This window comes from Prionailurus bengalensis, chromosome A2 (genome assembly GCF_016509475.1).
Source record: "Prionailurus bengalensis isolate Pbe53 chromosome A2, Fcat_Pben_1.1_paternal_pri, whole genome shotgun sequence".
Lineage (NCBI taxonomy): Eukaryota > Metazoa > Chordata > Mammalia > Carnivora > Felidae > Prionailurus > Prionailurus bengalensis.
In genome coordinates, this window is record NC_057348.1 from 80480296 (window position 1) to 81445666 (window position 965371).

A 965371-nucleotide genomic window follows, 5' to 3' on the forward strand; every position below is an offset into this window, starting at 1 on the left:
CACACATTACCAGTTATTGCCTTGGGAGGAAATAAGTCTCATATGTTTTCATAGTGATTTTAACTTCATTCATTTATTTGCGGTTGCTAGGTATTCATCCATGTGTTAGGTGCTCTGGGTTGTCCAAAGATGAAGTCGTCAAAAGAATTTACAATCCCACGAGGAAGAGATGCTTAGGAACACAATCAGTAGGATTGTGGCATCTGAAATAGACTATTTTCTCCCTTAGTGACACTCAGGAAATGCTTGTCTCCTGCTGTTGATGAATAATTTCAGAGTACTATGGATCATGCTGAAGAAAATGAAATCCTTGCAGCAAGCCAGAGGTACTATGTGGAAAGGCCTATCTTCAGCCATCTGGTCCTCCAGGAAAGACTTCACAAGAAGGACAAGATTTCAGATTCCATCGGGGATAAGCTGAAACAGGCATTCACGTATGTTGTGTTTTAACTTTTTCCTTTATTCTGTCATTATGAGAGAAGCAAGGTCAAATGTATAAAGAAAATCTGGTGCAAGGGAGAAAAAACAAAAAGTGAGCACGCAGGATTTGCAGAACTGTCCACATGGTTCATTCAGGGATAGTATTTGATTGAACCCAGGCTTCATTATGTATTTCACCCTATTTATTAAATTCTGAGTATGCTTGCATCTGTTTAATGGTTTATTTAAACACCCGGCTTTCCCATACTCCAGCACCTTCCACACATCCGCCTTTTGCCTTCGTCTCTCAGGAATGTTCCAGACTCTCTTTTTTTCCACTCTGATTTCTCCATTTGGCAACATCCTGAATCTAAGTCCCAACCTAGGCTGTCAAAGACAGCATCCTATGACTCTTTGTTTTGGAGACGCTTTCACAGCCATGTTGCAGGCCTGGGAACAGTAATACATGTGTGCCTGACATGTGTGCCTCTCAATAGCTCCCAAGCTTCAAAACCAAACCATTCTAGACCCTTGGGACCACACCTCTGTGCTCTGTGTCCATGTTAGCTTCACAGAGACCCTCCGCTCTAAGTATGACCATCAGGAGAGGTTTAAAATGTATACCCTGGAGTCAGACTCTCCAAGTTTTAATCCTAGTCCCAACCACCTACCAGCTGTGTGCTTCAGTTTCCTGCTCTGTAAAATGGGGATAATAATAGGACTTACATCATAGAGTTACTGGGGATTAAAATCCATTAGGATATGCGAAGTGCAAGGCACGTGGCAAGCAGTATATAAGCATAGCTATTGTTAATTCCTTAATGTTCTAAACAAAGAGTGTGGCATCTGATCTAATTTGTTTCACTCAAACTCATGACTCTTGCCACAGTAGCCCCACATTTGCTTCCAGTATCTTCCTAAGCCTGATAATCGGATGCTTTGACCACTAAAGACATTATTATATAAAGTACCGTGCGTGCTGTAAGAGTACATTGTCCTTTGAATGGAATAAATTGCTTCCTTGTCACCAGGAGGACTTGGGGCTGCCAGAGTGAGGGAACTCATCTGTCCATGCTCTTATTCAGTGATGTCTTTGATGATGGACATAGAGTGGGAAAAGGACTGACCGTGGCCCAGAGCATATTCATGTATCAAAATTAATTGAACTACGTAGGGACTAAATGCAAAGCCTTGGTTTTATCCACCTAATCAAGACAACCAGACACAGAATCCACTACTATACTCCAGTGACAAATGGTGTTTTGAGTTTTCCTAATCAAAGATACTAAAGCACTTCAAATACATATTCATAAAGCTCGTAACACATAAATGTCCTTCAGTTTATAAGGAAGGGGGAAACTAAATGGGTGGGCCTGCTGGTCAATGGCTCCACCTTCAAAAATTGACCGAAGCAGTAAGTAATTCCCCTACTTTGATTTACACCAACACAGAAAGTACATTTAGGATGTCATCTATTAAAATAATAGCTTCCAGGGTATCCCCATTATTTCAAAACTAAGTTTCTCTTATTTCTCATGGTAAATTGTAGAGCATTATCATGGAACCAATTCAGATGTTTCCATTAAAAAAAAAAAAAAAAAAGAAAAGGTTGCAAAAAGCTCTTGTTGTTTCTGATCTCCCCCAAGTGGCAAGGTCGTTCTTAGCACCAAATGTGAATTTGTCCTTATTGCGCCAGAATATGAGGAAGGGAAGACACCGTGGTGTGAATTTGGTGGAAATGTTCGTCTTTTTTTTTTTTTTTTTTTTTTTTTTGGTCCTCCCAGATGTACTCCTAAGAAGATACGAAATATCATTTATATGTTCCTGCCCATAACTAAGTGGTTGCCCGCGTACAAATTCAAAGAGTATGTGTTGGGTGACTTGGTCTCAGGCATAAGCACAGGAGTACTTCAGCTTCCTCAAGGTCAGTAGGTATATTTATTTCTTTTTGTTGTTTCCCTTGCTGTCATCTCTTCAAACAATTGTTGACCCGTTTTCTGTTTAATTTCATTATGATTGCAAATTCATACTTTTATCATATCATTCTAAAGGAATTTCTCGGGGGCGCCTGGATGGCTCAGTCAGTTGAGTGTCCAGCTTCACCTCAGGTCATGGTCTCACAGTTTGAGTTAGGCCCTGCGTATCACTGTCACTGCTATCAGTGCAAAGCCCGCTTTGGATCCTCTGTACTCCTTTCTCGCTGTCCCTCCCCACTGCTCATGGTCTCTCTCTCTCAAAAAGGAATAAACATAAAATAAAGGATTTTTTCAGAAATAATTAACCCTTTAAAAGCCCAGAGATAGTAGTTATAGAATAGTAGTATATAGATAGTAGTATATAGAAAGTAGTGATACTACTTTGTAGATCAGGACCTTTCGGAACTGACTGCACATGGCCTACTTCTTGCTAGGTTAATCAGTTATTCATTGAACACGTTGTTGGGGTTTTCTTTTTTAAGGTTCTTGACCTATAAATCCATATTATAATTACAAGGGACTGGGATAGAGTGAGTTCCTCTACGTTTGTGTGATTTTATACGTGATATAAGAATTTCAGAAAATGCTCATTTATTCATCTATTCACATGTTTATCAAGCATCTGCCTGACCCTCCTTTTCCTTATGAACTAACCATTTGATCAGGCAGAAAGACATCAAACAAATAAAAGCACATAAAAATTTGGGGGGTGCCTGAGTGGCTCAGTCATTTGAGTGTCCAACTTTTAATTTCGGCTCAGGTCATGATCCCAGGGTCATGGGATCGAGCCCTGCATCAGCATGGAGCCTGCTTAGGATTTTCTCTCTCTCCCTTTGCTCCTCTCCCTCCTCGTGTTCTTTCTGTCTCTAAAATTAAAATTAAAAAAAATTAAAAGTGCATATAATTTTTTAATTACAAATGATGTTAAACACTCTGAAGGAAAATACAGAGTGCTGGAAGATAATAATAGGGGAACCTAACTTGAGTAGCTAAATCACAAAAAGTTCTTTAAGAGACAGAGAGTTGAGCTGGGTCCTGAAGGATACTTGGGAGGCAGGTAAAGAATGAGAGGAAGTGCATTTGAGGCAGAAGGGATAGTATGTGTGAAGACACTTAGGAAAAGAATGGAGTATTTGAAGAAGCAACTGAAAAGCAGCTTGCTAGGGGTGTGGGGGGCTAGGGGACGGTGGCCAGCGAGGTGAGCAGCGGCAGGTCTACAGATCCTTGTTGGCCACTTTTTGGATTTCACTCTGAGGGCACTGAAAGCTATCACCATGCTTTCACTTGGGGTTTCTTTCTAAGAGATCACTGAGACTGCTTTGGGGGGGGGGGGGTGGATTTGGTTGGTGAGAGGAGCATCAGAAGGAAAGTAGGGAGACCAATAGAGGTGATAGTGACTCATTGTAGGCGAAAGGTGATAAAATCTTGAACAGCTTCTAGGTCAGTTGCCAAGAATCTATTCCCTTCTTCAGTTTCACAAAAATTAATTAGCAAATGATCAATTGGTCAAAAGAAAAAAAATCACTTCCCCTAATGATCATTCAGCTGAATTTTTAATTTTCCAAGTGATTGATTTACCAAATCTTTTAAGCAAAAGCCTTAAACCAGTTTCAGGACATTTTTTCTCATCCATTTAGGCACCAGCACCCCAAAGACAGAGAAGGGGACGGGTTCAAAGGCAGAGGTGGGAGCAGGGAGGGGAACATCCAGGGGCTCAGCAGCATTTGAAACAAGTGAAACTGACCTTTGGTCAATTTGGACAGATAAGGCCACAGGAAGTGATGCAATGAACCCATGTAAACTAATGCTTTGGAGAAATCCTCAGGATTGTGCCAGAAATTTATCTTTGACCTCTTACCCTTCTTCCATTTTGATCTAGGGTGGTGGCTATAAAAATGGAAAGAATTATAAATATATGTGCTATATTTTGTGGTAAAATTCAGCCAGATGGGCTGTTGGATTGATTTGGGGGAGAATAGGGAAACAAGGCATGTCAAGAATTACTTTAAGGTTTCTGGGCTGAAGAGTTAGATTGGATGTGAGGACAGTGAGGAAGAAGGATGGTCAAGAATGTCTGAGATTTCTGGTTCCAGCATCTGAGGGCTGGAGGTGCCAATTGCAGACATAATAAAGGCTGCAGGAGGAATGGATTTGAAGGGTAAGTTTGAACATGTTAAATTTGAAACACTTGGGAGATAGAGACATGGACAGTGCATGTTTACATTTAAAATATGGGCTCAAAAGAGAGGTGTGGGCTCAGATGTCAGTCTGGGGATCTTTGACATATGGGGAACATTTAAACCATGGCAGTGGACAAGGCCACCCAAGAAGAGAATGTGGAACAAAAGAGGAGGGAGCCAAGATCAAGCTTTGTCCAATATTGAAAACCAAATAAAGAAGGAGGAACCAGCAAAAGAGACTGAAAAAGCATCTGGAAAGGAGAAAGGAGAACCAGGAGACTGTGGTATTGCAGAAAGGAATAAATAATTTCAAAACAAGGAATTATCCAGTAGGTCAAACACTAAGAGGTGTAAGTCATCCCACAATCAACTTTGTATGGAAAAGATATTTTTCTGCCCATCACTAGTCAATGAAGATGGATAAATATGAAAAACAAAATGTAGCACAGATAGAAATCTAAGAGATACTAAGTTAATTGCTTGTGGTTGATACATTATTAGTAAAAGGATTTTGTTAAGCATTGAATTAATTGATTCATTAATTTATCTCTAATTTATTTAAAGTCCCTCTGGGAGTGCCCAGATGGCTCAGTCAGTTAAGCATCTGACTGTAGAGCTGGGCTCAGGTCATGATTTCATGGTTCCTGAGATCGAGCCCCATGATGGACTCTGTGCTGACAGATTGGGATTTTGTCTCTCCCTCACCCTCCCTCCCTCCCTGCCTCCCTCCCTCTCTCTGTCTCTCTCTCTCTCTCTCTCTCTCCCCCTCCCCCTCTCCCTCTCCCCCTCTCCCCCTCTCCCCCTCCCTCCTTCCCTCCCTCTCTCTCTCCCAAAATGAATAAACATTAAATAAAGTCCCTCTAAAATTATGGTAAAGGAGAGGGAAATGGTGTAAACTAGCAAGGACAAAGAAAATGGGAGAGGAGACACTGTGGAGCAGGAAAAAAAAAGATGGCTAGTGATGGACAAGGGACAGCGGAATTATCAGTGGAAGAAGCTGGTATTTCGGTGTGTGCCTTGTAGAACGTTGGGAAATTGGCAGCGCTGAGTATTATCTAAGGTGAGAGGCAGATGGCTAGAAGCAAGAGGATGGGTTGAAAGTCTGTATAATAATTAGCACACACATAGAGACCCAGGTGCCCACATCGGCACCATGCTGTGGATGGAAGGGTGAAAACCATGAAAGATGATCAGGGGGAATTAAGTCTACACACTGAGCTGTGCGCTAGTGAGGGCTATTCCTTGCCCTGTGCACCTCAGAAGAGCCTCCAAGATCTTGCAGCCCAAAGTAAATGAGCTGCCCCCAGAGATAGTGACAACTGTGGGTTCCCCAACCAAGATGCCTACGGTTCATCCAATTGCACAGTAAAGCCCATCAATAAATGAACTGGCCAATGCACATGAGGCTTCAAGGAAGAAAACAAACAGAAAGAAGACCATTGGGTACATAATTAGTGGAGAAGGCAAAATAAAACATTTGTTCTGTAACATCCTCAGCAAGGTGTAAAAACAGATCGAATCCATGAGATAAGAACAGGATGTGATTTTAGAAAGGGCCTTCAGAGAACAACAAAGAGCTCATAGAAATTAACAACATAACTAGAATAAAATAGTCCAGAGCTGGAAGATAGAGGAAATCTCCTGGAAATAGAAGTAAACTATGAATACGTGAGCAGTAAGAAAGACAAGAACACCAGGGGATCAGGCCTGGTATTCCATCATCTACTGGCAGTTCCAGAAAGAAGAGGTTAAACATAAGAGACTATCGAAGAGTATTTTCAAAGTTGAAGTACATGAGTTTTCTGACTGAGAGAAACCACCCAGTACCCAGCAGAATAAATAAAAAATAAAATTAGACACACCATAATAAAATATCAGAAGACTGGAATAAATAGAAGATCTCAAAACTTTTTAAAAAGGAAGAAAAGTCACATAATAGTGATATAACAAAGAGGCTGAAAAAACAGAACAGAAAGCCTATAGTTTACATCTGAAGCTGATAAATGAAGAATAACATAGAGTGCCTGGGTGGCTCAGTCGAGCGTCCAACTCTTGGTTTCGGCTCAGGTCATGATCCCAGAGTTGTGGGATCAAGCCCCACATTGGGCTTCATGCTGAGCGTGGAGCCTGCTTGGGACTCTGTTTCTTCTCCCTCTGCCCCTCTCCCTCTCTCACTGTTGCTCTTTCTAAAATTAAAACAAACCACAACAATGCCAACACATGATTTACAGTAAGGTTTCTCAACCCCGCACCATACTGGTAGCAGCCCCCCACCCTCAGTCAGTCATGATAATAAAAAAAAATGTCTCCTGACATTGCCAGATGTCCCTTGGGGGGAAAAATCCTCTCAGTTAAGACCTGCTGATTTAGAGAGATGAGATAAATGGTAGAAAAACAGCTTGGGGCACCTGGGTGGCTCAGGCAGTTAAGCGTCCGACTTTGGCTCAGGTCATCATCTCGCGGTTCGTGAATTCAAGCCCCACGTTGGGCTCTATGCTGACAGCTCAGAGCCTGGAACCTACTTTAGATTCTGTGTGTGCCTCTCTCTGCCCCTCCACCACTCACACTCTGTCTCTCTCTTTCAAAAATAAATGTTTTAAAAAAAAGAAAGGCAAAAAGAAAAACAGCTAAGCAACTTGGAAGCGAGTGCCTCTGGGTAGCAGAACCTGGAGGCAAGACAGAAGAGACTCGACTTTTCTTCAGAGCCATTTAGTACTGCTTGGGTTTTTAAACTATGGACATGTGTTCGTTTGAAATAAAAATTAGAACATAGAAATTTGGTTTTTTAAAAAAGACAACATTAAAATGACCATATTGTTACATGTGGAGGAGGGATGCTTCCCCAACTCTTCTCTTGCTAAAATTTTTTCTCCACAACATGACAATGCATAAAGTGAATTTTCTAGTTGTCCAGGATGTTTGGGTAAGGTCCCTGAGCTGAGAACAAAGGGTGTTTATTGTCTCCACATTCTGAATACCAGACCATCTATGCCAAACTGTGAGTGAATGACACCAAACTGTCTCTTTATTGTGTCACTTCAATAGGATATATGAGGGGACCAGGTATTATGATAATCTATTTGGAATGAGAATTTTCTAGGGAGAGGTGAAAGCACTATCTGTTTCTCCTCCACTGAAAGTCGAGGAAGGAGGGACTGCAAGAGAACCACTCAGAGCACGGGACACATGTCCCCTCGAGTTTTGGGGGGTTGTTGCTAATTATTGCAAGAAAACAAAATCTACAGGTAAAAGGGCATAAACCTCTCATGTAGGCAGAATGGAGAACCGGTGGTCATGGCCTGCACTTCCAAAGTTTCTTGGGGTACAGGTGTCAGGCTTTCCCATTGGATAAGTGGGTGCCCCGGAAGGTCACCTGGCTTGGCTCATTTGGAAGGTACCTGCCCGAGACGACTGCCTACAGAGGAGCATATGGCAGCAGAGAGAACCTGGAAAAGGTGTAAGAACTGGAAGCTGGGAGTTCCTTATTGAAAAGGGATTCCCCCCCCCCCGAAAACACAAAAACACCCCATTAGAGAAGCAGCCAGCATTTGGCCATCAACACAGATTATAGCTACACCGGTCAAGTAAGACTATCTGCCCTCATCTGGATTGGGAAAGAACAAAACAGAAAAGATCCACCCCCTGCCAAAGAGATGATGAGGAAAATTGTCTCAGCCCAGGAGGAGGATTGGGATGGAATGATGGACAGGTGAAGACACATCTGCTTAAGTTAACATGGCTTTCACCTCTTCATCATACACAACGGAGAGAAAAGTGCCTATAGCCCTCTGATTTCTAATGATCTCTCCATTTCTGTTTGGTTTTAATCCCACAGGGTTAGCCTTTGCAATGCTGGCTGCCGTGCCTCCGGTGTTTGGCCTGTACTCTTCATTTTATCCTGTTATCATGTATTGTTTTTTTGGAACCTCCAGACATGTATCCATAGGTAAGAGCTTAGCGTTGCTATTTTAGTACCGTTCTGTTTGGATCTCCGAGCTCTGCAGTGTGCCAAAGAAATAGTGTGTTTGTTACCAGAACCTCTGCTTAATAATAACTTTTGTTACTGCATACTGCCTTAGAAGAATACACTGCCCCCCCTCCAGATTTCTAGAATTAATAGCTTTCTTACGATCTTGGCGTAAAGGAAAAAGGCAGTTTTCTTGTGTAAAAAGAGCAAATTGTTGAAATTTGTGAGATCTTTAGCTCATAATACAATTTGCTTGTATCTGATTTTTCTTTTTGTTTATTAGTGGCATTGCATGTTCCCAACTTCTATGCACATATTGCATTTTCATCCTCTTTTAGGCTCTGGATTGTACATGATTTTTCCCAGTATATTTAGGATAAGATTTATACAGATTTTGTTAAGTGTTGTTGCTGCATGAGGCTGCCACCAGCAACACATACACGATATTTCCAGTGGCTGGTGCCGGGTAAAAAAATAGTCCCCGCACCACCCCGAATTTAGCAGCTTAAAATACTTGTTTCATTATCTTGCACGGTTCCCATAGGTCAAGACTTGGGAAGTGCTCATCTGGGCAGTTCTGGCTCAGGGTCTGTGGTGCAGATTCAGAGTGGAAGCTTCTCTCCACGTGGTTTCCTAATTGAGCTCTCGCACACTCAGGGCCCCAGCACGCGCAACTATTACAGCCGTCAGCTGCATCACTGCATCACCGCATGTTCCCTGGCCTCAGAAGCCACACAGTATCACTTGGCCACATTCTTTTTGCAACTAGCATGTCACAAGTCCATCCAGATTCAAGGAGAGAGGAATTAGCCTACCTCTTAATGGGCAAATGTCCAGGTTCTAGAAGAGTCCATTGGATGGAAGATATCATCGTGGTCATGTTTAGAGAATACGATCTGTACATACACAGCTTACACATAAACCAGGAGCAGAGGCTTAAGGAGAGCAGGGCAGTTTTATGTCAGTGATGAGTTAGTGACGTCACCTGTGTCTCCTTGCGTACCAGCCACAGCCATGTGAGGTATGCTCAGCATGATTTCCCTAATGCTTCATCATTTTCAGGTCCATTCGCTGTTATTAGCCTGATGATTGGTGGTGTGGCTGTTCGATTAGTACCAGATGATATAGTTATTCCAGGAGGGGTAAATGCAACCAATGGTACGGAAGCAAGAGATGCCTTGAGAGTGAAAGTCGCCATGTCCGTGACCTTACTTTCAGGAATCATCCAGGTAGTATTCACTGATAGAGAAATGGGCTGTCATTTGTTCATTTGATAGATACCTTTTGAGCCCTTGTGGCTGGTCTACGTGGTGGGCAAGGTCAGCTGGCCAAGGTCCTGAGATCAGGGTTCCAAGCATTCAGGAACACCACTCCCCTGCATGCTTTCCTTAAGGTGGTATATATTAGGAACTAGCAAGCTTCAGTTGCATACTTTAAAGATTCCAAAAAGCAAGGAAAGTTTAAAGCAGGACTGATTAGTAATTAGTAATCTCTTATATGCTTGAAAGGAGCAGGAGGTGACCTTGACCAAACATGCCCCCAGTTCTGAAGAGCAGGGAAAATATGAGTGTGCCCTCTGCTCTATGGGGCTGCAAGCCACTGCAAACCTTCCCTTGTTTTCTACATAACCACTGATTTGTGAACCACTTAACTGCTACAGATGCAAGGTTGCAGTGTTAGAAAATGGTCCAGAAAGAACTTGTGTATGTTTTCTGTTGGTTTTAACTTCCTGATCTATCACATGATTTATTTGTTTCTTTGTCATTAAAAAAAAAAAAAAGTTTTGCCTAGGTGTCTGTAGGTTTGGATTTGTGGCCATATATCTTACGGAGCCCCTGGTCCGTGGGTTTACCACCGCGGCTGCTGTGCACGTCTTCACCTCCATGTTAAAATACCTGTTTGGAGTTAAAACAAAGCGGTACAGTGGGATCTTTTCAGTGGTGTATGTAAGTAAGCTACTTCCTGACTTACTGCTACTTCTTTTTCCCCTCTGTATTTGCCCCTTCTCTTTTGTATCTCTTTTCCTTTCAAGGCTCACTTTTCTTTTTTCCAAGAATTAAAATAAAATGGAAAAGATTTCATTATTCTAAGACTTTTCTGAGAACCCTACAAGGGGAATTAAATCTTAAAGTCCCATTTTATTAATATGTGATACCTCACAAGGAATTTTTTATTAGATCTTTACTTGGTGACTTGCCCCTTCACCTTAATTAGCTGAAGAGACCGCTTTTTCCTAGAACCAAATTGTGTTCTCTTTGGGAACTAACATGATTTAAAGGCATTATGCAAGAACACATCTCTCTGAAACTGCTTACTCTAGCAGGCAAAAAAAATAAATAAATAAATAAGTAAATCTATAAAAGATTTAACTAACACAATTACCCATTTAATCTAATAAAATATATGTAGACCCTTGCACCCAACTCAGAGAAAATATAAATTATTTGCAAGCACATAGGGAACAATGGTGAGAACTGATCATGTTGAAACTGATCACAAACTCTAAAAATTCAATTATTTTTTTCACACAGTGCAATATAATTAGCAACCAATAACTAAATACAGCTTTAAAACCCCCATACATTTGGGAACCAAAAATCCTGCTTCTAAATATTCCCTGAATAAGGAAGAAATTATGAAATATTTAAAACCAAATGACAGTTAAGATACTACATATCAGAAGTTCTGAGATGCTGCTAAAGCTAGTCTTGCCCAGAAGGACCAATGGCCTTTGTGTAGGTATTTCTGTGCCTGTCAACATGCTGAGCACGGCAGTGGGTGAACAGAGATGGCCCTTGCCCTCTTAAAGCCCACAGTCCAAAGAGAAGACGGATAGTAAACCATTAATTGCATCAATATGTAATTAATTACAAATTGTGTTAAGTGTTACGAAAGTTGAATAGGGAGTCCAAGAAAGTCATTTTGAGAAAGTGACGTTTAAATTGATTCCTTGATTGATTAGGAATGGAATCAAGCTTTAAGAACATTCCCTGAATAACTAAAATCTTCATTTCCCACAGTAGCTGATAACATGCTTCCTACTCTGAGATTTCTCTCAATGCCTCATCACAAAAGAAATAGAGCAGATAAGCACTGAGCGTGCCCTAGACATTGACAGGCAAGGTGTGGAGCCTGGACTCAGTGTAACCTACTCTCCCAGAGTCCGAGCATATTGGGATGCTGAGGCTGCAACCCTCGGAGAAAATTAAGTGACTTTTCTAAGTGTCTGGGCTTCTTCCAAACTTCAGCACTCTCTTGCCTTCGAAGTGCACCTGATCCCTCTTTCATCTGCTAACGTGACTTCTTTCTCCCTCTTTCACCTCCAAAAGTCCTTTCTATGTATTTACCTTTGCATTATTTTGCTGATATCAACCCCTAATCCCTTCCGAATGCTCAGGACTCAGCTTAAGGGGTACTTTACTAAGTATGATAATACTACATTAAGCCAGAACCAAATCAAAAAAACACCAACTATAAGATTGTTGGAAGGGCACCTGAGTGGTTCAGGCAGTTGAGCATCCGACTCTTGATTTTGGCCTGGGTTGTGATCCCAAGGTCAGGGGATCGAGCCCTGTGTCAGGCTCCGCACTGAGCATGGAGCCTGCTTAAGATTCTCTCTTTCTCTGCTCCTCTTCCCCACTCGTGCTCTCTCTCTCTCTCTAAAAAATAAAAGCTAAATAAGATTGTTGGATAAGAATTACAACCATAAAGCTGTACGACTGGGTAAAAATGCCTCCTAATTGGTGAGAGAGAGACATTTCAGTCTGAGAACTTTTAACCAGAAATGCGCAATAAGGGGATGGCTGGTGTGAATTCGTGCACTAGTGTCTCTGTCTATTCAGGGGCCATTGCCTGATGTAAACATCCAGTGTTCGCTGTGTTACAGAGTACAGTTGCTGTGTTGCAGAATGTTAAAAACCTCAACGTGTGTTCCCTAGGCGTCGGGCTGATGGTTTTTGGTTTGCTGTTGGGTGGCAAGGAGTTTAATGAGAGATTTAAGGAGAAATTACCGGCACCTATTCCTTTAGAGTTCTTTGCGGTAAGTCAACTTTGGCCACAGGTGCCTAGCCATTTGGGTGAGGGATTGGGACAGGGGAGGAGCAAGGAAATTCTACCTTTTTTTCTCCCAGTTCTGCCAAGAGAAGGTTAGAATTTGTCAAGGGGAACTTTTACAAATACATGGACAACAAAGAAAATCTATTAGAGTATAGACAGGGATGATTTTAAAAATACAGATGAAAGCCATCCCTAAAAATTTTAATATGAATTACCTTGGAGTGATGAGATGATGGGAGATTTTTCTTCCTCAAAATTTTTATTGTCTGCTTATTTTATAATGAACACACATAACTTTAATCACCTGAAAAAATTAAGCTGTTTCTATTTTGAAAAGAGCAAGAGACCAAGGTTCCCATACTTTCTTGGTTCCTGGCACTCCTAGGCCAAAAGAAATACTGAGCAGTTCCATTTATTAAGTAGTTAGGTCCAAACAACTTAATACGTATTTACATCTAACAACTTGGGAACTATTGTAAAAATAATGCGCATGTATTGAAATACTATATATTCTATTACATTCTTAAATGACCACAGTTGTTTATTAATAATGTTACCTTACTGTTGGTTCCCTGCAGCAGCCACCACTGTGAGGGATGGCTGCCCACCCTGGCCAGCCCTAATTCTCAACTGAATGACCCACCCAGAAGGTTCTATAGCAACAGTTCTTCAAGATGAAGAAAATTGCTTTCTGTCCTTCTTTTATTTTTCTGTTGCACTTCAGTAAGGGTTGTATTTTACACACCGATTAAATCTATGTCCTGACCATCCAGGAAGGGCTCATGCACAGAGGCACTGTGACCCTGGCTGTAACTGAGATGGGAGAAGACCACTGCGGGGGGCTGGTGGACACCTCTAACCACAGTTGGTGCTGCCGATGTGGAAACAGGGTCAGCAGAAGGATTGTGGATCCAAACATCCATTTTGTAATGACACCCTGTCAGTATACTACCCTCACATACACTTTTCAGCATCCCTAGTTCATGCCATGTTAGCCAGAAACTCCTTTCAACTACAAAAGGCAAAGCCAGCTCCTGAAACGTTTTATGGCTCTTTCTGTTCACAGTCAACTAGCTGAAGCAAAATAGAAAAGAACTCCAGACCACAAGGAAACTGTAGAGTCCATTTTAATTTTGTGGAGAAGAGCCATTAGGAGAAGTTAGAAATGCTGGAAGCTAACTATAATTCTTTTTAAACTGAAAGCTGAAAGGGGGAATAGATTTTGGCTTGGCTAACAAACTGAAACTCACTTTGGCAGTGGTTGAATTTTCATCTATAAAAGGCACCTTTGGATTTATGTCTGTTTTAGGTGGTGATGGGAACTGGCATTTCAGCTGGGTTTAACTTGCAAGAATCGTACAATGTGGATGTCGTCGGGACACTTCCTCTGGGGTAGGAGAACAGTTTTAAGTAACAGTGTGGCTTGAGTTATCAACAGATCTGTTATTGTTTCTAACTCTTGCTATAGTATTCTTACAATCAAAAATATCTCTTTTTTTTCTACATACCAAATATCTGAAATTTTGGAGTGTTTTCCTTTGTAGTGTGTATGTGGGTTTTTTTTTAATCATGGTAAACACACACACACACACCAGAAAATTTATCACTTTTGTCATTTTGAAGTATATAGTTTAGTATGTTAAGTATATTCACATTGTTGTGAAACAGATATCTCTATCTATATCACATTTTGTTTATTCATTCATCCAACAACGGACATGGGTGTGCAAATATGTCTTCAAGACCCTGCTTGCAGTTCTTTTGTATAAATACCCAGAGATGGGATTGCTGGATCATATGATAGTTCTGTTTTTAACTTTTTGAGGAACTTCCGTGCTATTTTCCATAGTGGTTACACCATTTTACAATCCCACGACAATGAGATGCAGTGTTTTCTTTTGTTTCCTATTGTTTAGCACTTCCTGGTTTTTAAAATCTCTCCTTAGGCGGCATAGGAACTAAGAGCAAAAAGACCTAAATCTAGCCTGACACTTACTAGCTGTGTGACCTTGGGCAAGTCGCGTCTCCTCTCATAGCCCCGGTCTCCTCCAGGTTAGCACAGCAATCAATGCCTGTCTTGAGGGTAACTGTGAAGCTACAGGAGCTAGTGCACATAAAACACCTGGAGCGCACCTGGAAAGTATTTAAGACATGTTAACTGGAAGTTCTGTGGCTCTTTATTTCAACAAATTTTCTAGTTTCAAATGATATATGCTTTGTCATTAATATTCTTTTGTCTAACTCTATATTTAAAAATGTGTACTATTCTTGGGGCGCCTGGGTGGCTCAGTAGGTTGAGCGTCCGATTCTTTGCTTCGGCTCAGGTCATGATCTCGCGGTTCGTGAGATCAAGTCCCATATCGGGCTGTGTGCTAACTGTGCTAATCCTGCTTGGGATTCTGTCTCCCTCTCTTTATTCCTCTGCTGTTCGCTTGTTCTCTCTCTCTGTCCCTCTAAATAAATAAGTAAACACTCAAATTTTTTTTACTATTCTCTTTATATTTGAAGACACTAGAGTAACTATGAGCTTCTCACCTCACTTGGTTCCTCTCTGACATGCTCTGGCTATCTCTGCATCTCTCCGTGTGTCTCTGTCTGTCTCTTGTACTGTCTCTTTCCCTTGCCACCTCGTTTCGAGATGAGCAGAGTCAGATGCCCAGGTGCTGGGCATTGATGAACCTGGCCTTGCCTCTGGTACCATCTAAGAATCTCCTGGGAGGCACAGGGGTAGAGGCTGCTCTTCAAGCCAGAGTTCACCCCCAACACCCAGAAGCAAGTGTTGAAGGAGGTAGCACGCAGTGCACTTCAGAACAATGGATTGCGGTCATGAACATGTCACTTACGATTCCCTGTAAAGGTATAAACCAGTAGTAACACTTGGTTTTCCATTTGGACTTATAACTTATAAAATACTTTCATACCCACCACCTCCGCTGGTGCCCACAATAACACTATTGACATATGTCCCCTCCCCATTTTATAAGGTAAGAAAGTTCACTGATTTAGCATCTGTTTATTGAGTGCCTAGTATGTGCCAGGGACACGGCCATTAAAAACAAAAGTAGCCACACAGCAAAAAAGTGTCTGCCCTCATGGAGCTTATATTATCCAGGGGAACAGGGGAAGGGGATACAGAGAATAAACAGTGAGAAGTGCTGTGAAGACAAGAGAGGCCAGGTAAGGGATGGGAGGGGCTCAGGTGACTGTGTGAGATAGGCTATCAGAGAAGGCAACATTTGAGAGACACTGGTGAGTCCTAGCCTGGACCCAGAATGCTGTCATCCAGTACTCAGTTGTTGGCCGTTTCTGTTACCTCACACCTGGGTCTCTAACATAATTAGTCATGTGATAAACATTAGTCTTCGACTAGATCCAATACATAATTCTATTCAGTAACTAATCAAATAATTTGATTACATGTGAATTCTACCCAAGACATTCCTTTCCCTATTGCATTGTACCCAAAAGTGTTGCTTTTCCTCCATGTGTGAGAGCCATATTTTAAAGGAAGAACAGGTTTTACCTCTTCTAAAACTTGGCCACCCTTTCTGGAACTTCGCCCAAAACCAAGCAGAAAACAAAGAATGCTTCTCTAACTATGTATCTACATATCCTACTACTGTTTCAGTTATCTGTGAGTCTTACTGCTGGATAATAGCTCCGAAACGAAGTCTTAAAACAACATCCGGTTATTTGCTCACAATTCACAACCTAGGTAGGGCAGCTGGGTGGCTCTGCTCGGGGCCTGTCATGCAGCTGCAGATGTCTGAAGGTGTGCCTGGTGCCAGAGGCTCCACGAGGGCTTCACTCACGTTCTGATACCTCAGGTAGAGGGCTGCAGTGGCGGACAGCTGGCTGCCATCTTCTCCCCACGTGGTGACTCCGGCAGGGTAGCCAGAGTCTTTCACATTGTGGCTCAGGGAAACAAGACAGAAAAGCAGGAGGTGCCCAGCTGCTAAACGCACTCATATAGCGTCACTGGAACCACATCCAGTTGGTCGAAACCAATCACAAATCCAGCCCAGATTGACCAGAAGAGAAACAGATTCCTCCTCTACATGGGGGGAGCAGCTCCCACAAGTATGGGAGGAATGGTTGGTGGCCATATTTGAAAGCAAACTACCACATTTATCTATACACACACAGTACAGTGTCCAGTAAGTGACAGTTGACTCTTTTTGCTTTTTTAATGTTTATTTTTGAGAGAGAGAATGAGCAGGGGAGGGGCAGAAAGAGAAGGGGACAGAGGATCCAAAGCAGGCTCCATGCTGACAACAGAGAGTCCGACGTGGGGCTTGAATTCACAAACCATGAGATCATGACCTGAGCTGAAGTTGGACGCTTAACCGACTGAACCACCCAGGCACCCCGACAGTTGACTCTTAAAGATCCCAGCCATGGCAATGTATCCTGTTTCTTGGTTTACTTTCCTTAACTATTCCAGAATATGTTATTTTCTCATATTCTTATTCTGCAATCCCAAATCTGCTACAAGGTCTTCCCTCTTGGCTAATGCTTCTATAGCAAAGTGTAAGGGAAAGACAGTAAGTTTTATAGTCAGAGCTCCTGGGTTTGACTCCCTCCTCCATCTTGGGCAAATTATTTAACATCTGCAAGGATCCATTTCTTTTCACCTATAAATTAGGATAATAATGGCATCTATCTAACAGGATTGTTGTAAGGACAGATAACATAGGTCAAGTATATGGCACATAACATAGGCTTAGTATACATTCGTTTTTTTTTTTTTCCTTCTCTCCCTTCCTTTCCCTCCCAGAACCTGAGACACCACCCCCTTCATCACTAGGATATGACACAATAAGAGAAATAGTTGCAGGGAGGCAGGTTCCCATGGTTTTTGTGGATCCACTTGGTGGATGAGCCATTTGACCTTGGACAAGTTGCTTAGTTTCACTATGCCTCATTTTCTTCATCTGTAAATGGGGAATATAGTGGTGCCTAGCTCACAGGGCTAGCAGAGATAAATAAGCACAGAACTTGGCAGAGAGGCAGCACCTAAAAAAATCATGGCTATTGTAAAAAAAAAAAAATAATAATAATAATATAGTACATGAATTAATTGGTATTTAGACCAATGCCTTGAATTGGATCAGGTGCCTCTGAAAACCTCTGTTGCCCCTCCCCCCATTCCATTCTGGGGAATCCCTATTCTGTTCCTTTACGACAAGGGTTCCAAACTGTAAGAATGGACCACAAAAACTGGGTTCTCCACTGGCCCCTCCAATTACCCAGGACTCCCAGGTGAGTCCCAAGGAGTATAATCTTCTGTTGCTCTTTTTTCATGTTAGAGACTCACCTGAAGGGGGCCTAGAAAGCAGAGTCCTTACTTGAAATAACAAGGGGGAACAGTCTGGATAGTCGTTCTCCTCTCAGATGGCCCTTGTTGAGCACCCTCCCTGAGCTCAGACTTGGGTTCAAATGTCTTGTGCCATCTGAGCACTTTGCTGACCCTCTCTTCCTGTTCCATGTCTTACTTACACCTGCCATACAGGGTGTCATGAGGTATGAGGTTACTCCTTTTCTAAATAAAACGGCATCTGATGTCTCCTGATAACCCATTCAGGTAGAAAGCTGGTACTCTAGGGTTGGGGCCTAAAAAGAACCTGTGTGTGTCAAAGAGGGCTCTCCTTTTTGCCAAAGCAGAGCAAACAAATATCCAAGCATTGATCGCCTCATTTGCAGATGATGCCCTTTTGAAATGCTCCCCTCTAGTTGCATGTTTTTTCCCAGTGGTCACAACGCTCAGGTTAAAGTCAGCTTGACCTTTCAGGCTACTACCTCCAGCCAACCCGGACACCAGCCTCTTCCACCTCGTGTACGTGGATGCCATCGCCATAGCCATTGTTGGATTTTCAGTGACCATCTCAATGGCCAAGACCTTGGCAAATAAACATGGCTACCAGGTGGATGGCAATCAGGTAAAGATCATTAATTCCCTGCAGATACTTCATTGTGGTATAATCATCCTGCTATGCTACATAAGGCAAATGAATTGGATTTATCTATCTTGATAGAAAAACTTCTAGTTTGATGATGTATTTATTCAACACTACATTTTTTTTCATTATTTATGTGCATTAGATCATTAGAACACTGAGGTACAGAGTCCTACCTCATGTTACAGCTAGGGGTCTTGTTAGGAAGATGAAATCTCTGATCGGAGGCTCTCAGTTTGCCACAGTCTGACAGACGTTGGCCCTGTTTTTAAAGCTCACAGCCTGAGAAGCAAATGTTGTTCTAGAACCATTCTACTCTACAGGAAGACTTCTCTTTGTTCATTAAACTTGGAACATATGATTCATCACTCAAACTCCACATTATATTCTTTGCCACCTCCTTTTATAACTATCTACTGACTCACTATATACAGATAAGGTATTTAATCTGAATACCATAAGCCATAATTTTGGCATGACAATGACTATTTTAACACACCATACATTTCTAAGAGAAGATTATATGCTCCGCGTTCACACAAGACACAGTGATCCAACTAGGAAGACAGGACGTATCCCTGAGAGCAGGACTCACTCACTGGTCCTAGGAGGACACTGTGGCATGTGTCAAAGAGCAAGAGATCGAGCATTTAAAAGATGCCAATGGTTCTATACACCAGTAAATTACTCGTAACAAAAATATTTTGTCCCTTGCTGCAGTTTTCTTAAAAACAAACAAACCATTTTTAGTGTAGGAGAGTGTGTTTAGCAAAGAGGGGACTAGGTAGTGACTGCAGCTTTTATCTCTGACAGAACAAGAACTCTGTTTTTCTCCTACCTTAACTTATTCAATAATCCCTATTTTAAACTCATGCCCAACAAACTCTTGTACCTAGAAAAAGAATGAAGAGACAGCTCCTACTGTTGAAAATGTGTATTAAATGGGCCATCATGCCTTTTTTCCTGAAGACTGACTGACCTTGTGTGTGCTTTGTTTCCCCCTGGAAAAGGAGCTCATTGCCCTGGGACTGTGCAATTCCATTGGCTCACTCTTCCAGACTTTCTCAATTTCATGTTCCTTATCTCGAAGCCTTGTTCAAGAGGGGACTGGAGGGAAGACACAGGTGTGTATGCAACTGGCCTCTGAGGACTGGTGATTTGGAGTGGTAAACTTTAAAATTTTTTTTAAGTTTATTTACTTTGAAAGAGAGTGAGAGAGCTGGGCAAGGGTGGAGGGAGGGAGGGAGGGAGGGAGGGAGGGAGGGAGAGAGAGAGAGAGAGAGAGAGAGAGAGAGAGAGAGAGAGAGAGAATTCCAAGCAGACTCCACACTGCCAGCATGCAGCCCACCACGGGGCCCAATCCCAGGAACCATGAGATCATGACCTTAGCCAAAATCCAGAGTTGGACACTTAACCCACTAAGCCACCTAGGCGCCCCTGGGATGATAAACTTTAATCCCTTGATCCTATTCTGAACCCCAGCAAAGCTTCTCTGTCTGAAGATTGATGCTCCAGTGAGCTGTGTAGTGAATCAGAGAAAGGCATGAATGATTGAAGCAAATCCCAGGAACTGAATCTGTAGGAAAGAGGTATATTCTCCAGTTAAATTGAAAATTCTACAACAGCACTAGTTGCTACCAGTAAACCTCAAAGTTCACACATAGGATGTTGTCATGAAAGCCTGGGACTGGGTATGGTCAGGATGCCAGCACCATCCAATAGAACCTTTTGTAGTGACAGAAGTGTCCACTGTTTTGCACCATCCAATATGACAGCCACGAACCACCCGTGGCCCTTGAGCACTTGATATGTGAGAAATGCAACCAAGACCTGAATTTTTTAATTGTACCTCATTTTTATTTTAAAAACGTAATAGCTGCATGTGGTTGGTGGCTACTACATTGGGCAGGAGAGTCTTCATTTGACTGTTGTGGGTCTCGAGTCAGCACCATTATCTCCTTTCCCTCGCCCCTGGCAAGGGCATTTTTACCAGGGTATTTAATCATTTCAGCCTCTGTATAGAAGCTCTAAGAGAGGGGCACCTGGGTGGCTCAGCTGGTTGAGTGTTTTGACTCTTTATTTCGGCTCAGGTCATGATTTCACGGTCATGGGATCCACTGAGTGTGGAGCTTGGGATTCTCTCTCTCTCTCTCTCTCTCTCTCTCTCCCTCCCTCCCTCACTCCCTCCCTTCCTCCCTCCCTCCCTCTGCCCCTCTTTCCTGCTCGTGCTCTCTCTCTTAAAAAAAAAAAGTAAATAAAAAATAAAAGCTATAAGAGAAACCGAACTTCAGAAAGGGAATGGAAGGAATATTGGTGTATGTAATGGTTTTGATGACTTGTTTGAACCCATATTTTCTTGATCTTCCTGCAGTGATTATCAAAACACTAAGATCACCTCTGCCCCACCTCTTACTCATGTCTCCTAAAAGCCCCTTCTGTGTGTCTTCTCTCGTTCAGCTTGCAGGTTGTTTGGCCTCACTAATGATTCTGCTGGTCATATTAGCCACCGGGTTCCTCTTCGAATCATTGCCCCAGGTGTGTAGCTTAGATGTGGGGTGATCTTTTTCCGTGTGTAGGGATTTTTCTATTTTATTTGTTTGCATTTCTGTGACTGTCTCATGGGTTTTTACTGTAACCCTAGCAGGGTGGTGTGAGAAAGGCCAAGGCTGGGGCCAGGATCCTGCTCCACAGTCTACAGTTCTGCCCCACAATCTGGGATCTTGGGAAAGCCATCTCAACATCTCTGGGTGTCCATTTCCTTATCTGCAAAGTGGGGGTTTGGACTGATTAATCTCCAAAGTCCCTTCTCTCTTTGATCTTCTGTGACCTTATACTTCCATTAAAAATCTGAGATGGCCTTCACTCCTAAGACTTTTGTTTGCTGATCTATTTAATCTAGTAGAGATCAGGAATGATACAGAGTGGAGAAAATCATAACCTAGGAAGACCAGGAGTGAACTAATTCCTTGAGTACCAAGTTTAATTCTGAACCTCTTGACCACCATGCAGGTTTGCTACTAGGATATATGCCTGGTTTTCCAAGGCCCATTTTAGCTAACCAAGTCCTGAAAATCCAGGTGTTCATGGCTCCAAACGTACCATCACTGCTGCATGGGAAGTGAGTGGGGAGAGGATGTGGGGAGGGCAGCAGGAGGACAGTGAGGAGCCAGCAAAGGGGGCTCTGTGGACACAAGAAGAGAGGCACGCATCATGTGCTCTGTTTCAGGCTGTGCTGTCGGCCATTGTGATTGTCAACCTGAAAGGAATGTTCATGCAATTCTCAGATCTCCCCTTTTTCTGGAGAACGAGCAAAATAGAACTGGTAAGTAACACAGGTGATTGTTAGGTTAATATGTCATACAACATGTGGATGATGCTGATAAAAATGTGAGAAAGCTACATTAGTGAAGTTATTGTATGTAGTATCAAGTTAGGCAAGGTTAGGTACTATGTGTATGTGTGAGGGGAGAGAGAGACACTTAGGAAATTTTTTACCATGATTCTACATAAATCTTTCTGTCTTTTGTTTAGACCATTTGGCTGACCACTTTTGTTTCCTCCTTGTTCCTGGGATTGGACTATGGTTTGATCACAGCTGTGATCATTGCTCTGCTGACTGTGATTTACAGAACCCAGAGGTGAGTGTACAAATTGGGATGGATGTGGTTGTCCTGCCTGAAATTGTGGTGTTGACTTTAAATATATCCTGTTTGTCGACAGACACCATTAGACTGTAAGTATCTTGATTGTGGAGGTGATGTTCCCGGAGTCCAGTATCAGGTGTATAGGGTGTATTCTCTGCAAGCTTGTTGAGGGAATCCACCCAGAAAAACAGCTAACATTTGTATTATATATTCTGACTCACACAGTATTTGTGCATACCTGCTAAGAACACCAGAGTATTGTAGCAAGACCATGGAGTGTCAAATCAAAGACCTTGAGCCATATTCTGGCTTTGCCAATCCCTCTGACATTGAACAACTCACTCCACTAGGCCTCAATTTCTCATCCACATGACAGTGGAAATAAGCCTCGTACATTGGATATAATAAGGTAATATGAGGTACTCAAATAGTATCTGTCATCATTACAGTACCCAATTTGAGCTACCTTGTCCTATAAAAAGAGGAGGACTCTCCAAAAATAATGTTTAAAATCTATTCAAACCAAACTGAAGAAAAGTTCTAGGCTAATTTGAAATTTTTCATTTTCTCCCCACACCTTCAGCTGACTACCACCCCCATGGGTCAGAGCCTCTTACGGCAGACAAAAGAAAAACTCCTCCCCTACTTAAGAATAAGAGTAGGAAGATAGTTGTGTCTACTCGGTGGATGAGAATTTGAGTTGCACATTCCCTGGCATAGCTTGAACTTTGCACAGTTCACTTTTGCCCCCATCTTTAAATGCCCGAGTCTTTTGACCTAACCCGATGGGGGGGGGGGTGTGTACGGTCTGTGTAGTGTAAGGTATATGTGCTGTGTATGCGTGTGTCGTGTACGTTCAGGGCAGGGTATGAGGGCCTGGATGGCACTGGGATTGTGATACGTATGAACCCTCTGCAAAGGTACCATACAAGGATCAAGTGCCCCCGAGTTCACTAGCAAGTCCCTACATGACATGTAAACATGCCAAACCTCATGGTTGAACCACATACGGGGGCCTCAACACACTGGTATTTTAATACACTTTCTCTCTCTTCAGTCCCAGCTACAAAGTGCTTGGACAGCTTCCTGACACTGACGTGTATATTGATATAGATGCATATGAGGAGGTAGGACATTTTTTCTGTCATTTTAAATGGTTGTAAGTATGTCATGTGATCAGCTGACTATTATTTTTATGTAGGGTGAAAAGTTGGGGGCTGGAAAAGAAGGAAGTGTAGTGGTCAGAGCGAAAAGCTTGCACTTCAGGGCACCTGTTTGACTCAGTCGCTTTGGCATCCGACTCTTGGTTTTGGCTCAGGTGAAGATCTCACAGTTCATGGGACCGAGCCCCCGTCAGGTTCTGCACTGACAGCACAGAGCCTACTGGCGATTCTCTCTCTCCCTCCCTCTCTCTCTCAAAATAAATAAATATGTTTAATGTTATCAAAGAAATATGACAATGTGTATTTTCAAGGCTTTCTTCTCAGAACTCTTTCTCTACGTGGGGTAGTGACAGAATTTTATCTGAACACCGTAAGAGGGCCTTTTGTGACTTTTGTGTTGATTTTCAGGTTGGAGGAGGGAGTAGGTGCAGTTTGACTCTGAAATATTTCCACGTGTTAAATTTGCTCACATTTTCTTTCTCAGGTGAAAGAAATTCCTGGAATAAAAATATTCCAAATCAATGCCCCAATTTATTATGCAAATAGCGACTTATATAGCAATGCTTTAAAAAGAAAGGTGAGTCATGAGAAATGGATTATTTTTGAGGGGACCTGTGGATTGACAGGGGTGTGAGGGACATTCAAATGTCTTCATATGCCTTTTATACTATATCATTCTCTCCCTTTCTCTCTTTATTGTGGTAGAATACCCAGAAAATTTACCATTTTTGGTAAATTTACCATTCAGCACATGGAATTGAGTACATTCACACTGTTGTGTACCCAACACCACCAGTCATTCTTGTTTATCATATACATATACTACCTTCTCAAAAAAAATTTAAGAAAAAGAGTGAAAAAATAATTTTAGGTTTCCTACTCTTCAGATCATGTGGGTTCCTCTGGTCATGGTTAGAACTTGACTCCACACTGCCCAATATACAGAATATCTCCCCGTCAACCCACATAGTCTCTTAAATATAAGAATCTGAGAGTAAGTTTGAAAAATGTTACTTTAAACATTCTCTTCAATACTTTGGCATACTCACTGCTGCATCCTGCTAAATATACACAGGAATAAGGAAAGTTACTCATGCTCCTTTAATGAGAGTGACTCAGTTCACAATGTCTGAGGGAAAGGTAGAGGTGGGGGGATTACTTGGCATAGAAAACAGTCACATGGGGAGATCTGAAGATTAATTGCATTTGGTGGGTTCCTGGGAGCCAAGACATGATTTCGCATATATTGTTCTTCTGTAAAGACTGGAGTGAACCCAGCGCTCATAATGGGAGCAAGAAGAAAGGCCATGAAGAAGTATGCTAAGGAAGTTGGAAATGCAAATATGGCCAATGCAACTGCTGTCAAAGTGGTGAGTGGTCTCTTCATTGTAATTCTCCCTCCTCTTAATCTGCACCACCCCCCACCTTTATTCACGATGGAAGCCTTAACACAGCAGGAAGCCCCTAAAATAGGAAAGCTTAGAAACAATCTAAGTATCCTCTATATTATTAAAGATACGTAATAAAGTCAGCCATGTGAACACTTCTGAAAAAAGTAGGGATATGAGCCCTGGAAAACATTTGTTTAAATTAAGATCACACAGTACCTTAATAAATTATTACCATGGGTGCTTCATATAGATTTATTCAGCTGACAGTAAACAAACAAACAAACAAAACCCACACACCTCAAAGGCTGGATTTTGCTGTTCAAGCCTTATGGTAACTCATGGTCATGCCGAAGTTCCTGGAACTATTTTAGAAGTGGGGAGAAAATGGCTATGATGACAAAGGAGGGTGGATTTCATTGGACAGAAACAAGAGGAGGAAGAGACGAAAAGAAACTGAACTAACACTGAATGTTATATACACATCCTTTTTCTGTCACATTGCAAGGCTGGGATGTGGCAGTCATTTTAGACAAGGTTTGGTAGAGTCAGTAGCTTGACAATATAGGGACTCATTTTCCCCTATAAATGAATGTGAGCTGTTCATAGACTTCTGGTTTGGTGTAACTGTTCACAGGATGCAGAAGTCGATGGAGAAGATGCCACGAAGCCTGAAGAAGAGGATGACGAAGTAAAATACCCCCCAATAGTCATCAAGAGCACATTTCCTGAAGAAATGCAAAGATTTATGCCCCCAGGGGATAACATCCACACCATCATTCTGGATTTTACACAAGTCAATTTTATTGACTCTGTTGGTGTAAAAACTCTGGCCGGGGTAAGCATCATCTTAAATGAGTGGTTTTCGTATCTCTGTTGCCATCAGTAAAATGAGAGTTGAACTAGGGTCCCTTTTCAACTCTTAAAATTCTTCTTTGTTGTTGCTTTTTTCCACTTTTGGTGGTGGAAAATTTCAGAACTATACAAAAGTAAGGAGCATAGTGTAACGAAGCCCCATGTAACTATCACTCAGCTTCGACAGTTCATCAGTTAATGGTCAGTCGTGTTTCATTCAGCCCACACCCGCTTTCCGCTGCTTTTACTTTAAAGCACATCCCAGTCATCAGTCACCTCTTGGTGAATATTTCAGGATACGGCTCTACAGAGGATTCTTCTAAAACTCAGTACCTTTATTCCACCTACATAAAATTTAACAAGAGTTCCTTGAGAGCCCTCATGATCACTGTCCATGTAAAAATTATATACAAAATTAGTTTTAAATGATTAGCTCAAAAATGCATAATTTTTAAAATGCATAATTACTGAGGCCCAGTAGCTCAAGCGAATGAACTAGTGTCTTGTATCAGGAGATACATATTGGTAGAAAGAGACTTGCATCTGGCACGGAGTCAAGAGAAACTAAACTTTATTTCAACATTATTACAGATTGTAAAAGAATATGGAGATGTCGGTATTTATGTGTATTTAGCAGGATGCAGCGGTGAGTACATTTCTAGAATGGGGAGAAGCTTTAACACTTTAGTTTTGTTTCTCTTTTTTTAATAGCATTTCAAAAGTTTGGAAAGATTGGGGCGCCTGGGTGGCTCAGTTGGTTAAGCGACCAACTTCGGCTCAGGTCATGATCTCACGGCTTGTGAGTTCAAGCCCCGTGTCGGGCTCTGTGCTGACAGCTCAGAGCCTGGAGCCTGCTTCAGATTCTGTATCTCCCTTTCTCTCTTTCTCTCTCTCTCTCTCTGCCTCCCTTGCTTGCTCTCTGTCTCTCTCTCAAAAATAAACAATAAAAAAAAAGTTGGGGAAGATTTTCCCTTAATTTTTGTTTTTGGCAAAAATAAAAATTATTCTGAAAATCACTCTAAAGCTAGCTTTGAAATTAGCCACTTCCGGGCACCCCTTTCACTGGGCCATTGTGGCAGGCCTCCTGACCTGGATGTGGAAGGAAGGAGCTTATAAACCACTGTTCTGGGCTGGTACATTTAATGATTATTTAAAGGCTGCCTTAACATAGTTCTATAAAATCATTTAGGTTTTTCCATACAATGCCTGCTATTTTTGCTTTATATTAAATTTTGGTTGAAACCAAAAAGTGCTTGAAAATGAAATCTACATAGACATCGCTTTTCATCTGCCAGATGGGCAAAAAGGAAAAATGTCTGCAAACATGCTCTGTAGGCACCCTGTGGGACAACAAGTGCTCATAGACACTACTGCCGGGAGTGCAAAATGGAACAGCCTCTGTGGAGGGCAGGGCGGCATGATCTTTCCCAACTACAAATGCATTTAACCTTTAACCCAGCACATCCAGCAATGTGCTGCATGTATTCAAAATGACACATGGGGCGCCTGGGTGGCGCAGTCGGTTAAGCGTCCGACTTCAGCCAGGTCACGATCTCGCGGTCCGTGAGTTCGAGCCCCGCGTCAGGCTCTGGGCTGATGGCTCAGAGCCTGGAGCCTGTTTCCGATTCTGTGTCTCCCTCTCTCTCTGCCCCTCCCCCCGTTCATGCTCTGTCTCTCTCTGTCCCAAAATAAATAAATAAACGTTGAAAAAAAAAATTAAAAAAAAAAATGACACATGTATGTGGTTGATCAACTGTGAGCAGTTGTAGAAACTGGTTACTGTCTATAGAATAAAGGACTGGAAAAACCTTAAGCATCAAAGAAAAGGACCAGTTCAATAAACTAGGGTATATCCACATGATAGAGTATCATGTAGTGGTAAAAAAAAAAAAAAAAAAAAAAAGTAAAAAATATCCAGAATAATCTATATATAATGTTAAAAAGATACTTTGGGGTAAGAAAAAGGGGAAAATAAGAATATATATATTTGTATTTACTTGTATCTGCATAAAGAAATACTGAAAGAAAATGCGAGAAAGTAGTTTCCTGCAACTGGGGTGTTGTATCACGGGGACAGGGATTGGAGTGACACTTTTTACTCTATCACTGTAGTATTTAAACTACCTAAGAGTGTTAATTTTTTTAACGTTAGACACCGATACCCAAAGTGTGGGCTAATTTTCCTTTCTTCTTTTATAGCACAAGTTGTGAATGACCTCACTCAAAATCGATTCTTTGAAAATCCTGCCTTGAAGGAGCTGCTGTTCTACAGCATTCATGATGCAGTTTTAGGCAGCCAGCTTCGGGAGGCGCTTGCCGAGCAAGAAGCCACCGCTGCCCCTCCGCAGGAGGACTCAGAACCCAACGCCACTCCAGAAGCTTAGAGGAGGAACCCAGCTGGGATGGGGTACGAGCCTCTGGGAAATTACTCACTTACACATTTTAAGTACTAGACACTAGACTTCCCCCCGCTAAGGGTAAATGCTAGTAGTCAAGGCTTGATTTGGAGGGTGAATGACGCACATAGCAAGATGTATCTTACTTGTGTTTTTTTTTTTTAAATTGAATTATTTCAAAGATAAATTGTCCCTCTTGCCTGCATTTACTGTGCAGTGACATTCCTGTTACCCTTTAGTGTTACCTTTATAAGCCGAGCGTTCCAGAAGTTATTTCCTTTAAGTGCTTTACGTACCAATCATATATGTTTTCACCAGATGGGTAGCATCCTTACTTTGGTACTTGCTGGTGTACAGACTTTCTGTAATCAGAGCTAACTAACAGAAGGGGCACACCCTCAGTTTTCTAGAAGTTCTTTAAAAATAACCTTTTATTACTAAAGAAGCATTATGAGTGCAAAAAAAAGAATAGAAAAAATAAACAAAAGAAAATAAAAACATTATATTGCTACCATTCAAAGATTATCACTAACACCTTAAGGCATATCCTTCCAGATCTTTTTCTGTGCATATATACTTACATTTTTTAACCAGAGTAAGATCATATTCTACATAGTGCTCTGTAAGTCATTTTTTAGTCAACAATCCTTGTTTCCTCATCTGGAATACTTTTACCTCAGATCATATTCAGGTTTCCCCAGTTGTCCTCAAATTTATACTTGGTCTGTCCAGACTAGTATCCATTCTGTGACCTACCACTACAACTGGTCATGTCCCTTCAAGTCCCTTAAGTCTATCTTAATCCAGTACAGTCCCATTTATGACATTGAGTTGTTGAAGAGAGACTGGGGCAGTTGTCCTGTAGAATCCCCATTTTGTTCTTTCAAGGTGTTATATCACTTGTCCCTTTATTTCCTGAATTACCTGTAATCTAAAAGTTTTATCTAAAAGCTTCACGGATTTGAATAAAACATTTTTTTTTTTGCTGGAATATATCCTAGATGAGACACATGCTTTAAATCTCATCACATCAGAAAACACATAATATCTAGTTGACCTACCAATAAATGATGCTGATAGCCTCATCCCCCACTTACGTTTTCTCCATTGTGACTTGTGAGTTTTCTATCTGGTTTTCCTTTGGCATTGAATGAATGCCCAGTTCCCATTAGCCATTCACCCAGGGGTTTTAACAGTGATAATCCTTGCCTAAATCAATAATTTTATTAAAGCTTGAGATTTTTTTTTCCGTTTCTCTCATTTATTAGTTGGTGTTTCTTTGTAAACTACAGCTATCCCTCCTCAACCTGAGCTATTTGGTCATCCTTAAATACAATCCTTTCTTACTGGAAAGGCAGGTTAAATGCTTTATTTTTTCCATTTAATTATCAACTTCAAAGTAAGGAGTTGGTTTAACGGGCAATGACATAGTAGGCTCTTTTACATTTCTCTTTTTTTCGGTGTAATCATAGGCTCGTGTATTTTTACAGTTTTAATGTTCCTCAGTCCATTATAATAATTATTTTTGGTGCTCATTTGTCACTACTGTGACCAGTAGGCGCCCCTAGAACTTCTGTTGCTGCTAATAGTAAAGTAACCTTAAAGACCATGTATTTAAGAAAGCTAATTTCTTGATATAACTTAGTATCTTCCTTGGAAGTCCATAATAGTTATCAGTTAATTCTTATCAGACCCAGGGGGGGTAAGCCTATGAATGAATAAAATGCCTATTTCAGGCACTCTTCATAGTTGTTCAAGTGGGGGGAGAACTTTAAGCCAATTCGTCATCAAAAAGGTCTTGCTCTTGTAGTTCTAAGTACTACCTCACTCCAAATCAAAGCACAAGTATTAGCCAACCTGCCTAAAGCCTCCTCTGCTGAGATTTCCTGCTAACAGTCTGTTTTTCAAGTATGTTTTCTTAGTGACTTCTTTTTAGTTTTCATAAAGAAAACACTGCCAGGAGAAAAGTGGGCAGATCCCAGGAAAGAGTCGTGTTAGCATGGGTCTAACTCCAACCAAACCCTATGGTTTGTTTGCTTTAACTCTCAGATTTTGCAGTGACTTTACTAATTTAAAGTGGACCCCCTCCTTTCTAATCAGTACTTAATGGAGATCTAGAAAGAAATGAGATTTTCACCCAGCTACTTCCTTTGCAATCATCACACGCAAGATCACATACATCTGCATTCTGATACAGACTGCCTTCTGAAGGAGCATGTAGTTGTAGCACCTCAGCTTTAGTGGAAGCTTTTGTAAGAGGGCCTGCACCATTTCCGCCACTAATGCAGAACTTAAAGATTCTAAACAATGTTATAAAATACTTCATTGCATTGACTTTAGCACCCGTCTTCATCAAATGCTTTACATACAGAAATTCACATCCTAGCTGTTGATAGATTGAAAGTAGGGTACAAAAAATAGTATTTATCTGTATTTACAGATTTGTATTTAACTTTTCTGTTCCTTAATTTTCAACCTATTTTGAATAGATTTTTACCATGTACATAAAAAGCACTGAAGTCTTAAGGAAAGTTTTTTGTTTGTTGCAGTGAGCCTCTGAGGATGTAAGAATGCATTTCAAAATGTTTTATCTATATGTAAATATGTTGGAATGTTTTACTTAAAATTATTTAATATAGTAGAAAATTTCCTGACCTTTTTTACTTTAAGTTTGCCTCTTTGTTCTTCTTTCTGGAGCTCAATAGCCAGTAGCATGTGCTTCCTATGTGTCTCAAACCCTGGTTCAAATTCAGTCTCACTGCCCTGTCAAAATGAGCATAATCCACAATGATAGATCTAGGGACTTGGTTGGTCTTATTTTATGGCAATATGGGAGAGCCCTGTCTTCAGGAAGGTCCCATATAGAGAAGTTGTCTTTCTAAAATCCTACATGATAGGATAGTGGTTGATTTCTGCCTCATGGATGGATGGAATATGTAAACAATTGTGAACCAGGGCCCAGAAAATTAATTCATGTCATAGATATGGACTCTGTATAATGGCAGCTTATAGTGGGATCCCATTTGCCAGTCCCATCTGCAGTGGGACTCAGAGAAACAAGGATATGAATCCTTTGCAAGCCCTGGGAGTTCACTTTATAGTTTTCAGGTAACCCCTAAAACCCCTATAGTTTTCAGGTAACTCCGTGTGGCTTGATCCTGTATTCTTACCTATTTAACAGAGAAAGGAGGTACCTGCCTCCAAAGGTACATTTTGAGAAAATGAGTCTTCCCTGGTGTGTGCGTGGAGTGGGTAACAAACCCAAAGAATCTGCCCTGGAATGGGTAGGTGTGTTTTTCTGTTTTGGGGGATGTGGGGATGGGGTGGCGTATGCCCTTGCAGAGGCTGAGGGAGAGGGAAGGGAGTATGTAATGTTGTAGGGAAGGCTTGATCTGTTACGTCTGCCCCTTTAAAGATAGTAATCAACTTAAAATTATCAGATCACACAAAACTTCCTTGGTGTGAGCCTGTGCACTTTGAGTGTAAAAAATGCTGTTGGTCCTTTTTAGTGTACCTTTCAGGAATGCTTTTAGGAGTCCATATATTTAGATTTGTGATAATATGGTTTGAGTGTAGATAAAAGTTGGGTTGAGAAGTGACAGAAGTACCTACCTTAATTCTCCAAATAGCCAGCCAAAATGCATGGGAGGGTTTTGAAACCGCTCAAATCCCAACAACAGAATGTTCAAGAGCTTAGCATTGTAGCAGGTAACCTGCCTGCTTATGGACTTGGATTTAATGAAGCCTGAGCATCTCAAAAATTTATCTGCCTTTGAAAAAAAAGGCACACCAGGCTCCTCATTTCACTTTATGTAACAGATGAACCTGAGCTTTGTGGAAATTACATTTTTACAAATCCATCACATTTTTACAGTGTTTTTTAAAAGTATTTTCTAAAGAGCACTACAGCATTTTTCTAGAGTCATCAACTCTTTGTGTTTTATCAGCACTGATTTATGTATGACATACACGTGTGCCCATACACATGCATATACACATGTATATGTACACACACGTATTTTAGGTGGAGGGGGTTACCAACGAGTGTGTATTTTATCTTTTAAAATGGGATACAAAGATGCTAATCTAGATACGGTTGGGCAGAAACACCCACATTTTTCAAATAATTGTCGGTTTGATGTGTGGTCAGTTAGATTTTCAGCATGTAACTGAGATGTCAAGATTCTCCAGAGTCTAGAATATGTTAGGCCTGAGTGAACTCAAGACATCCTCCAGTGTGAGTTATCTCAAATTGGTGCATAGAAGTATGGGGCTACGTGAAAACATGGTAAGACTTCAAACAGCGTGATCTAAATGCTTGTTTCTCAAAATATTACAAAAACATACATCTTCAGTTATTTACCTGAGTATTTTATTATATGCATAACACCTAGAAAGGGTTCATCCTATTTCATACCTCACGAGAGACCAGGGCAGGCTTGGAAAAATTTTTCTGATCAATTTCGCAAAAAAGAAAAATGGAAGACAGAAAAGAATGCTGGTTGGATTTTATGAACGAAGAGCTTTCATTTTTCTCTTTGAAAATGTTCATATTTTAAATACTTCAACTCAATACTCAAAGCATTATGTTGTCGACTTTTTCTTTGAATTAAAATGTATCCAGCTCTTGCTATTTTGCATTACTCATGAACATTGAACTGCAATAAAAACAGTCTTTATGGTGCCTGGGTCTCAGTATTTGGGCGGGGAGGATAACTGTGGTGCAAGACAAGAAGGGATTTGGTGGCGGCTGAACAAGAAAGAATTTTAAAGGGATGTGCTGAGGATCCTAATTCGATTTTATTTTTAGAAATACCTCACTTCACCAGAAGTCTAATAGGAATTTTACTGACATTTTAAACCATTAATTTACAAGATGAAGTATTTCTCTTTATGAAACCAATGGTGTATATATTTTTCTTTCTGCTTTACTGCTTTACTGGCCATTAAAATCACTAATTCTTGATTAACTTGAAATTGAAATCAACTCAAATGGCAAAGCAAAACCTAAGACATCAGATGCTTCTTCCACTTTAAAAAAAGTTTGGCCAAAGTGTTATTATTTATTCGATGTGGTAGGAAAAAAACAACATGTAAACACATGTGGTCCTGTGCCTAGATGGGCTATTGTGATGAGGGGCAGAAGAGCAGGAAGGTGAGGAACACAGGCGACAGAGCCGACACACCTGGATGTTCAATCCCAGCTCCCAGTCAATCAGGTAGGAAAGCTTTGCAGGCATTACATCGACATGCATGAGACCCGCCTCACCACGTGGAGGATACAATCGGCACCCATACGGCCCACAGGCCAGCATATGCCAAGAACATACGTGGTCTAAGCAAGCACTTGAAGAGATGGGACCCTTAAATGGTAGCACTTCAAAAACAGTCAACAGACACTGTAATAAGCATTTTTGCCAAATGACATCAGATATCACCTTTCACTGTACTACAGAAAAAAGACATCTGAAAAAAGCATACAATTTTGAAATGCTTTATTTTTACGTGTTTAATGGTTATTAACAAGTCTATTTAATAAGGTTAGGATTCCAATGAAAAGTGTTTTCGTGAAAGTCTTCAGGGGTCAGTTGTATGTCATATAGCGGGGAGTAGCACTGAATTTGGCATAAGACTTAATGACCTTATTTACAGCCTCCAGGAAATCTTTCTCAGTAGCAATTTTTCGCCGTGCTCTGATAGCAAACATACCAGCTTCTGTGCATACACTTCTAATCTCAGCACCTTTCGAACAAAAAGAAAACAACAGGCTTATTAAAGCAGCCTGAACACACAGACCAGCAAGTACAGTAAGCAAGACCTTTTCACCTACCAGTGCTATTTGGACACAGTCGTGCTAACAGTTCAAATCTGATATCTCTTTCCACACTCATTGAGCGAGCGTGGATCTTAAAAATATGAGTCCGACCCTAAAAATAGGGGAATTAATAAATATTAAAAGGGAAAGACATCACGGAATTTCAAGAATCCCTTCTCTAAAACGAAATGATTTTCTTACCTCTAGATCAGGTAAGCTAAATTCAATCTTTCTGTCCAATCTCCCTGGCCTCATCAGTGCTGGATCCAAAGTGTCAGGTCTGTTAGTGGCCATCAGCACTTTAATGTTACCTCGAGGATCAAAACCGTCCAGTTGGTTGATCAGTTCCAGCATCGTTCTCTGCACTTCGTTGTCTCCTCCAGCACCATCATCAAAACGAGCCCCTGGGAAGACGAAAAATAAGCTCTTTGTGTCCACTCAGGACAGCACTATGCGTAACCCAGAAGTATTACAGATCTCAAGTCAGGTACTCCAGCTCAAGTGAACGTCTCACTTTTAAGCATATTCTGTAAGAACAGCCTAGTTTACAGGAAAACTAAATTAGAAGGTGAATCTTTGAAAAGGACTCCTCATAGGTATTTAAAAGGGGCTCCTTTCAAGTATTTTTTTTTTTATTTTTTTTTTTTTCCAACGTTTATTTATTTTTGGGACAAAGAGAGACAGAGCATGAACGGGGGAGGGGCAGAGAGAGAGAGAGACACAGAATCGGAAACAGGCTCCAGGCTCCGAGCCATCAGCCCAGAGCCTGACGCGGGGCTCGAACTCACGGACCGCGAGATCGTGACCTGGCTGAAGTCGGACGCTTAACCGACTGCGCCACCCAGGCGCCCAAGTATTTTTTAAGTCCTCTTTGAAGAATTTTGTTTTTTAAATCACTCAAGAACACCTCCATTTCTAACACCATATACGTCTGGATAAGGCAACAGAATCCATGCAAACTTTAGCACTCCAATGGTGTCTGACTGTATGTAAGAAACAGTCATACTCTAAGTTTCTCCAAACAGTCCTTAAAAATACAGCTACATCCATAATACAGTAGAACTATACAGCTTACATCACGCTGATTTAGATGTGTTAGAGCACTCTAGATTGTCAATCTCTCATTTCAACCAACATAGCAAAAAAATAAAAAAAAATAAGGCCTCCAAATATATATTTTCCTTTTTAAGTTGTATAAATACATATTGTTGTATTAAGGTATTATGTACACTATATAAAACAAAAAAATTGGAAAACTTTTAAATGAGATTAAAAGTATGAAGAAAAATTCTAGATTTTCTTCCTGCACACTAATACTATTTGATACACAGTCTACTTTGGACACTACCTCTTCAGAGCATCCTGACATCATCATAAGGCTTATTCCAAAAATACTATAAAGGAAACTTCAGAGTCACAACACTAAATCGATACACTGTGGTCACATTATGGCTGGTCCTTGAAGACATTAACCACAGAAGCATCCAAACTCAACAACACTCATCTGTCTAAAAACAAGACTCGGGGTAACCTAACTGCAGTCCCCAAACAGCATTACAGGGTACAACTATATTTTCAAGTCATTTTTGTCACTAAGTTCATTAACTGAACATATGCCAATTCCTCCAGCTATTAAGAATGATTACTCTCTTGGGGCGCCTGGGTGGCTCAGTGGGTTAAGCGTCCGACTTCAACTCAGGTCACGATCTCGCGGTCCGTGAGTTCGAGCCCCGCGTCAGGCTCTGGGCTGATGGCTCGGAGCCTGGAGCCTGCTTCCGATTCTGTGTCTCCCTCTCTCTCTGCCCCTCCCCCCGTTCATGCTCTGTCTCTCTCTGTCTCAAAAATAAATAAACGTTAAAAACAATTAAAAAAAAAAAAAAAGAATGATTACTCTCAAAGACTATTGTAACAGTTCAGGCCTCCAGAAGAGTAGCTTTCAAGGTCTATCTCATTTATGACTTACTTCAAACCAAACACCCATAAAATTAACAAGGTATGAATTATCATTCCCTTTATAAGGCAAGTGAACAGAGTCTCAGAGTTAGAATAACCTGTCCAGATCCCACAGCTAATATTTTATTTCATCAAATCGACGAAGCCAACAAGAACATTCTTTTAGGTATACTTCATGAAAAACCACCACCAATTAAATTATGCCCCAAAGCTTTCTGATCACATTAAGTGAAGCTGTATCCTAAGTTAAGAGTTGTTAAAGTGTGAAAACAAGGGTCATGTGAATGAAATTAGGAAAAGTACAAAGATAAAGACTTGGAGAAATAGCAATGCTCTGTTTCTTTTTTCCTAATAATGTATCTCTACTGGTTATTAGATCTGTAGCTCCGACATGCCAGAGCTCATACAAGAGCTGGAATTAAAATTTTGTACAAGATTAACGTATCAAGAGAACTCTACACATATTACTTTAAAACACTCACGAAACCCAATCCTAAAGTAGTACTCTAAAATACTGCCCATACCTCCAATAGCATCAATTTCATCAAAGAAGATAAGGCAGGCTTTTTTTGTTCTGGCCATTTCAAAGAGCTCCCGAACCATTCGAGCCCCCTAATGAGAAAAATAATTTAATTCAGAGTTGGTTTAAAAAGACTTTTAAGTACAGTAAGAAATTATGCTTCAAACCTTTCAATATTCCTAACAGTGTTCTCAACTATTACTACCAAAAGCTTTTTCAAAAAAAAAAAAAAATGAAATTTGTTACCTATTCCATCAGATTAATCTCATTAGCTTCAAAACAGTATTAATTTCATGATTCTTTACCTATTAAATAGCCAATAACTTCCAGACTTGAAGAGATCAAATTAACAGTTAAATGCACCATTTCAATCAGTTAAAATTGAGGAAATAAAAAATGGCATCTGATTTATCACTTGGCATTTTTGATCACCTTATACCTTAACTAATACAGCTCCTTTACTAATTCTTATTCTAAGTATATGAGTTGTTAATGCTTCAGATGCAATATATACAGCCCTAGACTTCCTCTCTAATGAGAACATATATACACATGTATACGTATGTGTGTGTCACACATATACAGACAACTATGTTCTTTCTCAGTAGAATATGAAACGTTGCCTCTGAAATAAAAGTACACTTTTAAATGCACAATTCACCACGTTTCTGGGGTCTTACACACCAAATCTGTAGAAAAGGTCCCAGTATACTGATTAAAAATTTTAAGCAGTTGTTTAGTTCCAGTGACCACAAGGAAAGGCTGGTGGCTTCTGAACTACTAATTACAAACCATCAATCAAAAAAAATTTCAAGTCTCAGTCCTTCAATGTGGAATTGATGAGGGAGTGCGGGGCAAGCTGAGGGCAAAGTATAGGCTAACAGCAACCCCCACCTCCCGGTGGACTATGTGTAGTAACCCTCGGACACTCCTCGCTACCCAAGAACAAAGGAAAAGGGTTTAAGTGCTTGCCATGGTAATGTGGGAAACGAAAGCAAATGAAAAATTAAATTCCCTTACTGCCTACAGCCCATAGCCAAGTCCTTGAAACCAGCAGAGTGACCTCCCTCTAGGAGCTCAGCTGCCTAGTTGTACTTTGCTAGGAGCAAAAGTAAATCTTGGCTTAACAATATCCCAACCTCAAGGATCCTGTAAGTCTACTTCCTTTATCTCAACTGCCCCAAGATATATAATGGCAATCATACTTCAAGCTTATGGCCCCCGATATACATTTGAAGGGTCTCATGACTGAGGTTTTATTAAACAGTAATAAATGGTATTTCCCTAACAACAGCTAACCTCTCATGGTCTTGGAAACCTTATTTCCAAAATGCCAGAGACTTACTCTATCCCTGACCGCCCCCAACCTGAGGGTATATAATGAGTTACCCATCACAACCCCAGTGCAGCTCTTCCTGCCCACGGGTCTTGTCCCCACCTTTCTGCACCAAAGATGTCTTCAAGAATTCTTTCTTGGTCGTCAGCTCTGGACCCCACGAACCCCGTCACCCCAAAACTTCATCAGAACTGCTATTCCACATTATAAATCTTTCATGGGGCTACATATGTTTTGATCAATTTACTTTACCTCACCAACGTACTTCTGTACAAGTTCAGATCCAATAACTCGAATGAAGCAAGCATCTGTCCTGTTAGCAACTGCCCGAGCACAGAGTGTCTTGCCTGTACCCGGTGGGCCAAAGAGCAGCACACCCTTGGGAGGCTCAATGCCAAGGTTAACAAACCTCTCCGGCTGTGAGGGAGACAGGATTTTTACATTTATTACTCAGGTATGGTAAAAACAAAACTACTTCTATATCATATTTAAATCAAAATTATTGACTCCATAATCAATATACTTAATAAGAATTTTACTTATTCTAAGACATAAGATCTAAACTAGACTCATATCAGTACATAATGCTGAACAGCTTTTAAAGGTATTTCTCCTTAACAATACATTTTTCCCTCTAATTTAAAAAAAAGTACTGTTTTAAAAAACAAAAGAATTATGGTATTTAATATTCTAGTTTTCCATTATCCTCCTCAGCTTAATTTGATTCAATTTCCTCTTGGTATCATTAAAACACATGGTTCCTTCTACAATAACTTATATTTAACACCTTGCTAAAGGTTACACCTCAAACTCCTGTCACTCAAAATAGCAGATCTTTCTGCTTAGAGTAGGCCTGACCACTTGATTTGCTTTCTCTCCTGGGACATACTAATTCACCACACCTCTATCTTCTACCCCCTAAGGAAAATATAAAATTTTTAAAGCTATCTAATGACAGGCAATTTAAGTGCACAGACTCAGCCACTTACATGAAGTAATGGGGTTTCAACTACTTCTCGAAGTTTCTCAATCTGTTCTTTACAGCCACCCACGTCACTGTATGTGACATCAGGTTTTTCCTCCACCTAAGGATGAAAATGTAGAACGTAAAAAGCCACAGGCTTTTGAATGCTAGTTCAAATGTTCTATCCAGTAGAGCAGACCCAATACCCTAAAAGGAAAATCAGACTCCTAACAAGTAAGAATTTTAATAAAAATGGAATACATTGTCCAGTGTCCTAGAACCACTTGCTGTTATTACTTGCTATGATAACCAGTAAAAGAGACAAACCAGAAAAAGAAAGACTGATAAAGACTTTCTCATCTGAAAAACTGCTTAAAACATTTTCGCAGCTCTTCAGTATATGCCCACATATTGACAGGTTTCTAGTCAATATTTCTAGTCAGCCTTTGAGATGGATGCAACTGTATTCAAAGTCATGTCATTCTTTTTCCCTCCCGCATTTTCTTACCTGCATCATGGTAACTGTTGGGTCAATCTTGGGAGGCAGCGGAATGTGAATCTGATACTTATTTCTGTCCACACTAAAGAGATAAAAAAATATCCTCACTCAATACATTCAAAAAATTTACTAAGTTAATTACACGTATCGTATATAACTTCCTTAATCCTAACTATCCTAGAGCAAGTTCTTCCTCTCCTTACACCATGTTACCTTCAACAGACTGGTAAACTCAACTCTAAAATCCTGCACTTCTTTGAGTATGACATTTAAAGCCATTCACAAAAAGCCCCAGTGGGGGTGGGAGAAAGGAGGTGGGTGGGAGGTCAGGAAGCTGATGCAGAAGAAAGGATGTCCAACTGTAGTACTCTACTGCACAGTATCCCTGTATTCCGTGGCACCCAGTCCATTCATTCAAAAGAAAGCCAAGGATGTGAATGTGACATGGTATCTTTAAGGAAAGCAGAGTATAAGTAGAATCTTACCCAACTCTCATCCCTTCTTCAATGTCAGTAGGTGCCACCTGATCACTAAGGTCCACCACAAACTTGGCAAACTGCTTCACGTTGATAATGTACTTTGGGTCCTCCGAATCAGCATTGATGATCTTTGTACACCTAACAGAGTAAAAGGCTTGATTAAAGAACCTAAACCACTAATAATGAATTCAAGTAACTAGATTCTGTCCTGGGCAAGCAGTAAACTGATGAGCAGGTGTAAATGAGAACTGCAGAAATTAGGCCACTATTAAAGATCTTTTTCTATGGAGTATGTGCAACCCCAAGGGTCCACTCCACTTTAGCTAAACTGGAAAATTTTCAAAAGATACACTGCCCTAGAAAAGTAAACCCAAATATTGCAACATTAAGAAGTTCTCTATGGGCGCCTAGGTGGATCAGTCGATTAAGCATCCAACTTCGGCTCAGGTCATGATCTCAGTTTGTGAGTTCGGGCTCTGTGCTGACAGCTCGGAGCCTGGAGCCTGTTTCAGATTCTGTGTCTTCCTTTCTCTCTCTGCCCCTCCCCTGCTCACACTCTATCTTTCTCTCTCAAAAATAAAGTTTAATTAAAACAGTTTTTTTTTAAATTCTCTAATTTTTTTTAAAGTTTATTTATTTATTTTGTGAGAGAGAGAGAGCAAGTGGGGAAGGAATAGAAAGAAAGAGAGAATCTCAAGCAGGCTCCGCACCACCAGTGCAGAGCCGACTGTAGGGCCCGAACTCACAAATCACCTGATCATGACCTGAGCCGAAGTCGGACGCTTAACCGACTGAGCTACCCAGGTGCCCCAAAAAGTTCACTAATTTGATTTTCTTAACTATGTTTGTTTATTTGTAATACTCTTCTATATCTTAAGTTACTCTCCATTTTATTTTCCCATTGGAAAGACAGTCATTTTACATCAAGTTAAGTAATGTGTTTTCATTCTTTCCTGAGTTTATACTTCAAATCCATTTTTATCATTGTTGCTATTTTTAACTTAAATGTATTTTAATTTCTTTTTCTGTGTGACATGGTGAAGGCAAATCTGTAATACCATGTACATAATAATAGCAAGTAGTCTAGGGCGCCTGGGTGGCTCAGTTGGTTGAGTCTGACTCTTGATTTCAGCTCAGGTCATGATCTCAGAGTTGTGAGATTAAGCCGGTATCAGGCTCTGCACTGTACATGGAGCCTGCTTGAGATTCTCTCTCCCTTTTCCCTTACACATGCAGGTGGTCTCTCTCTCCCTCTTCCTCAAAAAATAAATAAATAAATAAATAAATAAGACTCAAAGATAAAGTTAAGAAAATCTCACAAAAGTAGAGCAAAAAGACCAAAAACAAACAAACAAAAACAAAAAAAATGCAGGAGAGAAAGATTAGCATATTAGTGGAGATATCCAGGAGGCCCAGTTTCCAAAGAATAGAAGTCTGAAGTCTGGAACAGAGGACCAAGAACATGGGAAATCAGTAAGCAATAATTTCAAGAAAAACCACCACCATGAAGGCCAGGAGAGCCCAGCACCGTGGATGAAATGGATCAGTACTGAGGCACGTAGTCATGAAAGTTCAGAACCATGAGAACAAGGAGACCCTATGACTTTCAGATGAAAAACAGGTTACATGTACGGGACTGGGAATCAGAGCAGCTTCAGACCAACAATACCAGGAGCTGGAGGACAATGGAATGCTGCCTTCAAAATTCTGAAGAAGGAACTTTATATCAGCCCAAGATCTTTTCAGACATACGTAGTCTCCAAATATGACATCCCAACTGACCTCTTTCAGGAAGCTACCAGAGAACAGAGCCCACCTAATGCGGGTGTAAGTAAACCAAAAAGACAAACTCATGGTACATAAACAACAGGAGAGAGGCAAAGGGAACCTGCAGGGAAAGAGGTCACAGGATGGTTGCGATTTCATAGGTGGAAAGGGCCACCAGTAGTGCACTGAAGCAGGTTGGCAAGTGCTGGGAAAGACTTCTTCAGGAAAATGGACCAGAGAGAATCCTGGTGCAGAGGACACACCCGAGGCATATGTGAGAAAAAACCTGATGGACTTAACACTTCTGAAGATCAATTTAGTTGAGTATTTATATACATAGAAAACCAGGCAAATAAGAAAACGAGATGGTTATGACAAGAAAAATAAAAACTGGTACAAGAAAGAAAAAGCAATCAGTTTATTTACTACTTGCCTCTTTATAAATAGCACTACTTAGCCACAGTTGTGAAATCAATGAATACTGATCTAACCAAATTTTTAATGTAATTAAGGATGTAGGATAGGAAAAGTATCCTATCCTATTGGGATGATGACAGAGGAAACAAAATGAAATCCTCAGGCCAAGAGATGATATCTAAAGCTAAAAAAAATAATCAAGATGTAATCTACAAAACATAAGATTTTGCATTGTCCATAAGAATCATGAAGGTAGAAATCAAAATAACCAGCTAAAAATTTTGAAAAGAGGTGTCTCTAAGGAAGAGGAATTGGGAAAGACAACTATTGTTATACAACTATTTAACTCCTTAAAACCATGATAAAACTGAAAAATAAACCAAAATAAATGGGAAAGACAGAAAAAGGGAGTAAGGGATAAAGGAAAAGAGGAAAGGAAAAATAACCTTTACCATAGTAAAGAGATAAAATGAAAATAAAATTTCCAGTGATTAGAATAAAACACAGAAGAATACAATCTTGAATTGGGCTAAGGCTTCTTGAGCAACATTCAAACCCAAAAGGTATAATGAAAATGTTTACATATTTTATTTGCCTCCTAAAAACTTTAAACATTAGTACAACAAAAGGTAGCAACAAGTTAAAAGTCAAGCGACAGAATGGGAAAAAAATATTTGTAGCATATTAAAGAAAAGATAAATACGTACAATATGTAAAGTGCTCCTAAAAATTCACAAGAAACAAATCAATAGAACAAAATATGAATGGACAGAGAAATACAAATGTTTAATAAGTATAAGAAGCAGCTATCACACCAGTAATCAGCACAATGCAAATTAAGATGAGATATTTTCCCCCACATGGCAAAAGTGTAAAAATTGATTATCACATATCTTATATTGATCAGGCAAACAGGCATTTGCCTCAAAACCTCATGTTAAGGAGTATGAACTGGTCAAATCACCTTTTTCCAGATTTTCAAAACTGTAAATGCCTTTGACCTCATAATTCCACTGCTAATAAGCTATACTAAGAAATAAATGCACACACATAGAGAAATATTTAACATGAACGTTCAATGTAGCACCATGAAGAATAACAGAAATTGTAAACAGACCAACATCTACAGAATATTACATAATTTTTAGAAACCAAGAGAAACCAGAAATAGAGGTACTAAAAAAAAAATCAGGATATGTTTCTTTGCATGCACATATATACATGAAGACATAGGACGACTAAGAGGACCAAACTATTTTCAGTTGTAGCTGAAGAAGGGGCAGTGGGACAGTGAAGACGGGAAGGGAGGTTCTCATGTCTTCATCTGATCTTTCTCTATCATTTGAATCTTTTATATGATTATGTCTTTACCTACTTCTTGAATAATTACTGAAGGCATAAAATTTAATCCCAGATACTTCTGGAGAAAGCTTTATTTATGCAGAATGTGGAATAAAAAACTTTTATGAACTATTGCATTATACCCCAGATTCTAAAAAGTGCTTGAGCATACAGATAATAAATTTCCAAGGAGTGCTATGCATACCTCGCAACCTGCAAAGGCTGTTCACTCTGCAGTGTTTGCTTATCTGCAGCCAAATCCCAGAGTGCTGGTGGGGCCAGGCCAGTATCAGATTCTTTGATACCTACATAAAGAAGGATAACAAGGTTCACTGAAATGTAATGCATCACCTTGAAGCAAGCTTCCACAGCCTCAGCTCCAATGACATTTTGGACTGAATATGTGGCAGTGGGGAGTGTCCTGTGTGTTACAGTCGGCAGCATCCCTGGCCTCTAGCCACTGGATGCCACCAGCACCACCTCCCCTTCAAGTCACGAGAATCAAGAGTATCTCCAGTCACTGCCAAATGTCCTGGGGGAAAGGGATGCTGGGGCAAAATCACCCCAGTTGAAAACCACTGCCCTAAAGTAGTCACAAGCCAAAATCCAACACCATATTTGACAAATACTATGAAACTTCACCACTCAAGTTTCCAACTCATGAGCAGAAAAGTTTCCAACTACTGGGCAATAGCCCACTTACTTAAGCAATACCATGTGAGACCACATTTTTATTCGCTAAGAAATTTTTACTTGTTTTTAGAGTTTACTGAACTTGTCTCTGACCAATAGAAACATTACTTGCTTAAAGGATGATGTTGTTGCTTAACTGCTTAAGCATTATATTTGGTTGTAAAAGGTAGTGAAAGATTACTAAAGGAGATCCAATTTCTTAACAGACAGGAAGGATAGTAATTTTTTTTGTCTATAATTCACGAAGGAATAACATCTGTATTTAAACTCCTTAGATGTAATTAACACATTACTTTTAAAGATAAGAGACCAGAATAATGAAATACACACCAGTAAGCTCATTGATCTTCTTGAGAAGTTGTTGAATGTCATCTTCAACCTGCTTTATCTGCCTAGAGTAAGTGCTCTGACCCTAGGAGATAAAAATCACTGTAATTAGAATATCAAGACATCAACAATTTACGAAACTGCAGACAGAAACTTTTAACAGTTACAATCTCAATAGCTATTATTGTCCCAATGCTTGTGATGTGGAAGTAGAGAGAGCATATCATTTTCAGAAGTATTCCCAAACTAATATTTTTGCCCAAAGACACAATGCACTGTTATGCAAGGTAACAAATGAAAATCATGCCTGAAATTAACCCAATTACAAGCCCTAAGCATTGAAACTTTCTATTTCAGATCTAATTCAGGTACATACATTTTAAATATAGTAAACATTTGTCTAAGTTATTTCAAATATCTTTCAATATAGCACCACACTTAATTACAAATAGTATAAAAAATGTATGTGCTTTGACATGCTAAATATTTGCTCTCTGATCTAATCTGGAGAGAAACTGTGGTATGTAACTTTTTTCAGTGAGGATTACTATAAACTGCCAGACATTCTCTTCTAATTATTTTGGGAGGCTAGTACCAACAATAGTTCTTTCAACATAAAACATCTATACTTGGTAGACATTGAAAACGACTTACGTAAGTTTTCAGCAAGGCAATATCCCCCTCATCCAGAGCTAAAATAAGAGAGAATACACGAGATTCAAAAAGAGGGAAGTAGAGCTAACAATTCTATTCAATTTACATTCAGTAACTGAGTGAGACAAACTATGCAAAGTTGTAATGATATAAATACAACCAACAACTAGTTCCTGGACTCCAGGAACTTTTAACTAATTGGGTGAAGGCAGAATTTTACAAAGTGTATAACACAGCTGCTGAAGAGTCTCAAAGGGATGTGACACAAAAACAGGAAGCCCAAAGAACAGAGTATGAGAATCAAAACGACCTGGGTACTAGCAAAGTCCTAGCAACGTCATGCAATTGCCAGGTAATGTTGGAAAACCCACTTTAAGCATCAGTTTTGTCATCTTTGAGAAACAGAGATAACAATAATTTTACCCTCACAATGTTGCTTTAAAGGTCAGATAAGATATGGATGAAGAAGCACCTAAAACCCTATACACGTTAATCATAATTATATGCAAGGAATAAATCTAGTAATACATTTACAGAATGATGGCATACCCAGAGAAATGCACAGATGAGATATTAGACCTCTGTGACTAAGTTTTCCACCAGGTGCCTGAGTAGCTCTGAGGTCTGCAGTATCCTAAAACACTTTCAAGGCAAACAGTAGAGTGTGGGATGAAATAAAGAGAAAATCTCTTTGGTGGGGGGAAGGTGGAAAAGAAGAAAAAACAGTGCTAGGAGAGGTTGAAGTTGTTTAGGAAGGGAAGAGAGAAAAAGGTAAAAACAACAACAACAACAAAAACACTGCAAGAATATTTTTTAAATAGCCTGTCAGGAACAAAAGAGCATAAAGATGGAACTAAAAGGGGAAGAAATCCTGTGAGCTCCGTGTGCATATCACCTGCACTGTGAGGAGAAGTGTCACGTGGCGGTGTTCTCTACAGAGAGTAATTTCACATTTTCAAAATTACAACTCCACTTCCAACATTCACCCTCCCGCTTGTGTTTGCGTCTGTGGGAAGGTACATGAACGAGGTTATTCACTGCTCTAGAATGGCCACCAGACTGAAAGACACCTATATGTGCATCACTAAGGATTAATTACATGTATTACTACTCACCCAAAAAAGTGGGATACTATGCAGATGCAGAAAGGCAGACAGCACTGACGCCTTACATACAACGATATGAACTTATCCCTAAGACACATTAAAATCCGAAAATGTATATATATACAATGCGCTACATTTTATGTAAAGAACAAACCCTTGATATGCATAGAAAATGTCTAGAAAGATAACGCAAAATGGCAACACTAGTTACCTCGGCGGATCATGCATGCACGCCTGGGGCCAAGGACCACTTTTTCAATGTGTCTTTTTTTATGCATTTAGTGTTTTGAACCATATGAATAAATTACGTAGTCAAAGGAATGTTTTTTTAAAAAAAGAAAATTACTTCCTAGGATCCTGACTACACAGTGACAGCACCAAGCCATCCCACTTGAGGGGGAGGAGGAGCAGAAAGAGGATACAGGTGACCAAGCACCACCAGGCAGGGAAACTTTTCAAGGCCTGCAAGACCAAGCAGGGTGAGTAACTTCATCAGGACCTGAGCTGAATATGAATAAAAATGTCGATCAGCGAGAGATGAATACAGAACTTGGAGTAGCACGAGGGACACAGAAGAGGCAGCCAGGGTAAGCCGGCTGCCGCCCCCGACGAAATCATCGGGGGCACAAAAGGGACACAGGGCCGAGTGGCGAGCGGGACTCCAGCCTCTCCTCCGGGGCCAAGCCTGGCCCTGTTCCGGCCCGGAGCTCCTGCCTATGTCAACTGACCTCGGATGGGCTTGTCGTCCTTCTCATCCTCTTTGGTTTTCCGCTGATCGGCACCGAGGTAATCAGGCATCTTAGGAGCTCCAAAGGCCTCAGCTCTTAGGTGATTACACAGCACCTCTCTCGCTTCCGGTGGTGCCGCTCCTTCCTTTCCTCACCGGAAGTAAGCTGAGCTCTACGGACCCTTTTACTCTGCGCACGAGAACCGGAAGGGAGCCCCGGGAGGCGGGCTCGTGTCCTGCTCCCGGTTCCGTGGTCTAGGAAGAATTCCCTGTGGGAGGGGGACGCGGGTGGTCCCTGGCCCCTCACCATGGGGAGATTCCCTGGGCGACGGCTTTTTAAGACCAACCGTGGCTCAGTCCTGACTTTAAATCCTGATTTAGTCATTCATTTACTGTTCACTCTTGGGTAACTTCGTTACTCTCTCTGCTTTAATTTTTCCTTTGCCTCGCAGCATTGTGGAGGCTTTAAACAACTAGTGTTTTCAAAGTATCTGGCATATTAGATACGCATTAAGTAGTGGCTAGATCTACGAATACAGTGAAGAGATATGGAAGTTGTTCCTTAATTTGATGTTAGCATGGGATGAGGAGATGAAGAGTTTCAATTTTTGAGCCTCCTGCCAAAGAAGAGTGGTGCCTCAGATACAGGGAAGTCCGGGAAAAGAGCAGGTTTTGAAATAAATTCGTTTAGGAGGCAAACAGGAATTGATAAATAACTGTAGAATTTGGAAATGAAAAGTCTGACCCTTCTTTGCGTTAAAGGACTCGGTGCATAGTGGAGAGACAACCTACTGGATGGGGAAAGTATTTGCACGTCGTATATCTGGTAAGGGATTAATATCCTGAGTATGTGAAGAACTACCAATCAACAAGAAAACCCCATTTTATTTTTTCAACGTTTATTTTTAAGAGAGAGAGACAGAGTGTGAGCAGGTGAGGGGCAGAGAGAGAGAGAGAGAGAGAGAGAGAGAGAGAGAATCTGAAGCAGGCTCCAGGCTCTGAGCTGTCAACACAGAGTGATAAGTGGCTCAAACTCACAAACCATGAAATCATTACCCGAGCTCGAAGTGGGAGGCTTAACCGGTTGAGCCACCCAGGCGCCCCAGAAAACAGCCCCATTTTAAAAATAGGGAATGGACTTGAGTAGAAATCTCTCCAAAGAAGATATACAAATGGCCAGCAAGCGTATAAAAAAAGATGCTCAACACCACTAGCCATTTTCATTTCAAAACCATGAAATACTGCCTTAGACCCATTAGAATGGCTATTATCAAAGAGCGGGGGTGAGGAGAAAGAAACTGTTGGTGAGGATGTGAAGAAAAGGAAACCTATACTGTTGGTGGGAATATAAAATGGTGTAACCTCTATGAAAAATAGTATGGCTGTTCCTCAAAAAATTAAAAGTAGAATTACCATATGATCCAGCAAATTCAGTTCTGGATATACTCAGAAGAATGGAAAGCCAGGTCTCAAAAAAATTTATATCCCCGTGGTCATAGCAGCATTAGCCACAATAGCCAAAAGGTGGAAGCAACCCCATTGGCAGACGAATGGATAAGTAAAATGTGCATACAATGGAGTATTATTCAGCCTTAAAAAGGAAAGAAATTCTGATACATTAGAATTGTGAAGACACTATGCTAAGTAATTAGCCTGTCCCCAAAAGGCAAATAGTGTATGATTCCACTTATATGAGGTACCTAAAGTAGTCAAATTCATAAAGACAGAAATTAGAATGGTGATTTCCAGAGACTGAGGAGAGGTAGAAATGGAGGCTTGTTACTTAATGGGTACAGAGTTTCAATTTTGCAAGATTAAGAGTTTTGAAAATGGTATTTCAACAAAACAAACGTATTTAACACTACTGAACTGCACACTGAAAAATGGTTAGTATGTGAATTTCATGTTAAGTGCATTTTATCACAATCAAAAAAAAAAAAACCTATGACCTTAGAGGTCATTGTAAGACCAGATTGGGGGGGAGGGGGCGGAGAATGGATGAGGCAAGTGTGAGAATAAAATTAAGAAAGTGGAGTCAGGTTACTTTGAGCCTTAGAGCCTGTTTTAACAAGTGGTTGCATTAATAAAGAAAGGGGTTGGGAAACCTGGGTGGCCTAGTTGGTGAAGCAACCCACCTGGGCTGAAGTCATGATCTCACAGTTTGTGATTTTGAGCCCTGTATCAGGTGGGCTCTCTCCTGTCAGGGCTCTAGCCCAGAGTCTGCTTTGGATCCTTTGCGTCCCTCCCTCTCTCTACCCCTCCCCTGCTCTCTCTCTCAAAAAAAAAAAAAAAAAAAAAATATATATATATATATATATATATGTGTGTGTATATATATATATATATTTTTTTTTTTTTTTAAGCAAGGGGTCAGGGATAGCTTTAGGGGGAGTTGCTTATCTTAGTTTTTGAAATGTCAGTTGTGAAGTGACAATTTTGTCATGGGGTAGATAACGGGACAAATCAATGGATTTAACTGAAAATGTAATTCATAGAGAATAATTCTCTAACTTCCGGTGCTCTTTCCCAAAGGGTAGCACATCAAGTCTTTTATTTTGTGCAACCTATTCCAGATACTGGGGACGGTGGGGGGGGGGGGGGGAAGCTTAGTGTGGAGGGGATGTGTGTGAATCTTCATCGACTGGTTTTCTTTTGCTAGTTCTTGCTTTTGACTGTAAGAAGGAATCATAATAAGCGTACAGTGGATTTTATTATACATTAAACAATTAAGTTCCAGAGTTCTGTAATTGGTAATATCTTAGAAAAAACAACAACAACAACAACAACAAAACTTCATGCTTTTAGAACAGGGTAAAAAGATTGCCGGCCTTCTAGTAGAAGCTAACACTGAGGAGGTGTTCTTTGCCAAACGTTACAAGGATTAAACGAGACAACGCAGGTAAATTACTGAGTAATATCGCAACAAATACAGGCTGCCATTATTATTTATATAAGTGCAAATATAGGTATATGTACAAAATTCTCTACAGATGTATATAGACTACAATAATTGTTCCCAATATTAATGCATAGATATCTTTTCATTTTTTATTTATATAAGTAGAGCTACTTGAGAAGTTAGTGGTTAGTCTCGGGCAAATAGTGATTTAAAAATAAAAATAGCATAGTAGGAACTGCTTCAGAAAATTATGCTCCACGTATCGCACCTAGGGGAATAAAGTAATCCTTTTCGCCGCGGAACTGAGGAGTCTAGGAACCTTTCTTTTGTGAGTCTTAGTCCCCAGCCGGATCCGAGTCATTAGAGTAACTAGGCTGCCGCACACGTTGGCGCGGTGTGTGCGGGTGGAATTGGCCTCTGCACCGCGAAAGATCCATCCCGGAAGTAGTTGTTGGTCGTCTCCATGCGCCGGTTCCTGGGCGTCGTAGAGCCAAGGCGCGAGGCTCGGACCCAGAGGTAGAGCCGGAGGGGACCCTAAGCGCCCCCGGCCCAGGACGCTAACCGCTGCGCCTGCGGGGCCGGCCCCGGCGCCATCATGCTGCTCCTGCCGAGCGCTGCGGACGGCCAGGGCACCGCCATCACCCACGCTCTGACCTCTGGTACGTGCCCACTCAACCCCGGCTCGTCCCCTCTTAGCCGCCCCTGCCTCCGCCCTCCACCTGCGCGACCCCGAAATCTCTCCCTTCTTGTCCCTGGTGCCTGGCACCCGGACGCGTGGGCCATGACGAGTGACTTTTTGCTCCAGGCAAAAGAAATCCTTCTCCAGACTGGAAGAAGGGAGGGGGCGTCTTCTTTCTGCCCCGACAGTTCTTCCTCCTTTCGCCGCTGCTGACTCATGGATCGGGCGGAGCAGTTCGGGGCCGAACCGTCTAGTAGCCTAAAAAGGTTCTTGTAAGCATCTCCTTGCCTAGGTCAAGAGATTGCCCGCAGCGAGCTCCCACGTGCCTCGCGTCGTACAAAGCCTTGCTGCTGGTGCTCTGTTAAACATCTTTCTCCCTCTCTGTGTTAGTACCTTCTTTGATTTTTAAATGTCAAAGCATAGAGACTGCTCCTCATACTCAAAACCTCAGTATGAAAAGACCTTTGCCGGTGATGCTGCTAAGATTTGTGTAGACAGACTTTGAAAGAGTCATTGAGAGTTGACTGCTTCTGTAGTTTCTTAAATTTATAGCCCAGGACAGTCGTGGGTATGGTAAACTTAGTCTCTAGTTTCAGCCATCCACGTTAATTACCATAGCCACTTATAGAGACAGTTGTTGGATTTTGATCCTATCTCATGGCACGTGTTGTGTTCTGCTTGCGGAAGTCTCTGTGATCTTAAACTAAAAGGAAAGGCTTGAAAGGTGATGTTCTTAAAAGCCATACCCGTACCACACAGCTAGTACTTCTTGAACATAGTGTTTGAATCCTCTCCTGTGTATGGTACAGGAAATCTTAATTTCCCAAACCAACTAAAGCATGAAAAATAAGTTATTTTTAGAAAACTGTGGCCATTAGGTACAATGGGAAACAACATTTGAGGTACTTATTGCTGGACAGGGCAAAGTCTTTTGCTTTTGCGTGGACTATGAAGTTAAAGTGTTCAGGGTTTTTTTCCCCTGACTCAGATGACCTTTTTTGAGTCGTTAATGTACAAATGTGCAGTGATTTATCTTCGTAAAACCTTACTTTGATTCAAGAGGTTGTGATTTTCAAAGTGGTTTCAAATACGGTTTTTCATTCTTCCAAGGAGCCGTAGAAGATAAATATTGTTCCCATATTACAGTTGAAGACATCTCTGACTCATCGCACGTAGTTGCTAATTGTCAGACTTAGACTAAATCCAGAGCTTTTGATATCAGATCCAGAGCTTTTACCCTATAGCATAGCTGTGTTAGTTAAACCTCTTTAGCTGCTTGGAGAATTGTCTTCCAGAATCATTGCTGGTGAGTTCTTAAAATTTTTAAAAGCTGAATTCAAGGTTTTAGTTAAAATATTTTGAGTTCTTTTTGGAACAATTTTTTGATGAGGTTAGTATTTTGGAGACAGTTTATCATTTATTGTTTTATTACAGTTATTAGTCTAACAGTAAAGCAGTTGGCAGCAGTTATCCCTGTTCCTCACCTTCCTCTCATACCTTCAGAAAAGTATTGATTTATTGTTGACGTTGCTGAATGCTTTGTCAGATAACTCAAAGAGGTGGATTGAATACTCTGAATACTAGGAAATGATTATTGCTAACCCTCATGTTAACTGGATTGCAGGCATACCTTGTTTTATGGCATTTTACTTTATTGTGCTTCAGTGATACTGCATTTTTTACAAATTGAAGGTTTATGGTAACCCTGTGTTGAGCAAATCCATCAGCACAATTTCTCCAGCAGTATTTGCTTACTTTGGGTCTCTGTCACATTTTGGTAATACAGCATTTCAGACTTTTTCATTGTTGTTTGTCATGGTGATCTGTGATCAGTGATTATGACTAGCTGACAGCCTGGATGATGGTTACCATTTTTGGGCAATAAAGTATTTTTCAATTAAGGTGTGTCCATTGTTTCTTAGACGTTAGCATAGCGTAAACAGAACTTTTATATGCACTGAGGAACCAAAAAACATATTTGATTCACTTTTTTGCAGTATTTTTGCTTTATTGTGGTGGTCTGGAACCAAACCTGCACTATCTCCCAAGTATCCCTGTACTGCAATTATTTCCTTAGTTGATGGTTTTAAAATTACATTCTGATGCTATCGCTGTTTTGATCTTATTTATTGCCTTGAAATAGATTTATTCCATGCAATACATTGAAGCCTCTCTTAACGCTTTCAATCACAGCCTCAACACTCTGTCAAGTTGAACCTGTGGGAAGATGGTTTGAAGCTTTTGTTAAGAGGAGAAACAGGAATGCTTCTGCCTCTTTTCAGGAACTGGAGGATAAGAAAGAGTTATCAGAGGAATCGGAAGATGAAGAATTGCAGTTAGAAGAGTTTCCCATGTTGAAAACACTTGATCCCAAAGACTGGAAGGTACTTAATATCTGAATCTTTTGTTCAGTCAGATGCTTTGTTAGGCATAGGCAGTTTTCCCACAAGTTTTCTGTCAGTAAACCGTTTTAAGATGCTTCAGCAAGAGAACCATAATTGAGCACCTGTCTGTTGTTAAGCTCTGAGTGAGATGGCCATAGGATACTGTCTCTGCTGGAAAAATCCAGGAAGTTTTCACAGAAAACATAATGTTTGAACTGGCCTTAAAAGAATGAGTAGCAGTTTGTGAAACAGAGAAGGGAACAAAAGGTGATCTGGGCAGAAGGAATAGATCTGCAAAGACACAAAGGAGTAAAGAAGTATACTGCCTCTTCAGGGATTAGTGAAGAGTAGAGTAGGATGCTTGAAGGTTTGGTGGTGAGAATTTAGTCCTGAAACAGTCTAGACCAGATTCTTTTGTAGCGTCCTTTTTATGCCATGCTAAGGAAGGAACTCAGATTTTATTTTCAGGGCAGTAGGAAATCATCAAAAGTTTCTGAGCTAATTTTAGCAAAGTAATTCTCTTGGCAGTACAGAAAATTATTTGAAGAGGGAGAACAGGGCTGGAGGGGAAGTGAATGGTTTGCTATTGTAGGGCAAGTGCAATAATCCAAGCCTGCAGATGCATACTTGAGCTAAATTTGTGGCTGAGCTTTGAGGAAGAGGGGCCACTGGCTTTTTTTTGGAGGTAGACTTGGTAGAGCTTGGTGACCTTGGCTGTGCCGTATAAGAGACGGAGATGTACTCAGAAGACCTCTGAGCATTCCAGGTTGAATGACCTGCCAGTGTCTGATATCAGTCACTAACACTGGGATGCAGGAAAAAGGAAGTTTGTGAGGGAATGTGGTGTTTGTGTTCAAGTTTGGCTATGTCGTAATTGAGGTTCTACTAATATACTGGTGAAGTCTTCTAGTAGATGGTTAGAAATTGGTCTGTGACTCTGAAAGAGAATAGAGCCAACAACTTTTGCAAGTTGTTGGCAAGTCTTAGGTGGTAGTTGAAGCTGTGGGGAATTGAATGACATCAGTCAAAGAGAAGAATATAGACAAATAGGTATCATAAAGCGCTATTAAGTAGAGAACTAGTATAATATTTAAATATATATATACACTATGGAATTAGAGTGCCAGAATTCAAATCTGGCTCTGCCCATTTAGTGTGGTGGGACCTTGGCAAAGTTACTTGAGAAGTCTGTTTCCTACGGTGAGATTGCTAACACCTCAAAGGAGTTTAGTGAGGATTAACGCAATGATGCGTGTAAAACACTTAACTTATCGCTTGACATAGGATAAATAATAGTGGATAATTTCTCTCTCCTCGCTTGTAGGATTAAATAAGATAAAGAGTATGTGTAAAGCACTTAGAAAAGTAAGTGCTGAGAATGTTAGCTGATTCACATATTGTCATTATTGATTTAAAAAAAAAAAAGGACTGAACATTGTGGAGCATGAATATTTAAGGTGTGGGCAGAGGAGTAGAAGCAGCAAAGGATACTAAGAAGGGTGAAAGAAGTAGAAAGAAAACAAAAAGACATTTGTTAGTTCCACAAAGGTTTATTAAACATCAGGCACTAGACTTCCAGAAACTAAGAGAGGAAGAAGTCTCAAGAAGAAAAACACAGTCACCAGTGTCACTGCTTTGGAGGTCATCCCATAACATGAATAATGATAAAAACCTACTGGGTTTGGCAAATGACGCTTAGGAGACCACACTGAAAGCCATTCCAATAAAAAGGTTGGGATGGCAAGCGATTATAGTTGGGTTGTAGGAGACCACAGTGCAAAATAGTCTTTTTCATAGCTGAGTTGTAAAGAAAATAAGAGAAAATAGTAACTTGAGGGAAAAGCAGGGTCAGGAGAAGATAGAACTGGGGATCTTTGAGGTCTACAAGAGAGAAACGAAAGAATGAAGACAGTCTTTGGTATAGAAAAGAATAGATGATATGACAACAGGTAGCAGGGTTCATACATTTTGTTCAGTTGGTTGTTTCCACAAACAGGATCAAGCATCTTCTATGTGTCAGACCCTGTTCTGGGTGCTGAGAAGTCAACTGAACAAGACAGGATCACTGCTCCCACATAGCTTGTATTCTAATGAGACAGGCAATAAGTAAACAACCAAAGATGTGGCCACCAAATGCTGGGCAAAGAAGTAGAACAGGATGATGTGATAGAGTGTCCATATGACTGCTTTAGAGTGAGTAGGTGGGGAAGGCCTGTGCAGTTGACATTTAAGATAAAACCTGACTGACACATAAAGATCTGCAAGAATGCCATTCCAGGCAGAGATCTTGTGTGGGGGCAGAAAGAAGTTCGAAGTGCCAGGAACTGAAGGAGGCAAATAGGTGGTACAGAGTGGATAGGGTGTGTGAGGAGGTAAGGAGCAATAGTCACTGGAAAGCCAGTGGAGAGTTTAAAGCAATGACAATTTTTAAATACTTCAGAGGGAACAAGAAGGAGCAGAGATGGGCAGAGAAGGTTGTCTGTTTTAAATAAGGTGATAACATTTAAGCTGAGGCTGAAGGATGAGAAGACGGCAGCCACATGAAGAAGGGGGAATGTGCCAGGCTGGGGGGAGGAAGAGCTCGGTATCTGCAGTGAACTGCAGCACCAGTCATGTATTTGGAAGTGAGTGATCAAGGTAGAGAGAGACAAGCCAGGAATAGTGAGAAATGGAGGTGCTCAGTGCATCTGGAGCTCAGAAGAGACGTCTGTGCTCCAGTGAACTGGGAAGTCATAAGTGTATTCTAGCCCTGGCACTGAATCGAATCACTTTGAACTGAAATGTAGAGAGAGACAAAAGAAACCCCAGAACTGAGCTTTGCAGGTCATAGAGAAGCCAGTAAAAGTGGCTGAAAAAAGTTACTGGAAGGTGGGAAGAAAACAGAGTGAATGCACGGAAACACTAAAGAAAGATAATATTTTAAGGAATGAGTCGGCTGTGCTGCCACTGGGAGCTGAAGTCAAGTGAGGGCAGATGAGTGGTCTTGGATTTGGTACCTGGAAATTGATACTGAAGAGAGCAGCCTCATTGTGCCGAGGGTGGGAGTGGGTGGAACAGAACCAAACTGGAGTGGTTTGAAAATGAATGCGAAAGGAGGTAAAATGTGTGGACACCTTTTTCAAGAAGTTTAATGTTGACGGACAGCAGAGAGATGGAGAGAGTGGTAACTGGAAAGGGGGTCATGGATGTGTTTTTAAGGATGAGAACTAACAGCATCTTTTTATACAGATGAAGATAATCCACTTGAAGCTTGGGAGATGCCTGAAAGATACTAGTATATGAGGAGACGTAGAGAAGACAGTGCTCAGAACCAAGAGGAGGGGTGGAGTAGATTGTCTCAGAAGGAGAGACTTCTTCAGTTGTGAATGGAGGAAAAGGGGAAAGATGTATGGTTGCAGGTAGGGTAGTACAAAGATTGAGTAGGAATTTGAGTAGGATAATTTACATCTTATAGTTAACTGGGAGGCAGGGCTGTTGATAAGAGGGTGGAGAAGGATCTGTGAGGGTTGAGGAGAGACTAGAGAAATAGTAACCTTAGGGAGTGGAAAGGTAAACCAGTTGGAATGATGGCCAGGCGTAATGAAAAAGCCCATCCACATGAACTTTGTAATCCTGAATTTGAAGGGAAACCAGTCAGCTCTATTTAACTTTTTTCTCCTGTGTTTCATGCCCCCAACTCCCTTTCCCCCACCCTCTCAGTTCTCCAGTACTAGACTCACCTTTTGAGTTCTGTAGGGAACCTTCACTCCAGTTGCTGCTTCAACTTGTCAGTTTGCAAGGATGTTAACGACAGCAGGTACTTCCTCTCCAGAGAAGCCTCATCTCTCAGTTTCTCAAAATTTCCATCCAGCCTACCTTTGCTCTGCACAGCTCCTGGTCCTATCCTTTCATTGCCCTGGCCCAACCCTGTGGGGCTGTGATAGTGCTTCCCTCAGTTCTGAAATCGCTTGATTTAAGGATGGCCATAGGATATTACTAGGTGTTAGGAGAAAAATGGGCTCAGTGGTCATGTAAGTTAAGAAAATGCTGGGTTTTGCAGGTTTCTGCTTGGTTGGTTTTTTTTAATTGCAAGACTTCTCAGAGCCTTTGATTTATATGCATACAAATCATCAAGAAGGCTGTATCACAATCCACATTTCCCAGACTTACATACCACAGAATCCATTATATATAGAATGTCTCCTATTATGGGATTCTCACTTTGGGAAGCACTAAAATGGGTGCCAGCACAAGGGATATCAGCTCCATTTCACGCTTGACTTCCTTTTGTGTCTTTATCAGAACCAAGATCATTATGCAGTACTTGGACTTGGCCATGTAAGATACAAAGCTACACAGAGACAGATCAAAGCAGCTCGTAAGTACCTAGTTCTTTTGAAATAATCCAGTATCTGGTATAGGAAATGTTAATCCTTTTGAAAAGATCTGCATGATCATATTCTGTAGCCATAAATCTAGATTCAACAGCATTTGTCATATGGTCATAACAATGTATAACCCATAGTCTCCTTTACCTTCAGAACCAAAAAGCAATCAATCTCATGCATGGACAGAGGGTGGGTGGGTGTGTTTGTGACCAAGATAAAGAACATTCTTCTAAAAGCAACCTTTTAAAAATTAGTATTTCACTTCCTTTCAGTAATACAGCCAGCTGTATTTAGTGGAAGCTGCCTTGTTAGTTAGGTTTTCTGATATTATTTTGTGGTTTTGGGTTACATTTTTGTTGATCCCACCGGTCTTTTCTGTCCAAAAAATTATCTGATGTTTCACTGTTTTTTTTCATTGACAAGATGAAAAATTTCAGGGAATTGTAGGAGCCTAGTCTTCATGTGCCTTATAAAACACCATCCCGGGGCGCCTGGGTGGCTCAGTTGGTTAGGCGACCGACTTCGGCGCAGGTCATGATCTCATGGTTTGTGGGTTCGAGCCCCGTGTTGTGCTCTGTGCTGACCACTCAGAGCCTGGAGCCTGATTCAGATTCTGTGTCTCCCCCTCTCCCTGCCCCTCCCCTGCTCACGCTCTGTCTCTCTGTCTCTCAATGATAACGTTAAAAAAAAAAATTTAAAAACACCATCCCATAGTGCCCTACACACCATTCGGTTCTCTTGGTTAGTAAAGTTTGATGAAAGAGGTGAAGATGATTAGTTTTCTGTGTTCTATCTTAGGAGAATGTTCTGCCCTCCACTCTAGGGAATGGATATTAAGGTCAGAGGAGGTAAGATGTGGCCATATGGGAAAGGAGTTAGGGAGTCAAGGCCAGTCAAGAGGAGAAAGTATTACACTTGGAGGAAGGTCGCTGAATGAGACCCATCTCAATTTGAAAAATACTAGTTGAGACTAGGTATAGTTGATAAACTTAAAATTTTCCCCATTAATTGTTATGGTTAGGAAAATCACAAGAAACATTTTTAACAAGGTGAAGGAATTTATGAGATTATTTCAGATTTGTTATTTGGTTTCTTAAAGAACTGGCATGGTTTTAGACTAAGCATATGTTAATGCATATGAATAGTCATTGCAGTATACATAAATGCCAGGGAAGTTCATTTGCCATGGAAAAATATTTGCAAAGTCTTGCTATATGAAAGAACAGCATACAAATACCAAATGAGTCTTGATACATATAAATATGTGAAAGAATTAGAAGTGATTTAGAACTGTAAAAATAATTGATATTGTAAGGTGAAGGATTTGTGTTTTTTCTGTAAAGATAAAAAATGTACAACTAACTATGGGCTGTGTGGGTGGCTCAGTTGATTAAGCGTCCGACTTTGGCTCATGTCATGATCTCATGGTTCATGATTTCGAGCCCCACATTGGGCTCTGTGCTGAAAGCTCAGAGCCTGTAGCTTGCTTTGGATTCTGTGTTTCCCTCTCTCTCTCTCCCTCCCCTGCTCACACTCTATCCCAAAAATAAATAAACATTAAAAAAAAGTTTTTTAATGTACAATAAACTGTAAAAGAAACATTCCTTTGTTTCTAAGCCCATTCTTTTTATTGGCATAATAGAAATGAATTTTTGAATACTCTGTAGCCTGAAATTTTGCAACCCCGGTGAACAGATTGTTAACATTAAGTATAATTATAATTCACTCTCTGCCACTGTGTTGAATATTCTCAGTATTTATTCAAAAGGAAACTCATTCTCTTACCTCTGTCATTATAAAATAGACAGCGACTGCTTTACTGCTTTCTGAAATCTAGTCCAAAGGTAAAAATGCAGAGTTAGTGGTTACAAATATTTAATTATTAGGACAGACAAACCCCATAAAAATGTAAGTTTTAATGCATTTGAGATCCTTAGAGTTCTTACATCCTATTACATACACATAAAAGTTTTATTTTTGTTTAATGTATTTTGAATTGCTAAAATGAAAATTAAGTCAGTTAAGGGTCAATAAAGTGAGTCTTTTTTTCCTTCTGTGCATTATCTGAAAAGAATAAATCACTTCAAAAGTTGAACGATGGGTTAAGAGGAAGTATTTGAATACTAAAAGTTGTGTTTCAATTGCTTGCATAATTTTGTTTTGAAGTAAAATTGCCATACTGGCCTATAGGTTTGATATTCTTTGCATGGAAATGGTCTTTGGTGATTTGAATTTTCCAACTCTAATACTTCCGGTTCAAAATATTTCTGACATTTTAAACTGAAGCTGTTCTATATTATGCTTCTTAAAGATTAAAAATCCTATTCGGAGACATTTATAATAAGGCAGTATGAGTGTATAATGAAAACCCTTTTTGCAGTGTACCCTCAAAACATCCCAGAAACTGTCTTCTTCAGTGGGAGAAGTGGGGGTGTATCTTTGAAATTTCAGTAAACAACTGCTGCTTCCAAATTACCCTTGTTTGTATTTTAGACCATGTCATTTGGCCTCCTAGTTTTAAAATTGAGTAACATCTTTTGCTCCCTCCACAAGACAGTATAGGACAATCTTGGGACTCCATACTGCACATGGATTAGGCAGAAAGCTCCATGAAGAAAAAAACTAGTGTAACATAAGAGGAGACTGTCCAACAGAAAATTGAGATATCACCTCTCTTAGACTGTATCATAAGATTCAAAAGGAAACAAGTATCTACTACATGTTGTCAGTAAGATATGAAGACACTGCTTTTGTGTGTGTGTGCGGGGCGGGGGGGGCGGTGTAGGCATTGAAGAAAGAGACTAGGGGAAGATAAGCAGAATTGCCTGGAAACTGAAAACATGAAAGCAGAATTCAGAATTAGAAAGATTGACATACAATTAGACAAACAGTAAAGCAAAGGACAATCTTGAGGAATGTTCCCAAGATTCAGAGGGGAAGAATAAAGAGATGCCTGATTTCTAAAGTCAGAATAAATGTAACAGAAACCGTAATTGCAAATAAAGAAGGAAACTTACCCTTTTTATAAAAAGATACATCTTGGGGTTGAGAGTGTTTGCAGGCATGTGACTTAGGTTTCACTGCTCAGCACATTTCCTTTGAAATTCAAGTATGAGTTAGGCTGTGCTGCACAGAATCCATTTTGCCAGCAAACGTGGAAGAACACTGCAAAACTTGTGGCTTTCACCCTACACCCTGGCTGTGGAAGTAGCCTGTGCTGTTTCCCTAGTGCCCCACAGTTGTGGATCATCACACCTCTGAACTGTCCATTATGATTTGATCATAATTCCTAGCTACATAACTTCCAAGCCCGAGTCTGACTCTTAACAGATTTTGTGAGCTGTCTAATAACTTTTAATAAATTCCTTTTCTGCTTAAACCGGCTAGAAGACAAAATGCCTCTTCTGGAGTATTAGTGGAGAAATTGATAATATACTTAACTATAAAAAAAATCTTGGAGTTCAAAAAAACAAAAATGTATTTGTCAGTTTTTGAAGCCCTGCTGTATATGTAGAAATCACTAAGTTTATTATGCCCAAAGAAAGATTTGTATTAAAGTGTTTATAGCAACCTTACTCACAATATCCAAAAACTGGAAGCCACTCAAATGTTCCCCAAGCAGGAAAATGGATAAGCAAACTGCTGTATATTCATACAGTAAATTAGTACTCAGTAGTTAAAAAAAGAACAGATTACTAAGACATGCAAGAATGGTGATGAATCTCAAAACATTGGTTGAGCAGAAGTCAGATACAAAGATCTACTCTGTGATTCCACTTACATGAAGTTCAAGAACATGCAAAAGTAGTCTATGGTGAAGGAAATTAGGTAGCAGGGCATGAGAGTTGGCTGGAAAAGGGTAAAGGGAATTCTGGGTGGTAGAAATGGTCTGTATTTTCTTTGGTGGTAGTTACAGGGTAGATACAATTGTCAAAACTCATTGAATACTTAAAATCTGAGCATTTTGTCCTATGTAAATTTTATTTTAATTCCATAAAAGATGTGATTTAACAAAACAAAAAAGGTCAGTCACTTGGGAAATCAGATATACTCTTTGGGGCCTAAAGAGGGAAAAATAAAATAGACATTCAATTCAAGGGTTTAAAAGACTAGCACTAAGGAACATGGAGGAAAAAATGGATTTATAAGAAGAAAAAAGAAAAATAAAACCATTACAGAAGATATTTTTAATTGAGACCACTATTAAATAGATTCAAAAATTTTGATAAAGTGAACTTTTCTGAAATTGAGGAAAAAAATTTTAAAAAGTATGAAAGAAATACCTCCTGGACACTAGGGTGGCTCAGTCAGTTGAGCCTCCAACTCTTTCTTGATTTCGGCTTAGGTGATGATCGCAGGGTCGTGGGATCAAACCCTGCGTCAGGCTCCATGCTGAGTGTGGAGCCTGCTTAAGATTCTCTCTCTCCTTCTGCCCTTATCCCCTGCTTGCTCTTTCTCTCTCTAAAAAAAAAAAAAAAGAAAGAAAGAGAGAGGAAGGAAGGGAGACTCCTAAAAAATGTTTTTAGGAGTATCTGGTTGGCTCAGTTAGAAGAGCATACAACTCGATCTCAGGGCCGTGAGTTTGAGGCCCCATATTATGTTGTAGAGATTACTGAAAAAATAAAAACACGTTTTTAGACCCAGGTAATTTTTCAGATGAATTATTCCAAATGTTTAAGGAATTAAAAACTGTCATGATGAATTAAAAACTGTTTTGGGGGGCGCCTGGGTGGCTCAGTCGGTTAAGCGTCCGACTTCGGCTCAGGTTGTGATCTCACGGTCCGTGAGTTCGAGCCCCGCGTCGGGCTCTGTGCTGACAGCTCAGAACCTGGAGCCTGCTTCTGATTCTGTGTCTCCCTCTCTCTCTGACCCTCCCCCATTCATGCTCTGTCTCTCTCTGTCTCAAAAATAAATAAATGTTAAAAAAAAAAAATTTAAAAAAAAACTGTTTTGGAACAGTTAGTTTGTGAAGTTAACGTAATCCTGGTATGAAAACCTGGCATAAAAAGATAATTATGTAGACAGTAAAAAAAATCGTGGTTGCCTGGGGTTGGGAGAGTAGGGATGGATGAATAGGGCAAGCACAGGATTTTTAGGGCAGTGGAAATTCTATAAAATATTGCAGTGATGGATACATGTTATGATACGTTTGTCCAAACCCATAGAATGTACACCACCAGAAGTGAACAGCAATGTAAACTACGAACTTTGGGTGATTATGATGTATCATTGTAGGTTCATCAGTTGTAACAGTTCGTCACCTCTGATGCCTGATGGTGGTAGCAGAGGAGGGGGAGGCTATGCATGTAGAGAGACAGGGCATGTAAGAAGTCTCTGCCATTCTCTCACTGTACTGTAAAGCTAAAACTACTCTAAAAAATTGCCTTAAAAATAATAAATAAAATGTTAATACCTGACAAGGAGAGACTTAATAAAACTACAGACAGATCTCATCCATGAATGTAATATAAAACCAAAAAATGCCAGTTAAAATAATAGCTAATTGAACTCAACAGCACATTAAAAGAATAATACCCATGTAGAGGTAGGATTTCCCTTAGGAATCCAACTTAGGAAATACATTAATATAGTTACATCTATTTATGGTTTAGATAATATGTGATTTCCTCTAGGGAAAATGTATAAAACACAATAACCATTCCTTTTTGATAAATAGAACTTCGCAAAGAAATACAGCTAATTTTCTATTTTGGTAAATATTTCACACCCACAGCTAACAAATTTAACCATGTGGTTTTGGTGATATTACCAGTAAAATCCCTGGGAGAAGCTAACCTGCCTATTATTTTTTTATGCTATTAGGAGTATGGTTTAGTGAGTTAAGATTAAATAAGAGGGCTATTAGAAAGAAGAAAAGAAATATTTATAGATAATACAGGATCTACCTAGAAAACCAAAAGGGGGTTGCGTCAGGTGGCTAGATGTAGGAGAAAGATGCAGAAATAATATAATTTTTTGGATGTTACCATCAAATATACAGAAGGGTATAGTCATTTTAAAGATGATCCCAAGGCAAGAATAGGTAACCAGAAACAAACCCTGGTAAAATTTACCATGATAAAGGAGATATCATACATCACTGGAGAAGGGAAGGATTATTCAGTGTAATTAGGACTTCAAAAACATGAATGGTTTAGATAGTAACTTGAATATGTTAAAATTATAATTAAAAAAAGAATTTAAAAATGTTCTAACTGTAGGGGCGCCTGGGTGGCGCAGTCGGTTAAGTGTCCGACTTCAGCCAGGTCACGATCTCGCGGTCCGTGAGTTCGAGCCCCGTGTCAGGCTCTGGGCTGATGGCTCAGAGCCTGGAGCCTGTTTCCGATTCTGTGTCTCCCTGTCTCTCTGCCCCTCCCCCGTTCATGCTCTGTCTCTCTCTGTCCCAAAAATAAATAAACGTTGGAAAAAAAAAAATGTTCTAACTGTAGAAAATATTAATGAAACTAGAAAATACATTAAAATTGTTGAGAATGAAGTGCCTTCTAAGTTTGTAAGTACTCAGAAAAAAATTATAAAAGAAATGATCAGTAAATATAAATGAAAATGACTGATCTGTATATTGTACATATATAAATTATATGTAAGTATACATATATGTAACATGTACACATGTTCTTTTTATTTATGTAAAACTTCTATTTTGAGGATTCCACCCCCCCCCCATAGGTTCTCATTAGGTTAGTTGGCAGTGAAAGTCTCCCATCTCAAGAAGTAGAAGTTGTACATATACATAAATTGTGTGTGTGTGTGTCATAAACATACACATGTATACATAGGTGTGATTTATATGTATTATATATATCACAGAAACAAGTTATATTAAAAAATAAATATAAATGGAATATAAAAAATGTATATCACAGACACAATGACAACAGTATTTATAGAAAAGCATTTTAGAAGCAAATATAGTAGGCAATCACTTTTGAATTTAAAGCTGAGGTATTACATTAAGAAAATTGAGCTTTGCTGAACAGGAATAGAACAGGAGGGAATTTGGGGGGGGGGTCTCAGGTTTTCATTGTAAAATTTAAAATGTAGAAAACACTTCAGACAAAATTATTTTTAAAGAATTTTATTGATCACTCTTAAAGCATTCTTCTCTATTAATAACTGAGCACTTTCCATTATAAACAGAAGTTATGAGTTTAAGGGAAATGAAAACTTGTTTTAAAACACTCTTTTGTTTCAAATCTATATTTTTTTAAACCTTTATCTGATGTAACACTAAGTAATAGGTAGCTTGTGATGCTCATGGGGGATGTACAGAGAGGAAACTTTCCCCCTGCCAAAAAGACTTTTTAAAACATAAGCGTAGGGGCACCTGGGTGGCTTAGTTGGTTAAGCGTCCGACTTCGGCTCAGGTACTTGATCTCACGGTTTGTGAGTTCGAGCCCCGCGTCGGGCTCTGTGCTGATAGCTCGGACCCTGGAGCCTGCTTTGGATTCTGTGTCTCCCTCTCTCTGCTCCGCCCCTGCTCATGCTCACTCGCTTGCTGTCTCAGAAATAAAGAAACATTAAAAAAATAAAAAGTAAAAAAACAAGTGTAATAACAGCAGTTGGAGAAAGCATTTGCATCAAGCATTGGACAGAAGCCTGATTTGCTGGGGACTTTTGGATGGGTTGAAAGAGTCATGGTTACTTAACCTCTCTTTGCCTCAATTTCCTCTTCCATAAAATGGAGAAAATAATAGCACTTTCTTCATTGGGTTATTAGAAAGATTAACTGATGAATAGTGCTAGTATATATTAAGTGTTCAACAGATGTTAACAGCTAGCCATAACCTAGTAAAGTGAATCAAAGAAGAGAAACCAGAACAACCTCTCCTTCCTCTATAGATGAAGGATGAAAGATAGAACCAAAAATATTGTTGAGCCCAGTAATAATTATAGGTGTAAATAATTAATACCCATTGCTGGCGAGGCTGTGGTGAAATACATGTTCACATAAGAGTATGAAGTAGCCTAACATTTAGAAAGGAACTTGTTCCTACATTTTCACTCACTAATGTCATCTCTGTAAGTACATCCTCAGAAGAAAGAATCCTGAATATGTACAAATACATCTCTACAAAATGATTAAAATTGGCATTACTTATAATAGTGAAACATTGGAAGCAATTTAAATATCCAGCAATAGAGAAATAAATTATGATAAATCTATTTGAAATACTTTACTGAGCAATCATTAAAAATTTTTTGAAGGGGCACCTGGCTGGCTAAGTTGGTAGAACATCTGACTCTTGATCTCAGGGTCGTGAGGTCAAGCCCCATGTTGGGCATGGAGCCCACTTTAAAAAACAAAAATTGGGGCACCTAAGTGGCTCAGTCAGTTAGGTATCCAACTTCAGCTCAGGTCATGATCTCACAGTTCACGGGTTTGAGCTCCGCATCGGGTTCTGTGCTGACAGCTCGGAGCCTGGAGCCTGCTTCGGATTCTGTGACTCCCTTTCTCTCTCTGCCCCTCCCCTGCTCATGCTCTGTCTCTCAAAAAATAAATAAACGTTAAAAAGTTAAAAAAAAAAAATTGTTTTTTTTGAAGTTTGTAACAGAAAATGCAAATATGTAATGTTAATTTGAAAAAATCAGACTGTAAATTGGTATATATGTTACAATTATACCTAGTTTTTTTTAAACATGTTTAAGGAAAAAAGATCTGCGTGAAAATATGTCAGAAATGTTAGCAGTAATTGTCTTTGGGTGTTGGCATTTTGGCCAGTCCTTAAAATAATTCCTTCTTTTTCTATGATTTCCACATGTAACAAGTTTATATTTTACCATAGCATAAAATATTTTAAAATTGATATTATGATTTTACAAATGGCTCTGTGTAGCTCATGTTTTTTTATTTTTTATTTTTTTATTGAAGTATAGTTGACGTACAGCATTATATTAGTTTCAGGTGTACAGCATACACCTGAGTGGTTCAGCATTTATATACATTACAAAATGCTTGCCATAAGTGTACTTACACTCTGTTACCATACAAACTGAATGCAATATTTTGACTCTGTCCCCTGTGCTGTACATTTCATCTCAACGACTTATTTATTTTATAACTGGAAATTTGTACCTCTTAATTCTCTTTACCTATTTCACCAATTACCCAACCTCTGACCCTCCCTTTTAACAATCACCAGTTCACTATACTTATGAGTCTTTGGGTGGGGGAAGGTTTGTTTGTCCCTCTGTTTTGTTTTTTAGAGTCCACATATAAGTGAAACCATATAGTATTTATTTTTGTCTCACTTAGTGTCACTTAGCATGATACCTGGAGGTCTGTCTATGTTGTTGCAAATGGCAAGATCTCATTCTTTGTTACGGCTGAGTGATATTCCATTGTATATATGTTCCACATCTTCTTTATTCAATCATCTATAGATGGACACTTAGGTTGCTTCCATATCTTGCTATTATAAATAATGCTGCAGTAAACATAGGGGCACATATATCTTTTTGAATGAATGTGTTTGTTTTGGTTTGGGTTGTTGTGTTTTGTTTTGTTTTTTCAAATAAATATCCAGAAATGGAATTGCTGGGTCATGTGATATTTCTGTTTTAATTTTTTTAAGAACCTCCATACTATTTTTCGTAGTCGCTAACACCCTATTATATTTATAACCCCAATACCCTATTATATTTATAAGCCCAACTTATAACCCTACCAACAGTGCATGAAGATTCCCTTTTCTCCATATTCTCGCCAAAGCTTAGTTCTTGTCTTTTTGATAGTAGCCATTCTGACTGGTGTGAGCTGGTGTCTCATTGTGGTTTTGATTTGCATTTCCCTGATGATTAGTGATGCTGAGCATCATTTCAAGTGTCTGTTGGCCCTCTGTATATCCTTTTTAGAAAGATGTCTGTTCAGGTCCTCTGCCCATTTTTTAATCAAATTATTTGGATTTTTTGCTATTGAGTTGTATGAGTTCTTTGTGTTTTGAATATTAACCCCTTATCAGACATGTCATTTGCAAATATCTTCTGTTCAGCAGGTTGCCTGTTTGTTTTCTTGGTTGTTTCCTTCACTGAGCAGAAGGATTTTATTTTGGTGTAGGTTACAAGTGTTTATTTTTGCTTTTATTATCCTTGCCTAGGGAGGCACATCCAGAAAAATATTGCTAAGGCCAATGTCCAAGACATTACTCTTAGGTATTTTATGGTTTCACATCTCATACTTCAGTTTTTAATCCGTTTTGAGTTTTTTTTGTGTATGGTGTAAGAAAGTGACCCACTTTTATTCTTTAACATGTAGCTGTTCACTTGTAACACCATTTATTGAAGAGGCTGTCTTTTCCTATTGTGTATGCTTGCCTCCTTTGTCATATGTTAATTGACCATATATATGTGGATTTATCTCTGGGCTCTCTGTTCCATTGATCTATGTGTCTGTTTATGTGCGAGTACCATACTGTTTTCAGTACTATAGCTTTGTAGTATAGTTTGAAATCTGGGATTGTGATGCCTCCAGGTATCTTTAGGATTATTCTAGTTCTGTGAAAAACACCATTGATAGGGATGATAGGGATTGATAGGGATTGCATTGAATCTGCAGATTTCTTTGGGTAGTTATGCACATTTTTAACAATTGTTCTCCCAATCTTTGAGTATGCTGTATTTTTACATTTATTTGTGTCATCTTAAGTTTCTTTCATCAGTGTCTTACATTTTTAAGAGTACAGGTCTTGCAACTCCTTGGTTAAATTTGTTCCTAGGTGTTTCACCTATAGTTGTAAATGAGATTGTTTTATTAATTTTTCTTCCTGCTAGTTATTATATAGACATGCAATTGATTTCTGTGTATTGATTTTTGTATCCTGCAACTTCACTGAATTCATTCATTCTAATTTCTTGGGGGTGGTGTCTTTAGGGTTTTCTATGTATATTATCGTGTCATCTGCAAATAGTGACAGTTTTACTACTTTCTAATTTGAATGGTTTTTATTTCTTTTTCTTGCCCAATTGCTGTGACTAGGACTTCCAGTACAATGTTGAGAGTAAAAGAGGCAAGAAATAGGCATCCTCACCTTGTCCTGATCTTGAGAAAACGCTTTTAGCTTTTCACCATTGAGTATGATGTTAGGTGTGGGTTTGTCATATATGGCCTTTATTAAGTTGAGGTATGTTCTTTCTGTACCTACTTTATTGAGAGTTCTTATCATTAATAGATGTTGAATTTTGTCAAATGTTTTTTCCACATGTATTGAGGTGATCGTATGATTTTTATCCTTCATTGATAATATGGTGTATCATGTTGATTGATTTGCAGTTGTTGAACCATTGTTACATTCCTTGACTAAATCTCACTTGATCATGGTGTATGATCCTCTGAATATATTGCTGTATTTGGTTTCTTAATATTTATTGAAGATTTTTGGCGTCTGTATTCATTAGGGATATTGGTTTGTAATTTTGGTTTTTTTGTAGTGTCTTTGGTTTTGGTATTGGGGTAATGCTGGCCTCATAGAATGAATTTGGAACCATTCCTTCCTCTTCTGTTTTTGACAAAGATAGGTATTAACTCTTTTTCAAGTGTTTGATAGAATTCTCCTCTGAAGCCATCTGATCGTCAACTTTTGTTTGTTAGGGGTTTTTTGGTTACTGATTCAATTTCATTACTAATAATCAGTCTGTTCAGACTTTTTTCTTTTTTCTGATTGAGTCTTGGAAGATTGTATGTTTCTAGGGATTTATCCATTTCTTCCAGGTTATCCAATTTGTTGGCGTATAATTTTTCATTCCTTTGTATTTTTGTGATGTCAGTTGTAGCTTATCCATTTTCATTTCAAGTTTTATTCATTGGGATATTCTTTGTCTTAATGGCCGTAGTAAAGGTTCATCAATTTTATCAAAGAACCATCTCTTAGTTTCATTGATTTTTTTTTCTTTTTTTTTTTTTTTTAAGTCTCGCTATTTCAGTGTTTTCACTCTGATCTTTATTATTTCCTTCCTTCTAGTAACTTGAGGTTTTGTTTGTTCTTTTGCTAGTTCTTTTTCTTTCAGGTATAAGGTTAGATTGTTTGAGTTTGTTTTTTTTTCTTTCTTGAGGTACACCTGTATTGCTGTAAACTTCCCTCTTAGAACTGCTTTTGCCATGTCCCAGAGTTTTTAGACCATTGCATTTTCATTTTTATTTGTCTCAAGGTAATGTTTTGACCCGCTGATTTAGTAGCATGTTGTTTAGCTTCCATATGTTTGCTTTTTCCTGTTTTTTTCTCCTGTGATTCTAGTTTCATAATGTTGTGGTTGTAATAGATGCTTGTATGATTACTATGTTCTTAAATTTATTGAGACTTGTTTTATGGCCTAACATGAAATCTATCCTAGAGAATGTTTCATGTGCACTTGAGAAGAATGTGTATTCTGCTGTTGGATGCAGTGTTCTGTTTGTATCTGTTAAGTACATCTGGTCTAATGTGTTGTCAAAGCCACTGTTTCCTTACTAATTTTCTATTGGATATTCTATCCTTTGATGTAAGTGGGGTGTTAAAGGCTACTATGATTATTGTGTATTACCGTCCATTTCTTTTTTTATAACCATTAATTTTTCTATATATTTAGGTGCTTCTCTGTTAGGTGTATAGATAATTACAATTGGTATAGCCTCTCATGGATTGATCTCTTTATCATTAAGTAATGCTTTGTTTTGTTTCTAGTTACAGCCTATTTTAAAGTCTGTTTCATCTGGTAGAGTATTGCTACTCCAACTTTTTTTTCCTGCTTCCATTTGCATGGACTATCTTTTTCCATCACTTCACTTTTAGTCTGTATATGTCTTTATGACTGAAGTGAGTCTCTTGTAGACATCATGTTCTTACATAGAGGGGTCTTGTTTTATCCATTCAGTCACTCTGTCTTTTTTGGCATATTTAGACCATTTACATTTTAAGCAATTATTTTTTTTTAATGTTTGTTTATTTATTTTGAGAGAGAGAGAGAGAGAGAGAGAGAGAGAGAGAGAGCACGTGCATGAGTGGGTCAGGGCAGAGAGAGAGAACCCCAAGCAGGCTCTGTGCTATTAGCATGGAACCTGATGCAGGGCTCGATCCCACGAAAAGTGAGATCATGACCTGAGCCAAAATCAGGAGTCAGATGCTTAACTGACTGAGGCACCCCCATTTTAAGCAATTATTAATAGGTATGTACTTATTGCCATTTTGCCAATTGCTTGCTGGGTTTTGTTTTGTTTGGGGGTTTTTTTGTAGCTCTTGTCCTTTTTTTTATTCTTCTCATGCTCTTGACCCTCATGATGTGATGACTTTCTTTAGAGCTATGCTTGGATTCCTTTATTTTTTTTGTGCCTATTAAAGTTTTATGGTGTGTGGTTACCATGAAGTTCATATATAACATCAGTCTATATTAAGTTGATAGTTGCTTAAGTTCAAGTACTTTTTACATTTTTTTGTTTTGTGTATCTGTTGACTGATATTTGTAGATAGTTGATTTTACTACTTTTGTCTTTTTACCTCCTTACTAGCATTATAAGTGATTGAACTACTATCTTCACTGTATGTTTGCTTTTACCAGTGAAGTGTTCCTCTCACCATGTTCTTCTCTTATTCTTTTCACTTAAAGACTTCCCTTTAACATTTCTTGTACAGCTGCTTGAGTGGTCATCAAGTCCTTCAACTTTTGTTTGTCTTGCAAACTCTTTCTCTCTCCTTCCATTCTGAATGATAACCTTGCTGGGTACAGTTCTCTTGGTTATAGGTTTTGTTGTTGTTGTTTTCCCCTCAGCAATGTGAATGTGTTACCACTCGCTTCTGGTCTGCAAAATTTCTGCTGAAAAGTCAGCCTTATAGGGTTCCCCTTGTATGTAGCTGTTTGCTTTTTCTCTTACTGCTTTTAAGATTCTCTGTTCATCTTTAATTTTTACCATTTTAATTACTGTGTGTTGGGATGGACCTCCTGGGTTTCATCTTGTTTGGGGCTCCCTTTATGTCCTGGAGCTGGTTTCTATTTCCTTACAGGTTGGGGAAGTTTGCAGCCATTATTTCTTCAAATAAGTTTTCTGCCCCATCTCCCCTTTCCTGTGACCCCTATAATATAGATGTTCTTATACTTGATGTTGTTGCAGAAGTCCTTTAACATATCCTCATTTTTTAAATTCTTTTTTTCTTTTTGCTGTTGAGCTTGGTTGCTTTCCATTACCCTGTCTTCTCGATCACTGATCTGTTCTGCATCCTCTAATCAGGCATTGATTCCCTCGAGCTTGTTTTTCATATTTTCTGTCTCTTTGTTGAAGTACTCACAGTATCATTCACTCTTCCCTCCAATCTTTATGGCTATTACTTGGAGCCTTTAGTCAGGTTGAATGCTTATTTCCATTTTGTTTAGCTCTTTTTCTTGGATTTTGTCTTGATCTTTCATTTGGATCATATTCCTGTCTCATTTTGTCTGACTCTGTGTTTGTGCCTGTGTGTTAGGTAGGTCAGCTCCTTCTGCTCTTGAGAGTAGTGGCTTTATATAAAAGGTGTCCTGTGGTGCCCAGTAGTGCAATTCCCACCTGGTCACCAGAACCAGTCTCTCCAGGAATGATTTCTGTGGGGGTTGTGTGCACTCTCCCGTTGTGACTGGTCCAGCACTACTGTGGGTGTGGTGCATTGACAGGCAAGGCTTCCTCCAACATAGCTGGCTTAAGGGTCAGGCTACAAACTGTGGCAGGTGTGTTGATGAATAGGGCTGCCCCCCTCTTCCGTCCATAGTTGCTTTTGAGAGGCACTAGTTCTAACCAGGGCTGCCCAGCAAGTATGGTGGGATGGCCGCCACGTTGGATGGGCACCTTTGGGTAGGGTGTTTCTGCAGGGAACGTGAGGTGGGACAAGAGTGTTAGCAAGGCAGATGGAGAGTGTCACAACTGGCTCCCACCAGCATCGGGACAGCTAGGCTGAAGGAGGGAAGGAAAATGGCACCTGCCAGCACTTTTCGTTCTGGAGAAAATTCCTACGGAATTTTCTGCTCCTCTGGCACATACTGTATAATTAGTAAATCTCTGTCACATATAAATAACCCAGGCAATTTCAAACTGCTGCCTCTGTGCTGGGTCTTAGAGCAAGTGATACGGCATGTTTGCCCTTTAAAAGCAGAGTCTCAGGATAGCCTTCCAGCTCCTGGAGTGAAGTAAGCCCTGCTGACTTTCAAAGCCAGATGTTAATGGGGGCTTCTCTTCCCTGTGTAGAGGAAGGACCTCAGGGCAAGGGTGCCCAGTGGGGACTTGATCCCTTTACTCCCCAGGGAGGACCTCTGCACCTGTGAATTCCTTCCTGCTTAAGGGTTGCCACCCCAGGGATTTGGTTCCCAGCCGCACCTGTTCCCCTCTTATCAACGTGGCTTTCTCTTTACATCTTTAGCTATGGAAAAGCTGTTCTGTTAGTCTTCAGGTCCTTTTCAGAGTGAGTTGCACTGTGTGCAGTTGCAGCCTTGATGGGTTCGTGGGAGAAGATGAGCTCAGGATCCTCCTACGCCGCCATCTTCCCAAGCTCCTCATCTTTATTTTTAGTTTTGATGCATAAAGTGACAAACTGTCTAAATCTGGCTTGTTTTGTAGATAAAGCAATGGTTTTAAAACATCACCCAGACAAACGGAAAGCAGCTGGTGAACCAATCAAAGAAGGAGATAATGACTACTTCACTTGCATAACTAAAGGTAAGAAAATACCTTAGAGTCAGGAATTTGTAATGGTGGTGATCATTAAGTGCTAGGATTGGATTTCTAGTGTATATACTGTAGTTAATTTAAGTATACCATGACATTTAAAAACACTTTCGGTTATATCTGGTTGTTTCTGATAACCCACCCCAGAGCCTTACTCCCAAAGCAAGGTTCTCTCAACCAGCAGCATCAGCACCTGGCAGCTTATCAGGAATGCGGCAACCAGGTCCCCACCTCAGGTCCGCTGACAGTCCGTGTGTTAATGAGATCTTCTGGGGATTCTTATATGAGAAACTCATCCTGCAGTCATTTCATCCTAAGTGTTCTCTAACAAGAATGCTAAGTTATTTCTCCGTTTCAGATACTTTGTAGGACTAAATTGTCCTCAGATGTTTTGCTAATTTAAATCCAAAAGTTGATTGTATCCTGCTGTGGGACTCAAGACGACGTTTATTGCTGTTTACATAGCCATATCTTCGTTAAGCAAATTAATATAGATTGTTACCATATCTAAGTGTGTGTTGTTAGGTGTGATTTTACATTTTGATGATAGCTTTTTAAAATCGTGTACACCCCTTCCAGACTTACTCTTTTGGGCCTACTCTTATGTAGTGCTCAAGATGCTAGATGCTAAAGGTTCTTTGTTGGGGTTTTTTTTGTTTTTTTTTTTTTGTTTTTTACAATCTTGGACTCTAACAGTTAATTTTCTAGCTATTTCTATTTCCTTGGAGTCATGCATTCTTAAGGGATGAGTATTTAACCACTGTTTTGTCACTTGCCTTCCAGAAGAGGTACTGAAAGAAGTTATGAAGTCAGATTCTATCCAGTAGCACTAGTGGTATCATTACCTGCATTCAATATTTTCCTTCCCACAAACACACAAAATTTTTAAATATGAAAAATAACCTTTTAAAAAAAATGTTTATTATTGAGAGACAGAGAGACACAGAGTGTGAGCAGGGGAGGGGTAGAGAGAGGGGGAGACACAGAATCCAAAGCAGGCTCCAGGCTCTAAGCTGTCAGCACAGAGCCCGAGGGGCTCAAACTCACGAACTGTGAGATCGTGACCTGAGCCAAAGTTGGTCAGCTAACCGACTGAGCCACCCAGGCACCCCGAAAAATAACTTTTTTTTTTAAAGGAAGGGGATTTTTTTCTCACAGAGAAAAAATGTAGCATCATAGTAATGTGACCTTACCATTTTTTCCTCAGCTTATGAAATGTTATCTGATCCAGTGAAAAGACGGGCATTCAACAGTGTAGATCCTACTTTTGATAACTCAGTTCCTTCTAAAAGTGAAGCAAAGGACAATTTCTTTGAAGTGTTTTCCCCAGTGTTTGAACGGAATTCTAGGTGAGTTAAGGGATCCCCTTGTGATCAGAATGCTATATTGGCCCTCTTCATGTAATCTTCCAGGTTTCTGCATTTTTCCCGATAAAAGTTTTGTTCTCTTTGTCCTTCTTCTGTACAGTATTGAGCCCCTCTGGTGAATGTACTGCTCTCATTTATTTTGCTCTCTGAACAGAAGTTCTGCCTTTTTCTTTTTTTTTAATGTTTATTTTTGAGACAGGAGTGACAGAGCATGAGCAGGGGAGGAGGGGCAGAGAGAGAGGGAGACACAGAGTTAGAAGCAGGCTCCAGGTTCTGAGCTTTTAGTACAGAGCCTGATGCGGGCCTCGAACTCACAAGCTGTGAGATCATGACCTGGGCTAAAGTCAGACACTTAACCAACTGAGCCACCCAGGCACCCCAGAAGTTTTGCCTTTTGATGGTGAAATTCCTTTACACCTCATAGGATATTTTTCTTTTTGATTTCCTTTGTGGGAAAGAACAGTAGCTGACTTTACGTAGTGTGATATTTTACTTAGGTGATAGTAATTTCCCATTCTTTTGCTTCCCTTTTACTGATGGGTACGTACTCTTTCTGGCCCCTTATCATCTGATAAAGCTTTTGTTCTTTTGGAACTGTTTTCTTGGAGCATTTCATTATCATAAAGTTCTCTGACAAAGGATGAGATATCTTTTTTTTTTTCTCTCTTTTGGTGATTTTTTTTTTTTAATGTTTATTTATTTTTGAGAGAGAGAGCACAAGCAGGGGAGGGGCAGAGAGAGAGGGAGACACAGAATCCGAAACAGGCTCGAAGCTCTGAGCTGTCAGCACAGAGCCCAATGCAGGGCTCGAACTCACGAGCTGTGAGGTCATGACCTGAGCTGAAGTCAGACACTGAACCACCCAGGTGCCCCAAGGATGAGATATCTTTAATGTTACTGTATATGTAATTTATTTCATTGAAGTCCGTTTTTAAATGGTGTATATCAATATTCTGTGTTTTTTGGTTTCATCGGCACTGGAGGGTTTCCTTAGAGCACAGTGTGGCTGCATGTTGGAATCACCTGGAGAGGCTAAAAAACTCCTGATGGCTGTGTTCCACTTGGAGAAATTTTAATTTAATTGTGATTTCAGTTTAATTAGCTTGGAATGCCTGTAGTATTTAATAATACTCCCCAGTGATTCTAATGTACAGCCAGGCTTAAGACCCACTTCATCGGCTTAGTGCAACTTAAATATTTTCTCCATCCACTCTCCTCATTTTTTTATAATAGTGTTGAAGGTGGTAAAAACAAAATGGTGTAATACATTTTGTTGTGGAATGGTTTCATAGAGTAGAAAACATGGGTCAGTAACAACCACAGAATCCTTTCCGAGATGATGGATGAGCTGCTTTAGAAGTCCTGACTCTTTGTGGGGATGGTCATGGCAATGAGAAGGTGGGGGAATCTTCCCTCTATATTAACATTTTTAAAAATCTGGGGGGTGCACAGGTGGCTCATTTGGTTGAGTGCTTGACTCTTGATTTTGGCTCAGGTCATGATGCCACAGTCCTGAGTTGGGCTCCCTATTGAGTGTGGAGCCTGCTTAAGATTCTCTCTCCCTCTGCCCCCTCCCCCGCTCACACTCTTACTCTCTAAGAAAAAAAAAATGTGAGCCTGCAGGTTGCTTCTGTGCTGCCTGTTTAGAGGCAGGAGTATGTGAGCTTGGGAAAGGGGGCACTGCCTGTTTTTCCTAGCTAGTATGGCAGCTGCCACAAGCCTGTAATTTGTAGAACTGAAGACAACCTGATGGTGAGAACATCGTTCCATTGTTTTCCCCAACCCCATCTACCCTTGTCCTCTCTCCCTGCTCCTGTATTGTTTGACACCTCACTGCTGATCTTCCAGCCCCATTTCTTAGTCACAGGGGATGTAGAGGATATATAAAAAATGTTTTTTAATAAATTAGTTTGTCTGTTGACCTTTGTACAGATTTTGAATTGTTGTCTTTTATTATTTCAGATGGTCAAATAAAAAAAATGTTCCTAAACTTGGTGATATGAATTCATCATTTGAAGATGTAGATGCATTTTATTCTTTCTGGTAAGTGAATACACTGTTCCTATGATGCTGTCATTTTTTAAAAGGATAAGTATGCAATAAATACTTGATTTTTCATAAATTTATTGAAAAATAGAATCACAGAACAAAAGCACTCTATTCAGAAATAATCATAATAGTTTTCACATACTGCTATAATCTCCTACGTGATATTTAGGCTTCTATGATTTTTAAAATCTGTTTTCTTATCATCACATTTCTAGATATCAAGCATACTATTAAGGAGCCATTTGATTTCAGTAAAAATGAAAATATTTTCATTTGTCTTGCTATTAAAAATACTTGAATACACAAGGAAGGCAGTGCTTTTTTTGTCTCTGATTCACTAATGTTTAATGAACACAATACTCATGGCCAATTTGTATTACATTTGCTATATTTTCTGATTAAGTATCTGGTAAATGAAAACATGAAATTATTGTGAAACAAAAATAACCAAATTTAGCTCTACCAGTTGTAGTTGCTTTTCCCTTCAGAGGATACAAATCAGAGATACAATAGCCACTATGAGGGCTGCCTTAAGGCGTGACAGACTAGGAAAGGAGAAAGTAGGGAGAACTTAAACAAGTTCCAGGCAAGAGAAAAAGCTAATGGAGAGATGGCAGGGAGGTGTGATTTTAGTTTAGGGGTGAGGAGTATACTTTTAGATTTTCATACCAAATCAGTGTCATTTAACAAAGAGGAAGAAGACGACTTGAGCATAGTGTTAGTGCCACCATGTGAGGGGCGCTGTCTGCAAGACAACCTTGCCTTTAATGTTTCTTAGCACTATATGCACCTAACGTAATCTTACAAGGAAGATTTTTTTTATTTGTTAGCTTGATTTTTTTTTTTAATTTCTATTTTAGGTATAATTTTGATTCTTGGAGAGAATTTTCTTATTTAGATGAAGAAGAAAAAGAAAAAGCAGAATGGTATGTATGTAAGTCACTAATAAAGGAAGATGGTTATTTGTGATGATGTAAAAATATACTACATATATTTTTTTGTATAAATTTTCTCTTTGTGTATCATTTTTTGAGTTGAGTGTTTTGAGATCCCATCTCACAGGTTAAACTAGATGGGGCCAAATGGTTAGGGTATGTTAACAAATGACCAACGAATATAATTGTCACAAAAGCTCAATTCAGCAAATTATTTTTCTTCTGTTTGCATAACTGGTTTAATTTTAGTTTTCTTTGTGTGTGTAGGGAAATACCTTCGACATGAATATTCTAAAAAAGTCAACAAAAATTAATACTAAGTAGAATCACCCTTTAATGTTAATATCAGACATTATTTACACATAAATTTATAAAATATTACATTTTCCAGTCATACCATCTATAACCAATACTCTGTTTCCAATATTTTATAGTCGTGATGAGAGGAGATGGATTGAAAAGCAGAACAGAGCAACAAGGGCACAAAGAAAAAAGAAGAAATGAATAGGATAAGAACATTAGTTGGTAAGTATAATTAGTATTTTTAAAAAGGTTCTTTGGGGGCGCCTGCCTGGGTGTCTCAGTCAGTTGATTCTGGGTCAGGTCATGATCCAGGGTCGTGGATCAAGCCCTGTGTCACACTCCGTGCTGAGCATGAAGCCTGCTTAAGAGTCTCTCTTTCCCTCTGACCCTGTTCCCTGCTCACAGGTGTGCACTCTCCCAAAATCAGTCAATTAATTTAAAAGGATCTTTAGTTAAATGTTAGAAATTGAATTAGAAATTGAAAAAATTAACTTTTTTTTCTGGTAGACAATGCATATAGCTGTGATCCAAGGATAAAAAAATTTAAGGAAGAAGAAAAAGCCAAGAAAGAAGCAGAAAAGAAAGCAAAAGCAGAAGCAAAACGGAAGGAGCAAGAAGCTAAAGAAAAAGTAAGGTGACATTTGATGAAGCTAGACTTCAGATTGTTCATAAAATCTTTAATCTTCAGATCTCTTTTAAAAACTATAATCTTGAAGTAGAGAATTAGGTGCAACTGTGCGTAAATCTTGGTAAGTTGGTACCATTGATAATTACAGGGATATTTTTTACCAGCAAATTCTTACTGAGCAAAAACATGTCGTATACATTCCTTTAATACTATGCTTATTTCTAATGTTTCTATTTTATATTTTTAATAAATGTAGAAAGAACTTTACCAGCTGCTTTTCTCAGTTTAACCTTCCATCTTCAATAAATTGACATGTCACATTTTTTCCTAATTTATTAAAAGATTGAATTTGTAAAACAGACATTTAGAAATCCTAATTTTCTTATTAAAATAATTTTATTTTCCATTAAAGCAAAGACAAGCTGAATTGGAAGCTGCTCGGTTAGCTAAAGAGAAAGAAGAGGAGGAAGTTAGACAACAAGCATTATTGGCAAAGAAGGAAAAAGATATCCAGAAAAAAGCCATTAAGAAGGAAAGGCAAAAACTTCGAAACTCATGCAAGGTGCGTCAGACTGTGATTGAACCAACACTAGGTAACAAGTAAATCCAATTGCTAATTAAACTTAAGAATATTTCTTTTTTATATTATGTAAATATAATTAAACTGATGTACACATTTTATCTCATTTAAACATCTCTTAAATCCTTAAAATGCTTTTAAATTCAAGTTTTTTTTTTTTAATTTCATGTGCAACTGTGATCAAGGCTTTTTTTTTTTTAACATAGCCATCATGCTATTTTCAAACCCCCAAAAGACTTGTTTAACATTCTAATAGTCCATATTCATATCTTTTTGATTATCCCAACAATGTCTTTGTATAGTTGGTTTATTCAAATTAGGATCCAAATAAGACCATTTCAAAGGCTTTAGCGTATGTCTCCTATTGTGTCTGTAACAGGTCCCCATATGTTTTAATATATGCCATTCTGAATCTTCAGTTGATAATGTAATTGAAATGACTGTGCCCTGTCAGCAGGCTGTGGAAAAGGTTTAACCAGAATACAAACACAGGTGGTCTTTTCAGGCTTTTGGTTGGTGAGAGGAAAGTCTAAATAGGAAAAAATGAAATGTTTTCCTCAGATTTCACCAAGAAAATTGTTTTGAGAAGGATGCAGTGTATCATGGTGGTAAAGGGTATGGGCTGAGAGCAAGCTGCCTAGCTTTGAAGTCATTCTTCACTTAACACTATGGGCCCTCAGGAGGTTACGTCAACCCCTTTGTGCCTTAGTTTCCTCACCTACACATTAGCTGAATTGGTACCTAGTAATAGTGTTATGATGTTTAAATGAGAACATTCCCATGCAGTATGTAGCATATTTGGCATATAATGAGAAATCAGTAAAAAATTTAAAGAGGCCAATTAGAAAATAGAAAGCTTGAATAGTTCTTCGAGATGATGCATAAACGAGGGTTAAAGTTCTGACGTTACATGACTTTGTTTTTATTGCTCCTTTCCAGGAGTTCATGTATTCATTCGTCATATATCTGGTGAGCGCTTACTATGTGCAAGCAGTCATAATTGATGTAGATCTAATGATCATACAGTCCTTGCCTTCCAGAAATCTGGTTAATGGTGGAGAATGACAAGGGAACAGGCATTTCAAACACTTTATCTTAACTAGGATGAGGAAGGACCAAAAAACAGGTAGTCAAGGGAGGTTTTCTGGATCTAGTAGGATTCATCCAGGTGAAGTAGTATGTGTATGGGGTCAGAGATGAGAGAGGTCAGGGAGCACTGAGAGAAAGCAGAGATCCATGAATTGCGGTTTAATGAAGCAAAGGCCACTGAAGAGATAAAGAGCCAGGTCTTGAAGGATGTTCTGTGTCTTGCTAGTTCGTATCTGCTCCTGAGTTGGTTTCGGTCAGGATGCTGAGGGAAGGCTTGAGGCAGAAACAGTTGGGAGTCTTTTGCTATAATCCAGGTGACAATATTGTGCCTTTCAGAGAGGGTGGGAATAGAATAAGGTGAATGAAACGAGCCAGTATTTGGGAGGCAGGACAGGCTGCTGCCTAGGTGATACTGATTGTGTGCTGGAGGGAGGTAGTGTTAGTACAGGAGTATTTACATGTGTTCCGGTGTCTTGCATGGAACCCTGGATGGATGCTGGTATAATTCAATGAAACAGAAAATAAACGAGGAAAAAGCTGAAAGGAAATGAAGAGTTCAGTTTATAGCCCTTTCCACCTCTGCCAGTTGACTTCAGTTTAGGGCATGTTGAGCGCACTGAGATGCTCAAATGGAAATTCTGAGTGGGTGGTTGGGTGTACAAGTCTGGAATTCTGGGATCACGGTCTTCTCTATCTCAGTGGCACTAGGAGCCGTGTGAGTAGATCACCCAGAGAGAGGGCTGAGAGGGAGGAGGGTGGGGGATGCAAACACCCAAATTTAGGTACTGAAAGAGGAAGAAGAGCCCGAGGAATGACGCAGACAGGTAGGAAGAAAATCAGTAGTGCTTTTTGGATGCTAGGGAAGGGTCAGCAGTAAAAGCATTGGGACCTTAGTGAGAGCCAGACTGCATGCATTAAGGAAGCAAGGAGAAGTAAGGAATGGGAGACATTGGGCATAATCCTTAATCATAATTTTTCTAATATCTCCTGTTCCTTAACACATTACATTATCTTTTTAATTTCACATTTAAAATTTCTAGCAAACGTTACAGTTGAGCACACAGAAGATAGAACAGGCAGCCTAACAAAGAGAACATTGAGTACTCATACAGAATTTGATTCGTAGGTGGTTCCGAGGAATCCTTCTTTTATAACATCCAGAGATCTTCCACACCATCACCTTTTTTCTGTTTTGTTTCTCCGTCGTCTTGGTAAAAGCATTTTTACTGCTAGCTGGTCAGGGGAGATCCCTGGGAGTGTGGTTGTTAATGTTCAGAAGGCCATACGTTCACTTGAGGTATCTCTTGAGAACTTAATGCTCTGCTTATTGTGTTTATGGACATATCGTTCAGTGTCAGTAGATAAAAAATGAAAATGTTTGTGTTTGTGCTTCTAGGCCTGGAATCACTTCTCTGACAATGAGGCAGAGCGGGTTAAAATGATGGAAGAAGTGGAAAAACTTTGTGATCGGCTTGAACTAGCAAGGTATAACCATAGGAGGGCTGTTGCAGTCTTTTCTTGGGCTTTGGATAAAGTTTCATCCCTTTTTTTCCTTTAGCTTACAGTGCTTGAATGAAACACTCACATCATCTACAAAAGAAGTAGGAAAGGCTGCTCTGGAAAAACAGGTAATAGAAGAACGCGTCCCTTCTACCTGTATTTAGCGTTTAGTTCTGCTTACAATATTGCTTTCACCTCAGGATTTCCCCACCTTACATAGAAGTTACTAATAAAGGCAAAGAATCTCATTTCTCTTTGTGTCCCTCAGTATGTGTTACTTCTAGTAAGCGCTTTTGTTATTTTAAATTGGACTTTGTCTGTATAGTTGTTACCATGTATAGTGCTTGATTTGTGTATCTAGCACGTTAATCATTGTTTGACTATTCCTTGAGCATTTTTGTAGGACATTAACATTTAGAACCAAAAGAGATGTTTGTTCTGTCTAGTGTATACCTTTTATGGTACAGATGAGGAAACAGGCCCAGAAATCCAATTTAATGCAGTAAGTATTAGTACCTACAATATACAGCACTATGCCTAAGTAGTTTGGAGAAATGCTTAATGCTGTTGCTGCCACAAAGGAGTTCAGGAAACTACACTGAGGAAAAAAGGCCTGAGGACCAAAAGATGGAGGATCTGCAGTAGGTGCTGTAGGTTAAATAGGAAGTGCCCAGTACAGGGCAGAGTGGTCAGGGAAGGTTCAGTGAAGGGTTTGAGCCAGCCTTGGAAGATGGACAGGGTGAAGATGAAGGTCAGAGGAACGCATGAAAAACCATATCACATGGGGGAGACATGGGAGATGGTTAGAAAAAGTAGAGCCACATTAAGCAGGTTTGTAATACCATGATGCCTGGTTTCCATTACTGCAGAGGTCTGAGTAGCAAAGAGTTAACATACTATTAGTCTGGCGTTTGTAGGCAGGATGTGCCACGTAAGTGTGACTAGTTACAGGACTGGCGCCAGAAGGACTTGGGACTGTGAGGGATGATGGGAGTCACTGGAATCGCTGGCACTGGGGTGAATGGTTCTAAGGGGTGGAAGGAGGGAAATGAGTTACAGATGACCGACCCCAAGAGAGCCATTAACAGAGCAAGAAGGCCACGTAAAGGTTTTCTTTTTTGTCTGTGCATGTTTAAAGGTAGACTGGAAGGAACGTTAAGGGAGGAACTTGAAGATAACAGGCCACTTTCTATGCCTTTACCTCCTTGTAGAGAATAAAGGATACTCTCTTCTGAAAAGAGTGGGGATGAGCTTGAAGAGAGATGTGAAATGGCTTGTGGGTGAAATAACCCAGTGTCCATAGACTCGACAAGTAGTGTCCAAAGCAAACAGAAGTCACACAGTATGAATACAGGGCAGGGCAGGCTATGCTTTGTTCTTGACTCCTCAAGTAGAGCTCTGCAGCCCAGAAGCCGGAGTGAGGCAAAGCCAGAGTGAAAAGCTGATGGTTGGTTTTGGGGTTGGCTCGGGAGGTGTTGTCGGTCATTGTCAGGATAGTGAGATGTGAGAATTGCAGGGAGAGTAGCTAGATGCTTTAAGTCTTTGACTTACCTATGATATTTGTGTAGATAGAAGAAATAAATGAGCAAATCAGAAAAGAGAAAGAGGAAGCTGAGGCTCGAATGCGACAAGCATCTAAGAATGCAGAGAAATCAACTGGTGGGAGTGGAAATGGCAGTAAAAACTGGTCAGAAGATGATCTGCAATTACTAATTAAAGCTGTGAACCTCTTCCCTGCTGGAACAAATTCAAGGTACTGGTTTTAATGAAACTTGTCTTGAGCATGTATACTGGGGCCTGGGGAGAATGCAGACAAGCACCCAGAGAGCACTGGTTAGAGCAGAAACTTCCAGGGAATGCTGGAGTCTAAATTTTGTGCCACAGTAGAAAGTGTGAAAAGCAGGGTGTATTTTGAACCTGCTGGTTTTTTTCAGTTTACACCAACTCACATACGTGTATGGATGCCATACAGTGGACGCTTCACCAATTTTTCAAGAACTTAAAGATCGTGAGACATAAACCGTGACTCTCATGTTGGCTTATTCCATTGTGGCTAGTACTAGGGACTAGGTTTTTGCATTCTGAAGTTTTCTCTTACAGCCTTAATCCTTCTTTCTGGCTTCCCACCTCAAACCAGAACTTACTGCAGAGTCTGAGTTTAGAACTCAAAAGAAGACTTATAGATCCAGCCTCCTTCTTTCTATAGTTGAGGAAACTAAAGCCGTTGGCAGAGAATGATTTATCTCTACGCGTCCAAATGGCAGTATACACAACTGTGTGATTTTCTCTTGGTTTGTACCCAGAATCTGTAAGGTTTTATACAGACTTGAAGCCAAGATTATATACAGTTGGTTTAAACATATGAAAAGCAAAAGGTATAATCCAGGTAATAGTAAGGAGACTACCAGTTTAGAGTGAATTCTGTAGATATTATAGCTAACTTGTATACATTACAAACATAGGGATCATTCTGGCTTTTATTTGGGGGTTTTTCCCTCTTAAATTTATTACATTGGTGTCTCTAGATGGGAGGTTATTGCTAATTACATGAACATCCATTCTTCTTCTGGAGTCAAGAGAACCGCCAAAGATGTTATTGGCAAAGCAAAGAGTCTTCAGAAACTTGGTGAGTTAGTTTTGCAAAATCAATGTTTGCTACCTCAAATGCATTTTTCAAAAATCTGTGCAATTTAATGACTGAATGAGATGACCTGCAATAAGTTTTTTTCATTTCTCAGACCCTCATCAAAAAGATGACATAAACAAAAAGGCATTTGATAAATTTAAAAAAGAACATGGAGTGGTGCCTCAAGCAGACAACGCAACACCTTCGGAACGGTTTGAAGGTAAATTTTGTTTTTCTCTTAAGTAAAAATGCTAGCCCTGTACCCACACTATGTGAAGATAGACAAAATGTAGGGGTCTGTGTTCAGAATAATTAGAAAATAAAATGTTTAGCAGACTAGAAGATGGACAGCAAGCATTTTCAGGACATTCATACAACTGAAAATTACAGTTCTTCCATTTCAGAGGCCATTAGGGAAGGAGCTGGGTTTCTTTTGTTTACCAGATTTTACAAAGCAGTATTAAAGGATGTGGGGACAGCTGACATTTGAATAAGCTCTATGGACTAGGTAATAGTATTTTATCAAGGTTAATTTCCTGATTTGGGAAAATACACTATAATTATGAGAGAAAATGTCCTTGTTTGTAAGGAAAAAGCTAAGAAGTAAAGGGGCATCATGTCTGCAACTTACGTGGTTCAGAATAAATTATGTCTGAGATATATAGAGAAAATGCAGGCATGGTGAATATGTTTACATTTGGGGAATCTGGGTGGCATATACAGGGATTCTTTGTTCTTCTGAAATCATTTCAAAATATTAAAACATATTAGGGTGCTGACATTGTCTTAGGTGTTCTACCTAATTTGATTAACCTGGACCAGTGTTTCAAACTCCAAATTGTGACTCCCTAAGTGGGTCATGAATAGAAAATATCAGAGAGCATTACACCTCTTACATAAGTGTAAACAAAGTTGTGACACTTTTGTTCATGTATATACATTTGGGATGTGACTTGTTTTCTTACGGTGAGTGGCTGACAAAGTTGGAAAAAGTTCTGTTTCACTTCGTGCATTTTTGAGCCACTATCTTGAATATGCTTTCCGGATCACAGTTCCAAATGCATGTTTTGGGATTAACTAATAACTCAATGTGATAACCTACCTCTGTCCTCTAACAGTCCCACTTTTACTATTCTGGTATATTATCCCAAAATTTCAGTTTGAAAATACTAGAAGAGGCTTATCACACTGTGTTATAAAAATCAGAGGTGATTTTTTTTGGGGGGGGGGGGGTCTAGGCCGGGCATTATTTTTTTTTTTTAAGTAACAAAAGCAAGTTACAAAACACTTGGAAGGCACTTCTAAAGGGGTTTATTCTCCTCCTTTTATGCCCTCCATCTTTTTTCCAAGAGAGAAATCCATGGTGTTAAATGTGGGCTTCAGACCAATGAAAGGAAATTCCACTGAGGGCTTCCCTGGAATTTGAAAGCGGACTACATCCAGGTTTTTAACTATTTAACATTTTCCTACAAATGGGATGTGTAATACTTACAATCTTAGATAGACCTATATTTGTTTCTGATACATGTTGAGAGGTCTTGTCAAGCATAAAGGGGTTAGTTTAGTAGAGGTTCTTATTAGCATTGGTTCTGCAAGAAATGTGTTGAAAATGCCACACTGGAACACAGAATCTAATGTCACCTTGCCTCTACACTGAAACTTTGGGCACTTGGCTTAATTTTCCTAGGCTCCTTCTTCCAGTGTAAACTGAAAATGTTTTTCAGGGTCTCATTGGCCTAAAAGTTTAACTGTCAGGCAGCTTCCTTATGATTTATCATTTACACTTGTGTTTTTGAACCAGTCTGGTAAGATTATTATTAGGTTGAAGAGATCAGCATTATAATAGGTATTTCTGATTTACTTTAAAAAAAAAAAAAAGCCTCGAGAGATTTTTGGGGATGTGAGCTAGATCTCCGAGTTTTTTTTCTCTTATTTAATACTTGAGAGGCTTTTGTGTGTGTCATCTCTAAAAATCTGTTCAAAATTACCACAGATCTGAATGGCCACTTACCAAGATACCTGTGCACCAAAAGATTTATCTGGAAAGGTGTTGCAACAGAATTTTCTATCAGGATGAGATTTATCAAATAAAAATTTTTCTTAAACAGGTCCATGCACAGATTTTACCCCTTGGACAACAGAAGAACAGAAACTTCTGGAGCAGGCTTTGAAAACGTACCCAGTAAATACACCTGAAAGATGGGAGAAAATAGCAGAAGCAGTGCCTGGCAGGACAAAGAAGGACTGCATGAAACGATATAAGGTAGTAGATATTTAGTGTTTATAAATTCCGTTACCATCTATTTGTGTGTGTGTGATGTCACCACCACAGTAGTTGTGAGGGTCAGTATTACAAGAAAGCTTTCCAACTCTGGCGGTTAGTAAAATCAGCCTTTTTGGTGGTAATCATAATATACAGATTTACCCAATTTCAATGTTTTACATACTTCCTGCCAATTTCTAACACCTTTCTCCCTTCCTAGGAACTCGTCGAGATGGTAAAAGCAAAGAAAGCTGCCCAAGAGCAAGTGCTGAATGCAAGTAGAGCCAAGAAATGACTTCTGACAATCTTTGTTGTGTGTGCATTTTTATAATAAAACTGAAAATATTGTACAAATTTTCATTCTTAAAATTCTATTTCAAGTGATAATTTCAAAGTGTGCTATCTACCATTCGCTGTGGTGGCCTTACAAAGTCTGATGCAGTATTTCATTCAAATTTTCAAGTATATTTTCTTTCTCGAGGGACTGGTAGCTTAAAACTTGCAGATCTGTTAGCTGTATAAATATATATGGTCTAAATATGTTGATTAGGAGCATTTTAATCATGAAGCCAGCACATGTTACTGCGAATCTGGTTAAAGTCTGGCAGTTGCTCAATGGGACCTAAGGATTAAAAGACAAACAGTTAAAACTGAATAAAAGACAAGTACTTAGGCATTAGGCACCCTGTACTTCAAAGAAAAGGAGCCAGGCTTACCAACAGCAGCAAGAGCTGGACTCTTATCATAAATATATTTGGTGCACACTTCTTGGATTATCTCTGCATTTACAGCCTGAAATAGAGAAGATAACTAGCATTCAGAGCTTTTCATAGTAAAGACACATTCTGTACCTGGAACTTTTTAGAACTAAAGCAGGAATTTAGGACACCTATTTTCAGCTTTGTCACAAGGAACTTTTGTACAAGCCTCACAGTGTCTAAACACTACTTACATCAATTCTTGCTTCAAGCTCAGGGATGGGAATTCTTCTGTTATAGCATAACATTTGCCTGCCAATATCTTCACAGATGGGAGTGGAACCTGTTTACAAGAGGAGGAAACACTTAGGTACTGGAATATTGATCAACCATATGAAAATAGAACTTAGGTCTTTATTCTTACCATCAAGTTGCAACAACATGTTTGTCTTCAGAAGATTTTTGGCTCGTGCAACTTCGCTTTCTGTTACACTTGTGCAGAGTCGCATCCTAAAACCAAATCAAAATGTCAAGTAGTTTGAAAATGACTTTTTGAGTTAATGACTTAAAGACACTATACATATTATTCCACAACATACACATAATTATGATTTCAACTTAGTGAAAAGTTATTAATGATCCCAATAGCTACACAAAAGCTAAAATAATACTGATGCTTTTCACTTTTTTTTTTTAAATGTTTATTTTTGAGACAGCGTGAGCAGGGGATGGGTAGAGAGAGGGAGACACTGAATCCGAAGCAGGCTCCAGGCTCTGAGCTTTCAGCACAGAGCCCCACGCGGGGCTTGAACTCACGAACTGCGAGATCATGACCAGAGTCAAAATTGGAGGCTTAACTGACTGAACCACCCAGCACCCCTGAAATAATACTGATTCTTATCCTGGTATTAATTTTTCTTAACCTTAGTATGATTGCAGATAGAGGTTTGATACAACACAAAGGTAGGCTGACCACATTTTGAGACATGCTACCATCACTTTGAGACTTCACTAATCCTCATACTAGGATCTGATCTGCTAGAAGAGAGAGGTTAGTGGACCACTAGGTTCTCACAAGAATCCAGCTGACTTATACCTACTGATTAACAATTACACCCCATTGAGGAGCTTTAGAGACATACAAGCCATTTAAGAATGGTGGAGGAGAGGAACTTCCTGCTTCAAGGCAGTGGTTCTGAGTAAAACAATACATTTTTCTTTAGCAATGGCAACTTCAGATTTGCATAACACCACCATTCAAACCAGGTAACTTGCAAAACTTTAGGAACTTCTTTCTGAAGTAACCTTCTTAAAGATTAAGAATTTTCTGTAAGTCAACTTCACATGAGACTTAAACATCTGTGATCTTTAAAAACATGGCAACCAGCTAGTTTAATTTTTTTTTTTAATGTTTATTTTTGAGACAGAGGCAGAGCTTGAATGGGAGAGGGTCAGAGAGAGAGGGAGACACAGAATCTGAAACAGGCTCCAGGCTCTGAGCCATCAGCCCAGAGCCCGACGCGGGGCTCGAACTCACAGACTGCGAGATCATGACCTGAGTTGAAGTCAGACACTTAACCGACTGAGCCACCCAGGCGCCCCTATTTAGTCTTCTCTTGACTAAATGCTAGTTATCACCATCAAAACTAGTCAACAGTGTAAAAACATGAATTCTAGGGATGCCTGGGTGCCCTAGTTGGTCACGTGTCCGACTCTTGATTTCAGCACAGGTCATGATCTCATGGTTTGTGAGATAGCCCTGTGTTGGGCTCTGTGCTGACATTGATGCGGAGCCTGCTTGGATTCTTTCCCTCTTTCTGCCTCTCCCCTGCTGGCTCTCACTCTCTCAAATACGTAAACTTAAAAACAGTGTGAATTCTAAACAAAATTTATTTTCTCACCATTCTTTCTGAACAACATGTAGCATATCTGCAATGGTGGCCGGTTCACAAACCATATAGATGCCCCATAATCCTGTATCTGTGTAGGACGTGTTGAAAGACTGGAAGCTATGACAGAGGTTGCCGTGACAGGTGAGCTGGGCCAGCTTACTAGATAGATTCTGTAACGAAAAAAATTGTCCAAGAGAACTGTAGGTATATGTGCCCAAATTACCAGAAAGCAAAATGAGTTCTGTGGCAAATAGTGAATGCCCTGAGAAGCTGTGTCTCCATTTTATCTAGCGGCATCTCAATATGAAGTTAAAATTCAACGAGACTAAGAACAATACTTCTCTCACCAGCCCAGTGTACCCCCAGAGAAATTCACAACGTAAAAGCAATGAATCCTTGTAATTAACATAGCAGCTGCACCAATTCTAAAATAATTCATTCCCGTTACCAACCCAATTTGTAGGGCTCCTCGCTGTGTATGCTTAAAGATTTCAAATTCTACTGCATGTCAAGCCTACGATGTTTATATGAAGTATATTTTGTTGAAATCCTTATGTACAAACATACTTTATATTTTGAAATAATTTCAGACAGAAAAGGTACGAAAACAGTATGAGGAATTCCTTTATCCAAATTCTCTAACAACTGTTATTTTACCATGTTTGCTTTATCCTCCTCTTTAACATATTTTTTCAACTGTTTGAGAGATGTGATGTTTTGTGTACACTTCTAAAACCCAAGGAGATTAACATCAAAACAATTATTAAAACTAGAATATTAACACTGATAATGGTACTATTAGTGAATTCTATCCTTCTTCAAATTTTGCTAATTATCCAACTTACATACTTAGGACACACACAAAAATCTTTCCCAGCCCAGGATGCACTCCAGGATCAGTCTGTATTTTAAAAGTCCATTCACAAGACAGAGTTCTGCCTTGACATTTATTATGGAAAATTATTCTTAAAATCACTTACCATTCCTCCTCCAAAAGAGCGATCCCAGTTGCCAATCAGTGTGTTTGCAACCATGAGACATATTGTATCTGGATGTGCCCAACCAACAGCCTCAACAGCTATTGCAAGATGTGCCAAAGGCATCTTGTCATCCCTCACTCGAATCTAGTTAAAACAAAGAAAGCACAACTCTAGTGAAGACTGCCTGTGTATAGGGGCGCCTGGATGCCTCAGTCATTTAAGCGTTCGACTCTTGGTTTCAGCCCAGGTCATGATCTCAGTTTGGGAGATTGAGCCCCGAGTCAGGCTCTGTGCTGACAGTGCGGAGCCTGCTTGGGATTCCCTCCCCCTCTCTGCCCCTGCCCTGCTAATTATAATTACACCCTCTCTTTCTCAAAATAAACTTCGGGGGGAAAAAAAAAAAAAGACTGCCACTGTGTAACAGGCTTAACAGGAAAGAAACACATCATGCCTCATTACATTGAATAGTCTAATCCAGAAAGATTTCTTGAGTTCTGGAAAGAAAACTTCACCAAAAGATCTGCAATTGAAATACTACAGGGGCACCTGGGTGGCTTAGTCAGTTGAGTGTCTGCTTCTTGACTTTGACTCAGGTGATGATCTCACAGTTTGTGCATTCTGCATCCTCTCTCTCCTCTCTGCCCACCCCCCCACCCCACTTGTGCATGTTTGCTCTCAAACACTTAAAACAAACAAACAAAAACTACATACATAGCCACCAGGTGGTTACCTGGTCAAAAAGGACTGCATTATTTCACTGGCAGAAATCAGGAACATTCTAATTTCTAATCGTGACACAACTGTCTATTTTCTAACAGGGACACAAAGCTTATTTTTGTCCTACCAATGCTACAGTTCTATGCATTTGCCAACATCAGACCACTTTTGATAGATTTCCTTCGAGCACCCTCCCTAATGTGGCAAACTAGGCCTCCGAACGAGACTTATGGCTACAGCTCAAGTAGCAGATTCTCTGCAAGTTCTGGCTCTAACAGCTACTCCCAGAAGTGTACTGTGGGCAGAACTTAATGAAGAATAAACCTGATGTGAAAATCAAAATTTGGGGAGTTTTAAAAATAGAAACACTTTTATAGCTCACAATACATAACTGGGCACAGTGTCAAAGAAAAAGCACAAGAAGACCAAATTATCACATTCCCCTCAAAACCTTGTTTCCTTATTAGGAAAGTAAGTGGTTAAATAATATGGACTATAAGCAAATGAATCCATCCTTTTCCCTTTTTCTATGTTTCAATTTAAGCCTCTGGTTTCTTCCATTTTACTCCTGTTAAAAATAAGCACATTTTGTACACTCATTCATAAATACAACCCAAGAAACCCAAAGGGCTAAATACTAGCTAAGGAGGCTTGCCCTACCTCACTTCCTGTGAATTTGCAGGGAGGCAGAGCTGGTATTTCTCCTTTGTGTGTGGACAAAGAGTCACCAAAATGAAACTTGGCTAACTCAAGCAGTTCATCATGGGAAACTCCTAAATTGAAGGAAAATATTTCATACATCTAGTAGCAGTACAATCTACAGCAGACCAATAACTGCCAAACTTTACAATAAGCTCAAGGTGGTATTATGTGATCAAAGTTACACAAGATCTACTCGCACTCACTGAAAGCCACTTCAGAGTGAGCTGACAGCACACTTGCCCTGCTGTTACAGGCTTGGGGTTGCACAGCTTTCTCAGTCTGTAGAACAATTAACATACCAACAAATTCACAGCTGAGGATAAGAAAACAGCTGGAGAATACATTCTATATAAAATCCTGTTACATTAAGTTACTCAAGGTCCTAGAATGCAAACTAGCAAAAAGCCCCTTTTCAGTAATTTTTTTAAAGTAGAAAAGAATATGAACATGAGCTCTAATTTAAAGAAGGCTGGGTACATAAATATGCTTTGTTCTCTGAGCTCTGCTATCAGAATGCAGCAGTCAAAATTCAAAAGAATTTGATCTAAATTTCTGAATAAATCCAGAGCTATCCAAATACTCACTGCTGGCCATCCAAAACTTAAGGATTACTTAGATTCTAGGGGCACCTGGGTGGCTCAGTTGGTTAAGCATCTGACTTCGGCTCAGATCATAATCTCACAGGTGGTGGGTTTGAGCCCCACCTCAGATGAACACTGCTTCTCTCTCTCTCTCTCTCTGTCCCCCCTCCCCATCATGGGATTCTCTCTTTCCCTCTTCTCTCTCCGCCCCTCACTCACTTGGATCCTCTACCTCGCTCAAAAACAAAAAAACATGTTACTAATCCAAACTCATGACCCAAACAGATTCAGTCAATGAAGGATTCTTAAACACAAGAATAAACTTAGGAAACAAACTTAGACATGTGCAAGTGCTTTTACAAATACTGTCATGTTATTTATATGACATGTAAAATGTAAAAGCACAACTTACACCCATTATTTTCCAAACAAATCTGTGGTATAAAACAAGACCGTGTGTTTTCAGAAGCACTGTCTAGGAGAGCCACCTCGGATACCAATCCAGACAGTAACAAAACAACAGGAAACCCTGGTGGTCCAAGAATGACAACCAGAGAGTGAAAAACCATGAACACGCACACAGTTCTCAGCACCTGGTAACACCAACTTCCACTGCTTTAACAACTTCACCTACTGCCCTCCTGATTAGACATTCCAGATAGCTCCTGCTCCCACACCTTTACTTCTCCTCATGCAGAAGGCAGGGGAGCCAGTAAATTTTTTAATGAAGCTAGGTCTGGTCTTTTTCATTGATTTTAAGATGCCATTGTTTGTAACGCTCATCATAACTTATGTACTAAAAAGACAAAATACTAATTAATACAGGACAAGCCATTAACTCTACTTCAGCAAGGTCGAAATGAGCCTATGAATTACAAAAAAAAAACCAAAACAACCCCGTTGTGTCCATGTGCCAACGACCATGGCAGAGACCTCCCAGTGTGGTCATTGAGGCCTAAGTCTTCCTGTTCTGAGGCAGTTTCAAATGTGGACCCCCAGTCGGCACCATCCATTTTAGAAACACTGTTACACAAGAGAATTTCAGAGTGCACTGACGGCTATTACAAAGGTAATACAATTTAGCTTGAGAGCCTAACGAATAAACTGTTAAAGGTATTTAACCCTCATATTCATTTTCTCCATCATTCCCAAGTAATTAGTTCACAAGTCTAACTAGGGCAACTAGAATTTTAATTTATTGTCATTTCTAAAGACCAAAATTAAATTTACACAAAAGAAAACTCCATCTATCTTTGTTTTGCCCTAAAAAGACAAAGTGAAAACAAAACTGGAAACCAATAAAATGTACTGTTTGCCTAAATTCAGACTGCCACGAAATCCAGCAGAATCTAACGTAAATTTTCTTTCACTGGCTTCAAACATCCCCAAGGAAGCCTTGCCCTGAAGCCACTCAAATAGTGGGATTCCCTTTAAACACTCTCAGCTCCCTGCACAGTTCCCCTTTTCAGTAATTAGAGCTACTGAATGAACAAATCACAGAATGAACAACGTAACATATCCAATTCATGCCTGACCGAGGATGAAGTTGGTTCTCAAGAAATAATTTAAAATCTCAAGAGATTCCCATACTCTAGTACACTATCTTTCAAATGTCATTATCTCCCAGTTTGCTCATGTGCCCTTTCCTTGCAAGTTATGTGTGTACACTCATATCTGTAAGTTTTTCTGTTTTTTTAATAGGTTTTTTTAACCTCCTCTTCTACTGAAGAGAAGAAAGTCTATTTCCAGTGCTCCACATTCCCTTTAAATAGCATACTCAACAATTTGCTCTTTAAATAAAAAACCCCAGGACCTCTCCCAACAGGATCAAACTAGCAAGTGCATCATTCTATGACTGTTTAAAACAGTTACAGAAATTTATTTACTTATTTTTTATTTAATTTAGATTCAAGTTAGTTAACTCAAGTTAGTTTATATATATATATATATATATATATATATATATATATATATACACACACATATATATATATAGTGTAGTATTGGTTTCAGGAGTAGAATTTTGTGATTCATCATTCAGTTACAGAAATGTAAATCGACTAACCTCCAGCAGCAGCAAGTACTATTCTTGGCCCCTTATAATGTGTGGTTATGTAATCCACCAAGTCCTTACGATTTATAGATCTGTAATGGAGAAAGAAAAGCAATATAAAAGGAAACTAAAAAGCACAGATCTTTATATAATATACCTGAAATTAAATTGGACCTTAAAAATACTCTAAGTTAAATGCAGTCAGAAATAGGATACAGACAACAAGTATCAACAAAAGATGAAGAATTTCAACTTTGCTGTATCAAGAACAAAGAGCCGATACCGTCACTTGTTATTTCAGTACTATCCAAGAGCCCAGACACCTGGGAGTTAGATGGGGCCAAAATGTAGCTAACTACAATTTCATTCAGATTATCAGGGAGGAAACATTATGTTTTGAAATATTTCTGAATTTTCAAAACTCATCATTTTTTCTCCAAAAATATCTTGAGAATTATACCTACTTGATGTTTTCAGTTGGACCCAAAATAGTCCGTCCAAGTGCAGTATTTTGATAAGCTGTGGCATGAAGATAATCAAAAACAACTTCCTGTAAATTGGTTTCAACTTCCTGCATCTCCCTAAGGATGACTCCACGTTCACGTTCAATCTCTGCTTCTCCCAATGTACTGTTTTGTATTATATCGGCAAGAATTTCTACAGCTAATTAAAAATAAAACAAGAAGAAACACGAAGAGTCTTAATTTTCAATATTAAGATCTATTAAACTAGCATCAGAAACCATGATACTGACCATCATTCAATTTTGACTAAATGATTAAGCCAGGAAGAAACAAATTTACTCCCACTAAATTTAAAAATGTAAAATATAAACCCCTGTGGTAAAGAACTTGGGGAAAATTCCTAAATTTATCCGAGGTCTCCACAACACTTGTAATGACTCTACCACTTCAAACATGACCCAAGTGTATAGTGTTCTGTATGAAAATTTTAAAAAGTAGAAAATTTTCTGTATAAAAACATCTAGGTAGGTACAGAGGATCCACAGCACCCAAATATTTGCTACCCCAGTCCCCACAGCAATGATGCTGCTATACAAACAAGCCAGTACATGCCATAATCTAACAGAGATGGAAAGTTAACATGTGAAGAAAAGGATAGGTATCCCAAAAAAGATACCTACTGCTATCAAAGGATTAAAAGTGACCCTTGGGAAAAAGTGATTAAGCCCTCAAATTATTTATATAAGAATGATCCAAATTTGCAAAAAAGCCCAAAGTGAACTCAAGGATGCTATATGATGCTATAAAATTACATACTTCTCCAAAAAGGAAAAACCTAACCTATTTGTACAGGGGCAGGGTGCCTGGGTGGCTCAGTCGGTTAAGTGTCCGGCTTTGGCTCAGGTCATGATCTCTCGGTTCATAAGTTCGAGCCCCTTGACGGGTTCTGTGCTGACAGCTCAGAACCTGAAGCCTGCCTCGTATTCTTGCCTCCCTCTCTTTCTGCCCCTCCCCTGCTCACGCTCTCTTTCAAAAATAAACATTAAAAAAAATAGCAATAATTAAAAAAAAAGAATTCATACAGGGGCATCTGGGTGGTTCAGTTGGTCAAGTGTCCAATTCTTGGTTTCAGCTCAGGTCATGATCTCAAAGTTTATAGGTTCAAGCCCCACATCTGGTTCAGTGTTATCAGTGGGGAGCCTACTTGAGAATCTCTCTTTCCCTGTCTCCAACCCTCCCCTTCTCACATGCTCTCAATAGTAAATAAACTTAAAAAAAAAAAAAAAAAAAAAAGAACTAGTACATAGTTGCAATCACAATCTAAATTTTAACAAATATAAAACATGAATAATCTTTAGTTTCTTTTTTTTACTCTACTGCAAACTTTTGTTCCTTGTTTAGATTCGCTTTAAGGGGCCTTGTCTCCTGACCTCCTATAATTACCTGTAGATTGCCCAACATGCTGAAACAGATTGCTAGACCAAAGCAAGCCAGTTGCAGAGATCATGACCAAAGGGAAAAAATATAAAACCAAGTAAAAAACTCTGTCCACATAAGAACCAAAAGCCATGACGGGTGATGAAAAGGCCAAAGATAGATAGAAGGATAAGGAATCCCGTGTGAAGACTCTTGTAATACGGGATTGGTAGTCTAGACAGTATTTGCTCAAGTGGAAGTTCGTATTTCCTGGAGTTTATGTTTTAATTAGAATCTTTCTTTTTAATGTATATTTAATATTATGTGTATTAACGGGTGCCTGGGTGGCTCAGTCAGTTAAGCATCCGACTTCGGCTCAGGTCATAATCTCCCCGTTCATTAGTTCAAGACCTGCATTAGGGTCTGTGCTGACAGCTCAGAGCCTGGAGCCTGCTTCAGACTCTGTGTCTCCCTCTCTCTCTCTGCCCCTCCCCCACTCACACTCATTCACACTCTCTCTCAAAAATAGACATTTAAAAAAAATTTTGTTAATATATTATGTGTATTAGTATTGCAATACATGTATTAGTATTGCAATACATGCAATATATGCAATACATGTATTAGTATTGCAATACATGTATTCAATTTGTAATACAATTGTAATACAGTGGCACCTGGATGGCTCAGTTCGTAAATCACCTGACTCTTGGTTTTGGCCCAGGTTATGATTTCATGGTTCATGAGTTCAAACTCCGAGTCAGGGTCCATGCTGCTGGTACAGAGACTGCTTGGGATTCTCATTCTCATTCTCTCTCACTCTCTCTCTCTCTCTCCCCTCTCTCCCTCCCTCCCCCTCCCCTAGCCATGCTCCAATTCTCTCTCTCAAAATAAATAAACTTAAAAAAAATTTGTAATACACCTATACTGATGTATAATCAAGGGACACCTGGGTGGTTCAGTTGGTTAAATGTCCAACTCTTGATTTCGGCTCAGGTCATGATCCCATGGTTCATGAGTTAGAGCCCTGAGCTTGGGATTCTCTCTCTCTGCCCCTCCCCTACTCATAATCACACATTCTTGCTCTCAAAATAAACTTAAAAAAAAAAAAAAAACTTAAAACAAAATGGGAAGGTATCAATAAACATTTTTCCAAAGATGACAGATGGCCAAAAAGCACAAGAAAAGATTCTCAACATCATTCATCATCAGGGAAACGCCAATCAAAACCACAATGAGAACACCTGACACCTATCGGAATCACTATTAACAAAAAAGACAAAGTAACAAGTACTGACAAGGATATGAAGAAAGGGAAACCTTTGTGTACTGTTGGTGGGACTGTAAATTGGTGCAATTACTTTGTAAAAGTACGGAGGTTCCTTAAAAAAAACTAAAAATAAAAGATACTAGAAGACCCAGCAATTCCACTTCTAGGTATTTATCCAAAGAAAATGAAAACACTAACTCAGAAAGATCTATGCACCCCCATGTTTACTGCAGCATATTATTTATAATAGCCAAGATATGGAAACAACCTCTGTGTCCATCAGTGGAAGAATGGATAAAGAAACTGTGGAATGCAATACTCTGTAATGGACTATTATTCAACCACAAAAAAAGAATGAAATCTTGTCATCTGCTCCAACAAGGATGGACTTACAGGGCATCATGCAAAATGAAGGGAGACAGAAAAAGACAAATACCTCAGACAAAAAGACAAATCTTCTGCATGTGGAATCCAAACAAAACAGAACAAGTTCAAATACAGAGAACACATCAGTGGGTGCCAGATGCAACCAGGAGAAATGTGTGAACTGTTTTCTTAGGTGTTTTTTAATTCTAAGTTGAATTTTTAAAAAATTAATAGAAAGGAAAATAACAAAGAAGTGTACTCCAAAATGAAGAACTAAAATGTGCAAATGCAGTAAAGATAAGAGAGTTTTGTTTAAAAAAAAAAAAAAAAGCCCAGTAGGAATGCCTGGGTGGCTCAGTTGGTTAAGCGTCCAGCTTTGGCTCAGGTCATGATCTCAGGGTTCAGGAGTTCAAACCCCATGTTGGACTCTGTGCTGACAGCTCAGAGCCTGGAGCCTGCTTCAGATTCTGTGTCTCCCTCTCTCTCTACCCCTCCCCCACTCGCACTCTCTCTCCCCTTCAAAAATAAACATTTAAAAAAATAAATAAAAATTTTAAAAAGCCCAGTAGTCCACAGTGATAAAGCGAGAGGGAAAAAAGTAGGCAGCAAACTGGATACAACTAAAAATATTTCCCTACACAGGAATGGCTCTGGAGAAAAACTTTTTTTTTTGAGAGAGAAAAAGCACAAGAAGAAAGGACAGAGGGGGAGGGGGAAAAAAGAGGGAAAGATATAGAGTGAGGTAGAGGGAGAGGGATTTTTAGCCCCTTGTTACTACAGCCAATTAACAACTACAATATACAGAACATCAGAGACTGTCAGAGGGAGGGAGAAGGAGGGGGAGGGAGGGGGAAGGAGGGGGAGGGAGGGAGGGGAGGGAGGGGGAAGGAGGGGGAGGGAGGGAGAGGGAGGGGGAGGGAGGGAGAGGGAGGGGGAGGGGGAGAGGGAGGGGGGAGAGGGGGGAGAGGGGGGGAGAGGGAGGGAGAGGGAGGGAGAGGGAGAGGGAGAGGGAGAGGGAGAGGGAGAGGGAGAGGGGGAGGGAGAGGGGGAGGGAGAGGGGGAGAGAGAGAATGAGAATCCTAAGCGGGCTCCATACCAAGCATGAAGCCCAATATGAGATTCAATCCCATAACACTGAGATCATGACCTGAGCCAAAAACAAGTCAGACATTCAACTGACTAAGCCAGGTTGGCACAAGTCTTGCAGCCTACAACTGTTTGATATCATTTGTCCTATTTGGAGGAAAAAATAGGTACCCACCTCCCCCACATAGTTTGGTTCATTTTTTTCACATTTCTGGGGGTTTCACAACAGACATAATAAAACCAGTACTAGGTTATTTTTGGACTCTTGTGAAAATTACCTATCTGCAATGTACATAATAACAATACCTCTTGGCAAATCTTTAGAGAATGCTTTGGCATAATATACAGTCTGCTCTCTGGAGGTGTAGGCATTGAGATGAGCACCCATGTTTTCAATCTCAAGTTCCAGATCTAACTGGGATCTCTTTTTGGTGCCCTGAAACAGAAAAGAAAATTATGATACCTTCCTTTATCTCTCATCTATTCTAAGGACTTCAGGCAATGAATATGAGGACATTGGCCATGTCAGTTTCATGCAAGGACCAAATCTGATTCCTAAAGTGCATCGTGGTGTATACTTTCAGATGACCCTGACATCAACTCTACAGAACAACGGTCAGTGTTTCAGGTAATTATTCTGGAAAGAAGAAAAGATTAAAATAAATAAATTATACTATACTACTGAAGTAGTTCTCCTTCCCTTAGAATGAGGTATTGTGCTTAATGGCTCTTAAAGAAAATGCTTTTTTATAAAGTCTTACAACTTACCTTGAAAGCCATATGCTCCAAAAAGTGAGCTGTGCCATTATTCTTCTCATTTTCATACCGACTTCCGGCATCAATCCAGAGCCCAACCTGAATACAATCAAGAAAAAATTAAATAAAACATCACTTTCTTTCTTCTGGGGGGACAGAGGTATAGAGGGAGCAGTCTCCTTCCTTTTTTTTTTTTTTTAAACAAATGCTTTCCAGTCTTAGCACTAAAGTTTTCTTGACTTGAGTGGATTGACAACACATTCCTAAGAACTAGGAGATTTAAAAATGTTGATGATCAGTCTACCGGTGAGTGCTAAAATACTACTTGCCAGTTTCATGGAGGACCCAGATTTTTAGCCCCTTGTTACTACAGCCAATTAACAACTATAAAATATAGAAGAACATCAGAGACTGTCAGAAAAATCTAGGTTCAAATCCTGGCTCTGTCATGTATTAGCTGTGTGACTTGAACAAAACCATTTAACTTCTCTGAACTTGACCCTTAATTGTAAAATGGGTGTGCTGGTGCCTACTACAAAGAACTATTTTAAAAATCAAATAGAGGACACCTGGCTGGCTCAGTCAGTGGAGCATCTGACTACTGATCTTGGGGTTGTAAGTTTGAGCCCCACGTTGGATGTAGCAATTACTTTAAAAAAAAAAGTTTAAAAATTAAAGATCACATAAGACAATATATGCAGAAACAGCTGGCACAGAGTAGCCTAGAGAAGGTACTTCTTTCATTATCAAAACTATTAACAACAAACAACACAACTGGCTGCAGGAACCAGATGCAGACCCTTAAACAAAGTACATATAGATCCAGTATGGAAGTATCACTGGAAGAAAGATCCACAAATGAGAGTCACCTGTCAAGGCCACCTGTCAAGGTCAACCACCATCCAACAAAAAGCTTAGATTAAAATAAACATCTGCCCTTTCCTAAGTGCCTAACAATTAAACAGTGGTTGCTGGAATCACTTACGGTGCATGTTGAGAGCCCAGAGTCTTCAGAGGCCACTCTGAGTCCGTTGTCCAAACGTGTTACTCGCGTTTCAGGAACATTCAGAACAACCTGTGTAGCAGCCTGTGTATTTCTCCATCTGTTCCCTCCAAAATATAATGACTGGTTGGGGGTGAAGGAGTGGGAGAGAGGAAGCAAAACATCACTATTCTGATTTTAACTTTTGTTCCAGTGAGAAACACCCCTTTGCTTGGCTTAGGAACTTTCCTTAACCACTCTCCTAAAGCCAGCAACAAGACTGCAAACATGCCTTCGCCTTAGGGAAAACAAGCAGTTATTATCATTACACAGAGAGAAACTGTTTTTACTTCAGTACCTCTCCTAGAAAAGCTTAATATTCATTATAGAGGAAACAGGGGACGGGGGAGACAATGAAGGGAGAGAAAAATGTAAAAATGTGTATACACTATAAAGGAATGAGATTTAGGTTTTCACTGTTCAAGAAAAGCAATACGTTTTGGAAAAGGTAGAAAAAGAGAAGATAGGAAGAAGGGCAGATGCTCAAAATCTACCCTGGCTGAAAGATTTGTTGACTACGGACCATTCGCCTGTCGGCAATTTTTCTTTTCCTTTAAACACGCGTTAAAGTCCCTCCCAAATACCTTGGAGAAAGCTAGAGGTTATCATGAGAAAAATATATACACAGACAAAACTTTCCTTTGGCTACTCCGGGGTTCGCAGGAAGCTGAGGATGAAACTCGGCCTTAGACAAAAACAACTCTCGTCTCACTTTTTAATTTCTCCCCATTTGCAACCACTGTGCTTTTAGTAATCAACACGCACTCTTTACGACTCCTGGGCAACTGCCGGGAAAGGCGCCAGCAACCGGTGTCATCCCACGCTTCACTAGCAGGTCACGCGCGGCGGGTGACCAAGGCCAGCTCATCCCCAGCGGGCATTCAGCATCCCCTGCCCCCTGGTTCCCCACGCGCCGTGGGAGTGTGGGGCGCCGACTCCGCCGCTGGGCCGGGGGCCCGTGACTCAGCTCCGCCGCGCGGGGTCCGGCGGCAAAGGCCGTGTCTCAAGCGACACCCAGACAAGTGGAAAGAAGCTCACCCTCCTGGCAGCGCCTCCAACCAGAAGCCTCTCCGTGAAACCCCAAAGCCGCCGCCGGGCCGCAGGCAACAGCACCCATCTGGCCGCCGCTGCCGCCATCTCGGTTGGGGACCGGGAGGATATGCTTCCGGGGTCGTGACCTGATGTCCCAAAGTAGGTGGGCTCCACCTTGTGGCCAAGATGGAAATGACACTCTTCGAAGCGGTCACGGAAGAAACAAGAGTTGGGCCTTGTGCTGAGCTGTAAGCCCCTAATAACACGAATTAGGGAGTCTGTAGGAGTTCCTGTATTATCAGTTACTTAGATCGCCTACGGAGTGCGAGACACAAATGTGGAGGCGTTAAAGGTAACCTGGTGAGACCTATTATCCCATTGATGGCTGCAATTGATTGGATAAAGTGGAATAGGATCCAGAACTCACTGTCCTTAAGGAAGCATCTATTGGGAGAGACCAGCGTACTGAGAGGAGGGAAGGATGTGCCATTGTTGACCCTTAGTCCCTCTTTTTTTTTTTTTCTCTGTCTATGCTTTTTTTTTTTTTTTAACTTACATCCAAATTACTTAGCATATAGTGCAATACTGATTTCAGGAGTAGATTCCTTAGTGCCCTTACCCATTTAGCCCATCCCCCCTCCCACAACCCCTCCAGTAACCCTCTGTTTGTTCTCCATATTTATGAATTTCTTCTGTTTTGTCCCCCTCTCTGTTTTTATATTATTTTTGTTTCCCTTCCCTTATGTTCATCTGTTTTGTCTCTTAAAATCCTCATATGAGTGAAGTCATATGATTTTTGTCTTTTGCTGACTGACTCATTTCACTTAGCGTAATAGCCTCCAGTTCCATCCACATAGCTGCAAATGGCAAGATTTCAATCTTTTTCATGGCCGAGTAATACTCCATTGCATATATATACTACATCTTTGTCCATTCATCCATCGAGGAACATTTGGTCTCTTCCCATACTTTGGCTATTGTTGATAGTGCTGCTATAAACATGGGGGTGCGTGTGTCCCTTCGAAACAGCACACCTGTATCCCGTGGATAAATGCCTAGTAGTGCAATTGCTGGGTCATAGGGTAGTTCTATTTTTAGTTTTTTGAGGAATCTCCATACTGTTTTCCAGAGTGGCTGCACCAGCTTGCATTCCCACCAACAGTGCAAAAGAGATCCTCTTTCTCCTCATCCTCGTCAACATCTGTTGTTGCCTGAGTTGTTAATGTTAGCCATTCTGACAGGTGTCAGGTGGTATATCATTGTGGTTTTGATTTGTATTTCCCTGATGATGAGTGAAGTTGAGCATTTTTTCATGTGTCGGTTGGCCATCTGGATGTCTTCTTTGGAGAAGTGTCTATTCATGTCTTTTGCCCATTTCTTCACTGGATTATTTGTTTTTTGGGTGTTGAGTTTGATAAGTTCTTTATAGATTTTGGATACTAACCCTTTATCTGATACGTCATTTGCAAATATCTTCTCCCATTCTGTCGGTTGCCTTTTAGTTTTGCTAATTGTTTCCTTCTCTGTGCAGAAGCTTTTTATTTTTGATGAGGTACCAGTAGTTCATTTTTGCTTTTGTTTCCCTTGCCTCTGGAGACGTGTTGAGTAAGAAGTTGCTGTGGCCAAGATCACAGAGGTTTTTGCCTGCTTTCTCCTCGAGGATTTTGATGGCTTCCTGTCTTACATTGAGGTCTTTCATCCATTTTGAGTTTATTTTTGTGTCTGGTGTAAGAAAGTGGCCCAGGTTCTTTCTTCTGCATGTTGCTGTCCAGTTTTCCCAGCACCACTTACTGAAAGACTGTCTTTATTCCATTGGATATTCTTTCCTGCTTTGTCAAAGATTAGTTGGCCATACATTGTGGGTCCATTTCTGGGTTCTCTATTCTGTTCCATTGATCTGAGTGTCTGTTCTTGTGCCAGTACTATACTGTCTTGATGATTTCAGCTTTGTAGTATAGCTTGAAGTGTGGGATTGTGATGCTTCCTGCTTTGGCTTTCTTTTTCAAGATTGCTTTGGCTATTCGGGGTCTTTTCTGGTTCCATACAAATTTTAGGATTATTTGTTCTAGCTCTGTGAAGAATGCTGGTGTTACTTTGATAGGGATTGCATTGAATATGTAGATTGCTTTGGGTAGTATCAACATTTTAACAATATTTGTTCTTCCTATCCAGGAGCATGGAATCTTTTTCCATTTTTTTGTGTCTTCTTCGATTTCTTTCATAAACTTTCTATAGTTTTCAGTGTATAGATTTTTCACCTCTTTGGTTAGATTTATTCCTAGATATTTTATGGGTTTTGGTGCAACTGTAAATGGGATCGATTCCTTGATTTTTCTTTCTGTCACTTCATTGTTCTTAAACACTTCACTGTCTGGTTCATTTCATTCCATAGAGATTGTTCTTGGTGAAGCCACTAATTGCTTAAAGACAGGTGCGTCTCAGACCTTATCTTACAGAATCTTGCAGAATTTGACATGGTAGATCTCTTTGAAATTTTCTTATTGTATCTTAGAGGACTTCCTCCTTTTCCTACTACTTTCCTCTTTACTTTCTTGGACAACTCTTTATTCACAGATCTCTTAATGAGACTAAAAGTAATAAGCACTGTTCTAACTGTGCTATTCTTATGCTCATTTTACATCTGTAAAATGTAGAAATTGTGGTAAAATAACTTGCCTGAGGTCACCATGCTAACAAGAGGCTGTCTGGCTCCAAAGCCTGTGTTCTTTAGAAAAAAGTTTTAGGGGCGCCTGGGTGGCGCAGTCGGTTAAGCGTCCGACTTCAGCCAGGTCACGATCTCGCGGTCTGTGAGTTCGAGCCCCGCGTCAGGCTCTGGGCTGATGGCTCGGAGCCTGGAGCCTGTTTCCAATTCTGTGTCTCCCCCTCTCTCTGCCCCTCCCCCGTTCGTGCTCTGTCTCTCTCTGTCCCCCCCCCAAAAAAAAATAGAAAAAAGTTTTAGTGTTTATTTCAGAGAGAGACATAAAGACAGAGCATGAGCGGTGGTGGCAGGGGTGGGTGTACACACAGAGAGAGAGAGAGAGAGAGAGAGAGAGAGAATCCAAAGCAGGCTCCAGGCTACTGTCAGTACAGAGCCTGACATGGTACTCGAACCCATGAACCACGAGATCATGACCTGAGCTGAAGTCGGATACTTAACCAACTGAGCCACCCAAGTGCCCCCTCGCAAAGCTGGTGTTCTTAAATACCACAATATTTTGTCCGAAAAGTTGGTATTCCCCATGGTTGTGGATGTGGACCCCTTCTACTGCACACTCTCCCTAATGGTTTTACTTCTTCATAAGGACTTCCCTGTCTAGCTACCCGCGACTTTCTCTTGAGCTCCAGGCCTTCTTAACCATTCAATGACTAGAAAACTATAATTGAATATTCTATTGACATTTCAATATCAACTTGTCCAAAATACAATTCACTGTCTTGCCCTAAGTCTTTTCCTGTATATCCAATGCAAAACAGCCAAGGAGACCTCCAATCACCTAGACATCCAAACCAGAAACCTGAATTTCATCATCAGCTCCTCTCTTTTTTCCACCCTCTACATCCAACTGATGTACTCCGATCCTGCATCTTGAATTTGTTCTAGCCCCATTGTCACAGTTTTTCACATTGTTGTCCAATGGATCTTCTTAAAATGCAACTGTTAGCATGACTATCCCATTATGAAAAATCCTCCAGTAACTCCATGGTCAGGATAAAGTGAAGGCTCCTTAGCATGGCAGATAGGACCCTTCAGGATCTGACTCCCACTTATCTCTAGACTCATTTCTGCCATCTACCCTGTTTGCTAGGATTCACAGCTTCAACCCACAGGCTCTATTACATAATAAGGACAACCAAGGTTATTTCTTCATATTTCCAAAACAAACGTGTGGTAACGTTAATAAAGAAATACAAACATGCATGTATATATACAAAAATATTTAGGTATAATCACAGGAAACACCTGGGAAATGTTAGCACATTTTAACTTAAAATTAATTTGGAATGTCAGGGAAAATGACAGAATAAAGGCCTCCAAAGTTTTCCTCTTTTTCTTATAAAAGAAATGAGAAAACTCATTTAAAAAATTGTTGGAAACAACATTTTCAGAACTCTAGAAAGTAAACAAAGGCTTGACGTAATCTGGGGAGCTTTTATTTCATGAAAACAGCTAAACTTCAAGAAGAGTGAGCTTTATAGTATTTTAACTTGTTTTATCCTGACCGCTTCCCCATATCTTCACGGTAATCTTGGAAAGCCACATCCCACAACCACGATGAAAATCAGCAGCCTGGCATGGCAGAATTGGATTCAAGCTCCTTCAAGGCCCCGAACCCAAAGGATTGGAATTATTTGACCTATCCTGTGGTTCCTTGGAGGATCTCACTTGCAAGTTTGTCTTTGTTTGACTTGACTCAGAGCAAAAAGTCTTTTTCTGGGGGTATTGTCAAAAATATCTAGAGGTAGTTGTTTCACTTTGTGGCTGCCTGGAGGTGGTAGATAACAGCAGGGGCAAACAATAGCTAAAACAAAAAGCTTAAAAGGAAAAGCTAAGGCCTGAGATGTCTATAGACGCTTTGAAAAGCTCAGACATATCCCTGGGACCTTTCCAAAGCCATACACATGTGTACAATTGTGTACATACCTGGAGATGTACACCTGCCCAGGAAAGACCTGAAAAGGACATAAACCCTCCTGACCTTGAGGCTCTGTATGAGCAGGAAGTGAAGACTAAGGCATAGATGTCAACCGTCTAGCTAAACATTGATGGTATGCCCCACACAGAGCTCCTCAACAAAGTCAGAGGGTATGCCTGGCTCGTGAGTTTGAGCCCACGTTGGATGCAGAGATTACTAAAATAAATAACCTTTAAAAATAAATAAAAATATAAACAAACAAACACAAAACTGGGAAAGTCATTGTTTCTAGGCTTTTAATGAAGTATCTGTCCAATCATTACCTGACCGTTAAGCTAACCAGGCAGACTTCAGCCGTCACACATGACTTTAAGTAATTCATTCAGAAAACAAAAGCAAAGAGCAAAAACAAAGCCTGGGACGGGAGTAGAATAAGATATTCACAATTGACACTATATTATTTAAAAAGTCCAGTTATCAGGGGTGCCTGGGTGGCTCAGTCGGTTGGGCGTCCAACTTCAGCTCAGGTCATGATCTCCCAGTTGGTGTGTTCGAGCCCACACCAGGCTCTGTGCTGACAGCTCAGAGCCTGGAGCCTGCTTTAAATATTGTGTCTCCTCCTCTCTCTGCCCCTCCCATGCTCATGCTCTGTCTCATTCTGTCTCTCAACAATAAATAAATGTTAAAAAAAAATTTTTAATAAAAAAAAAAAGTCGCGTTATCAACCAAAAACTATAAGGTAAGAAAATATGGTCATACTCAGAGGGAAAAAATCAATAGACAGTGTTCCCACAGCAGGGGGCAGTGGGGGACCTGGGTGGCTCCATTGGTTGAGCATCAGGTCATGATTTCATGGTTCATGGGTTCAAGCCCCTATCAGTCTCTGTGCTGACAGCTCAGAAGCTGGAGGTTGCTTCAGATTCTGTGTCTCCTTCTTTCTCTGCCCTTCACTCACCAAATATAGAATATCAATAAAAAGACAGAAATAATTATTTTTTTAAAAAAATCACAAATCTGGGGGCGCCTGGGTGGCACAGTCGGTTAAGCGTCCGACTTCAGCCAGGTCACGATCTCGCGGTCTGTGCGTTCAAGCCCCGCGTCGGGCTCTGGGCTGATGGCTCAGAGCCTGGAGCCTGTTTCCGATTCTGTGTCTCCCTCTCTCTCTGCCCCTCCCCCATTCATGCTCTGTCTCTCTCTGTCCCAAAAATAAATAAATGTTGAAAAAAAAATTTTTTTAAAAATCACAAATCTGGAATTGAAAAATGCAATAACTGAAATGAAAAAATTCACTAGAGGGGTTCAAAAGCAGACACGAACTGGCAGGAAGAAAGAATCGGAGGACTGAGGATAGGTCAACTGAGATGATCAGTCTGAAGAATTAAAAAAGAATACAGTAAAATGAACACAGCCTCAAAATCCTGTGGATACCCTCAACCATACCAATGTACACATGTCCGCGAGTCCCAGAGACAGACGACAGAGAGAAAGGGGCAGAAAGAACCTTTGAAGAAATCAAAGGTTTGATACTGTTTGATGAAAAACAGTGATCTATGTGTCCAAAGAGCTCAACAAATTCCAAGTAAGATAAGCTCAAAGAGACCCATACCTAGAAAGACAAAGGAAACCTCAAAAGCAGCAAAAGAAAAGCAATTTATCACATATACTTGATCTTCAGTAAGATTAGTAGCTGATTTCCCATCAGAAACCACAGAGGCCAGAAGACAGTGATATAACATACTCAAAGTGCTGAAAGGAAAAGATTGGGCCAAGAATTCTATATCCAGTGAAATGATCTTTCAAAAATAAAGGAAAGCAATCTGAAAATGGAATTAGGAAAATAATTATTTATTTAAGAGAGAGAGAGAGAGAGAGAGAGAGAGAGTGACCACACCCAAGCTGGGGAGAGGGGCAGAAGGAGAGAGAGAGAATCCCAAGCAGGGTCTATGCCCAGAATGGAGTCCAATACAGGACTCCATTTGATCCCACGACCCTGCAACCATGACCTGAGCTGAAATCAAGAGTCAGATAGTCCAAATGAGCTACCCAAGTGCCCCAATAATTCCATTTTTTAAGCAAAACAAGGAATATAATACTTAGGGGAAAAGTTAGCAAAGGAATATAAACTTATACTCTGAAAACTATAGAACATTATTGAAAGAAACTAAAGAGGAGCTATATAAATGAAAAGACATCTTATGTTCATGTATCAGAAGACTTAATATTGTGAAGATGGCAGTATTCCCCCAAGTGGATCTATAGATTCAGTGAGATCCAAATCAGAATCTCAGCTAGATTCTCTGTGTAACTTTACAAGCTGGTCCTCAAATTCATATGAAAATTCAAAGGACCCTGGATAGCCAAAACAACCTTGAAAAAAGAGGAATGAAGTTAAAGGATTCACACACATCCAAGTTTTAAAACATACTACAAAGCAACAGTAATCAAGTAGTGTGGTATTAGCATAATAACAGACAGTGGAATAGAATTAGGAATCTAGAAATAAACCCTCATGTTTACGGGCAATTTATTTTTGACAAGGGTGCCCAAACAACTCAAAAGAAAAACAGTAGTCCTTTCAACAAATAGTGATGAGTCAATTAGACACCCACATGCAGATGAAGTTGGACCTCCTATCTCATACCATATATAAAAATTAACTCAAAATGGATCAAAGATGTAAGTCAAAAAGACAAAACTATAAAACTCTTAGAAGAAAATACAGGTATAAATCTTCATGACCTTAGATTTGGCATTGAATTTTTTTTAATTTTTAATTTTTTTTTACATTTATTTATTTTTGAGAGACAGAGCGCAAGCAGGGGAGGGCCAGAAAGAGAAAGAGACACGGAATTTGAAGCAGCCTCCAGGCTCTGAGCAGTTGGTCAGCAGAGAGCCTGATGGGGGGCTCGAACCCACGAGTCATGAGATCATGACCTGAGCCGAAGTTGGGCACTCGACCGACTGAGCCACCCAGGTGCCCCGGCATTGAATTTTTTAGATATGACACCTACAGTATAAGCAACCAAGGAATAAACATAAATTGGACTTCATCAAGTTAAAAACTTTTGTGCTTCACAGAATCAATGGAGTGAGTGGAGATTCAAGCTCTGAAGCTCTGAAAGTGAGCAGGCTCCAAAGAAGGACCAGGATGTCAAGGGCACCTGCCACCACTGGGAGCTTGGTGTTTGCAATACTCTTAAGCTCTCCAATGGCCACTTCTGCTGCATGTATTTTCTTTACTACCCCTACTCTCCCTCAAAAATCAAAGTCAAAGTCAAAACCCTAAGACCACTTTACCTCCACTAGGATGCTTAAATAAAAGACAATAAAAAGTGTTGGTGAGGATGTGGAGAAATTAGAACCCTCATGCACTGCTGATGGGAATGTAAAATGGTACAGCCACTTTTGAAAACAATCTGGTAGTTCCTCAAAAAGTTAAACATAGAGCTACCATTTAACCCAGCGATTCTACTCCAAGATATATGCCCAAGAGAAATGAAAGCATGTCCACTTGTATACTAATACCCATAGCAGAATGAGTCACCATAGCCGAACAGTGGAAACAACCCACATGTTCTTCCATTAATGAAATATTAAATAAAACTTGGTATGTCCATACAACAGAATATTATTCAGCAGTAAAATGAATGAAGGACTGATCCAGGCTACCACATGGATGAACCTTGAAAACACTATGTTAAGTGAAAGCAGCCATTCCATTTACATGAAATGCCTATAGAGAAACAAAGTACATTAGTGGCTGTCTAGGCTTGGGGTTAATGGGAGGATTGGAGGTTGGCAACTAATGGGCAGGGGGTTTATTTTTTGAGGTGATTAAAATATTCTGGGACTAGTGGTGACTGTGGCACAACTTCATGAATATACTGAAAACCATTCAACTGTATACTTTAAGTGGATGAATTCTATGGCATGTGAAATTCTATCTCAATAAATCCATTACCAAAAATTGGACAACGGATTTGAACAGATATTTTTCCCCAAAAGCAGATATACAAACAGCCAATAAGCACATGAAGATGCTCAATATTATGAGCCATCAGGAAAATGTAAGTCAAAGCTATAATAAGGTACTATTTCACACATGCCAAAATAGCTACAATGAAAAAGACAGTAACAAGTGTTGATGAAGTTATGGAAAAATTGCACCCCTCAACATTGCTGATGGGAATGTAAAGTGGTACAACCACTGAGGAAAACAGTTGATCAGTTCTTCAAAAGGTAAAACATAGAATTACCACTTGACCCAGCAATTCCACTACTAGGTTTATATTAGCTATATATACCCCAGAAATGAAAAAATAGGTCCACACAAAAAATTATACAGAAATGTTCATAATGGCATTATTCATAGTAGCCTAAAAGTGAAAATGATCCAAATGTCCACTAACTGATGAATGGATCAACAAAATGTGGCATACCTGTACAATGGAATATTGTTCAGTGACAAAAAGGAATTAAGTATTGGGGTGCCTGGCTGGGTCAGTCAGTAGAGCATGTGACTCTTTATCTCAGGGCTGTGAGTTCAAGCCCCATGTTGAGCACAGAGCTTACTTTAAACAAATGAAGTGCTGATACATGTTACAATGGGGATGTTTGAAAACTTTACGCTATGAGAGAAGCTAGCCACAAAAGGCCACATATTATATGTTCCATTTATATGAAACATCCAGAACAGGAAATCCAAAGAAACAGAAAGTAGATTAGTGTTTACTAGGGGCTGAGGGCAGGGAGGAATAGGGAATGACTGCTAATAGTTACGGGTTTCATTAGGGGTGATAAACATTTTCTGGAAATAGTGGTGATGGTTGTATGACAGTATACTAAAATCCATTTAATGTTACATTTTAAAAAGATAAATTCTATTGTATATAAATTATATCTCAATTTTTTTAAATACCCCAAATCCCACTATCCAAAAATTATCGCCATTAACATTAGGATAACATTTCAGATACCTTTTTTTTTTTTTAATTTTTTTTTTCAACGTTCATTTATTTTTGGGACAGAGAGAGACAGAGCATGAACAGGGGAGGGGCAGAGAGAGAAGGAGACACAGAATCGGAAACAGGCTCCAGGCTCTGAGCCATCAGCCCAGAGCCTGACGCGGGGCTCGAACTCACGGACCGTGAGATCGTGACCTGGCTGAAGTCGGACGCTTAACCGACTGCGCCACCCATGGGGCCCCTCAGATACCTTTTTAATGTGTATATGTACCTAGAAAGGTAGGATGGATGGATAGATGGAAGAATGGATCAGCACATAGCTATGCTGACCGAATACTCAATCTTTAAGAGAATGGGATAATACAACAAATGCTATATTTATTAACAGTGTCTGGATATCTTCCCTTTGTCCCTACTCCCCATCCTTTCCCACTCTATTCTGTGCTTTAGGGAGCTGCCCTGCAGATAGCTTGATTCCTCCGGTTTTTAGCTGGGTTTAGCCAATGAGAGTCACAGCAGGATACATAAGCCTGGAGAAGCGAGGTAGGTGCCTTCATCTCTCAGCTTCTTCCCTGGGACTTGATGCATCTCTCTGCCAAGGGCATGGCCCCTTATACAGCTATCCTCTGGGTTCTAGTGGCCTCTCCTTCCTCTTCTACCTTCGAGGCTAAGTGGGGACAGATCTCTGCAGTTGCTCGTTCTGGAATGCTGCATTTCCCCTTGTTGATTTCTCTATACCCTGCCCCTACATTTGTAAATAGACCCCTTATTAAACTCTCTTCAAATCACCCCATTTGAATAAGTCAGAAAGTAGACTGATAGCAAGTTTTAAATGTGTGTTAATCAGTATTAGGATAAATGAGCAGTACAATTGGTATTTATTATATTGTATTAGGATGGCAGATGATTTCATAGTATTATTGTCAGTACTTAATTTTACTTTTGAGAGAGTATGTGCCCATGCATACGCATGAACAGGGAAGGGACAGAGAGAGAAGAAGAGAGAATCTCAAGCCCAAGCAGCAATCTCTTCACTGACAGTCCACGGTCCATTGCGGGGCTCAATCTCGTGACTCTGGGATCATGATCTGAGCTGAAATCAAGAGTCGGAGGCTTAAGCACATGAGCCACCCAGGTGCCCCAGTTGTTGCTATTTTGGTTGTTTTGAAACTTTCATCGTGGATGTCCTGTTCCTTTCATTCTTTTATGTGTGAAAATGTCCACTTTTGCCTTTACACTTGAATAATTTATCTGGGTCTAATATTCTTGGGTAACATTTTCATTTTCTCAGAATTTATATACATAGCTCCATTATTTTCTTGAGTTGAATGTTGCCTTGGAGAAGTCTGAGGCTAACCAGATTTTTTACCACCCTTAAATATGGCTTGCTTTGTCTGTTTGAATACCTAAAAAATTATTTTATTCTTGAAGCTTAACAACTGAACTAGAGTATGTCTTAATGTTGAGTAATTTTTGTGTTGAGTGATTTTTATCAAAATTTCAAGAAACACAATATGTTCTTTCAATCTGTGGATTTAGTTCTTCTCTCATTTTGGGAAAATTCTCTTTCAATATACCTGGCATTCCATTCAGTGGGTTCTTTATTCAGGGGTAGAAGTTATCCCTATGCTGAATTACTTCAACCGTCTTCCATATTTGTTGGCATCTCTCTAATTTCCTGAAGCTTTGTCATTTTTTCTTTATCTTTTGTGATTATCTCACACCAGAAACAGACCCACATCCATCTGCCCAACTAATTTTTTGCATAGACACATAAGGAATTCAATGATCAAAAGATAGCCTTCACAAATGGTTCTGGAGCAACTGGATATTCCTAGGCCTAAGCCTCACACCCTCTGTAAAAATTAATTCAAAATGAGTCATAGACTTAAATGTAAAACTATATATTTTTTAGAAAAATGCATAGGATAAAATCTTTGGGATGGAAGGCTAGAGAAAGAGATTATAGCCTTGACACCAGAAGCATAATCCATACAAGAAAAAAGGCATAAACTGAACTTCATCAAAATAAAAACTTTTGCTCTGCAAAAGACACTGCTAGAGGATGGAAAGACAAGATTTAGAGCAAACATTTGCAAGCCATACATGCAACAAACAACTGGTGTCTACAATATATAAATGACTCTCAAAATAGTAAAAACAAACAAAAACAATTAAAAATGGGCAAGAGACATGAACAGATACTTCAATGAATATGAAATACAAATGGCAAAAAAGCACATGAAAAGATCAACATCATTAGCCATGGGAGAAAGGTAAATTAAAATCATGACATATCACTACACATGTAGCAGAAAGGCTGAAGTAAAAACTAGCATAACACTATATGTTGGTGAGGATGCAGAGAAACAAGATTTTTCTCATACATTGTGGATGGAAATGTAAAATTCAAGAGTGGTACAGTCACTATGGAAAATAGCTCAGCAGGTTGTTTTTTTTTTTTTCAAATAAAATTAAATATATGCTTACCCTACAACCCAGCAATTGCAATGTTGGGCATTTATCTCAGGGAGATGAAAACAACCACATGGTTATTAATAGCAGCTTTATTCGTGATAGCCCCAAACTGGAAACAACCTAGATTTCCTTCAACAGATAAATGGTTAAACAATTAAATGGTTAAACAAAAGTACATCCATACTGTGGAATATTACTCAGTACTAAAAAGAAATGAACTCTTAATAAATGTAATGACATGCACAGACGTCAAAAGAATTATGCCAGTCTTAAAAGTTCCATACTATTTTATTCCATTTATATACGTTCTTTTTTAATGTTTATTTATTTTGAGAGACAGCAAGCGTGAGATGGGGGAGGGGCAGAGAGAGAGAGAGGAGAGACTCTCAGTTGGCGGAGAGAGTATCTAAATCAGGCTCAGTGCTGAGGGCGGACTCAGGGTTCGATCTCACAAACCATGAGATCATGACCTGAGCCAAAATCAAGAGTCAGACGCTCAAATGACTGAGCCACCCAGACGCTCCTGATTTCTTACAACTGAATGTGAATCTACAATCATCTCAAAATAAAAGTGTGAATTAAAAAAAAAGTGAAATTATATTTCCAAAAGATTTTTTTTTTATTATGAGAGAGGAACAGTGTGGGAAGAGTACTGCTTTCTGTTTATTGATCATCATGTATCACAGTCACACACATGTGTGCGCACACACATGCACACACACCAGTCACAGATTCTTATACAAATTGAAATGGGAAGAGAAATTCAGAATTGTTCATCTGGCCATAACTAATAAAGTAATAAAAGGAACTGCAAATGAATTGGAGCAAAAAAAAAAAAAAATCTTGGCATGTTTCACGAAGCTTTCCTGATCTGGCCTTTTCTACAATGGCCCCCTGGTGACAAGGGAGCGATTAGTGTGCTATGAGATGTGTAATGTGACAATTTGAGTGGCTCCCTGCATCTGGCTGTGGGGCTGGCAGCCTTCGTGCCCAGTCTGGACTCATTGAAGTGTTTCAGTTTTATTTCTTTTTGTCTCTTGCCTCTTAATGAGGCTGTAGTGAGTGAGAAGTAGGCCCTGAGTTGAATATATAATCGCCATGGGAACTGAGGCCACAATCAGTCCCTGGGAATGTGGCTCATAGCCCCCACATGTCTATTGTCAAAGTCCTTTTCTATGTTCTGAATGTTTCTGAGTTTGAGTGAGCTTGTGTATGTGTGCCTGTGCATGTTATGCTTATAGGTTAGCTGATCTGTCCTTGAGGGCAGAAGCAGAAGAAAATGTAGGGCACTGTACACAAACAACTTTACATCCTTCAAACTTCTGGTTAGTGCTTATTAGCTAGGAATCAATGATAATCAAGTAGAGGAGAAGAAAAGTAGTTTCTGAAAAATCTGAACTCCCACTTACCCCCATGCAGCCCACCATATCTCTAAGTCCAGCAGTTTTGACACTAGCAAGATCTGATTTTCTGTCTTCTTCTCCTTAATTTCCTCTTGACCTAGAGGACCCCAAATTGTGAGGATTTTTCCGCACCCATGGGTCTTTCTAGGATCCTTAAAATCATTAATTTGCCTCTGCATTTTGTTCTTCTCTTTGTCCCCCCCCTCCTGTGCTCCTTGATTCATACCAGATTGATGTATACTGAACGTTTCTGCCCCGGTTTCTATTCATTCCACAAACCTTCCTGAAGACTCTGTGTTTCCCTTAGTGGAGACCAATGGTAACTTCTAGACAAATGTTTTCTCTAGATGTCTCCAGTGGTACCCTTAGGATAGACTTACACTCATTAAATCTTTAAGAGAAGAGTCCAAGGGGTTTGGTAAAGAGGGGAAGAGAAAGGTAGAGTCTAGATTCGAATTTAATGTGGGAAGAGATTCAATAATGATCTCAAAACAAATTTGCAAGAATACCAAATATCAAAATCACCTTGCTCCCAAGATGCTCTTCTTCAGATATTGGTATAAGATTCTTACAAAAGTAGACTGACCCTATTTACATTTACTCGGTTTTCTGGTATCTGAGAAAAGCACAGATTCAGAAGTTTAGGGATGATGATTTCCCAGTTAACTTAGATTTCCAGGAAGAGAATATAGTCATGTCAGTTTGATGACCTATCTACCTGAATCTCCTGTATGCACCCCTCCCTTCTTACCCCTGGCTGATTTCCGCAAATTTGGGTAGAGATCCTGAAGTAGAAATTTAATGATAAAGGTAGTTTTAAAAATTCCTACAAATCCATAAGCTGCAGTTAAACTTAACTGATCTTCTGTAATTGATCTCTTTTTAGTTTCAGTTTGTGGTAGGTGGAATTCTAAGATGACCCCCTAACGACCCGGGTCCCGGTATAATCCCTTCCCCATGGAATCTCATTCCTGTGATTAGGTTTTCTCAAATGGCCTCAGTGAAGGGATCTTTCATGTGGAATTAAGTACCTGGTCAGTTGAGCTTAAGTTCATCAAATAGTCCTGAGAGGACTTTACTTAGTCAGGTGAGCCCTTTAAAAGGGTCTAGAAGTAAGAGATTCTCTGGCAGGCTCTGAAGCAGCAAGCCGCCAGAAGGTCTATAGTCTCAAGGAGATGAAGTCTTCCAACAACTGTGGGGTCTTGGAAGAAGCCCCTGAACCTCACAATGAAACCCCAGCCTTGACTGTGGAGACAGCCTTGTGAGACCCTGGAGTAGAGAGCTCAGGTAAGCCAGCTCAGGTTCCTCACCCACGGAAGCCGAGATAACATATGCATGATGTAAGCACTGCGCTTGTGTGTTTTGCAGCAGTATTAAATGAACATGCCATTTAATCTCCAGAAGTTGGGCTGGCTGCTCAGAGTGGCTGTTTTGTTCTCTTCCATCACTGTCAGGTTTTTTTTCGGTATGCCTTGCCAACTAACGCAAGTAGGAAAAAAAAAAGTACCCTTAACACCAGGCCCTAAGTCTATATTTTGCACATTACAAACAAGAAGAGGGGAAATAGCATAACTAAAAATTCTTACCTCTATCTCCCGTCAAGATATAAAACTTTAGGGACACCTGGGTGGATTAAGCATCCAACTTCAGCTCCGGTCATGATCTCACAGTTTGTGGGTTCGATCCCTGCATTGGGGTCTGTGCTGACAACTCAGAGCCTAGAGCCTACTTCAGATTCTGTCTTCCTCTTTCTCTGACCTCCCTCATTCACACTCTGTCTCTTTCTCTCTCAAAGATAAACATTAAAACACATTAAAAACAAAAGATGTAAAACTTTGCCCATCACAGGCCATTCATTACCAAATTCTGTTGATTCCACCTCCAAAATCTATCCCGAGCCCATCTTTTTCTTTCAGTCCCCATTCCACCCTTCTCTATGCCACCATCACTGCAGCCCAGACAGCTACCATCTGGCCTCCATGTGGGTCCCAGCATCTTCCCTTTCCTTCTTCTACACACTCTCTGCCAGGCCCAAGTGATAATAAAATATGGGCGAGGATTGTGTCCCTTCGCTTCTTAAAACACTTTGGTAGTTTCCTGTTGTCTTTAGGACAAAATCCAAAAGGATCTAGACTCTCCCCCAAGTAATATTGTTCGACTTTTCCTCACAATTCTCCCAGCCCTGTTGATCTTCTTTTCCTTCATGCACACATGGTCGGTGGAACCTGGAATCCCTTATTTGGCTAACTCGTACGCCTCTATTAATTCTTAGCTTAGAAGGGACTTCAGAGAAGCCTCCCCAGACACTCTGTAGCAAGGGCTATTGATGCTCTATTTACATCACCTGCACCCAAGTAGTGCACCCATCCCTTAGCCTCTGCAGGTGTGGCTGCTGCTAACTGCTCACACCTGCCCCCGCTCCAGAGCACTGCATTCAGCCGAGGAGCACCGCCCTGCTAAAAGATGCCTGGGCGGTTATTCTGTCCCCAGAGAGCAACCTTCACTAACCATCAGCTGATGTGGGTAAGACCATTCAGCCCCCTTGCCTGTGAGTGGGACAAATTTGGCCCTGCAGTTAATGCTCCAGAGCTCTCGGGGAGACCAGACTGCGGCTAGAGTTCTCCTGAAACCCCAAATTTCCCAGATTTCCCCCTCTCCCTGTTTCAGTCCCTTACAGGTTTGTCCTGAGCGCACTCCCTCAATGAAGGATTTGTGCAAGCATCCTTTCTTTAGGCTCTGCTTCCAGAGAACCTGCACTAGGACGCCCACAATAGAAATGACCTTCCCCATTACTGCCGCACATAGACCCTCTTTGCCTTCATTGCACGATAGCAATTTTATATTTGTGGGTTTATTTATTGTGTTTCCCTATTAGCCATGAGCTCTGTGAGGGTGGGGACCATGCCTGTTTCATCCACCCTGTATCCCCAGCAGTAGTACTTTGCCCTGTACCATGGTTGGGGGGGGGGGGGCTGCTAATAAGTTGCTGAATGGATGAACAAATGTGTGACTTTGGCGTCTTTCTCTCAAGATAAGCACAGCTGGCAGTGGATGTAATGCTTACATTGTGTCTTGGACCGTGACTTGCAAGTTGTGTGGGGCTCCTTTACATGTTTTTAAGTGGAGGCGTTTGGAAAACCAGTCTCCATTAACTTAGATTCTTCCTCATGTCAAGAATGAGTAGGAGGAGGAAAAAAAGGAGAAAATAGTTTGGTCAAGTGGTGGTGTTTCCTTATTCACCTCGGAGTATTGAGGACACTGAGGTTTGGGGCAAGAGCCACTTGCTCGGGGCACAAAACAAGTGAAAGTCTTAATTATGAACTGAATCCAAGGCTCTAACACCTGTGTTTCTTTCCTCCTACTTATTTCCTTTCCCTCTCAAGCTACTGATTAAATCCTCTTGCACTACACAGAAAAGGTTTGCTCAACTTCTTTGCTTGAGTCAATGTCAAAACTAGGTATAAGCCTTAGAATGTGTTAGTCTTTTGAAATACCATCAGTCCACCTATTTTATTGGAAATCTATGATGTGTTGAACATTGATCTCACCATGACTAAAAAGGAGATTAACTGGAGATTTTGTTTCATTGTTTTTGATTGTTACTGAATGCCGAGTAAGGCAGGGCTCAGGAGCTCCATTAAACTGTTTTGTGTCTGGGACAGTCATCAGTGGCTTTTTATTAATGACAAACTTATTTCCTGCTTTATTTTTCTTTATGTTTTAAGTTTATTTATTTTGAGACAGCAAGAGAACATGAGCTGGGGAGGGGCAGAGAGAGAGGGGAGAGAGAATCCCAAGCAGGCTCCTTGCTGGCATGTAGAGCCCTATGTAGGGCTCCATGTCACGAACTGTGAGATCAGGACCTGAGCAGAGATCAAGAGTTGGATGCTCAACCGACTGAGCCACCCAGATGCCCCTCATTGAAGCACATTCACATACACTATTTCAGTTTCTTCTTGCAACATGCCTGTGTATTAGCGAGATAGTATAAATACCCCCATTTCCTGGATGTGGAATTCAGATTGCTAAGTGTTTGCCCAAGCTCATATAAGTAGTGAGGAAGAGATCTGTGACAAGAAACTAAAGCTGTAACCTTATTTTTTTTCAATGTTTATTGTGAGAGCAAGCATAAGAAGGGGAGGGGCAGAGAGAGAGAGAGAGAGAGAGAGACAGAGAGAGACAGAGAGAGAGAATCCCAAGTAGGCTCCATGCTATCAGTGAACCATGAGATCATGACCTGGGCCAAAATCAAGATCAAATAAATGCTTAACTGATTGAGCTGCTCAGATGTCCCTACAGCTTTAATCTCAGGGATCCTCTACTTCTACGTGGACTGGGTAGAGGGTGGGAGGTTTGCTCTGGGGGCAGATGGTCCTTCCTCCAGCAACTGCTGAGTCGGTCAGGTTTGGTGGCACAGGAGCTGTGGGTTGGATGAGAGCTGTGGTTCTCACCCTGTGCCCCTCAGAAAAGTAGTGTGGTGTTAACAAGGTGAGCTGCCCCTGACATCAATGTGTCTTTGCTGATCCTGATAGTAAGCTATTTGATAGAATGTTCTCCATTTCCAGTTTTCTCCAGGAACTCTCTTCTGAAACCTGTCAAAATGCATGAACCAACAGCAAGCACAGATGATAGTTTAATAGCAAAAAAAAAAAAAAAAAGTTCTTAGGCAATGGTCTCCTGTTGATTTGTATCAAATCCTTGGATCTCCTGCTGGCCCAGATTTATATTCAGCTGATGGGATTAGATGTACGTGTGTTTAAAGGACTACAACTTGATCCTCTCCATCTCCCTCAAACTCCCCCTTAGCCCCAGAGTTTACAGTGACTTTTCATCTTCAGGAGGAAATCCCACCTTGATAGCAGGGGCCACAGGGCTCCCACCACTGTCCCCTCTCCTGTCCCCTCTCCTGTGCCTTCCCACTTCACTTTTTTGGGTCTTCACTTTCTTTAGTCCTGCAGTACATGGATTTGCACAGTCCATGGCACACAGCCCACCTCAGACCTCTGTCTTTGCTTAAACCGTCCCTGCTGCCTCAGTCCTTTCTCTCCAATCTGTGCCCTTCCTTCAAGGTGAAGTTCGGGGCTCAGGCTGGGCTACAGACCCCTCTGGGCTCTGTACACCCTGTGCTGCTACCTACCGTATTATGCTGAGTTAAAAAAAAATTTTTGATGTCAGCAGTGTTTTTCCCTGCTTCCTTTTTATTTTTTTTAAATTTTATTTTAGAGATTGAATACATGAATGCATGGGGGAGAGGGGCAGAGAGAGAGAGAGAGAGAGAATCTTTTTTTTTTAATTTTTACTTTTATTCATTTTTAAATTTATATCCAAATTAGCATATAATGCAACAATGATTTCAGGAGTAGATTCTTAGTGCCCCTCACCCATTTAGCCCATCCCCCCTCCCACAACCCCTCCAGTAACCCTCAGTTTCTTCTCCATATTTTTGAGTCTCTTCTGTTTTGTCCCCCTCCCTGTTTTTATATTATTTTTGTTTCCCTTCCCTTATGTTCATCTGTTTTGTCTCTTAAAGTCCTCATATGAGTGAAGTCATGATTTTTGTCTTTCTCTAATTTCACTTAGCATAACACCCTCCAGTTCCATCCACGTAGTTGCAAATGGCAAGGTTTCATTCTTTTTGCCGAGTAATACTCCATTGTATATATACACCACATCTTCTTTATCCATTCATCCATCGAGGGACATTTGGGCTCTTTCCATACTTTGGCTCTTGTTGATAGTGCTGCTATAAACATGGAGGTGCATGTGTCCCTTCGAAACAACATACCTGTATCCCTTGGATAAATACCTAATAGTGTAATTGCTGGGTCGTGGGGTAGTTCTATTTTTAGTGTTCTGAGGAACCTCCGTACTGTTTTCCACAGTGCCTGCACCAGCTTGCATTCCCACTAAGTTAAAATTTTTAATTTTCATTTGTTTTATTTTTTAATTTGCAATACATACATGTGGTCCAAAATTCTAAAGAAAGTAAATCCTATGCCTCCTCTTTACCCTGTCCCCTGGCCACACCTCTCCCTTCTACAGAGGCCACCTATGGCCTTTGAGAACTTAACCAGTATACGAAAACAAACATATATACTGATCTTCTTTCTCTCTTTCTTCCTCCCTTCTTTCTTGCACAAATCTCAGCATATTATATACAACTTTGAGCTCCTGTTTTTTTTAATACTTATTTATGAATGAACTAATGATTTTACTTTTTAAGTAATCTCTACGCCCAATGTAAGGCTTGAACTTACAACCCTGAGATAAACAGTCTCCTGCTTTAACAACTGAGACAGTCAGGTGCCCCTTCAGCTCCCATGTTTTTTAAACAGCTTAGCTCCGTGATTGTCCTATAGCACTATATAAATATATTCATTTTAAGTGTACAAGTACAGGGGCACCTGAGTGGTTCAGTCCGTTGAATGTCTGACTTGAGAATTTTGGCCCAGGTCATGATATTGGGGTTTGTGGGATCATGCCCCCTTGTCGGGCTCTGTGCTGACTTAAGTAAGGAGCCTGCTTGGGATTCTCTCTGCCTCTCTCTCTGCCTTTCCACCCCCCTCAAAATAAATAAATTTAGGGGTGCCTAGATGGCTCAGTTAGTTAGGCATCTGACTTCGGCTCAGGTCATGATCTCGGGGTTCTTGAATTCAAGCCCTGCGTTAGGCTCTGTGGTGACAGCTCAGAGCCCGGAGCCTGCTTCAGATTCTGTGTCTCCCTCTCTCTGCCCCTCTCTCGCTCACACTCTCTCGCTGTCTCAAAAATAAACACTAAAATAAATTAATTAAATAATAAACTAAAATAAATCTACAACGACAGCGGATTCCACTGAATGGATATCCCACTTATTTAACTCCTCCCTAACTGATGGAAGATTTATTTCTACTTTCGTGCTGTTGCAAACAAGCCTACGGTAGATGACTGCAAGTAAACATCCATTTTTATGTACCATGCTACACAAGCATTATCTCCTTGCCAGTCTGTCCTAGCTTAGGCTCCAGGTTCTTCTGGGACAGGGATTAATACTCTATGCATTTCTGAATTTACCTGCTTTTAGCAGGGCCTAGCACTTGGTAGGCATGCGGTTACAGTTGGTCGGACTGAAGGTACTGTACCAGGAATAAGCTGGTCTACGTATGCTTTGCCACCTGCACAGGTCTAAGGACCACTAGACATGCAGGCCTTTAAGCGTCTGTTGGGTTAGTCTCTTTGTTCTCGTGCTCCCCTCTTCCATTCTCCATCCCTGTCTACCCTGATCTGTTTACCTGGGAGCTGAGACTTAGCAACAGTATCCCCGCCACTGGCTTCCCATGGGGTTCATCCAGCAGGAGGTACTGCCAAGGGGGTAGAGAGTGGGAGAAAGGGAAGATGGAGGTCCTTTCCTGCTCAGCAGCTACGGTTCCAGCAGTGGCTGTGTCTTCCTCCAGAGGCGGGGGAGGGGGGATGGTGGTGGGCTACAGCTCTCTCCATGGCTCCATCTCTCCCAGCACCCACAACTATCTACTGCTCTGTCCCTTCAAGGCCAGGGTAGTAAGAGCCCCACCATGAGCCCCGGGTGCTTCCTCCTCCCTTTTTTGGATCCCTTAACCCTGCCCATATCCCTCTAAATCGTGTTGCCATGACATGATCTTCAGGTACATCCTATGCACGGGAACGCTGTTTTCTGCCAGTACCTTCACCGAGAAAGGGCCCCTTCTGAACTTGAGATTTAACCATTCTAAGCCTTGATGGAGAATTTTCCAACTGCTTTTTGAAATAAAATGAGCTGGCTACACAGGCAGTCAAACCATAACTGATCCCCTAAAGCTTCATAACAATTGTAATAAAGAAGGGTTGAAAAGACAAAAGCAGGCGTGCGCGCGCGCGCACACACACACACACACACCTCCCTTGTTCTGTGATTCCTTGGCCAGCATCAGCATTTGTGATTCAGGCTTGGAATGTTTGATAAAAATATGCACAAGGTTTAAAGAATGTTTCAATGGCTTCTGCCTAGAGGTTCTTTTCACTTATTGAAGCAGCAGATAGGAACTGAAAAAAATAGAGCAAGCAAATAAGACCAGCAAGATTTTGTGTGAATTAAGCAGTCTTCTGCATTATACATTCCTTATAACGTATATAAATAGTGTTTTCAACGTGTGCATTTCTTGAATAGCTGTTCATTAGTGGCTATGAATTGCGTTTTTTATATCTATGGGTTGGCCTCCAACCAATTAAGTTGAAAATAGGGGTTTTTTTCCCCATGATTAATCACTGCCTGAAGAATCTTCAGGGCATTGAGATTGATTCTTTGCACTTGGAGTTGTACGGATATCTGGTTTCAAGCAAAACATAATGGCTGCAGATTGCAGCGTTGCTCGTTAGCAAAGCTCATGCTTTTGAAATGGGTGATTAGGATTTTCCTTCAGGGAGAATCAGGCTGCAAAGTCTTCACACACAGATTTTGCTTGCAGACATTAGCTACCAAGCGTTTGAAGAGACCCACAAAAAGTCGGCCTGTCATTTTGTCTCTGGGCAGCCTGCTTCTAAGCTAGCTGGAACTTTCTCAGGCATAAAAAATTAGTTTGAATGATGCATGAAATCCTTTCCTAACCTGAAAAATAAAGGGATGAGGGGAATGACAAAATGACTCATTTATTTGCTTCAAATAAATGAAAATTCCTTTGGGAAAACAGGCTATGCACGTGTGCATTTGCACATACATAGGAAGTACAGGTGCTTGGTCATCAACTCTATGTAGAGACTTTTCCTTTAAAGCTAGTAGTCACATGGGATTATATTTAATATGTTTGTTTTTAGACTATTTTCTTGTGCTTATCTCACATCAAATCTTACATGTATATTCTTAGTGTTTTCATTTAGAATAGCATTTACATAGCAACAATATAATGCCTTTAATTTTAATCAGATGGGGACACAATTCATGCATTATACTGATATACTCCTTCCTGGTTGACTAGAGACAGGACCTTTTCCTAGAAAAATATGCCAATATTATGGTTTTAAACCTCACCTGGTCACTTGGTCATCTTCTATATTGGTGTTTTGGGGCCCCTAACACTTAAGTATGTTGAGCTTTATCGGGTGCCTATGACCAACTTGCTGCCTATGGTAATATGGGAATATGGTTGTGTTTCTATGGAGAACTAGGCCAGGTTATTGTTACTGTAAAACTGATATTTTTATATGCACAACTAAGAGTTACTCAGTTCATGTGGGAGTTGGCCGTTTCCCACAAAATGTTAGTCCCTACATTAAGGTGGTGAGCAGCTAATTCGATCACAGCCAGTTTTATGGATGTGGAAATTGAGGCTCTGAGAAGATCACATAGCTTGTAAGAAATCAAGATGAGATGCTAAAAAGAACCCAGAGCTCTGACCAAATTCTGTACTTTATGGACCACCCGCATCCTAAGTCTTCACTTTCATGAGCTGTCTAAGGAATTTCTCCAAACAAGCTCAGTCTTGACTGTTATGGTGACGAAGGCATCTCTTTATTTAAAATAATGAAGAAAAACTTGTTTAGGGAGATTCTCCATAAGCTATCTTTCTGCTTCTGCATTAGAAGTTCGGTATAGGGGCGCCTGGGTGGCGCAGTCGGTTAAGCGTCCGACTTCAGCCAGGTCACGACCTCGCGGTCTGCGAGTTCGAGCCCTGCCTCAGGCTCTGGGCTGATGGCTCAGAGCCTGGAGCCTGTTTCCGATTCTGTGTCTCCCTCTCTCTCTGCCCCTCCCCCGTTCATGCTCTGTCTCTCTCTGTCCCAAAAATAAATAAACATTGAAAACAAAAATTAAAAAAAAAAAAAAAAGTTCGGTATAGAGGGGCGCCTGGGTGGCTCAGTCAGTTGAGTGTCTGACTTCAGCTTAGGTCATGATCTCATGGTTCATGAGTTCGAGCCCTGCAACAGGCTCACTGCTTTCAGCACGGAGCCTGCTTCGGATCCTCTGGCCTCCTCTCTTTCTGCCCCTCCCCTGCTTGTTCATATTGTCTCTCTCAAAAATGAATAAACATTCATATATTAAAAAATCAGCATGGAAGTGGGAATAAATAGCCTTTAGTAGCATAGCACAAGTTACTTGACATGCTAGTCCTCAAGAAAAACCAATGTTATTTAAATCACGGACATTTTCAACAACCTCTAAGTGGTCTTTACTAAGTATATGCCCCACTATCTCCCTTCCTTGAATTATGTTAATACAAGAATCTTCTGAGGAAGATAACATTGGCCTCGTTTTACAGATGCATGTAAACCGATGTCACTGGGTAAAGGTAAGAAAACCCAGTCTTTGTGACGAGTCCTCTTAGTGAGGACTTGCAGAAGTCTGAGAGCGGTAGAGGGCAAGAGAAATGTCAAGATAGCAGTCAGGACTCCAGAAGGAAGAAGTAGAATAGTTTTTCTCAATACTGATTAGTACCAGCAGCAAAGCCCCCTGATGGTGAAATGGTCAGTTTGCAGTCTGTGACTTAACTCTGCTGGCTGAATCCAAGCCATCAGGAAGCCCATTAGCATATGGACTATTTGTGGATATGGCTCTAAAACCCCGTAACACCACCATTCCTTGAGGCTCCATCCCACAGAGCTGAAGCCCTCTCTGTGGAATCGGTTTTCTGTTCTTTGTAGAAATAGTAAAAATCAGCTTAGTGCTCACTGTTTACTACTGTTTTTCCCCTTAATGCTGTCGTTAACTTAGCCCGTTAATTACCCAGATTACTTTTTGTAATTTTTTTAGGTTTATTTTTATTTTTGACACACAGAGAGAGAGAGAGAGAGCGAGCTAGGGAGGGGCAGAGAGAGAGGGAGACACAGAATCCGAAGCAGGCTCCAGGCTCTGAGCTGTCAGCACAGAGCCTGATGCGGGGCTTGAACTCACGAACCACGAGATCATGACCTGGGCCAAAGTAACTGACTGAGCCACCTGGACAACTTACTTTAAAAAACAGCAACTAGTAAACTTTCCAGTCACATTTTTGTTTTTAGTCAATCACTTATTTAAAAAAAATTTTTTTTTTACTGTTTATTTTTTGAGAGAGATAGAGAGAGAGAGAGAGGGAGACAGAAGATTGGAAGTGGGCTCCACACTGACAGTGGAAAGCTCAATGTGGGGCTTGAACTCAAGAACTGTGAGATCATAACCTGGGCCAAAGTGAGATGCTCAACCAACTGAGCCACCCAGGTGCCCCTGTTTGTTTTTTGTTGTTGTTGTTGTTGTTAAGTAATCTCTGTACCCAACATGGGACTCAAAGTCCTGACCCTGGGATCAAGAGTCTCATGCTCTACCGACTGAACCAGCCAGGCACCCCTCACTTACCCATTTTTTGGATGTCTACTGTATACCGGGGGCTTTGCTAGATCTCCTTGGGATCCCTTGTTGACATGGAGCCTGTTTTCATGGAGTTCACACTCCAGTCAGGGAGACACATATTCTCAAGTGGCCAAGCACACAAATGTAAAACTGGAATTGTGTCACGTGCTGGGAAGGAGAGGTGGACAGTGCCTTAAGTCCCCGCTGAATGGAAACTTGGCATATTCAGGTGGGTCAGGAAAGTCTCCTCTGAGGAATGGGCCTCTGAGCCCAGGAAGGAGAAGCAGCCTGTGGACTGTGATGTCGGCTAAGGTCATAACATAGGCTGTGTTGGAAGGGAGAAGGACTAGGAGTCCGAGGGAGCCACAGCAGCCAGTATGAGGCTCACAGGGTCTAGTGGGCCAGGTAAGGAGCTTGTCATTGTAAGAGATAGCAGGCCCAAATTTGTGTTTTTTACAAAACACAAATGTATGTTTGTGCTCTATGTATAAAGTGGATGGGAGCATGTCAGAGTGGGTGCTGGTAGACCAGCAAGGTGACTATCACACTAGTCCACAGAAGGGCTAATTGTGTTCAGAAGAGGCTTATTTTAAACTGGGAGTTGGAAAGCTTGTCTCAGGGGTCTCCTACCCCAGCTTGTTCAGGCACTGTTCTCTGTCTTCCTTTATTTCTCTCTTCTCCCAGACTTTTCCCCCAGGTCACTCCCAGCACAATAGATCGAATGCATTAAGGAATAAAGGAATGGACACAAGTTTAGCTATGGTGTCATTCCGCCTACAACAGAACATGTTAAACTGTGGAGCAGCGCCATATGAAAAGAACTAGTACAGGTTACCAGTGTTGATGGCTTTGTATTTAATATTGCTCCTGTTCCATAAACCACCAGATAATACATTTTCTGATGAATTACAAAACCGTTTCTTGAGACGTATCCTGTTAAAATGGTCCTCTGAGTCCTAGGAATATTAGTAGCCCCTCTTTCTCCTTTGTGTGTGTATTGGGTAGGACACATGGTCCAGACAGGTTGCCTGGTTTGAAACTGCTTTTGTTTACCTCACAAGCATCCCTCACAGGGCTGTTAGGAGAATTAAATAGGCTAATAAGCACTAAAGCTCTTAGTATAGAGTCTGGTACGTAAGAAGTGCTCAGTCATTTCTATTTTTTCCTCCAAACATTGTTTCCTATAAACACCTGAGTTCTCTTTAAGCTACAAGTATTAAAGTGTACAAATGTTAGCAGTGCGTATCTCTTTTTTAAAAAAAAAAATTTTTTTTAATGTTTATTTATTTTTGACAGAGACAGAGACAGAGGCAAGTGGGTTAGGAGCAGAGAGAGAGGGAGACACAGAAGCAGAAGCAGGCTCCAGGCTCTGAGCTGTCAGCACAGAGCCCGACGGGGGCTCAAACTCACGAGCTGTGAGATCATGACCTGAGATGAAGTTGGACGCTCAACCGACTGAGCCACCCAGGTGCCCCTAGCAGTGCGTATTTCTTGATGCTGGTATAGATGATTTTATCTGCTTCTTTATGCCTCACTGTATTTTTCTCAGTTTCTAAAGTGAACATGAATTATTTTTATCATAAAATATTTTTTCTCGGGGTGCCTTGATTTTTTTGGCTCAGGTCACGATTCCAGGGTCGTGGGATGAAGTCCCACATTGGGCTCTGTACTGAGTGTGGAGCCTGCTTGGGATTCTCCCTCCCTCCCTCTCTCTTTCTCTCTCTCTCCCCCTCTGCCCCTCTCCCCTGCCTATGCTCTCTTAAAACAACATCAACAACAAAAAACTTTCTTGTCTTCCTTGTAACTTACATTATTGCCAATGGCAGTTAGAAAAGTTAGAGACACCATTCTTTATAACGACACACAGTGCTGGAAGCCTCCCCAGATGCCTTATCAGGAAGAGAGGGTGACCAAATCCAGTGATTTGATGGGTCAGAACCGGGCACACCTCTGGGGCAGTGTTGACAAAACAGCACCAGCCATGCCCGCTTATTACTTTTCAGCTCCTAATATAGTCAACAACCAACTGACAGCTGTGTGGTGTTTTGTTTTGTTTTGTTTCTAAAGAATTTGTGCTATTACAACACTAATCTACCATCTAAACTGAAGCTGTCTTCAGTGAACCGATCAATGTGAAGAGTAGCCACTCTCCAGCTCTTTGATACATGAACATTTGAGATGAACTCAGAGCTCCACAGAAGTGGTAACTTGCCAGCCTCCTAACATCTGCAGGCTCCATACCATTTGCAAGGACAAAAGGTCGAAGGCTAACTAGATCTGACACACTCCACACGAACCCTCAGTTAAAGGCTTTGATACAATAGTTTCCCTGTCCTGGTGTGTCTACCAGTATGAATAGGCCGGAGGAATGAACCGCATTCAGGAGGTGGGCCCGATAACTGGGCTGGGCCATCCATGAGTTGCAAGAACATATGTTGGGTGAAAGGAGGATCTGGAAGGCAGGACACGCTATCCAGGCCAGGTGAAGGAAGGTCGAGCTGCAAGTAAGATGTTGGACTATCCCAAGGCCTGGGAGTCACAACAGGTGGTACTTGCAAATCCAGGCGGTGGGGAGGCTTGTTAGCTGGTGGTAGGACCACATCGTGGGAGCAGCCCGGTGAGCAGTGCTCTTGTCTTTGATCCTCCCTGTGGAGGAGGGGCTGTGGGGGCTGGGAGTCTGACAGGAGGGTTCCCAAGAGACAGACTTGGTACTGGGTAGAGCACCAAAGCTCAGGCCCACAGGAGCAGGGCATAGGTCTACATCACAAAGCAGAAGGGGTGAGGGGGTGTGGGCAGGAAAACTAGCTCCTGGAAAGGGTTGACATCGAGGTCTGGATTGGCATAAACACTGGCCCAGAGTTGAGCCGTTTGGTGGGAAGCAGGGGCTGGAGCAAGTGTGGGGTGGCCTCAGACTTGAGTGAGGGGAGGGATTACATAGTTGGCAACCAGATAGTACCTAATAATCCTAAAAACAGCAACTGCATGCTGAGTACCTACTGTGTGTCAGATACTGCACTGAGATTTTGCACACATTATTACTGACCTCAAAACACTTCTGGGAGGTAGGTGTAATTCTATTTTATAAATGAGGAAATTGGGGCTCAGAGGACACATAATAGCTCAAGGTCACAGCATTAAGAAGAGGCAAGCTGAGGTCTACCTAAGGTCAAACCCACAATCCTTCTACCCCATGAATAAACTTACTGGAGTTGGCTCCAATTTTTTTGCTCTTAGGGGCAACATTATATAAGCAACCTATGACTAATGTTAAAACGGTGACTTTTTTAAACTTTATTTATTTATTTTGAGAGACCAAGAAAACGTAAGCAGGGGAGGGGCAGAGAGAAAGAGGGAGAGAAGAAGAATCCCAAGCAGGCTCTGCACGGTCAGTGAGGAGCCTGATGCAGAGCTCGAACTCACAAACCATGAGATCATGACCTGAGGTGAAATCAAGAGTCAGATACTTAATCAACTGAGACACCCAGGTGCCCCTGTGATTTTTTTTTTTTTTTTTTAATTCCTGGAAAAGTCCAAGCATCAGGCTGGTAGTATCAATAGCCTGTAATTTCATATTGAAGTAACCAGGAATTGTCATTATGCTGAGAAAACATGAACACTTTTTTTTTTTTTTAAGTTTGTATATTTATTTTGAGAGTGAGAATCCAAAGTAGGCTCTGCAGAGCCCGACACGGGGCTTGATCCCACCAACTGTGAGATCGTGACCAAAATCAAGAGTCGATGCTCAATCAGCTGAGCCACCCAGGTGCCCCAGAAAACATGAACACTTCTAGAATGACAGGACCTTGTAGTAGCTTTGACATTCTTGCTGACCATTTTGCTAATTCTGTGGAAACCCTGCAAATTAACGTCAGGTGGTAGCCATTGGAGCCCTTACACAAAATTAGAGTAGTTCAGAAAGAAAGATTAAACCTCAAATGTTAAAGCAAATTGTCAACAGGAACAGGAATCCTGGTGGGAGGGTTTCTGGTCAAAGGCTGCTGAGCTATTGAGACCCTGCCCTACTCCTTCCCACCAAAAAACTAGTCCTATCATTGCCTACTCTAGTCAAACGCACAAAGATGAGCAATGAGCAGTAAAAGGCTCTCTATCAATTATAATTCCGAATTCCAGTAACTGTTTCAGAATTGTAGCACTACCTCATTGCAACTTTATTTCCCCAGCACTAGGGGGAATGAAGCAGGGGGAGGACAGTGAGGCCTCATGGCATTTAAATCACCTGGCCCATACCTGTGGTCTGGCCAAATCAGGTTGATTGACTTCATGCAGGCAGGGGAGACCTCAAAGAAGAGGGGAGAAGGAAGCCTTTTGTAAGGTTTAGCTTCCTTCTGAAGGATTCCAAGGAGTAAGGGAAGCTCACATCCGCTCTGTATTGGGTGCCACTTCTGCGGTGGTTTTAAGAAAAGCAAGAGTATACTATGTGCTCACTCCTACGTGGAACATGGAAACTTAATGGCGGACCATGCGGGAAGGGAAGGGGAAAAAAATAGTTTCAAACAGAGAGGGAGGCAAACCATAAGAGACTCTTGAATGCGGAGAACAAGGTGAGGGTTGATGGGGGAGGGGGGGAGGGGGGAAATGGGTGATGGGCACTGAGGAGGGCAATTGTTGGGAAGACCACTGGGTGTTCTATGTAAGCGATGAATCATGGGAATCTCCTGAAACCAAGAGCATACTGTATATACTGTATGTTGGCTAACTTGATGATAAATTATATATATATGCATATATATATAATATAAAACCTGTTTAAAGTATTAAAAAATACAAAGTCTGATAAAAAATGAAGAATCAGCATGCCTGGAAAAAAAAATATAAAAGCAGGAGTAAACCAGGTGTTGGGTGCTGCCCTGAGGGGAGGTGGTTTAACAATTGGGAATCTCTACTAAGAGATGGGAATAATCAAATGGGATGGGGCATCATTGGAAAGAAAGCAGTAACCATTCAAAGTTGGTGGGGAAGGGTGGGTTGTGGCATTTTACATCTGCTTCAGTGCTTCCTATTGACTTTGCAGCTGTCTTTATCTGTGTTCATCCTCCCAGCCTGATGTACAGCAGGGCCGGGGCACCTGTGGTTCAGTGGGTTAGACGTCCAATTTCAGCTCAGGTCATGATGTCACGGTTCGTGGGTTCGGGCCCCACATCCGGGCTCTGTGCTGACAGCTCAGAGCCTGGCTCAGATTCGGTGTCTCCCTCTTTCTCTGCCCCTCCCCCATCTCTTTATCTCTCTCAAAAATAAACATTAAAAATAGATATCCATTAATGTTTTAAAAAAAATGGGCTGCATTTCTTTTTTCAGTTGGAGCCGATTTTTCATCTTTTAATTCTAGACAGGTTCTTAGTCTTTCAATAGGATGGGAGGAGAACATGAGGAACGTTGAGTGGATCCCTTAGCCCTCCAGCTGGCCCTCCTGCATTCTGTGACCTGGTTTTGGATCTTTGATCATCATTGATGCCTGTGACCTTCAGGTGCTCCCTCTGAGCAGCTGGAGTGTTCTATGTATAACTAATAAATTGCCTCTTCAGCATCGTCCTGACAACAGTGTTCGTGGGCAATAGTTAGAATCCCTGCCCAAAAGCTTGCTGAAGCTGCTCCTGCAGCCTGCTGCCTTTGCACAGAGACCTAATGTATCAGTGTGCTGAGAGCGTCCTTTTTCTCCCCCCACCACTCCCCCTCCTCTTAGTGGTTTTTCTTCCTCTGTATCTCAAGGTGCTGGTGTCTGTCTGTCTCTCTCCCCTCAAAGGATTTTAGTTACGTATTTATTTTTATTTTAATGTTTGTTTTTTGAGAGAGAGAGAGAGAGAGAGAGAGAGAGAGCATGCGAGTGGAGGAGGATCAGAGAAAGGGAGACACAGAATCCGAAGCAGGCTCCAGGCTCTGAGCTGTCCACACAGAGCCTGACGTGGGGCTTGAACTCATGGACTGCGAGATCATGACCTGATTGGATGTTCAACCAACTGAGCCACCCAGGCTCAGTCTCTCCCTTCAAAGGATTTTTTATTTTTATTTTAATATAATTTTAATATAATTTTTAATTTATTTTTCATTTTAATATAATGTATTGTCAAGTTGGCTAACATACAGTGTATACAGTGTGCTCTGGGTTTTGGGGGTAGATTCCCGTGATTCATCACTTAATACAACACCCAGTGCTCATCCCAACAAATGCCTTCCTCAATGCCCATCACCCATTTTCCTCTCTCCCCCACCCTCAACCCATCAACCCTCAGTTTGTTCTCTGTATTTAAGAGTCTCTTATGGTTTGCCTCCCTCTCTGTTTGAAACTATTTTTTCCCCTGCCCTTCCCCCATGGTCTTCTGTTAAATTTCTCAAGTTCCATATATGAGTGAAAACATGATATCTGTCCTTTTCTGACTGACTTATTTTACTTGGCATAATACCTTCCAGTTCCATCCACGTTGCTGCAAATGGCAGGATTTCATTCTCATTGCCAAGTAGTATTCTATTGTATATATAAACCACATCTTCTTTATCCATTCATCAGTTGATGGGCATTTGGGCTCTTTCCATAATTTGTCTATTGTTAAAAGCGCTGCTATAAACATTGGGGGTACATGCGCCCCTATGAATCAGCACGCCTGTGTCCTTTGGATAAACTTCAAAGGATTTTGTAAATTGAACAGCTGACAAACAATATTATACTAGTTTCAGGTGTGCAACAGTGATTCGCTATTTAGATCTGTTACAAAGCGGGACGGTCGCAGTAAGTCTGGTTACCATCTGTTGCCGTATAAAGTGTTACAATATTATTGACTCTTCCCAGTGCTGTGCATTACATCCCCATGATAAACTTTGTCACTTGAATTTATCTGCTGATTCAGGCAACCCTTCCCCCTCAAATTCATACCTGATTCCTATAGAAAGGGTATGGGAGTAAAATAGCTAAACAGCAATTTTAGCAAAACACTTCCAGACTTTGGGGTCTAAGCAACATGTCCTTGGTGCAGGAGCAGAAATCCAGCTTGGGAAAGCAGGCATGAGGGGAGGATTCGCTACATATCTTCCCATGTTTGGGAGCGATTGGGAAATGGAAAGGAAAGAATATTGGTAAGGTGACCACTCTTCATCCATCTCTTCAAAACTATGTCCAATACTTCTGCATTTTTTACCTCCTTTGATTTCCACAGCTATCGTTGCTTCCATTTTCACAAATGAGAAAAATGAGGCTTGGAGAGTGTCAAGAATGTGCTGAAGTGATAGGTGGTCGATCTGGGGATCGTGGCGCAAATCCAGTGCTGTGCTGGTGAGAGGTTTAACTACTGGATCTCTGGAGAAATAGAATCCCTGGTTTGTAGCATTTGCTGATTTCTCTGGTGTCAATGCTCCGATCAGGGTGGACTCCAAGCTACCAACATGATGCTCTTAAATACAGAGTTGAGAAGAGGTGTGTATAACTTGCAAGTTATAGGAGCCAATCCAGTATACCACTTTATTACTCCCGATACACACTCTCCTATCTGCATTCCAGGATCAGACTTAGTCTCCACAGAGCAGAGGATGCTAATGACTAGATATTTAAAACCCAGGTTGTCCTCAGGTGGTGGACTCCCAACCCTAGCTCAGAGGCTCCGAGGTAGCAGGTTGTAAGAGAAGGAGATTCCTACACTCATTGAGGGCTTCCAAGGCTTACTGCACATCAGAATCACTAGAAAACTCGTTAAGGTACAGATTATCGAGAACATAGCATAGAGGTTAAAAGTGCAGACTCTGGAGCCAGGCAGCTTATATTCAGGTCTGGCTCTGCCCCTGACTAGCTGGGTGACCTTGAGCAAATTTCTTAACCTCTCTTTGCCTCAGTTTCTTCACTGATAAATGGTGATGATAACAATATTTACCTCACAGGGTTGTTGAGCAGGTTAAATGAGTATATATTTGTCAAGTGCCTGCAAGAGTGCCCAGAACACAGTAAATGCTACTGTGTAAAGTATTGTTATTATTGCTGACACTTATGCTGGGTGAGGCTCATCTGCCTGTATTTTAAAAATACTTGCCAATGATTTTTATGCAGTCTTGTGGGCTTGTTTATAGACATCAGGGAAACCACTGAAGTCTATTATTCTTGCCCTTGAAGAGTCGAGTAGCTTCTTTTAGGAGCCAAGACTAGGCCAAGAGTGAATCTGACTCTTCTTGCAAATCTGGAACAATCCATAAACCCTAAATTCACTGTGCTTGCCTTCGAAATCCTCTCATAGTCTCTATCCTTCCATAGAAGATCCAGTTTGCAGGATATTATACAGATGGTGTTTACTTAAATAATCCTAATTCGCAATGGATTTCATTGTAACAATGGCACAGAACATGACAGGCTGTGAGTTAATGTGAATTTCCACAAAGCATTCTAATTTCTACTAATGTTTCCCTCAATGTACATTTACATGTACATGGTAAACCTAGATTTCATTTTTGGCCTAGATCCATGCGGGGAGTCCTTGGGGCTCTAACTCTGCTCTCTCCAACTTTAAGAATTAAAACAGGGGCTCCAGGGTGGCTGAGTTAAGCTTTTGACTCTTGATTTCGGCTCAGGTCCTGATCTTGTGGTTCATGAGATCAAGCCCCACGTCAGGCTCTGTGCTAATGGCACAGAGCCTGCTTGGTATTCTCTCCCTCTCTATCTGCTCCTCCCCCACTCATGCACACACTCTTTCTCTAAATAAAAAGTAAACATTTAAAAGCTTTAAAAAAAAAAACCCAGTCATAAGAGGGTTAACCATCAGCCCTTAATGCCAGGAAACTGCACGTAGATAGTATGTAGCGCTATGCACCTAGATGATAAATAGATATTACACGATGGCAGAGCCTCTGCTTTTCCACAATGGAAATTATAGAAATCTTGAATTTTGGAAACAAGGATTACATTTTTTCATTACCCCCAAAGGCTATTGTTAATTGGTGAGTAGTATTTATTAATCAATATAATGTCACATTAGCATTATAAAAAGCATGCAAGAAGATAGTCTAATGATTAGATCCCTCCATCTAACAGAAATGGGCCTGATTCTTGCTTCCACATCTTACTAGCCTTGTGCCTTCAGGAAAGTTAGTCTCTACACGTAAGCTTTCCTCCTCTCTAAGAAGAATGTAATAATGCCTAGTGTCTGAGTTTGTTATGAAGATCAAATGAGAAATAGAATGTACTTAGCATAATATCTGGCACATGGAAAATGTACAAAATTGTACCTTAAAACAGCTGAGCCTGAAATGTGAAATTCTAAACCAGCACAGATATACAGTTAACAAAAAATAGCAAAGGAGGGGCGCCTGGGTGGCTCAGTTGGTTGGGCAGCCGACTCCGGCTCAGGTCATGATCTCGCGGTCTGTGAGTTTGAGCCCCACATCGGGCTCTGTGCTGAGAGCTCTCTGCTTCTGATTCTGTGTCTTCCTCTCTCTGCCCCTTCCCTGCTTGCTCTCTGTCTCTCTCTCAAAAATAAACACTAAAAAAAAATAGCAAAGGAATATACAGAGATGATTACATAGTAAAGAGTGCTGCATGATCAAAGACACATTGTAAATTAACAGCAGTCTCTATGAGAAGTCTAATTCCATGGTTTTTTGAGGTGTGTGGAAATGACAACCTCATTTCCATTTCAAGGAGGTTTTCTGAGTGGGTTTGGCCTTTGTGCTTTGTGCATCAGGAAAATGCACGATCTACCTGGAGCATTCAAGGCGTTGGGGAGGGTATTTTTTAATGTCTAAGAAGGAAAAATGAGTGTGGACAGTTTTGAGTTGTTATCCAGAATGGTCTGTGAGGACAGGGTTGTTAACTAGCTACCATGAAATTCTAAAGTCGGAGCCTCTGCCGAGAGGCACGCAAGGACGCAGAGCTGACAAATCGTGTGTGGCTGCCTGCCATCCGCCCCAGTTAAGAGCTTCTAATCAGCAGACTGCTGTGCAAGGTAGCTCGTACTGTTAACTCCACTCAGAAACTGACTTTGAAGCAAGGTCAAGAGAGATGCCAAATTGCATGTACAATGAGCATCTGAGGATAGCCTTGAATTAAATCATCACACAAATCAGCCTCCTCTTTCTCTCCAGGGCTCTGGATGTCTTGCTGAAACATGAGTTCCCTGTCCTCTTGTACTTTACCTCCATCCCTCTCCACTTCCCACCCCACGCCCAGCCCCAAGAAGGCTCTTCAGAATTCAGGGAATAATCAATTTCTATTTTATCTAGTCCACAGATATAATAGGAGTGTGGGCTGTATGCCAACCACAGAAATAGGTGCTAGAGGTATAAATATGGATCGGAGTATGTGTAAAGGAGTAGCCCACATTCTGGTTTCAGGAGACAGAAATGGAAACAAACAGTCGCACTATAATAACCACTTTCATGGTTCTCCGAAAGCACCAAGGTCAGAGACAACCATTCTGCTTTGGGAAGGTGGGAGATTTTCTCAAAGGTGGTGATTCTTGATTTGAGTGTTGAGGGATAAGCCTGAGGGCTCAGAGTGTGAGGCTGGGAAGACCATTCCCAGCAGAAGTAGTAACGGGTGTGCAAGCTCGTGTGTGTGTGCGTGTGTGTGCACTTGCCTTGGAGAACATGTGGACCAGAAGCCTGGAGAGAGATCGTGATAGCAGGAATGTGTGAATGTGAAGTTCAAAGGTAAGACATGTTTGGCTCCAGCTCTGATTTTTAGATATGAAGGGATCTTTGTGATCATGGTGGCTCAGGGTGGTCAGTGACTTGATCATGGCAGGACCAGAAGCAATCTCTCCCAACACTAGGTCTCTGCTCCTTTCTCTAACCATGTCTCTAGCTCCAGCCAGGCAAATTCTTCCTATAAAGCTCAGAAATTGGGTCTCTCGGGCACCTGGGTGGCTCAGTCAGTTGGGTGTCCCGACTTCGGCTCAGGTCATGATCTCACAGTTAGTGAGTTTGAGCCCCGCGTCAGGCTCTGTGCTGACAGCTCAGAACCTGCTTCAGATTCTGTGTCTCCCTCTTGCTCTGCCCCTTCCCTGCTCATGCTCTGTCTCTCAAAAATAAATATTAAAAAAAAAATTAATTGGGTCTCAGAGTTCAATCTGGAAGTCACAATACAGGGTTTGGATACATGTGTCTACTCATTTGTCAGGTTAGTAGATCATCAATATTTTATAGACATTGTTATCAGACTTTCAGAGACTGTTTAAAGAAGACTGTGTTAGTTTTCCATGGCTGCTGTAACAAATGACCGTAAACTTGGTGGTGTGTACAAATTTATTTTGTTCTAGTTCTGGAGGCCAAAAGCCAAAATCCGTTTCACTGGGCTAAGGTAAAGGTTTCACAGGACTGGTTCCTTCTAGAGTCTGCCTGCATTCCTTGGCTCTGGCTATGTCACTCCTATCTCTGCTGCTGTTGTCATGTTGCTGCCTTCTTTCTTTGAGCTTCTTGCTTCCCTCTTATAAGGGAAGGGCCCTTACAATTATGTTTAGGGCCCACCTAGATAATCTGGCTAACCTCCCAATTTTAGATCCTTAATTGAATCACCTCTATAAAGTCTCTTTTGCCACATAAGGTAGCACTCACAGATTCTGGGGACTTGGAGGCAGATTTTTTAGGGAGAAGAGAGGATTGTTCACTTTATTACAGATAGTATTCTTCATCCCTGAATTGGAAGCATGCAGACAATACATACCTGTCTGCAGCTGGGGACTTGGGAATTTGAGGGGTAGGTGGGAAGGGCTGGGACAAGGAACCCTCATTGGGTTACTGAGTCCATGGAGAATCAGATACCAGAGGGATTGGTCTAATCTTTGTGGGGAAGAAGGCAATAGTTTTTCTCCCTCTGTCCATAATAAATGCCATCCAAGTTGGATGACCCTTGTACTGGAAATACGTTGGGCAATTTAAAAAGGATTAGAAAACTGAAATTCTTGTTTGCTGAGTCACTGATGGCAGAGCCACATGACTGGCTGAGCACTGGGAATAAACTGTTTGAATGTGGAAATACTGAAGGATCAGTTTCTTTTCTTTCCTTCTTTTTTTTTTTTTTTTTTATGCTTTTGAGAGAGAGAGAGAGAGCATGTGCATGGGGAAGGGGCAGAGAGAGGCAGTCAGAAGACCTGAAGTGGGGTCCCCACTGACAGCAGATAGCCCAATGTGGGGCTTGAAATAACAAACCACGAGATCATGACCCGAGCTGAAGTTGGATGCTTAACCAACTGAGCCACCCAGGCACCCCTGAAGGTTCATTGTTTCTGACGCTGGATTGGCACATGCTGTAGTCTAAGAGCATAACTATCCGTAGACGCCGGTCAGGGGTGGAGGGACCCTGCATGTGAGAGCCCACGCTGGCTCCTTTTGCTGCATTTCTCTCCAAGTGTTCCATGGAGACATGTGCTCTTGGAGCCCAATCTCCATCCTTGACCACTCTCCAGGCACCCAGGAATTGGAGTCCTGCCAAAATGGTCTCAAGCCTGCCTTCAGGGTCAGCACCAACCTCTCCTCCATGTCTGTCCTCATGAGGTCAGGCAGCACACTATTGTGTGCACCCCAAAGCCTGGGGGTGGCTCTCTGTTGGTCATGGATGGGACTCAGACACGGGGAAGGGTCCACATGGATAAGCTGCAGGCCATCACAGTACAGGACAAAAGCTTGAAGCCAATGTCCTGAACCAGTTGCCAACTCTCCCCGAGTGTGCTCCCGGCTCTAGCAGAGAGTTCTGAAGAAGCAAAGAACTCTAAAGAACCCGGGCTTCCTCATCCTTATGAAGGTGTATTTTGTTAAGGTAGGAGGATTGAATATCTTTTACTTAACAGTTTGTCAGTCTGATGTATAACCTTTTTTTTTTTTTTTAACGTTTATTTATTTATTTTGAGAGCCAATGTGAGTGAGCTGGGGAGGGGCAGAGACAGAGGGACAGGGAGAGAGAGAATCCCAAGCAGGCTCTGCACTGTCCTTGCAGAGTCCAACGCAGGGAATGAACCCATGCACAACAAGATCGTGACCTGTGCCGAAATCAAGAGTTGTACTCTTAATCCACTGAGCCACCCAGGCACCCCTGATGTGTAACTTTTCAATAATAAGATATGTAGGATGTGTGCCTTGTTAATACTCTTGCCTTGGGCTCTGCACGTGTTAGGGGCAGGGCTGGCCAGACCTATGCTCACTGCTACCAGTAGCAATGTGGAAGTGAGAGGTGTGCCCACGTAGCACAAAGCAGCACAAGGAAAGCACCATGATAGGAAGTAATCATGTGAAGTTCTCTGGGCACTCAAGGGAATGTAAAAAGTTCAATGAATCCCTCAAGTCATTAGGAAAGTATCTATTTCAGGGCCTCAACCTTCAAAAGATAGGGTGTTTAGTTAGCTGGGGTGAGGGAGATAAATAAGATTTAATGCCTCCCGTGTTAACTGTCAGGTTTTGGTGTTTAGATTTTGGAATATGCTTGATTCGTTATTCTGAGTTATAATCTTTTGTTGTAACTGTGTAATTCAGCTCCATGGGAACTAAAAATAATGTTAACAAAAAACCTAAACCAAAAAAATAAGTGATTTTTCATAACCAGTGTGCCCCCATGAAGACTTCACTCAGGGGATCTGGGTGGCTCAGTTGGTTAACTGTCTGACTCTTGATTTTGGCTGGAGTCCTAGTCTCGAGGGTCATAAATTCGAGTCCTGAATCAGGCTCCTTGCTGACAGGTTGGAGTTTGCTTGGGACTCTCTCTCTTCCTCTTTCTTTGCCCCTCCCCTACTCATGTTTCTCTCTCTCTCTCTCTCTTTCTCTCTCTCTCGTTCTCAAAATAAATAAACTTAAAAAATTAAAAAGACTTCAGTCAAATAATATTCTGTGAACCACTTAGGTATGAAGGGATTCTTTTTCACTGAAGAAAACCATAGTGGGTTTCCCAATTTCTTGTTAACTTATCAGGGATTTCTCCCAACCTAATTAACGTGAGGATTAAAAGCTGTTAAAATCAGTTATTCAACACTGATCCCATTTTAAAAGTTAAAACTAGTGTTTTAAATGAAGAACAAATTCAAGTATAAAAGCTCAAAAAAACCTCTGAAATCTAAAATTCTTCTTAAGCACAAAATACATAATGATTGCATAATGATTGCTTTGGTTCCTTTTTTTTTTTTTTTAAGTAATCTCTATGCTCAACATGAGGTTTGAACTCATGGCCCTGAGATTGGGTCACATGCTGTGCCTACTGATTCAGTCAGGCCCACCTCACCTGTTGCTGTTTTTTTTTTTTTAATCTCTAGCTTCATGATTTTTTTATTAAAAAATTTTTTTTAATGTTTATTTACTTGAATTTTTTTTTCAACGTTTTTTATTTATTTTTGGGACAGAGAGAGACAGAGCATGAACGGGGGAGGGGCAGAGAGAGAGGGAGACACAGAATCGGAAACAGGCTCCAGGCTCTGAGCCATCAGCCCAGAGCCTGACGCGGGGCTTGAACTCACGGACCGCGAGATCGTGACCTGGCTGAAGTCGGACGCTTAACCGACTGCGCGACCCAGGCGCCCCTTTTTTTTTTTAAATTTTTTTTTCAACGTTTTTTATTTATTTTTGGGACAGAGAGAGACAGAGCATGAACGGGGGAGGGGCAGAGAGAGAGGGAGACACAGAATCGGAAACAAGCTCCAGGCTATGAGCCATCAGCCCAGAGCCTGAATGTTTATTTACTTAGAGAGAGAGAGAGAGAGAGAGAGACAGAGACAGAGACAGAGGTGTGAGTGGGGGAGGGGCAGAGAGAGGGAGGCACAGAATCCAAAGCAGGCTTCAGGCTCTGAGCTATCAGCACAGAGCCCAACGCAGGGCCAAACTCATGGACTGTGAGATCATGACCTGAGCTGAAGCCAGACGCTTAACTGACTGAGTCACCCAGGTGCCCCTCATGATTTTTTTAAAATGTTTATTTTTGAGAGAGAGAGAGAGAAAGAACAAGTGGGAGAGGGGCAGAGAGAAAGGGAGACACAGAATCTGAAACAGGCTCCAGGCTCCAAGCTGTCAAGGCAGAGCCCAATGTGGGGCTCAAACTCACAAATCATGACCTGAGCTGAAGTTGGAACTTACTGAGCCACCCAGGTGCCCCAAATTTCATGATTAAAAGTAGCATGCTAACTTGTACTATCTCAGCGCTATTCTTGGAGGCACAGAATTTTCCAGGTGGAATAGATCGTAATAATGGTGGCAGACTAACCCCTCTGCTTTTGGAGTTTTCCCCTGTATTTTTTTGTGGTGCTAATCCACAGAAAATGCTCTTTCTCAGAAGAACTTAGTTTACTTGGGGCTTAGATTTTGCATTTTGAAGATCATATGAATCTTTCAGATTAAAAAAAAAAACAACTGGCCAGCTACCAGTAAGAGGGATGTTACTTTCCACACAACTAAAATACCATAATATTTGGGTAGTCTGTTTTCTAGTGGGATAAATGCTAAATCAAATTCAAAGTATGATCTCGTAACTGTAGTGTGTGAACTTAACTTGTAAGAAGGCAAAAAAGCTAAAGTTTTAGTGATTGCTTTGGATCAGCTGCCTTCTCCAGTTGCCACTATCACCCTCTAATTGAGAGACCTGCAGTGGTCTCCAATTTCTATTGTGAATGCCAAACAAAAATCTCATGTGTATTTTATAATGTGCTTCTGTACGGATACATATTCATTATGAAACTCAAGATCAGAAAGCAGAAAAGATGAGATTTAAAAACCTAAGAAGTTCTTTTTTCTTGCATACTCACTGGGCTGGGGCAACCCACTTTGGAAGCTGTTGCTGTAAGTTGACATCATTTGACTCAAAGAATTTCCTCTAGGCTGCTATTTCTGCTTTTAAAAAGAAGAAATGTTTGGAGAATTTTTACTTATCTGTCCCTTCCCTTTAGGTAGAACATAGCCTTGACTCTGCCTTGTTTGTTTGTTTATTTTGACAAAGAGCATGAGCAAGGGAGGGGCAGAGAGAGAATCCCAAGCAGGCTCCATGCTGCCAGGGTGCAGTCCAACGTGGGAATCAATCCCACCAACTGCCAGATCATGACCTGAGCCAAAATCCAAGAGTCAGACGGCTAACCACTGAGCTACCCAGGTTCCCCTTGCCTTTTTTTCTTCTAGACCATCTCAGGTACTAAGAGACTAGGGGCAGAAAAGAAACGTAACATAGAGGTCAGCAAACTTTTTTGGTGAAGGATCAGATAGTAACTATTTTAGGCTTAGTGGGTCCAATGTCTCTGGCACAAGTACTCAGCTCTGCCCTTGTAGTGCAAAAGCAGTTAGACAATATGTAAATGAATGAATGTTGTTGTGGAAAAATAAAACTTTATGGGCACTGCAACTCAAATTTTACATAATTTTCAGATGTCACAAAGTATTTTTCTTAAAAAAAATTTTTTTTATGTTTGTTTTAGAGAGAGATGGGGAGGGAGGGGCAGGGAGAGAGGGACCCACAGAATCTGAAACAGGCTCCAGGCTCCTAGCTGTCAGCACGAAGCCCGATGTGGGGCTCGAACCCATGCACCATGAAATCATGACCTGAGCCAAAGTCAGACGCTTAACTGACTGAGCCACCCAGGCGCCCCCAAATATTTTTCTTTTGATTCCCAACTCCCTCTGCCCACCATGTAACCATTCTTAGCTCACAGGCCATATGAAAATAGGTGCAACCTCAAAGTGTAAAACTGCAGGAAGAAAACAGGACCTTGGACTTGGCAGTAGTTTCTTAGATAGGACACCAAAATCACAGGCAACAAAAGCAAAAAGACAAACGAGACTATCTCAAACTTGTGCATCAATGACAGAGAGTGAAAAGGCAATCTATAGAATGGAAGAAAGTATCTGCAAGTCATACGTCTGATAAGGGGTTAATAATCCAGACTACATGAAGAATCCTATCTCTCAACAATGAAAAATAAAATAATTAAAATCGGGCAAAGGAATTGAATAGATATTTCCCCAAAGAGGGTATACAAATGGCCAAGTATACAAACAAGATGTTTGGCATTCCTAATCATCAGAAAACTGTTAATAAAAACCACAATGAGCTATCACATCAAACCCATTAGGATGGCTACTACCCACCAGAAAATCACAAATGTTGGTGAGGACGTGGAGATATTGGAACCCTCGTGCGGTATTGGTGCGGTTGTAAAATGACGCAGCCACTACAGGAACAGTATGGAGGATCCTCAAAATATTAAAAATAGGACTGCCAGATCATATGGCATTACTGCTTCTGGGTACATATCTAAAAGAATGATAGCAGGGTTTGAAGAGACATTTGAGCATCCATGTTTACAGCATCACTATTCACAGTTACCAAGAGGGCAACCCAAGTGTCCATGAGTGGATGAATGGATAAATAAGATGTGGTAAATAAATACAATGGGATATTATTCAGTCTTAAAAAGGAAGAAAATCCCATCACACACTACAACATGGATGAACCTTGAGGACATTATGCCAAGTGAAATAAGCCAGTCACAAAAAAGATCATTACTGGATGATTCCACTTATGTGAGTTATTTAAATAGTCAAATACACATAAACAGAAAGGAGAATACTGGTTTTCAGGGCCTAGGGATAGGGGGAAAGGGGAGCATTGTTTAATGGGTTTCAGAGTTTCAGATATGCAAGATGAAAAAGTTCCAGAGATCTGTTTGCCCAATAATGTGAATACACTTAACACTACTGAACTATGCCCTTAACATAAAAATTGTTAAGACACTAAATGCTAAGGGTATTTTTTACTGTAATAGAAAAAGAGAAAACCAAGGGCGTCTGGGTGGCTCAGTTGGTTGGACGTCCAACTTCAGCTCAGGTCATGATCTCATGAGTTCCAGCCCCACACCCAGCTCGCTGCTGTCAGTGCAGAGCCCACTTCAGATCTTCTGTCCCCCCCCCCCCCCCCGCCTCTAAAATGTTTTCTTTAAAATATCTTGATACTGTGATTCCTTCTTCATTAAAAAAAAAAGCAAGAGAAAACCTAATGCTATAATATAATGAATGTTGAGAATTTTGCATTCTGAAAAATAGTTTGAATCAAAAAACATCTGGCCTTCGGGCCAAATTTTGCTGACCCTTGGCCTAAACACATTTCAACTCCCCCTATAGGCACCCTGTCCTGTCTTCATGCATTTTTCCTTGAAGCTATGTATGTACGTATGTATATATGTTTATTTTTGAGAGAAAGAGAGCTCGAGCAGGGAAGGGACAGAGAAAGAGGGAGACACAGAATCCAAAGTAGGCTCCAGGTCTGAGCTGTCAGCACAGAGCTCGAGGCAGGGCTCGAACCCACGAACCGTGAGATCACGACCTGAGCTCAAGTAGGACGCTTAAGTGACTGAGCCACCCAGGTGCCCCTCAAAGCTTTTTTAAATAAAATCTTCAAATATTATAATGCAAGTGGCCGTACAGCCTCAGAGTAGGGAGTCTGGGGAGGTAAGATGGGTAGTTTCCAAGAACAAAGAGTTCATGGCAGAGTGTCCATTAGAATTTAGTTACCCAACATCTTTCTTGCTATTTGGAGTTATCTATGGATTCTTTTTTTTTTTTTAATGTTTTGAGAGAGTGCAAGCAGGGGTGGGGCAGAGGGAGGGGGACAGAGGACCCACAGCAGGCTCTGCGTTGACAGCCTGATGTGGAGCTTGAACTCACGAACTGTGAGATCACGGCCTGAGCCAAAGTCAGAGGCTCAACCAATTGAGCCCCCAGGTGCCCTGAGTATCTATGGGTTCTTAATGATCATGAAAACAGTCTTTAGTTTGACTGGAGGTGAACACAGGTGTTAACTGGATTCCACAGGTGCTGCTATAAATATGTACTGAATTAAAGTCTTCTAAGTAACTAGTTCTTTAGTGCTCCGAGCATTTAGGCCTGGAGCAAGGAGTCCCCACTTAAAAAAAAAAAACATTTTTTTTAATGTTTATTTTTGAGAGCAAGAAAGACAAAGTGTAAGCAGGGGAAGGGCAGAGAGAGAAGGAGACACAGAATCCGAAGCAGGCTCCAGACTCTGAGCTGTCAGCACAGAGCCTGACATGGAGCTCAAACTCACAAACCAAAATATCATGACCTGAGCCGAAGTCATGCTCAACCAACTGAGCCACCCAGGAGCCCAAAGGAGGCCTCACTTTAAAGATGAAAGAGCTATTATGCTGAAATTGTTTTATATGTGACTTTTTAAAAGTAAGTAGCACCTAACGTTTTGTGAAGTATTAAAATAATTAGTAGCAGTCTCCAGAAAAGTTGTATTGGCCATTAGCCATGCATAGAGAACTGTTTCCTAATTTTTTTTTACAGCTTTAATTAACATTTAAAAATTAAGTAATTTTTTTGAAGACTTTATTTTCAAGTAATCTCTACAACCAATGAAGGGCTAAAAACTACAACACAGAAATCAAGAGTCGCATGCTCTACTGGCTGAGCCAGCCAGGTGCCTCTAAAAATTAATGTTAAAAATCAAAATTCAACTGAGTAGATTTTAAAGATCTTATTGGCTTTATTCAGCGAATCATGAACTGGGCAGCATCACATCTAGCAGATAGAAAGAACTTCTGAGGGGCTGTACAAAATGAAAGACTTTTATGGGCAGGAGGTGTTGTTAAAATCCGACTTCTGTGCTCTGGAGTTGAAATATAACTCGAAGACAGAGTTTGGGGATAAGGAGCACCAATGGTTTTATTACTTTGCCAGGCAAAGGAGGCTGCTGTAGGCTAATGCCTTCAACACTGCAGACCCGCCTGGGGTAAAAGACCAATGGTTCAAAGTGAAATACAGCATCTAGATGGTTTCCATAGGTATCTGGTATGAGCCTCCAGCCATGCTCATTGTATTCTAGCTAGCATCAAACCAGCACTGGCCACCGGAGCCACTCCTTACTAAGTGTACCTCTAGGTTAGCAAGATGTCAACACCTTTACTGAGTTCCTGGAACAAAGGATTCTACAGAAAAACAAGTGAAGGGGAGGGAGAGAGTTCAAGAATAAGGAAGAGAAAAACACGTACAAAGTCAAGCCTTGCTGAAGCATTTGTGTGACCGTCTTAATTTCCATTCGTCTTTATGTGTCTGTAGGGGTTTCAAAGAAGTTACACAAGGAAAAAGTGGATCGGTGTGTCAAGGTCCCTTTCCTTTAGGTGATGGCAGGTTCTATTAAGGTGGATGATCTTAATAGTGCTGACCAGGTGATTCCTGGTTGGTTTAAGATCCCATTTCTGAGAGGCAAAAAAACGAATTCTCAGTTTGGCTATGTGAAGCTTAGCATGAGTGACTCCATCTGGGGCCTGATGTCTTGTTGTTAACAGTAACAATTTAGAAGACAAATAGTTATCATTATGTGCAAAGTGCCTGACTTCCTAGGGGCGGCATAAGAGGGAAGGACAAATAAAACTCGTTCAGCAAGTCAAGATCTAAAATTAAGCCATGAGTTAAAATGCAGAGGGTGCAGTGTTCATTTTGCCCTATCCTGGGAAGCAGGGCTAACGAGAAATTTTGCCTGGAGTAATATAAATTGTTACACTAATCAGCTTCTTTTCATGGTCTAGAAAAAAATCCAACCATTAAGCTTTAGAAGTTGAGCTGACAGACTGCAACACAATCCATAAAGTTTATGTAGTATTCCAGGAGTTAAGCATTAACACTACTCCTTAATTAATACAGCTTCAATTACCATTTCAATGTTGTGGTAAAAGACTGTTCATTCCTCTTAGATTCCACTGATTTACAGAGAGGTGCTTACCTGTCCTCAAGGAAAAACACCTTGTGAACATTTGTCTCTTCATAGTATCTGTAAGTATATGTAGAGAAGAGTTAGCAAGTGAACGTTTCCAATTGCTTCTTAAGCATGGTAAGCAAATGCAGCACATGAGCCTAGACAGTATCCTAGTTCAGAGGGGGGGGGGGGGAGGGGTTTATAAAGACATTCTTGGGACAATCCTAGAAACTTGAATATGGACTGAATATTGAATGGCATCAAGGAATTGTTTTCTCAGGTGTGCTAATGGTATTCTAATTCTGGAGCAAATGTCCTTACCCTTAGCAGAGGCAGGCTGAAGTATTTAGGGGTGACAAGTTTTGATGTCTGCAACTTATTCAAATGGGTATAACAAAAAGGCATATCTATTTTCTGTATATTTGGACATCTTCATAAAAAAATGTGAGGGGAACAACGAGCTTCTTTTTACGTTCCTTAGCCAGAAGCACTGTGAAGAACCTCGGAGCATAACTTTAACTCACAATTTTGGTTTGTAGCTCTGTTCCTTTCCTTTCGCACCTCAGGTACCAGCTTCTGAGTGCAGTCTGAGCTCCACCCAGGCACAACCAGCTCTAAATCACACTTCAGGCAGTAACATTTGGGAACTGTGCAAGCGCGGTTGAGGGAATAAAAGTCCACACTGACATTATCCGTGTATTCCTAGAGCATTACAGGTCCACTTTCACTTGCAAATAGTAAAGTAATTTGGTTTGCATTTTCCAGCAGTCCTATCTGCATTTGGGCCCTGTGTGGCGTTTCTTCCCCAACATGATGCCACCCCACCCCACCCCTCAAGTCCCGGAGGACCATGGACACAAACAGAAGACTCTGAATGAAGCAATCTTTTTGCCCAATCACCTGCTGTTGAATTGTTTCAACCTGATTTCAACCTCTTTATAAATTACTTCTTGAAACAGCTAATATCATCCTGCAGTTTAAATAGAAAATCCTGGGAGAAACTCAGAATCACAGTTTCATGCTCTTTAGTCATCATCTTGAGAGTGTAAAAAAAAAAAAAAAAAAAAAAAAAAAAAGACAAGAACTGTGTGTACCAGTAGGCTGTGACATCGCTTTAAAAAGTAATGAGCACACCGTGACCAGGCAGTACTGCCATTAATATTCAACACCTCTTGTACACACTTCAAATTAGTTTCTTCACTTCCAGGCTCATGGCACCATCGGTTGTAAGTATGCTGCTACCAAGTGCTTGTCTACTACAATTGCAACGGCTGTGAGATGCCACCTAAATCCCATTTAGTCTCAGCAATTAGGGCCGGTGTCTAGGAACGTGTTCATGCATCTGAAAGTTGGCTATTGATTTAGGGTCAGGGTAACCAATCCTGTATAAAAAAAAAGCTTCTGCAGAGTGTTGGAGAGGTGCGGGCCGGCCGAGGGGGCGCTAAGCGCGGGCCCCGCGGCGCCTCCTTTCCCAAGATGGCCTCGGCACTGGGGTCCACGGGCGCGGCCATCTTGCAAAGGCCAGAGCGGCGGCCCGTAGGGGGCTACCGCTGGCAGAGCTGCCAGATTCGAAGGTCACAACCAGTGAGTGAGCAGCCCACGTGGAGTGAACTTCGCTTCGGCCTGTGGGTACAGCTCGCCCCCGGGATGGCGAGGCGACGAGCGCTGAGGCGCTGCCTGCAGCTGTTGGCGCCCTCGGCGGAGCCGGCGCGCCGGGGCCGAGGGCGGCGGAACCCGGGCGCCGGCCGCCGCGGCCCCTCCCTCCGCGCGGGGGTGCTGCGCCCGGGGGCGCTGTGGCCCGCAGCCCTGGAGCAGCGGCAGCGGCGGCGGCGCGCGCGCCCAGCCGCCCCCTGCGCCAGGTGAGCCCGCCCCCCTGCCGCCTCGAGCTGTAGCTCCCGGAGCTCCGCGCTCCCGCTCGCTCTCCCGCCCGCGTATCTTTTTCGCGGCTCGCTTCCCCCTCGGCCTCTGGGTGGGGCAGCCAGCACACCCCGGCCTGGGGCCGTTTGGACTGCTCGGCGAAGTGGAGCGCGCAGTGGGTGGGATTACCGGTGCCGAGCCCTGCCTCGTCCTGGAGATGCTGTACTTGTGAGCGGCAGGCGTTCGTTTGAATTTCTGCACCTCTAGAGTTGCGGAGCCCGCGTCTCTGAAGCTGCCTGGGTGAAGAGCCACATTATTTTTTTTTTCTCTTGGGAAAGTAGCCGTCTCTGGGACTTGTTTTAGATCCCATCTTCTCTTCAAATCACCAGGTCACATCTTCGCTGATCGAAATACATGTGGGTGTATTTTCTGTGGCTGTATGTAAATGAATGGGTCGACAGCATTCTTAGAGCAACTTATTTCTGCCTCATATAGGGTATTTATCTTTGAAAACTTCATTCCAACAGGTTTCTTTGCTTTTGTCTTGAAAATGAACCACGAATGGAATAGCAGAAGAAAGGAGCAAGGTGGGGTGGGGTGGTGGAAGCTGGTGCTTTCTGAGTTTTGTGTTCTGTGGTTGTTTCTTAAGTTGGGTATTATTGCGGGCGGCCCCCCCCCCCCCCGGGATAGAACTCGCTGGGGCGCTGATAGTTGAGATAAATATGCTTCCTCGGGCTACGATCTGATATCAACCCGGCAACCGAACCTGGAGAATATTAAGAGAATGAGAAAAGTTAACCTTTAAAAAGTCATTTAGTTCTTGTTCTTGCCTTTACTGTTATATGACTCACCTCCTTTACTTGGGCTGAGCATGAAGTGTTTGCTATTTGATAATTCTGAGTAATTTATTGAGAGAGTCACTCCTGAGATACAACTCTCTGAAAATTAAACAGTTTCAATCTCTTTAAAAGTGGATATCTAGCATTTCTATTTCTATTTTGGTGTTTTTGATTTAGCCTCGGACATCAATACCATTTAGGAAGAAATTATGTAATCTTTAAAAGCAAAAGATTACCCATATCCCACAATAGTTTGATGTTGTTGCAAGAAAACATCAGGTCTGTGACGGAAATTAGGGCAAGTGTATTTAAGAGAGATTGACTTCACTTAAGACTGTTTTGGGTTAACTGAAAATATAGTCCCAATTTTCAGAAATTTTTTGTTACATTCTGCAGGCTTTCCTGCTGCAAGAATTTCGGTAAGTCTCCAAAAGAGGAAAGATACTTAATGTATTTCTCATGCCTTGTTTTCACTCACAATTCCAAGTTAAGTTGTACCGATTTCGTATTGCAAAACTTAATTTTTAAAGTAGTGCAAGGATAATTGTATGAAGGACCTTTTAATGTAAGCATTCCATCGTAGGGTTTTGGTTATGTTTTAGTTGATAGAGTCATCCTCATGTTTGAAAACGGTATTATTTATGTTCCTTCGGTGTTTGTGAGTTTGGGAAACTGAGGGGGAACATTTTGTGTCTGTTGGGAAAAATACTATTTGCCTTTGATTTTGGTGTTTCATTCTGCTTTTTCTTTGTAGTGGTAGATGGCTGTGGATGTGGTGGGTTTTTCCATGCCATTCTACTCTTTATGTAAATAAGATATGGCTATAGCTGGGAGGCTGTGTTGATCTGGCATTTTAGATTGAAAAGCACACAAGTAAAAAGTGTTAGCATTGAAGAAGTATTTGGGAGCCATATTCGCACATAAGTAATGGTTAATGAGCGAGCATCTTTATGCTGAAGGCCTGTGAGAGCATGTGTAAAATTGGCATTAAAGAAAAATCCCTCGTGATTTCTAGCATAAGGCCCAAGTAATAAACCATTCTAACTGCTAGAATACTGAAGAATTCTACCTATCTCTGCCTGCCTATCTCTTTATAGTTAGTGCTTTGCTGGACTTGTCTTTTGAATTTACAACTATTTATTGTGTATTTAAATATTTTACTAACAGACTTTTGTGATAGATTATGTATGAACTCCTATGACCCCAGGGTCGGTTTGGTTATGTCAGAAATAGTCTTTTGCCAACTCAGGTGGTTAAATAATGTATTAGAAGTATTATAACTGTGACTTACAAAGCCCTTTCATGTATTTATGTATTTTCAGTTTAACTTAATAGACCTACAGTGTGTGAAATTATTAACGTCGTTCTACAGATGATGCAAACAGGAAACTGAGAGCTGGGAAGTTTTAGTGGTTTCCCAAGGTCCCTTAGCACAGCAGCTCTGGCCTTCTGTAGTAGTATCGACTGCTGCCTCTTGTCAGAAAGGTGTGCTAATGAAGCCAAGGTAGAGTGGTGTTGCTCAGCAAGCTCTGGTCAGCGTCACAGCCACAGATTGTACCCCTACACCTATTGTTTGTGAATGGTCAGTATCACTGGTTAAAGAGGCCCAGGACTGGCTTATAGATGGATCAGCATAAATTCACAAGTGTGATTGAGAAATAACTCCGTATGTACCTGTTACATAAAACAATCCATTTTTTCCCTTGAAGGCAGCAGATTTTCATGTTTATCTTATTTGGGGGTCTCCCCAGATTAAGGAATAGTAACACGTTGACCGAAAGGAAGTGCCCGTACACCTCTATGCTCTTCTGAAATCTCTCTTATTTCTGAAAGTAAAGTTGTCAGAATAAAGAAACACCAAGCTTCCTGATTGTTCCTGACACACCTTACCCTGGTCAGATGCTTGTTTGCTTTGCTTACAAGACTCTGATGCTAGGACATCTGGACAACACGCAGTAATTGGTTTGGAAAGTTTTCTGTAGTTCTTCAAACTACAAAGATGTTTGTTCTCTTTTTAAGTTACTGTGTTCATTCCTTTGGCTTGTTTGGAGAGTTTGTGAAAAGAAGTACTGTGCGTTTATTCAGAATATGGTGCTATTATATGGTTGAAGTAACTAAGGACAGTTGAAAAGTTTCTAGACTCCCTTTTAAAAAAACTTAAGGCCCATTTATCTGTTTATGAGCTAAACTAAGTAAAATATCCTGCATGAGGTGAAGTGTGTCCTTTATCTTTTTATTCTGATCATTGCTCTTCTGATCCAAGTGTTGTTAAATATAATTACGATGAGAGCATGGCTCATAAGTAGTCCAGGTTCTATCACCAGGCAGAGCTGGAGCCTCTGAATGTCATGTAACTCTCCAGCCTGACTCGCTTCACCTGTAAAGTAAAGGGGTTCACACAGTGATGAACTTGAGTCATGGAATGTTCAAGTTAGAAAGGACTGAAGTGTGTACCTCGTGTTTAATTTACAGATTTCCTGTTTCTACTCTTGCAAGAGTTTTTAGCCAATCATGATAACCACAAAGCCAAAACTTCAAAATTAGGCTTCACCATTTCACAGAGATGAGGTACTTTAACATTCTTGGATGGAAGTTGATTCCTCTGTCATTCTTTGCCCGTATAGTATCTCAATTTTATGTGTAGATGAACTGTTCGTTGTATACACATGTTGTATATGTGCTGTTCTCAGCTTGTTTTTTTAACTGGCAAATATGAATGCTGGTAGACATGTTTGAATAAATCACAATGAAGAGTTTGACAGCCTTTTGATGTTGTCAGCAATATTCTCTTGGTTAAGCATGAATATGTAGACCTTTGTAATTCCTTTTTGCTTAGCTGCCTAAATATATTAATATCATATTTTATAATAATGGTCATCTCCAATTTACTATAAACTGCTCACATTTTAGTTTTATTTATTTTTGATAGAGACAGAGCACAAGTAGGGAGGGGCAGAGAGAGAAGGAGACACAGAATCCGAAGCAGGCTCCAGGCTCCGAGCTGTCAGCACAGAGCCCGACGCCAGGCTCGAACTCACAAACCGCGAGATCATGACCTGAGCTGAAGTTGGACGCTTAACTGACTGAGCCACCCAGGCGCCCCAACTGCTCACATTTTAGCAACTCTTATTGAAGACCTAACTATGCATTTATATGGTACCCCGAGGCCGTAGAGTAACTATTCCTCCAGGTTTTCTTGGGACTGAGGAAGTTCAGGATGTAGGACTCTCCATGCTGAAACTGGGAAAGCCCTGGGCACACTAGATACATTGATCCCCATGCCTGAAGGTGTCTTCATGGAACTTGATTAACAATTCTTCTTGGTTGGAAGGGTAAGATGCTAGGTGGTTATATGCTGGATGGACTCAAAGACATCTTTTCAAGGCAAGGAAAAGCTCTTCAAGGCCTCGTGTAGTTTCTGTTTATATGGCTGAAGTATAGAACTATATAAAAAGAATTCATTATTTGTTGTTCTTCACAGTGTAACTTTATATATTTAAAAAATATTTTTTAATGTTTGTTCATTTTGGGGGGGGGAGGGGCAGAGAGAGAGGGAGACACAGAATCCCAAGCAGGCTCCAGGCTCTGAGCTGTCAGCACAGAGCCCGACGTGGGGCTCTAACCCAAAAGCTGTGAGATCATGACCTGAGCCAAAGTCAGACGGTTAACTGACTGAGCCACCCAGGCGCCCACACAGTGTAACTTTAAATGAGAACAGTTCAGTAATTAAATGGGTCACATCATTTGAAATCCTCTCCCTGTAAAATTAAAAGGGCAGTTATATTTATAAGGGAACTTATCAGGGAACGACTAAGTGCTTTTGACTTTGAAAGGGACAGAAAAGGACAATGTTGAAAGCAAAAAAAGGCTAGCCTGTGAGCCTTTAACTGTTAGCTATAGGTTGCTAACTTTGAAACTGGTATCTGTTCTAGATAAATTTATTGGATTTTCCTTGCAGATCCAGCATGATGAGTGGAAAGAGCATGGACTTTGGAATCTGACTCAACTTGGGTTGGATCTCCAGGTCTAGCTGTTAACCAGCTTTTTCACTTTATGCAAACTGTTAAACTCTGTAAACCTTTTGTGACATCACCTTTCACATAAGGATAATATCTGCCCCCTGGGAATGTTGTGAGGATCGTACACGATAACGAATACATTTAAAGTGGCACATAGTAAGTGCACATAGTACAGCGAAAAACAGTAGCGGTCATGTCTGCTGCTCGGGGTACCCACGTTTGGATTAGGAAGGTTGTATTACGAAGGATTGTGTTTTCACAGCTTCCCTGAACTTTGCAGCTATGGTTATTGTCTCAGTTGGGATTCGTTTGGGGAGGCCTAGAGTTGGAAAGTCCAGACTTGTTATGGGGGGCCCCCGAAGTCATTTTAGACCTCTGTGCCATTCCCAGGAATCGCCCTCATATTCATGGCTCACAGTGGCTCCAGCCAGCAAGATGTAGGAAGAATCAAAAAGAATGTCTCCCTTTCCCTTAGGGAGACTCCCAGAGCATCACGTGAGACTTCTTTTTGCTTGAATCACAAAATGTCGTCAATATGGCTGATCCCTAGTTGGAAAGGTGGGAAAGGTAGTCATTTAGGTGGTGCAGAGCTAGTAACCACAAGTGAAACTGAGGCTCTGTTACTGAAGAGAAAGAGGGGGAGGGGACTAGATTTATGGTAGGCATCTTCTAGTCTTTACCGCTAGGTCACAACTTTACCAGCATAGAACTCAAGACCTCAGGAATTCCCTGGGATTTTTCAGTTTTTCTTTCTGTAATTAGTAGTGGGAATGCCCTCTGTTGGCTTTTTGTTTCACTGTCCTTTGGTTACTTTTGCTTCTCCTATAATTTTGATTTTATAATTTTGTTTTCAAAAACAATTAACTCTGTCCTAGTGAAGAGTAATTAGGCAATTAAACTCCGGTTCTTCATTTATTCATTCAATAAATATTGGGCACTCCTTATGTGTAGGCTACTTTGGGTTACAGTAGGCAATGTGAATCACCACTGACTGTGTTTTCTTTTGGTTTGGTCTCCTGGGAGCACAGAGTCAAATTTGTGACCCAACTGGACTGAATACAAGTCTGTGAGCTATCAACCTTTGTCCTTAGCATTGTGGTCTTCCCTGTCCTCGTGCTGTGTGGTCATCTTGGGGATTATGTGCCCCCCCTCCCCCACTTGTAGTGTGGGACAGGGAGGAAGAGTAGGCTTTATTGTTGGCAGTTGCTAGGCTAGCATAAATTCAGGGGTGTCAGAAAGTCCCTTTGGTCCTTCTTAGATGCCTGTCCTACCTCTATGCCAATGACTAATTCAAAGCAGCAGTTCTGAACCCTGCCTATATTGGAATCACCCACAGAGTTTTTAAAAACTATCTGGGGAACTCCCACCTGACATTTTGATTCAGTAGCTTCAAGTATAGTTTAAATTTGTTTTAAATGTTTATTTATATTTAAGAGAGAGAGCACAAGTGGGGGAGGGGCAGAGAGAGAGGGAGACAGAATCCGAAGCAGGCTCCAGGCTCCAAGCTGTCAGCACAGAGCCCAACGTGGGGCTCAAATTCATGAGCTGTGAGATCATGACCAGAGCCAAAGTCAGATGCCCAGCTGACTGAGCCACCCGGGTGCCCCAACTCAGGTATAGTTTAACAGCCTTCATAGGTAATTCTGATGTGTAGCCAGCCTTGAGAATCCCAGGGTGAAGGCTTTGTACTCAGGTGGCTTGGAAATACTTAGGTAACAACGTGGGACTCCTCTCTATCAGTTATACTGGAGATCACATCCTTTCTTAATAACCTGTTTTGACCACCAGAAGGGGACGTGGCAGAGCACTGAGATTAGTCATCACTTGGGTAAGAGATACAAGACGCTGAATTGCTTTGGGGGACATTGAGCCAAAGTTGGCCATGCTTGCTTATTTTACGGGCTCCTCTGGTGGGAAGTCCTTTGAGCCAAAGAATTCTCGTAAATGGGGCTCAAGCTCTGGGGAAGGTGCTGATTGTAGATGTGGCCACTGTTAGTATTATGAGTTTGCACATTTTTCTCCCTGGGGGCAGGAAAGAGAGATAGGAGGGTGAGGGTGGAGAGGATTATTATTTTCAGAGCTAGGACACTATTCAAGGTTTATGAAAAGTCTTCTGGTAAATCCAGAGAGTTGCTGAGGCCATAAGGGGCTATGGGATTGCATAGGAATCCTTTGGAGAACCATGGTTTCATTTTTGTCCTGAGTTGTATGAATTCCAGGAAGACCGGGACTTGTTTTTACTCAAATATAAGAACAAAAACACATTCCAGAGTTTCATTTCAGTTTATTCATGCCATTACTCTCTGCTGTCATATCTTATAAGTGCAGAAATTTAAAAATCGAATATGTATTCCACTAAAGTGCTTAGAATATAATAAGATAGTGGCTTACCATTATTGAGGGCTTATTGTGTGCCAGACACTAGGCTACGGTTTATGTACATTTTGTCCAGTATCACAGTGAATGGGCACCAGACAAGGAAACTGTAAGACTCAGAGATGACAAACTAGGAAGTATTTATTTTAAAATGTTTTAAATTTTTTATGTTCCTTCTCCTAGTAATGTGGTTTTTCCTGGTAACTGATGCATGTATATTTAATTTAAAACTTTTTTTTAATGTTTATTTTTGAGAGAGAGGGAGAGAGAGACAGAGCATGAGCGGAGGAGGGGCAGAGAGAGAGGGAGACACAGAATCCAAAGCAGGCTCCAGGCTCTGAGCTGTCAGCACAGAGCCCGACGCGGGGCTCGAACCCACGAGCTGTGAGATCATGACTGAGCCAAAGTTGGATGCTTAACCGACTGAGCCACCCAGGCACCCCAAGTATATTTTAATTATATCCATTTTTTATGTGCTTTTATAATTTACTACCTACTTCCTAGTATTCTGAAAATATACTGGGTTGAACTTACAGAATTTCAAAGTTCCTTTGAACTTGATTCTATTAGTTGACCTCTCGGGGATGTCATATGATGCCACTTTGAACCTGATGTTATACTGTCAGGAGAAGGGCTGAACAGGGTCTGACCTCAGTAGTGCCCTGGGCCTTGCCTCCTTGTAAAAACCCCCACTAGTGGTTTGGTTTTTGTCATTAACCTTTTTATCTGCATCTTTGGCATCCCTGATCCTGGGGTCACAGAACTTCCTGTGTGAACCACGTGGCATATAGGGAAAAGTATTCCTTACCAGTTGAATTTGGGCCAGTTCTTATGGAAATGCCTTATACTAAAAACTACAGTTTTCGGTGTTCATAGCTGACACTTCTGTAAACCTGTTTCTCCAAAATCTATATGGTTGCTTATGATGTTTTTTCCCCCCCTAAAGGATTCTGAATGCTTGGAGGTCAGAGGCTTGTATTGTCCACCATACCTGGAAAGCTAGAATTTAGACATAGTAGACATTCACACCATGTTTGGTAAATGACTCTGAGAATGATTTAAGTATATAGGCCCTTACAAATTATATCTGAAATCTTATAATAAGGTTGGAAATCTAATGGCTGTTTGATTATCAGATTTGTTGTGAAATCTCTCCTGAAAGATTTTAAGCTCTAAATAATCTCCTGGTCTGCTTGATAAACCCATGAAACTACACTTTCTCCAAGGAGCTAACCTTGCTGTTCTCAGATGAAAAATGCTGTGCTTATTCCTTGTTGACCCAGCCTGGGAAGGTGGCTGCATCTGAGCTAACTTTAGAGGGGAACCTCCTACCAGGGAGGAGAACTTGGGAGGGGCACGTGGCTTGGGAGTAGCCACGCTAGAGGGGACAGCTCTTTTGTGGCTTTGAGCAGGCTCTCTGGTGCAGCCACCGGCTGTTAGAATCAGGGAGGTGGAAGGGGCCTTACAGGTGTGACCCAGGCCTCTCATTTTACAGATGGAGAAAGTGAATCTCAATGATAGTGACTTTTTAAGTGTTAAAGAATTCAGGGGTGCCTGGGTGGCTCGGCCAGTTAAACGTCTGACTGTTGATCTTGGCTCAGGTCATGATCTGGTTCGTGAGTTCGAGCCCTGAGTCGGGGCTCCTCTCTGGTGTCATGGAGCCTGCTTGGGATTTTCTCTCTCCTTCTCTCTGCTCCTCCTCCTCTCTGCTCCTCCTCTGCTCTCTCTCACTTGCTCTCTCAGAATAAATAAACTTTAAAAAAGAAAAAATAAATGTTACACAATTCAGTGCAGTCTCGACTTACTATGGTTTGACTTTTGGTTTTTCAACTTCATGTGATGCAAAAGCCATACATATTCAGTAGAAACCACACTTTGAGTTTTGAACTGTTCCAAGGTAATGTTCATGGTACGATCCTGGCAGTACCCAGGCTCCCAGTCAGGCCTATGATCACAAGGGTGGACAGTCGACACACTTAGAGCCATTTTGTCCTCACACGACCGTTCTGTTTTCACTTTAAGTAGTCAATAAATACATGAGCTGTTCAGCCCTTTATTCCAAAACCGGCTTTGTGTTACATGATGTAGCCCAGCTGTAGACTGACTAAGTGTTCTGAGCACATGCAAGGTAGGCCTGTGATGTTGGGTAGGTTAGGTGTGTTGGATGCATTTTTGATCTGAATTAGTTCCAGCTTCAGGATGGGTTTATCGGGATTCACCCTGTTGTAAGTCAAGAAAGCTCAGTACAGTAAAAGCTGGAACCAGAACTGAAGTCAGAAGTAAAAGAGAGTGCTTTCCCCCTCAGTCCCCTTCCTTTCTATCCAGGAGCTATGAAGACCAGTTTCTCCATTCCTGTTCTTTATGGGTTATACTTTAAAAAACAAAAAGCTTTCTTTTTGCATAATTGATGGAGAGAGAGACAGGAGAGAGGCCACATTTGAAAGAATATTTTTGTTCAAATCTTGGCTTAAGGAACAGTAAATGAGCACTTAAGGTCATATAACAGATTTAGGATATACTTCTTAGTTTCTTAACCATCAAGTTAGTCTTTCCTCCCCACCAGCCCCAACCTTTTCAATTAAGTAATTATATCATACAGGTATTACTGACTATAACAGATGACTGCACTTATTTGCGTTATTTTTAAGAAATTGAAGTGATAACCGTGTCGTTTCATTAAATATACCTCTTTATGCATGCTTTCTCAATTTGCCATAACATGCCGTTTTAGTATGATTATCCTAAGGATTCCAGTTGTGTTACTGTAGGTGGTATTTTAATTTTTTTAATGTTTATTTATTTTTGAAGGAGAGACAGACAGAGTGTGAGCAGGGGAGGGGCGGAGAGAGAGAAGACAGAATCTGAAGCAGGCTCCAGGCTCTGAGCTGTCCGTACAGAGCCCGATGCGGGGCTCTAACTCAACAGCTGTGAGATCGTGACCTGAGACGAAGTCAGACTCCCATCTGACTGAGCCACCCAGGCGCCCCTGTAGGTGGTATTTTAAAATGGGCTTATAGTCTTGGGGTGCCTGGGTGGCTCAGTCTGTTAAGTGTCCAACTTCGGCTCAGGTCATGCTCTCATGGCTCGAGCCCCGCATCAGACTCTCTGCTGTCAGCATGGAGCCTGCTTGGGATCCTCTGTCCCCCTTTATCTCTGCCCCTCCCCCCCCCCCACTCTCTGTCTCTCTTGCTCTCTCTCTCACAAAAATAAACGTTAAAAAAAATAAAATGGGCTTTGGTCTTAAGCTGCCTTGTTTATTGTTTCTAATTCTCACCTTGTTTATTGTTTCTAATTCTAATCAAAACTTTGCTTTCTAATACATTTTTTTTTAAGTTTTTTTTGAGAGAGAGCATGTGAGCAAGCGTCTTTTTCTCTTTTTAAAATATTTATTAGAGGGGTGCCTGGGTGCCTCTGTTGGTTAAGCGTCCCACTCTTTATTTGGCTCAGGTCATGATCTCACAGTTCATGGAATTGAGCCCTGCGTTGGGCTTCGTGCTGACATCGTGGAGCCTACTTGGGGTTCTCTCTCTCCCTCACTCTCTCTCAAAATAAATAAACATTAAAAAACCATTTGCTTTCTTATTTACATATTGGAAAAAATTTCTTGTAGAGGAGACACCTATAGTGTGCATATTTTAGTGACTTAAAATCTTTTAATAGCTTGTGAAATGACTTTTAGTTCAGTATTTTGAATTGTCTCAAATAGCAAAGATTTTCAGAGCCTTTGGTGTTCTGTGATCAAGAACATTTGTTGTCCTTGACTGGTTTTGAAGGGAGAACACGTTCTCTACTTTGTACCCCGGAGAGTCAGGTGTGTTCCACACTCATTCGTCTCAAAATTGTTTGTTCTGAGTCTCGGTGCTTTTGTTAAGGTAGAATTTCTTTGTGAATTACTTGTGTCAAATGACAAAAATAACACAATTTCATAGCAAATTCAGTGTCTTTAAGGGAAGAAAAAAATCCATGGATCTGGGGAGTACAGTGCTTCAGGAGTCGTGGAGCACTCTTTCTGAGACATTTTTTGCAGTAGTCCATTTTATAGGGCACAGAAGAGGTGATGTGGAAATAGTGCGTGATTGGGAAGGAGGTCGGGATTTTCTTACAAGGCTAGCAGGTCCTGTTTTTAGGGTAAGGTAAGCTAGCTAAGCTGAGTTGGAGGATTGTGGCTGATGTGTGTTAGGATTCCCTGATGGGTTTCCTGTAAGTGCAGGCTGACTTGAGTTTAGATTTGTGGGCCAGGCCACCTGGGCAGCCTCCATTCTGTGGATCCTGATGTATGAATTAACTTTATCATTTGTTGAAGTATTGAAGTAACTTTTCTGTCTATAATTAGATGAACACTTTATAAGACAGATTTGAAGTTTTTTTTAAACACAATACTTTATTTTATTTTTTTATTTAAAAAAAATTTTTTTTTCAACGTTTTTTATTTATTTTTGGGACAGAGAGAGACAGAGACAGAGCATGAACGGGGGAGGGGCAGAGAGAGAGGGAGACACAGAATTGGAAACAGGCTCCAGGCTCTGAGCCATCAGCCCAGAGCCCGACGTGGGGCTCCAACTCACGGACCGTGAGATCGTGACCTGGCTGAAGTCGGACGCTTAACCGACTGCGCCACCCAGGCGCCCCAATACTTTGATTATTATAAAGGGTAAGGAAACTTAGACTTTTTATAAAAATACTTTTTTTTTTTTTTTTAAGGTAGTTTCCACGCCCAGCATAGAGCCCGTTTGGGGGCTTGAACGCGCAACCCTGAGATCAAGACCTGAGCTGAGATCAAGGGTTGGATGCCTGACTTAACCATCCAGGTGCCCCCCAAATACTTTTTTTTAACATAAAGTTTTTTTTTTTTTTTTTTTTAAATTTTTTTTTTCAACGTTTTTTATTTATTTTTGGGACAGAGAGAGACAGAGCATGAACGGGGGAGGGGCAGAGAGAGAGGGAGACACAGAATTGGAAACAGGCTCCAGGCTCTGAGCCATCAGCCCAGAGCCTGACGCGGGGCTCGAACTCACGGACCGTGAGATCGTGACCTGGCTGATGTCGGACGCTTAACCGACTGCGCCACCCAGGCGCCCCAACATAAAGTTTTTAAGGAAAGAAAAATTTTAGGACTCTTTTTAAATCTATCTAGAATTCTGAAGTGTTATTTTTCATTTTGAAAAACAATTGGATCAAAAGTTTCTAGTTATCACATGATTTACTTTTCTACTGAATGTAACAATTTGTATTTGGATAGTGGTTGGAGATACTGCTCCATGACGTCATTGCTTCTCATTACTGTCCTTCAAGGGGATATTTAAGAGTTCTCTTTAATAGGTGCTGAAGCCCACGTTTAGAGAGGTTAGGTTACTTTACCTGTGCTAATATCTCTGTAGTTAGTGGTAAAACTGGAGTCCTTTTATACTCCCAACTAATGTTCTTTTCACTTGTGTGAAGGTAAATTATTTGGTGTGATATATAGATTTATCCTATATATACATCTATCTAAATGGACACATGTATGCACATATATATTCTGTTAGTAAAAGTTGTCATAACTTGTTTTAGTGTGCTCCCAGGTATTGTATACTAAGTTATTTGCTTTGCTTTCTTAGCTTTTTAGTGAAACTGGTTGTTAAGTCAACAAAGTGAGTAAAAGAAAGTCATAGAAAACAAACAATGTGGTAATTTCTTTGTTAATGTATGTGGTGCACATACCTCCCACAGAACATTCTCCCTTTCATTAGCCAGTGTACTTCTCACTCTTGGACATATCTACCCTCCCACCAGACTCCGATAGGCATGTGGGGGTTAATACCAGTCTCAAGGGAAGCCTGTATTGCATGTGAAGGATGGAAACAGTTTAATTTAATCTATGGAAGCCCTTTGCAGACATTTCAGTGAATTGAAATAGTTTCATTAGCTATGTTATCTAGCATTGCACTAAAAGGACCCTTTTCTTCACTATAGATAGGACCACAGATATAAAATTGTGAATTTCCTGTTATTTTTAGATATCCGAAAATACAGTTCTGAATGTTTTTCAGATTTAATGTCAGCATCTTTGTTGGTATGTAATGGATAGTCACTCAATTAGTATTTATTAAATGTCACCTTTAGGAATAATGATTTGCAATGTCATGATTTAGGAGTATGTTGAAATCCCAAACGTACATTGTACTAATGTAATTTTTTTCTTCAGTTTTTAAAATGATAATGCATTCACTTCTACGCAGCTGGCAAATCTTAAATGTCAAAGAAAGAAAGGGTAAAACATTTGCTTTTGAAATAGAGAGTTCTTGTTTTTTGAAAGCGTTTTACCCATGTGTGCAGTTATTGAAATAAAATATTTGTACTTGGCACACTTGTCTTCTCTAAATGTCACAGTTCAGATCTCTCTTTGGTTAGAGACATTGGGGTAAGTTCCTCTCCTGTTAAGTAGGCACTTAATCTTCAGAGAAATGTGGAGAATGTAGTTGATAATTACTAGATAGAATTTATGTTGTCCTTTTTGTAACACATTATTCTTTACTATGAAGCCGTGGAGGCCTCTTTTTTTTTTAATATTTATTTTTGAGAGAGAGTAAGAACAGAGTATGAGTGGGGCAGGGACAGAAAGAGGTTGACCCCAGAATCTGAAGTAGGCTCCAGGCTCTGAGCTGTCCACACAGAGCCTGACATGGGGCTTGAACTCATGCACCGCAAGATTGTGACCTTGAGCCGAAGTCGGATGCTCAACCGACTAGCCACCCAGGCTCCCCACAAATTGTTCTTTAAAGAAGAGCATTTATATTTAAAAAAATTTTTTTTAACGTTTATTTATTTATGGGACAGAGAGAGACAGAGCATGAATGGGGGAGGGGCAGAGAGAGAGGGAGACACAGAATCGGAAACAGGCTCCAGGCTCTGAGCCATCAGCCCAGAGCCCGACGCGGGGCTCGAACTCACGGACCGCGAGATCGTGACCTGAGCTGAAGTCGGACGCTCAACCGACTGAGCCACCCAGGCGCCCTGAAGAGCATTTATATTTTATGTTAGTTGTCATAGGGCTTTGTTTAAATTTGCTTCTGGATTCTAGTTTTTTAGTCCAAATTTAGCTATTGGTCACAAAGTTAGCTGTTCACAGAGGAAAGGAGGGTGCACAAATTAATTGTGGTTCTGATTATATTTAATTACCAAGGTTAATGTTTTTGCTCCTCTTCCAGAATTTGTATTTCCATATAAAAACTGGTGTATTTCGGGGCGCCTGGGTGGCGCAGTCGGTTAAGCGTCCGACTTCAGCCAGGTCACTATCTCGCGGTCCGTGAGTTGGAGCCCCGCGTCAGGCTCTGGGCTGATGGCTCAGAGCCTGGATCCTGTTTCCGATTCTGTGTCTCCCTCTCTCTCTGCCCCTCCCCCGTTCATGCTCGGTCTCTCTCTGTCCCCAAAATAAATAAAAAACGTTGAAAAAAAAAATTAAAAAAAAAACAACTGGTGTATTTCATCAATGTCAAGACAGACATTTTATGCACATTTGAACACCACTGATAGCAGGTTATATCATACGATGTGTGACATTATAATTGATATTATTACTTTCTTAGTGGCACATAAAATAACAGTGTACCTTACCATTCATTCATGGTGCCTAAAATTGGATGAAAATTAGCATAATGTAAATAATGCTGATGATGTAAACTTCACCCAGTTTTGAACTCATGAGTTCACACATTTCCTTTCACTTACTGTTGGCCAGAGATCAAGGCTGAATTTTTACTTACATTGTTAAATTTGGAGAGAGATCTATAACCAGAAATAATGAGGAGATTTGCTATGTTTAATTAAGGAAACTCCAGTCTGGATATGTTAAGGGGTTTGTCTGAGTTTGCAAAGCTGAGGGCTAGTGACTGGCAGGGCCGTACGTAGAACCTGCTCATCTTCAGTCCTAGTTTTCCCATCATTTTATCTTTGGTGTTTAGAGATGACCGTTGTGAGATTGTCACCGTCCACTACATAGTGACCAGAAGACAGATTTGATGAGGAGCCTTCTCACGTGACCCAGCTCTCAGGCAGGCTCCATACATCTCCACTGGCCGAGGCTCACTTTGTCACTGGAGCACCTGTTGATAGACCTTGTCACTTTGCATGTTCACTGAATGGACTGCCAGTACTTTTCCTCCAGATGAACAAGTCCAGATTGTGATGGTTCAGGTTTTCTTATCGTTTCACACTCACAGTGCATAGTGTGAAATGGAACAACATAGCACCAACATTTTGTGTTGCTTGAACACTTTCACGGTAGTACATAATCCTGGGGATATATCTCTGAGTACTCAGTATTTTAAAAATCATGCTCAAAGGCCCTGTGATAGCAATAGGTGGCTCCGAGGTAGGAACATGATGCATTTGAGAAAGATTAAGGCTTGTGTTTGAAGTAGGGGAGAGTGTGGGCAGGGCTAGAAACACCTTCATAGACCATCTTCCCGACCTTTGCCCTCATTCTGAGAACCAAGGCAATCTTCTGGAGGTTTTCCTGCTTTGTTTCTTTTATCAGATTTGCTTTTAAAAATATCATTTCTGAAGACTGGATTTTGTGTGCGTTGGGGTGAAGGGCGTGTAGAGAGAGGATGGCTTTTTGCTAGAAAACTATTAACAGAATTGATTGGGGTGAGAACCTGAGTGGATGGGAGGAAAGAAAATGGGGACACATGAAAAGACAACTTTGAGAAAATTTGTTGTTCAGGTTTAAGCAGATCAGTGAACCCATTTTTCACTTTCATTTTACTCCCGGGTCCCTGAAAACCTCTCTGTTCTCTTACCTTCGCTTTTATCACCCCCAAAGCAACCTGGGTCCCAGGGTCATCATTTCCATTTGGTGTCCGTGAGCACTTCTGCTTGGATTCTTTCCTGTTGTCTCAAACCCTTTCTCAAGCTCACTGGGTCATAATTCCACTTTCTCTTATGTACTCCAAACACTAGCTTTCCCCTAATTCCTTTACTCAGTTATTGGTGCTGTCGATTCTGGATCCTGCTCCTTCCCCCCCCCCCCCCCCCCCCGCCTTTTTTTTTTTTTTTTTTTTTTTTTTTTTTTTTTACCTACCCTTCACCCTGCCTTACAAATGGTCTGAAGTTCAGGACCATTCAGAGACTCAGGTCTTTCTGATTCATCCTCTTATCTCTTGGATTTATTTGGTTCTTTCTCTTCTCACTGTCACTGCCTTCTCATCTTTTGAGTGGGCTGCTCTCTACCTTTTGGTGTTTCAGTTAGAAATGGGGATTATCCTACCTACCCTGCAATTTTGCCAGGAGCATTAATTTAAATGAAATGTGCCAAACATGTAACAGCGTGCTTTGCTACTACTGGATTTTCTGGGCTGCCCATTCCTACTCACAAGTTTATCTCCCTGGCTCCAGTGTTTAGCTACAGCCTTTTGTTTTTATCCTGCTGTGGGTTATCTCCTTTTTAAGCTCCTTCAATTTTCTTTTTCCTTCTTTTTTTTTTTTTTTTTTAATTTATTTATTTTGAGAGAGCAAGCAGGGTAGAGGGAGAGAGAGAGGGGAGAGAGAGAATCCCAAGCAGCCTCCACACTGTTAGCTCAGAGCCTGACATGGGCTCAGTCCCACAAATCGTGAGATCATGACCTGAGCCGAAATCAAGAGTCAGATGCTTAACTGACTGAGCCACCCAGGCGCCGCCCCTCCTTCAGTTTTTCTTCATTGCCTACAGTGTAGCCAGACCTCCTTAACGTCTCAGGCCAGGCCCCAGATCTTTTTTTTTTTTTTTTTCAGTATATGAAATTTATTGTCAAATTGGTTTCCATACAACACCCAGTGCTCATCCCAAAAGGTGCCCTCCTCAATACCCATCCCTCACCCTCCCCTCCCTCCCACCCCCCATCAACCCTCAATTTGTTCTCAGTTTTGAAGAGTCTCTTATGCTTTGGCTCTCTCCCACTCTAACCTCTTTTTTTTTTTTTCCTTCCCCTCCCCCATGGGTTTCTGTTAAGTTTCTCATGATCCAGATAAGAGTGAAACCATATGGTATCTGTCTTTCTCTGTATGGCTTATTTCACTTAGCATCACACTCTCCAGTTCCATCCACGTTGCTACAAAGGGCCATATTTCGTTCTTTCTCATTGCCACGTAGTACTCCATTGTGTATATAAACCACAACTTCTTTATCCATTCATCAGTTGATGGACATTTAGGCTCTTTCCATAATTTGGCTATTGTTGAGAGTGCTGCTATAAACATTGGGGTACAAGTGCCCCTATGCATCAGTACTCCTGTATCCCTTGGGTAAATTCCTAGCAGTGCTACTGCTGGGTCATAGGGTAGGTCTATTTTTAATTTTCTGAGGAAGCTCCACACTGTTTTCCAGAGTGGCTGCACCAGTTTGCATTCCCACCAACAGTGCAAGAGGGTTCCTGTTTCTCCACATCCTCTCCAGCATCTATAGTCTCCTGATTTGTTCATTTTGGCCACTCTGACTGGTGTGAGGTGATACCTGAGTGTGGTTTTGATTTGTATTTCCCTGATAAGGAGCGACGCTGAACATCTTTTCATGTGCCTGTTGGCCATCCGGATGGCTTCTTTAGAGAAGTGTCTATTCATGTTTTCTGCCCATTTCTTCACTGGGTTATTTGTTTTTCGGGTGTGGAGTTTGGTGAGCTCTTTATAGATTTTGGATACTAGCCCTTTGTCCGATATGTCATTTGCGAATATCTTTTCCCATTCCGTTGGTTGCCTTTTAGTTTTGTTGGTTGTTTCCTTTGCTGTGCAGAAGCTTTTTATCTTCATAAGGTCCCAGTAGTTCATTTTTGCTTTTAATTCCCTTGCCTTTGGGGATGTGTCGAGTAAGAGATTGCTACGGCTGAGATCAGAGAGGTCTTTTCCTGCTTTCTCCTCTAGGGTTTTGATGGTTTCCTGTCTCACATTCAGGTCCTTTATCCATTTTAAGTTTATTTTTGTGAATGGTGTGAGAAAGTGGTCTAGTTTCAACCTTCTGCATGTTGCCGTCCAGTTCTCCCAGCACCATTTGTTAAAGAGGCTGTCTTTTTTCCATTGGATGTTCTTTCCTGCTTTGTCAAAGATGAGTTGGCCATATGTTTGTGGGTCTAGTTCTAGGGTTTCTATTCTATTCCATTGGTCTATGTGTCTGTTTTTGTGCCAATACCATGCTGTGTTGATGATTACAGCTTTGTAATAGAGGCTAAAGTCTGGGATTGTGATGCCTCCTGCTTTGGTCTTCTTCTTCAAAATTACTTTGGCTATTCGGGGGGCCAGGCCCCAGATCTAATCCCATCCTTCACACCTTTACTGTTGGCTCTCACAAGCCTCCCTTACTTCTTACATCCACATTGGATGGCTGGATGTTGTCCCAAAACCCCGTTTTGGCTTTGCTTTTGTGGTTTTTGAGTCAGAGGGCCCATTTCTCCTTTCTCCTTATCCTCTAATTGTTTAAAACAATGAGCCAAAATGGGGCACTTGGGTGGTTAAGTCAGTTAAGCTTCTGACTTTGGCTCAGGTCATGATCTGAGATCGTGAGTTTGAGCCCCGTGTCGGGCTCTGTGCTGACAGCTCAGAGCCTGGAGCCTGCTTCAGATTCTGTGTCTCCCTCTCCCTTTCTGCCCCTCCCCCACTCATGCTCTGTCGCTGTCTCTCAAAAATAAATAAACATTAAAAATAAAACATTGGGCCAAAAATTTATTACATAGTTGGTAGCAATATTATGTATGTATTTATATGTACATGTATATATACACGTATGTGTAAATGTGTTTATATAAATATGCACATATCTCACAAGCCGATTTTCATCACAAAGGGCAGGTGGCATCAGGTCAGCTCTGCCATCTCTTAGACATACTACCCTGTTGGGGAAATAAAAGTCTCCCAACTTGGTGTGTTTGCATCTGTTAAATGTACTGGGGTTCAAATGGACGGTATTTGCCCTAGTGCTTTGTAAAGTCCTGGGCCTGAACTTAATTATGACCCAGGTAGAGCACTTCTTTGAGAAGAACTGAGATAACTCGCCCAGATTCTTTGCTTTCGGATGGAATTTAAGGAATTTAGGTATATGGCCAGTTAGCAGGATTAGGGAAAAAAGAATTATCATTTGGTGGGTGGCAGTCCTTTATGTACATAATGTCATTTGATCCTTTGAACCCCCATGAGATAAGTAGGTATTTTACAGGTGAGAATATTGAGGACTAGAGAGAGGTGGGTGGTTGCCCCAGATCTAAAGCATGTTAGGCTCTCCTAGCAGTCGGGCTCTGCAGCAGACAGCGGGCGGCTGAGCAACCAACCGTGTGTGCTTCAGCTTTTGTCAGCCCTGGTTTCTTTTCTTAACACCCATTATTGTCCAGGCCAGAGACTATTTTACTGTAGATGGTTTGGGAAAAAGTTTTAGTTCAGCATACGTGTTCATCCTAGTGTTTATGTTCTTTCCCTTTCTCTGCTGGATGGTATTTCTGTGTAAACATCATTGTGGCCATAAAAATATTTGGCTTTCTGTTGTGCTTATTTTCTCAGGGGTTATGAAGTGTATTATGTGTATGCAGTGCATTTAAACTAGACAGAAAGCAAATGTTTATTTAGTGGAATAGGAAAGAAATGAAATTCATGGCATATATGTGCATATTCTTTTTTTTTTTAAGTTTATTTATTTTGAGAGAAAGAGTGTGTGAGTGGGGGAGGAGCAGAGAGGGAGGGAGAGAGAGAGAGAGAGAGAGAGAGAGAGGGAGAGGGAATCCCAAACAGGCTCCACACTGTCAGTGCAGAGCCCAACATGGGGCTCGAACTCATTAACTGTGAGATCATAACCTGAGCCAAAATCAAGAGTTGGAAGCTTAACTGCCTGAGCCACCCAGGTGCCCCAATAAATGCTTATTCTTTAAAAAAAAATTTTTTATGTTTATTTTGAGAGAGAGAACAAGTGAGCAGAGGGAGGGGCAGAGAGAGATGGAGAGAGGGAGGATCACAAGCAGGCTCCGCACGTCAATGCCCAGCCTCACGCGGGGCTCAAACTCATGTGAGGTCATGAGCTCAGCCGAAATCAAGAGCCGGATGCTTAACCGACTGAGCCACTCAGGCGCCCCTAAATGCATATTCTTAATATATTATCACTTCTATGTATCTGGAGTCCTATATAGATCAAAATCAAGGATTTCGCTTCCTTGAGTCTGGGGGCAGTGGTGGTGGTAGTGGGAATAAGGTCAGCTGCAACAGCTAGCATTTGTAGAGCTGTTACCATGTATGTATATGTGTTACATTTGTTATATACATGTTACATGCATGTTTCTAAGGGCTTCGCTTGTATTAGCTTTTTAAAACCTCTCCATAAACCTCAGAGATGGTGGTATTATCTCCATTTTATAAATGAGGAAATCGAAGCACAGAGAGGGTAGGAAACTTACCTAAGGTCACACAGCTAGGATACTTACTACACTGTCTTGGCAGTTCTCAATCTGAGTTAATTCAAATTTGTATCGTTAACCACTTAAATACATGACTGAAATGTTTCTCCATTACTGTTATTGTTTCCTTTCCTGGGGCTTGAACTCAGTGTGCTTTTTTAGGGGCACTGGTAATTATTTTCAAAGTAAAATTATTTTTTTAAAGATTTTTTAAAGATTATTTTCAAAGTAAAAATGACCAGGCCTAGCGGAGTTCTATATAAATCACTGGAATTACTGAGTTATACTCAAGGAACTAAGGCAGTCCTTCTCACTATGTGTTATTAACAATAGTATTTTTAAAATTCAGGTATGAAAATGTTACACATTCAGGAAGGTGCTTTAATTCTGTAAGATATTGAAACGGAAAAATTCGTGTGTTTAAATGCTGGCTGGTGGAGTACTGCTTTCAGTTACAGCAGATATGGAATATCTAAATGGTTTGGCAAGAAAAGATAAAGCAAACATTTTTTCCTATTTAGCAAGCAGTAATTCTGGATTCAGAAGTGGTATTTTGCAGGATGAAAATTTGCGTTGACAGAGACAGAATGTTCTTGTAAATTTGAGAAAATTTTTATTAGCTAAGAAATACTGTGGATGCTGTGTAATGAGTCTTAATGCCTTTATGTTAAAGTCAGTATTCCCTCCGCCCCCCCCCCCCCCCCCCCCCGCTTTTTTGTTTTTTAGCTCTGAAAAGGACATGGATGAAAATGAAAGCAACCAATCTCTGATGACAAGCAGCCAGTATCCTAAAGAAGCAGTAAGAAAACGCCAAAATTCAGCACGGAGCTCTGTAGGAAGTGATTCTTCTAGGTTTTCCAGGAAAAGTTTCAAATTGGATTACAGACTAGAAGAAGATGTAACTAAATCAAAGAAAGGAAAGGATGGCAGATTTGTCAACCCTTGGCCAACTTGGAAAAATCTCTCTGTTCCAAATGTTCTTAGATGGCTGATAATGGAGAAAGATCACAGCAGTGTTCCGTGTTCCAAAGAGGTAGCATTTGGTTTTTCTGGGGGGCTGCATATTTTGGGGGGCTCTTATTATCACTTAATTTTGCTGTGAATTGTATCATGACACTCAAGTTAGTTAATTGAGCTCCTTTTATATGATAAGGCATAGGGCTAAGTTCTGAGAAGAAAAAGTGAATAAGGTGTCCTCAAGTTCATAACTTATCAACAAAGTATGTATATGAATAACCACTCTGATCTGGTGGAAATTGGGGTAGGAATAGAGTGCTTTAGAAGTACAGGATGAATGGATAAATAAGATGTGATATACATACATAACACATACAGTCAGTGGAATACTACTCAGCAGTGGAAAAGAATGAAATCTTGCCATTTGCAACAACGTGGATGGAACTGGAGGGTATTATGCGAAGTGAAATAAGTCAGTCAGCGAAAGACAGGTATCATATGTGCTCACTCATGTGGAATTTGAGAAACTTAACAGAAGACCATGGGAGAAGGGAAGAAAAAAAATAGTTACAAACTGAGAGGGAGGCAAACCATAAGAGATTCTTTTTTTTTTTTTTTTTAATTTTTTTTTTTCAACGTTTTTATTTATTTTTGGGACAGAGAGAGACCGAGCATGAACGGGGGAGGGGCAGAGAGAGAGGGAGACACAGAATCGGAAACAGGCTCCAGGCTCTGAGCCATCAGCCCAGAGCCCGACGCGGGGCTCGAACTCACGGACCGCGAGATCGTGACCTGGCTGAAGTCGGACGCTTAACCGACTGCGCCACCCAGGCGCCCCAAGAGATTCTTAAATACAAAGAACAAACTGAGGGTTGATGGGGGAGGGAAGGGGGGAATGGGCATTGAGGAGGGCACTTGTTGGGATGAGCACTGGGTGTTGTACGTAAGCGATAAGTCAAGAGAATCTACTCCCAAAGCCAAGAGCACACTGTATACTCTGTATGTTAGCCAACTTGACAATTAAAAAAAAAGGACAGGAAAGGAAGCGGTGGATCTGAGCTGGTAGGGCTGGAGATGGCTTCTCAGAGGAGGCAATTTGATATTTGAGCTGGGCCTAAAAAGAAAAAGTATTTTGGCAGTGGTTTTCAGGTGGATGATGGCATGAACAAGGTCATGGAGGTGAGAATGTGCATGGCATGTCCCATCAAGTAGTAACCTGATGTGTGTTTGCCCAGAGTGCTTGGCTTTTCGTCCTTGGACACGGCTGCTAAAACTGTGAAAGGAATCTTCGGATAACCTTTCCAGACCTTAAACAATTGGCAGTAGGTCACGGACCTTTAAATAAATGATATTTACCTAGGGTGAAACTTTGTTTTTTTTTAAGTTTAGTTTCTTATTTTGAGAGAGACAGAGCATTCATGTGCAGGGGAGGGGCAGAGAGAGAGGGGGGAGAAAGAGAATCCCAAGTAGACTCGGTGCTGTCAGCACAGAGCCTGATGCGGGGCTTGAACTCACAAACTGTGAGATCATGACCTGAGCTGAGATCAAGAGTGGGAGGCTTAACCGACTGAGCCACCCAGGTGCCCCTTTAGGATGAAACTAATTAACATTTGGCATACAGTTTATTAGATCAGTGTGATTACATTTGGCAGGGAGTGGGTGGCTCCCAATTGCAGGAGCTGTTTCTTGCCCCCTCTTTTTTCTTCTTTTCTTGCTTCTCTCTACCACCTGTCTCCTTTGGCTTCTCTTTTCTACCAACCTCTGTCCTACAAGGCTTTGGAGGAAGTGGAGAGAGAGAGAGAGAGAGAACTTGATGTTGGGAGTGAGGGACAAGATGAAAAGAGTGGGGGGCATCGTTGAAGGCTTGATCTGCAGTGGGAAAGACAACAGGGGGAGTGGCTGCTTGTGGTGGTGGTGGTAGATCCTTGGGTAAGCGTGTCTTTTTCTTTTTAAGGACATGGGATTTAAAAACGGTATTAACACTTTGATGCTAAGGAATGTTCACAGTATTAATCCTAGTTAACAGAGTTGATTAATATGATTAATGCTTTTCTGACACCTTGTTAGAATGAGGCAGGCAGGGCATTAATAGATAAAACCGTATTACGTGTTTCAGCTTTGAGGCCGGGAGGAACAAGAAGCCCCCCCGCCCCCTTGTTTTTTCCTTCTGAAGAAGCCATATGAAGAGCAACATGGAAGGGTGTTGTGAAGAGGAGGGGTAGGGCAGGGGGCTACCTGTTTGGGGTAAATTTCCTACTGGTTTTGAGCCGTAGCTTCTAAAACTGCAGAGGCAAGCAGTGGTAATTTTAGATTTCTTTCATTTCATATGGGAAGTGAGCGATCACACGAAGGCAGAAATACATCTGTGTGTTCTAAGGATTTGGAGATATTCTAGAAACTGGGTTGAATGAGAACTTGCCAGGCTAGTGGTTCTGAAGCTCTTTTCAACCCTGGCCCCTTTTGAATGTCTGATGAAAGCTGTAGACCTTATGTGGACATAAACACATTGCCTTTTACTGTAATTTCAGTGAGTTCATGGGTTCTCTCAAGCCCTTCCTCATTCATTCACTCATCCATTCATTTAGTTACTACTTATTTTTTTAACTTTTTTTAATGTTTATTTTTGAGAGAGAATGAGAGACTGAGCATAAGTGGGGGAGGGGCAGAGAGAGAGAGGGAGATACAGAATCTGAAGCTGTCAGCACAGAGCCTGACACAGGGCTCAAACCCAGGGACTGTGAGATCATGACCTGAGCCGAAGTTGGATGCTTAACTGACTGGGCCACCTAGGCACCCCTCATTTAGTTACTATTTATTGAGCACCTGCTGTGTGAGCACACAGTTCTAAGCAGTAGAGGGAGATCCTTGAACAAAGCAGAAAGACACTGTGGCATTCTTGGACCTTGGGTTCAGTGGAAAAGAGAAATAGTAAACAAATGGGTAAAATATGTATTAAAATATGACTAGTGCTTTGAAGAATAACAAAGAGAAAGGAATTAGGGTGGAGGTGGGAACTACATTCTTTAATGAAGTGTAAACTTTTTTTTTTTAAAGGCAGAATTCTTTAATTGAAGTATGGTTGACATATAATATTAGTTTGAAATGTGTGACACAGTGATCTGACAGTTATATACATTACTTAGCGCTCACCATGATAAGTGTAGTTACCCTCTGTTACAGTACAAAATTATTACAGAGGGCGCCTGGTGGCTCAGTTGGTTAAGCGTCTGACTTCAGCTCAGCTCATGATCTCACGGTGCCTGAGTTCGAGCCCCACGTCATGCTCTGTGTGGACAGCTCGGAGAGCCTGGAGCCTTCTTCAGATTCTGTGTCTCCCTCTCTCTCTGCCCCTCCTCTGCTCATGCTCTCTCTCTCTCTAAAATAAACATTAAAAAACTTAAAATTATTATGATATTATTGACAGTATTCCCTATGTTGTACTTTTCATTTCTGTGACTTAGTTTATTTTATAACTGGAAGTTTGTACCTCTCAATCCCCTTCACCCATTTCACCCAGTACCCTACACACACCCCTTCCGACAACTGCCAGTTTGTTCTCTGTGTGTAGGAGTCTTTCTTTTTTAAATTTACTTGTTTGTTACCTTTTTTTAGATTCCACATAAGGTAAAATCATACGGTGTTTGTCTTTCTCTGTCTAACTTATTTCACATAACATCGTGCCCTCAAGTTATTCTTTTTACGTTATCATTCTTTTTTATGGAGGAGCGATATTCCATGGTGTATATATAACACATCTTCTTTAACCATTCATCCATTTTTTTAAGCCAGGGTTTATTCTTACTTAAAACTAAGAGTCTTTAAAATACCCAAAGCCAGAAGAATTTCCAGGTTTGAGATGGTATCACAGTCAGGTGATGGCTGCTGCTTCCTCTTTTTCTAAAGCCTCAGAAGGATCCTGGGCATTTTTTCTCGAAAATGTTTCTGGTCTGAAAGCTGATGCCTAGTTTGCTTCATACATCAATCCAGTGAGGAAGAAAAGCACAGTGCCAGTAACAGTCGTCATTGCGAGAGAAACACATCTAGGTTCCCCCTCGTTTCCACATACAGCTAAGAACTAGATCAGATGCATGTTGACTTTTCTTATTTTCATATGTAACTAAAGCTCCATGTCTAATCCCTTTACATTGGCAAAATTACTAACTTTTACCAACTTTTAAATATGATAGTCTTCCACCTTTTCCAGAAAACCACCCCCCAAACATGAAGAATACCTGCTTCCGATGATTGGGTCCATTCAGAATGTAATCAGATTCTGGAAATTGTTTTTGTTAGACATTGAGGGGCTAAAGTTTAGTGAAATAAAACTTCAAATTACTGTTTTGGAAGGAGACAGGATAATATACACATAGGGTTATAATTACTATATATTAGGCAGTTTATATCATTGTAACATATATCATTATAACATATGTTAATATGTTATAATGATATAACCTGTAATTTACAGGTCTAAGTAAAATGAAAATTGGTCATTAACAAAGCAAAGCTAAACCATTTAGTTGGCTAGTCAGAAAATCATTTCTTTAACTTGGACCATTTCTGATACTTGCCTTTTCTGGGCAGCATGCCAGTTCACAGGCTTCACGCCGTTGAGACGCTGTCATTGCTTTGGGTTGTTGGAAAGCTCAGTGACTTTGTCTGGTTATTGTTGATTATAGTTACCAGAGTCCAGGGCGGGGAGGGGGAAGAGACAGTTGGAGAATTTCAAAGAAGGAGGGAGGCAGAACGTCCTGAGGTTCACTGGTTGGGGGAGGCTGTCCTTACCAGTCACTACTATAGAAGTGACTAAGGGACGGTCACATTGGAGTATGAGACAGACATGGAACTGAGAAAATGCATCCTGGACTGGTAGGAAAAGTGGGATACCCGGAGTCCAGAAACCAGGCTCAGGTTTAGGATACCTCACTGAGTACTTGACTTTATTTCTATCACAGATCCTCAAGGCACTTTTTTTTTGCGGGGTGGGGGGGGGGAGGGGCTTGTTTTGTTTTGTTTTTTTGTCCATAAAGTTAGGATAAGACAGTTTAGTCCCTAGGATTTTGAGGTTCACATGACACATGAAAGTACTTTGAAAATATAATACACTCTTTAGATGTAAAATATGGAAGAATAGAGTGGTGCCCTTTGAAAAAAATGAAAAACATCAATTCTATTTCTGCTGTAGTATGCTAACATGTTGCTTTTTTATCTTTATAAAAATTACATGTATACAGAATTTCTAAGAAGTCATGGTGCTGAAAGGCTTATTAGACAAATACCGTTCCTCAAACCAGCCCCTGTAACCTGTCCCCCCTCTCTGGAGGCAACAGCTTACAGACCTTTAAGTTGTTTCCTTGGGAGCTTACCTTCATCTTTTATTTATTTTAACTTTATTGTAGTAAGAACACTTAACACGAGATCTACCCTCTTAACTTTTTTTTGAAAATAGTTATTTTTGAGAGAGAGCGGGGGAGGGGCAGAGAATTTCAAGCAGGCTCTGCACTGTCAGCATAGGGGCCAATGTGGGGCTCAATACTACGAACCGTGAGATCGTGACTTGAGCCAAAATCAAGAGCAGACTCTCAACTGAGCCCCCCCAGACGCCCTACCCTCTTGAATTTTTAAGTGTGCAAAACATTATTGGTGACTGTAGGCACAGTGTTGTAACAAGCAAGTCTCTAGGGCTTATTCATCGTGCTCAACTGAAACTTTAGGCCTGGCAATAGAAACTGCACATTTCCCTCTCGTCCCAGCCTCTGGTAACCATCATTCCACTTTTTGATTCTGTGAATTTAACTACTTAGATATTAACATGTGGAACCAAGCAGTGTTTCTGTGTTCCTTCATGTTTAGTGTCAAATCTAACTCCCTCTGTACGCCTCCCCGTCTCTCTCCCACAGGCCTGCTTGACCTCTTTATACGCTATGGTGACTGTATCACTGTGATGAACCCAGTCATGGACCGTAGCCATGTCTCCTTTCTTAATACGCTCTTTCCCCCCGAGGTTAGCAATGCCTCATTTTTCACCTGCTTAACTTTGTATGTATTTATGACTGATTATTTCCCTCCTTCTCATTCCTTCTCAACAGCTTTCCTGAGGAGAGACTGTAAGCTGGTTTCTTAGCACTGGGTTCTTTCTGGGCTGACAGCCCTCCCGCTTCTCTGCAAGCTTCCATTCTGGAGTCTCCCTTCACCACCATCCTGGACCCCACTGCCTCTTTAGTGCTGGCTCTGTCTCCTGCACCCCACTTGTTCCTCTTTCTTGAACAGGTTCTCATTTTGGTGGAGCACCTTCTTTTTTTTTTTTTTTTTTTTAATGTTTGTTTATTCTGGGGACAGAGAGCTCATGGGCGGGGAAGGGGCAGAGAGGGAGGGAGGCAGAGGGTCCGAAGCAGGCTCCACGCTGACACAGAAGGCCCAGTGCTGGCCTCCAACTGACGAACTGTGAGATCGCAACCTGAGCTGAAGTTGGACACTTAACAAACTGAGCTGCCCAGGCACCCTGGTGGAGCACATTCTTAATCAGTTTCCTGAGAAAAGGGTGCATGGAAAGTCAGGTTTTTGAGAACGTGATTGTCTGAAGTATCTTTATTATAATTTTTTTTTTTTTTTGCCATTTTTAAGTTGTAGTTGACACACAATGTTTATTAGTTCCAGGTGTACAATACAGTGATTTGACAACTCTATATGTTATGCTGTGCTCCCATATCACTGACTGTAATACCTTACATTATACCTTTTGTTCCTGTGATTTATTCCATAACTGGAAGCCTGAATCTCCCTTTCTCCTTTACCCATTTTGCCCATCCTCCCAACCCTCTCCCCTCTGGAAACCATCAGTTTGTTCTCTGTATTTATGGGTCTGTTACTGCTTTTTGTTTGTTTATTCATTTGTTTTTTAGATTCTACATATAAAGAAATCATGTGATAGGTGGCTTTCTCTGACTTACTTAGCATAATACCCTCTGGGTTCATCCGTGTTGTAAATGGCAAGATCTCTTTCTTTTCTAAGGTTGATTAATAATCCATTATATATATATACTTAATATATATATATGTATTACATATATGTACATGCATATATATAAATATAATATGTATTCTACATTTTCGTTGTCTGTTTATCAACACTTAGGTTGCTTCCATTTCTTGGCTATTGTAAATACTGCAGTAAACATAGGGGTGCATATATCTTTACAAATTCATGTTTTCATTTTCTTTGGGTATATACCCAGTAGTGGTGTTACTGGGTTGTATGATATTTCTATTTTTAATTTTTTAAACAACCTCCACACTGTTTTCCACAGTGCATCAATTTACATTGCCACCAACAGTGTATGAGCATTCTCTTTTTTCCAAATCCTTGCCAGTGTTTTTTATTTTTTCTTTCTTTCTTTTTATTTTTATTTTTTAAGTAACCTCTACAGTATGGGGCTCAAACCTACAACCCGGAGATCAAAGGTCACATGCTCCCCTGACTGAGCCAATCAGGCGCCTCTTGTTATTTCTTGTCTTTTTCACTTTAAACGTTCTCATAGATGTGAGGTGATATCTCATTGTGATTTGATTTGTATTTCCGTGACAATTAGTGATGTTGAGCATCTTTTCATGTGTCTGCTGGTATCTGTATGTCTTTGGAAAAATGTCTATTCAGATTCTCAGCCCATTTTTAAATTGGATTATTTTCTTGGTGTTGAGCTGTATTCTTACATATTTTGGATATTAACCCTTTGTCAGATATATCATTTGCAAATATCTCTTCCCATTCAATAGGTTGCCTTTTCATTTTGTTGATGGTTTTCTTCACTGTGGAAAAGCTTTGTTATTTTGGTTTAGTCCCAGTAGTGTATTTTTACTCTTCTTACCCTTGCCTGAGGAGACATATTTAGAAAAATGTTGCTAAGGCAGATGTCCAAGAGATTACTGCCTATATTTTCTTCTAGGAGTTTTATGATTTCAGGTCTCACATTTAGGTCTTTAATCCATTTTGAATTTACTTTTGTGTCTGGTGGAAGAAAGTGGTCCAGTTTCTTTCTTTTCCATGTAGCTGTCCAGTTTTTCCAACACCATTTGTTGAAGAGACTTTCTTTTCTGCATTGTATATTTTTGTCTCCTTGGTCATACATTAATTGACCATATAAGTGTGGGTTTATTTCTTGGCTCTGCTATTCTGTTCTCTTGTTTTGTGTGTCTGTTTAGTGCCAGTGCTATACCGTTGTGAGTGCTGCAGCTTTGTAGTTTATCTTGAAAGCTGTTCCCATATGTGCTGTCAAGGTGGAGGGCAAATGTTAACTGGGGGGCTCACTTGCCTCTCAGACCCAGAACATTCCGGTATTTACCCACTGTTTGGCCAGAGTAGTTAGGGACTGGCTCCTTTAAATTCTAGTTGTCCTTTTCACCCTGTTTCTGTGCCCCATGCTCCCCTCCCTCAGTACCATCCCTCCCTCCCACTGCAGTCCACAGTGAGCAGGGTGGGAGTTCCCTTCATGACTGTGTCTCCCTCTCTCTTTCTGTTTCTGTGTGGTCCCTCTTTCATTGTGCATAAGCTGTTGGGTTGGCCCTCAGTTCTTTGGGAGGAATTGCTCTAAAAATAGGTGTAGATTTGGGATGGCCCTGGAGGAGGTAACCATTCTTGGACCAGAAATGTGTTTCTGTTCTCATTCTTATTGGTAGTATGGGTGTAGAATTTTTGTTTGGAAACCGTTTTCTCTCAGAATTTCAAAGTATTACCTCCATGACATTCTTCGTAGTATTGCTGTAGAGAAGTTCAGTGCCAGTCTTGAACCTTTGTATGCCCTGTATTTCCCCTGTAGAAACTTTGAGGATCATCTCTTTTTTTGAAACTTCTCCCAAGTTGTGTTTTACTTATTGAGCATGCTCGATGCCTCGTGATGTGAACTTTCAGATGGGAAAGTGTGTTTCTTTCAGTTCTAGGAAAAGTTGAGTATTCTTTGAAAATTTCCTTTCCTCATCCTTTTAATTTATGAAACAACTACTAATTAGGTTGTGGATCACCCAGATCAGTCCTCTGTAGTTTTCTTTTTCTTTTTCCTGTATTTCATCATTTTTTTTTTGCATTCTCGCAGATTTCCTGACAATAAATTCATTTTTAAATACTTTAGTATGTGTTTCAGAGTTTTAAGAGGTAGTGACAATGTCAAAATTTGAGATTCTTTAAAAAAAAAAAGAAAATACAAATACCTTATGATCTTAACTATGCATAGAAATAGGACTGTGTCTAAAGATAGCATAATGTTAACAGTGGTTATAATCTCTGCAAATGGATGTATGGATGGCTACTCTTCTTTATATTTTACTGGATTTTCCAAATATTTTATGAAAGGTATTTTCTTTTAAAATCAAGGAGAAGTTTAAAAATATTAAGCCATTCTGATGGATCTAGTACGCCTGCTACACATAGCATGGCAAAAATATAAAACATTACCATTGATAATTGAGGTATTTTGGTAACATCCATCTCTGTTCTGTGTTAACATAATATCGGCAAAATAAATGTGAAAAAGAAAAATAGTTTTTATTTAAATCAGAGTTGCAAAGCAAAACTGTGAATTTCCTCAGTAAAAAGATACTTTCAGTCGGAAGAAAAGGCTTAACTAAATTCTTTAAACGTAATTATTTTTAAAAACATTTTAGCAGATTTGCATCAGATCTCTCATGCGCACACATATTCTTAAAATAATTATATTATTAAGAATATGGGTTTCATTGTTTTAAAGTTAAAGAGAAAAAGTTATGCCATGGAGAAAGCTATGGTTTAATGAAAAGGTAGGGTCTTTAGAGCCAGGAAGACCTCAGTTCCACTCCTGAGTGAGCGTGCATGCGCTTGCTGTGTGCCCTGGGCCACCTTCTTAGTGACCCCTCCCCCTCCGTCTGGGTATCTGTAAAATGGCAGTGACATCTCCTTCATTAGAGTTAGGTGACAGAACCCACCTATGGCATCTGGCAAAGAATAGTGGTTGAATGAATGTTAGGATTTTTCCCTTTCCCAAAGAAAAGTAAATATTAACTAGTATCCTGGTTAATTATGGGCCTAGGGATTTTCCCAGTTGCAGCTTTAAAAAGCAAGGCCAGCCAAGAAAGTCCTAACCTAGTAAAGAAAATGCCAAGCGAGTGCTTGGTTTCTTCAAATAAGAATTTCCCTACCCCCATCTCCGTGCTTTTTTTTTTTTTTTTAACTTTAATAAAATCTTAAATAATAATAATCTCTGTACCCAACATGGGGCTCAAACTTAAAACCCTGAAATCAGTATTCACATGCCCTACCAACTGAGCCAACCAAGTGCCCCTCTAACTGCTTTTTCAAACTCTGATTATCAGGGGGTGCCTGGCTGGCTCATGCCAGGCGGTAGAACATGTGATTCTTGATCTCAGGGTCATGAGTTCAAGCCCCATGTTGGACATGGAGCCTGCTTTAAAAAAATTGTAAAAACACCAACTCTCATTAGGACATAAAAGTTATTTTTTCTTTTTTTTGAATCTCAGTTGTTGACTGATTATTATGGGACATAGTGTTAGAGATCAGATTCTTTAAGGTGCTCTTTTGTGATGGGCTGAGAAACCATATGGCGTGCAGAAACATGGTGTGATTGCTTAATTCAGATGTCTTGTCAGTACTTTGCTTTTTAAAAGAAAAAAACAGCTTAGGTGAGCTATAATTCACATACTGTACAGCTGACCTGTTTTAAATGTACAGTTCAGTGGTTTTCAGTACACTCCGAGTTGTGCAACCATTCCCACATTTAATACATTTTCATTACCCCAAAAAGAAACCTCATGTCCTTACTCAGCAGCTCCTACTTCTCTTACCCTCCTGCATCCCCTGGAAATCACGCATCTATCTTCTGTCTCTACGGACTTGCCTCTTGTGGACATTTCATATAAATAGGATCATACAGTCTGTGGTCTTTGGTGACTGGCTTCTTTCAGCACTTTACCTGTTAATCTTCTGTTTAGAGAGCAAGGTGAGGCGGCCAGAGGTGCTCTGCTAAAGGTTTAGTCAGAAGATACCGTGGCTTTTAAAAGTTAGAGCAAAGGGGCGCCTGAGTGGCTCAGTTGGTTAGGCATTCCACTTCGGCTCAGGTCATGATCTTGTGGTTCGGGAGTTTGAGCCCACATATTGGGCTCTGTGCTGACAGCTCAGAGCCTGGAGCCTGCTCTGGATTGTATGTCTCCCTCTCTCTCTGCCCCTCCCCTGCTTGCACGCACGCTCGCTCTCTCTTCAAAAATAAGCATAAATAATTTTTTTTTTAATTAATAAAAAAAATTTAGAGCAAAAAAGAGGTGCAGCTGTTCTCAGGGAATTTTATTACAGATATTTTGATGCACTATTTAAACATAATGCTGCTTAAGATTTTTTAAATGGTTTTAATAACAATTCAAGTTCCACATTGAAAAAATGCAATTGAATGAGTTTTGACTTGTTTATATATTCATGAAAAGATCACAGGATGATGTACATCCTGTCATCTCCAATAGTTGCCTTGTATCCCTAGTAATCCATCTCTTATCCCTGGGCTGGTACTTGTGGCTTTTTTTTTTTTTAATATGTATTAAATAGAAAATTAGGACTGACTTAGGAGTCCGTGGTGGGAGATAGTATGTGTGGAGGCCAGCGGGCTGACCTTGTGTGACTGTCATCACTATTTGTTTTCTCCTCTGTAAAGTAGCATTAGTTAACAGGAGCTGCCTGCAGTATTATGGTTGGTCCTAAATTAAACATTTTTAATGAAGTAGTTAGTATGGTGACTAACACTCCATAAATGGTAGCTCTTGTTAGTGTTATTTTGTGTTATACTAAAGTACTTGACATATTGGATGATTCATCACCATCACTACTATGTGCCTAGTGTGACGCCTAATACACGGTAGATACTCAGTTTATATTAATTCTCTCCCTTTCCCCTCATTGTTGATAAGTATACCACATGACATTTGTTATTGTTCAGTAGCCCTAACTCCTACCAACTTTGAGAACAGATCTGAAAAATTTCCACTCATTCATCCAACAGATTTTGTCGAGCACATGATGTGTTTGTCCCTGCACTGTGCATTGTGCCCCGTGGATGGTTCCAGGTTGAGTAAGACGTGCGATACATCCTGTATACACCCATCCAGGGTTTGGGCAGAATATCCATGGATGGTGCATGAACAGAGTGGGGTGGAAGTTGAGTGGCTGGAGTGATCGTCCCGGTCTGTGGAGACTTGGTGTTGGCCCCGTGAAGGGTATGTAGTTAAAGGTCTCAAAGGGATCAGAGGGAAGGCATTTTAACCTGAGAAATGGGTTCAGTATTGTGCAGGGCTCCCGAGCTCTATCTGGGAGCAGGAATCAGTCCCAGTGTCGGTGGGACACAGCCCTGCAGGAGTTGGGTGAGACACAGCTGGAGAGGAAGACTGGGGGAGTCCACCGCAGGCTTCCTCCTGGGCCGAGGAGGGGAGTCGTGTTTTGTCAGTCAGTAGAGAGCCTGTAAAGATGTTCCAGAAAGGGAGACAGTTGTATGGTAAGTAGACTATTTTTGAGGTGGCTCTGGTGTATGGATTGAGTTTGACAGTAAGACAGTTTAGTGATCAAGGAAACGGGTAAAAATACAGAGTTGGTGCCTGATTGTTTGTCCAGGTTGTGGTTTCTTTCCCCTTCCGGAATACTTGCAGAGTGTTTACGGTGTGCCAGCTGCTCCTGATGTGGTTGGTCCCCACCACAATGAAGTGTAGGTACAATTATACTCCTTTTTCAGATGGGGAAACTAAGGGTTAGGGTGGCTTAGAGGGTGTTTGCATTGCCCTCCACCTCTGCTGCTCCTTCTCTTCCCCTGTCGGGACCCTTTTCCCATTCAGACCGTCTCTGTGACCTCAGCTTTCCTTCCCTGGCATCTCCCCCCATTCCCTCTCTTGCCTCCACCTCCCTGCGGTCCCCTTTGTTCAGTCTTTATCTGTCATGGCAGCTGTTGTGACCACGCTCCACGTCGTCATTTGCATTCCAGAATGTTTTCTCTAAACATAAATTGGGACAAATCTTTTTTTTTTTTTTTTTTTTTTTTTAAGATGCTTCCTGTCTCTGGCATTCAAGGCTTTTATTGTGTTCTCATCCTTCATAGATTGTCGCCTGTCCCCAAATGCCACTTTTGTTCCTGTTTGGCTCTTTGCCTTTGCTTGGGCATTTTCTCCACCTAAAATGACCTCCTTCCTTTTCTCTGCATCATGAACTTGTCAGTTGGTCAGGAAACTCACACAGATTACTGTGTCGCCTTAGGCGACTGGACTCTATTCCTTTTTATTGGGCTGTAGTGTGTCTTGTATTTTACATAATTATCCAATACCAGACTTGTTAAAACTGATTTGCTGCAACTTACAAAAATCCACGTAGCGGTAAAAAACAGATGAACAGAGAAGAGCAAAAGGACTCTTAGGGTAGAGAAATAAAGCCAAGTATAAAGTTAGTATAGAAACATGTGCTGTCATCCCTTGCACAATGTTGGAAGTAGCTTTTTCCCAACTTCCTGGTGCAAAGAGGGAAGCATGAACTGTTATGAGTTTTCCCAGTGGCCAGATGAATAAGGCCAGTTGCTCTGGTGAAGAGCTTTTCCTAATATTGAGGATTGAAAGAAATGTTTCTGGGGTGAGTGAGAAGGTGGGGAAGGAGGATGGAGATATACTGAGTCTTAAGTTTAGACCTCTCTCCAGTACATGGCCAGGTTCGTGAGGCGTCTTCCTGTAAATGACCTTGATACAGCAGTAGAGCATAATACTAAAGCACAACTTAGAAAACAGTTTTATAAAAGCCAGGACTGTGACCCTACAACAGAGCTTCTGTAAGGATAAAATGGAGAATAACCAAAGAAGTAATGCTTCTGTTTTGTTCTGGTTACTGTTTTACATCTATTTACCCCCAAAAGCAGTCACCTTCTCATAGGCAGGGACCATGTTCTGCTTTGGTTTGGTCCGAAGGAGAAAACCTTACGGGTGAGGAATGAGGAGAGCCGTCCGTGACTGGGGTTTGCTCAGTGCTCTGCTTCGAGTTCTGTGTGCTCAGATTCATATCTGAGATACAGGGTCTACCAATAAATGGCTGTAAGTTTTCTTTACTCTGTCCAGGAGCCCACCCACCTGTTTCTGACACCATTTTTAGCAGCAAATGCACCAGCCAAGTAAAGGGGCAGAGTGACTGCAGCTAGGCTACAGTTTTGCTTCCAGCACTTACAGAAGAGAGCTTCTAAAATTTTAAATAAATTCAGCAATGCTTGAAGTTGCACATTTAATTTTCCCTTTGTGTACTGCATCTGGGACTAAGACGACCTGATACTGTCATGATTACTGAGTCAGATTTGGAAAGAGGTATGCATTTTCATGCAAAAGGCAAAAATAGCAAATTTATTGAATGAGGTCATTTCTCCCCAAATAGCCCTTCTCTCTATAGTCAGAGTCCAAATATGTTGTGATACCTTTTATCCCCCCCACTAACAGCTGCTTTTCTCCCTTTCTTTCTGTGCATAGGAACTTGATAAAGAGCTTCCAGTGCTGAGGCCGTATTTTATCGATGACCCCGAAGAAGCTGGGGTGCGGGAAGCTGGCCTCAGAGTCACATGGCTGGGACATGCGACAGTCATGGTGGAAATGGACGAGCTCATATTTCTCACAGACCCCGTCTTTAGCTCCCGTGCGTCACCATCGCAGCACATGGGTCCAAAGCGGTTCCGTCGTCCCCCGTGCACCATAGGTGAACTCCCCCCGATAGATGCTGTCCTTATCAGTCACAACCACTATGACCACCTGGACTACAATTCTGTCATTGCTCTGAATGAACGATTTGGTCAGGAGTTGCGATGGTTTGTGCCTTTGGGTCTCCTCGACTGGATGCAGAAGTGCGGCTGTGAGAATGTGATCGAGCTGGACTGGTGGGAGGAGAATTGTGTCCCTGGACACGATAAGGTCACCTTTGTCTTTACGCCTTCCCAGCACTGGTGCAAAAGGACTCTCGTGGATGACAACAAGGTTCTGTGGGGCAGCTGGTCTGTCTTGGGGCCTTGGAGCCGATTTTTTTTTGCAGGAGACACTGGCTATTGCCCTGCCTTTGAAGAGATAGGAAAAAGGTTTGGACCTTTTGACCTTGCAGCTATTCCCATTGGAGCGTATGAACCAAGGTATGTACACTTCCCAGGATGGCAGCCCTGCTATGTAATAAGTGGCTTCAACTCTGAAGTAGTTGAGTTTGTGGTCATTTGTGATCTCCTTTCTGATTTTGCTGGTGGACTTTTGGTGGTGGTGGCTGTTATTGGGGGGTGGTGGGTCAGATTCAATTAAATTTCTTTTGAAAGCGTTTCAATCATGCCATTAAGTAATTACTCAGAATCAGAAATTATATCACCCAGAAAGATGGACCAAGGTTTAAAGAATTGCCGTAACCTAGCTACAAGTTGGCATTCAGTTCTGACTTAAGTTGAACCTACCAGCCAGTAATCAAACCTAGCTCACGTTCTTCACATGGAGGACATGCTACATAACTACCTTTCACTTCACATCTGGTGTGCATCTGTCCCCAGCCTGTAGCCCTCCTGTGTTTGGCAGAGAAAAGGTGAGGAAAGCTAGCAATCAGTCCCTTGCAATGGTGTTACTTCAGTCTGTACTGAAGTTAATGTGGCAGTGACCCCATGGCATGCCCCTCGCCCACAGAGCAGTTTAAAGGTCACACTCGCACTGGAGACCGAGGAGACCCAGCCCTGCCTGTGTTGTTTCATCTTGTCTAAGGAAAAGAGAAGCGACTTCAAAGATTTCAGTTAGATTTCAGCTAACTGGGTGACAGGAACAAGTTAAACACTAAAGTACATGCACAGATACAGAATTGTATGTATGATGGCATTTTATTTCAGCAATCCTACAAGCAGTAAAACACTAGTTCAAAAATGAATTGAGCAAATCCGATGATTAGTTTCCATCTGATTTTGTTACATGTATTTAACTTTTAAGGTTCACTAAAAACCATTTCTTCACTATCTTTATGAATGCTTGCTTCTTTCTCCCTCTTTTTTTTCTAGTTTAAGAGGCTGGACACTTTTACCTTATTTTAAAATATTATGAATCTGTAGTAGTGCTTGAACTACATTTTTTCCACTATAATTCTAATGAAATCTCTCAAAACATCCTGTTTTCAAACCAATTTCATATAGTATTGATCTTTCCTCAGTATATGTTTCTACTGTATTAGAATATCTCATTTGTAATTATGAAAACTCTTCCTGTGTCACAGTATATAAAGATCATATATATGGGATGGTAGAATGTGTACGGATTAACTACACAAATTCACTCACAGAATTCCCTCTTCCTGCTGCACTGTAGCTGTCTTAAGATGGGTGAAAGCCAGGAGGGCAGAATTTGCTCTAAGAGAATTAAAGTGTGGTAGCCTCTACTGTGTAATCCATTGCTCTGGTCAGTACTGACAGGTTTAGAAATAAGGTTACCAACAACTTCAGAGTACTCTCTAAATGTGAAATGATTACGCCAAAACGGCTTTCAGTAGTAGACCTGTAACGTTCATACTTACATTATAGTATGGTCTACGTATTCCATCCAGGTCGGTTAGGAAGTTTTGTGTGTTTTGTTTCGTTTTGCTTTCAAGTAGGCTTCACACCCAGAGGAGAGTCCAATGCAGGGCTTGAATTCACGACTCTGAGATCACAACCTGAACTGATTCAACAGTCAGATGCCTAACTCACTAAGCCAGCCAGGCACACCACCACCCCGTTTTTTTTTTATGTTTTTAAAGTAAGCTCTACACCCAATGTGGGGCTTGAACTCATGACCCTGATGTGAAGAATTGCATGCTGAGCCAGCCAGGTGCCCAGGATGTTTTTATTGTAACTTTGACACCAAAATAAAAACCTTACATTTATTTCAGGTAGACATGAAGGTGGAAAGCAAATCCCTTTGATTTGTTGTAGGAATTACAAAAAAAAAAAAAAAAAAAAAAAAAAATCAACAGAAACACCAAAAACTGTTTTGATCCTGCCCCGAATTCCGAGTGTCAGGAAATAGGGCAGAATAGTACTTCTCTAGTCTGCTGTTGAGGAGAACACAGTGGCTTTGTTCCTAGGCTCCCAGGAGGCCCAGCAGCTCCTAACAGTAAATAACAGCCCTTTAGCTGTTGGAGATGGATAGCTTTTCCATGCTGTGTTGTCTAAAATCCAGAAGCACCTGTGTCAAATCCATGTCCATGAGTCTTAACTGCAGCAGAGCTGGGAGTAGCAGAGCTGAGATCCACATTCCCAGCAGCTGGTCGAGCTGGGAAGGGTCCCCGTGCAGGCCACTGCCTCCTGAGCCCCACTCTTTCACAGGCATTCGGCAGCCTTACACTGTTTCCACACTCTCTTTGTTCAGTCCCCAGCGTGTACCCTGTGCTTGCTCAATCCTACGCCTCACTGTTCAGCTGTAGGATGCTCAAATAAAATCCTTGAATGGTAATTGGGTTTTTTTTGCTCCCAGTTTTTCAATTTTATACCCTAATTTTTGCTTTTTGCTTCATGTATTAAAAACGGTTTCAGCAATTTAGGTTCTTTTGAATTGCACTTTTGGTTTCTAGTCATTTATCCATTATCCAGTTTCTTTGATTCATATCAAGATTGCAAAATACCTTTTTAACGATTAAGACCTACCTTTAGAATAAATCATCAGTAAAATCAAATACACATGAAACAACATCTTACGTTTCAAAGGGGAGTTTTGCTTGAGACTTAGCTGTGGCATCACTAGGTTTGTGCAAGTAAGATTTTTGCTTTTTTTCCAGCAGGAAAGTGGGCTCAAAACAGATGTTTTTGCCTAATGTCTTACTCCTGTGCATAACCTTAAAGGTTGATTAGATGAAGCAGTAATTATAACTTAGTGCACATTTCAAAGGCCAGAATTAATAAATTGCTGTTTTATCAGGTGGTTTATGAAATACCAGCATATAGACCCAGAAGAAGCTGTAAGGATTCACATCGATGTTCAGACAAAGAAATCTGTGGCCATTCACTGGGGAACTTTTGCCTTAGCAAATGAGGTGAGTTTGTGATAAAAGTAACTTTCGTTATGTATTTGACCTGAGAGGATCCTGGGATCAGCACACCTTGCAGTGTGTTCAGAGATCAGACAAGAATGAGAACCTGCACAGTCCTCAAATGAATCAAGGGGTAAACCACATTAGTAAAACCGTATTTATATACAGTGAAAAAAAACAACAACCTCATTACACGCTGTTCTTTTGGAAGCATGGGTTTATATAACTAAAACAGGTATAATCTTGGAAAATAGAAAAATGAATCATGTCTTCCCTCTCAAGGGGGCTTTTGTTACAGCAGAAGATGTAAGCTGTGTACATAACTCTAAAATGTGTTGAAAGGACTGACTGCTTCATGGTGAAATTAAGTGCTCTCAAGAGTCACATGTTTGATTTGGAGGGATCAGGGAGGGCTTTATGGGAGAGGTGACATCTGAATGTGGCTGTGAGAAGGAATTTCAAGAGGACTAAGGGGCAGAGCATAGACTTAGAGGCAGCAAGTGAGGGGAACAGTGAGTGTATGGATGTGATGTGGAGGACAACGGGGGAAGTGAGGCTGGACAGCCTGGAATTTTCAGGAATGTTATTCATCCAGTAAACAGTGAGTGTCTGCTCTGTGCCAGGCACTGGATAAATGGTGGCTTTATTCCTAGACTGATTTTTTTCCTCAGCAAAAAACGTTTTCTCTTTTCTTGGATCTGGGGCCTGTCCTAAGTAAAAATTTAGAAGTGGATGGGCAAGGGGCACCTGGTTAGCTCAGTCGATTAAGCATCCAACTCTTGATTTCGGCTCAGGTCATGATCCCAGGGTTGTGAGATTGAGCCCCACGTTGGGCTCTGTGCTGTGTGGAGGCTGCTTAGGATTCTCTCTCCCATCTTCCCCCCACCCTGCCTTTCTTCCCCGATCTCCGCTTGCAAACACTCTTTCTCAAAAGAAAAAAAAAAGTTGAACTTGGCTTCTCCTACTTTGCTTTGTGTGGCCTCTTCCACATCCCAGGGCCTCTCTGCAGGAACCCTGTGATTTCAGGCTGTTCTAGGCACTCCCTCTGCCTGATTTCTGGCCTGCCGTCTCCCTAAGTTGTATCTTTTTCTGTAGTTACACTGCCTGCCCACCCCTACTGCCCCCAGTTAGGATTCCCGTCCCATGATGCAGCAACCCTGAGCTACGCTAGGGGGAGACGGAATGGAGCAAATAAATGAATGACCACAGGGCCAGGGGAGGATGAAGGGGAACAGGAGTATGTGTGTGTATTTGAAAAGGAAATTGGATACTGCTTCCCAGTGGCATACCATACTATTCGGTGGCAATTTCTTATTCTATGTGTATATAACTGTGTATGTTCATTCCATACCCATAGATATGTATTCCATATATGACATACACAGAGCCTTAGATGAAGTAATAGTATTTTTTCAAACCCATTCAAAAAGAGGAATCACGGATGACTCCCTTTTAACTTAACGGGGAAGATGCTCATGCTCTTTACTGAGATGGGGAAGATAAGGAAAAGGTAGAAAACCTCAGACTTCATTAGTTATTCAGCTTTCAAGAATTATTCCTGTTATAAATCTAACCTCCATCTTTATTTTTTTCAACGTTTATTTATTTTTTGGGGGACAGAGAGAGACAGAGCATGAACAGGGGAGGGGCAGAGAGAGAGGGAGACACAGAATCGGAAACAGGCTCCAGGCTCTGAGCCATCAGCCCAGAGCCTGACGCGGGGCTCGAACTCCGGGACCGCGAGATCGTGACCTGGCTGAAATCGGACGCTCAACCGACTGCGCCACCCAGGCGCCCCCCCATCTTTATTTCTTAATGAAACCTACAACTCCATAAGTCCTAGCAATTTAGAATGTGTTCACATTCTGACATGAGTTGCATAAACCTGACAACTATGAATTTGTTAAATTACAAAGACCACAGAATTTTTGGATGTTTACCCTATGAGTAAACACTTTAAAATGATTTGCATAAAAGTAGTTATAATAGCTGCTTACTATAAGCTGACCAAGGATGTCCTTAACCTGGCAACACTTAAAAAAATTGTGTACATATAGCAACATCTAATTATCTAGGGATTTATGAGTCAATTTCCTACATGATGTTATGTAAGTACTAAAACTTAATGTACTCGTTTTGGTGGAAACATTTCAGGCATTACATAAGATATGCTACCTTTTAACCTATTGGAGATCATAAAACAGTGACCCTTTAAAAGGGAATTAGAGTTGTCTCAGCTGGTTGCCTAGCCCTTAATGGAATCAGAGTGTTGGGTGCTTCTTCCACCACTTAACTCTTACCTCTGATCTGCTGTCTTGCTTGATTCATAGTTGTTGTATGGCTGTGGGGCATTTTTCCCTCCCTTGTGGGACTAAAGTGCTAGCATGAGCCACTTAGAGGGTTTTTTTTTGTTTTATTGAGAGAGTGAGCCAGCATGGAAGGGACAGAGAGGGAGAGAGAGAGTCCTAACCAGACTCAACGCTGTCAGTGCAGAGCCTGACTCGGGGCTCAATCCCACAAACCCTGAGATCATGACCTGAGCTGAAATCAAGTCAGATGCTTAACCGACTGAGCCATCCAAGTGCCCCACAGCTTTTCTAATTGAAATTGAGAAAAAAAGAATCTTTGAATAAAGGAAAAAAATAGGAAACAAGGGGAAATGGGGGAAATGCTACCAGATTTTGTTCTCTGGGTCCCTCTTATACTCTGTAGACTACAGTGTCGATATTTGCCTAGGGATTTGAGGGTGACAACCTTCTAGGAGCCAAAAATCTTTCTCCAGCATTTGCTTACACTCTTACAACCTAAGCTTCCATATTCTTTATTAAAAAAACCTTTTTTTAATGTTATTTTTGAGGGCGTGAGCGAGTGTGAACGGAGGAGGGGCAGAGAGGGAGACACAGAATCTGAAGCAGGCTCCAGGATCTGAGCTGTCAGCACAGACCCTGGCGTGGGGCTCAGAGTCACAGACTGTGAGATTATGACCTCAGCCAGTTGGATGCTTAACCAACTGAGCCACCCAGGTGCTCCCTAAACTTCCACAGTCTTAAAAAATGTTGGTAATATCTAATTCTGTAATACTATCTTTGGCATTGATTCCATTTAGACTGGAATTTCATGTAGTGAAAGGGTCATCAGGTTTCATGCAATCTAGTGATGTTCAATCTAAGTTGGCACCAAATTTGACATTCATGGTATTTGGACAGATAATATATTTCTAATGACTATATTAGAAAATGTGATTGGCTCATTTGCTAATGCTTGAATGAAAACACATTATTTTAAGTAGGCATATGTTGGTTATTTTAGTTTCAACTCTCATTTGAAATAACCCCCCAATATATGCAAGGTTAATCCTTTTCCATTGTTTTCTGTGTGCCCTCTGCCAGCATTACTTAGAGCCTCCAGTGAAACTGAGTGAGGCTCTAGGAAGATACGGACTTAACACTGAAGATTTTTTTGTCTTGAAGCATGGAGAATCCAGATACCTCCATACTGATGATGAAAACTCTGAATGAATGTGAGCACGTGAGCTTTTAGTGAAAAAGGTATCCTCTAAGCTTCTAGGAAAGACTAAGAAATTCATGAATATATTAGGATGTTTTACATTTGGAAACCACTTCTATAAGTTTGTGTTGTATGTTTTGTGTGACGGCTTGCTTGCTACTCCAAATGCCAGTTCTTGTAAAGAAGAGTTCAGAGGTGGGTCATTTAAATACTGAATTGGCAGAGGGGAATTTGAATCCTGTCTCAATGGTAGAAGCATTGAAATGGAATTTTTTTTAAAGGATTATGCTTTAGTGGTAGAATTTGGAAGTTAGGAAAACTGATTTTAAAGTCTTCTTTCTGTTCTTCTGGTGAAGGGCCTTCTACAGGTTAAGTCTATCTACCTAGATGGTTTGAGGCTGCACATCTAAACTTCTAATTCACATTAGAGTAAGTGATGGAATGGACACCTACCTGCTTACAGCATTTCTTGTTCTGTCCACATTAGCTTATATGCCAAATGTTGAATGATTTATTTTTTTAAGTATAAAACCACAGGAGATTGGGCTAAGTTACCATTTTTAAAGACATCATTGTTTCAAAGAGGAATAATATATTCTGTTGCACATCCCCAGTCCCCAAATCAGAAGCTGCCTGAGTTGGGCAGAGGAAGGGAGAGTGTGGTTATGAGGACATGATTGATGACATTTTCTATTTTTAATCTACAAGTCAGACCTGCTGAGCACAAAGATCACTGCAAGGAAATAGTATTTTACAAAGATAAATGCAGATCTTAAAATGTTAACAATTCCTTCTATATTCTTTTCTCTCCACCTACTCACCGCCCCCCCCCCCCCATTTCTTAGCTCCAACCCTCGATGTATCAATAAGATTTATAAATAATTTATGTTTTACATGATTCAGAGGTCTTATATTTTTATATTAAATGACCCATACGCACAATTCTGCTTTTACTAAGCTAGCACGGAATACTAGCAGTTTAAAAGTAGTTCTGGGAATTAGGTGACCTGAGTTTAGTCCCGTAAGGGCCCTGGGATTGCTCTGAACATTCCTCAGAGCCAATGAGGTACATTAGAGGCCCATCCCATCTTCCTGCTCCCCAGTCTCAGTGAAATAAATTTCATTCGCAGAATAATCAAAGTAGGTTTTTTACAGCATATGCTACACGGGCAATATTCTATTTATTTTCACATACACATCTATGCACGCCACCTGTTAGCCACTTAATTGGAATTTCAATCCTGCTTCCACCATGGTTTTCTGTGTATCCTGCCACAAGTCACCTACACTCACTGTGCCTCAGTTTCCTCATGTGCAACAAGAGGATAATTTTGACCTACCTCCAAAAGAATGTGAATAGTGATTTTTTAAAAAGCACTTTGGAAATATAAGGGAGAAAATTATTTCTTAAGACCTCACTGCCTACTAGAGATCTGAAAGCTAAAACTAGGCTCATGCTTTTGGTCGCGTATCGTTCCCATTGCAGATTCAAGCATCTGTACCTAGGACATGAAACACTGAGGATTAACAACTTCATCTCATTTTGTAAATTTGGGGAGTAATAGCCAAAATAAATGTAAATGATCTTCATCAAAATTTAGCATTTTTTATCTTACAAAGATGCAAATCTGTCAGGGGGAAATGTGTATATAATGTGTGTGAATATATGTGATTTGGAGGCACTAAAGCACAAAAAATTTCCCTGTAAGATAACCTTCAGGAAAACAAAAACTGAACCACCATAAACCTTTCACTCTGAAGGAACATTCTAGCAAGCAGATGGGAATGGAGAAGTTAGGTTGATGGTGGATTAGCTTTGGGGCCTGGTGCCCTGACACTGGCTGTGTTCACGCAGTCGCCCTCCTTCTGTTGCACGCTGCATTCAACGCGCATCTCTTGCCTCTGCTCTCTGAAGCAGACCAAGCTCATCTTAATTTGCTCCATGAATGGCCTTAACATCATTTCTGTATTCATGTGCACTGTGTAACCGCGGGGCTCTGAGCACTTTAAATTATGTTCTAGTTCCACTGAATTAGGCCTGCTTCCTCACAAGCTTTAATTTTTATTACCATTCACATTCTTTCTGTGTTGACATTTTGTTAAGTACATCGAGCTTCAGGTCTCCTTGTACGGTCTCGTTCTATTGAGTGATTTCCATTGTCTCACTTAGCTACATTTTGTACGTTTATGTACAAAACAAAACCAAATTTTGAAAAGCCAGATGCACTCTTTAGCCTCTATTCATTCTAACCTCTGCGGTAATACCTTTTACTCGATCTTATTTGATCAGTTTTATTTTGCTCTTTGGCACCCATTCGAACATGTGAGATTTGATTGAGGATTCCTTCTCCTGGGGAACCCCTTGATGTTCCTCCCTGCCTGGAGGGTGGGATCACCCAGTGAGGGGCAATCCTGAGAAAAGCCAAGATATGCCATGATCTGCACCAACCTAGATCCGTTTGTGTATTTTCACATTTCAGACCTAATGCTTTGATCTCCAGGAAATGGGATGATCTAGTCAAACTAAAAACAGAGGAAAGAAGATGCGGGGTTTTAGAATCCAGTGCTGCCAAAGCACATTAAAGCCAAATCCTAGTTTTTATCATGTGCACACTTTGATTTTCACTAACGAAGGCAGATTTTTAAAAAATTCGTTATAAAGAAATGTGCCTTTCAGGGAATTAGTACTTTTATTCATCAGTGATGCAAACCTAAGTAGTGTTCTTAGCATATACACATTACTGCTATAGCCACCTGGGAACTTCCATGTTTTCACCTTAATACTGAATCCTTTTTCTACTATAAAAGTAATTCTTCCAAGTTTGATTTCTATATTGGGATAAGCCTGAAAATACACATTTTTCTGTTTGAGGATCTGTGACTTCCTATGGAAATCCACATATTTACAAATGAACTTAAAGTACTCGTACGGCTTTGCCTTAACTACCTGGAGTAGAAAAACTTCTGCTTGCATACTGGTTTACTTAATACTAAGCATGGTGATGGTTATGAACTTGAACATTATAAAACCTGGCTGAATGGAAATCTATTAAGTTGTTACAATAGCTTATGGAATAAAAATTTACAATATGTGAAAATCTCTAAAATATGGATGAAAATTAATGAATAAAGTACTTTCAAGAGAAAATGTGTATGAACTCTTTTCCTTTTTATTTAAAAAATTATAAAACTTATGCTCATAGTAAAATTCAGACAATTGAAGGGTAAACATAGAAAAGACCTTTCCTCAGTCCCATCTTGGTATCATTCTAGAAAATATTCTCTCTGGATGGAAGCATAAATTGTTCATTTAAAAAACACATGCCTATTTCATGGATGCCTTTCCACATGAGCACATTCAGACTTATTTCTTCTAAGATTAGGTAAGTGACTTAACCAGTTGCCTGTGGATGGACATTTGATTATACAAGGCATCTTCACAGGCTGGTGTACTGAGTGGGAGTGGTAAGGACGGGGAGAGTTTTCACCAACTCAGACTAAACTCTACTGCTGGGAACAGACTTCTGGAAGCATGTGGTATGGCTGGGCTGGGTGGTGGCCTCAAAGGCTCAGGAACTCTACCACGAGAACAAGGTAATTCCTGCGGCAGCCCCGACGAACTAATTAATCACACACTAACGGGGTCTCAACAAGTAACTGCACATCACTTCTAAGGGCAGGTTAGCTTACACGTAAAAAAGAAAACTGTCATGTCACGTAGAGGAAATAATTGAAGTAAACTCCACAAACAGCAAAATAAAAAGACATGCTTTCAGAACAAGCTCTTCATTTGGTATCAATAAAATGGTTCAAAATAAACCAGAAGACCATGGCAAGTTATGTTGTGTTAATGTTGAAATGTTGTGTTAATGAGGAAATTACCATTTAAATTCAGCAGGTGAAAAGAATTTCAGCTCCCTTGGTAAGGAAGATGAAAAATAGGACCAATTAGAATTTTGGTAATACTGTTACCTTTTCCTTCACGTCTGCATCATGGTGATCAACTAAAGCTCTCATTTTCTGGGCACATTCTTCTCCGTATAACAGGAAAAACAGTGAACCTTTAGGGAAAGTAGGCTGCATGGCTGAACAGCCTTCTTTTTTGCAGCAGTTATTTATATTCTGAAATAGCGTAAGAACACGAAGAAGGATCTCCTTTGCCACATGGCCGTCATAAAGGGAAAGAAATGATGAATCCACCTGAAATAGGAAACAATGACTATTATTTTTTAAATTTTTGAAAATATTTTTCATGTATATTTTCCCACTTGAAAACTACACTGAATACATTTTAAAAAATCTTGTCATAGAAAATTATCCCTAAAATCACCTAACATAAATGTAAAATCTTAATGCACCCCTATACTGTATACCAATGGAAAAAAAGAAGCTTCATAGTTTTAGCTGAAAAATTCTGTTTTCTTAGAGTCCTAGATTGTAGTCATTTGGAAAAACGCCCATATCCTTTTTAAGGTCCAAGTTTCCTCACGGGAGCTCATCAACTCCCCAGACATTTGCTGCCCACTGCACACTGTGGGCATGGGCATGGGGCACATGGATGAGGTCACTGTCACAGGTTCCCTCCTTTATAGGAGTTGACGCCTGTTTGCTATCAGTAGTGCCTTCGCTTTCCTCAGAACACTTATCACAGCTTTTAGTGATCTTGTTTTGTTACATATTTTTGTCTCTTCTCACAAGCTCCACGAGGACAGGCACCATGCCACGTGCGCCCACTGGTGTGTCCTGGCACTCAGCCTGGCATCTGGCACATCCTGGGGACTTGGTAGGTGAAGACTAGCGTTTCAGTGGATGTGAAGATACATGCGAACACAAGTAGGTCAAGTATAGGAGACGTGACGACATACTGGTACCCCAAAATGGACAGGCAGAACGATTATAATTTATTATTGTCAGGGAGAACTTTTCCAAAATGATTTTTAAAAGGAAAATATGTTCATTACAGAACATCTGGGAAATTCATATATAGGCAAAAAGAACCAAATTAAAAAAAAATCTGTTAACGTGTTGAGATAAATCTTTCTAGGCCAAATCTATATATTTGTATAACTTACAAAACAAATATGTAAACTGCTTACTTGGGCACCAAGTAGTCCTTCTGCCATGGCTGGATTTTCAGATAAATTCACAAGCAGCTTCAAAACTTGAACCTGAAATAGGAATGATACTGGTTTGTTTCAGACCAGTGAGCATGGATTTTCCCTTCCCGGCAATACTGCCCTCTCACTGCGGTCACATTCTAAAGTCCTGCCCGGGCTTCCGGGTCTGGCTCAAATCCTTTGCCCCACAGAGCCCTCTCTGCGTGCATCTTGTGAGGGCCTCTCTCCTCTTCCACACCTGGCACACTCCGGGAGCACTTCTCACACAGCAGGCTTATTTAAACCTTACTTTTTCAAGTACATCGTCAGGGAAGAGATCCTGAATGTCTCATTGCCTACCCAACCCCCAACCCATGGTAATAAACAACATCTGTTACATAAATGAGCTTTATTATGATTACTGGTAAGTGAAATACGATCTTTGGAACAAAAAAAAGAATCTCTCAAAGCTTGGTTTATTTCTATTTAAAGTATGAAAATCTTGGAGCAGTTCAGTTACCAAGACTAGATAAAAATATGGCCCTTTTCTTTTTTAGTAGGTTACTATGAACCTTTGAGCTTATCTTTTTTTATATGAAAAAATATGTTAAAATCTTTCAAATAGGCAGTGATAAAAATAATCAGCAAACAAATGTTAACTTCTAGCAGACTAGCTAGAATATCGGCATTCCCATCACTTATAACTGGTCAGTATAGACCCCCTGTCTGCAGGGGATACATTCCAAGACCCCCAGCACATGCCTAAAATCATGGACAGTATCAAACCCTATATATACTATGTTTTTTCCTACACATACATACCTAGGATAGTTTAATTTATAAATTAGGCAAAGTAATAGATGATCAATAGTTAATAGAATTCCAGTAATGTGCTATAACAAGTGAATGTGATCTCTCAACATATCATTCGAATTTTAGTGTTTGTGAAGTGAGTACTCTCAGAGTATATTGTTCTGTGTTCATCCTTTTTTAATGTTTATTTTTGAGAGAGAGAGAGAGAAAGAGAGCAAGCGCAAGTGGGGAAGGAGCAGAGGGAGAGGGAGAATCCCACTGACAGTGCAGAGCCTGATGTGGGGCTCGAACTCACGAACCATGAGATCATGACCTGAGCCAAAGTCAAGAGTCGGATGCTTAACTGAACGAGCCACCCAGGTGCCCCTAACCCTTCTTATGAGGTAAGGTGATAAAATGCCTGTGTGACAAAATGAAGTGAGGTGAATGACAGGCATTTTGATTATTTGGCTACTAGTGACATTCTGATGGTAAGTCAGAAGGATCATCCACATCCCAAACGTGGTTGACAGCAGATAACGAACTACGGAAAGTGAAACCACAGATAAGGGGGGACTACTGTAAAAACATCATCAAATACAATTCCTATTTACAAACAACAGTCATATAAAGCTATACTTTGTAAAAGACACTTGAAATTACACAAAGTGAGGAGTGGCGAAGGTGCTCCCCACCAGACCTGGGAGGGAACCTACATCTTTATTTTAGAAGACTTTTTGGGTTTTTTTTTGAGAGCACAAGCCAGGGAGGGGCAGAGCGAGGGGGACAGAGGATCTGAAGTGGGCTCTGCACTGACAACAGCGAGCCAGATGTGGGGCCTGAACTCATGAACCATGAGAGATCAACACCTGAGCCGAAGTCAGAAGCTCAACCAACTGAGCCACCCAGGCGCCCAGGAGACTTTTTTTTTTTTTTTTTTTTTTTAACATAGGCACTCTGTGTTTCTATAGAACATTTTGAAAAAGTGATAGAAAAGCACAAAGGAAAAGGAAATTCACCCATATTTCCGTGACTAGAAACAATCACTATTAAGTTTTGGTATTTTCTTTCTGGTCTTTTTATATACCTATCCTATGTATGCACATATTCCTTTGATCATGTTGTACATACTAATTTGTTAAAGAGGATAAAAGGGTTTGCTTAATTTTATTTACCAACTATTTAAAAAATTTTTAAATGTTTATTTTGAAAGAGAGAGAGAATCCCAAGCAGGCTCCATGCTCAGCGTGGAGCCTGATCCCCCAACTGCAGACGACTGAGGCACCCAGGTGCCCCCACCACTGTGCTTTTATAAAAGACCTACATAATTAGTACCTGTTTCTCTATCCAAAAGGAATCCAAAGAGGATTTTTGCTTTTACAAAAAAAAAGGCAAAAAATGAAAACAGGGTTGGGTGCTTGTTTTGCAGCCAGCATTAGTGGGGGCATCATGCACCCCGGGAGCTCCTCTCAGCATCTCAGCATCAAGCAGCCATAGCTTTGAACTGTGCCTGTGAGCATCTGCGCTTTATCTTGATTTATTTTGTGCATCTGTGAGCAAGATGTGTTCCACGCTATCAGAAAAGTCTGAGAGAGGTTTTTTTCTTGGGTCTGGGACCACTCAAAACTTTTTCCATATAAATTAATGCTAAGTGCTGCTTCGCGTCATGCCATTTTGGCTTACGAAAAGATTTACAGGAATGCCCTACTTTCAGATAGCAGGGGAGACCTGTGTTTGTATTTTGGTTTGAACCATGTTAAGCTCTTTCTCTTATCACATGTGCCCTCTTGTGGTGACTCCATGACATTCCTTTCAAGCCATTAGTTCTTTGCTCTCACTGGAGATTTAACAAACACAGGGTTTATTTATGTTAATCTCCCATTACTTATATTTGGTTAGGAATCACTGCTGTACCCAAAAGATTATTATAGGATGGTCAGATCTCTTATTAAAAATAAGATTTCCAGGGGCGCCTGGGTGGCTCAAGCGGAGCAGCACTCTTGATCTTGGCTCAGGTCATGCCCTGCATTAGGCTCCATGCTGAGAGTGTAGAGCCTGCTTAAGATTCTGTCTCCCCACCCCTCTCCCCCACTCATGTGCTCTCTCTAAAAAATAAATGAAAAAAAAATTAAGTAGAAGATTTCTAAAAATAAGTTTTCATTTTGGTGGTTATTTACTAAGAAAATACCTAAAACGGGTACATTTTCTCACAAGTGGATTATTGTCCATTAGCAGCTCATTTGTAAGTTGGAACTTTGCATTCACTTTTTATGGAAAAATGATGTTATAATTGGGGTCAGGTTCCCAGACAGACCAAAAAAGCAAATTTCTATCCCAGAAATGCTGTACTAGGCAATGGAATGGAAAAACAAAACAAAAATAGAACATACTATTGTGGTGTGAGTCACCTTCTAAAAAAGTCATAAAATATATTAAAACACAGACCATGTCTGAGACAGATCCATACAGCCCCAAGGCCAGACTCGCCTGGCTCGAAACTCAGCGTTTCTCCTGAGGTTTTGGGTAAAGCAGCTGCAGACTGGGAGAGGAGAGATCTGTCCTATATTTGTGATGCTACTGGGAACAGGGAAGGGTTTCCATGGCGCCTCAGAGGCTGGAAGTTACCTTGCTCCCCTGGGGAAAGAGATGTGGATGGGTGCTTGTGTTTTGGAAACTGCGTATGAATGGAGCATACTGCAAAAATACTGCTAATAAGATTATTACATTTAATGTTCAGTGCCTTTGGGTAAATCTTAGACCAGATCCAAATAAGTCTGGCTACTGGCAAAGTGGAAAGTCTGGAACAAATTTTAAAAGGACTGTAGTGAGGCTCTCCTCATCACATTTGATAACCTCAGACATAAGGGTTATGATGATGTTGAATATTTGGGGTATGGCTTCACGTTTAGTCCTTCTAAAATGCTCATGTTTTTCTTTCAACCGTGCCAGAGAACACTGACCAATATAGTAAAATGCTGATGAATGACCAACCCAACTAATCGGAACCTTTGATTAGTCTACCTTCTGTTTTTATGCTGTTTCTCAAAGAATGGCACTTGAGAAAAATGCCCACTAATATGAGGGGTTTACCCAAGTTACTTTCATGGGGTGTTTCCTGAGATCCTACTTAATTCAGGTTAGTCTCTGTTACCTCCTACCATCTACACAACTAGTCAAAATCAAGCACTGAGACATCTATTACTAATTTAAAAGTGGTTTTCAAAAGATTTTTCAGCAGATAATGTCTAAATCAAAAAAAATGTTTCTAACCTCAGGCTAAGCAAAAATTCAATTAACCAGCATTAACTCAGAGACTCATTTTACTCAATTATGTATAATTATACCTGGTGGTGGGGGGAGCCACCCATGTCACCTCAGTAAAAGGCAAACTGGTTTTCAGAAAATCAAACAAATGTCAATCTATGGATAAGTGAAATAACAGATTTTCACAAATTAATTTTAAAATTGAATATTTGGGGATAAACATAATTAACTTTCTTGGGTCCATGAAAAGCCTTTTAATAAACTTTCGATTCCAGGGACGCCTGGGTGGCTCAGTCAGTTAAGTGTCTGACTTCGTCTCAGGTCATGATCTCACAACTCATGGGTTCAAGCCCTGCATCAGGCTCTGTGCTGACAGCTCAGAGCCTGGAGCCTGCTTTGGATTCTGTGTCTCCCTCTCTCTCTACCTCTCTCCCGCTTGCACTCTGTCTCTCTCTCAAAATTAAACAAACATTAAAAAAAATAAAAATAAATAAAAAACTTTCAATCCCAGTCTTAATAAACTTGATGCAATAGTTCCTTGCACTTCAAGTCATAACCGTTTCATTTGTACCTTGGTACTTCCGTTTCCTGTAAGCAACACATGGAACAGGTCTGTAATGTAATTGTGAAGCATGTGCTGGTGGTCGTTTGTAACTGTCATGTTTGTTAACAATCTCAGTCCAGCCAGCTGCACAGCAGAGTCCAGGGGACCAGAGAGGACATCCTTACAAACTTGATTGACGTATACCTAGGGGGAAAGAAGTGAGCATCTTAATTCTCCAAAAGTCTGTCTGTTAAATAGTAACTTTTCTGCCCAGTGGAGCAGGGCAGTTGTTCAAGATGAGACTGGCTCCGCAGAAAAGACATTTCTATCCAGCCCTTGAACTTGGGCAACTTTTTTGATTTTTAAAGCTACCTTTGGGTAGCTTTTTTGCTAATGCCAGGCAATGTGCTAGCATTTTACAAATATACCTGACTTAATCCAGAAGAGGATGGCCATTTTACAGATAAGGACAAGTCCTCAAGAAACTTGGATCCCCAGCCCAATATCAAGCCAGCTGGTAGGGGAGCAATGTCCAATTCCAGAGACCATGCTCTCAACACCAGTGGTCTCTCAATTATTGGGGGCCTCCCAACTCAGTCTACCTTTCTGTGTTAACTGGTCTAGGCACACTAGGACCAAGGAGGAAGACATGTCTGGCCATTTGGCATCAAGGTAAGTATCTTAACAATAGGACCCTATCCTTACGAAGTAAAGAATAGAGGAAACAGTGAAAGAATTTTTCTCTAGGGTTAGTTCTATCAAAAGGAGAGGGAAAACTCTCTTTGACCCAGTTTTCTTATTTACCTAGTTTATGCATACGAATTCCTCCTTCCTGATACTGTTAACTGCCACTGGGAAAACAAAATGCAAACAGTACAGGAGTACTATTTCACACATGACAGAATTGAACCCACCGGTGATGGAAAGTTTTCTGAAACGGTTTTCTATTTCTGGCCAGGATCTTTCCAGCTTGGAAAAACTAGGTCTCACAGATAATTAACTATTCACCTAACTAAAAACTCCACCAGAAGTTCTAACTGCTAAAGAAAAAAAAATTCCTAATATGAAATGCTAAGAAATTACCAATTGTCCCATAAGCCAATTCTAAGTTTTTTAAAAAACCGAAGGTATCCATGGTACCATAGAAACTAGAGTAATGGCAGTAAAGTAAAGAGAGACTAGATTTTTAGTCTTGTTTCAGATCTGATATAAGTCACCTGGCTCTCTTTGGCCAGAATTTCATCACATACCTACCCATCCTTAGAAAAAAAAAAGGGGGGGGGGACATTTCTTTAGCTCTTTATAAATCATATATCTTCATAAGAGGCTGATGTCTTTCAAAGCATTTCCTAAAATGCATTGAGCATTTTTCTTTTTTTTTAATGTTTATTTATTTTTGAGAGAGTGCACAAGCAGGGAAGGGGCAGAGAGAGAGACAAGGAATCTGAAGTAGGCTCCAGGCTCTGAACTATCAGCATAGAGCCTGACCTGGGGCTCAAACTTGTGAACCACAAGATCATGACCTCACCCGAAGTCAGATGCTTAACCAACTGAGCCACCCAGGTGCCCCAATATTATTTTCTCCAAGTCTTTTCACCGGTTCAATTTTAGCAACAAGATCACCAGATGGACCACCTTGGTTATTCCTGGAGCTGCGCCCACCTCCCCTTGCTCCTTTTTCTTGGAATTCCCTCCCTCCCTAACTCTGCTTCTAGAAACCAGACATTCTTCAGAGCCAGGTTGTACTCTACCTTTTACAAAACTTTTGGATGAGATCTTGTCCTTCTATGTGCTCAACAATGTTTTACTTACATTTTTCCTTTAAGTACTTCATGTTCTGCCCTGCATCATGCCTGTTTATGGAGTTGCCTTCTCTCTCCTAGCTTTCTTAAAACAAGAGTTAATTGTGTTCATTTCTAAACTCTGTACCACAAAGTAGGAGCTCAATGAATGCTGAAAAAACAGAAGTTCCTAATTTATTTTATCTTTCTGCTGGTATTACCAGACTCTGACCAGTTTCCTTTACCACACTTGGATTAAAACGAACCCCAGGAGCGCCTGGGTGGCCCAGCTGGTTGAGCATCTGACTTCAGCTCAGGTCATGATCTCACAGCTTGTGAGTTCAAGCCCCACGTCGGGCTCTGGTGCTGACAGCTTGGAGCCTGGAGCCTGCTTCGGATTCTGTGTCTCCCTCTCTCTCTGCCCCTAACGCACTAGCATTCTGTCTCTCAAAAATAAATAAACATTAAAAAAAAACAAACGAACCCCAAACTCAAAAGCATAAGGCACTTCTTACCGCCTGGTTCAGATGCCTCCTTCCTCTGCCTTATTCTCCATAAAAAAATGGGCAGAGGACCTGAATACATATTTTTCCAAAAGATACACATATGGTCAATAGATAAATGAAAAGATGCTCAATATCACTAATCTTCTGGGAAATCACTAATCTTCTGGGAAATACAAATCAAAACCACAGTGAAGTCATATCTCATACCCAGAATGCCTACTGTCAAAAAAAAAAAAAAAAAAGTCTTGGCAAGGATGTGGAGAAAAGGGAATCCTGTGCACTGCTGGTGGGAATGTAAATGGTACAGCCACTATGGAACGCAGTATGGAGAGTCCTCCAAATATTAAATATACAACCACCATACGATCTAGCAATTCCAGTTCTGGGCATTTATCTGAAAACGGCAAAAAGAATAATTTGAAAGACATATGTACCCACTATGTTCACTGCAGCATTATTCTTAACAGCCAAAACACAGAAATAACCTGTGGTGACAGGTGAATGAATAAAGCACATGTCTATATACAATCGAATATTATTCAGCCATAAAAAGGAAGGAAATCCTGCCATTAGCAACCAATGGATAGACCTTAAGAACATTATGCTAAGTGACATGACAGAAAAAGACAAATACTGAAGGGATCTTTTATATGTGGAGTCTAAAAAAGCTGAACTCACAGAATTAGAGTAGCGTGGTGGTTGCCAGGGGCTAAGGGTGAAGGAAATGGGGAGATTTTGGTCAAAAGGCACAAGCTTCTAGGTGTAAGATGAGTAAGTTCTGGGAGCTGATGGATAACAGGGTGACTATACTGTATTATATACTTGAAAGGTGCTGGGAGAGTAGATCTTAAATGTTCTCACCACACACACACACAAAAGGTAATTATGGGAGGTGATGGAGGTCCTAGGTAACACCATAGAAGACTCACACATTTGTGATTTCAGCTAACTTACCTTTATCTTCACTTGATTTTCAACATTCACACTCAGGTTATTCAGTGCATTTAAAGCCTTCTCTTTAATACTGTGGTTGAGATTGTTGATTTTGCTTCCAATGATTGGAATACCACCCAATTCACGAATAATGACCTAAGAGGGGAAAAAACGAGGACCATCACTTCAGTAGGCACCCCCTTCATCAAACTTTTTGCATCTACAAATACAAATAAAAATTAATGACTCTTTGGGAATACCTTTCCTATGCACAATCTGTATTTCTTATTTTACTTATTTATTTATTGTTGAGAGTGAGACAGACAGAGGGTCCAAAGCAGGCTCTGTGCTGAGAGCGGAGAGCCCAGTGCAGGGCTCAAACCCACGAACCGCGAGATCACAACCTGAGCTGAAGTCGGAATCTTAACTGACTGAACCACCCAGGTACCCTTGTAATTCTTATTTAAAAAAAAAATTATTAAATTTTATTAAAATTAAATTTCCATAATTTTATAGGTAAGAAAATAGATTGGAAATAAATTACAATACATAGTTATTTAAAAACTATAGCTTGGAGATATACAATGAAGATTTGCAGAGCTACTTAAATGATCTCAAAGCAATTTACAAATGATTTTCCTCTGAAATTAGTTCTGGGACTTTCCTATTATAGGCAAATTTGGAAAAGTGTTATGCTTTGCTAAACTGTATTCTTTGGAACACAAATCCCTCAAGATATTAATAGATGTTCCATTAAGAAAAAAAAAAGGTTTCATGGTTAAGTTTGAGAAACTCTGTGTATATTAAGTGCAAACATTTCTTTATTGTGAAGCATTCATATATTCATCATGTGCATCAGGAATCTCCAAGAGGGGACCATTCAATATAGCATTTCCACGAACTGTACACAAAATAGAGGGAAGAGTGGGGTCAGAGGAAACACCTATCAACACCTGGAAGACTTGGGAGTTCCACGCAATTTGGGAAATGATAGCCAAATTTCTGAAGAAATAATAATCTGGGGGATTTCTCACCATAAGTTGCAACACTATGCTACTACTATGCGCCTTAGTCCTTCCTCAACATTAAAAGATGCATGAACTGCTTCTATTCTTACAAGAAAAGTAAGCTGAACATTACTCCTTTTGGGCCAAAACATGCCCTTCTATGAGAAAAAGAACAAAAGAGTATCTTGCCATCATCCATTTTTTACCAACAGCCCTAACCCCTACTCTACTGTCCAGAGTGGGCTCAGCACTGGGAGAAAAAGAAACCCCCTGTGCAATCCAGGTTCTTCCCAAAGAACTGTGATTACTAGAAAACAGATTTTTGTTTGTTTGTTTTAACTATCCTACTAAAGTAGATGAAGGCACTGTAATTTACGACCAGGGGCACCAACTTCCATTAGCCAAGAAAACACTCGTTCAAGCAGTGGCTACAGACACACTCTTCGAGCTACAGTTTGTTTCAGAGAGATATGAAACAATGGCATCAGAAACAGCACTATATAGGCATGCTAACAGTTACCATCTGTTGTTTTTGTTTGTGTGGCGCTCCCCCCTGCCCGGGGGGCAGACAGAGCACCTCTTTTCTTCCATTTAGTCTCCGATGGGATGGCTGGGCGAATGTGCTCACACCCACCACATCCATCCCCTGCTGTCTGGCCGTGAGATGCTCACGTGAGTCAAGCCTTGCTACCCATGGCCCAGGGAGCCTTATTAGCACAGCACCTGACCCTGGCTGAGCAATTCCACCTTTCAGGGATGGAGGCTTGGGTGGCCAGTGGCTTTCTTTCCATCCTGTGAAGAAAACTTTTTTGTGGCCAAAGAGGTAAAAAACCAATATACAAAAAGAAGCAGGGATAAGCACAGCCAAAAGATGGAGGGAGGGAGAGCTCTGATAATGCATTCCGGAACCTTAAACGTTTCCACTTGTGCCTGAAGCCAGTGCTATTCTTGGATGTCCAAGTTAACTGAGCTCAGTATTTTCCTTTTTGGTTTAAAATAATTTAAGCTGGGGGCGCCTGGGTGGCTCAGTCATTTGAACGTCCCACTTTGGCTCAGGTCATGATCTCACGGTTCGTGGGTTCGAGCCCCGTGTCAGGCTCTGTGCTAACAACTCGGCCTGGAACCTGCTTCGGATTCTGTGTCTCCCTCTCTCTCTGTCCCTCCCCCACTCATGCTGTCTCAGTCTCTCTCTCTCTCAAAAATAAATAAATATTAAAAAAATTTTTTTAAATAATTTAAGCTGGGTTCTGTCACTCGCAACTGAAAGAATATGAGTAATCAACAAATATTTTTTATATCTCCCTATAAATCTCAAAAGTTTTACAGTAAACCTTATCATGCTGGAAAAAACTTGATTGAAATAGAGTGTAAATTCAACATAGTTTTCATGACAAATTTAATGAAAGGCATTAAAAACCCTTCCAATTTTTTTTTTTTTTTTTTACTTTTTCTCCGTGGGAGTAATAGAAGGTAACATTCAAATTGAGCTAGAGAGACTTAGTGTTACCAAGTCGCTATTGGTAGAAGGTAACATTGGTTAGTGGTTGTTAGCAATCAAGGGCCCACCTGCATCAGAACCACCCCCATGAGACTTACATATAATAGAAGGCATGTACTTCAATGTTAGATGCTTTCACTTTTCAACTACAACAAGGTTGAATTTCAAATTGAAAAAGCCATGCAATACTAAATGTGGTATAGATAACATTTATCTACTAACCAACGTGATGCCTGTGATGAACTTCAAGGGGACCTCAAATCCCAGTAACACTATGTCACTATTAGGATGTGCTTTTCAGGAGCAAACATTATGCTGGAGGGATACATCCCCACACCACGTATATGAGGAAAGTGAGGCTCTGGGATTAAGTACCTTATCAGGGTCACAATTACTGCTAGGGTGTAAGAATGGGAGGTACCCATTCTGAGACTAGATACTTACTTGGTTAGCTGAAAAGGCTGCATTGTTACCCAAAGTGACCAAAGCTCTTTCGATAATTATAGGATCATCAGTGGACTCAAGCAGGTAGAGGAGTTTCTGAAGCTGGTCGACATTTAGTATATCATCGTATGAACCATCAGTTAAATCTTCTGCAGAAGAACAAAGTTATTTAAAACTCTTTAAAATCAATAGGAGATTAAAGGATTTTTATTTTTATTATTTTGAGAAAGAAGAAAGTGAGGGGAGGGAGGGAGGGAGGGAATCTTAAGCAGGCTCCACGCCCAGTGTGGAGCCTGACATGGGGCTCAATCCCACAACCTTGGGATCATGATCCGAGACAAAATCAAGAGTCAGATGCCTAACCGACTGAACCCCCCCCCCCAAGTGCCCCTAGATAATATTTTTAAACAATATTGAATGCATACTCTGATGCCAGGCACAGTTTTAAGCATGTCATCTACTTTATCTCATTTAATGTTCCAGTAACCTTTGGAAGAAGATACCATTATAATTCTCAATTTACAGATGATAAACTGAGGCTTACAGACATTAAGAAATTAGCCAATGGTCACTTGGTATTTCTTTCTTAGTAAGGCACTGCATGCTGAAACATTTTCTATTTCTTTTAAAAATCAGGTACACCTGTCCAATGGAACACTTGCCTAGAGGCATAGATTATTGAAGGAAAAGGGTTTGCATTAAGCAGATGTTTTCTGATCACAATTTTAAGAGTAGCTCAGGTTGGAGACAAAGTTATGGGAGTAAGCCAATCATGCTGCTAGTGCGGCATTTTTGTTTGGTTGGGATTCTAGATGCTAGAATAACAGTTTTGCTGGGGGCAAGGACAAAAGCAAAGCTCTTGTTTTGAGTAGAGCTAGAGCAGCTGAATACTGGATCTGGTCAGTGACTTTTAGAATTTATAGCTCTATCTTAAAAAAAAAAAACCACAACTATATTTACAGAAATTACCACAGGAAGAATAGAAACCATTTTATAACACCATCATTGTGTGTTTGTTCCTGAAAAATGAACCTATGATTACAGGTTAGACAGTAGACATGTCCACAATTCACTGCCAGGGGAGGGGCAGCCTACAATAGTTGCTATATGATGTCATATCTGTGCCTTTAAAAAAATATATTTATTTTGAAAGAGAAAGAGAGGGAGACAGAGGACCCAAAGCAGCCTCTATGCTGATAGGACAGAGCCCGATGCGGGGCTTGAACTCATGAACTATGAGATGACCAGAGCAGAAGTTGGAAGCTTAACTGAGCCACCCAGAAGCCCCTGTGCCTTTTCGTTTTTAAAATATATACCAAATTATTAAAGGTGGTTATCTTTGGGTGTTGGATTTTGAATGACTTGTTTTCTATCCTGTGCTTAGGAATATTTTTTTTCTTTTTTGCAATAAATATGTATCGCTCCTGTAATGAAAATTAAGTACAGTAAAACCTTGGATTGCAAGTAACTTGTTCTGAGAGTGTTCTGCAAGATGAGCAAACATTTCTAATACATTCTAACTTGATAAAAGAGCAATGTCTTGCAATGCAAGCAGTATGTGATGCTGAATGTCACATGATCACAACTGAGCCAATGGTGTTCTCCCTCTCTCACTGCAGGATTGTGGGTGATCATCTCCCATGTTCAGATGCTCAGCCTCAGGCTGCGGTGTTTGGCAGAAATCAGTGAATTTTCAGAACATTGGAAGGTGCTCACAACTGGCACTAGTGTATTTTTTGTCGCTTCAAAGCGCCTGTGGACAGTCCTTCACTTTTCTGTATTAAGAGTAAGCTTAGGAATGCTTGCTTCATTCTAGGTCAGGCTGCCTGCAGATCTAGACCCTGTCCTCTGCTGCCTTACATTGCCGGTTACATTAAATACAGTATATGACGAGAGTTTATTAATACTGTACTATAGTCAACATCCATGCGAGCGTATACAATGGCCCCATGCAGAAAAAGGTCAGAAAAAAGGTGGTAAGGAGATGATTACTTTTGAAGAAGGAAATCTCACACTGAGAAGTATGAATGAGGTGTGCAAGTGGCCAAAATTCAAGAAGTCAAAATTCAAGAGGTGGCCGAGATTTTATAAGAAGTCGATGTCTGCATCTCGTCTGCAGAGGAGGAGGAGGAGAAAGAGGCAGAGGAATCCCTCATTTCAAATGAAATTAGGGAGATATGTCAAATGTGGGAAACTGCAAAATTTTGTAGAAAATCACCACCCAAATAAGGCTGTAGCAGTGTGGGCAATGAATCTGTTTAACGACAATGCAATGTCACATTTCCGCGAAATCCTCAAAAGGAGGCAAAAGCAAGTGTCATTGGCTAGGTTCCTTGTTAAAGTTGCATGAAAAAAAGATTCTACAGAGCCAGTAGACAGCAGTGACTCCGTTAGTGATCGTGAAAGTCATTCTCCACAGTAATCCTCCTCTCATCTCCCTCACACCAGCCACGAAGGTTGTCAAAGGTAAGTGCAGGTTAATTAATTTATTTTTCTTTATATTTTGTATTTTATTATTTTGCATTATATTACAGTATTGTAATCATTTTTATATGAATATTTTTCGGTTGTGGAATGAATCATCTGAGTTTCCATTATTCCTTACGGGCAAATTCTCTTTGATATACAAATGCTTTGGATAAAAGCATGTTTCCAGAACGAATTATGCTCTCAAAACAAGGTTTTATATACTGTATAATGTCACATATATAGAATCTAAAAACAAACAAAAAATGAGTTAATCAATAGAGATTGGGGTTGCTGGGGGCAGGCGAAGGGGGAGTGTAAAATGGATGAAGGTGGTCAGAGTACAAACTGAGTTTAAGATAAATCAGTCTTGGGCATGTAATGTACAGCTTGGTGACTACAGTTAGCAATACTGTATCGTATACTTGAAAGTTGCTAAGAGAGTACATCTTAAAAGTTCTCATCTCAACAAAAAAATCTGTAACTTTCTGAGGTGAGAGATGTTAACTCAACTTACTGTGACTGCTCAGCAATATGTACAAATACATAAATCAAATACATCAAATTGAATGAAATATATATACCATATATTTGATATCAAATACATACATATCAAATCATTATACTGTATACCTATCACTAGTACAAAGTTACATGTGAATTATATCTCAATTAAAACAAAAAAGACCATCTTCTGAAATCTAAGGTTGATGCTAAAAAAATGGGTACTTCTCAAGTCTTCTTCAAAAATAAAGGTGAGTAGCTTCAGGAAGAAGGGGCCATGAGCAACTTATTTTGTAAATTGCTTGACCAAAGGTAATGGTGACTTCGGAAACTGGTAAAATTAAGTTTAAAAGTAACACTATCCACGTTTACCAGGTCAAGAAGGTATCTGAAGTCCAGGCCACCAGACCAATTGCCTATATGGAAATCTCTCAAGGACAACAAATTAGGCTGTAAGTAAAGGTAAATAAAGATCTTTAAAAAAAAATTGTTTTCCTTTGTGCCAAAAGGAAATACACTTTCCCTCTACTCTGTTTTCTTAAGAGTGTTTCCTTGAGCAAAGTGGTAAAGCTGACCCTGGAACAAGGCAGGCGCTAGGAATGCCAATGCCTGAGAAGTTGAAAATCCACGTATAACTTTGGACTCCCCAAAACTTAACTACTAACAACCTGCCATTAACTGGAAGCCTTACCGAAAACAGTCATTTAACATATATTCTGTATGCTCTAGGTCTTATATGCTGTATTCTCATAATAAAATAAAGAAAATCATAAGAAAAATACATTTTCAGAATTGTACATATATTTACTGAAGAAAATCTGCTTGTAAGTAAACCTGCACAGTTCAAACCCTGATTGTTTAAGAGTCAGCTATAACTATAAATCCTCTGTCTCTTTGACATAAATGAACATCTTTTTAAAGGCTAAGTAACCCTCTTGTCAATTTACAATGCAACAAAGTGTTTCTTAGAGGCTTTGGGACTATCTGTTTGAAATGTAAAGATCAAGAAAGATGAAGCCCTGATCTCTGAGTTTAGCCTTGGCACCTGGCTCCCTGCTGTCACCTCCTGTTTATCCTAAAGATACTGAGAAGTCTTATTTTTCCTCTGGATAAAGGCAATTAGCTAACACAAATAGCCACCACAATTACTAGTGAATATATGATGAACTATGTGTAGCAAATGGTGTTGTCAAGTCCGCTTAAGGACATGTTAATCTTGCGAACAGGCAGATAATATGAAATAGATTTTTATCTGCCTGGGTACATAAAAGAGTGAGCACTCTTTTTCAATCCCATTAGCAGGTGGCCTGTGACGACTCAGCAATCTAGTTTAATGCTTATTCAACAATAAAACTCTTTAGTTCTTTTGTCTATTTGTAGAGAGGAATTTCTTAGTTGGTAGTTTTACTTTTAATTATTTCTGTAACAGCGTCCATGACCTGAAATATTCCTCCAGAACATTCAGCAAATCCTCAGAATCCCGAATGCACCAATCAACTTTTGGATGGCAATTTAACCACACACTTGCTCACCAGGAGGGTACCCTCTCATGCAGACAACTGTTTCAACTGATATATACACCTGTGTCTGTACTTCCAGGATCTCTCTGCAACTTTGTGTATGAACCAGTGACATCAAGGTACCTCCCCTCTGAGGCTGGGCCGAATGCAGGCAGAGATAATCCTCAAGGGTTCCTTCTTCCAGGGCAAGTCCAAGCACAATTTCATCATCTACCGCTCCAAGGCCAGCAAAACCCGGGCCACAGTAGGGACAATCCCTTTGGTAACACAGAGTCCGGGAAGCAAGCTTTAACGTGAGGAATAATCGACATGCTTTTGAGAAACCTAATCAACCCTCCGCTGTGACGCCGCACTCAGGCAGGAAAATCGGGGCAACTTTTCATCCCACGATTTTGAACCAAATAGAGGCAAGGGGCGGCTCAGAACCCTACCCGCACCCAGTCAAGCGGACGATCCGCCCTCTGCACCTGTGGTTCTCGACCTTGTACTTCTCACGAATCTCCCTCCCGCTCTCCCTCCTCCAGCTCGGCTCCTTTCTCTGCAAGCACGGGAGAGCCACGAGCGCCAGCAGTCTTCAACCCGCACCCTCGGGATAACACCGAGGCCCCGCCGGCCGTCCCCGGCCACCTGCTGGGCACCCCTGCGGCCTCACCTGCGGAGCGCGAGGGGCGCAGCCTAAGCCCGCGGTCGCCTTGCCGCTGGCCCCGCGTGAGCTTGTAAATGCAGTAGCAGGCGCCGGCCCCGAGGACCAGGCCCGCCGCCACCCAGCCCACGTGCCGGGAGCGGCCCATGCTACAGCTGGGGCTGAGGCGCAGCGCTGGGCCTGGCGCGGGAGGCTCCGAAGCAAGCGGGCCCCGCCGCCACCCCAGCGCCAGCCGAAGGGCGAGAAAGGAAATGGGGCTTGAGCTCCGCCTCCCGGAAACGGCCCTGCTAAAATAGTAAAACCGCCCACTCCGGCCCCCAAGCGTCCAGGCCTCTCGGCAGAGGAGGGGCGGGGGGCAGGGCTATGTGAAGGGCCGCAAGGACTGCGCGTCCCCCAGGGGGCGCACTGGGGTCCGCCGCTGTCCGGAGGCGGGTTTGCCCTCGCTTCGGCCCGGGCCCCGCCCCACCAGGGCCGAAGCCCGCCTCCCTCCCGGCTGCCCCGGGCGGTAGGGGCGTGGAACTTCGGGTGCAGCTCCGGCCCCTCCCCCCCACCTCTCCTGCGGTTGCCGGGGCAACGCCGGGACGCGCTAGCCCTAAGCTCGGGCTCCGCGCCTGTTAGGCGGGGCGCGGAAAGCAGGCGGGGAGTTCAGTGGGGCCTGTGGTCATGGCCTCGCTACGCACTGCCAACTCCCGGCTGAGGAACTACTTCAAAGAGAACTACATTCCTCAGGTCTGCGAGGTACTGGAGCCACGTGGCGGCGGAGTTACCAGAGGGGAGAAACCGAAGATATCCGGAAGGAGCTGGGGTTTAGCCACAGAGGGAGCGGAGGGATTCTGGGGCGGAATGGGCCAGGATGAGGTTAACCTTGAGCAGGCTGGCATCTGGGCTGAAGACACAGATCAGAAAGGAGAGGACAGAGGGAGGTGATGGTGGCTGAAAGGGGGGAATGGGTAACCTAACTCGGGGAGAAAGAGTACAGGGTCCCGGGGCAGAAACCCCAAACTCCAAACTTTAAGGTTTGGGCGCATGGGGCGCGAGAGGGGCCTGAGGACAAGAGAAGTGCGAAAGCATTGCCCTAGAAACAGAAGAGGAACATCCGAAGAGCCATAAAGGAACATGGCTTTATGAAGAGAGAGGGCAATAGTGCCACCTAAGGTGAGGTATAGTGGATTTGGCATACGGTGAGCCTGGGGTTTCAATGGAGTGGTGAAGGCAGAAGATAGAGACCTCTCGACGGAAGGTAGCCGGCCCTTTGTGAGGGGAAAGACCCCACCACCGGGATTGCCTTAAACAGCAAGACTGGTCCCTACCCCCACCATTATAACAGGAAGGGAGGAAGGAGGACAGGAGAGGGGTGGATAGGTTTTGTAGTTTTGGGGGTAGGAAGCCAAGAAAGTTCTCTGGTGACTTCCATTTTCTCTAAAAATATTTGGTAAGATATTTGCTAAGAATTATATGTTTGGGTGGAGTTGGAGGCTGCAGAAGGGGTTTTGAGCAGAAATAAAGTATGTGGAGAATGATGGGGAGAGAGGTCTAGCTAGGGAAGGAAAGAACCAGGCAGTATTGAGAGCCCCGCTTGGGATAATAACTCCTATACAGTTGGGAGTGCAATTTGGTACAGCCTTTTTGGATGGTAATTTAGACATATTGTTGATCAAACATTTCATTTCTAGGGATCCACTCTAGAGGTATACTTTCACATGTACCCAGAAAGCTGTCCAAGGATATTCATTATAGTGAAAATCATAAAGAACTTATATATGAATGAGAGAATGGGCTAGTATATAAAGTATATGTGTACCTTTTCAAAAGAAAAACCCTCCAAGACACATTTAAAAAGAAGGGGGAAAAAATGCAAGTTATCCCAGAAGTGTCTACAGTTGACTCTACTCATATATTTATGTGTCCATATCTATCTACAGTTAAAACAATAACGCATGCATAGAACATATTGCAACACTATTGACAGCAAATGTTTGTTTTAGGAGAGAACCCTAATTTTTTGTTCTATATAGATCTGTATTGTTTTAGTTTTTTTCTGATGAGTTTGATTCATGTTTTTTTTTTTAATTTTTTTTCAACGTTTTATTTATTTTTGGGATAGAGAGAGACAGAGCATGAACGGGGGAGGGGCAGAGAGAGAGGGAGACACAGAATCGGAAACAGGCTCCAGGCTCTGAGCCATCAGCCCAGAGCCCGACGCGGGGCTTGAACTCCCGGACCGCGAGATCGTGACCTGGCTGAAGTCGGACGCTTAACCGACTGCGCCACCCAGGCGCCCCATTCATGTTTTACTTCAATTATATTTAAAAATAATCTGGAGAGCAAGGTACTCATCTTCCCCATTGTGTGATTTTTTCTTAAGCAGCAGTCAGTAAACCACATGTAGATACAGAAATAAGAGTTGATTTCAACCAGGATAGGTGTTTGCCAGGCATGTAGTATGGAAGGGCAGCGGCAAAGGAACTAAGCTTTTCAGAGTGCCTGATGGGCCAAGGAACTGGGTGGGAAATGAGAGTAGGATGTGAGATTGATCTATGGGCAGAAAGTGAAGGTTCCTAAGGAGTGAAGAGGTGTAAAGGGAGTAATTGAGTGAGGGAACTGGAAAAGTAGGAGGTAGGGATCAGGAAGTGGAATATTTGTATTTAAGATTTAGGTCAGAGTGATGACTCAGTCCAGGTTGGCTGTGGAGTAGGTAGCAGAAGTGGACTTGAGTTGAGGGTCAGGGAACATCAGGGAAGTGATAGCCTCTCCTCATCTTGCTCTCCACTTTCCATAACACTCAGAAGCTGCTAGAGTAATCCCTGGCTCCTCCTTTGGGTGAAAGCATCCTTTGCTCACCAGCCTACCAGGTTGCTTTGCTCCCAGAAGAAAGAGGCCCTCAGAAGTGCCCTTGGCCTAAGGTGACATTCTCATGACTCTCAGGAGTCCTTCACTCACTTCTGCTACCATGTTACCAATAGGCGCAAGAGAGCAGTTTTCTGGGGGCTCACACTCCCACCTTAACCTGGTTAACCCACTAACCCCAGGAGACTATCAGGATAAATCTCATTGTGCCTTATATTCCTGCACAGCTATTCATCTAATCCAATTTGCCAGGACTGGCTATTTCCCAAAACCCATCTTCTACAAGCTTTGGAATGTGTATACACCACACACACACACACACACACACACACACACACACACACATATTATCATGGATTCCCTGTGTATTTAACCTCTTCTGAACTTCACCTACCTATCCTAAATAAAACCTGGATATCATTTCCCTGAAAACCCTCGCATGGAGGCTGATTTAAAACAAACAAACAAAACAAAACAAAACAAAACAAAACAACACCCCTGCTTCACTTACTGGGCTACTGATTCTAATTGATGATGGTTTTCATCAGTTTTAGAAAATTGTGGATCATTTCAAACAATGCTTCTACCCAATTCTCTCTACTCCTTCTGGGACTCCAATCATAAATATGTTAGGTTTGGTTTTTTTGTTCTGTTTTGTTTTTTCCCTATTTTTCTCTTTGTACTTGTTTGGATATTTTTCACTGATTGTCTTTAAGTTTATTGATTCCGTTTTATGCTGTGTCCAGTCTACTGTTAAATATATCAAATGAGTTTTTAATTTCAAACAGTGTGTTTTCCAGTTTTAGAATGTCAGTCTTTTTTTATACATTCCTATCAAAATTCTGCATCTTTTCATCCATTTTGTCTACCATTTCCTGCTTTCATTAATATGTTGTTATTTTAAAATCATTGTTAACATGAACAACTTTGAAGTCTCACGGAATGGGGTGATTGTTGAAACTGGGTTATGGGTACACAGGGGTTCATTATACTCTTGTTTACTTTCTCTGTGTTTGAAGTTTTCTATAATAAGAAGTTACAAGAGAGTAATGGCTGGGTGTTTTTTCTCATAATGTATGTAGCTAGGGATGGATGGAATAATAGGTTTCATTTGGCTGTATAGTCATTTTCTATTTGCTGTATCAATTATCCATTGCTATGTAATACAACTATAAAACTTAGTGACTTAAAACAGCAGGAATCATTTTGTTTGCTCAAAAATCTGAATTCTGATAAGGTTTTTCAGTTTTTCTCTGCTCCATGTGGTACCATCTGGGGTGATGGACAGGGGTTAAAGGTCCACTTTTATTTTTTAATTTAATTTAATTTAATTTAATTTAATTTAGTGTGTGTGTGTGTATGTGTGTGTGTGTGTGTGTGTTTGCCACTGTGCAGACTGTCCCCAGCAAGCCCATGGGCATAGAGACTTTCTCTGAGTACCTGCCTCCAAGCCATTATTGCCGTGGGACATGAGACAATGATGGCCCTTGAAGTTATCAAGGCAGTAGATAAGAAGTCATCCCCTGCCAGCAAGGTCCCAAGTCAACGGTATTGAAGCATGTCCTCTAAGATCCACTTTTAAGATGGTTTGCTCACATGCCTGGCCAGCTGGTGCTGGGTGTTGGCTGGGAGTTCAGCTACATCTGTGAGCCGGGAGGCTTGGTTTCTCCATATGGGCCTCTTCATGAGCTGCTTGGACGCCCGCACAGTATGGTGGCTCAGTTCTAAGAGCAAATGTTTCTAAAGAGAACCAGGTATGTTCAATTCAAGTTAGTTAGGTAACTTATTTTTTTTGAGCAACAGATTAGGCTCTTGACACCAGCCAGCCTTTTTTTCTTAGGGGATGGTAAGTGTGATAAGCTAAGGAGGGTACATTAGACCATTCCATCAGCAAATATTTGCTGGGCATCTACCATGTGTTAGTAGAAAATACCTCAGTGGCTTTAGCCACTTGCAGCTGTGAATTTGAAGCTGTTTCTAGCCCAAACTTTTCTCCTGCATTCTCTGTGCATTTGTCTATTTGGGTGTCCTATAAATACATACATTAAAGAAGTAAAAATAAATAGGTGAAGTTAATTTAAAAAATTGTTAATGCTTATTTATTTTTGAGAGAGATTGTGAGTGGAAGAGGTGCAGAGAGAGCTGGGACAGAGGATCTGAAGCAAGCTCTGCCCTGACAGCAGAGAGCCTGATGCAGGGCTCGACCCACAAACTGTGGGATCCTGACCTGTGCTGAAGTCAGACACTCAGCTGACTGAGCTAGCCCCGGTGAAGTTAATTTTAATATATTTTAGAAAAACAATCTGTCCAGAATATCATCATTTCAACATGGACTCAATGTGAAATCACATTATGTCTTAGAATTGGATGTGTATTTTACACTTACGTCCCATCTCAATTTGGACCACCATGTCTGAAGTACTCAATAGCCATGTATAAATAGTAGCTACTATATTGGACAATGCAAGTCTAGAATATATTTACATATTTAATAAATCAAGGCAAATTACCCCTGACCCAGAAGTGATCACTGTGTCTCTAAGAAGTTTGTTCTTTTCAAGAGCACAAAGCTTCTGGAACTTCAGGGAGAGTCTGAGTGGCACAGTGAGGGTAGAGGGGCTATAATGGCCAGTCAGCTTGGTGACTTACAACGATCAGTGGGGTCACACATAGGACAGCTATTCTCACATACACCAAAGGAAATTGATGTCTAGGTTCAAATCTTCAAGAATCACCATAATTAGATTTTATTGTGAAAATGAAAGAAGTGATGAGAGCATTCTATCAACTGAATGTTGGGTCTCCCCAAATTCATCTGTTGAAACCTAATGTTCCATGTGATAGTATTTGGAGGTGGGGACTTTGTCGGTGATTAAGTCATGAGGCAGAGCCCTCATGAGTGGGATCAGTTCCCTTATAACAGAGGCCCCACAGAAATCCCTTGCCCACCTATGATGTGAGGGCGCTATGAGAAGATGGCCATCTATGAACCAGGAATCAGCTCTCACCAGCTCGAATTCTATTACAATTAGAAATAAATTGTAAGTCACCCAATCTATGGTGTTGTATTACAGAAGCCCGAATGGACTAGGAGACTAGGTCATGGACTAACTGTTGAAATGATTTATTTGTTTTAAATCACAAAACGCTCTATACCTGTAGCTGAGAAGGTCTCTAGGGGAGACTGGGGGACATGAATGGAGATTCAACAAGTGGCCTTGCTTCTGTCTTTCTGAATTTATCATTCCTCTGGGGTTCTCTCTTTGGACACTGATATATCTGCCTCCCTAATCCTATCTTAAATGAAGTCTGTCCCAATAAAGGACAAGTAAAGTGTATGCAAAATCAGAGATGGCTAGTGTCTTTGTCTGCTTGGGCTGCCATAACAAAGTACCATTACACTGGGTGGCTTAAACCACAGAACTTTGTTTTCTCACAGTTTTGGAGGCTGAAAGTCTGAGACCAGTGTGCCAGCATGGTGAGGTTCTGGTGATGGCCTTCATCCTGGCCTGCAGGTGGCTGTCTTCTCACTGTGTCTTCACATGGCAGAGACAGAGAGCAAGTTGTCTGGTGTCTCTTTTTATAACAGTGCTAATCCCATCATGAGGACCCAAATCTCACAACCTTATCTGACCCTAATTACCACCCAAAGACCCCATCTCCAAATATCATCACAATGAAGACATGAATTTTGAGGGAACACAATTAGCCCATAGTGGCTAGTAAATGTAAGAAAATTAACCCCACTGACAAAAACAAAATGTAGATGAAATGAATTACTGTTTTCCACCTGTCAAATCACAAATTTTATTATTCTCAGTGTTGGCAAGGTAAAATGGACACTCACATTGGCTGTTAATAAGAGTGTAAATTGATAAGACGTTTTTAGAAAGCAATTTTGAGATATGTATGAAGAGCTTCAAGACGCACCTTCTGATTCTATATTCTTCTAGAAATCTATCCTGAAAAAATAGAGATGAAGATATGTACATTTCATCATTATTAATAAAAATTAATATTATATCCTATAATTTTTAATACTGGGAAAAAGTTAGAAATAACCCAAATGGCCAACCATTTAGAAATTATTAAACATTTATGGTACTACTTTTTTTCTTCTTCTTTTAAAAAAAATTTTTTAATCTTTATTTTTGAGAGAGAGAGAGAGAGAGAGAGAGAGAGACATAGAATCTGAAATCTGAACCAGGCTCCAGGCTCTAGCTGTCAGCACAGAGCCTGATGCAAGGCTCAAACTCACAGATCGTGAGATCATGACCTGAGCCGAAGTCAGACATTTAACCAACAGAGCCACCCAGGCACCCCGGTACTATTTTTTGCAATAGATTATCAACCAACCTCAGTACATGATGGCTTGAGAATTTTGGGGAGACATGGAAAAATGTTCACAACATAATGACCAGCCAAGGAAAAAAAATACAAAAAAAAAAAGAATATACAACAATATATAATCCTGATTTTAATTTGTACAATTATAATTTTAAAATTTAATTTGTTAAAAATATATGCACTGAGGAAAGAAACTAAAATTTTTCTTAGAGGTTATTTCTGGTTGGCAGGATGATGGTTGAGTTTTATTTTCTTCTTTGTATTTTCTCTGAATTTTCCAAATTGCATAGATCACATGTTATTTTTATAGTCAGAAAAAAATATATTCATATATTTTATATATAATAAAATATAAAATATTTTATATACAATAAAATATATAAAATATTTTATATATTTTATATATAATAAAATATAAAATATTTTATATTATATATATATATATAAAATATATTTATATATAAAAAATATATTCATATATTAACTGAAATGCTGGTCTAACTGTAGTAAAAATGCCCCTTTTTTTGCTTTCCCATACTATTAGCAAATAAACTAGAAAGCAATAAAGAAAACACAGGGAGCATAAAAGCGTTTATTACTGGGAAGCGCTGGTTTCTCATTCCAGGTACAGCTGGTTGGCCTGTTGCAGACCTGCGTCTGGTCTCCCTGGATTGAGCGCCCTTTTGCCTCTGGCCACGTACATGAGGTCTCCTGGACACCCCATTTCCTAGATGGGCCGGTCTCTGTCCCAGCTAGCACTGTCATAAAAGCCTCTTCCTCAGATTCGGTTTCCAGATAGCCTTGTGTGTGCCTAATTGCATACTGACAGATTTCCAAAGGTTTGGTTTTGTTTTCTGTTAGCAGAATCCCAGGGTTCTAACGACTCCTGCAAGGAACGCCGTATAGCTGGAGAAAGGGCATCCGGAAGAAGAGAGCTTCCCCTTATACACTCCCCCTACAACATCAAAGAGCAGCTCTGCTTTTATCTGGATATATTTTGGGATTCCCATGAGGTTTTTTTTTTTTTTTTTAAGATTTTTTTTTTCTGACTAAAAAAAAAAAAATGTATTTGAAATCACTGTGACCAATCACCATAGTTCTGTCAGGAAAATGATCTCTTCCTTCATGGTTCATGTTCTCATGTTGCAGCAAGCTCGTCTCTTCTTTCCCTCATGGGCAACCAATATCTAATATGGCTTCCACGCAAACCTACGTGTATTGTTAGTGCAAGAGGTACAAACATCGAGATACAGAATGGCTGTGGGTTTTGTTTTTTTAGACCATGGAGTCAAGTACTTTTTAAACTTTAATTTTAGGTTTGAAGTAAATGAACTAATTGATCAAATACTTGGAAATCTGTGCAATAAGAGATTTACTCGCTATATACTATCTTAAATTCAGGAAAAATATATTTTAGAAATTCCATGTTTTAATTTTTTTTTTAATTTTTTTTTCAACGTTTATTTATTTTTGGGACAGAGAGAGACAGAGCATGAACAGGGGAGGGGCAGAGAGAGAGGGAGACACAGAATCGGAAACAGGCTCCAGGCTCTGAGCCATCAGCCCAGAGCCTGACGCGGGGCTCGAACTCCTGGACCACGAGATGGTGACCTGGCTGAAGTCGGACGCTTAACCGACTGCGCCACCCAGGCGCCCCAGAAATTCCATGTTTTTAAAAAACATCTGCATGTGGACACTCAGAGCCTGCACCTAGATAGAATTGTGGGAAAACTGAGTATTGTCTTCTGATTTCTCACTCACTAGATTCTCTCTCTGAGATAGTTCTTAGAAATACTTCATCTGAAGTATTTATTCTGAAATACTTCATCCCACTACTGTTGGAATCTCCTTCCTTGGAAATATTCCTTACAAAAGACATTTGTATTTTAAAAGGTATTAAGATAGCAATACACAATGAAGCCTTATTATTTTTGAGAGAGCGAGAGAGAGAGAGCACAAGCAGGGAAGGAAAGAAAGGGAGGGAGACACAGAGCCAGAACACAGGTTCTGAGCTGTCAGTACAAAACCCGATGCGGGGCTCGAACCCACAGACCATGAGGTCATGACATGAGCCGATGTCCGATACTCAACTGACTGAGCCACCCAGGGGCCCCAACATTGTCAATAATATTTAGAAATCCATTTCTTCTTCAATTTTCTACTAGGCAGAAGTCAGCATGGTCCCAGGATGGGTGAGATACTATGGGTATAGTGTCTACCAAATTAGTAAACAGCTGTACATAGCAATTGTCTCTGAGAGCAGAAAAGTGCTCTTCAAATTGTTAGCTCAGATTTCGGTTTAACATTTAGTTTGCAAAACTAGATATTCCCAGCAGAGGGCGTATTTAAGTTACAAATCAAAATTTTTTGCAAAGTTTTCTATTTTTTAGAAATAAGTGTTTTTTTATTTTTATGATTTTTATTCATCTTTTATGCTTTATATTTCTTTCATCATAGCTTCCAATTTGTATTTTGAAAATATTGCATTTATTTCTAAATTACATAGATTCTGTTACTGGGGATTTTTTTTTTTGAGTGTATTTATTTCTTTTTAATTTTTTTTTAACGTTTATTTATTTTTGAGACAGAGAGAGACAGAGCATGAACGGGGGAGGGTCAGAGAGAGGGAGACACAGAATCTGAAACAGGCTCCGGGCTCTGAGCTGTCAGCACAGAGCCCGACGCCGGGCTTGAACTCACGGACCGCGAGATCATGACCTGAGCCGAAGTCGGCCGCTTAACGGACTGAGCCACCCAGGCGCCCCAGAGTGTATTTATTTTGAGAGATAGAGACAGAGTGTGAACAGGGGAGGAGCAGAGAGAGAGAGGGAGACACAGAACTCAAAGCAGGCTCCAGGCTCTAAGCTGTCAGCACAGAGCCTGATGCGGGGCTGGAACTCACGAACTGTGAGATCATGACCTGAGCTGAAGTTGGATGCTCAACTGACTGAGCCAGCCAGGCGCCCCTGGGGATTTTTTTTAGGAACTAATTGCTGCAAATATTTACTAGAGATGCAAGAATCAGGAATTATTGAATATGGAGCAAGAGACCGCCAGCCAATGCAGGAGAGAAGGAACTGATACATTAACTCATTTTACTGGACCTTGGGGATAGACGTTGTATCTTCTGAGGGCAGTTGTTTGCTGAGTTCCCTTAGCCCAGTCAGCCAACTCACAGATGCAGTTCCAGAGGCAAATTTGTGGAACACTTAAATAACCAAAAAGTATACAATGATTATTTCTCCAGTAACAGTTTACTTATTTAGGGATTAAACAGCTGGCGACTACATCGCTGTGGGCCAGGCACAATCCAGCAGGTATCAGAATCCATTGTCTTGCTCTCACCTCACGGAGACTGGGTCTCCTCACGTGTCCCACCTGCCTTAAAACCCCTCAAGTTCTAGTGTTGAGGGACATCTTCTCTCGCTGATGTTCCTCCTGAATGGCTGAAGCCAGCTGACCCTTTTAAATAATCTTCAGTATACTTTGAGTTATAGAGTTTCTAAAATAAAAAATTGACACCTTCTATTTAAATCTCAAGAAGACACAAAAACTCTTTTGTTCTCAAATTGTTAACTTAGTAACTTCTGTAGAAACCGATTAAGAGTTCCCCTCCAATGACACAATAGCATGCCAACCCCATTTCTACCATAATGGGATGGCAAGCATTTGTGAGATATCACTTGGAGCTTGTTTGCAAGGGGAGGGAGCTAGAAGTGACTTTGAACAGAGACTTAAACCTTATTCCTAAGAAAAGGGGTTGCTGTAACTGTGTGATTCTGACATTGCATTTTTATTTGTTTTTTATTTTTTTATTTTTTAATGGTTATTTTAGAGAGAGAGGGAGAGAGAGAATAGGGGATGGACAGAGAGAGAGGGAGACAGATTTGAAGCGGGCTCTGCGCTGACAGCAGAGAGCCTGATGTGGGGCTCAGACCCACAAACTGCGAGATTGTGACCTGAGCCAAAGTCTGACGCTCAACCGACTGAGTCACCCAGGCGCCCCTGACATTGCATTTTTAAAAGCAATCTCATCTTGGGGTGCCTGAGTGACTCAGTTGGTTGAATGTCAGTCTCTAGATTTTGGCTCAGGTCATGATCCCAGGGTCGTGGGATCAAGCCCCATGTGGGGGTCCCCACTGGACATGGAGTCTGCTTAAGATTCTTCCTCTCTCTCTCTCTCTCTCTCTCTCTCTCTCTCTCTCTCTCTCTCCCTCTCCTTCTGCCCTTTCCCCACTCATGCACACACATGCTCTTTCTCTTTCTCTAAAAATTAAGTGAAAAATTAAAAATAAATAAATAAATAAATAAAAGCAATCTCATCTAAAACAAATAAGGTGAAAACTATATGTTGATTTTTCTACCATTAATTTAAAAGAAGAATGTCTTTCTAGTTTGCATAAAAATAAAATATTTCAAGGGGAGCATGGGTGGCTCAGTCAGTTTAAGGGTCTGACTCTTGATTTTGGCTCAGGTTATGATCCCAGGGTCGTGGGGTGGAGCCCCATGTGGGGCTATGTGCTGGGTGTAGAGCCTGCTTAAGATTCTTTCTCTCCCTCTCTCTCTCTTTTCTCTCCCCCTCCCTTCCCTGAACATGTTCTCAGCATGCACTCTCTCTCTTTAAAATAAAAAAAAATGAATAAGGGAACAACCAAATGATAAATGAATGAATGAATGAATGAATGAATGAATAAATAAATATTTCCAGATAGATAACGTGAAAAAACCCCTCGAGTTCTGGAGGAAGATATACATGCAAACAATTTTGCGTGAGTGCAATGCTATGGGCCCAGGAGGAGCCCTGAGTTTGTAGTTTAAAAACCTCACTTTATGTACCACCTGGCCCTACTTTGCCTCATCTGTGAAATCCAGAAATAAGAACATACCCTCTAAAAGTCAAGGTCAACTCCCTCTAAAAGTCAAGTGGGATCTTGGGAAGCAAAATGAACTGTGATTCTCTGGATGTTTGGCTGTCTGCGACATTTGGCCATGTGACTGGTCTTGCTGGGGTTTGCTTCTGAATGGCCTCGAGGAATCTAGAGGAGGGAGGAAGACCCTGTCCCAGGTCCCAGTATAAAATTCTGGCTATGTCTGCTTCTCTCTCATCAGAACCCTTTACTCCAGCCAAACTGGTCTCTGCCCCTGAGGTGTTGCTCTTGCCAAGAGAAAGACCCTATTTGCAAACCACCTGCTCAGTACTTGCTACCTGGAAGTTTCTCCCACTGCCCAGGGCCTCACAAGGCTTTTGTAATCACTTTATCTCTGTACTCAGGAAGCAATTGATTTTTGCATTGCTACTTAGGCCCTTAGTATATTTTACTATATTTATCTGCAATATCTGAAAAGCCAAATAAGTCTTGCTCCCTTGAGTATCTAAGTGTCTCATAGATAGTTACTACTTTGCTATTTATATTTAAACTATTGTTCTATCAAGTTCTCTCTCCTAATCCTTTCCCCCAAATGCATTTGTTCTAATCTCTTCCATCAGGCTTGGTATAAAGTCAATCTCTCTGTCATCACACTGGCCTCTGAATGGTACAAGGGAATAGTTTTGAATTTCTTTTCTCTTTGTTCAAGTCTTTGGCTCTACAGGAGGTGATGATTATCAGTGAATGGCTTGTTACCATGATCATCTATGGAGTGTTTATTTTATACTAGAAACTATTCAAAATACTTTTCATATATTAGCTCATTTAATTCTCATGATAGACCTATGATATGTGTACCTTTATGATATGTATAGGGAAGGAAATAAGAACAGAGAAGTAATTGTCAGAGCTTCCCCACTGGGAGATTGCAGATCCAGAATTTACAGCTAGTGGAACCCAAGCACTGCATTATCTTGCTCCTGGAAAGATGGATGGTAGTTGAAAGGAGTAGAAACAATGGTCCTGGATAAACCCATGTTTGTCATCAGTCCCCATACATCTTTCAGAATATTTGAGAAAGACTGGGGACTGAGTTAGAGAGACAGAGCCAAAAGCAAGTGGAAGATTGCACAATTATTTTGTGAAAATACAAGCTTCAGAAAGCCAATTTAGATCTTTTTAAGTCATGGTGTTTTTTGTCCTTGATTGTGTAAGTTTTTACTTAGAAACCTAGCAATAAGAATTGGTAATTAATAATAATTAATGTGTTTTTTGACAGCTAAACATTCATCTTGTGGGAATTTTGCATAATTTTGCCTCTGCAAAACTAATGGTTTTGCAATTTTTATTTTCATTGGGTGGAAAAAAAGCTAGTGATTCACTAATTATGTTTTCTTATTGGCAGATAGCTATACGCTGTTTACATATTAATATATAAAGCCTTGGCCTATTTTACTTTGCCCAGTGGGAAACTGAACAATGAGATATCTTGTGCAAAAAGCGAACATTTGAACTGTGCTAGTTCCATATGCCTTTATTATCATTCCAGAGACTTTTCCTCTCAACTTGATTTGACTTCTGCAAGATAACTTTTCAGGAGAAGTAGTTTCCTAATCTGTGGAACTTAGAAATATAAAGAAGTAATTTCTTGTATTCATTAATCAGATCCCAACTTTCTTAAAAATCACCTCAAGGCACCAATCCTCAGACTTCAGTGTGTAGAGGAATCACCTGGGGAGCTCATCAAAATGCAGCTTCCCAGGCCCCATCTTCAGGGACCAATTCACTCCCCAGGTGATTCCGATGCAGATATCCTCAGGGTGCCAGAATGGAATGCAGGATGTGGTAAGTGGGGAATGGAGAAACTCAGCACTCTGGGGACTCAGGCACAGCAGTGCCAGAAAGCAGATGGGCCTTTCATGGGACTATTCAGGGAGCTGTCTGAAGTCTGGCTTCCAGGTAATAGAAGACTTCCGCCCTTGGGTAACAGAATGCTATTCATATCCATCTTGCAACTGTGGTGAGAATCACTGACCTCCTGTGCAATTATATTCTGTAGGTCTAGGGGAGAAAGAAGTCAGTCAGCAGATGGCTAAGTGCTCACTGTGAACATCTGGGGTGGGGCTCAGTCAGGAGGCAGAGCTGGAGAAGGAGAGACATGTAGGTCTAACCACTTTGCCGTAGTCTTGAGGGCTGGGTTCTCACCCTGCAGCCTGCACACTAAAAGAGGGACGTGGAGCTAATTGCAAAGGGAGAACTATGTTGTGCAGGGTCCAGTCAGGGGAAATTATCCAATTTCTTCCCCCTGGAAGAACACTATGAGAACTGCTAAGAGACTAAGGCAGGACTTCCAGGCCTGGATCTGCTGACACTTGGTCCATGGAGGTGGGAAGATCCCTGCATGACCCAGTGGGTGGAATTACTTTGTTCACAAGTGAGTGAGCAGGAAAAAAGCCAGTGAGAATAGGCCCTCTGTAAAAGAATGGCCTCTCCACCTCCACCCCCAGTCCTGCCCCATGCACACTAGACCCTGCCTGCAGGCAGTGAACCAAAATGGCAAAGAGAAATGTCTAAGGAGGATTCCAGGTGGTTTCTGTGGGATGTGTGCTGTAAACTGTTTTCTCTGCCTCAAATGGAGAAATATTCTCCATTTTGGGAAAACTCAATGCGGAAAGTAAGATGGCAACAGCTTTCTGAGTTCATATATGTACTTTAATTTTTTTTTTTTAATGTTTATTTATTTTGAAGAGAGAGAGAAACAGAGTGCGAGTGCGGGAGGTGCAGAGAGAAAGGGAGACACAGAATCCGAAGCAGGCTGCAGGCTCTGAGCTGTCAGCACAGAACCTGACGTGGGTTCAAACTCACAAACCCAAGATCATGACCTGAGCCGAAGTCGGACGCTTAACCGATTGAGCCACGCAGGCGCCCCTCATATATGTACTTTAAATATCCAGATCCAATAAGCCATTTGTTTCCCACCTTTGTGAACTATGCTACAAGCTTGCTTGCTTTCTTCTTTCTTTCTTTCTTTCTTTCTTTCTTTCTTTCTTTCTTTCTTTCTTTCTTTCTTTCTTTCTCTTTCTTTCCTTCTTTCTTTTTTAAGTTTTATTTATTTAAGTAATCTCTACACCCAACGTGGGGCTTGAACTCACAACTCCAAGATCAAGAGTCACATGCTCTTCCAAATGAGCCAGCCAGGGGCCCCATAAGCTATAATTTTTCAAATATATGTTCTGTAGATGTTGTGAATGATAAAATACAAATTTTTAAAAAAGACTCTTTGAATTTGTAATAGATTTTGAGGGTGGATTTTCTCAATAACTTTTGTGGTTGGGCCTGAGGAGATTTTTGACGTTAAAAAGGAGGACTTCAGGGGCGCCTGGGTGGCGCAGTCGGTTAAGCGTCCGACTTCAGCCAGGTCACGATCTCGCGGTCCGTGAGTTCGAGCCCCGCGTCAGGCTCTGGGCTGATGACTCAGAGCCTGGAGCCTGTTTCCGATTCTGTGTCTCCCTCTCTCTCTGCCCCTCCCCCGTTCATGCTCTGTCTCTCTCTGTCCCAAAAATAAAATAAACGTTGAAAAAAAAAAATTTAAAAAAAAAAAAAAAGGAGGACTTCATACTAAAAAGGGGTAGACACCACTGATCAAAATATCACAACTGTGTCTTCAATTTGACTCCAAAATACCGCCCATCGAATGTAAAACACTGAGCAGCAACTCCATTGTGTCATTTACAATGGATTTTTTTTTAAGTAGTAAAGGTGAAACTTCATTTGTTAGACTTTAACAAAATATGAACACTGGATAAATAAAGGAGTGTCTATAAGGTACACTTACTTAAAAAACTGTCACATTGGGGTGCCTAGGTGGCTCAGTTGGTTGAGCATCTCACTTCAGCTCAGGTCATGATCTCATGGTTTGTAAGTTTGACCCTCACATCTGGCTCTCTACTGGTAGAAAAGAGTCCACTTTGGTCCTCTGTCCCCTTCTCTCTCTACCCCTTCCCACCTCTTACTCTCTTTCTCAAAAATAAATAAAAATATATTTAAAAAAAACTTATCACTTTATTTGATTCTGTAATTGGAGAGAAACCTATTTGTTGCTTAGTAAGAACACGCACATCCAGGGGCGCCTGGGGGGCTTAGTTGATTAAGTGTCCAACTTTGACTTAGGTCATGGTCTCACAGTTTGTTGGTTCGAGCCCCACATCCAGCTCTGTGCTGATGGCTCAGAGCCTGGAGCTTGGTTTAGATTCTGTGTCTCCCCCACCCCTCTTTGCCCCTCCCCCACTAGTGCTCTGTCTCCATCTTTCAAAATAAATAAATGTTAAAAAAAAAAAAAGAAAAGAACATGCACATCCAGAAAGAGTGATTCTGTTTCATTTTCCCTAGGCTCTGTTATGTGGCCTACTTACTACATGTCCTGAGGATCCGCTGAAATATTTACAGAAAATGATCATTACTATAATGGAAAATGGTCTTGAAAGTCTTCTCTGGTGAGTATTGTTTTGCTTTATGGTAGGGAGATATTTTATTCTGAATCTAAAACACTCACTATAGAGTACCAAAAGAAGTCTTCTAATCTCAGGATGGTTAAGGAATCCCTCCATAGGCTTTTTAAAAATGTTTATTTCTTTTTGAGAGAGAGAGAGAGAGAGACAGAGACAGAGAGAGACAGAGAGAGACAGAGAGAGACAGAGTGCGAGTGGGGCAGGGGAAGAGAGAGAGGGAGACACAGAATCCAAAGCAGCTCCAGGCTCTGAGCTGTCAGCACAGAGCCTGACATGGGGCTCGAACCCATAGACCGTAAGATCATGACCTAAGGCCAAGTCAGACACTTAGCTGACTGAGGCACTCAGACGCCCCCTTTCATAGGCTTTTAAGTCTGAAAGACTTCAATAGGAACAATTTCCCCACTGGTTCTTAACTTGAGAAATATAGCCCTCTCTCATCAATAATGTGCTCGTAGGGCAGTTATTTCAAGTTGGGGATGAGGAAAAAGAGGCATTCTCTCTCGGGGGGCACAGCAAAATCTGGAGGAGGGGGTGGTTGACAAAGTCCTGCAGTAGGTTTTGATATACTTCTCCCAAGGGGAGTATATCCCCTCCCTTCAACTCCAACCATAGAATCATGGATTCAAATCACTCATTTAATTATGGAACTAACTACGATGAAATGAAATGTTTGACTGTGTTTTATGATTTTATCAAAGGGATATGTGCATTGATCCATCAATGAGGCCAAAAATTCGGAGGTTGTCTGAAACTTACATGGAACAACTTTTTGGACTGGATGATCAACTGGTCAGTATTAGTAATCAGACATTCTAAAATATACATCCCAAGTTTGGATGGAAGTTCTCAAATAGATTTTAGATTTTATAAGATGTATGAGGTCAAACTGTTTTTGAATTGGGGACACTCAGAGAAGTGAAGGAATATCACCCCCCCAACACCCCGCACACAGCCACATTCATAGTAAACTTCCCAAATTTCCAGAAGTATTTAACAGACATTTATTCTTCCTCTTCTGATAAAATCTTTCCATTATATTTTTCTCATTCCTCTTTCTCCTTCTCCTCTCCTCTTGCATCTTTATAATGATAAAACCAACATTATGGAAAGCTTTAAATGAGGATATTATCCTTCCTTTCTAATCTACTTCCTTCTGTATTCTATCCCTTCTCCATTCTCTTTGCCATCTGCCCAGGGATTATGCTCATAAAGATATGGCCAAACAACGAGAGCTAACTTAAAAGCCAGACCGATTGTTAAAGAAAGGAACAACCAGCTCTAACAGCTGGTTTTGATCCTGTACAGAGGGCAAGGAAGTAATTCAGGACACGGAGACTTTTAGAACAAAGACTGTGTATCTGAGAGAAGCTAAAATAGCAAAAGGCATGTGGGGAGAGAAATGCCAACACAAATTACATGTGTGTGGGGCCTTGTGTGATACCTCCAGATCCCAGGCTGGTGTCTTGGTAAACGCAGGCAGGGCTTGGGAGCTGCTGGTGAACTTGGGCGCCGAAAAGTGAAATCAAAGCCTGGGTCAAGGTGGATGCTGAGAGCCAGGATCAGTCTGAAGCATAATTTGGAAGGCTGGGTGGAGGGTCACACTGGATCCTACTCAGTGGTCTGCATCAGAGAGACAGAAATAGAGGGACAGGATATTTCTGCCAAGACTGGGATGATTCTGAGTACCAATACAATGGGAAGAACCCACATGTCCAATCCTAGCTGATCTGTGTTGTGGTGTCTGGATGTCTTAATGACTTCACTTTATCAGCCATAGAACTTTATCTACTATGAAGTGCAGGTGTCTGCAAACTGTGTTCTCGGAGATGTTTGGGGGCCACCTCAGGAGCTGAGGGGGAGATCCAGGGGGTGGGGATTCAGGGTCTTTCACCCCCACCTTACACTCTAGAACAATTCCACTTTGAATATAATGTCATATGAAAAAAGCTTAAACATCATTGCTAAAAGATACTAAAATTATTAAAAACCACTGACGTAGAGGGGTGAACCTCGTCAATATTTTGAAAGTGATTTTGTAAAATACAATCAGATTATGTTCAATATCTAGCTAGAAGCCTAGAGAGAATCTTTTAAAGAATTGCACAGAATTCTGAGACACCATAGCAACTTTAAACCTAAAGTTTTATTAGAAAAAGAATTCTCAGAGATATTTCATGATGTTGAAAGTGCAAAGGATAAAATACAGGAAGCTCATGCACATTTAGAAAGGAGGATGATAATTCATATGTATAGAAAAGATGTCTGCTTCATTTTATAAAGTAGGGAAAGTAGAAACTAGATGTGATTTCACAAAAGGTAAATCTCTAGATGCCTATGATTGCTTTGTTAGAGGGCTCAGCCAAGATTGAATATGGATTAATTCATTTCTCCTTCACCCTCAGAGGAAAATGAAAAATTATTTTTTTTTACAAAGGATAAGACACTTTAATCCTTAAAGTTTCCAGTATTTTATTTTATTTTATTTTATTTATTTATGTTTTTTAACATTTATTTATTTTTGAGACAGAGAGAGACAGAGCATGAACAGGGGAGGGGCAAAGAGAGAGGGAGACACAGAATCTGAAACAGGCTCCAGGCTCTGAGCTGTCAGCACAGAGCCCGACGCGGGGTTCGAACTCACGGACCGTGAGATCATGACCTGAGCCAAAGTCGGAGGCTCAACTGACTGAGCCACCCAGGCGCCCCAAGTTTCCAGTATTTTAAATTATAATATACTAAATAAATATCAGCTTTGCTTTTTTCCCCCATTTTTCTTTCCTATAGTTTCCTATACAGCTATAATCACTGATGAGAGTTTTTAATGTTTTGACAAAACATTTAAAATATACATATTTTTTAATGTTTATTTATTTTTGAGAGAAAGAGAAACAGAGTGTGAGTGGGGGAGGGGCAGAGATTGAGGGAGACACACAATCTGAAGCAGACTCCAGGCTCTGAGCTGTCAGGACAGAGCCTAATGTGGGATTCGAACCCACAAACTGTGAGATTATAACCTGAGCCCAAATCGGATGCTTAACCGACTGAGCCACCCAGGGGCCTTGATAAAACATTTTAAAGATCACAAACAATTGTAATCTTTCCCATTTTTAAGATTGCTTTCTAGGGGGACCTGGGTGGCTCAGTGATTAAAACAGCCGACTTTGGCTCAAATCATGATTTCCCGTTAGTGAGTTGGAGCCTCTCTCGCATCAGACTCTGAGCTGCTCAGAGTCTGGAGCCTGCTTTGGATTCTGTGTCTCCCTCTCTCTCTAACCCTCCCCTGCTCATGCTCTGTCTCTCTTTCTCTCAAAAATAAATAATAAACATTAAAAAATTAAAAAAAAAGATTGCTTTGTATTGTCTCAGCATGCTTCTGTCTCCACACTGTTTTGCCTATTTATAACAAAGTATTTGTTTCTATTTGTGCAAACAGAGAAAATTGAATACAGGAAACTGTGAGCAAGCCACATTGTTAGAGAAAAAGTAGGAACTCCTCTCATAATAGTAAATAGAAAGACAGTTTAACTATGTGTTCCAAGATGAAAGAATCAACCATTGTCAGGAGGAAACTAACTTCACAGACTTGATTCTCATTTCTTAGGAAATGAAATCTCCAGATGGGTACTGATTACAAGAAGAAAAGACTTCCATAATATTAAAAAAAAATCTTTTTATCATGGAAAATTTTAAACATAACACACAAGGAGAACACCATAATGATTCCTCATCATCCAGCTTAAATGGCAGTCAACATTTTGCCAATCTTGTTAATTATCTCCCCTTGTCCTTTTTTTTGCTGAAGTATTGGAAAGCAAATCCCAGGAGTTATATTATTTTACCAGTAAATACATCAGTGTGCATCTCTAACAAAAAATGACATTTTTAGGGAACATAGCACAGTGCCATTATCTATGTAATGAAATTAGCAGTAATTTCTGAACATCGCATAGTGCAGATTATATTCAGATATATATATTCCATATTCAGTCCATATTCGAGTTTCCCAAATTGTCTCAAAAATACCTTTTTAAACATGACTCTGTCAAATCAAAATCCATATGGAGTTCACATTGCACTTGGGTATCATATATTTAATACTTCTTGTAATAAACTTTCTTATTTCCCATGCCACTCATTTACTGAGGAAAACATCATTTGTCTTGTAAAATGTCCCACATTCTCATTGTTTCCTCTGGCATCATTTCATTTGTTCTGTTTCTTGTATTTCCTTCAAGTTTGTAGTTAGACCCACAAACCTGATATTCAGGTTCTTTTTTTCCCCTTTTTTTCTCTTGGGGACAAGAATAACTACATGGGGAGGTGTGGTTCTTCCTAATGCATCACATGGGGGTGCACCCAGAAGTGTGGCAGACCCACTTTTTATCAATCTTGATTCTTCTAGACATTAACATAATTGCTTATTAGTTTCATCTTACCATACACGCATAATGGTTTTGGAATAACGATACTACAAGATCATTAACAATAAAACTACTGAATGTAGTTTACGAAAAGTATGCAATTCAAAAGAGTTATGCAATTCTTTTTGCCTTTAAGATGTATATATCCTACCAAATATTTTCAGTAAAAATACTTTTTTTGTTACCCCAGATACTTATTTCTTTTGTGCCGATGGCCATCTTTTTTTCTCTTTGATATAATTATGCCTTTCCAATTATGTATAACATTACTTGGCAATAAAAACAATAAACGATACAACAAAATGAGTGTTCAAAGAATCAAAACAATAAAATGAGTGTTCAGAGTATTGCTTCTATTCCTGCCTTTTTCTCCTCCCTATTCCATCCCTGTTTCTAAGTATCCAATGTTAGTAGGTTTTGGTTTATTTATTTAGTTTTTCCATTGTTTCTTTTTGAAAATTATGAGCACATACATTGTATTCTTCTCCCATCAACTTCTTACATTGAAGTAGCAGACTATGTGTCGCTTTTTCTCGCTTAATGTGTCCTAGAGATCACTCCCTTTTAAAATGATCCTATGGCTTTTAAAATGATGGTATCATAGGGAGCACTGTGTAACAAATCCTAAAATCTAAATGAAAGATGTGGACTTAAAAGTCTTACTGATGTAACAAAGTTTAACTATGAAAAGGAGACTTAACCTTATGACCCCAGTGGCTAGGTTTTAACCTTTTGGAAGAGGCCAGCAGATCCTATGCCTCAAACAAGAATCAGCTGGTCGATAACCACACCCTCTACCCTTCCTGGTTTGCAAAAGTATCCTTTTCCTTTTAAAATTTGGTAGATTACTCTTCCCTGAGAAGGCATCAAACTAAGTATTACAGTAACCTGGAAGGAATAGAAGTAATGAAGATATGAACTGGATTCATGTTGTTTACTTTAGGATAAATTTAAGTGTAAGGTAAGTAATAATAGTTAATGATAGAGCGTTTTTGTATGTTTGTCCACTATGTGTGGCATCTGAGAGTTCTAAAGAACATTTTTATAAGTTTAAATTGTTTCAGGGGCGCCTGGGTGGCTCAGTCGGTTAAGTGTCTGACTTCAGCATGGGTCATGATCTCACAGTCCGTGAGTTTGAACCCGGCATCGGGCTCCACACTGACAGCTTGAAGCCTGGAGCCTGCTTTAGATTCTGTGTCTTGCTCTCTCTATGCCCCTCCCCTGCCTGCACTCTGTCTCTCTGTCTCTCTCAAAACTAAAATAAAAACATAAAAAAAAAAATTAAAAAAAATGTTTCAGGGACTTTCTTAAAATTTGTAATAAACATTTACATGTTTAAGGAAAACTGATTTTTCAAAGTTGTATTTATTTAAATGTGTTTATTAACACTTAGAGCCCTAAGGTACAAATATCAATCAGTGTCTGTCTCCAGGCACAAGAGCCCAGTGGGCATTAAAGAATCTTTCAATAATTTGCAGAAGATAAAAATAATAAGAAAATTACTCATCATGAAAAATCCAACACTTTACCCACATCATGGTACTGTTATAGACACTACTCACTTTTGCACTAAAGACATGGTTTCATTTTAGTATTTTTGTTATTACTATTAACTTTTCCAGCCCATGAATAATAAAAATATCAGAACTGGGAGGGATTTGAAGTAATGCCTTCAACGCATATTTATAAACCCTGTTCGGGATGTCATAACAAAATTCTACAGACTGGGTTGTGGTTATCAACAACAGAAGTCTGTTTCTCCCAGTTCTAGAGGCTGGGAAGTCCAAGATGAAGGTGCTGGCAGATTTTGTGTCTACTGAGAACCCAGTTCCTAGTTCATAAACTGCCATCTTCTTGCTGTTACTTCATATGGCAGAAGGGGTTAAGGAACTCCCTGGAGTCTCTTTTATAAAGGCACTAATCCAGGGTGCCTGGGTGGCTCAGTTGGTTAAGCGTCCAACTCTTGATTTCGGGTCAGGTCATGATCTCATGGTTGGTGAGGCTGGCAGTATGGAGCCTGCTTGGGATTCTCTCTCTCTCTCCCTCTCTCTGTCCCTCTCCTGCTCATGTTCTGTCTCTCAAAATAAATGAATAAACTTAAAAAGAAAAAGAAAAATATAAAGGTACTGACCCCATTCATAAAGGCTCTACCCTCAGGAGCTGGTCTCCAAAAGGCCCTACCTCCAAATATTATCACACTGGAGATTAGGTTTCAACATATGAATTTTAGGAGACACAAACATCAATCTATAGCAAATCCCATACTATTTTGTTAGCATTCTACGATGATGCTATGTGGGATATTAAAGAATTCATGACTAAAGTAAAGACATGTACTTTAAAATATGATGAGGGCACCTGGGTGGCTCAGTGGGTTAAGCATCTAACTTCGGCTCAGGTCATGATCTCACAGTTCATGAGTTCCAGCCCCACGTCAGTCTCTGTGCTGACAGCTCAGAGCCTGAAGCCTGCTTTGGATTCTGTGTCTCCCTCCCTCTTTCTGCTCTCCCAACTTGTGCTCTGTCTCTCTCTCTCTCTCAAAAATAAACATTAAAAATTTTTTTAAAAATATGATGACATGTCATGATAATTTAATATATAATTCCTTGATTCTTGGATTAACTGAGCAAAAAATGGAATTGTCTACCAGAAGAAAAATTTTGTTATACTAAAACCCAAAAATTATAATATGAAGTTAATGATTTATCTTTATTTTTTGTTTGGTTCTTATCAGAGTCCTAATATTATATTAAGTATTTCAAATATCACAGAAGTAAAACTTTTTTTTTCCTATTGGCATTATTTGAATGCATTAGTTTTCTCATATATCATAAATAGATAGTATCTAACAAAGTTAAAAATTAATGGGGACCAATTACTACTAACACTAAAGAGCCATAAATTATGTTTGTAAGTTAGCATTCATGGTTTGTAATGGTATTTCTTTTTTTTTTTTTTTTTTTTTTCATTACAAAGTTTTCCAGGTCTCACCAGCCTGGGGTACAAGTTGATAGTAACATTCCATATTTCACTGCCTCTAGTCCCTAGCTCACAATTGCAGGAGGTTGGTTTCCCTCAAAATTCCAACCAGTTCTATCTGGGAATCCCAAAGCTGTCCCGTGTGAATTCAAGAATTCCTCTTAAGGTCTCTGTCTCAAGCCTGTTGGGCTGCCTGAAGGTGAAGCCGTAGTGTGGGTGCTCTTGACCTGAGAGCTCTGAAGTCTAACTGAGGTGGAGCTCTAGTCTTTTTCCACCACAAATCCTTAAAATGCCAAAACAGTGCTCCTTTCTCTGTTGCTCTACTCAGACCATACCTAGAGGTCACACTGTTTGAAAGAGATGCTTTTATAAAGACCTCGAATAAGTCAAGCTTGCACTTTAAGACTCATTCCACAAGCGTTTTACGTGCCAAAATGGTACCACCATGTGCCAAGAACTTAAAACTTCCATGCTCCCACTAGCTTTAGAATGAAATGCTTCTTGATAAAATTTTAAGTGGAGGGATTGCATTATTTCAAAATTTGGCATCATGTAAGATGTTTGTAATATTTTTATCACATTATTTCAGATTTTCAATACTTAAAGTTACACAAAATTGGATGCCACTGTGCTGTGGGTGCCACACGGAAGTGGAGGAAATGCCTTCTCTCATTTTGTCTTGTACAGAAGTGCCTCAGAGGAACAGTTTGTTTGGGTTTTGCCTCCAGTCTCTTCTTCCTTAAAGCTCAGACCTCCAATCCATGGGGCTGTGACAGGAGCTATGCAGCGCCCTGTCCCCACTCCCCACTTCTATCATTCTTCCAGATGATAGAAGAAAACTCCCATCAAAACAAATTCACAACAAAAATATTTGAATTGACTTCTAGAATTTTCTCTGTAAAAATACATTAAAGATACCCAGAAAACTGAATTCATCAGATTTAGCCAGAGACTATGCCTTATTTGCCCTTCATAGTCATTAAATGTTGAAAAATATGTAAAAGGAGAATGAAGAAAAAAGTTTCATATAAAGTTTCATGAAGAGTTTCATATAAACCGAGTCATCAGTGCTAACACATGACCCTAGTTTAGACCCTAGTTAGACCCTAGTTTGAACAAACTAACTATTTAAGATGTTTGAGGGAATAATTCCAGAGATTTGGATATGGAGTGGGTATTAGATGATATTAAGCAATTATTGTTAATTGTCCAAGGTGGGATAATGGAATTGTGGTTGTGAAGAAAATGTGACTATACTTTAGAAATAGACACTAAAATTTTTGGTTTATATACCTTATATACTACAAAGAGAAAAAGCAAGTATGGCAAAATGTTGACAATGTTAAATGTAGACTAGGGGGTGGTAGGTATTTATTCTAATTCTCTGTACATTTGAATTTTTTTACATAAAATATTTTTAAGACTATTTAAAAATTTTTAAATAAAAAATTAAAAATTTTTTAAATAAAATTTTTAAATAAAAAAACATTAACATTTTTTTAAATGTTTATTTATTTTTGAGAGAGAGAGAGAGAGAGAGCAAGCAGGGGAGGGGTAGAGAGAGGGAGACACAGAATCCAAAGCAGGCTCCAGGTTCTTAGCTGTCAGCATAGAGCCTGATGTGGGGCTTGAACTCACAAATCATGAGATCATGACCTGAGCTGAAGTATGACATTTAACTGACTGAACAATCGAAGCGCCCCTTTTAAAAACTATTTTTAAGACTTGAGTTGTATTATGCTATATGCAGTATCTTTTTAAAAAGAGGTCAACATTCTATTTTACTTATTTTATTTTTCTTCCAAGCTATACAAAATGTTTCCTTGAAACTAGTGTGTTAAGTTGAATGTACTTTCATTGAATCATATTGTATTTCATTGGAACTCAGTTTAAAACAGAGAGCCCTTCTGGGCTGATGGCTCAGAGCCTGGAGCCTGTTTCCAATTGTGTCTCCCTCTCTGTCTGCCCCTCCCCCGTTCATGCTCTGTCTCTCTCTGTCCCAAAAATAAATAAATGTTGAAAAAAAAATAAAAAAAAAAAACCAAACAAAAAAAACAGAGAGCCTTAACATGAGGGATAAGACATATTCTCAGTAGTAATAGTGACTCATCACAGGAATAATTCCTATGGAGGTGGGGAGTGAGCATGAGTATTTTACAAAATTTCATAGGAGATTCTAACATTCCACCCTTTAACTTTCAAAACCATCTCTCATGGCAGAATTTTTTCTTTTGTTTCCAGACTCAAAGCTAATCTTATAACTGGACTCTTAGAAATTGTGTGGCGGTCCACCTTTTTTCTCTCCTCCTTCTCTTCTGTTATCACTCGAAAGTCTGTGTGTAGAGGACCTTGTGGGAAATTGGTGGACGTGGTCTGTGAGGGCCTGGAAACAGAGCTCTCACTCTGAGGCCCTCTATACCAATGTCAATTACTTTTTTTCCAGCAACTTCCCCACAGTCATTGCTTGAATCCTTTATTCTCCATTTTTAGAAGCCAGATGGCAGGGAATTGGCAGTTTTCCAAGGAAGTAGGTTAGTCCATATAATATTTGTTGAGCTCCTACTCTGTGCAATCCTATCAGCTGGAATTAAAAAAAAAAGTGAGAGAAAGACTATTTTCTAGTCACTAGCAGCTAACCAAGATATGACAGCTATGGAGAGTAGAAAGCAGTGGGGAAGATGGTGGAGTAGCAGGACCCTGAGCTCACTGAGTCAACAGTTACATGAATTGCAACTGACTTTGAAAGTGACCTGAAGACTGGCAGAACAGATCTTCTACAGCTATTTTCAGAGAGAAGTCTGCAAAAAAGGATAGGAGGGGTAGAGATGTGGTTGGGAACCAAACCCCTGGTGTCACTAACTACAAATGGGAGGGACACCACAAGCACAGAGGAGTGATGGGATCAGACCCCACACTAGGGCATCCCTGGCCCTGGGGACCCACATTGGGAAGGTGAGTCCTTATAGCATCTGGCTTTGAAAATCAGCGGGACTTCACTCTGAGAGCTTGAAAAATCAGCAGGGCTTGGTCTGTCGAGGTGGCTCAGTCACTTAAGTGTCTGACTCTTGATTTCAACTCAGGCTATGATTCACAGTTCATGAGTTTGAGTCCCGCATCACGCTATTTGCTGACAACATGGAACCTGCTTGGGATTCTCTCGCTCCTTCTCTCTCTGCCCTTCCACAGCTCGTGCTCTCTCTCTCTTTCTCAAAATAAATAAACTTAAAAAAAAATCACCAGGGCTTAACTCTCAAAAGCTGGATGGCAATAGCAAGCCAAGCCTCTGCCCTTAAAGAGCCAGGATACTAAGTGACTCTCTGGAGACACAGCACAGAAGCAGCAATTTGAAAAGTGCCTGAGCAGCACCTGGGTGTCTCAGTCAGTTAAGCCTCTGACTTCAAGCCCTGCATCGGGCTCTGTACTGACAGCTCAGAGCCTGGAGCCTGCTTCAGATTCTGTGTCCCGCTCTCTCCCTGCCCCTCCCTTGTTCATGCTCTCTCTCTCTCTCAAGAATAAATAAAACATTAAAAAATAAATGAATTAAAATAAATAAACATTAAAAAAATCTTTCTAATAAAAAATACAAAATAAAAGTGCTTGGGGTATACATGAAGAAGATTTATTGACTAATTTGAGGTCATGTGTTGGAAGAGCAGAGATCTGCAGGAGAGTTCTTTGGGAGAAAAAGCTCTTTTTCTTGTCCTTCCTCAGCCTAGATAGTTGCATGCTTGTGGGAGTCAGTCCTAACACTCACCAGCCAGCCCTGGAATTTCTTTCAGCCCTGCCCCATCCAACTCACCTGCCTTGGCAGGTGTCCCACCACACCTAGCAGGAAGCCCTGGCTAGAACCAGCACCTCTCCAAAGTGACTCCTGCCCTGCAGAGGTGGGGAGATGACCCCACACATGACCCCATCTGCAGTTTGTGCACAGGAAACAAGTCTTGCCCATCAGTGCACCCACAGCTATCACAGCAACTAATTGCAGATAGCCAGGCTGAGGGCCAATCCCACCGACCAGCATGCCCACAGCAATCAAGACTCAGCCACAATAGGAGGACACATGCAGCCCACACAGCAGTCACCCTAGAGCACTTGGTTCTGGTAACCAAGGGGGGACTGAACTACAATGCACCACAGGACCCCATCTACACAACGTCACTACTTTCAAGACCATATAGCCATAGCTGACCTACCTAATACATAGAAACAGACACAGAGAGACAAAATGGGGGGACAGAAGAATAAGTCCTAATTGATAGAATAAGACAGGGATGCCTGGGTGGCTCAGTCGGTTAAGTGTCTGACTCTTGGTTTTGGCTCAGGTCATGATCTCACAGTTCGTGAGTTTAGCCCCACATTGGGCTCCATGCTGTCAGCACGGAGCCTGCCTGAGATTTTCTCTCTCCCTCTCTCTCTGCTCCTCCTCTGCTCTCTCTGTCTCTCAAAATAAATAAACTTAAAAAAAAAAAGAACAAGACAAAACCACAGAAAAAGAGCTAAACAAAATGGAGGTAGACAATATACTTAATAAAGACCAAAGTAATGATCATTAGATACTCATGGATACTCATTAGAGAGAGGAGTGGATAAACTCAATGAGAACTTCAACAGATATAGAAAATATAAAAACTAGCCAGTCAGAGCTGAATTAGGCAATAGTTGAGATGAAAAATACACTAGAGAGAATCAACAGCAGGTTAGGTGATGCAGAAGAATGGATCAGCAACCCAATCAGCTAAATAGCAAAAGAGAAAAGAATAATAAAAATGGGAATAGTTTAAGGGACACCTGTGACATCATCAAATATAGTTACATTTGGATTACAGGGATCTCAGAAGAAAAAGAAGAGAGAGAGAAGGGGGCAGAAAATTTATTTGAATCATAGTTGAAAACTTACCTAACCTGGGGAAGGAAACAGACATCTAGGTCTGGGAGGCAAAGAAAGCCCCAAATAAGATGAACCCAAGGAAGCCCACACCAAGACAAAAAATATATCTTAAAGCAGCAAGAAAAAGCAAACAGTTACATGCCAGAAAAAAGCCCCACAAGGCTATCAGGTGATTTTTCAGCAGAAACTTTGCAAACCAGAAGGGAATAGCATGATATATTCAAAATGCTGAAAAGAAAAAAACCCTACAATCAAGAATACTAATGTTATCATTAATTGAAAGAGAGATATAAGGTACCCAGACAAACAAAAGTTAAAGGAGTTCATCACCACTAAACCAGCTTACAAAAAATGTTAAAAGGAATGCTTTACTTGGAAAGAAAAGACCATACCTAGAATTAAGAAAATTAGGAAGGGAAAAAATTTCACTGGTAAAGGCAAACATACAGTAAAGACAGTAGATTAATCACTTATAAGGCCAATATAGAGGTTAAAACACAAAAGTAGTAAAATCAATTATATCTACAACAATTAGGGGATATACAAAATAAAAAGATATAGACTATAAAATGACATACATAAAACATGAAGGGCAAGTAAAAATTTAGTGCTTTTAAAATGTGTTCAAACTTAAGTGTCCATCTACTTTACATAGACTGCTATATACATAGGATGTTATATATGAACCCCATGGTGACCACAATCCAAAAACCTGTAGTAGATGCAAAAGAAATAAAGAGAAAAGAATCCAAGCATAACACTAAAGAAAGCCATTGAGCCACAAGGAAAGAGAGCAAGAGAAGAGAGGAATAAAGAATAACTATAAAAACAACCAGAAAACAATGAACAAAATGGCAATAAGTACATATCTACTACTAATTACTTTAAATGTAAATGGACTAAATGATCCAATAAAAAAGTGTAGGGTATGGATGGATGGATAAAAAATGGATAAAATGGATAAAACAGAATGGATAAAAAAAAAAACAAAAAACCAAAACAAGACCCATCAATATGCTGCCAACAAGAGAATCACTTTAGACCTAAAGATACATATACACTAAAAGTAAAGGGATGGAAGAAGCTATTCCATGCAAATGGAAGTGGAAAAAAAAAAAGCCAGGATAGCAATATTTATACAGACAAAATGGACTTTAAAACAAAGCCTGCAACATCAAAAAGAAGGGTATCATATAATGATAAAGGGATCAATCCAACAAGAGAATGCAATTGCAAATATCTATGCACACAACATAGGAGCACCTAAATACATAAAGCAAATATTAACAGACATAAAAGGAGGCTGATAGTAATACAATAACAATAGGGGAATTTAACACCACATTTTTATCAATTAACAGAGCATCCAGATAAGAAATAGGAAACAGTGGCTTTAAACAATACATTAGGCCAGATGAACTTAAGAGATATACACAGAACATTCCATCCAAAACCAGCAGAATATTCACTCTTTTCAAATATACACAGAATGTTCCCTAGGATAGATAACATGGTGGGCCATAAGACAAGTGTCAATAAGTTTAAGAAGACTGAAATCATATTAAGCATGTTTTCCAACCACAATGGCATGAAACTAGAAATCCATTACAAGAAAGAAAAACTGGAAAAAATACAAACACACGGAGGCTAAACAATAGACCACTAAACAACCAACAGGGCAAAGAAGAAATCAAACTGGAAATCAAAAAAATTGACAGAAACAAATAAAAATGGAAACAATGGTGCAAAATCTTTGGGACACAGCAAAAGTAGTTTAAGAGAAAAGTTTATATAATGTAGGCCTACCTCAAGAAACAAACAAACAAAATTCAAATAATTTAACCTTATACTGAAAAGAACTAAAAAAAAAAAAAAAAGAACAAACAAACCAAAGTTAGTAGACAGAAGGGAATAATAAAGATTAGAGTGGTAATGAATGAGGTGTGCCCAGATGGCTCAGTCAGTTGAGCATCTGACTCTTGATTTTGGCTTAGCTTATGATCACAGGGTCATGGGATTGAGCCCCACATCAGGGCTCTACACTGAGTGTGAAGTCTGCTTAGGATTCTCTCTCTCCCTCTGCCACCCCCCTCCCCTACTTATGTGTGCTCTCTTTCTCAAAAAAAAAAAAAAAAAAAGAGTGGAAATAAATGACAGATACTAAAAAATAATAGGAAAGATCAATGAAGCCAAGAGCTGGTTCTTTGAAATGATAAACAAAATTGATAAACCTTTAGTCAGACTTATCAAGAAAAAGAGGATGTAAATAAATATTTTTTTAGAAATGAAAGAAGAGAAAGAACAACAAACACAGAAATATAAAAGATTGTAAGGGAATACTATAAAAATTATATGCCAACAAATTGGACAGCCTAGAAGAAATGAGTGAATTCCTAGAAACATACAATCTTCCAAAACTGAATCAGGAAAACAATAGAAATTTTGAACAGACCAATTACTAGTAATAAAATTGAATCAGTAATATAATACCAAAACCAAAACCAAAACCAAACCAAACCAAAACAAAAAATTTCCCAACAAACAAAAGTCCAGGACTAGATGGCTTTACAGGCAAATTCTACCAAACATTTTAAGAAGAGTTAATACCTATCCTTCTTAAACTATTCTAAAGAATAGAAAATGAAGGAATGCTTTAAATTCATTCTGTGAGTCCAGCATTACCCTGATACCAAAACCAGACACAGACGCTACAAAAAGAGAAAATTACAGGCCAATGTCCCTGGTGAACATACATGCAAAAATCCTTAACAGAATATTAGCAAACCAAATACTACATCAAAGGGATCAGTCACCACAATCAAGTGGGATTTATTCCAGGGATGCAATCTTTGCAAATCAATCAAAATGATACACTACATTAACAAGAAGGATTAAAACCCACATGATTATCTCAAGAGACGCAGAAGTATTTGACAAAATACACATCTATGCATGATAAAACTCTCAACAAAGTGAGTATACCGGAAACATACCTCAACATAATAAAGGCCATATATGAAAAACCCCCAGCTAACATCATACTCAATGGTGAAAACTGAAGGCCTTTCTTCTAAGACAAGGCAGAAGACAAGGATGTCCACTTTCCCTACTTTTATTCAACAGAGTACTGGAAGTCCTAGCCATGGCAATCAGACAACAAGAAGAAATAAAAGGCATCCAGATTGGTGAGGAAGGAGTAAAATTGTCATTGTTTGCAGATGACAAGATACTATATACAGAAAACCCCAACATTCCACCAAAAAACTATCAGGACTAATAAATGAATACACCAAAGTTGCAGCATAGAAAATTAATATACAGAAACTTGTTGCATTTTTATACACTAATAACAATGTAGCAGAAAGAAATTTAAAAAAAACACAACTTCACTTACAATTGCATCAAAAGAATACATTACCTAGGAATAAACTTAACCAAGGAGGCGAAAGACCTATACTCTGAAAACTACAAGACACTGATGAAAGAAATTAAAGATGACATACATGGAAGGACATACTACGCTTATGGATTGGAAGACTTAATGTTGTTAAAATATCCATAATACCTAAAGCAATCTACAGATTCAATGCAACCTCTGTTAAAATACAAATAGCATTTTTTACAAAACTAGAATAATACTAAAATTTGTATGGAGCTGCAAAAGACCCTGGATAGCCAAAGCAATCTTGGGAAAGAACAAAGCTAGGGGTATCACAATCTCAAATTGCAAATCAATCAAAAGCAATCTTGGGAAAGAACAAAGCTAGAGGTATCACGATCTCAGATTTTAGGATATACTACAAAGCTATTAAAACCAAAATAGTATGGTACTTGCAAAAAAATAGACACATAGATCAAGGGACTAGGATAGAGATCCCAGAAATAAACCCACACTTACATTGTCAATTAATCTATGGCAAAGTAGGCAGGAATATACAATGGGGAAAAGACAGTCTCTTCAACAAATGGTGTTAGGAAACCAAATACTTACAGCTAAAAGAATGCTACTGAACCACTTTCTCACACCATTCACAAAAATAAACTCAAAATCGATTAAAAACCTTAATGTGAGACTTCAAATCATAAAACTCCTAAGAGAAAACCTAGGCAATAATCTCTCAGACATCAGCCTTAGCAACGTATGTATGGATATGTCTCCTCAAGCAAGAAAAATAAAAGCAAAAATAAATTATTAGGAGTATACCAAAATAAAAAGGTTTTGCACAACAAAGGGAACTAACAACAAGATGAAAAGACCACTACTGAATGGGAGAAGGTATTTGCAAATGATATATCTGATAAGGGCTTAATATCTAAAATATACAAAGAACTTACATAACTCAACACCAAAACCCCACAAATAACCTAATTAAAATGGGCAGAGAACCTGAATAGACATTTTTCTAAACAAGACATATAGATGGCCAGCAGACATTTGAAAAGATGCTCAACATCACTCATTATCAGGGAAATACAAATCAAAACCACAATGAGATCACCTCATCAATCAGAATGGCCAGCTAGGAAAGCAAGAAAGAAAGAGGAAGAAAGAAAGAAAGAAAGAAAGAAAGAAAGAAAGAAAGAAAGAAAGAAAGAAAGAAAACAAGTATTGGTGAGGATGTGAAGAAAAAGGATTCCTTGTGTACTGTTGGTGAGAATGTGAACTGGTACAACTAATATGGAAAACAGTATGAAGTTTCCTCAAAAAATTAAAAATAGAAACCCCATATAACCTATTAATTCCACTTTTGGTATTTGTTTGAAGAAAATTAAAACACAAATTGAAAAAGATATGTGTACCCCTGTGTTTACTGCAGCATTTTTTACAATAGCCAAGATATGAGAGCAACCCAAGTGTCCATCAATAGATAAATGGATAAAGAAAAGGTGGTATACAACGGTATATTATCCAGCCATTAGAAAGAATGAAATCTTACCATTTGCAAAAACATAGATGGTATGATGTTAAGTGAAATAAGTTAGACAGAGAAAGACAGATGCCATATGATTTCACTTACATGTAGACTCTGAAAAACAAATGAACAAACAAAAAAACGGAAACAGACTCATACATACAGAGGACAAACTGATGGTTACCAGAGATGAGGTGGGTGGGAAATACATGAAATGGCAGAGGGGATTAAGAGATACAAAGTTTTAGTTAAAAAATCAGTAAGTCATGGAGAGGAAAAGTATAGCATCGGGAATCTAGTCAATAATATATAAAAAAAAATTGTATGATGACAGATGTTTACTAAACTAGTTGTGGTAGCCATTGAGTAATGTACAGATTTTTAAATCACTTTGTTATATACCCGAAACTAATATAACAGTGTATGTCAACTATATTTCAACAACAATAATAATTAATAAATAAATAATACATAAAAATATTTCAACCCACTCTCCCCCAGAAAGTAGAAAGCAAGTTGCTAAAGCAACAGTGAAAACGTTGAGCAGTGGAAGCAGAATCATGTGACCAAACATATGGGCACAGGTCAGAGGTGCTGCAGTGGAGTAAAGCTGTGCCCAGCCCCGCGTGGGGGATGGGGCATTACTGGGCTTGAGTCTTTGCTGAGGCCAGTACCTCAGAGCGATCTCTTAAAGCTATTTTCCCTGTGGAGAAAACAGGAGGATGCCAACAATGAGGAAAAATCATAGCTATTTTCATTTTATTAGTGTTTTTGTGTGTTTTGTTTTTAGTCAGAACAGTATCTGTGAAATTAAAATAAGAATTCAGGGCAAGAAACTCTTTAAAAAGGAATATGAGGATGACAGACTCTTCCAGCATAGTAAGTCATGAATTAATGAGGACTTCAACTTCTTTCAACAATAGAATAGAAAGAACTAGAAAGAACACTTTTATGCTGGTTTAAAGAGTGGATCATTAGAAAGGAAACCCGGGGCACCTGGGTGGCTCAGTCGGTTGGGCGTCTGACTTCAGCTCAGGTTATGATCTCACAGTCCGTGAGTTTGGCCCCTCGTTGGGCTCTGTGCTGACAGCTCAGAGCCTGGAGCCTGCTTTGGATTCTGTGTCTCCCTCTCTCTCTATCCCTCTCCTGCTCATGCTCTTTCTCTCTCTGTCTCAAAAATAAATAAAAACATTAAAAAAAATTAAAAAAAAAAAGAAAGGAAACTCAAGTTCAAGTCTTACTGACTGAATTATAATTCAATCATGTAATATACTCATTTTTTAATGAATGATGCCATTTATTGTAGATATTTATATATTACTTCCCAGGTTATATCTTCTAAAGAAAAGTTTAATCTTAGTAAATTTAGGGGCTAACAGCAGAACAGAAAGATTGTATTGTAGATGAAATTTGTCTTTTCTTCTGTCACCTCATTCCTTTCCTGGTTTTATCCACCCTGCTGTGATATCCCCAATACTCTTACTTTACTCATCTGAATTCCTTTCCCTTATGAAAATCAGAATTTAGTAAAGAATGATTCCAATGATTAATGTTCCCCCTCCCCACAAGCAAAATTTGTATATAATCTCCATCAAACTGAGGGTTTCCAAATGTCTTTGAACATCAGGCAGAATATTGGCCGGGATGGGGGGTGGGGGGCAAGGGGCCTTTGTTGTATGCCTAAAATAAATCCATGATTGAGGAGAAAAACATTTGTCTTTGAAAAGTGGAATTAAGAATTCTGGGCAGTTTGTATAGATTTGAACCAAGCTTATCTCTATACCAAACAGACGTGGCCACATGTTTATTTATATGGCAAACAAGGTGGCGATAACATGAGAAAAAATAACCCCATTTGCACTTCATAGTAGCCATGTACATATAACAAATGTGTTAATATAATATTATCTTTGCTCATTAAAGAAGATACAGAAAGTACAGATAATTTCAGGAATCCTCACATAGGTGTTCAACACACATGTCAGTCAATGTGTGTTATTGTGAATAGTTGCAAGTAATAAATTTGCATCTTTTTGGTATATTCCGAAATCTTAATTTATATGGTTTTCCTATGCCTGTTTGGTGAGACATTTTGGTAAGCCTTTTATTTTTTCTTTCTTTCTTTTTTTTTTTTTAAAGAAAATTTAATTTTATATTCTTGAGAAGGCAAAATCATTCAGTTTAATAGTGACCTACAACTCTATACTATTATCAATACAGCTGACAATAATAATACCTTAGACTTACTTAAAAATGCTTTAATGTTTTAAAAAATGTTTATTTTTGAGACAGACAGAGCGTGAGGGGGGAGGGGCTGAGAGAGAGGGAGACAGAATCTGAAGGAGGCTCCAGGCACTGAGCTGTCAGCACAGAACCCAATGCGGGGCTCGAACTCATGAACCGTGAGACCATGACCTGAGCCGAAGTTGGAAACTTAAACAACTGAGCCACCCAGGCACCCCTTGAAATGCTTTAAAATAAATACAATATAATGGGAAAATTTTAAGCTGCAATTTTAACTTAAAAAAATAGATAATATGATAACATTCCAAAAAGTGTATATGGTATATAGTTCTTCCAGTCCATTCCTGTCTCCTTACTGCCCAAGGCAACCATTGCTCTCATTTTCTTGTGTAGCTTCTGGAGTTAGCCTTTGGATTCCATTCATTTCTAATATTTGTTTGATTTATTTATTTATTTATTTATTTATTTATTTATTTATTTATTTTAGATGACTCCAGAATTGATGATAAAAGCATGTACTTTTTATACTGGACGTTTAGTAAAGACACACTTTTGGTAAGAACGTGATTTTTACATACTATTTCTTTGTGTTTTTATTTTTTAATACTCTCCATATGAAGAACAACTCATTTTTAGCCAGTTGTTCTGATTTTATCTATTTAATCATGTCTCCACCATTTTGTATTATATATTTAATTTATTTTCACTTGGCTTTTACTTAGTTAAAATATGTTCTTTACTTCTTCATGGTATTACTTTGTTGTGTGTGTGTGTGTGTTTTAATGTTTTATTTTATAGTTGAGAGAGAGAGCATGAGCAGGGGAGGGGCAGAGAGATGGAGACAGAATCTGAAGCAGGCTCCAGGCTCTGAGCTGTTAGCACAGCTAACAGAGCCTGATGTGGGGCTCGAACTCACAGACCGTGAGATCGTGACCTGAGTCAAAGCTGGACGTTCAACTGACTGAGCCACCCAGGTGCTCCTGTGGTGTTTTTTTTTTTTTTAATAAAAACTTCAAAATTGAAAGTATAAGGTCTATAATCCCTTCATTTGAAACCCTTGGAGATATGTTTTGAAATTTATATTCCTTTCCTTAAAATTTTTTACAAAGGTGATTTCTGCACATTGTATATATTATATAACATCTTCAGTGGTGTCTGAGACAGCATGCTGGAACCAAATGTATTCAAACATATTAGTATTTCTACTATGTATATATTATATATGTATGTAATGAAATGTATATACATGAAATGAAATGAAAAAAGACTATGAACAATTATGTGTCAATTCCAGGGAGGTTCTAATGCAAAATTACTTTAGATCAGGTCTAGTTTTGCCTCTAAATAGATTATGGAAAAACTTCCGGATTCCAGATCTTTCTGGGTTTTAGAAATGTAGCAAAGGGAATTGCAAGCTCAAAGGAAATGCAAGGACTAGCTAGAAATAAAACAATAACAATAATTGAACAGTTTCTTTCTATGCTGTGGTTTTTGAGGAGCTAAAGGAGGTGGTATTACTCCTTCTCCCTCTCCATTTATTTAGTAATGTATTGCCATAACATCAAAATACTATTTTTCTATATTTTCTGCCTCTAGCTCTTGGAGAGACATAGCAATACCTCTTACAAATGAAGATGATGAGCTGGCTGAGAAAATAGAAAGAGCAATGAAATATAATAATTTCAGACTTCAAAAATATGCATTTCATCTCTGGCACTCTTATGTAAAAGGTCAAAAAAAACAACTTACAGGTAAATCCTTACATAGTATTGATTTTTTTTTATATTCAGGTATTCAAAGAATCAACACACTTAATGGCTGAGCAGTTTGTACTAGAGAATTTATTATTATGTCTAGAGAGCTGTCATGAAATGTAAAGCCCCTAATTTAAAATATTTAATGAGATTTGTGTCAAAGGGTTTCATCGTAACAGAAAACAGTCATGTTTAAAAGAAACTTCTATATGTATTTGTATGAAATAGGGATCTCCTATCAGCTTTTTTACTAATAGACCCCTGGTATATCACAGTTGGGTACCAAAACTGATTATTTCTTGGTAGAGAGTTTTCCATTCATGACAGGTATTTCATTTGAAATGGGTACATGAGGAAACAAAGAAAATGAATTTTCTTTTCCTTAAATCTTTGATGAGCAGGCAGTGCAAGTACATGATCTTAGGAGCAGGGATAGAGGACTCCAGCCTTTTTTTATTTTTATTTTTTATTTTTTTAATGTTTTTTAATCTATTTTTGAGAGACAGAGAGAGACAGAGAAGGGGAGGGGCAGAGAGAGAGGAAGACACAGAATCCAAAGCAGGTTCCAGGCTGAGCTGTCAGCACAGATCCCAAAGTGTGGCTCAAACCCATGAACTGTGAGATCATGACCTGAGCTGAAATGGGTTGCTTAAAGGGGACTGAGTCACCCAAACACCCCTGGGGACTCCAGCCTTTTGTTCAGATTTTAGCCACTTCACCAAATACTGATTTATCGTTGCTGCAAATTAGAGAATTATTTCCCCTTGATCCATTCCTGTTGGTCTCTCAGTCACAGTGAACCCTCTGAAGGTTTTGACATAAGACTGATGGACTTCTAATTCTGGGAGGAAACAATTGGTCGCAGTGAGGAAGCCACTGCCTTCTGTCAGTGGTATCCGGGGGCCTGCCTTAGTCATCCTTCTTCCTGGCCCCACCCCTGTATTTGAGCTTTGGACCCTTGGTGAAAACATAAAATGGAGCAAATTCTTTAATCATAATGCATTTAACTAAATTAGAATACTATCACATGATTCTATTTCTATGAATAAGTTTGGAAATTCTGGTTTTATAAAGATGTGCTATCACATCTATTACATCTTAATTTATAAGGGCAAAGGTGATGTTTACAGGTTAATAAAGTCTCGGGAGTAGAAATCTACTGCTATCCGTAATAATTAATTTTAGAAGAAATTAAAATCAAACAAAAACTGTCAGATGCCATATTGGTTCATATTGTAAACACTTTGGGTTTTGGGGAAATATCTTTAAATATATACAATAATCTAATAACTTTTCTTTAGATACACTATCGCAGGTACAAAAGATGTTGCACTGTTACAAGCTGACAGCTATCCTAACTAAATGGAGGGATAAAGCAAGACTTAAGTATAAAAAGAGAGAAGATGAGCTGGTACGGTATCTTGGAAACTTAGTATTTTTAGAAATTTAATTTTGGTGTTACATTGATGTGGCTTCAGATAATGATGCTATGTGTGGAAAGTACTAAAATCCTGAATATTACATACTTTTGGTGGGGTCTTTATTCTTGTAATTTAATAATTTAAATTTCACTTCAGCTACCAAGAATATTTTCTAATAAATTCTGTTGTTTCAACTATGAACACTGAGAAAAATCATTTCAACATTTTGTTTAAAGTTACTGATAAAGACTAAGAATTTTGCTCAAGCAAGTGATTAGATGGGTATAGATGTCTAAAATGGAAGAGAAACTATTTGTTGTGATAAAGACTGAATAGTTTTTTTCTAGGTAAGATTAAATTGTTATTTATTCTTTTTCAACATTTAATGTAACAAATTATAATTTTAATATCAAATAATTTTAAAAATTACTAAATTGCTAAAATTAAAGGATCATTCTTAACTGGGACACCTCCTCCCCCCCACCCCCAGCAATTAAAGTAATTAATTTTTAAAAATATTTATTTATTTTTGAGAGAGAGAGAGAAACAGAGTGCGAACGAAGAAGGAAGGAGGGGCAGAGAGAGAGGGAGACACAGAATCTGAAGCAGGCTCCAGGCTCTGAGCTGTCAGTACAGAGCCTGACGCAGGGTTCAAACCCAGGAAGTGAGATCATAACCTGAGCCAAAGTCAGACGCCCACCCGAATGAGCCACCCAGGTGCCCCCAGGCATTAAAACAATTAAAATAGAGGATCCAAGGAAATTCCTCCAAACCTGAAAATATCTCTAGTTTGCTTAAGCTATTAGTAAATTACTATTTAATATTGTTTTAGTAAGCACAGTAACTATTAGGATCAGACAGAAAAATGCTGAAATTTTTTTAGGTATTTTATTCAGTAGGTAATATTTTATCAATAGTCTTTGAAATACAAAGTTGGAATAAATAGGAAAGAGAAAAATAAGAAGTTAAACTCCCTGTTTTGTCATTGCCTGGTGGAGGGCAGGATCAATGCCTCCCACCGCTAACTAGTTCAGATGTTGAGACTGATGATACTACATACGTCCCGAGAGGGCATGAAAAGATTTATTGCTTACATAATCCTTGAAACAGTGCTGGAGCCTGCAAAGGATACTGACATGCATAAAGCATATTCTTGCTCTCTGGAAGTTTATTATCTGCTGGTATTGAACAGGTGTTCTTATAGGATGTCCTCTAGAATTTTGTGGAGTTCATTTTCAATGTTGCCAGTTAAACAGTTATACTTCAGGTTCCACTGTTTTAATCTGCTTGTTCAGTGTTTTTCAACACTGTGTACTAAGCTAGTACTTTGACCTTGGCTCCCCCCATGCCTGATCAGTGATTGTCCAATGGTGCAATAAATAACTGTACGTGACTAGTCTGCTCCTTTCACATCCCTCTAAATCTGAACATCCTTGAGGCAAAATCGTTCTCTTAATCATACACATACATTGAGTATAATGTTTTGCATGTAGTAGTTGACACAATTAATACATATAATAATGTATATTATACATAATATAGTATTATCCTTAATATAGATGTATATTATATAGTTAATTGAGTGTTTAGAGAAAATATTTGCTTCTAGCTATGTGATTTCTTGGCCTAATAATCACTCACTTAGGAGGATGAAGTGAAGGAGGCAGGTATATATAATAATATATATATATATACTATATCATAATATGTAATAATTATATAACTATATATAATATATACTATATAATAATATGTAATAATTATATATTATATATAACTAATAATAATCAAAATTGTGTGTAACATTTGTTTGCCCTTATGGCTTTTTCTTGATTATGCAGTTTTAAGGAATGTATTGAAAGTTAAAATGGGGACTTCTTGTAACAATAAATCAGGCAAGTCCCCAGATGCTTTCTTCTGTCTCTCCTTTCTTTTTTTAAATTTCTGTGCTAACCACCTCCTTTCCATGCCCCAAATATCAGTTCTATCGTTACCAGAACCTCGACTCTGTGGGTTTCAGCTTCCTCATCTGAAGGAGGAGCTGGACCACATCTTCAAGGTTGTTGCCTGTGCCAATGTTGTCTTACAACTAATGGAAATGATGTCTAATGCCTTGGTGGTCCAGAGAATATTAAACATGCTACTGACAAGACAGTTTATATAACAATGATAGTAACAATAAATAGTGCTTAATTGGTGCTATCATGGTATTGAGCACTGTGCTTTTTTAAAAAAAGTTTATTTTGAAGGAGTGAGAGAGCACATGCTCGTATACAAGCCAGGGAAGGGCAGGGTGAGAGGGAGAGAGAATGGGCCCAATCCCATGAACATTTGAAATCATGGCCTGAGCTGAAATTGAGTCAGAAGCTTAACCAACTGAGCCACCCAGGTGCCCCACACTATGCTTGATATATATCATCTCATTTAACCTTTACAACAATTCCATGGAATTTATAAATTATTTTCATGGCAGATATTAAAACATGAACTTCAATTGCTAAAATGGAGAAACAACCTAAAACTCAAAGTAGCTGCTAATGAAGAATCCATTTTTCCTGAACCAAGTCTGTCTAAAGTCTCTCTTGAAGGCAATATTCCTGAATGTGACATTTCACTGTTACCCCAAAGAGCGGTCTCACAGGTTTGTATGAATTCATGTACCGTAACTAGTCATTTTCACAATGCTTATTTAAAGAGTGGTGTTATAAACCTTACATGGATGATGGAGATTTTATTTAAAAGATATACGTGGTTTTTTTACAACTACATTTGGGTTAAGTTAATTTTTTTAGAGGCCATCCTTTTGGATGGCTATAAGATGAATCTAACAGTCAAAAGTGGGGAAAGTAAAGCTGTAGGAAATGTTTTTCTTTCCTTCCTCCTTCAAGTACATGTTGTCATTTAAGGTGGAACAGATTTTAGATACTCCAGTGCTCACTTTTTAATCTCCAATCCCTCCCTAATCTTTTAATCTTAACATTATCCCTCTATTCGGGGATGTAAATGGTCTTGGCTTATTGCAACTTTCAGTTAGTTAAAATATTTATACTATCTTTCTTCCTTAGATTGTGAATTCATAAAAAGAATCATGTAGTTACATCTTACAATTCATTGAATTGATCTCTGAAAAATAAACCATAATTCCAACTACTGGTTATATTCTCTCCTATTTTGATAGAAAAGTAACTTCTATTTTGTGAGGCTACATGATAAGTGGTAGAAGAAGTGTAAAATATCACCTCATTCTGATTTATGGCAGCTTCACATTATAAAATCCCATGTATTAAATATACCCCTCTAAATGCACAGAATCAAGCTCAAGTTATATTTGGGAACAGGTATCTATGTATCTACACCTAATCTTGCATTTTATGTAAAAATTAAAAAAAATTTTTTTTACATTTATTTATTTTTGATAGACAGAAAGAGACAGCACAAGTGGGGGAGGGGCAGAGAAAGAAGGAGACACAGAATCCAAAGCAGGCTCCAGGCTCCGAGCTGTCAGCACAGAGCCCGAAGCAGGGCTCGAACTCACAAACCGCAAGATCATGACCTGAGCTGAAGTCGGACGCTTAACTGACTGAGCCACACAGGCACCCCATTTTTTATTTTATATTATTATTATTATTATTATTAATTTTTTTGCATTTTATATCGAGCATAGAATTAGGATAAGGATAGTTTTGCCCATAATTTCCTCTTTATAAATGGCCTCTGGTTTGTTTTTAAATTGGAATTCCTATAATTTTTTTTACTGGTTTGTAATAGCCCTTTATATATTGGTAATATCAACCCTTTGCCTGGAATATATTAGAGATTTCCACCCCTCCATGCTTGATGTTTGCTTTCAATTTTGTCTGTAGAGTCCTTCAATGTGAAAATTTTAGAGCTTTCTGTAATGAAGTCTGTCATTCTTGCCCTAATTACTTTTCCTTTTGTGCCATATTAATATGTCATTCTTAGCTGTTTTCCTAAGCTATGTCACATTCTTTCTTACAGTTTATACAGCTGTTTTTTGTCTTTGAACTCCTAAGCTGTTCACTGCTAATGTTTCTCTGTTTACTTTATCAGTGGCTGTTCTAGGGTTTACTATATGCCTTTTCAATTTATCACAGATTACACCTTCACAAAATTTTCTACCACTTTATGTACAATGTTAAAACCTAAGAGTAAGCTTTCGTTTTCCTTCTCCTGTGCTTCATGCTAGTATTGCCATACATCATATTCTTAGGTATTTATAAACCGTACAATGCAATTTATTATTTTTACTTTAATAGTCAACTATATTCTCTTTCTCAAAAATAAATAATCTTAAAAAATATTTTTAAAACAGGGGCGCCTGGGTGGCTCCGTCACCCAGTCAGTTGAGCATTTGACTTCAGTTCAGGTCATGATCTCATGGTTTGTGGGTTCAAGAGCCTGGAGCCTGCTTCGATTCTCTATCTCTGTCTCTCTCTCTGCCCTCTCCCACTTGTGTGTGCTCTCTCTCTCTCAAAAATAAACTTAAAATTATTTACAAAATAGTCAATTTTATTTTACTCAGCATTTATTTACTTATTTATGTATTTATTTATTATGACTAAAGGGCAGGGAGACCTGCCCCTAATTTGCTTTATTATTTATTTTCTAGTTAGTTAACATGTAGTGTAATATTGGTTTCACTTACATATAACACCCAGTGCTCATCTAAACAAGTATCCTCCTCAATGCCCATCACCCATTTAACCTATCCCCCACCCACCTCCCTCCATCCACCCTGTTTGTTTTCTATCATTAAGAGTCTCTTGGGGCACCTGAGTGGCTCAGTTGGTTAAGCATCCAACTTCAGCTCAGGTCATGATCTCACTGCTTGTAAGTTTGAGCCCTGCATTGGGCTCTGTGCTGACAGCTTGGAGCCTGGAGCCTGCTTCAGATTCTCACTCTGTCTCTCTGGCCCTCCCTCACTCATGCTCTCTCTCACTCATGCTCTCTCTCTCTCTCTCTCTCAAATATAAAAAAGAAACACTAAAAATTTTTTTAAATGTCTTATGCTTTGCTTCTCTCTTCTTTTTTTTCCCCTCTTCTTATATGTTTATCTCTTTGTTTCCTAAATGCCACACATGAGTGAAATCATAGGGTGTTTATCTTTCTCTGATTTCCTTCATTTAGCATAATACTCTCTAGCTTCATCCACATTGTTGCAAATGGCAACATTTCATTTTCATTTCATATACCACATTTTCTTTATCCATTTGTCACTTGATGGACACTTGAGCTCTTTTCATAGTTTAGCTATTGTTGATATAGAATATATTTATTATTTTGTTGTTTTCTTATTGAAGTATAATTAGTGTACAGTGTTATATTAGTTTCAGGTGTATAATATGATGATTCAATGGTTCTATACATTACTCAGTGCTCATCACAATAAGTGTTCTCTTAACCTGCTTTATTTCACCCACCCCTCCACTCATCTCTCCTCTGGCAGTCATTAGCTTGTTTTTTTTTGTTTTGGTTGTCTTTTTTTTCTTTGTTCATTTGCTTTGTTTCTTAAATTCCATATGATGGAAATCATAATGATATTTGCATTTCTATAACTTATTTCACTTAGCATCATACCCCCTAAGTCTATCCATTTGTTGCAAATGCCAAGATCCATTCTTCTTATGGATGAGTAATATTCCATTGTGTATATATATGTGTATATATGTGTGTGTGTGTGTGTGTGTGTGTGTGTGTGTGTATAACCCAAAGAAGCACACACTACCTCTTCTTTGGGTTTTTTCCCATATCTTGGTTGTTGTAAATAAAGCTAAAATAAACACAGGGATGCATATATCCCTTTGAATTAGTGTTTTAAATTTCTTTGGGTAAATACCCAGTAGTGAAATTACCAGATCATACAGTAATTCTATTTTTAATTTTTTAAGGAACTCCGTACTGTTTTCCACAGTGGCTGTACCAGTTTGCATTCCTACCAACAGTGCATGAGGGTTCCAAGATTTGTTGTTTCTTGTGTTTTTTATTTTAGCCATTCTGACATGTGTGAAGTGATATCTTATTGTGGTTTTGATTTGCATTTCCCTGATGATTAGTGATGCTGAACATCTTCTCATGTGTCTGTTGGCTATCTGGATGTCTTCTTTGGAGAAATGTCTGTTCATGTCTCTGTCCATTTTTAAATCAGATTATTTGTGTTTTTGATGTTGAGTTGTATAAATTCTTATACTTTGGATATTAAGCCCTTATTGGATATGCCATTTGTAAATATCTTCTCCCATTGAATAGGTTGCCTTGCCATTTTATTGATGGTTTCCTTCACTGTGGAAAAAGCTTTTTATTTTAGTATATTCCAATAGTTTAATTTTGTTTTTGTTTCCCTTCTCTGAGGAGACATATCTAGAAAAATGCTTCCTTGGCCAATGTCAAAGAAATTAATGCCTATGTTTTCTTCTAGGAGTTTTATAGTTTCAGGTCTCAAATTTAGCTCTTTAATCCATTTTGAATTTATTTTTGTCTATGGTGTAAGAAAGTGGTCCAGTTTCATTCTTTGGGTATAGCTGTCAGTTTTCCCAATACCATTTGTGGAAGAGACTGTCTTTTGCCCATTGTATACCCTTCTGTCCTTTGTGGTAGATTAATTGACCATATAAGTGTGGATTTTTTTCTGGACTCTGTATTCTGTTTCCTTGATCTATGTGTCTATTTTTGTGCCAGTACCATACTGTTTTATTACTATAGCTATACAATATATCTTGAAATTTAGGATTGTGATATCTCTAAGTTTGTTCTTTTTCAAGTCTGCTTTGGCTATTTGGCACCTTTTGTAGTTCCATACAGATTTTAGGGTTACTTGTTCCAGTTCTGTGAAAAATGCTCTTGGTGTTCTGACAGTGATTGCATTAAATCTTTAGATTGTTTTAGGTAGTATGGACATTTTAACAATATTGATTCTTCCAGTCCATGAGCATGGAATATCTTTCTATTTGTTTGTATAATCATCAACTTCTTTCATCAGTGTTTTATAGTTTTTGGAGTAGAGGTCTTTGACTTTGTTGATTTATTCCTAGGTATTTTATTCTTTTTGATGCAACTGTAAATGGGATTGTTTTTAAAATTTTCTTTCTGGGAGATTCCGGAAGATGGCGGCATAGGAGGACTCTGGGCTCACCGCGCGTCCTGCTGATCACTTAGATTCCACCTACACCTGCCTAAATAACCCAGAAAACCACCAGAGGATTAGCAGAACGGAGTCGCCAGAGCCAAGCGCAGACGAGAGGCCCACGGAAGAGGGTAGGAAGGGCAGCGAGGCGGTGCGCGCTCCACGGACTGGCGGAAGGGAGCCGGGGCGGAGGGGCGGCTCGCCAGCCAAGCAGAGTCCCCGAGTCTGGCTGGCAAAAGCGGAGGGGCCTGACGGACTGTGTTCCGACAGCAAGCGCGACTTAGCGTCTGGGAGGTCATAAGTTAACAGCTCTGCTCGGAAAGCAGGAAGGCTGGAGGACAAAGGGAGGGAGAGCTGCTGAGCCCCCCGGACGACAGAGCTCAGTTTGGTGGGGAACAAAGGCACTCGCCAGCGCCACCTCCCCCGCCCATCCCCCAGCCGAAATCCCAAAGAGAACCAGTTCCTGCCAGGGAACTTGCTCGGTCCGTGCAAACACCCAACTCTGTGCTTCTGCGGAGCCAAACCTCCGGCAGCGGATCTGACTCCCTCCCGCTGCCACAGGGCCCCTCCTGAAGTGGATCACCTAAGGAGAAGCAAGCTAAGCCTGCCCCTCCTGCCCCCGTGCACCTTGCCTACCCACCCCAGCTAATACGCCAGATCCCCAGCATCACAAGCCTGGCAGTGTGCAAGTAGCCCAGACGGCCCACGCCACCCCACAGTGAATCCCGCCCCTAGGAGAGGGGAAGAGAAGGCACACACCAGTCTGACTGTGGCCCCAGCGGTGGGCTGGGGGCAGACATCAGGTCTGACAGCAGCCCCGCCCACCAACTCAAGTTATACACCACAGCACAGGGGAAGTGCCCTGCAGGTCCTCACCACGCCAGGGACTATCCAAAATAACCAAGCGGAAGAATTCCCCTCAGAAGAATCTCCAGGAAATAACAACAGCTAATGAGCTGATCAAAAAGGATTTAAATAATATAACAGAAAGTGAATTTAGAATAATAGTCATAAAATTAATCGCTGGGCTTGAAAACAGTATACAGGACAGCAGAGAATCTCTTGCTACAGAGATCAAGGGACTAAGGAACAGTCATGAGGAGCTGAAAAACGCTTTAAACGAAATGCAAAACAAAATGGAAACCACCATGGCTCGGATTGAAGAGGCAGAGGAGAGAATAGGTGAACTAGAAGATAAAGTTATGGAAAAAGAGGAAGCTGAGAAAAAGAGAGAGAAAAAAATCCAGGAGTATGAGGGGAAAATTAGAGAACTAAGTGATACACTAAAAAGAAATAATATACGCATAATTGGTATCCCAGAGGAGGAAGAGAGAGGGAAAGGTGCTGAAGGGGTACTTGAAGAAATAATAGCTGAGAACTTCCCTGAACTGGGGAAGGAAAAAGGCATTGAAATCCAAGAGGCACAGAGAACTCCCTTCAGACGTAACTTGAATCGATCTTCTGCACGACATATCATAGTGAAACTGGCAAAATACAAGGATAAAGAGAAAATTCTGAAAGCAGCAAGGGGTAAACGTGCCCTCACATATAAAGGGAGACCTATAAGACTCGTGACTGATCTCTCTTTTGAAACTTGGCAGGCCAGAAAGAATTGGCACGAGATTTTCAGGGTGCTAGACAGAAAAAATATGCAGCCAAGAATCCTTTATCCAGCAAGTCTGTCATTTAGAATAGAAGGAGAGATAAAGGTCTTCCCAAACAAACAAAAACTGAAGGAATTTGTCACCACTAAACCAGCCCTACAAGAGATCCTAAGGGGGACCCTGTGAGACAAAGTCCCAGAGACATCACTACAAGCATAAAACATACAGACATCACAATGACTCTAAACCCGTATCTTTCTATAATAACACTGAATGTAAATGGAGTAAATGCACCAACCAAAAGACATAGGGTATCAGAATGGATAAAAAAAACAAGACCCATCTATTTGCTGTCTACAAGAGACTCATTTTAGACCTGAGGACACCTTCAGATTGAGAGTGAGGGGATGGAGAACTATTTATCATGCTACTGGAAGCCAAAAGAAAGCCGGAGTAGCCATACTTATATCAGACAAACTAGACTTTAAATTAAAGGCTGTAACAAGAGATGAAGAAGGACATTATATAATAGTTACAGGGTCTATCCATCAGGAAGAGCTAACAATTATAAATGTCTATGCGCCGAATACCGGAGCCCCCAAATATATGAAACAATTACTCATAAACATAAGCAACCTTATTGAGAAGAATGTGGTAATTGCAGGGGACTTTAACACCCCACTTACAGAAATGCATAGATCATCTAGACACACGGTCAATAAAGAAACAAGGGCCCTGAATGAGACATTGGATCAGATGGACTTGACAGATATATTTAGAACTCTGCTTCCCAAAGCAACAGAATATACTTTCTTCTCGAGTGCACATGGAACATTCTCCAAGATAGATCATATACTGGGTCACAAAACAGCCCTTCATAAGTTTACAAGAATTGAAATTATACCATGCATACTTTCAGACCACAATGCTATGAAGCTTGAAATCAACCACAGAAAAAAGTCTGGAAAACCTCCAAAAGCATGGAGGTTAAAGAACACCCTACTAAAGAATGAATGGGTCAACCAGGCAATTAGAGAAGAAATTAAAAAATATATGGAAACAAACGAAAATGAAAATACAACAATCCAAACGCTTTGGGACGCAGCGAAGGCAGTCCTGAGAGGAAAATACATTGCAATCCAGGCCTATCTCAAGACACAAGAAAAATCCCAAATACAAAATCTAACAGCACACCTAAAGGAACTAGAAGCAGAACAGCAAAGGCAGCCTAAACCCAGCAGAAGAAGAGAAATAATAAACATCAGAGCAGAAATAAACAATATAGAATCTAAAAAAACTGTAGAGCAGATCAACGAAACCAAGAGTTGGTTTTTTGAAAAAATAAACAAAATTGGCAAACCTCTAGCCAGGCTTCTCAAAAAGAAAAGGGAGATGACCCAAATAGATAAAATCATGAATGAAAATGGAATTATTACAACCAATCCCTCAGAGATACAAACAATTATCAGGGAATACTATGAAAACTTATATGCCAACAAATTGGACAACCTGGAAGAAATGGACAAATTCCTGAACACCCACACTCTTCCAAAACTCAATCAGGAGGAAATAGAAAGCTTGAACAGACCCATAACCAGCGAAGAAATTGAATCGGTTATCAAAAATCTCCCAACAAATAAGAGTCCAGGACCAGATGGCTTCCCAGGGGAGTTCTACCAGACGTTTAAAGCAGAGATAATACCTATCCTTCTCAAGCTATTCCAAGAAATAGAAAGGGAAGGAAAACTTCCAGACTCATTCTATGAAGCCAGTATTACTTTGATTCCTAAACCAGACAGGGACCCAGTAAAAAAAGAGAACTACAGGCCAATATCCCTGATGAATATGGATGCAAAAATTCTCAATAAGATACTAGCAAATCGAATTCAACGGCATATAAAAAGAATTATTCACCATGATCAAGTGGGATTCATTCCTGGGATGCAGGGCTGGTTCAACATTCGCAAATCAATCAACGTGATACATCACATTAACAAAAAAAAAGAGAAGAACCATATGATCCTGTCAATCGATGCAGAAAAGGCCTTTGACAAAATCCAGCACCCTTTCTTAATAAAAACCCTTGAGAAAGTCGGGATAGAAGGAACATCATAAAAGCCATTTATGAAAAGCCCACAGCTAACATCATCCTCAACGGGGAAAAACTGAGAGCATTTTCCCTGAGATCAGGAACACGACAGGGATGCCCACTCTCACCACTGTTGTTTAACATAGTGCTGGAAGTTCTAGCATCAGCAATCAGACAACAAAAGGAAATCAAAGGCATCAAAATTGGCAAAGATGAAGTCAAGCTTTCGCTGTTTGCAGATGAGATGATATTATACATGGAAAATCCGATAGACTCCACCAAAAGTCTGCTAGAACTGATACATGAATTCAGCAAAGTTGCAGGATACAAAATCAATGTACAGAAATCAGTTGCATTCTTATACACTAACAATGAAGCAACAGAAAGACAAATAAAGAAACTGATCCCATTCACAATTGCACCAAGAAGCATAAAATACCTAGGAATAAATCTAACCAAAGATGTAAAAGATCTGTATGCTGAAAACTATAGAAAACTTATGAAGGTAATTGAAGATTTAAAGAAATGGAAAGACATTCCCTGCTCATGGATTGGAAGAATAAATATTGTCAAAATGTCAATACTACCCAAAGCTATCTACACATTCAATGCAATCGCAATCAAAATTGCACCAGCATTCTTCTCGAAACTAGAACAAGCAATCCTAAAATTCATACGGAACCACAAAAGGCCCGAATAGCCAAAGGAATTTTGAAGAAGAAGACCAAAGCAGGAGGCATCACAATCCCAGACTTTAGCCTCTACTACAAAGCTGTCATCATCAAGACAGCATGGTATTGGTACAAAAACAGACACATAGACCAATGGAATAGAATAGAAACCCCAGAACTAGACCCACAAACGTATGGCCAACTCATCTTTGACAAAGCAGGAAAGAACATCCAATGGAAAAAAGACAGCCTCTTTAACAAATGGTGCTGGGAGAACTGGACAGCAACATGCAGAAGGTTGAAACTAGACCACTTTCTCACACCATTCACAAAAATAAACTCAAAATGGATAAAGGACCTAAATGTGAGACAGGAAACCATCAAAACCTTAGAGGAGAAAGCAGGAAAAGACCTCTCTGACCTCAGCCGTAGCAATCTCTTACTCGACACATCCCCAAAGGCAAGGGAATTAAAAGCAAAAGTGAATTACTGGGACCTTATGAAGATAAAAAGCTTCTGCACAGCAAAGGAAACAACCAACAAAACTAAAAGGCAACCAACGGAATGGGAAAAGATATTCGCAAATGACATATCGGACAAAGGGCTAGTATCCAAAATCTATAAAGAGCTCACCAAACTCCACACCCGAAAAACAAATAACCCAGTGAAGAAATGGGCAGAAAACATGAATAGACACTTCTCTAAAGAAGACATCCGGATGGCCAACAGGCACATGAAAAGATGTTCAGCGTCGCTCCTTATCAGGGAAATACAAATCAAAACCACACTCAGGTATCACCTCACGCCAGTCAGAGTGGCCAAAATGAACAAATCAGGAGACTATAGATGCTGGAGAGGATGTGGAGAAACGGGAACCCTCTTGCACTGTTGGTGGGAATGCAAATCGGTGCAGCCGCTCTGGAAAGCAGTGTGGAGGTTCCTCAGAAAATTAAAAATAGACCTACCCTATGACCCAGCAATAGCACTGCTAGGAATTTACCCAAGGGATACAGGAGTACTGATGCATAGGGGCACCTGTACCCCAATGTTCATAGCAGCACTCTCAACAATAGCCAAATTATGGAAAGAGCCTAAATGTCCATCAACTGATGAATGGATAAAGAAATTGTGGTTTATATACACAATGGAATACTACGTGGCAATGAGAACAAATGAAATATGGCCTTTTGTAGCAACGTGGATGGAACTGGAGAGTGTGATGCTAAGTGAAATAAGCCATACAGAGAAAGACAGATACCATATGGGTTCACTCATATGTGGATCCTGAGAAACTTAACAGGAACCCATGGGGGAGGGGAAGGAAAAAAAAAAGAGGTTAGAGTGGGAGAGAGCCAAAGCATAAGAGACACTTAAAAACTGAGAACAAACTGAGGGTTGATGGGGGGTGGGAGGGAGGAGAGGGTGGGTGATGGGTATTGAGGAGGGCACCTGTTGGGATGAGCACTGGGTGTTGTATGGAAACCAATTTGACAATAAATTTCATATATTAAATAAATAAATAAATAAATAAATAAATAAATAAAATTTTCTTTCTGCTATTTCATTAATGTATAGAAATTCAGATTTCTGTATATTAATTTTGCATCTTGTGACTTTATTGAATTCATTTACTAGTACTAGTAGTTTTTAGGTGGAATCTTGGGTTTTCTGTATATAGTATCATGTCATGTAGAAGGAAAGAAATAATAAAGATTAGAGAAGAAATAAATGAAAATGAGACTAAAAAAAAAGCAATAGAAAAGATCAATAAAAGTAAGAGCCGGTTCTTTGAAGGGATAAACCTTTCACCAGACTTGTCAAGAAAAGACAGAGGACTAAAATAAAATCAGAAATGAAGGAGGAGAGGTAATGACCAACACCACAGAAGTAAGAGAACATTGTGAAAAATTGTATGTCAACAAATTGGACAACCTAGAAGAAGAGGATAAATTCCTAGGCATATATAACCTTTCAAAACTGAAACAGGAAAAAAAATATAGAAAATTTGGACAGACTGGTTATGAGCAATGAAATAGAATCAGCAATTTAAAACTTCCAATAAACAAAGTCCAGGACCAGATGGCTTCAGAGGTGAATTCTACCTAACATTTAAAAAAGTATTAATGCCCACACTGAGATACCACCTCTTGTGGGTCAGAGTGGCTCAAATGAACAAATAAGAAGAATATAGATGCTGGAGAGGATGTGGAGAAGCAGGAACCGTCTTGCACTGTTGGTGGGAATGCTAACTGGTGCAGCCACTCTGGAAAATGGTGTGGAGGTTCCTCAAAAAATTAAAAATAGATCTACTCTGTGACCCAGCAATACCACTGGTAGGCATATACCCAAGGGATACAGGGGTGCTGATGCAACGGGGCACTTGTACCCCAATGTTTATAGCAGCACTTTCAACAATAGCCAAATTATGGAAAGAGCCTAAATATCCATCAACTGACGAATGGATAAAGAAGATGTGGTTTATATATACAATGGAATACTACTTGGAAATGAGAAAGAATGAAATATGGCCTTTTGTAGCAACGTGGATGAAACTGGAGAGTGTTATGCTAAGTGAAATAAGTCAGGCAGAGAAAGACAGATACCATATGTTTTCACTCATATGTGGATCCTGAGAAACTCAACAGAAGACCAGGGGGGAGGGGGAGGTGGGGGAAAAAAAGTTACAGAGAGGGAAGGAGAAAAACCATAAGAGACTCTTAAATACTGAGAACAAACTGAAGGTTGATGGGGGCTGGGGGAAGGGGAAAGTGGGTGATGGCCATTGAGGAGAGCACCTGTTGGGATGAGCACTGGATGTTGTATGGAAACCAATTTGACAATAAATTTCATATAAATAAATAAATAAATAAATAAATAAATAAATAAATAAATAAATGTTAATGCTTGTTCTCAAACTATTTCAAAAAATACAAGAGAGGTGCCTAGGTGGCTCAGGTGGTTAAACATCCAATTCTTGATTTTGGCTCAGGTTATGATCTCACAGTTTGTGAGACTGAGTCCCATGTTGGACTTCACACTGATAACATTGAACCTGCTTGGGATTCTCTCCCTCTCTCTCTGCCCCTCTCCCGCTCATGCTCTCTTTCTCTCTCTCTCTCAAAATGAATAAATAAACATTAAAACAAAGTAGTAGAGGAAGGAAAGCTTCCAAATTCATCCTACAAGGCCAGCATTACCCTGATAACAAAACCAGACAAAGACACTACAAAAAAAGAAAACTATAGGCCAATATCTCTGATAAATATAGATACAAAAATCCTCAATAAAATATTAGCAAACCAAATCCAACAATACATTAAAAAACATTCTCCATTATCAACTGGAATTTATTCCAGGATGCATGTGTGGTTCAATATTTACAATCAATCAACATGACACATCACATCAACAAAAGAAAGGATAGCGGGCACCTGGGTGGCTCAGTCAGTTAAGCATCCGACTTTGGCTCAGGTCATGATCTCACGGTTTGTGGGTTTGAGCCCCACATTGGGTTCTCTGTTGTCAGGGCAGGGCCTGCTTCACATCCTCTGTCCCCCCTCTCTCTGCCCTTCCCCTGCTCTCTCTCTCTTTTAAAAATGAAAACACATTTAAAACAAAGGATAAAAACCATATGATCATTGCAATAATTGCAGAAAAAGCATTTGACAACAACATCCATTCATGATAAAAACCCTTAACAAAGTCGATTTAGAAGGAATATACCTCAATCTAATAAAGACCATCTATGAAAAGCCCACAGCAAACATCATATTCGATGGTTAGAAACTACGAACTTTTCTTCTAAGCTCAAGAACAAGACGAGGATGTCAATTCTTACCACCTTTATTCAACGTACTACTGGAAGTCCTAGCTACAGCAATCAGACAAAAGAAATAAAAGGCCTCCAGATTGGTAAGGAAGAAGTCAAGTCTTTTCAATACATTTTTTACTTTAATAATCTGAAGCTTACAGAAAAGTTGCCAGTACTATACAAAGAACTCTTTTTCCTAAACAGTTCGAAAGTAAGTTGCTGACATGATACTTCATCACCCCTGACTGCTGTTGGTTTATTTCCTGTAAACAAGATCATTTACTTATAGTCAGTTATCAAAATCCTCAAACCCAATTCAGGTTTCTTCCATTGTCTCATTAATGCAAAAGGATCTACTGTAGCAACTGGTTGCCACATCTCCTTACCCTCCTTACCCTCCGAGGGGTTGCAACTGCTCCTTGGTTTTTCTTTAATTTTCATGACCTTGACATGAAGATTAGGTCGGTTTTATTGTGGAATATCTCTTAATTTGAGCTTGTTTTATGTTTCCTCAAGAATACATTCAGGTTATTCGTTTTCATTAGAAATACCACTGGGGTGCCTGCGTGGCTCAGTTGGTTAAGCATCTGACTTCGGCTCAGGTCATGATCTCACGGTCCGTGAGTTCGAGCCCCATGTCGGGCTCTGTGCTGATAGCTCAGAGCCTGGAGCCTGCTTCAGATTCTGTGTCTCCCTCTCTCTCTGACCCTCCCCCATTCATGCTCTGTCTCTCTCTGTCTCAAAAATAAATAAACATTAAAAAAATTAGAAATACCACAGACATTGTGCTGTGCTCTTCTCATTGTATCATATCAGTGACAGGATTTGGATTTGTCTATGACATTCACTTTGGTCACTTGGTTAAAAAGTGGTGTCTATCAGGGGCGTCTGGGTGGCTTAATTAGTTAAGTGTCTGACTTCCTCTTTGGTCATGATCTCATGGTTCGTGAGTTTGAGCCCCACATCGGGCTCTGCACAGTCAGACATTTATTACTTTCCAAAACTGAATTAGGAAAAAAAATAGAAAATTTGCTTTGGATTCTCTGCCTCTCCCTCTCTCTCTCCCCCTCCCCCACTTGCTCTCTCTCAAAATAAACAAATAAACTTAAAAAAAAAAGTGGTGTCTATCAGGCTTCTCCACTTCAATCACACCCTTTGTGATTGATATGCATTTTGTGGGTAATTACTTTAAAATTATATAAATATTCCTGTTTGTTTATTGATAGCAGTATGGACTCATAGTGCTCTGTTTTAGTCACGGGTTATAATCCATTACTATCCCTATTTATTTTGGTGCTCAAATTGTCCTAGATTCAGACGAATTCAAGTTGCCTTCCATGTCCTTTTGACATATAACCAGCTCCTTCGGTATACTTTCTTACTTTATAACACAGCATGATGTCCCAGGCTCATCTCACACTTTCCCTGCCCCACCTTAGATGAGTTATTTCTCCATGAGTCCCTAAATCCTTCTTAATGGAAATTGTACATAGAAACCAAGATTAGAGCACTACGTGTATTCTTTGCCATTGCTGTGTCACTTCTCCCATGTCTTCTCAGTAGACAGAGTGGGAGACTATAATAGGTACATGCAAATACACATTTATTTCCATGTCAACATACTTCTATATACCCAAACTTATTGCACATGGATACTTCCAGTTTTAATTTTGCACTACAGAGCTCATTCTAGTTCTTCTTCCATATTTGCAATGTCCTTCTCCACCAGTGAGAATCCTTGCCTTCATTATTTTTTATTTTTCTTCTTTTTTAAACTACTTATTTATTTTTGAGAGAGAGAGCATGAGCGAGGGAGGGGCAGAAAGAGAGGAGAACAGAGGATCCGAGGTGGGCACAGAGCCCGACACGGGGCTCGAATTCACAAACCTTGAGATCATGACCTGACGCTCAACCCACTGAGCCACTCAGGAGCCCCCTAGCTTTCATTATTCTTAACATATTTACTTCTTTGATCACTCCCCCTGTGTGTAACCATTCACACAGGTTGCTGCCACCATTACCTCCCTTCTTCATCCTGCTTAGGCTTTGACATCCCTTGCCAGTCCACCTTCTTATGAAGAGGCCCTCCTCACACAGCTTGGGCTCTGACGCCATGTGTCAGTTGCCTTTCTCCCTGTGTAGTTTCCTCACTAACTTTGTCTGGGCTGACACACACTATCCTGAGTGCCTTCCTATGTAGATGCCCTCCTTATCCTACTCAGGTTCTGACAATGCATGTAGGCTGCCCTTTTTAGGGATGCCCTCCTTACACTGCATAGGTCCCGTCACCCCATGCCATCCCTCCACACATAGGCATGCTCCACATTGCACTTGGCCTCCTGTGTTTTACACTAGGTTTTCCTTCCTTGGTTCGCCTTCCTTGACTTACACAGGCTCTGACATCCCACCCTAGCTTCTTCTCATTAGGAACACCATCCCCATCCCTCTTAGACTTCCACATTCTGGGATATCCTTCCACATGGATGGAGGCCCTTCTCACCCTGCTTATTCTCTGACTGTCTGCACTGGGAAGATGTCCCCTCATTGAGCTTCATCTCCCTTGGGCTGCAACATCATAGAGTGAGCCATGCTTCCTCACTTTTGCCTTCCCTTTTCCACTTGGGCTCGAACATTCCACTCTGAGCCATTCTTTCTTAGGAACACCCTCCTTACCCATCTTGGGGTCCCTAACCCTGTGCAAGGATGTCCACTGGGTGGATACTCTCCTTTATATACCCTAGTTCTGATACCCTGCTTTGGGCCAAAAGAGTTCCTCTGCACCCTCACTCTGGCATGGATGTCTACTTTGCTTAGGCAACTTTAATGTTTTCCTGCAGGTCATTGAATTCCTATTCCTATTTTATTTTATTTTATTTTACTTTATTTTATTTTTTATTTTTTATTTTTTAAATGAAATTTATTGTCAAATTGGTTTCCATACAACACCCAGTGCTCATCCCAACAGGTGCCCTCCTCAGTACCCATCACCCACTTTCCCCTAACCCCCACCCCCCATCAACCCTCAGTTTATTCTCAGTATTTAAGAGTCTTTTATGGTTTGCCTCCTTCCTTCTCTGGAACATTTTTTCCCCCTTCTCCTCCCCCCTTCTGTTGAGTTTCTCAGGATCCACATATGAGTGAAAGCATATGGTATCTGTCTTTCTCTGCCTGACTTATTTCACTTAGCATAACACTCTCCAGTTCCATCCACATTGCAACAAATGGCCAGAGTTCATTCTTTCTTATCGTATTCATTTTTTAAATTTAAGTTTCTGTTGTTTAGGCCACCCAGTGTATAATATTTTGCTATAGCAGTCTGAGCAAACTAATACAATTCTTTTCATTTTTCTTATTATAAATCCCCCACTTCGTTGCCCCTCACCTCACTTTCTGTCCTTCTTCAATGAGAAAATATATATGCCATCAGGTAGGATGGCATAATTCCTGACCACGTTCCTCAGTCCTGTTTTCCTGATCTATTTGCCCTTTTTCAAATATACCATGCATACCCACCTTTGTTTCCTTTTCTGTTCTCAGGGGTGTTGCCTATGTCATGTACAGTATTTATTTCAGATGCTTTTCTTTAATTTCTGCCAGAGGTGATGATGCAATCAATATCAGTTTTGAGTCAATGAGGAGTAGTTGACAGAAAGCTGCATAATTAACTTCGAATACAAGACAGTTTCTCAACATAATTTCTGTTGCCTCCTAACCAAGGCACTCAATGGTCCGTCCAAACTGAATCTTTCTTGACATCTAGGACTATGTTTATTCATGTTTCCTGATTTATAAGCATCCAGAAATATTTATCAAGTGAATGAATTTATCATTTAAGAAATTATCATATGCTGGGGCACCTGGGTGGCTCAGTCGGCTGAGCCCGCGACTTCGGCTCAGGTCATGATCTCACGGTCTGAGTTTGAGCCCTGCGTCAGGCCCTGTGCTGACAGCTCAGAGCTGGAGCCAGCTCAGAGCCTGGAGATTTTGTGTCTCCCTCTCTCTCTGCCCCTTCCCTGCTTGTACTCTCTCTCTCTCTCTCTCTCTCTCTCTCAAAAAATAAATAAACATTGAAAAAAATTAAGAAATTATCATATGCTGTCCCAATTCAAGGTTAAGAAAGAAGGTACAGATCTATAATAAAAGCACCAATATTTTCCCCAGGCCATTTCTTTTGTCTGTGAAAGCCAATTCTCCAAACAATTATTGACAAGTAGGCATAAAAGGTAAGCTTTTAATAACTACAGAAATATCGTTGATTGAAACAGAACAGAAAGGAGATCAAATTTTGAAATATCTTTAGGCTCCACATTTTTTCAAGAATGCACCATCTTTTTATGGGCCTCCATATAAACAATTTAAGGCAAGAATAAAAAATGTTAACACTATAGTTTTGGAAGCTTATTGATTGATTCAGACTCTTCAGGAGACCTCCAAGTAGCTATTTTAAACAAGGCATTCAGGTTTAGTAATTATCTAAGCTGTGAGCTAGTACTGTCTTCACCTACCAATATAAGAAAGCATGGCAGATGGTGGGGCTTAAAGAAATAAGGTCTTATTTGTTTCCTATAACAGAGAGTCCGGAGGAAGGCAATCCAGGTGTGGTCTTACACAATGCCAATAAAAATGGAATCTATCATTTCATTCCACAATCCTTAGCATCTTCTTGCTTACTGTCTTATGGTTGCAATATGGCTACTCCACCTCCAACCATATTTTTACTTATCAGGTCTGAAGAAGGAGGAAAATCATAGTGCTAGCAGGGGAAAACGTTGGCTTATTTCTTTTTAGTAGGAAAGCAAAGTTTCCCCAAGACCCCACAGTTAAGACCTTCACTGGTGTATTTTGGGCTAGAACTTTGTCACTAGGCCATGTTTAACTGCAAGATTGCTAGTCAGGAGGGGACGTTGAGTGGGGATTGGGTGAGTTACAACAGATAAGAAGCAAGCAAATCTTTAAGAAGTCAGTATATGATTGCTGCAAAGGAATTCTGGTTTAATGCTCTTCCCTCTCCCAACTCAAAGAGGCCCAAAATGCCAACTGATAGAGAACCACCGCACCCAGTGTCAGCAAACCATCTCATAAAGTGATCCAGGGCCTAACAGAGACTTGTACCTGGAAATTTCAACACTTATGATGAGCTATGAACTTGTATGTTTTCTCATAAAAGTGTTTTGGTTTGATAATACAGTGGTTACAAGTTCAGGCTCAGCTCTCAGGAGAACTGGGCTCCTATCTTTCCTCATCAATTACTAGCAACATGACCCTAGGCAATATCAGCCCTCTTGGCCCTTGATCTCTAAAACTTCCCTGCTGTCATCTCTCCAACTAAATTCTGAATTTATGGAAAAGAGTTCATGTTGGATTAATCGAAGTTTTAGCACAATGGGAGCCATTGCCAGTTTTTGCATTTAACAGGTTACTTTCTGGTATCATGTCATGGGTTGTGATCAGGCTTGCTATCTGTTCTTCCACCCTGATTCCCACCCCTACTCCCATGTGGAATGATGGATAGCCTTTGGGAATCAGAGTTATGAAGTCTGCCAGAGTACTCAAACCATAGCATGATCTAGAAAAAAGAATGTAGAAATTTCTCTGTTGAGCTTTTATGTTTTTCAGGACCTGTGGACCTAAGAAATTAAATGACATCCCCAAAGCCAGACAACTACAAAACTGAGATCAGAATCTGATTTTGCTAATTCTTGTCTAAAATTATAACCTCTATTCTGTTTTTTCTTCTTGGAGAATTCTAAAGAAACGTAATATGTATATTTTACTTATGAGACAAAAAAAGGAATGGAATTTACCATTTACCTCTGTTTAGTTACATTCCCCTTAAAAATATATGAGTAATATTTTTCTTTTCCAAATGACTAAATCTTCATACAACACGAAAGTACGGAATTATTCTTGGTTATTCTCAAATTTTTTCCCAATCAAATAAATTGTCAAGAATGTCTATTAAAAGTGCAAAGGCATTAAATGAGTGAATTTATATAATAGTGGAAAACTGGAAATTAATGATTCTAAGACTCATGTTTTGAACAGGTGGGTTTAAGCTTATTAATGCTACAGATTTGCAAAGCTAATTTTTTACATCATGGTTTAAAACGCCATCTAATTTGGTGACTAATTTGGTCAGCCAATTCTCAGGGACATGAGGAGCAAAGATGTAAAAACATGGAAAGGTAATATGAGTTGGATCTAACTTTATTTAAAGCCTTGGAAAGTGTTGGTTTTTAAAATAAGTTGATATTTGTACAATTTAGCTTGCCTAATGTTTTGAAGGAATAATTGAAAACAGCAATCTGGAATGACATACAATTTGAACTTACTTGGAAAATACACTTATACTGCAGGCCTGCCTTTTAGGTTCAGTTAAATCAACCCATGAAAACAGGTCAGGTTCTGTTTTATAACAATTTTCCTTAGTATCATTTACCCACTGGGAAAGTCTGCATACAGATGGTAGGGATCATATACTATCACTCAAATTCAGATCTAGTGGGAGGGTTGGCTCAGACCATTTTCCATGAAAATATAAGGTTTTTCTTTTTCTCCCCCCCCCCCCTTTTTGGTATGTGTGTAGTTTGGCAAGCAATACAGAGAAAAGCCTTATACTTGATGAATTTGGAAAGTCTAAATAATATATAGTTAGGCAATGCATTTGTCTTAAAATATAAAATTGCTTGATTAGTTTAACAATATAAATGGTGTCTTGGGGCTACCTTTCATTTTAAATAACTATTTTTGTTTGTTTGTAAAAGATAATAGCATGTGGACTTGCAGAGTTTTAAAATCACCTTCAGTGTTATGACTCATCTTCTCACTTGGAAAAAGAAAACACAAAACGTGGATAACTATTAAAACTTGTACCATGTTGCAGGAGACAAAGCAGATGGTTCAGGGCCATTGGATTCAGTTACTTTAGAATTATAAAACAGAATTCTCAATGACTTTTTGAATTCCATGTTTTGATAACCTCAGGGGTCAGTCTGACCTCAATTCACCAAAGCAGAGAGTGATTCCAGGTTTCATACGCATGTACTGTGGGAACTTCAGATAAGAGAAGGTTCCAGAACCTTGCTCTATCAAGGAACTATGTGTGCATTGGCTCAACTTGTGGAGTGGGTGAAAAAGCAGATGGAACAAAACATCTAAAAATTGTTTTAGCATCAGCTTATTTTTGGTGAAAGCCTGCTCTGCCCATAGACCTCGATTTCATTGCTTCAGTCCTAATCAGTAATACTAAGTTAAGCAGTTTTACAAATGATCTTATATAAAGCTTTAATGACAAATTGTAGAAGATGTCACATTAATTTTAGCAGGAACGACCTTTGCAAAATGAAACATCATCCCTAGGATGGAAAACTACAGCACAGAAAGAGGCAGCCACTTGGAAACTGAGTGTGTACTCTGGAATGTGGGTGGCCAATTCTGTCACTAGCTGTGTGACTGTGGGCATGTTGCTTAATCTTTTTATTTCTAAGTTGTCTCTAAGTAATGAGAGGATAATTTAAAAATATCTCCTGCATTTGCTATTATGAGGATTAAGTGAATTAATACATATGAAGCACTTAGAACAATGCCTAGCGTGTATAGTAGTTTCTCTGTGGAAGTTACTATTATTATTATTTTACTTTATTTCAGAGAGAGAGACAGAGAGAGCATGAGCAGGGGAGGGGCAAAGGGAGAGGGAGAGGGAAAGAGAATCTTAGTGCGGAGCCAGACATGGGGCTCGATCTCATGACCCTGGAATCATGACCTGAGCCGAAATCAAGAGTGAGACACTCAACTGACTGAGCCACCCAAGTGCCCAGCAAAGTTACTATTATTGATATGTTGAATGTGGATGTCTGAATGATGAATAAACAACTGAATAGGAAGTACAGAAGACCAGATTCTACATGGTTCTACACGTAGTCAGTAGCGCTGTCAGCCTGCTGACCTCCCACAGGGCATCTAACCTATCTCAGCCTCAGTTTAAAGACTTTGAAAATCTCTAGCAGAGTATGCAGTTTCTTCTGTAAAACGAGAGGATGGGCTAGATAGCGTCTTGGATCGCTTCTAGCTTTAAACATCTATGAATCATGGATGCAAACAAGCATCCCAGTAGAGGAGATATCAGGAGTGAATGCAGAAAATCCTGGAGAGGGCTTTGCCCAGGTTCATGCCTGTGTTCCAAATGCTTCTCCACCCCACTACTAGCCTGATTAGCTCTTTCTCTTACTTTACGTCTCAGCTTAAATGGCGTCCATCAGACAGACCTCTCCTGACAATCCAATCCAAAATTTTTTTTTTAAATGTTTATTTATTTTTGAGACAGAGAGAGACAGAGCATGAATGGGGGAGGGTCAGAGAGAGGGAGACACAGAATCTGAAACAGGCTCCAGGCTCTGAGCTATCAGCACAGAGCCCAACGCGGGGCTGGAACTCACGGACTGCGAGATCATGACCTGAGCTGAAGTCAGCCGCTTAACCGACTGAGCCACACAGGCGCCCCATGTTTTGATTATTTCTTTACCCTGAGCATCTAAGAGATTGTCACAAGCAGGCACTCAATGAAGATTTTATTTTGTTTGTTTAACAACTATATTGGATTCCTACAATGTACGAAGGTTTTGAGGCTTATATTTTCATGTGAAGAAACAGTGAAGAAGTAAACAAGTGTGCAAGAACATGTCACACAGAATGAAATGCTATGAAGAAAAAGAAGTCAGGATAAAGGATGAACACCTTTACCAAAAGAAACACCAAAAGCAGAGGTAGCAAAAGCTGATGGAACTCCATCAAACTAAAAAGCTCTGCACAGTAAAGGAAACCATCAACAACACGAAAAGATTACCCACTGAATGGAAGAAAATATTTGCTAACTATATATCTGATAAGAGGTTAATATCCCAAATACAAAATATCCAAGGGCCAAGTCTCTTGAACAACACCGAGTTTAGGAGCACCAACCCCCATGTACTTGAAATTCCATTAGAACTTTTGATTTCTCTAAAAAACATAACTACTAATAGCCTATTGTTGACCAAAGCCTTACCAATAACATAAAGTCAATTAACACATATTTTGTATGTATTATGTACCATATTATTATAATAAAGTAATCTAGAGAAAAGAAAATATTAAGAAATCATAAGGAAGAGAAAATATATTTATAGCACTGTACTATATTGAAAAAATATCTGCACATAAATGGACCTGCACAGTTCAAACTCATGTTGTTGGAGGGTCAACTGTATATAAGGAACTTATACAACTCAATAGCAAAAATTAAAAAAAAAACAATTAAAAAATGGGCAGAGGATCTGATAGACATTTTTCCAAAGAAGATATAAAGATGGCCAACACATGTGAGAAGATGCTCAATATCACTAATTATCAAGGAAATGCAAATCAAAACTCTAACATCTCACACACTTGTTAGAATGGTTAGTATCAAAAAGACAAGAAATAACAAGTGTTGGAGAAAATGTGGAGAAAAGGAAACCCTTGTGCACTGTTGGTAGCAATGTAAATTGGCACAACTTCTATAGAAAACAGTGTGGAGCTTTCTCAAAGTATTAAAAGTAGAAAAGCCACCTGACCCAGCAATTTTATGTCTGGGTATTTGTCTGAAAGAAACAAAATCACTAACTTGAAAAGATATAGGTACTCCATGTTCATTGCAGCAATATTCACATTAGGCAAGACATGAAAACAACCCAAAGGTCCATCAACAGATGAATGGAAAGAGAAAATATGGTAATATACATACACTAGAATGTTATTCAGTCATTTAAAAGAAGGAAATCATGTCATATGCAACAACATGGATGGACCCTAAGGGGATTATGCTACATGAAAAAAGTCAGAGAAAGACAGAAAAATACTATATAATCTCACTTATATGTGAAATCTAAAACAAAAAGAGAGAGAGAGAGAGAACTGAACTCATGGATACAGAAGACAGATAGGTGGTTTCCAGAGGGTAGGGTCGGGGGTGAGCAAAATGGGTAAAGGTAGTCAAAAAGTAAAAACTTCCAGTTATAAAATAAATGTCATGGGAATATAATGTAGCATAGTGACTATGGTTAATAATGCTGTACTATATATTTGAAAGTTGCTGAGAGAGCAGATCTTAAAAGTTCTCATCACAAGAAAAAAATTGTAACTATATGTGGTGATAGATGTTAACTAGATTTATTGTGGTGATCATTTTGCAATATATACAAAAACTGAATCACTATGCTATATACCTGAAATGAATATAATGTTGTATGTCAATTATATCTCACTTAAAAATAAGAATGACGGGGGTGTACTGCTCTAGTTGTCGGGGGAGGCTTCTCTCTGCAGTGTATTTGTTGAAAGAATTAAAAGAAAAATAACACTAAGAAAATGGGAGAAACATTTCAGCAGTGGTCGAATAAGGTTGGCTTGGCTGGAATGAAGAATTTATGTTGGGGGCAGCAAGATATACAGTTGGAAGGGCTGGGGCTATATTGTTGAAGTCTTTAGTGTCCACTCAGAAGTTGGGCTTAAATAAGTGGGCAATGACATAATGGTAGACTTAGAAAGTGGTTCTCTTTCCCCTTCATCTGTCTCTCCCTCCTCTTCCTACTGCTCTAGTTAGGTCGTGAGGGTTGGGTGAAGTCTGAAGGCAGGAAGGGTTTTCTCTAAGAATGAGCAGTAAGGGGTAACCTGGATGGCTCATTTGGTTAAGTGTCTGACTTTGGCTCAGGTCATCATCTCATGGCTTGTGAGTTTGAGGCCCTTGTGAGTTTGAGCCCCGTGTAAGGGCTCCGCATTGGCAGTGCAGTGCCTGCTTGGGATTCTCCCTCTCTCCTCTCTCTCTGTCCCTCCCCTGCTTGCACTTTTTCTTTCTCTCTCTCTCAAAATAAACAACTAACTTAAAAAAGAGAAAAAGAAGGAGCACTAGGATAGCATTGGTGGGAGTGATACATAGACTCTAAAAGACAAAACAGGGGCACCTGGGTGGCTCAGTCGGTTAAACGTCCGACTTCGGCTCAGGTCATGATCTCACAGTCTGTGGGTTTGAGCCCCGCATCGGGCTCTGTGCTGACAGCTCAGAGCCTGGAGCCTGCTTCCGATTCTGTGTCTCCCTCTCTCTCTGCCCCTCCCCTGCTCATGCTCTGTCTCTCTCTGTCGCAAAAATAAATAAAAACATTAAATAAATGAATAAATAAATAAAAGACAAATGAATAAACAAAGTAAAACAGAAACAGACACATAGATACAGAGAACAATCTAGTGGCTGCCAGAGGGGAGAAGAGGGTGGAGGGATGGGAGAAATAGAGAGAGGGGATTAAAAGGGACAAACTTCCCTTTATAAAATAAGTAAGGCACAGGGATACAATGTACAGCGTAGGGAATAGAGTTAATACTATGTAACCACATTGTATAGTGACAGTCAGTAGCTAGACATATTGTGATGATCACTTCCTCTGTCATGTATATAAATGTTGAAACACTGTGTTGTCACCTGAAACTAATATAACATTGTATATCAACTACGCTTCAATAAAAAAATTTGAAAAAATAAAAACTTGCCAGCGCGCGCACACACACACACACACACACACACACACATGAAAGAGAAGGAAAGGACCCATGTGGGAAGCAAAGTCTTAACACAGTTCTGGGACCAGCAGTACATGGAGTGAAAGAATGAGTGAGGAGGCTGATAGGATCATCACTGAGCCTGACTGATTAGAGGGGTGGGAAGCTCAGAAGTAATAAAGTCAGGAGTAGAGCCAGGTTTTCACTGAGTTTAAATGCATGACTCATAATACCACTCAACACTTTTTCCTGACTCATGCTTCCTGTCTTGCCAAGTGTTTTTCTTTCCATACCATACAATGTTCCATTGAAATGGTGGAGTCTAATTCATTTTAGCAGCTTGCCGTCTGTTTTGGATGGCTTGTGATCTGCACTGAAGCAATTTACTAATTAACTCAAGAGTGTGTGTTTTATGTTCAGAAGACAACTCTCCTCTTATTGCACCACAAGGTAAAATTGGAGAGAACCGCTCCCCCTGCTCTGTCCCTGTGCCTTCCCTGGCCCCATCATCGTCAGTTGGTTTCTCTTTGATGACTTATTCCCTGATGTCTATAAACGTATTCAACTCACTCCTTTAAAAACATGTCTCAATCATCTTTCTCTCTTGAGTTAAAATTCTATTTTCCTCCTTATATGTGTTGTCAAACTTGACTGTACCTCCCACCTGCCCTTTTGAGACACTCAGAAACTGCTTTTAAACAGTCTCCACCTGGGTGTTCCAAAGGCACAAACCAACTTATCATTTCCAAAATAGAACTCATCATTTCTTTCCTCCAACTCTCTCTTTCTTCTGTATTATTTCCAAAGGAATGGCATCATCATCGACTTAATTGGCCTAGGTAGAATTTGGGAATTATCTTCGATTTCTTTCCTTTACACCCAACTGCGTATTCTTTCTGTTTTTTTTTTTTTTTAATGTTTATTTATTTATTTATTTTTTTGAGAGGGAGAGAGAGAGAGAGAGAGATGAGGGGCAAGGTCAGAGAGAGGGAGAGAGAATCCCAAGCAGGCTCCATGCTGTTAGCACACAGACTGACAGGGGGCTCAATTCCATGGTTCATGAGATCATGACCCAAGCTGAAATTGAGATTCGGATGCTCAACCGACTAAGGCACCCAGGCACCCCTCCCTTAAAAAAATTTTTTTTTTAGAGAGTGGGGAGTGGCAGAGGAAGAAAGAGAAATAATACCACGCAAGTTCCAAGCCCAGCAGTGTGGAGCCCAAAGCAGGGCTTGATTTCATGGCCCTAGGATCATGACCTGAGGTGAACTCAACAGATTGAGCCACCCAGGCACACCTCTTTCCCTTTTAAATGTGTAATCTCTCTTATTGTTTCCCCTCCATTCTCTCTGCCTCTCATTTTACCTATCAGTGACATTATTGTCAGAGCCACTTAATTGGGTCTTCTTGGCCTCTACTTTTGACCTTGACCTCCCACCAGGTCAAATGAAAAAAACTTTTTCACTTGCCCACCAGAGCTGTATTTCTAAATTCACATTTATCCATGTTGGTTTCTTGCTTAAAATCTCTCGCTGACTTACCATCGGCTTGAACATGCCCCACAGGGCCCTTCACGTTCTAGGCCTTCATGCCTGTCAGCTTCATTCTCCACCATCCCCCCACAGGAATCCTTGGTTCTAGCCATGCTCAGTTACTCTCATTACCCAAGAGCAAGGCACTCTCTCCAGCCAATAGGCCCTTTTCTATGTAAGCCCCCTTCTCATCTTCTTTGGTTCATTTCTGCTTGGGCACAACTTAGATGTCATCTTTCTCAGAAAGACTACCTTTGCTTTTCTGTCCTCTCCCTTTATCTTGGTTAGTTGCCCATCATATATGTTCCTAGAGCCCTTGAGGCACTACTTTTTATTGTCTGTTATAATTATTTATTTTCTGTTTTTCTCTTGGATGGTAAGTGCCTTGAGGACAGGGATAGTGTCTCACATGTTCTGAATTCTCAACCACCAGATGCTCAGTAAATGTTGGCTGAATGATGGAATGAAAAATGATTTTTTGCCCATTCAGCTCTATCACTACAAGCTTGTTCTCCCTCCAGGAATTCCTTAATCTTCACATCTCATCTTCCTTGCTCTTTCTGTAACATTTGACTACCCTTCTTTCTTGAAATACTCTTTTTTTTTTTTTTTGGCTTCCATGGCATGACATTTCCTGGTTATTGTCTTCTGGGAATTATTTCTTTGTCCTCATGATGGGTTTCTTTTTTTTTTTTTTTTTTTATGAAATTTATTGACAAATTGGTTTCCATGCAACACCCAGTGCTCATCCCAAAAGGTGCCCTCCTCAATACCCATCACCCACCCTCTCCTCCCTCCCACCCCCCATCAACCCTCAGTTTGTTCTCAGTTTTTAACAGTCTCTTATGCTTTGGCTCTCTCCCATTCTAACCTCTTTTTTTTTTTTTCCTTCCCCTCCCCCATGGGTTCCTGTTAAGTTTCTCAGGATCCACATAAGAGTGAAACCATATGGTATCTGTCTTTCTCTGTATGGCTTATTTCACTTAGCATCACACTCTCCAGTTCCATCCACGTTGCTACAAAAGGCCATATTTCATTTTTTCTCATTGCCACGTAATATTCCATTGTGTATATAAACCACAATTTCTTTATCCATTCATCAGTTGATGGACATTTAGGCTCTTTCCATAATTTGGCTATTGTTGAGAGTGCTGCTATGAACATTGGGGTACAAGTGGCCCTATGCATCAGTACTCCTGTATCCCTTGGGTAAATTCCTAGCAGTGCTATTGCTGGGTCATAGGGTAGGTCTATTTTTAATTTTCTGAGGAACCTCCACACTGCTTTCCAGAGCGGCTGCACCAATTTGCATTCCCACCAACAGTGCAAGAGGGTTCCCGTTTCTCCACATCCTCTCCAGCATCTATAGTCTCCTGATTTGTTCATTTTGGCCACTCTGACTGGCGTGAGGTGATACCTGAGTGTGGTTTTGATTTGTATTTCCCTGATAAGGAGTGACGCTGAACATCTTTTCATGTGCCTGTTGGCCATCCGGATGTCTTCTTTAGAGAAGTGTCTATTCATGTTTTCTGCCCATTTCTTCACTGGGTTATTTGTTTTTTGGGTGTGGAGTTTGGTGAGCTCTTTATAGATTTTGGATACTAGCCCTTTGTCCTATATGTCATTTGCGAATATCTTTTCCCATTCCGTTGGTTGCCTTTTAGTTTTGTTGGTTGTTTCCTTTGCTGTGCAGAAGCTTTTTATCTTCATAAGGTCCCAGTAATTCACTTTTGCTTTTAATTCCCTTGCCTTTGGGGATGTGTCGAGTAAGAGATTGCTACGGCTGAGGTCAGAGAGGTCTTTTCCTGCTTTCTCCTCTAAGGTTTTGATGGTTTCCTGTCTCACATTTAGGTCCTTTATCCATTTTGAGTTTATTTTTGTGAATGGTGTGAGAAAGTGGTCTAGTTTCAACCTTCTGCATGTTGCTGTCCAGTTCTCCCAGCACCATTTGTTAAAGAGGCTGTCTTTTTTCCATTGGATGTTCTTTCCTGCTTTGTCAAAGATGAGTTGGCCATACGTTTGTGGGTCTAGTTCTGGGGTTTCTATTCTATTCCATTGGTCTATGTGTCTGTTTTTGTGCCATCATGATGGGTTTCTTGCTCTCCCCCACCCTCTGGCTCTCTGCCAGCACCTCTGAATGTTGACTTTGGCCCTCTCTCCTTTCTCTACACTTTCACTAAATCTTGGCAATCACAGTTGGGCTTTTGACCACCACTCGCTGATGTTGGTATTGATTTGCAATTATGATAGGGACATTTGCAACTTCCTTACCATTTGGGAACTTTAATCTTTAAAAAAATTTTTTTTACATTTTTAATTTATTTTTGATAGACAGAGACAGAGCACAAGTGGGGGAGGAGCAGAGGGAGAGGGAGACACAGAATCCGAAGCAGGCTCCAGGCTCCAAGCTGTCAGCACAGAGCCCGACGCGGGGTTTGAACTCACAAACCCAGAGATCATGACCTGAGCTGAAGTCAGACGCTTAACCGACTGAGCCACCCAGGCGCCCCGGGAACTTTAATCTTTTAAATCTGAATGAAACATGAGGCCAGTTGTACCTCTTGATGTGCGGCAGTGTGGGGTGTGTTGGGAGTCTGAGCTGGTTTGGGGGGAAAAGAAATTTAATTTTAGATCCATTGTATTTGGAATGTTAGTGAGGCGTTAAGTTGGAAGGTCCAAGAAGTATCTGAAGAGTCATAAAGTCATAGAATCCTACATATAGAACAACTATAGAACATTTAGAGTTATGTGGTCCAAACTTTTTCCTAGGACAATAGTCCTCATAGATAAACTTGAGGTTTCAGGGGCAATATCATAACATCTCTTCCTTGTCGGTTTGCAACCAATTGAAAAGTTAATAGATGGAGACCAAAACAGTAATCTGATATAGCTGATAAGAAACTTTGGATTAAGATCATTGACCAAGGTGGCTTACTAGGTACGTTCACCTCTGGATCAGATAAACTCACCATCAGTCACTGCACAGCTGGACAACTGCAGACTTTCCTCAGGTTACTGAGAGCACCCGGGTACAAGCATTCAGGTCGGGGTAGAGTAGAGCAGGAGCTGAGTTGCAGGCCTGATTCTTTCTCCCAAACTCCTTAGTCAGTTTGTCTCTCCTCGTCTCCTGAGGAGGCCTGAGGGTTGGAGAGAGAGGCCTGGGGTGTTACCGAAATGCTTCCAGATGGAAACATGGGGCCAAGGGAATGAAACATCTCCATTAGCAGTAATGTTTATCTTGCCTCTGGCTTAACGCTTTCTGTGTTAGGGAGGCTGTTGACTTTGAGGTTATTCTGTTCCATTTGGAGAAGGATTGAATGATCAGAAAGTTGTTCCTCCCATCAGAGACAGTAGCTTGACCAGTACCTTCTGTCCCTAGGACAGAAATTTCTGCATCCACAAGGAATAAGACCAAATTTGCCAATTGTTTAAACACCACTATAATTTTACTTTGTAGTCCTTTTATGGTTACAAATTTCCAGTTCAGACAATCACTTATTCTTCTATGACTGTTTCTAGTCTCAGCCCTGCCATCCCCACTTCTGAGACTTTCCTTGTTGCCATCTTTTGAGAACTCTCTTTCAGTCTGTTCCTCATAGAGTGGGCCTGTGTTCTCCCACTTTGAAGGGCAGGGGATCTCCCCAGGTATAGGTTGCCTACATCACTTCATACCCTTATACTCACCTTCCTCCTTATCCCAGTCCTGAGGCTTTCCTTCAAGTAACAATGTAAGAGAAACCTACACAAGACATTGAATATTCACTCACATGATTTATTACTTAACCCTGAGTCAAATAAGAATCAGTAGGAGAAGCAGCAGCCCAAAATGTGTCTTGAGCACCTAGGTTCAAGCTAATCCTTCTACATGGAAAGCTCTCTCTCCCAGATGGAGACACCCAGATCATTCAAGGCTCTGCGCCATTTATGGTTTCCTTTGTAGCTTGTGGATAGCCTCATAATGCTGTTTGCTCCTGGGGTCCTTTGGCAAAACAATTGGGAGTGGAGAATACACTGTTCTCAGACCCTTAACCTCATGGGAGCTGATTCCCACTGTGTTCCTGGCTACTGTCACTCTTGTCCTTAAAATAATGTAAATCACCACATTGCTGCCTGTGCCTTTTCGTTTTGTCTTTCTCATTTCCCCACAATATGACTTATCTATTTGGTTTCCCTTGAATTCTCTAATTTATCTTCTATTGCCACTACCTAATCTTGACACCTGCCTGCTTTTCCTGTGCAATGACTTCCTCCTCCAATCACTTAATAGTGCCTAGAGTTGGAAAAAATATTGAAAATGTGACTCAATTTGCACAGCATCCAGTGCAAGTATTACCTTCCTTGAAGTGGACATGTCTGTGGTGCATCTTTGGTCCCACTTTTTCATATCATACTCTCTCATCTTTGGATGAAAATAAACATCATATTTATTTATTCTCCTACATCAGGTCAATTTGCTACCTGTCCTCACTCATTTGGCAGCCAGTAAAATCAATCTCAATCATGAAACTTAACCCTAACCACTCCCCCCCACCCCCACCTGGCCCCTGCTCCTTAGTTGCACAAGAATCTTAGAGGTCTCTTACAGCCCATGTGCCCAAGAAGAGTACTAGACTTGAGCCCACACTGGCCACCATACTTGTGCTTCCTGCCTGAACTAACTCAGTCCCTTAAAGGCAGGAGGCTGCAAAGTTTCTGAGCCAAGTCTGGGCACAGTGATCTTTACTGCGGTGCTCAGTGCAGGTTTCTTAGTGGTCAGTTGTGGTGGCCTTCTAGTGGCCCTGTCACCTCTTAAGAGCATCTGCATGAGAATGTAGCACAGGTGTCTGCGATGTGCCCCAATTCTTCCTCTAAGTCTCAGGAACATACTCAACTGGCAATTCTTTTCACTGATTAAATCCAATTCCTCTGAGGCTAGGTGTCTTGTGGGGCTTCTTTGGCTTCTGGTGGTTGGCAACTTCTGTTTTTGGCTCTGCCGTGTAAATGCCATTAAAGGGCTCAAATATTAGCACACACACCTGCCTTCCCCTTTCTTCTGGCAAAACACAAATTAATATTTCAACAGATTATCTTCCAAGTGCTATGACACGCTTAATGTCTGTTATCGTGTCAGTCCTCTCAATTTAGTGAGTTTGGTATTGCACCTGTTTTACAATGAGGAGAGAGACACTTGGGTTGCAGGAATTCAGTAGTGAAATCAGGAACTGAAAAAAGGTTTGTTTGAATCTATGGCTTATTTTTTTCCCTCTACTACATAATATCCATCCTTGAACTTGTGTTGAACCAAAATGCTGAGGTCTTCTTTATCTGAACTGCTGGCCAGCAACTCAACCTTATGTCACTGCTATTCTCAATCTAGACACAGCAGTTCCTGTTATTCTTGTTCAAGTTGATCTTGTTGATTTTGGTTCTGATTCCAAAAGTCAGCGAGTTAGCTATGTCGTCCAGTCTTGTGGAATTTACTGATTTGATAAACATGATATTTACAGCTTTATCCACATTCAAAAAAATGTTGAACACAAATCCTATCTACACCCCTTTCTTGGGCTCATTCTGCTGCTCTGAGCTGTGACATGCCTCTGTAGGTCTGCTTTTTGTCAGTTAATCTATCTACATTTTCCTCCTTCCCATAAGATCTTGTATTATATGGAAGGTGGGAGTGGTTTGTATGCTGGTGGGAAACTCCATCAGGAGCCAAGGTGGTGTAATTCCTGGGTGGAGTGAAGGGCAAACTGTTTCATAGTTGCTTAGTGTAAGAAATAGTCTTCAGGGGATTTGACTAAAGGGCCACAGTCAGCCCAGGTGGTGAGCATGGAAGGGTTCCAACCTGGTGAGATTCCTGTAGGTGGGCAGAACACAGTGACGAGGGTATAGAAGTTGTCGGCATGTGGTGACACTGGTGATGGGCTGGTGATCAGGGACAAGTGGTCAGGTAGGCACTGAGGGTCTGTATGCAGGCTAAAGGAGAGGGGGAGCCAGTGCAAGCAATGAAGAACCCCAGTTCAGGTGAGGGTTTCCAGAATTAGCAAATAAAAATACAAGGGGCTTAGTTAAATTTGAATTTCAGATAAAGTTCCCTTTTCTTGTTTTAGTATAAGTTTGTCCTATGTGGTACATACTTACACTAAAAATGTATTCATTGTTTATAGAAAATTCAAATTTAATTGGGCATCTTATAATTAAATCCAGGTAGAACTGAAAAATGGTGTGGAGTTAAGTGTCTCCCTCTTTAAACCAGGATAATACTGGACATGTAATGGGATTCTTGTAAGACTTAAAATGAAATGCCCAGCACAGGAGAAAGGCACAATAAATAAAAATTCCCTTTCTTCCTCCATACAACCTTCTTTCCCATCTTACAGCATTAAAACTTTTGTTTAGATAGTTGTAATCAATAAAATGTCACATAAGCCCCCAGAATGAATGAGCTCTTTGAGGGAGAGATTTTTTTTTTAATTTGCTGGTGCCAAAAGGTGAGTCTTGGGGAATACCCATGATGTGAGAAAAGGCAGGGAAGCCAACTGGGGACAGTTATGGTTAATTTTATGTCACCTTGAACAGGCCATGGGGTACCCTGATACTTGGTAAGACATTATTTCTGGTGTATGTCTGTGAGGATGTTTCTGAATGAGATTAACTTTTGAGTTAGTAGACTGAGTAAAGCAGATATCCCCCACCACTGAAGGACTGACTAGAATAAAAAACCGAGTAAGAAAGAATTATCTCTATATTTGACTGCCTTTGAGCTGGGGCATCAGTCTTCTCCTGCAATTGACTCAGACTAGCACTGGAATTTATACCATTCATTGCCTTTCCTGGTTCTCAGGTCCTCAGACTCACACAAGATCTACACCACTGGCTCTCTTGGGACTCCAGCTTGCTTACTGCAGACCTTGGATTTCTCAGTCTCCATAATTGTGGGAGTCAATTTCTTATAGTAAAATATACCACAGAGGGGCACCTGGGTGGCTCAGTCGGTTAAGCGACTAACTTCAGCTCAGGTCATGATCTCGCAGTTCATGAGTTTGAGACCCACGTGGGCTCTGTGCTGACAGCTCGGAGCCTGGAGCCTGCTTTGGATTCTGTGTCTCTGTCTGTCTCTGTCTGTCTCTGCTCTTCTCCTCCCGTGCTCTGTCTCTCTCTCTCTCTCAAAAATAAACATTTAAAAAATTTTTTAAAAAATACACCACACACACACACAGATCTTCCTCAGCTTATGATAGGGCTATGTCCCAATAAACCCATCATAAGTTGAAAATATCATAAGTCAAAAATGCATTTAATACACCTAACCTATAGAACAGCACAGCTTAGCCTAGCCTACCTTAAACATCCTCAGAACACTCACATTAGCCCACAGTTGGTCAAAACCATCCAAAACAAAGCCTATTTTAGTTTATTTTAGTTAATTAATTTATTTATTTTGAGAGAGAGAAAGTGAGAACAAGCAGGGGAGGGGCAGAGAGAGAGGGACAGAGAGAATCTCAAGCAGGTTCCGCTTTGTCAGCCCAGAGCCAGATGTGGGGCTCAATCTCATGAACTGTGAGACTATGACCTGAGCTGAGATCAAGAGTGAGATGGTTAGCAGACTGAGCCACCCAGGTGCCCCCACAAGGCCCCATTTTGTAATAAAGTTTTAAATATATCATGCAATGTATTGAATTCTGTATTGAAAGTGAAAAACAGAATGGTTGTATGGGTACAGAATAAGTGTATTAGTTGTTTACCCTTGTGATTATATGGCTGACTAGGAGTTGTTGGCTTGCATCCAGGATCATACTGCATACTGCTGGCCTGGGGAAAAAGCCCAAATTCAAAATTTGAGTATAGTTTCTACTGAATGCGTATGGCTTTTGACCATTGTAATGCTGAAAAATCTTAAATTGAACCATCTGTCATAAAAATATATCAATATATCTGAATTGATATATCTCCTATTGGTTCTTTTTCTCTAGACTAATAGAGGGACAAATGGAGGGAGCAGAGAACCAGGAGTCAGGGAGAGGGGAGGGACTAGTATGGGTAATTGGCATCCTGGAAACTGGGAGATAAAGAGTTTTCATTAAAAAAGCCAAAACAAACAAAAAACATAACAAGGTCCACAGTAAATGGTTAATGTCATTGTCTTTCTGAGGATAAAAGAAGGTCCTAAAGAAAAGTTTCTGACTAGTTTCTAAAAGGGTAATACTTGTGAAATTGATTTAATGGATATATGCTTGCTATAAATTTCTTTCTTTCTTTAGATGCTTAAATGCTTCGTAATGTTTTATTTCATTTTGATCAGATTTTCCCACACTTATTTGGCTGTGCAATCATTTTTTCCCTACAAAGTATTTTTTAATAATTTAAGGAACATTTATAGAAAGAATTGGTTTATATGTCCCTGGGATCCAATGCTTGTATGCTGGACTATAACCACCATGGCTCAGACCTAAATGGAACTTATTAATTAATCCAAAATAGTATTCTGACTTGTAACGGTATTTGGGAAACACAGTAGAATTGTTTTTAGAATACCATCTTCTAGAGATCATATATCTTTTTTGACAATAAGTTTAAATTAGGGGAACAAAGAAGAAAAATACAGAGTGAAAAACTTAGATATTAATTTAGTATTTTTCTCTTAAGGTCTATATACATGAAAAGAATTTTTAGAATATCTACCATTTATGCATCATAAATACTGAATTAAAAAAATAACTTTGTGGGGCACCTGGGTGGCTCAGTTGGTTAGCAGCCGACTCTTGATTTTGATCTCACAGTTTGTGCGTTTGAGTCCCCGTGTCAGGCTCTGTGCTGACAGCATGGAGCCTGCATAGGATTCTCTCTCTCCCTCTCTTTCTGCCCCTTCCTTCCTTTCCCTCTTTCTCTCTCTCAAAATAAATAAATAAACTTTAGAACCGCCCCCCCCCCCCCCACAAAAAAAACCTTTTATAAAATGTCCTGCTTTGGGTAAGCAGAACAAGATAGTTGCTAAGAATAGTTCAGGTGTTGTATTATTATTTAAAAATTTTAAAGAGTAAGTTAAACAGAACATGCAATTTAGCCATGGAAGCAGATTGTTTGATTGTTAAGTGTTTTACTCTTGGGAGTTCTATTTCTAATGGGATGTGGTTAAATTTTCCTCTAAGTATTTAGAAGTGAAAGTGTTGTTATATTTTTTTGACATTAGATGTTGTGCAAAAAGGAATGGTTAGTTTAAACAAGGAACAAAAAACTTGACCTTGTACTGGTCAAAGTTTCAGTTTTATTTTGGGTGAAGTGAATGACTTCATTATACAACTGAGGTTTACTTTTGAACAAATTTTGTCTTCAAACAGATGGGTGTTTGCAGAATTTTGACATGAGTATCTCTTAGGAGAATTTGTCAGCAAAATTAAGAAAATCATCATTACATACTGTCAACTAGTTTATGATTGGAAAATGTCCAATAATTATGCGCCTTTGGGAAAATGTTCAAAATACAGTTTATATGGTGAAGATTGAATTTTATGCTGAAAGGTGTTTTACCAATAAATAAATTCATTCCATTCTTGGCCGGATGGCAGTTAGGCAGCAACAATCTGCTATTCTAGAATGGTGTGAATTATAGAAATTGTGTAGGGAAATGAATCCTGTATATAGAAAACCAGAGTATGAATTCCAGCTCTGGATAACTGTGTGTTATGGACTCAATGTTTGTACCCCTACCAAATTAATATGTTGAAGCACAGGGGCACCTGCTTGGCTCAGTCAGTTAAGCATCCAACTCTTGATCTCTGCTCAGGTTATGATCTCGTGGTTTGTGAGTTCGAGCCCCATGTCCGGCTCTGCGCTGGCAGCAAGGGGCCTACTTGGGATTCTGTCTCTCTCCCTCTCTGCCCCTCCCCCACACATGTGCACTTTCTTGCTCTCAAAATAAATAAACTTAAAAATTTTTTTAAAAAATATGTTGACGCATTAGCTCTCAATGAGATAGTTTTAGGAATTGGGGCCTTGGGGAGGTAATTAGGTTTAGATGAAGTCATGAGGGTTGGGTCCCCATAGTGGAATTACTGCCCTTGGAAGAAGAGGAAGAGACACCAGAGCTTCCTGTTATCAGCCATGTGAGGACATAGAAAGAAGGCAGCTGTGGAGAGCCAGGAAGATAGCCCTTACTAAGAACCTGTCAGTACCTTGATCTTGGACTTCCTTGTCTTCAGAACTGTAACAAATAAATATCTGTTGTTTAAGTCACCCTGTCTATGGTATTTTGTTGTAGTAGCCCAAGCTGACTGAGACACTGTGTAATCTACGGCATGTAATTTTATCTCTCTGATCTTCCTGATTTGTATAATGCAGATAGAGTTGATACAAGCTATAATGTTTGTGAATAGGCCTACCAATACTAAACATGACTAAAGCAGTACCAAACCAATACTAAACCCTCCCACTGGTATACAATCAATGCTGGAATGGACCCAAGAGGCTTACTCTGACATTTAAAAACACTTATGTCCAAAATGCCTACAGTGACCTAAATTACTAGTGAATGTTTACATACATTTGCATTCTAACAGAACTCTACTTTTTTTTTTTTAGCGTTTATTTATTTTTGAGAGAGACAGAGAGGGAGCGAGTGGGGGAAGGACAGAGAGAGGGAGAGACAGAATCCCAAGCAGGCTCTGCACTGCCAGCGTGGAGCCCGATGCAGGGCTCAAACTCACAAACTGAGAGTTCATGACCTGAGCCAATATCAAGAGCTGGACATTTGATCGACTGAGGCACCCAGGTACCCCCAGAACTCTACTTTTAATCTCTGGGAATTGTGAAAACTGGCCCTTTTGATGCAAATGCAGTGTTGCCAAAAAGATCTTTTGGGGGTTTTCATTTTTTGTCCCTAAATGTGGCTCTATTTGTTCAGATGAAATGAGTGTTTTAGGACACAGGGTGCCCTCAGGACAGGGATGACAAGAAGTGAGTAAGGTTAAGAGTTTGGCTTGCCCCAAGGATTCTTGCAGGTGCCATAGATCTAGCTGAATAAGAATCTGGAAAGCCACCAAGCTGGGCCCACCACAGGCATTCTGGGGATGGGTGTGGTCCACAGCAGGGTTGGCAAACTATGGCCTGAGGGGAGGCTGTTTTTGTATTGACCTTGAACTAAGAATAGTTTTTTACATTTTCAAATATAAAATGTAACAAAAAAACCCACAAAAAACCCAAAACAAAAAAACCCAACAAAAAAACCCACCATTAACTTTTGGTGAACAGTTGCTCAAAGAGTTTATAACCTTGCCCCGAGATCCACAAAGTCTAAAATATTTACTGTTTGGTTCTTTTCAGAAAAAGTTTGCTGACTCTTAGTCTAGAGGGTCACCATAGGTTACTACAGGTTAGTGGGTAACACCGAGGAAGTCAAAGTATTGGTGAAAGCATCCTGGAGCCCAAAGTGTTTTCTCCCTACTCTGATGATCTATTGGGCAGTGACTGGCAGGATGTTGGCTACTTACTTAAGTCAATCCCTCCCCTCTTTCTTGCAAACAGAACCTTGTTTGGTTCAAGAATTCAATCTCCATGAGCTTCGAGGGAGGGTTTTCCCACTCTTGGCCTCATCTATCTATCCAGTTGTATACATTGAAACCCATAATTTCCTACTGGTATCTCAGTTCCAATATAACATTACAAAATTATAGTTTTATTCCTTTCCTTACTTGTAACATCCTTCTCCTAGAGTGAGAACCTAGCTCCCAGTTTGCTAATATTTTTACTTATTTGATATATTTATCTCCTCCCTGTATATACTAACCTCCCATTAGCATGGCCTCCTTTCCCATGCAAATAACCCCCTTAAGCGCTTTTAATTTTTGACATTCCACACAGGCCACCCCCTTATCTCATGAGCAGATGAGCTTCTTATACTACCAAATTCAACCTCCACCGCCTAGTGTGACCACCTGCTTTATCTCCCCTGGGGTCACCACTCATTAACTAGACCACTTTCCCATGCACTTGGGTTCCAACGCCAGTGCCAAACTGGTCTTCTCACATTCTCCTCTTGGGGTTCCCACATTCCACATCATGCCCCTTCTGCCCTGCCCAGCCCAAACCCCTCTCTCCTGCCTCACTTGGATGCCTGCCTCTTTCAATGGAGTATGGATGGACATCAGCACTGGAGAGCCCTCCTAAGTGGAATGCCTCCTCTAGGAGAGGCTATTACCCACGTTCCATGTAGATGCCTACTTTGTTAGCCCTACTTATGGCTTTAGAAAGAGGAAGGGATCAATGTTCTCCTACTCTTCCATCATTCTTTTTTGTTCCTAGCCAGAAGACCAGACCTACCTGAAGGTTGTGATATAGGCTTTGGCACACATTACGTTTAGTGGACCAAAACTGAACTTTTATTTTTTATTATATCTTATTTTCCACCAAGAAGAAAGGATCTTTTCCATTTCTCCAACTTTAAGGCATGGTCTCTCAGTTACACAACTCACTAACAGAGTCCTTGCAGAATGACGTGGCTAGTATGTGCGTAAAAGCATTTTGTAAACTAAGTGCTATCCAGTTGCTAAGAAGATATTGCTGTTATTTGATGGTGCACACTGTCAAATAATTATGTGATGTACAAACTGTGTCAAATTTAGAAGATTTATACTGTAACTTTTTTTTCCTCCTGTGCCAAAAGTGTCTGGATTTATTTTTTGTTTGGTTTCCACTATTCTTACAGCAAGACTCCCACATGAAATGCATTACCATCCAGGCAATCTAACAAATACGTACTATGTATTGGTCTTACTGGGGAACAGATTTAGTCCTCACAAAGTTCTTTCTTTCTTTCTTTCTTTTTCTTTCTTTCTTTCTTTCTTTCTTTCTTTCTTTCTTTCTTTCTTTCTTTTTCTTTCTTTCTTTTTCTTTCTTTCTTTCTTTCTTTCTTTTTCTTTCTTTCTCTCTTTTTCTCTTTCTCTCTTTCTTTCTTTTTTCTTTCTTTCTTTCTTTCTTTCTTTCTTTGAGAGCTGGCTGGCTTGTCTTAGAGGAAATGAATTACAAAATCTTGGAATTTTTGTGCTAGAAGGAAGTTCATCTCTTCCAACAGGCTTCTCCACCCCAAGTCTGTGTCCCTTCAGTAATACACCCCATGTTCTATCATAGTCTGTGAACTGGCACCCTTCCTAGTCAGTCCTCTCCATTTTAGCTCTCCCTTAATCCTTCCCCTGCTCTTGCGTGGAACACATGTGCTGATACCAATCAATCTAACACCAGGGGCTTATAGAATATATTTAGTGCTCACAACAAACACTGTAAATTCTTTTCCTTTGGAACTTGCTTGTTTTGGAGAGCAGAGAATGACAAAATCTTAAAGTCATGGAGTCTTTGTGCAAGCCAGGGACTAGCCTAGAGGTCTTTGCTTACATAAAGCTGAAAACTGTTTGCTGTTGATTTCCTTCCAGGGATCCTAGTTCTATCATTTGAGGTCAAAATGAAAATGTGCTCTTGGTGCTTCAATGTGTGGTCAACATGTCATGGTCACCCCACCCCAAGAGCCATCCCTGGTCTCTTCCAAGAGGGTCAGCGATTCCCATATGAGTCAGGAGGAGTGAGAAGTGGGCAGGAAGTGTGAAAAGTGTGACTCCAGGATGACTCTTCTTCTTTTTTTTTTTTTTCAATATATGAAGTTTATTGTCAAGTTGGTTTCCATACAACACCCAGTGCTCATCCCAAAATGTGCCCTCCTCAACACCCACCACCCACCCTCCCCTCCCTCCCACCCGCCATCAACCCTCAGTTTGTTCTCAGTTTTTAAGAGTCTCTTATGCTTTGGCTCTCTTCCTCTCTAACCTCTTTTTTTTTTTTTTCCTTCCCCTCCCCCATGGGTTCCTGTTAAGTTTCTCAGGATCCACATAAGAGTGAACCCATATGGTATCTGTCTTTCTCTGTATGGCTTATTTCACTTAGCATCACACTCTCCAGTTCCATCCACGTTGCTACAAAGGGCCATATTTCATTCTTTCTCATTGCCACGTAGTACTCCATTGTGTATATAAACCACAATTTCTTTATCCATTCATCAGTTGATGGACATTTAGGCTTTTTCCATAATTTGGCTATTGTTGAGAGTGCTGCTATAAACATTGGGGTACAAGTGCCCCTATGCATCAGTATTCCTGTATCCCTTGGGTAAATTCCTAGCAGTGATATTGCTGGGTCATAGGGTAGGTCTATTTTTAATTTTTTGAGGAACCTCCACACTGTTTTAGGATGACTCTTCTTGTAGCTGCCTTTATATTCCTTAGCTGGGATCAGATACTATCAGGACCTGTTTCAACCCCTTAGGGGCAGCAGCGGGTACTTCATAATTATGTGCAGTTTCAGTGGTATACAGTTTTCTTAAAAGGTCCCCTTTTCTTTTGTATCACCTATTACCGTTTTTTTTTTGTTAGAATGTCTTGCATAGAATAACCATGTAATTATGTATGGAATTGAATTAGGAATACACACGCACTTGCCCTGATGTTCTTCCCAGGTTTCCATGTTGGCGACAGCCCGCGCTCCCTGTGGAATTAGGTTCTAGTTTTTCCAAGCACAAATACATATGAAGGTTTTTAAACTCTCAATATATATTATGTAACAATGACATGACTCCTTAGGAGAAAGTATAGGTTCATGGTAATTGCACTTAAATTCTTTGCAAAAGATTATTCCTCACTGAGATGTGGAACACCTGCCTTATAAATATTTCTGGGAAAAGTTCCATGGAATTAGTGAGTACGATTATCATAGAGTAGGTGCTCAAGAATGAGTATTAAATGCACTTGTGAATAAATTAATGACTCCCTACATTTTGGAAAGGAATTATGTGGTCTTCTTCAAATAGCTCCTTTCTTCTCTACAATATAAGAATGTAGGTATGCCTTTCAGATGAAAGTGCATCTCCACTTATGCAAGGATTTGCAGATAGATGATGGGTACAATCCAATTAGGTGTAGACTTTCTTTTGATTATATATAATATACTGTTAAAATTCATAGCTGAAAATAATTTAATCACATGATGGGAAAAAAGAAACCTTTTAAATGTGACGTTAAAGATTACACAGTGACAATACAATTAGGAGGCTAGTTTTGACTATCTGGCCACAAATCATAAAAGTAACACAAAATTTTCAGTATTGAATAGAACTTGAGAGACTACCTCAACAAAGAACTTCATTTTGCAGATGAAGAAACAGATTCAGAGGAGTTAGGTAACTGTACTGGGTTGAGTAGCATCCCCTCAAAATTCATGTCCAACCAGAAACTCAGAATATAATCTTATTTGGAATTGGATGTAATTAGCTATGATGAGGTCACACTGGATTAGAATGGGTCCCAAATCTAATGACTGACATCTTCATAAGAGAAAGGAGAAGGAGGGGCACCTGGGTGGCTCAGTAGGTTAAGCATCCGACTTTGGCTCAGGTCATGATCTCACGGTCCATGAGTTCGAGCCCCGTGTCGGGCTCTGTGCTGACAGCTCAGAGCCTGGAGCCTGTTTCAGATTCTGTGTCTCCCTCTCTCTCTGCCCCTCCCCTGTTCATGCTCTGTCTCTCTCTGTCTCAAAAATAAATAAACGTTAAAAAAAAAATTTTTTTTTAAAAGAGAAAGGAGAAGGAGATTCAGAAACACAGATTCACATAAGAGGGAAGCCCACGTGATGACAGAGGCAAAGATTGGAGTGATGTAACTATAAGCCAAAGAATGCTGGTAACCACCAGAAGCTAGGGAGAGGCAAGGAAAGATCCTCCCCTTGAGACTCCAAAGGGAGCATGGCTCTGCTGACACTGATTTCACACTTCCAGCCTCCAGAACTATGACAATACATTTCTGTTTTTTTAAGCCACCCAGTTTGTGCTAATTTGTTACAGCAGCCTGAGGAAACTAAGACAGTAACCTTCCAAGGAGTGGTGGTGACTCAGGAATAAAGGCCCAGTGAATAAAGTCTCAGTCCACACTCTGAGCAGCTGTGCTCTTGTGTCCACTGCCTGCATCTTGGGGGTACTTAGAGTTGCTCCCTTTATTGACCTCATGTATTCATGAGTTCTATACAGTTTGCTGTCCTTCGGGCTTTACTTCCCATCCTCGTCCCTCTTTGAAGTTGTTCTTTTTTTTTTTTTTTTTTTCAACGTTTATTTATTTTTGGGCCAGAGAGAGACAGAGCATGAATGGGGGAGGGGCAGAGAGAGAGGGAGACACAGAATCGGAAACAGGCTCCAGGTTCTGAGCCATCAGCCCAGAGCCCGACGCGGGGCTCGAACTCATGGGCCGCGAGATCGTGACCTGGCTGAAGTCGGACGCTTAACCGACTGCGCCACCCAGGCGCCCCTGAAGTTGTTCTTATACAACTCTTGCACAAGTCATCTGTTCTCACATCTCTTATACTCTCAGAAATTTGGTCCTATGCTTCTACTGCCATTCTGTGCTGCTACCTCTCTTTTCTAGGTTGCTTTTACCTCTGGGCATAGGCCCTGTCATGATGCTTCTTCTCTCTTAAAAAACAGTACAAGTGTAGTACATGTATAAAATTGTGTAAGTATAGTTTTCAGGCCATTGGATCTACCATAGTACCTTTCCAATGCTTCCTGACCATTTCAATAACTGACTTAATTGATGGCATATTTTTTCCTTTGTGGTACATACAGACAAAAGGTAAAGTTTTTGCTTTCTTGATAAAGTCCTTTGATGCACAAAGGTATTAAATTTTGATGAAATATAATTTATTTTTTCCTACATCGATCACACTTTTGGTGTGGTATCTTTAAAAAAATTTTTTTTAAGTTTATTTGTTTTGAGAGAGAGAAAACACGAGCAGGGGAGGGGCAGAGAGAGAGGGAGAGAGAGAATCCTAAGCAGGCTCCACACTGTCAGCACAGAGCTCCATGGGGGCTCAAACTCACAAACTGTGAGATGGAACTCTGAGCTGAAACCAAGTGTTGGATGCTTAACCGACTGAGTCACCCAGGCGGCCCAGTTTTTTGTGTCATATCTAAGAATCCTTTGCCAAACCCAAGGTTATAAAGATTTACCCCTATGTTTTCTTCTAAGAGTTTTATAGTTTTTAGCTCTTATATTGAGGTTGTAGATCCATTTTGAGTTTACTTAACATATGGTATGAGATAAGTATCTAAATTCATTGTTTTGTATTTGTATATCCACTTGTCCCAGCATCATTTGTTGAAGAGACTGTCCTTGCCCCATTGAATGATATTGGCATCCTTGTCAAAAATCAATTGGCCATAGATGTATAGGTTTACTTCTGGATCTTCAATTGGATTACATTTGTCTTTGTGTCTATCCTTATTCCAGTACCATGCTATTTTGATTATTGTAGTTTTGTGGTAAGTTTTAAAATTGTTAAGTGTGGGTCCTCCGACGTTATTTTTCTTTTTGAAAACTGTTTAGCTATTTGGGGCCCTTAGCAATTCCATATGAATCTGAATATTGGTTTTTCCATTTCTGAAAAAAAGAACAATTGGCGTTTTCATAGGGTTGCATTGAATCTACAGATCACTTTGGGTTGTATGATATCTTAATATGCTTTAGTAAGCATTACATATTCCTTGGATATTTGATAGAATACTCTCATAAAATACTTTGGTATTTATTTGTTCATGGGCAGACTTCAAATTCTGATTTAATTCCATTTGTTGTTATATGTTATTTGTATTATGTCTTCTAGTCTATGAATATGGGATGTCTTTCTATTTAGTTAGGTCTTCTTTAATTTCTTTTAGTAATGTTTTGTAGTGTTCAGTGTACTAGTCTTTCACCGTGAAAGAATTTAGTGAAATTATTCCATGTATTTTATTCAAAAATGAGGTTATTAAAATATTTTAGGTATGCAAAGAAATATAATGAGCACTTGTGTAATCACTATACAGTTTAAGAAATAAAGTTTAACAAGTACAATTAAAGCCTCACTGCATTGTCTTCCCTTGCTCAGAAGTAACTGCTCTCTTAAATTCAGTGTTTATGTTTCCTTACATAGTGTGGTAGGCAGAATAATAGCCCACAAAGATATCCATGTCCTAATCCTCAGAATCTGTGAATATGTTATCTTTATGGCAAAAAGAGTCTTTGTGGATGTGGTTAAGACTGGAAATGGTGAGTTATCCTTGGGTATCTGGGTGGGTTCGGTATAATCACATAGGTCCTTGTAAGTAAAACAGGGAGACAGGACCTCTTATAAATATGTCTCTCCAAGGGCTAGATAAGCCCCAGTGTCTCTAGCTTTTATGATCTAGAGATATCTTCAAGGTCCTGCCTGGGGCACATATCTCCTTTATATGTAAATTACTAGGGATCTTCCTGGCATCTTGGAAGCTTGATCTAAAGGAGGAGGCCAAACTATAATCATTTGACCTTCTTGGGGAAACAAAAGAAGAGCTACTACCTTTTGGATCAGAGAAATAAACTAGAAAAGTGGAAAAATGGTTATAGATCTAATCCCCATGGTAATGGTAATGGAAATGATAATGGAAAGAAAAACATAGAGGAAGTGAAGGCAAAACATTACCTTTATATCATACAGATTTCTGTGCCTCCAGAGGTTAAAGGTTTTTATAGAAGCATTGAGAAATTCAGGGAAGATTTATTTCCTCACATTGATTTATCAGTAATTGAGATCTTTTATATAACTTTATCATGACTGTGGATTTGTCAATTTCTCCTTGTATCTTGGTGGCTATGTTATCGGAGGCTTACACATTTAGAATTGTTATAAATCTTTAGTGCATAGTTTGAATTATTTCCTTCATTTATGATATAGTGACTCTCTTTGCCAGACAAGCTTTAAAAATCCTCCTGAAATAATCCAACAAGAGGATATAACAATTGTAAATATCTATGTACCCAACATTAAAGCACCTAAATACATAAAGTAAATATTAACTGACATAAAGGAGGAAATTGATGGTAACACAATAATAATAGGGGACATTAACACACCACTTATATCAATGGTTAAATCATCCAGGGAGAAAATCAATACTAAAATAGTGCTTTTGAATGACACATTAGACTAGATGAACTTAACAGATATCTGCAGTACATTCTGTCAAAAACAGCAGAATACACATTGTTTTCAAGTGCACATAGAACATTCTCCAGGATAGATCATGTCTTAGGCCACAAAATAAGTCTTAGTAAATTTAAGAAGATTGAAATCATACCATGCATATTTTCCAACACAAAAGTATGAAACTAGAAATCATTTCCAAGAAAAAAAATTGGAAAATACATAAATACATGGGAATAAACAACATGCTATTAAACAATCAATAGGTCAATAAAGAAATCAAAGAAGAAATTAAAAAAACACATGGAAACAAATTAAAATGAAAACACAATGGTCCAAAATCTTCTGGATGTGGAGAAAGCAGTTCCAAGAGGGAAATGTATAGATATACAAGAAAAATCTCAAATATACAATCGAACTTTATATCTAAAGAAACTAGAAAAAGAACAAACCACAAAGTTAGTGGAAGGAAGGAAATAATAAAGATCAGAACAGAAATAAATAAAACAGAGACTAAAAAACAATAGAAAAGATGAATGAAACCAAGAGCTCATTCTTTCAAAAGATAAACAAAATTGATAAACTGTTAGCCAGACTCATCAAGAAAAAAAAGAGAGAACTGAAATAAATAAAATCAGAAATGAAAGAGGAAAAGTAGTAGCTGACAACACAGAAATACAAAGGTTTAAGAGATTACTAAAAAAAAAATTACATGCCAACAAATTAGACAGCTTAGAAGAAATGGGTAAATTTCTGGAAATATACAATCTTCTAAAACTAAATCAGGAAGAAATAGAGAATTTGAACAGACCAATTACTGGTAACAAAATTGAATCTGGTAACAAAGAAACTCCCAACAAACACAAGTCCAGGACTAGATGTCTTCCTATGTGAATCCTACCAAACATTTAAAGAACAGATAATATCTATTCTCAAACTATTCCAAAAATAGAAGGTGAAGGAAAGCTTTCAATACATTCCACAAAGCCAGCGTTACTCTGATATAAAATCAAAGGAAAAAAAGAGAAAAGAAAACTACAGGCCAATATTCCTGAAGAACATCGATCCAAAAAAAAAAAAAAAAAAAAAGAAACCCCCTCAATATATTAGCAAACCAAATTCAACAACACACTAAAAGGATATTCAACACAATCAAATAGGATTTATTCTGGGGAATAAATAAGGATGGTTTAATATTTGATATCAATGAATGTGTATACCACATCAACAAAATGAAAGAAAAAAATCATATGATCATCTGAATAGATGTAGAAAAAGCATTTGACAAAATTCAACACCTGTTCATGATAAAAAGTCAACAAAGTAGGTTTAGAGGGAAACTACCTCACATAACAAAGGCCATATATAACAAACTCATAGCTAACATCATACTCAATGGTGAAAAACTGGGAGCTTTTCCTCTAAAATTAGGAAAAAGACAAAGATATCCACTCTTACCACTTTTATTCAACATAGTACTGGAAGTCATAGTCGTAGCAATCAGACAAGAAAAAGAAATAAAAGCCATCCAAATTGGTAAGGAAGAAGTTAAGCTGTCACTATTTGCAGATGACATGATACTATACATAGAAAACCCTAAAGACTCCACCAAGAAACTGTTAGAAGTAATAAATGAATAAGTTGCAGGGTACAAAATTAATACACAGAAACCTGTTGTATTTCTATATACTGATAACAAAGTAGCAGAAAAAAAATTAAGCAAACAATTCCATTTACCATTGCACCAAAGAGAATATATTACCTAGGAATAAACTTAACCAAAGAGGTGAAAGACCTGTACTCCAAAAGCTATAAAACACTGATGAAAGAAATTAAAGATGACACAAACAAATGGAAAGACATACCATGCTCATAGAATAGAAAGATTAATATTGTTAAAGTGTCCACACTACTCAAAGCAATCTACAGATTCAATTCAATCTCTATGAAAATATCAATAATACTTTTCACAAAACTAAAACAAATAACCTTAAATTTGTATAGGACTACCAAAGACCCTAAATGGCCAAGGCAATCTTGAGAAAGAAGAATAAAGCTGGAAGTACCACAACTCCAGATTTTAAGATATATGACAGATCTATAATAATCAAAACAGTATGGTACTATCACTAAAACAGACACCTATATCAATAGAACACAAAAGAAAGCCCAGAAATAAATCCGTGCTTATACAGCCAATTAATCTACAACAAAGGAAGCAGAAAATACTATAGGGAGAACACAGTTTGTTGAATAAATGGCTCTGGGAAAACTGGACAGCCACATGCAAAATAATGAAACTGGATTACTTTCTTAAAACATACACAAAAATAAATTCAAAATGGATTAAAGGCCTAGATATGATACCTGAAACCATAAATCTTCTAGAAGAAAACATAGCAGTCATTTCTTGGACATCAGTCCTAGCAACATATTATGGATAGTTCTCCTCAGCCAAGAGAAATAAAAGCAAAAATAAACTACTGGGACTACACTAAAATAAAAAAGCTTTTGCACAGCAAAGGAAACCATCAATAATATGACAAGGCAATTTACTGAATGGGAGAAGATATTTGCAAATGATATATCCAATAATAGGTTAGTATCCAAATACAATGACAAAAAAGAATAATCCAATTTAAAAATGGGCAGAGGACCTGACCAAATATTTTTTTCCAAAGGAGACATCCAGATGGCCAAGAGACACATGCAAAGATGCTCCACATCACTAATCATAAGGGAAATACAAAACTGCAATGATATATCATCTATACCAGTCAGAATTGCTAAAATCAAAAAGACAAGAAATAACAAATGTTGGTAAAGATGTGAAGGAAAAGGAACATACTATTGGTAGGAATGTAAATTGATGCAGCCACTGTGGAAAACAGTATGGAGGCTCCTCAAAAATTAAAAATAGAAATACCAAATGATCTAGTAATTTCACTACTGGGTATTTACCAAAAAAAAACTAATTCAAAAATATATATGAACCCCTATGCTTACTGCAGTATTATTTACAATAACCAAGATATGGAATCAACCTCCATGTTACTGATAGATGAAGGGATAAAGAAGATGTGGTATATATAAACAATGGAATATTATTTGGCCATAAAAAAGAATGAGATCTTGCCATGTGGGACAATGTAGATTGACCTAGAGGGTATTATGCTAAGGGAAAGAAGTAATACAGAGAAAGACAAATACCATATAATTTCACTTAAATGTAGAATCTAAACAACAAAACAAACCAAAGGCAGAAACTTGCTCATAAATACAGAACACTGATGGTTGACAGAGGGGAGGGCATGGGAGAATGGGCAAAATGGATGAAGGGGAGTGGGAAGTATCGGCTTCCAGTTACGGAATGAGTAAGTGACAGGAATGAAAGGTACAGAATAGAAAATATAGTCAATGGTATTGTAATAGCGTACATGGTGACAGATGGTAGCTACACTTGTGGTGAGCACAGCATAATGTATAGAGTTGTCAAATTGCCATTGAACACCTGAAACTAATGTATCATTGTGTGTCAACTATACTTCAATCAAAGAAACAAATTAATTTAAAAAAAAAGACCTGAATTCCTGCTCTGTCACATCAGTCTACAAGTCATATAGAGGGGTTCTTACAGTCTTTCACCCCCAGTTTTCTCATTACAATGGGAATAAAAATTATCTGATATTAAAAAAAAATCTATCTAAAATACAACTCTGAACAAGATGAACACAAAATGATGAAAGTTTATAGCTCTGGTAGTATAAGAGGGAAAACATTTAAGCAAAAATATCATTAGGAAGAATATTTGTTTTCTAACTAATGGATTTTTAAAAATTTATTGTTACTAGATATAACTGGATTAATATTTCTCTTCTACTACTATACTATTATCCTCTTTTTTATATGCTTCTTTTCTCCTTTCTTGCCTTTTTTTTGAATTTAAAAAATCTATCCCCTTTTTCCCATTTTCATGCTTTAAAAGATATGCATTCTATTTCTACTATATCAGTGGTTTCTCCGAAATATTTTTAACATGTGAATTTACCTTAATAAAGCCTAAAGTAAATTATGACCCATACTTTCTTTCTCATAATCACTACAATTTAAAACACTTAAACTCTGGTTACTCTCTCTTCAATATTAGAATATTAGTACTATCTAGTGTTTTTATTCCACCTTGTTTTTGTATCCCACATTAGTCATGACCATTACATGCTTTTTAAGGTTAATGGTTTTATTTTCATACTTAGTTTCTTTGCCCATCATTACTATTTCCATCTCACTCCTTTCTTCTGATTCCATTGTCCTTTGGAAGTTCTTTTGTGAAGGGTCTATTGTAGGCAAACTCCATTTTTTTCCCTCATACGTTTTGTAATTTTTATTGAAAGCTCATCTTTGGGGGGGATTAATCTGTAGGAATCCTAAAAGGCATGGTTTGAAGATGTGTCTCTTCATGGAAATGGTATTTATTTCTGCCAAATATCCCAGAGTTACCACCAAGTTGGCGGCTCTTTGCATGTTAATGTATCAAATCCAATTACAAAGGTAATAAACTTAAACTGGACCCCACAAATAATAAAATTCCAATCCACATGATATCTAGTATTTGGTTTTAAATTCTCTGTTTTTTGTTTTTGTTTTTTTTTTAATCCCAGGCTAGGTACCTTAGTTTTTTCCTCACCAAATAGGTAGTTGTTGTTGTTGTTGTTGTTGTTGTTGTTGTTTAATCGTGTCTGTTTAATAATGCTGGATTTCTCTCTTTCTTTTTCCTCTTTCCTGACTCTGTCTATTCCTCTTAATCTCTCTGACTCAGTTAGGACTCCCAGCTTTGTACAAGCTTGGTAACTTTTTCTGTCCCTGCATGACCAGTAAAATCTGAATCTATTTATTATGCAAAGCAGCAACCATCTCCACTGTTCCCTTATGTAGAGCAACTCTACTGAACACCTTCTTATGAGTCTGGGTTTACAAAGACTTTGGGCCTGGATATTTTCCTTACTTTCTTAAAAACCCAGGTATGTTAAAAAAAAATGTTTGTTTTAGAGAGTAGAAAAGTGGTTGTGAGAGGCTATAACTTTCAGCTATAAGATGTATAAAGTCTGAGGATCTGACATAAAACATGGTGATTTTAATTGATAACACTGTGTTGTATAATTGAAATTTGCTAAGAGAGTAAAACTTAAATGTTATCATCAAAAAGAAAAAAGATAAATATGTGAGGTGATGGGTATGTTAATTAACTGTCTGCGGGAGGGGGATCCTTTCACTATGTATATGTACCTCAAATCACCACAATGTGTACTTAAAATATCTTGAACTTTATATGTCAGTTATAGCTCAATGAAGCTGGCATTTAAAAAAATATTTAAAGAAATATTTTTTAAAAGGTTTGTTTTATCATTTACTTATATTTTGTGTCAAGAGGACTTGCAGATTTTCTAGTCTACTGTTTTTCCAGAAGTAGAAGGCAAGATGGGTTTATTGATCTTTCCTAGGATTCTTTTTTTTTTTTTTAATGTTTTTTAAAATTTATTTTTGAGAGAGAGGGAGAGACAGAGCATGAGCAGGGGAGGGGCAGAGAGAGAGAGGGAGACACAGAATCTGAAGCAGGCTCCAGGCTCTGAGCTGTCAGTGCAGAGCCCAGCGTGGGTCTCAAACTCACTAACCATGAGGTCATGACCTGAGCCAAAGTCTGCCGCTTAACCCACTGAGCCACCCTGGATCCACTCGGGTGCCCTTCCTAGGAATTCTTTAACTTTAAGAAGAATCCAGTTGAGTTCAGCAAGCAATCGTTGAATGTCTTCTATGTACCATCTTCTATGTACCATCTATTTAGAAAAATCACTCATTTTGTAGCAGAAAGCCACTGTCATTCAGAAAATAAATCTGCATATCTTCTTCCCTATCCTTCTGTGACTATCAATTGTAAAGATCACATTATATCAAAGGCATCATCAGATAAGTTCCAGTGCTTTAGATAAAATTCCTCTCATCAGATAAAATTCCAGCACTTAAACCCCTGCTACTACAATATGGATTATATTATCATGATTAACAACAGCAACAAAAGGTAAGTGGAAGAGTTATATCCAAATTCACACAGTTTTCAAAATTGTGTATTTCTCTTCTTTGTGTTTAGATTTTCTTCTACCTCAGCTTAAAAGATAAAATAATATGTAGTCACGTTTGTCACTCCTGGATGTTGATGACACAAGCAAGCTCGTTGTGGAATGGTGTAAGTACACACTACCTGAACTATGACTTGATCCTAGTTCTTAAAGGAGAACCGATCCCCATAAAAGCCAACTGTATTAGGGACTACTTTTTCCCCTGCTCCCCCCACAGGTCCACAAACAGTAGGTGCATTTGTTTCTCTTTTGCCCAGGCACAAGGCCAAAGGAAAAGACAGAAAGATAATAATGTTATTTTAAGAGATAGATTATAAGTATTTTCTAATTTGAATGGTAGATATAAATCAAATATTATTTTTAAATTGAAACAAAGCTCCGTTAGATCTGCATTAGACTTAACATTGCCTCACTCAGGATGCTGCAGAGATAAGTTGAGGAAATGCAAGTGAAGTGCTTCCTATAAAGCCTGGCATGTAGGCAGCACTCAATAAATATCAGCCCCTATTATTGGTTTAAAAAACATAACAAAATAGCACAAAATATAGAGTAAAGGGGAAAAAAAACTGACAAGAAATAGGGCTAAAATATACGACATGTAAACAAAACTTGTTTGATATTCTTCGTGTGTTTGCATGCACACAGACACATATACACTCAGGTGTTTTCTAATATAGACTTCTAGGCAGGTACCTCTATACTATCCTTGTCATTGTACTATTTTTATACTATTCTTGTAACCTAGAACATGCTTATGTTTCTTATTCCAATGCGACACTGGGGAGGGGTCTCAGCCAACAACAAAAAATAAGCATAAATTGCCCCTGCTGACTTCTTTCTTTTCCTTGGATGATACTTTAATCTCTGTAATAATTTATGCTGTCAACTAGTGTTATGGTGGCAACATCTTCCCTGTCACCTAATGTCCAGTTAGTAGATGACTTTACCACCCCTCCTTAACTGCTAGTGATCAGAGGACTTATAACATCATGTGCTCAGACCGACCTATGAATAGGTGGCTGGAACCATTCCACATAAATTCTAAACCTTAAAAGAAGAAACTAAGAGGGGCTGACAGGTACCACTCATAAATCAAGTCAACCTCTTGACATTCCATTCTTGGCTTCACTTGGCTTCCACTCTCACCTTGTGCAACAATGGCAAGAAGAAAATGTGCTTCTGTCTCGGCTAACCCATCTTAGCTACCAAATTTAATATTCCTGCCTTAGGTTTATTTTTAGTTTAAGGCAGTGATGCTCAAACTTCAGAATGCATCAGAATTATCTGAAGGGATTGTTAAAACAGATTGCTGGTTGCCAACCCAGAGTCTCTAACTCAGTAGGTCTGGGTGGGGCTTGAGAATTAGTATTTCCAAGTTCAAGGGTGATGCTGATGCTGTTGGTCCCAGGACCATACTTTGAGAATCAATGGTTTAAAGTAATAAATCTCTTTCTTATGTGACAGATTGGGGATGTTACTTTTTTCTTTGGAAAACCTGTAAAGAATTAGGAAAAAAAAAAAAGAATCCAAATGATTGGAAAGAGAAAGAATATATATGACATTAAGATCAGGACAAATCCTGCAGAAGCCTGGCAGAAAAAGCTAGCATTTCTGCCCTGGCAGAAAAAAACTAGCACTTCTCAATAGGTTGAGTCAGAGAAAATCTGAGCACATGTCAGTGAAGAACAAAGCCTGGGTAGGAAGGCTTTATGTTCAGCACATTTCTCTTTCCACAATTCTACGTTTGCCTTCATCTTCTATTCGTTTTGCCTTCATTTTGGAGTGCTCAAATGTGGCACAGCTAAAACAAACATTTTAGCACAAAGAATAGCTGTGTTCAGAAGGCAGTGAGAAATTGGAAGTTCATAAACTTAATCTTGTAGCTGAAAGACATTATTAATACTATGATATCAATGTTATTGTCAACCAGCCCTCGTCACTCAGCACTCACATAAACCTCTGCTCTTCAATTTTACATGCAATCAGCCAGGTACAGTCAGTCCTCTTTCCTTCTCTCCAGACCTCCCTCCTCCAAATTATGAGTTATGAAAAGGCCACTATAAATCTCTCACTCTGAATTGTCTTTTCGATAGTCAAGAACTTAACACATAGTCTGTGCTCATGAATAAAGAAGCAGGCATACATTAATAATGAACCCAGGATGAGTTCATTGACACTGAAGCAGCCTTGGGGCTCACCTGGGGTGATGGGGGGCTATCCAGGTCACTCCAAGACAATCAACTCTGTTGTGGGGTAGATGTGAGACTCTTGTCCTCCCAGCTGTTGACCTGGACTGGACATTTGGAATCTGTTTGCAATTAAACCTGGGAATGACCATGAACAAAAAAAAATGTGTTTGTAATTAAACTCCAGAATGACCATGAAAACAAAGAAATGAAAAAATGAGAGATGTGGTGAAGAAATGTTGCTTGGTGCTTTAAAAATATTAAAAATTTTTACACGCAAAAGATCTTTCTCACTTCTTAACGTCTTTTGTTTATCCTTTTTAGATTGATTTTTCCACAGTAAAAAACATCATCACAGATAAATATATAGTGTCTACTTTGCAAAGGTGGCGTCTAAACGTGCTGCGTTTGAATTTTCGTGGTTGTATTCTCCGCTTGAAAACCTTGAGATCTGTCAGTGAGTATGTTCATTACAACTCTTTGTCTTGCTTTTATGTTTTTTAATTAAACAAATATAAAGAAAAATATAAAACAAAATGGACACTTCAGTTATGGTCTTAGGCCATAAGGATGCCAATTAAAAACATTTAAAATGCTTATAATATAGTCAACTCTTAATGGATTGTATGATCTGGGAGTTGGTCCTTTGTCCATTCTTATTTTTTTAAGTTTATTTATTTTGAGAGAGATGGAGGCAATGTGAGCAGGGTTGGAGCAGAGACAGAGAGAGAGAGAGGGAGAGAGAGAATCTCAAGCAGGCTCCATGCTGCCAGCACAAGAGCCCAACATGGGGCTCGAACTCACAAAATAATGAAATCATAACCTGAACTGAAACCAAGAGTCAGACACTTAACCAACTGAGCCACCCAGGTGCTCCAGTCCTTTGTCCATTCTTACTGACCACTTTTTTTTGGTCTAGCATTTGTCTATCTATGTATCTTCAATTCATCTACTAAAAAAATACAATATAAGAATATATTATCAATTTAAAAATTCTAACAATAGACAGTAAAAAGCAAAAAACCTCCCTGTATCTCCCTCAAACCCATTAACTTACTCAAAGGTATTCAATGGTATTAGTTTTCTGTTCTTTTTTAAAATTTTTAAAAATGTTTTTATTTTATTTTTGAGAGAGACAGAGCCCAAGTGGGGGAGGGGCAGAGAGAGACAGGGCACAGAATCTGAAGCAGGCTCCAGGCTCCCAGCTGCAAGCACAGAGCCCAATGTGGACCCACAAACCACAAGATCATATCCTGAGCTGAAGTTGGGTGCTTAACCAACTGAACCACCCAGGCACCCCTAGTTTTCTGTTTTTCTAAAATACATTTACATATATGTGATTAAAAATACACAATTAAAAATTTTAATATGAAATGGATCATATTGTTTTATATTTTCTTTTATATCCTGAAAATCTTTCCATGTCAGTCTAAATAGAACTACTAAATTATTTTTAAATCGTTAAACTCATTTTCCATACTGTGGATGTAGCATAATTTATTTAACTTTCTTCCTCTTGATGGATATTGAGGTTATTGAGCAGCTGGCTCATTGGTCTAGGGGTATGATTCTCGGTTTGGATATTGAGGTTTTTTCCAGTTTTCTCCCAGCTGCTTTGTACTTTCACTGTGACATGTGTATTTAATTGCCTTAGTCAGTTTGAGTTGTCATAATAAAGTCTCATAGACACCAGAAACTTATTTCCCACAGTTCTGGAAGCTGGATGTCCAAGATCAGGTCTAGAGAGGGCCCTCTTCTAGGTCATAAATGGTTGTCATCTTTTTGTGTCCTCACATGGCAGAGAGGAGGAGAGAGAGATCTCTGGGGTTCCTTGTATAAAGGCACTAATCCTATTCATGAAAGCTCTACCCTAATTATGTCCTGAAGGCCCTACCTCCTAATACCATCACACAGGGGGCTAGGATTTCAACATATGAATTTGGCCAAGGGGCACATTCAGTCCATTGCATTAACATATGTATTTATTTATTTTGAAAGAGAAAGAGTATGTGAGTGGGGGAGGGGCAGACAGAAAGGGAGAGATCATACCCAGCAAACTCTGTGCTAACGGCATGAACCCACAAACCGTGAGTTTATGACCTGAGCTGAAAACCAGAGTCAGACACTCAATGACTAAGCCACTCAGGCACCCCAACCCATTTGTTTTTTAAGGTGCATTTCAGCTTCCTTATATATTTCTGGAAATGAGAGAAAAAACATATTTAGAAAAGTGTACATTCATACTGACTTCAGATAATGAGAAAGAAAGCCATAAACATGTAAATACCAACATGGATGAGTCTAGAGATATATGAGGGAAAGCAAGTTGCAGAATGACATATATAATCTAATACCATTTGCATACAAGTTTTCAATGTGCAAAATAATATATACTTTACCTTTTGAAATAATTTCAATAATACATATTTAAGGAAAATGTAAAAAGCATGCATGGGAAGGAAAACTCCAAATGCAAGATAGTGGTTATCTCTTGAGGTGGACAGAGTTGAATGAAATGGGGAAAAGTTTCACAAAGAGTTTCAAGTGTATCTATAATTTTTATTTATTTATTTATTTATTTTTCAACGTTTATTTATTTTTGGGACAGAGAGAGACAGAGCATGAACGGGGGAGGGGCAGAGAGAGAGGGAGACACAGAATCGGAAACAGGCTCCAGGCTCTGAGCCATCAGCCCAGAGCCTGACGCGGGGCTCGAACTCCCGGACCGCGAGATCATGACCTGGCTGAAGTCGGACGCTTAACCGACTGCACCACCCAGGCGCCCCTATAATTTTTTTTTAAATAGAAAAATAAATAAAATATACCAAATTGGATAATTCTGACTGGTTGCTGATACTGAAAAAAGCTATAGTTTTTATGTTATTGTATTTGATTAATATTAAAGTGTCTTCTTGGTTTTAACAGTTTGTCAGTTGATTCTTTTGGGTTTTACAGGCAGATCATTTATCTCCATTCCTTCCTAGTCTTATATCTTTTATTTCTCCTTTTTTTTTCTCCCAGTAGCAGGGTTATGGAGCCATATTGTCTTATTCTTGACTCCTTTTTTCATATTTTTAATGAGAATAGTGTTATTACTATTATATCTTTTATTTCTGGGATACACTCTTTATAGAGATATAATGCTGTTCCTTTTTTTACAGCAGCCATGTTCTGTTTGTTCCTCATTCAGTCTGGTCATGTCTGCCTTTGGAATTTTAGGAACTATTAATTTCTGATCCACCAATACCATTCCTGTTTTGTTTTCCAGAGATATTACAGATTTTTGAAAAAAAAATCATTTCTCAGAATTTGGGTAGGAGAGGAAAGCTGAAATATGGGCTTAGTCTGCTATCTTGAATGAATTTATTACTTTATTAGTAATAAAGAGTTAACAAAATAATTGTAAGCCTTAATGTGCTAGCCATCCAGTTTATAGCATTATAATAGCCAAATTATGGAAATAATTGTAATAGCAATTACATTGTAGCAAATGCATTGTAATAGCATTACAATAGCCAAATTATGGAAAAACCTAAGTGTCCATCGACTGATGAATGGACAAAGAAGTAGTATGTATACAATGGAATATTACTCAACCATAAAAGAGAATGAAATCTTTCCATTTGCAACGACATGGTCGGAACCAGAGAGTACTATGCTAAGTGAAAGAAGTCACAGAAAGATAAATACCTTATGATTTCACTCGTGGAATTCCAGAAACAAAACAAACAAGCAAAGAAAAAAAAAAAGAAAGAAAGAAAGAGGTACACTAAGAATAGACTCTTAACTATAGAGAACAAACTGATGGTTACCAGAGGGAAGGTAAGTGGAGGGATTGTGTTAAACAGGTGATGGGAATTAAGGAGTGCACTTGTGATGAGCACTGGACATTGCGTGGACTTGTTGAATCACTGTATTATACACCTGAATCTAATATCATGCTGTATGTTAACCAGAATTTAAATAAAACTTAAAAAGTGTGCTAGCCACCCAAACTTACTGTCTCCAGAAAAATGTGGAGACATTTTTACTATTAAATGAATCTCTTTTTTGAAGGAAGAAAATGGACTCAAGATGCAACATTTAAGGTTTTGGTTTGACCTAAGATTTTCATGTTGGCAATGGTGGTTGAACACTGGGGTTTCTGACAAATGGCAGGGCACATATCTCTGGAAGCTTTCATTCCAAGTCTTTTTTTTTTTTTAATCATAAAAGGGTGTTGAGTTTTGTCAAATGCTTTTTCACTGAGATTTTTTTCTTCATTCTATTAATATGCTGTTATCACATTGATTGATTTTTATATGTTGAACCACCTTCACTTTCCTGGGACCAATCTCACTTATTCATGGTGTATAATCCTTTCACCATGCTGCTGTATTTTCTTTGCTAATACTTTGTTGAGGATTTTCACATCTATATTTAAAAGGAATATTGGCCTATAGTTTCCCTTTCTTGTGACGTCTTTGCCTGGCTTTGTTATCGGGGTAACACTGGCTTCGCAGAATGAGTTAGGAGCTATTTTCTCCTTTTCCACATCTTCAAAGAGTTTGAGAAGGATTGGTGTTAATTATTCTTTAAATGTTTGGTGGAATTTGCCACTGAAGCCATCTGGCCCTAGGTTTTTCTTTGTTGGAGGTGTTTTGATTGCTGATTTAATATCCTTATTTGTTATAGATGTATTCAGATTTTATGTTTCTTCCTGAGTCAAGTTTGATAGCTTGTGTGTTCCTAGGAATTTGCCAATTCCATGTAGGTAACCCAATCTGTTGAGGCATAATTGTGGATAGAATTCTCTTATAATCCTTTTTATACCTGTGAAGTAAGCAGTAATGCATCATTTTCATTTGCAATTTTAGAAATTTTCGTCTTCCCTCTTGTTTTTCTTGGTCAGTCTAGCTACAGGTTTGTTAATTTTGTTGATCATTTCAAATAACCAACTTTTAGTTCTTTTTTTGTTGTAGCAAAATATACTTAACATGAAAGTTGTCATTTTAACCATTTTAAGTGTACAGTTCTGTGCCTTCATATTGTTGTGGAACCATCATCACCATCCACCTCCCCAACTTTTCAAGTTTTTTTTTTCAGTTGCAAAACTGAAATTCTGAACCATGAAATATAAACTCCCCATTTCTCCCTACTACCAACCTATGACAAGCACCATTATACTTTATTTCTCTATGGATTTGGCTACCTCATATAAGTAGAATCATACAATATCTGCTCTTTTGAGCCTGGTTTCTTTCACTTAGCATCATGTCTGCAAGTTTCACCCATGTGGAGGCTCATATCTGAATCTCTCTCTTTTTTAAGAGCGAAAAATACTCCATTAGGATAAAGGACCTGAATGTGAGACAGGAAACCATCAAAACCCTAGAGGAGAAAGCAGGGGAAAACCTCTCTGACCTCAGCCGCAGCAGTTTCTTACTTGAGACATCTCCAAAGGAAAGGGAATTAAAAGCAAAATGAATTATCGGAACCTCATGAAGATAAAAAGCTTCTGCACAGCAAAGGAAACAATCAACAAAACTAAAAGGCAACCAACGGAATGGGAAAAGATATTTGCAAATGACATATCGGACAAAGGGCTGGTATCCAAAATCTATAAAGAGCTCACCAAACTCCACACCCAAAAAACAAATAATCCAGTGAAGAAATGGGCAGAAAACATGAATAGACACTTCTCTAAAGAAGACATCCGGATGGCCAACAGGCACATGAAAAGATGCTCAACATCGCTCCTCATCAGGGAAATACAAATCAAAACCACACTCAGATATCACCTCATGCCAGTCAGAGTGGCCAAAATGAACAAAACAGGAGACTATAGATGCTGGCGAGGATGTGGAGAAACGGGAACCCTCTTGCACTGTTGGCGGGAATGCAAACTGGTGCAGCCGCTCTGGAAAGCAGTGTGGAGGTTCCTCAGAAAATTAAAAATAGACCTACCCTATGACCCAGCAATAGCACTGCTAGGAATTTACCCAAGGGATACAGGAGTACTGATGCATAGGGGCACTTGTACCCCAATGTTTATAGCAGCACTCTCAACAATAGCCAAATTATGGAAAGAACCTAAATGTCCATCAACCGATGAATGGATAAAGAAATTGTGGTGTATATACACAATGGAATACTACATGGCAATGAGAAAGAATGAAATATGGCCTCTTGTAGCAACGTGGATGGAACTGGAGAGTGTTATGCTAAGTGAAATAAGTCATATAGAGAAGGACAGATTCCATGTTTTCACTCCTATGTGGATCCTGAGAAACTTAACAGAAGACCATGGGGGAGGAGAAGGAAAAAAAATGGTTAGAGAGGGAGGGAGCCAAAACATAAGAGACTCCTAAAAACTGAGAACGAACTGAGGGTTTATGGGGGGTGGGAGGGAGTGGAGGGCGGGTGATGGGTATTGAGGAAGGCACCTGTTGGGATGAGCACTGGGTGTTGTATGGAAACCAATTTCACAATAAATTTCATATTAAAAAAAAAAGAAAGAAAAATACTCCATTAGATGTTCTTAACCACATTTTGTTTATCTACTCATCCATCAGTAGACACAGGGTCCTTCTGCTTTTTGGCTATTGTGAAATAATGCTGCTATGAACATGATTTTTAAACATCAACTTTGATTTTTATTGATTCTATTGGTTTTCTATTTTCTATTTTATCCCCGCTCCAATCTTTATTATCCTGCTTGCATTGGGTTTTGCTTGCTCTTCTTTTTTAGTGTCTTAAGGTGGAAGGTTAAGCTTATTGATTTGAGGTTTATATTCTTTTAAAATGTTGGCATATATGGCTATAATCTTCCCTGGATTTTTTTTTAACATATTTCCACATAAACACTTTTCCTGATGCCTATGCACAAAGTCCACTGGGAAGTTTGGGATGGTGATGAAATGGGCAACATGAAATTGCAACTTGTGTGGAAAATACAGAGAGGGCCAAAAAATGAAAATTCTATACTGTACAATGGGCATATGTTCATTACATCAGATAACAATATCTTCTATATGTCATATGTATTTCATTTATTGTATCATATATATAGATACGTGGACCTTAGTTTATATTTTATCTGAGGTCTAAGAGAGCCAAAAATATTGTCTTAAGGGTTTTTTTTAAGTTAGTTTATTTGTGAGAGAAAGAGAGAGAGACAAAGAGAGAGAGAGAAAGAGAGAGCGAGAGGGAGAGCAAGTGAGTAGGGGAGGGTCAGAGAGAGAGAATCCCAAGCAGGCTCCGTGCTGTCAGCCCAGAGGCAATGTGAAGCTCGATCTCATGAAAAGTGAGATCATGACCTGAGCTGAAATCAAGAGATGCCTAACTGACTGAGCCACCCTGGGCCCCCTGTCTCAAGTTTTTTGATATTTTGTTGTCTACTTAAAAATATTTAGTATTAAGGGGTGCCTGGGTGGCTCAGTCAGTTAAGCATCTGACTTCAGCTCAGGTCATGATCTCACAGTTTGTGAGTTTGAGCCCCACAACAGGCTCTGTGCTGACAGCTCGAAACCTGGAGCCTGCTTTGGATTCTCTCTCTTTCTCTCTCTCTCTCTCTCTCTCTCTCTCTCTCTCTCTCTCTGTCCCTCCCCAACTTGTGCTCTATCTCTCAAAAATAAATAAATGTAAAAAAAAAAAATTAGAAAAAAATTTAGTATTAAGGCACCTGAGTGGCTCAGTCAGTTAAGTGGCAGACTCTTGATTTTGGCTCAGGTCATGATCTCACTTTTTGTGAGATAAAGCCCCACATTGGGTTCTGTGCTGGCAGTGTGCAGAGCCTGCTTCTGATTCTCCCTGTCTCTCTGCCCCTCCCCAGCTCATGCTTGCTCACTCTCAAAATAAAGAAATAAATTTAAAAAAATTTTTTTTAATTTAGTATTTCTGTAGAAGTGTAATTCTTGGTAAAAATGCCTTTATCATGGAAAAAATTAAACATGAAAGCCTGAGTAGACCTTAATTTTCTAAGGGAGTAATGTAATGCTTATCTCATCTTTGCGATATTTTCAATTTGCTAAGGATTACTTAATAAAATCAGTTTTAATTCCAGCTACCTCGAGTGTATCAAAGATTAAATAAAACCCAATCTCAGAGATGTTTCAGCTTTTCAATTTTTCCCCCCAGCTAAGGTTAGTCTGTTGGTGTGTCTAGAATTACACACATTTTTGGCAAGAAGTTTGACTTTCTGACTGTTACACTGAAGATAAATACTGGCTGATTATTTGAGCTATTTGGCTGAATGGCCACAAGAGTTGTACAAAATCCTGGTCTGCAAAAACTCTATAATAAAATTAGCTTTAAATTGTTATCTTAAAATGTTTAAAAGGCAGATGAAGGCAGGGGAGAAAATGCTTGCTCTAATATTGTGACAATCAAGTGTGCAGAGTATATGCTAAAACACTTTAGCAAATGTTTGGCAAGGGTACACAAGTGATTTTTTTTTTTTAGTGTTTATTTATTTTTGAGACAGAGAGAGACTCAACACTAGCAGGGGAGGGGCAGAGAGAGAGGGAGACACAGAATCTGAAGCAGGCTCCAGGCTCTGAGCAGTCAGCACAGAGCCCGACATGGGGCTTGAACTCATGAACCTGCCAGATCATGACCTGAGCCGAAGTCGGACACTTAACCAACTGAGCCACCCAGGCGCCCCCACAAGTGATTTTTAAGTTCAGCAGTTGTGTTGTTGTGCTGGAGTAAAACAGATATATTAGGGATGAGGAGCCATCCCTAATTTTTCTACACTCACTCAATGACTGCAAGATTAGAGCAGTCCGGAAGAAGCTTTGACTTGTGGATACCCTTGGAGTTGCATGTTTATGCTTCTAGAATTTGTGAGATACAATATTGACATTTTTTTGAACAGGATTATGAAGTAATTTTCCAGTCTGCCTGCCACGTTCGTGTTGTTGTTATTCATTCTAGCATTGATACGGATTTGTTAGTCACATATTACATCTTCCTGTACACACCAATACCCCACACCTCCTGAAGAAAGGAGCCTCGATGTCTCATAGAATTTAGGCAAGTAGATTCTTAGTACTGAATTGCTTCTATTTGCCAGAGCAGGAGAAACAGATTTTCAGAAACAGATGTTAGTTGATATAGGGCATAAAGCTCCAGAGGATGAATGATTAGTAAATGAAAACTCTGAACTGGTTAATGTTAAATATCTTTCCCAAATAACCAGGCAGTAGGTCTGAGCTGACTCAGACTTAGGACTCAAGAGACCTCAGCTTGAAGTGAATCTTACTTACTTCAGAAAAATTAGGGAATTTCAGGATTAGCAGGAAAGTTAAAACAAAACAAAACAAAACTTGAGTATTTATCCAAATACTCAAGTAACATTTGGATAAATAGCCAAGTGACATTTAAACATGTATGTTCAAATATGTAGTTCTCAGGATTATTATATATATATTTTTTCAACGTTTATTTATTTTTGGGACAGAGAGAGACAGAGCATGAACGGGGGAGGGGCAGAGAGAGAGGGAGACACAGAATTGGAAACAGGCTCCAGGCTCTGAGCCATCAGCCCAGAGCCTGACGCGGGGCTCGAACTCACGGACCGCGAGATCGTGACCTGGCTGAAGTCGGACGCTTAACCGACTGCGCCACCCAGGCGCCCCAGGATTATTATATTTTTGACTGCCACAAAATATACTTATTTTTTTTTAAATCTCCTGACCCTCATCATCTATTGAACAGAAGGCAGTTTCAAAGGCAAGTTATTAAACTATCAAGAAATTGGCAGAAGGGGATGTACCTAATTGTTCATTCCATCATTGATCAACTATACTTCCCTGAAAAGTATAAACTCTGATACAGAGAAGGGGCAAATCCTAAGCTTTCAAAAATGTACTTCAATTTCAGTCCCGGGAGATACTAACAACTCTAACTTACTTTTGGATGGTCTGGATCAATTTCTATGCATTGCTAGCGCTTTATTTCCAATTAGACGTGGAGGGTGACACTGTCGATAAAAATCAACCAATCAAATCACCAACTAGCCTCCAAAAACTGAACCAGAGAGTAACATGGGCCCTTTGTCTGAATCGGATTTAATCTCTTTTTTTTTTTCCTCCCAGAACCCTTGTGTCCCTACCACGTGACTTGGTCTCCTACTGAGGTCCCACTCAGGCTTTTTCCACCGTCACATCTTGGCTGTTTCAGGTCTTGTGTCCTTACTTTTCTGAGTGTTCATGAACGTTCACACTCTGGTAACAGATTGAACAGTAAGGTGAAGATTTGCATTGAGACCCAAGTATGCATAAGTCTCTCCCCCTAATTCCAACCACTGGTAAAATGGGCAGAGTGGTTAGAACCTCTTAATCTAGGGTCCTTCCCTGAACCACTAGCTCCAGCAATTCTTCCAGCATCCCGTTCTCTTGGTTTCTGGTATGTACTAAATGACTTGGGCCAAAGACTCTCTCCTGCCAGCTGCCCTCGCTGGTGTTTCTGGACAAAAAGGCTTAACTTTCCTGGTACCTATTCCTCTTCTGGGGTCTGATTCTGCAAGTTCTGATGTGACGCAGCCGTGGCCAACAGTGACTGTGAGAGTGCTCTGCACACCTGCCCGGCAGCCAGGGCTAAGATGGACCTGAATGCTGGCTCTGTCACCCGCTGGCTCTGTGACGTTATCCAAGCTACCTAAACCCCAAGCTTTGGATTCCTCATCTAGAAAAGACAGATAGTATTACCTCCCTCAGAGGGATCTTGTTGAGAATTAGAAATAGAGTATGTGAAGCTTTTAGCACAGTGTATGGCATCTAGTAGGTGCTTATGAAACTATTTGTCATACACTATTTGTATATGAAAGAAACTATTTGTCATATACTATCTTGTATGCTTTGTGCAAGGATCAAATGAGACCAGTTGCTAAACTTTGTAGGAATACCTTGATAGAAGAATGAAAATGTATTCAACTCAGAGTGAAAGGGAAATGTCTATAAAAAGGAAAAAGTTGTTTAAAAATTTTTTTTTAAGTTTATTTATTTTGAGAGAGAGAGAGAGAGAGAGAAAGAGTGGGTCAGGGTCAGGGACAGAGACCGAATCCCAAGCAGCCTCTGCACTGTCCGTGCAGAGCCCACCGTGGGCTCGAACCCATGAACTGTGAGATCACGACCTGAGCTGAGATTAAGAGTTGCTCAACTGACTGGGCCAGCCAGGTATCCCGAAAAAAGTGGTATTGTAAAGGATATGTATATATTTCTTTTCATTTTATTTTTGTAATAGTACAGCTAACTATCAAAACACAAGCTGATGGGGTTTGTCTCCAGGTATTTCCTCTTTTTGTGCTGATCTGCTTCTCTGGGTGAGTGATTTCTAACCTGCAAACTCATATCATGGGGCTTCTCCTGGACACTGCCTCCTTACTCAGTTGCTATTGATATCACTGCCTCCTGTTTGCTTCTACCTCATCCCAAATCCTGACCCTGATTTCTAATTTCATCCTTTGCTTTATGCTTGACATATTAGCTTAGCAGGAAGGGCTCAGGCATTTCCCACTGGCAGGTGGCTCCCCAGTCTGAATTCTTTCAAAAATCAGCACTATTTCCACATTCACTAGTGTTTATACCTCTTCGTTGCTTATGATTCACACCATCTACAACTTCTTCTGAGTCCCATCTTCTGGCCAGTCTCCAATATAATTCTCAGATTCTCTTATTTATTATTTGTGACAATTCTCCTTCAGGTCTAGCTTGACAGTTTTTTGTTTTGTTTTGTTTTGTTTTGTTTTGTTTTTTGCAAGAATCAGTGAAGAGCACTTGAAAATTTGGGTTTGCCAGGATCACATTTTGGAATGCACAGGAATCAGAAATGGAATTTTATTCTATGTATAAGCTGACTTGCTGGAAAAAAAAGTGGGAGGGGGCAGAGGGGAGAGAATGATATTTTATTATTCCTAAGCGCTCATATATTTTCACTTTGATCATCTTTAGGTGTGTACAAGCAGCTCTCACAAGGCATATAAAAATGAACCAAGTTTTTAAAATTTTTATTTTCAAAAGGCAGTAAAAACATATATACAGGATGTTATGAAATTCCAATGCCATCATTAGGACCCAACTCCCGCAGTTTACCAGTGTGGAACCGTCACCAAAGGCCGGTCTGCAAACAGGCAGGCAAGCGGGATGGAAGTATTCCCTTGGTTGCTAGAATTTCTCACAATAAAAATAATAATTAAGGGAACCTTCCTGTAACTGGATAACCCTGCATAAATAGGCAACACAGTTAATCAAAATGTAAACATATGGTTTTCTGACACCGGTATAGCAAATTCAAAACCAGTTGCAACCAAAACAATTCCTAAGTTATCCCACTATAGTGATTCTTACACTTTGCTTCTTGGCTGTGTGATCCCTATGAATCTTCTCCCATTCATCATCTTCCGGATCCTGATCAAATGTCTCAGGGTAGGCTGGTAATTTGTCTTTGGGGCATTCTTCAAAGTAACTGCGAATATATTTTCCCACAAACCACCCTTTGTATTCTTCAGGCATCTTGCATTCCAGGCCGTTATAGTGGACGTTGTAGTGGTGCTTTAACCAGTAGTAGAGGTAGTGGATATTGTAGTCACATCTCCAAGGGTTATCTCTGAGCCACAAGAGTTTCAAAAAATACAAGTCTTCTAATACGCCATAGTCAAAGTTTTGTAGACTGTTGTTTGATAAATCTAACTCTTCTAAATGTGTGAGTCCTAAAAAAGCAGCTAGAAACAGAAAGTAGTTATTAACGCAATGAGTAGCTGGGTTACATGCAACTGTTTGGCGTATTATAAGGACACATATACAAAAATGAGAGACCTAATTCTCCTTGTTGAAAAAAAAATTCCCTCCTCTCCTTTTTCTCAGAGCTCTACTTTAGAAAACTTGTAATTTTAAGTACTTTATCCTCTCTTTGAAATGTATACATATCCTTTAGAAGCCTAACCAGGGATTCTGTCAACTTTATGAGCCAGGAGTGTCTTCCTAAAGGACCTGAGAGCCATCTCTTTGAAATGTAAACTTCAGGGGAGCCAGTTCCCTTATCTCCCAGTTTCTGAGGGAAGGTAGGGGCCTTGCTCCTTAGTCACGAAGATGGAATTTGTTTTCCTCTGGGTAAAGCCAATTAGCTAACATAACTGGCCACCTCAATTACCAGATAGAGTGAAGATGCCCCATGTATGACAAAGAATGCTGTCAAGCCCTCTCACTTGAGGACGAGTTGCTTATCCTGAAAACATGTAAGTATTGCGTTTTCAGCTTTGCAATCGCTTAGAAGATTGCCTGTGATGTGCGTCACATCTTGGTTTAGTGCTTATTCAATAATAAATGTTTTCTTTTTTCCTCAACTACCTTTGTGGAGAGAATTTCCATGTTGGAGGATTTTGGTCTTAATTATATTTTCCTAACGGTAACGTGTCTCAATGCAAAATTCCGGAGTATGTTTTTGCTCACACAAAGCTTTTCCCTTGATTTAATTGACTACAATATTTTATTTCAAAAATCACTTTTATGTTAGCTTTCTAAAAATGGTTTCTGGGCTCATGTGCATTTTTTAAATACTCACTGGAAAGATGCCACCAAAAAAAGGCATGAATTAGGAAAATATTTCAAATGTAAGACATAAGTGCATAAAAAACGAAAAAATGTGTATGGTGATGATCTGACAGTTCCCTGGGACAACAGCAAACTCTGAAAATGCCTAGGAAGAAGCTTTTCCCTTTTTAGGGGGAGGGAATATATTCCTGTAGAGTCTAAAACTAAACAATTTTTATCAACATTTTGAAAAATCTGGTTGTGTTTTGGCAAGCTGTGGTAGCTATCAGTTCTGAATCCATATGTATTTAATTCTGCTGGAGGGTGGGTAATTAGCAAATATCAAATATGTAACACGAAATAAGACAACAAAACTCTTTTTCCCCCTCCAGGAGTAAAAAGGGAATCTAAACATAGATTTTAGTTGATGTGGACTAACCCTAGAATTCACTGGTCAACTTTGATTTCAAACATTTTGCTGCTATTTCAAACATTTTCTCATTACGGTTTTTTGTTTGTCTATTTATTTATTTTTGAGTGAGGGAGGGAAGGAGGAAGAGAGACAGAGAGAGAGAGAGAAAGTCTTAAGTAGGCTCCACGCCCAGCACAGAGCCCAACATGGGGCTCCATCTCATAGCCAAAAGATCATGACCTGAGCTGAAATCAAGAGTTGGATGCTTAACCCAACTGAGCCACCCAGAACCCCTTAATACTGTTTTAAAATACTTAGGGTATATAATGTCCATATTTTGGATTTGGAAAATGTGCTCTAATACCAATATCATGAGCCATTTTCATATCATTTGTTCTCAGACAAAATGCATAATTTCCCCTAAAAAGAATTCTTTCTACTTTGGTGCAAAAGCAATGGCCTGGGTGGGAGTGTTGGGAGAGGGCAGGGAGCTGGGGAGGAGCAAAACGTCAGCCAGTATAATGACAGCTTTGAAGACACTGCATTTTCCCCCCTATTTGCCAACACTCTGTAAGTCAATGATTTCACAATTTACTTTCCTTGAAACAAGTCAGCCCTTTAGACTGAAAGCATGTGAAAACATTCCTAGATTTTATTTTGAAAGTGCTATAGTTTTTACTTAAACCATATGTATTCAGGCATTTGGGAAAGCTGGTTTTCATTTGTTTCTCAAAGGAGATAAATACTTAATAGGGTGTCTTCTTTCTCTCTTTTGCAATAAAGTCTGGCATTTTATGAGATTGTTATTTCATGCTTTTTAAAACCAGTAAATCACCAGGTGGCTCAGTTGGTTAAGTGCCCAACTCTTGATATTGGCTTTGAGTGTGGAACCTGCTTGGGGTTATCTCTCTCCCTCTCACTCTTTCTGCCTTTCCCCTGCTTGCTCCCTCTCAAAATAAATAAACATTAAAAGACCCCAGTAAATCTCATTGCATTTGTATACCTGCTAACATAAGTAGTTAACAGAGTTTACTTTGACACTGTTTCATCTCATAGGTCCTGAAATATAGAAGGTCTTTTATTTTAGAAACTTCTTTAGGCTATTTTGACTTATTGAAGTGTGGAGATTTTTTTGTTGTTGTTCCAGAAGACATACCAAGAAAGTGGCTGGCATATGGCAGGTGCTCAACACATATTTGTTAATGTAGAAAATACCTTCCTGGGACTGAATTGAACAAAGGAGAAAACAAGAATACTATTGCTGGTAACAAGAGTTCACCTTGTGAGTCAGCAAGGAAAACACATTGGGTAAACAAGTTCAGGAGGCTTCAGGAGATCTCAAGGATGGTAAAGGAATCCTTGCAATTATGGGAACTTCATAGTTGATGAGGGAAAAATATCACTCGAAGTAAAACAAACCCACGTTGCATTATTATCTATCTCTACACTGTTTTTTCATTTTACTCTAGTTTTCTTTATACACTGGTTCCATTACAATTAAAATATTGTTGTACCATTACTCACTCCTTTAATAAATTTAACTTAGGCCATTAGAATAACAAACATTTCAGTCTCTTTTAGAGATAACTCTAAAACTCGATTGCACTGATGCTCTGGATACGTGAAAGCCCAGGGACCTGTGACAAGGCATGCTTGTCTTGCAATTCTTTGGTTCTCTTGCAGCAAGAGAGGGTCTCCATCTCCAGATTCTTCACCCTGTGGCCTGGCTTTGTGGAGACTGGCTATCAGTCACTGACCTCCACACTAACATGATGATCACTTCATTTGGGAGAAGGATATCTCTGTTGTATTCTTATTCACTGTGAAATGAAAATGGCTTTTGACCTCATGATTTAGAGACACCCCCAAGTCTATACAGGCTAAGGTATAAGTGTAGCATAATGCTGTTCCTTTGGGAAATTTTTAAATTATGATTTTTTTTTTTGAGAATGCAAGTGTGAACGGGGAACAGACAGAGAGAGGGAGAGAGAATAATCTCAAGCAGTCTCCAAGCTCAGTGCAGAGCCTGATGCAGGGCTCAATCCCACAACCCTGGAATCATGACCTGAGCCAAAATCAAGTGTTGGATGCTCAACCGAATGAGTCACCCAGACACCCCTTAAATTATGATTTCTCAATATTTTAAAAGATGTTACAAATACTAAAATATGCCTTTGAAGCTCCAGAACATTCATTCTCAATTTGTACTTCTACAATGTTAAAATCCTACTGTTCTATTAATGGCATTAAATTATCATTAAGTAAAGCAGACGTAACAACTGAATTGAAAACATTTATAACATTAACATTATATTATTAATAGTATCGATAATCATTTTTATAGACTGGAGTTTTCATATTGAAGCAGCACTATGAAGGCATGTGTGTTATGTATGTTCCAAATGTGATCAATATTGCAGTAATTCTCAGTTCTTTCCAAATCCAGTGTGTTTACTTAACATGCTCATTTTCGCCAGAGGCTTTATTATTAGCAAATGGAGAAGAGATTTGAGGGATGGAAAAGAAAATTAATCTGGATCTGGGATTAGATAAAATACATCTGGATCTGGCTTGAACACATTTTATATGAATTTATGAGCTTGGTACTTAGCAGATTGTTTCAAGTTTACTTTAAACAAATTGGAACTTCATGAATAGCAAAGAAAATGCCAAATCTGAATTTTCCTTTAAAAGTCACTACATGTTTAACATATTATTGACCACATATTCTTATTTTTAAAATCCATTCTACAAAACACTTATTTGGACCAACTGAATAACTGTTGCTTAGTAATATACAGTTATACATCCTTCATAAAGCAACATTTTGGTAAATATTTCTCTGAGTGCCAAACAAATTCTGATTTAAGCATCATGTTTAATTTAAAATTTTCATTATATAGGTTTTTCAAAACTAAATTGTACTTACCATACATGTTGCCATAAAGGGGGAAAAAAAACCCAGGGAATATTCATCACCCATTTAAAGGGCTACTCTGTGGAACTTACCAGGATCTATGAATTCAATGCCATTGCTGCTGAGGTTTAATTTTTTTAGCTCATGAACATCTTCAAACTCCTTGGGTCGAAGCTGGTTGATTTTATTGTATGACAAGTCAAGTTTAACAATGTCTGGAGGGATGTTGTTTGGAACTTTCTTCAGCTCTGGAAAAATTAATAACATTCTGGTTATCGAGGTTTCCTCCCATGCCATCTTCTTAGTTACTGTTCCACCTGTGGTTGAAGGGTCAACTCTTAAAGATAAAGGGGAAAGGGATCATCTAAAGCTAAAGAACATTGGTATGAATGAGACATAGAATGTGCTAACTCCAACAAAGCCTCCTGGACCAGGTGCGTCAGGCTTAGAGGAATGGATATCACTCCTTGCTGAGCTGTTCAGAGAAATGTCCTAGACATGGCGGTGGGGCTCACTCCTGGCTGTTCATTAGAAGCACCTGGGAAGCTTTAGGGGGAAGAAAAGCTAAAAGGAAGTGAAATCAATCAAACCACTCTATGTGTGTCCCTTCCAATCCTTTCCCATCTGCTTAAGGAAGGAATTTTCACTATTAACTGCCGCCCCTGGGTTGTGTTTTCATTTCATTCCTCTCCTTTGATTTTTTCTGCCAACAAAAAGTGCTCAGGTCTCTCTACCCTTAAAAATTTAACAAAAAGCTTTTGACCTTGATCTTATGGCTCCTTTCCCTGGATGCTAAAATTTGAGGAAGCGTAGTCCTGACCTGCTGCCCCCTGCTTCTTGCTCAGCATGTATTCCCTGAATCCTTGTGACTTAGTTTATATTCCAGCACTCCTAGACTCCCAGACACCTCAGGAACAACAACACTATTACTGTTACTACTACTAGAGAAAAAGCCTCTGGAAGAGGAGTCCAGGTTATCTTTCACAGGTTAATAGGAAATCAAGGTTCACCTAATTTGTCTCTATTTACATTTCTCTTTAAATTATGCTTTAAAAAATATAGTGTTATTTTAAAAAATATTTTAATGTTTATTTATTTTGGGGGGATGGGAGAGAGAGACAGAATGTGAGCAGAAGAGGGGCAGAGGAAGAGGGAGACAGAATCCAAAGCAGGTTCCAGGTTTTGAGCTGTCAGCAGAGTCTGACACAGGGCTCGAACCCATAAACCAGGAGATCATGACCTGAGCCAAAGTCGGACACTTAATCGACTGAGCCACTCAGGAGTTCCTAAAAAATATAGTGTTATTTTATATTTTAGTGTAATATTTGCCCTCTTAATCATTAGCAAAATAGTCTAAGGAGGTTTTATTTAATTTTAAGTAGGGCAAGTGAGAACTGTGAAGAGACACAAGCCTGTTTCCACAAAAGAAAACTAGAAGTAATAAAATGTCCAGATTAACTGATAACTGAGAAATAGCATGACCCAAAGGCTTTGTGAATAAAATTTGTTGAATTGGGTACAGAAAATTAGCTTATAAAAGGTGGTATCCATTTATCCATGATAATATTTTTGGAACAGGATAATTGAATTGCTGATAATTTCTTCAAAATACTACAAAAACCCCAAAAAACCCAAAACTCTGGTATTTATGACTTCTTAGCCCATAGTATATTTATTTTAATAAAGATTCAGGTTTATTTTTTCCCCTTTAAAACCCCAAATCCATGGTCTTAAATGGAATGGAATTGGTAAATCCTTCTTTAGTATCTCTATTACTGTTAAATTTGCTTTCTCGTCTCGATGGGATCTTAGTATCTTGGTATCTATGTGCAGGAAGTGTTCTGTATGTTCTAACAAGTATTAAGTGACAAGAACCCTATGGGCTAAGTATGATTATTCTCATTTTACAGATGAGGAAGCTGAGGCACAATTTGCCTGTAGTTATAGTCCTAGGATTTAAATACACATGCTAGCTTCAGAATATATGCTTCTAACCACTCTGCTCCTGGTACTTTTCTGTTTCTTTCATGCTGTTCCATCTGCCTTTGAATCCTCAAGCCTGGCACAGGGTAAAGTTGGAGTGGGGGAGGAACTAAGGTGGAGTCAATACACTGGGTGGCCATGAGACCTTCCTAGCTCTGTATTTAAAATGATGTCTCCTGTTACCAGTTTAGCAGTAACAAATACTCCCTGCTTTTCCTCAGTGGTAAGTTATCACCATCAGATGTAGTATACATTTTACTGATTGTTTTCATTTTTGTCCCCTCCCCACCATAGAAGCTTCATGGTGGAGGCTTAGGACGATGCCTAATATATCCTAAACAAATGATATGTATCAGACAGCTTCTGAAAAGCCACTCCATGTTCTTCTCTACTAATACGTATGCCCTTGTGTAAACACCTCCTTAATATGGCCTGAACCCATGACTTGCTTCCAAAAATAGAAAGCAGCAAATGTCAGTGGATGCCACTTCCACAATCAGGTTACAAGAGATTATGACTTTTATTTTGCCAGCAGATTCTCTTCTGCTCACTTTGATAAAGTAAGCAGAGGCTTACTTTAAGAGATTGGAGAGGCCCACGTGGCAAGGAATGTAGCCTCTGGCAAATAGCCAGCAAAGAACTCAGGTCCTCAGTCCAACCCTTGAGGAACTGAATTCTGCCAATGGCCACATGAGGTTGGAAGAGGAGCCTTTCCCAGTTGAGTCTTCAGATGAGACCACAGACGTGAGTCCTGGTGAACACAGTGATTGCAGCCTTGTGAAGGATCTGCAGCAGAGGACTCAGCTGAGCCATGTCTGGTTTCCTGACCCACAGAAACTGTGAGATAATGAATGTGTGTTGTATCAAGCCACTAAGTATTGGGGTAGTTCATCACAGATAATACATTGTAAATAAGAGCTCATGAAAATTGAGTTTGATGATTTCAGGATACTGAGCACTTTTGTAATAAAAATACTTTTAAAATATGGAGCGATCAGGGCACCTGGGTGGCTCAGTCGATTAAGTGTCCGACTTTAGTTCAGGTCATGATCTCGTGGTCTGAGTTTGAGCCCCGCATTGGGCTCTGTGCTGACAGCTCAGAGCCTGGAGCCTGCTTCGGATTCTGTGTCTCCCTCTCTCTGCCCCTCTCCTGCTCATGCCTCTGTTTCTCTCTTTCTCTCCAAAGTAAATAAATGTTAAAAGAAATTTTTTTTAATAAAAATAAAAAAAATATGGAGTGATCTTATTTTTGTCTTTTGGTAAGGCACTATTCTGTTTGACTTAGAATTATGTCTGCCAATATAATTGAAAGGTGAAAGATATTAAGTCTTGAACTTATAATGTTCCAACAGTGAGGTATTCCTCCCTTTAGGATCATCAAGACCCCAAGTGAAGAGCTATATTCTCTCTGGGGTCCTACATTTAAACAAGTAAATGGAGATCCCAGCAATAATTAAAAACCATGGAGACAACGGAGGACAAATCAAAGAAATAATTTGTGGACATTATAGTGTTTGGAATAATTATTGAAAATGGCTGTGGCATCTTCTTAGCAAGATTTTAAAAGCAGAATAGAGTTTTATTTCAAAATACCCAAGATCCTACCTCTTCTCAGTTCCTCCATTGCTACCACATTGGTCTAAGTCAACATCAGCTCTTGTCTGGATTATCCCCAAAGTGTCCTAAGCCCATGTTAAACTGTCAAAACATAAATACGACCATGTCAATTCCCCAGATGGCTTCTAATCCACCAGATGTTCCCATCTTACTATGAATAAAAGCTCAAGTCCTCATTAAGGTCCCATAAGGCCATTAAAAACTGTAGATCTTCATTGCCACCACAGGCAGTATCTCCTAGGTTTTGGAAAGCAGGCTGTTTATCAGGATTTGCTTGCTGAATCCACATCTGTTGGGTTGGACATGGGGTGGATGACAGAGACCTCCCAAGCAACCACTGTGGGACAAGCTGAAGTGGGTAAACCACAAATAAATGGGTAGAAAAAATAGTTTATGAGAACTCCCTGAAACTCAGTGTAAGCAGTATGACAGGGCCTGTGGATGCTGGAAAGGGACTATGAATTGCAGAACCAACTTTGGCATTGTCAGCAGTAAAAATAGGGTAAAAATAGGATCCACAAGTAAACCAGGATATACAACCCAAAGCCTTTGCTAGTATGGCTTAGAAAAACCATGGAAAAATCTTATTTGTTGTACTGACGAGTAAAAACAATTCTTTAGTTCTTTTATCTTAAACTTGAATGAAAATTGCAAATAGTGATGTAAAATGATGTAAAATGTAAAATGATAAAGATTATAGCCACAAGTCAAATTTGGTCAATGTCCCTATTTCTAGACCAGGCACCACATTGTTATTTGCTGCTACCTAAAATTCTTGGTAAACACTCAAAACATACCTCATCTACTCTATCGTCACCCTTGACAAACCTTACCATTCCCCAACCAAAATTTGCTGAGTCTGAGGAGTGAACTGGGAAAATTTCTCCATGTAATTTCCCATTTAGTGGGCTATCTTTTTTTAATTAATTAATTAATTAATTAGAGAGAGAAAGAGAGAGCACGCACAAGTTGGGAGGGACAGAGAGAGAGAGGGAGAGATAGAATCCCAAGCAGGCTCCACACTGTCAGTGTGGAGTCTGATTTGGAGTTCAAACCCAGGAACTGTGAGATCATGACCTGAGCTGAAATCAAGAGTTGGTCACCCAACTGACTATGCTCCCAGGCGCCCCTTAGTGGGATTGCAATATCTTAGTTGTCAGTAATATCAGAACTACTCTGAAGGCTCGGTGGTAGTAAGCAAAGAGGCATAAATAACCCTGATTTTGCAAATAAAAAATTATTAATCATTGTTAAACTAGCGATGAAATTAACTTCAAAGGCAGCTGAGAGTACCTTACCTGCATAATACCCCCCAGTCCAAATCTCAGAAGTAAAATGAATCCTTAGAAATTGTAAATGATTCTGGTAAACATAAAGCTAAAAATGCAGTTTTCAATTCTTTCATGTTTTTTTGGCAAATACATTTACCTCAATGTGGCATAAACATGCCTTTCAACTAATTTCACATTTATTCCCTTTGGAAGACTACATTTTGTTGGCAAAGTGCCTGTCCCCCAGTGAATAAAGCTATTATTTCTTTTTCGTGCTGTCCAACGTTTAAAGCAAAATTAGTGATTTTTGAGGTCTGTGTGGTCAAACTGGCACATATTAGGTGCCCTATGCACACCATCTGACTCATCATCTGTCAGCTGGGAAAGGCACAACTTCTGAGTTAGGGTAATCTGTATTTGGGTTTTCTGTGTGTGCTCATGTACATGGTATTTCATACAGAGCCTAAGAGGAGAATCAGTAGGGGTGCCTGGGTGGCTCAGTTGCTTGAGTGTCTGACTTCGGCTCAGGTCATGATCTCACGGTGTGTGGGTTTGAGCCCCACGTTGGGCTCTGTGCTGACAGCTCAGAGCCTGAAGCCTGCTTCAGATTCTGTCTCCCTCTCTCTCTGCCCCTCCCCCGCTCTCACTCTGTCTCTCTCTCTCAAAAATAAACATTTTTTAAAAATTAAAAAAAAAAAAAAAGAGAATCAGTACTGGGAGAAAGCACCCAGAAAGCTTTTATACATTTTTCTTGGTTGATGTACCTGGAATCATGAAGGAAGAGATGACATTGCATGGTGGTCAATGGCTTGGGACTGCCTGTGGGACCTTAGAAGGGCAACTTACCTTCTCTACACCTCAGGTTCCTCCTTTGTGAGGGTACTAATAGTGCTCTTTGAAGGCTGAATAGGAAATTACATAATGCATGTAAACCGCTATGTCTTAGGCACACAGAGCAGACAGCTTTTATTCACTAACACCACTGCTGGTTCCACCTTGGACAGCATGTTTTGGGCTTCTTTAGATTCTACATAGTATCTAACATGTAGAGCATAAGCAAAAGTATTACTACTCTTTGGCAGGGAACTAGAGATGAATTGCTGAACATTCTTAGTATTTGACATTTGTTATCTATTTATAGAATGGAAATAGGAAAATTACAGATTAAATACAGATTGTCATACTTGAATTCTAGCCATGATTTTTAATTCTATGTATTTTTATTTTTAAAGGTTGCTTAAATTACTGCCTTTGCAAGAGCAAAGAAGGCAGCACAGTTATTATCATCAGTCTAAAGCACATAGCCCTGTTCCAGGCAGTACCTGAGAGTACAGGGGGTGTCAGAGACAAGACCATGGCTTTTACAAAAAATAAACTATCAACTGATTCATAAATTTATATCAATAATAGTGAAGGCAATTTATATGTATGATATTAAAAGACAAAATTGCCCTTCATTTTGTAATATAAATGGCATATGCTCTCCTTTGTGTAGTTATTAACGTTTGGAGGAACTTGAATTTTCCTTTCATGTATGAGTCAGTATTATTATATATATAGTGTATATTGTTTCCAGTAAATAGGTGTATTTTAACACAAGGGGGATGAGTTTATGGGGCATATCTGGAAGGTCGTGTTTAGATAACAATAAGTTGAGGAAAGAAAACAGAAAATACTTCTGTTTTTATAAGTTGATGTTTGCCAAAAGAAAATGAGACAAAAATATGGGAAAAAAGACAAAGGCAGAAATAGGCTCATTGTGGGGGGGTTGAATGGCCCAAGAGCAGTAAAGCAGTAAAAATGGCAGATATTTCCTAACACGTTATCTATTCTTAAATTACAGTGCAGTCTAGCTGTAGAAGTCTTTGACTTTGTGTCGATGGCATTTTTCTCAGATAATCAATGAACTTAACTGTGCAAACTTAACTTTATCACCTGATGCAACAAGTGCAAATTATCTTTAGCTTGAGGGGAGAGCCTCAGCTTTATCAAGTAATTTTTCTAACCCAAGTCTAGGATTAGTAGCTTTGTGTTAGTTTTTTAAATATGTAATTTAAGTTTTTAAAAAAAAATTTAATGCTTTTTTAGTTTTGAGAGAGAGAGAGAGCATGAGCAGGGGAGGGGCAGAAAGAGGGAGACACAGAATCCGAAGCAGGCTCCAGGCTCCAAACTCTCAGCACAGAGCCTGACACAGGGATCAAACTCATGAATCGTGAGATCATAACCTGAGCTGAAGTCAGAAGCTTAACTGACTGAGCCATCTAGGGGCCCCGGGTCTATTTTTTTTTTAATGCTTATTAAAGAGAGAGAGAGAGAGAGAGAGACAGAGAGACAGAGAGACAGAGAAACCCAAGCAGGCTCCATGCTGTCAGCACAGAGCCTGACCCGGGGATCGAACTCACAAACCTTGAGATCATGACCTGAGCCGAAGTCAGACGCTCTACCGACTGAGCCACCCAGGCACCCCTGTAATTTAAGTTTTTAATCTAAGCATCACAAAGGCATTGCTAATAAGACATGTTCTTCAGCATGAAACACTAAGTAGTCACTGTAACAAGGTCAGGGAAATTTCACCCAATCTGGCTGCAGAGAAACTGCATATACTGACTTTTCTAGAATTCTTTAATCTTTCCATTGGTGAGGCAGCTGTTTGCTTGAATGTGATCAAAGAAGATGGCATGATCAGGCAGACCTACCTTCAAACCTTGGCTTTGCTGCTTACCTGTGAGACCTCAACCAAGTCACTGAACCTCGCTAAGCTTCATTTTTCCCAGCTGTAAATGGGGATAGTGCTACCTTACTGGAAGCTATGCAGAACATGTGTGTGGAGTGCCTGGAGAATAGGTTTTCAATTAATGAACAGTTGCTCTCCAGTTCAGAGGATCCTGGCATGGCATCTCCCTGGTCATGTTCTACTATGGCACCAAATTATACACGTCTCACAGGGTGTTGTAGTAAGCAAAACTTTCCATGTCACATGGCTGTTCTTTGCTCTCACCAGGTGCCACTTATGGAGTCTGGGACAGAGAGGCAAGGCTTGTGCACTTCTTGGCTGATAAATGAACAAATTTTCTCCTGGTTCAGGTTGCCTGCCTCTTCAGTGTCAACACATTCCTGCTTCTGGTTCCCTGGAAAGGAGTCAGGGTCTCTATGTTGCTTTTAACCTTCTCTTTATGTTCTTAAAGAAACAAAACAAAGCAAAACGTCCTAAAATAAGTGGAAGGAATGACATCCTGCTTTAATGTGACCCTGATCCTGTGACATCTAGCTTTAATTGAATATTGTGAATAAGTCATTAATTCATGCCAGAAATGAAACAGACACTGTCCTGTGGCTGGTTATCCTTGGGTAGACTAGCAGTTCCCAGACCACACTTTGAGAATGTCTTCACTAACCTGTCAAGAGCATTACTAAAGTTTTCCACTTTCTTATTTCATGAATTAATCCTGTATGTGCCCCATGCAGCACCACACCAAAACTGTGTGGGATGTAAAACTCAGCAGTGATTTTTCAGGAAGTAGGTAATATTCTGGAAAGCTTTTCTTAGCTTCATACTTCTCAGATTAAATATTTTCAGCTTAGTTCTTTCAATACTTTTAGGTTTTATTTGGGGGAACTTGGGAACAATGAAGATATAGGATGTTAGCAAGCATTTAGCAAGCATTGAGACCAGGGGTGCTTGGGTGGCTCAGTCAGTTGAGTATCTGACTCCTTGATTATGGCTCAGGTTATGATCCCAGGGTCATGGAATCGAGCCCCACATTGGGCTCTGCACTGAGTATGGAGCCTGCTTGGGATTCTCTCTTTCTCGCTCTCAAAACAAACAAAAAACCTTGAGGCCAAATTCTGAGAAGTACAGACGCGCCATTACATCCCACATAGCCTCCCTATCACAGTGTTCTCACCTGTTCCCTTCCACACATGATTTTCCTGGAGGTAATTTCCCCACAGACGCACACTATGTTTTCACTTTAAGTCACATTATATAGATAGCATTTGGACTTGTCTTTATACCCACTGGTCTGCCTAAATTATACCACATTGTGATTTAAGATAAAGGGGATTTTTGACAGCCACAGGTTTTATTAGCAAACAAGAGTAGCGCCCAACTGGCTGCTCTTCCTGAGCATACCTCCTACCCTCCTGTACTGTCCCCCAAAACCCCAACCGTGTTGAGTCCGAACCCTAGAAAAGCTTGCAGTAAATTCCATTGTCACCGGGAAATTTCCACCAGAAATCCCAAGGCACGGTGGAGTGTAGGGAGGGTGATAAGATTCAAAGAGCATTTTTAATCGTCCACGAAAATGAAAAACTAAGAAACTTACAAACCTTTCCGTTTGCAGTCCAGCGTTTGTATGGGAAACACGTAATTGTAGCAAAGAGTCGAGTCCACCTCGGGCTTGATGACTGGGGGTCTCCCTGACACTTGGGGTTTCGGGTCTAATTGTTCCCTTTCTTCTTCATTGCATAACTGTTCAGATTTTATCTGCCGCAGTTTTTTGTTTTTTAGATCTTGTGGCCTTTCGCACTTGGCATAGTTCCCCAAATTCCGGTTTCTTGGAATCTGCAACATTGAAATAAGCGTTTCCATCTCACAAGTACAGTGCCAGGGGTTGTCATAGAGACGCAGGTAGCTCAGGAGAGGCGTATAAATGAACACTTCCTCTGTCAAGACTTTGATTTGGTTGTGCTGCAGGAGGAGAGTAGTAAGTTTATTTAAACCAAAGAAAGCCTCACTCTCAATTTTGGAGATCTCATTCTGCTGCAGATCCAGGCTTTTCAGCCTCTTAAACTTGGAGAACATCTTGTTCTTCAGTATGCGGATCTTGTTCCTTGCTAACAGCATATGCAGCAAATCCTGAGGCCAGTCAGGCAGCACGTAAACTAGTTTTCTTTCTTGACAATCTATGTACTTCTCGTGAAGATACGTGTACACTTCGCAGGGGAGGTCTGGCGCGTAGCGTTTGACGGGGTTGGAGCCTCTCCGGCTCCCACCCGCCCGGCCATGATTCATTCGGCTTCTCGAGCCCCCAGGGCTGGCCTTGCGGAGCTCCGCGGCTTTACAAAAGAAGAGCAGAATTACCACCGTAACCACGCGCATCCTGACATCCAGCTGGCCCCAATTACTTGGGGTGGCAGAGGGAACGATGAAAGTATTCCTTTGAAATGCAAGCTTGGGTAATCTTAACTAATGCAATTCGGAACGATGAGACCCAGCTGAGGTTCGATGCAGTCCCTAGGTTGCAAGAGAAAAACATCTCTGAAGAACCACTGTGAACATTGTGTTATTAACAGATAGTAGCAGCTTTTTAAAAAACATTCATTTTCTTTATATGTATATTTTTATTGCGGCATAAATGACATATAACATTATATTTGTTTCAGGTGTGTGACATAATGACTCAATATTTGTATATATTGTGAAATGATCACCACAATAAGTTTTTTGTTTTTCTCTTAAGCAAAGACATTGCAATTAATAAAGGAACATCCTGAACAGTGGTGAGTGCACCCTCCCACTTGTCTGGTTTAGTGGCCAAGGGTTTGGCCCCTGAGTTTCAATGAAGACTCTCCTGCTTGCTTAACTATATGACGTCAGGCTAGTTATTTAACCTCAACTTCAGAATCTGTAAAATGGGGCTGATGTAGGGTGCCTGGGTGGTTCAGTCAGTTACACCTCTGTTGATTTTGGCTCAGGTCATGATCTCATGGTTCGTGAGTTCGAGCCCCACATCGAGCTTTTCACTGCTGACGGTGTGGAGCTTGGTTGGGATTCTCTCTCTGCCCCTCCCCTGCTCACACTCTCTATCTCAAAATAAATAAATAAACTTAAAAAAAATGGGGCTGAGGATACCTCGTCGTATTGCTAGGAGAATGAAATGGGCTCATGCACGTAAGACACTTCACAGTACCTGGTCCAGGAGAAGTACTCTACTGTTCAGGGCTTAGCGTTATGAAAATTGAAACACGTAATGTATCAGCACATCAGATTCAAGAAATGAAAGGGATACTTCCAACAGCCTTGAGATGGGCAAAAAAAAAAAAGTAGGTCCCCAACAGCGGTTCTCCTGAGCTTGTTTTTTTCTTTCCTGTACTGTCTCCCAATCACCAACCATATTGAATGTGAGATACAGAAATGCTCAAAGTAAACAGCACTGTCCTTGGCAAGTCTTGCACATCTTGGTTCAAATGTCACCTGAGCAAAGCCTTCTATGACCACTCTGTGTCAAGTGGCATCTCTTCCCACTTGCTAGCCACTCTCTCTGTTCTTTTTTTGTTTTGTTTTTCTCCACAGCACTAATCACCACCTGTCAAAGTAGATATTTTACTTCTTGTGTTTACTGTCAGCCTCCCCCAGTGAGGATGTGAACTCCCTAAAGGCAGGGACCTTTGTCTATTTTGTTCACTTGCTGTACTTGTAGCACCTGTAGAGTTTCTGGCATATAACAGGTTCTTTGTTTTTTCTTAATTTTTTAAAATGTTTTATTATATTTTTGAGAGAGAGGGAGAGACAGAGTGTGAGTGGGGGAGGGGAAGGTGCATGGAGAGAGGGAGACACAGAATCCAAAGTAGGTTCCAGGCTCTGAGTTGTCAGCATAGAGCCCAAGCGGGGCTTGAACCCACAAACCATGAGATCATGACCTGAGCCCATGACCTGAGTTAAGTTGGTCACTTAACTGACTGAGCCACCCAGGTGCCCCCACGTAACAGGTTCTTGATAAGTATTTGTTAAATGCATGACTTACTCTCAGGTAAGTATTCTCTAAAAATATTAATATCATAAATTTAGTTATTGCATTGTTTGGGGAATCTATTTTCTTCCTTAACGAGTATTACTGATGACTTCCAAGATCTGTACATTTTAAAGAATTGTTTTCACTTTTAAATTCTGAAAGTGGTTTTGGTTTGCATTTATTACTTAGGACACAGTCCATTCTTGGCAAAGGAAGAAATGTTCAAAATCGATTTATAATTAATAACATTTCTGTTGTTATTATTGTGGGGCTAAGTGGTTATGAGCAGCAGATGTGTTTTCTATTCATTGTAGCAGTGTGGATGCCAGGATGTTTGGAGTTTTCCTGCTCGATGGGGGTCTCCTCCACCTAGAATGACTTTCCCCTCTTTGCCTCAAGTGTTCCTCTCCTTTACTGTTTTGTGTCCTCTCCCCTAGATGCTTGTTTTCTGTCTCAGATTTGGAGTTGTACTTTCTGTCGGTCTAGCCCCAGAGTGCTGATTGTAGAACACTTTGCTACCCAGCTCTTTGTGGACATGTGTCCTCTTCCCTGTGACACCATAAGCTGTACAGTTGCCCCTGGTCCTAGAGCAAATCAGACACTTGGCCTTTCTGGTCCTCCATTTCTCTGCAATTCATTATAAATTGTATGTAGATCTAATCTAAACAAATCCTAAACATTTTATTAATTATTACGCATGCTGAATTATTTACAATATGCATGCTGAGGTAGGAGGGGGATGTGTCCTTGTGCCTATAGCTTCCTTCAAAATGCATAAAAATAAGATGGATTGAAAGATAGACAGAAAGATGGATATGTAGGTGAAGAAGTGATAACGCAAATATCGTGCAATAGAAATAGAATCTTGGTAATGGGTATATTCATTGTACAAATCTTCAAGTCTTTCCACTTTTCTGTGTTTGAAAAATTTTACAATAAAATAATAAAAGAAAACAAAATCCCCAAAATGAGCAAAAAGCCATGCCACAAAATAAGCAGGTTGGTTTTCTTCAAAGCTCTAAGTATATACTGTTTTTCCCAGAGTAGTACTTTTCTTTTTTCCCCTTCCTTCTGTAATCCTCAAGCAATAATAAACATGTATATATATTTTAATTTTAAAGCCAGAAGGAATCGGTTTTCTGGGAAAAGGAACCATATACTTAGAACAAGTTACATGCCAAGATTTTTGTTTGTTTTCTAATGAATACATCACATCGAATGTAGAATGGAAAAATTTTAAGTTTAAACATTTGTACTATGTTGTTTAGTAATGTTTAACTTGTTTGATTTAGGCCTCTGTAGAAATTTGCAAGAGCTGAATGTCTCTGACTGCCCAACACTCACAGTGAGTATATGAAGTTTATTTTACTGTTATTTATATAGATTCAGACTTGCTATATTGGAGTGCCAATACACAGAGATTTTGCCAAAATGCATGCCTGTCTGCTCATTTAGGATCAAATGTGTAAAAAAAGCAAACTATGTTAAACATTGGCAAGAAATGTTATCCCATTTGTATAATGCTATTTATTATTCATCCTGTAGCTATATGCCCAAGGTTGGAGTCTCTGGCAAGTGGAAACTATTCAACAATTACATAAAAATGAACTATATTTATATTTAAGACCATGTGTGTCTGAGACAGAAAAAACTGGTCCCAGTAGAGACAATAGGCTCATTTTAGTGGTCTTCACGGCTATCAGGTGTGTGCCAAAGAAGACAGAAATGAACATGTAACCCAGGGCAGCTCCTTCCTGGCCTTCTTTCCAAGCTTTTCTTTCACTTGCAATCTGTCTTCCACCCTGTGAGCACATACACTTTCTAAAAGGAAGATCTGATTATTTCACTCCCATTTTCCATAATTTATACACACATTCGCCACCTACACTGTTGATAAAGTCAAAGCTCTTTAACAAGCTCTACCTCAAACACCCTCTGTACTCTTGGCTTTGCCTCCTTTTCCAGCCTCATCTTGCTCCAATCCCTGCATTTACATTAAGCTGCAGCAACCATGCACTGCTATGTTTTCTTTGCTGCATGAGCCAAGCTTCTCTTTGCTGTTTCACTTTTGCTCAGCCTGTGCTCTTGGCATGGAATGCCCTTTCGCTTTGTCCTCAGGTGTTGTTATCCTCTTTGTCAGGCTTGAAGGCTTACTTTCGGTACTGCTTGCTTTATCAAGACATCACTGACTCCCAGGGCTGGGTTTGTTGCAGCTCCTCTGGGTCCCTCTAATAAGTAGCCCTAATCACAGTGTTTCTGCCTCCTCCAGTAGCCTACGGGGCCCAAAGCACAGGAGATGTGTCTTATTTTTTGTGGTAGTCATAGCACATAGCACAGATCTTGGCATGGTAAACACTCTATACATTTGTTTAATGAATGGAGTTGTATGGAGACATCTAGCAGGTAATGGACAACATGGCACAGAACTTGAGATTCCATCTTGGGTTGACATGTTCGTATGCTTAGTTAACATCACAAAAGTGAATATGGTCAGCCTAGAGAGAGAAAGAAGGCATGAGAAGACGATTTAGGAGTAAAACTTGGGGGCATTGCTGACTTTTAGAAGTAGACAGAGAAGAAATAGCAAAGAATCTCCAGAAAGAACAGTGGGAGAAGCAGGGTGAAAACAGAGGAGTCTGACTGCGTCATGCTTCATTAAGCAGCAACTCCAGAGTGACATCCACACCCTTGACTCCTCCTTGCTACCTCCCAGCATCATCATTATTGTCCTTTCTTTCAAATTTCTGTTTCATTCGGTGGATATTTTTAGTACCTACTACATTAAAGATGTATTTATTTTTATATATAAAGATATACAGGGAGTTTATACACTATAAAATACAGGTGTTAGAGGGAACTTAAAATGAATCAAGTTTCAGTTCCTGTCCTCAGGGAGCTTCAGTTCAGCACTTGAATAACAGATCACAGTCTTGAAATATGGCTTTGTAATAGGAAAGCCAAAACAATGCCATCCGGATTGAATTTGTGAACATCAAAGTCTTTCCCAGTTTTGGAGTCTAATACTATACAGAGCTGATAATTTTATCCAGCTACATTTTACTATTGTTTTTCGCTTTGAGACATAAACTGGGGAGACAGGTTTACATTTAAGGAGCCATGTAACATCCTTTCAGAAAACTTTATTTCTAAGAAACTTGACTTATGAATATATTACACTCAGAAAGATTTGAGTGCATTGTGGACAAATTCAGAAACCATTTTGCAATAAGGATACTCAGTTTTTGAGTTTATGTACTCAAGTGTTTGGGGATTGAAACTTGAGTTCTTTTAAACACTGAGAATAGGATTCATCTGAAATTTTTTGGATATCCAAGCTCTGCCAGACAGGAAAATCCAGTAAATGGTTTGCCTCCATATCTTAAAGGAAAAATCAGATTCCTCTATGGTGCAGAAGACATACTTTATCTTGCTCTTCCTGGCCCCACATTTTCATCTTTTCTGTGGTTACCTCTCTAAGGGTGGGTGTAGAAACCAGCTTTCTATCCTCTCCTTGTCCAACTCATTTGCATTTTTGCCAGAGACTTTCAACAGGTGTACAATCACTTTGATATTTGATTGGTACCATGAACATTTTTGAAGATAGATTTTGTTTATATTAAAGTACAATGCCGCTCGTTATGGTTATTCTCTCCATACCTCTGGGAAACATGTACGGCATACTTTTTTTTTAAATCAATCCATGTATATCTAAATCACACATTTTAGTTTGGAGTGTCTAGAAAAATCACTGGCAGCTTGAATGCAGTGGCAAGAATACAGTGCCCTTGTACTCATGCCATGTACTTGTACCTTTCCCTACAGCAGAACTACAGCTTTTACAACTGCATGATTTTGTTATTTTAATATCCTTGACTCTGGGAAATAGCTAGGAATACAATGTTAAACACTGATGATCCCACTGAAAATAAGCCTTTGCCATCCTTAGTGGTATTGGAGGTGGCCATACTGAACATGCAGAATTCTTTCCCAAACCACATCCCCTAGTCAAGTGACGATTTACCTCTTCCTGCAATGGCCTATTCTTTCCAGGACTGATGTGCCACAAATATTTAAAATGAGCTGACCTTGTCGGTGTCCCTAGGGAGACTCATCAACCATAATTAAATAAATAAAAACCATGCTGCTACTTACTCATACTAAAGCATTTTATAAGTAGTTACCCATATGGGAAGGAGTTCATTGCAATGAAAGCTTGCAAGTGATCTGGTCTTGTAAATGCCAAGATAGGGCTCATGCTTGAAATCACTATTTGTTTTGCTGTCTCATTCATGTCATAGTGGAATTATACCCTGGTACCCCAGTTTCAGCTCTCTGGGGGAGGGTTTCTTGAATCTTTGAGAGTGTTGCCCACAATACCCTCAACACTGAACTTCACGTTCAACATGTATGTAGCCTATATTTTACTTCAGACCATCTCAAACTTACCATAAATTTGGTGAGAATCTGTTTAGCTGTTTTAATAATTCAGTAATAGAACCACAAAAAATTACACACACACACACACACACACACACACACATTTCTTTACATGTGTAAATATGGAGTCACTTTTAATGAAGTCCAGTTGAGAACATTTACTATTCCTGTCTTTCAGAATGATTTTAGTAAGCTTAAAAATAGATCAGGTTTTAATCACTTTCATGCATCTGAAGAGTCAGGAGCATTTGACACTCTGACACTTAAGCTCAAATTTCCTGTCAGAGTTGAACTTACAAGGGTTCAAATTTTAACGAAGTGTCACTGTGATCAAATGGGACTTGATTTCCAAAGAAGGGGAAGGGGAGAGAGTAATGAAGCTTCAAACAAAACCATCACCTTCTATTTAATTTGACTTACAACCGTTATCAAAGAATTGAAGAGACCAAGCCTTGCATGGTATTTTTGGAGCAGGGAGATAGATAGCAGAGAGATCATGGGGAAATAACAGAGCCTGTTAGACTTTTAAAAAAATTTTTTTAAAATGTTTATTTATTTTTGAGAGAGAGAGAGATTGAGAGACAAACAGAGCACTAGTGGGGAAGGGGCAGAGAGAGAGGGAGACACAGAATCTGAAGCATGCTCCAGGCTCCAAGCTGTCAGCACAGAGCCCCATGCGGAACTTGAACCCATGAACCGTGAGATCATGACCTGAGCCAAAGTTGGATGCTTCACCGACTGAGTCATTCAGGCATCTCCTGTTAGACTTTGATAAGATTCTTCCCTCTGTTTTTATGCAGGATGAATCAATGAGATACATCTCTGAAGGCTGTCCTGGAGTCCTGTACCTCAATCTATCTAACACAATTATCACCAACAGGACCATGAGATTGCTGCCGAGGTAATGTTTGTGTTATAGGTGTTATACTTAAAATAGTGATGCTCCTCCAGGTTCTGGCTTGTTCCAGCACTGCCCACCATCTAACCATCTAGCACCCCACCATCATGGCACCACTAATCTAGTAACAGGACTGCTGGTTTCAAGTCCCCAACCTGGTGCCTATTCTCTCCCTCCTGGGCAGGCCCAGATTAAATAACTGGTCCTCTGCTTGGCCAACATTTCTGTGTCACTCTTACAGCAATGTGCCCAGTAGCTTGATTAGGCTCTGCCAGTCTCTTTCTGGTCCTTCTTCCTGGGCAATGGAGCCTGGCTTCTAAATTCCAGTCCCATGTCTGGACTTTTTGACAACAGAACACCAGTGCCCTCCTTTCTTTGACCTTGAACACTGTGATCCCATATTCCCTGTTGCCATGCTCTGGTTACCTGTTGGGACCTCCACCACCTCCAGGAAATCTGATACGAGTTGTTTTTTGATCTATGGGCTGAATACAAATGTCGCATCTCCTCAGCTAGTGCTTCGTTGGAGGAGAAGGGACAGAAGACTACAAGACATCACCAAAAGTTGACAGGATATTCAAATTTTATGTCATTCAATTATTTATTTTCACCAAGGAAATACTAATCAGGAAGAGAAGATAATCATATTGGGAGACATTCAAAACATTTTTTTCAAACTATTGTGAAAGAATAAATTATTTTTGAGAATATAACTTTTTGAGATTCTTTGAAAAATAACAGCAAAGCATTTGAAAAAGCTAGAGAAAATTCTGGGTGGTTATTTTCCTTATCTTCTGTCTCTGATCATTTTCTAGAAATGTGTAAGCCTAAAAAAAGTGGTAACATATTTTCTGTTTATCCCATTAATTGAGTTTCCACATTTTAGTCAAGTCTGTTTAGTCAAATCTATCAAATTTTTCCTTTGAAATTTCTTCTGATACTTTTTAACTTTTAAATAAAGGTTTTCTTCCTTCCAGGTGTTTGATGTCATTTGTTATTTTTTTCTTGTATGATTTGTTTTTACTTAAATCTATAATCAATCTAGAATTTATTTTGGTAGATAAATGAGGCAACAATGTAATAGGGTTCAGCAAACTATGACTCGTGTGGTCCAAAGCCTGACTTAATGTAGTCCATGAGCTAAGAATATTTTTTACACTTTCAGAGTTGTTAAGGGGTGCCTGGATGGCCCATTCGGTTAAGCTTCTGGCTCTTGGTTTTAATTAAATTTTAATTTTAATTTCTCATTATGTTTTCCAAATGGTCATTTTTGGACTTGGGTACAAGGTACAAGTGTCCTTTTAATGTTTTAATTTGTAAGATTTAATTGATTTCTTTCATTTGTAAGATTTAATATGAAATTACCTCTGAATAAGAATATAGGCAAAGCTTGTAAGATTTAATAAGTATTGTTCTCATTTTGTAAACTGTTGCACATTTGTTTTCATCTTTGACCCAATAATTATTTAGAAGAGAATTTTTGGTTCCAAGTAGTTGAAGTTTCTTTGATTAGGCTTCTGGTTTTAATTTCTAATTTTGTACACTGTGGTCAAGAAATGTGGGCTGAATTATTTCTACCTTTTGGAATTTATTGAGATTTCTTGGTGGACCAGTTTATATAATTAATTTTAGTAAATCATCCATGAATGCTTAAAACAAGAGAGTTTCTTTTAGAGAACAAAATTTCTACGTGTGTGTATATATGTATGAATTCTTGATATTTCACAGTATAATAGTGATACATTGGTTGTCTTTTAGAATCAAGCTTCTTTATTTTGATATTTTTATTTTATATATAAAGATTAATAAGTAGCAGGTTTCAATATAGATTATAGCATTTATTCACATAAAATTACATTCTTTACTCTGGTTGATGTTCCTTTGCCTCAGATTCTTTATCTGCTATTAATATAGTCATCTTTATTTTCTTTTGCTTATGGTTTTTTGGAATAACTTTATGTATCCCTGTATTTTTAATCTTTATGTTGGTGTATTTTAGGTTTGTCTTTTATATGAATCACATAGCTAACATAGTTTACGAGTAATACTTCCTTTCAAAATTGAGTGTATGGTTTTATTTTTATGATCTTGCTTTGTTTTTGATTTTTTATGTTACTGTACTGTATTCATTGTTTCTGCCTTTTGCTATGTAAACTATATTGTTTACTTTTATAATCTTAATGTATTTCAGAGGTATGTGCACATTCTGTTCTGTATTCTAACTAGTGGCTATGTGTATGTTTTTTTTAAAAAACATGCTTTTAATATGCATTTCTTTAGTTATCAAAGTTGTGACGGAACAATGATGTTGGTTAGAGATCTAATACTCTTTCATTCTCCCTTGAACTTGATGCTTCTCTACTTCCACCCCCTTGTCCATAAACACATATTATTTGTGATTTTTAGTAATCATCTAACTTACTTTCAATATTGATTTTTCATGTTTGTGCTCAATATTGTGATCATATTTATGATTATGGAGTCCTACCTCTAAGTTTGCCATTCATTGATGGTCCATTTGTTCCACAATTTCCTTAATCTTTATTTCTGACTTTGATTCATCTCATGATGACTGGACATATAGTTTTAAAACCTCTTTATTGAGAAAGATAAACAAGTGTTAGATTTTTAGCCATTGCTTTCTGAAAATGACTTTCTTTTGTCTTGAAGGGTGAACAACAACTTCTCTTGGTGTATAGCTCTTGAATTATGTCCCTTACTTTATTCTTAAAAACCTACAAATATTGCCACATAATCTTTGGTATTTCAGGTTAAAGAGAAGTGTAAAGCTAGCTTGATTTTTTTTTGTTGTTCCTTTGTTGGAAACCTATTTTTCTGCCAAAATGCTTGCAAGAATTTCCTTTTTACTGAGAAATTAAAAACATTATCCGAGCTTAATTGTATTCTTTCAATTAACTTTTCCTGGAACATAGTAAACCTTTTGAATATTAAAACTTAGATCTTTTCTCAGGCAAGGAAGGCATTTTCCTTTTTAATGCTTCTATTCCATTTGTTCAGGTTTTGTCTTAAGAATCCTGTTTTATTCTCAGATAGAATTTTTATTCCTGTACTTCAAAGCTGTCATCTTCTCTCTCATCATTTTTATCTCTGTATACATTTCCTCAACATACTGCATTCTCCATATCAGTAGTTCTCAAAGTGTGTTCCAAGAATAGCTGGGTTCCAATAAATGTTTAATAACTAGTTTGGGTAGGGGTTAAGGGGATGTTCTGATTTGTAAGATTTACTGATTTCCGTGGTGTAAATACTACCACCATGATCAATTTTAAGCTACCAACATGATGTCACTGAATGTGGAGTTGGAAAGAAATGCTAATAGTTGGCTCTCATGGGCTGGTGCAAACCAGCTCCAGTGATGCTACTGTGGAGGGTCCTGACCCTTTCAGGAATTCTAAAAGGTGCTCTAGTCCTGCAATATAGAATATCACTCAATACTTTTCTTTAGGAATTCCATAGGGAGATGTATATGCATATGTATATATGTACATGTATGAGTGTGTGTGTGTGTATATATATGTATATATATACAGAGAGAGATAACATATATGCTTGTGTGTGTGTGTATATATATATATATATAGAGAGAGAGAGAGAGAGAACATGTATGCTTGTGTGTGTGTGTGTGTGTGTGTGTACAGAAAGAGAATATATTACAAAATCCATTAAATCTCTATGTGAAAAACAGTATTTATGAAGTAGATGATTTGGGATATCATACTTGGAGATAATTTTTTCTCTTAGGAAAATTAAGATAACACTACAACCGTGCATAGTTTCTTAGGAACACCTATTTTGCAAATGAAGCTATACCTTTAGTGGGCAACAGATAAAAAAATAGGTAGGACCCAAAATGAGAATTTTGTTTTGATTTTAACTGTAGTTCTTGTGACTGGGAGAACAATCACGAAAAATATACTTGATATTGATGATTTTTGTCATATAAAAAATGTACACTGACTTTCTTATCTATGATAAAAATACATTTCATTATGATTCCCTATTTTTGTTCTGTTTTTCCATTGTTTCAAATATGTTTGGGAATGCAAAAGTGTTCTTTAAACTATAAATAACCAGAGAAATGTTGTGTGCTGTTGTCATTCTCTCCCCAGTTGCCTTTAGTATTTCTTTCCAAAGAAATCATTTGCCAGAAGAAAAATATAATTTGTTTGCCCTTCTTGACAACATTGATTTGCCAGCTTTTTATTTGAATATTTTTCCTCACTTCTTTGGGGACCTGCTCCATTTTCTGAAGTTGAAAATGAGGGCTGCTCATAGCTCATGCCCATTCCAGGACATTTTTGCTTCTAAATATTTCCTGAATCAAACCCTTTCCATTTACTCCTATTGCCACCACCTAGGTGGCACTCTCAGCGCCTCCTCTGGCCTAGCATCCCTACGGTTCACCCTTGGTCTCTCTTCCCTTCAATCTGTTTTTTTCTTACTCTGTAAGAGGCATCATCCTGAAATGATAGTCTTATCATGTCTTTGACATGCTGAAGGTCTAGACTCTTCCCTTACTGTCCTTTAACATTGATCAAACTTCTCCTGTATAGGTCCTTAACATTATGTGATGAAACCTATCTGCCCTGGTTTTCCAAGGGAAGCCCTTAACTCTGGTCATCTGGATTGCTGCAAGCTTCTCTTTCTCTATAGATGGAATTCCTTTCTCCTGCTCTCTGCTAAGCCATAGCCTTTATACCTTGAGTCATACCATCTACCACAATTCCACATTGATCTCTCCTTTCCCTGAATCCTAACAGCAACATTCATTCACTTTTTTTTTTTTTTTTTTTTTTTTTTTTTACCATGCATTGATCAACTACTGTGTGCGGGACATTCTGGGCATATAGTAGTGAGTAAAGCTATTATGATCTTTGCTCTTTAATGGAATGTCACGTGCTGTAGTGGCATGGTGTTTAATTATTTTTCACATAGTCCCTTCAAATGGCTTGGAAATTTCTTTACACATAGGTGCTCTCAGGTTATATGGTCTTACCCATCTGAGTGGGGCAGAAAGAGTAAGCTGTTTCCTTGACTGTACATCCTCAAGGTCTAGTCTATGAATAAGGTCAAAACACGGCATTTGGATTTCTGCAGGGATCCTATTATGCAAAACTGCCTCTGTGAAACTAAAGAGCCCAGCACTAAATCAAAAGAGACTACCTGCAAATCTTCTCTTGTACAAACTAGACCTTGTCTTGGTGATTTTTTCAGAGAAATCATTGTTTAAATACAGAATTCTACATTCCTTCCAACAGTAATGCCCTCAGGTATTGGTGATCTAATACAGAAGACCTCGATTCTTTAATGGAAAAAAGCCAACAGAAAAAATGTGATCTCTGTAGTTTCTGTAAGAATTGTGATTTTTAAAATTTTTTACAAATATTTTAAATGTTTTATTTATTTTTGAGAGAGAGAGAAGGAGACAGAGGATCCGAAGCAGGCTCCACGCTGTGAGCACAGAACCAGATGTGGGGCTCAAACCCACGAACCGTGAGATCATGACCTGAGCTGAAATCAAGAGTCGGCCACTTAGCTGACTGAGCCACCCATGCACCCCAAGAATTGTTATTTCTTAAAGATTATAGTAGCAGTAGAAAAATAAATCACAAAGAGAAACTCTCCCCCCATTAGAAACAGTTAGTTATCAAATAATTAGGAAAAGATAAACACAGGCTGCAAACACAGCTTCAAAGTGGAATTAGAAATACCAAGTTGTCTCTGGGTTGAGAACATGATGAGCCAGATCTTACTCACGTAAGGGATGTATTTCTTTGCCAAAATTCAGAATAAAAAGTTGCAGTATTGCATAAAATTTGCCAAGTGATTTCACTGTCAACTGATTGTTTTCCCATTCCCAGAAGCTCTGAGTCTGCAGCACTGTAAATCCCTGGAAAGGCCACAGGGCCACTCAAGATTCCTCCTATGCTAGGTTTTCAAACTGATGGTTCCCATGAGGTTCCACTTTGAGGACAGCCACCTAGAGACTTTCAGTCTGGGAGTCATTTAGTCCAATGAACAACTTCTTTTGCCAAATCTGAGGTTCTTAACATGGGGCCAGTGGATCCCCCAAGGAACAAGGATGGAATTCAGAGGTTCAATAAGTTTTTATGGGGGAAAAATCATCCCCGTTTTTGCTAAGCTCTAACTGAAATGTAAGTGAAAAATCAGAATAGCACTAGCAGTTCCTGGGACTCTTTTACCCATAAAAATCTGAAATATTTTCTAACTATAGTTGTTATAGTTATCTCAAAGTATCACTGACATTCATCGCCCCCTCAAAACCATGGGTAGTTATTAGCCCTGCCACTAGATTTGTTATTTAATATTAACATATGATATCATATGTTACATAACAAATATATATATATAATATAAACATGTTAAAAATAAAGAAGCACATATATTATTATTCTACTCATTTGATCCTTAAAAATTTTTGATAATAATATCTTTCAATATAATGAGCTGCTTTTGTAATTTTAAGTATTTTATTCTACGTATTAAAAACATTATGCTGATAAAGGGTCCATAGACCCAGAGGTATCTGTTACACACAAAATGTTAAGAACTCCTCAGTCAATTCCTACTTACAGTATTTGTTAACTGATCACGAGGAGTTAAAAAAATCAAACAACAGCTTTGGACTAGATTTGAATACATTTGAATATGCATGATTTTTGTCAGTAACAGTTACATTATTATAATTAAAGACAGATTAATTGACATAGGGGTTAAAAATGGGTTAAGAACAGTCTGAAAATGTGCAACACACGAAGGGAATAAAAACTACGTCAAAGGCTATCAATCTCACTGGAGTTCAAACGGATTAAATAGGGCTTTAAACCTTGACCAAACTGAGGGTGTAGATGTCATAGGAAATTCCCCCAAACCCTTGGAATCAGTTGTGTGCACCACCTTGTCAGATGAGTACCCATTCCATTATATGAAAGAAGACCCAACAAACTTCATAAGAACAATTAACATGTTATCATTTGAATTAGTAATAACAATACATATTTTTATTTTATTTTTGAAATTTATTTTATTTTTTAAGTTTATTTATTTATTTAGAGAGAGAGAGAGAGAGAGCACAAGTAGGGTAGGGGCAGAGAGAGGAGACAGAATTCCAAGCAGACTCCACACTGTCAGCACAGAGCCCAACACAGGGCTCGAACTCATGAACCATGAGCTGAGATCAAGAGTCAGACGCTTAATCGACTGAGCCACCCAGGCACCCCATATATTTTAAAGCTTCTACCTCCTGATTTTAATCATCAAAAGTCATCCTTAATATATACTCTTACATCTATGTTCTCATAGAATTGTCATACTTCTAAGAGGAAATAGCAGATAGAATTACATCCATGTTACAGATGAGAAAACTGAGGTTCAGGAAAGCTGGACACCGTTGGTCAGGGTTTAGAAAGAAAAGACATCATATTATAATCCCCACTTAACAGATGCAGAAACAATCTCTGAGAGGTTAGGGAAGTTGCAATAAGTGTCAGAGCTGAAATTTGAAACCAGTTTGGTCCGATTCCAAAACTTTGTGTGTTTTCCATTGTGTTGTGCTGTGTGCCTCAGGCTCCCTCCTCCAAATTAGAGAGCTTAAGTGTTGTTAGAAATGACAATCCTCCCTGCACCCTCCACACACCCCAGGAAAGCTGTTCTTGAATCACAAGGGTACCCTTCCAGGGAGAGGAAGATCAAGCATTTTCAAAACTTTGGCATACATCTTCGTTAACTCAAGGGCCCCAGGAGAGGGGACGTGTCCTTGGGATGTTAGTACTGCTTTCTGCTCCATGGCCCTGCCCACAGCCACTGGGGAATCCAGATGGCGTCCCTCTTTGTTCTGTTGAATCTCATGGACACAGCCATTGCCAGAGGGGAATGTGTGTTCTGCATCAAATAAATCACTATGCAATGGGAATCCTTATATCATATAGATGAGTTTTTTCAAACTTTAGTAATCAATCTGATTAATTGTCAATGCTCACATATCTCATTTCCCAATTTTATGTGAAGGTAAATTTCACTTGTCATTTATGGGCTTTTGAGGGACAGAGAGGCATCTTCTTCCACTTTTTTGTTCTTGTTTTCCAACTTGGTGTTAAACTGGTGCGGATCACAAACCGAGAGCATGTTGTTAATTCCATTACAAGACTCGGCAACAGTGGGAGTTCTTGCACTTTTAAAAAATGCCAGGCTTAGGAAGGCTTGGAAAATTGTCCACAGAAGGTCCTCAAACTGTAAGCCCTTGCCGGGTAGTACAGGCTCATCTTAATTACCCTCTTTTTTTTTTTTTTTTTTTTTTCTGGAAGCGATCATTTTGGTCATGGTGGTAATGCCACATTTAATCTGTTTGAACTCCAGTGAGACAGATAGCCTCTGATGTAGTGTTTATTCCCCTCATGTGTTGCCCAACTCATTTGCAGACTGTTCTTTTTAACCCATTTTTAAGCTCTATCAATTAGTCTTTCTTTAACTATAAATATGAAACTGTTACTTATGAAATCATGCATATTCAAATGTCTATTTCAAATCGTTTGCTAATCATGTCCATTTTAAGAGCCTGTTATGTTTAACTTTGCCTCCTTTCTGCCCCCAGTCCTCACTGTCATGTAACAGTTAATCGCCACTTAAATGTTTACAAAGAGTTTGTCCTTCTAGACATTTTGCACATTGTTTTGGTGCTCCAAAGATAAAACCTAAATGCAACAATAATGCAAACTCTGTAACTTTGGTTTTGAACACAAACTAACGTCCAAACAATATGAATGCACAAATCTCCCCCACCCCCAAAGCTTTATCCCAACTAGCTTTCTTAAAAATCGAGGCAAATCTTTATTTTCATCTAAAATGTAATTATGCATTATCTGACATACTACTACAATCTCCTTTACATAACAGGAAGAGAATTAACAATGAAGTCCAACTGTTGAATATCTGCAAGGAGAAAAGATTAATTTAGAGTTTTACTTCTCTTTGTCATAGTGGCTTAAGAAAGATGTGGAAAACGACTCAAGTTTAATCCCCTTCCTTCCTCTCTTTTCTTGTCCTGTCTTTTCAGGCACTTCCACAACTTACAGAATCTCAGCTTGGCTTACTGCAAAAAGTTCACAGACAAAGGATTACGGTACCTGAATTTAGGGGATGGATGCCACAAGCTCATCTATTTGGACCTTTCCGGCTGCACCCAGGTTTGTCTTTCAATCTTCTCTTTCCTGCAGCGGGCAAGGAAGTCCTCCGGAGGACGGGCTACATCCAGCCCTCATGTTATACTAATGCTGTGCACGGACTGCAGCACACTTTTCAGAGGTTTTGAATTACACAGCCACAGCTGCTTAAATTTTCCCCAGGATCGCTACTATAGGCTCTTGGCTTCCTTCCACTGGAATGTCACATCCACACACAGGCCGAGCTCAGGGGATGATGAAACAGACCATTTCTGTGTAGATACTTCAAGCACAATTATAATACCAGAGTTCCAAATGTTGAAAACTGTAGAATTGCTACCAGATACAAACACAGGAGAAACCTTCTTGGGGGAGGATTGGCAAAGAACTTCCTGGAAAGTCAATTAGCTCCCACATGGGCTTTCAAAAAATAAATGGGTATTGGGTCAAATGCTGCGAGTTCTAAATGTAAGAAAGGAAATACAACAAAGGTTGTAATTTCTAAAACTGCATTGTATCCTTGTGCTAAATAACATGGAGATTTGAGATGTACATAGGGAAATACTTTAGTTTGAGGGAACAAGGTAAAGGAAAATTGGGTAGAAAATCGGTGGAGTTGAGGAGGGTAGGTCATGGCACTTTGCGAACAGTTACTGCCTCACTGGTAGTTTCTTCTTGATTTTGGCAGATTTAAGTCATTATTCTTTTAACTTCTTTTCTTTCACCTCTCTAGGTATTTTGTTAATGTATGTTCCTCCTTCTACAGAAATAATACAATTGCACAGATGAGAACTGGCTGAAACCTGGATAGTTACTGTTTATTGAGTTGTTACTATATGCCGGGCACTATATTGAGTGCCTCACATAGATCAGATTCACTACAAATGCTGTGTAGTTGGTATTTATTGTGCCCATTTAGGAATGCAGAGGCTAGGCTCCCAAGGTTGCCCAGCTGGTGAAAGCACAGGGTACTGGGGCAGTTGTAAGCACCTGTTGGTACCTACATAGGCAGGCAGAGTCCCCTGGAGGGCATTTAGGCATACAATGGGCTTCTCCTCCAAGTGCTTAAATGGATAGAACTTAGTCACCGTCACTGGCATCCCATGGTGCCCTGGTACACTAGGCAGTAGGGAGGATGTGGGGGCAAGGAGGGGAGGGCTCTGAGCTAGAGTTGAAACATCTAGAATTTACATTTATTTCTGACCTACTGGTATGTAGCTTGCTAAACATCAACAAGAGACGGACTTACCATTCTCTCCAGCTTCCCTCGACTTCAGACCGGCTTCTTCCTGACTCTAGGTCCCTGACCTCCCTTAGAGCGTTTCTTCTAGAAAACTTGAAACTGGTCATTCTTTCTTTGCTCTCCTTGAGATAGATAGAAACTTCTTTAAAAGCTTCTTGCCAGTGTTACAACCCAGGAACGCCTCCCTCAAGGACCTGGGAGCCATCCTTTGATACATAATCATTAAGGGTAGTGGCACGTGTATCTTCCAGTCTCTCTGGGAGGGTAGGTGTCTACTTTCGATATGGGTGTACGCATCCTATTGATTGCTCTCCCCTCTAAAGATACATCCTCCACTATTTTCCACCAGCTAACCAAGTCCTTAAAAACCCTCCCCACAGTGTGACTTACCTCCTTCTTCTCAGTTTCCACAAGGTAATGGCGACAACATACAGTTCATACACAAACACATGAACACACATGCACATGTCCCTAAGGATAAATATTCTCAGACACAGTAAAGTCAAAATGAGAGGTTTCCAATCAATGTGCCTCTACTCTAGCCAGATATACATGCAGAACTCACAGATACAGTTTATCTACTTTTAAATTTTGAGCCAACATTTTAAATTCTGGAGTTTTCATAAAGAAATCTAGACTCCAAGCTTCTCTTAAAAAACTGGAAAAACTAACGAAATTGGGCCTACATCACCATATGGCAACAAAGGGCTGGAACTGAGTCAGCCTCGTCCCCTTGAAATGGCGTGTGCTGGCTTCTCCTCCACTCGGTAGCATCCACACATGCATACCTACCAATTAACTGCATGGCCTGCCTGTCCTCGGTGGGTATTTAAGTTTGGTCTGAATGTATAAAGAATAGATTTTTTTTCCCCGACTGGCCCTTAATTTGTACATCTCAATCCACAGTGAAGTTAGTATTTCACAGTGCTATGCAAAGCAACGTTAATTTCTTTTGTTCATCTGTCTTTCACTTCCATTTGTTTATTTTATAATTCAACGGAGATTTAACTCCAGGTGTCAGACACTGTTTCAGTCACTGGAAATTGTGCCATTTGAAACCGAGCCCCTTCACGTTCACTGAGAGTAAGAAATGGGCTCATTAGTAAGCACAGATCTCCTACAAGCAGATAGAGCTGCTGCTCTAGCTTCAGAAAGAATGAGGAAAGCTTGGATGTTACTGCTTCCGAGGGATGTGTTAAATTCTGTGGGGAGGTTCTGTCTGCCTCCCCAGCTCTGGGTGTGAGGACAGTTTCACTCTCCCAGGCCTACTTGTATTGACTGGGCGGCACAAAAATGGTTTCAAAGCAGGAAAATCGATGATTCACAAATTTCCCAGGTTCTCTGCTTGGAAACTAAAATCTATTTTCTTTTTACAAGAATTTTGCACTATGAAGTCATGTGTTAGTATATCTGCCAAATAAAAAAGGTCCTAATAAAACAAAAGACTTGAGAATAGAAGCTCACACCTACCTGCTTTTCGCTGGTGTTATCTGTGCCTGCTGCATGCTGGACACGCATGATGAATAAAACAGCATCCCTGTCCTTAAGGAGCTCTGGGTTAACGTAAGTGAAGTCTGTTAAGGGCTAAACTTTAATGCAGTCGTGGCTGCCCCCCAAAAAAGAAAGATGGATTTATACAATACTGTGGAAGTTTTTTAACCATAGTTGTTGGAAAAAATACATAAATGGATAATGGAGAACTGCAAAGAAAAGTGAAAATCGATTACACATGTTTTAGAAATACTCTGAATGCTTTTGGGATTGGATAAACACTATAGGTGCAGTAAGTAATGCGACTGATTTCCTAACAAATACCAGCACTTGCATATACACTTGTGTGTCCTCATCTTTAATGTGACTGAGGGGACGCCGCCTCTGTTCAGTTTCTTCTCAAAAAGTCTCTGCTCACTTGGCCCTAAATCAGGATAAAGCCGTTCCAGTGAGCTCTTACACCATACATTGCAAACTTCTAACAATATACTTGTCACTTTGAATTTTATTTTTTCACTTTTTAAAAACCTTTGCTTTTTTTTCTTTTTACATGTTAAACACAAAAATATGAGAAATGAGCAAAAATTTAAATTATATGAAAATTCACCACCCAGAAATAATAAGGGTAAGGCTTTCTGGTCTTTTTCTATGCACATCTATACTTCTTTTAAACTAAAGTGGATTAGATAGTACACATATCTTTTATTTAATATTCCATAAATATCTTATTTTATTTAACTATATATTATATTATATTATACTATATTGTGTTATATTTATAACCTACCATTTTTAAAAAGTTTTTTTAACGTTTATTTATTTTTGAGACAGAGAGAGACAGAGCATGAATGGGGGAGGGTCAGAGAGAGAGACAGACACAGAATCCGAAACAGTCTTCAGGCTCCGAGCTGTCAGCACAGAGCCCGACGCAGGGCTCGAACTCAGGGACCACAAGATCATGACCCGAGCTGAAGTCAGACGCTCAACCAGCCACCCAGGCACCCCTATAACCTACCATTTTTTGCTATCATCAGTAACCTGTGAGGAAAATTCTCATAGCCATATATTTCCATAAGTCTATGCAACGTTTTGGTATGAATTTTTAGAAGTGAAATGGTCAGAGCATATAGTTATTTTTAAGGCCATCTATGCTCTACAAAGATTGCCAATGTATGAATTGCCAAATGTAAAATAATGTTTGATATCTTCATAAGAATATTATCTAAAAAAAACTTTAGCCAATTTGACATCAAATATGATATTTTATATTTTTAATTTGTATTTCTCTGATCACTTGTAAGGTTAAATCATACCCAGGCACTTAATAAATATTTGTTGAATAACAAGGATTCTTTTTTTTTTTTTTTTAAGTGTTTACTTTTGAGAGAGACAGAGAAAGAATGCATGTGGGTTAGGGGCAGAGAGAGAGGGAGATACAGAATCTGAAGCAGGCTCCAGGCTCTGTGCTGTCAGCACATAGCCCAACGCGGGGCTTGAACTCATGAGCTATGAGATCATGATCTGAGCTGAAGTCAGTCGCTCAACCGACTGAGCCACCCAGGTGCTCCTAATAACAAGGATTCTTTTTTTTTTTTTTTTTTTTTTTTTTCAACGTTTTTTATTTATTTTTGGGACAGAGAGAGACAGAGCATGAACGGGGGAGGGGCAGAGAGAGAGGGAGACACAGAATCAGAAACAGGTTCCAGGCTCTGAGCCATCAGCCCAGAGCCTGACGCGGGGCTCGAACTCACGGACCGTGAGATCGTGACCTGGCTGAAGTCGGACGCTTAACCGACTGCGCCACCCAGGCGCCCCAAGGATTCTTATTCCAACCAGCTGCCATTGTTAAAATATTTTTCAAATTAATTAAAAGTTTTCTTTCAGAGCCTGAGTGCAACATATTCTTTATAGTATTTTCAGAAGAAGAAGAACAAGAAAACCAATCTACATTCATTTAACAAAAAATTCTGGTCGAATCAGTTGAACAAATTTAATACGTCTGCTTCTATATTTACTATTTACTCAGTTATAATATAAAATTTAAGTTTATGCCGTAAAACAATTTTTTAGGGGTACCTGGGTGGTGGCTCAGTCAGTTAGGCGTCTGACCTTGGCTCAGGTCATGATCTCACGGTTTGTGAGTTCAAGCCCCACGCCGGGCTCTCTCCTGTCAGCACAGAGCCTGCTCCAGCTTCTGTGTCTCACTCTCTCTCTGCCCCTCCCCCTCTCACACTCTGTCTCTGTGTCTGTCTCTCTCTCTATCTCAAAAATAAAATAAACATAGGGGCACCTAGGTGGCTCAGTAAGCTGAGCGTCCGATTTTGGCTCAGGTCATGATCTCACGGCGTGTGGGTTCAAGCCCCGCGTCGGGCTCTGTGCTGACAGCTTAGAGCCTGGAGCCTGCTTCCGATTCTGAGTCTCCCTCTCTCTCTCTCTTCCCTCTCCCACTCATGCTGTCTCTCAAAAGTAAACATTAAAAAAATTTTTTTAATAAAATAAACATTAAAAAACAAAAACAAACCCCCCCCAAGTACCACAATATTTTTTAAACTATGCTTAAACACAATTTGGGGAGACTTTTTAGAGACAAAATAGTTTTATTGTGTAAAGAAAAGTACCCTTTTCTATGCTCCTTTATTATCTATGGTCAGGGAGACAACTGGTGGCAACGAATGGGTCCATCTTGTGCTCTCCTCTAAAGAATGGTGTGTGACCTAACTCACAGCAGACATTTATCAGATGTTTATTGAATATTTGGATTGATGTTTAGTTAGATAAATGAAACTGATGAGCTATTGCATGAAACATTGGTAGTTTTCCTCTGCACCTGGTACTTTTCTTCAGGAACCACTCCTCTTGTTTCCTTGTGACTTTGCAGAGCTGTGTCACCCTTGACGCCTTGAGAGCAATGCATGCTAGTCATTGGGAGCATGAGTTCCGGAGCACTTGCTTTTTAATCCTGAATTTATCATTTACTAGTTATGGGACTGTGGCAGGTTACCTGAGAGTTCTCAGCTTCAATATCTATGAAATGGGGAAAGTACTAGGATCTACCTCATAAGTGTGTTGTGTAAGTGAAATGATCTGATACATATAACATGCTTAGAACAGTGGCATCGTAGAGTAAATGCTTAGTAATCATTAGGGTTTTCCTATGGCCACTGGGTCATTTGACCCTGGCCTGGACAATCCTAAGTTCCATCTGCAGTGGCTGTGATTTTTCCAGGAGAGAGGCATGACCCTACCAGAACCATTCAGAACCCTTCTAAGTATTCAACACTGGGAAAAATAAATTCTGTTTTTCCTGAGGTTGCAGGGCCTGGAGAGTGTAAGTCTAGGCTGATTTGTGATTCTCTTAATGTTCATGTACTTATCCTTTGATGAAGACAGCAGATATTTTTTCTTTATAATTTTTTTTAACGTTTATTTATTACTGAGAGACAGAGAGACACAGAGCATGAGCAGGGGAGGGTCCAAGAGATGGAGAGACACAGAATCTTAAGCAGGCTCCAGGCTCCGAGCTGTCAGCACAGAGCCCAACGCAGGGCTCAAACACACAAACCGCGAGATCATGACCTGAGCCGAAGTTGGACACTCAACCAGCTGAGCCACCCAGGCAGATATTTCTGCTCTATACACACGGAAGTTGAATGTCTGGGTTATGAAGTATATGTATGTTTGGTTGTTGTTAATACTGTTAGTTTCCTTAATCGGACGTGTCAATCCTAACGACAGTTTCATGATTTAGAAACCTCACATAGATACGATTTCTCTGAGAAAGCTGATGCCGTGGCTCTCCATACTCACTCCCTGTATTTAGCCACATAATTTATTTTCACAGCAGCACTGTTAGTAAAGTGCACTACAAGAGATGTAGGAGAGGAACATTCAAACCAGGAATGGATTTCTATGCTGATAAGTATTCTTCCCCTCTCAGAAATTAGCCATAACTGTTTAAATCATCTTACGTTCACTTCCACATCAAGTAGATGTCATTAAACTTCCCTCTTTTCAAATATATTTAGCAAGCATTTAGAACCTTGGTGACCACTTTCACTAAGAGAAATGAAGAAGAGGGGTTTAAAAATACTGTTTTCTCTGCAGTACTGTGCAGGGGAGAAAAAGTGCTCAGGAAGAAATATACCCAGAGGTTTTGATTTTATTTCATATTAGATTTACTTTATTTTATTTTACCTATTTTGGAACTCAGGCACCAGGAACAGATTTAATCAGACTCCTCAGTTCATGGCACACTTTCATTGTAAGTCCATAAAAGGCCACTCTCTGATTTTCTTTATTCCCTTTTATCCATATTTCCCACTCCTGTTCTCCCCCCCCCCACACACAAAAAAACCCTCTAACTTGTTTTATGTGGTTTCATGTAAGAATATATTCTTATAAATATACAGGTTTCCTCCATTATATGCATTATCTGAAAGTAGGGCGTTCTTCTGAAAGCTTTCTTTTTTTTTTTTTAAAGCTTATTTATTTATTTTAAGAGAGAGAGTGTGTGTGTGTGTGGGAGGGGCAGAGAGAGAGAAAGAGAGAGAATCCCAACCTGGCTCTGCGCTATCAGCAAAGAGCTTGATGTGGGGTTTGAACTCATAAACCGTGAGATCATGACCTGAGCCAAAACCAAGAGTCAGATGCTTAACCAACTGAGCCACCCAGGTGCCTCACTATAAAACCTTTCTTAAGCAGAAATGGGATAAAGCCATTGAGAAGGGCACCTGTTGGGATGAGCACTGGGTGTTGTATGGAAACCAATTTGACAATAAATTTCATAAAAAAAAAAAAGAAACAAATGGCATAAAGCAAGGAAGCAGTTACCATTAATTTATATGAAAAAATTTTTGAGTGTTTTCAGACCCCCAAAATAATCTCTTAGGCTTTCTGATAACTTAGGGCACATCTTGCTAATGGATGCACAAATTTAATAGAGGTAAAACACAGACACTCTTAGACACAATTGAAACCTATGGCAGCTTGACACGGAGATGCTGACCTTAGTTCACAGGGAAGGTGTCATTCCTACTGTTTAGGGCACCCCCTATCTCTGTAGGAGCTTGATGCAAAATCTTCTTTAGATTTCTTTTGGTTAATGAAAACAGGTACTAATGTAGGTCTCTTGTAAAAGTAAAGCGGCCTGATGTGGACTTACGAAAAGCAGGGGATACCTACATAAGAATGTAAGAATTTTGTGGTTTTGCGTGTATTTGAATTCCCCTAAGTGATATTGTGCTATGTATCTTGCTTTTTTTCTTCTGACAATATTTCTGAAGTTGACTCTCTAAGTCATCTCTTCTTATTTCCAAACCCTTAATCACAGAGGGCCCTAGGGTTCAGTTCTTGGCCCATTTTTCTTCTCAGCCTACAGCTACTCCCTTGGTGATCTCACATAGATCATGGCTGTATATATCACCTACAATAATGAGCATTTATATATATATGTATATATATATATGTATATATATATATATATACATATATATACACACACACACACACATATATGCTCATTATATATATATGCTCATTATATATATATATATATATAGTTTGTTATAAGTATATGTGTGTATGTACATATACATATATAAATGCTCACAAGCATATATACATACATATATATGTAATATATGTATATAAGAGCTTGTTTATACATGTATGCAAACTTATACGTGTATATATGTTATAGGAGTGTACATATGTATATAATATACATTATATGTAATATAAGTAATATATGTACACAGAATTAATATATGTATATATATGATATATATAGACACATATATATGATATATACCTCCAGCACAGACTTCCCTTTCAAATTTTAGACTCATATATATATGTTTTTAAATTTTTTATGTTTATTTAATTTGAGAGAGAGCGAGTGGAGTAGGAGCAGAGAGAGAAGGAGAGACATAGAATCCGAAGCAGGCTCCAGGCTCTGAGCCATCAGCTCAGAGCCTGATGGGGAGCTCAAACTCATGAACCACAAGATCATGACATGAACTGAAATCAAGAGTGGGAAGCTTAACCGACTAAGTCACACAGGTGCCTCTAGACTCATATCATTAAAAATTCTTGCTCTAAAAAATAACTCCTTGCTCCACCTAAACCTTCCCCATGTCACTTAACAACAATTTCATGTTTACAGTTGCTTAGTCCAGAAGGCTTGGAGTCATCTGTTACATATTGAATTGTATTCTCCTCCCACCCCCAAATTCACATATTGAAGTCCCAATCCCTAGAACCTCCTTATTTGGAAATAGGGTTGTTCCAAATGTAATTAGCTAAGATGGAATCATGAAGATTGGCCCTAATCCAGTATGAATGATGTCCTTGATAAAAAGGGGACATTTAGACACAGACACCTGCATACAAGAGAGTGCCATGTTAACATGAAGATAGCCATCTGCAAGCCATGAGGAGAGACCTGGACCATATCCTTCCCTCATATTAAAGGCAGCAACCTCAGAAGGAACCAACCCTGTGGACACCTTGATCTTGAAATTTTAGTCTCCAGAACTGTAGGACAACACATTTCTGTTGTTTAAGCCCCTGAGTTTGTGGTGCTCTGTTAAAGCAGACCCAGCAAACTAGTGTGTTATCTTGGACTCTTCTCTCTCACCCCCACATGCACTCTGTCAGGAAGTCCAGTGACTGTTACTTCAGAACCACCTAGGATCTGACCACTCCTTGCTCCCTCCACAGCTGCCACCCCAGCCCAGGTCACCATCCTCTCTTGCTTGCATTATTGTGATGACCTCCTAATTGGTGTCTCTGCTTTCACTCCTGCCCCCCTGCAAGTCTTCTTTCACCCAGTATCTATTTAAAATTTTTTTAACGTTTATTTATTTTTGAGACAGAGAGAGACAGAGCATGAACGGGGGAGGGACAGAGAGAGAGGGAGACACAGAATCGGAAGCAGGCTCCAGGCTCTGAGCTATCAGCCCAGAGCGCAACACGGGGCTCGAACTCACGGACTGCGAGATCGTGACCTGAGCTGAAGTCGGACACCCAACCGACTGAGCAACCCAGGCGCCCCTCACCCAGTATCTAGAGTGTGGCTTTTCAAACCCAAGTCAATGTCCTTCCTCTTCTCAAATACCTGGCGAGGCATCCTATTCATTCAATAAAAGAAACATCTTGGAAGGACTTTTAAGACCCTATGTAATCTGTCTTCTCCCCCAACTGCCCTTCAGGCATTAATTCCTACTGCTCTCCCACTTACCAAGTCTATTCTAGTCACACTGGTTTCCTTGCTGTTCTTTCAACACATGAGCTCTTGCGTCAGGGTATTTGCTACTGGACACTGGCCATTTTCCTTGCCTGGAATACTCCTTCTGCAGCTATCTGTTTGGCTAACTTCCTCCCCTCCTTTGAGACTTTCTTCACATGCCCCCATGATTAATGAGTAGATAAAAAGGTATCAGCTAAAATGCTCTTAAGATATCTACATCACTCCCTGTTAATTTCAGTACTCTCCAAAAGTTCTTGTTTCTTTGAAAATCTCAAAATTGAATATATAGGTAGGATGAAAAATTTTAATGGAGAAGACAAAGCTTTCCTAGTTTTACATGAGAAAGTCCCTATGAGGAGGGCAGTGATTGCTGGTTATGCTTTCCCTTTATCCTTTGTCTGTTTGTAAGTTCAAGGATTCTCCTGTTGATATTATCTTTGGGTGGCCACTTCTCCTACTAATTTATGTATCCCCAAATGCATGTAGCCATGGGTTATGACACTGTGTAGGAAGCCAAGCACAGAACAACGACAGCTATGCTGGGAAGGAAGGCTAGGGTTATAGCCAATCTCAGGCTGAATCCCAAATGCCCAGAAACCAACAACTCTGAACATAGAGTGAGAGACAGAGCCAGGTGAAGGCCAAGATTCAGATTTGTATTTTCAGATATGAGAGTTAAACAAGAGAATAAGAGAGCTTGCAATAGAAGCTTTTGCCTCTGTGCCTCCCTGTTCTTCACTTCCAGCCTCAGTTGTTTTATTAGGCTCACCTTGTACCCTCTGCCCAAGTCAATGTCCTTCCTCTTCTCAAACACCTGGTGAGGCATCCTACCCACTCATTAAAAGAAAAACCTTGGAAGGAACTTCAAGACCCTATGTAATCTGTCTTCTCCCCCAACTGCCCTTCTGGCATTAATTCCTACTGGTCTGCCACTTACCAAGTCTGTTCCGGGCACACTGGTTTCCTTTCTGTTCTTTCAACACATGAGCTCTTGCCTTGTGGTGTCTGGCACTGGCCATTTTGGCACTGATTATGACGACCTCCTAACTGGTCTTTCTGCTTTCACTTCTGCCTCCTACAAGTCTACTCTCAACCCAGCATCTAGAGTGATCCTCATATTGTCCCTTTCTCCCATTCACCAGATTAGCCTTTATGCATCCTTTGAGGCTTTGTTCAATCACAACCTTCTTTCTCTAGGAAGCTCTCACTGACCCCCTCCTTTTCCCCCAACTCAAGCTAGGTTATGATCCTTCCTGTTTGTTCTTTTATTATTGTACTTTCACTAAGCATTCTCTACATATTCAGTGGTTTGCTTATTTGTCTGCTGTCCTCCCCATCATGGCCTCCTTGATGGCCAGGATGGTGCCTTATTTATCTGTGTATTTGTTATCCTCAGCACATAATACACTAAGTACCTTGCATGTAGTAGGAGTAGGACTTTGATCAACGTTTAATGAACAAGTGAATGAATGAACGAAATAAGTGGCAGCCAATTTCAGGGTGTGGCCAGCCAGATGCTTCAGGTGGAAGCTCAAGAAGTCTGTTAGGAAGCTGAGAAGTTAGCAACTTGCCAGAGCAAAGTCTGATAGTCTTTTCTTGGTAAGGGGGGAATTTCACATTGCTTTAGATTTAGGGGAAGAAAAGAGCTTAGGAAAATATGAAATACTACAGTGAAAGTATTTTTTCATCAATTATTTTTTAGTCACTACACCCAAGTCAACAAAAATGAAAAGGGACAGCATCCCAGAAATGTTCAAATGACTCAACACAATAATAATGGTTTATCAGTAGTTCTTGTACTGTTAAGTCTCTCTGGGACCCATGGATCTTAAAGGTAGGCTGTGCAAACTGCAAACAGGAAGATTCCAAGGTCATTTCAGTTCTCTCTAGGCTACATAAATTACAGACTCCCCTTCTAGAAAGGCAAAGATCATGGAAGGTTTTACTTGTTCACCTCTGGGGATTGTGGTGGAGGTGGGAGAAAGACACAGAGGCACATCCAGGAATGAATGTACTGGCCAAATGGAAGGGAGATTGCATAAGCAAAGTAAGAGTGGAAAGGGATTTCTCTTTCTTTCTCTCTCTCCTGCAGCAGAAGGCAGTGGGATGGTGAAAGGAGCCCCAAGCTGGACTTGGGACACCTGGGATCTAGTCCTTGCTGTGCCACTACCCTCTTGTGCAACTCTGAACGGTTACTTAGCTTTTCTGCCTCAGTTCCTTTATCTGTTGAATGGCTAGTTTGGGCTGGATGATCTCTGAGATTCTTTTCAGCTTGAGAATTTTGTGTTTCTGTGTAGAAGTCTGGTCCTTGGCACAGAGCTGAGAGTGGAGGTACAGATTTGCTAGGTTACCAATAAAGGGCAATTGGAACAATAAGAGTTGTGTGACCAGCTAAACCAGTTATGAATAAGCAGACTGTGTACCAAAATGAATTGTCAACAGTTAATTCAAAATTATGATTCATTTACATTTTCCCTTATGATTCCATTTTCCCTTATTTTGTATTTTAATGGATGGTGATAATAATTGCTATCATTTGTTTGGGTACCGACTTGGTGCTAGGTGTTGAGGTAAGTGTTTTACATTTATTATCTGATTTAATCTTTATACATAACTGTATGAGGTAGGTATCATTACTCCCATTTTAGAGATGTGAAAACTGAAAAATCATGTGCTGGTAAACATTTAACAACTGGCAGGAAGCAGAGAAAGCCCTGATTTGCAATGGTTGCTGACTTCCATGGTGTAAATACTCTCACCATGACCTATTTCAACTTGCCAATGAGAAGTCACTGAAGAAAGAGTTATGTAATGTTATGTAACTGTTATGTAATGCTTTCGCTGTATACATCCAACACACACAAATATCCTCAAGAGCATACGAAATGGTAACATGTAATAACATAATTAGGAATTGATGAGTTGGAATATTCACTACCTTTGTTAATAGAACTTATTTAATTTTAATTTTAAGTTTATATGACTTAATTTTTAATATGACTGTCTTTAACAATAGGCTTGCAGAGTTCCTACAAATTTAACAACTTGCACTTGCAAACTAGTATAAACTGGCCCCACACACTATTGAAAATGGTGCTAAGATAAAGTAACTTGCCTAAGGTCACACAAAAAGTGTCTGGGCCAAAATGATAACCCTGATCCGACTAATCCTGAATACCAGGCTCTATACAACTAGACTATCATTTGTAAAACTGTGAAGTGCTATATACTGCATACAGTAAAAAAGAAAAAAAAAGTTGCACTTTTTTCTATTGGAAAAAAATATTTTGTGGTCTTAAATGTCATTAATATGAAGGGGTTCTAGTGGAAAATCAGTCATGAATCAGAAAAACCACAGTGCAATTTCTGCTTTTCTCAGTCAGGTCTTGTGCCTCAGTTTCCCTGTTAAAGGAATGCTTTATGACCTTTCTGAATTATACTTTGAACTGTGTTGAACAGGAAAATCATTTTACATATCTTGAAGACAGGGCTCATCTAAATTCAAATGGTTGTTACGAGTTTGAATATAACTTTATGTTAGCCATATTGAAAATAAAAAATAAAGAAATATAACAAACATCTACTGTTAACATCCATAGCTTAATGCAATCTCTTTGTAGGCAAAATGTGTAAGGATGTTTATTACATTAAGCAGTAACAAATGAAACATCTGGCAACAATTTTTAGATCTTGAAGAATCAGATGACAAAATGATGAGTCTTAGGGGACTAAGATCATGTTTCGCACTCCTAAAAAATGGTTTGGAAAAAACTTTAGGGCTTTCTGAAAAACCATCCTTCTTTCAGTTTCTTCTCTGCTCCCTCTCTTAGGATGTGACTTACATACAGAATTTCATCAACTCTTCACAAAACTCTACTTGGGTCTTGGGTCCCCAGTGAAGCCTATGGTTACAATGGTAGCTATAAAGCCACCATCTAGCTCAATAGGTCTAGACAAATCAAGTAGCTCTGTGGATCATTGTGTTGTAATAAAAAGTATTATGGTTGTGATTCTCTGGGTTAAAAGGGAGATGAAGCTCCATTTATTGTACAGGAGGAGCTGTGAGCAATTTGGCCGTTGGGTGAGGAAAAGAAGATGGTGTACGCTAAACAAGAATGGTGAAGTGTAAGAAGGGTCAAGCCTACTTCGGCAGGTCACAGCTCACAGTCATTGTGCAGTGAGTGCACGGAGTTGGCATGCATGCCTTCCTGGCATCTGGAGGCTTCACTAATCTTGTATTCTAATTCCCCACTCACGTCGGAAAATGAAACTTTCTTTTTTATGTTTGGCATTTCAATGTTTTTAGATAAATACAGCAATCTTTAACAAATGACCATATTATTACCCTTCCCCCGCCTTAGAACTATTAATTCTCATTTACATTCTACAACAGTTTATCCAACGACGACTTGGTCTACTAATAAACAGTTGTAGTATCATACTCAGTGCCAAGCACTTGTGTGGTACTGTGAAGGGCATGGTGGAGAAAATTCTGTCTGTGTTCCTGGGCAGGAATGGTAAACATGTGTACACATAATTATTATACAAGAGAGAGGATACAAAATTCAAACTTAAGGCTATACTGTTTGGTGCTCTGAGATCCAAGAGGAAGAAACAGTTCTACCTGAAGTGGTCAGGGAGGGCTACCTAGGAGAAGCACATTAGCAAACGTAGAGGAGGGGGTAGCCATGAAGAATATATAGACTGGAAAGTAAAGCATCATCTAAGCAGTTATAACGAGGCCTCTCTTCTTGTCATCACAGAGGACACAATATATGAAAGCCTGTCAAGCCCTTTTAGCACAGACCCTGGGAACTGTTGCTATTTTAGAAGTTTGTGGCACATTTGAATGGAATAAAACAAAGCGTTCCATGTTTTGGGGAAAAATCTTTGTCTTTCTCTCCAACAATTCATTCTACTTGCTAAGCCAGGCTTCTCTGAGGTCACCAGGAGGTCATGAAGGATATATGGATATGACTAAAGTCATTACATTACCCATTAGTCATGGGTTACAGTGTTGTTCAAATGAGAGAAACAGCTGGAAATGGTACAGGAACACAACTTGGGCAATGTCTACCTAAGATGGATATTTCTAGCTGTCATAGAGGCTCTGGCCCTATATACATCTCCTTTCTGTGTTGCTGAGCTAACTGGTTCAGTGTTTTAAAGAAGTGGAAAGTGGGAGCTTAGTAATATGTTATTCTCCCTGAGATAAGTTCCTTCCTTCTTTTTACCACCTTGCAGCAGCAAAGCGGGATGTGAGCTAGTCCTTGGTGCTCAACGCTTTGGTCTTCATTTCGTGTGGCTCACTGACAACTCATTTCCTCCTCAGACAGCTCTGTCCTGTCCTGCTCATGGGTTCAGACCCACCCAGAGGCAGCTGGAGAGGATTTCCTATGATCACCAAAGCTTCTCTGCCCCCATTAGCAGCAGTAGCTGTCTGCTGGGACTTGCGATTATGATGGCATCGGTGTGGCCAGCTCCCCCAATTTCCTAACCAACGGGGGTTTGACAGCAAAGAGCAGGGTAGCAGGGCTCCAGTTGGTATCAAAACTGAAGTCCAAATCACCTCGCAAGGAAACACAGTGAGATTAGATCCCAAGTTTTGTAAGAATATTAAACACACGATACACATGTATCAGCTGTGGCAAAGCCTGGTGTTTTAACATGGTAAAATATTTTTTTTCCCCTTCGAGGGGGATTGTTACTTTCAGGCTTATATTCCCATTATTTCAGTGAAGAGAAAGGACAAGTTAATAGTTGGTTGGCCTAAAAGACTGTGGAGAGAATATTTGAGTCATAAAGTATTAGCCAAGCATCTTTTTGGACATTCTAAAATAAACTGTGTAGAGAACTAAGCATTTCATGCCAGGACAAAACTAAAAAGCTCTTCTTAGAGGTTTCCCCCACCCCTTTTCTGGACACAGTCTTATTGGTTGATAGCACCAAGCGTTTGGCTGTGCTGCAAGGAATCACTCAGCTGTGGCTGATTACTGCTATAATTTTTTCCCTTGTTCAGAAAATCTTGTCATAAATATGTTTCCAAGACAGCAAGAGAGAAAAGGGTTTTTTTTATTTTTTAATTTTTTTTATCTTGTGTTTTAGAGGAAGCCATTATTGGAAATAATAGTGCTAGGGGAATAGACCAGGGCTGAGAGAAAGGGGAGAAATTTAGAAGTGTTGTAAAAAACAACTATTCCCATAAGAGACTCTTAAAAACTGAGAATAAACTGAGAGCTGATGGGGGGTGGGAGGGAGGGGTGGGTGGGTGATGGGCACTGAGGAGGGCACCTGTTGGGATGAGCACTGGGTGTTGTATGGAAACCAATTTGACAATAAATTTCATATTAAAAAAAACCAACTATTCCCATCCCTGGAATTGTGGGTCAGATGGGGAGAGGTGGCCTCTAGCCTTCACTCTGCCATAGATGATGTGACTCAAGACCATTCATTCATTCATTCATTTATTCAGCACTTATGGAGCACTCACTCTGTCTGACACTGTCCAGCACTGGGGACATTGGGGACATGAAGAGCAGATAAAGAACCTGTTCTCAAATCACACTACTTCTCTGAATACTATTTCTTTATGTTTGCAATGTGAGGGATGCACTAGAATGATCTCTCAAGCTCCTCTATCTCTAGGTCACGAATCTGTACTTCTCTGTGGGAACACAATGCACCCAGAAGAACACTAATAAGAAAACTGGTATCTAGTATTTCATGCCGGACATTGTGCTAACTGACCACTTTTACATACACATTACCCCATTTTGTTTTCCCAAGTATCTCCTAAAACAGATGTTATTAATAATTATAATTAATGAACCATTACATTATCAATTACCATTATTATATCAATATTAATTAGAATTATTAATAATATACCCATATGATAATGCTCACTTTACAGATGGGAAGACTAGGTGTCAGAGAGGTTGAGTTGCCTTGTGTTACAAGTGACAAAGAAACAGAGCCGGATTCCAACCCAGCTCTGCTGATTCTAAGCCCAACATTCTTCCCTCCTCTGATCTCCAGATTTTTTTTTTATTATATTTTTTTTCAACGTTTATTTATTTTTGGGACAGAGAGAGACAGAGCATGAACGGGGGAGGGGCAGAGAGAGAGGGAGACACAGAATCGGAAACAGCCTCCAGGCTCCGAGCCATCAGCCCAGAGCCTGATGCGGGGCTCGAACTCACGGACCGCGAGATCGTGACCTGGCTGAAGTCGGACGCTTAACTGACTGCGCCACCCAGGCGCCCCTGATCTCCAGATTTTTAATGTTCATTCATCTCCCCTGGACCTTTCTCTGGGAATACTTATGGAAACTTATTCAAGAATCCATGACAGTACAATACAAAATATCTCACTCTTGCCTTATGGGTCTTCCATTAGCTTTCCCTCCCTCCTTACCTTTTCCTATTCATCCCAGGGGTGACCTTGCCACTTCATCCAAGTCCAGCGCTCCCCCTGATTTCCTTTCACTTTTGTGCTTTACCTTCGACTTGGAATTGTTTTTGGTTTTGTCTGTAGCCAAATTCTGTACTCTTTCCTAGATGTTATTTGTCTTACTCCTAAATTTAATTCATTTAGCCACAGCTAGTTGTCCAACACAATAAGAAGTTAAAAAAGAGTGTAAGATCATCTCCTTGGGGGAATTAAGACACGCAGGTTATAGGAAAGAGTTATGGCTAAAATAAAGAGTTTTAGGCTTATAAGGGAAAGAGAAGGAAAGTAGCTGGAGTCATTGGAACTTGAGACATAGTTAAGGCTTGAATAGATGAAAAGAGAAAGAGGCAAAGGGAAGTACAAGGTCAGACAAAGAACAGAGAGGTCCACTGAGTACTGGAGAAGAAAGATGTCTTTCTGGCTGGAGCAGCTAGGTCTAAAGAACTATATGGCATGTGGGGTGGGACAGTTGAAATGTATGTTATTGTTGAAGAATGTTCATCAGAAGGAACATTGGATTAAGAGTTTGAACATCTGTGTTCTTGTTCTGTCAATTTTTAATCTGGAGAAAACTGATCAAGGAACCTGATACTTTGTTTCCTTATCTCCTGGAGGCTACCTCAGTCTATAAGAGAAGTCCAAGATCCTTATGATAGCCTGTCTCTTCTGCTATTCCCACCTCCAGGCATTTTGTAATATGTCATCACATGTGAGGAGTCACTTATGAGCTGTAACTTCCATAACATGGTACAATCACATTCACTCTATGAGAACTCTAACAGGGCTGAAAACACTTTCTCACACAGCTACACAAGTTAAATAATACTCATTCACATGCATTTAAAAATGGAATGTTTCCCCTCCTAATTTAGTTATTTAACTTTAAGAAACTGAAATTCCTTTATTAAGTATTTTGGATCAGAACTTTAAGGGCTTGAGGGTTTCTGTTTTAACTTAGCAATGTGAAGCAACAATAAAATCTTAAAGCTTTCTTTTTAGTTATGCCTCGTTCAGGCACTTAGTGGTGCCAGATAGGGTGGATAATCTCAAAGATGCTGATATGGATAAAAATGTGGCCATGCATTGTGCCTGCGTGGCTCAGTTGGTTGAGCATCTGACTCTTGATTTTGGCTCAGGTCATGATCTCACGGTTTGTGAGTTCAAGCCCCATGTCGGCTCTGCACTGACAGCCCAGAGTCTGCTTGGGATTCTCTCTCTCTGCCCCTCCCTAACGTGTGCACTCTCTTTCTCAAAATAAATAAATAAAAACTTAAAAAAAATAAAAACATGGGAAAATGAAAAATAATGTTGGCAAAGATGTGGAGAAGTGGGAACACTATTAGATTGCTGGTTGGAACGTAAAATGTTGCAATCACTGTAAAAAACATTTTGGTGGTTCCTTAAAACAGTTAAACAGAATTACCATAGGGTCCAGCAATTCCACTCCTACATATATACCCAAAAGAATTGAAAACTGGTACTCAAACAAATAGATGCACATATATGTTCATAGCAGCACTGTTCAAAATATCCAAAAGATGGAAACAGCTCAAATATCCATCAATAGATGGATGGATGAACAAAATGCCGTATATTCATTCAATAGAATATTATTCAGCCATAGAAATGAATAAGGTACTGATACATGCTACACCATGGATGAACCTCAAAAACATTATGCTAAGTGAAAGAGAGAAGACACGAAAGGCCATATACTATATGATTCCACTTCTGTGAAATATTTAGAATAGGTAAATCCACAGAGACAGAACCCAGATTAATGATTGCTGGGGGCTAGGAGAAGGGGAGTATAAGGAGCAACTGCTTAATAGATTCAGTTTCCTTTTAGGGTGATAAAAATATTTTGGAACCATATAGAGGTTGTGGTTGCATAAGATCATGAATGGTTAAGGGCCCATTTAAGTGATTAATTTTACGTTATGTGAATTTTGCCTCAATAAAACAATTAAACAATAAGTTAACTAGACCTATTGTGATGATCATTGCATAATATACATATAAGAAATTAAATAGTAAAGAAATCAAGACTAGATTCTTTACTTCTTATGTCTGTCATATTTTATGGTTCCAATTTTAAAATATAGTAGCAACATCATGACATACCTTTGCTTACGACTTCATTCGGGTTTTATTAGCTGCCATGCTAATGAGTTCTACCATCATTTTCACCTACTTTGTACGATTCAGATTTCAGTCCAAGGCTTCAGGAACATTGCAAACAGCTGCACTGGAATTATGCATCTGACCATCAACGACATGCCAACTCTGACGGACAACTGTATAAAAGTAGGTAGTTGCAAAGTACATTTTCTTCTCAGTCCCAATTAATGCACACATTTTCTAGTGGCCTGAATTGTTGAGAAATATGAATGGGATTTTCAAGTTAGCGGTTTTTAGAGTAAGAAAATCATCTTAAAATTTATACACGCACATACAGTTGAACATTTGAATCCATACATGCCCTAATACACTTTGTTTCACAATTGGAATATTTTTGTTTCAAAGATACTATAGCCTAAGCATAAATGTTGACTTTAGTGCTACATGTCCGACTTCTAAATGTAGTGATTTTTTTGTCAGCATTTCATTTTCTCATGTCTTCCCATACCTTTGTAACATGATTTAATTCTGATTCCTCTGCAGTACTCAAATGTGAATGTACTAAAATACATTGAATAAAAATCCCATTGTCTTTGAAATTAGGAAAATGTAATGGTTAATATGTCTGCTTCTGAAAGTATGGAGAAAAACAAATAACCTCATTACTTTGCTAAGCTTGTTCTATACACTGTGGTAAATTTTATCATCTTTTCTTCTTCTAAAGGCTTTAGTTGAAAGGTGCCCTCGTATTACATCAATAGTTTTCATTGGCGCTCCACATATCTCTGATTGTGCTTTTAAAGCTCTTTCTACGTGTAACCTCAGAAAGATCCGATTTGAAGGTCTGTGATATTAAAAATGGGGTTCAGCATTAATGTTTACTTTTACTCTTGTGGCATTATAAATACAATACTTGTCTTCTGTTTTTTTAAAACAGGAAATAAAAGGATTACTGATGCGTGCTTCAAATTTATAGATAAGAATTATCCAAATATCAGTCACATTTACATGGCAGACTGCAAGAGATTAACAGATAGTAGCCTTAAGTCACTTTCACCTTTGAAGCAACTAACTGTGTTGAATTTGGCAAATTGTATAAGGTAATGAGTCATTCAGTTAAATGTTTAAGAAATACTGATTATTAGAATGTGTGAGACTCTCTCCTCAAGGTGCTCATTGGTTAGTAGAGTAAACATGAAAGGCAGGAGTCCAAGTGCAGGGAAGTACAGAGTTCTGTGGTAACACAATTAAGGGGCACCGACCCCAGGCTGGTTATACGGAAGGGCAAGGAGACTGTCAGGATAATTGGAATCATGGCCCCTTATAAGATTAAATGAATTCAAGGGAACACTTATGGGCTATTTTTCCTAGTGAGGGTTCTCATGGCTAGTTCATTTAACAGGTCTTTTCCCAAATGGAGTTTGTTAGTTGCTTAGGAGGAACCAACCTTACTGAAGGGTTTCTTCTTGAGTACTGGTGAGATTTCTCCTCTGTGTGGATCCCCTACATATGGACAGAAGAAGACAAGTTCTTAACAAAACCCTTTCTTCAGTTGGGCATTGGGCTTCTCCCTTGGTATTCTTATGTGGGCAAGGGTCAAATTCTTGTTGGAACCTCTTCCCTAGTGCATCTCAGGCTTTTGTCTGTGTACATTTTTTATGATCTTATAGGGCCACAGGCTGGCAAAACAGTAGTTGACTAGGAAGTTGGTTAATATTTGGGAGAACATAGGACTACTCAGAGTAATAAGCTAAACTACAAAAATCTTGACCCATGATCCCTATTATTAAAATGGGAAGTCACCATGGGTGAGGGAAGGAACTGGATTTGAAATGGGGAAAAATATGGGGCGCCTGGGTGGCGCAGTCGGTTAAGCGTCCGGCTTCAGCCAGGTCACGATCTCGCGGTTGGCGAGTTCGAGCCCCGCGTCGGGCTCTGGGCTGATGGCTCGGAGCCTGGAGCCTGTTTCCGATTCTGTGTCTCCCTCTCTCTCTGCCCCTCCCCCATTCATGCTCTGTCTCTCTCTGTCCCAAAAATAAATAAACGTTGAAAAAAAAATTTTGAAATGGGGAAAAATGTGGATTAGGAAATCCAGGTGTCTAGTGAATAGCCCAGCAAGGAACTGAGGCCTCCTGCCAACAGCCACGTGAGTGAGCTTGGATAGACCTTCCAGCCTTAGTCAAGCCTTCAAATGACTGAATTCCCAGTGGAATCTTTATTGCAAGCTCATGAAAGACCCTAGGCTAGAACCATACAGCTAGCCTACTCCCAAATTCCCAAGACCCAGAAACTGGGAGAGAATAAATGTTTAAGGCACAAAGTTTGGGCTTATTAGGTACATAGTGATACAGAACACACACACACACACACACACACACACACACACAGAGTATCCTATCTGTATTAATATGTGAAATAAAATTGAGTTTCATCCTCATACTTCACTCAGGCTTCTGCAGGCTAACTACTTCTAAAATAAATGGAAGTTTTCTACTTCTAGCAGTATAGTTAACAAAACATTTCAAAGGACTCTTTGCCACAATTTAGATCCTTGATGAGACATACTTTAAATACACTGCTGAGAGTAAGAGAAAGATCCAATATCCAATATCCTGCTTCTGTATGAATCCTCTCAACGAATGCTCTCTTGGGATTTGTTCCTGTTCTGAGCATAAATGTTTATGTCAATGCCGCCACTGAGAGAATCAGCTCTGACCAAGACTCAAGGTAGGGAAGCAGAACCTGAGACTTCCACAGGGGCTGGACCTGGACCTCTTTAAGGCGGACAAAATGGTCTTAGGTAGGTAGCACCCAGGGTCCTGCAAAGAAGTTAGCTCGAAGCTTCTCTGGAGGAAAGCATTTTCTATTTAGGCCTCCAGGACTCCTATAGATTAAGAATAAAATATAGGTGCTCACGATTAACGATTGTTAGGTGTACGAAGATATGAGTCACCAGAAGCAGCAAAATAAATTTGACCTTCAAATAATTCAGATTATTGGGGTTATCAGAAATAGGATATAAGAAATATGTATAAAATGTTTGAGGAAATTAATGAAATCATAAATATGATCAGGGAAAATATATAATAAAAATAACTAGATTTATTTAAGAAAATAAAACTTTTAGGAATAAAAAATATAGTGCAGTTATTGAAATAAAGAAACTAAATGGATTTACAATCAGTAGGTTAGAACTCACTGAGAAGTACAGAGACAGAAGATAATCTCTTCCATGACAGAAGACTAAAAAAAAAAAAATATGAAAAATATGAAAGAGTGTATCATGGGGTGAAGATATCAGAGTTTCACAGTAGATTTTTAAAACTTCATCTATAAGAGATAAGCCTAAAAACAGTCAATTTGAGAGTCAGAGAATATACATTTTCCTCAACCACACAACCCTCCTTTTCAAAATGGACTGTACATGAAGTTTTAAGACAAATTTCAATGATTTTCAAATTATTGGTATCAACAAATTACATTTTCTCACTACAATGCTATTAAATTAGAAATCACTAGTGGAAAGATAAATTAAAAACATATATAGGATTTAAAAATAAAAATTCCAGGGTATCAGAATCACCTGAGGAGCTGAATAAAACTACACATGCCCAAACCCTACCACAGAGCTACTAAACCTGAATATTTAGGAATGGAACCCAGCTTGTGCTGCTTTTGATGCACAGCCAGGTTTGGGAATAACTACATTAACCAATTAACTTGTACCATTACCTGTATAATCCTTTTCTGTTGATTTTTGATGCCTCCTGGATTATAATAGAAAATTATATATACATATATACATACATATACACATACTTACACATATATACGTACATACACACATATCAGTTGATATAGATAGGTGTGCACAGATTTAAAAAAAATCCTTCTCACAAAGATGTACCTCACAAATTTAAGAAAAAAATAAAATGGTGTTTTTAAAACTGAAAAAAAAAGATAGGTGTGTATATGTATATGTTTTCAGACTACCTTTTCTGTTCCATTCATTTATCCATCCTCTATCTAATCTTGCACAGTATTTTACCTATAAAATGGGGTAAATAACAGTATATACTCAAGATTGTTGTAAGTATCAAATATGTTAACTCATGTAATATGTTTAGAATAGTGTCTGGCATATAATATGCATTCAATAAATGTTATCTGTTATTATTGCTTTATAATATGTTTTAATGTCTAAGGGAATTAGACTTTCCTTATTAAGTTAATTTGATTTAACATATGGATTGTTTTCCTATTTTAAAAGCTTTCATATATATCTGTGGTTATTGCTGTTCTAATTTATTTTTCTTTCTCAAGAATCCTCTTTATCTAAAGATTGAATCCTAGTTCTCTGTTTTCAATCTCATTTATCTCTAATTCTTTATCCTTCTGCATTTCAAAGGAACTTTTCAAATATGCCTTCTACTTATTAATTTAATTTTCTAAAAGGGTCAATTTTGGTTTTGATGACTTAGGTTATTGAATTTTTAGTTTTTACCAGCTGTTTTTCTTTTGTTTGTTAATTTGAGTATAGTTGACATACAATATTACATTAGTTTCAGGTATACAACTTAATAATTTGAAACGTTTATACATTATGCTATGTTCACTATCTATATGAAACTATCATCTGTCCCAATATATCACTATTACAATACCATTAACTGTATTCCTTATGCTGTACCTTTCATTCCTGTGACTGATTTATTCCATAACTGGAAGCCTGTATCTCCTACACCTCTTTACCTGTTCTGCTTATCCTTCTACCCCTCTACCCTCTGGAGACCATGAGTTTATTCCCTGTTTTTATAGGTCTGATTCATCTTTTTGCTTTTTATTCATTTTTAAAAAAGATTTCACTATGATCTGAATCCTATGGTTTTGGAATTTCTCAGTCTGACTTGCTTCACCTAGCATAATACCCTCTAGGTCCATCCATGTTGTCTCAAATGGCATGATCTCATCTTTTTTCATCTAATGATGGACCCTTATATTGCTTCCTTGGCTATTGCTTATATTGCTTATCTTGGCTATTGCCAATAATGCTGCAATAAACATGGGGTAGATATATTTTTTTGAATTAGTGTTTTAATTTTCTTTGGGTAAATATCCAGTAGTGGAATTGATGGATCTTATGGTAGTTCTAGTTTTAATTTTTTGAGGAACCTCCATACTGTTTTCCACAGTAGTTGCACCAATTTACATTCCCACCAACAGTGCACAAATGTTCCCTTTTCTCTACATCCTCACCAATACTCATTATTTCTTGTCTTTTTGATACTAGACATTCTGACTAGTGTGGGGGTGATATCTCATTGTGGTTTTGATTTGCATTTCTCTGATGATTAGTGATTTTGAGCATCTTTTCATGTATCTGTTGGCCAACAGTATGTCTTTTTTGGAAAAGTGTCTATTCAGTTCCTCTGCCCATTTTTTATTCAGACTATTTTTTTTTTGGTGTTGACTTGTATAAGTTCTTTATATATTTTGGATATTAACCCCTTACCAGATATATAATTTGCAAATATCTTCTCCCATTCAGTAAGTTTGCTTTTTTGTTTTGTTGGCTACTTTTGCTGTGCTAAACCTTTTCATTTCAATATAGTCCCCTAGTAGTTTATTTTTGCTTTTGTTTCACTTGCCTTAGAAGAGATATCTAGAAAAACACTGCTATGTTTGCCATCTGTTCTTATCTCAGGTGGCTACCTTTTCATCTCAGATTGTATTTTAGAATATCTTTATTTTGGCTACAGTCAGGTCACCCTTATTAATTCTTACTGCTTCTTTACACTGCTTAATTTGTTCTAATGTTTTTGTATCTTCTTTTTCAAATCATTTTCAGAGATATGCTTTCCTAAGTCTTACAAATCCCATGATGAATTTATTTTCTTGTTAGTAAAAATATCTCTCAATGAATACTCCAGCCCTGGTGTTTGCCAACAGATAAGTTGATCAGTTGTGTTTGCACTGATCCCATCCCCTCCCATTCCCCCATCCACCCACTCACTCACCAGGCCCTTTACTGCATTCCCAGGTGCTGCCACAGTCTCCCTTTCATATTATAGATGGAAGGTGAGTTTATGGGCACAGGAGGCACTTAATGTGGCCCATTCAACTCAAACAGGCCCATTCACCTTCTGCCTGTACTGCTCAGTTTTTTTATAAATCTGATCAAATAGAGGGTATGAAAGATGTCACCAGTCCACATATATTGTTTCCAAGGCTTTTCCCATCTGTACACCCACCTGTAGGGTTGTTGCATGTGAAAGCTACCTCTTAGGATGCAATGTGATATTTCCTGTTGTATTTATTTACTGGAATGCTTTTTAGAAGAAACCGGTGGTCTCCAAATGGAATCATAAATAAAGCTCCCAATGGAAGACAGGGAATGGATGGGCCAAATAGACTTCCAGCCATTTATAAAGCATGGTTCAGGGAGGGGGCAGGGAATGGTAGGGACACAAAGGCATCTCTGATTAGGGATAGACAATGTAGGAAGACTGAGGTCAAGATCTTCTTCTAGGTTTTCTGTACTTCAGAAAAAATCCAAAGGTCACTTGTTGGCTTTCCAGTCCAGCTAACTTGACCTTGTATTTAGTGAAAATTCCTCTAAGATTCTGGCAGTAGCTTGACTGTTAGTCTTGGTTCTACTCTCCTAAGTTTTGGTGTTTTTCTTGTGCAGGAGTTTGCATTGGGACCGCTTAACTCAATCACATTTTAAACCAAGAAAAAGATTTCAAGAACCATCTGTCTTATTAATAATTACAATTATGTCACCTAATTAAATGAAAAATGAACAGAAGAGCATTACAATCATTTATATCTTTTCTATTAGACTAAAAGTGGTATTCTCAAATTTGGTTTTAAAACACTGGCACAATTGGGGCACCTGGGTGGCGCAGTCGGTTAAGCGTCCGACTTCAGCCAGGTCACGATCTCGCGGTCCGGGAGTTCGAGCCCCGCGTCGGGCTCTGGGCTGATGGCTCAGAGCCTGGAGCCTGTTTCCGATTCTGTGTCTCCCTCTCTCTCTGCCCCTCCCCCGTTCATGCTCTGTCTCTCTCTGTCCCAAAAATAAATAAACGTTGAAAAAAAAAAAAAAACACTGGCACAATCAATACCAATATAAGGATATTACCATGTTATTTTAGAATGCATTGAATGTAGTAACTATTACTTAAGTAGTATTCTATATATTTCATATAAAATCATATTTAAAGCTTTTCTTACTCCTTCCTACAGAATTGGTGATATGGGAGTAAAGCAATTTCTTGATGGTCCTGTGAGCATAAGGATAAGAGAGCTAAATTTAAGTAACTGTATCCACCTGGGTGATGCCTCTATTATGAAACTATCAGAATGGTATGATAAAACAATAATATTTTACATCATATATTAGTAATTGTATATTTGCTAATAGGAGAGCTTAGAGATAGACCTTCTGAGCCATTTGGGAAATATCAAGAGGCCAATAAGCTGGTCCAATACTCAGTGAAATAAAAGAAAAGACACTGGAGTCATAGATTAAACTAGTTTTTTGATAATATATGAGTGGTTTCTTATTAATTTCATATTAGAGAAAGTTTCAGATGGAATCATTAATGAAGTTACCACTATCTAGACATGAGTGACTTCTCTGCGCTTTTCAAGGATATTACCTCTGTGTAAACCTTTCCTCCAGGCTTTGGAAATGCTCCAGCATTTCCCAAGAGATGTTCTAGATGGTGGGTTTATTCTTGATTCTCCCTACTTGTCAGAGACCTTGTGTACTTGAAAGGGTCGAGCCCAATTTCTGTGGCAAACTTGTAAGGGATAAATGAGAAACTTAACCTTGCACTTTTAGGGGTCATTCATCATACTTACATGACAATTTTTTGCATGCAAGTGATATTTTTTTTCTCACTAGAAATTACAGTATGAAATGAAACCACAGAAAGACTGTCTTATATAATAACCCACCTCCCTCTCATCCTATTTTGTAATGCCAAATTATTTTCCACTTTTAAACCTACTTCTATTTTTTTAAATTCTTTAATATTTATTTATTTTTGAGAAAGAGAGACAGAGTAAGAGCAGGGAAGGGACAGAGAGAAAGGGAGACACAGAATCTGAAGCAGGCTCCAGGTTCTGAGCTGTCAGCACAGAGCCCAATGCGGGGCTCAAACTCACAAACCGTGAGATCATGACCTGAGCCGAAGTCGGACGCTTAACTGAGTGAGCCACCCAGGTGCTTCTTAAGCCTATTTTGATTTTGAGAAAAAGAAAGTCCTTGTTTCAATACCATTTGCTTTCCTTAGACAGTTTTGATATAAAGAAATGGCTACCAATACTGTGATTAAAAGCTAAAATTAATTCTTCATGCTGCTTTCTTCCAGCTGCCCTAATTTAAACTACTTGAGTTTGAGAAATTGTGAACATTTGACTGACCTAGCAATTGAATATGTTGTAAACATCTTTTCCTTGGTATCAGTAGATCTCTCTGGAACAAACATCTCTAATGAGGTAAAGAAAATTTTCAAAATAGTTCAATGGCTTTTATTGTTTTCAGTAGTATAACAATGGAGAGAACATCAATTATTTTTATTTCCTAAGTTATTAGATTATAAAAGGCCAGTTTAGGAATACTGTTTCTGTAATAGTGATAGATGAAGTTATTTATAAACTAAGGATCTTGTTTCTCTGCTTACAAAATGGAAAATTCAGTATTTTGAGCAAAGTCCTGACAGATTGGAATGTTAAACGACAGATCTGAAATCTGTTTCATTATAGAAATGTGGCAATGTGGATGTAATATATTCCAGTTGGCTTATATATGTTTTTCTGGTGGACTGAACATTCTGTAAAACTATGTGAATGCCTTGAAACCTCACTCTTTAGTTCAAAACTGAAATCTAGAAACGGCCTCATCAAATATACAAAAGAATACATTTTAAGGAACTCATTCCTGCAAGAGGCTGATGCTACTCCTCAGAGTTGAAACTCAGTTCACACTTAAGGTATCTTATCTATCACTGCGGCACTGCCCCACTTACTAATCAAAAGGAAGATAAACTTGGAGAGATTGCCAGTTTCTGAAAGACTTCAATGGGCTGTAGTTAGATAAGAAATGCATTGGCTTCTCTTGAAAATCAGTGCATTGGGAGGGATATAGGAAGACAACAGAGTTGAGGATCTCTACCCCATCTGCTTGCTAAATCCCTGTTCATCCCTCATGCTCATCAAATCACCTAGGAGTCCTTCTCTGAAAAGCCCTACCTTACAGGCAAGTACAGGAACTACTTCTCTATGTGGATCTCTTGCCCCAGTACATCCTTTAACATGACCCATTTCTCTCCATTTCTTACTGCAGTACTGATATCTGTGTTGTGTCCATTCTTCCCCAACATTTAGTGGGCTCTGTTTATTGGTCTATGTTCTTTCCTTTCTTTATCTAAGAGTGGATTTAGATTCAGCCTCCATCCTGCTAGACGGTCTCCTCTCCCCTTCCTTGGTAGTGTCATCTATGTGTGGTACGAGAGTGGGGTAGGGGCAGTTACATGTAGTCAACTCATTTTGGTGGTGGCAAGCCTGATTTTTACAACGTTGTCTTCTGTCCAAGCTGGAATCCACTGGGATGTCCATAGGCTCATTTGGTTTTTGGCTTCCTGTTTAGTTAGATCCCTGATGTGTCATCCTTGGTCAGCTCCAAAGCCCCTTTAGGTCTGCAGGCTCCTTTGTCATGTGTGCCTTCCTCTGGACCCCTCTGGGTCATGCTGGGGCATGGGGACTCTGTGAGGCTGTCTTAGGTCCATTGTCCTAGACATCCCCTGCAGACATTTTCCTGTTCTCACATCTGGGTGTATTTGCCGCAGACCCATGCCTCACCCTTCTCTCACTCTGCTGCAGTGGCTGACTCATGTCCACCAGCTTCCAGTTGGGTTTGGTGCTTGTCAGGCATTTGTGAGCAACTGGAGGGTAAGAAGAGGGAAAAGACCAGAGTTTTCCTCCACCTTTCTTTGCATCATCATCAGCAGCTGCATTTCCTTCATGATCTTCTCCCTCCAGTGAGATCTTCTGTGGTCCCAGCTTCCCTGGGTGACCTTGGCTCCAGCCTCCAATAACACCGTTTCTTCTCATTGGCCTTCCAGCACAGGGGGAGTAGTGGCTTCCTGCTCCTGCTCACATCTCTAGATTGTGTCATTATCCCATTTCACTTCTCAGTTTCTTTACCACATATCTAGCTAGTTCCCTATCACAATTAAATTTCCTCAGTTTTAAAGACAGTTTCTGTTTTCTTCTTTAGATCGTAGCTGACACAACAAGCAGCCCAGAAAAAACTTGGATGCCTTGTTGCTTTTCACAACCCTTCCAGGGAAAGGTGGGATGGGTTCCCATTTGCTTAGATCCCCAAACATATCAGGTTGGGGGTTCCAACCTTCTCTCCAACTGAATAGAGTCCAGGGAGGTCTAGAACAGTGCCCTGTGTGGGGCATCCCCCAGCACTCATTCTTTGCTTCCCTCTAGCTCCCCCTTCCCCTGCTCTTCCCTTCCTCCTCTCCTTTCCTCTCCCTTCCTCTGCCTTGTTCTCTCCCTTGTTCTCTCTCTTTTTAGCTCTTCTTCTTTTCTCTTGACATAGACTATCTAATTTGGGGATGGGAAAAAATGTTCCAACTCCATTACATGGTTTGAAAAATATTATGTCTCAAGTCTTTCATGGTTTATGTAAAGCTTAAAGGCCTGGCATATCTTTTTTCCTCCTGTGTTCTTCTGTGAAAACCTTTCCCTGACACATACAAGTAGAATGCCCAGCTGCTGTTAGAAAGGTCACAAGGTAACAAAAGGTGGAGGATCAAAGCACATTACGAAACACATCACGATATCGTTCCACCACAGCACTCCTTGCAAGCCTGAATGATGAACATTTGTTGAACAAAAGCAGTGAAGCTTGGAAGGTTTATCCTAGTTTTTAGCATTTGGGGAAAACTCAGTTTTTATTTTCAAAGACCATATATTGAAGTTCTATCTGCTGAGGACAAGTAAAAAACTTAAGAATATAGCCTCAAGTCCCATTCACTGTTGTTGTTTTGCTTGTAAGGAAGGTATACAATATGAGAGAGCTGTAAATGGATATCTGTGGGGGAGAATGCTAGTTATATTCTGCTAAAACATTTAAAAAGAAGTCTTCTGAAGGTTGTTGTTTTCTTCCTCTAAATTGGTTAAACTCTGATCTAGAAGGTGAATGATTAAAAAAATAATAAAAATAAAAAATATGATGACTAACTTGAATATAAATTTTAAAAAATAAAAAATAAATAAAAGGCAAATGGTCAACACTGTAGTACTACAACAGCTGTGGTAGCTAATCTCAAATAGTAAAAATAAAATGAGTTAGCCCAGATGTCAGTTTGGGCAGCTAAACACCAGTCTGGATTGTAGGTCTGATGAAGTGCAAATACGACTAGAAACTTAACACTTAGGATTTAAACTCTGGAATGTTACAGATATTCACCAGAGATCAAATGTGACCAATTATACCTTTTGAAAAAAAAAAAAGAAAGCTTCTTACATTTTCTAATAATTCTGTTCACTCTCAATTTTTTTTCAATAATGAGTTTTCAGTTAGAATCGCACCACTCATTTAGTTAACAAATCTTTATTCTGAGTACTTTGTAGTCAGTATTGGGATGCTGGAATGAACAAGACAAACATGGTTCCTCAGGCATGAGACAAGTGGTTATAAACTGTGATGGGTATGGGAGACAACCTCCCTCAGAAAGTCAGAGAAGACCTTTTCTAAGAGATAAAGAAGGGGTATGTGCTGAGCCAAAGAAACAGCCTGAACGAAGACACAGAGGTTTAAAAGTATGGTGGCATCAAGGATATTTGCACATTGGGTATGACTTGACCATGAGGAGAGTGATAAGAGATGATGCCTAGTAGACAGGCAAGGACCAGGTCACGAGGGGCCCAGAAGCCATACTGAGGAATTTGTTCTTTGCCCTTTTGGCAATGGAAAGATATTTAGGACTGTCAATTAGACTGTAACAAGGTCAGACGGACATGTTTTAAAGATGACTGTACCTGCTGGATAGACAAGGGAATAATAGATGAACGAGAGACTAATTATAAAGCAGTAATCCAGTTATGAGTGTCTGCATTAAGGCTAGAGCTAGGGGAGATGACAGTAGGGCTGGAGCAAAATCTGCAGATTTGAGAGACACTGAGGAAAATGAATCATCAGGAAATAGAAATAGACTGAGTATGGGGGTAAAGAAGGAAGGGAGGCAATCAGGGATCATGCCAGATTTTTGGCTTGAGCATCTGTTTAAATAGTGGCATCCCTTACTGAGCTGTGTCCTTTCCACAGTGCAAGGAGCAGGGCTGCTGTTTGGTTTGAGTCACCTGGAAGACAGCTTTAGAGAAATGTAGAGCTCAGGAAATAAGCAGAGAAATCGCTGAAATTCACTCCTTAGAGACAGAAGAGCTTTTTAGGTTTGCAAAGTGTGAAGGCGTGTTGCACTCTGAAAGTCATGGAAACTCGTGAGGAAGTTAATCAGAGAAAGCAAAAGTAGAGATATTTAGAAATTTAGAAATATGCTTAAGTGAGAGAGCTAGCTTAAATGGGGGAAGCAAAGAGGAGAACACAGTTATTTAAAGCTGTATACATTTCTTATAATAATTAGAAAATAGTGAAAAATGTATCATCCAGGAATAAAAGCTGGTATAACAAGTTATCTAGTAAGCGCATTTTAGAGAATGAGGAAATATGTCAATTTTCTTCTTTTAATATAAAGGGGACAGGGTTCACAAGTGAGGGAAATAGCTCACTAATGTGATGGTATCTTAAAGTATCATTAAAAGTCTTTTAATCTCTTATACAGCTTTTCTTAATGTCTCATTAAATGGGATGTTATTCATTCCCTTCCTACCTCAGAGGATTGTTTGAATATGAGGTTATATCTTCATGTATGTGGGGAAAATGTTTTCCTCTAGTTGGGAGAATTATCACTTACTGAAGACCATAGTACCTACAGTTAGGGAAGTTCAATCCATTGCTTAAGTTGCTTTAGTCACTGCCATATTTGCTGTTTAAAGGAGAAATGAGTCAGAGCAATGGTCCAGACAGTGTGCTTAGACAGTGGTTTATTTAAGGCTCTTTCATTTGCCTGATTTTTGAAATTTTTATTTTTTTAAATTAAAAAAAAATTTTTTTTTCAACGTTTATTTTATTTTTGGGACAGAGAGAGACAGAGCATGAACGGGGGAGGGGCAGAGAGAGAGGGAGACACAGAATCGGAAACAGGCTCCAGGCTCTGAGCCATCAGCCCAGAGCCCGACGCGGGGCTCGAACTCCCAGACTGCGAGATCGTGACCTGGCTGAAGTCAGACGCTTAACCGACTGCGCCACCCAGGCGCCCCTATTTTTTTAAATTTTTAAAGAAAGTCTTATTTTTTAAAATTTATTTTGAGAGAAAGAGAGCACGGGGGGGGGGGGGGCAGAGAGAGAGGGAAAAAGAAAATCCCAAGCAGGCTCTTCATTGTTAGCATGGAGCCCGATATGGGGCTCAAACTCATGAACTGTGAGATCATGACCTGAGCTGAAATCAAGAGTGAGACCTTAACTGACTGAGTCACCCAGGGGCCCCTGATTTTTGAAATTTTTAATTATGAGTACCATATCTTGAGTGCCTACCATGTACGCTATTTCCTAGAGTCCCCTTACTAGGATGTGAGATCCAAGAAGACTGAGACTTTGTTTTGCTCACTGCTGCTTTCCCAGAACCTTGGGGGGTAATAGACACTTGATAAATACTCACTGAATGAAGGAACAAATGCTGAGCTCTAGAGTTACCAAATGGGAATAAGATCTTTTCTCTGCAGTCCAATGTGGAAGGTTAAATATGAGTAATTTAAACATGGTGTGGCAGGTGTAGTGTTGGAAGAAGAGAGGAAAGGATCTCTTAACTCAGCCTGCTCGACATGCAAGCATGCAAATGCATGCTTGTTCAAGGAACTTTATGCAGCTTCACACTACTAAAATGTACTGTGAAAAGGAGATGTCACTGAGGAATTCCATCCTAGGCCAAGGAGTTTGGACTTGAACCAATGGATGAGGAGACAACACTTAGCAGGGAAGTCACAGTCATAATAACCTCCCATTTTAGATACATTATTTGTGTTGTTCTCTGGAGGACAGATTGGAGGGGAGAAAGACTAAAGGCAAGGAGTGGAAATAAGATGAATCCATAAAGGGGACTAAAGAAAGAAGGTGAGAAAGGTTGTAAGAGAACCAGGGGAGTGTAACCATGTGTGGAGTATTAAGGGAATATCCAACAGTGTTTAATAAAACACAGAAGGTAAACCAGGAAAGGACCAAAATTTGAAAGAATATTTACTATTAAACTATTAAATATTACTATTAAACTATTAAATATTACTATTGGCCTGTTCTCCCAATATCACCTCATGCCCCTGCTCCCCTCATTTCCTTTCCTCTAGCTCCACTGCCTTTTTTTTCACTCCTCAAACAAGTCAAAACTCTTTCCTACCTCAGGACCTTTATACATGCTGTAACGTCTGCCTGGGATGCTCCTCCTTCTATTTTTCATGTGCCTGGATAGGTAGATGCTGAGAAAATTATCAATGAGGATCATAACAATAGCTAATGCATCTTGGCAAATGGTACCTTTCAAGATTTTTTGAAATAATTTTATAATAAACATTGGTCATATTCTCCATAATTATCAGAAAATCACACTTCCCAGTCCAGATCATTCCAAGGAAATATCAATGGGTTTTATATTACTGATGCATTCTCTCTTTAAGAAAACATAAATGACATGGTGACATTAATGTCTCTAGGTGTTTTTCCTAAATAAGCATTCTCTAGTTCCTAATATTCTGTATCTTATTTCTGTCACATTACAGCATAGTTCTCCAGAGAGGTGTTATCTATTTAGATGGCCTCCCAGTAATAATACCTCTTGAATTATTGGTAGCACACAAATTATTTTCATTGAACTTCAAAAAAAAATTGATTGAATATTGGCATGCACGTTCCATGTTAATTTTAATTGTATATGTTATAAAGTTTAAATTGTATTATGATATAAATACTTCTTATGTCTATCCCTTTGCCTCCTCTCCATCTCTGCTGCCACTGCTGTAGTTCAAGCACTATTTCTCCTTACTAACCTCTCTTGTCTTAAATATCACTGTTTTCAAATCTGTTCTCCACTCGGCTGCAGTGTGATCCTTCAGCATGCAAATTGGAGCCTAATGCTTCCTGGAGCATATTCTGCAGGAGTTCCATACTGCTTACAGTTTAAAGTCTAAACAATTAGTGTAAAGGTCCAAACTCTTCCTGAGATTGTTCCTGCCCACCTCTACCATTTCACTTCCCCCAGATTCCTACTTTTCATCTTTGGCTCCACAGACACAGAGCTGACTCTCCTATAGCTCCTTGAACGTGTCACGCTCCCCTTGCCTTCCCATCTCTGCAAGTTATTCCCTGTGTCTGAAATACCCTCTACCCTTGTCCACCTAGTAAATTCCTGCTTATCCCTCAAGTTTCAACTGTGTGAAGCTCTCCTGGAACTCCTAAGCAGACTTAGGATTTCTCTGTCTTGTTTCTACCATATTTCACAATGGCCCCAGTAAAGCCATTAACTCATTATACTTTAATATTTGTTGCATACTTGTCTCCCTACAACACTGTAAACTTCTTGATGGTAAGGCCTGGATCATCCCATCTTTGGGAAGCCTAGCATAATGCCTAGTTCATAAGAGGCACGTAAAATATTTGATTTGGGAGTCAGGGAGTGAGTGAATGAATGAGTCTCATACCATTTCCTTCCTTTCAACCAAACACTTACGGTTTCTTCAATTTCCACATTTTCTCAGCTATTCTCTGAGCTGGAGTAGGAGTGCTTACAGCTGAATGTCTTCATCTGACGATACACTTTCAAGAGACCACCCATCTGCATGGAACACACACATAAATAAGGCCTGAGGCTCAGTGAAGCAAAACCTCTAAAGCAGGAAACACATGAAATCGCTTGGGATTCGATAAATAGAAAGAATGGGAGTTAAAAGGAAGCAGGGAAACTCAGAGGCAGATGCATTTGCCTTGGATTTTCAAAGGCACATAACAAGAATTCTGCCCTGGTTATACTCTTCCATATGGAGCTGGACCTCTTTTGAGTCCTTTCCAGGCCCATCTCCTAGCTACTGGCTTTATAGGAATCTGTTGCTACCACCAGTAGCAATAGTGGCTTTCCTTACAGAGGTTACAGGCATTTGTCTCCTGTATCTGGCAAAATGCCTACTAGAAAAATTGCAAAAAGAAGTGGACAACTTAAGTTTGTCACTTCCCTCAAGGAGAGTCGTTGGTGCCAGAACTCTCCTCTTGACCTCCATCAGGTAGGAGGCAAGGAGTCTCAAGGCCAGTTGCTCTATTTCTAGGTAACATAGATGCTGATTTTCTTTCTCTCCATAAATATATAGAGGACCTATTTCTGTGTGTTGACCAAAGCCTGTTTTCCTTTAGACCTGTAGGTCAGTAAATTAGATCAGAGTGGTTACTACATTTAAAAATATGATAACAAAATTCATACTAACAATCAAGTAAGTAGAAATAAATAAAAATCATTGAAAAAAAGAAAGTTTTAACTGCATAAAAATTTAACTGCTAACCGTAGTATAAAAGGGAAAATCACTTGTGAGGTTAAAATACATTCTGAAGGACTTTGCACATGATAGTGTTTTCAGTGATTTCAGAAAGAGGATGTGTGCTGACAGCTCAGAGCCTGGAGCCTGCTTGGGATTCTGTGTCTCCCTCTCTCTGCCCCTTCCTGCTTGTGCTCTGTCACTCTCTGTCAAAAATAAACATAAAGAAAGAAAGAAAGAAAGAAAGAAAGAAAGAAAGAAAGAAAGAAAGAAAGAGGATATGGTGGTAATTAAGATAAAACATATTTCCAAGTATAAGTTTTGTCCTTCATTTCTAAAAGAATGTGGTAAGCAATACCAAACACAGCAAATTGTTCAGAAAGGAACATGTGAAATATAAACACTAACTCACATAATTACTAAGGGAAATAGATTCTATCCAAGAATCCTGAGAATATGCCACAACATAGGAGAAAATTGGCTCCATAAAAACAGATAATTTTACAGACTACTCATCCATTCACAGATATTTATTCATTGTCAACTGTGTGTTAAATATTATGTGAGGTACTGGGAGTACTAAATTTACGCCATAGTTCTGGGCTCAAGGTACAGTCTAGTGGCAAAACAATAACAGTAAGAGTAACACTACTTGGTTAAAAGTTACCAAAAGCCTAAGTCCAGAGTGTGGGTTCACATCTCGTCTGGTGCCATCACACTAAGAGACCTTGGGCAAGTTACTTAACTTCTCTGTGCCATTTCCCTCTCTTTATTTTATTTTATTGTCTTAAATGTTTGTTTTTGAGAGAGAGCGAGCAGGGGAGGGTCAGAGAGAAAGAGGATCCGAAGTGGGCTCTGTGCTGACAGCAGAGAGCTGAACGTGGGACTTGAACTCACGGACCATGAGACCATGACCTGAGCCAAAGTCAGATACTTAACCAACAGAGCCACCCAGATGCCCCAATTTCCCTCTCTTTAAAACAGTGTTTAAAATATACTTTCCTCATAGTGTTGTGAGGACTAAATAAGATAATAAATGTAAAGTGCTTAACATAGTGCCTGGCATATGGTAAACAGTCAATACATCTTAGCAATGATTAATTCAAATTATGACATATGAGGTATATTTGTTGTGACGAAGATACATACATCTGGGTACATGTGCTGTATCTTGGCAGCATGGATGAGTTGAAAAGTGAGTGCTTATGTTTCTGTTGTCCATTTATAGAGGAGTCGGGGGACACTTCTCAGCTTCTGAGGTGTAGCTGAAAGCTTCAGTAGATGTTTGCAAGGAAAAGATGGACATTCTTGGTGGAGGAAGAAACAGGTGGGAAGGCATGGAGACATGAAAGAGGGTTTGTATTGGGAGATCCACAGGTGACTTTGTATTGTCCAAGCATGGCCCAAGAAGATAGGGGATGAGGCTGGAGAAAGAGGTAGAGGACAGAACGTGACTGGCTTTGGGTGCTCTGCAAAGAGATTCAGACTCATGCTATATGCAGTGGGAGCCACTGAAGAACTCTGAGTAGAACTCATACAGCGAGAAATGAGGTTTTGATAGTGGTGACAGAAGGGACATGTATGAGAGATATTTAGGAAGTATATAGGTAGGGAGGGCCTGGTGATTGGCTGGATATGGAGAGCAGAGGGGATAGGAGGAGACATAGAAAATTCCCAAGTTTTTACTCGGTCAACTGCAGACATGGTGGTACCAGAACCCAGAAAAAGAACCTCAGAGAGAGATTAGGACTTGTAAATAAGATGCCAAATTCCATTTTAGACATGTTTAATTCCAGTACTAGGACACATCTCTCTACACTACGGGCCCCTTCAATCCTGAGTGATGAAAAGAATACATAGCCATTTGACTTTTGGAATCACCATTTTTGTTTTGTTTTGTTCCTCAATATGTCTGGCAAGAAATCATAGTAACTAGGTATATTCCAATTCAACCATTACTGAAAGCAGAAAATTTACACAAAGATTTTCAACCACCTCCAAGTTCTATCCCCTCTATTACAACTAACATCTCATTTTTATCCTTAAAAAAAAAAAAGGCAGTATAAAAGGAAGCTTTTTATGTCTGCTGTCAGGGACCTTTTTTCCTTTCTAGATTTCTCGTGATCTGAATGCCCAATAGTTACATCAGAGTTCTCAGTTATTCTAGACTCATGGGCACTCACTGCATCTTATATGATAGAATGTGATTTTTAATATCCTGTATTCAAACATCAAATATGCTAAGTTGCACAGGTTATATTTATAGGTTTCCCAGCCAGGGAAATCTAGGACCTATAAAGAGAATCATAAAAGTTGCAAAGTTCAGAGAAAAGAGCAAGGTACTTAGAGAAGTCCATCATGAGCCATTCACCAGACTCCTTCCTGAAGCTAGCAGAAAGAGTAGGAAAAACTGAAGTACTAGTCCTCTGAAAGTAGCAATTCTGAGTTTGAGGTGCTTATGGCACATTAATGTGTCTAATTATCAATCAGGAAAGATCTGTTGCTCAGGAAGGGGATCCGAGCTAGATGTAGAGATGGTTGACATGATGGAAGTCACAGATGAGAGACAGAAGGTGAAAAGAGGTCAAGTTCAAGACTCCACGAAATGGTGGATTTGGAAGGTGAACCCACAAAGGAAACTGAAAATGAACATCCAGAGAGGCAGGTGAGGAAAGAGTTCAGACTGATATCAGGGGAACCAAGTGAGGTGGTATTTCCAAAAGCAAGAGATTGTCAGCAAGGTCAAATTTCACAGGTGGCTCAAGTACTGTGAAAACAGAAGCATCAATTTTTGTAAAATAAAATTGCTCATCTATGTATATACTTGTACATGGCAACATTCACAGCTTAGTATTTTGCTTGAATGTTGGTGCTGTGTGCTGTTTCAGTTTGTCTGGGATAGACAGTAAACTGCCCAGTACTGTTATGGGTCTGTGTAAAGGAATTAAGCATGGTGTTAATGTTTTGTATAATTTTTTGTTGATGTACAAAAAGACTTAATGATGGGCACAGGTGTTGTTTTTTCCAAATTATTGTAAATTATTTTTCACAAACATTGAGGAATTTCACATATTTATTGATTCATTCTTTTCTTTGTTATTTTCTTCTTTCGTTTGATACAGAATTAGCTAAGTCCTACAATATTTAGAGCAGCAATTCTAGGTCTGAGTATAAAACCAAGAATAAGACAAGCAGCTTGCCTTAAAGTTGTTATAAACTTTTCTCCCATCAATTTTTCTCTTCTTTTGAACAGGACATTTTGTTGTTTTGGCAATTTGCTTTCCCATAGGTTGTAGCGATTTTTTTATTGCCATCTGCAATAAAACAACTATGGTAGACTTATACTCATTCATCAAGATTACCTGTTATAACTTCGCAAAAATCGCTAGGAATTAGAACTTTATTGTTATTTGAATTTGCATGTTAAAAAATTCTAGGTGTACCTTAGTGGCTCAATTGGTTAAGTACCCAACTCTTGATATCGACTCAGGTCATGATCTCACAGTTTGTGGGATCGAGCCCCACATTGGGCCCTGTGCTGACAATGTGGAGCCTGCTTGGGATTCTCTCTCACCTGTCTCTCTCTGCCTTCTCCTGCTCGTGCTCTCTTTCTTTCTCTCTCAAATAAATAAACTTAAAAAAATCTAGTAATATCAATAATTTTGTCCTATATCTGCTGCTTTTCATTGCAATTATATTTCACCTTCTATGAATTTTCTGTTGACATTGGGGTATCAATACTTCTGCCAATTTGTATGAACTGTTTATAACAACGTAGTTATTAATCATTTGTCATATTTTCTCCATATCCTTACAACAGCTTATCTCACTACTGTGGGAAAGAGATTAGTTTTAGTATTTTAATTGGAAAGCCCACAAGCTACTGTTTGTAAAAAAAAAAAAAAAGAATCAAAAGTTGAACTATGCAATCTTATGTCATTTTATGTAGATTTTTTCCAAAAAATTATTTCTTTAACCATATGCAAGACAGATTATAAAGTTTATTTATGCTTATTTACTATTCTGGTATGTCTGTATTAAAGTGTTGACAGTTTCCAAACTGAAACATACTATAAATAAGGATGATTTGTAGCTATGTGACTGTTAGATAAATTACATTATATTTTATTCTAATATTACTATTCCTAGACCATCTTTCCAGACTTTTTCTACAAACACAGTGTCTCAGAAAAAAAATCCATGTGCAAGTTTTAAAGAATAAATTTACTTTCAGAACGTTAAGCTTTGTTTAATAAGGTTTCACCCACTTCAATTTCATTTACAAAACATGTTTGTTTTTAAATTGTGACCAAATGTTCAGTCTTACAACAAGGCAAAGTATTGGTGTTTTTGTTTTCCTCAGTGTGTCATCTTTTGCCAACGAGTAACATAATCACACCAACCAAAACAGTAACTTCATTTTGTAAATGTGGTCAACAGGGATTTGGGAAAATTTGAAGATTGTTAAGGTAACACAAAAAATTAACTGCAATAGTTTTTACGTCTAAAATAATCTTATTCAAAACACCTCCTAAAATATTCAGCAAAACTGAAGAGAGAGGGTGTCAGAAAAGCTAGAAATGAGCTAAAAAAATATACAAGAAAGGATAGAATTAGAAAAATCAGCATTTTGCAACTCCTAATGGAAAAAGTGATTTAGGCAAGGATCACCAATTAATCTGAAGTCTAACTTGGCTAAAAGTTTTCTGAGAAACATAGTATTTTTGTGGTCTCAAAGAATTACCCCACAGATTATTTATTAAATCAAAAGTAAAAATACATGCTGTTGAAGAGATCTATAGTTACCACCTACGTCAAGTAAGCAGCATCGCCAACAGTGGGGTGTCTCATATATGTGCCCCTAAAGGGTTGCAACAGCACCTAGGTAGTATTCTTGCAGAAAATTTTTACCTAGAATCTAATCAGTAGGAACAATCAGACAAATCCAGAATGAGAGACATTCTATGTAATGATTGGCCTGAGATCTTTAAAAGTCAAAGGCTTAAAAGACAAAATTTAAAGAAAAAAAAAAGGCAAAAGAGACATGACAACTAAATGCAATGCATGAACTCTGAGTCCTGAATAAAAAACAAATATTGGTTTTCTGTTAAATAGTATGGTATCACTATTAATTTTAAGTATTATAATACTATATGTACTATACTATATATATGGGAAAATGTCTTAAAAATTTTTTTTAATGTTTATTTTTGAGTGAGAGAGAGTAAGCAGCGTAGGGGCAGAGAGAGAGGAAGACACAGAATCCGAAGCAGGCTCCAGGCTCTGTGCTATCAGCACAGAGCCCAACATGGGGCTCAAACTTATGAACTGTGAGATCATGACCTGAGCCAAAGTCGGACGCTTAACTGACTGAGCCACCCAGGTGCCCCTAAAATGTCTTTTTTCCTAGAGAGATACATATAGAATATTCAGAGGTAAAGTATCATGATATCTGAAACTTATTTTCAAATGGTTCAGGTAAATTTATAACATATGTAATATGAAATATATAACAATTGCAAATGTCGGTGCATTCAACATGGAGCACCCAAATACATAAAGCTAAACAGACATAAAGGAAGAAACTGACAGTAATACAATAATAGTAGGGGACTTTATGTCAGTGGATAGATCATCCAGACAGAAAATCAACAAGGAAACAATGGCTGTGAATAAGATGGATTTAACAGATAATACAGAACATTCGACCCCAAAACCGCAGAATACACATTCTTTTCAACTGCACATAGAACATTCTTCAGGATAGATCACATGTTAGGGCACAAAAGAAGTCTCAATAAATTTAAGAAGATTTAATTCACATCAAGCATCTTTTCTGAACACAATGGTATGAAACTAGAAATAAATTACAAGAAAAAAAAAAACTAAAGAGAAAAAAATAACCCACGAACACACGGAGGCTAAACAACATGCTACTAAACAACCAATAGGTCAATGAGGAGGGGAAAATTTAAAATGCATGGAGGCAAATGAAGATGAAAACACAACAGTCCAAAATCTTTGGGATGTAACAAAAGTAGTTCTAAGAGGAAAGTTTGTAGTGATACAGGCTTATCTCAATACAAGAAAAATCTCAAATAAACAATCCACACTTACACCTAAAGGAATTAGGCAAAGAAGAACAACCAAAGCCCAAAGTTAGTAAACAGAAGGAAATAAGAAAGATTAGAGTGGAAATAAATGAAATAGAGACCAAAAAAAAAAAAAAAAAAAGATGAATGAAACCAAGAGCTGGTTCTTTGAAAAGATAAACAAAGTTGGCAAACCTTTAGTCAGGCACATCAAAAAAGAAAGAGAGAGGACTAAAATATTTTCAGCAATGAAAGAGAAGAAATAACAACCAACAACACAGATATAAGAGAATACTCTTGAAAATTATATGCCAACATATTGGTCAACTTAGAAGAAATGGATAAATTCCCCCAAAATTACAGTCTTCCAAAAGCAAATGAGGATGAATTAGAAGTTTTTAACAGACTGGTTATGAGTAATAAAATTGAATTTGTAATAAAAAAAAAACTCCTAACAAATCCATGGTCATGGGTTAGAAGAATTAAAATTTTCAAAATGTCCATATTACCCAAAGCAATGTATAGATTCAGTGCAATCCCTATCAAGATACCAATAGTAGTTTTCAAAGAACTAGAACAAATAATCCTACAATTTGTATGGAACGAACAAAAGACCCCGAATAGCCAAAGCAATCTTGAGAAAGAACGAAGCTGCAGTTATCACACTCCCAGATTTCAAGATATACCACAAAGTTATAGTAAGCAAAAGAGTATGGTTCTGGCACAAAAACAGACACAGTGATTAATAGTAGATAGATAGCCCACAAATAAACTCATGCTTATACGGCCAATTAATTCATGACAAAGAAGGCAAGAATGTACAATGGGGAAAAGACAGTCTTTTCAATAAGTGGTGCTGGGAAAGCTGAACAGCTACAAAAGAAGGCAAAAGAGTGAAATTGGACCACTTCCTTATACCAGATACAAAAATAAACTCAAAATGGATTAAAGACCCAAGTGTGAGACTTGAAACCATAAAACTTCTGAAAGAAAACATAGGCAGTAATTTCTTGGATATCAGCTTTAGAAACATATTTACGAATAGGTTTCCTCAGGTCAGAGAAGCAAAAGCAAAAATAAACTATCGGAACTACACCAAAATAAAAGTTTTTGCAGAGCAAAGGAAACCATGAACAAAACAAAAAGGACACCTAGTGAATGAAAGAAGATAATTGCAAATGATATATCTGATAAGGGGTTAATATCCAAAATATATAAAGAACTTATACAACCCAACACCTAAAAAAAACCAAAAAAATCCAGTGGAAAAATGGGCAGATGTGAATAGACATTTTTCCAAAGAAGACATACAGACGGCTATCAGACACATGAAAAGATACTCAACATTGCTAATCACCAGGGAAGTCCAAATCATCAGGTGAACCAGATGATATCACCAGGGAGATATCATCTCACACCTATCAGAAAAGAAAAGAAATAAGAAGTATTGGCAAGAATGTGGAGAAAAGAGAACTCTTCTGTACTGTTTGTGGGAATGTAAATTGATGCAGCCACTATTGAAAAGTGTGGATGTTCCTCAAAAAATTAAAACTAGGAATACCTATTATCCAGCAATTTTGCTACTGGATATTTACGCAAAGAAAATGAAAACACCAATTTGGAAAGATATATGCAGCCCTATATTTGCTGCAGCATTATTTACAAAAGTCAAGATATGGAAGCAACCCAAGTGTCCATCAGTAGATGAATAGGTAAAGAGGAGGTGTGTGTAGTGTGTGTGTGTGTGTGTGTGTGTGTGTGTGTGTGTGTGTGTTTATATACACAAATATTACTCAGCTATAAAAAACAATGAGCTATTGCCATTTGTGACAACATGGATGGGCCCAGAAGGTCTTATGCTAAGTGAAATAAGTCAGATAAAGACAGACAAATATCATATGATTTCAATTATATGTGGAATTTAAAAAAAGGAACATACAAAAAACATAGACACGAATATAGAGAACAAATTGGTGATTGTCAGAGGGGAAGGAGGTGGGGGGATGGGCAAATTAGGTGAAGGGGATTTAGAGATACAAACTTCCAGTTTAAAAAACTGCATCAAGAAAACTTGTATATATATGTATGTATAGGCAGACTTAAAAATATATACTATGTATATATGTGTATATATAAAAACTATATTCATACAGATATATTAATGAAACTATGTATATTTATACACACACACTCATATTAATTAAGCAAATACAGCAAAATGTTTACAATTGGTGAATTTAGGTAAGGAGCATACAGGTGTTTGACTTAGCTGTATACTAAGTACACACACACATACCATCCCAACATTTGGTAACTAGTTCATTGCTGATGTCTATATACATCAGCTAAACAATTCCAGATGTTAAATTGGGGTGGGGTGGGGAGAATTGTTTTTAAGAATTTGCTCTGAAATGACTTGTGTACATGTAGCTGTTCCTGGCAGTGTTCAGTGTCCCCTCCCACTTCTTCCAGTGACCCCAGACTGAACTACTTCCCAAACAATTCACACAATCCTTATGAAGTCTTTGTTCATGTCATTTCCTCAGCCTGAAAAACTATTCTTATTATTTTGCTTATCAAAATCTTACTTAGTCTTTAAGGCTTAATTCAAATTCCCCTTCCTCCATGAAAATCTTTTCTTTCTTTTTTTTTTTTTCAACGTTTATTTAATTTTGGGACAGAGAGAGACAGAGCATGAACGGGGGAGGGGCAGAGAGAGAGGGAGACACAGAATTGGAAACAGGCTCCAGGCTCTGAGCCATCAGCCCAGAGCCCGACGTGGGGCTCGAACTCACGGACCGCGAGATCGTGACCTGGCTGAAGTCGGACGCTTAACCGACTGCGCCACCCAGGCGCCCCCATGAAAATCTTTTCTAGACAGCAACCTCCCATTCTGTGGTTCCTGTACCTTTCTTGAAACACATGCTCGTTCTTTTTTGCATTATGGCCACTTATGTATCAACTCCTATTCCTTCAAGAGGGAAAGTTTTGTTTTACTCTGTTGCACACAATGAGGCCCAAATTCCTTAGAATGACGTACAAGACTCTTGGGACTTGGTGCCTGCTTTCGAGTGTTATGTCTTGACGCTTCCTTCACTGGACCTGATACCAGAGCTATAATATAAACCAATTACTAGGAATTCTTAAGTTCCTCGATCCAGATCCCTCAGTTCCATGGCCTATGAAGGAGGAAACTGCTCCTTAGGATTTGTGTGAATTCCTGGGACCTTGCACTCACATACCACCTATATATGTATGTATAGGCAGACTTAAAAATATATACTATGTATATGATGTGTGTATATATAAAACTATATTCATACAGATATATTAATGAAACTATGTTTCATTAATAATGAATAATAATAATAATGAATAATAATGAAACTATACCACCTGCAATCTTGGCTACCACAGGAGTAACTTTCCTCTGTGCTTCACTTGATTACAATTTATTCCCTTCCTATACTTTGGGAAAATAAGCCAAAACTTTCCTGCAAAACATTCATGAGTTTGGCTGACTTTTGAAGGACATTAAGGAGGATTTACATTTTCACGGTTACAACTTCCCTGAAAAGTAAGCGTCCACCTGCCCTTTACCCAAGGGAGGCCCTTTTGTTGATTCCTCATTCCTCCTTCTTTTTGTTTTCCCACTCTCCTCTTTCCAACCCCACTAGAAGTAAAGTCCCTAGGACTTTCATCCCAAGCACTTAACAAGTGTTTCAGAGAACACCTAATTTGGAGCATTTATGAACCTCACGGTGCCAAGCAGAACACTTTACCTAGCTGGCTCTGATGTTCTTTAGGTCATTTATCTGAAAACCTTCTGAGTCAAAAAGCGGTTAAAAAATGAATCCTGTTGACTGGAATCGTGTATTTCACTTGTACTGAGAAGCTGTCATCCCATACAAGCACAAGGCAGTTTTCAGCGGAGGCCTTATCTCCTCCAGCTGGCTCAGATTTGCTGCTGCTCAGTTGCAAAGTTGTGTTTACAACAGCAAGACCTTTGGTAACTTGTCCAGCACATTAGATGATGGCATCTCTCGCTCCCTGTCTTGCTAAGAGATTGGCCGTCCAGATCTGAGAAATTTCTGTGTTCATCTTGGACTGAAGGATGCTGTAGGAATATTTCTACTCTGTATTTAGCTATATGGTTATTATGCCAATCAATCTCAGTTTTTACAAACATCTTTATTGAGAAATGATTTAAATACTGTAAAATTCTATGATTCAAAGTGTACGATTTAGTGGTTTTTAACATATTGATGGAGTTATGCAACCATCACCACAGTCTAATTCCAGAACATTTTCATCACCTCAAAAAGTCACCATAAACAGTGACTCCCTAGACTGGACCCACCCTCTACCCCACCCTAGGCAACCACTAATCTACTTTCTGGTTTTATATATTTACCTATTCTGGACTTTTCAAATCAGTGGAATCATATAATATATGGCCTTTAGGGTTTGGTTTCTTCTACTCAGCATAATGTTTTACATGTTTATCTATATGGTCGTATGCATCATACTTTTTTATTGCTAAATAATATTCTGTTATAAGGATATAATACATTTTATTTATCCTTTTACCGGTTGATGGCCATTTGGCTTGTTTCACTGTTTTTCTATTACGAATAATGCTGCTAAGGAACATTCGAGTCCAGTTTTTTGTGTTGACATATATTTTCACTTCTTTTGGGTATATACTGAGGAGTGAATTGCTGGGTCATATAGTAACTTTACGTTTAATATTTCGAAGAAATGCCAGACTATTTTCCAGAGTGACTGGACCATTTTACATTCCCATCAGCAGTGAATAAGGATTTTAATTTCTTCACATCCTCACAAACATTTTTTATTATCTTTTTAAGTATAACCATCATTGCAGGTATGTAGTGATATCTCATTGTGGTTTTGATGTGCATTTACCTAATGGCTAATTATCTTAATTAAATTTTGAGGCCATATATTTTAATGAACAATTATAGTGATGAAACATAGCATTCTATTTTAATATTACCACATAGTGTTTTTGAATAAAGTGGTAAAGAGAATATAGGCTGTCAAATGTCATACTTTGCAGGTGTACTTCGTTTCCAGTTCATCTTAAAAAATTCTAACTCGGCTACATAAAAGTAAAAACAAAAGTGAAAACTCCAGAGATAGTTTCATAGGACAAATTCCCCATAGGATAATAACACATACTTAGCTATTATCAAGTACAGGGCAATGAGACAAACCTTGTATCTCTTACTTATTACTTTTGTTTGAACAAGTTGGTTTCTGCTGGGGGAATATCTAAGCTCCAGTTCTTCTAACATGAATAAAAAAAAATAGCATCCACATCTGGAACTGAGACCACATGTGCTGGCTCCACAGGGTTTAGTAATTTTTTTGTTTTGAAACAAGGAGGCAGAAAACATAATGTGTTCCTACCCAAAGAGTCCACATTTGCAATAAAATTTTAAAAATGAATGGAGTGATTTTATTTTTGGATGATATACAAAACTGTTAAATGAAATTAGAAATTGCAGTTTAAACAGTGGCATCAATTAAGAAGATTTTCTGGGAACACAATCTGGTGCAACCACTCTGGAAAACAGTGTGGAGGTTACTCAAAAAATTAAAAATAGAACTACCCTATGACCCAGCAATTGCACTACTAGGTTATTTATCCAAGGGATACAGGTATGCTGTTTCGAAGGGACACGTGCACCCCCATGTTTATAGCAGCACTATCAACAATAGCCAAAGTATGGAAAGAGCCCAAATGTCCATCGAGGGATGAATGGATAAAGAAGACGTGGTATACACACACACACACACACACACACACACACAATGGAGTATTACTCAGCAATCAAAAAGAATGAAATCTTGTCATTTGCAACTATGTGGATGGAACCCGAGGGTATTATGCTAAGTGAAATTAGTCAGTCAGAGAAAGACAAAAATCATATGACTTCACTCATATGAGGACTTTAAGAGACAAAACAGATGAACATAAGGGAGGGGAAATGAAAATAATATAAAAACATGGAGGAGGACAAAACAGAAGAGACTCTTAAATATGGAGAACAAACAGAGGGTTATGGGAGGGGGTGTGGGAGGGGGGGATGGGCTAAATGCGTAGGGGGCATTAAGGAATCTACTCCTGAAGTCATTGTTTTACAATCTGCTAACTAATTTGGATGTAAATTAAAAAAAATAAAATTAATAAAAAAAGATTATTAAAAGAAAAAAAAGATTTTCAAGCACTTCTTTCCTTGACCTGGATTTCATTTTATTTTTTAAACAAAAGGGCCTAATATGTACATCAGTGAAACAACTGGATATAATATTTGCATAACCCATTTTAAATTATGATCCAAACACTGTATTTAAGCTCAATAAAATGTAAACCAATCCTGTAAATAAAATTTAAAAAGGACAAATCCATATACCATTTCTGGTATTTTCCCTGCCAGTCAGCTCTGGGACCACAGAATGAGAGGAAACTGCTCTTGTCCACCTTTTATAGGAAGCATAATAAACCAGGAAAATGGCATCTAAAAGGCACATTAATCAGTTTCCCCAGTTTAATGGCGAAAGTACTGAGAAATGAAACAGCAGAACCACACATTAAAAAAATTTAAGAACTAAAAAGTGTAATCAATGTTTTTTTAACTAAAAAGAAACAAAGCTTTTAAATCTTTTTTAAAAGTTTATTTATTTATTTATTGAGAGAGAGAGAAACAGAGCACATGAGCGTGGGAGGGGCAGAGAGACAGAGAATCCCAAACAGGTTCCTTGCTGTCAGCACAGAGCCTGATGTAGGGCTCGAACTCATGAACTGTGAAATCATGACCTGAGCCTAAGTCAAGAGCCGGACACTTACTCAACCGACTGAGCACCCAGGCACCCCAAGAAACAAAGCTTTTAAACTGAAGGAGAGAGCTATTTTTGATGAATGATTGTCTGTCTGTAGGCCTTTATATAAAGATCTGTTCCCTCTCCAAGCAATTAAACATAGTAAAATGAGCTAAAGATTTCAGATTTTTAGGCTGGGCACAAGTAAGAATTTACTGACAAATAGATTAAATAGCCACATGAAGTGTCTTCAAAATAATTGACTTAGATAATATTTACCTAAACACAGGTAACAAGGAAATTTCTGGCTTTGGGATTCTGTCACACTTTTTTCCCCTCTTCCTATGCTAGATCCGGGGCAAGAGGAGGAGAAATGAAAGAGTGGCCAATGCCCTCTTTTTATTTTTTAATTTAATGTTAATTTTTATTATTGAAAAAATTTTAATTCCAGTATAGTTAACACGCAGTGTTATATTAGTTTCAGGTGTACAACATAGTGACTCAACGATTTCATTCATTGCTCAGTGTTCATTGTAAGTGCACTCTTCCTCCCCTTCCCCTATTTCACCCATGCCCCACCCACTTCCCCTCTGGTAATCATCAGTTTGTTTTTTATGGTTAAAGAGTCTGTCTCTTTGTCTCTCTTGCTCTCTCTCTCTTTTTTCCTTTGCTCATTTGTTTTGTTTCTTACATTGTACATGAGTGATATCATATAGTATTTATCTTTCTCTGAATTATTTCACTCAGCATAATACTCTACAGATCCATCAACGTTGTTGTAAATGGCAAGATTTCAATATTTTTATGGCTGAATAATATTCCATTCATATGGGTCACATGGTAACTTTATATATACACAATGGAATACTATATACATATATATATATATATATATATATATATATATACACATTCATCTATCAATGGACACTTGGGCTGCTTCCATTATTTGGCTATAGTAAATAATGCCACTATATACATAGGGATGCATGTATTCCTTTTAATTAGCATTTTTGTATTCTTTGGGTAAATGCTCAGTAGTACATTTGCTGGATCATAGTAATTTTAATTTTAACTTTTGGAGGAACCTGCATGCTGTTTTCCACAGTGGCTACATCAGTTTGTATTCCCACAAACATAAGAGGGTTCCTTTTTCTCCACATCCTCACCAACACTTATTTCTTATGTTTTTGATTTTAGTCATTTTGACAGGTGTGAGGTGATATCTCATTGTAATTTTGCTTTGCATTTCCTTGATGACGAGTTATGATGAGCATCTTTTCATGTCTGTTGTCCATCTGGGTATCTTCTTTGGAGAAATGTTTATTCATGTCTTCTGCTCATTTTTTAATTGGATTACTCATTTATTAAGTGTTAAGTTCTTTATATATTTTGGATACGAACCTTTTATCATATATATCATTTGCAAATATCTTCCCCCATTCAGTGAGTTGCCTTTTAGTATTGTTGATTATTTGCTGTGTAGAAGTTTTTTTATTTTGATGTAGTTCCAATAGCTTATTTTTGCTTTTATTTCCCTTGCCTCAGGAGGATTCTATCATACTTTTTATGAAACATTAGAGACAACCTGAAATTTTTATTTAAAATGTTGCCTAATGAAAGTAATTTTACAAGTGTAAAGAAATATAAGACAGAAGCTAAACTATTTTGCATAAAAGGTTGTTATTTTACTAGATATATACTATTTGTACTAAATTATAATCAGAAAATAATCTTTATATTATTTATATTTTAGGGTTTGATGACACTTTCCAGACATAAAAAATTAAAGGAACTTTCTCTATCTGAGTGTTACAAAATCACCGATGTTGGAATTCAGGTAAGATAATTAAGGTCTTCTGTTAAAGAATTATGGTTAAAATTTAAGCACAAACTGAACAAACTTTATAGGTCAGAGTAGAAAAAATAAGTGGATTATAAATATCCTGATTGAGACAAGGTAAACTGGACTGTAGACAGGTCTCCATAGCCTAAGGTGACTAAGGGAATTTATTTTCACGTTTTTCGTCTCTACTCTCTCTCTTCCCAGTGTTAGACTCATGGGATAAATAAGGACTAAAAACTTCCATATAGGACAAGGTTTTAACAAAAGGGGTTACAAAACATTTAGATGCCTGTAATCTACTAAGAGAAAAAGCCAAAAGGTTTTTCTAAGGTTAAACAATGATTTACCCTACTACAGTTCATTTAAAAGTTAAACGTACATTTACATAAAACTTTATCCATGAATACGATAAAGTCAGGCTCTTAAAAGGTCTTTGACAAGGTGACAGAACAAAGGTTATTAAAATAAAACAGTTAAATATTAACATTTCTAATACTGGGCTATCTATATATGTATTTAAATATATGAAATTTATTGTCAAATTGGTTTCCATACAACACCCAGTGCTCATCCCAAAATATGCCCTCTTCAATACCCATCACCCACCCTCCCCTCCCTGGGCTATATTTTTTATATGGTGATCAATTACACTGGAAACCTAGCATGGTGATGACATGGACTCTTAACATACACCAATTACTAACTAATTTTTAAAATATTCCATGGGATGAGAAAGTGCTGATTAAAATATGAGACTAGGGGCATCTGGGTGGCTCAGTCAGTTAAGCATCCAACTCTTGGTTTCAGCTCATGATGAGTGGTTCATGAGATCGAGCCCTGCATCTGACACTTTGCTGACAGTTCAGAGCCTGCTTCAGATTCTGTCTCCCTCTCTCTCTGCCCCTCCCCTGCTTGTGCTTTCTCTCTCAAAAATAAATAAGTAAACATTAAAACAAACAAAACAAAATACGAGGCTAAGTATTAGGAAGCCAGAGCTTTTTGCCATTTCTCTTTGACTCTATGGGTTCCAGGCATTTTTATTTTCGGTCCTTGAAACCTGAAAATTACACTATTTTTAGACACTCTTAGACTTTAAATAAAAGCCTTCTTCCATATGCTAACTACATGATCATTCAGATGAGTGGAAAAAAATGTAATTTTTTTTAAAAATTGGCATGTATTTTTTCAGTGATCTAGAAGAGAAAAGATAAAAAAAGGGAATACAGGAGCACGGAAATACAGAATTATTTAATTATTAGTTACATAAGATCAGCCATTCTATTCAAGTTCACAAAAACTTTTTTTTCTCTTTCTCCTGCTTTTGGTGTGTATATGTATGTTGTGGCTGTTAATCAGTTTTACCTTTCTAAGGTTCCCAGTATACTCACACTTCTGGGCATATGACAATCTTTCTCCTCTGTGCCTCCTCCAGCCCAAGTATTAAGTCCCCAAAGAGAGGAGACAAAGAAGGTGAGAAGAGAAAATGACACAGAAACCTATTTCACAACTCCTTATTTGGATTTACAAGAGAGAGGGGAAGGGAGTAAAATAAGGTGATTATATTGAGATATTTACATTATCCACAATTTATCAGGAATTTGCTTTCTTGTTACTTATAAAAGGTAACTATGGGAGATTCTCTTTTTAGCACAAGACATTGAAACTTACATTCAACATCATGATTTAATGAAAAAAATGAGATAAACATTTTTACCCTGGTTAGGTTTTGCAAGAGGCATGAACATAATCAGAATAAAAAATTACCTCATTTTAGTGTTTAACTGGAAACCGCAGCACATGCAGATTAAGTGTCTGGAGTCTCAGATGTACTGACTTAGGATCTGGTTTTAATTACTTCTTCCAGCTTCAGTCTTTTGTCTGAGAACATTAGACATTTAGTGATCATGTTAGACTAAAATTATTTGGTGCTCTTCAAAGGCACACGCATTTTGGAAAAGATGTTTGATGCAGTCATAACTGAGCATTTCTCAGGAAAACTTCTCCTTGAACATTTTATGAATTTAATTAAATAACAAACTGTCAAGTTTGGCAAAATAATTGGTTTAATTGGGATGTTGCAATATAGAGAAAATGGAAGTTGTCTTGTTACTTGGATAGAACCAACGGAACAAATGTAATTATTTACTCTAGTTGCTTTTATTTTTCTCTAGTTGCTTTTTCTACTCCCTTTATCTCATTTATATTTCTCATTCCCTGTTTTTGGAATGAAGTATGCTGTAAATGCATTTTTGTAATGGTCATATATACGACCATATGTAGGTCCTCTGCAGCTAGACAAAATTTTTTTATTATTTCCGTGTTTGTAAGTTGAGGTAGCTGATTAAGAAAGGGCATTGGAAAGGAAAAAATCAAGGTTAGTTATGACTTACCACAAGGGCTTACACATGTATATGCAGGGAAAAGTGTGCGTACATATGTGCTTACATGTAGATATATATGTAAATGTATACCTATGTATAGTATATGTGTGCAAATTAAATGTGTATACGTTTTAGCATATGTTAGATTGCATGTTTACATGCAACTATGTGTATATCTGCATGTCTGGTATATGTGTGTAAATTAAATATGTGTACACATTTTAGTGTATGTTAGATTACACACATATAGAGATGCTGTAAGATTATATATTTCTAGGCTAAGACCAGATAGTTAGTGATCAATATTCAAAGCAAATCATAAAAATTAGTCTGTTAAATAATTATCTTTTTGTTTATATTTTAATTTTAAAAAATATCCATGTAAATTAAAAGGATTTTTTCTTACAAAAGTGTATAGACTAGCTCTCTGATAGCAAAGGCAATGGATATAATATTGGCAACGTGGGCCTAGCTATCCAAAATCCTTATTTTTATCCTGATTCTGCCTCTTACATAGCTACATAATCTTATGCACACAATTCACTTAGCTCCACAACAATTCATTGCTCCCATAGTGGTTATAATTGTGAGGCAGACAGGAACTAGCACCCTAGAACAGGAGTCATCTTTTCGTATAACCTTTCTGTAACATTTTCCTGTAAGGATCAGATAGTTTACATTTTAGGGTTTGTAGGCCATACAGTTTTTGGTCACAACTGCTCAACTTTGCTACTGTAGAGTAAAAAACAGCCATAGACAACACATAAATAAATGACAGTGACTGTGTTCCAATAAAACTTTATGGACAAACTTGAATTTTATATAATTTTCACATGGCATGAGATATTATTCTTCTTTTGATTTTTTTCAACCACTTAAAAATGTAAAGGCCATTCTCAGAGTGAAGGCCATATAAAAAACAGTGACAGACAAGATTTGTCCTGCAAGTAAAAATTTGGCAGTTTGCCAACATCTGCTCTAGAGTCAGACAGAAGTTTACAGTTTTAGTCTGTTAAGATGTGTGACTTTGGACAAGTTAGTTTCCTCCTCTGGGCCTTGGATTCTTCACCTGTAAAAATGGGTGTAATAATAAAACAGTCTCTGTGTTGTGAGGATTAAATGATATAAAACATCTGAGTACTTAGCATGGTTTCTGACAGAATGCATGATGAATATTGCCTATTACTATGATTATTATTTTATTTAATGAAATAGAAACTAATATATACTAGTAAATAAAAAATAAACATATTTGGCATAATAGTTTGATAATTATTTGTTTACCTTAGTTAACCAGAATCAGAAAGCAGGTAATCGTGACAGCCAAACTACTCTAATGCTAAGGAGATAGTTTAAAGTATGTTCTTGGAAGAAACAGCTTATTAGTTTTTACTTCTATGAATGAATCATGTATTTTTCAGAGGCACTTAAATATAAATGACTAAATTTACATATGTAAAAGCATTTAAAAAATCTAGAACACTACATAAATACAATTGCTATTTTCTTGAAAATAGAATAAGAGAACAAACCAGTTAAAAAGAAATTGGATCGCTGTTTTTCACTGGGATTATGATATTAAACATATTTTTTCAATATGCATAAATTTTCTCTTGAGACTTCTTTGACCCATGTTTATTTAGAAATGTGTTGCTCAACTTCTGAATATTTTAGGATTTTCTAGATGTCTGTGTGATTTCTAGTTTATTTACTTTTTTTAAAAAAAAATATTTATTTACTTATTTATTTAGTGATTTCTAGTTTAATTCCATCTTACCCTGAGAGCATATTTTGTGTGATTTCTAATCTTTTTTGTTAAGGTGTTATTATGCAGGAACACTATTTGTGTGGTAGTTAGATGTGTTGTGGGAGGTCTCATTCTATATTTATATGATTAAGTCTCGGTCTTCAAATGGGCCTGTGTCCCAGGACAGTGATCTTTACAAGTGCTTCCAACCCCTCTCCCTGCCTCTGCTACACTGAGGTAAGACAATAAGGTGAGAGGGGCTGGATTTGGGTATTTCCCTGACCCTTTGCTGGATTAGCTCTCATAAAACCCGTGTTGGGTAGATTCTGGTAAAACAGTATCGCTTGAGGTCAAGCTTTTGTTAATGAGAACAGATGTTCTGGAGGTATCTTACAATGATTACTTTCCCTCTCCCCGTGTAGGAAGCATGAGGGCATTTTTCTCTGATCTTCATCCTGAGAAGTTGGTGGGTCTCCTGGATAAGCTCATGAAAGCATGGGGGCTCAGCTAAGGCTGGGCCTCAGAAACTTTTCTCTCAAACTAATCTACTCTCAGTTTCTGGCAGTTAGTCAATAGCCCTTTAAATGTTCCAGCTGATACTGGCTTCAGCCACTGGCTTCTGCTCCTAGTAAGCCCTGATTCTCTGTGTTCACCTGTCTTTCCAGTTTTCAGAGTGTGGTTTGCTTTGTGACCGCAATTATCTGACAGATCTAAGAAGAGTTGTTGATTTTCAGTTCACTCACCTTTTTTCTTCTTTTGAGGATAGAAGTGATAAGTTCCAAACTCTCAGGACAGACTGGAAACTGCAAGTCTGGAACATTGCTTCTGGATTCATGGATGCTGGCTGCATCAATAACAACCAAAAGGGATGATAAATGTAAATTAGGCCTGAATCAGACCTTTAGAGTCCAGGAATGAAGTCAGGAACTGGAGGGCTCAGGAGCCAAGAGCAGAAAGCTATTGGCGAGCTGGGCAGGTGGGCAGCCATCGGTGCTGAGCACTGCCCTTGGCGTCGGGAGCTTGCTCTCTTTGAACTCCCTGCAGTGTGCAGCCTGGTGAGCTAGCTGTGCTCATACAGACAGAGCCTACGGCTGCCCCGAAGTTCAGGTACTTTGGTCGTGTCCATTCATAAAGATTCTTAAGTTTCCTTAGTACAACCCCAGGATTTGCAATCACTGAGTTGGCAAAAACTGAAATGATGATGTTCAACGTAGATGAATAACTCCATGCCTTCATGGAAGAAAATATTCAAATTGTCTCATTCAGATTTATTTTGTGAAAATCTTGCTCAGTGATTGAACTAAGAACATGTGAACTGGATTTTCTATGCAGTGGACACTGAGGTAATCTGTCAGTTTTTTGAAAACAAAAATCATTCTAAAAATTTTTTTAATAAGTCAAGGCCTAGTCAAATAGGTAGGCTTATAAAAAGAAAAATCCAATACCATGTGCTGATTGTTGGCTAATGTTAATTTAGCATGTACTATATGCAAGGCATGTTCTAAGTATTTCCTGTGTATTAATTAAGTACCTTATGAAGTAGGTAATACTTTTAATTCGATTTTATAGATAAGGAAATCGAGGTTCAAAGAGGTTAAGAATTTTGCCCAAAGTCATGAAACAAATAAAGACATGAGCTAGGGTATAATGTCTAATTCCAAAGTGATAATTCTAGCTAATATACTGTAATAAAGAAATCTCCAGAAGGATTCAGTTGTGGTACTTAATTCAGCGTGGAAATGCCAGGGAAAGCTTACCCACTGGAAGATCACTTTAAGAAGAAATGTGGAATTTAGACTGAGGGTAGAGGGGAGAGAGGACAGCTCTCAAGATTTATAGAAAGAATATAAGGTAAGAGGATTTTATTATCGTCCAGGAGAGAGAGTGGCAGGCCTACAAGGACAGTAACAGTGAGACTAGAGAGAAGGGAATGGATTGGAGAACATTTAAGTAGTAAAATCCATGGAACTGTTGAGTTTCAGTAGGCTTGGAAGTGAAGACATGGTTACGGATGACATCCGTCCATCTGACTTGGCTGCCTGGGAGATTTATGGTACCCTCATTTTCAAGCTCTTTCCCATAGCTAAGTCATGTAGCCAGTGCTATGAACTACCAAGTCCTATTTAGTATTTTGACGTTTAGTTTTGCACTTTCTCTTCTTTGTGAGTGATTCTGTCTGTGCTTCCTCTCTAAGCTCTCTTTACCCTTATACTCTTAGGACAGAGTCCCCTTTCCCACTCTCTCAATCCATAGGCTTGTAGTGGCTGCAGGCAGGCTAAGGGAGCTCCGTGGAAATAGGTTTTTACTCTACTTACAGGTAATTCGAAGGTTGTAGTTGTTCTCTGTCTTCTAATAGGGAGAATATGGGTACTGTGTAGTTTTGTTTGTTCCCTCTATAGATTTTATGGTTTGGGGAGGAGGAGAAGATTCAGACTTAGATAAATATCACTGTTCTTCAAACCCAAACATGGTCTCCTCTTACCTTTTATTATGTGTATATATATACATATCTCAAAAGACTCTCTGATAGAGATGGATATCTGTGTTTTAAAGCCCTGCAGCCAGAATGCAGTGGGTGTATTTATAACTACATAAGAAAAATAAGAGGCATGTGGTAATGGTTCAGCCTTATCTATTCTCTAGTGTCTTTTCTGCCTGATTTGTTGCACATGTCCTTCTCAAGCAGTTTACTGACATCTCCCAAATGGCACCACTGATGAATTTTAAAAACCTAGTTGTAGCCTAGGATAATGTCATATTCTCTGATGATCACAAAAATATTTGACAACTTTTGTTTATGGGGTATAAGCAGTGGTAGAGATGCTAGAACATCCACTTCTCTCACTGTTCTCTTACCGTCTTTCTTTTTTGAGACCCTTAATCTTGACCTAAGTGCTTGGACACTTGAGATTACGAGTTCCTTTTGTCTTTTAACCTTTAACATCTTTTATCCATTCTCTTGTTACAAACTTTTGATTTTATTTTTTATTTGACCTTTACTTTGTAACTGATTTATCTTGATTTGTAAATAGAGATGTAGAGAAGAGGGATCAAGGAATAAGGACTGGGAAGGGTGGCTGCATGGGTGAATCAAGAGCCACTCTGTGGCTGGGAGAGCAGCAGACTAAGATCCATTACTATTCAATTGGTTTTCAGCCCAATCCAGGACTGTTCAGCAAGTCAAGGGGTTCTGTAGATGTGAGGCTGCTCCAGGCTGAGTCCAAGTGGGGACCGAGGGTTCAGGGTTCTCTGTCCTGTATCCTGCATTACCTGTGCTAGAGAACTGAAACTCTTATAACTGAGGAGCAAACATGGATACTCATCAAGTCAAAAAGGCCTAGGAGTACCTGCAACATTCAGCAACATTTCTGAGTCCTCCTCTCCAAGAATGGCCCATTGACAGTCTCTTTTGGACATTTCTCTATAAATTGTAAGAAGAACTGGGTTCATGTCTTGACCTAACATCCACGTCGGGTTCATTCTTACCTAGGAGCAAGTGGATTATGTTCCAGAGACTCGTTTCTGATCTCAAACTCTTACTTTGAATCACTAAACTTTCTGACTAGTTATAAAATGTTGCTCATGCAAGATTTTCATCAATCATTCTCATCAGTTGAAAGACTCCACCCCCTTGGTGGTTTAGAGGTTTTAGTGGCCTTTGACATGTACTGACTTATAATGCCAAAGATGGATTAGATGTGTTGGTTCCACATAGCAACAATTTTTTAAAAAACCAGCATTGATTTCTATTTGGTTTCTAAGATTAAATCATTCAAAAACTGTCAAAGAATGAGATTTCAATAACTCCACCTCTTCTCCAGGGATATAGTTATGTTTATGGGTTGTGAGGGAAGCAACAAACAGAGGATCCTTTTCCAAAATGGCTTTACTCTTTGGCCTTTGATACAGTGGAAGCTCTGAAATCTTCTGTGTGGGGAGATAGGACATTCAGACATCTGGACACTGTCTCTTGGCCATACTGCTCATTAAAATTCTTTGCCTCCTCCAATATTCCAGGTTACTATTAGGAAATAAGTGACTAAACTCTCTGTGATGAAGATCCCAGAAGGTCCCAGGTGTAGAATCATTTTACAGGGTTTGGGGAGAGGAAACTATGGAATTCCTGTGGTAGAATTAAGAGGAAGGTATCTGCTACCTTGTGGAAAAAGCAACTCCAACAAAACCTAGAGCAACTAAGATCTTTGTTACAGAAATCTGTGCTTCATAGATATCCATACCAAGAACTGTCTCCTAGAATCTATAATAGAACAACATAACCAACACACCTAAGACACTTGGAATTAACAGAGAGTCACAAGGTCCCAGAAGACACTTAGGCATTATTCTCTCTACCTAAGGCTGTGAGCAAAAGAAATAAGCTCAGTATTCTCTGTTGTTCCTCAACCTAGTGTGTTCCCAATTGTGGAGGCAATTCAATAGAATTAGAAATTTGCAAGACTTCAGAGGATGTGGGATTTGACAGCTTGTTGTTTTCCCACAGTCTGTAAGGTTCCAAAGGATACTGGAGTCATGGGTACCATGTTTCTTTGGCTGATAAATAGCCGAAACTGAGAATACCCAACACCAATCCTGGCTTCTTGCCCTCTCCCACTGGGGAGAACTATTTTTGGACAAGTGAAGCAGATAGACTTGCTAAATGAAAGCACACATCTGTTATTTTCATGTTGAGCATCCACAGAGAAGAACTATAAGAGAATATGTCAAAAGGAAGATAATCCTTTGGAGGACTCTCCCAACATGTAACCTGTCCCTGGAACATGAGTTTATCCTGTGTAAGATGAAACTTGCCAAAAGTTAAATAAAAACTGTCAGATTGTATGAAGGTAAAAAAAAAGGGGGGGGGCACAAAAACAAACATCAAAATTCCACTTTCCCACAAGAGTATGAGTTTATGCTTCTTTTGCTTCTTAAATATAAGTGGCCAATCTGTGTTTGATCTTTCTGTCATATAGCGTGCCTAGGCCTTGCTTACTAAGCCTCACCTGACATGAACTGAGTACCTGTGGCATATCTCACACAAGCTATGATTTTTCCATATTATGACTTCTAATTGTCCTCTCTCTTAGCTTCCAGTTAAATTTAGCACATGACATTTCCTCATCTGAAAGCCTTCAACATATGGAAGATAGTGAGGATGTGCTCTCAGGGGTCTTAAACGGCAGACAATATTGTTCTAAGACCTCTCTGGTTCCACTGCTGAGAGGCAAAAACCAAGATTTGTAAAGGGTGCTGTGTCTGTCAAGTACTTTTGGAGTACATTATCTTCCAATAAGCCTGTGAGATAGGTTAACGGTTGTTTCCATTTGCTTATAGATGAGACAACTTGAGGTTAAGTAACTTTCTGAAGATCACAAACCCAACTTCAGGCCCCTTAAGTTTTCTGCTGAACCAGTAACCTCCCTTGATTACATCATCTCTTAGTTCATTACCCCCCCAAATGGGAGATCAAAGCAGCACCGATGGCTCATGAACTCATTATTTCCTAGAGATCTTTAAATGGAAGAGGTCACAGGAGGACAGTATGACTTAGCCCTCGGAGTGAAAGTTCTGAGTTGCCATTTTCTTGGGAAAGAATGAGAAAGAGAACAAGTGGAGTGGCTGGCTGTGTAAACAGAAACCTATCAATTCTTTCAGGCTGATTAGTATAAGCTTAGATAATTTCCCTGCCTTTCTTATCCCAAAAAACCCCTGGGGAAGTTCCAGGTAACTGGGCCACTGGGCACCCATTTAATTTTACTTATCTTAGAAAAATGGAAAAAGTGTAGGTTATCTTACAGTCCACAAGAGAAATGCCTGATTGACCTTTGAGTAGCCCAATCCGGGCTTATTTTTATTTTGGAGATAGAGTCTAAAACCTGAAACTGTTCTGGAAATTTCTCCCCACAAATTCTAACTCAAGGGTATTTTTTTTGTTATGCTTTTCCAGGTCTTCTTTCCGATATACGTTCTCTTTGAGTGCTTACCCTTTCTGTTGTTTAATTTCCCCACATTTGATCTCTTTTTATGACTACTATTTACCGACTGCTTACTATGTGCCAGCTACTGTTCAGTTGCTGTATTCATATTAACTCACTTAATTCTCCCTACAAATCCATGAAGTAGGTGTCATATTAAGGTACCATGTTATTCTCCTGTTGCAGATGAGATCATTGAGGAATTGAGAGGTAGGGTAATTTATCCAGAGACACAAACTTCTAAGTGGCAGGATATGAACTTAGGCTGGTGGACCCCAGACTCTGTGCTCTTAGCCACCTTCAGAACTGCAGTTATTAAACAGGGTGTGAGGAAGGACTGGACTTAGTGTCCTAAGAGCAATCTATGGGAGCTCATTTTCCTTACTCCTGTGCTAAGCAGCATTTTCCATTCCCTTCGGACACTCTCTCATCTTGAACCTCTTTTGCATGCTAGATGTTGGGGCCGCAAGAGTTAAATTAGACATGGATTCTGCTCTCAAGAAGCTGCAGTGAATGCAGGAGATAAATTATGTAAATAGCTATAATACAAGTAGAAAGTGAGAAAGACAAAAAAGTTAAAAGCTATAGGGATTTGGAAGAGGCATTTCTTCCAGAGGAAGGAACTGGGGAAAAGTTTGTGGAGTTAGCCACATTTGAGCTGGCTTGAACTACAGCTTATCTCCCAAATCACCATATAATTAGGTAACAAATTGCATCATGAAAGCATCTTCGGAAATGCCTGTTTTGGGTTTTGGCCTTTGCCCTTTAAGAATCCCCTCCATATTTACTAAGCATACTAAGAAGTATGCTGAGCCTTGCTCAGCCTGGTTTCCCTGGCAGGGAGAGTGGGAATACAGGAGAGGCATTTTGCTAGCAGTGAGGCGTTGGGCTCTGTAGAATTTAGTTCTGGTGGCAATGCCCAGATTTCCCAGCTCAGTGTGCCCTGGCCACATCTACATCCATCTGCTCTAATGCCTAGTGAAAGCAAGTCTATGTTTGGTAGGATATAGGAGGCCCAACAAACTGAAGTTTTGAATTCAGTTTATAACTTAAAATTGTAGACGTTGTACATTGTAGCCTTTGAAGCAGCCAAAAATAGTCTTCATTACAGAAAATGGTTTTTGACATTACAAGATTTTCCCAAGATTTTTAATTGGGACAAAGAAAAAATGAAGCAAATAGTCCAAAAATGGGTATGCACCACGAGGGGGAGCTTTTTTGAGACCGAGAGCTGCCACCTGTTGAGGTGGCTTAAGTCAGGATTTTGGCAGAAGCACATTATTGTGACAATCAATAAATGTTAGTGGAACTCAGTCTCCTCTACATACCCAGTTTAGGAATGTAGTCAGTAAGTCTTCCCACACTATGACTCAGCTGCGAAGATAGACAGAAGAAATGATTTAAAGACATTTGGAAGTTTTCTTCAAGATTGTTAACCCACAGCAAAACTGGTTGATATGTGGGATGGGAGCCAAACTTGATAACTTTTGTATTTTCTCCCCATTTTCACTGTAAAATATTTCATCTTAGAAGAAGCTTAGTCTGACATTTTCTAAGAAAAGAAAATCAACAGCATTGATAAATATATATGAATCTGTATCACTGGAGCCAGAAAAGCATAAAATAACTTTATCGGTAGGGGAGAAATGGAATTTCATGAGTGGTTATGTTGAAACATGCCTGCAGACTTAACTTACTTATGACTTATATGTGTCTTAAGGAAAATGTGAATTACAAAGAGAGGAGAGGGTCTGACTGACTTCTCAGATCTGCACTGACTTATGCCAAGCATAAAGCCTGAGTCCAGTCTTTATGCCTCAGATTTTCCATGGATGAAAATGCTACCATGAGTGTATCATAGACCTTCTAATATGTTTTTATGTTATTCTTTAATTTTAAAACCTCTGAGAAAGTTCAACTTCAAAGACTATTAGAGGTTTGTTTTTTTTTAAGACTTAAAGCAGAACTGATTCAAGCAGTGCAAGACATTGACAGATGTTACTGAAAGGGTTTTCAGACACTAAGTGCCTTGAATCTCCCTTCAAATTTTGTTTCATCTTTTAATAAATTATTCTTAGTTTAAATATTCCTTCCCGCCTTGAATTTTCTATGGTTCCCTGAACTCTGTCCATTTTCTAAGTAGAAAACAATGTTACCCTACTCCTGTGACATAAGAATTCCTGTATCATTAAAACAGAATTCTTTATATTCTCAAAGATGCTTATAAAGGATGGATCAACCAACTAGTATTTATTGAGAACCTACTGCATCCTAAATATGATGCTTGTGAAAGAGGGTATAAAAAAGCTAGCAGAATTCCACACAATACCTCTGAGAGACTTACTGCATTCTCATTGAAAAAGCTGTTGAATCTCCAAGCTGAGATTTAAGACCAATCATTCCAGTCCTTCAAAGTCAGATTCCCCTTGCACCACCACTGGGCATTCTCTCTATGCTTGATTATCTCCAATGACAGGGACCTCACTATCTAATGACAAGCTGCCCCTTCCAATTTTTGTCATCACTTAGTTGCTAAAGAAGACTGATCTCCATACGAAGTTAGCCACAATACAGGAGTAAATCAAATACTGTAACTGCTGAATCAATTGAAGAAGACAAATTCTGCATGAGGTCAGAGGAAAAAGGAATCACTGTTGGCTATTCTGGTCAGGAAAAGATCATGATTGAGGGTTAAATCACCAATATCTTTTAGTACTATTTTTTACTTCCTATGCTAAACTGCCTCTCATGGAAATTTTGCCTCTTTTATAACTTGCTAAAGAAAATAGTGGACTGACTAGTTCTTTCCAGTCTTCCTTAGGGCTAAAATGATGAGAAACTGGCATAGTCAAGTGGGAGGGAGGCCCACTGGTTGTCTTACCTCTGGAGTCATCCTGATGGCATCAAGTGATCCAACAGCCCAGGTCCTTCCCTCAGTTCTGAAAGGAAAATGACATGTAGTCCAATGGACATCCATTTTTACATACAAATAAGCAACGCCTTATTAGTAAGCCACTAGTTACTAAAATCTAATATTAATGGTAAAGTATCATTTACTGAAGTCTCTAATTTAGTACTTTAAGAATTTGAGCTGTTTTCCAATAAGGAAAAACCTCTAAAGTGACTAAGCACATGTTGATAATTTCTAATTTTTATAATTTGGGGGAGGGACTTTTGTTAAGTACAATATCTGGAATTGGTCATGGTTTCTAATTCCTATTCATCTTAGTATATTTTTACAACTGCAATTTTACTTTTGTGGATCATTTTGTTTTTGTATAACTGCTTGGTTGTAAACTTTTTCCTCATGGATTCTTCTTATCACTCAGTTCTTGTCTTTATTTAACTGAAAAGTGAGAATGAAAATTAATAACTACTAAGGTAAAGGGAAGAATTTCCAATGATTTCCAGGATTTTTCTAGCCCTAGAAATTTCAGATGAACATTTTGGTATCTCAGAACAATGCTAGAGGGTGGATATTATTTTCCCTGATTTAAAAAAGAAGAAACTAAGGCTCAGAAAGATGGAGTTGCTAAGGTCTGCCTGATTCCAAAGACCGTGGTCTTCCCACTACATTACCCCACAGTGTCTGCCATCTAATTCTCCCCTCTAGATTCTTTTCCTCCACTCATTTGGCTGAATATAACTTTAATAATTACTAACCATATGGGTAAAATCTCAGCACTAATGTCAGGAATACCAAATTCCGCTAACAGGAATTTGTATACTACTAAGCTGTTAGGCTGGTGTGTGAGTATCTTTTGTTTAAAAAAAAAATGGATGTAATAGCTTTTTCTTCTTTTTTTTTTTCAACAAGACGTAACACATCTATACTTCAGGGACTGACATGCATACTAAGCAAGCTGCTGTGGGTAAGATGGCTCTAGATGAATAAAGACTAAGAGAAAAAAAAGAAAAAAAAATCTTTGACTTTGAAATTTCTTGCAGGCGTTCTGCAAAGGCTCACTGATCTTAGAACACTTGGATGTCTCTTATTGCTCCCAGCTGTCAAATGAGATTATTAAAGCACTGGCCATTTATTGCGTTTCCCTCACATCTCTCAGCATTGCTGGCTGTCCAAAGGTAAGTGCAGGAGTCAGAGCTCAGATGTGTCCAGTTGAAACACAGACAAGGAACCCAGGCAGGGTAGCAGTCAGGGGTCAGTGTCATCATAGAATTTGTTTTCTTTGCTATGCCTGAGGTATTCATTACATTTTTTTTTCTCTTTCCTCAACTGGGAAATGGCTTTATGACTTCATTTGTGTTAAAGTAGAATTTTCAAAAAGTTAAAAACAATTCCCATTCAAATATAAAAACGTGTCAAGATTTATGAATTCATTAATGAGAGGACCAGCAAAATGGTAAAACCAGTTCATACAGCATTTGATCAAACTTTTTATAGGAACTGAAGAAAAAGAATGTTGGAATATGATTTTTAGGTTAGATCCAAAGTTGGTTAATGTCCTATAAGGTAATAAATCCATAACCTTGGATTTAGAGTTTCTACCAGAAAGAAATAATTTTCATCTCCCCTGGACAAAAATATAACAAGTTATAACATGTAACTTCATCGACTTTAGGCCCTAACCAGTACTAATTATGCCAAACAAAGACATAATTCCTTATAGAATTCCTCTGGTGAGCCTGTTAAAGATGTTCCAGTATGACACTGAAAATACATGTAATCATCTTCATTCTTATTTCTAGTGTTTGATAATTTTTTTGACATCTGTTTATAAAAGAAATATGCACTTATTGTAAAATCTCTGGACTACATATAAAAACAAAAAGGAGAAACTAAAAATCTGTTGTCATACCACCATCCAGACATAACCAGTGTTGGCATTTTATACTTATCTTCTAGAACTGTTTCTATGTACACAGAGATTAGAAATAGTTATAGAAGGTTTGTTTTTGTCTTTTTTTTTTTTAAGAATAGAATCATACTTTCCAAAAGACATTGTAGCCTACTTTCTTTTTCTTTATACACTATGGACATATTTCCATGTCAAGAAATAGAGATCTCTGATTCTGGATTAATACGGTAGATTGAATATACACATATAATTTTGTTCCCTCTTAAAACCTTATAGACCTACAGAAGAACTGTTGGTAGGGAAAACAGAAGAGACAAGATCAAGAAAGTTTTGGAAGCTTGAAACCAGATCAACCAATGGAATTTAGCAGACAGAGGCAGTTTGAATCCTAAGCCAGCAACAGAGAAAACTGTGGGGGAAAAGATTGATTTATACCATGATCTTCAAACTTGGTGGCACTGTTTACCTTTGGAACTGGGTGGAGAGGGTGGCTAAAATAAGGAAGACTGGGTTAAGAGTTCTTGAGAAGTAGACAGATCCTAGATCTCCTCCTCTACCTCACACCTCTGGGCAACTACCCTTCTCTACCTTCACCAAAAGACTGGATACTTATTTCCTAAATTTCCCAGATTTCTCAACCCTGGCATTATTGATATTTTGGATGAGATAATTCTTTTGTAGTGGGGGGTTATTCTGTACATGGCCCTGTAGAATGTTTAACAGCATTCTTTTTTTTAATATGAAATTTATTGTCAAATTGGTTTCCATCCAACACCCAGTGCTCGTCCCAAAAGGTGCCCCTCCTCAGTACCCATCACCCAGCCTCCCCTCCCTCCCATCCACCATCAACCCTCAGTTTGTTCTCTTATGCTTTGGCTCTCTCAACAGCATTCTTATTCTCTACCCACTATATGCCAGTAGCACCAGGTCCCCCCCACCCCCTTATTGTGACAATAAAAAATGTCTTCAGATAATGCCAAATGTCCTCTGGGGGGCAAAATTGCTCTATTATTTGTTCTACCGATAGTAAAATAGTGGCTTGCTGGGCTGGGAGATACCATGCAAATTCAGAGTTTGAGTACAACAGTGAAAACAGGAATTCAGTGACTGAATGCCAAATGCAGAGACACTCAACAGCTATTCCAACATAGCATCCAGAATGTGGCTGCCAGACCTTTCCCTCCAGGCAGGAGACTGAAAGCCTGTTCTCTGGAGACTCTGACTAGCACAAGATGAAAGACAGAAAAATATTGACATTTGGAGGTTTACCAACTAATAATCCATAGAACCATTGAAGCTTTAGGTAGAGAAGGCCGACATCATACACTTAACCCTTCCAATCAGTGTGTAGCCCTTCTGCTATTAATAAATAGCAGACAGCCAAGGATTACCAGACATAATAGAAAAGCCTCTAAAGTGGAAGATAAAGACCAAAACAAATTAATAGGAAAAACTTGGGGGAAACAAAATATGCAGAGGGAAGAAAACTAAAAAGTCTTTTTAAAAAATCCTCAGAAACTATATGACCATTAACAACCTGTTGTCTTCTGTTGTGCACACTGATGGGCTTCTTTTTAGTAAAGCACCACCCGAAATCTCAAGATATCCTGCAATCTAGCTCGTCTAAAAAGTCAGCTTCTATGTGGTTAGTGGATTAACGGAAGGATGCTAGAAACTCCTAATTCCTCCATAGTTAACTGCGCTGTAGTAAGGAGGAGAAGGCAGTTGGGGGAAAGATGTGGTAAATCATGACAAAATTAATCTAGAAAGTTCACAACAAAATTCTTGTTTAATAATGTACTTGTTTAGAACTAGAGAAACCAAATGCCTTATTGGTCAGCATCATCTGGCTCTAGAAGTAGGTCAAGGAACTAAGCATACTTAGCCACGCTGACCATGGACCCTCTGCAGCGTTCTTGTTTTCATTGCACACAGACACGTGGACACATGGGCAACACATGGCTCACTGTGAACTGCCCTGGCCACAAAGCAGATGCAGATGGGGGCTGGGCCTCTTAGTGGCTCTATTAATTAGAGGGGAAAGAAGGAGAATAAGAGAAGTAAAGACTCTGGTGAGAATAGGAATTGGGCAGGGGATTTTTTTGTTTGTTTGTTTTGTTTTTGCTTTTTGGTAAGGAGAAGCTGAGGGAATTTCTTCTATACACTGTGCAGTGGATACTGTCTTGCAGCCTAGAAACTAAGGAGGATGTTACACAAATAAGATATTATAAAACAAATCACCCTATATCAAAGATCTAGTGTGAAAAAAAGGAAAGGGAGTAAATTATTCTAGAACCTCAATGTAAGAGAGAAGAAGGGTTTAGCTTTACTACCACTGTGGGTCAAATAAGTATCTTCATTCAGAAGATGTGGTGACCATAATTTGGGCCAATAGGAATACCCCTCATTGAGAAATCATAAAGCTATGGTCCAGTCTAATATATTCTACCTACATTGGTTTTTTGAATTAAATTCAATTAATTTTTAAATTCCAGTATAGTTGACATACAGTGTTATATTTCCACCTACATTGCTTTTGATGAGCTATAAAACACATTAGTGTCTGGCTCATCATCCTAGACTAGGTTTCTCAAAAGCCCATGGGTCAATCTTGCATGGTCACTTATCCATCTCCTGGAAGGCCAGCTTTTTCTTGCAACCAGCCAACCTCCAAGGTTGGTAAGTGGTACTGTGACCCCACCCTTCCCAGTGCTAAAATGGGAATAATAGAATCTCTGCTCAGTAGGACTGAGATCAGGACTGGGAGCTAAGAATTTACCCAGTCACCTCCACCTCTAGTTCCCAGCCCTATAAGTCCCAACAACATCTGTTCAGTCATTAAACATCTTGAGCTTCTGATCTACAGGAAATGTCAGGCTCCTTTTTCACTCCTTCAGAATCAATAAAACGTAGTGCTCTGAGCTCTACCTGTCCTGGACTTTTCTATCACCTCATTGTCTTGCCTATAATTCTGAGGGCTTTTTCCCCCCAATGACATCAGATCCTCAGAGACCAAGATAGTATGGCAGGAATGTATGGAGGTATTTTTGTGAGAATCAGGCACAATGTTAAACCTTGGTCCTGAACGTGTTCTGAAAACAGGTCATGCTTAGACAATGACAACATCTATTTTCCAAACTTGGAAAGTGTACATTTCAAACTGAAGAGTTTTCTACATAATTTCCTCAACTTTATATTAAGAACAAGAGCCAAGCCTCATGGCATGTGTTTTAGAATGTTCAAACATTTAAAATAAGAAATTAAATCCAGTTGGAAAAAAAATTCCTTTGAGGAAAGTAATCTCACTGATTTCACAGCAAGTCTTAGTACAGCTATGAATTCAAAAGCTAGACCTTGAGTAAATAAAATAATCTAAGAATGAGAGTTGAATTATCTCTGTATAACATCTGGGCAAACTCTCAAGATATTGGAACCCTCAGCAGAATTTCTCAGAGTCAGATTCATGCAGTGTCTGTGGCTTCTGCTCTTTCTTCCCCTGCCTACAAACATCTGTTTCATCTACTTGTCCCCTTCCAGAACCATTTTATTCTACACACAAACCATCAGAGATGTCCAGATCCCTTCTCATGGCAATTTGACCTTGTCTGTGGTTTAACTTCAAGCAATATATATATTTTATAGCTTTGCAACATGTTATATTATTAAACTTAGTTTTCTAAATTGATGATGCCTTAGAGTGGATTTCAAGTTTAAAGCCAAATTCCATTACTGCGGCATTTCATAAATTGTTCATATTGGTGTGATGGGTATTACTAAGGAAATTTTGATGAAGTTACCCATCCAAAATAGAGAAATCTAATATGAAAGTTATAACAGCAAGATCACAAAGTCTATTGCTGCTACCTGAAACATAATTTTAGTGTTCTGGAAATAGTTAAATCACTAACGTGCGTGATAGGCCCATCATGTGACAAGCTGGGAAGGGTTGTGATTCTGTTTGTTATGGACTCAATTTTTGTCTCCCTTCCTCCTGCCCCCCACATTCATATGTTGAAACCCTCATTCTCAGTGTGACAGCATTAGGAAGTAAGGCTTTGGGGAACTAATTAGGCTTAGACTGAGGTCATGAGTGTGGAGCCACCATGATGCAACTACTGTCTTTATAAGAATGGGAAGAAATTAGAGCTGTCTCTCTGCCTTGTGAAGATACAGCATGAAAGTAACCATCTGCAAACCAGGAAGAGGGTCCTCACCAGACCCTCAGTCTGTGGGCAATCTCATCTTAGACTTCTCAGACTCCGTAACTGTGAGAAACAAATGTCTGTTGTTTAAATTACCCAGTCTGTGGTATTTTGTTACAGCAGCCCAAACTGACTAGTTCACTGTTCTTCCCTGGGATGGAGTTCATGGGAATAATCAGTACTTCACTTTGGCTGTGTGTTCAGATTACTGACTCAGCGATAGAGATGTTATCAGCAAAATGCCATTACCTGCACATTTTGGATATTTCTGGTTGTGTCCTGCTTACTGACCAAATGCTCGAGGACCTTCAGATAGGCTGCAAACAACTCCGGATTCTTAAGATGCAATACTGCAGACTTATTTCCATGTAAGTATGAACCTGAAACATGAAAAGCTTTGAGAACTACTTTCTGAGAAAACAGAATACATGACTATGGCATTCATAACACATAGTGGCTCTCAGAGTTACAAAGTTTCATTTTAGTTTTTGCCTAATTGAAGCCAACATTTTGAGTTGAACCAGGGGAAGCTCTCTTCTAAAACTGTCTTTGTAGTTTCATATCCCTTTCCCACTGGCCCTTCTACTTTAAGGACTTCTCCTTCCTTGACCATGCAGGTATTCAAAGCCTTAACTCTGCTCTTATAGAACTGTCACTATTCTTTCTTTACTCATCTCTCAAAATACTTCCAGTCAGTCAGTCTCCCCTACGGGTTAAAAATAATTAGATTAAACCAGTTCACAATTAAGTATAAATTACTAACAGTTAACCCTAAGCCACATCTCTTTCAAAGCTATTTGTCTGATGGTTGTTACTCATTTAGGGATTTCCCTTAGGAGTGAGGTCAGAGTAAAACATTCTGGCTTGACTGCTACAGCCCAAGTGCTGGTTCCCTCAATCTGCAAAATGTTTCCACTGAAATAAAAGTTGGGGAAATGAGCAATATACACAGGTAGAAGTTCTCAGGTGTCTATCCCGTGAGGTTTTTAAAAAAATTTTTTTTTAAGGTTTATTCATTTTTCAGAGACAGAGAGACAGAGCATGAGTGGGAGAGGGGCAGAGAGAGAGGGAGACACAGAATCCGAAACAGGCTCTAGGCTTCGAGCTGTCAGCACAGAGCCCAACGTGGGGCCCAAACTCACGGATGGTGAGATCACGACCTGAGCTGAAGTCGGACGCTTAACCGACTGAGCCACCCAGGCGCCCTATCCCATGAGTTTTCAAATATAAAGCAGTTATTTGCTACATTGTGTAGTTGTTTTCCTATTGACTGAGAGTAAAAACGTGCAAGTCGTTTTAACTGACCTGATGAAGTTACCTGTAAAGTCTTCAAAATGAAAATTCTTGACCAATTCTTGAAGGTCTGGTTCTTTTCTGCAGGCTGGAAAAGTGAATACTAAGAATTAATATTATCAATTATCTAAACACATATATTTCGCAGAGGAACTTGCTTAATTAAGTAGCCCTGGCATGAGCAGAACCATGAGATCTGGTCACTTGAAGCCTGAGGAAGACAATGGTTCCTGATCCAAGGCTGTGTATGTTAAATTAAAACGAAAAAAAGAAAAAAGGACACAAAAATTATTACTTGTAAAATAGGCACTGCCACTGGGACCAGTGGGCCCACAGGGAGGAAGGCAGCCAACTGAAGTGGGGTCAGAAATAAAGAAGCAGGTCTTTGAAAATTTTTGAAGAGGAGTGGAGACCCAACCCTCCCTAATAAGTCTGGAGATGACTGATATGGGTGTGATTAACTTCATTGAAAGAGGCTATCATGAAATACGGTCCTAGGAGTCCCTGCCAGCCTTGTCATATCATTAAACAGTGAACTTTGGGTAGATGGCAATGAATGAATAACATATTACACAAAGGAGTCTGGCTTCTAATCTTTTGATTGCATTTTGATAATCACTATTTTGGGGAGATAATATCACTGAACTTCTAATAAGTGGGATTTTAAGTAAGAATGAAGGAGACTTTCTGGCACAGGTCTCTCTGAACCTAATTATGGTATGGATGTTAAAGTGTGATAAATAATGGTGTTTGGTTAGGGAGACCCAAGATATCTAGTAATATCCTAATGTTGCCTGTGACGGGCTCACTCTCCTCTTGCAAGGTGACTAGGTAAAAAAAATATGTGAAGAAAACCAAACAAGGCAAAGTAAGATTTTACTAGTAGTTAGGCTTAACCACTAAAATTCAATGTGAAACTCTAGTTAACTAGTTGGATCTATGAAAAATTCCTTTACCTAAGCTAGGACAGTGAAGTCATCTTTTGTTTTCTACCACCAAGCCTGGCTGTCCCTACTAGCAAGAATCAGAGAGATGGTCCTAATGCTTAGAAGGGAACTGGCTTGTCTGTCCATCTCATCGTCTAAAAAGGCCAAACTACTTCAGTCTCCTTCATAGCCCCACCCCTGCTAAGCTCCAGCAGGAAAGAGGCCTAGAATGCTCTGATTCTATCTTTGTCTAGCAATAAAGAAGGGCAGTCCCCACAGCAGAGTGGTTTGGAGAGTCCCAGCATTTGGACTAGTAAGGCTCCAAGAGTGCTTGTCTTGACTCCCAACTTCTAGGACAGGGTACTGTTGTTTAGCCAAGGAGCTCCCAAGATACCTGGTCCTGAAAACTTTGATTAGAGAAGTGGTAAGGCCTGGCCACTTGCAGCTGTTTGGAGTCAGCTCTGAGGACTTTAAAGCAGCTTCCTTTTCCACTCAAATCCTTGGTGGAATTGGAAATGCTACACAAAATATGTGGCCCCTTCAAGACTCAAGTTCATGATGTTGTTTAATCCTTTGCTTATCTATGTTCACTCTAAAAAAGCATAGTTGTTTGCTCTTACCAGGGCTAATGTGGCTCCCTCAACTGCAGTGGCTATTTTGTCTGGGTGAAATGGAACATTTGGTAGTTGAAATAGAGGAAATTGTTCATACTTGGGAAGACGTTCAATGACTTTGAATCACAAAGTGTTGAACTTCCACACATTTGATTCCATTTGAACATGAAAATATTGTATGATATGGCTCTTAAAATCCAATTACTGCCATCAGAAGAAACATTTCTACGTACAAATCACCCCATACTCAATGGAATCTAAAAATATTGCACAAGCTTTGCAAATCAAAGACGTCTGTCCCACTGAACTGGGGGAGTAGCAAACTTTTGGTCAATGAGAAAATAAGCTACAGCTCTTTTACAAGAGAGCTTCCAGCATAAGATATGCTATCATTCTACTAAACCCAGAGCCTGAAGGGATCCCAAGAAGTGGTTCCAGAGCATCATGCTGAGATACAATCTAGGCTCCTTTAACTCAAGGAGAAATAAGTAGCAACTATAATCATAAACATGAAAAGAATATCTAGTTGTTTATATTTGAAACAATTGTGTACAACCAACATTTCAACGTATGGCCCTTTGTGGGAAAAACAAGAAAGGCAATACAAAGGAAGAAAAGCATAGTGGGAGAGAGGGAACAAGACCCAAACAATGGTCTCCACAACCCAACAGAGTTTGAACCACAAAGAGGTAAAAGAAACATTAAGTCTATACTTAGCAAAGAATAAAGGGACCTTTCTGACATTTTTGTATCTGGAGTCTAAAACTTTCAACTCTAAAGAGATGAGTAGAGTCTTAGTGGACTAGAGAGCCCAAACGGCAATACAGAGATTTCTCGAAGGCCTCTGTAGCAGTTGCTGGCAGCATGGATTATTACACAGGCACCCTGAGAGATCTCTGTTGCTAGGAAATAAAACCCTTATCAGAGTTCTCTTCCCCAGCTCATGGAAAAATCTTTGGGGAAAGACCTTTGTGACCGGGAGCTGTATTAGTATGAAAAAATATATTGCTCAATAATTATTTTTTGCCATGTATTGTGTTAATCCTATTTTATGTTGACTCTCTCATCTAATCCTCATAAATACCCCATTACTATAAAAATGAATAAGGAAATTGGTTTAAACAGTGTAAATAAGACCCAAGGTCAAACAAATAAAAGGCAGAGCTATACTTTGTACCTAAGCATTACTGTGTTGCTCTTTTGCCTTTAGCGATTCTCAAGCTTTTTTTTTTTTTTTTTTAAATTTTTTTTTCAACGTTTATTTATTTTTGGGACAGAGAGAGACAGAGCATGAACGGGGGAGGGGCAGAGAGAGAGGGAGACACAGAATCGGAAACAGGCTCCAGGCTCTGAGCCATCAGCCCAGAGCCTGACGCGGGGCTCGAACTCCCGGACCGCGAGATCGTGACCTGGCTGAAGTCGGACGCTCAACCGACTGCACCACCCAGGCGCCCCTCTCAAGCTTTTTTTTTTTAAAGTTCAGACATTCAAGGGACTTGATCACTAAGGGGAGACATGTGTCCTATTGTACCCAGTCTACTCACTGATGCATAAATTAGAGAGGCTGCTGATTACCAGCATTCTTTGTGTTGTCTCCAACATTCCCCCCTTTTTTTTGCCTACTCAAGAAACTAGAAGGAAATGTGCGTGAGGGCAAGCAATATTTTTATAAGAATAACCTTGAATCCCCTATAATATATAAAAACCAAAAATCACCTACAAACTTCAGTACCTTATTATTATTAAACATCTAATGTTTCACAACTGTTTGTGGCATAACATTTTGAAAATCATATCCTAAATTAAAAAAAAATTCTTTAATGTTTATTTTTGAGCAAGTGACAGAGTGCAAGCAGGGGAGGGGCAGAGAGAGAAGGAGACACAGAATCCAAAGCAGGCTCTAGGCTTTGAGCTGTTAGCACAGAGCTGGACATGGGGCTCGAGCCCACAAACCACAAGATCATGACCTGAGCCAAAGTTGGACGTTTAACTGACTAAGCCATCCAGGTGCCCCTGAAAATCATGTTCTATATTGATCCAGAGAAACCTGTTTCACCAGGTTAAATGAGTAATGATGACTACCACTGCAGCATACTGGATTCAGTTCCCAAATCATCTCCTACAAGGTCCAAGGACCTGGGACTCACTTAGGTCCAGCCAGAGTGGAAGGTAGTCAAAGGATTCCATATGTACTCTAAGAAATTTAGAGTACACAGTAATTCCTAACTATACATTTTCTTTTCAATATTTCCTAGCTCCCATATATTGACCATACCAGATACCAAACTATTTTAAGAGAGAGACAGAGACAGAGACAGAGACAGAGACAGAGACAGAGTGAGTTCTTTTTGGCAGGAATATTCAGTTTCTAGATTTTCAAGTTCCCTGATACTTTTCAAAAGTGCGTGTGTGCAAACACACAGTAACACAGGATGTGTAAAAAGAGTTCAGAGATATTTGCTGCCAGCCAGCATGCTGGTCTGTTCTCTTGGCCAGGTCCTCAGCCTTAGGAGTCAGTCCATAGGAGGATGCCAAAGGTCTGAGTAAGGTGGTGAGGATAGCTAGTTCATGGGCTAAGGATTTTGTAAAAAAATTTTTTTTAATGTTTATTTATTTTTTGAGAGAGAGAGAGAGACAGAGTGTGAGCAGGGGAGGGGCGGAGAGAGAGAGGGAGACACAGAATCTGAAGCAGGCTCCAGGCTCCGAGCTGTCAGCACAGAGCCCAACAAGGGGCTTGAACTCACAAGCTGTGAGATCATGACCTGAGCCGAAGTCAGATGCTCAACTGACTGAGCCACCCAGGCTCCCCAATACGCTAAGGATTTTCTAAAGAGTGGAGAGGACGTGGATTTCAGAATAGTCTATACTGGCATTCAAATCCTAATAATAATCCCAGATTTGTTCCAGGTCAAATTCAGATTTTCAGTTTTTCCCTAGGACTACTCTTGCTGTGAAAGCATACATGCTTTAAGATAGGCCCTAGAAACACTCTAGACCACAGAAAGCCTTAACCTCCTGACATTTGAGACTAGGGGAAGAAGGGAAGGGAAGGAGGGTTTGAGACCTGATCCTTTGTTCCTCTCTGGTCTATGAGCATCACCTCCAAAGATCAGGGGACCCTTGGATGTTTAAGTCTCAGTGCAGCTGACTACACAAAGAGCGTTGCTTACCACTAAGAGCTAAGGTAAGGGTGGCAGGGAGCCAAGAAATAAGGGGTCGGCACCTCTAACCCTTATGTTGTTCAAGGGTCAACTGTATTTCAACAAGGGAGGACATTTTTCATAAGAACTTTATCTCCTGTGTTTCAGAAAAGGAAGGAAGATCCCTCCCTGCCCCAGCAACAATGCTCTGACCACTACTTGTAACCAATGAGAAACTGCCACAACCTCAAACTCTTGTTCTTTTCCAATAAACTTTTGTTGAAAACAGCCCTCCCCAATTTCCCCCTGAAACCTAATAAAAGCTGACCTTCCCTTTGTCTTTTTGGACTTGGCTATGGTTTACCATAGCATGCTTGTCCCGAATTGCAATTCCTCTGCTATACCCAAATAAGCTGTTTTTTTTTTTTATCTTAAATAAAATTGCTCTTTGCTCTCCTTAAAGTTAACAGCTTAAGGTAAAATTGGGCACTTTCCTCATAGCTAGTGCTCAATATGCAGCTCATTTTGATCTTGTCCCATCACATTGCATTTAATGAGTACTCTTCCCTATGCATTCCCTACTTTTTTTTGTCTATACTGAGGATTCAGTATCCCCAGCTTTCTTGTTATTTTCTCAAACTCCCATTATTTGCCCTAATTATCATCTAGTTTATTGTGGCTTGTAGCTGACTAAGGAACTGTATGACCCAATATTTATATGTTACCAAGTTTAGCGTTAAGAGTATTTATCCTCTTACCAGTTATCTAGAACTCTCAGAAATTACTGCTCTTCTGAGGCCAAAGGTTACATATACTTTGGTCAATTACTTACAAATCTTTTACTCCCCAAACTCATCCTTTTCCTAAAGGTCAAGACCATTGTTGCCTATAGTTGTAGTTGCCTTATCATCAGTAGCATCGAATCATTATCAACAACTGTTAACTACAGTATGTATGTCCAGAACGATGCAGTTTGGCAGGCAGAGGGCAAGTGGGTGTTGGAAATAGCAACCTAAGAATGCTTCAAACCTGCAGAAGATAAGAGACCTAAAGGGCTTCCTTGTTGGGATAAACTGCTGAAAGTGTCTTGTTTTGGCTGTCCTTTAAGATACAAAGAAATGGAATACACCCTTAAATAACTTAATACCTTATTAAACAAAAGGAAAACAATAAAGTTTATAATTATAAACAATTAATGCCATGAATTTATGTATTGGAAAGAAATTAATTCTATGATCAACTATTTATTTATTTTTAATATAACTTATTGTCAAATTGGCTTACATATAGCACCCAGTGCTCATCCCAACAAGTGCCCTCCTCAAAGCCCATCACCCATTTTCCCCTCTATGATCAACCTTTTATAGAAGTTCAGAGGAGGAAGAGATTGGGTTTGGGTCTTTACAAGAGGTTGGATTGGTTTGAAGATTTGAAAGATGCATCAAGTTTAAATGGGCAGAGATGGGGTGAAGGGTAAGTAACAGTGAAGCTCTGTTGCCTAGGGTACTGCTTTACATTTGAAACTGATGGTGCCAATACTTTATGCTTCAGATTCCCTTAACATTTGGGATTATGCTACAGTAAGTACTTAAGGGAAAACAATCTCATGGAAAACACCTTCGTAGACATGTCAATCTCAACTCCACAGAATTGGAAAGGGAGAATAATCTTCAGAAGAAAGTGGGGACAGCTAAAGATAGAACACTATTATTACTGCATAATGAAGTCCTACTTATATAAAGATTATATAAGAAGTTTCAAATGTAGGGCCACACTTTAAAAAAAATTAAAACATCAACAGAATGCAAAACTTCATCTTTGATCATAAAGTTATCATTTTCAAATTTGAGAATAAGTATTTCTCTAAAGAGAAGACACTTGTTTGCCAAGTTTTAGTCCATAGGATTGTTGGCTCAGAAGTAGAAATTAGTATAACTTGCTTTTACTCACACTTGTTCTTTTAAACTTGTGTGGTTTGTTTTTAGGTTTTTTTTGCTTTTAGTATTTTGTTTTGTTTTGTTTTTTGTTTAGTTTTGTTTTATGTGAGTGCAAATATAGAAACCAAAAAGTAATGTGGTAAGAGATGTGAGTGCAAATATAGAAAACAAAAGTAATGTGGTAAGAGATGGAATTAGCAATGCTTTGGTTGTCTCCCTGTTGAGTTTCGTTATAATTATTTTAAGACATCTAAAATTTGGTTCAAATGAAACAGCATTTTAAACAACTGATGTATCTCAGCCTTTTACCAATGTCATTGTCCTGCCTGAACTCCTATAGCCACTGAGCACAAATTTAACTCAAAGCATATGGGTAATACCAGATTCTTTATGTTTTAAGACTTTTGCAAGTAATAACTCAATGTAATATTTGTCAATATGGGCAAAGTGTCCCCTTCATGGGAAACTATCATTACTCATTTCTGATCCTATAGAAGTTGCCAATTACTCAATTTTTTTAAAGCACTGGTCTCATTGTTCTACCCTCAAAAAGACATGTTTTCAAGTTAGATTTGTTTATTTTTCTGATGCTGTAATATTATGATTTATGAGAAACATATTTTGGTCATTTAGATACCAATATATATTTGGTCTTCCTTCATGGTTCCTGGCTCACAGCTCCCAAAACCCTTGGAATTTCCTGGGCAATAAGGGCAATGGGAACATCTTTTGTTATAATATTTGGTCTCATCCTCAGTTCCTGAAATTAGTTCAGAGACATAAAGATGAAAATAGGTGTCATGTTATTGATAACAAACTCCTTTCCACCACAACTGGGTTTGTGTTAATGAGGTGACTTTTGGAAAGCAGCTTAGGATGGAAGCTGGTTGCTAGGGGAACGAACCAACAACAAGCATGGGGGTGCAAATTTCAGACCCATCCCCTGATTTCTTGGGGAGGGAGAGAGGATGGAGATTAAATCAGTCATCAACGGCCAATGATTTCATCAAGCATGCCTACATAATGAAGTCTCCATAAAATCCTAAAAGGGTTTGGAGAGTTTCTGGGTCAGTGAATGTGTGTAGATTTGGGGAGTGTGCACCTGGATAGGACATGGAAGCTCCTCACCCTTTCTCCACACCATGTCCTATATATCTCTTCCATATGGCTACTCCTGAGTTATACCCTTTTATAATAAACCAGTGACCCAGTAACCAACATGGTTCTCTGAGTTCTGTGAGCAACTTTAGCAAATTAATCCAATCCAAGAAAGGGGTATGTTGGAACTTCTGATCTATAGCTGGTCAGTCAGAAGCCCAGATGACAACCTGGACTTGCAACTGGGATCTAAAGTGGAGGGCAGTCTAGTGAGCCTGAGCCTTGAACCCGTGGAATCTGATGCTATCTCTGGGTAGACAGTGTCAGAACTGGGTTGCATTGTAGGGCACCCAGCTGCTGTCTACGAATTGCTCGGTGCTGGGGGTGCCTGGGTGGCTCAGTCGGTTAAGCGTCCAACTTTGGCTCAGGTCATGATCTCTTGGTTTGTGAGTTTGAGCCCCAGGTTGGGCTCTGTGCTGACAGCTCAGAGCCTGGAGCCTGCTTTGGATTCTGTGTCTCCCCATCTCTCGGCCCCTCCCATGCTCACACGCTCTCTCTCTCTCTCTCTCTCTCTCTCTCTCAAAAATAAATAAATGTAAAAAAAAAAAAAAAGAAAGAAAGAAAAAGAATTGCTTGGTGGTGGAAACCCACACTCACCCAATTTAAAATTGGGGTCCAGAACAACCTTTAGATGCCTTCTTTGCTTTCTTCCTTATTTCTTCCTAAGAAAGGAAGAAATGATATTTTAATCATTTTGGTCGCTGACACCTTTTGAGAGTTTGATGAGTCACAAACCCTCTCCTCAGAAAAATGTATATTAGACACAAAACTGCATGAATTTTCAGGGAATTCATGGACCTCCCTGAAGTTCACCCACATATCCAACAGGGATCTGGGGACTCTGGATTATGAGCTCCTGCATGGTGGACCTTTGCAGGTTGGCTGGTTAGGATACTCCCTCATCAAAGAAACTGGAAATAAGAGGCAGAGGACTCAAGAACACTAGAGTGCCCTCAGTGTTCCTACTCCATGACCATGCAGTTTCCTTACCCATTCACTGTATCTGTTAATCTCTGAACTGGCTGAACCAGAGAGCTATGAGCTACTCAAGCTTTGGGATCCTGAATATTCACATAATTACCCATACCCTCCCTCTCGGTAAGGCAAGATAGCTGTGAAATTCATTCAACTTGTGACAGTTCTTTTAACTCCAAATTTGCTCTAGTTTGAAAATTCTACACCAGTAATTACTTCTGCAACTGGCTAATGCTAATCATTGTTATTGCAGGGAGGCAGCAAAGAGAATGTCATCTATAGTTCAGCAGCAGGAATATAACCCTGGTGACCCTCCACTTTGGTTTGGCTATGATTATGAAGGCAAGCCCCTTACAAGACAACATGAGATACCACCACCTAAAAATGTAGAATGGACAGTGACAGAGTCAACACACAGTAGTCAAGATGAAGTAGTATGACCTTCAGCCTCAGGCAAGAAGAACAAAAAAATCTAGAACTTGGTAACTTCATTTGACGCAAGTATTTTCACTAGCTGGATCTCAACAGTGTGAACAATCAGCAAATCATCTCCTGATTTTTGTTCCAAATACAAACATTTCTAAATACATTAGTTCTTCTAATTGGTTTAATTGTGGGTTTTTTTAAAGCCAAATGAAGTATTGCTACACTGTAAATTTTCCACTTAAATTTACCTTAATCAAACTGATAGTTTTGATGAGATTATCAAATCTAAGGTTACAGTCATATAAAACAACCCTGAGAGATGTGATGTTTTTGACAACCATTTAAAAGCTTTTCTTTACAAAAGAAAGCAGAGATAGCCATAGGAGTCAGAGTAGGAGTTTGAGCCAGGGCAATGGCTTTAAGGATCTGTGATGATATATTATAAAAAATATGGGCATACATTTTTAAAGGAAACCAGGCTTTCTTGTTATTTCTAGACATTTAACAATAAGAACTAAATGCCACTTGACCCTGGACCCATCTCAACATTTGACTTAACAGTCAGGGACAAATTAAATAGAAACATGAACTATTTGTGAATAGAAAGGATGTCTCTGCAATGTTTCAGAAAGATCTCTTTTTAATCACATCTGCACTATAGAGGAATTTTAAAATATGCTATGCCAAAAAAGATGCTCTCCCTATTTTATGCTAGGAGAGATATGGGTTATTAATTGTGTACCTCCTCCTTATTACTAATTTTTAATTTTTTTGAGAGGGAGAGAGTGCATGCCCACAGGTGGGGAAGGGACAGAAGGAGAGGGAAGGAGAGACTCTTAAGCAGGCTCCATGCTCAGTGCAAAGCCCAACGCAGGGCTCCATCTCACAACTGTGAGATCCTTACCTGAGCCGAAATCAAGAGTCGGTTGCCCAACCAACTGAGCCACCACATGCCCACTCCTTATTAGTGTTAATAAGCTTTCATCTATGGATTTTTACCACTCTGGTAAAAGATAATAACTACATAATTCAAGTGATCACACGGTGGTATATCATTATTTGATATTATGTGACACTCGATAGAGTCCAGGAGCAAGCACAACTCTGTTCTGACTGCCATGAACAAGCTGTGTTGGTAATACTGGATCAGTCTTTTAACCTATTTCCTCTATTACATACCTTTTTTTCCCCCCAGTGTAGAAAATATAGTGTTATATTGGTTTTGGGTGTACAATATAGTGATTCAACAATTCCTTACATTAGTCAGTGCTCATCATGACAAGCATACTCTTAATTCCCTTCCTCTATTTCACCCATCCCCCCAAGCCACTTGCCCTCTGGTAACCATCAGTTTGTTCTCTCTAGTTAAGAGTCTGTTTTTATGTTCACCTCTTTTTTCCTCTGTTCATTTATTTTGTTTCTTAAATTCTACATATGTGTGAAATCATGTTGTCTTTCTCTGACTTATTTTGTTAAGCATTATGTTCTCTAGATCTATGTTGTTACAAATGGCAAGATTTCATTCTTTTTATGGCTGAATAATATTCCATTGTATATATCTACCACATCTTTTTTTTTTTTAATTCTTTTTAAAGCTCATTTATTTTTGGGAAAGAGAGATGGTGCGATCTGGGGAGAGACAGAGAGAGAGGGAGGGATAGAATCCAAAGCAGGGTCCAGGCTTCAAGCTGTCAGCACAGAGCCTGACACAGGGTTCAAACTCACAAACTGCAAGATCATGATCTGAGCTGAAGTCGGTCGCTTAACTGACTGCGCCACCCAGGCGCCCCTACCACATCTTCTTTATCCATCCATCTATCAATGGACATTTGGGTTGCTTCCATAATTTGGCTATTATAAATAATGCTACAACAAACAAAGGGATGTATATATCCTTTAGAATTAGTGTTTTCATATTCTTTGGGTAGATACCCAGTAGTACGATTACTGGATTGTAGGGTAGTTCTATTTCTAATTTTTTGAGGAAACTCTGCACTGTTTTCCAGTGCCTGCACCAGTTTGTAAGAGAGTTCCCACTAATAGTGCAAGAGAGTTCCTTTTTCTCTATTTCCTTACCACTGCTTGTAGTTTCTTGTGTTTTTGATGTTAGCCATTCTGACAGGTACAAGGTAATATATCTCATTGTGGTTTTGATTTGCTTTTCCCCCATAATGAGTGATGTGGAGCACTTTTCATGTGCCCGTGGCCACCTAGATGTCTTGTTTGGAGAAGTGTCTGTTCATATCTTCTGTCCATTTTTTAATTGAATTATTTGTGTTTTTTCAGTGTTGTGTAAGTTCTTTATGTATTTTGGATACTAACCCTTTATTGGATATGTCATTTACAAATACCTTCTCCCATTTAGTAGGTTGACTTTTAGTTTTGTTGGTATTTCCTTTGTTGTGCAGAGCTTTTTGTTTTGATGAGGTCCCAACAGTTTTTGTTTTTGTTTCCATTGCCTCAGGAGATATATCTAGAAAGGTGCTGTTATTGCCAATATCAAGGAAATTACTGCATGTGCTCTCTTCTAGGATTTTTATGGTTTCAGGTCTCACATTTAGGTCCTTAATCTATTATGAATTTATTTTTGTGTATGGTATAAGAAAGTGGTCCAGTTTCATTCTTTTGCATGCAGCTGTCCAGTTTTCCCAGTACCGTTTGTTGAAGACACTCTTTTTCCCATTTCCCATTGCCTCCTTTGTCAAAGATTGACCATATAATCGTGGGTTTATTTCAGGTCTTTCTATTCTGTTCCACTGATCTGTGTCTGTTTTTGTCCCAGTAACATACTGTTTTGATTATATTACAGCTTCATAATATAATTTGAAATCTGGAATTGTGATACTTCCAGTTTTGTTTCTCTTTTTCAAGATTGCTTTAGCTATTCAGGGTCTTTGGTGGTTCCATACAAATTATAGGATTGTTTGTTCTAGTTCTGTGGAAAATGCTGTTGGTTCTTTATCTCTTAAATGAAGTTAATCACGGTCTCTTTGTACCCCCAAAATTGGAAGCAAGGATTAAACTTAAGGTAAAGAATATGAAAATTATTTTGAAAAGTTTAAAATGGGCTGCACAAAGTATGATTATAATACCTTGTATTACCTAAATGTTTTTAATAATTGTCCCCTTTTTAAGGTTGATTTTGAAAGAGTTTCTGAAATAGGATAGTATCGTTTAGCTTATAGAATGGTTCCTAGAAGTGGACTGCAAGGGAATCAGCTGAGTAGGAAGCTTTCTGAAATGAGCCAAGAGATTTAAGATGACTTAAGAGGGTAATTTTTAAATCTAGAGATTTTTGGCAGCTGCAGAAAAATTTGCTTCTGATCCCTAAGTGTCTGCTCCCTAAGTGTTTCAAGCACACAACTGGAGAGACCTATAAAAGAGGCAACTGCTTTTAAAAGGAATAAAACCTGCATGGGGAAGATCAGAATAAGGAGAAAGACACCCTGTTATATTCTCTAGAAACCAAGTAGGGTGTTTGGTATTTAACTGTCAAAGCTCGCTCTAAAACTCTTTTGAGTAAGATCTTTTAAACAAAACAGGAGGCACATTTGGAAAGACACATTTTATAACCACACAAATGAAAAAAAAAGGGGGGCAGGTGTTAGAAAAAGTGGGCTATAAAGGAGTACCAAGAAGCAGAAGGAACAGGTGGTGAAATCTTCAAGTACTCAGTGCAAAGTACTCAAAATATCCAAAATATTACCTAGGTCTTCAACTCTTAGGCATTTGCCATAGATAGGTGACTGGTCAAGAGAGCAAAATATGGCAGCTTTTCCTTTCTGTTTGGACTTAACTATGTGGTTCATATATGCACAATTCCTTTAAGAATTTTAAGTACAGTTTACTGCTTGTTATGCTCATGACCTTTCCAGCTGTTGACTAATTTCATAAACTTTATTTTTAATCATGAAAATATTTATATAATTGCATGAGGGTGAAAAGAGATTATAAAAAATTGCCTCATTGCCTCACAGTTTCCTCTACTTAATAATCTAACACACACACACACACACACACACACACACATCACATCAAACATACTAACATGAGTACTGTCCCAATTTCTTTAATAAATTTTGATTTCATAAAGATTGAACTAAAAGGAGACTTTGAGATATTCCACAAAGTTCACTTTTTGTTTCATAAATATGAAGTTAAAAATAGACAGGACTCTAAACAAATATTAAGAGACTATTATAAGTCATAATATTTTAAAACGTTTATTATAGGCGCACCTAGGTGGCTCAGTCGTTTAAGTGTCTGACTTCGGCTCAGGTCATGATCTCGCAGTTTGCGAGTTTGAGCCCTGCATCGGGCTCACTACTGTCAGCATGGAACCTGCTTTGGACCCTTTATCCCTCTCTCTTTCTGCCCCTCCCCTGCTTGTGCTGTCTCTCTCAAAATAAATACATAAACTTAAAAAAGAAAGAAAGAAAAGGTTTATTATAAACCATTGTTTAAGAGCTGATTTATCCTAACCATAAAAGACATAATCTGAAAGATAGGTCTATTCAGTCTTATGTAAATTAAATGTCCCAGGAGTATACAGGTAAGCTTGAAAGAAAAAGAATTTATAAAATAACTTTATACAGTACACCATTGTAAAAATAAAAATCAATCTTCATACAGCAGGCTGTAAAACAGTTGAATGTTTCTCCTCTTCCCAATGCATTGTATCTTAGATTATGCAAAAAGAATTAAGAATCAGTAGCAAATGCATCATTTTTATGATGTATTTTATTGACAGCTTACATTTACATTGATGTCATAAGAAATACTAACATGTTACAAGAGAGCTAAAGTGAAGGAAATGCTTCTTTACAAGATAACTGCCGCCCATGACCTATGCTTTTGTATAATCTTCTCTTCTTGGGTATAAATGGAAATTGTAAATATGATGAGCGAGCACTCCCATGATTATGTTACATCACAGAGCAAAACAAAGATTATTCTGGGAAGGCCTGATCTAATCAAGCAAACGCATAAAAGCAGTTTCTCCAGCTGGTTGCAGAAAAGGTCGGATATTCAGTGCACGAGAAGCAAGTGCTGGCTTTAAGATGGAGAGGGCCACATGAGAAGGAATGCAAGTGGCCTCTAGAAGCTTAGAGTGATTACCGATGGACAGCAAGAAAAGAGAGACCTCAGTCATAGTCATAAGGAAATGGATTTTGCCAACAATATGAATAAGCTTGAAAGTAGATTTTTTCCCCCCAGAGGATCTAGATGAGAACTTGAGTCCAGACTTGTGCACCTTGAGGAGAGAGCCTAGCTATGCAGAGCTCTTGACCTACAGAACTGTGAGCTAGTAAGTAAATGCTATTTTAAGTTGGTTACGTTTATGGTAATTTATTGCAGGGCAACAAAAAATGAATACAATAGCTAAGTACAAATTTTGAAAAGGCCTCCACAAGACAATTCACTAGTATTCATTCTAAATTGTTTTCAACATTTATATGAACTGTGGCATTTGCATTTTTGTAGTCTTAGATCTGCTGATCATTGTTAAAAATTATAAATAAAATTCAAACCATTCTTAGTCCTGCAGTTTCAGGGACTGAAACCAGCTTTGACTTCTAAAATTTATAGTGCCTTTTGGGGCATCGGCCTTAATCCATTTTTCATGTTTGCTTGCTTGATTCATGAGCCCTGAAACACAAAATTGCATAAAGTTATATCTTCATTGACAAGAACAATATCCGACTATGACATAGATCCTAACAACACATCTCTGAAACTGAAAAACACTTTGGAACAGCAAAAATCTTAGTAAAGACAGTGTGAGTCGGGAAAGAGTTGCGGTTACCTGGGCTTATTCCCTCCTTTCATTTTCTCAGAACAACTGAAAGGGAAGCTACTCTCTTTTTATCTGTATTTTTTTGTGTGTGCAGGTTTTAAAAAGAGGTTTATTTAAGTACAGTTGATAAAAGACATATGCAATACAGTAAACTTTGGAATATGCAAAAATCTGTGGAGCCATCTCTTAAATCAAAATAATGAATACATCTATCACTCGTAAAAGTTGACTTTTGCTCTTCTGTCATCTTCTTGTCCCTTCTCTGTCACCTCCAGACACTCCCCCATGAAACCCCCATCACTGATCTACCCCCCATCACTGGTCTACTTTGTGTCACTATGGATTAGTTGCATTTTCTAAAATTTTAATAAATGGAATCATACAGTATGCATTTTATTCTCTTTTAAAAATCTAGGCTCTTTCACTCAGCATAATCATTTTGAAGTTCATTCACACTGTGCTAGGGATGAGGTCATTTCCTGACACGTATGAATGCTCATGGGCACCCTGTGCAGATCCCTCCTCTCTGGAATTCTTTCTTCTGAAATCTAGCAGCCCTGGTCTCCCAAGATGCTCAGCTCAGTCTCCACTTCAGGAGTCTGCTGGGCTCTGTGTTACTGCTCCCTGCCCTCAAAGTCATATGCTGTAGCAGTGATACAGCTCACCTGGTTTATTTCTCATCTCTGTTCTTTTAGTTCTAGGTTTTTTTCTCTTTCAATCAAGGTAATGAAGGTGATATACCTCGTCTAAAGCTCCAGTGCAACTCTGAATTTAAGAGACCAATCAAAACTGTACTGAGGAGGACTGGCTGCCCCACATCAACACGCCCTGTTCGCGGTTGACCCACCCAGGAGTCAAAGTGGTTGGAAGCCTTTATGGCTGAAAGGAATGCCAGAAAGTGCGTGAGTGCAGCCGCTGGGGCATTTTATTCTGTTTTCCAGATCCTGGGGTCTGGAGGCCGTGACGTATGCTCTGGGATAGGGACTACCGGTGTGATAAAGGGTTTCTGAATGTCTTCCAACGTTGACAGTTTCTCTTCACAATTCCCAGGAGTGTTTTGGGGCACATCTTTCTGTGAGAGTTTCGAGAAGGAAGGGAGCCGTTGGCTACGCCACTGGGTCAAGTGATTGACACCCGGGTGGGCTGCCTGGGCCACCACAGCTTAGGCCCGAGTGGGGACAGGGCTCAACTGGCAATTGAGAGAAGGACTAAATAAATTAGTTTCGAGAGCATTGGTCATTTTAAAATTAATGACTTTCAGATTCTTCTCTCTGCACATGGTTCAGTTTACTCTCTGTGTGAGTTATGTATATGCTGATTTTCCTAAGAGCAGCTCTAACCAAGAAGTGGAAATTATTTGAAGCAAAGCCTGGGTAAAGTCTTATGGTTGAAGGTTGCTGAGGCCCAGGAAGACTCATTAAGTTACTTGCCCAAGGTCACAGGCTCTTTGTACTAGCCAGTAGCACAACCTTCAGAATTTCAGTCTCCTCCCCACATGAAGAAACACTACCAACTTAGACCCACGGGGAAACTAGAAGAAATTAAGTGATTAAGATATTAAGCTCCTCCAAATCCTCACCCAATTCTCTGATCTTAGGGCCCTGTTTTAGCATGACAAAACATGAAATACTTTAAAATCATTGGCACCATTTCTTATCTCTGAGTTGTAATTTTATAATGCTCTTTTCCAACTTCAGTGATGAAATGTATTAGTAAATAAGTATCACTGAGCTAGTATTATGAGTTGAGGTCTTATTATCCCCATCGCAACAGAAATCCGATTGTGACATTTCCATCTCCAAGCCCTGGTAGCAAGATAAAAAACATCTTAATATCGACCTCATACAGAGTTCTGAAGCCATTTAATATGAAAGTAAGCTTTTTAGTGTTTCAAACTACTGTTTATGTTATAAAACCTCAGTCAATTCAGTTAGGATTGATGGGCCTAAGGAGGTGTTAACGTTCATCCCAAATTACCTTAAAATGGTAGGCCTCTAAGGGAGAGGACTTGCTCAAGCCCTCACTCTCGGCCACCTGCCTCCTAGGGAGGAGGAACTGCTATGGATGTGTGAGAACACACTAGACTGTGTTCTAGGTGTCACTGTGCTATGAAAGATTGTACCATTGAGTTTGGTTCTCCTCTCGTACTTCTCTTGCAAGTTGCCTAAGTGTAAGGGCGATTTCCTATTCTCTCTTCTTTGCCTTCAGAAAGGTATAATATCTACCCATTCTGAACATATACATAAATAGCTCTTTTCAACTCACTTCTATACTCTGGCTTCTAGGTAGTGCTCAACCAAGCCAAATACCAGCCTTAGGGGGCAAAAATCTCTTGCCACCTACCTCTGTGATAACATACCCTTTGGTGCTGACACTTGTTTTGTGTGAAGCTTTTTAGGCTTAGTTTAGGGAAATGTGTATCAGCTGTTTGAGTCAAATCTAACAGAACCCAATAAATAATAATATTGCACTGCCAAAAAAAAAAAAAAACTGTACTGAGGAGAGTTGTGAATACACTGTCTCAATTCCTTATATACATTTTCTTTGCTGAATCCAAACACACCAATCAGGAAACAACTTTTCTTTAGCATAGTTTTTCCCTTGTTAGTACCATATGATATTCCTAGCTGATGAAAAGGTGCTTTACACCATCCAATCTTTTTTTTTTATTTTTATTTTTTTAAATTTTTTTTTTCAATGCTTATTTATTTTTGGGACAGAGAGAGACAGAGCATGAACGGGGGAGGGGCAGAGAGAGAGGGAGACACAGAACCGGAAACAGGCTCCAGGCTCCGAGCCATCAGCCCAGAGCCCGACGCGGGGCTCGAACTCACGGACCGCGAGATCGTGACCTGGCTGAAGTCGGACGCCCAACCGACTGCGCCACCCAGGCGCCCCTACACCACCCAATCTTTGTGTCGAGTGCTTTTCTGATACAAATTCTTCTCTGAATTCTTGCCTCCCCTTTAATCTGAGCCATAATCTTATCTATCAGTGTTTTAGAGTTCATTGCATCTTTCAAGTTCCTCTGGAGTTTTTCCTTCCACTTCTCTTGCTATATTTTTTATTTTTTTTTAAATGTTTGCTTGTTTAGTTTTAAGAGAGGGAGAGAGACAGAGCATGAGCAGGGGAGGGGCAGAGAGAGAGGGAGACACAGAATCTGAAGCAGGCTTCAGGCTCTGAGCTGTTAGCACAGAGCCCAAGGTGGGGCTTGAATCCATGAACTGCAAGATCATGACCTGAGCTGAAGTTGGAACGCTTAACTGACTGAGCCACTAGGCACCCCTTAATGTGTGTGTGGGGGGGGAGGGCAGGGGAGGGAATCCCAAGCAGGCTCCACACTCAGCACACAGTCTGACGCAGGGCTTGGTCCTGGGAACCCATGAGATCATGACCTGAGCTGAAATCAAAGAGTTGGACACTTAACTGACTGAGCCACCCAGGTACCCCTCTCTTCCTAGATTTCAATATCATCATGACTCTACTTCTCATTAAACTGATTAAAATCTCATTCCATTTGGTAAATCCCTGTGTTAGATGTGTTAAAAACAAAACAAAACAAAACAAAACACCACAGGCCCAAATGGTGTCTCTTAGACCAAGTTCCCAAACAGATGCTTAATACATAATCTAATTGCAGTTTCAAACTCCCACAGAAACGTAGTCTTCGCTGGTCAGTCAGGAATTTTTAGTCAGTGGCAACGAGACTCTGCCACATGGGACCTCTTCATTCCCCAGAGAATGATGAGGTTCTTTGCATGGGAAGACCCCCTCCCCCCCCCCCCCCCCCCCCCCCCCAGAAAGGGCCTAGCCTGGAATAATCCTTTTCTTTTGCTAACAACTTTCTTGGTCCCATCCTCCTTCTGGAAAAACCTTCCATTTTGTACAACCCTTCGGTGTGCCCCTCTACTTGCTAGGTGAGGTGCTGCCCAAATCATTAATTGTTTAATAAAGCCAATTAGGTCTTCAAATTTACCTGGCTGAATTTTGTTATTTCACAGAAGCTTCTCTTTTTCCTCCAACTTGTCATTAAGGAGTTCAGCTATGTCAATTTTAATGTTCTTCTTTTCGTGCCTGTGCTGCATTTGGTAGGTCAGGATTTTGAGGTACCTGCACGCAATAGGTTTTCTATAATACATAATTTTTTTCCTAGTAATTCAAATAAATATAGAGGAAAGAATTGGAAATCTTGAACATTGGTTGCTCTAAGTTTATTATTTTCTTACACTCTTTGGCATCAATAGTAAATGATAGTAAGGTTTTCCCAAATACCTAAGATCTTTTCCTTAATATGTTATGTGTCACCTCCCCAATTACGCTTTTCTTGCTTATGGAAAGAGAAGCCAATCTACTCATTTTCTTTTGCAACAGTAGAAGAGGCTACTGTCGGGGAGAAAGGCCTTCCTCTGCCTTATGGTCCTTTTAACTGGACTTAGAATCAAACTGACATGAGACATCTACAGGAGAAAATCAAATTTAGTATGTGTGCATATGGAGAATCCCCACACACATGAAATTCCAAAGACAGTGAGGCAACTTAAAGCTTATATGAGCTAAGGAGAGGGGTGGGGCCTGAAGATACAAAGGGGAGAAGCTCATTAGCAGGAAAGTGAAAGGAGATGCTTTGAAAAACAAAAGTTGCCCCGTTATGCAGGTAAGTTTCTTAGGTAAAGGGGAGTCTCTGTTAATAGCTCTCTTGCTGGCACAGGCTTTCCTTTCCAAAGTAAATTTATGCAGTTGAGGGAGAGGCAGACAGCTTTTACTGCATCTACTGGGTTTTGATTACTTATAACTTGAAATCATCTTTATGCCAAAGTGGCCTTTCCTGGGGCAGCCTGCCCTTAGCCCTCATACTGCACACAGTGCTACTGCTACTAACAAAATGAACACACAGCAATATTAGGCTAGAGACAATACTCAAAAAACAAGACAGTTTATATTTATACAATTCCACTTGGGTTGCTTGAAAATAGCTTTCTCTATCTTGCCTATAAGTAATTTATTGAAAGCTTTTCATACTCTGGCCTGAATCTGTGGAGACTCCATTCTAATTTGTAAAGTTTATAAATTCCTTCCTACAAAAATCTTGCAACACACACTGGAACTTCTGGTTGCAGAAAACTTGTTCCTTATTTAATTCCCCTTGCCAATGATAATCAGTGTTTTATTGGCCAAAAAAAGGGAAATGACTACCCTATCCCTATGTAGTTTGGCTTCCATTAACTAAATGGGGGGAAGAGTTTCTTCGAAGGACGTTTTTAAACTACAGTGTTTGCTCTCTAAATCCACCCTGTCCAAATCTACCCAAATATATGAATCTCCAAGTTCTTTTATTTCCCCCCAAATACTTAGTTGAGAAGCATTAGTCATTATTTAACCCAAAATACACCTGATCTAATCAGCACTCTCTGTGGATAAAGATAGGGCTCTAAGTAGTAATTTGCAGAATTTAATTCTCTTGTTTAAAATTAGGCTTAAAAAGCTTCTTCACTAAGGTGAGCTTCTCCCTTCCCCTCCCCTGTTCCTGACCTCCACCTCCCTTTCCCAACCCTAGGACAGACTTTATTTACATTTGATTCAGAAGGATAATTCTGGTGCTGCCTTATTAGCATATTTAACTTCAATGATTCATAGTTGGAAGATTCCCTCTTTTACATTATAAACACTACTGACCACCTATTATGGGAAGCACCATGCTAAAGTAGTTTACATCTTTATATTCAGAAGATGTACAAAGACATACTAATATGCTCAAAAAGTTTACCAACTGGCTAGGAAAGTAAATCATAAACTTATGAAACAACATGAAAATACTCTGAAATTTTATTATTTTTACTGCATATATTTCACAAATAAAACCTCTAACCATACACAATTCTATAACCAAATATTTCAATGTTGTCAACATTCTACAAGTATTTACAGCCTGCCCTTAACAACAATGCAGCTCCAGGCATCTTAACAAATTATTACCGACAAGAAAATATTTTTGAACTAGTGTTTAAAAAAAATTGTTTTTAAATGCTTATTTGTTTTTAAGAGAGGGAGAGAGACAGAGCACGACCAGGGAAGGAGCAGAGAAGGAGTGAGACACAGAATCCAAAGCAGGCTCTAGGCTCTGACCTGTCAACACAGAGCCCGATGCAGGCTCGAACCCACGAACCAGGAGATCAGGACCTGAGCCAAAGTCGGCTGCTTAACTGACTGAGCCGACTTTGGCTCAGGTCATGATCTGGCCCCATTTTTAAACTAGTTTTAATGGTTTCCATCATTACATTTTCTCTCAATTACCTGGAATAACAAAGTCAACAGACCTCTAGACTTCGAGCAAGTAGACAGTTTTGCCCAAGAAGTATTCTCAAAAAGGCTCATTGTTCTTCAAATTTTTTATGTTTAATCCCATCCACTGTATTCTTCATCTCAGACATTGTAGTTTCCATTTCTAGAAATCCAATTTTGGTCTTTTTTACATCTTCCATGTCTTAACTTTATTCTATATTCTAATATGTGGAATGCAGTTTTGATAACTTCTTATTTTCCTTCTCTGTTAATTCTGACATCCATATCTGTTCTGGGTGGGTTTCAACTGACATTCCCTTTATTATGGGTCATGTTTTCTTGCCTTTTTGCATGTCTGTTAATCTTTGCTTGGATGCTAGACATTGTAAATTTTATTTTTTTCGGTGCTAGATGATTTTGTATTCCTATAAATCTTGAGCTTGGTTCAGAGATGCAGTTACTTGGAAACAGTTTAAGCATTTCATCTCTTGCTTTTATGATTTGTTAGGCAGTTCTGGGGAAATGTTCATTCTAGGGATAATTGTTTCTAACAACTACGTGGTCTACCCAGTGCCCCATGAGTTACGATTTTTTCCAGTCTGGCAGGTGGCACAGGCATTATTCCTGGACCAGTGTGAACACAAGGCCGTCTTTCCTCTGGTACTTCGTCCTATGAACTCTCACTGTCTTGGTCTGTGTGGACCCTCATCATGGTCTCCTCAAATCAGAGAGTCTGCTGGGCTCCACAATGGGTTCCTCTCTCTCTCTCTACTACAGACTGGAGACTTTTTCAAGACAGTATTTGTTTGTTTTGCATCTCTCAGTGATCACTTTCTTTCATTGCTTGATGTATAATGTCTTAGAAACTGTTTATTCATTGATTTTTCTTATTTACAAAATTTTATTATTGTTGTTTTAGATAAAAGGATAAAATGAGTCCGTTTTACTCCACCTCTTGCCTGGAAGCCTTCATTGTTTCTTTCTTCTCTTTCTCCCTCTCCCCATCTACTCCCCCCCCCCCCACCGCCCCATTCCCTTTACTATGCTCTCTAACATCTTATTTTGAAATAATAAAGACTTGCAAGAATCAAGTTGCAAAAATAGTACACAGAGGTCCTATGCACCCATTAACCCAGTTCTCCCAATGGTGACGTAACTATAGTGCATTATCAAAACCAAGTAATTGGTTGGCGAAATACAATTAATTAGACTACAGACCTTACTCAGGTTTCACCATTTTTTGCATGCACTCACTTTTTTACATTTTTGTGTACACTGATATGACATTTTATCACATGTATAGATTTATAACCATCAACATAATCAAGATATAAAACTGTTGTATCACCACAAAATAAGTCTCTTGTGATATCTTTATAGTCTATCCTGTCTCTTCCCTAACCTTTAGCAACCACTTGTCTATTCTCCATTTCTATAATTTTGTCATTCCAAAAATATTATAATAATGGAATCATACAGTGTGTAACATTTTGAGACTGGTTTTTTTCACTCAGCATGCTGCCCTCAAGGTCTATCCAAGTTGTGTGTATCAATAAAAATTCCTTTTTATTGTTGAATTGTATTCATTGCACAGACATACTACAATTTGTATAACAATTTACTGATAGATATTTTCATCATTTCCAATTTTGGGGTATCACAAATAAAGTTATACTTTTTGTGTACAGGTTTTTATGTGAACTCTAAGTTTCATTTCTTCAAGACAAATGCCCAGGAGTATAATTGCTGGATCATATGGTAGTTTCATGTTTAGTTTTTAACAAACTGCCAGACTGAATTTTAGAGTGGATATATCATTTTACACTCTTAACAGCAATGTAAGAGAGATCCAATCTCTCCACATCCTTACCAGCATTTAGTATTAGCAGTATTTTTTATTTTATGTATTCTAAGAGGTAATATCTCATTCTGGTTTTAATTTGCACTTCACTAATGGCTAGTGATACTGAATGTTTTTGTGTTTTTATTTGCCATTGTATATCTTCTATGGTTGCACTGTTTCTTAAATCTTAGGCAATCACACTTTTATGGACACAAATCATTTTTCTTCATTACTGGGAAGAGTACATTCAGGGTAAGATTTGACTGTGATTCAGTATTTCTTAAATGACCAAAATAAATACAAATACAAAAACAAACAAAAATCCCCAGGCATTACAAACAGAATTCACATGCTCTAAGACTGGAACCTGCACTTTGATCTCTAGGTTAGGGGTAAGCAAATTATAGCCCATGGGCCAAATCTGGCCTGAGGCCTGTTTTTATGGCCTAAGAGCTAAGAATGACTTTTACATTTTTAAGGGGTTATATTAAAAATAAAAAGACTATGCAATAGAAACTGTATGTAGCCTGCAAAGTCTAACATATTTACTATCTAGTCTTACACATAAAGTTTTCATATGAAAAGAAACAAAACCTGGTCTTTTTTGGTAAACATTAACAAATAAAGTTCATGTCTAATTATCTGACATTCCCAGAACTTTAACAAAATGATGGGGAAACAAAAACACATTAAAAGCACAATCTGGGGCACCTGGGTGGCTCAGTCGGTTAGGTGTCCTACTCTTGATCTTGGCTCAGGTCATGATCTCATGGCTTGTGAGTTCGAGCCCAAAGCTGGGCTCTGCACTGATGACATGGAGTCTGCCTGGGATTCTGTCTCTGTGCCCCTCACCTGCTTCTGCTCTCTTTAACTCTCAAAATAAATAAATAAACTTTAAAAGCACAAAAAATCTGAAGGCAGTTTTTCTACATTAACTCCCTGTTAAAAGTATTTTTTAAAAATGTTTATTCATTTTTGAGAGAGTCAGAAAGAGAGAGACAGAGAGACAGAGCGTGAGTGGGGGAGGGGCAGAGAGAGGGAGACCCAGAACTCGAAGCAGGTTCCAGGCTCTGAGCTGTCAGCACAGAGCCCAATGTGGGGCTCAAACCCATGAACCATGCCACCATGACCTGAACCAAAGTCGGACATTCGCTTAACTGACTGAGCCACCCAGGTGCCCCCCTGTTAAAGTATTTTTAAGCAGACAGCCATAAGTCTATAGCATTCTTCATTCTCTTACTGAATTTCTTCCATGTCATCCTAAAACACATCTACATGACTGATAAATCCATGTGCTATAAGCTTGGAGAAAACTCAAACTTCAGAGTATTCTAAAAAAAAGAATTATTTCTATGAGTCATAATAAAACACTAGATTTTTTTCCCCCCATTTGGAGGTAAAGCACTGTCTCTAGATCTAAAAGTGGCATTCTGTGGGCTTAGTCCCATTTCAACTTCTTTTCCAACTCATGAATCAGTTTTCCATTATAAATCACAATACCATTCAATGTATAACTCTCTGGCCTGAAAACAAGCTGAGAATTCTATTTTGGCTTGGTGGCCGGATCCCAAATGAATTTATTTTTTACATGCTTTACATTTCTAGTTTTACTAAAATAAAATTAACCCAGTAGTATCACCTTCTATACTAAGCAGATAAGGACACGCATCATTTGGCTGGCAACACGCTTTATCTCTAATACTCTCTAAACATCTAAACCGGGCTTTTAAGATAGAAAGACTTTGTACCACATGCAGTTTTGGGCTCAGAGAATGTTATTATATACCACAGTAAGGTTTTATATCTAAGTTGATGAACCAAGGCTAAAAGCTAATGGAGAAGTCAATTTCTTACAAGAAATATCTTACCTAAGCCATTCACCACCTGTTGAATTTGCTATATATGGGTAGAGCACAAAACTTGGAACCAAGGATCTTAAAAGGATTAAAAAATGCACTCCAAAGAATACATGCTGCACACAGCTTTTAAAGTAGGTAAATGTTTCAGCCTGAGCTTTCTTTTGACCTCAGAATAGCATATAATACTTGTAAGTCATTTTAAGAATTGTGCAATGTACAGTTATTAGTGACAGCAACAGCAAGGGAAATCATGAAGCAGGAAATCAAACAAAATTACAAGGCTGACACATCAAACCCTGTGGGAAGCCTGAGCCCTAGGGACTAATTTTTACTGGCATGCTTCTTGCAGAAATCATGCAGAAGTCATGCTACAGATACAATCCAGACCTCTTAGCAGTGAGGGTATTTCTGTTTCTATGCCTCATAGGCTCTGTAAGGAAGGCCCAGATGAGCTGAGCTCAGCTGCCTATAATAACAACTCACATATAAAACTGCTCATTATTTCCAAAACTGGGTTTCAGATTGGAAATCTCCACAAAAAAAGCAATCTGCCCTGATTTTCTAGGCCTCTTAAATTATTCCATCCATCTGATAAATAAGGTCTGTAGCCTTCTGGGCACCAAACAGTTTTAGAATCAAAATGAAACATGAAAATTTCTGTAAACTCAGTCACTTGTTCATACGGCTGTCTCCAAAAGGGACTGCCCTGTCTCTATGTGAGGTCTCTCTGCACAATTACTCTAATGGATTTAACCTACTATCAGAGACAATCTAGAGATACCTCTGGGGCTTGTAGTAGGTCATGTGGGACTCTACAAAGAAATTCTGCTGATCAGTACCTAGATTCTTGTGTTGTGAGCAGGAAATAAACTTTGTTCTGCAATGTAGGCCTTTCTGGTTTAGGAAGGAGGGGCTAGAGTACAAGACACATAACAAATCACATACAAAAAGAATAGGCTGAGGGGCTTCATAAATACCAATGGGGTAAGCATGTATCTTCTTCATAGCATCCATTTAACTATTTCTGCAAGCAAAATTTGTTGAAGGCTTATTTATTTTTCTGTTGAGTTTAAGAGAGATTACTATGGAGTCCAGGCCACAGAAAGAGCTCTTCCGAATTACTGCAGTAGCCTGCTAGTTAGCTTTTCCTTCATTCACCATTGTCCTTTCCAATCTTTCTCCACTCAACATTTAGTGAACTTTAAAAAAAAATTTTTTTTTTAATGTTTATTTATTTTTGAGAGAGAGAGAGAGAGAGAGAGAGAGAGAGAGAGAGCGCGCTGGGGAGAGGCAGAGAGAGACAGAGGCACAGAATCCGAAGCGGATGCCAGGCTCCGAGCTGTCGGCACAGAGCCTGATGTGGGTCTTGAATCCATGAACTGTGAGATCATGACCTGAGTTGAAGTCAGACGCTTAACTGACAGAGCTACCTAGGCACCCCAACATTCAGTGAACTTTTTTTTAAAGTTTATTTATTTATCTTGAGAGAGAGAGAGAGTCCCAGTGTGGGGCCTAAACTCATGAACTATGTGAGATCATTACCTGAGCCAAAACCAAGAGTTGGACACTTAACCAACTTGAGCCACTCAGGCACCACTCAGTGAACTTTTTTAAAAAAGTTTTTTTAATGTTTATTTTTTTGAGAGACAGACAGCGAGACAGAGAGCAAGCAGGGGAGGGGCAGAGAGAGAGGGAGACACAGAATCTGAAGCAGCTCCAGGCTCCAAGCTGTCAGCACAGAGCCTGACACAGGGCTTGAACCCACGGACCACGAGATCATGACCCAAGCTGAAGTCAGACGCTTAACTGACTGAGCCATCAAGGTGCTCCCCACTCAGCGAACTTTTTAATGCATAGATTTGATTGTGTAAACCCAGATGAAACCTTTTGGCGCCTTTGCATACACTTAGTTTAAAATCCAAATCAGCCCTATATGATCTGACCCCTTCCAAAGTCTCTAGCCTTCTTTTATGCCACATTCCCCCTACTCTCTATATTCTAGCTATATTGTGCTTCTCTCACCTCTTCAAACTCACAATGGTAGTCTAATTTAGATAGGTCACATACATGCTTTCACTGTACCATATACATATCTTTACTACAACATTTATTCCACTTCACTGTGTTCACTGATTTGTCTTGCCTAGTAAAGGATGTAAGCTTCCCAGATGACAGAGAGACCATACTCTATTATCGTTCATTCCTAGTTTCTAGCAGTGCCTGACTCAAAAGTTTGTTGAGTGAATGACTTACCAAATGAAGGAAAACAAAGAAGATAGGAGGAGGAGGAGATAGGCAAGGGAAGGTAACATTTGTTTTAAAATATATTATGCTTGAGGTGGTACTGGTTTAGTGGAATAGAAATGGGCAAGAAAAAAGAGATCAGGTCTGCAGATAGTGATTTTATCCAGTGACAGGACTAGTAAGTGTTCCTAAATAATTTAATGAGGTCTTTTTTAATGGCTAAAGTGTTGAGAATAGGGTTTTAAAACTGAATTAAAATGAAATCTAAATTTCATGATTCTATGAGTAACAATAGAAAATGACAAAGTAACTTTAATTTGTAATTTAAACATTAATATATGTAAAATAATTTGATTATGCTATATCATGCAGAACATTATTAAACAAATTTATATTATTGCTTTAGACTACTGGGGCCAAAAAGGTTAACTCTATTGTCTCCTTATTAAACTCAAGAGATTGGATCATAAGAAGTTGATTCTTACTACATTAAATACAGTTAAATTTTCATCAAACTTTTACTATGTCACTAAGAGTCTGCCCATTAGGCACTGAGTTAGATCTGAGGGTGGGTGTACAGGTCTTATTTTTATTCTTGTTATGCTTTTTGTTAAGATTCTATGATTTTTAACAGATTGTTTAATTTTATGACATAGAAAACAAATAAAGGCATACCTTGCTTTATTGTACTTTGCTTTATTGTGCTTTGTAGATAGACATTGTATTTTTTTACAAATTGAAGGTCTGTGGTAACCCTGCACTGAGCAAGTCTACTGGCCCCTTCACCATTTGCTACTTTGTCATATTTTGGCAATTGTCACAATATTTTAAACTTTTTCATTATTTTTACATTTGTTACGGTGGGTGATCTACGATCAGTGATCTTTGATGTAACTACTGTGACTGCTTTGAAGCACCACAGATGGCACCCATGTAAGACTGCAAACTTAATTGATAAATGTGTATGTTCTGACTACCCCACGGACTGGTCAGTCCCCTGTCTCTCGCTCTCCTCACACCTCCATAGTTGCTGAGACACAACAATATTGTGCCAACAACATCAGTCCAGTTAACAACCCTACACTAGCCTGCAAGTATTCAAGTGAAATGAAGAGTCACACATCTCTCACTTGAAATCAAAAGCTAGAAATGATAAAGCTTAGTGAGGGAGCCTTGTCCAAAGCCAAGATAGGCTGAAAGCCTGGCCTCTTGTGCCAAATGGTTAGCCAGATTGTGAATGCAAAGTAAGGTTCTTGGAGGAAAATTAAAAGTGTGACTCTAGTGAAGACACGAATGATAAGAAAGTGAAACAGCCTTACTGCTGACATGGAGATAGTTTTTGCAGTCTGGATAGAGGATCAAACCAGCCACAATATTCCCTTAAGCCAAAGCCTAATCCAGAGCAGGGTCCTAACACTCTTTAAATCTATGAAGGTTTAGGTGAGAAAGCTGCAAGAAAAAGGTTTGAAGCTAGCAGAGGTTAGTTCATAAGGTTTAAGGAAAGAAGCAGTAACGTAACGTAATGTAACGTAATGTAACGTAACGTAACGTAACGTAACGTAACGTAACATAACAGTGCTCCATAACATAAAAGTGCTAACGTAGAAGCTGCAGCAAATTATCCAGAAGATCTAGCTAAGATCATTAATGAAGGTAGCTACACTAAAAACAACAGATCTTCAATGTATACAAACAGCGCTATATAGGAGGAAAATGCTACTTAGGACTTTTATAGCTAGAGAAGAGAAGTCAATGCCTGGCTTCAAAACTTCAAAGGACAGACTGACCCTCTCGGCACAGGCTAAGGTTGCTGCTGACTTTAAGTTGAAGCCAATGCTCATTTACCATTCTGAAAATCCTAGGGACCTTAAAAATTATGCAAGGGGCGTCTGGGTGGCTCAGTTGATCGAAAGTCTGTCTGACTTTTGGTTTTGGCTCAGGTCATGATCTCGCGGTTTCAGGGTTCGAGCCCCGCATCAGGCTCTGTGGTGGCAGCATGAAGCCTGCTTGGGATTCTCTCTCTCCTGCTCTCTCTGCCCTTCTCTGTCTCTGTCTCTCTCAAATAAATAAATAAAAGTTTTTTAAAAAACCTTAAAAATACTAGGCTAAATCTATTCTTCCTGCACTCAATCAATGGAACAACAAAGCCTGGATGATAGTTTACAACATGATCTGTTTACAACATGACTTACTAAGTACTTTAAGTCCACTGTTGAGGCCTATTTTCAGAAAATAAGATTCCTTCCAAAATATGACTGTTCATTAACAATGCAGTGGTCAGCCACTCAAGAGCTCTGATGGAAAGGTATAATGGGATTAATGTTCTCATGCCTGCTAACACAACCACCATTCTGCAGCTTATGGACCAAAGAGCAACTTCAACTTTCTATTCTTATTATTGAAGAAATACATTTCATAAAGCTATAGCTGTCATAGACAGCGATGCCTCCGATGGATCTGGGCAAAGTCAATTGAAAACCTTTTGAAAAGGATTCATTCTAGATGCCATTAAGAACATTCATGATTCATGGGAAGAGGTTAAAATTTCAACATTAGTAGGAATTTGGAAAAAGTTGATTCCACCCCTCATGGACGGCTTTGAGAGGGTCAAGGCTTCAGTGTAGGAAGTAACTGCAAATGTGGTGGAAAGAGGAAAAGAACTAGAAGTACAGCCTGAGGATGTGACTGAATTGCTGCAATCTCAAGATAAAATTTGAATGTATCAAAAGGTACTTTTTATGGATGAACAAATAAAGTGGTTTTTTGAGATGGATCTATTCCTGGTGAAGACACTGTGAAGACTGTTGGAATGACAACAAAGAATTTAGAATATTTAGAATATTCCATAAACTCAGTTGATAAAGTAGCAGCAGAGGTGGAGAGGATGGATTCTAATTTTGAAAGAAGGTCCACTGTGCGTAAAATGCTATCAAACAGCATTGCATGCTACAGAGATATCATTTTTAAAAGGAAGAATCAATGCTGCAAACTTCCCTGTCATCTTTTAAAGAAATTGCCACAGCCACCTCGACCTTCAACCTTCAGCAACCACTACCCTTACAGTCAGCAGCAGCCATTGACATCAAGGCAAGAAGATTATATGACTCATTGAAAGCTCAAATGATGGTTACCATTTTCCAGCAATAAAACATTTTTTATTAAGGTACCTGCATTGTTTTTTAGACATAACGCTATTGCACACTTAACAGACTGCAGTATAGTATAAACATAGCTTTTATATGCACTGGGAAACCAAAAATATTCATTTGAATTGCTTTTTTGCAGTGGTCTGGAACACAGTATCTCTGAGGTATGCCTGTATTTAAAACTGAAACCATGGGGCGCCTGGGTGGCGCAGTCGGTTAAGCGTCCGACTTCAGCCAGGTCACGGTCTCACGGTCCGTGAGTTCGAGCCCCGCGTCAGGCTCTGGGCTGATGGCTCGGAGCCTGGAGCCTGTTTTCCGATTCTGTGTCTCCCTCTCTCTCTGCCCCTCCCCCGTTCATGCTCTGTCTCTCTCTGTCCCAAAAATAAAATAAACGTTGAAAAAAAAAAAAAAAAGAATTAAAACTGAAACCTGATCTCAGGAAGACACTCCACTGCCACCACTGCCACCACCACCACTGCCACACACATTTTTCCAATGCTGTTCTGGTAAGATTTTAAGGAAAACTTTACCAGCATTAATTCTTTTTTTTTTTTTTTTTTTATCGTTTACATGTATTTATTATGTACATATATACAATAAATATTTTAAAAAGTAGTATCAGCCATCAATGCAGCCAAAGGTAATTTAAGAAAACGTGCAAAAGCCATTCACATTTCTGGGACTAAGAAATTGTTATATTAAAAGAGCAAGTTTACAATGTGCCTAATACCAAACCAAATGTGTGTTTATTCCAAACATATAAAGGTAACCTTAAATCTTGCATTCTATGTATTTAGATGATTTTTCAGGCCAACAGTTAGAAAGCAGCTCTACCAGCAAAAAAAAAAAAAAAAAAAAAAAAAAAAAAAAAAATTAATGGTTAGAAAAAATTTTTTAATTGTGGTAAAAAAATGCATAACATAAAAGTTACCATTTCAATAATTTTTAAGTTTAAAGTTCAGTAGTGTTAAGTATATTCACACTGTTGTGAAACAGATCCTCAGAACTTTTTCTTGCAAAATTCAAACTCTATACTCATGGAAGAAGTCCCCATTTTCCCCTTCCCCTACCTTCTGTTTCTATGAACTTGAGTACTATAGATATCACACATAAGAGGAATCATACAGTATTTGTCTTTTTGTGACCAGTTTATTTTACTTAGCATAATGTCTTCAAGGCTTATGCATGTAGCATGTGACAGGATTTCCTTCCTTTTCAAGGCTAAATAATATTCCATTGTCTATATAAGCCACACTTCACTTAAGCATTCATCTACCAATAGACATTTAGGTTGCTTTCACCTTTTGGCTACTGTGATAGCGCTGCTGTGAATATGAGTGCGCAAATATCTCTTGGAGATAGAAAAATATTTTAAATGGCTTTTATCCAATGACAGGTTAGTGAGTAGTTCAAATTAAATGTCTGCATTGTGCTACCGATAAGCAGTTGGAAGAAAAGAGTGTCAAAACACCAAAATGTGACAGTGTAAAGGAATAAAAGACTAAAACTGCAGTTATGTATACCATATTTCTACTCATGTACAGATGACTATTCACCTTACATAGCAAAACGCAGCACCCTTACCAGTAATTATTACACCATCATCTTTATGAGCTTCAGCCATTTCTTGAACATGGACTTCTGAGTTCACGTCAACCTCTTTCCCTGATAACTCTAAACGAGCTTGAAGAGAAGATGCGACCTTGACAAGAATAGAGCCTGTAATAAATTTAAACGAGTTTATTAATGCAAAGAAATCAAAAGTACCAAGGGCTCTTTGGAAAATGATTGAAAGGGCAGCATTGCTCCTAGAACCCTGTCTTTATTCCTTGGCATATTTTATTTAAACAGCAGTGCCTTTTCCTTACTCCCAAGGCATTCACAGTAATTCTTGTCAAGGGTATGAGTCATTAGAACATTATGAACTCCTTCTGCCAAGAGCTTTATCTTGTCAGCTTACCCAATATATCAGAAAAGTGTAGTGTACTACACATGTAGTTTGTAAACAGTATTTACCATTAATTGAGCATTTGCTGAGAGCAAAACAGCTTAATTAGGTTATCTCTTCTAATCTACATATCAACTTTATAAGTTATTATTGTAATCCCAATTTTACTTGCTCAAGTTCCCAATAGCACTAGTGTCGCAAACTAGATTCACTTCAATGACAACAGGGCCCATGCTCATAACCACTGTGGTATTGCACATACTGCTACCTCATCATATTTTAGGACTTCGGTTTTCACTGATCACTATGACACAACTAGAATCCTAAACTCTTGTGTTTTCAGTTGTAACCTGTGTGTGTATGTTGGGGTGGGGGGTGGGGTGGAATGGGGGAAATAACAATAATAAAAAAGGGAACATTTGAATTTCAACTGACTCATGTTTCTTTTCAATGGATATCAGTCTTTTTGTGTATGAGACAAGACATTCAACTTTATTTCCACTACAATCTTATAGTAATTTAAGCTTTTAAAGGAGGAAGTAAGAAAAAGTACTCTGTTAGCTAAGTAATAATTTTCCAAAACAATTACATCTGTTGGGGTTACAGTGCAAATTCATTAACACACTCCTGCTTCAGAAGTTTTTCTTTCTCTGTTTCTCATAAGTCAAATAAAATAAGTAAGAGACCCCTGCCATAAAGCATTAGGTCCATTTCCTCTGTGGACAAAAGTGATCAGGATGACTTTCATTGTGAATGTTGCAAAGATTCCTTTTAAAATGCACTTATTTATGGGTCACTGTTTGTCTTTTAGTTTGGTTAGCATCAGATTAAGTTTCCCTAATTTCATATCTTCTCAGCATTCCTAACTGAAGCTGGAAAGTCTGAGCTAAAACTGATAAACTCTCATAATCATCTCTCAAAAAGGGGGGAAATAAGGTATATCACTACAACTGGGTTATATTATTTAAAAAACAAATTGCTTTTCAAGATTTAAATGTAAACTACTGACCGGAGATTCCCCATAACAACAGATATGAGGGATTTAAGTTAACAAAAAGTAGATTTTTAAAACCTTTTTCTAGGACTTTTTATCTCTAAACAAATCAAATGTGGTAATTTTATGAACACTTTTTTCTGTTTTTAAATGAAAAAGCGATGTTAAATATGTGAGAGCTTTAAAAATGTTAAGCAAAATAGGGGCGCCTGGGTGGCTCAGTTGGTTAAGCGTCTAACTCTTAGTTTCAGCTCAGGTCATGATCTCACAGTTCATGAGTTAGAGGACCACAATGGGCTCTGAACTGACAGAACAGAGCCTGCTTGGGATTTTTCTTTTCCTCTCTCTCTATCCCTCCCCCGCTTGCTCGTGCTCTCTCTCTCCATCAAAAAATAAATATATGAACATAATTTCTTAAAAAATTAAAATGTTAAGCAATGCAACTAGCTCTATCCTTATCTTTCTCCACATTCTTAAAAACAAAAATCATCACTACCAAAACTCCATTACTGTCTGTGAAAGAATTCTCATGACTTGAAAAATTTTCCAAATCTCCCATCTTTAACACTATATTGTTTAGAAAAGAGAACTCTTGCTATATCTTCAACCTCTTTCACTTCATAAACTATTTTCATGGTTACTGACATCAATCCACACTGGTCGTGGAGCCTACTTAAATAAAGTTTAAGTCAACTCGGGGCTTGAACTCATGACCCTGAGATTGAGACCTGAGCTGTGATCAAGAGTTGGACGCTTAACCAACTAAGCCACCCATGTACCCCTCAATACCATTTTTTAAAATTAAAAGGTGAACTAATACTAATTGTACCATTTACTGAAGACATACTATATTAAGAACAGTGGTTTTATCAAGGACAAATTTTAAATGGAAAAGTAAGTACTGAAATGCAGGTCTGACTCTTAAGCCTATTAAACATGGCCTCTTTGAAAGAATTAATAAGGTCATCATGTTAACTCATAGGAAGAGAAAACAAGCATGCAACATTCTTTTTCGCATGGCAAAATGAAGAACATCTAAGAGACTCAAGGGGTTGGCTCCCAAACCCTATAGCAAGATAGCAGCAGAGTTGGAAAGGATTCTAGATGTCTTTACTAACCATTAAGCAACAGAATCCTGAATAATCTTCCATTACTCTAAAAAGTTACTGTTCCCAAGTGTAATTAAAAGACCTGACAGAAATTTTTGTTTCCAGTTATCTTTAAGCTTCATACCATTTCCAATAGGAAAAAACACGAAGTTATAATCCTAATCAAATTTTGTTACATCATATGCTATTTCAATAGGTTACTGGAATAACATTCCAAATAATTCTCAAGAGTATTTTAAGTGAAGATTAACAATGTTTTTGTTTATTTTATCTTTTTGCCCATCCATATACAAAACAGGAAATAACTTTCATATAAGAGCTACTTATTCAAAACTCTTTTTTTACTCTGTTACTAGTTACATTAAATTAGCAATGGTTTACATTTTTCTCTTTGGGCCTTCATAATAAGAGAATGCATTATATGACTTAAAAAAAAATTTTTTTTAATGTTTTTATTTATTTTTGAGACAGAGAGAGACAGAGCATAAGCAGGGGAGGGGCAGAGAGAGAGGGGGACACAGAATCTGAAGCAGGCTCCAGGCTCTGTGCTGACAGCACAGAGCCCGACGCGGGACTCGAACTCCCGGACCACGATATCATGACCTGAGCTGAAGTCGGACGCTTAACCGACTGAGCCACCCAGGCGCCCCTATATGACTTTTATAGCACTTACAAAATACCCTGAATGGCATTACTGAAGATCTCAGAAATTTAGAGAGAACACAATATTATCCTATTTTAAAGGAAAAAAAATGTGATCTTGCAAAATCAAATCACACCTGTGTGTCAGCAAAAAACCTTCTGTTTCAGGCCTCTGTGTTTGTAGTTTTATTTTGACACTCTGAAAAGAGAGCCTTGTTGCACAAAAAAGTATTAAACCAACATGACCAAAAATATTGCTAACATCAGGAATAACCGGTTTCTGTAAGGAAGTATTTTCCTTGTTATACATATAGCTCTGTTCTGGCCAATATGCAAGATCTTCTAGACTTTATTAAAAAAAATTTTTTTTAAATGTTTAATTACTTTTGAGAGAGACAGAGAGAGAGTGAGAGACAGACAGACAGACAGACAGTGCATGATCAGGGGAGGGGCAGAGAGAGAGGGAGACACAAAATCTGAAGTAGGCTCCAGGCTCTGAGCTGCCTGGGCAGCCAATGCAGGGCTTGACCTCATGAACCACAAGATCATGACCTGAGCCCAAGCTGGATGTTTAACTGACTGAATCACCCAGGCGCCCCTACTTAAAACAATTTTTAAACAGAGCTATGTTTTTCAGGGCAGCTGGGCTCAGTCAGCTAAGCATCTGACTCTTGATTTTGGATCAGGTCATTATCTCAAGGTTCATGAGATCCAGCCCTGCATCAGGCTCCACGCTGATGGTGTAGAGCCTGCTTGGGATTCTCTCTCCCTCTCTCTGCCCCTCTGCTGCTTGTTCTCTCTCTCTCAAAATAAATAAATGAAACTTTAAAACAAAAAACAAAAACAAACAAAAGCAAACAAACAAATAATAAACAGAGCTATGTTTCTGAACTTTCTGTACCCAGGCCACTTCAGCCCCTATGGGCAAGCTATTTCAAGTATCTGAGCCACTTGGCACCATGTACACAAAGACTTGTATTCAGTCTTCACGTGACTAAAAAATGTATTTTTAATGAAATACTTGGATTCTTAGAAAAGTTATTTGTAACAGAAATATATACACAGAGACATGTCATGCTAGTCTTAATACTAAGTCAACAATCACATTAGAGGAACTTCCTGGTGATACCTTTATTTTGGGATCATACTTTGCAAAGATTTCTCTTTCAAGAGAAATCTTCTCTTTCAAGAGAAATTCTTCTCTTCAAGAAGGTCCTCTTACATGAGGGTAGAAAAGCTTCCAAAAGAATGTATGGGAGCATTTTCACTCAAAAGGATATTCTATTTCAGACATAAAACCAAATTGAAAAACCCAAACACTAACAATTCCACAGTAACAGTCAATATACTGTAACATTAAAAAAAATTTTTTTTTTTAATGTTTATCTTTATTTTTGAGACAGAGAGAGAGCATGAGCAGGGGAGAGGCAGAGAGAGAGGGAGACACAGAATCCAAACCAGGCTCCAGGCTCTGAGCTGTCAGCACAGAGCCCGACGTGGGGCTCAAACTTGTCAACTGCGAGATCATGACCTGAGCTGAAGTCAGACGCTCAACCAACTGATCCACCCAGGTGCCCCTATTGTAACATTTTTGTTTGCACTACAAAGGGAATGATAGTATTTATGGCCATCTGTTTCAAATCAGTCTTTATTTTTTTTCTTTTTAGAGATTTTATTTTTAAGCAATTTCTATATCCAATGTAGGGCTAGAACTCACAACCCTGAGATCAAGAGTCGCATGCTCCACTGACTGAGTCAGCCAGTACCCCCTCCAGTCAATCTTTAAATCAAGTTCTATCAGAAGAAATCTTCTTGAGCTCACGATGTCAATACAGATAATCTGACCATCTGTTTCCTAGATGTTACATAAAGCCTTCCGTACACCATATGTCAAAATAAAACATTCCACTTGGCTAACCTTCATGAGATTTTAACTCCACTTTCCCTAGTTGGCTGACGTAAACATCTATTGCACCCAGATGAGTTGAGGCCGTTAGACATCCAGAGGATGAATCTAGGAAAAAAGAAAAAAAAAAAACCATAATCATTCTTATTGTAGTAACTGAAATGAAAAATTTGAAATAAAAGGCTCTGCTTCAGCATTAGGATAAGGCACTAAGAGTCTTGCAAGGTTCTGTATTTTCCTCATAATTATGCCATCTTTCACTTAAGAATGAAAACAGTATCAGAAATCTACAAATCTATACCTAGATAACTAACAAAAAATCCCTATCTATAGTAATCTGCATAACTTATTGATAAACATGTTTATTCTGCAACCTAATATATAGTAAGGACAGTATGCAAGCAGTAGATCCTTGACAGCCAAGACTATTAAGCACCATTGATATATTTAGTTTATTCTCAACTTTCAATATTTACTAAAGAATTTTATCTCATGTACAGACATGTAGAAGTGGTAGCTAAGTTAACAAAAATAAAAACTTCTGATGTTTTCTCCTTTTAACAAATTTGCTAGTGCTAAAAAAGTACTGTAACAGTGAAAGATTACTTTAGATAAGACTTTGTTGCATTTCTTAGGGGGCAGAAATGGAGGAAAAGGGAGTCACTTAAAGAATGGGTGAAGCTTGTTTATATCTAAATATTTCCTTTCAAGTGTTTGGAATTAAACAGATATTATTAAGTCAGGAGAAGAAAATCAGAATTCAGTGGTTCTGAGTTGACACTCAAATTTCTCAGTCGTCATTGACCCTAGTTTTCAAAAAACCAACATTTCAAGTTGAAGAAAAAGCTGATAAAGTTAAAGAAGTAAGTGAAAGATGTTGAAGAGTCAGCACTAAGTAGCTTCTCTTTCCTCTTCAACTATAGCAACTGAACCTTTTAATTTACCTGCCCTGAGAAAGGCCAAAGCATATTTGTTTTAGAAAGGCCTCTTAAAAAGCTTATTTTATCAGGAACTTTTATTAGGAACTTTACTACTTCAAAGTGAAAACAAAATAGGGAGTGTGGTGAAAATAATGCCAAAAATTATATTATATTTTTAATAAAATGTGGAGAAAAAAACATTCATATACTAGACATTTTTCTTTCAAGTTTTAAAGGACCCCAAATAAAGAAAACAACTTGGGAATAAGCTGGTTAAAATCTGACCCCAAGATAATTTATAATAATTATCTGTAATCTATACTGAAAATTGCCCTTTATCAGACCCAATTTATTTAATTTTTAAGTATAAAAAGTAAACATGGATGCTGGGAAATTAAGTCACTAGTGATAAATGACATAGAATAGTTGGGCAAAGAGGAATATCTCTCTCCTCAGTTACCAACAGAAATTCCTTTTTTATAACCTCTTACTGCATCCTAAAAGAAGCCAAGTAAAAATATACTGTGGTTAAAAAAATGTGGACTACACAATGTGTGTATTATCCCAGGTTGAATGAAGTAAAATATTTGAAACATTAGTTTGATTTCTTGCTTTCTCTAGGGGGCTAAAAACACAAGATTTTCATGAGGCTAATAAACAGTACTTTTCACTTCTCCCCCCATCCCAATGGGAAATAAACAAGAACTAAATAATTTTCTCATAAGCCACTGAGTAATTACATCCTCATGTTATCAGTCTTGAGCTCTGATAATGGCCAATTCCTTGGAGACTGTTTAAAAAAAATTAAAACTCAAGATATGTTTTCAAAAGAGAAAGCAAAAGTGATATTTAAAAAGCTATGGAGCAAAACAAACACTAATTTTCTTTTGTTTTCTATAATACACATGACTGGAACTAAAAATTAATTCTCAAGAATCAAATTAAGGCTTTCTCTAAAAATTTCATTTTTGTTTTGGAAATTCACATAATGGGTAAATTCTATAAGTCTTGGAAGAAGCCTTAAGGGAAATATACATTAGAGGGTGGGTGATTAAGAAGTGAACAGAAATCATTAATCCAGGTAATGTTTGCAATAAGTAGACTCTCACAGAGAGTCTTCTATCATCCCAATTTTGGACAAAGATCTTGTTTGATTTGAGTTTTCCCAGAAAATTACAGATACAATCAGGAAAAAATGATGTCAACTACCAGTTAATCACTACATACAACCAAAAAAAAAAAAAAAGCTATTTGTAATATACATTTAGCTAACAGCAAAGAATAATAACTACTTGAAAGGCTAAAATTCCAAATTTTGCCATTTTCTTTCAGATAATGGGAGAATTCTCTCAAAATGGGTCAAACACGTTCAGAAAGATTTTCTGGATTTTTTTTTTATCACTTTACCTTAAGTTTCAACATGTAGATACTAAGGAACAGCAGCACAAAAGGTATTTTTTCATTTCTGCAACTTAATTCCTACACTTCCAAAGATACACTAATTGCATGAACAAGGAACAAATTTCACATATTGGACATAAAGGATTTGCAAAGGCAGAATTTTAAGGTCACTTCATGTAAAGCTTTCTAAATTAGTGCCCTGCTTGTTATTCTGTAGGGAGGGAACATACAGGAGGCTGGGCTTAAAGGAACAGACAAGGCAAACCACCCCACTCCCTGCCTCAAACATGAACATATTTCTTTTTTTAAAGATAAAATTACTAGTACATGGCTTCTGGCAGTGCCTTCCAAAAAAGGCAACACATATAAATTAAAAAGAAAAGGAGGTGTCTGGGTGGCTCAGTCCAATGAGTGTCCAATTCTTGATTTTGGCTCATAAGGCAAAGAAAGTAAAGCGAGGTGAACAACTCTATTATACTTCTATCTTACTGTTATCTATTATCAAGCTTTGCCTTGTCCTGTTGACTCATTTTAAATAGAAGATGATCTGGTGTTCCAGAAAAAAGGAATTTTTTAAAAAAATATGAATGCAAGGAAAACCCTGGTTCTGATATACATAATCAAAACTTTTATATCACTTCAGCTTCTGAGAGAGATCGGTGTTATGGAAACTAGGAAGTACAGGGTTTTGGGAGGTGAGTGATAATGTGTATACAAAATACAAATGACTGATGAGATCACTTAAGAATCTGATCAATTGTGGCGCCTGGGTGGCGTAGTCGGTTGAGCGTCCGACTTCAGCCAGGTCACGATCTCGCGGTCCGTGAGTTCGAGCCCCGCGTCGGGCTCTGGGCTGATGGCTCAGAGCCTGGAGCCTGTTTCTGATTCTGTGTCTCCCTCTCTCTCTGCCCCTCCCCCATTCATGCTCTGTCTCTCTCTGTCCCAAAAATAAATAAACGTTGAAAAAAAAATTAAAAAAAAAAAAATCTGATCAATTATATTGTCTAAACTCCTTTGACCTGAATTACAAATATTCTCTAAATAAAGGAATCATGGGAAAAATACTTCATCTATTATCCTGAAATCAGGATAATACTTAAATAATCTGAAGTCTCCTAATATTCCAACTTTATAATACTATATAACTTTATAATATATGTAGATGTAAGACAACCTATATTACAAAGGACAGGAGTGGATAAATGAATCTATTTGACATAATACAAAATGGCATAATATTAATTCTAAATACACTGTGAAAAGTTAAGTTTCTATATTGAAATTACTAGAAACTCTGCTAAAACGTCATGTAAAGAGGCATAAATAAAAAGTCAAAAGGAAAATTAAAATGCAATTCTGAAATATATCAAATTAATTGATAAAGGCAAAAAGCAAAAAATAGAAAATACAAAATAAAATGGTAGACACATATCCAAAATTATATTAAATGTTAACGGACTATATCCTCCAATTAAAAGACAGTTTGCAAAATGAACTTTAAAAAGTAAGTGCCAACTACACTGTCTATGAAAGAGGATTTTTAAACAGATAGACTGAAAGTAAATGAATAGAAAAATACATACCATGCTAACATTAAGCATAAGAAGGCAAGAGTGCCTTTATTATTACTAATATTAAGCATAAGGAGTGAAGAGTGTTTTCATCATTAGATGAAGAAAATTCAAGACACAGAATATTACCTGAGATAAAGCAGGGCAGTTTGTAATGATAAAAGGGTTAATTCAACATACAGCCATAACAATCATGAATATGAATATCATAAATAACAGAGATTCAAAACCCAAATGTAAAGCTGACAGAATTCATTGAAAAATTTAACAACCCCCTCTCAGCAACTTATAGAACAGCTAAGACTCCCCAGTCTAAGACTCCCCAGAAATGTATTATATCGTATGCTCATTTCAATGGCATGTGATACAAAAATTCACAAGATAGAACCATATGCTGCTGAATGATAAAATAAACTGCAATAAATGTAAAACAACAACAACAACAACACTGAAATCACATAAAGAATTTTCTCTGACCAGAATGGAATTTAGTTAGAAACCAATAAAATAAGAGATCTATAAAAATCTTAAATATACAAAAATTTAAAATTAGACTTCTAAAGATCAAAGAAGAAATCAAAAGCACAATTAAAAATCTTCTAAAGGATGATTTTTAAAATGCAACATTTCACAGAACTAGAACAAATGATCCTAAAATTTGTATGGAACCACAAAAGACCTTGAATAGCCAAAGCAATCTTGAAAAAGAAAAGCAAAGCTTCAGATATCACAATTCCAGCCTTCAAGTTATATTACATAGCTACAGTATCAAAATAGTATGGTACTAATGCAAAAACAGACACATAGATCAATGGAACAGATTAGAAAAACCAGAAATAAACCCATAATTATATGGTCAATTAATCTTTGAAAAAGGAGGAAAGACAGTCTCTTCAATAAATTTCAGTTGGGAAAACTGGACAACTGCATGCAAAAGAATGAAACTAGACCACTTTCTTACACTATACACAAAAATAAATTCAAAATGAATTATAGACCTAAATGTAAGACTTGAAACCATGAAAATCCTAGAAAAGAGCACAGGCATTTATTTCTCTCACATAAGCCATAGCAACATTTTCCTAGATATGTCTCCTGAGGCAAGGGAAATAAAAGCAAAAATAAGCTATTGGGACTACATCAAAATAAAAGCATTCTGTACAGTAAAGGAAATAATCAACAAAACTAAAAGGCAACCTAAACGGGAGAAGATATTTGCAAATGACTTATCTGATAAAGGGTTAGTATCCAAAATATATGAAGAACTTACACGTGTCAACACCAAAAAGCCAAATAATCCAATTAAAAAATGGGCAGGAGACATGAAAAGAAATTTATACAAAGAAGACATCCAGATGGCCAACAGACACTTGAAAGGTGCTCATCATCATTCATCATTGGGGAAATGTAAACCAAAACTACAATGAGATGTAAACCAAAACTACCTCACACCTGTCAGATGGCTAACATCAAAAACACAAGAAACAACAGGTGTTGGTGAAGATGCGGAGAAAAAAGGAACCTTCTTGCACTGTCGGTGGGAATGCAAACTGGTGTGGCCACTGTGGAAACCAGTATGGACATGCCTCAAAAAGTTAAAAATGGAACTACCCTATGATACAGTAATCACACTACTGGGTATCTACCCCCAAAATACAAAAAAATACTAATTTAAAAGGATATATGTACCTTTATGTTTATAGCAGCATTATTTACAATAGCCAAATTATGGAAGCAGCCCAGTGTCCACTGATAGATGAATGGATAAAGAAGATGTGGTGTACATATATAAATAAAGGAATATTACTCAGCCATGAAAAAGAATGAATTCTTGCCATTTGCAACAATAGGGATGGAGCTAGAGTACAATGCTAAGCTAAATAAGTCAGTCAAATGATACTCTATATGGAAAACCCAAAAGATTCCACCAAAATACTGCTAGAATTGATTCCTGAATTCAGCAAAGTTGCAGGACATAAAATCAACACAGAAATCAGTTGCATTCCTATACACCAACAATGAAGCAACAGAAAGAGAAATCAAGGAATCGATCCCATTTACAATTGCACCAAAAACCATAAAATACCTAGGAATAAATCTAACCAAAGAAGTGAAAAATCTATACACTGAAAACTATAGAAAGCTTATGAAAGAAATCAAAGAAGACACAAAAAAATGGAAAAAGATTCCATGCTCCTGGATAGGAAGAACAAATATTGTTAAAATGTCAATACTACCCAAAGCAATCTACATATTCAATGCAATCCCTATCAAAATAACACCAGCATTCTTCACAGAGCTAGAACAAATAATCCTAAAATTTGTATGGAACCAGAAAAGACCCCGAATAGCCAAAGCAATCTTGAAAAAGAAAACCAAAGCAGGAGGCATCACAATCCCAGACTTCAAGCTATACTACAAAGCTGTAACCATCAAGATGGTATGGTACTGGCATAAGAACAGACACTCAGATCAATGGAACAGAATAGAGAACCCAGAAATGGGCCCACAATGTATGGCCAACTAATCTTTGACAAAGCAGGAAAGAATATCCAATGGAATAAAGACAAATAAACTCAAAATGGATAGAAGACCTCAATGTAAGACAGGAAGCCATTAAAATCCTCGAGGAAAAAGCAGGCAAAAACCACTTTGACCTCGCCTGTAGCAACTTCTTACTCAACACATCTCCGGAAGCAGGGGAAACAAAAGCAAAAATGAATTACTGGGACCTCATCAAAACAAAAAGCTTCTGCACAGTGAAGGAAACAATCAACAAAACTAAAAGGCAACCAACAGAATGGGAGAAGATATTTGCAAATGACATATCAGATAAAGAATTAGTATCCAAAATCTATAAAGAACTTCTCAAACTCAACACCCAAAAAACAAATAATCCAGTGAAGAAATGGGCAAAAGACATGAGACACTTCTCCAAAGAAGACATCCAGATGGCCAACTGACACATGAAAAAATGCTCAACATCACTCATCATCAGGGAAATACAAATCAAAACCACAATGAGATACCACCTTACACCTGTCAGAATGGCTAACTTTAACAACTCAAGCAACAACAGATGTTGTCAAGGATGCGGAGAAAGAGGATCTCTTTTGCACTGTTGGTGGGAATGCAATCGGGTGCAGCCACTCTGGAAAAAAGTATGGAGGTTCCTCAAAAAACTAAAAACAGAACTACCCTATGACCCAGCAATTGCACTACTAGGCATTTATCCACGGGATACAGGTGTGCTGTTTCGAAGGGACACATGCACCCCCATGTTTATAGCAGCACTATTAACAATAGCCAAAGTATGGAAAGAGCCCAAATTGTCTCGATGGATGAATGGAAAAAGAAGATGTGTATATATACAATGGAGTATTACTCGGCAACCAAAAAGAATGGAATCTTGCCATTTGCAACTATGTGGATGGAACTGGAGGGTACTATGCTAAGTGAAATGAGTCAGTCAGCGAAAGACAAAAATCATATGTCCTCATTCATATGAGGACTTTAAGAGACAAAACAGATGAACATAAGGGAAGGGAAACAAAAATAATATAAAAACAGGGAGGCGGACAAAACAGAAGAGACTCATAAACATGGAGAACAAACAGAGGGTTACTGGAGGGGTTGTGGGAGGGGGGATGGGCTAAATGGGTAAAGGGCACTAAGGAATCTACTCCTGAAATCATCGTTGCACTATATGCTAACTAATTTGGATGTAAATTAAAAAAAATTAAAAATAAAATTAAAAAAAATAAAAAAATAAAATAAATCAGTCAGAAAAAGACAAATACCATACAATTTCACTCATATGTGGAATTTAAGACGCAAAACAAAGGAGCAAAAAAAAAAAAAAAAAGAGCGAAAGAGACAAACCAAGACACAGACTCTTAATTATAGAGAACATATTGATGGTTACCAAAGAGGAGGTGTGTAGAAGGATGAGAGAAATAGGTGATGGGAATTAAGAAGTGCACTTGTGATGAGCACTAGGTGATGTATGAAATTGTTGTATCAGTATTTTGTACAGCTGAAACTAATATAACACTGTATATTAATTATACCGGAATTAAAATAAAAACTTAATTAAAAACATTAACTCAAGGGTATACATGTACCCTGATGTTTATTGTAGCATTATTTACAAAAGCCAAATTATAGAAGAAAAAAAATGCAACATTGCAAAATGTGGGGAATACACTGCCTTTAACAGACTTATAATTTAAATGCTAATATTAACAAAAATTCTAAAAAAAAAAAAACTGTCTAAAATCACTGACCTAATGTTTTATCTGAGGAAGCTAGAAAAAGAGGAGCAAGGAAACTCCAAGTTAATAAAAGAAAGAACATAATAAATAAAGAGCAGAAATCAATTAATACATCAGAAAACAAACAATAAAGATACTAACAAAGTGAAAAGTCGGTTATTTGAAAATAAAGTCTACCCTCATTAGTCAAGAAAAAGAGAATACATATATCAATATCAGCAATGAAGAGGAAAGAAATACCACTACAGATCCTATAGGCATAAACAGGAATATAAGGGAATACTCTGCACAGCATTACGTGAACAAATTTGACAATGCGATAAAATAGACAAATTCCTTGAAAAGTACCACTTACTGAATGTAAAGTCAGACAAAACATAAAATAGAATAACAAAATATCTATTAACTTATACAGTAATTTCATTCTAGACAAACATGCTGAAGTAATACATTGGAGAAAGAAAGTTTTGTCAACAAATGGTGATGTAACAATAACATCCAGATGGGAAAAAATAAATACGGATTTCCTGACTCAGATTAAACACAAAAATTAGAAATTGATCAAAGGTAAAAGCAAAAATTTGAAAGCTGCTAGAGGAAAACACAGGACAGCTTCATGATTGAAGGCAGCCAAAGATTTCTCAGGACACAGAAATCAATAGCCATAAAAATAATTGGTAAATTAGACTTCATCAAAATGGAAATCTTCTCACCCAAATACACCATTAAGAAAATGAACAGACAGGGGCACCTGGGTGGGTCAGTTGGTTGGTTAAGTGTCCAACTCTTGATTTCGGCTCAGGTCATGTTTTCAGTTGTGAGATTGAGCCCCGTGTCAAGTTGACTATGGAACCTGCTTTAAGATTCTCTCTCTCCCACTCCCTCTGCCCACACTCTCTCAGTCTAAAGAAAGAAAAGAAAAGAAAAGAGAAAAGGAAAAGAGAAAAGAAAAGAAAAGAAAAGAAAAGAAAAGAAAAGAAAAGAAAAGAAAAGAAAAGAAAAGAAAAGAAAAGGAAAGAAAAGAAAACAGAATGACTGACCAGGCAAGCCACAGGCTGAGGGAAAATACAGAAAAACAAGGTTACAAAGGATTGTTCCCAGAATATATAAAGAACTCCTCCAACTCAGTAACAAAAAGACAATCCAACTGAAAAATAAATGAGCAAAAGACCTGAACAAAATTTCACAAAGATATACTAATAAGCAGTAAGCGCATGAAAAGTACTGAACATCATTAGTCATCAGGGAAATGTAAAATAATACCAGAGGGATACCACTGCACACGGGTAAAATTAGAAGACTGACAGGGGCACCTGGGTGCCAAGTGGTTGGGTGGCTGACTCTGGATTTCAGCTCAGGTTATGATCTCACGGTTTGTGAGTTCGAACCCTCTGTTTGGTTCTATGCTGACAGCATGGAGCCTACTTGGGATTCTCTCTCTGCTTTTCTCCTGTATGCACACACAGGCATTCTCTTTCTCTCTCAAACAAATAAATAAACATTAAAAAAAATAAAAGACTGACAAAAATGTTGGTGAGGATGTGGAACAACTAGAATTGTCATATGTTGTAGAAAGGAGTGTAAAAGGGAACTTTGGGGGAAAAGTCTGGAAGTTTATCATACCTACTCAAATCAGTGATTCTATTCCTAGGTATTTACCCAAGAAGGGGAAAAAAAATATATATCATCCATATATGTCTTCATAAAATGACTTGTCTAAGAACGTTCATACCAGTTTTATTTATAAATGCCAAAAATTAGACATAGCCAAGGTATCCAACAACAGGAGAATGGATAAACAAATTAAGTTTTCTGGTTACCTGCTTCCACTTTTGCACCCTCTGGTACATTACAAAACAACAGCTAGGTTGCTCTTTAAAAAAAATTAAATATTACTTGCCTGCTAACACCTGTTGTAGCTGAAATTAAGTCCCAACTCTTGCAATGTCTATAAAGGCCCTATGATCTAGCCCTCATGTACCTTATCTCCCACAACTCTCCACGAGTTCTGCTTCTGTATCTGTATCTTGAAAATGATAGATCCATTCCATTTTCAGGGCTTGCGCTAGCTACTCCTCTATCTGGGGAGCTCTGCATCCAAAATTTTATGAGCCTCTTTCCCATTATTCTGGCTTGAGTTCAAGTGTCCCTTCTTCAGACCCTCCCTGATTACTAACTGAAGTAACGTTGTTTTCCCCATTCTCTATCCTATTACCCTCTCTTATTTATTCATTGCACAATCTGAAGTTATCTTTGGTTATTTGCATGCTTATTGTCTTTCTTCTCAGGCTGAAGGTAAGCATGGAGACTATGTTTTTGTTGACCAATATTATGGTCAGTACCTAAAAGAGTTCCTGAGATACAACAGGCACTCAATAAATACATGTTGACTAGTTACTGCCATACTCAAGGTTGTCTTCAAATGTTAACAGAATCTTGAGAGCAGTAAATAAAGACATAATTTATACCTTTCTTCCAAAGTATTAATATAGATATTGAAAGAAATAAAGGAATTTATGAAATGAACACTTCCTTAATAATTAAGTTTAAAACATAGTGACTTGTTCTATATTATAGATAATAAACTGGAAGAGGAGAAAGAGAGGGATAATTTATTGAATAACTACCATGCATTGCGATGTATTTTATATACTGTTGACCCTTGAACAACATGGGTTTGAACTGTGTGGGGCCACTCAAAAGTGGATTTTTTTCTATAAATATACAGTACAGTACTGTAAATGTATTTTCTCTTCCTAATGATTTTCTTAACATTTTCTTTTCCCTTGCTTACTGTATTGTAAGAATACAATATATAATGTATATAACATACACAATACGTGTTAAATGACAGTTTGTGTTATTGGTAAGGCTTTCAGTCTACAGTAGGCTATTAGTACTACTTTAATTATTATCTCAACAACCTTGTGCTATGTAAATGGCATCCATTTTATGTAAAAAAAAATGCAAACTCAGAGACTTGGTAATTTGAGAAAGTCACACAGCTAATATATGGTAGGACCAAAATTTACCACCAAATCTATTTCTAAAGTCTATACTTTTCCACACTACCAGAGATCAAAATATGATAACTTAACAAATGTAAAACTTTTTTCTTATTGTAAGAGATTCTTCCAAAATAAAACTCAAAGTTTATCAATGATATTTACAAAATAAGAATTCAAGCTTTATTTACCTTCATATATTTGTGGATTTTTAAGAACAACCTAGAGCCATGGACACAATTTATATTTTGATAAAGAAAATTATAAATTATAGTTCTTAACACTGTACTCAGGTCATTTTCTTTGAGTGGACAGAGATTTATCAAAGAAAAAGAAAACATTTCATCCTAAAATCCCTCTAGTACTTAACAGTGAGAAAAAGTTCATATGAAAAATTAACAAGAATTCATAATGTTAATCATTTGTACAGTTTGAAACCATCTTCAGAGATGTAAATTGCTGCTCATTTCATCCTTGCTACTACTATTCTTTTCCAGTATGGAGAAATAACCATTTATTTCCACTTCTAGAGAGAAGGGTTTTTCATTTATGTTTCACATTTCCATCCAAGAATAATACTAGCATGATCATATCATATTGTATTATAAATAGTCCTCAAATTCATATCTGCCTAAAAGGCCTTCTAGTTGGTAATGAAATTCCCTGTGCCTCATTTTGCAACATTCTTCTTCTTTCCCCACTTGCCTTAATGCTACAAATGCCACCCATGTCTAGCATTTTCTCTCCCCAGCTGGCTCAGCTTCTTACCAGCATACCTTTTTGTTCACACTAGAAACTTCCTTTACTATACTTAGGTGTGTCCTCTGATGAAATGGCATGAATAGTTAACAGTAAATCTCAATTTTCCACTGGAACACAGGTAAATCTTTCTGTCTTGTCTTAGTTAAAATGATTTACAACTATCATGAAAGAAGCCTTTATTTTCAACTTAGTCCCTCATTGAACATAAAAGTTATAATCTCTGGAAAATTATTTAAAAAGATATGTACTTTAAGTCAGAAAATCTAGGAGTGATAGTGCAAAGGACTAATGGACATGTTCACTATTAAAATCAGTACAAAGAAAGGAAAAATTTAAACCATCGAAAAGGACAAAGCCAAGAGGCCCTGGGCATTCATCCTGGCAATAAGCCACAGCCTCCCCTCAAAGGTCCTCATTTTCCATCCATACTCCCAACCCTCTAAGGCCTAAAAACAACCACCACTCTTATGCCTTTGCCTATAGGTAAGCAGGTGCTCCTTGGGATAGAGAAAAACTCTATCTAAACTATCTGGAAAGCTGAACTTTTCTCCCACAGGCACAGCATCACATGTAGTGAAGAGGTCTTAAGTACCATTAGCCACTATTAGTTTTGGCCTGGGATTGGAACAATAATTAAAATGACAATTATTTATTGAATTTTTACCATATGTCAGACACCATGCTAAAGTACTTTATATATATGATCTCACTTCTTACAATAACCCTCTACAATAGGTACTTATTATAATTTCTATTTTTTTCAGATGTGCAAATTGAAGCACAGAGAAGTTAGGTAATTAGCCCATGTATAGAAAGTGGTGAAATCAGGAGCACCTGGGTGAATCAGTCAGTTAAGTGTCCCAACTTTTGATTTTGCTCAGGTCATGATCTCATAGTTTCACGAATTCAAGCCCCATAGGGCTCTGCACTGGCAATGCAGAGCTTGCTTGGGATTCTCTCTCTCTCTCTCTGCCCTTTACCCACTCTCCCTGTCTCTGTCTCCCTCAAATAAATAAATACACTTTAAAAAAAGAAAGTGGTGAAATCAGAATTCTAACTTTATTCTTATTGATACCAAATCTATAATTATATAATATATACAGGATGATGAGTCAATGAATTTTCAGAAACAATTTTACATATTCATACATTGGGTCTGCCTATATTTGACTTGCATATCAGGAACATATCAGATTCGTGAGCTAAACTTCAGATTTTATTTATAAAATATCACAAATATAACTATTTTTAAAAGCATGCAAAATTTACCAACTAGCAGCTTAGCACATACCTACTGTGATGTTGCCCATGTTGCTGTGTAATGTTATATTGCCTGTAAAAGAGAGAGAAAAAAAGACAATTTTATATATTAGGGAAAGTCTAAAAATGAACTATTACAATATATGGTTTTCTATAACATGGTTGGATATTCACAATATTATTTAATAACACTGTTATTGTTGTTGGCAATTCTTCTCAGTAGTACAAATCTAATAAGAGAATTAGCTGAAACTCTGAAATAACTACCTTTAGTCATCTATACAAACTCTCTTCCAATATTCCACCTTAATGTTCTCTAGTATAACTACAAAACAAACCACCATACTCTCTGGGAAACGTGGATGAAAAATAATGATACTTCTATAATCCATAAATGAAAAAGTTGCTTAAACATACTATGTATTTTTAACATAAACATTGCTGTATTTATCAGACCACTCAAAGCCAAGTTTTAAGCCAGCTAAAATAACACTGAAATAATCTGTGGAAAAAAGTTATTACTGTTATTTTTCAGGCCATGCTGCCATGTCTGTTAGATTAAAATAGTTTCTGTGCCAAGAGTCAAAGAGTTTGGGGCAGGAATAATGAACACATTGAAGTATGACTAACAAAGAAAAAGGTTTCAGAAGTCTTTTGATGAAAATATATTTTCCAGGAAAAGTATAGGATACTGGAACTGCTCTTCCCAGCCCCCTTTCCCCCAATACCAAAATTCATAGGATTTTTCTTCATATGTGTGTTTATAGACTTATTCCTAGACCCATACGACCTATGTTTACTGTATTGAAAATGCAATCAAGGTTACCTCTTCTGTCAGAATTCCAAAACTACTAAAAGAGTAAAGGAATAAATTTTATCTCACAAATAAACTAGGGTAAATGAACTCATTTATTTAATTTCTTACATCCTGTAAATACCGACATGTATCATCAGCACCTGAGAAAAAGCAAACAAATCACTTGATTCATTTGTCAACAGTCAGATGTATTTTGATTGCAAAAATCAAAGAGTCTTATATTCCTTCATGTGAGGATATGAACAAGGAGTACATTTGTGTAGAAATAAAACTTGGTTTGTGTGGAGAAATTAAGCTCCTAAAATTATTTTCAAGTCTCAGTAAGTTACAAAGTTATAAAGATCCTTTTAAATGTGTTATGTAAATATTATTTCATCGGTGTGTTCTAGACACTCTCTTCCAATTTTCAAACCCAGTAAATGCAGATTCACCATCACATGCAAACAGCGGCCAAAGATCATATGGCTTCTAAGGTGGCTTTCAAAGATCCCTGACTCCTGGTATTCAAGCCCTTATATAATCTCTTCCCTTCATGCATAGGTTGGACCTAATAATTTAACACAGAAAATAAGGCAAAAGTGATGGGATGTTGTTTCCAAGATTAGGTTACAAAGGGATTCTGGTTTCTGTCTTGGTAGCCCTTTTCTGCTCTGACGGAAGCCATCAGCCAACTGCCTAAGAAGCACACTAGGAAGGAATCAATAGAGGCCTCTAATGAACAGGATCTGAACTCAAATCCTGCCAGCAACCACGAGTGAGCTAGGAAGCAGACTGTCCCTTAGTGGAACCTTTGAATGACACCACAGCCCCAACTGACAGCTTCGTAACAACATCATAAGAGGTCTTGAGGCAGAGGATCCAGTTAAGCCACACCAAGATTCCTGACTCATCCAACTGTAAGATAATAAGTGTTTGTTGCTTTCAGCTGCTAAGTTTTGAGGTAATTTGTTACACAGGAAGAGGTAACTAGTACAGATGTTGAAAGCTAAAAGAGGGGTGCTGCCATAATAAATACTTAAAAATGCAGGAGTAGCTTTGGAACTTGGCAGTGAAGCAGAGGCTGGAAGGATTTTCAAGAGCATGTTAGAGAAAGCCTAAATTGCCTTGAACAGACTGTTAGTAGAAAGCTGAGTATGCTTTCCACAAGGACTCAGATGAAGTGAGGAAAATGTATTTAGAAATTGGAAGAAGGAGGGGCGCCTGGGTGGCTCAGTCGGTTGAGCGTCCGGCTTCAGCTCAGGTCATGATCCCAACAGTCTGTGGGTTCGAGCCCCACGTCAGGCTCTGTGCTGACAGCTCAGAGCCTGGAGCCTGCTTCAGATTCTGTATCTCCCTCTCTTTCTGTTTCTCCCTCCCTGACTCATATCTGTCTCTATCTCTCTCAAAAATAAATAAACATTAAAAAAATTTTTTTAAATAAAAAAAAAAAAGAAATTGGAAGAAGGAGGATCCTTGGTAAGTAGTTGTAGAAACTTAGCAATACCATCACCTTCAGTAATGTGCATGCAAAGTAAGAAATGTGCCTTAATGAACTGAGGGATTTAAGATTTCTAAGCAGGTTAAAGTATTGTAAGTGCTACTTTTTTTTTTCCACTTACTGTAAAATGCAAGAGAATAAAGATAAACTAATCTAAAGAAAGGACTGTTAAACAAACAAGACCAGGGCACAAATAGTTTTGAAAATTCTTAGCCACTCCAAACCATAAGAGACTCTTAACTATAGAGAACAAAACTAAGGGTTGCTGGAGGGGAGGTGGGTGGGGATGGGCTAGATGGGTGATGGGCATTAAGAAGGGCACTTGTGATGAGCACTGGATGTTATATGTAAGTGACAAATCACTAAATTCTACTCCTGAAACCAATACTACACTATACATGAACTAACTTGAATTTAAATAAAATCTTGGAAGAATACAACTTCAAAAAAGAAAAAAAAGAAAAAGAAAATTCTTAGCCCCCCCAGATGACAAAAGATGTTAAAGGTGGGAATAGCTTTCAAACAAAGTTTGAATCCAAGAGCATTGGCAGAACATGGCCTAAAAATGAAGCTGAGAGGTGACTGCAAAGACCACAGGAAGATCAACAGTGGTACCTTATAATAATAATAATCATCATCATCATCATCATCATCAATTATACAAATAATCCTTTAAAAAGATTAAAAGTATGTTTCACAGATCCTCTCAATCAACAGTCAATACTTCAGAAAGCTTGAGTGCATTTTACCTCGGTATCTCTGTGGAAGCCCACACTTTGAAGAGATTCTTGGATGTGGCTTTTATCTAAAGGAATAAACCCCAATGTGATTCACAGGAGGCTGACAAAATTTTTGAGAGAATAATAACAGCAAGCACACCGCTACACTGAACTGAAAGGAACAATGACAGTACAAGGTAAAAAGAGACCACTGGACCCCCAAAATTCTGTCAGGCAGCCGACTGAGAAAATCACTCACATGCAAACATACTTCATGAAAAAGGAAGGATGACTCAGGGGAAGGAAAAAAAGCACAGAGGGCAAAGCATGAAATGCTAAATAATTACTCACAGGCCTTGAGATATAAATCAAGGAAACTCCAATATTTGCCCACCCAAATTTTAAAATCACTATGGAGCAGTGACCTCTTTATGCCTCTCATTTTCCTCCTTTTGAACAGTAAGGTCTATACCAATTATCCTATACCTGTCCCATGATTGTATGTTGGGTGTGCAGGTAGGTTGTGGGGAGGGGTGGTAAAGGGGGGGGGTGGCTAGATAACATCTCTTTAGTTCACAGGTCTTCAGATTCAGAGAAACTGTTCTTGATGAATTGTACTTAAGCAACTACACCTGAGGAGTCTCATCAGGTGATGAGACTGATTTTGATGTAGAGATTCTGGACTCTGATGGGGTGCATAATGGGATGAAACTTTTAGGAAACTTGGAAGAAAGAAGGTGTATTTTGCATGTGAGAGGGACATTTGGGGGAGGGGCTGGAAGACAGAGTGGCCATCCAAAGCCTTACAGGATATCTGGGAAGATATACACATGAAAAATTAAAAATCAGTATTTATTAATAATTATAAGTGACAGTCCTAAGTTAACAATATGTATTAGGTGCCACGGCCACTCAGAGGAAAGAGACTAAAATGACCAGGCACAGACAACGAGAATGGTCATATTGGAGATATAACTAGAGCTGAGATTTTTTTTTTTGATTTTTTAACGTTCATTTATTTTTGAGACAGAGAGAGACAGAGCATGAACGGGGGAGGGTCAGAAAGAGAGGGAGACACAGAATCTGAAAACAGGCTCCAGGCTCTGAGCTGTCAGCACAGAGTCCGATGCGGGGCTCGAACTCACAGACCGTGAGATCATGACCTGAGCCGAAGTCGGCCGCTTAACCGACTGAGCCACCCAGGCGCCCTGAGCTGAGATTTTAAACATGGATAAACTTGAATATTCTGAGGAGGAAAATTTTTCTTGGAAGAAGAATAACATAAGCAAAGGTAAAAAAAAAAAAAAAAGTAGAACTACACATGCTATGTTGAAATCATGCAAATCAGTTAAGCACAAGCAATTAGGCAAGTCTATGAGGACGGAGATCATGTCTTTCTTATTTAGCATTACATCCTGAAAGGTTAGTACAGTGCCCACTACATAGTAAACATTATCATTTTTTAAACAAATGTTCAAATTAAGTTTGGAAAAACATGTGAAGAGCAATCTGTAGAAGAGCCATAGAGTGCTAGTCTTCTACTGACTTTATCCTAAATTGATGAAGTCAGTGAAGAATTTCAAGATGGATAACAATAAGAAAACCATGCTTTAGGGAGACTAACCTAGTGTGAGACAGTGAAGACATTCACTCAGAATTCTCTTTATTGCTTCCACCTCCTGAACACTTCAAACATAAGATAAAGTAGACCACTGATTTTTCTGATTATAACTGTTAGTAAAGAACTGTAATAGTTTTATAGCCAGTCCTTTAGCAAGCGAGTCCAGTTGCCCACTCAGGAAGGCAAAAGAGCTTTATTATCTTACGCTAGTCTTCAATTAAAGCTATAAAAATTTGCTATTTTTTTTAACATTTATTTATTTTTGAGAGAGAGAGAAAGAGAGAGAGAGAGAGAGAGATTGTGTGAGCAGGGAGGGGCAGAGAGAAAGGGAGACACCGAAACTGAAGCAGGCTCCAGGTTCTGAGCTGTCAGCACAGAGCCCAACATGGGGCTCGAACTCACGAACCGTGAGATCATGACCTGGGCTGAAGTCAGACATTCAACCGAGCCACCCCGGTGCCCCCCAAAATCTGCTATTTTGTAATGAAAATATGTTCTTTCTCAAAAAGCCTATCATTAGCGCTCATCATGAAACTTAAAGTGACCTCAAAGAAAGTTATGGTTCTTACAGCCATAAAACAGAAGTTTTAGATCAATTAAAGAATGAAGGACTAGTTCATATTATAGTGGGACCTTAGAGTCTCAGACTACGTCTTTCTTGAATGTTAAAGAGTTCTGTGCAATAAAAGCATAATGGAAGGAAAAAACTATGGAAATAAGGAATATTTGTAAATATAAAGAATATTTCAAAATATCTTTATCAATGCTAAGGATTTTAAGTTTATTTTTATTTATTCTGAGAGAGAGAAAGAGAGAGAGCAAGTGGGGGAGGGGCAGAAAGAGAGGGAGAGAGAGAATCCCATGCAGGCTCAGTGCTGTTAGCACAGAGCCCAATGTGGGGCTTGAACTCATGAACCGCGAGACCATAACCTAAGCTGAAGTCATGAGTCGGATGCTTAACTGACTGAGCTACCCAGGTGCCCCATGTCAATACTAAAGGATTTTTAAAGCAATAAATAAAAAATGTATTTTTAACTCATATCAAAATATTTAGGAAACTCTACCCTAAACAGAAATATTCCAAAGTCATGAGAATATACAAAATGTACCTTTTACCTCAAATACTTTGTGGAATTAGGTAGAATATTTAAAAGGTGATAACTAAGTGAGCATCACTAGCACAGTTTTCTATATTTTGGTTCCACCTATTTCATCTCCAACCACTAAAAACAATAAACAAATCAACTACTTTAGAGGGGTGGATCTATGTAAAAGGCTTCTTTGTAATAAAGGAGACACCACATGGTTTGTACTATGGGTGTGTATTCTTCTTTCAAGTTATGTTAACTTCTCCACAAACCCCAGTGTTTGAGAAAATATATTGCTTTTTTCAGCCAGTAATTCTTCATTCTAGTATGGTCAGAAGGAAAAATAAACTATCAATTAGAGATAAACATTAGTTTATTTTTCTTCACTAAAATAAATGTGATTATGGTTTAAAAAGCACATATCCTCAGTTTCCCAAGGGAATTTTACTTTTTTTTTTTTTTTTTTTTTTTTTTTGACAGAGCACGTGCATGCAAGTTGGAAAGGGACAGAGGGAGACGGAGAGAGAGAATCTTAAGCAGCCTCCATACCCAGCATGGAGCCTGATGCGGGCTCAATCCTACAATGTGAGATTGTGACCTGAGCCAAAATCAAGAATCAGATGCTTAAACAACTAAGCCAGCCAGGCCAAACATTTAAAGAATAGTTAATACTTACTCTTCTTAAACTGTTCCAAAAAATAGAAATGGAAGGAAAACTTCCAAACTCATTCTATGAGGCCAGCATTACTTTGATTCCAAAACCAAAGACCCCACAAAAAGGAGAATTATAAGCCAATATCCCTGATGAATATGGATGCAAATATTCTCAACAAGATACCAGTAAATTAAATCCAACAGTACTTTTGAAGATTACTCACCACGATCAAGTGGGGTTTATTCCTGGGCTGCAAAGGGAGTTTAATATTTGCAAATTAAGCAATGTGATACACTAAATTAATACAAGAAAGGATAAGAACTGTATGATCCTCTCAACAGATGCACAAAAAGTATTTGACAAAGTACAGCATCCATTCTTGATAAAAACCATCAACAAAGTGAGCATAGAAGGAACTTGCCTTAACATCATAAAGGCCATAATATGAAAGACCCACAGCTAATATCATACTCAATGAGGAAAAACTGACAGCTTTTCCTCTACAGTCAGGAACAAGACATTCTCATCATTATTTAATGTAGTACCGGAATGTACTAGCCTCAGCAATCAGACAAAAAAGAAATAAGTGATCCCAATTGGCAAGGAAGACGTCAAACCTTCACTATTCACAGGTGACATGATACTCTATGTAGAAAACCTGAAACACTCCACCAAAAAATTGTTAGAACTAATACATGAATTCATTAAAAGTTGCAAGACACAAAATCAACATACAGAAACCTGTTACATTTCGATACACCAATAATGAAGCAGCAGAAAGAGAAATCAAGGAATGGATCCCGTTTACAATTGCACCAAAAACCACAGGATACCTAGGAATTAACCTAACCAAAGAGGTAAAAGATCTGTACTCTGAAAATTAAAGAACACTTACAAAAGAACTTGAAGAGGACACAAAGAAATGAAAAAACATTCCATGCTCATGGATTGGAAGAACAAATATTGTTAAAATGTCTATACTACCCAAAGCAATCTACACATTTAATGCGATCCCTATCAAAATACCACCAGCACTTTTCATAGAGTTAGAACAAATAATCTTAAAATTTGTTTGGAACCACAAAAGACCCTGAATAGCTCAAGCCATCCTGAAAAAGAAAAACAAAGCTGGAGGCATCACAATTCCGGAGTCCAAGTTATATTACAAAGCTGTAGTCATCAAGACAGTATGGTAATGGCACAAAAACAGACACATATCAGTGGAACAGTATAGAAAGTCCAGAAATGGACCGACAACTATATGGTTAACTAATCTTCGACAAAGCAAGAAAGAACATCCAATGGAAAAAAGACAGTCTCTTCAACAAATAGTGTTGGAAAAACTGGACAGCAATATACAGAAGAATGAAAGTGGACTACTTTCTTACACCATACACAAAAATAAATTCAAAATGGATGAAAAACCTTAAATGTGAGAAAGGGAACCATCAAAATCCTAGAGGAGGGGTGCCTGTGTAGAGTATATTTCACTAAGCAAAATAAGTCAGCCAGAGAAAGACAAATCACATATAATTTCACTGATATGTGGAATTTAAGACACAAAACAGATGAACATAGGGGAAGTAAGAAAAAAAAGAGGGAGACAAACCTTAAGAGACTCTTAACTATTGAGAACAAACAGGGTTAGTGGAGAAGAGGTGGGCAAAATATGGGCTAAATGGGTGATGGGTACTGAGGAGGGCACTTGTGATGAGCCCTGGGTGTTATATGTAAGTGATAAATCACTAAATTCTACCCCTGAAACCAGTATTCCATTATATGTGAACTAGAATTTAAATAAAAACTTGAAACAAAAAATAAAATAAAATAAAATAAAATAAAATAAAATAAAATAAAATAAAATAAATAAAAAGCACATAACATCAATAATCCAAACGGAGCAAGCAAATATCCTTAAAGGTTAAATTCTTTTTGTATTTTGAGGAGGTGGGGGGAGGGTGAGAAGTAAGGGAGGCACTTCCCATTTGCAAGCCGCAGTTCTAAATGCTAAGAATATAGAGATGAATAAAACATGATCCTTTCTATTGAGGAATTTACAATTAGGCAAGAATGTACAGATCAATGGAAGGCCAGAGATGAGGAGCAGATGCTTTCAATGAGTACTGAAAAATTACTAAAAGTCAATGAGGTAAAGAAAGGTGGGAAAAGCATTTGAAGACTATCAACAGAATGATCAGTAGGTCTAAGACTCTAATCAAGGACTCAGGAATATAAAACAGGTAAGAATATATTCAGATAAGTAAGAGATTATGTAATTCCGGAAGGCACAGGGTCCAAACAGAAAGTTAGGCCAATCATCCACGCAATCGGAAAGGTTTGAATAAGAGAATGCTATGTTGAATGTGTATTTCTAATAAACAACCATAGGCTACAGTAAGGAGGATGGAGTTGATGAAAGAAAGACTGGAAGCCAAGGTATTGCTGAGTTGAGGCAAGAGATGACAAGAGTCTGAAATAGAACAGTAGAAATTAGAAAGAGATGAGATAGAATGAGGAAATATTTAGCTAATAAAACCCACCTATATTTGGTGATTAATTAGATGATTGGGAGGTGAGAGAGAGAGGAATCTAGGATTACTTCAATCTTTCTAGCTTGGGGAGTTTGGTACATGGTAATATCAGAAACTAAAAATAGAAATAAAGGAGGAAAAACACATTATGGATAAGGTTTGTCAGGGGGAGGGGAAAATAAGAAAAAAAAAGATAGAAATGTTGAGTTTGAGATGCCTGTAAAGATCCAATTAGCTATATCTACCAAGCAGATGGATGTATAAGTCAGAAGTCAGGGCTAGAGATACAGATTTGAATTACCAGAATACAAGAGTAGTTAAGACTCAAAAGCATATAAGATGCCCAAGGAAAAGAAAGAAGCAAAACAACAATAAAACAGCATGAAATCTTGGAGAATACCAAGGGAATGGGAAAAGGAGGAGCTCATAGAAGTTTGAGAAAGATCAATTATAAATATAAGACATGAAAAAGACTGCCAGTGCCCACTAATATTTGTGGCTTTTCTCCTGCCTTAGAACACAGCTAAACTCTCAATCTCAGCCTCTTGCAGTTCGATAAAGTCATTTAAAATATTCTGGCTAGGGAGAAAAGATGAAACAAAACAAAAAAGACCAAAAGACTAGAAAGTACCAGAGAACAGCACCAGAAACTCTGGCAACACAATGGCAATAAGTTCCTATCTTTCAGTACTCACTCTAAATGTCAATGGACTAAATGCTCCAATAAAAAGACATAGGGTAACAGAAAGGATAAGAAAACAATATACACCTAACTGATGTTTACAAGAGAACCATTTTAGACCTAAAGACACCTTCAGATTGAAAGTAAGGGGATGGAGAACCATCTATGATGGTAATGGTTGCCAAAAGAAAGCCAGAGTAGACATACTTATATCAGACAATCTAGATTTTAAAATAAAGACTGTAACAAGAGGTGACGAAGGGCATTATTACATAATTAACAGGTCTATCCACCAAGAAGATCTAGCAATTGTACACACTTATGCCCCCAACATGAAATTACCCAAATATATAAATCAATTAATCACAAACATAAAGAAACTTATTGGTAATAATACCATAATAGTAGGGGATTTCAACACCTCACTTACAGCAATGGACAAATCATCTAAACAGAATATCAACAAGGAAACAATGGCTTTGAATGACACACTGGATCAGATGGACCTAATTGATACATTCAGAACATTTCATCCTATAACAGTGGAATATACATTCTTCTTGAGTGTACACAGAACATTCTCCAGAATAGATTTGTGTGCTTGGACACAAATTAGCCCTCAACAAGTACAAAAAGATTGAGATCATACCGTGCATATCTTCAGACCACAACACCATGAAACTCGAAATCAACCACAAGAAAAAATTTGGAAAGACAGCAAATATTTGAAGACTAAATAACATCCTACTAAAGAATGAATGAGTTAACCAAGAAGTTAAAGAGAAAATTAAAAAGTTCATGGAAGCCAGTTTAAATAACACCACAGCCCAAAACCTCTAGGATGCAGCAAAGGCAGTCATAGGAAAAGTGTATAGTAATCCAGGCCTTTCTAAAGAAGAAAGGTCTCAGATACACAACCTAACCTTACACCTTAAAAGAACTGGAAAAAGAACACAAAATAAAACCCCAAACCAGCAGAAGATGGGAAATAATAAAGATTAGAGCAGAAATCAATGCTATTTAAATTAAAAAAAAAACCAAAACAATAGATCAAATTGATGAAACCAGGAGCTGGCTCTTTGAAAGAATTAACAAAATCGATAAACCCCTAGCCAGTATGATCAAAAGAAAAAAGAAAGGACCCACTAAATAAAATCAAGAATTAAAGAGGAGAGATCACAACCAACACTACAGAAATACAAACAAAAATAAGAGAATACTATGAGCAATTATATGCCAATAAATTGGCCAATTTGGAAGAAATGGACAAATTCCTAGAAACATATTAACTACCAAAACTGAAACAGGAAGAAAGAAAAAATTTGAAGAGACCCATAACCAGTAAAGAAATTGAGTTATTAATAAAAAATTTCCCCAAAAAACAAAAGTCCAGGGTTGGATGGCTTTCCAGGGGAATTGTACCAAACATTTAAAGAAGAGTTAACACCTACTCTTGTGAAGCTGTTCCAAAAAATAGAAGTGGAAGGAAAACATCCAAACTCATTCTATGAGGCCATCATTACCTTGATTCCAAAACTATACAAAGACCCCACTAAAAAGGAGAACTACAGACCAGTTTCTCTGATGAACATGGATGTAAAAATTCTCAACGAGATACTAGCCAACTGGATTAAACAATACGTTAAAAGAATTATTCGCCACAATCAAGTAGGCTTAATACCTGGGATGCAAGTCTGGTTCAATATCCACAAATCCATCAATGTGACACGTCAATAATAAAAGAAAAGATAAGAACCACATGATCCTCTCAATAGATGCAGAGAAAGCATTTGAAAAAACATGGCATCCTTTCTTGATAAAAACTCTCAAGAAAGTAGGGATAGAAAGATCATACCTCAAAAGCATAAAAGCCATAAAGAAGAGACCCACCGCTAATATCATCCTCAACGGGGAAAAACTGAAAGCTTTCCCCCTAAGGTTAGGAACATGATAGGGATGTCCACTCTCGCCACTGTTATTCAACATAATACTGGAAGTCCTAGCCTCAGCAATCAGACAACACAAAGGAATAAAAGGCATCCAAATCAGCAAGGAGGAAGTCAAACTTTCACTCTTCACAGACGACAAGATACTCTACATGGAAAACCTAATAGATTCCACCAAAAAACTGCTAGAAGTGATCCATGAATTCAGCAAAGTGGCAGGATTTAAAATCAATGCACAGAAATTCATTGCATTTCTATACACCAATAATAAAGCAACAGAAAGAGGAATGAAGGAATCAATCCCATTTACAGTTGTACCAAAAACCATAAAATACCTAGGAATAAACCTAACGAAAGAGGTGAAAAATCTATACACTGAAAACTACAGAAAGCTTATGAAAGAAATTGAAGAGGACACACACAAAAAAGGAAAAACATTCCATGCTAATGGATTAGAAGAACAAATATTGTTAAACAATCCTAAAATTTGTATGGAACCAGAAAAAAAACCGAATTGCCAAAGCAATCCTGAAAAAGAAAACCAAAGCTGGAGGCATCACAATCCTGGACTTCAAGATATATTACAAAGATGTGATCATCAGGACAGTATGGCACTGGCAGAAAAACAGACACTTAGATCAATGGAACAAAATAGAGAACCTAGAAATGGACCCACAAACATATGGCCAACTAATCTTTGACAAAGCAGGAAAGAATATCCAATGGAATAAAGACAGTCTCTTCAGCAAATGGTGCTGGGAAAACTGGACAGCAACATGCAGAAGAATGAACCTGGACCACTTACTTACACCATACACAAAAATAAACTCAAAATGGATGAAAGACTTAAAACATAAGACAGGAAGCTATCAAATCCTAGAGGAGAAAGCAGGCAAAAACCTCTGACCTCACCTGTAGCAACTTCTTAACACATTTCCGGAGGAAACAGAAACAAAAGCAAAAATGAACTACTGGAACCTCATCAAGATAAAAAGCTTCTGCACAGTGAAGGAAACAATCAGCAAAACTAAAAGGTAACTGACAGAATGGGAGAAGATAATTGCAAATGACATGTCAGACAAAGGGTTAGTATCTAAAATCTATAAAGAACTTATCAAACTCAACACCTCAAAAACAAAAAAAATCCAGTGAAGAAATGGGCAAAAGACATGAACAGACACTTCTCTAAAGAAGTCATCCATATGGCTAACACGCACATGAAAAAATGTTCAACATTACTGATCATCAGGGAAATACAAATGAAAACCACAATGAGATACCACCTCACACCATTCAGAATGACTAAAATTAACAATTCAGGCAACAACAGATGTTGGCGAGGATGTGAAGAAAGGGAAACTCTTTTGCACTGCTGGTGGGAATGCAAACTGGTGGAGCCACTCTGGAAAACAATATGGAAGTTCCTCAAAAATTTAAAAATAAAACTACCCTATGGCCCAGCAATTGCACTACTAGGTATTTATCCAAAGAATACAAGCGTGCTGTTTCAAAGGGACACATGCACCCCAATGTTTACAGCAGTGCTATCAATAGCCAAGGTATGGAAAGAGCCCAAATGTCCATCGACAGATGAAGGGATAAAGAAGATGTGGTGTACACACACACACACACACACACACACACACACACACACACACAATGGAGTATTACTCGGCAATCAAAAAAAAAATGAAATCTTGCCATTTACAACAACATGGATGGAAATAGAGGGTGTTATGCTAAGCAAAATTAGAGAAAGACAAATATGATATGACTTCACTCATATGTGGAATTTGAGATGCAAAACAAATGAACGTAGGTGAAGGGAAGCAGGAAAAATATAAAAACAGGGAGGGGGACAAAACATAAGAAACTCTTAAATATAGAGAACAAACAGGGTTGCTGGAGGGGTTGTGGGTGGGGAGAAGGCTAAATGGGCAAGGAACATTAAGGAAGACACTTGTCGGGATGAGCACTGGATGTTAATACGTAGGGGACGAATCACTGGATTCTACTCCTGAAATCATTATTGCAGTATATGCTAGCTAAGTTGGATGTAAATTAAACAATAAAAGTAAATAATAAAAATAAATTAATTAAATAAAATGAAATATTCTGGCTAAAAACATATGGCAGAAGCAATATATATACTTTTAGGTTTGGTTTCTGAAATTTTTTGCATGAACCTCTAATCGCTCTTCCTTTCGTGGAAGCTTGGAAACCACACACTGAAGATGGCAGCATCACTTTTACAGAGAGAGTCAAGTCCATCTAAGGAACTGAGTCCAAATACAGCATGTATCACATTGTCTAAATCCCCCCCAAAATTTATGCTGTCTGTACCATAAAGCAAGCAATTCCTTTCTAGTATTTATATTAAAAAGTTTTAAGTGTCCAGAGTCAACATTAACATAACATTGTCATATGTCAAAATGAAAATCAAACCAAAACTTTACAAAAGACTTTAAATAATAAATCCTAGAATTTAAACAAAGCATGTTCATGAACTTCATGAAAAGTTCTATTTTATCCAATAAAAGCTTGTATTTTGAAATTTTGTATTGTTTCTATCTTTCTAAATTCACAAGACAGATTAATAAATTCACCAGTGACTAAAAATCATTTCTTAAAGCAAATTCGGACATTTCTTTATGAAATTCTGAGTGATATCAAAGTTATCAACTGTGCTTGTATAGCTAATGGAACTTTTACTTCTGGGAGTTTCTAAAATCCAAAGTAGTTGAGTAGAGAGAAAATTAGAGAACTAATGCTCAGTAATTTATTTATCTATGTATATTCCCAAAGAACCTAAAATAAGACCCTAAATTACATGGGGAAGCTAAATATTTAAAGTATACTTTTATTCATTGATAACTTATTCCAAGTACTAACATAAGTTAAATATAAAATGCTAAAACAATTGTCATGAGTTTGTCTACATATTTATTTTATTTTTAGTGTTCGTTTATTTATTGAGAGAGAGAGAGAGAGAGAGACCAAGAGCAGGGGAGGGGCAGAGAGACAGGGAGAGAGAGAATCTCAAGCAGGCTCTGTGCTGAGCACAGAGCCCAACACAGGGCTTAATCTCACCAACTGTGTGATCATGACCTGAGCTGAAATTAAGAGTCAGACATCTAACCAACTGAACCACTCAGGTGCCCTGAGTATGCCTACATATTAAACTCTCATTAATTGTTTAAATTATCTTATAAATAAAAACCAACCCCAGCAAACCACCTCAAGGAAGCTTCTGTTTCTCTTTAGAGTCAGGAGATTATATATATTTATATTTTAAAAACATATTTAGTAGAATACTAAATATAAAAATATGTTTATATCTTATACATACATGTAGAGGACTTTTTAAAATAATAAACATTCAAATAGCAGAATATAATAAAACATAATTCACATAATATCTAATGTTTTTGATAATTTAGAAGGAAATCAAGAGAGTAAACTGTCCCAAAATTTTATACCTAAGTACAAACTATCCAACTACTTATTCTCCTAGATTGCTAGTGCCAAGAGAGTAGGGAATATTTGTTGAATCAACGAATAAACTAGTTTCTTTTATATTAGAAGACATACATACCTAATATATATGATTCAACCAACCTTACAAATAGTGAATATCATTAGTCAATTAGCTTACTCATTTTCTTATCTAGAATATATAGTTAACTATACCTAATAATTCCATTTGGAAAACCATTAGGATAGATTTTTCTTCTTCTCTACATCTAGGAGTCAACTTGCAAGGCCAGAAAAGACATATTACTGCTTTCAAAATCCCTTTTCTCATTACTGGGCATCCTCTAAGTACTTAACACTGTGTTGGGTATTGGTTTGCCATCAGGTTATATGAACAGACAGAAAATATATACAAGAAATAAATTTCATGCTCTCTCTTCCTTTATGGAAGCCTTAGAAACCATACACTGAAGAGAGCACTTTTATGGAATAAACTGAATTCCTAAATATCTCCATGAGACTAAGTTGAACCGAAACATTGTACAGAACATCCACATTTTTTCCAGATGTCTTAAGGCATCACAAATGTTACTGAAACTGGAGTTTACGATATAGAACATAGCTGAAACAGTCCATCTGTGTGGTAGTGCTGTTTGTCTAGAGGAAACATCTCCAGAGCATGCCAGGAATCCCTCAGGGCAATGATGGCATTTGGGTTCACCATGGCTATTACACAGATTTGTTTGAACACTGTTTACAAATATCTCCTAGAAGGTCAAGAAACCTGGATTAAATCCTTGCTCTTCCATTAATTAACTTGTAATGGAGAGAAAACAATTAGACATTTCTAAGTTTTGTTTTCATTTGTAAACAGCCAAATGTCCATTCAGTGAAAGGCGCTGGTCCACTTTGGCACTCAATACACGTTTCTTTTCAATTTTCTTTCAAACCATCCACCCACCCACTGACACCAAGACCTCCGAACTAATATTTCTTGGTAAATCTATCAAAAAAGACAACTAGACAGCTACTGACATTGTATTTGTGGTAAAAATGGCTTTTTTATAACATCTGTATGTTGGGTTGCTAAAAATCTAAAAAAAAAAAAAAATCAGTTTAAGCCTTGTTAAAGGAAAAGGAAGCCAAACTAAATAAATCCTAGATAGGCAGGTCTTAGAATGAATCCCAAATTTGTTTTCTGTAAGCCAGACATTTAGAAGTAGCAACACATTTTCCCATAAAAACAAGTTTTAAGATTCCCAAGCCAGCTTGTTTAAATATAGCCAAAATATAATTTGCGTTATATGACCATCCCCATTGAGAAGAAAAAAGAATTCATTGCAATATATACTCAGAATTCCAGCTTGGGATGATCTTCAGAAGATATTCCTCCTTACTGAAATCTTAGTAGCTAGAACATAGGGACTTCCTTTCACTAGTCATGACTCTGATCTTCTCACCAACTAGGATGTAGGCCTAGAACACTGCCTGTTCTTTCATACCCATCCCACCTCCAAACTCCAAACTCCAGTAGCACATTCACATGACAAGGATGTCCTTTAGGACAAGGATGGAAATAAGGGTAGCATGAGAGAGGCAAGAAACGTAGGCTTGTCTGAAAGGTGATTAAAAAGTAGGCAGACACTGGTGTGACTAATAGGAGGGTTTCTTTCTTATTTCTTTCTCTTTTACATACTTACTATCACTGAAAAACCAAAGCAGATTGTGGGCCAAGGACCAGATGGAGGAAAGCAGGATTGTATAACATGTAAGCTTTTCTACAGTGGCAAATGGATCAAATTTTCCCTTCCCTTACTTCTTCTCACTGCTGTACCAGTATTACAAATAAAGAAGATGACATTCAATCCTTTGATTACACCACTAGTTCTTTAAGGATAGGGATCATCTCCTGCCCAACTATGTACCCTTGATGTCTGAAAGTATGGCACACAATAGGTGGTCAATATGTGTACTGAATGAATCAATAAGTATAACTTCAATGAATGCTATGATTTGTCATCCAGAACCCCTTTACACCCGAGGGCTTATTTTCCTAGCTGATGGGAGAACTGCTGGCAGACAGCCCTCGGCTGTCAGCCCTCTTAGGGTATTACCTCAGCTGAAAAGAGCCATCTTGGCCCAAAATCATACTCCTTCCTGGGGCATCTTGCATCTAATGATTGGGGATCTAAAGGTCTAGCTTCCCTCACCTCAACTTGAGACAATTCTGAGGACCACCCCAGCTTTAGAGCTCCCCCTTGGGACTGCTGTGGCTGCATCAGGTCCAACTTTTCCAGTAGAAATTGGGCTTCCTTCCTTTGCACAGCATTGGTTCCAAGACGCCTCCTTAGTAAATGTGCTGCACTCGAATTTCCATCTCAGCGCCTGCTTTCAAGAAACCCAACCTGAGGACAACAGCCCAAGAGAGGATCCAGATCTGACTCAGATTTAAACCACGCAAGGAAAGGTATCTGACTTCATATTAAAGGTCAGTAAATATAAAAGGCTTTACAAAACTTAAGGAACAAATTATTTTATCCTTAGCAATTTGTTTCCATTTCAGCACTTTAAGTAATCAATAATCAAGAGACTTAAGAGTTTTTTTGAGGACTTCCTCAAAAAAAGCGCCTCTGTTTACTCTCATGTAAGCTATTAATGGCAAACTGTACCAAATTCAATTTTATCTAAGTTAAAAGAAAGGAAAAGAAATTAAACATTAATGGATTTAATGTAAATATGGTAAAAAGCACTGCAAAGATCAGTGCTGTTCTAATCACGGGTGTTAGTCAACATCTGACTTGGTATAGAACTGCTTTTCTACTAAAAGCTACTCAATATATTAAGTACAGTACTTTTCACTGCCATTAACAGAAATGCAATACTACATAAAAGTCATTATTAAAAAATGAAGAGTTACAAATTACTAGGACTATTCAAGGCACAGCTGAGCAAAAAATAAATGAAAAAATAAGTAACAAAAGGAAATGCATTAAAAACCAGAATTACTATTACCTTCAAATATAACAGCATAATAGTCAATATCTTGCCAAAATAAAATATAATAGTTTATCAGTCATTTTGTTTTATGTTTGTTTAAAAAGATGATGAGTTTGCCATTAATTATTTAGAAGGCCAGCTTCCTAATGGCAGATCCTTCTTCAACTAAAGAGAAATAAGAGTCACCTCTTAAAAATTTATGTTATATGGAGTCTGAGATGTATTAGGCCTTTGTCATCTTACCATGAACACTTCCTAATGTAATATCCCCAGCAGCAGAAGACAGAAATGATGATTCTGTATAAAGATACTTGGCTTCCAGCAAACCATCTTCAGTAGATATATTAACTGTACTTCCCTGCAGTTTATCTATGGTCACAGTCTATCAAAAGAAAAACTCAAAATCAGTTCATTATAAAACAAAGACTGGTAAAAAGTCAAAATGGTATCCTCAGATTTAAATGGGCAACTAGATAAAAAGATACTACCCAGTACACAATCACTTTATTTACGTTGATTCTCTAGCTCTAATTACAATATTGTGAGCAACAATGTATTCTCTATGGAATGTGGAATAGACCCATTAAATTCCTTCACTTATTTAGATCTTTAATTTCTCTTAATGATGTTTTATATTTTCTTTGTAGAGTTCTTCAGCTTTTGTTAAATTTATTCCTATTTGGTATTTTCTAAGTGTTATTATAAATCTTTTTTTAAACTTCATTTTATCCTAATTGGCTTTTGTATGTGATCTTAAATCCAACAACTTCACTAAACTCACTAATTCTAATAATTTTCCTGATTTTTAAGAAAAATTTTCTACATGCATATTTACATTATCTGCAAGTGATAGTTTCTTTACTTCCTTTCCAATCCTTATATTAATGCATTTTTCCTGCTCTTTCCTGCCTAATTATCTGGCTCAGGCCTCCAACTCAACAGTGAACAAAAGCAAGGAGATAGCAAGCATCCTAAACTTATGTCTCTTCTCAGAGGGAAAACTTACAATATAGCGTCATCATTGAGTAAGATGTTTGCTCTAGATATCCTTTGGATCCTTTGTATCAGATTCCAACTATTTCAAATTTGTTTAAATTATAAATAGGTTTTTAATTTTAGCACATATTTTATCTGATTTTATTGTACTATCATGATTTTCTCCTGTCATCTGTTAATTAGTGAATACACTATCAATTCTACAGTTTTTCCAGTTTACATCTAATAACAAAGTAGCTTTCTATTAAACAAAATGAAAAGAATTTTGTATCTATCCCTAAGCTTCCCTAACAAAATTTAGTATGAATTTATGTTTCAAATATTGAACACAATATAAAATGAAGATATCCAGTAATAATTTCTAATCATCTCTATCAAAGTTCAAACAAATGTTTTATAAGCGTCGAGTGTTAATTATGTCTGAGTGTTAATTACTTTTATGTTGACATAGAAACAGAATCACCAGGAAGGCATGCTACAATTTTGCCTGGCATCAAATTCAAGTATTACACTGGGGTGTTTAAAGAAAGATCGATTTTCAACACATCATCACCACACTAGTGTCATCCACTCCTAATACGTTTTTCAAAAACTGATAAAAAATGAAAATATTATATAAGAAGAATTGAGTTTCAAGAATACTAAAATTTGTAAGTACAAAAAAGAGAAAGAAAAGCACTCAGAGGTTCCACCAGGAAGCAAATTAGAATTACTTCACCCTCTGGATTTGAGATATATAACTTCCTTTTTTAACTTTCAGTAAGTATATAATATGCACCTGATTGCTTCTTATCTACAGTTTCTTTTTTTTTTTTTTTAATTTATTTTTTTGGGGACAGAGAGAGACAGAGCATGAACGGGGGAGGGGCAGAGAGAGAGGGAGACACAGAATCAGAAACAGGCTCCAGGCTCTGAGCCATTAGCCCAGAGCCTGACGCCGGGCTCGAACTCACGGAGCGCGAGATCGTGACCTGGCTGAAGTCGGACACTTAACCGACTGCGCCACCCAGGCGCCCCTCTACAGTTTCTTTTAAGCTAATTATAGATTCATAGGAATTTTCACTTTAAATCTAGTCAAAAAAAGATATTTTACCTACAATTCATTCAAATTTGCGAGAACATAGATATTTCACATTCCTCAGTGTTATAGCATAGGTGTAAAATTCCTGAAAAAAATCTGTCCTTTACCTACAAAGTTTCTTCATGAAAAGCTGCTTTATGCATGGCTTCAAACTCTCCAAGTATTTCCATAAAGCAGACAAGGAGGGACACTCTAGCTTTTTATAGATGGTGAGGCTGGTTTAGGCAATAACAAAAGATAAATACTGAAAGAATATTTGAAACTTAATTAAATTAGCAAAGGAGCACTTTTGATTAGACTCTCCCCACAACCAAATAAAGCCTTTATGAGACTCCTTATGAGTATCTGGAAATGGTCAAGGATTTACTTTGTTCATTAAACTCTAAATATTTTATTTTGTAGAAAACTAGAAAAATGTCCTCCCCTGCTGTACCAAAGCAGATGAAAGCATGTGAAAGTACCACACCTTCCCCACTACAATAATATAGTTATTTTAACCAATCATTCCACAAAATTAACTTCAAAGAAATTCAAAATTCACTGAGGGCCACATATGATGCGCTATATCAGATACAGACTAGAACAATTAAAGATAGGACACCATAGTTTATAGCAAAATGTTGAGGTTCTGATTTATAGTTATTTAATGTTAAGGGAACAAACAGACTCTTTGGATTAAACTGTATAGCTTGCTTATTAACAGAAGCAGCTGTTTAAAGAAAGAACAAAAAGTAGATCCAAAAATTAATACCTTCTTGACAGAGATATTGCTATAAATTAATTTTCTTTTCCATACAAGAAGGAAAGTTTTTCATAAGTTTAGTTACTATAAATCAACATATATAATAAAAATCAAACTTTAAGAAAGTACTGTGGCTTTGTAGCTCAGACTAAGAGAGGTCAAGTGACAACCATGTCATGAATTCATCCAACCATCAGAGGGAATGTATTTCTAGTTTGTCAGTACCAAACTTAGGATACTAAAATTAATGATACTATTTAGAAATAGACACTCCATTTAAAACAACATATTAAAAATACTGTTAAGTGTTTACAGTACTCATTTTATTCTCACAATCTTGTGAATAGGAAAAACAAATAATACCATCTCTATTTTATGAATAATGGAACGAGACTCCGTAAAGTTAACTGGTAGATCTAGGACTAGTCATCTTTCCTGTGTTTTCACTTACCTTTACCATCATCATTATCGTAAATACCATATTAGAGATAACTATGTGCCAGACATTGTTTTAAGTACTTTATCTATACTAACTGATTTAATCCTCATCACAACCCTCTGAGTTAAGTCCATTACTATTATTCCATTTTTTAGAAAACCAAGACACAGAGGTTAAGTAACTTGTCTGAAGTTACAGAGCTTAGTAAGTGGCTGAGCCTGGAATTAAACCCAAGTAGTCTGGTTCTCAATTCTGTTCTCTTAACCAATTCAATATGCTGCCTCTCAAATATCTATAGCACATCTCTGTGGAAGTTATATATTAAGAGTAAATATATAAGCATTTATTTTATATAAAAACCCATAAACTTAGAAATATACTTTAAATATGAACACTATACACAATATAAAGAAAATATCTACATTAACACAACACAAAACTCAATCAGGCAAGAAACAAAATAGTATAATACAAAGTAGGAATAAATGAATATTTAATAAACCATGAAAGTTGGAACAAATAAATAACTAACGAGTGGGAACAGCAGCTAATAATTAAGAAATGATTTTAATTTTTCTTTGATACCTTTATTTGAATATCAGTATGTAATATTCTGGTAACTTAAATCATTTCAATTCACATAAGCCATCATTTAAAGGACAGATTTAAAGGAGCTGCAAAGTTGGGACAATTTCGCTTTTGCACTTCCAAGCCCACAGCAATCCAAGGGGTGAAACTAAATGCCATCTCAAAAAAAGCTGCCACGTAAGGCCAGGCAGTATCTTTCAATACTTTCCTAGTTTAATTTAAAGGATAAATTCAAATGTTTGGGTTTAAACAATGTCCTAAAGGTTCTAAGACACAGGTGATGGAAAATAAAAGTGACAATAGTAGAAACAGTTACTGTTAAAATCTACATTGTTTAATTATGCCAACAATAATTTACCTACAAGATATATTTATAACTTGTCCTCACCAATTATCTCAGAAAAAAGCTGAGTAGAGAATTTAAATTTACAAAGAAAGATTCTCGCAAATTGTGTAAGTGTAAAATAAAAGGTGACCAAGATCTTTCTCAAAGATTTAAAACATTATCCATAATGTTAAGAAAACTGTGATAATTTATATTTCAAAATTACATCTATATTCTTAATAGTAGGCAAAATCACAGAAAGCAACAAAAGTTAACTTAAAAATACAAGCTATTTTAGAACAACCAAAAAATCCCTATAGGTAATAAAAGCTTTTGGAGAACAGTAATGCTAATGGTGCCATCTTGTGGAAAATGCTGAAGAAAGTTGTTTTGAAATTCAACCTTTACTAGTCTAAAGGAAAAGTAAACAGGTCTTAGAAAAATGCTCAAATAAATCTAACACACACACAAAAATTAATCCTGATCATGGCAGTATAACTTAATGATCGATTTTAATCCATGTTCATAAGCATCCCTTTACAACTTGGATTAAACATTTATTATTTAAAGATGTTATTGATTCCAAATAAAGAACTAAAGAACTGTCAAAAGTATTAAGTCACAAGCTAAAATTTAAGTTGTATAATATTTGATCAGTTAAATTTCAAATTTTAATTTACTAATGAACTAAAATGCATTCAAAAGAGGGAATGTTATGCCACAAAGTTTGTAGAACCTACCTACAAGTTGTGTGAGCCAATTGGATACAAAACTGTAATTGCTAAAAAAAAAAAAAAAAAAAAAAAAAAAAAAGTTTTAATCTTACACTTTTATCTGATGCATGAATATTTATATTTCCATAAACTGTTCCCAGACAGATCACTTTGCCTCCTTTTGTTTGAACATGTAATTTTTGACTCTGAAAGACAAATACAAAAATATAGAGGAGAAAATAAATTTGATTGAGACTCATAAAAACATTTCCAACATTTTATACATTTCTTCTTAAATAATAATAAAGCAGAAAAAGGAACCAGTAATAAAACAGAAATGCACTGTTTGGAATAATAACATCAACTAGGAAATAGAGTCAACTGCTATTAAAGGGGTTAAATAAGTCATCTGTACTCATTAGAGAATAAGAAGAGATATTTGCGTGTTCCAGTAACTTCACTGAAGAAGCGTTTGGGAATATAAGACCACCATAACTGGCTAACTAAACATAAATGATGAAGAAGATGATAATAATTACTGTTATTGCTCATCATTATTAATACTTATCATTTTTAATAACAATAGTTATCACTACTTGGCATTTTCTTTGTACCAAATACAATGTTAACTACTTTATATGATCTATGATTTTAATCTTCACAACTCAGAAATAAGTGTTATATTTTTTCCCATTTACAGAGGAAGAAATCCAAGAATCAGAAAGGTACAGGACAGTTAGAAAACAACAAAATATAAATTAACAGAATCAAGCTCTGTATGATTTCAAAACCCACACTCTATGGCTGGAGTCTTTGGAAGAAGGATATAGTCACACTGAGGGCAACAGCCTAAGTTGCCCATGATAAGGCAACAGAAGAATTGAAGGACTTGCCTAGAATGGTAGTTCTCAACTAAACATGATTTTGTCCCCCAGAGAACATTTGACAATGTCCAGAGATACTTTTCATTGTCATAATGTGTGCTATTTGCATTTAGTAGGTAGAGGCCAGGGATGCTTCTAAACATGCTACAGGGCACAGTTCAGCCCATGATAACAGGAAATTATCTGGCCTAAAATATCAATAGTGCCAAAGTTGAGAAACCATTTTCTGTTTTATGCCACAATGGCAGGAGGAAGAAAAGTGACAAAAAAGATATCTTAGTATTACCAAATGAATCAAAAATGCCAAAAGAAAAAAAGAGAGAAATGCAAAGAAACTGAGAGCAGCATAGTAGCTTCTGATTTAAAAAAAATTATATCTGCAGACTCTTGTGATTATTTTGAGTATCTTTATACTTGAACAGTGCCTACAGAAGTCACCATCAATTTTTTTAATGGTAATATACTTTTTATTAAGTTATGAATTTTAATTCCAGTATAGTTAACATATAGTGTTATATTAGTTCCAGATGTATAGTATAGTAATTCAACAATTCAGTACTCATCATGGTAAGTGTAATCTCTATCATCTATTTCCTCTATCCCCCCACTGACCTCCCTTCTGGTAACCATCAGTTTGTTCTCTATAGTTATGAGTCTGTTTCTTTCTTTGTCTCTCTCTCTTTGCTTTTTTGTTTTGTTTTCCTCGGCTTGTTTGTTTCTTAAATTCCACATATGAGTGCAGTCATATGGTATTTGTCTTTCTCTGACTTACTTTGCAGCGTAACACCCTCTAGGTCCATCCATGTTGTCACAAATTGCAGGATCTCACTCTTTTTTATGTCTGAGTAATATTCCTGTGCGTGCATGCGTGTGTGAGCATGTACATGTACATGTGTGTATATGTATACACACACCACATCTTATTTAGTCATGCATGTACTGATGGACACTTGGGTTGCTTCCATATCTTGGCTATTGTAAATAATGTTGCAATCTTTCTAAACTAGTGTTTTTGTTTTCTTTGGGTAAATACCCAGTAATGCAATTACTGGATCATATGATATTTCTATTTTTAATTTTTCAAGGAACCTCCATACTGTTTTTTACAGTGGTGCACCAATGTACATTCCCAAGCACATGAGGGCTTCATTTTTTCCACATCCTCACCACTTGTTATTTCTTATCTTTTTTGATACTAGCCATTCTGACTAGTGTGAGGTGATACCTCATTATGGTTTTGATTTGCATTTCCCTGATAATTAGTGATGTTGAGCACCTTTTCGTTCATCTGTTGGCTATCTATGTGTTTATTTGGAAAAATGTCTATTCAGGTCTACTGCCCATTTTTCCAATGGATTTTCTGGTTTTTAGGTGTTAAGTTGTGCTAAGTTCTCTGTATATTTTGGATATTAACCCCTTATCATATATATCATCACAAATATTTTCTCCCATTCACTAGAACGGTAACAAGGGTGAGAAGCAACTTCTTGAACTTCCTGTCCTGGACAAAACCAAGTTTCTTGTGTCTGATCATGTCAACGTGGGTGAGCCCATCAAGATAATTAGAAGGTGCTTACAGCTGAACACTAATCAAGTCTTCTTCCTGTTAGTGAATGGACACAGCACAGTGAGTGTGTCCACACCGATTTCTCAAGTATATGAAAGTGAGAAGGACAAAAATGGATTCCTGTATATGGTATATGCCTCTTAGGAGACATTTAGAATGAGATTGTCTGTATAAGACTAGAAAAATATGCCTGTTCTAGAATTTTTTAAACCTTTATCAAGGGGGAAAAAAAAAGGGATGTTACCAACTGAGATTGGTCAGTTCATCCAATCACAGATAATCAAACAGTAGTGTTCCTGCATAGGAATTTTAGGAAGTTATTTTCTTACTGCAAGCCAGAAAAACTGAGCTCCAAATGAGCATATTCAGCTTTGGAAAACTACATTATTTAACCTAGGCTGTTTTGTTTTGTTTTGTTTTGTTTTTAATTTTTTTTTCAACGTTTATTTATTTTTGGGACAGAGAGAGACAGAGCATGAACGGGGGAGGGGCAGAGAGAGAGGGAGACACAGAATCGGAAACAGGCTCCAGGCTCTGAGCCATCAGCCCAGAGCCTGATGGGGCTCGAACTCACGGACCACGAGATCGTGACCTGGCTGAAGTCGGACGCTTAACCGACTGCGCCACCCAGGCACCCCTGCCTAGGCTGTTTTGTTTTCAAATTTAGAAGTTCAAAAACAAAATACTTTGCATTCTAAAAAAATATTTTGTTCATAATTTTCTTTGCTGTGTGAAACTTTTTCATTTTGTAATTCTGAGTTTTTTGTTTTTGTTTTGTTTTTTGCTTTTGCTTCCCTTTCCTGAGGAGACATATCCATAAATATATTGCTAGGGCTGATGCCCAAGAGATTACTTCCTATGTTTCCTTCTAGGAGTTTTATGGTTTTAGGTCTCATATTTAGGTCTTTAATCCATTTTGAGTTTGTTTTTGTGTATGATGTAAGAAAGTAGTCCACTTTCATTCTTTTGCCAAGTAGCTGTCCAGTTTTCCCAGCACCATTTATTGAAAAAAAATGTTCTTTCTCCATTGCATATTCTTGTCTTTGTCACCAATTAATTGCCTATATAGGTGTGGGTTTATTTCTGGGCTCACTACCCTGTTCCACTGATCTATGCATCTATTTTTGTGCCACTACCATACTGTTTTGATTACTATAGCTTTGTAGTATATTTTGAAATCTGGGATTGTGACACCTCATTCTTCTTTCTCAAGACTGCTTTGGCTATTCAGGGTCTTTCATGGTTCCATACAAATCTTAGGATTATTTGATCTAGTTCTGTGACAGATGCTATTGGCATTTTGGCAGGGATTGGATTGAATCTGTAGATTGCTTGGGTAGTAAGGATACTTTAACAATATTAATTTTTCCAATCCGTGAGCATGGAATATCTTTCCATATGTTTGTGTCATCTAGCTTCTAATTTTGATTATGAAACTGAAAGTATACGATACTGAGTTTTCAGAAGACAATATTCTAAATGCGCATTCTAAAACTCAAGCACTGATGAGTGAACAATATAAAAGGAACTATGAATATTCTCATCCAATTAGTCATTCAACATGAATATTTCATTGTGTATCTTTTACAATAAGAACCCAAACCATATCATTTTGCTAAAAGGACATATGATAGGATTCCTTAATCTTTTATGACATTTGCACAATTAAATTTATTTGAAATGGTTCACATGTGAACAGATACTAAAGGAAGGTTGTGGGAGATGCAGGAGAGAAGCATCAGAGGAAAAGACCTCAAAAGGGAAGGGCTGGAGAAGGTGCAAGGCCTTAGGACATGTTTACACAGCTGAACACTGCTGAGGCTCATAAGGAACCCTAGAGCCATTAACATTGTCAAAGGCCGGATCCTCCTTCACACCTGACCCTTCCTAGTGATATAGAAACCAGTTAACTCGAAATTCAACCTTGAAAAGCTAAACCATTAGATTGATTAACACACTTGCTTGGCTGACTTTATGCACATAGCCTTTAGCAATTATCCTAATAAAAAGAAGCTTCATTCTGGAGTCAGGGCCTCATTCCCACTAGAGTATGAGGACCTTCACTAACTGCACTTTGTTTGCAGACTCATCTTTTGCAACTCTGGAACAATTGGTGGAGTCGGCAGGATTCAGTGCGGCAAACAGTCTTGGACTACTTCTGTTTACAGTCACAGGGGACCAAAGCAGAGCGGTAGGACAGGGGTAAGTCCCTGCTTTGGGATAGTGAAGTATGGGAAACTCCCAGTCTCAGGATCATGAAGCTCACTCTAACATACTTCGTACTTTATTGCGAAGTTCAGGAATAAAAGTGCAAAGGGGAACTTTTGATGAGCTCTGGTACTTGGTTAAAAAACACTGCTATTGGTTTAATCCTTCTGGAAAAAATCTTTTAAACCTTAAACAATGGAGATTAATTACAAAAACGCTTACCCATGCTCATCAAAATGGAGATATCATTTCTTTAAAAGTTTGGTCTTTTATGCTCTTTGAGATGGCTTTACAGCCTTTACAGTCTGACTCAGAACAAAATATTATTTCATCTAAATTAAAAACTCATCAAGAAGAAGGAGATGAATTGGATTTTACATCTGATAGTTTTGAGGATGAATCTTCTTCCAAAGGAATCAAAGCCATATAGCACCTGAGGAAAATACTTTACCAGAATGGCCTCCGCTGCCACCCACAAGTGATGATTAGAGCCAATTGTCTCTGGCTAGTCTACCTCAGGATAGAGATTTTAAGGAATATTCCCAAGCAGCTGCCAAAACTCCTTTTGTTTCGGGGAACTTCCTGTCTTCTCTGGCCCAACAGAGGCTGCCTAATTCCACTAAAGGAAAACAAAAACAAACCAAACAAATAATACAAAACAAAACAAAAATCGGTATCTGCATCGTCTATCTGAGCTGACAGACTTTAGAACCATGTGAACTCTTTTCTTTGCCCTCTGCGCCTCTGTCTGCCTTCAGGAAGATGTACGCTGTCAAAAGGCAAAGAAAACACTTCCTTAAACTTTAAATTTCCTCACTGGTTCCACAGGAAAAAATTAACAATGATAAACTTTTAAGAAAACACAGATAAAATATTAAGATAGACATGTCTTTTAACTTTATTCTACCAAGGTTGAGATAAATGGAATTTTTAAAATATACTGGTGTAAGGTTAAAATTCCGCTTTTCTCTCTGTTCAAAAAACAGAGTTTTCTTTGACTGTTCTGCTCTTGATAAGACAATGTAAACAAAGGTTTTTTCTTTTCTCTTTGCCAAAAACACCAAAGCTTTAGGTTTCATCTTTATCAAGTCTTTGATTGCTTAGGTAAAACTTTTCAATATTAAAGGAACTAAGTTTTGCTAACAACTATATAATGCTATACATTCGCCTTTAGGATCTTTTATTGACACGTTAATTAAATAAATAAAATTTTAAGATTTATAATAATTTACAATCCTATTTAGGATATGCTTTATAATAACATCCTAAGGTTATAACAAACTTCCCAGGATTTAAATGGTAAATAAAACATATTTAGTATTTAAACTGATTTATATTTGTTGGATTTGTCTTTCAAATTATCAACTTTAAATATAAAACTTTATTCTACTAAGGTTTATTAAAGGTCAAATAAACTCATGTTATCTCTGTTCCAATCTGTTAACAAAAGAATGACTTAAAGTAATGGTTAACTTTGTTTGCCTCATAGTTTTCATGGGTAATTGTTAAGATACCTTTCAAAGTCTTTGGTAACTAAAACATTTAAGTTTTGTTTGCATGATAAATTGAGATAAATTCATTGGATATCTAATGAGATAAAAAGCTAAGACAATAATTACTAAATATGGGCCTTTAGAAAAAGGCACAATAGGCCTTATTTTTGAATGGAATAGTCTTACACTTAAAGGTATTCATATGCATCCTGGTGTTATTGACTATGATTATGAAAATGACATTCAAGTTATGATATCAGCCAATAACCCTTATACTATTCAACCAGGAGATAAAATTGCTCAATTACTTATTCTTCCTTACACAGTGGGCCACAGCAATCCTGTTATCAGAACTGGAGGTTTTGGCAATACTGGAAAGCAATTATATTGGCAAACTTTTTTGAAAGATCCTCGTCCCAAAATACATCTTAAAATTAATAATAAATCTTTTATAGGATTAGTAGACACTGGAGCTGAGGTTACCATCATATCTGAAAAGTTTTGGCCTTCATCTTGGCCTGTTAAGAACATACCTGTAATTTTTACAGGACTTGGCTTCTTGGAATAAAAAGAAGTCAACAGATTATGAGATGTGAAGGACCTGAAGATCAGATAGTAACTCTTAAACCCTATGTGGCTAACATTGCCATTAATCTGTGGGGTAGAGATTTACTTCAACAATGGGGTGCATATATTAATATCCCATCTATATCTACTCAAAATAAAAATATAATATGTGCCATGGGATATGACCCACTGAAGGGATTAGATAAAAATCAACAAGACATTAAAACACCCCTCGAGATTTTCCCCAAACACAAAGCCACAAGGCTAGGATATCCAAATTTATCCTAGTGGCCACTGCCAAAGAACAAAAATATGCGCTGCCTTTAAATGGCTTAATGATGAGCCCATATGGATAGAGCAGTGGCCGCTTCCTCAAGAAAAACCGGCAGCTTTAAAATCTTTAGTTTCTGAACAATAAGAAGCGGGACATATTGAACCTTAAATTAGTCTCTGGAAATCTCTGGTTTTTGTCATAAAAAAGAAATCTGGAAAATGGAGAATGCTGACTGATCTCTGAGCCCTAAATAAAATCCTACAACATATGGGGGCTCTACAGCCTGGCCTTCCGAGTACAACCTGCTGCTATCCCTCAAGATTGGAAAATTATAATTATTGATCTTAAGGATTGTTTTTTCTCCATTCCCTTAAACCCTAAAGATTCGGAGAGATTTGCATTCTCCGTTCCTGTAATTAATCATGAGGAGCCCATAAACAGATTTCAATGAAAAGTTTTAACTCAAGGAATGTTAAATAGTCCTACTCTTTGTCAGCTTTTTGTTGCAGAACCTCTCCGATATTTATGATCTCAGTTTCCTCATGCTAAGATCATCCATTACATGGATGACATCCTTTTAGCTTTACCCTAACGACATGATTGGCATGCACTCTTTTTAGCAGCTCAGGCAACCCTCTCAAAATATGGCCTCATTATTTCAGAAGACAAAATTCAATTTGAAGATCCCTTGTTCTATTTAGGTAAAAAATTAGTACAAAATTCAATAATGCCTCAAAATGTTCAAGTTCGTAGAGATACCTTGCATCCTTTGAATGATTTCCAGAAGTTATTAGGAGACATTAACTGGTTACATCCTACTCTAGGTATACCTACTTATCAACTGACTCATCTTTTTGATGTACGTAAAGGGGATTCCAATTTAAATAGCCCTAGAAAATTAACTCCGGAAGCATCCCAAGAATTACAATGGATCGAACAAAAAATTGCTTCCAGTCAGCTTACTCGAATTGACCCCTCACTACCTGTTTCCTTGTTAATTTTACCATCACCTCATTCTCCTATGGGAGTACTTTGGCAGGCTAATGGAATCACAGAATGGATATTTCTTTCCACCAAAGCCTTTAAAAAAGTATCTACATATTTAGACAAAATAGGAATGTTAGTTTTTTTTTTTTTTTTTTTTCAACGTTTATTTATTTTTGGGACAGAGAGACAGAGCATGAACGGGGGAGGGGCAGAGAGAGAGGGAGACACAGAATCGGAAACAGGCTCCAGGCTCCGAGCCATCAGCCAAGAGCCTGACGCGGGGCTCGAACTCACGGACCGCGAGATCGTGACCTGGCTGAAGTCGGACGCTTAACCGACTGCGCCACCCAGGCGCCCCTGGAATGTTAGTTTTTAAGGGTTGGGAGAAACTTAAGGAAATAACAGCCCACGACCCTGAGACAATTATAGTACCTCTGTCTCATGCACAAATATCCATGGCATATCGGCAATGCATTTCATGGCAACTTGGAGTTGCAGATTATATAGGTCACATAGACAACCATTATCCTAAATCCAAATTAACTGAATTTATCAAAACCACCTCCTTTATCATGCCTCGAATTGTACAATCAGTACCTGTAAATGGACCTAATTATTTTACAGATGCCAACAAATCCAGTTATTCTGCATATTATGGTCCTACTTCTAAATATGTAAAATCCCCATATGCTTCAGTACAAAAGGCTGAACTCTTTACTCTTTGCCATATTTTTATTACTTAAGGATGTATCCTCCTCCATCAATATCTTAACGGATTCAGCCTATTCTAAACAAATGATTGAAAATTTGGAAACCATTAATATTTATTCAGATGGCTCAGAATGGTCTTATTTTTTTGAATACAATATTGTCTCCAACACCAATCCCATCCTATATACATTACTCACAAATGATCTCATTCTGGGGGCGCCTGGGTGGCTCGGTCGGTTGAGCGTCCGACTTCGGCTCAGGTCATGATCTCACGGTCTGTGAGTTCGAGCCCCGCATCAGGCTCTGTGCTGACAGCTCAGAGCCTGGAGCCTGTTTCGGATTCTGTGTCTCCCTCTCTCTCTGCCCCTCCCCTGTTCATGCTCTGTCTCTCTCTGTCTCAAAAATAAATAAACATTAAAAAAAAATTAAAAAAAAATACCTTTAAATAAAAAAAATGATCTCATTCTGGCCTCCCTGACCCCTTGACAGAAGGAAATGTTACAGCGGATTCCTTATTGGCAGCTCCTATTATTACAACACAAGATTTTCACAATCTGACTCATCTTAATGCTAAAGGCTTAAGTAAACACTTTTCTATTTCCCTTAAACTAGAGAAATTATCACACACTGCCCCACTTGTGGGCCTATTGTCATTCCTCCATACTCTCAGGGGGTTAATCCCAGAGGTCAACAACCTAATGATTTATGACAAATGGATGTTACTCATGTTCTGCAATTTGGTCGCCTTGCATATGTATGTGTATCAATAGATACATATTCTGGTTTTGTATGGACTACACCTTTGTCAGGAGGAAAAACGGCCTGTGTTATTCAGCACCTTTTAGAAGCATTTGCCACAATGGGACTCCCCCAGAATCTTAAAACTGACAATGGCCCTGCTTATACTTCTCACACTTTTCTTATATTTTGCCAAAACTGGGGGATTTATCATACTACAGGCATTCCTTTACAATCGACAAGATCAAGCTATTATTGAACATACTAATCATACATTAAAAACCATGTCACAAAAACAAAAACTTGGGGATATGACCTTGAATCCAAAGAATCAATTAATGAAAGCATTATTTACACTTAAGTTTTTGGATTTAAGAGGTGAACAAAAGCTCACTGCAGCTGAAAAACATCACACAGTCTCTAATACCAGACCCTTTGTACAACCAATATTTTGGAAAAATGATAATAACCAATGGTGCCCTGGGTATGTTAAATTGTGAGGTCGAGGATTTGCTCTTATATCCACAGATGACGGGGCTATCTGGCTCCCAGCCTGGCAATTAAAACCACAATATGAACAGATGGACGAACAGAAAAAGAGTTGACAATTTTCGACCACTGGACCTGGAGCAAAAGATTACAAAAAAAAAACCAAAACAAAACAAAGCCAAACCTCTGACATGGGGTCAGATGAAGAAGATGACTCTAGAAGCAGAACAGATCCTCCAAAAAACAGGAACACCTAAGCCTCTACTACTCTGTTCATTGCCGTGATGTCGGTTCTTACCCTAATCGTGAGCACTAAAGAGAATCACACATATTGGGCTTATATTCTAAATCCACCTCTTAATAGATTAATTACATGGGATGATCCCTCTTTCCCAGTTTATGTAAATCATTCAGTCTGGTTGCCTGGACCTTATGATAATAGAGGCCCATTTAAACCAGAAGAAGAAGGAAAATAATCCCTGAATATTCTGTAGGTGCAGATGGGCCACCTATATGCTTTGGAACAGGTGAACACTGTGTTACAGTTCATTCACAGGCATGGATAACAAAAATACCCAATGGGACTAATGTCTCTATATTGTGCTTATTACAGGGAGTCTCCATGAGAAGTCAAAGAATTACATAGGATCACCCTCCTAAATTGCCTCGATGTCAATTAAGAAAGATTATAAATCCTGAGGAATGGGTTAATTGGGAGCTCTGTAGAGGAGAGATTAATAGAGTTCTTCTTAATACTTCCAAAGGAAGCATCATGAATTGGGCCTCTGTAGGCTCTGTTTGGACCAAATACTCCAAAAGAGAGCTCCGATGGCGTCGATATCAAGACGACATCATTTCAGATGTAACATCTGAACCCATTGTATGGCATGAAGGAGGGATGGCTCCCCCCAGCCCACGTTTACCTGATGCGCCAGTTCATTCAGAACTTTGGAAAATTAGTACTGGATTATTAGGCATGGCCACTTGGAAAGGCCACTTAATGAATATTTCAAATAAATTCTCCATCTCTTTTAGATTAAATGAGACTCACAAAATCCAAGCATGTGTCAGACTTCCTTCTCTGTTTATATTAGGCATGCCTCATTGGGACCCTGATAACAATCTTCTTACTTGCCATAATTGTTCTTTTGATACTTGTCTTAATTCTACTATTTCTCTTAACCAGGAAAAACAAAGCTTATATAACCTTAAGGCACATAATGGGGTTTGGATGCCTGTAATCATGGATCAGCTTTGGCAACACTCCCCTGAAATGTTACTCATGGATGAAATATTGAAACATATCTTACACTGCAGCCTACGGTTTGTAGCTTTACTGGTAACTGCTGTACTTGGGATTATAGCTATTACAGCAACAGCAGCAACAGCCGGTTTTGTGCTACATCAGACTGTGCAAACCACCCACTTTGTACAAAACTGACATCAAGATTCAGAAAGGCTGTGGAACAGCCAACGGATGATCGATAGCTGAATAGAGAGCCAATTATCTGACTTGCAACAAGCTGTTCTTTTTCTAGGAGATCAATTGATTAGTTTACAACAAGAGATAAAGCTTCAGTGTGATTGGAACATAACCACCTTTTGTGTCACCCCCATGTATATAATCAATCTAAGATATCATGGGACCTGGTGCGTTGACACCTTCTTAATCAAGGCAATACCTCTGCTGATACAGCTCAATTACAAAAGGACATTTATGAAACATTCAAAAATAAACTTGAGATGATTTCTGGTGCTCCTTCTCTATCTGAGATAACTAATAGAATCTCGGAATTGAATCCAATGACTTATATAAAACCCTTAAGCTTTTCTGCGATTGGTATTTTTATATTAATCTTTGTCTTATTACTTTGCATATACCTAGTCTGGAGAAGAGGACAGCAACGAAGCGGAGAATAGGCTCTTTGCAAGAGCCTCTGTCTTTGCTTTCCAGCTTTGCCAAATGAAAGAAAAGGGGGAGATGTGGGAGATGCAGGAGAGAAGCATCAAAGGAAAAGACTTCAAAAGGGAAGGGCTGGAGAAGGTGCAAGGCCTTAGGACATGTTTACACAGCTGAACACTGCTGAGGCTCATAAGGAACGCCTAGAGCCATTAACATTGTCAAAGGCCGGATCCTCCTTCACACCTGACCCTTCCTAGTGATATAGAAACCAGTTAACTCGAAATTCAACCTTGAAAAGCTAAACCATTAGATTGATTAACACACTTGCTTGGCTGACTTTATGCACATAGCCTTTAGCAATTATCCTAATAAAAAGAAGCTTCATTCTGGAGTCAGGGCCTCATTCCCACTAGAGTATGAGGACCTTCACTAACTGCACTTTTGTTTTCAGACTCATCTTTTGTGATCCGGCCATACTTCCTGCAACAGAAGGTATGCAAATAAAAGTGGCTGCAAAAAACAAATGATGTAAAAATTTTTAAATGCATCAAATTAAACATGCTAGTTAGTGTTTATGAATCTAAAAATGAAAATGTTTTGCAATTATGAAGCAAAGGTGACTGACTTCTCTTCAACAAAATTATATGCCGTCAAAGTTCACAAAAGTACTTGACAATGCAAGTGTAAGAAGTAGCAGTAGAAATGAAAAGCTAGCGCCTATCAGAGATGTAGTTGAAATCATTTAGAGCTGAGACCAATCTAATTTTAAGAAAATTAAATAAAAAAGTGTTATTACAGGAAGCTGGATGGCTCAGTCGGTTAAGTGTCTGACTTCAGCTCAGGTCATGATCTCACGGTTCGTGAGTTCGACTCTCGCGTCAGGCTCTGTGCTGACAGCTCAGAGCCTGCAGTCTGCTTCAGATTCTATGTCTCCCTCTCTCTCTGCCCCTCCCGCCCCTCACTCTTTCTCCCTCTCTCTCTCTCTCTCTTAAAAATAAACGTTAAAAAAATTTTTTTTAAAGTGTTATTACAAAACAAGATGAATCCTTTGTTGTTTAGCACAAATACCTACTTAATCCTTAAATAATGAGCTACTTGATACATTAAAAATGTGACTACTATTTTAAGCATATTTTTATTTTTTTAATTTATTTTTATTTTTAATTTATTTTTATTTTTTTAAATTTAAATCCAACTTAGCTAACATAAAGTGTTATAATGATTTCAGGAATAGAATTTATTGATTCATCACTTACATATAACATCCAGTGTTCATCCCAACCAGTGTCCTCCTTAACGCCCATTGCCCATTTAGCCAATCTTCCCACCCAACACGCTTCCAGCAACCTCAGTTTGTTCTCTGTATTTAAGAGTCTCTTATAGTTTGTCTCCCTCTCTGTTTTTATCTTATTTTTTCCTTCCCTTCACCTATGTTCATCTGTTCTGTTTCTTAAATTCCACATAGGAGCGAAATCATATATTTATCTTTCTCTAAGTTATTTCATTAAGCATATTTTTAGTGCTTAAGGCCCTTTCCTTACTCTTTAATAAACAGAATAAAACCATTTGTTAAAACGAAAATTTCTTTAACTTAATAAGATCTCAGAATACTAAGAATGTATTATTAGTTTCACTGTACACTTTAAAATGAAATTTAAAAGAAAAATGAGGATGGGCCACATGGGTGGCTCAGTCTGTTAAGCATCTGACTTCAGCCTTAGGTCACAATCCCACAGTCCCTGAGTTCAAGCCCTGCATCAGGTTCTCTGCTGTGAGCCCAGAGCCCACTTTGGATCCTCTGTCTCCCTCTCTCTCTCTCTCTGCCTCTCCACTGCTCTCGTATGCACACTCGTGCTCTCAAAAGTAAATAAACATTAAAAAAATTTTTTTAATTAAAAAAATAAAGAAAAATGAGGAAAACCTTCAGAGTTGCTACAACCTCTGGACTTTCAGAACAGAACTGATTTCAAGGTAAAATTTCTGCCAGAAATGTCTGAAAGATGAATAAATAATACTTAACATTCTCAACATGATACTCAGAATAATAGCTTTATTTTGATACTGCAGCTCAAAGTTTAAGGTTTTTTAAAACAGTAATATTGAAACACAATTAGAAAAATTTTCATACCTTAACAGACTGTAAGATGCCAGTCCCCTGCTCAGTTTCAATTTTGCAATTATCACACTCAATATTTTGGACTTTTACACAGCCAGACCCTGATGACTTGATATTCAAATCTAGAAATAAAAAAAAAAAAAAAAAAGAAAAAGAAAAAGCAAATTAGTACTATGGCTAATGAGCTCCAAAGCATTTTAGTAACCCCTAGAAATCCAGCTCCTGAGTTATGTTCATAATATTACTGAGCTCTGGAGAGAGCACAGTTGTCAGCACCTAAGGGGTCCCACCACAGCAACAGGACCAGATGTAGTGCCCTTTTCTGCTTGTTTTAAGAAATAAAGCAGTGATTTCTGTTGACCTGTATCACCTAAAGAGAAAGTAAGTAATATAGGAGACAAGTCAGGGAGGTCATCAGAGACTCTAGTTATTATAGACATTCCTGGGAAAGATCATAGAAGCCTCTTCCCCACTGAGACAACACATACACACAGACACACACACAGAGGTTCGAATAAGAATATAGCAAGTTAAAAAGTCATTATGAGGGGCGCCTGGGTGGATTAGTTTGTTAAGCATCCGACTTTGGCTCAGGTCCTGATCTCATAGTTTGTGGGTGGGTTTGAGCCCCACATCGGGCTCTGTGCTGACAGCTCAGAGCCTGGAGCTTGTTTCGGCTTCTGTGACTCCCTCTCTCCGTCCCTCCCCTGCTCACGCTCTGTCTCTGTCTCTCAGAAAATAAATAAATGTTAAAGAAAAAAAAATTTTTAAGTCATTATGGTAAACTGAATATGCCAGTTAGCCTCTTCTCATATTCATGAAGATTTAAAGATTTGTTCTGAAATCTCCTATAAATTAAAAGCATGTACAGGAATAGTATGTATCTGTGTTTGTTGCCCCACACACAAACTACTGGGGCTTAATATCACAATTTTAATAGTTATGGCATAAAAAATTTTCTACAGTTTTGTATATAGCAGTCTCTATAAAGGTTTAATAAACAGCAATACTAGAATAATCTAAATTATACAAACCAACAGTTTTACCCCATCTTTACATGGAAACAAATGTAACCAAGAAACGTTTACCCAGTTAAGTAGTGTTGCAACATAGCCTTCATCCAAGGCAGTGTTGATACACATGGAGAGAAAGAAACATACTCTAAATACACTCTACCCACCCCGCCCCCCACTAGGTAGGTAGAGAAGTTAAGGCCAGACACTGAGTGGTAACAACGCTACTCTTATCTACTCACAGAAACAGGTATAAACAAACTGGAGGAACAAGTAAGTATGAAGAAAACTGAATTATGTTGATTTAAGGAGCTCGTGTATAGACATGTAGAAAATGGTAAATTGGAAATGGGATTCTGGCTCTAAAAAGAGGAATCTACCAAAAAAAATGAGGTTAAGGATCATCAATATGAATGGTTTCACTTTTATCTGCGCTACCATAAAAATTTTGCTTAACTCTATTTCGATACTTAGTCCATTTTTTATTATGATAATATAACGGGAAATCTTTCTCCCCAACCCAGAGGGTTCTATTTTGAGGTTAGGGTCTCTTATTCATCTAGACTAGTTTAAAGAAGTTGAGAAGCAGTAAAGCATAGTGGTTGAGCAGGCTGCAGTCAATTCCCATTCCAGCTCCACCACTTTATATCTGAGAGATAGCTGATCTATCCCCATGAGAACAGAAGTTTCACGAAGGCATGGATGTTTTCTATTTTGTCACCCACAATAAACACTTGATGAAACTTGCTATCTCTCCCACTTCCTTAGGTGAAACAGTGCCAATAACAGTATCTACTCTATAGCGCAATTGTAAGGGTTAGAAAAGACTATCTTAGAAGTGTTAGCTGCTGTCATGATCATCATTAGTATCATCCTTCAGTCAGGAAGGAGAGCCTGGGGAGACTTCCCTAGCACAATGTGTCCACACTGGCTTGCATTTGAGAAATATCATGGAGCCCAAATACTCAGAAACATTGCAGGCATTATCAACTGAAGTTTCCCAGGCAGTTTTACTGTGTGTGCGTGCGTGCGTGCGTGTGTGTGTGCGTGCGTGCGTGTGTGTGTATGTGTTTTCAAAGACTGCTACTCATGGAAAATTTACAATGGAGACGTATCAGTAAAAGGTTGGGTGCCTATTTCAAAGCGAACACTTGGTCCAGGTTAGATATGGAACATCCTATAGACAGAGCTGTTTTGGAACAGACCCCAGGCTGTGAGCACTGAATGGATTGTCAAGAAACTACAACCCTGAAAAATTAACCACTTTGCTACTGACAAAGTGCAGTGACAGAAAAATTAGGAACTAAGTGCCAAAGGAGAATATAAGGGTTCCACAAATAATATTTGACTTAGATTATTCCATATGAGGTTTCCAATGTCTTTAACTGCGAACCTGATGTCTAACTTTCACCAGGAAACCCACAGTAGAACAAGAAAAAACAAACAAAAAGAAAAAGGGGGAGCAGGTTCCGAGGGCGGACAATAAATTAGGTTGGAAAGTCAAAGGAACCAATGAAAAGTGCACGTCTGCCCAATTTCAGAAAGTCGCCGGCTTGCCCTGGGACCCAAACCCGTTTTCACTTCACTTCACTTGCCAAACTTCAGGGGCGCGTTCACCTCCACGGACGCCTGGGGGTCGATGGTGTCAGACACGATGGTTACCTCCTTCAGCGCCTCGTCGTATTTCACCTGCAGGCCGGCCAGGCCCCGCGCCCCGCCTTCCGCTGATCTCACCGCGACCAGCACGCGGTCACCGTCGGGGTAGGTGAGGGGGTCCAGGGGCCTCACGGCCAAATGGCACGGAAGCCGCGCCCGCAGCCGACCGAATGGGCTCACTAGCAGCGCCCACTCCTTCAGAGCCTGGCGCGCAAGGCCTGGCCGAGAGACTGTGGGTTCGGACCCAGGCTGGCGCTGGCCCCCACCTGAGCCGTACTCCCGGGCCGAACCAGCCCGACACGCCCAGCTAACCGCAGCTCTGCCGGCCCCAACTCGGAGCTGGCTGAGCCGGAGGCGGCCCAACCCCCAGCCCGAGCAGGGGGCGAACATGGCGCGCCCCTCTCGTGCTCCCTCTAATCCCCTCAACCACACGCCGGTCTCGCCACCAGCCAGTCAACCTGACGACTACGCCTACTCAAGTCAAAGGGGGTCGTTTGAGAGGATTTGTTGAAGCAACAGCAAGACTGACCACTTTCTCTGGCAATTTAAACCTCAATAGCACACGCCTCACCGGCAAGTTGAAATTTCAAAGCTCTAAGTATCTACTCTGACTTGGACTCCTCGCCTGCGCCCTCCCCTTTCGCAAAGGTGCATGGGATAGGTAGTTTCAAAGGGGACGATAGGTCCGAAGGGCTTTGAGCAGCTTAGAAACTACATATCCCAGGAGGCAATGCGCAGGGTAGAAAGGGTAGTAAGACCACGTGTTAGACCCGCCTCCGAAGGCGTGCGCTGCTGGCCTGAAGCCCATTAGCCATTGGAGGAATAGGGAAAAAAAAAAAAAAATCTACTTGGGAATCCAACTGGCCAATGGAAAGCGCGGAAGAAACAAGGTGGGCAGGACTGCGTGGTTTCCTTGGATACCCGGGACGCGACTACTTTGATAGAGGGTGGAGCTCTGGAGTGAGACCCTGGAGGCCCTAACCCACGGAGAAATATAGGAACTAAATAAGGATCAGGACCAAGTTAAGGGGTAAGAAACTGCGCTTTTAAAAAGTGAGAACTAGATGCAAACTAAAGTACCCTCGGTGGGTGGTTAGATACAAACTTCACTAAACTAGTGGGGGTTACCCTGAGATGGAGAATCCCTGGGCAAGAGGGTAAAGAGCCAGATTGGTGTTTTTTGATGAACTCCCTCTTTTGATAACAAATTTAGGAATAGCATTAGAGCCCTGCCTTCTTCCTGATCCTAAGTGATCTTAAGCCAGTCATTGAACGTCTCTGGGTTTTAATTGCTTGTCCTTAAAACGAGGTCAATAATACTTTCCTTGTCTTTCCTCAGAGTTTTTGTAAGGATCAAATGATATAAATGGATGTGAACATGAGGCACAGGCTACAAAATTGCCGTGTAAATTACTGTATTTTTATTTTAGGGATAGCACTGATTCTTAGTAACAAAGAAATATCTGAGAGATCGGGACTTGTGTTGACAGCAGCATTGATCTCTTTGACTACAAATGCTCCTACAAAGAAAAATCAGTCAGCATAGTGCAATGAGAAGAGCATGGGACTATTTCCTGGCTCTGTCACCTGGCTCTTTATCTGCGTCTCCTGGATCTCTTTCTTCAGCTTTAAGATGAAGAAGGATTGTACTAAATGACTCTGTAAGGCATTTTTATCTTCTATAATTCTGTGGGCAATTATAAAAATGGAAAAAAAAAAACCCACGAGATTTATTTCCTGCTTGCCGACATATCTCTCCCTTTCTGTGCCCCTTCCTCCTCCTACCAGTTATTCCCTAAGTTCTTTAGTAAAGACAAACTTCAAGCAATGATGTTTAATAAAATGCAAGGGCTGAAACCAAATGTCTTAGAAAACTGAAGCCCTTGGCCAAGTGCAAATTACTGGGAGGTATAGTGATAGACTAGCTAAGTCCTAATGAACTTGGCTAAAGTCCTCATGGTCCCAGGTCACAGGGTTCTCTGCCAGCCATTACCTTTTTAAAAATTCAGTGTTTTCTTAGGTTATCATTTGCTCTTTTCTGTCCTCCTAGTTCTTTCTCCCTCCTTATTCTCCCTCCTACTGAAGACTTATGATAGATGCTTAGCTTTTAGGTTCACCAAGTTCCTGCTATATACTAGTTCTGTCCTCGGCTTTGTGTTTCATTTGGTCATAATTATTCAAACTGCTCTTCAAACTGTCTTTTTAATGAAAACCCACAGGGATAACTTTGAAAATCAATTTGAAAAAGGCATTGGTTTAAGCAAGTTAAGAATGCACTCACATCTGTTGTGCACATGCCAAATATTTTTAGATTAACTAGGAATACCTACCAGATTATTTTGTTTCTATGGTAATATTTCCTTGTGAGAACAGCCAAGTTAATGGAATTGGCAAATGAACCATAGTTGTCCATGTGGCAAAATCATTGTTTGATTATTTTCAAATAAAGCTAAAGAAAAGTGACTGAAAAACTGCTTTTCTGATTATAGGAGTGATCTCATGTGATCTCACAGTTTGTGACTTTGAGGCCTACATTGGGCTCTGTGCTGACACCTGAGAGCTGGGTACCTGCTTCAGATTCTGTGTCTCCCTCTCTCTCTTCCCCTCTCCCACTCACATTCTGTCTCTCTCTCAAAAATAAACATTAAAAAAAATTTTTTTAATGTGTATACATGACCTGGAAATTATACTTCTGGGGATTTAATGTAAGCATAAAACTATGGATGTTCAAAAAACTTACGTTCAAAGAATTTTGTTTTATAGAGTTACTTATGATAATGAAGAAGTGAAGCAATTTAAATGTCCAGAAATAGTCGTAGTTACATAAATCAGTATATATCTGGAATATTCTGCAACAATTTAAAATTATATTCTGAAGAATATTCAATGATATAGGAAAACTTCCATAATATAATTGGAAAGGAAAAACCTCCAGTTCTCTTTCTGTGTGTTTCTCCATTACTCTCACACTACTACCACACTCACAACACTTCTGCTGATACTCTGGGTGTTCTGCAGTTTAACTCAATTCTAACACCATCTACCTGTAAATAGTGTCAGATCCCACAGGTTAAGGGCTCAGTTCCACAAGACTGCTCTCACCTACTTGATATGCCAATTACATGTAGTGGTCCCTGGGTTACCCACAACTTCTGTCTGATTTGGCTACAAATCAGAGGTTCCCACAACCCCTTCTCAGTTTTTATTATTATTTTTAAATGTTTATTATTGAGAGAGAGAGGGCAAGCAGGGGAGGAGCAGAGAGAGAGGGAGACAGAGAATCTGAAGCAGGCTCCACGCTGTCAGAACAAAGCCCAATGTGGGGCTCAAACTGACAAACTGTGAGATCATGACCTGAGCCAAAGTCAGATGCTCAACTGACTGAGCCACCCAGGCACCCCAACCCCCTTCTCAGTTTTGATGAACTTGCTAGAGTGGTTCTTAGAACTCAGGAAAACATGTTTACCAGTTTATTAAAAGATATAATGAAGGATACAGATGAACAGCCTGATGAAGAGATACATAGGGTGAGGTCTGGGAGGGTCCCTAGAACAGGAGTTTCTGTCTCCCTGGGGTTGGGGTGTGTCTCCTTCCTTGTGTGGATTTGTCTGCCTACATGGAAGATCTACATACCCCATACTATTGGGATTTTTATGGAGGCTTCATCAAGTAGGCATGATCAATCATTAATCCCATTTTCAGCCCTTCTTTCTTCTTAGGAGAATGGAGGCAGGGCTGAAAATTCCAAACTTCTAATCATGGTTTGTGCTCTCCAAACCCTCATCCAGGAGCCATCCAGAAGCCCACCCAAAGTCACCTCATTAGAATGAAAGGTAATTACACCCAGAAATTACAAGGGTTTCAGGAGCCCTGTGCCAGGAACCAAGGAGAGATCAATATATATTTTTTCTATTATCTCACAGTAATATTAAGTGAAAAGAGTAGAATGCCAAATTGTATGTTTAGTATGATCTCAATTCTATAATGATAATAATAGTAATTTTAAAATAAAATTGTATTTAAAATATATTCCATTGAAACAATTCCAACTTGATAACAATGGTTATCTCTAAGTAGTGAGATAATTAATTTTTCATTTTTTGTGTATAAACATATATTACATCTATAATTTTAAAATATTAAAAGCATTTCTTAAAATACATTGTTTCCTAAGACTAACTCAAATAATGAAATAGGTGGAGAATTTCTTACTATCTAAATTTAAGTGCCCATTAAGATTTTATTTAATAATTGTTAATAGATGGACAGCAGAGGGCATGAGAGAGTTTTCAGAAAAATGTAACTTAAAGAATTCTGGAATTCTTCAGTGAGGGAAGCCCTAGGAATTTGCTAACTTTCTCCATTATAAACTTTTAAAATAAATATATCTTATGGCTTTTATTCTTCTTATGAAATCTTAATAAATCAATAATATAAACTAATAACTGACAGTACTAAGAAGTATTTAATGAACACATAGGTAGCCTCATTTGAAATCTACATGTTATTTCCATGCAGATGATGTACTGGAAAAAGTTTGTTATTTCATGCAGTCAAATTCCCCCACTTTAAACACCTTGAGAATTTGCCTATGTTACAAATATTCTCGAGTACTTTGTATGCTAAAACAATATGTATTTGTGTGTATATGTGTTTGTGTGTCTAAGATAATATTTTATTGCAACCAAAGTTTACTCATAATAGAAAAATTTTTAAAGCTAACTTAGGCAAGAGTTCTTGTATGTGCTAACACTTAACGCCATTTCTACAAGATAGCAATAGTGTTTCAACCATTCACACAGTGGTAGCACTGAGTAGAAATATCAGTTACATTTTATATATTTTGAGACAATGCTGTTAGTTATGTATGGGTTCAAGATTCATATTGCTTCCTGATAAATTTTCTTTTTTGTCATTAAGTAATGACCCTCTTTATCTCTAGTATTGCTTTCTGTCTTTTTAAAGTTTATTTTTATTTATTTTGAGAGAAAGATAGAGAGCAAGCAGGGGAGAGGCAGAGAGAGGGAGACAGAATCCCAAGCAGGCTCTGCACCCTCAGCACAGAGCCCCATGTGGGGCTTAAACTCACAAACCATGACATCATGACCTGAGCCAAAGTCAAGGGTCAGATGCTCAACTGACTGAGCCACTCAGGCGCCCCACTTTCTGTCTTGATACATATTTTTACCTAAAAATATTTTAATTCTTTTACTTCAAACCTGTGACCTTATAATTGGGGCTTGTGTCTTATAAACAGAATACAGCAGGATATTTTAAAACCAATTTGAGAATCTGTCTCAATAGTAAATTAATCCACTTACATTTTTTGTAATTACTCTTTCATTTGTATGTATTCTTACCATCTTATTTTGTGTTTTCTATTAATCTTTCTTTTTTGCTTTTTTCAGGGTGGGGTCCTCTTTTTTCTCTATTCATTTAGTCTATATATTTTTCTTTATTCACCTGTTTCCTCTAATCAATCAATACCTTCATCCTCCTTTTGAACAATGGAATTCTTTAACATCAGTTTTTTTCTTTTCCATCTTTCATGTCATATTGCCTTGTATATTTTAGTTTCACTTTGTTTTTTGAGGCCACACAAGTAGTTGTTATTGTTTTTTATATTTTGTGCTTGTTTGAATTTAGCAACATTTACCAATTTATTTGCTCACTTCTTTCCTTCTAGATTTAGTTTTGTTTTTACTGAAGTATATATTTTTTTTAAATTTTTTTTCAACGTTTTTTATTTTATTTTTGGGACAGAGAGAGACAGAGCATGAACGGGGGAGGGGCAGAGAGAGAGGGAGACACAGAATCGGAAACAGGCTCCAGGCTCTGAGCCATCAGCCCAGAGCCTGACGCGGGGCTCGAACTCCCGGACCGCGAGATCGTGACCTGGCTGAAGTCGGACGCTTAACCGACTGCGCCACCCAGGCGCCCCTGAAGTATATTTTTATATTTATTCAATGGATCTCTGAGTAATTTCTTCAGACTTTGTCTGAAAATGTCTTTATTTTGCCCTTTTAAATAATAGGTTAGTTGACAGTTACCGTTTCTCAGTACTTTGAAGAAGTACAGTTTTTGCTAATGACAAGTCTTCTATCTGTCTAACTTAGTTCTTTTGTAGAGACAAAAGAACTTGGTTGCTTTTAGAATTTTTTTTTCTTTGTTTAGATGGTCTACAGTTTTAGCACTTTGTGTAAGTTCATTTCTTTTGTTTGCTTTTCTTGGTTTTATTCTTATTTTTTTAAATTTTTTTTAAACGTTTATTTATTTTTGAGACAGAAAGAGACAGAGCATGAATGGGGGAGGGTCAGAGAGAGAGAGGGAGACACAGAATCTGAAACAGGCTCCAGGTTCCGAGCTGTCAGCACAGAGCCCAACGCGGGGCTTGAACTCACGAACCGTGAGATCATGACCTGTGCCGAAGTCGGACGCTTAACCGACTGAGCCACCCAGGCGCCCCTGCTTTTCTTGGTTTTAAAGAAAAACAGTAAAATTCATTTTTTAGGTGGACAGCTCTATTAATTCTGGCAAATGTATACTGTGACATAACCACCATGACAATCAAGATGTAGAACTTTTCCATCATTGCCAAAAGCTCCCTCATGCCACTTTATAGTCACTCTTTCTCCCCCAACACCCAGTCCGTGGCAAACACTGATCTATCCTTATACTTTTGCCTTTGCCAGAAACTCATATAAATGGAATCATATAATACATAGCCTTTTGACTTAATATAATGTATTTGAGATTCACCCATGTTGTTGAATGTAGCAGTAGTTTATTCTTTTTTATTTCTGAGTTGAATTCCATTGTATGAACAGTATGAAAACAATCTGTTTCCAGTTTGGGGCATTTCCCATTTGGGGTAAATATTAATAAAGCCAATATAAACATTTGTGTACAGCTTTTTAATAGATGTATATCCTCATTTCCTTTGAATAAGTGCATATGAATGAATGGCTGGGTCATTTGATAAATGTATGTTTAGCTTTATAAGAAATAAGTAAACTTTTCCAAAGAAGCTATACAGTTTTGTATATTAGCAGTACGTGAGAGTTCCAGTTGCTCCACGTCCTCACCAACATTTGGTATTGCCACTTTTTTTAAAACAGTCTAATAAGTGTGTAATTATATCCCATTGTGATTTTTATTTGCATTTCCCCAATTACTAATGAAGTGAGCATATTTTCACATTCTTATTTGCCATTTGTATATCTTCTTAGGTTAAGTATGTGTTCGAATCTTTTGCCCGTTTTTAAAATTGGTCTGTTTGATTTCCTGTTATTGAGTGATGAGATTTCTTTGTATTTCTCAATACCAGTCTTTTATCAGATACATTGTTTGCATATATTTTCTTCCTATCTGTGACTTGTTTTCAGTTTCCCAATACCATCTTCTGAAGAGCAGATCTCCTAGATTGTGAAAAATTCCAAAATATCTATTTTTACCTTTATGATTTATAAAAATCTTGGGGGAAAAAAACTTTCTCCAAACCAAGGTTGTGAACATTTTCTCTTATGTTTTCTTCTGAACATTTTTTATTGTAGATTTTACATTTAGGTATGTACCTCATTTCAGTTTACTTTTTGTAAATGATGCAGGGTATGGTTTGAGGTGTGTGCATTCTTCTACATAAGGATGTCCAGTTGTTCCAGCATAATTTGTTGAAAAATATGATCATCTCAATGCATTAACAAAAATTAGCCAAATTCATTACCCATTTCTGTTAAAAACTCTCCATGAACTTGGAGTAGGTGGAAACTTCCTCCACCTCACAGGCAGCTATGAAAACTTACACTTGATACCATACTTAACTATAAAAGACTGAATGCTTTCCCTGTTAAGATGTGGAACAAAGAGAGAATGTTCACTCTCACTATTTTTGTTCTGCATTGTACTGGAGATCCTACATTGTGGAATAAGGCAATACAAAGAAATAAAAGGAATCTACATTGGAAATGAAGAAGTAAAATTGTGTTTATTTGCAGAAAGCACAATCACGTCAGTAGAAAGTTCCAAGGTATATTATGCAGAGCTACTGAATTAATAAAAATGTTTCACAAGGTTATAAGGCACAAGGTCAATGACAAAACCAGTTGTATTTCTAAGGACTAACAATGGCATTTGGAAATTGAAATTTAAAAACAATACAATAGCATACAAAATGTGAAATACTTAGGGATACATTTAACAAAACATATACAAGACCTATCTTCTGAAAGCCATAAGACATTGCTGAAGAAACTGAAGATGATCTAAATTAGTGGGGAGAATGTTTGAGGAACAATAAGACTCAACATTAAGATGGCATATCACCCCACACTAATGTATTGATTCACTGCTCAGTCAAAATTGCAGTAGGCTTTTTAAAAAAAATAGAAATTGACAAGTCGCTTCTAAAATATATATGGGAGGGACACCAGGGTGGCTCAGTCAGTTAAACATCCGACTTTGGCTCAGGTCATGATCTCACAGCTCGTGAGTTCAAGCCCTGTATGGGGCTCTGTGCTGACAGCTCAGAGCCTGGAGCCTGCTTTTAATTCAGTGTCTCCCTCTCTCTCTGCCCCTCCCCCACTCACACTCTGCCTCTCTCTCTTTCTCTCAAAATTAAAATAAACATTAAAAAAATTTATATATGGGAACAAAAGTACATAGTATAGTTAAAACATTTTTGAAAAAAGAACTAAGTTTGAGGACATATTCTACCTCCTTTTAAGACTTACTACAGAGCTATGATAATTAATACAATGTTGTATTGGTGTAAGAATAGACATAATGGGACAAAAGAGAGAACATAGAAATAGACTGATTTAATTTTTGAGAAATATGCCATGATAATTCAATGGCAAAGATACTTTTCCTAACAAATGGTGTTGGAACAACTGGATATCCATATGCCCCTCCTCTCCAAAAGAATATCAACCCTTCACACCACACACAAAAACTTGAAATAGACAAAAAATGCAAGTAGACGAGCTAAACCTCTCAAAGATCCAGAAGAAAATATAGGGGAAAATCTTGTGATATTGAGTTTGGCAAAGATTTTATTTTTAACTTCCTATTCCAATGTAAGGTAGAAAAATTGGCTTGGTAAATATTCTTCTAACCCTATAATGAATATAAGAACCTTTGCTTTTACAGGAAGGAAAGAAATTGAGTAAGGGATGCTGCCCAAGGGGAGGAAGACTGAAGTGGAGTTCCGCCCAGGGCCAGGGGAAGCCTGAGAACAGGAAGTACTTATGCAATGAAAAGGAGGCCCTGAAATTTCTAGACATGGGAGAAGGAACTTTGCCTACTTATGGTCTAAAGCTGGGCCTGCCCTAAGAGTTGACACATATTCTTTCAAGGACTTTAAAGGTTTTTTTTTTTTGCTCCCCTTCGCCCCCCACCACCCCCACCCTGCTGCAATACTCAGTATCCTACATAGTCCTTCTTTTCCTACATTAAAACATCTCATAGTGGGATTTGAAGGTTAGGCTTACCAGGACTCTTACACCAAATCTTAAGAAGTATTCTGGGACAAATTCATGCTAGAGAAGACGCAGATCACCTTGTCCAACCTATGGATTCCTAAACTATTTGATCCAGTCCTAGGCTGACCTCTGTTTATTTGATCCCCATCAAAATCATTTAAGGCACATTACACATGAAAGCAGAAGAACCCAACAGTGGTGGGAGGGAGCTAACATGTATTGAGGAAAGCACAAACCATGATTAGAAGTTTGGAATTTTCAGCCCTGCCTCCATTCTCCTAAGAAGAAAGAAGGGCTGAAAATGGAATTAATGACTGATCATGCTGGGTCTGGGCTGAGATTTTGTTCCATTTAATCTTCACAACAACCCTTAAATCATCTTGCAGTAAAGGAAATATCCACTTAGAGGATGAATATCTTGCCCAAGCTCACACAGGAAAGGGAAGAATGAAATTCAACCGTGAATTGATGAACTTCAGGCTATTCATTTCCATTACTCCATGTTGTCATCCTGGTAGACTAAGTTAAAGCCACTAATCCCAGTCTTTGATGAAATAACAGGAGGAGAAGGAAGAGGAGGAGGAGGAGAGGAGGACAAGAAGGAAGGGAGGAGCCAGGGCTGCTGCAGATGGGAAGCAGGGATAGCCCATACTAAATGAAGTTCTTTGCTAAGGAGAAAGACCCATCTAGATCCACAGTTCCTACAGACTAGGGTATGGGGGAGAGGAAAGGGGTAAATTAAAAGAGCAGGTTTGCAAGGCAATGGCCTAATTAGATAGGACATATTGACTGGTATTGTTATGAATGTGCTTTCAGATATGCTTCTAAAAATTCAAACAAAGGTGGAAGTAGATTTGAAAAACATGGACATTTTTATAGCAAAAGTAAGGAACGGCCTGCAATGTGAAGATTCTATATCACACACAAATGTAGAATCTCTGCTTCACAGACCTTCTGAAACACTGTCAACTTCAGACCTACTTAAACATTCTAAACCTCCCACAGGATTTGGAGCTCAGTTTCTACTCACTACCAAATTATTTGGAAACCATTAAGGGAACTGTGGGGGCCTCTCAGGCATCTTTGAATTTCTGAAGCCTGACTGGACTTGCAGAATGACTATAAATTATTGCAGATATAAGACCAGTGTTTCTTGCCACACTTTGCAGAGGTGAAAGCTTTCCTTTGGTTTGTAACTATAGCAACAAGTTCTATAGCTCATTGTTTTGCACAGCTCAGTCTTACCACCTCATGGACTGCCTAGCAATCACTGCCCTACAAGAACTAAGTTGTCTTTAATTGACTTACCTTATATTGGCCTGCTGTTTGCTAAAGGGGTTTTAGCTTATACCTTTACAGGGACAGAAGTCAAATTGCATTAGCCAGTCTGATCCTTGATCCTGTTTTACATTACTGGAGGCCAAGAGGAAAGGGCTTTACCAAGACCATGGCAAGAGGCCTATATGGTATAACAGAAAAGGGTAAGGGATTTGGAGCCAGCAGACATGAGTTTGAATAAATACTGCCATTTATGGCTGTGTGATCTTGGGCATATCACTTATATTCTGTGACCTTCAGTTTCCTCTTCTATAAAATGAAGATAATAATAGTTACGAACATGGTTGTCATAAGAATAAAGTGAAATAATGGGGCGCCTGGGTGGCGCAGTCGGTTAAGCGTCCGACTTCAGCCAGGTCACGATCTCGCGGTCCGTGAGTTCGAGCCCCGCGTCGGGCTCTTGGCTGATGGCTCAGAGCCTGGAGCCTGTTTCCGATTCTGTGTCTCCCTCTCTCTCTGCCCCTCCCCCGTTCATGCTCTGTCTTTCTCTGTCCCAAAAATAAATAAACGTTGAAAAAAAATTAAAAAAAAAAAAGAATAAAGTGAAATAATATGAAGGAAAGCTTTGCTTAAACCATCAAGAGCTATATAAATGCTGTTATTAGTAAGTGCACAGGTGAGTGACCACCCAGCAGCAGTGCCCGCATGCTGGTGAGGGCAACCAGGAGCATATGATAGGGACAAGAATCATGTCTGTTTCTCTGACAGTCTCCACATGGATGGTGCTTCCCATCCTGACCCACTCAGAAATGAGTACTATGGAGCTCATCTTGACTGTGTGGGTTTCTGAGAAAAAGAAGAGAAAATGTAAGAAGTTTTAAAAAGAGGGTGAATAACTTTCCTTGGGTCTGTGTTTGGTGTTGGAAGATTCAAAGGAAGGCAAAAGGACTAATGAGTTGGGAGAAGGCCTAGCGCTCTCAGCTTCCTTAACCTATAACAGAGTCTTTGGTTCTCTGTGCTCATGGGCAGTGAACAGGTTCCTCACTGGTTACACATGCATATAATTTAAGATTTAACTATCTAATGCTGTGAACATGTACTTTAAAGCCTCAATAGGGGCTCCTGAGTGGCTCAGTCAGTTGAGCGTCCCACTTTGGCTCAGGTCATGATTTCGCTGTTGTGAGTTTGAGCCCCGCATTGGGCTCTGCGCTGACAGTTCAGAGCCTGGAGCCTGCTTCGGATTCTGTGTGTCTCTCTCTCTCCACCCCTCCCCCTACTCACATTCTTTTTCTTTCTCTCTCTCTCAAAAATAAATAAACATTAAAAAATCTTAAAGCCTCAATATGCTCTTGGAGCTTCCTCTCAAGAGTTTTCTTTTATGTGTATATATGTTTTTAACCTACTTTGTTGCTTTGACACTTCAGTTGTGAGGTAGATTTTATCTGTACATACTGATCTGCAGTGGTTTCATTTTTTTCTGTGCCAGATTGGGGTTTTTTGCAGTTTTTTTTTCTTTTCCTTTTTTTAGGAACAGAAAGAAGTTGTGGTTTGATTTGTTGGGCCTTTGAATGACAAAGCTTTTCTACCCCCCTTTTTAAAAACATGATCTGAAATCTGTGTATCTTTAAAAAATGTTTCAAGTTGCATCTTGTCTTTCTCTAATAATAATGTGCATTGTATAATTGTACATGAATAAAAGAGCTAGACGTGAATACGTGCAATAATTTTATCTGTTGCGTTTAGGACTCCCAAGCTGGTGGTGTCCTGTGGTGATGTTGTTGTTGGATTAAATGGATCTGAGTGAACTGGAGGACACATATGGACCGGCTGCCCTATGTTCTGAGCCTGTCATATGTGGACCAGTGGCCTCTCACAAAGGGCCTTCAGTGTTGACTTTTAGCCTTATCTCTAAAAGGGAATATGCATACAATCACAGAGAAACACTGATACAGCTTTAAATATACCACAATTTTTGTAACCCCATTTTACCATGTCTATGTTTTTAAATAAGTATAGTAAACTGAAACAAGCAAATAAAATAGGCATCCCAGACATCTCCCTTCCTCCAACAGGTATGGCTCTAATTCACTGCAGAAAATGTCCTGTAACTCACCTCTAGCAATGCCCTGCTGGGGAAAGGAGCATGTGATCCTGTTTCCAGGGTGGACAGAAGAACTAAATTATGAAAAAGAATGCTCAGGTTCAGTGTAGGACCATATCGTTTTGGACTTTGCATTATATCCTGCTATTCTAAAATGAGAAAATCTTGTGCTGGTTCAGTGGTAAATAATATCAAACGCCAGTGTGGTTTCCTGCTGTATCTTTCTAGAAGTAAGCATTGCCCTTTTACCTTCAAAAACACACATCCTTGGTGTATCCTACCCCATTCCCTTGTGCATGCAATGTTTTTTGGCATGTGCTCCTTGTAACTGTCAAGAAAACTTTCCTTAAGAGTTCAAAATCAAAACACAAAATGACGATCACTTCTTTAGCTTTAGAGAAGAGGAAGCAGTGCTGTGTCTTACAAAACAAGGCATATCCTGCAATATTCATTACTTAATTACTCTTTGTGAAGCTTCCTATTTTGGCTTTATCTTTTAACCCTGAGACAAAGTGTGAATTATACAGGAGCTCAGTGTTCACTAGTCTTTTGCTTTTCTGTGTCAAAGATCAGTACCTGTCTTCTCCCTTCTAGAAAGACCCACAAAACCACGTCCTCTCCTCCTCCTCAGACTCCTACAGCATAGCATGGTATTGCCTCGGCTTGGGTTCTCAGCATCTAACCTTCCAATCAGGCTTCCTTCCTGCACCATTTTGTCATTTTTCAGGAAATGGCGCCTGCTGGAAATGTGCAGCACATGGTTACCTTGCTTCTGCAGTCCATGCTTGCATAGCATCTGTTTCAGTTATATTTATTTTTACATTTATCTCTGATTCTCTGATTATTTTCTATCTTGCTCACCAGTCGCTGAGTGCCCCTGAGGCTAGACACCTGGTCTGGTTAAAGCTCACCAATGAATCTATCCCCTGCCCATAGCAAAGGGAGCTAACTCATAGCCACTAAATTGTCTCCTTGCCTTCAAATTCACACCCTTTTTAAAACATTCCTCTTATTGTAGGGGCGCCTGGGTGGCTCAGTCAGTTAAGCTTCTGACTTCGGCTCAGGTCATGATCTCACCATTCGTGAGTTTGAGCCTCACCTCGGGCTCTGTGCCGACAGCTTGCGGCCTGGAGCCTGCTTCAGACTCCGTGTCTCCCTCCTCTCTCCCCCTCTCCCACTTGCACTCTGTCTCCCTCTCTCTCAAAAATAAATAAACATTAAAAAATTAAAAAAAAAACATTCCTCTTATTGTCACCAACATCTTTACAAACTCAGATAACTCCTCGATGCAAAAAAAAAATGTAATGGTTTTCCAACAACTATAGATTAAAATCTAAATTTCAGGCTTCAAGTTGCCTTTAAAGCCATATCTACCTTCCTACCAACATTGCTTTTTCTTTAGGCTTATTTTACCTTCCCTTGTATGATACAGAGCTAGCTACTCCCTTCTCTCTGTTTTGTAAATTACTTGCCTTTTTGTAAATTCTTGATCTTCATAAAAGAACTCAGTAAATATTTGCTTAATTGACTTATGTATTAGGGAGATATACGTCTCTAGAATTACTATACTGGATAGCTACGTTCCTCATACACCAGGAATTTAAGATGTTTTATAAATGTTCTCTTGGTTATATCTTGTAGACTGAGAATGTATTTTATTCTATTGTTTTATTTATGGCTGTCAATCATATTGCCAACAACATGGTAATATTAATGTAATGGGCTTTGCAATCCTACATTAATGAATCCTTGAATATTTGTTTTCTCCGTTAAACTTTGCTATCTACTTAAGCCCTTTCCAACCTGTTATTTAATTAGATTAATTAGTGTTTTAGGTTTAAATTCATATGAGACTTTTGTATTTGTCTCTGTTGTGTTTTCTTACTTCCCTACTCACTCTCCCTTTTCTTTTCTAAAGGTCAAAGTTTGTCTGATAATGTGTATCAGAACTCTGTTATAGTGTCTTTCAGTTGCTTCCCTCTGTTTAATGTTTTACCTGCTTTAAGATATTTGGAATGTTTTCAAGATAATAGAGACTGAAAACTTCAGGAGACTGAGAAATCTGTACAAATTCAGCATAGTGCCCTTCTCTTGTTGCCTAGGTAAGCTTTACCATATTTAAAGTGCAGTGGCTTTGAGAAGATTGCCTGAAATTAAGTTCAAATATATAATGTTTATTTTTGACAGAGAGAAAGAGAGTGCACGAGCTGGGGAGGGGCAGAAAGAGAGGGAGATAAAGGGTCTGAAGTGGGCTCTGTGCTGAAAGTGGAGAACCCAAGGTGGGGCTTGACCTCATGAACCATGAGATAATGATCTGAGCTGAAGTAGACACTTAATTGACTGAGCCACCCAGGCACCCCTGAAATTAAGTTTTTTTTTTTTTAACTTTTTTAATGTTCATTTTTGAGAGATAGAGACAGAGTGCAAGGGTGGGAGGGGCAGAGAGAGAGAGAGACAGAGACACAGAATCTGAAGCAGGCCCCAGGCTCTGAGCTGTCAGCACAGAGCCCACTGCGGGGCTGGAATTCAGAATGGCGAGATCATGACCTATACTGAAGTCAGACACTTAACCGACTAGCCGGATGCTTAACTGACTGAACCACCCAGGCAACCCTGAAATTAAGTTTTTAAAGTCAATGCCATCTTGATTATGAAAGTTCCAAGAGCTTTTAAATATATATTTTAAACAAATATATGTACTACACTGTGCAAAAAAAAACTATGATAGCAGAAAACTGGAAACATCCCCTGTTTTTATAATGTGGGAATGATTTGAATAGCTATGGCACATCTTTGCAAAGTGTGCTGGGCAGCTCTGCAGTGGCCTGAGGGCTGTCTCTGCATGTTGTTATGGAGTTCTTTGGCTATATTATTAAGTCTAAGGGTCTAGGTTTTGCTTCAAAATAATATGGAGAGTGGAGGGGTAAGTGGAAGGGTTTGGATAAAATAAAAATTGCTCAGGATTCAATATGTATTGAAGCTGATTGATGGGCACTTGAGGATTCATTATACTGTTTTTGGTTTGAAATATTGTTACTTTCATTTTTATTTGAAATAAAGCTAAAATTCACAGGTATGGTCTAATTCTCTGAAGGAAATACTTGTCTGGGATAGTCATTAACATTTTTCATCTGTGAAATGATTGAACGTACATATTTTTACTTATAAACATAAACTCATCTAGATTATATAATCAAACCTTTTCAGCTCCTTGAAGATTTAAACAATAAACTGTAATTAATTGCCGAAATCAAAGCATTGTGATGCCTCAATAACAACAGGTTCTTTTAAAACACTGCTTTATGGCACTGAAAAAAAGTATGTGTGTATTAAAGGGCCCTGAACTTGGTTTAATGCTCTAGTGTCACCACCTTAATATCCTTAATTTTATTCTTGAGCTTCTGTTTTGTAAGTGAAGCCTGATGGGACAGTTGAGCACACAAGTAGCAGCAGAGATAGTCAAGGTGGTGGGGAATCGGCCCAAGCTGTGGCCATAGCAGGCAGTTCAGGTATTGAGCAATTAGCCTGTTGTGCAGGTGCACAGGTGTGTGCCTCAGGCAGTGTGGACCACCACAGTGTGTTGGCATTTATTTCCCCAAAACTAATTTGAATTAACTTTTTGTTATATTTTAAGAGTGGAAGTTACAGGTATTTACCCAATCAATGAATAGTGATTGAGTGCCAACTCAAATAAAATTAAGTCTCTGCTCTCATGGAACTTACATTCTATTCATATCATTTTTCTCCAAGTAATGCAACAATAGCCTGCTTTTAAAAATTAGAATTATTGGGGCGCCTGGGTGGCTCAGTTGGTTAAGCGTCCGACTTCGGCTCAGGTCACAATCTCACAGTTCGTGGGTTCGAGCCCCGCGTCGGGCTCTGTACTGACAGCTCAGAGACTGGAGCTTGTTTCGGATTCTGTGTCTCCCTCTCTCTCTGCCCCTCCCCTGTTCACACTCTGTCTCTGTATCAAAAATAAATAAACATTAAAAAAAATTAGAATTATTGATCTGAGATGCACCTGGGTAGCCAGAGCCTGGAGCCTGTTTCGGATTCTATGTCTCCCTCTCTCTATGCCCCTCCCCTGCTCACACTCTCTTTCTCTCTCTCTCAAAATAAATAAACACTTTTTTAATTAAAAAAAAAGAATTCTTGATTTGAATGTAGCAATGGAGTGTATCTTTACAACAAAATAGTCTTTATAATAATTTATCCATAGCCGACTTTCCTGACCTATAATTTCATTGGAGGCTAGCTTACTCCAGTTGACTTTTGCTTGCTTTTATTATTTTCCGCCCATTTTACTTTATAAGCGATGACACCCCGAAATAGCTGAAAATGGAATGATTTATTTTAGAATTGTGAAAAATGGAAGACAGTACCACAGACACAGAACCAGAAGAGGAAGAGGAAAAAGATGAAAAGGATCAAGAGAACCCCGTTTATGCCATAGCACCCACAATTAACATCCAAGATGAACGGTTGGTTGATTTATCTACAACTCCAGCTTTCATTTGTCTGCACGAGGTATGTTTCTCTTTACGTATTACTATACTAAGACCTGAATCATTATCTACTTAAAATTCAGGTGAAGCTAATATTATTATCAAAATGGTTTATTACAGTCACCTGTAGGCAATATGTATCGTTTGAAGCACTTGAAAATAAAATAATCCCCACCCTCTCTTCCAAAGTCTTATCCTACAATCATCGATGAACACGGTGGTGTAGGTTCTGACATTTTTATAGCATAATAAATATTTGCATATATGCGCTCAGTTAAGTACATTCCATAGGCTTGTAAATGAAATAAAAGGGGAAATTTCTTTCATTATTGAATACACTACATTTACTTCCATAAAATGAACATAAAAGATCTTGACATCCAATGATAGAAAAATACGCATTTACCTAACTAAATGTAGCTAGAGCAGTAGGGCATTAAAATCCACTCTTTCCTATTAGCAGAGAAGCAAAAAGGGAAATAGGATTTTTGTCTGATTTTTGTCTGATTTTCTAACAAAAAAAACCCAAGATGAACATTTAGGAAATGCCTATATACAAGGAGAGGGTTTGTTTTTTTTTTTTTAAATAGTAACTGACTATATATGCAACTGTTACCTTGTCATGCTTGAGAACTCTACTTTAGAAAGTATTTTACAGAACATCTGAATTCTGGACATTAACCTTATGTGGATATAACTGAATAAAACATCTAAGTAAGTTGATAGTCGTAATAGAAATAAGCTTAGAAAGTCTTAGAACAAAATCAGAATTTATTCAAAACCAAGAAGCAAAACTAAATCCCACCCAAATATTTTGTAGGTGTAAATATTTCAAACAATAGCTGCCACCACTGTTGAGATTTTATTTTATATATACAAATGTCCTATCAGGAACACACAATGTCAACTTGTCTCATTATTGGTGGTATTAATTTGATCACTTGGTTAAGGTGGTGACTTCCATCAGTTTTCTCCTCAGTAAAGGTGTTGTTTTTCTGTTTGAAATTAGTAAGTACCTATGGGGAGATACTCTGAGTCTATTTAAGTATCCTACTCCTCCTAAAATCTTCACCTACTAGTTATATATTTCTTGATGATACTTGCCCAAATCAGTTATTATTATGATAGTTGCCAAATGATGATTGTCTACCTCCGTTATTCCTTCTACATTTATTAGTTGGCTTCCAACTGTAAGGAAGAACCTTCTCTTCTTTCTATCTACCTTTTCCCCATCTATCTCTATCTCTCTATCCATCTATCTATCTTTCTAGACCTATGAGTTCTTTTTCTTTTCAGTGGGTTATAATCCATTACTATCATTATTCATTTTGACACTTCAATTGTCCTAGATTTGGCCAGTATACACCTCTTCAAGAAGGCTCACTTGTCCTTTTGACATAACCCTATGATGCTTTGTGTAGTTCTTTACTTTCTGTTATAAGAATATGTTCCAGGCTCATCTTGCATTTTCTTTGCTCTAACCCTGGAATCAGCCATTTCTCAAAGATCCCTGGTTCCTTTTAGTGGAGAAAGATATATTTGCAAACTAAGATCTCAATGCTGGGTATGTCCATTGCTACTGGTCTGTCACTGCTTCTAAGTCCTCTCAGCAGACAGAGCTAGGCAATGGATGCATGAATATATTTATCTACAAACATATCTATTTCTATATCTATATTTACATATTTAAAACCATGAATCCACACCTCTAGTCTCAATATTTTTAAGTGACCAGGGTTCTCTGTTTCTGCTAAAATCCATCATATGTCCAACTTTTTGCAATAGAATGTATACTTTTATACCACTACCCTTAATAATTCTATCAAATAAAATATAAGGCTAAACTAGAGTTTATTTCTACCAAAAGTTATGCTAATAATAAAAATTATGGTCAAGTTTTTTAAGGCACAGATAAATAATCATGAAAGATTTCTTTTGTACAGTCAAAGGAGAACTCAGGACAACCTCTCCTGCATGTTAGTCTGCAATATAACAATTAAATATCTCAATCTCTCAGCATACATGTATGCATAAATTATAGTTCTTAAACATTGGATATGACCAACTCCTGATAAGGTGAATACCTTACATTATAATGTCAAAGAACTGTCTTACCTACCCTTTTGAGTGGTGAAAAATTATATCAGTAATTAAATCAGTAATTTCATTGCATGACAACTGTTCCTCAAGCCAGCACAATCTTGCAGAATGGTTATTGGTTTCAAACAACTTTATTTCCATAAGAAGCACCACTAAAACTGTTCCTCTTGGCATCTATACCTTTATTTGCTAATCATTTCAACACTCCTCTAAGATTTATGAGGCTCAACAAAATTTTTAACCTACTTTATATAAGCTTCCCTCCTTGGGTTATCTAAACAGAAGCCTTCTCTGCAGAATAGCAAGAGTTCAGATTGCAACTGAAAGAAAGCAGGCAGAAATTCACTTCCAAAGGTCCAGATGCTTGGCATCACATTGAAAGAACCAGAAGCTGCTTACAGTATTTATTGTTATTAATGCTAGTCACACAACTGGTCCACACTACTGAAATACACAGGGGTCATCATCTCGGTTAACATTGCCTGCAGAATACATTCAGGATGGTTTTCATGGCACTGAGTGATATGGGCCCAAACTACTTGTGCAATCTAATAACTCACTTAGACTCTCATGATCTTCTGTTTATGCTGCACTCCTTCATAGGGACTCTCCCACATTCAGATGCCTAGGAAACTGGCACATATTCACAAAGCATGATGTAAGGTTACGGCTGTCCAGAAATATGCCTAGTCACATTATCTCTTGAAAGATTGTGCCATTCAAACGAAAAGAAATCAAATCAAATACTTGCATAGGCTGTACTTTGCAACCCCTGTGTCTGTTCCTACCTTTTAGGACCTTCTAGCTTAATGCCCATGTCCTTGGAGAAACTTTGCCAGCATTTTCTACAAACTCTCAACTATTACAGCATTTATAGGCTACACCTGTCATGTGTTACTAGGTCTTTAACATATTTATTGAATATCTTCTCATCATGTAATATTTTGCATGGAAAATTTAGAATTCTCCACTGACATTGTGATTGTATTAATCAATAAGACCTAACAGGGCAGGAACTACACTGTGTAAATTCAGATTTTGGGATGAAGATTCCAAGTGGCGCTTGGGAATTAAGCCACATGATTTCTGTCAGTAGACTGTGCGGGTTAATGCTAGACATCTGCTTCCCGACTCTGCCATCGCTGCCTATGTATGAGGCCTGACACGCCACAGACTTTCCTTGTCTTATCGAAAATTTGATGCTGCTCTATTTTACTTTTATTTTAAACATTTTTGTTATCCAAAAATATTTTTGTTATCATATACCATACATACAGTGATGCTCACAAATATTCAGTGTACAGCTTGGTTGAATGTTTACATAGTCCTATAACCAATGTGTTCAGAACCAAATTCATCATTCTTCGCCCAATCCTAATTCTCCTCCTGTATTCTCTTTGTCAGTTTGAGAGTTAAATACCTCTCTCAATATCTCTTGGATTTATCTGTTCTTCATTCTTTCCATGTTCCCACTCAGATCAAGATCAATGTTTCCTGCAACTGGGGGCAGGGGGTGTCCCTTGAGCCTCTTGCCAGTCACTCTAGATGCCATAGGCATTCACAGGCATAAAGCATATCAAAGGTTACTATTCTGTAGAAGCTTAATTGGGGGGGGAGTTGAAATATTAAATATCAACAAAAAGCAACATATCATTGTGAAACTGGAAGGTGCAATTAGAGTTACTAGAATTGAATGGAAGGAATAATCATTGTGGGAATGAGGTGATCTGGAAAAAGCTTTTTGGAGGAGTAGGACATGAGAGGGGACATTTCTGCCATATCCATGGTGTTCACTATGAACCCACTTTTCTGTCCGTAGGCTTTGCCCACACCCATACGTGCACGTACTGGGAATATCTTTCCCAGATGACCCCAAGGCACCTTGAGCTAAACATGCTCAGAACTAAAGTCATTATTCTTCTCCCAAACCTAGTTTTCTTCCTGTATTCTATCAATTGGTTCTCTTAAACATCTATTAAATTTGTCTCTGTTCCATTCCTGCCATATCACCAATTAGAATGGCATTTCAGTGATCATGATAAGATGTAAGGAGACACTGAATCAAGGCAGGGGCAGTGGGGAAAAGGACAGAATATATATAGGAGAGATATTAAGGAAGTAGAAAATGCTGGACTTAGTGTCTAAATAGATGGGGGGAGTGGAGTGAGAAAGAAGAAAAAGTCTGAACTGATGCTTGGATTTCCGATTTAGGAAAGTGACTGGAATATGACATTCTAAGTGACAGAGAATTCAGAAGAAACAGGCCTGAAAGGAATGTCCAATATGTGGGTCATGAACTTCCCAGGGAAGTTCTTGGGCTGGATATCTAGACATAACAGGTTCTCAATAGTATTCAGCTTGCCTTCTGAAAAAATTGCACATTACTTTTTATGTATATTTAATGGCACCTTTTACCATGGCCATCGTTTAATTCCCTAGTCACATTTTCAAAAGATACTTTCTCATTTGTTATACATTTTGTTCTCCTAAGACTCGTAACAGATTAAATAATCCTAGGAATTTTTAATAAAAAAGTTTCGAGTAGTTACTGAAAACATTGGTGATTTTCTGATGCTACCAAAGCTTCCTTCATTTTCTAGGCTTGACCCCCTATCGGTACTAAGGAGTTTCCTGAGATAATCTTAATGAAATTTAAAATTTTTTCACGAGTGAAAATGATCCCTATTTCTTTCATACATGAATTAATCAAGTAACTGCTTACAAAGATGAAAACATAAGATCCCCACACTCAAGGAACTTAGTCAACATAGTTTTAAGTGTGTAATTTAATTCTCATAGGGATTCTATAAGGAGTAGGAATTTTAAGATATTATTTTTATGTTAAAGTTCTAAAAATGTTGACACTTGCTGGGTTGCACAACCAGACAGATGCAGAACCACAGAAGGAACGCTATCTCCTGTGTCCTACCTTAGCGCACATCTCATCTGATGACATTCTTCACTTGACATTCATACATTTAAACACTACTCTTTTAGGATTTTACAAATTGACTTTTCAAGTAAACTGTATATTAAAAGAAAAAATAAAGATAAATATTTAATGTTCTATTTAAATATTTCTCCTTAGCTTCCTTCTCCTTTTCTTAGTTATCACACTTTATTAATAGCTGTACACAGAGGATATGCATTAAAAAAAAACTACTAATTTTTTTTTTTAATCTTTCTACAAGTCTTGTTATTGTTGGCCTGTGTTCACTTTTCCTTTAGATATCCAGGCAGCCTTGCAAGAATAATTTTTCAAGATCTTTTTTTGGCTGTCAAGAAACTTTAAACAGACTGATAATTTATTAAATAATACAGATAGGTTCATGTTTCCCATAAAGTTTTTGGTTTTTTTTTTAGTCTGACAGTCAGGTGGAAATTTTAAAATCTTTCCAGTATGGAAAAAGACTTTGGGAGGTGCCTGGAATGCACTTAACATTTGGGATATTGACATGGCTGATACCTATTTACAAAGATTAAAGGTTTATATGAGGATCGTAAGAATACAAGCCATATTCCACTTTGCAAAGTAGATTAACACCCTTAAATTCAATCAGCAAAATCGTACACTGCAGGAGTCCAGGGACACAGAAAAGAAAGTTCCATGTTAGGGGATCCTTATACTTGGCACTTTTATTAATTTTTTTATTAAATTTTTTTAATGTGTACTTTACTTTTGAGAGAGAGAGACAGAGTGTGAGCGGATGAGGGGCAGAGAGAGAGGGAGACACAGAATCAGAAGCAGACTCCAGACTCTAAGCTGTCAGCATAGAGACCGACGCAGGGCTCGAACCCACCAACTGCAAAATCATGACCTGAGCTGAAGTCGGACGTTTAACCAACCAAGCCACCCAGGTGCCCCATCCTCGGCACTTTTAAAAATGAAAAACATGAAGATTGATTCTGGCCAGGAATCTGAGGTATTGTTGGAAAACTCTGCCATCTGAACAGGCTGTGATCAGTAGCAAGTGAGAGTCAGAAAAGAGTTGAAAATCAGGGACAAAAACAATTGGTAGCTCCTCTGCCTCCTTTTGGAGATTATTTTCCTTTACTCATTCTGAAAATCTTTATTGAGCATGGAGCACAGGATAGACTTAGGGCTGGGAACCAGAGGAAAATGCCACAGCGGCCTTGCCCCAAGCAGCTCATCTGACCCTTCATCTGTGTGGTTAATTGTCCTTAATTTCCCTTTCTCTTTTTTGATTCTTTTACAGACATAATGAGGACCTAGCTTGTGTATGTGTGCCTGCTTGTGTTTATTTTTCATTATATGTTTAATAAAATTTGAATTACCTCTATTTTTCTTTAATTCTTTAGCTAAACTGTTGTAGCAAAGCGATTAAATATTAGAAATAATAATCTATATTCAGATGCTTGTTTTTTTAGTTGTCACTGCAAATGGATGTTGCTTTCTATTTTTTTAATATATTTATGTATTTTTGAGAGAGAGAGAGAGAGAGAGAGAGAGAGAGCGCACAAGCAAGGGAGGGACAGGGAGAGAGGGAGACACAGAATCTGAAGCAGGCTCCAGGCTCTGAGCTGTCAGCACAGAGCCCGATGCGGGGCTCGAACTCATGAACCGTGAGGTCATGACCTGAGCCAAAGTCAGACACTTAACTGACTGAGCCACCCAGGTGCCCCAGATGTTGCTTTTTAAAATAAGGATTAGGAAGAAATACTTAATGGTATAGTTTTCTCCTTTGAGAAAGGTCTTGAGAGATAAAGTAAGTTGGCTTTTGAAAGCTTGTGGCTCTCAGTAGAGAATGTGCATCTTGTGAAACAGTACCTTCAGAAACCCAAGAACTATATGAATATACATTTGACTTTGAACAACATGGGGATCAGGGGTGCCAATCCTCCTGCACAGTTGAAAATCTACATATAGCTTGGCTCCCCCCAAATTTAACTACTAATAGCCTACTGCTGGCCTTACTAATGACATAGTTGATGAACACATATTTTGCATTATATGTATTATACACTGTATTCTTACAATAAAGTAAGTTAGAGAAAAAGAATGTTATTAAGAAAATCATAAGGAAGAGAAAATACATTACAAGCACCTTACTGTGTTTATTGAAAAACTCCATGTGTAAGTGGACCCACGCAGTTCAAACTGATATTACAGCATGTGACAGGATTTCTTTCCATTTTAAGACTCAATAATATTCCATTGTATGTATATACCACATTTTGTGTATCCATTCATCTGTCTATGGACACTTGGGTGATTTCCACCTCTTGGCTATTGTGAATAATGTTGCTATCAACAGGTGTACAAATATCTCTTCAAGATCCTCGCTTTCAATTCTTTTGAAGATATACCTACAAGTAGGATTGCCAGATCACAAATCCTGTGTTTTCTGATCTTGTTATCATTGCTAAAGTGCTCTCCATAGAGGCTGTAATAATTTATATTTCCAGAAACAATAAATGAATGTGTCTTTACTCACACCAGCACTGTGTGCTATCTAACTTTTTGACCTTTGTCACTCTGGGGCTGTCCCTAGTTATTTGGTACTTGGCATGGGGCAGGGATAGGAGTGTGGGGGTGTAGTGATAAGGGAAAGTGTATAGTGGCCTGAATGTGAGAACCTAACAAGGAGCCAGTTGAGAGTGTGGACTCTGGATTGGCTGGTTTGCATTTGAAAGTATACCTCTGGAAGGAGGATTCCTCTCAAAGCGGGGAGGGGGACAATAAGGGAGGCAGGAGGCCAAGGCAAGGTGACTCAGGCATATTATCAGGTTGTCTAGAACAAGGTGTATCCGGCCAACATAGTCACATAGTGCAAATGTCAAAGCGGCAACTCTACAGAAGCTAGAAGCATGGATACTACAAAGACCCATTTGTACTTCTTTTTTTGTGAATTCTATTCACATTTTCTTTCCATTTTTCTGTTGTGTAGTTTTTTTTTTCTTATAGATTCATAGAAACTCTTTATACACTTAGAAAACAGGCCTTTGTGTGTAATATGCATTGCTAAAGTCTTTCAGTTTGTTGGGTTTCTTTTGAGTTAGCTTAAGGTGGTTTTTCTTTATGTGGAAATTTATTTATTTGGGCGGGAATTTATTTCTTAATGTGCTTTTCTTTTACAGCTTCAGATTCCATGTCATACTTTAAGAAGACCTTTGTTACTCTGAGATGATAAATTTGTTTCCTGTATTTTCTCCTAGCATGTTGATAGTTTGAGTCATCATATTTTAACCTTTGTTCCATCGGGCATTTATGGTGCCGTAAGGGCAAACAGAAAGGAGATGCCAGCAGCACGCTTAGAATCTAATGCCATGTCCAATGTCTTCTGAGGCAAAAGTTCTTTACATATCCCCAGCCCATCCATACCCAGCAGACGCAAACAGGTACACCAGGGTGCATCAGAGATACGAAACCAGGAGGTATAAGAATTACCTGACATCAAACCTCAGATTAAATGAATAGAGACTAGGGGCATGTGGGTGGCTCAGTTGGTTAAGTGTCTGCCTTCGGCTCAGGTCATGATCTCATGGTTCCTGAGTTTGAGCCCTGCATCGGGCTAGTTGCTGTCAGTGCAGAGCCTACTTCGGATGCTCTGCCTCCCTCTCTTTCTCTGCCCCTTCCCTGCTGGTTCTCTCTCTCTCTCTCAAAAATAAATAAAAAACATTTTTTAAAAAATTAAAAAAAAGAGCGACTATGCCATCTGAAAAGACTATGTCTAAGAATCAATAGGCTCAAAATATCTTAAATCTTAATGGCTTGGAAAAGAAAATCTCTGATCGGTGAGGGTGGGGGAATGGTTCCATAAAAATGGGTCTTTGTTCTAGCCGTGCATGTCCTAGCCATGCAACCTTGAGCAATTCAATCTGGTTCTCTGAGTCTCATTTTACACTAATAGTACATTTCTCAGCATATTAGCCTTCAGGGGTACCTCAGTGTCTACCCTGGTGGTAGACAGTTTTTTAAGCTGCTTCTGTCACTCGTTTCTAGTGGAAACCTTACACAGAAGCACACTATGTAAAGCAGATTTGGATGTAGGGATGCAGAGGGGAAGGATGCAGAGGGGAAGGTCCCTTTCACATCTCCTGTCACCACCGGCATCACTGGGGAAACCCCATGCTCTGTACAGATAGTTTGTGAGCTGAATAAAACTGAGCTCTCTCCCACCTTAAAATCCATCTCAACACAGCCTAAAGGAAACACAGATCTGCCTCCAGAAAGCCTTGGAAAGCACTCTGATTGTACGGAACGCTCCTTGGAGAAGAGAGGAGAGAGTTCCACGGCATGTCATGCAGCAAAACCTCCTAAAATTCCTCGTCACAGCACATGCCTCTCCCACACGCCTCTAAGCCCCTTTTTAAAAACTTCCCTAGAAATTGTTTCCCTACCCGCAAGCTGGTTTTTTTTTCCCTCCCTATCTCCACCCATCTTCTCCTTGATATCTTTGGTCATTTCATTATTTTGTAAAACAGTCTTCAGGGTTCCTTCCAATTTTCCTTCTCACCCCGTATCCCATTATCACCTCACAAACTCAGGCACAGAACTGAGCAATCAGGAGGTGGCAGGGGAGATAGTAGGTACTGTACTTAAATTTGAATTTTTCCTTCCCTTAGATTTTCTTGCCTAAGATTAAGTGTCACCTCCTTGACCATACAGGAAAATTCCTTTACAGTCTCCACCATTCCTTTCTTCTTTTTGTTACTGTCCCCGGTCACAGAGCCCATGCTCCAGACAAGTTAGACACATGATTGTTTTCTGAACTAGCTCGTGATTTTCCAGCCTGCTGATCGATGCCTTTGCTCATCCCATACCCAGCCCAGAAGTGGTCTCCTTCACATTTCTGGGCTTCATTGTTCTCATCTTTCAAGGAAAGCTCAGATCCTATCTTTTTCTTCAAGCATCCCTCTTCCTGACAAAGTGTCATCACTTTTGCTTCTGTCAGTTCCCTGGATAGTGCCTGTACCTTATCCCACTTACCATTTTCTTTCCTGTGTTTTAAACTAGTAGCCTTAGGAACATTGAAAGCAGGAAGCCTATGCTGTTTGTCTTGATATTCCTAGCAAACTCTTAATTAGCTTACCATCTTGTGTGTAGCCAAGTCATTTTCAAAGAATGAATATACATAGTAACTAGTTAGAGCCTTCTACTAAAAAAACCCCCACAAAACACACACAACACACACACACACACACACACACACACACACACACACACACTACTGAATCACTATTTTACAAAGCAAACTTAAAGAGGAAATGTCTTCCAACTTTCTGAATGCATTTAACCACATCGAGTCTACCTAAAACTTCAGAGATTTAAATGTCTAAAGTTAGAAATACCATGCCAGGTTAGAATCGTCATGCATCTATATGAATTTTATTTTTGCGGGCTGAGCCCCCAAACAGATATGTAGTGGGGAGGCAATGATTTTCAAATATTTTTTTGAAAACAAACCTGTCCTTGGGGCGCCTGGGTGGCGCAGTCGGTTAAGCGTCCGACTTCAGCCAGGTCACGATCTCGCGGTCCGGGAGTTCGAGCCCTGCGTCAGGCTCTGGGCTGATGGCTCGGAGTCTGGAGCCTGTTTCCGATTCTGTGTCTCCCTGTCTCTCTGCCCCTCCCCCGTTCATGCTCTGTCTCTCTCTGTCCCAAAAATAAATAAAAACGTTGAAAAAAAAGAAAAAAAAAGAAAAAAGGAAACAAACCTGTCCTTTAAGTGAAATTTAAGGTGGACTCCCAAGATATGAAATTAAATCAGAACTATTTACTAGGCGAGCAGTGTTTCCTACATCACACACTCTCCTGGCTTCTTCCTACCCTTGCTTTTTTTGGCATTCATGAACTATGTCTGCAGAACCTTAGGGACACAGTTTGAGAAGCTCTACTCTAGTTGTTCAACATGTTAAACACCAACTCCGTATTCATCATACAAATGTCAGTCTTCCTGTCCATCTTGCATAGCTACCCATGCTATGAGAGCCTCTGTAGATTTGCAATCGTTGACTTGATCAGATAAAGAGAAAATTTTTACTTGAATATAGAACAGAAATAGAAAGTCACCATCACACCATTCATTCGTAAGTGATGTTTACATTTTTAAAGAATTATTTTATGTAACAAATGAAAATAAGAACTTTGGCATTTACATGAGAGATCTTTTGGCTTCCAAAGAACTTACAAAGTGATTTGTACTTAAGCAGAATGTTTTCATCAGTGAATTCTGCCATGTAACCATGGAAGTAAAACAGTGTTTGGAGAGCATAGAATATTTGTTTGGCCTTTTCTGTCAGAGTTGTTATAAATTCTGACTTCGCTGCAGGAAGAAAATAAATTTTAACTGCTAGGTTAAGTAGGGACATTAACACCCTTGAAAATGTATTAATTTTTAAAATATCTCCTGTCACCAGAATATTATGTAATTGTGTTGTTAAGATACAAAAAAAAAAACATGCCTCACTTTAAATTGAGATTTAATTGGAATCATTTTCCACTTGAAAAATTCACATAGAAAGTCAGAGCAGGGGTGATACTGAAATTTACTTATGAGTGTACTTTACCGTGGAATCACCATAGGTAATTTGTCATGGAAAATTAGCCCATTTCATGAGAAATATACCAAGAAAGCCAGGAAAGCTGAAAATGGGTAATGGTCTACAGATGATCAACAAGTTTTAGGGAACAGAGGTTGGTTTAATTGTTGGGCTTTTTTTTCAGGGAAGACTTTAGTTAAGTGTAAAACATTACCTCCCTATTGCAACATTACTCACAGCAGAGAAACCATTGGAAATGCTCCAAGGAAAGTGTCCAGCACAAGACTGGCACTCGGCGTGTGACAGCTGCTTATCATTATTAGAATTCAGAAGGAAGAATCTCTAAACAAAAATTTAAAAAGGTTACTTAATTAACTGGTAAAAATTTGATACTACAGTTACTGAATGGGAAATAAATGTAAGCAAACAGTTTCGTGGACCCGTCTTTGGATAAACTTGTACATGAGCACAAACTATTTGCTTCTTGCAGGAAATGAGAAAGCCAATTTCCAGAGATAGAAACTGAACGAGTTTTCAAATTCTGCATGATTCCCAAATAAGATGAACCTTTGCATAAGGCCTTTTGTAAGAGAGAAGCAATTTGTCTTAAATGGCATCATCCTTAATTACTTGAGAAAACTTTGAATGCTAGAGATTAGACTCAGATTTTGAGAGTTTATATAATTATTATTTAGAAAAAGTCTCATTCAAAATACTTTGATAAACATATAGCATCATGCTATACACATAGTAGGCAAATAATAAATATTTCTATTAAAATAATAAACATAAATGTAATATCAAGTATTTTAAGAGGCTAAGACAAAAAGGCTACTTATTTTTAAATATGATTTTTTTGGAAGAATTTATATTCTGAGAGGTATAGTGTGGGTTTCCTTCTGAAAATCGCTGATAAAATAATGCAGATCTTTTTGAGATACCTTGTGATGTCTAGGAAGATGCTGATCACAAGTTAGCTAGATCATAGTTTTCGTTTTGGTTTACCCCTGGGACGTTAGGTGAGCAAAAGTGCAGAGGCAGAATTGAATATGGACATGGGAACAGCAGGCTGCTGACCTGACAGCAGTTGTCAAGGAGTAAAAGGAGCAAAGGAGAAGGAGCCAGGCTATGGGCTTGTGGAGGAAAAGAGAGACAGGAAAGAAATATTCCAGTTCAAGGAATAACAGCAGCATGAATCCACAGAATTTGTTACAGGGGATTTAAAGAAAACTATCTGAAGTTCTTTTATGTCAGTCTATTTTATTTTTTTAAGTTTATTTATTTATTTTGAGAGAGCTCAAGCGAGAGCAGGGGAGGGGAAGAGAAAGAGGGAGAGAGAAAGAATCCCAAGCAGGCTCTGTACTGTCAGTGCAGAGCCTGATGTGAGGCTCAAACTGATGAACCGTGAGATCATGACCTGAGCTGAAATCAAGAGTCAGATGCTTAACTGAATGAGCCACCCAGGCGTCCCAATGTCAGTCTGTTTTAAATAGCATTGTTCAGGGGTGCCTGGCTGGCTCAGTCATTTAAGCGTCCGACTTCAGTTCAGGTCATGATCTCACGGTTTGTGGGTTCGAGCCCCGTGTCAGGCTCTGTGCTGACTGCTCAGAGCCTGCAGCCTGCTTCAGATTCTGTCTCTGGCTCTCTCTGCCCCTCCCCGACTTGTGCTCTGTCTCTCTGTCTCTAAAATAAACATTAAAAAAAATTAAAATAAATAAATAAATAAATAGCATTGTTCAAAATATGGTAGCTATTGGCTCATGGTGATTTTTTTTTTGTATTGACTTTTGACTCTATGAGCTGCATATCTATTTTATTTCAGTGGGCAGGTTTCCTTGCGTATTATAGCATGTGTCACAAATAGCATACATAAGCCTGCATGTGTATCATACATGTTCATCAGTGTGGGTATGTGTGCAAACACACACAAGGGGAACCTACCCATATACAGAGGACTACACCCATTTCCAGCTTGACCCAACATTAAGTAAAAATTGCCTGTCAGATTCATTTATAGCCATTCTAGTGTTAACACTTTGAAAGCCATTAGAAATAGAAGATTTTGGTTATTGCTAACTGGGATAACTTTTGGAAAATGTTTTTGAAAGAAACAAGCCTTGAGATCATTAATGTCTCTAAAATAAAGAGTAAGGATACCTGGGTGGCTCAGTCAGTTAAGTGTCTGACTTTGGCTCAGGTCATGATCTCACGATTCATGGGCTTCGAGCCCTGCATCAGGCTCTGTGCTGACAGCTCAGAGCCTGGAGCCTGCTTTGGATTCTGTGTCTCCTCTCTTTTTGCCCCTCCTCTGCTCATGCTCTGCCCCTCTCTCTCTCAAAAGTAAACAATGAAAAAACAATTTTTAAATAAAGAGTAAAACCAGTCTCTGCTTAACTAAAGGTTTATAATCACAGCAAACTAGTACCCTAATGATTTTAAATGACCATACATGATTACTCAGAGTTCAGCATTACACTGTTAACAAAGAACACTTTTGGTCTGTGGCCTAGCTCATAATTCTCTTGCTATATATATATATATATATATACACACACACACATAAACACACCGTATCCTACATCACAGCACTCCAACTTCACAAGGTGCTGTGTCCCAGAAGATGCAGTATCTGAGATTTCAATAGGTGACCCTCCTCCCTTCTCTGTGAAGTGACAGCCTAAGTCACAAGCAATGATTTATAGAATACCATTTACAGAATACAGTATTCGCTTATAAGACATGCAGTAATTTGGGGCATATGGGTAGCTCAGTCAGTTAAGCGTTTGACTCTTGATTCCAGCTCAGGTTATGATCTCACAGTTTGTGACTTTGAGCCCCTTGTCAGGCTCTGTGCTGACAGTGCAGAGCCTGCTTGGCACTCTCTCTCTTCCAATCTCTCTGTCCCTCCCTTGCTCTCTCTCTCTCTCTCTCAAAATAAATAAATAATAAACATTAAAAAAAAGACATCTGGTTTCTCAACAAAATACTGTTGCTGACAGAAGCAAGAAAAAGCACATCTAAATCTAAAATAATCTAGAGAAAGTTGTGATTCCGGTGGGAATAAATCTCTGCCCTCTCCATAAGGCAGCAGCCCTGTGACCTCTGAAAATGACCTAGTTCTAGGGTGGGCAGGGTGGGGGGAATGCAGCTGTGCTGGTTCCTCCTTATCTCCAACTTTTCTTCTGTGAAAGTCTTTGCTCCATGTACACTTACTAGGTTATCTCATTGAGGCCCATGATTGCCTTACCATCTACATTCTCGTATTTCTAAATATAGACCTGCATTTCTGAACCCTAGATGTCTTCTCCGTACATCATGCTCTCAAAATGCCATCCGCTGGGATGGATTATCGATCTCTGAGCTTAGAATGTTCAAAACTGCTGATTGCCACCCCTCACCCCATGCCAGCTACCAGACACGCTCTCCCTGCAGCCTTCCCCACCTCAGTGAACAGCAGCTCCGTCCCTCACAGTTGCTCAGGCCAAAGTCCTGTCATTTTCTGTGATCCCTCTGATCTTTTCACCATCCACCCCCCCACCCCCTCTCACCGCCCCCCCACCCCCGCCCCCACCAATCTCTGGTCAGCAAATTCTGTCAGCTTTGCCTGCAGGACTTACTTCCCTGCAACCACCATGGTGCACATCTCTCTCCAAGATCATTGCCAACACTGTCAGATGACTGTGATTCAGTCATATTCTCCACTTAACAACCAGAGTGGCCCTTTTCAAAGTGGGTGAGATCATGTACCTCCACTAGTCAAAACCCTTAGGGCTTTTACCTATGTGGAGGAAAAGGCAGAATTCTTACCATGACTTTTAAGGTCTAGATGGTCTGGCAGCTGCCACGCCACCCCAGCTCCCCAGCTCCTCTGATCTCATCTTCCAACCCCCCTCTGTCTTAGACTGTCTGCTTTTCCTACACTGGCCTCCTGGCGGACCCTAAAACAGGCCAAGCACCTTTGCACCTGATGCTCCTTTGGCCTGGATATCTTCTCCCAGCTATCTGTCTGGCTCATTCTCTTATATCTTTAAGACTGTTCAAATGTCACCTCTTCAGGGAGGTCTCCCCAGACTGCCTATGTAAAATAGAATCCTTCCTCTCATACTCCTTATATCCCTTATCCTGTTTAATTTTTATGGCATTTTAATATATTGTTTATTTATTCATCTCCTCTGATAAGATATAAACTCCCTGACTACAGGGTTTTTGGTAACTGATGTATCTCTGACTTCCTAAAACACATGGTATACACTCAGTAAATGCTTTTTTTTTTTTTAACGTTTATTTATTTTGAGATAGAGAGAGACGGAGCACGAATGGGGGAGGGGCAGAAAGAGAGGGAGAGAGGGAGACACAGAGCCGGAAGCAGGCTCCAGGCTCTGAGCCATCAGCCCAGAGCCCGACGCGGGGCTCGAACTCACGGACCGTGGGATCGTGACCTGAGCTGAAGTCAGATGCTTAACTGACTGAGCCACCCAGGCGCCCCAGTAAATGCTTTTTTGAATGAATTACACCTGAATCCACTCCAACATTTCTATCTCCACAAGGCTTTACGTTCCAAGACATTTCTGGCTTCTTTTTTTAGTTAGCGTGAGCTGCTGTCGAAACTAGGTTTTCGTTAACTAATCAAAGGAACTATTAGAAGCAAACACCTCTGCTCAAGCTAGCCCACAGAATCCAGAACTTCTGGTAAATATACCCATATCAATAGATCTGGTCTCATTTGAAATTCTGTTTTTTGCTTCCTCAGTCTAGCAACCTCAAAATCTGTCCCCACATGTATTCCCCAGCTTTCTGCTGATAAAAATTCACAAATTTGTATAAAGGCTTCTCCACAAATTTGACATCATAATTTACATGAGAGCATGCCCTGGTTACAGGTCTGGAGAGGCTGAGGAGTGGGATGAAGGAGCCTCATGGAGAATAAGATCTCTCCCTCAGAAGAGAAAGCAACACTCTTGCAACAGGATGAGCCTCCTCAGTGTGGGGAGAGGGGCCACTTCAAGGAGCAAAGGTGGCTCATTCACATTTGGGAATTCAGGGGAGTGAGTTCTCCAAGTATACCCAATTTCCCTCATTTCTATTCTCACTTCCAACTCTTCCCAATCAGTAAACAAAAGAAACCTGGCATAAATACGATTCAGTAGACATTGCATTTTGGCAAGACACAGGATGAAATTAGTTGGGATTCAGCCAACTCTCTTGTCACCTCTGGGGAGAGGGAGGAGATTGGAATTAAAGGTGGTCTAGAAAGGGGTCTTTAGTCTCATGGTAATTTTTTTAAATTAAACCATTCATGAATTTGGTATGATTAAAATTAATTTCAAAATTATAATATGGTATAAGAAGTATGAAAAAAACACTTTTTTTTCTTTAGGAACACGGGTAGAACAATCACGGTCTGTTCTGGTACTGCCATGCGTGGTATGGACCCAGAGGCACGGTCCCAGAACCCCTTCTAAATTAGAGGTTTGCCAGTGTACGTATGTACCCAGTCTATAGTATATCTGATTCTCTCTTGCCAAATTTCCCCCTGGCTTCAACCACTTCTCACCTGTGTTCACAATCTCCCAAATCCTCAGATTTGACAGTATCTGCTCCTTCCCCAGTTATAATTCCAGCTTCCTCAGACTACAGCTCTCTTTGGTAACATATTTATGAACCACTTTGAATAACAACACTGTCACAAATTGGCTTTACATCCTAGCCAAACAGATTGATTTCAAGGTAGAACCCAGACAATTGTTGAATAATGTACATATAATAAGGAATATATAGGATGGTACAGGACCGAAGAAGAAGGGTACCAACCCCCTCCTAATGTTACCAGAACAGAATGCCCAAAAGAGATAACTATTTAGGAGAAGGGAGAGGAGGATGGGGAGAAGGTGATACATATATATGTTCTAGGTGCTTCGTATGTTATCCTCTCAATAACTCTATTGGGCAGATTCTACTGTTATCCATTTAAAAATTTTGTTTATTAAATGTTTTTATTTATTTTTGAGAGAGAGAGAGAGAGAGAGAGAGAGAGAGAACAGTGGGGGAGGGGCAGAGAGAGAGGGAGATGCAGAATCTGAAGCAGGCTCCAGGCTCCAAGCTGTCAGCACAGAACTCAACACAGGGCTCGAACTCACCAACTGGGAGATCATGACCTGAACCGAGGTCAGATGCTTAACAACGGACTGAGCCACACAGGTGCCCCTACTGTTATCATTTTATAACTGAAAGAACCAAAGGACTGTGAGATTAAGTGACTGTGTTTGTGATCCCACAACTTGCAGATGGTAGAGCTGAAATTCAAACCTAACAAGTCCAGCTTCTGAGTCCCTGCTCTAGATCACGAGCAGTAAGAAGACAAAACTCTGGTAGAGGATGGCCTTCTATCTAGACCAAGGGAACAGTATACACAGAATAATGAAAACTTCAGGGAATGTGGGGATTGTGCAAGAACAGGGGGTTTATTTGCTGGATTTATCATATAGGAAATGAGCAGTTGTTGGAAGGTTTTAAGCAGGGCAATAATATGATAACAACTGTATTTTTAAATAGTCTCTCTGACAGTGAAATGGAGGGTGGGTTGGAATAGATGGAAACTGGATGCATAGGTTACTCTGAGAAAGCATTTGCATTATCCAAAGGAGTTGATGAGGGCTGAGCCAGCAGGAATGTTAATGATGGAAAAAGATGGAGCTAAATGCTGCAAAACAAAACGGAAACTTTTGTATTTCAAAGGTGTCAACAGTATGCTGGAGGGAAGTGAGATAATGGTCTTCCTGTTAATGAAATAGAACTCATTAAAGTCTTCAAAAAGAGTCAAAGGTAAAGTCTAGTTAGGTGAACATTATGCAACTTTTCAGACAAGAGTAAATATATAAATATTATTTTACTAACAATATTTAATGTTTCCATATTGCAGAAATAAATAGATGTGAAGATTAAATCTTTTATTTTATAGGGTGGTTAAAAGACATGAGACATAAACTTATTTATACATAAGAGAAAAGAAGAACTCTAAATAAAAGCTTATCATGATGACATTACCCATAACTTTTACTTTTAAAACCTTTCCCTGGGTAGCCACTCAAAAATAAGGACCAGCAAATTTTGTTACTAGAGTATCTTTTATACTTTGTATATTTAAGCTCTTTATTGGACAGATGTGTCATTCATTCATTTGAAGCGTTACTGCCTATAGGAAAAATCTGATTTTTCTTCTTAGCAATGAGTGGATCAGTTTCACTTGGAATATCTTTTTTTTTTAAGGACTTCTATTTTCACTTTATATTCTTTTTTTTTTTTAAGGTTTATGTATTTTTGAGAGAGAGAGAGAGAGAGAGCACAAGCAGGGGAGGGGCAGAGACAGAAAGGGAGACACAGAATCCAAAGCAGGTTCCAGGCTCTGAGCTGTCAGCACAAAGCCCGACACAGGGCTTGAACTCACGGACCAGGAGATCATGACCTGAGCGGAAGTCGGAGGCTCAACCAACTGAGCCACCGAGGTGCCCCTCAGTTGGAATTTCTAAGGACTAGTTTTAGTCAACATTTTCAAAGAATGATAAAGTTTAGAAATAAAGTCTTATTAAGATAACAAATATTAGCCTTTAAAATGGAACCAATTTGTTAATAATCAATCCACATTTGTGAACATTAGCACATATTAGTGAATAAATATGTTAAAGCAAAACGCTCTTTCAGATATAATCTATTTCCATCAACATGTTAAAGATTAGCAAAGTATAAAATATATTTTATAAATGACATGAAATGATAAAGTATAAAATATATTTTATAAATGACATGAAATGATTTCAAGAAGGAATTTCTATGTCACAGAATTTTTTATTGGAAAAGTGTCATAAAAGTATAATAGAAAATAAAATTTGATCCTTGGAAATAAGTGGAAAGATAAAAGGCAGCTTTTGAGTATTTACATGGATTAATGGATTATTTGGCAAATCTTCTGAAATGATAATCTCATTCCCATTATATCAGTGGATACTCACTTTATGAGCTATTTTTCTTTAGAACTGTATTTTGCGCAGAGTCCGTATATTTTCCTTTTTTCAGTGTGAGAAATAGAAGTTTGAGAGGATCAGATCCTGCTTCATGAGTCCATTTTTGATCATGGGAATTGACTTAAACTTATGCATATATCAACAATTACAGATAGTAAATGAAAATTCTCTTATGTGAAATAAATACATTGTATAAAATAAAAATCTTAATTTTTTTTAAAAAACAAAAAAGAATAAAAGTGTAAATCAGTTACATTTACATCTGTTATACTATTGAGTAGATATGAAGCTTTTGAAATGTACGATGATATTTTGTATTTTGGCTGTCACAATTCTCTTTGCATTTCTCTTGCCTTAATACTTTAATAGTATTCATAATAACTTAATTTTCATCATGTGTACCTGAAAACTTTGTATGTCATATATTTTTAAGAGTATCTTGCTTCTTTTTGGTTAGAATTTTCTATAAAGGGCAATATTTGAAAAAGTTACTTTGTTTCCTAAAGCTACTATCCTTCTTAATTATTTTCAAATTATGAGTAAAGTTGCATCTTTTTGAGTATATTTTGAGTTACTGTGGTAGAAACAAACTAGAAATTGAAGACTGAATACATTTCTATGACTCACATACAGTATAGTGTATTGTTTCAAATTTTATTCTAGAGTATATTTTAAATGTTCAACAGAATACCACTGTTCTCTCTGAAATGATCCCTTTTTTACTATGATTAAATTTAACACACTATTTTTTTAATAATCTTTAAAAAATGGTCTGCACTCCAGAATTAGTGAGTTATAAAAGCTTCATATATTTTAGTTTGGTTAAAAAAAATAAACACCTGTATTTAAATTTTCTGATAAAAATATAAGCAATACACCAGTTAGGGTTGAGACATACATAATATTTGAACTACTATTCTATATATATCAAAATACATATGTCTTATAAAACTTAGCTTTATATGAAGTGAATCACTTAATGAAAATATTGCTTTGGATATAAATGCTTTGGCCCTCAGAGTAATCTAGTCTATAAATAAATGCTTCATTCCCACCCACACCTACCCTTCCAAAAGAAAGCCTACCAGTAGTCATGCACAGTAATGAGCAATGTTAAATTAAAAACTGTTGTGCGATCAAAGCAAAGGAAGCTAATTTTTATAGTAAAGCAGTTTTAACCATCCAACACCTAAAGAGTTATCAACTGTGAATTAATAACCTTTAAATCATGGTCTTTAAGGTTGAATTAATTTTCTGAATGCTTTTAGGAGTGACATTATGCTACCACCAAAATATTTTAAATGACAAATATTTTACATTTCACAAATAGTACATGAACAGGTTTAATTACATATATTTCCCTTTGCCTGGGAGCTAAAATGCTGTAGGGTCTTCCTGACCCAAAAGAAATGCCATAAATTGAGAAGGTTTATCTCGGAATGAGGATTTAAAGTATTTAGAGACATAAATAGCCAATAACTGACTATAGCCTGAAAAAAAGGTATTTAAGTCACAATCAAAATACAGATTATTTGTGTAAAAATCCAGCCTGCTAAATAAACAATGATTTCATAATTATAGCAAGTAACATAAGTAAATAGAAAATCTTTCAATTAATAGAAATTAAGGGAATCATAAATCTAATGTGTAATTCTCAACACTCCTAATTGCTTTGCAAATATTCATCTGGATAACAGTATAACAGCAACAAAAGACGCCTATAAAATGTGTGCTTTTTCCGCTTTATTTCAAATGCTGTGTAGCATAAGAACCTATTCCTAGAGATAAATTTTTAGTCATAGTAAAGGAGTATAAAACATATTCCAAAGTGCTCAAGGAATTAATTGCCGTATTAGGTAATAAATACCCAGAGGAATGAGTTTAGTGATTTATGGCTTAAAGTGCTTGGGTCTCATCATCATTTTAGCCTCTTTGAAGGAGGACTTGTAGCCACCAGGGTGTGCCTCAGTTATACCAGGCCAGGTGCCCCAGAAAATCCCATTACGGACACCTCTATATTTTTGGTGATAATATTTGCCATTTAAGTTTGCAGAAAGACATGCATCAAACCACCAGCCTGAACTGTAATAGAGCCCACAGTTCCCAGAGGGATACCGATCATTGTCTCTATCTGGGGTGGTGAAATACTTCAGATCATGGTTGTAATGTTTACTGAAATGTAAGGCATCTCCAGCTGTGCCGTTATAATTACCGATGTGCAAACGGTATTTGAGAAACTCGTTGGCCACGTAAAATTGATCATACAAGGCATAGAGTTTGACACCATTAAAGTCTTCAAGATCAATTCTTAGAATCATTTCTTTACTTTTGGTCAAAAGATGAATTTTATCGTTCCCCAGCCAAAATTCTCTTCTGAGGTTCCCAAAGCCTACTTTGTAGTCTTGCCATGTTCTGGTGAAGTTGGTACTTCCATCGAGACGTGCCTGCAGCACTGTCCAGCCTCCCCCCATGGTCTCCATGTCACAATAAACTTCGAAGCTACTGTTTTTGGGATCCGGTGTGACTCTGTAGGTCTCACTGCTTCTTTTGCCTATTGTGTAGTAGTCAGAGCAATCTTTATATATTAGATGTTGAACTGAAGGGGGAAGAAGAGAAAGACATTGGATTTTGTTACTAAAAATGATGCATATGAAGAATTCTTTATATGTACAAAAGCAGTTTGATAATTTAGTCAGTGGTGTTCATGAAACCTTGCTCTGCAAAACTTACTTGAACCTGTTTAGCAAATGTTTATTAAAGCCTCAGAATAAGAACTTGGTGCTATAAAGCAGACAAGGCTCTCCAACATACTCTTGGTTGGTAATAATAGTAACAATGTTCACAAAAAACAACAACGAAGTCAATAAAATAGTTTTGGTAATTTAGTAATACTTAGTGAGTGCTACTTATGTGTTCTAGGCATTCTGCCAAAGACTTGATAACATTTTCACACTTAGTCTGCACGTTGACCTTATGATGTAGGTATTATTTCCAATCTGCAGGTGAGGATACTTAGTTAGGGTCAAAGAGAACCAGTGGCTTGGTCAACTTCACAGAAGCATTAAGTGGTAGAGCCAAGACATGTACTGAGACCTGGCTGGCTGTAAAGCTTGTTCTTGTAACTACTGCATTCCTTGATCCTAAAGGTCAGATGCTTCCAACCCTTCTAGAACTGCATTCCATGTTTACAGAAGAAGCAGAGTTTCTATTTCCTTTCACCTAACGGGGCTGATATCCTCTTCTGCCAGAAAGTTTTACAGGATATGTTCCAAATTATGTATTAAAATTCTAATGTACAGACTTGATCATAAATTCATATTTATTTTACTTTCTTGACAACTAAATTAAGAAGCTCAAGTAAAAAAGATTTTTTTCAATAATATACCAATATCCTTTTTTTAATGCTTCCACACATACGTTTGCAAACACTTTTCTCTTTCCAGTATTTTATTTAAATTCAAGTTAGTTAATGTATAGTGTAGTTTGGTTTCTGCAGAATTTAGTGAGTCATCACTTACACACAACACCCAGTGCTCATCACAACATGTATCCTCCTTAATGCCCAGCACTCATTTAGCCCATCTCCCCACCTCTCCTCCAGCAACCCTCAGTTTGTTCTCTGCAGTTAAGAGAGAACTTATGGTTTGCCTCCCTCTCTCTTTTTGCCTTATATTTTTCCTTCCCTTCCCCTATGTTCATCTGTTTGTTGCTTAAATTCTACATATAAGTGAGATCATATGGTATTTGTCTTTATTTGACTAACTTATTTCACTTAGCATCATACTCTCTATACCAACATTCTTATTCTGAATTTATTATCTGGAACGTATTTAGCCAGTGTTTCACATGTTTGGTTTCTAGAAAAGAACAACAGGTGGTTATGTTCAGGATGGTTCTGTAGGAATCAAATACAGGTATTTACTCTTAGATAATTTTTATAAGGATTTGGGCCAGATAAAGTAAGTTACTACTCAAATCAAAACAAAATCTGTTCATGTGTATTTAGAACTCAAAGTATTTCAACATTTCCCCTAAACTCTTAGTATAAAAATAGACGGTAGAATTTTGTTCATATCATTACAAGCTGCCATGCAGCAGCAAATCTAGTGTGCACCCAGGGATGTCACCTGAGATGTGAACTTCTGCCTTGCCATTCAGGGTATGTTCAGATACGGGCTGGCAGGAGTATTAGCAACAGTGGTTCTTGAAAGCCCCACCTTCAGATCCCTAGCAGATTCCTTGGGGATGGAGCACACATGAGGTGCTTGTTCCAAATGAATGTGATCTCCATCCAGGCACCATATCCCTTCAACCTTACATGCATGGTAAGTGGAGGTCCTAATGCAGAGATGGCTTTCCAAAGTGTAACAAGACCATCAGCAGCAGTGAATCAGGTGGAAAGCCAGCACTTGGAGGAACCAGTGCCACAGCTACAAGTTTGTGGGCACAGTAGGTAACTAAGTTTGTGGTCTTCTGTCATGCCAAAACTCTCCCCTTAAAATGTTTTTGTGCCACTTAAACCAAAAAGTTTTGCACACACAAGAAGCCATATAGCTGCTTTTATTCCATTTATAAAATCTGTTTTCACTAGATATTTGGGATTATGATTGGCAGATAAGTTAAAATCTTGCAAAGATTTCCTGTGGCCACATGAGAGGAGCAGTCAGCCAACCACAGGAAACTGACTTCCAATGAACAAAGCACAGCTGGAAATACTGCCTTATCTGTGTTGTCTTCAAACACTTCAATGAGGAGATAGATAAGTGAAATGCAGTAAAATATTAAGAAATAATATCTCTCTACTTTGGCTTGTGTGTAGCTCTGGCATTAACAAACAAGAGCTTTGAAATTGAAAGTGCTTTCTAATGGATACAGAATTATGATTTTTGTAATTAAGTCTTGTTTCTGTGGTCACATTTGCAAAGATATTAGTTTTTCCTGTACTACCTTGATGAATAAAAGGCTTAATTTCTTTCATCTGTCCTTTGTCTAACTTCTTTGCAAAAGTTAATGATTATAGATCCTGTCTAGCTATATAATATTCATGAACAGATGGTAAGAAGACATTATACATACCTGGACGTGACTGTATTTCTTCTTGATTGGGACACTTAGATGAACACTTGCCATCCAAACTATTGACTACAAATGTTAGATTTGCCACTTTGCTGTCAACATAATTTTCTATGTTGTTCATATTTACAAGGTTGAGCTTCTCCAGGCGACCCTGAAGCACATCGATCTCCTCCTTTGCATTCTTTAGGTCAGAGGACAGCTTGTTAACCTCACTCTCTAATTCTCGAACTCTGTTGTCATCGGCTTCTCCTAGCGCTCCTGGGCTAGGTAACAGCCGTCCATTTCTGCCCGGGTCTCGGCTGTCGTCAGCTTGCAGTTTGCAGTCTTGGCAAGATTTCTTGAGGCTATTTACCATTTCCTTGAGGTTCTGGACTTCCTTGAACACCTCCTCAATCCTGACGAACTGCTTCGGGAGCTGAATGGTCAGTGGCGGCAGGCTCACCTGGTAGGGGCATTCGCTCCCCTCCTCGCATTTCCCTCTGCTTTCTAGTCTCACCGGGCAGGCATCCTTGGCCATTTCATCTTTAACTTCCTCCGTTTCATTGTTCGCCACAACCAAAACGCCGTAAGCCGCAAGGACAGCCGAGCTCAGCCCCCACCAGTTGGCTAGCTTCATCGTTGCTCGGAGGCGGTGGTGGCCCTCACCCCAGCAGGGACGCGTGCGGGCCGGCGCTGTTTTAATAGCCGCAGCTGCCTGCCTGAGTCAGGTTTTCTGTGTTCTCAGAAAAGGGCGGGAGCGCTTGCATCACCAGTTTCAGAATCACAGAGGAAGAGGAGACTGTCCTCTTTACACGCAGCTTGCCAAAACCTGTTACTTATTCTCAAAATAATACGCATCAGAATTACTGTGGTTGCCTGGGTGTACAGATTCCTCAAGTTTCACTTTTACCATTTAGTTTATGAAGCACTAGAAAAATCTTGGATTTCAAAATAATTATGCTTGAAATAAATTGTACTTAACGCCCCTGGAAAAACTAGCTTTTAAAGATAAAAAAAATTAATGTGCTAGTTACCCAGACTGAAGAACAGAAAGTTTACAAAAATGGAAATGGTCTTTTTTTCCTTTGTAGAATGGGGTGAGTCATCGGGGATTCTGTATATTCTTCATGTTGGAGTTTCAGGTGAAATGCTAAGCACTTAAATTTTTTTGTTAATATGGCAAAAAGTGCAGCTTTCAGACTCATGCCATGCACTTTTGTTTCATCTATTTGAAAAACAGAAGAAAACTGGTAGAAAGGGGTTACTATCTATTCCTTTGGCCATAGCCTAGCCTAGCGTAGTAGAAATGTCTACATGACTTTCCTTGGTTTAAACCTTTTATCAATTTTCAACCTTTTCTCCTCAGAGGCTGAGAGGCAGGAAGGAGGGAATAGTTCCAATGGGAGAAACCACCTCCTTTTTAGATGTTTTGCATATTGGCATCTCATATAAGGTTTCTTACTTTAAAAAGGATATTTTTTGCTTTAAAAATAATTTCAAAAATAACTGACATGGATAAAAATCTAGATTCTTTATTGTGTTTTAAGGTACTCTGTAATCTATCTCATAGTTATTTCCTTAATTTGATTTCCTATGACTTTTCTATATATCCCCTTCATTCCAGCCAGATACCCTAGTCACCCTAACTCTTTATGTTCTCTAAGTGTGTCAGGCTCACTTTACACTTTGGCGATTGTGTTTATTCCTGAATACTTGGAAGACATGGATTCTAGCCCTGGATCTACCTGCTCTTGAATATACAGATCATTAACTTCACTGAGATTTGGTTCCTGTGCTGTGCTGTGATATTTGGCCAAATATCTCCTTCACATCCTCCTTCTAATTAATCTCTTAATTTCATTTTTCTCTCCTCGCCCGCTTTTAAGCTCTGACACTCCCATGTTGTGAGGGGAGAAATAAATGAATGAATAATTTTAAACGAAAGAGAATAATGATAATATAGATAATATAGAAAATGTTTTATAAATTAGAAATATATAGGAATAATATTTAGTTTAAGGTACATTATTTTTTATAAATGCCCTTATCTGGTTAGGGATACAATCGATATATTTAGCCAATTACTTATTAAGGATCTTCTATATATTCAGTGCTCTACTAGATTGTATATAAAATGCATGCCATGGCCTCATCCATTCAATCATTTATTCATTCATCCACCACCCACCCATTCATCCAACTATTCATTCATCCCTCCATCCATCCCTCCCTCCATCCCTTGCTCCATCCATTCATCCCTCCATCCATCCCTCCATCCTTCCCTCCATCCCTCCATCATATTAACTGAGCATCCTCTACATGCAAGACACCATTTGAGGCACTTAGACTATGCTAGTGATCAAATCAAACAAAAATTCCTTTTTCCTTCTTAGGCAGGGGTGTTGAGGAGCTTGTATTTTCTTCATGTTGGACTTTGAAGTAAATCATAAGCACTTTTAAAAGTTTTTGGGAGGCCTGAACGGCCCAGTTGGTTAAGCGTCCAACTCTTGATTTCTGCTCAGGTCATGATCTCATGCTTCGTAAGATCAAGCCCCACATTGGGCTCTGCACTGACAGCATGGAGCTTGCTTGAGATTGTCTCTCTCCCTCTCTCTCTACCCCTCCCCTGCTCACACACTTGCATGTTCTCTCTCTCTCTCTTTCTCTCAGAATAAATAAACTTTCAAAAAAAAGTTTCTGAATCTAATAAAAGTGCAGCTTTCTGACTCTTGCAGTGGGCTTTTGTTTCATCTGTTTGAATTGGAGATTTGCTTTTCAAGCATCGCTGCTGATTCTTGGGCCCTGCGCCCCACCCCCACCCCAGCCAAGCGCCAGTGGCACATTCCACCTAAAAAGCTTGGACCTTCTGTGGGAACTGGCTCCTTCAGGACCCGTAAAAAAATTCCCCAGATAGAGGTACTGATTTACTGATCAGTTCTCATTGACACTGGCAGGTGATCCTCTGTGTTCTCAGTTTAAAACATCACTGGTCACTACTGCAGGAAGACACTAGGTGACTACAACATGACAGAGGTTCAACCTGCCTAGTGAGTCTATAACCCATGGGGCCAGAGAGTATGTGCTACAATTATGCGAGAATGTTCACTATCTCGCTGCCTCCTCCCATCTCTGCAGTTACTAAGTGCACTTGCAGATGAGCAAAGAAAGGACTCAAAGCCTGTTTTATAGTTTTTAAGAACCTGGAGCTTACTCCAAAGTTCATGTGTTTTCTCCTATGCCACACTGTCATGTAGGGGGAAAGGATAACACTGGGAGGTACATTAGTACCACGTTGTGGGAACCTGGTGCTTCATCACTGCTTAGATCAATGGGGAGCCACTGAAGGTTTCTGAGCAAGGGAATACTGTAATGAGTTAAGTACTTTAGAGAAATTAATCTATCAGTGAAATACTCGATGCACTGGAAAGGGAAAGTTTAGGCAAGGAGAGCAGTTTAGAGGCCATTTTTATAGTTCAAGCCATTGTTTCCCAAAGTGTGTTTTCTGGAACGTGAATAACTAGATGTTGATGAATGTAATATGAAAATAGAGCCCCAGGACAAGCGGTTCTGAGAAATATCAGTCATACACTAAAGTGTATTATGGCTGGTCAAGAGAAAAGTGATGTATGCTGCATTTGTCAAATGTTAGTTAACAGTAGGAACCTTACCCCCCACCCCAGGTCCATTCTTAGGGATGAATCTTCGACTAGAAACCAGTAGGAAATGGGAGTTCTAGATGAGAGGTATTAGTGTGATGGCAGGAGGGGTGGTCAAGGCATTGCAGACATTATTTCCAAGCAGTGATAGAAGCCATGAGAGCTTATAACTGATCAGAAGTTGGGGGGGGGGGGGGAGAAGGAGAACTATGAAATACGACTCTGGTTGAAGTTAAGTAATGTGGCAATGACAACTGGAAGGGAGCAGTAGATTGGGGAGAGTGTAGAAGTATTACTTCTGTTTGGAATACATTGACAAGCCATTAATTAGAGATATCTACCCAACAGTTGGACATCTAGGTATGAAATCATCACAGAATAAATGTGGGTATCAGTTTGAAACCACAGATACCAAAAGGATGGTCAAAGAAACAGGACAGGAACCAGAAGAGTGCAGTGTCGTGAAGACCAGCAGAGAGGCTTTCAAGAAGGCAGCTAGCTATCAGATAATCAAAAGCTTGAAAAACTTTTGTCCAATCCTATGGAATTCCCACCATCTGACCTTGACCTTTTGCCTCCTCCCTTTTGCTGGAAAGTCTTCCTGGATTTTCTCATGCCCAGTCTTCCCCAACTCGAATATCACCTCTCATTCTCCACAGCAGCATCAGAATCTTCCCTCCAACCCCACATCTGTCCTCAACCCAGAACTGACAGATGATGCCCATTTAGAGATTTGTTTTTCAAATCTAAACAAATTATTTAGCACCGACATATGGTGGGGTTTCTATTCAGACTTCTTTAGTGTTGTCTTATTCAAAGTATATTCAAGGGAGGATCGGCATTTACTGTATTTGGATCAGATTTCAAAAGTAAATTTCCATTTCCTATAATACTTTTTTTTTTTTTACGGGAACACTTTGATTCTCATCTAAAGGAATATAATGACAATCATTATTTATAGCATTGAGATATTTTCACTGATACTACATGTATTAACATATTTGTAGTTTCTTATGTATTAAATTCAAGAGCCTTTGATTATTCTTTAGGGAATACATGTTTTTATGATAAGAAATGTTTAAACATTCACTTTTGAAAGTACTTGATTTGAAATGTCAACAGTAAATAATGTTTATTTTAATATTCTTTTGGGGTCTTAGTCCTTGTTCATTATAAATTTCACAGAACTTTCAAACAAAGCCCTGATTTCAGCAACCCATAGAGAGATCAAGAATTGCCTGATTTTGGTTAAATCTAGAATAAGAGTTGATAGTTTCTTTGGTCTGTCTTGCAAGTACCTCACTAGCATAGATGCAGACTAGAAATCCCTCTAGTACGGACCTACCATGAAAGATCCATTATGTGAATTCTTAAGGGTTCTGGTTCAAAAGAAATATAAGGCATAAACAAACAAGGGTCCACTCTTTAGAAGACTACCGAATATATACAGTTATCTGATGTGCTAATGGCCCAGATCTTCAGTGGGGTATTCAGGGCTCCTCAGGCTAGAATTTTATGAAACTATAATATTCCATGGAAGTCTTGAGATATCCATCAGTTGTCATCTATCAACAGTATCTCTTTTTACCATATACCACCCACCAAGCCAGGGATCATAAAGGATTGAAGAGATCCATGGGGCATGACATCTACTTTTGCTGTCATCTAATTTCCAGACACTTAGGAAACTTCATATAACCAATGATGGAGAAACAAAATGTATTTATTTTTATTTCTATATTGAAAATACATCTTGTTTCTTTTCATATTCCTGAAACAAAACAAACAATAAAAGCATAGTAAAGAAATCATGAAAATCAAATTATGTCTCCCTCCTCCCCAAGTTGTGACTTTCTGCATCTTCTCTTTGTCTCCCATTATTTCTGGTAGTTATGTCCTACAAAGTCACTGTTCCCAGGGGACATACTAGGTTAGGTTTCTGTGAACCTCTAGTCATAGTACTTTTGTCAAGCCATCAATACGTAACCTTTTTTTAAACATGTTTCTGTTTAAAAACATCTTCTTTCATATTGTTGATTCATTAACATGGAACTCATGACCAACAGAACTATAATTCACACCTGAAGGAATCTTATCTAACACATGTATTTTCTCCGTAAGACATATCACAACTTTCTTGCACTTAAGAACACTAGGCAGCACTTCAGCACTAAGCTTAGGAGCACAAAAGTGTGAAAAAACATGACACTTAGGGGTGGGTGCCTGGGTGGCTCACTTAAGCATCCAACTTCGGCTCAGGTCATGATCTCGCCATCTGTGAGTTCGAGCCCCACATCGGGCTCTGGGCTGACAGCTCAGAGCCTGGAGCCTGCTTTGGATTCTGTGTGTGTGTGTGTGTGTGTGTGTGTGTGTGTGTGTGTCTCTGTCTGTCTCAAAAAATAAACATTAAAAAAATTAAAAAATGAAAACAAGAAACAAAACAAAAGGTGACACTTAGACCACCGAAAGGGTTCTGTTTACATCATGAGAGCTGAAGCAAGACAGCAGAGCTTCACCATTCTAGGGATGTCTGCAAATGATCCCCAAAACCCGCATGTATTATCTGGGGGTTACAAACAAATTTTAATGAGTAGGTGAATTTGCAAATACACTATCCATGAATAATGAGGACTGACTGTATATTGCTACAAAATCCAGAGCTTTAAATCCTTGGAAATGTCTGTACATTCATTCTAAGCTGAGAACGTTAATTTGGTATTACCTGTTTCAGGTATTACCTTGCTCCCCTTGGGTTATTGTTTTTTGTCTTTATTTGGCATTTAAAAATAATATTTAAATTTTTATATAACATATTACATGTATAAACATACATCACATGTATGTGTTGTGTTATATATATATATATCATGTTATTAGATAATGTATATAAATATAAGTTGAATCATAAAATTTAGCTTAAAGATTTATTTTATTTAGTTTTTAATGTTTTTATTTGTTTTTGAGAGAGAGAGACACCACAAACAGGGGAGGGGCAGAGAGAGACAGAGACACAGAATTCGAAGCAGGCTCCAGGTTCTGAGCCATCAGCACAGAGCCTGATGTGGGGCACGAACTCATGAGTTGCGAGATTGTGACCTGAGCTCAAGACAGGTGCTTAACTGGCTAAGCCACCTAGGCGCCCCAAGGATTTAGTTTAATATTTTAGTTCATTCATCAGAATAGTGTGCATCTTAAATAATTAAATCATTATGGAAAAATGAAGATATTAAACTAATTCCACACTAACTGAATAATTTCATGCTGAATACATACATGTCTTTTAAATGTCTACCTTTACTCTGAGACTCATTTTTGAAAGAACTCAAGTTTATCTTATGAAATATATGACAACACATGAACTCTCTCAATAAAGGTTAACTTAAAGGTGTCTTGTATGGTGCTGGTAAGTAAAGAAAATTTATGAAATGGATTAAAGGTTGTATATAGCACATATTGAAACACACTGACAGTTCATCCAAGTCCTTTGGAAATCTTTTTATGCATTTACAATATAGCATTCTGAGGTACAGCATTATGTTATTTGTTTATTTCTTTTTCTGCTTCTAGTTTGATAATATCTGATTTGAGTCATTTCCTGTTCTTTTCAGTGAAAATCTTTCAGGGTAGAAGAAACTACTTCTAGATCATTATCAACAGATGTAAAATTGCTTGTCCCTTATTTTGTTTAAGTATCCACTATTATTTATCACAGCTTTCCTTTGCTTGTGTATTTAACACAAAGTTGTTTTGACTATGTTTGTATGTACAAAAGATAGGCATGTGTTTTGACAACTGATACAAAGTTTAGCTGCAACAATTGCTTATACACAAAAAGATGAAAAAACAGGCATAAAAGTTGTCAGTCACATATAAATTTAAACTAAATATTCATTCGTTACTGTGATCATCTCAAAAATAGCATGTCATGATACAGTGAAAAGAACCTGAGGATGGTAGTTATGGAACTCCTGTTCTTAGGGAGGAAACTTCTGCTTTCTTGCCACTTAAGTGGGCTTTCATTTCCAAGTCTGTAATATGAGAAAGTCAAGTTAGGGATCACTAAGGCCCTTTTCAGCTGTAATAGTTTGTGATTCTAAATGTTGTTCATCAGAAGCCATATAATAGGAAAGCAAATTATTAAAATATAAACCTAAGTACAGAGCATCCTTTAATTAAATCACTAATTACGATGGAAAACTATGAAGATCTGTTTCGTTTTAGCTATTCATCCGATGAATACTTATTTTGCATTTATGGAACCATGCTCTCTACTGGGCCCTAGGGATAAGGGTGAAAAAACAGACACTTCCTTACTTGGTGGAGCTTTAACCTGAAGAATATGTTCCAAGCCAGAGCCAGCCTTGGACAGAGGCAATGTGTTTGGCCTTAGAACATACTTGCCTTTTCTGAATCCTGCCCCCGCCCCAATCCCTCTCACTATGCCATAGCACTGGCCTCTCCTTTTGCTACTCCTGAGATGGCCATTTTTCAAGTCATTTTTTCCAAATTAGACCACAAAGGTTGTATAGTGTCTGTAAATAACCACTGCTACCTTGGATATATGCTGTCTAGGTAGAGAAAAGAGCTTCCTGTTTGTCCCCTTTATTAGGCTTATTTCTTTGCTTCTTAACCCATCTCCCTAACTACCACCACTCCAAAATCTTCTGTGTACCAAGCAGAAAAAGTGTTTAGAACAAAGGGGGTTTTAGAAAGAAAACCATACCCCATACAAATAGCACATGTAGCTTCCCTAGGTCTAAAACTTATTTAATGACTGTAGGGTTTATCAATTCAATAAATTATAAATTCTGCAGAATGCACAGAATAGATATAACCATAGCACTGAAAATATAAAAGCACAAGAGGTAAATATATTAAAACTTTCTGCTTTTTACATTTGCTCCTCTCCTATTTTTTCCCCTCCTTTTTATATCTTTGCTTCTGTAGTGTGAAGCAGTGGGGGTAAGAAGGGGGAAACAGCATATGGATTGGGGGATTTGACTTTTCTCCTTTCTAGGGCAGGCACCAGAAGAGGAGCCTGGCCTGACTCGGAGAATCTTGGCCAAGTTTAAGTTGCTCTTCCTCCCTGCTCCACAAATAGCTAACATCTGCTGCTTATTATGTGCTCATCTTCTATAATTTTCCCCTCTAATTCCCACCCAAACATAGAAGACAGAAATACAGTGTCGTGGAATAAAGTGGAGCTCTGAGAGATGGAGGTGGTGGGATAAAGATGACAGAGACAAAGAAACAGAAAAAAAGACTAGAGGGGGGGATGAAGAGAGAGAAATTGCATCATGGTGGGATCTTTTGTTTAATGTATCACAATATTTCGTTCAATGAAGATTATTAAATCCACATGTAAAGCTAATTTTACAGGATTTTCCTTTCTGGAGTGGATACTGAGAGAACAAATAGGATACGGTTGGAATCAGAGCATTAGGGCCTCATGATTGAGCACCTCCTCCATCATTTTGACAGTGGCCAGGCGTGTCAGTAGTTGCTCCAGATTACATTGTTATGATGCCCATCCGCAAAGTTAAATAAACTTTTAAGACATACGAGTTCCAAACAGCTTAACCTAACAAACAGTGTGAGCTTTTAGTCAGCATATCCAACTTCCAAATGTTTAAAGGAGTTTTGTTGTGGAAGCGTTTGCTTTCATAACAACTTAATTCCTTGTAATTTCTTGAGTTTTTCCTATTTTGGAACACCTGTACTACAGCAAATAGCAAAATAGCATTGTCAGGGGGAAGGCGCATATACTAAATATATATCCCAGCAATTGATATAGAATATTTAGAACAAATAGTGTTTAGTGTTTACTAGAGGAACTTTAATATTAAACTGCTGTTGCAAGCTTTTCACCGTGTCACAAAACCTCAGGAAATGACGTTTCATGTTATCAAGACCAACGCCTTCATTTTACAGATGAGTGAACAGGTCTAGGAAAAGCTAAATGATCTGTCCAAACCTGACCAAGGCTGCTCACGTCTTCCAATTTCCCAACTAGCTATTCCAGCAAATTCTGGATTGATGTGTATAGTGCTCTTAATTTGTCATTAGATTATAGAAAAATGCCACCAAAATATAGTTTACCCATATTAAAACTTTCCTAGTACAATGCTGCTGGGATTTTAGAAAGCAATACGGTTTCTTCAGGTCTTTCAAAAGAATTGGGAATTCCCATATGTGCTATTCACATGCCTTGCTGGGCATGAAAATGATTCAGACAATTTCTCCAACATATACAAATCTGTATCCATAATTTTTTTCCCACTTGTCTTTCTGTCTATGCTTGTTTGTATTGTCTGGCTTTAGAGTATAAATTCTTAAGATAATTATTTTTTGAAAACATCTTGTGCCCCGATCAAAGCGAATGAAATCTTGCCATTTGCAATAATGTGGATGGAACTGGAGTGTATTATGCTGAGCGAAATAAGTCAGGCAGAGAAAGACAAATAGCATACGATTTCACTCATATGTAGAATTTAAGAAACAAAACAGATGAACATAGGGAAGGGAAGGAAACGTAAGATAAAAACAGAGAGGGAGGCAAACCATAAGAGACTCTTAAATACAGAGAACAAACCGAGGGTTGCTGGAAGGCTGGTGGGTGGGAGAATGGGCTAAATGGGTGATACACATTAAGGAGGGCACTTGTGATAAGCACTAGGTGTTAAACGTAAGTGATGAATCACTAAATTCTACTCCTGAAACCATTATTGCACTATATATTAAGTAACTTGGATGTAAGTAAAATAAAAGAAAAAGAAAAAAAACAACCACAAAAAAACCATCTTGTGCCCGACCCTGCCCAGAGCTGCATTCTAGAAGGCATGTGACCAGTTTTTTTTAAATCCCTTTTCTGAAAACTTTTTTTCTGATTACAAATAAAACACTTGCTTACTGTAAAAAAGATTAGAAAATATAGAAATGCATATGAAAATTATAATCCTACTTCTTTATTACCATGGTAAAATAACCATAACACTAAATGCACCAGTTGAACCATTTTTAAATGTACATTCGGTGGTATTAAGTACATTCACTGTTGTGCAACCATCCACCTCCAGAGCTTTTTCATCACCCCATACTGAAATTCCGTACCCATTACACAGTAAATCCTCACTCCTCGCTGTCCCACTCCTGGTAATCACTGTCCTACTTTCTGTCTCCATGGACGTGACTGTTCGAGGTATCTCAAGTAAGTGGAGTCATACAATATTTGTACTTTTGTACCTGGCTTATTTCACTTAGGATAATGTCTACAAGGTCCGTTCATGTTGTAGCGTGTATCAGAAAGAATATCATTTCTTTTTAAGGCTGAATGATATTCCATTGTACATGTATATCACATTTTGTTTACTGCTCTGTTGATGGACATTTGAGTTGTTTCCACCTTTTGGCTTTAATGAATCATGAGGCTACAAAAATGGGTGTACAGATATCTGTTCAATACTAGCCATCTGAATGAGAGTGAAGTGATATCTCACTGATTTTGATTTGTATTTCCTAGTGATTAGTGATGTTGAGCATCTTTTTTTTTTTTAATTTTTTTTTTCAACGTTTATTTATTTTTGGGACAGAGAGAGACAGAGCATGAACGGGGGAGGGGCAGAGAGAGGGAGACACAGAATCGGAAACAGGCTCCAGGCTCCGAGCCATCAGCCCAGAGCCTGACGCGGGGCTCGAACCCACAGACCGCGAGATCGTGACCTGGCTGAAGTCGGACGCTTAACCGACTGCGCCACCCAGGCGCCCCGATGTTGAGCATCTTTTAATGTGCCTATTGCCATTTATATTCTTTGGAGAAAGGAATTTTCAGGTCCTTTATTCATTTTTGAATTGGGCTGTTTGGGTTTTTTGTTGTTAAGTGTAATAATACTTCTGTTAACATTTTGGACTATTTCAAATAATTTTTCTGAATGTGTAATTTTATAAAAAAAATAGACCATCTTCTACGTAGTTTTTAATCTTTTAAAATTTTGAACCGTAATACACCTATGTTAAAGTGTCTAAAATATAAGGGTATAAGTTAAATCAAATACTCAACCACTACCCAGGTCAAAAAATAAAATGTTGCCAGCTCCCAGAAATTCCCTTTATAGCCTATCACTCTACCTGTAGTAGCTACTGTGACTTTTATAATCCTTTTTAATTGTTCATAGTTTTATCACTTAAGCATGAATCCCTGAACACCATACTTTTTATTTTACCTATATTTTAAATTTGATGTAAATAGAATCGTACAAAATGTATTTTTGTGTTTGACTTCTTTCACTCTGTTATATTTGTGAGAACTATTCATATTTTTGCATGTATTTTTCTATTGTATTTTTATGCCAATATTACTTATCCATTATATTGCCTATGGAAACTGGGGGTGTTTCCAATTTTCATCAATTGCTAATAATGGTAGTTGAACGTTCTTGTATGTTTCTTATGCATACACCTGAATGGGCACTTACCAAGAAACAGAATTGCTTTGAGAAAGGGATTGTTAGGCAATTTTTCATGTAATTATCAGTCATTTGGTCTTATATTTAGTGACATATTTTTATGATCACTAGTCATTTTGTGGTGGTTTTCTTTTTGACCTCTAAAACTTTTTTTTATATATAAAGTTGTGTTATTGGCCCTTTGTATATCAAGTGTTTGCACACTGTTTTCAAGTTTGACACTTGATTTTTAAGTGTGTATGTAGATATGTGGAAGTCTTTAGATGTTGTGTGCTTATATTAGTTGTTTCCCTGTGATTCCTTCACAACACTACAATCATATAAAATATCCATGTGTATTTTGTTCTTATTTTTATAGTTTCATTTTTTGTTTTGATTTTAAAACTTTAGAATATATTTTTAAGTAAAATATGAGATAGGGGCCTGGCTTTATTCTTTCCCCAAATGTTTAATTTTGTTCTTTCAATACACTGTGTTGATGAATTCCATCTTTTCCTTGCAGTGACTTGAACTTGTATATTAAGTTATGCATAAACAAGCTATTTTCTGGTTACAATGATAAAGCAGTACTCTATTCTGGTGCTACTGTCATACTGTTTAAATCTCATAGGTTTATAATACATCTTCAGTCTGAAAGGGAGATTTCACACTTAACAGTCTTCCTTTTATAAAATTTATTGTTTCAACTGTACTTTATAATCATCTTTTATGTTCTAAAATTCTATTGATTAATTCAGAGGTAAATGGCCTCTTTTAAAGTATTTTTGTCATCCTAGGACATTTGTTCAAATCTGCTTTTACATTTCCCTATGTATTAGTAGTTTTCTATATATAGATTTTCACATTCTTAATGATTATTTCCAGATTTTTTATCTTTCCCATTGCTATTACAAATGGGATCGTTTCTTCAATATGTTTTCAAGCTTCTTATTAAGAAAGCTATATTTTGGGTGTGCTCAGTCAGTTGAGCATCCGACTTTGGCTCAGGTCACAAGCTCACAGTTCGTGAGTTCGAGCCCAGTGTCGGGCTCTGTGCTGACAGTTCAGAGCCTGGAGCCTGTTTCAGATTCTGTGTCTCCCTCTCTCACTCTGCCCCTCCTCCGCTTGCACTTTATCTCTCTCAAAAAAATTTTTTTTAATTTAAAAAAGAAAGCTATATTTTTTAAAATTTGTTTTATAAATGGTCACCTAATTTCACTATAACATTATTTTGTATTTTTCATGTAGGCATTTCTATCAGATGTAAGTAATGATCATTTGTTTCTTCTTTCTCACATATACACACATCATTTTCTTGTCTAAATGCCTTGGCACACATTTTCTGAATCATATTCAATGACCATGCTTTTATCAGGTACGCTTCCTTACCTTATTTCTGACTTTAATGGGAATGCCTCCAGTGTTCTATAATTAAATGTGATGCTGGCTATTTGTTTGAAATTTGCATTTTTAAAGATAATAAATTATCACTAGTTATTATTAGGCCTGTCAGTGTTGTGTCTGATTCTAGCCAACATGGCAGGAGGCAGAGCAGCAGAGTGAAAAGAGGAAGGACTTTGGAGTCACAGGAAATGTGAACCCTCGTTTCTCTCCTTAGAGCATAGCCTCTCTGCGACATACCTCTCTCATAGGATTATTAGAAGAATTAAATGAGAGAGCATATTCAAGTCCCCCAGTACATTTTTCTGGCATATATCATTATGCATATGTTAACTCTTAAACTGAAACCTCATCTAAGCACTATGGTTTAGACTGTTCACATTTTCCCATAAGTTTGTGTGTAAGACTAATATTCTATTCATGTCTGCAATAACCCATTTATAAATCCATGATAGTTTGCAATGCACTGATAATTACACCATCTGTTTTTCAATGCTCAGGATAAGGATACCCTCAATGAAAACCTTTGATGTGATACTAATTATTGCTAACACTCTCTTGTCTTCTGTGGAATAAGGTGTTGTCTCTAATGAGAAATTCAGAACCATATTCAAAGTATCAAAATGTGGATTTTATTCCTTTATGCTTTCTTTTTAAACTAGTTGACATAGTCTATTCTAATTCTTTGGCATGTTCTTTTCATCACCTCTATGGCTGTCAAGTATTCATTCTCTGAGGATAGATTTGGGTTTCAAGGAGAGTGAAAGGTCCTCTTAGCTCACTGTAGAGCTAAGTTTGGTGTTTAAGACAGGAAATCAAGCCAATTGATAGGGATTTTGTTTCAAAGCAAAGTTGTGTATTCTGATGATTAAGTATAATAATGATTATTATAATATATAATTATATATAGACACAACATAAAGTTCTTGGATTAAGTTGATAGCCTTTAAAGTATTTTAGGTCAACACTCACTTGTATATCTAAACTCTGGTACTTTTGGTTATCAAGAAATATATAACCCTTTAGTGAAAATTTTCAAACCTATACAAAAATAAAGAAAATCATACAATGAACCCGAATGCCCATAACCTAGCTTCAATTTATGGCCAATCTTGAGTCAGCCCCCACTCATTTCTTACACCACCCAATTCCAGATTATTGTGAAGCAAATCCCTAAATTATCCAAGAATTTTATTTATAAACATTTCCATATGTATCTCTAAAAGGCAAGAACTCCCTTAAACTGTAGCCACAATGCCATCATTATTCTCCCCCAACTAACAAAAATTCCTTAATATCATCAGATATCCAGTCAGTATTCATATTTCTCTAATTGTCCTATATGATTTTATGATTACATAGTAATGCACCAACATAGTTACGTTTGATCGATTTATTTTGTTTTCAATTTTTAGAATTGCTTTTCAATTTAATTTTATAGTTAAGGTACTGTTCTACACCATCTCCCCAAAACAAAGTATATTCAAAGAATTCTAACTTTTATCCCCAGGCCCTCCACCCTGATCCCTGTCTCTTCCTATAATATAGTTCTATTTCAAGGTTTATCTTTCCTTTATATTTGCATATATCTGTTTTTATTCATAACATAGCTTCTGGAATTTAGGAAGATCTGTGCTTTTGTTATAATGTTATCTTTATATTCATATTATTATATCATACCCTTTTCCCTCTTTTTAAAAAAATGTTTTATTTATTTTTGAGAGAGAGTGTGTGTGAGTGGAGGAGGGGCAGAGAGAGAGGGAGCCAGAGGATCCAAAGTGGACTCTGAACTGAAACAGCAGCAAGCCCAATACAGGGCTCGAACTCAGGAATGGTGAGATCATGACCTAAGCCCAAGTCGGACGCTCAACCGACTGAGCCACCCAGGTGCCCCTCCCTCTTTCTTATAATTAGTTTTGACTACTGTCTCTTGGTTTCCCACTATAAGTGATATCAAAATTAACTAGTATGTCTTCTTCCCCCCATCCCTCCTCACAGCATCAATTTGACACAGTACCCTCTCATGGATATCATCCACCTCTGCATGGTATTTCATATCTGCCAATCTATATTACCTTAAGTTCTCTAAATGTTTCACATTGTCTCCATGCCATCAGCAAGGCTATGCTACTCATTTCTGAGTTTCCTTAATTCACAAAAATGACTGACAGAATAGGACTGTGGCCAAATCCCTGGAAAGCTTCTCACCAGCTGTGACCTTGGTCAAGTTTCTCAACCACCTCGAGTTTTGTTGCTGTTGTTGTTGTTAAAATAAAAGCTTTATTTTTTTAAATAAATTTTTAAAAATATATTTGTTAAAATTTGGATTATAATACTTATTTCATGAGGTAATTGTGAGGACTAAATGAGATAATATACATAAAACACATAACATATAGCAATCTTTCAAGAAATAAATAAATAAATGTATGTTAAGCATTATTTTTTTAAAGTTTTTATGTAAATTTCAGTTAGTTACCATACATGTAAAATTGGTTTCAGGTGTACAAAAGAGTGATTCAACACTTCCATACAATACCCGGTTCTCATCACAACAAGTGCACTCTTTAATCCCCATCACTGGTGTACATTGGTGATATAGTGGTGAGCATAGCTGCCTTCCCATCACCTATTTAACCCATCCATCTCCACCCAACGCTCTCTGGTAACCATCAGTTTGTTCTCTATAGTTAAGGGTCCGTTTCTTGGTTTGCCTCTTTTTTCCCCCTTTACTAGTTTGTTTTGTTTCTTAAATTCCACATATGAGTGAAATCACAGGGTATTTCTCTTTCTCTTCCTCTGTCTCATTCATTTCGGTTAGCGTACTACTCTTTAGCTGCATCCACATCATTGCAAATGGCAAGATATCATTCTTTTTGATGGGTGAGTGATATTCCACACAAGCATCTTTATCCATTCATCAGTCCATGGGCATTTGGGTTCTTTCCATAATTGGGCTATTGTTGATAATGCTGCTATGAACATTGGGATGCATGTACCCCTTGAATTAGCATTTTTGTATCCTTTGGATAAATACCTAGTAGTTCAATTGCTGGATCACAGAGTAGTTCTATTTTGAACTTTTTGAGGAACATTCATACTGTTTTCCACAGTGGCTGCACCAGTTTGCATTCCCACCAACAGTGCATGAGGGTTCCTTCCTCTCTGCATCCTCACCAACACCTGTTGTTTCCTGTGTTGTTAATTTTCTCCATTCTGACAGATGTGAGGTGATATCCCATTGTAATTTTGATTTTCATTTCCCTGATGCTGAGTGATGTTGAGCATATTTTCATGTGCCTGTTAGCCATCTGTATGTCTTCTTTTGAAAAATGTCTATTCATGTCTTTTGCCCATTTTTTAACTGGATTATTTGATTTTTGGGGTGTTAAGTTTGGTAAATTCTTTATAGATTTTGGATATTGACTCATTATCAGATATGTCACTTACAAATATCTTCTCCCATTCCATCAATTGCCTTTTAGTTTTGTTGATTTTTTTCCTTCACTGTGCAGAAACTTTTTATGAAGTCACGATAGTTTATTTTTGCTTTTGTTTCCCAAGTATTACTTTCAATAAGAGATAAAAGAAGAATGATTAATTTGTACTTTGTGTATTAATTCACTTGGTAAATATTTATTGAATCAATTCATTTCAGGAATTGCTCATTTATTTAGTAAATATTTATTGAAAGACTACTATCTGCTAAGCAGTCACATGTATTATTTCTTTCACTTACTCAAGTATTTGTGAGTTCCACATGGGGCAGACCTTGGAGATATAGTGATGGGAGAAATGGACCTGGTCCCTACCTTAATGGAACTTCCAGTCTTCCATCCTACCACAAGTCATAAATTATGCTATTTCTGAATAAATTCTTTTTGTCCTTATAAATCCCCTCTTGGAATCCCTAGTGTGCTGGTGCCTGACTTGCCTGGAAATAATTTTCTCATTTGACTGCATTACTGGATGTTCACTTCCTATTTGGCCCAAACTTCCACTAAAATGATAACTATTGGAGTAAGTTGTTTGGAATTTATTATCTGCACTTCCCTTACAAATTATAATTTTTTTTATCAAGTCCTAAAGTACAGGACCAAAGGGATAATTAACTGCAAGGATAATATTTGTAGATTTTTAAAAAGTCCTCTATGTTAATTAAAAAGTAAATAACAACAACAATAAACAACAACAACAACAACAACAATAATAACAAAAGACTTTCCTGAATAAGAAAGCAAAATCTTGGGGAAAAAAAAAAGAGGCTTTTTTTCTCTTTACCCTTTCTGCTGCTTCTTGACTTTCCACAGGGATAGCAGTCATTTTGTGACTATGAAGACAAGGAGGCAGGCACAGAGAAGCCTGGTTCCTTGATGAAGGTAACCTCAGCTAGCCTGAGGTAGCTGTACCAATCCTGGGTCTTATTATGAACTGAATGAATGAATGAAATAAAAAAATACAAGTCCTTTATGTTAACTGAATGTTTCCTGTTTTTTGGCCCCAACAAAATTTACTGACTGATACATTTTTTCATAGTGTCTTCATAATCTTTTTAGCTTATTTTTGTCCTATGGTGTTTTATTGAAATGAAAACACATTTCAACATCCAAATAATAAACTATTTCATTTTAAGTGAATTTTAAATATCTCAATTAGTTAAAAAATTGTCAGATTCAAGTTTATTTGATAAAATTATCAGGAGTTGAAATGGAAAAACAGCAAAAAAAAAATCTCAAATTTTAAAGTGTTAAGTACTAAATCTCAGATAATGCAGTCAGACACCCTTGTGCTCTGGTAGTTACACGGATAGGCAAAAGAGACAGATACAACCCCAAGGAATATGACATTCCAAAAAGTTTGTGCAAGAGTTTTATAAATAGAGCCATTCTCTTAATCAATTGACTATTTTCTACCTTGAGATATAGACAGGTAGATAGATAGATCTCATATAAATATGTAACATAAAATATGTACAGAGCCCCAATCTCAAATGCCTATAAGGTCCATAAAAGTAACATAAATGATTGGAACAGCCTAGGTATTAGTACATGGGCCATGCATTGCATGGGTGGGGCAAACTGTTCTTTTTTAAAAAGGGCAGCCTCTTTTAGTATCTCTGAAAGTCAGCCTGTGCTAAATGCCAATTGATTGTTGCAATATTGGAATATGAATCCAGTGTCATCAAATCTAGTAATTTTTTGAGAAGCTGAAAATTCCATTCTTATATAAAATCTACCAATTTTTAAATGTTGCCAACTAATTCTCTAATTTCATTTTTAAATTGTGCATACTAAAAACATCTGCAGAGTGTATTTATACTATTGGCTACTAGTTTGCTCTTGTGAAATATGCTGTTATGATATGGATTAAGGTCTATCTGATATATATTTAAAGAGTAGGTAGTGTCTTACCTTCTTTTCCTGATATAGAAATCTGTAGAAATGAAAAAAAAAATCTGTAGAAACGGTTGCATATCCTTAAACTGTTACAAGCTATCAGAAATAATTGGAAATGTGGCATTTCCATGAAATGAGGCTATTTGTGTTTGCCAGAAGGCACATTAAAATATTTTGTAATAGTTGACTTAGTGAACTGGAAACAGCTGTGTTTGGCAAAATGTTTGTTACAATCTATTTTTCAACTTTTTTGTTTTTCATTTCTTTTTACTTTTCTTTGCTTGGTATCAAAATTGGTATCAAGTGAAGAAAGTTAAAGTTATACTTGGTGGTATTATATGGTTTTCTTTCCTTTGTCCAAAATGAAGACAAGCTAACAAACTGTCTCTGAATATCTTAAAAACCAGATTTCTTGGAAAACTATGTTAATTTCTGAATATTCCACCCTTTTCTGAGGAAATTCCAGGATAATTTGTTATATAATTGCCATGGGTAATAGCTATCCATCTGTTACCATTCAATTACAGTATTTCAGAAAATTTATAAGGTGACTAAGTGGTTCACATTAGTACATAAACTAAGAAGATTCTTAGGATCTAACCTTATGTTTAAATGTAACACTTTATGATATCCATTTAGTTATTAAAAAATTCTATTATCTTGCCCTTTAAAGAGTTTTTGTTAGGATTCAAATATTCATGTATTAGATTTTCTGCTTTATTTATGCATTTGAATCTCTCTTAAATTTGGCCCACTAATCTACTGAAGTTATTAATATCAACTATGGGCAGAGTGATCCATCCTCAGAGATAGAGCATGTTGAATTTAAGACTTGTCCTAGGTGGCAAGCTGTCAGGAGAAAATGTGTGACAAATGTTCTCTTCAAAGGTGCTCACTATTCCATTCCAACCTGTACACACGAAGGGTATGCCACATACAGTCAATCAATCCATAAATCTCCCACAGTCAATACCAGGTTTATGTCATCTTACCTTTACACACATGTGCACACACGCACACACGCACACACACACACACACACACACACAAACACCTTTCAGGCTGCTGGTATTCCTTCTAGACTTACTTCTTTATATTCTTGTGGTGATGCCCTTGATGATCATTTTAGCCCAATTCACACAGGTATGTGGAGAGGGAAAGTTATATACTGAAATTTCCTTTTGTGGTATGTTCAACCCTTCAGGTCACACCCCCACTCCGCTAGATACTGATAGGTTCTTCAGACATGTACTATACAAGGTTCTTGGGGCACTGGAATGATCCCGGCCTTCAGAGAGAGAGCTTTTCATCTGGTGGACAGACATGTGAGCAAGACTTCAACGCTGACAAGATATGTATTCTAATTGAGGAATGTGTGAGATATAATGGCCTCACTTATTAAATATTTTTGTGCACTTCAGTGTCAGTTTATTCTAGATGCTCAGGATACATCAAGTGAACAAGGGGGTCAAAGATATTCTGCCCTAACTTAAACATTTGTACAACATGTAAAAAGGCTGACACCAGAGTAATGAGGATTGGCCCCTATTTTCATGGTTAATAATTTTAGTGGACAAAATTGAATGGCTTCTGTACAGTAGCAACAAACAATTTAAAATTATATTGCGGAGAGTTGCGGCAAGATGGCGGCTTAGGAGGACGCTGGGCTCACCGCACGTCCTGCTGATCACTTAGAGTCCATCTACACCTGCCTAAATAACCCAGAAAACCGCCAGAGGATTAGCAGAACGGAGTCGCCGGAGCCAAACGCAGACGAGAGGCCCACGGAAGAGGGTAGGAAGGGCGGCGAGGCGGTGCGTGCTCCACGGACTGGCGGGAGGGAGCCGGGGCGGAGGGGCGGCTCGCCGGCCAAGCAGAGTCCCCGAGTCTGGCTGGCAAAAGCGGAGGGGCCTGACGGACTGTGTTCCCACAACAAGCGCGACTTAGCGTCTGGGAGGTCATAAGTTAACAGCTCTGCTCGGAAAGCGGGAAGGCTGGAGGACAAAGGGAGGGAGAGCTGCTGAGCCCCCTGACAACAGAGCTCAGTTTGGTGGGGAACAAAGGTGCTCGCCAGCGCCATCTCCCCCGCCCATCCCCCAGCCGAAATCCCAAAGGGAGCCGGTTCCTGCCACGGAACTTGCTCGCTCCGCGCAAACACCCAACTCTGCGCTTCTGCGGAGCCAAACCTCCGGCAGCGGATCTGACTTCCTCCCGCTGCCACAGGGCCCCTCCTGAAGTGGATCACCTAAGGAGAAGCGATCTAAGCCTGCCCCTCCTGCCCCCGAGCACCTTGCCTACCCACCCCAGCTAATACGCCAGATCCCCAGCATCACAAGCCTGGCAGGGTGCAAGTAGCCCAGACGAGCCACACCACCCCACAGTGAATCCCACCCCAGGAGAGGGGAAGAGAAGGCACACACCAGTCTGACTGTGGCCCCAGCGGTGGGCTGGGGGCAGACATCAGGTCTGACTGCGGCCCCGCCCACCAACTCCAGGTATACACCACAGCACAGGGGAAGTGCCCTGCAGGTCCTCACCACGCCAGGGACTATCCAAAATGACCAAGCGGAAGAATTCCCCTCAGAAGAATCTCCAAAAAATAACAACAGCTAATGAGCTGATCAAAAAGGACTTAAATAACATAACAGAAAGTGAATTTAGAATAATAGTCATAAAATTAATCGCTGGGCTTGAAAACAGTATACAGGACAGCAGAGAATCTCTTGCTACAGAGATCAAGGGACTAAGGAACAGTCACGAGGAGCTGAAAAACGCTTTAAATGAAATGCATAATAAAATGGAAACCACCACAGCTCGGCTTGAAGAGGCAGAGGAGAGAATAGGTGAACTAGAAGATAAAGTTATGGAAAAAGAGGAAGCTGAGAAAAAGAGAGATAAAAAAATCCAGGAGTATGAGGGGAAAATTAGAGAACTAAGTGATACACTAAAAAGAAATAATATACGCATAATTGGTATCCCAGAGGAGGAAGAGAGAGGGAAAGGTGCTGAAGGGGTACTTGAAGAAATAATAGCTGAGAACTTCCCTGAACTGGGGAAGGAAAAAGGCATTGAAATCCAAGAGGCACAGAGAACTCCCTTCAGACGTAACTTGAATCGATCTTCTGCACGACATATCATAGTGAAACTGGCAAAATACAAGGATAAAGAGAAAATTCTGAAAGCAGCGAGGGGTAAACGTGCCCTCACATATAAAGGGAGACCTATAAGACTCGTGACTGATCTCTCTTTTGAAACTTGGCAGGCCAGAAAGGCATGGCAGGAGATCTTCAATGTGATGAACAGTAAAAATATGCAGCCGAGAATCCTCTATCCAGCAAGTCTGTCATTTAGAATAGAAGGAGAGATAAAGGTCTTCCCAAACAAACAAAAACTGAAGGAATTTGTCACCACTAAACCAGCCCTACAAGAGATCCTAAGGGGGACTCTGTGAGACAAAGTCCCGGAGACATCACTATAAGCATAAAACATACAGACATCACAATGACTCTAAACCCGTATCTTTCTATAATAACACTGAATGTAAATGGATTAAATGCGCCAACCAAAAGACATAGGGTATCAGAATGGATAAAAAAACAAGACCCATCTATTTGCTGTCTACAAGAGACTCATTTTAGACCTGAGGACACCTTTAGATTGAGAGTGAGGGGATGGAGAACTATTTATCATGCGACTGGAAGCCAAAAGAAAGCTGGAGTAGCCATACTTATATCAGACAAACTAGACTTTAAAACAAAGGCTGTAACAAGAGATGAAGAAGGACATTATATAATAGTTACAGGGTCTATCCATCAGGAAGAGCTAACAATTATAAATGTCTATGCGCCGAATACCGGAGCCCCCAAATATATAAAACAATTACTCATAAACACAAGCAACCTTATTGATAAGAATGTGGTAATTGCAGGGGACTTTAATACACCACTTACAGAAATGGATAGATCATCTAGACACACGGTCAATAAAGAAACAAGGGCCCTGAATGAGACATTGGATCATATGGACTTGACAGATATATTTAGAACTCTGCATCCCAAAGCAACAGAATATACTTTCTTCTCGAGTGCACATGGAACATTCTCCAAGATAGATCATATACTGGGTCACAAAACAGCCCTTCATAAGTTTACAAGAATTGAAATTATACCATGCTTACTTTCAGACCACAATGCTATGAAGCTTGAAATCAACCAGATTTGGAAAACCTCCAAAAGCATGGAGGTTAAAGAACACCCTACTAACGAATGAGTGGGTCAACCAGACAATTAGAGAAGAAATTAAAAAATATATGGAAACAAACGAAAATGAAAATACAACAATCCAAACGCTTTGGGACGCAGCAAAGGCAGTCCTGAGAGGAAAATACATTGCAATCCAGGCCTATCTCAAGAAACAAGAAAAATCCCAAATACAAAATCTAACAGCACACCTAAAGGAACTAGAAGCAGAACAGCAAAGGCAGCCTAAGCCCAGCAGAAGAAGAGAAATAATAAAGATCAGAGCAGAAATAAACAATATAGAAACTAAAAAAACTGTAGAGCAGATCAACGAAACCAAGAGTTGGTTTTTTGAAAAAATAAACAAAATTGACAAACCTCTAGCCAGGCTTCTCAAAAAGAAAAGGGAGATGACCCAAATAGATAAAATCATGAATGAAAATGGAATGATTACAACCAATCCCTCAGAGATACAAACAATTATCAGGGAATACTATGAAAAATTATATGCCAACAAATTGGACAACCTGGAAGAAATGGACAAATTCCTGAACACCCACACTCTTCCAAAACTCAATCAGGAGGAAATAGAAAGCTTGAACAGACCCATAACCAGTGAAGAAATTGAATCCGTTATCAAAAATCTCCCAAAAAATAAGAGTCCAGGACCAGATGGCTTCCCAGGGGAGTTCTACCAGACGTTTAAAGCAGAGATAATACCTATCCTTCTCAAGCTATTCCAAGAAATAGAAAGGGAAGGAAAACTTCCAGACTCATTCTATGAAGCCAGTATTACTTTGATTCCTAAACCAGACAGAGACCCAGTAAAAAAAAGAGAACTACAGGCCAATATCCCTGATGAATATGGATGCAAAAATTCTCAATAAGATACTAGCAAATCGAAGTTCAACAGCATATAAAAAGAATTATTCACCATGATCAAGTGGGATTCATTCCTGGGATGCAGGGCTGGTTCAACATTCGCAAATCAATCAACGTGATACATCACATTAACAAAAAAAAAGAGAAGAACCATATGATCCTGTCAATCGATGCAGAAAAGGCCTTCGACAAAATCCAGCACCCTTTCTTAATAAAAACCCTTGAGAAAGTTGGGATAGAAGGAACATACTTAAGGATCATAAAAGCCATTTATGAAAAGCCCACAGCTAACATCATCCTCAACGGGGAAAAACTGAGAGCTTTTTCCCTGAGATCAGGAACACGACAGGGATGCCCACTCTCACCGCTGCTGTTTAACATAGTGCTGGAAGTTCTAGCATCAGCAATCAGACAACAAAAGGAAATCAAAGGCATCAAAATTGGCAAAGATGAAGTCAAGCTTTCGCTTTTTGCAGATGACATGATATTATACATGGAAAATCCGATAGACTCCACCAAAAATCTGCTAGAACTGATACAGGAATTCAGCAAAGTTGCAGGATACAAAATCAATGTACAGAAATCAGTTGCATTCTTATACACTAACAATGAAGCAACAGAAAGACAAATAAAGAAACTGATCCCATTCACAATTGCACCAAGAAGCATAAAATACCTAGGAATAAATCTAACCAAAGATGTAAAGGATCTGTATGCTGAAAACTATAGAAAGCTTCTGAAGGAAATTGAAGAAGATTTAAAGAAATGGAAAGACATTCCCTGCTCATGGATTGGAAAAATAAATATTGTCAAAATGTCAATACTACCCAAAGCTATCTACACATTCAATGCAATCCCAATCAAAATTGCACCAGCATTCTTCTCGAAACTAGAACAAGCAATCCTAAAATTCATATGGAACCACAAAAGGCCCCGAATAGCCAAAGGAATTTTGAAGAAGAAGACCAAAGCAGGAGGCATCACAATCCCAGACTTTAGCCTCTACTACAAAGCTGTCATCATCAAGACAGCATGGTATTGGCACCAAAACAGACACATAGACCAATGGAATAGAATAGAAACCCCAGAACTAGACCCACAAACGTATGGCCAACTCATCTTTGACAAAGCAGGAAAGAACATCCAATGGAAAAAAGACAGCCTCTTTAACAAATGGTGCTGGGAGAACTGGACAGCAACATGCAGAAGGTTGAAACTAGACCACTTTCTCACACCATTCACAAAAATAAACTCAAAATGGATAAAGGACCTAAATGTGAGACAGGAAACCATCAAAACCTTAGAGGAGAAAGCAGGAAAAGACCTCTCTGACCTCAGCCGTAGCAATCTCTTACTCGACACATCCCCAAAGGCAAGGGAATTAAAAGCAAAAGTGAATTACTGGGACCTTATGAAGATAAAAAGCTTCTGCACAGCAAAGGAAACAACCAACAAAACTAAAAGGCAACCAACGGAATGGGAAAAGATATTCGCAAATGACATATCGGACAAAGGGCTAGTATCCAAAATCTATAAAGAGCTCACCAAACTCCACACCCGAAAAACAAATAACCCAGTGAAGAAATGGGCAGAAAACATGAATAGACACTTCTCTAAAGAAGACATCCGGATGGCAAACAGGCACATGAAAAGATGTTCAGCGTCGCTCCTTATCAGGGAAATACAAATCAAAACCACACTCAGGTATCACCTCACGCCAGTCAGAGTGGCCAAAATGAACAAATCCGGAGACTATAGATGCTGGAGAGGATGTGGAGAAACGGGAACCCTCTTGCACTGTTGGTGGGAATGCAAATTGGTGCAGCCGCTCTGGAAAGCAGTGTGGAGGTTCCTCAGAAAATTAAAAATAGACCTACCCTATGACCCAGCAATAGCACTGCTAGGAATTTATCCAAGGGAGACAGGAGCACTGATGCATAGGGCCACTTGTACCCCAATGTTCATAGCAGCACTCTCAACAATAGCCAAATTATGGAAAGAGCCTAAATGTCCATCAACTGATGAATGGATAAAGAAATTGTGGTTTATATACACAATGGAATATTACGTGGCATGAGAAAAAATGAAATATGGCCTTTTGTAGCAACATGGATGGAACTGGAGAGTGTGATGCTAAGTGAAATAAGCCATACTGAGAAAGACAGATACCATATGGTTTCACTCTTATGTGGATCCTGAGAAACTGAACAGGAACCCATGGGGGAGGGGAAGGAAAAAAAAAAAAAAGAGGTTAGAATGGGAGAGAGCCAAAGCATAAGAGACTGTTAAAAACTGAGAACAAACTGAGGGTCGATGGGGGGTGGGAGGGAGGAGAGGGTGGGTGATGGGTATTGAGGAGGGCACCTTTTGGGATGAGCACTGGGTGTTGTATGGAAACCAATTTGTCAATAAATTTCATAAAAAAAAAATAATAATTAAATTATATTGCAAAACAATTCCATTTACAATAGAACCAAAAAGAATAAAATACTTGGGGTAAGTTTAATAAACATTAAATGGTTTGTCTAAATATCCTGCTATGATTTAAAGCCCCCTACCAGTGAATCAACAAGAGCAGAATTCACCTACGAGAGACTCATTTGAGACCTAAAGACACATGCAGATTGAAAGCAAGGGGATGGAGAAATATTTATAATGCAAATGGATGTCAAAGGAAAGCTGGACCAGCAATACTTATATCAGATGAACTAGACTTTTTTGTTCTTGTATTGTTTTTATCCTGTTTTGGTATCAGGGTAATACTGGCCTCATTGAATGATTTTTTAATGTGTTCCCTCTCTTCCATTATTTGTAAGAATTTGATTGTCATTATTATTTTTTTTTAATGTTTGATAGAAGTCACCAATAAAACCATGTGGTCTTGGGCTTTTATGTGCTGGAAGATTTTTGATTCCTAATTGAACTTTCACTCTTGTTACTGGTCTAAGAAGCTTTCCTACTTGTTGGATTCAAGACTTATGTTTCAATCTTGGTAACCTGTGTGTTTTTGGAATTATCTGGTTTTTTTTTCTAAGTTATTTGATTTCTTAGTATATAATTGTTTATAGTGATCTATTATCACACTATGTATTTCTGTGGTATCTGTTTTTTCTTCCATTTCTCACTTTGGCTTTTGAGTCTTCTCTCTTTCTTTCCTGGTTTATGTAGTTAAAGCATTGGCAATTTTGTTTATTTTTTTGGAAAAACTGGTCATTGCTTTCAATGTTATGTTATTATTTATTCTGGTCTCTATTTCACTTACTTTTGATATGTCTTTGTTATTTCCTTCCTCTACTAAATTTCAGCAAAGTTTCTTCTTTTTTTAGTTCCTGGTGGTATAATATTAAGTTGTTTATTTGAACTTTTTTTCTTAATACAAGCATTTATAGCATAAATTTCACTCTAACATTATGCCTTTTCTGCATCCCATAGATTTTGGAATATTGTGTTTTTCTTTTGTTTAGAGACATATTTTGATTTGCTCTTTGATTTCTTATTTGGCCCATTGCTGGTGTAGTAGTGTGTTGTTTAATATTTACATGTTAAATATTTAATATTTACATTGTAGATTTTCCAGCTTTGTTTTATTGCTAATCTTTAGTTTTGTACCATTGTGGTTGGAAAATATACCTGGTATGATTTCAGTTTTCTCAAATTTGTAATATTTGTTATATTTCTTTTTATGTGATTTAACCAGGGGATTCTTCTGTGTGTACTTGAGGAGAATGTGTATTCTGTTTTTCTTGGATGAAATGTTTTATACATATCTTTTAGCACCATGTGTTCTGAAGTATGCTTCAAGTAAAAAATGTTCTTGTTGGGAAAAAAAAAAGGAAAAAAACAAGAGTGGAACTCAAACAACCCCATATTCTGCTCCCAAGTTTCCATTTTATGGTATCAATGGGGAAATTCAAGCTGCAACTTTGGGTTTTTGTTCTTTTTTAAAGAACACTTCTGCAATCAACAGTGAAAGGCTTTATTGTCCATCACAATCTGCCCGCTAGAAGGGGAAGTGGAGGGTGCTGCTGGTGCCGGTGGCTTCCTGGATGCGTCTACACTAAATAAATTGTTACTTATGAATACTGGCAAGAGCACTGTGGGGCAGAAGCATCTTCAAAACAGGAAGGCGGGCACCAGAAGTCCCAAGTTTCTTTGTTGTGGGGAGAGGTTATGTCCCTTACCTGTAACCTTATGGTCCAGAGCTGGGGATCCCTGGCCTGCAGCCAGCTGACAGGGGTGATGCTGTCAGCAGACCAGAGAAGGTCTGAAGGGTGGGTGACCACACCTACCCAGCAGCAGAGAGAGCAGCCAGGCCTGGGATCCAACTCACATTCGCAATGACAGACCCTTATGGCAGGGTCTGAGCAGCGGCTCTGGTCTGTGAACTACAAAGTGAGATGAACAATTGACCAGCTGTGGACATGACCTTCATACATTCACAAATTTTGTGTGAGAAATACCTTGGCTTTTGAGGGCCCCAGCTTTGTTTTGGGGTTCTCGCTGCCTAAACCAACTCAAGATCTATAAAGGTGCACTAGAGGTGGGACCTCTGGATGTGAAAGACTGAAAGCTGATTGGTCAGAATCAGCCAGCAACACAATCCTTTCTGGGGTTCATGCCACCCCTGCCCCCAATGCCTACTCCTCTGGTTCCTATTTTGTGACGTTCAATATTCACTGGTTTTAACCTGGCTCTTTTTCTTGACTCCAGTTATGTTCTGCCTCTCATGTCTCTGGCCCAGTTAGGTTCTTTGCTCTCAATCATTAGTTCACCCTTTGAAGCTCTTGAAGAGGCATCTGGGTTTTAATCTGGCTCATTTCCTGCCTCCCAGGTTCACAGCCACTCCAACCTGCAACATTTCTCCTCATGATCTTTGGAAGAGAAGGGGAAAAATTTTAAACAAGGGAAAACTGTAATCGTAGTTTCAGGGGGACAAATGTGAGTGTTTTAAAGGAATGCCACCCTTTAGCATGTATGTGTTTAGGCCTGCTTTTTATTTATTTGGCTGCACATGTTATCTTAAAACTATTATAACTTAACTTTGAAGTCTTACATATAGCTAAGCAGTTGCAGTACTCATCCACAGTGTCCACTGCACTTAATGCCTTAACTCTTGGGAGGCCCTGTTTGCCACTTGTAGCCTCCCCCTCGCATTTCTATGATGGGCCACCAGAGGAGGAACAAGACAGCTGTGGGAGAAGTCCCTGGCCTCTTTGCTCATCCTGTGCGCCCTGCCAGCCACACAGAAGGGAGGAGAGAAGCTGTGGGTGAGGCAGCTGGTTTTGTACAGCACATTCTCTGCTCTTTCGAGTCTATGTTCAGGCCAAGTTACCTTGCTCTGTTCCTCTTTTATGCCCACCTTCTCTAATGGGGAGGTTGGAATGGAAGGAAGTGAATGAACAAGAGTTCTTCCAACTGCATCATTTAAGATAAGGTGAAATCAACAACAGTTTAGTGAACACTATCGAGCACTTACAAGATACCAAGCCATGTGCTAGGGCTCGAAGATGAATAAAGGGGTAGGGATTCCATCATCAAAGAGTACACAGCCTGGTGGGAAGAAACATGTTTAATCATTATTTCGTTAATAGTGTATAATGAGTACAATAGCAAATGCATCTAAAAAGACAGGAAAAAAATTCTGCCTGGCAGTGTCTCTGGTGGTGACCACTGAGATGTTTCAAAGGTAGAGTAAGAGCTCTTCAAGTGGACAAGAGAGAGAAGAAACTGAAGATAAGGGAATATAACATGCAAGGCATGGTATGGTTGGGAACTGTATTCTTTTTCTACTGCTCTCTTAACCAATTACCACAAACGCAGTGGCCTAAACAACACACATTTATTATCTTCTAATTCTGTAGGTCAGAAGTCCAACACAGACCTCAGTGGACTAAAATCAAAGTTTAGGTGGGACCATATTCTTTTTGGGAGTCTCTCCTAGAATTTCTGGTTCTTTTCCTTTTCTAGTTTCTTGAGGCTACACAGAGTCCTTGTCCTATGACCCCGTTCCTTTGGCAGGTCAAGTCCTTCTCACACTTCCAATCTTTCCTCCTCATTCCATTTCATCTCCCTAACCCAGCCAGGAAAGTTCCTCTGGTTTTAAGGACTTTTAAGGACTCCTGTGAGTAGCTGTGGCCTGGCCAGATAATCCATAATAACCTCCATATCTCAGGGTCCACACTCTTAATCACATCTGCAAGATCCCTTTTGCCCTGTAAGGTAAAATATCTCTAGAAATGTCCCAGTGATCAGGATGTGCACATCTTTGGGGGCGAAGGGGAAAGACATCATTCTGCCATTCACAGGAGATGACCCAGAACTGAAATGGTCACGGGAGATTTAGAAAGGGAGGAGATAGGTTTGGAGAGGGTGGCAACTGCCAGATAATGAAAGCCCTTGAACAGCATGTTAATGGACCTAGAGTTAATCCTGAAGGTGATGGTGATCCTTTGAAGGGTTTAAAGCAAGGTGAAAACTGTGTTTTTAAATTGTGTTTTGCTGGCAGCATGGAGGACATATTCAAGGGAGAAAAGACTTGAAGTCAGAGGAAGTGGTTATCTAATTGCCACATGCTCAGCAAAGAGTTACAGATTCTGTTTATCCTATAAAACTATCTGACAATATCTGGTTCAACAAAATCTATAGACAAAATGCCACATGATAATACATTTCTCTCTAAAAAAAAAATGGTCACAATACCTGAATGTCGATATTGTGTTAAGGAAACAATTTCATGTATTCCAGGTGTTAGACAAAGAAGACATTTATTATTCTTTTACCATAACTCCCATAGTCTTAACAAGGCCCTTGAACAAATCAAGTTCTAACTAGACCAGTAACAGCATGTAGACTCCCCTGTTTGGGGACCATCAGCATGTAGGCGGTAGTTCACACTATGGGAATAAATAAGAGGCCCTGGGGAAAGTAAGTAATTTAAAAAGAGGAAAAGGATAAGGACCAAATCCTGGAGGACACCAACTTTGAAAGGGAGGACTGGAGAAGAAAACAGAAGAGTAAGAGAGAGAACCATGAGATGATATAGTACAGTAACTGGAAGAGGAGAGAGTTCCAGGAATGATAAGTCAATAGTAATAAATGGCATAAAATCATCAAGTAATCTAAGGACAGAGGAATGTCATTTGAATATAATAATTAAGAGGTCATTGGGGCTCCATTTCCAACGAAGATGGAGTAACAGGAACCAGATATACCCTCCTACCTTAAACAACTAAGATCAAATCAAATTAGATGAAATGATGGTTTTCAGACTTTGGACAACAAATAGCACAGGACAGTAATCTCTGAGGGGAGGGGGTAGGTAAATAAATTAAGAACTATCATTGCTCCATCTCACTACTCAGTGTTTCCAAGTAATGATAGCTTAGGGAGGGGGACCCCAAGCAGAACTAAGTGATCTTGCTGATTTGTGGAGACAGAGTTTGGGATTCATGGAGGCCAAGTTGGCTAAAATACATAGGTGAGGAGAGGGCAGAGTTTCACAGAGAGGAAGCTCCTGAGAACTGCAGAGGAATATTGGCCAGTGCGTGCTTGTAAGGATACTGCTGAGGCTGGAGAAAGAACTCCCAGAGAGGAGGGTGTTGAACCATATCTGGAACTCACATAGAGCCAAATCAGGACAGAAAGACCTCCTGACATATGGGCACTGATTCGGTAGTGGGGCCAAATTAGCCTTAAACAAAAGATCATTCTGAACTTCCTTAACAAAGATTACAAGTAAGCCTTGAAAGGATCAAACTGTTTCCAAGTAACTCAACTGTGACTCACAATGCCCCAAAATATTTAAAGGAATATAAAAAAAATCCATTTCCCAAAAGCGTAAAATTCACAATGTCCGGCACGCAAAGAAGCAGGAAAATATGACCTATAATGACAGGAAAAATAAAACAATGGAGTAGACATGGAAATAGAATTAATTGACAAGGACATCAGAACAGATATTATACATATTTTAATATTGGGGAAAAGGTGGAAGGAAGCATAAACATAATGCGAGAAGAGAAAGTTATAAAAAGACTTGAATTAAACTTCTAAAGATGAAACACATAGTATCTAAGATGAAAAATTCACTGGATGGGATTAATAGCAGATTGGACACTAAAGAAAAAAAGATTGGTAGGTTTTGGTAACAATCGACACTATTCAAAATGAAACAAAGAAAAAGGAGTATAAGATAAAAAAGAGAACATCAGTGATCTGTGGACATCGAGTGGCCAAATATATGAATAATTAATCACAGAAGGAAGGAGAGGGGGGCAGAAAAAATATTTGAAAAACCAACATCTAAAATTTTTCTAAATTTCGTGAAAACTATAAACTCACAGATCCAAAATTGTGAATAAATCTCAGGTCAAACAAAACCACATCAAGATATATCATAAACAAATTACTGGAAAACAGTGGTTAAGAGAAAAATATCAAAATCTGCCAGAGAAATTAGTCATACATCCATTTATTAGTTTGGTTAAGTGCTGGCAAGCCGGTGACTACAACTCCCTGAGTGCCCGGAAGGTAAGGGGGTGGAGACACAGAACAGAGACTCCTCTCCTGAAGAAAGCTGAAGTGAGAGTGAAAGAGAGAGAGAGAAAGGAGCACAGCATCCAGCGTAGATTTTGTGTTGTTAGGGTTTTGTGTGTGTGTGTGTGTGTGTGTGTGTGTGTGTGTGTGTTTTGTGGTTTTTTGGGTTTTTTTTAGAGACAGAGAATGCGGGAGAGAGGCAGATGGGGAGAGGGAAGGGGAGGGAGAGAGACAAAGAGAGAATCTTAAGCAGGTTCCGTGCTCGGTCCAGAGCCCTATGTGAAGCTTGATCCCAGAACCCTGGGATTCATGATCTGAGCTGAAATCAAGAGTCTGAGGCTCAACTGACTGAACTACCCTGGCACCCCTGTGTTGTTTGTTTTTTAAATGAGAAAGACATTCACAGGTTGAGGATAATGTCAATAATGATAATAATAAAATTACTGCCATTGATTAAGCCCTTGGTCCTAGATACTACACCAAATACCTCATATGTAATTACTAATGTAGTTCTCACTATGGACTTATGAAATGGGGACTACTTCTGTCTTTTTGTCTTTTACAAACTATAAAAACTGAAGCACAGCTTGATTAAATATTACTCCAAGTTACAAGGTCAAAAAGTAATAGAGCTGAACAAAACAAAGACAGAAAAAAAAGAGACAAAAACACAGATTCAAATGAGAGAACTGATAATTACCAGAGGGAACCAGGGGAATGGGGGAAATAAATGATGGAATAAGAACACTAATGATGAGCACTGAGTAATATTTAGGATTGCTGAGTCGCTATATTGTACACCTGAATATAATAGAACTTATACTGGACTTTAATTATACTGGAATTAAAAAAAAAAGTAGTAGAGCTGGAATTCAAATCAAAGTCCACTTGTGATGTACTTGACTACAATACTACGCTGAGCCAGTTAAGAGGGAGAAATAGAGATTATGAAAGAGAGGGAGGTATAACTGTTGCTTTAATGCCTAGGAAGAAATAGGAGAGTATATACTTGAAAACACAGATGGATAGGCTTGCCTTAACCAAGAGGAAAGGAAGACTTCATTTTTGAAATTTGGGGGAAGAAGTTAAGGGTGGGTGTGGCTATAAATAAATAGATCTTTTGATGTAGATGAGTTCAGGTGGCCTAATTTTGTTTGGTGAATGAGTTACCTATAAGGGAAAGCTGACGCTTGATATAACAACCAAGGTGGAAAGTCAAACAAAAGGAGTAAGGAAGCATTGTTGAGAGCTCAACTGCATTTGGAAACTGCTTCAAATGGCTAGATTGTTTATTTCTAGTAGAGAAAGGGAGCAGGTGAGTGGCAGATAAGGATCCTAAGGATATTTATGCTTTCAAGTTTATGCTACCCCGACAAAGCCAACTATTCATGAGGATAAGATCAAACCAATAAATAGGTAATGTCAAAGAGGCAACAAGAATAGAGTAAGTTAAAAACCATGGTCACTGTGGTTGCCCTGTAGACGCCCACACAAACACCTAATTGTTTCCTCCTGCTGACCCCCTTCCAGATCAGTTCACTTGGTGAAAGTTCTTACTTTCCTTGGAATGTCTTAGAATTTCCATTTTTGAAATTTTTTCCATATCATTACATGCTATCCATGAATCATGAACTCTTGTTAAACTTTCAGCTCTAGAGTAAATGTTTCCTCCCAGTCTCAGTTACCAACAAGGCAATTCAGTAACACAAGTACCTATTGTGCAATCATATTTATGAACTTAATGACATACTATCTAACCTTTCCTTATGTATACTCTTTGACAATTTGAATTGGGTCTTATGCACTATTTCTTAGATCCCGCATTTTTAAAACATGACAAACTTGTTTTCTGTGCCCATTTGTATCATGCAGTGTGAAAATGCAACTATTTTTCCATGTTTATAAGTGAAACATTTCATCTATTAGAATTAAGTCTCAAGTTTCCAACCAGAGATAGACCTGCTTAAGGAGACAGCTTACAATTTCACAGAAAGTCACTGTTTGATGAGTATTACATCTAGATTATGAATTTTATTTTTAAGGAGGCTAAAATCCATTCTTTACAGTTTGGTCTTTTTCTTTTTAAGACAGATTTGTTTTTAGGAAAGTAGACCAAATAAAAGATAGCTTATCAATCCTCTTTCTAAACGTCTATGACTTAACTTTTTCCAATTTATATAGAAACTATAAAAACATATCAGATGTTTTGCCCTGCCAGCTTTCTTGACAGATTTGTAGGCATCAAAGGCAGTATGGCTTCTGGAGTGTTGGAAACAAGTAGGAAAGAAAACCTCTCTAGCCGTCCTGCTTTTTCTGTGGCCATAAAACCCACCAACACGCACCCCTGGCCACCTACCACCAGGCTTCCATTAACTGGTATTTTAGAAGAGACTTAACTTCGGGAAAACACAGCTGAGTTTTCACTACCTTTGACCTAGAATCTGTCTGTATATGCCAGTTGGATCTGATAATGGCACATTTAGTTTGAAATTTTGCTCTGAATCTCTGTTGTTTACAGCAATAGTTTTCAAGCATGTTTTAATAACCTCTTATTATTAAAAGCAATACATATGTGTTGGAGAAAATTAGAAGATACAGATAAACAAACATAAAAAGACAAAAACCATACATTCTTACTGACCAAAGAACATCATTTAACATATTAGTTTTTATTCTTCTACCTTATTGATATTTGCTATTTGATGAACTATCATTACAGTCTCCTTTAATTCTTTAAATGTGGTTTCCTTTCATTGTTGGGACATATTTATAATAGCTGCTTTGAAGTCTTGGTTAAGTCCAACACCTGCTACCCATCTAAAGAGTTTTTGCCGTTTTTCCCCCTATTTCTTTGAAGGGCTCATAATTTTTTGTTGATAATTGGACATTTTAGATAATATATCGTAACAACTCTGGTTTCTGAATCTTCCTAGGCTTCTTGTTGTTGCTGTTACGTTTTTGTTAGCATTGTTCATTTGCTTATTTGTTTAGTGACTTGGCTGGGCTAATTCTGTGAAGTGTATCTCCCCCGAAGTGTGCAGTCTCTGATGTCTCTGATGTAGATATTCTTGCCTTTCTATTTTTAACCTTGCCCTACCCACCTGAATAGGTCTTTAACAATAGGAAGGTGGGGGAGATGGGCTCTTTACTGGCTGCCAAGCCTGCCTGGAATAGTTCTTCCACAGCATGGACCTCAGGGCAATGGAGGCAGTTCATGGTTCATGTGCCACAGTCTCCCACCGTTCTTACTGAGTTTCAGATTTTATTAAATACATACATCTAAAGTTTTTGCATGCCCTTAGGTCAGTTTCCAGGGACTTTAAATGGCTGTGTTAGATAATTCTGGTGAGTTTAATTAATGTTTCTTTGAGGTAGAAGATTCATCAAGCTCTTCAAGTGACCATTCTGGAAGTTCCATCCCCTGGAAGTGGTCTGTAATTTGTAATTTTACGTATTTGCTTTAACTTACAATGTCAAGGAAATGATTGCAAAATACCAAATGCAGTTATTTACTAACAATAAAACTACTGAGCATAGTGTAAGTGTTATATAGTTTCTTTTGTGTCTAGCTTCTCAAACTGTGAGCTACTTTAGGACAGGACCCATGTCATATTTACTTCTGCTTCCATCATGCAGGACCATGGGTGAGACAAAAAAGTCTTTTCAGCTTGAAAACAAAACTATAAATACTCTATTTGTTTCTAAACAAAGGAGTCCATAGTTACCAATGGCTTACCTAGTTGACTAATTACAAGACTGGTCCCCACATGGTCTTCATATCACACACATACACATGCAAACACACATTCACACACTTAACCTTTTCATAACTTTTTTCCCAGTACTTTTTCTCCTTTAAGAGTGCCCTGATGCAAAGTTGTTTTTTTTTTAACATATTAGACCTTGAAGGCACAGTACCTATGTCCTATACTGTTTTTAGGAACCAATGAAAATGCTTGCGATCTGAAGTAAATTACATATTAGCTCAAAAATACAGAAAGCAAACTGAAAAACCAGAATGTGTTTAATTAAATATCTATAAAATGTAACATTAGGTCAACCTACCAACAGCAACTCAACACTTAAAAAGTTACATGTAAATTATATTTAAGGCGGCATATGAATACATTTTAAGATATTTGATATAGCGAGAAGTAGAACCTTCTCACAGGGCTTAAAAATCTTGTTTACCCAGGATGGAGCTTCCTCAGAAGGTTAAAAATGGAACCACCCTGGATCCAGCAATTGCACTATTAGGTATTTACCTAAAGGATACAAAATTACAAATTCAAAGAGACACATGCACCCCGATGTTTACAGCAGCCCTATGGACAATAGCCAAATTATGCAAAGAGCCTAAATGTCCATCAACTGGTGAATGGATAAAGGAGATATGATGTATATATACACACACGTACATACCGTGGAATGTTACTCAGCCATAAAAAATGAAATCTTGCCATTTGCACCAATGTGGAAGGAGCTAGGAAGTATTATGCTAAGCAAAATAAGTCAGTCAGAGAAAGACAAATACCATATGATTTCATTCGTATGTGGAATTTAAGAAACAAAGCAAATGAACAAAGGGAAAAGAGAGATAGGAAAACCAAGAAACAGACTCTCAACTACAGAGAACAAACTGATGGTCACCAGAGGGGGATAAGTTTGAAAGGTGATGGGGATTAAGAAGGGCACTTGTGTTGAGCACAGGGTGTTGTATGGAAGTGTTGAATCACTAAATTGTACACCCGAAATTAATATTACACTGTATGTTAACTAACTAGAATTTAAATAAAAACTTAAAAAAATCTTGTTTACATATCTACCCATATACAGAAAATGAGGGTTGTGAGGATTGGAACCCAGGTCTGGTACCAGCTTGTGGGTGACTCTCAAAAGATCCCAAACACTTTCACAAAAGGGTTTCGTAGTGGATTTAACACTGTTTTTTCTACCCTGATTTGGGTAGAGAGACCATGAAACCTTACTGTGGAGACTCAGACCATCACATTTTATCAGCCACACTCATTCACTCATGCAGCACATGTTTGCCAAGTACCTGCACCAGGTCTGGGGTTCTGCTGGCTTGAGGATACGGTGAAGAACAGAGTAGCCCAGGCCCTTTCTTCATGGTGCTTATACATGAGTTGGGGAGTAACATTTCTTTAGTCACATTTCTTTATTACTGCAGATTGTAATATGGCATCTGTTATTAAGTACAGCATTCTTTTGGGGTGAGTGGTGTGTGTATCTATCTTAATTTAGAAGTCAGAGAAGGCCTGATTACAAATTGATATTTAAGCTGAGGTATGAAGAAAGAATAGGGGTGAAGTCAAGGAAAAGTGAGGAATGACCAGCACAGAGACTCTGGGGAAGGAAAGAGACTCGTGCATTTACAGAAATAAAAGGCGGGCAGTGTGGCTGGAGCACTAAGAGCTTGAGAAGCGGGTTGGAAAAGAAGACTGGAAAGCAGCAGGGTCACGCAGCACCTCAGGGGTCACACCCAGGGTCTTGAATTCTATTCCACTTGAGTTCTGAACACCCAGCATAGCAAAACCTTGTTTGATTTTTTAAAAGCTCTCCCTGAAAGTAGACAGACAAGGGCCTTGAGTGGACACAGGGAAGGCTAGGGGGACAGTGGAGGTTTCGTTATTGTGGGATGTCACTTAGACTAGCCAGGGATGTCACAGAGAAAGGAGAGGGAAACAGATGGATTCAGGAGATATTTTGGAGGTAAGAACCACAGGGCATTGATAAACACAAATCTTTCCTTTAGCTCCATTTTTTGATACTATGTCAGTAGCAGCTCAGGTAAAGTCAAACCTAACACAAATGCTCACTGCATTATGGTAAAACTTCAGTGTTTTGTGTTGCACTGTGATGTCTATTACTACTTATCATCTAGTTCTGAGAGTAAAAGTTCTTTTACCCAAAATGAAAAAGAAACAAATAATAGCACTTTACGTACCAAACAAACTCTCATGTTTCTTCAACAGTAGAGGCAGAGAGATTGTGGTGTAGGGGAGTGGTCGTGGATTTTTAGAGCTGGACCACTTGGGTTTACATCCTGACACACCGCCTTTAACTAGCTCTGTAACTTTGACACAAATCACTTAACTTTCCAAACCTTAGCTTAAAATGGCGATTCATCCCTACTTCACAAAACATCTTTGAAATAACTGAAATATAACACTTGCTTGTAATAGACGCTCAGCTATTACTAATAAATAAGTAATTTATTAGTTATCTCAACTTACAAATTGTTGTAAGTTTTTAACTTAACATCTATACTATTCAGGCTGTTTGCTAAAACTAGAAATATGTTTTCTTAGAATTGGAAGAACTTAACTCAATTCCTTCCCTCAATTTACAGATGGAGAAATCATAGTCTAGAGAGGTAAGAGCCTTGCTCAGGAACGCAGAGCTTACTGGAGGCAGAATAGAACTAGAATTATTTTCTGCAAACACCCAGCATTTTTGTAATATACCATCCTGTCTGGTGTGTTTCCTCTCTAATGTCAACTGGAAAGATCTTATAAGATATCCATATATCCATTTTATCTCTGCTTTAAGCATAAGGAGTGTGATGGCTAATCGTGGTCTTGTGTTCTCTTTGTTAGTTACATGCTATGGGAAAACTTCCTGGAACCAGAATGGCAGAGTTAAAAGCGAAGTACACCTTGCTACATGATACCGTGATAAGGTATGCTATTTGCAGACGTGGAGACATCTTTTATCATATTTATATTTCTTTTTTTGTGATGGGATCTATCTTGTTTTTTATTCTCCCAAAAGCAGGCCTTGAGGCAAAGATTTGAGTTCAAGTAGTTTGAGAAGTGATACCGGAAATTATCGTGGGAGAATGGGGAAGTGAGATGGGGAAGAGAGGAATCCAGCCAGGGTGTGTTAATGTGCAGGTTAACACTGTGGCCAACTGGTGCTCAGTCTCACTGAGGACCCTCTGAGTGTGTAGAACACACCTCGGAACTCTCCCACCGAAGGGTAAGGAAACTGGGATATTTGTCCACTAATTTCCATCCATCGTTGATCAAAGATTACTCCTAGGGAGAGGAGCTCCCCCGCACTTCTAGCATGCCTTTTGAGAAGCCAAGTAAGTTGCTATGGCTAGACAAAGCTCTCAGGCAGAAGCACACAGGTCTGTCGGGATGTACGGTAACTGTCCACCAAAGCTACAGGTGACCCCAGAGTGGGCCAAGGGGACTTGGTGGGGCACTGACATTATCAACTACAGGACACTCCTACAGCGTTCCGTGCTCCCCACCTCCCTTCACGCACTAGCACAACCCCAGGCTACATCTGCTGAGGCTTCAGTTTTCTCACCTCTTCCTTCTACTCTAGGCTACTCTCCTAATCTTAGTCACAATCAACAGCATGTAAGAATATGCTTCCACAGGACAATTCCACAAAGTTTCCTAAGCACCTGCTATCAGCCAGTGGGAATCAAGAGGGAAGGAGAGTGAAGAAAGAAGGGAAATCCTGTTCTGCTGCTACTCCTTACTACTCCCCAGCCTCGTTCTTCCTTTTCTCCATAACCTCCTGCCTCATAACCTGGCATAGGGTCTTCATCAAAAGCCAAGGAGAGGCAGCAATGGATAGAAACTCCCTCCTGTCATTCCCCATCCATCCTGTCCCCCAATCTGCAAACATTAGCTCTACTTCTTTTCCTGCCCAAAGTCATTTGACTACTTTCAGGAAGGGAGCATGAGGGAAAAGTGAAGCAGCAGGAGAAGAGCAGAGCTCCATCTCTATGCACCCTTCACTTTCACTCCATCCAGGTTCCTAACAACCCCCCAGCTCTGGCTTCTCCTCCTCCTCCTCCTCCTCCTCCTCCTCCTCTGTGCCAGCCTCAAGCTAACTCTTCACCCTTATCCCGTCATTTCCCACAATTGGCCCCAACTGGCAGTGTAGACACATAATTCTCAAGATACACGAACTTGGAGGATTTAGATGGAAAGTCTGGGTAATCTTTTTCAACATACTTCACACTGCTTAAGTGGGGGGGGGGGGGGAATCCATGCAGTTCTCAGAACATCCCTTCAAGACTCTTTGCCAATATGAGTCCTACAGCAACACTTCTCACCCTCCAGATAGCTCTAGTCTAGAGCCCAGCCCAGAGAGCCTTGTGGGGTGCTGATTCAGCTTCCTCCCTGCCCGGGCCCCAGTGACAGACGGCCATGTAGAACCAAGACTATGGCCTTGGTTATTTCTTCCTAGTTCCAGGTTGTGTTGCAAAACCATTACTTCCCTTCTGCTACCCACATTTTACCTCCTCTTGACCCTTTAGTTCCCTCTCTTGTGATTACAAACACCCACCACCCTCTCCCACTCCTCCCGCCTGGGGGGCGAGAAAAGCACGAAGACGCCAACTCTCCACTCTTGCTGCTGGGGCTGTGACAGGGCATATAGAGCCTGGAAATGCTGAACTGAAGCTGAATGAATTTTGCATAGGAACCACGTTATAAAAGTTGTTCGGTTCTCTTATGCTGGCGCAGTCTAAGTCCGTGTAGGCGAATTACCATTTGTGTTCTGGCTGGAACCCTAACCACCTTGTCCACTTTCTTTCTGGGGGAAATCAGGCACCGTGGCACAAGCCAACAACCATTCACAATTCCACAGTTGAAGATCAGGCCACTTTGGATTTACCAAGTATATTAACATGCAAGGAAACCAAATTGTAAGAAAAAACTCCAACTTCAGTTAACAGAAATCATATGTGTTACCACCATAGCTGTGTTGGTATTTGGTACCTAACATAGTGCCTGGGGCATAGTATGTCCCAGTAAATGTCTCACTGGATGTTATTGAGCAAATGACATATTAACACTAGGGGAAATGGGTGGAGCAGACAACTTCAGTTGAGACAGCCTTTGTCAAGTCATTGGGCATCTCTGCAAATGAGAAACCTGAAGATTTCTGCCGGCAAGGGTCCTTGCTGGGGTGTGCACCAAAGAGGCGTGCTGACTTTAAAACCGGAAATGGCACCAGCCCTGTCTCGCTTCCAAACAGGAGAGGTAGCTAATGTGAGGCAGCTGGGTTTTTGGGAAACGTGAATCAAGTCTGCTGGTAAGGCTACAGCTGGGGCTAGCTTGCAGCACAGATGAATGAGTTTTAGAAGCTCTCACCAAGTCCAGTTTCCGTGTCCATTCAAATCTGCTTCTTGCCAGATATTTAACCTTTTTTCCTATATAGTAACAAGACCTAGATAGGGGATCCCCCTCAACTGTGACATTTAAATCTGGCTCTAGCCAGACATTGAAGATAGGATCAGAAACCTGTAAGGGAGTTTATGTCCATAATTTTATAGGAAAATTTTTCTTCCCAGTTTCTTAGTAAAGTGTCATTAGAAAACTTTATTGTTTCTTAGTTCATTAAGGAGGAAGAAATTTCCCTACAGTCAGGTCAGGAGAATTCAAGAATTAGAGCCAGCATTGCTGAGGCAGTTAAAGGGAGGACCCACTCTCTTATTATCAACCCCACCTCCACCCCCTGCCAGTCCGGGAAGTCATGATTGTTCTTCAAAGCCCAATAAAAATACCATATTCCCATCCAACTCAGTGCTTTCTCTGTCTCTCCCACCATTTTGATCTACACAATAGTGGTAGTACTTGTCAGCTGGTACTCCAGCTTCCTATTCCATCTGTTCCCCTTCCTAGATTGTGAGTTCCATTCACCTCTAGTACCTACTGTAATACTTGGCACAAACTTATCACTGAATTGAATTGTACTGAGGAACGGAAGGAACCAGGAACTGTGTGGACACGCTCCCTCCTCTCCTTGCTAGATCTCTACAGGAGTTCCTATGGATGTTAAAAGTACACCTTTCTCATTATTCCAATCTCTGTTTCATGGCTCCCAGCACACAGGAGTCAGAGGTCCAGCTGCTCCAGGATGCCAAACGTTTCACCAAGCAAATACAACAGCAGCAATTTCACCTGCAGCAAGCTGATAATTTTCCTGAGGCATTCACCACTGAGGTCTCTAAAATGAGAGAACAACTTCTCAAGTATCAAAATGAATATAATGCAGTGAAGGAAAGAGAGTTCCATAATCAGTACAGATTAAATAGGTAAGTGCACAATTCTCTCAAGCACACTGAAGACACGCTTGAGGAAAGCTCTTTCCACGTAAATAAAATGATAAAAATTAAACTAAATTAGGAAGGAACTTTAGGCACACTGAGTGTAAGATGGCAATGTTAAGATGATTACAAGCCTAGCTCTTTCCTTGATTGCCTAGAACGGGCCATCCCTGAACAAGAAGGTAACACAACTTATAGAAAACGGCTCAAGTGACAGGGAGACGTGTTCATGGAGGAGATCTCTACTGTGTTTTCTTGTGTCCGGAAAGTCATAAGCTTTGGAAGTTGCAGCCAAAGAGCACACTACATGGAACAAAGACCTGGCACACACTCTCGCCCTCTCTGGCCCTGATGGTAGCCCAGTATCATTTTGGCAGGACCAGACCACACGGCCGCACGGCGGACGCCCCACATGTACTTTGCAGACAAACCTGTGTGAGCTGAGGTTACATCTAGCTCACTATATTTTTCTAACACACGAACACAGACCACTTGTTCAACCTTGTTCTCCTGAACTATCCCTCAGGATCAAGAAAGACAGTACTATCCTTTTGGAAGACACATTTACTTATCCAGATCTAGAGTATGTCATTCAGTGAACTAACGTAGAAAGGTACTGCTAGAAAGGCAAATAGTATTTCCAAAATCTCTAACATTCCTCCTGTGGAGGGAGTAGCAAGTCAGTGGAAGAGTTTGTTCAGCAAATCACACTATTTAGATTGAATTTCAAAATGAGTACAGTCCACGCTTTGTGCTGTGGTATGCTGGATGCTGTGCCTGGGCACTGAAGAGAAAGCCAAATAATCACTCCTAGGATTTGTTACCTTTTAAGGTGGCAGAACTTTCCTCTGGCTAATTTTAAGAATCTCAGTAGATCTCCGACAGAACAAATATAATTCATTGCTATCGAGAGTTAAGCAAATTATTTAAGTGACTTTCTGAGGACTCTGTAAGCCCTGGGTTTTGAAATCTTCTCTTTGGGTCCTATCTTTTCAACTGGGGGGCTGAAGAAGGCTAGCTTCATCAGGAATTACATTCAGGGCAAAAAAAAAAATCTGAGTTCTCTTTTGTCTTTCAATCTAAACTTGTTTCAGGCTCACACTGAGATCTATAAAAAGAAAGGCTAGCTATTTCTGTGCTCTGTAAGCACTCTTTCAGTTGAGAAAATAATGAAATTAAAACAATTGGTGGTTGTTCATTAGTATTGAAAATAAGAATGCTTGACATTTCCATGAAAGGGTAAAGGGAACATAAGTCAGTTGATATTTAAATTGTTTAAAATTTCCAAGTATTCCTGCCAAGGAAAAAACCCAGCAACAACCAGAACTCTTGCCTTTTAGGTATAGACAGGCAAATTGTTCACTGAGTTGCCTGGGATAGGGAGGGAACCGTGCATAGTGACCTACAGTGAACAAGAATATTCAGGACTCACATTTGCAGAAATGTTTAGTGTGTATTGTTTTCGGATTTGCAATGCATAATACTTTGAGCTTGAGCAGACTTCCTCACATCTCAAGTTATTAACAAACTTATTTTCATAAAAATAATGGTGATTCCCAAAGGAATACCAGGAAACAATTATATAGGCTGCGTATTTCATTGGCTTTAACATATTTTATATCACACTGTATAGAAACAAATTCACTCAACACTCTCTCCCCAGGAAAAAAGTAGATATTTTCATCCCCACCTAAAAATAAAGAAATTAAGCCAGTGAGAGAAAACCATTCATTCAAATACACAGATGATATTTTTCAGATCAGTACAACAAACTCATTTTATTCAGGGTCTAAATAATAGAAGCTCTAATAAGTAACACCCCTCCACCCCAATATCTTTAGGAACTTCTGAATCACTGGCAGCTATGAAGAATAATTTATTGTTCAAATGCTCTAGAGAATAAAATTTTACTCTATAATTTGGTTGACTTTTCTTATGCTGTCACATAATATAAACTCTATTTAATAACTGCTAATGGTAAGTTACAATTAAATCTATTACCATAGTTTCAGTTATGAGATTAATACTCATTGACCTCTTGAATATGCAGTTTAGGAAAGAATTTGCAACCCCTGGAGCACCTGGGTGGCTCGGTTGGTTGAGCATCCGACTTCAGTTCAGGTCATGATCTCAAAATTCGTGGGTTTGAGCCCCATGTCGGGCTCTGTGCTGACAGGATGGAGCCTGGAGCCTGCTTCTGATTCTGTGTCTCCCTCTCTCTCTGCCCCTCCCCCACTTGTGTTCTCTCAAAAATAAGTAAATATTTTTTTTAAAAAAGGATATGTAACCTTAAGTAAGCTCAATTAATATTATAAATAATGAAGTTTTTAAATACTATTGAGAACTCAAAAAATTTTTTTAAATATATATTTATTTATTTTGAGAGAGAGAGAGAGTGTACACATGTGGGGGAGGGGCAGAGAGACTGGGATTGAGAATCCCAAACAGGCTCCAGGCTGCCTGCAATGCAATGCTGAGCCAGGCTCAGGGTTCAATCCCACCAACTGTGAGATCATGAACTTGAGAGTCAGACTGACGCTTAACTGACTGAGCCAGCCACCCAGACACCCTGAGAACTTATGTTGAAACAAAGTAGAAGTCATTATCTTTCTAAAAACAGCCTCTGAAAAGATTTTCCAATATCCTTTTCAACCATTTCCTTGCCTTCACTTTGTTACCTTTTGGGGCTTCCCTGCTTTCTAATAACTCCTCAGATTTGGACAGCAAGTAAATTGTGTCTCTGATACTAAATCTGATGCCTTCTGACAAGTCTTGGCCAGGTGGGGAAACAAGGCCATGGCGAGTTATTGCTGTCTGTCACAGGTAGGGACATGGAGAGTGGGGGCACTCATGCTGTTCACGTGCAGGGCTAGCCCAATGTGACCCTGGCCTTAGTGACTGCTCATTATTCCAAGCTGGTCCCTGCCATCCCTGTGGTGTAATCCGGGCTTGGTAGCCGTTTGCCATTCTTAGTCCAATAGTAACAGCAAAGTTGGAACCAAGAAACAAACAGATGCAGCAAGAAAGGAACAGAGGGATTATTTTAGCAAAGCATCTGGAATTCTGGAATGTTAGCTACGACACAGGGGCACACAGGTCATTAGGATTAGTAGTAAGGAAAAATTCACCGCTGGAATAGATTTCACTTCCTAAACACTTTTTAAATCTTTCCTGCTCTCCTTGTGGCAACCAAGAGCAGAATGAGCTTAGAACAGGTTTTGCAGGGTGTGGTCTTCATATCTAAAAGAGAAAGACCTGAGAAACTTGGTTGAAAGGCAGATCCAACCTTAAAACTAATGATTCCAAGCCTTCTCACCCAAGGCAGCATTTGCAGTTTTTACAAGATCCCAGCATACTTCTGAGAAATGTCAGAGTTTTAAGAACTGTTGGCTCCGAAAGTAGTTCTCAGCCCTGACTACAAGGTTAGAATCCACCCGAGTCTTCTGTCAGTGATCACCAGTCTGTGCTTAAACACCTTCTGACGGGAGTGCACAGCCTCCCACAGCAGCCCGTTCCAGCTTTGGACAGCCTGATTTTTAGATGTTTATGGTTTGTATTGGTTCAAAAATCTACCTCTGGCAACTTCCACTGACTCAGACTGGTTCTACTACTGATAGTGAAAGATATGTCTTGCACATGGCCACACACAGGGTTTCCTGCATTGTCTCTTCACTCCCAAGTCCTTAAAATTAAAAACCTTTGAGGACATGGTTTCAGTTAGGACACTCTTGCTGCAGAAAAGAAATAAATCCTGAGTAGCTCTGACACTGAAGCACCCCTTAGTCAGGAAAGCTGAAAATGTCAGACAGATTTAAAGTTTGATGTCAGTTTAAAAGGTTAGAAGTTGATATATATCAAGAGGCACAAAAGTATTTTTTCTTTATCTCAGTAATGCCATGCAAAAAGGAGAATCCAGAGGAGGGGAAAAAAGACATTAATGCACAAGAATATTTATTACATGATTACTTTTAAGAGTAAAAAACTGAAAGCAATCTAAATTCTAAAAATAGTGGAATATTTAAATAATAATGTGTTCCACAGACAGGCAGCTTGATACTGAAAAGCACCGTGGAGTCAGAGCTCAATTTCTAGGTTTGAATGTCAGTTTAGTTTTGATTGTGTGACTTTGGAAAAGGTGCTTAACTCCTCAGTTTTCTTCATTTGTACAATGAAGATAATACTTATGTAGTAAGTTCTGAAGTTTAGAAATGCATGTAAATTACCTGATATAAGTTCAGTAAAAGATAGACAATGTTTGGGATTGTTTTATTATGCTACACTCACCCACTAGGAAACCTTGAAACTAACTATTAAATTACTAATTACAAAGACTGTTTTGCAGTTGGGAAGCTACTTTAATTACATGTTAGGTAAAAATGGATTCAATCATATATACACGTTTTATATAATTTAATTAAAAGATACAAGGAAAATTAAAATGATCAACTGTGATGGGATGGGATTATGAATGATAGACTTCTTTATAAATAGAAAAATACACATCTCTTAAAGGGAAAGTCAGTTTTTCTAAATAAAAAACACATGATAGAGACATAATTAGTTTAAAATGTCCTAAAGAATTAGCCATCTTATGTTTCTTTAAAAAATATATTATTTTATATTTACTTAAAGGAAAGACTGTGAGTCTTATCTTGTGGGAGAGCTTCAAGTCACCATTTTTCCAACTCAGGGACGCTAAGGTGGCCTTTACAATCAAAATATGACAGCACACTACCACCCCCTAGTGGCAGCCTGCATGAGGTGTAGGATCAATAGGTTGGAAGTTAAATATTGTCAATGTGTATGCAAGCTCTAACAGCAAAGGCCTAAGTATTCAAAACTCTGAAAGTTCAACTTCAACTTGTGTCCCATCTAACCTACATCAAATTCCATGTGGTACGTACTTATTACACTAACCTTAATTTACATTATTGCAAATAAAAATTCATAAAAATAAAAGCTGGTGTGCATGTTTTGCTCCAACTTCCCAGATCTACTGGCTCGTGAGATCTGCTTATTTGATGGAGCTTGCGGAAGTTATTGCAGTAATCCAGGCAGGCACTGGTTCATTGCCAGTAGTATAAAAAAAAAAAAAGAAAAGAAAAGACCCAGAGCCTGCCTGGAAGGAGTCAGAGACTAGTGGGGAAGGGCCTGCTACCAAGTAGCTATAATGCGATAATATAACTGTTCTAATGGGTTGGTATACACAGTGTTGTGGGAGGACTGGGGAGGAAGCACCTAACCGGGAGTCACTGAAGCCATCGTAAAGAACGGACACCAGGTTCCCTGGCAAACAAACACAGGAAGTACATTCTAAGAGAAAATAGAAAGTTATTACTGCAGAAATAGCTTACTCTTTTGTACTTTGTCAAATTTGTTTTTTTTTAACAGCTTAACAGAAGAAAAAAACCTCATAATAAAGGAATTTGAGAAGATACCTAAGCCAGGAGTAAGTCTTAGATGGTCTACAGTTTGTTAATACAACTGGATTCAAATATCCCTTTTGATAAATATTAATGTTTATCACAACAACCATACCCTGGGACATTTGAAAGATCCAAAAGTCTTAACTATGGACAATGCTGAAAGGAATAACTTCTGGAATACACATAGTGATGCCTATTACAGGCTTAGCTATTTGGCATCTAATATAGGCTGTGTTTAGTTGGACAATATCTGCTTTGTTTTTAGAAAAAAAAGGGGGGTGTCTGTGGTTAGCACTTAAAAACATTATTTTTGCATAGTTATTACCCTCAGAGCTTCTTGAACATCTCAAGCTTACTATAAGACATTTTTATAAAGGAGATGTACCACGTATCCATTCCTGCATAACAAACTGCCCCAAAACTTAGTGGCCTAAAACAGCCAACATTTCTTATTTTACACAGAGGTTTCCTGGTCTGAGCTGGTTCAGTTGGGGCTGGGTGGTCCAAGATGGCTTCATTCATCTGTCAGCCAGTTGGCAGGCTAGCTGGTCTAAGATCACATGTCACCAGTCACATAGTAGTGGAAGGGTTTCCAGCCTCAAAAAAAAAAACCAGCCTCAAGTGATGGCATACCCCCAAAGCATAAGACCTTTCAAGCCTCTGCTATTGTAATCCATCATTGGTCAAAGCAAGTCACATGGCTAAGTCTAGAATCAAGGGATAGAGAAACGGGCTCTACTTTTTTTTTTTTAATGTTTATTTATTTTTGAGAGAAAGACAGTAAGAGCCAGAGAGAGAGAGAGAAAGGAAGAATCCTAAACAGGCTCCGGGCCCTGAGCTGTCAGCACACAGCCTGAGCAGGGCTCCAACTCACTAACCATGAGATCATGACCTGAGCTGAAGTTGGATGCTTATATGACTGAGCCACCCAGGCTCCTCTAAGCTCTACTTCTTAATGAGAAGAATGACAAATATCTATAGGAACAGGAGGAATTGGGAGTCCATTTTTGTGAGATCACATTTTTTGTGATCTATCACACAAAGTAAAGAGAAATGTCACTACATTCTGCACTGTTACCCCCTTCTGAATGGTTATATTTCAGAAGCATGTTGTTGGTGTTTTCATTCCAAAGCAAAAAAACCTGTTTGTCATAGAGTAAAATACTAATTTTTTATACGTGTGTATATGTATGAGTATAGATATGTACATATACATATATAACATATAAAATATACATTATTATATAAGTACCTACCTACCATTTACACACAGATTTTATGGGAAAAAGAATTTTGGATTTTAGTTCCAGACCATAGGATCACCAATTTTACCCTCTCTCATCAGCATTGGAGGGTGGAGATATGTAGAAAACCCAGAGCAGGCTAAATGGATCCATTCGCTCAGTCATTAATAATGTGTAGATTTTCTGAGTACAAGGCTTCTCTCCCATAAGTCAAACACTCCCCAAATAATCAGGCAAGGGAACAAAGATGTGTTGAGTCTGGAGTGGAGGGCCTTTGGGGAGAATATGAATGGGTTAGAAAGAGGGGGATTAAGGAGCACAAAGGGTTGGGTTTTCCAAATATGAACTCCTCAGTCTTTAATTCTCATGTGGGATTCAGGTGAACCAGAAGCCCAATAGTCAAAGATGGTTTGCATCTGATGTCAAATCACAAAGCTACTAGAAAATGGGCTGGAAATTTTCACTCATGCTTTTTTGGTATGAAATAAAAATTAACTCAGAAAAAGGACACATTGAAAATATAGGATAGAGGGGCACTGGACTAGCTCAGTTGGAAGAGCATGTGACTCTTTTTATCTGGGGGTTGTGTTTGAGTCCCATGTTGGGTGTAGAGATTAAAATAAAATCTTAAAAAAAATAAATAAAATAAAATACAGGATAGAAAGGAGCCACTAGTAAAAAAAAAAAAAAGAGTTTGAATCTAATGTAAAGTGTTTAATACATGAAGTACAACTGTCATGCCTTGATTGAAGATGTCAGAAGTCATTTTTGTATCTAACTTTGGAAGAAGTCATTTGTGAAACTCAAAACAAATATAATCAAAATGGTGAGTAAAATTATTTTTAATTTGATTTTTAGGTAGACAGATACTTGCTCAGGCTCTATATAACCTGATAATTTTCCTGACTTTTAAGGAAATGGAGAAGAAGATGAGAATATTGAGAGAAAGCACTGAAGAATTACGTAAGGAAACAATGCAGAAGAAATTAGAAATTAAAAATTTACGGGAAGATTTGGCATCTAAGCAAAAGCAATTACTGAAGGAGCAGAAGGAACTAGAAGAACTGTTGGAATATCAGGTCAACCTAAAGGTGTGTTACTTACATAAATATTTAAACATTGTTCCTCTGTGGACATAAAAATGCATGGTTATCAAGATTAACTACACAGGTTTGACAAAGAGGGGTAGCATCACACAAACTGAAATATTCAGCATTGTGACTGATCTAATCAAACTAAACCTGGGCCCTGGGAATTCACAAAAAATTTTAAGAGTGTTTGACAGGATCTCTCCAACTTGGAGCCCTGGCCCAGGGAAAAGACCTCACTAAGAATTTTTTTCTACATTAGAATTGGATGTCACAAACACAGTGACTTCTTTGAAGAGCAACCAAATGTCCTAACCTCTTGCATATATTTGTATAACTTTACCCTTATCTGTGTGATTTCACTTTACTTTCTCCTCCCCATGAAAGTGACTAAGACTTTGTTCATGCATTTATGTTTTAGGAAATAATTAAAATTCATTTTATTTTGAAAAATACATAACTCTCAAAACAATTTAAATAACTTAGAATTATTTTACCTTTTTAACAGTTTATTTATTTTTGAGAGAGAGAGCATGCGTGAGTGGGTGAGGGGCAGAAAGAGAGGGAGGAAGAGAGAATCCCAAGCAGGCTTGGCGCTGTCAGTGCAAAGCCCAATGTGGGGCTTGATCCCATGAATGGTGAGATCATGACCTGAGTCAAAATCAAGAGTGAGACACTTAACCTACTGAGACACCCAGACACCCCTAGAGTTGGTTTAGAAACAACATCTGAGACTCATTGGCTTAAATGACAATTATGATTCACTTTGACCACTTTTTCCTTGAGGGTCTTAGAGCAGTCAAACACGACGTGCCCAGCTGCTACCTGGAACATAGTACCTCAGCAGAGATAGATTTACGAGGAGCCTAACAAAGCTAAAGCTTCAGGCCCCTCACTTGCATGAACCTCTTCCAAGGCCCTGTACCTATTTAGCATTTATAATTCTTTACTCTTTATCTTAGAGAGGCCCCCTGACAAATCATAAAAGTCTTAGCCTTACAAAACTTGGACCTGCCCCTGGACTGAGCGAGATCCCCGGGGTAAATTCACTTCACTGCCATGATGTGTTCAACCTCCATGCATGTATTACCCCAGGCACCAAAGTCCAGTGTGATCCTTGGGCAGGAAGGGCTGTTTCATAACGCCTGCCCTGTACATAAGTGGCTTGAGGCTAAAATTGAACCTTCTGTGAATCCACAGGGCATAGTGAAAAGTGGTACTAGCCAAAATTAGCTTTTGATCTCGGCCTTACCACTTCCTAGCTGCGTGACTTTGGGGAAATTATTTAAGCTTTCTTAGCACAAGTCTTAGGGTTCCCTAGAAGCAGAGTTTCTAGTATTCAGACAAATACTCATTGAGGGAGGTCTCTAAGGGGAATCTGATAGGAATGTCAGGAAAGTTGGGGAAGAAACTAGGCCAAAATGTGTTTTCAGGAAAATACTGGTCTCAACCTGATCCTGTGGGAATCTCTAGACCGTGAATTCCACCCAGAGGCAGGGGGGATGGGCCGTGGTATCACCACATCAATTAGTCATTGGTCACAGAGAGCTGCCCCCTTCCCTGCATTCCCTATCCCTTGAGAAGACAGGTCTGCTGAGCCAGTGGCAATCCTATGGAGAGGAAAACAGGCATGAGCCAACCCCTGCAAACCCAGAAAGATGGGTGGACATCCATAAAGGGAACAGACAGTATTTGTTACACTCAGCTACCTCCTCTTTAAACTGGTTACAAACCATGTCTTATAAGGTCACTGTGAGTATTAAATGAAATAATTAAAGCACCCTAGACAGTAGAGGGAAGATAAGAATTCTACACATTGTACTTCTTTTCTATTTAACTCTGGTCTAAAATTACATAATGTAACATTCCTTTTCTTTACTAGGATGAAGTGGTCCACCATCAAGCTGTTCCTGTACAAATTGGAAAAGAGATAGAAAAAACAACACGCAAAAAAGTGTATGACTTAATATTATTTTTTAAGCCCTCCCAGTCCTAAGTTAGTGTATGCTCACTAAAACGAGAATATTAGCCATTGAACACATCAAATTACTATTACAACCTTTGAAATATCTGCATTTAGCCTTGACTCAGTTGTGTGTATCAAGTTCATTAAAAGAAAGTAAGGCAGCATATTACTAACATTCATAACATTTATTTATGTCTCTTTCCAATTTATAAATTGAATCTGTATGGAGTGTCCCTACAGATGTTAACAAAGCTGTGCAAAAGATAAATTATTGGAATTTTAATGTGTAGAATTTTATGGTGTGTCAGCCAGCAAGAAGCCTAAAGCCCAGATGAGAGTAACTCTACTTTGTCATCTAATCACCTGGGGAACACCCCCAAACATTCAGAGCAATTTTGGAGGCAGAAATCATGGAGGAAGTTCTTAAGGTTTAGAGGAGCTCAAAAAAATAAAGATAAATGAAGAAAGAAAAATTCTGGAGAAACCATTTGATTGCTCTGGTAAGGAGAAAGAAAAAAGCAGACATTAGTAACAGTTCTAAAAGCCACCTTGTCACGACCACCAAAATTGAGAGATTCAGGTCAGTTCAAGAAGGCTGGTCAGGGAGAGGGTAGATCCCAGAAGGTGGTGCAGTGGGGAGCCAAGGAGGAAGTAAGGAGGCTGGACAAATCACTGCCCTCACTGGCACTCAGTGGAGACACCCCTAAGTCCCGCTCATCTGTGATCTTCATCCCACTTCTGAGTTCACTACTAGCTCTTCTATCGCCTCTTCAGGTAGTAAAAATAGGCAGAGACAGCATGAGCTCGAAATAAGGCAAACATGTGTGTGTGTGTGTGTGTGTGTGTGTGTGTGTGTGTGTGTGTGTATACACATATGCATGTATGTATGTAACTGTATCTGTATGTATGTACCGCCCACAGAGAAATGGAAAAGAAAAAAATTGTCTTAGAATATGAACTTGAAGAGCTAAATGACTTCCTAAAGAAAGTTGAAACCAAAATTAATTCCATAATGGAAGAGAAGGAGGATGTAATAAAGGAAGTTGAAGGCAAACGAGCCTTACTTGAAATAAAAGAACGAGAATATAACCAATTGGTCAAGCTGTCGGAATTGACCAGAGAGAATGAAGCAACTTCACTGACTGAGAGGTTATATTTATGTGTGTCTGTCATCTAAACTTGTCTTCAGTTTCTACTTAAGGATTCAAAACATAATCTCAAACACATTTATGTTGACTCAATAAATAGTTTATAGAATTTTGTATAGATTTTTACCTTTATTAAAAAATAAAGTATTTCCCAGTATTTTTCCCCATTGTTTACTCATCATTTTCCTCAATTTCTTGTGACCAAATCTCAAGGACACAATGTTTATATTATTGTAAGTTTTTGAAGTGTGCCTCTGAAAAGTATATCACTGGAGTATGCTATAGTTGTGGGATCTTTCCTACATATGAATGGTATTCCTCAGGTAATCATGACTTTTTCCTAATGGGAATAATTTTGTGGTCCATGCAATTCCTTGGGAAGGTGTTAATTCCTATTTGTAAATAAAATTTTAGGGAAACTGGGAACCTCTGTCTCTGCTGAGCTGCTATTTTTAAAAATATTTTTATGTTTATTTATTTTTGAGAGAGAGTAAGTGGGGCAGGGCAGAGAGAGAGGGAGACAGAATCCGAAGCAGGCTCCAGTCTCTGAGCTGTCAGCACAGAGCCCGAAGCTGTCGGGGCTCGAACTCCCGAACCATGAGATCATGACCTGAGTTGAAGTCAGACGCTTAGTGGGGTGCCACCCGGGTTCCCTCCATTTGGGTTTTTTTAAATTAGCCTGGGACTCTAAATGATACCAACTTACAAATAAAGTTGCTTTTAGCATGATTTAACGTTGGATTCTCATACGAGGATAGTTCTGTATGAATATGCTGAGTATGCTGTCTTGAGAAGCATGAAGGGCAGTTGATGACAAATCACTTTCATTTTCTCTCTTTTCCTGGAACAGAGGAATCTTGGATCTCAATTTACGAAACTGTCTCATTGACAAGCAGAACTACCATGATGAACTTTCTCGTAAGCAAAGAGAAAAAGAACGAGATTTTCGAAATTTAAGAAAGATGGAGCTACTCTTGAAAGTGTCCTGCGATGCACTCACTCAAACTCAAGCACTACATCAAAGGCTTCTATTAGAGGTGGGTGCTGTGCACCACTTTTTGATTTTTCAAGATCTGTGCCATCTTTTTGAAGTAAAGATATCTTAAAAAGTTGTTTTTGCTACCAATAAAAAAATGGAAAACAGAGAATGCTAATTTTAAAACTGCATCAAACCTATCATAGAGGCTCTGTCTTAACGTTTTTCGATCTCTTTTTGCTAACCCAAGGTTAGAGACGTGTCTTATTTGAATCAGGCATCAGCTTGGCCAGGGGAAGCAGTGAGGCCATCCAGGTCTGGAAGAGCTCAAGGCTTCACTACAGAGTAGGACCAAGTGGACCACTGTCTATACCAGTTGAAAGAGTCAGATCCAGCGTGGTGTCACTGCAGACTGCAATAGTCAGGGACTAGATAAAAGTTTGTCAGTCAGCCTGCACCTCCAACTAGCCAGGGTCCAACAGAACCCAGTGGCAGGCTACCTGGGTACTTCTGAGCAGTACCAATGATGTACTCCAGTCAGAGGATGCTCAGGATAGCTGGTATCTTCTCACTATCTCTGTGCTCCCAAGTGAGGGTGTTTGGTCTTGTTGCCTCTGCACTCTCCTCCATCAGCAGCCTCTACTAATTGAACAAGCACTTCTGAAAGGCGGGAGGTCCTTGAGCAGGATGCATCCTTTGGTGGAAAAGAGAGCAGTCTCTGAGGTGAAGCAGCCGGGTGTATAAAAACCATACCCATTCTTTTCAGTATTGTCATGCTCTGTGACCATAAGGAGGTTCATGACCTCAGAAATTTAAACCGGAGTTTCCAACTCTGCTAGACACTACTGATCCTAAGCTATACCTAATTCTCCTCTCCTTCTGGGCATGTGGGAAGTGTATACTTCCCTGCAGTTGAACAGAGTCACATGACTAGTTCTGACCAATAGATTGTGGATGGAAGGGACACATGTCACTTCTAGCCCGGAATATCTGATTGCCCGTGTGAGACCCTCTAGCTTTTTTCCTCTCCCACAGCAGTTGTGGAAGTACATGATGATACATAAGTGCTGTAAAATAGAAGCAGTCCAAAGGCTCAGCCAATAGTGGTCTTGGACTCAGGTGCCTGGGTGGCTCAGTCAGTTAAGCGTCCGACTTCAGCTCAGGTCATGATCTTGCAGTTCGTGGGTTTGAGCCCCACATTGGGCTCTGTGCTGGCAGCTCGGAGCCTGGAGCCTCCTTTGGGTTCTGTGACTCTCTCTCTCTCTCTCTCTCTCTCTCTCTCTCTGCCCCTTCCCTGCTCATGCTCTGTCTCTCTCTCTCTCTCAAAAATAAACATTAAAATTTTTTTTTAAAAATTGTGGTCTTGAACAATCATCTTGACTGTCCATAGGCTTTGTCAGAGCAAAAAATAAGACTTCATGGTTTGGAGCCATGATAGTTGGGGGTTGTTTATTTCTGTAGCATAACCTAACTTATTCTGACTGAAACGCTAATCTTTAGCAAGGTGTGGACAAAACTGGTTAGGGTTAGGAGTGTTACAAATGGCATTCACGAACCTTTTTTTTTTTTTTTCCCCTATCTCAGTGGGGCAAAATATGCTTTTTACACTTTTGCAAAACAAAGAGAACAGTTATTTATGTTTCTCATATACTTTTTTAAAAATTGTTTAATTTTTTTGTTTCTCATATACTTCTAATATTTTTATTACAGTTCTAGCAAGTAGATTATTTCTTTTTATCACTGTGAAATCTCTTTAGAAATGCTTTTTGCCTTTGATATTAGGACATTATAAGTTATACTAGCTTTTTTTGGTTAGATTTTGCCTGTTATTTCCTTTTCCATCCATTTACTCTTACTCTTTCTGTGTCCTTACTTAGATGTGTCCTTTATATGCAGCACATACTTTTTAATATCTGGTCTGAAAATTTTTACCTTTTGGTTCTTGTATTCAGTCCAAAAACATTTCATGTAAGTATGGATCTACTGGGGCTTTTGCCCACCACATTACTATTGCTTTCTCTTTGTCCCATTTCTTTTATGTTCCATTTTCCCTCCTATATATCTTTCTTTTAGATGAATCAAAAAAAAAAAAATGAGCTGTTCTACTTCTACTTTAATTGTCCTATTTCCCCCATTTTAGATATGCTTTAGTTAGTTCTGCATTCTCTTCCCATCCATTAGCCTAAAGATTACAACATTCATCCTTGATTTTAATTAGAGTCCATATAAAGTAATAATTTGCTACTTTCCAGACAGTGCTAGGTAGAACCTTTGAAGACTTGAACTCTGTTTGTCTTTGCAACTCTTACACCTTCAAACATATTTTTTTAATCCAACTTTTCAAGTTATTCTTGTTAGGAGCATTGGTCTACTACAAGCGATTCCATCTTAGCCCAGGTCCTAGCGCATTATGATGGTTAAGTTGGAACTTTGGGCAAACACAGACCCTGTGCTATCTCCTTATATTTAAGAGTAAGGCACAATAAAGCTAGTTGGGAGCTATTTCTGATGATAAGGCTTGCCACTACAGGTTAATCTGGCTGGACACAAATATATAAGGAATGGCCTTGACCAAAGAGGAGATTGCAATAGAATGCTCACACATTGTTCATATTTTAATAAATAAAAGCTTTTTATAGTAGGACACCTCTAGCTATTAAATTCACAAAATAGCACCCACTGAATATAAAATGAACAGAAATGAAAACGTATTTTAAAATCCTCTTGGGGCGCCTGGGTGGCTCAGTAGGTTAAGTGTCCGACTTCGGCTCGGTACACAATCTCATGGTCCCCACGTGAGTTCGAGCCCCACGTTGGGCTCTGTGCTGACAGCTCAGAGCCTGGAGCATGCTTTGGATTCTGTGTCTTCCTCTCTCTCTGCCCCTCTGTTGCTCTCACTTGGTCTCTCTCTTTCTCTCTTAAAAATAAATAAACATTAAAAAATAAAATAAAATCTTCTTCCTTCATTGGTTTTGAGAAAAATCTGGTTTTGCCCTAGCGCACTTTGTTTCCATGAGAGACTATGTTCCTCTTTGACCTCATGGCTTATAATTAGCCTGGCCACAGTCCTAGGCTGGCTGGCAGCACTTGAAAATAGTCACTCCCAGACTGAGTGAACATTTCAGCCTTGCACACAGTCCAAAAAGGAAGGAGATAAAAGGTAAGTATGAAGAGTTCCCGCTACTCTTCAGACTTCATTTGCCCCCTAGAGAGAGTTGTTTGATTCTCCTATTGCTTTTGACTGTAGAGACTCCAGAAATTCAAGTCACAAACCTCGTGAAAGTTTGAAATATTTTAGGAAAATATCAAAGCTTTAAAGAAACTGAGGTTCTTTTGATATCAAATAATTGGGATGTTTACTGCAACAGAATCATGTCTAACTTCTTAACTTTTATAAAGGTTACTGATGTTTGTTCATGCACTGAAAATGTCTGGAAGAACAGACACTAAACTATTAACCATGACTTGTGGGGAGTAGTATTTGAAGGAAAAGTAGGGAGCAGGTGTCTAATTTCTTACTTTAAACACTTTGTTTTGTTTGGTTACAATGAACACATTTTTTTTCTAAGTGTGAAATCCTACTCTATAAAAACCCAAACATAGAACTAAAATAAATAAGCTTACAACACCTGCTGATATATGCAATCTGAGGCTCAAATGTAGTGGTAAATATCTCGTCACCCCAGTATTAGTACATAACTAGAATATAGCTAGAATCAATTTGGCTTCCAGAAGTAACAGAAACTCAATTATAGTGACTTAACTAAATAAGGGATTGTTTTATTCACATAATAAAAAGTCCAGAGGTAGGCCCAAGATCCTCTTAGCTCTTTTTTCTGTCACCCTTAATGTGTATATTTTGTTTTGAAGGTCACAAGACAGCCATTCCACCTTTAGGCATAAGATCAAACAAACATGGGGAAGGGCAGAGAATAAAAGGCATAGGGCAGCTCGCTTGGTTGAGGTGGTGTTTTTAGCAGGAAAACAATCACTGTCCCAGGGGTCCCATCCAGCAGACTTCCATTTACATTTCACTGGCATATCCTGGTCACCCCCAGCTACAAAAGAGTCTAAGGAATCCAGGATACATTGCAGCTATGAACAAAACTGGGGTTTTATTAGTAAGGTCAAAGAAGAGGGTGGATATTGGCTAAGCTACCAATGGCCCACCCTGATACTTCTCCCACAAACCAAGCATCCTTAATTCCTGTCTCAAACTTGAGGGTTAGGTTTATGGAGACTTAAGAAAAGTATCAGAGAAGCAGCTAGCCAGAATCCAAAAATAAATACAATTCATTGCAGTATTGTTTGTAATTCAAAACACTCAGACATTTGTAACCTAAATGTCTGAGACCTGAAACGAGGAAAGTTCATTAGGGGCTTTAATTGACAAGAGAAGCTAGTGAGTGTGCCCTCATCATATCTTCTGAAAAGACCTTGTAAGGTTTCTTCATCCCAGCTAGCATTCATACACAGATTTGTCTACACTTGGGAGCCAAGCATTTGGAGTAGCCTGCTTCTGGGCACCTGTGGCAGAGAAGTACACAGGAACTGGGACACTTGCTGGCCTTCCTCTGAAAGAAAGAACTCTACTTTCCAGAAGGAGAAATCAAACTCTTTCCATCTGACTTCTTAACTCGTCCATAAAATCTTCCCTGATTATTCAAGTCTACTTTGAGCTGTCCCTTTCCTGACCTGATATAGCATTTACCTGCTCCTCAAAATCACAAATTCTGTGTATTGTTATATGGATTTCACAAGACCATGTCTCGTCTTTCTAATCCAAGGTGTGCTCCTCAGTAGCTAGCTCTCCATGGTAGGATGGAAGCAGGACATCTTGGGCATTGGGGGGTACAGAAGGTGCTACTGAAGATACACAAGTTCATGGATTTGGGGACATCCAAAGACTTAGTTATTTTAAGAGAGCAACACAAATCTCAGAAAGACACTGTTAAATCACTAAACAGCATGATCTTTCCCTCTTGGTACAGATTTTAGCCAATATTCCACCTTAGTGCCTAGAAGTGTGAGCTGTCACATAGGAAATAAACTATCAGGTTGGAGTCATGTGCTTTTGGTATAAAAGTCTGACTCTAAACCTGCTGTAACTCAAGTATGCTGTCAGCACCTGAAGATAATCCTTCCTGTCTTTAGATGGTGTTTCCCTGGAAGCTGTTGTGTGTCCCCCTCCTCCTCTCTGCTTTCTTTTCCATCATAAAGAATCTGACAATTTCATTCCTAAAAGGCAGCAAAAACTGATAGAATGAAATGTTACTTTCTCCTGAAATTCTTTAGCAGAGGACAAAAGCACAAGCCAATACAATAGAAATGTAATGGTGGAATTTCAGGTATCAACAAAAAAATGTAAGAGGCTTTTCTTTTGGGTAAGAACTTTTTTCCAGCTACTCATCAAATTACTACATATTGAGTAGCCAAGTATTCTTACTAGATTAATAAATGGTTCCTATTTTCTTTTAAGTTTATTTATTTAGAGAGAGAGTGCGTATGCACGAGCAGGGGAGGAACAGAAAGAGAAGGAGAGAGAAAATCCCAAGCAGGCTCCACACTGTCAGCACAGAGCCTAATGTGGGGCTCGATCCCACAAACCACAAGATTGGGACCTGAGCCAAAATCAAAAGTCGTACACTTAACCGACTGAGACACCCAGGTGCCCCTAAATGGCTCCAATTTTTTTAATGTATAAGATTTCATAAACACATTTATATTTTATAAGTATGATAAATATCACTTGAACATGCCTGTTTCCAAAGTGCTGAGTTATGAGTTAGTGAAGCAGTAAAATACAATGTTAGATTCATGGACTCTGAGTCTATCCTCCTGGGTTTGCACCTGTATCACTGAGGCAAGTTGCTTAAATGTCTTTGTTCCTCCTTCTCTTCATCTGTACAATTAGAGAGAATAATATTATCTACCTCATAGGGTTTACTGTGAGGATTAAATATGACCATACACATAAGCACTTAGAACCTCTCCTGACACATTGTCAATGCTCTATAATTATTAGCAGCTATTATTAGCAAGATTTATTTCCAAATGAAGGTGAAATAGTTGCAATTTGTGAATTATAGATTTTTGGCAGGTTTTCATATTTTAGTTTACCATGACTTCATAAAGAATATTCAGCATAATAATTTGCCCACCATTTGCAAAAGGTACACAGTGGAGTTGACTACATGACATTGAAGATTTCTTTCTTGTGTCAATAGTGGTTTTAAATTTTTATTTCCAGATTGAAGCTATCCCTAAAGATGATTCTACATTATCTGAGAGAAGGAGAGAACTCCACAAGGAAGTTGAAGTGGCTAAGAGGAATTTGGCTCAACAGGTCAATATCGACTCTTATCTAAGCTTCTATCTAAGGGTGATTAATATGAAGTTGTGGTATTTTTTTAAAAAAATTTTTTTTTCAACGTTTATTTATTTTTGGGACAGAGAGAGACAGAGCATGAACGGGGGAGGGGCAGAGAGAGAGGGAGACACAGAATCAGAAACAGGCTCCAGGCTCTGAGCCATCAGCCCAGAGCCTGACGCGGGGCTCGAACTCCCGGACCGCGAGATCGTGACCTGGCTGAAGTCGGACGCCTAACCGACTGCGCCACCCAGGCGCCCCGAAGTTGTGGTATTTTTAACTGTGTTCCACAAAACTTCATCAATAGGAGAGTCATCAAATATAGTATGATCCTATTTAATGTGGGTCTGTTTCTTCATCTCAGGGTCTACTTGAACCCCACGTTAAATAGGAGAAAAAGGATGTGTTTGAACAAACAAAATTATACAAATTCATGAGATTTTAAAATAAAAGGGCTACTGATTATATAATCGGATTAAAAATAAGCAATAAATGTTTTATTTCACCAATGTCTAATTTTAAATTTTCAAATTTTGTTTACTCAAGCTACTGTTAAAGTATTTTAAAACATGGTTTTATGTCTCTTCTTTTTCTTCAAGTTACTTGAAAACAAAGTCTGATTAAGAAAAACTTCTATCACATTAAAATGCTAATACTTGCGCATTCTTTCCTAAGATAAAATACTTGGAGCTAAAGCAGTCAAGTTACTTTGTTTTATGTTCTAGCAAACTAACTTCTACATAGGAAATTAAAAAAATGTTAAGATACTGGCCCTAGTGTGTTTCTTCAAACAAATAAGTTATAATATATGGTGTTTTTCAAAAGAAAATCCTATCAGAAGCTGAGTCCAAGTTAGTGGAACAGCAACTTGCAGAAGAAAACAAGCTTTTAAAGGAGCAGGAAAACATGCGAGAACTTGCCTTCAACCTTGTCCGTATGACTCAAATCAAAATTGATGAGAAGGAGCAAAAATCCAAGGATTTCCTGAAAGCTCAGGTAATTGCATTTTTGTAACCATCCATTAATTACTATACAAGTTCAGGATAACCTCAATTTCACATACTGTTCATTAGAAAGCTGTAATTGTCTCCTTGAGTTTGACTATACAGTTTCCCCAAACAAGAGTCAATCACGTACTGAAAAATAATTTCAGGATTTAATAAGCAGTAGTCAGAAATCTAGAGGAAAAATGAACTGCATCAGTGGCAATGAGCAGAGGATTCGAGCACATGACGATTTCAGTAAGAAAAAGGTGGGTGCCTCCCGGGGACAGGGCTGACATAGTGGGCAGATCTCTGTGATTCCCCACCATTTCACATGGTGAGATGTGTCCAAGAACAAGTCAACAGCGGTAGCATTAAACTGCTCCCCACCCCCCCAACCCGTGCCTCCCAGGTTCACCAAGCCAGCGTTGTTTAAACCAATGCGAGGACTCCCTTAGTTACTACTCCACCCCATGACTTTCCTGGGCTCCCAACAAACTAGCAGAGCTGACCCAGTGCAACATCGCCAACAAAAGAGCAATGAAACCAATGACAATAACAACTCTCCTGTCATGCTAGCTAACACTCTAACATGACAATCATTGTATTCCACAAAGGGATTATGTTCAGAGGTTCCCTGTTAAAAACGAATATGATATGACACATTACAAAAAGAGAATACCTGAATTTACCATGTGACCCAGATGTTGGCTGTTTCTGAGGGCAACCTTCATTCTGAGCAAGCATTGACACGGGGTGGCATTCTCCTCGGAAAAGCGCCTGAAAATCATGGCTTCTGTTTCTCACAAAATACCACAGGGGGTTCCATTTCTAACATGTGTCAAAACTGAATACCAATCATCTTCCTTCAACTATCTTCCACAAACTCTTCACTTACCAGCCCGGCTGTGACGTCCATACTCACTCCTGCACTCTCTTAAAAGTTTCCCAAACTTTTCCTCAAAGACAACTCCTATAGGCTTTTTTCTTTCTCTCTTCTCTCCTTCTTTCTTGTCCTTAATTAATTCAGTTCAGCTGGCCAGGCAATTTTCAGATCTCTCCCTTACAGTTCCCCTACCCCCACCCCAAACTGCACAACCCAGCTGGCTAAGATAGAATTCTCCTTAATGGACAGGAATGAGATCAGGTGCAGCTGGGAGTATTCATGTTAGTGGTGCTGAGCTTTTTTTTTTTTTCTTAATTTCACACATAATTTTCATATTTCAGCAAAAATATACCAATATTGTTAAGGAGATCAAAGCAAAGGATCTTGAAATCAGGATACACAAGAAGAAAAAACGTGAAATTCATCGGAGGTAAAAGAATGACATGACGATTTATCTTGTTAGGCGGGCAAAAAATGAATTTTATTTCATGAGTTTCAAAAACACTTGTGTTTCCACAGACTCAGAGAGTTTGCTAAACTGTATGACACTGTTCGAAATGAGAGAAACAAATTTGTTAACTTACTTCACAAAGCTCACCAGAAAGTAAATGAAATAAAAGAAAGGCATAAAATGTCATTAAATGAACTGGAAATTTTAAGAAATAGTGCAGTTACTCAAGAAAGGTAAGTGTAATAACTATTGTCTTTTCAAAAGTTTCTCTTCTGATTCATTGAACTCTAAAATACCCTGTGGATAATAAAGTAGATAATAAAGTAGAATAAAGTAAAAAGTAGAAGATAATAGTCTTACAAAGCTGTAAGAGCCCTTGCTCAAAGATGCTTTACAGATGACAGTCTAAGCATCTGAATGTGATTCATTATGCTTCTACTGTCTGATAGCCATATTTTTAAGTGAATAAAACACTATGTTTACACTATTTATTTTCATTTACCAAATTAGAAAGAAAAACACAAATTTGATCATTTGCATTCAAATTTGGAAGACAATCAAATGTTCATCAACCAGCATTCCCTGGTTATAGATTTGAAGCATCTAATGTGCTTGGAGAAGGCAGTATAGTGGAGTGATTAAGACAGATAGCTTTCTCCATAATTTGGCTTTTGCAGCAACGTGGATGGAACTGGAGAGTGTTATGCTAAGTGAAGTAAGTCATACAGAGAAAGATAGATACCATATGTTTTCACTCTTACATGGATCCTGAGAAACTTAACAGAAGACCGTGGGGGAGGGGAAGGAAAAAAAAAAAAGGCTAGAGAGGGAGGGAGCCAAACCATAAGAGACACTTAAAAACTGAGAATAAACTGAGGGTTGATGGGGGGTGGGTGATGGGTACTGAGGAGGGCGCCTGTTGGAATGAGCACTGGGTGTTGTATGGAAACCAATTTGACAATAAATTTCATATTAAAAAAATAAAAAAGATAGCTTTCTAGACTCAACAGAGCATTAAATGAATTCCTTTAGTCTTTTGATTTGGCAAAGTGGGGCAGCAGAGGCTTGGGGCACAAAAGAAAAGATGTCCTAATCCAAGGTGGGAGGGAGGAACTATAGAAACTCCTGAAGAGTATCACATAATGAATATCATTATTACTACAGTAATAATAATTATAGTAGTAAACATTATTACTACCAGAGTAGTTCCCCCTTATCCTTGAAGGATACATTCCAAACCCCCAGTGGAGGTCTGAAATTACAGGTAGTACTGAACCCTATATATTTTGTGTTTTTTTCCTATATTTACATGCCTTTGATAAAGTTTAACTTATAAATTAGGCACAGTAAGAGATGAGTATAATTACTAATAAAATAGAACAACTGTAGCAATATACAGTTGACCCTTGAACAACACAGGTTGGGGCAGGGGGCACCCCCTGCACAGTTGAAAATCTGCATATAACTTTTAACTCCCCCCCCCCCCCCCACCAAACTTAACTACTAAGAGCCTACTGTTGACTGGACACCTTAGCAGTAACATTTGATTAACAAATATTATGTATGGTACATGTATTATATACTGTATTCTTACAATAAGGTAAGCTGGAGAAAAGAAAATGTTAAGAAAATCATAAAAAAGGGGCACCTGGGTGGCTCAGTCGGTTAAGCGTCTGACTTCGGCTCAGGTCATGATTTGGGGGAGAGGGGGTTTCCAGCCCCCTTAGGGCTCTGTGCTGACAGCTCAGAGCCTGGAGCCTGCTTCGGATTCTGTGTCTCCTTCTCTCTCTGCCCTCCCCCACTCATGCTCTCTTCCTGTCTCTCAAAAAGAAATGTTAAAAAATTTTTTTTAAATCATAAAAAAGAGAAAATACATTTACAGTACTGTGCTGTATTTTTTTTTTAAATCACGTATAAGTGGACCCATGCAGTTCAAACCTGTTTTGTTCAAGCGTCGGCTGAACTGTAATAAATTATGTAAATGTGGTCTCTCTCCCTCTGTTATTGTTATTGTACTGTACTCACCCTTCTCGTGAGGACGTGAGGTGACAAAACGCCTGTCTGATGACGTGACGCGAGGCGAATGACGCAGACGTTGCGACGTAGCGTTAGGCCGCTATTGACCTCCTGAAGAGTCAGAAGGAGGATCATTTACTTCCGGACCACGGATGACCGCGGGTAAATGAAGCTGCAGAAAGCCAGATGGTGGATAGGGGGGACTACGGTACCACTATTGTCGTTTCAATGGACATACTGAAAGCAAGAGCTATGTTACTAGTTTCAGAAGTCTTCATTGTTTTTAAAGTAAAGAAAATTATGATCTCACCCATTTTCCCATTGTTTTTAAAGAAAGTTACAAAATTCCATGCTGAAACTTGCCAACAATGTTACCATCAGAGAAAGCATGCAAAATGACGTGTGCAAAATCGTAGCAAAACTTCAGGCAATGAAGGAGAAGAAGGAAGTCCAGTTAAATAACATCGACAGACTTGCCAATATGATCACAGTGATTGAAGAGGAGATGGTGCAACTTCGCAAGAGATACGAAAAAGCCGTTCAGCATCGAAATGAAAGGTAAAAACCAGGAACCTAGTGTGAAAAACGAAACACCCAGAGATCCTACTTAAAATGTTGCCCCTTTTGGGGGCACCTGGGTGGTTCAGTCGGTTGACTGGCTTGAGCTTGGGTCATGATTTCATGGTTCTGGTTTGTGAGTTCGAGCCCCACATGGGGCTCGCGGCTGTCAGCACTGAGCCCACTACAGACCCTCTGTCCCCTACTCCCTCTACCCCTTCCTCACTTGCGCTCTCTCTCTCTCTCAAAAATAAAAATAAACATTAAAAAATGCTTTAAAAAAAACAAATATTGCCCCTTTTTCTATCTGGATTTGACAGTGGATAGTGAGGGGCATGTGACATTTAGGTTTCATTAGCCTTTTGTGGGGGCAGGGTAGGGGGTCAGCTGTGTGTTTTGCCTGAAAATAAGAAACTCTGTTCTTGTAAGCGAGACAGGCAAGACTAGGGTTTGAGAAGTTGCCCACTTAAAGATCAAAGTTCTTTCCCAGGCTACTATTCAGGATACCATCAAGTTATTTCAGTATAATTGACATAAGTAAGTCTTTGGATCTCGTATCCACTTTTGTGACAGGCTTGGTCTTAGTAGGAAATTTATTAAGCCATTTTCCCAGCTCATTTTCTCAGCAAGTAAGACGTTTCAGAACAGCATTATTTCTTCCAGACTACAATTATGTCATTAATCAATTGCTACTGTAACTGTGCTTGTGCTAGAGAAATGTGGTATGTGAGATTGTAGAGCCCTGTAGTAATTACATCTGGTATCAGATCTTCTGTTCATTGTGGCTTGATTGTGGGCTGCTCCATGTGAAGTTATGTGCTAAGTGCTGGACCCTGAAAGTACAAACAGGTGGTATGGCATTGCTCCTGGCTTCTTGTGTCAAGAGAAGTAAGAGGATCCTGAGGAGCCAATGAATGGCAAATGAGACAAAACAAAGAGCTAAGATTAAGCAAATACAACGATGTGTATACATGTTTTAAGGGAGGGGAGAGAGACAGAGATAAAGGCAATTAAAGATGAACTCTGGGATAATGGATATGCAGAGTGTGGGAAGAACTTCAGGGTGTGAACAACACTACTTTTTCAAACAGCTGGCAGGTGTTTTCTCTGGGAAAAAAGAAAGAAAAAAAAGTCCTCTTATTTGGCTCCTGGCACAAAACAAAGTAGTTAGGCAGTGTGTTCCCAGGCCCTGATCAGACCTGTAGGGCTGGAATTAGAAAATTCTTACTTTGTTTCTTTCCCACATTCTCCTCACATGGAGGGGTCTTTCCCCTGGCATGATTACAAAGGACAGGACTTTGCCTATTTATGGGGCAATTTGCATCAGAAATATTCAACTTTCAAAGAACCTAATAGGCCTGGCAAGTTACACAGAATTGCTGCAGAAACACATTCGCTGGCCCCCTGCCTGGGTACTTCTGGCCCAGAGCTCAGTTGGCAAGTCTGGCCCAAGAAAAGGGTCTGCAGAAAATCAGATTATGAGATTACTTTGTTCATGCATGGGGAATGACATTTTTTCCCACCCCAGGAAAACCTTTGGGATTTGCAGAGATACCGTGACCAGCCAACTGCACGGTTAGCTCAGAGTCAAGATGCTAAACAGTCCTCCCTTTCCCATCCCCAGGAAAATTAAAAGTGTGGAGTTTAACTAGAAAGCCAACAGTGAATATCTTTTGCCTTCTGGAATTATATAATGTCGATGTGTATTTGGTGCCCACATCCAGGGGGAACCACCATGACTAAGTGACCTCAACATCCTCTTAGCCTCCTCTGCCTCTCCTTTTGGCCATAGTGGCGTTCAGCTGATAGAACGGGAAGAGGAAGTGTGCATCTTCTATGAAAAAATAAACATCCAAGAAAAGATGAAGCTAAATGGAGAAATTGAAATACATGTCCTGGAAGAAAAGATCCGATTCCTGAAACTGAAGATTGCCGAGAAGCAAAGACAGATTCATGTGACCCAGAAATTACTGCCAACCAAGAAGGCCCTGGATGCCGACTTAGCAGTGCTCCAGATTCAGGTGGGGAAAATATTCATCAGACATTTCCAGGGCCATTTGCTTCCCCTCCCCCGTCTCTTCTTTAGAGGTTTGTAGATCATATTGAGCTCTCACATGTAAATTAAGCTATGCCCTTCCTAGTATCTGTACAAACCCATGAGTTATAAGTCTTCTTTAAAAATGCCCCTGGTCCAGGGTGGAATCAGGCATCCGCGCTACAGGTTGTCTTTTTTTCCCCGTGAAACATTTTCTGCCATCCATGGAATTTAGACCCTCCCAAATCTCAACTCTTTCTCAGCTTCCTCATAGCTCAAAATTTAAGTAAGCCGGGTTTTCACTGCCACCAGCATAACTATGTTTTTGATGCTTGCTGGAAAGATCCTGAAGACCATCTTGCTCTCATTTTTAGAACTCCTGTCCTCCAAAGCCGAGATTTTTGTTTGTTAATTGGCAATCACATATAAATGGACTCCTTATTAATCCCTGTAGTTTCCCTGTAATATAATAGCCTGATCTCTGACATAGTCTTTTTAAAAATGGAATAAAGCCACAAACTTTAAACATGAAATAAATACCTACATATATACATAAATAATGAATATAAAGCTACTTTCTTCACATGTAATAACTGTACTTTTTCTTCTATTTTTAAAGAATAGAGATCTTTTTTCCATTTACTCAATGCAGCAGGAACAAATTTTAACTTATAATAAGGCGACTGTGTGGCTCAATTCTGAGTTTTGGCTCACATCATAACCTTGTGGCTTCCATGGGTTCGAGCCCTGGTTGGGTCTCCAAGAGATTTTTCTCTCTCTCCCTCTCTCTCTCTCTACCCCTCCCTGACTTGTGCTGTCTCTATCCCTCTCAAAATAAACAAACTTAGGGGCGCCTGGGTGGCGCAGTCTGTTAAGCGTCCGACTTCAGCCAGGTCACGATCTCGCAGTCTGTGAGTTCGAGCCCCGCGTCAGGCTCTGGGCTGATGGCTCAGAGCCTGGAGCCTGTTTCCGATTCTGTGTCTCCCTCTCTCTCTGCCCCCTCCCCCATTCATGCTCTGTCTCTCTCTGTCCCAAAAATAAATAAACGTTGAAAAAAAAAAAAAACCTAGCTTTCAAAAAAAATAAATAAATAAAAATAAACTTAAAAAAATTTTTTTTAACCTATAATATGGTTTCTAAAATGTCAGGTTTATTTTCAGGTTTTTTCTGATTATAAAATTAAAACATGTTCAGTTAATGAAGTTTTGAAAAAATACAAAAATTAAAAAAAATTCCAAGGGCCCCTGGGTGGCTCAGTTGGTTAAGCTTCTGACTTCAGCTCAAGTCATGATCCCACAGTTCATGGGTTTGAGCCCCGCATCGGGCTCTGTGCTAACAGCTCAGAGCCCAGAGCCTGCTTCTGTCTCCCTCACTCTCTGCCCTCTCCTGCTTCTGCTTGCTCTCTCTCAAAAATAAAAATAAACATTAAAAAAAATTAAAAAAATAAAATTCCATCCCAATATATAATCACTATTAAAATTATCAAAAATCTGGAAGAGATCCTTTTGGTCTTCTTCAAGATGTACAAGTAAATAGTTTTCATTAGCTCATGCTATAGACAGTTGTGAATCCTAGGTTTGTGTTTTGTTTTGTTTTGTTTTCATTTAATCATGTCATGGCGATTCACGTGACTTTGTGGAACTAGATGATGGGTCCACTTCCATGTTTTATGCCATTTGAATGAATGAATGCTGTATCAATGATAGGATTCCAGTGTTTATTTTTTGAGCCATAAATTCTCCTATTCATTTCCTCCATAAGTGTAGCCCAATTTAGATGGATTGGTTGAAACACCCCTAGGCATCCCTCAGGTCTCCAAGGTAGCCTCCCCAGGATTCCTATGGCTCTGACTCCTGCTACCAATGAGTGGTTCATTTGGGGGATCCCCTCATCAGCTCACACATAACAGTGCCTGGTTCACTTCCGTGCCATGTAAGTGCAAAACTCAGGAGTCACTCCTTCTTCAGCTTACTGACACAAAATCATTCATGCAAGATCTTTGTCTATGAACTGATTGGAGATTTGGGGCAACAGTATGATAGGATACCTTACAGAAATGTAAAGAACTTATAAATTCCGTATCAGCTATCCATGCCCTACAGAGCTCTGTGGGGCACCCCCATCACTGGTAACAGTCCCCAAGTGTGTTAGCCCATGCAGCACCCTGGCCTAGCTCCATTTCACTGGCTTGTCTTTCCATCTTTCATCCCCTTTGCCTCTCCACATCACCCGCACCCCAGATTGCCCTCCAGGCACTCCATACTTGTCCCACTTGATTTTTACAGAATAATTTGCCTTTCTCTAGCTCCTTCCCAAAACACAGCTTCAGGGCCATCTTTGTCCATAGCAAACTATCAAGATGCCCAGCAGAACAAAAGGACTTTAAATTCAGTAAGATCCACGACAGAAAAGTTCTCTCTCTATTGTGTAAGCATTTTATTTGTGTTAATTGCAAATCAATACTTCTAGTCAATGGATAAAATTCATTGTTCTTAAAATATACACACTTGGCATTTCATTATACAGTTACCTGGTGTAAAATACGAATTCAGTTTACCCAAGAGGAAAATATTTATGCATTTATGCCTGATATGAGCCTTTTCCATTCTGACTGCAAATGAATTGAGACAATATGGACTATGTATTACCATCAGTTACCTGTTTTGCCAGGTTATTCTAAGCTTAAGGACTGTTGAATAGGGGCACCTGGGTGTCTCAGTTAAGTGTCCGGCTCTTGATTTTGGCTCAGGTCATGATCTCAGGGGCCTGCGATCTAGCCTCGAGATGGGCACCAGTCTAGGCATGGAGACCACTTGACATTCTCTCACTCTCCTTCTGCCCCTCCCACCCCTGCTCACGCTCTCTCTCTAAAACAAAACAAAACAAAACAAAACAAAACAAAACAATTGAATAGAAAGTTTCCCATTAGTCTTCAAACTGCACTTAATTATTTGTCTACTTAGCACTAATCACGTGGGTCCTTTGAAGGCCATGATATGAAATTTAAAGCTTTAGGCAAGTCATTTTTGTACTCTGCCTTGCTGTGTCAGATCCCTGTCACATCCTGTTACTTGTTACAGCTGCAATGTTTTTGGGTTTTTTTTGTAAAGTCTTCTCATTTTTGCATAATTTCCAGAATTCTCTTAAGGTTTGCATTTTCTCAGTTGTTTGAAACATTTTTTAATTGTCCAACAGTCTAATCCAAGGATTATCATGAGTCATATTTTCCTGGTGCTTATAATAATGGCTCCTTTTCAGGGATCTTGGAAATCATGTGAACTATTTTAGAGCACAACACTATTTTATATCAATAAAGTAAACATGGGGATTAAGGAGGGCACTTGCTGTGATGAGTCTAGGGTGTTGTATTGAAGTGTTGCATCACCAGATTCTACACCTGAAACTAACACTGCGTTGTATGTTAACTAACTGGAATTTATATAAAAACTTAAAAAAAAAAGTAAACAGTTTTTCCTCAAAGACCCATGGGGAAACCAGAGCAATCAAGGTACTGCTTTGATAAACAAGCACCATATTTTTGTTCCTTATTTAATTTCTTAATTAAGAAACAGAAATATCAATTGTTGTTAATAATACATACAATAATTGGGAATGCAAGCTGGTGCAGCCACTCTGAAAAACAGTATGGCGGTTCCTCAAAAAACTAAAAATAGAACTACCCGACGACCCAGCAATTGCACTACTAGGCATTTATCCAAGGGATACAGGTGTGCTGTTTCAAAGGGACACATGCATCCCCATGTTTATAGTAGCACTATCAACAATAACCAAAGTATGGAAAGAGCCCAAATGTCCATCGATGGATGAATGGATAAAGAAGAGGTGGTATATATACAGTGGAGTATTACTCAGTAATCAAAAAGAATGAAATCTTGCCATTTGCAACTATGTGGATGGAACTGGAGGGTATTATGCTAAGTGAAATGAGTCAGTCAGAGAGAGACAAAAATGACTTCACTCATATGAGGACTTTAAGAGACAAAACCAATGAACATAAGGGAAGGGAAACAAAAATAATATAAAAACAGGGAGGGGGATAAAAACAGACTCATAAATATGGAGAACAAACTGAGGGTTACTGGAGGGGTTGAGGGAGGGGGGGTGGGCTAAATGGGTAAGGGGCACTAAGGAATCTACTCCTGAAATCATTGTTTCGCTATATGCTAGCTAATTTGGATGTAAATTTACAAAAATAAAAAATAAGTTAAAATAAAAAAAATACAATAATGTATGTATGCTTAATTATGTGTAGATGTATACTTTAACTCCATATTAAGGGCAATTAAGGAGTGTGGAGAGAGAGGAAGAAAAAGGAAAAAAATAAATTATTTATGTCACCACTTATAATTCTTTTTGTCAGGAGGAGGAGCATACATAAATGAAAAATTAAATACTACCTATATCACTCTGGGACACGTTGTAAAGTGTGTAAAGTATAAATACCACTTGGAATGTGGTATCTCATTTAAGTAATCAACCCCATTAGGTTGGGCCTTATCTTCCCATTTGACAGTTGAGGAAACTAAAGTTTAGAGAAGATAAATGATTTGCCCAAGATTCTACAGGTTTTCAGTAGGTTGAAAATGATAACTCTTGGTTTTCAATGTGTTCCACATCTCTCCGTTATAAAAACTATGTGTGAACTGCTATTTTCTTCACCTCCGAAGTCTCCTTGACGCAATAAATATAGTTGATATATAAAGCATTGTATTAGGTGGTTAGCAAAACAGATATAAATGGTTCAGGCTATACCTCACAGACTGTACATTGTATTGACCTAGTTAAGAACTTCATTCTTTGCAACACCATTAAAGCTATTGCCAACAAAGGGTTTTAAACTGGAGTCCAGGATGTTGTCTGCTTTGTATGTTGTCTACTTTGGCCTCTAGAACAATCTTCCATAAAAAGCTCTGCTCTGCAACCATGCAGCATCCCATGGGTATAACACAAAATGGTAAATAGTCAAAGGACTGGTTGTAAGATCAGGTTTTTCTTTAATGGCTCTGAACTCGCAGTCTTGCTTCAGAGGGTCAGTTACAGGCATCATCCTCATGGCACCATGGGTGGGCAGACACATTGTTCAACCCCAGGTCCCAGCTGATGGGATGTTAAGAGTTCTCTGGGGGCACCTGGGTGGCTCAGTCAGTTGAGCGACCGACTTTGGCTCAGGTCATGATCTCATGGTTTGTGAGTTCGAGCCCTGCATTGGGCTCTGTGCTGACAGCTCAGAGCCTGGAGCTTTCTTCTGATTCTGTGTCGCCCTCTCTCTCTGCCCCTCCCCCATTCATGCTCTGTCTCTCTCTGTCTCAGAAATAAATATTAAAAAAAAAAAAAAAAAAAAAAAAAAAGAGTTCTCTTGCCCCTTTCCCTGGGTTGATCCCACTGGAAGACTTTAAAGACCATGGGCCATGTGATTTTAAAATTTATGGAGCAAGACGGTTAGTTTTGAAGTTAATGTTTCTTTCTTGTTTAATAGTTTTCACAGTGCACAGACAGAATAAGAGACCTGGAGAAACAGCTTATAAATCCTGAGGGTGAGAACAGAACCCGCTTCATTCCAGGGAAAGATATGACTCAAGAAGAAATGATCAAAAAATTAGATTCGGTAAGCATTCCTCTGACAGTAGTACCTACTAGCCCCTTGTTGATCAGTGTCACAGATATCGGTGGTGCTATTTCCATCTTATGCAGACAGATTTATCCCTCACAATTCTAGCCACTAACAATTGTGTCATTGTAATCCCTTAACAAAACCTAAGCTTGTTTCAAATGCTTGCCAAAAAGAAGTAAAACCTGTGTGGTTTCGAGATGCCCACTTTTGTCTCATAGCCCAAAGGAACAATTTTGGCATCTTTAGTGGATTAATTTGTCTTCCTAAAGGGAGAGTATCAGAGGAATGACAACAGGAAGCTAAATGGAGCTGAGAGGGCTGCCCCCTACCTTGGGAAGGAAGAACTCCCAGAGCTGCCTGCAGGGGGCTGGGAGCAAGGAGAGTCTTGACTTAGACCAGTGCTAAAGACTTTTCCAGAGCTATCTTGGCAACTATATAAAAGCAATCTGTTTTCATTAAGGGGAAAAAAAATAGGGCTCTAATTAAGAAAGAATATTTTTGGGTGCCTGGGTGGCTCAGTAAGTTAAGTGGCCTACTTCGGCTCAGGTCATGATTTCACAGTTCATGAGTTCAAGCTCTGCATCAGGCTCAGAGCCTGGAGCCTGCTTCTGATTCTATGTCTCCCTCTCCCTCTGCCCCTCCCCAGCTTGTGCTCTGTCTCTGGGTCTCTCAAAAATAAACAAACATTAAAAAAAAATTTTTTTTTAAAAGAAAGAAGAATTTGAATTACATGACTTTGTTTTTTCCTTTTTACTGAAATTGCTTTCAACCATAGCTGGAACTACAGCTGGCCAAGAAGGAGGAGAAGTTACTGGAGAAGGACTTCATCTATGAACAGGTCTCCCGGCTCACAGACAGGCTCTGCAGCAAAACTCAGGCCTGCAAACAGGACACTCTGCTCTTAGCCAAGAAGGTCTGCCTGAGACCCTGCCTTCTCCCTCCTGCCCTTACTCCTTTATTACCTGTCATTTTGCACAGTCTGCTTTATTTATTGAGAGCAGCACTGAAGAGATTTGGCTTTATGACTAGAGAAACATAAAGATGTAAAATTAAAAAGGTAAAGAGGACTCTTAGAGAATTGTCCAAAATGGGTTTCAATCTTGTCCCCTGAATGAATTGTTTTGTACTGGGAAAACTTAAGCTTTTTGATGACAGTTTGCACGTTTCCCTGAACAGGCCACCTACTCCAACTATGACAATTATACCTTTATATTTCATGTGCCAACTTAAATCCTTTCTAGTTCCTTGTGATTAGAGGGCCTCACTTACCCAGCGGTCTGCACGAAAACAGCCCTAATCCAGAACCCAGCCAGAACCCAGAAATGGACGGGACCATTAAAGAGAACAGCAGTCGGGGTGCCTGGGTGGCACAGTCGGTTAAGCGTCCGACTTCAGCCAGGTCACGATCTCGCGGTCCGGGAGTTCGAGCCCCGCGTCGGGCTCTGGGCTGATGGTTCAGAGCCTGGAGCCTGTTTCCGATTCTGTGTCTCCCTCTCTCTTTGCCCCTCCCCCGTTCATGCTCTGTCTCTCTCTGTCCCAAAAATAAATAAATGTTGAAAAAAAAAATTAAAAAAAAAAAAAAAAAAGAGAACAGCAGTCAGTCACACAACACCCATGCCTGTTAGTCCTTGGGATGAAGCCACTACAGGGCCACACTAGTGAGGAAAGACCAGTCATGTGGAGCTTCCTGATTTCTTAAGTTTCAAATATGAGGACTGCTGATTCAAAGCTCCAGGGTCAGGCTGGGACTGCTAGAGCTACGCTGAAAGGGGCCACCAGCAGGAGGGAGGCTGGTGAGTTAGGTGAGGCAGGACCTGGCACCATAGGACAGTCAGAGGAGCTGCTGCTCACCTGACCTCTGGGCCCCTTGGAGCATCTGCTGTGACAGCCCAGGGATTTTAGTTACTGAACCTGCTGCGTGCTCCCTTGATGCCAGGTGTGAGGGCAGGAACAAAGAGGAATGGACACATTGTCCACACCTAGTGCTGGCAGACAGGTAAACATCCCATGACGGTGGGCTCCTGAGCGCAGTGGCTGTTCCTCGTCCTTAATTTCCCCAATGGCCAGCGTGTACTAAACTCGAGAGAAAAAAATTATTGAATAAGTGAAGTCAGTCCCATTCTAGAAAGTTCTCGCTCACCAAAGAAACAGAAAATCACTGTAAACCTCAAGCCTCCTTTGCCATTTTTATTTGGCATTTACACACCTGCTCTGATGACTTTCACTAATAGACTTCCACATCAGACCCATGGCTCATGGGCAATTCACGACTTTACCTCATCAAATAAGAAATGCTAAGACTCTTTTAGGCTCATGAACTTTGCCTGAATTAGCATGCCCGATGTTTCTTTAAATGTTGCCTTCCTTCCTTTTGCAAAATGAATTTCCCTTTCTTTAGGGGAAGTCCAGTCGTCACTGAGGGCTGGCTTGTCAAATCTGTTGGCAGTCCAGAAGTCAGCTGTAATGCTAGAGAAATGCAAATGGTGACAACTGCTACCCGGGATCCAGCAAGCGGATTCCTAGCCTACTGCTTTATCTTCCCGCACCTTTCCCCACCTTCAGTGCTATCTACTTGGCTTTTTCTCTTTTTATTTAAAATTAGGATTTCCTTATAGTAGGCAGAACTAGAAGGTAGAAAGGTTCAGACCCCAGATCTGTGATTTACCAATACTAGGGAGTGACCCTGAGAAAGATACATAAATGATCTTAAAATGAAGTTTCTTGATCTGTGAAATGGGTGTTGATATCACCTTAAGTTGTTGCAAGCATTGGGTAGTTGAGAAGTGGTCTAGCTCCTTGCAGGAACTCAACGAGAATGCACATCTCAAATCTCTCACCTTTCCCAGGTAGCTTATGGCTCCACTTGCAAATTTCCCAAATGAACAGAAAATGGGAAATCCCAAACAAAGACTTAGAGCAACCCGGAATAATACCATCCTTTTTTGGAGGAGATAAGGAGGTTGGCTAGCTTTACACACATACACACAACATTCAAGTGTACCATAACTGATTAATGAAATTTAAGATGACTCACCATTGAAGCTTTAAAAAGTAGTTGCTTTTATTCACTGTATGCTTCTTAAAATATAGAACAGTTTTTAAAATGTATATTCCCTATTCCTTTAAAGAGAAAAAATGTGTATGTAACAATTAGACATTATATTTTCAGAGGAAGGCAAATCACAAACAGCAACATTTCTCTAAGCAAATGTACAGATAGATCAGTGTCCGCTCTATTAGGAGAATAAAGTATTTCAAGGTCCAGTGTAGATTTTGGAAGCTCATTTTCAGGTCCCAGTGTACCTTTATTCAAAGGACTGAAGGATTAAAATAGAATAGAATAGAATTTATTAATTCCTTCATTCAGCAAAATTTCAGTTTTAATTTTGTTGGGTGCCTATGTTCCACTTAGTCCTATCTTTTAATTCTTTGGTGGTAACTAGCTGATGTGAAATGGTAAACATACCCATAGAACAAGAAACATTTCATTTCAAATTATTGACCAGATTTTCCCCAGTTCAACTCATGCTTGCTTATGACCTAATAATGATGCATCCCAGGAATTATGATCAATAATGCAACCACATTGAGGTATGATATTTTCCATTAAAAATCATTTCAGAATACAGGACCTCTGCTGATTATCTCATATAATTAAAGAGTAATTTTTAAATGTAGTTTTTTTTTCTACCAGATTTTTTTCCACTGGATAGGTGACAAATTAAAGACATGGCAAAATTAGGCCAGAACTTACACATCAGGAATACCCTTTCCCTTCTCCTTATCACCTCTTAAAAATAAAGGGACTATTTCCCTCCATGCTATCCACTTGGAACTCCAGTAAGTAGATGAACAGACTGGTTTCTTTTCCCTCCTGTCTTTATTTACCCAGGGCCAGGCTCTCTCCAGGTGTGGAGGTGAGTGTGTGTGCCTGTGTGTGAGAGGAGGGCCTTATTTACACAGCCAGGGAATTGGGCTCAATCTCTGAGATCTCTTCCAATTCTTATTTTCTCTGAATTCCCACTTAAACTCTCTGTCCTCCAGCCAAGACTGCCCCCCCCCCCCATTCTAGAGAGCCAGCAGCCTGCCGTTTTCTTAATGTATACATAGTCTAAACCTTGGGCTCTTTCATTCTAGATGAACGGCTACCGGAAAAAGATCAAAGATGCCACGGAAAAAATGATGGCTCTTGTTGCTGAGCTTTCCATGAAACAGGCTCTGGCCATTGAACTCCAAAAGGAAGTCATGGATAAAGAAGATTTCATCTTCTCCTGCAATTCCAGGATAGAAAAGGGTCTGCCACTCAATAAAGACATTGAAAGAGAATGGCTGAAGGTACTTCGAGATGAAGAAATGTATGCTTTGGCCATCGCTGAAAAATCTCAGGTAAGCTTTGTCTTCTATATCGCATTTGTCCAGTGTGGCAGGAAGGGCTATTTTCAGGGATTTCAGTCTTCCCAAAATATATAAAAAACCTCCCACTCTAGCACACACCTAGTTCCAACAAGCAGTAGAAAGGAGTTTTGTTTTTATTAAGATATGATGTAGGGGACAAGTCAAAATAACATCCCAAGTGCGGTAATATTCTCCAGAAAACATTCATCAAGCACCAAGCCCACCCCCCTCCCCAGTCTTACATCCTGGGCTAGTGTGGCTGAACACCATAGATTCCCACCGGCAGGACAGTGGTCAGGCTGGCACTGGTTTTATCCATAGGGCTTTATGTCCTTGCACCCCTGCTCAGGCTACACCTTACTTTCCCATGTCTGGCCACTGGGGCCACCAAGGTAGATTGGGAATGTTGTCACGGCCTTCTGCAGACTATGCACTTGGTGGCATCAAAGGCCTCAAGGCCACAGCTTTCTTCTCCAACCACTGACCTAAATCTAGGTCTATCACTGGACCTACACATCAGGTGCCGAGTTCTGCCTACTCCCATGACCTTCTAATATTCTTAAAATGGCATTAAGGATCTCTTTTTAAGAAGACTACATTCTGGGGACCTACAGCTCACTCTCAGACTGGCAAGTAGATATCCCCCAAAGGATCACTATTCACTCCCTATCCCAAGAAAACATGCCTTCCAAACACACACTAGAAATGCCTGAAAATAGGGTCAGATTTGTAATTTCCACACTGCCTGGGACTCTATTTTTTAGGGCATTCATTTTTATCTATGACGTCCCAGCTGTCATTTACCTGTCTCCATTATTTAGAGTTCTTTTTTAATGCTGTAAGAAATTCCTCTGTTCTTCAAAAGCACAGGCAGAATCTTGAGGACCCTCAGGTTCAAAGCAAGGTGCTGACCACTTCTGTCTTCTGGTTCTACTTCACTCCTTATTTCCCTCTTTGTTAACATTTGCTCACCAATGACTTACTCCAGCCTTTTTCAAAACCATGGAAATAGTGTGTAATGAAAGCTATTAAAGCTGGAATATAGTGAATTTAAAACCCACTAACCAGTTTATGATAAACCCTAAACCCCAGTAACAGAGTGATACTTGGGTAACATGGGTCATTCCAATTAGATGCTGTGTGTGTGTGTGTGTGTGTGTGTGTGTGTGTGTGTGTTTAGCGACTCCACCCTCATACCCATCTGTCCCTTTGGGGGAATATCAGTCAACACAGCCTAAGACTGCTCAGACCCAGCTGTGTCTGCTGGGCCCTGAGGATGAACTGGCTTCACTATAGTTTTCAGGAAACTCAAAAGGAAAAATCATTCTTTGCAGGAGTTCTTGGCGGCAGATATTCGCCAGCTACCCAACGGTGTTTACACAACTGCAGAGCCACGTCCAAATGCCTATATCCCAGAGGCAGAGGCCGCTCTTCCCTTGCCAAAACCATATGGCGCTTTGGCTCCTTTTAAGCCCAGTGAACCTGGGGCCAATATGAGGCACATAAGAAAACCTGTTATAAAGCCAATTGAAATCTGAGTATGTGAACCAATCCAGGCTTCTCAACAAGAGACACTTGAATCAGGTTTCCTCATAGCCACAGCTGGAAAATATCAGCATAAGAGTTCTAACGTACAAATTATTGCAAAATATTGCAATTGACCACCAGTGGAGGTGGAGAACAACATGGCTTCCTTTTACACTCATCAACTACTATATTTTACATGATGTTAAGTAGGACACAGAATTGTCCTACAGTTATGGCAAGGCATATATCTGTAGTGTTTATTTTTTTTCTTTTTCACTCTATATATTGACTACCTTTCAGAAATGTATAGTCCAAGGGCTATAAAAATGCAAGAAAAATAAATCAAAATTCAGTGACGTACAGAAATTGGCAGAGTGGTCTCTGTTTATTAAAGAAGAAGAAAATGGGGTGCCAGGGTGGCTCAGTAGGTTAAGCATCTGACTTTCGGTTCAAGTCATGATCTTGCAGTTCATGGGTTCGAGCCCCACGTTGGCTCTGTGCTGATAGCTCAGAGCCTGGAGCCCGCTTCAGATTCTGTGACTCCCTTGCTCTCTACCCCTCCCCTACATGTACTCTGTCTCTGTCTCTCTCTCTCAAAAACAGACATTTAAAAAAATTTAAAGAAGAAAAACACAAATACTATTCAATATGTTCACTTGAAAGGGAAAGACAGAATGATTGTTTAAAAAGGAAAACATCCCAAGTAACACAGGGGTATAATTCACTTTGTTAAATAGTTGTATTTGAAATTATTGTGGTAAATGTAAATCAAATAAAAAGCAGTAAGGAGACTTGTCCTTTTTAAAGTATATTATGGTAATTCTTTTTACAAATAAACAATCCTTTTGCTATAAAAATTTATCTTATAAATCTAGATTTTTTACAATGTTATATATAAATAAACCTGTGATTATTTTAAGTTCTGACTCCAGATTCTTAAAAATTCCAAGGAAAACATTTATAGCTTTGCATGTGACAGAATTGAAAATGAGGCCAATTCCACTTATTTCATTACTCTAATTTTATTGCATTTCACCCACGTATATTTTCCTAATTCTGTTTTTATATTTTCTCATGTATGAAAATACACAAGTAAATTTGAAAACTGATTTCACTTCATATATTCAAACTGTATTTCATATTGGTATCAGGTATGGATTTTGTGTCATAATTCTGGGAGTAAGAAATACCACTTTTTCCTCTCCTCTCCCCACCTCTCCCCTCCCCTCCCCTTCCTTCCTTCCTTCCTTCCTTCCTTCCTTCCTTCCTTCCTTCCTTCCTTCTTTCTTCCTTTCTCTCTCTACCCCCCTCCCTCCCTCCTTCCATCCCTCCTTCCTTCATTTGATTTTTGCTAAATCAAACAAAATATTTTGCAAACCCACATCCTGCCAGACCGGAAGGAAATTTAATCTCATTCTCAGCCTACAAGTCAGTCCTGAATCTAACTGGATGGTTTGGAAAGTTATTAAGAAGTAAAGTGTCTATGATAAGTAACACTGTGTGGTTAACACAAAGAAATACTGTATACTTAAACACAAATCCTGTGTTGTAGGAATTAGTAATTGCATTAGGGATCCAAAAAATATACATGTAGAAACAATATAAGAATGGAAACATAATTTGTAACACAAAGGGATGGATGTTTAAATATTACAGGTGTGCTACTGGCTAAGAGGGGGAGGGTGCCACTGTGTGTTGGAATGGCCAGGGATCACAGTCAGATGGAACTTTTTATCTGGCCCTTAAACATAATTAAGATTTTAATAAGTGAGGAGGGGATTCCAAGTGGGGGGAAAAGCCTAAGCAAAGTTTGGAAGTAAGAAGACAAAAGCTGAATTCAAGGCCCAGCGAACTACCCCTGCTAGAACAGCATGTTCACGTTGGGGAATTGTGTAAGAGCCACAAGGAGTTTGGATCCTATCCTGTAATGAATGGCAAATCATTGAAAGGCTAGGAGCAGGACCAGTTTCAGCGTAAGTCTGAGGAATCAGACTTTAGAAAGACACCAAAACACAAGTGTGAAAAAGAAAAGGGTAGGGAGTGAAAACCAATGACCTTCTCAAGAGAAAAAAAAAAGTCTAACATGCTGACAAGGCCCCCAGATTTGCAGCCTCTGTGATGATTAAATATGTGACCAAAAAGGGAAATTCTGTAGTGGAGGACAATATTTGGAACACAACTATGATTTCAGAAAAGAAGTTGAATTATGACACCAGCTAGTGATAATTATAATTGTTAAAATTTCACAAGATCACTGCAGGAAATGGTGAAGAGAAAAAAAGCAAAGGGTAGACTGACCCCGGCAAGCAACTACCATTATAGATCAGAATGTAGTCACTGTAAGAGAGAGAGGGAAGAAAAAAGAAAAATAGGAGAACTAGTTAGGTGTCATGGGGGCCTCTGAGGGAACATACTCACAGACTCATGATTCCTGGCTGGGATAAAAAGGCCATGTTGAGAAAATGAAAGAGGCCAAAACCTTCAGTGTTTCTTATTTTAATGGCAAGATATTACTAAATCAAACTTTTATAAATACAAAAAAAAAGAACTTTAATATATACATACAGTTCCATCTGAACCATTATAAAAACAAATCCTACTCTAAATACTGGATGTACACACTGCCGTATGTTACAAATTATTCTATTCTAGAAATAGCAGATTTGACCTGGTCCAAATTCAGCTCTTTAAAAAGTATCCTCTTTCCAAATACAGTTCTTATGTAACATTTAATTTTTCTGCTTGTCCTATGTTGTTTTCAACGACACATCTAGTTTCTGTTTTTCTACACACTGTTCCCTACATTTTTTTAAAGCATATTTTATTTCAGAGTGCAACAGAAACTAGCTTTTGGCCTAGGAAGCCATTAGGAAGGTAAGCCACTAGGGAAGAGCATCACTGATGACGCTGCGTGCCTCCTGGGACTGTCGGTCACTGACCTCTTGTCTGCTGTCCAAAACTGGGATGAGGCACAGCAGTTTGATTCTGTCTCAACAAGTACCAGACTGAAAGTCAGACGGCTTGACAATGCATTCTGACTTTGGTTACCAATTTTAAATATTGGTCAAGGATTCCTGACAGAGGTCAAGCTAATGAGCAAGATTAAACTATTGGAGGCGGGTATAATTGCATTTTCTCTTTTACAAGCCTAAAAGCATCATGGTGTGTTTCAGAGCTGCTTCCTCTACAAATTTTGCATCCACATTGTCATGTCCTTCAAAAGTATACAGGGCTGGGAAAAAAACAAAAAGAGAGAGAGAGAAAGAGAGAGAGGAGAAAAGAGTTACTATGAAGCCATGGAACTTCTATAACGTTGTGCTGACAGCTCGTTGAAATTGTAATTCTTTTATATTTTGGTAATACACATTATTCTGAAAATGTGTGGTTAAAATTTATCAAACCTCAGCCCTAAGCAAGGTCATTTGCAGCAACCAAATGGGTTTTGAATCTCTTAAATCCTTTTAAAACCTCAAAGGTGATTATCCCTTTGGTAATTTACTCTAAGAACTAAATTGTACATTACAAACTAAGACCAACTGCAGAAAGGACTAAGTTGTAAGTAAGGGGTATTCTGGAAAGAAAAGGCTACACAGAAATGAATAGGGACTGATGTGTCAAGAGAACAGCAGGGAAATGCTAAGAGTGGAGGAGTGAAATCACCTTGATTGGAGGATTCTATGTCTGTCAGTATTTCAACGAAGTAGTTCAGAGGCAGAAATTCCACACTGAATGACGACTTGTGAATCACGGAACTTGGGGGCTAAAAGAGAAACCACTTCTGGTATCAGTTGAATCTCCCCAACATGCACAAACTTACAAAAAGGGCACAGAATGACAATTGCTGCCTATATGGATACATTGAAGTGGGCAGACAGGCTCCAAAGAACATTTAGTAGGGCTGTGCTTTCCCACGGACTCACCTTTTTCTTATAGTTCTGCAGCAGTCTCTTCACGTGGTTCCGGGAAATAATGTTAGAGCTCATAGGATGATCCCAAAGTCGACAGATCTTCTGACCAATAAGCTTTTATGCAAATTGAAAAATATGTAGAGGGGGAGTTTTAGGGCAGTGGAAACACTGTATGATACTATAATGATGAACCCATTGCATCATACACTTGTCCAAACTCACAGAATGAACAACACCAAGAGTGAACCCTAATGTTAACTATGGACTTTGGGTGATTGTGATGTGTCAGTTAGGTTCATCAGTTGTAACAAATGGACCCCTCTGGTGGGGGATGTTGATAATGAGGGAGGCTATGCGCATGTAGGGGCAGGGGGCATATGGTGAATCTCTGCACCTTCCACTCAATTTTCCTGTGAACCTAAAACTACTCTAAAAAATTTAAGTCAATAATAACAATAAAAGAACGGAAAAAATATAGAGAGGAGAATATAGCTTACAGTGCATTAAGTAAATGTACCTTGTATCTATTTATAATTTTAAAAGAATGGGGGCGCCTGGGTGGCTCAGTTGGTTAAGCGGCCGACTTCGGCTCAGGTCATGATCTCGCGGTCCGTGAGTTTGAGCCCCGCGTCAGGCTCTGTGCTGACAGCTCAGAGCCTGGAGCCTGTTTCAGATTCTGTGTCTCCCTCTCTCTGACCCTCCCCCATTCATGCTTTGTCTCTCTCTGTCTCAAAAATAAATAAACGTTAAAAAATTTTTTTAAAAATAATAATTTAAAAAGAATTATTCAAAAGTAGCTAGTCTTGGGTGCCTGGGTGGCTTAGTCGGTTAAGCATCCAACTTCAGCTCAGGTCATGATCTTGCAGTTTGTGGGTTCAAGCCCCACATAAGGCTCTGTGCTGACAGCTCAGAGCCTGGAGCCTGCTTCGGATTCTGTGTTTCCCTCTCTCTCTGCCCCTCCCCCACTCACACTCTGTCTCTCTCTCTCTCTCTCTCTCTCTCTCTCTCTCTCTCTCAAAAATAAACATTAAAAAACATGAAAAAAATTTAAAAACAAGTAACTAGTCTAAAAGAGAGGCCCTTTATGGTTAATGGCCCTTGAAGAAAGGCCATTTCCTATGAGCTGTGCTTCTGAATTTTGAATAAATACTCCCTTAAATGCAACCCTCAGGAAAGTAGCTTATACACTGATGTTGCCAAATTCTTTTTCTGAAATGGAGTTCATCTGCTACTCTTCAAAATCGGGTACCTGCAACTCTAAGTGATACCTTGATAGGAAACAAAAGTCTGTAGCCATGTTTCTCTGCCAATGTCTTGCCCAGAAAATTATAATTCCCTAAGAGTTTGAGGCAAAAAAAAAAAAAAAAAAAAAAAAAAAAAAAATTAAAGACCGAACTAAATGTTCAGAGGCCTTCCCCAGAGAGATATAGCCATAGAAAGTATGCTTTGTTTTCTACCCTCGCCTTTGCTTCACTAAGCTGTGAGGAGGAGAGGGTGTTACAAAGGAAGATGATTAGGTCCAGAAAGGCAACGGACATCCCTTTGTGGGAGGACTGTGCCAGAGATATGAGTGTTCAAGGTATGCAAACAGAGCAGAGAGCTGGCCGAGGCTCTCAGGGTCAGGAAGTTTGTGGAGTCCGAGGCTCTGAAGACCTTGCTGTGGAATTTCATATTTTCTTAGTATTTCTGACTCAGAGAGCTAATATCCTCCATAAAAATAAGGAGTGTCTGGATAACCCTTTCTCTCACGTTCCTCATTCTTCCTTCGACCTGGGAATGTTTTCCTGCTGTGGTGGAAATGACAGTGGGAGGAAATGCAGTTTCAGAACCTTCTGACCTCACCTGTATTTAAATTTCTTATCAGTTTAAATGCCAAAAGCACATGTTTCCCTTGTCCCTCCCCTCAGACTCACAGACGTAAATATTAGCGTGGTTTCCTAAGAGGGGAAAATGGCTCAGTGCTTCAGGCAGGTTGTGCCAGGCAGTACAAAGCCAGAGGAACAAGCCCTTTGTGGGCGCAGCAGGGAACGGCCGACGGGTGGGGATGGATGGGATTTCTTGGAAAGGACTGAAAAGTGAAACAATTCAGTTGACTTTAGCCCAAAACAAGTAAATGCTCCCTTTACAAGAAGAAACTGAAGGACGTTCATACCAAGGCTTATGGAGAGAATAAAATATAATTCAGGATTACCGGGGGAAGCCGCACAATGATGCTGAATTTTAGTTTTTCATTTTTCTCTGTATTGTCCAGATCTACAAGAAAGGTAGATTGGCAAATAAAACAAACCTCCACTTTAATATCTGAGCAAGCCAAATACTACTTTAGTGGTTCATTCTGATAACACACATCCCAACCTTGTATTCTCATGTTAAGTCTAACAATACCTTGAAAATTTTAGTTTGTGTCTCTGAATAAAAGGGCTTTGTTTTTATTGAAGCTGTTTCTATATGGCGTGGAACATGGCTGCCAGCCACAGAACAATTTTACTAACTTAAAACAGAAGGCACCTTGAGGAATGGCAAATACTTTAACACACATTAACAAAACTCATCTATAAAATACCACAATGAGTAATTTCAGCAAGTGATTATACTAGGGGCTGTCGAGTGCAAATTCATGTAAGCCCTGCATCTCTTAACTTTTCTTGCATTTCAAGCCTAAGTCTGAGATGACAGAGTTAATCAGCTGAAAGTAAGCCATTTCATGACATTTTCTTGAGAAACAAGCCTTCAGAGTCTCGTATCCTCAAGTGCCCCCGTGTACAGAGAAGGAATGTAATAGCTGTGTGTGGACTGAGAAGCCCTTTGGGGCCTCTTGAAGGTCTAAGGCACTTTAAATGAGCCCAAAGGCTGGTTACAGGAAATGAACAGGACCAACTGCATATTACGTGGAATCCATTGCAAAAGGCCAATGAGGATCCCCTTGTTCCGCTACTAAGAATTTCAAGATTTAACGCAGAGCATTCAACAGGGCACAGGGCACTCCTGAGTGCAGCGGGGCCCCGTGTGATCCCACAGGGTCACACCCACGAAGCCAGCCTGATGGTGCTCAGCCTGGAGCACTCTGGCAGTCTGGCACTCTGGCAGACTCAGAGCCTCGTACCTTTCATGAGCCTTGTGACAGCTGTTTCCGTGAGAAGCAACACTCCGCTATCAATGTAATGCAGCAGGTTGTGCAAAGGGAGACAGTGGACACCCAGGATCGTGTGCAGAGTGTGAAAACCTAGCAGAGAGATCAGGAGGGTAAACACAGTCGGCCAGCATCCCAGCCTTCCAGAGGAAAGGAATTCGGTGATGTAGATAAAGCGCTTAGCTTGGTCCCTTGGCACCTAGAGTCAAATAAACGCTGCTAGAAGACAAGGTCCAAGTTTCCTTCTTTGTGTTATCACGACCAAGTAGTGCTCTGGGTACATAGTAAGTTCCCAACAAGAATGTACTGCCTTCACCTCATGTCCCTTCCTAGGCAAACAGACAAAATGCAAGGCCTGCCCAATGAAAAATAGTTTTACAGTTTAATAGGTTTGCGATTCTACAGTAAGATGGCAAAAGAGAACAATTAACAAGAATTTCAAACCCCATATGGCCAGGCCAAAAGGCTGATAGATGGGGACCACGTTGTTGAAGAGGAAACATTTTGGACCAGAAGAGGACAGTCTATATGCCTGATCTCTGGGTATGCCCTAAAGAAAGGCTTTGGGGGTCTACTTGAAGTAAATTATAAAAAAGAAAAATGTAAATAATATGGTCAGATAGCATATCTATAGGAATTCAACAGAGAGGATGGCCCACCCTCATACCTAAGTCCTGTGGGGAGGGTTACTCAAACACTCAGAAACCTAGAGTTCTAAGTACACTGTTAGCAACACACAATAAAAACAAGGGCGCCTGATGGCTCAGTCGATTAAGCGTCTGACTCTTGGTTTCAGCTCAGGTCATGATCTCACGGTTTGTGAGTTCGAGCCCCGCATGGGGCTCTACGCTGACAGCACTGGAGCCTTTTCAGGATCCTCTCTCTTTCCTGTCTCTGCCTCTCTCAAAATAAATAAATAAACTTTAATAATAATAATAATAATAATAATAATAATAATAATAATAAATAAAAACAACATCCATGGGAGAAGAAGATAGCACTCTAGCAGATAATCAGAAAAGCCCTCTTGGAAAAGACAGCATAGAGCACGTGGTAGAACAGTGACAAATAACAAACACATATTGAGGCCTTCAATCTAGGCACTGGCCAACTTGATCCTCATACAACACTATTAGGTGGGAACTACCTGATTCCCATTTTATAAATGGGGAAACCAAGATCCACAGGCACTAAGAAGGTTGCCCAGAATCATACCATTAGTAAGTGACAGAGCTAAATTTGAAGGCAGGCTATGGAATTTTAGCCTATAACATTACCCTGCACCAATAACTGGCAGCTGGGTTAACGGGACAACAGGAACAGAGGCCCAAAAGTGAGAAAGTACAGGGCATGTTCAGAAAGCATTAAATGACCCAGCTGAGTTGGAATCAGGTGTATGAGAGGAATGGTAGGAGGTAAGGCTGGAATGGTTAGTTTATTTAACAGATCAGACGCCTTCCAGACACCAGCCAAGGAGCTGGGTGCACGATAATGAGCCAAACAGACATCACTGCTGCTCCCATCCACCTTCCGGTCTGATGGGAAGACAATCAGATAGTCACAAAATATACATTCTTAAAAATGTGATCAGTTCCATGAAGGAAAAGTGCAGGGTGCCCTGAGTATTGGCAGGGACTGAATGCTGAATGATGGCAAGGAATATCTTATTTATTAGACTCTGGAGAGGGATACTGAAAGTTTCTGAGCAAGATGGAAAAAGGATTTCAGTTTTACTCTTGGAATATTAAAATGGAAACAGGCAAAGAATGGACTGGAGTATCAACACTTTGCTACAAGAGGTATGGAGACTTACAGGAGGCTACTGCATGAACCTGCACCAGAGGTGATGAGGGCATTGACCCTGAAAGAGGAAGGGAGGGATTGGGGGAGACACGTGGCAACAGGTACAGAATTGGAAACTGAGGGGGTGTGGATAGGGAATAACAAAGGATCACAGCCTAATCTTAGGAATTTACATGACAAGGGAATGATGCCCAAAGAGCAGGAACTTGAATTCAGAGCCGTCATGGAGTTTTCTGTCTCTGAGCCCATGAATCATGAGCAATGAGGGACTGAGTCCGAAGTTCTGGCCACATCAAGGGTCAGATAAAGTGAGGACTCTGCCCACAAACAGATGTTAATGGGCTGACAGCTGGAGGAGTCCACTGGCTTCTCTGAATCCAAAAAAAAAAAAAGTGACTTTTACTAACTAATCAACAACATGAGATTTTTCACATGGATTTGGACATTCTTCCTAAGATTAAAAACTGTTGTGAAATTAGTTCTGAAGAAAAGTTTACCTAAGCGTCCTACAGGTTTCCTGGATTCAAAATCACTTCTCCAGCCCTGTGTCTGTGTCCTGGAAACCCCTGATGACGCTTCATTCTCTATCCCTAGGGTACAGCCCCACATCCAACAGTCCTTTCTTGGCTGCCTCCACACATCAGCTCCAAGTAACACAGCCAACTGGCTCCAAGTAGGCATCAGTTCCAAGGCAGAGCTTTTGCAGCCCCCGTCCGCATCCTCCGAGGCTCCTGGCCTCAGGTAGCCAGTGAGGGGAACCCAGGCTCCCTTCAAACTGCAAATGCTCCAGCTATGGTTAAACCATGACTTCCTTTTCGGGGTCCTTGTTGCCTTTTCCTCTTTAACCAAATGGATTACAAGTTTCTGACCCTTGGAACTCAAACAGTTCTCACTAATCCAGGAGGCTTGGAAAGCAAGCACACAAACACAAGGACATGGGAAAACACCGGTGTTTACACACACATACACATGCACACCCACGTGATCCAACCTCACTTCACCTCTATTTCCACGTCAAATGAAGGAAACAAAGATTTAAAAGAAGAGGAGAGAGGGATACTGCTCTTACTTGACCCATGGACACAAACCATTAAGTGTACTCCTAATTATTCTCAGCCACTATGGATAACACTTTTCCACCATGTTTCCCCTCCTTACACATGCCTGTGGAAGAATGTGATGTTCCACAGAAAGTAAAGTCTTCTGATCTCTCAAGTATAATGTTTTCCCCATGAGTCACGTTCATTTATTTACAAAAGAGGCTTGAACATCCACGGTGAACAAATCTGGAAGTGTCAATCATTCCTCTAACAAGTCTTTTGTGTTCATGACAAATAATTAAGAGCTTAAGGCAGAGAGCTATAATATAGTTTTCATGAAATCCCTTTAGTCTTTCTAGAGGGCATCTTGCAACTCAGATTCCATCAGGATCATTTAAAGCCATCTATAATGTTCACGAATGGTCACTTTCAGATCCCTACAAAATCAAAAGAAACTCTTTTTATACCTCCACTACAAGCAGCTCTTATAAGATAAGGTGTATGGATAGAGAACGCATGAAGGATTCCAAAGCATGAAGGATGTATCACAAATGCTGACAAGCCAAGACTGCTGTGGGGATTCCTGGGCCCATAAATAGTCAATGTTTCAGCATCAACTAATTCAAATGGAATATAAAATTCAAGAGACAGCACAGAATAGTAGCTAAAAGCACAGATTCTGGAGCCAGACTGCCTGGATTTGAATACTGGCTCTGTTGCTTAATAGCTGTGTGACTTTTAGGCAAGTTGCTTAGCCTTTCTGTGCTTCAATTTCATCATCATAAAAGGGGAAGAATCATAAGTGGAACCCTATGAAAGTGCCATTTTTGTTGGTCAAAAATTGGTTGGATATTGACAATTTAATGTGGCTCAATTTAAGTTCCCACCATTTAGGACTGGTATGAAGATTAAATGTGCTTATTTATATAAAGTACTTAGAACAGTAATGAGCATAAAATGGGCACCATACTCATACTGGTTTAAATTTTTTTTGTGTGTTTATTTTTTTTGAAAGAGAGACAGAATGTGAGCGGGGGAGGAGCAGAGTCAGAGAGGGAGACAGAGAATCTGAAGCAGACTCCAGGCTCTGAGCAGTCAGCACAGAACCTGACTCAGGGCTCAAACCCCTGGACTGTGAGATCATGACCCGAGCCGAAGTCAGACACTTAACCTACTGAGCCACCTAGGCTCCCCGATCCTGGTTTAAAATGAATAAATAAAAGAATGAATTACTGGTATATTATTGGATAGATGTATGTGTATAAATAAACAAAACTGGCTGATAAACATTATGTAGTGATAGTTATCATAAAGCTTAACACCTGTCAGAACTTAGATGTAATGAACACAAAGACGATGGGAGCTTATTTGTTTCGTATAAAGGATACTGGTTTATATACACCTGTTCCCAACTGGACTTCTGTTAATTTTTGTAACTGCTCTAATTTCTAGCACAGTACATGGAATGGAATTTTAAAAATCAACAAATTGTTTACTGAATGAACAAATGACCAATTAAATGAATGACTGCATACACACATGCCAAGGTTGTTTTGAGGCCTGACTTGCTCCTGTTTCAAAGTCCTAAGGGCAATTTTTAGCTTCCAAGCACATAAGAATCAGCTCAAGTTCTGACACCCAGCCAGACCCACTTCCTTCTGAGTGTTAACTTTCTCAATCAGATAAACTAAGCCTGGAGACATCAGAGAAAGATCTCCATGAATCATCTTCACTGGTTCAAAGTATCTTAGCAAACTGCATGGGGACCAGCCTAGGCTCCCTAAAGTTAGTGACAAGGCATAGCATAGTTTAATAATTGGAGAGATCTGGTCTGCAGAGAACCAATGTCAGGCCCATCTCTCACGGTGACGCCAGATACCCAATTTCTCAGACACAGGAGATCACATCCTTAAACTCATAATGTGCCAAGACTGGGACCACATGAAGAAGAAAAAACAAATTTCTTACAACAAAAGACAAAAGAGCCAAGACTTACCGGGAGGCAGCGGTAAAAACAAATTCTTGGTAGCTTCCAGAATCCTGGTCATGATGTGAAAGACTTTAAATTCAGCTGCACTGGCCCTCCCACTGCTGGGTAAAACAACACAGCCACAGTCAGCCAAGGGTTAATCTCTAAAACCCTGTTTGTAGGGGCACCTGGGTGACTCAGTCAGTTAAGCCTCTGACGCTTGATTTTGGCTCAGGTCATGATCTCACGGTTCGTGAGATGGAGCCCCGTGGGGCTCTGTGCTGACAGTGTGGAGCCTGCTTGGGATTCTATCCTTCCCTCTCTCTCTGCCCGTGCTCCACTCATGTGCACTCTCGCTCTCTCAAAATAAACAAACATACATTAAAAAAAAAAATCTGTTTTTCTAAGCAGTGGCTCTGAGTACCTAACAGAGATGGAATTCATGCTAATGGTGAAAGGCTAGGCCCTGCTGAAAGCCTCATAAGTATGATGGCGACCATCAGTCTAAAGCCTAGAATCTAACCAGACAGAAGGCACATAAAGGATAAATGGTATTAATTGAAATTCCCCTTCCTAGCAGTCCTGAGCTCACACGTCCCTCCCTCCTCATCAACCACACGTCAGGGAAAGAGGATGGGTGAAGTAACAGGGCAATTCCCTAAATACTGAGTATAGAATTAAGATAGACAGTGTCAGGGCTGGTGACAACTGCTGTCAACTGTTAACTTCCAAAAAAGCTTTGCCCAAGCAGGCAGCAATTAGGGTTGTTTTAACTCTTTGCACACCTTGATAAAAGAGAGCAAGAGATACTTGCGTACAAGTGGGGAACACAGGGGTGAAGACTGTGTTTTCTCCAACTGGTTTCCATTATCTGGCAGACGAGATCCAGCTGGAGGATAAAGACAGCCTGTTAGCCTTTGCCCATACCCTCTCCCTCAGGGGTCCCTATAGCTAGCCCTCCGCAGGCCTGATGGGCACGCTCAGGGCAGCTGGCATGTGGCCTGTGCCCAGACACAGAACCAGCCTTTCTGCAGTCCATTCTGAGGCACTGGAATCCAAAATGGAAAGACTGAAAATGCACACCAGAGTCTAACAGAGACCCTTCTGTCTATGCAGGCAGTGCCCCAACTGAGCTTCCCCAGCCTGGTTAACAGGCCCTCAATCATAGGCCCTCTGCCATCAGCGAAGGTCAAGTCCAACTGGATTTGTTCTAGGCCTGGTACATGACAAAGGTCAGCGGCTGACAGTGAGAAGAAAGGAGACACAGAAGAGAATGGAGGTCCTGAGTGTCGACTGTGGAGTAAGACTGCTTTCAAGTCCAGGTCATACATTTGACTAGTTTGTCAGCAACAGAGCAGTCTCCATGGGGCTGTTGCCAGCCATGAATCCATGCACTACACGTGTAGGCTTAAGGACGGGGGGCATATGGGGCAAATCAGAAAGGATCTCCATACAGGCACAGGCATAAGAGTTTATTCTCAGTGACAGAGATTCTCAGTTTCTCTTTGGCTGAAATCAGGTAAGATAACTCATAAGCAATATAGTCTGGTTCTGCAGCAACTTCCTCCATTTGTTTTAGAAAGCCTGTTTAGCCACCCTCCCGAGAGGACTGGGAGACAAGGCTGTTTGCTGCTGGGCAGGAGCAGGTGGATTTGGCCTCCATCAGTGGCAGCCAAGTCTAGTCACGGGTATTGAGTTTTCTGAGGCTACAGCTCTACCACTTCTGGTCCTATTAGTTCTGGTAGTTGTTAACACAAACTGCTGTTAAAAGTTTTATGTGGGGGCGCCTGGGTGGCTCAGTCAGTTGAGCGTCCGACTGTAGCTCAGGTCACGATCTCATGATCTGTGGGTTCGAGCCCCATGTCGGGCTCTATGCTGATGGCTCAGAGCCTGGAGCCTGCTTCCGATCCTGTGTCTCCCTCTTCTCTGCCCCTCCTCCACTCTCACTTTGTCTCACCCTGTCTCTCAAAAATAAATAAATGTAAAAAAAAATTTAAAAAAAGTTGTATGTGATTAACTGCAAGGAAGCATGACGCCTGAACAAAAATCCCTTAACACATTGGAAGGTGAAATTTAAAGTCAACAGAAGGAATGATGACAGATGGACATGTTAAATAATTGTGTTATTAAAGGACAAAGAAAGCAAGTTAATGTCAGCATGGGAAGATCAAGAACACGTTCATAAATTGAGTTCCTGGGTATAGTTTTACTACAAAGAATTATTATTATTTAAGAAAGTTTCAATGCCGGAGAGCCAGAGCTACTCAGTCGGTTAAGCGTCTGATTCTTGATTTCAGCTCAGGTCATGACCTCACGGTCCATGAGTTTGAGCCCTGCATCGGGCTTTGTGCTGACTATGTGGAGCCTGCTTGGGATTCTCTCTCTCCCTCCCTCCCTCTCTCTCTCTCTCTCTCTCTCTCTCTCTCCCCCTCTCCCTCTCTCCCTCTCTTTCTCTCTTTCTCTCTCTCCACCCACCTCCCCCCCGCCCCTCACAGCACTTGTGGTCTCTTTCAAAATAAACAAATTTGGGGGAAAAAAAGATGAAGAAGACAGTTTCAATGCCCTGCTTGTAAATATCAATATATGAGGATTCCAACCTCTCCTAATGTATTAAAAACTGTGAAATTCAAAGATACTATTTAAAAAGACACTGGTGAGGGGCACCTGGGTGGCTCAGTCGGTTGAGCGTCCGACTTCGGCTCAGGTCATGATCTCATGGTCTGTGAGTTCAAGCCCTGCATCAGGCTCTGTGCTGACAGCTCAGAGCCTGGAGCCTGCTTCCGATTCTGTGTCTCCCTCTCTCTCTCTGCCCCTCCCCTGTTCATGCTCTGTCTCTCTCTGTCTCAAAAATAAATAAAACATTTAAAAAATTTTTTAAAAAATAAAAAGACACTGGTGATTGTAATAAAGGCAGAAAACTATAAAAGGTAATAAAATTAAACAAGAAATTCAATCAGGGCTATACCTAATACATATATGCAAACATATATGTTCACACACTGGTCATTTGCATACTGTTCTTACCCAAACTTGGAGAAATGGAGTGTTCTTTCTCTTTATGTGAATTTAAATACTTCAAGAAACTGGTCTACCACACTATTTCTAGGTTCTTAGTAGGGTCACACCTGAACTCCATACACTTTCTGAGAGACTCAAGACTGCCTCAAAATTCAACTGGTCACACCACTTCTATTTACACATGGACTGGTGTTATTAATTTGGATCACACAACTTCAGTGAGTGACTACTGGCTACTGAGTAGATAAGCTACCAATTCCACCAGCAGATTCTAATGTGGGAGTATTTATACAACTGAGCTAGAATCTGGCCTAATTGGGCTGTTAGGCACTCATTAAGAATTTAAGTTCAAGTTCTCTCATGTCTTCATAAACCTCCATGTACAGAAATCATTACCTATGGTTTAATAAGGAGTTAGAAGATGCCAAGATGACATATGACATGTGAACATTTGGCAACCATGCCAAGTTCATTACTGTTCTATCCTTCCATGAACATAAAAATCACCATTTGAAGGAACTGCAATAAACTACTTTCATAACATTGCTTTTTTGTTTCTTTTTTCCCTTTATTCAATCTCCAGCACCAAATATACTGGTTTGAGGACAGGAAATCTGTAAAAAACCTAATCTGAAAAACTGAACCATATACTGGGAGCTACATACTGGGAGACCAGGGTGGAAGGAGCATGATAGAGAACAAAAAAGCAAAACTAACCAGTTTTGAAACATAGTCCAGAACCATCTGTTCAATTTTCTTCTTTTCTACACCCTGTAGGTGTCTCAGAAGATGGTCTTTTAGCTCAGACACCATCTGAAAACAGGATACAGATTAGATAAGTCACAACCTGCCCACTCACACCTGCTACTGGTTTAAACTAGATCCATTTATTAACACTCTTTACCAATATGAAAAATACTGGGTCTGAAGGTCCCACCAGCAGAAATGTACAAACCCATAGTGTTACTTCAATAGGCATAAGTCAAGGGCACCAACGTTCTCCTCAAGAGGAACTACTGATGATTCCCTCAGTGAGCAGCCAACAATCCGATTCCCAGTCTTAATTAGAATTCTCCAGAGAAGCTGGGCAAAACCATTAGCTTAGAAGTCTTTGGGATGTACCAGATGGTTGAAGTCTAGTGCTCCCAGCCCTGGAGAACTAAAAGGAACTACTCTAATCATAGAACAACTGGGAGTTGGAGGGAGGGAGGCATGGTGTGGGACCTTTGGAAGGACACAGGCAGGAGTAAAAAGGAAATGCATCAGATACCTCCCTCTGCGCAGTGGTTACAGACACTGAATAAAGCCCCTACATGGAAAAGTAATGAAGTTATTGATTCTATTGCCTCCAAACAGGCTTGTATACCTACTCTGTTCTTGGAGCTCACCAATCAGTGTGGCATCCCAGCCCTCCCCACCTTTTGTTTTTCTGTCTCCTTCCTTTCTTTTCCCCTCCCTTTGCCTAGATGCTCTACTCAGCTAGATGTCCTCCTGGCTAGAGAGATTTTTGCATGAATAAACACCATGAGAATTGTACAATTGACATTATATGTGCACATATCTTCTATTTCAGCAGATTTGCATGTATAACATCCTAAGCAAAACTTAGCCTGTGGCATTCTGGGCCATGTGTTCATCAATTAGGCTTAAAATTTTTTGATTTATGACTACTGCATGCTTTTTTGTGCTTTTCAATTTTTCTATAATAGCCGTAAAGATGAAAATTTAAGTCACCCATAATCCTATCATCTATGTTAACATTTTGAATTTTTAATTTTCCTTTTCTCTAGTGTGCACATTCATTCTAATGTTTCCTAATTTGGTTTTTTTTTTTTTCATATAATAGTTTATGTCACTAAATATTCTTAACCACACAGGTTGTGATGGCTGCACAGTATTCAATTTTAGGAAAGTACTAGAATTATTTATTCCCTTCTTACACATTATGAGATGCTTCTTATGCAAGTATTAATAGTACTGAAAAAAATCCTTATACAATATTTGTTTGCCATATCCCCAATTACTTTCTCAGGCTAAATTCCTAGAAATGGAATTTGTTGGGTCACGTACTTAAGGTTTGTAGAGACACTGCCGAAAGACACAGAGACACTGTGGTTATACTAATTTTTAGCCACATCACATGAGACTGCCCAATTTCCCGTATGCTGAACTTTGTAATTTTTAAATTTTTGACAATTTGATACACACATACATAAATTTTTTATATTAGATTCTTTAATCTATCTAATATTTTTGTTGGTTTATGCTGTAAAGTAGTGGTATTTGGGATAGGGGGACTTCAATTGTCTTTTCCAAATAGCCAGTCATTGATTGAAAATTCTTTCTTTCCATGGTGATTTTTAAATGCCTCATTTATGATACACTGAACATTCAGATTAAAACTAGAGTCTCCGGACGGTCTATTTTGTACAAGCACCACATTGTTTCAATTATCGTAGCTCAACAACATACTTAGCTATCTGGCAATGCTAGTTCCAGTCCTCTTTGTCAAGTGAGTCACTTGGTCAACTGTCAGAGAAATTTCATTGGCTTGTTAGTTGTAATTTTATTAAACCTAGAAGCTAAGGATTTGGAAATGGAATAATGTTTTTCATTTACTTTTCTAACTGGTTAATCCTAATAAAAAAGAAAATAAATTTAGAATCACCAGCTTATTAACTTTTTCCTTATTATTTCCCATTTCCCCAGTTGATTATTTTATTTGTTTGTTGCACTGGACAATCATAGCATCTTCTTTTACTTTTGTTTCTTATTGCACTATATAGAATTGCTAGAACAATATAAAATTTTAGTGAAAATAGCAAGGATCCTTAACTTCCTTCTGATTTTAACAGGAATGCCCCCAACATTCCATTAAGAAGGGTGTTAACCATTAGTATTAGAATATCTTTTTGCCTAATTGATGTATTCCAGGAGTGGGATTTTACTTTTATCAATTTTAAGCACCTATAAAGATGATCTTTTTTTTCCCTCTTTGAACTAGTGATATGATGAATTACATTAATGTATTTGCTAATATTAAGCCTTCCTAGAAAAAAGCCCACCTGACCATGCCATATTTTTCAAATGGACAACTGGAAAATATTTTAATTAAGCTTGTGGTATCTATGTTTATAAGTAAAAGTGGTCATTGTTAGATTTTGGTTTTAAGGTTATGCTAGCTTTCTAAAGTGACTGAGAAGCTTCCCATTTTTTTTTCCCAAAAAAATAATTTACATAGCATGGGGATGATCTAGATCCTTAAGATCTAGATCCTTAAGCCAGTTTGAAAGAACTGACTCATTAAATAATTTGGTGACTTTTTTGGAGATAATTTTTGACAATTTTTTCAAATTATTTATGGTTATTGTGCTTTCAAGGACTTCTATTTCTTCTTGGCTCAAGTTTGGTATTTCTCTTTATTAAGGAAAATTTAACTGGAATTTTCAAATGTGTTTTTCTCATATTTTAAAATTTTCCGTAATTTAACGTAATGGATTACCTCATTCCTAAGCCTGTACAGTATTAAAAATATTTTATTGGGGCGCCTGGGTGGCGCAGTCGGTTAAGCGTCCGACTTCAGCCAGGTCACGATCTCGCGGTCTGTGAGTTCGAGCCCCGCGTCAGGCTCTGGGCTGATGGCTCGGAGCCTGGAGCCTGTTTCCGATTCTGTGTCTCCCTCTCTCTCTGCCCCTCCCTCGTTCATGCTCTGTCTCTCTCTGTCCCAAAAATAAATAAAAACGTTGAAAAAAAAATTAAAAAAATATTTTATTAAACTTGTCAGATGTCTCTTTAATCATTTTTTAAAACATATTTTGGATGTATTTACCAATTCCGCTCTTACAGTAATTTATATAACTCTCTTTGGTCTTCCTACAGTAGGACTTCTTGAGAAAGAATACTTTATTCTGTTGTGTTTTAAACCCCAAATACAAATGCCACAGAGACATTGTTCTTCCCTTGTTTCAAAAACTTAGTGGAGTACATTTCCTTATAATGTTCCGTAATTATATATTTTGGGGGTGACTGATTATGTATGTCTCTCCCACTAAACTATAAATTCTAAAAGTGCAGGGGTGCCTAGGTGGCTCAGTTGGTTAAACGTCTGACTCCAGATTTCAGCTTCAGGACCTCATGGTTCATGAGCCCAGCGTTAGGCTCTGTGCTGATAGTGTGGATCCTGCTTGGAATTCTCTCTCTCTCTCTCTCTCTCTCTCTCTCTCTCTGCACCCCCCCCCCCCGCCACTTGCACGTGCTTGCTCTCTCTCTCTCTCTCTCTCAAAATAAATAATTAAACCTTAAAAAAAATTCTAAAAGTGCAGAAATCTTATCTGTGTTGCTTAACCACTGACCACACAGGGCCTACAGGGCTGATAACAGCTAGATGTTAAAAGAATGAATGAATGAATGAATGAATGAATGAATGAATGTGAATGAAAAGAATGAATGAAAGATAAGGTTAGCATGAGAAGTACAATCTAGCCCTTTCCCCTTTTCTTGAAGCCTATCATTTTCCAGCACCCAAATGGCCCACAGACCGCTTACCAGACCCATAAGCAGTCTCTGGTGGTTGTCCTCCTCCTGGAAGAGGGGTGTTAATCTTGGCTCTGAAATTAAACAGAGCACGAGTCAAGCAGAGTGGTTTTCAGAAAATGGGCTAGAAGAAGAGAAATCAGCCTGGGTTTCCCTTCTCTGACTTATTGGGAAAACTGAACACTTTGTTGATAGGATGAAATTTTTCATTACATGTGTGACCTATTCCTACAAGCTGAACTTATCACTCAGGTGATATGCAGCTCTATTCTAACAGAGGTAGAGACTAGGAAAGAAAGAAAATGAGGAACACATTTCCCAACACCAATAGGATCTGGCTTTGATTCCTCTTCAACATGAAAACTCACCACTAAGAACCTCTGCTTCACTGGTGTCAGGGAGACTTGCGTCCTCTCTTACTGCCAAGGAGGGCATAACTCAGGGACAGGGACTTGGTGAAAGGATCGCATGACTCCCTTCTTTGTGACCCCCTGTAGTTTAGTGACCTTGAGAGTCACAGAACTGAGGATACCTGTCAATTCCTGCATCAAATAATACTAACTGAAACAAGTTATCCAACTAAAAGGTAACTAGATCAAGATGGGAAAGTGACAGGGAAGGGGCAGGCAAGCACAGTCTCACTAGATGTGCCCTCACACTCCTCTAACAGCACCTGGGTGCCCTGCTCCTCCTCTCCTGCAGCACCTGAGCCACAGCACCTGTCAAGAGAGCAGACCTTCCCAGCTCAGCAGGCTGGTGACCCTATGTGGGATGGCACAGAGGCCTCTTGACCCCTTTGGATAAATTCTACTGGATCCTACACAACCTTCCTGATTTAGAGGAAGTCATTCCAGACTTGACTCCAGCAGTCCTGAATTTCACACAGATTGTTCTGTTTCTGTTAGCAATGACGTTCTTCCTAGGAAACTAGTACAAACTAAGCACGTGAGAGGAAGTGACAAGTCCCTAATGTGCCCTCAAAAAGGATACTGGTCACAGGATGCAAACTGGCCAAAAGTACAGGGGCAGGAGTGACGGACACGACAAAATCCTGGACAACCAGCAACACTTCCCAGATTGCAACATTCCCAGCAGTACGTGGAGGGTGAATATGAATCAGACACATTCACACCCTGGCCGCTGGGCAGGACTCTGGCTAGTGGCAGAACCCCCTGGCTTCAGGCATGGATGGCCTGGTAACACAGGCTGAGGATGGTTCCCTTGGGGCTGTTCAGTGAGCACAGGCTCTGTCGGCCTGGGCTGGATGACAAGTTCACTATCATGGTTCACATGGGCTGTGCACACAGCTGCAGGATGTACCCCAACACACTATATAAAATAATTTCTGTTAGGGTCACCCAATATATACCTAAACACCCGAGCCTATAAAACAACAGTGGGATATAAAAATAACAGCTTTTCAAATGGAGGCTGGCCTCCATGAGGCACGAAAGGGTTCCAGGGGCAAAACCACAGAAAACTTGTACCTGGGTATGCTTAACATTCTCTTCCCCCAGTTTCACCTGGACAAACACCCTGTTCATCAAGACTTACTTCAGACGTTGCTCCCTCTGGGAAGGCTTTTCTAACCTCGCTCAATCACCCCCACTCCTGACCCACTCCCTCCCCCACTATGGTTCTATAACACCTGTCACCTGGTTTAGAAACCATGTGTTAGCACCTCTTCCTCACACATTCATGACAAAGCAGCCACCTCAGGTATCCCCTGCACCAAGAGCTGTGCTGTATGAGGCACTATAAACATCAGCCCATTCACACTCATTTTCTCCTCACCTTGCCCTGAAAAGGATAGCGCACAAAACGAATAGACGGCTTGCCCAGGAGTACACTGAGAGCACTGTGGACAAACTGGAAGTCAAGCCAAGTTCTGTCCAGGTCCAAGCCTGTGCTCTTCCCCCATAACCACACAGCTCACCCAGAGACTCCTCATATTTATACCCCTATGGCCTAGCCTAGTGAGTGCCCGAGTGTTAACCAAGTCACAGACTCTCGCATGATCAGCCCGCTGGAAAGAAATCAGCTCTAGGCCAGGGGAACTGCCCAAGTGCATCCTGTGGGTACAGCCACAGGGCATGGTAATTAGATCAAGTCCATGAAGAAAAATAATGAAAACCACAAGGCTAACACTGAAGGACTGGCCCAGCAAAAGTACATTCAGCAGCTGCCCCTGCAGGTCCTGGTGCCAAGACAGACAGGGAAGGAGCTGGGTGGTCCCTCTAACAGGAAGATATTCAAGGGTACTGCCTTCATTACACTACTGGGTGTGATTTTCTTGCCAACTCACAGTGGTAGGAAAGACAGTGTTACAAACCAAACACTGACATCCAGAAGGCTTTATTATAGGTCTTTTCTTACCCAAATTCCTTGCTTCTAGGTTAGAAATCACCCTACAAAGAAATTAGCCAATGTTATTCACATATAAAGATTAAAAAAAAAAGCCACAATACCATACAAAGACATCCTCCATAAAAACCACTGCAGAAACTGTTCTCAGGTCGCTGAAAACCTCAAACACTTTAATCAACTTGGCAGAAGCCACATTAGGCAATTATAAGATCTCAAAATCCTTTAGTGCAAACAATGACAATAATTCAGAACAATCGCAGCTCTCAGTTATTGGAAATAATGGGAACAGAAAATAGAACAGGGCTGGAATGGGGCCTACACTTGTAGCACTCTGAGATGACTCATCTATCCAGAAAATGTGCTTTCAAAATAAGAGCCAGTTCGTCAGTCCACTGACACTTTTTAAATGAACCTACTGTCTCTACCCACCTTAAAGTGCTCAGTTAGTAAGAGCTTTATCACTTATAATTCATCCATCCTCTCGATGAAAGTCTACATGGTTTAACACATACAATTTTCCCACTAGAAACTCCAGCACTGAACTCAAGAATAGGGCCCAGGTGGCTGCATTCATTTAAGTTGACAGCATCATCTGAGGGTACTCAACAAAAGTAAGCTACTTCCATGAAAGTTACCCAAAAAAGGAATCGCAAAAGATTAGGAACACCAATCCCTAATTTTACTTACTTCGTTGCGTTATCAAGAATATTCTTCACATACACCATGGACCTTCTTCTTCCTGTTTTCTAGAAGGGAGAACATGTCAGAGGTGTGGAAGGTAGAGGTTTTGTGGGTGACATTTTTCACACTAAGGACATAATGCAATATAGGAAAGAAGTATAATTTTAGCAAAAAAGAAATATACTTTCCAAGTAACCAAAATACCTAGGTTCTTAAAAATTTGTTTAGAAAACATTGTAGTCTGAAATTATTAGATTTGTAGGAAGGTGCAAGTCAACTATACGCTGTTGTGTTATACACAACAAAACTACAATTATATACAATGCTAAAGAGAGATTTCATGTACTCTCCACCCGGTCTCCCCCAGTGTCTCCATCTTCTATAAACAACTATAGTACAGTATCAAAATCAGGAAACGGATGTTGGTAAGATGAGGGTATAGTTTGATGTCATTTCATCATATATGCAGATTCATGTACCATAGTGCACCACCTCGATCAAGTTACGCAACTGTTCCATCTTTCCAAAGATCTCCCTTGTGCTGCCCGCTTTGTAGTCAGTCCCAGCCACTCTTTTTTCAACTATCCCTAATCCCTAGCAACCACTAATTTGGGAACACCTAGATTTTTAAATCAAATTTTAACTATACAAGTACTGCAAGAACCCATGTTAAGACCTGGAGGTTAATCCCATTTCTACTATGAATATGCTGTGTGTGTCCCTTAACCTCTGTGCACTTGATTTTCCTCCTCAAGAGAACAGAGAGCAGAGAAGCACTTTGGTCTTCTTGCAACAATGCAAAAGGACCTGGCAACTGGAGAGACCTGCAAATTTAAGCCAGCCTCAAGACTTAAGGGCATCACCTCATCAAATGCACTATGCTTTTGCTTTTTGCTTTATTCTTATGAATCCACACAAACCTCTTCTGAGATCAGGCTGTGCCATTCTCTCCTGACCATGCTGTTGTTATAGTGCAAGTGTGGCTTGGAGTACTTAACATATTCCAGGTTGGAGTTCAGTTTTTCCCAGTAACCCTTAAAACTATGCACCTGTAGGAGACAAAAACATTGGTGAGCTTGAGAAGCAGGGCCTGTGGCCGAAACTACCCGGTAAGGATCACTGGAGCCTTGCTGCAAAGCTGGGCTTGCTTTACTTCTTCAGCTCTCATAGGGTAGCATTTATGAGTGAATTCTTCCCACGAAAGATGGCATTTCCCTCCTGAAAGGAATTCTAAATTGGAGAGACTTGGGGTGCCTGGGTGGCTCAGTCGATTAAGCATCTGACTCTTGACTTCGGCTCAGGTAATAGTAATACATTTTTTTAATGTTGAAGGATATATTGACACAAATTGCTTTTAAAGTTTTAAATTTTAAATTTAAGTATAATTAACATACAGTGCTATATTAGCTTCGGGAGTGCAACACAATGATTCAAGACTTCTATATATGAATCAGTGCTCACCATGGTAAGTGTAGTCAGCATCTGTCATCAAACAACATTATTACAATCTTATTGACTAGATTTCCTATGCTGTACTGTTCATCCGTGACTTATTTCATAACTGGAAGTTTCTACCTCTTAATCCCCTTTATCTAATTCACCCATCTGCCCCCCACCCCAGATGCCCTCTGGCAACCACTAGTTTGTTCTCCATATTTAAGAGTCTGGTTTTTTTGTCTATTTTTGTTTTGTTTCTTAAATTTCACATAAGTGAAATCATAAGGTATATGCCTTTCTCTGTCTGACTTATTTCACTTAACATTATATCCACTAGGCCTATCCATGTTGTTGCAAATGGCAAGATCTCATTCTTTTTTTAAAACTGAGTAATATTCCATTGTATATATATACCACTTCTTTATCCATTCATCTATGGATGGACACTTGGGTTGCTTCCATATCTTGGCTATTGTAAATAATGCTGCAATAAACACAGCGGTGCATGTATCTTTTCAAATTAGTATTTCACTTTCTTTGAGTAAATACCCTGTAGTAGAATTATTGGATCATATGGTAATTCTATTTTTCATTTTTTGAGGAACCTCCTTACTGTCTTTTTACAGTGGATGCACCAATTTGCATTCTCACCAAAAGAACATGGAAGTTTCCTTTTTCTCCACACTCTTGCCAATACTTGTTATTTCTTGTCTTTTTGATTCTAGCCACTCTGACTCTGACGAGTGTGAGGTGATATCTCATTGTGGTTTTGATATGCATTTCCCTGATGATTAGTGATGTTGAGCATCTTCCCATGTGTCTGTTGGTCATCCGGATGTCTTCTTTGGAGAAATGTCTATTCAGATCCTCTGTCCATTTTTAATTGGATTATTTGGTTTCTTGGTGTTGAGCTATAGAAGTTCTTTATATATTTTGAATATTAACCTCTTATTGGACATATTCAGTAGATCGCCTTTTTGTTTTGTTGGTTTCTTTTGCTGTGCAAAAGCTTTTTATTTTTATATTGTTCTAATAGTTTATTTTTGCTTTTGTTTCCCTTGCCTAAGGAGATATATCTGGAAAAATGTTTCTGTGGCTGAGGTCAAAGTATATACTGACACAAACTGTTTTCTTAAATCAATGAAGATAGATTTATGATACACTTTCTTGCCAAAATATACGTGTTTATAAAAGATAGGACTGGAGCCAAAGGTGCAATGTGTAGCCATAAAACAAAGTGAGCTAATGCCTAGTGTGGTGACAGACTTGGCTGCATTGCAAGGAAAAAAAAAGAAAATTTATACAAAATATGTCTCAACCAAGAAAAATGCCCTTACGTTAAATAATAGCACATTATCCAAATTCTTATTGGAAGTCCATTGGTTCAAAATGAATTTTGGAGTATCAGTAAATTACATAATAATATTAACTTACTGTTTTAGAAGGCTGAAAGGCCCATCCAGCCAACATCCCTTCTCACAGAGACAAGAAAAACTATGTTCAAGAAAAGGGCATTTCTAGGGGAAACCGGCACACTGGCCAAGTCACACCACCAACTTGACCTACCTACCTCACCTTTTCTTCCCCTTTCAATTTATTTAAAATTAATATACCTTTATCCACCCTTTGGTCTTCCTTCTATTGAAAAAAATAATAATGAAAGCAAATACTGCCAACATTTGGCAGTATTCAGTCCCTGACAGGAAGTCAGTACAGCTTTCTTGCTATTCTACCCCTGGGTTCAGGCACTCTAGGGCCAAAGCCCAAAAACTAATTGGTGTTGTGGTGACACCTAGTGGTCAGTTAAAATACTAGCTCTGCCTGCTTTGCCACCACAGTCCCACCCCTCTGATCTTGTGAGGAACACGGATGCCCTTTTATCTGTCATGGGGCCTCTTCCCCTCAAGCCAAACACCACTGTGCTGTCTGAAGACCCCACTCACACACTGTAACTCCTAAGACAAGATCTCTCCCAAGCTACCTTCCTTCTCCTTCCTCCCCCATTAAAAAAATCCCTGTTCTCAGCTGAGAATAAACAGATAAAACAAGTCCATAGATAGGTTTCCAAGAGGGTTATGAACCCACTGATTGTATGTAAAATGGAGTGACTTGTAGGAGCAATTTTCTGGGGACAAGGTCTACAGCCTGCACCAGATGTTCAAAGGAATTCATAACCTAAAATAGTTCAAAACCACTGGGTTAGAAGGAGAAGGATCTAAGTTTTAAAAATAAACAAACAAAAAACACTTTAAATAAGAAACAACTGTTAATCAAAAGTCCCAGAAATATTTTACTTAAACCGGTGGGTCTTTCAAGAATGTCACCGGGCTGCATGGGTCTTTCAAGAATGTCACCGGGCTGCATGCCATAACATAAGTGAAAACAATTAGTGGCTGATGTCGCTACATGGTATCTACAAGGTAAGTGATGTAATTTTTTAAGTTATGAAAATTCTCAGGGATCACTGTAATTGGAAAGTCTATTTGGAGGCCTAAGTAATAGATAAGACCCAGAGTTTGAAAATAGATTTGAGTACATAAAAGACAAGGGGAGGATGTTCCAGATGGGGCATGTAGGGAGGGAGCAAAGACTGAATGAAAGACTGGAGTGATCCGGGGTTTAGATCAGAGAGCATTAGAGAAAGCAGAGAAAGCAAACAATAGTACTTGGTTCTCTGTGGCAAAGATTGCTGCCTCTAGCACGTCACTCCCAACCTCAGTAAACACCTGGCTTGCATCCCCTAGACATTTAACTGGTGTGGGGTGTGACCTGAGCTTCCTGAGTTTTAGAAGTTCCCTGGGCAACCCCAATGCTCAGCCAGGGCAGAGAACCCTGCTTAAGCATGCCTGCCCAGGTAATCCCAGTCTCCCACCCAGCCTCGCATATTTGCCTCATCTACACCCCTGGTTTACAGGCTGATGAAGAACCAGCTGTCTGAAGACTCATGATTGTGTTGTTAAATAGTAGGAGAAAGGATCAAAGAGAAGGTCAGCCAATCTAGGACAGATCTCGAACATCAATGAAAAACAAGCATACTCATTAACCCAGAGAATTCAAGCAGCTCCAAGATAAAATTTTAGATGCTTTAACACAGAAAGAGGGGGGAAGAGGGAGTGAAAGCTACACAGTCACATCCTAACAGTCAACCTGGGAGCACAGAAAACCACTCCTGTGTTGCTCAATTAGTACTTATGGAACCAGTTGTGAACTCAACATGGTGTTCATCGGAAACAACAGCATCAACACAAAGTAAAAGCCACAACAGCCCAGAAAGAACATTGCAGGCTACTTCAGAAGAGCTCAAAACTTTAAAATACACAAAAATACTTTATAAAAAAATATTGATGAATTTAGCTACTTCTGGGAGATGCTAGTGTTAGAAGCCATCAGATCCTCAGGGAAACCCCAGAAGTATTTTCTTGCACAAGAAGGAGTTTTAAAGTTTGATTCTGAAAGAAGGCAAATTATCCCAGGTCTCGTCTTGAAAAATAATCTCCCTTTATCTCTTAGGAGGACATGAAATAATTATTAAAGGAAGCCCATCAAAACTATTAATTGAACCAAAGGACCAAAGAATTACATTAAGGGACTGTTCCCCATTAATGATTTGGGTTGCCAGTTGATTTTAGGAGGGAAAAAAAATCCCTGTGGTACTGGCTCATCTGCAAATTACTGCCAGGAAAAACAAAAAACAAAACAAAACAAAATCTGCCTTTTATTTCTTTAAAAAATTTTTTTTTCAACGTTTATTTATTTTTGGGACAGAGAGAGACAGAGCATGAACGGGGGAGGGGCAGAGAGAGGGAGACACAGAATCGGAAACAGGCTCCAGGCTCCGAGCCATCAGCCCAGAGCCTGACGTGGGGCTCGAACTCACGGACCGCGAGATCGTGACCTGGCTGAAGTCGGACACTTAACCGACTGCGCCACCCAGGCGCCCCTCTGCCTTTTATTTCTAAAAGTCCCTCTGGCTTTGGTTCTACATCTGATTAACCATCATCTTCTTAGAGGAGAAGAAGCCAACTCAGAGACCTTTACTCTTCATGCCAGGGCTCAACTAGCAGAACTAAAGCATCAATCCAATTTGTTCAGTAGATACCATCTCAGTATCAACTTCTATTTGCAGCCCAGAGAAACACAGTGACCCACTACCTCTAGTGCAGATAGAACATAGAAACACCTGTGTGTCCATAAACCCAGCAAAGCACCAATTAAGCCAAAATGCTCTAAACAGATCATTAGATCCATACAGAGGACCAGTGACTAGATCTCCTGAAGCTTCCCACAAAGGGGACTGCATGTTGTAAGTGCCAGTTCTCCTACTTATAAATTAACTTCCTCTTTCTTCTCAACACCTAGGAAAAAACAATCTCTCTTCTTTGCCCAGCCAGGTGGCTCCCTTATCCATTTTTAATGGGCTGCATTTTAATGTAATCACTAAATATGACTCTAAACTATTCCATTTCACATTTCACAATCAGCATATACCCTGAGGAAGCCAATGCTATTTCCCTCCTTTCAACCTTAAGCATTCAACAGAACATCTCCAACCAAACCTATGAATAACAGCAGCACAGCCTAGTGACTCAGTCTGTTCCTCAGTTTCATCATCTGAGATATAAACTGAAGATACCCCCATCTCTGTAGATATAATAGAAATGAATATACCAGCCTAGTGCTCCATTTCTAATAGGTAGTATTTCTTTGTAGCATCATAAAATTATGTTTGACAATATTCACTGAACTTGTCATAACTCACTGCCCCAGAAAATATGTTGTACAGGAAAAACTTTTCTACAACAGTCTGTTCACAGAAGACTTCACTTCTGTCACTAAATGTGTGAGCTCCACCCCTGTCCCCATCCATTAATTCTCCAACACCACCTGGGTGTCCTATAGTTTAACTCAGTTCTGACACTACCTGAAGACAGCATCAAATCCCACAGGCTGCCTATAAAACTGGAGGTTCCCAACACCCCCTGGGGTTTGATAATTCACTGGAGTAACCCACAGAAGTAAAAAACAAACAAACCAGTTTACTTATATATTGGTTTATTGCAAAAGGATACAACTAAGGAAAACCAGGGGCACTTGGGTGGCTCAGTCGGTTAAGAGTCCAACCCTCGATTTCAGCATAAGATTTCACGGTTCTGACATTGAGCCCCTTGTTGGGCTCCCCACCAAGCATGGAGCCTGTTTGGGATTCTCTCACTCTCTCACTGCCCCTCCCAAGCTCACTCATACACAGTGCCCATGTCCTCATTCCCTCTCTCCCTCTCAAAATAAGAAACATTAGTGGTACCTGGGTGGTTCAGTTGGTTAAGTGACTGACTTTGGCTCAGGCCACAATCTCATGGTTAGTGGGTTTGAGCCCTGCATGGGGCTCTGCGTTGACAGCTCAGAGCCTGGAGCCTGCTTCGGATTCTGTGTCTCCCTCTCTCTCTGCCCCTCCCCCACTCACACACACACACACACACACACACACACACACATTCTCTCTCTCTCTCTCTCTCTCTCTCAAAAATAAACTTAAACAAACAAATAAACAAACATTTAAAAAACAACAACAACAACTAAGGAACCACCAGATGAAAGAGATAAATAAGACAAGGCATGGGGGAAAGGGCTGAGTTTCCATGCATTCTTCAGGAACACCACTCTCCTACAACTTCACCTGTTCATCCATCTCAGAAACTCTTCAAACTCCTTCAGCAAAGGTTCTTTATGGAGGCTCCATTACATAGGCAGGATTGATTAAATCATTGGTCATTGGGGACTGAACTCAATCTCCGGCTACTCTCTCTTACCTCTGGAAGTGAGGAGGGAATGGGCTTAAATTTCCAACTTTCTAATCATGTGTTCGGTTCTTTAGATAACCAGCTCCTAGTCTTAGGTGCTTTCGAAAAATCACCTTATTAACATAACTTGGCTGTAGCTGAAAGGAGCTTGCTATGAATAAAAAAAAGACATTCTTTACACCTTTGTGCCCTCGGGTGATTTCAGGCACTGGGAACAAACACTAAATATAACACAAGATGTCCCTGTAGCTCTTACCACTTAAGAAATTATAAGGAACTCTCTGTCAGGAATCATGGATGAAGACCAAAAGTGTATTTCTAGTTTTACCATAGTATATATATATACTGTACATATATACAGACTGATCTTTGGAAAAATCACTATTTGTCACATAACCAATTGACATTTCTGGTAATGCTACATTGTTATCAAAGCAACAATCCTCATTTTTAAAATTGTAAGCTATTACGTTGTAATTTTGTTGCTACTTCGGATCTCTAACCAACCTTTTATTTAAATGATAGTGGTTGTCTGTACTGGGAGGGTCAAGGGAAAAAGTGTTGTATTTCACCAAGCACTTAATGACACCCGTGCTCTACCCAATTAAAACAGTATTCTTAAAACACTTTTTAAGTGAAGAAGCATAATTAAATAAACAAGCCTCTACACGGAGAAGAGCCCAGGTGCCAATTATTGTTTTCCCAATTGCTCAGGGGTACTGAGACCCCAAATAGGCATTTGACATAACACCCTCACTTCTGAGTGGAAGTAAGTGGGAAGGGGATTTAAGTCTCTGACTTTCCCAGTCTCTGGGTCAGATGGTTAATCTCTAATCAAATGACAAAAAGGTTCCCTTACTTTATAAAATGAAAATAGAGATGTCTGGCTTAAAAAATACTTTGGTAGGGGAGCCTGGGTGGCTTAGTCAGTTGGGTGTCCGACTTTGACTCAGGTCATGATCTCATCATGGTTGGTGGGTTTGAGCCCCGTGTTGGCTCTGTGCTGACAGCTCAGAGCCCGGAGCCTGCTTGGATCCTGTGTCTCCCCCTCTCTCAAAAAATGAACAAAATGTTAAAAAAACAAAACCCCAAAAAAAACCTTTGGTAAAAATTCCCCATTTCTCCATCTGTGATATGCTTGTTCAGCTTTTATCTTTATATTCAAGTAGGTGGTTTATACATTTTAATCCTTAGGTGCTCTTGTGGTTGGACAGTTTTAATAGTTTCTCTTCTCACCATAAAATCAAAGGTAATTTTGGGGCACCTGGGTGACTCAGTCAGTTGAGCGTTCGACTTTGGCTCAGGTCATGATCTCTCAGTTCGTGAGCAGGTCCGCGTCAGGCTCTGTGCAGACAGCTCAGGGCCTGGAGCCTGCTTCGGATTCTGTGTCTCTCTCTCTCTGCTCCTCCCCTGCTCACACTCTGTCTCTGTCTCAAAAATAAATAAAGATTAAAAAAAAAATTTTTTTTAGGGGCGCCTGGGTGGCGCAGTTGGTTAAGCCTCCGACTTCAGCCAGGTCACGATCTCGCGGTCCGTGAGTTCGAGCCCCGCGTCAGGCTCTGGGCTGATGGCTCGGAGCCTGGAGCCTGTTTCCGATTCTGTGTCTCCCCCTCTCTCTGCCCCTCCCCTGTTCATGCTCTGTCTCTCTCTGTCCCAAAAATAAAATAAACGTTGAAAAAAAAAATTTAAAAAAAAATTTTTTTTAATCAAGGGTAATTTTAAACCTTTCACAAAAATGGCCACTTCCCCATAAAAAACCATGTTTTATGAAGGGGTAAAATCATTCATAGGAAGGTCACTCTTGATAACACTGCTTTTAAGGCAAGGACCTTGTTCCAATATACTTGTTGTTTAATTGTTTAAAATCTTTTGGAAACCATTTTATAAAGCAAGGAAGCCACTTGTCTTTCAGGTGATAAACTTCTAATGTAACTGGTTTATGCTAGTTAAATTACATATTCATATGTTAAACGTTTGTAAAGTACTCCACAGGAGAATTATTTGCAGAGAGAGCAGGAAGAAAGTGCTTATCTAGTTTCACTTTGCCTTTCCCTCTCCTGACTCCTTATCAGAGCAGTCATCTACCAAGGAGAATGGGAGCAAGTGTGGTCAGAGTAAATAGGGGTCCCTTGGGCCTCATGGAAATTCCGGCAGCAAGCATGCATTCAAAAGGTAACTTGTGATTCAGGTCATAGGTACTCAGAGCCAAGTCCTGTCGCTGAATAAGCATGGCAAGAACAGTCATATAACTGGGACTGGGGAGGGAGGAGCGGGATGGGGGTGGTGGGGTTTGAGCCACTGCAAGCAGGTCCATCGCAATATAATTAAGCTGGGACTTGGGGTAGAAGAAGTAGGTCAAAGGCAGCGGCTTATAGTGAGGGGTATTGTGCAAGCAGAAATGAGGAAACGTGAGACAGATCAGAGCCAGGTGTCCTGTGAGCTGGGAGGTTCTGATTAGGGTCTCCCATGCTGAGTGATTGGGGTGGGGGCTGGGGAGCTGGCAGAACCAAATTTAGTACCATCTCCTCCTGAGCCCAAAGCCCATCCCAGCAGTGTACCTTCAACTTCCCAGACAGATCTTGTCTGTGAGGACAAGGTCAGGTCGTGAAGAGATCTATAGTTGGAACCTGTGCTATTGTAACCCTTCCTGCCAGCGTGTAGATACATGTAGAGCAGTGGGAGAGCTCCTCAGCAGGTTTGGAAGACAGCTGTCTGCAAGGCCAAATGCTAAAGATAATTAGGGGAGAGGAGAAATTAGTGAGAAGGCAGAGGGAATATCAAGGGAGAGAAAACACGAACAAGATAAAAACGCATCATTTTACACACAAATACGCAAATAGAAAAAAGAAGAAAGAAAAAGTGCAAAAACAAGCCACTTTGTTCCTAAGCAAAGCAAATCATATTCTTACCATTAAACCAAGGGGTAAAAAATGAAGAGAACCTTCACATCACTCTTTTATACTTAATTTTTTAAATGAAAATATACGACAGTGATAAGGTTATAGTAAAACTGATGAACTCGTACATTCCTTGTAAGTTAATCACAACTTTTTTTTAAAGTTTATTCATTTTGAGAGAGAGAACGAGAGGTGGAGAGTCAGAGAGAGAGGGAAAGAGATCATCCCAAACAGGCTCCATGCTGTATGCATACAGCCCGACACAGGGCTTGAACCCACAAACCGTGAGATCACTTACCTGAGCGGAAATCAAGAGTCAGATGCTCAACCGACTGAGCCACCCAGGCTCACCTGCAACTTCTTTTTAAAATACCAATTTGGCAATAAGAATCAAAAGCTATCAAAACTGTCAGTCTTTCACCCAGTAATACTCCTGGACATTTAACCTTGGGGGGAATAAATCAAAGGAAAAACTGTCTATATAAAAATATTCACTGAGACATCATTTTTAATAGCAATTTTTTAAAACGGGGGCTGAAGACAAAGTAAATATTTCAAAACAGAAAAATGATTAATGAGGACACAACAACCCAGCAGAATTCTATGGAGCCATTATAGATCATAATCATGACATCACGTGGCAGCATGAAAACTGCTTGATATGATTTGCCATCTTTATTCAGTATCTCTAGATGGCCACTACTACTAGGTAATAAATGCATACCTAGGACAGAGACCAGGAGGAAGTGGTGGGGGTGAGGGGGACCGACAGTTGATATGTTAGGACCTGTAGAATTGTGGGTGACACTGGTTTCTCTTTAAAATTTTCCATTGTGTGGTTTATTGTATGTCCACTAAACACATTATGGGTTTGGTAGGACTAGTGATAAAAGCAGAAAAAAAATGAAAGGAGAGAGGGTCTTAAGAACCTTTTAAGCTATTAATCAAACCTTTCTTTCCCCTCCATCTTCCTCCCTTTGTCGAGCTTCCCAGTGGTCTCAGGCTGTGGCCGAGAACCATCACTTGTTGGTCTCCTTGAAGGACCCTTCTTAGGACCAAAACCCAGAACCACTACACCTGCCCCCATTGGCCCTCTCTCACTCGAAGGGCATCACCGTAACCTCAGACCTCATGGCTTTCACCCCAGCTGCCCAGGCCTGGCCTGCCCTTCATGAACTCACAAGAATCAAGTGTAAATGAAAGGGCACAGCACAGTGCCTGCTGGCAAAACTTGAGATTTCCCACTACACACCAAACTACAATTAACAGGAAGCAATGCCAAAAACAACAAAAGAGCTTCAAGAATACTGCTAAAATACTCTCCAGTTTTTAACTACATACACATTCTTTTCTGCTCACCCCACCCCATTCTCCCTATTGTACTCAGAAACTCTTCTGAAACCACCAAACTGCAGAAAGACACTAATAGCTACCACTTCGTGGCAGGAAGGGGGTGTGCAGAAGCTTCACAGAGACCACATACAGAGCCACTACAGATCACTTTTGAGAAACAGAAAAGCGGTTCTTAGAACCAGAAGGAAAGTAGATAATCCCAGTCCAGGTTACTTAATGGGTGTGTGTGTGTGTGTCTGTGTGTGTGTGTGTGTACGCGCGCACATATGACGAGGAGGTGGGAGCACAAATGAAGTAAAGAAACAGCTATCAGGTCCTCCAAGGACAGTTTACAAGAAAGAACTCCTCCAGTGTGAACTGATTTGAGGTGCGGTGGAAAGGACCATTCTATATGGTTTCCGTTGAGCCCTGTAATTCTATCTTCAGAAAACTGCCCTCTCTGAAGAGTATTCTTAAGAATTGCCATAATATCACTATCAGTGACTACTCAACCCCTTAGAATGGATTTTCTAGAGAACTAACCCCTACCCACATCCTCCCCCAACAGCTTACAAGCCCCCCTCGGAACCACCTTAATACTTGGGGCAGCAGGGACGGGACTCCAGTTGGGCGTAGAGACCAGCAAGGAACCCATGCACAGCCATGGTCTCGCCTCTGCCTATAAGGACTTACCTTCATGAAAGGCAACGCGATCTCTTCTGTCACAAGGGTTATTCCAGGAATTTCCTATCGTGGGGAAAAAACATACACACAACTGCTAAACCTATCAACCACCACAAGCTTGAGCCTTCAGGAAGTGTTTTCTGCACAGACAGAAGCTGAGGGCAGCTCCCAGTTTGCTAACCTCTACTTTAAATAAACCTTGGGGTTTATAAATAACAGTGAACACAGCCCATCTTTTGCCTTGGGAAGGGAAATGTTCTTCAAAGTTATGATTACAATAGATGACAGGGTTTCTGAAGGAAAGGAGAAAACTATTAGGAATACAGAGCAAATAGTTTAATATTTACAATTTCCATTTAAGAACAAATTAGGCAAATTACATTTGCACCATGAAGTGTAATAATCAGGGGGACATGTTCCTTCTTTTTTTATTGCTTCTTTGTCCCTCTTCCTCTCTTTTGCTTAAATGTATTACATTATAGTTAGCCCCTGCCTCACTAGGAGGAACCAAGATTAATGGGGTTCTTTTTTGACTTTAGCGGAAGATTTTCCTTTACCTCATTCTCCACCATAATTTCAGAAATAAAAAAATCTCCATGAAGAGTTTATACAGCAGTATCACCATGACAAATATGAAAGATATACAATTCACACCTGGAAGACCAAATTATAACACTCTGCTACCTAGTGAGCATTAAAACAAAAATTTCAGGGCACCTGGGTGGCTCAGTTGGTTAAGTATCTGACTTTGGCTCAGGTCATGATCTCACAGTTTGTGAGTTCGAGCCCCGTGTTGGGCTCTGTGTTGACAGTGTTGACAGCTTGAAGCCTGCTTGGGATTCTCTGTCTCCCCCTCTCTCTGCCCCTTCCCAGCTCATGCTTTGTCTCTCTCAATCTCTCTCTCAAAAATAAACATTAAAAAAATTAAACAAAAATTTCAATAAAAATTATAAACTTCCAAGATTGCCTTTCATTCAGTTATTTTGGAAGTGTGTTTCCATAATAATTATGTAGGTTAGACTCTCAACTAGTGAATTCACCTTTTATTTTCTAAAAAAAAAAGATGATATACTAGAAATTAATTTAGAAGGTGTTATGTAGAAATAAAATCTGGTATTTATTTAAAACTTAAATGTCCTGGATTTTTACTGACCTACAACATTCCTGTGGAAAGGGGCATCATAGCAATGGAGAAATAAATTTCCAGAATATTCAAGCAACTGAGTTGTCTGCTATGACCACTGAAAGCCAGTGATAAAAATATATTTTGTGTTTCACTTATCACTACTCAGTAGAGAAGACACTTTAAAAAAGCATTAAAATTTTACTACAGGTTTAGGTTATAAATGGCATCTTAAAATAGGTAGAACAAGGATAATTGTTTGCAAAGCACAATTCAGGATTATCTACGTGTAAGAGCATCGTATGTTCTAGTAACTTGAATACAATTCAGTTATTTACAGAAATAATCTGTCTCCATACAGATGCATGAAATTAATATCTCCTACTGTGGCAACTGTTTATTAAGGTGTGGGATTAAGAGCATTTGCAGATTAGAAAAAGCAAAAGTAAATGATTTACATCAGTCCTAAAGATATGCATACACTCAGAAATTTAGGATTAGAAGAGACCTTTAAGGCAACCTACTCTAACCACTGGAAGTTTAGGGCAATGTGGAAAATGCTAAAACAAGCTCAGTAGATGGTGATTACAACTGGGGGTTTTTTACACTGTACTGCTCACAGGACTTGCTGCCATCATTCTATGTGTCTACAAGAGCTCCTCTGCCCCCACAAAGTCATGAGAAATGCAAAGGTGAAGAATTGCCTGTCAAGATGAGCCTGTCATGGGTCATCCAATGAACACATGCTCCATCCTTAAACACAACTCTGGGAATTAGAGGGGTTCCCGGTCTCCACCTGTCAGACACTGAACACAAGAGGATGACAGGGTTGGGTGGAGGGGAAAGGAGGCAGAGACGTGTATTTCCTGACTCCCTGTGGTTTAACCTGCAAACTTCCTGCTGCATCACTTACAGTCTGCATGTCTATTCACAAGGGTTCTCAAAGGAAACAGTGAGGGCCTCGTGAAGGAACAAGCTCATCTTTTCCTTGTTTTTCTACAGTGAAGCAGGAAAATTTAATAACTCTTTACAGTAAAAGATGGAAGGGCCTTTAGGAAAACACTACCACTGTGCATACAGAAAATTTAGGAATGAATCAAACACACCTGATTATATTTAGATAGTCTAAATACAAAATGGGCAAGTATCACAATTTATGCCAGTACTTATTTTCCTATGTTTGTGTTACCTAAAGTAAATTTATTTTTCTAAATGCCTTTTTGATACAAACCACTGCCTTGAGACTAAGCATATAGTTCTAACATCTAAATACGAAACAAGAAACCTTTTTCAGGGGCAGCCTATACGTGGTTTTTGCTTTTTAAAAAATGTTCATTTATTTTTGAGAGAGAGAGAGAGACAGAGCACGAGCCGGGGAGGGGCAGAGAGAGAGGGAGGGAGACACAGAATCCAAACAGGGCTCCAGGCTCTGAGCTGTCAGCACAGAGCCCCATCTGGGGCTCGAATTCATGGACCGTGAGATCACGACCTGAGACGAAGTCGAAGTCAGACACTTAACCGACTGAGCCATCCAGGCACCCCATGGTTTTTGCTTTCTGATCCAACAAAAACTCAGTTTACTGCCCCATGTTTAGGGGAAAAGAAACAATATTTTATCTCAGCACTTCCCAACTGAAAAGTAGAGAGGAAGGACCAAGAGGAAGAAAAGGTTGAATGGAGTGAATTTGCTCAGGATTACTAACTTCTACTGATCTTGAAGCTCTACACTTATTATAGATTTTCCTTATGAGGCTGGGAAGAGGTCTTAGTAAATCTACTTAGTAAACAGAGCAGCTTACAAACAATAGCATTGGCCCAGCCCTTCCTCATTAATAAAAACCTAAGAAATATTTTAATCCACCCTAGTTGCTAAAAAAAATTAAAATACCATTTGAAGATGACAGATGAGGCTTAATTCTTAGTCATAAGAAGAGTAACACATATTCTATACCTTCACCTTTAATTCCATTTTATATAAATACTTTGGCTCACAGCAAGTATTTACTATTATTTTTCTGCCAGAAAACTCCAACTCAGATCCTTATCAGTCAAAAGACAAATGAAATCACAGCCATGGTTACTGTGACAGGGATGTCCTACAAATGACCCATGACGGTGAATCAATTTTAATTACATAAAGAACACAAAGAGTTAACTTACTGTATTCCAAGTGAGCACTGAGGAATATGGCAAAAGTTTATCCATGTTACTGGTCTCTGGACATATGCTCCAATATGAAGAAGCTGAACAGATTTGTGAAAGGAAAGGAAAAAAAAAAAAAGACATGGTTTAATAAGAATAAGGCAGTAGACACTGTCATTCACCGCAACAAGCAAACCCAAAAGTGTTTTTATTGCCTTATCCTTACCCTGGAAAGCCTAGCTATTATGGTTTCACTTTCACTAAATGTTCAGGTTCTGCTCTTTACAAGGAGAATAATAATAATAAAACTTATTTGGTACTTCTATCTATCCCAGTGATGTTATACCACTTCACATGGAACTGGCCAACACAAAACTGAACTAAGAAAGTTACATCTCACAGGGGAGAAAAAATCACTAATAAGGTTATAGAATGAAGATCATATATCCTATCAGTCTCTGAATGGCCACAACTTCTCACAGACCATGAGAGAATGAAATTTAATTAGCTGCTGACTGAAATAGAGTTAAAAAAAAAAAAAGCTCCTAACCAACATTTTGACAGATTGAGCCATTATCAATTTACTGTCCTCCCTCCAGTAAAAGGGTCAAGGATTCAACTTAATATGCACCATCAGCAACACCTACCAATTATAAATTCCTGAATGAGGTCAAATGAATGGCAGGCAGAGATATTCTCAGAAATCCACTGAATAATCTTTAAGAAGTGAGAAGACAATTCTGTTAGTATTTACATCTGCACCCTGCCCCCACCACCAAAGAAGTACAAAATATATGCAAATCTTTGGGGCGCCTGGGTGGCTCAGCCACTTTGGCTCAGGTCATGATCTCATGGTTCATGAGTTTGAGCCCCGCATCAGGATCTCTGCTGTCAGCACAGAGCCTGCTTCAGATCCTCTGTTTCCCTCTCTCTGCCCCTCCCTTGCTTGCTCTCTCTCAAAAATAAACATTAAAAAAGGATATATATGTGTATATACATATATATATATGTATATACACACATATGCATATACATACATATACACATACATATATATACATACATATATATATATACATATATATATATGAATCTTTTAAAATTCTCTATTTTGCTACTGCCAAAGAACACACTCACTTCTACGTTCTCTTCAAGACACATAATGCAAGACTGTAGCTTAAGTAATATTATAAATCAGGTCCATTTTACACATCTTTTTTACTAAATGTCCTTGGTTGGAATCCAAGTAAGGCTTCTTCGACCCCATGTTTGTTTTTGCTAGGGTACATCTCGTTACAGCAAAATACCAGTGTGAAGGGCTGTGAGATACAGGAGAAAATCAAACCAAACCACACCACTAAGCTTGGAGGCAGCAGACCTGGGTTTGAATCCAGCTAAGCCATCAGTGTGAACATTGTCACACCATCTAACCTTTGTGAGCATCACTGTATGGTCCTCCCAAGGGCATGCTGTATCAACAACTCCCTCAGTCTCCACAACCATCCTTTCCTGCTGGAGGACTGAAACTCCTTGTTCCCTTCCAATGAAAGGATACTATCAGGCTTACTTAGCCACAGAGCACTCTCACGTTTCTGCTCCTACCAATAAGTTGCTGTTTTTATTTCCAAACGCATTCATGCTAGTTACACTTATTTTCACAATTAGGTAATTTAATAAAATATTACCATAGATGAGTGAAATATGGATGCAAAAAGAGTGTTGTTTGGTCAATAAGAGTTGAATGCTTTGTGGTTTTTTTTTTTAATGTTTATTTATTTTGAGAGAGAGACAGCAAGAGAGAGCGAGCATGCATGCATGAACAAACAGGGGAGGAGCAGAGAGAAGGGGAGACAGAGAATCCCAAGCAAGGTCCACGCCCTGTGCAGAGCCCCATGCAGGGCTCCATCTCATGACCTTGAGACCATGACCTGAGCCAAAATCAAGAGTCAGATGCTCAACGGACTGAGCCTCCCACGCCATCCCAAAAGTTGAATGCTTTGGAAAGACTCAAAGGCATGTCTAAAACACTTACTAAAAAAAAATTAAGTATGAGATAACTAGAAAGGATTAGAAGAAAATGGCCCAATATACACAGATTGTTTTGAAAGATCTTCAAAAACTTGCTCTCCTTAGATTAAAAAAAGAAAAAGAAAGTAAGGTTAAAAAAAAAAGGAAAAAAAAAAAGCAAGCAGTAACAGGAAGTCAGAGACAACACATTACTAGCGGTTTTATGTAAGAAAAATAATTGTGAACTCTAACCACTAATATACAAAGAAAGGGTCTTAGTCTACCTCAAAAGACAGGTGAATAAGTGCACATTTTTTTGGTTTAGGTTAAAATGTTTCAGACATCTTTTCTTCAATTACCCAACAACCTGTTGGTCCCAATCAAGTCTAAATGGGCAGGGGGGGGGTTCTCCCAACTTCAAAGGATAGCTGTACAATTAAATGACAAAGTGTATGAAAGTGCTTCTTCAATTATATCATGCAGTGTAAATATATGCTATCTTTATTAAAATATAATAAATATATGCCATCAGATTTAGTTGTTTTACACTATATATCGTATAGAGACCAGGAGGAAAAGTAGATATTTGAGAAACTATTTACTGTTCACTGAGCATTTTCTTGGAATGTTACTGATATAGCTACCATTTTTCACAGTATGGAAAAGACAGTAGTCAAAAGAACAGACATGCTCACAGTCTGAGGTGTAGTTGGGGGGTCTATAAAAAAGCACAAGAAAAGATATTCAAATTAGGATGGAGACCATAAACTTCAATTAATTATTACAAACAAAAATGACTTCCATCCATTTCAACCACAAATATATACAGTTGGTGTTGTCCATTTGCCAGTTTTTAAACTTAAGCTACATAACCACCTTGGCTTCCAGGAACCGGCGGTCTCCACCACAGGAGAGCACACAGTGCAACACGGCCATCTTCTCACAGTCTAGCCGAGTGTTCCATAGGAACTGTAATAAATATGACTGGTTGAGGAGTGCCCTATAGAGCTTTCCAGAACACCAATCCAGTACCAGGGACCCTGACAGTGACTGTAAAGGACTATGAGGTAGCATATCAACAACTTCACTGTTTCCTGGTCAAAAAACAAAAAACAAAAATTACATCAGCAAATAAAAGAAACTCTTCTCACCCAAATATAAATGTTGCCAAGACAAACCCAAATGGATCATGTTCATGAATGAAAAATTATAGCCATATCACCATACCTGTCAGAAACAAACTGTGGCAGATTAGGTCTGGATGTTGAATGTTAAGTAGATGAAAAAAATGACCAGGTAAGTAAACAGCCAAGTAATAGTCTGTAGAAGAGAAAGATTTATGTTATCTGCATGTGGCAAGAGCTACATAGGCAAAGATAAAGCCCAGAACTTCACAGCAGCCCTCTTTGTGCCTCTTAAAAACACAAACGTTTTGACCAGTATAATAATAAGCTGTCTTATATCAGTACATTTCATCTCACTAGCCAGATCTCATTTATTTCTACCTGTGGCTAATTTTCTTCATACATTTAGTCATGGTTATCTTAATTGACATCTGTAATTCCGTTTCTAAGTGAATTGTGGCTTTATATGAACCTAAATGACCTCTGAAAACAAATTAGAAAAAAAAATCAAGCAAGATGAATTCTTCCTTTATTGGATAGTCTGGGAACAGCTTAAAATGGGAATTTCCTTCCTAGTTTCTGCCAGCTTGGGGATGCTCTAAAATTTAGTTTCCTGTGTTTGCCCACTCATTGTCATCATCACTATCATCATCGTCATTTTGCTTAGAGAAACTTTAAATTGATATTCATCAAAACAATCTCTGCAGGCATTCTGATGCTTTGTGAAATACTAATACATTTCCTTGCATAGCTAACTGCTGAGAATTCACACCTTCACAGTCCCTGCATTAGATAATTTTGTACCAAGAACATTTGTACACAGATTGAAGCAAGGTATAAAAATAGGTTTCTGGGGAATGGGAAGGTGGAAGTAGCCCTTGCCAATAATTTTTCTAGGACCTTAGAAAAACAGAAAAATTCATGCAATAGCAGTGAATTTCACATAGAAGACACATTTAGATTTTAAGTGAGCCAGCTGGACTCTTTTTTTTTCCCTAAGAAGCAAAAAAAAAAAAAAAAAATCATTTGCATAGAAGGCATTCAGTGGAAAGGAAGGGAAAGAGGATGTAAAACTTGAATGATTTGACTTAGAAGTGCCCTCTCAGTCACAGGGGATTAAGTGATGTTCAAGTCTACAGCACAAATGGTTGCAATTATGTTCTTATTATGGTAACATTTAAGTAGAAAGACACAAATAATGATATAATAGCATACAGTGGAAAGGGTCTAGGCATCAAATGATCTAAGTTAACTCCTAGTCGTAGCATTTAACCAGTTAATTAGGGTGGTAATTTTGTCCCTGGGAGACAAGGCATTTGGAAATATGTCAGGGTGTTTTGAGTTGTCCCAGTCATTGGCGTGGTAGGGAGTAAAGGTTATTAAATCCCTCTATGTGCAGGACACTCTCACACAAAAAGTATTGTTTCATCAAAAATGTCAACAGTACCTGTGGTAGGCCAAATGTTGACCCCCAAAGATGTTCAGGTGCTAATCCCAGAGCCTGTGAATATGTTACCTTAAGTGATAAAAGGCACCTTGCAGATGGGATCAAGGATCTTGAAATGGGGAGAGTATACTGGAACATCCAAGTGGACCCAATGGAACCACAAATGTGTTCACAGGAGGGAGGCAGAGGGAGACTGGACTACAGAGAAAATCATGTGAGGATGAAAGAGATGGGAGTCATGTCGGTCACAAGTCAAGAAATGCTGGCCTCAAGATGCTGCGGGAGGCCAAGGATGAATTCTTCTCCAGAATCTCCAGAAGGAACCATTTCTACCTACACCTTGGCTTAGCCCCTCAAGACTCCAGATTTCAGAATTCTGACTTCCAGATCCCTAAGACAACATTTATGTTGTTTTAAGCCCTAAATTTGTGATAATTTGTTATAGCAGCCATAAGAAACTAACACAGTGCCCCTGACATGAGACACTAAAAGAAGACTGGGTACACATCTCAGCCTTTCTGAGCCTCACTTTCATTATCTGTAAAATGGGGATAACATCACCAAACAGAACTGTTTTCAGGATCAAGATAATTTAAATAACAAACTTAGCATATAGTATTCATTTTTCAAAATGATAGCTTTTTATTTACCAATGTATCTTTCTTATATAGAGGTGTTTGGGATTTATAGAAAACATCCCCAAAGCCCAATCCTTTAGTATTTTAATCAATATAAGCCCCCTTTTAATAGGGTAGCAATCAGGAAAATTGCATGCAATTTATAGGAAAAAATACATCACTCACAAAGCAATACTGTTGTCATAAAAATTACTTCTGGAATAGTTTTAATCCTGGGTATAATTTTGTGCCTATGAGATAAAATGTGTTTAAGAAGGAAAGATAACTTATGTAAGATAGCCTATTTTTACAAAGCTCTCGTATTTCTGCTGGCTCCACGGTCTGAAGACCATAGATTAAATCATGCCTGCCCTTTTTTAAAGTCACTCTCTGGGGAAAAAAAGGAAGGCTACCTTTGACCTCACAAAATGCTAAGGTTATTTTTAGTGGAAAGTTTCCCCTATCACTCTTAGATGGGATGTTGATGTAGCATTCGCTACTTGATAATAATCAAGTCTCAGACCCAGGAAACCTTATATTTATCTCTCTTACCACAGGAAGCAGTAGAATCAGGCCTCTCTAAAGTAATTTCCCACAGGTTCAAAGCTCATGTTAACATTTGCCACATACTAGCCCACTCAGCCTTAGATACCTCACCAATAGTATCATTCAAAAGAAAAATATTTTTTATGTATTTTCTTATCATTTTCATTCTCATTTTGCCAAGTTCCCTCACATCACACCTTCCTAAGCCTTTGTCATGATAGTAGAAGGGCTGGGGAACAGGAATAGGGGAACACATCAAAGAATCATGTGCTCTAAAGCTGAAGCTTTTCTTTTTAAATATTGTCATGTCCCTTGGGTAGGCAAGCAATACTTCTGTTATTTAGTTCTATGCTAACCTGTTTGTGACCCTCACCCCAAACGACATGCAAAAGCAGCTTTCAGGAGGTTGGTACAATAAACTCCTTCTTTATTTTCTTCATTATAGATTCCATTAATATGTCCCAACCTAACACTCAAGTTCCCTTACCATATTTACTCAATGAAAATCAACACATTCAAGCTGATCCGTAAATCATTTACAGGACTTGGAAGGCTCTAGCAACAGGAAATGGACGATTTTTCAAAGACCTTTGTCCTCTCTACAATCAAAAATGAAACTGAGGCTCAGAAGGGCTGAGATGTGTGCCCAGGCTTCTTTCCTACTAAAAACATAGGAAAGCTCACAGCCTGTGTTCTCTAAAAAGGGAGATGCATCCTCCCCCAAAAGGCTGATCTGGATGGAGGGACACAAATATGCCCATTAGGGTTGGTCTATAAGCCTTGAAAAAGACATAGGTCAGGAAAAAATATATTATAAAAATATTAACTAACTTAATACAGTTGACTATTGAACAACAGACAAATTACGGGTGCTAATGTGTCCAGAGAAAACCTTCCCCTATCAGGTTTCAGAGAGGTCAGTGATTGTCCTCACAATCCGAGTCCTGAAGAGGTAGGAGAAAATGGGGTGCACAAATGAGATATAAAAGGCTGAGTATCACATGTACTAGAAAGGAGTGTCAGAGCAGAGAGACCCATCTCCCTCTCACTCACCAAGGTTGAGAAAAGTAAGGCCCTTTGTCACATGTGAGTCAACACTCCCAAGAGCAGCAGTGAAGGTCTTGCCATGCCCTGTGGGTAGAGAACAGGAAGCCAAGAAAAGAATGGTAAGAAACAAAGAGCTGGAATCCCACCCAAGGCTATTACTCTATGTGATACTCTCAACATTTAGGAGCTGTGAAACTGACAAAGCATGTGTCTGACTTCTGGATTTCGTGGTTCCCCATCATTCTCCAAAAACCAGCAGAGAAAATGGATCACAAGTGCAATCACCATCTAGTACTTGTTCTGGGCTTCGAGTATAATATTAGACTTTATAAGATGGGTTGTGCTCAGATAGAAGGATCTGAAGCATTTTGTTGTAATGTTTATCACTTAACATTTATCATAAACAGTCAACACATATATGTTATGTGCATTCTACATTGTACTCTAACAGTAAAGAAAAAATATTAAGAAAAATTGTAAGGAAGAGAAAATACATTTATAGAACTTTACTGTGTTTATCGAAAAAGCCCTGCATGTAAGTGGATCTGTGCACTTCAAATCCACGTTGTTCAAGGGTTAACTGTATTCATCATTAATGAATTTATTCAGGAAACATGTATTATATACGTATAAAGGTATAGAATGTACTGATAAAATTCATTACAGGTAATAAGTCTTTAAAATTTATCTAACTTGCTACCATTTGGAAAAAGTGATTATGTAAAAGTAAAAAAAAAAAAAAAAAGAATAAATGGCATGTACCTTTATGAAAGTAAAACACTGAATATGTGAATTTTTCCCAAGAGTCAAACTTCGGACTGTAACACACACATAAACTTCCTAGAAGTAAGAAGGTATTTAGTAGAGCTGAAAAGAATAGAAGACAAATAAAAAGTTTCCTAAGTCACTTAACCTGACTTTTATTCCTTTAGACATTCTGCCTCAACTTAATACAGAGATTATTCCCCAAATCTAGAAATGGTCTATTAATAAGTTAACAAGTTGCTAATTCCACAGTTACTCAGTACACACATAAGCAATGTATTGTGATGAGCTACTAAAGAACAGGAAAATGAATAGAGATGCACTCCTACATATGAAATCATGAGTGTCTAGAGAAATTTACAAAGCTTCATAAGATTCTCCTAATATACATGTACTGCCCTGCTCTCTTATTTAGCTTGCCTCCCAGGCCATTACTAATAGCTATAGACCCCAGTTTAACAAAAATGTACCTCTTCTTTACAGAAAGTTTCCAGTCTTCTTTGTTATCTGGAATGGAAGGCAAACTGGGCCAATAAAAGCAAATGTGTGTTGGGACCATACCCACACATATTTGGGTCACCAAGAGCCTTGGTCCAAGGGCAAAGAAGAGTTCGTGGCACAAAGCAGTCCTCCCAGATGAGCCCTGACTGCCTTTACTTACCCCATCTCTCCAGAACACCCTCAGCCTTCACCCCTCCTTCAGTGTGTAATATGTCCATCATCTCTAGCAGCTGTTGCTATGTGGATAGACTAGATATTCTCATCAAAGACCTACCATTGAGGGCATTATACAGAAACTGATACTTCCAATGCTAATGTTTATGTGATTACCCAAAATAGGAGATTTCCAGGAGGAAAGGAACTTAACAAGGAATCTGGAAACCTGGGTTCTGGTCCCAGAACTACAATTAGCTAGCCATGTAAATTCAATCATTACTTCAGTGAATAGCAGTATTTCCTCTGTTATACTTCACTAGGTCCTTTGTCAAAGAATCAGGGTGGCCCCCCCCCCAAAAAAGCGCCAATTTTCTCTAAGAAGGCTATTCAAAGACATATATGAGAATTTTGTTATAATATTTATCATTTGTGACTATTTTTAATGACATTTAAAACTGCACCATATTGTTAGAAGTACATTTTATTGCAATATCTTAAGTACAAAAGAATTTAAGAGTAATTTTATCAGATAAAAATAGTAACAATTCTACTAGATGTAAAATTACTGTTATGGCTACTGAGTATACAATAATAACTTTTCTTTAAAATTACAGCAGACTAAGAAACCAAGTAACACTATACTAAAGCTTAAACAAAAATAGTAATTATAACAGTTAAAAAAGTTCTATGTACCACTTGGACTATTTTTATAAAGCAAAGATACTACCAGCAAAAAACTACTGGTTTACCCTGTCCTTTTATGTTCTATGATCACAAGGAGAAAGAAATTTTCAGCAAACATAGTTAAAAATTTAGCCTCTCTAGTAATTACAAAATAAAATCTTTTTTAAAGGCACCATATTTTTTCTTTCAAATTAGCAAAGTTTTTAAAATGATAATCAATTCTGTCAAGGGAGCAGTAGGAAAAACATTCTCAAATAAGAAGGAAGTTGCTACAACCTCTCTGAAACACAGTTTTGCAGAGGATTAAATATATTCACACCTGTCGACCCAAATTCTTTTTGTAGGAATCTATCCTGTAGCATGAACATGAAATGTCCACAATAAAGAAGATGATATCCCCCCCTTCTAGCAAAATCCTCCACACCATCCTTTAGAGAATGGAGGTCATCATTTTTCTTGTTTTGCAGAAATTTGAAGTGAGATGTAAAATAAATGTACCCAATTACATTCACCAGGAGCCATCTTCAGATCTCATAAGCAAACGTTTCCAAATAGTTACTAGGTTGTGGCTTAGTTACCCTTCCCTAGCCCAAAGGTGGGAAAAATAATAAAGACACAGCAAGGTGACACGGGTGTGCACCGACTCTGTGAAGCTTGTCCCATGGATAGAACTTTCTTTGATAATGGAAATGCTTTATATCTGTTGTCCAAATTGGTTGCCACTAGCCACATGTGGCTATCGAACACTTAAAATGTACCTACATAAAAACAAGGATATCAGGGGGCACCTGGGTGGCTCAGTCAGTTGAGCGGCCGACTTCGGCTCAGGTCATGATCTCGCGGTCCGTGAGTTCGAGCCCCGCGTCGGGCTCTGTGCTGACAGCTCAGAGCCTGGAGCCTGTTTCGGATTCTGTGTCTCCCTCTCTCTCTCTGACCCTCCCCTGTTCATGCTCTGTCTCTCTCTGTCTCAAAAATAAATAAAACGTTAAAAAATTAAAAAAAAAATAAAAAAAAACAAAACAAAAAACAAGGATATCAGAAAATTTTTGGATGGTATCTATGTTTTTGAAAAAGGAACAGTTCAGCAGGCTGATGAATAAAATCTAACTTGTCTAGCTACAGAAATACCAAGATGCCAGACGATTTATCAGACTTGTTTGTGAATTTTAAAGATGCAATAAAAGCTGTATTGATTTGGGGAAAATTTTTTAAAATAAAATGTAGCTACTGTGACTCTTTTCTGTTTAACTTTAATAAATGTAAATAGTCACATGTGGCTAGTGGCTGCCATACTGGACAACACAGCAATGGAGCACTGGTTCTCAACCTGGAAAGCATATTAAACTCACCTGGGGCTTATAGATTCTCAAGCCTCCCCTTCAATCAACTGAAAAAGAATCTCTGAAGGTGAGACCCAGGCATCAGTATTTTTTAAATGTGCCTGGGGCACATTAAGTTCTCTAAACTTCAGTTTCCTCATCTATAAAAGAAAATATAGAACCTACTTCATATAGTTCTTACATAGGAATTAAATGAGATGTATGTATAAAGCTCTGCCAAAGAAGTTATGTCTGGCTATAAAGGTTAGCTGCGATTATGATTATTCCAGAATGATTCTGCTGCTATTTACAAGTTGGGGGAACTCACTTGGGGGAAGTCAGAGTTTCAAAAAAAAAAAAACAAAAACAAAAAACAAACAAAGCATGCTCTTAATGGTGTATCCAGAAAGAGATGTTTAATAAATATTCATCAATGATGAAGATAAAATCTCAGAGTTGGCTAGCCTTTGGGAAACTATTTGGACAATGAAAGCTATTATGGGCAAAGTTTTCCAAGGGAAATTATCTCATTGTAAAAGGCTCTATAAAATGCTAAAACACAAGACTAATTCTGGGAACTTGTGAAGGGCAACTCTTGAAATTATATGAACAGGAAAAGAGAATTTACACTTTTCACCCCTCACTACCTCCCAGTAGGTGGTGCACAAGAAAGAATACAGCCACTGACTGAAGTACAGCTATAGAGTGGACTATTAGGAAAAGAATATTTTCCTTCCTTCACTGCTTTAGGAAGTCTCTGATTTACCCTCCTGCTATAAACTATCTTTAAAAATATGCATTAATTATGGGGTGCCTGGGTGGCTCAGTCGGTTGAACATCCAACTTTGGCTCAGGTCATGATCTCACAGTTCGTGAGTTCAAGCCCCACCTCAGGCTCTATGCTGATAGTTTGTGCCTGCAGCCTGCTTCGGATTCTGTGTCTCCCTCTGTCTCTGCCCCTACCTTGCTTGCACTCTGTTTCTCAAAAATAAACAAACATTAAAAACATTAAAAAAAAATCTGCATGAACTCAATCTTAATACATAAGTGGCAGCACTTTTGCCCACCATCACCGCTCATGAGCACCCCCATCATCCAGATTTTCAGCTCTAATTCCTTGGAAGGTAGTGGATTTCATTTCTTAGGGCAGGAAAATTCAGGACATAGATGCTTTTGAGCATGTAACAAGCAATGCTGAAAGGACAGAGTAGCTCTTAATGACCAATATGGGACAAATGAACACCAAACATTATTATGGCATCAGTGATGTAAGATTGGGTTTGTTTACAACCCTGAGTCTGATCAGCATTCACTTCATGAACCCTGTTCTCTGGTCTCCACACCCGAGGAAAATTAAGCTCTCTGGTACAGAAGGAGCCATATAGGGATTAGACTATCTGTTCCCTTCTCCATTCCTACTTCACTGAACTAGGCTTTTGTTTGGTAACTGCAAAGGTGAAAAATCATTTTTATAAGAGCAATTTGGGAAATACATGAGGTGACAGCTTGAGTTAAAAACCAAAAGGATGCCTCCTGGCTTGTTTGCATCTTACATCAGGACGTATCCCATTTGAAACGGGCTTATTTGTATTTCGAAGCTGACTGTGAAGAACAAGGCTCATTTTCTACTGTCCTAGACATTGCTGGGAAAGGAAAAAAAGCAGACTCTTCCCCTTCTGGTGCAGATAAACCCAACATTTTATTGAATAAGATACATCATAAATCACCCATCTGTAAGTTATAGCTGCTACTGTACGTGAGAAATTCCTATGGGAATAAAATGAAAAGGAATAAAAGCTTCAAAGAATGAAAGCCTAAAATGATTGTTTATATTTGGCAGATTTAAAATAAAGCACCAGGGAAGAGCCTACCCAGGTCCCTCCACACGAGCTCAGGATCCCGTTACCTCCCACCTTCCGAGCAAATTCGTTGTACCAGTGATTCCTCTCTGCTGTGTGTTGTCATCTTTTCTCTTGCCACTAAATACCATGTAAGCATTCAAGCATACTGGAGTCTCTACCATCCTCAAAAATAATACTCCCTAAATCTTGCTACCCCTTCTAGCTGCTGCCCCTCTCATGTCTATACCTGCTATGATTTTTTTTCACCTCCCATGTGCCACTACCCAGCACAACCAGGATTTCACTGCAATCACCCACAGTAACCTCCATGCTGCCAGACCACACGGACTCCGCCGCTCACTGCCTAGTAACAGTTAGCCAATTTCCCCTTTGTAAAACCCCCCTCTGCCTTTGGCTGCTATAGTAAAACAACTGCTTTTCCCCTTCTCTCTCCAGACCTTCTTTTTCCTTTTTATTTGGATATTCCACCCAATCTTTATATATTTTGCTTCTCAGATGTTATTCCTAAACTTCTTCCCTTTTGACCCTATACCCCTCCCATGACTTCAAATGCCAACTGCAGACTTAATGACTTCCACATTTATTCATGTCCAGTCCCGACCTCTCTTCTAAGTCCCAGATCTCTTAGTTAACATGTCCAAAACAACCCTCACAATCTCTCTTTCTAAGCCTGACCCAAACCACTATACCTCAGTAAATGGCACCACTGTTCACCCATGTGAGAAACCTGAGAACCATTCCTTTCCAGCTAATTGATAGCAAGTCTTCTCAGTTCCATCTCCAAATGCATCTCAAACCCACCAAATTACCACCTCTGCCATCCTAGTTCAAGCCATCCTCCTCCCAAATGTACGACCATAACCTCATCCTAACTGCTCATCTCCCTACTTTTTCTCTTGCCTCCTCCTATCCATTCTTCACACAGCAGGAAGCGATCTTTTAAAAATACATATCTAATCACATCACTGCCTGCTTAAAACACTTCAGTGAAGGGGCACCTAAGTGGCTCAGTCGGTTATGTGTCCGACTTTGGCTTAGGTCCTGATCTCATGGTATGTGAGTTCAGGCCCCACGTTGGGCTGACAGTGCAGAGCCTGCTTGGAATTCTCTCTCTCTCTCTCTCTCTCTCTCTCTCTCTCTCTCTCTCTCTTAAAATAAATAAATAAAAACTTAAAAACCACAACATTCAGTGAAGGAGCATCAAGGAGTGCCAAGTAAAAAGCTGTTGGGGACTAAGGCAGTCACATGATACTACAATAGCTCACAGGTTACTCCTGCAAAAATTAAAATGTACCTTTTAAGGGAGACAGGCAGTGGTTACCACGTGACCAAATGACCAAACTTAGCATCACAAGTAGTAGGACATCCTGACATTATGTGCCTCCCCATCTGGTGCGAGTAAATTTCACAATATTACCCATGAAGTATTCTTATGAAAAAAATTTAACTTATGTGTAACGATGCCTTTCAGTCTAATTATCAACATACAGAGAATGTGGAAGACAGAGGAAGATGTTAAATACTTCCACAAGGAAACAGACAAATCCAGAATGCAGGGTAACTGGCCTGGACACTTCAAAATATCAATGTTGTAGGGGAAAAAAATACAAAAAAAAAGGGGGCGGGGACAGAGGATAGGAGGAGGGGAGTGGTCTACATTAAAAGAGACTACAAAGACATAACCAAATATAATAACAAATCTTCATGGGATCCTGACTTTAAAAATGATGCACACCACATATATTCATTTTTATACATACACACAAATATATAACACATATACAAACATATATAGAAATCTAAACACATACAGGACTTTTCTGAAATAATTATGGAAATTTGAATATGAAATTATTACTGATTAGTATAATTCATTTTTTTCAGTGATAATAGAACTGAGGTTATGTTAAAGAGTGTCCTTAACCTAAGGAGATACATGCTAAATAATGTACTGGTAAAGGGTCAGGGTGTCTGGAACTTACTTTTGAATGGCTTAGTCAAAAGGAAGAAAATGGTACCTGTGTTTGGGGAGAGTGATCAAGCAAATACTGTAAATGATACAATTAAGTAAAAGGTACATGAATGTTCATTCTGTCCTTGAGACTTTCTGTAATGTTTGGGCATTCTCAAAATAAAATGTCAAAAGAAGAAAAAAAGACCTTTAATGACTTTAGACTCAGGATAAAAATATAAAGTCGTTCATGGTCTGCAAGGCCCTACGTAACCTGGCTCAAGCCACCTCTCCACCACAGTTCTCTCCCCCTTGCTCCTTCTACTTCAGTCACACTGTTCTTAGCTCATTTACACCCTCCAAGTCTCACGTGAAATATCCCTGCCTTCCTAAACTCTCAAGACTGGTTTATGGAGGGACTTTGTGCCTGAGAGAGACCTGGGATGAACAGGAAAAACTGGGAGAGACTAAGAAAGAGTGAGGTGGGAAAGCAGACACTTTTCAGGACTAAGACAGAACGTGCTGGAGGGTAAGAGCACAGGGACAGACTAGCTGAACTAGAACATATTTGAAGATATTAGTACCTTCTATCATACACTCTCATGACTTCCTAATTCCTACAGTTTATCAAGATTCTATTGAAATACTCTGTGTGCACTTATTTAATGTCTAAAATTCAAATAGTGGATTTTACTAATGAAAATTAGGTCATTTTTTCTCATCATCATTTCTCCAATACCTAGTATATGGTAAGTCTCCATAAACATTGACTTAGTGAATACCACATAATCTGGTTTTAAAGGAATAAAGTTTTATTCCAAGTGCTACTTAACTCAGTGGTAACTGTCTACTCAAGCTAGGGTATTAAAAATGGCTATCAAATTTAGTTATTAGTGTTGACTTTGTAGAGGCTTACAGTACACTAATAACTTTATGTCAAGCTTTGATTGCTAGCTCAGTAAGTTCTAGAATGGCTCTTAAAGCAGCCTGGTACATAGGTTTAGAGTCCAAATATATTAGTAGGCCTGACACAAAAAGCATCCTCATAATTGTATGACATTTGTTAAAAGACGGAACAGGTGAGAAAATGTAGATTGATTACATACGAATCCATCCCCTCTATTAAAAAGCACAAAAAAATAACCCTGCTGACTGTGGCTTCCTTTATGCAGACAACAGATGTATAAAATTGGAGTGGAGAAGATAATTTGATACACTGTATAAATATCCATAGGATCACTTATGTAAGATTGTGGCCCTATTATATTTTAAGGATCCATATATCTAAACAATGACTAAATTTTTTGTAGAACTCAAGTATAATTGAATAAATTGATAAATATAATCCTGGTTCTACCTGTATGGTTGGTAAAAACGCACAGGGTCAGGTGTTTCGATAAGTTCTCTTGGTCTTGAAGATCATCACATCCAAAGTTTACAAGTCTAAAAACATAAAGCATAAGAAACTGTGAATGCCTTTAAAAATTAGTTCTCTTGGGGTGCCTGGGTGGCTCAGTTAGTTTTGGCTCTCTTGGTTTTGGCTCAGGTCATGATCTCAGTTTGTGAGTTCAAGCCCCATGTTAGGCTCTGTAGTTGGCAGTGTGGAACCTGTGTGGGATTCTCTCCCTCTCTTCTCCTCCCTGCTTTCTCTCTCTCCATCAAAATAAATAAATAAACTTAAAAAAAAAACTAGTTTCCTCTTTCACTTAACGCAGGGAGCATTGAATAATGGACTATGTTGTAAACTTGAAACTAACATAACATTGTGTGTCAACTACACTTGAATAAGAATCTTTTCATTGCTTTATATTTATTTGCTTCCTTATTTATTTATTTATTTTTTATTTATGAGAGAGAGGAAGGAAGAAGGGAGGGAGAGATGGGCAAAGAGAGTTAGAGAATCCCCAGCAGGCTCTACACTGTCAGCACAGAGCCTGATGCAAAGCTTGATCCCACAAACCATGATATTGTGACCTGAGCTGAAATCAAGAGTTGATGCTTAACTGACTGAGCCACCCAGACACCTTTAATAGGAAGAATTTTTTAAAAATAAAAAATAAAGTTCCCTCATAAAGGGTATGTCCCTGCTATAACATACCCACCAAGGTAGAGACTTGTTCCTGAGAAATTTAAGTGGATAATGTAGGCCTTTTTGTTTAAAAGTTCTATAAAACTGGGAATGTAAGCTTGTGCAGCCACTCTGGAAAACAGTATGGAAGTTCCTCCAAAAATTAAAAATAGAACTACCTTACGACCCAGCAATTGCACTGCCAGGTATTTATCCAAGGGATACAGGTGTGCTGTTTCCAAGGGGCACATGCATCCCCATGTTTATAGCAGCACTATCGACAATAGCCAAAGTTTGGAAAGAGCCCAAATGTCCATTGATGGATGAATGGATAAAGAAGATGTGGTATATATATACAACGGAGTATTACTCAGCAATCGAAAAAAATGAAATCTTGCCATTTGCAACTACGTGGATGGAACTGGGGGGTATTATGCTAAGTGAAATTTGTCAGTCAGTGAAAGACAAATATCATATGACTTCACTCATATGAGGACTTTAAGAGACAAAACAGATGAACATGAGGGAAGGGAAACAAAAATAATTTAAAAACAGGGAGGGGGACAAAACAGAAGAGACTCAAATATGGAGAACAAACTGAGGGTTACTGGAGGGGTTGTGGGAGGGGGGATGGGCTAAATGGGTAAGGGGCACTAAGGAATCTACTCCTGAAATCATTGTTGCACTATACACTAGTTAATTTGGATGTAAATTTACAAAAATAAAAAATAAAATTAAAAGAAAAAAAGTTCTTTAAAAACATGATCCAAAAAAAAAAAACCCAACCAACCAAACAAAGAAACCCAGGAGGCACCTGGGTGGGTCAGTTAAGTGTCCGACTTCAGCTCAGGTCATGATCTCACAGTTCCTGGGTTCAAATGCCTCATCAGGCTGTGCTGATGAGATTCTGTGTCTTCGGACCAGACATCGGATTCTGTGTCTCCCTCTCTCTCTCTGCCCCTCCCCCACTCACGCTCTGCCTCTCTCTCAAAAATAAACAAACATTTAAAAAAGAAAAAAAAAACCCAAAAAACAAAACCCTACCATACAGAAATGGCATGGTCCTGGCAATAGAGAAAAAAATACATAAAAACAGAAGTTGAAAGTGATGTAACTTTTTTCTAATGAGAGTGCTGCATATACTGTTTCAAAATAAGTACAACTGAGTGTTCCTATGTGATGAAATAAAGCTACTGAAATATAGAACAGTTTAGGGTTATCAGTAGTCTAATTCAAGACAACTTTCATTTCTTCTGTGCACTAGTGGGCTTCTGCCTATTTTTTCAAAAGTGTTCATGTTTTTATTATGTGTAAAATAGTCTGGGGGAAAAAAGCTCACCTTTTGTGTAAAAAGGAAAACAAATAGCAACACAACAGATAAAACTGAGCTACAATCCTCTTTGATGGCAACAAGGAAAGGGTTTTGATGTTGGATTCTAAATGCAGCCCTCCCTGATTCATCAAATCCTTTTATTGAATCACAGGGAGAAGAGCACTTCCACAGATCAAAATAAATGGAAACATCCTACAGAAATAAGTGGCTACAAAAATCAATGTGATTGACTTTACATGAAAAACCCTGTGTTTGTGCTTGATAAAGTCGTTTATGTTCCCTAGAGAGGACAGAAATCTAAAAAATCACACACACACACACACACACACACACACACACACACACGGAATACTGAACTGTCCTTTTATCTGTATACCACAGATTAGGTATAAGTATAAACATTCTGCCCACAAGTGTCTATAAAAATTAGTTGTAAACTATGAATAACTTACTTAAATCCTGAGTCACTTAATGTTATATCCAAGGGTGCTTCAAACTGTCAAAAAAATCATGAGAAAATAAACCAAAAAACAACATTAAGTGTTGATAATTCTGAGCCCAGAGCAAGTCTGACAATGCTGTGTTTGCCTTTTGATGAAGAACCTATTTATTTAACCATCATTATCTTCAGAGATTATCTCCTAAATCCACAGCACAGGAAGTCCACTGGAAATATTCTGGCGTTTACATACAATCACAAGCTTGGTGTATATTTATTTCTTAAAGGGCTAATACTTGGCAAACTTTGCCTCGGATCTGAGTATCATAAATAGGTTATATAATAAGCCAGTCAGTAGGGGTAGACTTTTACAAGACACAGATGACCATGTACGGAAGGAAAGACTGGGTGTCTTTAGAAGGAGAATGAGTTTAAAAAAAAAAAGGGCAGGAGGAGTAAATGAAATTCTTGTAACAGTATGATATCAATCTATATTAGACACCAATAATAATCCTAGGGAAGAAGAATAACATTCTATCCATCACAGGTAAAAGATACTTATAATTCCTCCTCATGAGACTAGCATTCCAAATGGCTTTGCCAAGAGTGATGCTAGATTTTTACTAATCAGACTATACACTCTCATTGACATTTTACTCCATACTCAAATTCACTATCCTCACAAGTCTTTTTGGGTCAAATGACTTGTAATTATTTAAAGCTATCTACTATAGATAATTCCTATTACCTTCTACTAGACCTCACTTATATACTTGTTCCTTTAATAAGAGACATTCAGTTAGCAGAAATTTCCTATGTGCTCTTCTAATCACCTATATTAATTGTATATATTATAGAGTTGAAGCTTTAAGAGGCAAGAAATGTGCTACTTGCTCATACAAGTGACTAATGCAACAAGAAGTCTAAGATGCTCTTTCTGATAACAGCTCTCTTTAAACGGAGGCCATGCGTTATAAAATTTCCTATAGTCCAATCATTCTCTAGACTTACCATTAAGTTAAACTTCTCATCAGCAGAAAACTGGAGGCATTTTAAAATACTCCTTGATTTCTAGAAGAAAAAACAGGATAAATGACAAATCACAATTTAAAAAAACATTAAAAACACTAGTAAAAAAAAGAAAAAGAGAGAGGGAGAGTGAAAAGGAAGCAACCAAGAAGCAAACAGTGATGAAAACCTTTTCACGTTTTTAATAAACCTTTGTTGACTTCCCCATTAATGAAAATGCAGTAATTATAACAACGATAATGTCAAAATTAAATTGTTCCTGTGAAAGGAGGCCAGTGGACTCATTTTTACCTTTAGGTCAATGTAGTATAATCTCTGCTCTGACATATCCCATTGAGCCCAAACAAAATCCTCAGCTACTCTCTCTCTCGGGAGATGACCAGAGTCTTTAATTACCTAAAGAGGCAAAGAGATTTTAGAAATAAGTAACTATTTTAAAGGAGACCATATCTGGATTTCATTATTATTCTGCATATTCTATCTTTATTATACATACAGATATTTCCACGGTTTATTTTTCGCAGTCCCTGATCCCCAACACATATACATGGAAAGCCTTTCCAGAAAAGATTTAAGGCATTATTTCATTACTTACTCTTTCCAACCATTTTATAATAAGCAATATTATTCTTGTCCCTAGTTTGCCAGATAGGCCAGGGCTGTTGAAGGCAAGGCCACACCTACCACAAATCAATACCTAGGCTAACAGAAGGTTCAGAGTTTCCCATTCTGCACCTAATCCACTCAGGTATCTGCAGACAAAAGGACTTTACTACCAAAGGCAGCCGCTGTGAGGCCAAGGAAAGAACTCAGGCCTAGGGGTGAGGGGTATTGGGCAACAATCCCAGATCGGCCATAAAGTATTCATGCCATGCTTCTTACTTTTATCTCTTCCACAATGGGTATGGTGATACTGCCCATCCTTCAAGCAATACTTTACTACACATCCTTCAAGGCCTAACTTAGGCACTGCCTCCTGTACAAAGCCCTCCTTCACCTGTCCCCAAAACCAAGGCAAAACTCACTACCTCTGTATTTCTATGGTACTCTGGCATATTTCTTTTTTTTTTTTTAATTTTTAATTTTCAAGTTAGTTAACATAGAGTGTGGTCTTGGCTTCAGGAGTAGAATCCAGTGATTCATTCTTTTCATACAACACCCAGTGCTCATCCCAACAAGTGCCCTCCTTAATGCCCATCACCCATTTTCTCCACCCTCATCGACCCTCAATTTGTTCTCTGTATTTAAGAGTCTCCTATGGTTTGCCTCCCTCTGTGTTTTTATCTTATTTTTCCTACCTTCCCCTATTTGTTGAGTTCCTCAGATTCCACATGAGTGAAACCATGTGATATCTGTCTTTCTCTGCCTTATTTTGCTTAGCATAATACCCTCTAGTTCCATCCACATTGTTGCAAATGGAAATTTGCAAATGGAAATTGGTGCAAATGGAAATGAAATTCTTTTTCATCACCAATTTGTATTCCTGTATGCATGTATATGTGTATGTATACACACCACATCTTCTTAATCCATTCATCAGTTGATGGACTTCTGGGCTCTTTCCATAATTTGGCTATTGTTGATAGCACTGCTGTAAACATTGGGGTGCATGTGCCCCTTCGAATCAGCACTCTTGTATTCCTTGGGTAAATTCCTAGCAGTGCTACTGCTGGGTCATAGGGTAGGTCTATTTTTAATTTTTTGAGGAACTTCCACACTGTTTTCCAGAGTGGCTGCACCAGTTTGCATTCCACCAACAGTGCAAGACAGTTCTCCTTTCTCCACATCCTCGTACTTTGGCATATTTCTATTACAGTTACATTTAACTAATCGTATAAGTCTACCCCAATGAGTATGCACTGCCCTTCAACACCTTTATATTTTCAACAAAATTCTTAACTTTGGGGAGCCCATCTTATTTCCATTTTTTCTGAAATTTGTTAAATTAGGAGAGATTTGGGGACTTACAGAGGAATATACTGGCAAGAAAATGATCATCAGAGTGTGGCAACCCAAGTTCACATCTCAATTTTGCCCCTCTCTGGACTTACCTCACCTCTGTGAGCCTTGGCTGTATTCTCTGTAAACATGGGGATAATTACAACACTGCCTACCTATTGCAGGATGTGATGAATGCATGGAACTGCACACTGCCTTAAGACGCTGTCATCCAAGCCTTTAAAGAATAAGGGCAATGATGCTTCACAGAAGGGCACAAAAGGATGGAGTGCTGAGGCCACACTGTGTTGGCTGCTGACAGAGGCCCTCACTCTGCAGTGTCTCTCGTGGTTCTCAGCCCCTCTTCTAACCAGCCAGTCCTCTGTCTATACCCACTTCTAGTCTTGTTTATTTCACTGACCTGGAAATCCTAGAGAATGCTCTCCTCTAAACTCACATCTGGCTTTCAGATTCTACCTTCACCTTTCCTCTCTGGTCTCTTTTCTAACCACTAGCCCTGTCCGTGCCCTGTCATCCATGCCACTGGTGGCCCAGAGCTCCAACCACTTTCTATGGTTGTCTCTGACTACTTTCCAGTCATTTTCCAGCCAGCCTCTTGAGTTGAGATTTCAATCATAGATACATAATTAATAAATGACATTTTTCATTTCAATGTTGTTCATATAACTTTAAAATTAAAATCTTCAGAGAAGATTATTTTGATGAAGACTAAATAGTGAAGGAAATAATTTCTAATACCAATAATATATTATTATGTTACATTAATTGTCAAGAAAAAGACAACTCAATAAAAAAACAGACAAGGATATAATTAGGCAATTTTCAGAAAAACAAATTCACATAGCCAGTAACATTAAGGGAAATACAAATTAAAATAATGATATCAACTTAAACCCATTAAAGTGGAAAAAATTTTTTAAATCTTTATTTATTTTGAGACAGTGCAACAGGGGAGGGGCATAGAGAGAGGGACAGAAGATTTGAAGTGGGCTCTGTGCTGACAGGCTGACAGCAGCAAGCCTGATGTGGGGTTCGAACTCATGAACCACAAGATCATGACCTAAGCAGAAGTCAGATGCTCAACCAACTGAGCCACCCAGGTACCCCTGGAAATTTTTTTTAAAAGGCAAATGCAGGTGCACCTGGGTGGCTCAGTTGGTTAGCCATCTGATCTTGATTTCAGCTCAGGTCATGATCTCCTGGTTCCTGGGCTCGGGCCCCACATCAGGCTCTGCCCTATCAGCATGGAGCCTGCTTGGGATTCTCTCTCTCCCTCTCTCTCTGCCCCTTGCCTGCTTGTACTCTCTCTCAAAATAAACGTAAAAAAAATAAAAATAATAAATAAAAGGCAAATGTGGCTATGATTGGTATGGGTAGAGGGAAAGCATTCTCTTACACATTGCTTGTAAAACTGTGAATTGTTACAAGGTGTTTTGGAAAGCAATCTTAGCAAAATCTGTTGAAATATATTAAATGCATACATCCATCAACCCAATTATCCCTCCCTGAGGATTTAACCCAAAGAAATATGTGTACCATATATATATAGCTATGAAAAACATTTGAGATGATTTATAAAACAGATTAAAAAAAAATTTTTTTTAACGTATATTTATTTTTGAGACAGGGAGAGACAGAGCATGAACAGGGAAGGGTTAGAGAGAGGGAGACACAGAATCTGAAACAGGCTCCAGGCTCTGAGCTGTCAGCACAGAGCCCGATGCAGGGCTCGAACTCATGGACGGCGAGATCATGACCTGAGCCGAAGTCAGACACTTAACCGACTGAGCCACCCAGGCGCCCCTAAAACAGATTTTTAAAAAGTGGCAATCCGACAGAGCTCAGTTTGGCGGGGAACAAAGGCGCTCACCAGCGCCATCTCCCTCGCCCATCCCCCAGCCAAAATCCCAAAGGGAACCAGTTCCTGCCAGGGAACTTGCTTGCTCCACACAAACACCCAGCGCTGTGCTTCTGCGGAACCACCCCTCCGGCAGCGGGTCTGACTCCCTCCCGCTGCCACAGGGCCCCTCCTGAAGTGGATCACTGAAGGAGAAGCGAGCTAAGCCTGCCCCTCCTGCCCCCGTGCACCTTGCCTACCCACCCCAGCTAATAAGCCAGATCCCCAGCACCACAAGCCTGGCAGTGTGCAAGTATCCCAGACGGGCCACGCCACCCCACAGTGAATCCCACCCCTAGGAGAGGGGAAGAGAAGGCACACACCAGTCTAACTGTGGCCCCAGCGGTGGGCTGGGGGCAGACATCAGGTCTGACTGTGGCCACGCCCACCAACTCCAGTTAAACACCACAGCACAGGGGAAGTGCCCTGCAGGTCTGTACCACTCCAGGGACTATCCAAAATGACCAAATGGAAGAATTCCCCTCAAAAGAATATCCAGGAAATAACAGCTAATGAACTGATCAAAAAGGATTTAAATAATATAACAGAAAGTGAATTTAGAATAATAGTCATAAAATTAATCGCTGGGCTTGAAAACAGTATAGAGGACAGCAGAGAATCTATTGCTACAGAGATCAAGGGACTAAGGAATAGTCAGGAGGAGCTGAAAAACGCTATAAACGATATGCAAAATAAAATGGAAACGACCACTGTTCGGATTGAAGAGGCAGAGGAGAGAATAGGTGAACTAGAAGATAAAATTATGGAAAAAGAGGAAGCTGAGAAAAAGAGAGAGAAAAAAATCCAGGAGTATGAGGGGAAAATTAGAGAACTAAGTGATACACTAAAAAGAAATAATATACGCATAATTGGTATCCCAGAGGAGGAAGAGAGAGGGAAAGGTGCTGAAGGGGTACTTGAAGAAATAATAGCTGAGAACTTCCCTGAACTGGGGAAGGAAAAAGGCATTGAAATCCAAGAGGCACAGAGAACTCCCTTCAGACGTAACTTGAATCGATCTTCTGCATGACATATCATAGTGAAACTGGCAAAATACAAGGATAAAGAGAAAATTCTGAAAGCAGCAAGGGATAAACGTGCCCTAACATATAAAGGGAGACCTATAAGACTCGTGACTGATCTCTCTTTTGAAACTTGGCAGGCCAGAAAGGCATGGCAGGAGATCTTCAATGTGATGAACAGAAAAAATATGCAGCCGAGAATCCTTTATCCAGCAAGTCTGTCATTTAGAATAGAAGGAGAGATAAAGGTCTTCCCAAACAAACAAAAACTGAAGGAATTTGTCACCACTAAACCAGCCCTACAAGAGATCCTAAGGGGGGTCCTGTGAGACAAAGTACCAGAGACATCGCTACAAGCATAAAACATACAGACATCACAATGACTCTAAACCCGTATCTTTCTATAATAACACTGAATGTAAATGGACTAAATGCGCCAACCAAAAGACATAGGGTATCAGAATGGATAAAAAAAACAAGACCCATCTATTTGCTGTCTACAAGAGACTCATTTTAGACCTGAGGACACCTTCAGATTGAGAGTGAGGGGATGGAGAACTATTTATCATGCTACTGGAAGCCAAAAGAAAGCTGGAGTAGCCATACTTATATCAGACAAACTAGACTTTAAATTAAAGGCTGTAACAAGAGATGAAGAAGGGCATTATATAATAATCACAGGGTCTATCCATCAGGAAGAGCTAACAATTATAAATGTCTATGCGCCGAATACAGGAGCCCCCAAATATTTAAACAATTACTCATAAACATAAGCAACCTTATTGATAAGAATGTGGTAATTGCAGGGGACTTTAACACCCCACTTACAGAAATGGATAGATCATCTAGACACATGGTCAATAAAGAAACAAGGGCCCTGAATGAGACATTGGATCAGATGGACTTGACAGATATATTTAGAACTCTGCATCCCAAAGCAACAGAATATACTTTCTTCTCGAGTGCACATGGAACATTCTCCAAGATAGATCATATACTGGGTCACAAAACAGCCCTTCATAAGTATACAAGAATTGAAATTATACCATGCATACTTTCAGACCACAATGCTATGAAGCTTGAAATCAACCACAGGAAAAAGTCTGGAAAACCTCCAAAAGCATGGAGGTTAAAGAACACCCTACTAACGAATGAGTGGGTCAACCAGGCAATTAGAGAAGAAATTAAAAATATATGGAAACAAACGAAAATGAAAATACAACAATCCAAACACTTTGGGATGCAGTGAAGGCAGTCCTGAGAGGAAAATACATTGCAATCCAGGCCTATCTCAAGAAACAAGAAAAATCCCAAATACAAAATCTAACAGCACACCTAAAGGAAATAGAAGCAGAACAGCAAAGGCAGCCTAAACCCAGCAGAAGAAGAGAAATAATAAAGATCAGAGCAGAAATAAACAATATAGAATCTAAAAAAACTGTAGAGCAGATCAATGAAACCAAGAGTTGGTTTTTTGAAAAAATAAACAAAATTGATAAACCTCTAGCCAGGCTTCTCAAAAAGAAAAAGATGACCCAAATAGATAAAATCATGAATGAAAATGGAATGATTACAACCAATCCCTCAGAGATACAAACAATTATCAGGGAATACTATGAAAAATTATATGCCAACAAATTGGACAACCTGGAAGAAATGGACAAATTCCTAAACACCCACACTCTTCCAAAACTCAATCAGGAGGAAATAGAAAGCTTGAACAGACCCATAACCAGCCAATAAATTGAATCAATTATCAAAAATCTCCCAACAAATAAGAGTCCAGGACCAGATGGCTTCCCAGGGGAGTTCTACCAGACGTTTAAAGCAGAGATAATACCTATCCTTCTCAAGCTATTCCAAGAAATAGAAAGGGAAGGAAAACTTCCAGACTCATTCTATGAAGCCAGTATTACTTTGATTCCTAAACCAGACAGAGACCCAGTAAAAAAAGAGAACTACAGGCCAATATCCCTGATGAATATGGATGCAAAAATTCTCAATAAGATACTAGCAAATCGAATTCAACAGCATATAAAAAGAATTATTCACCATGATCAAGTGGGATTCATTCCTGGGATGCAGGGCTGGTTCAATATTCTCAAATCAATCAACATGATACATCACATTAATAAAAGAAAAGATAAGAACCATATGATCCTGTCAATCGATGCAGAAAAGGCCTTTGACAAAATTCAGCACCCTTTCTTAATAAAAACCCTTGAGAAAGTCGGGATAGAAGGAACATACTTAAAGATCATAAAAGCCATTTATGAAAAGCCCACAGCTAACATCATCCTCAACGGGGAAAAACTGAGAGCTTTTTCCCTGAGATCAGGAACACGACAGGGATGCCCACTCTCACCGCTGTTGTTTAACATAGTGTTGGAAGTTCTAGCATCAGCAATCAGACAACAAAAGGAAATCAAAGGCATCAAAATTGGCAAAGATGAAGTCAAGCTTTCACTTTTTGCAGATGACATGATACTATACATGGAAAATCCGATAGACTCCACCAAAAGTCTGCTAGAACTGATACAGGAATTCAGCAAAGTTGCAGGATACAAAATCAATGTACAGAAATCAGTTGCATTCTTATACACTAACAATGAAGCAACAGAAAGACAAATAAAGAAACTGATCCCATTCACAATTGCACCAAGAAGCATAAAATACCTAGGAATAAATCTAACCAAAGATGTAAAAGATCTGTATGCTGAAAACTATAGAAAGCTTATGAAGGAAATTGAAGAAGATATAAAGAAATGGAAAGACATTCCCTGCTCATGGATTGGAAGAATAAATATTGTCAAAATGTCAATACTACCCAAAGCTATCTACACATTCAATGCAATCCCAATCAAAATTGCACCAGCATTCTTCTCAAAACTAGAACAAGCAATCCTAAAATTCATATGGAACCACAAAAGGCCCCGAATAGCCAAAGTAATTTTGAAGAAGAAGACCAAAGCAGGAGGCATCACAATCCCAGACTTTAGCCTCTACTACAAAGCTGTAATCATCAAGACAGCATGGTATTGGCACAAAAACAGACACATAGACCAATGGAATAGAATAGAAACCCCAGAACTAGACCCACAAACATATGGCCAACTAATCTTTGACAAAGCAGGAAAGAACATCCAATGGAAAAAAGACAGTCTCTTTAACAAATGGTGCTGGGAGAACTGGACAGCAACATGCAGAAGGTTGAAACTAGACCACTTTCTCACACCATTCACAAAAATAAACTCAAAATGGATAAAGGACCTGAATGTGAGACAGGAAACCATCAAAACCCTAGAGGAGAAAGCAGGAAAAGACCTCTCTGACCTCAGCCATAGCAATCTCTTACTCGACACATCCCCAAAGGCAAGGGAATTAAAAGCAAAAATGAATTACTGGGACCTTATGAAGATAAAAAGCTTCTGCACAGCAAAGGAAACAACCAACAAAACTAAAAGGCAACCAACGGAATGGGAAAAGATATTTGCAAATGACATATCGGACAAAGGGCTAGTATCCAAAATCTATAAAGAGCTCACCAAACTCCACACCCGAAAAACAAATAACCCAGTGAAGAAATGGGCAGAAAACATGAATAGACACTTCTCTAAAGAAGACATCCGGATGGCCAACAGGCACATGAAAAGATGCTCAACGTCGCTCCCTATCAGGGAAATACAAATCAAAACCACACTCAGATATCACCTCATGCCAGTCAGAGTGGCCAAAATGAACAAATCAGGAGACTATAGATGCTGGCGAGGATGTGGAGGAACGAGAACCCTCTTGCACTGTTGGTGGGAATGCAAATTGGTGCAGCCACTCTGGAAAACAGTGTGGAGGTTCCTCAGAAAATTAAAAATAGACCTACCCTATGACCCAGCAATAGCACTGCTAGGAATTTACCCAAGGGATACAGGAGTACTGATGCATAGGGGCACTTGTACCCCAATGTTTATAGCAGCACTCTCAACAATAGCCAAATTATGGAAAGAGCCTAAATGTCCATCCACTGATGAATGGACAAAGAAATTGTGATTTATATACACAATGGAGTACTACATGGCAATGAGAAAGAACGAAATATGGCCCTTTGTAGCAACATGGATGGAACTGGAGAGTGTGATGCTAAGTGAAATAAGCCATACAGAGAAAGATACCACATGTTTTCACTCTTATGTGGATCCTGAGAAACTTAACAGAAACCCATGGGGAAAGGGAAGGAAAAAAAAAAAAGAGGTTAGAGTGGGAGAGAGCCAAAGCACAAGAAACTCTTAAAAACTGAGAACAAACTGAGGGTTGATGGGGGGTGGGAGGGGGGGGGGTGGGTAATGGGTATTGAGGAGGGCACCTTTTGGGATGAGCACTGGGTGTTGTATGGAAACCAATTTGACAATAAATTTCATATATTGAAAAAATAAATAAATAAAAGATATTTATTTACTCAAAAAAAAAAAAAAGTGGCCATCCATGGGAGAATGATTGAAGTTGCGTACATCCACGCTGGGGACTATTATGTGTTTCTAAAAAGAATGAATTGACATATTCAGGTTGACTTGTAGGTAATGCCACAAAGTTGTAGGAGGAAGGAGTGGATAATAAACAAACCTCTGGGTGTGTCAGGGGTGGGGATGAGATATATACACGTATGAAGAACAGCATGAAAGGACACATAATAGGTTGTAGACAAAAGTTAGAGGAGAAAAAACAAGGGAGAAGTAGCATACAAGCAAAAAAAAAAAAAAAAGAAAAAGAAAAAAGGAAAAAAAATTTGAACTGTATTATCCCCCACCATATATGTTATGATCTCATTTATTCTATGTATGCATAAAAATTAGTGGAAAAGGTTACATTCCTAATTAAAAACCTGCGGGGATAGCCCTGATATACTAAGTAAAAAGCAAAAACAAAAATGGCAAATTAATAGATTCTCTTTTGGTAAAAACAACTGAATTCCTGCATATGTGTACGTTTGTATGAGCAAGGTAAAGGTGTGGGAAGAGTCACACAGGCTGTCATGAGTTATCTCAGGAGACTGAGATTGGACAGTGAGGTCAAGATAAAGGAGATAATTAACTCCTTCATAGATCTCACATTATTTCACATGTTACAACAGCAAGTCTGTAATCTGAAAGACGTCGAATAAAAAAAATGGTCTGTGTCTGTAACATTACTGTACCCTTAACAGTCTAGAAATGTCACTCTGTGGGAAAAAACTGTGAAGCAAGAGAAATTTCAAATATTTACCACTCTACTTCCATCTTCTTGCATGACTTGGATATGAAACTTTTCGATATCTTTAAAAAGATAAACAAAAGAAAGACAGTTTAACCTTTATGAAAATTATGAGCACCTTTTTACACCTAACAGTGGTGAACGTTTATTTATAAAAGCAATGCAGATGAATCAACTGGCTGGAAAAATAGTATTATCACAGAGAGCAATTTCATAATATAAGTGCAAAACAAAACTCACCTTTCTCCAGCCTCTCTCCATAGTCTATTGCAAATCTAGCATTTACTCTGCTCCTCAATGTCAACAATGGATGAGACATTTAACCCTTCTGCTCCCCTGGGTTCCCTCAAATGTTGGCCTCACCTGCACAATCAGTCTTATTTGGAGCTAACAGGGGTTCCTTTGGCAGGGTTTGTCTCCAATTTCCAAATATCATATGAAAATATCACACAAAAATAATGGGGAGAAAACTCATTATACAAGATATTGGGGGGTATTTTTACAGGGATCAGTTTCACAATAAGAGAACTCTCAGCAATTTAGGTAGATTTGTGGATGGTCCCTTTCTCTCAGGAAGCAATCTAGAATTAGCCATACTTAACCTTCTGCCAGACTAGGTACAAAAATGGGAGATAGATAATTGGTCAAGAGCATAGAAAGCCAACATGAACCTAACACCCCCAGGCCTGTTCTTCCCATTATCAATCAGCAATTTCATTTTATAACATGAAACATGGCTTACTAGGTAAGATCCACGAGTGGATTTTGTCCCTTCTCTGCTACCCTCCCCATCCAAAGTGAAAAAAACTTCATTAGAGGATGTCCCAATCTTATTTCAGGTAGAATGTGACCAAGTATGTGTCCTCAAATTCTACTATCAAATTCTACTGGCTTCTAATACCTTCCTCCTTCTCCATCCAAGGTGACAGATACCCTGAAGAAGGATGAACTAAAGAAGGTAAAAGTGACCTCCACAACTGTTCTACACTCTACCATGTGACAAACATGGAAATCCATGCATATAGGAGCCCATCATTCCTGGGATGGGAAACAGAGCAGAGCCTAAGAGGACAAGTGGGGCGAAAAGGAAAAGCCCTTCCACAGGAGTGCTAGATCTGAAATGAACATCAAAGGTCAGTTGGACCTTCAGCACTGGTGAGTGAACATCTAGAAGATTCAGTCAAGTCCCATACTTCACTAGGAGATGTGCCCTTCATGAAGTTTGTATATATCATCTAAAGATACACTTACATTTGTCTTCTGAAACCAGTAACAGATGGTTCTCTGGAAGGGGGTGACTTTCCACATGGGGGTAGAGAAACTATAAAAAGGAAATGAACCAAAATCATAAGCAAAGACTACCTTGCTTACACAAATATTCCAAAAGTGTTTGATCACTGTACTACTACACAGCCTAGAAGGTACTGGGAACCACCGAATAGTTTACAGACACACATTACAAATGGAAGCAAGGAGGAAAAAGAAACACTTTCAGGAGCTCAGTTTTCCAGGGGGAAATTGATGGCAGGCCAACATAATTCATTTAAACAGTAAGGCTAAAGTATAAGCTTATTTCTAGAGATGGTGCTTCCTATTTTGGAATGAGATTCTGAAGCTAATCAGAAACAATATAAACATCAGTACAGAAAGTTCTGTTTTGCAAGCACACAAAAAAGGGGTCAATACATCTGTTGTGCAATTAAATGTAGTATTTAATTTGACAACCAAGTAAATGTAGGCTCTCCTACAACTTCCAAAGTCCCACATCCAAAAGACAAAGCACAACGTAACACGGGACTTTCCAATGCAGAAGAGTGAGTCACGATGTGGCATGTGGTGGAGGATTTGCAAGCCTCAAATAATAGAATGACTGCCGTTGGGAAGAAGAGGCTCCATCCACCCTACTCTCCCTTCTCTATGCTCTCCCATACGGGTCAGCCCACAGGACAAAGCAGCCAGCCAGAAACAGCCTGATGTCATCAGCAGTGATAATGAGGGAAAAGGGGCCCTGGGATGACTCCAGTGACTTAATTCTTTCATCATCAAAAGGGTGACTATAAATCAGCAGTTTCATTTTGTAACATGAAAAACAGCTTACTAGATAGGATCCACCGGTGAATTTTGTTGTTTCCCTCCACAGTTCAAAGCATTATGAAAGAACATAACCTTTTTATGTCCTTATTTTATAATTGGCAGCCTTTCTAAAGACTAGGAACATTTTTGACAAAATGTATTACCTGGTGTTCTAACTTTTCATGATGACAAATGAAAATAGAACTGGCAATTTTTTTTTAAAGTTTATTTGTTTACTTTTGAGAGAAAGAGCACAAGCAGAGGAGGGTCAGGGAGAGAGAGGAAGACACAGAATCTGAAGCAGGCGCCAGGCTCCGAGCTCTCAGCTGAGAGTTCGATGCGGGGCTGGAACTCACCAAAGGTGAGATCATGACCTGAGCCGAAGTCGGACACCTAATCAACTGAGCCAGCCACCCAGGCACCCCTAGAACTAGCAAATTTTTTTTAATTGTCCATAGTCAAGTTTCCTTTTTAGAATTGAAAAACAGAACATTAACGATACACCATTTTTCATGGCAAATCTTCAAAATTATAAAATAGTACTGTAGAATTCAGCTATGAAAATAATGTAGAACTTACTATGCCCCGATTTGTGAAATTTTGCACCTCAAACAGGAAACTGCCTGTCCTGGGGTTGAGGAGAAGCAAAGCTGAATGACACCATACAGATAGTGGAAGAGCCAACACTCGGTGGCTCAAAACAAGGAAATATTCCTAGAGAAAATGATTCGGCCTCCCTTGGGACTACAGAGGTGGCCAAGGCATACTTGCCTAGGGCTGTGACCTGGAGTATGATGCTGACAAGTTCTAAGCCTTTGCCTGGTGTTTGTGCCGCAATCAGTGAGAACATGATTTTAAAAGTTCCATTTAGGTGGTGGTGGTTTTCCTTTCTATTATGAGGCAGCCTTAGAGCAAGGCCTAGGAATGAGAATATAAATAGACTTCAGGGCACCTGGGGGTGCTCAGTCAGTTGAGCGTCTGCCTCTTGATTTCAGCTCAGGTCATGACTTCACAGTCTGAGACTGAGCTCCTGTGTCAGGCTCTGTGCTGGGCACGGAGCCTGCTTGAGATTCTCTCTCTCCCTCTTCCTCTGCCCCTCCCCTGCTTGCATGTGTGCTCATTCTCAAAAATAAAAAGAGACAGACAGACAGGTTTTAGACACAGCTCTATAAAAGCATGCAAGGTTTTTGTTTTCTTGCAGTTTGAGTAGAGATCTATATAGATTACATCGTATTAGGGAAATATTTATCTTCACAGATATGGAGCTAGACTCTGATTATTAATACTCAGTTGGAAGATATGCACTATAGGTGGATATCTGGAGCCATTTGGAAGATGCAGGTCATGCTGGTAGGCGATTCTCCAAAGGTACTGGGTTGGGATCCAAACCCTGACCACTACTGTCCTGCTCAAGTTTCTCTGTGAAGGAGGTCAAGGCTGCACATACAGACTTGGGGAAATGTACTATCAGAGATCACCATGAATGTTTTGGTAAGGAAAGGGAGACAGATTTCAGGGCAAGACCAAATTCAGTGGACAATGAATGGCATTTCTCTAAAGGGGAGAAGGAGGGAGAAAGGGAGGTGGGGGGGTTGTCCTGGATGGAGGTTTGGAAGATTTTCTCCCTCTAGAAGCATAAGAAAGAGGAGCAGGGAGCAGGGCTAGGCACAGAGATGGGTCCTCAAGACAAGTACGAGTTTTACCTCATTTGGGTGGGGACTTCCCCTTTGGCCTATGGATGCAGTCATGCATCATGTACTATTAATTGCTTTTAATTAAGATAAAATTTGCATAACAGAAAAATCACCTTTTTAACTGTTTTAAAGTATACAGTTCAGTAGTTGTTAATACATTCACAATGCTGTGCAACTACATACTTATAAAAATCCTTTCCCTCCTGTGCTCTAATTCCCTTTAGCTGCCCTAATCCTTCATTAGTATCTCCATTGCCTACTCAGCCCTGAGTGGACATGCTAAGGAAGCCAAGAACAGACCAAAAAAGGGAAGTGTGGTCTGTCCCATAGTCACCCCTGTACTGATGACAGTGTAAACATAGCAGTTTCCTGACAGAGGAGGAATACAACCTAGGAGCTGAAAGCAGGCAGTGGCCCCCAGTGAAGGACCTGGGGGGGTGGGGATGGGAGAGAGGTCCCTCTCCTGACACACTGCAAGAGGGAGACCCACTGGCTTGAGGCTGGGAGTAGGCGGGGGTGGGGGGGGAGCAATGAGAAGCAGAGAGTTCAGGTTACACGAGAAAGTTATGCTATAGCACTGCATGAACATGTACAGTCCACTGTCATCTGTGGTAGTCAGATCACATGGAGTCACCACAAACACCGTATACTGAATGCTGAACCATTACTCCTAGGGGACATACAAGGACAGGCTCCTGCCTGGTCACAACATTTCTGTCAACGAATTAATACATAATTTTGTTTCGTGTGTATTCCTGTTTTTATAAAACACATCGTATTTAATATATATTGTTGATCCATTAGCATTAAACTCATGGTCAACAGCACTCATGCCCTAACGAAGCTAACCTAACCCACATATTCTCTCTATAAAGCATATGGCAGCCTTCTTGAGCTTAGGGACAGTAGCCAGCACTTTAGCACTATGCATGGGGGACATTTGAAACAGTGAAATCATCAACAAAAAGCTCAAAAATGTGAGAATCATGGCGCTAAATAGATCATAAAAATGACATTCATTTATAGGATAAGAACTCAATCAAGAAGGCAGTGTCACGTTGTTCAACCTCAGCTGAGTGACAAATTTTTCACCACTTTGCACATGTCTGTAGATAACTGTGACGGCACCAAGAGTATTGACTTTGATGTCACAAATAGATTTTAGTGAGTAGGACAACTCACAAATTCAGAATGTGCTTGTAATGAATGTTGACTAGATCTGGTCCATCCACACTGTACCTACAGTGCTTCTGTACCATTTCATGGAGCTGACAAATTCAGTGATTTAGCCATTTAATCATGTGTACTCTGTCAACTATATGAATACACGAAACAAACTTTTCTTTAAACTTACCTTAAATGTGTGTTGAGAGTATTTTATCATGTAAAAACATTACAAACCATGACATAACAGAGACAGAGGAACTAGGTTTGAGTTTCGATTTCCGTGTTTGCAAAAGGTGAGCTGATAATTCCAACCATACCCATCTACCAGATTGCTTTGAGGATTGAATGTGATAATGGGTGTGAAAACACTTCGTAAGCACCACTGCCTCTAGATTTCACGCCTTCTGATTAGTGAGATGAGTGATAAATGGACATGCTCGCTTACCTGCACCCAAATATAGCTATCCACAGCTTTTAGAACCTTCACATTGTTAACAGGATGGATTTCAACCAACAAAGTTAAACACTTTGATCCTACAAAGGAAAGGAGGCTTTTAGTAAGAAGATGAGAATGTCATTCATGATCTTCTCCACGTACGTCTGAACTTGGAAAATGTAAACACGTTACCTGTTGTATTAGCTATTCAACCAGGAAAAGTAATTTTCTTAAAATTTACATTGACAGTTCTTAAAACCCACAACAGGTAAAGAAAACCTCATGAAAGAGAAAGCAATACACGTTCATGAACAAGTGAGGAACAAGTTCTTGCCCACTCCTCAGCCACTTGGCACAGCTTCATAGGCCCTCTGAGTTTCTAAGTCTAAGCAAACACAACTCAATTCTCTATAACTCCAATTCTGCAGCACACTGGCAAATACTGCTTGTGTATGAAAATGTAAAGATATTTCTGAAGCATGAACATGTTACAGTTGAGAGTGCCTATTAAGAGGACAGGGGCTTGGCTTCCCTTGGGAAAGGTACTGGAACTGCCCTGATAAAGACCCACTTACTTCCTCAGTGTCACATTGTATCAAATGTCCTAAAAGATAGCAATTAAAAGGGAAGTCCTTGGACACAGGCTACAATGGGATTACCACAGATATCTACATTTAGGCCAAAAGTTCCCCTCCCCTAAGACTAAACCTCAGAGAAGAAGGAGTTGTCTTATATCTGAGTTCTTATAAAGACTTAACTATTCTCTGATGCTTTTTCAATAACTTTATTTTGAAAAATAATATACAATTTGGAGACAGCACAGCAACCTGGAATTGAATCAGTGCCAGTTTTCACTATTTAAGTAACTAACCTGATAGCATTGCTTAGGAAAAACAACAACAACAAAAACAAAAAAACAAACCAAAAAAAAAACCCCAAAACCCAAAAAGTCTCAGGTAGGGCGCCTGGGTGGCTCAGTTGGCTAGGTTAAGTGTCTGACTCTTGATTTCGGTTCAGGTCATGATCTCACGGTTCCTGGGGATCAAGCCCCGTGACGGGCTCTGCACTGACAGCCCAGGGCCTGCTTGTAATTTTCTCTCACCCTCTCTCTCTCTGCCCCTCTCCCACTCCCGCTCTTTCTCTCTCAAAAATAAGTAAGTAAACATTTTTTTTTTAAGGCAAAGAATGTAAAACAATTCCTGGGATATGGCCTCACAATTGCAAGGACTGGATATCTCTGTAAACATGCTTTTTAAAGATTACTGAGAAAGCAAGACAGTGAGTTATTATGTGGGATCTGAAATATACAAGGACAGAACAAATGAAAATCAAATACTGTTTGGTCAATGGTACTTACAGCTTGGGATAAAAATTCCAGTGACACTGCGGCACCTGGGTGGCTTAGTCGGTTGGGCGTCCGACTGCGGCTCAGGTCATGATCTCATGGCTTGTGGGTTCGAACCCCACATTGGGCTCTGTGCAGCACAGAGCCTGAAGCCTGCTTCAGATTCTGTGTGTCCCTCTCTCTCTGCCCCTCCCTTGCTCGCACTCTCTCACTCAAGAATAAATAAATATATAAAAAACAAAACAAACAAAAATCCCAGTGAGACGATCATACACCAGTTCGAAAGAACTATACTTCTAATAACTGGGACAAAGGTAAAGGTCAGGAGCTTTGGGAATCTGCTTGATCACTCAAAAAGAAAAAAAAAAGGGGGTTCTAGGAATAAGAAAAACATTGGTGCCAACGATACTTAAGAAAAATAGAAATGTTTTGTGAAATGTGACAATGAGAAAAAAACCCATTTTTCTTATTATTTTATACGAAGTATGTATAACTAAGTAAATAAAGTAGTATAAGTTGCCATTTGGCTATTTTATCTCTTGTCCTAAAAGTCTATATATTCCAATTTGGGGAACAAAAAAATCCCACCTTTTAAGGGGACATGTAGAGGATCCTACTCATTGCAAAAGTAAAGAATCACCTCACATTTGGATTTTTTGGCAGTGAATTTGATAACCAGCTATCAGCTAAATTCACTTGATTTTAAAATGGGAGGATTTTCAAGGACAGAAACTATCTTCCTACACGAATCTTTCCCTTCTTTAGGGCAGCCCAGACACTTAACTAATATAATCAGCATAATCATAAGAGTAATCGTGGAAAAGGAATTTCTCTCAATAACACACCATGTGCTTTCATGGTGTGATATGATGCACTCTGGATCAGGATTCTAGAGACATCAGCTCTAGTGTCAACTAGAAAGGATGAAGCTTTCCAAGGCTTTAGAGACTTGCTATTAAAAAAAAACAAACAAACTACAGAATCAGATCATTTCCACAATCACTTTCAGTCATGAAATCCCATGATTCCATGAAGTACTTACAGTTGTCTTAAGAAGTTAGAGAATACCGATCTCAGGGGAGACTGGGAGGGCATCACTGAAGGGCAAGACGGATCCAGGCAGGATGTAGATATCACAGAAAGTAGAGACAGCAAGATCAAAAGTGACAACTTGGATGGACCTTGAGGGCGTTGTGTTAAGTGAAATCAGTCAGAAAAAGACACTGTATGGTATCTGTTATGTGTGGACTCTTGGAAAGAGAGAAAAAGAAACATGCGCATAGATACAGAGGACAAATTAGCAGTTACAAGAGGTGGGGGGTTGGGGTGGAGAATGGGAGAAATAAGTTCTGTCTTTTTAGCTTAAATAAATTGAACAAAAATTGAAAAAAAAAATAAAAGCATAGGGATAGGCATGGCATGGGGAGGATAGAGTGGGCAAAAGAACCTGGTGAAGACACATTCTGTGAAAATTCTAGTATTTTAAAAGATGTGATCATTTAACTTCACTAGAGGTGCACCAAACTTTAAAGACTGACAAGGTTGGTAAAGGCAGTAGGGCATGGTTCTGAAGCAGCTCTGGTTACTGGAGCTCTTGAACCAAAGCACAGCACCAGGGAACATCCACAGCACTCAATTATCTATAATGACGCAGGGGACCCCAGGAGAGTCTCAGTGGCCAACACATGTGGACACCCCAATAGCTGCCCAGGGGGAATCTACTGTGCCTTGGGGCAAATGCAATTCCACAGGGGAGGGTGAAGGGGGGAGCTAGGCCCTTTAATTCTTTTCTTTCCCTAAATCTTTTTTATTTATTATTTTTTTAATGTTTGTTTATTTTTGAGAGAGACACACACAGAGTGTGAGTGGGGAAGGGTCAGAGAAAGAGAAAGAGAGAGAGAGAGAGAGAGACAGAATCTGAAGCAGGCTCCAGGCTCTGAGCTGATGGCACAAAGCCCGATGCGGGGCTCAAACCCATGAACGGTGAGATCATGACCTGAGCCAAAGTCAGAAGCTCAACCACCTGAGCCACTCAGGCTCCCTATCTTCTTCTTCTTCTTCTTTTTTTTTTTCCAAGTAAGCTTGACCCAACATGGGCCTTGAATTCATGACCCTGAGATCAGAAGTCACATGTTCTACTGACTGCCAGGCATCTCTTTTTTCCCTCTTTTCCAAACAAAACATTAACTCTGCCATGGCCACAGCCAACAAGAGAAGCACTATTGATAAAAACTGTGCTGTAAAATATGTGGACCAAAGAACCCTGTATTGTTCATAGGAAAGACATGACAGTTTGTCTCACTTACAATGGAAAAATCCCATAAGCAACAGAGTGTTAAACAACACCTCCAGGCAAACCACATTTTATAATTGAATGGCTTATCAGGTCATTCATGGACAAATAAAATAAGGCTTTCCAAAATAACTGTTCAAAGGGCAAAACATTATAATAGATTCTACAGTGCTTTCTGGTCATATCATTTCTAAACTCTTAACTGAACGAAGATCTCATAAGGGTCTCCATGATCTGTCTGTACTTTGGCCCCGTTTTCCTCTGGCCTTAGTTCCTACTGATTTGCCCCTTTTCCTTCAGCCTCACTGACCCCACTATCCTTTTTTTTTTTCTCCCCTTTTAACCTCCTCACTGTCCTTGATCAGCAAATCCATCAAGTACACTCTGGCCTCAGGACCTTTGTGCTGGCTGTGGTCACAGCCAGAAATGTGCTTTCCCCACACGATGTGCTTGCTCCCTCCCTTCTTTCAGATCTCCGCTTAAATACTCTTCTAATAGTATTTCCTAGCATCATCCCTCAAATAAACTAATTTCATTCAAATACTTGCCTCAGACTCTACTTTGGGGGGAAAACCCAAACCAAGACAAGAAATAATCTCAGGGGCCAGGATCACTTTAGCCCTGAGGGCTGGCATGAGGGAGTGGGCAGCATGAAACAGGAAGAAGAGTCTACCACTGTAAGGAACCCAATCCAATTTGTGACCACTGTGGGATTTGAGCTGCATGCAGCGTGCCCTCAGAATGATCCACTTAAGGGATGGAAAAAAGAGTATTTATCCTTCAGCTCCTTGGCCCCTGGTTGGTCATGGCTTATGATACTGGGAATCCTTTCCAGCCATGCTTCCAGGTGGCACGCATGTAGGTAGCAAAGGGGTAGCATGTGCCCAAGGGCTCTGGGCACAAAGCAAGAAGCAGGTAGAGCAGCAGAGTTAAGGCACTGTCTGTCAAATTACGTTTGCGAGGAGCTGGTTCTTACCATGGCAGCTGGCATGAAAGGTGAGCTGAGAAGATATAAAGCATGAGGTAGCCAATATGATAACTAACAACGTTCATTTTAGTATTTTTAAAGATGCAATCAGATGATCTCACCAGAAGTGCACCAAACTTTAAGAGTAAGCATATCTGAATAGGATTTAATTTAATAAAATTTACAGTAAAGTTGGTCTGAAAGTGCATTTTGTAATGTACATAATCGCCACTGTTCTCAATGACAATCAAGCACAGATGGTAAACATCAGGTGAAGAATATAGGTTCTACTGGTTTACCAGCATAATAAAGAATTCCAGAGGCAAATAGGAATAGGGGCCAAAAAGAACAGGGAGGCACAGGGAGCTAATCCAAGGATGTGTAGAGATGCCCAGGCTTGTGACTGGGAGAAGCACAAGAGACGAGGCCTTTCTCTTCTTAAGTAAAGGAGATTGAGGTCATATGCCCTTGTTTTAGGGTCAGGACACCAATGTCTTAGATCCTATTTCACTTAAACTAGTCCAGTTCCATCAGTTCTGAAGTGAGCATTGCACTTCATTCTAAGAGGAGCAGAGGATGTGAAGAGGGGGACATGGCACTCAAGAGGGAAGGTGGCTGTTGTGGTTCTCCGTGTAACACGGCAGGAGGGAAGGTAAGGATTGTATAGATCATCATATAGATGATGAGGTTTCCAGGTGAGCCTCCTGCCCAGCAGCATCTCCCATAATCTCTGTGCCAAGGTCCCTGAGAAGATCCCATCCAGACTTGACTCTGCTTCCCTTGACCCTCTAAGCTGACTCTGTGGGAACCCAGGACTGCCTCATAAGCCCCACGGGGAAGGAAGGTGCAAGAAGTTTTTCCATCACATACAACCACAGAAGAATACATCTGAGTGGGAACTATGCTAACAAAAGGAGCTTAAGCCCTGAATAAACACAACAGATGGGAAGCGCTGCAGGATGGGAATAGTAAGGGACTGAAATGAGAACTTGACCAGAGATTAAAAAATGGTGGTAAGTCCATGGGCTACATCAGCCACAGGTGGTTATCACTGCCTGAGCAGAATTTTTAAAAAATATTTGAGCCAAAATTTAAAATAAAATTTTAGGGGCACCTGGATGGCTCAGTCAGTTAAATGTTCAACTTTGGCTCAGGTCATGATCTCACGGTTCATGAATTGGAGCCCTGCGTCTGGCTCTGTGCTGACAGCTCAGAGCCTGAAGCCTGCTTCAGGTTCTGTGTCTCCCTCTCTCTCTGCCCCTCCCCTGCTCATGCTCTGTCTCTCAAACATGAATAAACGTTAAAATTTTTTGATTAAATTAAAATTTTACATAAATGTCCATACTTCTCTTGATAAATTGAAAAGCTGCTCCCACAGGGATTACTGCCGTCCTTTGAAGTTGAGACCCATGCCCCAGGGGGCACTCCACCCACCATTAGTCTCTATAGCTCACCATGGCAAATGCCACACCTCTCTTGCATAACATTGCATTCCCAGCATCAAACACAGTGCCTGACCCACTGCAGGCACTTCTTTGTTGAGTTCTGGACAGATGGATGACACATAATGTTAAAAAGAAGGGGGGAGTATCACATAGATAATAAACTACAAAGTGACCTTGGCAAATGGGAATTTTTATTTAGAATTGGTGGACTACTCATAGTGTATTATGTACTGCTCAATAGTTCACCAGATGTTAAGAACAAAAATGCATTCTTGAAGGAATATCAACCCTTTAAAAGCCCAGCCATTTAACACCAGCTTCTGAACCATAGGATTCTAGTGTGTCCTCAGTGTTTATTTAGTCTGCAGGTACTAAATGCCTTTTTAATACTTCTACTATTCACTGTTACATTATTTTCTGTACTTTCTTGTTCTCTTGAAAAAAATAAAAAAACATTTTTATGACCTTTGCCTTTTCATTCTGAGATAAAGCTATTTGTAAAGATGTTTGAAATTTGACTTAGTTAATAAATCTTCATCTTTCAATAGACACTAAAAACTATGTCATACCTGGTTGAAGCTCATTCTTTCTTCCTTCTTTAGTAGAATGAACTAAACTCGCAGCTAATGGAAAAAGAAAAAAATAATCCATTAGCAAGTGATCCATGCAGTGGCTGGTTAAAGTTTACCATTTTAGACCTGAAATAAGTGAAGGCTCAAAAAATCTGTCAGTGGATGATAAAGGTAATGCAGAATGAAGTCTTTTTTTTTTCTTTTTTTTGTAGGTGGATTCCACAGATTTTTTATTTCAAAATTAATCTCCCAGGAGCATCTCCTCCCAGAAAATCATTGTTATAGAATAGTCAAATATAGCAAAAGTCCAATACTTTGAAACTCAACAAATGTAGTTTAGTTCTTGACATGTAGCAATAAAAGAGTCCAACTTACCAAGCAAAGTTCTATCACTATTGACAGAACAGCTGACAACGTGCAAGTCTTTTTCAAATGTATAGAGATGCTGTTAAAACAAAATTATTTTTTAATTTGGAGTTTTGTGTTAAATAACAATTATAGAATTCAAATTCCCATTTAGCTCTGAAACAAGTATCATGGTGGCAAGACCTTTTATTAAAGAACCATCAATGAAGCAGTTTATCCATACTGAGATGCTTCAGATTATTTTTTTTTTAACTTTTTATTTATTTTTGAGAGACAGAGAGGGACAGAGTGAAAGAGGGGGAAAGGTAGGGAGGGAGAGAGACACAGAATCCCAGGCAGGCTCTAGGCTCTGAGCTGTCAGCACAGAGCCTGATGCAGGGCTCAAACTCACAGACCGCGAGATCATGACCTGAGACAAAGTCGGACGCTTAACTGACTGAGCCACCCAGGTGCCCCTCAGATTATTTTTTAAGAAAATGTCTGCAATCATAGACCAGAGTTGGCACTGAAGCTTAACCATGAGGCAACATGGCCAAGTGGTTAAGAGTTTAAACCTTGGAGCCAGGTTAAACACAGGATCAAATTCTGACTGTGCCACTTACTAGCTGTGTGACTTTGGACAATCTCTATCAGTAAAATAAAAATCATAATACCTATTTCATGAAATCCTTAGAAGGATCAAGTGAGATGATCCATTCAAAGCACTTATTATAATGTCTGCCACCCATAATAAGCATTCATATGTCAGCTCTTATAATCATTGAGACAAGTAAAGTTTTAACCAAATTGCCTAACTATGATATCATTAACTGTGGCTAAGACACAATCACAAGTGCATCTCCTCTAAGACTCTCATATTCAGAGCCTTGGCAAAATAATCTTCTGTTTTTATTTAATCTTTATTTTTTAAAAAATTTTCTTGCTGTTTGAACAAGCAAGATTCCATTTCCTTATTAAATATTAAAGAAAATGAAAATGGTCATACAGGAGGAGGATATGACATGCAGATTTAGGAAATAAAGACAATTGTAGTTATATTAGGCAAACTCTCTTACAATACACTGAGAAGGTAAGAAAAGATCAAGAGTCTTAGACCTCAGGAGAGAACAGGCTAACAGAAACAACACATGGCAGGAGTACTAGGAAAGTAATTAGTACCTATAGATACAAAAAGTACCAAGAATACACTAAAATCCTATGGCCAGAAGTTGAAAAATGTTGAGAAGTCACTAAACGCTTGATTAGAAAAAGTGGACTTTGAGTGAATAAGAAGGCTCTCAATTCATTTCAGACATTTTGGTCTCTTTTGACTCTTGCTCTGAGGGATTCTAAGTTATAAGTAAGAAGAATTATGGTTGTACACACTTAATTTTTAGTGTTTTACCTTTTTAATTATAAAATAACATGAGTATAGTCTCAGTGTTTAAAACACACAGACACCATCAAATAAAAAGTCAAAGCTCCCTGCTAGGCTCACCCAGTACGAACTACCTTCCAAAAGGAAACATGTTTTTATTTACTCGCTAGGCTTGCAGATCTTTTTAAATGAATATATGTTTATGCATATGTATTGCATACTTTCTTGAAAGTTTTTTTAAACATAAATGAAATGTATTATTCTGGCAATTTGCTTTTTTCAGGTAATAGTATGTTTAGGGAACCTTCTGTGCCAGGGTACATTTCTAGACTTCCTGGTCCCTTAATATTTGTAAGTTGCTTTTACATAGGCACAAAGGGACCCCATTGTATTTACACCGAGAGTTAGGTAAGCCTGTCACGTCAACCATTGCTCTAGGTGGGTGGTTTGGGGAAAAATTAAGAAAAGGAGGCTGCGTTCTATACCTGGATGTTTAAGAAGTAAGAGAAGTGAAGGTTAAGGAGAAGAACACAGAGCCAGAGGTCAATATGAGATCCTAAACTTGTGAGAGCACACACACAAATCTCAGGAAGGCATTGGACTTCCTACATTCCTATGGAATATTGGATAATTGATTTGAGCCAATTTTGCTTAAATCTCAAAGGACTAAGAAACCTCAGGTAATGTTTTGGTCCAGGAGTTCTTGCACTTCATTCATTCATTCATTCATTCATTCATTTTTCAAGATAATGGTCCAAGAGATGGTAAAAGGGAGGAGGCAAAAAAATTTTTTAGAAAATGAAATGAGAATATGTATCTAGAAAAAGGAGGCAGAAAGAAGTAAAAATCTCTAAAAACAATAAAGTAACTAATGAGTTATCTATGAATTATAGTAATTTTTACCTCATTTTGTCTGGTCTGGCAGTCATATAATCCAAAGAAGACATTTCCCTTATTGTCCTTAAAAAAATTAACCAGATATTTATTATATACCATCGTTCAGGAAGTTAGGATGTTGTTAGTCTTAAGCCTGCAATAATTCAATCAATATTAGCAATTAGCACTCTAAAGGTAGCATGTCAGAAAGGGACCAAACCTGTTTCAACTAGTAATAGGGGCTCAAAGAGTGAAATGAATGAAGAGTGTAGTTTGGTGAGTCTGGGGGACCCAGACTGGGGGGACCCTGGCTAGTAGGACAGAGCATAGTAAAGGAGTGAATCTTTTTATACTTCCTTTTATTTAATATAATATATATGATAGAGATTGGGAGTGGCTAAAACAAGTCTATGATATTCCTATAAATAAAACTTTTTGAATCATACAGTTTCCTTAAATGCAGCATACTTACGGACACAACTTAAAATAACTATTTTTTTTTTAAAGATTTTATTTTTAAGTAGTCTCTACACCCAACATGGGGCTCGAATTCACAACCCTGAGATCAAGAGTTGCATGCTCCACTGACTGGTTCAGTCAGGTGCCCCAACTTAAAATAATTTTTAAGCAAAAAAAAAAAACAAAACAAAAAGCAAGCAAACAAAAAACAGTAATACATCTACGCAAAGCAAACTGGCCAGTAAAATTATTCTTTCACGTTTCCCTACTATAGTAATCAGTAAAGTTAAATTTTCATTCCTGATAACACTGAACATTGAAAACATGTTAAATAATGCCTCAAAACAGATGATACCTAAACAGATTATATAATCATATTTAATATGTTTCAAAGATCAAAACTTTACATATTAATTAGGTTTAAACGTCTTTCACTTAGCATTTGTTCCTCTGAAGAATGGAACTTGATTTATTCAAAAAATTTGAGTGCTGGGTCAGATATTGTGTGTAATTTTTGTTTAAAAAAAATATTTCCTAAGACTCAATTTCAATTAGTTTGTTTAATCTCATAAAATAAAAGTCACGTTAAAAGTTAAATGCCAGCACTTATTCTTACCCCTCAGTAAGATATAGCATAAAATTCTGTGAAAAAACATAAATGGTTAAAATAGTAAATTCTATGTCATGCATATCATACCACAATAAAAAAGCATACATACCTTATAGGTATAAATAACATTTCCATTTCTTTCAACATTTAGTATACGTAAGCTCTCATAATTATTTTCTAAAACACCTAAAATGATAATAATAGCAAGTTAATATTTAACAGGGAATGTTTAAAAACATATCTAACAAATATTAGTGAAAACCCAAACACAAAAGAGTACATACTGATGATTCTGTTATATAGAGTTTAAAAATAGGCAAAACTAATCTACTTAGTGACCTTTAGGGAAGAGGAAAGGTCTAGTGATTGGGAGGTATCTTAAGGGAGACTTCTGAGGTGCTGGTAATGCAATATGTGTTGGGTATACTGATATACTCGCTTAGCAATAACTCACTGAGCTGTACACTCTTAACCTAAATACTTTTCTGTATGTTATACTTCAATACATTTTAAGTAGCTATTAGTTTGTGCTTTATGTATTTTGAAACTATGTTATTAGAGGTATAAAAATTTAGTGCTGTTATAGCTTCCTGGTGGATTAACATTTAGGAACTCAGCAGAGTTATCAGATGAAAGCAACAAGATAAAAAGCAAGTAATAGTCAAGTCTTTTCTCACTGGCTATGATAGTATAAGGAAGAGTCTATACCAGAGAAAGCATCAACTTCTCAGTTTATTTTCTCCCATGGAATGACATGTGATGGAGGGTCAGGTAGATCAGTAGAGAGGTGGGGAATCTCTCACTGCTGAAGGAGCCCTCAACAAAAGGCTCCTGCAGTGTTGTGAACCCCAGGGTTCTCAGGGCAGAGAGAGGGAGAAGAGCTAACATGGACAAATACTGAGTCAGTGTGGAGAAAGAGTATCTTCAAGGTTCCCCTCCTTTTCCTGGGGTGGTTTCAGCAGAGGTACCTAAAGAAGGTCTGTGTTGATAGCTCCTGATAAAGAGGCCTCTGAATGAAGGCACCCCAGCTGAGAATGAAGCTATGGATAAGATGATGGCCACCCAGAGGGGGCCTGAGTCGACTGCAACTCCCTTGGAGAACTGCAGTGCACTGGCTATGCACCAAGTCTGGTTGGGGGGCAGGGGCAGCTTTCCCCCCATGAGGGCTGCCAGGTAAAGCTTCTTTCTTTATTTATTTGGGGGGGGGCAGGGTGAGAAACACACAGAGAGAGAGAGAGGGAGAGGGACAAGGAGAGGGAGAAGGAGGGGGGGGGGGGGGAGAGAGAGAGAGAGAGAGAGAGAGAGAGAGAGAGAGAGAGAATTCCAAGCAGGCTCTGCGCTATCAGCACACAGCCCGATGCTGAAATCCAGAATTGGATGCTTAACCAACGGAGCCACCCAGGCATCCCTAAGCTTTTGCAATTGCATACGGTTGTGCCTGAAAAATCACACATAGCTTTTTAACCAGGAGCTGGACTAGTTAATCCCTTTTTTCACCATAAAATGCCCTTTATCATGAATACATTCTTTTTGCTTTTAAAGTTTACTTTGATTACAGTATAGCAACGTCAGCTGTCTTCTGATTAGGGCTTACATAACATTTTTTATCCTTTTATTATGAATCTTCCTGTGTCCTTACACCTAAGATATGTCTTACAAGTAACATCCTTTAGAGTATGTGGTCCATTTACATTTAATCACTGATACATTGGGTTTGTATCAACGATATTACTATTTATTTTCTATACGACTCAATTGTTTTTTCTTGCCTTCTTCTGGATTAATCAAAAAACTCATTTCATTCTCCTACTTATCAATTTGTTATACAATCTTTTAGTATTACTACTTATCCTAAAGATTACAATACTAGTCCTTAACTAATTATGTTTTCATATTAGGGGATGGCAAGAAATGTGAAGCAAGTGAAATGTCATACACTGCTAACAGGAATATATATTGGAAAACTGGCAGTAGCTACTGAAGCCCAACATACATGGCTCAGCAACTGTACTTGTACATATATCGCAATGGAAATATACACTTATTTCAGCAAATGACACATGTAATTTCTATAGCACTATGGTTCATAATAGCCCAAGCTGGAAACCCAAAATATCCATCAGGCAAAGAATGAATAAATTGTAGGATACCCAAACAATGGCCTATTGTACAACAGTCATAATAACTTGCTATGATGTACAGCATAAATAACTGAGCAAAAGAAGCCAAGATCCTGCCCCCTCCCAAGAAAGGTTCAAACTATATGATTTAATTTATATACAAGTTTCGAAAACAGGCAAAATGAACGTATGGTGCTAGTTGAGTGATTGCTGGAAAGGAGCATGTGAGACCTTTGTGGTTCTATTAATGTTCTCTTTCCTGCTCTGAGTGCTAGTTACAAGGGTCTGTTTCATTTTGTGAATATTAACTGAGCTGTACACTTATGATCTGTGTACTTTTCTGCATGAAAGCCATATTTTGATGAAAGATAGAAAGGTCCTTTATACAAAACATTTAACTTGTAACTTAACTGACCATCATATTTTGGTCAAAATTTTAGTATATTCCTCTCAATTCTACAATTAAGGGATTAAAAAAATTTTTTTAATGTTTATTTATTTTTTTGAGAGAGAGAGAGAGAGACAGGGTGTGAGCAGGGGAGGGCAGAGAGAGAGAGAGAGGCAAATCCAAAGCAGGCTCCAGGCTCTGAGCTGTCAGTACAGAGCCTAAATGAACTGTGAGATCATGACCTGAGCCGAAGGAGGACACTTAACCAACTGAGCCACCCAGGCGCCCCTACAATTAAGGGATTTAAACATTAGTAGATACAGCTTTGATAATTATCATTAATTGGAGAGAAATACATATTTCCCTAATTTCCACAAAATTGCTTCAACTTGACTTTTTCCCCACACATGAATAGTGTTTTAGATGTTAAATTATGTTGATCATGACAAGTTTCAATATTCAGACAAGACATATGACAAACATTCTCCAACTCAGAGCAAACTTCAGTTTGTATTCCTGATTTAAAAAGAAAAACAAAACAAAACAGGATAATTGGTGACCTGGAGCCTTGTACTGGAACTGGAGGTGGGAAACATTTCAAAAGACAAAGAGCAGGTTTTGTAGAAAATGTAGGAATCATCCTGGCATCTCTCTTCCCCATCCCTCACAGGAAGAAGATGCCTGGATCTTCTAAGAGCAAGGTAAAGGCAGGGGGCGAAGTGCTGTTTTTGTTTTAACGTGGGCACATCCACTTTTCAATGTATAATGAGCTGTCAGACTCACTTCCCACTGATTTAAAAATAAGGATAATCACCTAGTCTTCTTAGGAGAATAGTATGATTCAATAGCTCACCGATAAATAGCACTTTACAATTTACTGAGTTATTTTTAGCTCATCCACACTGTGTCAGCTTTTACAGGCCCACTGTACTAATGAAACATTTGAATTTCAATGAGGTTCAGATACTTGGCCAATGTATCAAAAAAGTGGCACAGACTAATCTCAAACTCAGAAAAAAGGTAAACAGAATAAACTAAGTTTCCTGTATCATGCTTACAATAGGCAAATGGATAATTACCAAAAAAATCCTTTAAGGTAGATTTTGTAGACATCTAAAGAGAATTTCAGGGAGTTTTTTTTTTTTTTTTTTTTTTCATCCTGCACAGGACTCAAAACTTCTGGAATGTAATGTGTCAATATTTTGAGAAGTACTTTTTTTTCTTTCAAGATTATAAGGATGCTGGGAGAGACCCTCTCCAAAGTACACTTAAAAGGTTTCAGCTAAGATAAGAAACTCCTTTACAAGAAATCTCGCTAAGAAAATTCAATTTACTTGCAAAAGCACATCTATTTTCAAAACACTAAACAATTTTTAAAAATCCCCATACAGATTAAAACAAATGATATATGCTTGTTCCATTAAATTGGTGGTTCTCAACTCTGGCTTTGGGTTAGAATGATTAGGGGAGCTTTTATTTTTTTATTAAAAATAATTTTTTAAATGTTTATTTATTTTTGAGTGACAGAAAGACAGAGCATGAGCACGGGAAGGGCAGAGAGAGAGAGAAAGACAAAGAATCTGAGCTGTCAGCACAGAGCCTGACGTAGAGCCCGAACCCACAGACCACGAAATCCTGATCTGGGCTGAAGTCAGAAGCTTAACCAACTGAGCCACCCAGGTGCCCCTGATTAGGGGAGCTTTTAAAAGAACATGGATGCCCAAGCCCTACCCGAACTATCCTGACTTTATTGGGCTGGTGAGGAGCCCCGTCTCTGGTATGTGTGTGTTTAAACTCCCCATCTGATTCTAATGTGCAGCCAGGGTTGAGAATCACTGAATCACATATTTGTATTATATATTAAACAATATTCATTAAATAACATAACTAGGACCAACTTATAATGTAATCATGATAGAGTTGAAAAATAATAAAAATAATGCCTTTGTGGATCTGTTACATAGTAATAACTGCAGTCTTAAAATAATCCTGTAGTTAATAAGTTCACGGTTCTCATCTCAAAAACATCTGAATTAGACAAATTTGGCAATGTTGGAAATCCAGACACCAGTGTCTCACCACACACTATTAACCCATCCTCCCCGGATTAGTTGCTCATGGTTTAGACACACCCTTTTAAAAAAGAAGTAGTCAATAGCTTCTTTGCTTATTCATTCTGACTCTTCTCCCAGTAGTTCATCACTGGAAAGTCCAGAAGAGGAAGTTTAGCAATTCAAATGAGGAAATGTGGTTTAATTTTACAGTTCAATGTCCTCAGAGTTCATGAAGCAAAAATGTAGATACTTGCATAAGTAAACCTACTGAAGAAAAGGAGAGTACCTCCACACTAAAGTGTTGGCAAGGCACAGTTCACGTGAAATCAAAGCTGGTTTGTCAGATAAGAGCTTGCAACGCACGAGAGTCTTTGCCAAACACAAGTGATTTCCTTTTATAGGAAGATGTTTGCCAAATGTGTAAATTTTGTTCCCAGCTGCATTCAGACAAAAATCAGATGAAAGTATTTGTCTTCCAACAAGGTTTCTCACAGTGTTACACAAAAATTTGAATTGCTCATATATAGATCAGGAGGTGCTAAGATAGGATTATACCTACAACATGTGTATGCTGTAAATAATTCATATAAGTATTTGTCTCAACGTGCTGAGATATTATAATTCCTAAACTTATAAAGTAAACATCATTATGTGGTTTATACCCATATTCTGAATGAAATGAAAAAGAAAAAAAAAAGGATGGGGTGCTTTAGTTAAGAAGCAATAAGAAAAGTATGACAATTAGAAAAGGAGGCTAGGAAGGTAGGGGAAGGAAAAGCGAAAAGGACAGTGTCAACACTGGCGTGCAGCGCTGGTGGTATAGTGGTGAGCACAGCTGCCTTCCAAGAGAATACTGGAACAATGAAAAAAAAACAATGTGGCTAAGCCAGACCTCTGGCCCTGAAATCTGTCTGGGGGTATATAGGAGACAACAAAAAGACATTACTCTTGAATCAGTCATTTGGTAAAATATATCACTTCTCCGGTAAAGATGAACAATTACAGTATTTGAAAGATGAATCAATCTGTGTATCAGATCTAAGAATATCAAAGAAGGCAAGAATATATACACAAAGAAGTCTACATTCTTTCTAGTCTTAAATATAGATGACATTTAAACCTTCAGAAATATGCATACCATATACACTTTCTTAGTTTCTTGAAAGTGATACATGGCAAGAGGGGATTAAGCATTGGATAAAAAATTAATAACCTAAGATCTGTTGTATTGCAATATACCAATAGGTAGAACATGTGATTTTTAAGTGTGCCATTTATGGAAGCAACATAAAATAACCTAGAAATAAATCTAGCAAAAAGTGTGCAGAACTTCCATGAAGAAAATTTTAAGACTTATTAAGATCATAAAGAGAATCTAAATAAATAGGAAATTATACTTGGTTCATAGTTGGAGGATTTAATATTGTAAAGATGCCAATTCTCCCAAAGCTGATGTACAGATTCAATGCAACTCAAATCAGAATTCCAACAGACGTTTTGGTGAAATCTGGTAAGCGGATTCCAAATTGTATATATGTAAGATATCAAAGGACTTTGAATAGCCCAGATGGTCCTTAAGACTGCCGAGGTGAGGGGGCTTACTCCACCAGGTATCAAGACTTATCATAAAGACAGTTATTAACACGTCTTCATCTTAAGTTGACAGAAGGAACAAAATTAAGAAGCCAGGAAGGGAGACCCATACATATGTGGAAACTTGATATGTCACGGAAGTGGCTTTGCTGTCAATGAGAAGAGGTAGATTTATTTGGTTAGTGTCACTAGAACGATTAATACAGAAAACCAAGACAATTTACAAAAGAACATTTTAATACATGTAAGCTATAAATAACAAAACCAAACCATTTACCCACCACCCAGCTTAAAAATAGAACATTATCAAGACTTTTGAAGGCTCTTGTGTCCCCTCGTCAGATTCCTACATCGTATCATGTACAAAAATAAATTCCAGATGGATTAGAAAACAAAATGCAAAGAGCAAAACCCTGAGAATTTAAAAATGTCTTCGTAACTTCTAAATAGGAGAGGATTTCTTTACAATATCCAAAAAGGCACAAACCAAAAAGGAAAAGACTCATAAATTAGACTACATTAAAACTAAAAACTCTCAATTATCAATGGCACCCCATAGCAAACTGAAAAAAACAGGATGAGAGAAAATATTTGCAACATATGATGATGAACCAAGGATTGGAAACCAGAATAAAGAACTCTTAAAAGTATGAAAAAAAAAACACGATAGAAAAATGGACAGGATGAACAGACATCTCATAAAAGGGAAACTTGAATCATCAATAAATAGAGAAAGATGCTCAACTTCAGACCACGATGACATAATGTTTAGACTCACCCATTTGACAAAAAATTACAAATCTGGAAATACCAAGAGTACTAAAAACATTGCTACACCACAAATGGGGTTGTTAATTAGAACAACTACTTTGGAAAACAATTTGGCACTACCTAGGAAAAATGAAGAGGTACATAGCCTGTGACTCAGCAACTCCAGTTAGATATCCACCTTGGAGAAACCTGTGCATGCCTGCACCGGGAGACATGCATAAGAAAGTGAGTAAAAGCACTGATTGTAATAGCAAACCCCAGAAACTTCCCAAATGTCACCAATAGAAAAAGCATAAGCAAAGCTAGGAAGCACCCTGAGATGGATTAGTATCCATGATACTTACCAGTGAGTGTTCAGGGATGTGGGATTAACACCCTTAGGAGGAAGGGGAAGGAAGGAGGTCCACAAAGTGGGGAGAAGACAAGCTACCATAGCCTCAGGTGATCTCAGAATCCCCTATTGGAGAAGCTCTCAAACTGAAATGGATTGTCAAAGCTGTCCTCTGTTGAGTCAAAATGGTCAGGACTTTATATCCCACTTTAGTCCCTAACTAAAAGTGGGCCACACCCAACATGTCCTGACTTTGGGTGAGGAAGGAAACCTTCTGTGGAGGCAATCCCTGAAGGGGCTGACAGCAGAAGATTATCTGCTAACTACCCTCAGCACCTGGGACAAGCCCTTCCTTGAAAGGAAGATCTAAGCAGGGCACCTCCATGTCCACCATAGCATTGTGTATTCCCACAATGGAATACTATACAGCGGTGAAAAATAATGACCTATAGTAATGTGAATATAAGAAGAAGAAAAAAAAGCAAGAAATACATATAATATTCTTTCATTTAAAGTTCACAAACAAGCAAAATGAAATGATATTTTGCATAGGGATATCTATACCTATCTACATAGCTTAAAACTACAAATAAGATCAAAGTTTAAGTAGTTGTTACCTCCAAGAGGTGAAGGATAGAGAAATAGGATCAGACAGAGAGACACAAGAGCCTTCCAAAGTCTTGATATTATCCTATTTTAAAGGTGGGTACATGGTTTTTGTTATGCATAGCTTATACATGTTAAAATATTTTGTATAATTGTTTTAATTTTTAAAAGAAACATTTTTTCTATTTATTTCAGGAAAGACCGTTTTCCCAAATTCAACCCAGAACCAGGAGCGTATGTAGTAACCAAATCTGATCTCCCTACTCTGTAACCCCTGGTTGACTAAAATACTATCACACAGGCACTTAATTTCCATGGCTAACTTAGTCCAGCTCCCTGGCTATTTTGCCAGGAATATGTCATACTTAGAGAGTATTACTTAGCACCACTAAGAAATCTTTAATTGTATTTGTTGATGTAAAAATATTAAGGCTTCAAATCTAGGAAGCAAGTGTGTAGAGAAGAGACATTACAATGGTATAATTACTTATAATTAACATTTGAAAAGCCGAGACTTTGAAAGGAAAATAATTTGTCAAACGTGTGGAGTAATAACCATGCTAGAAATAAATCAGAATCCCAGATTCCCTTGCCAGTGCTACAAATTATGGAAGAGGAATTAACTGTGTGGTTTTTTTTTTAGCTACCACCCACTGGTGATCCTTAGGAGTAACAATTCTGGGGGCGCCTGAGTGGCTCAGTCGGTTAAGCGTCTGACTTCGGCTCAGGTCATGATCTCACGGCTTGTGGGTTCGAGCCCCGCATTGGGCTCTGTGCTGACAGCTCGGAACCTGGAGCCTGCTTGGGATTCTGTGTCTCCCTCTCTCTCTGCCCCTCCCCTGTACACACTCCATCTCTCTCTCCTTCAAAAATAAATAAACATTTTAAAAAAAGGAGTAAAAATTCTGTTAGCATAACAGGGCTACTAATCTTGCCAAAGTGCTCTGCAAGAGGGAAATACTACCGATATCAGAAAAAGCTGGTATTTCTAGTAGGTTTACCTTCTGAGAAGCCAAGTGCATCTGTTTAGCGGAATGTCAATACACAAGTTTATATTTCTTCACAGATGAGTGAAAGGCACAGGAAGCTAAAGCTGAACTGGCTCACATAGAGCTTTTCAATCACAACACACATTACTGAAACACAAGACTGGCATTTCACACTTCGAGTAACTTCTCATTTGCAGACACCTGCCATTTAGCTATAGGAGGTGAAGGCTCAGAGAAAAAACTACTTTGTGGTGGAAAGCAGACTTGGGGCTGCCTATTGTATTTTAAAAAGTTAAAGCTTCCAAAACTCTTTAGGAGACAAATTTTTTTTTTCCAAAAAAAGCTAAACATTACTAATAATGACACTACAACAAACTCAAGCGTTAAGCTACAGGAAGATGACTCCTTATTTGGAACTAACAACCAACAGGCCAAGACAAGCTACCCTACAAATAATTCTGTTAAAGACATAGGATGGTGTGAAGACAGAAGGCAGGGAGAGAAAACTTTCACCAGAGTTAAGGAGAAAGAAACTGTAGATACGAGATAACCCTTCCAAAACAACACCCTCCAGCAGTCTAGAGCGTGTAAGGAAAAACAAGGGCAGGGGCAAACACACTGAAAAGCTCCTGTGAACAAGATGGGATCCAGGGTAGCATAGCTTTTGAAGCTGAAGTTAAGCCTTGAGAATGGATCATTATTTGCAGCAAGCTTCTTAAAAAGAAAAAAAAAATCTGAGAAATCAGAGTTCCCCTTTTTTTTAAAGTTTTGACTGATTAATGCTGGAAAGGCTCAAAAGTCACTTTTCTCTCCCTCATCAAAACCAAAACAAAAGATTTTTGCAACAGATGAAAACCAAAGCCTCAGCTGTGAAGGAAGTGTTCTCATTCACCCTGAGGAAGTAGAACAGCAAACCTGTCACTGTCTCACACTCCTCTTGCTAGCCCGCACAGGCTAGTGTTCTGGGCTGGTGGCGATGGGCTTGGAGCTTCTTTGGAAAACCGGAGGCTCGAGTTCACTGCTCACATCCTGCAAGCAGACCCCTGCCCTCTCGCGCTTCACATCTGAAGAGGCACGTCCACTTCGCTCAGAAACACACCTCACCAATGTGAGGACAAACTGTGCAACTGTTAAGTATTTTTATGGTGGCCTTCTTGGTGGCCTTGATTCATCTTTTCTCATAACGCAAGAACTTCCAGGAGCCCCCAGTCTTGGCAGAGCCCTTACAGGGGTGATGAACCTTCCCAGGCAGGTGAGATGCCAATGAAGCACGCAGAAGACCCTGTCCCACTCCCTGCAGCCTTGGACCGGAGGATCGTGCTCCTCCACGCCCTGCCCTGATGAGGTGATGCTGAGGTATCACTAGTGTCCTCGGCCTTTCTATTAAAGGCGACTGACTAGGCAACAAGTGAACCAGAAGCTGGAGGACTCGCCAGAATAAGCAGTGCAGTACAGCCGCGACCTTGCCCAGGGCTTGCCCCTCCGACCTGCACCAGTGCCCCGGGGTGAGGGTGGCAAAGCCCAGACTCCAAAGAGGGAAGCTCACCCTTTCCGCACCAACCTTCTCAGGTTGGCAGGGGCTGCAGGCAGCTCCCCCTCTGGTCAACGCCCCCTACCCCCTCCGGTCCTGGGAACCCCCTCGGCAGGAACCACTCAGACTCCACCCCTCGCCGGCCCGCACCTGCCCCCCGCCCCTGCCCCGGACGCGCGCCTCCAGCACCTGGGCCGCCGCCTCGGGCCCCGGCGGCCGCTGACGCCACCCGCTGCGCCCGCAGCCACGGTAGCACGTCCTTCCGTAGGTCGAAATCGGAGACCAGACGGAGAGCCATCGCCCGGACGCGGCCAGCGGACGGCTCGGGCCCCGCGCCGCGGGCATTCCCGGCCCTCCGCTCCGCGCGCCACCTCGCCCTTCTCCCCGGCGGCGCCCGCCCCTCCTTCCTCTCCCCCGCCTCCCCGCGCCGGCCGCTTTCGGTTCTGCTGCGGCCCGGCCCGGGAAGCCCGGGGCGCCGCCTCCTGCAGGCCTGCGCCGAGCCCGGAGCCTCGAGCTCGGCACCGCGGACTAGCAGGAAAGGGGACTGGGGCATGGCGACCAAGCCCACCCGGCGCGAACCCTCCACGTGCGCCCTTCGGGCGGAGGGCAGATGCGTGGAGGGATTTAAGGGCCATGGAGATGTCGCTGAACCGATGGTTTTTAAACTATGCTGCGCGTTAGAGGAGGCTCTAGGCTTATTTTTCTTTTCTTTTTAAATCCTCAGGTGCTTCCTCTGCAGCAAAGTTGGAAACCACTTGACAAGAGAGAGAGGTATTTTAGCGGGATCACCTGAGAAGGTTCTAGTTCATCGCGGGGCTCGAAGCCTGCAGTATCCCGGGCCTACTGACCCAGCTGCAGGGAGATAAGGTTTCATTAGCAGTATTTAGGTAGCATCGGGGAGCTTGTGAAGAAGATAGTTCTATTTTGAGGGAGATACTGAGACCCTGGAAAGGGTTAACAACCTTAACAGAAACAGGTCCTCTGCCAGTTCAAGAGGTTCCCTTTTTACAAAGGGAATTGTTTAGGATTTTATGAACTGGCTTTTACAAAGCCAGTTGAATTGTTGACTTGTTTAAGATTCCCGCTGTGACTAAGTGCTCTCATTCTTCTATCTTGGGCAGGACACCTTCTCATCCCCACCCCTACAAATAAATCTGGTTTTCTTAGTCTCACCACTTTGCTTTTTATATATACATATTATATATATAGTGTGTGTGTGTGTGTGTGTGATCTGATTTTTAAACTTCATTTACCTATTTTGAGGGAGAGTGCACGTGAGAGTGGGCGGGGCAGAGGGAGAGAGAGAATCCCAGTCAGGTTCCAGGCTGCCAGCACTGAGCCCAACACGGGGCTCTATCCCACCAACCCAGATATCATGACCTGAGTGGAAATCAAGAATCAGACTCTAAACCGACTGAGCCACCCAGGTGCCCCTAGCTTTCTTCTGTTTCCCATGAATGCACCCTCAGTAAGTTTAATGGGTGTTGTGCCTTTGGCACTGACAGATTCAATCCTGAACATCAACACCCAGTTATTACTCCCTAAAACAAGGCTACCCTCATGTCCCTAGGCAGAAGACCTTGAGTAACAGCTGACTGCCCTAGGATAAAGTGCCTACACTTTAAGGGACTTTCCAGCCTTTGCACCTAGAACTTCAGCTCCAGACTGATCTAATTTCCAGAAGCTGATTCCTCTGAAAAACAAAAACAAAAACAAAAACAAAAAGAAAACAAAACAAAAATCAAGTCCTTCCAATCTGGATCCACAAAACCTTCTCACAGCTTCAGCCCACAGCAATCTTCACAACCCTGAACTCCTAGAGAGATACTGCCAGTGTGCCTCATTTCATAGTCATATACTGCCTCAAGACGTGAATACCGAATCTCGAGTCTTGGCACATCCTTCTGCCCTTTTGCCTCCTATCAGGGGCACCTACCAGAGCACCTGAAAAGTGCTCAACAGTTATTGAAGAATAAAGAAATACAGTAATAGATGGAAGAAAGCTTTATCAGATGTTTCTCAAAGTTAGGCTCTGAAAACTGCCTGCCATGCAATCATCTAGGAAGTTGTTTTACAATTCTTAGGCTCTAGTATAGACCTGGGTGAGGCTCAGAAATGAGCATTTTAGCCAGAACCTCAGGTGATTCTTTGGTTAAGGTTTGAAAATTATCCTAAATCAAGGTAAAGGAAGCTATTGATTTGGCCCTAGAGACATGTGTCTCCACCTGAGGTAGTGGATGATTTCAGGTAGAACCCCACTACTTCCCACCACATACCTGGGAAAACCTTCCCACCTGTAAAGTGCATGCAGGTTTAACAAATGTTTAAGGAGGCTACTGATAATGCTGCTGCACAAAAGGAAGACCAATGAAGTCATGGGGAGCTACTACAACAAATGCTTCATACCAAATGAAGCTTGTTGCTTTTGTCATAAAGTCTTTCCTTGTCTATTTTAAAATTCAGTTGCGTTTCTGGTTCCCCCCCCCCCCATAGTTAACCTCTATTTTTACCAAGCAAGACTGATATTATCCTCATACATAATCCTCATCAAGCAGTGATTATATAAAAATTCTCTTCAAAATTAAGTAAAAAGGAACATAGAGAACATAAGAACCAAGATAGCAGAAAGATGAGGCCCAAACTATGGAGGAGTACATGAATGGCTGAGCTCTGAAGATCATTCGCTAGAGAAAAAAGGTGAATGGTGACTTACTGGTTTAAGATTTGTGAAGGGTTAATAGAAGAATCCTAGCGGATTATCCTTCAACTCCAGAGAAGACAGAACTGGAGACAGTGCTATCCTCTTTATTTAAAAAGCTGCCTCATTGATGGATGTGTTGACTTGATTATGGTTCTCATTTTGCAATGTATATGTGTATTAAGTCATACTGTACACTTTATATATAATTTCATTTGCCATTTACACATCAGTAAAGCTGGAAACAAAAGAAAGCTGCCTTACATAATCATTAGGCACTGGAATTGACTTTTGGGGAGAGAAGAAATATTTCTGCTTCTTGAGGATTTTAGAAATAAGCCACTGTCTTCCTTAAAATCAGCACATAGCACAGAATTGGAGACGTAAAGATCTTGTAATCAAGGCCTTTATTTTATAGAAGAAGAAACTGAGGCTCAAAAAGGTGAAGTGAGTGTCTGGTATAAAACAGCAAAGTTAATTAAGCACAAAGTTGGGGGCTCAGAACAAGTCTCCTGCTACTGGTGTTTGTGTTAATACATCCAGTGAACTGAGCTAAAGTACTCTTACCTTACAGCCTGACGATTTCTAGTCATCCAAATACCACACCCTGACTGGGGGTGGAATTCTCAGACCACAGTGAGAAATTGCAGAGCTTACAATCGGTTACACTTCTGGCTCTTTTGATTTTGGCTCGGATCATGATTTTGAGGTTCGTGGGATCAAGCCCCACGTGGGGCTCTGCAGTCAGTGCAAAGCCAGTTTGGGATTCTCTCTCCCTCTCTTCCTGCCCCTCCCTTGCTTGCACGCCATGTGCTCTCTCTCAAAATCAATAGATAAACTTAAAAAAAAAGTAAAAGTGAATCAGCTCAAAACCAAACCCTGCATTTTGGAGGCTAATCCTTTGAAAGCATAGCTGAGAATTTTTTCATGAAAATGAATAGAAGTTACCAGAATGTCCATTAGAATCTAAATGAAGGTAAAGTTCCTCTGCCCTTCACAGGAAATAATCATTAAAGTTCAGTAACTAAGATGCTCACTCACAACAAGGTAGATATATGTAGATATTGAGAAGGCTGCTTCCCTATAATAATTTATTTTTTAATGGAAATATTTAATATGTACTTAAGTAAATAAATATTTAATGTGGTGATCATTTGACTTCCCCCAAATCCACTTGCCCCCAGTCAGGTGGTAACATATCCTCTGGCTGGTGATTGATTTGGGAATGGGCAAGTGCATCAGTCAGGATTAAGTTCACCGGAGGTTAATGAAAACCTAAATTAAAAGTGAATCAAACATACAAGCTTTTATTTTCTTACATAACTGGAGGTGGGCAGTACAATACTTGTGAGGGCAAGTCCCTAAAGTTATCAGGGAGCCAGGCTTCTTCCAGCTTTTTGTTCTGCCAGCTCTTTGAGTGTATCCTCATCCTCATGATCTAAGATGACCGTAAAAGCTTCAACCTTTTTTGTTTGCGTTCCGGAAATCAGAATGGAAGACAGATAAAAGAGGATGCTGCTTCTCTTTTTAAGGGTACTTCCTGGAAGTTCTACCTAACATTTTTATTACATTTAATTGACTAAAACTTAGTTATATGGCCAAATATAGACGCAAGGGAAGCAAGGGAATCTAGTCTTTAGCTGGCGAGCCATATGTCCAGATAAAATCAGAATAATATTACTGAAGAGAGCAGAGAGAATGGATGCTCACAAGTAATTAGAGGTCTCTATCATGGGCCTGAAACCTAATCCTAGACAATGGGCTGTAAGGAAACCTATGCGATGTTATTTCTGGGAAAGATTTATCTACTCTTTAAAAAGGAGACATGGGAAAAGGTCTTTTTCAGCCTTTATGTATTTGAAGGCCTGCATATGATTCCTGGAACTTAACCAGTCTAGCTCTGGTCTGAAGACGGAATCCACAGATGGAATTGGGCAGAGCCCAGAGAAGTGCAAAGAAAGGGAGCCCTGGCATGTCATTCTTGGCACCCGCCCTACCTTTGGCCTTTCTGAGATTAAAGATAACAAACTTTCTATTGTTTAACACGATTGAGTCAGGCTTTTATTTTACTTGCAGCCAAGGGTCTCAGCTTTAAAGGACTATCATTTCAAAGTTCTGGTAGCTTCCACCAAACAGTGGTATGATCATAACAAGTTTTTTATTTGAACAGTTACATTGTCCTGTATCTTTGTATTATTCTTATTAACATAAAATGAAATAATGTGAATGGGGTCGGCATGGAGGGAAAAAAGCCCAGATAAGCAAAAAGAGTTCCGGAGCCCAAAAGACTTAAGAACCCCTGGATCTGATCACCCTTGAAACTCATTCTATCAGCACATTTTTCAATTACAGGAGCCACAGATTTCCTTTATTGTGTTAAGCCAGTTTGAATTGGATTTTCAGTTACTTTTGCTAACCGCACATCAAATCAGGGATTCTCAAACTTGAATAAGCATGCAAATCACCTGAGGATCTTGTTAAACTGTAGATTCTGAGTGGGCAGTCTGGGTTCTACACTTTAACAACCTCCCAGGTGATGCTGCCACTGCCGGTCCACAGATGACACCATGAATTGTAAAGCTCTGCTGCTTATTGCAATGATCTTTCCACCTGTGTATTCCTACTTTCCTTTCACCCCAAGGAGGGCCCGGTGAGGATAGGCTGGGATGTGCTAGGTGTGGAGACACCCCAGAGTCCAGAGAGAAGTCTAACATGGGGGTGAGTACAGATTATGTAAGTTAGAACCAGGCCATGGGCCACCAGTTCCAGTGGCAGACCACAGAAAATCAGGAACTGAAGGCAGGATGGTTTAGAAAAAAGGAAAAGGCTGGTAGTCCAGGACTTCCAGAAAGTACAGCCTGGTAAAAATTAAAGTGCCAACACTTTTTAGGGGAGATGCAAACACAAGGCAAGAAAGAGGTGAAGCAAGGCAGTGAATCAGAGTCTGCAATTTATCTTCTTTAATATTTACTTATTTTGAAAGAAAGAGAGAGAGAGAGCAAGCAAGTTGGGGAGTGGCAGAGAGAGAGGGAATACCAAGCAGGCTCCATGCCATCAGTGCAGAGCCTGATGTGGGGCTGGAACTCACAAACCGTGAGATCGTGACCTGAGCCAATGTCAAGAGTTGGATGTTCAACCAGCTGAGCCACCCAGGTGCCCCCAGAGTCTGCATTTTAACAGATTCCTGGATGATTCATGTGCACATTAAAGTTTGAGAAGAACAGTTCTAATACCATATATGAAAAAAAGAGTTGTCTTCTTCCTTTTCTGTTTGTTTGTGTCTGAATTATTGGTTTCAAATCTGTTTTGATATGGTGCAGAGCAGAAACCTCACTCCAAGATCCATGAGTACAAGAGTCCTTCAAAAAAATAGCCTGCTCTGTGCACATCAGAACACAGTGATCCTAATAAAATAAATGGACATCTAAGTCAAGATCTTCTTTACCTATGTTCAGACTTCTCAGTGTTTTATTTAATGTAACTCTAGTAACAGTATTAGAGATCTAAACAACTGGAGATGGAAAAAATATGACATCTTTCTAGAGAATTTTTAAAAACCTACAAAATGTTCAAGGTGGGTAATCCATATGTCCCTAATCACCAATTCCAAGTTGTTATGATAAGGATGTTTTTACAGTCATTTTTTAGTATTTTTAAATTCTGTCCTAAAAATTAAAATGAATCACATAACATCCCACACACTTTCTTCATCTAAGAAAGGAATCATACTTAGATATGCTTAAAAATAGAAGATATAGTCCTATTTCTTACCAGCTACAAATGGAAGTCCAAAGACTGTCTCAGCTGTTAACAATAGTTATCTCTGAGAAATGTAATTATGTGAAGTTTTTTAAACCTTTAATTTTTTAATTTTGAAAATAGCTTTATATATATATATATATACACACACACACACACATCTTCACTCTGATTTTGATAATAACAGTATTGTTCAAGTTTTAAGGAACCATGTTTGTGCCAATTTTTGCCCCTTGTTGTTGTGGAGATGGCTGAATGCTAAGGGATATCATATGGTTTTTTTTTTTAATGTTTATTTATTTTTGAGGGAGACTGAGACAGAATATGAGTGGGTTAGGGGCAGAGAGAGAGGGAGACACAGAATCCGAAGCAGGCTCCAGGTTCCGAGCTGTCAGCACAGAGCCCGACGCAGAGCTCTAACTTACGAGCTGTGAGATCATGACCTGAGCTGAAGTCAGACGCTCAACCAACTGAGCCACCCAGGCGCCCATCATATGTTGTTTTTACATGTTTCCATAGAGAGCTGACACTGTATTTAGCAGTGACTGATCGAATAACTTTAAATCTGCTTACTTATCATTTGTGATGTTAGTATGAGAGCCTCTCCCTGTAATTTGTTGAAAAGAAGACTGACGTAGATCTTTTAAGAAAATGTTATAAAGAATGATAGCCTTATGATTTTGAGGGAAATAAAGCACTGACCTTGAACAAGATGGACCAGACAACAGTCTGAATCCATTCTAAAGGAATTATGTCTGATTTAATCATGGGATAGGGAAGAAGTGGGATGAAACAGAAAGGGTACTGAACATTTCTGGCAGCAAGAATGCTTCACCAAGTTCCTGGGAAATTTACTGATGAGTAAATACTAAAACTGGGTGGAATTACTGTATCTCCAATAGGAAGAACAATAGATATACAAAATATGAAAAGATCATCCACAAAACATATAATCATGTGAAAGTTGGGCTGCCACCTGTAATACATGGATTTTGTCAAGACCAGGAAAAAAAATATTACATTCTATGTCAGAAAGCACTCCATTTCTAAGTGCTTCTTAGATTCTTTGTATTTAAACCATATCACGTTAACAAAAACTTAATCTGCTTACTTGTGATCTATTTCAACACGTGTTGTTCTTTCTCCTTCCTTGTTCTCCTTCCTCTTTTTTTTTTTTTTTTTGCCCCTAATTCCCTATACTCCCTTTCCTCTTCTGTTTCTAAACAATTACATCCTGGGGCGCCTGGGTGGCTCAGTCAGTTGAGCGTCCGACTTCAGCTCAGGTCACGATCTCGCAATCTCGCGGTCCGTGAGTTCGAGCCCCGTGTTGGGCTCTGGGCTGATGGCTCAGAGCCTGGAGCCTGCTTCCGATTCTGTGTCTCCCTCTCTCTCTGCTCCTCTCCCATTCATGCTCTGTCTCTCTCTCTGTCTCAAAAATAAATAAAATGTTAAAAAAAAAAACACAATTACATCCTTAAGCCATCAGATGGGGCAAAGGCAGGTAAGCATCTACACAGTGGGGTTGAGGGCAGGGTGTCTGCCAAAATTTGGATTTCAGAGCCCAAGAAGGGTGGATAAAGTGTTTGTGGGGTGGGAGGAGTCACCCAGTAGGAGGTATCAGAATCCAGTCCAATACAAACATTGCAGGCATCCATGTGGGTAGCAGAGGGGTGGGGGTTGTCCAGCATGGGGTATCACATTTCAAATGGCTTGGGAGGGCATCTGTAGGAGGATGAGAATGGCAGCTGAGATGAGAGTTTGGCTAGTTACAGGAGGATTGATCAGTTAAGTAAATATATTAAGAATAATGTAAGTTGTGTTACTGTTAGGCCAGGGTGTCACAAAAAAAGAGAAAAAAAGCTAAAATAAACTACATAGTGTTGGATTGGAATAGGAGGCACTGGTGTAAACTTATAATTTCCACTAGACAGAGAGATGATGATGACAGAGATAGACAGACATGTAGATGTAACATAAATGTGTATATGGGTAAACGTGTATACATATATATTCCCTAGTTCTGTCCACTGAAAGCCTGGGAACAGCAATACCTCCAATATCAGTTAACACATCTGGCACAAGAAAAAAACAAGATGCACATGAAACATCTCACAGTGCCAGAAAGCAAGAACATTATTCCAGTATGATTAAGACATGTCAGGACACAGAAGTCAGTGTGAAGGGGCTCCCAAATGGCCAAATCTGGAATAATCTGAGTATCAAAATAAACAATTACAACAAAGGATTATGAACTTAAAAAAAATAGGTATATTAAAATTTAACATTTTATTTGAACAAAAATCCATTTGAAACCAGGCAGCACCAAACTGGAAATGGTTAGAAGTGCTCTTCTGGGGGAAAATTTTTATAGAGAAAAGGAGAAAGCAGAGTAAGGAAATTACTGATTGGCTATAGCTTAAAGCTTGGTTGACTGTGATTGGTTTTCGTTGGGTTTTGATTTCATAACATTGAGTCATTTATAGACCTAGATTTTGATTTGCTTACAAAAGCCACCATGGCATTAGAGCCACTTTGGTCTAATGGCCTCCTTGTTAAATTGAATTAATTTAACAAACATGTTAAATAAAAAAGAAAACCGTAGGCACACACACACACACACACACACACACACAATCTGATGTGGAACAGGATATCTAGATAATTTCCAAGTACTGTCCCACAAAATACTTATTAAGCTTGGTATACATCACCTAAATCAAGGGATCAAAGTAAACAACATCATTAATGGAACAAATGGAAATTATAGTATATAATCACTCCCCAAAATGATAACCTTAATCTAATCACGAGGAAACATCAGACAAACCCAAGTGAAGAATATTCTACAAAATTATTGGACTGTTATTTTTGAAAGTGTCAAGGTCATGAAAGCCACTGAAAGACAAAGTATTTCAGACAGAAGGAGACTGAAGAAACATGGCAGTTAAATTCTCCCCACGATCACGACCTGGATATTTTGCTATAAAATTCATCTTTGGGTCAACTGAATAAACTTGAATGGGTCTGAGGGTTAGGCGGTAATGATGTTTTGAGGTTAGTTTCCCGGTTTTGATTGTTCTACTGTGTTTATGTAAGAGAATGTTCTCGCTTGTAGAAAATATATACTAAAGTTTTAGAGGATATTGGAACATCAGATTGGCAGTTACTCTCAAATGGTTCAGAAAAAAAGTTATTTATAGGATACTTCCAACTCTTCTGTAAGCTTGTGATTGTTTCAAGATGTGAAAAATATTTTTAAAACAAAAATATTTTCATGGGGTGTCTGGGTTGCTTGGTCGGTTGAGATCTGACTCTTGATTTCGGCTCAGGTCATGATCTTGAGGTTCATGGGATCTGTGCTAACAGTGTAGACAGAGCCTGCTTGGGGTTATCTTGCTCACTCTCTGCCCCTCCCCAGCCATCTCTCTCTCAAAATAAATAGATACATGTAAAAAAAATGTGTAAACAAAAATAAAAAATAAAAACAAAAAGATTTTCAAAATGACTGGTGTTTCAGAAGCTTTATAAAGTATTTTTTTTTTTTTTCGTTGAGGTCCCTGGGTGGCTCATTCGGTTAAGTGGCTGACTGGACTCTTGATTTCAGCTCAGGTTATGATCTCATGGTTCGTGAGACCCAGCCATGTGTCAGGCTCTGCACTGACTGCTCTAGCCTGTTTGGGACTTTTTTTTCTCTCTCTCTGTCCTCTCTCTCTGCCTCTCTGCCTCTCTGCCCAATTCTCCCCACCCCGCTCTCTCTCAAAATAAATAAATAAACTTTTATTTTTTTCCCATGGAAAAAACTATTATTTTTGTGTTAAGAGCAAACTTTAAATAATGACACGGGTGGGTGGATTTAAAACATCAAATTATCAGAAGATGTAAAGGCTTTAAATTAGATTACATTTAAAGAAATGCAAAGAAAGTTTCTGAACTTATTAACCTTGTGCTTTAAGAAGTATATTCTCCCTTAGGGCCCCTGGGTGGCTCAGTTGGTTGAGCGTCCAACTTTGGCTCAGGTCATAACCTCTACTGTTCCTGACTTTGGGCCCCATAATGGGCGGGCTCTCCGCAGTCAGCACAGAGCCTGTTTGGGATCCTCTGTCCTCCTCTTTCTGCCCTTCCTCTGCTTGCACTTTCTCAAAAATAAATAAACATTAAAAAAAAAAAAAGAAGTGAATACTCCCAAACTGACTGAAAATAAGCCATAGTCGAATAAAAGCAGAAGCATGATGGAACACTGTATTTTTTCACCTCTTCAATGACTTTTTTCCCTAATAGGAATCTTCCATTAACTGGCCTCAGGAAAAAAAAAAATTACTAAAATGAAACATTTTTTTTCAGAGCCATCATATGACTTTATTTCATAGGGAAATAGATGGAAAAAGATTAAATAATACCTATTACAGAAACACTTTCATTAAAAAATGTACACATTTTTTAAATGGCACTTAGCCATTTAAAAAGAAATATGTAACAGGTATTTGTGTGTGCAGCAACTTCTATGTCCAACTGCCATGTGTTTTGTATGCAGATTTATTATTTTTCTTTCAGATTTCTGAACAGAGTGGAAGCCATGAGAGAGAATATCTGAAGCAATTCATTAAAATCTTGGCAGCCTGACCCTGAGCTCCTGCTTTCCCTGAAAGCTGCCTTTACTGAAGCTGAACGCTCTCCCAGCAGTCCCCTCCACAGAAGACCTATTGTCAGGGCCTTTGGAGGGGCAATTCCTGGAGGAACCACATCAGTCAATCTAGGTCGTGAATAAACAAAACCTACATAAATAAATTACCATCCCGAAAGCGGTGGGTTAGTGTGTGCTTTCAATCCTCCTAGGAAAATACATTCAATTAAAATTAAATATTTTGTTGTAAGATGTAATGCTCCGATGCAGAAGATTCTGGTGTCCCTCCAGTGATTGTCAGCTGTTGGGGGAGGGGGGAATGACAGGCTGTCCTTCAGCTGTTGAATCAAATGAACCTCTTTTCTTGGGCAAGACTGTACACTGAAAATATGTAGGTAATCTAAAATAAAAGGTGTTTCTCCTTGCTAAGAATTGCATTTTTCACCTGTTTGTGGTTCCGAATTTTTTCCAGCTGCTCTCCCCTGCACTTGGCTTTGGTTATTAGGGCTGGGAATTTCCTGATTCCAGTGTTGCATGGTAGCCTTTTCACTCCCTCCAGTTTCCTCCCAGTGGCCCTATCTCTTTGGTGTCTTTGTTCTCAGCACAAAATAGTCCCTGCAAGCACTGATCAAAGTTCTATGAATACACACTGACTCATTAGCTACTTAAAGATCTTCCTTAAGCAGCTTCTTTTCAAATTTCAGTGGTGGTTTATTTATCTTACCATGAATCACCATATACAAAGGGAACATGAATTGACCTGAAGTATTAAAAAAAATCTGTATCATAGAAAATCTTTTTGAAAAAGATTTTACCGTGCCAAAAAAAGAAAGAAAGAAAAACCCCAAAAACGTAAACCTCTGAACCTTTCTCTAGGTGCATGCTAATATGGACTACTTCAGAGAAATAACTAGCTCAGTGCATTTCAAGAGGATCCAAGCAGTTAGTAGCCAAAATGACTATGTGTTTGTAGGTGATTTTTTTCAAGTTTAATTGAGGATTCCATTAATGTTCCCCCTTCAGTTCATTTAATTTTTGGAAATATATTAAATTTAAACCCTCCTCATTCTCAAAAATCCAAGATATTTATGTTAATTAAGACTGGTCTCTGGGTCTGTTGAAAGAATGGAAGAGGAATCAGATCTCTTGCTCTTAAAGAGAAATCAGAATACCATCAGAACACTTAGTCCTAATGGCAGCCTAAAGCCTGCAATGTGTCACCTTTCTCTCCAGCTTTCCAAATGTTCATCTAATCTGTGTCTACCCTTGGGAGCGGTTCCCCATGTAGGTGTTCTTTGATAGTATCAAATCCTCCTTGCTTAAGAAAAAACCTGATAGTCACACCATACTGGCAAAATGCTCCAGGAATCTCAAGAGGGTAAAGAATTTCGGGTATTAAAACAAACAAATAAACAAACAAACAAAAACAAACTAGCAAAGTAACAGGGTGATGTACTCAGTCCTTGACTGTGAGTTAAGAAGTTTGAATTCTTGGGGTGCCTGGCTGGCTCAGTCTGTAGAGCATGCAACTCTTGATCTTGAGGTTGTGAGTTCAAACCCCACATCGGGCACAGCACTTACTTTAAAAAAAGAAGAAAAAAAAAAAAGGCCAGAATTCTTGTCTCAGCTCTAGCATCTAGTTCTGTGACCTTGGGCAAGTCACTCAAACTTTCTGGACTTGGTTTCCTTGTTTGTAAGATAACAGAAGTTGGACTATAATCTTCGAAGTCCCTTTTAGTTATAAACAGTTCTATGATTCTGAACAGTAAGTTCTGTCAGTAAGTTCATATGTCAATAGAGGCTTCGGAGAAAAATTGCAACTCTAGTAACCAAAGAAACACCAGAATTTTAACAAAGATACCCTACACAGATATGCTGTACAAAGAAACCCAGAAAAATGGAATTGAGGATTAAGGAATATTAGGGACTTTTTAAAAACACCAATTTACTTCTAATCCTCAATCCCCCCTCCCCCCGTCTCAAAAAACAAACTGTAGGTTTATCCACAGTCCACTGGATAAATGCCTGATAGTTCTTTGGGGATAGTTAAACCCCTCTAGTTAATATAAGATTCAAGCAATGTTGCTAGTATTTGCTTTAAAATGACTTAGTTGGGGCGCCTGGGTGGCTCATTCGGTTGAGCGTCCAACTTCGGCTCAGGTCACGATCTCACGGTTCGTGAGTTTGAGCCCCGTGTCAGGCTCTGGGCTGATGGCTCAGAGCCTGGAGCCTGCTTCCGATTCTGTGTCTCCCTCTTTCTCTGCCCCTCCCCCATTCATGTTCTGTCTCTGTCTCAAAAATAAATAAACATTAAAAAAAATTTTTTTTAAATGACTTAGTTGAGGTTTTTTCAGTGTTAGACAAATCTATCTCCTTGCATATGGATTATATGGAACCCAGATAAACCAACCCTTCTGTCTTCTGTCCTTGGGTCACTAGTCTCTTTCAATGTATGTAGCTGAGTAGTCATCTTGCAAAAAAATTGATTTTGAAATAAAGACTCAGATGTCTAGTGACTGAGTCCACTCAGTTTCCCCTCTTTCATATATTTACATAATAATTTCAAGCCATAGGTAAAAATTAAAGACTGCTCTCTCCCAGTCTCTTTGATGATGCAAAGATCAAAAATTTCCAAAAGGAAAGCTTTCTTGCTGGGAATACTGATTCCAAGCATGACTGGTCCCTAAATCTGACTACTGAGACTGTGTGCGGAGGAGTGACAAGCTCTGTGCCCCTCAGGAAGTTGGGAAGCAGTCAGGCACTCTCAGCCAAGGACTAGTGTAGGGATGGGCTGGCCTTCCTATTGAGGGCTGGGTCACCAACAGCTGACATTGGAATGTACATCAGAGTTACATCCTGTTGAAGTGAAAGACAAGTTCTATTTCCAGGAATTGCTTTCTGCAGCCCCCCCCCCCAAAAAAAAAAGCAGAAGGAAGTGGGGTTGAATACTGTTATAGCTCTGGTTAGTGAAGGTGCAACTTGCCCTTGGAATCAGAATCTTGTTGGTTAAAGGGTGAGGCAGGGACTGGCCTGGGGCATCCTCCCTCTCTACACCATCTCTAGTACATAGCTCCCCTTCACTGTTTCAGCTCTCCCAAAATTCACTGGAGAGCATGCCGGACGCAGGGAGGTCAAGAGGCAAATGGGGAAAGAGTTGTGGGACAGGGTAGTGGAAAGGACACATGGTAATGGTAGGGATCAAATCTTTTTCAGGCTCTCTTGTCCTCTTTCCCTCCTTCTTAGGTCCCTCCTCCTGCTCCATAAGCGAATGTCATGACAGCAATAGAGAACAGCTTTGTTTTCCCGGCACACAGTATTAATCACAAATTGGAATATCTCCGATTTGAGCATTTTATCTGGAATGAGATCTGACTCCCAGAGAAGAATGATTCCTCTCCCCAAATGCAAGTCCTGAGGTGGCGAGAGGTGCACCCCCTAAGGAGTCAGAGGAATGAGCTCTGTGCTCAGCCACTACCCCATGCTGCCCACAGGATGCCCAGCCCAGTCCCCACCTTACCATTACCCAGTGAAATTCCAGTTCTAAATGACACCTTTAATATGTATGGGAATCTCCTGGAGGGCTTGTTAAAACACGGATTGCTGGGCTCCAATCCCAAAGCTTCCTATTTGAATTTCTAACAAGCTCTCAGGTGATGCTGATGTCGCTAGTCTAGGAAAATGACTATTCCCACACATAGCAGGCATTTAACAAACATTTGTTGTTCATTTTCATAATGGGAGATCAGGGTTGAGTGCTGTGGAACATAAAAAAAACAGGAATCAGTTCATTTGCATTTGGGAGTTTATAGCTATTTGTTGTACTTTTCCTCACTCTGTTTCCCATGCTGTTGATGCAATTTTAGCAATTTTCAGGAAACAGCTGTTACTCACCTCCTTGAAAGACAATGAAAATTTAATAATAGGTAAATTGATATTTTTGGAAGAAACTAGTGTTTCCTATATATCTGTGATAGCCATGCCTCTAACATAATTGACAATTGAAATTTTAGGGGTGATGTCAATTGACATTAAAAAAAATTAAAGTATACGTGTCAACTGACTTTTCAAATCTTTAGGAAAACTTATCATTTAAAAAGGTCCAGGTGTAGAGCGCCTGGGTGGCTCAGTCGGTTGAGCGTCTGACTTCGGCTCAGGTCATGATCTCGCGGTCTGTGAGTTCGAACCCCGCGTAGGCTCTGTGCTGACCGCTTAGAGCCTGGAGCCTGCTTCAGATTCTATGTCTCCCCCTCTCTCTGCTCCTCCCCCACTCATGCTCTGTCTCTCTGTCAAAAATAAACATTAAAAAAATTTTTTTAAAAAGGTTCAGGTGAATTTAAGATACAAAACAGATGAACATAAGGGAAGGGAAACAAAAATAATATAAAAGCAAGGAGGGGGACAAAACATAAGAGCCCCTTAAATACAGAGAACAAACTGAGGGTTGCTGGAGGGGTTGTGGGTGGGGGGGAATGGGCTAAATGGGTAAGGGGCATTAAGGAAGACACTTGTTTGGATGAACAATGGGTGTTATACATAGGGGATGAATCACCAGAATTTACTCCTGAAATCATTATTGCAATATATGCTAAGTTGGATGTAAATTAAAAAATAAACAAATACAAAATAAAATAAAATAAAAAATTACAAAAAAATAAGAAGCAAAGTAAACAATGTGTTTACTCTGCACAGCAAACAATCAACAAAATTAAAAGGCAATCTACAGAATGGGAGAAAATATTTGCAAATGACATATCTGATAAAGGGTTAGTATCCAAAATATATAAAGAACTTATAAAACTCAACACCACCAAACCAAATAATCCAATTAAAAAATAGGCAGAAGACATGAACAGACATTTCTCTGAAGAGGACTTTTAGATGGCCAACAGATGCATAAAGAGATATTCAATATCACTCATCATCAGGGAAATACAAATCAAAACTACAATGAGATATCACCTCAGACCTGTCAGAATGGCTAAAATCAAAAACTGAAGAAACAAGTGTTGACAAGGATGTGGAGAAAAGGGAACACTCACACACTGTTAGTGGGAATGCAAACTGGTGCAGCCACTCTAGGAAGAGAGAGAGGGAGAGAGAGAAACCAAGAAACAGACTCTTAACTATAGAGAACTGAGGGTTACCAGAGTAGAGTTGGGTCGGGGGATGGGGTTGGGGATAGGTGATGGGGATTAAAGGATACACTTATGATGAGCACTGAGTAATGTACATAATTGTTGAATCACTATATTGTATACCTGAAACTAATAAGACCCTGTATGTTTACTATACTGGAATTAAAATAAAAAACTTAATTAAAAAATTAAAAATAAAAATAAAAAAATAAATAAGGTCCAGATGAATTAAGAGTACGCTTACCATGAGAAGCAGTGAGTAATGTATAGAATTGTTGAATCACTATTTGTACACCTAAAACTAATGTAACACTGTTAACTATATTAGAATTGAAATAAAAACTTAATAAAAAAAGGTCCAGGTGATTTGCAAAGATTTACACCAGAACTTACACAAAACAAAACAAAACAAAACAAAAAAACAGAAAGAAGCATTTCTGACCTGAAGAAATCTTTTCTGACTCAGATGGTCATTTTTTATTATAGGCCAGAAAAATATTAGAGTCTGCACAGTGCAGCTGAGGATTGCTGGGTTTTTTTTCATGTCATTTCTTTGGCTCATCTCCTTTAGCTTCAAGCCTGAACACAGTTAGTTAAAAGAAAGTGGATTATTTAAAACTTACCTTTGTGGCTGATGATCTGTTCTCCAAACTCTCTCCTCTTAGACATACACACCTTGGGAAAAAACACACAGAGTATGTGAAAAATGTGTATTCCTCTCTACATTGATGACTGAAATCACTTTCAGTGATTCAGATTAAGTGATTTCAGATATTTGTCAGGACCACTGACGTGACAGTATATTTTTTTTATAACTCTTTCGTGCTCAAAAAACTTTACAGACTTTTTAACTGAATCTTTGTACCATCCCTCTGAGGCAAATGAGGAACAGGTGTAATTATCCCCTCTTCACAGATGGATAGGCAGACACAAAGGAAGGGACTGAAATCCAGCCCAGAAGGAAATCCAGCTAAGGGCCCAAATAATTCTAATACAATCTGCCTCTCCTATCAATGCCATTTTCCTTTGATTCATGAAAATGTGTTGTGGGAAACTCTGAAGGCATTATTTTTCCATTCTTCAGTGATGTCCCAAACTCTGTAGGGACATCTGAAGAGAGGAAATGATGACAGTGGTAAATGTGGGCAGCAGCAGTGTGAGTCTATGAAACCAAAATTTAACCTTCCTGAATAATATGATCAAGGTCTATGCTGCATTCCATCAGTACCTGATCAGCCCGCACCATGCTGTTATTTGCATAAAAGCAGACAGGGTGTAGGGTGCGGGCGGGGTAGTATTAAACTAATAGTCATAATTGCACAGCTGCAAACCTCTAAAAGTACCCAACATTTGGGAAGTACTAAGGTACCGGGAATTTTTCTGAATGACAATAGCTTTCAGTGCAACAGGCTTAGAAAATATGCTGTTCCTGACCAGAAGCCAGACTGCTGACATGAAAGTGGAGAGGAGAATACAAGGGCCTCAAACTCTGCACTATGCAATGCCTTTCACATGGTACTGTTTTCTTAAGAGATTCCTATTGGGGCACCTGGGTGGCTCAGTCAGTTAAGCATCTGACTCTTGATTTCGGCTCAAGTCATGATCTCATGATTTGTGAGATCAAGCACTGCGTCGGGCTCTGTGCTGACACTGTGGAGCCTGCTTGCAATTCTCTCTTTCCCTCTCTGTCTGCCCTGCCCCACCTCTCAAAATAAATAAATAACTTTAAAAAAAAGAGATTCCTATTACAGAAACTGCGACTTTAGGAATTACTGGTTTTAATAATCTCACCGTCTAAGCAATGGACACGATGACAGGAAGTCTCCAGACTGTCAGCTTCCACAAGGCCCTCACATATCCCTAGCATCTGAGGTCTTCCAGAAGCTGCAGCCCATCCCAGCGTCCCAGTTCCCCCAATCTCATCCCTGCCCTTCATACCTGCCAACCTCCCTGGAGGCTCTCCTCCCCAGAAGCTCCCTCCCAGTGAACCTGAGACTGTAGGGAATGAAGGGTGACGGAGCCTTCAGAGGGTGGAGCTCTCAAAGGACAAAACTTCAGGATTTCCCTGGGTTTCCCTTCCTGTAAGTGCTGTTCTTCACCACCAAGTGGAGTAACTTTTGAAGTGTGGAATTCTATTCAAGAAGGGGATGGAGCGGAAAAGAACAAAATTCTCAAAAGATACAGACTATAAAGTGGGTGACTTACTGATCCAACAGGGGTTTGCCTGAAATTTCAGAAAATAAGAATAAAGAAAGATCTTATCTATGCACTGTTCCTTCTAATATTTTAAAATCGAGAAGGTAACATGCTCATACATGAAAACCTACGAAGATGGCATATATAAAGATATAAATAGGTATTCACAGGGAGGCAAGTTACTCTTCTAATCAAGTTAAAACGTACAGCTTACTTAATCGGACACATTTGATGTTCTACCTAATTGTGCAGCAAGATAATAAGACACAACAGTAAGGAGATCATTGAAAAGAAAAGTAATTGGTACTACCTGACACAGCTTGACCAACATTTTCGGTTTATTTTTTTAACTTTGATAGTTCAGTATAATTTGCCACCATTGATCTTTCCATAATGCCATGAGTGCTTTTGATTATCAGCATTCACACAGATATATTCATACTGGGAAAAGAAAAAAGAGTGTGTGGGCACCTGGCTGGCTCAGTCAGTAGAGCACGTGACTCTTGATCATGGGGTCATGAGTTTGAGCCTCATGTTGGGGGTAAAGTTTACTAAAAACAACCCCAAAAAACAAACAAAAAACACCTCAGAAACAAAAAAAAAAACAGTTAAAAAAAAGACTATTAAAAAAAAAACCCTGCTGAATCAAATTCCTTTTCACTCAGAAAGGTCTCTGTCCCTCCCCACAAACTTATGTCCCTATTCCTCATGAGTTTTCATCCTCCCTATCCCTGCTACATTGGCGATTTTTATTCAAGTTATCAAATGAAAAGAATTGCCTAAAGCATAAGAAAAAAAAATCAGGCCCACTCAATCAGTCTTGAGGGGAAGAGCTGAGGAAATCTGTATTTAACAAGCAGCAAGGTAATTCTTCTTTTTTTTTTTAGTCTTTATTTATTTTTGAGAGAGAGAGAGAGAGAGAGAGAGAGAGAGAGAGAGAGAGAGAGAGACAGAGCATAAGCAGGGGAAGGACAGAGAGAGAGAGAGGGAGACACAGAATCCAAAGCAGGCTCCAGGCTCTGAGCTGTCAACACAGAGCCCAATACGGGGCTCGAACTCACAGACTGCAAGATCATGACCTGAGCCGAAGTTGGATGTTCCAGGTGCCCCAGCAGCAAGGTAATTCTTACCAGAAAAGTTCAGGAAATACTGGACTATGGGGTCCCTATTTTCCAAGTCAAAATCAGAGCTCACAGATTTTTTTTACTTGTTAGTGAATTTATTTACAACACATGTTTTATTAAGATATACTTACTTACCTCAAATACTTTTATAAATAAAGTGGAATACAAATTAATGGCTTAAAGATATAGATAATAAATTGCACATTGACATCTTTTAATAAAATTCCCTTTTGGTTTTTCCAGAGATGACTCTACGTGAAATGAGAACCATCCAAAACATATGGCTGCTGGCTGGCTAGGTAGGAGTTCTGCCCTGAGAGGGGTGAAGATCAGGGGTGTGAATGGGGAAGGGCAGACAAGAGCGTTGGCACAGAAAAAGGAGAGGCGAATGAGAACAGACTGGATCTGAGGCTGGGAAGCAAAAGGAGAGAGTGTTTTGGAATCAAGGGGCCAGGACTGTGTGGGTGGTGGGGCAATCACTACTATCAGCATCTTCCACATAATAACCCTGAGCATCTGCAGGTATGGCTACTGCTGTATCCAATATACCCTTTGGATACAGAATAAGGTCAGAGAAGACAAACACTAGGACGTCAGTTTCTTAAATAGCTCCCATAAAAAACAACATAGCTGATTTACCTTCAGAGCCACTCAAGTTAGAACTGGATTTCAACAGAAAGATCGACTGTCCCCAAAGAAATATATATTCCTTTAGGAACGAAGGGAAAAGATCATCTATCATGAGCTTGCTCTGTATTAAGTACTGTGGAAGTAGCTCTGGTGTATGGGTCCGATATTCATTCAACAACTCCTTCTTCAGTGTCTGTCAAGGCTAATCACTGGGTTAGGTGTTAAGAATACACAACACAAAAGAAATGGTCTGTGCCCTCATGAAACTTTAAAAAAAAATTTTTTTTTAACGTTTATTTTTGAGACAGAGAGAGACAGAGCATGAACGGGGGAGGGTCAGAGAGAGGGAGACACAGAATCCGAAACAGGCTCCAGGCTCTGAGCTGTCAGCACAGAGCCCGACGCGGGGCTCGAACTCATGGACCGCGAGATCATGACCTGAGCCGAAGTTGGATGCTTAACCGACTGAGCCACCCAGGCGCCCCTCATGAAACTTTTAATACACTGCAGATAGACATTTAAAAATAAACACATAAATGTGGGTTGCGTAGTGAGTTTAAAATTTATAGTCACAGCCCAGATGTGCTGGAATGTGCCTTTATCTTTTTCTGATGGAATTCAAACTTAGCTCTTGAGTCCCCTTTCTGCTGATGGAAGGAAAATGAGCTCAGTCTTGCCACTTGAAGATAACTCAGTATCTTTCCATTTAAAACTAGTAAATATTCATTCTGATTCAAAGTTTTCCTTCCCCTTCTGTTTCCCTTTTTTTTGAGGATTAGCAACTTCCCCAGGAACCCTAACTACCCTGCAGCATTGGTGCATGAGGGGCCTCTGTAGTGTGGTTGTCCACATGGTCGTTGGTGGGTCACATACATGAGCTGAGGTACAGTCTATCGCAAGTGGTATATGGCATCCACTGGTGGTGTCCATGGTCCCCACCATTGCTTCCAGCCTCAAGGTTCGCACACAAAGTCTCCCCTGGTTGCATGGGCATTTTGCCACCACCCTCAAATCCTTCAGGGGCTTAAAACCTCTCAGCAATTTCCTCACACCACTCTGACATGTGCAGTGTTCTAGAATGCTGCCCTCACTCAGACCATCTGCCAAAACTTACTCAGTCCTTGTTACCCAGGCATCCTATTGGCTGGGTGCTATTCCAAACTTGAGATTCATCTAAGTAAATCCAGATATTGCAATGACCTCCCTTGGTTTTGCCCCGTAGGGGACCGGGTGCCGGTGCTTCTTCTTGGCACCCATTGGCATCTGTGCTCCACTCTTGGCTCCTCTCAATCTCCTCTCCTTGTCTGTTTGGAGGATAGATGGGGCACAAAGATTTTACAGATCTGTGAAATCAGGATGAATGCAAAACGAAGACATAGCCTCAGCCTCTCAGTTACAGGTGAGGGCTGAGTAAAGACCCGCATATATACAGGATGACCTTGGCCCAGGAGCTTTGTCCTCCCCAGGGAGAAAAGAAGGGGAAGAAAAAGTAAATGTAACTTGGTGTTTAGTCACAAGAGACAAAGTTCCAATGTGCAAATGATTATCACAAACTGTCAAGTCTGTGTCATCCCGTTCCTAGCTGGAAACCATGGTTTACGTGTTCTTTAGAATTCAAAGTCACATTCATGCACTCCTGACTTTTTGGAATATAAACTGGGGAAGCCCACTACATTTACAAATTGTTACCCGCTCCTTGAAGGAAAAGTAGAGGATGGTCTGACACTGTATCCGTAACAAGAGGCCCAATGGAGTTTAGAGAGCAGGAAGGGCCTGGGGCAGGAGACAAGCTTTCTCAGCCTGACAAGCACACCTCAGCCAGTCACAGGGTGCTCACAGCCAGCTGGGATCCACCAGCAAGGCCGCCTCCCCTGACCTCTAGCTGTTATCACCAGGGCCCAAAATAATACCACCACATTGGGTGAAACCTGACCATAATGTGCATGAACACTTTCTTTAATATTTAAATCTGACTTGCAACTACACTACAGCAATGTAAGCAGCAGAATCCAGACTATGAGGAAAGCTACAGGTCAAAAATAATCTGTCTTCTTAAGTCTGAATAAAGAGAAAAGTAATATACAGATTGAAGGAGAAATAATCACAATGTGAGAGATTAGATCCCGATTCAAAAAAAGAACTAAAAAAGCTGATGTTTACACAGCAACAGGAAAATTGAATACCAACTGCCTATTTAATTATATTAACGAATTTTAGGTGTGATGATCCGGTGATTATTTTGTGAAATGTTCATTTCTTCTAGGGAAATATGCTTCAGGTACCTAAAGATGACATGATATGAGGTAATGTGCTTCAAAGTAATACAAAAGGGGGAGTGAATGAGGGAAAGAATAGAATAGGACTGGCTTTAGGTTAATGGACATTGGGACTGAGTGATGGGTACATAAGAATTCATTGTACTATTCTCTCTATTCTGTGTATATTTACAAATTTCCATAGCAAAAGTAAAAAACAAACAAAAAAACTACTTAGAACCTGTCTTGCAACTCTACCCTTCATATATAACTGTGTGTGACTACACTGGTACTACTAGGTAAACCGTGCCAGGGAACTTTTTTAAGAACACATTTGCAATGTATTCTTCACACACAAAAAGTGAAATGCAACTGGATTCTATTCAATTTAAGAAGAATAATATTGTTGGGGCACCTGGGTGGCTCAGTCGGTTAAGCATCTGACTTCAGCTCAGGTCACGATCTCACTGTTTGTGAGTTCGAGCCCCGCGTCGGGCTCTGTGTTGGTAGCTCAGAGCCTGGAGCCTGCTTCAGATTCTGTGTCTCCCTCTCTCTCTGTCCATTCCTCACTCATGTTCTCTCTGTCAAAAATAAACATTAAAAAATATTTTTAATAAAATAAAATATTTTAGTTGGTGCACCTCGTTTCTCTTTCTCTTCCTAAATCTTTTCTGTTATAGAAAAATTGACATATACACAAAAAATAGGGTGAATATTTGTAATGAAATCCCATGTACATATCTCCTGGCTTCAACAATGACTGATTCATGACCAGTTTTGTTTCATCTATATGCCTCACTTCTCTCTCATTCGTGAAACTAAACACAAATGTCATCTTGTTTCACATGTAAATATTTCCATTTGTATTGCTAATAAAAAAGGCCTAAAAAACCCCACAATACTGTATCTCACTTAAGTAATAAGTTATTTCTTGTTAGCATTAAATAATCCAGTTAGTAAACAAGTTTCTCCCATTTTAAAAAACAATTCGTTTGTTCAAATCAAGATCCAAACACTACAGTTTAGACATATCTCTTAATTTTTTTTAAGTTTGTTTATTTTGAGAGAGAGAGCTGGGAAGGGGCAGAGAAAGAGGGAGAGAGAGAATTTTAAGCAGGCTCCACACTGTCATGCAGAGGCCAATGCGGGGCTTGATCCCATGAACTGTGAGATCATAACCTGACCCAAAGTAACTCTGGGAGCTTTGTATTAAAGATGGCAGAGCCTTGGGGCACCTGGGTGGCTCAGTTGGGCAAGCGTCCCACTCTTGATCTCTGCTCAAGTCTGGGTCTCAGGTTGTGAGTTCAAGCCCCACGTTGAATAAAATATGAATGAATTAAAAAAAGAACGAATAAAATAAAAAAAACTAAAAAATACATAAATAAAGAGAGCAGAGGCTCCATCACCCTTGGTTCCTAAATGGCTGTAACAAGCATAGTGCTCCCATCACCACGATCAACCATACACAAATACTTACAATACACAAATACATTATCATCACTGAACAAGAAGTTTACTTTTATGATGTTAAGCCACTGAGATTTGGGGTTTTATCTCTCATGGAGGCTAGTACACAGGTCAATTGCTAGGTGGGATGTTGCAGTGTATATTCATGGGTGAGAAATCATTGCAGTTGTGAAATTAGAAAATGTTTCATGGGGAAGGCGGATGGAGCTTGAGCTGTATTTTGAACTATGAGCTGTATGTCAGTGACTAACTGGAGAGAAGGGGTGGGAGTGGGAGTTACCAGAATAGGAGACTAACAAAGGAACTACAATAGGAGTTCACGTGCAGCCAGGGAATGGGGGGACCACCTGATGAGCAGGTGCAGGTTGGGGAGAATGGGAAATAAGGATGAAGAGAAGAGTGGGAGTAGGGTATGAAAGATCCTTGAGAATTTAGGACCTGATTCAACAGCAGCCACTGAAGTTTCTGAAGAGTGCCTGTCGAAAGGTCTATATTAGGAAAGTCAGTGAGACAAAAGAGTGCAGGATGGACCTGAAGGAAATAGATTAAATCTGAGTGACAATCCAGTTTAGATAACATTAGAGATTATATTGGTAAAGGCAGTAGAAAAGAAGGGGTAAATGCAAGTGTCATCTTAAAGCAAAAACCCATAGGGCTGGACAACAGAAGAAAAAACATGAAACTAAAAGATTATTCAATCAGTAGATCTATGTCTAGTCCCATATATAATAGTAACTCCTCAAACTGTTCAAAGTTCTATTGTTTGAGACATAATATTTAATATCTGTAAAATGAAGGGATAGAACCAGATGATCCCAAAGTTATTTCCATTTATAGAGCCCTTTGGTTATGAAATCATAAAGGAAAACATAAAACAACACAGGTGACACATCCAGTAGGAGGTAGAGAAGGGGTAAGTGTTCCACTGGATGGCTGAAACAGTTTGTTCGAATTGTTGCCAATCTTTTGTATTACAATGTAGCAATGCATGATGCAAAAGTACTTAGTCTCCAAGATTTTCACTAACATCTTGCCTTTTTTTTTTTAAGTTTATTTATTTATTTAGAGAGTTTGAGCACGTGTGAGCAGGGGAGGGGCAGAGGGAGAGAGAGAGAGAGGGAGAGAGAGAATCCCAAGCAGGTTCCACACTGTCAGCGCAGAGCTCACTGCGGAACTCGTGAACTGTAAGATCATGACCTGAGTTGAAGTCAGATGCTTAACCCACTGAGCACCCAGGCACTGCTGGAAGTTTGTACCTTTTAATCCCCCTTATCTATTTCTCCCACCCATCTCTCACCATCTCCCCTCTAGCAACCACCAGTTTTGTTTTGTTGTTTTTTTTTTTCTGTATTTAAGAGTCTGTTTCTTTGTTTCTTTGTTTCCTTGTTTTGGCTCTTAGATTCCACATATAAGTGAAATCACATGGTATTCATCTTTCTCTTTCCCTTAGCATAATATCCTCTAGGTCTATTCATGTCGCTGCAAATAGCAAGATCTCATTCTTTTTGATGGCAAAGCAACGTTCCGTTATATGTATGTGTGCCACTTCTTCATGCATTCATCTATTGATAGGCACTTGAGTTGCTTCCATATCTAGGTTATTGTAAATAATGCTCCAGTAAACATAGGGGTGCATATATCTTTTCAATTTAGTGGGTTTTTTTCCTTTGGGTAAACACCCAGTAGTGGAATTACTGGATCATAGAGTATTTCTACTTTTAATTTTCTGAGCAACCTCCATACTGTTTTCTTCAGTGGTTGCCATAAATTTACATCTCACCAACAACGCATGAGTGTTCGCTTTTCTCCACATCCCCACCAACACCTGTTATTTCTTGTCTTTTTGATACTGGCTTCTGACAGGTGTGAAGTGGTACCTCATTGTTGTTTTGATTTGTATTTCCCTGATTAGTGATGTTAAGCATCTTTTCATGTCTGTTGGTCATTTGTATGTCTTTTTTGGAAAAATGTCTATTGAGGTCCTCTGCCCATTTTTTCATTGGATTGCTTATTTATTTATTTATTTATTTATTTTGGTGTTGACATGTGTAAGTTCCTTATATATTTTGAATGATAACCCCTAATTGGATATATCACTTGCAAATATCTTCTCTCATTTATTAGGTTGCTTTTTGTTTTGTTGATGGTTTCCTCTGCTATGGGGGGAAAAAAAACAAAAAAATAAAAAACAAAAAAAAAAAAAAACCCCAACTTTTATTTTGGTGTAGTCCCAATAGTTTATTTTTGGTTTTGTTTCTCTTCCCTGAGGAGACATATCCATAAACATGTTTCTAAGGATAATGTGTCTTTTCTTTCTTTTAGGAGTTTAATGGTTTCAGGTCTCACATTTAGATTTATCATCCATTTTGAGTTTATTATTGTGTAAGTGGTCTAGTTTCATTCTTTTGTATGTAGCTGTACAATTTTCCCAGCAGCATTTATTAAATATTCTTTTTCCCATTGAATATTCTTGCCTCCATTGTCATAGATTAATTGACCATATATGAGTGGGTTTATTTTTGGGCTCTCTATCCTGTTCCATTGCTGTTTTGTTTTCTTAGATTTATAATTATTCATAGATTTGTTTCATTTTGTATCACTTTATAAATAGGAAGGTTACTAGATGAAACTATTATTTATTTTTTTTTATTTCTTTAAATAATCTTCACTTTCTATGGGGCGCCTGGGTGGCGCAGTCGGTTAAGCGTCCAACTTCAGCCAGGTCACGATTTCGCGGTCCGGGAGTTCGAGCCCCGCGTTAGGCTCTGGGCTGATGGCTCAGAGCCTGGAGCCTGTTTCCGATTCTGTGTCTCCCTCTCTCTCTGCCCCTCCCCCGTTCATGCTCTGTCTCTCTCTGTCCCAAAAATAAATAAAAAACGTTGAAAAAAATTTATAAATAATCTTCACTTTCTATATGGGGCTCAAACTCATGACCCCAAGATTAAGAGTCACATGCTCTTCCAACTGAGCCAGCCAGGCGCCCCTGAAACTGTTTTTCAAAGTAAACTAAGAAAGTGCTAATTTCCATCCTGAAAATAAGCCACTGAAGGGCAAATAGAAAAACTAGTTCCTGACATTCAACAGTTTTCAGGAGTCCACCATTGCCTTCCTATGGCATTAAAGAAAAATATAGCAGGTATTTATTTTAAAAACTTATAAGGGTCTTGGACAAGCTATGGAGACAATATACCGGTTCAATTATGCTACAGCATGGACACCAAGATGGATGAAATCAAAGAAGAAATGGGTTCACAAACATATACGACAAAAGACTGGTATCCAGGTTACACACAGAACTACGGCTCAAAAATAAATAAATAAATAAACAAACCACCTAATTAAAAAGCGGACAAAGATTTAAACAGACATTTCACAAAGATAGGGCTATAAATGGCCAATAAGCATGTCAAAAGTACTGAACATCATTAGTCATCAGGAAATGCCAATGAATACCACAATGTGTTCATTGTGTACCCACCAAAATAGGTAAAATTCCGAAGACTGACAACACTAAATGTTGGCAAGAACGTGGAGCAACCAAACCTCATACGTTGCTGACAGAAGTGCGAAATGGCACAATTTTAGAAACGGGTCTGGTATTTGCTTATAATATTAAGTATACACCTATGGCTCAGCAATTACATTCCTAAATACTTACCCAAGGCAAAGAAAAATAATATTCACAACACTTGTACAAAAGTGCTCATAGCAGCTTTATTCATCATGGCCAAATGTGAAAAACACTCAGGTTTCATCAATAGAAGAACGGATAAACCAACTGGTACAGTCATATAGTAGAATACCATTCAGCAGTAAAAAGGAACTAATTATTGGTTCACACAATAATTAAAAAATGGGTGAATCTCAACACTATGCTGAGTAAAAGAAGTCTTGCCCATAAAGGCATATACTTTATAATTCCATCTATATGAAGTTCTAAAACAGGTTAAACTAATTTGTGGTGGTAAAATATTAGCACAGTGGTTGCCTGGGGGAAGGGGCAAGGTGAGTGAGGATCACCTGGAAAGAAGCATGAGGAAATTTTCTGGAGTGACAGTAATGTTCTCTGTTTCAATAGGGGTTTAGGTTACACAGGTATCTACATTTGTCCAAATGCAGCAAATGGCAACCTAATATTTGTACATCTCATTACATGGACATACCGCTTGAAAAAAAAATTGTAAACGAATATATAGAACTCTAGTTAATGACATGCAGGCTGAAGTACACTGGTATTTGTAACTTACTTCATCAAAAACTTAAGATGGACTGATGGACAGATGCATGGAAAAATGGATCAAATGCACAGCTGGGTGGTAAAGCAAATATAGTAAAATGTTCATAATAGAATATGTATATGTGGGCATATGGATATTCACTATACAATTATTTCAATCTTTCTGTCTGTTTGAAGTTTATCCAAATAAGATGTTGGGTGGTGAAAGAAAAAAATGAAAGAAAAAATCATATTTCTTATCATGATGCTTGATCAAAAGATAATAATTATTAATAAATGTTAGAGCAACAGGAAAAGAGGGATTTAGACATAAAATGAGACTAAGTGAACATTTAGTAAGCTCCTGATTCCCTAAGGTGTGCCTGGGTTTTTATGAAAGATATTAGATTTAATAAAAGTGTTAAAACTGTGGACACGGATGTCAGTATCCATCATTGAAAGGATTTGCAGAAAGAAAATCAGTGTGGGGAAGAGGGAGACTACAAAGAACAAAGGAAATAAAACTGAATTAAAGAGAATTAGGGAAAACTGAATGAACAGAACAAAACGTACATTTTCATTTTGACCAAATTCGTAAGAAAACAAAATGGCCAATTTTGAACTCTACAGAATCATGGTAGTGGCTTTTGTACACACATTTTTAGGCTCTGAATTAAATGCTTCAGTGAGATTTTACATACTATTTGAATACTTATTATTCAAAATGGTTTCAACAGAAAAATAGGCACATTGATCTTGGTTTTAGTATCTGTCAAAGCAGTAATTAGAGTAAATGTGACTGGAGTCCCCACTTCAAAAACCAAAGGGAAGGGCAGAAAAATTCAGCTGACAAATTGAGGCTGGTGGGGCAAAGAAGTGTTAATACTCTAACAGAGAGATGGTGCTTCCAGAACTGAAGATAAAAGGTATTGTCATTAATGGGACACAAATCTGTCCATAATGAAGTATATGACTCATGTCTTTCTCAAAATAGATTTTCCTTGAGCCTTAAACCCTGAACTGTGCTGTGTCCCTGAAGATATCACAAAATGGCCTATTTTCACTTGTTAATCCCAGACCTAAATACTAATCTTTTACCTCGCCTATTAGAGGATAGTTTAAATTAGCTTTATTGATCGCAGAACTGGACACCTATTACAATGTCTTTTATAGTTCCTGACCTAGCAGAGCATGAGAAGTATTTGAAGTATGAAATAAACACAGAGTGGTGTTGGTAGGGGGTTATATTTTAAATTGCAAGCACAACACTGATTTAGTTTCTGTTTTGTAGATTCTTTTAATTCTACAGAGAAGAAAATTACTTGCAATATTGAACCACAATTGTCTGCAGGAGGTAAACATAAAGAATCTTAAATCAATTGACTTAATCAGTTTAGCATGTTTCATGTCTCTTCCAAGATAGAATAGAAATTAAATATCTTGCCACTACAAGAACCTTGACTGTAGTCTTGACACACTGGTTACAATGTTTTAGAAAATAATACTAGAATTTCACCTAGTTAACCTCATTTTAATGTAAGAACTTTAAAAACCTGTTTATTTAAGGATTAAATAATTTGTTTTGCTGTTATTAAACACTGTCAAGCTGTATTTATGAAATCAGAATCTGCAAAATAATTATTAATCCAGAAAAACCTTAGACTTGAAGGCATTTTGAAAAGTGATTTTACTTGCCACTTAAAGCATGAATATAACTTGCCTTCTGCAGTTTTGCTGGGGTGATTTGGTCATGCACAGTGACTCTGAGCCTGGGGAGCTATAGGGTACCTGGTTTGGCTAGTGGGTGGCTCACAGGTCCTGCGCACACATGCACATGTGGGCTTATTTATGGAGGGGCACTTCCACGGATGTGCAGTAGTGACAGCCAGTGGACCAGAGACTTCAAATACTCAGGAGCAGACATATGGCTTCCTTCCAATGCCTCTATCCTTAGAATCTGCCTTAAAATTACTGAGCCAGTTGGTGTGGGCCACATAGGAGGTACAGTACAAGGAAGTAAGAACCATCAGGAAGGGCTCTGTCATATATGTACAGATACAAAGAGATAAATATAGAGATGCAGATATCTCACTTAATCCTCACAAACAGTTTGAATGAAATAGTTACTATTATTACCTCTTTTGCACAGATAAGGAAATTAAATGTCAGAGAAATTAAGCAATTTGTCTAGAACCACGAGGTGGTCAGGAATGGAACCTGCACTCAAACTCAGGACTCCAAGACCCTGCATTTAACCACTGCACTACAGAAACAGACCTGAGCCTCACTTCCCAGGGTAGCTTCCCAGACGAATAAGAAGAGGAGATGGGCAATACAGATTGCAGGGATTGGATAAATGGAAAAGGAGAGGCCTTTCTAGGATGGGGAGAGCAGAAGCAAAAAGACAGATATGAGAATGCCTATTGATGGAACAGGCCTGACTGGGTTAAGGGATTCTTTTTTTGTGAATAAAATCATAGTATTTTACTACTTTAAAGCACATTCATACCCGTCTAAAGGGTTCTTGAAATAATTCTTTTAGTAAAGGAGAAGGTATTATAATCCATCTCTGCATATATACAGAAATTAAAGACCAAGAGGGTTATACCTCCATCACATGCCCTACCCATCACAGGGCTTTTGTACATGTTGCTCCTTCTGCCTGGAGAGCAATTCTTCTCCTCTTCACCTTGGTAACTATTACCCATCCATCAGTTCAGTTCAACACTGACCTCCTAAGAAAGGCTTAGCTGACTTCCCCTGCCTTGGTCAAGTCCTTCCTTACTGTATGCACTCACTGAGCCAAGCACTTCACCCTGTTAGGATGTATCATACTTATTCTACTTACTGGTGGGAACAAATGCAAAAAGAGGAAGTAACTGAATAAAAACAAATCAAGAGCGCCCAGGTCTGCCTAGGCTGGTTGCTCATACATTTTTCACTTTAGTACACTATTTATAAAAGGTCCAATTGGAAGATCTGAGGCTATTTTACCTGGCAAAGAGGATTTAGGGGAGAGGATCTGACAGCTGTCTTCAAATGTCTGAAGAACTATCATGTTGAAGGAGGATCAGACATATTCTGCATAGCTCCAGAGGGCAAAACAAAGACAAATGAGGTGAAAGACCAGGGAGGCATATTTCATTACACTATGAGGAAGTTAAATATGTAACAATGAGACTTGTCCAAATATGAAGCAGGCTATCTGTGAAGGAGGTGAGTATTCAAACAAAGGCTGGAGGAACGCATGTCAGGGCTGTTGCAGTAGAAATTTCTGGTAGGGAAATTTTTAGCCGCTTAGGCTTTTCTGAGACTAATGTGCTTCTATAGGTCTGGGAGGGACTTGAAGGCAAAACTGAACTTGATTTAAACTGACTTCAAGGAGGGAGAGTTGCAATGAGTTCTTATGATGCCGGACTAATACTGGGCTCTGTAATACATCTGTGTTTGTGGGTGGCACTTAGGTGCCATTGACGTCTTTGAGAGCCAGCATTCCAACAGTAGCTAGGGCCTTGCAGCTGCCACTGTGACTGAACAGCAGGGAACACTCCAGTGTACAAGGGACTGATTCCAGGGTCACCCCTCCTCCTCTGAGTAGAATATGTCTCTCTTCCTTTTCCACCCCCACCTGCAATCCACATATACACAAATACATTTCTACAGTGGAAGCTGTCACAGGATGCTGACAGATCTCTTCCAAATACTCTTGGAAGATGTTCTTTTTCCCAGTTTCTTAAGGCCACCTCTAATGCTGAGCACATTTTGACAGTAATGCTTCTCTCTCCTCATGCAAACACTCCAATAATGAAAGAGCCCCTGAGAGAAAATAAACTAAAAATCATCTTTTTAAGGCACCATTTCTATCTTAATTTCACAACAACAAAGGCCTCAAAAACTATGTGGAGGCTAAAAACTAGGAACCCTGATCTGGAAACTGAGGTCTAAGGACACCAATATTCGGAATGGAGGTGAACAGATCTCTAATTGTTATTCTTGGCAGATGCAGGTCTGGACCAACGATGACAGCTTTTCTATAGAGAAATGTAATCTGTCAAATAACCAGTTTGCAGATTCTGGAACTCAACTCATTTGGGAACAATCAAATTCAATACACTGTAATGTTAGAATTTCAGGATAAATGATCATTTATAAATCAAACCACAGTGTCTGTTTTGCTGTGTGACAAGACATTTGGTAATCCAGTCATGAAATATTTATTGAGCCCTGTTACCTGCCAGGTAGTGTGCCAGGCACTGGCTCTGGAGAGGTAAACAAAATGGACGTGATCTGTGATGTTACAGGGTTTATTCTCTAATTTAGACTATAAAATAATAAGCACCAAATCAATTCATAACTACAAACTGATAATGTATATGAAGGGAAAGGGTCAGCAGACTCCTAAAGCCACAGTAGGCTTTCCTGAGGAAGAGAACTTTCAGTGAGAAATTAAAAATAAACGAGAATTAACTGTGTGAGAGGTAAGGGAAAGGACATTCCTGGCAAAGGGCGCACCCCAAAGCCCTAGGGTATGAAAGAATGTGGCTTCTTTAAGAAATGGGGAGAAAGCCAATATAAGCAAGGGGTAAAAGCCTGGAGACGACACCAAGGAAGAATGCAGGGGCAGATCCTGTAGTGTCTCAGCAGCAACTAAGTGCATTTAGAAGCCCCACAAGAGGAGAGTGATGCAATTTATATTTTTAAAATGATTATTCAAAAGGTCAGACATGTGGAGAATGGATTAAGTGAAGGGAAGAACCGTGTCTCTTTTTACATAAACTCTCCATTCACAAAAATGACAAGTTCCGATTTATAGCCATATTAATGTAGCATATTTAGAGTCACTTCTTTTAAGTGATTATAAGAGCCTAACATCCCACACATTTTTTTTGTTTACTAGGCAACTCTCTCCCAAGGAAACATACTATTGCTAAATGGATGAAAATTGAAATATTTTTTATTCAGGCATTATAAATTCTAACTCACATTGAGATGAAGACAAATTACTGTCTCCATGCAGAGGAGGGAGTAAAAATAAATGTGTTTTTATGTAATGTTGCATTTAGAATTTATCTCTATTTTATAATCAAGGGAAACTATGCACACTGAGGATGCTGGGATAGAAACAGAGCCAGAATTAGACATTGTCTATTCTTGACTATTTCTCTCTGTTTTTGTTGCCTGGTACTATTTCTTTCTGTGAAGCACTGTAGGAGTAGGCAGCTGGTCCTCTTCATCATTCTCATCAAATTTAAGTGTAGACTGGGGCGCCTGGGTGGCTCAGTTGACTAACCATCCGACTTTGGCTCAGGTCGTGATCTCACGGTTCGTGAGTTCGATCCCTGCATCAGGCTCTGTGCTGACAGCTCAGAGCCTGGAGCCTGCTTCGGATCCTGTCCCCCTCTCTCTCTGCTCCTCCCCAACTCACCCTCTGTCTATCTAAAAAATAAAATAAACACTAAATTTTTTTTTTAAAAAATGTAAGTGTAGGGGCGCCTGGGTGGCGCAGTCGGTTAAGCGTCCGACTTCAGCCAGGTCACGATCTCGCGGTCCGTGAGTTCGAGCCCCGCGTCAGGCTCTGGGCTGATGGCTCGGAGCCTGGAGCCTGTTTCCGATTCTGTGTCTCCCTCTCTCTGCCCCTCCCCCGTTCATGCTCTGTCTCTCTCTGTCCCAAAAATAAAAAAATAAAAACGTTGGAAAAAAATGTAAGTGTAGACTTCTAACAAAAGTGAATAGATGTAATTGGGTGATACAATACTGTGGAAAATGTGCTCTTCTCTTCCTGGTCTGAAAACAGTATCCTTGGCAGAATCCATTAGTCAGATCCATCAGGAAAAGGGCTGGAAATTAGTGTTATATTAAAGGAATGCAAAGACAAAATAGTTTCTGGCATTCAAAATAGGATCATGCAGCAATCCAGGCTATTTTCCAAATATCTATTATTCCCTCTCCTCTCCCCAACAAAGCCCAAAGGACCCGTTCTTTTTTTTTTTTTAAGTTTATTTATTTATTTTGAGAGAGAGAAAGAGCACCAGTGGGGCAGAGACAGAGAAAGATGGAGAGAGAATTCCAGGCAGGCTCTGCGCTGCCAGCACAGAGTCCCATGTGGGGCTCGAACTCATGAACTGCGAGATCATGACTTGAGCCGAGATCAAGAGTCTGATGCTTAACAGACTGAGCCAACCAGGTGCCTCCAAAGGGCCCATTCTTATGGTTTGGTTAGTTTAGTTTGTTAGTTGCTTGTTTTCTTAAGTGAGGTTGATATGAAAGTGGATGCTTTATCAAAGTAGGATATTAGGAGAAGTAAATGAAAGCTCACTGTTTTTTAGTCCCAGGGAATTATGGAAGGAATAGAGAAAGAAACCAAGAGAGAAAGAGAATCAATTAAATATGAATTCTGATACCTCCTTTTAGTGAGTTGCATTAAATCCATGGTTCGCCAACTTAACATGCCTCAAATCACCTAGAAGGCTTGTTCAAACATAGTTGTGGGGCTCCACCCCCAGAGTTTCTGATTCAGTAGGTCAGAGGTAGGACTTGAGAGTTTGCGCAAGTTCCTAGGTGATGGTGATACTGCTGATCCAGTGACTACACTTTGAGAACCAATGTTGAATAAGTGAAAGTAATACCAATGGCATCACAGTTTGTCCTTGATTTTCTTTTTTTTTTTTCAACGTTTATTTATTTTTGGGACAGAGAGAGACAGAACGTGAATGGGGGAGGGGCAGAGAGAGAGAGAGAGACACAGAATCGGAAACAGGCTCCAGGCTCTGAGCCATCAGCCTAGAGCCTGACGCGGGGCTCGAACTCACGGACCGCGAGATCGTGACCTGGCTGAAGTCGGACGCTTAACCGACTGCGCCACCCAGGCGCCCCTGTCCTTGATTTTCATGTAGTGCCCTGGAAAGATCATTTCTGTGGCTGACCCTTGCTGAATGCTGGTGTGCAGCCAAACCTTTCTAATTCACCCCAATAGGGAAACAATAAACCACATCCCTCTTCCCATTATAACAGGGCATCTCCTTAAGAAGAGAAACAGAACAGGTGGGGGTACCCCAGATATTGACCAGTTTTTCCTAGAAAGACATAATGTTACCTAAGGGACATAATGCTACCTAAATTTCCAAATCAATCTTCTCTTAAATCATACTGGACACATGGTCAGGTTCCTTTCTCCTTCATTTCCCTTTCTAATAATCATTTCAGGCTTCGTAAGACCATCTGGTTCCCCCTTTCCTTTTCCCACTAGATAGAATGTGGGCCCAGTTGGGATGGTGGTGAACCATCTTCTGCAGTGTGAATGATAAAAGCAACATCTTCAAGGATGGCCAAGCCACAAGACAGAAGGAGCCTTGGTCCTAGACACTGAGAAGCCACCTTACAGACTCTGGATTTTCCTTGTTTAACTCATTATATGTTGGGCCCCTTTGATACAGCGGTCTATCTAATCTGCATCCCAACCAATACAAATGGAATGAGAGGTAGGAGTTTGTGTGGGAATACACACATTAATTCCAACACGGTGCTTAAACTGTGCAAACATGTTGTTCCTATGCCCCACTCTTCCCCTTGATTGTCAGTGACTCATCCAGGGCTACAGTTAGATCAGTCCTTCAATGCTTCACTCTTCTCATTTCCAGTTTTCCCTCTCCTTGACTGTTCTTTGTCTATCATCATTGCATTTATTCAAGTCTAGCAATCTATGTAATTACACCTCATGCTTTATTAGTATTTCTTCCATAGCTGCTTTAAAGTTGTTATAAATGTCTCAGGCATTTTTAAACTTCAAAAGAACTTGTGAGTATCTGAGTAAGTAAATAAATACCCAAAAGAATATAAGTGTTTTAGGTTGTCATTATCAACCTTTCACTTTTTTAAACAAAATTTTTTAATGTTTATTTATTTTTGAGAGAGAGAGACAGAGTGTGAGTGGGGGAGGGGCAGAGAGAGAGGGAGACACAGAATCTGAAGCAGGCTCCAGGCTGCTGTGAAGATTATATCCAGCTGAAACTTAGCACAATATACCTAAGAATATATATATATATAGTCATGATTTACTTATATGTACATATTTATTTACATATATTTACATAAATATTTCCCTGGACTTTGATTTATATATAACACATAGATAGTTTCTATTGAATAAAAAAATCCTATAAAATACACCAAATCCGTGTTCACTTAGTAGTCAAATAGTTTAATCAAGTTTGTCTTTTTGTAAATTCAACAGGTATTCATATAATGTTAAATATTTTTGAATTTGTTTTTCCCCCCAAATAATGAATTATTTGTTAAAAAAGAAAAAAGACTTCCCATTATATTGGCACTCGGACAGTAGGGCATATATCAATGCTAAGGTCCTATTCCTTAAGTCCTGATTGTATACCAATTTTGAAATATGTTGGTATTTACAGAAGTCACAATTCTTCAGAATCAATTGCTCAAAGCAGCCAGTAAGTACTCTTTGAATTCCTTTCTGAACTGTCACTTCACTGACCTGGTTTGGCCAAGATTAAACAATGGAAAAGCAAATATACATTACAGTTCATCTTCCTCTTGGGCTGACTAATATAACACTGTTTTGTACCTCCCTGCATTCAAAGCATCAACAGTTAGGCAGTCCTCTTTCCAAAGAAACAAACAAAATAGAACTGTAAATAGTATAATAAGTACTCAGAGCATTATCAATACAAAATTATGGCAAATTTTATTTAAAACATTTTAGAGTACTTTTAAATATAGTTTCCTAAGAAGGGAATTAAGTGTATATATTCTATAGCTCTAATGCCTCAGGAAACTATTTTATCACCTGAGCCAGCTACTGATCACAGATAGAGATGGGGTTAGAAGCCATGATTAAGAGACTGAGACATTGAACATTTGTGACCAGGCACAGGAATACAGCAAACCCAGAGACATATGATCACCTGGGAATCAGTGCTTAAGACAGAGCCCATAGTCACATGTCTGGAGAGCCACTGGGAGTTAAGGAGCATATATACACAGGGTTTAAAGCAAGTCTTGAATCACATAGAAAACAAAGGCCAAAGCAAGGCAGAGAATCAAGAATCAAAACAAGAATTGAGAATTATATACATGGAACATCACACTGTTCTGTCCATTGGTCATTTGAGTGGATCTAGTCACAACAAGAATTGTGTGTGTGGTTGCTACAGGTAAATCAGTTCCAGCCATTTCTTCCACCACAGCCATTTCTTCCTCCCAGAGACTGCTAACCATGCCATTCGTTTCACCACTATCCATCAGTTGGGGCTTCAGAAAAGCCAGACTGGTTATAGACTAAATAAAGAACTTATATTTTCTCTTTGTGTCTGGGTTGTAGTGTGAGTTAAATTTCCACCCTGCTACATTAGCTATTGGCTGGACTTCAGGCAGAATCAAAGGGCAAAATGAGTTTGAAATTAGGCATGGGAACGTCCAGCTAGCCACAGAAGTACAAGAAGACAAAATTAAATGAAAAACACACAAAACCCCTTTTCTCTTTCTTTTTTTAAAAATTTAATTATTTATTTTGAGACACAGGGCATGCATGAGTGGGGAAAGGGCAGAGAGAGAGAGAGAGAGAGAGAGAGAGAGAGAGAATCCTAAGCAGGTTCTGTGCAATCAGCACAGAGCTCGATGTGGGGCTCGATCTCTGGACTGTGAGATCATAACCTGCGCTGAAATCAAGAGTCGGATGCTTAACTGACAGAGCCACCTAAATGCCCCCCTCTTTTCTTTTTTTTCAGCTTTACTGACATAAAATTCACATACAATATAATTTGCCCATTTAAAGTGTATGACCCAACAGCATTTAGTATGTTCATAGACTTATACATCCATTACCACAACCTATTTTAGCACACGTTCATTACCCCAAAGAGAACACCCACACCCCTACCCTCTGCCATCACTCTAGGCAACCACTAATCTACTTTCTCTCAGTACAGATTTGCCTATTTAGAAATTTCATATAAATAGAATCATAAATATATGGTCCTTTATGACTGTTTTCTCTCATTTAGCATGTTTTTAATATTCATCCATGTTGTAACATGTATCAGTACTTCATTTCTTTTAACTGATAAACAATATTCCATTTAATGGACTTACCACATTTTATTTATCCATTCACCAGCTAATGGACATTTAGGCTGTTGCTATTCTTTGGCTGTTATGATTAATGCTGCATGAACATTCATGTACCAGCTCCTGTGTGGACATATCTTTTCATTTTTCTTGGGTATACCTAAAAGTGGAATTGCTGAATCATATGGCAACTCTATGTTTGACTATTTGAAGAAATGCCAGACTGTCTTCCAAAGTGGCTACACCATTTTCCATTCCCATCAACAGTGTATGAGGGTTCCAATTTCTCCACATTCTTACCATTTAGTTGCTATTATCTTTTTCATTATAACCTCCCACCCCGTATTTAAAAATCTCAAACAGATCTTCTGATCTTTGGATCTGGAAAACTGAACCAGTTCCCTGGTTAGCAAAGAAAGGCAAAATTCTGAGCACACACATGCCTAATGAGCAAGCAGGAAGAAAAGACCAAAGATGTCTGGATGTCTGGGGGGTCATGGGGGAGCCAGGGCATCCAGTCCCTTCAGACTGTAAACAAAAGGAGGCCTGGATTGAGATTGCTTCTACCTGCACTTGTTTGAGGCATGACTAGGGCATGATATGTAGGTAAGAGAAGATGAGTAAGGGTTGTAATTTCACTTGAAAATTAACTGGAGAGAGGAATATGGAGCCAGTGCTAAAGTGAAACTATTATCTTCTCTCCTCCATTCCTACTTGGTATTTTTCCACCAGAGTACATACTGAAAACCTTGGGGATATCCTCTACCTTTAAAGTTCTATGATTCCATGACTTTCTTCCTGTAAGTGCAATTTAAATTGATCGTGCAACTCATCATCAGGGAAATACAAATCAAAACCACAATGAGATACAACCTCACACCTGTCAGAATGGCTAAAATTAACAACTCAGGAAACAACAGATGCTGGTGAGGATGCAGAGAAAGCGGAACACTTTTGCACTGCTGGTGGGAGTGAAAACTGGTGTAGTCACTCTGGAAAACAGTATGGAGGTTCCTCAAAAAATTAAAAATAGAACTACCCTACGACCCAGAAATTGTACTACTAGGTATTGACACAAAAATGCTGATTCAAAGGGGCACACGCACCCCAATGTTTATAGCAGCATTATCAACAATAGCCAAATTACGGAAAGAGCCCAAATGTCCACCAACTGATGAATGGATAAGGAAGATGCAGTGTATATATGTATATATACATATATATATATACATATATACCCGTGTATATATATACATATATATGTATATATGTGCACACACAAGGGAATATTACTCAGCGATCGAAAAGAAAAACATTTTGCCATTTGCAACAACATGGATGGAAAAAGAATGTGTCATGCTAAGCGAAATAAGTCAGTCCGAGAAAGGCAAATATCACAGGATTTCACTCATATGTGTAATTTAAGAAACAAAACAGATGAACATAGGGGAAGGGAATAAAAAATAAGATAAAAACAGAGAAGGAGGCAAACCATAGGAGACTCTTAAATACAGAGAACAAACTGAGGATTGCTGGAGGGGAGGTTAGGGGGGATGGGCGAAATGGGTGATGGGCATTAAGGAGGAGGGCACTTTTTGGCATGAACACTGGGTGTTATGTAAGTGTTGAATCACTGACTTCTACTCCTAAACCATTATCATACTATATGTTAACTAACGTGGACTTAAATAAAAAAAAAAATAAATTGATCGTTCAATGTTATCTTTTATAAATAGAGGCTTTATCTTAATAAGATTCAGTTTAAGTGTTTTTAATGGTTTTAAAAAATATTTTTACTTTTTGTAAACCTGAAACTAACATAATATTGTATGTCAACTACACTTTAATTAAAGAAAATTCCACTTTTAATGTTTCCTGAAGCTTGTTGAAATATAACTCTATCTATAGCATTAGTGCTTCCTGGAAGTCACTAAAAGTTCCTAAAAGTCTACCTAAGAAAAAAGATGAATATAGTTAAGAGGAAAAAAGTACATTTATTCCTTGGAAAGTACACTAATTACTATACAGCTAGTTAGAGAATTGTGTTCTTTCACCCTTGAGAACTGTGCCATGGAATAAATTAATTTCTTTGAACTGAAATATAACTACCACATCTGAAAATAGGAAAAAATGTATTAAAAGGAGGCAGGATTCAAAATAAGAAGGGCCAATGCCAAACAAAATACCAACCAAGCAAATTAGAAGACATTACACATACTCTTCCTTACTTAACATGGGAGGAAATTGCAGTTATTATTTGGTTAATAAGGCACTTCCTGGGCCTGAAAGTTACTAGCTCTTCCCTTCAACATATATTTGCTGTGCAACTGCTGTGAGCCGGAAACCTTGTTAGCTTTGTTAACTGCCAAAATAAATAAGAGAGTCTCTGCTGGCAAAGAGCAGCAGAGGGCCTGGCCTCTGCCAGGCAGATGCAAACTCATTATCCAGCTGCAATCCATTCTACGGCTATGATAGGCAAGAAGCAGAGTGAAGATGGTGAAGAGGAGTTATTTACAGTTACCTAAACTGGGGTAAGAAGGGGAAGAGGAATGTGATGGCAAAGGAATAGAGGGGTAAGGGGATGACCAGTGAACCTGGCTTCATAAGGAAAGGGAAGGATTTCACCAAGCAGAGAGAGACCAAGACGTTTGTGAAAACATTCTAGTGGGAAAGCAAATGTTTTGGAGATTTATAAAGTTTAACCATATGAAAATGTCAACGGTCAACCATTTTTGGCTGATAAAAATAGCACATTCATACAGTTTCAACTCATACAAAACAAAATAATCCCCAGGATGTGTAGGGTGAATTCTTAGGACTTATAGGAGAATTAGATAGACAAGAAGTTGGGGTCAGAGTAGAAAGAACCTAGAATTGCCTTCTAAGGTTTCAACTTTATCCCATAGGTGATGGAACAGTCAATTCACAAAAGAACTTTTGACAAATGACCAACACATATATTTTTAAATGTTTAAAGAAGTTCAGGCCTAAATGAAAACTGTCTATCATTTTCAATATCACAAAGAAAAAAATTTTAATGACAATATTCAATGCTATTAACGTCTGAGGGAAACAGGATGCTCCCTCACACTACTGTGTGTGTAAACTGGAATAATCTTTCTGGAAAGCAATCAGAATACCCTTTGACTAAGCATTCTACTTTTAGGACTTTATCCCAAGGAGAGTCATGGCTATTAAAACAAAAACAAAAACAAAAACAGTTTATGGGTGCCTGGGTGGCTCAATCAGTTAAGCATCTGACTTCGGCTCAGGTCATGATCACACGGTTCGTGAGCACGAGCCCCACTTTGGGTAAGCCCCACTTCTCTCTCTCCTCCCTCTGTCTCTCTGCCTCTTGTGGGATTCTCTGTCTTTCTGCCCCTCACTCACTTGCACCCTCTCTCCCAAACAAAGAAACAAAAAGTTTAGGCGACAGGATATTCTTCATGTCCAAAAATAGCAAGTAAAACAAATCAGGAATCATCCTTATAATTGAACACTATGCAGCTACATTAAATATTTAGATGAATATTTAATAACATGGCAATGCTCATGAAATTTTGTCTTATGAAAAAATCAGGTTATGAAACAGTACATGTATCAGATAGGGCTCTTAAGAACTAGGTCAGACTGACCAGATTTGAATTTCAAGACCATTTAAAGTCCTGCGACCTTGAGCAAGTAACTTAACCTCTTTGTGGCTCAGTATCATCATCTGTAAAATGGGGATAACGCTAGTACATACACAATGAGTTGCTATAAATATTAAATGAATTAATATACATAAAGCATACTTTACATGTAAATATACTTTGAAATTTTCCTGGCACATAATTAGCACTAAGAGTTAGTTATTGTTAATATCATTAGTATGTGTTGCCAGTAAATTAAGTCAACTTTTAAGCTAATTTAAGAAGTAAAGGTGGAAAGATAAACCACTGGGCAAGAACCACACCCAAAGCACTCAGAAAAACTGGTTTTGTGAAGTCATTACCACAGCTGCCAAGCACCAACCTCGTAATTTGCAATGCCAAGTCCTTGGATGCTGGACACTGCACACTGCCACAGAACAGCTGTCTCTCCCGCCACTGGAAACCGGATGCAGCTGCCATTGCTGCTATGCCCTGGCCAGAACGGATTCTGCGTCATCCCTGCTGCTTTGAGTCACCAGTTCTTGAATCAAAGTCTAGAGAGGATGCATCTGCTTGGCTGCACCAAGTCCCGAGTTCCCAGATGTAAGAGAGGTCAAGAAACAGAGCAGTGAGCATTTTTATCACATAGAGAAGGCAGATTCTACTTTTTAAGACAGGGGATTCAACACGCTTAGCATATTTACACATTGGGCAACTAAAGGAAGAATGATTCCTCTATGGTTTTAAAAATATAAATATAACTTAAATATATTTATAGACAAAGAAATAAAGGACTAAAAGGATATATCTAAGTGTTAATGATTAATTGTGAACTGACCTTTATGGCTGATTTGAATTTTTTACCTTCTGTCTCTGTAATTTTCTAAATCTTCTATGACATAGAAAAGACATTTTCTCTTTTAAAGCAAGACCAGGCAATATCAGATCTCTATTTGTGAAAGAGAATTAAGTATTTCTTAGATATGGCCATGGACCAGGAAATGAAAGACTGTGTTCAAACGGCCACTGTTAACCTATAGCAGGCCTTTGTTACTCCAAGTGTGGTGAACAGACCAAAAACCAGCTTGACTCAGAAACATATTAGAAATGCCGAATCTCAGGCCACATTCCTGACCTACTTAAAGCAAAGAAGAGGATGAATCAGGAAATATTCTAGAGATATAAGCAAGAAGAGTTGACAACTGACAACAAGGAAAAAGTCATAAACGATTACAAACCTTGGAAACATTTCCAAACTTGGAAAAAGACAAAGTTATTAACAGAAATGGACTCCTGGAACAGGAGCCAGTTTTAAAGGAAAAATATAAATGTGGTTTTAGATATGTAAGGTTTGAGAACTTGAAAGGTGGCCAGATGGATATGGTCAGTCTGGGACATGCAGAACTGAGAGCCAATAAGAAATATCAAAATTGGGTTTACAAATTAAGAGTCATCTAAGAAAAGGAGATGATAGAAGCCAGAAAAGTGGTTAAGAATACACAAAGCAAGAGAAGAAATCCAAGCAAGATCCTCTGGTGGTGCCTGTATTTTGGAAACATGGGAGAAAGAGAAGTCAGAAAATGGGTTGCCAAAACTAAGATCATCATTAGTTTTGATGGGCACCTTGGTCGCTCAGTCAGTTAAGTGTCTGACTGGCTTGGGTCATGATCTCGCAGTTTGTGGGTTCGAGCCCTACATAGGGCTCTGTGCTGGCAGCTCAGAGTCTAGAGCCTGCTTCAGATTCTGTCTCCCTCCCTGTCTGCCCTTCCCTGGCTCATGCTCTGTATCTCTCTCAAAAGTGAATAAACGTTAAAAAAATTTTTTTAAACAAAGCTAAGATCATCAGAATATAGTGTCAAAAAAAGCAAAGGACAGATATTTCATTACTATTCAATTCTCTCCTTTCATGACAAACTGGGAGTGATTTATACAATTACACTTAGATTAAACAGGACAGTGATGGATTAATGGAGATCTTAATTCTTGAGACATAAAATGGCCAAAGTATTTGGAGGGGGTAGAAGAGGAGAATACATATACCTTAGATTTCTCATCACCAGAAACCACCCAAAGTTACCTGGCTTTTGAAAAAAGTTTTGATGAAAATTCTATAATTTTTACATGTTGGAAATCAAACAAGACCATGACTTGTCTTTGTTTTATTCATTCATTTATTCATTCAGCAAACATTTTTTGAGAACTTAACTATGAGCCAGGCATTGAGGATACAGCAGATAACAAAACAAACAAAACCCTTTGACCTCATGGTGCTTACATTCTGAATGGGAGACAGATAATAAACAGAAGAAATAAATAAACATATTGTATGTTAGATGGTGATAAGCATTATGGGAGGAAGGGATGAAGGAGTGGGGTGAAAGTTGAAATTTTAGAAGAGGCGAAAGAGAAGATCCCACTGAGAAGATGAAGAGACCTGAAGGAGGTCAGGCAGCCACTCCTGGAGATTTCTGAGGGAAGCACTTTCCAGGGCAAAGCTGTACTGGACCTTGTGTGGTCAAGGAGGCCAGTGTGGCTGGCCGGACAGTGAGGGGGTGGGTAGGAAAAGAGGACTGGGTAGGAAAGGTCATTGGAGGTTTTTGAGCTTATAAATGACATTACTGGGGCACCCAGATGGCTCAGTTGGTTGAGCCTGACTTAGGCTTAGGTCAAGATCTCATGGTTCGTGAGTTTGAGCCCTGCATCGGGCTCTCTGCTGCCAGCTCGGGGCCTGCTTTGGATCCTCTGTCTCCCTCTCCCTCTGCCTCTCCCCCATGCTCTCTCTCTCTCTAAGTAAACATTAAAAAATAAATAAAATGATATTATCTGACTTGGATTTTAACAGAATCGTCCTGGCTGCTATTTTAAGGACATACTGAAGTAGAAAAACCAGATGGGTAGCTACTGTAAATATCTAAGCAAGAATAATGGCGACTTGGGCCAGGTACCTTTGACAGTTTTATCTCTCTTCAGATAACTACCTTTTATATCCTTCTACTGTATCATACTGAAGTGGGTGGGAGGGAGGAGAGACTATGTATGTAGCAGAGAAAGGAGCACAAAACTCTCAACCCTTCTATTTCTATAAATCTACGTATTTTCACATTTATCTTCAGCTACACAGAACAAAATGTGTAAGCAATTTAAATACTTAAATTTTATGTAAATATTTAATATGTTTAAATAGTATGTTTGAATCTTCTACATTATTACAGCCTCAAAGAAATGTTTTAAAAACCACTAAAAACCATTATCATCACCATGTCAATAAATTTATATTTAGGCCAAGGTAACAATAAAAGAACCTGATGATTTATTTTAAAGACATGAGCAATATTTTTGAAACACAGAGTCAGTGAATAATGACTAGTTCTGAAAGGTGTAATTTTAAACCTTCTACTCTTTCAATGCTATAATTAAAACAAAAATGAAAGTGAGATCAGAGAGTACACACACAGACCTGGGTCACACTGGGACATGTCATTTGCTTTTTCTATGGCTATGAGACCAAAGGCTCCATTTATTTGCTAAAGATTAAAAGGATAAACTGATTATTTCTTATTTTAAAATACAAAAGATACTAAGTCAGGTTAAATATTGATTGAGAGAAAAGTTGTCAACATTGTATTAATATTACCCTACATCTGCAGAGATTTACTGTTTACAAAGCACTTTCACTAGCATTACTAGTTTGAGCCTCACAATAGACCCATTAATATCATTGTTCTTAATTTACAGAGCGCTTAAGGGACTTATCCAAAGGCACTCAACTATCTAGCAAATGCCAGATTCTGTATTCTTTTCCAGATACAGATTTGGGGCATGTTTTTCTCATGCAGGGACCATCTGGGTCAGCAGGACCACAGGTGGAGAGCGGCACCTATGGAAAGGTGCCATGGTAAATGGTGTTATCCCCATTTAATGTTAGAAAAACCAAGAAACAGAGGTTTATTAAGTCAAACTCTGGCTCTGCAATTACTCAACGGCTGGTGTCATTTGCACTTACCCTGGTCTTTTTCACAACTTCTAGTTCCCTTATGGCTTGCTTGATCTCCAGGCCTGCTCTTTAACACCTCCACCAGAGGGCAGGCAGGGCAGGAAGAAGAGCATTGGTAACTGGTTTGCTCAAAAAGTTGGAAGAAGAACACTTAGGACATTATCTTAATTTAGATTTTTAGAGGCTTTCTAGATTTCATTATTAATGCAAAATTTGCCACCATTCTTCTATGTAGACCTAGAATAAATAATGCAGTAAAATGATCTCAGAACTAGAGAACAGAGTTTTGTTATACATCTTCATATTTCCACTGCTGATTTTTCTAAATGATAAATATAAAATGTTAGATCTTTAAAAATATAACACTTGGGAAATAGATGGGCAATGAACAAGAACAATTCACAAAGAAGAAATTCAACTGGCAGTGAACATGGAAAAATGTTCCACTTCACAGGCAATTAAAGAGATAACATTTCAAACAAGAAACTGCCATGCTTCATCTGTCAAATTAATAAACATTATAAATGAGAATTACTGGTGAGGGTGTGGTGATATGGGCACTTTTATATATTTCAGTGGAAATGTAAATTGCTACCATCTTTCTGGAGAGAAATCTAACCCTTTAGACAGATGAATTCTGACAGAAGAAAATGGGAGTAATTTCTTACTACCTAAGTTGGAACTAAAATCTGGTTCTTTTTTCTCCAATCAAGAGAGTCCTCACACAGAGAACATGGATGTATGACACATGACAGAAAGAAACACAAGCTTTATGCCACCTCATGCCCTCCGCAGACTCGCTGAGATGGAAAGATGAGGGTCCCTAACCCCAGCAGAGAGTAAGGGCTATAACTCCCACCACTCCAGGGAAGAGGCAGAGTGTACTGGCAATGGAGAGAAATGGGAGTATCTGAAAGCCTGTGGGTCTCCCAAGATCACAGGGTCTGCTTCATAACCACAGGAGAGAAAAGTAATGCTTTCTGCAGGTTCCAGCAGGTGTAACACATCACAGTAACCAACATCTTACTATGCCAGGTTGTTCGAGAGAGAGAGACAGACAGACAGACAGAGAGTCAGAGGGCTCTAACGTTTATGGGACTATTCAGATATATATATATGCGTCTTTTCAGTAAAGGTCAGGCTTGCCTGCTCTGGACCACCCATGCACCCTCAATTACACTGCTATCAGTCTTACAGGTCAAATACATTTGCCCCTAAATTCAAACTACTGGACTATGGATAGAGTTGCTTGATCTTGCTTATAACTTAACAACTACTAGCTTCAGCTAATTTAAAAGACAGTCTAGTGGTGAAGAGTCTCACTGTAACAGGAATTTGTTTGGAAGGCCCAGGCCCCCACAGAAAGAGAGACTCCCCTGTGTTCTAACTATGAACTCATCACAATTTACAACAGGGAGAAACTGGAAACAACCTAAACGTCCAATCAAGAGTGTGGTATGCACCCATTAACTGTTTCATCAAAATGGAAAATGCTTATTCTACGATAAGAAGTTAAGATACAGAATACAGAGGTTCCATTTCGACGTAAGCTGACTCTATCCTGTCCCACCCACTGAATGCAGACATAAAAGGGGCAGAATACATGAGTACTCTAAAATGAAATGGTAGCAGGCAGATAGGGAAAGAAGAAAACTGAAGTCCTGCTGAACCAGAAGGGAGTTTCCCATTTTCTTTTCTCTCCAGGGTCTCCTAGCCGGGACTCAGGATAGCCCAAAACCAGAAGTGGAAACCAGGCCTAGACAGAGAGAATTCCAGAAGAAGGCTCTAGTTCTGGTCCAATGAGCAAGAAAGGAGATCTCTAATGCTCCTAGAAAACAGAAAAAAAATCACTTAGGTTTTTTTGTTGTTGTTTTTAATCTTTTTTTTCCCCCTTTTCTTATTTTTTCATCCTCCACACTCCAGGCAGCCACAGTAATGAGAGCATGGGGGCCGCGGTACCTAAAACTCTAAGGGAAGGGACATTTATTGAGAAGGGAAACCAGTGTGAGGTTCTGGGAGGGGAATTACAGCATCCGAATTGGAACAGCAGACATGGTCGGGCAAACTGCCTGTCAGAGATGCCATGTGGACTTGTGTCAGGTAGGTGGAAATGTACATCTAGAACGCAGAGGAGAGGTCTGGGTGAAAACTTTAAGTTTGTGAATCATCTGCAGTCAGAAGTTATTTAAAGCTAAATACTCTAGATGTTTTCTCCTTATTACTGAGTAACAGCTAATTACTGAGATTTTCTTACAGCTTTTTTTTTTAACCACTGAAGAAGGAAATAAAGTGATTATTATAATTCTAAAGATGGAGTCTATATTACCACTGGGAAAAATAGATTTGATTCAGTCCTAGGCCCTGGCTCCTAAATGAGTCGTCGTTAGGCTCTGCTTCTATGCCCCCTAAAATAATTTCGGAAAACTATACTCCCTCACACATTTTAAAATTTGCACCTAAACTTTTTCATCATAAATTTAAATAGTGGCAAAGGATGTGTACCATAACTATTGACATTATTATATAATTATGTATCTGGTGTATTATAACTATTGACATATTGTTTAAAAAACTATTATGTGATTCTGGGGCGCCTGGGTGGCTCAGTCGGTTAAGCGGCTGACTTCGGCTCAGGTCATGATCTCGCGGTCTGTGAGTTTGAGCCCCACGTCGGGCTCTGTGCTGACAGCTCAGAGCCTGGAGCCTGTTTCAGATTCTGTGTCTCCCTCTCTCTGACCCTCCCCCATTCATGCTCTGTCTCTCTCTGTCTCAAAGATAAATAAACGTTAAAAAAATTAAAAAAAAAACAAAAAAACTATTATGTGATTCTTAAATATAATCCAGGAATGTAAACACCAGAGATGTTTAATTCCCACATCATTAAAAAAATACATAGGAACAAATTCTTTTATGTCAGAAATTTCACATCATGTTTTCTCCTTAACTCGTATTTCCATTCCATTTTCCCCACAAAATTTTATTCTAATATGGCATATTTTTGATGCTTGAAATCCATGATTGGTCATTCTATCATAATTCTTTACAATAAAAATACACATACAAATCGAAATGTTCTCTGGTTCTATAATGCTGGCATTTCTTTCTTCTGTCGTTACCATTATAGTTATTTAATGACAACACTGATCAACCACCACGAATGACACATTTACATAAATGTTAAATATAGGTTAACATTTTACTGTCAGCATATGTTTTAATGAGGTAACGGGGCCTTTTTTTCAATGAGCTTTTGTATCTGTGGGTTAATATTACTTATGCTAGAATTAGACTTACATGTAACTTTCTTTTTTAATGTTCAAGTGCTGAAAAACTTAGTCACATACATAAGAACACGAGACTGAAAGTTTTATTACAGCAATGACCTACAATTATTTGAACCCCTTCAGAGTTATATAATTGAAATCACATAGTAATGAATTATAAAAATTATTTTTTAATGAATCACCAGCTGACCACTCAATTAGTTTCCCCTTTAATTCTGTTCAAAGTAAAGAACTGAAAACCTCCTGAATTTCAAAAGGATTATTATAATTATTCCCCCCTCTCACCATCCAAGCCAATAATTTGAATTGTCTTCTTGTCTGCCACTTTAGAGGTTCTTCCACCCCAGGGCAATGGGCTGCAGTAACCTCTCCAGAGGGAGGGAGGCCCTTTCATAATGAGGGAGGTGGAGGGGAGGGGGATTATGCAAGAGGCAGTGACAAAGGAAACAGCACCACACCTCAAGGATATCTTCAGGCAGATCAGTTTTAAGGACAGTGAAGGAAGCTGAAGATCCAGAAACTGGATTCCATCCAGGAAATCTTTCTTTAGGCCCTTGTGCTTTATAGAAATCTTGTGCACCCTCAGTGGGTTTAAACTAACTAGGATTTCTTCTTGCATCATGCCCTATTTGGGGGGGGGGGGCTGGAGGGAAGGAGACATAAGAAAGAAAAATAAGTCCAAGAGTATTTTCTGAGGGTTGTAGGAAAAGCCAGTATGATTCCTAAGGATAAGTTAAATTCCTCAGGGAAAGGGATCTGGGGGTGGAGGGAGGAGAAAAGAGTGGTAGGTGTCCATAGTTAGAGTAATTCAGGGAATGTACCTACCCTCTATCCCCAAAAAGTGGTAGAAGCTTGAGGTAAGGCCTCTCCTTCCTGAATCAGCACCCTGGGACCGCACTTCATTTATTCAACAAACATTTGCTAGGCACTTTCTCTGTTAGCCTCTGCACCAGGGCCTAGGGACACAAAGACCTTTATAGTCCTGGTCTGCAAGGAGCTCACACAAGTTGATTAGGATTCAGGCTCTTGACTGAGGTGCCCCAGCCCAGACAGCCACCCTCCCTGCTTCCTGCCACATGCTCTCTGCATCCTGGGATTTCTCCCCATAACCCTGTTCCCTATTCCACCACCACCGAAAGCCATGTTCATTTCATTTCCTCCACGCTTTCAGGTAGAGTGGGCCATACCACAGTGGGTGATGCAAATGCATTATGGTGAGTTACAGGGATGTCCGAGATAGCTCTTCAGCTCCTCAATAAGTCAGGGTGGGCCGGGGTAGGAGAGGGGATGAGACCTAGGCATTAGGAGGCCACAGTTCAGATATCTCCAGGCAACAAGAAGCTCCTTTCAGCGTGCTGTACGAATGTTATCATATCTTTATGTGTGCTCTGGTTTCAAATATGTTGGGAAGCACTGTAAATTAATTTATCAAACTATGGACCAATAGGTCTGAGCAGAAAAGTCCAGATACACTCCCCGGAAGCTACATTTGTCCTACAGACATCTTTGGTGTGGCAGATACAGTGCTTCACAATTAAAAACTAATTTACTTCCAACATCAAAAAATTTCACACAAAAATCTAGATATCTGGCTTCTCATGAAAAGTTGCTATGAGCTATACAGCAGTCAACTGGCAATGAGTACCCTTTGAGATAGGGTTTGCCCTTCCACTGTACCTGCTTTTTCTCACCCACACTCTTTGTATGCCCTCCCCAATTTCATCATCACTTAAGCTTATTTCTACTGCCTAGAATACAGTCGGCCCTCATGCTACCTTCACACTCACCATGGGTGCACATGAGCAGACACACATACCTCTGTCTCAGTAATAATACCCTCAAAAGTAGAACACAGAAATGCAATTTAATTATTTTTAGTCTAGAAATGATAATGTGTATTAAAGAAAATTTAGAAAAATCACAAAAATGAAAGGTGAAATTATTAAATCATCAGAGATCCTGCTGCTCTGAAATAGCTAATGTTACACCTTAGAATGCATTTTTTCTGATTTTTTTGTATTGTTACATACATAAGGCTGCACAGATATGTATGAAGTTCCAAGTGGGCTTATATTTTCGTGTACTTCGAAGGCATTATTATTTTCCTATGTGTTTAAAACCACGGGATTTGTTTCATGGTCATGATTTCCTATTGATAAAAATCACCCACTTCTCACGATATTGTTCAGCATATCACATACACTGAACCTTATATAATATTTTAATTATATAGATGTAGAACTCTATATAATTGATGTAGAACTCATTATACCCATTAACCTTACATAACATTTTAAACTTATCTGAAATTGCTTTGAGCTTCTCAGAGCTTAGTTAATAAAATCTATCACTTGGTTCTGGTGGAGAGCAGTATGCTACCACTTTTGTTTTCACGAGCTCAGATGTCTACAATAGCCAATGGGGCACAGCCTGTAATTTTACCATGTCACTTGTTTCATGTGTGTGTTGAGATGTAGCTGGTTAAAGGATGAAACTATGGACCAAAGACCCCTTCTCCCTGCCCCTCTGATGCCCAGAAACTAAATCAGTCCCTAGACTTCAAGAAGAAAAGAGAAGTCCAAATTGACCTTAAGTTTCTGTCACCTCTCATTCTGGCCTTCCTACTTGGCCTGATATAGAAATTAAGTCTATAACAGGCACATAGAAAAGTGAGGACGTACTTCCTGGTCGCCCAAGCTTATGGAGATTTACCCTTGTTTCACCTGTTACTTCTCCCTACTTCTCCCATACTATTTGGGGGCTTGCATTTTTTACAGAATTACATTGTGAACATATAAATAAAATTTCTAATAACTTTACAGAAGTGGTTGAAGAGTTACAATTAATAGTTACCTCTTCTGTTTTAATTGGAATAAATGAAGTTTCAGAGATTTTAAATGCCACTGATAACTATAGCTTGAGAGAGGGGAAATCATGAATTTATGAAATTATGATGAGGGGAGAAGGCTTCCTTTTCTTTTCAAGTAAAATAAAAAAGTATCAGGAAAGATTGTTGATGTTTTAATGTTCTTTTTAGTCAAGTAGAAAATAATGTTTACTGTGAGTTTTCGGTACTGTTTTGGGCCACTTTTCTGTTGTATATCGTAGCAGCTTCAATAGTATTAAAAATAATGTGAATCAGTGTCCTAATTAATCCCATTTTAATTTTTTTTTTCAACGTTTATTTATTTTTGGGACAGAGAGAGACAGAGCATGAACGGGGGAGGGGCAGAGAGAGAGGGAGACACAGAATCGGAAACAGGCTCCAGGCTCCGAGCCATCAGCCCAGAGCCTGACGCGGGGCTCGAACTCACGGACCGTGAGATCGTGACCTGGCTGAAGTCGGCCGCTTAACCGACTGCGCCACCCAGGCGCCCCATTAATCCCATTTTAAAGTGGCTCCATGTTCAGGGGCGCCTGGGTGGCGCAGTCGGTTAAGCATCCAACTCTGGCTCAGGTCATGATCTCGTGATTCGTGGGTTCGAGCATCACTTTGAGCTCTGTGCTGACAGTAAGGAGATTGCTTCAGATCCTCTATCCCCCCACCCCCCACCCCACCGGTCTCTGCCCCACTCATGCTTTCTCTGTGTCTCAAAATAAATAAGCTTAAATAAATACAGTTGCTCCATGTTGAACTTTTCCTTCCTGGATTATTTATGCATTGGTTATTTTAACATACATTTATAGAATGCCTGCTCTGTGCCAGACACTATATTAAGTGTTGAGAGAAAAGAACGAACAAGGTAGTCCTTCCCTTCCAGAGTCTCAGTGTAGGGCGATGGACAATTGCACTACGGTGCAGTGATGAAGTGCCATTTAGAGTAGAATGAAGCATGCGATCGGGCATGCGTGGGAACACACTGGTGTCACACCGACCTGAAAGAGTGATTAAAGATGAAAAAAGGGAATGGTGGTGGAGTCATAAAGGATGAGCAAGAGTTTCCCAGATGAAGACATGGGGAAGGTCTTTCCAAGCAAGAGGGGCAGTATGTGCAGAGAAGTGTGGTGAGAAAGCAAGGTGGATTAAGGGAACTAAAATCTGTTTCAGCATGACCAAGAAATTAAGTTGGAGAGAGGAAGACTTTGTTGGCAGGTGAAGCTAAACAGAAGGGCAGACCATAATGAATCTTTTATGTCATGCTGAAGGTTTGCATTTTATTCTCAAGGAAATGGGAATTTGCTGATGGCTTTTTAACAGTGGAGGGCCAGACTCATGTTTGAGAAGGTCAGGGCTTGTTGACAGAATGGAGAATTAATGTTGGGAACAGGGAGCTGGTGCAGTTGTCGGGTAAGACAGGATAATGGCAGGAGCCTACGTAGTGATGATGAAGACACAGAGAAGAGGAGGCAACTGAAGATATTTAGGACATAAAGTCAGGGACACCTGATAACTTCCCAGATGTGTGAAATGAAGGACTTCCTGGTCAGAGACATTAAAAATGCTTGTGGAAATGTTTGATCTCCTTTATGGATCCATATTCAGATGAAAAGAAATAATACTTGTTTTTCAGTCCTGAAGTTTTACGTTAAAACCTTTTCATCCTCTTGAACAAAAAAGACTCTGATGGTCTCGTTTCAACATTCAGTACATCTTTTTTCGAATCATAAAACCACCATTTGCTGAGAAGGTGACAGAGAAAATGGGGATGTGGTTCTTTAGAATAGCCAGCAATTTCACATCTCTGTCACCACAATCTACTACACCTGTTCATACACCCACCTCATGTCATTATTAATAGCCTTTTGCTTTCTTCATTTTCCATTCAAACCTAATATTTAAAAAAACAGGTTGATTACCAAATTGGGTGAGTCACTTTTAAAGTCATTCTTATGGTTAGTGGAGTTTCGGTTCTCAAATTTGTTTTAAATAATGAGAGTTATCCTAAATGTCCAAAACTGTGGTCAAGTAATATCAATGTATCTTAAATGTATCAGAAGAAGGCAATAGAATTGAAATCCAATATGAACTTAAATTTAGGACTTGAGTCATGAACTCTAGGTGTGATCTGAAAAAAAAAATGTAATCACTAATGTGAACATGCATAAATTTGAATCAAAGGGGAAACGCACTGCTTAATGGACTTTATAGATACAAGTTGTAAAACATAATACTGCATTAGTTAGAAACTTTGCAAGCTTTTGAATAAGCTCATTATCATATGAGATATACTAGTATGCTTTTTACGTGAACTCCTTTCTCTCCATATGCCCTTGAATTTAAATTGCTGTTGTTATAATAAAATATTTAGAATTCTACTACCAGTGACACTTAATAGTAGAACTAAGGAATTATGGGAAACAGAATTTGGGAAATTTCTGACTCTACTAACAATTATATAAGAAACTCAGAATGTCCAAGACAGAAATTTGGGCCTTGGTTTACACAACAGATGAGTTCCTGTAACTTGAATTTACAGAAAAAACTACGGAGATTATCTTGCTTAACCCCCTGATATTAAGGAACTGAGCACCAGAGGATTATTTGATACAACAAATGAGACAAAACTGGTTGGTAATGGCCCTAGAACCTAGACCAGAGCTCTCCCCAAGCATCTCTGCCTGTCTTTTCCATTACCTCACCACTGACTTAGATGAAGCAGAGAATTTCCAACTAGAAAAGGAAATCTTTCTCATAAAGTTAATAATCAGCCTCTAAATTACACTATATTTTATTTAAGTTCTGATTTTCATATCTGTATTCAGTATGATGAAAGGGGGAAAATAATTCAAATAATTATAGATGTCAAATTTGAAGTAGAAGAGGATGGAGATTGTGTGGAAACACAGCCTAAATTAATGAAAAGAATAAAGTTTTTTTTAATTCAGAAAAAAAATTTTTCTTTGGAGAAAAAAATAGCAGTAAGTCTAAACTGACTACGTCTTGCTCACAGAGATTAATTAGAAAGTCTGTTTTTTTTTTTAAATTTTTTTTTCAACGTTTATTTATTTGTGGGACAGAGAGAGACAGAGCATGAACAGGGGAGGGTCAGAGAGAGAGGGAGACACAGAATCGGAAACAGGCTCCAGGCTCTGAGCCATCAGCCCAGAGCCTGACGCGGGGCTCGAACTCACGGACCGCGAGATCGTGACCTGGCTGAAGTCGGACGCTTAACCGACTGCGCCACCCAGGCGTCCCTAGAAAGTCTGTTTTAAAAACTAGATATGGATGATAGGTGATCAGTATTTGACAAGTCTAAGCTGAGTTGTTCCACACAACCCTACATTAACGGGGTCTAAAGCCCAGCCAACTTTTTTTTTTTTTTAAAAGTTTATTTATTTATTTGGAGAGAGAGAAAAAGAGAGAGAGAGCGCGCGCACGAGCATGCGCACGCACGCACAAGTTGGGGAGGGGCAGAGAGAGAGAACCCCAAGTAGGCTCCACACTGTCAGTACAGAGCCCAACTCGGGCTCTATCCCACAAACTGTGAGATCATTACCTGAGCTGAAATTAAGAGTCAAGATGCTTAACCGACTGAGCTACCCAGGCACCCCAAGCCCAGTCAGCTTTTATTTAATTTGTGATTTTCAGACCTTCTAATGATGATGTAACTGTAATTGTGAAAAATCTCCAGCAAAGAGAAAGTGGACGCCTGGCAAGAAACTGCATCAGAGGCTTTCGATGGAGCCCCAAACAGGTACATTCTCTTTCTACTTCCTTGCTTCTTCCTATCATCATGGACTACCAAAAAAAAAAAAAAAAAAAAAAAAAAAAAAAAAAAAAAAAAAAAGAGAGAGAGAGAGAGAGAGAGTCATGCTAAGGACATGACAAGTAAGAGTCCTGGGATGTACTAGGAATCCTGGTCTTCCTATGCAATATTCAGTTGTAGTTATTTGATTTTTGGCAATTAAATTCTTTTTACAAATTTGTGTTGAGAGTGCTAACAATTGAGGAACACTAGGCTGCTCAGTGGTATTCATTTTCACATGGGTTGGGTGGGGCCCTGGGCCAAAGGAAGTTCAAAGCAATAAAACAATTACTCAAGCCCTTGTGGCTGAGCCATTGTTATCCAAGAATAAGGCTATCCATTAGAGAACTTACCTCCCGACTCCATACGGAGTCACACTGACCACTCCTTTCATAAAGTGGTGGCTACTCCTAGTCAGTAAGGAAAGGGGGCTGACATTTGAGCACCTGCAATGTTTTACATGTTTCCGCATTCTCAACAGCCCTGTAAGAAATGTATTACCCCATTTCACAAATAAGGGAACAAATTCTGAGAAAAGAAGAAAGTTACTCAAGGCCACAGAACCAGGCGACTGGTCTGTTTAAACTCAAAGTTCAAGTCTACTCCATCATGCTCTGCTTTGTCCCCGGTCTAAGAGGAGGTGCAAGGTCCCCAAATCTCCATTCAGAGCAAAAATATATTGTAAAATCCAATGTCCTGTGTAAATGAAGAGAGTTGGCCTTGTTGGGACACCATATATACACCTCTGTGCGTTTTATCTGAAAAATCTGCTGGCTCTCTTTCACTTCAGATAGCCAGAATGTATCTCTATGATTAACTCTAGGGTGGGTGTTTATGAGATGCAATTTGATGATGACTGTGGGAACATTTGCTTCACAGCCATCAAACCAGATCTAGTCCTGGCTTCAGTGCATGGAGACTGTAGGTGCCAAAACAAGCGATGACAGGGGGCCATGGCAGAGGTTATAACCAATTAACAAGGGAGACTGTAGGCCAGGAAAGAATCTTAAAAGTGTTTGAAGCATACGCTGAAGTATACTTTCAAGTCATCTAACATCACTGACTGAAAGAGGCTGTCAGAAAAGTAACACAATTTTGACTGAAAGAGCCATAGAGACAAGACAGCTGAGCTCCCAGCAGGATCTGGTTTTGTCATCAGTAGCTTCACTGCTGCCTAGCTAAGCATTTGGGCTGGCTTTCACATGCAGTGGGATGGTGTAAGAAGGAACATGAGGTCATGGCCAGTTTGTCAGAGCCAGTCAAGTGTGTTCTAATTTAGAGAAGAGAAAGAATTTCTGGGCCTCAGCCCCTTTAAAAGGCCATGGGAGAACCTAGTGTCAATCAGAACAGTCAGGTCTTGGTTTTACTTACCCTAAACACACACATGGAAACTAACCGTAGCACCATTTAGGCCTCATTTTTATGTTATTCAACTTGAAAAAGTATCAGTAGCAGAGTATTTTCATCATATTGACATAGGTGAATATTAAAGACCTGCCTAATTCTTTCAACTCACATGCATTAGGGTACATTTCATCAGTGCAAATTATGTCCCAAATATGCTGGTCACAAAATACAATGGTGTACCAAAGGGGCCAAAGAATATATGTGTTAAAATATAAATATGTAAAAACAAAAGGGTTTTTACCAAAAACCAAAGGACATGCAAACAGCATTTTAAAACGTGAAAAAGAAGGGGCACTTGTGTGGCTCAGTTGGTTGACTGTCCGACTCTTGATTTCGGCTCAGGTCAGGATGCCAGGGTCGTGGGATTGAGCCCTACATTGGGCTCCATGCTGAGCGTGGACCCTGATTGAGATTCTCTTTCTCTTTCCATTTGCCCCTCCCCCCAACTCGTGTTTTCTCTCTGGAACAAAAGAAAGAAAGAAAGGAAGAAAGAAAGAAAGAAAGGGAAAGAGAAAGAAAGAAATGAAAGTATTCTTTTAAAAAAGATAAACAAAAAATAAAATGTGAAAAAATGTTTACCATCACAGATAACCATCGATGTGCAAAATAAAATTGCAATGAGTTTACTTTTTTGTCTTTAGTATTAAAAAAATTACAATATTCAATGCAATAAAGGGTACAGTTAGATGGGCTTTGTTATACTCATCTGATAAAAATATAAATTGCTATGAGCTCTCCGAAAAGCAATTTACCAGTATATTTCAAGAGCTGTAAAATATTCATATGCTGCTGAAAGTACAGTGATATCAGAAATTCTGGGGGTAGGGCCAAGCAATCTGTGTTTTAACAAGCTATCCAAGTGATTCTGATGCAAATTTCAGTTTGAGAACCACTACCCTATGGACTCTCCTCCACTCCTATAGTGAACAACCATCTATAGGCAGATGAGACCTACAACTACATCTGTATCCCAGATGTCTTTTCTGAATTCCAGGCCCATATGACCAACTACCCACTTGCCATTTCCTATTGATATCTCATAGATACTTCAATATAAACAAGTTAAACATTAGGTTTAGATATTTCTCCCTAAAATGTTCTCTACCTCCAGTGAGCCCAATCTCCATAAATAGCACCATTATTTCTAAGTTCGTCGTTGATTCCCCTTACCCTCTTTCACCTCATCCTCACATTAAATCAAGGACTATTTCCTAAAGATATAATATATTGCTACAGACTGCACTGTGTTCCCTAAATTCAAATACTGACGCCCTAACCTACAGTGTGATATAACTGGAAATGGGGCTTTAGGAAGTAACTAAAGTTAAATGAGGTCATTTATGAGAAGAGGAAGACAGAAAGAGATCCCTCTCTGTCATGTGAAGACACAATGCAAGCCATCTGCAAGCTAGGCTGAGAAATCACCAGAAACCAACGCTGGTAGACCTTGATCTGGGACGACTAGCCTCCACAACTGTGAGAAAATAAATTTCTGCTGTTTAAGCTCTCGTCTTTATTATACATTTTATTATATGGCAGCCTGAGCAGATTAAGATATCAATAAACTGTCCATTTCCTATTATCTCCACTGCTACTGTCCTTATCATCTCTTGCCTAGATAGACTACCGCAATATCCTTCTATCAGTTTTCCCTTGAAATCAGTTTCACATACTTCAAACCATTCTCTGTACCCAGCTAGAGGGATATCATCAAGTCAGGTTTCCATTTAAAATCCCTCAGTGGCTTTCTACTACCTTTCAAATAATGCCCAAGACTTAACATAGATATCTCAGGATGATATAAGAAATATTAACTTATGGACTCCAACCCACCCCAAGGTACCAATCCCTTGTGCCTCCCCCACTAAACACTCGCTGCTCTCAGTGTTTGCATTGCCTCACAAGCAACTTCCTGGTCAGCCTACCTTTTAGTGTGACTTTCTGGTCACACTGGAAAATATTGGTCTGCTCCCCACAGCCCACTGGGGATCACGTTTATCTGTGAGGCTGTGCTCAGGTTCTTTTTTCAGGTACCCTATGCAGGCCCTATACTATATTCCACCTCAGCAAGCATATTGCCCCATTTTTTTCTAATGCCCAGCCTGCTATTATTTTGGTTTAGACTTAGCAAAAAAATTAAAAATTTTTAATGTTTATTTTATTATTTTTGAGAGAGAGAGAGACAGCATGAGAGGGGTAAGGGGTAAGAGAGAGAGACAGACAGACAGACAGACAGACAGAATCTGAAACAGGCTCCAGGCTCTGAGCTGTCAGTACAGAGCCTGATGTGGGGCCTGAACTTGGGAACTGTGAGATCATGACCTGAGCCCAAGTCAGATGCTCAACCAACTGAACCACCCAGGCACTCCCCCGCCTTAAAATTTTTTTTAAATGTTTATTATTTTTGAGAGAGAGACAGAACATAAGTGGGGGAAGGGCAGAGAGAGAGAGAGAGAGAGAGAGAGAGAGAGAGAGACAGAATCTGAAACAAGACTTGAAACAAGACTTAGCAAAAAATTTAAAGCTTCTGTTATTGGTTTTCTTTGTGGCACTCCGACCACCTCTTGGGAGAATAACTCTTGGCTTACAGCCCAAGTGATGGAGGGTTCAAGGTTAATAATAATACCAGCATTGAAAACCATCAATTAATACCTTACAAATTACCCCAATGCATTGGCTAGAAAGTCTTATACTATTTGGTTTCTATCAATAGCTCACTAGTCAGTCTCTCCAGCTCTGTTGGGGAAAAGCCATACTGACTTTCAGTTTCTCAAATAGCTCATGCCCTCTCCCACCTTTGGGCCTTTGCACATAGTGGCCCATCAACCTGGAACATTTTTTTTTTTTTTGCCCTTCCCTTTGCCTATTCACCTTTTATGTCTCAATTTAACATCATTCCCTTAGAAAGAACATCCTTGACCACTTTTACACAAGGTAAGGTCTCCTGTCATACATTCCTGGCATACTAAGAATTTTTTTCAACTTGTAAATTATGCACTTGTAAATTACTTACAATTTTTTTTTTTTTTTAGGGTCTACTTTCCCTGCTAGGCCATAAATTCCATGTGTCTGATCTCTCTAATACAACCTCAGCATATCTAGAACATACTAAGTGTTCAATGAATATTTATGACTGACCCACTGACAAAGTTAAATAATTACAGGGTAGATCTCAGAACTAGGGCTCTGGTACCGTGTCAGTTTACTTATAATATGCCACAATTGCAAAAACATGTTGTTGTTTTTAAAGTGTTCATTTGCAATTACTTTTCTGAATTAATCAGGATTTTATCAGTATAAATCTGGAAAGAAATTTGTTTGCTCACATACAACCACTGTCCACATGCCCTAGCCTTTGAACTTTTATCTCCATCAAAATACCCTCATTGTTCTCATAGAACCTCAGCTACAATTTTAGAATGAATAAATGGTATGTATTTGAACTTAATCAAGTACAGTTACATCTCTGAAATCCTTTTTCTGTATAAGATTTCACTTGAAGAGAACTTGTAAACCACTCCTAAACAATTGGTAAGTCCTAGAGAAGAAACAGAACTTTTACAACAGGCTGGAAGACAACTCAAGAATTCTCCTTTACACAAAGACCCATGAGACATTTACATGTATAATAATACCTGTTTTGGTTTTTATTCTTTTCTTTTACGTTTATCCTACATAATCTTTCCTTCCCCAATTTACATGCCTAATGTATATTGGTCAGTAGGCTGGAGGAAAGGGAAGGAAGGACTGAGGGAGAGAAGGGGAGATCTAAGGGAAAGAGCTGGACCTTAGGCATCTCCCAGGAAACTCTAACATGGTTATCCTACCATGAATCTTCTCACTTTTCCTCTTACACAGTTCAGCAAAAATACAAAATATATTTGATTCCATGTCATACTGAGAAAGACACCGATAGATGTATGTCATCCTCAGGACAATCATGGATGTACCACATTAAAGAAATAATTTAGCTACAACAGTGATTCTGTGAAGTCCACACAACAGAGAATCCATCCCACTAATCATAACCTCCAGACCTGAGTCATCAATCCATTACAAGCTGCCAACAATATATCATCTCCATTTGGATGTCAAACCCAGCATGTCTCAAATGGAACTCACTATCTCCTCCACAAACTGGTTTCCCTTCTTATTTTCCCTGTTTGAACCAGTGCTATAATCGTAATCCTAATCATCCAAGTTTACAACCTAGGTGCTACCTTTATCCTCTCTCTTTTCTCATCCTTCACAGTACAGGGAAAAAGGAAGGAGTTAGGACCCACTCTCTGTCCTAATCACTAAAGTGGTTTACACACTGACATCACAGAGTTGTTAAGGTTTAGTACAAGGCCCAAGTGGGTCAGAATGCCCTGTTGCAGTTGTTAAAAATGTATTCTTCCAGGTATACCTCAGACCTAATATCAGGGTTGAGTTGGGGAATCTATATTTTAAATGAATTCTTCAGAGGACTTCTGAGGCCAAATAAACAGAATCAATGCTCTAAAGGAAATGACCCAATTATAGAAAGACACACTGTGGAGGAGCAGCTAGGTGGGTAAGACACCCTGTCCAAAGGACAAAGAAGGGAGTAATGGGGTCCCAAGCAGGTGAACGGAACACAGAGGCAGAAAAACAGAATGTAAGGGTTCAACACTTCTGAAGCCACCGTTTAGATCTGTTTATGAATAGTCTTCACCAGGGTAGGGCATTAGAGACTCCAGTTCAACAAAAAGAGGACCTATCAGAATATGCCAGAGACTAGTTCTGAAAATTAAAGCACACAGAGGAGAAACAGTAGCAACTAAAGTAGTAATGTACCATTCCAGGGTTATCACTGGCCCAGAGAATAACAACTGTTTGAAATTAAAAGAGACCTAGGGAATAACAAGTGGCTGGTTAGGAGGCTGGTAGGAATGATGGGCTTCATCTGTATTAGCCAGGATTTGGTTTTCAATAAAAAAAAAAGCCATTCTAGCTAATTTAAACTCAAAAGGATTTAACATAATGAATTAAATGTTTACAAAATGGTTAGAAAGTATGGAGAAACAGGCTCCAGGATGAGCTTCTAGGAGCAATCACCAGACGTGCCAAGCAGAGTACCTTGCCTGTGCCATGGTCAGAGAATTGGGGAATGACCAGAAAGTTGAGGAATAAGGAAATGGCAGCCTCGACTCCTGGCTCCAGGCACGCTGCCTCAGTGCAGACCCATGCCATTAAAATAGATGTCCCTGGCACCCACAGAAATAGGTACCAGACACTGGGGCCCCTGCTACATTGCCATAGAAAAACCAGAGCTTCCGTATCCTTGCTTGTTAGTGGAAACAGCAGAAGAACCACCTCTGTCTCACTTCTGTCTTCCAAATATAACATTCATATGTCTGCTTTGGCAAAAGCTGGGTCACATATGGAATCTGAGGAAGTCTGGGAAATGGAAGCCTTAGCTCCCTGTCCTCTAGCATGTTAGAAGGGAAGAGAGGATATATATGGGCCATATATATCTCTCTTGGCATCATACTTAGCTGTAAGCTTCTCTACTAAACTGGAAGCTATCAGAGGCTAGGAACCTATGTTAACTGTTTAAGAAGTCACAGCACATAGCAGAATATCTGATGAACAGGAGGAGAAGAAAGGAAGGAAGGAAGGAAGGAAGGAAGGAAGGAAGGAAGGGAGGAGGGAAGGGAGGGAGGGAGGGAGGGAGGGATGAAGGGAGGGTAGCAAGGAACTCAAGACCAAATCTATCTGTCTATAGATAGAAAACATCGGAAAATTCTGTTTTGACAGCATTTAAAATTTAAGATGAAATGAAGACCAACATGAATAATTCTTATTTCTTAGCAGCTTTTGATTTCAGTCTGCTTCTCTTCATTTCCATGACTATGAACTTAATACAGTTCAAATTTCTTACATCTGGAAAAAATCAATTGTCTCCTAACTGGTGCCCTGCCCAATTTCTCCCCATTCCTCCCCATTCTACACACTGATCTCTGACTGGGTTTCTTAAAATAGTGGTCTTGAAACTTTTTACTTGCAAACACTCCCAAAATAATTTTGTAAAGCTTTGTATCCTCTGGTACATTATTAAGCTGACATCTAAAACTTTTCATCCCATGTTAAAATACTTGCAAAGGATGTCACTTCCAGTGCACTATAAATACTATCATTAATATACATATATAATATCATTAATATATATAATCATTTATTATATAATATAATATAATATGTTATATTATATTATATTATATAATTATTATAATATAATATAATATGTTATATTATATTATATTATATAATTATTATAATATAATAATTTCAAAAAAAAACATGAACAAGTTGTTCTTTAATAATCAGAGATTTTGCATCTGTATTTCTTCTTGAACTCATATTTCTATTCTGCTTCTACCAAAAAATTTCAACCTAATATAACATATTTTTATTCTTCTAAGACTTTGGTCAATTATCTTACCACAACAAAAGGCATATATGTTGAAATGATATATTTTTTTATTTCCAGTAACTATGAAGTTGTGTTTAAAAATTATTCTGATTGACTTTGGGGTGCTTGGGTGGCTCAGTCGGTTGGGCATCCGACTTCAGCTCATGATCTCACAGTCCATGAGTTTGAGACCCGCGTCGGGCTCCGTGCTGACAGCTCAGAGCCTGGAGCCTGTTTGAGATTCTGTGTCTCCCTTTCTCTCTGCCCCTCCCCCACTCATGTTGTCTCTAAACATTAAAAAAAAATTAAAACAAATTATTCTGGTTGACTTATTTCAATTACTATCAGCATACTATTGATGACAACAACATGGATTATAAATTTTGCTAAGTAATTAGAAGGAAAATTCCAATTTTTATTTTACATGTATCTTAATGAGCTGGATGGAGACTGGCTGGTTTTGCTAAAATTAGGCCGAGTATCTAATTTTTGCTAAAATTGGGTCAGGTATCAATTTAGCCATAATTACTTATTACTTGTGGCTAAATTAAGACAAGGTTCAACTTCAGTTTTATCTCCCCAACCTTTTTGCGTTTTGAAAATGTTGAGGAAAAAAAAAACTGTTTATGTAAATAAGTAGATGGGAACAGAAGTTTTGTTACAGCAATACCCTCAGTTCTTTGCACTTTCAGTCATACGCCAAAATTATGGGGAAACCAAGCACCAAAATTTGTTTTCAATAATCTATCAGTTGACAACTGATTGTAGATCTTCCTGCAATTGTACTGAAAGCAAAGTAGGAAACCATCTAATTGCAAAAGAACTTGTTACTCATTTGTTAGTGTAACTCCCTTTCTCAACACCCATACCAATACCTAGACTATGTTTCTAATTATATCAGTGGGCTACAGAGGTTTTTCTACTGCAGGAAAATAAGCTATAGAAAGATTACCGTGAGAAGGGGGCCTTTCTTCTTTAAAATATGAGATAATAGGGAAGGGACGGGTGGAAGAAGAGCTGGAAATATATCCTCAGGCTGATCAGGCTTTTTAAAATTATTTTTTTCCAGCTTTATTGGTGTATAATTGACAAATTAAATTACTAGATATTTAAAGTGTACAAGGTGATGATGGGATGTATTATATACACTGTTAAAGGATTCACCCCACTGAATTAACACATCCATCATGTTACTTTTTGTGTGTGAGAGAATATTTAAGTTCTTGTCTAAGCAAGTCTCAATTATACAATGCAGTTATCAACCACAGTCATCATATTATACATTAGATCCTCAGACCTTATTCATCTTATAACTGAAAGTTTGTGCCCTTTTACCAACTTCTTCCTGCTTCCCTCACCTCACCTTACCACACATTGTAAACCACTTTTCTACTTTCTGTTTCTATGAATTTACCTTATTTTTTTAAATCCCACATGTAAGTGTTGCCAGGCAGTATTTCCTTTCTCTGTCTGGCTTATGTCACTTAGCATAATGCCCTCCAGTTTCATCTACACTGTTGTATATGACAGGATTTCCTTCTTTTTAAAGGCCGAATAATAATCCACTGTATACATATCCCACATTTTCTTTTCTTTGTTTTAAATATAATTGTCAAATTGGCTTATATACAATACCCAGTGCTCATTCCAACAAGTGCCCTCCTCAATGTCCATCACCCACTACCTCACCTTTTCTTGATGCATTCACCCAATGATGGACACTTAGACTGTTTCCACACCTTGGCTATTATAAGTAATGCGGCAATAAACATGAGAGTACACATATCTGTTCAAAGCAGTTATTTCCTTTCCTTCTGATTTATACCCAGAAGTGGAACTGTTGGATCAGATGGTAGTTCTACCTTTAATGTTTTGAGAAATCTCCATATTTTCCACAGTGACTACATCAATTTCCATTTCCACCACCAATGCACAAGCATTAAGCATTCCCTTTTCTCCACATCCTCACCAACACTTGTTACCTCTTCTCTTTCAGACGACAGCCATTATGACAGGTGTGAGGTGATATCTCAATATGGTTTTGATTTCCATTTCCCTGATGATTAGTGATGTGGAGTACCTTTTCAGGTACATGGTAGCCATCTCTATTCTGTTTTTCTTCCTTGGAAAAATATGTATTCAGGTCTTTTACCTATTTTTTAATTGGGTTATTTCCTTTGCTTACTATTAAGTTGTATGAATGTCTTGTTTATTTTGCATATTAACCCTTTACTGGGTATGTGGTTTGCAAATATTTTCTCCCACTCCATAGGTAGTCTTTTCATTTTGTTGATGGTTTCCATTGCTGTGTAGAAGCTTTTTAGTTTGATGTAGTCTCAGTTGTTTATTTTTGCTTTTGTTGTCAAATTTAAAAAATCATTGCCAGGGCCCCTGGGTGGCTCAATCGGTTAAGCATCTGACTTTTAGTTTCTGCTCAGGTCATGAACTCATGGTTCATGAGTTGGAGCTCCACATTGGGCTCTGTGCTGACAGCTGCGGAGTCTGCTGGAGATTCTCTGTTTTCCTCTCTCTCTGCTCCTCCTCCACTCACTCTCTACCTCTCTCTCGAAATAAATAAACAAATAAACATTAAAAAAAATCATTGCCAAGGACGGTTTGAAAGAGCTTACCCCTCTGAGTTTTCTTCCAGGAGTTTTACAGTTTCAGGCCTTAGATCCAAGTCTTTAACCCACTTTGAGGCAGTTTTGTGTATGATATAAGACAGGGGTCTAGTTTCATTCTTTTGCATGCAGCTGGCAAGTTTTCCCAACACCATTTACTGATGATGCTATTTTTTTGGCTATGGTCTTGTGGGTCTTGTGCATGCAAGCTCCAATGGCTTTCAAAGCTAGGTGTTTTGGGGGCCAGTGGGTCAAGTGGGACACTCAATGGGGCACTAAATGTGGGGTCCAAACCCTTTGTTCCTCAGGGAGAAGCTGGGAATTAGGAGTGCTGTTTGGGGGGGGGGAGGTTTATGGCAAGAGTGTGGGTCTCAGACTTTCCTATCTGATGTATTTTCTTTTTAAAAAATATTGATTTATTGAGAAAGAGAGTGTATGTGTGAGAGAGCACATGCAAGTGGGGGGGGAGGGGGCAGAGAGAGAGAGGGGGAAGAGAATCCCAAGCAGGTTCCTCACTGTCAACCAAGAGCCCAATGCACATATCAATCTCACACACCGTGAAATCATGACCTGAGCTGAAATTAAGAGTTGGATGCTTGGGGCGCCTGGGTGGCTCAGTCTGTTAAGCGACCAATTTAGGCTCAGGTCATGATCTTGCAGTCTGTGGGTTCAAGCCCTGCATCAGGCTCTGTGTTGGCAGCTCAGAGCCTGGAGCCTGCTCACAGTCTGTCTGTCTGTCTCTTTCTCTCTCTGCCTCTTCCCTGCTCATGCTCTGTCTCTCTCAAGAATAAACATTAAAAAAAATAAAAAAAAAAAAGAGTTGGGTGCTTAACTCACTGAGCCACCCAGGGGCCCCTGATATGAGTATTTTCTTATTCAACCTATGTGTAGAGTTGCTTGGCTAGGTTCTGGGTTTCTTTCAGTGAGAATCACTTGAGGGGCAGCTGCACTTTCATGTGTCCATGGGACAAGGGGAGCTGAAGAGCCTCCTATGTCACCATCTTGGTCATCTCTCCAGTAAGTATTTTTTATATCAATTTTAAGGAGTGGAAAGGGAAATGGAATATCCAGAATCTTGATTCCCTTGAAGTTCTCCTGACCTTTATATTTCTTGTAACATCTTCCTACACCATAGTATAGGTATAGGTATAATTTGAAGACTGCTACCCTAAAACAACTTGCCTAAGTAGTATCTCCTCATTGGCATAAAATACAATTTGAAAAAAAAACATAAAAGGATGAGAATGACTAACCATTTAAATCTGTATTTTAAAAGAGCTTACTATTAAGTGACCTGACAACTAGTAAACGTATCTGCGATGTTATTGTTCTTAGAACTGATGGATATTTTTGCATTTTATATTTCTAAAATTTTGGCAAAAATGTAGGATTTTTTTTTTTTTGCACCAGAAGCTGTTGTTAAATCAACAGTGCATTTTACAACTTGAGGTAATACACTTAATTTTTTATTTTTATTTTTTTAGAGGACAAGAAGGGGCAGAGGGAGTGGGAGAGAGAATCTCAACGTGGGGCTTGATCCCATGACCCTGGAATCATGACCTTAGCCCAAATCAAGAGTCAGATGCTAAACCGACTGAGTCACACAGATGCCCCAGAAAATACACTTCTAAAGAAGGTGGTGGGCAGGAGTGGAGCGGTGGTTTATTGTTTTTGGTCCTACTATCCCATAGCCAAATGGAAACTTCCTCTAAAGCTTAGTTGTCACTGTTACCATTACTGGAGCCCTGTGCCCCTGCCTTGCCTCCAGTGATTTGCTCTAGAATGTCTGTGGTGGGGGACAGCACTCCAAGCATTCCAAGCAATTTGTGTGTGACTGAACCTTTGTCACACTTTGGGAGACTTTCACCTAAAGGGAAAGTGTCCTAGAAAATGTATACATTGAAATTTATAGAGGTGATTTATGAAATGAAAAAGGTAAGAACTAGGGGTGTGTTAACTAAAGTGAATCTGGAGCAAGGAGACCACTACAAACTGCATGTATTATAAGTTCAGGATTGATTTGAATAGGAAGAGCACGACCTTGCCTTAACTGTTCATCTTCAGTGGCTCTCTGCGGTCAGCAGGTGAGCTCAGACTGGGGAGCTCACTCTGTGCTCTGGAGCCTGTGGGCTCTCCCAGGGAAGAAGAGTACCTAATGAGTCTCCATACCATTCCTGTAAGCAAACATTCTACATGCTGGAGAGGGCCTGAAGACATCCCACTGAATAAGCTACTTTACAGGCTCAACAATTTGAATTAAAGAGAGACCTGACTTCCACAAGATCTTTATTGTCCAAGAATGCCTGGAGTTCTTAAAAATTTTTTTCAATAGGTGGAGGTGGGCAGTATAAAGAGGACAAATAAAATTGCTGTAGCTTGATACATTGTAACAGAGAGAAAAATACCTCTACATTTACATTTGACAATATTTATTCGTTAGTGTTCATAGTGCAGAGGTGGTGCAAAATAAAAAAAAAATGACAAGCTAAAATTAGAAGTCTGGCATTCTTTGGGTTAAAAGGTAGAATTTTTAGTATATGTTAATTTGTTAGTTTTATAGTATACATTTAGCTGCCTACTTAGTTATCTTCAGAAATACTAAAAGATTATTTATCTACATATGAATATATATATTAAAATTCTTTTTAAAACTTTTTTAAAAAGTTTACTTATTTTGAGACAGAGACAGTACAAGTTGGGGAGGGGCAGAGAGAGAGGGAGAGGGCGAGAATCTCAAGCAGGCTCTGCACTGTCAGCACAGAGCCCAACGTGAGACTCAAACCTACAAAACCATGAGATCATGACCTTAGCCGAAAACTAGGAGTCAGACGCTCAACTGACTGAGCCATCCAGGTGCCCCTATATTAAAATTCTTTATAGCAGGTGCGCCTGGGTGGCTCATTCAGTTGAGCACCTGACTTCAGCTCAGGTTATGATCTCACGGTTCGTGGATTCAAGTCCCGCATAGGGCTTGCTGTTGTCGCCTGGGATCCTCTGTCTTCCTCTCTCTGCCCCTCTCGCACTGGTGTGCTCTCTCTCCAAAATAAACATTTAAAATTCCTTATAGCAAAAGGTATTAGAGGTCCTTATAAAGAACTCAGACTCTCTCAATATATGGAGAGGGTAATGAACTGATGACATTGAAGTAAACATGGATCTTCCTATTTGTGAAAATGATTATTCTTTCCTACCTATAAGCACAAGATGAAGGTTGACTATAATGTGACTTAAAAAAAAAACCTTTTTATTATTGAAACTTTCAAACATGTACAAAGAAACATGTGCAAGACCAAGTACAATAACCCTTATATAGCTATCCACTAATTCAGCTGTACTCCCCACACTGCCTGCCCTCTCCTCCCACCACTGAATTATTTTAAAGCAAATCTCACAACATTTCACCTTATTATTTCAGTATGTATCTCTAAAAAGTGACTTTTTAAAAGATATAACCACAATATCATTTTCACACCTAAAAATGAACAATATGTGACTATTTTAAAATATACTATAATTTGCATATCCAAAGGAGTGTTCTCTGAGAATCACCTTAAAAGGCTATAAAGTGATGCCAGCACTTTTCAAAACATTTTTGGAATATTTCTCAGGATTATTTTCAGAATGTGCAACATATTCCTTAATTATCCTAAATGATGACAAATCTTTACTCTTCAAGGATAGACTTGACTTGAAAACAGTCAAAAGTCTTTGGGAACAAACCCCAATAAACAGGAGGAGTAATCAGACCAGGCAAGATTGGTGTTGTTAGAGAGTAATATACACACAGAGGCACAAGGTGTGGCCCTTTCATGAAAGGAGTCTGACGCTCATAAACTAGAAATTGCCTACCTGGTGGCCAGAGATGCTGGGTGAGAAAAAGAGTGCTGTTGTATTGGGGGCTGAAGCAGGAATGAAACTAAGAGGAGAATGTGAGAGGCAGCTGAGAGCAAGCCAACTGGTGAAAGGAAGTTATGCTTAATCTTTGTACCCTAAATTCCAGTGATTCCAGGCCACTTTCAGGATTTATCTTGCATTTCAGGCCTCTGTGCTTTTGCAAACAATGTTCCCTGTGATTGGAATGCCTACTCCCACTGGGTGAACCCACTGAGTGAATCTCTAGTCATCCTTTAAGACCTTGATCAAATATTACCACATTCCTTGACTCTCTCTGGCACAATTAGTGGTTCCATTGTCTGGTCTTAGTTGTACTTTCTAAGTATTTCCTTAACACCTCTGTGACTACTTTATAATTATTTAGATATATATAAATTTCGCAATTAAAGTGTGAGCATCATTATTGTATCTTGGGCACACAACAGTGACTGGCACATAGTAAGCTCTTAGTAATCATTTGTTTAGAACATAGGCACAATTAATAACCTGTGCATCTTTACACGGTTTAGACCCTGAAATGTCCTCAGAATGCAGTAAAGTAGTTGCAGGCCTAAAACATTATAAAATAAAGCAAAGAAGAAAAACCTTATGCAAGAGCAGTTTTTGTAACAGTAACCCTGGAAGTTTCAGATGTCGGCAGTGGAAAGTTACAACACAGAACTGCCCAAAGAAATGTTAGCAATTTCTTTTCTTCTTTTTTTTTTTTTTTTAATTTTTTTTTTTTCAACGTTCATTTATTTTTGGGACAGAGAGAGACAGAGCATGAACGGGGGAGGGGCAGAGAGAGAGGGAGACACAGAATCGGAAACAGGCTCCAGGCTCTGAACCATCAGCCCAGAGCCTGATGCGGGGCTCGAACTCACAGACCGCGAGATCGTGACCTGGCTGAAGTCGGACGCTTAACCGACTGCGCCACCCAGGCGCCCCTCTTTTCTTCTTTTTCAAAAATAAAATTTCCAAATCCAGTTTTTGGGGGCTCATAATTATTGTATTTTTTTTCTCCAGGGATTAATACCTGAGGAGTTAGTTAACAAATTAAGTACCAGTTAAAATTGAGTTCAAACTTAGCTGATCCACATTTTTTCTCAAAATAAATTTGGAAGGCAGAACACAAAGCATAAAAAATGAATCATCTACTTCAAAGAAAATAGATGACTGACTCTTAAGGTCATCATGTAAAAACTAAAGAAATTTGGAATGATTGAAACTAGGACTTAATATGTTCTCTTGTCAGGACAATTCATACACTCCTCTGGCTTTCTCTCCTCCTTTCTGCCCCAGAACAAGAACAAACCCATCCATTTCTATACCAGTGACCTGGTGTTGGGCCTGGGTGGGAAGAAGGAGCATCTCTTCCAGTATTATGCCAATGGCAGTGCCACACCTACCCCACCTGTGGTATAGTTCTAGGATGAGAAATAGAGAGTTTGCGCATAGCCCAGGTGGGTAGAAAGAAGAAAGGGAGAGCCACCCATAAAGAACAATTGCATCTGATGTCACCTGTTCTTGGTTGAACCTGAATTCTACACAGACATTGTTTCTTCAGAGTGCCTTCCAAGCCCCAGTGGGCTCATGGCATACTTTCAAACTATTTTTTTTTTAATCCACTAAGTCCACAGAAATTTTTACAACCCTTCTTGTCTAGTGGTAAATATCCTATTGAACTACGTTTGTATGGGAATAACCTGATTTGGATACAGAAGAAACAGGATTGAAGTAGTTGAACAGGTTTGCTTGGTTTTGATGGTTACATTGCACAACCAGGGCAAGGCATCCCATGATATCAAAGGTTGTTCTAGCTCAACCCGGAAATCCGGCCAGACTACCCAGGGACTCAAAAAAATCCTGGAGCTCCACAACACAGAAATGATTTCACTGACCTCATGACACATGGACTCTTGCAATTCTGTGACCATTCTCAACTGGAGAACATATTAAATAAATCAGCACTTCCTTTTTTGCTAGTTTGATAAAGAAAATGTATGTTTTTAAGTAGAAATGGAATCCAAAGTTATACTCTAAAATGAATTCACACAAAGTTGAAAATATACATATGATGCAAATCCAAAAAACAGTATTATTTTCATGCTGTCGAAAACAGCATATTTTGATGGTTACCTATAAAGAATCTCACAATCCTAATAAGGAGGGAAAAAGTGAAATATTTGACAACCCCTTTTATCCTTTGAAATACCAAAAAGTAAGATTTAATCTTGTTTCTAGATTTCAGAGAGAGTTATATTAGCAATACTTTCTTAAATTCTAAGAGAAAATAAATCTAAAATATTTCAAATGATTTTTCAAAATCTACATATAAAGAGTTTTCTCTGAAGATTAATGTGCTGAATTGAGATTTTTCCTAAAGAAGGCTTAATTTTTATGTGGTTGATACAACTTTTCTATATGGAAGTTCAAAACCGTTCACTGTAACTATTGCTTTCTAGTTAATCATCAATTCAATTCCCATCAATAATGCAAACTTTTACATGCAGATCTATACATGACATTGTACTTGCCCAGAGGAACCACATAATAAAATTATGGCAGAGAGTTCATCACTCTCATTACTTCTTTTAAGCACATTCATGAGAATAAGGCATCAATTATGGTAAATAAATCTCAATAGGCTGCCAGAGCAGACTTGGGCCTGATTTAAGCTTATAAAACCTTTCCTCACTAAATTCTACTTAGAAAGTCAACTAGCTGCATCAAAAAAATCAGTTGCTCTCTATAAAACAACATAAATTCATTCTGAACTTTTTATTTTGAAATAATTTCAAACTTACAAAAGAACTGCACTAGGACATAGAATTTCTGGATATTCCTCACCCAGATTCACCAACTGTTAACAGTTTGTCACATTTGCTTTAGTGCTTACTTTGTCTCTGTTTCTCTCTGCTTATCTATCTATACATGTGTGTATGTATGTATTTATATTTACAGACATTCTCTTACATAATCAGAAATTTAAATTATATTTTTATTTTATTTTTTTTAAAGTAGGCTCTACACCCTACATGGGGCTTGAACTCAGGACCCTGAGATGAAGACCTGAGATCAAGAGTCATGTGCTCCACTGAGTCACCCAGGTGCCCCAGAAATTTAAACTTTAATACAATATTATATTATTATCTACTATACTGTCCTTATTCAAACTTCACCTATTTCTCAATATTGATCTTTATGGCAAATTTCCCCCTAATGCAGGATCCAATCCAGGATAACCCATCTCCTTTAATCTGGCAAGTTCCCCTGGCTTCTTCTGTCTTTTGTGACACTGACATTTTTTTTATAGCATACCATCCATTTGTGTTTTTTAAAGTTTATTTATTTAAAGAGACAGAGAGAGAGAGAGGCAGACAGAGAGGGAGAGAAAGAACCCCAAGCAGGCTCCATGTTGTCAGTACAGAGCCTGATGTGGGGCTTGATCTCATGAACTGTGAGATCATGACCTGAGCCAAAATCAAGAGTTGGGCGCTTAACTGACTAAGCCACCCAGGTGTCCCCAGTCTATTTGCTTTTATGGAATATCCTCCAATTTGGATTTCTCTGAGGTCTCCTCATAATTATATCAATATATATATATTTTTGGCAAGAAGGCTTAATAAGTGATGTGGTGTCTTCTTCAGTGCATCACTTCAGGGGGCACATGATGAAGAGTTTTTCTCACTAGTGACATTACCTTGGTCACTAGGTTAAGGTAGTGCCCATTAGCAAAACAAGATTACTGGCTGCAATAAAGAAATAATTAGGGGCTCCTGAGTGGCTCAGTTGGTTAAATGTCTGACTCTTTATTTCTGCTCATGTCATGATCTCAAGTTTGTGAGTTTGAACCCCACATCCAGCTCCGTGCTGCCAGTGTAGAGCCTGCTTGGGATTCTTTCTCTCCCTCTCTGTTCCTCCTTTGCTTGCTTTCTCTCTCTCTCTCTCTCTCAAAATAAATTAAAAAAACTAAAAAAAAAAAAAAGAATTAGATGACATTTTAGAGTTCTTTTGTGTAGGTTATTTTTAGAATATTAAAATTTCATATTTAATGACAAAATACTAAGCACACAAAATAAGAAAATACACAGGCCTGCTATTAAATGAAATGCCAGGGAACAAGGCAAGAAATATTACTTATATCAATGACTAGTTGGACTGTATGATCTAATAAAAATAGGTTTGACTTGTTTTATGCATACTACCTGCAAAACATTTTATGTACATGATTTCTAAACTTTATTACAGGTCTGAAAGTCTTTAATTTCAGTTCCATTTTACAGATGAGGAAACACAGGCAAGAGAATTCAGTGATTCTTTGGGGTTGGTTAACAAGAAAAGATAATGTTTGAATTCAAATCTACCTGGATCTCAAACCCCTGCTTGTTCCATAGCATATCATGTTGCAATTCTCTTAAATGAAAAATCTCTTTCCATATGTTAGCCAAAACCAAAAAGAAATGTTATTAATTTTTCTCCATATAAAAAGCTGACCTTTTGAAGAGAAGTTTTTTAAATGGTAATGGTAAATTTAAAGAATTATCTTAAGAGTATATTTTAAAATAGGCACTAGAAATAATGGACAGCTGGTGTGGCAGCTTTAAGCAAGACTTGCTGTACATGTTAAACTTCTGCTTACTTATCCACTTACTGAACTTTATTTATCATATGTATCTCTGTTGCAGACTTGTTTTCCTTTTTCATGTTCTCCCATTTAGCCTTATTACTCATCTGTATCTTTCGTTCTGAATATTTGGATCTCTAGGTCTCTCTCATTCTGCCCTCTTTCCTTTCCACATATTTCTCCATCTTTTCAATGTTTCCTTCTTTCCGATATACCACAGCTAATTAGGACTTGAGCACTGAAGATTGCCTTACAGGATCAGTCCTGAACCCTGTGCCATGTTGCACTTCCATTAATAATTTGAATGATGATAATTAAGAGTAATTCCAAAGCGGCTGGCATGGGTACAACCTAGGAAAAGTATATTAAAACTAAAATTTCTAACAAAACAGGAAAACACATGGGTAAGACCAGAAGATGCTTTGCAGGGTACCAGTAGCATACTTTTTTTTTTTTTTAATGTTTACTTATTTTTGAGAGAGAGAGAGCCTGCGTGCAAGAGCAGGGGCAGGGCAGAAAGTGAGGGGGAGAGAGATCTGAAGTGGGCTTTGTGGTAAAATAATCTGCTTAAGCACAAGGTGGTACAGGATGGGTTTTATGTATACCAGGAGAGAACAGAGAAGAATAGAGAATTAGAGTGATTCTCATTCTAAATATGAGTCAGCAAAGGAGCATATTTGAAAATATGCCTGATATCATTATGTATGAACAATATTACAAGATCTACTACCACGAGGTTATCCTTCCCTGGTTCTCAACATTGTTTAGGTCTTAGTGGGAATAGTGTTTCTATTTTGGCTGCTCACATTTTAAAATGTATGCACTTTACAGACATTTTGGAAAAGTAGATATTTATAGATATATTATAATGAGAGATTCTAAGGAAAAATAACTAAAAGCTTTAAAGGATATACAATCAGACCTATAAGGGCAAATTTAAGAAACTGGGCTTATTAGTCAACTCTAATTAAAAATTATTAATATGGACTGTATTAAAGCAGCAAACTCTTCAGCTAAGGCCATAGAAATATTATTTATAGGATCAAAGACTATTTGGACTATAGGATCTAATAATAGTAGACACTATTTGCTGTATGGGTATAATCTACTAAGCACTTTATTATTATTATTTCTAAACTTTAAACATGCCTGAGAGGAAGTAATATTAGCTCCAACTTCTAAATATCTTTCAGTGATAAGCATTTTATTCCTTTTTTTTTGTTTGTTTATTTATTTTTGAGAGCATGAGAGTGAGCGGGGGAGGGACAGAGAGAGAGAGAGAGAGAGAGACAGAAGATCCAAAACGGGCTGTGTGCTGATGATTAACCAACTGAGCCACCCAGGTGCCCCTATTCCTTAATCAATAGGTGCTTGCTTTAAAAAATAAATACCTGCTGGAGAAAAAAAAGTCTTTTCAATGATTCATATTTAAATGAAAAATACTTCATCAGGTAATACTTTGCTCTACTCAATACCTATTAAGTAGCTGTTTTGAAGGGGGAAGGGAGAGAGACAGAATAATATAGGGATACTGAGACTTACTGGGGCAGCCAGTTTGAGCTGAGCATCAGACTAGGATTACTGTCACTAATGGTCATGGTGGGCACATTGTAATTTGTTCTACATCTCCCTAGCCAACAACCATTCCTTCCTGCGTTCTCTGCCTGAGAGTTTGAGAATGCTCCCCGGTGAGTATATTTCTGTCCAGCTTGCTGCCATCGGCACAGAAGGCAGAGCCAAAGTTGCAGGAGGAAACATATATGGTAGATGTAGTAAAGATGAACTTCCTGACTATAAGGATGAGTAAACACTGGAACCAGCTACCCAGAGAGAGTGAATTTGAAGAATCTCCATCCCCAAAGAAGCAGATATGTCATGGGAAAAGTTCTCTAAAGGAAAGAAGCTCTCTGGACAACACACCCCTGACTAGACATGATAGGAGATACTGAGGGAGGACAAAGCCTTGTTTTGAATGAGAGGCAAAGGAGTTGTTGTGGTTTTAAAAATTCAATGCCATGAGTAAAGTATTCTGTCCAAAGCAAAAATAGATACTTATCACCTCACACAATAAAATTTTTATTCTGCAAAAAATCTAGTAAATAGACCATCTGGAGAACTTTAGGTTCAGGCTTTCAGAACTGATTTTGTATTTTTATTTTTAAATAAACCACCAGTCCTAATTTTTTTAGATAATGGAAATACTTTCAATTAGAAACTGGTAGAGGGTCAGCTAATTTGGGAGAACTTCATATACGTAAAATATGCTCTTATGATTTCTCTAAACTCCCATGTTCCCCCAAATTTATGAGCATGTGACAGGAAAACAGGGGGTAAGCAAGGGGAGGGATTGGTGGGGAGCACAGAAAACTCAAGCACTGGATTTTGTTCACTTAGTTCACTGAGTTTGTTCTCCTGCCAACCACATCCTTCTCTCCACAAAAAGTTAACAATCATCACAGTGTCCTCTTGTTTACTTACAAAAAGTGCCTATGATGTATTAGGAAAGAATTAAACTGGTCCCATAATTTCATGCCTTATTCTGCCACTTCCTTAATGTGGGACTTTGGGTAGGTTACCCAATCCCCTTTGGAGCAAGCCTCCTCACATTATTGCCATTGTTACAATCCTCACTTGGTGCATTTTGTTCGTCAAGTTACTTAACCCAGCTCTGTTCTCTCATGTACGAGATGCCAAGGACAGGATCTGAGAACACAGAATACCTATAAAAGATGCCTAGCATAATGCCTTACAATGTCTCTCTCATGGGAGAGCCTCAGTGAAGTTAATCCTATCCTTTCTGCTATCTTTGGAAAGGCTCTTCACCCATGTCAAACTAATGTCACACATAATTTCCCATGAAAACCAAGGACAGAAGTAGAGAAAATTGTTAGCTTTATGCTTTGGAGTTTTGACACAGGGTTTGCATTTCAGTATTTTATCACCCATTATGATCAAAATCATCTGGCATGTACATTAGCCGTCTGTGTTCCCAAAGCCGAGGCTCAAAATAAATGCATATAGGAGAACCTGACCAGAAACACTTGATTTTTATCAGAAATACAAATGGCTAGATCAAATAGCCAAATAAAAGTTGGAGGGTCTGAAACTTCTGGTTATTTTTAATCCCTTGCTTATTATTATTTTAATTGTTTGTATTGTTAATTGATTGTTAATACAATTGATTGTATTGTTAATAATTTTAAACATTCTGTCCAAACTAGATCCATGGAATGAATGATTTTCTTGAAATTCTTTCCATTTACTGTGGGTAAAAATTAACTATCTATAGATCTCATGAAAACAGAAGTTGAATATAACCTTTAATATGTATATACCTCAGAGACTGAGCTGACAGTAAGTACAATGTTTCCTTAGAACCAAGTGGATGTACACATCATATATACATACTTAAGGACCATCTAATGATGAGATATTCATGAACATTCTAGAGCATATACAGAACAAGCACATATGTAGTGACATCAATAAATACGTGCTGAATTAATGAAAATAAAAGATCTCAGAAGGTTTGTGAGTCTTGAAACGTGTTTTCTTCAATATGGTTCATGCAGTGGACATTCTAAGAGGCATAGTAATTATTGAGTCTATACTTGTTCGTGTTACAATTACCCCCCAAATTACAAAATTAATCTGTATTTCTTCAGCTTTCATAGAAACGTATGTAACATTACATTCTTGGACTTCTGCCAAAAGCCTACACTGAAACAACCACCTAAGGACTATTTTGACATCTTTCATAAAATTGTAATTTGATGACACTTTTGTTTGTCCTCCACATAATAAGATCTGTGTGGACCATTTTTCTTTGAGTTTAATGCTCGACAATATTTGTTTCTTTTGATCAACTAGTATGTTTCATTTTGGTTGCGACTTATATTTCCCTTTTTACCAAGAAGTGCAGAGTTAAGTTTTCTACTTGGTTTTAACATCTACTCATTCTTTTCAGATTAATTATTCACCATCCCTACACCTTCTACTCCTACCACCCTGTTGTAAAGTGACTTTTGTTCTTTTACTCTTGGGTTTTTTTAATGCCTCTGAACTTCATTACACATTACTTCAAATATTTTTAGAAAGAATCAGATAAATAATTATATACTGTCAAATTAAACATATTTTTTTCATAATTTAGCAATTATTTTGATTAAAGCTAACATTATGTCTGGGTACATAATGTTAAAGGTTAAATTTGACTCTTGATAAGTGATATCGTTCACAAGAGCCAAATGCTAGGGATGCGTGTTTATTTGGATGTAATCTACTGACACACTGTAGCAACAGATGTGGTTACCTCCAAACATGTCAAACAGTTCCAAATAGATTTATTACATTATTAATGTAATGCCAGGTACTCAAAATACTCTAAAAACTTCCTTTAATTAATAGTATTAATCATCTGGCTTTATATATTAGTTTTTAAAACATCTCAATCACTCCCTGGATTTATAGTCCCAAAAGAAACATGTCTGACATATTTCCAGATGTGGTCTCTAAAATTTTTATTCCCTTTGACTTAGCTGAATATTTGAGGTCATCTTGAAACGTGAACCTTGCCGGTCCAGGAGCTATGTACATTTTATGCGTGTCCTTGAGAAGATGCTAATGAAGATCCCTGTATTAGAGCATTGTCCTAGACTTAGCCTGGTGATATGCATGCATCGGAAAGGCTGAGCTGTGGAACCACTGTATAAGAACTGGACACCCACGAATCAACATACTGACATTTCGATAGTACTCTTTGGTTCTAATAAAATTAGGGGTCAAGCCTTCTTCTAGTCACCATCATGTACGAACTCTGAATTGGCTACCTACGAGTAAGAGAACATCAACACTAATATCAGTGGTGGGAGGTGCCAATAGAAGAACAAAAATGAGGAGGGAGTGCTTCCTGGATGTTTCCACCAGGTCATTTTTGGCCTCTGTGTAACAAGCTAGGCGTCTTCTGAATGAGTTCCAAGTGTACCCTGGAAGAAGACTGGCTAGCTTTGAAATCAATATTCTACTGATTATTGATCATTTCATGAAAACTGAGAAGGAAAGTATTACTTTCTCTCCCTTTTTGGCCTCTTTTTCAGGAATGCCTGCCATTTAAGCAACTCTATTCTTGCAAGAGGAAGCTTATCATAATAACTCCAACTCACAACAACAACAACAACAAGAAACTAGAACAAATATATGTGTAAAAAGAAGCACATTCATGGAGATTATCTGAGGGTATGAAATCAGTTCATTCCTCTAGATAACCATCCACAAAATAAGATCAATTTATCCCACAGAAATACTTTCTCTGGCCCAAACTGTATCTTCAAAAATTTAAGCCGACATTGAAAAATTGTGAGATTTCAAACATAGAAGGACTGGCAACACTGTACTAGTGTCCCCACATGGCAACATCTGCTGGAGCTGAGAAAGGGCAGCTGTGTTCCTTTTAATCAGGGCAGGGGCTCTCCAGGTGGTCACAGTCCACACATATCTGCATTTGCAAAGCCTACAAATATTCTAAAATCAGTGAGACCAACAGAGAACTGAATGCTAGGATTATATCACACATTGCCGTTTTAGAGTCAGTATTGGGTTTACTGATTTTAATTTTGGTGGCTGTCATCAGCCTACATTTAGGGATTCTATAAAACAGCCTTAGAAACTGTATTCAGCTATAGTCAAGAGTATGGCTTCCATGTTCTTTACAAAGTGGAATCTTCTGTGAGGACCTTTAGGAGAGATTTTCTTCTGCTTCTATTAAGAGGTCTACGTATGCTTATCCTAAGCAGTTGGTTCACTTTCTTCTCATATTGTATCTTGTGTATCTCACCAGCTTATTCTCTTATTGGTTACTATAAAGTCTAAAGACAAATCTGTAGCCCGTTCTTGACAACAATATAGGGTCCAAAGGTATATGTGCACTCTTACTGCTTCTTACAATTATATTGTCTTTGGCCTCAGTCTTCATTCTCATTTCACATAAAAAGTAATACTTATTATATTTTAATAGAGGAAAATAAAAAGGGCATAGCAAAAGTGGAATACATAGAGAACGCCTCTTGATATTGGTTTTTAAACAAAATATATAGTCACAGTTATAAAATTCAAATAGTATAGAGAATAAGTTAAAAAATCTCCTGGGGTGCTTGGCTGGCTCAGTTGGTGGAGCATGTGACTCTTGATCTCAGGGTTGTGAGTTCAAGCCTCACATTGTATGTGGAGCCTATTTAAAAAAAAAAAATCTCCCTCCTCACCTCCATCCACAGACACATACATATATTTAAATATCAGGGTAAAGATATATCATCAAGGTGGCAGGAAGAAGTTTTCTTTCTTCCTTTCAGATACTTATTTTTTTATGGGAAATAGTTTAGATGTCATTTTTAAAGAATTCTACTTTCTTGGGGCACCTGGGTGGCTCAGTCGTTGGGCATCAGGTTCTTGATTTCGGCTCAGGTCGTGACCTCATGATTCGTAGGTTCAGGCCTTGAGTCAGGTTCTACACTGGCAATATGGAGCCTGCTTGGGATTCTCTCTCTCCTTCTTTCTCTGCTCTTCCCGTGCTCATGCACTGTTTCTCTCTCTCTCAAAATAAAAAATAAACTTTAAAAATAAAAGAATATCACTTTCTTGCTCTGAATACTGTAATTATTTTATTTTTTTAGTATTTATTTATTTTCAAGAGAGAAACAGAGTGTTTGGGGGGAGGGACAGAGAGAGAGGGAGACACAGAATCTGAAGCAGGCTCCAGGCTCTGAGCTGTCAGCACAGAGCCCGATGTGGGGCTTGAACTCACAAACCATGAGATCATGACCTGAGCTGAAGTCAGATGCTCAACCAACTGAGCCACCCAGGTGCCCCTGTAATTCTTTTACAATAATTTATAGTACTAGATTTTTTTCAAGTAAAAAAATATTATTTATAGGACAACTAGGAAAAGAAAAATATTAACTGGATAGCTGATGATACTAAAAAGTTACCATTGTTTTTGGATCTCTAATAGCAATTTTGTGATTATATTTAAATGGTAGAGTTATTACTTTTAGATAGGTGTACTAAATATTTACAAATATTTACAAAATACACTTAGGATGTTAAATAATTTGGGGTATAGTAGAAAACAAAATTGGGGAGGTGCCTGGGTGGCTCAGTTAGTTAAGCATCTGACTTCAGCTCAGGTCGTGATCTTGCAGTTCATGGGTTCAAGCCCTGTGTTGGGCTCTGTAATGACAGCTTGGAACCTGGAGCCTGCTTTGGATTCTGTGTCTCCTCTCTCTCTCTCTGCCCCTCCCCTGCTTGCACTTTCTCTTTCTCTTAAAAGTAAGTAAACACTAAAAAACATTTAAAAAAAAAAAGAAAACAAAATTGGTGAGTTGATAATTGTTAAAACTGGATCATGGGTATATGGACTTTATAATACTGTGTTATTATTATATATATTTAAAATTTTCTATAGTACAAAGCTTAAACATTTCATAAGTACTATTATATTTATTTAAAATGTTACAAAACTGAGTTTTAAAAATACCACCTAATACCTCTTCGAATGTTTTTTAACATTACCCAAGAAAAATATAAAGTTCCTTAAATTATCAAGGGCATTACTTTACAGTTTCAGCATACAAGTATTTTTTATCACAGTAATTTATTGAAATATAATTCACATACCATAAAATGCACCCTTTTAAGGTATATCCTTCAGTGGCTTTTCATATTTTCACAAAGTTGTGCAACTATCATCACTAATTTTAGAGCATTTTTATCATCCCCCCCCCCCAAAAGAAACCCTATGCTGTTAGCAATCCAGCATGAGACCTGATTGCAGACTCACCCCACTGTAATCTGGCTCTTTCTTTCAAGATGTCAATACCAGTAAAGCCTCCACTCTTCTGCACAGAGGCCTAATAATTCTAGGCACCTTTCCTTTCCTATCAGAAGAATACAATCTCAATTGTAGCACTTTTTCTCATCTCCTCATCACACCCACATCATAAAAAATACAGTCATCTTCTACAGGGGACTGTGGGTATAGGCTTCCTGAAAGAGGGATTATGTACCTCCAGTCACAGATGATGGGTCTGGCCAATGGAATATGAGCAGATATGATACACATAATATCTGAGCAAGAGGTTTAAAAGACATTGTGTTTCTAAGAGTCATCTCCACAACCATCCCCTCCCACCCCCGTCCCAATCCGGCCACGAGAAGGGAATGTCTCACAAAGGGAGTGCTTCTTCAGCCTAGGTCCTAAATGAGGAGACATGTGATGCCTACCAGAAGGCTGAACAGAGGTACAAAATGACCCACAACCTACATGTAATGTGAGCAAGCTACTGAGATAACGCTGTAAAACTAATCTATCTTCATGTGGCAGAAAAATTCATAATAAATACCCAAAATTCATATTTCTGAGTGTACACAGAGAAAATGAGCCACTAATGGAGAACCATGGAACAAGGCAGAAGATTCCCTACCTTCTAAGAGCTTACAATCTTGTAACATTATAAGCACAGTGGCATCTGGAGACATTTTGACTTTTTAGAAAGCCCACTCCAACTCAGTTCTGGTACCATCAGAGATAAGAAAATTCCTGCTTAGAAACACACAAAGGCAACAGACATGGGGATAAGAACAATGCTTCAGAAACTAAGAGAAAAATCCTTGCCTTGGTCAGAAAGTGAATTTTCCTGAAGCCCTTGACTGTGCCAGGTACTATAGATGGTTCCTAAATGGGACAGGAGAGGTATCTCTAACAACTGTGAGCAAGAATGAAAAAACAATATCTTCTTAAAATGTTGTTTAAAGAAAATGGGCTAATTTTAAAATAAAGGCTTCAATTACTCTAATTATGGGATCATATTCAGAATTCATATGAGAAAACAGATGTTTACAGAATGAAAAAATACACTGAGATTGATTTGCTATAAAGTTCATTTAAGAACTGAACCCTCTTTGTAAATGTGACATACTGTTCCATTTAAAAAAGCTCATTTTACACACAGCTACTTGGGACAGTTATTGTATATACAAACTGAGGTGGCCTCAGTGGCATATGTCCTTATACACAGGGATTCCATTTTAGTTTGGGGCTGGCTTTCATTTGGTTAAAATGTCAACCTTAATTTTACTTGTGAATGTGGCTATCTATAGGCGGCAGCCTGTTTATTTAGTTGCTTGATTCTTTGTGTGTGTGGGGGGGTGGGGAGTGGAGAGGGGGACGCTGTAGGGGGATGGGTGTTTGTTCTGCTTTTCTCATTGAAAATGGAGGAAGTCATGTTTTTATCCTGGTTCTACTTCCTGTTTATAGGCTAAAGATGGAATTGTCATTACCCTGTGGAAACACCTTATATATTCTTTTCCTCCCACTCTTTTATGAACAGGATATAACACGGAGGAATTCTTCCTTAGCCCTGGGATGTTCAAATGTTTATGTATAAACTATGACCAAAAATTAATTTCAGGGTAAATTGGTATAGCTTTGGGAAAGGCAATTTTGTGGTACCTTTAATTTAAAAAACTTTTTAAAAAATGCTTATTTTTGAGAGAGAGGGACAGAGAGGGAGAACGACAGAGGGAAGGAGGGGCAGAGAGAGAGGGAGACAGAGGATCTGAAGCAGGCTCCATGCTGACAGCAGAGAGCCCAATGTGGGGCTTGAACTCAGGAGCCATGAAATCATGACCTGAGTCAAAGTTGGATGTTTAACCAACTGAGCCACTCAGGCACCCCCCCTAAAATTTTTTTTTTTTAATTTTTTTTTCCAAACGTTTATTTATTTTTGGGACAGAGAGACAGAGCATGAACGGGCGAGGGGCAGAGAGAGAGGGAGACACAGAATCGGAAACAGGCTCCAGGCTCTGAGCCATCAGCCCAGAGCCCGACGCGGGGCTCGAACCCACGGACCGCGAGATCGTGACCTGGCTGAAGTCGGACGCTTAACCGACTGCGCCACCCAGGCGCCCCTAAATTTTTTTTTTTAAGTAGGCTCCATATCCAATGTGGGGCTTGAACTCATAACCCTGAGATAAAGAGTCGCATGCTCTACCAACTGACCCAGCCAGGCACCCCTTAGTGGTACCTTAAAAAAAAAAAACCCAACACATATCCTTTAGGATAACAAATTATAGAATTTTATCCTATAGAAACACTTTTACATATATTCAAAGATCTTTAAAGAAGGATGATCTAAATGAAAAGAGAAAAGATCTAAATGTCTTTCCATAAGAGTATGATTAAATAAGTTATGGTACATTCATACCGTGAAATACCGTGCAGCCTTTAAATAGTATGAGGCGGTCTTCCAGTTAAAGATGACGCACTGATTATACAAAATCTCATTTAAGTGATAGGAAAGGAATAAAACAGCATATAAACCCCTAATGACAAAGACAATAGAAAATGAGAAGCAGCAGCAAGACATTTTAACAAATTTCTAAAGAAGATGGAGAGGGAACCAGTGTCTCAGCTCATGAGCCATCTTGAGGCCCCACCCCCAGTCCACCCTGCAGACCAGGCTGAGTGCTTATCTGCAACCTCACAAGACCTTGAGCCAGAATCGCCCAGTTATGCCACTCTCAAAGTACTAACCCACAGAAACCATGAAATAATAAATGTGTGTTGTCTTAAGCCTTTAAGTTTTTGGGTAATTTGTTACACAGTAATAGATAACTAATACAAAGTCTTAAACTAATCAATTAAGAAATAGCATTATAAGCATGTTGAAGTGATTTTAGTATTTAAATTTTTTTTTAAAAGACGTAGATTTATATATGTTGAAAAAATTTTAAACTGTATATATTTACACACACACAGATGTGTGCATATGTATCTGTACACATATGTACATGTATAGATATATACAGATACATATAAATGCACATATATGTATAACACTTATAAATGTATCTTTGAAAACAGACTGAACGGTACTGGCAAAAATCCAATCAGAACAGAACTGGAGGCAAAGTTAAGGGAGATTTTCACTAGAGAAAGGCAAATATCGTAAGATTTCACTCTTTTGTGGAAATTAAGAAACAAAACAGATGAACCTAGGGGAAGGGAAAGAAAAATAAGATAAAAAACATAGAAGGAGGCAAACCATAAGAGACTCTTAAGTACAGAGAACAAACTTAGGGTTGCTGGCGGGGTGTTGGGTGGGGGGATGGGCTTTTGGGTGATGGGCATTAAGGAGAGAACTTGTTGGGATGAGCACTGGGTGTCATAAGTAAGTAATGAATCACTAAATCCTACTCCTGAAACCATTATTACACTATATGTTAGCTAACTTAGATTTAAATTAAAAAATAATAAAGATGAGGGAAAAGAACAACAAAACTACAAAAAAGATTTTCATTTTCTATACATTTTATTTTATTTCATTAAATTTTTTTTTTTTTAATTTTAGAGAGAGAGAGGGAGAGTGTGTGAGTGGAGGAGAAGGGCAGAGGGAGAGAAAGAATCCTAAGCAGACTCCATGTTCAATGCAGAGCCCGACATGGGGCTTGATCCCATGAGGCAAAGTCAAGAGTTGGACACTCAACTGACTGAGCCACCCAGCACCCCATGTTTAAGTTATTTTAAAACGAGTATATTTTACTTTCGCTATTTTGTTAACTGAAAATGTATGTAGAAAGCGAATGACTAGTGGCATAATCGAAAGGGGTTAACAGCACTAATAAAGAACTCTTTTGCCTAAAACAAAAGAGTTAATTATGGGGGTGACTGGGTAGCCAACACTTCACGGTAATTAAGAGCATGAACTTTCCTTTCAGGTACCTGAACTTACTTTGTATAAATTATTTAAGTTCCTTGAGGGGTGCCTGGGTGGCTCAGTCTGTTAAGCATCGGACTTCAGCTCAGGTCATGATCTTGCGGTTCGTAAGTTCGAACCCCCTGTCGGGCTCTGTGCTGACAGCTCAGAGCCTGGAGCCTGCTTCAGATTCTGTGTCTCCCTCTCTCTCTCTGTCCCTCCCCTTCTTGCACTCTCTGTCTCTGTCTCTCTCTCAAGAAGAAAAAACATTAAAAAAAAAAAAGCTCTTTGAACCTGTTTCCCCATCTATAAAATGGAAAATAAAAAAATAGTATCTACTTTATAGTAGGTGTGTGAGGGTTAAATGAGATAATACAAGTAAAGCACACAGTACAGTGCCTAGCATATTGTAGTTGCTCAAAACAGTTGACTTCGTTCCTTTTTTGCCTTCAAATACCATATTTACTCAACCCTTTGCTTACTTTCAAATAATATGCCAGTATATTATTTATTATGTTATAACTGGAGGCATCAAAGACTTGTGGTTAAGAGTTCAGATTCTAAAATTTAAATGCCTGTGTTTAAATGCCAACTCTGCCAATTATATGCTGTGTAACTTTAAGAATCTGTAAAATTAAAATAAAAGATAATTCATAGTGTTGTTTGGAGGCTAAAATGAATTAGTATACTAAGGATCAAAAATTGTTAGCTACTATTATTATTCACAAAGCTACAGACATCAATCATCTAACATTGTATTTAGTGGTGGACCAACACTGTGGAAGAGGCAATGTTCCCTTCCTACTTTGTCATTGCCCCTGCCTTATTTCAGTCTGCAAGAAATCAGAAGGTGAAGAATACCTTCATTAGGCCATGGGATTCTTTCTTTGAAGGGACTTTAACAAGGGTCTTCGAAGAAACATCTATGAAGCTAACTTCATTACAATAACTTTTTGTTTGTTTAAGCAATGACCCCACAGATATTTGTTTTGCTGCTTAAAAAAAATCTAGGGGTGCCTGGGTGGCTCAGTCGGTTAACCATCCGACTTTGGCTCAGGTCATGATCTCGCGGTTTGTGAGTTCGAGCCCTGCATCAGGCTCTGTGCTGATAGCTTGGAGCTTGGAGCCTGCTTCGGATTCTGTGTCTCTCCATCTCTCGGCCCCTCCCCTGCTCATGCTCTGTGTCTCTCTGTCTCTCAATAATAAATAAACGTTAAAATTTTAAAAAAATCTAATATGTTTACCTGTAGCAAATGGAAACACAAAGAACTAGCCAAAGGATGCCAAAAGTAACTTCTAAACAGGAAAATCTTTATTACTATTTATTTTTTGTTTTTTTAAAGTAAGCTCTATGCCCATCGGGGGGCTTGAACTCATGACCCCAAGATCACGAGTCACATGCTCTTCCAACTAAGCCAACCCAGTGCCCCATCAACAGGAAAATCATGACAACACTAATACCAACTGTCTTCATTACTCCAATTTTATTATCACATTGGCAACATGTTTTTCCCCCCCACAAATGATGACCTTTATTATATCCAATACAAGAAAATCCATTCATTTATTATTGTGGCCCTAAAACTTGTACTGTTAGCAGACTTCTTCCCATTCTTCATGGTGCAGCTAAAATATTACCTCCTCTGTGAGGCCGGCACTGAGATTTCTCCTATTTCCCAGACAAAAGCAATCTTTCCTTCCATTTTTGCTTCCAGAGTACCTTGGAGTTAGCAGTAGCCAACATTTATTTATCATCAACAATCACAATTTTTTATTACTTTGTTTTTCTCCTGTTAGAACAGAGCTTACAAAGGATGTCTTATTCTGCAGTGTGCTCTTTGAATTTGGTTTGGGTCCAGCTGATTTCTATTTTGTACTTGGCTTGCTCTCCTTTGTGGAGTCTGCTTTTCTCACCTGAGACATCTTTCCCTTTTTTTTGAAAGAGACTGAGACTACAACTTGGCTTCTTTGCCTCATGCCAATTATATGGCTTACTTATTTTCTGAAGGCATCTTCTTGCTTCTTAGCACACATTTATTTTGGGCAATCACATTAGAAAAGCCTTTAGGCTTTCTTAAGTTTAGAGACTGCAAAAGACAGTTAGCTGGTCCCTATATGTATTCTCCCTCCTTTCTATGACAATAGAGACCCCAATTTACACGGAGTACATGGTGGCCCAAAGAAAAGACTACACTTCTCAGCAACCCCCACAACTGAGTGTGGTCCTATAACTAATTTATTGCAAATGACAGGTGTCCATAACCTTCATCCAAAGACCACAGAAATAAGCCAGTAGTTGAAGAAGTTGGGTTTATTGCTTGTTGCGATGAGGGAGAATGCAAACCATCGGGAACCTAGGTGTCTCACTCAGTGAGAAGGTGTTACACTTTAGTACAGAATTTGGCTTATATTAGGTCATTTTAGGGAAGGATGAAGAATGCAGGGCTTTGCTCTGGAATGCATGCTATCGGGAAGCAGGGGCAATTCTATAATTAGGTGTCTTAAAATATTATCAGGAGGAATGACACACGACCAAAGCTGTAACTGGTAACAAAGCAGCAGTCGTTTATATTAGGCAGAATAAGGAGATGTTTGGTCACTTTGCAGTTTAGACAATGTTCATTATTTTTGTCTGTGTTCAGGCATAATTATGGAGTTTTGTTTCTATGGCCTGATGTTGGTGTTCTTTGAAATTGCCATGTGCTTAACAGAATACCAAGGCCCTGCTGTGAGTGCCAGAGAAGCTCTGGATGTCAGGGGCTGCTTTTCTCTTTCTTAGAGGTGAGCGCAATGTGGCACTGAAACCTTCTCTAAAAGATAGCTGGCATGTATCCTTTGCCCCTGATTCTTTCTTCCTCCTCCAGATTGGAATGTGGTTGTGATGGCTGTGAGTAGCCCAGTTAGAACATGAAGTGTTCTGGGAATAAAGCTACAACAGCCCTGGACCACCTTAGCACCAGACTTTTATATGGGAAAGAAACAAAAGACTGTCTTGTTTAAGCCATTGTCATTTGGTGTCTTTTACTTACACCTAAAGTTATTCCGAACAGACACAGGGATGGAATGATTAGTTCTCTTTTCAGTGTTTCAGGTTGTTTTCACTTCCTTAAGTTGTAGAAATTGACATGTCAGAAGTGATTTAAGAACCAGAACTAATTACTTTTGTACAAATGGAAAAACATTATAAATCTGTACTGTTGTGAGTTGAAATACTATGATAGAAGTCTCCCAAGCTAGTGTACCGAGCCCTGGTTTATCTCAAATTTACCTTTACCACAAAGGTGTATTGTTTTTGAGTTTCACCTAACTGTGTGAGTCCATATTGCTTATTGACTCTGCTGTGTGGGCCAAGCACTTTGATTTCTGTGCCCTTGGCCCCATAAGGCTATCAAAATGAAAGCCGAAATTTGCTAGAGATCAGCAAGTGTTTTTAGCAAACGGCTTCTGTGCTCACCAACCTGAGTTTGTTTTCCCATACCTTCAATGCTTTAAAACTATTTATATTTTTTCTAGCATTTTTAGTGACTTTTATCAGGAAGATTGGTCCAAATAACCTAGGCTACCATTGCTAGTCAAATTATTTACTTTATAATATTAGAATTCATTACTAATTAGAACTCATTTGCTTATTTTTACATAAGTTTTCTGCATGCACATGTATGACTTCTGGGATAAGAAAAAATACAAGTTACTATAAAAGCTATAATGCTAAAAAACAAAAATTTGCTTTATATCTTTAAAATCTATTATCTGTAATTGATAAAAGACTTTAATGTGAGCAATATTTGACTTTCTTATGAAGTGCTGACTTTTTGGTCTAGAATTTGGTAATACAGGGGTGCCTGGGTGGCTCATTCGGTTGGGTGTCCAACTTTGGCTCAGGTCATGATCTCACAGTTTGTGGGTTCAAGCCCTACATCAGGCTCTGTGCTGACAGCTCAGAGCCTGGAACCAGTTTTGGATTCTGTGTCTCCCTCTCTCTCTGCCCCTCCCCTGCTCATGCTCTGTCTCTATCTCTATTTGTCAAAAAATGAATAAACATTAAAAAAAATTAAAATATTTTATGTAAGTGATGAATCACGGGAATCTACCTCCAAAAACCAAGAGCACACTGTATGCACTGAATGTTAGCCAACTTAACAGTAAATTATATTCAAAAAAATTAAAATAGAATTTGGTAATACAGTATTTTATTTATTTAAAAAAACTTAGACTACCTTCCATTGTCATTACTTGAATGTCATGAGCATATTATTGTACTGACTAGTAAAGTTTCCTGAGTATTAGCATGTTATTTGCTGTAAATAGCCTAAGTCCCTGTTACTGACAAATCTTATTTGGGCCCCTTTCATTAAAAAAAAATATGACTTCCTTATCATTTGTACTATTTGTCATGTTTTTTGTAAAGTGTGTACTTATCATTAGAAGTATTTGACAACATATAGTAGCTTATGTTATTATTTTCCATAAATGTGTCTTATTGCCTCTGTTAAACTCCAGGAAGAAATCATGTCTTATACATTTTTGCATTCTATGTAGTTAACTCACTATTTTTGGTAGGTTTATTGTGTTTTGAAAATTTGTGATGTAATTACTTCTAATGTAAAATGAGGTTTAACCAAAGTTATAAAATTATAATATACTAACATGTACGGAATAACAGGGATACATTGCTGCAGTGTGGTTTTCCTTTTTATATCTACCTTGTACTTTGAGTGCTAGACACTTTATAGATTATGGAAGAGATTTCTGTGGATTTAAGATTCCTCAGTACCTGAGTATCCAGTTTGAAGATTTACCCATGTCTTTCCTGCTTCCTGTGTTTTAGACATTATATTTCTCATTAACATCTCCAGTGAATGTGAGCTAGAGAAAAAGAGAGGAAAGTCAAGTAAGCTGATGGGGTTGGCTACCCATTTATAGCTGTAGGGAAAAGTATGATAGAAAGGAGTTTTAAGTTATTTGAGATGAGAATAAGGAAATACAGTAGTCCTCCCTTATCCACAGGGGATAAGACCCTTAATGAATGCCTGAAAATGCAGGCGGTACTGAGCCTTACATATATATATATATATATATATATATATATATGCTGTTAATATAATACTATATTATATATATGTTTTTTATACATACCTATGATTAATCTGTAAATGTGGCGTAGTAAGAGGTAACAATAAAGTAGAGCAATTATAACAATATACTATAACAAAAGTTATGTGAATGTGGTCTCTCTCACTCAAAATATCTTCTCATCCTGTAACTTGCCCTTCATCTTGTGATATGAGATGATAAAATGCCTACAGGATGAGATGAAGAGACGTGAATGATGCAGGCGTCGTGACGTAGTATTAGGTCACTACTGACCTTCTGACAACAGGATCATATGCTTCTGGAGTGTAGTTTGCCTTGGGTAACTGAAACCACAAATGGGGGAGGGGGCGACTGTAGCTGAAGACTGACTAGCTGTACTTAAGACATGATCATTTAAACATGCATATTCTAATGGTGGTCAATATTTTCATTAACTGAGAACTTTGACCAAGAGGAAGCCCGAATGAGACAACAAAGTAATTCTTATATACAGTGACCACAGGCCCCAGATTTTTTCAGAACAGTTCCCATTTTTCAACATTGTGTCTCATTGTTACAACTGATACATACCAACATGTCCTACATGTATCCTGATTGGTGGCATAAATATGTCACAATATTTACAGGCACATTTAATATACTTCTGAAAAGCCTCCTGGTAAATTTCATCTAGGTATTCCTGTTGTCCATTATATGGACTCTTCCCACGTGCTCCGGAACACTTTTATGACTTTATATAATGTATAGAGTAAGACCTGTTTTCTCCATTTGGGGAAAATGGCACCATGCTTCATCTAGTGGGAGCCTAGGAATCATGACTCCTCCCTGTCCCCAGGCTCCCTGGGTCTCTTAATCTTGCACTGCATGTCACCCCTTACCATGCGGCCTCACTGTTCATCCTCCACAGTAAAGACAGACCAAAATGGAGCAAATGCATTCATGTTATCTCTGCCTTAAAATACCCTCGGCTAACTCCCCATTGCTATAGCAAAAGAAATGAACTCAAATGTCTGCAGGGATAGATAGGAAACCTAACTATGTGATTAGTTGGGTCAAATATAATATGAAGAGGTGGCCCCGGGTAGACAGGAAACTGGAGGATGGCCTGCTGAAAGGCATTCAAACTAAAAAACAACCCCCCCTCCCCCCAAAAAAACCCTACACCAAACAAAGAATATCTGTAGACAAGATTCTAGCTGTGAGGTGAGAGTCTTAATCCTTCTAATTTGTTTGTGTGGCATAACAAACCTCTTTGTTATCTCGTTTACAAGCATCCGCTGTGCTTTTCAATGATTCTCAACTATGTGGTTGCTTAACCAAATGAAATTGTCTGATTCAGTATTTTAGAAGTGCAGTGTTAAAATTTTCAAGTGCACAGAGTAGGTCTGCCTGTCAGAAATGTTTTTTTTTTAATTTAATGTTTATTTATTTTTGAGAGAGAGAGAGAGAGAGAGAGAGAGAGAGAGAGAGAAAGAGAGACAGTGTGAGCATAGGAGGGGCAGAGAGAGAGCGAGACACAGGATCTGAAGCAGGCTCCAGGCTCTGAGTTGTCGGCACAGAGCCGGACATGGGGCTCGAACCCACGAACTATGAGACCATGACGTGAGCCGAAGTCAGACGCTTAACTGACTGAGCCACTGAGGCGCTCCCAGAAATGTTTTAATAAACAGATAAATATTAGCTCCGATTGGCATACTCGTTTATGTGAACAAATGACGTCAAAGGGGAGCATCCTTAGATCCACCCTCTCCCGTCCTCACCAAAAAACTGCATGGTAATGGTCAAAAGCCTGAACTCTAAACCTGAGACTCCTGTTTGTAAAATGAGTGGAACTAATAGTGTTTCTTTCATAGCTTACTGTAAAGATTCAGTGAGATAAAATATCTAAACCATTCAGTATGGTGTCTGGTGCATATAAGCACTCAACACATATTGATAACTGTAGTAGCATATATTTTGAGATATCTACCTATGATTTTTCTTCCCTCCATTTTCCTCTTCCCTTCTGCACGGCCCCAAATTTAAAGTGATAGCTATGTGTTCCCTGTCTCAGGGAAGGGATTACAACATGGTAGAAAAGTTAAGCCAGAAAGTGCTTTGACTTTTATTTCCAAAAGTCCTGGAAATGATGAGAAGATTGAAGAACAAGATACTATGGCCATAAAGGTGGGTAAGGATTCCTTGAAGACAGAAACAAAATGTCCCCGGCTGTGAATGAAGAACGGGGGGTCCGCAAATAGGTCTGTGTTTCAAGGAAAAGGGGGAACTTGGGCCTTGCTTCCTGAGCAGAGAAACTAGGAAGGTACAATCCCAGTGAAAGAATAATTACATGGTGTGTTGGGACAAACAGGGCCATAGACAACCCCACAATAATTTCCATACTCCAAGCACCTCATGAAAAAGCAGGAGAATTCCTATGTTCCTGGGGTGTCATGTAAGCAAAAGACAACGTTAATATCTGAATGAGCCATGCTGTATTAGGTAGGTGTTGTTGTATAGCAAATTACCTCTCCAAAACTTAGTGGGTTAAAAGAACAACAAACATTTGTCTTACATAGTTTCTGTGGGTGGGGAATTCAGCAACGGCTTAGCTGGGTGCTTCTGGCTCAGAGTCTCCCATGAGGTTGTAGTCAAAATATCAGCCGTGGCTGCGGTCATCTAAAGACTTGACTAGGGCTAGAGAATCCACTTCCAAAACGGCTCAATTCATGGCCGGTAAGTTGATGCTGGCTGCTGGCAGGCAGCCTGGTCTTCACCATATGGATCTCTCCCAGGGCTGCCTGAGCATTCTTGGGTCATGGTGGCTAGCTTCACCCAGAATGAGACATCCAAGAGGGGTAGTCAGAGGTAGCCACGTCTCCTTTTTGACCGAATCTCACAAGTCACAGGCTATCATTACCCCTATATTCTATTTGTCATACAGACCAACCCTGATATGATGGGGCAGGGGGGCGTAAGTCAGGAGGTAAGAATCACTGGAAGCTGGCTACCACATGGACAACCGGGGTGGTAACTGTGTCAGCAGCAAGCGGCACTGCTTCATTACCCGATCAAGATGCCAATACCTGACAACCTGACAATGTGTAAGATACCAGGACCTAGCAAAATTGGGGGATGAGGAGGGCTTAAAGGATTGCTCTTAAATTTTCTGTCAGCCTAAGAGACTCTTAAAAACTGAGAACAAACTGAGGGTTGATGAAGGGGTGGGAGGGAGGGAAGGGTAGGTGATGGGCATTGAAGAGGGCATCTTTTGGGATGAGCACTGGGTGTTGTATGGAAACCAATTTGACAATAAATTTCATATACTAAAAAAAAATTTCTGTCAGCCTATTAGGATTGGAGGCACAAAAGTGAATTTAGACTATTATAGAAGGTAAAAAAATGTATTTTTCTTCTACAATTTATGAATAATAATAGCAATCGCCATTATTGTAAATATGGGAATAACTGTACTTTCGTATCTTTTTCCCCAAGCAGTTCAAGGTGACTCCAGTTCCACAAGGTCACTAATTCTCAAATTTAGAAATCAACTGTGTAATCAACTGGGAAGTTTTAAGAAAATACCTGCCCATAGATGTCCTGATTTAATGGATCTGGAGTAGAGCTAGGGCAACAGTATTTTTAAAAGCCCCTCAGATGATTCTAATATGTAACTAGAGTGGAGACCCAATGGCTTATGCAAATCTCAGGCCTTACTGCTATTTCAAACGTCTATGATTCTATCAGAAGCTCACCATCTAGGAAGTTGGCTAATTCTTCCTGCTAATGGCCTATGGCAGTTTCTTCAGAAACACCAGAATAACTTCTCTATAATATTCTACTGGAGAGAAGAGCAAAGGCTAATGTTTGCTAAAACCAAAACAGGACCAAGGGGATCTCAGTTGGCATTGTATTCTCAAAAACAGTCAATGCAACTCTGCTTGTTATGTCTATCATCTTCAGCAATTGGTCAAAATTTAATCCTCACTCATCAACTATAATCTCTCTCTCTCTCTCTCTCTCTCTCTCTCTCACACACACACACACACACACACACACACACAATCTTATTTGAGTACTTCAAGAAATTTAACACTTTTAAAATATATTCAACTCTCTGATCTTGAGGGACATAATTGATCTCCAGTTCTTTTCACACTTCTGTGACAATTTCCTCTTCTTGTCTTTTGCTAGCTGCCTTTCTTCACCAGCCTCTTAAATGACAGTGTTCGCTAAGATTCTATTCTCGGCTCCCTTTTCATCTCATTTATACACTGTTTTCCATAAGCAAATCCACTTCCTTCAGGAGTTTCACCCACCTTCTATTTACCTACATTTAACTCCCAGGTCTTTATTTTCCAGTTCCGGCTTTTGTGTTTCAGACCTGCATTCAGTTGAGGCACCTCAAACTTGAATGTTCAAAATGTAATCCTCATTACATTTATGTCTTCCCCACATCACCTCCCAGGCTGCTTTTCTTCCTCCCTTTCCTATCTTACTGAATGGCGTCATACTTTTCTACTCATTCAAAATGAAAAACAGGAGTCATTCTGAAGAGAGGCTGCAACCTATCTGCTTATGTGTTGAAGTTGATTTTATTTGGTTCAGACAGAACTTTAGAAAACTTTGAACCAACATTTCAGATTTGGGACATTTCACATAAAAATAGAGATACAGCTTCTCTTTAAAAATCAGAAGAGGAGGCAACATCAGGCTCTATCTACATGGAACAATCAGCTAGAGCTGAGTAACAGATGTCCCATTTAGACTCAGATAAGCGCCTAGGTCATGCAGTAATTTTAATGGCAACAATGGATGCTGAAGCTCCTTTTATTCATCTGTATCATCTGTCTGGCTCTCAAGGCATCTGAGATTGTAACTCTTGTCCTAAATCTTTCCTCTCCCCATTCCTCTCCAATCAATCATCAAGTCCTATCGATTCCAGCATTTCTCCAATCTGTCTCCCTTCCCTTCATCTTGATTACTACATTCCTACTTCAGGATCTCAATCATTGCTTACCTGGACTACCGTAACAGTTTAACCACTCCTAGCTCCACCTGTCTAATCCATTGCTGACACATCAGTGAAATAAACTGATGTTATTATCCTACTGAAAAGACTTCACTGGCTCTCCACTACCTACAAGATAAAGTTCAAATTCCTTTAGTCCATGGTACCAGGCCATCCATGCCTTGACCTCCACCCACCACTCCAGCTTTACCTCACTTTACTCCCTCAGGAGTAGTATATGCTCTAAACCTGCCAGACAATTCTGCTAACCAGGTGGATTTTTGCAAACCTCTGGATCATGCTGCTCTTTAGGCCTAGAATAGCTTCATCTCATCCATTCAGTCCACACAACCACATTCCTCACTCCAGAGAGTCAGTTCAAGCACTATCTTCATTTTGAAGACTTTTCTGCCTCATTCCCAGTACTGCAGTTAGATGTGACCACCGCACTCCCACCTCTATCACTTTCTGTCCTCCATCAAACTGCTATCTTGGCAACTGTGATATTTTATTGTACCCCTTTGTTTACTTGCTTGTATTCTCATCTATTTACAATATCAGTTCCTTAAAAGCTGGGATTCTACCTTATTTGTCCTTATATTTCCAGACCCATGCTTGGTCCAGTAATTGTAATGTGGAGTTGCTTAATATATACTGGCTGAATGAATAAATGATTACTTGAAATGATTACTTACAAGTAAGGTTGTTCTCTTAAATAGGTTGATCATTTTCCTATAATTGTCCTTAAACCACTGATTTGCTTTTGTTCAGGGGTTAGGCAAGGGTTAAAAATGTTAGCTCAGTTCAAGCAAATTAACTCAATATCTGAAACAGTAGGGGCCCAAATCAATGAGGTATATTTGTATTAACAATGTTTCCCCAGTTTTATTCTTAAGACACCATATATTGCCTCTGACACCTGGGGGCAAATGATTGATAAGTAATTTATGAGTCAGGTTAATTATACCATATGTAGGACACACTTCAATGTGCCTATGGGTATAGCTTATAAATAACATTAGGTTATAGCTGTCAATCCTCTTAATGAGGAAAAGAATACAATAGGACCTCTAAAGAACCAATTATGCATCAACCAACTTTTACAGCACAAGGGAGTGTAAATGGCAGTTCTCCAGGTAATATACTTTGTGTTGCTCTCTAGAAACGCATATTAATATAAAAGTAAAAATATTTAAATCTTCAAACTTTAAGATAAAATCATACAAAAACACTCCTCTTAGAGTTCTAAAGACATTCATTCATTCAGGAAATATTTATCAAGGACCTACTATGTGCTGGGTACCATTCTAAACTCCAGGAACACTGTTGCCTTTATAAAACAGGAATAAGGGATGGGGGAAGCCAGTATAATATGCCAGGCTGCAAGATAAGAAGGGAGCCCCAGGCTGACTATGTAATATATCAAAACAAATGCCCCTTTCCTGGGGAACTGAATACTTTTTTTTCACCAGCACCAACCTACATTTTGTAGCTGGTCCTAATGAAGTTTATATTTTAGTGTGGTGGAGGAGGGAGGGGAAGACAAAAAATAAGTAAAATATAAAGTCTGTCCAGAGACTAGTAAGTTCTACAAGAGAAATACAGCAGGGAAGAAACATGAGCCATACTGGATGGTAGAAGTACAATTTTAAATGGAACGGTCAGGGGAAGCCTTACTGAGAAGGTGGCATTGAAGCAAAGAGCTAAACGTAAGGGAGGGAATGAATCATGTGGATACCTGTAGAAGAGCATTCCAGCAGAGGAAAGAAGCAGCAAATGCAGACAGAGGCTCAGGGGTGGCCATGTGCCTCGGGCTTCCATGGAACAGCAGGGAAGCCAGTGGCCAGTGTGGCTGCAGCAAGGGGGCACAGAGAACACTGAATAAATCTCATTGGAGGTATTCCAGGGGAGGGAAGGGACAGGATGAGAATACACAGGCCCAATGCTCTCCTTCTATAACAAACATTTTTTGCCCTTCTTTTACTATCCTGAAATTGACCTCACGGATGATACAACCTACCTAAACACCTAACTTACAAAGGAACCAATATAAATGAGAAATAAATGAAAAAAACTATAATATAAATGAGAAGTAAATGAAAGTAACTGAAAATAATATATTTCAATATGTAAATGTTCACACACGAACACTACAGAATCACTATAAATGTGACAGCTACAAAAGCAGACTGACAGAGGAGTGTATTCTTGGGAAACTCAAAGGCCACAACTGGTGGCGCTGATGCAGTTTCTAATGTGGTTTTGCCAAAATGGCAAACCTCTGGTAAAATTCTGAACAGGGTATCATCTTCCCTCAGTTTACATGATAGCTACATTTCTGGAAAAGCAAGTGCACACTAAAACCATGCAAAAAATATTTTGTAGTTATATATACGTGGAGTTAGGTTCCAGGCTCAGATCATTATAAACAGGTTTTTTTTTAACCTTCAGAAATGTCCAGAGGACATCTGGAATTCATGCAGAAGACACACGAGGGGACTTTCTGTGGTGATGGGAATGTTTTATACCTTGATTGTTGCGGTGGTCACCTGTGTGTATATACTTATCAAAACTCCTCTAACTGTACACTCCAAATGGTGTCTTTTATACTGTCGTACCTCAAAAATTATATTTCTAAATTGTATCTCAAAAATTGATTTTAAAAAATGTCATGCACGATTGAAGAAAATTATTTAAAGTTAGGGAATCTGTGGGCTGGACCAGCAGCCTAGGAGCCCCCACACTAAATGCCACTCAATCATGGTTATATCCAAAAACATTTGCCACAGATTTCCAAAATATACCCTACTGAGCAATACCAGCCCCACTGTGAATATTTCCTGCTGTCTCTTAGTGGGATGGGAAGACACTAGCGGTTTTGAGCAGAGGAGGGATGTGACCTGACACGTCTGAAAAGGATTGTTCTAACCTTTGGGGCAGAGGTAGGCAAAGATCATAAAAGGCAGGTCAGAGATGACGGCGGCTTGGCCAAGGACAGTACCAAAGTGGGAATATGAGATGTACCAGGAAAGCCCTTCATAAGTTTCAGAGTACCTAAAGGGCATGTAAATAAAGAAAGAACTCAAAAAATGTTTGTTAGATTAAAAGAAGTAAAGAGTAGTAATTTTCAATATTCTTAACAATACTCATATCACATTACTTCATTATTTGATGCAACTAAAAAACACCCTGCGGTTTTAGCTGTGTCATTTTATATCTAAATACAATGACACATTATTTTCTGTTGAAATAAGATACAACAAAAAGGTTTTTTTTTTAAGTTTTTTTTTTAAACTGCCACAAAAAACATATTTCTTGCTTAAGTAAAATATTTTATCTTGGCTACTTCTTTGATAATTTAGTTTTCAATACCTTAAGTTCAGTGTAGTGAATATCAGTCTGTCGTATGAGTTTTGCTAAGTGTGGAAATTCATTAGATTATGCTGGAATTGTTTTAAGACTAGAATCTACTAAGTTGAATAGTTTAAACTCTGAGATTGCAGATAATTTCTTATGATTTGCCGTGTTCTCTTAAAACTGAGGAAAAACTAATTGAAGATTCTGTTTGGTTGACCACAGGTACACCGGTTTTATATTTAATGTCCCAATTTTTCCCTTGAAAATGCATAAAAGTATTTATGAATGAAATGACTTTTGAAGTTTGCTTTAAAATAATCCTGTAGGGAGAGGGAATTAAGGGGATTCAGTGAAATAAGACTAGCCCTATGTTGATAACTGTCAAAGCTGGTTAATGAAGAATTGTGATTCATTTCACTATTCTCTTTACTGTTGTATAAAATTATAATTTCTCACAATAAAAAGTTTTTAAAATCCAGGGCCTAATAATTCATTTAATATTTGTTGAATAACTGCTATGGGCCAGACTTTTACTAGGAACTTGGGAAAGATTTATTAGCTATGAGGCTAACACATGTTAAGGAGTTCATATCTACATATATAAACAAACAATTATAAAGCAATGTAAGGGTTATAATATTGTGTTAAATGCATAAAGTGCTGTAAGAGCTATGAAGGAGTGATTGATTCTGCCTGGTGAAATCACAGAATCTTCTCAGAGGACTGCTGTTCAGACTGGGTCCTGTAGGTTAAATAGGCTTTTTCTGTAACAAAATGAAGGTGGGAAGCCTCCACAGAGAAGGCAACATAACTACAGAAAATGATCATATTCAGCCATTAAGAGGAATACAGAAGACAGTGAAAGAAATAAAAAGGTGTCAGATAGTAAATATTTGTATTTTTTACTGCCAGTATGTAAAACAGTGACTAACAATATACTGGGAGATCAAAATTTTCCTCCTGAATAAAGTTAATGTTTGAAAAAGCATTAAGAGGAAAACAGCAGAGAGTAGTGTTTTAAAACCCAAAAGGAGACAGCCTATAGAATGGGAAAAAATATCTACAAATCATATAATTGGTAAGGGTTTAGTATCTAGAATATATAAAGAACTCTTGCAACTCAACAATAAAAAGACAAAGAACTCAACTAAAACTTGTCAAAGAATTTGAATACACATTTCTCCAAAAAAGATACACAAATGGGCAACAGTTGTACAAAAAGATGCTCAACATCATAGTCATTTGGAAAACGCAATTCAAAACCACTATGAGGTACCACTCAACACCCACAAAGATGACTAAAAATTAAGGATATGAAGAAATTAGGACTCTTACTAGGAAGAATGTAAAATAGTGCAGACCACTTTGGAAAACAGTGTGATGGTTCCTTAAAAAGTTAAACATAGAATTACCATACGACCTACTGCTCCAAATACATGTACATGTATGTTCATAGCAGCACTACTGACAAAGCCAAAAGATGGAAACAATGTCCATCAATGAAAAATGGACGTGGTTGAGGGAAAAATGGAGGAGTAATTGCTTAATGGACACAGGGTTTCATGTTTCCCATAAAACATGAAAATGTTTTATAACTAGAGGTGGCAGTTACACAATATTGTGAATATACCTTGAGGATATTATGCTAAGCGAAATAAGCCAGTGAGAAAAAAGACAAACACTGTATGATTCCACTTACATGAGGTACCTAAAGCAATCAGATGCATAGATACAGAGAGTAGAATGGTGATTCTCTGGGGCTGGGGGTAAGGGGAAAAGGTGAGTTGTTATTTAATGGATATAGCTTTTCAATTTCTCAAGATTAAAACGTTCTGGATATCTGTTTCACCAAAATGTGAATATACTCAGCACTACTGAACTGTACATTTTTAAATAGTGAAGATAATAAATTCTGTGTTATATTTTTTACCATAATTATTTTATTAAGACATTTTTTAAGTTTATTTATTTTGACAGAGAGAGAGAGAGCAGAAGGGGCAGAGAGAGGGAGAGAGAGAGAATCCCAGGCAGCCTCCACCACTGTCCGCGCAGAGCTCAATGTGAGGCTCGAACTCATGAACCGTGAGATCATGACCCGAGCTGAAGTCAGATGCTTAACCAACTGAGCCACCTAGGTGTCCTGTACCATAATTTTTTTAAAAGGCAAGACACCACTCAATGTAACACTGAACATTGGAACAATAAAAATTCTAAATCTGAGACAATAATTATTTCTGGGGAAGGAGGAAAGGGAAGGGCTAAAAAGAGATCTCAGTACTATCTGTCATGTTTAAATCTGAAGCAAATATGACAAAACATTAGAATTTAAGATAAGCAAAAAATTCCACTAAATGAAAGACACCAGGCACAAGGAGTCACATATTATATGGTCCCCTTTGTATGAAATACCAAGAGTAATAAATAGAGACAGATGAGAGATTGGTGGCTGCCAGGGGTTGACAGAAAAATGGAGGAGTAGGAAGTAATTGCTTAATGGGCACAGGGTTTCATTTTAGGTCATGAAAATGTCTTGGAAATAAACAAAGGTGGCAGTTACACAACACTGTGAATATACTAAATGCCACTGAATTGTTCACTTAAAAGTGGTCAATTTTATGCTATGTCAATGTCATGTCACATTAAAAATAACACTAAGTAAGGGGAGAAATTCAAGGAAGGAAGGATACTTATTGAAAAGGGTCAGATGCCCCAGGTGAGTGGAAGAGGATGTACACTAAGAGGTCATTAGACCTGGCAAGTAGGAAGTCCATTTAGGAGAAGTGTGCTAGTAGTCAGATTGTTGGGGTTGCAATAGATGGGCCAGTGTAGTAGTTCATGGGAATCTTGAGGATTTTGTAGAATAAGGGGAGTCAGTGGAGAGGGAAAGACTGGAGACAGATAAAAGAGATATTTGTACAGCACAACTAGGAAGAGATAAAAGAAGGCAGAGAAGGTTTAACAGGGAGAGAGGTTAGCCTTGGAAAGGACTAAGAATCCTAATAATGGAGAGAAACAAGTAAGCATGAGGTAAATTTATGATTTCCAAATTTTACTTGGAAAGCAGAGAGAGGGAATGGGTTTAAACTTGGTAATTCCTACTTTTTCTAGGAATGAGGAAGCAGGGTATAGGGCTTGGGGAGCCACGGGGGTACCAAGAATGAATAAGAAGACTGCCTTTATTTTCTTAAAAAATTTTTTTAATGTTTATTTATTTTTGAGAAAGAGAGAGAGAGAGAGAGCACGAGTAGGGGAGGCACAGAGAAATAGGGAGACACAGAATCTGAAGCAGGCTCTAGGCTCTGGGCTGTCAGCACACAGCAATGTGGGGCTCGAACTCATGAACCTTGAGACCATGACCTGAACCGAAGTTGGACGCTTAACCAACTGAACCATGCAGGAGCCCCAGAGGACTGCCTTTCAAGAAGAGTTAATACATATTCTTCTCAGGCTATTACAAAAAATAGAAAAGGAAGGAAAACTTTCAGATTCATTTTATGAGGCTAGCATTACCCTGATACCAAAACTAAATAAAGACACCACAAAAAAAGAGAACTGCAGGCCAATATCTCCAATGAACATAGATACAAAAATCCTCAACAAAATACTAGCAAATCAAATCCAACAATACCTTAAAATAATAATTCACAGGGAGTCTGGCTGGCTCAGTCAGAGGAGCATGCAACTCTTGATGGTGGAGTTGGGGTCGAGCCCCATGTTGCGTGTGGAGATTACTTAAAAAATAAAGAAAGAAATAAAGTTCTTAAAAAAAATCATTCACCATGATCAAGTGGGATTTATTCCTGGGTTGGAAGTGCTGTTCATGACATCGATGAGAGAAAGGATAAGAACCATATGATCATTTCAATAGATACAGAAAAAGCATTTGACAAAGTACAGCATCCTTCACCATACACAAAAGTAAACTCAAAATGGATTAAATGTAAGACCTGAAATCACAAAATCCCTAGAAGAGAGCACAGGCAGTAATATCTCTGACATCAGCCATAGCAACATTTTTCTAGATAGGTCCCCTGGGACAAGAGAAACAAAAGCAAAAATAAACTATTGGGACACATCAAAATAAAAAGCTTCTGCACAGCAAAAGAAACAATGAACAAAACTAAAAGACAAACTACTGAATTGGAGAAGATATTTGCAAGTGACATATCCAATAAAGGGATAGTATCCAAAATGCATAAAGAACTAATACAACTCAACACCTCCAAAAACAAATAATCTAATTAAAAAATAAGAAGTCATGAACAGATATTTCTCCAAAGACATCCAGATGGCTAACAGACACGTGAGAAGATGCTCAACATCACTAATCATCAGGGAAATTCAAATCAATACTACTAAGAGATATCATCTCGTACCTGTCAGAATGGCTAAAATCAAAAACATGAGAAACAAGTGTTGGTGAGGATGTAGAGAAAAAGGAACCCCTGTGCACTGTTGATGGGAATGCGAACTGGTGCAGCTACTCTGGAAAACAGTATGGAGATTCCTCAAAAAGTTAAAAATAGAGCTACCGTACAATCCAGGAAACACACTACTGGGTATCTACACCCAAAATACAAAAACACTAATTCACCAGGATACATACACCCCTATGCTTCCAGCAGCATTATTCACAACAGCCAAGATATGGAGGCAGCCCAAGTGTCCATCAAATGATGAATGGATAAAGAAGAAGAAATATATACACAAACACAATGGAATGTTACTTAGCCATAAAAAAGAATGAAATCTTGCCATTTGCAACAACATGGATGGATCTAAAGAGTATAATGTTAAGTGAAATAAGTCAGAGAAAGACAAATACTATATGATTTCACAAGTATGTGGAATTTAAGAAATAAACAAGCAACAGAAAAAAAAAAGAGAGAGACACACACAAACCAAGAAAAAAACTCTTAACTATGGAGAACAAATTGATGGTCACCAAAGAGCAGCTGGGGGAGGGGTGGGTAAAATGGGTGATGAGGATTAAGGAGTGGACTTGTGATGAGCACCAGATAATTAAAATAAAAACTTAAAAACAGATAAAGAGATAGATAAATAAATGACTGGGCAGCTTTGAGGGCTTTGGTGGAAATCGTAAATATCTTGTATATACACATATACGCAGACACACAAATCCACAATTAAAAACTTTAACTGTTAAAAGCATTGCATAATTAATATTATACCTCATAAATTGCTCATCAGAAATAAAACCACTATACTGTGTCATCTGTATGACGTTATTGGATTTGTGACATATTATACATATACTTAAAAGTAGTCTTTACGTAACATGCAAGAGAAAGATCAGTCAAGAATAAACTGAGAGAGCAAATTGGTATCTACTGAAGCAACATCAAATGTCAAACATTCAACTAGGAAAAGGAAATGAAAGATCTCTAGGGGACAAGTTACGATTAAAGAAAGATACAAATATCTCACTAAAATTTTGAAATGAGACTACTTAACTATTGACAAGGAGAGGGTAGATAATAATTGCTTTGATAAATTACATAGCTCATTTCTTTGAAATGAAGGAAATACATACCTTAAAGTTTAAAATAAACTATTTTTAAGGTTTGTTTTTCAAACAAAAGTAACTGGCAGAACATAATACAAGAAAATTTTACAATTATTTTAATGCACTGAATGCTTATAGTTCAAAGTTAAGAAAAATGAGCGATCTATGAACAGTAAGTGCCTTTAAACAACTTTTAAACTACTAGATGAACTTGAATATGGCTACAAAATGGGCAGCTTGAAATGTGATAGTCACTGATGAGGCAAGGTAATCATCTAATGATTTCACTGAATGAAACATAATATGCATGTAAGGTGCCTTGTGGAATTCCATGGGCATTAAAATTTTTTTACACAGTGTTATGATACGTTCTGGAAATGAAATTTCCCTCTATAGAGTTTAAGGTTTAGGTTTAGAGTTTAGAAATTTCCCTCTATAGAGTTGAATAGCTCCCTAACAACACCAATTATGTATGTTTGACTACAGGCTGAATAACCGAGAAGCTCAAAGAAATCTCAGCTTTAACAGTGGTCTACACAGAAACATGAAATGAAAAATTTTTCACAGAATAATGAAAGTTATAGATAAAAAGAGAAAATCACATTGGTACTTTTTAAAAAAGATTTTATTGAAAAAAAATTTTAAGTTTATTTATTTTGCAAGAGACAGCGTAAACGGGAGGCAAGGGAGGACCAGTGCAGAGCCAGATGTGGGGCTCAAACTCATGAAACTGTGAGATCATGATCTGAGACAAAACCAAGAGTTGGATGCTCAACTGACTGAGCCACCCAGGTACCCCTTAAGGATTTTATTTTTAAGGACTCTCTACACCCAATGTGGGTCTTGGAACTTACAACCCCAAAAGCAAGAGTCACATGCTCCACTAACTGAGCCTGCCAGGTGTCTCCACATTGGTACGTTAAACAAAATTTACTTTTTACTGTGGCAAAACATACCTAACATAAAATTTACTATTTTAAGGTTTTTAAAGTATATGGATCAAGCAATGAAACTGAATTAGTTATCAAAAATTCCCAACAAACAAAAGTCCAGGACCAGACAGCTTCACAGGTGAATTAAAGAAGAGTTAATATCTATTTTTCTCAAATTATTCCAAAAACTAGAAGAGGGAGGAAAGTTTCCTGATTCATTCTATGAGGCCAAAACCAGATAAAGACACCACAGAAAAAGAGAACTACAGGCCAATATTTCTGGTGAACACAGATGCAAAAAATCTTCAACAAAATATTAGCGAACAAAATCCAGCAATATATTAAAAAATATCATTCACCATAACCAAGCGGGATTTAGTCCCAGGATGCAAAGATAACTCAATATTTGCAAATCAATTAACATAAAAAAATCACATCAACAAGAGAAAGGACAAAACCCTATGATCATTTCAATAGATGCAGAAAAAGAATTTGACAAAGTACACCATCCATTCATGATAAAAACCCTCAACAAAGTACATACCTCAACAGAATAAAGGCCATATATGAAAAACCGACAGGTAACATCATCTTTTCAATGGTAAAAAACTGAGAGCCTTTCCCCTAAGGTCAGGAACAAGACAAAGATATCCACTCTCACCACTTTTATTCAACACAGTACTGGAAATCCTAGCCACAGCAATAACAAAAAGAAATAAAAGACATCCAAATTGGTAAAACTTTAAATATTTCCAGATGACATGATATTCTATATAGAAAATCCTAAAGATTTTACCAAAAAACTACTAGAACTGTTAATGAATTCAGAAAAGTCACAGGATACAAATTGAAGATACAGAAATCCATGACATTTCTATAGAGTAATAATGAAGTAGCAGAAAGAGAAATTAAGAAAACAGTCCCTTGGGGCGCCTGGGTGGTGCAGTCGGTTAAGCGTCCGACTTCAGCCAGGTCACGATCTCGCGGTCCGTGGGTTCGAGCCCCGCGTCGGGCTCTGGGCTGATGGCTCAGAGCCTGGAGCCTGTTTCCGATTCTGTGTCTCCCTCTCTCTCTGCCCCTCCCCCGTTCATGCTCTGTCTCTCTCTGTCCCAAAAATAAATAAACGTTGAAAAAAAAAATTAAAAAAAAAAAAACAAAAAACAGTCCCATTTACAAATGCACCCAAAATAATAAAATACCTAGGAATAAATTTAACCAAGAAGGTGAAAGATTTGTACTCTGAAAACTATAAAACACTGATTAAAAAAAATGAAGATGACATAAGGAGATGGGAAGATATTCCAGACTCATAGATTGGAACAACAAATGCTGTTAAAATGTCCATACTACCCAAGTTAATCTACAGATTTAATGCAATCCCTATCAAAATACCAACTGCATTTTTTGCAGAACTAGAATAAATAATGCTAAAATTTGTATGGAACTGCAAAAAGACCCTAGCCAAAATAATATTAAAAAAGAAAAATAAGGGCCATCTGGGTGCTCTGGCAGTTAAGCATCTGACTCTTGATTTCGGCTTAGGTCATGATCTCGTGGTTGTTAAGTTTGAGCCCTGAGTCATGTCAGAGCTCGCTATTAGCAGTGAGGAGCCTGCTTGATATTCTCTCTTTCTCCTTCTCTCTCTCTCTCTCTCTCTCTGCTCCTCCCCAGCTTGGGCTCTCTCTCTCTCAAAATAAATAAATAAACTAAAATATCTCGTGGTTGTTAAGTTTGAGCCCTGAGTCATGTCAGAGCTCGCTATTAGCAGTGAGGAGCCTGCTTGATATTCTCTCTTTCTCCTTCTCTCTCTCTCTCTCTCTCTCTCTCTCTCTGCTCCTCCCCAGCTTGGGCTCTCTCTCTCTCAAAATAAATAAATAAACTAAAAAAAAAAAAGGAGAAACAAAACTGGAGATATCACAATCCCAGATTTCAAGATATACTACAAAGCTGTAGTGAAGAAAACATGTAGTACTGGCACAAAAATAGACACATAGATCAACATAATGAATAGAAAATCCAGAAATAAACCTATGATTATAAGGTCAATTAATCTTCGACAAAGGAAGCAAGAATACGCATTTGGAAAGAGTCTCCTCAACAAATGATGTTGGGAAGAAGAGACAGTTACATGTCTAAGAATGAAACTGGACCACGTTCTTATACCATACACAAAAATAAATTCAATATGGATTAAGGACCTAAGTGTGAGACCTGAAACCATAAAACTCCTAGAAGGGAGCACGGGCAGTAATTTCTCTGACATGGGACACAGCAACATTTTTCTAGGTATGGTTCCTGAGGCAAGGGACACAAAAGCTAAACTGTTGGCACTGTACCTAAATAAAAAGTGTCTTCATAGCAAAGGAAACAACGAACAAGAATTCCCTGAAAGACAACCTACTGAATGGGAGAAGATATTTGCAAGTTACATATCCAATAAAGGTTTAGTATCCAAAATATATAAAGAAGTGATACAACTCAACACCCAAAAAACAAATAATTAAAATAGTTAAAATTAAAATAGTTAAAAAATGGGCAGAAGACATGAACAGATAATTCTCCAAAGAAGACATCCAGATGGCCAAAAGACATATGAAAAAATGTTCAACGTCACTTATCATCAGGGAAATGCAAATCAAAACCACACACCTGTCAGAATGGCTAAATTCAAAAACATGAGAAACAACAAGTGTTGGCAAGGATGTAGAGAAAAGGGAACCCTCACGCACTGTTGGTGGGAATGCAAACTGGTGCAGCCACTATGTAAAACAGTATGGAGGTTCCTCAAAAAATTAAAAATACCATATGATGCAGTAATTCCACTACCTGGTATTTACCCAAAGAATATGAAAACACTAATCTGAAAAGATACACACCCCCAAGTTTATAGCAGCATTATTTGCAATAGCCAAATTATGGTAGCAGCCTAAGTGTCCACAGATTGATAAATGGATAAAAGGTGATATGTATATACACGTATATACGTGTGTATATATACGTGTATATATATATATATATACACATATACACACTATATACGTGTGTATATATATGTGTATATATACACTATATACATGTGTATATATATGTGTATATATACACTATATACATGTGTATATATACACTATATACATGTGTATATATACGTGTATATATACACTATATACGTGTGTATATATATGTGTCTATATATATATATACACTATATACACACGTATACACACACACGTATATATACACACACATGTCATTAAAAAGAATGAAATCTTGCCAAATAAGTCAGAGAAAGACAAATACCAAATGATTTCAGTCATATGTGGAAATAAGAAACAAAACAAATGATCAAGGGAAAAAAAGAGGCTAACCAAAAAACAGACTCTGAACTATAGAGAACAAACTCGAGGTTACCAGAGGGGGAGGTAGGAGAACAGATGGGTGAAATAGGTGAAGGGGATTAAGAGTACACTTTTCATGATGAGCACTGACTAATGTGTAGAACTATTGCATCACTGTATTGTACACCTGGAACTAATATAAACTACACTGGAATTAAAAAAACAAAAAAAAAGAAAAAAAAAAAAGATCCACAACTACTGTATTCCCCCTACCTTCAGTCCCTGGTAAATACCAATATACTTAATGTTTCTATGAATTTGAATGCTTTAGATACCTCATATAAGTGGAATCACAATTTATTTTTTTCTAATTTTATTGAGAAATAATTGACATGCATCACTGTGTAAGTTTAATGCATACATCATGATGTTCTGACTTATATATATTGTGAAATGATTACCACAATTGGTTCACCTAATCTCCATTATCTCGTATAAAGGAAGGAAAAAAAAAACTTTCTCTTTGTGATGTGAACTCTTAGGATTTACTCTCTTAACAACTTTCCCATACATTATATAGCAGTGTTAACTATAATCATCATGTTGCATATTACATCCCCAGTACTTAATCTTATTAAGTGGAAGTTTGTACTTTTTGACCATCTTCCTCCAAATCCTCCTCTCCTCCACCGTTTACTGCTAGTAACCAAAAGTCTGATCTCTTTTTTTATGAGCGTGGTTTATTTTTTTCTTTTTTAGATTCTACATATAAGTGAGACCATTCAGCATTTTTCTCTGTCTACAATTTATTTTTAATCCAAAATATTAGCAGTCACTGAATGAAAGGGATTTTTCCTTGTTTTATTTTGGGGCTTTCTGTTGCTAATTGGGCCTGAGCCCAGTAAATACACTGGATGGATTTTATATGATACAATCATATTTCACAGCCCCTGCTAATGATCCATTCCTGAATATAGAAATTAAATGTCATTATGTTGAAAGATCACTAATTAGATACTAAGGTAGTACTTGACTTTGAAGTTATTTATAAAATTTTAATTTTTCTTTGGATGTTAAATGAAATGGATGTTTTAACATCTTTGGAAGTTAAAAGAAAAGTTAGAGGGTAGATTTAATTACTGCATTCACCTACAGTTAGTATTTATTACTATACTCTTTAACCTTTGTTATACAACACTGGGAAATTTTCATTGAGTGGAGAATTGCCTGGGTTTTGGTTCCAGTTCTGCCATCTATATGACCTTGGGCAAATCATTTAATTCTTTTAAGCTTAGGCATTATTATCCCCAGTAGTATTCTAATCCATAAAGATAGATGGAGATAATCATACTTGGCTTACCTACCTTGGGGTAGAGTTATGGGAATAAATGGAGAGTATTATGTCAAAAAGCTCTGAAATATTAGCTTTAGAAATACATATTAAGGATTAAAGAAACCTCATCCTTTCCCAAACTTCTCTCCATTTTTATACGCCTTTTTCTAAAAATGTTATGCCATACTAGACTAAAAAGTTACGCTGCTTTTTCCCCAGTTCCCTATCTGTTGGACTATATGCTTCAAAAGTAAACTCACATTAAAAATGGTCAATAGCTTTACAGCTTTTTTTTTTTTTTTGTGGTGACTAGGTCTAGGAATAAGGGAGTAAGGGATACCAGAAATAAATTAGAGAAGAATTCCCCTCTCTTCTTCCTTATTCACTCTCCTGTAACTTCCTAGTTAGGAGACCTTTAGTTTGAAAGTGTAGACACGACTAAGGGGTGTTTATACATGACAAGTGAATATTACAAGTGCTACTTTGGGGGAATCTCAGGAATGGTTTGAATCCTCATCTGCAGTTTCACTTAAATTACACCAGATATTAAAGCACTGTGTGTGACTCAGTGGTTTGTGCAACAAGCTGGAAACTCAGGACCTGTGGGTTCTGGCCATGCGTCTGACATTTGTATTTTACAAGTGAGCTAGTCATGCCCACTCCCATGTTTTATTTAGTTTTCATCTATTAATGAGGGCAATGATGCGAAATTACATCCCAGAGTTGTTAAAAAAAGAACAAAGAACTTGCAAAGAGTTACAATGCCATGAAAGCCATAACAAAGGTAGTTTTCATGAGAGAATATACATAAAAATACTCCAAAAGTTAAAATTTCTATACAGATATAAAGCATTACTTTTACCTGAGTGAGGGGGGAAGGGTACACTGTGAATATGAAACAGGTAGATAATCCTGAAACCCATTTTGAATTATTGGTTTCAAACTCCACCCCCTCCCCCAACCTTCACAAAAGCAGTCAGAAGATAAAGTTTGAAAGTGGTATTTTGGTTTTCCTTTCATCCCTCATGTCTTTACCCAGAGTGAAGGTGGTGAGTGAGTAGGGCAAGAGCCCAAAGAAGGGCTGTTTTACAGGAGGTAAAAAAGTAAAAGGTTCAGAAATCATTCACTGTTTGTTTTTTTAACCAGTTTCTTATTTTGTGTTTTTGGTGAGTGAGGGTAATGTGTAGCACACTAATTCTGAAACATACCTCCTAGAAGACGAAACCACGGCTTAGAGAGCTTAAGTGACACCCTGGGTAAGAAATGGAGTGGGCGTTTGAAACTTCATCTCTCTCACTTCACACACAGCCCATGCTCTTTCTTGTTGCCCTGTTCTGTTTCAGGAAAAGCAGACTTTCTTTTTGGAATAAATGCCAAACAGACCTGTCGTGAAAAGTTATTAAGTCAAGTTGTTCCAGGGATTCTCCCCACCTCTCTCATGGCCACATGGGTTGTATCGTGACATCTCTACACATCTCTATATGGCTGCTTAATGTTTCTTTCTTGACTAACTGGATTCTTTATAATTTCTATTCTTACAAGGCCTGCCCTAATTGTACCCCATGGCATTCAGCTTCTACCCTTGCTGTTTAACGCTCTCTAGGTTTCTAAGTTGGGATTCTGAACAGTGAGAACTGCTTGGCCAACATGATGTTTCTACACCAGGTCACAGGATGCTGGCCAGTTTTACATGGGGATTAGTTAACTTGGGTCAAGTGCGGCTGAGGATGAGCAAGATAGTCAAGTTTCTTGAGAACTGTTGTAGGTCGGTATTCTGAAACTTAGCCTGTGCCTCTTAAAAAATTCTCTCAAATAAGATCTGCTTTCATTTTTCTTCATTTGTATGTTTTTATTAACGATATTGCAGGGGCACCTGGGTGGCTCAGCTGGTTAAGTATCAGACTAGACTTTGGCTCAGGTAATGATCTCACAGTTTGTCAGATCAAGCCCCACATTGGGCTCCGTGCTTAGGATTCTCTCTCTCTCTCTCTCTCTCTCTCTCTCTCTCTCTCTCTCTCTTTCTCTCCCCATCCCCCGCATGTTCTCTCTCTCTCTCTCTCTCTCTCTCCCAAAACAAATTAAAAAAAAAAAAGAATTATAAAGAAGATATTGCCATTCTTCTTATCACCTAGATTGGAAGTCTAAAAAATTTTAAATAGATTTAATTTTGTTGGAAAAGTAATGCACACAGAGTAAAATATTTGGAATATAAAAGGGTATACACACTGGAAGTTGTCTCCTTTCTACCAAAGATTCTCAAAGCCCTCCTAGAGGCCAACACAAGCAAACAGTTTTTGAAGTATTTTTCGCAACGTTCTATGTTCAAGCATTTTATCCACATTCTATTTTACATAAAAGTAAATAAATACCATAAATACAATGCCTACCTTGTCTCATTTAATAAGTATATCTTGGGGCCTACTCCACACAAACATATAAAGATTATTTTTTTCATATTTTGAACGGCTTCAAAAAACTTAATTATATGTATGTGATTTTGTTTTTTAACTATTCCCTTTTGGTATGAAGGTATATTGTTTCCACTTTTACTACAAATAGGGTTGCAATAAGTATATATGTTTGTATACAGCTGTAAATATTATCTATAAATTTTTCAGCTAAAGCATGCATAACGTTTCCATTTTTATACATTTATGGACAAATTGCCTCTCATCATCTGTGCATGAAAGTTTCCATTTGCCCATACCATGCATAGCCCTGTGTACTGTGAACCTTTCTGATCTCTTCTAATTTGGTAATTTCAGTAATTTGTAATTTTACCTTCTTTCTTGTTCACTAAGTCAGTCAGTCATCTAGTTCCCTGAGTTCTTTGTCTCTCTCAATTCCAATTCCATCTGTGTCTTTTTTTTTTCTTAATTTTTATTTTAGAGAGAGTGAGAAAGAGCAGGGGAGAGAGAGGCAGAGGTTGGGGGAAGAGAAAGAGAGGGTGAGAGAGAAAATCCCAAGCAGACTCCACATTCAGCATGGATCCCCACTTGAGGCTTGATCCCATGACCCTGGGGTCATGACCTGAGCCGAAATCAAGAGTCAGTGCTCAACCAACTGAGCCACCCAGGCGCCCCATCCATGTCTTTGTAATTGAAGTACTATGACCTTAGTTACAGCTTTTGTTGCTTCATGTATTGGCTCCTAATACCTCATTCCATTCTTTCCACTTATTAAGTCATGATTTATCGAAAAAGTGCCAGATTGCTATTTTCCTAATTTTACTTCTATTCTCAAAATCCTTTGGTGACTTCCACTGACAATATGAAGTGTGCATCATTCTCCGGGCATTCAACATCCTCCAGAATCCAATCCCTATCCACTTTAGCGCCTTCACACATATATAAAAATTCTGCTACAAACTTCTGCTTTACTGTCTTCATGCTTTTTGTTTCATCACTTCTCTTACATGGGAGCTCTTCTTTCCGTTCAAACCCAATTTCACATATCCTTCAAGGATAAGACCACTGCATCGTGATAACCAATTCACAATTGTCTCATCTCAGAACTGTTAAACGACTCAACATCTGTATCACTCATTTGGTATCACTCATGGTATAACTAACCACTTATTGTTTTTCCTCCAGGCTATGCACTCTAAGAAGCCATCCCTAAAAACACTGATGTATCTTGCATGCGCACACACACACACACACACACAGCATAATCTCTCATATTTACAACCCTTCATATTTTGAGGTAGACAAGAAATATCTGTAGACTGAAACATGACCTAAGTATGTTAAAATGAGGAAGGTACTGCCAAGCCCTTGCAAAAGAGTTTAAATACATAGAGGTACATTTGTTCTCCCTAACCTACATCAGATGCCACAGGTAGCTGCTAAGAACTCAAAAAACACAGTGTTACAGGAGAGAGAGAGAGAAGCATGCCAGTTAAGAGGAAAAGTAAAAAAAATTGCAAAAACACTAGTCAAAATAGACTCAGTAACTCAAAACAAGTAACACTTCCCATCAGACTGTCCCTAGACCGTTAGTTAGACAACTTGTCTAGCATATAGTCTTTATAAATCACCCTCTGGTTTGTACATTCTTTTGATACATCAAAAGTAGAAGTACTCTTGATCATCTGCCCATTTCTTTGCTGAGAGTCTAATTTCTTTTCCAGTTCTGGAGGAAAAGGGGTACCTACAGCGAGCTATCTTAGTAGGTGATCAAGTCCAGATCCTGACCTTTCCATCCAGTGAAATGGAGTCTCAGTAACTGATTAAAGTAAAATACTCCAGACCCTTGTTTCAGATAAAGCTTACCTTAGAAACTGAACTGTTCCTCTAAGTGAATTTTTAAATATGGAACAAACCTGTATCATTTTACAATGCATATATATATATACATATGCATAGTTAGAGATTTAGAAAGGCACACCTGCAAGTGCCTATTTCTGAGAGGAGGAGTGGATTAGTACACACTAATTGTATTATTAAAAAATTTTTTTTTATCTGCGACTCAAACCTATTCTCTTGAAGGAGTTTATTCCATTGTGGTTCTAAACATTCATCTGGGAAAAGGGGGCTATCACTTATATTTTCTATTTAACCAAATTCCTTGACCAAGCAGCGTATCTGTAAAAAATGCTTGTGGGTATAAGTGACCAAAAAAAAAGTCTGTGAATAAAATCCTTCACTTCTGTCACATTACCACATGTTTACCTTCCTTAGAGGAAATATAACCGTTGTACTGAAAACAAGATTTGCGTTCTAGTTTTGGCTCTGCTAAGAATATGCTGAGGGAACTTAGGCGAATCACTTTCTTTGTAAAATGGTTAATTAGACTAGGACGGATATTCTGATCACTAGAAGATTTACAAAGATGTATGAAGATTTATAAAATCCATTCAATGGAGAAAAATCTATTACTCATTTTGGAAGGGCTGCGAATCTAAGCGCAAGACAAATTCCCTTTCATTCAGCAATCACAACCCCCAACACAAGCGTGTTGGATGCACTCCAAATAGGAGCTCACTCGTCAGGGTTTGGACGGATTTGCAAAAAAGCAAAAGTCCTTTCACTCAAGAAACGTTTCCTTTTTCTTGACCGTAGCCATTCCCCAAAGTGCCAAGGTCTAATTGCCGTCAATAGTCACCAAACCACTAGTAAGATGAAGACATACCTGCTGTGAACGTGGAGGTGACACAACTACAGTTCCCAGCATGCCTCTCTATCCCACCACCGCCCTCTCCCGCCCCCGCTCCTGGACTCCCGCGGGTCGGGACTTGTAGTCCTAGCCCACAGTTGTGGGCGGCGCAGAAGCGCTCTAGAACGATGCTTTTCCCACTAGCAGGCCGTGAGCCCGCAAGTTCCAACTAAAATCTTACTCGACTGACTAGGATTTACTCTGTCCAGAGGCGAACTCCCTCCTTCCAGACCTCCTCAGACCTACTAGCAGGCGGGGCGGAACCACGCCCCGGAAGTAGAGTCAAGTAGCCCAGCCGACAGCTAAAAGCCTTCCAGCCACTCCGAGAGGGGCTAGCCCCGGCAGGGCGGGCTTGGGAGAGTGGCCCGGAGGCGGGGTGGGCGGGGTGGGGTGGGGTGAAATCGGCGCGTCCTAGCGCCTGGGGCGGAGCTACGGCGCGGGGCCGCGCGTCTGGGTGGCGGCGGGGCCGCGCCCGTGGGGAGAGGCGGCTGCGGGTGCTGGTGGAGGTGGGGGGGGAGGAGGAACCGGGAAGGGGGGGGAGGGAGAGCGGAGAGCCGTGTTCCTGAGGCGGTGGCGGCGTCTCCCAACGAAGGAGGAGGAGGGCGGGGAAGGAGGATGGAGCAAGCTGGGGGTTGGGGTTGGCGCTAGCCGCAGCGGCTCGCCTCGTACTGTGGGAGAGCGGCCGCTGCTCCTGGAAGTTGTGGGGTCGGGAACCGGGCCGGTGCTGCCGCTGCCGCCGCCTTAAGCGGTGAGGAGCCGAAAGGAGTGGCGAGGCTAGGCGGGGGTCGGGAGGGAGGGGAAGGGCCGGGAAAGCGAGCTGGGGAAGACTGAGCGAGCTCTGCGCCGGGCGGGCGGGCGGCGGGGGGGCCAGCCACCGCAGCCGGGGGGACGCGGGAGGATGGAGCAAGTGGAAATCCTGAGGAAATTTATCCAGAGGGTTCAGGCCATGAAGAGTCCGGACCACAATGGGGAGGACAACTTCGCCCGGGACTTCATGGTGAGTCCTTCCCCTTGCTGTCGCCTCCTTTCGCCGGCACCGGAGCCCACCACCGCCTCGCCCAGCCGGCCCGGGCAGCCAGCGCTTTGTGTGCAGCTGAGAGGAGAGGGGCGGAGTGGCGCGCACCAACTCCTTAGGGCCGGGTGGTCTCGAAGGCCGGCGGGAGGTGAGACCGCCTCCGCCCCTCGGCCGCCTTCCCTCCCATCCCGCTTTCGCGGCCCCCACCGCGGGCGCCAGGGGCGCGAAAGGAGCAGCCCCGGCGGAGCCCGCACTCTGCACCGCCGCCGGCGACCACCTATTGTTTCTCGGGCCGGGAATCGAAGCCGAAGGAGGTGCAGACCCGGGGCGGGAGGGGGGGCTCGTCCCTCCACCCCCACTCCCTAACCAGCCTGCCCCTCCTGGGAGGGTCGAGGCAAGGTGTCTACCCTGGGTGGAGAGCAGATCGCAGCTGATGGAGGTACGGGGGTGTTGAGGTTGGCATTAACTCCTGGGGTCCCTTTGCTCAGGCTGGTCTCAGAAGTGGGCAAGGGAGGAGTTCTGCCGTTTTTTGGGTTCTCAGTTATTATTCCAAGGCTTGGGAAAGGATTGTCCGTAAGGAATCCCTTGGTTTGCCCAATTGCATCTACCCTCGTCCGGTCTCTTGTCTCTGGAGACCCAGGTTTGAGATGGCGTTGGGGTCATCGGGACTTTAGGTTGACGGGGTGTGTGTGTGTGTGTGTGTGTGTGTGTGTGTGTGTGTGTGTGTGGAGGGGGTGATTATCCTGAAGGAAGCCTACTTCGGACTCCCTAGGGGATATTGTCGAAGGCGGAGGGGATGTGACTATCACTTCCTATCCGGGGTGGGGGTGGGGAACTTGGGAACAATAGTCCTGGTGGGGCGGAGGCAACGAAACGGGCTGAAGCCCTGAACTGGGAGATAACCTTCTCAGCCTCCCCCCGCCCCCCTCTTTCCGCCCTCTGCTTGGGCTGGCTGGCTGGAGAGGAGGTTAAAAGTCTTGTTCGTGAAATTGCTCTAGATACATCACTTATTGAGGGGGTCAGATACAAAGGCGTGGGACCAGAAGTCGACTTCCTACATTGTCCCTCCGGCCCCCCTTTTATTTTTCTGCTGGACAATGTTCCCTTTAGGGTTGTTTCTCGGCTTAGGAGGCGGTGGTTGCGGCTGCTGCTCCTACGGATATTGCGCAAGACTGGGGCGTTGGAAACTCTGGAGGTCTGGGGAATGGAAAAGGAAGTGGGACTTTGGGAAGAGGTTGCTCCTTAGCCTTGGCGGGGTTTGAGAATGGGAAATAAGCTAGGGAAAATTTTGCTCCTGGGCAAGATACAGCTCCAAGAATAAGCACTTAACTCCGAAATTCTTGATTGTAAAAAGGATACACAGTTAATGTCTATAAAAATGAATGAGCAGCAAACGCTGGTTAGTTTTTGTTTCAAAGTACAGTTTAATTGTTTACAAGGTGCAGGTGATATGACTTTTAGTACTGAAATGCTTTTTCACATTTTAAAGCGACTCCAGTCTAGTAAAGCCTTAGCATTAAAATTGTTAACAGCTTATAAAATAGATCGTTGACCTTACTCAATATAATAATAATATTGTTGAGCTTTGTGGTTCCCGCCTTCCTAGACCAATAATAGAGGATAGGAGTAAGATTTTGTTAGTATCTTTTCAGAACAGAAAAATATAAATAATCTATGCCTTCTTTTAAACATTTTCTGTTGATATTTAGCCTATGTATTTTTGAAAAATTAATTTTTGGTCGAAGTAAAGGTAAGGAACATTTTCTCGACTTACATTGAGAATTTTGATTGTGTTCGTATCTTTTGGGTAGTGTCACTTACCAATAATTGGATGGAGTCCCTTTTTTCTATATTTTTAGCAAAAATAGAAAATATTTACTTAAGATATTTTAAAAGTTTAAAATTAGTCTATTATTACAGTCTTATTTTGGTTATGGAAGAAGAGGTGGTGTGGTCCATGGTCACTTCTCCTTTGCCTGCTAGTCATCTGGTTATCCCTGGGCACATCCTGTCAGGAAAGAGCATTGTTTGGTGATGAAGGCCATCAGGACAGGTGCCCAGTCTCTGAACTACAGGGGAAGTAGCCTTGGGGTTTGTGCTTTGGGGATGAGTCAGGGATTCCTATTGGAGATTTCATTTCTGAAGGACTAAATGAGTTTCTTTTTTTTCCATAATACCTAGGGATACTAGGTGAGTCTACATTCGAGATTTGATGACTAAGGCTATTCTTTTATAGTGCTTGCTTTTTTTATTCCATGACTTGATAAGCAATAGCTATAATTAAGACTGCTAGATTGTGCTGCTTTTTCCCTTGGGTGGTATGCTGGTGGGAAACCATGCCCTTCTACCATGGAAAGAGAATAGGAAATCAGCTAATAATTTTAAGTGTTCTGTTATTCTTCAAATCTTATGTGGGCTAAAAATGCATTTTTAAATTTTAGCATTTTAGAACTGAGCCTTAGAGATAATCTAGCTGTTATAATCCTGTTCAAGTATAAAGTACTAATGTTCATTGTTTCAAATTTGGAAATTATAGACTAATTAATAATGTCTTACTCTTAGGAAAGTGGGTGGACATCCAAAATGTTTTCTTTCCATTGTTGTATCCAGCCTACCTAGTCCCATCACTCAAAGGCTGTCTCTGTTTAATGCATCTGTGTGACCATACAATGTATTCCATTTTACATATATATATATTTTTTCCATTTTGTATATATATATATATACATATATATAGTCCATTATATATGTAAATATATATGTATTTTAAATGTTTATTTATTTTGAGAGAGAGAGCACGCATACGCATGTGAGCAGGCGGAGGAGGGTAGAGAGAGAGGGAGACAGAGCATCCCAAGCAGGCTCTGCATGGTCAGCAGTGAGCCTGTCGCAGGGCCTAACTTACAAACCAGGAGATCATGACCTGAGCTGAAGTCGGATGCTTAACCTACTGAGCCACCCAGGTGCCCCAATATCGTTGTTGTTGTTTTTTAACTGAACATTTTGATAAGTGTTTTTCACTTGTAAAAGTCATTTTCAGTGGCTATATAATATATTTCACCTGGCAACCATTTTATAGCTTAACCATTTGCTTGTGGTTGAATGTTTAGGCCATTTATTTTCTGTTATTACAATATCATAATTCTGTAATGAACACTTGTGTGTAAAGCTTCCTTATTTTGGAGTATTGCATAAGATATCTTCCAGTAGTGGAAGTACTAGGTAAAAGGATATAAACATTTAATACAGATCTATAAATAACCTTTTGGAGAAGTATCAATGTATACAACTGTCAGTAATGCATGAGTGTTCATTTAATTATCTTGCTCTTTGATAATTTGATGATCGGAAAATAGTATCTTGTTTTAATTTGAAAATTTTCCACCTGTCATTAACTATTCTTTGAGTTTTCTATTTTTGGCCTTGGTGTGTTGAGTCCTCCTCAGCCCAACCCTAGAAAGGAGAAAACTAAGATACTGAGATGGTGTAAACTGTAGTACCAAGATGATTACTTGCATGTTGAAGGTTAAACATCTGATTTGTGGCAGGTCTGGAACTTGGTTTCTCCTATCTTGACTGCAAGTCTTCTTTTTTATTTAAAAAAAAATTTTTTTTAATGTTTACTTATTTTTGGGAGAGAGAGACAGACAGACAGAGTGTGAGTGGAGGAGGGATGGATAGAGAGGGAGACACAGAATCCCAAGCAGGCTTCAGGCTCTGAGCTTTCAGCACAGAGCCTGATGCGGGGCTCGAACCCACGAACCGCGAAATCATGACCTGAGCTGAAGTGGGACGCTTAACCGACTGAGCCACCCAGGTGCCCCATTGACTATAAGTCTTCTATGCAAGATGGCAGACAGTGATCATGACAAGTAAACAAACGTATAAGGTAGAGTGGTGTGCATTCGTGTTTGACAGACCTGGGTTTTACTCCCATCTCTTTCATTGGCTAGCTGTCTGACAATAGGCAGGCCACTTAAAATAGGATGACTGATCTTTTTTTTTTTTTTAAACGTTTATTTATTTTTGAGACAGAGAGAGACAGAGCATGAACAGGGGAGGGTCAGAGAGAGAGGGAGACACAGAATCTGAAACAGGCTCGAGGCTCTGAGCGGTCAGCACAGAGCTCGATGCGGGGCTCGAACTCATGGACCATGAGATCATGACCTGAGCTGAAGTCGGACGCTTAACTGACCGAGCCACCCAGGCACCCCAGATGACTGATCTTTTAAAGAAGAAAAATGCTACTTCACAGGGCTGAGGTCTGGGACTGACCTTTAGGGTCATCATCTAACAAATTATTGTGCTAAGGTCTGTGTATTCTCATATGGCTAATTCATATAGTCAGTCACAGATAACTAGACATAGAAAGAAAGAAGTATCTGGGCTTTGTTTCAATCATTTTCTTGTGCGTTTTAAAGCTTTGTAATGTCTAAAACATTAAAACAAGAAGTAGATTTCTTCTGATCAGGCTAAAGTTTATCTAATTTACATTATACAGTTGTATATGAAAAAATCACAAAAGACACTTAAGCTACAAACAAATATGGCAGCTTCAGCTTAAAAGCCAGCTTTCTCTACATTTATGAAGGTGAAAACAAAAATATAATAAGTGAATTCAGTGGAGTATTTAAAATATAGAATGCAACAGAAGTGTGAATTCTAGTACTTTTTTGTGAAATATTGGGAGGAGAGGATTTAAGGACATTTTTCTGAGGCTGAACTGGGTATAATAGCAAGCCATCCTATATTAATATGCTATTTAAAATAACTTTGATGTTTTAAACTAATCTGAACTTAATTTATCAAAGATACCCAAGAACTACCATAGAAGTTATTTATTTCAGGGGATTTATTATATAAAACCATTTGTTCTACAAGTGGTAATCCTGACAGAACTGCTCAAAATGACCAGCCTATTTGCTTTGTTATGATTAAATAATTGTTATACGGTTTTTATTTTACTATGGTAACATTAGTGACTTTATAAGTTATTTTAAGTAGGAAAGAACTTAACATTTTTCATCTCTATTATATACTAAACACTGCGCCAGATACTTTACACCCTTTCTTACTAACTCAACAGTTTATGAGGTAGATATAACCTGTATTTTACACATGAGGAAGCATACTTGTTAAGAGAGTTAAGTATCTTGCTTGACTTCAAAACCTCTGTTCTATTTGTGTATGTATGTATGTATGTAATCTCTATACCCAGCACAGGTGTAGACCCCAAGATCAAGAGTCACATTCTCCTCCAACTGAGCCAGCCAGGTACCCCCAAACCTCTGTTCTTTTTGTTCTGTTTCTCCAAGATACATCTGAGGTCTCTTAGGACCTAGCTGGGACTAGGCTGAGGGCACATCACCATGCAAAAGGATGGAAGTTTTAAAGTGGAACATGTTTAGGGAAGTGTTAAATAATCTGCCATAATTTATGGAAACCAATTTGACAATAAATTATATTTTAAAAAATGAAAAAGATAATCTGCTATAACTAATGCAGCAGTTCACATCTTTTGATCTCGATTCCTTTACATTCTTAAAAATTACTGAAGGCCCCCAAAAAGCTTTTACTTATTATACTACAAATTAAAACATATTTTAAAAAACAGTACACTTTAAGACAATGATAATAAACTCATTCCATATTAACTATGTGATAGATAATTGTTCAAAACAAAAGGTAGTGAGAAGCAGCATTATTTGTATATTTTGCAAATTTCTACATCTGGCTTAATAGAAGCCCCTCCCCTGCTTCACTCATACCATTGCAATGTTACATTTCACATAGCATCACATGTCATGTACTCTAGAAAACTCTACTGTATACTCCTCAGAGAATGAAACTGATTTTTAAAAATTATTGTGCGAAAGTCTGTGCGTTATCATATTTATAGGTGAGGAAACATGACTTAATATTATTAGGAAAAGAGTTTTAACTTCATGGACTCTGAAATGATCTGGGAGTGGGCTGTCCCTGAACCATACTTTGAGAACCAATGAGGTAATGCATGGTAAGGACTAATAACGATGCTGAGTAAGTTAGGTAGGGGTTAGATTGTGAAAGTTCTTATATCTGTGCTATAATTTATTCTGTAGTTCAATGATAATAATTTTGAACAGTTCTACACTAAACTCACATGGATAGTGGGCAGGTGTTAAGAAAATACACATAGTAGCTGAGCATTCTAGCAGTGTTTCCTCCACCTTCAACCACTCACCCCCACCCTCTGGCTCCAGCCTGCTTTAGTATGAGCCTTCATTTCTATCATTCAGATAGGTGCTAGTAGAAAAGCTAAGAATCACTACTATTGGTCTCTGGAGAGCCACTTCATGCTTTAAGAAGGGTAAGCAGTGATTGGGCTCCTTGGTGGCTCAGTCTGCTAAGCGTCCTACTTAGGCTCATGTCATGTTCTCACATTAGTGAGTTGAGGCTCACATCAGGCTCTCTGCTGCCAGCACAAAACCCACTTCGGATACTGTGACCCTCTCTCTTCTCCTGTCTCTGCCCCTCCCCTTCTCATTCTCATTCTCTCTCTCTCTCTCTCTCTCTCTCTCTCTCTAAAGAAAAAAAAAGAGTAAGCAGTTATTTGACAGATTTGTGTTGTAGAAAGTTGATTCTGATGGCAGTATTAAGGGTGGAATTAGTGATGGAGGAGAACATTTTGGAAGCTGTTGAAATATAAGAAGACTAAGACAGTAGAAAGAGTATAAAAAGGATCTGATAAGGATTAAGAAAGAAGATTTAACAATTCACTAGATGTGGGTAGTAAAGGAGAAAGAAATATTTGCAGTATGACTCCAAGGTTCCTGGTTGGGTATACTATCACCCGTTAGAAGATATCATTTGGTAGGGTTAGGAGTATGGGAGGAGAAACAGGTAGAGGGGATCAAGCAGAAGATGGTTGGAGGAGATTTCAAGGTAGGGGACAATTTAGTTTTAAATGTGTTAAACTGAGGTGCGTGAAACATTGAGTAGAAATGTAGGGCTCAATACAGCTGACAGGATGGAGTTAAAAATTTGAAACTTGTCATATAAGCATGTAAGAGGTAGTTGCAAGTATGGGAGCAAATGAGTGTGTTCAGATAAACATATAAAGTGACCAGTTTTAGGTTGGAAAGCAACAGGATTTAAAGAGCAGTCCGGAAATAAATAGATAGATAGATAGATAGATAGATAGATAGATAGATAGATAGCAGTCCGAAAAGGAGGTTAGTGACTGTTCCTGAGAAGGTATGCTCGGAAAGAAGCGAAGAGAACCCGGATGCTGTCAGAAAAGTCTGGGAGAGTTTCAGGAAAGGAGTAGTTAGCAAAATCAAATACTTCTGGGAGGACTGGTAAGGTAAGGTTGAGAAAGTACCCATTTTGTTTGCCAAATAGGAGTGATTTGGTGACCACAAATAGCAGTTTGGGGTGGAATATAGGAAGAATCTAGATTATAGTTGAGGAGAAAATAGGTAAAATGAGTATAAATTTTTTTTCCTTTTTCTTTTTTAAATGTTTATTTTTGAGAGAGAGACAGTGAGTGCGGGAGGGGCAGAGAGAGAGAGAGAGAGAGAGAGAGAATCTCAAGCAGGTTCCATGCTGTTAGCGCAGAGCCCGATGTGGGGCTCGAACTCACGAATCGTGAGATCATAACCTGAGCTGAAACCAAAAGTTGGACACTTGACCAACTGAGGCCACCCAGGCGCCCCAAGTATAAATTCTTAACATTTACTCTAACATTCTGAAAGCAGACAGTAGAAACTAGAGGAAGACAGATTGAAGGAGAACTCCCCTCCCACATTCTGCCTTTTTTTTTTTTTTAGATAAGATAGGTGCGGTATTTTTCATGTTTTTTAACTATATGTATGCCCTCTTTTGTGAAATGATTGCTGTTTAAATATGATTTTCTTTTTTTCTTTTCTTTTTTTTTGAGAAAGAGAAACAGAGTGCGAGCGGGGGAAGGTCAGAGAGAGAGGGAGACATAGAAGCTGAAGTAGGCTCCAGGCTGTCAGCACAGAGCCCGATGTGGGGCTCGAACTCATGGACCACAAGATCATGACCTGAGCCGAAGTCAGATGCTCAACCAACTGAGCCACCCAGGTGCCCCTAAATACGATTTTAAAAGACAGATAATGAGAACTTGTCTTTTGGTTAAATGAGACCTCTGAAGTTTTTTATTTAAAGTTTGGATTTGAAATGTTAGAAAACAGGAGGGGAGAAAAGACTGAAAGCCTGGAAGGTCTCATGCTGCACAGCCAAAATATGTATACACATTTTCATTTTTTGTTAAATTGTTTAATATCATGGCTTGTAGGTGTTTTAAAAATCAGTAACAGCTTTATGGAGAGATACTTCACCTACAATAAAATTTATCCATTTAAGCTGTGTAATTTAATAGTTTTTAGTATATTCACAAAAATGTGCAGTCATCATTACAATCAATTTTTATCACCCCCAGAAGACACCCCCCCCCTCCATTAGCAGTCATTCTTTCTCCCTTACCTCCCCGCTAGCCCCAGGCAACCGCTAATCTACCTGCTGTCTCCATGGATTTGCCTCTCCTGGACATTTCATGTAAATGGAATCATACAATATGTGATGTTTCGTGGCGAAGTCCTTTGACTTAATATGTACAATGTTTTCAAGGTTCATCTATGTGTTGTAGGACTCAGAAATACTTCATTTCTTTTTATGACTGAATAATATTCCATTTTATGGATATACTACACTTTGTTTATCCATTCATCCGTTGATAGACATTTGAGTTGTTTCCACTTTTTGAAATCTTTTCTTTATATAACAATAGATAAAATATATTTTATGAATAAACATTTATGTACAAATTTTTGTTAGGATATATGTTTTCCTTTATCTTGGGTATATACCTAGGAATAGAATTAAAGGGTGATATGGTAACTGTTGAACATTTTGAGGAACTGCTAGATTGTTATACAAAGCTGCTGTACATTTTACATTCCTACCAATTTCTCTACATCTTCACCAACACTTGTTATTGTCTGTCTTTTTGATTATAGCCATCCTTGTGGGTGTGAAGTAGGTTACCTTGTAGCTTGTAGGTTTTTAAAATATCTTAGTAAGTTTATATAACTGGTACTGTATGTATGTCTAACGTGTCTTTCAAAGCTAGAGTGATAGGAAGTATTTTCCACGTTTTTGCATTTGAGCTAATTTTAGGGTTTTCCCATTTCAATTGGTTCAGTTTCTTATTCAGCCTTTGATGGGTATGTAGCCAAACATACTTGTATTCTAACTTTGCAAGTGGAAGTAAACTTTTAAGTAACTCTCCTGACATGGCTCACTGGAGACAGCATCCTATTACAAGTGTTAAATTCGCAAGAATGTTTGTCCGTATTTACTTTTAGAATACCGTTAGCTTTTTTCCCTTCAATATTTGACATTTAGTTTGGAAAAGGTTTGACAGTTTGAAACTGAAAGTAAGACCTTAACATTTAGACAGACTAAATTTTTTTGTTCATGTGTTAAACACTTCTGTGTTTCTATAGCACTCAGTTCATTAGATTCATAAACATTTACATTTCTGACTTCCCGGACTGAAAGCCTCCAGGGCTAGTGACTGTGACTTAATTATCTGTGTATCCTTCTTGCTTAATATAGTACTTGGCACTTAATAGGCATTAGTGGCCATTGCATGAGCAGAAATTGTAGTGAGCTTAAAATTCTGAGATAGAGAGGGGTGCCTGGGTAGCTCAGTCCACTGAGTGTTTGACTTACGGCTCAGGTCATCATCACGGTTTGTGAATCCAAGCACCACATTGGGCTCACTGCTATAGGCATAGATACTGCTTTGGATCCTCTGTCCTCATCTGTCTACCCCTCCCCCCCCTTAAAAATAAATAAACATTAAAAAAAATTGTAAGACAGAGATTTATTCTTCAAGTGGATTCTTCAAATGGTCCGAAGAGCTTGTCTCTTAGATGAGCTTGAGAACTGCTTTTCCCCTTTATATGCATAAAGATGTACTTATACAACTGTGGTTGTATTTCATTATCCACTGAAAAAGAAAATATGAGACAAAGTACTAGACTGAATTCAAGAAAACATTTAGATAAATAGGATTTTATTAATTGTAATATCTTCTGCCTAAATATGAAAAATAGAACAGTACATATTTTTTTCTGGATGCTGTCTGATATACATAAGGATTCAGGGAAACACTTAATGTATCTCCCACCCCATGAATCATACGTTGGGGACACTATCTTAAAATATTAATTTTAATAAAATATCTACTTTTAACTTTTGATTTTAGATTTCATTAATAAAATCTACATACCATGTCACTGGCGTTTCTGCAAAAATAACAATATCCTTGTAACTTGTGGGTGATTTAAGAGTGATTACAGCAATAGCTGTTCTCTTCTTGCCTCTAGTTTCTTGCCTCACCCAATCCATTCTACATATTGTACTCACTTTCCTAAAATACCATTTTCAAGTGTTGGCATCTGTGGAATAATAGAAAGCATGCTGATTATAAAATCAGGATATGTGAATTTTAGTCCCAGTGTTGCTACTTAGTTCTGTTTACTAATACATTTATGTAGGACCATATTGGAAACATGTTTTTATTTTTGTTATCAAAACACGTAAGTTCAAAAACAACTCAAAGCTCCCTTTGATCACCATTAAAATTATTAGAATTTTGGATGCCTATGCCAAATTGAAGCATCAGATCAAAGCTGTGCTTATTTTCAAACTGTAATTATATCCTGTCTTCCCAATTTCCCTTTATCCTGTCCTTCCAATTTTGTAACTTTTGCCCCAGTTTAATATCACAAGGCGAGAGGATAAAGTCTGTACTTCTTAACTTGGCATTCCAGAGCCTTTTAAATATAGTCTTACATTACCTTGGCAGTATTAAACTCCTGTACTCTGTAGTATGTATCCTCTTCCTTCTAGAATAAGCCATTTCTTGTCCTTGAGCGTATCCACTGAATGAATGAAATCTTATCTGTGGTTGTACTATTAAATTAAACATACTTTTTCCATTTCTTAGCAAACTTTCCTTATAGGCCAGTACTCTGAAGGTCAGAACACTAAAAATTTAGAATGGCTTTACCATGTTCACGCCGAACTCAGAAACAAAAATTAATTCTCATTTTCTGGGATAAATATTTTAGCTCAGTTTATCTAAAGTATTCTCCGTTGTAAATTTATCTCATTGTAATGATATCTCCACTGTAAAATTCAATTTTTAATGTCATGGAAAAAAGCCTTGCATTAGATTTGAGTTCAAGACTTGTTTAAAGCAAGCCCAGTGATATGCAGTTATTCTAACCCTTAAGACCCTAAGTCTCATCCAAATAGTTGAATTTTTCTCCCAACATTTTGTATTTCCTGTCATATATTTACATTTTAGATTCTTTAGAGTCTAAAAAATTTTTTAGATTCATGCAGTCATACCTTGACAATTACTTCCTTTCCTCTGAAATACATAAAAGTCTTGTTTCCATTTGTAAAATATTATAGTGTCTGTGAATTGGCTTATGGCAGATATAAGTAGTTTGTCCCTTGGTTTTTCCTGGAGAATGTGGAACGTGGATCATGTTAATCTCAGAGGCTTTGGGATGTTTACTAATATCTACATTTCCTTTAATAACTGTTCTTACATGTAATCTGCATTTGAAAAGCTATTTAACAACATTGAGTAGCTACCCTGGTAGACTCTGGAGGAATGCAAAAATATGTCCCTATCATCCTGCTATGGTTCTTGCCATCCACCATTCATACAAAAGATATTCCTTAAGTGCCCACTATGCCTCTGCACTGTGTTTACAATTACCAATTGAAAATAGGACATTTTCCTCAAGAAGTTTACCAACTGTGGATAGACTTGTGAGAACAGCAGAAAGTTTTCCTGGGGGTGTTGGATGAGCTTCAGGAGGTCTGTGAACTCTTTCAAGTTGTACATAATATTTTGTGTATAAGTTTGTTATTGGGGAGGTGGTAGAGAAAGCTCATAGCTCATAAATTCTCAAGGGTCTTGGGTTCCAAAAATCTTAATACCTCCAGACTAGTAGAAAGACAACAAGGTTTGGAGCCACACAGGAATTTTTATCTTGGCTGTGCTATGATTATGAGCAGGTTATCTAGGGAAATTGTGGATATAATACCTACCTGATTGACCAAGATAAAGATAATATGTATGTAAAGCTACTAGCATACTATGTAGAGAGTACTCAATAGTAATTCAAGATGTCATATTATTCTAATGGAAGTGTGTTTAAGATTTAAACCTACGAGGCAGGTGAGCCTAAATCTGCTTGTTTGTCAGGTAGACTAGCATAAAAGGCATTTCAGAGATAGAAAACTAACAGCGCTTGCAGACACACAGAGATAAGAACTGTGGGTTTGAGATGAGAGGAACAGAGTGGCTGGCAAAGGATAAAATAAGAAAAGCCTGTATACTGAAATATAGGAGGGTATTCCCAAAGTGAGAACAACTTAAATGCAGAGTATGAAATGAATATGAAGTTGGCCTTTGCATTCTTGAATGTTTTGGTGAGGAGTATTTTGATGTCTTATTATTATGGCATAGTTGTTTACCCTTACAATGTATTATTTGGTTAGTATGAAAAATCTTTTTAAAACTGAGTTTCAACCACATGGTCAGTATTCTCAAATCTGGTAATTTTACTTTATCCCAGATAGATAAAATAGTACCCTGTTTATATACTTCTTAGATGTTTAGATCAGTATTTTTCGCTGGCTTCTGTTAAAAGTGCCCTGTAAAAAAATTACACTAAAAAGTCTGTAGGACCTAGGCATATCATTTATAGTGGCTGGCCTCTTGCTTAGTTTGGATTTTTTTTTTACAAATTTGAGTTTTGCATAAGATAACTCTCGAGTTTTTGAGACTACATATTTGGGACCAGAACCAAAGAAAGAAAGGAAAATAGTTCTAGATTCCGTAATACAAAACAGTAAAGAATAGCTTTTCTGGATACCTTCTTCCCACATTATACACAACGGGTTTACTCATAAGTTACAGACATTAAACCTGTTTAGAAATTTAGAAATTAAGGAACTTCATACAGATTTTGCCATTAGAAGTTGGCAGAGCTGAGTTTGTCCCCAGTTATCAAAGCAGATGCTTTTTCTATGACATGATGTTGCTTTGGCCAACAATTGCATTCTTACTATTTACGGGAAAAGTCAATAAAAAAAAAGTGGGGCATGAGAAATACAGAAAAATTCTTTGTTGGGGCGCCTAGGCAGTTCAATTGGTTGAGCGTCCAACTTTGGCTCAGGTCATGACCTTGCAGTTCATGAGTTTGGACCCCAATTGACGTTTGGGCTTGCTGCTGTCAGCTCAGAGCCTGCTTTGGATCCTCTGTCCTTCTCTTTCTGTCTCTCCCCCACTTGCGGGTGCGCGCACGCACGCTCTCTCTCTCTCTCTCTGTCTCTCTCTCAAAAAATAAATAAACATTAAAAAAAATAATTAAAAAAAATTCTTTGTTGGTGTGCCTGAGTGACTCAGTCGGTTAAGCGTCCGACTTTGGCTCAGGTCATGATCATGCTGTTTGTGAGTCCGAACCCCACACCTGGCTCCTTGCTGACAGCTCAGAGACTGGAGCCTGCTTCAGTGTGTCTCCCTCTCTCCCTGCCCCTTCCCTGCTCATGGTCTGTCTGTCTCTCTCAAAGATAAATAAACATTAAAAAAAAAATTCTTTGCCGGTATAGATTTTTATTTGCAGCCTACTTCTCAACTAGCTTAAGTGAAAAAAAAAAAAAAAAAGATTATTGCAACAGAATACTGCCGTTAAGCTACTTGAAGCACAGGAACCAAGGAATGGAGAGCTATCTATAAAGCTAGGCACTTCTCTTCTTCCTTTTCTCTTCATAGCCCCTCTATGATTTATTAGTTTCTCTGTCTCTAGATGACTGGAGACTTGGCTTTGCTTCTTTGCACCTGCTTTACTGTTCTCTTTGTGCAGTTTGGCTTTTACTGTTTGGGACTGCATATTCTGAATAAAGACATTCCTTTTGGTGTTTAATCTATCTCGTTCACTTTATTTCAGTTTAGGGTAAGAGATCAGAATGACTATAATTGCTATATCTCCTTTTTACATTACTTAAAGAGTCATTCAGCTTGCCAGTGAGATGAGTATTGTGTGAGTTGAACAAGGTGGGGAGCTTGTTCATACGTATGGAAGGGAAAGGACTTTTCCTATGGAAAGAGAGTGATAGTTCACTAACAAGGCAGGCAGTGCAAAGAGTAGTAAAAAAAATCCTTGAAGCAAAACTGAAAAAAAAAATTATTAAGGTTTCAGCCCCAAATAAACGCTACCCACTTTGCTTCAGACAAGGGAAAAAGATAAAGAGTTGTTATGTCTTGAGGGGCACTGGGTGGCTCAATTGGTTAAACATCCAACTTATAGTTTCAACTCAGGTTATGATCTCCTGGTCCGTGAGTTTGAGCCCCATGTTGGGCTCTGTGCTGACAGCATGGAGCCTGCTTGAGATTCTCTCCCTCTCTCTGCTTATCCCTCACACATACTCTCTCTTAAATAAACTTAAGAAAAAAGTCATTATGACTTGAGATAACATTCTTTTGGTTCTGGTAGAGTGTTATTTTGCATATAACAATACATATTAAAAGGCAAATTTTTGTGTGTGTGAAAACTATAAAATTAAAGTAGTCTGTATGCTGCATGTTTATGGTATCTAAAATTTAAATTGTAATTTTTCAGAGTTCAAATATTAGAACCAGAACATTACCTTTTTGCAAGCAAACATTATTCTAAAGATCTATTTTATTGAAGCATTGTGTCTGGTCATCCTTTGTTCACTCCCTGAATATATATCTGAAATATAGCATTATCTGAAAGACTAATATATTTTCTTCACAACAGATTTCGCATCAATAAAATAAATCTATAGTACCTTTAGTCCTGAGTCATCTAAAATTAAGTACTGTGATGTATTGCCTTGTTGTCACTCTTCCTGTCCTCTGTATCTGTCTGCTTTTGCGCCTCTGCTACCTTTTGTCTAGTTTTCTTTATCTACTTTGTCCATTGACCTGTTTGTGTTTAAGATTTGTTAATGTGTGTTGGAAATGGGTGTTAGAAATAGATTCGGATGTACTGTGTAATTGAGAAATTTCCTGTAATTTATGCCCAGTGTCTGTAATTCTTTACCTTTTTTAAAAAGTAAGCTCTACTCTCAACATGGGGCTTGAACTCACAACCCCAAGATGAAGAGTCACATGCTCTACTGACTGAGCCACTGAGGCACCGCTGTAATTCTTTTCTTTTAATACTGTAAATAGATTATACATAAATGCCAAGGAAGAACATAGAGTAGATGGATATCAGTAATAGGATTCTGCAACTGAAATAACTGGGTATGTCTAAGTATTTATCGTTAAACCTATTCACTGGCATTATTAGATGTTTAAAATTTTTTTCTTATTTAATTTATAATATGGATAGCAGAAGATTATTAAAGTAAGAGAAATATGGTTTTAATGCTTAATATATTATATGCTTTGGTCTTTTATGGAAAAGTATAAAGAGGATGGGTACCTGGGTGCCTCAGCTGGTTGGGCCTCCAACTTCAGCTCAGGTCATGATCTCATAGTTGGCGAGTTCGAGGCCACCTTGGTTCTATGCTGACAACCCCGAGTCTAGACCCTGCTTTGGATTCTGTGTCTCCCTCTCTATCTGCCCCTTCCCTGCTTGTGCTTTCTCTCAAATATAAATAAATAAACTTAAAAAAAAAAGTTTAATAATTCAAAAACTTGAAACAAAAAATTTTTATTTGTGAAAATCAACATTCATAGGAACTATTATTTCCTTTCTTGATTGAGTAGTCCGGCAGGCATTGGCTAGGTTCACTTCCTTAGCCTCTTATTTGTTCCTTTAACCCCCATTGTAATTTGATTTCAAGGTCTACCATTTTGCTGAAATTGCATTTACTATGGTTGCCCCAGATCTTCTGGACACATCTAGTACATCCTTTATAGTAATGTGTATCTTTGTTGATGCCTCTTTAACATTCAGCACTGTTGACTGTCTTTTTTTCTTTTCTTTCCTTTTTCTTTTCTTTAATTTTCTTTTCTTTTCTTTAACTTCCTTTCCTTTCCTTTCCTTTCCTTTCCTTTCCTTTCCTTTCCTTTCCTTTCCTTTCCTTTTTAAGTACTTGCCTTGATGTTGAAGCATCATTTATACCTACCTCTTTAGTCTCTGTCTCTAATAGTGGCTCAGATGCAACATACTTTCTGTTTTTTACCCTGGTATGTCCTAAGGGAAATACAATGGAATACTTGAATATTTAGAAATAAGAATGAATCTTACTAATCTTGTAAAACTGACTATAGTGACATGGATTATTCTAATGTGGTAAAGAGTCTCAAAGAATAATAAAATACTAATATTTTCTCATACTCTACAATCTTTTTTTTTAATCTTCTTAAAAAAAGTTTATTTATTTTGAAAGAGAGTGTGCATGACTGCAAGGAGGCAGGGGAGAGGCAGAGAGAGAGAATCCCAAGCAGGCTCTGCACTGTCAGCATGGAGCCTGATGTGGGGCTTGAACTTAGAAATCATGAGGTCATGACCTGAGCCAAAATCAAGAGTCAGATGCTTAACCAAATGAGCCACCCAGATACCCCCATACTCTACATTCTTGTGATGACTAGCAAATTATTTTTATTTTTGGAAAATGCAACTTAATCTAAACTAGAAGTATAGGACAAATATTTAACCAATACATTTAATTTTCTGTTACTACTTTATTATATGTCAGGTTTTTTTTAATTTTTTTTTTTCAACGTTTATTTATTTTTGAGACAGAGAGAGACAGAGCATGAACGGGGGAGGGGCAGAGAGAGAGGGAGACACAGAATCGGAAACAGGCTCCAGGCTCTGAGCCATCAGCCCAGAGCCTGACGCGGGGCTCGAACTCACGGACCGCAAGATCATGACCTGGCTGAAGTCGGACGCTTAACCGACTGCGCCACCCAGGCGCCCCTATGTCAGTTTTTATATTGGTTGCAAACCATATATTGTTTATGGCATATCTAATACTATGCCATATCTAAGTATATTCCATAATTATCATATCACTTATTTTTCTTGTTAAAGAAGGGTTAGAAAATTTTATTAAAAAAAAGAAAGAATTTTATTTTAAAATAGACTGTAGATTGAATATATATATATAAATTGTCACTCTTTTATCTTTAAGATATGTTGTAACTAGAAGAGGGAAGAAAAGTAATCTTTCATACTAGTGGGAGGGAATTTAATCATAGGAGGTTAAGGAAGGAACGAGTAGATGTCAAGACAGAAAGGACCAGACAAAAGTAGCATATCTTTATGATATATTTGATTTTAGCAATTTGAGTGCCTGGTGTTGTTATATTGGGTATTCCAGCAGTGGTAGATCACAAGTTTTATCTGGATTAAACTTAGCCATTTTTACTGTATGTAATTTTGAGTACATTACTTAAACTACTCTGAATCTGAGTTTCCTTATCCACAAAACAGGAGTATTTTGCAGTGTGAGAATTAGTTGAAATGTGAATAATATGTGTTAGATGTTATTCTAAATAAATGATAGGAATGAAAAGTGATAAATGGCATTAAGTGAGAAGTAAAATAAATGTGAAAGAAAAAGGCAACCCCTTGCTCTTTTTCTCTTTTGGACTCTCTTGGATGATCGAGAAAAAAATAATGTGTATAATGTAATTATCTGAAGATATCATTGATAGTAACCGGAGTTTTGACTTTATTCTCTAAGCCAGTGATGTCTAAACTTTATTTATTTATTTATTTATTTATTTATTTATTTATTTATGGTGCAAAAAGGTGTTAAAGCATGGGGACAGGGCCCATGGGCAGAAAGAGCTGCCTAAACTTGAGTTTTAAAATTTTTAGGTGTGCACCTTCTTGATATAGTTTCACTCATTTATAATTTTATACATTACTTATACAACTGTGTAAAACTTATTATTGTAAAATACATATTAAAAATTAGGATGAGATGAAGCCTAAACAAATAATATACATAAATTTAAAAAATATTTACTAATGACAAAGTATAATTTTTAGTAAAATTATAATACTTTGTAAAAATCTTGATTTTAACACTTTGTGATATAGTGATTTGAAAGACTAGCTCTGAATATAATGGCTTCCCTGGATTGAAAAGATACCTGGGTACCTGGGTGGCTTAGTCGGTAAGCATACTACTTTTGGTTTCAGCTCAGGTCATGATCTCATGGTTTCATGAGTTCAAGCCCCATATGAGGCTCTGCTCTGTCAACTGGGAGCCTGCTTGAAATTCTCTCTCTCCCTCTCTCTCTGCCCTTCCACCACTTGTGCTGTCTCTGTCTCTTTCAAAATAAATAAATAAACTTAAAAAGAAAAAAAAAAAGATACCTGACAAGGATACATAGATCTAAATGGTTTATTAAATCATCATGCTTATTATTTTTTTATTTTTAATGTTTATTTATTTTTTGGGGGGGGGGGAGAGCATTGGCAGGGGAAGGGCAGAGAGAGAGAATCTCAAGCAGCCTCCATGTTGTTAACACAGGCCTGATGTAGGGCTCGAACCCACAAACCATGAGATCATGACCTAAGCCAAAATCAAGAGTCAGATGCTCACCCAACTGAGCTACCCAGGTGTCCCTCATCATGCTTATTTTTATTTATTCATTTAATAATTATTGAATGCCTACTGTTACCAGGTATTATCCTAGACCCTGAAGACTACAACTCCTCATTGAACATACATTCTATTGGTAAGAGAAAATAACATCGTACACAAGTAAATATAAGTAGGTCAGATATTAAGTGCTACAGAGGCCAGTAAACAGTAAGGAGGAAAAAAAGTAGAGTATATCAGTTATCTATTATGACAATAATGTTGTATATCAACCACAAAACCTTAGTGGCATATAATAATATTCTTGGGGCACCTGGGTGACTCAGTTGGCTAAGCATCTGACTGTTGATTTTGGCTCAGGTCATGATCCCAGGGTCCTTGGATAGAGTCCTGCATTGGGCTCCATGCTGAGCATGGAGCCTGCCTAAGACTCCCTCACTCCCCTCCCTGCTCTTCCCTCCTACTTGCGTGCGTGTGCGTGCACACACACACACACACACACACTCTCTCTCTCAAAAAAAATACGTGTATATATGTGTGTGTGTATATATACATATATATACATATATATACATATATATGTATATATATGTATATATATATACATATTTTACATGCCATTGGTTTGTCAGCTAAGCAATTTTGCTGCTCTTGTCTGAGTTCATTCGTATTTCTGAGGGTTGGCTGTCTGTCAGCACATCTAGCCTGGCTGTGGCTGGGATGACTAGGATTGCTTGGCACTGTACTATATGTTTCTTATTCTCCAGTAGACTATCGGCTGTGGCACGTGGCTGTTGCAGAGGTGCAGCTGAGGGGGAAAGTACGCAAGTTAGAACTGGCACACTGTAACTTCCATCACATTCTGTTGACCAAAGCCAGTTACAATACCATTTCCACCTCCACCATTTCCAAGATAGATTCTATCTTGTAGGTCAAAAGAACTGCAAAGTCAAATGTGGGTTTAAAATATGGAAGAATGAAAAATAGGCTTTGAATAGGATCAATCTACCATTATCACAGGTATAGGAGATACTATTACAAAAGGTGGTGAAGACATTGAACCAAAACTTGAAATGAGGTTATCTTCGAGGAGAGCATTCCAGGTAGAGCATTAAAGGTCCCATGGACCTGAGTTAAGAGTGTTGAAGGAATTCTGTGTTTGAGCAGAATAGGTGACAGAGAAGTGGATTTGTGGTAGGGTTGGAAGCTATGGCTGACTAGGTTCTTGTAGGTCATTGTAAGAATGGCTTTTACTCAGGGCACTTGGGCGGCTCCGTTGATTAAGCATATGACTCTTGGTTTCATCTCAGGTCATGATCTCATAGTTGGTGAGTTTGAGCCCTGCATCAGACTCTACTGACAGATTATCTCCTTCACTTTCTGCCCCTTTCCTGCTCGCACTTTCTTTCTCTCTCTCAAAATAAATAAATAAACATAAAAAAAAAAAAGAAGAAGAAGAATGGCTTTTACTCTAAGTAAGATGAGAACCTTACTCTTGGGTTTTACTCTTAGGTGTTATGTTAACTTTAACAGGATCATGTGGCTGCTGTATGGAGAATAAAATGTAGAAGGGTAAGGACAGAAGGAGAGACCACTTAAAGCTTTCCACTAGTTGAAGCAGAAGGGCCTGAAGACAATGAAAAGGGATAAATTCAGAAGGCATTCTGAGGTTGCATTCACAAGACTTGGTCATATTGGAAGGTGAGGAAGAACTCATCTAAGCTAACTTGGACACTAAGTGATAGTAATGAGATAGGGAATACAGGACGAAAGATGAATCTGAAGAGTTGGTTCAGTGGTAGATGTACTATGTTTAGGTCTCAGGTCAGTGTCATGGTTGGCCCTCTAGATTGTAATTTTTTGTGTGTGTATGGGTTGATTGTGGAACTCATGGAAGAAGATGAGATTTCTGAGGTAAAGAATATATACTGAGAGGGGTGCCTGGGTGACTCTGTTGGTTAAGTGTCTGCCTTTGCCCCAGGTTATGATCTCAGAGTTTGTGAGTTCGAACCTTGTGTTGGTCTCTGCTGTCCACGCAGAGCCCACCATCCCCCCCCCTCTACTCCTCCCCCCACTCACGCTCTCTCTCTCTCTCAAAACACACACAGAGAGAGAGAGAGAGAGAGAGAGAAAGAGAGAAAGAATAAAGAAAAAGGAATACAGAATGTTAGAGACACTTAAGTGCCTGTTTGAGGTTGATAAACTCTCAGTGCTTGCTAGAGTTAGGAGCAGAACCTGGAAGGTGGTGTAGAGGCCAAATGGATTGAGGATTTTCAAAGAGAATTTGAATTTAAACCTGGATTTGGTGATTAGGAGTCCTGGGGTTACCTTGTCAAAAGCACTGAGAAGAAGGTATGACAGATTTGCGTTAAAAACTTTTTTTCTTTTTTTTTTGAGAAATAGAAGATATTAAGGGAGTTTTAAGCAGTTGTTAATAGGAAAGAATAGATTTTATTTTATTTTTCAAAGCAGTGGGAGAATTGCCCTGTTTGTGAAATCCCGTCATACATAGGAGTTGTCCTGAAAGGTAAACCTCCTATAGTCATTTCAAGGAAAAAAAAACTGGGGAAGGGAGTGATTACAAGTCAAAAAGCTAATCTGTTGATTTTGTTTATTTTCTCTCCTCATTTAACCCTGGATCCCTTCTTCCATTTCTATCCTCTGTGCTGCCACTGTTGTGCTGCTGTTTACATGGCATTCTATCACAAAAGCAAATGGTCGTCCATTGCAACCAGAGCTGGCTTAAAGCCCAGAGATTATGGAATCCAGGAAATGATTTTAAAGCCCTACAAATGTTGAGGTGGTGCCAGTTTGTGCTTAATGAACTCTCATACTTCTCACTACAACCAAATGAGCAAGATATTATGTCCATTTTGTAGATGAGGAAACAGATGGCCAACGTTGTCCTTCAGCATGGTAAGAGCAGTGGGAGCAGTAGACCTCAAATAGTAGGTAATGCCATGCAGAAGTTTCCTCTTTTAAGGTGCATCAACGTATATGATATGGCAGAAAACTGTTGATGAAATACAGGGTTTGACAAAGTAAAGGTTTTCTCCTTGTTTGCTCCCATAGCACTTCGCATCTATCTCGATTATAATTCACCATATGATATTGCAGTTATATATTTATTTTCTGTTTCTATTACTAGGTTGTAAGGACTTCAGTGACCAGAGATCCAGAATCAGAGATTCTGAGATCCAGTGGCCTGAGTCTGTCTTGTCTTTATACTTCGGTACCTAGCCAATGGCTGTATGATAGGTGCTTGGTAAATCTTGTTAGATAAATTAGTCACTACAATATACTTGCAAAGTATGTTTATCAGATAACACAAATAATGACGTGTGTGTATATATATATATATAATGCTATATATCTTGTTTATATGATAAACTCTGCAGTAAATGTCACTAGGTCCTTTACATTGGATCCTCAGACTAATCCAAGTCCTATTTTTACAGATGAGGAATCTGAACTTGCCCAAGGTCACATGGGTAGTAAGTGGAAGCACTATTCCAACTATAAAACTTATGCTATTCACTATTATGTTTTATTGCCTCTTTCAGTGTAGTCATGGATGGCACCAGCAGCATGATCATCCATCCCTAATTTGAGAAAGTGACTGGCAGAACTTTTGAAATAAGTGTTTGCCTGACACCTAGAATTTGTTAACATATCTGCTGGCTGTCAACTATTTGTTGACATTCTTCACCTTAAATACACTTGAGTGTGGATTACACATGTTAGTGTCCCTTGTCTCTTATCATGGGATTCTTTTTTAAGTTTATTAATTTATTTTGAGAGAGGGAGAGAGAGAATCCCAAGTAGGTTCCGTACCACCAGCACCAAGCCTGACATGGGGCTTGATATATGAACCATGAGATCATGACCTGAGCTAAAATCAAGAGCCAGATGCTTAACTGATTGATCCACCTAGGTGTGCCACGTGTGAACCATTTTTAAAAATTTTTATAAATTTTTTTTTTTTAATTTTTTTTCAACGTTTTTATTTATTTTTGGGACAGAGAGAGACAGAGCATGAACGGGGGAGGGGCAGAGAGAGAGGGAGACACAGAATCGGAAACAGGCTCCAGGCTCTGAGCTATCAGCCCAGAGCCTGACGCGGGGCTCGAACTCACGGACCGCGAGATCGTGACCTGGCCGAAGTCGGACGCTTAACCGACTGCGCCACCCAGGCGCCCCTAAAAATTTTTAATTAATTTTTTTAATTTACATCCAAGTTAGCATATAGTGCAACACTGATTTCAGGAGTGGATTCCTTAATGCCCCTTACCCATTTAGCCCACTCCCCTTCTCACAACCCCTAAAATAACCCTCTGTTTGTTCTCCATATTTAAGAGTCTCTTACGTTTTGTCCTCCTCCCAGTCTTTATATTATTTTTGCTTCCCTTCCCTTATGTTCAGCTGTTTTGTATCTTAAAGTCCTCATATGAGTGAAGTCATATGATATTTGTCTTTCTCTGACTAATTTCGCTTAGCATAATAACCTCCAGTTCCATCCACACAGTTGCAAATATGTATATATATATATACCACATCTTTATCCATTCATCCATCAATGGATATACATGTGAACCATTTTTAATCACATGGGAGGTGACTTCATCTCTGCAAACTTATCAATCAAAGCATTTCTGTTCATATGTCTTTAGTACTCTACTATTTAGTGTATATTTTGATAAATAATATTTAATAATCTACTGATAATATGATCGTATGTTTTTAAAGTCTTTTATCAATGTAACAACTTCGCTGAAAGATAAAATTCTATTGAAAGAGTGTAGCATTAATTTAGTATGTAAAAGTAAGGCAAATAGGCTCATTTTCAGTAGAGATGGGGAAATAATGAAGTACACAAATAACTAATGCAAAACTGAGGACAATACTACAGGACAAAGTGCCAGGAGGATTCCCTTTTTTTTGCAGCTTTGTTTTACTGTGGTAAAATGTACACCATTTTAACCACTTGTAAAAGTATACAGTTCAGTGGCATTAAGTACATTGACATTTTTGTACAGTGAGGATTCCTAAAAGAGAAAAGTCATATACTGTTAGGACAGTCATGGAATGCTTTATAAGAAAGGATTTTTAAAATGAATCCATAAGGATAGGTGAATTGTGGTGGAGAGACTTTACAAGTATAGGGAACTCTGTGTAAACAAATGAGAGTGGGAATAATAAATGGACTTTAGGAAACAGCAATTAATAGCAGCATTAACTAAATAAGGGCAGTAAAAAAAAAATAGCACTTAACAGAAATAGCTAATATAGTAGAGTGGTTGGTGAATTTATAAGTATTTTCTTTAAATTTTTTTTTAAATGTTTATTTACTTTTGAGAGACAGCGTGGGTGGGGGAGGGGCAGAGAGAGAGGGAGACACAGAATCTGAAGCAGGCTCCAGGCTCTGAGCTCTCAGCACAGAGTCTGATGTGGGGCTTCAACTCACAAGCAGTGAGATCATGACCTGAGCCAAAGTCGGATGCTCAACTGACTGAGCCACTCAGGTACCCCTGTAAGTATTTTCTAAGACAACAAACAAGGAATAGGTTAAAGTACTGTGAATTTTTAGAATAAATGTTAGGTCAGTTTTCCACAGATAAAAGTAGATTTGGTCTGTGTTCATGAAATGTTCTGGTCAGCAAAAGATTTATAATTAAAGCAATCAATGTTATTTGGTTATAGAGGATATGATCTAAAATAATTTAACCCCAGAGATTGCCAGTGTACCCACACTACACATTGAATATTAAGTGTTGTATGTCCCAAAGAAGTCAAGCTGATGGTGTAGTATTGAGTCACACTTATGTCCTCATCCTATTAGAAATTAGCTGGATACCTAAGAATTGTTACCTCACAGAGTAATGCAGAAACATACCACTTTGCCTAAGACTACTTTTTTTAGTATAAAAAGTAGCTGAATCATCAGATTTCTTCATTTTATTTTATTTTTTTTAATTTTCTTCATTTTATTTTAAAATAAGCAAGTTCAAAAAACTACCTTATTTGGATAAATTTTTTTTTTAATGTAATAAATAGTTGTTTAGAGGGAGTCATGTTGATGTAAAGAGATTGATGAAAACATCATTTAGGGGCAAAGCTGATTCTGAATTAGAATACTTTTTCTCCTGACTTACCTTTAAAGCACAAATATAATAATAAAGATCAGATATGACCTCATTAAAAAAATCTGTAATATAAAAGGTAAGCATATAGATTTAGGTAAAATATTTTCAACACATATATCAGTTGATGGATTATATAAAACATGAGTAGCTTCTATATATTGATAAAAACACTCCCAATAGAAGAATGAGCATATATTATGAATGGTAATTAACAGAAGAAAAATGCAAATAATTACCGAACATGGGGAAAAGTCACCAAACTCCCTAATAATTCGAGAAATATTTAATCAACATTAAGTTTTGTGGGGGTTCACTAGATTCCACCAAATTTGGTAAAATTCAAAAATTGATCATAGCAATTGTTGGTAAAGATAATAGAAAAACTAGCATTCTTGATCTGTTGACAGAAAGGTAAAGTGGTGAAATATTTTTCACAAGGCAGTTTGGCTACTTCTAATAGAATTGATGTGTATATTCTGAACCAGCATGTCAACCTCTAGGAATCTTTTCTTTACAGTATTTGCATCTGTGCATAAAATCGTATGTCCAAGTATGTTCATTGTAGCAGTTTCGTAAAACAAAATATCTATTAATAAAGAAGTTTAACATGGTTGACTACTTATAAGGAAAGAAATACTGAGGAGAGGGAGTTTGTTTTTTATTTTCCAATTGTGTGCAAAATAGATTTAACATAGCAAACCTAAAACTGCTATCCTTAGAATGGCATGCTTGCAAGATTGGCTCTTGGCTAATCTCTGGGAATTTACACCTTTGGGAGAGTTCCCATCATTCCATGATAAGAGTAGCTTACCATACCTTTACTGTATGTGTATGTTTATGCTGAACACCTGATTTGCTTTTGGGAGTCTGGAATTTTAGTCTGCGCAAGGCAGTGACTAGCCCCCAATAAAAACACGTGGGACTAACTCTCTAATGAGCTTCCCAGGAAGACAACACTTCACAAGTGTTACCATTACTCATTACTGGAGGAATTAAATGGGTCCTATGTGACTGCATTAGGAGAGGACACTGAAAGCTTGTCCCTAGTTTCTTCTGGGCTTTGCCTTATGCATCTTTCCTTTTGCTGCTTTGGCTTTGTGTCCTTTAGCTGTAATAAATCATAGCTGTGAATATGATTGTATATAGTCCTAGGACTCTTCCTCATGAATCATTGACTCTGAGGGTGGTCTTGGGAATCCATGACACAACTTGTCAGTATGGTTTCAATGTTTCAGCATCTGCATGTATTGAGTGTATATATTTTAAGAAGTTAAATTTAATGTATTACATGTTTAGATTATATATGTATATGTATATATGTAAGGCATACACACACATATATACACACACACACACGCACATCTCATCTCTAAGGATATGTTGATGAGTTTTTTTAAATGTGTGTATTATGTGACCCATTTATTCTGCACATTTTTTCCCTGGTGATAAAAGATTGAAAGCTTTCCTTGGTGACATTGTAGGTAATATAATAAAGAACCGAATAAAAGGGGTTTAAGTGTGTATCTCCACTTATACAGACTATATTATTTCAACTTAGTGAACTAAGTGTGTTATAACTATCATAGTAGAATGCCAATTTTATTGATTATGTGATGTTCTGAATGTGGTTATCAGTTACCATTATGTCTAAAAAACTTGCCATGCTTGGGGTGCCAGGGTGGCTCTGTTGGTTAAGCGTCTGACTTCAGCTCAGGTCATGATCTCACCATTCGTGAGTTCGAGCTCCACGTCAGGCTCTGTGCTGACAGAGTGGAGCCTGGAGCCTGCTTCGGATTCTGTGTCTTCCTGCCTCTCTGCCCCTCACCTGCTCATGCTCTGTCTCTCTCTCTCTCTCTCTGTCTCTCTCTGTCTCTCAACTAAACATTAAAAATTTTTTTTTGTTTTAAATTCTTGCCGGCTTTGTTTAATATATAGTACATGGAAGACACTAGGCACTTTCAGGAAATAAAGAGAAGTATAAAAGATTGTCTCTGACAGACAGGGAATTGTAATCTTTTTTGATAGCAGCTGTGGTAAGGATGGGTTAAAACATGTAAACAAATGATGGATATAAAAGGCAGAAATAATAAATGCTACACAACCAGGATATACTTTTGGAATGTATGCTATATGAGGTAGGGATTTTGTCCCATTTACCACTATATTTGTAGCACCTAAAAGAAAATCTGGCACATAGGATAGGTTAGGAGAAAATGATGTGAGATCATTCATTCTAATGAGGGTGATAATTGAATTTCACTCTTTTACGATAAATGTCTGAATCTAGTATGTCAGCAAACTGGAAAAGTAGATTTTTTTTTTTTTTTTTGAAAACCATAACTGGTCATTCATCAGAGCTATCTAATGTTCTATGAATGTTGTGTGGCCTGGTAATCTGAGATACTCAATGACATTACCCACAACCGGCTTGTACCCTTTCTATAACTGGATTGGACATTTATTTTTTAAGCAAATAAGAAAGGGTTGCTTTTCATTACAATTTTTTTTTAATTGTGGCAAAATTCAAATACAAAGCTTAGCATCTTAACCATTTATAAGTGTACAGTTCACTAATGTTAAGTGCATTCATGTTGTTGGGCAACCAATGTGTATAACTCTCTTCATCTTGCAAAATGAAAACTCTGTCCTCAGAAGTCCCATTCTCCTCCTTTCCCTGTCCCTGGCAACCACCATTCCACTTTTTATTTTTAAGACTTTGTAAGTACCTTATTTACTTACAATATTCTAGTTATTTCAACTAGAATAATGTTCTCAAGGTTCATCCATGTTTTAGCATGTGTTGAAATTTCCTTCCCTTTTAAGGCTGAATAATATTCCATTGTAGATGTGTACCACACTTCGTTTATCCATTTGTCCATCAGTGGACATTTGGTTTACTTCCACCTCTTGGCTATCATGAATAACGTTGCTAAGAACATGAGTGTACACGTTTCTGTTCAAGACTCTGCTTGTAATTCTTTTGGATATATCCCCGGAGGTGGAAATAGTGGACCATCTGATAATGTCAAGTTACAGTTTTTTGAGGGACTGCCATACTGTGTTCCGTAATGGCTGTACCATTTTACACTTCCACCAGTAGTCATAAGGATTCCAGTTTCTCCACAGTCCCCCTACACTTTATTTTTTTGATAGTAGCCATTGTAATGGGTTGTCAGATAATATGTCATTGTGTTTTGATTTGCATTTCCCTGCTGATTAGTGGTGTTGAGCATCTAATCACATTTGTGTTGGTTATTTGTATATTTTCTTTGGAGAAGTATCTACCCAGTGCTTTGCCCATTTTTTAATTATGGTGTTTGGTTTTTTTGTTGTTGAGTTGTGGGAGTTCTTTATATCAAGATATTTCTATATATCCGTCTTTACCAGAGAGAAGCATCAGTTTATAAAAGTTACCAATTATAATAAAACAAAATTTGATTCATTTTTAAAGTAAAACGCTCTTATGCAGAATAGTTATGTGGCATCATATTTCCAGTTTAATTAATAGTTCTTATAATCAGCTGAAGTTTCAGTTATTTATCATTTTTCCTCATAAGACTGTTAAACATGTTGACGTATCTTCTGCTTGACTCAGTAAAGTTTCGTCTTTTTTTTTTTTTTTTAATGTTTATTTATTTTTGAGACAGAGAGAGACAGAGCATGAACGGGGAAGGGTCAGAGAGAGAGGGAGACACAGAATCTGAAACAGGCTCCAGGCTCTGAGCTGTCAGCACAGAGCCCGACGTGGGGCTCGAACTCACGGACTGTGAGATCATGACCTGAGCCGAAGTCGGACGCTTAACTGACTGAGCCACCCAGGCACCCCAGTAAAGTTTCTTCTTAAAGTATATTCTCTTCAGTGACTTTGACCCCAGTTTCAAAAGCTGTCAAAATATTGCATCTTTTATTTAAAATTTTTGCTTCTTTTGTATTTTTTTCTTAAAAAGTTAAGAAACCTGGGGCACCTGGGTGGTGGTGCAGTTGGTTAAGTGTTCAACTCTTGATATTGGCTCAGGTCATGATCTCACAGTTTGTGAATTTGAACCCCACATCAGGCTCTGTGTTGACAATGCAGAGCCTGCTTGGTATTCTCTTCCTCTCCCTCCCTCCCTCCCTCTCTGTCTCTCTCTCTCTCTCTGCCCTTCCCCCGCTGTGCTCATGCACATGCACACGCTCTTTCTCTCTACCTCAAAATAAATAAATAAACTCAAAAAAAGTTAAGAAACCCATTCTAGATTATATTTTTAAGTTATTTTTAGTCATGTATTTCCTCTATAGCATAAGTTTGTATATTTATGTAACATATTATTTGTGTTGGGTTTTACATGTTGGAAGAAAGAGGAACACTGTTTATCATTATTACAAAGAGATATTTGAAGATCGAATCATGCCCTTGGTAACTTGGGGTACACATATCTTCATTAGTAGGGTGGCCTGGCCTTCAGGACTAAGTCTAAAACAATGTCAGAATCAAATGCTTTTTGCAAGGAATCTGAATGTTTAGTATAAAAAATAATTTCCAATTTATTTCTGCAGAGAAATAAACTGAAACTTTAAGAACAATGTATTTGTTTAATTACCCAGGTTTAGGTTTAAATTTTTTTTTGAGTCTTTCTTGACCTTGGGTTAGAGTTATAGAAGTGACAGAGTTTAGACTTTAACTCTAATCTTAGCTTACTAATTATTCCCTCTCTCCCTCACCATTTTCTGCTTACTGTCTTCTTAAATATCCAGTCTTCCAGATTCGTTGGCTAGCTTCATTAGTGTGGTTTGGACATCAAGTCATGTTAAAAACTCCATTTTTTTCTCTTTTTTTAAAAATTATTTAATGTTTATTTTTGAGAGAGAGAGAGAGAGAGCATGAGTGAGGAAGGGGCAGAGAGAGAGAGAGAGAGAGAGAGAGAGAGGGAGACACAGAATCTGAAACAAGCTCCATGCTCTGAGCTGTCAGCACAGAGCCTGATGTGGGGCTTGGACTCGGCAACGGTGAGATCATGACCTAGGCTGAAGTAGGACGCTTAACCAACTGAACCACCCAGGTGCCCCCATTTTTATCTTTCTTATTCATCATACTTACCTATCCTTCCCTGAAAAAGTTGTGTGTGTAAGTTCACTGGCACAAGTTTCTAGTAGACCTAATTGTGATTTATTTGTGTTACCCTGTGTAGACCAGATTCTGCAGTCTTGTTATGCTTGACTCTGTCAAATTAATGTTCTAATGAGAATGTAGTGAAGAACAGAGGCTGAATAAGACTCATTTTGAGGAGGATGGATATTCCTTATTCCTGGATGGGACTGGATGCCTTGGTTAGCATGCTCTGATGCTGCTAATAATTCCTATTAACCTCCTTTTAAGGATTTTTTATAACTTTTTTATAATTTTTTTATAAATTTTTTTATAGCTTTGTTGAGGCAAATTCACATATTGAGATTAATTCGTATATACCGTAAAAATGCACCTCTTTAAAATGCGTATTTTGGTGGTTTTTAGTATAGTCACAAAGCTGGCATCTGTCATTACTATCTAGTTTCAGAACATTTCATCATCAAGAGAAACCCCATTCCCATTACCAGTAACATCTTATTTCCCCCTCTCTCCAATACTGTGGTAACCACTAATCTACTTTCTGCCTCTATTGATTTTCCTATTCTGAACATTTCATATAAATGGAATCATATATGCTTTTTGTATATCTTAATATAATGTTTTCAAGATTGATCTGTTGAGTATGTTATCAGTATTTCATTCCTTTTTATGGCTAAACAATATTCCATTGTATGAATATACCATATTTTGTTTATTCATCATTTGACAGACATTTGAGCTGTTTCCCATTTTGGCTTTTATGAATAATGCTGTTTTGAACGTTTGTGTACAAGTTTTTATGCAGACTTATGTTTTCAGTTCTCTTGGGCATATACCTAGGAGTGGAGTTGCTGGGTTATATGGTAACTCTATATTTAACCTTTTGAGGAGTTGCCAAACTGTGTTTCTATTACAAATTTAAAACCTAATAATACAGACAAAAGTTTGGCAATCTAACGTGACTTTATCTCGGCTTAGTCTCTCCTTTTTGAAAAATGGTAATGATTGTATTAAAGTAGATCCTTCATTACACTTAATTTTTTATATCTTAAAACATAAATACCTTTTATTAAACAAGAACATTTTTATGCATTGATAGGAAAAATTGGCACAACAGATCCTTCAATAGTAATGCTTTACTTATTACTAGACTTGGGGAGTTGAAATGAGAAGGTGCAAAAATACAGCTTGTAAACTTACTCTGGTTTGCTAGGTAATTTTCAAGCTTTTGGATATATATATATATAACAATTAGCGCTTATGTGGTTTCTGTGTAGATTAATAATGGAAGAATTAGAACATCGATGACAGTTTATTCTACCATTTTAGAATTTGGCTTATGATTTGTCTAATGGGTCTAAATAGACGTGCAATGTACAGTTAAAAATTGCTTTCTGAGTTTTTTAAACAGGAACTGGAGCTGGTAATGAGCACTGTGATCTCAAATATCTCACTCCAGTATGGCACCAAATCTTAGGGTACACACAAAATTTGACTAAATTGCTTTTTTTTTTTTTGCTATATTTTTTAATGTTTGTTTATTTATTTTGAGAGAGGGGAGGGGAGGGGCAGAGAGAAAAGAAGGAGAGAGAAAATCCCAAGCAGCTCTGTCTGCACTGTTAGCGCAGAGCCCAGTGTGGGGCTTTTGAACTCACGAACTGTGAGCTGAAATCAAGAGACACTTAACTGACTGACCCACCCAGGTGCCCCTTAAATTGCTTTTTAAGAATAAAAATTTGGCAGTATATTTGAATATACAAGTAAAGGTAATTTGGTGTCTGCCAATTCAGCCAATCTGAAGCAGCTAATGAAAATTTTCTGTTAAATTCCTCATCTATTAATAAATCTTACATACTCATGTCAGTTTTTCTGTATTTAATTTTTTTTAATGTTTATTCATTTTTGAGAGAGACAGAGTGCAAGTGGGGGAGGGGCAGAGAGAGAGAGAGGCAATTTGGTGCCATACTGGAGTGAGATATTTGAGATCACAGTGCTCATTACCAGCTCCAGTTCCTGTTTAAAAAACTCAGAATCCAAAGCAGGGTCCAGGCTCTGAGCTGTCAGCACAGAGCTCAATGTGGGCCTCGAATTCATGAACCACAAGATCATAACCTGAGCCAAAGTCGGATGCTTAACTAACTGAGCCATGCAAGCACCCCTCAATTTTTCTGTATTTAAAGGTATGCTCTATGCTAGGTGCTATGTAGGGTGCTTTGCATGCATGGTTAAAAAATGCATTTCTTCTGCTTTTACTCCTTGACATGTATTAATTAATGTAATTAGTTTATCATATTCAAAAAGTAATTATTACATAAATAATGTTAATTATAGTATTTATTTTGTTATGCCCACTAAGTTTGTTCTTTTCCCTCATTCAAAGGATTTCTTAAATCTTTTTATTTTTAATTGAAACAGTGTAATTAAAGGAAAGAAAATTAAGTAACCTGTATCCTATATGAAAACAACTTTCTGTCTCCATCCTAGAAAGTAAAGGCCAGGTTTAGGAGATACTTACTGAGGTGGATTCTTCAGAAATTGAAATTGATGGGGTGTGAGAGGAAACAAGTCAGATAGATAAGGAGGGGAAAGCCCAAAACTACTAGGAGTTCTTAAGGCTGAAGAGGTAAGGAGGGTAGAGGTGCCATGAAAAGAAAGAGACATAGAAGCATTTGAAAAGTCAGGTAGATTTCTTTTTATCTAGTTAGGTTTGAATTGCTTTGGGGGATGTTCAGTAAGCAGTTTGAATATGGAACTAGAACTGAAGAGAAAAGTCAGGATAGAAATAGAAATTTTGGATCTTCATAAATGTACTTGTTAAAGTCACAATACGTAGGGGATAACCTCGCTAAAAGATGAAATCTGAGGAGAGAACAGTTCCCTAAGAGAATACAACATTTAGGATTTGGGAAGCAGAGGAACCAGAAAGGAGTAATTAGCAGGGTAAAAGGAAAATCAAGGGACCCTTGCTTCATGGATCTAAGAAAGGAGTTTTTAAAAGGGGAGGATCATCTTTGTTAAATACTCAATAGGAATTAAGGCTTTGAGATTTTGGTGTCATTTGGATATTTTTGGTGACTTCATAAAAGTTTCAGTCGAAGTGGTAAAGGGAAGAATGAAAATTTTAAGGGGTTCAGGAGTTAGTGGTTCACTAGGAAGTGCCAGTTTCTCTTAAAACTGTGGTCTGTTGACCACAGCTTTGAAGCAGTGTAGCCTAGCAAAAAATAATTTATTTCCATATAGTGGTAAATATGTATTGAACTCTGTTAAACTTCTAAGGTGACTCTTCCTGTGCTGTATTTGTTTTTGCAAAGATAAGTAAAAATTCTGTAACCATGCTATTAATTTGGGGGTCTTCCTTAATTTTTTAGTTGGACAGTTGATATTATTATGGCTTAATGTGTTAAAGCTGGAGCTCAGTATTCTCAATTTTACTATATGGTTCATAGTCTGTGTTATGGAATAATGAGGTTGGTGATAGATTGCTTTGGAACACTTTAAGAGTCTGGGCTTGGCAAAGTATTTTCCAGTGTAAACTAAAGGGTAATGGGGACTGAAGTGACAGTGTTTGCTTAAATCAAGACACATTACCAGATAGATGAAGGGTGGCATGGTCAGAGGCCATAGGTTTAATACCCAAATTTTGGAATTTTTGAGCAATTTGCTGTGGAGACAATGGAACAAAACACTTGAATTTGGGATTGACCTGTAAAATCTGGAGCCAACAGTTTCATGAGTTAAATGGTTAGAGGACCAGAATGATTGAGGAAGAGATGAAAGAAAAGGTAAGAACTTGTGTGTAGAAACAAAGTAATCAAACCTGGGAACTCTTTTCTTTTCCATTTGTTGTATTAAATATCTTCATTTCAGTAACATTAGTATATATCACAAAACTGTTGTCCTCGTCATTGAAATGGACTTCTACTTTATTTCCACAAGAATATAATTTGGAGGTAGAGAGAGGATAAACTTGCATACATCCTCCTAACTTACTTCCATCTTGAGAAAGCACTGTATTTTCTCTTCTGACCCAAGAGCAGGAGGCTTTCCTTTAAGGAAAATTTTTGCTTGCTGTCTAGGCTGTGCAAAAAACGATTATAGACTATTGTGAATTTTCTATAACTCTTATTTTCTTTAAGTTTTTATGCTTGCCATATTTATTATTTTAAAATACAAGTCTGTAGTGCAGAGGTTTATTTTAAAACAAGTTCTCAAAATTAAGGTCTACTGCTTACCCCTTCAGAAAGGGTTATAAAGGTGCTACGTTGAGTTCTCCTTTGCTAGTAATTGATGGATATAGGAATTGAATCCCAGCTTCTCTGACTCAAAGCTGTCCCATTGTGAAGTGATAATGAAGTGTAAGAGGGCAGAGAAATTTGTTTCGTAAGTATACTGGTCAATTCTAATTTGTATTCATTTTCTCTGGACATTAACACTGGAGAAGATCTAAATTACTACTATTTGTCATGGGTTATGCTGGTAGTAGCTGGTATTAATAGAATAAGAAGACAGGGTGTGCATTTTCAGGGAATCCATGTTCTGATGGCATATTAACTGTTGTAAATTGTGCTATGTTCTAGATTAGACGCGTATATAATGGGCTGTGGGTAGCGATGAGGAAGCACTTTGGGAGGAAGTGGAAGATGGAGGTTGGTGCCCGGAGTAGTCTCAGGAAATGTTTTAGCAAGACAATTTCTGTAGTGATCTAGAAGAAACCAAGGAGTTTGTTTGGTGTATACTACTAGGGAAATAACTGAAGCATTGAAATCAACAAGAACAAAGAAAATCTTTTTGTTACCTAAAGACCCATATGATTGGCCCCTACTTCACAATGTGTCCTTTACTATCAATCCTAATGGCATAGCTTTGGTATCTGAAAAAGAATGGCAGACAAGTTAGTCTGTTATACAGCAGCAGGTAAAGCATGAGCAAAGATAGGAAGATGAATTTTGAAAGGCAGAGTTGCATATTTTACACTTAAAGGTAGGCACTGCAGATGTATAGTTTAAAGACCTTTTGGTTTTTTTAGTTGCTTGTAACAGGTATTAGTAATATGCATATTTTTATATAAATAGGTTTGTAAAGATTTAAGAAAAGCTGGTTAGAGATGGTATAGTTTTAGTGGAAAATCCTATGATTTTACTACTTGTTGCTGTTACTTTGTATTTGGGCTTAAAAAATATTTTGACTTAATGATCATACAACTTGTATGGTAGTAACAGGACAGTTAAATATTTCAGGTATAAAACCAGGTGAATCTCTTCATTTAACAGTTATTATTTAGTTCCAACTGTTTGCCAAGTTCCATACCTTTTAAAATTCAGATAGATTCTCCAGTAATTGCTTCAGAAATTTTTCAGAATAGTGGCAAATGCACTACTATTTTATGTGTTAGGTATTCTTGTATTTTGCTGCAATATAACTTTTAAGCTTAAAGTATGATTTCATTTTGATTTCACCTTGAAGTACAGTTTTATGATTTGTATATTCTTGTGTGCATATTTACTAAAATTATTGTCTTTTGGAACTCATACTGTTTTTTAAGTGTTGATATTGAGGAATTTGGCACCATAGTGTGTGGCCTGGTAATAGCAAGAGAAGTCTTGAGCTCCAATATTTGATTTATTTATATTCCATTTTATTCCCAAAAGAATTTGAGTTAGCTTAATTTGCATTTTAGCTCTATTACTTTTTGTGTCCATTTTTTTCTTAATTGTCCTGATATAAAATCCAGTCAACAATTAAGTTTAATACTTTTCTTGTCTCAATGTATTATGAATTCTAAGTGTTCAGTGAATCTGAAGAGAATTAGATATATTTTAGACCTGAAGCTAACACAACTTGATGATGGATTGGATGTTGTAGGAGAGGGTAAAGGAAGGAATCAAGGATGATTCCTAGCTTTTAGGCTTGAACAACTGTTGAATGGTAGTGCTATTTGGACATGTTTGTAATGCTCATGAGACACTCAGTGGACAGTCCGGTATACAGCTGTTTGACTGGACAGATACAACAAACAGCACACAACACATACTCATTAGCTTAAAGTCTTTGATAAACAGTGAAACTGTTCTACCTTGTTAAGGAACTCAAATCTTGACACACAAATGGATATCTAAAAAGAGCATAGTTCTATTGCATGTGACTTTTAGAAGCCTTTGAGAATAAGTTTATTGATTTAGGATTAAGCAAATAAAATTTTTGTGTTTTAAGAAATAGAGGAGTGCCTGGGTGGCTCAGTTGTTTAAGTGTCTGACTCTTGGTTTCAGCTCAGGACATGATTTCACGGCTTGTTGGGTTTGAGTCCCGCATCGGGCTCAGGGCTGACAGTGTGGAGCCTGCTTGGGATTCTCTCTCCCTCTCTCTCTGCCGCTCCTCGACTTATGCTGTCTTTGTCTCTCTCAAAATAAGTAAATAAACTTAAATTAAAAAAAAAAAAGAAAAAAAGAAGGAAAGAGAAAATAATTTGGAACTTTAAAACAAAGTGAATATTAAGTTTGGGTTTTGTTTGTGTTAAAAATTATAATGTATTAGAGGGGCTCCTGGTGGCTCAGGACAATTAAGCGTCTGACTTCAGCTCAGGTCATGATCTCACGGTTTGTGAGTTTGAACCCTGTGTCAGCCTCTGTGCTAATACCTCAGAGCCTGGAGCCTGCTTCAGAGTCTGTGTCTCCCCCTCTCTCTGCCCCTCCCATGCTCATGCTCTGTCTCTCTCTGTCTCAATAATAAATAAATGTTAAATTTTTTTTTTTTAATTTTTTTTTTCAACGTTTATTTATTTTTGGGACAGAGAGAGACAGAGCATGAACGGGGGAGGGGCAGAGAGAGAGGGAGACACAGAATCGGAAACAGGCTCCAGGCTCTGAGCCATCAGCCCAGAGCCCGACGCGGGGCTCGAACTCACGGACCGCGAGACCGTGACCTGGCTGAAGTCGGACGCTTAACCGACTGCGCCACCCAGGCGCCCCTAAATTTTTTTTTTTAATTATAATGTATTAGAGACATCTGTATGACTTGTCTAAGAAAGCTCAATAAAGAAATGAATTACCCATTTTTAATGTTATTTGCATTAGATCTTGGTCATATACATAATTCATTGGTCTCTAAAGTCCAATAAGATAGTCTAGTCTCTGCCTTCAGTTTTATAGTTCAGTGGATGAGACATATAAGATTGAATCTCACAAGTGGTAATAGGGTAATGTATTATTGACTATTCAGTGCTGGAAGCTGAGGAGCTGTTAAGGAAAGGTTTGAGAAAGCTCCACAAAGGAAATAACACTTTAGCCAGAGTCCTACTATTAACTCACCAGCAAGAGTAAAAATTGTCAAACTGTGATGTTGAGGAATGAAGGGTTGCTTGTGGCAACGGTGGTGGTGATTCTATGTGGCTGAAGCATCAAACTCTAAGTAAGAGAGTGTTATAAAAAGAAGCTAGGAAACTGGACAGGCAGCATTCAAAATGTGTTATAATTAAAAAAGGAATTGGTAGTTTCTCTTGGAGCTAATAGACCCACTGGAGGATTTTTAAGTGAGGGACTAAAATTTAAATGATCAGATATGCCTTTTAGGACAGTAATTCTGAGATAAGAAATTATTTAAAAGAATTTATTTTGTGACTTTTTCAAGATGTTTAAGGATAGACAATTGGAAATCTTTCTTAAAGGCCTTTAGTTTTGTTTGCATAAAGAAAAGAAAATATGACACAAGGTTTGGTATTTATAAGCCTATGTAAATATGCCAGTTAGCTATATTTTTGCCCAATTAGGATAGTCAATGATTGAAAGTACTTTCTTGCTTTAGGATTATATTAAATAATTGTTAAGCTTAATAAATGAATTATTTTATTAGTGTTTTCCTTAATGCTATTTTCACACAGTCTGTCACATGCACTCTACTTACGAATAAGATGCCTTAGTATTTACAACATGTTTCTCAATTAATTAATTTCCTAGTAATTAATTTCACTTAGAGAAAATGGAATTGGTGGTCAGGAAGTTAAAATGAAATTGCATGTGTAGATACTTCCATTTCATGTAGTTAAATGAGGTTTGGTGCTATCTCTACTTCAAGCACTATTTGGATGTTAATTATGATATATTAAAAGAACAAAATTTTTTGTCTAGGCCAGCATTCAAATCTTATTCTAAATTTAATTTAACATGTAAGCATTTAATATGTTCTAGGGGTGCAAGGCCTTAAATATCAATGTGACTATAATCTTGTACTCACAGAGCTTACAGTTTAGTAGGGGAAGTAAAGTGTATTCTTTTTATATATTTATCATAAAGAGAAGGAAGTGGTGTTTTAAGAATGTGTGTAAAGTCTAAACAGAACTCAGAAGGGAAAGATTATTTTTGCACGAGAGACATAAAAAACTTTGATGGAGCCAGGACTTAAAAGATGGATAAGATTTGGAGGCTTGTTTTCTGAGTGTGGGTATTATCCTCATATTAACTTTTTTTTAATGTTTATTTATTTTTGAGAGAGAGGAATACAGAGCGCGAGCAGGGAAGGGGAAGAGAGAGACACACACACACATGGAATCCAAAGCAGGCTCCAGGCTCTGAGCTGTCAGCACATGAACTGTGAGAACCCATGAACTGTGAGATCATGACCTAGCCTAAGTTGGACGCTTAACCAACTGAGCCACCCAGGCGCCTTGATACCTTTTTGATACATTTGGGTAGAATTTTTTTGATGTTGATTTTTTTTTTTTAATGTACAAAGTTTTTATGTTTAACAGATCATCTTTGTTTTATTTATACTACACCAGAGATGAGTATTTCTGATGTGTATGAAACTTTTTAAGTACACTACTTCTGTAGGCTTATTTTAATAGAACATTCTTCATGGGAAGCTTGAAGTAGAAAGCATTCCATGCTGTGCTAGGCTTCAAGAAAACTGGACATATAAAAATTCAGACTCCAATGAGATACTTATTTGTACACAAAAGTGTTAAGTTTTATTATATGAAAAAGGAAGTCATTTCACATAAAATCTTTATTTTGCCCATTTCTCAATAAAATAATTCATCATATGAAAAAAGAAATGCTTGGAGTGATTGCAGCAGATACTCCAGAAGTGTATTTATATTTTATAATTAAATACATCCCCTCCTCCTTTTCTTTGTAGTTCTATATGTTTATTACCTAAGTTACATTCCTTTTCCCCTGGTGTTTCTGCAAATATTTAGATTGATATCCTTCTGTAGGTCACATTCACATACAATATTTTGGAATGTATTAAGATACTATAAATAACAAAATTAAAATCTTTGAACAAAAAAATTATAGAGTCTAATTATATATGTGCATAACTGGGAAGATCTTTGTTAATGTGGATTAAGAAAATCATGAGCAATCTTTTCTATTTTCCTTTAATTTTTGTAGCATTCATTTTTATTTTTTTAAGTTTTATTTACTTAAGTAATCTCTACACCCAACATGAAGCTTGAACTGATGACCCTGAGATCAAAAGTCTCATGTTCCTCTGACTGAGCCAACCAGGCACCCCTTAACATTTAATTTTTTGAATAGGCAATACATTTATATAATCTAATAAGTATGAAATGGCATATAGTAGTTTCTTTCTCATCCATTTCCTATAGCTATTCATTTTTCTTCTCCATAGACAACAACCTTGTTAATAGTTTCTCTTCTAGAGATATTTTGTGCACATGTACAAAGAAATGCAAATAATATTTTTATTCTTAACACCAACAGTAGTATATTATATACACTGTAGTGTTCCATGCTTTTTACACTTAATATGTATTTTGAAGTATTTCCATATCACTATATATAAAGAACTTTCTTATTGGTTTTCAGTCATTATCATATTTACTTGTATAAATGAAATGAATCTATTTAGTCAGTCTTCTATTTATAGACTTTTTTGATTGTTTGTAGTCCTTTGCTGTTTTAAACAATGCTGCAATAAATAACTTTGTGCATGATATATCATTTCACCTGTGCAGGTGGATTTTAAGAAGTAAAATTCCTGGGTTAAGGGGATATATGTATTTAAAATTGCCAAATTACCCTCGTTAGGGGTTGTGTTAATGTTTTCTTCTGCCAGCATTGTATTAAAGTTCTGGTTTTCCCACATCCTCACCAACAGCCCATTTACTTTCAAATATAATTTTTCCCCTATCCTACTTTGAGAACTTTATTACCATAGAAAATAGCATCATAAATGTGGGGAATTTAACTTCAGCATTGTGCCAGTGCAGAACAGGATTCTAATAAGTCTTTTCATCTTACTGAAAAAAATGTGTATTCCTGATTTAGGTCTCTAAGAATTGTCATGATAAAGTTTAGTGGTTTTTCAAAGAAACAGAAGACTCACTATTCTATGTATAATCTGTCTGTGATTTAAAAAAAATGTTTCACTGCTTAAATATCAGCATCACAAGTTGTAAAAGTAAAATGGTGAAAAAGTTAAATGTTACCAGACTTTGTTCATTTCATTTGTATTCAATAATTTGTTGAATAGTAAAACCAAAATGCCTTCAATATGTCTTTAAGCCTGGAAGAAAGTAGGCTCCTTTGAAATTAAATTTCAGCAATGTAGTTGAGTAGTGAATTTAAACAATTCACAATGCTGACTTTCAGTGCTTCTGAAAGCAGGAAGTGTATTACTGACACGCAGAAATATTCCAGCCCAAAGAACATCCCTACTGCCATATGTGGTAAGAATTTGTCACTAACTCACAAACCACTTCTGTAATGCAGTGAATAAGCAGAATTGGTCTTTGTTAGACATTTCCAATTCAATATGAAAGAACTTTGTTTTGTAGTGTCTTATAAGTAATTATTAGCTTATGCCTTGGAAGGAGCCTGGCACATCATGGGTGCCCAAGGTTTATTGAGGGAAGGAATAAAGAAACTTGTACGTAATCTTTTACGCATTATTTACTTGGTTTTAGGGACCCATAGTTAAACACTAAAATTACTTGAGTAAGTTAAGGACTGAGTTAAATATTCTGACTTAGCTTATTAATGATGTCTTTAAACAAATTTCTTACTTTTATTTTAGTGTCCCCTTTGAGTGCTATTTGGAATATTAATTTTATGTTTGCACTTAGGGTAAAAAAACAATTATCCTTAGGGTTAATTATTAAGAGAGAGGGAAATACTGTGAGCTTGGAAAAATAGGAAAGTGAGTTATAAGGAATTGGGGTTAGCAAAATTCAATAAAGAGCTATTTGTAAATCATTAAAATTTTGAAAGTATTAACGTTTGTATAAACTTAAATTTTTTTGTTTGTATTTTAAGCGATTAAGAAGATTGTCTACCAAATATAGAACAGAAAAGATTTATCCTACAGCCACTGGAGAAAAAGAAGAAAATGTTAAAAAGAACAGATATAAGGACATACTGCCATGTAAGTTTGAAATGCCCTTCATAGAACAAATGGAAATGTTAATAAGTTTCTATCCTAAACTAGTTTTATTCTTCCTAATGAGTTTGATTGTTAAGGAGTTAGTACCTCTTTTGTAAGGTACACTATAAGATAATTTGTGATTGTGCTTCTTGTTCTTCCTTCTGAAAGTAGTTTTTGTTGTTTGCTTTTTTTTTCTTTAAGCATCACAATTATTCTGATACTTACTTTTAAATACAAAAAAAAAATCCAAGTAAGAATATCTTTTGTGGACTCCTGTTCAAAGAAGTTCTTTTGTTAAAATAAAATAGATAATTCAGTAAGTATAATGGAATAAGTTTTATAAAATGCCAAAAATATTAACTCTTATCTATTGCCTGTTCACAATCAGAACATTAATTATGCATGAAAAAGTGAACCATAAGGTGGTTCATGCCTGCATGTCTGCTGTACTCAGTAGTCTAAATATGTATCTCTGAGAGTATACCTTAGACTGATAGCATTATATTATAATAATGTAACTGTATTCTTAAATAGCATGGTTTTTGGCAGAATACCTTTAACTCTAAAAGCATGCATACTTCCATGTGTCCTGTTTTACAGAATAAAAACTTTACATCATGCATGCTGTCCCTTAAAGCTGCCACCAGTCTTTTTCTTTCCCTTCAACTGTCTTAAAACATCTCCATTCCATGACACCATTCCCTCAACTCTAATTCATTGTTTTCTCCAGCCTTATTGAGATATACTTGAAAAATTTGTTTTTGTTTTTTTTTTAAGCTTGTTCTCTCTAAAATGTCTTTGAAAAAGTTTCCAGTGATTTTCTTCATGCTGGATTTGGTGACTTTCTTCAGTGTTTACCCCTTTCTGTTAACTATTTTGATGCCATTGACTAGTCCCTATTTCTGAAATTTTCTTCTTCCGTGATCTCTTTCTTTCAAATGACCTCTTCCCTCTCTTGTCCACTTCCCTCTCTTTCTCACTGTGTTCTCTGCATACATTTAATCCTTCATCTTTTTCTTGTTGTTGTTCAACTGTATTCTCAGCTGTGGGATCTGTGGGTGGCCAGTATTAGCAGAATTACTAAGTGGCAAGTTTACATAGTATAATGGTGAAGAGTTTTGACTCTGAAGTTCAAATCTTGCTTCTACCATCTGCTATTTATATGACTTTGGGGGCGCCTGGGTGGCTCAGTCGGTTTAGCGTCCGACTCTTGGTTTCGACTCAGGTCATGATCTCAGTTTTGTGGGTTTGAGCCCCGCGTCAGACTGCACTGGCAGTGCAAAGCCTGCTTGGGATTCTCTCTCTCTCTCCCTCTCTCTCTGCCCCTCCTCATTCACACTGTCTCTATCTCTCTCAAAATAAATAAACTTCAAAAGAATTTTTAAAATATATGACTTTGGACTCCTCCTCTTTGTGCCTTTTCCCCCGCATCTACAAAATAGAGATAAAGATTATAATCCTTTTTATGATTATTTTGATCATTAGATAAGTTAATACATGTTAAAATGCTTAGGACTGTACCTAGCACATAGTAACTACTCATTAAGCTTTTTGAAAATACACTGTACTTTCTTACCAGTCTTCCTCAGAATGGTGGATGGTATGGGTTTCTGGATAGTTTTTATTAAGCAGGATAATCTCGAGGTACTCTTTTTTTTTTCTGTTGAGACAGAGAAAGAGAGTGCGAGCAGGGTAGGGGCAGAGAGAGGGAGAGAGAGAATCCCAAGCTGCCAGCACAGAGCCCAATGCAGGGCACGATCCCATGAACCTTTAGATCATGACCAGAGCCAAAATCCAGAGTCAGATGCTTAACCCGACTGAGCCACCCCAGGTACCCAAATCTCGAGATACTTTTTTTTAAAAATTTTTAATGTTTGTTTATTTTTGAGAGACAGAGCATGAGCAGGGGAGGGGCAGAGAGAGAGAGGGAGACACAGAATCCAAAGCAAGCTCCAGGTTCTGAGCTGTCAGCACAGAGCCCAACATGGGGCTCGAACCCACGAACCATGAGATCATGACCTGAGCCGAAGTCAGATGTTTAACTGACTGAGCCATTCAGGTACCCCTTGAGATACTCTTAATGTACTCTGGAATTAATGCACATTCTCTCTCTCTCTCATAATAAATAAAATAAATGCTATTTTATTTATTTATTTTTGGGAGAGTGAGCAAGGGGCAGAGAGAGAGGGAGAGAGAATGCAGAGCCTGAAGCAGGGTTCAAGCTCCCTTGAAGCGGGCTCGAGCTCCTGATGTGGGGCTTGAACTCACGAACTGCAAGATCATAGTCTGAGCCGAAATCAGATGCTTAACCAACCGAGCCACCCAGGAGTCCCAATGCACATTCTTTTAAAAACACACATTTTCTCTTCTTTCTTTTTCTGTCATCTGGGCAAATGAGTCTTAAACAGCTCTAGGTTTCTATTTTCTTAAGTTATATTTTATTCATTCATTCCACAAAAAAATTTGAGCATATACTATATGCTGGAGATTCAGTAGAAAACAAACTGGCAATAATCCCTGCCCTTGTGGTGTTTATATTCTAGTTAAGGTAATGTACAGTGAATACAAATAACATACATGATCTGTCATATGGTGATTAGTGGTATTGAGGATAATACAGTGGGGATTAGGCATGTAGAGGAAACTGAGAATAGAAAGCTTTACAATTTTAAATAGAGGTAGCAGGGGAAGTTCACTGGTGTGCTTCTAAATTGCCCCTCTTAAAAAATAGAAACCCTGATTTGTATTGTCAGTTTCTGTAGTAAATGTATTATTTGCCATAATCACAAAACTTTGAGGTGTAGGTATTATGTGCCACTTTGCAGATGGGAAACCGAGACATAGATTAAATAGCTTGTGACACAGCTAACAGAGTCAATGAGAATTTATATTCAGAGCACTGGTTCTCCACTAGGGTGATTTTGCCCCTAAAAGAGACATTTAGCAAGTCTGGAAACATTTTGGTTGTCACAACTGGGATACAGAATGGGCATGCTGCTACTGTCATCTAGTGGGTAGAGGCTAAGGATGCTCCTGCATCCTATATAACACAGAGGCTACACCCTCTCCACAGCAAAGAATTATTCAAGGCCAAAATGTCAGGGGTGCTGAGGTTGAGACACCTTGCTCTGGATCCTGAGCTCTTATTCATTGTGCTATATAGTCAAACTAGCAGTGTCTTTTTTTCCTTTTAAATTATTGAAGGATTGATAAGTCAGTTTCCAATAAATTTCTAGTCATTTTAATTTGGAAAATGTTATTAAAAGCAATTGTACTTAGAGATGTATATTTACTTGCTGTCATAAAAATAATGTAAGTTGTCAATTTCCTTTGTATGTTTAGCATGTTCAGTGTTTGGATACCAGTATTTTTTTAAATAGCTTTATTGAGGTATAATTTACATACCATAAAATTTACCCACTTTAAATATACAATTCAGTTATTTTTAGTAAATTTATAGAGTCATCAACATAGTAAAGTTTTAGAGCATTTCCATCAACCTAAAATAATCATTTAGGCCATTTTTCAGTCTTTAGCCCCAGGCCACCACTAATGCTTTCTGTCTCTAGATTTTCCTAAGCATGTTTTTGAGATTCATCTGTGTTGTAGCATATATGAGTTCATTCCTTTTTAGTCAGTAATATTTCATTGTATGGGTATATCACATATTGTTTATCCATTCACCAGTTGATGAACATTATGAATAATCCTACCATGAACATTTCCATACAAATCTTTGTGTGGACACATGGCTCTCTTTTGGGTAGATACCCAGGAATGGAATTTCTAGATCTATGGTAGCTTGTGTTTAACTTTATAAGAAACTGCTAAACTGTTTAAAGTATCTGTGTACCATTTTATTTTCCCACCAGCAATATATGAGCATTCCAGTTTCTCCACATTCCTTTTTATTGTCAGTCTTTTTGATTACAGTTATTCTAGTTGGGTGTGTGGAGGTATCTCATTGTGGTTCTGACTTGCATTTCCCTAATGACTAACTGAACATCTTTTCATGTTCTATTAGCCACTAATATATCCTCTGATGAAAAGTCTTTTCAAATCATTTGTCCTTTTGTTAGATTTGATTTTATTTTCTTGAGTTGTTTCTTAGCTGTTGTTCTAAATACAGGTCTTTATTCATTTTTCCCCCAGTTTATGGCTTGTCTTTTCATTTTCTTAAGGTGTCTTTTAAGGTATGCAAGCCTTTAATTTTGTTGAAGTCCAACCTATCAGTTTTATGGATCATGCTTTTGATACTCTGAGTAAGAATTCTGCCTAAGTCAAGGTCACAAAGATTTTCTTTGTTTTTTAAAATTTTTCTTCTAGAAGTATTGTAGCTTTAGCTTTAACATTCAGGTCTATAATCCATTTTCAGTTAATCATCTGAAATAATCTGTGTATGTAAGATTGTTCTTGTACCAATTGTTGAAAAAGACTATCTTCTTCTCCACTGAATTGCCTTGGTATCTTTGTTGGAAATCACTGGAGCATAAATACAAGGTTTTTTTTTCCTGGATCCTTAATTCTACTACATGGTTTCCCTTTTTCATTTTCTTTTTCTTTCTTTCTTTCTTTCTTTCTTTCTTTCTTTCTTTCTTTCTTTCTTTCTTTCTTTCTTTTACAGTAGGTAAAGAACTTTATTAACCTTGTTTCAAACTTTATTTCCAGGCTTCTTCAGCTTAATTAGCTGCAAAGAATGAATTGTGTATAAGCAAAAACTGAAAAGAGCTGTAGTGTCCAAGGGGCCTGGGCTTAAAAATATTACAGATCTAGATTTTATCAGCTGTATGAACACAATTTTAAAAGGCAGTCATAATATAAAATACCAGCTCCCAGTAACTTCTTCAAGTTTTATCTTCTTCAGAAGTTGACTCAATCCAGTCTGCTTCATTCTTGGAAGCTTCATCAAAATTCTCCACAAGATCTGGAACCTCATCATCATCATCGTCTCCGGTAGCAAGCAGTCGTTTCCCATCCACGGATTGTTTGGGCAGAACTTCAGCCAGTCTCCCTAAACTAGTCAGACTGTCTGCACCAAGTTGTTTTAAGATAGTAGCATTTCTGTCAGCTGCTTTGTCTCAGTATGGCTTGTAATGGTGAAAGTGTTTGCTGCCAGAGATGCCTGAACTTGAGGGTTGTTAAAGTGGATCATTCTTCCTTGGATTGTGAACATAGCCACTTCTTCAGTACCAGAGATATTTTTTACCTCTAATTTCTATAAGGAGAACTGAAATTTTTATCATCTGCTGTAGTCATTCTATGAACTACCTTCTTTCAGCAAGCAGTTCCTTTCCCACCAATGTGCACTTGTGCTTGCAGTTTGGTGAGTTTCTCCTGATTCATGATAGTTTCTTTAACCTTGTTGGAGCAGAAATGGTACTGCGCAGGTGACTAGGATTGGTGCTCAGGGGGTCTCAGGCAGACCAGCTGAGATCAGGTGCACACACACCTACAGTATCTTATTTTTAAGCCAGTGTCATACTGTCTTCATTACAGTAGCTTTGTGTAGTAAGTTTTTAAATTTTTTTTTTTTAACATTTATTTATTTTTGAGACAGAGAGAGACAGAGTATGAATGGGGGGAGGGCCAGAGAGAGAGGGAGACACAGAATCTGAAGCAGGCTCCAGGCTCTGAGCTGTCAGCACAGAGCCTGATGCGGGGCTCGAACTCACGGACCGTGAGATCGTGACCTGAGCAAAGTCGGACGCTCAACCGACTGAGCCACCCAGGCGCCCCATTGTGTAGTAAGTTTTAAAAGCAAGAAGTCCTCCAGCCATGTTCTTACTTTTTAAAATTTGTTTGGTTCTTTTTTAGTTCTTACATATAAATTGTAAGATCAGCTTGTCAGTTTCTGCAAAAAATCCTAATAGGCTTTTGATAAGGGTTGCATTGAATCTGTAGAGCACTTTGGGGGGAGAATTGCCATTTTAAACCATAATGATTCTTCCAATCTATGAACATGAAATGTCTCTCTCCGTTTATTTAGATCTTTAATTTCTCTCCGCAATGTTTTACGGTTTTCAGTGTATAAGTCTTGTATTTACTCTTTAAATTCTTCTATCAAGGGGCGCCTGGGTGGCGCAGTCGGTTAAGCGTCCGACTTCAGCCAGGTCACGATCTCGCGGTCCGGGAGTTCGAGCCCCGCGTCGGCTCTGGGCTGATGGCTCAGAGCCTGGAGCCTGTTTCCGATTCTGTGTCTCCCGCTCTCTCTGCCCCTCCCCCGTTCATGCTCTGTCTCTCTCTGTCCCAAAAATAAATAAACGTTAAAAAAAAAAATAAAAATAAATAAATAAATAAATAAATTCTTCTATCCGAATGAAATATTTTCAAGTTCTTTATTATTAGCACATAGAAATCTAGTTTCTATTCATGTATTGATTCTTTTTTAATCCAATGACCTTCCTGAGCTCATTTATTAGTTTAGTAATTTTTTGTGGATCCTTTAGGATTTTTCACATACTGAGTCATTTTATCTGCAAATAATGACAGTTTTACTACTTCCTTTCTTATCTGAATGTGTCTTTTGCTTTATTTTATTAGTTAGAACCTCTAATACAATGTTGACTTGAAGTGGGAAGAGCAGACATTTTTGCCTGTGATCCATTAAAAGTAGTATCATTATTGTCCGAAGTTTATGTAGGTTTTTCTGGAGCTGTCTTGGAGATTTGGCTTATTTTATACTAGAATACTGAGGCCAGGGGTGCCTGGGTGGCTCAGTCGGTTGGGCGTCCAGCTTCGGCTCAGGTCATGATCTCGCGGTCCGTGAGTTCGAGCCCCGCGTCGGGGTCTGTGCTGACAGCTCAGAGCCTGGAGCCTGTTTCAGATTCTGTGTCTCCCTCTCTCTCTGACCTTCCCCCATTCATGCTCTGTCTCTCTCTGTCTCAAAAATGAATAAACGTTAAAAAAAAATACTGAGGCCAATTTCAGAGTTAAGAAATATCTAGATACTCTTGTGTCAAGAATGATCTGTGCTTTGTCTGCTGAGAGGGCTAAAACCGAGCTGCTAGCTGTTTTTACAAGTAATGGATCAGTATACTATGTGTATTGTAATGTTAATTATTAAGATTATTTTTTTTCTCCTGAGACATAATATTTAGCCAGTGGGAAATTTCAGTTTCTTTGGAGGTAACAATATTCAAATACTTTTCTTTTTGTTGCCACAGGTTGTTGATGTTTGTTTGACCAAAAAAAAAAAAAAAAAAAGTTGCTGCTTGAAGAGTCTACTGTGTGGCCAATCTTGGTTTTATCTGTTTGGAATTGGATTGTTGGGAGATTGTAGTGGCAGTCAGCAAAAAACAAAACAAAACAAAAACATGGAGAGGATTGCTTGTTTTAATTTCTTTAATATTCTTTAAGTTCTATATATGTTTATACTTACTAGGAGCACCAGTGAACCAGTGAAGAATTGAAGCACCAACGTGATGACACGTTATCTAACCAACCTAATGTTGATTTTTTTTTTAACGTTTATTCACTTTTTGATAGATACAGAGCGTGTGTGTGGGAGGGGCAGAGAGAGAGGGAGACACAGAATCTGAAGCAAGCTCCAGGCTCTGAACTGACAGCACAGAGCCCGATGCGGGGCTCGAACTCACGGACCGTGAGATCATGACCTGAGCCGAAGTTGGGCACTCAACTGACTGAGCCACCCAGGAGCCCCTGTTGATTTTTAAAATTGGCAGTAATATCCTATGATTGTGTAGTATAAAGCACTGACAACAAAATTTGCTTGTGCTTTAGACTAAGCCATTTTTCTGCCCCATCTTGAACTTACTGAATCAAACTTACTGAAGAATATGGTACTTAGAAATTTTGTATTTTAATTAACTTTCCCTAGCCCCTAAATGTTATATGACTAGAGATAGATGAAATAAGTTCGGCAAAGTGTTGAGATTATTTGTTTGTTTGTTTCTTAAGTTGATTTTATTTTGAGAGAGCGGGAGGGGCACCGAAAGAGAGGGAGAGAGAGAAAGAAGCCCAAGCAGGCTTTGCACTGTTAGCACAGAGTCCGATGTGGGGCTCAAACTCACGAACTGTGAGATCATGACCTGAGGCAAAATCAGTAGTTGGACACTTGACTGAGCCACCCAGGCGTGCCAAGTGCTGAAATTATTTAATATTACACTGTGTGTTAACTAACTGGAATTTAAGTAAAAACTTTAAAAAATGTTGAAATTATTAATAATTTCTTAATTACTTGGTAATTGCTATATGGGGATTCATTATACCATTATTTTTCTGTATATGCATAAAGTTTTCCATTATAGAATATCTAAAAAAAATTACCAGCTTGCATGTAGCAGCCTGAAACCAGTTTTGACTGTTATTTGGGAGCCACTGTTGTCATTTGGATTCACAATCCCCAGACACATCTACTGGGGATCCAGTGGTAAACCAATTATTGTAAATCCTATGTTTGAGACACTTTGACTAGAGGCTAATATGCCACATGATTAAGGGTAATTAATTGGGACCCCTCATTACTGGCAGACATGGGGAGAGGAAGTGTTGTGTAGTTACTTAACTGTCATTATCCAAACTACTGAATATTTATCAGAACATCAAATGAAATGATAAACATATTCTCTTTCCTGGAATCATAGAAAAGAGAGAAATAATTTGAATTGGAGGCTAGTATGTCTTTCTTAGATATCTCTTCCTACAGATTTACAAAGATTTCACCAAAAACTAATAAACTCAGCAGAACTGGGCTTTTAGTACTGATAGATAAAATTTGAGTCATTGACAAAGTAGTTATTCATTAGCTGACTTTTAAGAGTTTTGTTAAGAAGTCTTATTCATATCTTATTACCAGTTTTGTATTTGTCATTTTGTATTTTAATTTCCTTTAATATTCATTGTCTCTGGATTAGGAAGGACTGTAATGTGATGGTGGCATTTTACATATTACATGTTGTGGTTCTTTCTAATCTAGAGACTCATGAATATTAGGCATTCCTACTACTTTAGGATTTCATAGGCTCAAAGTATCTCACCCCAAATATTTATTGCTACAAACAGAAAGATATTAACTTTATAGTGGAGACAACCAGGTGACACCTATTAACCAAGTAACCAAGGTTGACATCACAAGTAATAGGACATCACAAGTAAAGGACATCATAAACCCCTTGGTGTGTCTTCTCACTGAGGACACATCATTGTTCTCTGGTGTTCTTACCAAAATGCAAAACCTCATTCCAAACATAGGAAAAAAATTAGTCAAAGGAACTATTATAGATTGGAAGAAACTAAGGAAAAGTAACAACTAAATGTGGGATCCTCGTAAGAAAAAAATTGTTTTTAATTGGTGAAATTTGTATGCAGTCTGTTGTTTAATTACTAGTTGTGTGACAATGTTAATTTTCTGATTTTGATAACTGATAGTTATGTAAGATATTAACATTAAGGGAAGCTGAGCGAGGGATATAGGAATTTTCTGTACTATTTTTGCAATTTTTCTTTAATTCTAAAATTAGTTCTAAATAAAAAGGGTGCTGTTTGCTTGTTTTTTTTAAAAGAGAGAATGTGAGCTGGGGTAAGGGGCAGAAGGAGGGAGAGAGAGAGAGGGAGAGAGAATCTTAAGCAGGCTCCATGCTCAATGCAGAGCCCAGTGTAGAGCTCGAAGCAGAGCTTGATCCCACAACCTTGGGATCATGACTTGAGCTGAAAATAAGAGTCAGACTTTCAACAGACTGAGTCACCCAGGCGCCTCTAAATAAAGAGTTTTTAAGAATCAACACAAACTAGAACAAAACTATTTGCACTACATGTACTAAAGACCAATTTTTCATATACATCAGTAGGAAAACATAGACATAGATAAAAATGTGCAGAGGATATAAACAAGAATTTATGGTAAAAGAAATATAACCAATAACTGTATGAAAATGTACAACCATTTGCATAGTTCAAGAAGTACAAGTCTGAGTTTTTTACTTTTTAGAAGTTAACTATTAAAAGGTATAATATCCTGTCACTCTCACATATAGCATCTGAATTGTCTAAGTCTGTATATACCTTTTAGAAGATAAGTTTTTTTCTTCTGTTAGAAACTTACCCTATACCACTTGTAGCAGTGAGTTCATTGTGGTAGTGTTTCTAATAGGAAAAAATGGCCCAGCAGTAGTATAGCTGGTTAAATAAATAATGAGATATCTATTTATAATGGATTTCATATAACATTGAGCAAGATAGATCTGTATTAGCTCTGGGAAGAGTTCCAGGTTATACAATTAACTGAAAAGTGAGATACAGAACATGTATATGTTATGAATGCATTTGCATAGTTTTTCTAAGTATGTAGGTATATGCATAAAAATTACTTTTGGAAGGAAAAAAGAACCTTAGAAGTGTCTTTGTTGGGAAGGAGAGACCTGGACTTTATGGATGGGGGAAGGAGAGACCTGGACTTTATGGATGGGGGATAATTTATTTTATACTTTTTTCTTAAATCTCATTTAAAAAAATCAGATACATATTTTATTTAAAAAATAAAATTGCAGCACAAAAACAAACAGATCACTGGAACAGAATACAGAACCTACAAAAGGACCCACAAATGTATGGCCAACTAATCTTTGACAAAGCAGGAAAGAATATCCAATGGAATAAGACAATCTCTTCAGCAAATGGTGCTGGGAAAACTGGACAGCGACATGCAGAAAAATTAACTGGATCACTTTCTTACACCAAATACAAAAATACACTCAAAATGGATGAAAGACCTAAACCTAAGACAGGAAGCTATCAAAATCCTAGAGGAGAGAAAGCAGGCAAAAACCTCTTTGACCTCGGCCACAGCATCTTCTTACTCAACATGTCTCTGGAGATCAGGGAAACCAAAATAAAAATGAACTACTGGGACCTCATCACAATAAAGAGCTTCTGCACAGTGAAGGAAACAATCAACAAAACTAAAAGGCAACCAATGGAATGGGAGAATGTATTTGCAAACAACATATCAGATAAAGGGTTGGTATCCAAAATTTATAAAGAACTTATCAAACTCAACACCCAAAAAACAAACAATCCAGTGAAGAAATGGGCAAAAGACATGAACAGACACTTCTCCGAAGAAGACATCTAGATGGCCAACTGACACATGATAAAATGCTCAACATCCCTCATCATCTGGGAAATTTAAATCAAACCATAGTGAGATACAACCTCACACCCATCAGAATGACTAACATTAACAACTCAGGCAACAACAGATGTTGGCGAGGATGTGGAGAAAGAGGATCTCTTAGGATCTCTTTTGCATTGCTGGTGGGAATGCAAGCTGGTGTAGCCACTCTGGAAAACAGTATGGAGGGTCCTCAAACAATTAAAAATAGAACTACCCTATGACCTAGTAATTGCACTACTAGGTATTTATCCAAGGGATTAAAAGCGCACATGCACCCCAATGTTTATAGCAGCGCTATTAACAATAGCCAAAGTATGAAAGAACCCAAATGTTCATCGATGGATGAATGGACAAAGAAGATGTGGGGTGTGTGTGTGTGTGTATGTATGTATATATATATATATATATATATATATATATATATATATACACAATGGAGTATGACTCTGATCAAAAAGAATGAAATCTTGCCATTTGCAACTATGTGGATAGAACTGGAGGGTATTATGCTAAGTGAAATTAGAGAAGGACAAAAACTATATGACTTCATTCATATGAGGACTTTAAGACAGAACAGATGAACATAAAGGAAGGAAAGCAAAAATAATACAAAAAGGAGGGGGACAAAACAAAAGACTCTTGAGCAAACAGGGTTGCTGGAAAGATTGTGGGAGGGGGATGGGCTAAATGGGTAAGGGGCCTAAAAAATCTACTCCTGAAATCTTTGTTGCACTGTGTGCTAACTTGTATGTAAATTATGAAAAATAAATAATTTATTAGATAAAAAAATAAAATTGCAGGGGCAGCTAGGTAGCTCAGTTGAGCGTCTGACTCTTGATTTCAGCTCAGGTCATGATCCCAGTGTTGTGGGATTGAGCCCTGTGTCTAGCTCGGCAGAGTGTGGAGCCTGCTTTAGATTCTCTCTCTCTCCCTCTGTCCCGCTCATAGCGCTCACTCTCTCTCTCTCAAAAATTATAAAAAATAAAATAACAATTTTATAAAAGTAATAAAGTTTACACTTTTGAACTTTATTGTAAACTGTTTTTTACCTTAAGTTGGCATTACTTAATAATATTATTGCCAACTGCATTATTGAACACTTTATTTATTATTTAATTTTTTAAAGATGGTTTTATTTTATTTTTGAGAGAGAGAGGGAGGGGTAGAGAGAGAGGGAGACACAGAATCCAAAGCAGGCTCCAGGCTCTGAGCTGTCAGCACAGAGCCCAATGCTGGGTTTGAACCCACGAACTGTGAGATCATGACCTGAGCTGAAGTCGGATGCTTAACCAACTGAGCCATCCAGGCACCCCTTGAGCACTTTTTATGCATCATCGTAATTCATTTATTTATCATAGTTAATTAATTTTTATAATTTCTTGTGAAATATGAAAGCTACATTTCCTAATAAGAATTTTGGCAAATGAGCTTGTACATCACTGGTTAGTGTTGACTACCTCATAATGCTTGTTAAAAACTGCAGAGGCTTCACCCTGGGCTCTTGTCTAGCAAATGTGGGATGATGCCCAGGAGTTTGTATTTTAAAAGAGTTCCTGAGACTATTGTGATTACAGCTTTAAAACACAACTTTACATCATCATATTTTTGTTACTATAGACTTATTTTCTATAAATATGATGTTAGAAATTACCCTGCTGGTATCTAGAGTCAATTTTCATTAATTGTTTTTTAAAGACAATATTTTGAATTACTTATTTAATCTTACTTGTGGTTTATTAGAAAACACCTGTCTACCAACAGGACATAATTTATGAAATCCTTTTTCTTTTCCTTGTAGTTGATCACAGCCGAGTTAAGTTGACTTTAAAGACTCCTTCTCAAGATTCAGACTATATCAATGCAAATTTTATTAAGGTATGTATTAACTTCAAATGGTGTTTCTCTGCCCTACTTAATGTCTTCCTGCATAATAGTTTTATAAAATTTTTTTAAATTTCCTAAATACCAAGAGCAAAAAAAAAAAAAAAAAGGAAGAAAATGAAGAAAAATAAAATCACACTTTTATGTGATTTCCTTTTTTTTTAATTTTATTTTTTAAAATTTACATCCAAATTAGTTAGCATATAGTGCAACAATGATTTCAGGAGTAGATTCCTTAGTGCCCCTTACCCATTTAGCCCATTCCCCCTCCCACAACCCCTCCACTAACCCTCAGTTTCTTCTCCATATTTATGAGTCTCTTCTGTTTTGTCCCCCTCCATGTTTTTATATTATTTTTGTTTCCCTTCCCTTATGTTCATTGGTTTTGTCTCTTAAAGTCCTCATACGAGTTAAGTCATATGATTTTTGTTTTCTCTGACTGACTCATTTCACTTAGCGTAATACCCTCCAGTTCCATCCACATAGTCACAAATGGCAAGATTTCATTCTTTTTGATTGCCGAGTAATACTCCATTGTACGTGTATACACACACCGCATCTTTATCCATTCATCCATCGATGGACATTTGGGCTCTTTCATACTTTGGCATTGTTAATAGCGCTGCTATAAACATTGGGGTGCATGTGTGTCTTTGAAACAGCATACCTATAACCCCTTGGATAAATACCTAGTAGTGTAATTGCTGGGTCGTAGGGTAGTTCTATTTTTAATTGTTTGAGGAACCCCCATACTGTTTTCCAGAGTGGCTGTATCAGCTTGCATTCCCATATGTGATTTCCTTCTAACCTTACTCATGGAGTTTTGCTCAGTTTCATGAAAGTTGAGATGGTTTTCTATTTTGTTTCTTTTTTTACATTTAAAGCTTATAAACAGTTTACCGGTTACTAAATCATCTTCTCCATTGTCCCTTTGACAAAGTTTATGTACACAAATGTACAGAAATGCACATACATGGTTGTTCCCTGTTGTTGGACTATATAGGTTGTTTCCAATTTTTCTTGTTGGTAATATTGCAATGAACATTGTTATTCTTTTGAATCATTTCTTAGGATAAATTATCAGGGCTAGATAGAATTACTGGGTAATACTGATTTAAAATTACAGAATATAAACTTAGATGAAAATCTTTTGGCAACTGTCTCTGTTTCAAGTGGCAATACAAGTGAATATAAGATTAAATACAGTCTTATAAAAATAGAGATGGAGGCAAACCATTAGACTCTTAAATACAGAGAACAAACTGAGGGTTGCTAGTGGAGGATCAGGGTTGGAGGGGATGGACTAAATGGGTGATGGGCATTAAGGAGGGCACTTGTTGGGATTAGCACAGGGTGTTAGGTAAGTGATGAACCACTAAATTCTACTCCTGAAATCATTATTACACTATATGTTAACTAACTTGGATTTAAATAAAATTTAAAAAAGATTAAATACAATCCTATGTAGAGAACCTTTTTTAGATACTCTTAGGTGAAAAGTAGTCATGTTCATACATAGCTGTCAATAGACCAGTGCAAACTGCTACTTGAGGTGCTTGGGTCATGATCTCACAGTTTGGTGTGTTCATGAGTTTGAGCCCTGTGTTGGGCTCTGTGCTAACAGGGTGGAGCCTGCTTGGAATTCTCTCTCTGCCCCTCCCCCCCCCAAAATAAATAAACTTTAAAAAAATGCAAAATGCTACTTGATTAAATAAAAGACTACTTTGTTCCATTAGCTGTTCTTTGTTTTTGAATGACAGTATAATAATTACTTATTTTATATTTGGTATTTATAGATATAAAAAATATTTTGTTGATCAAAATATTATGGTGGTACGAGGTATATGGTAATATTAATATTACCTGTGTCAACAATAAACTGTCATGGTTTAAAATAAAAACTTTTTTCCCCCCCAAAAATTAGTTTTATTAAAATTATGGCAAAACCCAAAACTAATCTGTAGGTGGTTTGCTGTTTCAGATGTTGTTATGTTGATACTGTTTTGTAAGGACATTTGTTAAAAGTTCTAGCTTTTCAGGGCCCCTGGCTGGCTCAATCGGTGGAGCATCTGACTCTTGATCTCAGGGTTGTAACTTCAACCCCATGTTGAGTGTAGAGGTTACTTAAATATAAAATATTTAAAAACAAAAAAAGTTGTAGTTTTTAATTCCACTTAATAACACTGATTTATCGTGTGATTCAACTATGTGCTGCTTTAGTATTTTAGTCCACTGTTTTATTTGGTATATTCCCAGGTTTGTTGTTAGATATATATATAATAGGCACACAATAAATCTTTTAAATTGAGTAGATAATTGAAGGTATCTATGGACGAATCTGGCTAAGAAGGAACTATTAGGTAGTTTTACTCTTGTTTTTAGAATCAAAGCATGCTTTTTATGTTTCTGTACAGTTAGCTTTATGGACTATGTATTGGGGTATTAGGCACTTTTTGAAGAGACAGGTAAATAATAATTTGTAAATTAGCATAAAGCAGTTTAATTATTAATTCTGTGTGCCAGGTCTAATACATACACAAAAATAGTACTTCACAAAAAGCTGAAATGAATTGAATATATTTTGTCATGCTTTTATGTGCTAAAATTATTTGGAAATACTTCCAGTGAAAAGAGGAGTATTACTAAGAAAACTTAAACATTAAAATTTAGGTAAGGAAATATTTTTGGTAACCATAATAAATATGAAATTTACTTTTAACCATTTTAGGGTGTTTATGGGCCAAAAGCGTATGTGGCAACCCAAGGACCGTTAGCAAATACAGTAATAGATTTTTGGAGGATGATATGGGAGTACAATGTTGTAGTAAGTAATTTACTTTTCATAATCTATTTTGAGAAGTATTACATGTAATGACATAAGATGTTTTACTGAATATGGAATGAGAAGACCTTCTAGCCATAATGATATGTTACTTATTGCTAATGTTTACTAAAAAGACAGAAACTGAAGTCTAGGATGTCTCATTCAACACTGACAAGTTAGTCAAAATATTTTAAGAAGAGAGTGTGATAATACTTTCTTTTCTAAAGTCAGCAACTAACAAGACAGCTACCAACTAAGATGGATTTATATAGATGGATAGAGGGATAGCTGTGTGATAGAACGAATACGGTGAAATGTTAATGGTAGACTATAGATGGTGGCTATACAGTATTTACCGTAAAATTATTTCAACTTCGCTATATGTTTGAAACGTTGTCAAATGTTGGGATGGGGAAGCAAATCCAATAACATTTATGTTTAAAGACAGTATTAAATGCATTAAACCTTCAGATAATTTTATGAAATATATTTAAAATATTTCATGGTGCTTTTTGGTTGGGTAAGTAAATACCCTAAAAGTGATATTTTAATATAATTTCAAGTCAGAGGTAGATCTATAAAAGTCCTAAAATTTAATTCATATATAATGCTAATTGAAGCCAATTTAATTTGTTGCTATATAGTTATCCCTTGTTTGGAAGGTGTGATTTTGGGGCGCCTGGGTGGTTCAGTCGGTTAAGCATCTGACTTTGGCTCAGGTCATGATCTCATGGTTTGTGAGTTCAAGCCTCATGTTGGGCATTGTGCTGACAGCTCAGAGCCTGGAGCCTGCTTCAGATTCTGAGTCTCCTTCTCTCTCTGCCCCTCCCCAACTCGTGCTATCTGTCTCTCCTTCTCTCATAAATAAACAAACTTCAAAACCAAAAAAAATAGAAGGCGTGATTTTGAACATTGCTTTAATGCCTACTTTTAATGTTAAAACTACTTAATTTTGATGGGTGCCTGGGTGGCTCAGTCAGTTAAATGCCCAACTTCAGCTCAAGTTATGATCTCATGCTCCATGGGTTCGAGCCCCACATTGGGCTCTGTGCTGACGGCTTAGAGCCTGGAGGCTGCTTCAGATTTGTGTCTCCCTCTCTCTCTGCCCCTCCCCTACTCATGCTCTGTCTCTCTCTCTCAAAGATAAATAAACATTAAAAAAAAAAATTTAAAAACCTACTTATTTTGACAGGCCAGGTATAATTTTGTTCGGAATAAAAGGTAATTCTTGGAATTTGTATTTTATTTAAAAAAGTAAAATTGTGTTTAGCTGATACATTCTTCATCTCGTCCCATCCCCCACTTCTTTTTAGATCATTGTAATGGCCTGTCGAGAATTTGAGATGGGAAGGGTATGTATACCTGTTAACACTTAAAATAACTGTGGAGTGTCCGTTTCATCATTTCTAGGGATATATGTTCCTGGCCCTTTATTATATTCTAAGTAGTTAAAGTAGATATTCTTTTTTGTGTTCTGCTATTGGTTTTATTTGATACAAGGAACATAATAATCTCTAAAAGGCACATAAACTTTTTTTTTTTACAGTTTTACATTTCATGATACACTTAATAGATACCATATTATTACTTAGTCTTCAGATGTTTAATGGTGTTGTAAGTAGAATATTATTTATGGACTGAAATAGAGACATAATTTAAAACAGGAATAAAACTGAGCAAATGAAAATGAGTTCAATAAAATAATTTGTATTAATTATCATCAGGTTATAGCTTGAATTTTCTGATTTCTGTCAGATAATACCACTACATTTTTTTGTTTTGTTCATACTATCTTCAGAAGAGAACAAAATTCTTAATATGAAGTTTTCAACATTGGTGTTTTTTATACTGTGTCCAAGTGAAATTAGTTTTAAAACCATTGTGATCCCCTCCAGCATCAATTCCAAAGACTTGAATGTTGGAAGTGCTAATATATTTACAGAGAGTAAATGTTAAGTAAAACTTTTAAGTGTGGTCTTCTATAATTATGACACATACATCAAACTCAGAAAACAAATTATGTGGTGATTTGAATTTTCCTTATACTAATATGGTACATGAGGTAAAGTAAACTTTTTTTTAATCTGATGTCAGTTTCTGTGTTTTCTGGGAAGGGCAAGAAGCTGAATAATCGGGCACAAAATATTTGTAAAAGTTCAAGAAAAATTCTATCATATGGATTAACTTACTTCTTTTTGTTCAAATAACAGAAAAAATGTGAACGCTATTGGCCTTTGTATGGAGAAGAACCTATAACATTTGCACCATTTAAAATTTCTTGTGTAAGTACCTATTTATATACATATTTAATCAGAAATTTGGGATGCTAGACTGAAGAATATAATATGGAATGAACCTCGTTTTACATAAGCCAAGCATTCAGTATTTCCACATAAATCTGTACTTAATTATAATAAATGTTAATAATAATGTTTGTTTTTATACAGCTTTAAATTTAACTTTGAAAATGACTTCATAAATGTGTAATTTCCTAGTAACTTATTATGTTAATTTAGTGTTAGTCTTTGTATATAAGCTGATGATAAGTGTTACATATATAAGAGTAAACAGGGGCGCCTGGGTGGCTCAGTCAGTTAATCATCTGACTTCTTATCAGGTCATGATCTCACGGTTCATGGGTTCAAGCCCTTTGTCGGGCTCTGCGCTCATAGCTCAGAGCTTGGAGCCTTTTTTGGATTCTGTGTCTCCATCTCTGCCCCTCCCCTGCTCTCTTTGTCTCTCTCTCTCTCTCTCTCTCTCAAAAATGAACATGAATAAGGGGCGCCTGGGTGGCGCAGTCGGTTAAGCGTCCGACTTCAGCCAGGTCACGATCTCGCGGTCCGGGAGTTCGAGCCCCGCGTCGGGCTCTGGGCTGATGGCTCAGAGCCTGGAGCCTGTTTCCGATTCTGTGTCTCCCTCTCTCTCTCTGCCCCTCCCCCGTTCATGCTCTGTCTCTCTCTGTCCCAAAAATAAATAAAACGTTGAAAAAAAAAAATTAAAAAAAAAAATGAACATGAATAAAAAGAGTAAACAGTAACTTAACTGTCCTTTGAATGATCTATTTTTTTTTTAACTTTTCAGTTCATTTATTTATTTTGAGAGGGAGAGGGTGTGGGAGGGGCAGAGAGAGGGAGAGAGAGAGAAGCCCAAGTAGACTCCACATGGTCAGCACAGAGCCCGATGTAGGGCTTGAACTCACCAACCAGGAGATCATGACCCTAGCCAAAGCTAAGAGTTGGACGCTTAAGTGACTGAGCCACCCAGGCACCCCTTGAGTGCTCTATTTGAATACTGGTATAAAGGTGGGGCAACTGGCTGGCTCAGTCAGTGAACCACGTCTTAATCTCAGGCTTGTGAGTTCAAGCCCCGTGTTGAGTGTAGAGATTACTTAAAAGTAAGATCTTAAAGAGAAAAAAGAAAAATTGGTGTAAAGTAGTAGTTTCAAACTGAAATGGGAAGGACCCTTGATGACTGAAGTATAGTTTTGTGTGATAATCTTTCATACGTTCGTTATGCTATCCAGAATTGTTATAATTATATACAAAGATGGGTTTGAGAACTGCTATCCTAGAAGGAAAGATTGATCCTATATGGCAGATAATTTATTATGAAACTTAAAACATATACCTAATATGTTAGCTCTGGAAATGAGTTAATAAATTCAAGTTCTAAAACACAGCAGAAATCTAAGTAAATGAATTTAAAGGAAAAAGAATGAAGGGAAGCATTTTTTTTTTTTTTTTTTTTTTTTAATTTTTTTTTTTTTTTTCAACATTTTTTATTTATTTTTGGGACAGAGAGAGACAGAGCATGAACGGGGGAGGGGCAGAGAGAGAGGGAGACACAGAATCGGAAACAGGCTCCAGGCTCCGAGCCATCAGCCCAGAGCCTGACGCGGGGCTCGAACTCACGGACAGCGAGATCGTGACCTGGCTGATGTCGGACGCTTAACCGACTGCGCCACCCAGGCGCCCCGAAGGGAAGCATTTTTTAAAAAGGAAGTAAAATATACGTGAACTTTAGAATAGAACCAACAATTTGCTTTTTGGTTACACCCAATGGCATCTTTCTTAATCACCTGAAAGAAATATGTTGTCTTATTTACTCATACTCAAAGAACATGACTGAACATAGATGAGAATTAAATAACTTCCCTGTATTGGTTAGGGTTTCCCAAAGAAATAGAACCAGTAGGATATGCATATATACAGAGAAAAAGATTTATTATATGGAACTGGCTCACAGGATCATGGAAGCTGGCAAGTCCAAAATCTGTAGGGTGGTCAGCCAGGCTGCAGACTCAGGAGAGTTGTGCTTTAGATCTAGTCTGGAGACCAAGAGAGCTAAAAGGTAGGCAAGGCGGAGACCCAGAAGAGCTGATACTCCGTTCTAGTGTAAAGACAGTCTGCTGTAGAACCGAAGAGCCATCCTTGCCCATGAAAGTAGGTTAGTGGAGAATTTCACTTGGGCGAGGTTGGTCTTTTTGTTCTGTTCAGGCCCTAACTGGATGGAGGGCCACCCATACATACTATAGAGGGCAGTCTGCTTTACTCAGAGTCCACTGATTTAAATGTTAATCTCACCCAAAGACACCTTTACAGGAATACAAGGAATAATGTTTGACCAAACATCTAGGCGCTCTGTGACCCAGCCACATTGACACATGGAATTAACTGTTACATTCTCCAACTGAGAATTGCTGGTTTGTAACTATGTTTTCCATGGTTAAGTAAAATATAATTTCTGTGATTTTATTTTCACTGGTGAGTTCAAGAAGTCCATGGTTTTATGAATTATTTCTACTTAATGACTTTTAAATTCCATACAAAGTTTATTGCTTTCTAGGTTGCCGTAGAAAGGACTTGAGGTGTGTGGACAGTCTGCTTTATAAATACAATGCGATTTTTGTAATGTTAACTATAACACATAGTTGAACTGCCTGGATTTAATAAGCAGCCAGTATTAAGTCCTGGTTAGAATTAACTGTTTGTGGGTTAAATATAATTTTAAATCCTACTGCATGTCATGTTATTTGGAATGGATAAAAACCAATACATACCACATTATGTATTTCTGTGAGAGAACACCTCCCCTCTCACCAATCTATAAAGTATTCTACAATATTATGCCCCTGAACTGTTCAGGAAATCTATTTTCTGTGCAATGTAGTTGTGTTGAACATTTGTAAGTTTAAATACAATAAGATATCTGTACTAAATGTTACAATTCAAGTGAAAATGTATAGTGCTTAACATTCAACAGCTAAATGAGTTGAAATTTTTGAAGAGTTGGGGATCAAGAATAGTAAACAACATTTAAAATAATGAGTAGAGGAGGGTCTCAGTTAGTTAAACATCCTTCTCCTGATTTTGGCTCAGGTCATGACCTCACAGTTAGTATGTCTGAGCTCCACATTGGGCTCTGCAGTGTCAGCATGGAGCCTGTTTGGGATTCTCTCTCTTCCTCTCTCTGCCCCTCCCCTGCTCGTCCATGCATATTTTCTCTCACTCTCTTGCTCTTTCTCAAAAATAAATAAATAAAAATTAAAAGACTTTACTATAATGAGTAAAGAAACAGATTATAATTTGGAAAACTATGACCTTTTTTGGATGATTTTTCAGAGTGAACGAAATGATAATTTAATCATCTTTTGAAGAAGTTTGATTTGATTAGCGATAGCTGGTTTGATTTGTCAATATTGGGATTGATCCATACTGGAGAAGCAAATTTCTTCTTTCAAGATTTCAGATGGAAAGTAATTTGTATGTCTTGTGGTTGTTTCCAGCAACTCAGTACTTGTTATTACTGATGTAAATAAAAATCTAGTTTGTAATTAGAAAGCAAGCTGGTGAAAATAACCATAGTAAGTGACTTGACTTCTTGACAATCAGTTTTTGAGACTGAGAAAAGACAGTATCAGGAGCACTTTTGATTTGGGGATGAGAAAGAGGGTAAAGTGTTGGGTCACGGAGGACTAGCTAGGAGGGACTCGGTTGCATGTCGCTGCATGTAACCACTTAGACCAGACGTGGGCACGCTATGCATAGGTCAGTCTAGTCCACTGCCTGTTTTGTAAATAAAGATTTACTAGAATATTGCCTTGCCCATTAATTTACCTGTTTGCCCATCAGAACAGCAAAGTTGAGTAGACAAATCAGTGACTTTTAGAATGGTTGTTTTTGTAATTACTAGATATATCTGGAATTTCAAAGGTTAATTTTATATTGTAGACTTTAAATACGTGGTTTTTGTTTGTTTTGGTGTGTGGATGTTTTGGTTTCAGTGTTCTCACTGACTCACTTTTCCTGTATTTAGGAAGCTGAACAAGCAAGAACAGACTACTTCATTAGGACACTCTTACTTGAATTTCAAAATGTAAGTATTTTCCATTTAGAGACCATTTCTAAGGAAATTTTTGAAGAGAAGATATATAAATTGCATGCTATCTGGTCTTACATAGTTAACTAAAATAATTAGCAAATTTCCTTATGTAAAATAGTGAAGAAAATCAAAGTGTAATTTTTATTTAGTGTCTTGAGCCTTGAGCTTATCAAATTAAAGTAATATACATCTTGACTTACTTAAAACAATTTTCCCTAAATTAAATTTATTGTATCTATTTGCCATAAATATTTTTTTCTCTATTACAGTAAGCAGATTATAGCATTCTTTCCAAATTATTTACCCACTTTTGCTAGTTTACAACTTTTTAGACATAGATGAACCACCATCAAACCTAAATCTTCATTTTGATATATATTGCTTTTACCTGAGGCCCTTGACTTCCGTGTTTCAGAACTATATAAAATGATAATTGCTTGGGGCGGCTGGGTGGCTGAGTCAGTTAAGCATTCGCCTCTTGACTTGGGCTCATGATCTTGCGGTTCATAGAAATGAGCCCCTGCATTGGGTTCTGCACTGACAACGTGGAGCCTGCTTGGGATTCTCTCTCTCCCTCTGTCTCAAAATAAATAAATAAACGTTAAAACAAAATGATAATTTTTCTAGGAAATCAAAAATTTGATGGACATTAGAAAATGCTATCAGCTTCTTCCAAGATCTCTGTATTTTTATTATCTTAATTTTTCAAACCATTATGAACAATTAAGCATGGCCATCAAGTGCACAGTTGTTCCTCAACTGGTACATTTGAAACATACGTCCACAGCCTACCTTCCTTTTTACAAGTAGACATGGTTCCAGCACTCCATACTTGAGAACCACTCATCTAAAATAAGGAAGTGGGTTTGGCATTGGACAAGTTTGTTTCTAATTTTCTTTTTCAGTTTAAATATCCTATTAGTTTTCTAATTACAATAGATTCAAACACTGTGCTTCTGGTATATTGCTCATCCCTTTATTGTGGATTACCAAATAATATACATAGTGTTAGAGTTAACATGCATGCTCTGGAGATAAGAGTGCCTGAGTTCAGATCCTACATTTGTCACTTGCTGTGAAACATTAGGCAAGTTATGTAATCTTTCTGTCTCAGTTTCCTTACCTATAAATCGTGGATACTATTAACAGTACCTTCCTCATAGAATTACGTGGGGAATAAATAAACTGTTACATGTGAAGCCCTTAGATTAAGACTTGATATATGATAGTCAATAAATATAGCCTATCATTTACTTTTTTAAGGCAGTGTTAAATACCACATAAAAACTTCAGAAATGACAGTAAAGTCAGATGTGCAACTTTTCTGTATGCTTTAAAATTTGTAATGTCTTTTTATAATTGTTGAATTTCTGTTTTTTCTTGAAGGAATCTCGTAGGCTGTATCAGTTTCATTACGTGAACTGGCCAGATCATGATGTTCCCTCATCGTTTGATTCCATTCTGGACATGATAAGCTTAATGAGGAAATACCAAGAACATGAAGATGTGCCTATTTGTATTCATTGCAGGTACAAAAAATTTTTCCAAATATTTAACTACTTTGGAATATAAGTGGCATTATAATATGGGTGATGTATGGTATTTTGAAACCTAATTTTTGGAATTACCAAATGAGATAGGTCATTATATGGGTTTCCAAATAGTAAAAACTGTCTGAATCAGAGTTTTTCTTCTCTGAATTTTTATTTTACGTTAGATTCTTCTAAAACACTTAGCATCCTACTACTTATTTCATAAAACTGCTATCAGTTTATCTCTTGAAGTGACTTTATCCGCATTCACATTTGTTATAAAGAGTAAATGAAATTTCCCAGACTCAGAACTTTACAGGTTAATTAAATAGTTCAAAGGTTTTTTTTGTTTTTTTTTTTAGCATAGACAGAACACCAAAGGTAGTTTTTCTTATCCAGTAGGTCTGATTGTAATGCCTATTAGTGTGTTGAAAAGGGTGCTGTGGGCCAGAAAGGGGACTTGCTGATGGGACATGTGGGAATCAATTAACAACTTGGTTAATTAAAAAAATACTTTTCTATAGCTAATTCAGTGGTTAGCTGACCATTCAATTAAGTAGTTGACTGTTTAAGAAGAAAAAAAAGTCCATTTAATTGTAGAAATTAAATTTGACTTGATTTCTTACAAGTTAGTTGAAATTATTTCTTGTGCTGTCATCGTTGCCCAGTGTATACAGCTCATGAATCCAATTTGATGTGAAGGTTTTCCTTTAAAAAAATAAATACACCATTTAATATTTTAACAGTCAAAATAATAGTTAACTGTAGTGACTTAGAAAACAGACATTAAGAAAGAAAGAAAAGAAAGAAAGAAAGAAAGAAAGAAAGAAAGAAAGAAAGAAAGGAAAACACATACATAAAAGCAAGGAAATCACAATTTCAGTCGAGGTGAATGTCCTTTCCATGTATGTGCTGTATTTGTTACAGAATGTTTCTCCATGTAATTTGTCATGTACATTTTTCTAAATCATATAACTATTCTCTCTACAATTCATTATGACTGTGCTCTACTTTATATTTAGCCTCCATTCCTTTATTATGCCCACCCCCATCCTTTTTCATGTATTTTAAACAGTAGTTTAAATGTCCACATGGCTAGTCTTCATGGCAAAATCTTTGAGCACATCAGTAATTACTTCATTAAGATAGATCTCTATAAATGAGATTTCTAAGTCAAAGGGCATGAACATTTTTATGCTTTTAATACATATTTTATATTCTGTTATCCATAAAGTTGATGCTAATTATAATTAGCTAGTTTGTGGGAGTGCCCATTTTCCTATACTCTTCCCAGTACTATTATTTTTTTGTTTGTTTGATTTAATACCTGTATGACAGGCAAGCTTTTTGTTCATTTTTTTTTGTCTTCGTAGTTTATATTCTTTTGTGAATTTATTTGTATACTTTGCCAATTGTTTTAAAGCAGGCATTCATCTCTTAGTTATGTGATAAATTCTTTACATATCTTTATATATTGAGATTGTTAGCTCTTAGTCATGTTGTAAGTAGCATGGTTTTCCATGGTTTTTTATTCTGCTTAAATTTTGCCACACATAAGTTTGAAATTGTCATGTAGTCAGAATTGTGAGTCTTCATTTATGATTTCTGTCCATTGAGATATGCTTAGAAAAAGTCCATCTGTAACAGTAGTGCATAAACTACCCTTTTAGCACTTCTATAGGTTTTTTTATAAACATATTCTTAATCTATCTGGAATTTTTTTAATAATTAAGGTATGAGTAAGAATCTAGCTTTTGCTGTTGTTAGGCTCACTTTCCCTCTACCACTTATTGAATGGTCTAATCTTTCCCATTTCATGGGAGAATCCACCACTATGTAATACCTACATATACTCAGATCTGTTTCTAAATTTTGTATTGTGTTTCATCAGTCTGGTTGTGTGTATCTTTGTAAGGTTACACTTTAAACCATAAAGTTTTATTTATTTATTTAAAAAAAAAATTTTTTTTTAACGTTTATTTAATTTTGAGACAGAGAGACAGAGCATGAACAGGGGAGGGTCAGAGAGAGGGAGACACAGAATCTGAAACAGGCTCCAGGCTCTGAGCTGTCAGCACAGAGCCCGACGCAGGGCTTGAACTCACGGACCGCGAGATCATGACCTGAGCCGAAGTCGGCCGCTTAACCGACTGAGCCACCCAGGCGCCCCTAAACCATAAAGTTTTAAATATATGTCATTTAGCCCCTAGTAATTCTTAACTTAAAATTCTAGAAATATTTTGCTATGAAGAATTGATAAATGTATCAATAGTTAAAAATTAGTATTATTGATGTCTTTTAAGAGCTTTTTAAAAATCATACTAAGTTGTTTATACATTTACTTTATCAGGAATTCTCACATGACATGTTTGACAAACTACTGATATTTCTAAAGGTTTCAAAATTTAAATGCTGCCTAACTTTTTTCCTGCCTAAAAATGATTCTGGTGATGTTAGTAATGTCTTTAATTACTCAGAGTGATTCTCAGTCCTAAGATGCATGTCTCCTGTCTCCCTCTAGTTGAGAATCAATTGCTTTAAAGTACTCTTGTCATGTTTTAAAATGTAAAAACCTGCAGAATTTTACTTACGTTCTCCAGGTTCTGTTAGTTCCTTAGAAGATGAAAGTACATCACTGGTCTTTTGTTATTTTGGTCACTTTGTTCTTTTGTTGAAATCACTGCTGGAGTTCAAACCAGTTTCTAGGGCTTGTATTCTTCGTCTTTCTTATACCTTTTGCAGATTGAAATGATGTGTTGTTTCTTCCTCTACTGTAAGGCATCAGAACCATGTTGTACATAAAATGATCTCTGTGAGTTATTATGTTAGCTAGACAAGATTTTCTGAGTTAGAATTAGACTTACAAAATGAAGGCTGCTGGGTCATCTGTGAATCACACAGGTAATTTTTGAATCTTGGAAGTTACCCAAATTTAATAAAAACCAGGTATAAATGCTGATGTTAAAGATGTTAAGTTGTAATCTGTTTACTAAAATGGTAGAATTTTGTCATATTTCTAAATGATTTTTTTGCTTCTGAAAACTAAATGTTCATCCACATTTAGTTTATAATTCTTTTATAACAAAAATCAAATTTTTCTTTCAAACTTTACAGTGCAGGCTGTGGAAGAACAGGTGCCATTTGTGCCATAGATTATACATGGAATTTACTAAAAGCTGGGGTAAGAATAATTTTTATATAGCATTATGTCCAATTGATCTATTATTATTTTCAAACTTAATGATTAATTTCTGTAAATTATAGATTGTGTTCTGTTATACATGTTGCTTTTTTAGAAGTAGCTTTACTATGTAAGAAATAAAGGTAATGGAACTGAAAAAGGAAGGCATAAATGATGCATATTACCTTGAGATAATGCACAGGGCAGAAAGGTAGACATGTTGCCTCCTGGTTGATCTATGTGAATTGATACCTACATTAAGAATGTAAACTCTGCGTTGACTTTTCCAAATACAGAATCTTCATTGCCTTTTATATTCTAGGTATAAATGTAACCAATTTTATAAATATTTATGCCTAAATGGATACACAGTATAGTGGTTAAGGATGCTGACTCTGGAGCCAAACTGCCCAGATTAAAATTCCTGCTCTGTCATTTACTAGCTTTGGGATTTTGGTCAAATTACTTCATTTCACTGTGCCTCCATTTTTTCAACTGAAAAATTAATAATATTAATAACTCATAAGGAATAAGTTAACCTTTCTAAAATTCTTTAGAACTGTGGGTGTCTTGGGACACCTGGGTAGCTCAGTTGGTTAAGCGTCAGACTTTAGCTCAGGTCATGATCTCAGGGTTCATGAATTAAAGCCCCGCATCAGGCTTTCTGCTGTCAGCACAGAGCCTGCTTTAGATCCTCTGTTCCGCTCTCTGCCCGACCCCCGCTTGTGCTCTCTCTCTCATAACAAACAAACAAACAAACAAATAAAAAAGAACGTGGGTGTCCTGTAGTACGTGCTCATTTCAATGTTAGTTTTCATTACAATTGCTGTTACTGTTTTACTACCACTACTCATTCCAAGAAACTGTTTAATACTTTGGAGGATATACAAGTAAATAAAACACAGCCCTTATTACAGATTTGAAAAACTTAAGTTGTCCCTATTGTATGTAGATTTGGTTCCTTTTCTGGTTCTATAGTATGTTCATTTTCTATGCATTAGGGAGACGTTTTTAATTCTTTATAGCTTTTTAAAAAATTATTTATTTTTGGGAGCCTACCTGGGTGGCTCAGTCAGTTAAGCCTCCAACTTTGGCTCAGGTCAGGATCTCATGGTTCATGGGTTCAAGCCCTGTGTCGGGCTCTGCTGACAGCTCAGAGCCTGAAGCCTGCTTTAGATTCTCTCTCTCTCTCTCTCTCTCTCTATCTCTACATCTGCTCCTCCCCTGCCTGTTCTTGGTCTCTGTCTCTCAAAAATAAATAAATGTTAAAAAAATTTTTTTGTATTGTTTTTTTAAGTAAATGCTGTACCCAACATGGGGCTTGAACTTAGAACCCCAAGATCAAGGGTTGTATGTTCCATCAACTAAGCCAGGCTCCCCCCCCCCAATTTTTTTTTTAATTTTATATTTTAGGTAATCTCTATATACCCAACATGGGGCTTGAACTCACAACCTTGAGATCCAGAGTCACATACTCCACTGATTGAGCCAGCCAGGCACCCCCCTTTATAGCTTTATAGTATGTTTCTGTGAATATTTCAATCTGTATCTTGTATAAAATAGGATTAATAAAATATTTAGGGTTTTTTTCCTTCTTTCTGCCCTCTATCTCTTTTTCCTCCTGCCTTCTTTCCATTTTAAACTCTTGCTTAGGGAATATTTAAATTTTAAATTTTCCTCAAAAGCTGTCTAGGATTAAATTTTATTTTTGTATTCCTCAAAAATTGTAATCATCTCCTGATAGTCGAAATGAAGATTTTTAAATGAACAAAATTTAACTAGGATTCTAACCCATTTTAACATAAAAGTGAAAGATTAAAATTGAGATGGAAACAGGCATATAGATAAATGCCAGTAAGCAAAATAAATAACTGGTCATTTCAAAAGTTGTGTATTTTGAACATAGTCCTCATTTGACTGTGTTTGGCTTAACATAGGGTATAACATAGGGTAAATCTTCTGTCTTAGGTTAGGACTTGATGTAAAAATCTTCTGATGTTATATAAAGACTCTCAAGCAGTAAGCCTGAGAATCTTTTTTTTTTTTAGTTTAGTTTTTTTTTTTTTAATGTTTATTCATTTTTGAGAGACAGAGTGTAAGTGGGGCAGAGAGAGAGGGAGACACAGAATCTGAAGCAGGTTCCAGGGTTTGGGCTGTCAGCTCAGAGCCCGACGCAGGGCTTGAACCCAGGAACTGTGAGATCATGGCCTGAGCTGAAGTCAGATGCTTAACCAACTGAGCCACTCAGGTGCCCCATGCCTGGGAATCATTTTTAATTCTTTTTCCTTATCACTTCAAAATATTCTTGGTGATTACCAAGTTCTAATAGTTCTACCTCAGAAATGTGCCTCAAATCTGCTTTTTTAAAACTCCTTCAGTAAACTACTACCAGTTTGTCCCCTTTTCAGACTCTTGGCCTCCATACTGCAAAAGTAGACTGTATATCAAATCTCCTCATGTCTGTGCTACCTATTATAGTAGTTTTAATTCCAGGTGTGCCAAGAATTGTCTGGGATATTTCACAGTCTCCAGAGACACAGCTGAGGGATCTGTATTTTTACCAAATTTCTTAGCTGGTCCTTATGTAGCCAGCACAGGGAACAGTGGCCTGTAGAATGAGTTCAAATTTTATTATGTTTACAGTCTGATCCCAGGTAGCCTTACCTTCTTTCCTCCTTGAATACTTCTCCTTCTTTCACTTTTAGGCTATCTCCACATCAAGCTTCTCAATTCCTGAAATAGAGTATATATTTAATCTGCTGTGCTTATGTATATTTCCTTCACTTTTCATTCCACACACCAATCAGAGTTAGTTACAGCATTTTTATTCCCACTGAACTGTGATTTTGCCTTGGTGGATATTTATTTGTTCACATATCTCACCAGCTTGACTGCCGAGGGTCAAGATTAGCTTTGTATCCACAATGCCAAGAAGAGTGTCTGAAGGATGGTAGGTAGTTCTCAGTACATGTTTTCCCTCATCCAGCATGTATATAAGGTCTGTTTGAAAAGTTGAAGGTCTATATGAAAGAGACTTGATGTATTAAATTCTTTGTTTCAGAAAATACCAGAGGAATTCAATGTATTTAATTTAATACAAGAAATGAGAACACAAAGGCATTCTGCAGTACAAACTAAGGTATAGTTTTTTGTTTTACTTTATAAACTGTATTTTTATAAATGTCTTCTTGTTTTGTTTTTTGTTTTTTAACATCTTTTCCCTTGTTTAACATTTCATCTCCATAATAGGAGCAGTATGAGCTTGTTCACAGAGCAATTGCCCAACTGTTTGAAAAACAGCTACAACTGTATGAAATTCATGGAGCCCAGAAAATTGCTGATGGAGTGGTAGGTGTTCTTGGCCTATTAAATTTAGAAAACTTTTCTTTATATTTTTAAGCTTTTTTTTTTTTTTTAAAGTAATCTCTACACCCAACATAGGCTCAAACTTAACAACTCCGAGATCAAGAGCTGCATGCTGTATGGACTGAGCCATCCAGGTGCCCCAAAAACTTTTACTTTTTAACCAAGATGTAATGTTTAGCTTTTTAATTGTCATCTTGTGTTTTATCTAACATAATATCCATGACAATTATTTTTATTTTTTTGTTAACTCCTTTCCTTCTTCCTATTTGAATCTCTCTATTGTAATGGATATTTATGGACTCCATAACCAGCTAAATAATTTTCCGTAGAATATAGCTAGGAAAGTTGATCTTATATCAAAAATCATTACTGTTTCAAGTATAAATTACTTTTAAAAAGTTAACTAGGGGCACCTGGGTGGCTCAGTCACTTGCATGTCTGACTCTTGATTTTGGCTCAGGTCATGATCCCAGGGTTGTGGAATCAAGCCCTATGTCAGGTTCTGCACTGAGCATGGAGCCTACTTAAGAACCTCAGTGTCTGTCTGTCTCTCTCCCTCTGTCCTTCTCTCTTTCCCTCTGCCCCTCTCTCCCACTCATGCTCTAAAAAATAAAAATAAAAAAATTTTTAAATTAACTATTGTTCTCCTTTTCTACCCCCACCTAAGTAATTACAAGTTGATTCTACATGAATTGTATTTTGTTCTTGGTCATAATAAATAGTTTTATAGTTAATTTTGTACAGGCTTTTTAATGAAGTAGAATTGGAGTGCTACAATTAAGTCCCTTTTTGGCGTGTGTTTATTCGATGTCATTTTAGCTTTTTTTTTTAACCTAAATATTAAAGTTTTATTTTTTTTTTATTTTTTTTAATTTTTAATTTTTATTTTTCTAATATATGAAATTTATTGTCAAATTGCTTTCCATACAACACCCAGTGCTCATCCCAAAAGATGCCCTCTTCAATGCCCATCACCTACCCTTCCCTCCCTCCCAACCCCCCGATCAACCCTCAGTTTGTTCTCCGTTTTTAAGAGTCTCTTATGCTTTGGCTCTCTCCCACTCTAACATTTTTTTTTTCCCTTCCCCTCCCCCATGGGATTCTGTTAAGTTTTTCAGGATCCACATAAGAGTGAAAACATATGGTATCTGTCTTTCTCTGTATGGCTTATTTCACTTAGCCTCACACTCTCCATTTCCATCTACGTTGCTACAAAGGGCCATATTTTGTTCTTTCTCATTGCCACGTAGTACTCCATTGTGTATATAAACCACAATTTCTTTATCCATTCATCAGTTGATGGACATTTAGGCTTTTTCCACAATTTGGCTATTGTTGAGACTGCTGCTATAAACACTGGGGTACAAGTGCCCCTATGCATCAGTACTCCTGTATCCCTTGGGTAAATTCCTAGCAGTGCTACTGCTGGGTCATAGGGTAGGTCTAGTTTTAATTTTCTGAGGAACCTCCACACTGTTTTCCAGAGTGGCTGCACCAGTTTGCATTCCCACCAAGAGTGCGAGAGGGTTCCCGTTTCTCCACATCCTCGCCAGCATCTATAGTCTCCTGATTTGTTCATTTTGGCCACTCTGACTGGTGTGAGGTGATATCTGAGTGTGGTTTTGATTTGTATTTCCCTGATGAGGAGTGATGTTGAGCATCTTTTCATGTGCCTGTTGGCCTTCTGGATGTCTTCTTTAGAGAAATGTCTATTCATGTTTTCTGCCCATTTCTTCACTGGGTTATTTGTTTTTCGGGTGTGGAGCTTGGTGAGCTCTTTACAGATTTTGGATACTAGCCCTTTTTCCGATATGTCATTTGCAAATATCTTTTCCCATTCCGTTGGTTGCCTTTTAGTTTTAGTTTTGTTGGTTGTTTCCTTTGGTGTGCAGAAGCTTTTTATCTTCATGAGGTCCCAGTAGTTCATTTTTGCTTTTAATTCCCTTGCCTTTGGGGATGTGTCAAGTAAGAAATTACTGCGGCTGAGGTCACAGAGGTCTTTTCCTGCTTTCTTCTCTAGGGTTTTGATGGTTTCCTGTCTCACATTCAGGTCCTTTATCCATTTTGAGTTTATTTTTGTGAATGGTGTAAGAAAGTGGTCTAGTTTCATTCTTCTGCACCATTTGTTAAAGAGACTGTCTTTTTTCCACTGGATGTTCTTTCCTGCTCTGTCAAAGATTAGTTGGCCATACCTTTGTGGATCTAGTTCTGAGGTTTCTATTCTATTCCATTGGTCTATGTGTCTGTTTTTGTGCCAATACCATGCTGTCTTGATGATTACAGCTTTGTAGTAGAGGCTAAAGTCTGGGCTTGTGATGCCTCCTGCTTTGGTCTTCTTCTTCAAAATTACTTTGCCTATTTGGGACCTTTTGTGGTTCCATATGAATTTTAGGATTCCTTGTTCTAGCTTCAATTTTGATTGGGATTGCATTGAATGTGTAGATAGCTTTGGGTAGTATTGATATTTTAACAATATTTATTCTTCCAACCCATGAGCACGGAATGTTTTTCCATTTCTTTATATCTTCTTTAATTTCCTTCATAAGCTTTCTATAGTTTTCAGCATACAGATCTTTTACATCTTTGGTTAGATATTCCTAGGTATTTTATGCTTCTTGGTGCAACTGTGAATGGGATCAGTTTCTTTAGTTGTCTTTCTGTTGCTTCATTATTAGTGTATAAGAATGCAACTGATTTCTGTACATTGATTTTGTATCCTGCAACTTTGCTGAATTCCTGTATCAGTTCTAGCAGACTTTTGGTGGAGTCTGTTGGGTTCTCCATGTATATTATCATGTCATCTGCAAAAAGTGAAAGCTTGACTTCATTTTTTACCAATTTTGATGCCTTTGATTTCCTTTTGTTGTCTGATTGCTGATGCTAGCACTTCCAACACTATGTTAAACAACAGCGGCGAGAGTGGACATCCCTGTCGTGTTCCTGATCTCAGGGGGAAAGCTCTCAGTTTTTCCCCATTGAGGATGATATTAGCTGTGGGCTTTTCATAAATGGCTTTTATAATGTTTAAGTATGTTCCTTCTGTCCCGACTTTCTCAAGCGTTTTTATTAAGAAAGGATGCTGAATTTTGTTAAATGTTTTTTCTGTATCGATTGACAGGATCATATGGTTCTTATCTTTTCTTTTATTAATGTGATGTATCATGTTGATTGATTTGCGAATGTTGAACCAGCCCTGCATCCCAGGAATGACTCCCACTTGATCATGGTGAATAATTCTTTTTATAAGCTGTTGAATTTGATTTGCTAGTATCTTATTGAGAATTTTTGCATCCATATTCATCAGGGATATTGGCCTGTAGTTCTCTTTTTTTTACTGGGTCTCTGTCTGGTTTAGGAATCAAAGTAATATTGGCTTCATAGAATGAGTCTGGAAGTTTTCCTTCCCTTTCTATTTCTTGGAATAGCTTGAGAAGGATAGGTATTATCTCTGCTTTAAATGTCTGGTAGAACTCCCCAGGGAAGCCATCTGGTCCTGGACTCTTATTGGGAGATTTTTGATAACTGATTCAATTTCTTCACTGGTTATGGGTCTGTTCAAGCTTTCTGTTCCCTCCTGTTTGAGTTTTGGAAGTTTGTGGGTGTTTAGGAATTTGTCCATTTCTTCCAGGTTGTCCAGTTTGTTGGCATATAATTTTTCATAGTATTCCCTGATAATTGCTTGTATTTCTGAGGGATTGGTTGTAATAATTCCATTTTCATTCATGATTTTATCTATTTGGGTCATCTCCCTTTTCTTTTTGAGAAGCCTGGCTACAGGTTTATCAATTTTATTTATTTTTTCAAAAAACCAACTCTTGGCTGCATTGATCTGCTCTACAGTTTTTTTAGATTCTATATTGTTTATTTCTGCTCTGATCTTTATTATTTCTCTTCTTCTGCTGGGTTTAGGCTGCCTTTGCTGCTCTGCTTCTAGTTCCTTTAGGTGTGCTGTTAGATTTTGTATTTGGGATTTTTCTTGTTTCTTGAGATAGGCCTGGATTGCAATGTATTTTCCTCTCAGGACTGCCTTTGCTGCATCCCAAAGCGTTTGGATTGTTGTATTTTCATTTTCGTCTGTTTCCATATATTTTTAAGTTTCTTCTCTAATTGCCTGGTTGACCCATTCATTCTTTAGTAGGGTGTTCTTTAACCTCCATGCTTTTGGAGGTTTTCCAGACTTTTTCCTGTGGTTGATTTCAAGCTTCATAGCATTGTGGTCTGAAAGTATGCATGGTATGATCTCAATTCTTGTGTACTTATGAAGGGCTGTTTTGTGACCCAGTATGTGATCTATCTTGGAGAATGTTCCATGTGCACTCGAGAAGAAAGTATATTCTGTTGCTTTGGGATGCAGAGTTCTAAATATATCTGTCAAGTCCATCTGATCCAATGTATCATTCAGGGCCCTTGTTTCTTTATTGACCATGTGTCTAGATGGTCTATCCATTGTTGTAAGTGGGGTATTAAAGTCCCCTGCAATTAGCACATTCTTGTCAATAAGGTTGCTTATGTTTGTGAGTAATTGTTTTATATATTTGGGCGTCCCGTATTCGGCACATAGACATTTATAATTGTTAGTTCTTCTTGATGGGTAGACCCTGTAATTATTACATAATGCCCTTCTTTATCTCTTGTTACAGTCTTTAATTTAAAGTCTAGTTTGTCTAAGTATGGCTACTACAGCTTGCTTTTGACTTCCAGTAGCATGATAAATAGTTCTCCATCCCCTCACTTTCAATCTGAAAGTGTCCTCAGGTCTAAAATGAGTCTCTTGTAGACAGCAAATAGATGGGTCTTGTTTTTTATCCATTCTGATACCCTATATCTTTTGGTTGGCGTGTTTAGTCCATTCACATTCAGTGTTATTATAGAAAGATATGGGTTTAGAGTCATTGTGATGTCTGTAGGTTTCATGCTTGTAGTGTCTCTGGTACTTTGTCTCACAGGATCCCCCTTAGGATCTCTTGTAGGGCTGGGTTTAGTGGTGATGAATCCTTCAGTTTTGTTTGTTTGGGAAGACGTTTATGTCTCCTATTCTAAATGACAGATTTGCTGGATAGAGGATTCTCGGCTGCATATTTTTTCAGTTCATCACATTGAAGATCTCCTGCCATGCCTTTCTGGCCTGCCAAGTTTCAGTAGAGAGATGGGTCATGAGTCTTATCGGTATCCCTTTATATGTTAGAGCACGTTTATCCCTAGCTGCTTTCAGAATTTTTCTTTATCCTTGTATTTTGCCAGTTTCACTATGATATGTCGTGCAGAAGATCGATTCAAGTTACGTCTGAAGGGAGTTCTCTGTGCCTCTTGGATTTCAATGCCTTTTTCCTTCCCCAGATCAGGGAAGTTGTCAGCTATTAGTTCTTCAAGTATACCTTCAGCACCTTTCCCTCTCTCTTCCTCCTCTGGAATACCAATTATATGTAGATTATTTCTCTTTAGTGCATCACTTAGTTCTCTAATTTTCCCCTCATACTCCTGGATTTTTTTATCTCTCTTTTTCTCAGCTTCTTCTTTTTCCATAATTTTATCTACTAGTTCACCTATTCTCTCCTCTGCCTCTTCAATCCGAGCTGTGGTCATCTCCATTTTGCAGCTCATTAATAGCGTTTTTTAGCTCCTCCTGGCTGTTCCTTAGTCCCTTGATCTCTGTAGCAATAGATTCTCTGCTGTCCTCCATACTGTTTTGAAGCCCAGCGATTAATTTTATGACTATTATTCTAAATTCACTTTCTGTTAAATTGTTTAAATCGTTTTTGATCAGTTCGTTAGCTGTCGTTATTTCCTGGAGGTTTTTTTGAGGGGAATTCTTCTGTTTTGTCTTTTTGGATAGTCCCTGGAGTGGTGAGGAACTGCCGGGCACTTACCCTGTGCTGTCTTGAATAACTTGAGTTGGTGGGCGGGGCCGCAGTCCGACCTGATGTCTGCCCCCAGCCCACTGCTAGGTCTGTAGTCAGACTGGTGGGTACCTTCTCTATCCCTCTCCTAGGGGTGGGATTCACTGTGGGGTGGTGTGGCCCATCTGGGCTACTTGCACACTGCCAGGCTTGTGGTGCTGGGGATCTGGCGTATTAGCTGGGGTGGATCGGCAAGGTGCACAGGGGCAGGAGGGGCAGGCTCTGCTTGCTTTTCCTTCGGAGATCCGCTTCGGGAGGCGCCCTGCGGCACTGGGAGTGATTCAGACCCGCTGGAGGGGTGGCTCCGCATAAGCACAACTTTGGGTGTTTGAGCTGTGCAAGCAAGTTCCGTGACGGGAACTGGTTCCCTTTGGGATTTTAGCTGGGGGATGGGCGAGGAGAATGGCACCTGGCGAGCGCCTTTGTTCCCCTGCCAAGCTGAGCTCTGTCCGGGGCTCAACAACTCTCCCTCCCGTTGTCCTCCAGCCCTCCTGCTCTCCGAGCAGAGCTGTTTAACCTTCCAGATGTTAAGTCCCGTTCGCTGTCAGAACACACTCTGTTCGGCCCCTCAGCTTTTGCAAACCAGACTCGGGGCCTCTGCTTGGCTGGTGGGTCGCCCTGCCGCCTTGGCTCCCTCCTGCCAGTCCGTGTAGCGCACACCTCCTCTCTGCCCTTCCTACCCTCCCTGCCCTCTTCCGTGGACCTCTCGTCTTTGCTTGGCTCTGGAGAATCCATTCTGCTAGTCTTCTGGCGATTTTCTGGGTTATTTAGGCAGGTGTGGGTGGAATCTAAGTGATCAGCAGGACGCGGCGAGCCCAGCGTCCTCCTACGCCGCCATCTTCCCATTTTAGCTTTAAAAGATCTTATTGGATATTCAAACTTTTGACCTGACAAAAATACTGTATTCTCATAGTGTTCTCATGTCTGCCTCTGTTTTCTAATTAGGTCTTTTTTTTGCTGTATGTACATAATGTCCTTGTCCTTGAAGGTATTGTGCTATTTTTTTAAATAAAATTTCTTTACGTTTTTATCACTGAAACTAACATAGCTATCACATGATAAATTGAACTTAGCCTCGATAACTGAAGTAAAATGAGGCGCAAAATTTATAACCTTTATTTTCCTTTTCTTTTGCACGTTATTTTTGGCACTTTCCCAGACTATTTGTTTAAATTTCTTGGTTTTACATATGAGAGATTTGTTACCAAATGCTGGTCTCAATGTCTTAAAATAATATAGTATTGCTTATTTTGACAATATGGATTATCCATGAGCTTTAGGGCTATGTATTTCCTTTATTAGCCAAATGATAATGTAAATTTTTAAGATTAATGTATGTGGCCTCATTTTTATTTCCTGTATTAACCTAGGAATCATTGTGCAACTAGGCCTTATACATGGCCATCTCTTTTTCCCCCTTGGTTTGATTAAAGCCTGTTATAATCTGTACTGAATATAGTCAAATATTTTCTAATACAGAACAGAATGTTTAGATATTACTATGTATAATATTTAAATTGAGATTCAGTTAATGCTTCAGAAAGCTAAATAGGCTATGCTTTTTTTTTTTTTCTTTAAACTGTAATGGGAAAATATTTGTTTTTATAAATGCAAGATTTAATTTTAAAGTTAAAGTTTTGATACTTCTGAAATATAGATGCTTTAGACTACCATTTCCTTAGTATATACAAGTGAAAAATATTCTATTACATTTTTTAAATGTATAGAAAATTCTTATTTTAATTTTTTATTGAGATATAATTGGCATATAATATTATATTGGTTTTAGGTGTTCAGTGTGATTTGATATTTGTATATATTGTGAAATGATCACCACAATAAGTCTAGTTTAACATCCATTACCATACATAGGTACAATTTTTTTTCTTGTGATGAGAACTTTTAAGATTTACTCTCTTACAAACTTTGAAATATGCAATATAGTATTATTTAGTCACCATGCTGTACGTTATATCCCCTGACTTTTTAATTTTACAATTGGCAGTTTGCATAGTTTGACCTCGGCCATTTGACTTCCTTTACCCATTTCACCCACCTCTGGCAAGCACCAATCTGTTCTCTGTATATGAATTTAGTTTTTTGTTTTTAGATTCCACATTTAAGTGAGATTATATAGTATTTGTCTTTCTCTGACTTATTTCACTTAGTATAATGCCCTCAAGATCCATCCACGTTGTTGCAAATAGCAAGAGTTCCTTCTTTTTTATGGCTAAATGATACTCCATCATGTGCATATACCACGTTTTCTTTATCCATTCTTCCATCGATGGACATTTGGGTTGCTTTCATGTCTTGACTATCATAAATAAGGCTGCAGTGAACATGGGGGTGCATATATCTTTTTGAGTTTGTGTTTTCACTTCCTTTGGATAAATACCCAGAAATGGGATTACTGGATTGTTTGGTATTTCTATTTTTAATTTTTTAGGAACTTCCATATTGTTTCCATAATGGCTGCATCAATTTACATTCCCACCAACTATACACAAGGGTTTCCTTTTCTCCACATCCTCTCCAACACTTATTATTTCTGTCTTTTTGATGCTAGCCATTCTAATAGGTGTGAAGTCTCATTGTGGTTCTGATTTGCATTTTTCTAATGATTAGTGATGGTTGAGTATTTTTTCACATATTCCTGATGGCCATGTGTATGTCGTCTTTAAAGAAATGTCTATTCAGGTACTCTGCCATTTATAATCAGGTTTTTTTTTTTGTTTTTTTTTTTTTGGCTATTCAGTTGTGTGAATTCCATATATATTCTGGATATCAACACCTTATCAAATATATGATTTGCAAATATTTTCTCTTATTTCATAGATTGCCTTTTCATTTTGTTGATGGTTTCCTTTGCTGTGTGGAAGCTTTTTAGTTTGATGTAGTCCCACTTGTTTTTTGTTGTTGTTGTTGTTGCTTTTGCTCAAAAATATTTTTTAATGCAATATTCAGTGTTATATATTTAAAGCTTTTAAGTATATTTAAGTAATCTCCAGAAACTGATATGTGGTAAATATTGCATTGCTCTCTCATCTCTGTTTTCTTATTACCTTGATTTTTTTTTTTAGGTTTTCTTTCATAAATTAAACTTTCATTTTATTAGTCTGAACTTCACACTAGGATTTAATTTTGTTATAGATTGTTTCTGTCTAATGGCTCAGAAGTTTATAAATAGCTAAGGAATACAAGAAGGATCATACATTGTATGGGATGAGATGAAATATCACCTAATAGCAGATTAATGGTTATTTCAAACCTACTTTCTCATAGCATTGATTGATACATAGGAGACACCCACTAAATGTTTGCTAACTGAACTTAAAATGTTAGATTATGTCCTTGCATTTTAAAGCTGACACGGCCACTGCTGGATTTACCTTTTGGGCAAGATGGCAATTTCTATTCTGTAAAAAGGAAAAATCATTCTCTATAGAATCCAATCTGAGGAAGCTGTATTTGGTGAGAAAAAATACTTTGCCAAAGGTAGTGACTAATACTATATTAACTATATAACTCAATGGGTGAATGGATTTAAAAAGTGGAAGGAGGAATGGATAGAAGAAAGACAGACAGCTTATCATTCTTTGTAATTTTTTTATCTTGTCCTCTTAAGAAATCTTGCTTTCTAGGTATTGTTGAATCTGGGTGACTTGTTTTTATAGCAGGTTTATATGTGGTTGGAAACCATAAATGCCATTTAGAAAAAACGTGGAATGTAAAAAACCGGGGAAAATTATTTCAGAACTGTATGGTTGAATAAAATGATTTGAAATATTTTCCTTACCTCTCTGAACCTGTGCTCTGAGAAACATTTATAAATCTGTTTATTATTTCTCCGACAATTTAGAGGCGAAGTTAAAAAACAAAAAACTCTCAAATTGTATGTTCTAGAATTATTTTCATAGAAATTTTGGTTGGAATGCTGACCAACAATATAAGACTCTATAATAAATGATATTTGTGGGGCGCCTGGGTGGCTCATTAGGTTACGCAGCCGACTTTCACTCAGGTCATGATCTTGCAGTTCGTGAGTTCCAGCCCGGTGTCGGGCTCTGTGCTGACAGCTCAGAGCCTGGAGCCTGCTTCAGATTCTGTGTTTCCGTCTCTCTGCCCCTCCCCTGCTCACGTTCTGTCTCTCTCTCAAAAATAAATAAACATTTAAAAATGTTATTTGTTAGAGGTATTTACAACTAAGATGACTTTCCGGAGTAAGAGATCCAAAGCGAAAATTCATTCTAGAATGGAGTAGCCTACTGATTTGGAATTTAGAAATACATAAGTAAGCAAACATCTGTAAGATATGCTTGCATGCTTTTTTATCTTGTATATAAAAGACCAGTTATCTACACCAGGTTTTTCAATTCTAGGATGATTGAGTAATAGCAATAGTTTGTGTTATGGTCCTTCTGTTGTGTTGTACATTTAAAAAAATTTTTTTATATGTTTATTTATTTTTGAGAGAGAGGGAGAGACAGAGCCTGAGTAGGGGAGGGGCAGAGAGAAAAGGAGACACAGAATCTGAAGCAGGCTCCAGGCTCTGAGCTGTCAGCCCAGAGCCCAACACGGGGCTCGAACTCACGAACCATGAGATCATGACCTGACCTGAAGTCGGACGCTCGGCTGACTGAGCCACCCAGGTGCCCCTGTTGTGGTGTACATTTTAGATGTGATACTGAGTTTTTAATAACTTTTCCTCAAATATAATGTCTTTTATTTTTAAATCACCTTGTTTTAATATTTGATTTTATAGCTGATAATATATCTGTAATTATTTGATAGTTTCTGATTTTTTTTGTGTGGCCTTTCACATGGCTGTTATGTAGTAAATATAAGACACAAAATTACTTCAGTGAAATGGGTGAAGGTGGTCAAAAAGGTAAAAAATAATAACTTTAGCTCTTCTTGAAACAAGGATACACTAGAACCTAATTACCAATGGATTACCTTATTTCTAAAGTTGGAATCACTAAGTTGGTGATTGTTTCAGGTAATAAAAGCAGCTTAAGAGAGCTGTCTACATTAGGACAAATGTGGGTACAAAAGCTGTAGTTAAGAGTGTCAGAAGATAGGGGTAGAGCAAACATTATTGTAGGTAAAACAGGAATCCAAGAACATTGTCCTATTGTGAAGTACAGTAACCGAGAGGATTTGTTCATGCTGTGTAGGCAGTGGTTCTCTTGAGTTGCATTTCTGTATTGGCAACACTCATTTCTTTCTTAAGATGAAACTCAACATGTTCAAAAGTCTTAACCTCCCCCAAAGTTACTTTTCTTCTTTTGGCCCTTTCTATTAATGGCTCCACCATTCTCTCATTTATTCAGAATGAGGAATTCTTCATGACATTTTCTTTCCTTTATCATATTTGTTGTCATTTGCTTGCAGATGCCCTTTGTTTCTCTTCTTGTTCCCTTCCCACCTATTCCCTTCCATACTCTGTTGTGTGTAGCAATATCTTATCTATCCTTTAAGGCCATTCAACATACTGCCTTAATATTCTCAACTTCTTAATATTTCTCAACTATATTCTTAATATCCACACCTTCATATAACATCTCCTTTCTCTGATTTCATCACTTTATGGTTTTATGATTACCCCTTTACTTTTTAATTTTTTGATTATTACTAGACTGTACACTTCTTGGAGTTAAGTACTATGTTGTTTACATTTTTGTATCCTCTGCAGTGCTTACTCTTCAGTGCATTTCACATATTGAGCTATTCCAAAATCCAAAATGCTCTGAAAACCTGAAGTTGTGGGGAAGGAGAAGGGAAGAGAGAGTGAGAGTGTTGGTTTGGTATTATACCCATTTGGAAGCAAAATCTAAGTTGGCATGACTTGAGGCTTTCACATTGTACTATAAAAAATTGCTGAGTTTTGTAGGTTAGAAGCAGTTTCATATGGTTCCCCCTTAACCTTTATTTAACCTATTTAATGTGAATATTTACAGATTTTGATACAAAAATATTGAATGTTATTATGGGAGTATGTTTATAAGCATATGAATTAATATGTCAGAGGTATCTTTAATATTTGTCTAGGTGTAATAATTAGTAGTGCCCCCACTTTCTTTCTTAACGAGCCCTGATTTGGACAATAAATTATATGGCTACTTTGCCTTAGCAGATATCCCTGCAACAGATGCTTTGTTATGGTAGGTGGCTTTAATTTAAGGATGAAAACATCCATTCTCATGGTGTAATTGTTGTTTTGGTCAGAGTAAGATGCAGAGTTAGGATGCATAAAACTCTTCTGATACATCTCATTATATATCAGGACACAGTGCACTAAAAATTGTTGCAAAGTGGAGATCTCTGTTTTCCTTGGTTAGGCCTACTTAGTAAAAAAACAACAAAAAAACTCATTGGCAAGAAACAGTTATAAAGGCAAAAAAGGTGCTATGATGAACCCAGTAAAAGTACATTTTGATTAAAAAAAAAAGGCAATTACAGTTTCAGAGTTCCTTAATCATAGTTTATATAAAGATGGCTTTTTTTCTAAAATTAATCTGAGATGTAGGTAACAATGAAAATCATTCTTGTCTTCCGACCCATTAACATATGCCTAGCTGGATAAAAATGAAGTACTTCCTTGAGGCTGAAACTAATTCAAGGCAGTGTTTTATATAATAATTTCAGAACTCTTCTATTCACAATCCTAAACACAACCTAAGATTCTTATAACTACTGACTCTGGAACATCCATGTTAATGAATATTACTGGTCCTTGTGACCAGCGAGAACAAGGATATCTCTGGATGGGCTCTCTCTGCCTTTTTTGGGGTATATTTGGTTAGAGAATGATATAATAGTTATATATGCTTATGGAGTAAGGGCACTCCATGGTGATAAAGGGTAGGGCAAAGATTGATTAAAATGAATTCTGGGACCTGTTTAAAAGTACTAAGTAGCAGTAGGAATCTTGAAAAAGATTGGGAAAAGTGGAAGATATAAGCCTTATTTTACTGGCTTTTTTTTTTTTTCTTCTCTGCACATGTTAAGCTTCTAGTAGTAGTGATGCCTGAAAAAAAAATCTTCTTTGATCTTTATTTTCTTGGGAAATATGTTTCTTTATGGAAACATTTGAAATGTGTTGAAATGCCATGGTACACAATTGAGTTTTCAGTAACTGGAAATAGATTGTGGTGGTGGTGTTTTGTTTTTTTTTTTAAGTTTATTTTTTTAGTAATCTCTACACCCAGCATGGGGCTTGAACCCATGACCCCAAGATCAAGAGCCACACACTCTTCCAACTGAGCCGGCAAGGCACCCCTAGACTTTTTTTGATATGAATATCTCTCATTGAAGTTTGGCCCTTTCAGCTAAAATAATAGAGAATGTAAACCCCATTTTGGGAAAGTGTCATTGTTTTACAAATTCAAAAGCCAAGAAACCGCTTATGTGAGGGGCACCTGGGTGGCTCAGTTGGTTTAAGTGTCTTGATTTCTGCTCAGGTCGTAATCTAATGGTTTGTGGGTTTGAGCCCTGCATTGGGCTCTCTGCTGTCAGCTTGGAGCCTGCTTCAGATTCTCTGCTCCCCCTGTCCCCTGCGCTTGCTCTCTCTTTCAAAAATAAACATTAGAAACAGCTTATGTGAAACATGAGAAAGGAAAATTATTTTTCTCCTAACTTTAATGAAGCTTTTTTTTTCTCGGCAGAATGAAATTAACACTGAAAATATGGTCAGCTCCATGGATCCTGACAAACAAGATTCTCCTCCTCCAAAACCACCAAGGACCCGCAGGTATTGTATGTCACGTTTTCTTTGAAAGGATATTTTTCTTTTACTTACTCTTAATTAAAATAACAAATTCTGAATATTTCCAAGTTGTTTTTATAACTTTTATCATTCTTTTTTTTAGGATATAGCATATGTATTTGATTTGTTACTAGTGTACTAAAAATTTTGTTTCACTTTAGATAAAATTTCAGTAGTACACTGTACATTAACAGTGAACACCCCCTTGAACTGACAGTAGTTCATGTTTTGGTATGTGGTACAATTACAATTTTAAATTTTCTAAAAGATGTCCACTTGCATAATGACTGAAAAAGTGATAATGATTGTCAAAAATTGTGTGCACACTGAAAAAGTTATTTGAGGATGTTTAGTAACATTACTAGCAAAATGAGCTTATTTCTGTCTGGATTTTATTACTTTCATACCAAGCTCATTTATAATAAAGTCAAGATATTCTTGTACCCTTTTTTATTTCTTTTTTTCTTTCAGGGTAGCTGCTAGGTCAGTTATGTGGTAGTATGGAAAGAATATAGAATCAGAAAGATTTAGTTTCAAGTCCTTTCACCCATGTATTAGCTTTGAAGTTCTAATTAAGCCACTTATTTAATCCTTGGTTCATTTTGTTTTTGTTTAAGTAGTGTCCTAGGAATGAAATGAAATAAAGTATGTGAAAATGCTACCTATAGGACTTGGCACATTATTAGGTTTCCATTACATGTTAATTTTCCCATTACAATTACTATACAATTATTAACTATTACAAGGACTTATATAGGGTCTTGTCTTGAGCAAATATCTGCCCAAATGAATTGGCCTTCCCTTAAAGTAGAACTTCTTTTATATACGATTCATCAAATTTTTTTTTTCCCTTAAAAGTTGAATAGAAGTTGACTGAAGTTAATTGGGGTTTGGTCTTGGCATTGAGTTGCTACACCTTAATGAGATTATTCCTCAATACAAAAGAATACACTTTTCCTTGATAACTAAGGCAAGATATCATACTTACTGTAGTCTCTGGAATACTTTTATGTTATGTGCTCCTCTGTGGAAGAGTAGAAAGCCTATGAAGGTGGGTTTACAATCTCAGCATTTAAATGCTCAGGATGTAGTTAACTGTGCACTAACAAAACTTCCCAGTAGTAGTTTCTTGTTTGATTTCCACTTTGATATCTATACTGAAATTGGAATCTTAGTCTCCTGGGAAGGTATCTAGTTAAAATCTATAAACTGTTAGCTAACTTTTTTGTCCCACATATGAGTTCTTTGGGATCCTAAAACAAACTGTACTAGCTATAAAGGTAATAAATCAAGAAACATTTTTGCTACCCCAATATCTTTTAATTTTTTTGAGATTGAGCCAATGTAGAGGTTCTCAAAGTGTCCACTGATATTTGTGATGTACATAGTCCTCTATTTCCAACAACAAACAGTGGTAATATCTTCCTAATTTTGAAGGGAAAAAATGAATAGAATGTTGTGCATTTTAAGTCTTTTTGAAAGTTTGACTCCTGTTATTCTTTAATAAACAAAAAGGATAATAAAGAAGTAGCAAATGAGTATTAATAGAACAACGTTCATTCAGCTTAAGACAGGATTTTATTTAGGGATATGTGAAGTTACCTTTTTCTTATACATGCAGTAGAGTCAAATGGCAGAATTTCCTTATGTTCCACAAAGGCATACCCTGTGAGTTCCAGGTTGAGATGAGTTTTAGAACTAGTGTAAATTGTTAACTGAAAATAAAATCACAACAGTGTAAGACTGATTAAAAAGTAATAATGGTATACTTTCTTTTTCAGTATGGCTACAGAAAGCAAATAAATGAATTGGTTGTTTAGAGTACATGTTCTTAGAGAAAGATCTAGAGAGGAAGGCTTATGTTTGTTGTATTAGATTTAATCAGTCATATAATTCTGGTTTATACATACTTAAAGAGTATTGTAGATTTTGAACAGATTTCATTTTCTATTTTCACTAACTCCAGCACTCTGTAAGTGTACCTTGTTAGCTGTTTCTATAAATTGTTAACAGGTTTACTACAGAGACACAAATGGGTGTGTGCCATAGTAAAATTTTCTTTATTTAATATTTCAGAGACAGTGACAGTATACTTGATGCTTTCTTCTAATGCCTCTCAATTCAGTTTTAAGTGGGATTAGAATTGGAAGGAATATGGAATGTGGTTGTTTCAGACATTTTGTTATCGAGGCGAGAGGTAAAGATTTATTGAGGGTTTTGTATTTGGAAGACTTGCACAGAAATAAAGTCTTTCATATTGTAGATATAATATAACAAAGTACCAAGGAGAGAACCCTGATAAGCACCATAATTTGTGAGGAGCAGACTAAAAGAAAGCTGTAGAAAAGGAAAACCACCAAGGGTAAAACCAGGAAAACAGTGGCATTCTACAAGCCGTGAAGGAATTTCGTATCTGCCAGAAATACATGAATATCAACCTCTTTGAGGGTTGCCTGGGAGAATGAATAGACTTTCAGACATCTGTGGCTCTTAGAATATCCTGAATAGGTGAGGGCATTTGTGGGGTCAAAACAGGAGTTAAGGTCTACTCATTGGAGGCTTTTGAAGTTACCTGATTTGGGGAACCCTCATCTAGCAAAGAATGTGGTTTTTTGGTGAGGATTTTGGTGACCAAGAACTCTGGGAAAATGGCAACTGGAAAAAGTAGGTGATGGAGAAACCTGTATTTCACAAAACAGTTGTTGTTCTTCTGCACTGTTTTCTTCTGTTAAAAAAAAAAGTCTTTGGCTCTTTTTGAAATGCTATTTTCCTTTTGTTGATTCTTTTTTTAACAAGTATATTAAACAAATGTATTGCCTTGTAGTGGCTAATTTTTAAGAAAGGAGCAAAGTGATTGAATAAAAGTAGGAAATGGTCCTATAGGTCAGCCAAATAAGAAGTGATTAAAAGAGGTCCCTTTCAAAATACTAAATATCTGGAAATAACCTTATGTAGAAAGTAGAACCTCAGGTAGAATTATTTTCATTTGTATTATTGAAAAAAAATTAAGTGTTCTTGATTGGAAAAGTTAAATGTAATTGAGCTTTCGCAGTGATACTTAAAATATCATTTATTTTCATATTTGATGCAATTTTCACTAAAATACTAACCGGATCTTTTCTGAACTTGACAATATAATGTTAACTTGGATGAGCAAAGAGAAATAACATAGAAAACTTTGGATGAAAATAGTGATAAGCAAGGACCAACTCTTTTAAAAACTAGAAAACTGTAATAGTTAAGATAGTCTGTCAGTGGTATAAAAATATACTAGTTAATGGAGTTGAATCAACAACTAGGGAATAGATCTTGTTAGGAATTAATATATACTAAATAGGGAGAAGGAAAAGTCATAATATAATATTACTAATCATCTGAAGAAAAATATATTTAGATCCTTATACCAAATACCAAGGCAATCTTCAGGTGATTAAATACAGAAAGTCAAATTATTGAAACAAAATATAATGTTTGACCAAAAAAATAATGTTTGACAAACTTGTAGAAGGGAATATAATAGAAGGATAAAGGAAATAATAAAGGACAAAAGTGATTTATTTGATTAAAATTTTAAAGTTCTAATTGAATTATTCATTCCCAATTTGCATTCTTTAAGATAAATAAGGGTAGATTTTGTCAAAATGCAAAAATATGCATGCTTACTATAGTTCTCTAATTCTTGTGTTATTTCTTTTCACTTTAGAAATACTTTTGATCTCAGGCATAATTTTAAAAAGTTATCGATAGGGGTCAGAATATATAATAAAACCAACAAATAAAGGATAAACACAAGTAGAACATCTTTCTCAATTCCAAAGTTTAAGCTATATAGAATATAAAGTAACCATTATATTGGGGTGCCTGGGGGCTCAGTCAGTTAAGAGTCCGACTTCGCTTCAGGTCATGATCTCAAGGTTGGTGAGTGCGAGCCCTGCCTCAAGCTCTGTGCTGACAGCTTAGAGCCTGGAGCCTGGTTTGGATTCTGTGTCTCTTGTCTCTCTCTGCCCCTCCCCTGCTAGCACTCTCTCTGTCTCTCTGTCAAAAATAAAGACATCAAAAAAACCTTTTTTTATTAAGTTAATCATTATATCAAAAGTAATCATTAGCATTGATACAACACCTATATTTATGTTTTCTCATCTTCCTTGTTTAGATTGCCATGTATTCTCTATTCATTCTGTAGACAGTCAGTGATATGTCAGAGTGGTAAGTGATGTCATGAACACAGTGACTTTTACAGTAATCTTGATCACAGGGATATTAATAGCTGTTTTCCAAAGGAACTGATGTGAATAGGCTAGCTGAGTTCAACCAAGAACACAAGTCTCCTATCTTCTAGTACAGTAATGTTTTCTTCATTATATGGTATTACCTCCCTAAAAAAAGAGAGTAGTGAAAGTTTTTGTTTTGAAAGTGTTCTGTTCTAATTTTTTGGTAGTCATTTTCTTCACTCCCTTACTGTTTCCACCCCATATGGAATCCAGCCTAAATTACTGTAAGAAAAGTAATTTTCTGATTTTATGTAACATAACAAATTATAGAGTCACTCATTTTAAGACTTGGTCAAACAAATTAAATATAATCTATTATTATTATAAAGTCCAAATGTCTTAGTGTGAAGTTCTGAGCCTTCACAGTATAGCTTCAGTCTACCTTTTTAGTTTTATTTTTCACTGTTTTTCTGAACCGTTGTGTTCATTGTTCTGTCCTCTTCTGGTACTGGTATAATGCCTCGCATGTGGTAGGTCCTGAATGGTTTGCTTTGTTTTTGAGAAGTGAAATCTATGCCTTCCTCAAAACAGAGAATATTAAAACCAGTATTTACAATAAGAATTATGCAAGTCATATATCAGAATATCTAGTAAAAACATGAGTGTTGGTTACTATAGTGGAAAATCCATTTGTAGCATATATATTTTTGTGGTTGGGCTTCCAATTTTTGTGTACATGAAAGTGCTATTTAAGTGTTTTAAGCCTTGTTCCAACCAACCTTAAATCAAAGAAGGATAAGGAAGAAATCTGTTAGTGTAATTACCAATCAAATTTGAGTAGCCACAAAAACCCACAAAGGGACACAAGGAAACTTTTGGAGGTGATGATATATGTTTATTACCTTGACTGTGGTGATGGTATCATGGGTATATGCATATGTCCAAACGCATCAGATTTTATACATGAAATATGTATAGTTTTTTGTATCAACTCTACCTCAGTAAAGCTTTTTAAAAATATGAGCTAAGAATGTGTTTATTGTGTATTTTCAACATCCTGCACACTGTTTCCAAAAGTACTTAACAAGATTATTGGTTAAATAAGGCTTTTTGAACACATTTAACTCTGGTCCCTCCCTAAACTTCCTAAAATTATTGTGAAGGAACATAAAAATGTATGAAGATTTTGAAAACAAAATTGGAGAGGGATGGCAGCAGAAGGATGATTATAGAACTGTGGAAAGTAGAAAGCTTATCAACCAATGTAAAGGGACTAACAGAACAGGGAAAGCTAAAACTTGCTTTCCTGTAGGTGGGGGAAGCCCACAAGAATCAACATGATTCTCCAAAGAACTCTCAGAAAACCTCAGAAATTGGAGGTCCCCCTTAAGACTAGTGTGTAGGATGGGACTAAAAACAAGGAGACTTGAGTGTTTCTATTAAGAGTATTTAGAACCCCAGATTCCTTACATCAAATTGAGCAAATGACTGCCTCTCTCACATTTGGACACACAGGAAGGATTTACTCTGGAGTGGCTGAACCAGGGGGGGTCTTTGGATTCAAGGACAACAGATCCAACTGATGGTGGTGTTGTAGTGCCTTACTGAAAACAGGAATTTGTTATGCTGAATGGTCACATCCTTCAGGTCCTTTGCTCCAAGATTGCTGGTGGGAGAACCTCCCTTTTGAAAAACTAGCTCAAGAGATGAAATGTACACTTTACTCGTTGTGGCCCACCAATATTGTTGCAAAGGCTGTACTCAGTCCACATGACCTCTAAGCCACAAGCTTCAAGACCTCCCTCTTACATAATGTGTATAGATCTTCCAGTCATTTATAATACTCCATTCTTTAAGAACAGAACCAGGATGATCAGGCATTTGACAACATCTCTAACATGAAAGATAGACCTAAATAAGCAGGAAAAAAAGGAACCTAGATGAAATAGAGATAATACAAAGTAGAAAAAAGATAGTAAGATACATTTCCAGTATTAAAGAACATGAATTTTTATTTTTTTAAAGTTTTTACTTATTTATTTTGAGACAGAAAGAATCCCAAGCAGGCTCCTCACTGACAGTGTGGAGCTCGAACTCACGAACCTGAGCTGAAATCAAGAGTTGGACACTTAACTGACTGAGCCACCCAGGGACCCCACCTTCGACTCTTGATTTCAGCTCAGGTCACGATCTCATGGTTTGTGAGTTTGAGCCCCGTATGGGGCTCTGCACTGATTGTGATTTTCTCTGCTCCTCCCCCGCTTATGTGCGCGCACTATCTCAAAACAAATAAATAAACTTAAAAAGAAAGTTTCCAATCTGGTAGATAAAAAAATTATAATACAATGGATTCTGAAAGTTCCATGGTGAAACTGTAGAACCTCAAGAACAAAAAAGAACCTAAAAGCTCCAAGAGAGGGAAAAAACACAGTTCACATTCAAAGGAGCAGGAATCAGAATTACATAATTGTGAAGGAAAATTATTTCTAATCTAAAATTATGTATATTTTCAAAAAATCAATAACCTTGAAAATATAATACTCAAATATAAAAAGCCTCAAGAAATTTGCCTCCCATATGTAGTTCTTAAGAAATTGCAGGATATAACCACCAAAACAAGGAAGTGTACCTTATGTATGGGACCTGGAAAATAGGAGAGTCCTACTGGAGAGAACGTCAGCTCTGTGGGGCCTAGGTAGTCAGTGGTACACACTGGAGCTCGAGCACCAAGGACCTAAAAGCCTAAGAGGGACGTGTGTGGTATTGATAATTACCTATAGTGTGTTTCATGACCAACTGAGAAGAGGTGTATAAATGTGGAAGAAAAAAGAAGGGCTAAATTATTGATGATGCATAGAGAACTGAGCCATCAGAAACATACGGCAATTATTAGAGAAAAATAAGAGGTTGTATAGGAAAACATAGGAAATCATAGTGTCATGGGTAAGAATGATATCGATATTGATAAGATTGAACTAGCTAAAAGTTGTAACAGTATTGGGAAGATAGAAAAGATACCTAGCAGGAAGATAATGGAGAATGTGTGAAATAGATCAAGAAATAACAATTTATGGAAAAAAGATAATTTATGAATTTTGAAATATTTTGAAATAATGGAGGTGAATCTTAGAAGCAGCTGTTAAAAAGGCTGAAAGTTGATGTCTCTGGGTAACTGAAGGGCTGTGGGAGGAGACCTGTTTTTCATTAAAATTCTTGTATTTGTAAACAGTATTATATTGCCTCACTAAACATTAAATTTTGACAGTTTATAATTTTTTATTCATGAAAGGATGAGCATTCTTATGATGCCCTTTTATTAATGTTTTCAGTTGCCTTGTTGAAGGGGATGCCAAGGAAGAAATACTTCAGCCACCAGAACCTCATCCAGTGCCACCCATCTTGACACCCTCTCCCCCGTCAGCGTTTCCAACAGTCACTACTGTGTGGCAGGACAATGACAGATACCATCCAAAGCCAGTGTTGCACATGGTTTCATCAGAACAACATTCAACAGACCTCAACAGAAACTATAATAAGTCAGCAGAACTTCCAGGGAAAAATGAACCAGCTGTTGAACAGATGGATAAAAAATTGGAGCGAAATTTAAGTTTTGAGATTAAGAAGGTCCCCCTCCAAGAGGGACCAAAAAGTTTTGATGGGAACACACTCTTGAATAGGGGACATGCAATTAAAATTAAATCGACTCCACCTTGTATAGCTGATAAAACCTCTAAGTCCCAGGAATTGAGTTCAGGGGATCTTAAAGTAGATGATATTTCTCAGAATTCTTGTGTGGACTGCAGCGTAACACAGTCAAATAAAGTTCCGGGTGTTCCACCAGAAGAATCACAGAAGAATTCAGGCACACCTCCAAGGCCAGACCGCTTGCCTCTTGATGAGAAAGGACATGTAATGTGGTCTTTTCATGGACCTGAAAATACCCTACCCATGCCTGAGTCATCTGAAGGCAAACCCTCAGATCTCCACTGTCAAACGATGAAAACTGTGAGTTTAACACCAAGCCCCACAACACCAGTTGACACCCATGATCCTGCAGATCATCATAACAGCTCGCCTCTCTTTAGAGCACCCCTCAGTTTTACTAATCCTCTTCACTCTGATGACTCGGACTCAGATGAAAGGAACTCTGACGGTGCCATGACCAAGAATAAAACTAGTATTTCAACAGCAAGTGCCACAGTTTCTGCTGCCACTAGTACTGAAAGCATTTCTACAAGGAAAGTATTGCCAATGTCCATTGCTAGACATGATATAGCAGGAACAATACATTCAGGTGCTGAAAAAGGTAATAACAGTATCTAACACTTAAATATTTTTACTGTGTTACAGTCACTGTTCTAAGCACTATATCAATTAATTGTTTTGTTCCACATTTCACTGTAGAATCTACAGCACAGTTTCATTATTTTAGATACTTTTTTAAAGGTTTCTATTAAAAACTAATAATAAAGTAAGCTTTGTTACCTTAATTTGATTAATTGCATTACTAGATTTTGTGTTTGCAAGGTATTTCAATTGTTGTGACTGAAAATTTTTGTGCTTTTTAGTTTTCCCTCCTATGTTAATAGTTTTTAGTATTTTATGTGGGTCAAAAATTTATCTGACTGAATAATTAGAAATAATTTAGGGAAGATAGAACTGCTTCAAGTAACAAATATTGTCAGACAGCTTCAGTGGGCATTTAATTTCATCCATGTTTATCACAAATACTAGTTCATCATCGTTTAATGCTTTTTTAACTATACAACACCTTTTATACTTGCACGTGAGGTTGCTTTTACCTCTAAGATGAACCAAGAAGCAAAACTGTAACTACTCAGCAGAATATGGGAAATTTAATTCAGTTAGTAGTGAATGGGATATATATCCTTATCTACATCATTGATACTATTATTTAATTGACTTTTTTTTAAACTGTGTTAGCTTTTGAGGATGTGTGCACTTCGTTCCCAAGATGTATTACTGGTTCTTAAAATTCATCTTTGATCCACTAAAATAATCCTGGCTGCCTTCTTAAACAGACCATAAAGTTGAGAGCAAATGTAATAAACACAAAAGCTATTTACTGGTAGATTGATTATCAGTGGTCATTTACTTGTCAGTGGACTCTGGTCATGACCAAAGGTCATGGTATTTAGGCTGGTATTTACAATGTGCAACCAAATAAGTACTGTGAACTTAAATGGTAACTTTTTCTGTTCCTGACCTAATAAGTACTACCCGTACTATGGTGCTTTTATTTTCCCCAGCTGACACATACTGTGTTTTTTAATCTTGAGAATGTATCTGGTAGAGTAAATGAGAATCTAAGGTAGTTTCTTAAATTTACATTATAATCTGTAGTCTTGATTCTTCTGTTATTTGAAGGATCTTCAGAAGATAATGGTTACCACAGTAAATATTACTTTACCAGTTTGCCATAATTTAAGACTGTTAATATCTTTTTCTTCCTCAAATTCAGAGCTTGAAAAATAACTGCCAAGTTGTAACTACACAAGAAAATGGGTTGATGAGAAATTTTCATTTTGGGCTTTTGAAGTATATCAAGCATGCATCTATCTTGTACCTAGGAAATACATTTTTTTTTTAACCATTGGTAGAAATAGAATTTTGGTGTGAGGGCAGGAAGGATGCAAGATATGATATGCTCATTAAAAGTTTTTGCCACCTGACCAGTCTTTCGGTGATAATAGAAAAATTTCCTTCCGAATACAAAATACTGGGACGCCTGGGTGGCTCAGTCGGTTAGGCATCCAAATTTGGCTCAGGTCATGATCTCATGATTCCTGAGTTTGGAACCCCGTGTGGGGCTCTGTGTTGACAGCTCAGAGCCTGGAGCCTGCTTTAGATTCTATGTTTCCCTCTCTCTGCCCCTCCCCTACTCGCACTGTGTGTGTGTGTGTGTGTGTGTGTGTGTCAAAAATAAACATTAAAAAATAATGCAAAGTACTGTATAAGGATATTTAAGTCATCCTGTTGCATACTAGCTCACTTCTCAGAATTTTATTTGTATTTCAAAGCAAAGATAGTTCTAAATGTGACTTTTGATTTCTTTTTGCCCTATCCAAACTATGCTAAATGAGTTTGGTATTAACTGAATATTTTCCTGTGTTAGTGTTCTGTGCTGCAAGCATCCTGTTTTTGATGTTACTAGTTACTTTGTAGATGAACCATTGGCACAAGAATTAGATTTTTGTTTCCTTGTTTGTTTTAGAACTTGTTAGGGAGTTAGACAGAACAATTTTATTTTGATACCTAAAAACCTTTTGCATAAGTTATTGCCTGGCAAAAATTACTGGCTATGAATTTTGATTTTAATATTGACTTCAGCCTCCTGAAAGATTTCTCAAACTTGGCTACACTGAGTCCCCATTTAGTGTTATGATTTGCAAAAACCTGTGTAAAATGTGAAGTCTCTGTTTTTGATAACCTCTAAAATAGAAGTTTATAACATAAAGGTGGTCCAGAGATTGAAAGAAAAACATGAAGCTGAAAAGCATGAGCCACAGTTAGAAAATAAAAGTGTTAAAGAATAAAGACTGCCATGAAAAAAAGAGGTATAGAATTTCTGAAAGATACTTAATGTAACCAAGCAAGACTGTCCTTCCTGATTTGTTCACTTAATTATGAAATGGCACCAGAGTGCCAAAATTATGCATCCTTTCCTTTCAACAGCTATCTTTTTTTTGTGAGCTGTTAATAATAAAAGGGCAAGGGGAAGAATGATGATGGCTCAGATTATTACTACTGGATAAGGTGGATGGTTCTTTAATGGTTTCACTTTATATGCAAGAGAGAGTTCCAGTACTAGTGACTGACATACAAAATATTGGACTGGAATTCTTAGTAGGACCCAGAGGCTGTATTTTCTTGGGTCTTTGGCTAAATAAATGTAGGAAGGACAAGAGCAATCATACCTGGCTCGTGCTAGTTGAAAACTGAAAAGGCTTTGATTTTCAGTCTCTTTAATGCATAGCCTATCAGATATGCTTAAATAGCAAAGTATTATGGCAAGATTGTTCATTTTTTAAAAAGAGAACAGTTGTCAAGGCCCAGACAAAATAATACAGGATTCTTACATTCCCTTTCTTCACTCCATCCTCCCTAACTGGAGAACCCACACACGGAATTATATCCTCATATTTTCCTTCTTTACCTCCAATGAAACTGCATTTACCCTATGCAGAAAGGCTAACTGATGAGGCTTACTTAGTGCATTATCTTTTCCAAGAGCCAATTTTGTTTTTACTGGTGAAAAGCTTTAATATGGCTTCAGTCAGTATTCTCAGAGTAGGTCATATGCCACTGTTCACAAGATTTTAAGCATTAAATGAACATTCAAAAAATGTAATACTTTTATATTAGAAAACAAACACTTCAGATTTGTCATTTTAGTCATTACTGTTTAAAATATGACCAAAGGACACAGTTAAGTTAAAAATGAGTGGGACTTAAGTAAATAGTACAGGGGCGCTTGAGTGGCTCAGTCGGTTAAGTGTCCAACTTTGGCTCAGGTCATGATCTCGGGGTTTGTGGGTTTGAGACCCACATTGGGCTCTGTGCTGACAGCTCAGAATCTGGAGCCTGCTTCAGATCCTGTGTCTTCCTGTCTGTGTGCCCCTCCACTGCTCATGCTGTTTCTCAAAAATGAGTATTAAAAAAAATAGAGGACAGATGGTGGTATGTGGTATGGCAAAACTCATGAAGAGAGTTAAGCAATTGATTCCAGTTTGGGAAACACTGGCTTGAGTCAAATGACCAAAGGTTTCCTTTGTGTACTCAAAACATCATCTGCAAGCCCAAACGAGATGTCCCTTGCCCACTGGCTTTTCTACTGAAGGCTGTCTTCAGACTGAGAGGACAGTGACTGATGTCTGCAGGGTATCAGGAAAGCCAGGAATCATTTTCTCTGCGCAGCAGTGAATGAGTTCATTCCGCTTTGCTCATTAAATAATACTTGGTAACAAGTTGAGTAGTGAGGATTTCTTGTTTGTTATTTGCATTTTTAGAACTGATTTCTCTTAGGGGCACATGGGTGGCTCAGTTGGTTAAGTGTCCAGTTTTGGCTCAGGTCCCGATCTCATGGTTCAGGAGTTCGAGCCCTGCATTGGGCTCTCTGCTGTCAGCATAGAGTCTGCTTCAGATCCTCTATCTCCCTCTCTCTGCCCCTCCCCCACTCGTGCGTTCTCTCTCAAAAATAAACATTTTTTAAAAATAAACACTAAAAACTGGTTCTTAAGATAATTGTGGAAATGACTTTTCTCTCATATTAGTTTAGATAACAAGTTCATTTTTAATGAGTTAATATTCTTTAACAAGTTCATAATTTGTCTGAATTTTATGTATTTAATATAGATGTTGATGTTAGTGAAGATTCACCTCCTCCCCTACCTGAAAGAACTCCTGAATCCTTTGTGTTAGCAAGTGAACATAGTGAGTGTCTTCTGCTTTTTTATTATTGTACTGTAATAATAAACTCTGAAAAACATGGCTTATTTTAGTCTAGTTGCTATTGAGCTGCATAATTAAATTCAAAAAAAGGTTTGACTTGATCTTGACAAATGTTTTTAACTCCTTGAATGAAAAATACTTATTTTTTTTGAAAAATACTTTAAAATATTTTTTGTTTGCTAAGATTGCTAAAATGGCTGCATTTATATTAGATACTATAATTTACTCAAATGTATTTATAACTGTATTTGTAAGTTGGTGTCTTTTCATTAAAAATAGCATTTATTAAAAGACATTAATTGCTTCACTGGGTGCCAGTTTAGGTAAGTAAATATTTAATTTGGGTTGTAGTTGGGCATCAACTCAGTTGGTGTTAACTGAAGGACACTTAAGGCCACATGAGTATCACTGAGAACTGGGAGAAAGTGATATTTCAAAGTCTTAATATATTTCTTCTCTGTCTCGTCTTAAAAAAAAAGAGTACAGAAACAGCTTAATATATTTACAATGTCTCATGCTTGGTGGGGTCCTCCCTAATTTTACCTAAGTTACCTTTTACCAGTATTTTATTAATTTTAACTGATTTCAAGAATGTGGAAAGTGAAGCCATATACTTCAATACTACTAAATACATCTAAGTCTGCCACATGTATACATTACCATGAGCTTATAACAGTAAACTATATTTTCTTAAATTAATAGAAATAAAATATTTTATGGAAGTGATCGTTTCTAAAAATCTATAGGGTCTGTTTTTGCATCTTTAATGCAAGAAATTCAGGAATTAAAGATGTTAATTGTAAGATTTTATTTTTCTCAGATACACCTATGAGATCTGAATGGAGTGAACCTCAAAGTCAGGAACAGTCCGAACAAAAAATATCTGAAGTGAGTCCTTTTGGGATTGGAACAGCTATAACTTAGTGTTTTTGTTCTTTTGTTAATTTATCTTATAGTTGTTTAATAACTGTCACCTTAAGACTATTAAATATAACTTTTGATCAGCATTTCTTATGGTAAGATTTCAGATGAAAACCCTACATAAAATGTGAGATCTGAAATTTTTAAAAAGGGCAACATGATCTACATATGGCCATCACAGAGTATTATTTTCCTAGACTGCTTTTCAAGTATGTAAATTACTCCATGTTTTAAGTCATTTTGGAAGTGTGAATGGAACAGGAGTTAACATTTTCAGGGTCATAGTACTTTCTTAGAATTTGTTCCTTCCATTATAACACTAAGTACATAGTCCCATCCTTTGGTTTGTCTGGTTACATGAGGTTTCCTTTTCACATTCAGCAAATGTTTGACAGCTAAATATATTAGCCATGTTTCCATACCATTTTTCATCAATATTAACATTTTTCATATTTCCCCCATATTTTAATATCCCCCAAATTAAGGCACATCTTACAATGATTAAGAAACATACTTTACTTGGCATATATAAAATAGTGGTAACCTGTAATAATGATGTTATTTATGTGTTACAATGTATATCATAATTTGATGAATATGGTAGAATATGGGCAAAATGGGAGTTGTGTGTATGTTCCTTTGTGTAGTTGCTCCTGCATTTTCAGTTTCCATCCACAAGGAAAAAGTAATTCCCCTATCTTTTTATTCCCAGTATAAAATACTGTAACATTTAAAAATTTTAAGCCTAACTGAAAACACCATTGTTTTCTTTCCCTTTAACACTGAGAATTTTGGTGGATCTTGACTTCTTGGGATATACAGTCTTAACAGACCACATTTTCTATTATTTCTTCTAAAAGAGATATATTGTAATAGTTATTAAAATGTCTTCCTTTTAGGGCTTGACAACCCCTGGAAGTGAAAAATGTGGTAAGTTAGATTTTGTTTCTTTCTGTTATAGAGAGAGAGATTAATCTCCATAAAATAGCTTGCCTCATGGTGTGTGTTATTTACTTGGTTATTTCTGTATGTGAGAATATGTAGGACACTTCTAGAACCTGAACTGTGTAGTATAATTATTTCAAATTAATTATTGTATCAGGTATTATTATTAATCTGGAAAGTAACAGCATTTATTATTGGTAGTTACAGGCTAATAGGAAAGAAATTATTTTAAAAATATTTTTATTTTCTGTTGTTTATAAAAACATTTAGAATCTAGAGCTGACAGTGGTTTGAATAAATGTCCCAAATTAACCTAGATTATTGAACTGGAGCTCTAAAAACTGTTTTGGAATTCTTCCTTGTAGGACTTCCGCATTTATGAAGATCAATAAGATTATGTAGCTCAACCCACTGTTCCAATGCCAAGTTAGAATATTTTTCTGCCACATTACTTGTACTATCATAGTAAAATACATCAAGTTATTATTAATTCTTACAAATCAGTGACCATGAAAGCAGCTTATCAGACGTCCTAGCCTAGGGGCACATGGTGGCTCAGTTGGTTGACCGTCCACATCTGACTCTTGGTTTCAGTTCAGGTCATGATCCCAGGGTTGTGGGATCGAGCCCTGCATCTGGCTCCATGCTGAGTGTGGAGCCTCCTTGAGATTCTCTCTCTTTCTCCCTCTGCCCTTCTGCCCCACTCACGTGCTCTCTTTCTCTCTCTCTAAAATAAAAATTAAAAACAGCAGCAACAACAAAACATCCTAGCCTGTACAATTCCCTCAGTTTATCTATCATCTGCCCTTACCCTCCATTCTGCTTCAGTTGCTCTCTCCCTGCATCTTTGACTAATGGGGCTCAATTCCATCTTATACATTTTTAATACTCTGTCTACTAGCTGAGGCAACTTAAGGAAAAGAACAGAATAGGGCTTTAGAGTCAAGTCTACCTGGTTTACAATTTCATTTTTACCATTCTACTTTATGACTTCAGGCAAGTTACCTTATCTTAGCCTCGGTTTTTTTTCTCTGTGAAATGGAAATAATAGTACCTACCCTAAAAAACTGTTGTGAGGACTTATTTAAATCACATATATGGGCTATCAAACACTGTGGTTGGCACATGATAGGCACTCAAAATGGAAGCAATAGTATTACTACTATCTTTATTATATTAATACTGCTGCTATTGTGGATCCTTGAATCTTTTTTTTCTAATGTATGTTAACTACTTTCTGGTTTCTCTTCTGTATCCAATCTAGATACTATTCCTCCATTACTCTAGTCCTACTCTAAATTATCCTCTAGTTTCTTTCCCCTAACTCCTGTGCCATTTTATTTTATCCCTCCAAGATTCCTGAATACTGCTGGGGAACATTATTCCGTTTTCCAGATGAGCCTACAGTTCTGGATCTTCATCCACAGTTGGGCCCCCAGCTTTGCTTGGTTATCTTATCCGCTCTAGCTGGCACACTTTCTATTTTCCTTGAGTTTTCCAATCTTTACTTTCTTCTGAAATCAATCCTACTGACTCTTGTTCAGTAGATGACCTTTTATTTAACTGAGAAAACTGAGGCCTTTTGACTAGGTCATCATTTCTTCCTAGAAGCCAGTCCTTGAATAGCTCACCACCACTGGGTTTCACCTCCATTACCTCTTCTGTCTGTTCCATTGCACTCTGCATCATTTTACTGTAAAACTTACCACACTACTACAATAATACGCTTGTCAGTCTCTCCTACTAGCCTAGGCCTTGACTTGTTTTTATTCTGACCTTGAGCTGAACAAATAACTTTTACATTAAAAAAAATTTTTTTAATGTTCATTTATTTTGAGAGGGATAGAGAGCGAAGAAGGGAGGGGCAGAGAGGGAGGGAGACTGAGAATCCCAAGTACACTGTCAGCGTGGAGTCAGACACAGGCTCGAACTCATGAACTGTAAGATGATGACCTGAGCCGAAATCAAGAGTCACATGCTCAACCAACTGAGCCACCCAGGAGCCCCATAACTTTTACATTTTTAAAGAACTGTTTAGGGGCTTTGGCTGGCTCATTCAGTACAGCATGCAACTCTTGATCTCAGGCTCATGAGTTCAAGCCCCACATTGGGTATAGTACTTATTAAAAAAAAAAAAAAACTTAAAAACAAAAATCAATGAAGAAGAGGTGACAGAAACTGTATGTTGCTTATAAGGCCTAAAATTTATTTTCTAGTCCTTTATAGAAAAAGTTTGCTGAACTCTGTTTAAACTACAAGCACCAAAGGACAAGGGTCATGTACTATTTGACTTGAATTCCAAGTTTCCATAAGTTTCTTAGAGAGTTATAGAGGATATGATAATGGTTGTGAAAGAATAAATCATAGTAGTTAATTTCTTTTGTTGTTATTCTTATGCACTGGGGATTAAGTAAACTAAAATTTAATTGATGTAAATCTTTCAAAGAATTACTACTGTTAGAAGCCAGTAGTTCATCAATTAACTATGAACTTGATTGCCATTGATTTCCACATAAAAGCAGTTCACTTGCTATTATTGCCTTAGGACATCGGCACATAGTATAACTACTTTAAGGAAATATAATATAGCAAGATTGAAGTTTATTAACTAAAGTTTTAAGAGCATAAGGAGAATCCATATGTTGCAGAACTACTCACTGAAGATGTCTAAGTGCCCTTGAGAACACCTAACATGATTTCCTGTGTTCGTCACTGCATTTATATTTATCTGGGCCTCTGAAATTATGATGTCCAAGAGAGAAAACTTGCTCTTTTAATTTAATACACACATTAAAATCATTAGAGGATTCTATATATGATGCTACAAATGATGGTGATTAACAATCTTTATTTTGCATTTTAGATCATCCAGCAGGAGGTATTCACACAGAGACTTGTACAGAATGTCCACCTATTTTCAGTAACAAGAAAGACCAACTATCAGAAAGTCCAACAGAGGCCACAGATATTGGTAATTTGTTTACTAAATAATTTAAAAACTTTATGTAGTTAATGCTGGCAAGAATGAGAAAAGGGTATTTGCCATCGTCTCAGGCTTTCCTTAGAAAGGCAAAGTTTATCAAACTTTGTGCTATGATTTATTCAGGTTCTTAAATAAACTACCTAAAGCAAATTAAGAGTTTTTAGTAAATTAAAATACATTTCTGAACACTAATCACTATGGCATTTTGATTATAGGTTTTCGTAATCGCTGTGGAAAACCCAAAGGACCAAGAGATCCACCTTCAGAATGGACATGATTCAGGGAGCTAACAGACACTTTAAATTAGACTGGAAAATTCAAGTGCCACTGAAAGCCAGATTTATAGTATTCCATCTTAAAAACGTGGGACTAACAGCAGTGTAGATTGTTGCCTTAGTATTTTTTTTTTGCTAGGACCATCTACCTGCCTTATACTACACTTAGGAAAAAGTATTACATATGGTTTATTTTGTAACTTCAAGTATTATTGCCTTAATGTCTCTTAACCCTGTTACACGCTGCTTGTAGACATGTTAATATAGTAATACTTTTATGATAAATTGAGTTTAAGGACTACTCTTTTGCTAATGTTTTATCATGTATGCATTATTTTGTATATGTACAGGGCAAGTAGGTATATAATTTGATAAAGTTGCAGTCATAAAATATTATTAACAGAAGATGTAAGAAATTTCTGCATGGTCTAAATCTTTGTGTACCTTATTTGTAAATTATTTGCCCTGAAGTTTTAGAAAATAGTTTCTGAATTTTAAAATTGCTGGATTCATGCAGCCAGCATTGCAGGTTATCAGAGATCAAAGATTGTAATAATAATACATTTTGTAAATTGTAAGCAAAAAGTTATTTTTATATTATATACTGTCTAATTGTCCATCCTAATTGTCCTTGTTTTCATCTAGTCATGGAGATTCAGTAAGTGCCTTGGAACAATATTGAATTCTCTTAGCTCGTGAGTGTGTGTGTGTGTGTGTGTGTGTGTGTGTGTGTGTGTTACTTTAATATTTGAACTCAAGTGGGATTAGAAGACTATCAAAATATATGTATGTTTCAGGATATTTGACCTGCCATTAAAAAAAAAAAAAACAGAAACAATTTTACAGTGCCTACTTGTCTTGGTTTTTCATTCCTTATTCCAAGGGAATTAGAGTTAGTATGCACCTTCCAGTGTTTAAGTCATGAGTGTGAATGGAGTTTAATCTCTTAATTAAAGAATTCCAATACTTCTACTAATTCTAATACTTATCCTTGTGTCAGCCCTAGGCATCCTTCTCATTATTGCCTAATAAGATCCAGTAAAACACCAAACAGAGGTAAGGTTAGGAAGGGGGAACTGGTTTCTTCCCATCCTACAACTGGAGCATAGATCCCATCCAGGTGTCCCAAGTTTGAATTCTAACACCAGGGATTAAAGTTAATGGATGTCTATATTTTCCCTCTGCATACGAAAGAGAGAAAAGGGGCGCCTGGGTGGCTCTGTCAGTTAAGTCAGTGACTCTTGATTTCGGTTCTGGTCATGATCTTATGGTCCTTAAGTTCAGGCCTCACTGTTAGCGCAGAGCCTGATTAGGATTCTCTCTTTCCCTCTCTCTCTGCCCCTCCTGGGCTCCCCCTTCTCTCTCAATCTCTCTCAAAATAAATAAACTTTTGAAAAAATTATACAAAGAGAGAAGAAATTATAAGACTAAAGTAAGAGAGTGACCTTACCTGAGTAGAAGGATTATTGCAGAGGAGAAAATAAAACTATCATTTCATGTCAATTTTTTTTTAAAGCTCATTGGTCTTTGTGTTTGCTCCTTAGGATTTCAAATTTTTCCCATATGTTTTGGTCATAAGGAAATATGAATACAGTGGACCCTTGACATTCACAAGACACAGACACCTCTATAGCATATCATTTTCCTAAAAAAAATTAAACTAAAAGTATAACATTTATTTTTTTTATTTTTGAGACAGAGAGTGACAGAGCATGAACGGGGGAGGGTCAGAGAGAGAGGGAGACACAGAATGTGAAACAGGCTCCAGGCTCTGAGTTGTCAGCACAGAGTGTGACGTAGGGCTCGAACTCACGAATAGCGAGATCATGACCTGAGCCGAAGTCGGATGCTTAACCGACTGAGCCACCCAGGCGCCTAACTGAAAGTATAACTGTAAAACGAATTTAGCTCCTTCATGTACTTGATGATTTGTATAATATGGTACTAAAATAATTTATAAACATTTTTATGTTGGGAAGGAGTTGCTTGGAACATCTTCATTGAAAAATAACATATATTCAGGGGCACCTGGGTGGCTCCGTTAAGTGTCCGAGTTTTGATTTTGGCTCAGGTTATGATGTCATGGTTCATGAGTTTGAGCTGAAGTCAGGCTCTGCTGACAGGGCAGAGCCTTCTTGGGATTCTCTCTTTCCCTCCCCTGCGCTCTCACTCCCTCTCAAAGTAAACAAACATTAAAAAAAATAATAACGTATTCAGAAGAGTGCAAAAATCATACTAATAATCAAAGTTTATACCCGTTTGAGTGTGACTACCACCTAGATGCAGCAATAAAATAGGATCAGCCACTGAGAACCTTTCCTCTTGGGCTTCTGAGATTTCTTCATTACCATATGAGTAGCTGTTACTTCTTTTTCATTGCTATAGAGTTATGCATTGTATGAATGAATGTACCACAGTGTGTCCATTCTGCCATTAACAAACATTTTGATGGCTTGGATTTGGGAATATTATAGATTATGCCACTATGAACATTTTTTAATGTGTTATTTGGTACATGTAGTACATACATCTGTTGGCAGAATATCGAGGAGTGGAATTTTGGGATCATAGGGTACACATACATATCTGCCTTTAGTAAGTAGATACTGCCAGTTGTCCTAAGTGGTTGTCCCAATTGTTATATATTTCTTGGTACTGCCCTTAATTTTCATTTCAGCCTTTCTAATGGGTACAAAGTGGTATTGGTTGTGATCGGAGTACGTATTTCTATCTAATGTTCCATTTTTTTGTTCAGGGAATGATTTTTTTTTTCCCCATTGGCCAATCACCATTTAATGTCCTTGCTCCACTGTTACACAGTTTTGTCAGGTATCCATTGATACCAGTTATGTATCCATTTATCTGTGAGTCAGTTTCTAGATTTTTCTTTCTATTCTTTTGCCTATCCTCAGGATGATATTTTAAATTGTCTTTTTCTAGCTTTAGCTTTCTCCCAAGGATTAGTTTTTATACTGGTTGGAACTGTGAGTAGAACAGTTACTCATTTTTCTTTTTCTGTGTAAAGCATATGGTAAGCTCATTTGTATCTGAGATAAACCACTGCCAAATTCATCCTGCTGCTTTATCCAAAACCTCTACCTTGTATAACTAAGGGTACAAAGGCTTTTAAATCTTTCTATTTCCTTCATAACACTATCAGTTAGCTTTCCTTTGGGAGCAATTTTTCATGAATAGTACTTTTCACTCTAATACTTTTCACTTTATGGACATTTTCTCCATAAACAGATAAACAGCAATAAAGCCATAGTTATGTCAGTGCTGAACCAGGCTCAGTCATTAGCTGAGTAACTTAGTTAAGTATAACAGCCTCATGGGGTCTGTGGTTAAGATTTTTGCCTGAGGGAAATTTCAGAACTATATGTTCTGAATCCCTGGTGGGGTCACTTGAAATCATTGAAACTATGAACATTAAATTCTTGAATGTGAAGACTTTACTGAATATCAATTTGTCTTTATCTTCTGAGCTTGAATTTATAATAGGGAGTTCCTATTCCTATTTAGATAACTAGATGGATATGAGGGATAGGGAGGGTCTCTTAAATTCCCAGGATTCTGGCTGGGAAAGGAAAAATCTCAATATTGAATGTTGAGTTTGAGATAACCGCCAGGAGGCAGATAGTCCATAGGTAGATTCGAAGTTCATAAGAAATGTCCAGACTGGATATCAGTAAGAGGGAATTAATATAGCCAGGAGTGAAACCATGACAGCACAGAAACCTCAGGAAGAATTTGCTATTTAAACGAACTTTTGCAGTAATACGGTAAATCTTCATTCATATTTGTATTTGTTGAAACTTGGTTTAGGTTAAACATGGCCCTTACCTTGGTGAATGGCATCCTCTCCCTCCCATTACCCATGCCAGTCATCTGGTGTATTCTGGACTCTAGGTTCTCATCTCTTCAATCCAGCTTCCTCACTACCACCACCAGACTGATCTTAAAAGGCCAGTCTGACCTGCTGGTGACCTCTTCTAATTGTTACCTTTTCCCTAAAAAATCTTTAATGGTTCTTCACCGTCTATGGTAATACTTCTTCAAAATGTGGCCCAGGTTCTCCTGCATTAGAATATTTTAGAGAGTGCCCTTAAAATTCAGGTTCCAGGGTCCTACCCTGGAGCTGAATTAGAATGGGGATAAGTAATGTGCATTTTAAACAAGCACCATAGGTGATTCTGGTGCCAGGAAATCCAGTGACTTGGATGCAAGACCCCATCCAAGATCTACCTGCTGCTGGCCTTTGGAGCCTTTTCTCTGTACCTGTGCTCTGGCCATAATGAATTACAGCTGCCCCTTGAACAACAAGTGTTTGAACTGCAAGGGTGCACTTACACATGATTTTTTTCAATAAGTGTAGTATAGTAGTGTAATTAAATTTTCCTTGTGATTTTCTTTGTTAAAACCTTAAAAATAATTTTTTTATTGAAGTGTACTTGACATACAATGTTACATTAGTTTCAGGTGTATGACATACTGATTCAACAACTCTATGCTATGTTCACCATAAGTTGTAGCTACCATCTTCACTGTACAATGAATGCTATTACATTACCAATGACTATATTCCCTATGCTATACCTTTCATCCCCATGACTTATTCATTGTATAACTGGAAGCCTGTACCTTCCAATCCCCTTCACCCATTTTACCCATCCCTCCATCTCTCTCCCCTGTGGCACACACCAGTTCTCTGTATTTATGGGTCTGTTTCTGCTTTATTCATTTTTTTTAAGATTACACATATAAGGGAAAGCATATGGTATTTGTCTTTCTCTGACTTATTTCACTTAGCATAATACCCTCTACATCCATCCATGTTGTTGCAAATGGCAAGACCTCATTCTTTTTTATGGCTGAGTAGTATTCCACTATTTACGATTTTCTTAATATATTTTTTCTCTAGCTTACTTTATTATAAGAACACTGTATTTAATACATACAATAAATATACAAAATATGTATCAATAGACTGTTATCAGTAAGGCTTCCAACAGTAGGCTATTAGCAGTTAAGTCAAAAGTCAATACACAGATTTCTGATTGCATAGGGGTCCCTAATCTTTGTGTTGTACAAAGGTCAACTGTACTTAGAGTTTCCTGAGCCCCTACGCCTTACTCATGCCAAACCCTCTGTCTTGAATACCCCACTTTGTCCTTGTTCTGGTGAGCTCTCCTCATCTATCAAGTCTAATTCAGCTGTTGTATCCTTCATTTCATCCTATTTCTCATCAAGTCCATGAACCATTCTCTTTGTCTATACTGCATCCTATTTATTTACCAATGTACTTAGACTTTCTGCTCTACTAAACTAGCCCCTTGAGAAAAAGGACTATGATATTTAGTAAAAAGTTGGCATGTATGTGTGTGTACACACACACACACACACACACACTTTAAAAACAGCTAAATGTACAAAGGAGAACTGATTTTGAATGTATGTATTTTCTTAAACATTGTCCTGACATAGAGTAAAAACTAAATGTCAGCTGAATAGGTGAACTGAATCCAAAACCACAGCACATGTTAAGATAGTCCACACCTGGCTCTGATTTACATTCCCAAGCACTCTTCTATTCAGTCTTTATATTTTCAAACTTAATACCTCTTGACATATGATTTAAAGCACCCACATCAATACACTCATTGAATGGAGCTTAATAATAGGTTGTTTATATACCTGTCCCTCCTCCTGGAGCCAGCTCGAAAGTACAGAGTGGTCAAAAACATTATCTACTAACTGGGAGTACTTTCCCAAGAATATATCCATGGTTTCCAAACTGAATAGTTGGCTCTGTTCTGAAAACATGTATACATATATATTTAGGGCTTTTTAATAATGAAACTAAAAAAAGTGTTAAATGTGAAGGGAAGCAATAAAAAGAATGATTGCAGTTTGCAATCTGAAGCTTTTGAGAGAAACTCAAGAATGCCACTTTAATTATATTTTAGGCCTAAAAATGTATTCTGATTGTAATACGTATTAGGCATTTTTTTTAATGTTTATTTACTTTTGAGAGATGGAGAGTGAGGGGGGAGAGGCAGAGATAGAGGGAGACAGAATCTGAAGCAAGCTCCAGGCTCTGAACTGTCAGAACAGAGCCTGATGCAGGGCTCAAATCCATGAACCATGAGATCACGACCTGAGCCGAAGTTGGACACTTCACCGACTGAGCCACCCAGGAGCCCCTGTATTTGGTATTCTTGACTGCAATTATAAAATCATTCTAGTTTAATTCTAAATATAGGATTAAATTGAATTAAATCACTATTGTGCTAGTTTTGGAAAAGGTTTTGCTGCCTTTGTTTCCTTACACAGTATCTCCTAATTACCTGCTTTTAGTCATATTAGATACCAAAATTCAGATTCTATTAATAGCTTTCTTTTTCAATTTTTTTTTTTTTTTAAGTAAGCTCTATATCCAACATAGGGCTTGAACTCACAATCTCAAGATCAAGGGTTGCACGTTATACTGACTGAGCCAGCCAGGAACCCCAAGATTCTATTAATAGCTTTCTAAATAATGAAATGTGAATTAATTTCAGTTTTTAAATACTCTCTTTTCTCTAATACTGGATCTTTGTTACACACCTCTTCAAGGCCAGAAGCTCAAATTTTCATTCTGGCAGATGGAGAATTGCAAAAGCTTTAACTAAGATTTTGGCATATATCCACTCAATAAGCAGCCCTTGCATATTATGCCAAAAGTGCAAAGTAGATATAGTTTTGAATATAAATTGTATTTTCTTAACAGACTTCCTCCACTTGGTTTCCTCAGTTTTTTGTCTTTAAGGTGCACAAGTCATGTAAGATGTGCAAATGACCGGTATATTTAGATAATTTAACCAGTGAAAAGCAGTCATGCCTGGGTAGCTCCAGGAAGTGTGTCTCTGTTCTATACTACCACAAATCTGGGCTTTGTTGAATTAATGGGGGCAGGGAATTCTAAAGATTCCAGTCATTTTACATTTTTTAGAGATAGCATGGCAGAGGTACTGTTACCACGACTTAATGTAGTAGCATTTGTGACTTAAGAATGTGCTTGCCAAAGTGTCAACAAGAACATATTCTTTAGCTACTACAGATTGATGCCCAAATAGCCAAACAGGAAACAGGAAAGTAGTTCTAGATTTCTTAAACTATTATCTTTTATAAGTAGTTCTTTTATTTTTTTCCCACAGTTACTTTTTTGTGTGATGAGAACTTTCAACATCCATTCTCTTAGCAACTTTCAAATATATAATATAGTATTATTAAATATAGTCACTGTGCATTATATCCCCATGACTTATTTATTTTATAACTGGGAGTATGTACTTTTGATCCCCTTCACCCATTTTGCCCACCTCACCCTCCAATATTATAGTCTTCTGATTGAAAAATTCTTCAGGGGCACCTGGGTGGTCAGTTAAGCAACCAACTCTTGATTTCGGCTCAGGTCATGATCACACTGTGATATCAAGCCCCACAACGGGCTCTGCCCTGACAGCACAGAGTCTGCTTGAGATTCTCTCTCTTTCTCTCTGCTTCTCCCCTGCTCATGCTCTCTTTCTCTCAAATAGATAAACATTAAAAATTCTTCAGCAGGACTGTTTAGTAAGTACACAAATGTACAGATCATCTATACTTCTGTGACATTTTATTTATTTATTTCTTTATTTACTTATTTATTTAATGTTTATTTATTTTTGAGAGAGAGAGAGAGAGAGAGAGAGCACGAGCAGGGGAGGAACAGAGAGAGAGGGAGACACAGAATCCAAAACAGGCTCCAGGCTCCGAGCTGTCAGCACAGAGCCTGACGGAGGGCTCGAACTCACAAACCGTGAGATCATGACCTGAGCCAAAGCCGGACGCTCAACCGACTGAGCCACCCAGGCACCCCAGCACTTGTGACATTTTAAAGTATTGTGCCTTCTAAATTTTAGCTTTATGTACATATATATAACCTATTAGAATATTTCCAATGTCTTCTGATACTAAAATGTGAAAAAACATTTAAATGATATACTGTATTAAATATAAAATCTAAGTATTTAGCGTTTCTGATTGTATTTGAAGCATTTTCATGCAGCTTCTATGCAAAAAAATTTAAATGCCAATCTAAGGTTACTACAATATGTCATAATTTGAAATGTACACATTAGCTGATACATTAGAAAAATATTTTTGAAAATCAAAACTCTATATATACACATTTAATTGTTTCAGAAAAGTGAAATGCAGATTATAGGGAGCTTCCTATTGCTATTCAGCATAACAAAGTACTCTGCTTATCTTTTAAGCCTAAAGTGAGCTGTCCATTTTAATGTCATTGTTCTGTCACTATTGATTTCCCTGTAACAGAAATAAATTGAAATTTACATGTAGAAGTTTTATGTTTACACTTTACTTTCATCTGAATCCACTTATAAACTTAGGACCAAAGATTTTTCAAAGTTATATTCTTTGATAAAGGCTTCCAAATAGAGCTTTTATTCTGGATGTAGGTGTTGGAACATCATGGAACTCTTCTCTATTCTACCAGAAGGGGGCAGCAAAACAAACCAAAAGGAAATTTATGGAACCAAAAGGAAATTTATGGATCCAAAAAAAATCAGGAAAGGCACTCAAGAAAATTCACAAAACTAACAACCCAGAAGCTTCTGTGAGTGGCTTCACTGTTTGAGAATGTTTATGAAGGCCCTAATACCAAGTGCCCCTCTTTGCAAGATCTTAAGGCATCAACAGTCTTCATGCAGACTTAGGCCTATCTAATAAAAATTATTAACCTTGCTAAATTCTTACCATATGCCAGGTACCCTGATAATCTCTGAACCCTGAATACATATTATCTTACTTAATCATCACAAAATCCTTGCCAGGTAAATATTCCTATTTAATGGATGAACCTGAAGAATATAGGCTTCAGGTAATTTTAAGTCACACAAAGTAGCAAAGTCAGAATTTAAGCCTAGTTCCTATTCCCAAATGCTTACTCTTAACTACTAACCTTACCTTACTATATGCCTCTAGATTTCAGAGAAACTAGGTGTGTAGGCTTTAGCAGATAAGAAATGTTTGTTTGTTAACTGACTAGAAAAAGGGCTAGTTACTTTAAGTCAAATGTTATCCGTAAGCTTTAAAATATACAGCCTGAAAACTGGCGAATGCTGGAAATCATGGCCACAATATTTGCAGCTTCTCCCATAAAGGTGGAGTCTGTTTTCTCACCTCTAGTATCTAGGTTGACCTCGTGCCTTACTTTGACCAATAGAATGCAGCACGTGTGTTTCTGGGCTGATTCTGTTTCTGGACCTTAAGAGGCCAGGTTACTTTGGTCTCCAGTCTCCTGGGCCCTGGTGGCATGTAAAGAAGCTCAGGCTTAACCACAGAACCCATGAAAGATGATGTGGAGACTCAGTCCCAGCCAATACCACGTGGAAGAGAAGCATCCAGCCTAGCACTCCTGTTCCCCAGAGCTGTGAGAAATAATAAAGTGTTGTTTTGAAACCATTATGTTTTATGGTGGTTTATTCTGCAGCAATATGTAAGTGAAACAACAATGGAAAACCAAAAATGATCTAAGTCTACAAATATTTAATACAGATTCCACTCTTCCTATCTACTATCGCTTTGCCACTGTCCATAGGTATATGAAATAGCTGTGTGTCCTTTCTCCTTTTTGCAACATATAGTTGGTAATGAATACCAAAAATGTCAAAAGGCTGTTAGCTCAAAGCCAAGGAATTTCCAAAGTTTTAAGTCAAGCCTTAATTAGAAATGTATCTATCTACACACACACAGGCGCGCACACACACACACACACACACACACACACAAGTTTATTGATTTTTAAATAATCTCTACACCCATCATGGGGCTCGAATTCATGACTCTAAGATCAAGAATTTTCTGCTCACTAGCCAGGAGCCTCAAAATGTACCCATCTATTTAATGACACTCTCTAAACAGCTCCTAGGGCTGGAAAAGCATTTATATGAGCTCTAAAATAAAGGCATAAAAGTCCTTTTAGCAATTACACTAAGGCTGTGATATACATAATTTTTACTGTTAAAAGTCTTCAGCCCATGGTTGGGAGTTAGCATAGATCTAAACAGATCTAAAATCCTCCTTTTTTTCTATGCCTCAAAACAATTATTTGAGAATTTTTGATAACTTACGTATATAACACTCATACGATACCTCCTATATCCACATACTGTTGTAAGTGACTCATTTAATGAGGTAGGCACTATCATTAATCACCATTTTATAAAAGAGGAAGTTAAGGTATAGACAGAGGTTAACTAGCTTGTCCAAAATCACAATGCAGCAAATTTTGATCCTTTTCTACTGGATGAAGGTGGTGGGGGTGGAGACAGATAAGGAGTTAGGTTATATTATGTGTTCAAATAACATCTCCAAATAACCCTTGGGACTAACCATGACAGCAGGAAGGCCTCTGCATGTTATTTGAGATCAATGATATGTCTCTAACCTTTCCAGCTTCATCTGCCACCACTGGCTCTCCACCCTGACCTTCAGCTGTAGAAATGTACACCCCACATATACCTTGGAATTTTTTTTTACCTCTGTGTTTTGCTCTTTTGGTCCCACTCAACAGCCACCCCCCGCTTGGAATGCCTTCATCACCTTCTTCCAATATGAAAGTGCAGTTACATACCTTTCAAAGTCCACCAACAGCACTCTCTTCATAAACTTTCCTACTTTTCAATATATCACTCCCTTGACTTCTGTCCAAATCAACTGCTCTTCCATCAAGTTCCCTTAGCTCTAATATTATAAGAAATTTTTTCCACATCATTTCAAATTAGCTGTTTTAAAAATACATCTTCCACATTACCCTTCAAGGCTCTTGAGTGCCTAACCCAATTTTCTCCATACAGTGTGAACACATTAGTTGCAATAAATTCATGTGAACAGAGGTGGCATTCAGTCAGGGTGAAGAGGGCATCTTTTTCAGACCCAAATCCTGTTATATGAACTTTAGAGACAAGCAGAGTGACATTTCTGGTATTGCCTCAGGGCAGTGCCAGTTTTAAGGGTAAGGAATAACAATTTCATGTCTTTGGTTCAAACTAGAAAATTCTATAGCAGTTCCATATAAACAGCAGTAGGGGTTGAAATCCAGAGGTATTGGACACTAACTCTAAATGGTTACCTACCAACAGGTTTTAAGATAGTTTACGAAGCACAGAGTTCAGCAGAGACCAACAATTACCAGTTAAAAAGCTCACTGTAACAACAGCTCAAGTCAACTAGGACTGCAGTTCCAACCATTGACATCTCCTTAACCAACTAATTACCAATTTTCCATCAGGTGGAGATGCCACAATTTTCCTTGAAAAAAGTGGCAACAGGGGATCATTTTTAGAAAAACAAGGTAGCATTTGGATTTTAAAAATCATTTGAAATCTGGGAAAAAAGGATGTAAGTCATTAAGAAAAAAAAAATGTTTTTGGAGGAGGAGAAGCCAAGATGTTGGAACAGCATCGAAGTTTTTTTGCGACTCTCATCCCTGAAATACAGCCAGATCAACACTAACCCATCTTGCACACCTAGAAAACCGATTTGAGGATTAACACAACAATCTGCACAACCTGAACCACAGAACTTGGCAGGTACGCAGAGCGGAGAGGTGAACTGGGGGAGACAGAAGCTGTGGAGGGCAGGGAGCTGTTTTCGTTTGTGGGGAGAGGATGGAGATGGGGAGAGAGCATGGGAAAAGCACCACCCCTCCCCCACCACACACACAAAAGCAGCTGGAGATAAAGTGGAAAAGTGGAAACAGCCGCAGGGACTGAACAAAAAAGGGAGAGAGGAGAAAGGAGAGGGTTTAAATTCCATTAAGATTCTATAAACAGGGGAAGCGCAGAGTCTGAAACTCTGCAGCTCAATACCTTGCAGCGCTCTGGTGGGAAGGGCGAATCGCCAGAAACAAAGCGGGGTCCGGGAGGTTCTCGGGTCACACGGGGAGAAGCAGTTCCACTGTTTTAAGGACATTTGGTAGAAGCTGTGCTGCCACTTGGTCCCAGCAGACCCCAGAGAATAATCACATTCGCTAGTGATGGAACAAGGACGTTAAGAGTGAAGTCTGGTGCGAGATGTGTGTTGCGATTTTCCATAAACCCTGAAACGCTGCTGCTACAAGATCGTACGAACCTTTTCTGGGGCGGGCTCACACCCAGCTGCAATCTGTGGGCATCAGCAGCAGCGCGATCTCGCGAACATTCCTGGGGGCGGGCCAGCACCTGGCCATTTCTCAGAAAGACCCTCTTCCAGAGGCCTGAGAGGATCAAAGCTACAGTCCTTCAGAAGTGAGGGGTTGGAAAACACAGCCATATTAGAGATAAAACTCAGAAGGGAGGTGCCGCCTGGCAACCTGACGGCTTGGTCACAGACAGTGTAGAAACAGGGAGTGGATGGAAACTGAAGACAAAGGAGGGGTGTTTGATTACCAATGGTGAGAGCACAGAGTTCTGATACTACTGGGTAACGCCATTTCACCTCTCTCGTGCATGCGCATAAACGCCTACACACACCACAGCAATCCACCCCAGTAAGCTAAGCAGCTCCATCTAGTGGAGAATGGAGCCATTACACTAAACCTCACCCAACTGGGCCAACAGCGCTCTTGACAACACAAATCTCCTGCCTGCTTAGCTTAAGAACTATGAAGTGCTTCACAGCTTGACTTTTATGGGAAACCAGATGTAATTTCAACCTTACTTCATATTGTTCACTGGTCCTTTTATTCAGTTTTTTTTTCTTTTTCTTTTCTCATTCTTGAATACAGAAAGAGAAAAAATTTATTTTTATTTTCCATTTTTATTAAAAAGATAATTTTTTCTACTATATATTTTACTTTTTTGTAAATTTTAAAAAATCTATTTTACTTTTATCATTTTATTTTATTCTATTTTATTGTATTCATTTTTTCAAATTTTCAAACACTTTCCTTTTTTCTTTTCTTATCTTTCCATTTTTTCTCTAATCTCTCTCAAGCTTCTTTGAACAACCAGGCCAAAACACACCAACGACCTAGCATTGTTTATTTGATTTCTTTGTGTTGTTTTTAATTTTTTAAATTTAAGTGTTTTTTTTTTGTTTTACTTTATTAATTTCTGTTCTTCCTTCAAAATGACGAAATGAAGGAACTCACCCCAAAAGAAAGAACAGGAAGAAATGACAGCCAGGGACTTAATCAACACAGATACAGGCAAGATGTCTGAACCAGAATTTAGAATTACGATAATAAGAATACTAGTTGGGGTCAAAAACAGATTAGAATCCCTTTCTGCAGAGATAAAAGAAGTAAAAGCTAGTCAGGATGAAATAAATAATTCTATAACTGAGCTGCAATCTTGAATGTATGCCATGGCGGGAAGGAAGGATGAGGCAGAGTGGGAAATCAGTAATATAGAGGACAAATTTATGGAGAATAATGAAGCAGAAAAAAAACAGGGAGACTAAGGAAAAAGAGCACAAAATAAAAATTAAAGAACTCAGTGACTCATTAAAAAAAGGAATAACATCTGAATCATAGGGGTCCCAGAAAATGAAGAGAGAGAAAAAGGGGTAGAAAATTTATCTGAGCAAATCATAGTGGAGAAGTTTCCTAACCTGGGGAAAGACACAGACATCAAAATCCAGGAAGTACAGAGGAAGTACTCCCATTAGATTCAACAAAAACCAACTATCAACAAGGCATATCATAGTCAAATGCACAAAATACTCAGGCAAGGAAAGAATCACGAACACAGCAAGGGAAAAAAAGTCCTTAACCTACAAGGGAAGACAGATCAGGTTTGCAGCAGACCTATCCACAGAAACTTGGCAGGCCAGAAAGGAGTGGTAGGATATATTCAATGTGCTGAATTGGAAAAATACGCAGCCAAGAATTCTTTATCCCACAAGGCTGTCATTCAAAATAGGAGAGAAAAAAAGTTTCCCAGACAAACAAAACTTAAAGAAGTTTGTGACCACTAAATGAGCACTGCAAGAAATTTTAAGGGGGACTCTCTCTGAAGGGAGAAAAGACAGGGAAACAAAACAAAACAAAACAAAACAAAACAAAACAAAACAAAACAAAAACAAACAGACCAAAAGCAACAAAAACTAGAAAGGATCAGAGAACACCACCAGAAACTCCAACTCTACAGGTGACATAATGGCAATAAATTCATATCTTTCAGTACTCACTCTAAATGTCAGTCTAAACGCTCCAATCAAAAGACACAGGGTAACAGAATGGATAAGAAAACAAGATCTATCTATATGCTCTTTACAAGAGACCCATTTTAGACCTAAGGATACCTTCACATTGGAAACAGGAGGATGGAGAATCATCTATCATGCTAATGGTCACCAAAAGAAAGCTAGATTAGATTAGTCATACTTGTATCAGACAATATAGATTTTAAAATAATGACTATAACAAGGATGAAGCAGGGTACTATATTATAATTAAGGGATGTATCCACCAAGAAGACCTAACAACTGTAAACATTTATGCTCCAAACATGGAAGCACCCAAATACATAAATCATTTAATCACAAACATAAAGAAACTCATTGGTAGTAACGCCATAATAGTAGGGGACTTCAACATGCCACTTACAGCAATGGACAGATCATCTAAACAGATAATCAAGGAAACAATGGCTTTGAATGACACAGTGGACTTCTCAAAGTCAACACCCAAAAAACAAATACTCCAGTGAAGAAATGGACAAAAGACATGAATAGACACTTCTCCAAAGAAGACATCCAGATGGCCAACTGACACACAAAAAAATGCTCAACATCACTCATCATCAGGGAAATACAAGTCAAAACCACAATGAGATACCACCTTACACCTGTCAGAATGGCTAACATGAACAACTCAGGCAACAACAGATGTTGGTGAGGATGCGGAGAAAGAGGATCTCTTTTGCATTGTTGGTGGGAATGCAGACTGGTGCAGCCACTCTGGAAAATAGTATGGAGGTTCCTCAAACAATTAAAAATAGAACTACCCTATGACCCAGCAATTGCACTACTAGGTATTTATCCAAGGGATACAGGTGTGCTGTCTTAAAGGTGCACATGCACCCCAATGTTTATAGCAGTGCTATTAACACTAGCCAAAGTATGAAAGAGCCCAAATGTCCATCGACGGATGAATGGATAAAGGAAAGTGGTATATATGTATACATATACATATACATATATATATATATACACACATATACATATACATACATATATACATATATATGTATATATGTATATATAAAATACATATATATATGTATATATGTATATATAAAATACACACACAATGGAGTATTACTCGACAATCAGAAAGAATAAAATCTTGCCATTTGCAACAATGTGGATGGAACTGGAGGATATTATTATGCTACGCAAAATTAGTCAGAGAAAGACAAGTATCATATGACTTCACTCATATGAGGAGTTTAAGATGAACATAAGGCAAGGGAAGCAAAAATAATATAAAATCAGGGAGAGGGGATGGCCTAAATGGGTAAGGGGCATTAAGGAATCTGCTCCTGAAATCATTATTGTACCATATGCTAACTTGGATGTAAATTAAACAATAAATAAATTTTAAAAAGATTTTTTTTTTAAAAAGATTTTTTTAAATGTTTTTAAATTAAATTTAAAAACTAAAAGTGATGATGTTCATTTCCAAGAATGTGAAAACATGATTTAGAAATCACTGTATTCTAGGGGTGTCTGGCTGGCTCTATTGCAAAAGCATGCAACTTTTGATCTTAGGATCATGAGTTTGAGCCCCATGTTTGGTGTAGAGATTAGTCAAATAAATAAATATATACATACATAAATATTTAAAAAGAGAGAAATCACCATATTCTACATAAAACATCTTTTGGCCTAAGTCAGTGTTTCTGAAAATTTTTTTTCATTATAGGCTTCTCACCCCAACAAGGAGAAACTCTAGATTTAAATTCTCCCTAGTGAGAGAAATAGGAATAATATTTTGTTGAGTACTGTTGAGCTTTGGAGGTACACAGACCACTCTAATGTCTAAGATTGTTTTTGTCCCTTATGACAGAATTTTAGAGTTTATGGCCTAAGCCCATTAACAGAGCGAACTTCAAGACTGCAACCAAACAGGGAGCACTAATGGCCATAGTATCATACTTGGATGTGTCTCATAAGACAGACTCTCAGTGTGCTTCTCACATGCATCTTGGCCAGCTAGGGGTGTGCTTTGGGTTTTTCTTCATGGGACAAGAGATGCCCTCTCATACTTTCAGAGATAAAAGAACATTTTTAAAGTATTTTATTTTTAATTTCCATGTATTTTTGAGAGAGAAGAGCAGGAGGCAGGAGCAGGGGAGGGGCAGAGAGAGAGGGGGCCAGAGGATCCAAAGTGGGCTCTGCACTGACAGCAGAGAGCTTGATGCAGGGCTCAAATTCACAAACCTCAAGATCATGACCTGAGCCAAAGTTGGATGCTTAACCAACTGAGCAACCCAGAAAATACTTTAAACATCAAATCTAATGTTTACTTTATAAAAAGTAACAAATCTTGAAAAGAGATATTATCTGATAATTTACCTTGCCTAGTAGTTCCTAGTGTTCCTTCTCTGAAAGGCTGCCTGCCTCCCTCTTTGTTGCTAGACATACTAAGTGTACTTTAAAATAGACATTTTTTGGCACCTTAGTGGCTGAGTCAGTTGAGTGTCTGTCTTCCATTCAGGTCATGATCTCATGGTTCATGAGTTCGAGCCCCGCATCAGGCTCTGTGTGGACAGCTCAGAGCCTGGAGCCTACCTCAGATTCTGTGTCTCCCTCTCACTCTGCCCTCTATGCCTCGTGCTCTCTCTCAAAAATATATAAAGATTAAAAAAAATTAAAATAGACATTTGTTTTTATCTACTTCCAGAAAGGCTATGATAGGTATTTCTCCTAATGAACACAATAATTTACCTTCATCACAGCACTGTTACAAGGATTAAATTATTTAACATGTAAAATTGCCTAGCACAATAAGCTTTCTGGCATAAAACACACAGCCATAAATTAATTATGAAAGAAACAATGTGTAACAATCTGAAAAAACAAAGAGGTTATTGTGAAAGCGATTGGAGTGATTGTTGACATTAACTACAATACTGTTATGCATCTAAAAAATTAACAATAATTCTTTAACACAATCAATTATTCAAATATGTGTTCAGATTTCTGAGTTTCATAAAATGTTTTGGCCACTGGTTCGTTTGAATCAAGTTCCATACAAAATTCCCATGCTGCATTTATTTACTGGATATATTTCCTAAATCTCTTTAAATTTTAGGTTCCCTTTGCTTTCTTTCCTTACCATGTATCTGTTGAGGAATCTGTGTCACTTGTCCTATAGAGTTTCCCACACTATGGATTTCACTGGCTGCCTTCCTCTGGTGGTGTTAACATGTGCCTGTACCCCTCTATTTCTTGTAAACTTGGTGCTAGGATTGGGAGGCTCTCAGATTCAGGATTGATGGTTTGGGCAAGAATGCTTCATAGACGTTGTCACTGACTTCCACTACATGTGTCAGAAGAGTTATAATGTCTGGTAGTCTCAGTGGTGATGCTGATCAGTGTGTTCAGATACTGTCAGCCTATTCATTATGATCTGTTCACTAAAGTTTCCAACAGCCTTTCATCTCATGCCATCCTCCTCCTTACAGCTCTTCTTAGACTTTAGTGTTGGGAAAGCTAAAAATATATTTCTCAAAGTCCTTTGCAGCTAGAGTTATGGATATAATTTAAATTCCACCAACTGGAGGCACTTGTGTACAGTGAAGAATCTAGAATGCAGAGGGGAGGACAAGGTTATGAGGAATCCTTCTTAATGGGGCATATTATCATGAAGGTGACGTGACTGTGGAAACCAGTAAGGGTGGCTTCCACATTCAGCAATGTGGCTTCCTGATCATGACATGAGCAGCAGTCCTTTGCCAGCCCAGTTCTAAAGCATGGATTTGTGACTCGCTCCTGAAGCTCAGTTTACAATCCTGCTATTTGTAATATAACATGCAGTAAATAATCCCTTTCGGCTTAAATTACTTAAGGGTGGATTTTGTTCTCTGCAGTGAATCCTGAGCAATGCACCTCCTCTACGAAAAGGTATTGTCAGAAATTGTCAAACAACTGCCTCTCTGATTAAAAAAAAAAAAAAAAAAAAAAAAAAAAGTATATCTAGTTAACTTGCTAACAATTTCCTGAGTGTGTAAAATAGATATTCTAGGAAGATGAACATTTATTTTTGAAATTCCAGTATAATTAACTTATAGTGTTATATTAGTTTCAGGTACACAACATAGTGATTCAGCAATTCTATACATTACTCCCTGCTCATCATGATACATGTACTCTTAATCCCCCTCACCTATTTCACCCATGCCCATCACCATGGTCCCCTCTGGTAACCACCAGTTTGTTCTCTATATTTAAGAATCTGTGTTTTTGTCTATTTTTTGTTCATTTGTTTTGTTTCTTAAATTCCACATACGAGTGAAATCATATGGTAAATTTTCTCTCTCTGACTGACTTATTTCAACTTAGTATTATATCCTCTAGATACATCCATGTTGTTGCAAATGGCAAGATTTCATTTTTTATGACTGAGTAATATTCCATTGTATATATATTCCATATATCCCCCCCCTTTTTTTTTAATGTTTACTTATTTTTGAGAAAGAGAGAGCAAGCAGGGGAGGGCGGAGAGAGAGAAAATCCCAAGCAGGCTCTGCACTGACAATACGAAGCCTGACACAGGGCTTGAACTCACAAACTATGAGATTGTGACCAGAACTCAGACACTGAACTGACTGAGCCACCCAGCTGCCTGCCACATATCCTTTATCCATTCATGTATCGATGGATACTTGGGTTCCTTCCATAGTTTGGCTATTGTAAATGATGCTGCAATAAACACAGGGGTGCATATATATTTTGAATTAGTGTTTTCATATTCTTTGGGTAACTACCAGAATTGGACCATTAGGTAATTAAACAAATATTTTCTGAGGAACTTCCATACTGTTTTCCAGTTTCCAGTTTGCATTTTCTTCCACCAATGGCGCATGAAATTTCCTTTTTCTCCACATCCTCAGCAACATTTGTTTCTGGTGTTTTTAATTTTAGCCATTCTGACAAGCATGAGGTGTGTATCTCATTGTGGTATCTCACTTCTTTAAATAAGAAAATCATACAGCTATTTCATATTCCCATTGTATAAACTTTCTTTTAAAAACCCAGAAGTGCTTTTTAAACATTTAGAAATTAATCATGTTAAGAAAATTTAATCCATATCCATTTATGAAGACAATTTTACTAAAAAATGCTTAAATGTCTAAAAATTTAAATTCAATAAAGTCAACTACAATGTATAAGTCTTTGGAGTTTAGCA

General features: G+C 38.8%; 13 protein-coding genes, 2 long non-coding RNA genes and 1 pseudogene across 27 annotated transcripts; 6 read left to right on the forward strand and 10 right to left on the reverse strand.

Moving 5' to 3' along the window:
- Positions 1–235: 235 nt before the first annotated feature.
- Positions 236–30070, forward strand: SLC26A5 (solute carrier family 26 member 5). Its single transcript, XM_043588662.1, has 18 exons — positions 236–434; positions 2205–2344; positions 8412–8522; positions 9606–9772; positions 10325–10489; positions 12430–12582; positions 13909–13991; positions 18391–18538; positions 19567–19680; positions 21014–21091; positions 21783–21878; positions 22088–22194; positions 23258–23327; positions 23848–23940; positions 24626–24733; positions 25389–25589; positions 26198–26252; positions 27806–30070. The coding sequence occupies exons 1-18, from the start codon at positions 283–285 to the stop codon at positions 27988–27990; spliced, it is 2226 nt and encodes a 741-aa protein (XP_043444597.1). The 5' UTR covers positions 236–282; the 3' UTR covers positions 27991–30070.
- A 3410-nt stretch (positions 30071–33480) lies between these two features.
- On the reverse strand, positions 33481–46759 carry PSMC2 (proteasome 26S subunit, ATPase 2). Its single transcript, XM_043588663.1, has 12 exons — positions 46602–46759; positions 44768–44805; positions 44117–44198; positions 43299–43398; positions 39575–39706; positions 39099–39171; positions 38616–38711; positions 37879–38043; positions 36295–36382; positions 34019–34221; positions 33833–33929; positions 33481–33744 (listed from the first exon to the last, which is right to left on the reverse strand). The coding sequence occupies exons 1-12, from the start codon at positions 46669–46671 to the stop codon at positions 33587–33589; spliced, it is 1302 nt and encodes a 433-aa protein (XP_043444598.1). The 5' UTR covers positions 46672–46759; the 3' UTR covers positions 33481–33586.
- Positions 46760–49856: 3097 nt separating this feature from the next.
- Positions 49857–86296, forward strand: DNAJC2 (DnaJ heat shock protein family (Hsp40) member C2). The gene is given in 18 exon segments (XM_043588664.1): positions 49857–50158; positions 52372–52562; positions 56844–56919; positions 72495–72593; positions 73810–73951; positions 75932–76012; positions 76879–76944; positions 77388–77437; positions 77440–77478; positions 77764–77885; positions 78297–78446; positions 80950–81038; positions 81112–81181; positions 82622–82806; positions 83579–83679; positions 83792–83899; positions 85788–85942; positions 86163–86296. Coding segments are annotated over 18 exon segments (1863 nt in total). The 5' UTR covers positions 49857–50094; the 3' UTR covers positions 86238–86296.
- Positions 86250–101139, reverse strand: PMPCB (peptidase, mitochondrial processing subunit beta). The gene is made up of 13 exons (XM_043588665.1): positions 101004–101139; positions 99909–100049; positions 98936–99022; positions 98474–98603; positions 94030–94228; positions 93578–93657; positions 90890–91002; positions 89513–89656; positions 88542–88702; positions 87065–87150; positions 86895–86983; positions 86659–86734; positions 86250–86564 (listed from the first exon to the last, which is right to left on the reverse strand). Exons 1-13 carry the CDS (start codon positions 101100–101102, stop codon positions 86500–86502), a joined length of 1470 nt encoding a protein of 489 aa, XP_043444600.1. The 5' UTR covers positions 101103–101139; the 3' UTR covers positions 86250–86499.
- A 47083-nt stretch (positions 101140–148222) lies between these two features.
- Positions 148223–194565, forward strand: NAPEPLD (N-acyl phosphatidylethanolamine phospholipase D). Of its 4 annotated transcripts, XM_043588668.1 has the most exons (6): positions 148228–148296; positions 169634–169940; positions 184373–185019; positions 187799–187913; positions 191300–191458; positions 192904–194565. In XM_043588668.1, exons 2-5 carry the CDS (start codon positions 169647–169649, stop codon positions 191426–191428), a joined length of 1185 nt encoding a protein of 394 aa, XP_043444603.1. In that variant the 5' UTR covers positions 148228–148296; positions 169634–169646; the 3' UTR covers positions 191429–191458; positions 192904–194565. The 4 variants fall into 4 exon arrangements, with proteins under 4 accessions (XP_043444602.1, XP_043444603.1, XP_043444604.1 ...); XM_043588667.1 differs by having other exon boundaries at positions 148223–148296; positions 191300–194565; XM_043588669.1 differs by lacking the exon at positions 148228–148296 and adding an exon at positions 148351–148710 and having other exon boundaries at positions 191300–194565.
- ARMC10 (armadillo repeat containing 10) lies at positions 194566–212704 on the reverse strand. Its single transcript, XM_043588672.1, has 6 exons — positions 212425–212704; positions 207283–207431; positions 204355–204489; positions 201141–201317; positions 196514–196585; positions 194566–195617 (listed from the first exon to the last, which is right to left on the reverse strand). Exons 1-6 carry the CDS (start codon positions 212561–212563, stop codon positions 195366–195368), a joined length of 924 nt encoding a protein of 307 aa, XP_043444607.1. The 5' UTR covers positions 212564–212704; the 3' UTR covers positions 194566–195365.
- A 114-nt stretch (positions 212705–212818) lies between these two features.
- On the forward strand, positions 212819–431080 carry FBXL13 (F-box and leucine rich repeat protein 13). Its single transcript, XM_043588673.1, has 21 exons — positions 212819–213153; positions 228867–228970; positions 229687–229777; positions 248921–248988; positions 250030–250184; positions 251489–251598; positions 254082–254249; positions 305166–305261; positions 307665–307797; positions 337078–337130; positions 341023–341123; positions 350215–350344; positions 369964–370062; positions 370601–370718; positions 370814–370976; positions 377122–377241; positions 378255–378381; positions 401224–401307; positions 415365–415499; positions 420640–420803; positions 430732–431080. The coding sequence occupies exons 1-21, from the start codon at positions 213079–213081 to the stop codon at positions 430916–430918; spliced, it is 2481 nt and encodes an 826-aa protein (XP_043444608.1). The 5' UTR covers positions 212819–213078; the 3' UTR covers positions 430919–431080.
- Positions 319314–353589, reverse strand: LRRC17 (leucine rich repeat containing 17). Its single transcript, XM_043588671.1, has 4 exons — positions 350285–353589; positions 333381–334287; positions 324273–324428; positions 319314–320043 (listed from the first exon to the last, which is right to left on the reverse strand). The coding sequence occupies exons 2-4, from the start codon at positions 334150–334152 to the stop codon at positions 319646–319648; spliced, it is 1326 nt and encodes a 441-aa protein (XP_043444606.1). The 5' UTR covers positions 334153–334287; positions 350285–353589; the 3' UTR covers positions 319314–319645.
- LOC122487790 lies at positions 406016–421900 on the reverse strand. Its single transcript, XR_006298468.1, has 4 exons — positions 421741–421900; positions 420685–420815; positions 414298–414355; positions 406016–406285 (listed from the first exon to the last, which is right to left on the reverse strand). It is a non-coding gene; the product is annotated as an uncharacterized LOC122487790 (long non-coding RNA).
- A 4546-nt stretch (positions 431081–435626) lies between the features above and the next one.
- FAM185A (family with sequence similarity 185 member A) lies at positions 435627–511970 on the reverse strand. Of its 2 annotated transcripts, XR_006298469.1 has the most exons (9): positions 511301–511884; positions 508705–508814; positions 494869–494961; positions 490115–490253; positions 471896–471937; positions 458684–458779; positions 453657–453791; positions 440678–440811; positions 436451–436553 (listed from the first exon to the last, which is right to left on the reverse strand). XR_006298469.1 is itself a non-coding variant. In XM_043588676.1 (8 exons), exons 1-8 carry the CDS (start codon positions 511749–511751, stop codon positions 436441–436443), a joined length of 1179 nt encoding a protein of 392 aa, XP_043444611.1. In that variant the 5' UTR covers positions 511752–511970; the 3' UTR covers positions 435627–436440. The 2 variants fall into 2 exon arrangements, 1 of the variants encoding a protein (XP_043444611.1); XM_043588676.1 differs by lacking the exon at positions 440678–440811 and having other exon boundaries at positions 435627–436553; positions 511301–511970.
- A 140-nt stretch (positions 511971–512110) lies between these two features.
- On the forward strand, positions 512111–633113 carry CCDC146 (coiled-coil domain containing 146). The gene is made up of 19 exons (XM_043588674.1): positions 512111–512391; positions 528577–528746; positions 592568–592650; positions 595825–596034; positions 601438–601495; positions 603631–603807; positions 605687–605760; positions 606692–606919; positions 607769–607955; positions 614145–614240; positions 615090–615260; positions 616475–616563; positions 616653–616817; positions 618934–619158; positions 620951–621179; positions 626691–626819; positions 627601–627738; positions 630963–631211; positions 632555–633113. Exons 2-19 carry the CDS (start codon positions 528588–528590, stop codon positions 632756–632758), a joined length of 2871 nt encoding a protein of 956 aa, XP_043444609.1. The 5' UTR covers positions 512111–512391; positions 528577–528587; the 3' UTR covers positions 632759–633113.
- Positions 547252–554170, reverse strand: FGL2 (fibrinogen like 2). The gene is made up of 2 exons (XM_043588675.1): positions 553420–554170; positions 547252–550939 (listed from the first exon to the last, which is right to left on the reverse strand). The coding sequence occupies exons 1-2, from the start codon at positions 554033–554035 to the stop codon at positions 550233–550235; spliced, it is 1323 nt and encodes a 440-aa protein (XP_043444610.1). The 5' UTR covers positions 554036–554170; the 3' UTR covers positions 547252–550232.
- A 2114-nt stretch (positions 633114–635227) lies between the features above and the next one.
- Positions 635228–726077, reverse strand: LOC122487795 (gamma-secretase activating protein). Of its 7 annotated transcripts, none has more exons than XM_043588679.1 (31): positions 725856–726077; positions 715393–715469; positions 714242–714298; positions 711991–712060; positions 711613–711666; positions 705003–705091; positions 700875–700944; positions 699636–699685; positions 689796–689900; positions 689487–689546; positions 688489–688532; positions 685993–686078; positions 678160–678237; positions 677404–677481; positions 673844–673936; positions 673493–673710; positions 671257–671326; positions 670628–670710; positions 667354–667407; positions 656117–656245; positions 655203–655261; positions 654525–654556; positions 652161–652222; positions 648333–648428; positions 645416–645486; positions 644625–644719; positions 639759–639878; positions 638847–638908; positions 636668–636769; positions 636408–636507; positions 635228–635979 (listed from the first exon to the last, which is right to left on the reverse strand). In XM_043588679.1, exons 1-31 carry the CDS (start codon positions 725962–725964, stop codon positions 635888–635890), a joined length of 2565 nt encoding a protein of 854 aa, XP_043444614.1. In that variant the 5' UTR covers positions 725965–726077; the 3' UTR covers positions 635228–635887. The 7 variants fall into 7 exon arrangements, 5 of the variants coding, with proteins under 5 accessions (XP_043444614.1, XP_043444613.1, XP_043444615.1 ...); XM_043588678.1 differs by having other exon boundaries at positions 678160–678264; positions 725856–726076; XM_043588680.1 differs by lacking the exon at positions 678160–678237.
- A 116340-nt stretch (positions 726078–842417) lies between these two features.
- PTPN12 (protein tyrosine phosphatase non-receptor type 12) lies at positions 842418–946775 on the forward strand. 2 transcript variants are annotated; one of them, XM_043588683.1, is made up of 18 exons: positions 842418–842888; positions 884048–884156; positions 897086–897162; positions 899897–899992; positions 901306–901344; positions 902203–902274; positions 906308–906367; positions 907760–907902; positions 911020–911086; positions 914148–914225; positions 914336–914434; positions 928020–928105; positions 935661–936637; positions 940708–940785; positions 941624–941691; positions 942624–942654; positions 945533–945640; positions 945868–946775. In XM_043588683.1, the coding sequence occupies exons 1-18, from the start codon at positions 842790–842792 to the stop codon at positions 945927–945929; spliced, it is 2349 nt and encodes a 782-aa protein (XP_043444618.1). In that variant the 5' UTR covers positions 842418–842789; the 3' UTR covers positions 945930–946775. The 2 variants fall into 2 exon arrangements, with proteins under 2 accessions (XP_043444618.1, XP_043444619.1); XM_043588684.1 differs by lacking the exons at positions 842418–842888; positions 884048–884156 and adding an exon at positions 893291–893441.
- Positions 888781–889624, reverse strand: LOC122487797 (annotated as a pseudogene).
- On the reverse strand, positions 908532–914141 carry LOC122487799. 2 transcript variants are annotated; one of them, XR_006298473.1, is made up of 3 exons: positions 913970–914141; positions 913751–913819; positions 908532–908613 (listed from the first exon to the last, which is right to left on the reverse strand). It is a non-coding gene; the product is annotated as an uncharacterized LOC122487799 (long non-coding RNA). The 2 variants fall into 2 exon arrangements; XR_006298472.1 differs by lacking the exon at positions 913970–914141 and having other exon boundaries at positions 913751–913964.
- Positions 946776–965371: the final 18596 nt, after the last annotated feature.

Bases quoted from the DNA above. Each gene is read 5' to 3' on its own strand.
- SLC26A5 (XM_043588662.1), top strand. From the start codon at position 283: ATGGATCATGCTGAAGAAAATGAAATCCTTGCAGCAAGCCAGAGGTAC. The intron at 19,681-21,013 runs GTGTGTATGCAA...TCTCTCGTTCAG, and splicing joins GGACTGGAGGGAAGACACAG to CTTGCAGGTTGTTTGGCCTC. The intron at 23,941-24,625 runs GTGAGTCATGAG...TCTTCTGTAAAG, and splicing joins GCAATGCTTTAAAAAGAAAG to ACTGGAGTGAACCCAGCGCT.
- PSMC2 (XM_043588663.1), bottom strand. From the start codon at position 46,671: ATGCCTGATTACCTCGGTGCCGATCAGCGGAAAACCAAAGAGGATGAG. The intron at 39,707-43,298 runs GTATGCATAGCA...TTACTCTGTTAG, and splicing joins CAGCCTTTGCAGGTTGCGAG to GTGTACAAAGATCATCAATG. The intron at 39,172-39,574 runs GTAAGATTCTAC...TTATCTCTTTAG, and splicing joins GAAGAAGGGATGAGAGTTGG to TGTGGACAGAAATAAGTATC.
- PMPCB (XM_043588665.1), bottom strand. From the start codon at position 101,102: ATGGCGGCAGCGGCGGCCAGATGGGTGCTGTTGCCTGCGGCCCGGCGG. The intron at 98,604-98,935 runs GTAAGTTGTAAG...TTTCTGTTTCAG, and splicing joins TGGAGCATATGGCTTTCAAG to GGCACCAAAAAGAGATCCCA. The intron at 89,657-90,889 runs GTAGGGCAAGCC...TGTTTTAACTAG, and splicing joins GCAAATTCACAGGAAGTGAG to ATTCGAGTGAGGGATGACAA.
- NAPEPLD (XM_043588667.1), top strand. From the start codon at position 169,647: ATGGATGAAAATGAAAGCAACCAATCTCTGATGACAAGCAGCCAGTAT. The intron at 185,020-187,798 runs GTATGTACACTT...CTGTTTTATCAG, and splicing joins ATTGGAGCGTATGAACCAAG to GTGGTTTATGAAATACCAGC. The intron at 187,914-191,299 runs GTGAGTTTGTGA...GCCCTCTGCCAG, and splicing joins CTTTTGCCTTAGCAAATGAG to CATTACTTAGAGCCTCCAGT.
- ARMC10 (XM_043588672.1), bottom strand. From the start codon at position 212,563: ATGGGCCGCTCCCGGCACGTGGGCTGGGTGGCGGCGGGCCTGGTCCTC. The intron at 201,318-204,354 runs GTAAGTTAGCTG...CTTTCCCCCTAG, and splicing joins AAAATCAAGTGAAGATAAAG to GTATACGTCAATCAAGTTTG. The intron at 195,618-196,513 runs GTAAGCAGTTTA...TTCCTATTTCAG, and splicing joins AAGGACTACTTGGTGCCCAA to GTGGATTCATCATTTCTTTC.
- FBXL13 (XM_043588673.1), top strand. From the start codon at position 213,079: ATGGCCTCGCTACGCACTGCCAACTCCCGGCTGAGGAACTACTTCAAA. The intron at 229,778-248,920 runs GTCAGTATTAGT...TATTTATTTTAG, and splicing joins TTGGACTGGATGATCAACTG to ATGACTCCAGAATTGATGAT. The intron at 254,250-305,165 runs GTTTGTATGAAT...CTTTGTGTTTAG, and splicing joins CCCAAAGAGCGGTCTCACAG to ATTTTCTTCTACCTCAGCTT.
- LRRC17 (XM_043588671.1), bottom strand. From the start codon at position 334,152: ATGCGCGTGGTTACGGTGGTAATTCTGCTCTTCTTTTGTAAAGCCGCG. The intron at 324,429-333,380 runs GTTTGTAAGTTT...TAATTTTTCCAG, and splicing joins GCTGGACTGCAAACGGAAAG to AGCTGAAGAAAGTTCCAAAC. The intron at 320,044-324,272 runs GTAAGTTCCACA...TTCTGTTTCTAG, and splicing joins CATTGAATTCATAGATCCTG to CTGCTTTTTTAGGACTCACA.
- FAM185A (XM_043588676.1), bottom strand. From the start codon at position 511,751: ATGTTCGCCCCCTGCTCGGGCTGGGGGTTGGGCCGCCTCCGGCTCAGC. The intron at 471,938-490,114 runs GTAAGATGACAA...TCTCTTTTACAG, and splicing joins TACATTAGGAAGTGTTCATG to GCAATATAACATTACACAGC. The intron at 436,554-453,656 runs GTAAGGGTGCTG...TTTGTGTTTCAG, and splicing joins TGATGGTGTAATAATTACTG to GGCTCATGAATCAAGCAAGC.
- CCDC146 (XM_043588674.1), top strand. From the start codon at position 528,588: ATGGAAGACAGTACCACAGACACAGAACCAGAAGAGGAAGAGGAAAAA. The intron at 596,035-601,437 runs GTAAGTGCACAA...TTTTTTTAACAG, and splicing joins AATCAGTACAGATTAAATAG to CTTAACAGAAGAAAAAAACC. The intron at 601,496-603,630 runs GTAAGTCTTAGA...CTGACTTTTAAG, and splicing joins AGAAGATACCTAAGCCAGGA to GAAATGGAGAAGAAGATGAG.
- FGL2 (XM_043588675.1), bottom strand. From the start codon at position 554,035: ATGAAGCTAGCCAACTGGTGGGGGCTGAGCTCGGCTGTCCTTGCGGCT. The intron at 550,940-553,419 runs GTATGTATAATG...TTCCCCCTTCAG, and splicing joins AGAAATACAGTCACGTCCAG to TTCAACATCTAATATATAAA.
- LOC122487795 (XM_043588678.1), bottom strand. From the start codon at position 725,964: ATGGCTCTCCGTCTGGTCTCCGATTTCGACCTACGGAAGGACGTGCTA. The intron at 688,533-689,486 runs GTAAGTCTAGAG...TTTTTTTGACAG, and splicing joins ATGAGAAGTTTAACTTAATG to TTTGAAGCACCCTTGGATAT. The intron at 656,246-667,353 runs GTAAGTCCTTAT...TGTCTCCTACAG, and splicing joins TCGCGTTGCCTTTCATGAAG to GTGCATAGTTTTAAGGGTTA.
- PTPN12 (XM_043588683.1), top strand. From the start codon at position 842,790: ATGGAGCAAGTGGAAATCCTGAGGAAATTTATCCAGAGGGTTCAGGCC. The intron at 842,889-884,047 runs GTGAGTCCTTCC...TTGTATTTTAAG, and splicing joins ACTTCGCCCGGGACTTCATG to CGATTAAGAAGATTGTCTAC. The intron at 941,692-942,623 runs GTGAGTCCTTTT...TCTTCCTTTTAG, and splicing joins CCGAACAAAAAATATCTGAA to GGCTTGACAACCCCTGGAAG.